The sequence below is a fragment of the Panthera onca genome, chromosome C2 (genome assembly GCF_046562875.1).
Source record: "Panthera onca isolate mPanOnc1 chromosome C2, mPanOnc1 haplotype 2, whole genome shotgun sequence".
NCBI lineage: Eukaryota > Metazoa > Chordata > Mammalia > Carnivora > Felidae > Panthera > Panthera onca.
In genome coordinates this window covers 152327781-153470828 of record NC_138347.1, presented here as the reverse complement: position 1 = coordinate 153470828, position 1143048 = coordinate 152327781, and the positions used below count along the sequence as shown (strand labels likewise).

Genomic DNA, 1143048 nt, shown 5'->3' with positions numbered 1-1143048 from the left:
GGAGACACAGACTCCAAAGGGGGCTTCAGGCTTTGAGCTGTCAGCACACAGCCCGACGTGGGGCTCAAACTCATAAACTGTGAGATTATGACCTGAGCCGGAGTCAGACACTACACTTGATCTTAGCCAAAAGGCCGAGAAGTGATTCTGAAGTCAGACACTTAACCGACTGAGCCACCCAGGCACCCCTGTGGAGCTTTTTTTTAATGTAGTCTCTCTCTGTCTCTGTTTCTGTCGGTCTGTCTGTCTGTCTCTCTCCATCTTTTCATCAAGATTCTGAACTGTTTCCAAATACCATCACCATGCTTCACCCCTTGGGATAACTTGAATACCCCTTTGCCTTGAGCAAGTTATAGAAAATTGTCTTCCCTTCACATGCTTCTAGAATGATAGGTCTGAAAAAGCCACGAGGGCTGATGAAGGCCTCCCACCTCCAGGAAATGGAGACGCAGATGGGGGATATAAGCTCCAGCAGGTAGGATCTTGGTCTCTCTGGTCACTGCTACGTCCCCAGCATCGCCCGGTACACAGTAGGTTCTAAATACCTATTTCTTGAGTGAATGAATGAATAAACACCAAACTAAACTGTTAGGAGCAGAGCTGGCCCCTGATGCCCGTGTCCTGAATTTCTGTCCAGGCTCGTTCCCAAACTGTAGGTTAGCAAAGGGAAAGTCAGTTGTTTTCATAAGGCTTTAAACAAAACAACTAAGTTGAGAAAAAGAAGCATCAAGGAAGATTCATCGACGGGGACACTTTCAGAAGCACATATGACCATGTGTCAAGAGGAGCCTGACCTCATGGAGGCTGCCTTGAGCTGCACGTGGTTTACAGAAATTCCCCCAGAGCTTCTTGAACCAGTTGCTCTTACCTCGGAATAGGTGCATTGGGGTTAAAGGGCTCCCCGGGGAAAGCTTCCTACTTACCTAGAGCCCCTCAGCTCCTCGGTGCCCTGTTCTTCCACCCAACGTGCACCAGGTCACCCAGCCGTTACCTGACTGATGGTGAGGCTCTGAGCAAACATACGGAATTAGGAGCCTCAGCTCTTGGCTTGTCTACAGACTTTGGAGGAAGACAACATAACAATGCTTCTGAAACAAGACCGATGATGGCCTTGAGAGTGATTTTGCTGCACATAATTTAAATGACAACCAAAGGTAAGACAGGTGGGCGAGAGGCCATCATGAGGGACAGAAGACAGCAATGTGGGTCTAAGGCTTGAGAGAATGAAGAAAAGGTCGTGGGCCTCATGTCTGATCTGCTCAGCCTCCCTTCCCACTTCTTCTGGTTGTGGCACTTTGATTTACCACCACCCCCCCAAAAAAAACCAAAACTGCCCCAACCCATTGCCTACAGTCTTGGTGGGATTGTGGCCAAGGGGTATGTGTGACCAAGTGACCCACCAGGCCATTCATCCTCTTTCTTCCAGGAATTTGAATCTTGAGCACAGAAACATAAGGGTAGGAAATCTAGCCTGAGGGAAGTTCCCTGAAAGGACCATCGGTTAACTCCCGCGAGCGGACTGCGTAGGTACCCAAATTCCTCTTCTTTCAAGGGCCTGCCAGCTCAGATTCTGTAAATTCTGTGAGCTTTCCCATATCATTCCAGTAAGGCCTTTTAGGGTCAGTTTCTGCTGCCGGCAACCCAAGAACCGTGCCTTGTACAGAAAGTTTCCTGGAAAATGTGGGGTGTGAGCTGACCCAGCGTACCGCCGCAAAGGATGTGGGACAGACTCCAGGTGAGGAGGACAGTATCAGCAAAGCCTCTCAAGAACTCTGCTTGGCCTGGTTCAAGGCAGACGTCACGGGAGGGAGTGTGAGAAATCAAGTGGGAGACGTGGGGTGGGGCTGGCGTGGGAAAGCCCTTTGCCACTCATCTTTCTTCTGTTCCCACAATGCTGTTGGATCCACTGCTGGGCCATGATCCGTGAGAGCTGCACACGGAGGGAGAGCCAGCCGGCACAGTTGGGCTGGGGGTGAAATTGGGAATGGGCCAGGGGAGTGGGTCTTGCTAGGCAATATCACCCGTCTAGTGAGTTGAGGCAGCAAAAAAGTTGGGAGTCTTGATGAAGGGAAACAAGAACTATGGAGGAGGTGCAAATATGAGGAGGTGGTGATTGTCAAAGAATAGAAGGGACTCCTGAGTCAGTCTGCCTGGGTCTGAATCCTGGCTCCATCAGTGACTTTGTGGGAGCGAATTCCTTACGCAGTCCCTACTTCAATTTAATGTAATGGCCGGCCAATAACAAGCCCTCAGTAAGTGATGGTTATCATTATTATTATTATTGTCAATAAAATTTGATTCTATGAATCCAAATTGTTGATTATCAATTATTATCACAAATTAAACTTCAGATTCAAAGCCACAGATCGTCCCTAAATGCACAGCCACCCACACCCAAAACACAGTTACATTTCAGAAATGCCCCTGAGGCCCAGCCTGACATCACCAGAGACATTATACCTGAGACGAAGCCAATGAGATATCATAAAAGAAAAGATCCAAGAGGCCGAGAATTCTACTATTGTGTTAAAAGGGAAATGGTGGTCTGAGACACAGCATTATGCAATAGGCAGGGACCCAGGTGACTGGCAGAGTTTGGACAATGACATAAAATACTTCCCTTTCTGATAAGATCCTTGGAAACTAGATACAGGTACGGCCCATACTGCTTCAACAGGAGAATGTTGGTCTGGGAAGTACCCAGTGAGCCTAAGGAACTAGACTCGAAATGTAATTGTATGATTCCCCAATATGCTCTCTCTCTCAAGAAATTAATAAATAAAATAAAACAAAATAATCTTATGTATCGCCGTTCTAGAAGATGGGAATGATGGGGAAGATGCTGGTCTGGGAGTTAGAAGTTCTGGATTCCACAGAGTCTGTTAGGACTTATTGTATCCGAGAGGATTTATCCTCTTAAAGCCTGACTTTCCCATATTAGTTCCCATACCATGAAAAAAAGAAAAAGAAATAAAGAAAAAAAAGGCGGGGCGGGGGGGTGCGCCTGGGTGGCTCAGTCGGTTAAGCATCCGACTTCCGCTCCGGTCATGATCTCAGTAAGTTCGAGCCCCGCGTCGAGCCCTGTGCTGACAGCTCGGAGCCTGGAGCCTGCTTCGGATTCTGTCTCCCTCTCTCTCTGCCCCTCCCCCACTCACTCTCGGTCTCTCTCCTTCTCAAAAATAAATAAAACATTAAAAAAATGTTTTTAATTAAAAAAAAAAAAGTAGTCCCAGACCATGGCACACACACTGCTCCTCACACCTTTGTGGACTTGTGACCGTGGCCCAGTCTGTCTGGAGCACCCTCATCCCCCTCCTGGAGTGGGGAACGGGTAACGGGATGAGAGGAAGTGTTGCAGTTTTATTTATTTATTTTTATTTTTTTAAACATTTATTCATTTTTGAAAGACAGAGGGAGACAAAGCGCACACGGGGGAGGCACCAAGAGAGAGGGAGACCCGGAATCCGAAGCAGGCTCCGGGCCCCGAGCTGTCAGCACAGGGCCCGTCCCGGGGCTTGAACCCACGAACGGCGAGATCATAACCCGAGCTGAAGTCGGACACTTCGCCAACTGAGCCACCCCGGAGTAGTTAGGGAGGGTGTCACTGAGAAGGCGACCTGTGAGAAAAGACTTGAAGAAGGTCACGGACGGAACTATGGGATCTACGGGCAAAGAGGACTCCAGGTAAATGGCAGAGCCCCTGCAAAGGGCCTGAGGCAGAAGCATTTCTAGTGTGTGCAGGGCAGACAGAGTGGCTGTAGTCGAATAAACACAGGGTTTGAGAGATAAGCAAGGCAGACCATGTCGGGCCTCATGGGCCCCCATAAGAGTTTGATGTTTACTTTGTGTGAAATACGAAGTCATTGCAGGGTCCTAAGCAAGAGAATGACGTGATCTGACTCATGTTTTAAAAGAATAACTCTGGCTGCTGTATTGGGGGTAGATCACAGGGAACAGGGCAGGGAGAAGCCTCTGGGTTCACCAACAGGTCAAGGACAAGACAAGAAATTAGCAAAAGAATGGAGAGTCTCTGTTTTCCTGGAAGCCAAGAGAAGAAAGACTTTCAAAGGAGATAATAGGTCCCATTTAGCCCCTTTCCAAGACTGTAACGGCAGTGAATGTTCCGAAAAGCAAATCAAGTCACAGCATTAGGCTTAAAACCCTTAAACGACTTCCCACTGCCTTCAGGAAAAGTCCAAGGCAACTATCAGGCTTATAAAGGCTTTCATGGGCCGACCCCTACTTGCCTCATGCCGGGCCCATCCCTATCTGAAGCATTTGCTGTTGTCTAAACGGGGTGCTGTGCCTTCACACTGATTTTTTTTTTTTTTTAATTTTTAATGTTTATTAGCTTTGAGAGAGAGAGAGAGAGAGAGAGAGAGAGAGAGAGAGAGAGAATGAGCAGGGAGGGCCAAAGAGAGAGAGGGAGACACAGAATCCAAAGCAGGCTCCAGGGTCTGAGCTGTCAGCACAGAGCCCGACGCCAGGCTTGAACTCACAAACTGTGGGATCGTGACCTGAGCCGAAGTCAGACGCTTAACAGACTGAGCCACCCAGGCGCCCCAAGACAGCCTCTTTAAAGTCTTCCCTGCTCTGTGCCTCCTGAGCCCCCTGTGCTTACTGGAGCTGGAGCATTTACCATGGCAGTGAGACTGCCCATTTACCCTTCTGTCTACGCCAACAGAGAGCAAGTTTACGGAAGCCACAGAATGTTTCTTCTTCACCAGAACCTGAGAAAACTGCAAGCAATATTTTGAATAAAAAATAGTTTTGAATAAATGAATGGAAAAATAAAACTCCATTTGAGACATGTTGAATTGAGGTGTTTGTGGGACACAGAAGGCAGAAGCATCTAGTTGAACAGTGATGTGCTGATAATGTTTACCCACTGGTTCTTGATAAAGCCCTGATTAGTAGCATTTGTTGAAAACCATGGTGTAAATACTCCCACCGTGGCCGATTTCAAGCTACCAGTGTGACAATGCTAAACGTGGGATCGGGAAGAGAAGTGTGCCGTTGGTTCTCAGGAGCTGCCGTAAGTGGGCTCCAGCATAAGGCTACCTACAGGCAGGTGGATGAGAGGGCGCCATTCTCACAAGTGGGATGTGGGCCGGACCGATGGATTGGGTGGTCGTCTGCAGAGTGATGGTCAAAGGAGCAGCAAAGTGACCCACAGAGCTGGCTCAGGGTCAAAAGAAGAGAACAAGGATAGACTCCGAGGAGGCAGCATCCACATTCATACGGCATGTGACAAAAGAGGTAGGAAGGAGAAGGAGGTAGGAAGACTTGAAAGAGAAAAATCAGTAGAGCCAGGGTGGTTTAGGGTCATGGAAGCCAGAGAGTAGGAATTCTCCAGAAGATTCCCCGTTGGGAGCAAAGAGATTCCGTAACATAAGAATTGGAAAACATCTGTTGCATTTCAAAGTTAGTTACACTTAACTAAAATGGTGAGGACAGCAGCCAGAGAAAAGAGAGGAAAATGTTTGAAAAGAGAGTGTATATAGCCAGGGAAGCTGGCATTTAGAGTGTTGTATTAGGTATCTATTGTTACATAATAAAGTACTATAAAACTTAGCCTGAAACAACAATAAACACAGTCTCAAAGCTTCTGTGGGTCAGGAAGCAGTATAGCTGGGTAATTCAGACCGAGAGCCTCTCCTGAGTTTGCAGTTACGATGTCGGCCGGGGCTGTGGTCACCTGAAGGCTTATCTAGGTCTAGAGGACCTGTTTCCAAGATGGCTTACTCATGTGGATGGCAAGTCAGTGCTGGCTGTTGGCAGGAGGCCTCAGTTCTTCCCCACGAGGAACTCTCCATTGGGCTGCTTGAATGTCCTAACAATATGTCAGCCTGTGTCCTCCAGAGTGGGTGATCCAAAAAGAGTATGGTGGAAGATACAACATCTTTCACCTTCTAGCCTCAGAAGACATATATCATCATGTCTGCGGTCTCCTATTGGTTACACAGACCACCTACCGTGCAGCATGGATGGGAACAATACAGGAGCGCGGAAACCAAGAGGAAAGAACCACCACGGGCCATCGTAGAGGCCAGCTGCCACAGATGGAGACCAGACATGGAGGGTTGTGGGGCCTGGTGAGGTTAATTGGCCTCAGGGTTGCAGACAAACTCTGATATAACTTCGCTCCGTGGAATCACAGGTTTACTTGGGTTCCCTGATGGAGTTGTGTCAGGCCCCCAGTAGACTGAGGTGGACGCAAGAAGAGGCCTGGCAATGTAGAGCATTCTTTCTGTGAGGACCGTGGACTAAGACAGGCTGAGGCCTGCATATACCCCGTTGTTGAGCCTGTTTCAAACACAGACTCCTCCCCTGGAAGATACAATATAACTGGACCTAGAAACCCGTGTGACAAGATAGAAGTAGCGTCATTATCAGAAAGTAAGACGTGTGCTTATCCTGATTCCCTGTGACCTTAACGATTAGGGTTTACCTCTTTAGACCTCTGAGATTTTGTTTTTTCCGATAGTAAAATATGCAGTTTGGGGAAAACGTTTTTCCTTTGCAATTTTGTGTGTCATAAATCTGTAAGGGCTTATGACGGCATATACGACACCTCCTGTAACGTCTGAAGATCTGAATCAAATTTGCGACAACGACAATTTCTTATTTAATCGTCTTTTGGGGAACTCTCTGCTGCTGCCATCTTGTGGCCACTTCAAATAATAACAACTAGACTGTTGGCCTTTGGTCTTAGGGATCACCCATCAGACAATGCCCAGAGTTCCTCCTCCTGCACCCCACCCAACCGTCCTCTGGATTCTGAGTGAGCGTTTTCTACGCAGGTTACTGATTTGCAAGGCAGCCTATACCTATGTTGTACATATTTGAGTATTAGAAAGTTCTTTGTGATACTGAGCCAAATTGTGCCTTGGTCTAATTTCCATGCAATCTGTCCTTTTGCTATTGTCTCATTTTTTTTTTTTCATATTTGAAGACAGTTGCTTATCATATTTCCAACCCTCTTTGTTCCTGGACTAACTATTTCATCTCCTTCCTCCGTCCTCATGATATGGTTTGCAGAACCCTCACCGTCCTGTGCTTCTCTCTCAGGTCAGGTGATCTAGGAGCAGAGTCTGAGGCAGGGATTCTGGTCCAAGTGATTTACCCGAGGTGTTTCCTCAGGGTACACCTGTAGGGGCATGAGGGGTATGGGATGGGGCAGGGGACGGCGCTGAGCAAGTATGTGGTCTCAGCTGGCGACGAGGCTCAGGTTGATACCCCGGGTAGCTCTGGGGCATCAGTAGCACCACAGAGATCTCACCACGAGATGAGTGGTTCAGACTTTTGCGTTCTGTGCCACTCAGTCGTTGGCTCCAGGGGTGCAGAGAGCCAGGAGCGACATTCCTGAGTGAAGTGGTTCTTAGGAGCAGGGAGTGGCAGCCAGCAGTCACAGCATGTGGGCAATGGGTACCCAGGAAAAGGGGATCTGTCTCCCTTCTGCTAAGATCCTGTCTTAGTTGTAAGACCCAGACCAGAACCCCCATTTTCCAGATACGGTCTGACCTGTAGAATTTGAGGGGACCATTACATCCCATCTCCTTAGCCCAGGATCCGTAGTCTAGGCTCACCCTGGGGCTGTGATAATCTAACCCCTAAGATGTTTTTCACTTACAATTGTTCCCAAGCCAAGGGGTTTCCATCAGTGCTCATGGCATGGTGGTACCAAAACCAAAAGCACTTTTATGACTTTAAGACAGGATGTTGATGTTTTAAGTTCACGTTCTAGCCAACTGACTTCTTTCGGAGTCTAGGCTTTGTTGCATAACCCAGAACCGCCTGCTGTTAGCTGCAGACTCGATAAATACATCAAGTCTGTTTGGTTACTTTCAGCCATCTTGCTGTTCTTGTCACCCAATGGCTGGTCACCTCTTAATATCTGGCTCTTCCGAGGCCTCGCTCGTTGCCCCTGCCTCACCATTCCTGTTCTGTTGCTGCAGCCCATTCACCATCCCCGCTTAACTTTGGCTAAAAATAGACAGGAGCAGGCCTGAGGCCAGGGCTCAAGAGAGTCCGCCAAGGTTGAACAGAAACCCCAGTCTGAGATACGCAACAGCCAGAAACCCGGCTAGGTATGGAGGCCATACTGACTGACTAACACTAGAATACGGGGAAACCAGCACAGCAGCCCTGGGCCTTTTGGGTAGCTTGACAGGAGGTGGGGAGGTGCCTGAGGATAATTTTAGGGAATGTGTTCAGCTAAGATATGTTTTAAAGTGCATTTATTTATTCAGAGAGAATGAGAGAGGGGGGCGAGGGGCAGAGAGAGAGAGAGAGAGAGAGGGCGAGAGAGAATCCCAAGCAGGCTCCATGCTGTCCACACAGAGCCCAACATGGAGCTCAATCCCATGATCCTTGAGATCATGACCTGGGCCACGATCAAGAGTCAGACGCTCAACTGGCTGAGCCACTGGGCTCCCCAATATTCAGCTAATACTAAACTTACTTAAATGCGTTGTGGAGTGGTGTATGATTGCCTTGAGTCTTATAACATATAGAGAATTATCCTTGATAACTGGCCTCCTTCATTGTCTAGGACAATGTTTTCTGTGTATCCAACTAAGCGACACACCCAGAGAATGTAGGCAGCATGCTGCTTTCTCCCCTGCCCGCCCCCACCCCCATCTATCCATGCGTTGGGATGGGGAGGTCACGCTCATCTCTGACCCTGACTGAGGTGTGGGTCACAGCCTCCTCTCCCCAGGCCTGTATCAGCAGAAGGAACAACCACTGTCAGTAGTCCTGCTGCCATGTTTGTCTCTGCCAGCCTTGTCCAGAACTAGAAAATCCTTCCCCCCAAAGGGCATGCATGAAATGAGTCATCATGAAAGGCAGACCAGTTAGGAAAGGTGCGGGGCCACCTAAAATCACCTCCTGTACCCTAGAGACTTGTGTGTCTTATCCACCCTTTGGGAAACAGTAACTTGCAGCATATATTGTGGAGAATGGTCTAATTATTCCTTGGTAATTCCATCCTCCAAGCCCTCCATCACTTCCAGATCAAAGACCTGAAACCCTTAGGGATGATAAGACTGCACAGTGAAAACCACAGCAGAAACATTGTATTCATTGCCTTCGGGTTGTGAAATACCCCCTTTTGTCCCCTTGGAGCCAGGGAGCTTTACCTATGACAAATCCTCTCTTATTTGCTACTCTGTTCACCAAATCCAGTAAGTCTGTGCATACTTGGGCTCTCTTTACAAAGCAACTTAAACCGATTGTGTCTATCACGTCAAGCGGAGATTCTAGGAATAAGGAATACACTCCCCCAAATGCAGATATAAGGCAAATCCCATAGTGGGATGGTCCAATCCAGGTGTTTGATCTCAGAGTCACTATGTCTATCTACATTTAAAACAGGTAATTATTGGGGCGCCTGGGTGGCTCGGTCGGTTAAGCGTCCGACTTTGGCTCAGGTCATGATCTCGCGGTCCGTGAGTTTGAGCCCCGCGTCGGGCTCTGTGCTGACAGCTCAGAGCCTGGAGCCTGTTTCAGATTCTGTGTCTCCCTCTCTCTGTGACCCTCCCCCATTCATGCTCTGTCTCTCTCTGTCTCAAAAATAAATAAACGTTAAAAAAAATTTAAAAAAATAAAATAAAAATAAAATAAAATAGGTAATTATTAAAAAAATGAAATAAAAAAATAAAAAAGGGACACTTGTGTGGCTCAGTTGGTTGAGCGTCTGACTTCAGCTCAGGTCATGATCTCACGGTCCGTGAGTTTGAGCCCCTTGTCGGGCTCTGTGCTGACAGCTCAGAGCCTGGAGCCCGCTTCGGATTCTGTGTCTCCCTCTCTCTCTGCCCCTCCCCCGCTCATACTCTGTCTCTGTCTCTCTCTCGCTCAAAAATAAATGAACATTAAAATAAATAGGTAATTATTGGGGCGCCTGGGTGGCCCAGTCAGTTAAGTGCCCAACTCTTGTTTTCGGCTCGGGTCATGATCTCGCAGTCATGGGATCGAGCCCCACGACTGGCTCCATGCTGGGCTGGGCATGGAGCCTTCCTGAGATTCTCTCTCTCTCTCTCTCTCTCTCTCCCTCTCCCTCTACCCTCCACCCCCTGCTCATGCATGCTTTCTCTCTAAAATACATACATACATACAATAGGTAATTATATTTTTAACCAAAGCATTCAAATTAGAAAAGGCCACAGTGAAGACTAAGTTCTCTTCTCAATCCTTCCCTTGGTTCCCTTCCTTTTTCCAGATGTAAATGTTGTTGCCAGTTTCCTGGGCGTCTTTAATCATGGCTTTCCTTTTAAGTATATATTAATTGTGCTGTCTACATCCTATGTTCATAATTCTTTGAAATAATGTTCTAGTAATATCTTACGACATCTTTGTTCCTTTCCTGTCACCCGTCTTAGCTGGGGTTTCCTCAGAAGCAGAGACTGAAGCTAGGACTTAGGCAAAGCACTGAATTAGGGAGGTGATGGGTTGCAGCAGAGGGAAGGAGCAGAGGCAAACAGGAAGGGAGGAAAACTAAGATAAGAACATCCGCAGTGCAGGTGTAATCAAGAGTTTGATTTTGGATATATTGAGTCCGAAGTGATTTTTAGACACCCAGTGAAAAATTCAAGCAGGCACCTGGCGAAAAGAGGCAAATTATTCGAAATCGGTAATTCGGAGCAGATCCCCGTCTAGTGGCTCAGGCAACAAGTCCTGCCTCTGACGTAAGGCCGGTCACTGCCCAGGCTTTCTTCCCCTGGCGACTGATGTCAGTTAACTGGAGACTGAACATTATATCAGACACCGTTTAGCGGTATCCAGAACTTAAACAGCTAGCCTTTGCTTTCGGTGGCAGCTGTTCTCCGACCTCAGAATCACCCCTGAGACCTTTCACCGCATTAAAAAACCGGTCCCAGATGCTGCTTTCCATAAACTTCATACTTATGTCTTCTTAGATGTGTTTCAATATATTAGCCCATAAAGGGGAAGCCATTATCACATTCATTTTTCATGAAGTGTCGTAACAGGAATCGTGGACTCAGCAAGTGAAGCTGAAAGTCATATTAATAATGCATGTTAAGTACAACTGATAGGCACTCTTGTCATCTGAACGTCACTCAGAGTGTTAGACCAAGGAGGCATCCATGCCTGGTCATGTGCAACAGCCCTTCTGGGGAGACTGGTAACAAAGGGACCAGAGGCGGATCTTTGGTTTTCAGCTTAAGTGAGTGGTTCTTCGGCATTAATGAGCAGGAAAACCATCCGAGGGTGACCGTAACTCAGTAGGTCTCTTTCTCACCCTCCCTTTCCTCCTGGTGGATCACACAATACCTTAGGCCTGGGAATCTGCATGTTATCAAGCCCTCTAAATGATCTCCACATAGGTGGTTCACAGAACACATTGAAGGAGAAGTTGGCCTAAAGAAACCTGTAACCGATACTGTGGTTGTCTCACTAACATCCATTTTATCCAGTCCCCAGCCCGTACACACAGATGCTATCTTGTGTTTGGCGCCCACCCTTCTCTGCTCAGCCATGTGCTTCAGGAGAGGCTGGCCACAGACCCACAGGCTGGTCCTGACTGGTCTAGCAGTCATGGGTTTCCCATTCCCCTTCTCAGGGATTGGTTTAGACATGGCCGTGTGATACAGTTCCGACCAATAAAAATTAAGGAGAAAGCTGCAGGAGGTTTGTGGGAAAGAATGTCTTGCTCCTAATAAGAGATGTGCTGGAGGGGCCCTTGGTGGCTCCGTGGATTAAGCCTCCGACTTCAGTTCAGGTCATGATCTCATGGCTCGTGGGTTCGAGCCCCCCATCGGGCTCTGTGCTGACAGCTCAGAGCCTGGAGCCTGCTTTGGATTCCGTGTCTCCTTCTCTCTCGGCCCCTCCCCCACTCGTGGTCTCTCTCTCTCTCTCTCTCTCTCTCTCTCTCTCAAAAATAAATAAACATAAAAAAAAAAAAAGACACACTGGGGAACATGTATTTCGTTTTCTGGATGTGGCTGTATCCAGATGTGGAGGCTGCCAGTGGGATAGCCACCTTGTGACAACGAGAGGGAGGCTAGTCCAAAGGTGAGGGCTGCCCACCAGGGTGACAGTGCAGCAAGATGCCATTTAGTCACGGAATTGTCCGGAGATGTCTTATCCTTGGACTTCCCAGGTGTCTCCTTGCTGTTTAGCCAGATGAGTTAGAGATTCTTTTCTATTTTCTGCTAAAAACGTTCTGACTGGTACTGACTTCATATGTGCACTTTTGATGCAGGGTTTAAGCTTTCTGTGATCTACTCTTGGGTAATTGTAACATAAGGTCTCAGTGGGTTCCCTAGAAGCAGATTCTGAGATAGGAGTTCAAGGGTACGTGATTTATTGAGGTTGTGATCTCAGGACAAGCCAGTAAAGGAGGGAGTGAGATTGGATAGGAAAAGGGAAGAGGCAAGGAAGGATGTGGTCTCGGGTAAAGTCTTGGCCTGATCCATGGGAGGCCCTAGGTCTGCATAATCTTATAAGGTAACTACCACCTCTGTGCAGCCATTTACATTTAAGTTAATTAAAAGGGATTAAAATTTAAACTTAAGTTCCTTAGTCTTGGGGTACTTGGCTGGCTCAGTCAGGTGGCACATGGGACTCTTGATCTCAGGGTTGTAAGTTCGAGTCCCATGTTGAGTGTAGAGATTACTTAAAAATAAAATATTAGTGGGGCGCCTGGGTGGCTCAGTCAGTTAAGCGGCCAACTTCGACTCAGGTCACAATCTCGCAGTCCGTGAGTTCGAGCCCCGCGTCGGGCTCTGGGCTGACAGCCTGGAGCCTGCATCCGATTCTGTCTCCCTCTCTCTCTGCCCCTCCCCCGTTCATGCTCTGTCTCTCTCTGTCTCAAAAATAAATAAATGTTAAAAAAAATTTTTTTTTAAATAAAATATTAGAAAACAAAAGAAATTAAGTTCCTTTGTCTCATGCCAAGTGCTCAGTAACCACGTGGGAGCTAGTGCCTCCCATATTAACAGAGCAGAGAGAGGCATTTCCATCATCACAGAAAATTCCGCTGGATGGCTCTGTGAAGAGTAAGTTATAACACAACACACAGTTGCCCTGCCTTGATGTTTTGCACTGCAGTGTTGGTCGATCGTTGCCGGCCTACGGGGAGTGGCGACCAAATCCTTCCAGGGAGATCCAGGGAGGTGGCTCCTATCGGCCGAGGGCAATTCCCCAGGACAGAGCACGGAAAGTCCCAGCACCCACAGCAGCTCCAGACTGGCCACTAAACAAAGGGGCCTAACTGAACTGCCTACAGTGACAACTACCCTGGTGGCAAGCAGGTATGAGCTGGGAAGCAATGTTTTTGGCACAGTCATTAGGCCCCACCCCTCCCCCTGCTGATCCAGAATCTGGGAATTTGCCATCTTCTGGGATTGCTGCTAGGGAACACCTTTGGTCCCTACCCATCCCCGGCTCGGCTGTGTACCAACTCCGGAGATGTTCAGTTTCACGGGTTGGGGGCGGGGGAGACAATGAAGGCTCAGACAGCAGCCCCTGAAGGAGAAAGGCACATAGCCCAGAGAGTAAGGCCTAAACAAAGTGCCCGAATGTCCAAGAGGCCTGGTGACTCTGCACAGAACATGGAGCTGTGCCAGAACTGTCTCATGTGGCCTCTGTGCCCTAGTAGAAAGAAAGTGAGGGTGTAAATTCTTGTCAAGTGCTCATTAGGCTCCTATAACACGCTTTCCTGTGTTTTATGTCCATCTACTCTTTGGCTGCCTCTTCCTACGATGCCAATTTTGTAATGCCGCCCTCCAGAAAGAGACTAGAATATGATTCAGTCTCCTCTTGCATGGTGTATCAAAATGTTTTGGGTTTTTTCGTATATTATTACTGCTGCTTTAGGAACATTTCTTTTATCCCCACAGTTTGTGATGGAAAGTGACACATCTCTACCTTCCTCCTCAGTTCCTTGATCAGGGGTTAATTCTCGTCTGGGGGGAAAGTCTTCAGATAACACAAGCATGTGATTTCACTCTCCTTGACTTCCCGACAGCTGCTGCCAAAGTGGCTGATCTAGCTCAGGTCAGGTCTCCACGGCCCCGAGGACCTGTTCCATCACTGGTTTGGTCCCCGGGGCAGAGTGGCCGTGGTGGGCGTTGGTGCAAGAGGAGGTGGTGTGAGCCTAAGTCATAGTCACCCCTGAGCAGGAAACTAAGGAGCTTCTCATTCAGATTCTTCTCCTTGGGTCAAAGACAGAATCCCAAGGCTAGAAGATCCTGGCGGTGTTCTTCGTATGGCCCCTCAGTGCACACCAGCCCAACTTCCAACTGTGGGCACTGCAACTCTGTCTGAGGGCTGTTCTCTGGCCACCGAAGCCCATTTGGCTCACCTGAGTAGGCTCTGGGTGTCCAGGAATTACTATCCCTCCCCTCATCCCACCCCTACCCCCCACCGGCCTTCAACCAATGATTAGTGGAAGTTAGTGTGTAAATACCAAAGCTCCTCATCCCTTGGGTGAGATACCCGAGCACGGGTGTACCCTGGCTCCTGGTGCCCCATCGTGATTGAGCTCCAGTTGTCCCCATGGTAGGTGGCTTGATGATGTCCAAGCTCCCCTTTGGCTGTCTTTCCGATACTGTCTCACTTCCTCTCTTACTGGTGTTTTTTTAGGTTCCAAATGAACTACTTGCACTTGAGTCGCGGTCTCAGCATCTGCTTCTGGGGTGGGGGAGGGCATGAAGATCCTAGGTACAGTCTACCCTCCCGGTTGTCACTGGGGACGGCTGCCCGACCGGAGCCCTGGGACCATCATCAGGGCTCGGAGGCTAGAGTAGAATGCCTTGCCTCCAGCTCTGCCGAATAGTTTAATTCTGCAGTGAAGGTTATTAACAAGTGTATGAGGCATACGATGTGCCACTGGCTCCCTCTTACTCTTATCAATTATATGGCTGATACTTTGTTCCCCAAGTCCTGTTGTTGATCTCTCGGTTGGCTCAGAACTTGAAAGGAGAGTAGGAGGTTTATTAATCGAGTCTCCCGAAGGTGTTGCAATAAGCCCGGTAGAAAGATAGCAAGCCAGGATGAGCAACATCCAAGTAGACGGGTCAGAGGGTGGCTGGAAGCTGGCCACTGGCCTGAGGGGAGGAGCAAATCGACAGTCCACAGAGGAGGCAGAATGAGGTAGTAGGCGGCATACCGGAATCAGAATTGAGGACCAGGGACGAGGCAAATGCCAAATAATCAGAACGCTTGCGGGTGCCGGGGATGTGATCCTACTGATGAGACCAGAGCTCACTTATCAGAACTGTATCACTGCAGCCAGAGTGAAGTGACATCACCCGTCTTGATGCCTAACTTATGGGGCCAGAACGAGTCAGATGCCTCCTCTATCAGGCTATGATTGGGCGTGGGGGCGGGAGGCTGGGCTGCAGCTGTGGCCAGAGGAGAAACCACGATTCAGGCAACAGGCTGGTACTGATCCATTCTGCAGCCAAACATTTCATAGCCCAGCATATAATAGGCAATCAATAAATATTCTTGAGTGAATGAACAAGGTTATAATGGCCCATGTGGCAGATATAGCCCCGTTGTTATAAACTAATACATTTTAGTTTATGTCTCTATCTTGAGATACTGATGCTATGCTCACGCACTTGCTTCTGAACGATGTCTGCTCTGGATGTGTTGAGGAAACAGTCTCAGAGCCTGCAGGACTGAGAGTTTTGCAAGGTAAGTAAATGTCACCCCGGGAGGTCTCCGGGACAACAACCTGCTCTACATTCTCAAATAACGACCTGGACGCTGCCGTTGATGGAATTTATGCCTGTCCCTGATTGAACCTCTCTGGACGCTGCCGTTGATGGAATTTATGCCTGTCCCTGATTGAACTTCTACGTTGAGGACTTAACTGTGAGATACAGCGTATAGTTTTCAAACTTACCTTCCCAATATCATTATGAAGTCATTGTCAGATAAGATCTATAGTCTCCATTCCATAACTAGAAAAGTTCAGGCATATATTGGGTAGGTCAGTGTTTTCCAAGATTTCTTTTCCAGAATGTGAGTCCCTGGAATATCCAGGAAAAGGGGGTTTGTAGTCGATTATGATTAGGAAACCTCTGATTGATTGACAATGCATGTTCACATTAGCATAGCAATATAGTACACGAAAGGTTCTGAAAGAAACCACACTCAAGAAACCTATATGAACTGAGATCTTTTTAACATTGATCAAAAGGATATTGCAAAATTATTGGATGCTAAACCTCCTACTTCTGCATCCATTTTCTCTTACTCTGTTCTGTTTTCACAAATGATCTCTTACATAAAACCTATCCCTTTATCTATGCCTAGCATCTTATCTCCTCCCGCCCCCCATCTCAGGAATCTTACTTTTTTGCTGCAAGAAAACCTTTATTGTTTCCATTTGGTCCAGGGCTTGGGAGAGGGCTCCAGGGTGGTTAAAAATCTTCTCTGTAGCTGCAGAGAGAGGCTCAGGCAGAAGTCCTGACACCAGGGAGAATGCCAAAGGGGCCCTTTAAGGGCCATGGAGCCCTCTAAGCTCCTAGGTGTGTTTGCAAGTGAGCCCTATAGAAGAGATATTCACCCAGCCCAGCCTGGGGGCTGGCCACCCTGTGGAGGTGAGTTAAGTGGTTGACCATCTTCTTGATGAGTTTCACCTCTTCATCTAGGAAGTCGTTCTCTGGGAAGTCACAGAGATGGGGGTCTGCAAGGGCAGAGCCCAGAGCATGCAGATCCAAAAGGGCCTGATTCAGTTTCTCCTCCAGGACCATGATGGCTTCCCTGGCAACCAGGGTTTTACCCCTGCTCATCCTGGGACAGCTTCCACATATCCTGGAAGAGGGCAGAGCCCCTGCACTTGTGCCTCTTGGTGGCCGACTCCAGGAATAAGCTGCCCGTGCATTCCAAAACCAACTCATTGGGTCAAAATAGAAGCTCGGAGAGAGAGAGGTAAATACGGGGGAGGCCACAGATGCGTGTTGACTAGACAGTTGACAGTGGCCTCCAACTTGGTGGAATAATTCTGGCAAATCCGGGGGTTGACGGTTGATTGGCAATAAGTCTATGCGTGTGTGTGCACGCGCACACACACGCACACACACGCACACAACGGTGTCTGCTGATCCTGGAGTTAAAGTGTGGCTGAGACAACGGCACGGCCGGAAGAGAGGCTGGAGGGTGGTTGGAGGTTGGAAGAAGGCGTGTCCCTGGGTCCCATCCAAAGACTTGAAGCAAGAGAGAGATCTGGGGGACCCCCAGGTTGTACTACCTTTTCTATCCCCTTATCTCTTTCTGGATCGACACCTTCTCCCTCCTGGATCCTTGCCATCAGCATTTATACAAACTCAAGAGTCTAGATCCTTGCTTTTTTCCCATGTGGTCAACATCACCTAGGAGTCTGCTACAAACTCGGAATCTCAAGCTCCACCCCAGCCTGCTGATTGTCTGCGGTTTAACAAAATCCCCAAGAGATCTGTGTGCACATCAGCATGCTCTAAACCACAACCAAGTTTGTCTGGTAAAAATGCAAATCCCATCTTATCTAATCTCCACCCAAAACACCCTGCTCCTGGACTCTCTTCTCTCCTACTCTCCTTCCCTTCCACAACTGCCGGTTTCCTAAAATGTGTTTGCCAAAGACCCTCTCTGGTGAACACCGGGCGGTCATTGGTCCCGCCTTTGTGACAGCACCTGACTCCCTTGCCCTGTGAATGTGCACTATGTGAGAGAACCCAAGCAGGTTCTGTGCTGTCAGCATAGAGCCCAACCTGGGGCTTGCTCTCATGACCCAGGAGATCACCACTTGACCCGACATCAAGAGTCGGGTGCTTAACCAACTGAGCCACCCAGGTGCCCCAGAAATGGCATTCTCGGAGCGTACCAGTCCTTCTCCAGTTTGTTCTCAGCGCTGCTCTGCACTCTTGATATTGCAAAGGGCTGACCCTGGAATGATAGTTCCCAGGCTGGGAGGCAGTGGTGGCAGATTGAGGGTGGGAGGGGAGGAGTGTCTTCATCGAGGCAACACCACTTTTGCGGTTCCGGTCCCGCTCCTGGACTCTCTTAACACCGCCTCCTGTCCTTGCTGATCTCTCTGCTGCCTGTCTGTTCTCTGGCTTTTTGATTTTTTTCGACACTTATATAACTAGTTTCCCACACCCGATATGGGCTATGCTTTCCTGAGTGGACCCTGACTGATACACGGAAGTATCAGAGAATGGGCATGGGGGCAAAACGTTTGAGAAACAGGCAAATTCTACTTGACTCGATAGGCAACCCTGAAGTCCAGGCACACCAGGACAAGTAATGGAGACCAGGAGGCAATGACAGCATATTTGTGTCACAAGCTCTTACCTAGTGTCCCTCCAATAGCACCTTCCTTGAAAGCTAATGTCTTCCATCTAGAGGTTGTGGGGAAGTTTTATGTATAGGGAAAAGGGCAGGTTACGGAGGACAATCCACCTGCCTCCCCAAGAGTGACTCTGGTTGTAAGTCCCAGATAAATCACTGCTGCTGTTAGTTGGCTGGGGTGGAGGTCAGAGGAGTTGTCCGGCAACAGAAACTTCATCTTGGAGCAGGTTGGCGGCAACTGCCTTTGGCTGCGTGCGTCACCTGTCTGGGTTAGGCCAGCTGCTGAGTTGTCACAGTTGGTGGTTGGGGCCTATTGTCAAGTGTCAATATTTTCACAGTCATCCCACATTGCCGAGCTACAGCTCACCCTGGCATCCGCCCCGTGGCCCTGGAGGACAGGCAATTCTTTCATACGTAGTGGGGATAGATACAACAGAGACTGTCTTTTTCTCCCAAAGACTGTTCAAGTAGAAAGCCAGTGGACTCTGAATAATGCCCTTTCAAAAGGGGAAGAATAGAATTCTAGAATCACATACTCCTGGGACAGTTAGAGATGGCAGTTTGCTGAGTATGATTTCTGCAAGAAGATTCTGTAATGAAACGTAAGCCTCCAAGTCTGAAATAAATACAGTGTGTATATTCAGAATATTCCATGTTTGTATATGTATGTTATCATCCTTCAAGTGCCCCATGATCAAGGTGACAATTATACTGTGCCTGGGAATATAGACAGAGCCAAGGCTGAGGGTACAGGGCACACATAAGAACACTCATCACCAAGGTGATGTTCTTCTGGAGGTTGAACCAAGAACTGCCAGGTGTTTTGTGGTGTTTTTTTTAGTTTTTTTTTTTTTTTTTTTTTTTTTTTTTTTTTAATGCTTATTTATTTCAGGGCGAGAGAGACAGAGACAGAGTGTGAGCTGGTGAGGGGCCGAGAGAGAGGGAGACACAGAAAATCAGAAGCAGGTTCCAGGCTCTGAGGTGTCAGCACTGAGCCCCGTGTGGGGCTCGAACTCACAAACCATGAGATCATGACCCGAGCCGAAGTCGGAAGCTTAACTGACTGAGCCACCAGCTGCCCCGAACTGCCATGCCAGTCTTTGGGCACACCCCTTGGGGGAGCCGCTGAACAGGTGCGTGGTCTGAGGTGAGAGCACTCTGTGGGAAGAAATGTCTCTTTACTTTTGGAAGCTAAAGACACAGCGTGGCCCGAAGGTGGGGGTGAGCAGAGCTTTGGGCTGAGACTAGAGGCCTCGATACTTGGCAGCTGCCTAGTTGCCTTCGTGGGTAATAATCACTGTCATTGGTTTGGGGTTTTTTTGTATTTTTTTTATGTGTCTTCTGAGGAGTATTTTGGAATACCTATGTATTTACAAATATATATACACATCGTGTTGAACCAGAGGAGATTACCATTTTGGGGGTTAAAAAATCAGCAATTTCATAAGATTCAACATAACATGTATGTATACAGGAATACAATTTTCTTAATGTTTATTTATTTTTGAGAGAGAGAGAGAGAGAGAGAGAGAGCATGAGCAGGGGAGGGGCAGAGGGAGACACAGAACCCGACGCGGGCTCCAGGCTCTGAGCTGTCAGCACAGAGCCCGACACGGGGCTCGAACTCACACACCATGAGATCATGACCTGAGCCGAAACCAAGAGTAGGACCCTTAACCGACTGAGCCGCCCAGGTGCCCCTATGAATACGATTTTTAATCACACTAAAGGCAGCATGCTGTATACACTGCAGTGCACTTTGATTTTGCACTTGGCAAACAGACTCCATCAGAAAACAAATATTTCAAGCATATCCATGTAGTTACTGCCAACAGCAAACACAGAATACTACCTGAAGGTACCCTAGGATCTCCACTCAAACTTCCTCTCCTTGTTGCAATGTCTTTCCTACACCCAAGACAATATTCTCCTTGACCTTCAATGCCATAGTTTAGTTTTGCCTCCATGAACTCACGTAGCATACATTCTTTGGTTTGTCTTCTTTTACTCAACATTACGTAAGATTCATGTGATTACTCCCGAGCAATGCATTGCACAATATTTCATTATATTTATTATAGCATTTTTTGACATGCAGTATTAAGGAAAAATTTTTACATAGATTGATAAATTCAACGTTGTTTATTACAATGGTTTATGGGTTTGTATTATACTTAGAAAGGCCTTTACCACTCCAAGATCATAAAATAAACCCTCCCACATTTTCTTCTTGTGCTTTAATAATTTCATTTTTCAGGTTTGAGGAATAAGGCCAACTTTTTTTTTTTTGCTTCAGGTGCTAACTTACTGGGGGTGACCGAGTGGCTCAGTGGGTTAAGCATCTGATTCTTGATTTCCGCTTCAGGTTGTGGTCTCACGGTTTGTGAGATCGAGCCCCACATCTGGCTCCGTGCTGATGGTGCAGAGCCTGCTAGGGATTCTCTCTCTCCCTCTTTCTCTGTCCCTCCCTTGAATTCTGCGTGTGTGTGTGTCTCAAAATAAATAAACCTTAAAAAAGACACTGACAAAATGCTTCTTTATTTTTTTTATTAAAAAAAAAATTTTTTTTAACGTTTTATTTATTTTTGAGACAGGGAAAGACAGAGCACGAACAGGGGAGGGACAGAGAGAGGGAGACACAGAATCCGAAACAGGCTCTAGGCTCTGCACAGGGCTGTCAGCACAGAGCCCGACGCGGGGCTCGAACTCACGGAGTGCAAGATCATGACCTGAGCCGAAGTCGGCCGCCTAACCAACTGAGCCACCCAGGAGCCCCACAAAATGCTTCTTTAATCCTCATAGGAAATTTATGGTAGCTATACGTACACGTCTTCATTTTGCAGATGCAAAAACTAAAACAGAGAAGTGAAGTAACTTGCCCCCATCACAGAATAATAAGTGGCAGAACCGGGATTTGAACCCAGTCAGTTGAGTTTAATGTCTGTGTGCTCATCCATTAATCTACTCAGCCTTCCCACGTGGGAGGAACCTAGCAACACAGTATCTTGACTATGGGGCAAGGGCTCTCCCTCTTTTCACTGTAACACAAACACGGCATGCAAATGTTTTCGAGAGTGACTTTGTTTACTTAAGACCCTGATTATCAAGCAGTTACTTAGGAGCAAAGAATTTGACACTTCTCACCTTTATTTCCTCCACCCTTCTCTTTGTTACCGAGAGGCCTCAGTCTTCAAATTGGATTTTTTTTTCTCAGCCCGGTGTTGGGTTTTCCCTTCAAAACATCCTTCTCATTACCTTGTTGCCATCAGCTGTGTAAACTGTTCTAGGACATGTCGGGCAAAGGGTCGTAAGACTGTTGAAGATTAAATTGAACTGCTTTGAAAAATTGAGCAGGGTGTGTCTCAGAGAAGAGAAGGAAGTGTTAAACATAGGCCAGCGGGAGACCAGGACAAAGGGCAAGAAGGCCTGAGGTCACTTTCCAGTTCTGTCACTGAGATCATATGACTTTAGCAGAGTAACTTGTGCTTTTCTTTGTGTCTATTTGTCAAACGGGGGCAATAGCAATGACGGCGTAACCCTTCACTTTTCCCCAGTTTACTTCCTTTCTGCTTAAAATAGGAATTAAATTAAAAACAAGGGTACCCCCTCCCCCCCCCCCCAAAAAAAAAAGTTATTTGAAAAAAAGACCAGAGGTGGAAAAGTAGGCTAAAGTCCTGGGAGAGTCCTAGTCCAAGTTTAGACAAAGCTATGGAGACCTTTCTTTCCTGGGAGGCTTTCCAACTGTTTTGTAACTGTAATTTACATAGATATACAATGTTCTTTTGCAGATGTAAATAATAAAAATGTAACGTGTTTCCAAGTGTTCTCAAGAAGCGTATTATAACAGTGTAATGAGGGGGCGCCTGGGTGGCTCGTGGGTTAGAGGGCTGACTCTTGATTTCAGCTCAGGTCATGATCCCAGGGCCATGGGACCAAGCCCATGCTTGGGATTTTCTCTCTCTCCCTCTCTCTCTGCCCCTCCCCTCCTTGTTCTCCCTCTCTCTCAATAAATAAATAAACATTTAAAACAAACAAACAAAAGACAGTGTAATGAAATATTGCAATCTGCTCAGATCTGTTTCTTGCCACAGCCAAACGGTGTGAATGTACATACACATATACATATGTATCCCCTGCTCCACACAGATCTGGTATGTGGAGAACAACATCACTTTCACGTTTGAGGATAGTGCTCCGAATGTACCAAATAAAATATTTCTTGGGGCGCCTAGGTGCTCCGTCGGTTAAGTGTCTGACTCTTGATTTCTGCTTAAGTCATGATCTCATGGTTCATGGGACTGAGCCCTGACATTCCCCTCTCTCTGCCCCTCTCCCCCCAACTCTCAAAATAAATAAATAAGCTTTTAAGAAATAATAAAATAAAATATTTTGCTTCTTACAACTGAGAAAATTTATTTTAGTGAGCTTTAGAGCCATGAGAGCTCTGGGTTCAAATGCTGCCTCTACTGTGTCCAGGCTGTGTTACTTTGGGTGAGATTCTTGACCTCTCTGAGCCTTAGGTTTTTTATTTAAAATTTTTTTTAAATTATTATTTTGAGAGAGAGAGAGAGCAAGCAGGGGAGAGTGGCAGAAGGAGAGATTCTTAAGCAGGCTCCATGGGACTGGATCCCATGATCCCAGGATCATGACCTGAGCTGAAACCAAGAGTCAGACACTTAACTGACTGAGCCACCCAGCTGCCCTTAATTTTTATTTTAAAGGTTTCATGTAGCGAAGTTCAGTGTTTGGAGTATATAGGTTTTTGGGGTCTTCGAGGAGCACGCAAAGCTGTGTATCGACTGCCATAGTTACGACAAGGACTCTTTCATCATCCCATAGATTCCCTCACGATACCCTTTTAATACCTCCCTTTCCCTACTACCACCCCTCCCCCTTCTCAACTCCGAGCAAATACCGATCCGTTCTCTTTCCCTATAGTTTTGTTTTTCCAGAATGTCATATAAACGGAATCATATATGTGTATGGCATCTTTGGAGCCTGACTTCTTTCACTTAGCAAAACTTACCTGAGGTCCATTCAGGTCGTTGTGGGTACCAATAATTGTTTTTTTTATATGCCAGGGTACTATTCCATGGTATGGATGTGCCACAATTTGTTGTTTACCCATTCACTGGCTGAGAAGCATCTGGGTTTTGATAATTTGTGTCTTCGAGGAATGTGTCCATTTTTTCTACATTGTTGAATTTGTTGGCCTAAGCTTGTCTGTGATATTCCCTCATACAATCTGTAGAATTTAATTCCTGATATTGATAACTAGTGTTTTTCTTTCTCTGAATGAATCTTACTAGGGGCTCATCACTTTTATTCATCTTCTCTAGGAACTAAATTTTAGCTTTGTTGGCTTTTCTCTGTTGTGTCTCTGTTTTCTATTTCACTGATTTTTCTTCTCTCTTATCTTTATCGTGTAATGCCTTCTACTTACTTTGGCCTGAATTTTCTCGTCTTTTTTCTAACTTCTTAAGGCAAAGTCTTAGATGATTGATTTTCAAGGGTTTTCTTTTCTTTCTTTTTTTAATGTTTGTCTATTTTGAGAGAAAGAGAGCGTGCAGGGGAGGGGCAGAGAGAGAGGGAGAGAGAGAATCCTAAGCGGGCTTCATTCTGTCAGTGCAGACCCCACCGTGGGGCTCATCCCCACAAGTGTGAGATCATGACCTGAGCCAAAGTCAAGAGTCGGATGCTTACCTGACAGAGCCACCCAGGCGTCCCAACCTTTTTCTTTTCTAATATAGACATGCAATACTGTAAGTTTCCTTCTAAGCACTGTTTTAGCTGCACCTCACAAATTGAGATATGTTCTATTTTTGTTTCCGTTCATTTGAAACATTTTCCGATGTCCCTTGTGCTTTGTTCTTTGACCCATCACTCATTTGGAAGTCAGCTGCCTAATTTCAAAACATTTGGGGGATTTCCTAGATTTGTTTTTGTTATTGATTTCTAATTTAACTCCTTTGTGGTCGGAGAGTATGCTGTGTGATATTAATCCTTTGAAATTTATTGAGACTTGTATTATGAATTAGCATATGGTCTATCTTGGTGAACCTGCCGTTCCACGTGTACTCGAAAAGAGTACAGCTGTTGGTTGTAGTTTTCCAAAAAGATCAATTAGGCAAAGTTAGCTGACCCAAATCCCCTGTATCCTTACCTACTTTTTTTGTCTACTTGTTTTATCAAGGACTAAGAGAGGTATCTTAAAATCTCTAACTATAGTTGGAGATTTAAAAATTTGTCCCTTCAAGGGTGTCTGGATGGCTCAGTTGGTTGACTGTCCAACTCTTGGTTTCAGCTTAGGTCATGATCTCATGGTTCGTGAGTTTGAGACCTGCCTCGGGTTTTCTGCTGTCAGCACAGAGCCGGCTTCAGGTCCTCTGTCTCCCTTTCTCTGCCCCTCCCCCACTTGGTGTGCGTGTGTTCTTTTTCTTTCTCTCTCAAAAATAGATTTAAAAAAATTCATCCTTTCATTTCAGTTAGTTTTTGCTTCATTTTTTAAAAATGTTTCTTTATTTTGAGAGGGAGCATATGTGCGAGCAGGGGAGGGGCAGAGAGAGAGAGAGAGAGGGAGGGAGAGAGAGAGAATCATAACCGGTCTTCATTCTGTCATCGCAGAGCCCAATGTGGGGCTTGATCTCATGAACCCATGAGATCATGACCTGAGCCAAAACCGAGAGTCAGACACTTAACCATCTGAGCCACCCAGGTGTCCGTCCAGCTTCATGATTTTAAAACTATGTTACTGTGTAGATGCACATTTAGGATTATGTCTTCTTGATGAGTTGACCTTTTTGTTATTTTGAAATGCTCTTTTTTTTTTTTTTTTTTTTGGTAATACTCCTTGTCCTGAAGTCTACTTTATCTGGTATTAATATAGTCATACCAGTTTTCCTCCAGTTCAGGTTTGCACAGTATCCTGGATTCCCTAGTGCGTTGTTCAGATGTGGCTCACACCTGTCTGAATTGTCCTTCTCTTTCCCCTCTAACAACTTCTAACAAATCTCTTCTAAATAAATCTCAGAGTCTGTTACAAGGGGAACTTTGTATATAGTATATTCTTTTCCATGTTTTTATTATTAGCTTACCCGTGTCTGTATCTTGAAATTGCATCTCTTAAAAACAGCAGAGAGTTGGATCTTGCTTTTCTATTCATCGTGACCATCTCTGCCTTTTCATCAAGGTGTTTAATCGATTTATGTTTAATGTAATTTTGATATGATTGGGTTTAAGTCTGTCGTCTTGCTCCTTGTTTTGTATTTGTCACATTACTTCTTTGTTCGCTTTTCTTTTCATTGCTTCCTTTCTTTAAAAAAATTTTTTTAATGTTTATTTTTTTGAGAGACAGAGAGAGAGAGAGAGAGAGAGAGAGAGAGAGAGAGAACATGAGTGGGGGAGGGGCACAGAGAGAGGGAGACACAGAATCTGAAGCAGGCTCCAGGCTCCCAGCTGTCAATGCAGAGCCTGATGGGGGGCTCAAACTCATGAACCATGAGATCATGACCTGAGCCGAAGTCGGACGCTTAACGGACTGAGCCACCCAGGCACCCCTGCTTCCTTCTTTTTGATTACGTGAGTTTTTAGGATTGCATTTTAGGGGGCTACTGGCTGGCTCAGTGAGAAGAGTGTGTGACTCTTGATCTCAGGGTCATGAGTTCAAATCCCATTTGGGGGGTGGAGATCGCTTAAATACATTTTAAAAAAACTTAAAAGAGGGGCACCTGGGTGGCTCAGTCAGTTAAGCGCCGGACTTCAGCTCAGGTCATGATCACACAGTTTGTGGGTTCAAGCCCCATGTCCGGCTCTGTGCTGACAGCTCGGAGCCTGGAGCCTGCTTTGGATTCTGTGTCTCCGTCTCTCTCTGCCCCTCCCTGGCTTACACTCTGTCTCTGTCTCTTTCTCTCAAAAATAAATAAACATTAAAGAAATTTTTTTTTAATGTTATACCACTTCACATACAATGCAAGAACCTTATGACAGTATGCTTCCATTTAACTATGTGTTGTCCTTTGTGCTACTGTTTTCATAGATTTTACTTCTTTGTATGTTGAAAACCCCAGAATATAGGGTCATTATTTTTGTTTTAAACAATTTGACTTTAAAGAAATTAAGAAAGGATTAAAACTAGTCTTTCATATTTTTCTACATATTTATTATTTTCGGAGCTCTTCCTTCCCTCTTATATATCCACCTGGTATCATTTCTTGAGCGCACTTCTTTTTAATTTTTTTACAACATTTATTCATTTTTCAGAGATGGAGAGAGACAGAGCACGAGTGGGGGAGGGTCAGAGAGAGAGGGAGACACAGAATCCGAAACTGGCTCCAGGCTCTGAGCTGTCCGCACAGAGCCCGACGCGGGGCTCGAACTCGCGGACCGCGAGATCATGACCTGAGCCGAAGTCGGACGCCCAACTGAGTGAGCCACCCAGGCGCCCCTTGAGCACCTTTTATAGTACAAGTTTGCTGGTAAAAAATTATCTCAGCTTTCCTTTTTCTGAAAATGCCTTTGTTTGGCTTTCATTATAGATAAATACTTCTCAGCACTTTTTGGTTTGCTTCAGCATTTTAAAGATGCTGTTCTGTGCAGTCATCACTTTTGTTTTTCTGTATATAACATGTCTTTTTTCCTTTGGCTGCTTTTTAAGATCATCCGTGCTGTGGGGAAGAGTAAAGTAGCATACTTTCAATTCTCAAGGGAGACTTTGAGGAGGACAGGTGTGGAGGGCCACAGTCTACCATGGAATCTACTCCTGGGAACTCAGTTTCCTTCCCATGTGGCGTTACTCTAGCCTGAATAGCTCAGAGTATGATAAATGTAAAATTAAGAAATACTGAGTCTCCGGGGCGCCTGGGTGGCTCCGTCGGTTAAGTGTCCGACTTCGACTCAGGTCACGATCTCGCGGTCTGTGAGTTCAAGCCTGGAGTCGGGCTCTGTGCTGACAGCTCGGAGCCTGGAACCTGCTTTGGATTCTGTGTCTCTCCATCTCTCGGCCCCTCCCCTGCTCATGCTCTGTGTCTTTCTGTCTCTCAATAATAAATAAACGTTAACAAAAATTTAATAATAATAAAAAAAAGAAATACTGAGTCTCCAAGACTGCCTGGATGGAGAAGGAGCATGGGCCAACTCCTGTGGTTAAAGGTAAGAGTTTTCGTAAAGGTTGGTGGAGATTTGCGCCGTAGAAGCTAGAAGAGAATGCACTTGCTGAGGGACGCTTATGGATAGAGACAGGGAATAAGATGAAGGTCTGGGAATGGATAATTTAAAGGTATATCCTCAGGGCACCTGGGTGGCTCAGTCAGTTGAGCTGTCGACCTCGGTCATGATCTCACAGTTCGGTTCATGACCTCATAGTTCGGTTCATGGGTTCGAGCCCCGCATCAGGTCCTGCACTGACAGCTCAGAGCCTGGAGCCTGCTTCAGATTCTGTGTCTCCCTCTATCTTGACCCCTCCCCTACTCGCTCTCTCTCTCTCTCTCTCTCTCTCAAAAACAAACATAAAAAAAATTTTAAGTTATATCCTTAATAGGATTAAGAATATTATAACATATAATATATGTAACATATATCATATTAAGGGCGTAACTTTTTTTAAACCTTTCTTTCTTTCTTCTTTCTTTTCTTTCTTTCTTTTCTTTCTTTCTTTTCTTTCTTTCTTTCTTTTCTTTCTTTTCTTTCTTTCTTTCTTTTCTTTCTTTCTTTCCTTTCTTTCTTTCTTTCTTTCCTTTCTTTCTTTCTTTCTTTTCTTTCTTTACTTTTCTTTTCTTTTCTTTCTTTCTTTCTTTCTTTTCTTTCCTTTCTTTCTTTTCTTTCTTTCTTTCTTTTCTTTCCTTTCTTTCTTTCTTTCTTTCTTTTCTTTCTTTTCTTTCTTTCTTTCTTTCTTTCTTTCTTTCTTTCTTTTCTTTCTTTTCTTTCTTTCTTTTCTTTCTTTCTTTTCTTTCTTTTCTTTTCTTTCTTTCTTTCTTTCTTTCTTTTCTTTCCTTTCTTTCTTTCTTTTCTTTCTTTCTTTCTTTTCTTTCTTTCTTTCTTTTCTTTCCTTTCTTTCTTTTCTTTTCTTTCTTTCTTTCTTTCTTTCTTTCTTTCTTTCTTTCTTTCTTTCTTTTCTTTCTTTCTCTTTAAGTAATCTCCACACTCAACATGGGGCTGGAATTCACGACCCTGAGATCAGAGTCACATACTCTTCCAACTGAGACAACCAGGCACTCCAAAGATAAAACTTCTGATGAGTTTTTTCCTTCAATTATGGGAAAAGTTGTATTTAGCATGTAATTGTTTTTTAATATAGTTGACACACAACGTTACATTCGTCTCAGGTGGACCACTTAGTGATTTGACAGATTTATACATTTTGTTAGGTTCAGCACTTGTTGCCATCCGTTCCGTTAGATTGTTATTACAGTAGATTGACTGGATTCCTTATGCTGTGCCTTTTATTCCCATGACTTACTCATTCCTGGGAATGCCTGTATCTCCCACTTCCCTTGTTTATTTTGCCCAACTCCCCAACCCTGATTTAACATATAGTTTTAATTTCTTCCTTTAATATGGCATAATTCCTTTAGTGTTTTCCAGTCTGCTAATACATTTGATGAGTCCACATGTCTTGAGCAGGGCTGTAACAGAAGGAAATGAGAGCGGGTCCATTAGGTCATTCGGTATGTCCCCCAAATGCAACTTGCTTTTCTACTTCCTGCCGATTCTCATCCTGCAAAGTCCCTTAGAGGTACAGCATCAAGGTACCCAGGGAGACTACGGTCATGAGTTCCAGACTGAGAACAAAAACCAATGAAGGGTTGGTTCCACCATTCCCCAAGGTGGAATGGGATTTAGTAGAGAGACTTTAGGAAGAACACATACCTTGGAAGATCAAGGAACACTCCATGTCCCTAAATTTACTTAGAGGGAGCTGTCCCTTAGGGGAAAAGGAAATGCTAATACCTGGGTTACATGAATTTTATAATATAATCTGAAAGATCTATAATAACATGTATACTTGTGACTGAATTTTAACTTTGCTTCCAATTAAATAAATGGAAATTAACAGTAAAATACCATTTGTCATCTTTTTATTGTCAAAACATTAAAAAAAATACGTTGGTAGAGGGAGCCTGGGTGGCTCAGTCGGTTAAGCGTCCGACTTCAGCTCAGGTCATAATCTCACAGTTTGTGAGTTCGAGCCCCGCGTCGGGCTCTGTGCTGATAGCTCGGAGCCTGGAGCCTGCTTCGGATTCTGTGTCTCCCTCTCTCTCTGCCCCTCCCCTGCTCATGCTCTGGCTCTCTCTGTATCAAAAATAAATAAAACATTAAAAAAAAATATGTTGGTAGAAACATAAATTAGGATTCATTGTGGAGATCAAGTTGGCATTAACCATACATAATGAATGGATACTTCAGTTACATTTCCAAAAATCCACTATTTTCCACAAAAACATACACACAAGTGCACATATTTGTAAAATTGTTCACTTTAATATTGTCTTTTTAATAGCAAAAAGTGGAGAGAAGCAAAATATCCATTAATACATGGGCATCACTACATTAATCATAAATTATACTTCATCCATTGTATAAAATACTATGTAGACATTAAGGAAACTGAAATACAGGCACTGATTAGAAATGATATTCGTAGCATGTTAATTGAGAAAGGCATGATGTAGAATATGTATGATCTGTTTCTGTAAAACTACAAATATATACAATTACATGTACACATAAATACATGTTTTCATAAATACAGAAACAAAATGGAAGGAATACAAACTAAATTATGAATAGGAGTTATTTGGGGCTAAGATTATACAAATTGACGCTTGAACAATGCAGGGGTCAGGGGTACCCACCTCATGCACTGTCGAAAAATCTGTAACTTTTGTCTCTTCCAAAATGTGAGCGCTTATGACAAAAGCCTTATGATGACGACAAATACTGTTGACCAAAAGCCTTATCGATAACACAGTCAACGAACACATATTTTGTATATTTTATGTATTATATCCTGCATTCTTATAATAAAGCAAGCTAGAGAAAAGAAGGTGTTATTAAGAAAATTGTAAGGAAAATACATTTACACTGCTCTACTGTAGTTACTGAAAAAAAATCCACGTGTAACTAGACCTGTTCAGTTCAAATCTGTGTCGTTCAACGGTCAACGGTACTTTTGTTTTTGTTACAGTGAGCATATATTACCTATGTAGTAAAATAAAAATACAGTGTGATACATATATTAACAGCATGTAAGACTGAGGTTGTTCAGACGGTAGGATGATTAGCCCCATCGGTGTGTGTGTAGGGAAGGGGTTTAGTGGTGGTGTTAGGAAACACTTGAAAGGGATGAGAACATGTAGGCAGGATTATCACGGATAGACGAGAAAGGTGGAAAAGAAGAAAAGTACAAAGTCGTGGAGGAAATAATTATACGGAATTCATGAAGATTTTCTTAATGTTTGTATAGCTACTACGTATAGCTTGGGGACTAAAAAAAAGAAAGGCAAGGAGGTACAGAAGCTGGATGTGGGGGTGCCTCGGTGACTCCGTTGGTTAAGTGTCTCACTCTTGATGTCGTCTCAGGTCACGATCTCATGGTTTGTGGGCTCAAGCCCCATGTCGGGTTCTGTGCTGACAGTTTGGAGCCTGCTTAAGAGTCTCTCTGTCCCTCCCCACCTCAAAAAAAAAAATTTTTTTTTTCTTTTTTAAAAAGCCAGATGTGCAAGAGAACCACAAGTTAATTTGAAATTCCTAGAGGTTTAACGTGTGAAGTATGGAGAGGGTGCAGCTGGAGGGAAAGCAGGACCCAGGCCGCCAAGGGTTTCTCGTGCTGCCTGAGAATTTGAATAGTGTTCTGCAGGACTGGAACACCACTGACGGGGTTTCGGCAGGAGAGTAACATCAGCTACGTAGGAGATATATTGGAGAGCAGCCAATCCGGAAACTGGGAGATCATTTAAGTGGTGGAATGCAATGAAAATCGAAACTAACTAGTGGCAGGGTGAATAGGAAAGAGAATGGATTTGAGAAGTGTTTCAGAGTAAAAGACACAGGGTTTGGGGATTCTCTAGATCTGGGTGAAGAATGAGAGGCACGTTTTGACTCACTTCCGCGGTTTTCACTTGGGGAACTGGGCAGATGGCGGTGACACCCGCCAAGGCATAAAATACAGACGGCAAAACGAGCTTGTGAGGAGGAGAAAATGCAGGAGGGTGAGAGGAAACACAGAAGGGGCAAGTCTGATGGTGACGGGAGGGGTGCAACAGCGGATGGCTTCAATTTCAGACATGTTGAATCGAGGTGACCGTGCACCATTAAGAAAAGTTGTCCAATAGGCAGCTGGGTGTATTCTACATAATTCTGTAGAAATGTAGTGGCAGGCCCTGGACCAGGCACAAGCTGAGTTGTATGACAGCCATGGTTTTTGCCTTTCCAAACCTGACAGCCTACTGAAGATGCTATAATCTGGGGCTCATGGGAGAGGTCTGGACTAGAGCTCTCGACATACAGAGGGAGAGTATTAGAAGTAAAAAGAGAATGAAACTCCTAGAACTTCTAAGTATCGTTTACTATGAGCTATACTCTATGCACTTCAAGCTTGACAACATACCCATGAAATGTTAAAAGGTTACAGATGAGGAAAATGAGGGGCAGGGAGTTGAGACTCAGAGGTCACAATCTGGCCTTTGGGCTGAATTTTATTCTAAGAGCTGTTGTGCTGCAGGGGTTTAAAATTGCCTCTGGATGGGCTTGCGCCATCTAGTTTGTTATTTTCCCTCATTCTCCGTTGTCTTATACCACATGGGTGTCACTCATGACCTTTCTGCTCCCTTCAGGAATCTGACCTTGTACTATGCACCCAAAGGTCACAGTGATACAACTTTCTTGGTAAATATATAGGTGTTCACTCTGGGATAAGAGAGGACTTAGCCCAGCTGTCAATGCAGTGCTCACACTAGACCCTGCCCTGGCTCTCCCACATTTAGGGATCGTGCTATGGGATCTCACCAAAGAACTTGTTAGTAAATAAAATGAGCTAAAATGTGAATATCGGCGTATATCCTCTCAGGTTCTGAAGCAATCTGGTATAGCATGCTGCCGAGACGGATTTGAGAGTTCACAGACGGTCTAAGTTTCGGGTGTTGGAAGAATTAGGCACATACACATTAAACTCTTTTAGGATGATTGCAGATACTAGGGGTGAACTTGGACCCTTTAAAAATTTGTGTATTCTACCGGCTGTGAATTCTTTAAAAAAATTTTTTTTGAAATGTTTATTATTTATTTTTGAGAGAGAGAGAGAGACAGAGTGTGAGCAGGGGAGGGGCAGAGAGAGAGGGAGACACAGAATCCGAGGCAGCTCCAGGCTCGGAGCTGTCAGCACAGAGCTCCACACGGGGCTCGAACTCACGAACGGGGAGATCACGACCTGAGCTGAAGTCGGAAGCTTAACCGACTGAGCCACCCAGGCGCCCCATGTGAATTCTTTTAGCACCCCCGAAGACCCTGGCACTTAGAATGATAAAGATTTTTGAATGAACACGTGAATGTATACAATTTCGGTTAAATAAAAAAAAAATCAGGGCAGATGTCCAAACGACTGAGATTTTCCAATATCGGCCTGGGACGTTTGGACCCTGGGAGGCTCGGGTCAGGTGCTTCTTGACCGCGGGGCGAATCCAGGGAAGGAAAGAGGGCCCTTCTGCGGAGCAGCAGGGGTCCCAGGCACTGAAGATGCAGACTCTTAACCACAAGTACTAAACAAAAGCGCACCGTCCTTCGGGGCACAAGGCGGGTTCCCTGGCGACCCCCTTTCTCCCACCCCAGACGCTCGCCCCCGCGGCTCTTCGCGGCGGGCCCGTGCGGCCCGCCGTCCTCCGCCGAAGTGGCACCCTCCCCGCTGTGCTCTGCAGTGGCGGAGCCCCGGAGCGCGTCGGGGCAGCACTCCGACTCAGCCCCGAGGGCGTCTCGGCACGACGCGAATTCCGGCACCGCAGAGCGCGGCGTCCGGCCCCCCGCCGCCGCGTTCGAGAGCGACGCCCAGAGCGCGCATGTGCGGGTGCGACTCGGCGCTTGGCCCCTCCGGCGCTCCGTAGAGCTCCCTCGGCGAGCTCCACGTAGGCCGCGCAGGCGTCTTTGGCCCCCGGTTCACCTGCTGCCGTTGTCGCCGCCGCCGCCGCCGCCGCCGGGGCTGGATGGGGGGCATAGGCCAACCAGTGGCACCCAGAAGAAAGAGACGCGGCGGCGGCGACGCCGACACCCGCAGGCCGAGTGTCCCGATCCGCCTGCGAGCCCGAGGAGGAGGCGGCGAGGCCCGGCCCCCGCGGTCCCTGGTGTAGAGAAGCCGCCGTCCCCGCCGCGGCCGGGTCTCCGTGGACGCTCGCCCCTCCGGTCTCACACTCGGGACCCCGCGCTGCGCCATGTTCAGGAAGCTGAAGCAGAAGATCATCGAGGAGGAGCAGCTCCAGCAGGCGCTGGCCTCGACTCAGGTACTATGGCGCCGCTCTCTAGTTCCCGACCCCCCTCGATACTGGCTCGGGGGCCAGGGCGCGGGAGGGTTCTTTCGTGACCCTTGACCTGGAACTTGAGGATCGTCCCCAAACTCCGGACTGGGAATGAGCCCAGGACGGCCCGGGTCTTCTGTGTCGGGGACCCGCCCCCCCCTCCCCCCTCCCCCCCATCCTCCGACTCCGTTCAGGATAGTGGGTGGGGTGGCTGGATCCTTCGGGACGTGTGACCTCTGGTTTTCCCCCAACGCAACTACCCTCGCCTGAGAATACGTGACGAGGGCTCCGATCTTGCATGACCTTTGACCCGTACCGAAGGTTCCCCCCACGCGTCCGAGACCCCAGCTCAGGCGTGAGAGCAAGATGGGAAAACTTGGGTTCCTTGTCGTATCTGATGACTTCCCGTCACCGCCCGGGGGTTGAGCGTGCCAGGGCCAGGATCCCGCAAGACTCCTGACCTGTTAGGCGACTGTAGTGCCAAACCGTGGGGAGGGGAGGGCTGAGGGTCCGGCCGTTCCGGGCCAGGCTGCTCGCTGGAGCGTTGGACCTGAAAGGGGTGGCGGTGTGGCCCGCGTCCAGAGCCCGAGGCTGTCACGAGTTAGTCACTTCGCATAACTTGGTTGATCCGGGCCGGGCGGAGGGGCAGACGTCCCGAGGCCAGGCCAGGGTTACGCCTGTCCCCAGCCGGGCGTTCTGCTTCTCCGAGAGCCGGGCTCCGTTCCTTTTTCTTGCATGCCGTGGCTTCAGGAAGTGACAGTTTCTAGGAAAAAGGGGGCGTGTTAGCATTGTTAAGTTAAAGAAACAGTCTCCTGGACTCCGCTGAGGATGTGTGTGTTGGTGCCTGCGGCAGTCGGTCTCTGGAGCAAAGATGAGGGCTTCTGCTGCATTGCTTTCCGGCTTTTCTCAGCCTCAACGGACTGAGCCCCTCTCTCTCTCTATTTTAGAGTTTCTGTAAGAAAGGCTGAGTTTTGATTCATTTGGAGACATTTAAAAATACGTTTTAAAAAGATAGCAATTATCTTACACAGCTTTTTAACAACCGCGAAGCAACTGATTAACAATTATTAAATCGATTGTTGCATGGGGTTTATTCTGAAACTGTCAATCGAAGCTGTCCTCTCAAAAGCTAAAGCTCATGTACAGTAAAACTGAAATACATTGGAACATGACGCTGAAGGCTTGGTCATTCTCCTGAGTAAAATGTAAATAGTGATAACATTCAAATAGTAAGTATCTTACTGTTCGTGGCATTTACTGCAAGCTTTTCTAACTTTACAAAACAGGGTTCTTAAGAAACAAAAGTCTTAAAAGTGAGGTAGGGAGGAGGAATGTGGGGAAGCACCAGGTTAGTGGATGTAAAGCACTTACCTTTGGGAATGCGTAAAATATCATTGACCCAAGATTCCATCGCTGGGACTTTATCCTGAGAAAGTTTAGGATGTATTAAAAGGTTCGGCCTCATGGATTTTTATTGCAATGCTGTTTTAGTAGGTAAAAACTGGCTAAACATAGAAAATTGGTTAATAGGCTGTGTTCGGTAGTCGGCTATCACGCAGCCTTAACAAAAGCCAATATTCACTGGGTTCTTACTACGTGGGAGGCATTTTGCTTTGTATTTTGTGTGGATTCTTTTATTTCATTCTTACGTAAACCAAAGAGGTAGGTAGGCTTATAGATGAAGGAGTGAGGTTCAGAGAGGCTAACTTGCCTGACGTCACACAGCTATTGCTAGAGCCCACAGAAAAGTAATAGTTAACGTGCAAAGGTATTTGTGTTAAAGGACAGATTAAGAAGCAGCATGTAAAGTGTGATCCCAGTTTTGTGGGGGAAAATGTATACAAAGGATATTTATATGCAGGCAGTGAAAATAGTTTAAGAGGGAAGTGCTCATGAGATATTATATTGTTATGTTAGAGAGGGAGAGCAAGAGCGTGCATGAGGTATTATTATTGTTATTTTTATTTTAGAGAGGGAGAGCAAGAGCGTGAGGGGGGCAGGGGCAGAGGGAGAGAGAGAATCTTAAGCAGGCTTCACAGTCAGTGCAGAGCCTGGCCACAGAGCCGGATGCAGAGCCCGATGTAGGGCTCGATCCCACAACCTTGGGTCATGACCAGAGTGGAAACCAAGAGTCAGGTGCTCAGCCAGCCGAGCCACCCGGGTACCCCAGATTATTTTTCTTATAGATAATGTTTAGTTTTTCTTCATGAAAATGCATTGCTTGTGTGCATTAACTGAGAGGTCGTTTTTAGAATAGTAAAAAAGTTAGGTACAAGCTAACATTAAGTGAGACAGTACATCTGGATCAAATAAAATCACTTTGGGTAGACAAGATTTTTAAAAATCCTCTTTGATACTATGTATTTTTCAAGAACGAAAGAGTTAAGCTGTTAGTGATCATCTACAGATAGAAACTTGATTCTGTTCTGGTCTCAGATCTTCAGCTGTTAAGAACCCTTTAGGATGAGAAGTTCTAGATTATTGCTTTCAGATCTAATGTTTCTTTTTTTAAGGGTAAATTAAAAACAGAAAACTTTTTTGATGACAATCATTTTGCAGTAGGTTATATGTATACTTGTTTGCTTAAGCAAAGGATCTTGAATTTGTATATTATCATTTTTCATTAAAAAATTCTTTTTTTAATTTAACATTTTAATTTACTTTTGAGAGACAGAGAGCAGGGAGGGGAGGGACAGAGAGAGACATACACACAGAATCCAAAGCAGACTCCAGGCTCTGAGCTTTTAGCACAGAGCCCGACGTGGGGGCTTGAACCAATGAACCATGAGATCATGACCCAGCTGAAGTCTGACGCTTAACCAACTGAGCCACTCAGGCGTCCTCTTCATTTTTGAGTATAAATTATTTTGTGTTGAAGGCACCGTGCCCTTAAGAATTTAACAGGGTGTGAAAGGCATTTCCCTTTTATTCACTCAAGAGGTTTTGTTTGCTCTTGGGGCGCCTGGGTGGCTCAGTCGGGTAAGCTTCCCACTTCCGCTCAGGTCATGATCTCGGGCTCCGTGAGTTCGAGCCCCGCGTCAGGCTCTGTACTGACAGTTCGGAGCCTGGCGCCTGCTTCGGATTCTGTGTCTCCCTCTCTCTCTGCCCCTCCCCTGCTCATGCTCTGTCTCTCTCTGTCTCAAAAATAAATTTAAAAAAATTAAAAAGAAATTAAAAAAAAAAAGAGGTTTGTTTGCTCTTGGTCTACCTTTTGTAATTTTGTTACCTTCCTTGCCGTCTGCCTTGTGTCTTTCTTCTTTCTGCTTTTCAAGTGTCTCCAGCTTGAATCAAGACACATAAGCTTCTAAAATTTTGCGTTAAATAAGGGCAGGTACCTGAGGGATTCGTTAGTGTATTAACACAAATTTTGAGACATTTGTTTTGAGGTTTTTGGAGGCCTTTGTGTGCATACTTCCTGGTTCTCAGCTTGCTTTTCGTAGGTGAGGTGGCCTGATAGGCAGGTTTCCAGTAGATTGAGCTAGTAGGCGTTGGTAATTGTGGGATAGGTGAACCATTTTCTTTACAATATTTGTAAAATTTTTCAGCAGTAGTAATAGTGATATAGTGTAGGGTCCCTTAAGAGTTTGAAAACATTTAATAAAAGCAGGATAGCCTTCTAATATTCCCCAGTTGCTTCTGTTTGGTTGGTACTAAGAGTATTTGCATCCTTCCTTGCAGATATTATTTTAAGTAATTATTTAATCAACTCTGATGAAGCCTAATCACCAATTAAAAATGAAGTTAAAAATTTTTATTTTTTAAAAATTAATTTATTTTTGGTTAAGTAGGTTCCACACCCAGCGCGGAGCCCAGCACGGGGCTTGAACTCGCAACTCTGGGATCAAGACCTGAGCTGAAATTTAAGAGTTGGATGCTCAACTGACTGAGCCACCCAGGCACCCCTAAGTTCTGTTTCTTGATTTATCTAATTTTTCTGGGTCACTTGTTGTATTTGTACTGATCATCTCGTTTTGCTTTTTTTTTTTTTTTTAAAGACAGATGCCTTGTGATTATTGTTTGTTCATTTATACTTATGAAGTCCTGGAGGGTGATTTATTTTGATAGATGACATGGGTTTTCTCTGCTCTTTCGTGCTTCTGTCCTGTGTGGAGAGTGCTTGTGGAAGTAAGACAATGCCTCCTCTGCCAGCCTAAACGAAGAGGGTCTACCTACTTTGAAAGGTGACCGTATAATTTATTCCGCTAACATTCTTGAGAGTGAAAGGGGACACTACTAATAATGATCTTGGAACATAAACTGGCATGAACTGGGTGGGCCTGGGATTGCATTGGGCAAACGTGGCTATGTTGTTACCCTGCTGCTTTGTGGGACCAGCCCCCACTATTGAAGATCTAACTCCTACAAGGTAGGTTGCTTCTTATATTTTGCAGTTACTTTGGTCTGTAAATGTTTGGGTTGGAGGAGGCTGACCTCAAGTACCTGTGTGTTACACAAACCCTTAATTAATCCCTGAGAGCAATAATGAGAACAATAATTTCCCGTTCTAGTACTTTAAACCCATGATTTTTTTTTTTCCTATTGGAAAAAGTTGCTGCTGCCTCTTCTTTAGCCTTCTGTGCAAATTTGGAGCTGTAGCTACCTTTGCCCTGATTTCTCAACCAACTTGAATCCTTTTGCCTTCGAGTCTTAAGAATTTTGTTTTATCTTTTCACTGCTGTTCTCTGTCTTGTTCATGAGTTTTCATTAATCTGTTTTTCTACTTTTTTTTTTAAGCCTTTGTTTCAGTAAGTTTTGGGGAGGGAGAGGAAGTAAACAATAGCATTCAGTCTACATTTTTTTTTTTTTTACATTCTTATACTAGAAACCCAATCACCATGATGTACTTAAACATAAATTCGAATTCTGGAATATTTGACTTTAAATTATAAATTCTCAACAAGTGTATGTTCCTTAGATTGTAAAGGTATTACTGATTTTTCTGTCTTATTTTATAGAATCACTGGGGTTCAGTTAGCACGTGCCATGTGACTGGCCTTCAGATATGCTGTTAACAATAGCCAGTGTCTGAAGGGTTGAGAATATCAGTCCACTTATCATTTCTTATCAACTATTGGATGAGATTTAAGATGAGAAATAGATCATCTCTTAGTCATGCTTTTAAATTTTGTTGGGTATTTTGTATTGAACGTGTTACCTATGATATTTAATTTAAATTTTAAAGTAAACATTTGCTTTTGTTTTTATCAAAAATAATGTACGGTTTTAAAAGGTCAAGTACTGCTAAAAGGGTATTATGCAAAAAAAGAACCATTGTCTGCTCCAACCCTGCAGTCCTGTTCTCCATGTTCTCAATATTTTCTGTTTGCCCAGATATTTAACTTCATATTTCTAATAAAAAGATTTTGTTGCTTTGCTGGTTTGTTGATTTGTACATTATAAACCGTATTTACTGATTTCCCGCCAAGGTCGATGATTTTGGGAGCATTGATCCATTGTTTTCTGTTTGCAGTGTTGCTATTGAGAAGTCCATTGTCATTGTGCTGTTTTTTTTCTTTCTGGAGACTCTAGGATCTTCCTTTTATATTTTGTCTCAAGTTTCATGGTAAATATGCCTTTGAATGGATTTCTATATGCTTTGTTCTGGACACTCAGTGGGCATTGTTTGTGACTCCTGTGCTCACCTTCTTGGAAACTTGTAGATGTAATTTCTTTGATAATTCCCTCTCCTTTGTTTTTTGTCTTTTCTCTTGAGCTGCAGTTTGGTAGCTTTTATGCCTTCAGGATAGATTCTTTCACTTTTTTTACCCTTTATTTTCCGTTTTTGGTTTTGTTGTTGTTGTTTTGTGTGTGTGTGTTCGGATTTTTGTTTTGTTTTGCTCTACTTTTGAGAGATTGCTTCAACTTTCAAACTCAATTGAATTTTTAACTAATTTGGCTGTCTTAAAATTTCTAAGGGCTGTTTCTTACTGTCTTTTGCTTTTTCATAGCATTATTCTTGTTATGTAGATATAATATTTTTAATATCTCTGAGAATAATGGTGATTTTTTTGTTTTGAAGTTTTCTTTTAATCTCTATTGTTTGTTTTTTCTAGTTTTTTTTTTTTTTTTTTTTTTTTGCTCCCTTTTTTACTTTGGGAACTTTATTAAGTGCTCTGGGCTATCAAGGGTGAGGCACTAAAAGTCTGATACTCTTTGGAAATGGCATGTGATGGCATAGAGACACTGGGGCTCACTGCTGAGTTACTGTTGGGGGAAATATCTTCATGCTGGTGACCAGAGTTCTTTCTAAAGAGGTCATTTGGTTTCTCCAGAGAAGCATGGTGTGTTTTAGAGAAAGGGTGAGGGGTTTTAAGCCAAGCTGCCAACTTTCTGAAGTAGGGCTAATTCACTGTCGATAGTATCACTTAATCCCTCCAAAGTTAGTCATATACTTTGCCCTGCACTCCTATCTTACTATGCTTGGTTTCACCCAGTTTGGAGCCTCATTAGCTCCTGAAAATAAACCTCAGGTTCTTTAGAGGATCTGTAAGGTAGGATGGGGACCTGAGGATCTTTCAACCAATCTTTGTTTTTGATTCTCTCTCTTCACTTTGCATCTTGCATTTATACTTTTTGTTTTAAGTCCTAAGTCTTTTCATGGTCATGAGGATGAAAACAGGCTTGCTTCTCATCACTTTCCCATCTGTAGGTCCTTGGGGTTATAGTGTCCTCATCTGTGTTAAATATTTTACTGTTCTTTCATTCATACCAGTCTTCTGAAACTTGGCTGACAATTTTTAATTTCAAGGTAGAGAAAGTAGGGAGAGGTAGAAAGTAGAAAGAGGTAGAGAACGTATGAGCATATAGTCCATCTGCCATCTGTCTGTTTGACTGCAAGTTTCCTTAAATTACTTTTGGGTGAGTGGGTTTCACTATATTAAAGGACTTGTTTTGAGAGGTAAGCATTTATAACATGAACAGCAGTATTCATTTACGGCACTACTGTTTTAGATGTTGGGATACAGAAGGTGCTTTATTAAGGACACGTGAAAGCCCTGATAATTTTGGTAAGTAGGATATAAAGGTTTATATGAAGAATTAACTCCCAAGTTACTTTGGCCATTCCAATAGAGTTGGAACGTCAAATAGATTAGGAAGAGACTTTCACCAGGGCTGTGATAAGAAGGATTCTGTGGTGGTGCCCTTGCCATATTGATTATCCATGGGTGCGGGAGGAAGCAGGGAAGCCAGATTTTGTTATGCTGTGTAGGAATAACATCTCATCTCTTTGGGGCATAACTTAAACCATGAAATAAGTCAAAAGGCAGCCAAAATTTTAATGTCACCAACCTCATATTCCATAGAGAATCTGAGTTATTCATAAGGAAGCTTTAAAAAAACCTTCATTTAAAGCTTCCTTATTCTTATTTTTTTTAATGTTTATTTTCAAGAGAGAGAATAGGAGCCAGGGAAGGGTGGGGAGGGGGAGACAGGGGATCCAAAGCAGGCTCCGTGCTGTCAGCAGAGAGCTCGATGTGGGGCTTGAATTCACGAACCGCGAGATCAGGACCCGAGCTGAAGTCGGATGCTCATCTGACTGAGCCACCCAGGTGCCCCCTCCTCATGCTTATTTTGTCTAGAATTCCAATAAGTGTAATTATCCAGTTTCTAAACCAGTAGTAGGCTAAAATGAGTAGAGAAGACTTACACAAGTTGTGTGAGTGACAACTGACCTGGAAAATGTTAAATTATGTTCGGTTTCTTTTTGTCTTTAAAAGCTACAGTTTGGGGCGCCTGGGTGGCGCAGTCGGTTAAGCGTCCGACTTCAGCCAGGTCACGATCTCGCGGTCCGTGAGTTCGAGCCCCGCGTCAGGCTCTGGGCTGATGGCTCGGAGCCTGGAGCCTGTTTCCGATTCTGTGTCTCCCTCTCTCTCTGTCCCTCCCCCGTTCATGCTCTGTCTCTCTCTGTCCCAAAAATAAATAAAAGAAAAAAAAAAAAATAAATAAAAGCTACAGTTTGTTAATTGATTTCAAAAAGTTATACATTCAAAATGGTTGAACCTCATTGTATCTCCAGAGCCTTTCAGGCACCAATGAGGTTTAACTGTTTTGGATCTATAACTCTATATAGATATCTATACCTATACTTATGTTTATATCTGTATTTTTCTAAATCTAACAATTCAGCTGTCTCAATTCTTTCCATGAAAACTCCCAGATAATAGAGCCCCCAGTGAGTAAACTTTGGTTATCATAGTTTTGACTATATGTAGAACTTTTCAGGGGCACCTGGGTGGTTCAATCCTTTAAGCATCTGAGTCTTGGCTTTGGCTCAGGTCATGATCTCACGGTTTCGTGAGTTCAAGCCCCACATTGGGCTCTGCCCCGGAAGCTGGGAGCCTGCTTGGGATTCTTTCTCTTGTGCACGTGTACGCACTGTCTCTCAAAATAAATAAATAGAATTAAAAAAATACGTAGAACTTTTCAGTAATGTGAATAGCCAAAATTTGTGTTTTTGTTGTGTTTAGATTATATTGTTTAACCTAGAGTTAATGCTTTTTAATTTTTATTTTTCAAGACAGCTAAAATACATAAGTATTTTTGATGTACTCTAGATTGAAGAGTTAGTGGCTGTGTTTATATACATTCTCCTTACAAAGTGTGGCATGGTATGGTAAAAGCAGTTGAAGAGGGTTGTGGAATCAGTGGATTGAGCAGAGTTTTTTTTTATTAAAAAAATTTTTTTTAAGGTTTTATTTACTTTTGAGAGAGAGAGAGAGAGAGAGAGAGAGAGACGGAGTACGAGTGGGGGAGGGGCTGAGAGAGAGGGAGACACAGAATCCGAAACAGGCACAGACACAGACACAGAATCTGAAACAGTATTTAAAAGCATTTGTTGGGGTGCCTGGTTGACTCAGTTGGTAGAGCATGTGACTCTTGATCTGAGGGTTGTGAGTTCAAGCCCCACGTTGGGCATGGAACCTACCTTAATAAAAAGGATTTACAATTACAGAGCACTTATTTAACATGCTATGCCAAGTGTTGCATTTGCCTTGAAGGGTAGATGTAGTCTCTGTGCCATAAGGTAGAGAGGCATGTACTCCTAGGAGAGCGGTAGTGTCCATAGGAAGGCATTTCTGGAGAGAGGGTGACATCTGAGCAGGGTCTTGATGGGTAATGAAAAGTCGTGGCATAGGGACAAGCCAGTTAAGGCTCATTCTTCCCAAGGCTTATACAAGGGATTGTGTATGTTCCTAATGTTGCATAACAAATTACTGCAATCTTAGCGCCTAATAACCCAGTTGTTACTTCATAGTCTGCAGGTCAGAAGTCTGGTACGGGTGACTGGCTTCTCTACTAAGAGTCTCACAGGGTGTTAACCCGACCGGGTTCTCCTCTGGAGCTTGCAGTGTTCTTTCATGCTCACGTGCCCGTAGTAGAAGTCAGTTGTCCGTGGTCGTAGCACTGAGGTCCTTACTTCTTCCTGGCTATTGAAGGGGGCCACTCAGCCCCTAGAGGCTACCTGGAGCCCCGTGTCACTTGGCCCTCATAGGCACTTGCTTTCTTTTAGGATAGCAGGAGTGCATCTCTCTGCCTTCTGCCTCTGCCTTCTAGACTCTTCTTTGAAGGGCTTCTGTGATGAGGCTAGACCATCCAGCTTATCTTGTGATTGACTCAAAAACTACTGATTAGTAGCCTTAAACATGCCTGTAGGAATTCCTTTTACTATGTAATGTGAGATAATCAGGGGAGTGATCTCATCATACTCACAGGGTGAGGGTCATTTGGGGTCATCTTAGAATTCTGCCTACCACAGTGACTGAAAGATTTTTCTTACTGAAATTGAGGCCTATGGTTAGTTAATCATCCATTGGTGGGCAATAAAGATATTAATTGTGACGAGTAGCTTAGAAACCTATCTAGATTTCTCATGGCTATGAGAATTAATTAGACCGAGTTTAGTTTGAAGGAATCTAAATCCATTGATATTTTGATTTTTTTTTTTTTTTAGTTTATTTATTTATTTTGAGAGAGAGCGAGCGAGCAGGGGAGGGGTAGAAAGAGAGGGAGAGGGAGTGAGAGAGAATCCCAAGCAGGCTCCGCAGTGTCCGTGCAGAGCCTGAAGCGGGTCTCAAACTCGTGAACTGTGAGATCGTGACCTGAGCCGAAGTCGAGAGTCAGGCACTCAACCGACTGAGCCACCCAGATATTCCTGAACCCATTTACATTTTGAAGTGAGGATATCCCATTAAAGATCCAGGACCTTCCTTCGGATAAATGCTCAAGTACAGTTAGTTTTTATGCATGTTTTATATTTTACAGTCCTATGTGATGTCTGCGATCCTTACTCTTGCAACTCCAGGGGAAGACCTACCAGCCATCAGGCCAAGCCTGCCAAGCGGTACTAACTTTTCTGAAGACGGTGTGTTTTATGACCTGTTCTTCAACTTTGTAAATCCAACATTTGATTTTGCCAGTTAATCCGGAGCTGATGCAGCTGTCAGTTACTGATGAGGCTCACATGAAGCCAAAGCATAAAGACGTGATGACAATTGTAAACCTTTACTGTGCGGGGGTGTACTTTTCAAGTGATTGGATGGTTACTGTCTGCGGGAGCCCTTGCCAGGCATCTGGGAAGCTGCATTAATCCCTCCTGTGCACAACTGCAGGAAGCTTTGTCTCCATCGTTCACCAGACGATAAACTTTAAATTTGTACGCCTGTTTCCTCACATCCCTCACTTATGACTCAGAGTTTCATATGGGTGTATTCATTGGTGGAGCTCAGGTCACCTGCCCGAGGTGAAAGGGAGCCTGGGTTAGTAAGCTTTCTGAGTTCTAATTTATGAACTTACAAGAGCTGTTTAGAAATAAAAAAAGGTTATTAGATTTTTGTCATTATTTTGTTGACATCCCCCCCCCCCCCCCCGCCCCCCGCCCTGGTCCCAATTAAAATTATCCTTTTGATTTCTGCTTTTGACATAAAATACTCGTTCCCATTCAGCGATTACAGAAGTAGACTCTCCTCTCTTCTTTTATATTGCAGTTTTTAAAAAATCATGGGTTAGATAGGTGATGGGGAGTAAGGAGTACACTTGTGATGAGCACAGGGTGTTACATGAAAGGTGCTGAATCACTATCTTGTACACCTGAAACTAATATTACACTGTATGTAACTAACTGGAATTTAAATAAAAACTGAAAAAAATACCTTCAATATAGGTAAGTATGAAGGAAACATCTGATTGGTGTCTCTGCTCTCATCTGAATGGCCATTTGTCTCAATACTATTTATGGAACATCTATCTTAATTTGAATGTGACACTTACCGTAAACTAAATACGTGCATGTGTATGCGTGAACATTGTCCCTAATGACCTCTCTGTTCCAGCCTGGCCCTAACGGTGTGTGCCTATAGGATAGATCAGGGTTCCATTTGTTCATTCATTCACTCATTTATTTAACAGATACTTATTAAATGCCTTTTATTTATGGAAAGCTATGCATATGCAGACTACAAAAGGGTAAGACATCAAGACTGATTTCTGTGTTAGATGTTCTATGTTAGATGAGTTCAGATCTATTTATTATGGGTAAGGGAGGGTCTTAAGGTTTCGGCTTTATACTTTTAGGACTCTTTTGAGTTCACCTTGGAATAGACCTCAACCTTCTAGTTTAAGGTTGGACCCTTTCTCCTGAAGGTTTTTGTACTGAGAATTATAGGAGCCAGGCTGTCCTTTATAGAATTAAATGGACTGGCATCTCAGGATCTAGCTGTGGTGTGCAAGATAGACTTAAAACAAGGCCCTTGACTAGATAAGTGTTTACCTGTGGGGCGCCTGGGTGGCTCTTTTGGTTAAACGTCCAACTCTTGATTTCGGCTCAGGTCAAGATCCCAGGGTCGCGGGATCGAGCCCTGTGTTGGCCTGTGTGCTGAGCAGGGAGCCTCGTGAGGATTCTCTCCCCATCACTCTGCCCCTCCCCTGCTTATGCACACTCCCTCTCTCTCAAAGAAAGAAACATTAAAAAAAAAGAAATGTTTTCCTGTGCATTACACAGTATTGAATATTAGAACTGGAAATCACTTTAAAGATTAAATTGGCAACTTTATTGCTTTTAATGAACTTCCAGTTTTGGAATAATTTTGGTTTACAGGATAATTGCCTGAATAGTACAGAGTGTTTCATATACTCCTCAACTGGTTTCAGTTTCACCTGATGTTATCATCTTATGTTAACTTCACAACCTTATTTTATATGTGAGGACACATAGCCCTCCAAAAGTTAATATAGCTAAGATCATAGCTCTGGTTGGTGGCAGAGTCCTACCGAGGACTGAGTAGGCAGCCTAGGCCTTCTAGTTAATTATGTTTTAGGTATCGTTTTCTGTTTTTCATGTGTTTGTTTTTTTCCTTGCTTTCCTGGGGTTCTTTGGGCGGGGACTGAGAGAAGGACTACACAGTGCATAGCCCACTAGTCAATGAAGTCTTTCTAATTCGTGCAATAATCTTTTAATCTAGGCTCCCTCCAATTCTTCAACACCAACAGGAACCAGGAGCAGGGCATCTTCATTTACAGAGCAACTTGATGAAGGTACACCCAACAGAGAGGTAAGTTTGGAATTTCTTCTAAAATAAACGTCTTACAAGAAGCTTATTAATCTAAAATGTAGGCTACTACATTACTTGGACAGGTCAATTATTTAATTGCTAGGTATTATTTTTATTAGCAGCAATTACTCTTTTTTGGTAAATAGTAATTATGCTTTTGTAAAGTATGTTTTCTTTGAGAATCTTAATTTGAGAGGATAATATACTCTGCCTTTAATATTTGAGATTTATAATAATTTGATAATAATTTGTTCAACATAGCAACATACAGGGAAAAGTTCTATTTTTTCAAGCTATTGATTGGAAACTATGTAGTAACAACTGATTCTATGTGACTTGCAGCCAGCAACATAGTTCAGATTAGATTTTTTCAACTTTTTGTCTTTCTGTGAACTGTGATACAGATACAGAAGAGAGTAAAACAGAAATGCACAAGTCAATCATTTATTATGAAGTAAACCCCATGTAACCACCACTGAAGTCAAGAAAAGGCACGTTGCCAGCGTTATAGCACTGTTTTCTCCCCCCAAAAAGATTGCCCTCATCCTGATCTTTTGGTATTTGTTTCTGTCCTTTTCTTTATAGTACCACTTAAGTATGCTTTCTATTGTAAATATTATAAACATTTGGGTTGTTAACAGTTTTTGGTTATTATAAATTATGCTGCTGTGAACATTGTTGTACCTTTCTTCTGGTACACACATACCTGTGTACCAAACGACACAGCATGTCATTTGCTGTGTACCTAGGAGTAGAACACTGGGTCCAAAGGCGTATATAGTTTTGACACTCTAGAAGACAATGCCTGTTGTTTTTCAAAATAGTTGTAGAACTTTACCTTTCCACCAGGAGCTTCTGAAAGTTAGTGTTGCTCTACGTCCTTGCTAGTCTTTAAAATCTCAGCCATTCTGGTGGGTGTATAGTGTTCTCTTATTGTAGTTTTAATTGATGACTATTAACATTGAGCATTTTTCATCTGTGTATTGGCCATTCGATATCTTTTTTTGTGAAGTGCTTGTTGATGTGCTCATTTTTCTGTTGGTTTGTCTTTTGTTGATTTGTAGTTCTTTTTTATATAGTGTGGATAGGAGTTTTTTATTGGCTTTATGCCTTGCAGGTATCTTCTGCCCTGTGGCTTCCCTTTTACCCTCTTAATGGTGTCCTTTGAGGAATTGAAATTCTTAGATTTAATTTAAATTCTTAGCTCTGGTGTATTCATATTTTCTGGCTAGTGTTTTTTTTCTTATTAAAGAATTCTTTTCTTACCCTGAGGGTATTTTCCTGTTTTACTTTTAAAAAATACTTTTTTTTTTTTTTATTGAAGTATGTTTGACATACAATGTTGCATTAGTTTCAGGTGTTCAACATAGTGATTTGACAAGTCTGTAAGTTCTGCTGGGCTCACCCAAAGTGTGGCTGCCATCTGTCGCGGTACAATGGTATTACAATATCATTGATTATATCCTCTATGCTGTCCTTTTTATTCCTGTGACTTAATCATTCCATAACTAGAAGCTTGTACCTGTTGCTCTCCTTCACCCATTTTGCAAATATTCCCCTCCTGTTTTACTTTTCACATTTGGATCTACATTCCTTTGGGAAATGGTTTTTTTTTTTTCAATATGGTGTGAGGTAGGGATCAAGCCTGGGACATTCCCCCCCCCCCCCCCATAATGCTATCCAGTTGTCCCATTCTTTCCACATTGCTCTACTGTGCTACCTTTTTTCAGAAATTGAGTGCCTATATTGAGTGGATTTGTTTCTGTGCTCCCTATTCTGTACCCTTGTTTGCTTTGTCTGTGATCCAATACCACACTGTCTTAATATTTTATACTAAATCTTTAATTAATGTTTTATTTTAAATCTTACCCTCTGTACAGCAGGTCTTTCCTGTCTTAGTCAATTTGGGGTGCTTTAACAACATTTCATAGACAAGGGCTTAAACAACAAACACTTGTTTCTCATGTTTCCAGAGACTGGGCGATCTAAGATCAAGGTGCTAGCAGATTGGCTGTCTGGTGAGGGCTCTCTTCCTGGTTTGCAGATAGCTGTGTTCTCATTATGTCTTAGCGTGGGCCTTCCTTACTACATGCATCTAGGTAGAGAGGGATGGGTGGGAGTAGTGGGGAAAGACAGCTCTCCTGTCTCTTTCTCTTTTTACAAGGGCACTAATCCCATCATGAAGGCCCGTCCTCTTGACCTTATCTAGCTAATTACCTCCCAAAGGCTCTGTCTCCAAATAACATCACATTTTGAGGGCTGGGGCTTCAACGTGTGAATTTTGGGGGACACACGACAGCACTCCCACCTTGTTCTAGAATGTCTTGTTATTCTTATTCCTTTCCATATAAATTCCATATAAATTTTAGAATCAGATTTTCAAGTCTCACAAAAACAAACTCACAACAAAATAAAACACCAACAGTGACAACAACAAAACAAACCTATAGAGGTTTTGATTGGGATTGTATCGATTCTATAGATTAGGTTGGAGAAAGTCTCAGTATTATAAGTCAAATGTTACAATCTTTTCAGTATTACAAGCAGTACTGTACTGAACATGTACATAAACACTTATAATGCTCTTTTTCTGTAGGATAGAATCCTAGGAATGGGACTGCTGGGTTCTAGGATAGATGCAAATTTAAACATTTTGATGAAAGTTACATTATAACAAAAATTTTTTAACTTTTTATAGATGTCGATTTGATGAAAGTTACATTAAAACAAAATTTTTTTTAGCTTTTATAGATGTTGGTTTGATGAAAGTTACATTAAAACAAAAAAAATTTTGACTTTTTATAGTAGATGTTGGTAGCAAAATAAACACTTTATAGTACAATTATTGCATTCAAAGTTAATGGCATATTATACGGTGCCCTTGGTGAATACATTTAAATGATCTCGCAAGTTGTATAAGCATATGAAGCACATGCATACTTTCTTTAGGATCTTATTTTCTTGCAACATTGCATCTCTTTCACTTTGTGATTTCGAGTTTAATGCTGCTGAACTTAGTTTATACATGTAACCAATTTGATTGAAATCTGCAGTACTGAGTAATAGTCAGTGTTGATAGCATCATGACTATACTCAGTACATTGGTTGATATTCTAGTATATTGGTTTCTATACAATACAGTTGAAACCCTGAAAATAACTTGTTTTTAGTAGTCGATTGCTACTACTGCTTTTTAAAAAGGCTTATTTTATCCAGGATGCTTAAAACATTTTAATTGAGGGACACCCGTGTGGGTCAGTTGGTTAAGCCTCCGACTTTGGCTCAGGTCATGATCTCACAGCTCCTGAGTTCGAGCCCTGCCTGAGTTCGAGCCCTGCCTAAGTTCCAGCCCTGCGTGGGCTGTGTACCGATAGCTCATAGCCTGGAGCCTGCTTTGGATTCTGTGTCTCCCTCTCTCTCTGCCCCTCCCCTGCTCACGCTCTGTCTCTCCTTCTCAAAAATAAATAAACATTAAAAAGATTTTTTTTGGGGGGGGGGACTCCTGGGTGGCTCAGTTGATTAAGCATCCAACTTTGGCTCAGGTCATGATCTCGTGGTTTGTGGGTTCAAACCCCATGTCAGGCTCTGTGCTGACAAGCTAGGAGCCTGGAGCCTGCTTCAGATTCTGTGTCTCTCCTTTTCTCTGCCCCTCCCCTGCTCGTGCTCTGTCTCTGTCTCTCTCAAAAATAAACATTAACAAAAATTAAAAAAAATTTTTAATTGAATATTTCTTTACAAAATAATATTTTTTCCCCAAAACAATCCTTTTTGAAAGGGATGATTTGAACATTCTTTTACAATAGGCTAAGTAAGGTAAAGGTTATCTTTTTATTTCTTCCCAAACTCCCAAATTTCAATCCTAACGATCCTGTGTTTCAGAGGTTTAACTTCAGAAGTCGTTTCTGATTGAAAGAGTAGCATTACCCTTCATCTCTTTGCTTTTAAAGCATTTTTGACAATTCTAAAAGGTATTTTCGACCACAAAGTACAATGTAGACTAAACCCCAGTTCAGTTTATCTTACAGGAAGTACTTTCTCATTTCATAATTAAGTTACTGATTAAAAGGGTGTATCTGCTTTGCCCTCCCACTCCCTGGGGTTTTGGTTTTGTTAAACCTCTAAGAGGGCGGATACTCCGCATGGGTTAGGACCCTGATTTATTGTTTTCAATGTTATAAGGTTTCTTTTAGCAAAATGTGGAAGTTTAACTCGATGTAAATATCTGTTCACCTCTCCAGTAGATACAGTAAAGTCTTTGTGATTCAGAATGCTTGGGAAGTAGATGGTTTCATTAAGTTAATTTCTTGGTCAATTAAAGGTTTTACCTTTTTTCAGCTATTGCAGAAAATCCTAATATGTCTATTTTCTTGTGTCAGTAAATACTATATGTAAATCTAAATAAGTCGGTCTTTGGTTGCAAGCTTCCTTATAAGGATATAAAAAATCATCTATATGATTGTAGGCGTTGAAGGCAAAGGAGAGCAGACTGAATTTGCACTGACTCTGAAGTCTGTAGATTTCTGACACTCTCTCACCCTGTGTAAATGGCAGATCTGTTCAGTTGACCATATGCTTTCCCCTTGTGATCCTGGGCATAGTCTTGTTTTAACATCAGCGTAGAGCTTCCTTCCGTTTTTGTTGCTTGAGATGAATCTTTTTTGCCTCTCTAGGGCAGGGTGCTTTAGAACAGCTGAGAGTGTAAGAGCATGTGAAAGGCTAACTAGGCCACATAAAGCGACCATAGCCTCCTGCCCTCTGTTCCACTCTGATGACTTTTTTTTAAATTGAGATTAAATTCCTGTAACATAACATTTACCATTTTAAAGTGGCATATGGTACCTTAGTGATACCGTGTATTCATCGTATCTCTCTAGTTCCATGACATTTTCGTTAATCCAAAAAGAAACCCCATACTCATGACGCACTTACTCCCTGCGTTCCCTCTCCCCCAGTCCCTGGTGACCACCAATCTGCTTGCTGTCTCTGTGGATGTGCTTGTTCAGGATACGTTGTATAAACGGAACCATACAATTTGTGACCCTTTGTGTCTGGGCTGTTTTCAGTTAGCATGTTTTCAAGGTTCATCTATGTTGTAACAGGTTTCATTACTTCATTCCTTTTTTATGGCTGAATCTAATGACTTTTCTAAGAGCATGATAATCTATTTATATAGTTTGGAGTGAGACCTGGTATAGACTAGTGAGAAGAGGATGGTTTTTGGAGTCTTCTGGATCAGCCTGGATTTATATCCTAGCTTTGCCGCTTGCTGGCTGGAGGACCTTTGGAAGTTAACTTTTCAGTGACTCAGGTTTTCTCTTTGTCAAATGGAAAGAATAGTACTTGCCTCGTGGAGCTGTGGGCATTGCCAGTAACATGGCATGTAAATCTCCTCTCGCGATGCTTTGCACATAGTAGGTGCTCGTGAAGTTGTTACTGGGGGCAGCCATGGAAGATGGGAAGGCCTGCCGTGCTTGTTCTGCTCAGGTCCCTACATGGAGGGAGGGAAACAGACAGACCATTATGTGGACTTTGGTCCTGGATGTTATCTGTCTTTTTACTTGTTGAACTTTGGAAGGAAGGATTGATACCTTCACTTACCCTGCTCATTAACTTGCTGTTTTTCAGGCACACTTCCCCATAGAGACAGCCTGGAATAGTGGAGGGATCACAGGATTTCATCCCTTACCTGCCATGTGGCTTTGGGCAAAACTGCCTTTAACTTCTGAGAGCCTTAAAATTGTGGTGAAATGCAGATCCCCTTCTTAGGGTCCTTGTGACGAGCAAATGAATTCAGAAGTATGAAAATACTCATAATTTGTGAATCACATACAGAAGATTATTATTATATGGAAACAAAAAGGCTTTTGCTGTGCCTGTCAGTTCTTGGATGGCATAGCACATAACCAATTTTTTGTTAATCGCGACATTTGCAAGTGAAAAATAATGAAGCATTGGGCTGCTTTGGATTGGAATGCTTTCCCAAACTTCAAGAAAAATGTCACTTTTTCTTGTCTTTTTTTTTTGTCACTTTTTGCTTTTCTTACTTATTTTTCTTCCTTTTTTTCCCCCTAAAATTTCATTTTCAAGCAATCTCTACACCCACCACAGGGCTTGAACTTACAACCTCGAGATCAAGAGTTGCAGGCCCCACCAACTGAGTCAGCCAGCGCCCCTCTTTTTTATTCTTCTTAATTGGAGATATCTTTCAGAAATAAAATACTGCCTCTCTAGTTGTCTCTGTCCTTCTGAGTCAGTTTGCACCGTTCCGTGAAATCATCTGTAACAGAGATTCTTGACGCTCTCAGCTTTTGGGAATTCAATTAAAAAAATTTTTTTTAATGTTTATTTTTTTTTTTTTTTTAAATTTTTTTATTTATTTTTGGGACAGAGAGAGACAGAGCATGAACGGGGGAGGGACAGAGAAAGAGGGAGACACAGAATCGGAAACAGGCTCCAGGCTCTGAGCCATCAGCCCAGAGCCCGACGCGGGGCTCGAACTCACGGACCGTGAGATCGTGACCTGGCTGAAGTCGGACGCTCAACCGACTGCGCCACCCAGGCGCCCCAATGTTTATTTATTTTTGAGACCAGGGGAGGGAGGAAGGGTGGACAGAGAGGGAGACATAGAATCAGAAGCAGGCTGCAGGCTCTGAGCTGTCAGCACAGAGCCTGCCGCGGGGCTCAAACTCACAGACCGCGAGATCATGACCTGAGCCGAAGGTTGGTCCCTTAACCCACTGAGTCAGTCAGGTGCCCCTCAGCTTTTGATAATTCTTAACCACATTTTTAGAAATTTATTCTGTTTCAGGGCTATAGGCATTGTTCTTTAGGAATTTCTGAGAAGTATCTTGAAAGTAATGGGTCAGAAATGACCCATTCTTCTTTTTTTAAATGTTTATTTATTTTGAGAGGTGGGAGTGAGGGGCAGAGAGAGAGGGAGACAGAGAATTGCATGCAGGCTCCCGACTGTCAGCACAGAGCCCGATATGGGGCTCGAACACACGAATTGTGAGATCGTGACCCGAGCCGAAACCAAGAGTTGGATGCGCCCCAAGAAATGTTTCTTAAGTTTGGAATTAATTTTGCCCCTAATAGATTGACTTTCAGAGATTTTACTGTTAGACAGTAGATTAGAAGCTACTTGCCCCTAGCCTCTGTCAGTTAATGAAAGTAAAAAATATCCCTGTCAAATTGCCTTGGTATGTACTCAGTTCTCATATTTTTTTCTTTTGATCTAATGATAGGAAATGAGTTATATTAATAGGCTTCCTGCTATGAAGCCAATCTTTCATTCCGTAAATCAACTCTACTAGTGTAGTGTCAGAGTGCATTATTAATATCCTGCTGCATTCACTTTGGTAGTTGCTTTATTTACATCTCTCCCAATTCTATTTGTAAGGGAGTGGTTTGTACTTTTCTGTTTGTGTTATCTTTATCAATTTTAATTAGTTGGGAAGCTTCCTACCTTTTCTTTTCTCTCCTTCCTTTGTCCCCTCTCCATTTATTTAGATCTTCTTTATTTTTTTTCAAAAAAATTTACACTTTTCAGAATATAAGGTTTATACTATTTTTGTTAAATTTATTCACAAGTATTTTATTCTTTGGATGCTACTATAAATTTAATTGTTTTCCTAATTTGGTTTTTTTGTGTTCTCATTACTACTTTATAGAGATAAAATTGATTTTTGTCAATTGATCTTGTATCCTGCAACCTTGCTGAACTTGTTTATTAGATTCTAATAGTTATTTAGTGGATTGTACAAGATCATGTCATCTGCAAAAGGAAGTAGTTTTATATCTTCTTTTAATCTGGCTGCCTTTTATAACATTTTCTTCCTAATTGCTATGGCTAGGAGCTTCAGTGCAATTTGAACAGATGTGAAAGTAGACAGATCATTCCTGATCTTAGGGGGAAAGCATTTAGTCTTTTGTCATTAAGTATGATGTTATCTGTTGGTGTTAGGAGATTGCCCTTATAATGCTGAGAAAGTTCCTTTACTTTCATAATTTGTTGAGTGTTCTTATGAAGCTGTGTTGAATGTTGTCAGATGCTTTCTTAGTGTTTATTGAGATGGGCATATGGTTTTGTCCTTTATTCTCTTGACATGGTGAGGTATGGTAATTGGTTTTTGGATGTTAAACTAACCTTGCATTCCTGGATATATCCCATTTGTTCATGGTGTATATCTTTTATTGCTGGGTTTGATTTGCTAGTATATTGTTGAGGATTTTTATGTTTCTATTCCTAAAAGATGTTGGCTTGTGGTTTTCTTTTTTGTGATGTCTGGATTTGGTATCAGGATAATATTAGCCTCATCAAATGAGTTGGGAAATATTCCCTCTGTTTGTATATTTTGGGAAGAATTTGTGAAGATTAGTATTAATTCTTCAAATGTTTGGTATAATTCACCAGTGAAGCCATCTGATCCTGGGCTTTTCTTTGTGGGAAGTGTCTGATTACAAATTCCATCTTTTTACTTTTTGTAGCTCCATTGAGTTTTTCTCTTTCTTCCTGAGTCAGTTTCGGTAATTTGTATCCTTCTAGAAATTCGTCTTTATCATCCAAGTTGTCTCATTTGTTGGCATACAGTTGTTCATAGCATTATCTTATAATCCTTTTTATTTCTATAAATGCTGTAGTAATTTCCCCTTTCATTCCTTATATTAGTAATATGAGTCTTCTATTTTTCTTTGTCAGTCAAGCTAAATATTTGTTTGTATCTTTTTGAAGAACCAACTTTCAGTTCCACTTTCTTGTTGAGCGTGCTGAGCATTTTCAGAATTAGAGTGGTGAGCTGATCTTTGATGACTTATTTTTCTTAAGTCTCAGGTGCGCTGGGACGTAGCATCTTATATCTTTAGTAGAATATATTATCACAAGTACTTCTTAAAGTACACATTGTTGGAAATAAAAACAGAATGAGTTTAATGTACCCTAATAGTGAGTATTGCAACTGACATTTGTATATAATAGTGTCTAGGAAGGTAGAAACAGGACTTCTGTCTTCAAAACAGAGACTTACACTCCCTAAGATACTAAACTTTTTAGAGACCTCCCTCTAACAGGAGATACATTAATTCATAGGAGATAAGCTTATTTGTTACATACAGCAGGTGCTACTGGATGCCTTGGGGCAGGCATTAGGACTTAATTTTCTCTTCGGACTCTGGTTCAGAAGGACTGGGAGGGTTAGATCTAACTGCCAAAGTTAGATTTGGTGCCAGGAGCTAAAGTGGAGCTCCCAGCATTGGCAGAAAGAGATTGAGAAAAGCTTTTGCAAACTGCTGCCTAGAACGCTCCGTGGCCCATTATGAGAAGCGGCCATCTCTAGGGAGACTTCGTGACCAAGAACTGAAGCAAACCTCACGTTGGCTTATTGCAACTGAGTCCGTGATGACCCCTGTGTTGCCATAAGGCAGGAAACTCAAACTGGGGCCCAGGGAATCAGATTGATTGGATAAGGAAAGATGAGTACAGAAGGAAGGAGAAAGACAATGCCTTCCTCAAAATGAACCTGTAAATGAAAATTCTGAAACAAATGCTACAAAGGCAGGCAAACAAAACAGGAATTGGAATATGAATTTATCCTAGATGAAATTAAAAAAGACTTTAACGTTTATTTATTTTTGAGACAGAGAGAGACAGAGCATGAATGGGGGAGGGTCAGAGAGAGAGAGGGAGACACAGAATCCGAAACAGGCTCCAGGCTCTGAGCTGTCAGCACAGAGCCCGACGCGGGGCTTGAACTCACGAACCGCGAGATCATGACCTGTGCCAAAGTCGGACACTTAACCGACTGAGCCACCCAGGCGCCCCAAAAAAGACTTTAAAAGAAGTATCTTTAATAGGATACCTGAAGTAATAATTTTCTGAAAAAGAAGATAAAATTGCAGGGAAAAAACAAAAGTAGATTAGGTAGGTCTGAAAAAGAACCGATTAGGAATCCTTGAAGTGAAAAAAAAATTGATATAAAAACGTAAGTCAGAATAAAACAGAAGTCCCAGTTCATGGGGAAATTAGGGTATTCTGAAAGAATACTGAGTAATTCTATCAAAAACGCACAGAGATAAAGAAATATGTATATGAGCGTAAAAGATACGGAAGATAGATAAACGCCTTCAACAGATATCTAATTGGAGTTTTCTGTATCTTCGTGAATGTTTAGACACAGAACTTCAATCAGTGTTAGTGCAGCTGATGGCTTCACCTAAGGACTGCACAAGAAGTGAGTTAAGTTCTTAACAGATTTGGATTAGAATTTGAACAGAGTTTGAGAGACACGGAATTGAGACAGAATTTGATTGAGAATATTTGAGAACCGATGTGTAGAAGATTTTCATAGGCACAAGAAGGAAAGAAGGCACGAGGACAGCAAGTGGGGGGAAAAGCCCTTTGGGTTTTGAGGTCATGTCAATGGGAACGTTTGTTTTCTTTAAGACTTATTTTATTTTTAGAGTGTATAGGAGCAGGAGAGAAGGGGAGAGGGAGAGAGAGGGAGAGCGAGAGAAAGAATCTCAGGCAGGCTCCATGCTCAGCGTAGAGCCTGATGTGGGGCTTGATCCCCAGCCCTGGGATCATGACCTGAGCTGAAATTCAAGGTCGGATGCACGCCACACCTGGCTTCTACTTGGGCAACAGGCAGGGGTATAGATTGTTGCTTGACAGGACCTTCCTTTGAGACATTTGCTCAACAAGATCTTCCATACTGAGCATCAGCTTTTGTGTTTTTCTCTTAGAATTTCAAATACACTCAACTGTAAAAATGTATTAATTATTTTTTAAATTAATTAATTAAATGTTTAATTTACATCCAAGTTAGCATATGGTGCAACAGTGATTTCAGGAGTAGATTCCTTAGTGCCCCTTCCCCGTGTAGCCCATCCCCCCTCCCACCACCCCTCCAGCAACCCTCTGTTTGTTCTCTGTATTTAAGAGTCTCTTCTGTTTTGTCCCCCTCCCTGTGTTTATATTATTTTTGCTTCCCTTCCCTTATGTTCATCTGTTTTGTATCTTAAATTTCTCATATGAGTGAAGTCATGTGATATTTGTCTTTCTCTGACTGACTAATTTTGCTTAGCATAGTACCCTCTAGTTCCATCCATGTAGTTGCAAATGGCAAGATTTCATTCTTTTTGATTGCTGAGTAATACTCCATTGTGTGTATATACCATTCATCCCTCGATGGCCATTTGGGCTCTTTCCATACTTTGGCTATTATTGAAAGTGCTGCTATAAACATGGGGGTGCATGTGCCCCCTCAAAACAGCACACCTGTATCCTTTGGATAGATACCTAGTAGTTCAACTGCTGGGTCATAGGGTAATTCTATTTTTAATTTTTTGAGGAACCTCCATACTGTTTTCCAGAGTGGCTGCACCAGTTTGCAATCCCACCAGCAGTGTGAGAGGGTTCCTGTTTCTCCACATCCTCGCCAGCATCTAGAGTCTCCTGATTTGTTCATTTTAGCCACTTTGACCAGTGTGAGGTGATATATCAGTGTGGTTTTGATTTGTACTTCCCTGATGAGGAGTGATGCGGAGCATCTTTTCATGTGCCTGTTGGCCATCTGGATGTCTTCTTTCGGAAAGTGTCTATTCATGTCTTTTGCCCATTTCTTCACTGGATTATTTGTTTTTTGGGTGTTGAGTTTGATAAGGTCTTTATAGATTTTGAATACTAACCTTTTATCTGATATGTCATTTGCAAGTATCTTCTCCCATTCTGTCAGTTGCCTTTTAGTTTTGCTGATTGTTTCCTTCATTGTGCAGAAGCTTTTTATCTTGATGAGGCCCCAGTAGTTCAGTTTTACTTTTGTTTCTCTTGCCTCCAGAGATGTGTTGAATAACTTGCTGTGGCCAGGGTCAAAGAGGTTTTTGCTTGCTTTCTCCTCTAGGATTTTGATGGCTTCCTGTCTTACGTTTAGGTCTTTTATCCATTTTGAGTTTATTTTTACGTATGGTGTAAGAAAGTGGTCCAGGTTCATTCTTCTGCATGTCACTGTCCAGTTTTCCCAGCACCACTTGCTGACGAGACTGTCTTTATTCCATTGGCTATTCTTTCCTGCTTTGTCAAACATTAGTTGGCCATACGTTTGTGGGTCCATTTCCGGGTTCTCTATTCTGTTCCGTTGATCTGAGTGTCTGTTTTTTGTGCCAGTACCATACTGTCTTGATGATTATAGCTTTGTAATGCGTCTGGAAGTCCACGACTGTGATGTCTCCAGCTTTGGTTTTCTTTTTCAGGATTACTTTGGCTATTCGGGGTCTTTTCTGGTTCCATACATATTTTAGGATTGTTTGTCCTAGTTCTGTGAAGAATGCTGTTGTTATTTTGATAGGGCTTGCTTAACTGTGAAAAAATAATCAAAAAAAATTTTTTTTAACATTTATTCAATTTTGAAAGAGGAAGAGAGACAGAGCATGAGCAGGGGTGGGGCAGAGAGAGAGGGAGACGTAGGGTCCGAAGCAGGCTCCAGACTCTGAGCTGTCAGCACAGACCCCGATGTGGGGCTCGAACTCACAGGCCGAGAGATCATGACCTGAGCTGAAGTCAGACGCTTAACCGACTGAGCCACCAGGCGCCCCTGAAATTTTAAGTTATTTTGTTGTGTGGGCCAGAGTGACTTCGTTTCAAACATTAATCTTGGGAGCCTAAGAAGAGTGAATTTGTATAGCCTTTAACTTAAAATCACATCCATTCCAAGGGTGACCTTTCTGAGTTCCCAGGAGAATTCAGATTTTCAGCAAGAGTAGGAACTTGAATGAGTACCCAGAGCCAAACAGGCATCTAGTATATTTTAGTACACCACTAATACTCAATTTTTAGGACCAGATGAAGAGAGTTAGTGGAGGCTCTACTCAGTGTCTATAACGCTGTAGTACTGAGATGAAAAGTCTAAGTTCTTAAGCCTGTGCAGACATTTATTTTCTGTTAATTCCTTTATCATATATAATATATAATAATAATATACATTAACTGCTGAGTTGACGTTGCAAAAGATTTGGGTTTTTAAAAATTTATTTAGTTTTTGAGATAAACATAGATTCACAGGAGGTTACAAAATTTTTTTTAGGGGGGCCCTGTTGTACCCTTTACCCATTTTCTCCCAAAGATAGCATCTTGTATAACTATGGTACACCGGCAAAATGAGGGAATTGCCATTGGTAAACTGTGGCATCCACAGAGATTATTCAGAGTTCACCAGTTTTACATTTAAAAGTTCATTTTAATTATAATTTCTTCTAATCTAATTCATGATTATTAATATTTTGGTGTATAGTGTACAGCTTGTGAAAGAAACTGAAGGACAGAAGAGAATATATATTAAAAGAATTCGTATGATGATCGCTTCTCAGCCTTTTGGCTAAGATCAAGTAGATCTTAGTATAATAAAAGAATTAGTATAAAAGGATTTGTCCTGAAGACTCATTATATAATGTCAGTTTCAAAAGTTTCTTCTGTACATATTTTCGTTTCTAAGCACAAAATAAACGATTATTTAACATTTTCTGTGTTTTGTCCTGCCCCCAATCTCCGTGCTCTCTTGTTGAATGCGTGACCACGGTCAACATTTGTTCTATGAAGTCTTTGTGTTCTTTACCGTGTGTGGTTCTTATCGGCATGGACTCTTACACCGAGTTGGCGGACACGATGTGCGCTGTGGTGGCTGTCGCCCATGCCGTTTGTGCGCCAGGAAGCAAGTTGAGATTCCAGGGAGCTCAGGTCCCCTCCACTGCTGAGCTTTCTGGCAACTTGCTATTTCTGCGGGCGGGGAGATGGTAGCCGTGGTGGTGGTGCACGTGCGGCGTGGCGAGGACACTTTGCGACATGCCCTCATGATTCGTTTTTCACGATGTGTTTTGTTTTTGTGCCTCTGCTATTACGCTGAATGAGACAGCTGCTAGCCGGGATGATAGCAGAGCCTGCTTTTCTCTCTGAGTATACTATCTTTGCTTTGGATTCCTCCAAGCAGCCTAAAACACAGACTGACAGTGTGGTGAGTCCTTCCACCGCTTTCTGCATCCCCCCTCTGGGGAAGCAAAGGAATTTGGTAATTCTAGAAGCACATCTCCTGCTGCTTGTCGCTCCCTGTCCCTCCAAGCATCTTCAGTGCCCTCTTGCTAACCCTGCTCTAAAAAATCAGAGTAAACTGCTGAATTCTGACGGCTGGTGTGTTTTCTGGCAGCTTTTTAACAGCAGCAAAATAACACTGTTTTCATTAATGTGGCGAAGGCTACCTTCAACTTGGCCTAAACTCTAAGTTTTCTCTCTGGGGAATGTTTGCTCATTAACTAAAAATGGTATGCATTGCTAGAAATCTCTGTTCTACTTTTGGCAGGAGGCCAAGAATATTTTGAGCTATGACTCACTGAGAAAAACAATGCATTGTTCATAAATCCGTAATTGAACAACATTGAGTAGGTGGGTGGATTCTACTGTAACAAATAATTGCATCTTATTTGGGGAGAGTACCAGTTTTCGATAAAACATCTGAAAGGAAGTAATTAATCTCATTATGTTTCAATTGACTGAATTCATATAATTTTGAATCCTGCATATAAGTTCACTTTGAGAAAGTGGACTGTTTTCGTACGTATCTTAAATTCTTAAGTTAGGAAATTAAAACTTAGAGATCTTTGATTGCCCAGTAAGGAAAGCTTTTTGTGTTGCATTGGACACTAATTGGGATTGAGGTTTTCCTTTTTTTTTTTTTTTTTTTTTAGTGTTTATTTTTGAGAGAGAGAGAGAGCCAGCAAACGGGGGGGGGGGGGGGGGGTAGAGAGAGAGAGACAGAGACAGAGAATCCCAAGCAGACTCCGCACTGTCAGCACAGAGCCCGATGCGGGGCTCCAACTCACGAACCATGAGATCATGACCTGAGCTGAAATCAAAGTCGGGTGCTTTACCGACTGAGCCACCCAGGTGCCCTAAGGGATTGAGGCTTTTTTTAAACGAGGAGAATTGGTTTAATTTATTAAGTAGCTGGTGATGAAACTAGAACATTTCTGTACTTAATCCATGCAGCCAGGAAGGACTTGGTGTGCGTATGGTCAGTAGCAATCCTAAATCACATTCTGAACTTGGTTTTAGAAAAGAAAGCAGCTGAGAGTTCTAGTGATGCCCTAGCTTGGATCTCAGGGCAAAGGGTCTCTCCTTGGTTCTGGCTACAAGTAATACCTCGCTATTTTCAAAACTGGTTTGAGAGGCAGACAGGAATCTAAGCTAACCTACCAATTTATTTTATTAAAAAAATTTGTTTTCTTTAAGTAGACTCCACGCGAGGCTCAAACCCATGATGCTGAGATCAAGACCTGAGCTGAGATCTAAGAGTCAGACACTTAACAGACACCCCACTAATTTACTTTAAAAACATAAAATGATATTACTTTATATTTTATGTAATAGTAACAGACTTAAAAAAAAGAAGATCCCCTCCTAGGCCTACTTCCATTTACATAAAAGTAATTTAAGTACCTATTCTATTGTAAAAAATGCTGATGCCTTTGAAATGTATGTATTTTATATGTTTATAAAATAAAGTTGTAATTATTTAAAAATACCTTGAGTAGACTAAAAGTCTTCATTTATCTTATTTAAATGTTGTCCAGATAAAAACTTCTCTCCATGCAACAACGGGAAATCACGGCATAACCTATAACAAAATACAAATGGAACACACATTTAGTGAGGGTCTACTTATGAGTTCACCAGCTATTGATTTTTCCTTCATTCAGATTTTTGAAAATGACCCCACATTCTAAAAATTACTGTATCCTTAGTGCTCAGCAGTCAAAAACATAGTTGTTGAAAGAGAGAACAAAACATAATTGAAGACAAATCTGGCAGGGAACCTGTGTGTGCTTTTAAATTAAATGCACTTTAGATTAGAAGAATTTTTCTGTTATCTAAGAATTGCCTCCGGGAGAAAGTACTGGTGACAGCTGAGTATTGACATGCGTTGAGCTAGTTCTTTTGGCTTCTCTCTGGGAGGAGGACTTCAGAAGCCTTTTTATACTGAAGGAAGTAACTGCATAAGGATTTGACAAGCATATACTAAGCCTCTACCACCAGTCAGGCAAAAGCATATACTAAGCCTCTACCACTAGTCCTGGGCACCAAGATGGACACGCAGGGCTCCTGCCCTCCGAGCGTTTATAGTTTAGTCTAGAGACAAACACTTAGAATGCAAAGGAATCAAGCCTTCCTAGAAGAAAATAACAGGGATAGGAAATGTGTTAGCGCCCAGGCAAGCCATATGAAACTTCATAAAAGAAGCTGCATTTGAAAGTCGAAAAGTAAATGAGAGTTTGCTGGGCAAAAGTGAAGGTGTTACAAGTAGTGACAAATCTTTAATTTTGCTTCTACAGATTCCTAGTTTAAATTTACGGGGTAACATGGCAATGCTTTCCTTAGCTGTGTCTATTTAAATATGTGATGTAATACACGTATTGAAACATATTTGCAGAGAGGGAAAGTTTTTAAACGTTAGGTAATGTTTGTCCGATAGTGTGATAGGTCAGTTATAGAATAGCTTTTTGTATGGACCACAATCATGTGTCAAGTAATTTCCTTAAAATAGAATATAGACTCTCTTGCCACTCTTCATCCTGACTTAAATGTTTTACGGAACCATTTCATTTCCTTTCTCTGCAATTTAACGATCTTAATTTTCAATATAGGGATTGAGAGACTTCTTGAACTCTATAAAGTAGGTTTTTTATTTTATAGTGTGTAATGTAGTATATTTTTAGGGCCAGAAAGCATTAATGGTCACGCTACACAAATATAGCCATATATACAGCTTGTAATTCTTTGAAATGGCAGAGAACAGGAAGATAAGAGTTATGTTCCCCCAACTTTTCTCCCTAATATAACCCTAAGGGAGATGTCTTGGACTGATAAAATTTGATAAGTCTTTTTATATTAGAGGGAGAAGGTGTATCAGTTGTTCTTGGGGAAAATCCAAACGTATGACAAGAGTGGAAATAGTAGTAACGGTGGCAAAAGAATCCCACCCCGCATGCCCAGTACCCAGTAGCATCAGTGAATGGCTCATGGCTCTCTTATTATCATACCCCCACACTTGTCTAACCACCCTCCCACACACGCACACCTCCCTTCCCCGTCCCCATCCCTGTTGGGTTACTTGAAGCGAATTTCAGAAACCTTATTCCATCTAAATGTTTTGGTCTATATTTCTGAAAGATAATGACTAAAAATATATAACACAGTGCATTTATCACACCTAAAAATCAGTTGTTTCTTAGTATCAAATACCTAATGGGAGTACAGTGCAGAAAATTGAGAACACTTGCAAAGCTGAGTGCCATCTCCACTGATACTCAAGAATACTCAGGGGTCCCTGGGTGGCTCTGTTGGTTGGGCGTCTGACTCTTGATCTCGGCTCAGGTCATGGTCTCATGGCTCGAGGGATCGAGCCCTGCATCGGGGGGATTCTCTCTCTTCCTCTCTCTCTGCACCCACCCTCAAAAATAAACATTAAAAAAAGAATATTCGTTATTTGACCTTTCCTTGGTCAGCTGTACAAATGTACAGGAAATGTCTTATTTAAAAATCTACCGAGTTACTGAAACATAGTGGCTAGGATTTGCTCTAACGCTTTGTTTAAAACTTAGAAGTTATTTTATCATGAGCCACTTTTAAGGCTCTAATTTTGGTCAGTGTATTACGAATGCAGTATAGAATTTTGAATCTCAGAGAATCTCCTTCGTTATCATGGAACCTATGCCAGGCTGATGTAATCAGGAGAATGTCGCTTAATTTGGAGCATTTGTCATGGCAACAGAACAAAACAAAAAGCTTTCGTATGTGGAAGAAGATATTTTTAATGACAAGTTTTTCTGAAAATTGCCATAACAATTTCATTTAGAGTGCTGGCTTCAGATGAATGAGGCATTTCCATCTCTTGTAACAAAGATGTTTTTCAGGTCTTAGCCCAAATAACTTTTGAGTATTATTTTATCGTAGGGGACACTTGACATTGCTTTTTCTGGATAGCTGTCTATTTGAATGAGGTTTGCTAATTGAATCCCCGTGTTAATTTTGTCATGGGGGAAAAAGCTAGGGACCTTATAATGGGGAGAGGTATGTGATTAGCTTAAAATGAAATTGTCAACGTACTAATCTTTGCTATTTAGTTACATATATTATAGCAAAATAAATTTTCTAAATACTCACCGTACTAGTTTTGCCTTGCATGAAAACATTCTAATAAATGAACTAATTGTGTTTGATAAATGTATCTAATGGGTCTTGGTGCTTGGCGTTTGTTCTTAACAGTTTTTTCTGTTCCTTTTCTTTATGATACTTCTTTGTTTTTCTTAGAATGCATCTATCCAAGCCACGAAATCTCCTGACAGTGTTAATGGAAGTGAACCAACCACTCCTCAGGTCTGTTACTACTGTTATTTTTAAAAAATAGCAAGTCATTTCAGAGTGTTGGTCAATCTATATTATTAGCATTTGACTTCCTATTGAAAGAGTGATGTCCAGACATTTGATATAATATGTATATGTATGGTAAATCCAGGTGTGTTGATGCTTTCTTGGAAACAGTTTTAAATAAAAATCGTGCATGTATATACAGCAGTCATGTAATACGACGTTGTTACTCATTTAAAAAATTAATGGCAGTAAAGAGAAAACTTTTTGACAAAAAGCAATATGACTTTATGCTTGTAAAATATTAGGGATAGTTTATATTGAAAGACATATTGAATTACATAATTTGGAAGGGGGGGATATGGACGGAATGGGATTTCTTTTAAAGTTTGCTCTAATGCAGAGTGTTTTACTACTAGAGCACTTGTGTTATCTTGATTTAAAAAAGTTACTTGGGGGGTGCAGCACAAGTGACATTCTTTTGATTCTTTCCGAAAACGAAAGAAAAAAAATTCATTAAAAGCGTCATTATGACAGCAATGTCTGACATGAACATTCGTTTACTTTGGCTCTAGTGATGATGTTATCGTTAACCTGGCTATTCTTAGCAGTCTCTAATGTAGGGCAGAAACATTTCTAATCTGTGAACCTGGAGCATATATGTAGACAATTTAGGAGCTAGATGATTTATGAACTAAATTGTGTAGACTAAACATTCTAAAGTATTGTCTAGCACAGATACAGATTATAGCTTCGCAAACTCCGTGAACAGATTCTATGAGCTGAGAACTTTGTTCCTTTTGGGGGGAGCTGGTCAGGTTCTGGGCATAGTCCAAGTCCCTGGGCTTCTGGCTCTGGCTTTGCTCAGCCTCCCTAGTTAAACTATTCCAATCCTCTCCAAATACATCATTATCTAGAAATGCCATGAAGTAGTGGTAAAATATTTGGAGGCACTGGTCTAAATGGTACTGGACAGATCCAGTGGTCTTTAATGAATATTATTTAAAACTATTATTTAGAATGCGTATTTTCCTCTCTTACAGAATAGTTCAAAAAGGCTAAATACTGTTGTAAATGCAAAAACTAGAATGAATGAGAACCAGCTTTCTAACACATTCAGGAGAAATTTAAGTTTTAATGAAGGTGAAGAATGAACATGGGTGATACTCAGGAAGTCAGCCCACCAAAGGCTTGGAACTTTCTTAAAAAAATACAAATATTTTTCTCAAAAATAATAAAGTAGTAGTTATTGAGTGTTTACTATGTGTCAGACATCGTTAAACATTTTATATATATGATCTCATTGAATTCTTAATCACAAGCAGATGCCCTTACTCAGAAGTCTTTATTTTTAAACACGTTTCTGATTAGTTGGTTGTTGGCTGTTGTTAGCAAATTGGGAATGATGCATATCCTCCAAGGGGGTGGAATGCTTCCTGTGATTGGGCATCTTGACAGCAGCAGGAGATCAGAGAGTTGACGCCAAGGGAGAAGAGACGGCATAAAGCAAGCCCGAGAGTTCGTACAGCTGCCGGTGACCCCCCCACCCCCCCTTGTTACTGCGTTGAACATCCTACGTATCAGTTGGTTTTGGCACCCAGTATAATGATTTAATAAGTATTTGCTCCTTTTTTCTTTTCCACACAGTATATTGTGAAAAACTTCAAACATACAGAGAAATAGAACTTTCAAGTGAGCATCTGTATACCTACCACCTAGATTCTTTCATTGGTACTTTACTGTGTTTGCTTTATCACCAGTCTGTCTGTGTATACATTCTTCTGTCTGCCCCTCAATCCATTTTTACTTTTAAAAATTACTTATTTATTTTTTAATTTTTTAAACGTTTATTTATTTTTTGAGAGAGAGAGAGAGAAGCGCAGGCAGGGGAGGGGCAGAGGGAGAGGGAGACACAGAATCTGAAGCAGGCTCCAGGCTCTGAGCGGTCAGCACAGAGCCCGACGCGGGGCTCGAACTCGTGAGCCATGAGATCATGACCTGAGCCAAAGTGGGACGCTCAACCGACTGAGCCACTCGGGCGCCCCTCCAATTTTACTTTCTTAATGGCATTTCAGAGTAAGTTGTGGGTCATGAGATCCTTCCCTTTAATGTTTTAGCATGCATATCATTAACCAGAGTTCATTACTTGTATTTTTTTTAAGTATTAATACTTTCATTACTTTGAGGAGAGAGGAATGGAAATACCACATGTAAGAATTAATTCTTAAAAATACAAGTTAAATCAAATTTTAAAGGACCTTACTATGAAACTGACTAGTTTCAGAGGTTTAATTAGTGGTATAATTACATATATAGCTACTAAGGACACACAGCCTAGAGGTTCTGTAGTAATGAATCATGATGAAAATTTACTTTACTAATTTTTTAGTTAATTTGGTTAAAAGGTAGTTATCTCCCTAGATTTTTTTTTTTTTAGATTGAAGTATAATTGACATATGATACCCCCTTAGTTTCAGGTATACATCATAGTGATTTGATATTTTTGTACATTAGGAAATGATCCCCATGATTAGTCTAGTTACCAGAATCTGTCACCATGCAAAATTATTACAGTATTAATGACTGGGTTCCCTATGCTGTACATTACATCCCTCTGACTTCTTTCTTTTACAACTGGAAGTTTGTACTTATTAATTCTCTTCACCTATTTTTCCTTCCTCCCCAAACCCCTCCCTCTTCATGTAACCAATAGTTTGTTTCCTGTATCTATGAAACTGTATTGTTTTGTTTGTTTTATTTTTTTAAATTTTATATATCAGTGAAATCATATGGCATTTGACTTTCTTTGACTTATCTCACTTAGAATAGTACCCTCTAGGTCCATCCATGTCACAAATGGCAAGATTTCACTCTTTTTACATGGCTAAGTAATATTCTTTTTAAAAAAAATGTATCTATTTTGAGAGAGAGAGTGAGTGCACATGCTTGTGCACGCCAGTGGGGAGGGACAGAGAGAGAGAGGAAGAGAGAGAATCCCAAGCGGGCTCTGTGCTGATGGTGCAGAGCCCAATGTGGGGCTCTCTCTCACGAATCTTGAGATCATGACCTGAGCGGAAATCAAGAGTCTGACGCTTCGCTGACTGAGCCACCCAGGTGCCCCAAGTAATATTTTTATATATATGTTCCTATAATATTCTTATAATCTCTGTCTCTATCTCTGTGTCTGTGTCTGTTCTGTCTATATATCACATTTTCTTTATCCATTCAGCTGTTGAAGGACACTTGGGTTGCTTCCGTATCTTGGCTTGTGTAGATAATGCAGTGAACGTGAGGATGCATACTTTTCCCGGAGTTTGTGTTTCCATTCTTTTTTGCACATCAGTCCCCAGAAGGGGAATTGCTGGATCGTATGGTAGCTCTATTTTTAATTTTTTGATGAACCTCCATACTGTTTTCCATCGTGGCTACACCAGTTTACATTCCCACCAGCAGTGCACACGGGTTCCCTTTCCCTACATCCTCACCAACACTTGCTGTTTTTTGTCTTTTTGATAATAGCCGATCTGACCCCTGTGAGGTGCTATCTCACTGTGGTTTTGGTTTGCAATTCCTTGATGGTTAGTGATGTTCTTTTCCCAGGCCCGTTGGCCATCTGCTTGTCTCCTTTGGAAAAATGTCTATTCAAGTCCTGTGCCCATTAAAGATTTTTTTTTTATATTGTGTAAGTTCTTTATATATTTTGGATGTTAGTCCCTTATCAAATGTATGATTTGCAGATACCTTTTCCCATTCAGTAGGTTGCCGTTTCATTTTGTTGATGGTTTCCTTCACTGTGCAAAAAGCCTTTTATTTATTTATTTTTTTTTTTTATTTTTTTTTTTTTAAGTTTTTTTTTTTTTTTTTTGTAACGTTTATTTATTTTTGAGACAGAGAGAGACAGAGTGTGAACGGGGGAGGGTCACAGAGAGAGGGAGACACAGAATCTGAAACAGGCTCCAGGCTCTGAGCTGTCAGCACAGAGCCCGACGCGGGGCTCGAACCCACGGACCGTGAGATCATGACCTGAGCCGAAGTCGGAGGCTTAACCGACCGAGCCACCCAGGCGCCCCGCAAAAAGCCTTTTAGTTCGATGTAATCCCATTTGTTTATTTTAGCTTTTGTTATCCTTGCCTAATGAGACTGGTCCAAAAAAAGTACTGCTAAGACTGATATCAAAGAGCTTACTGCCTTTTTCTTCTAGGAGTTGTGTTTTCTTTTTTGAGGTAAATTTTACATAAAGTGAAATGTACAGACCTCAAGTGTGCATCGACCCGAGTTTGAACAAATGTGTATGCTGAAGCCATATGTTAGTCCCATACAGAGATTACAGAACATTATCAAGACCCCAGAAAGTTCCTTTATGGTTCTTCTTCCTCCTAAAGGCAATCTCTTGACATTTTTTCCCACCATACCGCGGGGGACTAGTTTTGCTTGTTTTAGGACTTTATATAGTGGCCTCATGTATGTAGTACATAGTCTTTTGTAGAATGCTTCTTTCACTCACCGCAGTGTTTTTGGAATTTCATCCATGTTGTTGTGGATCATGTTATCAGTAGTTTGTCCCTTTTTATTGCTGTGTAGAATCCCTTTGAACAGTTTATAACCTGTTAATGGACCCCTGGGCCGTTTCCAGTTTTCAACTATTATGAATAGAACTACTACGAGCATTATTGTAGAAATCTTTTTGTGGATGTATGTTTTTCTTTCTTTTTCTTTTTGACTGTTATTGATTGTGTACTAATATGTTTTGATGATTTCTAGAATAACATATACTGTATATGTAAAATGATGTATTTGTTATATATCCTTTTGACCAAGCATGGGATGTTTAAATATCTCTTATTGGATCATCATTATCATATTGCCAGATTAAGGCCTAACTGAACAAATGTGTACTAAGTACCTACTTTATGGAAAGCATTGTGGCAAGGAGACAGAGATAGAGAATATGGATTCTTTTCTAAATGAGCATATTTAGGGGCGCCTGGGTGGCTCAGTCGGTTAAGCGTCTGACTTCGGCTCAGGTCATGATCTCACGGTTCGTGGGTTTGAGCCCCACGTCGGGCTCTGTGCTGACAGCTCGGAGCCTGGAGCCTTCTTCTGATTCTGTGTCTCTGTCTCTCTCTGCCCCTCCCCTGCTCATGCTGTCTCTCTCTGTCTCTCAAAAATAAATAAATGTAGAAAAAAAATTTTTAAAAAAAATGAACATATTTAGAGGTGAGGGTATGTGTGTAGCAGATATAATGGCAGGAAAACTTACTTAGTGCTTACTGCATATAGCACACCATTTGAAATGTTTTCATTGATTTAATTCTCATAACAATCCTACTGGGCAGGACTGTTGTTATTTCCATTTTACACATGAGAAAATTAAAACATAGAGGTTTTAAAACTAGTGAGTGGTGAAACTGGGATTCAAATCAGGGAATTCGGTTCAGAGTCTGTGTTCTTAGTCACTGTGCTGTAAGTGACCGTAGTTATTTTGGGGCATAAACAACTCAGCTGGTTGTTACACCAGTATGTAACTAACTAACGGTGAGTCAGAATGCAGTCAGTGCTCCAGGAATGGTTCTGGTAAAAGCTTAGGCCATAGAGAAAGGTTGTTTCTGATGAGTGAGATCTGAGGTTTCCTGGAAAAGCGGACATTTGAGCTGAGTTTTGAAGGATGTCTGGATTTTCACATGCAGGGAAATTACGGGCAGCGGTACAGAGGCACACATTGATGCATATGTTAAGGGGGCGGGAAGTTGCCTGTTGTGACTCAGGTTTTTGGTACATGGAGGGGTGAGTTTATAGAGAAATGGGTCTTGGGAGATGGGAACCTTGAATGTAAACTCAGGATCTTGAACCTTATATTAAATGGGAATCCAGTTTAAGAATTGGAATGAAATGATCTAAATGATGTTTTAGGAAGACAATTCTGGCGACAGTGTGACAGGGCAGATTAGGGTAAGAGATTAAGAGGCAGGGGAACGGAAGACTGCTGCTGGTATCCAGCTTATAGAGGATAAGGTTCTGAATAAGAATAGTGTTGGGAGAATAAAAAGGAGGGATTGAAAACGGGGTCAAATGGGGGAGACAGAAAGGAATTAAAAGTAACTCTGATATGTTCGCTTATTTTGGCGTATACATTTCTCCTTCCCTACCCCCCCCCCCCCATCAGTTTTTTCAAAAATGAATTCTAAATCCGTGAATGTCTTTGATATCAGAAACCTGACAACATTTGGCACCAGTGGGAGTGTATTTTTTCACATATCAGAAAGCTTGAGGATAAACAGTCTTTAAGGGCCCTTCTCCAGTTAGCTTCTTGTCCCCCCATATCCTTTACCACTGCCTTTCACCCTCACAACTACAAGTTGCCCTCCAAGAGTTGCATCTTCATTCTAGACAGAAGGAAAGACTCAAGACAGGAGGCAAAGACAAAAGGCATATTCCTTTTTATGAAGAAAATAATCTGTCTCCTAGAAGGTTCCATTGTATAGATTTCCATGTATCGTGCCTTATTGGCTGAACTCAGTCACCTGGCCCCCTCCTAGATGAAACAGGGTCTGGGAAAAGCTAATTAGAAAAACCCCTTTAATTGAAATATATCACAATATAACGTATACAGAAAAGTATGATATACACCTTATACAGCTTTCTGAGTGCTTACACATCAAGTACACCTTTGTAGCCAATGCTCCAAATCAAGACACAGAAATTACCAGTGTCGCTTCCATTCCCTGCTCTGACTCCCAAGGATAACTACTATCCTGACGTCTAGGTTAATTTTCTGTTTTTGAACTTTATGTAAGTGGAATAAAAATGAGTATTCTTTCGTCTGTCTTCTTTTGCTCAGTGCTTTATGAGATTCATCTATATTGTTGTGGCTGTAAGTCATTCTCACTGCTGTCTAGTATTCCGTTGGTGAACAGACTGCAATTTATCCATTCGGTTATTGATAGGCATCAACAGTAGCTTCAGGTTTGGGACTATTTTTTTTTTTTTTTTTTTTACATTTATTTATTTCTGAGAGACAGAGACAGAACACAAGTTGGGGAGGGGCAGAGATAGAAGGAGACACAGAATCCGAAGCAGGCTCCAGGCTCCGAGCTGTCAGCACAGAGCCCGATGCGGGGCTCGAATCCACAAACCCTGAGATCATGACGTGAGCCGAAGTCGGATGCTTAACCGACTGAGTCACCCAGGTGCCCCTGGGGCTATTTTGAATAAGATTGCTGTAAACTTACTAGTTTATCTTTTGCTGAACATACATACACATTTCCGCTGAGTCCATACTTAGTAATGAAATTGCTGATTCAGGTTGTGTACTTGTATTTGGTTTTAGTAAATACCGACAAGTAGTTTTCCAAAGTGGACTATTCCATATCCTTACCAATACTTGGTATTTTCCATAGTTTTAGTTTTAGCCATTCTGGTGGATGGGTGGTGGTGTCTCATGTGGCTTTAATTTGTGCTTGGGAAGGTGAGTATTACTTACTCTGAACAAAACTGGGTCCTGGTAAAAAGAAAAACAGGAAGATTAGATATCAGGTGGTAGCCAGTATTTATTGTTTACCTTAAGCCAGTCTTACCTTGAAGTACTGTGCGTGTATTGACTTATTACCCTTCACGACTACCCTGTGCGATGAGTGCATTTTACATATGAGGAAGCAGAAGCACCAAAGGTCAGGTAACTTGCCCAAGGTCATATTGCCAGTAATGGCAGAGCTAAGACTTGGGCCCAAGAGGTCTGGTTTCGTAGCCTACGCTCTTAGCTACTGCATCATATGAAAGGGTCTGCCACAGAAGCTTGTGTACGACATTCTCATTTGTAAGTTTGTCTTTTATTTTAGTCTCCTTTCTCTAATGATTGTAATGATTATTAATGTATATTGAGTATTTGCTACATTGTAAGCACTTTGCATGTATTAACTCAGTGCTTGTGGCATCCATCTGAGGTGGGTAGTGTTATCATCATCGTCATATAATTATTTTTATCATTCCCATTTTAAAGAGGAAGAAAGAAGACTAGTGAAGTTAAGTAATTTGGTCAAGGTCATGTCGAACATACTGGGGGAACCAGGATTTGAACTTAGGCACCCTAATTCGATAGTCCACAGGCCGAATCACTACACTCAAACGTGTCACTTCCAAATGTACGGGGGTGGCTGTTACCAGGTTTATCAGCTTCTGCGAAGACGTGTCTTTGACATTGTTCTTTAGCTTCTGGCTGACCCTAAGACAACACTGTTTGTAGTGTAATTCGAACTTGCTTCACTTGTTTGTCCCAGGGCAACTCACCGTCTGTGTGAAGTGAAAAGCACTTTTTGCATAGGTCAGAAGTGGCTGGTCGTGGAGTATCAGTAAAGCAGTTCTTAAAAGGTTTTGAGCATGAGGGTCCCTCCTCTCCCTTAAGACTTTCTCCATCCCTCCACCCCCCATAAAGGTAAACTTGCACATTATGATAGAAGGGTGTTTGTGTAAATACATATACTGCATATGGAAAAGTACCTGTAATTGCTTTAAATCAAAATGAGTTCACAGTATGTGTATTATTTTCTAACTTGGTGTTTTTCCATTTAATAGTATGTCTTGAACCTCTTTTCATGTACTGTAATGTACATGACGTATCCTCTAGTGGGTGTACATTTGGGTTTCCGGTTTTTACTATTATAAATCACCTGTGAGAAATCTCTGTGCATGTGAAGGGGGGGGCATGTTATCTCCCCTCACTCCCGCCTTGCCCAATACTGATACTAAGTCTCTAGCATCCATGAGTCAAGTTTTCCTGGTTCGCTTTTTTAAATTGTATACTAAAGAGAATATTTTTATTTTCCTGTAATTTTTGCCCACACATGGCCTCTGTCTTTCGTGGGCATTCATTCCTGGCACTGCTGAGATCTAGCAGGTGACCCTGTGGCACACTAATGAGAATGAGTTCCTAGGAAACACCTGTTAAATACTGCTGTCCCCTGAACAAAACAATGCAGTTTGGAGCATTTTGTTGAATTATGTTATGTTATTTTTCGTTGTTACTATTCAAATTAACACATCATTCAAATTAAGAGAACAGCTCTTGCTTATTACTGTTTCTGACATCAGACTTACTGATTTGTGCGGAGGGATTCTAGCTCAGATTTTTGAGTCGTCCTCCGTGACTTTTTAATGCTCATTTTTATTCTCAGTAGACAGAACGGTAATTACACCGAGCTGGATGTCACTAGTCAACCCTGCCTGGCATTCTCTTAGTGAACAGAGTGGGCTCACTAAGCATTCCCCTCCCCCTTCCCCCCTTCCCTTCTTGTGTTAAAGAGGGCAATCAGGAATCAGCGCCTCATGGAGACTCAGGGTAAAGCCCACTTGATTCTAGCCACACACTTCACAACATATATACCCCCATTTTAGGCACTGGGTGTGTATACTGGTGATACAGACATCACTGCTTCCGAGGATCTTCTAGTTGAGTGGACAGATGTTCACGGCACACCGGTGAGGTCGGCTGGGAAGCATGGCATCCTCCTTTATTACAGATGTGCAAACTGAAGGGAAGTGACTTAGTGAAGGTCGTTCCACTGCTTGGTGACGGACCTGGGACCTGTATCCCAGCCCTCTGACTCCATGTCCAGTGCTTTTTCAGAAACAGCCGCGTGTCTCTTGTTTTCCAGAAAACAGTGTGTTATGCAAAATGTCAGGAATGTAAATTGCATTTGTTAGAGCTTTTAATAGATTACTGGTGTTGGTGGTGATAGGGAATACTAGAAGTCTAAATGTGCATTTTAACCACATATTTTGTCGGGTTTTGGTTGCAGTCAGGTGACACGCAATCTTTTGCACAGAAGCTCCAGCTCCGGGTACCTTCAGTGGAGTCTTTGTTTCGAAGTCCACTAAAGGAGTCTCTGTTCAGATCTTCTTCTAAAGAGTCTTTGGTACGAACGTCTTCCAGAGAGTCCCTGAATCGATTTGACCTGGACTTTTCTGCGGCCACCTTTGATCCATCCTCTGATATGGAGAGTGAACCAGAAGACTCACTCCCTAATTTAGACAGTCTCAACAAAGAACAGTTGATTCAATGCTTGCGAAAAATGGAACGAAGGTTGAATAGCTACAAAGGAAAATGTTCCGAGGTAGGAGCATGATTTTTTTTTTTTTTTTTTTTTTTTTGCCAATACGAAAAATTTCCCTCTTGTTCTCTGTCTAGTTCATACTACTGTATGGCTTTTACTCTTGTGGTTGGCTAAACCATTGATTCCCCATATCCGCTGATTATTATGGCTAGTCTCTGGCATTATCTAAAGATTTTCAGGTGTACAGAACCCCTTTGGCAAGACTGTTAGTCAAATTTTGGAGAAGATCATTTCTGTAGCCTTCCGGTTTGCACCTTCCATGCCCCTCTTCTCCCCCAGCCCCTCTCCCCAACATTGCTTGCACACCACCCCCCCCCCCCCCCCCCCGCCGTGCAGAGCGCATCATCTTTCCTCCTCACATCCCCTTTTTTTGTTCATCTTCTAACTGCTGTGCTTCCGAAGTGACCTCTTCTGCCGACCAGACTTCCATCGCTGCTTACCCTAATTATGTTTTAGGTGGTCCGATTTTCTGACACATTTGGTTCACTCTCATTATACCTGCATCTAAACTTCACCTCAGATGAATCTTTAATTGCTAAATCCCTTGAGGATGGCACTGTCTGTGGTCTAAGAGAGGAAGGAAGCAGTCCCATTCCATCTTTTTTCCGCTCTTCCCTTTGGGCTGGGTTGTATTAGTTTCCCTCCCTGTCCTGTGCAGTGAAAACTCTTCTTCCTTAGGAAAGCCTTTCTGGGGCGAGTTGCCCATGGAATTTTTTTCCTTAGACAGTGCATAATGTTTTATTGCCTTACCAGTTAACTCAGCATTATAGTTAACTTTAATTGATGAATAATAAGGTTCAAGGTCCGTATATAATGTTAGCCATAACTGCCATTTTCGATTATGGCTGTAGTATGCTTAGTTTTACCCTTGCAGCCAAACATAAAAACAGAAACCCCTAGACGAAATATGTAAAATATCTTTTTAAAACTACAAAGTGCTGACAAAATAGGAAGGAATTATTAGGCTAAACTCTCTCAGCTCTCTGGAAGCTAGACATGTAAATAGCATTAAAGCCATCTCTCTCATGAGGTACTCGTGGAATCAGGCAGCTTTTTCCCGTAAATTTATTGTTATTCATTTCTGTCCGAGTCAATAATCGTCCTGGATTATTTGTTGTTTAGACTTATGTTATTTTTACTAACTTGCCTGTTGCTTCTAAGTTTGAAGCTGGGGCAGCAGTGTAAGTAGTATGAAAGTATGCAAGACACTATGCATTTTAAGTTTGCGGTGCCATTGAATTTTGCACCTTCTCTGTGAAGTAGATATTAATGAGCTTCATTTAGTAGAATGGGGTTGAGAGGCTCGTGGAGACTTAATCACAGAGATTAAGAAAATGTGCTTAAAGTCACACAGGTAGCAGCTGACAGACCTCAGGTCTTTCTGGTTGTTTCCACCCTTCTGTGCCACCTCAAGTAGAGTCATGCAGCTTCTTAGGGATGAAAAGAGCACATAGTCTTCATGTCTGTCTTTCCTTGCCATTGTAGGTGACCAGGATAAGATCGTGCTGTAAGTGACATCTCATTGTTGGCTTACTCTTCCCACCTGTCCTACTCCCCGCTTGTTGAGCACCGTTTTCCTATCCGGGAATAAGAATAGCTATTTTAAGGTAGTAAGAGGAGGATGATTGTGGTCTCAGGCAGATTTTTTTTTTTTTAATTCTTTATTGCATGGACTCCCCTTCCATGACTGCCTGCCCCGTTAACTCAAGGCATCAGTAGATGCGTTGAGGGGCACACAGCAACCTTCCAAGGAGAATGGCAGGGTGCGGAGTAGGGGAGTGCTTCCTCTTCAAGCTGCAGCCTGTCTCTTCAGAGCCCTGTTGTACTTCTGAAGTAGGGTCCAAATAATCCATTGGAGCCATGTGCTTATTTTTCAGATGAATAGGGCTATGGAATCTCTAGGTTTAAGAGATTTGTTAGTGTATAATTTCATCAGGTTGTGTAGAATGTTTAAATATCCTATTTAATTAGGTTAAATGGTTAAACATCTCTTCAGAACCTACATTATCAGTTTTCATCTATTGGTTACGAGTCCCTTTCTTCAGATTTTTACCCAGCCCTCATCACAGTTCCTATAATCAGAGTCTTTTAGAGATGAATTACATGGTCTATAATAGCCCAAAGCAACAAAACCGCCCGGTGAGCTTGCTAAATAAACACATATCCCTCCCCTCACCCCCAACTCCAGCCTCATTCCGTTAGTTTGGCGTGGGACCCAAGACTTTCTCCTCCTAAGCCAGCTCCCAGGGGATGCTGTCGCTGATGGTACTGGTTTGTGGCCGCAGTTTGAGCAGCCTCGTGCCTTTAGGCAAGTTGGCTCTGATCATAATTGGGTACTGAGATTTAAAGATGTATGTGCCTGAGGTGGAATCGAGTCCAGACTTAACATCTTTATACAGTCAAGTTATATTTTATTTTTTAGAAATACATTTCATTTGTTAATTTTGACTGTATGCTATATGCATCTAATGAGGTTGAATTATCTATAAAAGGATTCTCCTGATTTGTGTATTTGTGACTTTCATAAAGAGATGCGTTAGCAGTATTTAAAATAACTCATTTATTAAAAAATAAAAAAATAAAATAAATAAAATAAAATAACTCATTTATTTAGGAATGACTGATATTATTGGTGACTTTTTCTTTATTTTAGTTTGTCATAGCTTATCAGACTCTTCAGAGAGAGAAGAAGAAGCTCCAAGTAAGTGATATCTTGGCTGTGATATTGATTCATACATTATTTAAAAATTAGAGTCTTACAGTAAGATAGTTCTGACCCTCACTTTTAATAATTCTCCATGTGACCCAAGTATTTTTTTTTAAGTTTATTTATTTATTTTGAAAGAGAAGGAGAGCACAAGAGGGGCAGAGGGAGGGAGAGAGAATCACTCTCCAGGGTTCGAACTCACTAACTGACCTGAGATCATGACCTGAGCTGAAACCAAGAGTCACGCTTAACCAGCTGAGCCACCCAGGCACCCCGTTGTTTTAATAAAGGGAGTGAATGAGAAATTCCAGAGATTTTTACCTCTGGTCGGGATGGGCTTTTTTGAATTGTGGATCCCCTGCGGTGTGTAAGAGGTTCGGATTTAAGGCGTGTTTGCCTCTTTCAAACATGCTTTCTGGTGTCTCAATTTGCAAGTCATGTCTTGGTTTTTAGTGGTAGAGACATACAGCCTTCTAAGCTTTCCCTTCTATTTTTGAAATATCTGCAGACGTCTCTGTTCCTTATCATTATATCAAGGTCCAAACACAAGCATCTTCTCTGTTTTTTCCTGAGGCTGCTGCTTGTAAAGCTCTTGGTTAAGTATGTGGAGAGAGGAAGCTCTTCTGGGTGGCGCACCTCAGCCCCACTGTGTCACCCTGTTCTGTGGCTAGACATTTCCCACCAGGTATCCCAGGTGATAATTCACAGGTCAGAGCTAAGGGGAAGTATCCATTCCACTTCAAACGGTACCATCAGTTTGCTGTGATAAGATGTATACATATTTATCACTTGGAATCATGCTGTATTAATTTCTGTTTCTGTCCTGTCTTGAGAAAGATGGAGAATATAGGCTTATTTTTGTTAGGGGATAGCATTTTTTATCTCTGCTGTATCACGATAAACATTTTAATGTCTTTTAATGGTAAAACATAACAGATATAGAAAGTCATGCACCAAAAATATAGTCTTATTTTTTACAGTAAAAGTTATTTTATTAACAGTTTAGCATTTTGTCCCATCTAAAGACACTAATTAATTTCCCCATGTGCATTATTGTAAAATATTTAATCTGCTATAAATAATAATCTTCATTAAGTACAATATTAAATTTTCTGGCTTTGATCTGGAGTATAATCAGTTCAGAATGATCATACCAATTATTTATTGCTGATTCAGTGTTCTCATTGTCCATAACAAATGCGGAAATCAGGATATTACAAATAGAGTTTTTAGTTAATGTTTTCTTGAACATGGGGTCTTTTGACATGAGGTAGCTCTGTTTTAATCCATTGTATTATTAATATTTCATAAATTCATATTCAAAAGTTCATCTTATTCCTACAGTCTGTGGGTACCTTGCTTGTGTATCTATGAATTGTCTATGGATTTTTATTTCTAGATGTGTGTAATTCTACCACTAAGTGGCGGTAGAGAACTGTGGTTGCATAGTCCCAGTGTAAAGGATGTTAAAGATAAAGTTCAATGATTTGTGCTCTTTTTCTACTTGCTTTTCATTAGTATGTCATGCAGTTGTTTGAACCAACTTTTTTTTTTTTCTTTTTAAATTGAAGGGTATATTAAGTCAGAGTCAGGATAAAGCACTTCGGAGAATTGGAGAGTTAAGAGAGGTAAGTTGTGATTAGTACTTTGAGAATAGTAATTAAATCTCTTACATTTATCAGAACTCTTGTACTTGTTGGGAGAGTTTCATATACACTTCGGTAGTTAGAGTAAAAACTAAACAGCCCAGCTTATAAGATCAGCGATCAGTTTTTACAGTTTTTATTTGTGTCGTTTCCCTAAGGTATGTACTGTTGGTGGAATTAATGACATAAGAGGATCTTACTTAGGGGCACCTAGGTGGCTCAGTTGGTTAAGCATCCGATTCTTGGTTTGGGCTTAGGTCGGGATCTCACAGTTCATGGGTTGGAGCCCCGCTCTAACGAGCCCGGCTCCGTGCTGACGACGTGAGGAGCCTGCCTGGGATTTTCCCCCTCCCTCTCTGTCTGTGTCTCCCCTGTGCATGTGCACACAGACACACACACCCTCTCTCTCAAAATGAATAAATAAACTTAAGAGAAAAAGAATATCATGTTTAGCAGTAGAATATCATTTGCCAGCTTGAACAGTCAGTGGCAACTTCCAAGGCTAACCTGTCTCCTCTGTTAGGTATTTCAGGCTTGTTTTTTGTTTTTCCTAACCAATAATCTTGGTAAAATTAGATAAAAATTATGTTCATTATAATTTTGGGGGATAACTTTTACAATGAAGTATTAGAATCGAGGCAGATATTTATCATTTGGAATCATACTTTGCTCATTTCTGCTCCTGTCCTGTCTTGAGAAGAACAGATATTATTGACTTGTATTGGTTAGAGGATAGGATTCTATATCGCTCCTGTATCGCTTATGGTAAAATTTTAAAAATATTTTGATTGTGAAAATATTTTAATTGTAAAGTATAACAAATATAGAAAATCATGCACAAAAATATATGGCTTATCTGTGTATGGTGAACACATCATAACCACCACCACGGTCAAGAAATAGAATGTTCCTTGTCATCCCAAGAGCCCCTGTGTGTTTCCCAACCAAGTCATAGTCCCGTCCCTTTCTCCAAAAATAACTACTGACTTGTGTTGTACTTCCTTGTGTCTCTTTAAGCATTTTTTTTTTAAAGTTTCTTTATTTTGAGAGAGAGAGAGAGAGAGAGAGAGAGAGAGAGAGAGAATTCCAAGCAGGCTCCACACTGGCAGCATGGAGTCTGAGACAGGGCTCGAACCCATGAACCTTGAGATCATGACCTGAGCCCAAATGAAGAGTCCAACGCTTAACTGATTGAGCCACCCAGGTACCCCTAAGGTTTTATCACCTAAGTGTGCACCTCTAGACATAATAGTCTTGCCTGTGTAAAAATTGTTTTGGTAGATCTTGAAAAGTCTCCTTGAATCTACACATCCCCCTGGATCCCTTTCTTTTCCTTACAGTTCATGTGTGGAAGAACCTGATGATAAAAGACCCAAAATCACTTATTGGCCTTATTCCAGCATTATAAACACAACAGTCTTAGAATAACAATTCTAATACTACCACCATCAATTATGATTCATGAAATTAGTTAAATAAATTTTTATATACTATTCCAGTTTTTCCACCATTTAAAGATCTTTTTCCATATGTATACTGTTAGGTCATAAGCCATTACATATGTATTCTTTTCCTTTTAATCCTTGTGAAAATGAAAACCCTGTTAGGAAATGCTTGTCAGAGACACAGATTGACAAGTTTTAGTTATTTTTAGTATCTGCCTACCTGTGTTAGTTTTTCGTTGCTGCTGCAACAAATACCACAACCTTAGTGGCTTAAGATAACACAAATCTCAGAAATTTGACACAAGTCTTACGCAGCTGAAATCAAGGTGTCGGTTGGACTGTTCCTTAATGAAGGTTCTAGGGGACAATCTGTTTCTTTGCCATTTCCAGCTGTTGAGGCTGCCACGTCCTCTGGTCCTTGGACGTGGCAAAGCCTTTTTCCTTTATCTTCAAAGCTATCAATGTTGCATCTCTGCCCATTCGACCATAATCACTTCTCCCCTTCTCTTTGAACTCAATTGGGAAAGGTTCTGATTTTAAGAACCCATGAGATTAGATTGGGCCCACCCAGATAATCCAGGATAATCTCCTATTTCGGGGCTCTTGACTTATTCACATCTGCACCTTCTCCTGATATATTCCAGGTTCAGGAATTAGGACTTGGGATCTGTGGGGCCATATTCTGCCTACCACACTGTCTTTAGTCAAGACTGTAATCAATGGAATGGACAGGGGACAGCTGGGCCAAGGGAAGAGAGGAGGAACAAGGGGTCTAGAGGCCATAGAATAAATTTTGTTTGGTACAGATCTACACTATTTTTTTAGTAGCTAAGATCTATTTCTGAACTATAACTCTGGTTCCAGTTACATGAAGAGAGATTTATTCCGTAATTTATGTGTAGATACTAAATGGACAAGTGAGGGTCTGGATATTTTAAATTTTGTTCACAAAGAACAAAAAATTTCCTTCAGCTAAATAGTATAATCCATAAAATCATGATTAGTATTTAATTAAACATTCAAAGTGCTGTAAGTCATAAAGTATTTCGTTTCTTTGGAATTAAAGTCTGAAGAGAAGTTACACGCAGGTAGTACTTTATTGATTTAGACCAGGCAAAAGAGTATAATTTTCTTTATTTTGTTATATGAAGATATTCAGGGTATTAGGAAGGATGTCGGGTTTGAGGCTAGCATTGAGAACTACCATGACTTCCAGTGCTTTGACAAAACCTCAGATGCAAGGCCTTCTGGCTAAGCGTCTGCGGTTTCTTATTGTTGGCATATTCACTGTATCCCTGGGGGGTTGCAGCTTTCTGTAAGTTTGCTGTGGCTGAACCAAGAAAGAAGGCATATGCAGATTTCTATGGAAATTAAGATTCTATGAAAGATTTTGAAGAGATGAGGAAAGCTGGTATCTTTCAGGGGCCAAAAGGATTTTGGAATGTAAAGAATTTCTTTGGGTTGAGTCCCATGGAATTTTGTCACTGATCTGTGTTCCTCAATTATGGAACATGAATACTCGGTTATGGCATAGTTTCTCTTGATAAACAAGCAGCTAACAAATAACTGTAATAAAAAAAGATATTCAGAAAACATTGCTTGCTTAGTATTTTATTTCTTCCTCATGCATATACATGTGAGTAGAATCCATGAACATCTCTCCTCTAATATTTTTTGGATGGATGACAAAACAAAACAGCAGTCCTGTATATACATATACATATATGTATGTATATTTTATTCTTACGCTGATTTTTAGCATATTAGGCATTTGTTAATGAATCAGATAAGTAGAAGGGTAAGCAAAACCATTTCCAACAGATAGCATGTAATTTTCTTTGCCTGATCTTGAATCTTATAACATCCACAGATATTAAATAGGAATATCATATTATGAGAAAGTTAATACAACTATGAATATTATGAGCTCATCCAAGTAGATAGGGTTCTGATTCCCTTTTAAGGCCAGATAAATGGGGAGTAAATGAAGACACTATCCTAGATATTTCCTCCTTTCTCTGTCCTTCTGTCCGTGCATGGCATGTACTTTTTCTAGGCTCACCTGGATGCAGTTCATTATAAGCAATTGCTGTTCTCAAAGCTAACTTTAGGAGGAGGGTTCATTTTTTGCAGCCTGAAATCACATCTGAACATAATGGGTAGCATAGGGCAAAGATAAAAAATAGTGAAATAGTTAATGTATTTGATACATTCTACTCATCAGGATTTCTCTCTAAGGGTATAATTAGAAAGACCTTTCAAATCATATGCATAAAAATGTTAATCTCAAGATTTGCCAAAATTTGTAAACGGTCTGAATGGCCAAAAATGGGAACATTATTGAATTAGTTTGTTATATTTAGTAATATTATAGAGCCATTTATTATTATTTGGCTAAAAAGTTCAAATAGTATTAGATATACCCTGAAGGTTTAATCAAAAATAAATTAAAAAAAATTTTTTTAATGTTTACTTACTTTTGAGAGAGTGAGAGAGACAGAGCATGAGTGGGGGAGGGGCAGAGAGAGAGAGGGAGACACAGAATCCGAAGCAGGCTCCAGGCTCTGAGCTGTCAGCACAGAGCCCGACGCGGGGCTCAAACTCACAAACCGTGAGATCATGACCTGAGCTGAAGTCGGACGCTTAACTGACCGAGCCACTCAGGCACCCCAAAAGAAATTTTTGTTAATGTTTTATTTAATTTTTGAGAGAGCGAGAGAGACAGAGCATGAATGGGGAAGGGGCAGAGAGAGAGATGGAGACTGAGCTGGCAGGACACAGCCTGATGTGGGGCTCGAATTCACCAGCCATGAGATCATGACCTGAGCCGAAGTCAGATACTTAACCAACTGAGCCACCCAGGTGCTCTAGAAGAAATTTTTAAAGTAAGAAATGACCCCAGATACTAGGGTCCAGTTCTAGAGGTAGTGAGATCCCTATCAAGGAAATATTGGACAATTGGCTAGCCAGCCTGTGGGCCGTCGTCAGGATATAAGTAGACAGTTCTTAAGTTCCTTTTTAACTGTAGTCTGTATTGTTTATGGAGTACTTAGTAGAATAGGGTAAAGTGACAAGTGGAGGGAGTGGAGTGTATGATTAAAAGATGCTGCTGTTGTATCCAGGGATTTCTTGTCTACACAGAGAGGTTAAAACATTAAAAACCTGAAAATCATCATATATATTGAGGAATTTGGGGACACCTGGGTGGCTAGGTTGGTTAAACGTCTGACTCTTGATTTCAGCTCAGGTCATGATCTCATGGTCATGGGATCGAGCCCTGTGTCAGACTCTGCACTGACCATGAAGCCTGCTTACGATTCTTTCTCCCTCTCCCCCTTTTCCCCTCCCCCATGCACGTGTCTGTGTGCGTGTGTGTGCGTGTGTGTGTGCGTGCACGTGCTCTCTCTCAAAAAAAAATTGAGGAATTTTTGTTGGCTGTTAGAGATGGCATATAACAGAGTCTAGTATGGTAGGATGTAGAAAATTATTTGGAAGAAATGAATTTTAAAGAGGGTAAAGGATCATAAAGAATTGGCCTGTGCGGAGTCATGGACGGCAGTGCTTTCCAGACTGTTTGGCTTTCATGGACTGAAAAATTACCTTCTAGTTCCTTCCAGATAGAGGGGAAAGGAGAATTGTCAGGGAGCTGCAGACTTTTACTTTTTCCAGTAGGACATTGAATAAGGAACCAGATTCTTTTATTGTCATTATTTTGTGAAAGATTTTTTTTTTTTTTTTTTTTTTAATTTTTAAGTAATTTCTATACCCATGTCACAACCCTGGGATCAGCTGCTGCCTGCTCTTCCAACTGAGCCAGCCAGGTGCCCTGAAAAGGTTTTTTTTTAATCACAAAAAAGAGTAGGAAAGACATATTCTCAGAGTAAAGGACAGGTGTTTAAATGAAGGAAAAACTGTCTCCACCGGCTTTGTGTTTGTTATTTCACCACGGATCCGTCAAGACTTCACTGTGGACCTGTCCTGACTCAAAGACTGGCATTTGGAGACTCGTTCCGTGGGAGGAGCCAAGCCAGGAGTTTTAGTGAGAGGAGCAGTGCCAGTGGGATCTTGGGGCGGTGTAGGTGTGGGGGAGAATAGAGAACAGTTAGTGCTTCAGTGTTTTGAGAGCTAATAAATTTGAAACATTGTAGAAAGAGGGCGTTGCTTGCTAAGTCCTTGCAAATGTTGTTTGGGGAAAATTTCCTAGCAAATGTGTGTGCAAGGGATGGATTAAACCAGAGGAAGACTTGAGGTGAGAATTCTCTCTAGAAGGCTACTGAAGGAAATTAGTCATTGAAATGATAGAGATCTATCTGGACTATAGTTACGGATGTGGAAAACGAGAGCGCTCAAATATTGTAACAGCAGTAAAAGAATCTGCTCACACGCAGGGATTGACAAAGGGAGGCAAAATGTGACTGTGAACGTTCTGAGCTCAGGGAACTAGAAAAGGAGGCATCGTAGAAAAATAGATGGGTTTTGATGGGATATTTCATATGCTCCAGACTGTAATCTCTAGCATTCTAACGGAATAAGTGTCAGAAGCACCGAAGGCACAGGACTGAAGGGGGATCGATGCCAATAGAATCTGTGAGGCGGGTGGGGCAAAATAAGAGACAGGAGTGTAGACAGGAGCCTAAAGCCCCAGAGAGCAGGTGCCTCATCTGAGAAGGGAACTATTGGTGACTGCTATAATAGAGAGGTAAAGACCATTGGATTTAGTTGGGAAGGCTCCCTGATGACCCAGAGAAAGGAGCATTTTAAGTAATTTCAGGAACTTGAAATTTTTCAGTTTGGTGATGGGCTAGATCAGCCTTTTCGTTTCACAGATGAGGAAGCTTCTGACTTTGGCTGTCTCTTGCTTCTGGTTATTGGGAGGAGGAAGGTTGTATTGGCTCTCTGTTTGGTAGAAAACAATGTAGTTTTAGGTCAAGTGCATCCAGAGAGCACAAGGAGTAAGATGTCTTAAAGTCGGATAAAGATTTTTTAGCTTAAATAATTATTTGTCCTCTCCACACTATTAACATCATAGAGCAGTCATTCCAGCTCTACAAATACACTTTCTTCTTGGACCTTCGTGGTTTTGAAGGAACAAAATTATCTGCTGGGAGAAATGCTAACGTTTTAGGCGCTGATTCTTCTCTAATTATTGTTGCTGATACTTTACCTTCAGAGAAACGCAAATCTGGATTATGTTTTTGAGCTTTGAAAACCTCAAGTTTGTATTTTTTTTGTTTTTTACCGAAAACTACTTTAAAGCTCTTTGTGTTCTAGGAGCTGCAGATGGATCAACAAGCGAAAAAACGTCTGCAAGAGGAGTTTGATGCATCTTTAGAGGAAAAAGATCAGCACATCAGTGTTCTCCAGACTCAGGTAAAAGATTACAAGAAAAAGTGTGTGGCGTTTGGATAGAGAAAAATGAAGGGAGTTTTGAGGCTCTAGATGTTACAAAATGGCCTTTTTTTCTTTTTTTTTGAGAGCGAGAGAGAGAGAGAGAGAGAGAGAGAGAGAGTGTGTATGTGTGTGTGTGTGGGGGGGGCACATGTGTGAGCCAGAGAGGGGCAGTGGGGGAGAGAATCCCAAGCAGGCTCCATGCTCAGCACAGAGCCTGACATGGGGTCGATCCCAGGACCATGAGATCATGACCTGAGCTCAGCCACCAGGTGCCCCAAAATGGCCTATTTTTTTTTTATTTTTTATTTTTTTAATTTTTGAGAGAGAGTGAGCGAGTGAGCATGAGCGAGGGAGGGCACAGAGAGAGGGAGACACAGAATCCAAAGTGGGTTCTGCACGGACAGCACTGACCCCATGTGGGTCTCGAACTCATGACCTGAGCTGAAGTTGGATGCTTAACCGACTGAGCCACCCAGGCGCCCCTATCATCTTATTTTCTAATGCACATTTCTTTTTTAGGTTTCTCTGCTGAAACAGCGGTTACGAAACGGCCCCATGAATGTCGATTTACCGAAACCGTGTCCTCAGATGGAACCACAGGCTGAAGGTGCCGCTAAAGAGAACACGGAGAGTGATATAGAGCCAGTAGGTAAGCTTCATCTTGTGAAAAAGTTAGTTTAGAAGCTAGGGGAGGATGCTGAGAGTTTCCGGGGCATGATGTGGGCTGAGATAGAAAAGTGTCCTCCTACGATTTCCAGAAAGATGCACGAGTGTTTGTTACTTTGGTTCTTTGTTTGTTGTGGTTATTCAGGAGAACGGAGCTAAGTCATTGTTTTAAGACTTGAAAGCCCGTGAGTAGCACCACGTTTTCGTTGTAATTAAAATTCACTCTAGCGCTCACTTCAGCAGCACATACGCTAAAATTCATGATGTTACACTGTTTTATTGATAGTGGTAGCTAGATTTCGTAAAAACAGATCCATCCTGTTTAAGATAAGTGAATTTGTTCTTGTCGCTGGCTATTTCATTTTTTAAGGAATACTGCTTAAATATTTCTGCATTCAAAGATATCTGTATTTGCTTTCTAATTAGAAAAGAAGGCATAGGGGCACTGGGTGGCTCAGGCAGTTAAGCGTCCAACTTCAGCTCAGGTCATGATCTCACAGTCCTTGAGTTCGAGCCCCGTGTCAGGCTCTGTGCTGACAGCTCGGAGCCTGGGGCCTGCCCGTGTCTCCTCTTCTCTCTGCCCCTTCCCCTCTCATTCTGTGTCTTTCTCTCTCTCTCTCAAAAATAAATAAACATTAAAAAAAGAAAAGAAAGAATAGTAAATTTTGTCTCACAATCCAGTTGTTGCCCTCCATACTCTTTGAGGCTTTAAGGTACATAGTCAGCAAAATCCCCACTTTTTATTTAGTAGGTCTTTCTCCCAAAGATGCTTATGACAAATCGTTAGTCCGGGCAGGGCCAGAGTTAGGTGCTGAACAGCCATCTATCTGTGTGAGCAACCAGCCTATAGAGGGTCCTGAAATTCCCCTGTGAGTATGGAAACTTTACTCATAAACGTATGGAGAATGTAGAAAGCTGTACTTACCAGAACTCCTCTCAGGAACAGATGAGGATACGTTAGAAAAATTTCTTATTAATCCCCTTGGGATGGGAGCCAGGACACAGAGGGCACTTTTGAATAACAAAAGACGGCCATCCAACTGTCTTTCAAGGAGGGTGGACTCTGGCAAGTTAGTTAACTACTGGGTGTTTTGTGCCCTTGGGGTGGGGTTGTACCATAGGTCCGGTGAATGCACTGCCCTGCTTCTTCAGATACAGGCCATACAAATAGTGACTGAGCAGAGGCTGGGAAGGGTAGGCCTCTCTTCTCCGTCCGGCTCAGAGGACAGCAGAGCGTAGGGTGAGAGTGCACCCCTGTGTACTAACAGGAACTGCTCCCGGAGAGCCCTTCTGTTCCTTACTGACTGCCCCTGCCCGTGCTGCTTTATTGATCGCCGTAGATGGAGCGTCTGCTAAAAGCCTGCAAGTACTTCAGCAGAGAGTTAAGCGGCAAGAGAATCTCCTGCAGCGTTGTAAGGCAACAATTCAGTCGCATAAGGAACAATGCGCGCTGCTAACCAGTGAGAAAGACGCTCTGCAAGAACAGCTAGATGAAAGGCTTCAAGAACTAGAAAAGATGAAGGTAAAAGCTCAAATGAGTTTGGCTTGATGTAACCCTGTAAAGCTAGATCCACCGGCCCCAGCGTGGCCCGCATCGCCCTCTCCTGCAAAGCCCTTCCCTTCTTCCGTGCACAGTACAGAGAGGACTCCCAGTTGCCCTGGGATTTGTAGCATTGACCGTCCTTTCCCGACGTCCTGTGCGCCGTTGCTCCTACTGGGCTGACAAGTATCCAAATTAGACAGAATGTGTAGAGTTCTCATGTGAGGAGAAGCTTTCTTAGAGATGGAAATGAATTTTTAAAATTTTTTTAGGAGCTTCATATGGCTGAGAAGACTAAACTTATCACTCAGTTGCGTGATGCAAAGAACTTAATTGAACAGCTTGAACAAGATAAGGTAAACCAATAAACCTTATGATACTAAAAGTTTTCAGGGGGCCCCAGAATCCACTTTGGAAGCAGGTAGAAGCATTCAGGCATATGCTTTCCAAAGTTATTACAGCTGCTTCCCTGAAACATCTTTTTGTTGTAATTTTGAAATTTAAATAACTGTTAGCATTAGTTGTATATCATGTGAAGCCGATTCTCTGTCATTTTTTGATTCCGGTAAGCGTTTTGATTTATAGATTAGCGTAACTATTGCAAAATAAATCTAGTTATAGTACCTAAGTACTTTTCAGAGAAACGTTGAATTTTTTTTATAGGTAAGACATTACTGAAAGTGAATGATGTTAAGTATTGTCTTCAAATATAACGGAAACAGATTAATCTCTCAGATAAATTGCCTTAAGTAAAGAAGTGGTAGTGTGTGTATTAGTATGAATGGAAGTTTGGGCCAAGAAATTTTAGGATGTACAGGTGAGATTGGCAGTTTACAGAGGGAGTAGCAGCTGTGGCCATGGCAGCAAAGACAACTGAAAATTCATGGGTGAATCCTCTCCCCCCAGGTCTTTCAGCCCCAAGTTCTTGGTTTCTCTTTCTAAAGCAGCTCCCAGTTGGTTCACGTTGTCCACCATTTTCTTTAATATGCTACATTATAGCTATAGTATTTAAGGTGACCAGGCAATTAAGAACATGTCAGAGCTGTTTACTTTTGAAACGTGTTAGCAATCTTTTCATTCTCCGATGTCACTTTGCTAGATTCAACTCTATCCACTTCATGAAGGCCCACCTTAAAAAAAGCGAACCCACCACCCAGCTTCAACAGTTGACATCTCTGGGCTCATCTTGTTTTGCCTGCACATGTCTAGCCCTTATTATCCTCAACCCAGAATTTACTTTGTTGTACAGCAAATCCAAGAAGTCTCGTAATTTCTTCCCTAAGTATTTTGATGTATTTTTAAAACAAAAGACTCTTTTTATTTCTATAAAAATATAACTACATTTTCATGTTTACCGTCTAAAAATGTAATAATTCCTTAATACCACCACCTATCTGGTTTCAGATTTTGCCTTTTGTCTCATACTTTTCCCCCCTTCTCTGTGAGTCAAGATCTAAGTAAGTTTCTTTCATTGCAGTTGGTTGACATGTGACTCTTAAGACTTCTTTTAATCAGTAGGTTCCATTGCCCGTCCCTCCCGCCCCGTGTCTCTTTTTCTCCATTGTGATTTGGTTTTTGAAGAAACTGAAGGTTGACGATCTTGTTTTGAAATTTTGTATAATCCCCATTCACCTGGTTTGTATCTGTCCATTAATATCAGCCATCCGGAAGAGTCACAGCGTAAACCGAGGTTTGACAAACCCCACAAGTAAAGTCATAATCTTAAGATCATGAAATAGCTGTCCCCAGATCTTATTTTTCAGGAGACAAGTTGAACCACCCTGTTTTTTGTTAGCCGCAAATGACTGATTCAGTGTATAATATATAATGTATAATATATAATATCCCTTTTCCCCTTAGTGACCTTCATTTCATGTGTAGATTATCCAGAGAGCGGGAGGACAGTAGCAGTTAGCAAATTGGAGGAGTTGGGGTGGCACCAGAGACTGGCACAAGAGAAAAGAGAAAAAGCAGGCAGACTACCACAGTCTTGGCCCATCATTGTGGCAGCAGTAACCTTCTGCCTTCAGTGGCCTCTGAGGCTCTCCCCGTGTTCCAGCACAGATCAATAACCGTAGTTCATGGTAGCCCTGAGCCAAGTACAAAAGGCTGTATTGTGTTCATTATAAACTAGTTACTGAGATAGGGAACATTGGCGCAAACACTTATAGGAAGATTATAAATCTTTTAACTAAAATGTGTTTTTAACACTCAAAAGTTTGAACTTACTATTAAAATAATTTTTCATATTAACAAATACCCTGATCTGCCAGGTAACCAGAGTTGTTATAGTATATAGTGTAGTATAGAGCACAGAGCACACACTTCAGTTTGTGAAATACTAAAATCGTTCTTATGCTCTACTTAGTACGAAATACTAGGTTTTCTGCCTTTTAAGTGAGTTTGATATGTGCTATCGATGATGCAGCTTTGTTAGGCAAACACTTCAGTGTCTGCACTTCTGTTTAGGGAATGGTAATAGCAGAGACGAAACGTCAGATGCACGAAACCCTGGAAATGAAAGAAGAAGAAATTGCTCAACTTCGTAGTCGCATCAAACAGATGACTACCCAGGGAGAGGAGTTACGGGAACAGAAAGAAAAGTCCGAAAGAGCTGGTAAGAACTCAGGGGTTATTTGTTTGACGTTAGAACTCAAAAGTCATGTAAAGTGATCGACCAAACAACATTGAGAGAAACTAGTTAACTTTTGATATTGATACACAGATTCTGTATAGATGCCGAACTGTTCCTTAGAGGAGGGAGGGGCTGGTGGACTGCAGCCTGTGGGTGGAATCCAGCCCACGGATGGCCCGTTTGTAGGACTCTCAAGCTTAGAATGCTTTCTACATTTTTCTATAGTTAGAAAAAGGAAGAATATGTGACAGACACCACGCGTGGCCCGCCAAGCCTAAAATGGTTATCGTTTGGCCCTTTTATAGAAACGTTTGCTGACTCCTGCCTCGGCGTATCAAACTTCAGGTTGGCAATTTTGGAACTCCCCAAGTAGGCACAGCGGTACACAGCAAACAATTGCTGCCCTACAGATGCTCTAGGGTAAACAAAGAGCTTAAGATAGAGTACAGAAAAAAGTCTAAGATAAGCCTCTACACGTAGCAGAGTTAGTTGTGTCACAACAAACGGAGGCCGTGAAAGTGTAGAGACCAGCATAGTATTCCGCAAGGTGCGATGCTGAGTCACGTGAAGAAAGAGAGGAGCGAGCAGAGTGAACGAGCACTTCGGGTTCGTGAGGGCGTGAGTGTTGAGTTGGGCCTCCGGGAATGGATAGGAGGGGCCTAGGCGGAGAGGTGGGGGCAGCACACATTTCAGTTACTACAAGGTCAGCGGCAGGCACGGTGAGTCGAGTGGGTGTGTGAATCGGCGGCAAACAGTTCTTGCTCGGGTGGGAGACGAAGTTGGATTGTGAAAGAACGGACTGTTAAAATCTTGAAAGGTGAGTAGCTCAGCGTAGACTGTGGTGTACAAGGCAACAAGAAACCGGTCGTGGGAAAGCATACTGTGATGGAAGCTAGTGTTTTATTCTGAAAAGAAATGAGGTGGGAAGTCAGACTTAGAAAAGCAAAGGCAGAAATCTGGGCGCGAAGGACTGAGAACTTGGGCCACCTTGGCTGGGATGGGTCTGAAAGACAGAGGAAGAGTAGAACCTGCCAAATCTGGTGTGTGATCGACTTTCAGGGGCAGCAAAACAGCAGAAATCTAAGATGACTCCAAGGTTTGAAGCTGAGGAGACTGAATGAAAAGTGAGAAGTCAGAATAGGAAACCTAACCGGGGAATTTGAGGAATGGAGTAAAAGGAGGGGTTTGCTTGGATACTTTGAATTTTCTCAGCCATGAGCTTTCCAAATGAAAGTGACTTACAGGAATTTGGAAAAAGACACTAGGGCATTTTTCAGGAGTCCGTAGCCTAAGGTTGAAGCCCGTGGTGAAGTCTGTGGGAGAGAGAGGCTGATCTCTCCGAAGGGTTGGGTTTTGCCGCGGTACGAGCAGTGGGGTTGATGTGTGTTAGCACAGCCGCGGCTGCGACTATGACTGTTGGCCAACATTTAGTTTTTCTTAGGCAAGGCTCTTATGAATGCTTGGCCTGTATTTTCTCGGGTGTGTACACGCATTCAATCCCCTCAGTTTCTTTGAAATAGGTACTATTATTACAAATAGGAAAACCCACGATCGCGGAAGTTAAGTAGTTTGCCTACATTCACGCGCGAGAGAGTGAGTGTGTAGTAGGTTTTGAATCCACTCATTTTGAGTCCAGAGTCTGTGCTCTGAACCGTAGAAATCTAGAGTCTGGCAGAGAGAAATAAGCGAGAGGGAAAAAAGTTACACAAGAAGTCACAGGAATTGTGGATAGTTGTGCTTTTGGGGGAATATAAAAACCATTTGCAGAAGTGTGAGAGAGGTAGGTTGAAGATCTTAAGAAAGGTCTTCAACTTTGCTGAGGATTTGACTCCCAGGATGCAGTTTCAAAAATGATTTTAGAAACCAGGTTATAAAATTTAAGGAGGGAAATGAATTGGATGAGAGAGCTATTTGGTTGACACCAGATGTGCTCATAAATATCTCTTTGAAGTGTTTTATTGGTAAGTATCTGGGGAATTTAGTTAATGAATTTGTTCCCAGTAAACCCAAGAAAATACCCCTTCAGAGAGCATTAATTGACAGCAACTGTCAGAATACAATCTCTGAAAAATTACAGGAGGCAGTTTGAGGGTTGTGAGACATTGTTAAACAGGTTTGCTTTCAGTGAATAAAAAACCAAATGTATGTCTCAGTTTCTCATAGCAAGCCTTACCATTTTCAGGACTGCTTTTGTTGACTAATGTAACCAGTCAAGAGAAAATAATACTGTTTAGGGGGTTAATTTTTTTTTTTTTAAATTGGAGTGTATCTTGGGAGGAGGTAGAAACCCATGACCCAGTATCACGTTGAAAGAGGTGCGTGACAGAAAGGTAGACAAAATGTATAGTTAATTCCCATGTAGGGCTAACATTTCGCAGGCTCCTATTCCAGTCAGTTCAGCAGTTGGCATAGCCTTCCTTTTCTTGCTTCTTCAGAACATGGTTGTATTTTGTCTTTAAATGGCATTTTCATAAAACTGTATTTTGTGTAAATATTTCATAGCTTATAGGTTGAGAAACTTTTCTGTTTCTGTTACTGTAAAAATATCAAAACTTAATAAGTGCTTAAAGAGGGAATTATGATTTAAAGTTATTTAATAGAGACATTAACTTTGGAAAGTCTTTGGATCACTTTGTTGTAAGTGTTTTTATAGATATTTTAAAAGTTATATTTGTAGTCCCAATTATTGGACTGTGACAGAAAGTTGTAACAGACTCATTCTGCATCGAAGATACTGCCTTTTCAATCTATAATGAAAGCTGGTTTTGCACAAGTGCCTTTCGTCTACTGATCTTGAGTCTGAACAGAACTGTTGAAATGTAAAACAGTGTTTAGTTCAAATATAAAATGCCTCTGCCAATTGACAGAAGAATTCCAATTTAGTGCTGAGAGTAGGAAAAGGTGTTTGTAAAGGAAGTAGAGGTTCCATATGGTCTGTGAACATTATCTGGCACTTGGAGAAGTCTCTTCCTCTGTGAAATATTTGTCTTTCTCTTTCTTGAATTTAAAATTCAAAGGCTAAACATAAAAGCTGGCCATGGGAAAGAAGCATTAACGGCATTAATTAACATCGTTAAAGCTTGTAGTTGTTAAAGATTTTTAGAAGTAAATTCGTCTACATAAAACAATTATAAGAGAATATAAACTCTCCTAATGCATTTTTAACCGTAAAAAATTTAACTCTATTTAGTAATTCTTGGCATGTGGCCATCAGGAGACAATAGTTTATTTTTTTGGCTCACTTATTTTGGAGTTAAGAATCAGCTCAAGTGCATTTCCCGCTACTTTTCTTGGAAAACAATCTATTGCACGAGTTCTAATAGTTTTTCTAAATGAGCTGTGATGCCTCCCATATGTTAGAGGACAAGGAAATCGGCATGGCTTTGATTTTAAAAAGAACAGTTCTATCCTAAAAGGCTGAAACTATGTGAATGTGGTGATCTGTCTCCTTTACAGTATATGCTGTATCAACCTGTATTACTTACTGTCCTCCCTAGGGGAGAGGAAGCTGGGCATGGTTTTTGACGTATGGTACTATAGCACTCTTGTTTTGTTAAAATTATTTATTTTAGTGGATAAAGAAAACCAAAGCCAAATCTATTTGTTAGAAGCATTTTGCTACAATTGTTGATACTGTTCCTTTCTAGCTGTAACTTAAGAACAGATGGCTGTATCTTCAAGTAACCAGGTTTTAAACTTAGAGAAGTCTGGTGATTGAGCTTTAGTTGCATAATGCCGTATTTTAGATGCTAGGTCTTATCGCTAATTGCTAGAATATTATCGATTCAGCGCAACACCAGTGCAGAATGTTACTGCTGCTTAAGTTCACACTAGGTTTTGGCTGTTCTGTATGTGTGCATGTGTATGTTTTAAGTGTGGGCGGGGTGGGGGGAGGTAGCTGGCTAGTTATTAATACAGTGTGTTACAAAAACATTGGAAAATAGAGAAAATGTAAGCACGTCGCTGTTGTTTCAATACACTTCCATTTAGTCTTTTCTCCAATCCTTATTTTTATATTATTGTAATCATATTATACATACAATTTTATATGCTCCCTTTTTTCCACTTAGCATTATATTAGGAGTACTCTTACGTGTTGCTAAAATACTAACATATTTTAATGGCTGTGTCAGAATGCATGTACGTCATTTACTTAACCATTTCTCTCTTGATCAACATCTGAGTTATTTTATATTTTTGCTGTTATGAATAATACTGTAACAACTCTGTGATACAGCTTATTCCATCTTTGAATGTTTTCTCAGGATAAATTCTTACCCATAGACTTCTAGTCTTTTTTGTAAGTTACCTTTATGGATTTAAATATAGCCACTACAAAAAAATCCACACCACAGTGTTAACTGCCCCCCTCCCCCTCCCCCTCCCCCTTAAAATGTTCCTGCCTATAGTTACGTAAAATGAATAAAATATTCTGTTTGGATCAGGAAAGTTTCCAGAGTGCTTTCCAGAATATCTTTTGTAAACCTTGTTTCCCTTTCATTTACCCCGTCTTTGCCTAAGTCATGTGTTTTATATGATTGGCTGCATTTAAACACTTAGATTAACTCATAACATTCTTTGCTTTTTTATTGCCATGTTGTGTTTGTGCAGGAAGTAAGTTTTTTATTCATTTGTGTGGTATAGGCCTGGTGTCAGATATTCAGTGGAATATATTTATTTGACGAAGGAGCCTCTTAATAGAGTTCATGTATTTCAATCATATGTAAGATTTATTCATATTTGTATAATAAGCGAAAATCACATGTGTATTTAAGTGCTCTGTTAGTTGCTGATAATTTATGTAACACAGTTTTCTTGGAGTCTTAAGTCTCACAAAACATCTTATTTTTGTGCATCCACACATGCCAATAAGTGAATCATGGTGCCTTTCCCAAGCCTTGTATGAACAGGACTGGGGTAAGGGCTGATTTTTTTTTCTTATCATGGGTACTTAGAAAAAGCTTTATCAAGAAAATTCCATGTTTCTCAGGCAAAAAAGTATGAATCAAAGTAGAGTTTAAATCTGTCATGTTCGATAAGTAATATGTACCTATTTTGGCACTAAATGTATACCTGGCAGAAAAATTTATTATTTTAAATGGAATTAGATTTTCATTCATTATAGGTGGTTTATTTAATAGCCATATATTCATGGTACTTGATATATTCTACAACAGTAGCTGTGCATCCTTATATTTCCATAGTCTTGTCATCTTGCACTTCTGTCCCTGGCAATGTCACTGTTACTGGAAAGCATCGGGAACACATTTCTTTGCTACAGAATCGTATTTTCATTCCTTCTTTTTTATCTGAGTGTAGTTGACGCACAATATTACATCAGTTTCAGATGTATGACCTAATGATTGGACAAAACTATACATTATGCTGTGCTCACAAGTGTAGCTCCCCATCTGTTCTCACACAGTGCTGTTACAGTACCCCTGACTGTCAATCATACTTTTGATTTAATTAATTTTACTTGTCTTTAGTTACATTTTTCAAGATTAGCCTGGTGTTGTCAAGGTATAGATAAATTGCATGGTTGACGTAAGGATTGCATGAACATTTGGATAGATCTGTAAAATTAAAAAAAATTTTCAAAGTCAGGGCATGGTCCGTCTATAGAGCGAACCTTGTTACGTATTTTGGAAAGTGGCTTAAAGAGTAGATTTCCATTGCAAAGGTGATCTTACATTTCTGGAGGCCCCAATTTGTATATGTGTTGTACTATCTGGGTCATACCACTGGGTGGTAGTATTCTTCTCTTTTACATAAGCTCTAGACAAGTGGTTTTCAAACTTCTTCATCTCGGGAACCTCTTTACACTGTTAAAACTTACTGAGGATGCCAAAGAGCTTTTGTTTATGTGGGTTACGTGTAACGATATTCGCTGTATTAGAAATTCAGACTAGGAAATGAAAACATTTCTTAGTGCATTTAAAAATACCAATTATAAACCTGTTACATATTGGCCTAAATGCTTTTATAAAAATTACTAATATTTTTTAAAACAAAATTTAGTGAGAAGAGTGGTCTTGTTTTACATTTTTTCTTATCTCATTGTTCGGCTTATAATAAGCGGATTTTCATGCCTATTTCTGTATTCAATCTGTTGTGATATGTTATTTTGGTTGAAATATATGAGGACAATCTGCCATTATACAGCTATGCAGATACGTATTTGGAAAACAGACGACCTCTGAAAGGGTCTCAGGACCCTTGGATCTTTGTACCACACCTTGAAAACTGCTAGTCTATACTTCTGCTTTTGTTCACAAAAGAGCCTTGATGGTGGGTTGGAAGTCTGATAAAATTCTCTTTATTGCTTTCTGTTAGCTTGCATTTCATTCATTTTGTAGTATTGCCTGTTTTTGTTTTTGTTTTTGTTTTTGTTTTTGTTTTTTGTTCAATAACCTGAATTTCAGCAGTTCTTTTGTTGGGAGAGAGACACAGGCACTGGCTTACTTATTCACTCTTGATGGTATCAGTCAGCTTCTTAGGGTCAACAGTTAATCTGCAGCTTGGCAGCCTTTCCCCACCTGTGCATCTGTGCTTATTCCCTGCAGAGGGAGTAGAGATGGGCCTTCTCTTCCTTCGGTAGAGCGTCCTCTGGGATAGAACCACGAACAGGAGCACTACCTCGATCTCGGCGTTCTGGCAATTGTTATTGCGATTGGTCAGGAGTTTGAGGATGAGGAGAGGCAGAGGTGGTGAAGTGCCAAATGTTACATTCCTCCTCGCTTCGCCCAAGGTTTATTCCCCAGTCCCTTTACTCCTTCAGCCGCCTTTTCGTCAAAGAGGGTCTTTTTGACACCCAGTGCCTACTAGCTACTAGCCAGTAAATGTTTGATGAGTGAATGGTTGGATGATTGATCAGCTAGAGGTGACCAGCCTTTCTCACTTAAATTTAACTGCCGGCGAGCATTTGTCTGTTTTTGGAATCCCCGTGGATGTCAGTGAAACTCGTCTGAAGTGGAAGGCGAGGAACCTGGTCATACAGTTATGGCCTCCCCTGGCATTTTACTTTTGACAGAGGACCCTTCTTAAGGTTTATTAAATTTTTGCCTAGAAACATTTTCAAAGTTTTGTTTTTTTTTTTTAAATTGAATACCAAGTGCCTGAGATACATTGAATTTTGCTTTGGAAGAACACCGCGTGTTCTTGCAACATGTGGCAGCAGCCTGTGCTTCGCCTTCCCGTTGTCGTGTGCTGTGACCGTGGTTTTCCTGCGCACTCTTGCATGTTGGCGGAGGACTTGTCAGCGGTGGCTGATGCACGCTTTCTTTCTCCCCGCTCACTTATCCTTTGTTGGCGACTAGAAGGTAAATTATGTAGACATTCAGAACATACTTCTTCAGTACTCACGTTAAAATCCTAGCATAGTTTCCTTTTGGGAAGAGTGGGAAATTCATCTTTAGAGTGTTACCAGCTGTGGACACCACTTTTCTGCATCCGACGGTAATAAGATCAGAAGGTGAGACATTTCTGGTTAGTAAGCAAACTCTCAGTATAGCCTCCTTCAACGTCGAGATGATGAGACTCCTTGTTGGAGGCACACTTCCTGCGAGGAAGCGGCTTCATTGGTGGTACGGGGTAGAATCCAGATGGATTTGCAGTATGACAACCCCCCCCCCCCCCCCACCTTTTTCTGGATACTTTCTAACATTTCCATAGAGCAGAGTGGAGATGGAACACGGCTGAGTTTTTGTGTCTCTCTCAGAAGTATAACATAACTATGTTTTGTTGAGAGTTAGAAGCCATCAGTAATTGACTGATTCGGAAATTCTGGTGTAGTAAGATGCATTATTGTCCAACTGAGCTGGATCAATGTCAGCAGTCTTAAAGAGTTTTTAAAAATAATGCAAGGTGAGGATTATTCCTTAAATAAAATTTGAAAGTTCTGGCACCAAGCTTTATATATTCAAGTTGATTTATCATCTGAAGGGAAAGTTGGATGCCTTAGTTTTTGCATTTGAATGAGAATGTTGAATTAAAAAATTTCGAAGATTTCTTTCTAGGTATAAAATTATGTGGTTCTCTGACATGGTAGCAGAAAGTGGGAGATAAAAAGAACTGTGGAACCGGATCTATCCTATTATTTATTTATTTATTAAAAAAAATTTTTTTTAATGTTTGTTTATTTTTGAGACAGAGACAGAGCGCAGGTGGGGGAGGGGCAGAGAGAGAGGGAGACACAGAATCTGAAACAGGCTCCAGGCTCTGAGCTGTCAGCACAGAGCCCGATGCGGGGCTGGAACTCACGGACAGCGAGATCATGACCTGAGCCGAAGTCGGACGCTTAACCGACTGAGCCACCCAGGCGCCCCGAGATCTATCCTATTTTAATCATTGTATGATGCATAATCAAGTGACTTAGGAAAATGATTTCAGTGGATGAAACACTAAAATTAGAATGTAATAGAGGAGAATATTCTAAATTTTACTGAGTGTGGTTAGAAAACTGAATTATTGGAAAATTATTTCTGAATAGGAACTTTGTGACATACATTTTTTGTTGTTTCCAAAGGTGAGAGCACGACATCTATTTTTGTAGTGTGCTGGATTCTGGAATTTTAAGAATGAAAATGAGGAAAATTCACTTGGTATTGCCTATATACAGTTTTGTTCTATTTTGCTTAATCAGGACAAGTTTTTCATTTAAAACTTGATTTGTTGGACGAATATCAAAACTACCTTCAGGTTTTCCAGAGCCTGATTTCAGAGATTTCTGTAAAGTGCTTAGAAATGCCAGGATACTATTTGACATGCTGAATAATAGTGGTAATGGAACGATGCTGGTGACATCCAAGCATTAAAAAAATTCTTTTTCCGTTTTTTTTCTTTCCCAGATTTAAACCATCAGCACAAACTGAGCAGTAAGCACTTTATTATAGAATTTCTCTCCCATAATTGATCACTTGACTTTAGGAAACTGGTTCTTAAGAAATTAGGAAACTAATTTTGTGTTAGTAACAAGAGGTATTTCTTGATGCTTGATGCTAACATTTACTATAGTAAAAGAACATCTAAAGAAAACAAAAACAACATTCTCCTTTGAATATTTTGTTTTCCAACATATTTATACCTGAGAATCTTGGTGTTTGCAGGCAAATACCGGTAAAGTTAGAGCAGGAATCTTTAAAATTTTTTTTGAAATGTTTTTATTTATTTTTGAGAGAGAGAGAATGAGACTGAGCAAGAGCAGGGGAGGGGCAGAGAGAGAGGGAGACACAGAATCCAAAGCAGGATCCAGGCTCTGAGCTGTCAGCTCAGAGCCCGACGTGGGGCTTGAACTCACGGACCGTGAGATCATGACCTGAGCCGAAGTCGGCCGCTTAACCGACGGAGCCACCCAGGCACCCCCATGAGCAGGAATCTTTAAAAAAGGATGTCAGCTAATTAATAACCTTCTGAAATTTAAAGCATCAGTTTTTTACGTTGGGCATATAAAAGGAACAAATTGGACAGGTTTAAAACATTTTTTTAATTAAAAAAATTTTTAAGTTTATTTATTTATTTTGAGAAAGAAAGAGAGTGAGCATGAGTGGAGTAGGGACAGAGAGAGAAGGAGAGAGAATTCCAAGTAGGTTCTGCACTGTCAATGCAGAGCCTGACACGGGACTTGAACTCACAAATGGTGAGATCATGACTTGAGCCGAGATCAAGAATTGGACGCTTAACTGACTGAGCCACCCAGGCACCCCTGAACAGGTTTTTTTTTTTTTTTTTTTTTTAAATCAAGGTATATGGTTGCTAGAGAAGTTATTTTTTTAAATGTTGAGCAAAGTAAGTTGTGTTTCCCAGTTGTTACTAGAGTACAGCCTTTCTTATGCCTTTTTTTTTTTTTTTTTTTTTTTGTTTGTTTGTACTAATGCAACTTACCATTAAGAAAATGCTGTAGAACAGATATTTGTCTTCAGGTATGAAATTCCTCTGCCCAAACCACTGTCTGTTAAGGTGAAGCCGAGTTGTGGTTAGTAAATGGGCTTTTTGTTTTTGAGATGCCGTAGGTTAAAGTTGCACATTTCTTATACCACTGAGGGTAAAAATACTATAAATATTAATGAACTGCCTCTCCTCTGGACATAGGTTTCTTGATAGCATTAAAAACCCATCCGGAAAATTTGTGTTTTATTTATAGTCCATCTCTGTGGTGAAGGGAGCCTGGTGTCTTCTGTGAGGACTAAAGAAAATAATCTAGGGTGATAATAGCAGTTCCCACTGCTATTTTTTTTTTTTTAATGTTTATTTATTTTTAAGAGACAGAGAGACAGAGTGTGAGCAGGGAAGGGGCAGAGAGAGAGGGAGACACAGAATCCGAAGCAGGCTCCAGGCTCTGAGCTGTCAGCACAGAGCCTGACGCGGGGCTCGAACTCACGGACCGCGAGATCGTGACCTGAGCCAAAGTCGGACGCTCAACTGACTGAGCCACCCAGGCGCCCCCCCACTGCTATTTTGATAGCATATCACTATGCCAGTAGAGAGAAAGAGAAACACGTACAATGCACACATGCACACACATACTTGTGCACAGATACATCTACACACAAGCACACGCACACATTCTCAGTGCCGAGTTACCCAGTAGTTGTACCCACCCTATCTGGTTTTGTTGGAAGCCGGGTGAGCTATTGGCCTCCTTAAAGATAATACTACTGTATCCTAGATGATTGTTTTTGCAGGGCCTGAATTCTTCTCTCACACAAGGACACCCTGCTGGTAGAGCCGTTTTTGTTTTTTTTTTTTTAAGTTTATTTATTTATTTTGAGAGCGAGAGGAGGAGCGCATAAGTGAGGGAGGAGCAGAGAGAGGGGGAGAGAAAGAATCCCAAGCAGGCTCCACGCTGTCAGCACAGAGCCTGACGCAGGGCTCAGCCTCATGAACCGTGAGATCATGACCTGAGCTGAAATCAAGAGTCGGAAGCTTAACCCCACTGAGCCACCCAGGTGCCCCTAGCAGTGCCTTTCTATATACAGTTGAATCAGTAAAGGTTTCTTTCTAGTCAGTGGCCTTAGTTTGAAGCTTGTACAAAGGGTACATTTCATGTCATTATACATCGTTTAAATATGTGATTCAGCTGGTAAATGGTAAAACAAAAACCAAAAAACTCTGCTCTTTTATTACATGGTTAAGAGGTTTGTAAAAATAGGATCAGTCAAAGAATAATTTTTCCATTCTTAAAAATGTCCTTGTGAGTATATAATAATATTACCTACTTATTGACAATAGGTAAGAACTCCATAGCAAACAAGAAAGCAGTTGAAATTACATCATACAGAAGGAGGAGTAAGTCTTCATTTCTTTGCATTTGCTATCCGTAAGGACACTTGTAGGCAGAAAGTGTGGGGAACCATTACTAATTTAATTTTTTCCCAAACTCCTGAGTTTAAGTTCATATAAGTAGTCTTAAGATCTGAATCCAGAATTCAGTGACAAGCTGATTTCAGGAACTGGACACTTCTTGCGGCTTTGTGGAACGGCTCAGAAATATCTCTTGGCTTAAAACAAAAATGAGTATTTTAACCTGTCTTGCTACTGCTGCTCATAGTTCCCATAAATTGGATATGAAACACTTTAGCTCAATGATGGTATTTCTTGAGATACTTGTTTTCTGCTGTTTTCCTTATAGCTTTTGAGGAACTTGAAAAAGCCTTGAGTACAGCCCAAAAAACAGAAGAAGCACGGAGAAAAATGAAGGCAGAAATGGATGAACAAATAAAAGCTATTGAAAAAGCGAGGGAGGAGGAACGCACCATTCTACAGAACGAATTAAGTCGGGTGAAGCAGGAGGTTGTTGATGTGATGAAAGTAAGAATCATTCTAGATTGAAACAGGCTACAGCAATTTTGAAACTTAAAGTCTTATGCTTTTCCTACAATTTTTGACTGTAAAGAAGAATTAATTTATGTTTTAGACCTTGACCATTTTGTGAGTTCTGGATATAGGAAAAAAATCACTTTGATAGAGAAAAGAATTTATATCATTGTGGATATACTTTCCAGACGTAGTCTCTGCATATAATTTCTCTTTGCTGTTTTATAATCTCTTTTAAATTTTTTAACACAAAAGATAGTATGCTATATATACTGTTCTGTGTGTGTGTGTGTGTGTGTGTGTGTATACATGTATATATATGTATATATATACATGTATACACACACACCACTTAATGTGTTCCATATCGTTGACAATTGGTAATGATGCCACGTTTGAGGTTTTGGTTTTTGTTATGCTGCATTTGTCTTAAAGACTGCTCAGGATTTCACCGTATGAATGTTTCATAATTTAATCCGCCTTCTGATTTTTTCATTTTCTGTTTTTTTTCATTTTCTGCTGTTGCAATTGGTGAATATCCTTATTGTATTTGCTCACATGTATGTTTCTTTAGAATAGTTTCCTAGAAGTGGAATATTAGGCAGAGATTATGTGTACTTTCAATTATTGCAGTTGCTACAAGCTCTATAGAGGACACTTTATACTCTTGCAAGTGATGTATTACCTCACAAGGATGGTGTTACTTTTTTTTTTTTTAATCTTTCCAAGATGAGGAGTTAAAAGAAAATGACATTGTAGTTTTAATGTGCTTATCTTTTTATCAGTATGATAAACATTTTTTATTTTGAGAGAGCAGGCATGCACACGTGTGCAAGTGGTGGAGGGTCAGAGAGAGAGGGAGAGAGAATCCCAAGCAGGCTTCTCACTGTCAGTGTGGAGCCTGACGCAGGGCTCGAACTCATGAATTGTGAGATCGTGACCTGAGTCAAAATCAAGAGTCAGACGCTTCAGCACAGAGCCTGGAGGCTCTGTGCTCAACTGACTGAGCCACCCAGGCACCCCTGATAAACATGTTTTTATATATTTAAAAGGAATTGGTAGTTTTTTCTCTTTGAGTTGCTTGGTCAACTCTTTAACTCATTTTCCTTTTGGACAGTTGGTCTTACTGATTTGTGTAAGTTTTTTACGTATAGTAGGAATTAGTTCTTTGACTATACAGTGCATTTATCCAAATAATTTTTTTTCTCTCTCTCATTTTAATTGACTTTGTTTATCACTTATTTTTGCTTTGGGATTGGTCTTTTGTTGTTTTGTTGGCCATGTAGAGATTTTTCTATTTGGATTTTTGTTCTGCTTGTAAAAATACATTCTCACTGACATCAGTTAAAAATTCTACTTTTTTTGTGGCACGTATATGCTTTCATTTTTTATTGTTAAATCTTTGATCCAATTGGAATTTATTTGGTGTAAGGAGTGAGGTAGGGATCCAACTTGAATTTGTTTCCAGGTGACTATAATCCATGTTTTCCCTTTTGACATGACGTACTACTTTATTTCATCCTAAATTGTTGTGCTACATATTGGTCTCTTTCTTGAATTCTCTGCTATTCCACTGCTTTTCCTGACTATATGCCAGTATTACACTGTTCTAATTACTCTGGTTTTATAATATGTTCTATTGTTTGGTAGCCTCCCCTTATTATGCTTATTTTTCAGAAGAGTGCTGGCTATTCTTGCATGTTTATTTTGTCCACCGGACCCCTCCACCCCCATTCTGTTGGTAGTTTTGTTCAGTTACATTACATTTTTAGATTTATTCAGGGAGGTTTGACCTTTTTGTAAGATTAAGTCTTCCTCTCCCAGAAAGAACAAGGCCAGTACTTTCTAATAAATAGTGTATTTACCGGAAAGCTAGATTGGTGCAGCCAGGGCAACTTGACCTCAGTGGAGTGCCCTCTCCTGTAAGAATGGCTCCTGCAGCAACAGCTCTCCTTGTCTCAAATGAGTGATACACTCTGTAGGCTTTTCTTTTTAACTATTGAGACTTTGGTCACTTTTGATTTCTGTGGGAAATACGTTTTGATTTTTTCCTCTTACACTGTTGTCTTGATGATTAAGTTGTAATAAAGGGTTACTTAGTTGTAGAATACATATTTTGGGAGTTTCACTTTAACTATTTGGCTGACCTTCAGAAACACTCAGAACAAATTGCTAAACTGCAGAAGCTTCACGAAAAGGAGTTGGCCAGAAAAGAGCAGGAACTGACCAAGAAGTTTCAGACCCAAGAAAGGCAATTTCAGGAGCAAATGAAAATAGCTCTCGTAAGTACCCGTTTTGTTTTTGTTATAGGTAAACTTTGTAGCTTTATAGAGTTCTCTCCTCACCCCTAACTTCTAGCTTGAAGTCAGACTACTGGCGGCCTTGACCTTTGAGTGCATAGAGAGGGTAGGATGTAGGCAGGAAAAAGGCTGTCACAGCTTGTTAACTTGGCATTGTGTGAAAATTGTATTAACCAACAAGCTTTCATTAGCCAGTTTGTTTGTGTATCATCCCTCTTACCCTGGCGGTAGGGTAGGCTGTGATGGTGGAGAAGTAAAGGGGACGGTCGGCTAAGTGAAGCTGTGAACCAGGGACTGCATAACTCAGGAAGAATGTCTAAAGACTCACCAGATTGAGTGTACCAGAGTTCAAAGCTCAGAAAGTTTTGTCTGAAATGCATTCTATTTTTATTTTATTTTAAGTTTATTTATTTATTTTGAGAGAGAGCGCACTGTGCACGCGCATGCACGGGAAGGACAGAGAGAGAGGGAGAGAGAGAATTCCAAGCAGACTCTGCACTGTTAGCGGGGCTTGTCTCATAAACTGTGAGATCGTGACCTGAGCTGAGATCAGGAGTCTGATGCTTAACCAACTGAGCTACCCAAGTGCCCCATGAAATGCATTTTAAAGGAGAAAAAATGAAAATGACCCAAGTAGTTTTCATTTTAAGTAGAATGGTTTCAGTAGTAATTTTCAATACATATGATTCTTATTAAAAAAATAAAATAAGAAACCACTGACCGAACTAACCAAAATAATATCCAGAAAAACAAAGATAAGGTTTTTGGGGATAGTATAATTTGAAGGTTTATAACAATGTTTTTTTTTTTCAAATTGTGAAAAGCCTTTTATATAAGTTGCCATAAGCAGTATTAATGCCAAAAATGTACTTGATTGTCTTTATATGAAATTAGTATCCATTAGACAGCGTGTATAATTTAAAAACACTTTTAGTGCAGAAGGAAGAGAAATAATGTTTGTAATTTTAGTCTTCTTGCTGTCACACATTTGTGTTTTTTCACTCTCATCTGGATCTGGGGCTCTGAGAATTTCCAGCAGCAGTTGTTTTTGAACTGAGTCAGGGAGTTCTCCGATCTCTGGGGCAAACAGGCACATGGATTCACAGCTTTGTTGGCTGAGGTTAGGGGTTTGCTCTGCATTCATGAAAAGAACACGTAATGGGCACATACTTGTATTCTTTCTTGGTCCAGAGAGGATCAACCAATCTATCTATTTAATTAATTATATTATTGCTGCTGTTGTTGTTGTTGTTAAGTACACTTTGTCCCCAATGTGGGGCTCGAACTCATGACCCCAAGATCAAGAGTCGCATGCTCTACTGACTGAGCCAGCCAGGTGCTCTAGTCCAGAAAGGATTTAAGGTAGTTTACAGGAATGCTTAGACTATAATAGGACAGCATACATTTAAAATAGGGGCACGAAAATTAAGAACAAAGTGGGCATAAATGAAGCCAGGAATTGTTCTAAAAATTGCTGTCATAAAGATCTATGTGTTTTCATGCTGGAGTAATTGGCCTTTGGGGACGCTGAGACTTGAACATTGGCCTTGTTAAAAACTGCGTTCCAGGGGCGCCTGGGTGGCTCAGTCGGTTAAGCGGCCGACTTCGGCTCAGGTCATGATCTCGCGGTCCGTGAGTTCGAGCCCCGCGTCGGGCTGTGTGCTGACAGCTCAGAGCCTGGAGCCTGTTTCAGATTCTGTGTCTCCCTCTTTCTCACCCTCCCCCGTTCATGCTCTGTCTCTCTCTGTCTCAAAAATAAATAAACGTTAAAAAAAAAATTAAAAAAAACAAAACTGTGTTCCAGAACTGATATACTCAGATATAGTCTGAGTAGAGAGAGCAGGATGCAGATACATGTGAAGCACATGCGCGCGCACACACACACACACACACACACACACACACGCGGGCGCGCTTCCTGCCTTCCACTCCCCTTTCTAGCTAGTTCTTCAAAGAAGTTAGCTTTGTGTTGCTAGCCAAAGTTCAACAGGCTGCTAAAATGTTCTCTTACTATTATTTTTTTGTGAAGTTTATTTATTTACTTTGAGAGAGAAAGAGAGAACAAGTCAGGGAGGGGCAGAGAGAGAAGGAGAGAGAGAATCTCAAGCAGGCTCCGTGCTGTCCATGCAGAGGAGGACAGGGGGGTTCACACTCATTCACCCGGAGATGATGACCTGAGCCGAAACCAAGAGTCGGATGCTCAACTGACCGAGCTACCCAGACGCCCCTCCTCTTATTTTTATGGGCATAGACAGATGCATTTAAAATGTAGCTTACATTAGACAGTATAGTATGTTTAAAATGTTAAAAAAAAACTTTATAGATTTTTTTAAAGCTTATGTATTTATTTTGAGAGAGGGAGAGAGAGAGAGAGGGAGACAGAGAGGGAGAGAGAGGATATGAGCAGGGGAGGGACAGAGGGAGAGGGAGAGAGAATCCCAAGTTGGCTCTGCAGAGCCTGATGTGGGGATTGAACTCACAAACCATGAGCTCATGACCTGAGCTGAAATCAAGAGTCAGACACTTACTACTGAGCCACCCGGGCACCCCTTATGTGATGTTTTGAAATCGATTAGAAACTAATAGTTTCTTATCAGTCTGCTTGTAATATGGCACAGCATCTTTCCTTAAAGCAATGTTTCACCAGAGTGTAGTGAACTGAAAATATTGCTGCTGGCAACATGATCCCTGTGCAGTAGGTATGGATAAAGTATTCTTCAGTGGAATCCAAAGCCACTAAATGTTGAAAGTGTTGCCTAGAGCTTCTCTTTTCCAAACAGTAAACACTTTTTAATATAAATGTTGATAGGTAATAAGGACAAAGAAGAAGCTTTTCAGGATTGATGGGGTGGGTAGAACAGCTCAGGGAGGCTCTTACAGGTGCTTCCTTGATCTAATCCATTATTCACATGTAATCTTCTGATTTTGATTCGGTTTTCTACCTAGGGTTCCCTAATGAGGTGTTTCTCACAAATTATATAAGGCCACAACCTAGTTCCTCGGCCTGGAGTTGAAATAACCAAACTCTGGAGTACAGAGAAGAGGTAGTGACACTTTCGTGACCCTTCACATTGAGCCGTGTTTTGCAAAACCTTTTAAGTAGTGGAAAAATAGCAGACGTAGTGGGGTTACTGGAACAAAATTTTTCCTATCGATAGTAATTGTGGCAAATGTGGGCCAGACCACACTGGAAAAGCCACGGTGCTTTGTTTGTGCAGACTAGGGCACGGGAAGACAGAGGTGATGATATTGCCTACCTCACAAGGCTGGTGTGCAGATCAAATGAAACACGTGGTTCCTGTGGAAGTGCCTTGGGAATGCTGACGATTTATGTGGGTCTCAGGTGGTATTGTTTTTGGCACAGGAAAAAAGTCAATCAGAATATCTGAAGATCACCCAAGAAAAAGAACAGCAAGAATCTTTGGCCCTGGAAGAGTTAGAACTGCAGAAGAAAGCAATCCTCACGGAGAGTGAAAATAAACTTCGGGACCTTCAACAAGAAGCAGAGACTTATAGAACTGTAAGTCTGGGTAATGTTCCGGTTCCAGAGTTGTGGAATTATCTGCAGGGGGGAAACTGTTGTTATCCCGCCAATCAATATGGAGTTGTCGAGAGCTTTTGTTTTACTGGGTGAGATTCACATGTACGTGCACCTCATTTTTAGATAATCAGAGCTTTTCCTGGGAGTGGTTTTAGTGTTCGCTGCATGCTGCTGCTGACTCTGCCTTTAACTGGCTGCGTCTGGCTGTGTTTCTGTCAGCCACTCACTCTGATTCTCTGCACTCAGGCTCTGTGGCATGTCTGTTCCGTTGCTTACTTGCCGTTGACCTTTAGGAAGTCGCCTCACTTTGCAGGCAGCACTTGCTCTGGCACCTTCCTGCCGTGCTGTGTCCATCTCCTGCTATGTCCTGGACCTAATTCATTCTCTGTTTACATCACAGTATAGGCACCCCAGTGCCCTGCTTTTAAAACAGTTAAGTTCTGGGGGTGCCTGGGTGGCTCAGTTGGTTAAGTGTCCGACTTTGCTCAGGTCACGATCTTGCAGTTCGTGGGTTTGAGGCTCTGCACTGACAGTACGGAGCTTGCTTGGGATTCCCTCCACCTGTCCCACCCCTCCTCTGCTTGCTCCCTCTCTGTGTCTCAAAATAAACAAACATTGGGGCGCCTGGGTGGCTCAGTCAGTTACGCGTCCGACTTCCGCTCAGGTCCTGATCTCGCGAGGTTTGTGGGTTCGAGCCCCGCATCAGGCTCTGTGCTGACAGCTCGGAGCCTGGAGCCTGCTTCGGGTTCTGTGTCTCCCTCTCTCTGCCCCTTCCCCAGCTCGCTCTCTCGCTCTCTCTCTCTCTCTTGCTCTCTCTGTCTCTCAAAAATAAATAAACATTAAAAAAATTAAAAAAAACAGTCATAGTCCATGCCTGGATGGTTGGATTGTGGAATATTTATTTATAAAACATTTAAGTTTTTCCTGGTTTTCCCATGTTAAACATAGTCCTATAGTCAATAAATTTATAGATATGTCCCCGAGTGCACATTTTTAAGGCCCTCTGGCTCTTCCCACGGTAGTATATAAAAATGTATGACCTGTTTTAAATAAACTGACACATTATTTAGATTTTTTGCTTTGGTTTAGACAGTGAAAGAGTCACACTTTTTTCCCATAGTTCTAAATTGTGCCTTAATTTCCCATTTCCAACATTGATGTAAGGTGGCATGGTAGAAGGGAATTGATACTCAGGAGGCCTAGATTTTCCCACTTGCTAGCTTTGTAAATTAATTATACCTTAATATCTTCACCTGTCACATGGAGACTTGGCTGTGGTAATTCCTTAGGACCTTTCCAGCTGTGACATTGCATGGCTCTGTCTTAGCTCTTTTTCCTTTAGAATCAAGATTGACATTCTCATGAGCTAAGAATTATCTTCAGTAAAATTTGTATAAGTTCCTTCTTTTTGCAAAACATCTTCTAAATAATCATTTTTGAGGTGGAAAAACCAGATACATTATTTATTTTCCAAAATTAAGTTATGAAAGTAATAGAATACTGATGTAGGCCTTAAGAAAACACACGGAAAAAAATTTCCTACCAAAAGTCACTGTTATCTTCTTTATGATTTATTTCTTTTTGACTATCCATTCAGAATATTCTTGAAAATATAGGTGGTTGAAATAATTACCCAGGGAGGTAGAAAGAATTTGGAACCTTAAGTTGTATTAAAATAGAAAATCTTTTCTTTGTTACATGATTCCTTTAGGAATTGGGCACAGATTATTTGTGCTTTCTAGTGTTTGGCATGATATGTAGAGTTATTTTTCTACGTTTTAATCTTTAAACAGGTGTAGACATTATGTCATGTGTATCATTGCTAATAAATAAGTCTGTACTTTAATAAAAATACATCTGTTTTTATTAACAGAGAATTCTTGAATTGGAAAGTTCTTTGGAAAAAAGCTTGCAAGAAAGCAAAAATCAATCAGAAGATTTAGCTCTCCATTTGGAAGCTGAAAAAAATAAGCACAATAAAGAGATGACAATCATGGTTGAAAAACACAAGACAGAATTGGAAAGCCTGCGGCATCAGCAGGATACTCTTTGGACTGAAAAACTCCAAGTCTTAAAGCAACAGCATCAGGCCGAAATGGAAAAACTTAGAGAAAAGCAGGAACAAGAGAAAGAAACATTGTTGAAAGACAAAGAGAGTCTCTTCCAGGCCCACATAGAAGAGATGAATGAAAAGACTTTAGAAAAGCTTGATGTGAAGCAAACAGAACTGGAGTCCCTGTCTTCTGAACTGGCGGAAGTAGTAAAAGCCCGTGACAAGCTAGAAGAGGAGCTTTCTGTACTAAAGGATCAAGCAGATAAAGTAAAGCAGGAACTAGAGGCCAAGCTGGATGAACAGAAAAGTCATCACGAGCAGCAAGTCAGCAGCATCATTAAAGAACAAGAGAGGTCTATCCAGAGAACTGAGAAGGCATTAAAAGATGAAATTAATCAGCTGGGGCTTCTTCTGAAGGAAAAGGACAGGCATCTGAACGAGCATCAGGCTCGTGTGGAGAACTTGGAGGCAGATATTAAGAGGTCCGAAGAGGAGCTCCAGCAGGCATCGGCTAAGCTGGCTCTTTTTCAGTCACAGCAGAGTACCACGCACGAGCAGGCTGCAGCGTCCGAGGCGCGCTTGGCTCAGCTGCGGGAGGAGTTGTTGGCCTTGGAAACGGAAAGAACTCTCCTCGCTAAACAGGTAGCCGACGTTGAAGCGCAGAAGAATGATGTTTGCTCCGAGTTAGACGCTCACAAAGTCCAGGTGCGGGACTTAACGCAGCAACTTGAAAAGCACAAAAGTGAAATGGAGGAAAAAGTGCGATCTTTAACCCAACTCTATGAGGCCCAGCTTAGAGATACTAACACAGAACAGGCTCAGACAGAGCAAATCTTGATAGAAAAGGAAAATGTAATTTTACAAATGAGAGAAGGGCAGAGCCGAGAAATCGAAACTCTCAAACAGAAATTATCAGCCAAGGAGGACGATATTAGTATTTTACGTGAGGAATATGAAACCAAACTTAAAAATCAAGAAAAGAAGATGGAAAAAATTAAGCAGAAAGCAAAGGAGATGCAAGAAACATTAAAGAAGAAGTTGCTGGATCAGGAAGCCAAACTTAAAAAAGAGCTTGAAAATACCGTTCTAGAGCTGAGTCAGAAAGAGAAACAGTTCAATGCCAAAATTTTGGAAATGGCACAGGCGAACTCCGCTGGAATCAGCGATGCAGTGTCGAGACTGGAAGCAAACCAAAAGGAGCAAATAGAAAGTCTCACCGAGGTGCATAGACGAGAACTCAGCGATGTGGTATCCGTCTGGGAAAAGAAACTTAATCAGCAAGCGGAAGAACTTCAGGAAAAACATGAAGTCCAATTACAGGAAAAAGAACAAGAGGTAGCAGAACTGAGGCAAAGGGTCCTCCGATCCGGGTGTGAAAAAGAAGAGGTGAGCAAGGAACTGGTGTGGCTGAAGGAAGAAGGCGCTAGGCAGCACACGGAATTAAAGGAACTACAGGAACAGCTGCACCGGAAGTCTGCTCACATGGATGCTCTCTCACAAAACGAAGCTAAGCTAAGGGCACAACTTGAAAAGCTGGAGGTTGACTTGACTCGTTCTCTGAAGGAAAATACTTCTCTTCAAGAGCGTATAGTTGAGCTGGAGGAACTGGCAGAGAAAGAGAAGCGGAAGGTTTCTGAGTTGACTGACAAGTTGAGGGCCACGGATGAGGAATTCCAGAGTCTGAAGTCTTTGCACGAAAGAAGTGAGAAAAGCCTAGAAGACAAAAACTTGGAATTCAGGAAACTGTCTCAGGAAGTAGCAGTTCAGCTGGATATTTACTCTAGGAAAACCGAAGCCTTGCTACAAGCTAAAACAGATGAGCTGATCGACAATAGTAGCAGTAAAATGAATGCCATTCTCTCTAGAATTTCCCACTGTCAGCACCACACAACACAAGTGAAGGAGGCACTACTGATTAAAACTTGCAAGGCTTCTGAGCTAGAAGCGCAGCTTAGACAGCTAACAGAAGAGCAGAATGCACTAAATAGTTCTTTTCAACAAGCTACCCATCAATTAGAAGAAAAAGAAAGTCAAATTAAGAGCATGAAGGCTGACATTGAAGGTCTTGTAATGGAAAAAGAAGCCTTGCAGAAGGAAGGAGGCAGTCAGCAGCAGGCTGCCTCTGAAAAGGAGTCTTGTATCACGCAGTTGAAGAAAGAGTTATCTGAAAACATCAATGCTGTCACCCTGATGAGAGAAGAGCTCAGGGAAAAGAAGTCTGAGATCGGCAGTCTTAGCAAACAGCTGATTGATCTGAACACTCAGCTTCAGAACAGCGTCAGCGCAACGGAAAAAGAAGCGGCCGTGGCGTCACTGAGGAAGCAATACGATGAACAGCAGCGTGACTTGCTGGACCAGGTGCAAAACTTATCCTTGAACGCTGAAACTCTGAGTAAGGAGAAGACCTCTGCTCTCGCACAGGTGGATCACTTGTCCGGCAAGCTGTCCGAGTGGAAGAAGAGAGCACAGTCAAAATTCATACAGTATCAAAATACTATCAAAGAACTGCAGATGCAGCTTGAGTCAAAAGCAAAGGAAGCCAGCGACACGGCTGAGCAGGTAAACTTACCGAAGGCGGACCTTGATCAGCAGAATGGGAGGTTTGGATGTTTAAAGGGCGAAATGGAAGGTAAGAGCAAGCTGCAGCAAGAGGAGCGTGATTTAGAGAGCGAGTTAGAAACCCAGAAGGCGAGAGTTGTGGAGTTGGAGGAGCATCTGGCTCGGAAGACAGCTGAAACCGAGTCCTTGAATGAAGCTCTTAGCAAACACAATCGGCAAAAGGACGCCGAACGGGAAGAGATGCTTCGTGAGCTTCAGCACATTCAAGAGTTAGGAGAAGAAAAGGACAGCAGGGTTCAAGAAGCTGAAGAAAAAGTCTTGCGGCTCGAAAGGCAAGTGTCTTCTATGACATCTGCACTTGAAACCAAGGAGAAAGAATTGGAACACGCAAATGCAAGCGTCAAGGGCCGAGAAGAGGAGCTGAGGGCCCTGGAAGACAGGCTTGAGCTGGAGGGTGCCGCGAAACTGGCAGAACTGAAGAAAAAAGCCGAGCAAAAAATTGCTGCCATCAAGAAGCAGTTGTTGTCTCAAATGGAGGAGAAAGAGCAGCAATATAAAAAAGATGCAGAAGGCCATCTGGGGGAGCTAAATGCAAAGCTTCAGGAGAGAGAGCGAGAAATTCAGGCCTTGGAAGCAAAACTTAAATCGGTGGAAGGTTCACCACGGTCAGAAGCACCGGTTGTACCCAGGTCAGCAAAAACCGCGGCAGCCTGGACTGAGCACGAAGAAGCAGATCTCCAAGGCTGTCTGCAGGAGGGACGTGAAGAGAAAATCAGCGCTTTACAAAGAAGTCTAATGGAAAGAGAAGAGCTGTTGCAGAGGCCAGAGCAGGAAAAAGAAGAGACGGTTTCTTCTCCTTCTGAAATGCAGCGCAGCTACCGGGAGCTCCTAATCAAGCTAGAACACGCCGACGCCAAGCAGCGTGAAGATCAGGTTGTGATAAGTCGTCTTCAAGAAGAACTTGAAGAGAAAAGCAAGAGATGTTCCTTGATAGCATCCCAGCACGTGGAGGAAGACGGGGGGAAAAATAACATAGGGGCGAAGCAACACTGGGAAAACGTGGTTGATGACGTCCAGAAGGTTCTCCAGGAGAAGGAACTGACCTGTCAGATCTTGGAGCAAAAGATAACAGAGCTGGATTCCTGCTTAGCAAGAGAGAGGGAGGGGCATAGACTGGAAATGGAAGACTTGACCTCCAAACTTGAAAAATTGCAGGCTTTACAACAGCAGATGGAGGGAGAAGCTAAACCCACAGAAGCTTTGGGAGGACGTGCTGCAGAAAAGTCCAAGTCGTGCGTCGTGCAACCCACGTCGCCTGCTGACATGGAGGCCCAGCACGATGACCTGGAATTTCAGTTAGCAGGGGCAGAGCAGGAGAAGGAGAAGCTGGGCAAGGAGATCGTCAGGTTGCAGAAAGATCTTCGAACGTTGCGGAAGGAGCATCAGCAAGAATTGGATATCGTGAAGAGAGAATATGAACAAGAAATGGAAGAGAAAATCAAGTGAGTTTTTCAGCATGAATGTTTATAAGACAGTCCTCCTTAACTCACTCCCTTTTATCGTGCCAAATACACTTAAATTTCACCAACGCAAACTATGAAACATAAATCGAGTAAGTTAAATGCTGAGGAGAAATAAAAACAATTTAAGGCAAGAGGCGGTGTTATTTCATGTCCGTTTAAAGGGGGAAAACCATTTTTTGCCTGGAAGATTATGCTTATTAGGTATATATCCCAGTGAATACTCTTCTCATTTTATTTTTAGTATTCGCATTGTTATATAACATAGATGTGTATGACGAAAATTTTGTTTTTAATATTTTTAATGTTTATTTATTTTTGAGAAAGAGAGACAGAGCGCGAGCCGGGGAGGGGAAGAGAGAGAGGGAGACACGGAATCCGAGGCAGGCTCCAGGCTCTGAGCTGTCAGCACAGAGCCCGAGGCGGGGCTCGAACCCGTCAACCGCGAGATCATGACCTGAGCCGAAGTCGGACGCTTACCCTTACCCGGCTAAGCCACCCAGGCGCCCCAGTGTGTGATGAAAGTTTTAAGTGGAAAAGAAAAATTCTTAAATCCCCAGGACATTGTCTAGAGATAATCCTAGTTTACGTATCCTCCCAGGAGTTTTCTGTTTCTGGACGTGCGTGCATGCACACACACACACACACACACATGCATGTGTGCCCTTAAACCTGTTTTTATACTAGTGAGATCTTGTTATGTGCACCATCCTGAAGATTAGGTGACTCTTTACAGCTTGTTTTGTGTTTGACAGCTGTTAGCTCTTTATATTTTTGTTACGCAGACAGGAGCAGGAAGATCTCGAGTTGAAGCACAGTTCTACGCTAAAACAGCTGATGAGGGAGTTCCACACGCAGCTGGCCCAAAAGGAACAGGAGCTGGAAATGACCATAAAAGAAACCATTGGTAAGTCCTATTTTAGAGTCCGTAAAGAACAAGTCGGAATCAGCAGAGACGATTTATAATTTAAACTTACTGTTTTCACACTGTGCTAAGTGCCTGAAGTAATTAAACTGGAGAAAAAAAGTGATTCCTACCCAAGAAAGTTCTCTAACGGGAACGTGAGCTGCCTGGCAGCGGCTCGCCTTTAGGAGAGGAGGAGCCGGTGAAAGGACCTGAAACATTAGCTACTTAGTTGCCTCCTAAAGACGTTTCTGCTCTGGGAGAGGGGACACGTGACCAACTGGTTTTTAGCAAATTTGATTGGGAACTGAAATTGGGAGATAGATATTAATTCTTCCTTAATGTGTTTTCTTGTTTGTGTGCCCATTTTTTGTATCTTAGATAAAGCCCAGGAAGTGGAAGCCGAACTTTTGGAAAGTCATCAAGAAGAGACAAATCAGTTATATAAAAAAATTGCAGAGAAGGAAGATGATTTACAAAGAACAGCCAAAAGATATGAAGAAATCCTTGATGTACTTGATTTTCTTTCTCTTTTTTGAAATTCAGCTATAATAGATTTCATGGGGGCGCTAAAGATTGGGCTGTCAGATGTCCTGTTTGTCTGGTGTCGAGGCTCAGTATGACCCAAATTTGATGTTGGCACTCTATGCAGATTTATAAGGAGTCTGACTGATTTCTGCCGGGATCGTAGTGCCCTGATCAGATTCTGCTAACCTGGCAGCTCAGTCCACTTGGCAGGTGTGGACGCAACAGTGAGTTACCACGGGGGAGATGGGCTCTCTTCTCCTCTTTCTCTCGGAGTCAGACTGAGTTGTAAGAGAAGCAGGCTAAGAATCGAGAGCTTGTGCTTGGGCCGAGTCTCAGTAATGGGACAGTTAGTGTGTGCGTGAGCGTGGCCACCCAGCTGGGATCTTCCCAGGAGGGCCATCCCAAACCAATTTGCATAGTTTTTATTGCTCTCAAGGGAGAACAAAGATGGGGGAAGAATGGAACGCATCAGCTAAATCTTTTATATTTAGTGGAAGGTTGGTAGAGTGTACTTACTCTGCCTGTGGTGGATTGGCATGGCCATTTTTGTGTGTCAAAATAAGCCGTGAATGCCAGTGAGTATTTTGGACTCCAGAAATTTTTCAAGTGTAACACAATGTAAATCATGCTCTGTTGGGATGTAGATTCCTTAGTTACTCCAAGCCTTATTTCACTATATGCCAGGAACCGTTTGGTGTTTAAGAATCCATAAATCAGAGAATCATGCCTCAGCTGACTATGGCAGCAAGGGAAGTCTGAGCCAGGAACAGAGTGTAATAATAATTATTTTAAATGCAATTGAAAAGGCTGAAATTCCAGGAAAGGCACATGCATAGAAATGCCACCTTTGTGTAATTTTTGAACTTTAGATCTCATGATGAAAAGGTTTGAATAATTTCACGTTTTCTTACACTTCCATACAGTATAAATGTGAAAAGCTTTAAAAAACACTATTGTTTCTTGAATGCTTAGAGAATGTTGGAATTGGAAGATACATTACAGCTAGTTTAGTTTCTTTTTTTTTTCTTTTCGTTTTCTTTTTCTTCTTCTTTTTTTTTTTTTTTTTTTTTTTGCAGAAGGGAAAGCAAGTTCAGCACAGTTAAATGATTTCCCTAAAGCTTCAGAATGAGTGGGAGAGCACTGACCCTTCATTAGCTTCATGTATTTGTGAAGACTTCTCTCTAAGAAAGGAATTTGGGGGAGGGCAGTAGTTATTTATCATGGATAAGTAAGTCAGTGAGCTTCATTTGCAGGGGACGAACGGTGTCATAGCTAGAATGTTCCCTCTTGTGAACCACTTCTCTGTCTCTGGATGTATGGGGTAGCAGACGAAAGACTTTCAAGGGTCACGACAGACCTCTGTAGGTAGAGGGGTGAGGAAACAGGAGGCAGGTAACAGTAAGTCCCTCCTTGAAAATCTGCTGTTTATTAGGGAAATTAAAACAGTGGCCCTCTAGGTTTGGAGGCTTGGAGGCTTGGAGGCAGGAAGTGGAGGGTGAGTGAAGGAGTTGGACTCTTCTCCAAAACCCCTTCCTGGGCCTCACACTGGCACTGTCCATTAGAAATACAACGCAGGCCACAAATGTGAGCCATACATGTGTTTGAACATTTTCTAGAGTCCACATTAGGAAGAAGAAACAGGTGAGCTTAATTTTTTTTTAAGTTTTTATTTTAATTCCAGTGAGTCAACATACAGTGTGATATTAGTTTCAGGTGTACAACATAGTGATTCATCACATCCATACAACACCCTGTGCTCATCACAAGTGCCCTCCTTAACCCCCATCACCTATTTCCCCCATTCCCCACTCCTTCCCCTCTGGGGACCATCAGTTCTCTGTAGTTAAGAGTCTGTTTCTTGGTTTGTCTCTCTCTCTCTCTTTTTCCCCCTTTGCTCATTTGTTTTGTTCCTTTAATTCCACAGATGAGTGAAATCATACAGTATTTGTCTTTCTTCTGACTTATTAGGTGAATTTAATTAAAAAAAATTTTTTTTTTACTGTTTATTTTTGAGAGAGACATAAAGTGGGCGCGGGAGAGGGGCAGAGAGAGAGAGAGGGAGACACAGAATCCGAAGCACGCTCCAGGCTCTGAGCTGTCAGCACAGAGCCTGATGCAGGGCTCGAGCTCACGAACCACGAGATCTTGACCTGAGCCGAAGTTGGACACTTAACCACCTGAGCCATCCAGGCGCTCCTAGGTGAATTTAATTTTAATAGTAAAATGTTAACCCCATTATATCCAAAATATTATTATTTAAATATGTGGTCAATTATGAAGACATTTATACTTTATATTTATATTTATATTTATATTTATATTTATATTTATATTTATATTTATATTTATCATATATAAGCTACCCCAGAACTGTGGCCACGAGCACTGGAAATGCAGCCCATCCAAACTGATGCGGGCTGCAAATAGAAAAACATATTGCAGCCCGTATCAGTTTGGATGGGCTGCATTTCCAGTGCTCGTGGCCACAGTGGGCGGCTTGTGGCTACCGCATTCTGCAGCGTGGCCTCAGACTTTCCAGCTGCCGGGTCCACGGCTGACTTTGCGATAAATAGGCGGTCCCCATCCGAACACTCCTAGTACACACTCTGTCTCGAAGAATTTCTTTTCAAAAGTTACAGATACTACTAAGAGAGATCCTGGCAATTCTTACCAAATACCATATTCCTTTAATTCTGAGTCATAGTCTCTACCGTTCTCCCATTTTAAAATTTCCAGAATTTTACCTGGGATTTGTGTATCTTACATAGTGGTGTGTTTTCACCCTCTGAAAAACTATTAATCAGATTGCTGATGTGTCCGAGTGATGACCTTGTAGAATGCTGTATTTTTGTCATCAAAACAGTTTTGTGACTTGTCGATAGCAAAGTGGAGCACAGAGACATTTTCGTTTTCCCGACTTTGCTGTCTTAGGTGACATTCTTACTATTCTTTGCTGCGTTTGAAGATGCTGGGAACTTTTGTCATCCTTGATTCACACCTCTGTCCTTCTCAGCCCCTCACACATATGCATCACCACACGTTTTAGGGCGTGTGATCGACTTATGTTCCCTGAGTTACTAGGCAGAGAAGTCCTGTGTCTCCCTTTAAATGTGCACTAGCAGCGCAGTACCTGACCTGTAGGACTCTCAGGACATGGCTTCCCACTGAGCTGCACTGCATGTTTCTAACCCCGCTGCTTTCCACAGTCTGGCCGCCATCTTTCATGTGGTCTGGTCTTTTGGGTTAACTTCCCAACTGGTGTCTTTGCTGCTGGTCTTTTTTCTAAGCTACTCATCTCTTCTTGTCAGAGTTCTTTCCTATTTTGGAATGAGGATGTGATCATACCACTTCTCCTCCCAAGTACCTCCGATGGCTTCCCGTTGTCCCAGTGATACCTCCTCCGGTTCTGCCTGTGTCATAGACGAGCTCAACGTAGGCTTGTTCTTCTCCACATTTTACCTTTGGGCATGCTTTTCTGTGTGCCTGAAGACCACTTTCTCAAGCTTTGCGAATTAGTGCAGCTGTTGTCATCTGTCAAATTTTGGCTTTAAAAAAATAAGCTTTAAATTTAACTTTTACTTAGAAAAAAAAATCTGAGTCAATCTTTGCACACAGTTTAAAGATCAAATAACATAAAAAAGTATAGTGAGAAAATGGTCTATAATGAAAGCGTATGCCTGTTCTCTGTATTCTATATATATCTGGCCCCCTTCTCTCTCCACAGGTAACCATTCTTTTCTTTATTTTTTTAAGTTTATTTTTTAAATTTATTTTTGAGAGGGAGAGCGAGCAACTGGAGGAAGGGCAGAGAGAGAGAATCCCAAGCGGGCTCTACGCTGACAGTGCAGAGACCGACGTGGGGCTGGAACCCACGAACCGTGAGATCATGACCTGAACTGAATACGAGTGGGATGCTTAACTGACTGAGCCACCCAGACACCTCACTGTTCTTTTCTTTTCTTTTTTAAATTTAGTTAAGTAAAAAAACCCAAACAAAAACAGTTCATCCGTTTTTCCCAGTCATCACCACCACCCTCCCCCCTCCCCCCCCCCCAACCTCTGGCAGCCACCAATCTGTTCTCTGTATCTACGAGTTTGGTTTTAAATTTTTACTTATTTATTTTTAGATTTCACATACGAGCAAGATCATTATGGTATTTGTCTTTCTTTGACTTCTTTCACTTGGCATAATGTTCTCAAGTCCATCCATGTTGTCACAAATAGCAAGTTTTCATTCTTTTTTATGGCTGAATGATATTCGTGTGTGTGTGTGTTTGTGTATTACAATTTCTTTATCCATTCAGTTTTGTATGGACACTTACGTTATTTCCGTATCTTGGCTATTGTAAATAATGCTGCAGTGAACATGGGGGTACTTACATCTTTTTGAGCTTATGTTTTTGCTTTCTTTGGATAAATACCCAGAAGTGGAATTGCTGGATTGTATGGTGGTTCTATTTTTAATGTTTCAAGGAGCCTCCACATTATTTTCTATAGTGGCTGCACCAGTTTACATTCCCACCAGCAGTGCACACGGGTTCCCTTTTCTCCACATCCTCACCAACATTTGTTATTTCTAGTGTTTTTGTTTTTAAGATAATAGTCATTCTAACATCTGTTAGTGGATATTTCATTTTGGTTTTGATGTGCATTTTTCTGATGATTAATGATGGAAAGCATCTTCTCATGGACCTGTTGGCCATCTGCGTATCTTTGGGAAAAAATGAGTATTCTGCCCATTTTTTAATTGGATTTTTTTTTCTTTTTGCTGTTGAGTTATATGAATTCCTTATATATTTTGTATAGTAGCCCCTTATCAGATATTAGCCCTTATCAACATATCAGATCAAATATTTTCTCTCATTTAGTAGGTTGCCTTTCCATTTTCTTGACGGTCTCCTTCGCTGTCCAGAATTCTTTTAGTTTGATGTAGTGCCACCTGTTTACTTTGGTGATTGTTGTTTTGCTTTTGGTGTCAGATTCAAAAATCGTCACCAAGACCTGTGTCAAGGAGCTTACTGCCTATGTTCTCTTCTAGGAGTTTTATGTTTTTAGGTCTTACATTCAAGTTTTTAATCCATTTTGAGTTAATTTTTTGTATGGTATAAGATGGCAGTCCAGTTTCAGTCTTTTGCACGTGGCTGTCCAGTTTGCCTGACCCAACTTATTGAAGAGACTAGCCTTTCCTCTGTTGTATGTTTTTGGCTCCTTTGTTGTAAATTAATTGACCATCTATGCATAGGTTTATTTCTTGGCTCTGTCCTCGTCCGTTGAGCTCCGTGTCTGTTTTTATGCCAGTACTATACTGTCTTAATTACTATAGCTTTACAATATAGTTTGAAATGAGGGGACAAGGTGTTGCCTGCTTCGTTCTTCTTTCCCACAATTGCTTTGGCTATTTGGGGTCTTTTATGGTTCCGTACAAATTTTAAATTTATTTGTTCTAGTTCTGTGAAAAATGCCATTGGGATTTTAATAGAGATAACCTTGAATTTGTAGATTGCTTTGAGTAGTATGGACATTTAACAATATTAATTCTTCCAGTCCGTAAACACAGAATTTCTTTACCTTTGTTTATGTATGTTTCAGTGTCTTTCGTCAGTGTCTCTTAGTTTTCAGAGCACAGGTCTTCTACTTCCTTGGTTAGATTTGTGCCTACATGTTTTATTCTTTTTGATGCAATTGTAAGTGGGATTGTGTTATTAATGTTCTTTCTGGTAGTTTATTTATCAGTATCCAGAAATGCAACAGATTTTCGTGTATTGATTTTCTGCCCCACAACCTGAATTAGGTTATGATATAAAATGAATTATTATATAAATGAATATATTATATAAAATGAATTATTATATTTCGGACGAGGACAGAGCCAAGAAATCTTATAAAATGAAATATTATATTATATTATATATAATATTATATATTATATAAAATGAATTATTTTTTGGTTCTAACAGGTTTTTGGTGGGGTCTTTAGGATTTTCTGTGTGTAATAGGTAACCTGCAAATGGTGACAGTTTTACGTCTTCCTTTCCTCCTTTCCAGTTTGGGTGCCTTTTACTTGTTTTTCTTGCCTAATTTCCCTGGCTAGGACTTTCAATACTGTGTTGAATAAAAGTACTGAGAGTGGGCATCCTTGTCTTGTTCCTGATCTTAGAGGAAAAGCTTTCCGCATTTCACCATTAAGTATGATGTTAGCTATGGACTTGTCATGTTTGGCCTTTATTATGTTGAGGTACATTCCTTCTGTACCCACTTTGTTGAGAGTTTTTATTACAAATGGTTGTTGAATTTTGTCGAGTGCTTTTTTGTCATCTCTTGAGATAACCATATATGATTTCTATCCTTCATTTTGTTCATGTGTATCACATTGATTGATTTGCAGATGTTGAGGCATCCTTGCATCCCTGGAATAAATCCCACTTGATCGTGGTATATGATCCTTTAAATGTATTGTTGAATTTGGTTTGCTAATCATATTTTGTTGAGGATTTTTCCATTTATGCTCATTCGGGTACTGGCCTATAATTTTTGTGTAAGTGTATGGTGTCTTTGTCTGGCTTTGGTATCAGGGTAATGCTGGCCTCTTAAAATGAGTTTGGAAAAGTTCCTTCTTCTGTTTTTCTGGAAGAGGTTTAAGAAATAATAATTAGTATTAATTCTTCTTTGGATGTTCAGTACATTTCACCTGTGAAGTCTTCTGGTCCTGGACTTTTGTTTATTGGGAGGTTTTTGATGACTGATTCAATCTCATTACCAGTAATTGGTCTGTTCAGATTTTTCTACTTCATCATGACTTAGTGTTGGTAGGTTATATGTTTCTAGGAATTTATCCGTTTCTGCTAGGCTGTCCAATTTGTTAACTTGGAATTTTTCATTGTAGTGTCTTACGATTCTTGTATTTCTGTGATATCAGTTGTAACTTCTCTTTGATTTCTGATTTCATTTGTTTGATTTTTCTTTCTTTTTTTTTTTTCCTGGAGAGTCTAGATAAAGTTTCGTCAATTTTGTATATCTTTTTAGAGAAACCGGCTCTTAGTTTCATTGATCAATTTTCTATTGTGTTTTTAGTGTTGAGATCATTTATTTCTGCGCCAATGTGTTATTTCCTTTCTTCTGCTAACTTTGGGCTTCATTCAGTCTTTTTCTAGTTCCTTGAGGTGTGCGTAAAGTTAGGTTGTTTATTTGAGAATTTTCATGTGTCTTGAAGTAGGTATTTATCACTATGGACACCCTCGGGACTGCTTTTGCTGCCATCCTGTAAATTTTAGTGTGTTCTATTTCCATTTTTGTCTCAAGATTTTTTTTTCTTTTGATTTCTACTTTGACCCATTGGTTGTTTAGTAGCATGTGGTTATTCTCTACATATTTGTGAATTTTCCAGTTTTCTTTGTGTGTGTGTTTTTAAAAAATTTTTATTTGCGTACAGTTGACACATAATGTTACATTAGTTTCAGGCGTACAACATAGAGATTCAGCTTCTCTATATGTTATGCTACACTCACCATAAGTATAACTACCATCTATCAACATACAATGCTATTTCAGTATTATGGACTATATTCCCTGGGCTATGCCTTCTAGTTTTCTTTGTGTAATTAATTTCTAGTTTCATACTGTTGTGGTTGGAAAAGATGCTTGATAGAGTTCAATCCTCTAACTTTATTAAGACTTGTTTTGTGGCCTAACATATGACCTATCTTGGAAAATGTTCCATGTGCACTTGAGAAAAATGTGTATTCTCTTGCTTTTGGATTGGAGTATTCTGTATATTTCTATTAAGTTCGTTTGGTGTAATATGTCACTTAAGGCCATTATTTCCTTATTGATTATCTATCTATGCCTGGATGATCTATCCATTGATGTAAGTGGGGTTTACAGTCCCCCACTATTATTGTATTACTGTCTATTACTCCCTTTAGGTCTGTTAGCATTTGCTTTATATATTTAGGTGTGCATATGTTGGGTGCATAAATATTTGTAAAAGTTTTGTCTTTTTTGTTGAGCTGACCCCTTTATCACTAGGTGATACCCTCCTTTGTCTCTGATTTTACAGTCTTTGTTTTAAAGTCTTATTTTGTCTGATATTCTCTCCTGGCTTTTTGTTGTTTACATTTGCATGGAATACCTTTTCTCATCCTTTTACTTTTGGTGTGTGTATGTATCCTTACATCTAAAGTGAATCTCTAGGGGTGCCTGGGTAGCTCAGTTGGTTAAGCGTCTGACTGGATTTCAGCTCAGGTCACGATCTCATAGTTAGTGAGTTCAAGCCCTGCGTTGGGCTCTGTGCTGACAGTGCAGAGTCTGCTTGAGATTCTCTCTCTCTCTCTCTCTCTCTCTCTCTCTCTCTCTCTTCCCCCATCCCACTTGGTCTCTCTCTCTCAAAAACAAATTAACTAAAAAAAATAAAGCGAGTCTCTTGCGGGCAGCATATAGATGGGTCTTGTTTAAAAAATTTTTTTTAAATGTTTATTTTTGAGAGAGAGCATGAGCAGGGGAGGGGCAGAGAGAGAGAGGGAGACACAGAATCCGAAGCAGGCTCCAGACTCTGAGCTGTCAGCACAGAGCCTGTTGTGGGGCTCGAACTCACAAACCGTGAGATCATGACCTGAGCTGAAGTTGGTCACTTAACCGACTGAGCCACCCAGATGCCCCGGATGGGTCTTGTTTTTAATGTATTTAGGCATCCTGAGTCTTCTGATTGGAAAATTTAGTCCATTTACATTTAAAGTAATTCTTGGTAAGTATATGCTTTTTGCCATTTTGTTCATCGTTTTCTGGCTGTTTTTGTAGTTCTTCTCTGTTCCATGCTGATTTTCCTGTTCTCTTTCTTTATGGTTTGATGACTTTCTTTGGCCGTATGTTTATATTTCTCTTTTGTGTATTTATTATAGTTTTTGCTTCGTGATTACCATGAGGCTTACATAAAACAACTTATAACAGTATTTTAAGTCGATAATGTAAGCTTGATTCTGTTGTAAAGCCCAGTGTTATAATCACTCCATGACATTTTTGTTTTCGATGTTACATTCTACATTTTTTTAATAATGTTTATTTACTTTTGAGAGAGAGAGAGAGCACAAGCAGGGGAGGGGCAGAGAGAGAGAGAGAGAGAGAGAGAGACAGGGGATCTGAAGCAGGCTCTGCACTGACAGCAGCAAGCCCCATGTGGGACTTGAACTCACAAACCATGAGATCATGACCTGAGCTGAAGTCAGACGCTTAACCAACTGAGCCATCCAGGTGCCCCTCATTCTGCGTCTTCTTTTTATCTTTATTCATTATTATAACCATAATTATTTTTACTGTTTTTGTCTTCTAACTGTAAACTAGCTTTATAAGTGATTATACAGTAGATGAAACAACCACCTCTCTCAGTCTTGAAGGAATGGCCTCATGTAGGAGATGAATCTTACTATTTAGCCCTGCCTGAGTTGTTGGTTTTCTCTTAATCCTTTGTGCTTGTCTGAGCAGCCTGTTACATTTTTTAATGGTTCCCAGTAGTTGAGGAAGTGCGGCCACCTGTCAGTATTTCAGAAGGGAGGATCTCAGCGCCTAGATTCATGCTGACTGGAAGCCCGACCCTCAGGTATCAGCTTTTAACCGTAGGCAAACGTACACAGTCCTGTGGGACTGTAAGCAAGTGTGAGTCCTGCTGGCCACCAGAGGTAGGCAATCTGGGTAGGTACCCTGGGTGGCAGTCCCAAAACTCAGGGCTCCAAATGAATCTATAAGCTCTTTTCTGGGTGATACTGGTAAGCTGGAGCACGGCAGAGGCAGGGAGAGCCCCCTAATGACATGCACAGCCTGTGTTCCTTGAGAGCAGCTCCACTGGCCACAAAATGTGAGCCAAACCTGAAGCCTGCCCTTCGGGCCAAGGTTCCGGGACAAGCAAAGAGGCCTCCTTCACAGTAAGATTTCAGGGTGTATTTCAGTCCGCTCTCTGCGCAGCGCCCCGAGGGTGGCAGTCTGCGAAGAACCGGCTCTCCAGTTGCCATAGTCCCACGGGGTCCAGAAACGCAAGCCGCCCCAGCCACCAGGGCCTGGTGATCAAGGCGTGTCCCGTGGGCAGTAGTGGCAAAAACCAGGGGACCAGACGCGTCTCATCCAGGAGACGGGTGCTCTGGAGGATGGCAGAGGGTGCGCTCGCAGATGGCCCAAGGAAAAGATGACATTCTGCCCTCACGTGCTTGTTTCAGCAGAAGCCTTCTCCTTAGGCCACCGTCATGGTGATTAGCCAATAGGCCTCCTTCACAGAAACTCTGAACTCCTGCGTCTGTTGCCTCTTGCTTTGCCCTTGGGGTGGTAGCTGTCTAAGACCTTTTTCCTGTACATTTATGCAGGATCCATGACCAGTGTCCACTAGAGCCAGGAAATGTAGCAGTGTTCCCTGGCAGCAGCTGTAAAAATTGGGACCCCAGATGGGGTTCCTTTCTGGGTGACATTGATTATGACAGTCTCGGGAGACTAGGCACACAAGCTCCCCTGACCTCCAGAGCAATGTGATCAGGAGGTGTCCCCTACCTTGGCAGCTGCAAAAATCCAGGCACCAGATGCACGTAAAAGCTGCCTTCTGGGAGATACTGGTGCTCTGGAACGTGTCAAAGGGAGCATGCAAAAATAGCACCCGCCAGTCTGTGTCCCTGGAGAGCGTTCTGTGGCCTCCTAGATGTGTGTGTTAAATCAGATGTCTGCCCTTCAGGCAGATGCTTTAATGTAAGCAAGTGCGTCCCCTTCACTTGAAGTCTGGGTGCAGTTGGCTACCTGTGAGCTGGGCCCCGGGTGGGTGAGTCCAGGCACCTTGGTGAGCCCTTTAAGAATGGTTACTCAGATCACTACAGTTTGTGGGTCTCAGGATGTGAGCCCTGTTGGTTTTCAAAGTTAGATGTATTGGGGGCTTGTCTCTGAAGTATATGTCTTAAAAGTTGGGATGCCCAGTGTGGGTTTCAAACCCTTCAGTCCTCAGGGAGAAGTTCTGGGTTTTGAGTTTTCCTCCCAATTGTTGGTTGTAACACTGGGGATGGGGTTTAGCAAGGTTGTATCTTAGCCTCTCCTGCCCTCTTCAGTGTGTTTTTTTTCCCCTCTTTGCCTGATGTGTGGTCATCACTCAGCCAGGCTTTTGTTTCTTGTTTTGTTTTTTTGAAGAGGAAATTGTTTCATATGTAGTTGGAGACAAAGTGTGTCTGTGGGAGGAGGTGAGTTCAGAACCTTCGTATGTCGCCATGTTGAACCAGAAGTCAATGATTAGTTTCTGTAATAATATTCCAGTGTTTTCTTATGTAAACAGAAACAAAAATGAAATACGTTATTTTTTCCCTTTTCTACCAAAAGTTTGCTTTTTGAATTTTTTTTTTTTGCATCATACTGTTTTCCCTTACAGTTTTTTTTTTTTGAACGCCTTAAATAGAATTAATTGCATCTGTGTTCTTTTGGTACTCACCTATATTCATCACTTCACTTATAACATGTAACTTTTTTCATACATACATAATGTGTGTAGGAAAATATTAATGTATCTGTCCTTTCTCCTAGATTACAAGCATTTGGTGGGGAGGGGTTTTGTTTATCATCTCTAGTCTTGAGGACCTAGCACTGTACTTGGCACAGACCAGATACTTGGTGAATTCGAAAGAGGAGGCACGTGGCACGGCAGGCAGGAACTCGTTTGGGAAGAGGGACTGGTGACATCTTCAAGGAAGAACGGAGAACTCACATAAGTGAGCTTAAGTAATAGCCAGTTCCAACTCCAAGCAATCCCACTGGGAGGAAGTTTCCTTTTGACATGGGCTGCATTTTAGTGATTTGGCTTTGGTGTAATAACAAGACTTTCAAACGTGATTTCCATGGTGCGCGTTAACATTGAATTTAATGAGTTTTCTTTATTGTTTTTACTTTGAAGTAAACAGTCCTTTTTTTCCCTCCTCCAAGAGACTAGGATACTTTTATAAAGGAAGTTACAAAACTGTTTCTTAAAGTACAAAATAATACAGAAGGGATTCTTTTCCTAATTCTTAGAGGGTTTACTGTAGATTGGTGTCCCACAACTGTCACAGGAAATGTCAGACACCGCTGATTGTCGTATTAAAACCTGAGCCCAACTGAATAAGTAGCTGTAGAGGTGATCCTTTCAAAGGTGCCTAAACCACATTGACATAGACGTCCACACAGGATATGCCGTGGTAGAATAAAAACAGTAAACTGAGACCGTGGGCAATAACGTTGACAAGAGTTTGTGGTTGCTGGTGTTTTAGGGGTGGAGGCTAGGTTCAAGCGAGCCTCAGTGGGGAGACGTCTGAGGAGGCTGGTTACCAGATGGCCCTGCTTATGTTGCCGGAAGGGGTTCAGTCTTTCTCGGTTGGTCTGTTTCGTGACAAGTGGCATTTAAAAGTAAATTTTCCAAGTGTCCCCGTGGTTCGTTGCCTTATTTTGTGCCAGGGGCCTGTTTCTTTTTGTTTGTTTTTGGGGATGATGGTCCTGTCCAGTCAGCATCTGTTACATCAGATACCCGTTGCTGCTTTTCCTGTTTAGCTTCTTACTCAGCAAACACTTGTCCTGTCTTCATTACTCAAATCTGATCAATATTCCAATTCCAAATGTTCTTTCAGCACAAAGGTTATTGCAAGATTTATAAGAGCAAGAAGAGGTCTGGACTGCTCTGTATGATAAGTCAGGGCAGTTATCAAGACAAATGAAGAAATCTAGAATGGGCAATAGCCTTTACAAGGTAATCAAAGCAGAAGAGAGAATGATTTGAATACCACATTTTCTAAGTAGGATTTTTGGACCAATAAGTCACATATACTTTTTCAGCTTTGTTTCGTTGTTGTTGTTGTTTGTTTGTTTTTGTTTTTGTTTTTTGTTAAGTTTGGGGCAAATGGAGACATTACACGGCTACTAATACACTGGACAATAACTTATATATATATATATTTTTTTTTTTTTTTACATAGACTTTAGTTGAACATTTTAGCCCAGAGAACCACTGGTGTTGTTGGGAGGCACATGTATAGATGTGCAGGTGTACTGAACCAGGACAAAGAATCATTTCTTGATTTTCACGGCTTTTCCAAAGGGTTGGGGAAGGCCTCCGCAACTTCTTGTGATCAGTACGTTACTAGCTGGTTGAGCACTGCTGTGCCTAAAAGTACTAGTTTATAATTTTTTTTAAGTTTATTTATTTGAGAGAGAGAGAGCAAGCACAAGTGGAGGGCAGAGAGGAGGAGAGACAGAATCTGAAGCAGGCTCCATGGCATCATAATTAAGTTTATTTATTTATTTTGAGAGAGAGAGAGAAAGGGAGACAGCATGAGCAGGGGAAGGGCAGGGCAGAGAGAGTGAGAGAATCCCAAGCAGGCTCCACACTGTCAGCACAGAGCCCAGCTCTCGACTCCCAACTCCAAAACCATGAGATCGTGACCTGAGCCAAGAGCAAGAGTTGGACGCTTAACCGACTGTGCCACTGAGGCGCCCCTCTACTCGTTTATATGAACGGGTATTTTCTGGAAGTCAAATCCTAACGTGGAAAAGGGCCGAGTCCTGACACACAGGCTCTGTGTCCGAGTTCTGTCACCACCTGGCGAACACCTGCTGGTTGTCGCTTCAGGGGAAAGACACTGCTCAGTGGGCTTTATGGGGTGGGGACAGGGGGAGCGAGAGGGAACAGTGATACCGTAGGAATGGCGAGCGTGGTGCTTAAAGTGGGACGTGAAAGAAGGTGTGTAGAGCATAGTCATGACCGACCATAGAAACAGCGGTTTGTGCCTCCAAACTGGTTAGGTGTTTGTTTCTCCTTCAGAGGTGGTTTTCCGTATACTGCGTTGCCTCTCTGCGATGCTCTTTTTGATATGTTAATTCACACTTGTTTGTTTGTCTTTATCCTAAAGGCTCGTGAAGAAGAAATGACTGCTAAAGTAATGGACCTCCAGACTCAACTCGAGGAGCTACAGAATAAATACCAGCAAAGGCTGCATCAGGAGGAGAATCCTAGCAATGACAAAGTGAGGGCAACTGGTCTTTGCTGCTGTTTCTTAAAGACACTGTCATTTCTGTCATTTGACTTGCCTGCTAACCTGCATACCTACCTCATTTAATCCTACCCAAAACCTTGAGGAGAGAGGTTTTTGCCTGTGTTTTATAGGCAGTGAAACCGAGGTTCATAGAGGTTAAATAAAGTGTCCAAGCTCACACTATAAATGTTGTGTTGGGAATTTAAACCTCATCTGCCAGACTTCAGAGCCTAGACATTTCTTTCTTTTTTTTTTTTTTTAACGTTTATTTATTTATTTAGAGAGTGTGTGTGTGCACACGAGTGGGAGAGGGCCAGAGACAGAGAGACAGAGAGAGAGAGAATCTCTGCACTGTCAGTGCAGAGCCTAACACGGGGCTCGATCTCCTGAACTGTGAGATCATGACCTGAGCCAAAATGAGTCAGATGCTCAACCAACTGAGCCCCCCAGGCATTCTGAGCCTGGACATTTCTTTCTTTCTTTCTTTTTTTTTTTTTTTTTCTAATTTTTAAAAAAATATTTATTTATTTATTTTGAGAGAGAGAGAGAGAGAGAGAGAGAGAGAGAGAGATTGAGTGTGAGCAGGAAAGGGGCAGAGAGAGAGGGAGACACAGAATCCGAAGCAGGATCCAGGCTCCCAGCTGTCAGCACGGAGCCCGATGTGGGGCTTGAACTCACGAACCGCGAGATTATGACCTGAGCCGAAGTCGGATGCTCAGCCGACTGAGCCACCCAGGCACCCCTGGACATTTCTGTTACAGCAATGCTTCTTAGTCTTTTCCTTAGAAAGAAAGAATACAGCGGAAAGTAAACCTCATTGCCCAGGGGCTTAGGCAAAAAGCGTCCATAGAAAATTGGATGATTAAAAAAAAGTTTGTAATGTTTTTATTTATTTTTGAGAGACAGAGCGTGAGTGGGGGAGGGGCAGAGGGAGCCAGAGACACAGAATCCGAAGCAGGCTCCAGGCTCTGAGGTGTCAGCACAGAGTCCGATGAGGGGACTCTCAGGAGCATGAGACCATGACCTGAGCCGAAGTCGGACGCCCAACTGGCTGAGTCATCCAGGCACACTGAAAATACGATAATTTTAAATTTTTATATTCTGTGCTAAATATTCATATAGATTTTATATTCTCTTCTATAATACATCCTTATTTGTAGTCACATAAATTGTTTTTGGTTATTTATGAGTAAGAAAAACAATTTCTGTTTTTCTCCTTGGTTAATGGGCTAGAGGCAAATGTAGTGGGATTATTTTGGAAAACGGGACTGGATTCAGAGCTCCCTGGCAGTACATAAGTGGGCGTTTTTAGGATTCCAGCCGTATAGTCGATGCTGTGAAGATGGGCCATGTTTGCCGTGAGGCTGCCCTTCCCGGTCTGCACCCCAGCAAATGCACGCTGACAGGGCTTGTGGGCCCCAGTTCGAGACGCCAGACAGGGTACCGGCCTGAGGCCATGAGGTTCGTGACCTCCTCGTCGGGAGCTGTAGAGGATTCATCATAGAATGTCGGTTACCAGGGAGCAGTTTTCTAGACAACCCGTTGCCTGGGTCACTTCTTCCAGATGGGGAGGAGAAGCCTTTATAAGGGGCTCTGCTGTGCTGCGCTACTTGGTGCACATATCTTAGCAGTTAGCACCCAGCAGGTATTTCTTTGATAGTTGCAAGTTAGTTTTCCTGTTTTTGGTTTTTGCCGTCTGGGCACGATTTGAATATACCAGGTGCTGTTAAACGTTAATTCTCTGAGGAGAGTGCATGTACTTCGCTACATGTTCTTTTCCTCAGTATCAGAATAAGCGTCATTGCGTGTAGTGTTACTTCGACCTGTGCTGGGATGCCTTCCAGTATTGAAACATGAAATTAATATTCAGAAGGTCTCCTGAGTCCTTTACCTTGTGTCAAAAGAAAGGGGAGAGAAATTGGGGCGGCTGGGTGGCTCAGTTGGTTAAGCATCTGACTTTGGCTCAGGTCGTGGTCTCGCGGGTTTTGAGTTCGAGTCCCGCGTCGGACTCTCTGCTGACAGAGCGGACCCACTTCAGATCCTCAGTCTCTCTCTCTCTCTCTCTCTCTCTCTTCCCCTCCCCTGTTCTCTCTCTCAAAATTACATAAACATTAAAAAAATCCTTAATTATTATTTCTACGCTAAAAAATGTTTTGTTTTATTCTTCATGAGTTTTTATCCTTTTTGAGCATCTTTGATGCTTCTGGGAGACAGTGAGTTATGTATCAGTGTTGAGTTCAATGAAGAGTAGTTTGTGATTATAGCTTCGAGTGGATTCCCAGAAATTGTCCTTTAGAAGTTTCCCTAAGGGGCCGATATGCTTTAAATAGATGTTAATATTTTTAATTTTTTTGAATCATAGAAATAATAAATGAATATATTCTTGTTATAAAAGAGATAATACGTAAGTATACAGAATGAGCCTTCTCTGGTGGGCACCTGTCCTTGCCAAGTAGTAATCATTGTTAGGAGTTTGGTGAAGCGAATTTCCAGTACTTTTTCTTTGTGTTTACCTATGTTGGTGTGTATCCACACTACAATAGTTTGTGTAACAAAATAGATGAGGTTGAAAGCAAATATTTAAAGTTGTCTCATCTCAAATGTTATCACTTCCAAAAGAGTAAGTTTTTATTTTCTAGTTATTTCCTATTATTCTATTTTATTGTTTCCTACAGATTTTAGTGTAGTATCCACTCATTTTTTTTCTTTTCCATTTTCAGGTAACAATTATGGAGTTACAGGTAAGACTAGTTCTTCACTGAATTTGACTGAAGGCAGTATATTGTATTGTATTGTGTATTGTATTGTATTCAGGAGTATTTTGTGTTTTAAGTTGAAACATAAAGGTTTTAGCAAGGAAAATTTTACGAGGCAATATAGTAGTATATTCAGGCGGTGATGAAATTCATACGCGCTTCAGATCTGACTTTTGTTCTTTCAGACTCAACTAGCACAGAAGACTACTCTCATCAGTGATTCAAAGTTGAAAGAGCAAGAGTTCAGAGAACAGGTACGGGTTTAATTGGTGCCTTCTGTGTTGAACTGACGGCCTTAAAATTTACATTAGTATGTACTTGGATCTCATTTAGCTAATTTTTTAAAAAGACCTGATATCATACTGATTTAATAGTTGGCTTTGCAATTTTGTCTTGCACAGGAAATTTTATTCCCAAATCTGAATGTGCTAGAGGATATCTCTTAAATTTGTGATCGATCGCATGTATTTAAACAAGAACATTTGCATCTTACTCTTTCCAGTGCTTAACATCTTGGATAAGAATTTTTGTTTAATTTGTAATAACTTAAGTTTTTTAAAAAAGCAATTTTCTGGGGCACCTGGGTGGCCCAGTCGGTTAAACATCTGACTTCGGCTCAGGTCATGATCTCACAGTTTGTGAGTTCAAGCCCCGCATCAGGCTCTGTGCTGACAGCTCAGAGCCTGGAGCCTCTTTGCATTCTGTGTCTCCCTCTTTCTCTGTGTGCCCCTCCCCTGCTCGCTCTCTCTCTCTCTCTCTCTCTCTGTCTCAAAAATAAATCAACATTAAAAAAAATTAAAAAAGGAATTTTCTCGTTTTTATCAGAGGGAAAAATATATTTGACATCAATTTTGACTACTTTTTCCTAGTGGCTAAATTGTCTTCCTTGAATAAGTTTTGTCCATATATTGTCCAATTATTAGATTTCAAAAGGATTATGTATATGTGCCTAAAAGGATGCCCAAGCATAAGAGTCCCAGTGTACGTGTGTCTGTGGTGCATCATCTTTAGTAGTCTTTCTTTCCGAACTCCGGAGAGAGAATGGCACAAGTCAGCAGGCTGTTTGAAGGCTACATCTCTGGGGATTTCCCAGTTTTCTTAAAAAGTCATACATACAAAGATCTTGATAATCGTTGAACTTAGGTAATGGGTGGGCATATAGGCATTAATTGTACTATATTGTCTGTGGCTGAGTAGGATAGAAAATTTTCACAATGTTTTTAAAAAAAATTATGGACGCTAAGTCCCAATGCTACTTAATTTTTTCCTACTTCCCAGTGGTTTATCTTTTCTCATCTATTCTCCAGATTGCTGCCTGAAAATTCCCTTCTTTTAGCATCCTCAAATTTTTCAACTGCTAGCATGGCAATTTTTGTATTAGTTATTTTTATGGTGGCAGAATACACATAACGTAACATTGACCATCTTAACCAAAGTGCATAGTTCGTTGACATTTAGTTCATTCACAGTGTTGTGAAACAATCACCATTATCTAGTTCCAGAATTCTTCATCACCCCATCAGAAAACCTCCTAACCCATTAAGCAGTCATTCCTTGTTACCTTTTGGCAACCGCTGATCTACTCCTGTGTCTGTGAATTTGCCTGTTAGGAGTATCTTTTGTAAATATAATCATATAAAACCTAGCTTTCTTTTTTTTAAATTTTTTTTAACATTTATTTATTTATTTATTATTTAAAAAAAAATTTTTTTTTTAACGTTTATTTTATTTTTGAGACAGAGAGAGACAGAGCATGAACGGGGGAGGGGCAGAGAGAGAGGGAGACACAGAATCGGAAGCAGGCTCCAGGCTCTGAGCCGTCAGCCCAGAGCCCGACGCGGGGCTCGAACTCACAGACCGCGAGATCATGACCTGAGCCAAACTCGGACGCTTAACCGACCGAGCCACCCAGGCGCCCCAACATTTATTTATTTTTGAGACAGAGAGAGACAGAGCATGACAGGGGAGGGGCAGAGAGAGAGGGAGACACAGAATCTGAAACAGGCTCCAGGCTCTAAGCTGTCAGCACAGAGCCCGACGCGGGGCTCGAACTCACAGACCGCGAGATCATGACCTGAGCCAAACTCAGACGCTTAACCGACCGAGCCACCCAGGCGCCCCAAAACCTAGCTTTCTTATGTGGCTTCTTTTGCTCAGCATGATGTTTCTAAGATTCATCATTGTGGCATGTATCAGTACTTGATACTTTTTTATGGCTGAGTACTATTTCATTATATGGATATACCGTACTTTGTTTATCCGTTCATCAGTTTATGAATATTTGGGGTGTTTCTACCTTCTGGCTATTACGAATAGTGCCATCAGGAACATTATGTACAAGTTTTGGTTTGAGTACCTATTTCCAGTTTTTTGGGGTATGTACACCCAGGAGTGGAATTGCTAGATCATGTGGTAATTATATGTTTCCCTTTTTGATGAACCGCCCAACTATTTTACGTGGTGGCACCATTTTATGTTCACTCCAACAAAGTTATAAGGATTCCAGTTTTTCCACATCCTCACCAACAAGTTTTTTGGATATAGCCATGGTAGTTGGTACGAGGTGGTTTCTCATTACGGTTTTCATTTGCATTTTCCTAATGACTGATGATGTTGAGCATCTTATTATCTGCTTGTTGGCCATTTGCATGTCTTATTTGGAACAATGTCTGTTCAAGTCCTTTGCTCATTTTTTAGTTGGGTTATTTGGTTTCGTGTTTAGTTGTACGCTTCACACTTGTATGCTAGATACAAGTCCCTCATCGAGTATGTGATTTGCAAGTGTTTTCTCCATTTTGTGGGTTCTCTTTTGAGTTTCTTGATAATATCCTTTGAGGCACAAAAGTTTTACTTTTGATAAAGGTCATTTTGTATATTTTCCCTTTTGTTGTTGTAGATATGTTTCTCTATGTGGTATGTTGTAGATATGTTGTAGATCTGTTTCTCTTTTGTTTGTTGTAGATACGGCTTTTGGTGCCATATCTAAGAAACCATTTGCATTAATCGTATTTGCCTGTGTTCTGTCTTAAGTATGAAAGAACCTAGTGCCTAGAGAAGCCCTTTTTTTTACATATGGTTTCTGTGTGAATCTTATGATACAATTTGAGTATTTGTTACTTTTAGATTCACAATTTAGAAGACCGTTTGAAGAAATACGAAAAGAATGTATATGCCACAACTGTGGGGACACCTTACAAAGGTATGAATGGTCTCTTATGTGATCCATGGTTATCTCCTATTGGTGCACTTAGGGATGATTTTTGTTTTTGTCTTTGCGCGTCTGTTCTTTACCACGAATATATTTTACCTTTGTAATTCACCGATAACAGCTAGTTTTAAGGAAAGCGTGCTAGTAATCTAAAACAAAATAATGCGTATCCGTTGTAAAAAAAATCAAACTGCCGCAGTGTGTAAGTGGGACTGCACTTGTTCCACACTATCCGGATGGAACCGACCTAGTGGCAATTTATGTATATTTTTCCAGACTCTTCTGTATGTATGCAAACATTTGTATGATCTACTGTATATACTCATACAGACACAGTTATATCTTTTAGATGCTTCCGTTTTTTACTATTATAATGATGCCAAAATTATCTACTTTAAGCTTGGATTTAGGGAGAAAATAATTTCATAAAAATTCTTATATTCAAGGTAGGAAAGGATGATATTCTCTTGATTGAAATAAATACACTGCTTACGAAGGGTTTTAAGAATGAACTTGAGTGTTTACATGGTTATATACAACTATGTAAACTCATGATCGTGAGGTAATCATGGTCCTTGAATAATCTCATTACAATTTTCCATTCTCAGTTTTACACCTCACTTCATTAAGAATGGTTTTATTTTGCTAAATGTTTTGTAAAGCTTTCTGCTTCTTCGGGGAAGCACTAGGGCCTAAATGTAAACCTTTCCTTTGTGTTTTTGAAAGCTCTTGCTTAATGCAATGAAATAACAAGATATTATACAATTTTTAATTAAATTAAGCAAGGCCTCGCTTTGGATTCTTTCCAAAATGCTCTTCAAAAACAAGAGAAAACCGCCTTGGAAGTGGCCCGTGGCTCATTGCAGAGAGGACTCCTGCTACAAGGATCGTTTGCCGTGTCTAAGTCAGCAGATGCGATCGTCAGCGTAACTGCTGCATCCGTGCTCAGCAGTGCATAGAGAATACTGCTGATTCTTTTTGTTAGTTTCACCTTCAGATTTTTATCATTTTCTTTTGTTCTCAGTTTTAAATTGTGAAATGAACACACATGTCCAGTTTATTTAATAACTAACACCTGTACGCGCCCCTTCCCTCCTCCGAGAGCAGAGCGTTCCTGTCATACCTTTCATTAGCTGAAATGGTGTAAAACAGAGAAGCAATTACCATTAATTTACGTGGAAAAATTTTTAGCATCCCCAGACCCGAAAGTCTCCTCTCTTAGGCCTGTCTGCTACCTTAGACATGTCTTGCTAACAGACGCACAAAACCAATCGAGATAAGACACCGATGCTCACAGGCACCGTGCGAAGCGACGGCGGCCGGATACTGAGTGTGGTTGCTGGGGAAGGGGTGAGGTGGGGCCGCTCTGGCCGCAGCGGTCTGTGCCGCGTCTCTGATGGCCCACTGCCAGATGGATGCCGAGCACCATTTCCACTTCGCCTTTCTTCGTGAAAGCAAAAAGCCTCTTTAGATTTCTTGCGGTTAGCAGAGGCACGTACTGATGCAGGCCTTTTGTGGAAGAGAAGCGGCGTGATGTGAATTTTCGAAAGGCGGGGAACACCTGAGTGTCGCTAAGTGTGAGGCGCTGTGTCGTATCTCAGCTCGTTTAATCCCCTCACCAACCCAATCAGTCTGGTTCAGTAAGCACATTAATCTCCTCACCATGCTGCCTTTTTGGTTTTTTTTTAATGTTTATTTTTGAGAGAGAGAGAGAGAGAGAGAGAGAGAGAGAGAGAGAACATGAGCAGGGGAGGGGCAGAGACCGAGGGAGACACAGAATCTGAAGCAGGCTCCAGGCTCCGAGCGGTCGGCATAGAGCCCGACGCTGTGGGCTCGAACCGACAGACCGTGAGATGGTGACTTGAGCTGAAGTCAGACGCTTGACTGACTGAGCCCCCCAGGTGACCATGCTGGGTCTTTCTAAAGAGTAACAACAGAATAAGCACCCATCATACAGGAAGAAATAAAAGATCACTGACCGGTTCTTCAGAAACCTTTATGTAAGCCTCTGCAATAATATCTTTATTCCTCCCCTCACCCTGACTTTTTCCCGACTCTATGTTAACCATTGTTGTTCTTCGTTGTGTACCACCTATGTATATATTTCTAAACAATATTTTGTTTAGATTTTGCTTGTTTTGAAACTTTATGTAATAGAATCATACTGTAAGGTTGTATTTGTTTCTTTTGCATAATGCAAGTTTTGAGATACGTCTGTGTTGTGTGTGGCTCTTGTTCGCTCAATTCGATTGATCAGTTTTGTACGTTCTTGTACACGTCTTCCTCGTACTCACATGAGAGACTTTCTCTGTACAACTACGACCGGGCTTGCTGAGTCATAGGGTGTGAATGCTTTCACGCACATCCTATCCTAGATTGGCAAACTAGATGCAATTTGAAGATAATATAGGAGATTGTTTTCTATGTTTTTTGTACTAGTTTTCATTCCCACCAGCAATGTGTGTGAGGTCTTGTCACTCCAGCCCCTTAATGCTGGTGCTAAATTAATTCAGCGGTGCTAACTTTATTAAAGGCCCTTAATGCTTGGCTATGGCCCTTAATGCTAAGCTATGACTTGTGATTTTAATTACCTCTCTCTTACTAGTAATCATGTTGAACATCTTATATGATTGTTCATTTTTTTATTCATTCATTTTAGCTGTATTTCTTCTTTTGCGAAGTCCCAGCCATTCCTTTTTTGTTTTCTAAGATTAGGTTATCTCTCCTTTTCCTTTGATTTGCAGTTTTAAAACAATTCTGAATATTAATCCTTGTTTTGTATACTACATATACATGTATACATATATGTATGTGTGTGTGTATATGTATATATGTATTGTAAAGATATTTACTAGCTGGTGTCTTTATTGTCTTAATTTTTTTATTTTTTAGACGTATAGAAAAGTAATAAGTGTGGTATATAATGAACACACATGTACACGTCACCCTCAACAATTATTAAGACATATCTAATCTTGATTCATCTGTACCCCCAACCTTTCCTAACCTTGCTCTATTGGATTATTTTAAAGTCAGTCCTAAATATCATATCTTATTTGATATAAACAATTTCAGTATACATCTATACAAAGGATTCCTTAACAATACCTGTAGTACTAGGGGCACCTGGGTGGCTCAGTCGGATAAGCATCTGACTTTGGCTCAGGTCATGATATCACGGTTTGTGAGTTCGAGCCCCGCGTCGGGCTCTGTGCTGACAGCTCAGAGCCTGGAGCCTGCTTTGGATTCTGTGTCTCCCTCTCTCTCTGCCCCTCCCCTACTCATGCTCTCTCTCTCTCTCTCTCTCTCTCTCTCTCAAAAATAAATACACATTAAAAAATAAGATAAAATGAAACCAATAAGCATAGTGCTAGTATCACACCAAAAACTTTCACAGCGATTCCTTAGTATGTTCAAATAACTAGTCACAGTGAAACTTACCTGTAGCTTCACAAATGTTTTCTTGTGGTGATGGTGGTAAACAGTTGGTTTATTTGAATCAGTAGCCAAGTAGTATCCGTACCTTGCATTTGATTGAGAAATTGCTTAAATCTCTTTTAAAAGTCTGCCTTCCTTGTCTCTCTCTGTCTCCCTCTCTCTTTCTCTCTTCTTTTCCCCTTTATTCAAGAGACCAAATTACTTGTGCTCAAGTTTCACACGTTCTGAACTCTTGGTGTTCCAGCCCCTGGTCGTTAGAACGAGGGGCTTGATCAGATGGAGACTGTGTTATTGGCAGTGGTGCCTCCTCAAGGGAGCCGTACTGCCTGTTGCCTCCCAGCGAAAGACACACGTTATCTTAGCAGTATCTTTCACACGGTTCCGGGTGCCGTCAGTCTGATTCCTCACCTTTCGCCTTAGACGTTAGCACCCAGTGGTGACCGTTGGCCAACATCGGTTGTTTCACCAGTCATTGTGTAACGGTGATCATTCAGATCCTACCATTTCTTGTGCAGATATTAACTGGCATTCTTCTGTAAGCGGAAATGTGCCCTGTTATCTATCTGGGGTATAGCTCCTACGTGAATTTGTCTTTGCCTGCTGTAACACCTCACTCAGTTATGATGACTTTATAATATATCTTGCTGTTTAGTTGGGGAAGCCCTCCTACTTTGTTTTTCAAGAATGTCTTAGCTATTCTTAACTCTTTGTCAATTTAAGTTTCAGAATCAGATTGTAAAATTGCATTCATAACACACACCCAAACCTGGGAAGGTTTTGATTAGGATTGCATTGAATTTATAGAAAAATTGAGGAGAATTGGCACCTGTATGGGATTGAGTCTCCAACCCATAATCATGATCTTTCAACATTTACTTAGGACTTCTGTAATTTCAGTCAATAATGTTTATTGTTCTGACTACCTCTTGTACTTCTCTTCTTACATTTATTCTTAGGTGTGATTGTAAATGTAAAATTTGTTTCTCGTTTTTATTTTCCAGTTAAGTAAATGCATTTTCAGGAGACATTCTTGTGCCTTTTTGAAGGATATCTGAGCATGTCTGCTTTTAACTAAAATTGTCTGTCATACGCTTAGTTGATTAAGGTTGTGCTAAGTGTAAATGGATTTTCCAGTTGTGCGTTTTGGAATTGGGCCCAGGTAAAGGATCGTATTAAAAATGCTGAGCAATATTCCCACAAAGTTATTTGGAAAGACTCACAAGAAGCAATGGGTAGACAATTTGGCAAGCATCTTTATTTGCATGATAACTGATTTCCACTCTCATTGCTTAAAACCCAAAGTAAGAATTATAAAAAGAGGAAGAAATTTCTTTTATATGCCACTGTTAGGGAGAAGACAGGAAAGGGTACGTGCATTGGAAGACAGTATTAATTACTTGTCCAGGAAAATGGCTAGATGTAAGTGATCTACATGTTTATAATAATAAAATCAATTATTTTTCTGAAAAGTCTACATTGTAAACTCTTACACTTTGCATCAATCTAGAGGAATGAAACACTTAAGGGTGATATCTAGAGAGATGGCTTTTGAAGAGGAAATAGTACATTGTCATTATTTAGTTCTGGGCGCTCTGTATTTGCTGAGTGTGGTTTGAGTGAATTGGGTCTTTAAAAGTGTACGCTTTTTAAAAGTGAAATATTCCAAACGTACAAACACACAGGGTGTAAATATCAAGTATGAAGACGGTTAACACCTGTGAATTCACCATCTAGAACATCGTCAGTGCTCCTCGTACTGCTCTTCAGTCTCGTATCTCCGTTCTCTCCCGAGGGTGACCACTGGTAACGTGTATACGTACTGTTCCCTAAAACAAGTGACTTTAATGTTTGGGCTGTATAGAAATGATATCAGATTATATGTATTCTGCATGTTCTTGCCTTTATTTCACCCAGCATTATGATTTTGGATTTCATTCTAATAGGTGTGAAGCTATAGTTCAACCTTTTTTTTTTTTTTTTTAAATTTAAATTCACATTAGTTAACACAGTGTAGTATTGATTTCAGGAGTAGAGTTTAGTGATTCGTCACTTACATACAGCACCCAGTGCTCATCCCGACAAGGGTCCTCCTTAATATCCATCCCCCATTTAGCCCATTCCCCCCCACCCACCGCCCCTCCAGCAGCCTTCAGTTTGTTCTCTGTATTTAAGAGTCTCTTATGTTTTTCCTTCCTCTGTCTTTTTACCTAATTTTTTTCCTTCCTTTCTCCTATGTTCATCTGTTTTGTTTTTTAAATTCCACATATGAGTGAAATCCTATGATACTTGTCTCTCTCTGACTTATTTCACTTAGCATAATATACTCTAGTTCCATACACTTTGTTGTAAATGACAAGATTTCACTATTTTTCACTGCCAAGCAGTATTCCATTGTATACGCATACCACATCTTTATCCATTCATCAGTGGATGGACATTGGGCTCTTTCCATACTTTGGCTGTTGTCAGTAGTGCCGCTATAAACATTGGGGTGCGTGTGCCCCTTCGAATCAGCATTTTTGTATCCTTTGGGTAAATACCTAGCAGTGCTATTGCTGGGTCGTAGGGTAGTTCTAGTTTTAGTTTTTTGAGGACCCTCCATGCTGTTTTCCAGAGCGGCTGCACCAGTTTGCATGCCCACCCACGGTGCAAACGTTTTCCCCTTTCTCTGCATCCTTGCCAACATCAGTTTCCTGAGTTGTTAATTTTAATGTGTGTGAAGCTATAGTTTAACGATTTTGAATGCTGATTTTCACAATATGTTGTATCTTTATACCATACTTTACTTATTCTCCTATTGGTGGACCTTTGAACTGTCTTAATTTTGCTTTTATAAACAGTGTAACTGTGAACATTGACTTCTGGTGTACATATGAAGCATTTCTCTAGGATGTACTGGTAGGAATTAAATTACTGCGTTACAGAACATGCTCATCCTTCCACTTCAGGAAGTTCTGCAGAGTCATGTGAAGTTGTTTAGAGTGCTTGTATCAGCTCACTCCGCACATGCACAGGCATCTCCGTTGTTCTGTGTACTCACCAGTGCTTGGAATTGTCCGACTCTCGGGACTTTGCCAATCTCATACGTGTGAATAGTACTTCAGCTTTCATTTGTTTGTTTCTTTTCACTGAGCAAATGGTGACTTAAATTCTCAGCCAAAAGGAATATAAAGTTACAATAAAAGGCTGCTTTCAGCTTTGGCATTTAGAGGCTCACTTATTGTTCATAGCTCTCATAGTGGAAGCTTTATTATATTATCCTACAGCACAGTGTGATCTGTTATTGATTCAGTTTTTTAAAAACTTCGGAGTTATCAAGGCATAAATATACACGTAGTAATATTCAGTGTGATTTCATATACCTGAACTGTAATTATTGTTTACTTTTAGGCCGAAATGGGGCTTGATTAACAGATGAACTGTAACTTCTTATGACAGGCTTTAAGATGTCGAATCAAAATATTTGAAAACCACTATAATGGCATTAATATTTCATGTGTTTTCGAGTTATTTTATCGATCCTGTGTTTCAAAACAGTTTTGAAAATTTGATTTAAACCTAAGTGCTTTTAGGTTTGGAATACTAGAAAAACTAGAATGCTATACTGATATAATAAATTCTTAATAAAATAAAAATTATTGTTAATTCACTTATTGTGGAATATCTGCAGTCAACCACAGAATATTGAGGAGAGAAATACCAGTTTTAAGGAATCTTTGTATTTCCTAAGTATAGTCTTTTAAAATTGCCATGCCAAAAGGAGGAGGAGGAGGAAGAGGAGGAAAAGATTTGAGAAATAAAATTGCTATAATAATTCTAATTTTCTTTCCCAAGGGAAAAATACCATTGAAATACTTTATGTATATGTGTACAATACTACACAGTACAATATAATTAATATAAGAGTTATGCCTTGCTTTGTCTGGTGTCTAAGTAATAAGTAGTTGATCTGGATTTTCTTTAAGATTTGATTTTTTTTTTTTATTTTTTATTTGACAGGTGGCAATTTGTATCATACTGATGTCTCGCTCTTTGGAGAACCTACCGAGTTTGAGTATTTGCGAAAAGTGCTTTTTGAGTATATGATGGGTCGTGAGACTAAGGTATAAATAATTTCTGGTGACTTGGCGTGTGGCTTAATTTAAAAGGAAATGTGCCCACTTCTAATACTTTAATACACGTATTGATGCCATATTTTACTGTTAGCAGACCACACATGCTAAAAGGTGATAGGTAATTAATTGTGTTATAGTTCGTTGTTTACACAAATGGTTTGTAGATCTTGCTTATGTTTGTTTCAGTTATAAAATATTAATTTAAAAAATACTGTTGGATGATGCTAAATACTAAAAATAGAAATTTCACTGACTTAATATTTTGTAAAACATGGGTATTTTTACTTTTGACTTGAAATTTTAGAGTCAAGTCAAAATTTGATTTCATTTTCATGGAAACTTCAGGATAATGTGGAAGTATTGGAAATGGTCATAATTAAGAATGACTACTTAGGGGTATTTCTAAATATTTTACTTTAGTTACAGTGAGAAAATCATTTCAAAACATATGGAATATCAGTCATTAAAATTACCACATCATATAGGTAATAATGCTTGGCTAAATTTGTTTTCTGGAATATTAAATTATTGTAAGGTTCTTGAGTGTATAGTCTTGTCTTTTTCTTGTTTGTATTCCCTGCAGTGTTTTTAAAAGAGCCTTATATTGGACTTTTGGTAAATATATCTTGAATTGAATTGAACCATGTATTTAGGGGAAATTCATGAACCTTTCCTCAAACAAATTTTTCATTTAAAGCAATTTCTTTTCCGACATTGCTTCAACTTTTTACCTTCATAAACTTTTACATTGTCCATATACCTTGGCCGAGGATGGGATCATGAGTTTTCCATTTTTAAGAGCAATCCGTGTTTTTAACTTAGGGGTCCCTTGGGGGGTTACTAAGTCAAGGAGTGCTAAGCCAGTTCAGGGATTAATTTGTCAGGTATGTTAAAAGCCTAAAAAGTAAGGACATAAGAAATCTCTTAAAAGAATATTATGAATTTATAGACTATAGATTCTGCTAAACACTAGGAGTTATAGAAGTGGAAGTCGTTTTAATCCATAATATCTGTAGAAATCTCATTTCATTATATCAAATAGTTTCAAATTAAAGTAATATCTAGTGTGATCCTGAACATGTAATTCAGAGGGATATATTAATTCACAGTGATTCGGTGTTTTTTTTCTTAAAGGGCTTTTTTTTTTAATTCAGAGAACAGCTAAAACTAATTTTCTCCTTATCTTTTTAAAAGTAAAGCTAATGGAAAAATAATAAAAAAATAAATAAAGCTAATGACATATAGCTTCCTCTTATTAAGACTTGTATTGGATAGCAGCCCGTATTTGAGGTGGGGTAAATAATTTAATGTTACCTTGTTATTGTAAGGAAGGGAGAAGGATATATCTTAAAAAAAAAAAAAAAAAAAAAGCCTCTCAGCAGTTTAGCCGTATTGGTTCATTTGTGAATGTAAAGCTGTGATCCCAGTGTCGCTAAATAAAATATTTACATGCCTCAGACCGTGTCTTCTGGAGGTTGTGAACTGTGCGGGGTAGGAGCCCTGCAGAGCTTGAGTCCTCCTGAAGAAAGACCCGGCGCAAACGTGAGATGTGCCGGGCGCCAGCTTGCGCCGTCAGGGCCGTGCGGTTAGTTTGAGGCTGTGCCTGAGGAGACAGCTGGAAGGGATGTCCCCACGCCCCGTCTGACACCTGCCTGGGAAGCCATGCTGCCGAGGGCTCTCCCTGGCCTTTTGTCTTCAACACTCAGTGCACCTGGTTGCTACAAACGGTCAGGCGGTCACCGTGCCATCACAGTGTACAGGCCGATCTAGAACATCGGTAGCAGACGCTCTGCTTAATTTACTGCGTGTTTATTGAGCGCTTGCTCCATGTGGCCTTCTGTTTATCACCCCGATGGATACGAAGATGAAATGTGACACTGTCCCTAATTCTAAGGAGTTTACTCTATAGTAGCAAAGTGGAGCTGTTTGTAGTTAAGCTTGACGTGATGCAGAACGTAGCCGGGGCTGTCAAGAGAGGCACAGAGTTCTCCTGTTTGCTTGTGAGAAGGTCAAGGGGGGCATCATGGAGAAGCAGGTGTATCTGCTGGGCTTTAAAGCGGGATGAGGTGTATGCAGGTGTGGTTTGACTTTAATAGAGGAGCTCAGACGGGAGGGAAAGTCTAGACAGAAGGTCCAAGGCGGGACATCGGGTTTTGGAATGACAAGTCGTCTGGTCTGACTGAAACACTGGATCTGTGTGCTGGAAGTGACTCCTTCCAGGGCTGCACAGAGTGTGGAGGGCCCGGGATGACTTCCGAGTGTTGCCTGTAGGCATCGGGGGGTGGCTAGCCCTTGAGCTGAGGTTGACAAGATCAGAGCTGGTTTTAGACACATCTTTCACCGGTTTCCTTAATTTCTACACAGTAACAAAGAGTTTGAAATGGAAACCGGGTTGCGGCCTTAGAATGAGCCAGTGTGTGTCGTGGCCTTTGTGCTCTGACCCTCGTCCAGCGGGATATGTGTGTCATCCCCCCTGTGTTCCTTCCTCTGCTTCTGCACACGGTGTTCCTTACTTGATGAGGCAGATGACTTTGTAAGAAGACCACATGCAGGACACACATTGTTACGGCACGAAGCTTCCTCTGTCTTCTTCACTTTCCTTCTCTCGGGTTGTGGTCCTCCCGTGCTGTTAACGGACACTAAAATTCAGTCTGTTCTCCTTTTCGGTAGAAAGTGTTTCTCATTGTAACCTTTTAGGAAAGCCCCTCCTTAAAGAAGACCTGGCAGGAGACATGGCCTCTCCACCAGGTGGCTCATTTGAACTTTTCCTTACTTCCCAGGGCCCGAGGATACTGTACGTAGAGTAGACAGTCTGACAGGCAGAGAGCGCCTGGGTTTCTTCATGTAAGTGCGTTTTGGTAAGCCAGGGAAGAGCTTTAAGTCTTTGCTGGGTAATCTGCTGCAGATTCAGGATCACTGGTGAATTTAGAGGTGGGTTCCTCATTAACGTTTAGAAACGTGAGGAAACACCTAGCGACAGTTCTGGGGTCTTTTGACAGACATACTTGCATGTGCGTGTGTGGTTCATGGTGAATATAAACGGACTCTTGGGTGCTTTGAACCTTACAAGCTATTGACATTAAAGAAATGTTCCTATAATCATGAGTCCCTAAATTCTAGGTGTTTGTTGCTTCCTAAAAACAGTCTTCGTAGACAGTATACCAAAACCATTTAAAATTGCTTCAGAGTGTTAATAAAAAGAATACGGACAAACTTAACCACTTCTTATTTTCTCTTGCCATTTAAGGCCACATATATGCTTAGTTTCTCGATTTCGCTTTAACGTGAAGACTCTGTCTAGGCAATACACTTTAAAGGATAAGGGTTTTTGTAAAATGCCTTTGGAATTCTCCAAGAGTTTAAACGGTATTTTTTTTTTTTTTGATTCTCAGAATGGCAGAGGCAAAGGTAAAAGGAGGGAAGGGTGCTGAAACCTTGCCATGTATGGGGTTTGTGATTAAAGAATAGTATTAGTTGATCTGTTAGTTGAAACTAATATTAGAAGTATGTAAAGTGCCTGGCCTAGGCTTAGCACATAATAGGAATTTAAAAAATGTTAGTTTCTTTCCTTCCTGGCGATAATTCTACCTTTTTTTCTAATGATGTGAGTAATGTAAAATTAAAAAAAATTTTTTTTAATGTTTATTTATTTTCGAGAGACAGAGAGAGACAGAACGTGAATGGGGGAGGGGCAGAGAGAGGGAGACACAGAATCGGAAGCAGGCTCCAGGCTCTGAGCTGTCAGCACAGAGCCCGACGTGGGGCTTGAACTCACGAGCCATGAGATCATGACCTGAGCCGAAGTCGGAAGCTTAACCGACTGAGCCACCCAGGCACCCCGAGAAATGTAAAATTTTTGATTATTATGTCATCTTTTCCTCAGTGACCTTCTCTGGTCCCCAGCCCCGCCCCCTGCACACACACACGCACACACACAGTGTGTGTAACCGTGAACAAAGAATGTTACAGTGAGTTCCCTAGGTGCCCCTGCCGTCCTCTGTGGGCATCCTTGGGGGAGAGCACTAGCCCCTGAATTTGTATGTAAGCACTGAACTTGTTATCCTACTTATTTCGTGAGTGTATCTTATTTCATAAGGTATCTTCTTTCCTCTCTGTCTCCCTCAAAACATCTCATCTTGATACAAAATAGGGAATTTCAACCTTTGAGGAGAATTTTCCACGAGCTTATGGGTGACAGTCTGACTTACGGTATATGCATTTAGATCTGCACAATTTATGATCTTGTTTTGCAAGCCACCATGTGTAATGTTTTGATTCATCATGTTTTCTACCCAACAAAACATCTCGTGTTTATTTAAAATGTAATTTGTATTTCTATTAGGCTGATGTGCTGCATGTTGTAAAAAATACCTACTAAGCATGTTCATGTTCATGCAGTAGCCCATGTGTATGAGATATATGATGTGATTTAGTTAAAGCTGAACTTCTGATGATTTAGAGCTTGGCAATACATTACTTTCTAGATAGATTTCTATAAGTGAAAAGCCTTATAAAATGAATGAATAATAAAGTTCCATTTTAATACGATAAAGGGCCAAGAGCATTAGAACTTTATATAGCTTCGTGCTATTGTAATTGCATCTTCTTGAAATAATACCAACCCAGGCATTGTGGAGAGTCCTTTTAAATTGAAATTCTAGTGTTGGCTGTTATTTCCTTGCCTAATATCTTCACATCATACTTCTTTGGTCGTGGCTTCCATTGAGAGCACTAAAGAATCCCACCAGCAGAACGTGTCAGGATGGGTGAAACGCCATCTGCTCAACTGTCTGTGATCATCTCTTGTTTTTCTTGTAGACCATGGCGAAGGTTATAACCACTGTCCTGAAGTTCCCTGATGATCAGACACAGAAAATTTTGGAAAGAGAAGATGCTCGGCTAATGGTAAGCTTTAAAATAGGCTACGGATAGAAGACGACTTTATCGCAATCTCTGACTTTATCGCATGCTCTGTTTCATTTACAAAGACTCTGAGGTGGTAAAAGACATTTTAAATGTTTCATTTTTATTGTACTGTAGCGTAAAAACTGAGAGCGAATCTACATTAAGAAAGTTTAACCGAGGGCAAATAGGAATTGGTGTCTTCAAGGAAAGAACAGTCTTTTTCAATAGCTTTTATGAGGTTGACACCTACACGTGCTATCTGGGATTTCCAGAACCCGGGCTGTTTATGGAAAGGACAGAAAAGACATTTGTCCTGGTATATCCAGTAATAATTTTTAAAAAAAAATTTTTTTTTTTTTCAACGTTTTTTATTTATTTTTGGGACAGAGAGAGACAGAGCATGAACGGGGGAGGGTCAGAGAGAGAGGGAGACACAGAATCGGAAACAGGCTCCAGGCTCCGAGCCATCAGCCCAGAGCCTGACGCGGGGCTCGAACTCACGGACCGCGAGATCGTGACCTGGCTGAAGTCGGACGCTTAACCGACTGCGCCACCCAGGCGCCCCTCCAGTAATAATTTTTAATCAGACTACATCATGATGTTAGATGTTCTGTATTATATTTCCTTATCCTCCGTAGTGGTTTTCAAATACAGTAATTCTGACTGAAAGAATGTAAGCATTTTTGAGCTTTTGAGATACCCAGCAAGGGAGATGTAGTAACGGAATTATTAGAACCTTTGTGTGAAGTCAGATGTGATTGAAATGAAATAAATACACACTTCATAAATTATGCAAAATCCCCTTGCCTGACTTCTTTTTGCTCTGGGCCAGTAATGCAGTAAGAAAAGCACATTCTAAGCACAGTGTGAAATTTGTTGGGAAGTCTCGGGTCTTGCCTCAGCTTTCTCTTTCTCCTTCCTTTTCTTGTCTTGCTGGTAGCCTGCATCACCCTCCATGTCCTCCCCCATTTCTCTACCTGTTTTAAGATTTCAGCACCGCTGTTCTCTTCTCTCTCCTCACTGAAGCAAGCAAAGGTCTTCTCCGTAGTGATGGGTTAGCCTGTGTCTGACCATCTCCAGTAAGGACTAAGTCATTACCTCCTAAAGCATCCTATCTTAATTCAACAGACTACATCTCTTAACAAAAGTTCTTGCTTATCTTGAGCCCCAATCTTCCTTCCTTGCAGTGGTCACCAATTTCTTCTGGTTTTTACCTATGGAACTCAACCAAAAAATCTGTCAATGGCCTGAATGGAAGGCTTTTCTTCTCCAGGCCAGATACCTGGAGTTGCATCCCAGGGCTCCTCCTGGTTGGCTCAGTGGGTAGAGCGTGCAACTCTTAATCTCAGGGTCATAAATTCAAGCCCTACATTGGGCGTGGAGTCTGCTTAAAATTAAAAAAAATTGCATCCCTACTGACTGAGCCAGCCAGGTATGGCTTCTCTCTTCTGATGCATTGCTTTCTCCAAGGTCATCCCCGCATCCCTGACCTTTGTCCTAGTACTTTATTGCATATTTTGTCATATACCTATTGTATATTTTCTGAGACAGTTACAGTTATTTTGGCTAACATTAAGTGTTTTTTGGAAAGTATTCCTCCCTGGTATCTAGTAGCCTGAAAAACATTGTTATACCTCTGTAGTTATTTCTGGTTATACATTTTTTTTTTGATGTTTATTTATTTATTTTGAGAGGTAGGGGAGGGGCAGAGAGAGAGAGAGAGAGAGAGAGAGAGAGAGAATCTCAAGCAGCCTCTATAATGTCAGTGCAGTATAGATGGGGCTCGATCTCATGAACCTGAGATCATGACCTGAGCCAAAACAAGAGTTGGATGCTTAATCAGCTGAGCCAGCTGAGCCCCTCTGGTTATACATATTTTTTATAAGAAGTATGTCACTATAACGTATGCCCTTCACCAATAGAATGTTGTTTTAAATTATAGCAAACAGTTCTAAAATGTAGTTGCTCAGAGTAGTTTGTCTCCTCACTGAATTTGCCTTTGTGTAAATAAAACTCTCCAGTGCAATTGGAACCTGTCAACATGATTCTGTCATTATGGCCTGTTTAAGAAAATATTTTTAAAGGATCTAATGCACCTTTGTTCATTCTCCCATGGCCTCTTTATCATCTTGATGTTGGGGTATGGCAAACTCTCATTGTTGGGCTACATTTTATCCGGATTTGCTTTACAGTTTAGATTCATCCTAAGTCATGGCCACGGCAGATACGGTGGGAAACATCCCCCTTCACCCCATACACACGTGCAGTCTTAGACTGGTTTGCCTTGAAGGAAATTAATTGAACTGATACATGTAAATAGTGAACCCTGTTAAAAAAAAAACCTTTTAAAGGAGATGGAATTTTTTTTTTTTTTTTTTAAGTTTCACTAAAAAGAAATCTTTGAAAACCATTACATTCTTTATTCCTGAATAAAGTGGTATTCATTCTGGATAGGAATGAAATGGTGACTGTTTATTCCTTCCTGAAATAATCCTCCCTTGTCTCAGAGGCTGATTTGCCCAGGAAGAAAGTACCACTCTTTCCACTGCTACTTTAAGCAGAGTCTTATCCATCATTATCTTTTGCTTAATGAATGAGTGCAGTCAGCACACACATACTCTCCTGCTTGTTGTGGCCGGTATAGGAGCATTGAAGACGTGGAAGATAATGGTTGCTGACCTTGTGGAGCCTTTAATTTTCGGGGGAAGAGGTAGTACCCATTTATCATGCATGAATGAAAGATATGTCTAAGTCATGTAATTCAGATAATAAAAGTAGATGCTTAGGAAATAGGAAATAACTCATAATGAGCATGAAGTGAGGCCCACTGATGGCCTATAAATCAATTTGAGTCACTCTTTGTTGGTTTGAGATTCTTGGTACTTGATAGTGATTCATGATTGTGTTTTTATATTTGATGGAAGATTAAGATTGTTGTTGATTGAAAAGGTTGAGCCAAGAGACACATTTGCCTTTAAGACCGGTGTCATTCATAAAATGAGCAATAAGAATCATTATCTTTGAACAGGACTCTTGGAATTACAACCTATTTCTTACTCCTGTCCAGTGTCCGTAGCCGATTAGGAAAAAACACTGCAAAAAAGAGTGACGTATCTTCTTCTAATAGAAAGATAAGATATCCAATAGAAAGATATTTATATTCTTTCAATGTAAATATAGAAACTATGTTTCCATTAGGAAGATATATAAATGTGTAGAAAACCAGCCTTTTTAGCAGTTTATTACGCGAACATTTAAAAACTACTTAGTCGTGTTAGCTTTAAACGCATGTTCCAAATGGATCTCTTCTGTAATTTGTTATAAACGTGGAGCTGTGTTTTCCCTCGTATTTAAAATCAGCAACCTTGAGTGCTTTGTTATTTTTAGCTGTGAAGGCTGAAAGGCTGGGAAAAGTAAACCAAAACAACCCCGAACACGTTTCAGAGCTGCCCTCCCCATCCGTTAATATTTGGGATGCTGGAGAGAGAGTGTGAGCTGCGCTGAGAGCTGACAGCATGCAGCCACATCAGTGCTTGCAGTATTTACTGGGTATTGTAGGAGGAGACCGTCTAAAAACTGGCTTCATGACTCTGGCGATTACGCATTAGCTTTTTGGCATCGGCCAAACATTTCTGTGACTGCTGGTAAGATCTTTCTCAGTGTATCCCCTTTTTATTTTACTTCCCCTCCCCTCAGTGAGTTTTACAGTCTGTATTCGAAACACCCCATTCTAGATCTAGTGGTTTCAGAGTTTAACCTAATTTCAAGATTACATTTCATAGATGAGAAGTCGTTATCTGTCGAGTAAGATTAAATTGTAGAGCATAATTAAATTCTGGTCTATCCGAAGGCTGTGATGTGTAGAGAAGGGCTATCCTACGTCCTTCATTGACAAGTCTCAGAGCCTCAGGTCCTTCACAAAACGAACATCATCTTGTTAGCATTATTGGAAGGCCAGACTATAGTGCCTGCCCTGGGTTTTTGAGATGGTGGCAGGGGTGGTGGTGACGATCCCTTAGCCACCAGAGAGCAACATGTGGGTGTAGAATTAGTCTTTCCTGGAAAAGGAGACTTAGGTTGGTGAGTTAATATTACTGTGTGTGAGATCAGTCATTAAAGACGTCAGTAGGACAGCCAGGTCATTTCACAGGAATGACGTCATCTCAGAAATTGTCCCCATCAGAGCGAGTGGCACTGCTGTGGTGAGTGTGGATCTCACCAGCCCAACCCTGGTAGGCTTGGAGCAGGCCCTTTCCATGTTTCTGGCCCTTGCTCGTAAAATGAGCACGGTGGATTGTTCTATTCCTAAGGCTTCTTTCCTTCTAAAGTTCTCAATTATTTGTAGATTTTAAAGTTTTGGATTTGTTTCAACTGGGAAAAAATTGCCTTCTATACAATAGGCAGAAGTTCAAAAGAAAACGCACGTACCAAATACACACACTTTCATCTTTGTGAGAACAGCCTTTTACCTTCTCTCAGCTCTTAGCTTATTGTGCCTCATTTTGTGATGGTTTAGGCAGTTTGGACGGGCAGAGCAGACTGGATATTTGAGTAACAGGGTAGGAGCAAGAGTGGATACAAAAGTCTTGGGCTCGTCTATTTTGTGCTGAAGAAAACTGCCCTAAAAGTACGCCATCCGATTTTTTTTATTAAAGGAGAGTGTTATTATTTAGGGTAATTTTATTAAGAAAGTTTGTTTCAATCAGGTGCTAAATCATCTCTTGAAATTGAGAGGTTCTTTTGTTATATAGACATCTCTTCTGAAAAATGTTTCTAGAAATGCATTTTCCTTTTCAGAGTGCTAGCAAAGCGACGTTATTTCACCTAGACAGCTATTTTCCTGATGACCTCGTTGAAAGAAAATTTTTCTCTTCTGATGGAGAAGTTTTGGCTTATTTTCACCCCATCCATTCTAGTCATTTTTAAAAATTGATTTTCTGTTGCCTTTGTTTTTTACTTTTCTTTCACATTGATCCTTTGGGTTGTGTCCAGTTCTCGATCCATCCTTGCCCTTGACCCGTCTGTACTTCATGTTTCGCACTTTTCTCCCTTTGGTTGGAATTCTAAAAATCTCTTCTGAGGTAACAGATTCATCCAAACTTTTCAGCACTGTTAGATGGAGAACTTTTCCATCCCAGAAGAGGCTCACCTTTGCGTGGGCTCAGTGCATACCTGGAAGGTGGATCAGGAAACAGGTGCAAATAGAGCTGCTGTGAAGTGAAAACAAAACAAAACAAAAAACTGTACAGATGAAGTACACATTTGTTGTCTCAAAAGTGGTTAGACTCTCGATTCTGTTAGAATTATATAATATGTGGTCATTGCAAAAGAAAACACTGCAAATGATTCGGAATCATGTTACACAGAGAGGGAGACCTTCGTGTTCTCAGCCTCCCAACACTTCCCACCATGCCACAATCATCTTTGTCAATAGTTGGTGAATATCCCCAGGGTTTCTGAGCTTTATAAATATATACTTATAGTCATGTTTTTAATCACTTAATTATTTTATAAAAATTGCAGAATGCAACAGCTTGCTTTTTTCACTTAACGTATTTTTATTTTATCTCACCTCATTACAAATTGATGTCCTTTATTCTTTTCAATGGCCGATTGTATGATTACACGGGTGTCCTACAATGTAGTTCACCAGTTTCCTATTCATGGACACTTCGGTTGTTTGCAGTTGTTCAGGACGTACAAGCACAGACACAGGGAGCATGCATATATATGTATTTTGCATACTTCTGCAAGTTTTTCAAGAGGGTATTGACCTTGTTGTGTTGTGTGCTGTGTCGCAAATATTATTTTCTAGTTTGTCTTTTGATTTTGTTGCTTCTTACTAACTGTACCCTTAAATAAGGTAAATGAAATGATGCTTCTGAGGTTCGTCACGCTAAGAATAGACTCATTTTATAAATAATCCCCTTTTTTTTTTTTTTTTTACTGATGCTCTTTTAACAAACCAGAAAGCTAATCGATAATCTTAGATTATGACCATTTTAGATAGGACAAAGAATTAATTTAACAAGGTTGCTACAGTAAAAACTATGTTTGAGATTGGGTCCCTTTGAATGGAAATTTCAATTTGGGTTATCCTTGCTGAAACCATTCCTGATGATATACTGTTGAATTACAAGCAAATTACTCAGTGATAAAACTGACATATATTAGGAATGATAATTCAACATATAGACCTACTGTATTCACATTCATCACCATTTCCCCCCAATTTTTGATGGTAAATTGATAGATATTATATAAATCAAATTTCATGTGTACTTTAATGGAATTATGAAAAATATTTTTATAAGGCAAATAATCATACCCAGTTAATGTTATATAAATATTTACTTAAAGTGTGAAAGCATCTTTAACTATGTTGCTTACATTTTTAAATTAAAGTCGCAAATGAAATCTCAGCTACAAATTACTGTATTTTCTTAGGATGGGTGGGACTTATTATGGGTTCCTTATACTTTGCCTAGCCTCCCTTGACTTGGGGGAGATTTGAGAAAATTTTAAGTACATTCTGTTTAGTCCTTTGAAGTTCATATACACATATAATCTCTATGTTATATTAAGTCTTAAAACTAACCCAATAAGCTTTTTTTCTTCCTGGCTTGTAGTATTCTTCACCTCGCAGTGGTATCTTCTGAGTAAACCATCAGTCTGTGCTTAGTTAGCATGTGGTGAGTGAAGAATAATGTCTTGTGTCTTTTGTGCAAAAATCAAACGTGTTGCATGATACTAACCATTTTGCTGGAATTCTTGTGCTCTTTTGTTTAATGAATACATGATTATGCTATGTGTTAATATAAGTGTTTTCTGTTAATTTTGCTTTATAGATTAATAAATAGATTACTAATCACCACCACCGGAAGAGTTATACAATTTTAGGAAGTTTTACTTCTTTAAATAGTAATTGAAAGTTTTAAAATTGCTCTTGGAAATTTTATCAACTCAAAGAAATTATATATTTTATAATCTTTTTTGTTTTTATTTCCCAAGCATAGTCTTGGAAATCAATAAAAATTGTGAGAGAGAAATGAAAAATCATTTTCTAGATAGAAGTGAAGTGATATACTTCACGAAACCAGATTTCAAAACATCATAAGGTCCACTTATCAAGGCTATAGCCTGAAATCGTGAAGGCTAGTAAAGTTAATTTAAAAGAAGTATCATTTTATTGCTTCCGGGGATGGTACAGTATAACAAGAAAACAACTGTCCCCAGGAGACCCTTGGGCAGCCTGCGTCAATTGAGTGTGGCTGTTAGTAATTAACATATTGTTAACTGAACTGGAGGCATCTAGATGTTTCCACACAGTCAGGGGTCTTCCCCTTTTAAACCCCTCTGCCGTGGCCTCCGTGTAGTAGTCATGCTATTAGCTAGACTTGGCACCCCCTAAAATTTAGGGTACATCTTTGTACATCTTTGCCTCAGACTTGGCTGGAATTTTTACAAATCACAAGCAAGCTCGATTGCAATTAATAGAGCTTAATTATAATTGACATCATTCGATTGTTAATTGTGATTGTTAATTCAACTAGTATTCAGCTAATGGTATTAAGGGTTAAAATGCCAGTAGACAGGGGCGCCTGGGTGGCGCAGTCGGTTAAGCGTCCGACTTCAGCCAGGTCACGATCTCGCGGTCAGTGAGTTCGAGCCCCGCGTCAGGCTCTGGGCTGATGGCTCGGAGCCTGGAGCCTGTTTCCGATTCTGTGTCTCCCTCTCTCTGCCCCTCCCCCGTTCATGCTCTGTCTCTCTCTGTCCCAAAAATAAATAAAAAAAAAAAAAAAAAAAAAAAAAAAAAAAAAAAAAAAAATGCCAGTAGACAGCTTTTCTTTTTCAACCTCTTAGCTTTAAAAATCATTTAGGCCCACATTCGAGTCTCATTTCAATTTTACTATGTATCAATTAACCTGCCTTAGTGATTGTCTAGAACAATCTTCAGTCTCATAAATCCCTTAACATTTTCCTTTTTTTTTTATGTTGTAAATACTGCATCATGCTTGTCATTGTATTCTTGCATTTCAGTACTGTCCTTTATCACTGGAAGTGACCACACTTCCAGCATTTCTGTTGATTGATCAATTGACTACGTCAACTTTTCTTTTAAAACATTTCAAACATAAGATTAGTAAAACTAGTGCAGTGAATACCTGTAGACCCTTCACCGATATTCACCAATTCCTAACCTTTTGCAAAATTTTCTCCCTTGCTCTCTCTCTGCATATATATCCTCCCGTCTGTAATGGTGTGACCATTGCTTGCAAACACTTGCGTTTGCACACATTTGACAGTTACTTGCAAAGAAAACTAAATCCTTCAGCAAATATCTTTAAGAAAAGGACATTTTCCTACAGACTCAACAATACATTTATCACTCTCAGGAAATTTAACATAATACTGTTATCTGGTATATAGTAAACATTCACATTTTTCCAGTTTTTCAAATAATGTCTTTCACAGACTTTTAAATTCCATGATCTACGCCGAGATTGCACATCACATGTCATTGTCATGTTTCTCTAGTCTCTTTTTTTTTTTTTAATTTTTTTTCTTAATGTTTATTTATTATTGAGAGACAGAGAGAGACAGAGCATGAACATGGGAGGGGCAGAGAGAGGAGGAGGCACAGAATCCGAAGCAGGTTCCAGGCTCTGAGCTGTCAGCAGAGAGCCTGACGCGGGGCTCGAACTCACAAACCGCGAGATCATGACCTGAGCCGAAGTCGGACGCTCAACCGACTGAGCCCCCCAGGCGCCCCAATTTCTCTAGTCTCTTTTAAACTAGAAATGTTCTCCCAGCTTTTTTTTTTTTTTTGTCTTACATGACATTGACACTGTGTGCAGCATTATTGAATTGTGCGTGAATTTCTTTTTCCACAAACAGCACAAGCCAAGTTTCAAAATACTAACTGACACAGGAACTTAAATATGACAGAAGATCTTTCATCTTCTCTAGGCTTCTAGGACCAACATGATTATTGAGCAGGTTTTATACATAATACACTATGGGGAGTACATCACGAGTGTCAGTGCATTATATTTTTCATTTACAAATGGAGAAGACTTTAAAACTTTCTCTTTCTGCTAAATATGTATAAAAAGTTCATCTCCATTAATCTTATTTGGTAATTTATTTTTGTGGCATTCTAACGTACCCGGGCTACTGGCTTTAGTGTTTTAATCAGAGAAACCTTATTAGGGATCACTCATCACCATTGTTTCTCTCAGCATTTTTAGTCTTTAAGATTGAGTTTGTTCATTTCCCATCCTTTGCTGCCGTGCATATCATCCCGGGAGAATTGTGATACGTAGAAAGATCAGCACAAAGAGAAGAGGGAAGAGCTGTGTGTCCTCTTTCAGTCTGAGCAGCCGGGGCCTTGTGAGGTTCTCCCAAGTCAGCACGCCTCCTCCTGGCTTCTCCAGGTACAACCTGGTGGAAGGTGGCAGTTCCAGTTTTCACGGAAGCATCCTGTTTTCCAGGACCACGGACTATATAGGTCAGATCATTCCAAGAACATTAATTTTTAGAAGATTTTTTTTTAGGATTTACTATTTAGAATATTTCTACTTCATTCCCTAGACCGTAGAATATAATTCTATTTTAACTTTACCCTTTTTCCTTTCTTCTTTTCCAGTCATGGCTCCGATCATCGTCTTGAGGAAACGGGGTGGTGATGTTGGGCAACGTGGCGGACTGTCTGCATCTGCCTCTTGGAGAAGCAAGCTGTTATTCAGGGCCCCTTATGGAGCCAAAGACCAAGAAAAATCTGACATTGGCCCACAGCTAATATTGCAGACTGCCTTTCAGATTGATTATATCAGTGGAGAAATGGTGATAGTTTTTTCTTTTTTCTTCAGTTTTTTTTCTTGGGAAGAGTTTTATGTCGTTTAAGAGATTTTTTTGAATAACTCAACCTGACTTATGGGCTCATTTAATGTTCCTCTCTTCCATTCTTTTTGTCCCTCTTTTTAAAGAACTGCTTGCCCTTCCTATTTATTTTTAGGGTGATTTTTTTTTTTAAAGACTTGTGCAATACATTTTGAGGTGAAATGTAGTGGATTTTTTTCTGATAAATTAGAGCATTTAATTGAATATTTTATCCAGATTTGTTGAATATTTGCTAAAGTTCTTTAAGCTATACATATGATAAATCCAAATAGCAGTACCTCATTGTTTACTTAGCTTTTGTACTTATATTTTTCAGAGGAAAAAAATACTACTGTAAATTGTAAATAGTCAATACTGTATTGTATGCAGATCTGTGACTGTTGGCAATGTCATCTTGGAAGAATAAATAAAGTTTATTTACTGTATAAAATTTGCTTATGGTGCTGTTTCCTAAGTTGAACTGTATTTCAAAATAGTTAGGAAATGATGTTCTATCCGGGTGAATATCATGAGGAACTGTTTGTCAAGATAGCTAAATGCTAACCATTTGCAAAGGTTTTGTTTTTTTTTTTTTGTTTTTGTTTTTTTTTTTTCAAAATCAGCATGACCAAGTTAGAAGAAGTATGGAAATAAAGAATACTTCATGGTGTATGTTTCAGGAGTCTGCCAACTTGGAGATGCCTCCTCTCTCTGGAGTAGACCATACTCTGATTTTTTTTTTTACACTTAATGAGAGAGCGTCTTCTGGACAGCAAGAGATGGGACCTGTTCAGAGGGTTTCATACACTCTATGTTCTAGCAAATACAGTATTCAGTATGCAAGTATTCCCTAACCTCTGCCTCGAGGTGGAACCACAGTACAGACAGTGTGCACCTTAGCGCTCCTGGTGTAACTTATTTTGTGATAAAAAGTGGGGAGCTCGGGGAGGGGGTGGGTAGATGACGGGGGGGGGGGGGGGGCGGTCTTCCTACATAACCCACAGCTGACTCCTCTGAGGACACCTGTTCCAGCAAGGGAAGAGGGTCTTCTTAACCACCACCCCTGCTTTTTTTAAAATCAGGATTTACTTAAGGGGCAAAATTTTGTGCCACCAAAGAGTTTCTGACAACAGACATGACTTCTTACCTTTTTTATATAGCTTGTCCTAAGGTAGAAATTGTGGACTCTTAGTAACATTTGCATATGACTTCCTACTAACTCCTTTATGGAGATAAGCATATCAGAAAGTATGTAGGGGGTCAGCACGCCTTTTCTAGAAAGGGTCAAATAGTAAGTATTTTCTGCTTTATAGGCCATCCAGTCTCTGCCACAACCGCCCTCTGTCACTGTCGTAGAAGTACAATCGTACGTAATACGGAAGTTAATGAGCAGAGCTGTGTTCCAGTAAAGCTCATTTACAAAAGCAGGTGGGAGGCTGGATTTGGCTTGCAGGCTGTGGTTTGCCAACCCCTGAGAAAGTGAACAAGCTGGGTTTTCATCGTGGAGTTGGGGGAGGAGTGATAATCCCTTAATCCTAGGACTTGCTCATTTTCCCCCAGTGCAGGCAGGTGGCCTCTTCTTTCGGAAAAAGGCACAGCACATCCAGTTCACCTTGATCAAGAATGATGGTGACATTTTCTCAATGACTTGTTCCAGCAAGAAGGACAAAGCCTTTCATCTTTCACTGTGGTCAGTGTCAGGGTCTCAGACCCGTCTGGGGCCTTTTCTTGAAGACCCTCCCCTGTACGTGTGTCCCCCCCCTTGATGCCTGAGAAAGGACAGCTTTTGCACCAGTACTTAACAGGACATGTTTGCATCGTAGATTTCAGACTGCTGAGGACTTGGCCTTCCACTCTGACGGTGACTTGCCACAGAGAGAGCTGTGATCCCAGCACAGAGATCCTGGCGCTGGGGCTCTGAACCCAAGGCCGTCTCCAAGACCTCGTGACAGCAGCACACGAAAAGGTTGGTGCAGTACATTTACTGCCAGGAAACCAGCAGTTCACCTCGAAAGGTGTTAGATGTTGGTAAGACATTACATTAGCAAGTGGTTGGTGAAAATCACTTGCACCTAACAGGAATTAATTGTATAGTCACTTTGTTCAGGGCAGGTGCGTGTGAATTTTGGTAGAGAACCATCTCCTTGTTGACTTGTGTCTTAGTCTCTTCACGCTGCTGTAACAAAATTCAGTGGCTTATAAACATGGAACATTTATCTCTCACAGGTCCATGGACTGAGAAGTCCACAGTCATGGCACTGGCAGACCTGGTGTCTGGGGAGGGGCCACTTCCTGGTGCATAGATGCCTTTTCAGGATACCCTCCCGTGGCAGAATGGCAGGCATTTTCTTTCCCTGGCCTCTTTTTTAAGGGCATTTATCCCGTTCATGAGGGTTCCACCTTCATGATCTGATCCCTGCCCAGGGGCCCCACTTCCTAATACTGTCACATTGGGGGACAGGTTTATTTTTGTTTTGCTTAAAAAAATTTTTTTTAAATTTTTTTATTATTGAGAGACAGAGACAGAGCATGAACATGGGGAGGGGCAGTGAGAGGGGGAGACACAGAATCCAAGGCAGGCTCCACGCTCTGAGCTGTCAGCACAGAGCTGGATGCCGACTCGAACTCACAAACCGCGAGATCATGACCCGAGCCGAGGTCAGACGCTTAACTGACTGAGCCACCCAGGTGCCTCACGTTGGGGGATAGGCTTTAACATGAATCTTGGTGGGGGGGCGGGGGATTCAAACATTCAATCTATAGCAACTTGGGAGTTTTTGAATTAGGCATTTCTAAACAAAGGACTGGAACATCATTTATGGTTTTCTGAAGTGTGTTTACTTTTCTTCTTACCAAAATTCACTGACCACAAAAAGTGCTTGTAGAGGAAGTAGGACACAGATACTAGAAGGATGCTCATGCCTTTCTCTGGCCACGGGGCCCAGAAGATGGGGGTGGCCCAGGCACAGCCATCTTTCCAGGCACAGCAGACAAGGGTCTGAAGGCCATGGGATAAAATACGATGTTTCTTTGAAAAAGCAAAAAAGACTTTTTGATTTGATTTTCTTTCTGATTCTGAAAGAAATTTAGGTTCATTGTAGACAATTTGGAGAATACATTTTAAAAAGAGAAAATAATCTTCTGGAATCCCCCACCAAGAAATCACCACTATTACTACTTTGGTGCCTTTCTTTTTCTTGTTCTTTCTTTCTTCCTTTGGTGCCTTTAATCATGGAGTATGTTTCTAATGTGTGAATACGCTGTGTGTGTGTGTGTGTGTGTGTGTGTGTGTGCGCGCGCAGACATGCCTGCAATCATATGTCTGTTTACATTGGGGACCATTAAAATTTCTTTGAAACTATTTGTAATTGCCCCACATTTCATCCAGTGGATATATTCTTGTTTAATCCCCTTTTCTGCTCTTGAACATTTAGGTTATGTGTAATTAGTCACTCTCATTTAGTTCTCCATGATGATCTCACTGTCCGTATTGTAAGCATCCTTGAAAAAAGCCAAAAACGACACAATCCGGGACCAACCTGCGTTTCCCTCAACAGCCTTTGGTTTCCAAACAAGCGGACACGTTTTACTTTACTACGTGCCACATTTGTCTGGCATCATTTCCCCTAACATTCCAAAGATGTGATGCATGCGGGAACATTCTGAGTCAGTACACTTAGAACACTACGTTTCAGAACTGGGCTTCACCCAAATTTGATGTGCCCGAGATGAAATAGCAATGCCTAAAGCATACTTTCCACAGCAGGGTGGGTGGGTGGGTGCAGGTGAAGGTTCAGACAAGGCAGCAAGGGACATTCCTTACGTCCTCGAGCCACGTGTTTCTGTAGTAACAACAATTTCCTCAGACTTCAGTTTGGGATCCTCTTTAGGTTTTGTTGTTGGAATGTTCTCTAGAAGCATTCAAACACCAAACATAGATGAACTTGTCTTCAATGACACAGTAAACAATACAGCCATTTAAAACTCTGATTCAGGGGCATCTCGGTGGCTCAGTCGGTTAAGCGTCTGACTTCGGCTCAGGTCGTGATCTCGTGGTTCGTGAGTTCAAGCCCTGTGTCGGGCTCTGTGCTGGCAGCACAAAGCCTGGAGTCTGGAGCCTGCCTCGGATTCTCTCTCTCTCTCTCTCTCTCTCTCTCTCTCTCTCTCTGTCTCAAAATAAATAAACATTAAAAAAATTTTTTTTAACTCTGCTCCAAGTATTTTCCCCTAAATCAGCCTAAAATGCAGCCATGGGAACGTCTCTTTCACTTTCCCAGCTCGTTCCCCCGCTGCAGGAAGACTGCCTCTTGGTTACCCCACACCTAGAGCAAGCTGCCTTTCCCTTTTAAGTGGGGAGTATTTCGTGTTTCCCTGTCTGTCCCTCTTCTCTCTCCCACTGCTCTCTGTTGAAGTGGGTAGGACGGATAATTTGTCTTTTTCATTCATGGTCTCCAGCAGAAGCTGCCCCAAGATCTGGGGTGGATCCTGAGGTCCTGGCCATAATGTCTGGTGCAGCGATTGGCTGAGACTTTTGGGATGCCTTTGGGAGGAGGCATTGTTTGGGCAGCCGGGAAGGAGATGAATGTTTATGATGCTGTGAGCAGGTTGTGGTGGATTGGATTCTTGTTTCCAAGTCTTCACACACTTTGCCACCCGACTTGCTAGTACTTCCTGTCAGAGTGGGCGGAACGCATTTCTCCACCAACACTGCGCGTGGCCATGTGACCGTCATCCAGGGGTTCTGAGTGAACATGATAAACGCCGTGTCTGAGCAGCGGTCTCAAGAACCCTTGCGCAGGTCAGCCACTGCTCTTGACCTCCGCCATGGGACTGAGATGCGGTTGCCCCTTCGGCTTGGGCCCTGGAATCGTGAAGGCACATCAGCCAGACATGTGACACGAGTGAGAAGTAAACATTTATTGTCGTAAGCCCCCGACGTGTGGGGATCATTTGTTACTGCGGCCTAACCTAGCGAAAGCTGATTAGTACGTCATGAAGCGAAACAGGTTACGACAGGTTACAAGATCATGTGTTTAGATTTTAGAGTTTGACTCTATGTCGTGGTGTAGATTTCCTCAGATTTATCCTGTCTGGGGTTTTCCCAGCTTCTTGAGTCTACAGGTTTGTCTTTGGCCAGATTTGGGATGTTTTCAGCCATTATTTCTTTGAGTGTCTTTTCAGCCCTACCCTCTTTCTCCGCTCCGTCCTCTCCTTCTGGAACTCCAGTGACACAATGTTAGATCTTTTGTTACCGTCCCCCAAGTCCCTGAGGCTCTGTTCATTTCTTTTTTCAGCCTGTTTCCTCTCTCTTATTCAGACCAAGCAATTTCTGTTGTTCTGTCTCAGGATCATTGACTCCTTCCTCTGTCTCTCCATTCTGCTGTTGAACCCACAGCCGTGGAGTTTTTCATTTCAGCTATTGTATTTTTCAGTTCTAAGATTCCCACTTGGGTCTTTACCTCTTCTATTTCTTTCCTGAGATTTTCCGTTTCCTTGCTGAGATTTTGTTTTCTTGTTTGTTTCGAGCAGGTTGTAATTGCTGTTGAAAGCAATATATTTATGACGGCTGCTTTAAAATCTTTGTCAGGTAATTCTAACATCTCTGTTATTGTGATGCTGACATTTATTATCTTCTTTTACTCCAGTTGAGATTTTCCTGGCTCTTGGTCTAATGACTTTCAGTGGAAACCTGGAAATGCTGGATATTATGTTATGAGACTCTGGAATTTATTGAAACCTGTTTTAGCTGGCCTCCTCTCGGACTGCTCTGGCAAGGGAAAGGGCGGGGCTGTGCCAGGCGGGGATAGAAGTCTCTACTTGGCCTTCACTGACACCCAAGGCGGGGAGGGTCCCCTCATTACTGCCAGGTGGGGGTGTAGAATTACAGATCCCTGCCAATGCCACCTGGGCTGGGAAGGATAGCAGGTGCCCCTTTACTCTTCCCCATGTGGCCTCCACTCACACCCGGGAGGAGTGATGGAAAGGGTGACCTCTCTACCTTCGGGTAGTAGACAAAGTCCTCGACTCTCCACTGGGCCTCCTCATACACCCCCAGCAGAGACGGGGAGGAAAGCTGTTTGGTGCCAGCAGGGATGGGAGTCCAGGCTCCCCCACCGACATGGGGATGAGGTGGGATGGGGAAGGCCCACGGCCACCTGCCGGGATGCAAGTCCTACTGCCTGTTGTATCTTTTCTACCATCACCCTGGCATGAGTTGAGGGCCCCTCCCTACAGCCTGGGTCTATTAGGGGTCTAGGCTCCCCACTGGGCCTTTGCTGGCAGGGTGGGGGTAGGCCCATGGGGTTTTCTGCCGTGTTTGGGCAGAGTACCACGGCAGTTGTCATCTGAAAGCCCTCCGTCTTGCCAGGCGGCTCCTTTCCCAGCCCTCTGGCCAGGGAGGGCATCGAGCGTTTGCAGGCAGCCAGCTCCTTCAGCCCCGGGTCTGCCTGTGTGTATGAGGCAGGGAACCCTGGGGAATTCACAGCAGGCCATTCCTCAGGCCCCAAGGCCCCCAGCTGGTCCGCCATCTTCCCTCCACCTTCCGGAATCTTCTCACATTTGTCTTCTGGATCACATCCTGGGTTGTTTTTTTTTTTTTAATTTTTTTTAAGATTTATTTATTATTGAGAGACAGAGACAGAGCATGGGAGGGGCAGAGAGAGAGGGAGACACAGAATCCGAAGCAGGTTCCAGGCTCCGAGCTGGCAGCACAGAACCCGACGCGGGGCTCGAACTCACAAACTGTGAGATGGTGACCTGAGTCGAAGTCGGATGCCCAACCGACTGAGCCACCCAGGCGTCCCTGTCCTGGGTTTTTAGTTGTACTTGGTGGGAGGAACAGGGAGAAGTGTGTCTATCCATGTTCCTAGAAGGGGAAGTCTCCTACACAGTGTGATTTTATTTATGCATTTATTATGTATTATTTATTCGGTTCAGAGAATTCTACATATTGTTACAGATGCACGTACTTTTAACAACTGTATGAATATGTAAACCAGAAGAGCATACGGTTAATTCACAACAGTGGTTAAAACCGGTTTTCCCGGATCACCTCTACCCTATCTCTGCTTCCTCACCTTCTCTAGCTTTCTTCATGGGCATCCAGCATTGCCTGTGCTCAGTAAAAATGGTCTTTTTCCTTGAACTAGAATGAAAGATCTAAGAGGTCAAGCACAGTATCTGTCTTGTCCACGACTATATTGTTAGGACCTAGAACATGTGAGCACTGAATGAATGAATGAATGAACACGTGACTTAAGAAAGAGGAAAAAATGTACCAGTCCTTTCTTTGTAATGAGAAACAAAAATGTTTTTAAAGGCTGGAAATTTTTTTTGAATTTAAAAAAATATTTATTTATTTATTTTGAGAGAGAGAGAATGAGGGAGAGGGGCAAAGAGAGAGAGAGAGAGGGAGACAGAGAGTCCCAGGTAGGCTCCATGCTGTCAGCTCAGAGCCAGACTCGGGGCTTGAACTCACAAACTGTGAGATCGTGACCTGAGCCGAAATCAGGAGTCAGGCAGATGCTAAACTGACTGAGCCATCCAGGCGCCCGGAGACTGGAAAAATGTTTAAAGGCCTCTTTCTCTCTGCATTGAGAAGGCACATGGGAGTGCAGGGCGGCAAGAGGACCATACTCATGGCAAAGCCTGGACTTTGTTTTGACTTGTTTTATAAATTACAAAGACTGACATTTTAAGGAACCAAGTCCTGGAAACGCACCTCAGGATGCACCAGTGGAAATGAGCACCGCTGGAAAGAATCCCTTCCCCGTTGTTTTCATTCCTCATTTCCTAGATGTTTTTCTTTCAAGACTGAGCCACGTTGGATGTGAAGATTAGTTTGGGCCCAGGGAAAGAATCTGTCCAGATTAAATTTTCCTAATCTCTTGGGGAGGCTGGCTAGAAGTGTAGGCTCTGGGGCCAGATGGCCAGGGTTCAAGGCCTGGATTGGCCATTTATTCACTAGGCAAGGGTCCTCACCTGTAAACCTCAGTTCATCTGTAAAATGGGCATAATAATAATAATAATAATAGCATCTACATCTTAGATTGAATCAATGTTTATAAAATGCTTGGAATGGTATCTAAAACATGGTAAGGTCTAGAGAAACATTGGCTAGAACCAACCCCTGCCTATGTCAGGAAGACCTCAAGAGAATAGCCTCGATCAGAACAAGGGCCCAAATCCTGCCTGGAAGTAGGCCAACGGGAGTCACAGCAAAGACTGTGGGGAGGGGTGTCACCCATGTGGGAGGGGTCACCAGTGCCCACTCTCCTCTCCACATGCTTCCCAGCCTCAAGAGCAGGGTTTCCTTTCCTTTTCCTCTCGATTCTCAGAGGTACCCCCCCCCCCCCCCGGGGTGGGTTGGGTCTGCATCGCACCCTCTGTGCCCTCATCCTGCAGGGACCCTTGAGGATCTTTGTCACCTGGAGAGGCCGGGACTTCCCTGGGTGCTGGCTCAGAGGTGGGCTCAGGAGAGATCCCCTCCTTCAACCTTGGCTCCGTGTCTGTTGAAGGCTCAGGATTTCCTGGGCCTGCAAACCAGTCTTACCATAAGGTTCTGTTTGTCCCGCAGGGGACCACCTTCCGGGGCCAATCGGGGCTCGTGCGGCTCTGCCTTAGGTCTTCAAGGGGACCAGCTGCCCAGGAAACTTAACGCCTTTATTCACCCTGTTCGCACCTGTGTCCACCGTGGCCAGGTTTGCAGCCCTAGCCACTGAGGGGTGTGTGTGAGTCAGTGAGTGTGCGACGGTCAGATTCCCACCACCCAGGCGGTGCCAGAACAGAGTCGTGCCAAGACCCTGAGCAGGGAAAGGCACAGAAACACAGCTCTGGAGCCCCTGGAACCCCAGCATTAGCGAGCCAGAAGCCGCCGCGTTCGGGAAGCCTGCACGTCCCAGGCTGCTGGGGCTCCCACGGAGAATCGCCAGAAGGAACAGATCCCTGAGTGGGGGCAGGGTGAGAACACCCCTCACTGAGCTTCGCCAGGGTGACACGGGACCTGAGTCCCCGGGGGAGCAGGAGCAAGCCGGCGAGGGCGGGGAGGCCTCCAAGGCAGGAGCGGAGGTGAGGGACGGCGGGTGTGGGGTGTGGTCGTGACGCCACAGCAAGGGGGAGCTGCCGGCCTCGGGTGTGGGGCGGGCGGGGCCGGTGATGAAGGCCACCGAGTCCTCGCTCAGTTCTTAGACTTCATCGCAAGCAGTAACAAGAGAGAACTGCACAACACTCTTGATGTTCTCAGCTCAAAGCCATTTATCTTCTTCCTTGAAAGTTCAAGGCCAGTTTTGCTGCCAGGAATCTTGCAAAAGCAGCTTTCACCAGTGTGGGCTCTAAAAAATGGAAGGCACACGGGGTGTTCCGTTGCTCAAGCCGAACGCAATGTGCAGAGTGATCCGGGCAGGGGGTGGCCGGCGGGGAAGGAGCTGTTTGAAGTCGAGTTTGTTTATTGGTGCTGTGTGCACCGCGTTGCTCGTCTCTGGGCCCAGGAGAATGAGGCTACAGCCAGCTGGCCTTTGTCACCAAGGCCCCCAGACTGAGCGGCTTCACAGGCAAAGCTTTAGACCAGCCTCCAGGCCCCTTGGCCCGCTGCTCAAGCTGGCACAAGCGGATCCCACCCTGGAGACGGCGAGCCCGTTCCGCGTCCAGCTGAAGGTGTGAAGGACTAAAAGCAAGCCAACCCAATGACTGGAGGATGATCCAAAGGGAGGGAGGGAGTTGTGTGTGCCTTTCAAGAGCAGATTCCTTCCCCCGCCCTCGCTCCCCAGTTCTGGACTGTGGAGCCATTGCTGAGAAGCAGGTGCCTGGCCCAGCCTCACCTGCACCCCTGGCTTCCCCGGCGTGTCACCGGGCGGCCGGGACTGGACCCGCCCCCAGGCTCTGCCGCCGGCTGGGTGATTGCAGGTGAGTGTCCGATGAAGGGCATGTGCCCGTGGCGTGTAATGTGCGGGAAGCCCGGGGACGGTGGGGTGCGGGTAATGGTTCGGAGCCCCTTCCCGCCCCGTGCCAGACATAACTGCCCACACTCGTCTCGTTCCCTGTTGCCACGATCATCCTATAGAGCAAACCGCACGGGATCCAGTGGCTTAAAATAAGCATCTATTTAGCTCAAGGACACCTGCAGGTCAGTGGCTCAGGCTGGGCCCCCTCCGTAATCTGGGGGGTTGGCGGGCCATCTGGTAGCGGCTCAGCTGGGGACACTTGGCTCCACTCCCTGGCTGCCACCCTTGCAGCAGGCTGGCCGGGCACGTTCTCACGTCAAGGCACAGACGCGAGAGCAGAAGTGGCAACCTGCCAGCCTTTGACCCTTCCACCTGTACCATGACCTGGGCCCAACTCAGGATCAAGGGGGACGGAAACAACATCTCTCGACGGGAGGATTCCTATCAAGGATCCTCCAAGGAGGATCCAAGGAGGAACGGCACGTTGTAGGGGTGCCTGGGCGGCTCAGTCGGTGGAGTGTTTGGCTTTCGCTCTTTGCTGAGGTCACGATCTCCTGGTTCGTGGGTTTGAGCTCTGTGCTGACACCACAGAGTCTGCTTGGGATTCTCTCTTTCTCTCTCTCTCTCTCTGCCCCTCCCCTGCTTGCTCTCTCTCTCCCAAATTAAAAAAAGTCACATCGTAAGGACGTGTACTGAATACAGTAAGGGGCTGAAGATTGGGGCCCTTAAGGTGAGCAGGTTATCAAAACACTTCTCAACTCAGCACCCCCCAGCCCCTGCCCATCAGTTGTGTTCACACCTGACCTCAAACCTGTTTGCCCTCACAACCGTGAATGTGCAACCTTCAAGCTGGGTTTCGTGGAGCCTTTTGGTTCCAAAGGGGGTGCTTCAGGGAAGTCTGCAGGGGCAGGGAGAGGACAAAAAGGCATGGCTCTGGGCCTCCTCCCCACTCAGAGCTGCCGCACTTTTATTTGCTTTAGATACTGGGGTTCGACATGAGATTTTATTTGAAAAAAGATTCTGCCGTCAAATGACTTTAACACGCGTCCTCTCCTTGGATGTATTCAGACCAGCAGGAGGAATGTGCTTAGCACAGATTTCTTTGGTCCCTGAAGAACCAAAGTCTTTCTTCGCTGTGCCCTAGGCTCTCCTCAAAGGCCATTAGGAGAAGAAAAACCAGGGAATCAATGATTGCATGTTCTTTAAAACTATTTTATGAGAGTCCCCTGTCTATAAGATATTTATTTCATGGCCAAGTGCCAGGGGAAGTTTCAGTGTATTTTCTCTCTTAGAACTATTTTATGTGTCACGTAACGTATCTCCCTTTTCACCTTGGCCACCTGGAAGCACGATGCCAAACCTAGGTCACAGGTTTACAGAACTCTTAAAACCAGACTGGCCCAAGGTGCTTTTAAAATACAGATTCTGAGGCTTCAACTGCACAGATTCTGTTTCGGTCTGAACCGCCGGGCTGTCCCTGGTGGCTTCATTGTTTCTGCTGTCTTCCTCTGGCCTGGACTTGCCCTCTGCTTCTGACATATGCGTACTCGGGCTCTGATCGTTCTTTTGTCTTATACTCTCGATGCTTCGTAGGCCCGAACTGACTGCGAGGAGGGGGCTGCTCGTGGGGCCGGAGGAGGCCGTGCCCAGCCGGAGAAGGGCAGACAGACTCTCAGCAGAGGAGAGGGTAGAGGTGCCAGGACCCTCCAGGTCTGTGGGGGTTGCAAATCCAGGTGTATTCCCCAGAGAGCGGCCCAGGGGGAGGCCTGATCTGGGGCTGAGGCTGGGCCAGGAGCCAAAACACCCTGGGGGTCTCAGGGAAGCAGGCTCCAGGCTGAGAAAGAGCCACAGCCTGCCAGGTCCCCTGTAGCGTCCTGAACCCCGGCTCACACGGGGCTCCACACCCAACTCTTTCATCCTTGGGTACCCCTAAATTTAGGCGGGGAAACTCAGGCTCCCAGAGGTTAATTCGATATGCAGGCTTGGCCAAAAATTGTTCAGAAGAACATGATCATTCTCTAGGATGAGTTTGAATTTAGAATCAAATATAAATGTTGAAGTAGAACAAATCCATAGTCCTGGTCTTTTGAGGTTATTTGTATTTTTACAGTTTAGTTATTTATGTTGAGAGAGAGAGAGTGTTTGTGTGTACACATGTATGGGGGAGGGGCAGAGAGAGAGAGAGGGAGAGAGAGAATCCCAAGCAGGCTCAGCATGGAGAGATCAGGACAGTGAGATCATGACCTGACCCGAAATCAAAAGTCAGACACTTTACGGGCTGAGCCACCCAGGTGCCCCGAGGTTATTTGTATTTTTAAGATAATTTGGCATTCGGGACACCTGGGTGGCTCAGCCCGTAAAGCGTCTGACTCTTGATTTCCCATCAGGTCATAATCTCATGTCAGGCTCTGTGCTGACAGTACAGAGTCTGCTTGGGATTCTCTCTCTCCCTCTCTCTCTGCCCCTCCCCTGCTCACGTACTCTCTCTCTCTCCAAATAAATAGTTAGAATGAGAACTATAAGCTAAACTTAAATTCTAAAAAGTTCTAATTTTGTGATGTTAATAAATTCAATACTAAATTTATTTTAAGGTTATTTAGTTTGAGAGACAGAGATGAGCAGGGGAGGGACAGGGAGAGAGGGAGAGAGAGAATCCCAAGCAGGCTCCATGCTCTTAGCACTCGAACCCATGAACCGTGAGATCACGACCTGAACTGAAATCAAGAGTCTGACGCTGAACCGACTGAGCCATCCAGGTGTCCCTTACTACTAAAATTTTTTTTAACTAAAGGAGTCTTCTAATGAAACTTCCTCTTAAATCTCTCTGAAGATACTAATTAGAATTAATTTTTTTTCCTTCTTTATCCTATAGCTTCTTTTTCTGGGGCGAGTTGTTCTGTTTGTTAATTTTCTCTTTACGTGCCTGGTATTCCCTGATGTCTGGCAGCCCTTGGTTGGCCAGTGGAGGCCAAGGTAGGTTCCTGTCATGGCTGGAACGAGTTTCCCTTTGATCCTCTGTCTCTGTCTCTGTCTCTGTCTCTGTCGCTGCCTCTCGCTCCCTCTCTCTGCCCTTCCAAGAGTATTTGCACCTTCTCTTTTACGCCTGCGAACACTAGCTTTGCCTCAGGGCACCCACAGAGGGCGCTGCTCTCTTCTAAGAAGGAAGACTGAGAAGGAGGAGGCGCTGAGCTCTTAGGCCCCGTCTTCTCTTTCTGGGCACCGCCTGAGGGACTCAGGCACACTGGCCCACGTTAGCCCTCCTGGGGATGTTGGCATGGTTGTCACCGATTTACGAACCTGGGTGTCCTTTGCGCCGTATCTTACAGCCGTTTCAAAAGTTGAAACTGGGCTTTACCGAGCGGTGACAGGAATCGAAGCTTAAACAGGGAAGTGCTCGAGGCTCAGAAAAACGCCAGGTGCCTTGTGGCCTGGTGACACTCCACGCTCGGATTCTTTGCTAGGGGGGAATGAGATCTGTTAGCACTGCTTGAGCAGGGATGGCGTGGGGTGGGGATGGGAGGGGAAGGGGGAGAGAGAGAGCAGTCAGGAGAGGGAAGGGCTCTTGTTGAAAACAGCTGGGAAGACAGCCACTGAACCACGTGTGATCTTCAGAAGCTGGGGTGGAAACTTCGGAGCCAGGGCGGAAGCGGGTTGGCCCTGGCTGATGGTCCCTTTATGCCAGGCGCTGTGCATGGTTGGTTTTCTTTAGCGACAACAACAAAAACTGTTTTAAGTTTTTATCATATTTATTTTTAAAAATGCTGATTTACCTTGGGGCGCCTGGGTGGCTCAGTCGGTTCAGTGTCCGACTTCTGCTCAGGTCATGATCTCGCGGTCGGTGAGTTCCAGTGGTGGGTCCAGCTCTGTGCTGACAGCTCAGAGCCCGGAGCCTGCTTTGGATTCTGTCTCCCTCTCTCTCTGCCTCTCTCCCGCTCATGTTCTGTGTGTGTCTCTCTCTCTCTCTCAAAAAATAAACATTAAAAAAATAAATAAAATTACTTATTTTTGTGAGAGAGAGAGAGAGAGAGGGTGAGCAGGGGAGGGTCAGAGAGAGAGAGGGAGACAGAGGGTCTGAAGCAGCCTCTGCCCTGAGCAGATAGCCAGATGTGGGGCTCAAACACACGAGCCGTGAGATCATGACCCGAGCCGAAATCACGAATCGGACACTTAACCGACTGAGCCACTCAGGCGTCTCTCACCTTCTTTCTATCTGACCCGCTGAAATCAGGGATTCGCCCCCTAATTGCACTAGGATGATTCTTTCCAAGGTCACGAGTGATCTCCAAAGAGTCCTATCCAATGGTTGATCCTCAGTGCTTATCTTGCTCAAACTGTCAACAGCATGTGATGTTGTCGGCCATTCTCTCCTCGCGGCTTCTGGGACATTCCTTTCTTGTTTCTGGCCTCACCCCACTGGCCACCTCTCCCTCAGTCTCATTCCCAGCCTCTTTCAAGCACCCTCAGGATCACTCCTACAGCCACCTTCCTTCTCCATCCGTATGTACTCCTTCCCCGGCTGGCCTCATTTGGTCTCCTGACTTCAAACGTCGTTCAAGTGCTCGGCAACTCCCGAACATACTTCTCCAGCCCAGCGCTCGCGCTAACCCCAGACCTACAGATCTACCTGCTCACTCCACCTCTCCGCTTAGATGTTGTGTTGGGCCGTCAGAACAAAATACCACAGACCAGGAGGCTTAAACAACAGAAATGAATTTCTTGCAGTTCTGGGGGCAGAGTGGGCTTCTCCTGATGCTTCTCTCCCTGGCTTGCAGACGGCCGCCTTCTCACCGTGTCCTCACATGACCTTTCCTCCGCGCATGTGTGGGGAGGGAGAGAACTCTGGTATCTCTTCCTCTTCTTATAAGCACACCAATCCCATCAGATTAGGGCCCTGTCCTTCCGACCTAATTTAAGCCCAATTATGTCCTCACAGGTCCTATCTCCACAGTCACATTGAGGGGTAGGGCTTCAACACATGAATTTGGAAGGACACAATTCAGTCCGTGACGAGGGTGTAGTGGGCATCTCAGACCTAACGTATCCGTCACGAAGCTCTTAACCTTCCCTCCGAAACCTGTTCCCCTTGGCGGCCTTTGCCCTTTTGGTGAACGGAAACTCAGTCCTTCTAATCGCTCAGGCCCAAACCTTACCAGACCCTCGACCCCCCTCTCTGGCTCACATTTCGGTTCATCAGCAAATCCTGTTGTCTCAACTTTCACAACGTGTCTGGATTCTAAATTACGTTTTCCTACCCCCATTGTCATTACTCTGATCAGAGCCGTCATCATTTTTAAACTGAATTATGACAGCGGCCTCCTACATGGCATCCTGTCTGTGCCTTTGGCCTCCAATATCCTTTTCAACATGGCAGCCAGAACAATTCTCCTAAAATAGAAGTCCTACCATTTCACTCTCTGCTTAACTCCCTTCCCCCGGGAGACCCCAGAGCACTCTAGGGAAAGTGTCCTTTCAGTGGCCAGCAAGCCCTACATGATCACCACCGTAACCTCTTAGCTTTCTGCTGCTTGCTCTCTCTGCCTCGGTCACACTGCCTTCCTTGCTTTTCCTTGAGACCTGTTTCTACCTCGGGGCCCTTGCATTTGCTGTTCCTTCCAGTTGAAATGTTCTTAACACTGGACATTATACAGTAGGTTTCCCTCGTCTTTGTCTGGTATCTGCTCAAACTTGAATTTTCAGAGAGGTCTTCTTTGAGTACCTTACAACAAATAGGGTTCCCCTCCTGCTAAGATTCTGTCTCCCTCACTCTGCTCTTTTCCCACAGCAGTCAACTCCATATGACTCTGTTTCTGTCTAGACTTTTTTCTTGGGAATTGGGAATTCATTTATTGTTCCCTCTCCTCACCAGATTGTGGCTCCATGAGGATGGGGACTTAGTCTGTTTTCTTCGCTGGGGTATCTTCAGAACCCAGAACTTGTCTGAAAATGAGCTTCCAGGACTGGGGTATTCAATCTCCGGGTATTCCGTCTCTGTAACCCACAGCCATTAAAAGGAGGGGTGTGGGTAGAGGCGGAGGGGGGGAAACTGTGGCCATTTTTATAATGTACCACGGGGGGCCAGTGGACAGATCCCACAGGTGTGAGCGAGAAAGGGGAGAGAGGCCTCTTCATCCACAGGCCAGTACGTTTTCTGGTTCTCACAGGTCCTTGGCGCGCGGCTCCGATCGCAGCGGGTGGCGGGTTCTGTGGGGGTCGTGTCTCCTGTGACCTCGGGCCCCGCGGCCGTGTATGTGAGCCATGTGACCTCTCTCTGATAGGCTTCGTGGAAGCTCTCGGAGGCATGCTTGTGCTCAAGAGCCTCCTGACTTGCCCGGTCAGCTGTCGGCCGGACTTGTTGGCAGGGCTTCAGACGCTCCTATCTAATCCCGCGCACTGATTAATGGAGGTGGTTTCGCCTTCGCTGTCTCCCGGCGGCCGGGGCAGAGGCTGCTCCCGGGTCTGTGGCCATTTATGGGCAGAGCCAGAGCCCCGAGGGGCTCACTGGGGAGCACGGTGGGCTTGGAGGTGGGGGGCACGTCCTGCTGGGTGACCCCGGCAAGTCACTGTCCCAGCCTCCAGGAGCCGTGTCCCAAAGTGTCATTTCCTTTGCCTTATAAATTGTATAATCATGCCTCTCTCTTGCCGTCATGTTTCTCTCTCTATCTCTACCGTCGCGGACAGATGGGCTTTATGGCTCTTATCTTAAAACGCACTGCTGTCCAGGCTCCACACCGCCCCCCCCCCCACCTGTGACCCCATTTCTCGACTCCTCTTTAGACGACGCCTCAGAAAGAGATCACTGTGCACCCGAAACTAACACAGAACTGTATGTTAACCGTACTGGTCAGGGCCCCTCACCCTCCTCGGAAGCTGCTCTCTGCCTGCTCAGCTTCTCCGACCAGTGATCTCCGGAGGTCTCCATCTGAACCTCCAGGGGGGCCCCTTTCTCCTCTGAGAAGCCCTCCCCTCGCTTGGCTTCCTGAGCGCCCGGCTCCTGCTTCCCTCCCCACTGGCTGGCACATCCTCATTTCCCCCCCCCCCCCCCCCCCGACCCCGATGACTTAGGGCCCTAAGGTTCAAGCCCCAGGCCTTTCCTCTTTCTTATCTACATCCCCTCGGTGATCTCATCCTGTCTCGTGGCTTGAAGCACCAGCTCCAAGCCCGTGACGCTCATATTCATATCTGCAGCTTGACCGCCTTCCCCGGTCCCCAGACTCACACAAAGCGTCTGTTCAGTGTCTCCGCCTGGATGCTTAGAGAGCATCTCCAAGTTCGCGCATCCAAGACTGGGTCCTGACTGTCCTTCCAAACCTGCACCGCCCCCCCCCCAACTGCCGCCCCCATGTCAGCAGAACGTAGCGTCGTCTTTCCACTTTCGCATGTGCATTCCTCTGTTTTGTGCACACCACATCTCTTGGTCCCTGAGCCCCCTATTACTAGCATCGATCTGGGGGTTTTCATGTTTCCCTTTCTGTTTCAACTGTCTTGTTGAATATGTAACGCACTTCACGGTTCAGTGTCAAAACAATATTAAGCAGGCGCCCTTGCAGGGGTCCCGCTGCCCTCCCTCTATTCTTTACCCCATTGTCAGTGTTTCTTCTGGCAAAAATAAGCCGAAGCGTTGATTTCCCCCCTTTCCCAAACAGAAGTTGGCATACTAGACGCATTGTTCGGTACCTTCTCTCATCTGACAGTGTCTCCTCGAGTTCACTCCAGCTCCCAGAACTTCCTCATTCTTTCCCCAGCTGCATCAGTTTCACTGTGTGGATGTAATTTATCCCACCAGACCCCTACTGATGAGCATTTGAGTTGTTCCCAGCTTTTTGTTATTACAAACATGGCTGTCATTAATGACTCTGTGTGTATGTTGTTTCGTGCTTTGGAAGGGTATCTTCAGGGTAGATTTTTTGGGCGGTGGGGGGAAGCCATCGACAGAATCTGGGAAGTTGTGCGGGATCTGTGTCCTGGTGCAGCCCCCAGGGAGGACGTATTCGCCAATGCCCAATTCAGACGCGGCCAAGGAGGATAATGGAGAAAGAAGAGTGTCCCAGAGCAGGGAGCTGGGGGATACAAACCCCCAATATGCCAGGGAGCAGAACGGGACCCGCTCAGGGAGCACTCCCTGCCTCCGGGGTGGGGCGCCCTGGCCTCGGCCGATCCTGAGATCCTGAGATCTCAGAATTGTTGCCGAGCAGGGCCTGCTCTGTTTCTTCTGTCGTTCCCTTTCGGAGTTGGCCTCTTGGTGCTGTGCGGTCCCATGTGTCCTTACCAATTTCCTGCCTGCAGGATCTGTCCGTTTCTGATAAGGGGGTGTTGAGGTCTCCAGCCACAATAGTGGACGCATTAATTTCTTTATTCTGATTGTCTGCAGTTTGAATATGATATGCCTGGGTGTAGAGGTTGGAGCATTTATCCTGCCTCGCGTTCTCTGAGCTTCCTGGATCCGTGGTTTGGTATGTGATGTAAATTTGGTGGGGGGGGGGGGAGTGGGGGGACATCTCAGTCATTATTGCTTCAACTATTTCTTGCGCCCCTTTCTCTCTTCTTCTGGTGTTCCCAGTATGCATATGTTACACAGGTTGTAGTTGTGCCACGGTTCCTGGGGACCCCGTCCATGTTTTCCCCATCTCGGTTCTCTTTGCTTTCCAGTTTTGGAGATTTTCATTGACGTAGCCTCAAGCTCACAGAGTCTCTCCTCAGCCGCGTCCTGTCCACTGAATGAGCCCCACAGAGGCATATTCTTCATTCCTGTCACAGTACTTTGGGTCTCTAGCATTTAAAAAAGTTATTTCTTAGAATTTCCATCTCTGTGCTTACATTCCCCATCTATACTCATTTGCCGTCTACTTTTTCCATTAGAGCCCTTAGCATAATAATCAGAGTTACTTAAACTCGGGTCTGATCATTCCAATATCGCTGCCACATCTGACTCTAGTTCTTTTTTTTTTTTTTTCAACGTTTTTTATTTATTTTTGGGACAGAGAGAGACAGAGCATGAACGGGGGAGGGGCAGAGAGAGAGGGAGACACAGAATCGGAAACAGGCTCCAGGCTCCGAGCCATCAGCCCAGAGCCCGAGGCGGGGCTCGAACTCACAGACCGCGAGATCGTGACCTGAGCTGAAGTCGGACGCTTAACCGACTGCGCCACCCAGGCGCCCCTGTCTGACTCTAGTTCTGATGGTCACCCTGTGTCTTCAAATTGTGTAATTTGCCTTTTTACTATGCTTTATAATTCGTGTGGAAAGCTAGACATGTATGGCCTGGTGGGTTCAGACAATGTGTCTTTTTGGTTCATAGGTCTCTGGGTCAAGAGGAACCATAATACACTTGATGCAGAGAAGTTACCTCTAGATGGACTTTGAGTTTGATGCTATGATTGACATCCCCCCCCCCCCTACCCCCATCGGGGAGAGGGTGAGTATCTTTTGCCTGAATATTTGACAATCAGAAAGATGGACGATGTGTTATTAGGTTTGTCCTCCAACCATTTTTGGCTCTCTACCACCCAGACACTTGGCAAAAATATACATATATAGGGATAGAGACCAGCAGTGTCTCCTCAGCCGGCTGCTAAGTGAAAGCGTGTGGAGCAAAGTCCTTGCTGATCTAGAGCAGGCACATGAGGGCAATGGACCTCTAAGCCGCTACGATCTGGAGGTCGCTTGTTAACTCAGATAAGGCAGCTTGACCTGATAGGCTTCTTTAGGTCTTGATTCACATGTCACCTTCTCCTCTAGGCCTTCCTTTTTCAAAAGGTTTATTTGTTTACTTTGTGGGGGGAGGGGCGGGGGGGGAGAGAGAGAGAGGGAGGGAAGGAGGGAGGGAGAGAGAGAATCCCAAGCAGGCTCTGTGCTGTCAGCATGGAGCCCCGTGTGGGGCTCAATCTCACGAACCCTGAGATCATGACCTGAGCCGAAATCAAGAGTCGGATGCTTAACTGACTGAGCCCCCCAGGCACCCCTGATCCAAGCCTTCCTGGGCCCTGTATAAAGAGCTCCACAGCCCTCGAATCCCTTACCCTCTTCCCCGCTTTGTATTTCTCCACAAAGACCATCTCCATTGAACATTCTAGAGTTTGCTCAGGTATTCTGTTATCTCTCTCCCTCCGGGGCACCAGAGCATCATCCGCCCAGCTAATGATCTCAGGGCTCATGAGTTCAAGCCCCACGTCCGGCTCCATGCTGACAGCTCAGAGCCTGGAACCTGCTTCAGATTCTGTGTCTCTGTCTCTTTCTGCCCCTTCCCTGCTCGTTCTCTCTCTCTCTCTCTCTCTCTCTCTCTCTCTCTCTCTCAAAATAAATAGACATTTTAAGAAAATTAGGGGCGCCTGAGTGGCTCAGTCAGTTAAGCGTCCGACCTTGGCTCAGGTCATGATCTCATGGTCTGTGAGTTCAAGCCCCGCGTCAGGCTCTGTGCTAACAGCTCAGAGCCTGGAGCCTGCTTTGGATTCTGTATCTCCCTCTCTCTCTCTGCCCCTCCCCGTCTTATGTTCTGTCTCTCTCTCTCAAAAATAAAATAAACATTTTATTTATTTATTTATTTATTTATTTATTTATTTAAGGATTTGTAGATGGTTTTTTTTTTTATGTATTTTTTAAATTTTATTTTTTATTTTTTAAAATTTACATCCAGGGGCGCCTGGGTGGCTCAGTCGGTTCAGCGTCCGACTTCGGCTCAGGTCATGATCTCGCGGTCCGCGAGTTCGAGCCCCACGTCGGGCTCTGTGCTGACAGCTCAGAGCCTGGAGCCTGCTTCAGATTCTGTGTCTCCCTCTCTCTCTGACCCTCCCCCGTTCATGCTCTGTCTCTCTCTGTCTCAAAAATAAATAAACGTTAAAAAAAATTAAAATTTACATCCAAATTAGTTAGCATATAGTGCAACAATGATTTCAGGAGTAGATTCCTTAACGCCCCTTACCCATTGAGCCCATCCCCCTTCCCACAACCCCTCCAGTAACCCTCTGTTTGTTCTCCATATTTAAGAGTCTCTTCTGTTTTGTCCCCCTCCCTGTTTTTATATTATTTTGTTTCCCTTCCTTTATATTCATCTGTTTTGTCTTTTAAAGTCCTCATATGAGTGAAGTCATACGATTTTTGTCTTTCTCTGACTTTCTAATTTCCTTTTCATAATACCCTCCAGTTCCATCCACATAGTTGCAAATGGCAAGATTTCATTCTTTTTGATTGCCGAGGAATACTCCATTGTATATATATACCACATCTTCTTTATCCATTCATCCATCGATGGACATTTGGGCTCTTTCCACACTTTGGCTATTGTGGATAGTGCTGCTATCAACATGGGGGTGCATGTGTCCCTTCAAAACAGCACATCTGTATCCCTTGGATAAATGCCTAGTATTTTAATTGCTGGGTCGTAGGGTGATTCTATTTTTATTTTTTTGAGGAACCTCCATACTGTTTTCCAGAGTGGCCGCATCAGCTTGCATTGCCACCAACAATGCAAAAGACATCCTCTTTCTCCACATCCTCGCCAACATCTGTTGTTGCCTGAGTTGTTAATAAAAATAAAATAAACATTTTAACAATTTAAAAAAATGTGTTAGGGGTGCCTGGGTGGCCCAGTCGGTTGAGCATCCAACTTCGGCTCAGGTCATGATCTCGCGGTCCGTGAGTTCGAGCCCCGTTGTCAGGCTCTGTGCTGACAGCTCAGAGCCTGGAGCCTGTTTCGGATTCTGTGTCTCCCTCTCTCTCTGACCCTCGCCCGTTCATGCTCTGTCTCTCCCTGTCTCAAAAATAAATAAACGTTAAAAAAAATTTTTTTTTAAATGTGTTATTATCTGTCTCCCTCTGCCATCAGAATGTGAGTTCATGAAGGCAGGGAGAGTGTGAGTTTGGGTTCCACTGAAAGCAGACGGTGAGACAAGGACTTTGGTGCCAGTTCTTCATTGGGAGGTGACCCCAAGGCGCACAAGAGAGAGGGTTGGGGGAAGACAGACAAGGAAGGGGGCAAACGCAGTAAGGGATGCATTAATCAGCTCATTGCTGCTCTGACCTGGGGGTCGACACTTCTGAGACCCTCTGAGAAGCCCTGCCAAACCAGCCCCAGAGATTTTCCACCCAGAGATTAAAAGCAAAAACCTGGAGCATTTGTCCCCAGCTCCTGTCCCTTGTCGGCTTCAGTTTGCATTAAACCTCTGGCACGCCCAGGCAGCCTTGCGCGTGGGCCGAACAAGCTTCCAGTGCTGGGAAAAGTCTTCAGGGGGAGAAGCAGGGAGGTACACCCGGTCCCCAGGAACGGGAATGGTCCGTCACAGTTGTAGGCGGGTCAGGGGCAGGCAGGGGCGGGGCGAGCATCCACAGCATCTATCATAGGGATTTTTTTTTCCCCTAAATTGTTGAAACTAGAATAGACACTTGTAAGTGTGTCCCCACCATTCATTTCCCCTTTTCATATCAATTTCATTTCCATTGTCCTTTGAAAAACCACTTCTTCCAATTTCTCAGCCTGGGGCTTTGGTTGGGACCGTCCCCACCCCTCGTTCCTGGGCATGGGCCCCTCCATGACCCTCAAGGTCTTAATCCAGCCACTTGCTGTCCCTCAGCTCTTCTTTTGGTCTCCGCCGCCACAGTGATCTGTTCGGGGACAGACACACGACTTGTGTGGGACCAGCGTGAGAGAGTAAATTCTAGGGCTTGCTCTCTCTTTCTCTGAGTGATGTGGTGTAAAGGTGTGAGGTCTGGAACAACCGCAGCCATTTTGCCACCATGAGAAAGCTTGGCACTTCCGGACTGACTTCGTGAAGCCCAGAGAGAAAGCCAAGAAGAAGGAGGGAGGAGAGGGAGAGAATATGAGCCTTTGGAGACATCTGGAGCTCCTGGGTCCAATCTCACTTGAAGCCAAGATTAAATCTAGGTTTTTAACTGACACACCCAATAAAAAAAACTCCTTTATATTATGAGTCACTTTAAGGTGAATTTTCTGTCACTTGTGACTGAACGAGTCCTCCCTGGTTCCATACTTAACTCACAGGCTTGTTTTGAGGTTTACATAAAATAGCATTTAGGTGTGCCTGGCTGGCTCAGTGTGTAGAGCATGCGACTCCTGATCTTGGGGTCGTGAGTTTGAGTCCCGAATCGGTGTAGAGATTACTTAAAAAAAAAATAGCATTTAGTAAAGCATGGACCACAATTAATAGCCAATGAATGGCAACCAATATCGTTGTTATGATATGTTTATCTTTATAGTTACGTGCACTTTTTATTCTATACCCTAACATTGCCGGTTAGGCAATGTTAGGGTATAGAATAAACATTGTTTATTCTTATTTATTATTTATTATTGTTAGATAAACATTGTTTATCTTTTTGGCACTGTTCAATTTCTACCCCCAAAGGAGAGGGGCCGAGGGAGGGGGCTAAGCAGCCCTGGATCCCGACCACCAGCCTGAGCCTCAACGAACAGCACAGAGCCCACGTAGGGCGGCTCTGATTCCTCTGACGTCCCACTTTCATTCTTTGATGATATTTGTCTGTATCTAGCTTACACATAAATGCTTCCAGGCGAGTGCTCCAAATGTCTCTTTCGGAAACCTGAATCCCCATGAAAACAATGGCAACAAGAAAAAGGTGCAAGCTTTCCAGAACAAGCCCAGAATTTGAAAATGTGATAAAGAGGTTATTGTGTGTCCGAACTTTTCACACAAGAATTGGAGGAGACTTAACACCAGGAATAATAAACAGAGGAAGACCCGTTAATGCAGAGCAGATGGGCCCGCAAATGCTAAGCATCTCAACATCTTTCCCCTTGGACTTTTGGACTCAAGATGACTGAATGCTGGTTTCTTTAGTTGGAAATAAAGCTAATGCAACTGGGGAAACCTGTAAATATGGCGGGCTTGATTTCTGGGGTGGTTTTAAGAACCTACGATGTGGCAGGCATTTGAAATTCACTACTTAAATCCGGACCACAGCTCCATTTTACAGACAAGAAAACTGAGGCTTCACTTACCGAAAGGCATACAGCCAACAAGAGAGTGAAGCCAGGATCAGTCCTAGGTCTGTCTCTGCATATGCCATTTTCCTGCAAACTAGGGTAACAGGTGAGCAGAGAAAAAGGATCGTAGTCAAATCAATTTGAAAAACACTGATATATGTATATACCATATATATATATATATATATATATATATATATATATATATATATCAATGAGATAGAGAGAGAGAGAGATTAGACAGAGATCTAGGACAGAATCGTAGGGGGCTGGCAACACGAGGGAGAAATGATATATTTTACATATACATATACATATACATATACATATACATATACATATACATACATATATAGAGAGAGACAGATTATACATATATGTATATTTATATAATAACAGTCTAATTGAGGCACAATTGCCATATAATAAATTATACATATTTAAACCACACAACCTGATATGTTTTGACATGTGTGTAACCTGTGAAATCGTCACCACAATCAAGATAACGAACACATCCATTACTCTCAAAAGTTTCCTTATGCTCCTTTGTAATTCCTTCCTCCCGTCCCTCCCACCCTCAATCTCAGACAACTGCTTATCTTCTTTCCATCACTATAGATTAGCTGCATTTTCTAGAGTTTTCTATAAAGGGAATCACACAATGTATATTCTTCTTTTTGCCTGTCTTCTTTCGCTCCGCTTGACTATTTTGAGATTCATTCACATTGTTACGTGTTTGTTCCATTGTATGACTATGCCACAGTTTGTCTATTCATCTGTAGATGGACGTTTACGTTGTTGTTTCCAGTTTGGGGCTCTTACAAATAAAGCTGCTGTGCACATTCGTGGTTCAGTCTTTGCAGGACTTGAGCTTTCTTTTCTCTTGGATAGATACCTAAGAGTGGAGTGGCTAGGTGATAGGGTACGTATATGTTTAACCTTTTAAAAAATATTTATTTATTTATTTTGAGAGAGAGAGAGAGAGAGAGAGAGAGAGAATCCCAAGCAGGCTTTGCACTGTCCTCACGTGGGGCTCGACCTCACAGCCACAAGATCACGCCCTGAGCAAAAATCAAGAGTTGGACGCTTAATCGGCTGAACACCCGGGCGCCCCATATGTTTAGCTGTTTTCCAAAGTGGCTGCGTCTCACATTCCCACTAGCAGCGTATGAGGACCCCACTTCTTCCTCAGCAGCGCTTGTCCAGCCGGTCGTTTTACTCACATTTTGCTTTATTTTGTATAAGTTCTTAAATTTTAGTTCCCGTGTGGTTAGCATACCGTGTCATGTTAGTTTCAGGTGCACAACATAGTGACTCAACCCCTCTGTACGTCACTCAGTGCTCATCACAGTAAGGGCACTCTTTCGCCCCATCGCCTGTTTCCCCCATCCCACGCCCTCCCTTCTGGTAACCACCAGTTGGTTCTGTATAGTTAAGGCTCTGTTTCTTGGTTTGCCTCTCTATCTCTCTCTTTCTCTTCTGTTTGCCTTTGCTCGTTCGTTTTGTTTCTTAAATTCCACAAATGTGCGAAATCAAATGGTATTTGTCTTTGACTTATTTCACTTCTTGTACTCTCTCACTTCATCCATATTGTCGCAAAGGGCAAGATCTCAGTCTTTTTGAAAAATTTTTTAATGTTTATTTATTTTTGAGACAGAGAGAGACAGAGCGTGAGCGGGGGAGGGTCAGAGAGAGAGGGAGGCACAGAATCCGGAGCAGCTCCGGGCTCTGAGCTGTCAGCCCAGAGCCCGACGCGGGGCTCCAACGCACGGACCGTGAGATCCTGACCTGAGCCGAAGTCAGAGGCTTAGCCAACTGAGTCGCCCAGGTGCCCACCCCCCAATGAAAAAAAACCCTCCCTTGACCTCCTGTATTCCTCCAATGACCGTCTCATCATCCCCTTGTCCCACCTGCACCACAACACCCGTTTAACTGGCCCACTCTTAGCCCTTCAGGTCTCAACTGAGGATGCCTCTTGAGGGGAGCCACGAGCGCCCCCCACAAGGACCTTTGCTCTGTACTCCTAAGCACTCTCTGCCAGCCAACTCCCCCCATTGCTGGCATTTTCACGTTGTAACCAAGTGATTAGTCACTAGCGTCCCTTAGCAGACTGCTCTCTGGAGAGGCATGCCGGGTTCATGGCTGTGCTTCTGCACCTGTAGTCTTGGGTGTAGAGGCACTGATGTCTGAGGCCTCCTGCCACCAACATGGCGGGGCCTTCGATATGCCAGGAATTGTTCCAGTCACGTTCTACAAATCTTGCCAAAAGTTCCCTGAGCGGGTACTGTTATCATTTCACATTGTATTTTTGAGGACACCGAATCTCGGAAAGATTAAGTAGCTTCAGTATTTTGTTTCGTTTTGTTTTGTTTTTACTACTGATAGGTAAATGTGGGAGCTGAGATTCAAATTCAGGAAGCTGACTCCGGGGTCAGTGAGGCCCTTTTGGGGAAGACTTTAATTTTTTTTTAACGTTTACTTATTTTTGAGAGACAGAGAGAGAGAGACAGTGCGAGCAGGGGAGGGGCAGAGAGAGAGGGAGACACAGAATCTGAAGCCGGCCCCAGGCTCTGAGCTGTCAGCCCAGAGCCCAACGCGGGGCTTGAACCCACAAACCGTGAGATCATGAGCTGAGCCGAAGTCAGATGCTTAACCCACTGAGCCCCTAACTTGTTTCCATGCTTTTTATGTCTATAGGTTCTAACTTACAGGCGGTTGTGAGTGACAGCAAATGTTTTGTGGCTGTCTAAGCTCAATCACGGTATTTAGGGTGAAGTGACCCCCCAAACCGTGTCGCGAGTTCGTATGGAACGCTAACGTAGGTGTTTGTCAGATGCTGGGTTGAGAAGCCTTATTTCCCCCCAGAACATCAGCTAGTGTGACTGGGGCTGACGGAGAGATTCTGTTGAGGCCTGTGGTGGCTAAGCGGGGGGTACGTTTCCCAGAGCCCCCTTCCCGGCGTGCTCTCGAGCTGGAGTTGGTCGAAAGGGCAATTGGCACCAGATGTGGAAGGCCAGAGGGAGGCGGTGGCCGGTGCTCTCTGAAGATCGTCGTGGTTGGATGTGGTGGCAGAAGGTGCAGAAGGTGACCTTCATTTGTCCTTGCCCTTCTGTCCTCTGACCTGATATTCTTCCCACTGATGACCTTGTTAACCTATGGCGCCCCCGGCCCTCCACTAGCTGCCCGGGGGACTGTGCGTTCTTTATCGCAGCACCTCCGGTACATGGCACAGGTCCTGTGTGACGGGTGTTCAGCACCTTAAGTGTTCGTTGACTAAATGCGTACACAGGGCTTCACGTGCGTTGAGTTTGGGTTACTCAGTACAGGGCGAGAGCAAAGCAATTTTTTCCGGAGGTTTTTTTCTGGAGACTCATCCGCTGTCCCACCTTTCGTCAGAGTGCCTGGGGTAGGTACCAAGTTTCCACCCCTGGGTTTGTGAGGGGAACCGGAGTCAGAACCCCCACCTCGAGGCCCAAGGATGACCGCCATATGCCTGTGTGAGCACCGCCTCATTGGTGTCCCAGGTAATGTGACCGGGGCTTCGGGTACCACTCCGGCTCTTCCGACGGCCGCTGGCACAGACCCTTCACAGCCGCCGTGGTCCCTGGGGTTGGGGACCTGTCTCCTGCTCCCCTCTGCCCCTCAGCAGGTGCGGCCCCGCCTGTGGTGTCACCAACGCAGTCACGTTCCCTCAGCCCTAGTCCAGGGAGTAAGCCTGCTTCCGGGAGGGAAGGCTGTCTCACCTCATGGGCTCGGAATCACTGTTCCCTCCTCAGCCCGACGCCGTGCATGGATGGGCTGGTCCCCTTGCTTTTATGACAGGTCCCTGTCGCTGGGTTCGGCTCAGGGCCATCCGAGCCTCACTACGTACTACCGAATTCCCCCATCACGTTGCTGGAAGGATGTGTGCATTTAGAGTAGAACGTGTCTGTTTTGCAGCCTGAAGCACTTCCAGCACGAAGTCCCAGGCTCTGAAACGAGGACTGGAATCCTTGTCCGACAACCTGCCCTTCCCTGAAGACAAGCCCGTCCACCTCGAGTTTGCGGTAAGCCGGGCCGCCTGAAAGAGGACACAGAGGGGCTGGGGCTGTGCTTGCATATCTCCAGGAGCTTCACCCCCGACCCCCTTCCTCGCTCCCAAGTCTCCATTCCTGTGTGCTCCACTAGGGCAGCTAACCTCGGACACACTCAATTCTGGAAACTTAGTTTATGGATGTCCCATCAGAAACCTCCCCCAACCCCTGTCTCACAAGCACACACACACACACACACACACACACACACACACACACACACAGCAGTATCTCCAAACCCCACTGCATTTAAACCGGGAAAATAGTGGGTGGGAACTTGAGGAAATGGCCAAGGAAGGCATTTCAGGAGTTTCCGCTGATGGTTCACATCTGGAAAGCCGGTGAGACGCAGACGTGACAATTCACCAAAGTGACTGTCGAGAGAGCCCTGAGGAAGGAGCCCGGCTGGTGTGGGCCACTGATGTGAGCTTGAGGTCGTGGCTGTGGTCATTTACTTCCCGGCTCTTCACGAGGTGCACCCGAAGCACGTGGGAGCCTGAGGTCTTGAACTTCTAAGCCAAAGAAGGCTCTCAAATAACCCACTTAAAAATGAAGCCACCGGAAGAATAGTGTTTTGCGTTTTGTCTCCTTTCCTCCAAACAAAAACACCTAGTTTTAAATTTTTTTTTAATTTATTTTGAGAGACAGAGACAGTGTGAGTGGGGGGACGGGGAGAGAGAGAGAGAGAGAGAGAGAGAGAGAGAGAGAGAGAGAGAAAATCCTTAGCAGCACAGGGCCCGATGTGGGGCTCAAACTCACGAAACCATGAGATCATGACCTGAGCCGAAGTCGGTGCTTGAACAACTGAGCCACCCCCGTGCCCCAACACCTGTTTTTTAAAGAGTAAAATAAAGGGGTGCCTGGGGGCTCATTTGATTAATCACTGACTTTGGCTCAGGTCACGATCTGGTGGCTTGTGAGTTCGAGCCCCGCATCGGGCTCTCTGCCATCAGCACAGAGCCTGCATCAGACCCTCTGTCTCCCTCTCTCTCCGCCCCTCCCCCACATTTTCTCTCTCTCTCAAAAATAAATAAGCACTTAAAAAATAAAAAGTAAAATAAATAGCACAGTAATAGTGGCATTAGATTGGTTCACATTTATCAGTTTCTTCCCAGAAGTTATTTAACCCCTCTAAGCCTCAATGTTTCCGCTGGTGAAAAGATCATACCCAGAATTCTGTTGTGAATATTAATGTAATGCGCTTTGCACGGCTTACCTAATTAATATTCACAACAAAATTCTGGGTATGGTCTCCTTTTTACCAGTGGAAACATTGAGGCTTAGAGGGGTTAAATGACTTCTCAGTCACATATCTGATGTTATGAACTGAATATGTATGTCCCCCCAAATTCATGCGTTGAAGTCCTAGCCCCCCACGGGGCAGTATGTGGAGTAAGGAAGTGATGAAGGTGAAGTGCGGTCGTCAGAGTCGGGCCTGAACCGATTAGCGTCCTTACAAAAAGGGATGCCTGTGAGCTCACTCGTCACACGTGAGCACGGGGCACAGGTCGTGTGAGGGCACAGGGAGAAAGGCTGAGGGGGGAGCTCTCACCAGACGTCAGCCTTGCTGGCACCTTGATATTGGACCCGCCGTCTCCAGAACTGTGAGGAAACACACTGCTGTTGTTTCAGCCGCCCAGGCTGTCGTATGTTGTCACGGCAACCCCAGCTGACTAAGACACCTGACGAGACAAAACTACACGGGATTACAAACCCCAGAGCCTTTGCTCCATGCCCCTGCACTGCCTTCTAGAAATATCATCACTTAAACATTTGTAGTTTTTTTTAAACCTTTTTATGTTTTGACAAGCGTCATGCTAGTTTTAATATTTGAACGGAGGTGAGAAATATTTTAAAAACTTGGCATTATGGTATACAGACGTATTCTAACATTGATGGCTGCAGGTTCACTAAATTTAGATCTCTGGAAAAATCTTTTTTTTTTTTTTGAGCATGGAAGCAGGTTGGAAATGTTGCACCCAATAATAACAGTTGGACTTTTGGCTTGTGGACTACTTCAGTGGGAAAGTATTTGCTTAAATCTCCGCCTGCTATGAGAGTTGAAGGTTTGCGATAGTAATTACCCTTCCCCTGAACTTTCTGAATTTGAAAGCCATGTGGAAATGCAGTTTGTCTTGTATAAAAACTAAGGCCAGGCCAGTTTTGAAGAACTGACTTTAAGAAGTGCATTTAGCTAAGTATCAGTCATTTAGAGAATGATTATCTGGTGTGTGAATGACCTAGGCCCTTCTTATTTTTCTCTCCCTCCTTTGAAAATGCTGTAAGGAGACATCTGGCTTTGACCACTTTCTTCCACATGCTGGCTGGTCTCCTCCTTACCTCTGCTGGCGAAGCCCCTTCACGGGAAGCGGATGCCAGCCCCTCCACGGGTCTGCACTGTAGGTAACAGGACTTCGTCAACGGTTGGGTAATGAGGGCTGACTCTAGCCCCACTTTCTTCCCCTGTTATGTGAAGGTCAAGTTTCCTTCTTATTTGGATGAGTGACAGTTTCGTGTGCATAGCTCCTGATCCACTTTTCTTCTTTTTTCCAAGGAATGGCAACACTTATTAACCAAACAGTAGAACACCACAAACATTAATGATTCTTCTTTTATTTTTTGCTTTGTTTTTATTTTTATTTATTTTTAATTTACACCCAAGTTAGTTAGTATATAGTGCGATAATGATTTCGGGAGTAGATTCCATTGATTTATCCCCTGTGTATAACACCCAGTGCTCCATCCCAACAAGTGCCCTCCCTAATGCCCCTTACCCGTTTAGCCCATCCCCCCCTCCCACAGCCCCTCCAGAAACCCTCTGTTCTCTGTATTTAAGAGTCTCTTATGTTTTGTCCCCTTCCCTGTTTTTGTATTATTTTTGTTTCCCTTCCCTTATGGTCATCTGTTTTGTCTCTTTAAGTCCTCAGATGAGTGAAGTCATAGGATTTTTGTCTTTCTCTGGCTAATTTCACTTAGCATAATACCCTCCAGTTCCATCCACGTAGTTGCCAATGGCAAGATTTCATTCTTTTTGATTGCCGAGGAATACTCCATTGTATATATATACCACATCTTCTTTATCCATTCATCCATCGATGGACATTTGGGCTCTTTCCGTACTTTGGCTATTGTGGATAGTGCGGCTATAAACATGGGGGTGCATGTGACCCTTCGAAACAGCACACCTGTATCCCGTGGATAAATGCCTAGTAGTGCAATTGCTGGGTCGTAGGGTAGTCCTGTTTTTAGTTTTTTGAGGAACCTCCATACTGTTTTCCAGAGTGGCCGCACCCGCTTGCACTGCCACCAACAATGCAAAAGACATCCTCTTTCTCCGCATCCTCGCCAACATCTGTTGTTGCCTGAGTTGTTGATGTGAGCCATTCTGACAGGTGTGAGGCGGTATCTCATTTGGTTTTGATTTGTATTTCCCTGATGATGAGTGAGGTTGAGCATTTTTTCTTGTGTCTATTAGCCATCTGGATGTCTTCTTTGGAAACTGTGTATTCATATCTTTTGCCCATTTCTTCACTGGATTATTTGTTTTTTGGGTGTTGAGTTTGATATCCTGTCGACTTTTATGTCTCTAAAAGGCTTTCTCTTTGATTAGTAGCTTTCGCCTTATGGATCTGGCATCTTCTATATCTATGCTGGCTCTCTTAGACAATTCATATGGTACTAAAGGACAGGTAGATAGATCGGCAAGAACAGCCCATAATCTCCACCATAACCATTACTAACACTTGAGATAAACTTCCAGATCTCTTTTTACATGCATGTGCATATTTAGATGCATGAAAATCTATGTATTTCGGATCACCCTGGGCATGTGTTAAGGAGCCTGAGTCTCCCCCTTCATGTACCCTGGACGTCTCTCCTTCTCAGTATGGACAGTTGTCCACTATCCCTTCATAACAGGCTTGAGTGAGTGCGGATTCAACCAGATAATGGTAAGAGTAGAGCCTAGATTGTGCCCTATTAAGAACCAAGTTAAATTCTTTAGGGCTAACTGAAGAAGGCCTACTTGTTAGCATGAGATGCCATGTTTCCCAAGAGCTAGAGAGGGTAAACTCTGTGGGCTGTTTACACTTATGGGGGCACTGGAACTACACCGGTCACTTGTGTGTGTGTCGGGGGGTGGGTGGGTGGGGAGTGCAGTGTCCTCGGAAATAGTCTTTCTTCTCTTACTGTCCCGTGGGTGGAGGACAGATGGAGGGATGCTTACCAGTTTTTTCTCCCTCGAATCTATGGAGGAGGCCCTCAGTATAACCGGTCATAAAATTTGTAGGTGACTGTAAGAAGGAGAAGCTGGTATCTTGTCCCCTGTTCATGTTAAGCTACCAGTTTAGAGCTGAGGACAATGTAGGGAAGGAAGGGAAGGCAGTGGAAAAGGGAGTGGCCACCGGAGAGGGGCAACGACTGCCCCTTTGAGGTTCCGTTCCCTGAGAGTTATGGGTATCTCTGTCACCTCGCTGGATCCAGGCTGGGTGGCAGCTGGGATATGCGGTGGGGACTCATCTGAGACCATCGTGGCATGGACACGGGAGGCGCTCGCATCAGAGAATATGGAGCGAAGCCACCGGCTGGGTGATGACGGAGGGTATGGCCACGTCTCACAAGGAATGACCGGTGCCCGTGGGCCCGCTTGGGCTCAAGTCCCTCAGCGGCAAGGTTTGCCGGGACCCACCCACCCGTGCAGTCGGCAGTGGCTGTGGACACGCTGTGTGGGTGGTGCGACCCACAGAGACTCTCCCCGGCAGTCGAGTCAGGAGACTCCTCGCGCTCCCTCACCTCCAACACTGCCCTCCAACACCAGAGGGGTAGGCACGGGGCCAGGGGAGTGTGTGAGAGAGTAGGTGTCCCCCGGCACGTGGGACACGCATGCGCACACACTCGGCCCCCAAGTCCCCATGGCCGTTGCGCTGGGATTAAGAGGACAGCTTTGAAACAAATGAATTTGAAGTTTCAAATGAACAAGACAACGTCCTCCTGTTGAGAGGAGACTGTGGACAAATTGAAGGGTTATGGATTTGTACTGGGATATTACCAAGAGAGGCTGCTGTGTAGGGGGCTATGCTGTAGAGATGACGAGAAAAGATAAAGACATTTTATGCACGTAGGCATACTGAGATGAAACAGACCCTTTTCACTTTTCGTGACAGCTGCGTAGTTTTATATTCTATGGCTGCCCCAAAAGCCAACATCTTTCTTTAAATTTTTTTTTAAGGTTTATTCATTTTTTAGAGACAGAGACAGAGCATGAGTGGGGGAGGGGGGAGAGACAGAGAGGGAGGCACAGACTTCGAAGCAGGCTCCAGGCTCTGAGCTGTCAGCACAGAGCCCGACGCGGGGCTCGAACCCACGAACTGTGAGATCGTGACCTGAGCCGAAGTCGGACGCTCAACCGACTGAGCCACCCAGGCGCCCTAAGCCAATGTTTTCCTGATAGAATTTAGTCATTTAGTGCTTTCTGATTTTCACCGTTGCAAAGCTGCCATGAAAACCTTTACGCAAACATTAAAAAGTCTTATATTCAATTATTTTCTTATGATAAATTCCTAAGAAGTGACTGCTAGGGAGGATAGGACTTTACAATATTATCAGATTGTTAATATCTGAGGTTCAGTTTGTGCAGAGGTGGGGTGGGGAAGAGGACGCGTATAAACCTAGCTTGAATGTCTAAGGATCCATTTCCAATTGACTAGCAATCAGTAGGGTAGTTAAAATCAGAAAGGAATTTAGAAGTAGAACACTGTTACTTTTACATATTAAGTTAAATGCAATTTTGAGAGCTATTCCTATATTCAATAACAGACGTCATACACAATAATACTAGGCATGTATATGATGTGCATTCATAGGCTTTCTGGATGAATTCAATTAGCTGGGCAAGCTGTTAACATATTAAGAGAGTAAGAACATATTGATTGAAGTAGATTATAAAAGAGCTCTCAGAAGCAAGTAAGTATTCTCTTGTGATGCTGTTGGGCCTGCAAACTGGCTCAGCTTGTTTGGAGGGCAGTTGGATGATATCCACAATAATTGGAATGTACACTCCCCTTGATGAAGGAATTCTGCCTTTAGGAGTTTGTTCCACGGAAATACTTGCCTGCGGTCACAGGATCGACACACTTCCATGCGTCTGACAGTCACCCATGTCTCCCAGATGGGAGGGGGGAGGTTGTTTAAATCAGTTACGGTTCAGCCATACGATGACCATCCACGCAGCCGTTAGAAAAGTAAGTCGTAATAGACCTACCCTATGACCCAGCAATAGCACTGCTAGGAATTTATCCAAGGGATACAGGAGTACTGATGCATAGGGGCACCTGTACCCCAATGTTTATAGCGGCACTCTCAACAATAGCCAAATTATGGAAAGAGCCTAAATGTCCATCAACTGATGAATGGATAAAGAAATTGTGGTTTATATACACAATGGAATACTACGTGGCAATGAGAAAAAATGAAATATGGCCTTTTGTAGCAACATGGATGGAACTGGAGAGTGTGATGCTAAGTGAAGTAAGCCATACAGAGAAAGACAGATACCATATGTTTTCACTCTTATGTGGATTCTGAGAAACTTAACAGAAACCCATGGGGGAGGGGAAGGAAAAAAAAAAAAAAAAAAAAAAAAAGAGGTTAGAGTGGGAGAGAGCCAAAGCATTAGAGACTGCTAAAAACTGAGAACAAACTGAGGGTTGATGGGGGGTGGGAGGGAGGGCAGGGTGGGTGATGGGTATTGAGGAGGGCACCTTTTGGGATGAGCACTGGGTGTTGTATGGAAACCAATTTGACAGTAAATTTCATATATTAAAAAATAAAAAAAAAAAAAAATAAAAAAAATAAATTAAAAAAAAAAAAAAAAAAAGAAAAGTAAGTCGTATCGATATGGAACATTTCTTACATATTGCTAAGTTTTAAAAAGACAAGGCACGACACGATGCGTGCGCTAAGTGCGTATGAAAAAGCCTTCGACTTGAGTAGGTGCGGAATATTTCCAGAAGCAGGCTGAGAAACTGGCTGCCCTGGTTGCCTCTAGGAACTGCGGGCTTGGTGGAACTCTTTCTACTGTTGGAAAAAGTTGAACCTAATGGATGAGGGATTCAAATACATTTGAGCAAATAAATAAGGAAACAACCACACACATCAAAGGCTTTACCTGTCATCCTCTTCTGTCCTCTTGTAAATGTCCTGCTACAGCGGATCCTGAGGGACTAAAGAGCCACGATGCCACGCAAGTCATCTCATTCCACGGCCTCTCACCTGCGGGGGGGTGGCGAAGGTCTTGTCTTTACACCACACTGACCTTCCAGTTCTAGGGCCCCACTTTTATCCTGGCTCCTTCTTTAAGGATTTGAAATAACATGAAAACTCCTAGTAGAACTTCAAAGGCTTCAAAAACATGATGAGGTCATTATTCTTCCTGACTTATTATTAAATTATTGTTCAGTGACTTAAAAATTAGTGAGGCTTCCTTTTTGGCAATATAGTAGACATCTGGGAATCTTTCCTGGTACAAAAACACCTAAAATTGCTGAACAGCATATAAAAATGAATAATGGTTTGCTAAGCTGGCAAGAAATACATGTTCAGAGGCCAGAAATAATGAAAAAAAAATTCTAATCTAGGGGAAAAAGGGAGTGCTGATGTCAGCATTTACCCTGGGGATATCTGGATTGAAGTGGCTCCCACACAGACAGGGGACAGCAACCAAAGCCTGGGTGGAGTCAGATTGGAGACCCCAAATTAAGCTTAGTTCACATTTAGTGGGCGAACTAGGATAACACCTGCCCACAGGGAGGGACTGAAAGAAGTCTTTTGTGTCATGGCCTCCTTGGTTCTTGGTGGAATAAAAAAAAAGAAAAGGAAGACGTGTTCTCTGAGCACGCTGAGCCACATACATGTTGCAGAAGAAAATCCCAGTAGAAATTTAGGTTAAAGTACTGAAGCAGCACTACCCCGGCCCACTGGCAGCCGCAAACACGAATCGCTCGTGGAGGAACGTATTCTAAACAAAGATAAATGCCCGTGGGACAGGAGCTCACAAGCGAAGGTTACATAAGGCACAAGGAAACAAGCCACCATGAGAGAGAATAAGCAGACTGCAGAAGCAAAGGTACAGAATGCAGATATTAGAATCATCAGAAACGGAATATAAAATGAACAAGTTTAACTTTAAGGAAATGAAGGAAGATGTCGGAAGTACAATTAAGGAGCAAGGCACACACCATCAGGTTGGCAAGGCGGGTTTTCTTTTTTTAAATTTTTTTTTTCAACATTTTTTATTTATTTTTGGGACAGAGAGAGACAGAGCATGAACGGGGGAGGGGCAGAGAGAGAGAGGGAGACACAGAATCAGAAACAGGCTCCAGGCTCCGAGCCATCAGCCCAGAGCCTGACGCGGGGCTCGAACTCACGGACCGCGAGATCGTGACCTGGCTGAAGTCGGACGCTTAACCGACTGCGCCACCCAGGCGCCCCAAGGCGGGTTTTCAAACAAGGACCACATGGAACTTTTAATTTAATCAATTACTTTATTTATTTTACACAAATTAAAAAAAAAAATTTAATGTTTACTCATTTTTGAGAGAGACAGAGTGCGAGTGGGGGAGGGGAGAGAGAGAGGAAGACACAGGATCCAAAGCAGGCTCCAGGTTCTGAGCTGTCAGCACAGAGCCCGACTGGGGGCTTGAACCCGCGAACCGTGAGATCATGACCTGAGCCGAAGTCAGATACGTGACCAACTGAGCCACCCAGGCGTGCCTGATTTTATTTGTCCCTCTTTTTAGAACATTTTAGGTTAAAGAAATGTAATAATGAAAATTACAAATTCAAAGGACTGGTAAAACAATGGATTATACTGAAGAGACAGTGACCCAGAAAACACAAGGAAGTAAATTACTCAGAATGCAGCTTAATGAGGCAAAAAGATGGCAAATATGAGGGCTTATACCCACGCATGATAGAGCAAGAAGGCTTAAAATACGGCACATTAGAGTTCCAGAAGGAGAGAATACAGATTCAAAGAGTAAGCAATAACTGAGACCTTTCTAGCACTGAGGAAAGATGCCAATCTTCAGAGGTGATTATGCTGTGTTGTCTTCTAAATTCTGGGGAAAAAAAAAATCTGAATTCCGAAACCTACCTGGCCCCAAGAGTTTTGGACAAGCATTGTGAACTCGTAATATCGACAGTCCTCAGTTTGCACGGCCCTTTGGTAACTGAGATCAAGTCCTCACCTGTATCTTCCTCATCAGATCACCGTGTGGTTTAAGTGAGACAACACGGTCAGGGAAATGCTTGCTGCAGCGTGAGATGCGTGCTAAATCCACCTGCTTTGCGGTTGGCTGCACGGTTCGCTCACAGCAGTGCCTGGTCTGCTCGTTGTCTAGACTCCCATCTTTGCAAAGCAGCGCCGACAGTCACCACTGCGGGCTGCACCTCCCCGCGGCACCCGGCTGGCATATACACTCAGTGCCCAGAAAGATGAACTCTCACCAGGAGGGGCTGAGGAAGATGTTAGAGAGTCATGTTGGGGTCATTCCATCAGGAAGGAATCAGTATTTCCCATCAGAGAACAGGGGGCTACAGTTCAGGAAAAGAGATCCCAGGCAAAGTTGGGGATCAAGATAGGGCTTGAAAATACTCACTTGACTTTTCTTTTCAACTGGAAGAACTATGTGTATTTTCTGTCCTAATCGAAGGTTTTGGGGATGAAAAAAATCATATTCTGAACCTAGAGATTACTGAGCCAATCAGCTTGTATGAAGCCTTAGAAATGTACTTAACTTTTGACCTGGTATTTAAGCAGTTGGGAAATATTGAATTTATAAGAAAAAAAAAAGTTGGTAGAGAAAGGAAGGGGGAGAATAGACCAATAAATCTTCAGACTTTTTCAAAGGTTAGGAGAAACCCAAGTTTCCGTTGGGACAGTTAATCATTTCAATACATTATTCCTCTGTGCTGTGTGGCAGGAAGGGAGTGAGTGCAAACAATCGCTTCTTTTGCATTGTTATGAAAAGGATGCTCTCCACAGTTTTCTGCCCCTCTGGGAGGAAGTCAAGCTTGCCTTAGAGAAACTGATGGCAGCTTCTGGAAAAGGCTAACGATAGGTAAGCTGACAGTGCAGGTTGTTCCGTTTGCAACCACCAGAGTTAACAGAAAACCTTCCCAGATCGGTCCTTGAAGCGAGAGACTGAAAAGGGAGGAAAAAAAGTTGGTTGTCACTTCCCTTAGAAAATGGGACAAGAGGTTCTGTTTTCCAAAAGGCACATGGGCTTGAAGCAAATCTGCATTCTACATGGCCAGGTTTGGAACATTCTCTCCCCCAATAGTCATGCTACAGACTCATACTTCAGTTCAAGTCTCTGTAGGAAAGCTCATTCTGGCAACCAGGAAATTGAGCTCACTCTTGATGTGAGGTTGTATGGATGACAAATGTTTTTAGAGTCGTACGGTTAGAAAATAACGTCCCAAGAAGCCCATCCGTAGGTATGTTTATTCGTTTCCCTATTTCGTTGACTTACTGGGGATTACACAGCTGGTCAGACCTGAGATTTAAATCCTCTCCATCTGAGGCCAAATTCTATTTTTTCCTACCATATCATGGTGTCACGTGTTCAAGAAAGCAATGCAGGATTCTGAATCTCCCGTAGGACCTTGCTTCCTCAACCTGGCTACGTGGTAAGTTTTCCGAGAGGAACTTGAAATACATCTTCCTGGGCCTCACCTCCAGACCTGACTCAGCGGTGGTTGTAAATCTGTATTTTTCAGCGGTTCCTCGGGGGGCTGGTATACAGCCAAGTTTGGGCCGCATTGGTTCATCGAGGAGGGATGCTACAGTTTTCACCCGGTATCTTATTTATTTATTTGTAGTGTGAGCAGGGGAGGGGCAGAGAGAGAGGGGGAGAGAATCCCAAGCGGGCTGCACGCTGTCAGCGCAAAGCCTGAAGCAGGGCTCCGGCTCACACACCGTGAGATCATGACCCGAGCCGAAATCAAGAGTCAGACACTTAAGCGACTGAGCCCTGCACCTGATATCACTTTCAGAGTTTGGTTTTTAGGGGTTGGAAACAGTGGGAGTTAGATCTGTAGTTTCTAACCTTCTAAAAACTACCTTGCCTTTCTTTTAAATTGAGGTCTAATTGACATACGATAGTAGTTTCAGCGCATAACATAATGATTCGATATTTGTTTATATTGTGACGCGATCATCACAATAAGTCTAGTTAACATCCACATAGGGTTACAGATTGTTTTTTGCTGTGATGAGAATTTTGGAGATTTACCCTCTCGTAGCAGCTTTCAAATATACCATACGGTATTACAAACTACAGTCACGATGCTGTACTTTACAGCCCCAGCCAGGACTTATTTTGTAATTGGATGTTTAAACTTTGGGGCGCCTGGGTGGCTCAGTTGGTTGAGAGTCTGACTTCAGCTCAGGTCACGATCTCACGGTTTGTGAGTTCGAGCCCCGCATCGGGCTCTGTGCTGAGAGCTCAGAGCCTGGCGCCTGTTTCCGATTCCGTGCCTCCCCCTCTCTCTCTGTCCCTCTCCCCCTCACGCCCTGTCTCCTTCTCTCAAAAATAAATAAACATTAAAAAAAATAAACTACCTTCCCTTTTAAGATTTTTGTTGAAATCTATGGATCTTTCCTTAAGAAACACACATACCCGCACCTACCCTTTTTAGGGGGTGTATTAGTATCTGTTGCTGCTATAACATATTACCACAAACTCAGCAGCTTAAAACAACACAATTATTATTATCTCAGAGTTCTGAGGTCAGAAATCTGACCAGACTATCTTTGAGGTGCTAGTGGGCTGCATTTCTTTCTGGATGTTCTGGGGAACAATCCATTTTCACCAAAACTTGTCAGCTTCCAGCCTGTATCTCTTGGTTCATGGACCTCCTACCTCCATCTGTAAAGCATGACCCTGCCCCTCCCTTCACGGTCACATCTTTTTATCTGACGACCAAGAAAGGTTCTCTCTACATGTAAGGGTTCAAATGAATATATGAGGTCCGTGCAGATAATCTGGGAAAATCTTGCTCTCAAGTCTTTAACTGTAAGCACATTGGCAAAGTCCCCTTTGCCAGGTGAGGTAACCTATTCACAGCTTCCAGGGGTAAGGATGTGGACATCTTCGTGTGGGAGGGCATTATTCTGCCAACCGCAGGGGTCTCAGACCTCTGAAGCTACCTATAGAACTGTGTGAACCCTAGATTAGGAGCATCTGTTCTAAGAAACTGTTCATTCTAGTGTTGAGTTAGCACAGAAGTTGCTTAGCTACAAATAACCGACTCCTCAAAGCAGTGGCTCCTATGAACTGGTGTTTATTTTTCCTTATGTGATAAGAAATCCCAAGGAAGGCAGCCCAGGTCAACTGTGGCAGCAGCAGGATGCTGGAACTGGGGTCCCTGCAATTACTTTGAGGTAGCTTTCATGATGGCTGCTGCAATCTCCAGGCATGACCTCTGTCTGTAGTGTGGGCAAGAGAGGGAAGGACACAGGGGGAGAGTCACAGCTCAGCCGAGTCGGCTCCCCTTTAAAAATCCTTTCCAGAAGCCCCACCCCCCACAATGTACATTTGTATCTCATTGGCCAGACACGGACATGTGGCCTCCCCATCTGCTAGAGAGACTGAGCAACATAGTTTTATTGACTTATTTTTTAAGATAGATACATTTATGCTCCAAGAATTCCAAGCTCTTTACGTTAGGAAAATGGGAAGTATAGACATTGGGAAGGTACTAGCAGTCAACGGAAACTTGGGCTTTGTTTCCTAAGAGTAGAATGGACCATTTTTCACCCTCACAACCAGAACTCAGAGAAGGTTAAAACTCTCCTTCAGAGTCTCTTCCAAAGGGTTTTTATCTTTTTACTCGGCTTGCTTTCCTTCAAGGACTTCCTTCTTTCAACAATGTTTAAGCATCTACCTACACCTGGCAAAGGGGACATCATGACCTGAGCTGAAATCAAGAGTCAGACACTCAACTGACCGAGCCACCCAGGCGCCCCAACAGTACTTATTTTAAAGGGATGTTGCGAGAATTGAATAAAATACGATGTGTAAGGTACTTGGCAGGTAGTAAGTGCTCAGTAAAGGGTGCTGTTCCTTTCTTTCCTCTCACTCTTTCCTACGGTCATTGGGGCTTCTGGGACCATGGGTCTCTTCTGATATGTGTGCAAGCAGCTGGGAGCAGGTGGTCAAGGAGGCAGAGTTCTCATTTTTTTTTTCCCCTTGGGGAGCCTGTATTGGAACTTAGGGCTGGTTTTGGAACATGGGTTCATGCAACAAGTAGGCGGTGAGTTCTGCTTTCTACTGACTCGAAGGGCATAGTGGCTCGAGGGAAAGGGAAGTGCGTCAATATAGATGTGGTATCGATTCTCAAACTTGAGCATGTATCAGAACCACAGACTGTTGAACACAGTCCTTTTGAACAGACATTTGTTCATAAGATATACAAATGGCCAATAAGCCCATGAAAAGACGCTCAACATCACTAATCCTTGGGGAAACGAAAATCAAAGCCAGAGGGAGATACCATGTCACACCCATTAGGTTACTACATATAAAAATAAAAAAATCCACCCCCCCCCCCCCCCGGAAAATAAAAGTGTTCATTAAGAACATGTAGAGAAACTGGAATTCTGTGCTCTGTCTGTGGGATGTAAAATGGTGTGGCTCTTGCGGAAAACATGGTTGTTCCTCAAAAAATTAAAAACAGAACTACCATAGGATCCAGCAATCTTGTTCTGGGCATACCCCCTAAAGACCCGAAGGCAGTTACCCCGAAAAGATAACCGTACCCTTACATGCACAGCTGTGTTAGTCGCATATTCACAATAGCCAAAAGGTGGAACCAACCCAAGTCCCCATCAAGGGGTCAACAGATAAGGAACACATGTTACACACACTATTATTCAGCCTTAAAAAGGAAGCAAATACTGATATCTGCTACAACACGGATGAACCTTGAGGGCATCATGCTAAGTGGAGCGAGTAAGGCAGCCACAGATGATTCCACTCACATGAGGTACCTCCAGCAGTGAAATTCACGGATGGGGAGGAGAATGGTGATTGCCAAGGGCTGGGGGGGTGGGGGGGCGTGGGTAGTTAGGGTTTCATGCATGTAGAGTCTCAGTTTTGCCAGACGGAAAAGTTGTAGAGACTGGCAGCGGCGGCTGCACCACAGTGTCAATGTTCTCAACGCCACAAAACTTACACCCAAGATGCTTAAGACAGTAGGTTTTATACCCTGTGCATTTTATCACCCTTACCCCTGCCCGCGCCCAGCTGGGCTACCCTGGAGTGGGACTGCGGACGCGCATTTCTGGCAGGCTCCCGGGGGACGTGGCCGTTGCTGCGGCCGAGACCACACCAAGGGATCCCCGGTGCAGGGGGCCAGGTGAGGGTAGTCGGAAGGGCAGGCCCTCGCTCACCCCCACGGGGCTCTAGTTGTCCCCCCCAAAGCACAGCTGGCGCCGGTGGAGCGCCTCTGTTCCTCAGGTGGACTCACAGCCCCGGCGAGGGACAGCAGACGGGCGGGGCCGGAGCAGAAGCCCGACCCGTCACCCGGCTTCCTTTGGTCCTCGCTGTGGGTGTGAGACCCGGAGGGAGCCGCTGACCCCGCGACCCCGCGACCCCGCAGAAGGGGCTGAGCGCGCAGCCGCGGGGCCGCGTCGGGGCAGCTGCCGGCCCCAGGGCGTGGTGGGAGGCGCCGCAGCCGCGGTGCCCGGGCGGGTGCCGGGCCCTCTCCGGCCGGGGCGCCCGGGGCAGGGGCTGGGGTGGTGGGGGGGGGGGGGGGGCGCGGCCGGAGGCCGGCAGAGGGCGCCGGTGCGCCGTCCCGCCGCCGGCCTCCGGGCCGCCCACCCCGCGGGCGCGCCTCTCCGCAGCCCAGCGCCGCCCGGCCCGGGACCGCTCGCGCCGAGCGCGCAGACCTTTCGGCCGGACCCGAGGACGCCGCCCGCTCCGGGCCGCCCCTGCGCTCGCCTGCGGCGCCCGCTCGGCCTCCCGCCCTCGGGCCCGCGCCGCGTCCCGGCGCAGAGCCCCCGGCCGTCGGCGGAGCCCGCGGCCCCGGCGCCCGCGCGCTCGGCGCCCGGCTCGCGGGGCACAGCGGAGGGCGGCGGCCGGCCGGGGATGGGCGGCCCGGCGGCGCGGAGGGGCGCCGGGGGGCTCCGCGCGCTGCTCCTGGCGCTGCTGGCGGCGGGGACCCCCGCGGGCGCCTACAACCTCGACCCGCAGCGCCCCGTGCGCTTCCAGGGCCCCGCCGGTTCCTTCTTCGGCTACGCGGTGCTGGAGCACTTCCACGACAACACGCGCTGGTGAGTTGCGCCCCGCGACCCCGGCCCGGCCCGGCCGCCCCCGCGCCGCGCTCCCCGGGGCCCGAGAGAAACGGCTCGGCGGCGCGCAGCCCGGCGGCGGACGGCGGGAGGGCCGGACGCCGGGCTCCGGTCCCGCCGCCGTCGCGGTGGGCGCCCGGGGCTGGAGGCGGCCGGGCCGCCGGCGCTGCCCGCGGTCCCAGCCCGGCGTGCGCGGGGACAGCCGCGCGGGCGGTCCCCCCTCGGCCTCCTAGCCGGCGGAGCGGGAACGCCCGCTCGCGAAGTAACTCGTCCCCTCTGTCCCCGAGCCCCCCCCCCCCCCCAACCTCCAGGCGAACGCCCCGGGACACCGGGCACTCGAGACGCAGACCCCTCGGTTTCAGGGAGCTCTCGGTGACACCCCACCCACCGCTCCCCGGCTTCCAGCCGCTCCGGTGCGCGGCGCCGAGGAAGCGCGGTAACCCGGGACGCGAGAGGGGCGGGCTGTGCGTGTGCAGGGAGGGCGTGGGGGCTCCCCAGACGTGCGTGGGAGCCCGAGGGGCCCCGTTCCTTCCTTGCGAGGCTCTCCGAGGACGCGAGCTGAGAGGGTCCGGGATGCTGGTGGGTGATTTCTGGGGCAGCCTGGGCCTCATTTCACCCGGGTCATCTGACCTGGAGACAAGCACCTTAAGTCTTGGGAGAAAGGATGTGGTTCTGCAGAGGTCAAGGAGTCCAGCTGCCCCCTAAGGGCTCTCCGCGCTAAGTGCCATCAGCTAAGGGGCGCAGAGCTTGAGCGCCCAGCCCCCGAGAAGCGCGGAGGCGAGGTTGGTCCTTCCTTGACCTTTTCCTGGCGGGGACTCCAACGGCACACAGGGGTCATTACCTCTTCATCGGAGAGCTGGGCGGTGGACAGTTCCCCCGTTCAAGGTCATGTCCCAGTGGGGGCCCTGGGACAGCTAGTGTGGGGTTGGTTTTATTGTGCGGTCACCAGTGCGAGTGTCCTTCGGGGTTGCAGGTTAGGAAGGCGCGGTCAGTAATGTGTGCTCCCAGCATGCAGCTCTGTGGGAGAGTCCCTGCTCCGAATTGGACAGAGGCTGACCCAAGAGGGTGGATTTGTAGATCTGAGTCCTCATGCATTCCTGGAAAAGGGAGGACTCCGTGACCAGCCAGCCCATTAAAAGTCATGTTGTTGGGCGCCTGGGTGGCGCAGTCGGTTGGGCGTCCGACTTCAGCCAGGTCACGATCTCGCGGTCCGTGAGTTCGAGCCCCGCGTCAGGCTCTGGGCTGATGGCTCGGAGCCTGGAGCCTGTTTCCGATTCTGTGTCTCCCTCTCTCTCTGCCCCTCCCCCGTTCATGCTCTGTCTCTCTCTGTCCCAAAAATAAATAAATAAACGTTGAAAAAAAAAAAAATTTAAAAAAAAGTCATGTTGTTTAGGAGAATGCCTCCAGGAGACCCGGTTTTTAAAGTCCCGCGTAGCCCCTGTCCAGTTCTATGACTCCTTCCCCACCGTTTACCCCAGTTGCTGAATTGAAGGCCAGACTATCTTTTCCTGCACTTGCCAAATACGCCTTTTAAATATTTTTATTTTTATTTTGAGAAGAGCGGGCAAGCAAGCAGGGAAGCGGCAGAGAGAGAGAGAGAGAGAGAGAGAGAAAGAGAATCCCAAGCAGCCTCTGCACTGTCCGTGTGCGAAGCCTGATGCAGGGCTCGAGCTCACAGACTGTGAGGTCATAACCTGAGCCGAAATCAAGAGTGGGACGCTTAGCTGACCGAGCCCCCTGGGTGCCCCGCCAAGTCCTTTTTTTCGAGTAAAGCGGGCTGCACACCTTTTCCATGTCCTGCACTCTCAGAGTCCACTGTGGGCTTTGGGTTTGGTAGAGAATGCGGCAGGAGCAGTGGGAGAACGCATCCCAGAATCCCAGGCCGGGCTCCTGGACCGTGTGACCTTGGCACAAAGTATGTGGGGAGTGCTGTCAGGAATCGAAGGGCTTCTGTGGGTGGGGGGCTCCTGAGGAAAGGCAGGCAGGAGAGCTGTGCGCTGTGTCGGATCTGTAGCTGGATCTGTAGCTGCACAGCCTCGTTCTCCTCCGGACCCTTCGATGGCTCAGCTCAAGGGAGAGGTGCCAGGACTCAATCACCTGGCTTTGGAGGGGCCGCAGGTCAAAGCTGCCCTGGCTGGGGAACAATTGGGGGCAGGGGAGGCAAGAGCAGGTTTGACCTGCTTTGTTTCAAAAAGGGCATGAGGAAAAGCTGTGGGACTGGGATAGGGCAGTTGCAGGAAACGATGGGCTGGCTTTCAACTTGGCACCCAGAGTACAGGGCAGACCCGGGGTCTGGAACTGGAGGGTAATGCTGGTGTATGGCCGTGGGGCAGATATGCCTGGGGTCCTAAGGAACCCATCAACAGCCAGGCTCCTGCTCTCAGAAGCGCGCTCTCTGCTTCTGACAGGAGCGTGCTGTTCTTTCCATGGGAGGGCTTGTCCCTATAGTTTCTCAGGAAGCAACTAAACTCTACGGAAATCTCTTTCAAGCAAAATTTCTTTTTCCGTTTTTGCCTCACATTGTCTTAATTTTATCTTCGTTTGGCTATGTCCTTGATATCTGTCCTCTTGCTGCCTTTTCCAACTACTTTCCTCCTTATCCTTTTCTCTCTTCTGCTTTCCTCCCAGTATTCTTTGTCTTAGGCCTTGAACATTATTCTCAGCTGATTATGCTGCCCAGACTTTGTAAGCCGCAGCTCTTGAAGCAATAGACTTCCAGCGTTGCCTCCTTTCTCCTTTTCTCTAGAGACTAGACTTGCCGTGAGGCTGATGAAACTTCCACCAAAGGCCCCTCACTCACATGGGCCCCCACCGAGCCCCTGTACCTGATTTTGTTTTGTATTTTCTTAAAGGTGGTCACCCTAAATTTACACGATTCGGGCCCTGTGGAATCTGGATCTACCCTACCTCTCTATCTGAACTTGTAGCTGTGTGGTTGGTTGATTGACTTAGCGACTGGTTGTTCGTCTCTTCCTACCAGGCAGTCCCAGGACCCTGGATCTTTTAGCCTTGCCTGAGGGACATGTAGGTTGTTTCCAATTCTTCACAATTATAAACAACAGCAGGGGTAAACATCCTTGTAACTAAAGCCTTGCGGACATCCTTAATTATTTCCTTTGAATAAATTCCTGGGCGTAGAATGGCTGGGTCTGGTGCCTTTCTTAAGAAATTACTCCTTAGCCTCCGAATTCAGTATCAATGGTTTAATAAGTCGGCTTCATGCTAATTAAACCCCTTTGTACAGGTAGAAGGATTTGTTGGGAGTAGGGCAGAGGAGCAGGAAGAATGTGCTGGAGAACACGGGGGGACAGCCCGGCCACCGGAGCCAGCATGGGCTTTGCAAGTGGCAGAGCTGAGGGTCTTTGGTGTTGGCGGACCGGGGCGCGGGTCACAGGGCTCTCGTATGCTCCTGCCAGCAGAGCTCGCATTTGTTCCCGAACCCCATAACCCAGCATACCTGTCAGTTCTTTTCTTTTTAAGCCAAAATTGTCACGATTTCTGTAACAGATGGGGGTAATAACCTTGCTTTTCTAAGCCTGGAGGCTTGAACACGGCTTCTGCAGTCATACTGCATTGAGAGCAGAGCCCCAGACCCAGCACCTCTCCAAGTGTTTGGCTTGAACGGTCCCTCTGTGGCCGTGCTCTAGGCAGTGACGGTTGTCCCCATGGCCAGGTGGACCAGGATATCCTGGACAGCGCTGCAGATATCATTTGTATCTGTTTGGATGCAAACATGCAAATGACTCAGTTTCCTCCTTTCCGACAACACTCCGAGGGTGTCTGCCTGCCAGAGCCAGCTTCCCCTCCTGTCCCCCCGCCCCTGTGCCCGGGGTCTCCTTGCACCCTTTGAGCCACAGTAGTAACTGCCAGGGAACATGGACAAAGCCGATTTCTGTCCCCTTCCCTTAGACATGTACCGGTTCTTCAGCTGCAGGGCAGACGACTGTAACACCCTGTGATATAAATAAATGCAGCCCCGGCTGGCGTCCAGCCCCCAGAGTGGGTTTCTTTCACACCCTTCCCCTGCCCTCCTTCCTCTGTGCCCCAGACGCCCTGGAGTCCGAGGTGGTTGGGTGCATTGGCTTCCTTTCTGGCGACGCGCTTCCTGCCCCATCTCCCGGGACACATCAAGACGGCTGTGCTCAGGCACAGAGCAAGTGCTCGGAAATGGAAGACACGCCGGCTTTCTGCTTTGTTAAGGTTGTCAGAAGAGCATTCAGTGAGGAATAGGAGGTAATTCAGAGCCAAGGAGAACACAACATTCTCAGTGTGCATTAAGGTTGAGAATGAAATGAACAAGCGAAGACGGTTCGGCTGCATTGCCAATGCCGTTACCATTGGCCAGGTGTATTGCTATTTAAATTAAAATTAATTACGACCAAACAAAATTAAGAATTCCCTTTCTCAGGTACACTAGCCACGTTTCAAGTGCTCAGTATCCGCATGTGGCTAGTGGCTGTGGGACTGGACAGTACACGGAACACTTAGAGCAGAAAGGTTGTTGTTTTTGTTTTTTAAGTTTATTTTGAGAGAGAGAGAGAACAAGCAGGGGAGGGGCAGAGAGAGAGAGAGAGAGAGAGAGAGAGAGAGAGAGAGAGAATCCCAAGCCGGCTCCACAATGTCGGTGTAGAGCCCAACTTGGGGCCCAATCGCAGGAACCGTGAGATCATGACTGGAGCCAAAATCAAGAGCCGGAGGCTTAATAGACTGAGCCACCCAGGCACCCCGTGGCAGAAAGTTCTGGATAGTGCTGGTTTAGAGCAACAAATTGTCTTAAAGGGCTAGACAAAGATCAACAGGCAACATGAGAAAAAGGAAAAAATCAACCCTTGGAGGGTTTGTGTGTCAAAACAAGTGTGGGTGCTTAAACCTAACTCAGAATTAGCAGTGGACAGCCAGGGAGGCTGACTTCTTTGTCTTTTCCCTGGTCAAACACTGGAGTGCTAAGGGGGAGGGATTCAAGAACGAAAACTCCACCCACTGTCTGATGGGTGAGGAGATCATGCGGTTCTAGCAACCCAGGCAAAATATAGGCTACGGGCTCTGATGGGAGAGAGGCTTGTCCTTGGGCAGACACAGTTGTTCCGACGGGCAGAGGGGAGACCCTTGTGAAGGTAGAACCTTGAGAAGGGGGACCGTGGCATCACGGGCCCTGCTGCACCCCATCTTTGTGAGGAGACACCCAGAAATGGCAGTGGCAGCCGGGCCTTCTCGAACCCCGTGTGATGGAGGTCTTTGCTGTCCCACGCCAGGCCCTCAGGTGGGAGTGTGGGTCCGCTTCCCCATCTGGCTTTTCTCGATGTAGCATTTTCAGACCTTATTCCTGGGTCTTACTGCCCCGAAGAGCCCGCTTCTCATGCTCTCAGGAAGGCGCGGTGCGTGTGTGAGGCCCGAGTTCTAAGGGGACCCAGAAAGTGTCTCTTGGGGTTTCCGGGGCGTTTCCCTGGAGATCTGGGGCAGCTGGCAAGGGTGCTGTTTGCAGAGCTAGTGCTGATCGTTGGCCTCCGGACTGAGGCAGCTGTCTTGCCCGGGGGAGAAACTTCAGAGACAAGAAGATGACTTTTCTCAGCTAGTCACTAACAGCTCTGGGTGTGAGGGTGTGAAGAACTGGGCCCCCGCCAGCTCTGATTCCCCGCTGACGTCCGGAAATGGTCTTTCTCTGATAGCTTTTACTGTGATTTGTCTAGGGAACATGTTTTCATGTGTATTAGAAAACAGTCTCTGTGTCGCTCTCAGAAATCAAGGGAGCAGCCTGTAACTTTAAGAAATAAAAATCAGCGATTCGATCAGATATTATCTGCTGGGCATCTATCTCCAAGAGATCAAATGCTCTCACAGGCATGATAGTCTTTACTTGAATGTTTGGGATCGCCTGGCTAGTGGTTTCCAGTGTGCCAGTCAGACAACTGGAGCTTAGGGTTCCACGCCTTGTCTGAAGCCTGCCCCAGCCTCGGTGATCAATGCACATTGTCAGTGTGTGTCCTCGGGGAGCAGATGCTAAGGCAGAGGTAGGAGTGCAAGGGACGTGTTAGGTGGGGGGACAAGGCCTGGGGAGGAGCAAGGGGGAAGGAGCAAGACCGGGCAGAGAGAGCCTCAGACTGTGCTGTTGACCTGATTAAGATGTCCACCAACTTAACAGGACGCCCCCCCCACCCCCGCCGCAACCATGATCGTCATAATCAGTCACTGGCTGCTGCCCCCTGGGCGGAGTGTGGCCTCGGCTTGATTGCTGTGGCCTTCCTGAAGGGGCTGCCAGTGGGGACTGCCAGCTGACTTGCAGCTGAATGGCACGAGGTGGCACAGGGGATGCACGCCTCCATGGTGGCCACGGAACCCGTCATTTGTGGATTGCTGTGTTAGGAAGGCAGGAGATGTGCTCCTTGGCCAGCAGTTGTGGCTGGGGATCATCTGTGCCTTATTGCACTGGGTCAGCACGGGGGACATTAGAAATCTGGCCTGAAGCAGACTCCAGAGCATTCTAGCTGCCAACTTTCACACAGGGCGCCTCTTCCTGACTTCAGAGAAGTCACAGGTGAGGGATGGAGGAGAGAGAGACCCCCCCCCCTCCCCCATTACCTTGAGCCATCGGGCAGCTGATGAGCTCCCGACCAGAGGGAGCAGCAGCACTTCCTTCCTGGGACTTCACAAACCACAAACCATGAAGCCAAGTGGGTTGGTGACCAACCAAAGCAGAAGAAAGTGTTTTATCAGGACCTTCCTTTTTGACAGAACCTTGGAAAGTGAATCCAAGATTGGGAAAGATCTGGAGTCTTTGAAACTACAGCCTCACTGGGTCCCCAGTTTGTGCTTTGTGGGGGAACGTTAGAAGGGACTCACGCTGTGAGTTTCAGTTCCCAGCAGAAACAACATGGTGGCCGCAGCTATGCACTTACTGAGTCCTCAGCAGGTGTTGAGTGCTGTTCTACGTGCTTTATGTGCTCTAGCTCGTTGAATGTTCCCAAGTGTCGGCTGGTTGTCATCCCAGCCCCCATCACGAAGGAGAAAACAAACACAGAGGTGTTGCTTGCCCAGGTCACCTGGCCAAAGTGGTAGGCTTGGGAGTGTGCTTATGCCTCTCACAGAGTCAGGAGTCTAAGTCTGGGGCTTCAAGGCCTCCAAGCATCTGTCTCGTAAGGTTCTTTCCTTCCCGGCTTTTCTGGAAAAGTGTTGGAATTATAGCAGTGGTAACTTCCCTGTGACATCCTTTGGGGTACGTATTCATGATCCACTGGGCACAGGTGGAGGGATTCTGGGGGTTCTGTTTTCCAGAGATGCTTGATCACTGGGTTAAACAGGGACCCAGTGATTCTGCCAGGGACATTTGTAGGCCTGCTGTCACCCCAAGTCTGTGTGAAGGTAAGAAGTGTCTTAGGAAAGATGGCACATTCTGGACTATTCCATGTATTCATCCTAATCCCCCTGGGCTGAGTTTGTTACCTTCTATCTCCATTTAAGCAGCTTAGTTTGGGGAGGAGCTGGGGAAGGTAGCCATGGCAACCAGCGTTTAGCACTCACCCCTGGATTTATAGCTTTATTGAAGAAACCCACACCGACTTTCTGCACGAGCGGCCGACACGCGAGACAGGATGACTCGTGTCCCCCAGAACCTGAAGATAACAAACACAAAGCCAACCTTCTCCATTTCCGCACATCCCTTGGTACGTTGGAGCCCGGGTGGCCTCTCCTACCCTGTCCTGGATGTGTGGTGTTCCAGCGCTGCGGGGTGCACACCCCCTGGAGCGAAACTGGCGTGGTGCAGGGTCTTCTAAAGGCGGGACTGCACCTCTTACCCACCGGGATGGCGCCTCCAGAGCGAATGTCCCAGGCACGGGGAGCGGGGTTCTTCCTGGCTCTGCCTTCATCGTGGCCCCTGATTCCCCAGCAACAGCCAAACCCATGGTTTCCAGGCCATGAAAGGGGGGCTTCTGAGATGCCCAAGTGCCTGGTGGCCACGAGGGTGGGCTTCAAGGTCAGCCCTGCCCCCGGTTGGCTATTTTAGCCTCGGAGACGTTTGTAGGACCGTCAGTCCCTTCAGGTGTTCGAGTCCTTGTTGAGCTCTTTGGAAAAGAGTAATAATAAAGCGTTTCTCTCCCCGCATTGTTGAGTGCATTAAATGAGATGATCGCTGCAGAGCCTGGAACACAGCCTCCAGCACAAAGGAAACCCTGGGTAAGTACTTACCCTATTGTTACTTTGTAGGACACCCTCGATCAACACTGGTAGTTACTCTTTTTGTTACTTTGATTTGACTTGTGGAACGAATGGTCATCTTTATCCTGACTTTAGATGCTAAAAGAGTTTGCTTCTGGTACATTTGTTGAATCCTTTATTCATTTATCACGATCTGAGTGTCAATACCCAATACAGAAATGAATGAGATAGTCTCGTGTTAAGACGCACCCCTCATTATGTGTGGTCTCTAAAATTGTGGTCATGCTCTACGTAAATCTGCATTTCTGTGTATTCATTTACATGCTGTCTGCTTCCAGAAAGGCCCTGAGATGGCTCCTTTACTTGGAGACCCGTGGGACTGTCCATCCCAGGGCTCTGCAGGCCGCTTTCTTCTCTCAGCAGGTGGGAGGCCGCCCCTGGTATGGGGAGCTCTGGCCCCCATCCTGGGCTCCACATAAGTCTGGGAGGGGGTGGTGAGAATTCTAGCAAAAAATAAAAGTATTGTTCTTGGAGAAGAAAATCATCACGAGAAACTACCAGGAAGACCTCACGCAAGGCTTTTACTCATCTCCGTGATGTCTGTAGCTTTCCTCTCTTGGATTTTAATGTGTCCTTGATGCTCTTAGGTGGGGAAGGAAAACATTGGCCCTTTCACCATGCTTCCTTCTCCAGCTGCTGCTTCTCAGTGCATCTGCCAAGACCCGAGGCCCCGGCCAGGGCAGGGCGGCAGGCTCTGAGGGCCCTTCACTCCCTGCCAGGGCGACCAGCAGGCTGATGCCTCTCCAAGGGCGGGGCGGCGGGGGGGACCCTGCCTGTGTTTCTGCTCTTCCCCAGTTGGGCATGAAGTCACCTGTTTCATTCTCAGACTTAGCATTTTCTGAGCTGGATTATTGCCAGCCTTTTATGAGTACTCTATGTGCCAAGGGTGCTGTGCTCATGGTTACTCTGTTGCAGTGGGAGCTGTGGCTGAGGTGCGGAAGCCAGATCCAAGGTTATCCAGCAAGTAGTCGGACGCTTAACCGACTGAGCCACCCAGGCACCCCTTTTGTGCCAGGTGCTTTATAAACGTTGTCTTCCACCTTGCAAGCACCCTTACTAGGTATATTTTTATTTTTTCCCATTTTACAGAGGAAGAAGACCGAGGCCCGGAGTAGTTAAGAAACTTGCCTGAGGTCACATAGCTTATCAGTGGTTGAGGCAGAACTTGAACCCTGTGCTTCTTGCCAAATTACCAACCTGAGTAATTTGCCCTCAAAGCTTAGAATTCTAGTGGAACTATTAGTTTCAACCCCCTAAAAAGCAGTTAGTTATCCAGTGTTTTGAGCTGGAGCCTCAGTTTCTCCAAACATGAAAAGAGGAACTTCCGAAGCCTTTTGGGTCCCCAGCTTTAGTTGGCAAGCACTGGCCCCAGAGTCTCCTCTCTCTGTGGGGGGAAGGGTTCCGTGTGGTCAGAGGTGGCTCCCTGGCCCCAAACAGCCCCCTGTCTGTTCAGATCTCAGCTGTTTTTTGCCCGGGGATTCCTTGGGTGGTCCTGTGGGACACGCAATGAACGAATTCCACGCCTGTAACTGAAACGTGTCTCTGGGGAAGCTTTGGCTTTGGCTTCAAATGCATGAGCGCAAACCTAATGCATTTAAGGTTTTCCATTCCCAGTTGTTGTCCTCCTGGCTGTGATTTCGCCCTGAGGAATCACTGCTGAGGTATTTGTGGGTAGGGAGGGAGCCTTCCCCAGGGAGGCAGATCGGTCCTCTCCTGTTGCCCGCTTGCCAGGGAGTTTACCTGCCGTCTGCTCCGGTGATGCGAGGGAGGGCTTCAGAGCTGGTGGGTGGCCGGAGTGGAGCTTTGTGGCCCGCTTTCCCACACGTGTCAACCAGGGGGGTGGCTGTGTCGGAGAGGCGGAGTTTGGAGGACTGGCCACGGATGCCCCGGGTTTAAATCCCAGCTTGCCAGCAGCGTAACCACCGTCTCTGAGTAAAGCACACATGGGAAGCTGCCCGACAGGGTTGCCTTGAGCAAGAAATCAGACAACCCGTGAGCATAACCCGTGTTGGCAGGTGGACAGATGGGCCCACATTTCCAGACAGGTGTGTGAACTACTCATTAAGAGAGGCAAATCTGGGGCACCTGGGTGGCTCAGTCAGCTGAGTGTCCGACTCTTGATTTCGGCTCAGGTTATGACCCCAGGGTCGTGGGGTTGAGCCCCGTGTCAGGCTCTGTGTTGGGTGTGGAGCCTGCCTGGGATTCTTCCTCTCTCCCTCTCTCTCTCTGCCCCGCCCCCTCTCATGCTCTCTCCCTCTCTAAAAGAAAAAAAAGATAGGTGTTGATGATTTCTTCTTAAAAAAAAAAAAAAAGCAAACCTCTGGGCATCACTGTGCTAGCCACATACGCGTTTTAGAAAAGCGAGGACGTGATTGACATTCAGCCTGATGGGGAGGAGAAAGGGCTTCTTTCTATTTTAAACCCCTGTTCTTTGGCATGACAGAAGCTCCAAATCAAAGTGTTAACCCGGGAACCACCCGAAGAGCCTCGTCGAGGGCTTTTCTTGGGCAAGATCACACTGTGGTGGCTGGCTGCAGACTGGTCGCCCTGCGCCTTCTGGGTCCCTTTTCCTCCTTTCTGGCTGACGTGGGGTGGGCAGAATAGGGGGGTGGGCAGTGCGCTCGACCGCCGGGGTGCGTGCTATACCCCGCTTGCCCAGATCCTGCGCCCTCCAAGTGCCTGATACACCCTGATCGTCCTCGTCATTAGAAATCTAAAGTAACGAGTTAAGGAGAGGAGTCTAAAATGTCCTTGAAGTTTGAGCGCATCTTTAGGGGTGGGATAGGAGCAGGGTTCCTTTCTCAAGAGTCATCCCTTCGTACTGGCTGCAGATGGAGCGCGATTATTTGTCGTCCACGTAGGGGGTTGTATAGCGTGTTAGCCTCCGCATCGCCGGGAGGGCCGGTTAAGACGCGAGTTCTGATTTGGGGGGGCTGAGGCCTGAGGTCCTGCTTTTCCGTCAAGCTCCCGGGCATTTCCCCTGCTTTCCCTGCTGCTGGTCTGAGGACCACACGTGAAGTAGCAAGCAAGGGTGAGAATCGGCCTGATGGCTTGTTGATGGGAGCCTGTTGGCGGGGACACCTGGGCCCTTTCCTGTGGCAACCGTACGAAGGAAGGAGCCATCTCAGTGTCGTGTCGAAGGTACCGGGGAAGATTGTGGGGGGCTCTGGGAAGTGACGGGCTGTCTCTTTATAACGCAGAGAATAACAGACGAGAAGAGGCGGATATGGCGTCTGTGCGGTGGCTTGTCCTGAACTCTGGGCGGTCGCACGCTCTGTCTCTCGGGATCGGCCTGGCAGACAGCCAGCTGAACTGACTTCAGAAGAGACCGGCTCATGGGCTGGCCTACGGCAGCGGTCTTGCTGCTGGGCAAGCAGCCCCAGAGCTGCCCCAGAGCAACGCCAGGCTGGGGAGGAAGCCACAGCGTTCTGTAAACACAGAGATACAAGCCGGGGCTCCACCGTGCCGCCCCCGGGAGCGCATGTGTGTGTGCACACGCCCCCTTATCTCCTGCTTCGTTTCCCATTGCAAAGGACTTGGAAAAACCTTCTCGTCCGACCGGCTGACGGGGACTTGGAACCAAAGGGTTGTTATCAGTGCTCGATCAGCCATCGCTAGGACCGCTGAGTACCGTGGGTTTGGAAGGGGAAAAAACTCATCCAGCGGATCCTTTCTCCACCTTAGACTCTGATACGAACTTTGTCCCTCTCAGTCTCCGCTCTGGGCTGGAAGCACCGGCGCCTGGGATGTCGGCTCTCCGGGGTCCCTTCCCGGGATAACCCGTGACCCCGGGTCTGTGACTCCGGCCCAGTGGCACTCTCTGACAGGACCGGGGCACCAGTGCCGTTTTGGGGGATGCGGTGGAGAAACAGCTTGCTCCTTGCAGCCGTTTCCCTTCCTCGCTGTGTGAATACTTCTCCCCTTCGTCTAATTTTCGTGGTTTTTAATAAAATGAATTGCAAGTGGCATTTATTCGCCGAGCTAATGTAAATTTGGAGTTTGTGGGAACTCGTGGGCCCAGCCCTGTCCCGCTGGGGTTTCCGAGTGCGGGAGGCGTTTTATGTTCCCAGGCTTCTACAACCTGACGCGTGGAAAGGCAGAGGACGGTTCGGCAGTTTCGATCTGTCAAACTGCTAATTCTTGTCACCTGTGAAAACATAACCGGCCTTATCGCGAGCAACCCTCTGCTGGCCCCGGTGGCTCTGAGGCTCAGCCCCAGAAGCCAGGGGGGAAGCCGGTCCCTTAATGTGGCTTTCTTCTCGCCGGGGTTGCGTTTTATGTGTCATCCTGCGTTTGAGCTGGAGCCGCCGGGAGCCGGCCCAGCCGCCCGCCCTGCGAGGGAAAGTGCTCGCTGAGATTTCTGGCGGCTGGGGGTGCAGCCCTGCTTCTGCCTGCGGATTCTGCAGCTGGGGCCTCCCCCCTCCCCGGTGAGGCTGCAGGAGCAGGGAGCAGCCGGCCAGCTTCCCGGGGTGCTGCTGAGGGGCCCCGGGGAAGCTCGGGGATCCGTTCCTCTCACCCCCCCGCCCGGAATCGAGCACCAACTCTCAAGACCACCCGGCAGGAAATGCTCCGGTGAGGGTGGGTCTTCCTTGGCTCCGTGTGTCCCCGGAGATCCTTGGTGATCCTTTGTGTCGTCAGTGTGTGGGCGTTGAGGGATTGGGCTCAGGGCGCTGGGAATTAAGACAGGACCCACATTCTTGCCGGCTCAGTCAGTAGAGCGTGCGACTCTAGATCTCAGGGTCGTGAGTTCGAGCCCCACGTTGAGTGTGGAACCTACAAAGACAGGACCCACGTCCCTTCCCGTGAACCTGATACCATGTCTCTGGGCCGGATTAGTATGGGTGTCCAGCCTTTGCTGAGGGTCCATCTGAAGGTCCCAGACTTTTGTTATCTGATGTATAGATCTCCACTCCTTTCAGCTGGGGTGCTGGGGAGGGAACACCATCACTCTGCTGCCAGGGTAGGGGTGGATATCATGACCCCAAGGTGAAGGTGGCTTTCAGGACCAAGTGAGGGGAGCCTGGGCCACATCTCCAGGCAGGCTCTCTGGGGTCATTCTAACCTCTGCTAGGCTGCTTTTCCACAGACACGTGAGGGGTAACGCTTTCTGTCGCAGGGTTAGGGGGCACAGCACACTTCACGATGTGCCTGGAACCTTTCCAGGTGAACGGCATCTCCTTTCTAGGCTGCTAGACATAAGGAGCAGGTCATGTTCTCATTGAGCAGTGGCTTGGAATTTTCTACTCTTTGGACATCGGTGTAGGTCTTGTTCAGGGTCTCACCTTACAAGTCCTCTTCCAAATGGCTTGTGGCTCAGCATACCCTGCCTGATTGGTGCCGCTTAGTATTCTAAACACTGCTCTTGTGGCGCCTGGGTGGCTCAGTCGGTTAAGCGTCCGACTTCGGCTCAGGTCACGATCTTGCGGTCCGTGAGTTCGAGGCCCGCGTCGGGCTCTGGGCTGATGGCTCGGGGCCTGGAGCCTGCTTCCGATTCTGTGTCTCCCTCTCTCTCTGCCCCTCCCCCGTTCATGCTCTGTCTCTCTCTGTCTCAAAAATAAAAAAAATAAACATTAAAAAAATTTTTTAAAAATAAAAATAAATAAATAAACACTGCTCTTGACCACTCTGGAAACAGTGCATACAAATGCAGGACAGAATCGTTTCTGTGACATCTGTAGGGAGCTTGTTGCTAATCCCCCCCCCCCCCCCCCCGGATGTTCTACGTCCACACAGCCCTGAATATGTCTTGTCTGTCTTCTTAGCATGGCTTGCTCTTTTCCTCCAGTGGGGAGGGGCCCTGCAGGGGCCATCCTCCCCCACCCCACTGACCCCGGCAGTTTCCGGTTCAAGATAAAGGATGTAGAGCTTCCTCCTTGCCCTTATTCACATGTGAACTATTCTATCTCTGGTTTGCCTTGGGACAGAGGATGTGGTGTATAATTCGACACTCCTGTTGTTTCTTTCCTATTGCCCCCTAAGTATGTATGTTTTGTGGGGGGGGGGGAGGGGAAGAGGGGGGCACAGAAGAGAAATGGCATCTCTAAATTTCCTGCTTCTTATTTTTTTTTTACTAAAGCATCCCACACATCCAGGAAAGTACCCATGTCATATATATGCAATTCAATGAATTATCATAAATCTGAGTAGACACTACTCAGGTTGGAAATAGAACATGATAAGCACCCCTGGAAAGCCCCCTCTCCCTAGCCACACCGCCCCCCTTGCTCCTCTCCGGAAGTAACCCATAGCATGACCTCTAGCACCAGTTAAATTTCACCTGCTCCGAGCTTCAGATAAGTGGACTCAGTGAGTACCCGTTGGCCCTCCTGTCTTTTGCCTGGTGTTGTATTTGTGAGATTTACCTGCGGAGCTGTGGTTGGCCAGCACTTGGCATTTTCATCCCTTTCGGTTTCGCCTTCTAGTAGGTGTGAATTGGCCTCTCACTTGGGTTTCTCTGACAGCTAATGCAGTTGAGGATCTTGTCTATGTTCATTCGCCATTTGGTTATCTCCTTTCGTCAAGTATCTGGCCCACTATTCTATTGGTCTGTTTTTTTTTTTTTTTTTTTTTTTTTTTTTTTTTTTATTGATTTATAGGAGTTCTTCATAGATTGTGGATAGGAACTCTTTGCTTGGATGTGTTCCCAGCCAGTCTTAAGCTTTAAATGTGCCTGGAGAGGGGCGCTTGGGTGGCTCAGTTGGTGAAGCCTCTGACTCTTGATTTTGGCTCAGGCCACGATCTCACAGTTCATGAGATCGAGCCCTGTGTCGGGCTCTGTGCTGTCAGTGTGGAGCCTACTTGGGATTCTCTCTCTCCCTCTGCCCCTCCCCCACTCATGCTTGTTTTCTCCCTCTCTCTCTCTCTCTCTCTCTCAAAATAAATAAACATTTAAAAATAATGTGCCTGGAGAAAATCTAACAGGCCCACTGTTGGAGGCCCTCCCCCTTGGGCCCCCTAGAGCATTCAGGCAGCCCACCCACCACTGGGTGAGGGTTTAAGCATCGGCCTCCTGTTTGCCGGTACTGGGTTGTGACAGAATGTCCTTTCTTCTTGATGTGCAGGGTCCTTGTGGGCGCACCAAAGGCAGAGTCCAAGTACAGCACTTCAGTGAAGTCCCCCGGGGCTGTGTTTAAGTGCCGCGTCCACACCAACCCTGACCGGAGATGCACCGAATTAGACATGGCTCGAGGTGGGTGGACGTCACTGCCAAGGCGGAAACGGGTTCCGTGCCCTCCCACTTCCTCTTTTTCTTCTCAGGGTGGCCTGATCATTCATCCCCTCTCCCTTCCTTCCTCCTTCCCTTCCTCCTCCCTTCCTTCCTTTCTTCCTCCCTTCTTCCTCCCTCCCTCCCTCCCTCCCTCTCTCTCTCCCTCCCTCCCTTTCTCCTTCCCTCCCTTCCTCTTCCCTCCCTCCCTCCCTCCCTTCTTCCTCCCTCCCTTCCTGTCTTCCTCTCTTCCTTCCTTCCTCCCTCCCTCCCTCCCTCCTTCATTCCTCCCTCTCTCCTTCCCTCCCTCTCTCCTTCCCTCCCTCTCTCCTTCCCTCCCTCTCTCCTTCCCTCCCTTCCTCCTTCCTCCCTCCCTCCCTTCCTCCTTCCTCCCTCCCTCCCTTCCTCCTTCCTCCCTCCCTCCCTCCCTCCCTCCCTCCCTCCTTCATTCCTCCCTCTCTCCTTCCCTCCCTCTCTCCTTCCCTCCCTTCCTCCTTCCTCCCTCCCTTCTTCCTCCCTCCCTTCTTCCTCCCTCCCTTCCTGTCTTCCTCTCTTCCTTCCTCCCTCCCTCCCTCCCTCCTTCATTCCTCCCTCCCTCCTTCCCTCCCTCTCTTCCTCCCTCCCCTCCCTTCCATCCATCCATCCATCCATCCATCCATCCATCTGTCATATGCTAGGTACCTGTTACTCATTAATCACTGAGACATACTGGTGAACAAAACAAAGACCTTACAAATTAGTGGGCCAAGAGACATTAAAATGCGTAGTTGAGTGCCAGAATACCAGAGGGGAGGTGGGTAGTTGATCTACACCTGATTGGAAGGATTCGCGGTAGTTAGCTGGGCAGGTACGGGAGGCAGAACATCCAAGCTGAGGAAGCGTGTGCCCTTTTAAAGCTCCGAGTGAGGGCAGTGCAGCTGGGGTGGTGGGCGGGAGCGGAAGTGGAGGGGGTTGGCAGGGTGGGCTGGGGCTGGCTCACACAGGGCCCAGTCGGCTGGAGTCAAGTGTTAAGATTTCATGCTGTGCATGAAGGGGGAGGCCATTAAAATTTATCGCAGGTTTTATATTTTAAGTAAGGAAAGACGTGGTAGACTTCAAAGCTCACCTTGTAGTCCAGTGGAAAATACATGGTCCATCATCTTTGGGATCAGGTGACTCTGCCTGGGTTCAGAGCCTAGCTCTGCTAGTTACTAGTTGGGACTCACTGCGAAAGTCCCGCAGCCTCTTTGGCCTCAGTCTCCTTGCCTGTAAAGTCAGGACTAAGATACCTACCTTACCTGACTACCTTGAGAAGGACAAATGAGATAATAGAGGTGACACATATATCTGTACATAGTGAGAGCTACTTCATGATAATCCCTTCACGTCCTCACCTTCCCCAAAGTTCTTTCCCATCTAGAGCTTCTGATTTTTTTTTTTTTTTAACGAAGAATTGTCATGATACTCGTTAGCTGAAAAGGAGAGGTATCCATCGTGCCACTGTGTTCTTTAGTGCCGCTCAAAATGTCCGGTTTGCAAACTGCTTATTACTGGTACATAACAGATGAAGGAGCTAGCTTCAGAACATAAATCACTGCACCACTTCCCTCCTCGAGGAAGTCTTGCGATGAAAAAAGTATTGGCCGAATCAAACGGCATGCGTCGCGCTGGAGTTGATTTCCATTTTGTTCCAAGTTCCTTATTTCCTCACTGGCAGGTAACCAGCACTTGGACTGTAGACCACCCTTTGAAAAGCAGCCAACGGAACGTCATTTCTCAAAGCAAGTCTGGCTTTTCTCTTTTTCATCCAGGGAAGAATCGGGGCATGTCGTGTGGAAAGACCTGCCGGGAAGACAGGGATGACGAGTGGATGGGGGTGAGCCTGGCCCGGCAGCCCAAGGCTGATGGCCGCGTGCTGGTAAGTGCCGTGGGGAGGGGGCGGCACTCTGAGGGTGAATGACTTCTAGATGCCTTAGGAAGGCTGGGCGGCACGGTGACAGGGGCATGGCCTTGAGGTTGTTGCCCGTTCTGGACTACTGCTTGAACAGATGACTGATCTTTTTATTTTTTTTCATCTGTCAGATGCTCAGTGCCCGTCCCGGGGTGCGGAGATATGGCTGTTGAAACGTGATCGTGTTTGTTGCATAAGTATTTTTGTGAATGTGTGTCTTTTAAGTTGAGGTATAGTGAGCATAAAATGCACAGAACTTAAGATTGTAGTTTTATTTTTGACAAAGGTACACTCCTGTGTGACGCCCTGACCCCCATCGAGTTATGGACTATCTCTGTCATCCCAGAAAGTTCTCTTATGTTCCTTACGAGTCAGTCCTCCCACCCCAGGGCAACCGCTCTTATGATCAGTACTACCATGGATTCCTTTCGATTTTTCTAGATCTTCGTATAAATGGAAAGCTACCTGTGTGCTCTTTTGTCTAAGACTTCTTTCACTCAGAATACTTCTGAGATTAACTTGTGTGTATCAGCAGTTTATTCCTATTTATTCCTACATAGTATTACACGTTAGGAAACCCATGTTTTTTTTGGCGCTCTACAGTTGACCTTTGAACAACATGGGTTGGGACTGCATGGGTCCACTTATTCGTGGATTGTTTACAGCACTCTAAGTGTATTTTCTGTTCCGTGTGATTTTCTTAATGTTTTCTTTCCTTTAATTTATTGTAAGAAGAGAGTAGTACATAAAAGACACAAAATCTGTGTTAACCTCCTTTGATGTTCTTGGTCAACTGTTAGGTCAACGAATAGGTCAACTATTCATTAAATTGTCGGGGAGTCAAAAGTTATATGCAGATTTTCAACTGCATGAGAGGGTCGGTACCCCTAACCCCCACTGTCATTCAAGGGTCAACTATATTTGGCTTCCAAAGTGCATGTGGCCTTCTCAGGTCCGTTAGGTGCGTTGAGGAGGCGCAAAGAAAAGCCTTTGTCCTGGAGGCTTTTCGAGAGCTACACCGTCCAGTGAGGTAGTTGCCAGCCACGTGCAGTCTGTGCATTTTAAGCCAATCTAGTCAAAAATTCAGTCCTCTGTACTAGCCACATTTCAAGTGATAAGTAACAGCATGTGGCTACTGGCTACTGTGTTGGACAGCGCACAGAGGAAACCCTTCCGTCACCACAGAGACTTTTACTGGACTCCACAAGACAGGCGTTTGTAACTGCCTCAGAAGTTTTGTCCACTTCTTCCTTTTTCTTTTACTCTTTCCTATGGAGGTATGACCCTACATACCGACACACGCAACTTGATGCGGACGGCTTGGTGGCCTTTTCATACACATGCTCCTGCATCCCCGTTGCTAAGGCCAGAGTGTTCCCCTATGCCCCTCTCCACTGAGAGAACCAGCATTCTGACTTCATAGGCCGTTTCTTTTCATTGGCTTTTCTTGGAAGCTGTGTGAAGCGTTTTCTCATAAAAGCAGAAGATCAAGGAGGGAAAACACTACCAGCTGCCGTTCATTGAGGGCTTCCTCCGGGCCACGTGCTGTAAAGTTGAGGGTTTATATATTTATATTTTATCCCAGGAGAAACAGGTTTTCCTTCAGGATCTAGGCAAAATGTTTCCTTCCCTGCCTGAGGAGCCTGCTTTTGTGTTAAACTTCTCCATGGAAGAGGCTATTTGTGTGAATTCGGCCTGCCTTCTCACCACAAAGTTAGCATCTGCCCCTGGTCAGGCCCCTTGGGGGAGGGAAGAAGCAGCTGGATGCTGTCACCAGTGTGGAGGGACCTTCCTACTGGAACCACTGTCGGTCTGCGCGGGGCCCCCAGCCCCTCTGTTTGTCTCTGTGTCCAGTTTGCGGGCTGCCCTGGACCATCTCCAGGCCTCCAGACGTAGTGGCCTGACCCTGACTGGACAACTCGGCCCCAGGACGGCTGGAATGTTGCCCGCCATCCTCTAGAAAGGAGGGAAGAAGCTGCTCCTTCTATAAATCAGGGTGGCCTGAGGTCGAGACTCAGCACAGAGGCGGTGGCGGTCTGGTGGAGGCACCCCACACGATGCTGCAGGGCGCGTGGAGCCTAGAGCCAGAGGTTACTCCTGTGAAAACGTTTCTTCCTCCCACAGAAAGATGAGCTCTGTGCAGCCAAGAGCTTATTTCCAGAGAGTTCTGTGTCACTGCCAATCAGAGGAGGGGGCCACCTCTGGGGACATGAACGGCAGTGAGGATCGTGGGGATGAGTTAGCAAAGGAAGCTGAGAAGGCGGAGCTGGGGCTCAGGGTGATGGTGCCACGACAGGGTAGTCTGCCGTCATAACCCAGTTCTCGTTCATCGCACGCAGAGCTGTGTTCCTCACGTCTTACACGAGCCCGGCTTCATTCAATAAGCCATCCTGTGGGTGCTGGGGGAAGAGGGCACCCAACAGCATCCGTTCTCCTCATGGCTTTGTGTTTTTCACTGTGGTCAAAGACACAAGCTAAAATTTACCATCTTACCTGTATTTTTTTTTTAATTTTTTTTTTTCAACGTTTTTTAAAATTTATTTTTGGGACAGAGAGAGACAGAGCATGAACGGGGGAGGGGCAGAGAGAGAGGGAGACACAGAATCCGAAACAGGCTCCAGGCTCTGAGCTGTCAGCCCAGAGCCCGACGCGGGGCTCGAACTCACGGGCCGCGAGATCGTGACCTGGCTGAAGTCGGCCGCTTAACCGACTGCGCCACCCAGGCGCCCCTCATCTTACCCGTTTTTAAACGAGCAGCACAGTAGTGTTACCGGTGTGTACATTGTTGGGCTACAGACCTCTCAACTTCTTCACCTTGTAAAACAAACTCTGCATTGAGCGCTTACCCCCATCCCTCTCCCCCCCAGTCTCTGGCAACCACCGTCCTGTTTCTAAGAGTCGAACTGCTTTCGATAACGACGTGAGTGGAATCATGCAGTATTTGTCTTGCCGTCGGCTTATTTCGCTTGGCACGATGTCCTCAAGTTTCATCTGTGTTGTAGCGTGTGGCAGTATTTCTTTTTTCTAGGGCCGAATACTGTTCTATCCACTGATGGATGTTTGGGTGGCCTGGTTGTTGTGAACAGTGTTGCTATGACCACAGGTGTGCGATGATCTCTTCAAGATCCTGTTTTCAGTGTTTTTGTATAGCTGTCCAGATGTGGCATCACCAAACCCTATGGAAATTCTATTTTTAATTTTGTGGAGGCACCGTCACCCTGTTTTCCCACGGTGGCCGTGCCGTTTTACATTCTCACCAACAGTGCACAAGAGAAGGGTTCCAGTTTCTCCACATCGTTGCCGACAGGTTTTTTCTTTTTTTCTTCTTCTCTTTAAGAGTGGCCATCCTGATGGGTGCAAGATGGTGTCTCATGGTGGGTTTGATTTGAATTTCCCTAGGAATTGGTGATACTGAGCATCTTTTCACGTGCTTCCTGGCTATTTGTATGTCCTCCTTTGCCCATCTTTAAGTTGGATTGTTTGTTGTTGTTGAGTTGTCCCGGTGACTTTTTGCACCTGTGGCGTCTTGCTAGGAAAGGCTTGTCCTGAGTCTCCTCTGTTCCCAGCCCCCTCCGTCCTCCCAGTTTAGACTCTGCTTCCTCCTTGAGGCCTGTCATTGGTGACTGCGCTTTCTGGAATAAGCCTAGCATCTTGTGTGCCATTGGGAACTCGGCATTATGTTGTGACCTTTGTAAGTATAGTTTATCTTGCATGTATGCCTCCTTTTTTATGGAAGCTGCCTGGGGAGAGACCGCATTTTTTTCACCCTTTGCACTGTCAGTTATCAGTGCCTAGAGATGGTCTCTCTAAGGAGGGGTATCTAAAAGTATGTTTGAATAATGGAAGGGCAGAGTGTCACTATTAAAACAATTAGAAAGCAAATCAGCTGCCATCTCTTCTTGGTGGCTGAGTGGTTGATGGAAGCATGAGGCAAAATGCTACAAAACAGCCCTAGAAATGATAGGTGACAAGGTACAAGGAATGGTGACTTCATCCATATTTACATTTTGGAGGCCTCGTATCCATTTGCTTTTTCTTTAAGGTGTCAAATGTACCTGTCAAGGCTTTCTGCTAGGCAGGTATTTGCTTTAAAATTAAGCACAGGAAGATGCGTGTTATTCGAACACACTTTGAGCACGCAGGAGGTACCTGGGGTGTGAGCGTGGGACCTGTGTCCCCATGGAACGTAATATTGGATTCCACGGTGGCTTTGAACAGGGGGAGGTGGGGTGAGTTTTTTTTTTTTTTTAAATGGCACCAGGTGCTGACTTCCAAGTATAGAACAGATGGAGAATTTGAAAGCCGCGACAGGGAGTCAAGTGTCTCATCGACAAATGACGTTTTCTGAGCCCCGAACCCGGCAACCAGCTCTGGTGGGCTGACTTTGGCTTAGTGTCTGCAGTCTGGGCTCATAGGTGTTGTGGTGCCTTCCTGTTTTCCTCCAGTCTTCCTGTTTTCCATCCAGATAATACCAGATGCAAACACAGCATCGGGATTAGGGGCAAGGCCCTTCCCACGCTGTCTGCCTGCTCCCCTGTGTGCAGACGACCGTTTAAGAAATAGAGAAGAAGCAGTCTTTGTTGCCATGGCCACCCAGGCACTCTGCATGGGCACGGGCCCTTTTCTTGGATTTGGGAGGGCATCTCAGGATGTTCAAGTCTGATGTCTTCTGCTTGTCATTAGTCTCCAAGGCTCAGACAACAAATAATTGAAGCATCCGGATTATTCCTCGTGGCAGCGGCATTCTGGGCTCTATGCCTCGTCCTTCCTAAACATCAGGGAGGCCCCTGTCTGCTCACGACTTCTCATCTGTCCACTTCTTTCAAAGCCGCGGCATACGGTGTTGCGTTTACTTCCATTGCCGTGTTTCCTGGTGGTGATGGCTAGAGAACGTCTAATGTGCTATAACACATACGGAGGAAAGTACACAGATGATTTGTGTTCACTTCGATGAATTGTCATTGGGTCGGCAGTCTCAGAAGGACTTTCCCAGCATTCCAGAAGCCCCTTCCCTGGGCCTCCCAGGCTCCTCCCCCCAGGGCTGGGGGGTGGGGGGGACTTCCTTGCCGGGTGGGGTGTTCTCGGTGGCCTGGGGCCTGGCCCTGGCTGTGCAGGGTGGACCTGAGGCGTGGTAACAGCTCTGGCCATCTGTGTAAGAGGGTGGGGTGGGGACCTACGTGTCTTTGTGGCTGAGCCATCGGGAGAGGCCCAGGATCCTCCCACCCCCTCCCCCAGAAGGACGTGCTGTTTCCATACAACAAAAAAAGACCTTTGTGATAAATTGCTCATTTTCTCCTTTTTATTTTTTTTGGAGGGGGGGTAGTAAAAAACAATCCTCATAACTTGAAAGATGTCAAATTCTAAGGTTTGGGGTAATGTGGGACCATCTTCCCCTTTTTAGATCATTTGGAATCTGAGTTTGATTAGTCTTGTTGTTTCTAGAGAATGCGCTTCTTTTCCTGTTCTTCCCTGCTCTGCCCCCTTCCTCCCTCATGGCAGAACTCATTTGGAGAGATGGATGGGGTTAGTAATCCTTTGGAGACAGTCCCTAGGAATTTTTTTTAATGTAGGGGTCAGATTGACATGTGTGTGTATATATAATGATAATCAAGGCTAAACAGTCTTTTCTTTCTGTAATTTATATTCAGAAACAGTCTTCTTTGTTTTCCTACATGCATACTGCCTTTGACACTTTGATCTCTGACCTCACAGTATGCCTTAATTTTAGTTTAGTTTACTGTGAAATGCAATATTTGGATTTTCTAGGAATTCTCCAAGATCACTCCTTAAACAATTTATGGCACTTAAAAAAAACAAAACAAAAACAAATGAGGAGACAGTAAACTAGACATTAAATGCAGAATGTCCTTCCTTAGAAGAGTCAGCATGCCCCATGATAAATACCCGCCCCTTTGTATGGTCTCTCCAGCCCAGAAGTACAATAAAACGTGGTAAGTCCTGGAAGCCAAGGGCTTTGCTGAATCTATAAGCTAAACTGGAAGTAATTTGCCAGCCAACTAGATAAGTGATTCAAGTTTGCAAGCCATCAGAACTGAGTCAGGGCCAAAAATTTAAGAAATCAACTGTTTGGTGAAATGGAGTGATTATGTGCTTTGCGATAGATTTGCACAGGTCCTTGAGAAACTATGCTGTCGGCACAAAACTGCATCAAGTGGGGAGGAATGAAGGTGGTTTGCAGTATAAGGAACAACAAGAGGTCTTCCTGTGTAGTTTAATCTCACAGGGCAAGCACCAATGTGTGGGCAGATTCACATTTCCGGTAGTTTTGCCCTTGGGCGGTGAGGGGCCTTGTCTTCAAGGGTCCTGCGGGTAGTGGATTTGAAGGAATGAAGAGCAGAGAGGCTGGAAGGCAGTGATTTTCATCAGAAGATGATCTGAGGGATGACCAAGCCCCAAAGAGGCCCCTCTCTCCCTTGGTGACCTGGGTATTTCATTCGACCCCAGAATGGTTATCTCAGGGGTGTTGGGACCTCTGGGTAGGCCAGTAACAACAGCTACTAGATCTCCCTCAGGGGGTGGGTTTGACTGCTCCTCAGGCAGGAATGGGAACTTTTTTAAAAAATTTATTTATTTTTTAATTTACATCCACATTAGCATATAGCGCAACAATGATTTCGGGAGTAGATTCCTTAACACCCCTTACCCATTTAGCCCATCCCCCCTCCCACCACCCCTCCAGCAACCCTCAGTTTGTTCTCCGTATTTAAGAGTCTCTTATGTGTTGTGCCCCTTCCTGTTTTTATATTATTTTTGCTTCCCTTCCCTTATGTTCATCTGTTTGTCTCTTAAATTCCTCATATGAGTGAAGTCATGTGATATTTGTCTTTCTCTGACTGACTAAATTCACTTAGAATAATACCCTCTGGTTCCATCCACGTAGTTGCAAATGGCGAGATTTCTTTCTTTCTTATTGGCAAGTAATACTCCATTGTATACATATACCACATGTTCTTTATCCATTCATCTGTCGATGGACATTTGGGCTCTTTCCATACTTTGGCTATTGTCAATAATGCTGCTATAAACACTGGGGTGCGCGTGCCCCTTTGAAAAACCGCACACCTGTATCCCTTGGATAAATACCTAGTAGTGCGATTGCTGGGTCGTAGGTAGTTCTATTTTTAATTTTTTGAGGAACCTCCATACTGTTTTCCAGAGTGGCTGCACCAGTTTGCATTCCCAACAGCAGTGCAAAAGACATCCTCTTTCTCCACATCCTCACCAACATCTGTTGTTGCCTGAGTTGTTAATGTTAGCCATTCTGACAGGTATGAGGTGGTGTCTCATTTGGTTTTGATTTGTATTCCCCTGATGATGAATGATGTTGAGCATTTTTTCATGTGTCAGTTGGCCATCTGGATGTCCTCTTTGGAGAAGTGTCTATTCATGTCTTTTGCCCATTTCTTCACTGGATTATTTGTTTTTTGGGTGTTGAGTTTGATAGGTTCTTTATAGATTTTGGATCCTAATCCTTTATCTGATCTGTCATTTGCAAATATCTTCTCCCATTCTGTCGGTTGCCTTTTAGTTTTGCTGATTGTTTCCTTCATTGTGCAGAAGATTTTTGTGTTGATGAGGTCCCAGTAGTTCATTTTTGCTTTTGTTTCCCTTGCTTCCGGAGACATGTTAAATAAGAAGTTGCTGGGGCTGAGGTCAAAGAGGTTTTTGCCTGCTTTCTCCTCTAGGATTTTGATGGCTTCTTATCTTACATTTAGGTCTTTCATCCATTTTGAGTTTATTTTTGTGTATGGTGTAAGAAAGTGGTCCAGGTTCATTCTTCTGCATGTCGCTGTCCAGTTTTCCCAGCACCACTTGCTGAAGAGACTGTCTTTGTAACATTGGGTATTCTTTCCTGCTTTGTCAAAGATTAGTTGGCCATACGTTTGTGGGTCCATTTCCGGGTTCTCTATTCTGTTCCATTGACCCAGATGTCTGTTTTTGTGCCAGTACCATACTGCCTTGATGATTGCAGCTTTGTAATACAGCTTGAAGTCGGGGATTGTGATGCCTCCAGCTTTGGTTTTCTTTTTCAAGATCGCTTTGGCTATTCGGGGTCTTTTGTGGTTCCATACAAATTGTAGGATTGTGTGTTCTAGCTCTGTGAAGAATGCTGGTGTTATCTTGATAGGGATTGCCGGAATGGGAACTGTCAAATGGAAAATGGACAAGGTTTTCTAGTGAGACAAGGAGGACCCTGAAGCGGTGGGTTCCTCCGCGGTAGGCAGCACCTGCTGGCTCTGAGACTTACGGGAGCCACGCTGACACTTGGGCTTCCCGTGTGGAAAATAGGAATTCCAAAGACGCCTCTGGCCTCCCTCTAGCATTGCAGAAGAAATCAAATGTGGGCCCTGTAGATGCTGAATGTTGTGACCTGTTGTGCATTCGAAGGAAAGAGACCAAGAAGTTAAAAGGTCTGATTATTCTGGGACGCCAAAATATTTGACGGCTCAGTCAGTTGAGCGTCCGACTCTCGATCTTGGCTCAGGTCGTAATCTCATGGTTCGTGAGATTGAACCCCACCTTGGGCTCCACACTGGCAGTTCAGAGCCTGCTTGGGTTATTCTCTCTCTCTCTCTCTCTCTCTCTCTGTTCCTCCCCTAGTCTCTCTCACACTCAAAATAAATAAACTTTAAACAAACAAGCAAAAGCTCTGATTATTTTAGGAAAATACATTTGTAGGCCAGAGTGGACCGGGGGCAGAAGTGAGTGTGTGTCCATGAGAAACAGGCTGGGCAGAGTGCCCGCCCTCGCAGGAAGCGGGTCGGCCCCTAACCAAACTTATGGGTGCTGGGATGTGTGAGGTCACGCGCACACATGTAACTGGAGCGGGCAGGTGTGTCCGAGTGGGGGACTTCTGTGGTGGGTGGGGAAGGACGCGCCCCTCCCGCGTTCCTGCTGCTCCCCCCAGCCCAGCGTCCGTTGGACGTTCACTTACACTCTTGCCCGCCTGCGGGCTCCACACCGTGGCTACGTTCTCTCTCTCAACTGTAAACCAGGTCATGCCACTCACCTGTGTGAGACTGTTGGCTTCCCTTGCACGTCCACGAAGGTAATAGTCCCCACGGTCTGCAAGACCCCCGTGGGCTGGCCCCGTCCCCTCTCTGACCTCTTCCCTCCCACCGCAGTCCAGACCCGCCCGCCTTCCTTTCCCTCGAACCTTCAAGCCTTTCGCGGGGGCTTCCTCCGCACCCAGTGACCCCTCTCCTGGAACACTGTCCTGCACCCTCAGCGTGGCTGGTTTACTCTCCTGTCTCCCTGACCTCCATCCTTCCCACCTCCAGAGTCTCTGTCCCATAACTCCGGTCTTTCCTTCCCGGTGCTCAGCACTAGGTACCGTCCTCGTTGGTTTACGTATTTGTTTCCTGTCTCTTCCTAGTAGCCTCCTGGGGTTCGCTCATGTAGGTTGCCGATGCCCCAGACAGCTGGTGCCAAGCTCTGGCGGGACAGGAGGGAGGGTGGCTTTCTGGCCCCTCTGCCCCTCTCCTCCCACACAACCACCAGATGTTGCCTGGGTTCTGCTTTGGGACCTGCTGGGGCTGACTTTCCTGCTCTGACCCCTCTCTCTGTCCTTTAGGCCTGTGCCCACCGCTGGAAGAACATCTACTATGAAACAGACCACATCCTGCCCCATGGCTTCTGTTACATCATCCCGTCCAATCTCCAGGCCAAAGGCAGGACGCTGATCCCCTGCTATGAAGGTGAGAGCTGCCGATGCTCACCCCCATCCCCATGCCAGATCTCCACCCCCAAGGTACCCAGAGCCACGCCCATCATCTCTGTTCCCCTCAGCTTCCCAAATTCTGACCAGAGGCAGCACTGGGTCCCTGATTGGCCTCTTGGCACCCACAGCCCCACCCAGGGAATGGGGTGACAAGGGGGCCATGGTTCCAGGCCCTGCCCAGCCCGGCCCATCTCTGCCCCAGAGTCCACGGTGCTTACAGACCTATGTGAAGTCTCAGACCGAGATTCACTGAGCCTCAGCCAAGCCATCAGGCAGAGGCACTGCCACATGCTGTGCAGCCTTGGGAAACATACTTTTTCTCTCTGGACCTCAGTGTCCTCGCCTGAAAATTCAGAGGTTGGCCCAGAGAGTCTCCACAGTCCCAGCTCCCAAAGGATCCTAATGCTCCGGAGACAGCTCCACGGACAAACGTCCTGAGGCAGGGGGAAGAGGAGACTCAGGATTCAGTCATTCTGTGACATCCCACGGCTGACCTTCCTTCCCATGCGGTCTGCTCACCTCATGGTAGTTTTCAGACCTTGCCAAGGGGCACCTGGGGTCTTGGAAGGAAATGTATTTCTCAGGCTCCCTGCTTAAAACCTCCAAACACCTGGGCACTGGACCATAAGCTGATCATCATCATCACTGTTGTTATTATCATTTCTTAAAAAAATTCTTTTTGAGCTGATCGTTATTTAGCTCAGTTGAACTTGAGCTTGAAGGATTCAGGAAACATTCTCCTTTTCATCAGTTTTATAGCTTGTATATCAGGTTTTCTTTGCTTAGTTCCGAGTGAGATAGAACTCGTTTCCTCTTTAAGTGCTGTGCTGGTTATATTCCCCCTAATTTATTTGTTTGGACCCAAGTCTCCACCAGCCTCTGTTCACGTTTCCTCTGGGTCTCCCTGGGGTTTCCCAGGTTTCAAATCTGTGGCCACCAAAAATGATTCTGAGAAATGCTGCCTGGGCACATTCATTTTTCTGCCTCATGGAGGACCCTCCAGGGCCCTGAAGGGGACTCAAGTGTCCCGAGCAGGTGTTCCGTGCAATGTCCCCGCAGAAGAACTGGCAGGGTCCCTGCAGGAGACGTGAACCCCATCCTTCCGTGAGGGTGAGCCTTGTTCTTTTCCTGTGTCAGCATTTGGTCAGCTGTCGCTGGGCCACGTGGGGAAATTGAACTCTGGCCCCCTTTGTCTCTGCATTGTTCCGGTCAGAAGAAAAACTTCATCTGAAAAATAGGTGTGATGTAGTCCGTCAAGAGGGAGGGATAGATAGTATGAAGACACAAATAAGGGGTCAAGGCAGTGTCCTGACTGCCCCAGCCTATTCCTCACTTTGTCCCCCCAGGAAGAAAAGGCAAAGCCCCTGGAACAACTTTTTGGGTAGCTCGTTGGCCCAGGGAGAGGTGAGGAAATCGATAGGAGGCAGTGGTGATGGAATCCAAAGTAGTTACGCAATACGACCAGCATGTTGGTTTTCCCAGGAGACGTGTTGTGAAATATGGACGCGTTGCGGTCCCCAGCGATTCCTCTGTGTACCCCTATAAGAATCAGAACGCAAAAGGACAGACCTCTGACGCGGTCGCGGGAGCCCAATGTTACGTGCACCACTAGCCACCGTGGCTCACGCTTCCGGCACGTCTGTTGTCCTCAGATGTGGGATCAGCACTAGGCCGGTGTTGGTTTGGGGACTTCACACATTCTCTCACTTAATCGTTACAATCCCTTAGAAAGTAGCTATTCTTTGCTTGGGTTTGAAGAGGGGTAGTTTTCTGGAGGTTGTTCTAGAAGACGCCAGTGGGGGCGTGGGACACGAGAAAGGGAAGGAATCGCAGCCCATAAGGGATGCTGCCTAACAGGCTACCGTCGTGGGCAAGTCTCTGGAGCTCGGGGGCCGGCATGGAGCACACCTTGGAATTACCCACCTGAAGAGTGTGGGGGCTGGAGTCTTTCCACCATTCTGTCCTGCCGTGTGTGGGGGCAGGGCAAGGTCCCTGGCGGACAGATGTAGGTGCTGGAGGCCGGGCTGCATCACGGAAATGGTGAGGGCCGAGGGGAAGTGGGTGGGGCCCCCAAAGGTGGGCTTGGAGGTTGACCTTCTCCCGTGACAGATGAGGAAGCTGAGACTCCATTGAAATAAGTTGCCGGAGGTCCCTCCTACAGTATAAATGTTAGAGCTGGGATTTGGATTTCTCATCTGTCTGACCTCAGCAAGTCATTTTGTGCCCTCTTGGTTAGTGGTGATTTCTGTGTGTGTTTTGAAATTTCCAACTTAAATGAGACTTTAATAAGAGCCAGTCAACAACCCTCACAGAACAAGAGAGGGCGACTGAACTACCCAGACGTGAACGTTTTGGGTGTCGGTGCTCTCAAGAGCAGGCCCTGCCTGCCTTCCCCGTTGCTGGTGGCTCTGGTGTGATGCTTGGCAGGAAGATGGAAACCCACGTGAGCCAAGGAGGGCCACAGCGAGGCCAGGTGACTGTTCCACAAGTGGCCCTCATTCACAAGTGTGTGTGAGCTCTGGGCCTTCAGAGGTGTTGTGTGTGTCCCCCACCCCACCCCCCTGGGTGCTTGGGATCCTCACCATAGGACGTGGCCCCTGTGGCTCACTGGTCCCAGACGAGCTACGTGTGGAACAGACTTGAACTGAACCTACAGCCAGAGCCCAACTAGATGGCCAAACCCCAGCTGATCTGTAGGAGTGGGAGTGAGAAACGAATGCCTGTTATCTGTCACAGGTTTTGTGGTTATTACGCAGTTTAAGCTGACACGGGGCTCATCTCGTGATCCCAGATTCCTCACACGACAGTGGATGTGGGATCAGCTCAGGCTTCCAGGATTACTCTTCCACTGTTCCTCGGCTTAATGGTGGCCAAATGGAGCCAGCCAAAAAATAAGCAAAATGGCGGTCCCTCTTCACCCCGTCCCCCTGCCTAATCCTCCTTTCTCATGGGCACACACACACTTCCGTGTCCTAACTCAACACTCTCCCAGGAATGTTGGGGTATAACAGCAGCCCCTAGAACAATGGGACACTGAAGAGAATGTTTCTGTGGTGCTTGGTCCTGTGGAGGCAAGAGTGGTAAGTGCTCAGATTTCTCTAGAAGACTGGCTTGGCAGGATGGGGGATGCCGGCCACAGAGAACCCTGGCCTGGGCTCTGTTGACTTTGGGGATGTCCACCTCCCAGTTCTGTGGACTACTTTTGGTCTTAAAGCAACCAAATTTTCTCTTAATGTGGAAAAACTCGGTGACTCAGGCTCTCTGTTCCAAGTGGGGGATCACGTTACAGCTAAGTACGGTACAACTAAAATATTTCACAGTTTGACAGGACCTTTTGGATATCATCTCGGCCAGCCTATCTTTATTGAGGTCTAGAGATGCGGTGTGGCTTGCTCCGGGCCAAGTTTTTCGTTCCCTTCCGTCATTCATGTGTCATGCAAGGGAGAGGCCAAGTAGCCTGGTGGCTAAGAGCACAGACTCTGGACCCAGACTGCCAGCGTTCGAGTCCTAGCTCTGCCACATTGTTAATGTGCTGAGCTGTGCCTAAGCTACCTCAGGGGTCTGTGAAGAGGACGAAGTGAGTTAAAACTTGTAAGTTCTCAGACCAGTGCCCTGTGTGCGTGTCCACGGAAGCGTGCGCACTAAGCATATATGTGCTTGTGGTCTGTATTCCGTGCTAATGTACTATATGCACGCTAGGCAAGTGTTTGTCAATCACTGTGGGGTTCCTGATTTGTCTGCTAGGAATAAAATCCACACAGTCTTAAGTGCCTGATAAATCAAACCCAAGTGACCCAGTCCCAGCTGTCAAGTTCCCCATCCACAGGGGAAAACAGTGGAAACATGATGTTTCACAAGTGGGAGAGCCGTGCGGGGGAGAGAATCTCATGCCAGCGTGTATAGAGGGCACCTCTCCCCAAGGGCCCAAGCCGCATCCCGGGTCTAAGTGGCCTTAAGACAGCTTATTTCAGTTTGCAACTCCTGGAGGAATGGATACCCCCTTAGAGTCTGCACCCGACTGGGGCTCACGGAAGAAAGGAACGGCGGGAATCCGGTGTCGGTCGTGGCGGTGGGTGCTGGGAGGGGAGGAGGGGGCCCGGCTGCTTCTGGGTGTGCATTTTGTGGGATAGCGGGAGGACCGCTGAAGGGCGTAGGAAGCTGGGCTGGGGCCTGCTCTTCTGTGCCTCTGTGGCCTCACGCCTGTGGCTGGGCCCTCCGTGGGAATGCATGCCGTGATGCCTCCCTGGCATTACTTCGGAAGGTTATTGTTAGGGGCTCATGAGAAATTTCAGAAGTGCTGAGAAAGACCACACGTTGTTCTCTCGTTGCGGCCTTATTATGGGTCTCGCTGAGGGTCACCCGTGCTCTCTTCAGAATGTTGCAAGTTTGGTTTAATAGAGGAAAGCCTCGAAGTATGTGGGCCCCTGTCCAAACTGTCTCACAACTTTTGAATTCTTAAAAAATCGGTCTTTGGCACAAAGACATTTTTCTCATGACTTTTCAGGTGCTTCCTGTTTCTGGGTGGGTGGGAAATGCTATCAGAATATCCTGTTTGGAACCAGGAAATGGAAAGGGAATGGGAAACAAAGATGAACTTAGGACACAAAGTAAACCAGCGGAGCATGCCGTTAAGTCAGCCGTTTAGTTTATGTTTGATACAAGAACAGCATCATTGCTACCATATGTTGTTTGGTTTTATCAGAATGTGTGGGAAAACGAGAGGTTCGGTGGGACGGTGAGGGGGGAAGCTAGTTGTCAACTGAAGAGAAAGCTCTGTGAAGCCTGGGACTGTCAACCAAGTCCTACTTGGGGGCTCCCAGAAGTTAAGTCAGTGCATGGAGACTATGAGGCACAGAGAAGTCTTTCATCGTTTGCCCTTGAGCCCACCGAGGCAAGAAGCCAGAGCTCGGCAGCAGTGGGGTCTAAACAAGTCCTCTTTTTACGGCGACAGAAAAAGCCTCACGAATATGGAAAAACCAGGGAGCAGCTCTGCTAAATTAACAAAAAGTGGTCCAGGTAAAACACTGATGAACAGGAGCAGGCAGAGCAACATTGGATATTAGACCCGGTTTCAGGATCACTTGTCCCTGTGGTTGCACCCACAGCTCCTACTTTGGGTGACTTTGAGCCTCGGGGCCCTCATCTGTAAAAATGGGGAGATTAATCCCTCCTAAAGAGGTATTTGAGATATATCAGGTGCCTAACATAGTTCGTAGCTCAGGGTGAACCCTCAGTAAGTATGATTTTTCTAATTAAGTGCTGTTACAGTATCCTTAAACCTTCTGAGAAGGTTTCTAGCCGATCCTGCTTTAATGAATAGATAATGAAGGCTGTAGAAAGTTGGATATTACAAAAATGATTTGAAGGCTCTATGAAAAGATGATAAGTTCTTAAATATCTTTAAACATCCTGTTGGCACGATTTATTTGCTTGGTGAGATCTCCTCTCCCCTCCCTCCCCCCACCCCTTTTCTTTTCTTTTCTTTTCTTTTTGTAGATGCTTTCAAATTTAATTCATGCCATGTTTAAACCTTCTCATGTTGGGAATTGTTAGGGTCTGAATTTATCAAATTTTACTGTGCTTTAAAATTGTCCCATTGATTCCCAAGATTTCTGTGCCACTTTCCTTCTTTCTTATCTGGGTGTGACTGGCCTTTTATTCCCAGCTGATTTGTATCTCTCAGGACGGTGCTTATTTCTAGAGGAGGAAATAGATCACCCATTCAGATGTGAAGTTTTTATCCCCCCCCCCCCCCCCCCCCCATCTAATGTTGAATGCTGTGGCTCTACAGGGGATAAAAATCAATCAAGGTCCATTTACAAATGAAAAGGATTTGAGGTTTTGTCTTGTTTGGTTGTGTTTTTGCTTTGTTTTGGAGAGATCCCTAAAAGGCTAAGTTGATCCATTTAAAAATTCAAGAACAAGCCCCATACATTTTTATTAAATAAAGAACTCTACATTTACATAGGATTTTATGGTTTCTAAAGAGCTTTCATAAACATTATCTCATTTAAGTAAATACAGCAAATTTAAAAACAGATGTAGTTCTGTGTTATAGCCAGTCAAGGCGGAGAGGGACCCTGAGGAGGAGAGAGGGAGGGAGGGTGGCCAGAGGGAAACACCAGGGCCAGAAGAAGAGACCAGCTCTGTGGCAGTGGCTCTTGGGGCTCAGGGAACCCCATCAAGATTTCCGTTTTGTGCCAAGAATGTTACCACGGGCACAAATATATTCTGTATTCCAAACATGTTTCCATGCATCGTGTGGAATCCTTGACTGCTCAGACCGCATCGTCTAACATTTCCTTCTGGAAGTCCAAATGTTAGGAATCTCCTCTCCTAAAATTGCAAATCTGTATGATGGGTATCCTGGGTTTTATTCCTCTCACAGAAACTAACAGTTTCAGAGTTACCTACCGGCTGCCAGGTATTGTGTTAGGTAATTAACACTTATGATCTTCCTGAGTAGTGACATCATTTTGGGGGTAAGTATTCTTATCCCCATTATACAGATGAGCAAACAGGCTTGGGGAGGATGGTGAAGGTCACAGGCTCATTAAGCAGAGAAATGATTGTTGGCTTTTAAGTTTAGAGAAGGTTTCTTTGCACCACCTGTTCTGTTGGGGTGTTGGTTTTCTTTGTGACTACTGGGGTGCTGTGGCCCATCGCTCAGCAAAATCTCCTGTTCTGTCATAATTTTATCCTGAATTTTTAGGACACTACGCTAGAGACTTCTCAAGCTACGTTGCAGTTGTAACTGTAGATGCAAACTATAGACAAGTTCCAGCAGGTGCAGGGGGCAGATGGGGCCCCTGAGCCTGATAACATGTACTGGGAGGCCCATCTGCTCTGCGTCCTAGATCTTTCCTTACTGTAAGCATTTGGTATCACGTCTGAACAGTGGTTTGTCCATGCAGCAGGGGTAGTCATTCCCTGAGTCTGTTAGCTTCGGTCATCGTGTGAATTCTATTCTGTTCGGAGTTGGGACTCTCACTGAGATGTGACTGTCCCATGTTCGGGGTCACTTTTTTTTGGAGGGACGGAAGCTAACGCGGCGTGCGTTGCGTTGGTCATTTCGGGCTGCCGTAAGGAAAGTACCACAGACTCAGCAGCTGCAAACAACAGGCACCTGTATCTCACTGTTCTGGAGGCTGGGAAGCCCAAGATCAAGGCCCTGGCCGATTTGGCATAGCAGAGAGAGACAAACTCCCTTAGGTCTTTCGGGACTCACAAGAGGGCACCACGCCCATTTATGGGGGCTCTACCCTCATGACCTCACCTAATGCTGGTCACCTGCCGAGGCCCCATCACCTGATACCGTTGCATCGGGGATTAGGGTTTCAAGATATGAATTCTAGGGTGACACAAACATGTCGTCTGTGACACACAGTACGTTGAATGCAGGTCTATGATTTTGTGCCTGTACAGTTGCTTGCTTCTGCTTCTGAAGTTGGCAAGATTGCTGGTGGATTCTGGGTGTGGAAGGAACTATCTCAAGGCTACAAAACATTAAAACCCTTTCAGAATTTTTGCAAAGAATACAAAACGTGACATTTACCATCGTAACCGTTTCTAAGTGTGCCGTTGGGGTATCGCATACATTCGTTGTCGTGCAAACACCACTGTCCATCTTGAGAACTTTGTCAGCGTCCCAGACCGAAACTCTGTCCCCACGAGACAACGCTCCATTCGCTCCACCGCACCCCCTCGCCCCCCACCGCCGCCCCTGCAGGCCCTGACAACTGCCATTCTCCTTTCTGCCTCCATGAGTTTCACCACTGAAGTTTCACCACTTCAGACGCCTCATGGAAGTGCAATCATGCAGTATTTGTCCTTTTGCGACTGGCTTATTTCACTTAACACGATGTCCTCGGGCATCCGTATTGTAGCACGCATTAGAGTTTCCTTCCCTAAGACTTCATATTCCACTGAATGAATGCCACAGTTTGTGTATCCATTCATCCATCGATGGAAAACTTTTTTTTTTTTTTAAAGGATAAGAATTTTATCACTGCAGATGTGCTCTGTGAAGCATGATGGTGTGGGCATTCAGGAGCCCTGCCCTTTCATCCTGACTCAGCCTAATTTGCTGTGTGCCTTGCAATAGACTCCTTGCTCTCTCGGAGCAATAGTGACTCCATCTGTAAAATAAATGGATAGGATTCGAATTATAGATATGCTCTAAAGATCTCTTCCCCTCTTAAAGCTTCTCTCCATTGTAAGTTTCTGGCTTTCGGTAGTTTGCCTTATAATGCCCACCATTGCTTAATTATTAAATATTTAAACACAAATTTTTTAATGTTTATTTTTGAGAGAGAGAGAGAGAGAGAGAGACAGATACGAGTGGGGGAGGGGCAGAGAGAGAGGGAGACACAGAATGTGAAGCAGGCTCCAGGCTCTGAGCTGTCAGTGCAGAGTCCGATGCGGGGCTCGAACTCACAAACCGCAAGATCATGACCTGAGCTGAAGTCGGATGCTTGACCGACTGAGCCACCCAGGCGCCCCTAATTGTTAATTATTTTGATAAAATGGTTTCCTTTCTTCTCTAACCTAGCTATTTAGGTTATTTACTTTTTTTTTTTTTTCCACTTAGACTGTGGTCCCTTGCAACTGAGGATAGTTTTGTCTTTTCAGTTTTACATGTTGAGCTGCCCTTCTTACTAGCAGAGATTTGTCTTCCCGAATTCATTGTCCTCTAAATTGTAGTTTAATGATTAGTTACTCGGTATTCACTCAGAAATTGAGCAAAAATTCAGAAACGACTTAAGACTAGAAGGCTGTTTTTGTCTCTGTTTCATGGCTAAGTTCAGGAGCTACGGGAAAAATAATTTTAAAATTGACGCATTGCAAAGACGATCTTTGAGAGCCGAACCTTTCTGAAATAGGAAGAGAGATCAGAGGGAATAATATGTTACGCTGCATGTAAATCTTGATCTTTCCGTGGGTTGGTTTTATCCCACCAGCAATTGGGGAAGAGGTGCAGGAGGTGGCTCCACCCAATCAAATTCTTGATTGAACTAAAATTCATTAGTGTAAGGTCCATGTATTGAGTCGTGGGTTGTGGACACTTGGAAACCACTATTTTTTTCCTCTCTGAATTGCCTTCTGTTTACACAGGGCTTAGTAAAGGCAGCAGCTCACCCAAGGAAAATACTACCATTTTTAGAACGGAGGAGCCACACAGCTTAATGGATCAGCGTATGCCGCAGGCCAAGAAATTCAAACCCACCCACGGCAACCTGTTCCCACCTCCGCCGTGTGATTTCCAGGTCCCCTTGTTCAGCCACAACTTTGGCTTCTCGGATTCAGTCCCGCTGGATTAAACGGTGTTAGGTTTGTTGTTGCATCCGTGGGCTGCTTTCATGCCAAGCCTGATTCCCCTTTACTGCTTCAAGGTGGATAAATGTTTTGTTCCACAGCAGCAGGGGAGGGTACGGGCTTGTTGTAGCTCTCTGCCCGGCCACATCCTTGGGGCAGGTGGAGATTGTGTGGACATGGCCAGGAGTCACCAATGTGGGGCCCACAGCCTGTGTTTGTGCAGGGGAAGTTCTTCTGGGGACACAGGCGTCTGGAGGTCCCACCCCATCCTTCCAGCCTGCACTGCCTGGACTTCTCAGTGGAGGAAGGGATTGTGATCTGGGCGGGGGGTTTCTTGGGGACGCTGGGATGGGGCAGCCTCTTGTCTCCATGCCTACCTCCCTTTTCAAAGCTCTGGGGTATACAGGCTTTCCTGCCGTCTCAGGAACTGGATCTGAGCATTCTGTCCCTTTCCTCCTGAGGCCCCAAAGGGAACGGAATTGCCCGAGGTGGAATTAGCCAATCTAGGTTTACAAAGCCCAGAAACATCGATCCTGTGGGTCCCTGCCCTGCTCCAATCCCAGCCACCACCACCACCACCACCACCACCACCCTTAGGCCTTTGGGGTTAGTGGTGGCCCCGGGCGGGGGGGCTCAGGATTCCTGGTACCCAGAACACGACTCCTCGTGAAACGAGGCTGGGGCTGGTGGTCAGGGAGCCTGACCTATTGGAAGGCAGAGGTGAGGGCTGGCAGAGCAGTGGGGACAAAGGTCCAAAGCATGTAGGTTGGAGAGTTCCGGTGCTTTGCAGCTGGAGGAATGTGCGTGCTCCTCTTCTGTCTCCGCCTGGGCCTTGGGGCTGTGCACAGAGCCACTTGCCTGTGTGCTCCCTTAGCATAGCAGCGCTGGCACTTCCTCCGAACTGGCACAAGGCTGGTGTTGGGGACAGTGAGATGAACCAATTCATCTTGGTGTCGAATCAGCCGTGATAAACAAACACATGCTGTGACGGGGAGGGGGTGTGATTTACAGACACCTCCAGGCTCACCTGGGCAGAGAAGCTGTTCTGAGCAGGAGTTCCGGAAGGCCGTGGGCAGCTCAGAATAGGCACGTGTCTGATCCGGTCACACCAGCTGAGCCTTCCTAGACTTGAACTGCCGTGACTGCCTCTCCTCCCCGCAGAGTATGTGTGGTGGGATGGGGTGGGGGTGGAGGCGTTAGGACTGGATCCTGTTCCAAGTTGAAGGGGTGACTCGGAGTTACAGAAGTTTCTGGGAGCTCAGCGCTCTGGGTACTAGTCAGGAGCCCCACGTGGTTTGATCCCTTGTTCTAGAGCATCCCAAGAAGGCAGGTATAGACCCTTGGGTCTCAGAAAGTCAAAGCCGGTGGGATCGTGCCTGTTTTCTGTGTGTCCCTGGCCCTCAGACCTCTGATGAGGTCGTCCCAGCTTGGGGAGCCCGGGGCTGGCCTCTAATGGTACCTCGATGCTGGCTCAGGACTTTTTCTTGGGGCCGGGGGTGGGAGCACTGCTAGCTCCCAGAGTGGCCGTGGCTCCCTCAGGAGCCCTGTGTCCTGCTCCTGGCGTAGAGCTGACCAGCACAGTTTGGGGATGAGATGGAGAAAGACACATTTTCATATCTGCTATTTTTGGAGTCCCTGTTACAAAGGAGACCTTGAGACTATTTTCTTTGAAATGTCAAAGATTCCTGCGCAGTCCTTACTCATGTCATACATTGATGAGGCTGAACCGATGTGTCCTGCTCTGTCCCTTCGTTCAGCTGGTGGGGTCTGAATTTTCTTCGGTTCATTTGCATGAGAGTTACATTTGGCTGTTTAACCCCCGGAGGCAGTGGGGGAGGATACGCTTTTTGCCGGACCTTCCAGATGTAATATAACTGTTTGTTCGGGTTGGGACATTTTGATCCTTCTTGCCATTATGCTATTTGATGTAGGATTTAGTATTAATTTTTATTATTTCTTGCCATCAGACAGTTTGATGCATGGTGTCTTTATGACTTTGCATAAGCCCCACTTCCAGCCCTGGTGCCAGATTTTTGCAGAGAACAGGCGGGGTCCATTGTCCCTGGGTTGCTTGCTGACAGGCCTGTGAGTTCTCCTTGTAATAACAGAACAAGGCTGGAGGAACTGATTTAGCCCTCTCAAGGAAGAGGAGTAACTCAATTGACATTCCGTTGTAATTTAGCAGTCGGTTAATGGCCACTTACTGGAAAATGTTACCAGGCTCTGCAGTGAGTGTTGTTAGAAACTGAATTACTCTGTATATTTCCCCAGGGTCCTTTTCCCCCTTCTCCTCTAGTGCACACTCGAGCTGCAGGAAGTGGCTTTTTGTTGCAATCATAGCTTCATTGTTCCTCTGGATTATTTATTTTGTTTCAAAATTAAGTATATTGCCTTTAATGGTAGCAGAGATGTGCCAAGAGCCCCCGGGTGACATGAGGATCACTGGGTTATTCTGTTGGGTAGCCCAGGCCTGCAGGTGCCCAGGGGCAGGCAGCCATGAACCTGTATCCGACAGTGTTGGTTTCATGTGTAATTAATCAGAGTCACCTGAGCAGAATGTCTCTCTCTCTCCGTGTCTTTACCCATGTAATTATTTCAGCCGGCTGGTCACTGTATGGGTTTTGAGTAATCACTCACTCCACAGAGCCTTTGATAGGCCACAGAGGTGAACAAATGTGAATCTTGGCTTTGCCATTTACTAGCTGTGTGACCTTGAACAATTCACCTAACCTCTCTGAGCCTCAGGAGTTTTGCCTATTTAACCGATGACAGTATGGGCTCCCAGGGATAAGAGACCAAGGCAATGGCGTGCGTGGACGCAGCTAACAGTGCCTAGAACGTGCGAAAACATCTTCCTTCCAACTGAAGAATAGAACATCAGCAACAGAATGCCCCCTTTGTCGGGTCAGAGTGTTGGGAACGGCGAGGGAACGGTGGAGGAAAAAGAACTTAACCGTCTGTGTTTATTTTGACCTGGAGAGAGCTTCCCCTTTTATGGAAGATACAGGGGTCAATGTATAGCGTCACCATACCCCATCAGTGATAGTGTAACCGAGTGCGGGGCAGGTCTGGTGGGGTCCCCTCTTCCTGCAGCCCCAGGCTCCGATGGCTGGTTTCTGGCTGGATGGCAGGAATCATATTGCCTCCAGCTCTAAGGAGGGGTTGTCTTCCAGTGGGCTCCACACAGGGATGGCCACATCATTCCATTTCTGGGTCATGTGTTCAGCTCCCTTTCCTCCCGGGGCTCTCCATCCTGTCTGGAGTAAATGAAATAATCGTCACCCGCCTCCCACTTAATTACCACGGCTGCCGCTCCTCTCGCCCCTACATGCGTGCAGGAAGTCCGCTGGGGCGCTCGGGAGCCTCACGGCCCGATGGCACCAGAGGCTGGAGTTTTGAGGTCTGGTGGATTCCCGAGACTTTCCTTCCACACCCCAGCCTGGAAGGCGTCCCTGGGCCCGGCCCACAGCGGTGCACGGGGAAGTGGCCAGCACGCTCAGCCGCTCCACACACGACCGGTACAGACTGACGAGGCTGTGGTTTGCTTCTTTCCTTCCTCCCCTCTAGAGTATAAGAAGAAGTACGGAGAGGAACACGGCTCCTGCCAGGCTGGGATAGCAGGCTTCTTCACCGAGGTGGGTGTCGGCCGCTGGGCATCTCTGCCCTCCTGCTGGTGGTGTTTACTTCCTGGCTGACGGTGGTCTTGGGAGCTTCCTGAGACGATGCCTCCGGTCGCATCCAGGGAAGCTTATGGAAACCGGCGGGGGCACCTGCTGGCCAGAAAGCACCGGGGGAGGGTGGGCGGGCTCATATGGAGGACACACCTAGTTGGACGGTTTCTCTAAGGAGTCCTCTTGACTCGGAGACCCACGGAAGGACTTGATTCACGGGAGTGCAGGTGGGATGATGCTCAGTCAAGCGTGTGTCTCGTTGCTGGCAGTGAGGAGGATGTATTAAGCGTCACCTCCTATCATTCCTGTGTCCTAGGTGGAGAGATCGTAGGATTTTGTATGTAACTCAGCCAGCCCCTTTCCCAAATTGCAAAGGACCGTGCACTTGAATACTGATGTGCCTGTGTAGTGGCACCATGATCTTTGGCTGCCGGTACATCTTGAGGGACTGTTCATAAGTGAGTCTTACCTACTTTGAGTGTCCCCTTCGCATCCGCCCCTTGTTTCTCAGGCATCATTTTGATTATGTGCCGTGTGCGAAGTTCCGTGTCAGGTCCTGTAAGTGGCCCAGTCATCCAGGTGGTTGTCCAGGCCCAAACGAAAGAGTACTTTTCCTTTAGAATTCATCTGCACTCCTGTTATTTGAACCTCCAAAACATATCCCAAATATGACCGTTTCAATTCCCCACCATCATCACCCTCTGGAAAAGCCACGGTCGTCACCTGGAGATGCGCTGGTTTGATGCTTATTTATTAAAAATAATTTTTTTAATCTTTATTTATTTTTGAGAGAGACAGAGCGTGAGCAGGGGAGGAACAGAGAGAGAAGGAGACACAGAAACCAAAGCAGGCTCCAGGCTCTGAGCTGTCAGCACAGAGCCTGATGCGGGGCTCGAACTCACAAACCATGAGATTATGCATGATCTGAGCCAAAGTTGGATGCTCAACTGACTGAGCCACCCAGGCACCCCTGATGTTTGTTTATTTTTGAGAGAGAGAGAGACAGACAGAGTGTGAGCAGGGGAGGGGCAGAGAGAGAGGGAGACACAGAATCCGAAGCAGGCTCCAGGCTCTGAGCTGTCAGCACAGAGCCTGATGCGGGGCTCGAACTCACGAACTGTGAGATCATGACCTGAGCTGAAGTCGGACGCTCAACCGACTGAGCCCCCCAGGCGCCCCTGAGATGCTCTGGTTTGAGCTAGTCTCCCTGCATCTGCTTTTTTTTTTTTTTTTGTAGTAAAATATACATAACATGAAATTGACCATTTTGACCATTTTTTAAAAGTTTATTTTGAGAGAGAGAGAAAGCCTGAGTGGGAGGAGGGGCAGAGAGAGGGGGAGAGAGAGAATCCCAAGCAGGCTCTGTGCTGTCCGTGCACAGCCCAACGTGGGCTCAGTCCCACTAAATAAACGGTGAAATCATGACCTGAGCCAAAATCAAGAGTCAGTGTTTAACTGATTGAGCCGCCCGGGCGACCCTATATTGACCATATTGAAGCAAACAATCCAGCGGTATTTACTGCATTCCCAGTGCTATGTAACCATGGCCTCTCTTGCTTGACAACATTTCCATCACCTCAGCCTGCATCTGTTCTCAACTCCCACCCTGTGTTTTCTGCACAGCAGCCCGAGGAATCTTTCAAAATCGAGCCCTGTCGGGGGGCACCTGGGTGGTTCAGTCGGTGGAGCGTCCGACTTTGGCTCGGGTCATGATCTCACGGTTTGTGAGTTCGAGCCCCGCGTCGGGCTCTGTGCTGACAGCTCAGAGCCTGGAGCCTGCTTTGGGTTCTGTGTCTCCCTCTCTCTCGGCCCCTAACCTGCTTGCATTCTGTCTCTGTCTCAAAAATAAATAAACATTAAAAAAATTTAAGGAAAAAAAAAGATTTATCTCTCGGATTTGTTTTCGTAGACATTATATGCTGGAAACAAACTCCATTGTTTTCCTAAACGTGTAGTTCTTGTTGTCATATTGGTCTGCTGACCAGGTTTTCTCACCCCACCGGCTTGAAATCCTATCCTGCCATATGCCAGGCTCATACGCTTCTTCCATCTCTGTTGCACATTTAGATGGGGTGACTTCTGGGGCTGTCGCTCCTCCAGGAAGGTCTAGTAAAGTATGACTCAGCTCAGTAGGCAACAGCGAACCACTGTCAGTCCACAAGCAGGTCACGGACACCATGGATGGCAGTGCTGAGAGAGAAAGGCTGGGTGGGCTGGTGTGGCCAGGACTTTAAAAGTGGGAGGGCCTGGAGGGAGGCCGGGGGTGGGGGGTGGTCTGTGATGGGGTCCAGCCACAAAACAACAGGGCAGGAATAAGAAGCGAGCAGAGCAATTGGAGAATATCAAGGCCGTATCAGCGGGCTGGATGGCCAGGGGACTGTGGTATAGACGAAGTATGTGTTGAGCCAGGGTTCTGGAGAACAGTGGTGCCCCGGTGGGAAGAAGGCTGTCTAGAGATGAATCACCGGAGGAGGTAAACGGATAGGTGTGAGGTGATGGGTGGGACACTCAGAGGTGTTTTTGGATGCAGAGACCACAATCCCACCCGAGTTGGAAACTCGGATCTGGCCATTGCTAGTACCTCTGCAAGGGGGCTGGGTACGCTCAGCCTGGAACTGGGGATGGGGTGGGGGGAAGGAGGCCTCCTTTAGCCAGCGGGGGAGAAAAAGTAGACTCATTACAGAAATGAGAAATGAGGGCTCATCAGAGCCGTTGGTGGAGAACTAAGGGAGAGAAGGAGTTCCCAGGGAGGGGGTGTCCTTATGGTCTCACCAGCCGGAAGGTCAGGGAAGGCAGGGCATCGGGGCCAGGCAGAAGGAGGTCTTGGTAGGAGGAGCGGGAAGGGCAGGGCCGGATGGGAACCCAGGTGCCTGTGCCAGCTGCTGGTGACCAGAGGAACGGGAGCACCTATTGGAACTCGAGGCCCTGGGAGCCACGGAGTCTCAGCATGTGCCAGCTGGGCAAACAGCAGTGGGGCTGGAGGGCATGCGATGTGGGGTTGTGGGGCCAGGGAGTGGGAGGCTCAGCCCTCTGACCCGGCCACCGTCTCCTGGCTGCCCTGGGCTTTGCCTCCCTAAACAGGAGGTCTTTGAACTCACGGCCTCTCTCGTTTCTGGAACTTCAGCTGTCGGAGGCCGTGCAGGAAATGTGGTTGAAAGGGTCAGGCAGGACTTCTCCCCTCGCCTGCCCTCCCGCTGACCTCGTCACTTGGGCTTGCTTTTGCTGTGGGCTCGGCTGTTCCTGCACAGGGCTGGCAACTGCTTCTGTGGCCTTCCGGATGTGGCCACGTTGCCCCCAAGGACGCTGGCCCAAGGCGCCTGCTTGGCCTGAAGGTCTGTGACCCAGGGGTTACCAAAGCTGTCTGCGTTATGGATACCACGTGAGTTTTAGCCTGTTACTGAGGATAAGGGAGAGCTTCCTGGGACCTTTATTGTTGTAGCTCTGGAGGACAGAGACAGATCCTTGTGAGTAGCTAGAGGAGACTTAGACCGGCCCACCCGTGTAGGAGCACTACCGCGGGAGCCTGGAGACATCTGGGTGAAGTCTGGGACACAGACTTCTGTTGCAGAGCCTGAGTGCCCATCTGCCCTGCCCCCACCTCCGCTCAGGCCAACTTACAGCTCACAGAGAAAAGCCCGTGGCTCCTGAGGCACACCCCACGCCCCTGTACCTCTGGAGGTTCTGCTAACATGTGTACCTAGGGAAAAAGGCCCGCACTGTTTACGGAAGGGATTCTACATGTGAGTCAGGCGGGGTGGCCTTTGCCTTGCAGAGAAACTTGCATTTCTGTGCGCCATTTGCATGGGCTGTTTCTGGGTGGTGGGGGGCTAAGCGTTGAGGCCATTTTCCTGGCGCTCGTGAACAGTGCCACAAGGGCGCAGGCCATCCCTGGTGACCGGGAAAACCGAATCCAGGGAGTTTCAGGAGGACAGTATCCTGCCTCTCCCCGTGGGTCTCAGGCTCAGCTTCAGGTTATCTAGTTTGAACCAAGGGAGAAGGAGGCATGAACACAAAGAGGAGAGGCAAGATAGATAAGAGCTGTTGGTTTTAAAGGTTTTTGAGGAGATGGGGTGCCTGGGTGGTTCAGTCGGTTAAGCGTCTGACTTTGGCTCAGGTTATGATCTCATGGCTCATGGGTTCGAGCCCCGTGTCGGGCTCTGTGCTGACAGCTCAGAGCCTGGAGCCTGCTTTGTGTATCCCTCTCTCTCTTCCCCTCCCCTGCTCGTGCCTTCTCTCTCTCTCTCTCTCAACAATAAATAAAACATTAACAAAAAATAAAGGATTTTGAGGAGAGGGATTGCCTTCTTAGACTCTTTGTAACGTTTGTGAGAGGGTGGGTGCAGGGATATATTAGACATATAGTTCTGAGTCTTTAAGCTGAATTTATTTTATTTTATTTTTTAAATATATATTTTTAAATATTTATTTTGAGAGAGAGAGGGGAAGAGAGAATCCCAAGCAGGCTCTGTGCTGTCAGCGCAGAGCCCGACGTGGAGCTCGATCCTACGAACTGTGAGATCGTGACCTGGGCCCCTGATTCCAAAATCAAGAGTCGGATGTTTAACTGAGCCACCCAGGGGCCCCGATGCTGGATTGATTTTAAATCATCAGAAAGCAACGTGTCTACCAGCTGGTGTCCTAAAGAGCCTCCCGGGGGTCTCTGGTGATGCTCAAGGCTTTGGCTTAGGAGGGGCTGCAGGTAGAGAAAGCTGTTATATGGTGTGTGCGATTGGCACCAGGGATATTGGTCCTTATGTTCTTCCGTGGCCTGTGTGTTGGGACACCGATTCCAATTTCCTTTCCGAGTTCAAGCCCGAGGAAAAAGGCTCTCTCCTCTGACCAACCGATCATTTGTCTAACACTCCTTCTAGAACTAGCACAGTCCCTGCACAGAACAGATGAGTACAGGGGGTGGGACTTAATCAAAGCACCACCACCTGTGTGTTTTCAGCGATGCGTTCTGGGTGTGGAAAGTGATATGCTTTTTTTTTTTTTTTTTAATTTTTTAATGTTTCTTTTTGAGAGAGAGAGCATGAGCAGGGGAGGGGCAGAGAGGGAGGGAGGCACAGAATCGGAAGCAGGCTCCAGGCTCTGAGCTATCAGCACAAAGCGGACGTGGGGCTCGACCCCTCAGACTGAGAGATCATGACCTGAGCCAAAGGCAGACACTCAGCCGACTAAGCCACCCAGGCGCCCACAGTGTTGAGGCCAGCTCTGCAGAGGAGGGGTCAACCTGGAAGGACGTTTCTGGGATAGGACAGCATGTGGGGGACCCTAAGGGCCAAAGGAGGGGTGGCTGTGTTTTGGGAGCAAGAGGCCTTGATGACATTGGAGTGTCTGGTCTCCAGTGTCTGCGTGGCCCTGTCCTTTGGTGTTTTTGTGCAGCTGAGGGGTTTCCGTTAAAGTTGTCTTCGAACCCTTTCAGATGGAATTTTTTTGTCTAAAGTATTTTGTACGTTTCCATGTCACCTTCCCCAGGGAAGGCCATACAAAGGGACTTTGTTGGTCTGTGTCTCTAGTAGAAGCTTCCATATGTAATCGCAGGTGCTTCATATTGTTGGAGGAAAAACTCATGATTTTGTTAGGAAAATAACTTTTATTGATTCTTAGTGCAGTGTAGCTACTTTGGAAAATGTAATCAAGAGACGGCGTTCCCCGTTGGGGAGGGAAGGAAGGAAGGAAGGAAGGAAGGAAGGAAGGAAGGCAGGCAGGCAGGCAGGCAGGCAGGCAAGCCTCAGCCAGGGTCATCCAGTGGACTCAACGCTGTAGTGGGCACCACCCTGCCTACAGCGGCCACACTGTGTGCTCCATTTGGAACACAGTGGGCGTTTTGGGAGGGGACTTCCTTGTCAGTGTGCAGTCATTGTTCTGGAATTTTGAAAAACAAAATAAATTTTAGGCATGAGAGAGAGACGTAAAGAGAGAGATGGGGCGCCTGGGGGGCTCACTTGGTTAAGCGTCTGGCTTTAACTCAGGTGATGATCTCATAGTTCATTGAGTTTTAGCCCCACGTTGGGCTCTGTACGGACAGGGGTGGGGCCGGCTTCAGATCCTCTCTCTCTCTGCCCCTTCCCTACTTGCGTGCTCTCTCTCTCTCTCTCTCTCAAAATAAATAAATAAACTTAAAAAAAAAAAAATGCCAGAAGAAGGGAGGGATTCCTGTAATCCTTATCACCCAGTGGAAAAAACCATAAACGTTTGGGACATATGCTGCTCATCTTTGTTTTGTCTGTCTTGCTCCCGTATGCATCTTTTTTCCTTTGTAAAACATGATCATTGACTGTATATCGTGTGGCCTGTCCTTATTAACTTAGCACTTTGTGATTCTGTCTCAGTGCTATCAGATCTACAGTATTTTTATTGCTGCAGGATTCTGTTGAATTGGATGTGCCATGGTTTAGAATCCCCGCTGTTAGACATTTAGGTCATGTCCAAGTTTCTTTAGCACAGTGATGATGCCTGTTCTTGTGAGTAAAACCGTGCTGTTGTCCACGCTGACCCCCTTAGGTAGGTACATCACTTGGGAGCACTTGGAATGCTCATCAGCATTGCTCATTGGGTGGTTTTGTAGCACAGACCTGCTCTCGGCCCCGTTGAGGGCGCAGGGCCATTTGCCCCCACTCCAAACGCTGGAGACTGCTGTGTCTCTGTGTTTCTGGGTCTGTTTTTTTTTTTTTTTTTTTAAGTTTATTTTGAGAGAGAATGAGAGATAGAGCATGAGCAGGGGAGGGACAGAGAGAGAGAGAGAGAGAGAGAGAGAGAGAGAGAGAGAGAGAGAATCCCAAGCAGGCTCCACACTGTCAGCACAGAGCCCGACGCAGGGCTTGAACTCACAAACCGTGAGATCACGACCTGAGCTGAAACCAGGAGTCAGACGCTTAACCGCCGAGGTGCCCCCTGGGTCTGTTTTTAATAGCAGTGCTGTCTCCTGCTGTCTCGAGTCCCTGTCCTTCCCTTAACCTCTCTGCCCTCGTACTTCTGTCGTGAGTTCGCAGTGGGTCACAGCAGCCACAAATGCGAGCTTCAGAGCCCTTCCTGGGAAGAGCGTCCTGAGCGAGGACGTGGGGATCTCCCCGGTGTGCGCAGAGATGCTTCTGGTCACTTGTTTTCTCCTCGCTCTGCTTGGGGGAGGTGGGGTCGGGGGCCAAGATGCTGAGGGGGTGCTGTCTTTTCATGAGCTCTGTTTCCTGGAATTCTGTGATTTATAAGGACGTGTACTGATGCCATTTCCTCGTTTGATCCAGGCGTAAAGGTGAGGGGATGTGCGTGAGCTCACCTGTGGGTGGGCTAGGGACCTGGTACGTGAGTCACTCTGTCGTCACCTCGCTGCGTTCTCCCCGTCTGTATCCCTGCCGACCCTGGGTGTTTGGTGGATCCCGTCATGCCAGGGGACCCGCTGAAGTCATTTTTATTGCTCAGCGGAAGAAAGTCCGGGGTGTGAGGTGTCTTTCATGGAGTTCTTTGATGTGGCTGTGGTTCTCCCTGCTCTCACCTGCACTCCTTCTTCCGCTTCCTTCCGCGTTCACCTCTGGGTCTCTCTTCGGCAGGAGCTGGTGGTGATGGGTGCCCCAGGGTCATTTTATTGGGCCGGGACGGTCAAGGTGCTGAACCTTACGGACAACACCTATTTCAAGCTGAACGACGAAGCGATCATGAACAGGCGGTACACGTACCTGGGTGAGTAGCTCAGGGACGTGGACAGGTGAGAAGGGGAAACGGGAGCGATTCTCGCCAAGCTCACACACTATTGCTTTATGGGGGGAAAGAAGGGTTTATTGGCTTTTACGGGTATTGTTCCAATTCGGTCCACTTTCCCTCCGGGCACCTCACGTGGAGCCTCACACCCAGCAGGGAGAGAACAAAGGAGGGCTCTGGATTAAAACTGTGATCATGTTGCAGAGCTGGAGGCAGACATTTTATTTTCTTGTTTGAGCCATTCCTCAAGTTCAGATACAACATGAGTGCAATAGAATCCTGGTTTTCCACGGCATTTCTTTGGGTACAGCCTCCGCTTCCCGGTCTCAACAGCAGTTGCAAATAGAGATGATAAGAAGCAATAATTAGCATGATGGATGGCAGGGTAATGCTGAAGGTGAACCACAGGCTCAGAAGGTTTCTCTTCTGTTCTCAGCTCTTTTAACCTTCTAGAAAGAAGATAGATACAACCAAGAGATAGGCTGTCTTTGTGGGCGCGAAGATTTTATGTGGCTCTTTTCCTTAGTTCACGTCCTGAATGCTATCATTCTGGATATTATTTTCTCTTTTTTTTTAAAAAAAAATATTTATTTAGAGAGAGTGCAAGCAGGGGAGGGGCATAGAGAGAGAGAGAATCCCAAGCAGACTCTGTGCTGTCAGCACAGAGCCCGACACGGAGCTCAGTCTCATGAACCAAGAGATCATGACCTGAGATGAAATCATGAGCTGGATGCTTAACTGACTGAGCCATCCAGGTATTCCTGGATACTATTTCTTTGAATTCCTGAGACAACCATATGAGGCAACTATTATTACCCACGTTTTGTAGGCAAAGAAACCGAGGTACAGAAAAGTATGCGACTTGCTAAGATCACGTGGCTTGTAAAGAGCGGAGTGAGGGGCTTAAACCTGTGGTTTCAGAGCCCAGAGTCCCAATGCAGAGCTGCCTCCTGGGCTGTGGAGACAGCACTGACCACTGGTATGGACCCTTCACTCGGCTGGGAGCATCTTGGAGGTAGGGAGTTGGTCTGACGTTTCCAGGACTTGATAGAGTGCTTGGTACACAGCAGGGAGTTCCAGCGTATGTTTGGTAGATTGGAGAGTGGAGAGAAGGCGGCAGAGAGCTTGGTTTGGGTTTGGCTTTAGGGTCTGGGATAGGTCCTTTGAACTTGAGGGCCCATGGCTTCTCCCTGTGTACCAGAGACCCTTGTTGCTGAAAGGCTTTCAAGGGTCACTCGAGGCTTTGCGATCACGCGTAATACTCTTAGGTAATGTGGTCAGGCCACATGGTCAATAAGGATTGATCACAATAGGGTATCATCACAAAATCCAAACAGCCTGTGATCACAGCATTAGGGTATAAATGTGAGGACAAGGTTTGGGAATATATGCTAGCTAGAGAATTTTCAGCCTGCTTGTGAAGCAGGAGACATTTAGACTAAGCTCAGACAAATTTTGCCTTGTTTCTAGGCTCCTTTTGCGTCCAAACTCTTCCCTCATCCATCCACCCACCGACCCACTGTCAGCTTCTTTCTGCCTTCTCTTAGAAGGGAGGGTGGCATAGTGGTTACCGGCAAGGGCTTTCGAGATGCACAGATTGGATTTGAATCTTGCCATGTTATCTTGGGCATGTTACTGAACCACATTTAGTCTCAGTTCCTACCTCTGTAAAAGGGAAGAAATGATCATACCTTCCTCATAGAACTGTGTCATTAAAAGATGCTGGCGTCCAAAGACATGCATAGGAATGTTCACAGCAGCTTTATTTGGAGTAAAGCGGGAACAACTGGAAACAGCCCAGGTGCCCAGCAGCGGGAGAATAAAGGTGTTATGACCTATTCATACGGTGGACCATTGCTCGACAATAAAAAGAAACGACTCTTACACTCAGTATGGATGAATGTCACAAGTGTGATGTTAAGTGAGCTTCTAGAACACGTAAACCTAATATATAGTGATAGGAATCCAAATGGTGTCTGCCTGAGGGAGGGCATTGACTTGAGAGGGTAGGAGGGAACCTTCTGGTTAGAGTTCTATGCTTCTGTTCACTCCGGGTGGTGGTCACATGGCTGTGTACATGGGGCCACTTTCAATGAGTTCTCTACTTCAAGTGTATGTGCTTCACTGTATGAAACTTCTATCTCAAAAAGAAAAAAACAGGGGTGGCTGGGTGACTCTGTTGGTTAAGCATCCGACTCTTGGTTTCAGCTAAGATCATGATCTCACAGTTCATGAGCTCGAGCCCCACGTTGGGCTCTGCACTGACAGTGTGGAGCCTACTTGGGATTTCTTTCTCCCTCTCTCTCTGCCCCTTCCTGGCTTGTGCTTGCTCTCTCTCTCTCTCAAAAATACATACAAACATTTTTAAAAGAAAGAGAAAAGCAGGTATAAAGTATTTAGCACAGTACCTGCTTTAAAGAGGACCCTCAGAAAACATTCTTTCCTGCCCCTGATGTCTTGGGGAACATGACTTTTTGTGAGATGAGCCATTTCAATGTCAGAAGACTGACAGCTGTTTGTTCCCTGGTGGCTTATGTTCCAAAAATAGCTGGGTCGTAACTGTCCAGATTTAAGGGATGCTTGAGACCCTTTTTTCTCTGGTGGCTCTTTTTCTCCCCTGCCCTCTCTCATCCTCTCCTTGGTTAATGTCCGCCCTTTGCAGGCTACGCAGTGACTGCCGGCTCCTTCTCTCGCCCGTCCACCACTGACGTGGTGGGAGGTGCCCCCCAGGACGAAGGCGTCGGGAAGGTGAGGAGAAAAGTCTGCGCGAGAGCGTGGGGCCAGACCTGAGGGGGAAGCGTGCTGCCCCTGTCGCAGAGGTTTGTCGCTTACTCGGTCCGAATGCCCTGCTGGATGGCTGGCAGGTGAAGGGTGACCTCGTGAGTCTCCTGTCGGCCTCCTTCCAACCGCTTTTGCGAGTGTGCCTTGAAAGCTGAATCAGAGAGTGACCGCTGCTCCCAGACCTCGCCCTTCCCGGCCCCTTCTCATCTCGGCTGCGTTCTGCAGCTGACTGCGTGTGTGTGAGATTATCGAGACCGACCGTTGGCACTGTGGCATCCTCCAAGCGAATGGCGTCCAGCGCCCTCCAGCTTCAAACTGTCCACTCTGCCAAGCTCTTTCCAATCTTGGCCTTGACTTAATAGAGCCAAGTCTAGTCCTGGGTATCTTTGGGACTTTACTTATCTTGGGGCCCAGGGTCGCGTATTTATTTCCCCAGTGGTTTTTTTTGTTTTGTTTTGTTTTTAACGTTTATTTTTGAGAGAGAGAGAAGGAGCGCAAGTGAACGGGGGGGGGGGGGGGCAGAGAGAGAGGGAGACACAGAATCCGAAGCAGGCTGCAGGCTCCGAGCTGTCGGCACAGAGCCAGACGCGGGGCTCGAACCCACGAACCACGAGATAGTGACCTGAACTGAAGTCAACACTCAACCGACAGCCACCGAGCGGCCTGTTTCCCTAGTGTTCTAGAGCCAAGACCGGTTCAGCCCAAAGGCTGGATTGGGAATATGTGGGTCACTTTTCCGAAAGGATTTGCCCGGAGTCTAGGAAAGACCTAGACTGGATCTAGGGCTGTCTGAGTCACTTTGGGAGTCATGGCCTCAGCGGGGCTGAGAATACGAACAACCATGCTTGCTGATTCTTTAGCTCCAGGGTATGGGAAATCTACGTCCAGTAGGTCTATATGAGTCTGGAACCTGCGTTTTTAACAAACTACATTGGGTTCTCTGATAGAAAAGTCTGAACAAAGGAATGATCTTCGGACCTGAGCCCATGGGGTGGACCTAGAATAGAGTCTGGCCATATGTCCGGGGGCTCAGAGAAGTGGGGTCTGGGTTCTAGAGAGGCCCAGATGGGCCAGAACCACTGTTAATTGGAGCCTTGAGCCAGCAGGTCAGTGTGGTCAGCTGACTGGGCTTCACTGATGCATGAGGGTCATTTCCCTGCATGCTCCTGGGCAGGAGTTAGGAGCCTCAGTCCTCATTTCTGGAAGTGTCCCTTCCTCCCTACGAACACTGATGCTGGGGAGAAAGGATCTTTGAAAATGAAACCAGATAAAATGTTAGGGCACTGAGCAGGGCGAGTCGTGCAAGAAGGAAGCAGATCCTTTAAGATCACATGATTCTTCTACATGGTAGAGTGAAGAAGCACCAAGACCTGTCCCCACGCTGCTAATGTCCTTCAGGAAAGAAGCTGCGTGCGTGTGACCAGGCATGTCTGTAATGTTGGCAAAAATGCTTACCTCCTGGTTCGCAGCCATGCGGATGCCTCAGTGCATCCTTTTCTCCCCAGTTACAAGGACTTTTATCTAATCGCATTGTTTTCCTTTCAGGCTTGTGATAGCCTTAAGATAGTTAAGTCTTAGGACGAGAACCGTATTTGTAACTGATAGAGCCAGACAGAGAGAATCTTGTATTCTGTTAACAAAAAAAGAACCTGAAAATGCTTCTTTCAGTCGGATCGTGTGAGAGTTGCTGGGGAAATTGGGCGTAGTTGATAAAGTTGCTGACTGTCCCATTCCCAGGGACACTAGAACAGACCTCTGGTCTGCAGGATTTTGGTGGTTAATCATTTCTGGGGTCAAGGGCACAAGCACATTCTCACTAAAGCGGTGGCTGCTTACGCCACAGGAGTGTCCCTGACCCTAGTTCTCAAGGGACGCTGTTCCCGTAAGATGCGACTTGAGAAAGAACTTCCATAGTCCTGTCACTTGGGAAGTTCCGTATCAGTGATCCTCTTTGTGGTAGAGACCCATGGTATTAATGTGCACACTAAAGGCTCTCAAAGTCCTACAGCAGAGGCATTGATTTAATGTTTAATTCCTTTTTTATAAAAAAATTTTTTTAATGTCTATTTATTTTTGAGAAACAGACAGACCATGGGTGAGGAGGGGCAGAGAGAGGGAGACACAGAATCCGAAGCAGGCTCCAGGCTCTGAGCTGTCAGCACAGAGCCCGATGTGGGGCTCGAACCCAACCGAGCCACCCGGGCGCCCCTAATGTTTAATTCCTATTTCCCCGAGCAGATCTCCCGGCTCTGGTGTTCTATGGAATCACTTTGGAAGACTGCTTTGTCTAAAATTCTCCCTTCCACCCCTCTGTCTTTCAATGCTGTACCTGTGACAGCTCTAACTCCTAGGAAGGAAAGAAATATTTCAAGGAAGAAAATCACTTTATCTAAGAGGTGAATTGTTGACCAGTAATTTGCAAGGTCCTCGGGACTTACTGGGCACGGCTTCCGTAAACGATGCGGTCCAGGAGCAGAGGACGTGAATTCTGCCCAGGATTGAAGGACACTGTTTTCGCAGAGTTGGTAAAATGCAAGGCCCGCTGACTTCCTCATTATCAGCCGACTGAAGCTTGTGATGCCTTGTGCCTGGTTGGCCATTTAAGTAGGACTCTCAGGAGGGTGCTGATAAGTCCCTTCGGTCATCGCTTCCATCCTAACCCAATTTGTTTTTTTTTTCATTCCTTAGGTGTATATTTTTAGAGCTGATCGAAGATCGGGCACCTTGATTAAGATTTTTCAGGCATCAGGTAAAAAGGTGAGGCTCTTGGCCCTAGTGTCGTCTTTTTGCTTGTGGGATGTCATCGTGTGGGAAATCAGTTCACTTTCTAGAAAAGTGGTGGAAGGCCCTATCCACGCCCTAAGTCAGTATGGTGGCTCCACGTGCAGTTGCCTTTATGACCTTGGCACCGTGTGTAACCTGCAGATTGTAGAATTCGTGCTTGTTGCAGGAGACAGGTAGCAAGGTGAGTTTGTACGCGACCAATTTACATCACAGAGTTTTAAAAGGGTTTTCATAGTCTAGACAGGCATCAGAACTACTGCTCGCTCTGTCTCTGCCTTTTTCTACCTCTCTGCCCCTTCGTCCGCCTGTCTCTTCTATGCCTACACGCTCCACACCCCAGAGAGCTCAGACGCAGTTGAGTACGGTGGCAAAAACCCATGATATGGACCCATCAGGCAGATTGTTCTCATTCTCCCTGTGTCACTGGCCCAGGGCCACCCACCCCCTCCCATCCTGAGCCCCGCATCACCATTGCCACAAGGACTATTGTGATGCACGCAAAGAAGAACCAAAGGAAAGTCACTCAGCAACTTTGAGAACCTCGAAAGAGAAATCGCTTGGGAAGGCTGGCTTGAAATTAGTCCTGGACGAGGTTTGTCTGCCTGTGTCATTTTTTCCTGGTCCCGGCCCTAATCCTCTCTCCATTCCCTGCGTGCTCCCATTGCACTGTACCATAGTCTGAAATTAAGGCAGGTAGAGAATCCTTTGACTAATAAGCAACATTTTTTATGGGCTTCTCCGTCCTGCACACCTTAGTGTGGCTTAGATCAGCAGGACTATTGAGACTGGCTGCTCTTGGGACGCACACATTTGGGCTCGGAGGCCGGGGGATAATTTGGAGGCTTGTCTTGGTAGAAGGCTTTGTGGGCTTCGGGAGGAAGCACAGGACACCTGGGACTTGGGAGGGAGATTCTAGGAGGTGGGAGAACGTGGAAGGTGGTTTTACCTACCACTGCCCTCAATAAAAGTGGGGAGAATGACTGTTTCCTTTGTGGGCGGGCACATGCCCCGGCCCATTTCAGGTCCCCCTGTGGGTTAGACCTGCTTTGTTCCAGGCACCATTACATACTGTGCTGGTGACGAATATTCCCAGTTCCCCAAATCCCACTCACAAGTAGAAATCGGTTTTCAGTTTTTTTAAAAAAAATGTATTTTTTTTGTTTGTTTTTGTTTTATAATTTTTTGTTTGTTTCTGATAGAGAGAGGGAGACAGAATCCGAAGCAGGCTCTGAGCTGACAGCAGAGCCCGATGCGGGGCTCGAACTCACGAGTGGCAAGATCATGACTTGAGCTGAGGCTAGATGCTTAACCGATTGAGCCAGTTATGTGCCCCCCGCTTTTCTTTTCAATTTTAACAGCCTTAATATGTGTACTTAGTATAGAACTGTCATAATCTTTTCAGTAAAAAAAAAAAAAAAAAATGCATCACTAAGTCAGTTTTGTGAAGAGTTCCCCGAGAACAGCTCTGCACTCCCCTGGGAACTGCACTGGCCTATTATTTTAACATTTCCAAAACCCCAAAGCAACAACACTGGAAAAGGACGGTGAACAATTCAGCAAAAAAATTTTTCTGAGCACCCCTTACAGTTAGACAAGAAATAACTCCGTGCCATTTGTGGTAGAAAGAGCCCCACAGAGCAAGGAGGGTGTGAATGTTCCTACCATTTTATATTTTTCTTAAAAATAAATGGGTAAGTGTGCCTACTGTGGGAAAGCCAGACCCCCACCCCGCCCATTCATATCTACCTGGGCTTGAAAGCACAACATTAAAGGACGCCCCACCCCTAGCTTTATTGAGATATACTTGATGTATGGAGCATTGGGTGAGTTTAAGATGTTGAACACAGTGCTTTGGTACACGTGTCTTTTGTGACATCACAGTGTGGTTAGTTAACACATCCGTCCCTTCACGTAACTGCTCTTCTTTAAGGACTCTGAAGTGGCTTGTGGAGCTGCAACACATCTGTCACCCAGTTTTCAGGATCCACCTGTGCCTCTGCACCTGCTGCCTCCGACCCCCCACTCCCAACCACCGCCTGCTGCCTGTGCCCAGGGCAGGCCCAGTTAATGCCGGTCATCCTGGCGTTATTAACAGCCTATAACTATGCCCCCCCTCCTTCTCAAAAACCTCCCAGTGCAGATGACAACTTACCTGGTCACCCATCTGTGACTGGTCACGGTCAGGTTTGTGGCCACAGGTTTCAGAGCGGGCGGTGGGAGAGGTAAACATTTGAGAAGCCCCTTGTGCACACATCCCGAGGACTTTATGACATGGGGTCCCAGGACAGACTGGCCTTCGTGTCTGCTTGGATGTCCTGATGATGTGTTGGGGCTCCCTGGGAGGGGACTGAAGGGCTCCATGGCCATGTCACCTGTCATTTTCGTGAGGGCTCTTCTTGCCCTCACTTTCACCACTCTGGCTTTAGGGCCTTCCCTTTCTGCCTCTCACTCTCCTTCCCACTTCTCTGGTTTCTACCTTGATCCCCACCATCTGCTTCCTGATTTTGAAAAAGACCATTACTCTCTTTATATGTCCTATTCTGCTTCTTTGCCAGAAGAAACCAGGAATTCTAGTCTGACTTCTCCGTTATTTCAGAGGGAAAGGACATGACCGCAGGCTTTCAAGGGATGTCGGTAGCTCTCTACCCCTGTGTCCAGAGTCACACACGTGGGGGAGGGTTCCGACTCAGCCCACCACTGGTCCACTTCTGCCTTTGTTCGTCCAGAATTCGGTCAGGCAACCCTATCTCTTGACCTCATCGTAAGAAAAAAAAAATACCCCAAATTCCGGTTTTTATTGGTTGACATCCTTCGAATAGTGCTCCTAAGAAATCACCAATATGTGCTCAATCCAGGTGTTGATTTAGACACATGTCTCCACTTTTCCAGACTGCTGGGAGAGCTCTGATCAAGGAACACCTACCCCAAAGCATACCACTGCCATATAGGAGTTTTACTGAGTTAACGGGGTATCTGAAGTGTTTGTATGTCAAAACTTAGGAAAAGTCACGTACGGGGATTTCTGATTGAACATTGACGAAGATGCCAAGTTAAATAGCCCGTTGGAATGAGAATAACCATTCCCCTGGGGCTCAACCAGGGCGAACAGCCAGGTCCTCCGGGCCTTTCCAGCTTGTTTATTTGTTTGTTTGTTTTACTAAAGTCCAGATAGAGTGATTGGCAAAGCCACGGAATTGGAGCCGGCCGCTTGGTTTCTGCCTGACTCTGAGTTCTCCCCACACCCTTCTCCTTGGGGAATGGCTGGTCGCAGGGTGGGGTGGGTTGAGCACAAGTGGGCCTCGGCGTGTGACTGGGGCAGGGCCCCTGTCCCAGAGTTCACTGCAGGAAGTAGACCGCAGTGCCTTCCGCTGCTCACACTCCCCGGGGCGGCTGCCGCACACCCCAACACTGGAAGAGAATGCTTGTTCCCATCAGCAGAGCTGGAGCCCTTTGATTTGAAAACATTTATTTTAAAAGAATGGCTTTTTTTTTCTTTCCAACAGAGGTTGCAAACCGGCAGCCTTTGGAAAGAATGCAGCCTATAAATTCTTTTGTTGGGCCTGCCGGTATGTTTGTTTGTTCTTTTTTTTTTTATTGTGAACTCGTTGCCCGCGTTCTAAAAGTAGGCACTTCAGATGACATTGTAGACTTTTGGCTTCTCTGGAAAAACGCGAAGGTCGGCCTTCTCGGGGTCAGCCTCCCTCGTGGGGGCAGTGGACTTCGGCTGGTTAGGAGTGGCCTCCTTCGCTGGTTCCAAGCCAGGTGTCCCTTGTCACCCATCAGCCTACTTGCAGTGTTACTTGTTCTTACACCTGTTACAACACCTTCCTGGATCCCATTGGCATTTGGGTTTGAGGCCCCTGATTTACAGGAATAGGTATTGAATTCAGCTACGATCCGAGACTGGCCAGTGTAACCCGTGTTCCCTTCTCCGTTAAGTAGTTTTGTGAGTTGTACCTTTTTCTGCCACTGGAGTTCACGCCTTCCTGGTTAGCTTTAGCTACGTGCCGGCCTGGGAGAGGGGAACCTAGTTCCCCGTGCAGCATTTGTTTTCACGCTTGCCTTGTGTTAAGAAATTTCATATTCCCACTCGGTTGGCCCTGTCACGTGTCTGTTATACGAGGCGCTCTTACTATGGTTGTAACCCGTTTCGCAACCTCAGCTTGCACTTTTAAGACCCATACCTTGTTCTCCCCGCACCGGTCCGCGTGTTTTCCGCTTGGTAGGGCTCCCCGCGGAGGGGGGACTCCGAGCCGGTTAGCTTCGCGGTCACGCGGACGGGGGCCCGGCCCCGCTACCGGCAGCCGGGGAAGTCAGGCGCTTCCCCACTTCCCCGGGGCCCTCTGGCCTGTGGGGCAGCACGGCCGTCACGGCCTGTGAGGCGCTTGGGAGCAAGTGTTTCTAAAGCAGCGGGCTGGAGGAAAGCGAGGGCCTCCTGTGTGAGGGCAGACACTGAACGCTTTGTTGCGACTCAACTTGGTTGCAGATGGGCTCTTACTTCGGCTCCTCCTTATGCGCAGTTGACCTGAACGCGGACGGCCTCTCTGACCTGCTGGTGGGGGCCCCCATGTTCTCTGAGATCAGGGACGAGGGGCAGGTCACTGTCTACATCAACAGAGGAAATGTGAGTACAGTGCTGGGTGCCAGGTGGACGGGTGTGGGAGAGGGACACGTGTCCAGCGAGGAGCGACTGAACAGCCCGCAGGGCTGGGCACTGGGCCCCGTTACCCAGGGGAGGAGAAAAGACCTGCCTCCTGCCATCAGAGAACCCAGCGTTCCGTTAATGGAAAGCTATACGCAGCATGATTACTGCAGACGCACGGGGATTGAGAAAAACGGTAAGGTCTGATGTCTGTTGTTTGATTTTTTTTTTTTAATGTTTATTTATTTTGAGAGAGAGAGTACATTCGTGCATGTGAGCGGGGGAGGGGCAGAGAGAGAGAGAGAGAGAGAGAGAGAGAGAGAGAATCCCAAGCAGTCTCACAATTTCACAAACCCAAGTCATGACCTGAGCCGAAATCAAGAGTGGGCTGCTTAACCAGCTGAGCCACCCAGGCACCCCTGTTATTTGATTTTGAGTGTTGACCCCGTACCTGAAACCGTTCCTCCTATTTTCTAGAAATGATTTCAGTGTAACGTATGCATGGTGTCAGGGGCCCCCATTTTTCAGGTGAAGCAGCCGAGGCCCAGAGAAGTCAAGTCCACTGCCCCCCATCACACGACTGGAAGCGGTGGGCTGGGACTTGCACCTGGGCCAGCTGCCTCCCTGGCAGTATATAGACACGTGCCCAGGGGGGTAGAGAGGCCTCCTGGAGGACACAGTGGCTGGGCAGACTCTTAAAGAAGGGGAAGCAGTCAGGCACACAGGCAGGGGTGGGCTGGAGCTCGGCAAGCAGGTTGAGGCGCGGGGCGGCAGGACCCCTTAGTGCAGCGTCGGGGGTCGGGTGGGGGCCGGTGCAGTGGCCAAGGGCTGTGATCCCTATGTCCCTGATTCCGCAGATCCTTGAAAGGGGTGTGAAGGTGTCAGAAAGGTGCCTCTGTCCCTCTGCCGCTGAGTGGAGGGTTGGGGGGACAGGGACGGGGAGGAGGGGGAGCAGTGCACCCGTGGAGGCAGGAGACCAATGAGAGAGCAGACTCTTCAGCATCTAGAATTAAGAATGTTCAACAAGAGAGTGAAATGCATCAGTTTTGTGACCAGCAGCCTTTGAGCAAACATGAGAAATTGCTTATGGGCTAATGAGTGAAAAGAGGGATAAAGACTCCCTGTACAAACAATCTTGAAAAATACGCAGGGGCGCCTGGGTGGCTCCATCGGGTAAGCAGCCCACTCTTGATTGCGGCTCAGGTCATGATCTCGTGGTTCGTGGATTCAAGCCCCACACTGGGCTCTGTGCTCACAGTGCTGAGCCTGCTTGGGATCCTCTGTCTCCCTCTGTCTCTGCCCCTCCCTCACTTGTATACACGCAAGCTCTCTTTCTCTCTCAAAAAACAGAAACCACCCCCCCCCCCAAAATGTTAAAAGTATGCAAAATACATAGAGGATGTTAACAACAGATCTTTGTAGGTGGTGGGGTTTGGGTAGATTTCTAGCTTTCATTTTATCCAAGGAGCAAGAATGTAATACTTTCATAATAATAATAAAAAAATAATCGGTAAAAATGTACTTTTGAGCAGGGACTCAGATGCTCGTTATCCCAATCGGATAACTAATCCAGTCGGAGGGGGCTGTGGTCTTGAACTGTAGGTGGGCAGATGTCGGAAAGAAAGGACAGCCTTTTGAACAGGAGCCAGCGAGCGTTAGAGCCTTGGGCTATCTTGGATGCTTGCAGACTCTTTGAGAAAGCGAATCGAAAACCTGGGAGCCAAGATAACTTCCTGGCACCTGTGGCCGTGAGGCTTGGCACCTGCGTCCCCATTGTCGTTCTAAGGGAGAGGGACAGGCACGTGTGGGGAGAGGTGAGGTGGTCATGATACAGGTGAGACCATCCGCATTTATTTAGCGGCTGCCCAGCCACGTTTGCAAGAGGATGAAACATTTGTGTAGGTATTAACTTGTCAGGCAGTAAGGTGAGCAGCGCAGCAGCCAGCTGGGGAGTGTCTACACGAGGAATCTTGGAGCAGGATAATGCCCCCCGACACGCGGCACCCATACGTTCCACCCCCCCAACCACTGTATCCTAAATGCCCGGTGGTTGCACTGAGCACCGAGATATTCTTCGACCTGTTGGGCCTCTCCCTGTTTGATGAGTGATTACGAAGCAGCACAGAGGAGTGGAAAACACGATGGCTTTGGAGTCCGATGGAACCTGGATCTGGGCTTTTCCCCTTACTAGCCTGTGCGATGTGGAAAAGGAGCTTAAAACGGGTGGCTCAGTTTCCTCATCTGTAAAGTGGGGAGAGTCAGAAGGTGTGATGTGAAGCCAGATACTCCCTGGGCTGGCTTGAGGGTGTGCAGTGGGTCCAGAGTACCTCTGCCCTGGGGCAGGTTTCGAAGTTCTTCCCCCTCAAGATACCAGATTGCGTGTTAATACTCTGATACTGACACGTCCGTGATTTGGAGGCAGAGCGTGTGTCCTCAGGTGGCTTTTGCCGCCACCGGGCACCGTTGACTCCCTCCCTCTGTCAGTGGGTGTTCGCTCAGGAAATCCAAATCTGAGCCACACGTGCTGATGGGCCCGGCTGTGTGCACCCCCCACCCCCTGACCAAGACCTACCGGGTGTTGGATTTTCTGAATCATGACGGTCAAGATGACTAACACACGCACCTTGCAAAGCAGCTCTGTAAACTTGCACCGAAAGGCACAGGAGACAAAAAGTAGAGATGTGCTTGCCCGTGTCAAACAACTTTGGGGAGGAGAGGTAAGGGCAGCTAGAGGATGCCGTAGGGACAGGTGTGTAGGTAGGCAGGCAGGTTTATAAAGTGTCAGGACAAGGGGGAGGTGGAGTCATCAGCCAACATGACCCTCTCCTTCCCTCTAAAAGGCATCAGGCTGTGGGAGACCCTCTGGCTGCACAGGTGAAAGGGACTCCTTTTGCCACGAGGAGAGAGAAGTTTGGGTGCCCGTGATTATGCCCGGGTGTTTCGCGCTGATGGGAGTGCTTTGGGGATGGCGTTTGAAGCTCTGGTTTTATTGTGTTTTTTCTTTGTTTTGGTTCTGTTTTTGTTTGTGTTTTCCATTTTGTCCTCCGTCCTGTTTCCCAGGGAGCCCTCGAGGAGCAGCTGGCCCTCAGCGGTGATGGCACCTACAACGCACACTTTGGGGAGAGCATCGCCAGCCTGGGCGACCTTGATGACGATGGCTTCCCGGGTCAGTGAGCTCACACCTGCCCTCTGGCTTCGCCCCGGCAAGGCGTGCTCCTGGGCCCACCTGCCCCTCTTGGGAGGCCCCTATGGGGAGGGGGTGCCCTTTGGAGAAGATGGTCTCCGTGCGGACACTCGGGGCTGGGCTCTGAGCCCACCGTGCTTTGGCTTGTTGCAGACAAGTTTGAACGCGCGCCCTCCTGCCACCAACCTTTCTTGTGTCCGAGGCTCCGCCATGTTGCTGAGTGAGGAGGGAGTTAGACCTTCTCAGCCCCGAGAGCGACAGCGAGGGGACGGATTTGAATGCGTCCGTGCCGGGAGGGTCGGGCTGTGTGTACTGATGTCCACTCTGTCTGGACTGCAGATTCCTTCACGGTCTCTTGGCTTCTCTGTCTGGTCTGTCCGGTGCCTCTGCTAACTGTATATGCGGTAGGCAGACATCGGGACGTGGGGGAGCCGCCTCGCTAGGGGGAGGCTGAGGCGGAAGTCGGGGGGCAGCTCTTGCCTCAGGCCAGACAGCCAGGCTCCTTTGATACCCCTCATGCCCCGGCCAGAGAGGACCTCGGCTTGAGGTCCTGTGGGCGCGTGCCCCTCACCCTTGACCTCGCTTCTGCAAACACATGACTTTTGTTAGAAGCAAAGGGAAGAAAGTCAGGAAGATCTAGGCTTTGTTCCAGGGGTTGTCAGTTTGCGAGGGTAACGTTGATTTTTTTTCTTTCTTTTTCTTTTTTTTTGGGGGGAAGTGAGTGCCATTTTGTGCAAGTCCCTTCTCCAGGAACAGTTGACTCTCTCAGTTATGCAATAACCATGGTCTGTGGAACTCCCCTATCTGACAGAAATTTGGGTGGGTGGTTTATATTTGCATTTTTTTTTTATTGGATGGGTCCATGATTTTTTTTATGAAAGGATGAGGTCAGAACTTTTCTGGAACTAAACCCTTCTCAGTTTTGATGATTTTCTTCCTACTTTTTTTTTTTTTTTCCTGTTAAGCAACTGTGGGTCTACTTTAATGTCTGAGCAACCAACAACCAAGAGATTTCTGGTACAGAGGGACCCACGTGAGGGCAGGAATGAGGAAAATTGTCCTTACAGTACTCCACGTGGCTTTCTAACCCATAGCTGTTTTTCTCCCCTCAGATGTGGCCATTGGTGCACCCAAGGAGGATGACTTCTCGGGGGCCGTCTATATCTATCACGGCGACGCTAGTGGGATCGTCCCTCAGTACTCAATGGTAATTGCTGTGAGAATAACATGTGAACTGTTCGTACCTTCATCTGACAAACACATAGGGAACCTGTAGTCCATACCACACCCCGGGGTACAGAGGAAAACACAACACGGTTCCTACCTTCAACCTTCTCACCCTCCAGTGAAAGAGAGAAACAATTGGTATTGCTTATTAAAACTTAAAACCCTATTCAGAGACTCCCGAGTTCGCTCACATTCGGGGATGCATTCTGCCTGTGTGAAAGATTACATCCAAATTCTTACCCCCAGTTAGAGTTATTTATTGAAGATGAGGAAGAGGCTTGCTGTTTTTTAGTGACTCCTTTATCAACCATCGGTGCAAGCCAAAGGAATACGCTGTAAAATAGAAACTTTTTAAAAGTTTATTTATTTATTTTTGAGAGAGACAGAGACAGCATGATCAGGGTAGGGGCAGAGAGAGAGAGACAGAGAGAGAGAGAGAGAGAGAGAGAGAGAGAGAGAGAGAGAGAGAGAATATCCCAAGCAGGCTCCACACCATCAGCTCAGAGCCTGATTTGGAGCTCAAACTCACAAAATCGCGAGATCATGACCTGAACTGAATGAAACCAAGAGTCGGACACTTAACCGACTGAGCCACCCAGGCATCCCCAAAATAGAAATTTTTTTAATGTTTATTTATTTTTCAGAGGCGGGGGGGAGGGGCAGAGAGAGGGAGACACAGAATCTGAAGTAGGCTCCAGGCTCCGAGCTGTCAGCAGAGCCTGACGCGGGGCTCGAACCCATGAACTGTGAGATCATGACCTGAGCCGAACGAAGTTGGACGCTTAACCGACTGAGCCACCTAGGCACCCTGAATTGTAAAATATAATGTAGAGAGACAGTGGTCCGCAGAAGAGGGGGCTTGAAAGCTTTCACGGGGCTGATGGTTGTAACTGGCACTGAAATGAGCTGATCAAAGTTCTGGCCTTGGGCGCCAGACTTGGGAATGTGGAAGTGGTTTGAGTTCTGGTTTTTTGCCATATCAGCTGGGTGTTCAATCTTGCTGATGGTGTTAAGCCCAGCCCATGGGAAAAAAGGAAGTCACTCTTTGGACAGAAGCATCGTCAGGGTATTTGTGGATGTCTGTGTCTAGAGTTGGCACAGGCCTGTGTTATTCTCCCAGGGAGTGGGTCAGTGACAGAAAGGGACTGAGCACAAGTCGAGAAATTTCCCATCAGCAAATATTGATCTATTGAGCGCTTTTTATGTGCTCACCGCTTCCTACTCCTGCTTCTATTTCCCATCATGAAGAAGCTTGCCTCGTATCTTGATTATCGCCAAGGAAACAGAACTTTTAACGGAGTCATGTTCTCATAAAATGTTCTATAAGTGAGGTGTTAGTGAAGCGTCAAAGCCTGTTCATGTACTAAAGTACCTGAAGGTAAGAAAGAGACTTTACAAGTTGATTTTAAGAGGCAGAGCCCAAGTGTAAGTTCAGTCCTTGCACTCATGATTGTTCTTCATGCAGGAGATACAAGTGAGCTGATTAAGGGTTGAGGGTTGATTTATCGCCAGCTTCCAGCACCCTCTCTGCTGGGGCCGGCCCAGCTCGGTGGCTCCCATAGCAGCAGACACGGAGCACAGAGAGGAGGGACCGCTCTGCCCTATTCTTTTCTTTAGTCCTTGTCGTAGTCCCGTGAGATGGTATCTTTATTTTCCACCTTTTACGAGGGGTCCAGCCCAGGGAGGTGACTTTGCTTGTCCAGGGTCTCCGGCTAGTAAATGGCAGCGTGGCCACTGAAACTTTGCCAGTCTGACTCCCAAACCTTTTATTGTAACCACGCCCTCAACTCCACACTGGAGGAAGGAACACTCAGGGAAGCTCACTTGGAAAACTTAGAAGTAAGGAAACTTATTTTGCTTGTGAGGCATGCATACTCCAAGGGGCATGGGTTTACCCGGACCACCGTCTTTTCACTAGAAATGATGGCAGTCAATGGTGGCAATAAGCTCATAGGTGACTCAGCCGATGTGGCAGGAGGAAGAGAGCTTTGGGCACGGGTTGGCGGCCACGTCTGTGTGGTGTGGGCTGCTGTAGTCTGAGGTAGGGACCCTCTTCCCGATGTGACGAGCAGAAAGTCATCCAGGGAACCGTGTCCTCGGGCAGTTGCCGGGGTCACTTTCCACGCATCCTCCTGGAAGCTTGTTCCTGGACCTTGGAAGCAAATCATAGGGAGAGGCAACCTGTCAGAGACCCCTGCTTCCCTCCTCCAGTGTTTTGTTTTGTTGCTGGGTGGAATCCCTACAGAGAACTGAAGTACAGATTTTGTGGTTAGCGTGGAGTGCCTTCAGTCGGAAGCAGGGATCAGCAAGCAGCTGGACCCATCCTGCCTTTGTCAGCAGGCTGGCAGGCTCATTAGCTTTGACAAAGAGAAGTGGTTTGGGGCACTTTAAAAAAAAAAAAAAGGAAAGATACAACTCTGCTGATGCTTTTCTAAGCCGCTAATATGTATATGATAAGGTCACTGATTTAAAAGGAAAAAAAAAAATCCTTTAACGACAGATTCTTCAGGGCTGGGGTCCAGACAGAGCAGGCATTGTGCTGGTGAACCGGAGGAAGAAATCAGAAACAGCTCTGGGCAAAGGAGTTGCTTTTCTTTGGCCCAGACTGGTATTATTTCTGCCGGATAAATTGTGAGATCAGGGCTGCAGTTTGTCCGCGTTACTCTTTAACTCATTCCTCTTTCTTGAGTTCACCATGAAAAGTGTTGATTTTAAGATCCTTGTGTGCCTTTCTCAATTTGAGAGTCCCCTGGGCATGTCATGGCGGCCCGTGTGATCTTTCTCCTGCTAGTAAGGACACTGCACGTAAACCTGGTCAAGCGGAGGTTTTCCAAGGCTCCTGGTTTTCATTTAGGGTTATTAGCACTGAGCAGACTTATCTTCCTGGCTTTATGGCATAATGGCCTGCAGATGTCTGTGGGATAACTTAAGCCTGCATCGCCACCCCCAGATGGACCACCCCTTCGCTCTTCTCCCTCGTCCCAGCCACAACATAGCTTAGAAGGGGAGACCCGGGACCAGCCGCTGCTAGCCTGCTTGGGCTGCGGAGCTAAGACGGTGGCCTTCAAAAAGTGGCTTTGGAGAAAGAGACACACATACGTGTTTGTTTAGACAGAGTCATGTGGGATGAGGAACTCTGCCTGTTAGCAAGAAACATTTCTTCAGTGTGTGCTATGCTGTTGTGGTTCGTACATTGATGCTCACGTATTTTCTGTTGGATGGCTTAACTGAAGATGGCAAGTGGAGGGTTACTTGCAGCGATGGGCTCCCGGGAGGGGTCGGGGAAGGTCCCTGGCGTCTCCGTCTGTGGATCCTATGGAAACTCCCTCTCCCCACTCTCATGACTTCTCCGCAGGATGACTCAATAAGGAAAGAGGATATGGAAAGAGAGTCCTTAGAGAGCCCCTGGATATCTGTAAACCTGGTTCTGATAGGGATTTTGCTGTATGGCATGGAAACAAAGCATTTTTCTTATCATCCACAATGAGGGCCCTGGGAGGTTAGCCTCCCAAAAGAGACCGTATAAACAAAGGGAAGAAGGAACACACCAGATCCCAGGGGATGGGACTTTTCTGATTCAGGAAGTGTGATATCTTTTGAGGAACTGTGCCACCCAAATGAATGAAGGGGTTTGGTTGTGTGGTAAAGAGTCCTGAACCAGTGCAGTCCTGTGTGAACATAAGTTGAACATAAGTTGAGTTAACTTAAGTTTACTCATCATTAAGCTGAGTAACAGTACAGATGCCCCTTGGCGGTAGAGCTGTGAACTCCACAGGGCCGCCTTTTAGGGAGGAGGGTGGCTTCCTCTGCTGTTGTGGATTTCCCACCGTTTGTGGTAGGAAGGTTCAGGGCCATGGAGCTCCAGATTTACTAGCTAGAACTGTTTCATCCTGTGTGTGAGGCTCAGGAGCCCGTAGATCTTCTGGTTAACTTGACTGAGTGGCAGTTTCCCTGTGGCCATCTTTTCCAGCTAGATGCACCAGTGGCCTGTCCACTTAGGGAAAGACTAACATGAGCAGAGGGGTGTTCCATGTTTGGTACATGTTTGGGTAGAGAGATCTAAGGAAAACACGTTCTTAGAACTGCAGCCAGCTTGGGGCGCCTGGCTGGCTCATTTGGTTAAGCATCCGGCTTTGGCTCAGGTCACGATCTCATGGTTTGTGAGTCTGAGCCCCACGTCGGGCTCTGTGCTGACAGCTTGGAGCCTGGGGCCTGCTTCCGTCTCTGTGTCTCCCTCTCTCTCTGTCCCTCCCCCGCTTGTGCTCTGCCTCTCTCTCAAAAATAAATAAATATTTAAAGAAAAAAAAAAACCAAAACTTCAGCCAGCTCTACCTGTGTGGAAACAAAACAGAACCTCTGTTGGAAATGGAAGTAAACATCCGTTTCGAACTTCATTTGGCAGGTGAAAACATTACACACCAGTGTAGGTGGAGTTTTCATTAACACTGAGCTTGGAAACATTTTTAAACAATGACATGTGACGAAGGCAAGTAATAATACAGGAGTGTGTGGTCTTCAACTGCATGCTAAGAACTCCGTGATCAAATTAGGACTACAGTTTTCTGTTTCCACAGTTTGAGGACCAAGTGTCCTACAGAAGCTGCACAGAACAGTCCTGGGTTCTTATTAATGACTGTGCTCCTGTCTGGCGACTCAATTTCCCTATTATCTGTTTCAGAAACTGTCGGGGCAGAAGATAAGTCCGGTTCTGGGGATGTTTGGTCAGTCCATATCAGGAGGCATTGATATGGATGGAAATGGCTATCCTGGTAAGCTGTTTTTCTTTAAAGGCAAATGAGATAAACGAGCATAAATGCTTGAGGTAGAGTCATTTCCAGTCTGGTAAGCAGTGGCCACATCTATTTAGAATCAGGAAAATTCCCACAGTAGAATGGGATGCTTTGCCTAGTGCTTGATTTGAAGGTGTTGACGTTTATTTTGGGCTTTTAGAATGATCTGTGCTGAAGAGTTTAAGCACCACAAGGGTGGATTGCAACAGTGATTTCGAAGGAAACAACAACAGAAAAACGAAAACAAAAACCAGTGATTTCTGTGGCAGCAGCTCTTTCTAAAAGCACTGTCCACTTTGAAAATGTTAGCAAAAACTCATGTTTTGCTCAATAATTACCCGTATTAAGAGGCTTCTTACTCTTGAGAGGGAAAAAGGAGCTGAGCAATCCCTTCCCCACCCACCTCCCAGCCCCTGCAAGAAAATTAAAAAAATTTGGAGCAGAAAAGAAAACCATGCCCTCTCCCTGATGGACAGAACAGACCTTCACCCTTCAAGGCTGCCTGCCTTGGCTTCAGGGTTAATGAATGCCTTGTGGTGGTTGAGGCTAATTGAATAAAAATGCACGATTTCCAACCTCAATCCCAAGTGTTGTCCAGTTAGGTAAAATTGACTGGGCAGTGGGATGATGGTTCTTCTGGTGTTTGAAGGGGATGCAGTGTGGTTAGGTGAGGAAATGAGATAAGAATTAGAAAAAATCCAGGGGGCACCTGGGTGGCTCAGTTGGTTAAGCGTCTGACTCACTGTTGATCTCAGCCCAGGTCATGATCCTCAGGATCGTGAAGTTGAGCCCTGTGTTGGGCTCTGTATTGGGCTCCATGCTAGCATGAATCCGAAAGAAAGAAAGAAAGAAAGAAAGAAAGAAAGAAAGAAAGAAAGAAAGAAAGAAAGAAAGAAAGAAAGAAAGGAAGGAAAAGAAAGAAAGGAAGGAAGGAAGGAAGGAAGGAAGGAAGGGGGAGAGAGAGGGAGGGAGGGAGGGAGGAAGAAAGAAAGGAAGAAGAGAGGGAGGGAGGGAAGGGAGGAAGAAAGGAAGGAAGGAAGGAAATTTGAAAGAATCCAAAACCATCATGGAATCCAGGAAACGCTTCCATGAAACCATAGACCATCTTGCTATCTGCAGGAAGTATTTCTTTCCACTTAAAACGCCTCCGAAGGATCTCTGAAATCCAGTGCGATCCTGTACAAGGGCACCACCGGACTCTTGTAGTTTCTTATGGGCAGCAGTTTTGATCATTTCTTGTGACTTTCCTGAGCTAGGAGGAAGGAATAGGAAAGGGTCATTGTCGAAGTTTTTGTTCCTGTGGACACTCACGGGTCTTTGTAAGTGGGAGAAGGCAGTTGTTCTCATTTGGGGTAATTTGTGGCCGCCTCAAAATAATACCTTACGGTGGTTTAGCACTTCAATATACGTAAAATGCTTCCACATGTAATATACATCTTATGGTTAGCGCAGCAGGTAGGTAGAGACAGGGTGTCCTCCACTTGACAAGGATACTGAGCCACAGAGAACTTAGGGGACTGGCCAGAGACCACATCGTGGTGGGAGGGGACACACCTTCAGCTCTGCACACGCACTGTGAGCAGGTGTGTTCACACTTCGTGACCCGTGTGAATTTCTTGCCTTTTTTGTAAAAGAAATGACAAATTGCCCTGGTTCTTTTATTTTCAAATATCTAGTCAACTCAAAAAGACTATTGGAAACGGCAAAACTAACAAGCACACCCAAGTACAGAAATTTTTAGCAGCACTACAATTCATGGGTTTGCTGTTTCTTTTTCCTTGATGAGAGTATTGTATAGACATGGGGATTCAGGCTCTCTCGGATTCAGATGCTTGGCTCTGTGAGGCGGTAATGGGAATCCCAGGACTAAGGAGTCTGTATTCGAGGGGAAGAAAGGCAGAGAGTTCTTGGATGAGTATATATTTCCTAAATTAAAGTTATCCAAGAATAAACATTACCAGCTAACACTTGCAGGTTGGTTTGTAGTGTACTAAGTATTTCATGAATTTTCAGATGTAACTATATGATTTCACATATTTAACATGTACTTAAATGTTTAAAAATTATCATATTTAACAACTGTTTAATTTTGTGTTTAATAAATATTTAACAGAGGTCTTCTGATTTAAACGTTATGAACTCTCATCAGATTTTGAAGAAGACACTGGGGATAATTATGTCCATACTACAGACAAGGACACCCTGAGAACCTCTGAGGTCACACAGAGTGAGGGGTGGAGCAGAGATGATTCACATGTTCTACAGAACCTAGAGCTTTTTCTAGGTCCTCTAGTTCCAAATACCCATCTCTCTAGTTCACTGGTGTCCAAAAGATACATAACATGAGCCACATATATATTTAAAATATTCTGGGACTTATATAAAAAAAGATGAAAAGAAATAGGTGAAATTAATTCCGATAATCAATGTAAAAAATTTTGAGCTAGTTCATGTTTTTTGTGTCAGGTCTTTGAAATTGGTCTGTATTTTACATTTCCTACACATCTCAGTTCAGACTGACCACGTTTCAAGGTCTCGACAAGCCACACCCGCTGATGGGCAACCATGCAGGACAGTGTGGCTCTCACTTTTACGAGATTCTTGTATGGCCCAGAGGAAGGCTGTCAGGGGCCTCTGACCTCAGTGCTGGGCCCCCGTGGCTGTGGACCTAGGCAGGGGGCGGGTGGGATGGGCTTCAACACATTTTTGAATGCTGTGAACTTCTCATTTTCAGATGTGACTGTTGGAGCCTTCATGTCCGACAGTGTAGTTCTTCTAAGGTGAGATGCTTCTCGAATTCCATTCTTCGTGGTGGGGGCTGGAGTTTGGCGGTAGGGTGGTAAGGGGAGTTATTCCCCGTTAGTCCGTAATTCTGTCTGTCCTCTTCCTGGAGGCGAGGGGTGCTTGGAAAGTGAGGATGTTGCCTTTCTTTTCTCGTTCTTCTTATCTCCTATCCCAGAGTTCCAACTGGTGGACCTTGAATGGCCTGCAGCTATGAGGTGGTAGCATCCCTGGAGCTTCTAGACAGAGCCTGGGGTGGCTTAAGCCCTAGGGATTTTGCCTCTTGCCTTGAACAACTGCTTCATTAACACGTGTGCACGATATGATCGTTTCCTATGGGTACAGGACACTCAAGGGGGCTCTGAAGCACTGCCCTGTCCCATCTCTTAGTCCCGACCTGTTACTCCCTAGACACCTGGGGGCCAGGAGCCTCTTGCCCTTAGGACAGGACACCACTGCCTGCGGAGGCCAAGGTGAGGGACGTGAGCTCGTGAGCTCGGGCCCAGGGTTCCTAGAGCCCCTGTGGCCTGGCTCTCGCCTACAGAGGCTGTGGGCTGCCGTCCCGCTGTGAACCATCTCCAAGGATTTCTGTCTGTGTGAGTCAGAGGAGGCAGAATTACCCTTTGGAGTGGGAGCCAGCTCTTAGGTTTTGTTAATAACCTGATGGCAGGACTTTCTAAAACAGGCCAGTAGGATCTTAGAGCTGGAAGGGATCCCAGAGGCCATGTAGTTGCACACCCCAGATTCTTCTCATTCAGCAGTGCCTTCCTCTGAGTGCCTTGCTCTGAGTCTCCAGCGGCTGCAAGCAAGGCACAGGGCCTCCTTTTGAATGAGGTGCCCCAGGGTGGGAACTTAGTAACTTCTGAGGGAACCAGTTAACCCCCAGGCAATTCGGAATGTTAAATTGTTAAGGAGGCAGGATAGCCTTAGGTTAGGAGGGTCAACTGGGGGGGGGGGGGGGGGCGGATGGCCTGGATTTGAATCCCTCCTCTGTTTGGCAGGAGGGGGGTTCCTGGGTAGGTCAGGTAACCTCTCTCAGTATTCTCATCCGTTAAAAAGGATAACGACAGTACTTACCTCACTGGGTTGGTAGAACTCCATTGAGTTGGTACGAGTTAGTAGTTCAAGCAAAATGCATAAGAACGGTCCGGTGGTCGATACGTGTTAGCAGCTAGATAAACTGGGCTAAATTCTGCCTCTCGATCCTGTATCTTGCACGTAGCAGCCCTTCAGTACTTGATGTTGGCATGTGACTTCACTAAGATGACGCCTCCCTGGTTGTTTTCATTATTGCCGGGTGATTAGGTCTCCGCTTTCTTCATCAACCAACCCTTCCTGTGGGTTGGCCGTTTCCTCTGAGATAAGCCAGCTTATGTACAGATAGATGACTGAAGTCACACTTCAGAAGCTGAGTTCGCCCACCACCCCTGTGCCTCTGTGCTGTCCTCCCCCTCTTCGTCACCCCGAGCAGCCTGCTCTGGCTTGTCGCAACTCCTCTTGAACAAAACACGATCCCCGGCTCTCGCAGTTGAAAACGGGCCCTCTCAAAACCGGGAGCGGCTGACTTAAGGTAGATCCTGGAAATTCTCCTTTTCGTCATTCTTGTATTTTATAAACTTGCAGCCGTGAGCTTCGGCCCAGAGGGCGTGTTCTCTCCCTCTCTTTCATGGCAACGCACGGCCTTCTCCTGGAGTTTTGCCCACACGTGGATGTCAACGTCAAGTGAGGCAGTTACACGGCGACGGGGTCCCCAGACCCCAGCCTGGGGTGGGGGTGGGGGGGTGAATCTGGTGAGGAGAGACCTTCCAGGGACGAAGGCAGGGTCCTTCCGGGGGAATGCCGGGACGGCTTATCAAGAGAAGAGGCTTTAGGGGAGGGAATGCGGGGCACTGCCCGGCCGAGGTGGTCAGCAGAAGGCCCTCCTTTGTTCGGCTGAAATCATTGACCTGTTGTGGTGCAGCTGCGTCTGATTCTGGGTGCACCTTGCGGAACAATAAACAAGCAAATGATACAACTACTGTTTGGGAAGTGCCCACCTACCACACGCCAGGCACTGTTTAGGCACTCACGTGCCTTAACTCTTTTTGGTGGTTCTTGTTTTTTTGTTTTTTGTATTGAGGTAAATTTGCATACAGCAGAGCCCGCCCATGGAAGCATACTGCTTTGGTGAGTTTTGACCAGTGTAGCTGCCCGTGCAACTGCCACCCCATGAAGATAAGTAACATAGCTGGGAGCCTGGGTGGCTCCGTCAGTTAAGTGTCCGGCTCGTGACTTCGGCTCAGGTCACGATCCCACGGTTCACGGGTTCGAGCCCCACATCAGGCTCCACACTGACCGTGCAGAGCCTACTTGGGATTCTTTCTCTCTCCCTCTATCTCTGCCCCCCCCCCCCCCCCCGCCCCCGCTCATGTGCTCTGTCTCTCTAAATAAATAAATAAACTTAAAATAGATAAAGAACATTTCCATCAGTCCAGAAAGTTTCTTCCTGCCTCTTCCCAGTTATGCCCCCTCCTGATAGAGCAATTCTTCCTGTTCTAAAATTTCACATGAGTGGAATTATGTAGTATACACCCTTTTGGTTCTGGCTTCTTTCCCTCAATAGAGACTCATCTATGCTTTGTGTGTTGTTTAGTTCTTTTTTACCCCTTACTTAGTAGCTGTCCATTGACTGAATATACTGTAGTCTGTTCATTGGTTCTCTTGTCGATAGAACATATTTTAATTCTTAGGGTTTTTTTTTAATTTTTAAAGCTTATTTGTTTTGAGAGAGAGAGAGCGCGTGGGGGGGGGGGGTGCAGGGGTGGGCAGAGAGAGAGGAGAGCGAGAATCCCAGGCAGGCTCCGTGCTGTCAGTGTGGAGTTTGAACTAGTGTGGGGCTTGAACTCATGAACTGTGAGATCATGACCTGAGCCGAAACCAAGAGTCGGACGCTTAACCGACTGAGCCACCCAGGGACACCTAATTCTTAGTTTCTGTAACAGCTCCATGATAGAGATATTTTTATTCTCATTTTACGGATGAGGAAACCAAGTGGCACTGAAGTTTTATTAATTTTAAAAAAGAAGATCATCGTAGGTTGTGGTCAGTGCAGGGAAGATGATAGAGCAGGGTTATGTGGTTGGGGGCACCTGCCCGCATTGAGTCCAGCAGGGGAGGCCATGTAGAGTGAGTCCTGTTAGAGGTGGTGGTGTGGGGTCAGCGGTGCCCTTGTCTCTGGGAGGTCTACAGAAGTGAGGGGCAGAAGTCAGATCGCTGTGGGTGAGAGAGAGAAGGAGAAGCAAGAAAACAGATGGTGGGAGTTTGACTCCTTTCCAGCAGCCAGGCTACAAAGGAGCAAATGGGATTGCCGCCTGGCTCTGGGATTAGGCTGAGAGCGTCTTTGAAGCCTCCCCTGCTCTCCCGAGTCCCTTTCTATCCTGCAAGAATCAGAGGTGGTCACCTTTCACTTCACCCTTGTCCATACAAACCTTGCCCCAACCCCTCTCTTGCCTTGGGGCCGGAAGAGACAGGGAGGAGAGGACGAGGATGAGTGGGGGTTGAAGGGGGAGGAGGGAGGTGGGATGTGTGTAGGCTGTGAGTGGCAGGGACCTCCTCTTGGAGCTGGGCTCCAGGATCGGAACAGGCCCCGGGCAAGGTTCAGCAGGGGACGTGGGCGAGGAGGAGCTCCTCGGGTCTCTTCTGGGAGCTTCAGGTACTCAGAGTGCGGGGAAAGCTTTAGAGGTGAGCTGGGCCCGTTAGAGAGGGGACAGGGAGGAGCAGGCAGGCGGAGGGACTGCTGAGGATGTTTGAGCAGCCGGGAAGGCTGGTCATCTGTGGTGACATCTGCTGATGAGCTGCCGGACGTGGCTGAACAACCGTGGGCAAGAAGGTCTGGAGACATCAGCTGGCTAAGCTAGGTGGGCATCTCCGGCAGGGCCTAGCTGGCTGGCAACTTAGGTGGACTTTGAGTCACTTCGGAGTTTGGGTGGGACCCGAAAAGGAAGCCAAGCATGTGCATGCATATGTGCAAAACACAGCACGCCCGTTCTTACGCCTCTCAGGAAGAGACTCCACATGTGTATGGGCTTGAAATCCTCTGGGCTGCCGTTAAGAGAAAAACCTTACTGAGGTTGGTTTTAAGTACCTAGACCTTCATTAGCTTCCTGGACGAGGCAGCTCCAGGGCTGTTTGGTAGCCTGGCATCTCCACCAGGGGTGTAGGCTGTTTGTCTGTTCCCCTGTGTCTGTCCCATAAGCGGCACCTGCCCCCGTTGGAAGCTGGGGTGATGGGAGCCGGTACCACATCAGAGGACATCCTAACTGGTTTTACTGTTTGCTTGGAAGTACATACAGGTGAAATACAGATCTACCTTGACTTAGGAAGGAGTTAATATTATGATAAACCCATCATAAATTGAAAATATCATGAGTGGAAATGCATTTACTGCCTGAAACCTCCTGAACATCACAGCTTAGCCTAGCCTACGTTGACTGTGCTCAGAGCACTTACATTTGCTGAAGGTTGGGCAGAATGATCCAACACAAGGCCTATTTGATAGCACAGTGTTGATTATCTCACGCAAATTATTGAACTCTACGGAGAGCGACCATCAGAATGGCCATGTGGGTACAGAAGATCTGGCTCTCTCGTGACTGGTTGCTGACCCTAGGAGCTGCACCCACTGGTCCCCACACGATCATCCCACATAGCACCAGCATGCAAAAAGACCCAAATTCACAATTCAAAGTTCAGTTTCTATTAAATGCACATGGCTTTCGCCCCTTCATCAAGTAGAAAAATCATTAAGTCGAACCATCATAAGTCAGGGACCATCTGTATCAGGATCTGAACTGTCAAGAGTCATCAGAAGTATTCCAGCCACCAGCTTTTTAGAAATAAAGTCTTGGGGCGCCTGGGTGGCTCAGCTGGTTAAGCATCTGACTTCAGCTCAGGTCATGATCTCACGGTTCGTGGGTTCGAGCCCCGCATCGGGCTTCACGCTGACCGTGCAGAGCCTGCTTGAGATTCTCTCTCTGCCTCTCCCCCATTGTGTGTGTGTGGGGGCGCTCTCTCTCTCTCTCTCAAAATAAATAAACTTTAAAGTCTTGGAAGCCTTTGCAGTGCTGTCCTTGGGTGCCCCTTTGCTTTTCTCTCCGAGGCTGGCCCAGCTCTGCCCTGCGTGAGTTTGCCTTCTCAGATTAGCTTGGGAGGGCAGGGCATGTGTCAGGGTGATAGGCTACTCTTTCTGTGCCACTTAAGTTCAAAGGAAATGGTGAGAGAGTTCAGGAGAGATTTTGGGGCTTTCTGTGGTCCAAAGACGATTCTTGGAATTGAAACAGGTTCGAGGGCCCGATCTGATGTTGGTGGGACGTGTGCTTCTGAAGGTCCTTGTCCTCACGTTAGAGGATTCTGCGTTGATAGCCTCTGTCCATGTCCCTGTCAGTTCGCCAGATGGCTCACCCTGCCGTCCTCTGCAGGGCTCTGCTGTGAGGAAGGACCAGGCGGCCTCCCCGACACGGTGGCCCCTGGGATGGTGGGAGGCAGAAAGGCCTTTCTTCCATGTGGTGACCAGGCAGGATGTGCCCTGGGCAGGGTGGAGGCTTTCATGGGGTGGAGACCAGCTCTCCCTGGTGCCTGTGTCAGTTGTATGAAACTTGAGGCCCTCCTGTGGTTTTCAGCACCTTGGCCTAGAGTGAAGTTGGTACCCATTTAACACGTAGGGATTTTGAACACCTATCCTGAGGATGTCAGGATGAATTTGCTGGGATCCTAGCCCTTAAGGGGCCTGCAGGCTGGTGGGGCAGGTTTGGAAATAGATAAGAAACTTCATTAATAAGTGAGGTGAGGTGTGAATATAGTGCTGGGGCCGTGGGGGAGGGGACCCAACTACCAGGGGTCTTCGGGAAGGCCTCCTGGGAGGGGGAAGGCAAGCTGGCTGTAGAAGGACCCCTGGGGCTTTAGAGAGTGTCTCTGGCATTTGTACAAACACACTGACCAAGAGCAGGCCATTTGTTTTCTAAGTTATTTATAGCATCTTCTCAGGATGAACCCAGAAGAAAGTTGGAAGGCCCCAGCACATTGTATTTCTCTCAGGCACTGCTGTTGTCTGACTTCTGCCGGCCTCTCAGCTGGATTTGCTCTGGGAGACCCACAGTTCCCTTGTACTTGTCACAGCTGTCCTGATCTTGGCCCACATCCATGGCAGTGGTGGCAGCAATGAAAACCCCTCCCCCCTCTGGGCCTCGTGTCTCCCTCCTTCCCTCTTTCTCCGAGGTCTTCCTTAATACTTGTGTCTCTGAGAGTTGTGTTCTTCTTTCCCATCTGTCTTGTCACCGCGGGCGCTCCGCAGGATCTTTGCACACAAGGGAGGTCATTGTTCACAAGCCACTAAAGCCCCTTAATCTTGTTATGTCACCCCAGTGGCATGAAGGCCGGGGCTCCCTAGAGGTAAGAGGATCTCTTTGTGAGCCCTGGAGGGAAGAAGGTTAAGCCACCCGCTTAGGTGAACCGTGCCTGAGCAGGTGTTTACAAGGAGAATGGAATGGTGGGAGTCACTCGGCTTTCCCTGGGTGACCCTGGGGATCCACGGGGGGCACAGCAGGGATGCTGTGCATCCAGTAAGCACAGGGTGGGGGGTTGAGGGTGGTCCATGTTGGCGATAAGAGTGCGGATGTTTATGGGGTTTCACTGGCTCCTGAGGCCAGCGGTTGATTTCTTCAGCTCTGAAGTGCTTTGCTGTTACCAGCTGGGACTCCATGAATCAGGTTCTTTTAGAAAAATACTTGATGAATTGAGGGGAGTAAATGGAGGGGGAGGTTTGACCCAGCGGATGGGACTGGAACTCTGTAGTTCTTGTTCCCAATGACAGTACATGCTTTGGGGGATTCCCCATGGTGCATCTCTGTCTCCAGCCCTGGCATCCGCTGTAGGAACTCCTCTTAAATATATTACTATCTTTCTAATAAAATGGAAATCGGAACTTAATTGGTGAAATTTTAAATAATCACCCAACATCTGGCAGTTCATTTATGGCTTCAACCAGATGTGTTTTATTAACAACTGACTTGCCTTTATTACTGGGAAGCTAACCATTAATTTATTAGGAAATAAACCACTTCTAAAACCAGGAAAAAGTATTTACGGGGCACACTGGCCCTTCCCTCATGGGTAATTTCATGCTTTAATTAAATGCTGGGCTGAAGGCCTAGGATTTCTTTCGCCTGGTTAGTTCTTGTTTGGTTCCGAGAGAGCATGACTAAGTCACCTCCACCTCTCGACATGCAGGGCGAGACCCGTCATCACGGTGGATGTCTCCATCTTCCTCCCGGCCTCCATCAACATCACGGCGCCTCAGTGTCACGATGGGCTGCAGCCTGTGAACTGCCTGAATGTCACCGCCTGCTTCAGCTTCCACGGCAAGCGTGTTCCAGGAGAAATTGGTAATGAGCCACTGAGCGAGGGCTCAGGAGGCCACCTTGGCTGGCGTGGGCTTGTGGGATTGTGGCTGCTGATGGGTTCTTCTGGATTCTTTGCCCTCCCTGTGCATTCCGACTGGTTTTGCGGGCAGCAGGCACGCAGGCCGGATACCCTTTCCCTCTGGGGTTCTTGCTTTTTTCTGCTTCCCATAGTTCCCCTGTTTAGCATAACATCCAGCTCTAGAGCGAATAACATTTGACCCCAAGCATCCTTTCCCCACACGTGTGACCAGACTGAAACCTCACTGGGCCACAGGTGTCACAGGCCAGTGGGACTTGTGGAAAGGTAGTGCCTAGAGCCTGGCCCTTACAGAACATTCCATTCAGTTAGAAAAAAGGAGTGGTGGGTATTTGGAGACTTCCCCTGAGCCTGTGGCACCACCAGATGTCAGGGCCTTAAGCCTGAGGAATCTGAGACCACGGGTCGATGGTAAGATTGGGATGCTGAGGTTTACGGAGGCTTAGGCCTGCAAAAGAGGGGGAGCTGCTTTGTCGGCTTCGGATGATTGGACAGAGACCCCCAGCCCTGCCGTGTGTCTCTGGCTGGGGAAGGCCAGCTTGCTAGCCCAGCTCCAGAGACGGCACCAAGCCCTCGAACAGGATGGGCTCCGTGTGGAGGAGAACTCAGTGTGTGATCACCTGAAGGACACGAATCTGGAGCAGTTAGCTGTGCAGATCAATAGGTGCTTTGTTTTTATTTGAAAGGCTGATTTAATAATAGAAAACAGAGTTCTAGGAAAAAAATAACCCACAACACAATAAGGACCTGGACTTACTGCCTTTCTTAGACATTTAAAAATTTTTTTTAAACATTTATTTATTTTTGAGAGAGACAGAGCACGAGTGGGGAGGGGCAGAGAGAGAGAGAGGGAGACACAGAATCTGAAGCAGGCTCCAGGCTCTGAGCTGTCAGCACAGAGCCCGACGCGGGGCTCCAGCCCACGAACCATGAGATCATGACCCAAGCTGAAGTCGGACACCTAACCGACCGAGCCACCCAGGCGTCCCCCCAAAATGTTTTTAATGTTTATTTTTGAGAGAGAGAGAGAGACAGAGACAGAGAGACAGAGACAGAATGTGAGTGGGAAAGGAGCAGAGAGAGAGGGAGACATAGAATCTGAAGCAGGTTCCAGGCTCAGAGCTGTCAGCACAGAGCCTGATGCGGGGCTTGAACTCACCGCGAGATCATGACCTGAGCTGAAGTCGGATGCTTAACCGACTGAGCCACCCAGGCGCCCCTTCTTAGACATTTTTAGGATCAAGTTATCTTCCTTCCCTACTCACACTGGTCCCTGGCCCCAGCAGTACCAGCCTCTCTGGGAGCTTGTTATAAATGCAGAATCTCAGGTTTTGCGCTAGACCTCAGAATCAGAATCTGCATTTTCATAAGGTCCCACAAGACCCGTGTGCACATTTATGTTCGAGAAGTGCTGCTGGAGTGTGTGTGTGTGTGTGTGTGTGTGTGTGTGCGTGCACGTGCCAACACAAACCCAGACATGCAGAAATACGCTTCCGTGTGCTGGTCCATTTCCCAACTGCACCTTGAATGCTCTGCCTTATTCAACAGTGGGCTAATCCTTCTAGGCTAAGGGTCTCATTGGTACTTTATCTTGATCTTCAGGTGGATTGAGTAAGTTCTGCAATCAAACCTTGAACTTTTTCATGTAAATATTTTTTAGAAGAACTTAGAAATTTCAAAATTGGGTGTACATACCATGAACTTGAGACTTGGTTGGTGACAGAGGAATAACAAACGTTTTATGTGTAGCCCAGGGAGGAAAAGATCATGCTCAATGAGAAAATTGCTCTGTCAGGATCACATAGCTATCGGTGAAGCCAGGAATTGAATCCTGGTCTGATGACACTTAGTTTTGCTTTCCAAAAACGAATTGTTTAAAACCTCAGTCTCTAGGGAAGAAATTTTTTTTTTCTATTGGTCCTGGGACTCCTGTGTCCTCTGCCTAATTAGATGATGTGTGTTCTATCAACTACCAACTCCTGATGTAGTTGGACTCTATTAAAGAATGTTATAAAAGAATTGCTGAGTTGAAGGTTAATGTTGGTGTGCATAAAAATAAGCAGAACTCTTCTAGAACTCTAAAATAAGCAAGTGATTAATAGTTCTTGTGTGTGTTCATTCGACAAATGTTTATTGTGGCCCGACATGTGCCAAGCATATTCTCGTGGAGCTTCTAATGGGAATCGCAGAGTTTCTATCTCTCGATCCTGAAGCAGCATACACAATTCCCAGGCTCTTTAATGACCTCACTGTTAGGGTGAAACGGAAGGTAATTTGGCAGAGCAGGAAGAGAGGAGAAGAAGCCCAAGATGTAAGTTCTGAGCAAGAGGGATTTCAGAGCACAAGAAAGGTAGTAGAGAAAACCCTGATTTGAAGTTCATGGCTGAGCCAGGAGGAGACCTGGCTGTCTTCTCGTGCTGCTCCCCACCAGTGGGCCTTTCTGGGCTCCGGTCACTGGGGCCCCTTTTCATTGACCTCGAGGGAGAATTTTAATGAAGTCTAGGCTTCACCGTGACCCTTGAAGTGTCAGGGAATAAGGAGCGAAACGGGCAGTTGGGGGGCACACGGCAGTGCCCCTGGCGGGCAGCAGAAGCAGGTGCTGGACGTCAAGTAGCAGAGTGCTGTCCCGCTCAGCTCGCTTCCTTGGCCTCCGTCAGCCACATGGGCTCATTGATGAACCCAGACATCCCTTTACAATCTAAGCGGGTCTTCCCTCACGCCTGTTTAAGGCTGGGGCTTCATGATGATGACAACTGGAGAATTTTGGTATTGGCAGGGCAGTGCAGAAAATAACCACATTCTGTTTTTCTTTGTCCTCCCCTGGCATTCAGGGAAATGTGCTGTGTCTCTGTCTTTGCTGAAATCCGGTAAAAGACGAGCCAGCAGTGGAATATGGAGAGACTTGAGGAAGGAGAAATGGGCAGCCGCTATGGAAATGTGATAGAAATCAGGGAGGTGGGAGGTAGCTTGTGTGGGTCGCACTGCCCCGGGGTGTCCCCGAGCCCAGCACGGAAGACAGCGCCTTGGCCCTGCGTGGTCAGGAAGATTGGGTCCTTGGTCTCCAGGTGGTGGAGGGGTGGGGGCACCGCCATCCTCCAGCTTTCCAGGCTCAGTGTCATGGTCACGGCCTGGCCCGCGCCTTGGGAGCCCAGAGCCGGAGGCTGTGCAGGAGCCTTGCTGGTGGTGGTTCTGGCCCCGGGCTGCCTGGCAAATGAAGCCTTCCTCGGGCCCACCTTCCAGGCACCTCTCAAGGTCTGCGTATCCGGGGCTGTGTCTTGTCCCTAGAACCGGCCGCGTTGGGGCCGTGCGGCTGGCGCGGTGCGATAAACAGGCACCCGTGGTGTGCTCGGGACTTCTGAATGGCTGTGAGGGCATAATCCAGCTGCTGGCAGCTTTGCCACAGGGCCTCCCTCGGCGTGGTTTTGGGAGCTATAGGAACTTCGTCTTACTTTAAGAGTCTTGCCTCTGGTTTCTTCTGTCCTTGAGGACCTGATGGGGCTCCAGCACGTGCATAGAGAAGGGACGCCATTCTCCCCTTCGTTTTCTGCGTTAGCAGTGGAAAACCACAGCTCCCACTTGCTCTCCGGAGGATTCGGGGCCAGCTGGTTTGCCGAGCCCCTGGAGGGGCAGGGGTGGTCCCTGGCAGTACTGTGGGGACGACACAGGCTCTCGGGAGGGGTGGCACTGCTGTGGCCCCTGTCGCGGCAGGATCCAGCTGTTGCAACAGAATTTAACATTGGGAACTGGCAAAGCAGGTCATGAAGGGCCTGCTGGTAACTGTAGGAAGCAGCCCCCCACTTCTGGGTCGGCACCAGGTGGGTGCCCGGTGTGGTCCCCAGTCCAGTTGTAGCCCGTGGGATGTCCGGATCTACGTTCCGACTGAATCCAACACTGAGGGCGGGGCCCGGCCCCTGGAATTTAGCAAGCCTCCACGTGGCTTAGACCTGAGAACCACCGGTCAGGCAGACAGAGGGAAAAGGTCACACTTGGGGTGAAATGCTTCCTTGGGGTTGTCAAAACCTAGAAGCTCAGGGGGCGCCTGGGTGTCCAACTTCAGCTCAGGTCGTAGTCTCCCGGTCCGTGAGTTCGAGCCCCACATCAGGCTCTGTGCTGACAGCTCGGAGCCTGGAGCCTGCTTCGGCTTCTGTGTCTCCCTCTCTCTGTGTCCTTCCCCCACTTGCTCTCCTTTTCTCTCTCAAAAAAAAATTTTTTTAATTTAATTTAAAAAACCTAGAAGCTCAGAGAAGGGACCCTGCAGACCTGGGGACCTAAACCTCGGAGAAGGGCCCTAGCTGGTGCTGGCAGTGACTCCGAGGGGTGCAGGGGGGGAAAACTGAGATTGGTATTAAAGTGCTGTTGGAACCAGCTGCTGGGGAAATCTGTCGCTGGGTGAAGCTGATAGGAGTAGGAAGCAGGCAGGGAGATGATACAGTCCCTTCTCCGTCCACCAGCCTTGCAGCCTCCCTCGAGCTGTCCATCCGGGTAGAGCCTCCCACAGAACTGCTGGCAAAGCAGAAATGAGGTTTGGAGAGCCCCAGACCCAGCATCGCGGAGCAGGGGGGTCTGGAGCTGAGAGACAGCAGCTTTGGGAACTGGGGCAGCAGATGGCCAGTCACGTGGAGTTACCGAGGCACCTGCTGGGCCGTTCAACAGTTACTAAGTTCCTAGGAGTGCCACACTGTGCATTCCCTGGCAGCAAGGCAGAGGCCAGGCCGAGCCCTGGCCCTCACTGAGCTTGCACTCTGGCTGCAGGGAAGGAGGCAGACAAAAACCGCCCCTGCTCCCTCGCTCCCAGACCCACGCGTCTGGGTCCCTCTGTGCGGTAGGCCCCAAGTTCAGTGCTGGGGTGCAGGCGCACACCCAACGGCAGAGGTTCAGAGAACGGATTTATAACTTCCTTCACCAAGCGGTTGAAAACAAGAGTTCTGCCCATCCCAGGTCTTATTGCTGACTTCATTCCTGGCCTGGGGAGCAGATTTTCACTCCTCGGAGCCTCCTGGCTGCTGTAAGTAAGGGTGGTGAGCACTGTGCCTGAAGGGTCCTGCCCTTACCCACGGGCTGAGCCTCTACCTACCGCCTGACCAGGCTGATGCCTAAATGCGCTTGTCGGTCTCTGGAGGCTAAGGATCCAGCCGACAATTCTGGACTCTCACCAGCGTGCTAAATGAAAACCAGGAGAGGATGAGCCCGAAGTGGTTGTGTTTTGTGCTCCGATCTGGCGCCCCTGGTTTCCGTGGCTCTCAGCAGAGCTGTGAGCAAGCAGGGGTGCCTGCCCTCCCTCCAGGTCCTGAGAGATGGCACCAGGTCATCCAAGCCAGTAGCAGAAGTAGGGTTGTCCCCAGACCCTTCCTCTGGCTTTAGGGGGTGTGTCCCCTCCAGAGAGTATTTGCACACAGAGAACATTCTCTGAGCTCCTTGTGGTCTCTTGAGAAGCACAGAGATGGGGTAATGAGGCAAATCCATGTTATATGAGGAATGGGGTCACCTCGTCTAATAATTACCACCTCATTCCTTTATGGGATGGAGAGAAAGCTTATGAAAGCTAGTAAAGGGGGAAATATCCTTTTTTTCCCCCTTCTCTTGGGAGACTCCGAGGGAAGCTCTGTAAGTCTGGAAGGAGGATTTATTAGTAGAATTTCACAGCTGAAACCATGTTGTGATGGAGAATGGGAATGAATCAAAACCTTGCTGGGACCTAGCAGAGCTGAGTTGATGTGAGACATCTGGCTCCCTCCTGGCCCGGGCCAACATGGGGGGCCCTTAGGAGCCAGCTGGGGGCAGGGAAAGGAGGAGGCTGAAACATGACTTGGGGCTGGTCAGCTTTTCCATCAACATGACATCATTCGACATGGCATGGACACAAGCTGCCAGAAGGAAAACCTGAAGATGTGGACCGTGTGGTGGGAGCAGGCGCTAATCAGAACCAGCACCCTCCCCGGGATGGGGGCTGGCTGGCCTGGCTTGCATTAGGGGCGGCCACCCTCCCACGGGCTGAACCACGCCAGCTGATTGGCTGCTTCTCTGGGATCTCATCCACTTCTCAGGGACTCCCTTTCAGATACTCTTGGGGTCGGTACTGTTTAGAACTGCCAGTCGAATTCGGGGCTCCAGAATGATCTGCACTACTTCCTGCCACGCTGGTAGCTAGGGTCGACCCTCCTCCCTTGGGCTGGGCTTCCCATGGTGAGTCTTGTGGTGGCTTTCTTCTAGACGAGAGAGTTTGATATGGAGCCGACTTCTTTTTGTGTGATTTAAAATGTCAAAGTAAATTTTAAATCAAGGAGAGACATTAAGCAGGCGGTTCTAAAGATGAAAAGCTTCCAGAACGATCGTGCTTGGCGAATTGGATAATTCGGTCTGTCTGTGACTGTATATTTTAACAGTTTAGAAAAAATCTGATAGGTGAACGTGTTGGCATGCCCGCGCTCTGCCTGGAGCGGAGCAGCGGTCATGGTCCTCAGCTCAGTTTCTAGTAACTGTGAGTTGTCTCTGTCCCCCCCTTGAGTCGTAAGAGGGATCTATCGGGTCGGAGAGTCCATGGCGAGATGGGGTTTCACAGGTGTTTGAAAAGTATCCAGCACCGTGCTTGGCCCACACTGAAGGTTGAATCCAATCCCCTTTCCTGAGCTGCCCCATCTTAATTCGGATTCTCCCAGAAGCAGACCCGTGAGTCAAGGATTCGAGCGCACGTGGTTGACCCGGGTGATGATCAGTCCCAGCGAGGACGGGTAGGAAAGTGTGACAGTGAGACAAGAAAGGAAGGCAGCGATGCCCATCAGGGTTCTGCGGAGAAACAGAACCAATAGACTGTGTGTGTAGTAACACTGGAGTGTGGAGGCGGTCTGAAAGTAGAATTCCTTCTTTTGGGGTGACTTTTGTCTTTTTCTCATAAGGTCTTTGATCCGATGAGGCCCACCCGCATTGTGGAGGGCAATCTTTATTCAGAGTCTACTGAATTGACTGTAATCTCATTTAAAAATACGTTTGCAATGACGTCTAGATTGGGTAGTGAAGCCTAGTCAAGTTGACACATAAAATAAACCATCACAGGGGCGCCTAGGTGGCCCAGTCGCTTAAACGTCCACCTTTGGCTCAGGTCATGATCTCACAGTTTGAGTTCGAGCCCCGCGTCGGGCTCTGTGCTGACAGCTCGGAGCCTGGAGCCTGCTTCCGGTTCTGTGGCTCCCTCTCTCTCTGTCTCTCCCCTGCTCACGCTCTGCCTCTCTGTCTCTCAAAAAAGGTTGAAAACAAACCAACCATCACAGCAGCCGCACAGAAGGTGTGTTGTTGAACAAGTTATCGCTGCAGGCAGCTGGAGCTGCGTCCTGCTGGGGAGCCCTGAGAGTCGGTGTGGAGCACCCTCAGAGTTACCCCAGCCAAGGGATGAGGGACTGTGGCGGGGACCTGGGTTCTCTGGCACTTCTGGTCTGCCATGCGTGTGGGCGGGGCCACCAGAGAAAGCTCTCAGGAAAGGGGGTGAGGGTGCAAGCTGGGCTGGCAGCAGAGGAATGGGACGAGCCAAGAGGATGTGGGTGGGGCACTGATACTGTCTTCTCCGTCTTCCTGGGATCATTTCTACCCAGACTTTCTCTGAGCTCAGCTAGCTCATCGCTGGCAAGAGGGTTCACACGCTGTCTTCTCCCCATGCCCACCCTTCCTAAGAGAGGGCAGCTCTCCCACCCGGGAGGAAGGCCAGGGAGGGCGCTGCCCGGGACGAGGCCCACTCAGCAGCTTCCCACCGCCATGTTGGTTTGCCTGGCCATGGCCTGGCTTGTCTTCCAGCAGTGCCCATCTCTAGCCCTGGAACAGAAGGTGCAAACTCAGTCCATTTATACGTGTCCTTTCCCACTGTTTGGCTGTTGCCCAGGGAAATTGCGATCAGTAGAAAACAAGTGGGCCAGAGTTCAGTTCTGGATCATTGTGTGTGTTTGGTTCTGCTGTGTGTGCATGCAAAAAATGTGACTTTTTGTTTTGCCTTTTATTTTTTTTTTGGTCAGAAAATGTGAAAAATACCCCAAGCACCAGTGTGGTTGGAATAGCCCTACCCTGGAGGTTAGGAGAGTTCTAGATTCAGCTTTGTGGTGGATGGCCCTCTGGCCAGGAGCAAGTCTGGCTCCCTTTTTGGAGACTCAGTTGTATATCTGAAAAATGAAGGTTTTGAGCTGGATGGTCCCCAGATTGCCCCAAAGCTTCGGCATTCTGCGTGTCCACCTCGCTGCCTGCTGTCACTGAGGGAGTCGGTGTGTGACTCTCATCTGGGCTCCATGTTTGCTCTGTCACATTCCTTTCCCACAATGCATTCTTTCCTTCATAATATTGCCTGCGAGTATCCAGGTCTCAGGTCCCACTGGTGACCCTGCCTGGCCTTGGCAATCGGCCGTTTGCCGAAATAAACAAGTTGGGGCAGACCGGCCCTTGCTGACCAGGAATCTGCCAGGGGGCATGGGAAGATCCCTGAGATGGCAGAGGCCCAGGAAAACCATTACACGCGTCAAAAATACGCCCTGTGGCAGCTGCAGAATGCCTGTCCCGGTCACTTTCCTCCCTCCTTGCTTGTACGTACCCTGGTGGCTGATCCCTTTGATGCTATTAAAAGCCAGAGTCATCCCTGCTGCCCTGCTTCACAGACTTAAATGTGGGCAGATGTGAGTGCTTATTACCGGTGCGAGAGCCCCAGGTTCTGAGGGGCTGGTTTGTGGAGACAGGGCATGGGCATTGTTTCCCGTGGCCTCATCTGGTAATTTTGGGGACAGAACGTTCCCTCTCTCTCACTTGAAAAACGCCACATCCCCCTGAATCCCCAAAGCAGTTAAAAAATAAAAAGTATCACAGAGGACTGACCTCTGAAGCAGGGTTCTGTGGTGCAGAAAAGCAGCGAGCTGGGTCCATTGACCCCACAGCCTTATTTGCCAAATAAAACACATTGTTGTAGGGTTACTTACTCTGAACTAATGGAAGTAAAGCCTTTTGGGTTTGTCCAATGTGCCTTCTATGTTGTGACCATCTTTTTTTTTTTTTTTTTTTTGGATGTTTTTTTATTTTTGAAAGAGAAAGAGAGCACACACAAGTGGGGGAAGGGAAGAGAGCGAGAGGGACAGAGGATCCGAAGCAGGCTCCAGGCTCCGTGCTGACAGCAGAGAGCCCCGTACGGGGCTCGAACATCTGAACTGTGAGATTATGACCTGAGCCGGAGTAGGTTGCTTAACTGACTGAGCCACCCAGGTGGCCCTATATTGTAACCAACTTTTTTTTTTTTTTTTTTTTTAAGTTCCAGACCGTGTCACCCTTGCTTTTGCCATCTGCCATCACACATTCAGGTATAGGTGGAGTTTTTGTCTTCAAGAGTGCATTGCAGTACGCCTGAGTTCAGGCCCCACAGTGGTCATGGTTTTGTTGGAACGATGGGCACTGTAATATACATACGTGATCAGTATCCTCACCTACTTGGGAACGAAGTCAGCTTTAGCCTATGTCTGAGTTTCTGTGAGTGTAAGCACCATGAGGGCAGGGCTTTGCCTGCACGGTTCATGTCCCATGTCACATGCCTTTAATAGTGCCTGGCACGTAGTCAGTGCCGGGTGGACCTGATGGCACACGGTCCAAGAGATGTAGCAGTTAGAGAGCACGACTAGGGGCGCCTGGGTGGCTCAGTTGGTTAAGCGTCTGACTTCGGCTCAGGTCATGATCTCACAGCTCGTGAGTTCAAGTCCCATGTCGGGCTCTGTGCTGACAGCTCAGAGCCTGGAGTCTGCTTCGGATTCTGTGTCTCCCTCTCTCTACCCCTTCCGCAGCTTATACTCTGTCTCTCTCTCTCAAAAATAAATGAATATTGGGGCGCCTGGGTGGCTCAGTCGGTTAAGCATCTGACCTCGGCTCAGGTCGTGGTCTCGCGGTTCGTGAGTTCGAGCCCCATGTCGGGCTCTGTGCTGACGGCTCAGAGCCTGGAGCCTGCTTCGGATTCTGTGTCTCCCTCTCTCTCTGACCCTCCCCTGTTCATACTCTGTCTCTCTCTGTCTCAAAAAAAAAAAAAAAAAAAAAAGTTAAAAAAAAACTAAAATAAATGAATATTAAAAAAAAATTTGGAGAGCACAACTCAGCATCTGTGAATTACTGGGTGATTGCTCCCTGTGTAGGGCATATGTCCCGTTGCTTTATAGGAATCAGGATAATGTGCAGCCGTGATCATTTCTGCAGATATTAGTAATAGGCTACAGGTTCACCATGGTATCCCCTTTTCAGGACGCTGTGTTGAGTACGGCTAATTGTTGATGCGTATATCGGTGACTCAGTCGGTAGCTCATGGGGTTTAAGTGAGGGGGGGCCAGGGAGTGTGGCACACAGAGCATCACCAGGGAGGCGGGGGGCAGCCTGGGTGTGTGTTGATTCTGTGAGGGCCCCGGCTGCATGCTTCTCTCCGCGAAGGTGTTGACTTGGGGCGGCTGTCCTCTGTGCTGTGGAGGGCTAGGTGGTGTGCGAAATGCCTGTGAGGGGGCACCGAGGTGGCCTTCTCTGAGTGCGTGTGTCCTTGCTGACATCTTGACCTTATTTATTGGCAGGCCTCAATTACGTTCTGACGGCTGATGTGGCCAAAAAGGCAAAGGGCCAATTGCCCAGGGTCTACTTTGTGTTGCTGGGCGAGTCCGTGGGTCAGGTCACAGAGAAGCTGCAGCTGGTCCACATGGAGGAGATGTGTCACCACTACGTGGCCCACGTGAAGGTCAGTCCTCTTTTTTATTCTCAAGCCTTAATCCCTGTGGGTATTCGTTGCACGCTCGTGGGAACTACTTTTGTTGGGTGTTACGTACGCTCTGCCTCCTGACGCTTTATTTCACAAGGAGGAGAGCATTCAGTTTTTCTTTTCAACTTGGAGCCCGACAGCCCTTTTATTTATCTTACTGTGCTGGTCTTAGCCTCTGAGGCAGGGGCGGGGGGGTCATGGTGGGCCAGGAGACCAGTGACACTCTCAGACCTTGACTTGTCCTTTTGGGAGGCTTCTCGTCCTCTTCCCTCTTCGAAGCTCGGTGGTCTTGTCAGAGGAGAGCCGTGGAAGCACGTGTGTCTGGCTCTGCAGTGGTGCTGGATCACACCGTGCCTGATGGCTTCCTCAGTGGTCCACTACATGTTAGTGCATAGTCATGGCTAAGGCATTTTAAAACTAGTTGGGCTAGGTTTTATCCCTTGATTACTTTCTGTTTATTTTAGGAGTGCTTTTTTTGGCCCCTTTTCCCTCTTACTCTAAATAAACTTTCGAGTATTTTTTTCCTCTTGAGAGTGTTTGTTAAATACACTTTGCTGCTAATTCCGGACGCCGGGCTTTGATTAGCTACAGGGCGGCCTCTGTGTAGACAGGTGCCGCCAGGGTGGGGGTCCCGGTGGTGCCCGATCCTGCAGCCGTGGCTAGGTGCCAACCCACGGGCAGAGAGCACGGGAGATAGAACGACCCATGTGAACCGGCCACATGGGTGCAAAATGGATGTGGGTTTTGGAGTCCCACAGACCTGGTGTGCGTCCTGCTGGGTGGTGCTTTGAGCTCCGTGTGTCTTAGTTTCTGCGTCTCTAAAGTGGGCACGTATACCTGAAGGGCCTTGGGCGGAGTCTGACTCCCAGCAGGCACTTGGCACTATTATTTGTTTGGGCCATATGTAGCTGCCAATATTCATTCTTGACTTACAAAACTGGTATTTTCATGTAGTTCAACCTAATATTAGCCCGTGGCTTTCTGGACGAGAGTAAAAATAGTCCGCAGAGTAGAGTCTCATTCCATTATTGAGTTGTTGGTGCTGGAGCAGGAGGGTAACAGCTGCTTCTTGATGCTTCTGGATCGTATGTAGAGAAATGCCCCACACGCCCATGGCACTCGGTCTGGCCCAGAGCCCGTGTGTCCGTGCCCCTGAGATGCTTTTCAGTGGGGTTGGGCTATGTCTCTTGCCAGGACTCGTGCCGGGGCCTGCCCAGACCAGCAGCCCTATGGCCCGCCCAGACCAGCAGCCCTATGGCCCGGGTGAAGGCCATTTATAAAGTGTTAAGCCAGCCAGGCCCCTCATGCCTCTAGGTCTTAGATTACATTAGTTTGTGGATGCCCTTGGGGGTGGGGGGCTGCCCAGGACAGGCTGTGACACCTTTAAGTGCCTATGCTTGGTGTGTCCATACTTCCCAGAGATGGGACATCTGCCCTCGGCTTCCTCGTGCTGGGTCTCTTCCACAAATGCTTTCCTTCAGGGCTCTTTGCGACCTCTCGCTTTGGTTGAAGGGTTGCCCTTCATGTCAGGCCTCAAGATGGGGCCACAAAGAGCCTGCAGGCCTTTGCAAAGTGCACTCAGGGAACAGCAATGATGAGGTGATGAGGTGTCAGCTGGGGGCAGGGCTGTTTCCGTGGTGGCCTCTGGGGGTAACGAGGGGGGCAGAGCAGGGCTGCCCAAGGCTGTTGGTCCGGCTGCTTCCTGATAGCCGAGGTTGCCAGAGTTTAGCAAATAAACATAAAGCCTTCCTAGTTAAATTCACTAATAAACAGCATATTTATATATATATGACCCAGCAGTAGCACTGGTAGGAATTGACCCAAGGGATAGAGGAGTACTAATGCATAGAGGCACTGGTACCCCAGTGTTTATAGCAGCACTTTCAACAATAGCCAAATGATGGAAAGAGCCTAAATGTCCATCACCTGATGAGTGGATAAAGAAATTGTGGTTTATATACACAATGGAGTACTACGTGGCAATGAAAAAGAATGAAATATGGCCCTTTGTAGCAACGTGGATGGAATTGGAGAGTGTGATGCTAAGTGAAATAAGCCATACAGAGAAAGACAGATACCATATGGTTTCACTCTTATGTGGATCCTGAGAAACTTAACAGAAACCATTGGGGGAGGGGAAGGGAAAAAAAAAAGAAAAAAAAAAAAAAGAGGTTAGAGTGGGAGAGAGAGCCAAAGCATAAGAGACTCTTAAAAACTGAGAACAAACTGAGGGTTGATGGGGGGGGTGGGAGGGAGGGGAGGGTGGGTGATGGGTATTGAGGAGGGCACCTTTTGGGATGAGCACTGGGTGTTGTATGGAAACCAATTTGACAATAAATTTCATATATTGAAAAAAATAAATAAAAATAAAAAATAAAAAAATATATACACATATATGTGTGTGTGTGTGTGTGTGTGTGTATATGTGTATATATTTTAGTGGAAGCGTAGCCCAAATAGTGCATGGGATATACATACTAAAAATTATTTGTTTATCTGAAATTCAGATTTAACCGGGCATCCTGTTGGAAGGGTGGGAATGTGGACTTGGGAGCCTGCCTCTGGAGCTAAACATATATAGTTGTGGATTTAATTGCAAAGAGTTCTTTCATATTTAAGTGTCATTTTCTTTTACTTCTGTGTCCGCGTATAGAACCCAAAAAGAATTAAAAGGCAAAGAAAATCTAAAAACACAAAAGAACCATGGCCGTCAAGAAGAGAGACTAAGGGGGCGGTCAGAAGATTGGGGAGGGTGAGGGCAGCCTGGGAGGGCAGTGCGAGCACATACCTGTATGTGATGATTTGGGTCGTCTTCGGGAGGAACGAGAGAACAGTCTAGTACATTGGACCTAGAGAAATTAGGACATGATTAATACTTGACCGTCTTCTCACGTGAGGACATGGGGCTGGTGGGATGCTTGAGGAAGGCTCGTGCCTCTGTGGCCTTTATGGTTCAAGAAGCAGCATCCCTGTTAAATGGCGCTCAGGTGGCTGATGATTTATATCCACTGAGAAAATGTATTGATCTCTTGTTGTCTGGGCCATAGCAGAGGACCCTGGTGAATGGCAGAGTGAGCCAGTGAGGGCGAGCCCTGGGGAGCTGGCTGTCTGTCCATGGTGTGGCCCAGCTGGCCGAGGAGGCAGAAGGCCTGGCCCTGGTTTGTCCGTCATGGGAGAACGGCTGGGGGAGCCGTGGCTCTTGTGGGAGTTGAGGCAGGCGACAGGGTGGGGAGGGAGAGGCAGGGGGCAGCCTCCTGAAGCAGGGGCTGGAGGGGGGAGGCTGGCCGTCCGGGGACGAGGGCTTGGTGTAGCCTCTGCTGCAAGTGGAACCTTCTCGATGGGCTGGCTCTCAGCTTTGCAGACATTGACGGAAGGTAAATAAAAGCGCTCTGGCTTATCGCACACCATATGGCCAGCAGACAGCGAGGCAGGCGCTAAGGGCTGGGTGTGTTTTGTTTAGGCTATCTTTAGGTATTTTTTTCTTTTTTGCTTTAAGCCTATTCCAATCTTTTTTTTTTTCTTCCTTCTTTTCCCTAGAAGTTTTCCTTCCATATATGGCGATAAATATCTCTATTGTAGAAGACTGTTTGAGCTAACACCTGCCCCCCCCCCCCCCCCAGGCTAGCTGTGTTGTCCCACGCTTTGTTCCCTTCTCGGCCCTGGTGGGGCCTCCAGCAGGGACAGGATTTGGTGATAAGTCCCATCCTCCTGGGGGTCTGTTCTCAAGACCTCGCTGTGGCCCGCGGAGCAGAGGCGGTTCTGGCTGCTTCCCTGGCCTCTCTGACTCAGACTCCACATGCCCCGATTTAACTCCCCTCCTCCCCCAGAGCAGCCCAGTTTGGGGGATGGGCTCCCTCCCGTTAATAAAGTGGCTCCTAGCCTCTCAGGGGTCTTCCCTGTCACTGGAGGAAAGCCATTCAGCCTCAGCGCTCCCCACAACCTGCCCTCGGCTCACACTTCTAGACGCATCGTCTGCATCACGTCATGTGTGCTCTGAGCTCCTGTCGAGGTGAACCGACTCCTTTTCTTCCGGAACGTGCCTCTCAAGCTTCCGCATCTCGGTTCTCATGTTCACCCCAGCATTTCTGGCACCTCAGTGATCATATCCATGTATATAACCACCTACATGGGTGTTGCTTTTTTTTTTTTTTTTATATCTCAAACACATGCCTCCCGTGGTATTTTATTTCATATTTTTTAATTTAAATCAGCTGGCTTTTTGCCTCCAGTAGAATAACTTGAAACGGAAACGTTGTACCCTCGTGTATGCAGAAAACGCACGATTGCATACCAAACAGAAAGTAACTGTAAAAATAAATACATTGAAGACACAACAGCGTCCTCAGAGTCTAACTGGATTTCATCCTTTGCCAAAGTCTGGGGAGAGGTGGCCCACTCTTCCTATGTACGAGGAGGGGAAATTTTGGAGCGCTAGGGACGTGTCAAGGACGTAGTGAACACCACACCGAACTGACCGGAGGGGTACTCCCTGGGGGATAACTTGCCAAACATGTGGGTTCCGAGATAGCCTTGTGGAAAGCCGTGTCTTGAGCCCTGTCTGGGAAGGCCTGGCCGTGCTCTGCTTTGCTTGGATACACCTCCCCCACCCCTTGCCTGCCGAGGGTTGTCTGTTCAAGGCTCCGTCGGGCCACGGCCGGCCGCTGCCGTGGGCCCTGGGGATGCCGCCATCAGCTGCCTGTGTCCCGGGAGCTTGTCCTGATTCCTGCTTTGGGGACGAAAGGCACAGAACAAATGCTCGTCCCGCCGAGCCTCGTCGAAGTGACTGATTGGTCGGCTGGAGCCCGACGGTCCCAGGGAGCATCCGGTCGGGGTGGGGAGTGCCCGCCTCCCCGGGAACCTGCTGCTGGGAGCTGGTGGCATGACGCAGCAGGGACGAGTTGCAGGCCCGTGGCCCCAGCTGAAGACCGAACAAGCATGGCCCGTCACCCGCCCCTTGTTTCCCGGCGCGCGTGCGTGTTCCCTGGGGTGACACCTGGGCTCCACCCTCAAGTCCCGCACAATGTCTGGAGAAGCCAGGCCTTGGACTCTGGATGCGTGTGTGTGCCGGGCAGGTGAGAGCCTCCTCAGGAGTCAGAGAGCAGGGCAGCGGCCGGAACTCTCCAGGGAGGTCGGGGGGAGGCCCGGGCACGGGATCAGTTACGTCATTCCCAACCGTGAGGACCGGCGACCCCGCTAGTGGCCTTCGGAAAACCTTCAGTGAGCAAAGCCACGTGTCAGACACTGTCAGGAGAGCCAAGAACTAGGATTAATGGGATGAGGGGGAAAACCCCGACCCCGCACCAGACAAGGGAGTATGAATGCGCACGGGCTTTCCTGAGGATCTGCAGATGTCCACGCGGCTGTGCTTTTTTTCAGCAGAGTTCAAACCCTAAGATACTATAGCCCCTTTGTCGCTGGTAGGGCCAGATGGTCGGCCTGGTCTGGCAAAGGGCAGGGCATCTCTGGCCACCGGGTCTCCTCAGAGGTCACGCCTTGGGCTCTGCCCAGGTGGTCCAGTCTGTTTCCGTTCTCACATCCAACAAGAGGCCTCCGACCGAGCTCCGGTCACACGACGGGCTGTGCTTTGGCAGGGCCTTTGGATCTCCTGGGTGCAGCGGTCAGATGTTAGAGGGCTTTACTTCCTTTCCTATGAAGCACATAGTTAAGGGAAATTTCAGTTGGATGTGTGAGAACTCCATGAGGAAGAGGAGACAGGAAGACAGCAACATTTCCTTCTTTATCTGGAAAGTAGCACGCTGAATCTTTTTGGTCATCTGGATGAGTGAAAGAAATAGCTAAAAAAAAAAAAGTTGTAGGATTTGGAGAAAAGGGATATAGATGGATAGATGGAGGAAGTCATCTTAAGGCTTATTTATTTGAATTGGTAGTCGCTGTCCATACTTAAAAAAAATTTTTAACTGGTACCAAAAGGTACACGGAGAAGGGACGTATCTCAGCCATTCTGTTTCTCTTCAAGAGGCAGCCGTGGTTCCGGTTTCCTGTGTGTTTTTCAAGAGCTTGTCAATAAATGCACAAAGTTGTGTGCCTACGTCCCCTTTTCACGTCCCTGGAAGTATGCCGTGGCAGACTGCTGAGCGGCTTGCATTTTCCTTTTAGAATTTCCAATTACACGGAGAAGCAGATTTTGGTAAATGTGTACAATGGAATACTACTCAGCAGTAGCAAAGAACTGATGTATGTGACAACACGTGTATGCGTCTATAACGTGCAATAGCGTGTGTGTGCATTGATGCAATAACACGACCAGACCCCAAAGCATTACGCTAAGTGAAAGAAGCCAGACATAAAACACTACTTGTACTGTGGTTCCATTCATACGACATTGTAGAAAAGGCCAACTACAGAGACAGAAAGCAGATCAGTAGTTTCCCGGGGCCAGGGATGGGGAGGAGAAGGGGATAATTAACTGCATAGAGGCAAGAGGGACCTTTCTGGGGGGATGAAAATATTCTGGATCTTGACTGTGGTGACGGTTATATGATCAAATACATTTATTACAGCTCATCACAGTGTATAGTTAAACTTGGTAAATGTTACTGTATATAAATTATATTTCAACCGAACTTTTTTTTTTTTTTTTTTTAAGGCATCTTGAGGGTTGTTCCATATTGGTGCACGAAATTTCCCTGTTCTTTTTCATGGCTGCCTGGTGTTCTGTTGAAAGACTATCCCTTCTTTTATTTAACCTGCCCAGGGGATTTTCTAAATGCCAGCTCCAAGGGCGCCTGGGTGGCTCATTCGGTTGAGCGTCCCACTTCAGCTCAGGTCCTGATCTCGCGGTTTGTGAGTTCGAGCCCCGCGTCTGGCTCTGTGCTGACCGCTCAGAGCCTGGAGGCTGCTTCGGATTCTGTGTCTCCCTCTCTCTCTCTGCTCTTCCCCTGCTCACACTCTGTCTCTCTCTCTCTCAAAAATAAATAAACCATTAAATAAATAAATAAGCCAGCTCCAAGCTCACTTCACCTGGAGTTTGTAGGTTAGTAAGCTCACTTTGCTTCTCTCGATGTGGCGCACGGTCCCTTTTCAGAAGACCCTCAGCCTGCCTAGGGAAGCGGGATAGCCCTTAAACATGCAACAAACGTCCCCTCCAGCTGCAGTCATTTCTTCTTCCCCGCTGTGAGTCTATAGTGTCCCGGTTGAGGGCTTGTTAGGACCCCTGAAGGGGACAGATGGAGGGGCCCTGGTGGTCTCTGAGGTGGCCTTGGACACGTGTCCTGCCTGAGAAGGGTGAGCCTTTCAACTGTGGCGTGCCCGAGGAAAACTGAGGGTATCTTTCTTCATTCCTGCAGCGAGCTTTCTGCCTTTGTCAGGTTCTCCTTGGCTGTAGGTGGCACAGGTAGCCTGAGTGTTTGCTAAAGACATGCTATAAAGTGGGGCAGGGGACGTGGGGAGGCTGAGATGGCTGGAATTGATCGGTGGGAAGGAAGCTGCCATCACTGTTCAGCCCCGTTGCAAAGTGGCTCATGTGATGCACTCTGGTCACACAGATGTCACAAGGAACCAGTGGCTGGGCTTTGGAGCCCGTGCTTGAATTCAACCCCCCCACCCCGGAGTGTGGTTCCTCTGGCGACCTCCTCCGGGAGACTGTTGTGGAGAGCTGGGGGGCACACTGGGGAGTGATCAGGAATTGAAGGGGTGTGGTGGACGTTCCACATGGGTGTGGCTATCCTCTGTGAGTACCATTTGGCCATTGATTTCTTTGCTGGGTGGATTGAAGGGTCCTTGGTCTTCTGCGTTTGGACAGTGTCACCGGAGACCTTGGGATCAGTGACGGAAGCTCGGAAGGTACAATAATTCTCATACAAGGGCTTTGCCCACCTCAAATTTTTTTTTTTTTTTCCTGGAAACAAGGCCGATATAAATACAGAGGCATGGCATCAACACTGATGGTTTTATCATAGGCTTTTTTTTTTTTTTTTTTTTTTTTAGTATGTTGTATGAGACAAGCCTTATATCAATTGCGGCTGAAGTCCTCATTTGAGGAGACAACTTTCTGTTCGTTGTTATTTACTCTGGATTTACCCGTATGTTGTCGATGCCCTTAGAGCACTACTATTCTTTTGAAGCCACACCTGATGATGTGTTTTGTCTTCCTGGTTTTGTCCCTCTATTTGAGATACGATTTTCAAGGGTTACGAGGATTTTCTTTACCCCCTCAAACCTAAACCTTACGTGTTTATTGTAAAAGTGATTTCTTTCAAAGCGATCATCTCTTAGTAGTTCATGTTTTGGAATTTCCTCCATGGCTTAATTATTCCCTTCTTTTAAAAATTAAGATATAATTGACATAGCACATTATATTAGTTTTAGGTGTACTTAATGATTTGCTATATGTATACATTGCAAAATGCTCGCTACAGTAAGTATAGTTAACATCTGTCCCCACATCCAGTTACACATTTATTTAAGATTTAGTCTCTTAGCAACTTTCAAAAATACAGTGCAGTATTATTGCCTATAGCATATGCTGTGCATTATATCCCCAGGGCTTATTTATTTTAAAACTGGAAATTTATGCCTTTTGACCCCCTTCGCCCATTTTACCTACCCACCCCCATCTCGAGTAATCACCAGTCTGTTCTCTGTGAATTTTGTTTTAGATTTCACATACAAGTGAGATCACAAGGCATTCGTCTTATTCTGTATTATTTCACTCAGCATAATGCTCTCAAGGTCCATCCGTGTGGTTGCAAATGGTAGGATTTCCATCTTTTTTTTTTTTTTTTTTATGGCTGAGGAGTAAATTCTTATTTGTGTGTGTGTGTGTGTGTGTGTGTGTGTGTGTGTGTGTGTGTAGACATACTACCTCGTCTTTATCCGGTCACTCATCACCGGACACTTAAATTGCTTCCATGTCTTGGCTGTTGTAAATAATGCTGCAGTGAATATAGGGGTGCAGATATCTTTTCAAATTAGTGTTTTTGTTTTTTCTGGGTGAATACCCAGAATTGGAATTAGTAGATCATACGGGAATTCTGTTTTTAAATATTCACTTTTAATTATGGTAAACTTTTGGAGTTGACTTAAATTTTTAAATTTTTTTTAAGTTTATTTATTTTGAGAGTGGGGGGCAGAGAGAGTGTGCAAGTGGGAGAGGAGCAGAGAGAGAGGGAGAGAGAGAATCCCAAGCAGGCTCTATGCTGTCCACACAGAGCCCGACACGGGCTAGGTCTCATGTACCATGAGATCGTGTCCTGAGCCGAAATCAAAGTTGGATGCTCAACTGGCTGAGCCACTCAGATGCCCCAGAGTGAACTTGAATTTTGAAAGCAGCAGGATTTCTCTGTGATCCTCTCCAGTAGATAATAGTCTATTTGTAAAAGAGTGGGATGTGATAATACCGAAATTAGTAGTAAAGAATTTGGTAAGCACACCCCCTTTGAAAGTGGTTCTCACTAAGAGAATTGCCACGACATTGGACATTCGGAGTAATGGTAACGGAAGCTGCAAACACAGTCACTGTCTGACTGCTTTTAATCTTCGTTTTCTTCTCACACTAACGTGAGAGGTAGTGATTGCTGGTATCCTTATTTGGGGCAGTTAAAAGACGAGGCATAAAGGAGTCAAGGAACTTGCTCGTACCTTACAGCTGACTAGAAGCAGAGGTGCGATTTGAACCCAGCAAGTGGGGTTCCCAAGGCTGGGCCCTTCATTACCACGCTGTAACACCTCTTGTAAGTGTAAGCCACAGCCAACCCAGGACTTTTATGCCACGCCCTCTTCTACGGGCTTGGCGTGGACAAAGAGGCCGTGTAATTTGCCCAAGATTGCAAAGCTCTCCGTTTATTGGGAGGAGCACATGGCCACCACGGGTGACAGCTTTCGATGACCACATTGTGGAGCTGTGGTGTGCTCGTGATGTGTAACAACCAGCGCTCGGGGGAGAGGACCTGACTTAGAGCATTCTGCCAGCTTCCCTGGTATAAATACTCCCACCGTGGCTGATGTCATTGTATCAATGTGACATCATTGCGTTAGGAAGAGATGTACCGTAGTGTGTTATTGTATAGTATTTCTACCACACATGAGGGAACATGCCAGATCTGATAACCTTAAGACCATAGATAATAGTAAGGCATAATAAAATAATTAGGAAGTAATGAGTTTTGAGTATTTATTATCCTCCTTTAACTTAATTCATTCGATTGTAAGCTTATGCAAGTTAAGAATGGCTGTTTTAACCACTGGCTCATGCGCTTTCTGAAAATTGAACAATTGGCTCTTGCAAGCCTGCTATAGAACGTTCCGCTGGCTGTGACCACTGTGTCTGCTGTGTTTGTCTCTAAGCTGGTCACATCACTCAAGTCCTGCCTTACACACAGGTTATCGGCGTCTTTTCATTGTTGTTTCCTGTGGTTTTCTAGATTGACAAATAATCAGAAAGTCAATCTGTGGGGTTAGTTTAACTACCAGACCACAGCTCTTCTATTTGTGCATTGGGTTCAGAGGCACTCTGTGTTTTGATGGAAACTGTTAGGTAGTTTCATAGTTTCCATTCAAAATAATGAAAAAGATTTTATTTAAGTTTATCGAGGTAGCCACTCCTCACTCCCTACCCCATGTATGCATGTTGGGGTTCTGTTCAGCAACCCTTTACACACCAAAGAATCATGGGCTGACTGTGGAGTTGTCTTGGAGGAGGGAAAGGGCCTGGGACAGGGGAGATGATCTCCCTTAGGCCAGTTTAAACCCTGGGAATCCCATCACCTCTGGAGACTTGAGTTTGGCCCAGTCCTGATTAGCGTGGGTTGGGCTGGCCGCTTTCTTCAGCCTCTCGGTTTTTTTGCAAGGTGATCTGATCGAGTAGAACCTTAGGGCTGGTCCTGCCCTTTTCTTGCCAATTACTCTAATCAGAAGGAGCATATCAAGGTGGCCCAAAATGTACTATTATGCTTTTCTTTGTTGTCTTTACTCCCTCCTGAGGCACTCGTTCCCAAAGCCAGCTGAGAGTTCTTTGACCTAATAAGGGAGCTCCACATGAATTAAGAAGTACCAGGCCTGGAAACCACCCTTTGTGGAGTAGCTGGCCCCTCAGTCTACCCCAGGGCTGCCTCCACCAGGCCACACAGCCCTTGCTGTCTCCTCCCAGGTAGAGCATTTGTGTCTACACGTCCAACTCCATGTGGGAGGGCCCACGGTGGCTTCTGGATGAACGTGGATGAGCCCAGTGTCTTCCTACAAAGGCAGCAGACCCTGCGGCCAGCTCACCAATCATCCAGTGCTATCTCCGAGGCTGGCTTGGGGGCTCAAGCCCAGACTGAAAATGAGAGTCATGTGTTTGGCCGGGAGCTGCAAGAAGGGGAAGTGGGGGAAGAGAGCTCCCTTTGTGCTGCACTGCAAGTTGAGATAGGATGTGGATAAAGACATCTGTCAGAGGATGATGACTGTATCTGGTAAGGGTGGCAGTTGCAGGGACGGGGGGGGGGGCGGGGGGGAGGGTCTGTCCAGGGAAAGCTTCTGAGGAAGAATTCCAAGTCAGCTAAGGACTTGAAGGAGACGGCCATAATAACAGGATAACTTGCTTCACCACGTCTCCTCTGCTCCCTGGAGCAGAGGTAAGTTCCAGCTCCTGGGAGGTGATATACTGATTGAGTACCAGTATCATTACCTCCGCAAGGAGCTCCCTGTTCTCCCTGCACTCTGTGGATACAGCATGATACCCTTGGCTTTCACAGGAATCCAGCCAGCCACCAGGAATGGAGACCTGGCTACGGGGGCTTAAGCACATCAGTTGACCTTTCCCCACATTATAAGACTTCTTATAGGAGAGAAGTTTCTGGTGTTATTTCAGTGGCTCAAGGATGCGATTCTCATGACCTTTCACTTAGGAAGTATTTACTGAGTGCCTACTATGTCCCGGACTGTGTGGGTTCTCAGGTCTGGGAGCAGACAGAAATCCATGCCCTCTGGGGGCTTACGTGCCAGTGGAGAGAGACAGACAATAAGTATAATAAAGGGGTAATTTAAATCGTGTTAGGTGATGAGGGCGATGCAAAAAGAAAAGAAATAGAGCAAGGCGAAGCAGGTTGGGGGTGCGGGGTTGGGGTTCTGGAGGTCAAGGCAACCTTACCGAGAAGGTGGGATCTGGGCAGAGACTGGAAGGAGGCAGGCAGCTAGCAAGATGGGTTCCTGCAAGAACCATTCAGAGAGGGTCCTGGGGTGTGAGACGTGTTTGAGGAGGGGCAGAGGGCGGGTGTGAGAGTGGGATTGGAGGAGAGGAGTCTGGGTGGCAGTGGTGGGCATGGGGCAGACCACGGAGGGCCCCACAGGCCATGGGGAGGACTTGCGTTTACCCTGAATACGTGGGAGCAGAGCGGTGATGCGGTCTTACCTTCCACTTTGAAGTAAGGGCTCTTACTTTGAAAGGACCCTTTTGGCTGCCGTGTTGAAATGGGCCATAGGAGATGAGATAGGAGCAGGGATACGTTTAGGGGACTATTCAAGCATCCAGGAAGAAAGCTTGGTGGCTCCCCTGGAGTGATAGCAGTGGAGCTGGGGAGAAGTGGTTGCATTCTCGTTCCTGTTGAAGGTGGTACCTGAGGCTTTGATAGTCAGGTATCAGGGGATGAGATGTCATAGTTGACTCCAAAATTTTCAGCCTGAGTAACTGGAAGCATGGAGTTGTCAATGGTGGTGTCTTCAACTGGAATTGGAAAGGTTGCAGGTGGACCAGGTTGTAAAGGAAAGGTCTGGAGTTCCTATTTAGACACATTGAGTTAGAAGGGCGCATTAGATGGTGAAGTGGCTACGTGTATATATGAACCTGCAGATTGAGTGGTGGTCTGGGTTGGAGGTATAAATTTGGGAGTCATTAGCAGATAGATTGTACCCAAAGCCGTGAGATTTGAAGAGGTCACCAAGGTGAGGGGAAGAGAGAAGAAGCAAAGACACTCCTCAAACATTAGGAGCACCTCTTCCTCATGGTACCAGGATGGCTGCTGAGTTCTAGCTACTGTGTCTGCTTTCCACGAAGGGAGAAGGGCAAAAGGCTCTTTCCATCTGATCTGAGGCCCCTTGGAAGAGTCTACAGTGACTTCTACCAACTCACTGACCGTATCTTAAGGGAGGTCGGGAGGTGACAGTTGTGGCTGGACGTCCTACACACTCTAACAGTGTAGAGCTCTGCTGTCCTGTAGAACTTTCTGAGACGGAAATGTGCTGTTATCTGTACTGTCCCTTATGGTGGCCACTAACCACATATGACTACTGAGAACTTGAAATGTAGCTAGTATCACCGAGGAATTGAATTTTCACTCCAAGTTTAAACTCAAGTGATCACATGTGGCTAGTAACTAGCATATTGGCCAGTGCCAGTATTGAAGTTTGGTTATGATGGGAGGAGGAGGGATGGGCCCTGGGTGGGCAACTTGTAGATTCTGTGACAAGAAGGCATGGAGTCATCACAGGACACGTTGGTCCTACAAGTCAAGCCTCGTAAGCTAAATGGAAATTTAAATCACTGGGTTGGAAGTTACATTGGGCTGCCTCACTTTGTATTTACACATGTTGATTAAAACCTGAGCTTCCAGTCTGTCTTTCCAGGGTCCTTTTGGAGCGTGTACGCAGTCACGCACATAAACACATACACATGCACACACACGTGCCTGTATCCACATGGTGCCTATAGGCCATATACTGCGAGGGGCGGGGAAGAGCATTAGAACTGGAAAATCGGATGTTCCTGAAGGAGTGTCACAATCTTGCATCTGATGTCCTCTGTTTTCTTCTCTGTGGCCTGAAACTGTATAAACGGTGGCAGTATAGAGGAGACAGACACAATTGCTGGGTCCAAAGCAAGAGCATTTTAAAGTTGGAGACAGATTGCAAAACTGCCTTGTGGTTTATAAAGGTTCCCTGTCCTGATGATATGGGGTAGAGTGATTCCTTCTGAACTCGGCATTTGTGAGCACAGGAGCTGAAGCACTTTCCCGCATGGCACAAGCCAGGATGGGCAGGTCTGTCTCATCGTCACGTGGGCATGGGCTACCTGCTTCACCTTTATTGCTCAGCCTCAGTTTCCTTGGCTAAAAATGGGCAAGAGAATATCGACTCCATAGTAGGGGTCCAGTTAGCACTGAGCCCCTCTTTCCTTTTCTAGCCCATACATCTATGACTCTGCCTTGCTGCCTCCCTGTGTGGAATGGATCAAGACTCATTTCCTAGGTGTTCGGGGGATTTTTTGATTTTACTGATTAGCAGTAGATGGTGAGAAGGAAATAGAAAGTGTGGCCCAAACGAGAAATCTACGTGGGAAGAGAGGAGGGCAGATGGTCGCATAACTGGCACCTTCCTTCATCCGGAACGGAGCAAGTTAGAAAGACAGAGTTACCTTCGTGAGCCGGCTTCCCAGGGCCCCTGGGCAGCGTGCACACCGGTCACCTGGGGACCGTGCGAAGTGTCATGTGCAGAGCCTGATGCAGCAGGTCTGAGGTGAATTTCTGCCAAGCTCCCCCGTCACGCCCGTGCTGCTGGTCCACAGACCGCACTCTACGAGGAAAGGAGCTGGAACAAATAGGTACCAAGAGTTACAAGTCGAGTAGGATGAAGACCATCGCTGGGCCGTTTCCCGGGCATCACAAGGCTTCAGAGGGGCCAGAAGCTTCTCCCCTCGAACTGCTGGTGGGAGAGTCCCCCATCAGTGAGGAGGGAATGTAGCTCTGCTGGTAACACTCTGGCTTCATTGTGACCTTGTGCGACCCACTGGGTCACGCGGATGCTTGGCGGTAACAGAGGGAGGGCCCCGTATAGGAGGGCTGGTGCGGGAGCCGGGGTCCCCTGTCCGCTCACTGCCTGTTGCTTGAAAGACAGAATTGTCAGCAGTCAGCTTACGGAGCATAACTTTTTTGGCAGTTCTGTTTGACTTCACCGGAGTGTTTTGGGTACAGCCATGTCAGAAATCCATTTCTCTTCCCCAGAGACTAGGAACTTCTTGAAGGACAAGCTCTTATTAAGCAGAATAATTTAAGATTTTTTTCTTTCTTCCTGTTTTCCTGGGGTCGGCTCACTCGGAGCAAAGAGAATGAGAGACGACTTAGATTGTGTGGGTTCTTCCCGCATTTGACAGAGGTGGTGGTCAAACACGTTCTCCTCCCTTGCAGGTTACAGTGGGACACCAGGCTCCTGGTGACCCCTGTTCTTGAGGATGTAATGAATGTGGGTGGTAGAAAGGGTGCTCCCACATTGCAGCCAGCCAGGAAGCCCCCACCCTGAAAACCCGACCCCTGGCTTTTGGGGTCTTCTCACAAGACCGATGTAGACCTGCGTCATTATACTTGGAATAATGGGGACCCCAAAGTAAAGTCTATCGACGCATCCCACAAGTTTTGTGTGACAGGAAATTGCTTCTTTTTCAAATGCTGCACTGGGGCTGTGCAAAACGAAAAAAAAAAAAAAGTCAACCATAACAGTGACAGTAACTATTTTTATTGAATGTTGACTATTTGCGTGAAGTGTTTTACATGTACATTTAGTCCTTATGAGAACCTAATGACACGATAAATTATACATAAAATTACATGTATTGTCATTCTACATACATAGACAAAATAAAATCCCATTTTAGAGTTGACGAATCTGACACTTGAGTGTTTGATTTACTCAGGACCTCGCAACTGCTCACCAGCCAGGTCTTGGGTTTGAATCCCATGTGGCAGCTCAGTAGTTCTGTGACCTTGGACCAATTACGTAATCATAGCACCAGGGCCCATAAGAAGTGTCGATTGCTGTCTGATGACATCAGATCGGTCTGAGGAAGAGAGGGTCCTGGCTCTGGGAGGCCTGTCTCCAGGCACATCGGTGCTTGGGTTCCCATGTTGGCTGTAGAACTTGACTCAGGGCTGCACATGCGTGTCCGCATCCGATGTGGTCTGTCCAGGATAGGAGACAGGCTCGGGCTGGGTCGGTGAGCCCAGAGCAAGGGTGAGGCCTGGGGAAATGGAGGTTCTCGTCCTCTCTTTGGACTTCCCAATCTGTTTTTGGCCTCAGCCATTTAAAACATACATGTCAGGGGGCACCTGGGTGGCTCAGTTAGTTGAGCGTCTAACTCTTGGTTTCGGCTCAGGTCATGATCCCAGGGTCGTGGGATGGAGCCGCATGTCGGGCTCTGTGCTGAGTGTGGAGCCTGCTTAAGATTCTCTCTCTCTCCCTCTGTCCCTCTCCCCTGCTTGCATGCTCTCTCACTCTCTCTAAAAAAATAAATAAAAATAAAAAACGTCAATGAATATTTTGAAGACCTTGAAGTCTGGTTCACGCATTCGGCCCACCAACACGTATGTCTTGGGTGCCAGGCGCGGCTGAGTTGGGGGGGGCAACAGGGACGGAAAAGCCCTGGGGCCCGCCCTTGAAGCTCGGATTCTCACATCTGCATTCGGATCACGGTCTTATCCGGCCACCTGACGGCTTTGCCCTTCTCCCCCCACGCTGCGTTTTGAGTTCGCTTCGACGTGCATCACCGGCGTGGTGACCTACATCCAGGTGGGCCTGTTGTGGCCTGTTGTGGCCAATCACGTGCACCAGCCACTCTGGTTGAGCACTTGCCAGACGCCGTGGAGCCCTGCACAGATGGAGCCCCGTCGAACACGGCCCCTGCCTCCAAAACAACTCTTGCTCTGCGGGGGCATCTGTTCTGGAAGTGAGGCTCCGTACGTCAGGCCACCCGGGCCTCCCGCACTCCTCACGCTCACCCTTGTCGCTGTCCTCCCACCACCCCCACCTGCACAAACCATCCCTTTCCTGATCTAGCCGTGAGGCTCCCTCTCCAGAATAACTGCCCGCCGCCTTGATTCTCTCCACACCCCCACCCCTCAGGTGGGCTGGGCCTTCTTCCCGCTTGTTATTTGGCGTCCTGGCCTGCTCGGGCCCTGTCGTATCGAAATCCCACGGACTGGGCGGCTTCAACAGCAGGAATTTATATCCGAGGTTCTGGAGGCCGGAGGTCCAAGATCAAGGTTTGGGCAGGGCTGGTTTCTTCCGAAGCCCTTCTCCAAGCTCACAGATGCCACCTCCTCCTTGTGTCCTCCTTTGCTTCTCCCTCCGTGCTTGTCTGTGTCCTCATCACCTCTTCTTATAAGGACAGCAGTCATGCTGGGTTAGGGCCAATGCTAAAGACCTCATTTTAACTTAATTACCACTAATTACCCGGTCTCCAGATAGGACCACGTTTTAAGGCACCAAAGGCTGGGGCTTCAGCATAGGGGTTTGGGAAGGACACACTTTTGCCTGTAACACGTTGGTACTTACTATTCATTCGTCTCCTTTATCAGAGTGTCAGCTCTTTAAGGGCAGGGAACTTACGACACTGGGCATGGTCACTCTGAGCCATGCCTAATATCTAGTAGGACCCCCCAAAACGCTTGTCAAATGAATAAGTTCCAGTATCATTTCTTCCTTACTGTCCGTTTCAAAGGATGAGTAGGGTTCATGGACTGAAGTTCGGAGGAGACGTTTATTTTTTTTTCCCCTGATGTAATGGATCAAACTTCTCTGATCCTGGAAAGAATTTGCTGGATGAAACCGCATGAACACATCCACATACGACATTACCATTCCGGGGTCATGTATTTAAAAGTAACGAGTTTCTTTCTGGATAATCTCTCTTCTTGGCTATAAATGTAATACCGGGAAAATCCAGGGCCCAGGTATTAACCCCATAGTGTCAGTGTAAAGATAAAGTGAGACCTTGCTTTCAGTGAGCTAAACTCAGCACACGAGAAACGTGCAAACGCATTCATAGGAGTCTTCTGTGAATCTATTGAGCCGGAATTTCCAGGCAGGTGCCCTCATGGCCTCTTTTTAGCCCTTGGTGATTTTGCTTTGTGTTTGTGTAACGCCAAAGGCCCACCGGATGGTGATTGTGGAATCACATGTGAACGCTACCCTACATCCCTTCCCAGATTACCTAACCCGGCTCGGAAGGAATGAGGGAGGGACCCAATTTCAGGAAATGGTCCAAGGCTATGCCGTCTTTAAGGAAGCCACACCGAGCTGTCGCCCTGGGGAGAAAGTCAGTTCCATGGCTTGCTGGGTTGCCTAGTGGCAAGAAGTTGATTTAGGTGGTAGGGAGTCGTGCAGGCGTGACTGCAAGGCGGCGGTGGCTTTTTTACTTCGGTCCGGGAAGGGTTGTTGTCCCCAGAGTGGAAACTCTAGAACGGTGCTGCCCAACAGAAATGTAATGGAGGCCACACGTGTAATTGTAAATTTTCTTAGTTGCCGTGTTGAAAAAGTTAAACAGGTCGCATTAAGCTTAATAAGATTTAAATCCAAAATATTATCATTTCAGCATGTAATCAGTAGAAACGTTATTAATGAAACATTCGTTTTTTTTGTACTGGGTTTTTGAAACGCTCGTTTCCTTAACCAACCAACAGAGTACAGCTTCTATCACCTGAGGTTCCGAGGAACACTTTAGTGCTCTAAAGTTTGTCCTTATGCTTCAGATAGGGAGCAGGCTTCTCAGTTTCCGGAGCTGGAGTTTCCGCAGCCCAAGGGGCCATAAACATGGTGGTGAGGGACTGTGAAATCTTCCCAGCGTTTCAGAAAGCCTGTGGGAGGCCCCCTGATTGCCATCCAGCTGTGACAGTGTCAGCATCATTGCTGTCCGCTGGGGTGGTCACCTAGCTTGCAGGTGACCCCGGGCCGCTCAGCTTTTACCGACATCAGGTCAGGCTTCCTGGGGTCACACCGGGGGCCATGGGTCAAGAAGCCCTTGGGGCTGGAGAGGCCCACGTTTCCGGTGACCGCGCTCTCACCCGTGGCGCAAAGACAGACCTCCCAGGGAGGGACTCATCTGTCAGCCCTGTTAACGCTCAGAGGCCCTGGAGGGCACGAAAGGTGGATGAAGTGAGCCAACACTATGACTGGTTAGAGGTGCTTCCGGTGTTGAAGTCAGGCCGTAATCATTTCCTGTGTGCCACGAATAATGCTCTCCACCCGTGTGGAATGCCTGGGAAACGCAGCTCTGGCCGGCCTTCTCCTCGGCCTCCAGCTGCCGTGCTGGGGGGTTTCCCCTGTTCCCAGAGCAGAGAGCCATGAATAGAGCGCGGGGTGGGGGTGGGGGGCGGCCACCCTGGTTGTGGGAGGATTCCGGTGGGTTCGGCAGCCCATCCAGAGCTGGGTGGTGCGGATCACCCGCAAGTCCTTCCTTGCACCGGACCAGAGGCTACCTCCGTGTGATCTCGCCCCTTCTCCTAGTTCTGTGCCTGAGCAGTCACAGGCATTTGTCTGTCTCCCCAGTCCCCCACTTCCTCCTCCCCTCAGGAGCTCAGTGTCCCCTGTTCCTTTGGGTGTTCAGTTTGATATTCCACTGGTGAGATACCCAGCCTTCGTTTTTATTCTTTTCTTCCTTCGTATCCAACCTTCAGCCAATCTGTGCTCCCCACCCCGCTTACCAGGGAAAGAAGTGAAGGAGAAGAAATTCAAAGCAGCCCTATTTCTGTGTGTCCACAAGAGTATGGGGAAGATGCTGTAAAAAGGGGGTTAAATGGACGAGCCAGTTCCTTCCTGTTAGCCAGCTCCCCCCGACTGGTTGACATCCTCTAACCTGGTGTCCCGGCTAGCTCGACTCTTCGAGCACACCGGAGTCTGGGATGGTTGGGTTTAACAGTGACGCTCATCTGTTAGGCTCTCCGGAACCTGACAGTTTTTCCTCGTTCACCCTAGACTTCCCCAGGCTGGATGTCCTTCTTCCCATCCTCTTGGTAAGGAAATGTCAGCATGTAGCAGATGATATACCTCGTCAGTTAATGAGCCCCAAAGTTCCATAAAGCTAGGTTAGGACCAAGGTAGTGCTGGCAAGGAATAGACACGGATTCCAAGAAGTTGGGGATCATTTTATTAACGACAAAGCCATAACAAGCTTCTAAAAGATAAGACATTTGGCATCAGGGGCTGTCTTGTTCTCACCGTGTATCCAGCGCTAAGCAGAGTCGTTGACATCGACTGATCATTCAGTAAATGTTCACTGAATGTTAGAAGCCGGGCTATGTCCAAGATGAACATATGCCCAAGAGAGGCTGCTAGAAGTTTATAGTGTTAGCGTTTACAGTTTAAGCCAGCGATCTGTTTCGAGTTCATTTCTGCGTGTCGTCCAGGATATTGTAACACAGGTGTGAATAAAAATATTCCGTTTGACTGCAATTGTAAGTCAATGAATACCTGTCAGACCATGGGGCCTGAAACCTTGAAAACCAGTTACCTGAGAGGTCCTCCATTTCAAGTATGGCTTCCGAGTGGGGGGCCAGTAGCTCTCCACCTCCCCCTGCCAAATTAGGGGTTGTCATGGTTCCGTCTTGGGCGGAAGCACGGAATCTTCAGCCAGCCTTTCTCGGGGTGCTGGTGTGGGCAGTGCTCAGCTGACACCGCTTAGCCCGGAGCTAGGGCATCAGTGGATGGAGAAGCCCGCCTCCCCGTTCTGGTTGTCCCATCTACCGCTGTTAAAGGTTTCGCTTCCTCCTCATTTGCCCCTTTACTGTCAGGCCGCAGTGCATGTCTTTGGGTGCCTGCCTGTTCTTCCTGGAGAATACATTCTTATCCGTGGCTTTGCCGGCTGCAGCCACTTACCATCCCACCTTTGTTGGCTTTGGTCACTAGAGCTGCTGTCCTCTTCCTCTGCCCATCCATCTGGAAGTCCTGCCTTGCATGTAGAAGATGCTGGGCTTGGCTTGGTTTCTCACACCTTGTCGGACCACCCGTCTGTTTTTGCCATCCTGTGGGTCAGCAGCAAAGTGGAGGCTGATCATTTTTATGGAAGAGTCTTTGACGACACCCCAGATCCCTGTTTAAATCACATCGACAGCTTAAAGAATATTATCTTTGATATCAGCATTTCCCAGAGCTGGGTTTTTTTCTCCGCATGGGATGGTAGCAGGGTTTATGTCAATAACAAAAGTAAAGTTTTGTATTCAGATAAATATTGGAAAATACCGCATTTAACATTGGACAGGTTTGTTTATTCCCGGATCTCCTAGAGCTTTGGAAGCTCATGCACAAGGGGGATACAGTGTTCAGCATTTCCCCAGAGTACCTGACCACTTGACCGCAGAATGCTTTTTTCTCCCGAACTTTAGAAGAGTTTGCTACGGTGTAGCTTTGTTTTCTCTAAGTAATTTGGCTTTGCACCTTCCTATTCCCTTTCTTCCTATTCATACGGTTACCCTTCCTACCCACATGTTTTAATAATAGAAGAACTTAGTGATATTTCACATCTAGAGATTTTTTTCTAGGTCCTTCTCATCGATAAGACCTGTTTAAAGGTATGGCAGGCCCTTGTACCAATCTCTCGGGCCCTCACCCTTTATACATGTCCATCAATCCTGTGGTGACTTCATTGTTTTGCTATATTTTTAGTGGCCTCCTACACTGTGGAAGATTTTCTGAAAGCCCATATCTCATGCTAAATTTAGCTGGGCTTTCAGCAGGCTTGATTGATTGCTGGTCTTAATGGAAGAAAATGTGATCCTCTTTCCTCTCCCCATCATTAGATTTTTACTGATTTATGACCAAAGGAAGCAGCCACTGGATGAGTGGGTGTCTTTTTAAAACTTGTGACACATCACCCAGATGGACATATATTTGTCCCTTTACTCCAACAGGCATCTGTTGAATGCCTTTGAGTGCAAACATCCTGCTGGCCGGGGGCCCTCGGGCTTTGGCTGAAGGGCCAGAGCTTCAGCCACACCCGTCCCCACCCAGACTTAATGAGGAGAAAGTGGCTAAAAGAAGCCCACAGGATTAATGGACATTCCAAAAGACCAACCCTGCAGAGGAGTGGAAATGGGTATTGGGATTCAAGGCACGAGCGAAGGTCAAGGGTTTGAACAAAACAGGCTGGGTCTTGGGCTTGTGTCAACCTGCCCAATGGGTCAGCGGCCGTCCTTCAGTGAGTTATCGGGGAGTGAGGACCAAACTGTTGTGTGACGTCCTCCTCTGCACTCCCTGGCCTGGTGACCTCAAGCACATTTCCCACCTCCTGGGACCCCCAGTTTCCTTCTCTATGGAACGGACACAACATGGGATTATAGTGGGGATTATCGGAGGTAACATGTGCAGAGCACCCCAGGGGGTTGCTTAGCTCATAGCTGGTGCTCCTTATGGTTCATTTACTTTCCCTTCTGGGGCCTCCTGGAGACCTGGGTATTCCCGGGACTGGGGAAGCCTGGGTAAAGGCCGGGTTGGCTAATGCAAATAGGGACGTGCCTCGTATTGTGGATAGTCCTGGGGTGGGGTGGCGTTAGGGGGACTGGCAGATAAACTGATGGGACTTCTCTGGTCTCAGATGCCTATAAAGCGGTGGGTGAGAGGACAAGGCCATGGAGATCATGGAATGTGCCTTACCTTACAGATGGTAAGGACCTCAGAGAAAGGAGTCCATTCACAGAGCATTCCATTACGGGCACATACCCTCAAGGCAGTGACCCTGCCTCTCATATTTGTGTGTGTGTGTGTGTATAAAATTTATTTCTAATTTAATAGCTTCTTAAAATGTATTTTTAATCTGTTTTAAATTTTGAAATAGTTGGACTCATAACAAATTACAAAAATGGCATATCGGAAGTTCTCGTGTACCCTTTATGCACTGATGACATCTTACCTATCTGTAGCACATTATCAAACTAGGACATTGGCATTAGTATAATACCATAATTTTTTTTTTTTTTTTTTGGAAAGAGTACCCAGCTCAAGACTAGGAATGTATTTGCAGCCCAATATTCGAGCTGCCTACTTTGTCTCTGCTTTGGTGACATAAGTGCCTGGGATCCTGGGGTGGGTTAGCCAGTCCTCAGCAAAGCTTGGCCTCAGAGAAATGGGATCTGGACCAGATAGGTTCCCTGTGTTGATCACCTGTGGCTTGTGGCTGATCCAGCTTATTCTTTGGGATTGACTGCCTTGTGAGGTAGTGAGTTTCTCATCAGAAGAGATGCTCAAGCATGAGCTTTAGGATCCCCGTGCCCAGCACTGAGAGGGAGCTTGGACCAGATGCTCCTCGAGTGTCTTGTTACCCCTTGAAAATCTTGTCATTCTCCCAATTGCTTTGGCAGAGTTTGCAACTAACATTGATTAGACTATGAATCAAGTTTCACTGCACGTCGATATAGTTGCCAAAGTGATTAACTTCCTGGGCTGTGGTCTACTTAGTTCATGTGCATTAAATCCTGACACACTACTTAGCAGGCAGTGTCTAGACCTTGGAGTCCAGAGATGAACACATTGTGAGTCTGGGCAGCATACAGTGGGGAAAACGGATACAGATACACAACTCGAATGTAACTAAGTGCCCCGATACATGTGGGTGTGAGGTACTGACAGACTCAGGGAAGTAGTTCTACAATTATCTACAAGGCTGGGAGGGTGCAAGTTTGAGAGAAGAGCTAGACCACAGAAGATGGGTTGGAGTTTGCTGGGTTGAAGAGGAGTTGGGGGTAGAATCGAGGGAAGTGAAGACATCCTAGGGAGAGGACACAGCACATGCAAAGGTCCTGTGGCATGGCCTTTGTATATGCATGGGAGATGTCAAGAAACCTTGGTGTGACAGATTGTAGGTTCCAGGGGGTAAATTAGTGGCTGCACATCAAGCCAGATTAGAATTGGCCACCGCCTGACGCGGATGACAAATGTCAGTCCTGCTGACAGCTTTGAGAATTGACTATTGGGTCATGCCGGTGAGAGCTTTAAAACCATCTGAGGATCATGTAATTGTGAGAAATTAGCTCCCTCAAAGTGGGGTTGGCCAGCAATTTTGCCCTGTCCTGAAGCAGCTGCCTTGATCCCCCAGAGTCCCAGCATTTCTTCGCTGGGCTTGGCTACCCTTGGCCTTGGCTGACCTCCTTCTCAAGAGTGTGGCAGAGAAGAACAGGATGCACCTCTCAAGGGTTTGGCAGCTTCCTGTGGGCTCCTCTTACGTGTTGAGAGCCCGAAAGATTCACAGACTGGATCTCCGCTGGGTGGGACCCTTTGGGACAGGGGCGGGGGAATAGTACAGCTATGAGTTGCAGTGAGCAGTTTGGGGAGCAGACTGTTGTACAAATGTCTTCTGAACCACATGAAGGCTCCGGAAGTAGCCATCCTTTCCTGTTCGGCTGCCCCTTGGTATCACCTCTCAGACCCACTTTGGCATATTTCATCGTAAGCCCGATCGGGGAACCTGTGTGATTCCCAGAGCAGGAGGATCTGCCTCTGTCGCGGACCTGGGTGAGGACCGGGGAGGACACCTGCCACCAAGGCAGACTCACGTTTGACAACTTCCTTCCTTCAGTTCCTGAAAATAGAGGTTCTTATTTTAATACTTTTTTTAAAAAACATATCTGTTTATTTTGAGAGAGAGAGAGAGAGAGAGAGGGAGAACACAAGTGGGGGAGGGTCAGAGAGAGAGGGAGAGAGAGAATTCCAAGCAGACTCCGCACCATCAGCACGGAGCCCGACACGGGGCTCGAACTCACGAACCGTGAGAGCGTGTCCTGAGCCCAAACCAAGAGTCAGACACTCAACCGGCTGAGCCGCCAGACCCCCCCTTATTTTAATACTTTTTAATTGCAGAAGGGAAATAAGAGTGGGATGGAGCAGCTGTGGAGAGGAGAGAGATGAGAAAACATTAGGGAAGAAAACAACAGTCCAAACGTAGTGCTGGATGAGAAGCCAGGTGATGAGAACCCCCTGGTGAGCGGTGGATGGAAATTAAAAACCCTGGTCCAGGAATTCAAATCAGGGCTCCCGTGGAGCTGCTTGGATTGCATGATGAGAGTGTGTCCAGCAGCAGTGGGCTGGATATTAGGCCCACCACTCTCCAATTTCCCAAGACACCGGGGCTCTCCAGGCCAGAAACGTGTGACCCACTTTTTCTGAGAAGGGAATGTGGACTTCTTGTAAATTATATTACCTACAACATAAACCGTTTTTTCTTAACTTCAAAGTCGAACCACTGTGGACGGCGATCACTTCATCAAACTTGATTTGTAAATAATAGTTTGATGGTAAGAACGTACTGACTTTCTGTCAAACACATTGGCTGTTCATACGGTTGTGATGATTTGAAACAGGAGAACAAGCCTCATGCACAGACCCTGGGAAAGTTGGCTGCTGGGAATCATGTCCTCAAAGGCATTGGCTAAGGGCAGACGGGATGCACAGCAATCCCGAGTGCCCAGGGTGGCTGTTTCCTGGCCAAGGATCAGCCCAGGGCAGGGGTCGCCTGGAGGCAGTGTATCAGGCACATGAGTTGTTTAAGAGCTTGGGGAAGCACGTGAGGTCTGAGCTGTGCTCAGGGGTCTCAGTACTGCATCCAGGTCGCCCGTGGTTTGGGTTCAATGACTGAGATGGTAATTGATCAAGATCAAGACCAAGACCATTGGATTAGAAGGCTGCACTTGTCCCACCGGGCTGCCTAGCAAACTCAGGAAGGGCCCTGGTGTGAGGTGATTCAGGAGCTAGGAGCACTACCTAGACGCCGGCCAGGGGTGGGGCCGGGGCTCGGACGAGACGGGATTAGAGTCTTCTTGTGGTCGCATAGCTCAGGTCCGCGGCTCTCAGGTGGGATGAGTGGTTCTCAAATTTTAGCAGGTATCAGAATCACCTAGAGGACTTGTTAATACAGGTTGCTGGGCCCCACCCTCAGGTTTCGGATTCAGGGGGAGCCGGGAACATGCATTTCTAACCACTTCCTGGAGATGTTGATGCCCTGGTCCGGGACCACTGATGTAGACGACGGAAGAGGTCTGGATCCTGGGGAGGGGACCTGCTTTCTACTTCTAGACTCTAGGAAGCCAAGTAGATATCTGATGGTGGGAGGTGACAGGGGAGCTTCCCGTCATAGTCCTGGCTCACCATCTGAAGACCCGCCAGTCTTCGTTTCGTTCTGTCCTTCAGTCTCAGAAATTCTGAAGGGCGGCTTGTGAAACTGCATTTTTAGTTCGAGGAGAGAACAACCTGCCACGTGGGTCCTGGGGTTTTGTAGATTATTTCGGTCGCCCATTCAGTTCTGTGTCTGGATTTCTCCAGGGACCCTGCCACGTGACATGGCCCCCTGATATTCAGCTGGGACCTGCTGGGTCCTGCTTTGTAGCCACGTCCACGGGCTCTGAGGATGTGAACATGTGATTCAGGCCCTGAGTCCGTTGGAGACGGAGCAAACAACCTTTCTTCGCTGTGTTCCGATAAAGGTGCTTTCTGTCATTCCCTCTTCAGGGGAACTGCAGTGGCGAAACACCATTACCAGCACTTTGTTTGTTTGTTTGTTTTAATTTTTGAGACAGAGAGAGACAGAGCATGAGCGGGGGAGGGGCAGAGAGAGAGGGAGACACAGAACGTGAAACAGGCTCCAGGCTCTGAGCAGTCAGCACACAGCCCGATGCGGGGCTCGAACCCACGGACCGCGAGATCGTGACCTGAGCTGAAGTCGGACGCTTAACCGACCAAGCCACCCGGGTGCCCCAGAACAGCACTTTTTAAGTTGCCAGTAACTGGGGAAGAGATGAACCTAATGTGAGGTTCACATCTGGCCCTCAGGAAAATGGCTTCAGGGAAGCCCGACACGCAGTGGGTAAAAGCCTGGCCTTGCTTCATTCAGACTGCCTCATGTTTGAATTCTGGCTTTGCCACTTAACCCTGTTTGGTGTGACCTCCCTGTGCCTCAGTTTCCTCACCTATAAATTGACATAATACTGGAGGCTGATAATTTGCTGTAAAGTAATGCCGTGCCCTTAGAACGGCACTTTTAGAAGAGTCAACGTGCTTTCGTTATTATTCTTGTAAGACTTAAGCCGCCCAAAGGCCTGTAAAGTATGCCATTTGTGTATGTATATTTTTAGGAATGGAATTCTCAGTTTTCCTACCTAGCCAAAACTATGTTTTATAGAAGCAGTCAGTGGGCACTGTAGAGAACGTCAGCTGGAGGGAGGGAAAGGGTACAGTTATAAAAGCCTTTCCGCCTCACCCAAGCTTTTACTGCTGCTCCCTTCATCACTGTCTCTCGTTTGACCTTTCCAGTAGGCTTTGACCAGTGTTACGGAGCCATGAAATTCATAAAACGAAGTCTAAAATGAAGATGTATGTGAGATCGTAAGACCTCGCATGTGGCGGTGATAATAATGCCTCCCACTTGACTCCCTTCAGAGGGTCTTTGTATGCGGTGTTTCATTTAATTCTTACAGTGGTCTTACTAGGTTGCGTCAGTCCCGTGATATAGTTTGTACGATAACGACCTCCGAGAAGTGGCTGGCTCAGGCCCCACAGGTGGACTCTCAGCCACCTGTCTAGCTGTCAGTCTAGCGACACCTAGACTCCCAGCCTCCTCTCGTGCCTCTGGGATCACTCTCTTCCCAGCGGGTGTAACCCCTGGCTCATGTGTTACTTTGGGCTCTCGTGCACATTTGTGATTCTGTTCATGGAGGGATGATATCGAGGTGATTCTCACTCTATAACAAACCTGAGGGTGTGAAACAACCATTTTATTTCACTCATGGATCCTGTGTGGGTCATTCAGATTGGGCACAGTGGGGTGGCTCTCAGAGTTCCATGCTATTTGGGGCCTCCGTGGGGAAGGTGCCCGTGTTGGGGCTGGTATCATCTCGGGCATCTTCCCTCACGTGCATGGCAGCTGCTTGGCCGGGGCGGGGACCTCAGATGGGCTGTTGGCCAGAACACCTACACGTGGCCTCTCAACGTGTTCTCTGTGTGTGTGTGCTGATCTGGGTTTCCTCGCCACATGGGGGGGTATGCCTAGCTGGAGCCTCAGGACAGCAGAGGGCAAATGCATGGGATGTTTGTCATCTGCCCAAGCTCAAAGGGGAGGCATGTAAACCTTGACCTTGTCACTCAGTGGGAGGAGTGTCAAGGTCACATGATAGAAAAGCAGATGATTGAAGGAAGTAAATCCTTTTTTTTTTTTTTTTTTTTTAAGATTGACAGCAGAGAATATGAGCGGATAGGTTCTAGGCCTAGGGAGCCCTTGATGAGGATCCGGAGTGCAAGGTCAGGGTCAGGTCAGTTTGGACATAGTGAGGTGGGGAGTAGAGGAAGAAAGGGAGGCATTCACCCCACACATGTTTGTTCAGATTATCTTGGAGCCAAGCAGAGTGAGCAGGGCTTCCAAATAATCACTTCTCAAAGGAGACCCTGGGCTCTGTAGAATAGACTCATCCTGTTGAAAATTTGACCTTCTTGGAGACCATTTTAAGATTTATTTATACCCAGCACAGGACCTGCAGAGTTCCATTTACTATGTAAAAAAGCGAAAAGTTCATCTCCGTCAGCATCCTGTCTCACTTATATTTAAGTCAGATGGGAAGGAAAAAAAAATCGTTACCAGGACAAGAGTGCTTGTCGAAGTTTATTTAACATTTGTGTGAGGTTTATTTTTGGTCCTGGTATTCTTCGTAGGGTAGGTCTCTCTTTTAAGACTGTTAGTAGTGTATTTCCTTTTCATTTGCCACTCCCCACCAAAAGAACTCTGAGATTTGAACCATCTTCGTATCCTTAGAAGGTCTCACTTTAAATGATGGTTGGAGACGCTCCAGGTTAAGTAGAGAGTAAACTGCTGTTGCGTCTTGACCTTTGGGTTAGGATCAAGTGTGGTGTAATAAAGTGTCAGTCCCAAGAGTCACCTCTGCTGATTTTTTCCTATTATTCTTTCCTGTTATTCCATATTCCTCCAGCTCTTGTGGCCAAGGATTGTTACATCAAGATCCAGCCTAAAATTAAAACTCCAGGCTTTAACCAATAAGCTAGAAAGCCGTTGAACTCCCACTGGGATGTGGTTACCTTTTCCTAAACTTCCTGATTTGTCTCTTAGCCCCAGAGTTGCTTTCTTATTGAGCCTTTGGAAGGGTCCCTGATGTTTCAGTGCCATTTCTCATCAGAGGGGGACTCTTAGCTGTGCAAAGCTCCTGAGGTCCCAGGCTTTTCAGCTGCGTGTCTCCCCTGCAGAGGAGAGTTCTCCCTGGGTGGGGCCGTTCCATCCTTCCTGGTGGGGCAGCTCTGAGGTCACATGGCAGAATGGTCCACGTCGGCACCTGGTCCAGATTTACAGAGCTCCTTCTGGAATTTTCCCAGAACTTTGCCTTGGAATCGTCTTTTTGACCTGTATCCAGAATCTATTTCCTTGAAAGGCGCCTCCCTGAAGGGAAGCCCCTGAGTGAGGGCTAACAGAGGTGGGGGGGTGGGTGGTGACTGTTATACAACATAAGCCACCAGCCTCACACCTGCTAGTGTTTTGTTCAGGCTGTTACTTTATTTGACAGTATCTGCTGTCTCCTATTTAAGAGTAAATAAATGTAGCGAGTGTCGTAACAACAACCTCAGTGTTGATGGCTGCTATTTATTGAATGCTCGCTACACCCAGCTGTCTGCTAATCTTTACCTCCGTCCCACGAAGTGCGGCTGTCATCATCCCCGCTGTACTCACGAGGAAACGGAGGCGAGTGATTCAGCCCGTGCTCTTAGAAGCAGAAAGCAATGAGACGGGCCCCAAGCCCAGTTTATTTGACCCCAGAGCCTGGACGCTGGGGCCGGGCGGTTTCATGGAGCGTCCAGGCCATCCTGGTAGAGCGTGGGCTCTGTGACCCGGCTGACAGAGCACAGCTGTGCGGATAATCGTGCCCCTTGGGTATCTGCTCACCGGAAGTGGGGCTATCCAGAAGGTGCGTGGAACACTGTGGAGCAAGTCATTAAAGCCAAGGGATTGTTGCACTTCATAAAATGTCAAGGTTTTCATAATTGAGTTGGGGGGTTGCTAATTTTAGACCATCCGAAAATCTCAAGAAACAAAGCTGAAGTCAAGGAAAAGGACTCTTTTGGAACAAAGGTGTCTCAGAAGTGGCAAAAGGGTTAGCCGCGACCCTGGGGGAGGCCCACTGCCCAGAGCCCAGAGCCAGCAGGCCCTCCCGTGGCTTTAATTCTGCTGCTGTTTGTGGGGCACCTGCCCTGCATACTATTGAGGCTCCTGCTGGTCTCCAGGGACACAGAGGCCGACCAGCCACGTCCTTGTCCTCAAGGACCTCATCCTCCCAGGGGACGACGTATGATGGTGTGATGGAGCCCTTCTCTGGTGGGCACACAGGGCTGGGGAAGCAGAGGGGAGAAAAGTGTGAAATTGGCCATGGCCTGGGGCAACCTCTTAATGTCTTTTTTTTTTTTTGGTGGGGGTGGGGGCAAGTGAGCGAGGGACAGAGAGAGAGCAGGTGGAGGGGAGAGAATCCCGCAAGGGGCAGAGAGAGAGAAGGAGAAGCGGGGCTCATGTTCATGAACTGCAAGATCGTGACCTGAGCCAAAGTCAGATGCTTAACCGACTGAGCCACCCAGGCGCCCTGATGCAACCTCTTAATGTCTTTTAATAGAAACACTCATAACCTTCCTGCAGTGCACTTCCTGTGAATAGGAACTCTTGAGTTTTTCCTTTTAATAAGAGAAAGCAAGCTTTCGATAAAAATTACACCTAAGCGTTGAGATCTCCACGTGGTTACGAGAAATTTCAGTCCAGCGTGAGGGGGCTCAAGAGAAGTTCCCGTGAGGATCGTCTCCCTGTCCTGCTGGAGAAGTCCAGGTGCGAAAAAATAGCGAAAGACTTCCCGGCTCGTGGCAGGGTGCTGGTGGGAGCCACAGCCAAGCAGGCATCCCTGGCCACGGCTCTCGTTTCAAGATCGCGAAGCAGGAACTAGAGAGTCAAGTTGGAGGGCTGGAGCTCAGAAGCCAGGCACTGCTGGGGTGCCTTGAGATCCGGGCTGCCCGAGGCTGGCCCCCGAGTCTCAGGACCGCATCCTGGGGCAGCGCAGTCCCCGAGCTCTGTTCTCTGAGCCGCGGAAGCTGGCCACAGGCATGGGAAGAGCAGGCCGGTGAGGGCCACGTCCAGGGAGGCCGTTGACTTGCCATGGTGTCGCCCATCACGGCGCCCCGTGGGTGAGGGGCTCCCCCGTGTCTCGAGTCGCACAGGCTGAGCCTCACTGCCCATCCCTTCCTGGGTGGGAATGCCTTGCGCCTCAATTCATTGTTTTGGTTTTCTTGAGTACAAAAAATCTGGCTGGACGTGGAGTGACTCTAATCATAAAAACCAAACGATGACTTCGGCCTCATCTGTGCCAAGGGTGCTGTTCACACCCTCATGGCCGGCGGCTGTGGGGACGGCGGACTTTTACGTGTCCTTCAGAGGCAAGTCAGAGAGTCCTTTTACTTGACTGCCGGGTGGACTTGGGGCTCCCTGGAGACCCATAAAATGTGGCCGCACTGAGCCCCCGGACCAGCAGTGAAACCAGCTCTCTCTGCCTTGAGTGTATCATCCAAACGGCTTTTTCCAGCCCTGTCTGCCATTTCGTATTTAACGTGCCCTTATAAAAGGCCTGGAAAATGGCACAGATGTGGCTAGAAAGGTTAAAAACCCTTTTCAGTGGCCTAATTTTGGAGTGATCAGCTACCCCCCCCCCCCAATTCTTATACACTAGAAGATTCTCTTAATTCTCCTGTTTTAGTTCTGTTTTAAATGAGATTGTAGTACAAGAAGGGCGATTAATAAAGCTTTCTGTTTCTACATCCGCTGTGAAGCTTTGTAACTTCTTCCTGCGTGGCGATGGCTAAGTGAGCACAACATGTGAAATCTAAGTAGACTTGTGGAAACATAAACACATTTTTATTCAGCAGTGAGTGTCGCACGGGATATAAATAGGGCCCGAAATGATTCTCATATTGGTCTTTCCTCCTGGAGGCCTTCAGAATTATCTCGAGCTGTCATCTTTTTGTTGTATTGGAAAAACGTGAGATTCTTTTCCCCTTGGTCATTATTTACGTTTTTAAAAAATAATGTAGTTTTAAAGAATTCTTGCTATTTAATCTCAAGCCCAAACATGGCTCCTAGTGAGGGAGAGATGGAAGTGTGGTATTTTTAGTTCTGAAAAGAATTCTTTTGGGGGGATGGGATGCATCTGAAAGGTGGAAGAAATGTTCAGTGTGGGGAGATATTTTGTCTCCTTTTCCTTTTGTTCTTTCAAAACTTGCATTCGGGGGGGGGGGGCGCCTGGGTAGCTCAGTCAATTAAGTGTCTGGCTCTTGATTTCGACTCAGGTCATGATCTTGCGGTTCGTGAGTTCAAGCTCCGTGTTGGGCTCTGTGCTGACAGTGCAGAGCCTGCTTGGGATTCTCTCTCTCTGTCTCTCTCTCTGTCTCTCTGTCTCTCTCTCTCTCTGCCCCTCTCCTGTGCACTTCCTCTCTTGCAAAGTAAATAAATAAATAAAAATAAAAACTTGCATTTGGGGAAACAATAAAGTTAGATTGTGCAATTTTTTTTTTTTAATTTTTAACGTTTATTTATTTTTAAGACAGAGAGAGACAGAGTATGAACAGGGGAGGGGCAGAGAAAGAGGGAGACACAGAATCTGAAACAGGCTCCAGGCTCTGAGCTGTCAGCACAGAGCCCGACGCGGGGCTTGAACCCACGGACCGTGAGATCATGACCTGAGCCGAAGTCGGACGCTTAACCGACCGAGCCACCCAGGCGCCCCAAGATTGTGGAATTTTTAAGTGTCTTGCTTGGTGTTGCTAAATTTTAATTCATTGCTGGGAAATGAGCTCATTTCATAAACATTTATGTGTCTTATGAGCTGGCATTAGGGCGTGGGAAAGCTTACCTCCTGCATCCTCAGAGGGACGTGGCACAACCTGCTGCTTTTTGGTGGGAAATGTAAAGGCTGGTCTACTTACTTTCTTATTTGAGAGAGTCGGGGAGGGGCAGAGGGAGAGACAGAGAATCTCAAGCAGGCTCCACACTCACCATGGAGCGCGACACGGGGCCCAATCCCACAACCCTGGGATCATGACCTGAGCCGAGATCAAGAGTCAGATCCTCAGCCGACTGAGCTGCCCAGACGTCCCAAGGCTGGTCTACTCTTGGATGAATTTTCAAAGAAGACTGCAGCTGTCCCCTCTTCAGTCTTGTGTTGGAGTGCCCTTGGGAAGTGCCTCCCTTTTATGTGGCCCTTGACTTCTCAGCCTTGTTTAGTGCATCCGCCAATGTGGACAACAGAGACCAACTTCCTAGGCAGTAGTCCACCACTCTGATTTGGATTTATGTGGAATCAGGGATTTTTGTCGAGCATCCTTTTGTCCTTTGAGAGATGAGAGGAACCTACCTCCCCTAATCCATAATCACAAGAATATTTCTTCCTGGCATGTCCCCACTTATTTCCATGCCCAGGTCCCTGAGAGAGCTGCAGGAAAAGCCTCATGGAGGTGGGAGGGAGAAAGGAAGGTAAGAAGGAAGTCCCAAGATTTCCTCCCCATTGCCCTTGAGGCTCAGTCGTCTGTGGCCATGTAAAGTCACCTAGAGCCGTGAAGGGGGAACAAGCAGAAAGAGAGGGGAGAAGGAAGGCTGTCTTGGGTGCTTTGCAACTGATGAGTGGAAGTTCGATCCTGATAAGAGCAAGCTGCTTGCCCCTGCCTCATCGTCCCCTCCCTCATCATGTACTCTCCTGTCCTTCCCAAGAGAAGTTCTGACAACCTGTCCTCTGGTCTCTGAGCAGTGGCCTGTTGGCAGGGCCTGCAGCCCCAGGGAAACACTCTCACTACCCACCCTCCTCTTGAGTCCTCTCCTGGTGGCTACTCTTTTCGGCCAGGCCAGTTGCAGGTAGCAGAAAATCCCAGTAAGAAGTTTATAAGATGCAGGTTTATTGCTCTCACGCGAAAGAAGTTCGAGATTGGAATGGTGGTTCGTGGCCGTCAAGGTGCCAGGACTCTTCTCTTTTTCTGTTCTGCCATCTTCAGACCGTGGCTTCCAGCCTCAACGCTGTTTCATCACCCCGTGTGGCCGTTATGGCTCTAATTATCGCCTCCAAATTCCAGATAAGAAACAAGAGGAAGAGAAAAGAGTACATGTCTCAGCAAAGTTGTCTCCCTTCATAGAAGCCTCACATGATGGTTTCTGCTTACGTCCTGTTGACCACCTCTTCCCCCAGGGGCGATTGGGAAATGCCCCCCTTGAGCTCGTCCTTGCAGGCTGGAATAAAACTGAAGTTCAGTAAAAAGGGAGAAGGGGAGAACGGTGTCGGCTAGGTAAATAGCAGTCTCTACCTTCTGTGTGAACCATAATGTATTCCGCCTGGCATTTTAGCCATTTAGAGAATATCTAACCCTCTTATCAGACCCTGAGCTATTTGGAAGCCCTGATCATATCCCCTTCCTCCTGTATCATCTGTAGCTCCTAACCCAGGGGCATGCATGGTGGGTTCTCAGCCCATCTTTTAGATTCGAATCGGATTCACCCTTGCCCTTCCCTCCCTCAATGGATCTACAGTTAATAAGAAGTCACTTACAAACATTTTTTTTAAAAAAGTAAATTCTTCCCCGGAGGGCTTTTACATAATTCTCAGCTTACACGGAATAATAGTAAAGGTGCTAATAATTGTCAATAAAATGAGAAAAATGCAGGCCATGGAAATTGGTGGTATTAGTAAATACATAGTCATACTATTTACTTTAAATGTAGGTATACTATCCAGATGTTAGAGGAGCAAGAGATACGAATTTGCTCCTCTAACATCTGATTCGGGAGATTTGGCAAAGGGAAGTAATCTGCCCCGAGTTGCATAGCCAATGATGTTGGAGCATACCATTAGCCAGTATGAGTAGAATGCTAGAACTTTCATGAAAAATATGTATGAAAAAGTTTGGCTCTTCTGTGTGAGTTTGAGCAATGTGGGAGGGTGGGATTTCGCTAAGAAAACGTGTGTCCGTCCTCGGTGTTTGTAAAAGGCAGGGAATCCTTCTGAAAATCTAGTTACGTAAATTTATGTTCCACCGCGTAAAAAAAAAAAAAAAAAATTAAGCGGATGGAAAAAAATCAGGATGGTTGGAGGGCAGGGCTTTCCCTTTTGCTCTGGGAGGGAAGGAAACTTTGTGCAGGACATGTCAGTTGGAAAGTGTCTTTGCTGAGCCCTCCCCACGTGACCGGCTGATTCACTGTCTGCTAGGTCCCTGGAGAGGTGATGTAACCAGGGACTGCAGCTTCTAGGGGAGGGGGAAACTCATTGTCAGCCCAGCCCTCTGGCATTAGGAACGTAACAGAGCTCTGGCCAAAAGCAGATGGAGTTTTGCAGCTATGTTTTGTAATTCTGTTTTAAATGTCACTTGCTCCATCTCTTGTTGCCTTGTCCTCATTTTCTCTTCTTCCCTCCTCTTTCTGGCTCTTCCTCTCCCCCACCCCCGGCTGTGGTCCTCTGTGCAACAATTCTGCTCTCCCTGAATTAACTCAGGTGTGACCTTTGGAAATGCATGAGCAAGGAGCTGTGGGGGTTTCCTGCCATCTTTCTGTTTCTGAATCTGGTTAATGTGAGCTAGGAGGGCAGGTGGAAAGAACATGGGCTTCGGGTCTGAAAGACGCAGGTGTCCACTCCAGCTCCAACATCATTGGCTGTGTAACTCGGGGCAGATTACTTCCCTTTGCCAAATCTCCCGGATCTCATCTATAAACTTTGGTTAATGTCTCCCTGAGAGGTTTGCTAGGAGAACCGAATGAGATAATGTAGCAGAAAAGCCCAGAGAAGTAGACAAAGAGCAGACTGTGTTGGGCTGCATAACGCATGCTGGGAGTTTGCACTTTATTTGAGTGCTTTGGGAAGCAGGGCAGTGATGCAATGTGATGTGATAGGTGTTTTCGAGAAGGCCAGCTAGAAGGCGAGGGCAGTATACCAGATGGCTGGGTCAGGGGGAGGCAGACCGACCCGGAGACCTTTTGATGGCAGGGAAAGCAGCTGAGGTCTTCGATGTGGACAGGGAGGGAAGGAAGGGGAAGGGTCAAGCGGAAATCCTGGCTCCGGGGGTCGTGGTGCTGTGGTGCCTGTCATGGAACCTAGCAAAGGACTGCACGTGGATGACAGCTGCAGAGTGGTAGCTGGGGGGCCAACATCATGCGTACCTGGGGCAAAGAAGGACTGCCTGTGCTTGGGCCACGTTGGATGACAAACAGTGGGACAGGCCACAGTCCGCTTCTGCTCTTGCTTGGAAGCCATCATGTTCTGGCCATCCACCCGCTCGGATGGCAGCTTTTAGAAGCAAGTTGGGCCTGGAAAGTAACACAGTCTCTCGAAAGCTTGAGGGGCCTCTGATCTTCACCCTGATACCAGCTCAGGTGACCCTGGTACAGCCAGTGCAGCTGCCCGCTCTAACAGAGTCGGAACAAAGTGAAAGCTAACCCCGCGTTGGATTAGGGACAGACTTTGGCAACGTCCTCAAATCTGGGTGCTGTGACGGCGCGACAGTTACAGGTGGGGTCATGCCCCCACCCATGGGGGTTCCACGTAGGTAGATCTCACGGGACTGGGGAGGGATTGTCACCTGGAAATCAGGGTTTTGAACCACTTGGAGAAACACTGTCCTGGAGGAGGGGTTCCAGGTGACTCCTGCCTGGTTCTTTTCCTCCCACTTTTATTTATTTACTCCTCTTTTTAACAATCCATTTGGTGGTAGTATTTCCTCTTCCTGTTCATAGTTCAGACTCTGGGAGCAATGAGGGGCAGGCAGCTTTCTCTCCGAGGAAGAAGAAATGCTCGACGTGCTTTATGAGTATGTCCCTAAAATGACAAGAGCATCAAACAAAGGCACAGCGAGGACTCTGTATTCACGAAGTTATTGTCACGGAGTCAGAGCCCAGATAAAAGTCTTTGGCAAATCTGTAAAGAACATTTCTGAGACAGAAAGAGAGAACAGAATTTATTGGGTCTAAAAATAGCGGCCAAAGTGCCGCTTGTCGGGGAACCTGTTGAGCGGAGACAGGAAGGGGATTTTATTTCTCCAGCCCTGAGGTCACTTGTCTTGTTTAAGAAGGGGCAGCAAACATTTCCAAATAGGGACTGCTTTTGAAGGGGAGGAAGATGGCTGGGTGCGTACGGAATTTCTCGTTTTCTTCTCTCCCCTTTCCTACCTCCTGCATCACCCCACCCTTCCTCTTAAGAAAAAGAAAGGTTAGGTTTTCTCAGCAGAGTAGGCGGGGGCTGGCGGGGGAGGGGCAGGACTTCAAATGGGGTCTGTGATGTTGCCTGTCGATGGCAGGTTTGATGATGCTGCTCTGAGCAGGGGTGATGGCGGTGGACTCATTGTTGGGTCTTCGTGGGTTCCACACATATCCACTAAGTTGAAGAAATAAACCCACAGTTGGCGAAATAATGGTGTTCGTTCTCCCAGACCGATCGGCTGATTCCTGCGTCTTCTTTGTTCCATTTCCGGGCAGGGAGGCTGACTCTGTCCTCCACAACCCACAAAAGAAGGGTCTTTCCCACCCCTGGCCTAGGCAGTCCTCAGGCCTGTATACTTAACAACATTATCTAATGTCAGCATCCCGAAAGTTGTCAATCAGGAGGGCTTCAAACCTCCTCCTCTTCGACATTTATGAGAACGTTGGCTGGAATTAATTCTATTTATGGTGGAGGGCCCGATGGTAATGCTGCCCATCTGTGTCTCAGCCAGAGGTTGAGAACTGATAGCCTGCAGGCCAGATCTTAGTCATGTTTTGTTGGTCCTGTTTGGTGTTGACCTGTACCGTCACCAGGATGGAAAAGTGGAACATTTTGTTTGCAGATCTTGATTTCCGGATTCTCAGGAGGGGTCTAAGATATGCTTGGTTTCTACTTCTTCTTCTGATCGGGGAGTCCCCAGACCGTAGCGCATAGATGCCTGTCCTCCCAAGGGCAGCCGTCCAGTGGGTCATGATGCGAAGCAGCCACTGCTACTTCTAAGAGGATAATAGGAAAAGCATAAGACAGGTTGTATGTTAAGCACCCAGAAAACACCTGCACACGCGTGGCGAGCACTCTGTAAGCATTAGCTGTTGCTGTCCTCATCATTATGGCATTGAGTGTTTCTGTGAGTGTTCTGTTGAAGATAGAACCAGTATCCAGTAGGGTCTTACGGGGCCCCCAGAGAAGACATGTCTGTCAGAGCTCCGTTCCACAAGATAATTGTCCTTCTGAGTTACTAGCTCATCCGTGCCTTACTCATGCCCTGAATCTTGTTTCTGTCTTTGCCTTAGCTGCTGGGAAGCTCAGAGGCAGCTTGGTGGCTCACATCTAGCCAGATGACATGGCTTCACGGCGGGCACTTGGTTTATCGAGCCCTTGGTTTCATATCCCATCATTTTATCTCTGCTGTTCTTACTTGCTTTTTCTATTGTGGGCATTTTTTAAAGCATACTTCAATTCCGTTTGGAACAAGGCTAGGTGTAAATTAAAAATCAATGATAGGGGCCCCTGGGTGGCTCGGTCGGTTAAGCGTCTGACTCTGGCTCAGGTCATGATCTCACAGTTCATGAGTTCAAGCTTCGTGTCAGGCCCTGTGCTGACAGCTCAGAGCCTGGAGCCTGCTTCGGATTCTGCGTCTCCCTGTCTCTCTCTGCCCCTCCCCAGCTCATGCTCTGTCTCTGTCTCTCTCTCTCTCAAAATAAATAAACATTAAAAAAATTAAAAAACAATAAAAATCAATAAGCAGAGCATCTGTTCCTCTGAGAGACTATTTATGTTATCACTGCAGACAGGCTCCCACATTTGTTGAGGCCCCATGACTAAGCCTTGGTCTCTCTCACTACTGGGCACCACTTTAACACCCACGTTGGACCGGGCTGTATCAGGTGTGCTGTTGTGTTTCTTTTCATCTTTGGCCCCATAGCTTCTGTTCCTGAATTGGGATGGCTTATTTACCTGGCCGGACTGACGTATCAGTCAGCCATTTCTGTGTAACAAACCGTCCCAAAACTCGGTGCCCCAAATGCACCCCAAAATGCACGCAACCAGAAGTATTTCTCATTCTCACATGTCTAAGGGATGCCTGGACAGTTGTGGTTCAAGCCACAGGTCCACAGGCTGGCAGGGGAAGGAAGCTCTTTCTCCTTGTCTCTTGCGTGTCTAGAACCCACGTGCTGCTGGGGCAGACTCTTCTCACGGTGAGGGCAGAAGTGCAGGAGGGGTGAACAGAAACACGCGAGGGGCAGGTTCAGAACTGGCACCGTCGTCTCTTCCACGTTTCCTTGGCCAGAGCAAGTCATGTGGCCAAATCCAACATCAGGGGAGCAGGGGAACAGAGTTTGCCTCTAGTGAGAGGGACTTCAGGGTCCGTGACAAAAAGGCATGAACACCAGCTGGCCAGGGGTTGGGGCGGGTGGGTGGGTAGGGGAAGCAGTTTACCACACGCAATAGATTCAGTTGCAGAGCCCCAGGGTGGGCAGACGGCAGTACCAGGCCCTTGGGAAGTATGTTGGATATTCTCCATTTCCCTCTCCAGATCCATGCTATATAATGGTTCTCCCTGCCTCGTGCCCTGGGAGGCTGACCTTCCCTCTGGCTTTCAGCCTGGTTCAGTCAGAGGGGAACCCTGAAAAAAGAGGGTGGAAGTGTGCCCGCCCACAGGTTGGTGTGTGATCCTCTGCAGAAGGCCATAGCTTTACCAGGTGGCTAGTCCTTATAACCTTGGTGTCCTAGTAACCTTCGCCCTAGGGGCAGCAAGACTCTCTGCTGTTGCTGGCTTGGGGTGCCTTACCACAGGGTCTCCCTGTTAAAACCTGCCCCTCTCTCCTAAATAATCCCTTCCCGGGGCTCTTCTCTCTCTCCCTGTTTGCAAGAGCCACCTGTTCCTGGCAGGGACCCTCGTGGATACATTAGGTGCTCAGTAAGTGCACGGTTGAGTGAGTATCCGGGCTCCTTGTTTTTCCTGCCCTCTGGTTTTTACACCACTTTTACAGAAGTGACTGGTCAGTTCTTCTTGAAAACCCAATGGGATTTCTGCCGTTACTTGTCTGCCATCATCCCCTCTTATAGGAACCTGGCCCAGTATGTTCATCAGAGGGACTTTGCATAGATAGGGTTATGTTTTTTAATCTGAGATTTTTTGGCATGTCCTTTGGGATAATTGGGGATTCTTTCAAGTGCAACGTTTTCTTCATAAATTGTGGGGGGGTTATTTCTGAGGTGTGATTTATGCCATATTATGTTCCAAGAAGGGAATGTAGGCAATGTCTGTGGCTAAAGAGCTCTCAACATAAGGAAGTGATATGTAGATCCTTCCAATAATAAATTCCTTTGTTAATTTCTGAAGGGGGTAATTAACACCACTGTACCTGAAAAAGCAGATCAATGCATTTGTTTTTTGTTTGTTTGCCTGTTTGAGTAGGAAAGGGGCGCCTGGGTGGCTCCGTCGGTTGAGCGAACGACTTCGGCTCAGGTCACGATCTCGCGGTCCGTGAGTTCGAGCCCGCGTCGGGCTGTGTGCTGACAGCTCAGAGCCTGGAGCCTGTTTCCGATTCTGTGTCTCCCTCTCTCTGACCCTCCCCTGTTCATGCTCTGTCTCAAAAATAAATAAACGTTAAAAAAATTTTTTTTTCTTAAAAAAAGGGCCCCAAATTTCAATTTCCCAAGTGAGTTTGGGAACCACTGGTGTAGTTCCCAAACTTCCCCAGTCAAGATAATGTTTTGCTAAAAATTCAGATTCCTAGTGATTCAGGATCACTGGCCCTGGGGTGGGGCCTCAGAAACCTGCTTTCAACGTGGATCTTGGGTGAGTCATGTTAATCAAGTGTGGGATACACAGGGCATGGCTAATGATTCTCACAGGTTCTGGTCTGTTGACTAAGGAGAAATCCAGTGGTGATGATGATCATATACAAGAATATGTAACATTTAGAAAAGCACTCTATAGTTGGCAAAGATTTTTTTTTAACATTTATTTATTTTTAAGAGACAAGAGAGCACGAGTGGGGAAGGGGCAGAAAGAGAGGGAGACAGAATCTGAAGCAGGCCCCAGGCTCCGAGCTGTGAGCACAGAGCCCTATGTGGGGCTCAAACCCATGAACTGTGAGATCATGACCTGAGCTGAAGTCGGACGCTCAATCGAGGGAGCCACCCAGGCACCCCGCTGAGATTTTTTTTTTTTTAATTTCTTTATTTTGGGGAGAGAGAGAATGAGGGAGGGAGGGGAAGAGAGAGGGAGAGAGAGAAAACCCCAAGCAGGCTCCGTACTGTCAGTGCAGAGTCTGACACGGGGCTCAAACTCCCGAACCGTGAGATCGTGACCTGAGCCAAAATCGAGAGTCTGATGCTTAACCGACTGAGCCACCCAGGGGCCCCTAGCTTGCCAAGATTTTGCATATGTTGTCTCATTAACCACACTGACCCCTTGAGGACTTGTTCGTGTCTGGTATTGCCTGTGCCAACATTCTTTGACCAGCATTGAATGGGAAGAACGGTACCATCAGGTTTTTGTTAAGTGTCCTAATTGATGCCACAAGTGAGGGTGGGGGCAGCTCTCACGTTACACATATGCCACACTCCAGAGCCAGCAGCCTTTAGCCCACCCTTTGAGAACCCCCGCACGACCTCTGGACAGGATTCTTTCAACCTCATCCCATGCCTGGATCTTGCAAGAGGAGTTTCTAGAAAGCTCTGCAGAGGGTTTTCCCAGAGGCATCTTCAGGCCAGGGCGTGTCCCATTCGCTGTTCTCCCGGAGAGGAGCACAGATGTTCCCTCCGAAAAAGGGCGTGCAGGGTTGTCTCTTGCCTGCAGGTTGGGAGGCCTGCCTTCAGGAACGCCATCCCAGGTTTCTGTAGCAGTCCTGCAGAAAGCCGGGCCTGGAAATCTGTGAATTACTCCCACAGCAGATGACTCTGCAGCCTTCGCCATCAAACGTGCTGTGAGCGTGCTCTGGGATTCGGGGTGGGGGGTGGGTGTTCAGACTTTATTAATTAATACATTTGGGGAGCCTTCATGTTATTTATTTTCATAAGAGATCCTGGGCTGCCTGCTGACTCCTAGCTCAGCTGGTTATTGTTTCTATGTCCCACCGAGGAAAGAAATGCCTTGCCGGCGAAGCAGAGTCCTCTCCGGGTGCTGACTGCTCCATTTTTCTCTTTCCCCTGTGCGTGACGTTTGTAGCATTTGCTTGTCTCACATTCTTGCCTCCCTCCCTTGGTCCACACGCTTTCTTCTGCCTTTTGCAGAATCTCTGACAGTACTGAACGAATAATATAAGCCTGGGGGGCTCGGTGGAGCGCAGAGCTATGATGTCCGTGCCTTTCAGTGCTGGCGCCTTTCCCTCATCCTTGGTTAAGAGCTTGGATCGAAGCTGATTTACCGGCTTCCCTGGTAGAGCACACACTTCATCGCATGTCTGGGAAGGGTGTGATACCTGTTTTCTCATTCTGCACAGCATTGACCGAGATTGGGGCCTCAATTAGTTGAGCCAGTAATTGTGATATTAATAAAGGTTTCCATGTCCGCAGGCAGAGATTAAGCCGTGGTGGATATGGCGACCCTTGAGGCCGTGAACCTTGCACAGTGCATCTCCTAGAACTGAGCTTATGACCCTTGCTTACGACTGTTGCACATGACCTTATAGCATATGTTTTAGGAGGATATGCTTAAGTCCAAGTCCTAATTCCAGTGATAAATTCCAAGCTTGTTGTTACTGTTTTTCTTCCCGAAAGACAAAGGGAGTTTTATGCCCTGGTATTTGAGGTTCAGTTCAAGGGCAGTGTTGGATAGGGAGTTTTGCGAGTGCTACAAAATTTGTAATGTCCTTTAAAGAATCCAACCAAGAATCTACTCACTGGTCTACTGTCCGTCCGTCCGTCCGTCCATCCATATCAGCATTTACTAATTCCTACAAGGTACCTGACACTGTGTTTACATGCTGGGATTACAATGGAAAAGCATAGTATTGCATCATGTATCACAGCCTGTTATTGCCAGACAGTCTCCAATGTTCCAAGCACCTTTGTGAGGTAAGAATTCTTACCCCCTACCCCCCTCCATGAGAGAACAGAAGCTAAGGTACCTTACCCGGACAGCTCAGCCAGTCAAGGCGGAGCAGGCCGGACGCATCCTTGGGACATGTAGGATGGGAGCAGCCTTGCCTTCTTCTATGTTACCTGGACTCTGCTGTTTGCCTGGACCCAGGCCCACACCGGAGGGGAGAGTGAGCATTCTGTGGCAGGGCCAGAACTGGGTTGTCAGGGCTATCTTCCCGCCATCAGTGAAACAGGGCGAGGGGCGTGCATAGGACGGAACCACGGGGAGGCCCGTCAGCTGTCATTCCCCTGCTTTACCTTGGCAATCTTTTGGAAGCTTGAGGTTCTGTCCAGACTCCCCCTGTCACTGGGGGGTGGCACCTGTGCAAGGGTACAAATGGGGACCCACTTAGCGAGTGTCTAAATGTTAAAAAGACACAAAGGAAGATAGCTGTTTAGAACACTCCGTTCTGTCCTCCTATCTTGGCAAATAGACCTTTATGACCACGTGCAAGGCCAGGTTGGAATGTACATTTTTCAGGCTCCTCAGAGTCGAGTGTAGAAATTTACAGCTTGAGGACAGCGGGTCCCCAGCCCAGCTCCTACGTTGCCTTCCATCTGGCCCCGTCCCACGTTGCAGCGCGTGTCGGTGCGCAAGCAACCGGGGTAGGCATGCATGTGTGTGCACGCCCACCCGGGCTCCACCCACCCATTCCCCGCAGAAGGCTGCCCCGGGGCCCAGGGGGATGCTCGGTAGTGGAACAGTTTGCAGTTGAGGGAATGGGCCTGGAGAAGAGCCCAACATGGACCCTGAAAGTAGGCTCTGGCGTATTCGGGGATCCTGGGCACCCGCAGCTTGCCTGAGGTGGGGAGAACACAGACTCTGTCCTTGGCTTTACCAGTTCCTTGCCCCCCCCCCCCCGGTGGATAAGTATAACTAAAGGGTTCCCCTGAGGGTGGGGTTCAAGGCAAGGGCCCCTTTGCGTGGGTCCTACGTGATGCCAGACCTGCCAAGTCATCGGATAGAGGGGGCTGCATTTTATACAACAAAGAGCCGAGCTTGTAAATCTCAGAGCAGAGTCTGGAGCCCGGTTGCCAGCCCCTCAGCCGGTGCCCTGTGCTCATCTCACACTGTAAGCGTGCCACCTGCACGCAGGTTTCAGAAGGCTGAGCTTCTCGAAACGCCTAGTGAAATGCCTAGCGGCACTCTGAGGTGTGAGCGCCCGAGGCCAGGCCTGCCGTGGGTGACTACAGTTTAGGCAGAAACTGGAGCTTCAGGGACAGGTGTCTGAGGGGCATACCTCAGTGGCAACACTGACGAGCTTAGTGATTTCCACTTCCCTCGTCTGGAAACTGAGGATAAAATGGAATCTGTGGGTGGAGTTGCACAGGCGGAAAGTGAAGTGTGTAGAAACCCAGCAGGTGGCTTTGCCGCAGTGAGTGCTCAGTGAAGGGCAGCTATTGAGATGAGACCTGTTGCTGTTCTCCAAGCGGTTGCCATCCATATGTCCGTCTGTCCATTCATCCATCCAACGCGTATTTACAGAGCACTTACCATGTGCCAGGCACTGTTCTGGGAGCTTGGTCTTCACCCGTGAACAAGAGAAGCAGAATGCCTTGCTGTAACAGAGTGGAGTGGACCTCCTGATAGGCAAAAGCAGAGATAAATCAGAAGCACAGGAATTATGGACGTTGCATAGAAGCCGATAAGCTATGGAGGGTGGAGGGGGGGGGATGTTGAGAGGGGAAGAAGGTTTGGTCACGCCAAGGTGGGCTGTAGTTTTCAGTAGGGTGGTCGGGACAGGCCCTATGAAAGAGGACGTCTGAGCAAAGACTCGAAGGAAGTCAGGGAAGGAGCCATGTAGAAAGATATGGGGGAAGAGCATCCCACGTAGAGGGAACAGACAGTGCTAAGGCCCTGAAGCGTCTGTTACTCCAGGAACAACCAAGAGGCCGGTGTTACTGGAGCAGAAGGAGCGCGTGTGCACGCGTGTGTGTGTGTGTGTGTGTGTGTGTGTGTGTGTGTGTGTGTACATGCACACGGATTGCAGATGAGATTGGAGAAGCGATGGGCCGGTTCAGGGAGGGCCTCATCGACCTCAGTAGGGGTTGGCCTGTTGCTCCGAGTGAGAGGGGCCGTTGCGGGGCATTAACAAGGAGGTGACTGGTCCTCCACACCTCCCCGCGGCTAGGGCCCTCAGGCTGCCTCTGTATCATCAGTGCGAGCCCCCAGACCTCACCCGCTTCCTGTTCCTGTTGCGGACTCACTGCCCCCATCCGTGTTGCGCGCCCCTCTCCACCTATGCCCTGGGTCCCGTTCCCTCAAGTCCCAGATGTCTGTCTACAGCCAGCGATCTGAGGCGTCGTGTTCTGTAGTGACGTTGCCGGTGGGAATGCAGACCTGGGCAAGTTGTGGGCGCTCACCTCGCTTCTGACAGAGCTGCTGATGACCACCCTTCTGCGAGCCTGGGTTTGGCTGGGCTCTCCTCGCTTCCCATGGAGCCCAGTGCCGGGGCTGGCGTCACCCACTGCTCACAGCAGCAGAGGTGAGGGGTGGCTCGGGGACAGAGGGTTTCCCGTTGAGTCAGAGCTCCCGCTGATAGACTCCTCCCTCCCACCACTACCCTCAGTAAATGCCAAGACCCCCCATGGCTCTGTTTCAGGAAGAACTCTGCCAGTGGAAACACCGCCTCCCTTGGTGGAGCCCCATGGGTTATCAGGGTTGCTCAGATTAGGGAAGTCCTCCCCTGCCGCCCTGTGCTGCTCTGCCCCGCCCTGCCCTGCAGAGGGGAGCCCTGCCCATGGGAGAGTCCGGCTCATGCCAGGCAGTGCGGCTGCCCCTCCTGCCCTTGACGCCAGGTCCCTGGGCTCTGCTAAGGGTAAGCTCTGTGATCAGGGCAGGCTCGATTTTTCTTCATTTTCCTCCCACCTCCCTTCCCTCATGTCTGTGTGAAAATGAAAGCTATTGTTTATTTAAAAGGGCCATTTGCCTAATGCCCCTGGAATTTATTTGCTGGAGCATTTTCCGTTTTCATATTCAGTTCAGACCTTAGCCACAGCCAAGAGGTTATGTAACCTGGGATGGAATGAATCCCACTGGCATCCGGGGACCCCCCCCCCCAGCGCACCCCACCCTCTCCATTCCTGTGAGGGTGGGCATCCTGAACACTCAAGTTGCCTCTGGGAGTTGCCGGAGGGAGGGAGCCGGGGAGCGGGGGCGGTTGGCAGAGAAGCACTTGGCAGAATGGAGTCAGGAGGGCAATTTCTTTGGGGGCTGAGTTCTTATATCTTCTCTGGGTCTGCTGCCTGCTCCTCGGTCCTAGACCCTCCTCACGTACAAAGCTCAGACCCTTCCTCCAGCCTGCCTCTGGACCTTGGCAAAAAGCCCGAGCATCACTGTCTGAGCCTTGGAAGGACGTGTGAGCTGTTTCTGGCACCGTCCTTCCTGGCTGGCTTGTGGAACTTGTCTCCATGCTCCTGTGGATCCCCGGCAGAACCCTGACTGAAGGCCACTTCTGCCCCTACATTCCGGCCCCAGACCCCTTGATTTCTACTCTAAAACCTAGGTCTACAGGGAATTACTTTGACAGGGGACAGGGTGTTGTCCTGGGTTATAAGGAGCTGGAGGTTTAAACCGACTTCTAGAGTTTAACAGGAGACAAAGACATAGAGTGGTTTTAGGAACCCTGGACTTAGCTTAGTCACAAAGAGGCCTGGTTGGGGTGGATGAGGTGGGGGGACAAGGGGATGCACCCCCATCCAGGGAGGTGGTAAGAAACCCGTTCTTCACTCTCCCCACCCCGGTCTGGCTTGCGCTGTCTCCCATCGCGTGATTTCTCTGCTTAAATATGCTTGTCGACCGTATGTGTGTGTGTCCATTCCCATAATGCTAACCGCTGTAGCTAATAAAGCCTCGATTTTCAGTGACTTATTTAACCCACCAAAAGTATGCTCACTGCTCATGTATCCATCAAATAAGGCTCTTCCTCCGAGGAGGCAACTTCCTCCCCATGGTGATTCTGGGACCCGGATTCCTTCCATGGCTGGCTCTGTCATCCCTCAGGGCCTCAAGGTGGTCTGCTTTCTTGGGAGCAGGAGGAGAAAGAGCTAGTGAAGGAGGCACGTCCACTCCTTAAACACTCCAGCCTGGACACGACCTGCACCCCTTCCTATCGGTGAGACCCAGCCACACGGCCACTGGCCTCCGAGGAAGGCAGTCCTAGGTTAGGAGCTACCACGGCGATCACGCCACATGGCGTCAGCGGAAGGAGATGGAGAGAGGAGGTGCCCCGGAGAGGCGGCGATGTCAGAGGACTTGGCGGGTGAGCGTGGGGGCAGCGAAGAGAGGTCAGGAGTCCGAGGCCCGTCCAGGTTTCTGGTTTGGGGGAGAGGTTAGACAGTGCTGCCACCCAAGGATGTGAAGTCAGCAGGAAGAGGGGCGGGGTCGAGAGGGGAGGCTGCTGTCTGTCCCGTGCCCAGCCTTGGCTGGGCGCTATAGGGATGTTGTGTGATTTGGGAACGAGTAGAAACAGGAGTGGGTGAACTTGAGGCCCTTCTGCGCACCCCATGGAGGTCCAGTTGGGAAAAGACGTTTGGTAGCTGTACTCACAGCCGGAAACCACAGCACCCGGTGGGGTCGGACCATCAGTGTGCAAGTGCAAAGCTGATAATAAGAATAATTGAGAGGAAAAAGGCATCATCAGTAACTCAGAAGAGGGCACCAGCCCAGGCATCGAGCCCTCTTCAGCGCCGGGTTCTCGTTTCTCTGAGCCAGGGGAGAGAGGTAAGAACCATCCAGATGCGTATCCTGGCCCACCTGACTCAGGTGAGGAGGGCCCGCCCACCTCATACTGGCGCAGCTCCCTCTGCCCTCCTTGGCCTCGGTCTCATTGCCCCATGACGGGCTCTAAGAAGGCCTGGGAGCTGACTTCCCAGGCATCTGACCAGAGGCCACAGGCTGCCCCCTCCTCCCCTCATCAGAAAGAAAGGGGGAGCCAGCTGTGGGCCAGGTCCTGGGCTGCAGCCACAGTCCACTTGGTCACTGGGCTGACCCCAGGTGCCAGGCAGACTGGGCCACCTGAGCTCTGAGTCAGCGGCAGGTCATGGGGACAGGGATTTAGAGAAGCTTTGCAGGGGAGGGGTGGGGGGTGGGGTGGGGTTGGCCCCACTCCCGTCAGACTGGCCACCTTCTGTTACGCCTCTACACCGGCAGCAAGAGGGGGCACCGCCTGACTGGCCCGGGACTGGGGAGCATAGGGACTCACACCCCTCCCTGGAGGGCAAGCCTGGATGAGGGAGGGGAGAGTTGACAGCCAAATTGCTCTCTCACCTCTCCCCTTGCTCTCAGCAAATCCCTGCGCTCCTTCTCCCTTCCTTCTGTTAAAGCCTACGGAGAAGCTTCCACCGTGAGGAGCACACAGACGTTTTTGGAGTAAGGAGGTCACTGTTAGGGAAATTTTGTTTGTTTAAATTTTTTTTAAATTTATTTTTGAGAGAGAGAGAGACGCACAAGCAGGGGAGGGGCAGAGGGAGAGGGAGACCCAGAATCGGAAGCCGGGTCCAGGCTCCGAGCTGTCAGCACAGAGCCCGACGTGGGGCTCGAACTCACAAACTGTGAGACCATGACCTGAGCCGAAGTTGGGCGCTTAGCTGACTGAACCCCCCGGGCGCCCCTGTTTGTTTAATTCCTAAGTGAAGCCCAAAGTGTTTGTAAGGCTGCGTAGCAGAGGTTAAGGGCACAGATTAGGGAACCAGACAGGCCGGGTTTGAATCTAAATTCTGTCGCTTACGTCCTTGGATGAGTCACTAACTGCTCAGTGCCTCAGTTTCCCCACCTGTAAAACGGTGATAACAGTACCCCCGTCCTGAGTGTTGGGGATGCTGTGTCCATTTTACAGATGAGCCAGCTGAGCCTGAGAGTGAGTCTGGCAGTTGGCCCGGAGTCCAGGACTCAACACCTCTGTTTGTCTGAGGAGCCTGATCTCTCCACAGTGCCTGGCTTCTCCTCTCCGCAAATGTTGTGAGCTTCACTTGCCATTTGGTTAAGCGTTATCCTTATACTCGACCTCACATGATGGATCACAGTGTTTATTGAGCATCCGCTCAGTGTTGAGAACTGTGGGAAGACAGAAAACAGCTACAGATTGGGCAGTGATGGAGACACAAGAGATGCGAGCTTGTTGAGGAATGGCCTAGAATGCAGTGTGACTCTGTGAGGTTCCAGGTTCCTTCCTGCCAGTGCTGCTGGGGAGAGCGCTCTGGGGCCCACAGGCCTGCGGAAGCTTCCCCTGATGGAATATGCCCTGCAGCCTTGCCCTGATGCCTGAGCAAGGTTTCAGGAAGGGGAGGGAGGAGGAGAGGCCCTTTGAGCGCACAGAGGGGAAAGAGGAACAGGTGAGAGCCAGCCCTATATAGTCAGGGGGGAAAGGATGCTGGAATAAAATAGTAAGATTGCCAAGTTTGGTTTAAAACTGGGTTAGTGTCCTCCAGCTAATAAGGTGGAAACTTTGGGGGGATATCTTTCCAGTAAACAGAAACCATTCCAGATTATCAGTATTCCACAGATGGACGTTTAACTGTCAATAGTTTGGGCCCTGTTCAGGACTAAATGGTAAATCTAACAAAGGTATCCTCTCCTAGAGTGTCCTGACAAGGCACCTGTAATGTCTTTGCCTTATTCAGATTCAGAAGGTTTTTGACGTTGCTAGAAGTCCAGGCTAGAAGAGGGAGGCATCCAGGAGCCCCGCCATGTCTGGGAGGCTGGTAGGAGCTGGGAGCCTCAGAGGCCTGGGCTTTGGGAGGTAAAGGACCAGCGGACCCCAGGGGGCCCAGGCCACAGAACGGGACAGGCCTGTCTACCCCGGAGCAGGGTCAGCTGCCCTCCTGTGGCCAGCCCCACCATTAGGCCAGACCGTACCCTTGGCAACCCAAGGGCCAGGCTGGGGAAAAGAAGAAAACAGTGAGCAAAAGCCTTTGAAACACGAAGTGCAGATGTCAGGGAATTCTGATGGCGTGTGACCAGGTTGGAGTCCGAAAGCTGCATAGAAAAAACAAGCAAAATTGAAAGCAAACGGACTCTGAGTTGAGAAGCTTGTTCCCCTCATCTCGAGTGCACAGTTCAGAGAATGTAGAAAAAGCATAAACACTGCAAACCCAAGTCGGCTACTTAATCTCTTTATTTTAGTGATCAGAGGCGGCACCGGGAACGCTGGTAAGAGCAGAGTCTGACACAGAGCCCCTTGGCCCCGCTTGGCTTTTCCTCGGTGTCGGAACAAGTTGCTAAGTCTGCCTCTCCTGCCTTTCCTGGCTTGGCGTTTGGGTTGTCAGCGTGATGGCAGTGTTTGCGTGACAAAAGCCACGGGGTGGTTTCCTGCCACCCAGTTTTTAAGAGCATTTTCTCCGTCCCTGTGTGTGGCAGCAAAAAAGCATCTGGCCCCCACAGCCAGGGCTTTGGGAGTCAGTCTGCCTCTGTGCCCAGGCCCGAGAGGCGATGAAAAACACCATCCACTTGTCCCACTGTGGCGGGAGGGTTGAACCACGCTTCCCAGTTGCAGATGGTTTCTTTTTCTTCCGTTCATTCCTCGATACATTCGGTCAGTCAGCAAACATTTATCGAGCACCTTCCGTGGACCAGCACTGGGCAAGGTGCTGCAGATACCGTGATGAGGAAAAGCAGACCTGGTCCTTGTCCTACAGAAGGTTCCAGTGGGAATAAAATAATCCCGTGAGTCAGCGTCTCCTTCCAGCTGTGGTACCTGCTGTGAAGAAACATGTTGCCGTTAAAGCGTAGCCCGGTGTTTCCGTGTGGCATACAGTCGTCAGTCTCCACTGAGCCCCGCGCGGTCACCGCTCTTGCCACATCCTCGGTCGGGATGCGTCGCTACCTGTGAGGATTTGAAAAGAGAAAGGCCACCTCTCAGTTTTGGACTAGCCCCTTCTGGATGCCCAGGATACAAAGGGATTGCCATTAGAGAAGCCCAGGAAGTTTGACTTGGGAGAGGGGTGTTTTTGGAGAAGGCTGATGGTGTGGTGTGGTGGCTTCCCACCTGAGCTTCTTAGGGCAGAGGAGAGGGTGTGTCCCCTAAAGCCAAGAGAAAGAAGACCAGAGTGCTTGCCCAGGTGTCTTCCAGGGTCTCAGGGCACAAAGGGGGATGTCGGACATCCAGCTCCGAGAGGAGGCAGCAGAACCCTGTTCCCGTAGAAGGATGCGTGAGAGCATCACGGGGAGACTTGACCCACTGTGTCACCCTGCCCCATCTAAGAAGGATTGGAGAGCAGTGATCTTCTCAGGAGCCTCAGGGAAGGGTCCCAATGCTAAAGAAGCTCCAGGGAGCCTTGAAACGTGCCTAGAAATTTAACCGGGAACACCCGCCAAGCCAAGAGAAGTCAGCGTGCAATCCTGCCACCCCATGGAACTGTCCAGAGAGAGAAAGAGTCAGCTTTGAACGTCTGCAGTGGCCATCAATACCTGATGATACGTGTTCCAGCCAAGTGTGACTTCCCCTCCTTCCCACCGCCTTGCCCCCAAAGATGTCCTAGGCAGTTGCTGGGAAAGGCAGGATAAGGAAGAAAGTGACCACCTTCCGCCCCCACCTCCTAGCAGCCTTCAAACCTGAAATGGGACACAGCAAAGGTTAACTTCAAATGAAATTTGGAATTTCATACTGTTACGTAGGCCTGGCCATTTTAATACAGGATGGGGTTGTTCTGGAGTGGCTGCAAGACTTTTTGTGATGTAAGAGTGATCCGAGAGAGAACAGGAACTGCCTACGGTTTCACCTAGGGCAGCAGGGAGAAAGGGACCGACCTAGATAGCTAAGCGTTTGAGAGGTGCAGGAGGGCACAATCAGTGTCACATTTCAGGACGCTCATGCTGGCTACAGGTTCGGGAAGAGGCATTAGGGGGTGAATGAGGATTTGAGGAGAATAGGGAGAAAGTTGGCAGTGGTCTGTGGTGGAGGTGAAGAGGGAAGGCAGGCTGCAGAGAAGGCAACATACAGTGATGTATGACTCCTGTGGTCTTTTTTTTTTTGTCTCTACCGTGGACTTGTCTCTATTGTATGAAGAGAATTCTGATTTAGCAACCCCCGTCCCCCCCAGGATCTATGATATGCACCTACCCATCCAGGGTATTCAGTAACTGACCGATGGATACTTCCTAAATAAGGCATAGTAAGAAAAACGAGCATTAGAGTTTGTTTCAATGATCTGTTACAACAATAACGCGTAACAAACAAACGCAACACCTCAGTCGGCGTATAATGTTGAGCACGTTCACAAATCTGGTCGTCCTTGTGCATGTGACTAGGGGTCAGCTGGCTCTCGGCTATCTTAACCGGCCTTGGCTGAGGCGACTCTGGCAGCTCAGCTCTGTTTCACAGGTACCTCATCACAAAAGGCCAGCCCTGGCATGTCTTCATGGCGACGGAAGGGGCCATCGATGGAGTCAAGATTGACGTAGGCTTCAATGTCATCTGCAACACTCACTGGTCGTGTGACCTTCAGCCGGTTGTTTTACGTTTTGTGCCTTAATGTCTTCATCTGTACAACGGGGCTAAGAAAATCGATCTTACCTGGACACGAGGGTTGGATAACAGCAGGAGTATCTCCTGTCATCCCAAGGGGGTAAATAATTCTGCCTATGGCACGAGTATAGATGAGAAAAAGCAGACTCTTCCAAGATGGAAAAGAGACAAAGGGAGGAGAGGCAGCGCTAAGCTGGAGAAGTAGCATCGACACAGGCATGGACGTAAGGTAGCACAGAGGCTCTGGAGTGAAGAGGTGAGAGAGTTTGTGGGAAGTTTGGCTCCAGGGGTGTGGTGCCAGGGAGTCCTAATCTTATTTTGCTAGCTGGGGGAGCCATGGGAGATTCTGGATGCAATCTGGATGCATGGAAGCGAGTGATTTACTTCCTTCTAATAGTGTCTCTTTGGCACTGACTATGTGCAGCATGTTTTTGTAGGTGCAAGGGACACAGCAGTGATTACTCAGTCTTGTGAGAGAGTCAGGTCGGGGGTGGGCAGGGAGACCTTGGCACCCAGTGAAATCGGAGAGGCTGGTTGGCCAGGAGGAGTACCAGCCCTGAGGCATGCTGCTGCTGCGTGGGGTTTGGCCCCTCCTCCACAAGCAGAGCGCCTGCTCTTAGGCCCGAAGTGTGTGAAACCCCTTCCTAGGAGTGCCACAGGCAATGACAGAAACCCCCCACCCGCATCCCCGCACCCATACTTCTTACGGAATGTCTGAAGGCACGGGAGGCTGTGGAGCCTGCCCCATCCTCTTCTCCCTTAACCTGCAAACCTTGGGTGGGATTTAGCACAATACAAACACTAGTTTAATAAATGACATGAAAACTTGAAGCCGTCCAAGGACACCAGTCATGTGCCCGTGGAGGGGAGACTTTGTGCCTCCCCCCTGGACCCAAGATAAGCTCGGGAATCCCTCTCTTCCCCATCACCAGCCCTTCTGAGACCCACCAGCAACTCTGTAAGACTTCAGACTCTCTTCTCACATACCTCCTAGCCTTATTGGAGGGAAAAGGGGAATAGTGGTTTCTTTCTTTCTTTTCCTTTTCTTTTCTTTTCTTTCTTTCTTTCTTTTCTTTCTTTTCTTTCTTTCTTTCTTTCTTTCTTTCTTTCTTTCTTTCTTTCTTTCCTTCTTTCTTTTCTTTCTTTCTTTCTTTCTTTCTTTCTTTCTTTCTTTCTTTCTTTCTTTTCTGTCATGTCTCCATCTTCCCTTGGAGACTTCCCCTCTGTGGCATTTTTGCTGAGTGGTCAGGGTGGGGGGATAGGGGAGGGAGGGTAAATGCGCCAGAAACAGAAGAGAGAGCTCCCTTAGCGGGCAGGAACATGGGCAGGAACATGGCAGTCGGGAGGAGTACAGACAATGAGTGGCATAACCCAGTTGGTGTCGCTTTCAGAAAGCAGTAAATAAAATGGAGAGGTATCAGCATCTTATCAATTCACCTTTTAACACCTCATTAGCATGAGTCTACTGTTGGGTATTTTTCAGAAGCAGCATAATCCTGAGGTAGCTTCACAAGATTTTCAGAAGCCATGTACAGTTAGGAATTTTTCCAAGGACTCCAGATAAAATACTGAAAATTTCCAGATCATCACTTCTGCTAATCACCAAGATGAACAGTCTTGGGCTCTCTTCTCAGATATTATTGAGACTTGAACTCTGTACACACAGACTTTAATGAAATTCTCATATACATATCAGAACTTGCATTTCTTCCTTTCATCAGATTCTTAAAGGCAAAATTGATGGCTTTGTTTTTCTAAAAGATGAAAAAAATATCCCAAAGTACTATTCTAAAAAAAAAAAAAAGAATTCCCATCTTTGTTCTTTTATCCCATCAATTTGCTCAAATAACAATAATTGTGAACCTCTTGTGAACAAATCATGTTTTAGGAGTTGGAGTTACAAAACTGAGTGAAACAGGGAGATCCCTGCCCATTTTACTGTAATAAAATAGAGCTAAAATACAAGTAGCAAATTCTAGGGTCTAAAGTAAATTTCCTTAATTTAATAAAATCTCTCAACCAGAAACTCACAAGTATCTTATTGGTGGAATATAGAAATAATTTTCATTGTAATAGCAACTATAGGCAAGAATGCATGCTGTCCTTGCTACTTGAAGGTTCTTGCCAGTGTAATAAGGCAAGAAAAATAGTTGTACATAGTGGAAAGTGAAAGATAATACTGTCATTGCTGACAGATAATACTATCTACCTAGAAAATGTACAGAATAATCGAACTGTTAGAGTAATAGATTTCAGCAATTTATCTGAATCCATATACAAAAAACCCAATAGCTTTCCTGTATACCAGTACTTAGATAATATTTTTAAAAAATCACAATTCATGATAGCAGCAAGTACCAGAGTATCTAAGAATGAACCTAAGAATTGTGTAAGACCCATATAGGGAAACTTTTAAATTTTTTAAAAGGACTTAAAAGGTTTGACTAAATAAAGAGATATAGCATACAAATCTATCAATTATCTTCAAACACTATGACAGTAAGATTTTTCTTACATGGAACTTGACAGGCCGATCTACAATTCATATATAAAATAAAATGGGTAAAAAGAATCAAACCCTTTTTAAAAGGAAAAAAAATACTGGCAGAAGGAAATTGCTCAGCCAGATATGAAAACATAAAGTAGTATTAAAACCGTATAGAATTGCTACAAAAATAGGCAAATAGATCAGTCAAATATAGAGTTCAGAAACACATGTATATATAAGATTTTAATAGATGATAGAGATTATGTTTCAAGTCTTGGGGAAAGGGCTGAATTATTTATTAAATATTAGCAGAAATAACTATCCATTTGAAAAAAAATAGTTAAATCCCTACTGCATGCCATTCACAAAAATAATTTCCACATGGATTGAGGAGTTAAGTGTAAAAAGCAGGATTATAGGAAACATAGGCAGAAAAAAAGACCATATTTAGGAACTTGGAGTGAGGGAGAGCTGCTCAAACAAGATATGAGATGTCAACACCATAAAAAATAAGTGATACATTTTATTGTATGAAAACCCCTTTTATAACAATTGATACCTTCAACAAAGCAAAATGACTAGTGGAGAATATATATACTAGGCAAAGGATTTCTAATAAGAATATATAAAGAACTTTTTAAAAAATTTTTATTTTAATTCCCCAGTATAGTTAACACAGTGTTTTATTAGTTTCATGTGTACAATATAATGATTCAACAATTCTATACATTACTTAGCGCTCATCAAGATAAGTGTACTCTTAATCCCCGTCACCCTTTTCATCCATCCCCCTACCTGCCTCCCCTAGGGTAACCATAAGTTTGTTCTCTATTCTTAGGGGTCTGTTTCTTGGTGTATCCCTCTAGCTCCCTTTTTCTCCTTTGCTCATTTGTTTTGTTTCTTAAATTCCACGTATGAGTGAGATCATACGGTATTTGTCTTTCCCTGATTTATTTCACTTAGCATTATACTGGCTAACCCCATCCATGCCATTGCAAATGGTAAGACTTATTCGTTTTTTGTGTGTGGCTGAATGATAATGTCTATATATTTACTACCTCTTCTTTATCCATTCACCTATGGATGGACACTTGGGCTGCTTCCATATTTGGCTATCGTAAATAACACTGCTATGAACATAGGGGTGCATATATCCCTTTGAGTTAGTGTTTTTCTTTAATGTTGAGGGGGTAAATACCCAGGAGTATGATTACCAGCTTATAGGGTGGTTCTATTTTTAACTTTTTGAGGAACTTCCATATTGTTTTCCACAGTGGCTGCAACAGTTTTCATTCCCACCAACAGTGCAAGAGCGTTCCTTTTTCACCACATCCTCACCAACACTTGTTTATTGTGATTTTATTTTAGCCGTTCTGACACATGGGAGGTGATATCTCACTGTGTTTTTTTTTTTTTTTATGTTTATTTTTGAGAGAGGGAGGGAGGGAGAGAGAGAGAGAGAGAAAGTGTGAGTGGGAGAGGTACAGAGAGGGAGACACACAGTCTAAAGCAGGCTCCAGGCTCTGACCTGTTAGCACAGAGCCTGACGTGGGGCTCGAACCCACAAACCATGAGATCACGACCTGAGCCGAAGTCAGATGCTTCACCAGCTGAGCCATCCAGGCACCCCTCACTGTGGTTTTGATTTGTATTTCCCTGATGATGAGTGATATTGAGTGTCTTTTCACGTGTCTTTTGGCTATCTGAATGTCTTCTTTGGAGAAAAGTCTGTTCATGTCTTTTGCCCAGTTTTTAATTGGGTTGTTTGTTTTTTTGGGTGTTGCATTGTACCAGTTCTTCCTTTTTCTTTTTATGTCTATTTTTGAGAGAGACAGAGTGTGAGCAGGAAAGGGAAGAGAGAGAGGGAGACACAGAATCAGAAGCAGGCACCTGGCTGTGAGCTGTCAACACAGAGCCTGACACGGGGCTCGAACTCACTAACCATGAGACTATGACCTGAGCCCAAGTCGGCCACTTAACCGACTGAGCCACCCAGGCACCCCTTATCAGTTCTTTATATTTTTTGCATACTAAACCTTTATTGGATATGTCATTTGCAAGTATCTTCTGCCATTCAGTAGGTTGCCTTTTAGTTTTGTTGATTGTTTCCTTCACTGTGCAGAAGGTTATAAAGAACTTAAAAAAAAAACAATAAAGAAAACCATTTACCACTCATAAAAGCTATGAGAGGCAGTTAATAGTCTAGGAAATACAAGAGCCCAATAAGCAAGCAAAAATATACTTATTTATGCTTACTTGTAATTAAGGTAGCACAGAACAATGAGATGCCATTTTTACCATTTTCAAAATTTTTAAATTTTTCAAAGATTAACTCGATCCAAGGTTGGTGAAAATAGGGGAATAGTTACTTGGATTTACCAGTGTTGCATGTGTATTTGACTTCTATCAAATGTTTCAATTGTTCGTATCCTTCAACCCAATGACTCCATTTTTTGACCTCTTTATAGAAATATTTGCACACAGGCTTAAAGCAAGGATGTTTATTACAGTGTTGTTTTTCATGGCAGAACAGTTAAAACCTCCTAGGCATCCACAAATAGGGAGATGGATAAACGGACTGTAATGGAGTAATAGTATGGAATCTAGCATTCGGCAGGTACAGTGAATGAGGCAGATGTATTTGTAGTGGCAATAGAAAGCTCTCAGAGATCATACCTGGAAAAAAGAGAAAAGGGAAATGAAGAAAGCGATATGGTGGGTGCTATAATGCATGACTCATGGCTCAGGTCTGCCTCCAAGAACGATGGACTTCTTCCTCCAGCTGAGGCCCTCGGCTGTCTTCTCCCTTTGGACACCACCTTCAGTGGACCTTGTCCAGGGTCACACCCCGTTCCTGGAGCAACCTGTACCCAGTGGCTGATCCTCACAGAGGAATAAAGGCCTGGGGCTCTTGGCCCAACTTGGAACAACCTTGAAAGGTCATTCCATCATTAGAACTAATAATAATAATTAAAAAAAAATAAAAAAAAATAAAAAAAAGAACTAATAATATATATATATATATATATATATATATATATATATAAAATATATGATACATATTATTTATTATTTCTTGAGTAATTAATAGGTTTGGCTAAGTCCATTGAGACCTCATCACAGTTCAACTTCCGTCTGCCTGGTCTGCTTCTATAACTTCTCCACCAGTTTTGATTCCAAGGGCACCCCTTAATAATCCTCATTAGGGGGGATAATGCAACTAATCGCCGTCTCAGAGTTGACTCCCCAGAACCCAGCCTGTGACAGTAAAGTGGCAGAACCGTAGGCCTATTGGTACCACTTATATGAAAACAATTCCCACACCGCTATATATTCCTTTTTATATGTATAAAGTACATTTTAAAGTTCTGGAAGACTGGGGTGCCTGGTGGCTCAGTCGGTTAAGCATATGACTTCGGCTCAGGTCATGATCTCACGGTTTGTGAGTTCGAGCCCCGCGTCGGGCTCTGTGCCGACAGCTCAGAGCCTGGGGCCTGCTTGGGATTCTGTGTCTCCCTTTCTCTCTGCCCCCCGCCCCTGATCACACTCTGTCTCTCTCTCCTCCAACAATAAATAAACATTAAAAAAATTTTTTTTAAGTTCTGGAAGACTGATCACAGTGACTGTGTACGGAAAGAGGACTAAGATGGACAAGGAAGGGAGTTGATCTCACCTGGTAGGAATATGTTCATGTATTTCTTGAGTAGTTCATACACACCCCCTTAAGTGAGAACGATCTGAAGGGAGTTCAGAGAAGTGATGAGATTTGAAGACTGTCCCAAAGGATAAACTGGAATTCTTTCAAGGATTATAAACTTCAGAAACGTTTTGGGTAGGTCTGGAGTTCTAAACGAGGATCCCCACTTCCTTTATCCCAGCATTTTATTATGAAAGATTTTGAACAATCAGAAGAGTTTAAAGATGCTCACCGTGAACATCTATATAAAATCATCACTCTGATTTGACAATTAGCATTTTGCTGTATTTGCTTTATCACACATATATCCATCCATCATCTTTTTAAAATCAAAGTATATCTCGTGAAATAATATCTTCCTTCATTAGATGATGAGTTTTGCATTAAGATCTAGATTCTTCTGTCTTTCGTATTTGTATCTTTTCTTTTATCATTAAATCAGGCATTCTCTTCCAGTTTTCTACATTTCTTGCCCTTTTGCAAGTTTGGTCAACCACAGAGTTAGTGGATTCAAGCTGTCATTATAAATAAGTTTCTCTTTTAACAATGGCAATTTGTAGTCACTGAGACCTTGTTTGATGTCACGTGTTTTGTGTGCAGCATCTCATTTGATCGAAACCAGCATCTCTGTGATGGCTGCCACCATGACTGTGACTTTGCCAAAGAGAGAACTGAGGGTTAGTTAGAGAGGACAGACAGGTTATCGGAGGCCACACACCCATCCTTTGGCAAAGCTGGGGCAAAGGTCCATTTTATTTCAGAGGTGGAGATGCCAGCCATTATTCTGTAATGTTCTCTCATGAGGGCGAAACACCCATCCCAGAATTTCTCTGAGGAATGGCCACTTTTTCACGATGGTGTGTCTGGACCCAGGACATGACGATCTGGATGCACATAGAGTGGCCAACGCGCTCTTCCCCTTGACCCAGCTCTTCAACTCCTTCACGACTTCACGCGAACCATTTATTCCAGCCCCTCAAGAATCTTTGACGTCCTGAGGGCCACGCCAAGTGGGGTTTGTGTTGCCCAGTATTCCCCACACCTAAGGCTAAGTCCCAGTCACGAGATCACAAGAGGTCCTTGATGCGTGATGCTTCCTGAGAATTCAGGAATGCTGTGAGGCTTTGAATGGAGCATGTGTGTTTCCATTGTGGAGGTAACTGACAAGGGGCTGCGTGACAGGGGCTTTTGCTTCTTTGAACGTGTTGCGATGGTTCCTTTTCCCCCAGTGCGCCAGACGCCGTGAGATGCATACTCACTCACATGTCTTCCTCTGTCAGAGGAGGGAATAGAAACTCAGGCTAAATTCCTTACACAAGGGATCACAGATGAAAGGGTTCAAACCCGAAGTTTCTGACCCCAGGGCCCTGCTCTTTCCACCACACCGTGCTGCCGTTATTTTTACCTTGTTGGAATGGCGAAGGGCAACGAGGAAGCCCAGTGCTAAATGAAGGAATCAGTCGTGTGCCCGATTTGAAGTGTGTCCGCACTATGTCCTTAGTGCTCGAGTTCCCTTATGTCTAGCCCTAGAACTGGACAGCAGGCTACCTATTCAGCCAGAAAGTAGACAAAGGACACAGGCAGGCAAACATTTCTATCAGAATGGAAACGAATTCAGTTTTAAGAAATTTTCGGGTTCCTCCCCTGCCCCCCTCTCCCAGATCACACCCCCTCTCAGCAATGGTAGACGTCTGTGGTTCTTATTTTCTGCAGCATCTCAGTCCCTGAAGCGTCTGAGATTTCAATGGACGAGGAATAGGGAGAGACTGAAAGCTGGATGTGGATAATAGGCTCAGAGAGGTGCTAACAAGATACGGAGAAGTCAAAGCTCCCGTTTCGTGAGGCACTGGTTTTCTCCACTTGCCACCACTTGGTTACAGAGGTAGAAATTCCCACTGGCAGCAGAATTCTAGAAGCAGATTTGCTAGACGCTTGCCTTTTTTGGGGTGTTTTGGAAATAATTCACGGAAATCTGTATCATTTCCCTACTGCGTACGCCTGGGGCGTAAGCAGAAAACGGGCTCCTTGTGAGAATCCGGAGCTCAAGCTGAACGTTGAGGAAAAGCTTGCTTACAGAAGCAAATGTTTAGCCAGAGGGTTTCCACACTGAGGGCTTTGTGTGGCTTCAGGGAACGGTGTAGAAGTCACGTGTGGCTCTAGCTGTGTGCAGCCTTTAATTATGATTCGCCTTTCCTCAATGTCCTCTCTCTTCGGTACTCGCTATGGAACAGAAACCCGAGAGATGTCGTTTTTGGCCGATGTCCTTGGGAGAGTGTGCAGTGTTTCTCACCCCACCCGTTTATGACCTGAAAGGAGAGTTGGTTTCAGAACGTTGAGGGAAACCACACAGAGGTTCTCCTCCTCCGGACCACGAAAGCACCGAGGCCTGTTGGCCAGGCCTGAAAAAGCAGTCATGCATCCAGTGCATCAATTTATTCAGCTCATTTACTGAGTCTTTTTCTGGGCGGGGTGTTGAGGCCGATCAAATAGATGTGATTCCTCTTTGCCAAGCTTAGCATCTAATAGGAATGCTAGATATAAACACGTAATAACTGAAGAAGTAGAAGTTGATTATTACAGCTGGTGTGAGGAAGACGACCAGGGTGAAATGTTTGAGAAGGAGTCGGTCATGCTCAGTGTTGGGGCAAAAGCATTGAGGCAGGGGGAACAGCCAGTGTGGTGGCCCGGAGGCAGGAACGAGTGTTCAGAGGGGCAGCAGGAAGGCCAGTGTGGTGGACGATCGAGCGGAGGAGGGAGGGGATAGCAGAGAAGTCTGCAGAGCCACGGGGCCTGGTGGCCATGCTCAGCGAATGGGTCTAATTAGATGAGCCATGGGAAGTTATGGAAGGGTTTCCAGGAGGAGTATGTGGGTTTTCCTTGTATCTTTTTTTTTTTTAATGTTTATTTATTTTTGAGACAGAGACAGATCGTGAACGGGGGAGGGTCAGAGAGAGAGGGAGACGCAGAATCTGAAGCAGGCTCCAGGCTCTGAGCTGCCAGCACAGAGCCCGACGCGGGGCTCAAACTCACGGACCGCGAGATCATGACCTGAGCCGAAGTCGGACGCTCAACCGACTGAGCCACACAGGTGCCCCTTTCCTTGTATCTTAAGATTACTCTGGCTTCTGCACGGACAGTGGATAAGAAAGGAGCAGGGAGCAGGCAGGGAGGCAGAGAGGAGATTCATGTGGTAGGTCGGGCAAGAAATTGCTGTGCATCCCGGTGACCCAGAGAGGACTCTAATTCTGCCCCTGCCACTCCGTTACAACTTTGGGTAGGTCACCTCACATCTCTGGCATTCAACTGTTCACCCCTCGTAAAGTAAGGACAAGTATTTTCTCATGTGGTCTCTGGAAGGAATAAGCATTCATAAAGTCCTCTATAAACTTGGACCATATGCTGATCTGAGCTATAATATGATTCATATTGAGAGGAGGTGCACTCCTGCAATGTTGGAAAAATCACTCAGCTGCCCCTGTGTGAGCGACATCTTATTACAGCCTGGAGCTGAAAAGATGCTTTTGTTTCTCACTGCTGTCAATGTCTCTCTCGGGGAGGGCGGCTGGTGAAAAATCACATGGTGTGGTCATTTATATGTAGTCATTTACTAGGGTAATAACTTGGAATGGTGAGCCTTCCTCCTCCCCACCCCCCATGAGCTTCATGTCTCTGGTCACCATCTGTGGGGGACACATGCATGTGATAAAGCGTGTAGGTGTGATGGAATGCCTGATGGAGGCCCATTAAACCTCCCCGCAGTCACTCCCCTTCTGACAAGAGACGGCATGCTTTTCGTGGCCCACGGGTACCTGTGGACCATCACCGCCCCGGTCCAGTGGAGTGCTGGGTTCTCAACCCCCAAGCACCCTGATATTCTTAGGGTGAATAGCACTTACCTCGACTTTAAACAAAGCATGTCTATCTTTTGTCACGAGTTTGGGCCTTTCGGAATCCTTATATTACAAGGAAATATCCTGTTTCAAATGCAGTTCTCTGCTAGGGCCCTGAACAGATGCTGAGGTTTGCTGCCCTGACATCCAAGAGGGTCTCCAGAGACCGATTTAAAAATGTTGGCTGGGGACACGCTGCGGTGGTAGGCACGTCCCCTGTAAGCCTTGGTTGGTACGGTAGCCACTGGCCACGTGTGGTGGGGAGCACTCAGAATGTGGCCAGTGCAACTAGCGACGTTGGGTGGCCTTTCGCTCAGTTTCAATTTCAGTGGCCCCGTGTGGCTAATAGCCACTGTATTGGACAGTGTGGTTCTAGAGGAATTTTCTTTTTCCTCATGGAAGACCCCTCCTCCGTGCCCCAGGGGCTGTGTGAAATCCAGGAACTCACAGACCGTTCTGATGCCCACGGAGAAACCTGACCGGGGTTTGTGTCTCTCGTGTCTGGGGGGCGCTGTGATGCAGACTCGTTGTTGGGCGGATACGGGGCGTCGCTTTGCCGCCTCGGCCTGCACCGCTGTCCGTGCCGTGAGATTTAAGCGGTATGGAGAAGGCTGTCCACGGAGGGACGCGTGTCTCCGGCACGGAGCGCTGCTCTGAGCTCTGGCCTTCTCCTGTTGGATCTCTGGGTGCCCGGCCGTGGCTGTGCAGGACAGCAAGTCCCAGGGAGGGCGCTTGTCACTTAGCATTTTAAATTGTTCCCACTAGCACAGACGCTTGAAAGTCAGTGGCTCCGTGGCATGTGCCCGCTTCGTGGGCTGTGCTAGAGAGTTCTGGAGAACAGTGAGCACAGTGCAGGGGCCATATCAACAGCAAAGCCAAACGAACTTCAGGGTATGCTCACTTCCTTGGGGACGGGAGTGTTTCCAGGAGGCCCTTGCTGAATGGCAGGCAGGCAGGTGGACTAGCTAGCAGTGCTTTCCAGAACCGGAGACTCCTGGATTCAAGGTCAGAAATCAGGTAGCTCGCGTGTCCACAGAGGGAGAAGTTGAAGGGGACGCCAGTGCAGGTGAGAAGCAGTGTAAGGACAAAAACTTGGGCTCGGCCTTGTTCTCTCCAGTCTCTAGGTGGGGAAAGAAAGGTTGGCGATGCACCCACACTCGATGGTTGAATGAGTGTTAGTTGTGAATGGCATCTAATTCTCTCCCATCCTGGAATTTGAGGTCTGTGTGGGTCCTGCCCCTCATATGAACGTGTCAGCATTCAGCGTACAGAGGAGTCATTTATATCCTATGCACAGCAAAAGACACTTGAAAGATAACAGATGAATGTTTGACGGAGAGCAGCTTGCCCTGGATTTAGAATATAACTTTTCTAGGGAAGGAAGGGGTTAAAATGCCTGGTGCCGTTTATTACAGGAAAGAGATGCTCAGAGTCCATCACATCTGGTGGAAACAATATGACTGCCCAGCAACAGCTCAGAGCAGGGAGGCCGGGACCCTGTAGACGTGGCTGCTGCGTCTTTTTTTTAAAAAAATTCAAGTCGAGGGGCACCTCGGTGGCTCAGTTGCTTAAGTGGTCCGATTCTTGATTTCTGCTCAGGTCGTGATCTCACAGATTCATGGGCTCAAGCCCCATGTTGGGCTCTGTGCTGCTAGGGCAGAGCCTGCTTGGGATTCATTCTCTCTCTCTCTCAAAATAAATAAATGTCAAATAAATAAGGAAGTAAGTAAGTTGAATGGGAACCAACTTTAATTTGGGGGTAGCCCTGTCTCACCGTTGGTGGTCGTTTCTCAAAGCTATTTTTCTTCCTGCTGGGACAACCAAGCAGGGTTTTTCAATTACAGGTAATTATCCAAATTATCCAAAGGCAGCCACGGCCTTTTCTACTTGGTACATCTTCGTTGAGACCCTGGGTCTGAGCGCATCTGCTTATAGACAGGTGGTTTGGGTGTGTATGGAGATTGTCTGTGGGCTCTGTATTTCCAGAATATGCTTTTAAATACTGTGATCAAATTTACATCAATTGGGGAGGGTAATGACATCATAAAAGCCTCAGTCATTTATGTTTCCCTTCCCAGGATACAGAGTGTTCTTAATTTACCCACTGAAAAAGTTAAGATAAAAGAAATCTTAAAATATAGCATGAATGCTACTTTAAGAACAGAAACTTCAGCTATTTTAAGTAACAGAAAGGGTTTGGGCCAATGTCTTTGAAGGTAACCCCCCAGAAGTGTTAAGTGTTTTTTCTTTTCCATCCTTGTTTTTTCCCCCCTAAGTGACCATATGGAGTATCAGTGCAAATAGGCTTGTATTTAGTGGAAAATGGGCCATTCAACTGAGACTTACATAACAAAAACGTTTTCATCTTCTTTGGCTCTGGTTATGTCAAGGATGCTGGTTCACGTGAATCAGGTTTGTCCTTGTGGCCCCAGATTGTCCATCGGCACTCATGAATCATTCCAGACGAGCTTGTCCTTGGTACAAATAGGGCTGCACTTAGACTTCCTGGAGACTCTTCCCCATCCCGACGGAAAGCTTTTACTGGGCTTTTCAGTGGCATGGAGCTGAAGGACATAAATATTGTTTTTGTGGTGAGAGGGACCCACTCTTTTATGGTGTGTTTTACGGGTCTAGAGGATTTTTTTCCTTGTTTCTTTGAGGTTTTCTTTTAAACTCCAGATTGGTGTAGTCCTTAAAGCAGAGACTGTAAGTCCTGGTGTTATCTGTTGCACGGGGAGGCAGAGGGAGCTGGGCAGGGATGGAACCCAGAAATCTGGGTACCTGGGACCAGGGGCTGGCGTCCTGCTTGGAAGGGGCTGTGCCCTCCATGTCATGCTGTCCTAAGATGTAGGTCAATATCTCCTGAATTTGTGACTCCCCCAAAGTAAGTGATGTTTTACCCTTTCTTTTCATCCACTGAGCAAGAAATTCTTGACTGAAGCCCCAGGCTCAGTCCCTTCCCTGCCCTTCCTGAGAGGCGGGACATGCTCTGTGCTTTTCCGGCTCTGTCCATCCCGGATGCTCACAGGAGTAGCATCTGTCACTCCCCCCTATTCTCATCTCCCACCTGCTGGCATCCTCCTATAAAATACTCCACCTCTCACTCAATTTGATAGGAAGGTATTCTTCGCATGAATTCCCAAAGCACTCTGTGTCTCTACGTTTGCGTTAGAGCTATTCGTAAGCAGGTCTTATCTCCCATGTAAAGAAAATTTGCGAGCTCCCTACAAGGAAGATGGTATCTTACGCATCTTTGTTAACCTTACAGAGGGCGTTCTAAACAGGTGTTTGCTGAACAACTAAATGAGTTCTTCAACACTTACGTGCACCTTGTTGTGCCAGGTACAGTGGAAGGTTTGTCAAAGAATGACATGGTCTCCACCCACGGCACCTGTGAACAACTCTGCATCACAAAATATGGGTCTTTCAATTATCTACTGCTGTGTAACAAACCACCATAAGCTTAATGGGCGGAACAGCAGTGATTTTGTTGTGCCCCTAGGTTCTCCAGGCAAGGACTTTGGGCAGGGCAACTAGAGTCGCTCCACGATGCTGGTGCCTCAGCTGGGAGAGACATTAAACGGTTTAGGGCTCCAGCCTTCTTCATTCACGCATCTGGCACCTCGGCTCAGGGCTGGCTGGAAGCCTGGGCGCAGCTGGGCCTGGCACCTCCAGCCATATAATCTGGGGGCTTAGAGGGAATATGCTTCTTACACGGCCACTGGCGTCTTCCAGAGCAAGCATCCCAAGAGCATTAGTTGGAAGCCACGTGGCTTTTTCTGACCCAGGCTGGAAGTCATATAACACCACTTGCATTGTGTCCTGTTGGCTACAAGTGAGTCCTGAGGCCCATCCAGATTCAAAAGGAGGAGAATTGCACCCTACGTTTTCATGGGGGGACGGGGAGTATCAAGGTCACGTTGTAGAAGAACATGTGGGGTGGCAGATATTTTGCAGCCATCTTTGGAAAATACAATCTGCAGCGGTAAGTAAATGCCCACATGGGCGGCACCAATGGTAATTATTACTGGGTGACAGAGAGGCCCTTGGGGAAAATGTCTTGGAGAATGAGATCTTGGAATTGACCTTGAACTCTGGAAGAGGAAGAGCAAGAGGTCCACAGCAAGGTTCTTTAAGTAGGGATGAGGAGTCTTGTGTAGTGGGAAAAGAGATACAGGCCTAGACTGGCTAGCTGAGTTGAAGGGCCTGTTACGTCTTCTAAACTCGATTTCACATTTTTTCCAGCTTTACTGAGATATAATTGACATGTAACATTGTGTAAGTTTAACGTGTGCGGTGTGACGATTGTGTGAGCTGTATTTCTTGCGGTGTGATTACCAGAGTAAGGTTAGTTAACATATCTATCACCTCACTCCAGAGTTCCAATCTCTTTTTCTGCGTGTGACGAGACATTTCAGATCTATTATCTTGGCAAGATTCAAGTATATGTCCAGTATTGTTAGCTATGGTCACCATATTGTGCATTAGATCCCTAGAACTTGTTCATGTTATAACTAGAAGTTTGTATCCTTTGATTACTTCCCTTCTCCCCACCCCCGCCACTCACAACCCCCACCTCCAGCAACTAGCACTCTACTTTCCACATGTAAGTGAGATCACGCTGTACTTGTCTTTCTGTGTCTGACTTATTTCACTTAGAATAATGCCCTCAGGGTTCATTCGTGTTGTTGCAGATGGCAGGATTTTCTTCTTCTTCTTCTTCTTCTTCTTCTTCTTCTTCTTCTTCTTCTTCCTCTCCTTCTCCTCCTCTTCCTCCTCCTCCTCCTCCTCCTCCTCCTCCTCCTCCTCCTCCTTCTTCTTCTTCTTCTTTTTTTTATGGCTGAATAACATTCGTGTCTGTGTATCTCACATCTTCTTTCTCCACTCATCAATTGAACACTTAGGTTGTTTCCACGTCTTGGCTGTTGTAAATAATGTTGCGATGACCATGGGGAGCAGATATGTCTTTGAGATGGGCATTTCCTTCCCTTTGGACATATACCCAGAAGTGGGATTGCTTGGATCATAAGGTAATTCTGTTTTTAACCTGAGGCGCCTCCATGGGAGGCATGGGAAAGCATAGTAACTGTACCAAGTTACATTCCCACTAACAGTGCCCAAGGGTTCTGCTTTCTCCATATCCTTGCCCAACACTCATTATCTCTTGTCCTTTTGGTAATAACTATTGTAACAGCTGTGAGGTGATATCTTGTGGTTTTGATTTAAATTTCCCTGATTAATGATTTTGAGTACCTTTTCATGTACCCATTGGCCCTTTGTATATCTTCTTTGGAAAAATGTTCAATTCCTTTGACCATTTTTTAATTGGATCATTGGGGATTTTTTAAACTTTGGGCTTTTTTGTTTTTGTTTTTGTTTTTGCTGTTGTGTGAATTCCTTATATTGGATATTAACTTCTTATCAGATATCTGGTTTGCAAATATTTTCTCCCATTCTGTAGGCTGCCTTTTTATTTTGTCTATCATTCTTTTACTGTGCAGAAACTTCTAGTTTGATATAGTTCCACTTGGTTATTTTGGCTTTTATTGCTTGCACTTTTGGTACCATATCCAAAAAATAATAATAATAATTTCCAAGACCAATGTCAAGGAGTGTTTCAGAATTTCATAGTGCAGGTCTTACATTTAAGTCTTTAACCTACTTTGAGCTAATTTTTTGAGTGGTATAAGATAGGACCCATTTCATTCCCTTGCATGTGGATATCCTTCTTTCCCAGCACCATTTATTGAAGAGACTTTTTTCCCCATTAAGTCTTCTTGGTTTCCTTGATGGATATTGACCGTCTATTCGTGGGTTTATTTCTGGGCTCTCAGTTTTATTCCGTTGGTCAGCATGTATACTTTTGTGCCAGTACCAGACTGTTGTGGTTACTGTAGATTTGTAGTATACTTTGAGGTCAGGAAGTGTGATACCTCCACTTTTGTTCTTCCTCAGGACTGCTTTGGGTATTTGGGGTCTTCTGTGATTCCAGACAAATTTTAGGATCATTCTTTATCTTTCAATGAAAAAATGCCATTGCAATTTTGATAGTGATTGCATTGAATCTGTAGATTGCTTTGGATAGTATGGACAGTGTAACAATATTAATTCCTCTGATCCATGAACACAAGCTATCTTTCCATGTATTTGTGTTATCTTCGATTTCTTTCAGTGGTGTCTTATGAATCTTTCACTTCCTTGATTAAATTTATTCCCAAGTATTATTTTTAGTAATATTGCAAATAATAATTGCATTATTTTGTTTTCTTTATATCTTTTACAGAAAGCTTTTAACTTTTGGAGGGCAGGGATGTTTAATATTTATCCAGGAAGTTGAGATTTTTTTCATTCTCTAAATTGTCTAATTAAAACTCATGTCGTCTTAAATTTGTACAAAGTTTCTGTCCAAGAGTCAGGTGGGAAAGGAAATGAGGCTTATCCAAATAGAAGGGGGAGAGATGAGGAGGACACATGAAAACGATATCCAGAAATACAGCAATAATTTGGAGTCTTCTGCTGTGATTCCGGAGAACTTTGACAGTTTCTTGGGATCATATCAGTAAACTCTGAAATGATACATATACAGACTTAATTTGTCTAAGCCTGAGTTTCACTATTTGAGGAAAAGTAATCCCTATGGAGAGGTTATACCAGGTAAGCGGGCAACTGAACATGTGGCTCAGATTGATCAATGTAGTTGAACTCAAATGTGATAGGCGCCAATGCTGAAGGGACCAAAACTAAAGGAGTCCTCACTCAGAGTGTCCCTTTACCAGTGGTTCCAGCCCCTCCCCCACGAGTAAGAAACCAGTCTGTTTTCTTTATTACTGGATTAGGATCCCACAGTATCCAGTAAACCCAACAGTGCTAGCTAAGAGGTGTAATAAATGGTATTTATTAAGTGGTTTAATAAGGTTTTTGTGGATAAGTGTGACATGCTTCTTTTGAACTTAAAGATGTTGAGACTAGCCAAGTTTAAGAAGGAGGGAAGTTTGAAAAGGAAGTTTGAAAAGAAAGAGGTGTGAGGTATATAAACACGGAAAGGAAGTGATGGCAGAGCAAAGAAATAAAGCTAATAATGTACACTCGTGCACATTAACTGTAGGTGTAGGATTGGTCTATTGAGAAAAGCGGCCTTTCTTGGGAAGGGTGATCTCAAATTCAGCCATGCCTTCTTTTTTGTATGAATGTCCGTTTCTTATACACCGCAGCAAATGTTTATTGAGTGTCTGTTGTGTCCCATGCACTGGGACGTGTCGAGATGAATGGGACATGGCCCCCACTCCCAAAGAGTTTTAGTCTCATGTGGGAGGTGGGGAATATGTTACCCAGTAGATGCCAAGTGTTGCTTTGGATATCATCTCAGGAGGACAAGGAATAGTGGAGACAGGAGAAGTGGGCCCTCCCCTGGGTGAGTCAGGGAAGGATGAGCTTCAGGCAGAAGAGACCCAACTACAAAGAGTACCTATGGGGATCAAGAAAGATGAGAACAGAGAGGGGCTGCCCATTGGATCTAGCAACATGGCAGCTGTTGGTGGCAAAAAGGAGAATGGAATAGCCCCAAGAGTGAATGAGTTTTGATGAAATTCACTGGAATTTTGATGACCTTGTTTTATTACAGGTTTGAGGGGAGCTACTTTCTTCACTTGCTAAGCTGCAAATCATTCAAAGAAATTGTGCCCTCAAGCTGAGTAGATAGGCCCACTGTGGTTTTGAGTAACTTAGGAATCTTGTGGGGTCGGTATGTTGAGTCTCTCCTTCATTTTAGTCACGGTTCAGGATTTTCACACACCACCATGGTCCAGGGCAAGCTTCTCAGCTTTCTAGATACCCTCTCAGGGATCGTGAAGCAGCAGGCCTGCCCCAGGAAGGTCAGGATTCCTTTTGCAAAAGCAGTGAACACTACATGTAGCCCAGAGAACCTACTCTCTCTCTCCTTCCCCTCCTACGGGCTCACACAGAGAAACAGATGCTTTCATATAATTCTCAGCATCGAAGCACATTTGCTCTACTCTGGCGCGAAATATCTGTCCAGGACCAAATTCTTAAAACCCCAAGGGCCCTGGTATGATTTTGAGCCCAGGCCTTGAACCTGTCATAAAATGTAATGGACAGTATATTTTTTAACTGCTGAAACCAGGGAGTTCATATAACCTGTGAAGACTGGAACAACGTCATGCTTCTTTCTGCAGTTTTTGAAGCATATTTGGAAGCATTTCAGAAACCACAAGATGGTCCCTCTCGTTGTATCATTTACCATAAAGACCAAAGTTCTTGACCGTTTTTGTACACGGACATCTTTGGCAGTTGGGAGAAGATGTTATAAAGAATAATGTTTTTAAATGCATGTAATCAAATACGTAGAACTTAAAAAGTTTTTTACATTTTATTTATTTTGAGAGAGGAAGAGAGCAGGGAAGGGAGAGAAATAGAGGGAGGGAGAATCCCAAGCACACTCCACACTGTCAGTACGGAGCCCGACGCGAGGCTCAAACTCACAAACCATGAGATCATGACCTGAGCTGAAATCAGGAGTTGGATGTCTAACCAACTGAGCCACTTAGGTGCCCCAAATACATAGAACTTTTTAAACGCTGTAGATTTAGACTGAAATTCAGCTATCAAAGTGTTAAAAAGGAAACCCCCATTTATGATATAGTCTTATACCTGCCTTTTTTTTTTAATGCAGTAAAGAATGCAGTCTGACATTATTTGAAGTATTAGTGAGTATAAAAATATTTCAAGGACTCTGTAACTGTAGTTTAACATGAAAATATCTCAGATTTCTATCGATGACAGAGTCATAAGTCTTTCTAATACTTCAGTGGTTTGCTGCCTACATTTACAATGAAAGGAAATGCTAAATTTCAGCGAAAAGTTAATAAAAATGAAGATGTAATTTTTTCCTTTCCATCCAAGTTCACAGACCCCTAAATTCTCATCTAGGTTGAGAATCTCTGGGTTAAGATGCAATTTTGGTCACAAGTAGGAAGGCAAACAGTTCTACAGGTTACATGATGTGCATCCTACCTCTTCAGGGTTAATTTAAAATTTTTTTTTTAATGTTTTTATTTATCTTTGAGACAGAGAGAGACAGAGCATAAGCAGGGGAGGGGCAGAGAGAGAGGGAGACACAGAATCCGAAGCAGGCTCCAGGCTCCGAGCTGTCAGCACAGAGCCCGACGCGGGGCTTGAACTCACGAACTGTGAGATCATGACCCGAGCTGAAGTCGGACGCTTAACCGGCTGAGCCACCCAGGCGCCCCTTCAGGGTTAATTTTATAGCTACTCCAAGCCCCAGTTCTTTTATTAATTTTGTCCCTTTCTTGCCACTCTGCGCTTTGTAAAACTCGGTGTCATGTGCACTAGAGACCAAGGTGCTTTGTGAGCAGCTCTAAGAAAGAAAGGAAAGAAAAGGTTTGCCTTGAGGAGGCCTGGGGCTGTATCTTTCACCCACCCCCTGAACCCCAAGACTCCTTCATGGAGTGTTCTGTTGTTTTTGAGAATAAATGAAAGAAGGGCACAGTACAACTCCGAGGTGAAAGTTGTGGAGCGTGTAACGGTCAACGCTGTAGCCCATGTGGAACCCCCCACTCATGGCACTGTTCTGGATCTGCTTGTGTTTTAGTCAGCCGTGAGCTCTGGGTTACCCTCCCTGGCTCCTCTCTTCTCTTTAAGGATATTTCAACCAACCAATTCGGTGTGGTACTCACTGTGTGGGATCTCACATCCGCTTCCCCAGGAGCAGAATCTGGGGTGAGGGCTTCTGCCAGATTGACTCGGGGAGGGCTCTCAGAAGTGAGGGAGACAGAACGGGGTAGGGAAAAGTTGGGTTGAGGATGTGGCCTCTGTAGAAGTTGAGCCTCAGCCTAGTTCTGCGAGGGAGCCCGGGAGAATGAATCACAGCACAGAGCTCATGCATGCAGAGGCCAGCAGGCCAGCCGGGGGAATGGGGCACAGTTTAGTTTTCTATGATACATAAAAACTTACAGATCCAGAAGCTTGAAACAACCCACATTTACCATCTCATAGTTTCCGCGGGTCAGGAGCCCGGGCACGGCCGACCTGGGTCCCCTTCCACAGGACCTCAAAGCTGTAATCCGGGTTGTCAGCCAGGTCTTAGGTCTTGTCTGAGGCTTGGTGTCTTTTTCCAGGCCCACGTGGTCGGTGGTAGGCTTTGTCGTTTCTTTGCAGCTTAGAACCATGGTGGCTTGCTTCTTCAAGATTGGCAGGAAGAGTGTCTCCCGAGTCTAGTCTCTTAGCTCAGAGAACGCCTAAGCCCACCTATAAAGGATTCGCCTGAGTAGGCCCACCCAGATAATGTCCCTGTTGATCAACTCAAATTCAACGGATTTGAGACCTTACTTCCATCTGCAAAATCCTTTTGCCCAGTGCCATATAATGTAACATTATCGAGGGAGTGACATATGTCATATTTACAGTCCTTCCTAGACTCAAGGGGTGGAGGGAGGGTTATACAAGAGCATGAGTCATCGGGGGTCACCTTGGAACTCTGCCTGTCACAGAGCGTCACCTGGCAGGCATCTCTGGAGGAGATGGCTCCCATCAGCCAGAGGCCATCCTCTGAAGAAGGTTGTGGATGTGAGCTGCTAGGAGCCAGAGCCTGCTGCAGCCTGGAGTCACTATAATCACTGAAATAGAGGTCGAAGCTGATGTGGGATGAGCTGCCCTGGGAGTCTGATTTCTGCCCCTTGTGCTATTTCAATCCGCCAGTTTGGCAGGCGAGACGGGCATGAGGGCGAGTGACTGCGTCACTCACGCAGCACTGGGCGGGCGGGCTGGAGTCCGAATGGGGGGGAATTTGCCACCTGTGGAGCAGCACCTTCTGGGAGCTTGGAGGGCGCGACTGGGTCACTTTTGAGACCATTCGCAGCTCTTAGGATGCTGCCTTGTCTGCCGCGTTTCCCTCCTGGTCAGAGGCTGGGAGCCACAGGATCCACGGAGCTGCGGAGGCGTTCCTCCTCACCACGTTCAAAGGCTTCCCTGGCCAGAGCAAACCGCCCCCCCCAGACCCTGCTGCATTCACTCCTTCACAGAATCCAGGGGTGCGGAGGAAGGAGGGGTGCTGGTCCTGTGATCTCGCTGAGTCTCTTCACCTCTTGGCTTTTCATCTCTTTCATGAAGGTTTCCCAGGGGGCATAGGGATTCCCCTTGGGTATGCCAAGGGGGTGAGGGTAGGGTGGTGGGCAAGCAGGGACTCTGTCTCCCTATGTCTAAGTCCGTATTTTATGTACCGTGTGTGTATATACAGATGTCTGCTGCCTCAACTTTTTGTAACACTGGGTTGCTATGTGAGATCAGCTTCCCAGCAGGCAGAGTTTGAGATAGGAATTCACTTGCACAGGATTTGTTGAGGGGCTCTCAGGAAAGGACAAGGAGGAGAGCAGGAGGGGACAGGGGAGGAAGCTAAGCAAGGCTTGGTTCGAGCATCCCAGCTGGAGGCCAGCCTCAGCCTGATCCCGCAGAGGAGCTCTGGGGCATCAGGTGCACACAGAATTGTCTCACCTTAAATCAAGGGAGCATCCCCTTTTCTACCCCCGTGGCAGTCCCTCATTGCCAGTGAGGAGGAGTGGAGGGCATAAAGCCCATTTTATGACGTGGCTCCCATTCAACCAAGGACATTTCTCTGTAAGAAGTAGCTGCGAGCTTATGCAGCTGGGGGATGGGTGCTCCAGCCCCGCAAAGGTCCTGTCCTCCCTTTCCATCGACGGTCAGTCGTTTGTGTCACCTCCGCAGTTCTTATCCTAAGGCTGGCTTAAAAAATTCGTGACAGTCCCCATTGCCCACAGAATTGAATGAAAGGCCTTCACCTGGTTCTCAGGTCCCGCCGCCTGGTTCTAGCCCGCTTTCCCCTCCCTGTCTGCAGCCCCTCCCTGCCCCTCACCCTGTGTTCTTGCCCCTTCTCTGGTGGTGCCCATGGTGGTAGCAGTGAGATGATGGTGATGATGGTAATGCAGGTGCCACCGGCTTTTCCTGAGTGCCAGGAGCTCTCCATGGTGCTCGACATGTATGGTCTCCAGTCTTTGCAACAGTCCTGCCAGGTGGACTGTGTCACCCCATTTTACATTCCGTGAAAAGCAGGTTCAGAGAGATGAAGTAACCAATGTCGCACAGTCTGCAGGAGATGGATCTGGGACTCCCTCAGACCTGGGACATCTTATGTCAGCGTCCTTGCCCTCCACCTTGTCTGATGCCTCCGTTCCTCAGGCATGCGGTAGTCTATGAGACCTCCAAACCATCTCCCCCAGCTGCCATGAAAGACCTCTTTCCCATTCCTCCATCAGCCTGCTGAACTTCTAGTTTTTCCTCCAAAGTCACCTCGTCTCCAAGAACTCTTGGTACCCCCACTCACGCCCGACTCTGGGCCCAAAGCAATTCCTTTTCATCAGATTCCCACAGTTCCTGAGCGGGCACCTTCCCCTCTGCATCATGGCCGCTCGCTCACACCCTCCTGCCTGCCTCCTCTCTGCTTCCCTACGCCTAAGAAGGTGCCTGGCACTGGCCCACGGCAACCAAGTGTTGGCCGAAGGCAAACGGCTGACGTGCCGCAGGAGGGTCAACCACAATGTCCACGCACCCTTCCGCCTCTCTGCCATACACACCTGTCATCCCTGGCCCTGGAGGATCCCTGAGTGCCATGTCCTGGCCGTGGCTGCCACCTGCTACCTTGTCAGACAAGAGCATGCTCGGTTCTGTCCAAGAGACACTGCAAACTCAAGGCAGAGCTGACATCCAGTTCCCACAGTCATACTTACCAACCGTGAGTTAGCTCACCCCAGAACTCTGAGCACCCCTATTTCCTCACTCCCGACATTGCTAGCAACGTATGACAGCTGTTCAGGCAGGAGTTGAGGAGGGGAAACATTCTTATGATAAAATGTGTTATTCAATGGTAAGACGCATCCCAGCTTCAGAAACTTTAAATTGGAGGTGAGGGAGAGTCCTTAAAGTCAAGGAAAGACAGTAGGAGAAGACAGAAAATAATCAAGTGCCAGACTGAGTCATGAGGACACTGGGTTTCTGGGGGGCCATGGCCAGAGGGCTGGCATCGTCAAGGAAAGTCTCATAGAAGGAGCAGCCTTGAGCTGGGCCTCGAAGGATGGAATCCTGTCCGGTGGGGAAAAGGGCATTGCAGACGTGGGAACCACGTCCCCACGTCCTTCACCTAACAGGAAGAGACCACCGAGTGGCAGCACAAAGGCCACTTTTCACTCTGGTGACCCCAGAGCGTCTCTCCTGATATAATGACTGAGGCCGACACACCCAAGTGGCTACAGGACTGATGGCTGAGATGATGTGGGAGAAGGGTGGTGGAGCAGGAAAACCTTGGGTGCCTGGGTGGCTCAGTCGTTAAGCATCTGACTTTGGCTCAGGTCATGATCTCATGGTTTGTGAGTTCAAGCCCCACCCTGGGTGAGCTGGAGCCCTGCTTCAGGTGAACCCCACTTCCCTCTCTCTCTCTCTCTCTCTCTCTCTCTCTCTCTCTGCCCCTCGCTCACTTGCACCCTCCTCAAGAAAAAAAAAACCTTCCTGGGTCAGCTATGCTCGTTTTTCTTTCATGGTTTACGTTTTTAGCATTTTCTTTTGTGTTTCTTAGTCACCTACAAATACCTTTACAAGCCACTATGGGAGCTTGGGGATAGGAGATGGGAAGAGAGAATTAAGAGAAGAAGGGCAGGGCAGTAGATTAGAGGCCAAAATTTGGTTGCCCCTGGAGGACACATAGGCTGGATAATCTCTATGCTGGGCCAATTTCATCTGTTTTCATTTAGCTGCCAAATGATGTGTGTAATTATCTATGATGTAATTAACATGTCTCTTGGCAAAGAATGTTACACAAGGATGTGACACGCTCTTAAAAGATTATTTCCAAATTGTCTAACGTTCTAATCCCCCACTAGCATATTTTGGAATGTATGCAGAGAAGAAATGACAATCACAGAACATACAAATCAGCTCGATAAGCAGCACCCTCCCCCCGCCACACACACACCCATACAGAAACTCTCAAACACAAGAGCAAACCATTTCCAGATATCCAGCTAGACGTTGTTTTATCTTTGACAAGGAAAAAGCATCAGCAGGTTATGTGCTTTTCATAGATAATGTATGCAGATATGTCCATTGCAGAGTCATTTTTGGCTTCCTGAGCACAGATGCTTCAGAGAATCCTACATCCCAGACTAATAACGTTGTTTCCATAAGATATTATGTATAAACTAATACATGGTCAGAATTCAAATCTCTAATCTCATTGAGAAACTTTCAGAAATAAGACGTACTGATTTGCTCACCACTTACTTCCTTCTCTTGTGACAGCATTATTGGAGTTCGTTGAATTCAGCTGTTTTTCAGAGCTCCGTCTAGTCTGTGTTTATAAACTGTGCTTGCCCAAAGATAAAGCTTTGTCTCTTCCCAGGGTGAATCTCGTCTCATGAGATTCTTGTAGTCGCTTGTGCTTTTCATAAAGTTTTGTTTAAAATTTTTTTCTGGAACTTTTTCCTTCAGCTTTAATTTAAATTTTTGTTTGTTTGTTTTTAAATGTATAGGACTCTAAGTGAAACACTTGGCCTCAGTATATTCTCTCATAAAATGGGAAATCGGTTCTGGCTACATGTGGAGTTCATAATAAGAATTCATTTTGTAATAGAGCGGGTTTTTTTAACTCTGTTTTTGAAGTTGCCATTTAAAAATCATGATAAAAATAGTAGCCACAGGTGTGCCTGGGTGACTCAGTTGGTTGAGCATCCAACTTTGACTCAGGTCATGATCTCACAGTTCATGAGTTTGAGCCCCGTGTGGGGCTCACCAGTGTCAGCGCAGAGCCTGCTTCTGATCCTCTGTCCCCCCTCTCTCTCTGCCCCTCCCCTGCTTGCAAGCTCTCTCTCAAAAATAGATAAAACATTAAAAAAAATAGTAGCCACAAATAAAGGGGATGCTCCACCTCCCAGGAGGTGGCTCAGTTGGTTGAGCATCTGACTCTTGATTTCAGCTCAGGTCACGATCTCAGGGTTGGAGGATTGAGCCCTATGTCGGGCTCCACGCTAAGCATGGAGCTTGCTTAAGATTCTCTCTCTCCCTCTGCCCCTCCTCTGCTCATGTTCTCTCTCTCTCAAATTAAAATAAAAAAGCACTTATTGCTCAACTACAGTGTGCTAGGCATTGTGTTAGGTTTTTATATAATTATAGAAATTAGTGTATCATTATAAATGTTATTCCTTCATTGTGGCCTCTTACCTTTCTGAATATTCTATCCGTTTTCCTCTCCATGCTTCAGTTTGGATATTTTCTGTTGACTTATATTCTGGATCCCTGGTCTTCTGCTTTGTCTAGTGCACAGTTGAGTATACCCTCTCTTGCCTTCACCACTGTCTTCTGCTTGGATTCCGCCTCTCATAGCCCCATAGAGCTGTGGGCTCAGCCAGTGCCTTGGGAGTAAATATGGTGTCCAATATCAGCCTCGGTGTGCTTCCCTTCTCTTTGGGGTCTTGGCCCTCAAGTCCAGGCGGCCTTAGTAGTGCTTGGCTTTCAGGTTTTATCTTCACAGACTCATACAACTCAGCTCAGAAACTCGGCCTCTTGGCCACCACTTCACATTCACTTTCCTTGCTTCCCATCCCCCGCTGCCTCCAGATCTGTACACAGCGTAAGGGGTCCCCTCACTGTCCTTGCCTTCTTGTTGGGACCCTAGACTCTGAAGTCCTGCCTCTCTTCATAGTTCCCTAGTACCTTTAAACAGGTGTGTGTGTGTGTGTGTGTGTGTGTGTGTGTGTGTGTGTGTGTGAGTGATCCATCCAGCTTTTCTAGTTGTTACCTGTATTGAGGGTAGATCTGCAGTGTTACTCTATTATTATGAGAAATGTGAAATCCTCACCTTGCTTTTAAAAGAATCTTCAAGCGGGCACCCGGGTGGCTCAGTCGGTTAAGCATCTGACTCTTGGTTTTCAGCTCAGATCATGATCTCATGGTGGTGAGATGGAGTGGTGAGCCTGCTTGGGATTCTCTCTGTCCCTCTCTCTGCCCCTCCCCGCTTGTGTTCTCTCTCTCTCACAATAAATACATAAACTAAAAAAATTTTTTAAAAATTAATAGGAAAGAATCTTCAAGCTAATGAGAATTTTAAACTGTTATAACATTTAACTGCCATTTTAATCATTATGATCAAGGACATAAAAAGCATTCCACTTTTGGGGCTTTCTCATTCCTGGCCCTGCCTGCGAGGCTGTCACGGGCAGAAGTAGAGCTGAGCATAGGCAGAAATAGGGAGAAAGGATATAGGAAAGGGACCAAAAAAAAAAAAATCACATGTTTGGAAAAAGAAAAAATACCAAGGCCTCTTTAAAAAACACTTAGAGGGTTTTTCCGAAACCAATTATCTGGCTTAATGCTAGTGGCTTAGTTGCTGACCTTCTGTGTTATTTGCCCATTTAAAGTGAGGCCAGCCCTTCCTGTTTTCATTTAGCTGACCCCTGCAGCTGTGAGTTAGCTAAGAAAGATGAAAACCCTTCATTTCTTGGGGAAAAGCAGCTAAGTAGGGTTCTAATTCACAAGGCAGGTCGAGGGTACACAGTGCCCCGGGCCTGCTTACTTCAGTCTTGGAGCAGGGAGGTGTGGAATGGAATCACCCTGGGTTGGGGAGAGGGGGGGTTCCCCCAGACAGTAGTCCTCTTTTGGGCAGGTCGGTGGGGTCTTGTGATTTGATACTAATTACACTCACCGTGAAAAGTCTAGGATTCTACAAATAAAAGAGACAGAGACTTTGAGGTCTCTGACAGCTGCCTCTGTGCCCCAGGGTAACAGGGCAGGGAACCGCCTCTCTCGTAGAAACCCCGGGGGTGGGTGGCACCTGCCCGTCATGGGCTTCCCCTGCTGGATTTCCCACCTGAGTTACTTGTATTTCATTTTCAGAGCAAGGTAACGGGTTAGAAGGAGAAGCCTGAGGGACACTCCAGGAAGGAACGGGAGTCCATAGGAAGGCATCTCGCTCTGAGGCCCTCACTCCCTCTTGTCAGCAGACCTTGCGAGGCCCCACGGCCCTCTCCAGGGGCCCCAGGAGAATGTATTGACAAGTGAGGCGAGCTGAGGAAGGAAGAGGACCTAGTCCAAAGGAGAGTAGAACCCATCCCTGGAAAGATGGGTGGGTGGGCTATCTTACTGGCAAAGGGCCTGTGTGGGTCTGTCCAGGGAAGGCTGACCCTGGACACTGGGGCAGGGGGACAGTTTTGGGGGAGGAAAAAGGAGGTACCATGTTTTAGGCCCAAATCAGTATATTTGGGGAGATTCCTCGTGGAGTTCGAGTCTGGAGACAGGAAGGGGATTTCTGTGCCGTAGTAAAGCCCAGTATGTCTACGCCCAAGCTCAACGCACCCTTGTCCCGCTGGTACCGTGATGCTGACTGATATGTGTCTGTGCGCTCGTGCAAGCTGAACACTAGGGCATCCGTAACTCTTGATGGAAGAGACGTCGTCCCCATAGCCAGTCCCCAGTCCCATCTCCTCTTCCTCCCAAGTCACCTTCCCGTCCCTCCCCTTTGTTCCGTCACCACTATTGTGTCCTGTCACAGGCCTTCGTGATCTCTCCTCCGAAGCCCAATGGCAGCCTCCTCCTATCCTGCTTACACCCAGGCCTACCCCCATCGGTCTTCTTCCGTGCTACAGCTGGAGGGATCTTTATAGAACACAGCTTCCTCCAGCCTCCTTCCTGGCCTCCCTGCCTCCCACCTATCAATGCAAGACACCAGAGGTGTTCTTCTCTAACACGGCCTCTAGCCTCATCTTACCCTCTTCCCAGTCCTTCCCAGCTCTCAGGATGAAGTCAGCACAACCTGTGAGGCCCCCTGAGAGTCCGTCTCTGCTTCAGCCTCTTCTCTCCCTACTCCTGCCCACAAGCCTGACTTTCCCACCTTTGGAAATCAGATGCGATCCATTGGACACCCGTGTCCCCTCCACCCTGCCGGACCACCCATGCTTCCTGCTTGCTCTCTGGATGATGTGGTTCTGTCTTACAGCTGAGCCAAGGGTATCTCCTCTGGGCAGCCTTCCAACCCACCGGCCGAATCAGATGTCCCCCATTTGTGTCCCCACAGGCTCTTCTGTTTTGTGCATGTTACACTAGCTTGTCATTGCTTTGCCTGTTTCCCCAAAGGTCTTTTACCTCTGTCTCCCTTGGGCCCAGAACGTTGCCTGGCATCTCGTAAGCACCCAATAAATTTCAAATTGAGCGTATGGTAAGTCCCCTGTAAAACGAAAGCCACCGCAGATTCTGCCGCCAGCCCGGGTGTGGTCTCCATGTGGGCTCCTTCAGCTTTTCAAGCATCAGGGGACCCCTGTAGAATTTCAACGTGAAGAGGTAGATTCTTAGGCCTTTTGGCCTGTCAAATAAGTTCAACTTTAGAAGCTTCAGTTCGTAGGGTGGGTTTTTTTGTTTTGTTTGGTTTTTTTTTTTTTTAAAGCAGTAAAATTTCAGCGATTACAGTCCGTGCCAGAAGGCTAAGCCTCCTCTATCCTAAGGAATTCTTCGCTAATTGCAGTGCTGATCTGCGGGAAGCTTTCAGAAATGAAAAGGAAACCACCAAGTGTTACTGCTCCTTTTCCTTTGCAGCTCAGATAAAACAAACACAGCGTGGGAGGGCCGGGGTCCTCTGGGGGGGGGGGGTGTTGGCTCCATTCAAAATGCGGGACCCTCCTCTGCCTCCACCCACAGCTCGGTGTGGTTTTGTTCCCTTCGGCCCAGAGCTACCGGGACATGTAAAAAGAGCCGTTTTCCAAACGTCTTAGTTAAAACAGGTTTGTGCATCAGTGCCAGAGCATCTGGATGTTGGACTTCGTTACTCACCCCGAATAAGCCACACCATGAGTAAGGTTTCCCCCCGCGGTGAGCCAGGCTCAAGGGCCACGCGGCGAGGAGCGGCACTCGCTTGCAGACCCCCGTTTCCTACTTGCCGCTTGTTCACACTCATCCTGGTGTGAGAAACATCCCCCACCCCTACCCTGTGTGCTCTTAACGGATGACTTCTTAGGGTGATGTCCGAACCTAAAGCAGTTGGGATAACTTTTTTTTTTTAAATCTTTATTTATTTTCGAGAGAGAGAGATAGAGTGCCAGTGGGGGAGGGGCAGAGAGTGGGGGAGACACAGAATCGGAAGCAGGCTCCAGGCTCCGAGCTGTCAGCACAGAGCCCGACGCGGGGCTCGAACCCTCGGACCGTGAGATCATGACCTGAGCCGAAGGTGGCTGCTTAACCGACTGAGCCACCCAGGCGCCCCGGGATAACTTTTCAATAGTATTTTATAAACTTCAGGGAAAGCACTTTTGCTTCTGGTTCTAAGAATGAGTCTGGCTCTAGCACTAATTGCTAGCTTTGGGGTGGAGCGCAGTTTATTTGAGCTCCTGAGCCTCTGTTGCCTCATCTATAAAATGGGAGCAATCATCTACCAAGCTCAGGTGTTACGCAGGTTACGTAAAATAACATCTTGGCCAGTCTCTGGAATACATGCATTTGGTAGCCAGGAAATGATGAGTTATGTCTGTCTCCCCCACCCCCGGATTCAACCTTTCCCCCAAGAATAAAAGCATAGGAACCAGCTTATTTCAACATGAAGAATTTAAGTCCAAACCCTGAAGATAGTCAACCTTTAAAAACACCACTAAAGCATTTATTTGTAAAACCATTCAGTTGGCACTCGTCTATTATTCTCCCACCTCCAACAGTCCTTAAATTCTGCTTAGCAGAGTCAGCAAAGGCAGAAGAGATCTGGTTCCCAGGTGTGTGTTTTGCTCCCGGAAAGGACACGTATTAAAGATCTGTTCGTAAAATCTGAAGTCGGACGGAATTTGCTGGAAGCAGTTTATCCAAAAGTCTTCCCCATCACGCTCCTGGAGAGGTCCTATATTTTGTGTATGCTGAACGATTGAATCTGTTCCCGGCTGTGTTTTCTGAACGCAAGTAGAAATTGTCTGCAGGCCCCCCACCCACAGAGTCATTCATCTGTGCCCCTGTGCCCTGTCCCCATGCTCCACAGTGAGCAGCCACAGGTGTGGCCACATCTGGCTCCCTGCCCCACACCGCCCTGGCTTGGGTACCACCCCCTTTCCTGGGTGTGCGTAAGGTTTCTCCTCTGCCCTCCAGTGTCCCTGAGTGTCCGCTCCACAGACGACCTTACCCTTTTTCAGAGGCAGTCGCAACAAAGACAGGAGGAAACAAAGCAGAATAAAAACCCTCTTTGACTTTCCTTAACCTGGTATCTCCCCCTCCCCTCCTCCAACTTGTTTGGTCACAGCCCTTTTATCTATTCCCCTCCTAGGGGACTGAGGTTAGTAGACCCCATCTTGGAGAAGGATGGGCCGTCGCCCATTCTCTTGTTAAAGCAGATTTGAGGACACACGTTGGTCAGTAAGGGCATCCATAGAACACGCCCTGTGCTATGAGAAAAGAGGCACCACGGCCCTCCATCCTGACTGGACCGTCTCCAGGACCCATGCGAAGCACCGAAAACAAACCGCAGGATGCTACAGGGTCCGATTTGCCTGCATACGCCTAGACTGGACGAATATACAAAAACTGACTGGCGTATCTGCCTCTGGAGAGGGCTTCTGGGTATCAGGGAGGGGTGGGAGCAGGCTCCTCGCTGTGCACTTCTTGGGAACTTTAGAACTTTCTGCTGTTTCGAACACAGCTCCGATCTGTTTGAAATTCCACCAAACTTCGCACAGACAGTGGTGTGCGGGAATCCTTGGCTCTGCTGACGGCCCCGTGGTTGGCTTCTGCCCACCTGCCCAGCTTCTCTCAGTCCCTGGCAGGGCCACTCTTCTCCTCTGCTGGCTCCCCGCATGCTGGCCCTCATGGGGGACTACCTACCTCTCCGGGAACCCAGAGACCCCCGGAGATGGTGACGCCTTGTGCCAAAAGACCAAGAACTGCAGGCTTGAACAGATGTGACTCAAAAATCCTTGTCAGCCTTGTGGCCTGAGGGACTTATCCTTGTATCTTCCTTTTCCTTTTTTCTGTATGATGGAGGATGAGAGGGCCTAGTTCAAAGGGCTTGGGCCCGTTGCTCATCTGTCTAGAGCACCTGCCACGGTGCCAGGCATCTTGTAGGTGTTCATTGTATGTTTGCTCCCTTCCCTTCCCTTCCCTTCCCTTCCCTTCCCTTCCCTTCCCTTCCCTTCCCTTCCCTTCCCTGTTGTGACCACCAACCTGTCCTTCCTTTGGGTCTTCAAGCCCTTCGATTTCAAAGGCCAGAAGTTAAGACTTTCAATCCTGACTCCACTGACAACCAACCCTGGGAAGACCCTAGGCCCCCCAGTATCATTGGATTTCCTGCCCCGGCACAAGAGCCGTATTTATGTCAATACAAAAGGCCTTTGGTCACCAAAACGCCACGGATGCAAAGGGTTAGCCTGCAGTGGCGCACAGACGCTCTCCCGCCCGTCAGCTGGCTTCTAAGAATATTTGGAAGACGAGTAAGGTAATGCATTCCATATGCTAAAGAGAAAGACGATTTAGCACTGTGCACAGTAGAGTGGGGAAGGCCCCACTGGGTCACAAGGTGACCTTGGATGAGACATTCCCTGCTTTTGGTCCCAGTTACCTCACCTAAAAGGTGCGAGCAGTAAAATCTTCCCTCACAAGGGTGGCTGTGAGGACCGTGTGAGGCCATCCGTGTGGAAGGCCTCTGTAAACTGTGAAATGCTCCGCACGTGTCGGCCAATATTAGCGGTTAACGCGCGTGCTTGTTTATTGTTTCAGCGGAGAGTTCAGGACGTCATCAGTCCCATCGTGTTTGAAGCCGCCTACAGCCTGGGTGAGCATGTGACCGGAGACGAGGAGAGGGAGCTGCCGCCTCTGACACCAGTGCTCCGCTGGAAAAAGGGACAGAAGATTGCCCAGAAGAATCAGGTCAGAACCTTGAAGCTCTGGACCGGGGCCCGGGGTGGCAGGTGCCTGTGGCGGAAGTTGTGGCCCTGGCGGACTGTGGCAAGGGCACACCCCCTCTCTGCGCCTCCCTTTCCTGATCTGCAAAATGATAGAACGCATGTTTCGTGGGGGTCCTTCTAACAGCCACATGATTTAAACGCATTGAGGGACTATGCCTCATAATCCCTTCGAGGCCATGAACTGGTTCCTTGGCCCCTGAGCCTGACACTTGTTCCTAGACTGCTTCCAGAGCCCAGATCACACAGTAGGTGCTCGCTAAATGTTTTGTTGGTGAGGGCATGAGTGACGTGAAGAAGCAAGAGCATCGTCTTGTCGGGGTGCCGGAGGCTCAGTGGGTTGAGCGTCCGACTTCGGCTCGGGTCACGATCTCGCGGTTCATGAGTTCGAGCCCCGCGTCGGGCTCTGTGCTGACAGCTCGGAGCCTGGAGCCTGCTTCGGATCCTGTGTCACCCTCTCTCTCTGCTCCCTCCCCTGCTCGCATGTGCACACTCTCTCTCTCTGTCTCTCTCTCAAAAATAATTTTAAAGAATTTAAAAAAAAAAACAAACAAGAAAAGAACATCATCTTGTAGAACCAGCGGTTGAGTTAGAAATTTTCAACCCAAGCATCGCAGAATGGCCCAAGCACTGCAAGTGTGGGTGGGCCACCCATCCCGTTGGGTACTCATCAGATTCTGCCGTGTGGAACAGAGCTTCAGAGCAACGTCGGGTGCGGACCCTACAAGCAGGAGCGAGCCTGTGAACTGATTCTGTACTGCAGCGCGGCCCGTCTGCCCTGAGCCATCCGTGAGATGAGCAACACTGTCTACTATACAGGAAATATGCAAGGAATCTGGTCCCAAATCTGTTTTAAATCTTCCCTCAACATCCAAGATCACCACAGATCCAGGACGTTGGTGGGGAGAAGGTCAGGCAAAACTGCTTCTTGGCTAAACCAGACTCCTGTGCAGGTGGGAGCAAAGCTGTGGAACCACACGCTGCCCTCCTCCCCCGCCGACCGCTCTGAGCTTAGAGGAAAACTAGCACGTCAGTGAGCCATGCCTTGCAGATTAGAGCTGTGAACAGAGCCACAGAGAAGTGTCAGGCTTGAGATGTCCATCCGGATGTTCAGTTCAGTAGTGAGGTTTTTAGCAAGGCATCCCAATTCTCTACCAAAGTACCTCCCACGTGATCTTGGGTCAGGTTCCCTAGAAGCAGAGCCTGAGGCAGGCATTTGGGGGCACATGGTCTAATGAGGCTGTGTTCTTAGGAGAAGCTGAAGGAAGGGATGGAAGTGGAAGGGACGGAGCAACGATCTGGCCTCAGCTAGTCTAGCCTTAGCTGGGGAACTCGGGAGCACGAATTACACCAACAGGTTGTCTTCTCAGGGCAGGAGGGGCTGGCCTTTTGTACCCCTTGTTAGTCAACCATCGGCTGGCTGGCTGGTGTAGAAGCGGAGCGTAGGTCTTCTTGAAGGAGATTCTCTTCAGCTTTGGACAGTTCTCTGTGGAAGAATGGGGGGGGGGGTGGTGAGCCGTGAGCTGCCTACACTGCCGTCAGCAGGGGGACGGGTAGCAGTTGTACAGGGATGTGAGCAGGGCGCCCAGCGCCCGCAACACATACGCATACGACCTGCTGGCAACTCTGACTTCAGGTTCTCCTTTTGATTTCAAACACGAACTTCTTTCAAAACACAAGGACCCTGGAAGGTGGCTGGTTATTAACACTCGGAGCAGGCTGGGGGCTCGGTAAATCGGCCCAATCAAAGCCAATGATGCAGGGACAGCTTATTAAAGTGCTGTTCTTGGTCACTTCTGGTTCAAGATGGCTGACCAAGTACGTATGTTCACGGTTCCTGAGACCCCAATACAATGATTAAATACGAGTAAATAGGGACAGGGAGGAAAACACTGCGGGGGAAGGAGCAGCAGCCAATGAGAGAGTCTGTTAATTTTCTGCAGTGAGGGAAGAAGATGAAAGAGTGTTGGTGGGTGAACCTTGAACCATACACAGAGAGGCTGGGTGCCCGTCTACCCAGGGATCCAGAATGCTGCAGCCATGGCCAGGGCAGTGGTTTACAGAAGGGTGCCAGAGTGACAGGTGGGACTGAACAGGGAAGGGAGGTATTAAGTGAAGTTTAGTAAGTGGAAGAGTTGACTCTTCGCCTCTGTCCTTGTCCCCATGTACTTGAGACATTCAGAGTAGCATGCAACCAGGCATTTTCTTCTCTAAAGAATTTAACAAATTGCTTGAGATAGTGTGGCTGGCTCCCCACAGGAAAGCCTTGCTTCTTCTGGCATTTAGAGGCTCCGATGTAAGCCTCCTACCATTCGTCCCCGGATTGTCTAATCAGCCCTTTGGCCTTATTCCTAAATACAAATGGACAACCAATGAAACCTGAGACTGGAGGGGGCGATGTGGTACATTGAGAAGAAGAAAAAGACCAAAATGAACAACAGAATAGCTGACTTAGAAGGAAATAGGTTGTTCGGGGAATAGAAGAGATTATATAACCTTAAAAACCACCTTAAAATGTATGTAATTAACACAAGGAGATTTCAGAATATATTCTGTCCGTTAGGAAATGGTTGGAATTTTTTCTTTAAAGGGAAGAAACAGAAAAAAGAAAAGTTTCCTAAAAATTAACTATATGGTTGCAGAGGCAAAAATTTTGTAGGATTAGAAGATAATGGAAAGAAATCCCCCAGTAAGCAGAGCTAAAAGACAAATAGAAGAGAGAGCTAAATTATCAATTTAAAAGGTCCTAGATTCAAATAATAGGAATACCAGAAAAGGTAAACAGAGAAAATTTTAAAAGTTATAAGAGAGACAAAAGAATACAATTTCCCAGAGTTAAAGGGAAACATTTTTTTTAATTTAAAGGTCTCCCCAACTTACAAGCAGGATAAACCAAAAATATCCTAGATATAATTTCTAAGATATTTGCAATTCACTGCTACTAAGATTCGAGGAAACTTCTAAATGCTGCCAGGCTAGAGAGTTCAGGATTGGCGGGGGTGGGGGGGTGGGGTGGGGGGCGGTGGATATATGTCCACTTACAACATTATTGGAATCATACATGCTAAACAGACCATCAGACTCCTGATTGGCAAGATTAGAAGCCAGAATATGGTGAAATAAGGCTTCAGAGTGCTGAGAGAAAGTGATTTGAAACTGGAATTTTATACTTAGCCTAACAGTAAAGTATGAGGTTGGAATACAGTGATTTTTCAGATGGGCAAGAACCAGATAGTTTATCTCCCTAGGAACCCTTCCAAGGAAATAACTCTAGATGCGCTCCAACGAAACAAAAGGGTAACAGCAAATTTAAAAACTAATTGACCAAATTAGAACAGGGGATCAGTGAACTTCAGGGAGAATGAAGCCGGCAATAGACAGAATAACAGAAAGTAGCAAAACTTAAGATACAGTATAGATGAAATAAATTGCTTCTCAAATAAGAAAAATAAAAGCAATCGAAAACTCTCAGAAAAACAGAAATTTGGTCAATGTGTCATGGTTGAAACATAAAATGTCATGGGATTTTGAGCAGGTAGAAGAGTATAAGGAAGAGAAGGACTTTGATACTAGAAATATCCTCCCCGAAGTGGAAGCTGAGCATTTGCACCTGTTGAGCCTGTTGCAGAGGTGAGCTTTGCACCCATAGAAAAGTGTATGTAATCATGACACTTGTCTCGGTTCTAATGTGAATAATCATGTAGCCATAAAATTAGCATTATTTATTGATTTTCAGTTACGGTATAAAATGTAAATGTCATTAAATTTGACTGCCCGGAGGTCAGAACAGAATGATGATCGAAGTTCTCTCAACATCTTAATCTTTTAAATCGGAGAGTCGAGAGATGGTGCAAAACTTGATGAAATGAGAGCTAGCTATTTACGACCTAAAATTACAAAGGTCATCAGCGGAGTACTACCTCTTAAACTATGGTTGCTGAACCAGCCATGTCAGCCTCTTTGGGGATCTCGTGAGAAACGAAAATTCTTGGGCCCCACCCCAGACCCACTGAATCAGAAACTCATGGAGGAGGCCCCAACAATCCGTGCTTTGACAAGCTGACCAGGTGACTCTAAGGCAGCTGGGGTCTGAGAAGCCATGCAACAGAGGAGCTAAGAGTAATGATTTGCCTGTCCGCCTGTGAAAATTAGGAAGGCAGAGGAGAGGGGGCAATCGTATGAGATAAGTTCCTGTCCATCATGGCGAGAATTCAGTAAGAAAATGTCTAAATCTGACTAATCATCAAAAGAAACACGTGGTCGTGTGGCAACATGTGGTTGCCCCTGGACAGCAGGACTTGGTCCAGGGAGGTGTGTGGCAGGGGGGTCATTATTTTTTCTGAACCATGTGATTCTTTGATTGAAATGAAAATGAAAGAAAAATATTGTTCTTAGCTTGGGGAGATTGTGCAGGAGTCTGAGAAATATTCTGGGAGAGTGATCCTTGCTTTTTCTCCTTTCCCTGATTAGGTGGGAGGGGGACTCATTGAATGATCATCCTCCATGTGTCTTCCAGATGTTGGCTCGGTTTGCGGGGGGAGAAAGATTCTGAGAGCTAGGCCCGCTCTGGCGGACAGAGCTGTGTTTCACCCGCGTATGCGTATATGACAGTTCCACAAAGAGCATCTGGCCTCTCCATAGGGAGGAATAATCTCATGGGAGCTCTTTAAGTCATGTTGCCAGAGAACATTAGGGCTTAAATACTGCAGTCTCTCTAACTAAAAGGCACCGAGCCCATGTAGGTACACAGGATTGTGCAGCAGCATGAACTGAACCCTAGTGATTCTTTGGAGTCAGGGCCTGCCCTCACGGACGGTCTCGTTCAGGTGGTAACTGCACAGACGTGTAGAACCTGGAGACGGTGACGAAGCATGTACAGTTCAGGCTGACTGATGGATCTGCGGTGTTTTGCAGTGACTGGGACAGAGCCTCCCCTCTGCTGGGTGAGGAACAGTGTTGGGAGAGTCTGGGCTGTGGGATAAGGGCTAGGCTGTGGGGTGACGAGTGGAGTTGCCGCCAGTGCCGAGAACTGACTGGGATTCTGGGACCTCTGCGGGCCTCGGTAGGACATTCAGCCTGTTGAGCATACACTTTCCTTAAACATTTAAGGAAAGCAGAGACCTACTTCTCTGTCAGGGGATACTCAACACAAAAGCAAGCAACAAGAATATCAAAACACAACTTGGGGCGCCTGGGTGGCTCAGTCGGTTGAGCGTCCAACTTCGGCTCAGGTCACGATCTCACGGTCTGTGAGTTCGAGCCCCACGTCGGGCTCTGTGCTGACAGCTCGGGGCCTGGAGCCTGCTTCCCATTCTGTGTCTCCCTCTCTCTCTGCCCCTCCCTCGCTCATGCTCTGTCTCTCTCTCTCTCTCTCAAAAATAAATAAACATTTAAAACAAAATTTAAAAAAACAACTTGTTTTATCCCTTAACCAGAAGCGTATTTAAAAGGACTATAAATCCAAGAGCAATTCAGTCATTTGAATGTCTATTTCGTGTAAGACCTTGATAAAAAGATAGAAGATTGCTGGGGCGCCTGGGTGGCTCAGTTAGTTAAGCATCTAACTGGATTTGGGATCAGGTCATGAGCTCATGTTCATGGGATCGAGCCCCACATTGGGCTCTGCACTGACAGCATGAAGCCTGCTTGGGATTCTCTTTCTCTGTCCCTCCCCCACTCATTCTCTCTCTCTCCCTCTCTCTCCCTCTCCCTCCCCCTCCCCCCCCCACCCCCCTCTGTCTCTCTCAAAATAAGTAAAACAAAACTTAAAAAAAGATAAAACATCGCTACCTTCAGTGGACTTACAGGACAGGAATAACTTGTACAGAGCAGACAATGAGATTCAGGTGAGTGTGCGTGAGTGTTTCATTCCAGAGACTATTTCCAGCTGAGGAGACCGTGTTCTGTGGGGAGAAGGAGAATTGGCTGGAGCCCGAAGGAAGAAGTAGGATTTGGACACTCAGGGCTGGAGGGGTTTGACAGACTAACCGAGAAGGAGGGACCGATGGATGCTGACGGTCTTCCACATGGTTGAATGTCTAGTGTCAGGGACAGAGGACGAGCTGTGAAGACGGGGGCTACTTGTTCACTGGCCGTGGAGCTGGACTTGATTCTGCAGGGGACGGGAGACCATTACATCTTTCTGAGTGCAGGGAGATCAGAGGCGTGCCTCAGGGAGACTGGTTGGCCTGGGTTCGGGGGAGCACCTGGGAGCTCTCACGGTAGCCCCAGGAAGGCTTTGCAGGTGGGTTGTCGAAAGTTCGGTGTGACAGACCCAGAGAGTTTTCTCATTAATGGCTCCCAGTCGGTCTCATCTGCTGAAACAGTATGGCACTAAATGAAAGGATCCTGCAAGGCCCTAGTTGGCCTGTGTGCTGGGAAAGAAGCAAGGCTGGCCCTGGACTTGTCAGCTGAGGGGACCTTATCTTTCCCCTTCAGGTGGCTATACCAGTGGCTATGACAGAGACCCTGTCTTCAAACCCTGTGCACCGAGTAAAGCTTTAAAAACTACGATGGCACTCATGCTTCCTCAGGAGGCCCCCAAAGACCTGGCTGCGGCCGGACTTCCAGGTTGCCCGCTGTGTAGACAGAATGGCCCCCGGAGATGTCTACACCCTTATTCCTGGAACCTGTGACTACGATAAACTACACGGCAGAGGGGACTTTGCAGGTGTAATTAAGGTTGTGGGCGCTCCTGGGTCATCCAGCTGGGCCCCAGCTTTCTCCAGCTGGAGGCAGAGGAATGAGGTCAGGGAGATGGAAGAGAAGGAGTCAGATGTGAAGCATGAGACAGACGTGACAGGCCACGGTTGGTTTTGAAGATGGAGGGGCGGTTTGGAAAGGAATGTGGGGAACCTGCAGGGGCTACGAGAGGCCCCCGGTTAGGGTCGGCAAGGAAAGCAGGACCTCAGTCTTACGGCCCCAGGGAACTGAATTCTGCCAACGACCCGAGGAAGCCCGGAAGCAGCTTGTCCCCCAGAACCTCCAGATAAGGGCCCAGCCAGGCGACACCTGGATTTTGGCCGCGTGAAACCCACAGCGGAGAAACCGGCGAGCCCTACAGAGCTGTGAGATAAGAAGTCTGTCTTGTTTTAAGTTGCCAAATGTGTGCTAATTCATATCTGCAGCGGTGGAGAATGAACGTGTCCTACGCCCCAGAGAACCCCAGGCCTTCTTTCTTCCCCTGGCTTCCCTGGGGAAGGGGCACAGTCTCTGGAGTGAGATCAGGGGCCCAGGCCCAAGCAGAGTATACTCCCAGGGCAAGTCACTTACCTCCTGAGAGCCCTGTTTAGCACCTGTCACTTGGGGTGTCATCTGCTCTGCCTCCCTGTGGGGTTCTGTGTAATCACAGGCGAGAAGCATTGAAATGGTAAGGCATTATCAGACTCTGCTCCCTCCCCTCCCCTCCCCTCCCCTCCCCTCCCCTTCCCTTCCTCTCTGCTTGGGCTGTGTTCAGTCGCAGCTAGTCCGTGAGTAGTTTCCCTGGGTGGGACGCAGTGGCACCATCTAAGGGCTCTGGCTGGTTCTTCACGTGGACCTCTTGTGGTCTTCATTACTGGTCCTTGGCTGTCAGGCCCAGAGATGCCCTTGCCTTAGAGGGGATGGTATGGGGATGACCTATCCAACCAGAACCTGAGAGCTGGCTCTCCCAGCACAAGCCTCTGGTCTCCATCCCTGCTGCCACTAATCTAGTCCAGGCCGCCACCATTTCTCACCTGGACCAGGTCATTTCTCTGCATAATGCCTACCGCTCCCTGCCCTCCAACTCTCCTCTGCCCTTAGAAGACTCAGGGGCACCTGGGTGGCTCAGTCAGTTAAGCATCCAACTTCAGCCCAGGTCATGATCTCGCGGTCCGTGAGGTCGAGCCCCGCGTCGGGCTCTGTGCTGACAGCTCGGAGCCTGGAGCCTGTTTCAGATTCTGTGTCTCCCTCTCTCTCTGCCCCTCCCCTGTTCATGCTCTGTCTCTCTCTGTCTCAAAAATAAATGAACATTAAAAAGAAGAACGTCATCCAGACTCATATTAAGGTCCACAGACCCTGCACAGTGGGGCCCTGGCCTCTCCAGTATCATCCAATGCTAGCCCCACATCACACGCCAACCACCCCCAAACTCTCCAAACCCTCTGCTGCTTCAGGCCCTTTGCACATGCTGATACCACTTCTAGGAAGCTCTTACTATGTCTTCCTCACAGCCCGTTCTTCATTCTTCAGGTCTCCGTTTACCTGTCACCTCCTCAGAGAACCGTTCTCCAACTACCTGTATGCCCTGACTTAACTATTTGATTCCTCTATGAAACCCGTCCCAATTTATTACTACTTTGTCTAATTGCTTTTCTGTCTCCCTCACTTGAGTGGAGGCTCAAGAGGGCAGGGGTCTATTTTACCTCATCGTCTGCTGATCCCTAGTACCTAGCACAGGGCCTGGATCAGTGGGCGCTCAGCAAACGTATCTCGGTGGACAGCTTCTGAAAGAACACAAGGCCGGGTCATCCCGCGGAGGTTGGACATCCTATCAGAGTTTCTTCACTGACACATGCAGCAAAGCTGTGTCACTTTGGAAAACGTGCTTTCTGATCTCTCTGGGAATTCCGGTCAGGCAGGAGAACATGGTGTGTGCTTTAGGGAGATTCACCTAACAACCGTAGTACGTTCGTGCACGTGTGGATGTCCTTCCCAAGAACAAGATGGAGGAAATACACCCAGTGAAAGAAGGGACATCGTCTGCGTTGAGAATACTCACTTTGTCACCTTTCAAGTGAAAAGTGAGCTGTTTTACTCTCACGTTAATTTTTAATTCTGCTGAAGCCGTAGACTTTGGGCCTCCATGGTACTGGAAGTCGTCACCATCTGTCCCCTCACCCTAGACCCCTCAGCGCCTGTGTGTGTGGAAACAGAGCCCATGCCGGTGAGAACTCACTGTTTGTTCAGCCTGGACGTGAGGTAATACTTTCCCAGGTGAGGTGCCCAGCCGCGTCGAAATGCCAGCTCTGAGGTTTATTTTCGTTATCATATATGAAGTCTCTGCCGAACGGTGGAAAGCTGGGTGGTTCGGAGGGTGGAAGAGAGAGGGCATGTCACCGCAGACCTCGGAGCCAGACAGGTGTCGGGGACCATCCAATCTCGGGGGGCAGATTAGGCACCTGGATTCAGGGGAGCAGTTTGGCCCAGCGGAGGAGGAGAAGGGGGGGGCGGTTAAAGGAAGAAGTTTCCACCCCATCCCTCTTCCAACCAGATCAGCCCCACTTTTGCAAGCATCAGCTGCTTGGCACAGCTTCTGGGCAATCTTTTCAGAAAGGGCACCGTAGTGAAACACGTGTGAAAGCCATCTACTTCAAGTGTGTGTGAGGCAGAGAGGTAGTTCAGCCCCCACTGACCGCGGAAGCCTGGCTACCTCTCTGTGTCTCTGGCTTCTCCTCCAGGGTCAACCCCGAAAGCAGAGGAGAGGGGACTCCCGTCTCTCAAAGGCTGGGTTGTCCCCAGGAGTGACCTGTTCCACCTGCAAAATTTCTTCCTTGGCACTTCCCCTTTGCAACTCATGCATGGAAGGAGCGTCTCCTGACCCTCCCGAACTCTTTGTAGGGGAAAACAGTGGGGTTTTCTTCCCCAAATCTTCAGGCCTGTCGGGTTTTCTTTCTTCCATTCTGCCTAACGGAAAGCCTCGCCCGCGAGCCTGCGGAGTGTATATAAACGAACGAGGGCGCGTGTCCAGTGGACGGTCTCTGGCAGAGGAGGAAACATCCGCCCCTCCCTTGTTCTCTCCTACGGTGTTTGAGGAAGTCAGAGGCCAGGCATTTGCTCAGAGCCCCACCTGGGGCCCCACCGAGGTGAGGCTCTCGTGAGCGCGTGGGGATCAGTCTTACTAGCAGCCTGTCTAGTTTGAGGGCATCTTTCGCACCCCCAGCTGCCTGCCTGCGTCTGGCTCCGCAGCTTTTAGAAATAACGGCTAGCATAGCCTTCCTTTGCTCTGACGGCACGAGCACCTTTACTGCCGGCTCTGTTTTCTGCCTCTGGTGACTGATTAGTAGGAACCGTTTTAAAAAATAATAAATGAAGCCTAGAACACAAAAGATTCCTGGGCAAACATCAAGGGTGAGAGCATTTCTGGTCCTGGGAGGCAGAAGGTCCCTAGAAGCAAGTTTATGGCTGATACTAAAAGTCAGAGGTTGGGGCGCCTGGGTGGCTGAGTCGGTTGAGCGTCCGACTCTTGATTTCGGCTTGAGTCGTACTCTCACGGTTCAGGAGTTCGAGCCCCGAGTCGGGCTTGCTGCTGTCAACTCAGAGCCTGTTCGGATCCTCTATCCCCTTGTTCTCCTCCCGCCGCCCCCCCACCCCACCCCGCCCCCGGAAATAAATAAAAATTAAAAAAAAAAAAACCCTGAATTTGGTCAAGGACAGCCTTTAGTGACTCATGTTAAAAAAAAAAAAAAAAGTCGGAGGTTGTAAGGGGACGTGAAATGTGGCCTGTAAAAGGCCACCCAGCCCCAGGCAGTCCTGGAATCCAGGTGAGTCCCGATCCCAGTTGCAGTCCCAGGCGGCCCAGCTCAGCTCTCCACTCCGTTGTTCACAGGCGCTGACCTGGATCGCGGAAAGGCCGTCTTGAGGCAGAGGGGACTGTTCTGCGAGGTGCAGGGCCATGGAGCAAACCAAAGGATGCCCTCAGACAGAACTCAGCCACCTCCAGGTTTTCCGTAAAGCAGAACTCGCTCTGTGTCTGTGTTTCGAGGAAACCCAGTAGAGTATTTGCCGTCCCGCGATTTTAAAAATCTAAAAGGACAGTCTGTACAGACCCTGAGCTAGAAGGAGTTCCTCCACTTTAATTTTATGACGTCTTTGTCTTTCACTTGGTCCTTTGGACGTGCTGTCTTTTTAGAAAGCAACGCTGTCTGTATGACCTGATCGTAAATACCAGGCAGTGAGACATCTCCCTTCTTCATCCGGGCACAGGGCTGAACGGAGAAATCTCTGGGACTACCCAGAGCCCTTCCAGTGTGTCACATTAAAGACAGTGCTGGATTCTGGAAAAAGAGCCCACTGAAACGGAATCGGGAAGAGACACCTTTTGCACTCCCGGTCATGGCATTTACACAAACAGCTTTTTAACACGGTACCAGGTGCCGTGGGTTGCAGACATGATTTACATGTGGCCAGGGCCTCCGGGAGCTTCTGTAAAACTGTGGGAGGAAGAGAAGTTCCGAAATGCTCCTCCTGTCATCCAGGCAGAGACCCTTTGCAAAGCCACGTTGCCCATCAGGAAATGCCTCGCTCACATTAGCTTAAAAATAGTCTTCTTGTTTGGTCCCCTTGGGGTGGGATTTCACAAGCATGTATTCCCACCCAGTCCAGTTGTCCCAATTTTCTCAGGCCTCAGCATGGATGTGGTTGCCACAGCAACCCTGTAAACAGTATGTATCTGTGTCAATGACTATATTTATATATCTTAAAGCAAATATCACCAAGTCCAAGAAATTGACTCTCCTGTGAACACGACAGCTGGAAGAGGCAAAGAATCCTACTTCCTATTACATCAGAAGGGAAGATTTTTTTTCCAGTGCAGATTTGAGTAGGAGAAATGGGCACCCCGAGGCTTGAGCATCTAGACCAATGTCCTGTCTGAAGTCGGCCTTGGCCAGGACAGCCATTGAGCTGCCAGCCCTGAGTCACACATCCAGGGCTGCCTTGGCCTTGGTGGCCACGGCATTGGGAAGAAAGCGCTCCCAGCTCCAGCCTCTGTCCTCTGGCTCAGAGAGAAATGTAACTTCAGCCGGGTTCATTGTATTTTTTTTTTTTTTTTTCTGGCCCGAAGGGAATGAGGAAACCAATAGCCAAATAAATATTCTAGAATAGGAAGCCACAAACTATAGCCTGCAGGCCAACTCTGGTCTGCTGCCTTCTTTTATAAATAAAGTTTTATTGAGACACGGCCACACCTGTTTCTTTACATACTGCATATGGCTGCTCTCATGCCACTAGGTGCAATGGAGACCAGGTGGCTCACAAGGCCAAAAGTAGTTACTAGATGGCCTTTACAGAAAAAGTCTGCCAACCCTGTTCTAAACGAAGCAGAGTAAGGATTTGGGGAGAAGCTGGATAAAGGATTTGAAAAAGAAAACTGTTCTCCCGAGAGGCCAGGGTGAGGAAGGAGCCAACAAGGAAATCTAGTCCTTGGGGCTGAAGAGGCCACTGGATGTCTAGTCTACAGGTCACCAAAGTCTGAGGCAGGAAACAGCTTTCTCCTGAGAGAAAGGATTTGCCTCCTTTAACCCGAGAGAAATGAGAGACGATGGCTCCTCGGATCTGTTTGTATTTTCCAGAAAGGCTTCTTCCAGGTAAAGACATTGACCCAGCTTTGCCAACCAGTAGGTGGAGGCTGGAGGGAGGCGGGAGAGACTGCATCCAAGCCGGCGGGGGATTCGTCCTATTCGAGCAGCCAAGCTTGTGTTTGCCGGGAAGACTAGGGAGATGGGGGGAAAAGTGGGCAGAGGAATTTCTTCGGAGGCCCTGGTTGGTGCCGGGGTCGTTCCTGAGAGGGAAATTGGGAGTTTGGCCCATTGGCTTCACAGGGAACCTGTACGCTTTGTCCTTAGTAAAGGAGAAGTAGTTTTTACTTGCTTCTGGAAACTCAGTGTTGCCAGTTGGCATTCTGAGGCTTCAGTCTGCCCCTGTTCTGTCCCGGGACATGCTTTTCGGTTCCTCAGGAGACAAAATGGTCGTTTGCCCAGAGAGACAAATCCAGGCCCAAAGTTGAATCTGAGATTCCACTTCAGCCTCCCTGCTGCGTGAGGCAGGTGTTTGATCCCTCGGTCTTTACTGCTCTGCCTGTAAGACAAGTGCCTCCCCAGCTTGGGAGGGTCTTTGCCTAAAGCCTTGGCTTATTTTCCTTTTATGACTGTGGAAATTGAGTCCTGGCTAATGTCTAAGCTGGTACTTTATCTTCTCAGATAAATTGTGCTTAATTTTAGCTGGTGAGTGTAAGCGATTGCATAACATGTGTGTATACGTGTATGCATGTATGTAAGTATACATACCCCGGCGTGTGTGTGCATATCTATCTATTTATGGAAGACTCAGTTCTTGTCTTTATCGGATGGAAATTTAGCAGCCCTGGAAGACTTCAGCCAGTTTCAGTGACAGGAAATAGAGAGCACAAGGTGCAATAGCATTGACCCAGATCGGGGCATTCAGGGGTCACCCCATCTCTCAGAGCACCGTGTGGTCCTCTGTGTGGCACGAAGCAACTTCAACCTGCCAGGCTCTAGGGACCGGCACAGAGGTGAACAAGACCAATAGAGTCCCCGTCTTCATGGAGCATAATTTTAGCAGGGGAGATAAACGGGAAACATGTAGTGATCCAATCAGCGAGTTACGACTGAGATGAGCAGTAGCAGGAGAAAGTGCCCAGAGTTGCCAGAGCTGACGGCGGGAGCTTGAGCTCCTGGGGAAGGGGCTCAGAGACGTGCTCTTGACTTGCTCCTGGCGGGATGGGAGGACACACGGCGGGTGAACCAGGTGGAGGAACTGGGGACCCCGTGACGCTGGACGGACTCGTGCAGAGGAGGAGCCTGTCAGCAGGGGCAGAGCTGGCCTGAAGCTTATTCAATTGGGAGGAAAGTCCTCTTGAAGAAAAATGTGAAGTTATGAAAGAAGTCAGGTAAAAGGCCTCTGTCAGGGCTTGACAGCGAGAGACCCTCAGGCTTCGGTTTCGTTAGCTTGATGGTAAAGCCGCGTTTGGTGCTTTTCCCTCATTCCCGCCCTTGGAGAGCCCGCTTCTCTCGCCTGAGATATCCCTGTAGCCCACATCCTCTTCCTCCTGTTCTCTCCTTGCTTGAGATGGGAAACAAAGCGCTTCTATTCAACAGTCTTCTACTGAAGTCTCCTGGAAGTCTGGCTCTCTCCCTGCCCCCAGTGGTGTCCAAAAGAACATGGGAATTTCCTTTTTTGCCCAAGCCTTCCGTGAGTTTCTCCCCCGCCACAATCAAGGCAGGGAATGTTGGCTGGGGCGCTTTATTCTTCTGGAAGTTTGACACAGGAGTATGAATTTCCATAGGGCAAAATTACTCTGTCTGGTAGGTCTAGACTTTCCGCTGGCCAGCAAGTTCACCGGAGTGCGCACTGGCGTCCCGAGAGCCGCCTGGACGTACCCTGTGGGAGGGGAGCAAATCACCGGGAACCGTTTTCTGTGGTGGGGAAAAACCCAGACACGAGCAGTGACAGAGGAGAGGTTTAACAGTGAATGATTTACGACTAAAAAATGACAACAGGCTCTTCTCTCCAAAATCCAACAGTGATCAAAGCCGCTTAACAATAGCGAGCAGCGTCTGTCAGTCCGGAACACAGGGAACCTGCTGTCCGTAGATTAGACACGTACGAGAGCTGGAGAGCAGTGTGAGGGAGACATCGGCAAGCCTGCTTGTGGGCCGTGGGGGAAAACCGTAACTCCTCCTGAAGTGCCGCTCCCGATTCCCCTGCCAACCCCCACGGGTAGGCCCAGCCCCGAACACAGGGCAGGCCCTCTGGACACTCCGAGCGTTAGGCCCCAGCACTGGGTGGGGCTTTGGCCGTCGAGGCCCACTCTGGGTTAGAGGCTGCCTCCCCACCCCCGAGACACGGGAAAGGGTCCCTTCCGCCCCGGTGTGCTGCCCTCAGCCTAATGGCGTCATTGCCTTTGACTTTTCTCTTTGAAACTAAGACGATAAAATCCCATCGCTCAGGCGGAACCCACGTCAAGTAGAGATTTTCTGCCTCCCCACTCCCCAAGACAGCGGACAGAAGACAATGACCCCGCTGTCATCGAAGAATTCTTTACACGCCCGGACTCTTACTCACGTCTGAGAGCATTTAAAGACTTCTCACAGGTGGAAAGGACACCTGCCATGTACCTGTGTTGAGGAAACCACCCGAAGAAGCATCTCCGCACACCGAGAAGTGAATCAGATAAGGAACGCGCTCCGCAGTCAAGGCCACCGCCGACTGGGCTTTCTTGGAGCCTGGCTTCGTGGGCGGGGAGGGTGTGGGTGCCAGTTCCCCGGGAAGAGTTCCCACCGATCTAGAAGGATGTGGTTGGCTGGTGTGTACTCCTTTGCCGTTAAATCCTGACCTTCCTGTTCTATCTCCCCCCAGACCGTCTTTGAAAGGAATTGCCGTTCAGAGGACTGTGCCACAGATCTGCAGCTTCGGGGTCAGCTGTTGCTCTCCAGGTAACTCGGGGCTCCTCCCACGACCTCGTTCTGAGAGCTTCCAGGGTGTCTTGCCTCCAGGCCCAAAGCCAGAATGTGCCCATTTCCCCACCGAAGAGGGTAACTAGAGTTGGTGGGTGACAAGGGCATCTTACAGCTTAAAAGAGTGTATGTTCTACGAGCATTTTCACAATAGCTGTCATACGGATGGGATGATTCGCTTTTTGTTTTCTTTACAATTCCACATACCTCCCAATGTAGCCCATGTTTCTCATTCCTGGATCTGTGTGACGTGGGGGAAGGGAGGAGCTGTTTTTTGTTGACTCGTTGTGTTAGGTTGAACCAGAAGAAACTGCCAGTATTTAATTGGGACAGTTCCTGTAATTCGACTTACTGTTATATGAAGATTCTTTAAGAAAAAAAAGAAAAAGAAAAAAAACTCCCCCCACCTCCCGCCACCCAGCACTTAACAGTGGCATTTGCTTTAACAACAGGTAAAGGTTCTATGGAGGGAGGGGGTGAAGGAGAGGGGCAGGCTGTCCTGACTCAAGTAAACAGTCCGTATTGTTTCAGGCTTTCTTCCCACCATATGTGGGTCCCCAGGCAAGGGTAAACCACACAGAGGCCTTCTGTTTCCTCTTTGCCAACCTTTTACTTTAGATTTCTTGTACGACGAAGGTGCTGGTCCTGAGTCATCTGGCCACATTTCAGAGAATGGTGTCCTTTTGGGACAGTTTCTTCTGAAAGATTGTTTTAGTCTGGGGGCCAGAAAGTATCTCCAGGTGTCTGTTACCATTTCTCACAAAGAGTCATCACTTGTGACACTTATTCTCTAAAATGTCATACTATATCCCTTATTTGTTTTTTTGTTTTTTGGGTTTGGTTTTGTTTTAATTTTCTTTAATGTTTATTCAGTTTTGAGAGAGAAAGAGAGAGAGACAGCACAAGCGGGAGAGGGGCAGAGAGAGGAGACAGAGAATCCGAAGCAGGCTCCAGGCTCTGAGCTGTCAGCACAGAGCCCAAGGTGGGGCCTGAATCCACGAACCATGAGATCATGACCTGAGCCGAAGTCGGATGCTCAACCGACCGAGCCACCCAGGCGTCCCTGGGTTTTGTTTTTGTTTTTGACAGAGAAAGAAAGAGTTAAGGGAGGGACAGAGAGAGAAAGGGAGAGAGAGAATCCCAAGCAGATTCCATACCCAGTGTGCAGCCCAACGTGGGGCTTGATCTCACCAGGCTGAGATCATGACCTGAGCCAAAATCAGAAGTCGCTTAACTAACTGAGCCACCCAGGTGCCTCTGTCCCGTATTTGTAACCATGAAAGTTACGTTTGGGTGAAATGTAAGAAATATCCCCTCTTGAACCTCAGTCTATCAGTGCCTCGTCTATCAGTGACGGCAGTGGAATGCTTACTTATGTTGACGAATAATCTATTAGTCATCAAAGGAAAGTAACAGTAAGATTCTTTTGTTTGCGTTTATTGGGCAGAAGATGGTGTAACACCCTCCCCTCCTCCAACAATACTCCCCTAAACCACTTAAATGTTAATTCACATTACTTTTACTTAGGATAAGATTAGTGCATTAAAATGGCATGTGTTTTGCCAAGCTTAGAAGATTACTTCAAATGAATGAAATGGATACTGGAATTTTTTAACGTTAAGAAGAATTTTCTGGAAAGAGAAACCAGTTCTACAGAAAGTTCATAAATTATCAGGTCATTACTCTTAGTTTTAAATAGGTCTTCCAAAAAGTGTTTTAGGGAAAAAGTAACATGAAACAAAACTCTATGAATTCGTTTTGTCTTGAGGCAGACTGTAAATGTTGGAAATTTGTTTTGGATCAGAAAACCCTGAGCGGTGGGAAAATGTCACTTGCTCCAAGGTTAAATATTAGGTTACAGAAGTCCTGATGTTTTCACTGCCCATTAATGGATATGGGCAAATCTATCTGTGTTCAATTGTACTTTTCATGTATTAAGATAAAAACCCAAAGCTCGGGGTCAATAAGACACCTTGTGCTTAAAACCGCCTCCACTGCCCCTCCCTGGCCCCTCAGGGGTGTTGATCAGAGTGAGTTCTGCTCTGTGAGCCCATTAATTGATAATTTGAGAATGACGGGTGTGATGGCCAGGGCCCAGCCCCCCTCTGTATCAGCTAGCTACAGCCACAGAAAAATGCTGCGTAACCAAGTGTCTCCAAACTCAATGGCTTAAAACAGCAATCATTTATTCTCATGGATCTTCAGGTCGGTGGAGGGTCAGCTTCAGCTGGATCTTGACTGACTCGCCCGTGCATGTGGGGGTGAACAGAGGGTAGGTTGATCTCTGCTAGGCTCGGGTGATCCACTTTAGCTCCGCTCCATGTGTCTTTCATTGTCCTGCTGGAGCCAGTCGGCTAGCCTGGGCATATTCTTCTCGTGGCAAGGTGACCCTTCAGAGGGCAAGCAGAAACCTGCAGTAACCCTAAGGTCTAGGCTCAGAGCTGGTGTACTCTCACTTTAGCCTTATTCTGTTGGTCACAAGTCATATGGTCAACCCCAAAGTCAGGGGAAAGGAACATATTCTGTGCCCCTTTAGTGAGAGGAACTGCGAAGTCACACAGCAAAGGGCATAAGTACAGGGAGGGGTAAATTGGGGCCCATAAGGCAATCTGCTGTACCACCACATAAAGAAGAAGGCGGCTCTCCCGGGTGGCTCAGTCGGTTAAGCGTCCGACTTCGGCATGACCGCAAGTCATGATCTTGCGGTTTGTAGCTTTGAGCCCCGCATCAGGGTCTGTGCTGACAGCTCAGGGCCTGGAGCCTGCTTCAGATTCTGTGTCTCTTTCTTATAATTCCGTCATCCTCAACTCAGACATGTAACCTAGACTGGGTGGGGAGATTTTCTGAACCTCAGAAGCAGTGTCCTTGGATGAAAGGTCTAAGCCTCTCCTTAGGATGAGTTATTTCCCAGGAGGCCCCCTGGCCTCTCAAAATAGCCTTTTGTCTGGATCCCCCATTAAACCTTCATTGTATCTTGGGCCCATAGCTGTCCCCAAAAGAGTCATCAGAGGAACATTAATTGGTAATTGGATAGGGAAAGATACCAAACCAAATGGTAGTTCCAATTACATTGCATTTCCCTGGACCTTCACGTAGAGCCAGGCACAAAGTGAGAGAAGGCACAGTCCATAAACTGCTGGTGGAAGCCAGGGTCTGAATTTGGTTGACAAAGGCTTAGTTGCCAGAATCAGAAACAAGCTGCTCTGGTTATCATTTCTGCCCCAGGTGGGTTGCACACCCCTTCATTGTTCAAGTCAAGAACTGGGCTCCAAGCTGCAGAAATGAACAGTGTGTGTGCCCTGCTCTCCTGACATGCACAGTGTGGGTTGGAGAGGACAGCTGGGTGATGGTGGCACCACCCGGTCAGTGCTCGAAGAGAGGCAGATGGGTCATTGTAGGACCAGAGAGCAGCTTCCAAGGGGAGGAATGAAGGGAGTGAGGAGGAGGATGCAGGCATCCTGGGCAGAGAATGTGAGCAGAGGCATGGCAGTGTGGAGGGCTGATTCCCATGAGATCTGCAAGTGTCTGGAGTGAAGGAGGGGGTCAGGAGAAGACAGTGAGAGATGAGGCAAGACCGAGAGAGACTGACGTGGGATGGGTCATTTTGTCCTCTCTTCCACTCAGCAAAAGCTTGGGTTTGGAGTCAGCCATCCATCTCAGTTCTTAGTCCTGGCACGGGTCCATGGGGTGGCTGCCCTTTGTCCAGGCACAGAATCCCCTTGGCAGCGTTGGGCTGAGAAGACATGTTTTGTTGATCTCCACCATGGTGTCTCCCCAACTATCTCAAAAGGGCAACTTGGACATGATTTTTGCATTTCATAGCGTCTCTAGAGCCTGGCTCTCGTGTTCGCTGTGACCCACTGTACTGAGAAGTCGAAGCCAAGTGGTAACCGAGAAAGATCCTTCCAATGACTGGGCGGAGGGTGCAGACAAGGTGTTGTGGCTGGAAGCAGCCAAGTACCCACCAGACTGAGGAGGCTTTGTCTGGAGAGGATGGAGGGAAAGACATCTGGGAATGATTGGGTCCCCCAGAGTGGCGGGGGATCAAGCCAGGAAATGCTATCTGTGACGGGGACTCATGATGTTTTTATTTTTCTCTCCGGAGAGCATGAATTCTGGCAGGCCTGTTGTCTCTTAAAGCAATCAAACTCTTTAATTAGAGTTCACAGCCTTTAATGGTCTTGAGCCTATTTCCAAAACATGCCATTTCCAAAATGTCCAGGAATAGGGATGAAGCTGTTTAGATTGTTTCTATTAAACAGAACTGAAAACTCCATTTGTAAAATGATGCAACTGTTTTGTTTTGTCTGTCTGAATACTTACAGTACCTAAGACTATATCACGTGTGATTAAGATAAAGAAAAAGAAATACAGACCATGGCAGTTGATCTGTCTATCTAGATGCATCCCATAGGAGACCAGTGGAACATTTCAGTGCCTTCTGGCTCGCCAACCGGAATAATGAAAGAACTCTTAAGGGAACTGAAGAGACACAGTAAAATATTTACGAAGTTAGGAGAACCATCTAGTGGCCACATTTAATGGTCCAATGTTTGTAGCCTTAGCAATGCTATTACCACAGTGGGGGTGGGGGGTCAGGAGCATTTCCCAGAATCCTTGGCGGGGAGACCACTGCATCCATGAAAAATCGGGCTTCAAGAGGAGGATCGCTGCACCCAGAGAGCTGTTTAGAGCTTGAAACAAATTATTCTTCTCTCAAAAGTAGCAAAGTGGCCAGAATCATCCATGGCAGGACAGGTAGTAGAAGTAAAGTCTCGTTTGATAAAGGGGAAGAGACCCCTGTTTCTGGAACACCTGCCGTGCACCAGATGCTCTAGAGAGTATTTGGTATACATTAAGCACACCGTAGTGTCTTACCAGCTGTGCAACCTTGAGCAAGTTGCTGAACGTCTCTGCACCTGTGCCCTCATCTATGAAATGGGAGAAATAATAGCAATACCTTAGCAAGTTATTTTAAGTGTTTAATGACTTAAAACATATTTAAGTACTTCCAGAAGTGCGTAGCATACAATAAGCACTGACTAAATGAGAGTTAGCATTATTGTTTCATTTAGTCCTCTCCATGACACTGAGAAGTAAATAAATACTATTACACTCTTTTTAGTGGGGAGGATACAGATGCTCAGGAAAGCTAGGTTACTGGCTCAAGTCATTGAAGCTGGGAATGTCTACTAGTTGCTGTTGGGGTCTGATACCACTGGCTCTGGACCAGAAGTACCATGGCTGGGGACCTTGGGGAGAGAGTCATCCTCTGTGTGAGAAGTTCCATTCAGAAAGGCGGCGGAGGGGTTAAGGAAGCCATTTTCAAGATGGCTTCCGTCCGTTCCCCGCTCATGCTTCCTCATGTGCTGTCGGACATGTGGAGCTCCGCTCAACGGCTCTTCTCCCTGGAGAGGTCCACTGCCCGTCCTGCTGGGTCAGTGGTGGTCTCTGCATTGAGTCACCCATCCTTAATCCACATAGGTTGGCTTTTCCTCTCCTTGGCAGGCCTCGGATTTGACCATGAGCTCGTGGCTGTCACGTGAGCGGTTTCCTCAGTCATTATCATCATAACATCATCATCGTTGTTGTTGTTGTTATTTTATGAAAGAAGATGATTGGAGGCTGGTCAGAAACACGGAAAACGTGTGCCCTTTGCCAGAATATCAACCACGTGATTTACTGTTTCTTTTCTCTTCGCCATCTGTCCCAGATCTGGGGGAGGTGGGGGGGGGGGATGCAAAAGAAGTTTGTTAATTGGGAGCAGCTGGCTTTTGCAATGGCTGTTTCTGGAGTCTCTGGACACAGGGACGGTTTTTTTATCCAAGGGTGTATTCTTGAAAGAAAAATGAAATGCTCCAATGAAGAGGAGTTTTTGAATGAGTCAAAGGATTGCTCATCTTTACTGCCCTCTCTCAGAATGAGTTTGCTTTTGCTCTGATGCGGGTTCCCTAATGGAGGGCAGCAGGCGTGTCTCCCACATTCCAGGAACACAGCAAGGCCGAATGGACATGTGGGTGGTCCTTCGGTGGGAGTTACCTAAGCAGAGGGTAGGATTGAGGCCCCTGGGAAGGTAATCAGCAGAGTCAGGCAAGCAAAGAGACATTCGCACACTGGAAGGGAGATTGAAAGATGCGGTATCGATCCAGGGTAGATAGCTTCTACTCACCTGACGGGAGGTGACACAGTGCTAGTATATTCATTCATGTGACAAATAATAATAGAGCACTCGCTGTGGATATGCCGGGCTTGGTGGAAACAAATGGGGAAGATTCACCGTATCACAGTGCAACACCAACGTACCAGTTACTTACTGCTGTGTAACAAACAGTGCCGAAACTTCATGCCTTGGAACAACTGCCATTTGTTTATCTCCTGATTCTGTGGGTCGGCTCTTTAGGCTGGGCTCAGCCGTTTGGGCCTGGGGGTCTCCTGGGCTCCCTCGTGGATCTGCAGCCAAGGTTAGATTGGCCAGTTGCCTCTGCTTGCAATTGGCTTATTGTTGACTGGGGTTCTGCCATTGGCCTCCACAAGGTTTCTCATCCTCTAGCAGGCTAGCCCAGGCTTATTCTTACTGTGTGGCGGGGGTCTGAAATCCAGAACAGCGACGCACAAAGACTCGTGAAGTCTAGTCTTGTGGCCACATTCTGTGGGCCGAAGCGAAGCCAAAGGGCCAACGGGATTTGAGGGATGGGGACATAAATTTGACTTCCTGACGGGAGGGGCTGCAATGTCACGTGACAAAGGATGTGAACAGAGGCCATCAGTCAGTTCGTCATACCCGGCTACCACTGTGGATAGTAGCTTCATCCTGCAAGGACATGCGAAGGAAAGGTGGAAAACGCTCACCTCACAGTCATTGCAGCAGAGGGGTGAAGGGACCGGGGTGTTTGACTCACAGTCATTGGTTGAGGGCTGCTCTCGGGTTGGGAGGGTAGGGGACAGTTAATTCCCCGGCACTCCCAACCTGTGGCAAGCAGCAGCCTTGTCCCACTCTAGAAAAAGACCCTTGGATACAAAGATGCAGACACTAGCAGCTGGAAGTCAGCAAGGGCATTTGGAACAGTCTGAGGTGGGCGGCAGGTGCGTGGATTATGTCTGCTACACCCACTTTCTCAAAGAATCTCAGTTAATGAATTTATTCTGGAATTTCTAGCAGGAGTGTTATACCACCTTTGACCCCCCAGGCTTCTTCCCTTCAACTTCCCGAGAATGCTTTCTTTCCATGTTTTGCCAAATGCCCAACATTCTCCATTACTATGGTAACTTTCTTTCCTATTGCATTTGTCTGTATTCTATTCCTTTGTCTCTTCTCTTGCGAACAGAACCAAGTATTGCCCATATGTTGAAGAGCACTTGGTTTTAGAGCAAACCCAAGGGCCAGGCACAAGGATAGGAGCTTTGTTCCCATTTTCCTGAGGACAGCAGGAAAGACAGGTAAGGCACACCCGAGTGGCAGAGGATAAGACCTCTGGCCCCTCCATCATCCTGGGAGGGACCTGAGTGGATGGACTAAGTGTTTCTTTGGAGCCCTGACTCCAGCCCAGTCTGGGGATGAGCACAGAGGATCACCCTGTGGCTCTGAGATGCCCTCCCCATTAAAGAGACTCAGGCAGGACAGAAACAAGCCCAGCTCACAGGTCCTTCGTGGTTGGTGGCTTTCATGGACGTACTTGGAACCATAGGGTTTCGGGTGTAGAACAGGAAGCCGGTAGGAATTTGAGTCACTTACCTGAGGTCAAAAAGAAAGTTAAATGGCAGTGGCAGGAAAAATACCTGCTGGTAGGTTCCTGAGTCCCAGTCTAGCGTCCTAGCCATTAGACCCATGGCCTCTGTCTTTAAGTAGCCACGGCAGCTTGGGGAACCTGGCCTCACTTTCACGCCCACTGTGCTGCACTCGCTAACCAAGTGGAAATGACTTGAGGAACTTCCTTCCTATCTCAGGGAGGACCTGATTTGTAGTTTCCTAAACGGCCTGCCGGCCTCAGCGTGAGGTTGCGGACAGTGGGCCACTGATTCTTTGAGAAGGTGAACTCAGGGTCACCGCCTGAGGAACTGACCGTGTTCCCTTGTTAGGCAGATTGAAAACATGGAGGGGAGGTCACTTCGTGTTCAGCACCACCTACCCCCCCCCCCCCACCACCACCCAAGAGCAGCAGAAATCTATCCCAACAAACATTAGATTTCAGGGACAGCCCTCCCCCAGCTGAGCACACATGGGGATTTTCCCTCTGGATGGTGAGAGGTTGGGGAATCCAGAAAGGAGCTTACGGATCCTGCTGAAGGCAGGCTTGTGGGTGACCATGGCAACCACAGACGCTTCTGGGAAAGGGCTTGCACATAGCCCACCTCCCTCCTGAGCGACCTGGGGAGGCTGGGTCTACGTCACCGGTGTACCTAATAAAATTTTATTTGGTAGCATTTTCCTTGGCTTTCAAATACAGCCAACCATCGGAGGTTTTATGTGGAAGCATCTTTCCCACAGGGTCCAAGTGATATGGCTGTTACTTTCCTTCTCCGTGGACATTTAAGCCACGAAAAGGAGCAGCGAAGAGAAGGTGGCAGCTAGATCCTTTGCTTCTCAAGCCGAGAGCAGACAGGGAGCCACCTGCTATTTCTGTGCTAGGACTTTTGCAGTGTCTCCTGTGACTGGGTCTGTGGTCTCTTGCCACAGGTAAATGTCCCCCCCGCCCCCCGCACATACTTTTCTTGTTGCCTTGGTACACACTCCCTTGGTAGCACCTTTCCCCAGTTTGTTCTGAGCCATCTGATGTGGCCCCCGGCAAATCAGAAATTGGCCTTGCTGCTCTCCACAGAGGAAGAACCACAGACAACTGCAGCTGAGGAGGGACCATCCTTTTGCTTTGTCCCCTGCGGCTACTGGCTCCTCCCCCAGAGCCAAAGGTGACAAGCTTGGGCGTCGCATGTCCTGCCCGGAAGTCACGGATCCTTGCGATTGCCCTGCGAAGGGAGATGCTGTGTCAAGAACCTTCTGGATTCCGTGATCCTGCTCCTCTGACTCCATGCTGGGTGCTCTTGACCCAAACGTGATGAGGCTGGGTGGCTGCTGTTGGGGCCACCCCCGGGTCCCTTTTACTGTGCAGCTGCCATAAGTGCTGGCTGCTAAGAGCTCCCAGCTGCCCCGCCTCTGGTCTGGAGAATGGCCCTTTCTCACAGCAGTCGCCCTGCCTGGGAGGTTATACCCACCCCGGGGCAGCTCTCAGCCAGTGATGGACTCATTTGGGGTACAAAACAGCCAGCCTCCCCATCTCAAGTGCAGCTCATTCCATGCTGTACCTTGTGCCCCATGTGAACCAGGCCAAGGCTAGACCCTGCCCAAGACCATAGTCCTGCTCAGCTCCTTCCCCGCCTGTCCTCCTTCCATGGCCCCTTGCCCCTCAGGGCATCCCTTGATAGAACCTCCTGAATCCCCGGGAGAGACTGCTTCCGGAGAAACCCACCCGACAGGCTGTAGCACTCAGACCTCAGGTTTGATTTGTCCATTCTTAGATCTCTTTCTTTAAGACTGTGAGTTTCAGGAGGAAACTAAATCTAATGTATTTGTCAGGTATCAGTGGGGGGAAATAGTTGCCAATGGACTTTTCACCTGCCCTCTCAGAATTGGGGAGGCTTTAGGGATTTTTAAAAACCAGGCCTGTGGAGTGACGTGTAGGAGGTCACTTCAGGGGGTGAGTGGGATTCTGTGTCTTTAGGATTACTTCTGGTTGCTTTGTCCCTGGGACTTTTTTTTTTTTTTTAAAGAGGGCTATGCAGGGGCGCCTGGGTGGCTCAGTCAGTTGATCGTCCGACTTCAGCTCAGGTCATGATCTCGCAGTGTGTGAGTTCAAAGCCCCGCATCGGGCTCTGTGCTGATGGCTCAGAGCCTGGAGCCTGCTTCAAATTCTGTATCTCTCTCTCTCTCTCTCTCTCTCTCTCTCTCTCTTCACACTCTGTGTGTGTCTCTCAAAAATAAATAAACACTTAAAAAATAATTTTTAAAAAAGGAGGACTGTGCAGACACAAGGGATAACAGGAGAGGGGTACCCCTGTGAGAAATGGCTTTCACTGCAAAACGTCCTGAGTGCTAGAAACTGAAAGCAGTTAGAGTCCTCAGTACATGAGGGAACACATGATACTCAGATGGAATAAATCAGCCTTCCTTGCCGGGAGCACTGGGCTCTTTTTTAGAATGTTTCCTGTGATAATGAAATTTGAACAAGACGTGAATGCCATTACTTCTGGCAACAGTTGTGTTTCTTCAAGAAGAAAACTGAAAGACAATTTTTAAAGCGTTTCCTTTTGTCCCCGCCCAGTGTGGCAAAACACAAACAATTTAAGCTTCTAAGCCAAGGAGAAGGTTCTCACTTGTCGACCTCCCCGCCAGCCTCCCCAGGTTCATTGTTAGTCCAGGGACAGTGGAATTGAGGTGAAAGAAATCCACAGCAGTTCCAAATATCTTATTGTCCATCGTTCAAAAATGTCGTTCTTGTCTGTCCTCACTCCCCCAGTGTGGCCTCTCTTTCCCATCATTAAACCAGCCCCCCCACTCACCTGCCCACAAGACAGAGGCTCTAGCCTGGGTTCACATCCCCTTAGTGACCTGTGCCTAGAGTCCGTGCGGTCTGTGAACTTGAAGAGGAAAACAATCAGATCTTTATTTTCACTAGCTCCAAGCTGAAATGCAGCATTTTATTCGATTAGGAACATAGACCCCAAAGCATAGGAATACTAGCGGGACCTGTGACTGTCGCACATAGAAATCACTGATGTTTTCCTATCAACTTACAATGTTGAAGATATTTCAAAATATCACTTACCTTCACCCCTACTTCAAAGTTATGGTGGTCACTAGACCCACCGCCAAATCTTATTACTTAATGTTGTTAAAACAAAACAAAACACATATTGCTAAACCACACATCTTAAAATATAATTATCATATTTTTGTATGATTGGTTTCTTTGTAATCTGATTTTTCATTTTATGCATTTAAAAAAAAATTTTTTTTAACGTTTATTTATTTTTGAGACAGAGAGAGACAGAGCATGAATGGGGGAGGGTCAGAGAGAGGGAGACACAGAATCTGAAACAGGCTCCAGGCTCTGAGCTGTCAGCACAGAGCCTGACGCGGGGCTCGAACTCACGGACCGCGAGATCATGACCTGAGCCGAAGTCGGCCGCTTAACCGACTGAGCCACCCAGGCGCCCCTGTGCATTTTTAAAACATTACTTTGATAAGGGGACCATTCATTTCAGTAGACCACCAAGAGTATCTGGTGCCATAAAAACCCCTATTCAGAAGTTTTTCCTGATTACAGGAAAAGATACATACTAGAGAAGCAAATATTTTTGCCTTGCCCACTGGAGTAGAGAGATTTTTATGGTAATACCCACAACGGGGACTTCATTAGAAAGCTATTGTCATAAACATCCATTCCTTGTTCTTGGGTTATTAAAGGCACAGGTAACTTCCCGTCAGACCTTTGATGAGCTCAAGGAAACTAGTGCCTCAGGCCCACAGCAGAGAAACTGAGCTTGGGGTGAACGTGGCAGCTACGTTGTGGACAGAGGGGCACGTTCGTGGTTGTTGGACATGCTGAATATGCCACGTGTATTCTTGTTTCTAGCTTCAGGGAGATCCAGAGGACCCAGGTGGGCAGAGCTGTTTTCTCCTTGTTCCCATGGCTGCTCACCTCACAGGAAGAACGGTTCCGAATCCAGGGAGGCTTGGAATTTCAACACGTTTTATTGTCTGTGACCATTTATGTCTCCCATTTGCTTCTTGGGCTCGAAGCAAGGAGAAATTACGGCCACGACAGACTTACTTGTCAAGGGACCACAGTGGCCCTGCCGACTTGGGTTCTCTTGAGTTATCTGGCCTGCCAGCTTCCGTGAAATACGCATTAGCTTCTTACATTCTGAGTATGTGGCGGTCAGGTTGAAGAAACGGGGTATGTGGGGTAGAGGGTGGCACCGTGCCATTGCCCGCTCGGGTCCTACTTCGCTGCCCGCCATCCTGTCTTATGACATCAGACCTCTGAGCAGCCTGCAGATTTGGGGAATTCCTTTGTGCCCTCCCCCCACCCACCCGAGTATTCTTTGTCCTTAATCCAGTTGTTACAGTGAGTGGACCTGATTTGTTCCAGATGTCCTAAGATTTAGTGATTCCAGAAACTACTAAAGTAAAGGCTGATGAGGATTTGAATTCCTCTGTGAGCTGAGAACTAGCAGTTCTTTTCACAGTTAGACAGATGGGGCCGGGGGAGGGCGGACCCTCTGGCTTCTCATGTTTGCCTTCTTGGAGCAAGAACGACCATTAAAGCAAATGCTGATTCTACCGCTACCTGAGTTCTTAAATGAGCCAGACCTGGGGCCACATTGATGCTAGCAGAGTCAGTGAGGATATAGGCATGCTATTTTTTTTTTTTTTTGTTTTAAATACCGCGTATTTATGTTCATTATCTGAATGCTGCTAGGGAAACCACTATTTTGGGTCACATCACCTTAGTGTATGCTTTTCTCTCACTTTATGAGCATAAAGCTGGCCCGGGTGGGTACATTTGAGGGAGACAGAGGTGTTTCTGGCTTCATAGAAGTGGTTTTCAAACCAGAAACTCAGTCCCAGGAATCATTTTGGTGACCCCTGTGAACTTTAATTGACGTGCCTTCCCGAGGTGCCTCATGATCTCTCTCTGGAGTTAATAACCATATGGATCTGTTTTGCATGATTAGAAGGGATTTATAAAGCCTGGTGAGATGTGAGGCACGTCTCAAACTATATGGCGTGATAACCCATTTTTGGAGAAGTTTAAAACCTACATCCAACCATCCAGTGCGTTCTGTTTAAGGATAGCATTATCGGGTTGAGGCAGCGTTTGAGAGTATAAACAATATGACTGTTAAAGCTACTTAAAGTTACGGATTTAAAACAAAAGGAGAAATGAAGGTAGACGGTTGCCGTTTATATATTTTTTAAGTGTGTATGGAAGCAGACACGTGTCCAGACAGACCCTGGTAGGGGTCTGGGACAAGCCGTGTGAGCACATCATCCAAGGGAGTCAGCTGAAGCCTGTGGTGTGTGTCCAGGGGGACCAAAGGCAGGACAGCTGGAGGAGGGGCTGAGTGGTGGCAGGGGTAGGGCACGGACATCTGAGCAGCAGGCTGCTCCCAGATGTGGCGCTGAGTTTTAAAGCAAAAATGCGTCATAGGCTGTGAAATGAGAGGGTCTTGAGCAAGCCGGCCTGAGGAGCATCAAACGGGTTGGAGCAGGTGGTTCAGGTACGAGGCTGTAAACCACAGGAGGTGGCTGGAGGCCTGGGTTTCTGTGGGGCCCGCTCTGGGGTCACCACAGGATGAGACTAATAATCAGGCAGAGGTAACAACTCCTAGCATTCTAGAGTATATTAAAATGTAATGCAAGGTTAGATTTGATTTATTAGCCGTATTTAGAATTGTGCCTTTTTGATACAATATCCTTTTTGGATAGTTCTTGGTGATTTTTTGTTTTTTTATTTTTTTGCAAAAAATATTTTTACCCAAAGAAGAAGCTTTTTTTTTTTTTTTTTTTTTTTTTTTTTTGGTGCTCTTGGTTAGGTAAAATAAATTCCTGAATATTTGCCTTAATAGCTAGAACCTTATAAATCTGGAAACTGTAGTGATTTTTCACAGCAGTGAAAATTGGTATTTGAATTCTAAATAACTTATCAATGAGATCTACAGGAAAACTAAGTAATAGGCAGTCACTGACTAAAGTAAGCCAGCAAGACAAAATGATTTCCTATCCCTGTAGGAAAGAGGAATTTCAGAGCTGATGCTGGAACATAGCATGAAGATTGAGTCCTTTTTAGTCCCTTGCTGTATTCCGGGTTTCCTTATCCGGAGTGCTGTCACATGAGAATGACCATCTCGGGGAAAGGATAGCTTCTCCAACTTACTACAGGCTGAGAGAGAGGGATCAAGAGTCTGAAAACATGGTGTCTAACACTCAGCGTGAACAGAATCTGATGAGGGCATTTATCCTGGCATCTTACCTGTAAAGGCTGGGCTTAGCAGCTTTCTTCTGTGGAGCCGCAGAAATGTTGGGGTTTTGCGAATGCTGTTTGGTCAGATGGCTAATTTTCTATATAGAGGAGTTGTCCGTATCACAGAGGAGAGGCTTCGGGTCTGGCTCTTTGAACGCAAACGCTTGTGTTAACGAATTCAGGGGGCCTTTGGAATCACCCTCAGAAGCAGCAGTAGGCTTGACTGTGACAGGTCTCAGCCCCTAAAGGTGAACAGAGGCTGAGGCATGAACACCGTAATGACATTCTGGGGCAAAATGCCGTGACCACCAGTATTGGGCCTTGGCAGAATCAGCGTCTGGCTCCCCAGGCTGGGAAGCTGAGGGAGGTCCCTTACAGAGCACACGCCTGCAGAGATGGGCTCAGAAACTTATGTTTGTTGTCATCTAGACCTTCTCGGATTGATCGCGGGTCATTCTTTCCAAAGTGGATCGCACTAGGTCAGCTCCGGAATATATACCCCTCAGATTTAGCAAGGGTGGTGTCCTTTTGTCTTACTTTAATGTGCACTGGTTTGGGGCAGGGGCAGTATTCAGAACAGTTAACAACCTTTAGAGAATCGGCGTGTTTACCCTTAAGAGCAGTTGCCAGTCACGGACGACTAGTACGGTGCCCCTGCCCTAACCCACCAGCGGCCAGCCCGGGGAACGGGTGTGTTCGTTCACCCATACCACATTCGGCAGGACTGAGGCCTGAGTGGGCTGGAGCCACTCAGGCACCTGAGATGGATCCTCGTAACAGTTGCTCCAGAAGGGAAGTGAGCAGGAGGTATTGCAAGGGGTGGGCTGGGGTTTCTCCAGGCCTTGTGTCCCTTCCAGACTTGCAGGGCAGAGAGGAGCAACTGAGCCGATCTGCCAGCGACAGATCGCTGGGTCACGCTTCCACCCCTAAAGCTGGAGAAGACCCTCCCCCCCCCAGCAGGCCCTGCGTAACAGCTCTTGCAACCGCGTGTTGGCCTGCTCTGCCCGCCGGGTAGCAGGCCGAGGCGCTGGGGACGGACCGTCCCTCCCAGCAGCAGCCTCCGACCAGTGGCTGACCGGCGTCACATGCAAATACCTCCCTCCCCTCGCAGTTGGAATCTTCTGAGACGCACATTCTGTAAGTGCCCGGAAACCCCGGCAAGACGAAGCTGCAGGTGCCCACAGAGGTGACGGACTTGATGTCACGCCCATTTTTGGTCGCCTGTCCCTGCACGTCTCAGTCCATCTTGTCCCTACCGGTGTTTTCAGGGACCACCTCAGGAATAAGTGACTCGTTCTCAGACTTGCGTCAGGGTCTGCTTCTGACAGAGTCAGGCTAAGACATTCCTGATTGCTGAGGTCCACGTGCTGGCTTCCTTTTCTCCCACCAAGTGACACGTAACCGGGAAGGCTTACCTGCACAGTGGACAACTGTGGGCAGCCCACAAAATTACTCTGTGGGGGAAAAAAAGCACGCGTGGTGGAACGCTTTTTCTTTTTTGACATTTCATAATATTTATTAACAGCATTTTATAAGCAAGTGAATTTTAGGAGCTGAATATCATCAATTTTATTTTTTTAAGAATTTTATTTTTACCCGTGTACTTTATTTTCCCCGAACCTCTACTTGACAAGTAACGTGAACAAATATGTACCACTGAAGATAAATCATAAACCAACCGTACGGTTGAAAGTAAAATACATAGAATTTACTGAAAGTCTGGAACAGTCCTGACCAGTAGAGACAGAATGCAGGCCACCTATGCAATTTAGAATTTGCTGGCAGCCACACTGAAAAATTCAAGTGAAACAAATGCATGGAAAAAAAATGTTATTTAACGTATTTAAAAAATCATTTAAGCTTGTAATTACTATGAAAATGACCGTTGAGGTTCTTTACATCCTTGTCTTTATTTTATTGTGCTAAGTCTTAGAAATCTGATGTGAGTTTTACACCTGATTCAGAGCTGCTGCATTTCAAGTGCTCGGAAGCCGCACGTGACCAGTGGCTACCACGTGGGACAGCACAGGCTTGGAACACGTACTTCGGAGTTGGCGCGCCCGGCAGGCGAGGGGGCTGAGGTCATTGCACACCGGCCGCCATCAGTCATTGGTCGAGAGCTGCTGTGGGCCTTTAGGGACCCTATTCTTCGGCACTCTGCCAGCCTGCAGAGGAAAGTCCTCCAGCAAAAGATGGGGAGGCTGGCAGATGGAGTTGCTGTCTGTGCAGACCACAGTGCTGAGACCCCAGGGACAGGGGGAGAAGCACCCATAGCCAATAGGCTACAATACTTTCACCTTGGTGCCTTATTATTTGTTAACTAATTACTTAGAGCACCGCCCGACGCTGGTGACTCAAGATTACATGATGAGGTTCACTGGCCTAGAAGGTCAACCCCAAACTGTGACATTCGAGATTCGTGGGACTCTGGATGCCTCGTCTATATCCTACGTGCCTCTCACTTACCTTACTGTTAAGGGTGCCCTTTTCTTGCTCCTTTCCATGTTATTTCAGAGTCACGTCCATCCTTTTATCTGTTATTCATTTCCTTCTATGTCTGAAATCTACTTCCTGTTTCCACCCGTGTGCTCCTCATCCTTTAAGACGTGGCTCAATTCGTACCTCTCTCAGGAACGTCTTATGGTAACTACAGTCCTACAGTGATTCCTTTACTCGGAATTTTTTTTTTTTTTTTTTTTTTTTGCACCTTATTCTGCACCTGTATCTTTGGCATGACTCATCTTCTCAGCTTTGTGGTATATGTCCTTCACGTCGTAACCAATTTGTCTGGTACTTTTGCACATATCCCTTCTAGGAAGACTTCAGATGAGCAAAAAAACCCACACCAGCGGCTTTATGGTTTTTTCACGTTTGTGATGTTAAGCACTTATAGTTGAAAACCTCTTGATAGTTGTCAACAAAGTGCCAAGGAGGAGGTTGCCCACAAGAGCTGCTAAAGGCAGGCACAATCATTTCCAATTTCAAGGACACTGTCAAGAGGAAACTAAGCACCTCGGAGAGCTTTTGTAAAGAGATGATACCTCCCGAGAGTCTAAATATTCTAGGTGCCAACAAGGCAAACATAATTTCATTGCCCATCTTATCATAGCCAAAGAAGCTTCATGTGAATCTTAGTCTGTTTAATCGCATTTTTCTCTACTTTAGGAGCACTGAGAACACAGGGAGGAATACCAGACCTCCCACGGGAGTTGGGAGGGCTGCCTGGCTTCGCCGCTGTCTGCCGAGTGGCCGCAGGGACGCGGTTCACTCTCTGGCCTCTCTGCAAAATGATGACTCAAGCGAGTCCCCATCCAGCTGTCAAATTCCATTTCTGATTTTATGATGTCTACCCATTTGTAAGAATAGGAAGCATTGTCTGTGATTATAAGTTGCAGTGGCTATAATTTATATCCGTGCTTTTATGACGCATTGTTGAGGATATCTGTGATTTGTTGGATGCCGAATCCTTACTCAGGAATGCCGCCCCCAGTTTTGACATTTCTCCTATGGGAGAATATGATCTGCTTCACAATGCCCTTCTTAATATGATTTCCATGAGTGGAAAACTAAGGATTCTGTGTGTGTGTGCGTGCGTGCGCGCGTGTGTGTGTCTGTATAATCAAGCTTAGCAACAGTTTTGTTGGAAGAGCTGTCTTGCCATTGCTGTAGGACTCATGGTTCGTTTGCCTCCTCAGTAATACTTTGCCAAATACCCCCACCCTCCCCTCCCCTCCCCTCCCCTCACTGACCTGAAGAATCCCTTCTTTGTACTCTCATAGCATAGGGGACCTCCTAGGAAGGTTTTTGGGTCAGCGCTTCACACATGTTGATGTTAACTCATGTCTTAGGTGTTTGTCCCCTCTATTAGACTGAGAACTCCTTGGGGTCTGGGACCTGTACCCTGATGCCTATGTTGAGAATATAGTCTTAAAAAAAATTGTGGATAGATGGATGGATGGACGGATGGATGGTTAGAAGAAAGGGAGGGAGGGAAGTGGATGAAAGAGTGAAGGCAGGAATTAAAAATGGATGGACTTGGCTGCCCTATACTATTATCCTGGTTGTCATTATTAAGTATAGCTGTGGGTGGCAAGTACATGATCAGTGATGATAATGATGTAACAGGTTTTTAAAACTTAAGTGCAGTTGACTAGAATGCACTTGATTAACTCCCACATTAACATCCTTTACTCAGACTAGATTGAAGCTAGCAGTAAAAGAAAATGAAAGTGCTACATTTTATGTAAGGCATTTTATGGAAGGTAGATTATAACCACAAATATTTAAATAAGGTCACAGCTTTTATCTTTAAGACTTAAGGAAAATCTAAGATGATCTAGTGGATAATTAATAATTAAACACCCTTAAGCTACTTTGGTTTCTTCCCTTAGCATCTTCTCAAAAAATTACCTGCATAAAATTGTTTGCTTGATGGCAGAGGGGAAAGCATTTACCTCAGTGGCCTTCGTCATTCAGTATATGATGACTGATATGGAAACGTATTGCATTTACCCAATAAGGAATTTGGAATGGGATGCACTCTTATTTTTTTTTTTAAGTAGGCTCCATGCCCAACATGGGACTCAAACTCAAGATCCTGAGATTAAGCGTCGTGTGGCACTCATCCTTACCGTATGGTGATGAGTGAGGTCAGAGAACGGGTTCTACAGTGACTCTCGGGCACCACACAGCTACCGAGATGGCAGCAGTAACATCAAATCAATGCTAAACTTAAATATAAGCCCAAGGTGCTGTAAGATGTATTAGAGCAGTTACATATGTTATTTTTTATAAGAGATGAGCAGTATATTTCCATTGGGCTATATATGTGCTGTAAGATAAGCTTTATAGAAACTGTATGATTTGTGTCATATGTTGACTATTATTAGTAACACTTTCCACATAAGAATACACCAGTGATTGGTGTACAAAGTGATATGACTCATGTAAAAGACTGCAGAAGCAAATTAGAATTCATGGGAAAATTTCTCAGGGAATAAGATTTCCTGAAAATAAGAAGGGTGGTTCTTTAGTAACTAAGCACCCATGGGATGTTTGGCAAAAACCCCTGTGCTCGATTGTCTTACTCCTTCAGTCCTGTCAAAGGGATTGGTCTTCATGGAGTTCTGTCCTTGTTAGACGCCATCAAAAGCCATTTCTTGCCAAAGCCCTTCCCGACTGAGATGGAGTTTATGTAAGAGCTGTGGCTCAGACAACCTTCATGTCAAAGGGAACTGGGCATTAGTGCTAGCTCAGCCACTGCATGGCTCTGTGACCTTGACTAAAGTGGGTTCCCCTTTGGGGTAGGGGGGCTCATCTTCAACTGTAAAATACAAAGATTGAGCTGGTGAGCTGTTGTGGGAACGTTGGGCATTTCCATTCATTCATCAATTCCATAAGGGTTCACTGGACACCTGCTATGTGCCAGGCACAAGTCTTGAGTCTCGAGGACTTCACTGATGACCAAAACCAGACCAGGGTCCTTGCCTTCTGGGGCTTAGATTTTAATTGAGAAGAGAGATTTCTTAATCAAATAGCCACACAAATAAATGTGTCATCCCAACCTTGGTAAGTGCTGTGAAGGACTGGCAGAGCACATGGGCTGGAGGGGTTTATAATAGGGAGATTTATTCTCCCCCAGGAGAGAGATCAGAAGGGGCTTGCAGTGGAGGGGGGCGGGCTTTGAAGGCCTAGGAGGTGCTGTGTTCGAAGCCCAGCACAGCTCCTCGGCCAGCCTCTGTCTCTGCTCCTCGATTTCCTCACTTCTAAAAATAGGACTAACGTCAGGAACCGCTCGCTCGCAGCGTTGTAAGGCTTCAGAAAGTTGACATGTTTCAAAGCACCCAACACCAGGCAAATTACATTTCATTTCATTTCATTTCATTTCATTTCTAAGAATAGTTTTGGAAGCGGAGACGTACTATTTTATACATAGGTTTTCAGCTGTGGAGAAAGAGCAAAACCAGCTTTCAGGCTCCCCTTTTTAAAGAAGTCTGAGTTCGCATTCCACCCTGGAAGGCGCCTGGCTTCCCTTCATCATGGAGCCATGTTAGAATCACTCGACTGGAAGCCCAGGGACGACCTTGCTCGCCTGATTAAGTGACAGAGGCCCAGGCTCCGGGGGCTGGAGAAGGTGAGACATCCCAGGCCTGATCTCTTGCCATTTACACGTGAGGAAAGGAGGCTGATCACAAACAACAAAATGGGAACGAGGAGGCAGCTCCCTGCCCCCACGGTCCTGTGCTTTTCTATATTGTTTCTCTATGTTCCATTTGGAAACTGGCTACTTTCTGAGGCGACTGGGCTACCTGTGAGTGTGTATGCAATTCCTTCTCGAGAGAAAGCAAGCCTATCAGTCCCTCATAACTCCTCAAGGCCTGAGGATTACTTCTGTAATCTCACAAAAGCAAACAGGAGGACAGAAATAACCCATCAATCGTTAAAAATTAAAATGGCCAACAATAATAAATCATTGCCGTAATAGCTTCAGGTCAGGGTCTTAATTTATTGGAGGCCACTCAAGAATTCAAAGCTTTTTTTCTGAGTTAATTTTCCACATCTTGTTTGGATCCTTAAAGCTCGTGCTTCCAAAAGCAAGGCCATCAGATCTCTCGGTGCACATGTTAATTCTTGCTGATGCAGGAAAGTGAGGCCTTGTCCTCATGGCTGGGTAATGAGGATTGCTCTCCCCAAAAGTCTGTGCTTCAAAGTATTATAGCCTACTGAGATTTTGGATCTTTCTCTTCTCCTTCATGCTATATTCACCATATTAATGCTTACAAACAACAATAAACATGTGCTGGTTATGCAGAAAAGGAATTTATTGGAAGGCTATGGGCCAGTTCGGAGCATAGGCAGGAAGCCTGCAGAACCAACGGGGACAGGAAACAGGGGAGATAAGGCTTAGCTCAGGATGTCACCTCAACATCTCAGGAGCCACCTCAGATGATCTCAGAGGGCCCTGGTGGCTGTCTTTGAGAACCCCTCAAAATTCCTGGCCCTGGCTGGGAGCATCTGCGCATACTGAGGCCACATGACCGCATACAGTCAGGTGTCCACACTTTAGCTATCAAGAAGGGGGGGAATGGGAGGGACTGCCCCTTTTCTTCTGATGTGCCCTTCCCATCTATCTTGAGATTCCTCCCAAACAGGAAGGTGTCATTTAATTATTATTATTTTATATTGTATTTTGTATTAAGTCATACCTTTATATTATTATTTATTATTGTTATTATTATTTTGCTGAGCAGCCCAAAATACCAACTGTCCATTACACGAACCTGCATGAGCTTAATCACGTCATCCCTTAAGTGGTTGGCCAGAGATTGGCTACCGGGGTGAATTTACTTCGTCCACAGTGCGCGTCACATGATAGTCCGCCACTTCGTATTGTCCTCGTCCCCTTGTTGTCCCACTGACGGCCCACTCGCTCCCCCACTTGCCAGGGCTGCCGTTTCCCTCCTCCTCTTCGCCCCTCAAACATTCCCTCCTCCTCCTCTCCCTTCCCAGTCTTTGACTCTACTTCTGTTTCCGTGCAAAATGTATGTAATCACAAAGGAGCCTCCACTTTGTTTCTAACACCTGTCTACTAACGCATCTGTGCCATGGGCTTGTTTCTCACCTGGCCCCATCTGGTCCCAGCCCCCCCCATTTGTTCACCAGGCCATCCAGCAACTGTCCCCTCTGTGGTGCGTCCCTTCCCTTTATCGTGCACATGTGCGACCATAGTTTCCATCTTGAAAAAGATAACGATTCCCTTGCGCCCACTCCCCACCCCCAGCCCTCATCCCATTGCTCTGCTCCCCATTACAGGAAACCAACTCCAAATGGTTGAGTGTTCTCACTGTTTCCATCTGTTCGGCTATTCCAACACTTAAACCAATTCCAAGCTTCCATCCCTATCACTCCAGTCAAGCAGCTCTTACCGAGATCACCAGTGACCTTCAGGTGGCTAATTCCAGTGGCCAATCCTACTTCTTCATGTTATTTTGGCCTATCTGCCAACATTTGACAAAACAGGCAAAACATGTCTTCTGTGGCCACAGAGAGACCATCTCTCTTGCTTTTCCTCCTACCTCCCTTGCCATGCTTTTTCTTCACCTTGGTGGCTCCTCCCCATCTGCAGTTCCCACGTGTGAGACCTCTTCTCTGTCTACACTCATTCCCCAGTGATCGTATCCAGTCCATCCCAGATGTGTATCCCCGGCCTAGACCCTCCTTCAAGACGTATGCATCCAGCTGTCCAACACCTCTTCTTAAAGATCCAACGGTCATTTTGGATTTTTTCTGCTGAACCTTCTACACCTATGGCCTTTCCCATGTCAATGAATGACAGTTCTTCCCTTCCACGTGTTGAACCTAAAATCCTTGCAGCCATCCTCGACGCCTCTCTTTCCCTAATACCCTTCATCCAATCAATCTGTGAGCACAATCTGTTGGCGGTAACCATGGAAACACATCCAGGACACGACCTCTTCTCACAACCTCAGCTTCTGCCACTGTGGTCTGAGCTGCCACCTGGTTTATTGCGAGAGCTTCCTAACCAGGCTCCCTGCTCACCCCTGACCACATACTCCACGGACCGTTCACATCACAGCCAGTGTGAGCCTTCAAATGTGGAAGTCGGGTGACACCACTCCTCTGCTCAGAGCCCTGCAGGAGCTTCCTCTCAGAGTCAAACCAAGGTCCTTGTGGAGGTCCCACAGTGCCCCATATGCTCTGCCTGCCCCCACTCCCTTCATCTCTCTGAGCCCGTTTCCTTCCCCACACCCCTTTGCTCACTCCTCTTAGCCACTCTGGCCTTGTTGGCATGTCTTGAACGTGCCAGGCCCAACTTTCCCTTGCTAGTTCCCAGATGTCTATGTATCTTGCTCCTTTTATGCCTTCAGGTTTCTACTCAGAGGTCACCTCACCAGTGAGCCTTCCTCAATTACCCTATTTGAAATCACAACCCACTCTCCCTTCCAATATGACGTTCTCCACCCTTCATACTCTCTGAATTTTCTCCACGTTCTGACCATGCTTTACGTTTGCTGCATTGTGTATGTTTTCTGTTTCCCTAAAGCCACACGAAGGCAAGACCTCTGTCCACTGTTCTTTCTTCTAGCACGTACAGTAGTAGTGATTGGCGTTTAGTAGGTGCTCAAAAATACTTGAATGAATACATGACCGAATTCCATGTCCAGGGTATTAAATGTCTTATGATTTTCTGAGTTTGATGTGAGCCCCAGAAAAGCCTAGCAAGTTAGGCTGTTAGATGAGGAAACTGAGGTCCATGGGAGCTAACTGCTTACCCACGAATGCATGGCCAATGAATGAGTTTCCTGGAACTTGTACTTCTGACCCCAGTGGAGTTTCTGCCCCCAACCCTCAGCTACCCTCTGATGCCTCATATGATGTTATGAAAGCTTCAAGGCATTCACTGCTGTTTATTGCTCATTGCAGTGTGGATGAGAAAACCCCATACCTAGCTTTGGGAGCTGTGAAGAATATCTCCCTAAACATCTCCATCTCAAACCTTGGGGACGACGCCTACGATGCCAACGTGTCCTTCAATGTTTCCCGCGAGCTCTTCTTTATCAACATGTGGCAGAAGGTAAGGAAGGCACCCCCGAAAGGGAGCCTTTGTTCTGTCTGGTGCGTTCTCTGACTTTCATCACAGCTTGGAACGTGCAGTGGTTCTGCAAAGCCTGTTTCGTTATGTGGGGCATCATTTGGAACTCTGGGGATTTTTCCTCCTCCTGGACTTAGAAGTTGCGTTGGTGCGGCCAAAGAAGAAACTGTAGATACCTACAGGGTGCTGGAGCGATATCCATATCTAACATTGCCCCCCATCCGTTTTGTCTTGTGGAACCCTCCCCCTCCTGTTTTGTCTAACCACTTCTCCAAACACTCGCATGTTCTAGAGAATTCCAGTTGTACATCGGTAGTTACAAGGAACGAGATAAGAAATGAGGACAAATCGCTGCCTGTTATCACCCCTGGTGCACTTGATGTTTTTCATGAAAGGGTCACGTATGTCAGCCTAAGCTTTGGCACGTTTATTTACGATATATTTGAGTGAATTGAGGAAATTAAATTACTTTCATGAAATGAGTAAATTTTTCAGCATGAACTAATGTACTTGAATGAATTGAAGTTTAAGTCGAGTGACTCAGAAGGGAAAAAGCAGTTGGTATTCTCTCCTGTCCTGTAATCCAACTCAGTGAACCACCTATGGGAAGAAGGAAGAACGAATCACCAGGAGGCCACAGGAATGAGTGGGCTCAGACAGACCTCGCCCTTCCCGGTGGTTGCTCTAACTCTTGACAGCAGTTTTGAAGGCAAATCTTGTCACTTTTCAACGTGTTTACAACATGGAACTCAGTACCTTGACATCTGTGTTAAACGGAACCAAAATCACTTTCGGAACAGTCGTGCCCTGCCCACAGAGGAGCACTGAGCGTGCCTTCAAGCCCGTGGGAAAACGTCTGTTCAGACACAGATCCTGGCAAGCTCACCAGTTTTGACAGGATTACACCAACCTTGCCCAGCTTAGGGGGCACCTGAAGGCTATAGAGAGATCTGTAGTGATGGGGCTCCAAGAACTTCACAAGAGGTTATCTCAAATCTCTGCTGCTTCATAGCTTTTAGGAATGCCAGGGTTGGGAAGGTCACAAAAGCGGTCAAGAAGGACTATGAGAAGGGCACACTTCCCATCCTCTGTAAGCTAAAATTGTCCTGGGGTAAGCCCAGTCAAGAGAGAACCAAGTATCTCTAGGGTTCTAGTATCTCTGGCTCCATACAGAATGTCTTTTATAGGATTTCCTGTGCTGTGCCATCGTCTTGTAGGGGGTGGATTTGGGGGAGGGGCAGACTCAAGGACAGATCTGGAAAACTCCTCTCTGGGGTAACTGAAAGGATGTGGTTGGTGACTTGGGTCATTACGTTGCAGGCTCCTCTCACTTAGGACCCACCGGAGAAATTTCTTTCCGGCCTCAGAATTAGGAAGAGCTGTGTCTCCCCAAGTACCTTGGCTTATTTTTGCCTATAGACACAGTCATCCTTGTGACAAAGCTTTGTTCTGTCTGTTGTCTGCTACAAAGTTGAGAGCTGGCCCCGCTCTTTCGGTATATAGGATTTGGTAGTATTATTTCATAAACTGTATAACTGCCTATATCTTACTTTACTTCCTTCATCATAGGTTTCTTTTTAGCATGGAGGCTATATAATATTCTGTCATAAAGTATTCTATGGGATTACCCTTAAATTCCTGTTATGTAGATATTTCATTCTAGTTTTATTCTCTTTAATGCTGTGATGAGGGGCGCCTAGGTGGCTCAGTCTGTTAAGCATCTGGCTCTTGATTGCGGCTCAGGTCACGATCTCACAGTTTGTGAGATTGAGCCTCATGTCAGGCTCTGTGCTGAGCATGGACCCTGCTTGGAATTCCCTCTCTCTCTCTCCCTGTCTCCCTCTCTCTCTGCCCCAACCCTGCTCGTGTGCGTGCCTGTGTGCTTTCTCTCTTAAAATAAATATTTTTTTAAAAAATTGAAAAACAATACCGTGATGACTGTCTCTCACAGAGATTGCCCTGAACAAGTGATTTTATCTTTAGTCTTGTAACTATCTGGGGGATGGGCCACAGCAGTGATTGACCACCCACTATATACCAGGGGTTTCACACGCATCTTCCCATTCCCTCCTTACTGCGTAGGATCTGGGCACATCTGCCATATTGGAGGAATGCTGCAGGAGAGAAGTGAGGGAGGCAGGGAAAGGGCTGAGTAAGGGGAGGCTGTTGTAAAATGTAGCCTTAGTCTGAACGATAGGGTGGAAAGACGTGGAGGAACGCGCAAGAGCATAAATCACTCAGCAGAATCGTCCCCTCTTGAAGTGGCAGGAGAGCACCATTCCCACCCTTGTATCATACTGACTACCTTGAGGAGTAGTAAGTAACCCCCTGGGCATTCTTGATGAGGGGCTCTAGTCAGGTGAGGACAGTGTACCTGGGAAGGCCACAGGTATGTCATTAGCTCCTATAGCCGATCATTTTTATCTCTTCTCCATCGAATCCCAATGAGCTTTGGCACAGGGAGCCCTGGTTTCAATTTGGCAGAGAGTTGACAAGGTTTCGGGGGCTCTTCTGGATGTGGGACGCATTAGCGTGAAAAGGTGGCAGGGTACAGAGACAGCACGTAGCGGCCGTGGGGGCAGGACTGTCTAGAAAAACAGGGAAGATGACCCTCAATGTGATAGGAGAAGGTAAAGAAACAAAAATTCCTCTCCCATGACCACAACTGCACGTGGAGATGTAGATGGCATCGCTCAGCCCAGAGCAAGATTCTAATAGCACCCAGATGGGTGGTACAAAGGAACCAAGAAAGCCCACCCACCCCACGTAGGCCTAACAGAACCAACATGGACCCTACAGAAAGATTCTACCACATAAACTAAGACGAGTGTAACTCAGGACACAGAAGAAAAGCATACCCTTTAGAAAGATTGTTAATAGAAAACAAAAGTAAATTTTACAGAGCACCCACTTTTGTTCTTGATGAAATTCAAGAAAAATATGAGCACCACAAAAGATCAGAGAGTAGAATGATAAACTGGGATGAAAAAGGAATGAACTGAGAGGCCAAAAAAATAAAGGTTGTAGATAGGATAAGGAAATATAATGAAACCAAGAAAGCAATGGCAGAATTAAAACGTGCTGTAATTAGGAAAGAGCAGAATTAGTAGAATGGAAATCTGATTCATTGCTGTACAGGACATATTTGAGATGGTCTCTGAGGATTCAGAGAAAAAAAAAATCAGTGAAGAAGGATGACGGTGAAAACTATACATGTAGAAGGTGGAGACTGGAGAATCAGCATAGATAAGTGGGTCCAGAATACTTGGAACAGAAGACATGAGTAGATACCAAAGAAGGATCTCCATTCTCTTGAATGGTCTCTGCAAATACCAGGCAAAAATACTGAGAACACTTTAATGTCAACACACAGCTTCACGAGATTTTTAATTTTCAAAACGTGAAAGTGATGCTACTGATACCTAACAGAAAACAAAGAAACCAATGTTCCATAGACTTCTTTAACAGTATTAAAAAGTCAGAGTAGGTTCTTGTCAATTAAGAATTCTATACCCAGCCAAGTTGCACTCCCTCGTGAAGGCAAAATGAAGACATCCCTGAATATGTGAGAATTCATAAAGTCTGTTAACTCTCCTAGTTTAGATTTCCCCAAAAGCAGACTCTGACACTATGATGTAGGTACAGGTGGTTTATTTGGGGAGTGATCTCAGTAGGCACGTTGTGGGAGTGGTGCGTTTAGACAGGGAAGGGATGAAAGCTAGGAAAGTGTGTGCTGATGAGCCGTGAGGAACTTGGGCTGTGTCCTGCTGCAGACCTTCTCAGACAGTCTCTGTGGAACATGCTCTCAGAGTCACTCCCAGGGGTAAGGAAGCTGCTAGAGGATTTCTCCACCAACTTTTTTTTTTTTTTTTTGAGAGAGAGAGAAAGAGAAAGAGAGTACACAAGGGGCACCTGGGTGACTGAGTCCGTTAAGCCTCTGACTTTGACTCAAGTCATGATCTCACAGTTCCTGAGTTCGAGCCCCGCATCAGGCTCTGTGCTGACAGCACAGAGCCTGGAGCCTGCTTTGGCTTCCGTGTCTTTCTGTCTCTCTCTCTCTCTCTCTCTCTCTCTCTCTCTCCGCCCACCCTTCAAAAAAATAAACTTTAAAGAAAAACATGCAAGCAGGGGAGAGGGACAGAGAGGAAAAGAAAGAGAAAGAGAAAGAGAAAGAGAGTGAGAGAGAGAGAATCTTAAGAAGGTTCCATGCTCTGTGCAGAGCCTGACATAAGGCTCCATCCCACAACCCCAGGATCATGACCTGAGCCAAAATCAAGAGTGACTGAGCCACTCAGGCGCCCCAGATTTCTCCACCAACTCTCGCCATTCATCCACAGAAAATCACTCCAAGGGCTTTAACACCCTGGCACTTCCAGCCTTCTCTGGCTATGAGCCATACTCCCTGGGGTGAGTGAACAATTCCAGCAGTGAGAAGTTGGAAGCCTCTGGCCCAGAGGGCACTGGCTTCAGGTGACCAACCCTTTGGTTAGTTCTAGGGAATGTGAGCAAGGCAGCATCTGCTTCAATAACTGTTGAAGCTTTAATAAGCATGAAACTATTCCTGAGAAATAGGATACTTACAGATAAAGCACTCAAGAATAGAGTCGTCGAATAAAGTGTTAGGGCCAAAGAAACGTAGAAGTAAGAAAAAACAAATTTTGCAGACATTTAAAATAGGAAGCAAATGTTAAAAAAAAAAGATTTATTGCCCCAGTAAAGACATAATTGAGACAATTAACTTAAAAACTAAGACTGTAATATCAGTTGTACCGTACAAATTTGGGAAGAAACATAATCTCATCACTGTTGCTGCTTCACATTCTTCAGAAGGGAGTTTGGACTCCTCAGCTGTTGGTGAGAAGCCATTCTGAGCCGCCGCTTCCTGCCTCCCCTCTTCCCCAGCCTCGGTGTTCGCCATGCCCCACATATGCGCTTGAATCCAGTTATAATTCAGACCCAAAGCTGCCTTTATCCTAGAATTCCCTCCGTCCCCATTTTCTTCAGCAAACTGCCCTGCCCTCAGATCTCTGCTCCGATGCCTCCCCTGGCTGCATGGGTGATGTGGGTGGGTGGGTGGGTGGCTCTCCCTCTGTCCAAAGCCACAAGGCGGCTCGGGGCGTAGGCCTCCAAGGTCTCCGGTCTTCTCTGTCATCACCCAGTTGGTGATGTGTTCGTTTCTGAGACTGGACAAAACATCTCCCCTAACACGGACTCTTCTGTCCTCTGTAACGCAGAACTGCTTCCAAAGATTCACGCTGGTTCTTTCCTGTAAGGGAAGACTGCTTACAAAAATGTGGGATGCACACTGGATAACCATCTGCTGGCTTTTCTCTCGCCTCCATCAAGCTAACGTGAAAACACTCCGTAAAACGGGGCTTTGAGTGCCGGTGGCCGCTCATTGGCCGGCACGTGCGGGTTGGCCGGGGCGCAGCCCACGGCGGTCGTGAAGTGGCCGTCTGTGAAGCCGTGTGCCGGGTCTCATAGGGATGGGGGAGGGGCACAGTGGAAAAGGAGAGTAAAGAACAACGGAGACGATGCACTTGGAGCACATCTGCACCACACAGCCCCAGGGTCACATTCAGGTTAGATTCTGCGTGAGCGGCACCCCCGGAACACCACCCCACAGGCTACGTGGATGGTGCCACCCCCCCTCCGGAGTTGTACAACCATGTGGCTGTGGGGTCAAGGGAAAGTTGAGTTTTAATTTCTCGCCGCGATGCCGCTCGGCACACAGCGGCTCTTCTTGCCTCCGTGGAACAGGAACGCGTTTGTTCAGACAGCAGTCGTTAGGTACCTGCTAAGTGCCAGGGGCCGTGCCAACGGCTGGGGGACCCAAAGACGAGTAAGGGCCGGTCCCTGCTTGCGAAGAACTCCTGGCCTAGTGGGGTGCGAGGCATGTCAGCAAACAGCACCGGAGGCCATCTGCTGTCCAGAGCACTGGGACGTGACATTGCTCTGAAGCACGCGATGACCTACACCAGCTAGTCTCGGGTTGCCTGAAGCTCCCAGATAAGTGCTGGGGAAAGAGGATGGGCCTCCTCTGAAGAGTTGATATCAGCTGGTGCTGCCGTCGCAGAGCTGGGATGGATGAGTGAGTTTATTCGGTGAAGGGGAGAGCTGGCTGGAGCCCCGTGAGAGGGCAGAGGAAGAGGGACAGGAGCGATCCAGCAAGGTGGAAAAAGGCTACCCGTGTGGGTCTAAGGGCCAGCGACGCTCCGAGTGGCAGCGTGGCCTCTGGACGTTTTAGGAATGCAGATGGCTGCTGTCCTATGCTGAAGTTGCTTGTCGGTTGGGGCTCCGGCGCTCAGGAATGCTTCATGTGGCCAGACAGATAAGCTCAAAGAAGAGGCCGGGTGCGTGGTCACGTATCTTCATGGCAGTCAGTGCCTGTTAGGGCCCGCATGGGAACAGACAGGGACATGGACAGTTGTAAGCTTGAAGATAGTGCAAGGGTACTCCCAGGTGACCTTTGGGTCCCAAGGGGGCGTGGTGGCTTGCCACAGAGTTACAGAAGAGGTCGTGCTTGGCGAGAAAGAACGAGGAGGGGTTCCCTGACCTAGCATCCTCTGTGGCGTGAGTGCTCTCTTGGTTTGGATCTCCCAGACGCTGACCTTGAAGCAAGGAATTGAGGGCAGTTTGTTTGAGAGGTGCAAGAAATACTGGGAGGGAAATGGAGCAGCGACAGACAGGTGGAGGCGGCTAATGCAGGGGGTGCTGTTCAACCAGCTGCCACAGTGGGCAGTGGGACTTCATCCCAGGACAACCCTGGGAAGCAGTGTAAAACCCAAACTTGGGGGCTGAGGCAGCTGGGGGAGTCAGTGGTTGAAGCTTTCTAGGAGCACGCATCCCCCAGACCTCTATCCTGTGCTGTGCGTGGCCAGAACAACCAACCTCATTCTGGAAAGTTCCATTCAAGCACAGGGTCGCAGCCGCTGGCAACTGGAAGTGGGGTGGGGCACCCTGAAAGGTGTAACACGTCTGTGTGAGGTTCCCCAGAACCTGTAGAGATGCCCACAGGGTTGGAAGCATTTGCAGCCTAAACACCTCACTTTCTAGACTTCCAGAAGTCACAAGTTAGCGTAATGGAACTTTGCCAGGGTTCTAGCTCGAGAACTAGCGATGCACACCTCACGGTCTTACGGGAGTGGCGCAAGGCTAGTATTGTAAGTGGGACACGGGGCCCAGGTGTGGGACAGTAGGAGGCAGGGAAGACTGTGGAAAAACGGGGCCTCATCCAGAGAGAGCAGGCCACGGTTCCCAGGTGGGAGTGAGGGCCGATGCAGCCAGATTTCCTACTTTTCAAGAAAAGCCAGAAGTCCACATTTTTATGTGAAATCTCATGACTTTGGCAGCTAATTAAAATGTTTTCTGAACATTGTATGGGCCAAACAAAACATATCCAACTGACTGCATCCAGTCTGTAGGCCACCAACTCGTGACCTCTGACTTAGCTGTTTTCCATATGCTGTAGGCAGTTCTCCCGCCTGCCTGTTGTCACGTGGATATGTATCTGGGGTAGACCCTGGTGTGTGTGCAGGCGTGACTACATTTCACACCTGTCCCTGGGTGGCAGGTTAGCTAGCCAAAGAGATTTGGGGGTTCAAGTGTGAGTGTCTGCTTGGGGGGAGGGAGGGTCAACTTACAGGTAGTATGCATGGCACTTTAAAGCCAATGATGTTCTCAAAACCCTTGCACGATTGCAAGAGGCAGCCAAGCCGGGGGTTGTGCTTCAGAAATTCTTAGAAGTAACACAGCAAGCCGCCAAGGTGGGGGAGAGGGAAGGCGAGGCTCTCGCTCCCGTCCCACGCAGATGCAGAAACTCAGCTCTGTTTCTTGCGCTCAGCAGGACCTTGAGCCAAGGGTCTTCTCTCTGTGACTCAGTTTCCTTCTCTGTGAAATGAGACGTGCCGAGGGTCAAATGGCGTCTGTGCAGACTACTCGTACGTGATGCGCGGCTACCATGGCGGCCCCCGCCACCCACAAGCACCAAGTCTGTAATTCATTCATTTACTCAGAAGGTGTGCATTGGTCACCTACTCCAGACCAAGATTACATGCTGAGGGGGAGGAGGGGGAAAAAGCAAGAATACTAGACGGTGCGCTGTCAGTCAGAGGGTGTTGACTCTTCCTTTTTTTTTTTTTTTTTTAATGTTTATTTTATTTGGAGAGAGAGAGAGAGGAGTATGAGCGGGGAAGGGGCAGAGAGGGAGGTTAGACAGAATCCCAAGCAGGCTCCGTGCTGTCAGCACAGAGCCCAACACGGCTTGAACGCTTGAACCATGAGATCATGACCTGAGCCAAAATCAAGAATTGGACGCTTGACCCACTGACCCAGCCAGGCGCCCAGACTCTTCCTTTTAAACTGAAAATCAAGACCTGTGGTCTTAACAAAGGGATTGCAGGAGTGTGTGTGCATGGGCCTTCATAACGTCAAAAAATAGAGCTAGTGTTAAACATATTTTTATATTTAATTAGTTACCTTTATTTAAAAAAATGAAATTACGTGAAAATAATGGAAAATTTGGTGTATATATGTGTGTGTGTGTAAATATACATATATGTGTATATGTAAATATATATATATGTATATATGTATGTATATGTATATATGTATATATATGTATATGTATATGTGTATATATATATATATATATACACATATACACGTGTAACTATATATATCAGTTAAGTAAGTGGGCTAACTTTTGTAGTCCCCATTTGTTTGCTTTTAATAATGCCTGTTGATTGGGGCGCCTGGGTGGCTCAGACTGTTGAGCGTCCGACTTCGGCTCAGGTCATGATCTCAGAGCTCGTGAGTTCGAGCCCCGCATCGGGCTCTGTGCTGACAGCTCACAGCCTGGAGCCTGCTTCTGCTTCTGTGTCTCCCTCTCTCTCTGCCCCTAACCCACTCGCATTCTGTCTCTGTCTCTCTCAAAAATAAATAAACATTAAAAAAAAATTTTTTTAATAATGCCTATTGATTTTTTTTTCATTACTATTTGCCAAAGTGTTAGAATTTTTGGTTTGGGGATGTTGACTTTTTAAAATCCAAGATCTATAATGGTTCAAATGTGTGATATGTGTGATGAATATCAGAGTTTAGAGAATGAGGAAAATAATGTACTCGCGAAACAATGTAGGGCTAGGCCCGGAGTCTTTAGGCAGGGAGAGTGATAAATTTGGAGGGTGATGGGGGGTTCGTGGGGTCTGGAGCCAATGAGCAAGAAAGAACTCTTGAAGATGTCTTTGGTGCAAAAAGGTGATTTTTTTTTTTAACGTTTATTTATTTTTGAGACAGAGAGAGACAGAGCATGAACGGGGAGGGGCAGAGAGAGAGGGGAACACAGAATCGGAAGCAGGCTCCAGGCTCTGAGCCATCAGCCCAGAGCCCGACGCGGGGCCCGAACTCACGGACCGCAAGATCGTGACCTGAGCTGAAGTCGGACGCTTAACCGACTGCGCCACCCAGGCGCCCCGCAAAAAGGTGATTTTATGAAAGCATAGGGACAGGACCTGGAGGCAGGAAGAGCTGCACTGAAAGTGTGGGGGGCGGGGGGGTGACGGTTTCATGGAGTCAGAGACAAAGTCAAGAGGGAGTTTCCAGAGAGACGTGCATGTGCTAAAGACTTACTGGAGGCCTAGCTGTTGTCAGTCTAAGGTTGTTTTTCTCTCTAGCAAAGCATTAACCTTAAGATTGTAGGGAGTTCCTGGACTTTAGGCTGTGGATGGGATTGCCTTTTTCTTAACCGTTTGCTTTTTGTTTTGTTTTGTCCTTTCCTGTTTTGGGTAGCCGGGGGTGTCCAAGGAATACCACACATGTCCCACCTAGGGAGGGGGGCGGTGCTAGCTTGTGCTTGCCCCTTAGCCTGCATCATGCTCCCTCAGCAGAGAGGACCGACCCAAAGGTCTGCAGGCCCAGTGAAGCCTGGTGGGGAGAATGCAGCATTTTTATCAGCCAGGCAGTGATGGGCCCTATGTGTTCTCTACTGAAAATACGGACTAAGAAAATAGAAGAGAGGACAGAGGTTTGTGACATGCTGGAGGAAGAACCAAGAAAGAGCAAACAGACCAGGGAAGACCGGGTGAGACTCAGTCTTGGGATTGCCGGAAGGAAAGAGACCAGTAAGGAAACAGTAGAGTCCTGAATCCCGCTGGGAAAATGGAGACCTACCACTTACAGTGCCTTTTAGAGCTTTCTGCCCTTTCAAGTTCATAAGAAACATAGTTAGTGCCCGGCCCCGGTTGTTTGTAAGTCACTGAATCCCACTGACACACTGTGGTGTCACCATCTAACCTCCCTGAGAGACCGAGGTAGCGAAGTGGGCCCTGGGCCCTTCTGTCTCCTCCCACGACAGGGCCCAGTGTGGGAAGCCTGATGGTGTCCATTAGAAGTGGTGTGAAGGAGAGCTTAGTTTTGCTCTTTCTGAGGAGTGCTTTGCATTCCAAATTAAACTTGGCCTTTGAGTTGAAAGCACCAGGTCAGCTTTTGTGGCGTTCAATGGCTTGTTCTTTATGACAAAGGCAGAGGAGGGCTCATAAGTTTGTTTTTCTTATAAAGTGATTCTTCCAGTTTGTATCTACCTTTACCACAGAAAGGCCTTCTCTCAGGGGCTTCTCTCTTCTTCCTTTCAAGGCAAACCACTCAAGATGGCGCCAGGCGATAAAAATGATCCCATTTCTAACACAAAGAAGAGTGGGAAAGATTAGGTACTTACGTGTTTGTATGCCTTTATATTTGTGGGAGTGCCCTGGCCTGTTCTCAGATAGAAGTTTGCACACAGGAACTGCACCTGCACCAAGGAACACGATGAGAGTCTTCCGTGGAGCTGGGAAGGCCAGCATTGCGTCAGGAAGGGTTTGCAGGCAGGAGCGCGAGTGGCCGTTGGTGTGTGAGCACATTTCAGAGAGCCTGCCTTCCCTCTGCGGCTGCTCTCCTTCGCGGCCGGAACTGATTTTCATTGTGTTCTGCTTTCTCCCGTCTCTTGTCAAGTTAATAGTCGCCCCGAGTAAAATGCAACCCTTAGATGTTTATAGTCATCTTGGCCCGGCCATTAAGATGATGAATGAACTTGCTTCTTGCCCTTGTAAGGGAGGCCTGAGGGTGGATAGCGATACTCAGAAAATAATAAGTCTTTTCCGCCCCTTTTCTGTTTTTAATCCAGTGCCCCAAGCCCCTCGGTGACTTTACCTTGAACTTCCTGCATAATGCCAGGCAGAAAAAACTCACCGGGTTCCAAGCCTATCTGTGGCTCTGACACAGCAGCGAGTTCTTTTCCTCTTTCTTCCCTTGTCGGTCTTCCCCATCCCGCTTGCCGAGGGTAAATCCCAAGTTCCCTAGTGCCTTTCCCGTTTCTGAGCTCTTTCTGCTGGTTGCTGCCCTTCCTCCCGGAGAGGACAAGAGTGGGTGGTAGGGAGCAGGTACCCTGAGGCCAGGTTCCTAGTTCCTCACCTGGATTACTTGGCCTTGCGGCCAGGTCAGAGATTCTAACCCCTGGAGAAATTGTGCCTGAGAGCCAGCCTGGGCCCTTCCTGCCCCAGTCGGCAGTGAGAAGTGATAGAAAAACCCAGATGTCCATTTCCCATCACAACGTGGCCTCGGTGTTCCACGGTGGGGCTCGTTTTTCACATATATGAAAAGCTTCATTTGTGTATTCACTGTGTTTGGAAGGAAGGCTACGTTTTGCTTTAGAAATGTCAACAGAGCCTTAGCTACAACAAGGATCAATTAAGAAGGACGTTTCCCAGAGCTGCAGGACTTGGGTAAATCTATGGGGGGAGGGGTTATTTTAGCAAACATGTGTTAAACCTCTGGATTTTTTTTCTAATGAATTGAAAAACAGCAATTTAATAATTTCCTCTTCTAAGGGGAAGGAGAGTCTTGGATTTTAAATCTTTTTCATAAAGCAGTGCAACACCTCTTAAAAGGAAAGCCATGAAAATGGACTGCTAAGCCAAGGCAAACAAGAGAAAGCGAAAAAGATTAAGGAGAACAAGGGTGCCTCGGGCTGGGTTTCCCTGAAGCAGACGCAGAGGGAGTGGGGAAGCGGGACAGGGCAGGGGTGATCTCAGGCTCAGTGCTGCCGAGGGTGGCCTCTGCCTGATCCTGCAGGGGAGCTGGGAAGTGTGAGTCCCACCTCAGCGAAGTCCTTGTCGAGGTCAGGAAGCTGGGCTTTTGTTCCCCCACGGCACCAGTCATTGGTTAAGGGCCCCTACTGAGGAATCAAAGTCCCAGCACTTTCCGCCCTCGGTGGGTGAGGTGTGGACATAGTGGTCCAGTAGCCTGAGGGCAAGCCTCCAAGGAAGACGCACAGATGCTGGCTCTTGGAAGAAGACACATACTGGAGCCAGAAGGTGGACACCTAGACAGGGTCCTAGGGGATCTGGTGGAACCCTGTAAGTGTTTGCTATAGTAGGATTGCCGCTGACTGGTGTTCTTTGCATCCTGAAGGCTGTGTTATAAGCATATTGACAAAGATCCAGCTCTTGACGCGCGTGTGTGTGTGTGTGTGTGTGTGTGTGTGTGTGTGTGTGAGATATTCTCACGCGATAATGTCAGTGGCACACAGGATATTTCTGCGAGCATCTGAATTTGGGAACAAATATATGTGCCCTTGGAATTTCACAGAGAACGTGAATACATAGCTACGTCCTGTTAAGATCCAACTTGCCAGAACTGTTATTTCATCCCTTTGAGGCCAGACTTCCCAGTAGCCTCGCTGCTTCCTGATGGCCACTTACCCAGGCACCTGAGTGTAACTGGCCAGCCTGTCCTCTACCCTAGGCAGATGGGTTAAACCACTGATTTTGAAAATAGTTAGGAATGTGTTTGGCTGCATGAGGCCAACTTTTAGCGCCGATCCTAATGGGACTTTTCTTTTGTAAAGATAAATCCAGAAGTGGTCCGTCCAGGATTGGGAGGCAACCGTGTGATGCCATCAGGAAACCTAGTTCCTTTGGTCTTTCCGCACAGCCTGCCTACATGCATGTTGTTTCCTGGTTTCCACTTCCAACACCTCAGCTGCAGTAAGATGAGGAAAGAGAACAGCCCTGCCCCCTTTTATTTTTTATTTTCTTTTCAATAGCTAACATACAGTGCTATGTTGGTTTCAGGTGTGCAATATGGTGATTCCACACTTCTGTACATTACTCAGTGCTCATCGTGATAAAGACTCTTAATCCCCTCTTTCACCTATCTCCCGGCCCCCCCCCTCCTATCTGGTGACCACCAGTTTTTTCTTTATATTTATGAGTCTGGGGGTTTTTTTGGTCTCTTTCTCTTTTTTAATTTGTTCATTTGTTTTGTTTCTTAAATTCCACATATGAGTGAAATCCTATGGTATTTGTCTTTCTCTGATTCACTTATTTTGCTTGGCATTATATTCCCTAGATCCATCCATGTTGTTGTAAATGCAAGATATCATCCTTTTTTATGGGCAGGTAGGATTTTATTATGTAAAAATATTTATAATCTCTACCCATTCATCTATCAGTGGACACTTGGGTTCCTTTCACAATTTGGCTGTTGTAAATAATGCTGCTACAAACATAGGGGTGTGTGTATCTTTTCGAATTAATGTTTTTGTATTCTTTTGGCAAATACCCAGTGGTGGGATTACTGGATCATATGGTAGTTCTGTTTTTAATTTTTCGGAGAAACCTCCATATTGTTCTCCACAGTGGCTGCACCAGTTTGCATTCCCACCAACAGTGCACGAGGGTTCCTTTCTCTCCACATCCTTGCCAACACTTGTTGCTTCTCGAGTTTTTGATTTTAGCCATTCTGACAGATGTGGGGTGGCTTTGATTTGCATTTCCGTGATGATTTGTGATGATGGACATCTTTTCATGTGTCTGTTGGTCATCTGTATGTCTTCTTTGGAGAAATGTCTGTTCGTGTTCATTTTTTAAATGGATTATTTGGGGTTTTTTGGTGTTGAGTTGTATAAGTTCTTTATATATTTTAGATACTAACCCTTTGTTAGATATGTCATTTGCAAATATCTTCTCGCATTCAATAGACTGTCATTTCGTTTTACTGGTTGTTTCCTTTACTGTGCAGAAGATTTTTATTTTGAAGTAGTCCCCACAGTTTATTTTTGCTTTTGTTTCCCTGGCCTCAGGAGACATATTTTTAAAAATGTTGCTTTGGCCAATGTCAAAGAAATTATTGCTTGTGCTCTCTTCAAGGATTCTGATAGTTTCAGGTCCCACATTTAGGTCTTTAATCCACTTTAATTTTTTATGGTGTAATTAATTTTTTTGTTTGTGATGCATTTTTTATGGTGTAAAAAGTAGTCCAGTTTCATGCTTTTGCATGTAGCTGTCCAGTTAGGCCTGCCCCCCTTTTTCTTTTTTAATTTTTTAACGTTTATTTATTATTGAGAGACAGAACATGAGCATGGGAGGGGCAGAAAGAGAGGGAGACACAGAATCCAAAGCAGGCTCCAGGCTCTGTGCACAGAGCCTGATGCGGGGCTCGAACTCACAAACCACGAGATCATGACCTGAGCCAAAGTCGGACGCTCAACCGATTGAGCCACCCAGGCGCCCCAAGCCTGCCCCCTTTTAAATAGCTTTCCTGAAGCTCCACTTGGCATTTTCCATGTACCTCTCATTGGCCAGAACCCTGTCACATGGCCAACCCTAGCCACAATGAGGGCTGAGAGAAAGTTTTCTTAGCTCGGCACGTCGCTGCCCCCAAACACAGGTTGTTTTGTATGAGAGGAAGGGAAGAGTGGCCGTTGAGAGACATTGATGGAGTCAGCCATAGCAGAAACCTGAGAGAGGTTGTTTACAAGGACGTGTCTCTGAGAAACATAGCAGAAAGGGGGAAGGAGAGAGAATGAATCACAAACAGACAAATGACCCCCATGATCACCATCTTATTTTCTGTTTGCTAAATTTCTTTCAGACTCTCCATTACTGCATTTAGGATATTTTAAATATATATTTTTTAAAATTTTTTAAATGTTTATTTAGTTTTGAGGGAGAGAGAGAGAGAGAGAGAGCGTGCACATGAGTGGGGGGAACGACACAGGTAAAGAAGTAGACAGAGTCCAAAGCAGGCTCCAGGCTCTGAGCTGTCAGCACAGAGCTCGATGCAGGGCTCAAATCCACAAACCATGAGGTCACGACTTGAGCCGAAGTCGGATGCTTAACTAAGTGGGCCACCCGGGTGCCCCATAAATATATGTATTTTAGTGTTTCTTTATTTTTGAGAGAGAGCGAGCAAACAGGGAAGGGGCAGAGAGAGAGGCAGACAGAGGATCCAAAGCGGTCTCTGTGCTGACAGCAGAGAGCCCGATGTGAGACTTGAACTCACGGACTGTGAAATCATGACCTGAGCTGAAGTTGGCCATTAACCGACTGAGCCACCCGGGCACCCCTTTGGATATTTTAAAGTCATCGTCAAGGATACCTGTTGGGGAGAGTAACAGAGCACCTGGTATGAACCAGCAGGTGATATGACTCAGTTCTGTCTTACCAGGCAGCACCCAGTGAATCTACTCCAGCTGATGTCAGACCCGGATAAAGTGTAAGATCATCTTTACACTGTCTACCTTATCTATCTTCATTGACGTATACATTTCTTATTTTCACAAGAGGAAGCCATTCCAATGCTGCCACAGCTCTCTGTCCAGCCAACAAGAGAGGCCAGCATCCAGTACCCCTGGCCTTCTGACTGTTTGCTGTATATATTTCCAGTCCCTTCCTCGCTGTTCTATTTCTGGTTTTGTGCTGTGTCTGGTTTGGCCTCTTCCTTCTTAAAATGTGGATCCCAGACCTGAACTGCCGTCCAGTGAGCCTAGCATAGATTTATGATTGCCCCAGTTCTAAACATGGTATTTCTGTTAATGTGGCAGCCACAGCACAATTATATTTATTTGTGATGCATTTACTCTCTATTTTTCTTCTAGTCTTTTTATGCTATTTGGAAATCTAGTTGTGTTATTTATAGCTTTGTGACTCAAAATATGGTCATGGACCAGCAGCATGGCATCACTCAGGAGCTCGTTAGAAATGCAGACTCTCAGACCTGACCATCCCCAACCTGCTGAATCAGGGTCCGCATTTTAACACAATCTCTGAGTATTTATACACGGCAAAATTTGCGGTTGGTCGTAGCTCCTGACTTTACGTCATCTGACCTGGTAACTTAGCAAGACATTGACGAGAACCCTTAAATGCACTTGGAGGAAGGGGCCTGGTGGGCTCCAGGTGTGATTGCCCAGAGGACGCTTGCCGAGTGGACTGGGAGAGAAGGAGTAGGTGTCTATGGAACATCCTTCAGGCACTATACCGGGTGCTTTATCTCACTGAAACCTCACCATGGCCCTGTGTGATGGGTGCTTTTATCCCCAACGTATAGATGAAGGAAGAGAAACTCACAAGACTAAAGGAACACAATCGTTTTATGCTCAAGACTCAGAAAGGTTAACAAGACTGAGGTCACACCAGAGAGTGGCTGAGCTGATGCTGACGTCACCTTCTGGCCCAGATTTCATTGTCTCATCCGCCAGGAAATCTCTCAGAGGCTTTGCCAACAATGTGGTTGGCTAACCAGGGAGATCGGTCTCTGCCTCTACTACTGTTTCTCCCCAGCATGAAAATGGCTGCCCATGTAGGAAGCGATGAGGTGGGCTCTTCCCTAAAGGGAAAGAAGCTAGCTGGTGCATATGCTGGAGCAGAGAGAGAAGCCCAAAACCAAGGAGAGGTCTGGAGGGACCCAGAGCAGAGCCTCGAGACAGCTTAGAACGGTCAGGGGAAGGTGCCCTTCTTCAGGGTGAGAAAGTCACGCGCAACCATGAGCCCAGCTGCCGCGGACTAAGACTGAGAAAAAGAAAAGGCGAAACGTTCCCTGGGCCAAGGAGGGGGCTGTGCTGGAGATCAGCTGTGTTACTACCAAGACAAGTAGGACTCCACCTGGCTAAATCCAGTCCTCTTTCTGAGCCCAGCACAACGGGTAGCACACTTAATTACCTCCCTTTTTCGTCTGCTTTTGGTTTTAGTCTTTAATAGCATGTCCTTTTTTTTTTAATTTTTTTTTAAATTTTTTTTTAATGTTTATTTTTGGCAGAGAGAGAGAGAGACAGAGCATGAGTGGGGGAGGGAGAGAGAGAGAGGAAGACACAGAATCTGAAGCAGGCTCCAGGCTCTGAGCTGTCAGCACAGACCCTGATGCGGGGCTTGAACTCACGGACCATAAGGTCATAATCTGAGCTGGTCAGATGTTCAACCGACTGAGTCACCCAGGCGCCCCTATAATAGCATGTCTTAATTGAGATACAATTTACGTAGTGTAAAATGCACACGTCTTACGCATACAGATCCATAATTTTTGTATGTGTCTATACCCATCTAGCTACCACCCACATCAAGAATGAGAACAGGGGCGCTTGGGTGGCTCAGTCAGTTGAGCATCCGAGTTCAGCTCAGGTCATGATCTCACGGTTCGTGAGTTTGAGCCCCACGTCAGGCTCTTTTCTGTCGGTGCAGAGTCTGCTTCTGATCCTCTGTCTCCCTCTCTCTCTGCTCCTATCCCTCTCTCTCTCTCTTAAAAATAAATAAACATTAAGAAAAAAAAAAGAATGAGAACATTCCTAGTGGCACAGGAAGATGTCTGAAATGGGATCCTAACTCCACCAAAGCTTCCATTTGCAGGAAATAGCAACTCCCTTCTTCTTGCCCCACCCCTCTTCCTCTCACATCTGCATCTGTTGCACAAATGGCCTGTTGGCTGGACCTGCAGAATATATCCATGATCCAACCCTTTGCACCATTACCACCGCTTATATCCTGGCTCAAGTCCCCACCTTATTTTGCCTGATTATCGACTGCAGTAGCTTCCTTCATAATTGGTCTCCCTGCTTCCCCTCTTGCCCCCTTACATTCCTTTGTCCAGAACCCTCCAATGGCTTCCTATCTCACTGTAAACTTCATTCTTTGCAATACCTAGAAGACTATAAGATCTGGCCCAGGTGTGGTCTCTCTCAACACATTTCCTATAATTCTCCCCCTTGCCCTCTCCACTGTAGCCACAGTGGCCCCCTTGCTGTTCCTTGCGACACACCAAGCTTGTTCCTATCTCTGGGCCTTTGCACGGGCTCTTCTGTCAGATACGCACATGGCCCAATCCCTCAATTCCTTTCCATTTCGGCTAAAATGTCACCCGATTAGAAATACCCTACTGTCGGGGCGCCTGGGTGGCTCAGTCGGTTGAGCGCCGACTTCGGCTCAGGTCACTATCTCGCGGTCCGTGAGTTCGAGCCCCGCATTGGGCCCCTGTGCTGACAGCTCAGAGCCCGGAGCCTGTTTCAGATTCTGTGTCTCCCTCTCTCTGACCCTCCCCCATTCATGCTCTGTCTCTCTCTGTCTCAAAAATGAATAAAAACGTTAAAAAAAAAAATAAAAAAAAAAGAAATACCCTACTGTCTCAAACACCCCTATCACATTCCCATACCCTGATTTTTTTCCATAGACCTTATTACCATCTGATATACCATTTGTTTTGCTGATTGTCTTAGCCCTCCCACTGGACTAAGCTCCACATAGTATGGAATAAGTTTTTTTTTTTTAAGTTTATTTATTTTTGACACAGAGAGTGAGCGGGAGCCAGGGAAGGGCAGAGAGAGAGGGAGACACAGAATCCGAAGCAGGCTCCAGGCTCCGAGCTGTCGGCACAGAGCCCGATGCGGGGCTCGAACTCGCCAACCGTGAGATCATGACCTGGGCCGAAGTCGGACGCTTAACCGACTCAGCCACACAGGCGCCCCTGGAATAACTTTTTATTCATCAGTTCATCCCTACCGCCTGTAGCCATGCCTGGGGTATAGTCACATCTCAATACTGTTGCCTGAATAAAGGAATGGCTGGCAAATGGGTATACAGATAGATATACCTATATGTAGAGATATTTCTTTCTGGGTACTTTATGGTCACTATGTGAGTCGTCATTAAATTTTATATTGCCCTAGTGCTTTTTAAGTGCTAAATGCTCTTTTTGAACAACTTGGAGGTTTGGAGAGTTATGCTGATCTCTTATCTCCCTGGAAAGGCAAACCACAAAGAGTCAGAGAAACGGAGAAATGCTACCCCCACCTGGTGAGAGAGCCTTGCTGTGGAGAATCAGGCCTGACCCGAAGAGCGAATTCGGTTCTTTGGTGCTGAAAGCCACCACTGGTGCTGAGGGATGTTGTCTGTGCCTTGTGGGGGTGACAGACCATGCGGGTCCCCCTGCGCTCCCTCATTTGAGGCCAGCAGCTTTTCCCTGCCAGAGCAGTCCTCTGTCCATGGGTTTCTGCCCTAGGTTTGTAGGCCCATGATAGGCCCGGGCATGTGAGCGACGGTCCCACGGGCTTGAAAGCCATCTATGCTGTGGGTTCTTGCAAAGAACAAAAAGTAACATGCATGTCTTCATTAGGTTTCCCCGAAAGTAAACCCTGAGATGGGAATTCAAATGCAGGGTATTTGTTGCAGAGGTAAAGGCAGGGGGTGATGAGGGGAGAGAGGAAAGAAAGCAGCAGGAAAAGGATAGGTTATCAAGGCAGGTATACTCTTGGCGACTGGGTCCGCTCCCACTGGGGAGCTCTGCGCCCATAGATCAGACAGCTGAGAGCTAGGCTGCCCAAGGTGGGTGAGGGCCTTATCCACACCTCCCCACAGTCAGTGGACGAGGGCCGCTCCCGAGGGCGTTACACTGCTGATCACTTCCAGCTTGCCTTGCATGGAGGCCGCAGCGGCTTTGTCCCTAGAGAAAGCCCGCCAATGCAAAACTGCGGGTGCCACAGCTGGAGAGAGAGGGGCAGGGATATGGACCAACAGCGTCTGTAGTGACTGCCATCACCCCAAAAAGAAATCGCGCAGCCGAGGCTGACCTCTGACTCTTCAGTCACTGGCCACATTTCTTTCTTTTTCACTTGCTTCTTTCTGCTGGTCACTGAGACAGAGTGAAGCATCTACAAGAGCGGTCCAGGGGCTGTAGGACTGAAGGAGACTGGAGTAAATGCAGGCCTCATACTGAGCTATCTAGAAACATCGGCCTCAGGTTGACAGACACGAGGCAGGCCACCTCTGCCTTCAAGGAGTCCCCAGACTCTGCGGGACAGGTCACATGGCCTCACCTGCACGTGACCCACCAGAAGTGTGGCGCAGGACCCAAGGCGGGTGTTTGGCAGGCCGAAGAGCAAGTTATTTGGTGCGTGAGCAGCCTAATTGTAGCCAAGACTACCAACACACGTGAGCCGCTAACAGGGCTTACGCGGTGGGTATGCAGACCTATCTGTGATAAGGAGGGATATGAAGACTCGTTCTAAGCACCCACTGTCGCCTCTCAGCAACCCATTTTAAAAAGAGGAATCTGGGGCACCTGGGTGGCTCGGTCAGTTAGGGCTCAGACTTCGGCTCAGGCCATGATCTCACTGCTTGTGGGTTCGAGCCCCACGTCGGACAGCTCAGAGCCTGGAGCCTGCTTCGGATTCTGTGTCTCCTTCTCTCTCTGCCCCTCCCATACTCGTGCTCTGTCTCTCTCCGTCTCTCAACAATGAATAAATGTTAAAAAAAATTTTAAAAATAAAAAGAGGAATCTGAGGCTCCTAAAGAAATCAGGCAGTTCAAGGAAACAGCATAGCTGGGATGTGAGCCCAGTCTGCCTGGAGGCCAAGGCTGGGCTTTGTCCACTGTGCTCATGCTGCTCCCAGGTCAAGGTTTCCCTTCACCCCGGCGGATGTGTGTGACAGCGACAGCCCCTCGGGGGTCCCTCGGGTTGCAAGGTGGTTAGAGCTGTGCATTGAGAGGTCTCCACCAAAGTTTTGGTTTTTCCCCCCCAAGAAGATGAAAGAAGGACCTCTCAGAGCCCCCAGCCTTTGGCTGCAGGGCTCTGTTCCCTTTGCCCTGGCTGGCCCACCTCAGCAGATGGGTGCAGTTCCCCCAAGGCTTGGCCAGAGGGCAACGAAGAAACCTGGGGCTGCTGGCGTCTGGGGCCGAGCAGGGAACGGTCCTGGCAGGAGAGGTGGGGCTGTACTGGGGAGGGTGGGAGCTGTCCCAGAACACCCTGCAGTGAGGTCAGCCGCGGGAGAGGAGTGGCCAGCGCTCCTCCCAAGGGTGCCACGTTCCTGAAAGCCACAGTTGGGAAAACCACACGTCGTGGTGGGGTGCCCCCTTGGCCAAGCATCTGCCTAACGAAAGCTCGGCCTTCCTGAATGCAGCCTAGCTCCTCTAAGCAGAGGCGTGAGACTTCCATAGACCTCCACTGAACACCTCGGTGCTATCTGGAGAGGCCGAGGACCCAAAGACGGAGCAGGTGTCGGCTCTGTGCCTGGGAAGAGGGGTAGGAAGAGGTCCTGTTGCCACTCGAGCCTGGAAGGGGCATCGGTTCTGCTTAGCCGAGAGATCTGCTGCGACCCCACAGCACCACGATGACCACTGGGAGTTGTTGGCGTAGGTCTCAAGTTTCTTGTATTTTTATGTACTTGAATATATATCATGTGAGAGGACATGTGGAATATTTTATGCACATCATACCAGGAACTCTAATCCTTTGCCAATGACATTTGTCCCCAATTTGTCCTTTGTTTTTTAACTTTTTTTTGCGACAATTTGCCCAACAGAAGCCTTTAACTCGTATGTGGTCAAAGTCATTCATCTTTTTCTTTTTCTTTTTTTTTTTTTTTATAAAGAACTTTTTTTAAGTGATCTCTATGCTCAGCATGGGGCTCAAACTCATGACCCCGAGATCAGGAGTCACATACTGTACCGACTCAGCCAGCCAGGCACCCCTATTTGTCTTTTTCTTTATGCATAGTTTCTTTTTTGTTGTTGTTGTTTTTTTAAGTTTGTTTATTTTTAAGAGAGAGAAAACATGCGTGCATACACTTGAGTGGGGGCGGGGTGGGTGGGGGACAGAGGATCTGAAGCAGGCTCTGTGCTGACAGCAGAGAGCCCCATGTAGGGCTCAAATTCACAAACCGTGAGATCATGACCTGAGCCGGAGTCAGATGCTTAACCAACTCAGCCACGCAGGTGGCCCTTTATGCATAGTTTCTGACTTTGGTGTTGGCTTAGAAATCCTCCAGTCTCCAGATATCTACCCAATATGTACCTGAACTGCCTAGTTTTATTTTTCTTACATGTAAATTGTCGGTGGAATTTACTTTGGTGTAAGGAGAAAAACGTACAGATCCAACTTTATTTTTTCCAAATAGATGTCTCCAAAAGATCTGTTAAACACCCCCTTACCCACCCACACCGCCACTGACTTGAAGCCATCATCTTTGTTCTGAATTCTCGTTTACATTTGGATCCATTTCTGGATTTCTCTGTTCTGTCCTCTGACCTCTCTACGTCAGGGTCACCAAATGCAGCTTTAATTGCGGAAGCTTTATATGACCGTCGAACATCTGGAAGAAGCAATGTCTCCCTTAGCACTCCACGTTGTCAACTTGTTCTGTCCAATGTCACATGTTTATTGAGATCATTCTTTTAAGTTCCGAAAAATTCCATCGCAATGTGACTGGAATCATTGTAAATATGTACTTTAATTTTAATGTTGGAAGAACATGTACATTTTTCAGTTTTCAGGTTTCTCATCCAAGAATCTACTCTGTTCATTTACTCTTCCTTTCCATCCCTCAAAAGAATATCATCATGTCCCCAGTGAGGTCCCCCATCCTCTTGTCATTCTTGGATATTTGCCGTTGTAGATGGGATCCTTTTGTTACAATTTTTGGAAGATCCATTATATTTTTTAACTGGCTCTTACATATATATGGGGGGAAAAAGCTTTCAAGTTTGGTGTAAGTTCAGCAGGTGACTTTACTGACATGCATCTTAGTTTATCAGTGTCCTTTATCTCAACCCTTTTTAGGTAGAAATTGTATCCTATGCAAATCACGATTTAACCCTCCCTTTTAACATTAAAACCTCACTCCTTCCAGAGGAACACCTTGCCCTTCACTTCAAGGCAAGGTTGGACAACAGTGGGCACAGTGAGCATCCTTCTCATTGTCAACTTGAATGGGTCATGCTGGCGGTTAGAGACCTGAGTTCTATATTTTATTAGCCACATTAAGGAAGTGCATTAACATGGATCAGCGTTGACATATTGTCAGATATACTTTCAGTCTATTTGTAAGATCCTTGCATATCTGAAGACTTTTTATGCATGAAAAAGAATGGTCACTTCTATTAGTGTTATATCTCATGTCCAATCCACTTTCTTTCTTTTTTTTAAGTTTATTAGAGCGAGAGAGAGTGCATGCGTGCAAGCTGGGGAGGGGGCAGGAGAGAGAAGGAGACACAGAATCCGAAGCTGGCTCCAGGCTCTGAGCTGTCAGCACAGAGCCCGACGCGGGGCTCGAACTCACGAACTGCGAGATCATGACCTGAGCTGAATCAGACGCTTAACCGACTGAGCCACCCGGGCACCCCACCAGTCCACTTATTTTCAAACAGCTACCACTTTACAAATATTCACACAGTACTTACATAACTTGTAAGGTAAAAACGTGAATTTCAGGGGTTTACATTGAACGCTATGAAACTGATTTGGGGTAGCTCAAATATTGGCAATGCGACGTGGTTCAGTCTAATAGATTTTCCCATTCAGCTTTGAATCGCTTGAACTTTTTCACAGTTCGTAGACTCTCTTAAATGCCTTCAATACTTTAAAAAGCAAACTCATGATTCACCGATCAATGGGCTAACACTGAAAAACAACTACATAAGTGCTGCTTTCAGAAATCTAAATTTATTCTCTCTAGCCTGGTTCTGATTCTGACTTTGGTTCTGACTTCTCCCTGGCACTGCACGTGTACGAACGTTCCCAGAAGAGTGAGGGCTACCTGCTCAAGCCTGAAGCATTGGTGGTGGGAGATTCGGACCCAGAGACATGAGGATACTACTCTGGTCCATTATCCAGTTGGCCAGTGTAGCTAACAGTGTTTGTGTTCCGCCTGGTCCCCTCCAGGCCCTTCCTGCCATCTTTGTTCCTCCATACACACACGCCCCACTTTGGTTTTCTTTTAACACCCAGGAGCTGTGACTCTTTTATTGAGGACTGACCTCAGGTTCCAGAAGCCACTTTACCTGTAGTTATGAAGAACCCAAGTGCTTTGACCTGGACGGTCTTTGACCGTGACTGTGTGGTACAGATCTTATCAACGCTCAGCACCCCAGATCAGGACATCTATGAGGTGCCTCACTCCAGAGCTCCCCTGTGGGATCAGGTGAGGCCACCTTCTGTGGGACTCGGCCTGAGCTTACATCCTTGCCTGATTCCTCCATTCCCCAGATCCCTTTTCCTGCTTCCCCCACTTTTTTGCCGGTTCCCTGGAACACAGTTTTTAATGCATCTTTTGAACAAGAACCCTCATCTCAGGGTCTGCTTCTCAGTACCCAGACCTAGAGCAGACAGGCCCCCTTTTCTATAAATAGGCTTTGCTCATTATAGCAGAAACATCCCAAATTACAGATCTGACCAATCAGTTATGTTTTGTTTTGTTTCTCTGTTACCACAGCGTTTGTCCTCAAATGACCTGTTTGGAATATCTTATCGTTATAACACAACCTAATAGAAATCCTCTTTATAAGTATTTGTTTTGAGTGATTTTCTGTTCTGAATGAGGCCCAGTGCAGTTCAGTTAAATCTAAAGTTTTTGACCGATTTGGGTCACTGAAATTATTTCTTTTCATTACTATTCTTCAAATATTGGCCTATGAAACTATTCATATTGCTTCCCTTTTTTGACCTTTTAATAAGATCAAATGTATTTTAAAATCTCCAACCTATGGAACGCCTGGGTGGCTCAGTCGGTTAAGCGCTGACTTTGGCTCAGGTCATGTTCTCACGGTTCGTGGGGGTTCGTGGGTTCGAGCCCCGCGTCGGGCTCTGTGCTGACAGCTCAGAGCCCGGAGCCTGCTTCCGAACCCATGTCTCTCTCTCTCTCTCTCTCTCTCTGCCCCTCACCCACTCGAGCTCTTGTCTCTGCCAAAAATAAACATTAAAAAAAAATTTTTTTTTTTTAATAGAAGCTCCAACCTCTACTTGGTCATTGTGTATCATGCCCTCCCTTTTTGCCCGACTCATTTTGCGAACATTTTGTTTAGTATTGTTGTTCCTGGTTTCATAAACAAGATTTGTCTGGCGTTGTCTTTCTTGTGTGGCCTCTGTCAGATCGGTGTCAGGCTTTGGCCAGTGTTCACAAAAAGAAGCAGGAAGTTTACATTCTTTCTCTGTACTCTAGAAACATACATGCATGGGCACAGCAACAGGCCGCCGGCGCTGACCCTTACTGCAGGACTATTATGAGCCTCTGCCCGGGACTGAACTTTTATTAACGTGCGGCACCCTCACACCGACCCGGCGAGGGGTGTCCAACCACGAGCTTCGTTTTCCCGATGAGGAAACCGAGGCTCCAGGGGGTTAAGGAAGAGCCGGAGCTCGTAAGTAGCGGAGTGGGAATTCAGGCCCAGACGGGCCAACCCCAGTGAGCTCAAGTGCATCTTATTTGCATAAAGAGGCTTATTTACATATCCCGAGCAGCGTGATATGGTGCCAGGGGCCATCACCCGGTGGAGGGCCAGGCGCTTTGGAAAGCAGGTCTTTTTCATTACACGTCATTACCAGTGTTTTGTGCGGGAGGTAAGGGGCAAGGAAGCATTGATGAATTTGCAGAGACGGCTGCAGTTTGAGCAAGGCTGTCTTCGGTCTCCCAAGGATACTGGCACGGAGACCCAGCTCCCTACCAGTTCCTCCTGGAGTTAGCTTTCCTTCGGTGCCTGCGTGTCTCCACGCTGGATCCTGGAAGACTGGCAGGAGCCTCACCCTTGGGTTTTCCTCCCAAGGAATGGGAGGAAATGACTTTGTCCCCGAGTGAACCCAACGTAAGAGGAAGATCACCTGGGAAGGCTTTGCCTTCAGTGGGATTGGAAAGTTGGAAATAGCACCATCCTCCCTGTTTTTACATTTACCAGTTGAGCATTTCGCAGGTGGGAGAGGAGCTGCTGGTGCTTTGAGCTATTGGCCAGGGAGTCTAACAAGGAGACCAGTGGGCTATTGAATGATAGCAACGGCCGGAATCCTGTGACACGTTCTAATTTCCTGCCGTACTGTGTACCATGGAGGGATACTGGGTTGTAGACCCAGCTGTGATTTTCATGAGATAACAGCCTTTATTTTTGTTTTGCTTTACTCTCAATAAGCCAAAGGCTAGTTGTACCAACAAGAAGCTGAATGAATCACATAGAGCCCTCGTTTGCATCGTTTAGTACAAGGCTTGGGAGGTAACCATTAATCTGGATCCTAAGGTCTATAGTAATCAGTTCTGCAAGTACTGAACTCACAAATGGCCAGGTGGGTGTTTAGAATGGCAGAAATGGCGGCTACCTGGGTCATGACTGGGATCACAGTGCCATCCATTCACTCAGCAAACCTCAGTCGTGTGTTTAACGTGGATCAGGCATAGGAGATACATGAGTGAAACAGACGTAAGCCCTCCCCTCGATCTGCTTACAGTCCATCAAGGAAACAATCCTGCATGGGGTGGATTGTGACCTTGGTGACTGGAACTTACTTGGCTGCCATAGAAGATGTTCCTGAGGCGCTGTGGGAGGTTTCCAGTAGAGACGCTGAGACTGGGAGGAACACAGACCCTGCAGGGAAGCTCGGCGTGCCTAAGATGGGTGGGCGAGTGAGCTGGGGAGAGACCAGGATGAAGCGAGGGACTAGTGGGGCCGGATGGCACTGGCCGACTTCAGACCCACGGCCAGATGTCCCCGCATGAGCCGCAGGGAGGGAGGCTGTGTGTGTATTTCAACTTCTGCTTTTCCTTATTATTGGGACCTCCAAATAGGTTTACAAAATACCATAAAAATGTTTATGTACCTATTTATTATAAAGCTCTAGTCCCGCGGTTATATCCAAGGAAGAAAGGGCCTACTTTTGTTATTTTTCCTTACTTTAGAAAATCAGCACTGCCCCCCCCCCCCGCAAAAAAAAAAAAAAAAAAAAAAGCTGTCCTTAATGAAAATAGAAGCTTTTTAATTGAGACCAGAATTGTCATCATAAAAGAACCATTTATACATTTGGTTGGTGCTGATGGTCATTAGCCAGCTGACGGATCCAAGCTTTAAATCTCAACCGTGTCATGGGGGAGGGAAGCTCAGACTCTAAAAGACCTAAAACGTTAACGTTTTACCAGTGGGACAAGCCCCTGGAAAAGGAAATGGTGCATTGAACGTCACAAAGGCACACGCATACCGATTTTTTGATCCTTGTTTCAGAAAACCATAGCTGGGTTTCGCATAACAGTTCCCTCTTTCTTCAGCCCCTCTGAAAGCGTAGCTTGGTGCGGGAGAACCCCGAGGCTCCCCGCTCTGGTTTCCAGGCTCAGGGTTACGATGTGTGTTCCCTGAAATGCTCTACCTGTGCTCTGCATCGGCTTCCAGCCAGTTCCAGTATGCAATATTAGTTTTGGCTTTGGGAAATAAGGTCTCTTTCACTTGGCTGGAAGTATAACAGCAACCATTTTATTTTGCTTGCGCCCCATGAATTAATTGGGCAATGAGGAGAAAGGGTACGCATACTGGGCATCTGGGTTTTCTTAAACCCACAGTCCACCCAGCTTTCTAGAACCCGTCTTGCTCTCTGGCAAGGAAGGAGTGTGCTCTACCAGTGCTCTAAAGGGGACTTTGGAGTGGAGGCGGCAGAAAATGAAAAGGTTGACCGAGAGTCTGGCAGTTTCCATGGGCTGCGCTTGACATCTGGGGCAAAACGGATATGAAGGATGAAAGGAAGGCCAGAGGAAGTTTGGTTTTGCAGAACAGGAACCCGAGCGGGTTAATTTCTTACATTCTTGCTCTGCTTCCCCCTGCACACACACTGGCCGTTTGTCCAGAAGAGCCGTTTGTCCTTGCGTATCTTGCCCGTGAGCCCTTTAAGCTGTCGGGATGGCTCTTCCCCGTGAGCTCCCTCTGGACGTCTTCCTCTCAGCCTCGGTGGGACTGTTGGGCTTTTTGATTCAACTTTTCCCCAAAGTGATGTTTTCCAGACCATTCCTTTTCCTAAGATCTACTGCCCTCCCCCACCCAGGCAAATGATGTCTGCCCTTTGCCAAGTCTGAAATGAGGATGTGGGTGCAGGTGGTTTATTGGAGCAGGGTCCCAGGGAACAGGAAGGAGGGAAGAAAAGCCCATATGAGTATAGGTCTCTGCTGGTGGTGCCTGCACCTTCTAGAGGTGTGCAGAAAGTCACCAGAAATCTCGGTTAGAGGACAGGAGACTGGGCATTCATTTACCAGCTCCTCCCAGTCGTTTGAGGGCTCCCTCTGAAGGATGAGATGGTCCTGCCTTGGCAAGGGCGCAGTTGAGTGTGAATGCCCTCGGGACCATCTGCCGTGCCAGAGCTGAAATCAGAGTTGGGCCAGGAGCAAATGACGCAGGGCATCTGAGGCATATGCTAAACCGGTTTCTGACCCCAACCCCAACAACTCCCACAACACGAGTTCAACCCATAACTGCCTTTTGCCATTTGAACAAAAGCATTGGTTAACTCTCCTCCTGGCCGTAATCCCTTCCTGAGATTTTCCATGAGCCCGAAGGGAAGACAGTCTGCATTCTAAGTAGAGGTAAACAGATAGGACTTTGTGTTTTGGATGGAGATGGGTGGAGTTTGAATCTAGACCTTGACTCCTCCTGATCACTGTGCTTGACGCTAGATATAAATTAGGAAGCAATGTAAATGGGAAAATGCCTGAAAAGTTATGACATTTCAACTATACTGTGCAAGAGACCTTATTTTGAGCTAAACAAATAAAACCCAGGCTTTAGGAAAGGTAAATAAGGAATTGATTACTTCAACCACAAACTCCTTCTGTTTACAAGAAGATCAATGCTGAAGAAATTTTAATCTTAACATCTTAACAGAGGTCAGTGCAGCACAAATAAAAAGTTAAATGTGGTTCAATAACTTAACAAATACTGAGGTAAAGAACAGTCTTACCGGTGAGTTATCTTCTGTTTAAGTGGGACTGAGGAAAACCATCTCCTTGAAGAAGTTTATGAAACACCTCCCTTGTTTTTGTTCTGTTTGTGTTTTTGTCCCGTTTCTTTCTACTTGAGGTACCCTCAAGCACTTTGAAGGTTTGGGGACAGTAAATAAAACTGATGGCCATTTTTTGTCATCCATCTTGAGTTGGTATGTTCTCCCGTGTTCCGGAGTTCACTCCTCGGTCCCCAGGGACACAAGTACAGTGGAATGCGTTGATGCCCGGGTTTCTTGTGCACGTCCCGTGTCTCCAGGGCCCCGTCTCCCTTAGCTTGAGTCAGTGGGCCCAGTGGGGACCCCACCCCTCAGAGCCACTCTGCAGTTGTGTTCTTATATTCTGTCTCTCTCCTCTTTCTCTGCTCTCCTCTGTGGACGTCCGTTCTGCCTCTCCATGGGGGCTAACCAAAGAAGAACTGACCGTAACTTCATAGCAAGAAGAGTAGGGACAGGCCAGGGCTTTCCTGGGCTGGCAGCATGGGCTTGGCGAGGCGGATGGGTGGCCAACCACGTCATCATGGCCACCCCTTCCTCAGTGCTTCCTGCTGGCCAGGTGGGACGTCAGTAACTCACAAGGGCCCTCATGTACCCTTCACAACAACTCTGTACCCATCGCTGGCACAGACCACCCCCAGCTGTAGTGGCCCAATACAATAACAGTCATCTTACGTTGCTCATGACCCTGGCGGTGGTCCCGCAACACCAGGCCCAGCTTCTGACTTTGCGGGGGCATCTGTGGGGAGCCGGCAGGCCCGCGGGCAGTTGTCTGGGGCCATGGGAGCGACAGCTCTGTGGTCTCGTCCTCCAGCAGGCCAGCCCAGGCTCACGTGGGCTTCCCGAGAGCCAGCGGAAGTTCCAAGCGCTCCGGAGATGAAGCCTGCCACAGGCAGAGCATCGCTTCTGCTGCGTTCTGTTGGTCAGACTAAGTCACGGGTTCCACCCGGACCCGAGGTGGAAAAATGAAGTCTACTTCCTGCTGGGGGCAGCTGCCAGGAGGCGCGGACTTGGGGAGGGATGGAGGGGGGTGTCATTGTCTTTACTTCTCAACCTTACCTCAAGGATCCTACAGGGAGGAAGTAGAGCACAGCTCTGGGAGGTTTTGGAAAGTCGGGAGCAGAGCTCGAGAATCCGGTGTTTCTAAAGAATGCTCCCTGGGTGCCCCTGGGGGGCTCCGTCAGCTGTGAACAGGTCACGATCTCACAGTTTCGTGAATTCGAGCCCCGAGTCGGGCTGTGCGCTGAGAGTGCAGAGCCTGCTTGGGATTCTCTCTCCCTCCCTCCCTCTTTCTGTCCCTCCCCTGCTTGTGCCCTCTCTGTCTCTCTGTCTGGGTGAAAATGACACCGGGAGGAGGAAAGGACCCCATCCAACTCTTTCTTGTGATAGAGAAAACCGAGTACGGGTTGGCTTCCGGCTCTGGCTTGATTTTCACAAAGACTCAGCAGAGCCGTGCTAGGGAGAGGAGCACACCCAGGGTGTGACAGGGACTCTGTTGGGCACAGTCACAGACATTGTGTCAGGAAGCACCCCTGCTGATCCTCAGGAGATGGAATGATCATCTCTGTTTCGCAGAGGGGAAGACTCAGCTCAGGACGATGGTGGTTTTCTCCAAGTCACCAAGCTACCAAGTGGCAGCGTGGGACTACACCCCCCATCTGTCTGATGACAAAGCTTTTCTGTTGCCATCCTGCCTCACAGTTAAGGACAGGGCCTAATCCTTGACATCAGGAAACTGCCAGGAAGTAAATATTGTTGTCCTACCTGCTGCCGTCCCCTGCCCAAAATAGAGAATGAGATAAGATAGGGTTTGAGGATGAGCTCACAGGCGTGGGTCAGGTGGGAGGAAAGTGAGCAGGACTGTCACTTGAACACTGAACAGAGTCATTCTGGCTTCAGAGTGTCCTCCAAGAGGGTTCCTTATTTCTGGGGTGACCGTAGAGTCTATCAAACTGGGACACTTCAGGGACTTACTGGGAGCATCATTAATAATTAGCCCCAGGAAAACAGGCATAACTTGGGACTGTCCCAGGCAACTGGGATCCACGGTCACCCTACCTATGACCAAAATACAAGGAAGGCTTGGTGACTCAGCACCCTCCCTGGAGTGGGCACGAGGAGAAGACTCTGGCCTTGGAGCCAGATAAGGTGGGCCTTAGTCTACCCCCTTCCCCAACTGTCTGAGTCTGGGTCTCTGTACCGCAGCCCTAACGATGCCTACGCATCTATTGCTGTGCAGCAAATCACTTCAAAACCTAGTCGCTGCAAACAACGGTCGTTATCGTTCACGGAGGGTCAGCAGTTTGGGATGCTTCTAGCTCAGGGTCTCTCACGAGAGCTCCATCAGGATCTGATTAGGGCTACAGCTGTCTAAGCCTTGGCTGGGCTGTGGGGCTGGAGGATTTGCTTCTGAGGTAGCTCCCCGCGTGGCTGGCAGGTTGGTGGTGGCGGTCGGCGGGAGGCCTCACATTTTCCGCACCAGGGCGCCTGCAGCAGGTGGTCTGAGCGTCCTTACAACATGGTGGCTGACTTTCCCCAGAGCGAACCAGGCAGCTCACCTGCTCACGACCTTCTCTCAGAAGGTCACACAGAATCCGTCACTTGTGCCACATGATGTTATTTGGACGTGAGTCAGTAAGTCTGGCCCACGTTCAGAGGCTGGGGACTGAGACTCCACGGTTTGAGGGGAGGAGGAGCAAATAATTTACAGACACACTTGGAGATCACTGTCCCTATTCAGGATGGATGTTCCGGACTTATAAGCTAGTGCTGTCTGTAGACTGCCAGCAACAGTTCCTGGCACTCGTTAAAAACAAAGATTCTCTTGGCCCTCCAAGGTCCAGAAGCAGCATTCCCAAATGACGGTGGACAAGGACGGGGTTCAAGGTCCCGCAAGCCTAGGCGTGCCTACCAGACACGAATGAACCTGAGTCATCTTTACAACTAAAGGGCTGATGGTATTAGGTCAGCTCTGAGGCCGCTTCAGATATAGGCCATTCCTCTGTGGGATCCAGATAGAAGACTCCATCTCAGTGTGGAATCTAACACATGTCCCCCTAAAACCCTCTGATGAGAACCCCCCCGGCCCCCCTCTGGTGCCTGGAGCCATCATGGCTGAGTCTCCCCGCCCTCTCCAGGGAGCTGGGCCCCAGAGCTGTAGCCCATGGCCCTACTTTGGGGACCCCTCTCCACACCACCCTCTGCTAGGCCCTTTCAAGGGCTTTTACTCAATTTGCTTCCCAGAACACTGAGATAGGTACTTATACGTGTTTTAAAGCTTTTTGTGGCAAGTGATGAAAACTGGCTTGGGTGAAAAAGCAATTTATTATTTTGCAAACTGGAAAAAAACAAAAAACAAAAAAACTTAGGGTTGGCGTGAGCCACAGTCTGTTGTTTGGGCCTCAGAAAGTTGTTACAGTGTCTCTCCATCTGTCAGCTTCTCTTTCTCATTTTGGTCCATTGCTCAGACAGGCTGTCCCCTCAGGGTGGCAAAATGGCTGCCAAGCTGCAGTGAATGAGCAATCTCATGTCATAAAAGTCCTAGCCTAGGTCACATGCCCCACCCCTCGGGGGGTGGCAGTTGGGGGGGGGAGTGCCACCCACATTTCCTGGCTCCCCAGAGGGGATTTGTGGTAGGTTCTCACAAAGCTGGATGACAAGCATTGTTATCCTCATGTGCCAGGGCAAGAAACCGGGCTCAGCCCAGGTGAGTAACTTAGCCATAGACACAGTAGTTGAGGGTTCCTACTTCCCCTGCTCATGTTGATGAAGGAAGAGGTTCTCCCTACCCCAGCCTTGACTCCTAAGTGCTCTGTGGCCATCTTAAGTCCACTTGTAACTCTAGGACACGACCAATGGCTCTAGAAATGAGTGGGTTAAAATGCCAATGGTGGGATCGTGACATTGGATGGTATCCACCCAGGGGAGGAGCCAGAATTTCCGGTTCTTCTCTGAAACCCTTGAAACAACTCGGGCCTGGACAACCCAAGTGCGAGCTTTTGTTGTCTCAAGGTTCGTGTGACTTTTCCTGTCGCTTTTTAGTGCCAGCTGTAAGATTCAAACACAGAATTCTTCCCCCGCGTGTCGTTTCTCAGGAGGGCTCTGAGGAGGTGCAGAGTTGGTGCTCGCAACAGAGGGGCCTCCCTCCTCTGTATCCCTTCATCCGGAAGGTTCCAGCTGAAAGGACAGCCTGTCGTCTCCAAGCACAGAGGAGGGCAGGACTGAGCCACGGATGGAGGGAGGAGGGCCTGGAGAAGACAAGAAACAAGCTCTCTCCCCAAATAAGCAGAAAGCCTGAGCTGTGAAACCGAGATTGTTGGCACTGGGGAGGGGTCCGAGGGCGCTTCCCTCGTGAGGTCATTGGAACAGGGCAGGAAATCTGAATCTTGTGCCAAAGAAAACTCTCTGTGCTCTTTGTAAAAAGCCTGCTGTGCTCTCTTCGCGAGGGGGCTGCTGGTTGAGGCTCACGGATGGGCACGTTGCCTGCCACCATAGGCATCTGCTGGTCATTTCTGAAGGCCTGGGGCCACCCTCCTTGCAGTCACACTGCTGTTTCTATTTGGGCTGAGGATAAGCCGTGGATCCCCCAGGCAGGTGAGACACCATCTGGCCCTTTTATTTCTGGCCGGGAAACCCTGCATAGACCAGAGTCCGTTTCATGGCTTGAGACGCTGTGTGTGAAATGTTTCCTTCTCCAGCAGAAATACCACACGGGGCCCCAGGCCTCTCTCTCTGCCGCCTGCTCGGGTCCGGTTATGTCTGAGACAGGATGCCTACCATCCAGACGGTCACAGGGGCGCAACCCGGGGTAGAGGAAGCTTAGGTGCCGAGCGGCCAAACTGACCAGGGTTGGAATCGCGATGTAGCTGCCCACATTATGGCAAGTTGTCCAACTTCCTGGGGCCTCATGTTCCTCATCTGTAAAGTGGGGGTTATGAGCCCTACCTCACAGTGGCAGGCTCAGATAACATGGCACTTCAAGGTCCAACATGAGAAGACATTCGGTAAATGTTTATTCCCTCCTGCCCTTCTGTTCTCTTCAGCATTTCTTCACCACGGTACCGTCATGTTAATCTTCTGGCTGCATTTTGGGGCTTGAGGGGGGTGAGGGGCAGTGTAGAGAAAGGTGATGTGGGGGTATCCCGGTGACAGCGGTTGGCCCGTGCAGGGCTCCCATACGCCAGCAGCAGGGGCCCCACAGACTTCCTAGCCTCCCTGGAAGGGGCCGTGTCCCGTGTTCACTGGCTGAGCAGACTGAGTCCTACTCCCTCTTTTTTTTTTTTTTTTTTTTGTTTTAAGTTTATTTATTTTGAGAGAGAGAGAAAGAACACGAACAAGTGGGGGAAGAGGCAGAGAGCAAGGGAGACCGAATCCAAAGCGGGCTCCATGCTGTCAGCCCACAGCCCACACGCAGGGCTCAAATCCTGCAGGACCATGACTTGAGCCGAAATCCAGAGTCCGATGCTTAACCGACTGAGCCACCCACTCGCCCCAAGTCCTACTCCTTCTCAGGAGGCCGTCCTCCACTGTGGGCCGTGCCCAGGGCCAGTGGCTCTGAGAATGCAGCTTGGCGCTACTCCGAGCATGGCCTCCTGACACCAGCGGGACACCAGCGTCCGCATCACCTGGGACCCGATGAGGAAAGTGCATTCATGGACCGTTCCCCAGACCTGCTGAATCAGAAGTCCTGCGGGCGAGTCCCAGCAGGGTCCGTCCGATGCACAAGAGACTTGAAGAACCTCTGCGCTGTAGGCGCGTGATTGCACAGCAGAGGAAGGAAAACCTGCGCACCCCGTGCCCTGAAGGCCCCCTTGCAGACTGGTCCCGGTGAGGAGCTATCCGCTCTGGGGTCGGTCGGCCCCAGTCGAGTTCTGGTGCTACCACGCAGCTGCCGGGGGGGCCTCGGACCAGTTCCTTCACCCTCCCTGGGCCTCTGGATGCTCCTCTGCAAAATGGATGATCTAATACTTACCTCGCAGGGTTGTTGAGAAGCATAAACCTGTCCGTCCTGACAAAGCGCCTAGGGCGGAGCCTGCCACGTGGTCAGAGTTCAGTGCACGTTGATTCTGTCACTTAGTTTTCAGGCAGCCCAGCCAGGTTGAGGGTCGAGCTCTGGGAGAGGCTTTAAACAGGCCTAAGGATTTGCCCCCAAATGTAGCGGCTCAGAGCGAAGGAAGCACTTGAAAAGTCCCCCCCGGTGGAGCTGAGTAGCAACCACCTGCACCTCGGTGGCAGCACCAAAGTGATTGGCTAAGTCCTTACAGCAAGCTGGTGGGGTAGGAATTCCTCTCTGTGTTTTTACAGGGACGTTCTTAAGGCACCACTGGACAAGTGGTAGAACCACGACCTGAACCCAAGGCAGTGTGAAAAAACTCATTGTGCGATCACAGGTCGAGAAGCTCACGGGGCCCCGGGGCCCTCCCCCTGGAAAGCTCTGTAAAGAGGAGAGTGGCTTTAACCCGCCCGCCGCCCGCCGTTCAGGGCCCCTTCCCGGAGCCTGGTGCAGGCAGCGTGGGAGGCCTCCTTCCCAAAGTGGACAAAGAGAAAATGCTTAGGAACGTTAATTAAATGAGTCTATGTTTAAGAGGCACTTAAGTGGATTGAAATCAATATATGAGTCACAGAAGTCTGCACGGCCGTCTTAGCTTGCACCCTTAACGCTGGGCGGGTGGAATTCTTTGTTTTAAAAGATCCCGGTTTGCTCGGTTGGAACGGACATTCCCAGTAAAGCAGCTCAGCGCTGCATCGTGCGTTAGAGAGAATGAGAGCTTTTCTAAGGCCCGGGAGGCCATGTGCTCACATCCTGAAGTGTTCCCACTGGCGCCTTCCCCCTACCTGGAGTACAGACAGAGGGAGGGAACCTGGGTGTTTCTCTGATGGTCTCTGAGTTCCCTGGATTGAAATCCTGAGATAAGGCATCCTGCAAAAGTAACATACTAGGAAGTGTTCCCAGGAGAAACCAGTAGGGAAGTGGAGAAGGAGGCCAAGCAAGGTATATTGAAGTTCTCGGGGCAGTGGGGGGGGGGGAAAGAAGGTGGGTAACTTCGGCCCAGAGTTACAAGTCACATCTCAGCGCATCCCCATCAGGGTAAGAGTTCCCCCGAGGGGATGGGAATTCCCAAGCACGGCCATCTCTCTCTCCCCTTTCACAAAGAGTTGCTGTGTGTGCACGGCCGTGTGTGTGTGTGTGTGTGTGTGTGTGTGTGTGGAGAGGTGCGTGGGGAGGGGGAGGGGGCCCTTCCAGCGCTGTGGACCCTTCCTCTGCTCTGCTGTGAGCAGGGCGCTGTGTGGTCAGTCTAGCCCGCTGAAGTGGAACTAAAACCCAGTGTGGAAAGCAAGACAAATGAAAACGTTGTCCAAGGGAGAATAAAGAACGAGCAAAAACTGTCTGTGGGGGAGACACCCAGGAGATGACAGACAGACGCACAGAAAGTGCGGATCAGCCGATTGCTTTTGCAGCGTCAGGGCTTGGGAGGTAATAAAGAAGGCAGTCCATGCGTTGGTCCCCTGCCACCAAAGCCAGCTTCTGACATCATGAGTGTCACAACAACAAGTTCAAAATAGACGGGCCCCGAGAAAGGTTATGAACCTGCGGCTCACCTTTTTTTTTTAAGAGAACCAGGAAAATTCAGATCTTTTACAAACAACTCCAGCAAGATTAAACTTAAAACCTAGTCATTAAAACAACCAAAAGCAACCCTTACTCTTTGTGTGTGTGAGTCATTTTAAATAATTGGCCAATTAACTGAAAATGTTGAAACCAAATATAGAGAAAGCCAACCATAATCCTAGAAAACCAGGACACTCCCCATAGCGTTCTTGAAAATACAAAAAAGGACACATGACATTAGCATTTAGTTACAGTAGAGGGCCCTTCTCAGTTCAGTGCTGTAAAACGGGCTTCTTCTTGTTCTTTTTTTTATTTTTTTATTTTTTTTAACTTGAGTTTATTTATTTATTGAGAAAGAGAGAGAGAGCGAGCGAGCAGGGGACAGGCAGGGAGAGAGGGAGAGAGACAATCCCAAGCAGGCTCTGCGCTGTCAGCATGGAGCCCAATGCAGGGCTCGAACCCACGAACCGTGAGGTCATGACCTGAGCCGAAACCAAGAGTCGCGGGCGCTTAACCGACCGAGCCACCCGGGTGTCCCAACTTGCTTTTGTCCTAATCTTGGTATTGATACTCAAGGTTCTTGGTACCAGGCTTTTTCCTTGGCCTGTGAGCAATCGGAACATCCTGAGATACAGCCTGTGCTCTCCTCTCTGACCTTCCCGTGGGCATTCCCTACACCTCGAGTCCTCAACCGGTGTATGTTGCTCTGTTAGATCAGCCACCAAGGCAGTCGCTCTACGTCTGGTGTTTAACAGGAAGGCTTGCTTAGTACCTCCATGCTTGGCACCCGACATCAGTCCACTAATGCCTGTTGAGTAAATTAATAATGGAGCGTAAGTCCCACAGGGACCTGTTTGCCTTATTTAGTCTGCTAGATACAGTTCTGAATAAGAGGGCCCTCAGCGAGATCTTGCCATTTTAGGAAGAGTAGTTTTTGAAAATTTTTTTAATGTTTATTTATTTATTTTTTTTACATTTTTTTTTAACGTTTATTTATTTTTGAGACAGAGAGAGACAGAGCATGAATGGGGGAGGGTCACAGAGAGAGGGAGACACAGAATCTGAAACAGGCTCCAGGCTCCGAGCTGTCAGCACAGGGCCCGACGTGGGGCTTGAACCCACGGACCGTGAGATCATGACCTGAGCCGAAGTCGGACGCTTAACCGACCAAGCCACCCAGGCGCCCCAATGTTTATTTATTTTTGAAAGAGACAGAGACAGAATGCGAGTGGGTTAGGGGCAGAGAGGGAGACACGGAATCCGAAGCAGACTCCAGGCTCTGAGCTGTCAGCACAGAGCCCGACACGGGGCTCGAACTCACCAGCTGTGAGATCATGACCTGAGCCGAAGTCGGACGCTCAACCGACTGAGCCACCCAGGCGCCCCTATGAAGAGTATTTTTTAATTTGAGTTGCTCGTCATTTGTAATAGTTTTTGACCTCCGTGTTCTGGATTTGTACAGGGAGCTCAATTTCTGCCCATCGAGTGCACCACTCCCGGGCAGCCATCATACAGGAGTGAGTATACAGGGGTCTTTCCTCCAGCAGCTGGGTCCTTCTCCCTCCCCGCAGGCTGGGAGCACCTCCTGGGAGGCAACAGGGGCCTGCTTATAAGAGCAGCGAAGGACAGCAGGGCTGCTCAGCAGACAATTATTAAATGAGAGGACGAACAAAAGAATGTGAGACGTGACAGAAAACACGCGTCTCTCGTACATAAGAATTATTCTGCAGGAGCTGTTTCCCATTTGAGACAAAATAAGAAACGCTTGTTGAATGAATGGATGGGCTTCCTCGGGGGCAGCAGAAGGCGGGCACCCATGTTGGCGCTGGCCTTGGTCTCTGGAGTTCGCCTCTCTTTGCCACTCCCTGGAGGGCATGGGGGTCCAGTGTGTGAGGCTCCCGTTTGAGGCAGCGTGGGACCTTTTGACAGGTGTTCTGTCCTCACGAGTTGGAACCCAGGGAAAGCACTTTTCCCCACCCCCCCCCTCCTTCAGTCTGGGTCTCAATCTCTTAACCTCCAAAAAGGCGGTGGCTATCCTAGCCCTTGGGGTCTGTTTCAAAAGCTGGCATAGTACATGTGCTTCAGATGATTCCAAATCCACGTGTTCTGACCCTGCTTCTGCTCTAAGGAACCCCACTCTGGAGGGTGGGGCCTGCCATCTGCATCTTGAACAGTGGTTATAATGTAACCTAACCTCTGAGGGTGTTTAACTCGAGTGCACGTTGGAACCCCCGGGGAGCTTGTTCAGCAAATGCTTGCCTGTGCTGTGTGCCGTGATTCAGTAGGTCTGCGTCAGGGCTCCACCTGAGTCCTTTTTAGAAAGCTTTCCACGTTAGACATGGTCTTTCTAGCACTTGTCATGCAAATTGGAGAGAAGTGCCCCCTCTGGTGGTCCACGGCCTCTTGGCCAGGAGCAGGATTGGAGAGCAGCCGTGAGCTGCTTTTCAGCCCTTCTCCCCCTCAGCTAGGTCTCTTGTGCAGTAAACAGCCTACACAACTGCGCATGATATCCCTGGCTCCAGCCGGTTCCAGTCGGCGTGTGCTATGCTCAAGCACCGAGGGGCTGGGAGTGCAGGACGGTCAGCGTTCCTGGGACAACTCAGACAAGGAGAGTTGGATGTTGAAGGGTAGACGCCCCAGATTTCTCACCCGTCCGTGGCATTCCTGCCCTGGGGTTGCCTCCCAAATAGAGGACTTGCAGCCCAGTCCTTGTCCCGGCGTCTGCTGTGGGGGGGACCTAGATAAGGGACATGGGAATGGGCAGATCTCCAGCTCCAGAAGAGTGTGTCCGCACACACGCAGTAGCCCTCAAAGAACATCAGCCGTGTGCATATTTTTCTGGAGGGCGGGGAGCATGAGGAAGGTGGTCTCCACTCTTGTTTCCCGAGCGGGTGGGTTCAGTGATGTAGAGCAGTGCTTCTCACATGGTCACGATCACAGAGGCTACCTGGAGATCGTGTTAACATACAGACTCTAATTCAGCAGGTCTGGGGTCCGACCTGAGAATCTGCATTTCTAACACGTTTCCCAAGTGTCGGTGATGCTGCAGGTGCAAGGACCACACCTTGAGTAGCAAGGCCCTTCCTGGCACAGTCCTTTGAAAATGGGTTTCGAGGGGCGCCTGGGTGGCTCAGTCGGTTGGGCGTCCGACTTCAGCTCAGGTGGTCATGATCTCGCGGTCCGTGAGTTCGAGCCCCGCGTCTGGCTCTGGGCTGATGGCTCAGAGCCTGGAGCCTGTTTCCGATTCTGTGTCTCCCTCTCTCTCTGCCCCTCCCCCGTTCATGCTCTGTCTCTCTCCCAAAAATAAATGAAAACGTTAAAAAAAAAAAAGAAAAGAAAAGAAAAAAAAGAAAATGGGTTTCGAGTGGACAAGAGTGTAAGCGGGTTTGTAGGTGGGGTAAAACTCTTCACTGTTAGTACATCTCTAACACCAAGATTCCTGGCCAGGATTTTAATAAGTACCCCTCAAACCCTGAATTCCTACAAACACTTAATTCCTTTCTCGTGCAAACACCACTCATACATTGTTTTTATGCCCCGATGTTAAATTCTTTCCTGCAGGTTCCGAGAGGCCCTCACCTTATTGATTTTCCAGCCAACCTGTAGGGAAGAGGAAAAAAGAGTGAAAGAAAATCGAAATAATTTGATTTGTGAGATAGAATTCAACTCTGAATTCTTAGTTGGTTGATGAAGAATTTGCAAAATCTGGGAACTATTTTTTTTTAATCTAAGAATAGAAAGCGTGTTTTTAAAAATCTAAGAAAGGACGTTGCTTCTGTTTAACAGGAGGGCAAAGTTCCTAGATGAAAGTCAAATCATTATGTCTTAAGGCTTAAAAGGCATGGCTTACTGATCTTTCTTCGAGGGCGTCTGGGTGGCTTAGTCAGTTGAGCGTGTGGCTTCAGCGCAGGTCATGATCTCACGGGTCCTGGGTTGGGGCCCCGCGTCGGGCTCTGTGCTGATGGCTCAGAGCCTGGAACCTGCTTCAGATTCTGTGTCTCCCCCTCTCTCTGCCCTTCCCCTCCTCATGCTCTGTCTCTCTCTGTCTCTCAAAAATGAATAAACATAAAAAAAAATTTTTTTAAATCTAAGACAAGACATTGCCTCTGTTTAACAGAAGGACCAAGTTCCTAGATGAAAATCAAATCATGATGTCTTAAGCCTTAAAAAGCATGGCTTACTCACCTTTTTTGCACTTTGGGCTTTTCAGTTAGAGCTGGCTGATTTCTTTTTATTTGTTTGTATTCTCAAGTTCATATCCCTGTGGTTCCAAAGGGAGCAACCCCCAACACGGAGGGAGGTGTTTTTATTTGTGTGCACTTTGTGAAAATATAACGATTCGCTCTATATGGGGTTGATATAATGCACCAAAGGGGGACATGTTACAGGAATAAGCTTATTCAACTCATTTCTAATTCATATTGGCTTTTAAAATGTAATATTTTTACTCATTTTAAAGCTTTCAAAGCACTGTTTTCTAAGGGCCAAGGGAAGAAGACGCCTGGCTCCACTTGGATCAGATAATTGCTCCTCCCTCCCGTGACCATCCGACCTACCTACCGCTGACATCCCCCTGCCTGTGACTGGCTCAGAGTTGCTTAAAGTGCACTCACCAAATTCCTCACCAGATTCTAGGACTTCACGTCAGAGGGGAATTTTGCATTAACAGTTACACGGTTCATCCGCCTCACACATTTGTCCCGACAGTAGTTCCTGCTTGCTTCACTTTTTTAAGCGTGAAAAGACCAAACCCAGCATGGTCTGCGCCCTGGCTGCCCAACGGGGTTTTGACAAAATTTGAGAAAGGCACTTGTTTTGTAGCGCTCTCTTTACCCCGTTCCTCCAAACGCCCCGTGTGTGTGGGTGATGATCCCTGGTGCCTGGGCTGCTCAGCTGCCGGCTCCCGCCTGGCAGGAAGTCTGTCACCACGGACCCGGCCTTGCCAGGCCGTCAGCCATATCGGGCATCTGTAACGTATGTGCCAGGTTCGCCGGGTTGTGCTCCCCGCCTTTAGGCTTGGTTTCCATGGATTCTTTGGGGGAGGGGGAAAGGGGGGCCTTGTCCATTCCTTGTTAGGTATTCCCCACCCAGGCCCCTTCTGATCCATTCTTTCGGTGCCAGCTAGGAACGCCTGGGCAAGCGATGTCCCTACTTGGCATTCCAGTTTCCTCCTTGTAAAATGGCATCAGAGGGGAAGCTACCACACAGAGGAGCCACTTGGCACGTAGTAAGCCATTACTGAGTAGGGGCCATCTGTGGATTCCATGCTTATGGCCATCGGCACCAGCAGAGTCCTATAAGGCAGGTGTTTTGCCTTCCTTTGACAGGTGAGGAAACAGAAGCTTAAGGAAAGGATGGTTAATTTCCCTGAGGACACATAGCTGTCGCAGACCTGAGCCAGCAATTAAAGTTGGGATGCTAACTTGTGCACTTTCTATGCTGTAAGCCCATGTGGTTTTCTTCTTGGGTAGGAATTTCATGGGCCCCGTCCCAAAGGATTCCCTTCTGGGAATAGGACTGTTTTTTCCGGTGAGGCTCAGGCTGACTCACGGTCAAATGGGGCCAATAAAGTATTTCCTGGGAATAAACTCTCTTTATGTTAACGCAGTTGGCCAACTTATTGGGAACCCCCGCTCACCTCTGAGCCCTCGGTTGATTAGGGAATTGGGGATAAAGTGCTTCTGAAATTTACCCGAATTCTGTATTAGCTGAGTTAACATGGAGGTCTCTCTCACCAGCTCACAAGGATCACACCTCAAGTGCCTAGAAGGAATGGGGAGGGGGTGCCTGGGTAGCTCAGTCGGTTCAGCGTCTGACTCCATCTCATGTCTTGATCTCAGGGTTGTCTGTTCAAGCCCTGCGTTGGAGTCCCCACTGGGCATGAAGCCTACTTAAAAAAAAAAAAAAAATGGTGGGAGGAGGGGATCTTAGATGAACACTAAATTGCTAGACTGGCAGCCAGACATGGGGACATGAGTGTCACCTTCAGTTTGACAGACACATGAGGAAGCTGGAAAACGAGAAGTCAAATTTCAAACTTTTGCGGGTGCCTAGCCCTTGCCGGGACCTTGCAGATACGCTGCTCGCAAAGAGCACTGTGTTGGTAGTCAAATAAAGCACACTCCAGAGTGAAATGAGATGGCGTGTGATCGGGAGGAAGGAGTCCAAGGAGGCTCCCTAACCTCATTATCTGATTCTTCTTGCCAACCACTGCACGTTACAAACAGGACTGGGGCTTGACTCTACCGGCCAAGCTCCCAGGCCTGGGACAGCTGAGGTATGTCTGGAAGAAAGCGGGACTTTGCCAAGGCAAGCATCGCCCCTGCCAGGCAGACCAGCAAATGAACTTCTTCTTGCAGTCCCTCCATCCGAATCCTCGACCATCCAAGGCCCATTCATTTAATAAATGCAAACTCAGGAGCCTCTAAGTGCCAGGCACGGTGCCAGGCATCGAGGATACAGAGGCAAATATGCATAAACCAAGTATGCTTTTCATCACGTGTTCTAGAAAATGTTCATTGATGTTTTCCTGATCCTGAGAGTAATGCGTGTCGGTTACAAAAAAAAAAATTAATTTAAATTGAATCACTTAATCTCCAGGGAGAAGCCCCGATAGCATTTTATGGTATTGGATATCCTTGTTAGCCAAGGAAAAGTGGGACTGGGAAAAAGGCCAGTTATGTGAATCTTCTTAGAATAAGATCCAAAATTTCAGAGTAAAAAACTTTTTTTAGATTTGATTGGGTGTTTACTTGAAAAGTAAAACTAGGGGTGCCTGGGTGGCTCAGTTGGTTAAGCGTCTGACTTCTACTCAGGTCATGATCTCATGGTTTGTGAGTTCAAGACCCATGTGGGGCTCTGTGCTGACAGCTTGGAGCCTGGAGCCTACTTTGGATTCTGTCTGTCTGTCTGTCTGTCTCTCTCTCTCTCTCTCTGCCTTCCCCCACTGGTGCTCTCTCTCTCTCTCAAAAATAAATAAAACATTTTAAAATATTTTGTTAAAAGAAGAAGAAAACTAAAAATTGTGGAAATAAGTTTATATCATCCTACATTTAACAGCCCTTGTTGCACTGGAATTATGTCAAGGATATCTTAGACCCAGGGCAAAAGCTTATTTGCTTTATTAGCATCTTTAAAATAACATGTTAATTTTGGAGATGAAGAAATTGAGTGCTAGATAGGCAGGTTTTGGGTGTGAATATTCCTATTATATCATAAGGTAATATTCTTTGTTTCAGATTTTGCCTTTTTTTTTTTTTAGGACAATCACAAAAGGGTCATTTTACAAGGGTGTATTTTTTCCAAGCACTTCTCTTGATCTTTTTTATTTAAATCCATATCTTTGGAAGCATCTTAAAGTGTTGTCATCCAGGGATAATTATCAGTTAACCAACCTAAACTCAGCCAGATCGAGATTTATCAGTGGCTTTCGGTGGTTTCAGCAGTTTTCCAACATCACTTTCACTGATTTCATGAAAGCCTGCTTTTTTTTGCAGCAAGGGCTTTGTTTCCCTCCGCAGTAAATTTGTACCGTATTTGAATTGGGTCATCAGATGTCTACACTGTCTGGCAATCAGGGACAAAGGGAGACAGTTTGTTCACTGGTCCGTGTTCCCAGTCAGCTGAGAGCCGGTCATCATAAGTCTTGCGACAGTGACAAAGTTGTGTTTTCTAACCCAAAGTCAGGGTAAGCAACGACTGGGACATGGGGAAAAGCGGAGCTAAGGAGACACCTGGGGTCTGGAACCTCGCCCACCTACCTCCTGGCGGTACGGTACCAAGAGCCGGGCAGAAGTGATGAGCAACCCCCAGTAGATGACTATTTTGAAACTTCACTGGGTCTCTCTGTGTCTACAAGGTGCCTGCCCCTGCCAAGGGGGCGAACGGCTCCATAATAAGCCTGTTTTTCAGTTCTGCGCTGGGCATAACGTGAAGCCAGAACAAAGAGGACGCGATGCTGCTTTGGGGTAAATTGTTCCCCTGGCTGGGCGGGGCTGTACAGATTTTATTCACTGCAGATAAGAAAGCTTTCTCTTGGTGAGTGTGGATTTAAACGTGATCAAGTAGCATTGTAGGTTCCCCTTGCATTCCCTTTCCTCACCTGAGACCAAATGCCCCGTACTTTCCAGTGACTCCCAGTGCCGGGAGCCTCAGCTCTACAGAGTATTGTGTGAGGTCAGACTCACCAGAAGCAGAACCCGAGCTGGGCGTTTCTGTGCAAGCGATTTATTAGGGAAATGCTCTGGAAAGAAGCGGAATGAATGGAGCAGAACGGGACAGAGGAAGGAACCAAACGGATGTGCTGTCAGCTGGAGGCTGCTTTAACCTAATCCCACTGGAACCCGAGTTGCACAGCAGAGCTGGTCTCACCTGGAGGCAGAGGGATGGCCTTTTGCACCCATGCCAATCACAGGCTGCAGAATCCTTGCGGGGAAGGGCGTTGTAAGCCCCCGGGCGAAGCGGCTCCCATTCAGCCGGGAGCTGATTGAACCCACGTAGGAAAGGGGTCCTCGGGCAAGCACCCACACCATCCATACAAGGAGTCACGGTGTTTGCGTACTTCACAACTGTCGTAGGAGAGCGGGGTATGGAAATAAATGACCCCAGCAGGGCTGTATTGGTGCTGACAGGCAGCAGGAGGGTGATGCATGATATCCCTTCCTGTAGGACCACCAGGAGCTCATGAGTCATGAATCGTACACTGAGAGCTCTGAATCCCAGAGAGGTCTGTGGCTTTTGCTCTTTCTGCTGAGCCCCACCAAGATCCAACCAGAATTTTATAATCTCCAGTAGACTGAGTAGAGTGACCGAAAGAGTTAGACTAATGCAATAAATGCTGGCTTCAATGTTATTTTCTAGCATTTTGGAATTAACAAAAAGAAAGAAATTCAGCAGCTCTTGAATAATCAATCAAAAGCAATCTTAGGCCAAGGCCAAGAAAACCAAGGGCTTCTCAAGTACCAGAGCAAGTTTTTGAAGCCCCGGTCATTCCTGCACACTCACGCAAAAACTGAAAAGGTCTTTGGGGCAATAAATCTTTATTTCAAGAACAGATAGACCTTTGACTTGAATTGAAAACCTCTCTCCTGGAGGCGTCTGGGTGGCTCAGTTGGTTAAGCATCCAGCTCTTGATCTCGGCTCAGGTCATGATCTCATGGTTCGTGGGATTGAACACCACGTCAGGCTCTGTGCTGATATTGCAGAGCCTACTTGGGATTCTCTCTGTCTCTGCCCCTGCTACACACACTCGTATGCTCTCTTGCCCACGTGTGTGTGCTCTCTCTTACTTTCTCTCACCCTCTCAAGTTGAAGGAAGGGAGGGAGGGAGAAAGAAGGGGAGGGGAGGGGAGGAAGGAAGGAAGGAAAGAAGGAAGGAAGGAAGACCTCTTTCCTTCTTTGAAAGGGGTTTCTAGTGGGGTATTGAACTTCACAAAGGGAGTTTGGAACTAGGTTGAATAATCGTGTAATTTATATACATGCTGGGATGCTCTTGAGAGTAATTATACCCATGACAGGTATGAACGGGAACTGTGCCAGGGAAACTGAGAGTCAGCGTCACCTAGGCTTGGGCTCGCTGCCTCTGATGCCCACAGGCTGATTAGCTAGGATTTCAAGGAGCTTCTCCTTGGGCCAATGTGGACTCTGCTTCTGTAGGGAGGAGTATGAGGAAGGGGATGGTGACAAAGCCACCACAGTGAATCATTAGGACCAATCTTTGGGATATGCAGGTCTTGAGACAGCATTTGAGAAACTGTTCTCTGGTTTCCTTATGGAAATTGCCAACACATACCCCTAGGCTCCAAGAGCAGCCCCTCACTCTGACGTGTAAATGTCGGTTTCTCTGCTGGGAGGTCTCTTCTTTCTAAGCTATGAGCTCTTCAAGGACAGGACTGACATCTTTCAGACCTGTGCCCTTCACACTGATCATGGTAGGTGATATGCTGACTCAGCTAACCCAACAGATGCTCAGGGTCTGTTCTGAATCCTGTGCCATTTCCATACTCTGGGTGTGAACTTGGCACCCATGAGTATTTGGTGCCAAGATGCACGAAGTAAGCCTTGGAAGCAGGACTGAGAAAGAGTGTTCCTGATAGTGGGGACAACTTAAAGAGAGGTGTAGAATAGTAAAGGGTGTTCGTAGAATAGTAATGTGTATGCTTATTCCCTCTAGAAAATCAGAGCTGTGGAATGGAGAAGGAGACAGGCTTTAGAGGGCACCAAGAAGGCACATGACCTCATTGAACTTTGGTGTCCTGGGCTCTAGACACACAGCAAGAGCTAGTTCTGTGCCTTTGCCTTCTCCAGAATCTGCAACATACCGTCTCCCCTTGGAAGTCTTGATTTGGCTTCAGTAACTTGGATCCTGTGGGTTCTGAAGAGCCTCCTGGCTTCCCTGTGTTGTAGACACAGGTGGAAAGACAGCAGCTCGCCACGACCCCTCTCCTGGCTTTCTCAGGCCACCGTGTGTAGGGTCCAGCCCTGGTGGGCTACACAAGGAAACTCCTCCTTGTCCTTGTACCTGGGCAGGCTTGCAGGGGCCCTGCTCAGCCCTCACACACCTCCTTGGTGTGTATTTTCCTTGGAGTCTGTCTTTCCAAAACTAGCAAGACCTTGAAAGGCAGGATTCGAGTGTGGGCTTAGGAGAAAGCGTCCAGAAAGTGTCCTGTTGTCTTTAAGCCAAACCTTTGGAGACATCCAGCTCACGTGCGGCTGGTTCAGTTTACCAGGAGAGCACCGGGGTTCAGAGCCGAAACATTAGTTAAGAATGTCCTGGGTACCTGCTTCCCTTCCCAGGGGGACCATAGGTAGGGTGGGCCACCAGAGGAGGGCTAGGGGACTGGGCCTGGTCCCAGGTTCCCCTCCCACCGGAGCCAGCAGTGACCGTTGTCTGGGAACTGCCCCAAAGAAGGACCGTGTTTGCTAAAGTCTCGATCTGCCCCTCGGAGGCCACTTACACATATCTGTCCACACAGCCAGCCCATCCGTTGGTGCTTTTTCTCTTTCAGGAGGAAATGGGCATTTCCTGTGAACTGTTGGAATCAGACTTCCTCAAATGCAGCGTGGGATTTCCTTTCATGAGGTCCAAGTCAAAGGTAAGGGGCAGATACAGGGCACTTCCTTCACAGAGGCCCCCGGCCCTTCCCATCAGCCACCTGCCCGGTCAGCTGCACCCCCACCCTCAGTCTTCCTCCACAACCCTGCCCTGGGCAGTGGCGCCCCAGGGGCCCTGGGCACATGTTCCCCTTTGATCCACGTGACGTACCATGAATGTGAGAGACGCACCGTGGCCTTGGGACTTTGGCAAGCCCCGTCTGGTTGGCCTTCTTGAAAATCTTTCTCTGGGACATTCCATGCCACTGTGAGAGAGACAACATAGGAGAAACGTGGTCTGGGCTAGTGACCTACTGTTCTGTCACTCCCCTGGGTACTCAAAATTTTCTGAAGAGACCTCATAAAATTCTTAAAACATAAATACTGGTATTGCATTTTGTTTTTTTAAAGTGAAAGAAATTAGAGTCACTTTGGCATTTATAGGAACCCAAATTTTCTGAGCTTAAATAATGTGGTCATGGTCCAGTATATTCAGACATTCATGGAACATTCTGGTGTATGCCAGCCTTATAAGAATATGCAAAGATATGTAGAAGATGTGATTTTTGGAAGCAAAACTAGGATCTAAAAGATCAGGTCTGCCTTTTGAAATGGAAGCTATTTTTTTCCTGCTACGATTTGAAGGAAATTTCACATTCCTTTGTCGAACACCCCCCCAACCCCAAGAAATGAAAATTTAATCCTCCCCTCCCCTCCCCCTTGTCATAGAATCAAATTGTTTTAATCTCCAAGGCATTTTGGTCCCAGTACCTGGTAGCTGTTTTGCAAACCATTTGTGAGAATATTCTAGTGAGAAAGAAGGTTTGCTTATTTCCTAGCAAATCACTCAGACCCTTCATTGAATATGTCTGCTCCAAACTACAGTGGCTCTTACATCTGTGATTTCTAACCCCTCTCCTGCTCTGTTGCTCATTCTGTCCACAATCATCCCAGGAGAAGGGATGATGTAGCTTCCCTTAGAAAACGAGTTACAGGGGCACCTGGGTGGCTCAGTCAGTTGGGCGTCCGACTTCAGCTCAGGTCATGATCTCACAGCTCGTGAGTTCCAGCCCCGCGTTGGGCTCTGTGCTGACAGCTCAGAGCCTGGAGCCTGCTTTGGATTCTCTATCTCCCTCTCTCTCTCTACCCTCCTCTGCTCATGCTCTGTCTCTCTCTGTCTCGAAAATAAATAAACATTAAAAAAAAAAAAAAGAAAGAAAACGAGTTACAAATAGCCGGCCGGACCCTGGCCACATCCCCTTAGACTCCAGATAGGGTGAGGAGAAGGAGGAACACCCTGAACCCTGGACATGATTGCCCTGTGGAAACATACATGGCACCTCCACACACAAATTTAATTGAAATCTTTTCAGCAACAGAAAATAGACTTAATTGAAAAACAGTGGCAATTGCCATTTCATTGTAAAATCCAGCCTGTATCCCAAATCAAACCTAAGGTGTGTCTGGCTAATTTTAGTTTAAAGATTACGTTAAGAGGAAAATGTTATCACTTCCATGTACGGATCCTGGATCGCTTACCATAAAGAGAGGGTATGTAGTCATAAAAATGAATATAGTGAAAACAAAGCCACGTTGAATTCGGAAGCATTCAATTTTGTCAAAATTCATTAACTCTCAAAATAGTCATGGGAACCGACAGAAGTATGAATGTTGGAAAGTTGGATTTTTTCCCAGCTTGGTAATGCCGCTACCTTCCTCCCACATACAGAGGCTGAAACCATAGCGACCCTAAACCTGGAGACAGGAGGTCTAGGGGTGAGTCCCTGGAGAAGGCCCAAGAAATGACACAGCGGGGACAGGAACTGCCTCTCTCCGTGCCCACCTTGCCCTCCCCTGTGCCTGAGACCCTGTGGCTCATCAGGCTGCAGACCACCTGCAGAGCCTCGTGATAACACCGTCAGCTTGCTTTTTTGGCCACGAGTTTCCCTCGGTCGTGACCAGCCCACCCAGTCTCCGGCCTTCCGTTCTCCCAGGCCCCCGTCTCTGGTTTTGGTTTCTGACCTCGCCTGGGTCTTTAGTGTGTTTAATTCCCATCTCCTGCCAGTTCTGACCCTGTGCTGGGACAAGACCCTTGACTTTCCCTTCCTTTGTGTCCTCCAGCTCTGCGTCCCATCCCGTCTCCATGCCCCACCCTCCCTGGAAACTAACAACCCCTGCTGCAGCAGAAATTTCCGTCCAGAGAGGGATGTCCAATATACATTGTATTTGACGGTCCAACGTCCATTATTTTCAGGTAGCATTCAGGGCAGTTGAGTCCAGTGTTGCAAAGTTAGACCAGTGCCTAGCATTAGTCATAAAGGAACCCAAATATTTACATATTAAATAATCAGAGACTCTCAGAGCTTGGTGGAATTTAAGAATCATTTTGTCCAGGGGCACCTGGGTGGCTCAGTTGGTTAAACATCCGACTTCGGCTCGGGTCATGATCTCGCGGTCCATGAGTTCGAGCCCCGCGTCGGGCTCTGTGCTGACAGCTCAGAGCCTGGAGCCTGCTTCGGATTCTGTGTCTCCCCCTGCCACCCTGCCCCTCCCCTGCTTGTACTCTGTCTTTCCCTCCCTCCCTCCCTCCCCCCCACCTCAAAAATAAACATTAAAAAAAATCACTTTGTCCAACCTCTTCTTTTTGTTGAAATGCAAAGAGGTTGAATGTCTTGGCTAAGATCACATCGTTTGTGGCGGAGCCTGGTTTTATAACCCTTACCCAGAGGCCCCTCCCACATTCCCACACATGCCCAGTATGTACCTGGTGAAAACCATTTGTTCAGGGCGGTCTGCCCCCAGTCACAGGATGCTCACCCCTGGGAGTACCTGAGACGATTGTAGGTCCCGAGATTATTTTAGGCAGAACAGGGACGCTGCACTCAACGACATTGACTCTCAGTGAGACAGTCATTACCTGGTCAACACCCTTTCTCCCTAATCGTATGCAGGAGGTGGTCTCTGATAGTGCTGGCATGTGTTTAACACCTTCCTGGCACTTGCTAATCTCCCTCTCACCAAAATAGAGCGGACCTTCCGGCTCAGGGCCTTCAGCAGGCAACAGAATGCTTTGTTTTCATTTATGTTTATGACAGTCCTCTCTTAATGGTAAGGGACCCTGGTTCCCATCTGTGATCGGGAATAGAAAGTTTCCTGTCTTTAGGGACCCCTAGGTGGCTCAGTCGGTTAAGCATCCGACTCTTGATTTCAGCTCAGGTCATGAGATCAACCCCTGCATCGGACTCCTCGCTAACAACACGAAGCCTGCTTGGGTCTCTCTCTCTGTCTCTCTCTGTCCCCCGCTACGCTCTCTCTCTCAAAATAAATAAACTTAAAAAAAAGTCTTTAAACAAAAAGAGTAAGGCGGGGAAAGTACAAAGTAAATGACACAGGTGATACGATATGCAGATGTTGCAGACTTTAGGAAGATGGTGTGTGAGTGATAATTAGAAAGGTGTCTGGTTTAAAGGACAAGCCTATCATTTCCTAGGGAACCCCAGTTGCTGAAAAGGACAGCGTGCCTCTCACCAGAGCGCCCTCCGGGCTTGGCTTTCCTGCGAAAGCTGTATCTCTGGCCTGGCAACCAGAAAGATACACGTGAAAAATAAAGCTTGCCATGCAAGTGGGCTTCCAGAGGTCATAAACTGCAGAAGACTGTAGCGGTTAAGTTCGGAATGCCTGCTAACGCCAGGCGTCACTTTCTTTTCCCCCTAGTACGAATTCAGCGTGATCTTTGACACCAGCCACGTGTCTGGGGAAGAGGAAGTTCTTAGCTTCATCGTTACCGCTCAGAGGTAAGGGGGATTTCTTTTTTTTTTTTTTTTTTTCCAAAGATAACAGAGTTATGCACATGGGAGAGGACACGGCCAGGTCATGCTTTGATGAGGCTCAGGACGCTGAGGAGGAAGAAACGGTTCAGCAATGAAGCCCCAGGCCGCGGGGTGGAACCACATCTCTCGGGGGGTGGCGCTAGTCTAGGTCCGCTTATGCGGCTACCGGGCCAGACAGAGCTCGGAGTGTCTGGGGATCATCCAGTCGGAGCTGATGGTTTTTACAGCCAAGGAGAGACAGACCGGGAGAGGTGAGGATTCTGAGCCAAGCTCATTCGTTCACAAACTTCCCCCGTGGGTTGCCGGACGGAGTCAGCTGTTTCTCACCAGCACACCGTCGCATTCCCTGACGTGGGGAGAGGGCCCTGCGGTCGGAGGGCCTGGCTGAGCCCGTGGTCAGAGGCCCCGAGACCTACTCCGCAAGAGAGAGCTTGTCCTGGAAAACCTGTGGGCCGATAGTGAGGGCGGGGGGGACGATGCAGGGCGGCTCCTGCCCTCCGCACGGTGCTCCCGCCCCTCTCTCTGCAATGTATCCTCGAGCCCCAAGGGCCTTGGGGGTTGTCAGCTGCCTCCACAAGCCAGGACCCACACGCACCTTGAAGCGCCATCGGGGTAGCGGTCGGCTGACAGCTGGGATGGACGGAGAGGTATTTAGGTGGGGGAAGAGGGGGGAAAAAAAAAAAAAAAGCTTCGATTGAGCTGTAGGGTAGACACCCAGGCCTATACCTTTTGTGATTTGAATTTTCTTTTTCTGGAAATGATTTTTTAAACTCACCGGAAACGTTGCCAAGTGTAATTCAAGGAACTCCCACATAGCCTTTGCCCGGCATCACCCGGCGGCCACACTTTGCTCCATTTGCTTTCTCATTCTCTGTGTGTGTGTGTGTGTGTGTGTGTTTTTTTTTTTCTTAATCATCTGGAAGTAAGTTGCAGAAGTCATGCCTCCCTCCCGTAAGTACCTCAGGGTGCACGTCCTAAGAAGGAAGCCATTCTCTTAAATAACCACATAGAGTTAGCAAATTCAGGAAATTTGACTGCCGATACAAGGCTGTTATCTACAGTCTGTGTTCCAGTTGCCCCCAGTCGTCCCAGTGACTCTTCAGTCACTTTTCACTGGTCCACAGTCCGGTCGAGGATCACGCATTGCGTTCAGTTATCATGTCTTATCTATAGTCGCCTTAACCTCCAAACAAACTTTCATGCCACGAGTCCTAAGTCCATCCTGGAGGTGGTCTGGAGATCTGAACCAAACTCCCTGAAGGCCAAGGTCAGGCAAGGACCACTGAAAAAGGTGAGAAAACAAAACGAAGAACCCGCATGATTCATAGAGGCCAGGAAGTCGGAAGGCCAGACACCGAGTGAGCGGTCAAGGACCGGAAGTCCACCAGGGAGAGATGCTCTGTGGAGTCACGAGGTTGTTGGCACAGGGTTCCGACCTGAAAATGCGCAGGATCTGGGGTGCAGAGGGAGGCAGCGAGCTCAGCTTCATGAAACTAACCCAAGCCTTCCCATGAGGAGAATGCCCTCAGGAGCTGAGAATGACAATTCTAGAGAATGACACGTCCTGGACTCTTCAAATGAGCCCCGTTGGGGCCAGCTCAGGGGCGACGTGCCGCACGGGATAACAGGCACCGGCTCAGCCACGTCTCCGGCCCCCAGATACAGCAAGAGTCACGCTTGGGACCATCTGCCCACCCCCCCCGTGCACGATCGCCAAGTGGCTGTCATGGGCAAAGGACCGAGCTGGGGCTGAGAGGGATCCTGGATGAGTGAGGGGGAGTCTTGCATCCCAAACCGTCTCAAGAAGGCTCCAGTCTAGAGTTGGAGGCAGACACGCAGCTTCCTACAGGGGAGGAGAGAGGAACTAGCGAGGGCAGGCACGCTTCGCCCCTTCAGTCTGCAAATGTCCGAGCACTTCGCACAAGCCAGTGTGCTGCGTAAGACACTGGCACAGCCCTCCTCTTGGGGAGCCAGTGGGCTGGTAGCAGGGGGACAGATAATGAGCAAATGACCGCGTAACGTCAGCGAGAGACCAGGAGACAGCGGGATTCATCCAGCAAGCGGGACGCATTCGCCGGCAGTCCTAAAGCATCTTCTTTTTGTCCCGTACTCTCTTTAAGCCCGCTCGGGGGGGTTGGTTCTTTGGCTGTCCTGGGAGGGGGTCCAGGACAGTCCTGTGCATTCTGAGGTCTCAATCCCTTCAAGCCTCACAGCGGATTCACAAACCTGTGATTAAGGTGTCCCTTGAAATAATCAAAATTTGATTTAAAGTGAAGGCTCTCACCCCTTAGGGTGGGCAAGCGGCAGAAGGGAAACCTACCTGCCTCTCTCTCTCTCTCTGTCTCTGTCTCTGTCTCTGTCTCTGTCTCTGTCTCTCTCGGGAATGGTCTTGCTTTCCTCCAGGGATGCTGCTCCTGCCCCCTCGTTCCCTGGGAGAGTTCCTGAGCCCCCGAGGCTCGCAGCAGGGCTTGTGGGAGGTGTGTGTGAAGCAGGAAAAGTGCCCGTCCCTTAACAGGTGCTGGTGTCTACACGCCCCCGGCCGCAGGGGCGTTTGCAAGCTAACTCTTGCTTTTGCACAGCCAGCCCCCTGCTGCGGGTTCTCAGCCGCTCTCCCTCCTCATATCCTCCAACCTCAGCCTGTCCACAGCTAGAGACCCGTTCAGCTGAGGCTACCCTCAGGGACGGGACCAAAGGGGACCCCACACTGGCCTTCACACAGAGTCCTTCCTCAGTAGCCTCAGCCCTGCTGGTCTCTGCATTCTTCATGCCCCTCTCTCTTCACTGGGCCAGGAGAGGGAAAGCCAGACGCCTTCCCCTACGTTCTCTGGGGATGCACCCCACCCCCCACCCCACAGCAAGGTGCCCTGAAGCCTGAAAGGGCAGACACCCTGCCCCCACGAGCACTTCTCTCTAAAAGCTGTTTCTCCAGAAATCCTCCTTTCTCTGCTAGTACATCCTTGACGTTTCAGCTTGGATTTTTTTGCCCCCGACCATAGGAAATCCTGGTCTGGTGCTTTCCTCTGAATCTTGGCATCTTTGATACCCCAGCCAAACCATGCATCAGAGCGAACATACTGTCACCCACCCCCCACCCCCCCAGTGATTGTTGAATTTTCACAGATGCACCAATTCCCCAGAGTCTCGGACTGAGATCCTTCCCAAGCCCTGAGTCTGTCCATTCTCTGCAGTCCATGCCGGGCCCCTCACTAATGGCTTTGCCCTCAGGTATCCCATCTCCATCTCTAGCCGCTGGTTTGGGAAGCTCAGGTCGGTCCCCAACAAGCACAGACCAGCAGGCACCTGCGGTGAGATGCAGACACAAAGAAGCCCTGATTGTATCTCCCACTGCCCTTCGCTTTTGTTTTCCTTTGAGGCCTTCCTCAGTCTCCGTGTTATTTAAAGCTGGCAGCGTTCAGATTCACTTTCCCTTGGGAATGACTGGATGCCAGAAGCATACATTTTCAGAGCCCCTCGGTCCACAACCACAGTCGCCTCTTTTGGCTTCCGTGCCGTTTCTGTATCTTCTTTCTTTCCTTTCTTTTTTTTTTTTTAAAGCATTATCACTAACATTTCGGAGAATGTTCTCTCTCCTAAAACTAAGAGCGCCGCATGTCACAGTGTTTATTTGGCTCTCTTTCCCTCGCGTTTTCGTGCCCGACTTCCGCTCCAGAGGCAATGACTCTCTGGCCTTCGGTTCAGCGCTAGTCGGACGTGGTGAACAAACACTAAGCGCGTGTAAAAAGTAGACGTCAATACCGACAGCCGTGATTGTTCGCAGCCAGCCCAGCAAGGCCGGAAATGCTGCAGAACCTTCTAGCCTGGCAAGGGGGGACCGCGCCACGGGCTACTAGCGTTTCGACGCCGATGACCATTGGCGGGGCTTGCGAGCTTCGGGCTTGTGTGAGACTTGGTTATTTCCCATGCGTACTGTTTGAAGATCACACAGTTCCCGGCCACTTAAAACGTGACTGCGACCTAACAGAACTGCATACAAAGCATAGAGAAGATGGAGTCTGTTCCCATCGCTAGAACCCAGAATGGCTTCCCCGGGGGATGGCATTTACCAGAAGAGTGTGTTTTCAGGCTGAGGACGCAGAGGCACGGCGTCGAGAGCTCACACAGGAGAGCCTAAGACCCATTGCAGGTGGTGGGCATTGCAGGGTTCGTGAGCCATCTCTGGGGAAGGCTGGGGAAGACGACTGACGGAGGAGATCCGGCTGGGCCACGGAAGGCCCACGTAGCTCAGGAAGTCCGCCCTCCATCCCAAAGGCAGAAAGTTTTTGAAGCGGGAAGTGACGCGTGCCACGGTTTGCCCACAGAGCACGAGATCGTTGAATTTAATAAAAGGAGGCAAATGGCCGATCAAACCTGGAAATTCTCATTCTCCTGCTGAGTCTTGGATCCACAGAAAACCCTGTGGTCGGGCAGACCCATCAGGGCGCACTCTCCGTCCCTCTCCACCTGGGACAGTCGATATTCCTGGGCAGGAAATAAATGACATCGGAAGCGACTTCCCTGGTTAAAAAGAGGGAACTCCACCTGCCTTCCAACCCCACCCAGAGCTAATCAGTGGTCAGAGAAGGAGAGCCCAGGGCACCCCGGTGAAAACTCTATCTGTTAGAATCACATGTCTGTAGACTCCAGCTGTGCCCATTGGAATCACCCCAGGGGGCTTTCAAAGCTACCTATGTCTGGTCCACCCTGCAGAAATTCGGGTCTATTGGTCTGCATGAGATCTGAGCTTTGGCAGCTTGAAATAGTCTCATCGGGTGATTCTAAGAAGCAGCCAAGGCTGAGAACCACTATCCGGGGTCCCTGCCTCTAGACTGGGCACATTTCCACTCAGCAAACACCTATTAAGTGGGTAGTACGTCTCAATGCAGTGCTGGGCACATAAGAAATCATGCTAATAACTTACTAAAATCAAGAACACCCCCTTTTGTGCATTAATACTGCTACATCGCATCAGGGGACACGTAGTAGTGGCAGCTTAAGTAATTGAAATAGAATCTTCTAGCCTTTGAATCACAAATGTTAAGGAAGCTGTATTATATGTTAAACATGCAGCGGAATATTAGCCAGCACTCATTTCTTGCCAGATGGTGGGAAAACTGGTCTCACTGCCCCAGAGGGCGGCCTCAGCTCTTGACTCCCTGTTATGACTGAAAGATCCCTAAAGCCCCTTATCTTGAAAGCCACAGTTAAAATATCAATCGTCCAGTCCTCCCCGTCACCACCCTTTGAAGATCTCCTGCCTACTTGTGGATTTAGGAGGACATAAAGTTGAGGCTAAACAGTCCTCCAGAGCTCTCTCAGCAGCCTGGCTCTGCAGACCCTGGGAAAGCATCCCAAGTCACGAGCTTGCAGAGTGACCGGAAGCCTTTTGATGTCTGGCCTCTGTATCTCAACTTTTCAACTTCAGTCGGTCTGGAGCAGTCACTCGATGACAGATGAGACCGTTGGGCCCGAGCGGCCAGCAGCCACAGGTGGCTGCACAATTGGTAGGGCAAGGGGTGGCGCTTCCTTCAGGAACCCATTACTCAGACCTGGCAGGATGCCGGGTGTGGGGAGGGGGCAGGCCAGGGCGTGACTGTCCCATCCATTCTGCAGCCTGGTGGGCCTCTAGCAGTGATTCTAAGGCTTTTATTGCCCCCCCCCCCCCCGGGAAGGAGAGGCCAGGTGGACACCTGACAATCCGGCTTCATCAGACTGGCTGCCCTCTGAGTGATGGATGTCACCCCAGATGCGGAAGACGGATGAAGAGCCAGGGGTCAGAGTCACAGAGCACCATTGTTTCAGAACAATAGGAGAAAGAAGGAGAGGGGATGTGGGCTGCTATTTAAGTATTGTTGCCTTTAGCACTTTCTGGTGGGAGAGGAAGGCAGTGGGGGCAGAAGGAGGGCAGGGAGCAGACAGGAACTCTGCCTGCCTCAGGGAATGGGGGTGGTGGGGAGCGATCCAGTGAGCCGTGCCCAAACCTCAGCAGGGCTCCGGGCTACTGCATTCCACCCCTGGAAGATGAGCTTGGCTTCCAGCCGGGGTCCCACACTCAGGCCATGTGGTAGAACCCATCATCTGGGAAATGTAACAAAATAGTAAAAGCAAGTTCCGTCTTCTCTCTCCCTCTCCTCCTCTTCTTCCTCCCTCTCCACAACCTCCCAAATCTCCTATCAGATTTGGAGGAGGAATCACAATGGAAAAGCCCCTGACCTGGTTTGCTCTGGGTCCCTTTGAGCAAGCTCCCTAATCTGTCTGAGCTGCTCCTTACCTGTCAGAGGTGGGTAATCCCTTCCGGGTTCCTCTTAGGACCCAGTGAGATCATGCTGTGCAATACGCCTGGCACAAAGCGGCCACCCAACAGCATCAGCCTCCTTGCCCTCCCCTTTCCAGAAAGACCTCACAACACTCCCCTTTCTCACTCCAAAGGGGACACCTGTGTGTGGACATGCCGCAGCCAGAAGTCTCCAGAGGGAGCCCCCGTGATCTTTCTCATGACAGGATTGGCCAGGGCCTCTCTCCCGGGCTCGGCTGCTCGGCTCCATGGCTGGTGGGTGAGGCCCCCAGCTGGGCAGCAGCTGCCCAAGTCCAGCAGACCCTCTCCCAGCGGCAGGGCCCGCACCTTGCCGGCCCGCCGCTCGCGGAACAAGCGCTTACAGAAGTCGCATGCGCTGGCGGTGTCCCGCCATAAGCGTTCAGCACTCCCCTTGCCCCTGCACCCACCGGCCAGCTTTCAGCTCCCAGCACCTGCCCCTCTGCCGAGGCTTTCTCTGGCCAGAGCCCACCCACTTGGGTGCGTGGGGCAGGTGCCAGGAAATGCATGCTCCCTGTCCCCCGAGTGGCGGGTCTCAGGAGTCCGTGGACCAAGACCCACCTCCCTGGGAAGACTGAGTTGGGAAGACGAGCTGTGTGTTCCACGCTGCCTCCCAGATGCCCCTAGCGAGACCAACCCCAGTACAGCGCCGACCGCCTGCACCGTGTGCCTTCTTTGTCTTCCTTCCCTTCCCTGTCTCCCTCCTCCACTCCCAACTGGTGTCTCCGGGGGTCACCTCCCCGACACACTACCTGTACTCACATCTTGGGAAGGGGATCGCAACTGGGACAACACAGTGCCCACCGTGACTCTGTACACGGACCGGAAACAGAACTGAGGACACGTAAGGTGCACAGTCAGCCCTCGGAGGGTGACGGACTGAGGTCTAACTCGGAACAAACAAGCCTGCTGCCGGGTAGCTGGCACTGACCAGCACTCACCCCCCTCTCCCTCCCGCGCAGTGGCAACGTGGAGCGCTCCGAGTCCCTGCATGACAACACCCTCACGCTGACGGTGCCGCTGATGCACGAGGTGGACACGTCCATCACTGGGTGAGTAGCCAGGCCGGCCAAAACACAGCGGGACCCCGCGGTGGCACACCGGGCCTTGCTTGTATTTGCATGAGTAGCCGGGAGTCCGGGGCCCTGCCGGTCCCACTTCTTCCCAGCTTTGAAATGCAGGGCAAAAGCTAGAGCTACTGGCCCGTGCCCTCCTCCCTCCTTGTTTTCTCCTCTTTCCCAGCTACCCACCCACCTGCTGGGTAACACAAGAAGTTGGACGGCAAGGTGAAGCCCCATAATTTCTTTGGGCGTTCTGTACACCTTAATGTGCGTGTTTTCCCGGCACCCACCCCTCCAGAGTGTCATGATGTCTGGGATTCAAATCTCAGCCGAACGCTGCTGGGCCAGAGGTTACAGCCAGATGTGTCCCAGCGACCCTGGCTGGCTTGCAGAAAGGTCCACCTTTCCGATTAGCTTCACAGTCAGCGCTGGCTTTGCACGCTTCTGTTAACCCCTTCTGCAGAGCCTGCGGTGGCTCTTCCCGACGTCTGTGGTGGTCCGGAATGGGCAGGGAACAAATCCAACGGGCACGGCGTCTGCCCAGGGGGAAGTCCACGGCCACTCAGCGTTGCTGGCGTTGGAAGGCAGGGCTGCAGGCCGCAGGCTGCAGGGACCCAAAGCAACCCGGGTGGTTTTCAGCCAAAGCCCAGGCCTGGAAAAATGAGAACTCAGTTCCTGTTTCTGGCTTCAGAAAACAGAGCACATACCTCTTTGATAGTGGAAAAAGAATTTGCACAATTAAGTGTAGATCAAATGAGGACCCACTGAACCCCTGCCCCGATGCAAGCTGAACTTTCTAGAGGTTCAGAGTTTCTCATTTTTCACTTCTCAAGTGCTTCTGGGTCCCAGCCTTGGCTAGAAGCGGAAGCGTTAACGCATTGCAGAAGGGCCATTCTGCAAGAGTTCACATGCCGCTGGGTGCCTGCAACGAGCCTCTGGGCGTGCTTGCACTCTGGGCGTTTTGGTCAAGTCTTTGAGACAGGAGGCATCAGAGGAATATATTTGCAAGTTAGCATAGATCTGCCTCTGTTCTATTTTTAACCACGTGCGGTTTATTTACTTGCCTCATCAGAGGCACGGTGAGAATATGGCCTGAACCAAGCCCTGCCCTTGGGGAGGAAAGAGAAAACACTGGATCCTGCTGTCAGGCCCTAGGAGGCCTCATTGTGGAGGCGTTAACAGCCCCCACTGAAGCCATCAGTTACACACCCGCCAGTCAACCTCTGACCTTTCCAGGAACGTAAAACAAGGCTAGTTTAAAGGAATCAGTTCTTGCCATTTGGTCACTCCAGAAACTCACTACATTTCTAAAATAATACATGTAAGTTGGAAGTAGATGAATTGCTGTCCGTTCAGGTTTGGTACCAGATATCTTACATTACCGTGTCTGGGCAAGTGAGTGGCTTCTAGAATGTCATCTAGAATCCGTGATTTGTCTCGGAATTCAAGTGAGTCCGAGCTTGGTTTTGTCTCAATTTTGTTCACATGGGCAATGTGGAAAGCATCGCTACAAACTGAGCTCGAATTCTTAACCACATCTTAAATAGCCACTGTTTGAAGTCTGAAGAAAAATGCTATCATTGAACAGACTCAGCTTTTAATACCTAATTTCTCGTGGTTTTGGTGGTCTGACATTTAAGTTGTTTTAATGAATCTGTCGGAGTGGGGTGTAGGACGCCAGATACATAATTCGTTTATATTTATTTCTTAAAAGCTTGTCGTGTTATTCCTCAATCCCCAAAATGTTTTTCAAATGATAAAACAGAACATGTATAATTTTGTGATCCACTTTAAAAAAAAAACAAAACAACAAACAGCTGAACTCAAAGCTACCATTGTCATCGTCTTCCTTTTAGAAATGTAATCTCAGTACATATTTGTATGTGTAGTTTATTGATTTAATATAAAACAAGACACTCCTGGAAGCTTCTGTTTAGGAAAACATAAATCTGGCTGTGTCCACTTATAGGAAAAAGAAGTAACAATTCCAGAAGGGAAGGGTTTGGTGAAGACACTGGAGGGAGCAAGGTTCTAGATTAAATAGAGACAGAGGTTTGGGTTCTCAGGACAACTGTGACCGTGGATTGCTTGACCGAGGTTTAGGGTGACGGATTAAATGCTTGCCTCTTTCAGAATCATGTCTCCAACCTCCTTTGTGTACGGCGAGTCTGTGGATGCATCCAACTTCATTCAGCTGGATGACACGGAGTGTCACTTTCAGCCCCTCAACATCACCCTTCAGGTACCCACCCCTGGAGACTGTCTCTGTCACTGAGGGCCCACGGAAGGGCCCATGAGATGGATCTTCTACTGAAAAACAGCTAAAGAACTAGGCTCTTTCCGGGAGAAACTTGTCCCAGCCTGCTTGGCTAGAGTGTAGTGTGTGTGTGGCCAGGGGAGGGGGGGGGGGGGTGTTTTCCGTAACCACGCAGAATTAATCCCTTCCCTGTCTGCTGTATAGACCCCTCTGCTTTTCAACACTTGGAAGGAGAACTATGTGATAAACCCCAGCTTTCCCCAAGAAGGCCTCTGGCCAGCATCCCAACCCAACTGGCCCCAAAGGATCCCTTTGAGTTCTCCATCATTATTCAGCTTATGGAGAGGGCAGCCTCATGCATTTGCTTTGTCCCCTTTTTCCTGGGGTTCTTCATGCTGACTCGGCCTGAAGGGACAGGGACAGCCATTCACAAGTGCTGTCTTCCAATAGCAAAGTGGTGTGAGAATGTGTAAGCTCCCCACGGGAGGCAGCGTGCTGCTCCCTCATGGAGCCGTGGCTGGCTCTCCCTGGTCATAGAAGCACCATTTTCAGCAGGCCCACCCGGCGTGGACCCTGGACATCATAAGGAACACCATTCCTTCTCTAGATCAGGGTGGGCAAACATCTTCTGCCAGGGGCCAGCAGGTAAGGATTTTAGGCTTTGTGGGCCACGCAGTGTCTGTGTGTGTGTGTGTGTGTGTGTGTGTGTGTGTGTGTGTGTATATATTTCCCAACTATTTGACAGTGTAAAACCATTCTTAGCTTGCAGCCCATGCCAAAAACAGGTGGCAGGCCAGATTTGGCCTACAGGCCAGTTTGCCGACCCTCATTGTGAAGTATAAATTCTCAGGCCAGCGCTGTTCAACATGAACATCTTTGTGTGTTAAGCTAGAGGGACCTCGGCCTCATCCAGTCCATCCTCCTCAGTTAGCAAACACTGGTCAGGCTCTGACGGGACAACCCTGTGTGGCCCAGCCCCCTGCCAGGAGCTGTGGATGAAGTGAAGGGAGATGAACCTGGCTGACCCATGGTGCACTGGAATCTACACCCCACATCCCTCCATTCCAGCTCCTAGAGCTGTCCCCGGCCTCTACCCGTTCGTCCCCATAGAGAAGATGGTTTTCCGGTCTGGCATCGACTGCCATGACCAATAATTACTATTTTCTTTCCCCGCGGCCACTCCTAGGTGGACTGAAGGGATGAGAAATAATCATGGGGTGTGGGTCTAGAACGAGGCGGTGAAACATTTGTGGGATCTCCCAAACAATGGTCTTCCTCTCTCTAAAGTGTTGTCCCAGGCAAGAGACCTCTAAAACTGTGATGAGGGACGCATGTTCCCAGCTCAGAGAGGAGGTGCTTCCTGACCAGCTAAGCCCCTACTGTCACACCCTGTGCTTAGTTTCCAGGGAAAAGGGGAAGATGGGGTTAGACCTGCTTTCGAAGCCTCACAGTGATTGCTGTGAGTAGGACCTCTGAGTTTCTGAATCGCTTCTCAGAATTAGTTTATCTTTCTCCATTGCTTTTTGTAATTGGATAGAAAACAGATAAAGACCAGATGGAGTGATTTCGTTCACTTAAATCACTTTAATTACTTACCCACTCTTAGCGGTAAGTTTTGGAGGTGTCTTACAACAAAAGATACTGTCCAGAAAATGATTCAGAAGGGTTCACGTGACACACACCATTAATGAAGAGGGTATAGGTGTTAAGAGAGAAGACAAGAGTCAGAGTTATACTGAAGATCCAAAAATGTTCTTATCACCCTCTAAAATGAAAGAAGGAAAGAAAGATCCATGCATCTGAGGGCATGCGGTCAAGTCGTGTTTCTCTGAAGGCATTTTTGCAGGGAGCTTAAAGTCTGGTATTCAGGCAAAAAGCTTTCTTCACATCTGACCCGACATAGGATACAGGCTGGAGAAGGGGGCCAGGAATGAGTGGCCGGGCCATGCCCCTTAGATAAATCTCTTGATTAGCAGTTGCCTGAGGAAGTACACGGCATTCCGTTCAGGATTAGGGGAGCTGACTGAGTCCGAAAGATGGATAGCGTGTGTTGTCGATTAGAAGGCGATCCTCTTGTGCCAGCAAAGCTGACAGTTTCCTTGAGGGTGCTCTGGTGACTCATCTTTCTGATCTAATCGTCACTGTTATGACTGAAACGTAGGATGGCCACCGACCAGGCTGATGGTCCTAATGACCAAGGAACGGAGCTAGTGGGGGAGGGTAAGATCAGGAATGTGGATAAATCTGTTCCGTATTTCCTTATTCTGGCAGCATCGCTGCTGAGGAAGGGCATAAGGCTTTCCGTAGAGCGTGGTCTTTCTGTCTTTTCCAAAGCTATTATTCAACAAGCTACTAATTGTTTAAAGACTTCACTGCAGATGCAGACAGGTGAAAGGCAGAAATACTAGCCTTGGGCCTGCCTTCTACCTTCCATCAAACTTTTCTTAACAGGAACACAATCATCTGTTGAGCCCTGATAGGCTGTCTTTTTTCCATCGAGAGTTCATCCTTTTTCTCACCTGAAAAATAATGGTGGAAAAGAACACGCCTGCCGCACGAGAACATTGGCGGAGAATCCAAGCTTAAGGCGTTTGTTAAAAAATAACCGTGGTAACACGGGGCCCTCTCACCCGTCCTGCGGTAGTGAGTGAACTAGCACAGAGCAAAACCACTTTCTTCTTTCTCCCCCCCCCCCAACCCCCCCTGCCTCATGCTTTTCGTCGGGATTCTCTCAGACAAGTCAATAATTGTCTTTTCAATTCTGCGCGCTCATGTTTCACTTCCAATTCGTTCCTTCAGTTGTGGTTAGATACTCCTTGCTTTTCTTGCGTCTTGGGGTGGTTGTCTTTGGTGGATTTTGTTCTTTTTGAATCAAGAGCTGGCAAGGACTGCTCCTCCCCTCCGTCATGTCCCTGCGCTTTGAAGCAGAACCAACTACTGCAGAAACAATGAGCATGTGGTTTTCTAGGGACGAGCTGGCTGGAGCTCGATCCTGAGACGTCCTGTCGGTGTCTGCAGACCTGGCCAGATTTCCCTTCCCCTCCCGGCTCTGCCCTTCTGACCCCAACTTCAGAGACGCCTTGAATCCCCGAGTTCTGTCTCTAGTCCCCAGGCCCCAGAGCAGCCTTTAGCTGCTTCTGTCTCTTGATTCTACCCATGTTTTGGTTTTTTTTAAAGCAATAACATCTTTATCGAGATACCGTTTTTCTCCCGCGAAGTTCACCCGTTTAGAGTGTGCAGTTTATGGATTTTTGGCTTGTTTACAGAGTCGTGCAACCATCACCGTCACCTAATTTTAGACCGTTTTCATCACCCCCCGAAAAGGAGCTCCACAGTCTTGAGCAGTCACTCCCCGTGTTGGCGTTTCTATTGCCGCTGTAAGAAATGACCACAAACTCGGTGGCTGAGAACAACATAAATGTATTACCGTACAGTTCTAGAGGGTCAGAAGTTCAAAATGGGTCTCATCGGGCAAAAATCAAGGTGCCAGCAGGGCTCTGTTCCTTTCTGAAGCCACTAGGGGAAAATCTGTCTTACTTTTTCCGGCTTCTACGGGCTGCTGCGTTGACTCATGGTCCCCTTCATCTTCAAAGCCGGCAATGGCCAGCTGCGTCTTTCTCAAAGTTCACCCCCCTGATTCTGACCGTCTCCCTCTTCCCTGTATAAGGACGCTTGTGGTTACATTACACCCACCTGGATAGTCCAACGTAATCTCTTCATTTTAAGGGACACTGATTAGCAACCTTAGATCCCCCTTGCCATATAGCGTGTTCACGATTTGGTTCCTTGGATTTGGGGACAGGGACGTCTCCGGAGGCCATTCTTCTGCCTGCCACATTTCCCGTATCCCGGCCCCAGGCAACCACTAATCTACCTTCTGTCTCTACACCTCTATCCATCTTTTTTATTCTCCTTCATACTCCATTTTTGCCTTGAGTTCCATTCTCGACCTTTCCTCCATCCCCTTTCCCTTATCTGTCTCTTTGCGGCCACTGTCTTTCCTCTCATTTCTTAGGACATGATGCGATTCTGGAGACAGAAAACAGAGAGGACTATCGGGGGACGGGGGGTGGGTGGGAGGATAAAGTTTTGCAGGACCAAATGCTGGGGCAGAAAAGAGGTACACAGATGTCCTCAAACGGGATTAGCAAGAGATCAGCTGTAAGTTATGGAGAAACCCTGATCAGCCGGGTGGTGTAGTAAGAACAGCCCTTTCTGTAAGTTACATCATTTGGTTTGGGGAAAATTCACTTCGTCTCCTCTGTTACCTCAAACTGTAAAAGCAGGACTTGGACCAGAGCAGTGCTTCTGAAACTACAGTTCCTGGGCCAGTCGCGTCAGCATCTTCTGGGAACTTACTAGAAGTCCGTAAACCCCCTCACCAACAACACCCCGCCCCCAGCAGATCTACTGCAGAAACTCTGGGCACGACTCTCCCCCAGTATATGTTTTAACAAGCCCATCTGATTATTCTGATGTACGTTAAAGTTTGAGAACCACGGGACTAGACTATGTTTATATTCCCACCAAGTGTAATAGCCGATGAGTAATTCCTAGGTATGTAAAAGGAAATAAAATTTTTAGCAGGAAGAAGACAAAGACATGCTGAAAGGGAACAAGGTAATTTGGAAGTTTGGGGGGTTTAAAACGTGTATTAGGAGGATTTCTGTTTCATTAAAACCTGCCATTATTCAATATCTCAGATCACTTGAAGTCATGACCTTTTAGATCCCGAACCCTACAGTCTCTGTGGGAGTATCTACTGCATGCCATGAAACGAAGATGTGTATTTCTATTAAAACTCACTGTGTGTGTCTCACACCCACAGGTCTATAATACTGGGCCAAGCACCCTTCCTGGGTCATCTGTCAGTATCACTTTCCCCAATCGACTATCATCTGGAGGTGCAGAAATGTTTCATGTCCAGGAGATGATGGTGAGTTCTCGCTTATTGTCACTGTTGCCTTCAGATTCGAACTAGCCCATTCACATTTTGCCTTCCGCCCCGAGGACCCAGAAAGTTTAGCTCATTCCAACCTTTAGAAACATACCTGGAGAAGCCGGGGACCCTCGACACCTGAATTTCTGCATTGGGACAGTTTGGTTAATGCCATAAGACCTCTCTGGGGATGGGGAAGGGTTGATGATGAACATGACTTCTGGGATAGACTTTTCTGGTTCTGGAAACTCCTGGCAACCTTAGGTGTGGCTAAGGCTACATTTTTCTGAGGGGAAGATCCACAGCATTCAGGAAGATTCTCAAGGGGTCACCGAGGCCTGGGGGATGAAGGCTTAGTTCCTAAGACAGAGGTGTAGATTGAAACTGACATTTATATACAGAATGTGTAGTTCTACTTGATTCTATGTCAACTGTCGATTTTATCTCAAGGGTAAGTTTGACAGCTAGTATGTGATCATCCCTCCCACCTCCTTGAAACAGTCTCCTTGGTTCCTCCTTTCTCACTGGCTTTTCTCCTCGTCCCCCCAACATCTGTAGGGTTCGGGGTCAATCTCAGAGACCTCACCCAGACTCGTGGCCTTGTATTCAATGTGTGCTGATGACATCCAGCCCAGACTTCTCCCATGAAATCCAGACTTGAATGGTTAACTGCCTTCAGGCCATCTCAATCTAGATGCCTGACAGGAATCTCAATCTTCTCCAAAACTGTGGTCTTCTCAGTGGTCCCCTTCCAAATCTGCTGCTCCCACAGCCTTCCCCGTCTTTGCAAATGGCTGCTCAGTCTCTCCAGTTATTCAGATCAAAGACCTTGGATCATCCTTGACGCCTCTCTTCCCATACTTCACTTCTGATCCGCCAGCACCCCACTCGCAGGCACCATCATCTGTCTTCGGTTATCGCAGTAGCCCCTCACTTGTGTCCCTGCTTCCTTCTGGGCCCCCCTGCAGTCTGTTCCTGGCCCAGCAGCAGAGCGAGCCTCCCAAAATGTGGGTCAGGTCATCTTAATCCAATGGCTTACCCACCCCCGAATCTTCCGGCACCCCAGCTGGCCCACAGTCTGTCTCCTGTCGCTCTGTGACCTCAGTTCCTCCTCCTTGACCACTCTCTCCACTCCTGCCACACTGTCCCTTGCTGGTCCTAGAGCACAGCAGACACTTTCCTACCTCCAGAACTTGCCCTTGACCTTCCCTCTACCCAGATACCCTTCCCCCAGGGGGCCACATGACCTCCAGCTTACCTCCTTCAGCTGTGTGCTCAAATACCACCTGCCCAGTGACACCCTCCCTGGCCGGCCTTGGTCCCGGCACTCCTCATGCCCTTTTCCTGCTCATACTTCACTGTCACCTTCATCACCAGCTGACATTCCATGTGTTTTCATGTTTGACCAGTTTATCTGCCTCCTCCTGGCCCCCTACAGTATAAGGACGAGGGTTTCTCTCTGCTCACTGTGATATCTCCAGACCCTAGTACGATGCTTGGCATGTAATACATGCTCAATGAATATCTGTGGGCTGAAAGAAAAATCTACAGTCTGAAACAGAGTTGTTCACTCTGTCCACGTGAATTCAGGAAGAGAGCCATACTGTTCAAAACTGCCTCAGGCTGATTCAGTCTGAAGTGGCCGGGTGTGAGGGGGGACCCTTCCTGGGAAGGACTGGGGCAGGATGCTCAGGTGAGTCAAGGCATGCCGTCACATTGAGAGAGTCACGGAATCATTGCTCTTCACGCGGGCACACGAGGGACGTAGCTCTAGCCAGACGAAGGGACAGTCTCTCCACTGAGAGCTTGAAAACTGGGGTAGCAAGGCCCACCACATGTCACACATCTGAGCCGACAGTTGAAGCAGACGCTGCCCACAGGTGTGGAAAGCGTCATGTGATGGTGACAGCGGCATCTGGCATCTCGGTCCGCTTGGGTCTTGTGGCCTGAAAACCCAGATCGTGTGAAATGTCGAACGTAGAACAGGTCGCCCCGTCCCGAGTCGCCTGCTCGATCATTTCCTTCCCTCACGATATTCCATTCCTGTTCCGTGAAGGGCCCACGTCTGTGAGCTCTGCTGACACGGAAGAAAAGAGCCCACGTTCCTTCCCAGCGGTGTGCCGTGGCTTGAACCCGGCGTAAGGTCACGCGTGCTCTTGTCTACCCCCTTAAATGTTATCAGTCATACCCACCACTCCACCTATTCCCCAGGGCCCAGGAGCGTTTTCCTCTTCAGCGTGCCCTGAGAGTTGTCGGCAGAAACGTCTGTAGGGTGGCAGAGAGAACTTTTTTCTTCATAGACAGAATTATTTATTTTTAAAAAAAAATTTTTTTTTTTAACGTTTATTTATTTTTGAGACAGAGAGAGACAGAGCATGAACAGGGGAGGGGCAGAGAGAGAGGGAGACACAGAATCTGAAGCGGGCTCCAGGCTCTGAGCTGTCAGCACAGAGCCTGACGCGGGGCTCGAACTCACGGACCGCGAGATCGTGACCTGGGCCGAAGTCGGCCGCTTAACCGACTGAGCCACCCAGGCGCCCCATAGACAGAATTACTTATTGACCGAAACAGGAAATTTAAGGCACTCAGATTCTGAGGGGATCTCAGAACCAACTACACCCCTCTTTCTCTTGACTGATCGTCGGACCAAGGAGGAGCCACTGGAACGGACTTTGGAACACATTTATAAATAGCTGGCTTGCCTGGGAGGCGTGAGACGTGGTTTTCCTGAAGATCTGCAGAACTGCATGGCTGTTAGTGTAGCTGAGTGGACGCTCAAAAGCCCACGTGGTGTCAGCTGGCCTCATTCCACTGTTGGAGTCCTCAGAAGCAAACCCGTTGGATGTTCAAGGCCGTATTTAGAATTTTCATGAAGTCTGTAACAGAATCCGCAAGGATGGCCAAGCCTCCCGTTGGATACGCCAACCCGTGGTCAGAGGCTGACGGCCTTTTCGTGGTATGGAAAACCCAACTCGCTGGCAGACCTCGCTAAGCAGGTAGTGACGCACCTCTTTCCCGTGAACAGTCATGGCTGGATTACGACGACCCTGGTAATGTAAAGGCGATGCAGTGATGAGGCGAGGGTCCCCGGGTACCTGTTTCAGAGGCCGATGGGCAGGACATCCTCTGCCCTGAAGCCCTCGGGGCTGAGAGCGAGGGCGTCCTGTCCTGAGGCAAGCTCAGCGTGTCCCCAGCTTCAGCCCCTCCCTTCCTCAGCAGAGCCCGAGAATGCTCCCTGGGACAGGTGTGGCCCCTAAAGCTCATGGCGTTCTCCACGTTGGCCCTCCGGGACTGCGAGTGGAGTAGGGCTTTCATTTGGGAGATTTGGGTGGCGTGGTGCAAGTGGAACTCACCCGTTTGGGGAGAAACCGGCCCTCGTTTCCTATACCGCACAGGAGGTGACTCTCCAGCCTGGTGGCATCCCCTCCCCAGGCCACCTCCATTTCCCAGCCTGGGACGGCTGAGCGGCCAGCCGCCGGCTACGGTTAAGCCAACCGAAGCGCCCTCTTGGGAGAGGGCCCTCCGTCATCCCTCCCCACACCCCGTGGGACCCTCAGATTGTTTCCAACATTGCCCTCAGTGTCTGTTTTGCCTGTGGTCGCCATCCACGTAGAATGCTAAGGGTGGGCGTGCCGTCCCCATGGGCACTGGGCCATCACCCCACCTCTGGCCCTGAGTCTGTGGCACAGGTTTCCAGCTGTTGGCTCAGAATTCATTCAGGAGCGTCTGGATGGCTCAGTCGGTTAAGCATCTGACTCTTGATTTCGGCTCAGGTCATGATCTCAGTCGTGAGTTTGAGCCCCACTTATGGGCTGCGTGCTGCGCGTGGAGCCTGCTTAAGATTCTCTTTCCCTTTCTCTCTGCCCCTCCTCTCCTCGATCTCTCAAAATAAATAGAGAAACATAAAAAAAATAATAATGATTCAGGGGCATCTGGGTGACTCAATAGGTTAAGCATCCGACTCTTGATTTCAACTCAGGTCACGATCTCACAGTTTGTGAGATCGAGCCCCAACATCAGGCTCTGCACTGACAGTGCAGACACTGTTTGGGATTCTCTCTCCCTCCCTCTCTCTCTCTGCCTCTCCCTGCTCTCTCTTTCAAAAATAAATAAATAAACATGAAAAAAAGGCTTAAAAAATAGTAATTCGTTCAGGCCCGTCTGGGGCTAGAGCTATGATCCCTGGGCAGGACAGACCTGCCTCTAGGTTTCACCAAAGACTCTGTGTTTTCCCGGAGGGTTTCTTAAGGTCCAGGTGCTGTGAGTGGAGTGTGGCTTTGCTCATGTGGGAGAGATTTTTCTAGGGAGCCTAAGGAAGCGTGGCCCCTTCATACTCCCAGCTGTGGTTCATGATCTTTCCTTGTAGCAAATGGTCTAAGCCCCTCCACTCTGCTTGTGTTCTATTTAGAAATAGACCACAGTGGTGGTCCGAGGAAAGACTTAATTTCCACTGCCTCCCACCCATCAGCGTTGCGCGGTGCCCTGTGGGGACACACTGACTTCTCACAGCACAGCAAAAATGTGGGTAAGCCGCGGTGAGCATAGTATCCATCAGGAAGCCAAGGTGCAATAACCATGAAAGAGAGTGAGAGGGAAAGAACACCAGAAATTCAGACTTGCAGGAGACTGACCTAGGAAATGTCACTGAAATACCATGTGACAGATGCATGGAGGCATGCCCAGACCCAGGCACGTGGTACAAAGGTGCAAATCCCACCTTGGGAAGGGCAAAGGAAATGCAGACTCTTTGAGTCAGGGCTGAGAGGATGTGTGGTTGTTCACCAGGAGAACACGCGAAGGGGAGAACTTTCCAGACAGGGAGAGGTCACCAGTTGTATGTGTACAATGGAGGCAGTATCTGATTCTCTGTTCTCTGTGCCTAGTCTTATACAAAATTGGCAAAGGTAGCTGTTTTCTACACCTTCTCCAGAGCATACTGCAGACAGATACCTGGGCAGTGTGATAGGAAGTCATTTCCTGTGACAGTTGGTAAGTTAACCATTCCTTCTGGGGTGCCTCATTTCTGTGTACTTGTGGGTCACTCCATCTCTCCTGACCTAGGAATGGGAAAGGCCAAGCCACTTGCCCCCAGAGGCTGTCAAACCACACGTCATGGATGTTGCCAATAAATGACCTGTGGACAGTGGCTTCTGTGGGCCAGACAGCCCTTGTGAGGCAAGCGTTTGCTCCTTAGAGAAAGTTCCTATTGGAAGTGAGGACATAACCTCTCATACAGCTTGATGGGAATTGGCCTGGAAAATGTAACGGCTTTCACTTTGGTGTAGTCTGTCTACACGGACAAGCCTTTTAGCAGAGCCCCTGGGCACGGGCCTCAGAGAGGCTAAGTTAGCACGTAGGTTACAAGCATTATGGCTTACGAAGGGGCGACCATTTGAACTTGGGTGGTGGTCCCACTCCAGAGTTAAGTTTTACTCACAATGCATGAAGTTCAAGGACAGGGATGGGAGGTTTGTCTCAGGATTCAAGTTTTATTTGCTGACATTGAAAACCTATGTGTGCAGCTTTCTGATGCTGGAAGGGGGGCTTTGGGGTTTGGCTCTTGTAAAAATGCAAGATGGAAGAAAGTCAGACATGACAGTTTACAGAGAATAAAGGGCTGGAACCGTATGCTAGGTGAAAGCCTGGGTCTTTCAAAGAACTCTAGTGTTAATCTAGAGACACTGAATATGCATCCCATTCTTTGTTCTCCCCCCCAAAACCATCTGAAAAGGTTTACCTCTCTGGCCAGCCCTGTCCTTGCTTTGGGACAGCAATTCTGAAGAACTGACCTGATTTCCAGGAGGCAAAAGAATGTGGAAATAAGGGATGATTTTCTGAGGAGACACATCAATAACTTTGCATAGGGCATCGTTAGGATGTTGACATCAATATGATATTAATAACTAGTATCCATTAAAATATATCGAAGTAAATTATAAACCCCCTCCCACGCTGTCCCTGCAGACATATCAGACGGGACTGCCCATGATCTAATTTCTGCCAGAATGAGTTGGTTGATATGGGAGCTTCACCTGACTTGTGATGAGTCTATATCCCTATAAAGGAAAGATGTACCTGATACATCAGTGACCACACAGAAGCTTAAACTTAGAAATGGAGGACTGAATTGCTTTCCCCTAGAATGATCTGGAAAAGCTTCTTTTTTTTTTTTTTAATGTTTATTTATTTTTGGGAGAGACAGAGCGTGAGCAGGGGAGGGCCAGAGAGAGAGGGAGACACAGAAGCAGAAGCAGGCTCCAAGCTCCGAGCTGTCAGCACAGAGCCTGACATGGGGCTCAGACCCACAGACGGCGAGATCATGACCTGAGCTGAAGTCAGACGCTTCACCAACTGAGCCACCGGGGCGCCCCCGGAGAAGCTTCTTAAAGACGGTGGTGTTGGCACCATTAACTCGATCACATTTAATCAATGACTAAAGAATGAAGAGCTTTCTCCTAAATACCTGACAAGATAACATACCACTTCCTGCTGTCCTGAGGCTTTCGTGGCCTGTGTTCATGAGCTGTCAAATTAAATCCACATAGCACCTCTACAAGGGGCGGGGGTGGCGGTGGGGTAGGGAGGGTGGTCCTTATCCCAGGTAGAGGAACCAGTCTCAAAGACTGGCCCGGCGTTACACAGCTGGTAAGTCAGAGAGAAGGGTCCGTGATTGGGTCTGTCTGGCTCCAAAGCTCATGCATTTCCTACTCCAGTGTATTTCACACCCCTCCTCAGAGCATTGCCCAGCCACCAGAGGCAGACTCAATCAGTAGAAGAGACAGATGATGAACAGACCACCAGGAAACACTCACTGAATTGCAGCACGTCAACCCCAGGACAGAGAGGCACCAACTGCTGCAAAAAGAAAACCTCAGCCCAGACGGTGTAATCATGATGCAGACGGAAGATGGGGGAATGAGCGAGATCGGTATCTTCAGAGAGAAGCAAGAAGACAGTGTGTCCATGAAATAGAGAAGCTCGCGTTTCGTACATTTAAAATTTTGATCCCTCAGACAAAAACCTCAGCCCGTGAGCTGTGTCGTAGAATGGATGTAAGAGAATAAAGCATCGGGTTGGAAACTTGAGGGGTTTTCCAATAACGTAGCGCTAAATGACCCCCAAAATGCCAGTCAAACTTATTCCGTTATTTTATAACAACCTGAAAGGGAGATCCAAATGATCTCAAGATGAGAATTAGAAGGCAGGAAAAATGGAAATGAAAGCAAGTCAAGATTCTGGTCTTGTTTGGGGAAGAGTTTCTGTACCAATTAGCTCAAGACTTTGATAAAATAAAAAGTCTAAATACATGAAAATTTTAGTGATGCCTTAAAAGAATGAAAGCAAAGACATCCAAACCACTAAAGAAGCATTTTAAAAGAACTCATGGAGGTGCCTGGGTGGCTCAGTCAGTTAAGCGTCTGACTCTTGATTTTGGCTCAGGTCACGATCTCATGGTCGCGAGATTGAGCCCCTCATCTGGCTCTGTGCTGAGTGTGGAGCCTGCTCAAGATTCTCTTCCTCCCTCTCCCTCTGTCCCTGCCCCCTCTCATGCACACTTTCTCTAAAAATTAAAAATTAAAAAAAAACTCACTAATAAATACAACACATGTTTATATATAATACGATGGCAAGAATAAATCCAAACATATCAATAATCAAAATAACTGTGAATGAAATAAATGCCCTAGTAAATGACAGAGCCTGTCAGGTTAGGGTTTTTTTTTGTTTGTTTTTCTTTTTTTTTTTTTTTAATGTTTATTTATTTTTGAGAGAGACAGAGACAGAATACAAGTGGGTTAGGGGCCGAGAGAGAGGGAGACACAGAATCCGAAACAGGATCCAGGCTCCGAGCTGTCAGCACAGAGCCCGACACGGGGCTTGAACTCACGGCTGTGAGATCGTGACCTGAGGACCCGAGCCAAAGTCGGACACTCAACTGACTGAGCCACCCAGTCGCCCTAGGTTAGATTTTTTTTAATCCAAGCGTAAGTTACTTACAAGAGGCACACCTTTAAAATGACCCATAAGGTTGGGCTGCCTGGGTAGCTCAGTCGGTTAGGCTGTGCTGACAGCCTAGAGCGTGGAGCCTGCTTCAGGTTCTGTCTCCCTCTCTCTCTCCCCCTCCCCTGCTCGCTCGCTGGTTCTCTCTCTCTCTCAAAATAATAAACACTAAAAACATTTAAAAAGAAATGAATAACCTTTATTGTAAGGAAAGAAACAGACGTATCTCTATGGCAAACAATGTTGCTCACCCCCAGGAAATATAAGGTAATCAACTGACTGGATGTGAGGCCTTGTGCATGCGGAAAGTAAAAGCTTGGGACACGCTTATAAACTGCCTGACCTTGCATTCCTCAAGCCACACACCGGTCCACTGGCTAAGGGTGGAAAAGCCTTACGAGACCCAGGTGGTTATGTACAGCCTCTGGCCAGTCATTGGCTGATCACCAGGCTATGCTGATCCAGGACAACCCCTAGGAAACCAGGCTTAAAAGTAAAACAAATGTAAACAACAACAAAAAAAATAGCAGAGACATCAGAGATTACACATTGCAGAAGACACAGATTCACAGAATTAGTCCAATCAAGGCACTAAACAAATAAGCAAAACAAAAAAAGTAATGACTACCTCTTCCCGAAGGAGGGTAAGAACTCAGAGTTGCCACAATATTTATCTAAAACTTTCAGTTTAGAAAAATACATATGTGAAACATGCAAAGAAGAAGGAACAGGGTAAACAGGGCGCAGGGGGAGAAAAGGAATCAATCGAAGCTGCCTTTGAGAAGCCCAGATGTTAGATTTAGTAATCAAGGACTTCAAAGCAGCCATTATAAATATGTTCAGAGAACTAAAAGAAACCATGTTTAAAGAATTAAAGGAAAGTATAATAACAATGACTCATTGGACAAAGAATGTCAGTAAAAGATGGAAATTATAAAAAGAGCCAAACAGAAATTCTGTTCCAAAAATTCCAAAAAATACTTTTCTGGAGTTGAAAGGAAAATACCTGAAATGAAAAATTCATTAGAGGGGCTCAGTAGCAAATTTGAACTGACGGGGAATCAGCAAACTTGAAGATCAGTAGAAATATCCCATCTGAAGAACAGAAAGGGAAAAAAAATACAAAAAATGAGGGAAGCCTCAGAGACCTGTTAGACATCATAAAGTATACACATAGAAATACTCATAACTGGAGGTCCAGAAGGAGAGGATAGAAAGAGGCAGAAAAAATATCCAATGAAACAATTGCCCCAAATAGTAGAGATGTTTAGACTCCTTCACAATAAAAGATATGGAGGCAACTGACTCTCCATTTGGAAAGAAGTTACAGAAAACCTCGACCTCACTGGGGGGGAAAACAGGCAGATTAGAAAGTTATATGTAAAAAAGGAATATTAGCAGAGAGTACTGAATATTTTCATAATATTTGGATGGGAAAGCTCTTCTTCCTAATCAAATCATAAAATCCAGAACCATTAAAGGAAAGATTGACAGATTTAAATCTATAAAAATATTAAACTTTTGTGTGATCATAAAACATCCCAAACAAACTAACAGATTATTTAGGAGAATATATTTGCAACATAGTTGACAGACAAATATGTAAATGTCTTCTTCAGATCAATAAGGAAAAGGCCAAAAAGTATAAAAATGGGTGAAGGGATATGAACAGGCGATTCACAGAAGTTTTCATGGCAAATAAACATTAAAAAAACAAATGCAAATAAGCAACAAACATTAGCCTCACCAGTAATGAGAGCAGTATAAACTCAAATGAAACCAAGGTCCCTCCCCAATTAAACTGGAAGAAAATCTAAAAGATTGTTAATATCCATAATTGGTTAAGATGAGGAAAAATGGGCACTCCTAAATACCATTGGTCTAAAAGGCAATCTGATAGGGGCGCGTGGGTGGCTCAGTTAGTTGAGCGTCCAACTCTTGGTTTTGCCTTGGGTCACGGTTTCATGGTTCATGGGTTTGAGCCATGTACTGGGCTCTGCACTGACAGCGAGGCGCCTGCTTGGGATTCTCTGTCTCTCCATCTCTCTCTGTCCCTCCCCCACTCTCTCTCAATATAAGTAAATCGACTTTTAAAAAGCAATTTGGCAGTAACTATCAGAATGTAAAATGTGATTACCAGCAATTTCACTTTTAGGAACCTGTCTCAAAATTCTCACATAAATATATCCAGCAGAAACTTCTGTTTGATGGTAGATATGGATGTCATTGTTCTCAGCATGAAAGTAAACTCTTCCTATTTTGGTGAAGTAGCAAATAATATTCCACAAGGATTCTGAGAGGGAGCTGTTAGATTCAGGCTTAAAAAAAGTAGTAATAATAATAACTTTTTGTTAAGAACTTGTAACAGATGAGGCAATATACCAAGTACTTTTTCTGGACAAATTAACTTAATATTCATTAGAAATTACCAAGGAAGCAGAGGCACAGGGATGTGCCTAGGTCACAGAGCTGATAAGTGGCTAAGTTAGCGTTCACTTTTTTTTTTTATGTTTATTTTTGAGAGGGGCGAGGAGGTGCAGCGAGAGCGGGGACAGAGGATCCGAAGCAGGCTCTGTGCCGACGGCAGTGAGCCCGATGTGGGGCTCGAATCCACACACTGTGAGCTCATGACCTGAGCTGAGGTCGGATGCTCAAAGTCAGTATTCACTCTTAACGACCAGACCGTACAGCCACGCGCGAGGCCTTGTGACATCTCTTTGTCTGGACGTCAGCATTACCTGGAAGTTAGAATTGTGGTCGGGGAGGTCTCGCGGAGACCTTCATTCAGGGTGGAGGCCCCGAGCTGTCTCGGGAGGTTGTAACGTGATCTTTGCGCGTGAAGGTTCAGCTTGGCGAGTCTGTGTTTCCTGAGAATTCTCTCTCCTTGCTTTCAGCCCTCTGTGGTTTCTCTCCGGTGAAGCCCCGGGCCCCATGTTGCCCTTTGCGGTGTCCAGACTGGACATCCAGGAGCCTCCGTGTGTGCTTGCTAGCCCTCACCCGGGGGGAGCTTTCTGCAGCAAAGGAAATCACTTAGTTCGCTGGCAACAGCAGTTGGACAGTAACACCGGTTTCTGAAACCGGCCGGTTGTTAAGGCACATTTTGCAGGAGCAAAGGCCTGGGCCCCGTGACTTAGTTACACACGGAGGATAATTGCCACAAGAAGTCTCCCCTGTGGCAGGCTTGCTGGAGGCCAGAACTTGTGCACCAGCCAGGTCTGGTGCTCCAAACCAACCCAGCAGATAACCCAACATTGAACCACTCACTTTTTTTTTCACGGTCTACTACTCTCCTCCATAGTGGACCCATGCTTCTTTTATTCCCCCTTCTCCACTCTCAGCTTTTCTGTTGAAATGCGAGGGCTTATCCTATACCAAACCAGCGTTCATCCGGGGAGCGGCTTTCCTACTAACAAGAATTCAAGGCCTAGAAACCCCAGGATGCGGAGTCCAGGGGGATGTTCTTCTTCTCCTTGAGGACCTGGTTTGCCATTTGAGGACTTGTATTAACTTATCTGTGTAACTCTCAGGGACACCCCTGGGGTTCTCTGTAAAAAGATTAACAAGGAGGTCTGAATGGTCAAAACCACGTGGTCTAAAACCCTGCGTGACCTCCCATTCACCTTTCCAGGCCATGTCCTCCAATACCCTCTGCCCCCGACCTTGTCTTCCAGCCACTCTGGACCATGAGGGCTGCTGATTCACCCACCACGCACGTCGCTGGGCCTCCTGGCCTTCCTAGTGGTTCCTTCCTTCCCTCTGGCTACGGAAAGCCCACTCATTCCTCGACACCTAGTTCTCACACATCCCCTCTCCCATCAAGCCTTCCCAGATACCTTCCTGGGTAGTCCTGCCCAGGGCCTTTGCACCTGCCTCTGCTGTGAGAGCACTCTACCCCCAGTTCTTTGCATGGCTGGCTCCTTCTCATAGTGTGAGCCTGAGCCCCAAGTTCACCTTTTCACCGAGGTCTTCCCTGGTCACCTTAGCTAATGTTGCAAATCTCCATCAACTCTATCCCATTTCTGTGTTGCTTTCTTCATAGTACTTGTCACCGCCTGAAATGACTATTTTTCAATTGTCCTCTTCCACAAGATTGAAAACACTATGACAAGAAAGTCATGGCTGCCTTGTGTCCAGCATTTGGTGGCCCGACTATAATATGTGCTCAGATAAATGAAAGAATAGAATCGACATTAAGTATTTCTTTCTGCCATAGGACAGGGTGGTGTCCTTAGACCCCTGCATACCCTGCAACACATCTAACGAGCACCTCATATGTCCTCGGAACTCAGGAAATTTGCGTTGAGTTGAAATCCCAAGATGTTTTGGCAACTTCCCTTGACTCACAGCAGAGGCTGCCTTAATTGTAAAGTGGGAATAAGTAACAAGGTAAAACTTTGAAATAAGGGGCCAAATCTCTTAACAGAAACGAAGGCCTCGCAGAACAAACTTGAACTCCACTTTCTCTGACATCGTGAAAACATGCTCCTTTTCCCTCACAGACATGCGCGCGCACACACACACACACACACACACACACACACACAGTCAAGTCCGCTGATCTCAGCAGTGGCCTCCAACCATTTTTTTCTTTTTTTCTTTTTCCCTTGGTTCTGCATGTGTCTGAATGTGAGCTGAATAGTCAAGTTCCTAAAATGAGTCAGGATTCTGTTGGCTTCAATTTTTTTTTCTTTCTAACAGAAGCCAGACACTTAAAAACGGGGAGACGGCTGATTGAATTCTGGAGAGAGAGTTACGTTCCTGGGCTCTTGGGTCAATTTTAGTTTTGGCTAGAGGGAGGAAGTGTGTGTTTCTTTGAACAGCTTACGTTCGGCACGCAGCCTCTGGAAGGTGGCGATAAGCTTCAGCCGGGGCTGTCCCTGCACAGTGTGGTCCAGAGGCTGCCCTTTAACCCGTGTGGGCGGAGCCAATGAATCAAGTCAGTGACCTCTCCCTGCTGACTGAGGGCGCCAGCTTATCAAGGAGCCCAGGGTCCTATACTCACGGCCGCTGTGACATCTGGAAGCATTAATGCTCCGTAGCTGGCGTGTGGGCCGGTCGGAATGCCCACACTTTGGGACAGGATTGTTCTGGTCCCTGACATGGATAAAGGTTAGAAGTGAGTGATTCTACCATTTACTTTCCTTCATTCCTTAAGAGCATCATGACACAGAGCCCTGTCGTTGCCGGGTGAGCAGTTCCTGGAGCTGCTAACAGGAAATCTCCCTGAGGATAAACAGAGCTGTCGGTCATTGCCTAGAAACACGTGGTTCTCGTTGAACCTGCCCAGGACTTACTGTGGATGCCTCAGAAGCACCAAAACAGGAAGACTCCTCTCTGATATACACACCAAGTTTCTTCTGACCGAAGGGAACTTTCTCAACATTGTTAGACGCTGAGAAGTGATTCTCTCCCCGGCTGTCCGGGAACCAGCTTCACTCGTCCTTCATGAGGACCGGAAGCACATTTTAGGCGTCTCACAGTCTTGAAACTTTAGACCTAAGGATTCTCTTTTCACCGCTCTGACGAATATACTCTCAGAAAGTTGGAAGGGAGGTTAGACAGATGGCTCCACGGGAGATAATCAGAAAATGATCGTTCTTTACTTTTTGAGAAAGGGATAATTATAAAGGGATACATCTAATAAATGCAGCGATAACTCAGTGAATCAGCAGGTGTGCTACTTTATCTTTTCATGGAAGATGGGGACGGGCTTTGTTCTTTACCATAAGATGGGTCTAAGAGCTAGACCCGGAATCTGAATAAACCGATCCAAATCCAAGGGCTGTGTTGTGTCCCACATGAGGGCTACCGACTCACTTATTATCCACATCAACAGATTGTTCTGTTTCCAAAATGTTTCATTATCTGTGGAAGGAAAACATTTTTGGCATGCACGTTAAAGTGCTCAGATAACATATTTATGTCTCACTTTTTTCACTGGAGAGAATCTGACCGCATCTGGAAATTCTTCTGTTGTCACCGCTTCTCTGAAACTATTTCCCATCTGTATCCCTTTAACTCCAGTAAAAGACCATCCCGGTGCTCGCGAAATGGGCCTCCTCTGGGAGATTTGGCTTTCTCCGATTAAATGTAAATGAATTCTGTTCTACTGGGCGGCCTGGTGGTGCCTGAACTATGGACTTTCCAGCCTGTTGGCCAGCACACCCAGAGGAAAAGGGTGTGGGGGAGCGGGGAGGGCATGCCATTGTTTTTGCCAAACCCTAGAGCTGGTGAGGGGGAAATGATCGTTGGCTTTTATCGTAAGAAGTGAAATATTGTATGAAATAATGGCGGGCTCACACAGAGGTCACATTGTACAATGGATTATGCTCTCCTTTTCCTTTGGAAGATTGGTTCTGAAGCTTTGCCCCTTGATTTCCTGTTTCAGTTTTGTTCTCTGTAACACCCTAACATTTCACAGTGGTGGTGGCGGCCTTGAGGGATGGGAGCTGAGACTGGGTGACATGGGGAGTGGGAAGAAGAAAGCTTTTTTTTTTTTTTTTTTAAATGTTTACTTTTGAGAGAGAGAGAGAGACAGAGCACAAGCAGGGGAAGGGCAGAGAGAGGTAGACACCGAATCTGAAGCAGGCTCCAGGCTCCGAGCTGTCAGCACAGAGCCCGACCTGGGGCTTGAACTCTCAAACAGCAAGATCGTGACCTGAGCTGAAGTTGGACGCTTAACCAACTGAGCCACCCAGGCGCCCCAAGAAGATAGCATTTTATTTAGAGGATAATTTTTAATTAGAAAGAGAGGAGACATCTAGAGTGAACATTATGATCTTTTCAGTCTTTTTCTTTTTTTTCTTTTCTTTTTTTTTCCATTGGTTGTTTTTTTTTTTAATTTTGTTTTTTTTTTATTTTTTTAAATTTACACCCAAATTAGTTAGCATATAGTGCAACAATGATTCCAGGAGTAGATTCCTTAGTGCCCCTTGCCCATTCAGTCTCTTTAAAAGTAACCGTCTTTGCCTGTCTGGAAAATTAAACGACACCAGATCATTCTTAAACCCCCTCGTCTTCCTGCTCCATCCCCAACACTGCCAGTCTGGAGGCGGGCTGTTGTTTTATGGAAGGCTGCTAGGCCCTCATTTAGCTGTTTCAGTTCAGACACAGGGTATTCGCTTCATTTGGGGATGCAGGCTGGGAGGGACTGGCCAAAGCCAGCACCTCATGTTAACGTACCTCCTGTTGTTGAGATCATCAGAGTGTCTGTCCTTTCTGTGTGTCCGTATGAACACAGAAAGCGTCTAGCTCCACGCAGAGGTAAATATCGGAAAGTCAGAACTTGCTGAACTGATAAACAAGAGGGCCCTTTTCGCAAAGCAGAAGAATCCGTGCTCCGGGAGGGTCTACCAAAGGACACCTTTGAGAACCCCTTCCTTCGCATGAAATGATGCGTGCACACAAAAACTGTTTCCAACCTTTCAAAGACACTCGTTACATAAAGGTAGGTCTATCTGTTAGGGGGAACTACCCAGGATTGTTAGTGGTTTCTCTGCTCATGTTAAATAGTGTCCTTGCAGTCAAAAAATCAAGGTAAATGAACGGAGCCTTTGGGCAGCCAGCCTCTTCTGCGTTATTCTGGGTCTATATTCTTGCAAAGACTTGAAGTGACTGGTAATACGTGAACATGTTTGTTTTAGGATTTGTTCGTAAAATGTTAGCCTCTTGTACCATTCTTCGGTCAACACCAAGAAATAATAGTGAATCAGAGCAACGTGATTTAACATAAGGCATAACATAAAGAGCTCTATAAGAGGAAAGATGGTCTATCAGTTTATATTTTGCTGAATGGAAAAGGCATAGTTTCAGTGTATCTTTCTGTTAGTAAACCTCTTAGGTCAGCCTGATTAGCCAGTGGGTATCATTTCTCAAACATTTTCTGAGTACTATTTTTATTTCAAATCTTGAAGTCCTAAAATTAGTATCACCAAAGCCACTGTGGTGAAGGTTCTGCCTCCTGTGGCAGAAGGGGCCTATTATCTTTTGATACTTGCTTCCAAGATTGGGCAGTAGGTAATTGAATTAGCAAAGTAGGCATTCGAAACATTCTCTGGGTTTTCAAACTCCAGGGGTGTGTGAATCCAGAGGAGCAGGTGGCAAGTCAGGGGACGGGTCATGTTTACCCAGTTGCCATCCGCTGTGATTGGTGGGACATGATACAGAAAAGTGGCCCCAAGATGTAACAGAGAACACAGAGTCACTGATTAACAGATGAGTGTGAGTTAACGTGAAACACGTGTTATTCAAAAATGAACCTGTGCCCTCTTTAATCCGAGTCAGTTCAACAAACATAGTTTTCGAATCAAACTTCATCTAAGACCCACGTTGGCAAAGACTCTGAGCATCTTTCATAGGGAGCACTAATGTCATTGAGTTTGCTCCCCTGCTGATCTGATCCCCCGTTTCTCTTTTATTGGCTGTGTACTGTGTTCAAGGCAGTTCACTTTGTACATCAAGCCAGGGACACTTGGGTGAACTTTCCCATCCCTGGACCCCAGCCAGCTGGAGGATGGTCAAGAAATGGGGCTGATTCTGGTAGAAAGGGGACGTCTATGCCTTAGCCCGTTAAAAATCTGCAGTAATATCACACGCCCCGGGTGAAAAGTGGTTCCTTCACTTTGAGACTTGTTCATCGCCTTCTAGGTGGCTGTCCCACCTCCATCTGAGATTTGTCTGCAGGACCCTCCTCTGTGTCAAGGCCCACCTCTACTGCCTCCTTTCTGCCCACCGCAACCCAACATTCGTCCAGTGCGTGAGCCATGTTGAACTCAGATACTCTCTAGTTCAAGTCTGCTGTTGGCACCTCTGTGCCCTTGCACATGCTATTCGTCCCTGCCTGGAACTGCCTTCCCCTTCTCACTCTGCTCTCTAGGAGTTCTCTTTATCTTCCAAGATCCACATGAAGCACCACCTCCTCTGAGTCAAGAATGCAGATCATGACAGGCCGACTGCCGGTAGAGGGAAACATTTCTGAGGGCTTGTGAGAGAGCAGACGATGAGATTAGGGCCCGGGCGTGTGGGGGACAGAGGCTCTGCAGCCTGGGCCCAAGGAAGGAGGAACAGGAAGGGGGCATCCTGGGGGAAGCTTTGGAGATGGCACTCCTTCCATAATCAAAGCATCTAGGTGTGTGACAGGCTGCTTAAGCCCTCTGGGCTTCAGTCTTCTCATCTGTAAAATAGGAGTGAAAGTTAAGGAGACCAGATGGCCCAGTTTGCCTGGCACATCCCTGATATGTGTCTCTGTCTTGTTCGTCCATCTGATTAAGTCTCCCACTTCACTCTCGAAAATATCCTCGTTTGGACAATAAATTATATGATCACCCCACTGATAGCAGCACCTTCTATGCATGGGTACTATGAGGATTCAGTATGTGCCGTAGCTGTTAATGGTTTTTGTTGTTTTTTTTTTAAATTAATTTATTTCAAAAAAGAAAGCATGAGCAGGGGCGGGGCCCAGAGAGAGGAAGAGAGAGAATCCCAAGCAGGCTCCACGCTCATTGCAGAGCCCGACTCAGGGCTTGATCTCATGACGACGACATCATGACTTGAGCCAAAGTCAAGAGTTGGATGTTAACCAACCGAGCCACCCAGGCACCCCCATAACTTTTAGAATAGTACCCACGTTAGCTGGCGTAATTCCTGTTTATATCTGAACTCCGTACAGGGATGGGGCCGTAAGCAGCTGGGATTGATTTCGAGGGTGATACGCTTGGGGAATGAGACTCCGAAAACAGATTAGAGGACTGCTCTGCCCCTCCGGTCTTGAGGCCCAGGGACAAGAACTGCCTTAGGGTGGCTCTGTTCTGGGGCCCCAGGAGAGACCTATGTCCTCTCTCTACCTCTAGGTCAGCAAACAGCTCAGAGGTACCCTAGGCAGGCCCCTCTCTTGAGGCCACAACATGGGAGTGCTTTGTTTTCTCCAACCCCTTTATCAGACCACCACGGCCTGGAGAGTCTTTAGTAGAAGCTCTAGACGTTCCTCTGAATGGTAACGGACTCTCTTTTGCAGCATCATGCCTTTGGAATCGTCCCGATTCATACTTTGAACCCCGTAGTTTATGCAGGGAGGTTTGGCTAGACCACGCCAAGTGTACCAAGCACTTCGTCCTCAGATGGGCCTGGGACCTCGGAGGCTTCTGACCACAGAGGCTCCTGACCGAGGCTAACTCGGACTCTGCCACCAAGTGATGTCCACATTGTCCTTGGGCTCCTGACAGTTTCCCAAATCACCACCATCTCCTGGTTTTGACTTACACAGTGTTTTCTTTGGGGTCCGGACAAGGGGAGTAAAGGAGACCAAATGCCAGCAGAAAACCCTCATTAGCTGCCTTGGCCGAATCCAGCCTTGACACTGTGGCCCACATCCTCTTGTCCTTGTGTGTGTTTGGTGAAGACCTATTATTCACATTCCAGTAGACGTGGGCCTCATCCAGCTCCCAGAGGTCCTGGAAGATAAGCAGCCGTGTCATGGGAAGCATTTGGACTCGGCTGGTCTGGAAAATAGATGAGAATTGAGTGGGCAGGGACGAGCAGAGGGCAACGGCCACAGAGTCCTTGGCCAGCCACAGAAATGAATCTGTTGGACACGAGCGCCGTGGTGTTTGGATCGTCTGCAACGCAGGAAGAAAACAGCGTTTCCCTTTGATTTTAAGCAAAGAAGTGGCGAGGGAGCACCTGGGTGGCTCAGTTGGTAAGCGTCCGACTCTCGATCTCAGCTCAGGTCACAGTCTCATGGTCATGAGTTCGAGCCCTGTGTCAGGCTGTGTGCTGACAGTGCTGAGCCTGCTTGGGGTTCTCTCTCTCCCTCCCTCCCTCTCTCTCTCTCTGTCCCTCCCCCCACCTCTCAAAATACATTTTAAAAAAAGTATGCAAAGAAGGTGTTTATAACCAAGCTGGGAGTAGGAGATGTCGGCAATTGCTTACCTACATGACGTGAGATCAGGTGGCCCCCTGCTGTTACAAAAGGCACGGGTCGTCCTCAAAGTATGGAATAAGCAGGTGAAGACAACCTTAGTGACCACCTAGGCGACCACCCTAATTGAACACAAGGACGCTGAGACCCCGGGGACTCGAACGGGCAGCTGTTAGCAGGCAGAGCTCGGGCCGACGCCCGGGACTGTCGAGTGCCCCCCAAGGCCCTCTGGGCCTTCACTGGGTGTTTCTTGCCGCCAGCAGCCAGTCACATGACCTGGACAAGTCCTGGAACTCAGGGCCTGTGGTTCCTTATCTGTCAGCTGAGGCCAAGGGACGGCGTGATCTCCAAGCTGCCTCCCAGAAACCACATTCCAGGATGCTCTGTTCCCCTTCCAGGCCGAGACAGCATGGAGAAGCCTGGCCTCTCAGCCAACAGGCGCTTTTATCTCCTACACTCTGGCCAGGAGTCAGTCTTTGGCTCCAGTGGCAGAAATGGGTCAGGATGAAGGGTTCTGGGCCTCCCAGACTTTGAGCTAGTGCTTTCTTCTTCTTGATCAAGGGAGGAACGGGAAGGTCTGGTTTTCCCCCCACCTGTGCCTGTGCATGACTGCCACCCCAGCCCCAGCCTCCTCTGTACCTGAGAGGCAGGGACATGGTTATAAGTACGGGCTCTGGCGCTGGATGGCCTGCCAGCTGAGAGACCTCAGGCGGACCTCCGGCCTCCCCTTGCCTCTCAGTTTCTACATCTGTAAAATGGCGATGGTAATAGCACTCACCTCCCAGGGCAAGGACTGCACGCGCCAATGTGTGTAAAGCACTCAGAGCCTGCACACGTGTTAGGTAGTGTCGTGGCTGTTGCATACAAACCTACCCAACATAGAAAAATCCTGCCCTTCCACGACCCGGACAGGGACTGGGTTGCTCAGTTCTAGCTGAGGGAACATCTACACATCGGCAACAGGATTAGGTCGATCGGAATCAGACCCATCAGAGCACCAAGCGACCTTCGGTCTCCCTTTGAACGAGGACCACCCTGAACCTCCCCGAAAAATGTCATTTTCCCCCAATTGAAGCGATTCCCGTGTAACCACAGTCGGGAGCACAACTGGCTGAGATTTTCATTCACCACAGACTCAGTCTCCACTTCCCTTCTCCACATTCCCCTGGGCCAGATCAGACGTCACACGGGGTCACATCACATCGCTGTCAGCACCCTGTTCGCAGGCCGCCCAAGGCTGAGCGCCGAGGCTTCGGCTGGTGCCTACCCCCTCGCCCTGCCTCCCGGCTTCCTCCTGTTTGGGGGTATTCACAGTGCCGGGCTCCTTGCACCCAAGGGTAGCCAACTTGGCTGGTCTGGGGCTCTGTTCCCGCCCTTCCTCTCCCAGCCTAGAGACCCAAAGCACCAATTCTCAGAGCCAGGAGGAACTCTGCCTCCACGCCTGATTTCAATCGGGGACAAATGCATCGCACAAGACTCAGAGATTCTGTGTCTCTAAACCCAGACCAAAGTGTTTGTGTGCCCAGGCCCCGCCCTCTCAGCAGAGGCATGCAGGTGCCCCGGGGCTGCAGCAGGACCAGTTTTCACAGTGACCTTTCGGCAAGTGTCCATCCAGAAGACCAACAGGTTAAGTGGAGGATGCTTCAGAATGAGAAACGAGTGGAATTAAGAACATGAGCACAACACGTGCAAATTCTCAAAGGCTCAGTGAACGAAATGCTTTCCATCCACCCACCGTGTGCCCTCCGTGCCTAAATAGAGGGCAACCCCCAGATAACACAATACCCCGCTTCCCTAATGAGGTGCATTCAACACTTCTTTGGGCCAGCTTAATAGGAATCAGAAATGGGGTTGCCTTGGAGGTGGGGGATGGGACTGGACTGGAAAGAGGCAGGAGGGAACTTTCTGGAATGAGAGACAGATTGTACCTTCACTGGGTAGGTGGTGATGTGGGTGACTTCATTTGTCAGAATTCATCAAACTACACTCTGAAGATCTGTGCATGTTAGTGAATATAAACTTTACCTCAATAAAAGAAGTTAGAAACGCGAATTAAATAACTTCGACTCACAATATTTAACCTAACTATGCAGTTGCATTCTTTTTTTTTTTTTTTTTTAAAGTTAATTTTTTAACGTTTTATTTATTTTTAAGACAGGGAGAGACAGAGCATGAACAAGGGAGGGTCAGAGAGAGGGAGACACAGAATCTGAAACAGGCTCCAGGCTCTGAGCTGTCAGCACGGAGCCCGATGCGGGGCTCGAACTCACGGACCGCGAGATCATGACCTGAGCCGAAGTCGGCCCCTTAACCGACTGAGCCACCCAGGAGCCCTGCAGTTGCATTCTTAAAATTACGTTAAGAATAATATGTCGGGGCGCCTGGGTGGCGCAGTCGGTTAAGCGTCCGACTTCAGCCAGGTCACGATCTCGCGGTCCGTGAGTTCGAGCCCCACGTCAGGCTCTGGGCTGATGGCTCGGAGCCTGGAGCCTGTTTCCGATTCTGTGTCTCCCTCTCTCTGCCCCTCCCCCGTTCATGCTCTGTCTCTCTCTGTCCCAAAAATAAATAAAAAAAAAAAAACGTTGAAAAAAAAAAGAATAATATGTCAACTTACATTATTCTTCCCATTCGCACATCTCACAAAATGGTTTTATGCACACGTACATCCTTTGACATCAGCATGTATCATGACAAAGCCACTTTTTAAAAATTTTTTAAATGTTTATTTCTGAGAGAGAGAGAGAGAGCGCGCGCACACGTGTGCGTATGAGCACAGGCGGGGCAGAGAAAGAGGAAGAGAGAATCCCCATGCAGGGCTCAAACTCACGAACCATGAGATCATGACCTGAGCCCAAACTGAGTCTAATGCTTAACCAACTAAGCCACCCAGGCGTCCCTTAAAGACCTTAATTTTAAGTAATCTCTACACCCAACATGGGGCTCAAACTGGCGATCCCGAGATCAAGAGCTGCATGCTCTACTGACTGAGCCAGCCGGGTGCCCCGGGAAATGCAGTACATTTTCAATCCAAGCTTCTTATTGAAATTTTTTTTGCAAACCGTGAATGCCCATTTCCATAACATTGCAACGGTTTTTCTCATTTGTCTCGTGATTATTCGTGATCCTCACTACATCAGGGACGTGTGTTTTGCTTTCTAAAAGGGACTTTCAAATAGTTGTCACAGTTTGCCATACTCACTCCGAAGAATAATTCCCAAATCTGTGTTAAATCTCATTGCCTTCTTCCCATTAATTCCCTCTGGTGACCTCGAAAAGCAGCCAAAACCAGGGCTGATTGAGACTGAATCAGGCTGATGTATCTTCCCAGATTCTGTGGTTCAAACAAAGTAATTGAGACAGTACCAAATTATGAGATATTCTTAAAGAATAAGAAGTCCTAAACTAGGAGAGATTTGTAAAGGCAGCACACTCTTTTGTAATAATTAATTGGAGGAACTAGAACATCTTATTTGTTTTCAGATATATTATAGTAAATCCTGGCATATGTGTTTAAACCAAAGATAAAATCGAGATTAATGCAGCAAATTTGGGGATTTTATTCTATAGTTTGTTATTAAAAGATTAGCACTGTTGGCTTAAGTTAGAAGTTTCTTGCTGTAAAAATTTTAAGTTTTGCTCCCTACTGTGAATGGGAAGTTGAAACATTCTTTTTTCTTTTTTAATGTTTATTTGGGGGGGAGGGGCAGAGATGGAGAGAGAGAGAATCTCCAGCAGCCTCAGCACTGTCAGCAAAGAGCTGGATGTGGGGCTTAAACCCACAAACCATGAGATCGTGACCTGAGCTGAAACCAAGAGTCAGATGCTCAAACGACTGAGCCACCCAGACACCCCTGAAACATTCTTGAATAAATTCAGACACACTATATTTTCCTTAAGAGCTTTAAAAATGAGAGAGTTTGATTTAAACAGATGATTCTGGTTAGAAAAGGGATTATAAACGCAGTCCTAAATTATGAATTACTAATTACAAATTTTACAACTTGACCTTAAGTTATGTCCAGTCTTCAGCGATAAGCAGGGTTATGTAATGATGTATGTAAAGAAGTCTTTGTTTTTTTCACCATATCCTCAATTTAGGCATGAAAAATAGTGTTATTCTTAAAGAAACCACCATGGAAGGCTTACACTGTTGTTTTGGTTTTTTGTTTTGTTTTTGAAATTTTTTTAATGTTGAGTTTTGAGAGAGAGAGAGACGGGGCACAAGCAGGGGACGGGCAGAGGGAGAGGGAGAGGGAGACACGGAATCTGAAGCAGGCTCCAGGCTCCGAGCTGTCAGCACAGAGCCCGACGTGGGGCTCGAACTCACGAACTGTGAGATCATGACCTGAGCCAAAGTCGGACGCTCAACCGACTGAACCGCCCAGGAGCCCCGCAGAACTCTGATTTTAAATGACGTTATAGGTCATTCTCTAGTTGGAGCAGAGAAAGGGGCCCAGAGAAGTCCTGCTGGATGCCTCTTCTCCTCTCTAGGGAGATGACTAAGGGGGGTTGATAGCACCCTAGGTATTCTGTGGAACACAGTTTGAAAACCTCTGGCAGTGGACCATGCATGAATGCTTGGTCTTAGAAGACCTGGGTTCAAAACCTGGGTTCTAGACTCTGTGATTGCTGGCAAGGACTTAACTTGAGTCTCATTTTCCTCCTCCAGACAAGGAGCGTGAAAGCTCATCTCCAGGAGTAGCTACCGGGATGCTTATAAATGTGCTTTGGAAACCATGAAGTATAAGGTTTATTTTGTTCCTTAGGTCTTACCGTCTCCTAGTGACATTTCATTCGCATGTTGCGTGCCATCTCATCTCAGTTATTTAGGGACTTCGGATTATCTGGCCTGGTTGATGGTACTACCTTCACCCTTCAGCTTTGCAGCAATATTGTCTGCTAGAGGATGGTCAAGGGGGAAGGGATGACTTTGCGGTAAGGGATTCCAGGTTCATAATTCATTCTTGGGATGGACCACTGTGACAGGTTTCTTTTCCCTTTCAGGTGGGCCAAGAGAAGGGAAACTGTTCTTTCCAAAAAAACCCAACCCCCTGCATCATCCCTCAAGAGCAAGAAAATATCTTCCATACGATATTTGCCTTTTTCACAAAGTCTGGAAGAAAAGTCTTGGTAAGAATTTGCTCACTGGTTGGGTTAACATGGGTGGTCCTCACGAGGAAGGCGAGTAGGAGATAGACTAGTTTTCTATTTGGCGTTTATTATTTTCCAAATCTGGTTTTAATCAATTGACGTCTAAAGTCACAAGGACTGTGGTCAAGTCCTATTTTTCAGCCTGAGGTTTCAATCAAAGTGTTAAATTTACATTCCAAATTCCATTGCCTGGCAAAGGGAAAACCTTTGCAGCCCACCAAGCGCAAAGTAAAACATTTCTCCAACGAGTATGAGTCTAATCAAGACTGATGGTTCTACAACCACTTGGGAAAACTCCTGGGCAGTCTCCACTAAAACTAAACATCTCCGTATCCCGCGACCCAGCAGTTCCACTCTGAGGCGTACCCCCAAGAGAAATGTGTATTTATGTGCCCTAAATGACATGGATAAGAAGGTTGACAGCAATCTTCTTAGAGCTAAAAGCTGGGAACAGTCCGGATCCCCATCAACAGGAGAATGGGTAAACAATTGTGGTGTAGCCCCACATGCGGGAATATTACAGAGCAATGAAAAATACTACCCCACGCTACAACAGGAACGCATTTCACAGACATAATAATGCCTGAAAGAAGCTGGAGCCAAAGCACACATAGTATAATATTTCACTTACAGGAAGTTCAGAAAAACCAAGGCTAGCAATAGTAATGAAGTTCAGGATAGTGGTTGCATTTGAAGGAATGTCAACAGGAGAGGGCGTGAGGGAACCTGCTTCAGTACCAGAATTATTCTACACCTTGATCTGGGTATAAACATGAAAAATATATCAAGGGGGACCCTTCAGATTTATTCCATCTACTCTATGTAAGTTATACCTCCATTTTTTTTTAAAGTAAAGGTATTGAAGATACAGTTACATGCTTTCCCCAAGCCTCCTTTCCCCATATATTTGGTTATATCTCTTTAGCTTATTATTTCAGGATGGGCACATCTCACTTTTCTTTTTCTCTTTTTTCCAAAAAAAAAAAAAAAAAAAAAGGAGGACTGTTTGCCACTTGCATTATGGGTTCTTTTGGTTTGTGTTTTGTTTTTAACTTACCTAGTGCTGATGATACAACTATTTTTAAAAGCCCTTAGCATTATTAGGTATAGTGATATCTCGTTGTTTGACAGACACAACTCTGTGTGCGGCTGGCAGTTTTACCCCAGCCACGAAACATCATGCCGGTAGGTGTGTGCGTTTTGGATTCTACCATACGAAAGAGAAGAATTCCTCTTTTGTAACTTACATTTGGAATTTAGGTGTCTGTTGGTGATTCGCGTGTTTTCTTGGTCAAACGTGCTTTTCTTTCCTCCTGTGTTTTCTTGAGTCATGATATGACTTCTGAGCCCTCTAATTTGCTCTACCTGGAAAAGGAGCACGAAAGTGTGTTTGCTAACTGCACAGGCAGAAATCACATAATGCAGGAATTACATCCTGTGCTCAAAACTCAGAAGAAAAATTCCTTTGGAATACGTAGATGTGTGTCTTTTTGAAAACAGTCATCTGTCCCTGTGAAATCCAGTTTTCGGGTAGTGTAAACCAGTGAGTGGCTTTTTCCCATTTGCTTGACCTGAAGCCGTGTTCTGGTGCCCGCAGGGGCAGGAAATCCCTCCATTGCCCTCTGGTGGCAAGAAGGAATGATCACGATCTTCCTTTGGAATTCTCTGCCTAGGATTGTTTTAGTCACCGGAATAGAAGCTCATGGAGCCCTCTGCTCCAGAAACTGCTGCGCATTTGTCTTTGTTCTTAATACCGTTTGAAAGAAAGTTCTCTGATTTCTCTTCTCAGGACTGTGAAAAACCAGGAATCTCTTGCCTAACAATGCACTGTAACCTTAGCGCGCTTGCTAAAGAAGAAAGTCGTACTATAGACATTTACATGCTGCTGAACACAGAAATATTGAAGAAGGTAATGCCCTTCGGTTCATTTAAAAGCATTGGTATTATAGGGGCGCCTGGGTGGCTCAGTGGGTTAAGTGTCCAACTTCGGCTCAGGTCATGATCTCGCGGTCCGTGAGTTCGAGCCCCGCGTCGGGCTCTGTGCCGACAGCTCAGAGCCTGGAGCCCGTTTCGGATTCTGTGTCTCCCTCTCTCTCTGCCCCTCCCCTGCTCATGCTCTGTCTCTCCCTGTCTCTCAAAAATAAATAAATGTAAAATAAAATTTTTTTAAGTAAAACATTAAAAAAAATTCTTTTAAACATTGGTATTATTATTAGGTATAGTGATACCCAGTATGAATACGCTGTATGCTAGCTAACTTGACAATAAATTATATTTAAAAAAATAAAATAAAACAGTTTTATTTAGCAATGAAAAAAAAGAGATTTTAAAAAGAAAAGCCTTGGAGTAGGTTTTCTCATGAAACACTGCCTGCCCCTTTTAAAACGTTTCTGGCAAGTGCCATTGGTAATTCGCTGCAGGAAGATGCTGGGGTAGGGGTGGGGGACACTAGACCCTTGCTATTCTACACGCGGTCTGAGGACCAACTGTATCAGCAGCACTTGGGATCTTGTTAGAAATGTGGAATTTAAAAAGAAAAATGAAAAGACATGCAGAATCTTGGGCTCCGTCCCAGACTTCCTGAACCAGCACCCTTCAGTTTAATAAGCTCCCTGGGTGTTTTGTTTTGCACATTTAAGTTTCTCCCGACTTCAGCTTGCATCAGAATCCCCTGGAGACCTTGTTAAAATGCAGATTCCTGGGGGCTGAGTCTGAGATTCTGTCGTTCTGACAAGCTCCCATGCGATACCTCTGCCACTGCTCTGCGGACCCCATGCTAGATCAGGGGTCAGCACACCTTTTCTGTGACGGGCCAGTTGTAAATATTTCTGGCTTTTCAGACCACACAGTCTTTTGTCACAGCTCAACTTGGCCATTGTCTTGTGAAAGCAGCCATAGACAATACGCAGATGAATGGGCATGGCTGTGTTCCAATAAAACTTTATTTACAAGAACAGGCAAAGGGCCAGATTTGACCCACGGGTGGTAGTTTGCCAGTCCTTTGTTTAGATGACACTTTATTTCAGGGAAGTCCAACTTTTGATCTTCAGGTCACTTTGCTATTATGAGTTTATCAAAAGTGGCTCATTTAAAAATACCTCAGTCCGTGAATTAGCGGTTCTCTAAAAATATCATACAAATTCCCTGTGATTTATTTTAACATAAGAGCCACTGAGTATGAAAGGCCACAGCCAACCAGCTGCTTTAAAAAGAATCGCTTGGGAAGATAAAATAAAATATGCATGTTAGCTGCAGAGATTCTATTTATTTTCCTCTGGAAAAACTGTGTGTGTTAGTCGGTATAAACCTGAATGAATATCTTTAGAAAAGTCATCCCAATGTTAGTTTTAAATTAAGCATGGCAGTAGCATGCTGACCTGAGAAGTCACAGGCACGAGAGATTCAAGATGTTTCGCCCACTTTTCCATCTGTGACTGGCGCGGCCCCCACACGCCCAGGGAGAGCTGCGCACAATTCTCTTTTCCTTGGTTTCCTTTGCAGAGAAACCAGTTTGGGGCCAGTTGGGCTCTCCTGGCAGTGTTTCCCTGTTGCTCCTCTCCCTGAAAAAAGGACAGCGTTGGGGGGTGGGGGGCAGCACCCGGGTGGCTCAGTCGGTTAAGCATCTGACTCTTGGTTTTGGCTCAGGTCCTGATCTCATGGTTTGTGAGTTCAAGCCCCGCCTCAGACTCTGCCCTTGTCAATGGGCAGCCTGCTTGGGATTCATTCATTTTCTCTCTCTCTCTCTCTCCCTCCCCTTCCTCCCTCCCTCCCTCCCTCTCCCCCTCCATCTCTGCCCCTCCCCCACTCACTCTCTCAAAAATCAACAAATTACAAAAAAAAGAAAAGAAAAGGGACAGCGTTGGGAGAGGACCAGGCGAAAGCTAGAGTCCCAGTGGCCATCCTGTGATTCCGGAAGCGTGTCTGGAAGCCCCGCATCGCAGGAAGTGCCTTCCCCACGTGGGCCTCCTGGGTCAGGCTGAAAGATCAGGCTTCCGTATACTTACCTGTCCCGTTCATCTTCCTGACAAATGGCCCCGGTGACCGTTTTATTCGCCACGCCACACTCGTCACTGTGGACGAAGCCCTGATCCGGGCCCGGACGGCAGGGGGGAGGCCATCCTGATTCCTCCTGCGCCCTCAACCCAGATGTTTGCCGCTTGCACTCCGTCATTTGTCCTTAATTGAATTGCAAGGCCTCAGGCCTTTCTTGTGTACACGGCTCAGTGGCCTGGCCTTCTGCGTGACTCTCCCTGTCAGTGGCCAGGGGTAGCCCTTTGCCAAGGATCATGTCCCACTGACCGCCGTTCCCAAGGACCATCCCATCCAGTCTGCGCCCTGAGAGACAGCCGTGGGGTGTCGTGTGTAGGTGCTGGACGATCGGTCTCCCTGAAAGTGCCCTTTCTGCAGAAGCCAGAAATTTCAGGTGCAGAGGAGAGCCTAAAATGAGGCTGCCCTGGAACCAGATGGGTCCCCAGCTGCTCCTAGAGCTTGAAATGCAGAATGTCAGTCCCCTGAAGCCAGCCATGACCTCCCTTGGGGAGTGAGCACCAGACGAGACGCCCCAGAGCCCTCTGGCCTCCCTAAGGGTATGGAGCCGCTCCAGCCTTGAGGTTGGCCTGGGCCTCCAGTTGTGTTTATTTTCCTTTGACCTCAAGGTCCAGCCCCAGACAAGGGAATTTGAGGTTTTATTGTTTTGATCTTAACTAGTTTTCATTTGAAATGCAGGGTCTGACTTTTTAAATTATCAGAGGATTCAGATTGCTCTGAAAGTGCCCTTCTCCAACCACAGGGAGGCCTGTCCTGGGGCGGGCTGTTCATCTGCAATAACAATCCTCATCATTGTTATTATCCTTGTGATGATGAGGATCCACGGTGAGGATTAGTCAAGGTTGCGAATAAACCACACATTTGCAAAACTGTTAAATAGGTAAAAGATTATTCGCACACAGAATTATTTACTGCTGGAGGAGAGCTGACGGGAGCGGTTCATTTGAGTGACAAGCTTCCCAGAAGCATTGAAAATCGGTTTCACCACCGTTTAAAAAAAAGGGACAATAATTAGCACATACCTCCCAGGTGAAGCAGGCAAAGTGGCCTCCCCGTGTGCCCTCCCGGGAGGGTCTTTGTGGTTTCTTTGGCAGAGATGAGCAGAGGGAACTGTTTTCTCTGAGAGGGTCCTCTGCTTTCACTTTCGGGGGGGGGGGGGGGTAGGTTTTACCAGAAGTGGGTCAAAGCTGGCATCTGATACATACCTCCTTGTGTGGCAGGCAGACTGAGGAAGTGTGGGTGGGTCTACTGCAAGTCACCTCGCTGGCAGAGCCCCAGCCACCCCCACAGGTGGGCTGCCGAGTGTTCCAGTTGCCCGCCTGTCCTGCTTCCTCACCAGAAGCCAGGCTGGTCCTCCACCCACAGTCAAGGCAGCACTGTCTGTACCACTGGCTCAAGCTGCTGACCCTTCCCTGAGCCGCAGTTTTGCCCTCTTTCCAGATCCCAACCCCATCCCTGCCTGGTGGCCATTTTCTCATTCTGTGGATCTGAGCCCACACCAAGGCCACTGCTGGTGGGCTCTTCCTGAGTCTTGGATGTGCCCACGCCCACCCCAGTCTCCTTACTCCTCAAGCCATGGCCTGATTTATAAGCTAGATGTGTCCCTCTCTCATCACCCCATCCAGCCTCCTCTCTCCATGTTAAATGGTTTTGACCCCCAGACAGCCTCATTGAAGGGTAAAGAAAGAGTTAAAAGTAACTCATGTGAAGGGTTTGAGGGTTGTGGTCAGAGCAGGAAGATGCTTGAGAAATAGAAATCAGATGCCTTCCATGGAATGCCAGGCCTGGATTTGTTGTACACAGTTAAGCAGTTTTATTTATTTTCTCCTCTTTGTGAGTATGTCAATATCAATATCCAAATATCTGGCTCTTACCACTTGGAAACCATAGCACACAAGCTTGCGTGTATCGATGACTGGCAAAACTTCAGCTTTTCAGCATCCGCCATAGCAGGAAAGAATTCTCGAGAGACAGACTGGAAACCTCTGTTTACGTGGGTGCCTGGAACGGGGAGGTACCTAGTTCAGGGATAAAATTTTCGTCCGGCCCACATGGAATCTTGGAATTCAGTTCTTCCTGCTACTTTGAGGCCCAGCCGTTGTCACTGAAAAATGTGTCACTGAGTTGTGTTGTTTCCTCCACAGGACAGTTCATCTGTCATCCAGTTCATGACCCGTGCCAAGGTCAAGGTGGATGGTGCCCTGAGGGTGGTGGAGATAGCCAATGGGAACCCAGAAGAGATGACGGTGAGTCAGCCAGCCTTAGAGCAGCCCTCTTGGGAGGGTGAGGGAATCTGGGTGGCTTGGTGCTAGAATTTGAGGGTAAAGACAGTCTCTGAGCCAAGATGTTGGCTTTGCGGTAGACCCAAGACCATGCCTGCCTTGGCTCCCAGGCCCCCACGGAGAACTGCTGCGGTCTGCTCTTGTGATAGCATTGTTCTTTACTGTGCCATCATTATGTGAAGGCTCTCTGCTATGACCAGCTCAAGGAAAAATAGTCTGGAAGTACCCTTGACAGGGCTTGGATTTCCACGCTGAAAGCCAAGACTATTTTTATCTTTCTCAGACCTTTCCCTGAAACCTCATCTGCCTCCCCAATCATATTGCTCCATGGATAAACACTAGGCATCTTAAAAACAAGTGGTTTGAATAACTTTAAAGAAGTCACATCCAAATTTCTAAGCCCTACAACCTTCTGTCACTCTCTGCCCCCTTGTCCTGCCTAAAGTGCGGGGGATGCAAGCTTCAGAGACACAGGAGGGTGCGGCAGCGGGAGGCGTGGATGTGGGGGTGTGGGGGAGGCTGGAGGGGAAGTGTGGCCTTGGGATTGTGCTGCCTTTTACGGGTTTTCAGGGGTCGGGAGGGGAGGTGCATTCTTGACACTCACTGTCAGATCCCGGGCAGATAGAAAGGGTCGAGACAGCAGCCTGCGAACGGGTTTTGCCACCGAGCGAGGCAGTGACGCTACCTCTTTGCATCTACTTCCCTGGAACTCACCTCCTCTCAAGGGACTCTTGGAGGGGTCGGTGTTGCCGTGACAAATTTACAAATGTGATAAAGTCATAGAGGTTGTGTACCTGCAAAGAAAAGGCTGTTAACTTATTTTGCAACAACAATAGGAGCACCACGTGTCTCAGTGTTAGGATATGAATCAGCCCAAAGCCCATTCATGTAAGACCCTGAAAAAAAAATAAGTCTCCGGGGACTGCAACGAAACCTCAGTCCTGCTCCTGTGTGTGGTGAACAAGAGCCAAGAGCACCAGCTAGTGCGGAACGAAGGTGACTCTGGGAATGGGGGAGGGTTATTAGAGCTGCACCAGGGCTTGGGCATACCATGTTCAGTGTGGGCAAGGGCGGCCAGGTGCAGAGCTGGACTCCTCTGTTCACTCTGAGAAATTGTCCAGGCACTAATTTTAATAACAGGAACCAGAAAGGGTGACTTGGAATGGCACTGGCGTCTCTCACCCTCTAGGGCGAGTTTTTCCAGCGGACCAGGTGTTCGGAGCTGGCTTTTGCCTTCCCCTCGCCGCCTTTTGGCCATTTCACTGCTAATTCAGACCCTCGCCTGAGAAGTGAAGGAGACTGGTTCATCGCTCATTGTCATAGGTCTGGTTAAAAAGTTTTAGGGGCGCCTGGGTGGCGCAGTCGGTTAAGCGTCCGACTTCAGCCAGGTCACGATCTCGCGGTCCGTGAGTTCGAGCCCCGCGTCAGGCTCCGGGCTGATGGCTCGGAGCCTGGAGCCTGTTTCCGATTCTGTGTCTCCCTCTCTCTCTGCCCCTCCCCCGTTCATGCTCTGTCTCTCTCTGTCCCAAAAATAAATAAAAAAAAACGTTGAAAAAAAAAAAAAAATTAAAAAAAAAAAAAAAAGTTTTATAGCCCAACATGTGAGGTTTGGAATGTTTGAGTAGACCACGGTGTTCCCGCTTGAGAGCTAAGGGATGTGATTTAGCAGGTTTCCTACAGGTGGAATCCCTTGTGTAGATGAAAAAACCAATTGACTGGGCACATCGCCCTCAGTGAGAACACTGAGCTGTGGGGTCCGGGAGGACGTTGCTTAACATCCCATTGTTGGCCTTCTGAGTCATCTGTATGCCCCCAAAATGCCACTTCCATTAACTACTGTTCCATTTTGAGCACTATGGTGATATTTTCATTATCAAGAGCTCTGTGAAAGCAGCTCTCACTTCCAATGATTTTGCTTTAGGACTGACCCATCAGAATCCTACAATGTCGCCTTCTCCCTCCTTTCCAGGACTTTGCCTTTCAACCCATGAGCTAGATGAAGTCCTACAGTCTGTTCTCAACTTTCCTGGCAGGAAAAAAAAAAAAAAAGTCTTTTCCGAGTAGGAAGGTTTACTTTTTTAGAACAAACACGTTCTTCCCTGCATGAGTCTTCTGAAGGCCTGGCTCTCTGTCAGCTATCTATTTGAGGGGAAATTTCCATGGAGGCTATAGCCACCAAATTTAAACCGGGCAAAGTTTCACAAGATTTTAGATGAGATACCAAATTCTGATGGCCTTGGAATGAACAGGAAGTGTCCTTTCAGCTGGTAAGGAGCAGGGTGTGGGTGAGAAGGGGAAATAATCTGATTTGTAACCACATAATGTGTATACCGTGGTAAATTTCCCCAATCGGGAAATCAAGTGATTTTCCTGGGACTCTTTGGATCTTTTCTTTTTATGCTATGGTCTGAGTGCTTTACAAAGCATTTGAGTGAATAACTAGAAATATGTGATCGATTTTTGAATGTTTATTAATAAATAGGTCTGGAGGGTACTTTCGGGGGGGGGGGGGGGGGGGAATGTCTACGACCAGCCCCATCAAGCTCACCTGTACAGATCCAAACCTGAGAGCTCCAGGTGAGATCTGTCGTGTTATAGTCTGTACTGGTTGCCAAGTGCCAGTAGTATGCTGAATTTCCTATTCTATTCAACCCAGCCCTTTTTTTTTTTAAGTTTATTTTTATTTATTTTTGAGAGGGAGAGCAAGCGGGGGAGGGGCACAGAGCGAGGGAGACGGAATCACAAACAGGCTCCACCCTTTCAGCACAGAGCCCGATGCCGGGCTCAGACTCACAAACTGTGAGATCATGACCTGAGCCGAAATCAGCTGCTTAACCGGCTGAGCCACCCAGGCGCCCCGACCTGGCCCGTCTCACTTTTCAGGGAGATTTGCCAACAACTGAGGCTAGAAACTCCCCCAGGACAAACCAAGAATCTGGAGGATCAGCTTTACTACTGCAAGCTACCATCCCCAACCCCCTTCTCAGGCTGGATGAGAAGCTTGTATGAATTACATAGCACACCGATTTTCTTGATATTTTCCAGCTGAAGAACATAGGATACACACATAAATCCACAGGTGAAGAAGTCATTGCCATGTGGAGTGTATACTGGGCTAAGACCTTAGGAGCAAGCGGGAAGGACTGATTCTCTTTTTGGCAGAGTCAGAATGGGTTCGAAGGATATATGGCAGCTCTCAGCATTGCCAGGAAGTCTGGAGAACCAGGCTGAGGGCAGGAGAGGAGTCCAGAGACCTGAGGAGCCAGGACCACGGGCTCAGGCCATGGGAAGAGTGCACGTGATGCTTTGGACACAGCTGTCCCTGGCTTCTCTCAGCCTCTTGCTCTGGAGTCAGTGGGGAGCCTCTCACTGGCCGAGGTTGGGTCCCTGTCGCCGGGAGACCACACCCCAGGGAAAGCAGACGACTAGCATCTCTGTGACACCATTGCCCTGAGACTTACACAGAGGAGGATTCCCCAGCACTGGAAGGGAGGGAGGGGGTCAATACAGGGCTGCCAAGAAGTGACAGTTGTCCCCTCTCGTGGGCCTCTCTTATCCTGAGGATCAGCATCAGGCCAGCTAACCCCTGGCTCTTCTTGGGGCGCCCATCTGAGCCACGCTTCGTTCAGTCATTGAGACCACTCTGTTGCTAGTAACTTCCTGGGCCATCTGCAGCCTTAGTGAGAGAATGTGAAAATCTTTGTCCAAAGATGGTTGAGGAGTGTTTGGGCTTTTTTTCCCTTTTTTTCTGTCTTTCTTTTTTTAAGAAATAGTATGTTTGAAGGGGTGATACTTCCTTGCGTATTTGACAGGGCAGGCGTTTGGGGCCCGTCACCTTCTGCCATGGTGCATGGGAACCATCTGTCCACACTGGGGCGTTCACCTCCCTCACGCAGCCCACTGCCCTCAGCACCCCTTCAGATGGGTCAGAATTTTAACAAGTGCCTGGAGATTTCCTTGTGCCCCCCCCCCCCCATTAGAACCACTAAGCCTCTGCCTCTAGTGAACGAAGGACCTCCGACACTTGGGAAGAAGAAATGACTTGCCCGGCATCTCACAGTGACTGAGGCAAGAACACCGCGTCCCGGCCTGAGGCTCCTTCCCCCTCCCCGCCTCAGCCAGCCAGTCCCCCAGGAAGTCACTGAGCCTTTGTGGGTGAAAGGGCCTGGACAAAAGCAAAGTCTCCAGCATGGAAAGGAAATCGTTGACTTGTTTTAAAGTATCTCTGTTAAAACCGCCCAGGTGGCCTGGGAGCCCAGCCAGCTCCTTCAGGCTGGACCTGGCTGTCCTCACCCCAGAGGGGGCCTTCCCTTCTCGTTCTAATCAGACCCCAGAATGAAGCCTCAGCATTGCAGCCACACTTTGGCTTCTAAAGTCACCTGCCCAGCCAAGCACTAACCGAGCAGGGCAGCAAGTACAGAGTTCATTTTCTCTGAAGCCATTTCCATCCAACTCCCAAGCTCAGCCCTTTCGAGAAGCCAGTCCTCTGTGAATGCAGAGGACTGCATCTCCCCTCGGGAGTCAGAAAAGCCGGGGTTCCAGCCCTTCTCCCTCCCTGTGACTTTGGGGATCAGGTAGGCTGTGTGAGCCTCAGTTTCCTCATCCATAACACGGGAAAGCTGCTTTCTCCGTCCTAGAGATCTCCTCCCTTGTTCTGCAAACCGCCATTGCCCCCCAACCAAAGACACAAGCCGGGGCATCTCAACCAGACGGGCGTCACCTAACGCGGTAAACAGAGACTATTCTCAAAGATGCCACTTGTGGTCCTTTTGTTGTGCTGCTTCTTGATGGCAGCTTTACAATTTTTACAGTCACCGAGTAGATTGTGACCTGTACTTTACCGTTTACGTGGCCAGTTACACTTAAAATTAGGTTCCACGAGGCAAGAGTTTTTCCCCCTCGAACCTCAAGTTACATTGAGACGTAGGTTGCAGAAGAGGGTCATTGGAAGGTCACCACCGGTCCTACTCTGCACCCACCAGCCCCACAAGTGAGAATTAAGTTATAACCATAAGAAATTGAGAAGTATTCCAGCAAAGTTTGCCAAAATATGAGTCCTACTTCCTAATAGTCACATTTGCTTATTTGTTTGATGAATATTTACAGGGGCCTTGCTAAGAGCCAGGTACCGTACTAGGCAGGCACTAGGGATGAGATGGGGAACAAAATAAACGTGGCCCCGGCCCTCCCAGGGCTGATTGAGGGGACAGAGGATGGGAAACAGGGAAGCAAAGAAGGATTTCATTGCAAATTAAGGTTAGTTCTGGGGCGCCTGGGTGGCTCAGTCAGTTAAGCTTCCGACTCTTGATTTCGGCTCAGGTCATGATCTCACTGTTCGTGAGACTGAGGCCTCTCTGAGTCGGGCTCTGTGTTGACAGTGTGGAGCCCGCTTGGGATTCTCTCTCTCCCTTTCTCTCTGCCCCTCCCCTGCTTGTGCACACTTGCTCTCTCTCTCTCAAAATAAATAAGCCTAGGGGCGCCTGGGTGGCGCAGTCGGTTAAGCGTCCGACTTCAGCCAGGTCACGATCTCGCGGTCCGTGAGTTCGAGCCCCGCGTCAGGCTCTGGGCTGATGGCTCGGAGCCTGGAGCCTGTTTCCGATTCTGTGTCTCCCTCTCTCTCTGCCCCTCCCCCGTTCATGCTCTGTCTCTCTCTGTCCCAAAAATAAATAAAAAACGTTGAAAAAAAAAATTAAAAAATAAATAAATAAATAAATAAATAAGCCTAAAAACATTTTTTAAAAAAACAACAACAAATTGAGGTTAGTTCTATGGGAGCAACCTGCTTTCTTTTCTTTTTTTTTTTTTTTAATGTTTATTTATTTATTTATTTTGAGAGAGAGAGAGAGAATGAGTGGGGAGGGGCAGAGAGAGAGGGTGAGAGAGAATCCCAAGCAGGCTCAGTGCTGTCAGCAGAGCCCAATGTGGGGCTTGATCTCACGAACTGCAAGATGATGACCTGAGCAAAATCAAGAGTCAGACATTGAACTGACCGAGCCTCCCAGGGGCCCCCTGGGAGCAACATGCTTTCTCTTAAAGGAGTCAGGGAGTCTTTCTCCAAGGAAGGTGAGACCTAGAAAATGAGAAGGAATTGGCTTGCCAAGGATGGGGAGAAGCGCCCCAGCTCAGGGGGAGAGCTGCTTAAACACCCAAGTAGCCCACTGTGCTCACAACTCAAAGACCAGTGTGGCAAGAGCCCGCGAACGGTGAACGCATCTGTGGGGAAACACACGGCAGGTCTGCACTGTGTAACACCAGAGGGGGCAGTGGCGAAGGGAGGCCATGAAAGCTTCTGTTTGAAGAGGGGAATGGCATGATCTAATACACAGTCGACCTTTGAACAACACAGGGGTTAGGGGCACCAACCCCTGTTGCTGTCACAAATCCACGTAGAACTTTGGACTCTCCCAAAACTTAACTATTAACAGCCTGCTATTGACCAGAAACCTTACTGATAACGTAAGCAGTCAATTAACATGTAACTTGTATGTTATCCGTATTATATACTATGTCCTCTGTATTATATACCTATATACGGATATGTAATAATCTGTATTATATATCTGTGTCCTTACTATGTATAAAGTAAGCTAGAGAAAAGAAAATGTTATTAAGAAAATCATAAGGAAAAGAAAATACATTCACAGCACTGCACTGTATTTATTTTTAAAAATCCACACGTCGGGGCGCCTGGGTGGCTCAGCCGGTGAAGCGGCCGACTTCGGCTCAGGTCATGATCTCATGGTTTGTGAGTTCAAGCCCCGCGTCGGGCTATGTGCTGACAGCTCGGAGCCTGGAGCCTGTTTCGGATTCTGTGTCTCCTTCTCTCTGACCCTCCCCCATTCATGCTCTGTCTCTCTCTGTCTCAAAAATAAATAAACGTTAAAAAAATAAAAAATAAAAAATCCACATGTAAGTGGACCTCTGCAGTTCAACCTGTGTCGTTCAAGGGTCAGCTGTGTATTCTTTAAAAACCACAGGCTCCGGGGCGTCTGGGTGGCTCAGTCAGTTGAGCGTCCAACTTCGGCTCAGGTCGTGATCTCACAGCTCTTGAGTTCGAGCCCCACGTCGAGCTCTGTGCTGACCTCTCAGAGCCCGGAGCCTGCTTCGGATTCTGTGTCTCCCTCTCTCTCTGCCCCATCCCTGCTTGTGCTCTGTCTCTCTCTGTCTCTCAAAGATGAATAAACATTTAAAAAAAATTTTTTTTGCTCTTTAATAAAAAAAAAAAATAGTGGCTCTCACTGCATGGCCAAGGACAGGCTGAACCACATGAAGAATAAGCCTCTTCCTCCCCCAAATCCTCAAGAGTCTTGGTCAGTTTATCCTAAACCGATGATTTCTGGTTATCATCGCGATCGCTATCATCGTTGTTATTTTTGTAAACAACAGAACCCACTCCTAGGTTGAAATACGCTTCAGTTGTCTCAGGGGTGGGGAGCCTGGCATTTCCCCCTTCTCCGTTTCCCTTGGTGGACGCTGTACCCCACGCCGAACCCCTGGAGTCTAGAGAGTTCTGCTACGAAAGGTGGTATTTTAGGACAAGACTGCCGTCCGGTCCATCAACTTCTCTCACTAGACACGAGTTGAACCCCCAGTGGGTATGAACCAGCATCACTCTATACCCTCAAGACTTTCACAGCACACGCAAGTGGGCACGCAGACATGCTCGCAGCCCGGTGTGGTTATGTACTGTGAATGCCCGGCTGAAGAGGTTAGGGCGGGCTGCGTGGGAAGAAACAGCGACCCCTGAGCAGGCGCCGAAGGAGTCTTCTAAGGGACGGGCGAAGGACAGACATTCCACAGGAAGTCGTGTGGTGTCCTAAGCTAGAGTCTCAAGGAGCAGACGTGAGATGAGCGTGTGCGTGCAACCGGTTTATTAAGGAAGTGCTCCCTGTGAGCCCAGGAAGGGAAACTGAGGCTCCAGGAGGTGAAAAGACCTTCCACCCTGAGGCGCCACGGCTTGTCGGTTGAAGAGCCAGGACGGGCTGCTGGGGCTGGCTGTTTGCAGGCCCCGAGCCTTCCTTACCCCTGTGCTCCTCTGCCCTGTGCTGGCCCGTTGCCCCGCGCCCACACGCACAGTGGGAAGGCCATTCTGAGCAGGTGGTAGGGATCACAGTCCTGGGTGGTAAGCAGCTGGCCCTTTGTTTCAGGAGCGACCCTCGGCTCTGGTGGCCTGAGCAGCGCATCACGTGCCGACCCCGGGGTCTGTTGATTCTGGCGCTCTTCCTGGTGAGGCCTGGTGCCTCACCAGATGCATAGCTCCTCGTCCGGATAGCCTGAGGTGGATGAGCTGTCCTCTAAAGAGCAGCCGTGAGGATTATCAGCAGTGGTGGCTATAAAACCTCTCAAGGCGGCGTCGAGAACTCAGCCCTTTCCCAACAGACGCGGCCCGTGATTAACCACAAGGGGATTATGGCACCAGCCCAGCTCTCGCCTCTGCAAATTCTAACAGAGCAGGCCATCTCCGACACCCGCCACCTGGCAGCCACGGGCACGGGTGACGTCTCTGTTTGTCACAGCACAGACGTATGATGCTGATCTCGCCAAACGCGCAGTTTATTTTCTGTTCATTGATGTGGTCTCCAGAAGTGTCCCTGCTCCCCTGAGCGGGTGTGCTTTCCGAGGGCTGTGTTCTGAGAGCAGTTTAAGACGTGGTTCTGCTGAGAACACTGCCTCCCCCCTCGCCTCCCCCCTCGCTGGCTGTTAGATGTAATCAGAAGCAGGTGGAAATGTCATTTCATCGTCCCAGATGTTCCGTCCCCTCCACTTTTTCTCTTACTCGAATTCCTGCTCTGTGAGGTGTGTGTGAGGTCGACTGCAGAGAGCGTCTTGCCGTCGTAATTGACCTTCAGCCGACCTGGGTCTGAGGCTGAACCTCCCTTTGGGTGGTGCCGACTGCACCGTCCCCTCAGCACCGGAAACCCTTGTCCCGCAGGGGCCTGGGCCAGGCGCACCCCGTTGTGGTCACGTCCTCAGGCCTCACAGAGACCTGAGCGTTGCCAGCTGTGACACGAGGCCTACTTGCGGCGGTGGGAATTTGAAAGTTTCCAGAAACACAGAAACGAGTCCAGCACTGTGATTCGGGTTTGCCAGCTGCCTCAGACCGGAAGTTGGCTTCCGGAGGTTCCCAGACACCGGCTCGCCAACCTCAGGTGCGTGAAACTCCCCAGCAGCCGGCGGGACGCCCAGGATGTGGGCCCGCTCTTGCCCCGGCCCGACGTCCGTCCTCCTCAAAGCCTCTGTGGAGACAAATCCTCAAGCCCCTCCTTCTCTTACGCGTTATTAGTTCACGTCCGGCACACGAGCCTCCCGGCTTTCATCCACGGCCGTGCCATCAGCCACCCCCTCGCCGGGCAGAACTGCCACCTCGGGTCTCCCGGCCTCCACCACCAGACCCCCCACCGTCCGCAGATCTTTTCCCCTTTTTCCTCACCTCCTTTCGTGCTGGAAGCACAACATCTCCCCTGCACCACTTCCCCTACAACCCTGCTACCAGGGCTGTTTGTTCCTTGAACCGCCCCCCCCCCTCCCCCCCCCCCCCCCCCCCCCCCCCCCGTGCGAAGTTCTCCCTTCTCATCTACCGTCGTTTTTCAGCTAAGTGCTCCCGGCAAACTGTGAACCATATCCCTCCCCGGGTCCAAACCCTGCGTCGGATTCCCGTTTCTCTTAAGATGAAATGTATGACTCTTAACCCAGCCTCCAGCCCTTCCTGTCTCTCCAGCTTCACCTTGAACGTCTTCCTTTGGCGCCTTGTTCATTCTGCCTGCTCCGGCCCCGCTGTCTGCTGGCCCTGTCTCACCCCTGCCGAGCTTACTGCGGCCACAGGGGTTTTGCATATGCTGTTCCTTCTCTTTGGAATGCTGTTCCCTCCCCTCTCTTTGACTCGTCGCTCTCAGCTCCAGCAGCTCCTCCAGGAACTCCTTCTGACTGCCACGCCTATCTCAGAGTCTTTTATAACCATGAACCTCTGCCTTGGGGCACTGGCCAAAATTATAATTTCACATCGATGTGTCTAATTGATCAGTATTCTCTAAAAGCCAGAAGCTTCGTGAGGACAACACTATCTGCTTGATTCATCAAGGACCCCCTACAAGCGCCCGGCACGTAGCAGCTGCTACATAGACAAACGGATGGATGGATGGGGTGGACAGACAGATGAATGGATGGACAGATGGGCGTGTGGGTAGGTGGGCAGATGGATGCACGGATGGCCAGAACTCCCCGCCGAGAAATAACATTTGCAAATATATTTTTGAGGTAGAGAAGAGAACACTCAGAGACTCCGGCTTCAAACCCCAGCATCTTCTGTTGCAGACTGAATTATATCCACACTCCACCTGATGTTAGAGCCGAGAGGACGTTGCATTCATGAACCACACCATGAATCACAATCCTGGTTTAGGTGACTGGAGAACGTGCATTTGAAGCCTTGTTCTGTAGGAATTCACAGGGTGCTGGAGCCCGTCAACAGGAAGATGCATCGTTACCTTACAGAGGGATAAGGACTAAGAGACAGCACTGCTCGGCTAAGGTTTTAAAACTAAGTCCTGTGGAGCCATGGGGGTCCCTTGATCCGGTTCAGGGCCTGCTGCAGCTGGGGTAGGGAGGGACGGCGTAGGAAGGGGGTGCTGAGCGGGCTGGGCTCGGGCTGCCTACCTTCTCTACCACCAGAGAACCTCCGTTTTCTTCCGTTTTGTACATTGAGATGCCACAATAGGGCTTCTCTGCTAACAGAGGCTGAAAATGGCAACGTTTCCAAAAGCTCAAAGAATGACTAATTCTGCCAAAAAGTCAGGTTTCTTGGAACAGCAGATGTAGGAGCAGAGTCTCTCTTTTTCCATTTTTTTTTTCAACTTGGCTTTAAAACACTGAGTTAAAAAGAAGTTTTAAGAGCGAAAAACAGAAAAAAAGGAAAAAAAGCCCCATAATCTCAAAAAAGCACCTGTGTACTTTTAAAACTTCCTACCATGTTTCTGCAAAGCTGACGTCTTCTAGATATTAAATTGCTATCTTGATTTTTTTTTTGCACTTAATGTTGTAACATTTGTCATTTCCCCGTGATATTATCCTATTTTCAAAAGTATTTAAAACTTGGAAATCAGGCGAAAAGATGATCGCATGTCCTTCCGATGGTAGACTGGAACGTTCCCTGGCCCCTTTCTGCTCCAAGTATGGACCAATGGCATTGGCGTTACATATGCACCAGAGAGAGAGAGCACATATGCACGTGAGCAGGGGAGGGGCAGAGAGAGACGGAGAGAGAGAGAGAATCCCAAGCAGGCTCTACCCTGTCAACACGGAGCCCGAAGTGGGGCTCCAAGCCATGAACTGTGGGATCATGACCTGAGCCAAAGTCAGAAACTTAACCAAGTGAGCCACCCAGGCGCCCCTGAATACTTTTAAGATGAGCAATATTGGATTTTGTCAAATGGACAAGAACAGAAAGGCATTGCAGGCGGCCAAAGCAGCCTGCAGAGGCCGGAGAGCACAGTTCTGGCTGGCGAGATGATGCAAACCAACAAGGATGGGAATGATGGCCCGGCAAGGGGCTGGCAAGGTAGGAAGGAGACGAGACTGTAAAGAACTTGGGACCCTGGAATATGTATTCAGCGTAAAGGGAAGTCACCAATAGCGTAAGCAGAGAAGCAACATAAGACCTGCGTTTTAAGAAGACAACTCCTGGGGCACCTGGGTGGCTGACTCTGGCTCAGGTCATGATCTCACAGCTCATGAGTTCAAGCCCCGCATCAGGCTCTGTGCTGACAGCTCAGAGCCTGGAGCCTGCTTCAGATTCTGTGCGTGTGTCTCTCTCTCTGCCCCTCCCCTGCTCACATTCTCTCTCCCTCTCCCTCTCTCCCTTCTTCCCTCCCTTTCTCTTTCTCCTAAAATAAATATTTGAAAAAAAAAAAAAAAAGACAACCCCTGATGGCCTCTCCGGGGCCCCTGAAAGGGTGCTATGAGATCAGACCAGGACTGACCTGGAATAGTGACTGGGGATGGGAACAAGAGAATACAGAGAAAAGATACGTAGAGAGGTCCAGGGGCATGACCAGGATCACCAGCTCTTTAGTGGTATAGTCGAGGCTTCCTGGTCACTGCTTGTTGACTCCCTGCTGTAGTCCAGCTGCTGTGCCTTCCTTTGGGGTTTTATCTGAGATGTGACTTCTTAAAGCTGCAGGACGCTCTGATTTTCTCCCCCACGTGAGCTTATTAGGGTCTTGACGCACGGGAACCCGCTCTGCCAAAGCACGAGACATGCATCCAAGAAGACGGACAGCATCACTAAAAATAAGAAAGGATTAAACACGCATTCTGGCGAAGTGACAGGGCATTCTTGTGGAATTTGCTAGACTAAACTGCTGTGGATACTGTTAGCTGTGCCTGTATCCACAAAACCAGATCTCCAGCATGGCTTTGCCAGGACGCAGATTTCTGATGCGGAGGGCAGGCAGCGTCCCTGAGAAGCCATCGGGGTGATCCAAGGGGCTCGACCACAGCTGACCCACACTGAGCTCACAGCCTGTCTCAGCAACTCTCTGTCGATGAGAAGGTTCGGCAGACTTATGTTACGTGACCCTGCGGTGGGAATTTTCACAACGCTATCTGATTTTCCCCCTCAGACCCCCGTTTCACAGAGGAGGAAACAGAGGGCGGTATCTTGGCTGTCTAAGACCGTACCTGTTGGCCATAGTGCCTCAAGGCTCATCTGTACAAGACGCCATGAGAGATTCTGATTGTGGGGGGTGACCCAATCCACAGCCTTTCAGGGGCAAGAACCCAAGGGCGTGAATCTTTCTTTAAAGACCTGAATCTCTAGTCTGAACAGATGGGCGCGTGATGGCAGACTTCACAGTTGACGCTGTGCCATTCCAGGTGTACTGAGGACAAAAGCAGGTGCAGCTAATCCAGGCCCTTAGAAGTCAGGGTCACGGTTACCCGTGATGGGGAGGTGGTTAGCCGGAAAGGCGTGCAAAGGGGACTTCCGGGGGTTCTGGTCCCATTCTGTTTCTTATTCTGGGTACTGGTTGCACCTGTGCATTTAGCATGCGTGGGATAAGAATTCAGTGAGCTGTGCACTTGGGTTGTGTTTACTTTTCTCTGTGTATATTAGACATCAGTAAATAGTTTTTAAAAATGGAAAAGTAGCCAACCATGCCCAACCTCAAAAATACCTCCCTGCCAGCAGTGATGGAGAAATCACCTGTTTGTCAGAGCTGGGTTCTGCCCGGTGCCAAGCTTGGGGCTCTGTGTGTCTTAGCCCCTTGAATTCTCTGCAGAGCTGCTGTTTTACCCCTATGTTGCAGATGAGAGAAAGGGGGCTCAGAGAGGTTAAGTACCTTGCCCAAGGTCACATAGCCAGTGAGCACAATACAGCAAAGAGGCCTCCTTTCCGTTCCCAGAATGACTATGTGTGTAGGCAGTTTTCTTTCATTTGCCCCCGTGTAGGAAGGGATGGTCTCTGCTCTGCCTGATTTTCTTTGAGATGAGGTTCTGGATTCAGCGTCTATGGGTGCAACTGTGGCAGCTTGTCTGCCTCATGACTGGCCATCCGGCCCCTCCCCCCAGCACACACCCCTCCCCTCCTACTCGGGCTGTGGGAATGGATGCAATGAGATCGAGATGCACACCTTTGCTTTTCTTATCACCAGGGCGCCGTCAACAAATGACCTATTTAACCAACAGGTAGTCTTTAAGAAGAGCCATCGTCATCTAGGCACTCAGTGGTGCAGTGTTGACAAGCTCAGATTTGGGGGGTTGGGGTTGGCTGGACCTGAGTTCAAATCCTGACTGTGTACTTCAGCTACTTGGCCCAGAGAAAAAGTCTTGTCCTCTCTGGGCCTCCATGGTCCCCCTCTGTAAAATGGGCGTTGAATCCCTCATCGGGTAGTTGTATAACGTGGATAGGAGATTACAAGACGCAGAGGAGCATTTGGGAAGAGTTAGCTGGGAGCCAGGCCCTAAAAGGGGCCATAAGCAGTGCTGGTCACTGTAAGGTACTGTGCCCAATCACCCCATGAAGCTTGAGTGGGGAATCCCTGGGCTCCCATGATTAGTGAAGCTTCCAGGCAAGGTGGAAGCCACAGCCGGCCTCCAGCATCTGGCTAGGTTCAGACAGGCTCTCCCCAAGGAGGGGATGGCCCAGCGTGGACAAAGACCCAGGGATGGGCCAGCTGGGCAGCCAAGGGAAACAATGACTGCCCAGAGCTGGGACTTTTGTCTCTTTTGCAGCGAGCTTGAGTGGGCAGTGATCGTTAGGGCAAGGTTACTATGCGGCAAGGACACAATGGATGCTTGGAATTCTACAAAACCAAACCCCACCGTGCCCAGTGGGGCTGGAGCAGAGCCAAAGGGTCCAATTAGTGTCGAGCCCATACATGTTAAGCAATCCGTTCTCCAGCAGGTGGGTGGGGGGCCCTGACTTGTCTCCCAATTTCTGGAGTGTAAATGCCCCCACGTCGATGCGGCCAGGAAGAGGAGCACACGGCTGGCCCTTGCCGGCCGATGGCCAGTTCCAGCACACCACTGACTTCCCATAAAACTTGGGGAAACTTGCCTCACGGAGGCACGGGCTGGGATTGCACATGGTTCCCACCGAAAACCAGAGCCCGGCGCTTCAGGAGTGAGGGTCTCCAGTGTGCTAGGCATTGCCATGAGACCGGAGACGGATGGCGTCCCGGCCCTTGGGGAGTGACAGTCTGTCAGGAAAGTGGCATCCGTCAGATGCTTGCGCTGAGCGACACGTTGAGCTGAACACTTGGAAAGAAGCCGGCACGGCCACGTCCTCCATCGCAAAACCGTAATGCACGGGAGGCCGTTGTTGCCCGAATGCAGAAGAGTGCGTCTTCTGAGACTTTCGCCACACTTAGGTTCACTTCATGATATTGAAGTCAGGCTTGTTGTTGTTACAACCCTCTCAAGACCTGGGGCTTGGATTTCAAGTGGCTTTTTCACCCCCTGATGGTGAAAAATCCATCAGTCTACGACCAGGAGAGAACTGCACAGAGTCCGGTCTTCGGTAACAACGGTCTGGACTCCTCTGTAGTTCGCTCCGAACGTCAAGCCCAGGCCGGGCTCCGTCACGCTATGGGCACTTCCATCTGAAAATCATTCCCCCTTCTGCTTTGCCTCCTAGGTGGTCTTCGAAGCCTTGCACAATCTGGAGCCCCGTGGCTACGTCGTGGGCTGGATCATTGCCATAAGTCTGCTGGTGGGAATACTCATCTTCCTGCTGCTGGCTGTTCTGCTCTGGAAGGTGAGTCTGGTGATTGCAGGGCCCTGTGGAGCCCCCAGCCATGGATGCCCAGCCCTCCTGCCTCGCGAGGATCCTCTTGAAAGGAGCTTCCTTTTAGAACTTCCTTCATGGTGCAGGTACAGTGAAGCAAGGTCAGCGTCCCCCTCAGGTTCGAATGGACTCCTGGCTCCACTTGAGGCCATTACAGCCGAGGCCTGGACCTTTAGAGCGAGAGCAGACGTCTCAGCCCCACCCTGTTCTTACCTTCTCACTGGTCCCAACAGAAAGGTGGGAGCCCGACTCCACGACAGAAGCCTGGGAGGAACAGCAGGGCCTGGGGTGGTTCACCGTTTGCTCGGAGAAAACACCAGCAAAGCAAAAGCTGAGCGACTCTTGGTTTTCTTCCCATGTGGAACAGGAAAAGGACTTTTGCCCCGAGGACTCGGGCAACTAAGATGAGATATTGTCCAGAGTTCCGCCTGGGGAGCTGCGTGGTCCGTTCTCCCAACCCCGGGTGGTTCACTTGTAGGTGAGCCCGGGGATACACTTGCCCTGCTTCCTTCACCAGGGAACACCGGCCCCTCCTTCTCGCCTCTTGTCACTTTCTCAAGGGGAAAGGGGTGTCCACACCCCAAGTCTGAGCTGGCTTCTTTGCCTCACACTCTCAGAGGTCTGGAGTCCCTTCCCTTCAGAGCCTGTGTGCTCATCAGTAACAACCTCAGAGTCATTATCTAGCGAAGGTGTGCCCCTCCTTCTGAGCGCTCATGTCCCAGGTAAGTGGGTCCCCGGTTGGTCCTTACGTCTCCAGGTCCTAGAATAGCACCAGAGGGCAGAGCTGGGACTTGTTGCCACCAAAGCCCTGCTTTGCTAGTGTTCCGGGTTTCAGATGCAGGTGGGAAGCAGCCTCTTATATTATTATGGACGGATGCTTTAAATTCAAATCATCACTTTCTTGGGGGTCACAAAATAATTTGTATTCATTGATCAGACATAACCTGTCAATAAGAAAAAAAAAGGTATATGGGGCGCCTGGGTGGCTCAGTCGGTTGAGCGTCTGACTTTGGCTCAGGTCTTGATCTCCCGGCTTGTGGGTTCGAGCCCCGCGTCTGGCTCTGTGCTGGCAGCTTAGAGCCTGGAGCCTGCTTCGGATTCTGTCTCCGTCTCTCTCTGCTCCTCCCCACTCGTGCTCTGTCTCTCTCTCTCTCGCAGGAATAAATAAACATTAAAAAAAAAGGTATAGGGGCGTCTGGGTGGCTCCATCGGTTAAGTGTCCGACTCCTGATTTCAGCTCAGGCCGTGATCTCACGGTTCGTGGGTTCGAGCCCCACATCAGGTTCCATGCCGGCAGCGTGGAGCCTGCTTGGGATTCTCTCTCTCTGCCTCTCTCTTTGCCCCTCCTCTGCTTGCTCTGTCTCTGTCTCTGTCTCTCTAAATAGATAAACAAATAAAGAAAGAAAGACTTAAAAAAATTTTAAGTCTCTAAAAGAAAAAAAGTACAAAAACACTCAGGAGTCCGCATCTCAGAATAACCACGATGAACAGTATTGTCCCTTCTTGACCTTCTTCTCTGTAGAGATGTAGGCCAAGCATTCTCATAGCACCTATTTATTTTTGAGAAGGATGTTGAACTTCCCAGTAGTACACACGACATGTTTAGAGGGACGATACCTCTAACGTTAAAACAGTGGGTCCAATTATTCATCTGAAATAAAAGCATAATACACGCACTTGTATCCAAGAAGTCGAGACACAGGAAACACCGTGTTTTCACTACACATTCTTCAGACTGACAATTGGGCTGATTGCTGTAAGTGGAGGCCTACGTCACCTGAAAAAGTTCTGGAGGTTTAAAGAAAACTACATGGAACACATTCCTTGAAGAGAAGTTTCTCTTACGTTCCCATGCTTCTCAGACATTCCGTGTGCTCTTTTCAGCCTCCCCCGCCCCACCCCGGACACAATACTGCAAACATCTTTCCATGTTGTTAAAAACCCACCTCCAGGCGGCCCCAGTGTCTGCATGCACCCATCCTGTCCCCCGACGCTGGGAGCCAGGTGGTCCTGGATTCACACCCCCTTTAAACGGGGCCACAGTGAATATCCTTAGAGCCAAATATTTGCACAAATCCTTCATTATGTACTTAAGATGAAACCCTAGAAATGGAATTACTGAGTCAGAGGAAATGCATGCTTTAAGCCTTTTATTACATCCTGCAAATCGCCTCTAGAAAGGTTATACCCATTCCCCCTCCCACAAGCGCCATATCAAAAGTGTCCATTTCCCTATATATTTGCCAGGAGTGGCTATTACCTGTTCAAAAAGAAACAAAAAATAATGTGCCAGTTTGTCGTTTGTTTAATCTGCGTGGCCAGATAGGTTCTCAACTCCCCCTTGTGTCCTCCGACTCCTTCCGGCCGGGACGGCCTCAGGTCTGCAGGCAGAGAACAAAGCCAGCTCGGTGTTTGATCTGAAAAGACAGTAAGAGCTTTGGTTGGGGTGTGTGTGTGTGTGTGTGTGTGTGTGCGCGTGTACTCCTTCCTTCTGCCTTTGGGCTCCTCAGATGACAGGAAGTCCTCCAAGGCTGGGTACGTGAGACCAGACAGGGACAGAGAGTGGGGAGTGTGGTGGCCATGCCCTGCTCGTGAGGGAATGCCCTCCTTCTGGCCACCCGCCTTGGCCCTGCCATTCAGGTCTGTGTCCCAACTCTGTGTCCACACTCGTGCCTTCTTCCGCCTGCCATCTGCCTAGCTTTGCTTCTGCTGTGTTTGTTTAAAGAATGAGGTTGCGGGAGATAGCTGCCGTGGGTAGTCAGGACCCTGATGTCACCCAGCTGCTGTGTGATCCGAAGTGCCAGGACCCGAGGAGGCGGACCCCACCCTCTACCACGGACTGGGCGAGGGGGCAGAGTGGTGGCAGTCAAGTGGTGGCATTACCCCAGACGAGGTCTTGGCATCACTAACGAGGGGGGAAGCGCAGGGTCTGACAACACCTTTAAGGAAGCAGTTAAATGACTCCAAAGTGGAAAGCCACTTTGCTCATCCTCCAAGAGCAATATTTCATTTCAGCTCAATTTATTGAACGTTTGCTTTGAACCAAACGCTGGGTAGGCACCTGGATACGACGATAATTGTGACTCCTCCCTGACCCTGAATGCTTCGCCATCTAGCACACAGACCTATAAATGGACTAGGGGGTGATAAGCGTGTGCAAACTTCTCTGGAAACTGAGACGAAGGTACCGTTGAAACCTGGCTCTCACGTTTGCCAGCTGTGTGGCTGGGGACGGTCACCCTCTGCGACCCTCCGTTCCCTCAGTAAAACGGAGACCGCAACCTCTAACTTGAGGTATAGGGAGGATGCAGGCAAAATGCTTAGCCCCGAGCTGAACACACGGAAGCACCCGAGAGAAGTCAGAGGACATTTCGCAAAGGAGGTGTCATCCAAGCCTGGCCTTGGATGTGGTTTGAGTTCTCCAGGCAGGGAAGGGCGGGTGGATGTTCCCTAAGAAGGAAGAGGAGGTGAGAATGGGAGCCGCGTGGGAGGCATGTCACGGGCAAGCAGTGGCCCGCGGTAAGATGGTCGACCCCGACTCTCTGAAAGCGCCCACCACCCAGGGGAAAGGGGAAAGGGGGGAGGGGTGGGTCTGCGGACAGAGCAGTGGCATGGCCAGAGCTGTCTCGGGAGAGAGATCTGGGGACAGTACGGGGGCTAGGGCAGTGGCCACGGATGGAGGAGAGGAGAGCCAATTAGAGCGGGATTTGGTGGCCGGTTGGACTGGGGAGGTCAGGAAGGAAGACGGTCCCTCACTGTTTTCACTAGACAGTGGACGGTTTCCCTTGGTGAGAGTAAGGAAGGTGCGATTTGAATTCATTCCGGAAGAGAGGCAGCTTGGGGTGAGGCATTCTGAGTGTGCGGGGCCTACAGGAGACTAGACTGGGCGTGAATCACTCCCAGGCCCCCTCACCCAGCAGGCGGAAGGTCTACGGAAGGACATTCCTGTCACCTCACCGGCCCGGCCCGCTTTCCCTTCCGTTTCCCACCTCAGGCATCACCAAGGCCCTTCTTGTCAGTTGCCAAAAAAAAAAAAAAAAAAGCCCAGAAATCCATTCACAGCCACTTCAGCAAGAATTGTAAGGGCGCAAGAGTACACACAGGCCCCAAAGGAGATGTGTGCATCCAGACCCAGAAAGTGTCCAGAAGCCAAGCCAGATAACCCCCTCTCCCTCCCTTTGTCCCCCGCAGCCCCTCACCCCTGCCCCTCTACACTCCTGCATCCCGTTCTCCCCGAGCTGACCTGCCTCCCCACACTTCTCTGCACACGGGAAAAAACGGGTGCCCCCCGCTGCTCCTGAGGGGTACGTCTCAGTGACTCCTAGCCCCAGACACAGACTGATCGGCCACCTCTGACGCCCAGCTCTGCAAGTCCAGGGGAGAGAATGTCCACCGCTGTGGCTGGAGGCAGGGAGCTGGCAGGGAGAGAACTTGGCTCAGCTTGGGTCCCATGTGCCCTACTGATCCCAACAGCTAAGACTCGGGAAGGAGGAAGATTCAAGATGGCACTTTGGGAGGCGGGGTGGGGGTTGGGGTGACTCTCATAAAAGAAGGAAGTTAGACAGGCATTCACCCCTTTAGGGTTTCATGGTTTCCTGAGGTGCCGTTGCTCGAGCTGTGGGCTTTTATATCGTACCTTTTAGCCGCTGCTGTGTAACATACTGCCCCCAAATTGAGGGGCATTGTATCTTATAAATGTGTGGGGCGGGAATCCAGGAAGGGTTTGCCTGGGTGATTCTTCTGCTCCCCGTGGCATTGAGTGCGGTCACTCGGTGGCATTTCCCTGGCGGCCAGGCTGGTCTGAGGAGTCTAAGACAGCTCAGTCACATTCCTGGCACCTTGGTGAGGATGGCTGGGGGGCCAGACTCAGCTGAGCCCCTCTCTCTCTCCATGTAGACTTAGAGCCTCCCCAGGGTGGGGTCTGGCTTCTTACGTGGTGGCTGAGGCCCCAAGGGAGCATGGTGGAAGCTGCTCGTTCTCTCAAAGGCTGGCCCAGAACTGGCGTAGTATCATTCCACCATACTCGGTTGGTCAAAGCAGTCACCTGGCAGCCCAGATTCAAGGGAGGGGAAATAGACGCCACATCTTCACGGGAGGGGGGGGCCGCCTTTCATCTGCCACATTCATGATGTTCAGAACTAGGGGCAAACGTTCAATCGTTTCTTCAAAAGTCACGATCGTGGGCGCCTGGGTGGCGCAGTCGGTTAAGCGTCCGACTTCAGCCAGGTCACGATCTCGCGGTCCGTGAGTTCGAGCCCCGCGTCAGGCTCTGGGCTGATGGCTCGGAGCCTGGAGCCTGTTTCCGATTCTGTGTCTCCCTCTCTCTCTGCCCCTCCCCCGTTCATGCTCTGTCTCTCTCTGTCCCAAAAATAAATAAAAAAAAAAAAAAAAAAAAAAAGTCACGATCGTTTTCAAGTAGATGAGACCTCGCCTCTCTTCCATAGTGTCGGGGAAAATCGTGATTGAGCTCCTTTGGGGAAAAGGGGGTAAAAGCAAATCTTGGTGCAACATTCATGAGTGCACTCGGCATTCAGAGTGGGTAATCTCTTCAGGCAAAGCTACAATGCAGGAAGGAGGTTGACAGAGGAAGTTTAAGAAAAATATCGTTTTTCTTTTTTTTCTTTTTTCCTTTTAGAGAGAACACGTGCGTGTGCATGTGCCTGAGTGGGGGAGGGGCAGAGGGAGACAGAGAATCTTTTCTTTTTTTAATATAATTTATTGTCAGATTGGCTCCCATTCAACGCCCAGTGCTCATCCCAACAAGTGCCCTCCTCAATGCCCTTCACGCACTTTCCCCTCCCCCCCCACCCCCCATCAACCCTCAGTTTGTTCTCAGTATTTAAGAGTCTCTTATGGTTTGCCTCCTTCCCTCTCTGTAACTTCCCCCCCCTTCCCCTCCCCCATGGTCTTCTGTTAAGTTTCTCAAGATCCACATTTGAGTGAAAACATGTGGTATCTTTCTCTACCTGACTTATTTCACTTAGCATAATACCCTCCAGTTCCATCCACATCACTGCAGATGGCAAGATTTCATTCTTCGGAGAGAGAATCTTAAGCAGGCTCCATGCTGAGCGAGGATCCCACAGGGCTCGATCCCACAACCCTGGGATCATGACCTGAACTGAAATCAAGAATCAGACACTCAACTGACTGAGCCACCCAGGTGCCCCAATATCTTCTTTCTTAAACAGCTAACTAAATGTGATGACTTTCTAGGAGGTTGAAAATGGCAAACGAAATGTAGGATTATTGTGATGACCTATAGACTCCTAAAACTTCACCTACAGACCTCTTGTCAACTGTGATTCCTATATCTATAACCTCAGAATGATGCCTTACATACAGTGAATTGAGATCTGATATCGTATGGACAGTCCAGTGCCTAGAAGTCTGTTGATTAGTTGGATGAAAAGCCAGCCTAATATGTAACTTCCATGGGAGGTCTTAATGGTTTGGGCTTATTGCCACAGTTCGTATATATTCCCCTCTCTTCCTGTCAAGGGGAAAGCCACTGAGTGGTCCCCAGTCGCTACTGTTGACCAGGGGGTGCCTTCCTGGGGCCTTTGAAGACAGGTAGGCGGCGTTCAAGTCCTCTGCCTTGAGGAGCCACATCTCTTGAAGTTCCCTTTCGAGTGGCTCCTGACATGGCTCCCTGCGGTCGTTGGCCGTTGCCTCGAGCCGATGTGCCAAAAATGGCCATTCCCCACAATGTGCCACGTAAACACAAATCGTAGCGTGGTTGGGAGACGGAACAAAGCAGGTGGCTGTGCTGATGTATTCATTGTGCCACACGGGCCTGCGGGTCAGCACGTTTCACACTTGGAAGATGGCTAGTCCCTTCACTCAGCAGACAGTATTGGGTCCCTACCAGGCGACAGACTCTGGGCAAAAGGACAGCGGTAGACAGAAGAGGCCTTAGTCAGTCTGGAAGACCTCTGGGAAATGCGGTTAAGTGACCAGAGATGGTGGCTGAGCCACATACACACACCCGAGCAGGACTTGGCCGGGCCAAGCTTGTGCCACCAGCTCCTGGGCCCTCCCGCATGTCCCTGTGGGGCCGCTAACGGGCCCATCATCCACTGTTGCTCTACGTGTTTATCTGAAAGAAACCCCTTACAGGTCAGCAGATGGCCTGTTCCAGAGCGGGGCTCCAGACCCCCCTCCGCCCCCCACCCCCACCACTGGCCTCCTCCTGTGCCTCTGCGCAGACCCAGGGCCTTCCCGAAGGTCCCCCCCCCCCCCCCCCCCCCGCTGCACCTCAGGCGCCCTCCTGCTTGGCAGCCCCAGGCCCTGACTCCAGTACCAAATCCACAGTGAGGGCCCTGAGCTAACCAGCCCCTTCTTCAGATACTGAAATGGATCCTAATCAGCTTTGCCAAAGCTGGGATGTTAGCAGACGCCGGGAGCCATAATTTAAACTGTGTGTGTCAGGATTACGGTAGCCTGCCAAACCACCATGCAGGAAGAAAACTTTGAAACGTGAGACTCTTTTTAAGGGAGAAAAATCCAAATGAGTTCCCTCCCCTCTCCCTTAGCTCCTGCCCGGGCCTCGTGCCTCTCCAAGACCCTCACAAAGGCCTGTTTACGGAAGAAAGCGTGGTTGCTCAGAGCTACGGTAGGGAGAACCGCTTGGTGTGGGACTCGGGCACGTTAAGAAGTGCCTTCGGCTCCTTAAGCCAGCCTCTGAGTCAGGTGGCAAGCGAGTGAAGACGCCGGGAGGCTCTTCCGTTGGGAGAAAAAGCCGCGTCTAGGGCCCCCCGCTTCTCTCTCCCCCCCACCCCCTCCCCTGGGCAGTTGGCCGGAACCCACAGGCCGCCCCTCGGTGGAGGAGAAACCCTCTGCCCCCTCCTCTCCCGTGTTCAAGGAACCGTCCCCTCCCTCCTCTTTGCCCCTTTTGCCAGGCGAGATGACCAGCGAGATGAAGCGCCACTCCCCTGCCAGCCCTGTGGCCAGCCCCTTCCCACGATGGCCGGGACCCCCGGCCCTCCCCTCTCCCAAGCACCGGGCAGGCGGGCTGCTCCCCGCCCTCAGCTGGGCCCGCTCCAAGAGCCTGCCGCTTTCGAGCTGGCGTTGGGTCCGTGGTTTTTATTTGAGAGCGTTACTTCTGACCTCAAGCCGAAACCCTGAGAAAAAGAAATCTGTGAAAGGGCTCAGAGAACGCGCAAGGTTTGGCGGCCCCTCCGGGGGTCGTTGGCCTTCTCGCCTTCCCTCCGACCAGGCCCATCCTTGCCTCGCCTCCGGAGAAGGAACGCACAGATCCACGCGCACGTGTGCAAACACGCGCAGCCACCAACACCCTTCACGCTGCCTCAATTAAAACCGTGTGCCAGAGACAGTCAGTGGGGACTTATTTATGCTTGGAAGTAAATATTGGGCTGATGTTGCCCTGCCGACATCTCCAGACAGAGACGTGCTGTGTAAATAGTCGGGTAACCGGAGAGACCGTACACATGAGGCCCCGAGCTAGTCCAAAGAAGGAGTGTGTCCGAGGTCCTTGGAACGGCTTCCCGGGAGGTAACCCACGGGCCGGGGGAGGAGGGGGTGCGGATCTCACAAGAGCACAGATACTGTGGAGTCGTGCGGTCCAGTTCCTCACGCGCTGCAACGCGGGCTGGGAAGGAAGAGGCTGGTGCAGACCCCAGAACTCGGTCAGGCCTTCTTCTCTCTTCCTAGGCCTCGAGCCTCCCACAACACCTCCCTGATGAGGGCTATCCTGAGGAAATCTGCCGTTTCCCTAGTTGTTTTCGGGTAGGTTTTTGATAGAAGGTTATATCGGAAAATTGTGAAAGTCTCTCAGGAGGGCTCAGGGCGATCGATGCTCTTCGGGGCTGCGGGCTGCCATCAATCAGGGCCGGTGCGGACAAAAGCCAGAAAGCAAGCTGAGCCTCTGTCTGCAGCTGAGCAAGGCTTGGCTTGAGTCCTCCTCGAGGGTTTCCGTGAACGTTTCCTCCGCTGCAGACAGAACTGTTTTAAACACGGCCCTCTGCCCTTCAAGTGGCAATGCAAGCCCTTGGAAGGTTCCAGAAAAAAAAAAAGTGCAGGACAACATTGACTCCACTGGATGGGAATGGACTGTGGGGCTGCTGAGGGTCCAGCTTAAACTCATTATGAATCATCCCCCAGGGGGCGCAGCTGGCAGCCAAACCAGGTTTGCCCAGCACTTCTCAGCCGTCTCCCCCAGAGTAACCAGAGCGAGAGGAGGTGCCTAAGGAAGGCCTGCTGCCAGAGAAATGTCTTTGAAGTCTCAATTTATCTTCGTTCTAAGAATTTTATAACTCCTTGTGTGTATCCATCCTGTAGCATAAACATGGAAAATGCAGTTTTCCCCAAATTTCCAAAACCTCCTCGAAAACGATCGCCACCGGACGAGGGCTCCGTGTCTTGGGCCGCCTTCGCGTGAACCCTGGGTGTATGCAGCTGTGTGCCCCCCAGGCTGCAGCCCCGGGGTTGCTCTGGGAACCCGCCGAGGTCTGAGAATGCCATCGGTGTCTTAGAGCCAGGAGATGACCTCACCTGTGGCCCAGGAGCAGTCATCAGGACTCGGGGCTCCCCCTGTCGCGTCTCTCCCGTACACCGCTTCCGAGAAGGTCCTATGGCAATGGGCAGACCTGGCGTGACGCAGGTGTTGGGGGACCACTGCTCGGTAAACTCAGAGCCTGGGCTTTGGGTTCTGTACCAAAAGCCACAACGAGGCTCTAAACGGCCCAAAGCTGATATTCTCTTTTTCTGAAACGGAGTTAGCTTAGTTGTGCAAGAAACAATATTAGTTCGACAGAGAGCCACCACTCACCTTTGTGCAAACTAGCAAACAGAGCCCCTTCGTCCAGAAACTGTACTCCCATCCTTTAGAAAATTCAGGAAACCTGCGGATTTTGTTGAGGGGGAGTGGGGGGAAAGACACTCTACTGCCATCTGCTGGAAAATAGTTGTAATAAGTGGACATGTCCATGATATCCACGGCGTGAGGGGCACTGCCCCCTTCTTACAGTGCACAGCCTGCACCACTGTACCCAACTCCCTAGCCGTGAGAGTGGACTGAGTTTTAAGAAATGGTCTTTGGGCTGCATCGAAGAAGGGCAAACGCCAGTGGCCAGCTCCAGCCTTCCGTCTAAGAGGCCACGCCCGGGTTGTGTCGGACACAGAGCGCTTGAGACCCCGTGGCGTTGCAGTGGGGCATAGAGTTTGCAAGGCTCTTTTGTTTCTGAGAGCGGCGTGACAGCCGTCCCGGGGGTGGGGAGGGATTCTTAGGACTGAAGCTGACACCACTCCACTTGAGAGAAAAGAGCTTGCTTCTGGATGCCTGCAGGAGATGATGGTGCTGTCACCTCGTTGGTAACAAGTATGACACTTAAACATGGGCACACGGGAGCTCCATGTGACCGTGCATCTGGCTGCTCTAGATCCTTGCTCGATTGCTTGCACACTCTATTTTAAATCCTTATGCTAGCACAGCTGTGAGAAAGTGAGCCGACTTTTGTGCTGCTTGGAGACGAGCAAGAAAAGTCTGTTCAGCAGGACAAGGCACGGCGCTGCTCCTTCGGTCTAGAACCCTACCAGCTGCCCCTGCCTCTCTTCCTGCGAGGAAGACTTTCAGTAAGTCAGACAGAAAACACGGGGTGCCGTATGGCTTGACTCACGCTGCGTGACAAACCATCCCGAAGTTGAATGGCTTAAAAGCAGCAAACGTCTGTCTAGCTCACAAGTCTGTGGGTCGGGCTGAGCTTAACAGGGGGGTTCTCTGGTCTCGGGTAGACTCGTGTCTGCGCCTGCAGGCAGTTGGGGGTTGGCCGGTCTTCGGGGGCCTCACTGAGCGCACTCGCATCTAGACCAAACTCGTGGAGGCCGGGCAGGGCTCTGGGAAGTGCGAGAGGCCTCTTGAGGACCAAGCGGGGTACCGACACGGCTTCGCCTCCACTGCGTCCGGTTTTCAGAACAAGTCACAGTGCAGAGTCAGGGGGTGGGAACCAGCCCCCCTCCTCATGATGGGAACTCCCGCAGAGTCACGTGGTGAGGGGCCTGGACGCGGGGGACGCAGGATTGTGGGTGTTTCTGCGGTTACTGCCAAGTACAGGTGATACGCTAAGCTCCGGGGACAAAATGCACAAACCCTGCCTTCAAGGAGTCCTCAGACTTAAGACAAACTCGAAGGATAATGAGGGAGCCGTTGAAATTCCGCCTGACTGGAGATGAGCTACTTATCTGGGATCGAAAGTGAGTAATCTGGGATTAGTGAAGCATTGCACCATCAGCAGGCAGAGTTCTGTGCTAAGGAACCTTATTTCCATCTTACACCCAGCCTTACTCTCGTGATTATGTCCTCCTTAGCACAGAAGGTGCTCATGACATATTTGCCCAGTCAACCACATCTTTTAACGGTATTTCAAACAGTGACTTCTGAGACATTTCCAGTAAGTCTTGGGTTGCTCTCCTGACCTTCTGCAGGCGTGCTTTGAGGGCCTTGACAACGGCCTTTTTCCAGAACATCCAGACCAAGCCCTGATTCCACATTCCTTGCAGAGAGGAGAAGGTGATAGGGACTTAAGGAGAGGAAAATGTGTGTGGGCAGGGGGGTGGAGGGGAGTGCCAGAGAGTGGGGTCCTGGCAGATGCAGTCTTATGCCGAGAAGAAACTTCCAGGGCCGAAAACACTAGGAACTCAGTGTCCGAAACGCTGGCCGTGCGGATTGACACTCAGAGCCGCAAACCCTTGGCAGTTGTTTTAAGAAAGCTTCTTCCCCGTCATTCAGCCCGCCTCAGCCCCTTCACTGACTGCACTCTGAGTGCGCTCCCAGGATTCCCCTGGCAACCCGGAGAGGCCCATCAGCCCCTTCTCTGGGGCGAGGAATTCCGCCCATCGGATGACGGAGGACGCTCAGCTCACAGGGAAGGAGTATGAGGACGAATGGACAGATAGAGAAGTGGGCGTGCCCGTGAGAGCTGGGCTGGCCTGACGACTCGCTCGGTGCAGGTTTCAGATTCGCTCCTGGCGGCACACTGCAGAAGTTCCTGGTCGTGAGCGCTTTCGAACGTGGCCACGGGGGTCACGAGCTCATGACGGTGTGGAACCACAAACCTGCAGGACAGCAGGCTCACCGACAGCAGACTGAACGCGTGCGGCCGTTTGAATTCCTCCATTCGAGGGGATTGAAACGGGGATTTGAGGGCGGGTCACTGATTTGCAAGGTGACCGCAGGAAACCCTGATCAGAGCAGGAAAGCGAGACAGCAAAAGAGAAGGAGGCCCACCAAGACGTGGTAAGTAAGGCTGGTTACCGCTTCGGGCAAGTTCCACCGGGGAACTCTGGTAGGTCGTGCACCTGAGGGTTGTCACAGCCAAGAAGAGGGGGTGTTGGAGTACCCTACTCCAGCTGGCCACGTTTAAGGGCAGAGGCAGGGAGGGATGTCTGACGTCAGAAACAGCGGCCACGAATGCTGGCGACAGAGGACGAGACGTGCCGGGTCTCTCCGAGCATGGGAGAAGGTCAGCTCCCATGCTTAATGTCTGTGATGCCTGTGCGAGAAAACCCAGAAACTCGTCTTGCCGGATGTGACGTCAGAGGGGAAGGTCTTTCCAGAACTGAGCTGAAGGAAACTGCCATCCCGGATCCGGTGAGATGCCAGTTTTCGGGGAGTTCACACTGCCGGGTGTGGGGCAGGTACTGCGTGTTTTGTAGGTTTGAGAGAAAGATCTAGAGGAACAGCAAGGTAGAATGCAGACTGACGGACGCTTTTCAAAGCCTGTTCTGTGAGAGCAGTATTTAGCAATTCCCCCACGATGGCTGATGTCTCCCCGGATAACAATAGGTTTATCAAAAGCCAAATGAGCTCAGGAAATGTCAAGTCCCTGAGTTTCTTAGATCCTTTACTAAGGGTCTATTAGATCCTTGACTTTCTACCGTGCATTACATACGTCTTAAAGGAAGAGGGGCGCCTGGATGGCTCAGTCGGCTAAGCGTCCAGCTGCGGCTCAGGTGATGGTCTCGCCATCCATGAGTTCGAGCCCCACGTCAGGCTCTGTGCTGCCCGCTCAGAGCCTGGAGCCCACTTGGGATTCTGTGTCCCCCCTCTCTCTTTTCCCCTCTCCTGCTCGTGCTCTGTCTCGCTCTGTCTCTCAAAAATATATATTAAAAAAAAATTTTTTTTTAAGGAAGAAAGAAGGCAGCATCTCCCAAACTCATTTGACTGTGAATTTTATTCGCAAATCACTATTTTACTCCCAAATGCCTTTGAATAACTCTCGGTAACTAGTGTTTGCCAGCACACCGTTCAGAAAACACTTCACCAAAAGCACTTTATAAGGAACGGTCATAAGAGAACCTGCAGAAAGTCCGTGCATTTTGAAAAGTGGCCCCACAATAATGCTCTTCCTAAATCGGTCTAATCTGAGGGGCTTTCCAAGCCTTCCCAGGTCTGTGAGTACAGGACTTTTTCTCCTCCTCCCCCAGGCTGCCTTGGGACCGAAAGGGCTGATTCTCCAGCATTCTGACCCGGCTTCTCCTCTCTCTGCCTTTTAGATGGGCTTCTTTCGCCGAAGGTACAAAGAAATTATTGAAGCTGAGAAAAACCGGAAAGAGAACGAAGACAGTTGGGACTGGGTCCAGAAAAACCAGTGACCTGCCACACCAGTCACGTGACCCAATCGGCCGCCTGTCGTCCTTGATCTTTGTATCTTCCATATTTGGAAGAAAGAATCTTCTCCAGATTTTTCGGAGGCCCCACTGATGCTGTTCTCTTCCTCGTTTTTTGTCAAGCCCAGGAGCCACCCTGAGGCAGCCGCTCTGGCCAGGTCACATGACTGGAGCCACCACCTGTTTCTTCTTTTTTTTTTTTTTTTTTGGTGGCAGCGGTGGGATCCACCTGTTTCTTCTTAAAGGTGAACTCCGAACTTGGGAAAGCAAGCTACAGAGGTGAACGATATTTATGGATGCAACGTGCGTGGTCAACCCTCAGGGGAAAACTGTTACCTAAAAGTATTTTTATAAATATAAGCCTTTTATGTACTGATTATGTCTTTATATTTGTATCGATGTTTTATTATTTCTATTAAATAGTTATATAATTCACTCAAGCACTGATCTCCGGGCTGAAATCTTGGAAGTACGTGTGCATTCGTACAGATCTGATCGTACTTTGGGACTTGCTGTTAAAAAGGGACGTTCACATAAAATAACCTGAGGAGACCTCGTGTGAGCCACGAAGCAGGCGGCACCACACGTATACTGGTTGAGGTCAGACCCCTAAGACAATTCGCATCTTTGTTGCCTGGAGTCGTTTGAAATAATGTGCTAAAGAACTCTAAGCGGTTTTTCATACATACCTTGCATCGGAAGGCTTCCAACAGGACTTTGAATGGAAAAACCTGCCCCTAGCACAAGTCTGCTCGGCATCACCTGTACGGACATCACACCCTCCTTCCACTTGGATTAATGGACAAGAGCTTGGAGCAAGGCCATTGGGTCACCTGGCAAACCTCAGCAAGGCATCTCATCCTGGACGTCATGCATCCGAGTCTGCTCGCCACGAGGACTAAGTCAGTGCCCACCAAGCAAAGACTTGTGTCAGAATGCTGTGATGTGTTGCCTTTTCGTGGTAATTTGAGGTCAGAGGTCTCCGCTTCCCCTCCCACTCTTGCTGCCCCAGCTGATGGCCATTGCAGATTCCTTCCCAGAGATGACCGTTCAACCTGTCCTTAGTTTTTAAAACAGCGTCTTAAGGGAGGTTCCCCGAAAGCAGACTCCAGTACAAAGATTTGCCTGCAAGTAACCGAATAAGGTGGTGTTCTGCCCATAGGAGAACGGCCCGTAGGAGACAGGAGACGGCAGTAAGGGGGTGAGGGAAGCAGGACGGGGAAGGGGAGGAAGCCAGGCAAGGGTGCCATTTCAGAGGACATCCCGAGGAGGGCAGCTTCAGCCTGATCCTGCGGGGAGCTCTGGAGGGTAAGTTATGTCCCAGAGTCGCCCCAACCCGGGGCAAGGGAGCTGATCTTTCAGATTCTTGGGCGCAGGGGAGCTATAAATTTCCCACTCTCAGCTCCGGCTGGCAGAACGGCTCCGACAGCCCAGAGGCAGTCCTCTGCAGGAGAGCTGCAAATGCACCCCCAGCCCGGGGAGGCATCCAGAAATGATGTGAAAAAGAATGCACTGGGACCTGGGCGCAGCGCTGGCACTTCCCTGCCCACCGCGCGCCTGAATGCTGAGTTGCTGCCCTTGGTTCCAGTCTCCCTGTTTGCCGGTTGGTGTTTATCATCAGCCGCGCTGTGCCGCCTGGTTTTGAGTGCAATGTGATTTTCTAGAAGGGCAATGAGATGATGCGTGTAGTGTGCCCAGCACAGCGCCTGGACCGCAGGGGACACTCAGTAACTGGCCGCAGCCCTGGCCGCGGTCGCCACAGACCTTCTGATGAGAGAAAAAACACGCGGCTGAGAACAGGGTCTGGCAGAGTCCTTAATGGCTTATTACAGCCCGCTGGAGCCCCAGGTGCATAAAAGATCGTAGCAAATGGGACCGAAAGAAGAAACAAGACGGGGATCTTTCTTGTAGGGCCTTGTCTACTGGAAGCTAACATGTTGGGGGGGGGGGGGGTCTGTGAACATCATTGCAAAGACGCAGAACTCCAGAGGAGACAGGCTTTTCCACGCACATTCCAGGCTAATACTTGGAAAGATAGCCAAAGTTTAGGCAAAATCATGAGGATGCCGGACAGTTGTGAACCCGGCGTGGAACAGAAGCGTCTTTTCATTTCTTATTATGCAGTTGACTCTGATGCGGAAAGACAACGAACGTATCATGTGTCCCTTCCTGGTGAATCTGGGAATAGATGTCAAGGCCAGAGGGTCAATGGCATGAACTAGGCTGATCTTAGAATGAAGGCGGGGATGTTGCTTCTGACAGGGACGGAGGCAGAGGTAGCTACCGGGCAGATGCAGTCAAAGACACCAGTTGTCAAAGTTCCCCCGTGAGTTGTATCAAAAGTAGTGAGGGCAGTTTTGAGGGGGTCTTGGTCACTCGCTTAAAGGACACTTTTAAGCTGTACATCAGGAGCTGCGTTAAGTGCTGGGGCTTCCCCAGAGAACTCCGCAGCACATTCTGCCCGGAGAGCCAAACCCTCCCGCCAGAGGCGGACAGAGAGTCTCCTCTATGAGACCCCATGTGCGGCTTTCCCTCAATGGACTTTTGCTCGTAGTATCATGCAGTCCTTTAATAAGCCATTGAAGATTGTTAGGCGGTAGGCCTGGGTCAGCTCCCTCAGTGGCTTTGGACAAACGCATTTACAGCCTGTAACCATCTCCCTTACGAGGGGTGCAGACGCACTGGTGGCCACGTAGAGGATGACTCCTCCTGTTCCCGTGGACGGTCTCGGAGCCAGGATCTGTTTGCCCCTGGTCGATTCTGAACGGCAGACCCACATGAGCAGTCATACGCTCAGGAGATCACTAAGACTTCATAAGGCAGCCACTCCAGGAATCTGTCCGGAGAAGGACGGTGCCTCTGCCCGTCTGATGGTGCTGAGTAGCAGGTGGGGCGACAGCAGGAAGTTAGCTGCTTGACACGGTGATAAAGAAGCCCAGCCCACCGTGAGCCCTCTCAATAGGCTCTCAGGGGAAGCAGGCAGGGTGAATGGCATCTGTACAACTTCTCCAGAATATTCTTTTGAAAGTCCACAGTGCATTCCGGTTTCGAACCCTCCTGCTTCTGTGGGTTCACTGTGGAATCCTATCAGATATCCTCTTACACAGCATTAGTTCAATCTGCTTCGGCTTTTAGTTATGTATTCAGTATGGTTTTACCTGACGGGAAGATTGAGACACTTTTTAAATATGAAAAAGGACCTTTGTAAAAATTGAAAATAATGCCCGCTTTTCAAGAATGGTTGACTTATGCTCCGTTGATATGGGACTCATGAGTTGGGGACATCCCCAGAGTGAGTCCTAGAAAAGAAGACCACAAGAGTGAGCCAAGAAAAGACCACAAGGTTTAGGAATAAGGAGATACTAGAAGAAGGGGGCGGGTCCATTGGCTTGATGCTGACTGACAGGCACACGTCAGGAATCCGCTGTCTCAGTCAGCTGGTACCAGCATCAGCATCACCAGGAGTATTCTCACGTTCGGTGAATGTTGTAGAAAATCCACTAGAAAGTCGTCTTTCACCAAGTCATCTTTGAGCCAAAGGCAAGGGAGTTAAGAACAAACAGAAAAGCAGCAGGCCTCCCAGGAATATCTGGGACCTGTTTTCAATGCAGAAGTATAGTAGATCCCCCCAGTGATACATGTGCTGTGGGCTACCTGTTAAAACCCTAGCAGAGTCCTTTTTTTTAAAGGCTGTTCCGCTGCTCTTATTCTTGGAAAAGACATTGTGGCCAGGGGAATGCAGTTACACATAGGTTACATACGAAATGTGCATCTGGTGAAACGCACATGCACCTGACCCAGACTTCCGGAAATGTAGAGGCACTGCAAAGGATTGTTATGTCGGGGAAATGGCCCTTTAGCAGACAAAAGGCAGCAAGTGAGTGTCATTTCAGAAGTGCTCCGACGTACAGGGGTCGAAGCAATGTGTTGTTCTGCTATGTGGAGCAGTGGTACACACAGCGGGTAATATTTTCTGAAACAAAGAATGGCTGAAGGGAAGATACAGATGCCACTAGGGCCAAGATGAACCTACTAGAATGTCTTCCGATTTTCAGCACATTGGGATAATGAACAAATTTCCCACATGGTGCAATGCTTTATAGCACAATGGTCTAGATTTCAGACTTTGTTGTTGTTGTTGTTGTTTTTCCTAATGTGCACGGTGTGACGGGCAGAGTGAGTTTAAAAGCTTTAAGAGTGATTAATTGCATGGCAGACACCCACGCTAACTTCACTTCCAGAACTTGACTGATGCATCCATGTACATTTACGTTGAGGAATTTTGGTGGGAGGGGTGTTCCTCCTCCCAAAGTCATTAAAAGTGTATTAAAGTTTATGCAGTCACTTCTAATTCACTTGCACTGTTAGGGGAATGCAGGTTTACAAAAATACATGTTTGGAATAAAAAATGGCTGCAGATGATTCAGGAGTTTGGTCTGTAATTTCTTTGCTAGTGAAGAACTTGAACCTTTTCAGGGTGTTGAAGATGCGGTTTGAATGTAATACGTCACGAGCGTTAAAGAGCACGTGCAGGTCTATCTAATCGTGCGTGAACAACCCCCTCCATGTGGCCGAACTGTCCCCGATCCTTGGCCTCCATTCCGTAGTCACCACTTTCTCTGTGCATCACCCACCTGCCCAGGGCCACACCTGGGACTTTGATCTGCAGACAAACGTGCCCAAATTAAATGGAGTGGATTCCTTGTTGTTAGTAGACTGCTTCCACTAGTCACCAAGCATTTCCCCAGAAGCTTTCTGGTAGCATCCTTACCCATTTACAAACATCGTGTTCTCTTACATTTGTAATCTCCATCTGTCTAGTTACGTCCCTGTTCTTATCTCAAATGCTGTTCACTTCTGTGTGTTTCTCTTTTTTCCCTGGATGAGACCAACAAAGATCTATTTTGCCAGTGCTTTCAAGAATAAGCCTTTGGCCATACCAATCAAACCTACTGGGTTTTGTTTTCTGTCTCATTCATTACTGCCTTTATACTTATTAAAAGTTATTACAGTGCCCCGTAGTTAAAATTCATGCACAAACACACCACACAGTATAGAAGAAGGGTATGAGAAGATACACGCCAGGGGGTTAAAAATGGTTACCTTTAGGTAGATGGGAATGGCAGTGAATTAGCTTTGTTTTTTGTTTTGTTTTCCCTTGCCTGAGGTTTAGTGTAGTTCCAGGCATTTTTTAGCGTGTATTTCTTTTGCAACAATGAGGCATATGCAAATTATTTTTTAAATAAAATCACATCTGGGAGAATATGAATTGCTAAGCCAAAAGAGATCTCAAATTGCAAGTCCAGAAAGGAAGAGCTTTGTTTGCAGCAAAGAGCACTGATGAGTCTGACTCTGAGGACAATGGTCCAGTGAGTAATTTCAAGCTTTTTAATTCCAGATACTTCCTGGCTTAACAAGAACTGCCGCCGTCACGAAGACTAATTAAATACATTTCTCTAAGGTTACCCAACCTGTTTCCTTAAGCCAGGAAGAGGTCTGGACAAACTCAAAGGAATCAAAAGACACAAAACTAAGAGGAAGAAAATCACCAGTTAGCAATGTCAGGCCCCCTTCGGTCAGGAGTTTTTCAGTCTGCCAGATTACGTCTGGTCCTTATAGACTGTCTGTTCATCAGGTTACTGTGCTTGGTAATCGAATTAATGTAAGTACTTACTTAGAGCCCCGCCTACGCTATGAAACCAGTTGGCAGCTATCCATCAGCAAAGGCGCCTGACCCTGAGATCACGTCCATTCATTCTACGTACACGTCCAACTGAAGTGTGTTTAACAAGGTATCTCTGACTCTGTGCCGAAATCTGAAGCTGTGCCATCTGGGCTTGCTACCAAAGCCCTGCTTTGCCTCAAAGTCGGATCCAGATCATTTTATACTTTATTTGATGTGATTCTTCCACAATTGAAAAAGATCCTAAAAATTAAAACAAATCTCATCAAAGGTACAACTACTCGCCAAACAGATGAAAAAGCAGGGGGCATTTTTAAAGTATTTCCAGGAAACCTTTCTTCTAAGAAGTGACAGATTAAGATAAGTGAAATTATCTCCAAATCGACATCTATTCAGAACCCACCTTATCAGTTAGGAGACTCTCTGGCTCCATATAATAGAAAAAATCCAAAATGACAACGTTTTAAACACGATAGAAGTGTGTTCCTCTCTCACATAAGAGAAGACGAGGTCTGAGTCATCAAGATCTCATATAGCAGCTTCGTGGATCATCAGCACATCAGCTCCTATCTTTCGAGGCATGTGGTTTACATCCTTAAAGTTGTTTCCTGGTTCCAGATGGCTACCAAGGAACCAACCACCATGACAATATTCCAGGCCAACAGTAGGGGAGGAGGATAAAATGCCACATGCCTCCTCCCTTCTCACTAGCCTTGCCAGAAGTCCCATACAACACTAACCAGAAATTTGTCGTAAAAATCCACCCGCCCGCAAAGGAGGATGGGGAGTGGATTATTAAGGTCTAAGAGGAGTGCACATGTTGAAGGTAACTACGTCGCCACACCCACCATGTGTAAGATACTCAGAATGTAAGTGTCCTAAACCCTAAGTGTGTAGGGCTGGATGTAAGCAAAGGGAAAGGCTTTATTTGGGGTCAGAGTGGGAATCTCAGGTACACAGAGTTGGTTAATCAAATTCACGTCCACGCAAAGCCTTTTCTCATTTTGTGTCATTTTTCTCCTTTATCCACCTGGCTCCGTCCCCACTTACATTTCCCCCTCTTCCCGAGGCACCAAGTCTAGTGGATGGAGTACATGTCCTTGGAAATGTACATAGTATTATTTTTTTAAGTTTATTTATTTTTATATATTTTTATTTTTTTTCATTATGAAATTTACTGTCAAATTGGTTTCCATACAACACCCAGTGCTCATCCCAACAGGTGCCCTCCTCAGTACCCATCACCCACCCCTCCCTCCCACCCCCCATCAACCCTCAGTTTGTTCTCAGTTTTTAGGAGTCTCTTATGTTTTGGCTCCCTCCCTCTCTAACCATTTTTTTTCTTCCCCTCCCCCATGGTCTTCTGTTAAGTTTCTCAGGTTCCACATAGGAGTGAAAACATATGGTATCTGTCTTTCTCTGTATGACTTATTTCACTTAGCATCACACTCCCCGGTTCCATCCACGTTGCTACAAAAGGCCAGATTTCATTCTTTCTCATTGCCAAGTAGTGTTCCATTGTGTATATAAACCACAATTTCTTTATCCATTCGTCAGTTGATGGACATTTAGGCTCTTTCCATAATTTGGCTATTGTTGAGAGTGCTGCTGTAAACATTGGGGTACAAGTACCCCTATGCATCAGTACTCCTGTATCCCTTGGGTCAATTCCTAGCAGTGCTATTGCTGGGTCATAGGGTAGGTCTATTTTTAATTTTTTGAGGAACCTCCACACTATTTATTTTTAGAGAGCGCACGCACACGGGGGCGGGGAAGGGGCAGAGAGAAAAATCCCAGAGGCTCCGCACAGAGCCCAACATGGGGCTCAATCTCAAGAACCATTAGATTATGGTTCTCATAATTAAGACCCGACCCCAAATCAAGAGCCAGACACTTAACCGACTGAGCCATCCAGGTACCCCTCATTTCCCTGATTTCTTTAGTTTGTAACTACAAGTTTGTACCTCTTAATCCCTTTTGTCTGTTTCAGCACCACTTCCCCCGTCTACTTCCCCTCTGGCAACCGCCAGTTTGTTCTCTGTATTTAAGAGTCTGTTGTTTGTCGATTTGTTTTGTTTTTAGATTCTACAGGTAAGTGAAATCATAAAGTATATGTCTTTCTCTGTCTGATTTGTATCACCAGCATAATACTCTCTAGATCCATCCATGTTGTTGCAAATGGCAGAATCTCATTCTTTTTTATGGCTGAGTGATAGTCCATTATATCTATATCTATATATCTCTATCACCTCTTCTTAGTAACTCATCATGGATGAATGCTTGGATTGTTTCCCTGTATTTGCGATTGTAAATAACGCTGCAATGAGCATAGGCGTGCGTGTAGCTTTTCCAGTAGTGTTTTCGTTTTCTCTGGGTAAATACCCAGTGGTGAAAGTACTGGTTCACAGGGTAATCTTATTTTTAATTTACTGAGGAACCTCCATACTGCTTTCCACAGTGGTTGTACCAATTTGCATTCTCACCCACGGTGCATGAGTGTTCGTACTCAATGATCAAAAACTCAGATCCCTCTGTTCCCTCCTTCGTCCCTGCAAGGTTAGCTCCTTAGCCTGGGGGCTTGCAACATGAGAATAACAACAGATACTGCAAACTCCAACGACAGTGAATAGTAGTGAATAGCTTTCTTGAGGGATCCTGTATTTTCAGGACAAGAGATAGCTCTAAGATGCTATACATTCATCATTAAAACATTTAGTGACTCCTTACACAACAGAAATACAGACTATTGCCCAGGCTCTTCTGAGGAATGATGACCATCCATGGACTCTCCATGTAAGACCTCCCCAGGATATTTGTAATATCAAATATCTAAGATGCTCTCATTGCCATGTCCAAAACTGTTGACAGATGACGTGTGGAATGTACAGTGTAGGGGTGTGTTTGAGAAGATGAGCTATTGATTTAAGCAGATCATGGGCCAACAGCCAGCAGGAGAGAAAAGGAGCAGAGGACCATACCCACCAGGGCCCTGAGAGACGGGGGACTTGCAGAAGAGAGCCCTGGTTATTGGTGGGGCAGTACCCCGCCCCCTGCCCGCCAAACTACCACTACCCCACCACATCCCAGAACCTTGCCTAAGGGAACTTGGGAAGAAAATAAGTTCACCTAGGACCCCCAGGGCAGATGGACACAGGGAATAATGCAGCTGCATATACACATGACCATCCCCAAAGAGGGGATTCAGGAACATCGGTTGAATGATTCTGGCTGAATTATAGATACTTGCATATGGTGTCATTATGGCTTTGTCTACCCACTCATTAGCAGCAAGCTCTGGCCCGTATCAGTTACCTCTAGAATTTGAATCTTCGAACTGTTACCTATTCTGGACATCACTCATTATGGAAGTTTTTTCCTCAGCAGTCCGGAAATTACATTCTTCCAGCTTCTGTTAAACACTCCATTTGATGGAACGTTCGCGTGATTTCCCCGCCCAACTGGTCAGCGCTCCCTGAACCTTGCGAGCTCCCTCTTTTTCCCCAGCCCTCCCAGCCATCTATCCCAAGCCTCCTTTTTTTTTTTTTTTTTTTTTTGCTTTAAAAAAAATCATCATGAAATACACATAATATATATTTTACCATCTTAACCATTTTTAATGGTATTAAGCACATTCAAATTGTTGTTGTACAGGCACCACCACCATTCATCCCCATAACTCTTTCCGTTTTGTTAAACTGAAACTCTCTACCTGTTAAGCAAGTCCCATTCTCCCCTCTCCCCAACCCCTGCCAACCACCCTTCTATTTCCTGTTTCTATGATTTTGACTCTTCTAAGTACCTCATGTAAGTAGAATCCTACAGTGTTTGTCTTTTGGTGACTGGCGTATTTCACTTAGCATAATGTCGTCAAGGCCCATCTATGTGGTAGCATATTGCAGAGTTTTCTTTCTTCTTAAAGCTGAATAATATTCCATTGTATATACATCCCACATTTGGCTCGTCCATTCACTGGCCAACAGACCACTTAGGTTGCTTCCACCTTTTGACTACTGTGAGGGGTGCTGCTGTGAACATGGGTGCACAAATACCTCTTCAAGACCCTGCCCTCAATTCTTGTGGGTGTATACTCAGAAATGGGATTGCTAGATGATATGCTTAATTCTATTTTTAAGTATTTGAGGAACCACCATATTGTTTTCCATACCGCCGCACCATTTATGCCCCCAAGCATGCACGGGGGTTCCAATTTGTCCACATCCTCACCAACACTTGTTTTCTGGGTTTTGTTGTTCGTTTGTTTTTTCACAGTAGCCATCCTAATGCGTATATGGCAGTATCTCATTGTAGGTTTGACTTAACGTTTCCCTAACAATTTGTAATGTGGAACGCCTTTTCATGTGCTTGTTGGCCATTTGTAGATCTTCTGTGGAATAATGCCCACTCAAACTCTTTGCCCATTTTTGAATTGGGTTGTTTGTTGTTGTTGTTGTTGTTGCTGAGTTTTAGAAGTTCTCTATTTATTCCGGGTATAAACTGCTTATCAGATATGTGATTTGCAAATATTTTCTTCCGTTCTGTGGGTTTCCTTTTTACTCTGTGGACAATGTCTTTTGAAGCATAAAATGTTTAAGTTTTTGTAGAGTCCAATGTTAATAGAGTCCAAACTGTCTATTTTTTCTTTTGTTACCTGTCCCTTTAGTGTTGTGTTCGAGAAATCATTGCCAAATGCAATGTTGAGACACTTTTGTCCTGTGTTTTCTTTTAAGAGTTTTTTTTTAATGTTTACTTATTTTTGAGGGAGACAGACAGAGTGCAAGCAGGGGAAGGGCAGAGAGAGAGGGTGACACAGAATCCGAAGCCGGCTCCAGGCTCTGAGCTGTCAGCACAGATCCTGACGTGGGGCTTGAACTCAAGAACCATGAGATCATTACCTGAACTGAAGTCAGACGCTTAACTGACTGAGCCACCCAGGTGCGCCTCTTCTAAGAGTTTCATTGCTTTAGGTCCTTCCTCCATTTTGAATTAATTTGGGTATGTGCTGTGAGGTATGGGTCCACCTTCATTCTTTGCCTGTGGATATCCAGTTGCCCCAGGCCCATTTGTTGAAAAGACTGTCTTTCCCCTCCATTGAATGGTCTTGGCATCCTCGTCACAAATCATTTGATCATATGTGTGAGAGTTCATTACCGGGTCTCTGTTCTATCCCGTTGGTCTATTTGTCTGTTCTTCCCACTGTCTCCCCAACCCTCCCCACCATCTGTCCTAAGCCTCCCTTAAAAAAAAAAAAAAAGTTCTATTTTGTCTCCATGACAGCACTCAAAGCATATGAAAAGAGCTGCTGTATAACCTACAAAATTTCTCTTTCCTGCATAAAGAAATCTCCAGTTCCTAAGACTATTTTTATGACAGTTTCCACATCCTGCACCATCTCTGACATAGAAGAAACTGCCACCCTGTAATGAAGCCACCCCTCAACTTTCCCTCCTTGCTCTGAGTTGCCAGTATAGAACTAAATTCAGTAACTAGAATTTTTCCACGTTTAATTTGCAGCATTGCCATCCTGTGGACTCATAAGAAGGTTGTGGGCAACTCGTTGGTATTTTTTAATCCACTGCTACAAAAGAAAAAAAGAAATATCTTCCCTATGCCATTTGTCTTAATTCTGGGAAATATTTCAGGAAAGTGCAAACATGATTACAACAAATGCCTGGACATCTACCACCATTGTGTCGTGTTTGCTTCAATTATTTTGTCGAGTCATTGGGGTTGTTTTTTTTTTAACTTTTGGGGGAAATAATGATAGACTCAGGCAGTTGACAAATAGTACAAAGAAGTCCTGTGTACCCTTCACCCAGCTTTCCCCAGTGGTAACATCTAGCATAACTATAATACATACAATATCAAAAAAGAGAAATGTGTGCTGATACGATCTACAGATCATATTCGGATTTCATCCCTTTTTATCTACATGCACGTGTGTGTGTGTGTGTGTGTGTGTGTGTGTGTGTGTGTGTGAGATCTGTAGCTTTCAGCAATTTGATCAGCCATAGAGACACACATAACCACTACCACAATCAAGATTAATCACCACATTATTTTGTACGCCTGAAACTGATATAATGTTATATGTCAATTTTAACTCAATTAAAAATGTTTTGCGAAGATTAATCACCACAAAAGGACTCCTTCATGCTACCCCTCCCCAACCATCCCTTACCCCTGACAACCATTAATCTGTCTCCACATCTTCTAGAAGATGTTTTATAAATGGAATCATAGCGTGCATAACCTTCTTCTTTCTTTCCACTTGTACATTCTAGGCAGATATTTTTCTATTCACAGAAACCGTTCCTTTTTCTTTCCTCTGAAGAAATACTCACTTTACATATGTGTCTTCCATACAAATGTCCATGTGTGGAAAACCTTCTTCAGCCATGTGGGGAGAGTGGGAGAAGGGAGATTCCCAATTTCACACTTGGTAGTTACTTTCCACAGTGGTAACACTTGTTTTCTGGTACTAGCCTATAGACACATTATATGGTTTCAGTAGGCTTTTATTTTATTTTATTTTATTTATTTATTTATTTATTTATTTATTTATTTATTTATTTATTTTACTGGACCAAGCTCTACCCATATCTCAGAGAAAACTGAGATATTCCAAAAACTGGAATATTTTCCAAAGGCTGAAGTGGAAAACAGTCTGTTAGCAGGTGTTTGCAAATACTCTGTTGACACTGTGTAGACAAATTTGACTTTGGCAAACATTGTGCAGATTGGGGATGACTTACCTGACCAGGATCAGAGAAACAAAAATGTTTGAACTTCTTTTTTTTTTTTTTTTTTAATTTTTTAACGTTTATTCATTTCTGAGTGACAGAGCATGAACATGAGCAGAGGAGGGGCAGAGAGAGAGGGAGTCACAGAATCCGAAGCAGGCTCCAGGCTCTGAGCCGTCAGCACGGAGCCCGAAGCAGGGCTCGAACTCACGAACCATGAGATCGTGACCTGAGTCGAAGTCAGGCACCCAACCAACTGAACCACCCAGGCGCCCCTCTTTTGCCCATTTTTGAATTGGACTGTGTCACATATTGCTGCAGAGTTTGGGCAGTTCTTTATACATTTTAGATAGTAGTCCTTTGTTACATATGTGGCTTGGAAATATTTTCTCCCAGTCTGTAATTTATCCATTTATTATTTCCTTTATGGATCATATTTTTGGTGTCCTAGTCTAAGGACTCTTCACCTCACCTGAGGTTGTGGATATTTCCTTCTGCTTTTTTTTTTTTTCCCTGAAAGTTTTTGAGCTTTGCCTTTTCCAGAATGTCACATGGCTGGAAGCATACAGGATGTGGTCTTTTCAGGCTGGCTTCTCTCACTTGGTGAAAAGCATTGATGTTTCCTCCACATCTTTTCATGGCTCGGTAGCTCACTTGCTTTTAGCACTGAATAATATTTCATTGTTCTGGATGCAGCACAGTTTATACATGCATTCATCTACCAAAAGACATCTCAGCTGCTCGCAAGTTGTAGCTGTTTTGAATAGAGTTGCACAGATATCTGTGTGCAGGTGTTTGCGTGGACTTAAGTTTTCAGCTCATTTGAGGAAATGCCCCGGAGCGCAAGTGCAGGATCGTATGGTAAGGGTGTGTACAATTTTGTAGGGAACTGCCCAACTCTTCCCAAGCGCCTGCACCGTTCCGCATTCCCACCAGCAGTGGACGACAGAGTGAGCCCAGCCAAACCGAACAAGTCAGGAGGCTCTGGAGATGTGGTTTCCTCAAGAAATCAGTGCTGAAGGACACTTAACGTGTTTGGTCGCCAGGAAGGGAGATATAAACAGGCTGAGCAAAGTTCGGGGATGAATTCGTGAGCAGTACAGAGAAAACTAAGTAAAAGGGAAAATAAAGAGAGACAATTCTTAACTTCAGGGAAAACGAAAGTTGAACAGAAAAGGGAAACAGATGCATCTAGCCTCAACCCCTGCTCCCCACTTTCATGGTCGCTGAAGAAACTACTGATAGTCACAGCTCCCACTGTAAAACATACAGTATCAGCCTAGAAGTTTCTTGTGAGTTTGGGTATAGAAACAGGTCTCGGGGTCTCCCAGGCTAACACCGCACCCCTTGGCAAACTACGAGAAGGCTGTATAACTATGGTTACTCACAATAACCATATAGATGGTCATTCAGATAATCATATCAAAAAAGGGTGTTACTCATAACATAATACAGAAGGGTTTTCCTGTTCTGGTAGCAGAGAAGTCTTCCCTAAGGAAGAAATGATGGAGAAGGAGAAATAACCAGGTGGAAAAGGAGGGGAAAGCATTCCAGGCAGAGGGAATGGCATGTGCGAAGGTCCAGTGGCAGGTGCAAACTTAGATTATTCAGGAACCTGTGCAGAGCCCAGTGTCCAGACAGGAGGAGCCAAGAGATACAGGTGTGTAGTGAGGCACGGGAAGCAGGCACACTGCTAGCAGGCGGCTGGAAGGAAGCTTCTGCCTATTTGGAAGCTTCCAAGGAAGCTTTTTTGAGGCACAGCTCACCCTCAAAAGTCTGAATTAACTGGGTTGAAAATCAAATAATCTGGCTCCTGGCTGGCCCCCTGCTGGTCAGGACAAGTCAGGACTGCCTTTCTCACGACTGCTTCAGAGACTTGTGGATATTTTTGGTATTTATGGTAGCGGAACATTTAACTTCCTAAAACGTCAGTAAAGTAATGCTGAGGGGCAACATGAAAAAAGAAATTAAGTTATGCAATTAGTGGGAATAATGGGAAAAGAAATCAAGCAGCTTTTAAAAGAACAACAAAAAAAAACCCCTTCAACCGTAAACTTATAAAGGCAATTTTTTTTGCATATTAATTTTATTTTTTTAAATTTACATCCAAGTTAGTTAGCATATAGTGCAACAATGATTTCAGGAGTAGATTCCTTAATGCCAATTTAGCCCTTCCCCCTCCACAATTCCCCAGCAACCCTCTGTTTGTTCTCTGTATTTAAGAGTCTCTTAGGTTTTGTCCCCCTTCGTTTTTATATTATTTTTGCTTCCCCTCCCTTATGTTCATCTGTTTTGTCTCCGAAAGTCCTCATTTGAGTGAAGTCATGATATTTGTCTTCCTCTGACTAATTTCACTTAGCATAATACCCTCCAGTTCCATCCACATAGTTGCAAATGGCAAGATTTCATTCTGATCGCTGAGTAATGCTCCATTGTATATATATACCACATCTTCTTTATCCGTTCATCCATCAGTGGACATTTGGGCTCTTTCCACACTTTGGCTATTGTTGCTAGTGCTGCTAGAAACACTGGGGTGCATGTGTCCCTTCAAAACAGCACACCTGGATCCCTTGGATAAATACCTCTTAGTGCAACTGCTGGGTCGTAGGTAGTTCTATTTTTAGTTTTTTGAGGAACCTCCGTACTGTTTTCCAGAGTGTCTGCACCAGTTTGCATTCCCACCAGCAGTGCAAAAGACATCCTCTTTCTCCGCATCCTCGCCAACATCTGTTGTTGCCTGAGTTGTTAATGTTAATATAAAGGCAATTTTTAACATAGGCATTCATTTCAAGTTGCCGGACAGTAGAGAAAGGGAAAATTAGGATGACGCGGGGAACTCGATCCTTACTGAAGTGGGGCCATTCTCTGTGCGGTTTTGTAATGTATTTCCCCCACTCCTCCTGCAAAGCTATAGCATGGTGAAGATTCACTCTTCACCTTTGTAACAATGGAGGAAATGCCACAACCAAGTCAACGGGGGGCTCTTGGCAACATTTTCTCTATAATGTCATCTCAGTTACTAGGAAAATCATTGGAAACCTGTCTTAGAAAAGTAACAGAGGCATAATCTGATTCTAAACACCTTACATTGTTTCATGGAGATTCTTTTCCGGGTCTGTGCGCATGTGCTAAAACTTCTTTTCATTGCACACAAGTATCATTATTCCCAGGTGGTTCGTGCTAAAGTTTTTTGAAAGTTAATATTCTTCTACTTTGAATACATGACCTTGAGCTGTAGCACACTGATTCAAAACACCAGTATTTTGCCCACCGAGAATGTTAAAATTTGCTTGTTGTTTGATGCCTACAAGGATGGGAAACAGAATAGCTTGTATTTGAGAATTATTTTTAAAAGAAGCTAATAACTCCAGAGAAGCTGGCACTCCCAGAGAAAAAATTAAACTATAAATCAAAAAGGGGCAAAAGGCAAGTTATTGAGACCTACATACATCAAAAATATTATCTGCCACAGTATTAGTTCTAATTATTCTCTGGGCTCCCCAATTTAAAATATTTTGATAAATGCTATGAGAGATACAGATTCATCTATTTAATTTAATTTATTTGAGTAATAGCACTCAGCTTCATACATTTCCTTTTTTTTTTTTTTATTCACTTCACATTGATCATATGCCATGTGCCAAACCCTATATAATATATAAGGTCTGTTTTATTCTCTGCAGATTTCCTGAATTTGCATTTTAATATTTTAGAAGATACAGCCTTCGATCATTCTAGAACTATAGCTACTCCATAAATTCTTTCTTTGCTAAATTCCTAAGTTCACTAGCTATAATATTTCACTCTTTTATCATGGAGTATTTGGGGGAGGAGCGTCCTCTGTGGCATGAATATCAGCATTCCATCTTGGGTTTTGCTCTGTTTCTCCACTGGGTGAAATGGTTTATTGACTGTCAATTTGTAAAGTGCTCTCTGGGAGTTTCTGGATGCATGATAGTAGGACCGGAAACATATCTCATTGCCTTTTCTGTCCAAATTGAATTAACATGTGCAATATATCATCTTTTAGCAAGAGTGGATGAAATTCCGGTGAGTGGCCCTATCGCATGGCTGTCCCTACAGAGAGTCCTGACGGAATAGTTGTGGTCTCCAGGGGTCTGATGACTTCCTCTGCTATCTTTTTAGTTTAATAGCTGTTTTCACACACACACGTGTGTATGCATATAGAAGTACTTGGTTTAAAACCTACTCCTCAAGGTCATGGAAGGAGAGAGGAGTTTCCCTCCCACCCAATCCCCATTTGCTTCTTTTCTTTACCATACTTCCTCTACCCCCTGACCAACCATATTATTTATTCCTTCTGAGTGCATTCAGATTTTCCTTACATACTTACAAGCAGGTATAAATATGGACCTTTGCTTTTTCCCTTTATAAACAAAAGGCAGCCTGCTATACCTATTCTCCCCTCTCAGTAGAAAGTATTCTTTTTTTTTTTTTAATTTTTTAAAATGTCTTTATTTATTTTTGAGACAGAGAAAGACAGAGCATGAGCAGGGGAGGGGCAGGGAGAGAGGGAGACACAGAATCCGAAGCAGGCTCCAGGCTCTGAGCGGTCAGCACAGAGTCCGACGCGGGGCTCGAACTCATGAACAGTGAGATCATGACCCGAGCCGAAGTCGTACACTCAACCGACTGAGCCACACAGGCACCCCTTGTAGAAAGTATTCTTATTCTTTTCATTACCTGTATGGTGTTCAATTGTTTTAATGTATAGATAAGCCATAATTTATGTAATCAGCCCCCCTTTGAAGAAAATGTAATTTCTTTCCCATCTTCATTATTACTGCAATAAATAACCCTTTATGTCATCATGTTGCATATGTGCAAACACATGCGAGGCAAATGTCAGAAGTAAAACCGTGAAGGGCGCCTGGGTGGCTCGGTCAGTTAAGGGTCCAGCCCTTGATTTCGTCTCAGGTCATGAACTCTCCATTGTGAGACTGAGCCCCATGTCGAACTCCGTGCTGGGCATGGAGCCTGCTTAAGATTCTCTGTCTCCCTCTGCTCCTTCCCTACTCGTGCTCTCTCTCTAAAATAAAATAAATAAAATAAAATAAAATAAGTAAAATAAAATGAAATAAGTAAAAGTGTGAGCACTACTGATCTGGGCATTTGTAATTTTGAGAAAAATTGCCAAATTGCCCTCAGTAAGGGTTGTACCAACTTACCCACCCATATGTGCTGGTTTTCAGTGGTCTCCTGAAGAGAGAACACATTTTGGTCATTTCTTGTTTCCCATCTATAAAAATCCATTCATTGAACAAATATTTACCAAGTGCCAGCAATGCCCCAAGCTCTCTTCTTAGGCCCTGGAAATACAGCAGTGAACAAAAAAATTGTCACACAGAGAAACAGATGACAAAGGCAGTCATGGAATATAACATTCGTGGTCATTTAAAGCCTGTGTCACCAACTCACAGGCCACACAAGGAACTTCCATGTGTGAAGGTCATAGGTGAGAGGTCAGAGGGAGGGGTGGGCCCTGTGTAGCCCCGGGGACCGCAGGCCTCTGTGAAGGCCGCAGCTACTGCTCTGCTCTACACCATTAGGTGGTGTGCAAAGAGAAGGCCCATGCTGATAAACCATCCCAGTTTTCAAGAGAAACCAGAAGTCCATATATTTTCCCCCATTTTAAACACTGGGAACTAATTCAAAATTTAGGAACATTTCGGGGACAAATCATTTTTTAGTGGTGCTACACGAGTCGATACTAAAATTTATATGGAAGAATAAATATCTAGAAAAATACTTCAGGAAAAAAAAAACTTTAATAAGGGCTCAGGGACTAGCCCTACTAGACATTATAACATCCTTTAGAGCCTTGTAATTAAAACAGTGTGATATTGGTGCATGAAGAGTGTCCGGCAGAACAGAATTAAAAGCCTAAAAAATCAACCTGAATACATATGGAAAATTTGTATACAATAAAGCTGAGATTTCAAGTCACTAGGGCAAAGATCGACCTTTTAATAGATGGCATTGGGACCACAGGGTAGCCATGGAACAAAGGAAAAACTAGATCTTTATCTCACACCCCACAGGAGAATAAACTCCAAATGGATCAGAGATCTAACTGTAAAAGATGAAACCATACAAGTACTAGAAGAAAATATGGATGGATTCTTGCATAATCTAGGTGTAGGGAAAGGCTTTCTAACTACGCCTCAAAATCTGGTGGCAATAAAGAACAGATTGATAAATTTGACCACATAAAACTAAAAAATTTCCTCTTGGCAAAAAAACACCGTAAGCAAAGTCAAATCATAAAACGGGAGAAAATATTTGCAATCTATGTTGCAGATAAGGGCCAATATCCTTAATATAGAAAGAACTCTAAAACATGGAGGAGGTGAGATTTAACAAAATATATAGGGAAAAAAATGGGCAAAAGACATGAATAGACAGTTCACTAAAATATATAGAGATATTTAAATGGGCCTTAAACATATGAAAATATGTTCAGCTCACATTATAAGAGAAATACAAATTTAAACTATGCTGCGATACCATTTCTCTCCCAGCAGACTGGCAAAAATTTGAAATATGACAACACATTCTATTGTTGTGGCTGTGGGGAAAGAGGCGCTTTCATACATTGCTGGTGGAAATGCAAATTGAGACAACCTTCCTGGGAGGAAATTGGCAATTCCTAACAAAACTATATGTGTGTTTACCCTTTTACACAGTTATTCAGGAATGTATCCTTAAGATACTCCTATGCAGTGCAGCTAAAAAAAGAAAGATACGAGGAAGATCTCTGTAAACTGAAATGGAGTTATTTGCCTCTACATTAAGTGAAAAAGAAAGGTATAAATGAGGGGTGCCTGGGTGGCTCAGTGGGTTAAGCGTTTGACTTCAGCTCAGGTCATGATCTCACGGTTCGTTGGTTCGAGCCCCACATCGGGCTCTGTGCTGACAGCTCGGAGCCTGGAGCCTGCTTTGGGTTCTGTGCCTCCCTCTCTCTCTGCCCCTCCCCCCACTCGTGCTCTGTCTTTCTCTGTCTCTGAAAAATAAGACTTTAAAATATTTCTCTGTCTCTGAAAAATAAGATCTTTGAAAAAAAAAAGACAGAAAAGAAATTAAAGAAGGGCCCAAAGAATAATGGGAAGATGTCAAACACACACAAAAGCTAACTTAAACCAATTCCCACTTTTCCCAAACCAGGAAAATCGGATGGCAGTAACTGATTCAGGCAAGAATCAACAGATGATAGAAACAGAGGGTAAATATTTGGCGGGAATACGGATATTTACATGATCTCAAAGTACCTCCCCACAAAATGCTTTTTATTTAGAAAGGGGGAAATACAAAGGGACAAAATTTGCAGTGGACAAACCCCTAGGGATGCTGTCCTAACCAAGAGATCGAAGTGAATGATACCAATGCCACAAAGCAACATGGTGGGCCCCTTCACATGACACACCAGTAAGGAAACAATACTTCTGGAGTATTCCTGCCAAAAATGCATAGCCCACATCTGATCATCAGGAAACAACAGGCAAACCCCTAGTAAGGGATTTTCCACAAAATAACTGGCCTGTACTCTACAAAACTGACAAAATCATGAAAGACAAAGAAAGACCAGGGAACTGTTCCAGATTAAAGGAAATAATAGAAACATGACAACATGATCCTAGAGTGGCTCCTGGACCAGAAAAACTAAATTTTCTCTTTTGCTCTAAATGGCGGAACAAGTCAACTGGTAAAAGGTGAGGAAGGCCTACAGATCAGATAATAATACTGTGTCAATGTTGATTTTCTGCTTTGGGAATTGTACATGGTTATGTAAGAGACTGTGCTTGTTTTTTTAGGAAATAGTCACTGAAGTGTTTAGGGGTAAGTCTGCAACTAATTCTCACGTGGTTCAAATGATAATAATATGGGGGGATAAAAAGCAAACATTTGGGGAATCTAGTTGAAGGGTATAACAGGAATTCTTTATTTTTGCAATGTTTCTTTAAGCCTATAATTATTATTCTTTTTAGTCCATTGTGAGAGTCTTCCCTGTACAAGCAAAACCAAACAACAGTGAAAACAACAACCAACCAGGTTTGCCTCCAGCATGGACGCCTGCGCTGCCAGTGTGCATTCTCTGGCTTGGATATTTACATGATTTTGAGTGAGGTCCTGCTGACAACAGCCAGTGCTAGGGCTGGAGAAGGCTTTTCCTGCATCTGGAACTTTTAAACCGACTTAGCACCAACAAGAAGGCTGCAGAGATGGCTCTTATATAATAATAAGTAATAAAGCATTGTAAATCTGAATCAGCCTCTGTTCTCAGGAACGAGGAAAAGCGGTTGAGGTTCAGACAGCCTTGCCCTGTGGAAGGCCTGCACTGCCTTTGGAGAGGTGCAAGCAACCTTACTTCCTGGTTTCTGGTCTTAGCCGTTAGAGTGGTGCCTCATGATCTATCAGGACCTCACCGTTGAAGAAAATATGTTTGTAGGGGCGCCTGGGTGGGTCAGTCGGTTAAGCGTCCGACTTCAGCTCAGGTCACGATCTCACGGTTCGTGAATTCGAGCCCCCTGTCGGGCTCTGTGCTGACAGCTTGGAGCTCAGAGCTCGGAGCCTGGAGCCTGCTTTGGATTCTGTGTCTCCCTCTCTCTCTCTGCCCCTCCCCGACCCCCGCTCACACTTTGTCTTTCAAAAATAAAACAAACACTAAAAAAAGAAAATATATATAACCAAAAGGCAAAAAGAGACTTTAAAGTTGAATGAAGTTAGGAAAGAAGAAAAATGTGTTTCAGTGCTGGAAAGGGAAATGGTCTTGGCATATCAAGCTTTTCTGGGTAGGAAGGAGAAACCAGGTGAGAAGCAGGGGCCCCATGCAGCATATGGGATGGTCTCATCTGAGGGTGCAGCCGAATCTGCTAGAGCCAGGATGTGTTAAATCAGTTTGCAGACCGATTCAGGGGACATTCGTGCCACCTCTCCCTTCTCACCCTGCAATTGCTGTTTCCAGATTAATCAGTCCAAAGGCCAAGGGAGCACATACCAGGAATACTAAACTCAGAAAAGGAGGTCCCCTGATATCTGGGCCTTGGGAGGCAGGGAAGTGTTACTCAAGGAGCAGAGCAGGAACAACATTCTTGGCAGAGGGAATAGCATATGCAAAGGAGAGACACAATAGATAGGACATAACTTTAGGGCTATGTCATACTCTCTTGCCGCTTACCTCCATCTCCTCATATTTCTCTTGGAATATTCCACAGATAGGCAGTCTGCAGTTGTGAGCTGAGAACATGTCTCCATTACCTAGCGAACACCCATCTAGCAGGTTCTGGGTCTCAGGCCTCGTTAATCAGAATGTAGGAAAAAGAGCCCATTTCAGTCCCTGATCACGTGCTACTTGTCCCAGATGAATGTGTCCCCACTCAGGTTGAGGAGGCTTTATTAACTATTATGTTTATCCCTGAACCCTTTCCTAGATTTCTGTCGACGCCATTTCTTCCTCAAATAAATCAAGTGCACTCGCCTTCTGAGCCATACTATTTTAGGCACGGGATCCAGATCTGCAAACTCTTCTGGCAATTCCTTGCCCTGTAATCTCAAGCAGCTGCTTCTTGGACCGAAGGAGGCCCAGACGTGAGGGAAACCATTGCCATCTCAACTCCTCTCTGGCTGTGTGACTGGGCGAGCCTCTTGGCCTCTCTGATCCCATGTCCTGCCAGTAACAAGCCATTATTAATTTCTACATCTCACAGAGAGGTTATGAGCATTGGTGAAGACAGAGTCCCTTGTGCTTGACATACCTACAGCCACCTTGGGCTCTCCTTCAGGCAATCTTCTACACCCCAGGAAATGCCACCACTCCCCAAGAGCCAGCTGGACAAGGGAAGACCCAATTCTGACATTTGTGGGGAAAGAGAACAAATGGAGGCCCAGATTCCGCATGCTTCGCTCCGTCCAATCCATTCCAGGGAACTGCAAAGGAACACAAGGCTGGAAGACCAAGTTAAGTTTTTAAGTGATCAGATTCCTTGATGTTCTGCATGGGGGCATCCCCAAGCCCCTGGTCCACAGCCTGCCTTCCTCCTCCCCCTGACATGTGAGGCACCATGGCCGTGCATGGGGACTCTCCTCTATCTGTCCATTCCAGCTGTACTCTTACCCCCCCCCCCCATGTTTGCAAACAGCCACCCTTTGGTCATTCCTCACCAATGGTGAGGTCAGCCCTCAAGAAACAGATCCAGGGAAGACATGCCTACTGATCTTAGCGGTGGGTTGAGAGCTGTTTGGGTAGGAAATTCCAGGGTTGTGGGTGCTCTGAGTATGTTCTAAAACAGGGCTGGTGGGTACACAGATTATAGGTAGTCACATGCCCTGTGGTCCTGCAAATTCCTCCTCCCCTGAAGAAGGGGAAGCCTGGGGTGAGGGCATGGATAGTGCACTCCACAGTGCCAGGCCCAGGGCGAGGGCTCCTCTTGCTCAGGTAGGACAATACTGAAATGGGACTGGACATCTGACCTATGAGCAGGCTAACCAGTGACTGGCCGGTGACCTAAGAGGTGGCCTGGCGCGAAGACTTCTGCCCAGAGAGGATGATTTGGCAGACTGTACTTGCCAACACTTGCCGCCTCATTTCTGTTCACGTGTCCATCTGTCACCTCGCCATGCCCGCCAAGAGGTGGGGTCTATTTCTCCTCCCCCTGAACCGAGACGGGACTTTGCGGCTTCCTTGGTGAGCAGAAAGCAACAGAAGCCGTACCGGGTATCTTCTGAGACGAGGTCATGAAATGTGATAGGACTGCCCAACTGGGCTCTCTCAGAGGGCACTCGCTCTGGCAGGTCGGCTACCAGGATGTGAGGAAGCCCACACCACCTGAGAGACCATTGGTTTAAAATATGGGTTTTGTTATCATTCACATATGGTGAGGCCAACGGATCAGAGGGTGACTGCCATTGAAAAGACAATTCGTTACACTCATAGTTCCCAAGAGAAGGGGGTATACCAGGCCATGGGGTGGGGGCTCAAAAAGAAGAGCCAGGGTTGGTCAGGAAGCAGACTAAGAGAATGGAAAGCTGTGACAAGAGACTTTATTGTGGTTTCCATGGAAAGGTACAAGTGAGACAGCGTCGGCCGGTTAAGGATTGGCTAGTTTGAATAGTGTCCGTGGGCTCTGGGATGCACTTGGCCCTGAGGTGATTAGGGAAAGGGAAAACTGGCCTGGAGTGTAAAAGCTTCATAAGGGAGTGGTTGGGGCGGGGAGATGAGCTCTGGATTGGTTGGTTTGCATAGGAAAGATCTGCGCGCAGGCGAGCTACTCGCCATCTCTAGGAATGAGCTAGCCCTGGGAGGTGCAGTCCATCCAGAGTCAGCAAGATCCCAAGATGTCAAAACGTCAGAGTACAGCAAGTGAAAGGCATGAGTAATACAACCATTAGATTTTCCAGTAGCCTAAAAGTCTCAGCCAGCGTCAACTGTGAGGTGAGAAAGTGAGCCTTCTGACGGCCCCAGCCTCAGCCTTCAAGCTGTCCAGATGGCACCATGTAAGGCAGAGGTGAGCTATCTCTGTCAAGCCCTGCCCAATTTGCAGATCATACGCAATATAAATTTTTTTTAAGTCACTAAGCTTGGTAGTAAAATTTTACATAACCTAACTTGAACAATGGTAATGAGCTGAACTAAACAGCCTATCTCTCTCTCTTGCTCTCGCTCTCTCTCTCTCCCCAGAATTGAAAATGGGACTTGAGAGCATTAGTAAGTTGCTAACAGGAAGACAGGTGATTAGACCCAAAGAGAAGCAGGGATGGAAGATTTGGCTGAGTCACACTCAAGACAAATGACAAGAGGGCTGGTCTGGAGTGCTTCTGATCCTGAATGACCCAGTTTCCTGAGGTCAGCAGCAGGACCCAGTCAGCCCCGAGGGCCGTCGGGCAGTAGGTTTCTCCAGAGTCTAAGCTAGGTTCCCATGAGGCTTTAGATGGGGCAGAGACCCCTGCTCTGGGACCCTCACCCCTGTCCTTCCCTACAAGTGTCTCCATTCTTTGCAGCCAAAGGAGCCTCTCCCCCTTGGGGACACATGGTACCCAGTCAGAGCTTGGCATAAGGTAAACAGTCAAGATGGGTGACACCCACCCACCTTCTCTCCCACCAAGAGCCGCCAGGGACTTAGAGACAGAGACAATGTTAAGGAACTCTGTGGACTCTCTAGGTCTGGCCAAATCTATGTGACTCGTATCTTCATTTCTCAAAAATTTGCTTTGAACATTTATTTTTTAACTAGTTTTTTTTTTATGTTTATTTATTTTTGAGACAGAGGGAGACAGAGTATGAACGGGGGAGGGGCAGAGAGAGAGGGAGACACAGAACTGGAAGCAGGCTCCAGGCTCTGAGCCATCAGCCCAGAGCCCGACGCGGGGCTCGAACTCACGGTCCGTGAGATCGTGACCTGAGCTGAAGTCGGAGGCTCAACCGACTGAGCCGCCCAGGCGCCCCTGCTTCGAACATTTAAAACATCATTGTAGTGGTTCCAAAATGTCTGGACATTTTACTTCCTCAGTCCCATCTCCAAGCTCAGACCAGGATAGGCGTCCCCTTCTGGTCTGCACTCATTCTTTCTGGGCCAACAGGCCATCATCTACCTGAAAAGCAAGGCCCAGAGAGAGAGGAACCTGGCCTGCGGCCTCCTTCAGTGGAGACAGGGTCCCCAGCCTAGCACTCAGGTGTGGAGCACAGGGAGTGCCTCCCACGGCCACCTCGGCAGCAGAGCAGGACCGCTGGTTCATTGGGGTTAAGAGCCCCATCTGGGAATGGGCTTCAGCGGTGCATGTGGGACGGCTGTGTAGAAGGACAAAGGGGAGCAGGTGCACCTGAGAGTGTGCCGGGGGGACGAAGATGTGTGTGGCTCGGGGTGGGGCTGTTTGTGTCAGAGGACAGGCTAATATACTGACATCCTTTTTTCACGCTGTATTCTCTCCCCCAGTTCCAAAGCAGAAAGCCCAGCCCTCTCTCCACCCGGGCCTCTGGGGAAGTTTGTGTGAAAAATAGAAATTGCTAGCAGACGTTTCCTTGCTTTTACTTGTGATCATGTACGGGAGGGACGGGCCAAAACGACCAGGAAGGTAGGAGGGGAACTAAACAGTTCAAGGGGAACTGGAGAGGCACGGTAAGGTAAGGCTTGGCAGGGCTGGACTTCGAGAACCAGAGGCAAGGGAGAGAGAGAGAGAGAGAGAGAGAGAGAGAGAGAGAAAGAAACAGGCATGCCAAGGTGGAAGAAACCAGCCTGGGCAGAGACAACCTTGTCATGTGTGTGCCCTCTGTCCCAGCACGTATATGAGCCTGTGTACAAATGAGTTTGTACCTGTGTGTGCCAAATGTGTGTCTGTGACCAGACCTGCCTGTGAAACATCTCATGCCACAGACTTTGGGCATGTCTGGGTTTGTCTACTTCAGCTCCAACTCAGCCACTGCAAACACAAGTCAGGGAATAAAGGGGGGACCTGTGGCTGGGCCAAAGCCCGGGGCCTGGGTAGCCTGGGTAAGAGAAGCCAGATGCCATCAGCTAGGCTAGAGCAGGCTCTACTTGCCTGGGCAGGTGATGCCTGGTACCTCGGGACATAGGAGAAGCATTGAAGGGGCAATCCATGGGGTGCTAAAAGTGTGGGGTCCCACTTCAAGGAGCTCATTGGCTCCAGAGTCACCAAATCAACCTGGGACTCTGGGACTCTCTGGCCCTTCAGGAACCAAAGCCACTCCCACCAGTGGGCTGAGGGGACACAGGGCTGCCTTACCCACCCTGTTCTAATAGCTATTCCTTGGTAACCGAGTTTCAGGGTAGGACCATGCCCTCCCTCCCCCCAGGAGTCCCAGGGAGGATGTGAGCACAGGGCCGTTTCCCCTTATCCTACCCCAGTTCTCTGGGCAGGGCAGGTCTGGGAATTGGGAAGTAGAAGGAAAGTGGCTAGGATGTCCTCCTCCGCGAAGGCTTCTCGGATTTCTGGGTGCCCTGAAGATGCACCAACTCAGCCTCACAGGCCCGAGAGTCTGTCTCAGGCCAGGACGTGTCTTGTTTTCAAATTCCCCAAACACTTCCTAACCACCTACTTTTTGCCTAGGGTCCTCTTCTCAGTGTTCAGGACCCCAGCTCACTGGCCTGTTCTTTATCGCCTGTGGCCAGCATCACCAATGCCACTTCATCTTCTAACCAAGACTGGCTGCCAAGTGGGGCCCAATGCTCGTTTCCCCTGCCCTCCATGCCCTAGACAAGCACATGGGCCCTCACGTTCCTGAGCTCTTTTCTGTTAATACCCTGGGGAAAACTGAACAGGAGTGCAGCCCACGACAGCTCGGTGAGGCAGGGGACAGGAGCGAGTCCACTCTGGCTATGGTACTGAAGAGAAGGGAGAGATTTCCCTTGGCCCAAAGTTCTTCCAGCTGCATGAAAAATTAAATTGACATGAGACAGATTAACGGGTGGAAAAAAAAACCCCAAGGTTTTCTTATGTGTAGATGAAGGCCCAATAATGAAATGGAGACCCAAAGAAATGACCAAAGCAGGGTCTTTATACTTTTTTAGACAAAGAGATAATAAATTTGTGAGGAATTGACAAGACAAAGAAAAAACTTTGGGTTGGAGTAGTAACTTAGTAAAAGTAGCAAAGCTTGTTCTGATCTCTAAAATTCCCATCTCTGGTGATAAGGATGTCTCCTGGTACAGGTAGGGTACCTTTCACACAGATTTCTTTCCTGATTTCAGGGGGACAGAGGGTCTGAGTGTCCTTCTTGCACAGGCTGGCTTTCAGGTAACTTTTATTTAAAATAACAACTATGCCAGGGGCACCTGGGGGGCTCAGTAAGTGGAGTGTCCAACTCTTGATTTCAGCTCAGGTCACGATCCCAGGGTCATGGGATCAAGCCTTGGGTACCTGAGGAGACTGCTTAAGATTCTGTCTCCCTCTGCCCCTCTCACCATCTCACACACTCTCTTGCTCTCTCTAAAATAAATAAATTAATTAAATAATCAATATGCCAACGTGGCACATTCTGGAGCAGCCTGCCCTTGGGCCCTACATTATTCATCAGGGAACAGGCAGGCAGTGAATCCAACTTCCATAGCCAACTGGCACATGAAAAGGACCTCACAACATGGGGGCCACCAGGGGGCAGGCTGCACCTGCTGGACCACTGGCTCATCTGGGGGCCTTATTCTTGGCAGTCAAGTGTCTATAGGTGGCAAGGAGGCTTTGCACAGGTCCCACACACGGGGACAGATGGAAAGCATCCCTGGGGATGACAGCAGAGGGCAAAGCTGGCCAGGATGCCAGGTGTCAGTGGACATCGGCATTTGGTTGGAGGAATCTATGTGTGATGAGGGAGCAGGAGTCTTGGAAAGGAAGGATCAGGATGTTGTGGGAGCAGCATGGATGTTAAGGACAAAAAGATGAGCTTTTGGGGAGCCCTCAGGAATGATGTCCTGGGCAACCTGCATGGGAAAGACAAGACAGGGCGTCTTGGGCATAAAGAAGCCCTCTGGCTTCCCTAACTATACCTGGATCTTCCAGCTCATAGGAAGTTCATAAGTTCCCCCTGGGGCCTCCACATCCTTGAGTCAGAGGTGCTGTTCCCAGACCACTGCAGCCCAGGCACGTAACCCTTGTTTGGTTACACAAGTCAATATAGTCCCCGTTGTTGCTTAGCCTGGTTTGAATTGTTTTCCACTTCAGCTCACAGATCTGAACAAGTTTCTTAAATGCTACCTGTTCCTTGCTCAAGAAGTATCAATAGCGCCAGATTACCCACAGGTTGAAGTCCAGACTCAACCTGGCTCTCAAAACCCCAATCTCTTCCTCCGTCACGACGTCCCACTCTTCCTCAGATGGAGCTTTCTCTGTGGGTGCCGTGGTTGGAAAAGTCCTCTTAACTGGGACACTGTGGGCTCAAAGATGCTTTTGCCAGCATCATATCCTCTGTGGGGACTCCTGGACTACCAGGAGAATAAATCAGTTCTACTCTGTGCCATCCCGATTTTCCTCTGCGTCTTCCATCAGGCCATGAGTCTCTTGAGGGCACTATGTCTACTGCATTTGGCCCAAGCCTGGCACACTGAAGGCATCCAAAAACATACCTGAAGAATAAATAAACGACCTCTGTGAGTGCAGCCTGTCCTGCATAGCTAGAATACGCCTTTTTTGGAGCTGATCAGACTCTGGGCTGGTCCACTGTAGGAGAGAACTGCCACCCACATCTAGGTCCCAAGGTCCTAGGTCCCAAGGAACCACATCTAGGCAGAGAGACTTGTGAGCAGACTCAGGTTTGTATCCACTTAACTGACCGCCAGGAATCTCTGCCCAGATCCCACTTCTTCTACTCCTTTCCCAGCAGGAGACTTGCTGCCCTGAGCCAGCAGCACGTGCAGCTGGAATCCAAGAAAGACCAGAAAAGCTGACACTGAGATAGAAACTAAGTAACAGACACAAAACTCAAGATTGAGATGCCCACAGAGAAGACAGAAAGCTGACAAAGCACAGAGCCTAGACAGCAGAGATTCAAAGACAAAGAGTAGGGCCAGCCAGGCTGGGAATGGCAAGTCCAGAGAGCATCCCATCATCTCCTCTCTTGATTAACGTGACATCTTCTGCGGGTTTTTCCTGCCTCTTGCACTGCCTCTGACCCAATCTGTTAGTAGGATTTTTTTTTTTAATTTTTTAAATGTTTTATTTCTTTTTGAGAGAGAGAGACAGAGTACAAGTGGGGGAGGGGCAGAGAGAGAGCGAGACACAAAATTGGAAGCAGGCTCCAGGCTCTGATCTGTCAGCACAGAGCTGGATGTGGGGCTCGAACTCATGAACCGCGAGATCATGACCTGAGCTGAAGTCAGACGCTTAACCGACTGAGCCACCCAGGTGCCCCAGGAGGAACCTTCTAAAGACATATCTGAATATGTCATTCCCACAGCCCTCAGAGTAAAGAAAACCCCGATACCTCTCCTGAGTTACAAGGCTCTGCTTGACATGAGCCCTACACATCACCAGAGCCTTCAACCCCAACCACTGTGAACTTTCCCCCAGGTATGCTCTCCCTGGCCGCTCAGCCTGAAATCGAGCTACTGTTCCCTCTAGCTGGGACACTCATCCTCCCATTTGCCTTTTTTTTTTTTTTTTTTTAATCTTATCCACTAATTTTCCATTTAGATAAAAATTAAGTTAATTTAAAGAAAAACATTAGATCGGGCATATGGTACAAGGACACTGCATTATAATAGTTTGGGGATTGAGACTCAGATAACATTTCAGTGCTCTGTTCAGACCCCTGAGATCCCTTTTACTGTTTCTGGGCATCTCTCTCTTGGACTTGTTGTGCTTTGGCCTCCAATGGCTGGTACCTGTCCTCAGGTCACTACGTCTGTTTTGATTCCATTCCTCAAGAGCCCAAAGTGTCTGGGGGCTTTAAGCCCCCTGAATTCCAGGGACAGCCCATAGCTTTAACTGGACATGTGGGAATAGGACAGCCCATTTCCCTAACGCTCATTTCAGACAACTCTGAGAGCCTGCCTAGAACAGAACCTAACACATAGTGGGCATTCAATAAACGTTTGTTGAAAGAACAAACGTAGCCACATTTATTAATCTTATCCTCTGTAATTTCTGTATTTCGTTGTAATTTGTGTCACTCTTAGCTTTTCCCATCTGACATCAAAAAGCATTCACCTATATTTGTTTTATTTATTTATGAATTAATTTTTTTAAATTTTATTTATTTTTGTATTTTAGAAAGAGAGCGTGTGTGTGCAAGCAGGGGAGGGAGACAGAGGGAGAGAAAGAGAGAATCTTAAGCAGGCTCCACACTCAGCATGGAGCCCAACGTGGGGCTCCATCTCAGGACCCTGAGATCATGACCTAAGCCAAAATCAAGACCAGACACTCAACCGCCTGAGCCACCCAGACGCCCCTATGAATTTTTTATATTTAATTATTTGATCCTTCTGGATACGCTGTTAAGGACTGAGATAAATGTATTTTCTTCTCATGACCAATCAGTTGAACCAATAGCAATTCTTGAATCTTTCCTTCATCTATCAAACCAAGATACTGTCTTATCTAAGACTCATTCAGTGAGGCATTATGCAATCATTTATTACGGTAGTTATAAATGATTATGCACCGCATGGAAAAATGCTCACCTTATAACTTTAACCATGATATTTTTATAGCTACATAAAATTATGTCAACATATTGGCAAGGACAGGGAGAAGTAGAGAAAACATAGATTTAAGGATGCTGATAGGGCTGTGGGTGATTTTTCTCTTTGATTTCTGTGAATATTTGCGAAATTAAAAAAGCCCTGAAACTTTAAATGAACATAATATGGAGGGTAAGAAGAACTTTAGAAAGATAGCAAGCTGTTTTCTTGATTGAGCTTGAGACAAAAGCTTCGGTGAGGTAGCTTTTTGTTTTTTTTCCTTTTTTTGGAGGTGATCTCATAAGTAAGCTGAGGACAGTGAAGGAAACTGGAGGGTCCGGGGGGGGGGGGGGGGGGGCGGGGTGTGGATCAGTGAGTCCAAATGCTCCCATCACCTTGCCCTGGCTAAAGGGATGCTGCCTCAACCAGGCAGCAGGGATACAGATCTCTGTGGTCACACACTAAGAACTGTAGAACAGTATCTGGCTGCAAGACCCCTCTGACCCCTGAGAATTCTGCAGTTTTTTAGAAACTGAATTCAGAGAACATTTGAATTCACCAGGCCCTGGGCCAGCCCTACCCTCGTGACAAATGTACAGAGCATCACGAGTAGGAACACGGTTAGTCCTGGGTGCCATGGGGCCCCAATCTGGTCCGTACCCGGGAGGGTTAGGCAGGGCATGTCCTGGAGCCTGGGCTGTATATACCCCAGGGCTTCCGTTCCTAACCGCCAGGGCACTTCACTTCAACCTTCATATCTCAGCTACCCCCGGCAATCCACTGGGTCCCAAAGGTGCTCTTAGACGAACAGGTACACAAGCATCAACACGTACCAAGGCAACCGGCACAGGACCCATCCACACGCACAGACAGCCAGGATGTCACTGGAGGTCTTGGATTTGGGGGCACAGCACAACCACAGGCGGCCCCGACTACCTCTTATAGCAGCTCTCCTGCAGTGCCTTCCCACCTGCCTGGCCACAAGAGCCCTGTCCCGGGGACAGGTCTCCCACACCGAGACCCTCACTGCGCTCCACCTGGCGCAGAAACCGGTGAGGTGGGCCGGTTGCCCCCGGCCAGAGGGCTTCCGGGAGTGTACTTGAAAACTTTGGAGAGGCTCGCTGGTTCCCTCGGTGCGCACGCCACCTGGCTGTCACCAGCTCCGGGAGGTACGGGGGAGCGAGAAAGGACCTACCAGCGTCACGTCTTTTAAGTCACGACGGGGTTGAACGTGCCTACGAGGCCCGGGGTGCGCGCGCAACCCCGCGCGGCCAGGCGAGGCTCTGTAGGCCGCAGGTCGCCCCCTCGGCCTTGCCGATCACGTCACGCTCCGCAGGCCCTCCCGAATCCTCCTGATTGGTGGAGAGCGCGCGCGAGCGCTGCCGCTCCGCCCCCGGATCCGCCCTCCTGCGGCACTGCCCCGCCCCCTGGCTTACAAGGCTGGCCGTGTGGCTTCCAAGTTGGAACGCGAAGGCGCGGGCGCGAAAAAGCTCGGACCCTCCGAGGCCGAGGGGCCACTTAGCCGTCATGCACGCCGTCGCTCCAGGCCTGACAGTAGGTGGCTGCTTTTCAGAAGCACAGTGCCTGCTCAGCTAGGCCCCCTTCTTCTCCATAGCCCACGACCGGCTCCCCCACCCCCCTTATTGCAGAGCACCCGGAAATGCCCATTGCCCAGGCCCCCCTCGACGCCGATACCCACACGTACCAGGACACTGGTCCTCGGGGACCCGCCGCCCGACTCCCAGGCTCGCCCGACTCCCAGGCTCTCAGGCCCGATGCGGATGCGGGTTCCGCCGGCACCTCACGCCTGGATCCCCCAGCCCCGACCGCGGACGCCCCTCCTGACTCCCCGCTCACCCCTGGCTCCCCAGGATTCTCCGCACTCTGGGACCCCTCTGCCGCCCCGCGCGCCCCCGGGTTTTTCCTCACACGAGCGTCCGGGACCCCTCAACGGACCTCCTCGGTGTATGAGGGACCACCACTCCTTAGCAGCCTCCGTTGCCCTCCGCGCCCTGATCCCTGACTCCTCGGTCCCCGCACCGGGACGCCCCTCACCCAGCATTTCCCCCCAGACACCCCCACGGAACACCCTCCCCCCCCCCCCATATTCCTCCTCCGTTCTCCTCGCGGTAAACATCCCTCCTCAGGGCCCAAACTCACTCCCGCAGCCGTGCGAGCCCCCCTCGGCCCCCGGGTCCCACAGTGCACACCCCCTCTGAACCCCACCCGCACGCCCGCAGGCCCCCGCTTAGCTCCCAGCGCCTGCCAGGCTCCCCGCACCTCTTCCCCCAGCCCCGGGCCCCTCGCATCCACCGCCAGAACCCCGCCGAATCTCCCGCACCGCGAGCCCTGCGCCCCAGTCCTCCGCCCGAGACCCCCTCACGCACACGCGCGCGCGCGCACACACATACACACACACACACACACACACACACACACACACACACACACCCCGGCGCGCACGCCCCTCCCGCCCTCCACTCACCCCTCCGTCTCACCCCGCACCCCTCTCCCCTCGGGCCCGGCGGGCAGCGCCGGGGGCGGCGGCGGAGGCCGGTCCCCGGGCCGGGACACACCCACCCGCCCGCCCTCCTTCTTTCCCTCGCTCCCTCCCTCCTTCCCGCCCGCCCTCCCGCCCTCGCTCGGCGCTCGCTCCTTCCCCCTCGGCCGCTCCCGCTTCCCGCGGCGCCGGGCCTCCCGCTCCGCCTCCCCGTGCGCGGCTCTCCCGGGCGCGGCTCCGGGGTTCATGGTGACGAGGCGGCGGCCGCTCGAGCCCAGCGGCGGCGGCGGCGGCGGCGGCGGCGGCGGCGGGAGCTGGGGCGCGGGCCCGGGCCGCCTCTCCCTGAGCGCGGGGCCGGGCGGCGGGCGCGCCCAGGCGGCGGCGGCGAGCGCCCCCCCGGCCCGCGGCCCCGCGCGCCCCCCGCGCCGCGCCCCCGCGCGCCTGGCTTGCGGGGGGCCGGGCCGGCGGGCGGACGCCGCGCCGCGCACCCATGGACGGCCCGGCCATCATTACCCAGGTGACCAACCCCAAGGAGGACGAGGGCCGCGCGCGGGGCGCGGGCGAGAAAGGTGAGCAGGGGCGCGGGTGGGCGGGCGCGGGCGGGGGGCGGGCGCACTCCCCGCGCCGCAAGAGTTGGCTGCCGCGCGCCCGCACGGGCCTGGGGGAGGGGTGTGCCCGCGCAGGAGGGTGCGTGGGTGTGGGGGTGAGCCCGCAGGCGAGGCTGTGAGCGGGTGGCGGTGACCCTGACGCGCTGCGAGTTTAGGTTTGCGCTCCACCAACGGAGAAGTTGTGAGCGTGTGTGTGCGTGTGTGTGTGTGTTGCTGGCAGGTTGTGAGTGCTTGTGCCCTTTGGGTTTTGTGTGTGCATGAGACAGAGAGGTGGTTCAGGGTGTGTGCGTCTACCAGAGAGGTGCGGAGGATGCTGTGCACCTGACAGGTTGTGAGTGCGTGTGTGTGCACTTAAACGTGTGTGTGCAGACACGCCAACTGAGATTGTAGGGGTGTGTGTGTGTGTGCACCTCTCGCAGAGGTTGTGAGTGCGTGTTCTCCTGCCAGGCCATGAGGTTCTGTATGTACCTTATGTGCAGGTTTGTATGTAGCCAAGAGGTTGTGGAGTAAGTATGTGTGTGTGTGCATGAGCGTGAGCCTGCAGAGAGGTTGTGTGTGTGTTCCCTACTGACGGGAGTTTGTGTGTGTGCATGGTGTGCCTACACCACCAGCTGGCAGGTTGAATACGCTGTGTCCATGGACTGGAAGGTTGTGTGTGTTTGTGCACTCACGCGAAGGCTGTGGCCTGTCTGTGCCATATGTGTGCACCAGTGAGGCCGTGTGCCTGGGTGTTTTAGTTGGTTGTGCAAGTGCTGGGGAGGCAAGGGGTGGGGGGAGGCATTGCCTAAGCCATTCCCCCTTTTTCGACTTCTGGTCTCAGTGACAACAGCCTTTTGGGAGTGTCTGCTTGGTCTGATGCTCCCTGGGCCCTTTTAGGGCCGACCTCTAACACAGACTCAGGGAGCCCTTAGGGTGCCGGGTGTGTCCCTTCTCTCTGTGCTGCAATGCCTGGTTTGGTTGTAGCACATTTGACCCCATCACCCACTTTTGTCTCCTCCTTGTTCTTTTTCTTTGTGCCTCTGCCCCCCTCTGAGACTTGATGTCCCCCTTTCTTATGTGCCCTGCTTATTGTCCCTCTAGTGAGTTGTCCTGAGGTCTTTGAAGGGCCAAGGAATCTGGCTTGGTCTGTTTAGGTGACTAAAGCCATCCTCCCTCTCTTCCTGCTGTGCGTCCCCCAAACACCTAGACTGATGTCAGGAGCAGCCCACAAGGACACCCTCCCCCCACCCAGCCTAGCCTGGCTACTGCCAACTCTGGGAAAGAATCAGATTTCTTTCCATGTGTTACGACCCTTGCTGTGCCAGCGGGGTAAGGGGTGCAGCCCATCTGAGGAAGTGGGGTGAAGGTGGGAGGAGACAAGCCCCTGTCTCTTTCCAAGCAGGGACCACTGGGCAGGCCCATCAGAAAAGGCAAGAAACCGCCAGAGGGACCCCCAGATTGGGGATTTGTCAACCCATTTGCACTTTCGTAAACCAGGAACATTATGTGTCTGCAGACGTGTTTTCTTTCATGCGGAATTAGAAATCAAACTCCCCCAGGCATTTTTCTGTGCCTAACAAAGTAGCTACAAAACTAAGCGAAGAGGGTGCTTCAGGTCCATCTGTATGTCTCTTTGGGCCCAAGTGGGCAACACTTGTTCTGACCTTTCTGCCATCAGGACTGTCAGTTGGAGCCCTGGCCTGTGGGCTCTGGGCCGGGTGTGTCCTCTCATCGAAGGTTTAGTGGGAGGCACGAAGGTGGTTTGGTGCCTCTGCTTCTCACCCACTCTGGATCGAGTGCTTTGCGTGATGCTTTGCCAGAGCGAGAATCCACAGCTGTTGTGAAGAGAGGTGTGGCATAAAGCAGGGAAATATTTGTCAGGACCTTAGCCCTCCTGCCGCCCCCAACCTGAGTCTAGGAGTGGGGTCCTCCCCAACACTCTCTCTTCCTCTAGCTGCTAGGCTTTTTAGAGTCAATCTATCCAAAATCCAAGCCACGCACAAATCGTCAAGGACGGTGCTTATTCTATTCAACCTGTTTACGTTACTTTTCATGGCGATCTTTTATTATCTTTAACAGCTTATTTTGTTTGTTTTCTAGTGTCTGGCTGGCTGATTGTTATCTGATTAGGCCAATACTGGCTGCTCAGGGGTGGGGTGGCTAGCCAGTAGATTCTTCTTGCCGAAACATTAAATAATACTTGATTCAGTTTTTCACTTTTAAGAAATGGAAAAAAATTGGTCAGTTACGACATGGCAATAAACTTCAGAGCCAAAATTTGGAACAGCTTCTTCATACTCGTACATCACTAAATAGGTTCGGCGATGTTTCTAGCTTAAGCATGTTGATCTGTTTAGATGGGCACAATATATTTTACATAATTTTAATTTTAGGTAAACACTTAACCACTTTGTTTTTATTTGTGGGGCCTGGAATGTTGTAAGATTTTGTGGGAGGAAAGAGACATACTGTGGGTTTTAAAAAAGTTTACTTTATCATTTATTCTGTAAAACAGGAATAGTAATGACTGCTTTTGTGTTTGATAGGAGGGTTAAATGAGATGATGTATGTTAAACCTTTCTTTAGGTATGGATTTGTAAAACGAAGAATAATAATACATAAATACTCAACGTTGGCTCTGGTGTTTTGCACGAGTTGAATTACTCCTTGACACATTGCCACGTGGTGGTGCACTCCTTGGAGACGACTGTCACGATTGCCACCAACAGCCTGGCCTGTCAGGGAAGATTTATTTCTTAGCTGTGTTTGATTTGGTTGACAGTATAAAGATGCAGAGACAGATTTCCCTGTTAGTTCAACTCAGCCTGCTTTGCTGTCTAGACATTTACTCTTGCAAATCAATAAGAAAGGTTAGTACGGTGGAAAAGTGGACAAGCTCATGAACAAGGAAGTCCTAGCATAGAAGAGCCAATCTGTCCCATAAATGTATGAAGTGATGCTCTACTTCATGTGACATAGTTGCATGCATCAGCTCGGTTAAGCACTTAAATGACAACATTCAGAGTAAATAAAAGTTTTGGGAAATAGATACTCTTACAGACTTTTGTTGGAGAATACAATCAATACAGACTTTTTAGAGGATAATTTAGCACTGAATTGTTTAGGAACCTTTCTGGCTGCAAGTAACAGACAACTGGGCTTAGCCTAGGGCGTAAACCAATAGGATTTTATTCCTAACAGCTAACAGTCTGGAGGTAAGCTCCTGCTGGCTTTGGTTCAGCAACTCCTTGGTACCAGGCCTGACATCACCATGATTCTCTTGGCTTCTGTTCTTGTTGTAACGTAGCTGCCACCCCTCCAAACACCACAGCCACCTTCAGGGCAGAAAACAGCGACAGTCATGTCTGTCCCTTTTACCTGGAAAGCAAAAACGTTTGAGGACTGGTCAGCAAACTTTGCCGATGTTTATTTAGCAAGAACTGGGTCACATGGCCACCCCTAGCTGCAAGCAGAATGAGTTTCCAGCTTTTCCAGCCTTTGTTATGGGAGGCAGGAGATGATTAGAAATAGGTGGGAACAAAGTGTTGGTTCAGCCAATCAGCGATGTTGGCCCTATCTTCAAACTTGTAGTTCTACTTCTGGGTGTTTCTCCTGGAGAAGTGCCCTCCTATGTGATCAAAGAAACACGTACAGGAATTTTCACTGATGGGTACATTGCTTGCAGTAGCAAAAAATCCATTCTGAGTTCACTGTTTTATAAGATGAGAAATTTAGGTTCAGTTTTTTGCTGTTGAAGCAATTAGACATAAATTGTTGGAAAGGCTATCCTTCCTCTTTTGAATGTCCTTTGTATCTCTGTCAAAAATCAGTTCAGCATATTAGTGTAGATCTCTTTTTAAAAATTTTTTTTAAATTTTTATTTATTTTTGAGATAGAGACACAGAACGCAAGCAGGGGAGGGGCAGAGAGAGAGGGAGACAGAATCTGAAGCAGGCTCCAGACTCTGAGCTGTTAGCACAGAGCCGGACCTGGGGCTCAAACCCACCAACTGTGAGATCATGACCGGAGCCAAAGTCGGACACTCAACTGACTGAGCCACCAAGTCCCCCCTGTGTAGGGTCTCTTGTTCACTGATCCACCATAGCTATGTAGTAAGTCTTGAAATAGGATGGACTGATTTCTCCAATTTTTTGTTCTTTTTCAAAAATTATTTTAGCTGTTCTAGTTCTGTTGTTTTTCTATATGCATTTTACAATAACCTGGTCTATATCTACAAAAGATCGTGCTGAGATTTTGATAGGAATTGAATTTAACTTGTATATAAATTTGGGGAGAACTGACATCTTTACTATGTTGAGCCTTCTAATCCATGAACACGTTATGTTTCTGTGCTTATTTAGACATTCTTTGATTCTTTCATCAGAGTTGTATAGTTTTCAGCATACAAGTCCTGTTGATGTTTTGTTAGACTAACACTTAAATGTTTCTCTAGCTTGTTTTAAGTGATCATATTGTACTTTTAATTTTGGTCCAAGTGTGCATTGCTATATAGAAATAGAATCGATTTTTGTATGTTTGTCTCATATCCTGTGACCTTGCTGAGCTCACTTATTAGTTGTAAGAGGCTTTGTAGATTTCTTGCAGTTTTTTACACAAACATATCAAATAAGAACATTTATATTTCTTCATTTCTGATTTGTATGCTTTTCTTTTTCTTGCTTTATCGCACTCACTAGAGTGTTGAATAATATGTGGGGAGATTGGACAACCTTCCCAGTGGGAAACCATTCGGTCCTTTACCATTAAATATAATGTCAGCTGTAGGGTTTTTTTTTTTTTTTTTTTTGATGTCTTTATCAGGTTGAGGAAGTTTCCCTGTATTCCTATTTTTCTGAAAGCTTTTAGCAAGAATGGATATTATTATTTTTGGGTAGTACCTGGGTAGCTCAGTCTGTTAAATGTCTGACACTCGATTTCGTTTGGATCAGGTCATGATCTCCTGGTTCATTCGTGGATTTGAGCCCTACATCGAGCTCCTCAGTGACAGTGCGGAGCCCTCCCATGCACTCTTTCAAAATAAATAAACTTTAAAAAAAATTTTTAAAAGGATGTTATTTTGTTGTGTAATTTTTTTGCATCAACTGATATCGTCCTGTGAGTTTTGTCTTTAGTCTGCTAATGTGGTAGATTACATTGATGGATATTGTTAAGAGTTTTTACATCTGTATTCATGAGTGATATTTGTCTGTAGTTACTTTTTTTTGCATCGTCTTTATCTGTTTTGGTGTCAACTTCACAAAATAAATTGGGAAGTGTCCTCTCTTCTTTTTTCTGGAAGAGATTATGCAGAATAGGTGTTAAGTCTCCAGTGAAATCATCTGGGTCTGGAGTTTTCTTTGGGGGAGAGTTTTTAATTACAAATTTAATTTCCTTAACAGTTATAGAGCTATTCAAATAATCTCTTTCACGTTGGCTAAGTTATAGGTGCTTTTTTTTTTCAAGATTTGACTATTTCATATAAGTTGTCAAACTTATGTGTAGAGTTGTTCATAATATTATTCTCATATTATCTGTTTGGTTCCTGTAGGGTTTGAAGTGATATACTCTTTCATTCCTGATATTGGTAATTTTTGTCATTCTTGCTATAGATTTCTCCGTTCTCTTGATCTTTACAAAGAATCGGGTCTTTGATTCATTAATTTTCTCTATGCTTTTATGTCTTCAACTTCAATGATTTCTGTTCTTTTATTATTTCCTTCCTTTTGCTCGATGTGAGTTTATTTTGCTCTTTTTTTCTTGGTTCTCGAAAGGGAGCTTAGATTGATTTGAGACTTTTCTTCTTTTCTAATGTATGCATTTAGTGCTACAAATTTTTCTCTTAACACTACTTTTGCAATGTCCCACAAATTCTGATGCTACATTTTCATTTTCACTCAGTTCAGTGTATTTTTTAAAAATAGACTTTATTTTTTTAGAGCAGTTTCAGGTTCATGGCAAAATTGAACAGAAATTAGAGTTCCCATGTGACACTGACCCCACACATGCACAACCTCCCCTGCATTGACACATTATTATCACCTGAAGCCCACAGTTCACATTATGGCACACTCTTGGTGTCTTACATTCTGTGGGTTTTGACAAATGTGTAGGGACATGTATCTACCATTGTAATGTCATACAGAATCGTTTCCCTGCCCTTAAAATCCTCCCTGTTCTATTTATTCATTCCTCCCTTCCTGCAGCCCCTGGCAACCACTGATCTTTTTACTGTCTCCCTAGTTTTGCCTTTTCCAGAATATTACATAGTTGGAAATCATACAGTATGTAGCCTTTTCAGATTGGCTTCTTTCACTCAGTAATGTGCATTTAAACTTCCTCTGTTTCTTCCTGGCTCATTTTTTTTCTAGTACTGAATAGTATTCCATTGTATGCATGCACTGTAGTGTGTCCATTCACCTACTAAAGAACCTCTCAGTTGCTTCCACGTTTCAGCAGTTGTGAATAAAGCTGCTATAAACATCTGGGTACAGGTTTTCCTGTAGACACAAGTTTTCAACTCATTTGGGTAAATAGCAAGGAGCACCATTGCCGTCTAGTGTGGTAGGAATATTTTTAGTTATGTAAGAAACTGCCAAACTGCCTTCCAAAGCGGCTGTATCATCTTTAGTTTTCAGAAGTTTAGTTATGATATGTCTTGGTGTGGATTTCTTTGGGTTTATCCTGTTTGGAATTTGCTCAGCTTCTTGAATTTGTAGAGTGTGTCTCTTGCCAAATTTGGGACGTTTTCAGCTATTATTTCCTGAAATGCTTTTTCAACACTGCCATGTCTCTTCTCCTTCTGGGACTCTAATGACACAAATATTAAAATCCTTTGTTATAGTCCATGGGCTTATCAATGCTAACTATTCTTTTTTCGTTTCTCTCTGTTGGATAATTTGGATTGGATAATTTCTGTTGTCCTGTCTTCAAGCTTTTTTATTTGTTCCTAGTTCCCTCCATGCTGCTGTGTATCTCCCATCCACTGAGCTTTTTATTTCAATTTTTGTATTTTTTGGTTCTAAATCTTCCATTTAGTTTTTCTTTCTATCTTGTGTTTCTCTCCTGAGACTTTCTATTTCTTTGCTGAAGCTTTTTATTTTCCTCATTTGTTTTAAAGTGCTCCTAATTGTTTTTATCATAGCTGCTTTATTTTTTTCTTTTTTTTTAATTTATTTTGAGAGAGAGAGAGGGGGAGAGAGAGAGAACTCAAGCAGGGGAGGAACAGAGAGAGAGAAAGAGGGAGAGAGAATCCCAAGCAGGCTCTTGATTTCCAGCCCAAATCAAGTCAGATGCTTAAGCAACTGGGCCACCCAGGTACCCCTCATAGCTGCTTTAAAATCTTTGTCAGAGAAGTATGACATCTCTGTCATCTTGGTGTTGGCATCTATTGATTGTCGTTTTTCATTCAATTTGAGAATTTCTAGTTCTTGATGTAAGTGAATTACAATTGAAATCTTGACATTTTCATACTATGTTATGAGTCTCTGGATCTTATTTAAACCTTCTGCTTTATTTGGTTTTCTCTGAAACTGCTCCAGCAGAGAACGGAGGGGAGGGCACTGTCTCATTATGCCAGATAGATGTAGAAGTCCAGGATCTCTACTTGGCCTCTTTTGACACGCTGCTGTGCAGGGAGGGAGTTTTCAGCTCCCACATGGTCTCTACTGAACTGCATTCGGAGTGGTCTCATGCCACTGGGTGCTGGGAAACCCCTGCCTCCTCCTGTGCCTCCTCTGGCACCGCTCCAGTGGGAGGAGGGCTTCCTTACTTCTAGGTAGGGATGGAAGTCCAGGCTGGCCGCATGGTCTCCACTGACACCTCTGGGAGACAGGGGAACTCTTTACCAGTTGTCAGGTTTGGAAGTTCCTGCTCCCTACTTGGCCTTCTCGGACACTACCCTGGCCTCCTAACACCCTGATGAGGGTGGAATTCTAGGTACTCAGCCAGTTTTGCTGGCACGGGTGAGGAAGGGTGTGTGTGTGGGGGGGGGGGGGGGGGTGATTGGCTGCTGTAGAGCAGTTGTTGTCTGAAAGTTTTGTGTGTTGCCAGACTATCCCTTTCCTGGTCCCTTAGTTATAAAGAGTAGTCTTTGGAGGGAACTCCCGTCTGCAACTGTTGGTGTTCGCCTTACCACCTTCTTCAGCTAAGTCTGGGCTGTTAGAAAAAGAAACCCCAGAGATCACTGCAATGTCATTTTAAGTTTCAGAGCCCCTAGCTGGTCTGTCTTCTTCCACCTTTCAGAATCTTCTTATGTTTACTTTATAAACAGTGCCCAGGGTTTTTAGTTATACTTAATGGAAAGAACCAGAAGTATGTCTACTCCATGTTCCTGAAAGCAGAAGTCCCCTGATTGACTTTTAGACCGCTCCAAATTAAGTGTTTTAAGGAAGACTGGAGTTGGAAAGTTGTCATTTTCAAGGTTTATTTCAACATTGTGCTTATGATCAATGTAAAAGTCAAAGTGACTTAGTGCTTTGAGAATCTTGATTGCCCCCTAAAAAGAGAATGATAATTAATTCAGTGGGAAATCAAGGCTAGATCAGTAGGGCTTCAGTGACAATTGTTGTTTAAACAACCTTAAAAAAATGCTTCCATAAGCTTTGGTCTTAACACCAGAATTTTTTATCAGAGTTCATAGTATCCTGATTTAAATATATTTTTGATCTAATATTCCATTTGCTTGGCAAGCATGTTTAAACTTCTGTCTCTCATTTTATTTCTCAAGCAAGAAAGCATCAATTTAAGTCAATAGAAATGTCTTCATAGGATAAACACAAAGGAGCTCATCTCTGGATTTAGCACTCATGACCACCACACATGGCTTGCTGGCCAGTGACTGGAAAAGTCTGCTTCCAGCCTGACTGCTCTGGAAGGAGGTTTTAGAGCTTCAGGAACTTGTCCCAGACCGTACTTGACTGGCACGTCCAGGTTGGAGAGGAACCCCATTTGGAACGGACTAGGTTTTCAGGAGGGACCACAGAGCTTCGAGCTTAATTCCGACATAGGTGTATGTTCGTATGTGTTTACTTACCTACTTATCTGTCTTCCAGTTTTATTAAGATATGATTGACATACAACACTATTTAAACTTAAGTTGTACAGCGTGATGATTTGACGTGCATACATGTTGTGAAATGATTACTCCAGTAAGTTTAGGGTGCATCCCTCACCTTGTATAGTTACAAAACAGAAAAACCACCTTTTTTGTTCTTATGATAGGAACTTTTGGGATTTACTCTCGTAGCAACTTTGAAATATACCCTACAGCAGTGTTGACTGTAGTCGTCATGTTGTATGTTACATCTCTGATGCTTGTTTATCTTACAGCTGGAAGTTTACAAGTTTGTACTTTATGGTCACTTCACCCAGTCCCCCTCCCCCACTCCCTGCCTCTGGCAACCACAAATCTGATCGCTTTTTCTGTGAATTTGGTTTTTTTAGGTTCCACGTATAAGTGAGATCACACAGTATTTATTATTTTTGTCTGTCTGACTTATTTCACTCGGTATAATGCCCTCAAGATCCATCCCTGTTGTTACAAAGGGCAGGATTTCCTTCTTTCTTATGGCCGCGTAACATTCCATTGTATAGGCATACACCTGGTCTTTATCCATTCCTCTATTGATGGACACTTAGATTGTTTCTAAGTGAATAATGCTGCAGTGAACATGGGGGTAGGGAGGGCAGGTGTCTCTTTGAGATAGTGGTTTTGTTTCCTTTGGATATATACCCAGAAGTGAGGAAAAGGCCTTCCTCTCTTTTACTGATGTGGAGGGTAGGGGAAGTAGGATACATGTTGCAAGTAGATTCACTGGGTCTTTTCAGCCAGGAACCGGCAGAAGTCAGGATATACTCTGGCGACCAATGATTCTAGATTTAAATGTACGTGTATAGTTTTAATATATGTTTTTTTCACTTGCTTTGTCAGTAACGTATGATGCCAAGGTCAGGGAATGTAAGGAGTCTCTTGGGTAATATTAAAGGCATAATATATACCTTCAAATTTATTTTCTAGATCTTGATTTATCAGACATTTAGAGTTTAGTATTTTTAATGACTTATCTTTCTGTTTAAAGTCTACTTTCTTTAAATAGTTTTCTTTCCTTTAATCTTTTCACATATATCCTCCTATCTTCACAAAGTGAGGATGCATATTCAGTGCTATATTTAAAATAAAATTAAGCAAATATTTGCTTTTATGGCTCTGCATAATGGAGCACTGGGTCAGGATGTGGACATTTTTGTATTGGGGATCAGGACTGAAAACACTGGTGGCATAGTTCTCTGAAAGCAGGGAATAATAAACACTGGTCTTTATGGATGCTAAGGATTATGTAATCACCTAAGTAATAGCTCATTTTGATTCTGAGTAGCTGCTTCAATTTAAAAACTGAAAGGTTTCTTTGTAATTATGATTTGTATTAAGGCTCTTTGCCAGAATGTTTTAAAATCTTGGTACTTAAAAGCGCTTTAAAAACTGAAGAGAAGTGGCTTAGCACCTGCTGCCCAATAGTGTTCTTACTTTTCATAGTTAGTATTTAACCCAGGCTTTAAATGTTTTTAGGGTCTCTTGAAGAACAAACTGTACCACCTTGTCAACATGGCTTGAATGAAACATAGCCTTTCAGTACCAGAAGTCAGTATTCCAATAAGAATTTATACTGTACTTTACATTGTACCTAAAACCTCCTTCTGCAGTCTGATCAAGATTAAGCTTTCATGCTTACAATGTCATTAAATTTGTTCTAAGTATTTGGCTCACTTATGTTCAAGTCAGAAACCATTGACCTTAATTCCATAGACTTCAGTCAGAGCCATATTTTCTTTCCCCTTTTTGAAGAAACAGCTCAACACGTTCATTTGGGTTTTGGTTAGAACAGATACATTTCCTAGCAGTCATCAAACAGTGTGCAGCTTGAGTAGCTTATTAATAACTCTGTCAGATATTTATGTATGTATTTATTTATTTATTTTTAACTCAGATTTTTTTTTTTTTATTTTTTTTTCAACGTTTTTTATTTATTTTTGGGACAGAGAGAGACAGAGCATGAACGGGGGAGGGGCAGAGAGAGAGGGAGACACAGAATCGGAAACAGGCTCCAGGCTCCGAGCTGTCAGCACAGAGCCCGACGCGGGGCTCGAACTCACGGACCGCGAGATCGTGACCTGGCTGAAGTCGGCCGCTTAACCGACTGCGCCACCCAGGCGCCCCAATTTTTAACTCAGATATTTATTTTTTCCAACGTTTTTTTTTTTTTTTTTTTTTGTTTTTTTTTATTTATTTTTGGGACAGAGAGAGACAGAGCATGAACGGGGGAGGGGCAGAGAGAGAGGGAGACACAGAATCGGAAACAGGCTCCAGGCTCCGAGCCATCAGCCCAGAGCCTGACGCGGGGCTCGAACTCACGGACCGCGAGATCGTGACCTGGCTGAAGTCGACCGCTTAACCGACTGCGCCACCCAGGCGCCCCAATTTTTAACTCAGATATTTAAACAGTTATTGGTGAGCATTAACGTTTCTACTCCATAGCACACCCTGTATCATTGCCGAAGGCCTGACTTCTCCTTTTGAATTTTTTTGAGTTTGATTTTGTATCGAGATAAATTTGCAGACAATAAGAATCACTCTTTTTGGCCTAAGCCAACGTTCCCAATTTCTGTGTTGACAAACTCAGGCAGCTATATAACCAGCCCCACAGTCAAGATGGAGGATATTAACATTGGTGTCAAAATACTCCCTGTGCCCCGTTGCAGCTGTTCTCCCTCTACACTCAGCCTCCGACAATAATCTGTTCTCTTCTCTATTGTTTTTTGCCTTTTCTGGAATGTCATATACTAAATGGAGTCCTGCAATATGTAGCTCTTTGAGTTTGGCTTCTTTCACTTAACCTGATGCTTTTGAAACTCATCCAGATGGCTGCATGTGCTAGTGGTTCGCTCACATTTATTGCTGGGTAGCGTTCAGTTGTATGGAAACATCGCAATTTAAAAGTGTATGTTTCGCTTAAAAAAAAAAACCTGCCAAACTACTTTCCAGCGTGGCGGTACTATCTTGCATTTCCATCAGCAGTGTGTGCTCTGCATCCCTGTGGGTCCTTGGTACCATCAGTTTTCTATTTTAGCCACTGTAGCAGGTATCTATCTATTGTCATGGTTTTAATTTGTATTTCCCTAACAACTGTCAGTGCTGAGATTCCTTTTATGTGCTTGCTTGCCATTTAGATGAAGTCTGTGGTTAGTTGTCTGTTCAAATTGTTGCCCATTTTTTAAAAATCGGACTGTTTGATTTCTTCTTATTGAATGAGAAGGTTCTTTGTATATTCTGGATACACTTTTCTTGTTGAATATGTTTTGCAAGTATTTCCTCTCAGTCTTTGGTTTGTCCTTTCATTCTCTAAGCAACTTCTTTTATTTTCCAACTTTTTAAATTGCAGTGAAATACAGACAACATAAATTTTACCATCTTAACCATTTTGAAGTGTACAATTCAGTGGCATTAAGTACGTTCACACTGTTATGTAACTATCACCACCATCCATTTCCAGAATTCTTTTCACCGTGTAAAACTGAAACTCTGTCCGCTTTGAGCAGTAACTCTCCTTTCCCCCTCTCCCTAGCCCCTGCAGTTAGCATTCTACTTTCTGTTTCTGATTTTGACTATCCTAGCTACCTCATAGAAGTGGAATCCAGAGGTATTTGTCTTTCAATGACTGGTTTATTTCACTTGCTTTAATGTCCTCAAGGTTGATCCATGTCGTAGCATCTGTTAGAATTTTCTTCCTTTTTAAGGCTGAATAATATTCCATCATATATACAGTTGACCCTTGAATAACTCCGAGGTTAGGGGCACTGATCCCCTGACGCTTTTGGAAACCCGTGTGTAACTTTTGCCTTCACAACAGCTGAAACTGCTAATAGCCTGCTGTTGGCAGCAAGGCTTACTGATAACATGAACCTTTAGTTAACACATATTTTGTATGTTATATATTATGTACTCTATTCTTACAAAAAAGTAGGCTACAGAAAAGAAAAATTTTTTTAATCTTAGCAGTTCTCGTTAAAAAATTTTTTTTTATTGTTTATTTATTCTTGAGAGAGAGAGACAGCATGAGCAGGGAAAGAGAGAGGGAGAGACAGAATCCGAAGCAGGCTCCAGGCTCTGAGCTCTCAGCACAGAGCCCGACATGGGGCTCAGACTCACGAACTGTGAGATCATGACCCGAGCCGAAGTCAGATGCTCAACCCGCTGAGCCACCCAGGCGCCCCAAAAAGAAAATATTTTTGAGAAAATCGTAAGAGAAAGTACATATACAATACTATACTGTAAAAAATCCACATATAAGTGGGCCCATACAGTTCAAACCTATGTTTTCCAGGGGTCGACTGTATTATATATATATTATATATATAGTGTATACGTATCATACATACTGTATACACTTATGTATATGCCGTATATAAAATATCCCACGTTTTGCTCATTTATTCATTTGTCAGTGGACACTAGGTTGCTTTCGTGTTTTAGCCATTGCGAATGGGTATATACCCAGGAGTCGAACTGCGGCATCACATGATGATTCTCTTTTTTTAAATATTTATTTATTTATTTATTTTTGAAAGAGACAGGGAAAGGGTATAAGCAGGGGAGAGCCAGAGAGAGAGAGAGAGAGAAGGAGAGAGAATCCCAAGCAGGCCCCGCACCATCAGCGCAGAGCTCGTTGCGGGGCTCGATCTAATGAACCGTGAGATCATGACCTGAGCCCAGTCAAGAGTTGGATGCTTAATCAGCTGAGCCACCCAGGGGCCCCTCATATAGTAATTGTATATTTAATTTTTTGAGGACCAACCATACTGTATTCCATAGCAGCTACACCATTTTACATTCCCATCAGGTATATAAGGATTCCAAATTGGGGTGCCCGGGTGGCTCAGCTGGTTAAGGTCCGACTTCGACTCGGGTCATGATCTCATGGTTCGTGGGTTTGAGCCCTGCATTGGGCTCTGTGCTGACAGCTCAGAGCCTGGAGCCTGCTCTGATTCTGTGCCTCTGATTCTCAGATTCTGTGCCTCCCTCTCCCTCTACCCCTCCCTTGCTCGTGTTCTGTCTCTCTCTCTCTCAAAAATAAATAAACATTGAAAAAGATTTTTTTAATTAAAAAAAAAGAGGATTCCAAGTTTTCCACATCCTTGCCAATACTTGTTATTCTCTGTCTTTTTGATAGCAGCTACCCTAATGGGTATGAGATGTTGATGTCTTCTGAAGAGCAGAAATTGAAGTTTATTTGTTTGCATATGGATGTGGCAATTGTTTCCGCCTCATTTATTGAACAGAGCATTCTTTCTCGATTGTATTGCTGAACCTTTAGTAAAAACCAATTGACTGTATATATGTGGGTCTATTTCTGGATACTGTACTCCTTAAATTTTGATCGCTTCCTTAATGTGAAGTGGTGTTAAGCTTAATATAGTACCAGTCCTCCCTCAGAAGTAAATTTTTGGTCATGATTTAAGCGGAAGAGAAGACCAAGACATTTTACAATCTGGCAGGAAAGATTTACTCTGCATTTTGCAGTGAGGAGGTGGGGGGCTCTAAAAGACAAAACCTATGACTTCCTCCACTCTTTTTTTAGGAACTTGCCCAAACAGATTTTGTACGGTATATCTTTTTTGCAGATTTAAAATCGGCGCTGAGAATTTCTTTTCATCTTGAGCATCCTTATGGACAGACCTAATACAAAAGTATGAGAGAAGATAAACAAGCATTAGAGTTTAAAAGACAGCCTCCCATCGTTATACAATAGTATAAAAATAGTGACTATCTTGATGGAGTCTAAGAGAACAAAGGAATAGAAAAGCACCAGGAGAGAGAAATGTGCTGAAACCCCAGCTCTGCAGAGAGGGCCTGGGCTCTGGAGGGTGTGAGGGATACCTTTCAGGCTTTCCCCATGTGTCGGCAGGGAGGGGGAAGGAAGTGCTGACACTGCTTGAAACAAAAGGGCAAAGCCAGTTCATTAGCTGGGTAGCTTCATTTCTGTTGCCCCCAGGTAAGTAAACAGGTGAAACTTTCCTGAGAAAGAAATCCTCATCCAGGAAGTGTGACCCAGTTTGGATAGAGATCACAGTTGTGCTGGCCGCTAATGTTAAGATGTCACTTAGAAAATAGTATAGCGATGATCAGAGCCTCAGAGGTGGGAAAGCCTGGGCAAATGGCTAATCTCCTTTTCTATCTTCCTACCCCCTGTCTGGGCTCTCATTCCAGTTCTTCCTCTGTGAGGCTGCTGGAGGTGAATTTCTGAAGCACAGCTCTGATCATGCTGCTGCCTGCTTAAAGCTATTTCTCAGTGATTCCCCATTGGCCCCAAGAGAAGAACATGATGTTGTATAACCTGTAAGCCCTTCATGGACTGACCCTAGGCCACCTTTACAGTCTCCTGTCCAGGGACTTCTCTTCTACACCGTCATGAACTAACATGCTTTTCTTTTTCGCTCCATTGTGTATGTCCTGGTTCACCTTACTGAGATGCCTTTTTCCTTATGTGCCTGATGGATTCTTAGTCGTCCTCTAAGATCCAGCTCACGTGTTACTTTGTCTTGTACTGTACTTGTTACTTTCTTCTTGTACTGCCCGAGCAGGATGCAGTAAATAGAGTGTAATATTTAAAGGCATAGGCTTGGGGCGCCTGGGTGGCTCAGTCGGTTGGGTGTCCTGACTTCCGCTCAGGTCACGATCTCGCGGTCCGTGAGTTCGAGCCCCGCGTCGGGCTCTATGCTGACAGCTCAGAGTCTGGAGCCTGTTTCGGATTCTGTGTCTCCCTCTCTCTGTGACCTTCCCCTGTTCATGCTCTATCTGTCTCTGTCTCAAAAATAAATAAACATTAAACAAATTTTTTTTAAAGGCATAGGCTTGCGTTTGAATTCTAGCTCCATCACTTATGAGTTGTGTGAACTTTGACAACTTAATTAACCTCTCTGAGCCTTGATTCCATAGTAGTTAACACTTCCTAGGATTATTGTGAGGATTAAACAGTATAATATACGTATATACGCATATATGTATTGCATATCAAAGTACATAAATATGTAATAAACACTTCTTCTTATTATTTATATTATTTCTAATTCATTTATTCAGAAGCATTTATTTAGCACCTTCTGTGGTATTCACCCATACCTGGTACTTGGAATGCACAGATGGGTGAGACCTGCCCATAGATTTGAGGTGCTCAAACATAATGTTCTAAAAAGAGGCTATGCAAAGTGCCATGGAAGCTACTATTTATTTTGTGCCTACTGTATGCCAAGTACTTTGCATGCGTATCTTACTTCATCCTCGAACAACCTTTAGATGGAGGTATAATAATGCCTGTTTTATTTTATTTTAAAAAGATGTTTATGTATTTATTTTGAGAGAGGTAGAGAGTGAGGCAGCGGGGGAGGGGCAGAGAGAAAGGGAGAGAAAGAATCCCAAGCAGTCTTCAAGCTCAGCGCACGGAGCTCAATCTCGCAACCATGAGATCATGACCTGAGTCTGAATCAAAAGTCGGACACTTGACTGACTGAGCCACCCCCCCCAACCAGGTGCCCCCATAATCCCTATTTTATGTCCGTGGAAACAGAGTCTCAGAGAGGTTAAGTAACTTGCCTGTATGATGTAGGTATAGACCTACCAAATAGTAGAGCCAGGAGTTAAATGTAGTCCGTCTGACTCCGTTAAAAGGAAATGTAGGAAATCTTTGGAGAATATGGTAAGCTCAAAAGATTTACATCTTGAAAGACAGCAACCATATTTTTCCAAAAGACGCTTCTTTTTGCTTCTGCCAGAGGCGACATTTTTAACAGGATAAATTCTAGGGCTCACCCAAGTTGACAGGCCACATTTTCTTACAATTTGTGCTCTGTTATTTATATAACAAATTCTGTGTCCTTGAGTCTTACTGTTAACTCTTCACCCGATTCATATTCACTTGTATACTGTGAACAGTTAGAAGTGAGAGAAGGTAAGGGCCCAGAGTCCAACAGCTTTCATCTCTAAAATTCTGAAAGTGATAGGTTTCACTCTTATCATTTACACTCTTTCTAGGTGTGTGATTAAATAAAAGTGGAGTTTTGAGGTGCTTTTGGAAGGAAAGAGTGCTAAGAAGGCTCTTAAAGATGCCTCAATCCCATGGTATTGGTCAGAGTTTTTAGCAGCAAACCACAGAAACCATGTGAACTGTTTGAGACAGAAAGGAGTTTGTCAAAAGGTTTTAGTGACTTGTAGGCCCTCTGATTTGGCCAAAGAATTAGATTTGGCTGTTTCACAGCTAGGGAAGAATGCTTAATTACACCTTAGAGTTATTCTAGTAAAATAATATACTGCTGCCCTCACCTGCTGATGATTCAGCTTAGCAGCATCACCAGAACAGTACTTGTTCTCCCTTAAACTTGGTGTTCATTTTCTAGAAACTGTAAGAAACAAAACGAAGCTAATTGTTTTTTGCTTTTTAAAGTAAGCTCTATGGCCACCATGAGGCTTGAACTCGCAACGCCAAGATCAAGAGTTGCATGCTTTACTGACTTAGCCAGCCAGGTGTTCCAGGAAGCAAATTCTTATAGGCCTGCTTGATTCTTTTTAGGTGGATGCTTTTGAGGAGCTGGGCTGAGGTCTAGTTAGAAGAGATCTTATAGAAACAAAATCTTAGGTAAATAAATGGAAGCATGCTCAAACAATGAAATCATATCAGGCAATTAAAGGGAATAAACCAGAGCCACACCTATTAACATGGCTAATTTTAAAATGTAACATTGAATGAAAAAGCAAACCCCCTAATAACAGCTACAGTGTGATGCCATAAATAAATGTGAAAACAGGCAAAAACAGTTTTTGTATAGTGTGTGGATATATGCATATATAATAAAACTACAGAAACGTCCGTAGGAATGATGAATGACAAATTCATAACAGTGGTTATTTCCTTTTTTTAATGTTTATTTTTGAGGGGGGGAGGGGCAGAGAAAGAGGGGGACAGAGCATCTGAAGCAGTTTCCAGGCTCTGAGCTGACAGCAGAGAGTCTGATGTGGGGCTGGAACTCACGAACTGTGAGATCATGACCTGAGCTGAAGTCTGACACTTACGACAGCCACCCAGGTGCCTCAGTAGTGGTTATTTCCCAACAGGGAGAAAAGGGAGTGGAATCAGGGATGGCTATATAATTAATTCCGGGTGCATGTTGAACATTTTTTGTTTTTGTTTGTTTGTTTTTATGAATTATTTTCTTGAGACAAGATTTTAAGCAAGATTTTAAGATGTGCTAGAGCTGGGTAGTGGGTAGCCTAATATATAGTTGTCTGTTATCTTTATTCCTTGCACTTCTGTTTAAATATTTCATAATTAATAATGTTAATCCTGGACTTTGAGTATTAACATAAATTTTGAAAAGTACTGCCTCCTTTACATAGAGACAAATTCAAAGGAAGTGGTAAAAAGGCAGTTACTGAACTTAGTTGGTTCTTTTCCCAATAGGAGAGTGTTCAGGAAGATACCCAAAAAACTTGGTCATTGAGCTTTCCAGAAGGGGTTCAAGTGATCTCATTGCTAACTCAGGCTGTGCCAGATACGCAGATTGGAGCCAGGTCATACCCCAGTCCTATTATGTTTCTCTCAGGTGACCTTCCAAAGGGTGTCGTGAGTACTTGGTCTGGAGTCAGGTTGGCTTTGTGTGGAGTGCTGGCCACAAAAGTCTATGTTGGTTTAAACCGTCCTATTTACAAACGTGTAGTCAAATAGTCTTGGTATCCTCAAAGGGAGGATTTGCTTGATTTGCCAATTCTACCCCGTTATCGTGGGAATTTATTTTAGGAATAAAGGAACTGAGATGTTTAGTCAAGTCCTTTATATTAAGCGAAGGAAAATCATACTGGAAGGAGAACAAAGAGATGTGTGAAATGCAAAATCAAAAGGAGTCATCTTAAAAGAAATCAGCTGAAAAAACGTTTGAAGACCTGTGGCATCCCTCGCACAGAGGCCCTCACTAAGGCTTTGAACTGATGCATCAGCATTTGGACTGGCGCTCTTGTGCCCTAGTCGTCCGGGCTGCCTCCAGCACTGGTTTTTCAGTGCAAGGGTTTCCACCTGGAGTCCACTCCCAAGTGGTCCGTGAGTAGAGTTCAGGGAGTCCCATCAACTTGGTTAGCGGAAGATATTACTTGTTAATTTTCATTGACCCCTAACTAAAATTTAGCATCCTTCTCAGTTATGAAGATAACTGGCGATAAACCGCTGTAGTGTTAATAGTGCCTGTGACTTTATCATCATGTCTGAGAGAGATTGACCTGTGGTTTTCTTTTCTTTAAATGTCCTTGTGAGGTTTTGGTATCAAGGTCATGCTGGCCTTAAAAAAGCAGATTGGAGAATTTTATTCTCTGGGAGAATTTGTGTAAGGTTAGTTTTATTTCTTCTTTAAATATTTAGTAGAATACCTTGGTGAAGCCCTTTGAGGCCTGGAGTTCCTTTGTGGAAAGGTTTTTTAATGTAGATTTAATTTACTTAAAAGGTACAGGGCTCTTCATATATCCTATTTATTCTCATATAAGTTGGAGCAAGTTTCTTTTTCCTAGGAATATGTCCATTTATCTACATTTTCAAAATAATAGAAGTTGTGAAAGTTGTTCAAACTGCCCTCTTTTTGTTGATGTTGTTGTTGCTGTTGTCGTTTTTAGAGAGAGAAAGCAAGAGAAAGAGCAGAGGAGGGGCAGAAGGAGAGGGAGAGAGAGAACCTTAAGCAGGCTCCCTGCCCAGCTCAGAACCCAGTGTGGGCTGTGAGATCATGACCTGAGCTGAAGTTAAGAGCAAGATGCTTAACCAGCTGAACTACCCAGGTGCCCCCAAACGGTTCTCTTTTTAATGTCTGTAGAATCTGTAATGCTGTACTCTTTTTCATTCTTGATATTAGGTAAAACTTTTAAAAATGAACAAAACCCAGAGTTCAGAAGGGTTTAGGGAAATGACAACTATTGATGGGAATTGAAATTAGTACCATCTTTCTGGAAGACTGTTTTGCAGTGTGTATCAAACGAAATGTGAGTATATTTTATCCAACAAACCATTTATTTATTTGTTTGTTTACTGTTTGTTTATTTTTGAGAGAGAGAGAGTGTGTGCACATATGAGTATGAGTGGGGGAGAGGCAGAGAGAGAAAGAGAGAGAATCCCACACAGGCTCCACACTGTCAGCTCAGAGCCCAACACAGGGCTCAATCCTTTGAACCATGAGATCATGACTCCGGCCAAAATCAAGAGTCCATTGCTTAACTGAGCTACCCAGGTGCCCCTATGTAACAACCCTTTTAAAAAGGAATTTGCCGGGTTGCTTGGGTGGCTCAGTCGGTTAAGGTGTCCAATTTTCGCTCAGGTCATGATCTCATGGTTCATGAGTTCGAGCCCTGTGTTGGCCTCTGTGTTGACAGCTTGGAGCCTGGAGCCTGCTTCAGATTCTGTGTCTCCCTCTCTGTCTGCTCCTCCCCCACTCATGTTCTGTCTCTCTCTCAAAAATAAATAAACATTAAAAAAATTTTTAATAGGGACGCATGGGTGGCTCAGTCGGTTAAGCGTCCGACTTCGGCTCAGGTCATGATCTTGCAGTTTGTGAGTTCGAGCCCCGCGTCAGGCTCTGTGCTGATGGCTCAGAGCCTGGAGCCTGCTTTGGATTCTATCTCCCCCTCTCTCTGCCCCTCCCCTGCTCACGTTCTGTGTCTCAATAATAAATAAGCATTAAAAAAAATTTTTTAAATAGATTAATTAAAAGGAACTTGCCATAAATAATTTCGCAAATGCAAAAATATTCACCACAGTGTTATCCATAACAGCGAAAAACAAACAAGCAAACAAAAAACACCTGGAAACCAATCAATAGGGGACAGGGAAGTAATTATGTTAATTACATTCACTAGAATCATTTTTGCCAGTTACAAAAGTTAGGATATTGACATGGAAAAGTACCAGAGACATACTGTTGGTTACAAAAAGCAAATCACAGAAGAGCATGTAGAGTGTAGCCTCTTCTGTGTTAAATACATACTTCTCTATGTGAATGTATCCAAAGAAAATAATTTGGAAGTATAGTCACCAAATTTCTTTTTGCTTTTCTGTATTGTTTAAAATGTTTGCATGAACATGCATCATTTCTACAAAAATAGCAAAACTTTCTGACAAGCTTGGCAGTCACAAGATGAGAGGGTGGTTGGGGAGGGGAGTGTCAAAGCATTTTTCTTGCCTGATGGAGAATAGCCAGGAAGGAAGGAAAGCTTGAAACTATAAGAAAGAGGGGACAGTCAATTGAGTAAATCCCTTAGAAAGACAGGAGGGCCTGGACTCAGACACAGAAGTTAGCCTTAAAGGAGCAGGACAGCATTTCTTCCCAAAAGGGAGGGAAAGATGATTGGAGATACAGAGAAGTTCAGAGCCAAAAAGAAGGGAGATACGAACATTCACAACTCATGGCTGCCGACTTCTTAGTGAAATCGGAGGTAAGGCCATTTGCCAAGAGTGGGGAACGAGAGTAGAATGAGGTCTTGAGACAAGAGGAGGGGGATGTGGGGTGTGGGCAGCAGAGCAGACTGGGGGCCTGATGAAACTTTTGAAAGGGCCCAGTGGTATGGCTGGGCAAGTTTTCTCTAGCAGAATGCACAATTGGTGCCAGGTTATAGGGCAGCACAGCACGCTTAGCAGAGCTTTGGAGGATGACAGAATTCAGGGTAGTGATGAGGGCAATTTAAATAATTGCTTTGGAATCTAGGACGCTTGGGAGGAACATGAATTAGAAAGAGTGCTAAGGAAGGACTGGATATTGAGTTGGAATATGGAGTTCCAAAAAGCCAGAGGACAGGCGTTCCTGGTCATTGTGGGGTTTCAGAGTATGACATGTTCCAGGGGACACAAGGTCAGCTAGGTGGTCATGGAGTATCAGGAATGGTTGTGGAAGTTGGGAAGGTCAGGGTTGTGATGTTGGGAGTTTCGGTGGTCTTCCTCATGGATGGAGCATTTTCTCAGGGTGGTGACAGGAATTCTGGTTTCAAGGATAGAAAGAAGGCTGACTCCTCAGAGAAGGCTTAATGAAGAGAGGCGGGAAAGCCCTGGTCTGGAGCCACTGCAGGAGAGCAGGGAGTTTACTGACTTGCCCTCCTAAAGCTCAGGACCCTCGGTGCCAGGAGAAGTCTCAAGGCAGAAGACCTTCAAGGCTGATGGGAGAAGCCAGGTTTGCAGTGCAGGAAGGAGGCTGACAAGAGGAATGGGCCAGAAAAGGAGAAGAAACGCTCTGTAGAAGCCTCTTTGCAAAGGGATCAGGGGCAGGGACAAAGGGGTACAGATGAGTGGGCAAACAGTATGAGAGAGGGGGTTCTAAAGAGAAGTGAGCCGACAGGAGGAAGGTCTGAGCTGCAAAGGGGTGGAGCTTTGGCTGCTGGATTCCCAGAGGAAATGCTGAACTGTACGTTTCTTCGCGCAGAGCGGTACCTGCTCACTACAGAGAGAACAGCAACTACAGATAAGCAAAAAGCAAAAACAAGCAAACAGAAAGCCGTAAGAACTACCCAGATCCCAGGGTCTTGGAGCTTTTCCCATTGACATGTTCTTCCCTCCTGTTCCTACTGCCGTAAATCCAGGTCAAGGCCACATCATCTCTACAATAAGCTTGTCCTCTAGGTCATAAATCTCTCTCCCTGGCTGAGCCCCTGGGCCTTCCCCAGCCCCTCTCCCCCCCTTCCCGTGTATAAACCAACACAGCCATCTTCCCCAAATACCACTTTCCATTGTTGCTTCTCTTTGCAGGTTGCATCATATACTACATCCCTCCCTGGTTTTCGAGGGCGTCTCTAACACGGAACCATCTTATTTCCCCACACTCATTTCCAAATATTTCTCTTTTCTTAGACATGCTTTATTTCCCTCCCAGCTCACTTTCCCACATCCTCACATCTGGTTCTCTGTCCCCTCACTATGATGCCTGGCCTGTTAAGGATGACCACATCTTTCCATACTATTCCACTCCCCCCCAACCCCCACCACCATGTGAAGGCCTGGTGCCTTACTCCAGCCCATAATGACTGATGTTTGGCCTTCCAGGTACTCATCTGACCACCCCTTTTAGGAACTTATCAGTTGCATTTCAGTAAACACTTAGGTGTGTTGAGTATACTTTCGGTACACCGAGGTGAGAGCACAGGATTTAGAGCCGGGAGGAACCAAGTCCCCTGATATTACTGATGAGGAGCCTAAGATTCAGAGAGGCCAAAAGACATCCCCATAGTCAATCTGCAAGATGTTAATAAAGCGGATCCCAGAACCCTGATTCTCAGCCCTAAATACTACATGTTGAATTGAAATCTGCTCTTAAAATACAGCTTTTCTTTGATACCTGGGTGTGGAGCCCCAGAGACCCAAAGCAATGGTTATCAATTTTTACAGTATGTTAGAATTAGCTGGGGAGATTTCTAAAAATCCAGACTTCTAAGCCCAGTAGGGGGAAACTGATTCAGTTGGTGTGGAGTAGGACCTGAGTATCTGCTTAAAACAAAACAAAACAAAACAAAACCAACCAAACAAATGAAAACAGCTCTCCAGATGATCCTGGTAAAGATGATCCTTGGATCACCCTTCTCAAAACAGTTTGTGTCTTTCTCTTTTGAGCTCCCTAACATTGCCCCTGTAAACATTGTTAAGCTTTCCTGAAGCCTCCCATGTCAGGAGCAGGTTTGAGTTAAGCCACAACCATGTTCCCATCCAGAACGCACAAGCCACCAGCTCTGTGCTGTAACCTGTGTAACTTCTCAGGCTCCAACTGGCCTGGGGCCCGGCTGCTGCCCTCCCTTAATATGCTTGGCCATTTGGCCCCGGGAGCCAAATTATTCTTCAAAATACTTTTAGGCATACCTTGGCAAAATATTGATCATAGTGGAATTCTTGTTGGAAACACCCCACTTGCCAAGGTGTTTCTGAGCACCTTCTGAAGTGTGGATGCCCGGCCTCTGCAGCCTGCCAGCTGTCTCTGCCACAGGACACCCAAGTAAACCAAACCCAAACAGGCACCTAGAGCTCGCCAAATCCCAGCACATGCAGCCCTGGGCCCATATGACAAGGAGGAAAGGCACTTTGTGTAGCAATTGGGACAAGGCTCCGGAATCTGTGTTGGAATAATGAGGCTCTAAAGGCATGACTCACTGCTCTCCACAGTTATCAGTCTAGGAGTTATCAATGCCCTCCTTGTTGCCTGAGCGCACATCAGAGAAATGACTAATAACGTGGTAATAGCTCTTCAAAATGCTGCCCGGACCTCTGAAGACAATTCAGATATGCCAGGTATTTCCTAGCAGTAAGGGCAAGCCTTGCATAATTTAAGAAATACACAGCGGTTTCGCATTTTGGTGCTTGATAAGTGGCAGTTACATAACAGCCTGTAACCACGCAGATGAGCAGAGCCAGAGGTGGGGGAGAGGGTGCTTCTAAGAGAGGTGTTAGTGCTGGAGCGAGGGGTGCGATAGCCGACAGACGTGGCGGCAGCTAAACCTTCACGAAGTTTGGGTCCGGGAGATCCACGCATGCCCATCATGGCACACGTTGGCTCGACAGCAGGAAAGACATCTCTCGACATTTACTATCAGGCTAACACCAATGGGAGGTATGAAATTTTTTCTCTCATGAGCCATATTGCCAGTGTTTTTTCACTCCTTGGTAATGTTTTTAAGCTAAAAGTAGGATTGCCTCAGTCTCTGAAGTAACACAAAGCTGAATTACTCTCTGAAATCATATGTTCTTCAGACTTTTCTGTTAAAAACTCAACTGATGGGGTTGCCAGAGCATCACCTCGCTGCGGTCATAGAGCCCAGTTGACCTTTCTTGGTGCTTCACATGTAGTGGTGCCATACTTCAGATTCCACGTATAGGAGAGCCCTACAAGGGTGCTAAAAAGCAGGTTCCCACGGCTTATTTCTTTCTGGGGATGGGAGATGCTAGTCTATGAGCACCTACCAAGTGATCTCATGTGCTACCAAAATGCTTCTTGGACTGCCCTGTTTGAGTTGTGTCATATTCTTGAAAAAAGGACTGACTGATTTAAATAGACTGCTTGGTGTTTGTCACAACACAAGGCTCAAACATCTAGAGACCAGAAAGCCAGTTTGTTTCTGGAACCATCTTTAGGACAAGCATCATTCTCGTCTCCTGGGAGGAGCCAGCATGGCTCATCTGTTGCCCTTACCTTTTGGAGATGATGCTCAAACCTGGGGTCTTTAGATCCACGGATGGGGAGATTGCTAGAAGGGGCTGCTCTGAGCCAAGTCAGGCTGAAAGCCTCCACTCGGCCTCTGCACTTGGTAGCCTGCCATTTGCCTTAGCAGGAAGCTGCCATGGAAGGAGCCCCTGAAATGGATGAGGTCCTGGAAAACCTTGTTGGACTGAAATACACAATCTTGCCTCAGGGTCTTTTAAGATAAATAATTTTTTAATATTTATAAATGAGAACAGAATTTGAGATGAATATATTCTTTTTTTATTGCAGCCTGTCCAAGCAGCGTGGGGGATCAGAAAGCTAGCTTGATGGATGGGTGGCAGGCAGTAGCCAGGAGGCCTTAGCTAGCTGTAACTTTTACTTATTCACGTGATACCCCCCACGCAAGACAGGGACCACACTATGCCGTAGAGGAAGGGCGATGACTGTACAGTCTCACTGAGCATCATGTACATGTATGTAAGGCATTATTTTGAATGCCAATCAGTTTGAAATTTTTCAGAATAAAATTAAAAAAAAATTTTTTTTTTTACATTTATTCATTTTTGAGAGACAGAGACAGAGCACAAGTGGGGGAGGGGCAGAGAGAGAGGGAGACGCAGAATCTGAAGCAGGCTCCAGGCTCCGAGCTGTCAGCACAGAGCCCGACGTGGGGCTCGAACTCACAAACCGTGAGATCATGACACGAGCCGAAGTCGGTCACTCAACCAACTGAGCCACCCAGGCGCCCCTCATAATAAAATTTTTATTGAATTAGCATATTTGAATGAGCATATTTGAGAAGAAGAAGAAGATGTTGAAACATAGAAACATAACTAACTTAAACACTTAAGGATGACAGAAAGACTGGAAAACAAAATCAGGGAGTTTCCAGAAGGTAAAATGAAAAGATATAGAGAGAAAATAGGGGGAAAATAATAAATCAAAACTGTAATGTTTATATTTAGAGAGAGAGAGAGAGCAAGCGCACCCTAGTGGGGGAGGGGCAGAGAGCGAGGAAGATAGAGGATGCAAAGCAGGCTCTGTGCTGACAGCAGAGAGCTCAACACGGGGCTTGAACCTACGGGCATTGAGATCATGACCTGAGACAAAGTCAGATGCCCAAGCGACTGAGCCACTCAGGCACTCCAGTAAATAAAAAATTTTAGTGGCACATCCAAGAGCTTTAATATCTGACTAATAGAAATCTCAAGGAGAAAGAACACAGAGAAGGAAATTATCAAAGAAATAATACAAGAGAAATTTCAGAACTGAAGGTCAAGTCAAGGCGCTCTAGATTAAAATGTGCAGGGAATGAGGGGCACCTGGCTGGCTCTCTCAGTAAACAGAGCATGCGACTCTTGATCTCAGAGTTGTAAGTTTGAGCCCCATATTGGATGTAGAGATGACTTTAAAAAAATAAAAGCTTAAAAAAGTACACCAAATGAAAAAGACATTACCCATACCTATACATAGTATCATTAGCATTCAAAACTCTAGAAACAGTGAATTATAAAAGCTTTTGGAAGGGGAAAACCTGTCACAAATGAATGAAAATCAGAATATCAGAGTTCTTAACATCAGTACTGGAAGCTAGAAGACAATGAAATAAAAGTCAACAAAAGTTCTAGAATTTTATACTCAGCTGAACTTTCAATCAAATGTGAAGATATAGCAAAGACATTTTTAAATCTGCAAGGACTCAAAATTTTGCTTCCTGGGGATCCTTTTCTGTGAGACAACCAAAACAAATACATAAACAAAATGAAGAAATAAATAAAAAAGGAGAGAGAAACAGAATCCAGAAGGCAGGGAACCAACACAGGAAAACAATGCAGAGAAGACCGACGTGTATACAATGGGCTTAGCTGTTTTGGAATTCACAGATTATCTGACATACTTGGCCATTTGGAAAATAATACTTACTGATAATTCAGGCAGGGTGTTTGGAAAAATTTAAATGAAAGTGAATAGAAAATTAAACAAATGAAATTAAAAAGGAAGTGTTGACTCCAAGGAAGAAAATGGTACTTAGGAAAAAAAAAAAATCAGAGTAAACTCCTTGGCTTTTCAATGAAAAGTTCTTTATCATAGTAGTGTAAGGGAAGGGGGAATGTGGTAGATTATGTAAAGAGCTAAAACCTAAACTGTTAAAACAAAATTAATAGATGAAGGCTAAATAGAGAAACCAAGAAATGGCAATATTAACATAATTTGGTCTTTTTTTTTTAAATTTTTTTTAATGTTTATTTATTTTTGAGACAGAGAGAGACAGAGCATGAACAGGGGAGGGTCAGAGAGAGAGGGAGACACAGAATTGGAAGCAGGCTCCAGGCTCCGAGCTGTCAGCACAGAGCCCGACGCGGGGCTCGAACTCACGGACCGTGAGATCATGACCTGAGCCGAAGTCGGATGCCCTACCAACTGAGCCACCCAGGCGCCCCAACATAATTTGGTCTTTTAAAAAAACTAAAAACATTGAAAGTGTTTGCCTCAGGGTTGTGTTTTTTTATTTCAGTATTTTTGAGCAATTTGCTTTAAACCATGTGATTTTATCTGCTCTCATAAAAATGAAAATTATTTGTAAGAAAAAGCTCCAAAGTCTGGCCATCGGTGGGAAATTCCAGCCTGCATCGTTCAATAAGCTTTAGCCACCACAGGCATCACACACATGGTGGGTGACGGCACACAAAGTCCCAGTTGGATTTGGACTCTCTGTCTCTAGATTCCTTGTCACAGGATATCCTTCCTGTCCGCTGGCAGGTTATGGGCTGTCTCCTGCCAGAGTCATACCAAGTTTCAGGTGAGGTTATAAGACTGAACAGGGGTGTGTGCCTCTTAACAGGAAGGTGGGGAGGTGGGGAGGGAGGGAGGGTGGGAGGGGGGAGGGAGGGAGAGAGGGAGGGAGGAAGGAAGGGAGGAAGGAAAGGAGGGAGGGGAAAATCCCCTTCAGAGATGAATTTAGAAGACAATTTGCCACTTTGCTATTGAGACAGCTTCGGGGAAATTCTGTCCACAATACATCCAGCTGGATGTGGCATCTCATGATGATTCCACTTTTTGACTTCGTGAAGCTTGTGGGCGTGTCTCAAGGCCAGCCCTAGGGAGTAAAGCTAACCGGTGGGCACACCAGGCCATCCCATGCCACCACTGCCTAGGTTGGAGTTGGGGTGTGCTACTGAGGATTCCAGGCTGGCCCAACCTAGTGATGGCCAACCCAGGCACGCTAGAGAACAAACACAGGCTGGACCAGATTTCCTTCCTAGGGGTCCCAGTATCAACAGTATCACTTCTCTTCAGTATTACCACTGCTCACTGGAGATGCCTTATCATAAGTCTGGGATCTATCCAGTCCAGATTAATCCATGTCCGGGATCACTGAGTCTCCTTAGAATTAGACTACCCTAGAGCTTCTGGATGGCTCAGCGGGTTAAGCATCTGACTCTGGATTTCGGCTTAGGTCATGATCTCACGGTTCGTGAGATCAAGCCCTACATTGGGCCCTGCACTGACAGCGCAGGGCCTGCTTGGGAGTCTCTCTTTCCCCCTTTCTCTCCACACCTCCCCCTGCCCATTCTCTCTCTCTCTGTCAATAAATAAGCATTTAAAATAAATGAATAAAAAGTTTTTTTTTTAAGAAAATCATTTAAAAAAAAATTGGACTACCCACAGACCATGGTAATATTTAAGCAGCCATTCAGTTCTCTATACCCTACTCCTGATGACCAGCACCATCTAAAAAAAGTGACTGCACAGGAAAGAGCCTTTCTACTCCTACACACAGGTGTGCAGGGCCCCAGGCCAGCCACAAGCTAGGACACAGCTGTTTGTGTACACGGGTCTGCTGTAAAGCTTAAAGTGTCCTCCACTGCAGGCTTGGAGTGCATTTCACCATTTTCCAGTGAAAACGACTGTACCAAGGGACCCCTTGCACTTTCAGTTAGTCGGGATTAACCTGTTTATGGAAGTGTTTTCCTTTGGAAAGAACATCTTTTTTTAGGTAGTGAGCCATTTTTTAAAAATCTTGTTGGTTGGGGTGCCCAGGTGGCTCAGTCGGTTAAGCATGCAACTCTTTTTCTTTTAATTTTTGTTAACATTTATTTATTTTTGAGAGACAGAGAGAGACAGAGCATGAGCGGGGGAGGGGCAGAGAGAGGAGACACAGAATATGAGGCAGGCTCCAGGCTCTGAGCTGTCAGCACAGGGCCCGATGAGGGGCTCGAACCCACAAACCATGAGATCATGACCTGAGCCTAAGTCAGATGTTTAACCGACTAAGTCACCTAGGCACCCTTTAAGCATCCAACTCTTGATTTCAGCTCAGATCATGATCCCAGGGTTGTGGGATCGAGCCCTGAGTCAGGCTCTGTGCTGAGGTTGGAGCCTGCTTAAGATTCTCTCTCTCCCTCTGCCCCTCTCCCCTGCTCACACACTCTCTCTCTCTCTTAAAACTAAAAAAACAAAAAACAAAAAAAACGTAAAAACGAAACAACTAGAACAAAAATCCTGTTGGTTTATTATAGATTGAAACATGCTTATATAATAGATTGAAACAGTCAGAAGTATGTTAGAAATTTCCCTCCATCCTAATCCCATCCATAGGGAAAAAGGATGGTATATGTGTGTGTATATACAACTTTATATAACATATGTTGTATATATACATATATATACATATATATATATATATACGTATATATACAACATATGTACATACACACATATCTTCGCAACCGTGACTCAATGTATACAGTTATTGTTCAACAAAAATGAGATCTCACCTATGCAATGCACATTGTTTTTTCTGCTGACATATATTATAGACATCTTTTCATATCATATAGATTTACCTCATTCTCAGAAATATTCTTTATATGGATAGATAGTACCTTAATTTATCTGATGAACTGATGAACATGTAGACTCTTCTAGACTTTTGTTATTAATTTTCTTGATGCAATAACATCCTTAACTCTGAAATCAGACAGCTTTAATTCAGATTCCAGGTAGTCCATTTACTTTGTGAACTGTAGCAAGTTATTTAAACTCTCTATGCCTCAGTTTCCGGGTATATAATATGGGAATCAAAGTGTCCCCATGAAAAAAGAGCTAAGTAAGATAGCATATGATACATTTAGCATATTATAATAGTGATAGCTAACATTTACTGAGTACTTACTAATCAGCCAGGCTCTGTGTGGTTAAACAAATACCACAGTTTCATGCATTAGCCGTACAGCAAATTTTTTAATATCTTCAAAGAAAAGTCTTACATTAATATTACTAAAATGACGTTAGCTATTCCTATGCATCTACTCCTCCAGGTAGATTTTTAAATCAACTTTCCACCTACCTCCCATCAATATGACAAGTGTTTTTTTTTTTATCTAGTTGGAATTTTGAAGGGTGTCTGTACCCTTGAAGGTTGCCAGAGTAGAAAGACCCTTGGACTTGAGTCAGAGAAACCTGGATAGTGTCATGGTGTCCCTTCAAAGACTTGTGACCGTGGGCAGTTCATTTAAATACTGCAGCTTCCCTACCTATAAACCAGGAAGAATGAGCCTTATGGGAGTGGGGGCGGGGCTCTCGTAAGAAAGCGCTGGAACGGCACCTGACACTTAATAAATATTTTTTAAATGTGCTTGCTTCTGAGACCAGTGTTTTCACGTTGTCTTCTGGTCCTTTGTCATCAGCACCGTTTTCAGTGGCAACTCTAAGACGATCATCAGTGGAAAGAGCTTGTGTCAGATCAAGAGCTGCAATGAGCGAGCAGGATGAAGCTTAAGGCCCCGCTTCCTGTGCAGGGCAAACTGAACGTTCATGACCAGTGAAGATTAGCCAAAAGGGAGGAAAGGGAATTGGGACAAACATAGCCTGCTCCGTTGTGCTGGCGTGTGCCATTAGCCGGGGCACGGACTTCCTGCTGCAGGACACAGCTGACCTTTGGAGAGTCGCTGTCCGGGCGAGGCTGTCCTTTAGCAGGACAGAACACAGCTGTTGTTTAGATGTCAGAGGCTAGTTAATAACTGTGTTTGGCGGTCAGCTTGGGATGTTAACAGTTTGGAAAACAGTCTGCTTCTAGGTTTAAGGAAGGCGAGTATGAAGGGACTCTTTGTGTTGCGAACAGCTTGTCTGGTAATCCTTCTTTGAACAAAAATTAACACTTAGCAGCTTTAAAAAACGTTAAGAGAACTCATAAAAGTCAGAGCAGATGTGCAGGAGAAGGTCACACTTCCAGAGCTCTCTTGGGAACTATGTCTGGACTAACAAGTCCAACAGACGTGTTAATTCAGGTTGAGATTTCTAAGGCAAATATTGACTCGATCTCAACCTTTTGCAGTTAATTCTCCAAACTTGAATGTGTCCTGTCAGGCTACCTCGGCCTGTTTTCTTTCCTCCTGCCCCATACTTTGCTCACCTTCATTTTGAACTATTAGTAGGTGAGCTTTTAATAGTCAGTTCTGCATTCTGTCTCTAGGTCTGATAATGTTAGGAGGCATAAATTTAACTATTCCTCACTTTCCCAGTGCATGCTTGTGGGAAAGGAGGGAGGAGAAGAAACGGTCTGTTGAGACCAGGAAATCTTGGCAGAATGTAAATGGTTCCCAGACTTAGATCAGATTCCATAGAAATAACTTCTTACCCACTCTTCACCATTAAAGAAAAAAACCGAGGACAGGTTGTTTTGTTGATTGCTACCTCCACCCAATTCACATGATTTTTTAAAAATTATTGTTCATTTTTGGGGTGCCTGGGTGGCTCAGTCGGTTAAGCGTCCGACTTCGGCTCAGGTCATGATCTCGCGGTCCGTGGGTTCGAGCCCCACGTCGGGCTCTGTGCTGACAGCTCAGAGCCTGGAGCCTGTTTCAGATTCTGTGTCTCCCTCTTTCTCTGACCCTCCCCTGTTCATGCTCTCTCTCTGTCTCAAAAATAAATAAATAAATGTTAAAAAAAATTACTGTTCATTTTTAACCATGCGTTGCAAAGTTTCTGTGAATTGGTGTGCGAGCTGTTGTACCGCTGCCCAGCTTTTAGTGTAAAGTAAAAAGCTTTGACTAAAAGGTATGACAAATATAATGTATATTTACTTCACCTTCATTCCTAAAGGATATTTTCACTAGCTATAGAATTCTGGGTTGAGGATTTTTTTCCCAGATGCTGTTACACCATCTTCTGGCTTCCTTGGTTTCTGATGGGAAGTCAGAGGTCAGTGGAATCGTTGTTACCTTTAGGTAATTTGTCCCTTTTCTCTGGCTGCTTTCAAGATTTTTTTTGTCTGTACCTTTGGTTTTATTTATCCTGCTTACAGTTCATTGAGTTTCTTGAATCTGTAAATTTAGGTTTTGTACCAAATTTGAAGAATTTTCAGCCATTATTTCTTCAAATATTTCTCTACCCCATTGTCTCTCTCTTCTCCTGAGACTCTGGTTATACCAATGATAGACAGACTTGTTTGTTTGTTTATTATCTTAATTCCAGTGTAGTGAACGTACAGCGTTAGCTTAGCTTCAGGTATACAATATAGTGACTCAACAAATCTACGTATCCGCCGGTGCTCATCACGACAAGTGTGCTCTTTAATGCCTGTCACCTATTTAACCCTTTTCCCCACCCATCTCTCCTCTGGTAACCATCAGTTTGTTCTCTGTATTAAGAGTCTGGTTCTTGGTTTGTCTTTCTCTCTCTCTTTTTTCCTTTGCTCATTTGTTTTGTTTTTAATTCCACAGAGGAGTGAAATCATACAGTATTTGTCTTTCTCTGACTGACTTACTTCGCTTAGGATTATACTCTCTAGCTCCATCCATGTCATTGCAAATGGCAAGATTTCATTTTTTATGGCTGAATAATATTCCATTGTGTATATATACCATATCTTCTTTATCCATTCATCAGTCGATGGGTATTTGGGGTTTTTCGTTAATTTGGCTATTGTTGATAATGCTGCCAGAAACATAAGGGTGCATTTATTCCTTTGAATTAGGTGTGTGTGTGTGTGTGTGTGTGTGTGTGTGTGTGTGTATTTTGGAGGTAGACACCTGGTAGTATCATTACTAGATCGTAGGGTAGTTCTATTTTTAACCTCTTGAGGAACCTCCATACTGTGTTCCACAGCGGCTGCATCAGCTTGCATTATCACCAACAGTGCAAGAGGGCTCCTTTTTCTCTGCATCCTCACCAACACTTTTGTTTCTTGTGATTTTGATTTTTAGCCATTCTGACCAGTAGGAGGTGATATCTCATTGTAGTTTTGATTTGTATTTCCCTGATGGTGAGTGATGTTGAGCATCTTTTCATGTGTCTGTTGGCCACTATGATGGACTTTTTGATATTGTCCTACATATTTGATGTTCTGGTTTTTTTCTTTTCAATCTTTTATTTCTCTCTGTTCTTCAGATTGGGTCATTTCTATTGGTCTATCTTCAAGATCAGGGACTCTTTCCAATATCACTTCCATTTTATTACGCTCATCCAGTGATTCTTTGAAAATTTTGTATATTGTATTTTTTAATTATGGAACTTCCAGTTGGTTCTTTTTTATAGCCTCTATTTCTCTGCCAAGGTTTTCTATATATTTCATAAATTCTTTTATGCCATTGAGCATAATTATAATAGCTGCTTTCAAATCCTTATCTACTAATTGTAACATCTGGGTTACCTTGGGATTACTACTGTCTCTTTTTCTTGAGCATGGGCTGCATTTTCCTATTTCTTTGTATGTTTAATAATTTTGGATTGTATTTTGAACATTGTACTAGGACATTATGAAGACCCTGGATTTTCTTACACTCTTCTGATGAGGTTTATTGCTGGGGGGAGGTGGTTATTGTTTATTTTGGTTTTTGTCTTAGCTAGCAGTTACCTTGATTGAACTAACACCACAAACTCTGTCTCTTGGGCAGCATCTTAATTCTTAACCCGTTATTTTATCCTTAGTTAGATTGCTGACAGTCTGCCCCATGCATGCATGTCTCAGGAGACTCAGGAAGAGTTTTTTACATAGGCTTTCTCTTTCTGGCTCTATTCTTTCTAGGATTCCCTCTTCACTTTACAGTGGCTGTGGTGGTCCCAAAACCTGTCTCCAGAATTCTGTCTGCTTTCTGTTGGCATTTTAGCCACCCAGCATGGCACTGACTGCAGCCTGCCACTAGGCTAAAAGCCATAAAATTGAGAAACACGTCTATCTACATCTTTTCCCTTCTTCCGCATCTCAGCCCTCCTACAGAATCTTCTTATTTTTTTGTCTTTCTACAGTGCCTTCATGCAATTGTTTTTATGTTTTGGCCGGAGTATATAGCTTTCTCTGGGAGAATTGGTCTAGTAGGACCTTACTTGGCCACACCAGAAGTGGAACCAAAAGCACACTTTTTAAAGAACATTTTAAGTGCCGACTGTTCCTTTCTATAATTAGTTTAGCAAATTTGAGGGGCACTAGGTGGCTCAGCCGGTTTGGCCTCTGACTTTGGCTCAGGTCATGATCTCACGGTCCTTGAGTTCAAGCCCCGATTCAGGCTCTGTCCTGACAGCTCAGAACCTGGAAACTGCTTCAGATTCTGTGTCTCCCTCTCTCTCTGCCCTTCACCTACTCATGCTCTGTCTCTCTCTCAAAAATAAATAAACATTAAAAAAATTCAGATTAGCAAATTTGAAAAATAGATCTATATGTAGATAATGGCATGGGACTTGAAAATTACTAGAGGAAATACTTATTTGTAGGGTCTTAGTAAACAACACTATTGTTAACAGCTGAACAAGCAACATCATTCATTGTATACTTCAACATATTAATGAGATACCAAAAGTTTCTTTGCTAAATCTTTTAGTCAAAGTTTCTATTTCATATTAGCTAAGTAAAATTTGTCATGCAGCGACTCACATACCAATTCATAGAATTAAAGGGAGAAACAAAATATACCTCAATCAGAGTTGGAGATTTCCCCACTGTCAGCAACTGATAGATCAGTTATACAAAAAAAAAAAAAAAAAAATCAGTAAAGGCATAGATGAAGATATAAACCAGATTGATGCTTGTAGAATACAACATTCAACAAGAGGATACACATTGTTGTCAATTGCTCATGGCATGTTTCCCAAGTTGGTCAAATGCTGGACCATAAAACAAGTCTCAATAAAGTGTAAAGATTTGCAATATGTAGAGAATGTAATATGACCCCTTACTACATTGGAATTAAATTAGAAATTAATAACGGAGGCGTGTGGGTGGCTCAGTTGGTTAAGCTCCAACTTTTGATTTGAGCTCAGGTCATGATCCCAGGGTTGTGGGGATCGAGCCCTGCATCGAGCCCAGCCTCTCTCTCTTTTTCTGTCCCCGCCCCCCCACTTATCTCCCTTGCCCCTCTCCCCCATTCACGTGTGCTCTCTCGCTCTCTCTCTAAAATAAAAAAAAAAGCAATAATGTCTTGGGAAACCCCAAATATTTGGAAATTCAGCAACACACTTATGAACAATCAGTGGTTCAAAGAAGAAATCACAAGTGTATTCAGAAATATTTGTAACTAAATGATAATGAAAATACAGCATATTAAAATGTATAGAGTGCTGCTAAAGCAGTACTTAGAGGAAATTTTATAGCTTTAAATGTTTGTATTAACAAAAAGAAAGGTCTTGGGACTCCTGGGTGGCTCAGTTAGTTGAGCGCCTGACTTCAGCTCAGGTTATGATCTCACATTTGTGGATTCGAGCCCCACATCAGGCTCTGTGCTGACAGCTCAGAGCCTGGAGCCTGCTTTGGATTCTGTGTCACCCTCTCTCTCTGCCCCTCCCCTGCTCACACTCTGTCACTCTCTGTCTCTCAAAAAATAAAATGTTAAAATAAAAATATAAAAAAAAGTCTTAAATGAGCTGTACAATAGAACTTTCTGTGACAATGGAAATGTTCTGTGTCTGTGTTATACAATCTGGTAGCCACTAGTCATGTGTGGCTTTTGAGTTCTTGAAATGTGGCTAGTGTGAATAAGAAATTGAATTTGTAATTAATTCAATTTAAATTAATTTAAATTTAGATACCCACATATGGTTATTGGCTACCATATTGGACAAGACAGGTCTAAAACTCAGTGACTAAATGTTTTCTCTTAAGAAAAATATCCAGGAGCGCCTGGGTGGCTCAGTCAGTTAAGCGTCTGACTTCAGCTCAGGTCATGATCTCACAGTCAGTGAGTTCGAGCCCTGCATCGGGCTCTGTGCTGACAGCTCAGAGCCTGGAGCCTGCTTCAGATTCTGTGTCTCCCTCTCTCTCTGCCCCTGCCCTGTTCATGCTCTGTCTCTCTCTGTCTCAAAAAAAGAAAGAAAGAAAGAAAGAAAGAAAGAAAGAAAGAAAGAAAGAAAGAAAGAAAGTATCCAAAATAAGTAGTAAGAAGAGCATGAAAAAGGTAAGAGCATAAATCAATAAACTGGAAAAAAGATTTAAAAATATAGAAAAACCATAAATCCAAATGTGTGGTCTTATAAGAGATCAATAAAAGTGATTAAATATATAGAGAGAATTCATTACCAATATCCAGAGTAAAAGAGGGGCTATCAATCCTATAGACATTAAAACATTAATAGAGGGGGGTGCCTGGGTGGCTCAGTTGGTTAAGCAACCGACTTCGGCTCAAGTCATGATCTCGCAGTTTGTGAGTTTGAGCCCTGCGTCGGACTCTGTGCTGACAGCTCAGAGCCTGGAGCCTACCTAAAATTCTGTGTCTCCCACTCTCTCTACCCCTCCCCTGCTCACACTCTGTGTCTCTCTGTCTCTCAATAATAAATAAATGTTAAAGAAAAAAATTTTTTAAATAAAAAAATAATAAATAAAACATTAATAGAGGAATATCATGAACAAACTTAGGCCAGAAAAGGTTCAGCAACTAGATGAAGTCTACAAATTCTTTGAAATATACAATTCATAAAACTGACACTGATAGAGGGTGCCTAGGGGGGTTCAGTCAGTGAAGCATCCAACTCTTGGTTCTGGCTCAGGTCATGATCTTACAGTTTGTGGGTTCAAGCCCCACTGTGGGCTCTGTGCTGTCAGCGCAAAGCCTGCTTGGGATTTTTTTCTCTCTCCCTCTTTCTCTGCCCCTGCCCTGATTGTATTTTTCTCTCTTTCAAAATAAATAAGTAAACTTGAAAAAAGAAACTGACACCAGATGAAACTGAAAATCTGAATAGCTCTACATCAATTTAAAAAAATCTACTTCAGGGGCTTCTGGGTGGCTCAGTCCATTAAGTGCCAACTCTTGATTTCAGCTCAGGTGATGATCTCACAGCTCATTTCATGAGATTAAGCCCCATGTCAGGCTCTGTGCTGACAGCTCAGAGACTGCTTGTGATTCTTTGCCTCTCTCTCTGCTCCTCCCCCACTTGCACATGCTTTCTCTCTCTCTCTCACTCTCTCTCTCAAAATAAATAAATATGTTTTTAAAATGCTACTTTAGCATCAAAAACCTTCTCACAAGCAATTTGGAACTCTCAGATAATGATGGTAGGAATGTAAAATGGTATAACCACTTTGGAAAAAGTCTAGTATTGCTTTTTTTTTTTTTGTAGTGTTTTTTAAGGTTTATTCACTTATTATTTGAGAGAGAGAGAGAGAGAGAACAAATGGGAGAGGGGCAGAGAGAGAGAGAGGGAGACACAGAATCCAATCAATGCAGCCTCCAGACCCTGAGCTGTCAGCACAGAACCCAACATGGAGCTTGAACTCACAAACTATGAGATCCTGACCTGAGGGAATTCAGATGCTTAACTGAGCCATTCAGGTGCCCCTCGAGCATTTCTTATAAAACTAAATGTATCCTTGTTTGACTCAGCAATTCCAGTCATAAATACTTATACAAGAGAAATTGAAATATTTGTTGACAAACACATATGAAGCCTAGGTGTCCCCATCAATAGGAAAATGGATATACAAATAGGGGTATATTCATACAATGGAATGCTATTCAGCAATACATATCAAGGAGAAAATTACTAATACATGCAACATGTGTGAAACAAACAAACAAACAAAAAACACCTAAGTGAAAGAAGCCTTCCACCAAAAAGAGTATATATTATTTTATTCCATTTACATGAAATTCTAGAATAGGCAAAACTAGTCTACGGTGGGGAAAAAATCAAAACAGTTGTTCCTTATGGGGGAGTAAGGATTTTTTTTATATAACTTTTTAAATGTTTATTTATTTTTGAGAGAGAAAGAGAGTGTGAGCAGGGAAGGGGCAGAGAGAGAGGGAGACACAGAATCTGAAGCAGGCTCCAGGCTCCGAGCTGTCAGCACAGAGCCCATCACAAGGCTTGAATTCATGAACCATGAGATCATAACCTGAGCCAAAGTTAGAGGCTTAACCAGCTGAGCCACCCAGGTGCTCCAGGAGTAAGGGTTTTTTTAACTCAGGTGTATATATTTATGTATACCAGGTGTATATACACTGAAGATTTGAACACTTCATTGAATATAAATTTTACCTCAAGAGAGAAAAAATGAACATTGAACTGTAGTTAATGATACACATGATGAATTATTTAGAGGAAGTAGAACGATACCTGAAGTTTACTTTGAAAGACATTGAAAAGATTAGCTGGATTAATGAATGGATATGTGTATAGGTACGTGATATGATAAAGCAAGTACGGTAAAATGTTAATGGTAGAATCTAGGTGACCTTAAACATACTTTTGTGTATGTGAAAATTTTCAAAACAATATGGGAGAAAAAGTGAGGAAAAAGTTTGCTTCTAATTCTCTGTACGCAGAATTACAGTGCAGTGAATTGATCCTTCATTGGATCTGCCTTTATAGACAAGAAGAATGTGTTATGAACACATTTGTTCTGAGTTTCTTGAGCACTGCTAATAAACAAAGGACCGTGGAATAATTAACAAAGTAATTAATATGAATCAAGCATTTTCTCTGTCCTCTGGAAACTTGCAATCTGATGAAGGATATGAAACAGCATACTAAAAATAGAGTGCAGAATGGGATACATTCTCTAGTAGACCTAGGGACCATCCGGTGTGATTGTTCCGGAGAACGAGAGCCTATCAGGTTGGAGGAGCCACGGAGGCTGCGTGGAGGACGGGATGTATCGAATACCAGTGGACAGAGGGCTTCAGCAGAGGAGATGGTATCCCAGGTGCAGGTGTTTGGATAGTGTGAAATAAAGGTAGAAAAGTGGGACTAGGGCCTTGAAAACCAGGTCTGGATTTTATTCAGTAGATAGGTGAGAGAGGGCAAGGTGGGGAGACAGATGCTTTAACGTAAATGTTACTTAGTGGACCTAGAAATGCCGGAAACCCAGATGGGGGCCCTGACCGCCCCCCCTCACTATCAAGCTCCCTTGCGGGGGTGCCCCGGCCCCCGGCTTGGATTTGAAGGAATTAGAGGATCTCCAGGGCCCTTCCAGTTCAGCATTCTGTGATCTTGTGGCCGCTTGAAAAAGTTGTTGCTCAAACAGAGTAAATATTTCCTCTTGCAATATTATTGTACTGTATTAGCCAACCCTTTCTTCATCAAGTCTGGATTGTACTGTGAGGTATATTACAAATTCCATATTCAGAATGTCAGAGCTCTGAGCTGTTGCTGGGTGGTAATGCTGCTTTTTACAGAGCTGTAACATTTCAAGCTGTTGAACTTTCACATTACGAGAAAAAATGACTGTGATGTTAAGCCAGATGGGGGTTAGAGGGGAAACCTTACAACACTTTGTGGGAGCTGGGAGTGCTGCATCTGTCTGCCTAACCCAAACTTGAAAGGAGATTCTTCACAGAATGCTTATAGCGCTCTGGTCATTACTGAGTGCAAGGAAATAGAATCTTAAAGTTGTGTAGGACAACACAATTTCTTTGGATGAAAAGAATATCTTTTACCACGTGAGTTTTTAATAATGGATTTTTAAAAAAATTTTTAACATTTTTTATTTTTGAGAGAGACAGAACACGAGTGGGGGAGGGGCAGAGAAAGAGAGGGAGACACAGAATCCGAAGCAGGCTCCGGGCTCCGAGCTGTCAGCACAGAGCCCAATGCGGGGCTCGAACCCACGAACCGTGAAATCATGACCCGAGCTGAAGTCGGATGGATGCTTAACCGACTGAGCTACCCAGGAGTCCCAACAATGGTTTTATTATTATCTCTGATGTGTTCTGATCTTTGGTCCCAAAGAATATTTTGAACCGTTGAGTGTGTGGTGAAAAATTGACTTTTCATCTCTAAGCATCCAGGCCCGGGTGGACACCTGCTGTGTCAAGGGTGAAGGAAAGACAGTGGAAATATTGTCACTTCCAGACCACTGGGTTCAAGTGTTCAATGTGCGGAAAGAAGTGATAGGCTGAAAAACTTGTGTGGTACGGGAACACAAACTCTTCGGGAGGAAGGACAGAAAGAAAGGTGGCCCAGAGCACTTCCATAGTCAGTCAGCCATGGCTGTGGTGGTTTGATGGCTGGCTTAGACCTAGTTCCAAAGACTCCAGCTTGATCATTATGGAATGCTTGTTCTATAGGGGGCTGTGCTGCAGAGAAAACGTGTCTCCTAACATTTGGTCACTTTTCATCTTATTAGGGAGAGAAACCATGTTCCAGTCTCCTCAAAACACCAAGCCACACCTCTCCGTGTGCCTCGTGTGTTTGTGCTCTGTGAACTTGACAAAGGTAGTCTTTTACGAGGAGGGTCTTCTCTCAGGGAACCCCGGTGAGAGTGGTCTCAGATCAGAGCTGCTTCAAAGAGGGGAGGGATGTGCCTCTAGACCTGGGCCGCCTTTTGCTGGGAAATGAGAGCCATATCAGAGACCGTCTTCGATTTTAAAAACATTTCACTGAAATGTATGCTTTCTGGCTGTAGCAAACAGCATGTTTTGCGGCCAGATATCCTGCCCAAATACTAGTAACAGTGTCATAACTTCTGTTATTAACACCCTTTCCCCTTTCTTCAGCTTATTTGTAAGGAGTTTTCTTGTGGTTATAAAAGAAACTATAGAAATCATAGAAAATATCCAAAAGCGTATAGACAAAAAAGTTATCCATTAATACCACAACTTAAAGATATTCGTCATTGTTTTTTCTTGCATTTTAAATTTCTCTTACATATGTATATGCCTAAATGTCATAAGGGAATCATGGGAAATACAGCACATAGATAGCTTAATATGCCACCTGGTTTTCACATAACAGGAGAATTTTTCCCAAATTATAAAAACCCTTAGAGAATATCATATGTAATGACTACAGAATATTCATTCCCTTTTGCGGACGTAGCATCGCTTTTGAAAATAATACCTCACTGTTAGGCTTTCGGATTGTTTCCAATGTTCTGTTGTGAAAGCAACACTATCTTTGGTTTCAGGAGACACACTTCTGTGTCTGGGGAAGAAGAGAAATGCATGAGTTTGCCAGGGTGCCCGATGCCCCTTACTGAGCCTTGTCAGGGCCTTTGGCTGGCTCTCTCTATGTGCTGGGTCCAGACTGCAGGAACAGGGAGCGAGTCTTCTGATCAGCTAATGGTGGCAGGGATCACTGTATCTGTACTGCCCTTCCCAGGGGACAAGCAGGGTCTAGGAATGGGAGTCCGTGTCAGTGGACAACCCTCTGCTCCCAGGAGCCCCCCTAGGCCCAAGGACCTAGCGCTTCCTCACTCTGTCTTCCTCAGAAAGAAAGACAACTCTTTCTGGGTTCCTACTTGACTGTGGTCATAGGTACTACAACAGGAGCTTGGAGCCGTGTGGAGCCTACTCGGCCTCGTAATAATAGTAATAACAGTGGCTGATATTCACTAGGCGTCTGCTAGGATATGTCAGGGGCTTTACAGACAGCATCTTATTTAACTCGCAGACCCCTTGTTCTGAAAGCCAGAGGTAGTGTGCCCAGAAGAGAACAAGCAAGGTGCTTCTGGAGTTGTACGGACCTTGCTTGGAGCCCAGCCCCACCGTTTACCAGCAGCCCTATGACTTAGGCAGGTGAATCAGTCAGGAATGCATTCAGCTGCAAAGCTCAGAAAACTAAGCCAAGAGTGGCTTAAACAAGTAAGTCGTTATCATGAGAATTCCGGAAGGAGCCAATCCAGGGTTCACACGATGTCATCAGGGACTCAGCCTCTTACCTTCCTACCTATACTGTCCCTGGCAGGTGGCTTTCCTCCTCCTGGTGGCCGATGGCTGCTGCATCAGAGGCAGGAAGAAGAAGAGTAGAAAGCCGGGACGATCCCTGGATCAGGAATCAGAAGCTTTTTCCCTACATGCTCAGCTTATGTCTAATTGGCCAGAACTCTGTCATTTGGTCACCTAGGTATAAGGGACTCTGTGGAGAAGTGTCAGCTGCCTGTGTTGTCATCCCTAAAGAGATAAGGGTTCTGCTGAAAAGGGACGCAAGGGAATGTCTGATGGGTCAGCAGCCATCAGTGGCTGCGTCAGCAAGTCACTTAATGTCTTGGGAGTTCAGTTGTTCCTCCGTTAATAATTCTTTCCTACTCTGGTCAGGCTTTTTCAACTTCCACTAGGCGTGCCCAGTTTGCCTCAGGGTATGGGAGTTCCTCGGGAACATCCCCAGGGACAAGGAGAAACTCAGGCGTGGGTCCTAGCCACACACACCCCATTCACCAAGGGTCTCTTTACTTCCCAGCAGGCCCATTAACACCTCACCCTTCAGGATGTACCGGGAGCTCTAAGCACCCACTGTCATGCCATCACTTTAGACCTGGGCATCCATGACTGCTTACCCTTGGGATTCTTCTAGGCGGGCAAAGCTGAGCTCTTTGTTACTTGTTCCTCTTGCTTCTACTTCTCTCTCTACTGTCTCACCCCAACTGCTGTCTCTGCTGCCACTGCATCTCATAGTCAAACCCCCCAAAGAGATGATGTCTTGGGTCCGTCACCACTCACGAGGAACATCACCGTCAGGCAGGGTCTTACGCCCGCCCACCCCAGTACCCCAGTCACCCTTTAGCCACAGGACACACTGGGGCTTCTTTCCTCGACAGAGACCTGTGGACGTGGCAGGTGTTAAGGACCCCAGGTCCTCTTCAGTACATTATGTCAGAGTCTCAGACATATAGCTGTGCACAACTATAGGGGCCCCATGCACGTTGAAACCCACAAGAGTCGCGTTCCAGGAAACCCCGGTCCCCTGAAGTTGAGCACCAGGGAGGTACAAGCCCCAGGTGGGCCTCCCCTGTGGTTTAAGACCTTGAGGCCGGGGTGGGGTGAGGGAAGGTGGGGGAGATGGTGGGGAAGGGGGTGTCCTGTTACCCGGCTAGCCCGGTGCTAACTCCAGGGCGGAGTGGAGAGTGCGGGCTCTGTGAAGGGGGGAGGAGAAGTCTCGGGAAAAGGCAGCTGGTCAGATTGCTGGCATTCCTGAGGAGGACGTTGCTTGGAAAGGAAGCCGCTGTCAGCTGCACCCTTCGTCCCCGGCTGCCCAGAGGTGAGGGGCAGTTATCAGGACAAATAAAACAAGGGAATGTGTGTTCACATACTTTGAAAGGGTGACTCATTCCAGAGGCCTCCTTCTTGCTGTTATTTCAGCTGCTGCCGCTGCCTCTGCTGCTGCTGCAAAACAGCTTTGAACCCTGAGGTGTGAGGCTGCCTGGAGGTAGGGGCAGGGAGCAGGGGAGAATTGCCTGGCAGCCCGGAACCGAGAGCCTGTGGTCAGTGGGCGGGGAAGGGGCCCGGAAGATGGACGAATGAGGCTCGTCTGTCTCCTCAGTAGTGGCTGTCGGGCATTTGTGCGATTCCTGGCGCAGATGGAGAGCAGATCTGGGCCCTGAGGGTCAAACGCAAGGCAAGGATGCCCTTGTCATCACAAGGCGATCCAGGCAGACAGTCGGCAAAGGGTGTGTCAGACCTCCACCAGATGCTGTCATCGTGGGCCGTAAGAATCAGGCACGACGAGCTCACAGCCCCTTGAGACAAAAGCTCTGCCGTCCACCCTGCATCCATCCTATGCCGCTGAGACGCTGCAGTGGGCCAGAGCCCCACCCCTGCTGGGCAGCGTTTGCCAAATCCATGCAGTGGCTTCCGGCTGGTGCCAGGTCCCCCAGCCAGCTTCCCGCAGCCAGCCGGCCGCTGGGTGACTGGTTCGTAGAAGCTGCACACGCGTGAGCTGGGACAGCGTAAGCAGAAAGCGACTGGGTGGCGCTGCCTTCCTCCCCCGATCCCTACCCCACCCTCGCTGGCTCCTGGACTTCGCCTGCAGCCTGTCCAGAGCGAAGAGCTGTACAGTCAATCTCCCGAGCGTGAACCAGTCCGTGGAATAAAGTTGGCTCCACGGGCTGGCTGCCTGTCACACCGCCAACAGAGCGGCCCTTTACTGGAACTCTGAACTTGATTATGTGACATTTTCACTTGAATCAGAGAGGAAAGCCAGATTGCTGAGCAGAGCCAAGGTGGTCATGGCTCTTTTTTCACCTGTCTCGCACTAATTCCCTTTGGGGGAGGGTCCTCACTCGGCCCCTTTTTAGACACCCAGGAGAAGAGGGAGAGGTGCACTCTATCAAGCTTCAGGGGACAAGCCCCACCCCAGCAGGTGGGAGACCCAGGGTTCTTGTCCCACCCACGCTGAGAAAGAGCTTGATGGTGTTAAGAGCTGTGTGGAGGGAGAACTGACTCGCCCGAGTGCAGACACACTGGAACAGAGGTGGGATCAGGGGGCGCCCATCAGGGGTGACAGGTCCCCTTCCAGTCCCTGGCCAGGGCAGGACCCCTCTCCACGTTCTGAGACAAGGCACTGGGAACGGCTCAGCTCTCCCTTGTCTGCGCGCTCAGCCCACAGCTCTCTGCTCAGCCCCCTTGCCGTGGAGAAAACATGTCTGGCCATGGGTCCCCTTCCTTCCCACATCCCTGGACACATCTCCCTGCTGCGTCATGCAGACCTTGTCCACATCTCTGCTCCTTCCTTCTCCACCTTCTCCGATCTGGAAAAGTGGTTTTTCTGCCCATCCTTGCATCTTGACTGCAATATCACAACAGCCTCCTAATGAGGCTGCCTGCCTCTGGGTCTCAGCAGCAGCAGCCTGTACATATGTCCAGCATAACTTGCCAAAGCGTGATGCAGTCTAATCACCCTTCTGCTGGGAAGCTGTCCGTCCTCCTCACTGCCTACAAGGGACAGAAGATGGGAGAACATCCCTTTGGGATTTGGTGCTCACTTGCTACCCTGAGTCTTACTTACTCCACTTTGTTCTGCCCACAGCTCCAAACACAGACGCTCGGGAAGCATTTAGAGATGGAAGGAGTGAATAGAAAAATTAGGAAGCCAAACAAGAGTTCTCTGGTGTTTTTAATTTTATATAGAGGTACCATGCTAATATATGCATGAGATTAATCACTGATGATAGTCTTTTCATGGTTTTCTTGAGATGAGTCTATTATCCAAAGAATGGAAAAGCCTGTCTTATTTTATAAAGAGAGCAAGGTTTATAGAACAGATAAGGAAATTCAGAGTCAGATAACCTTTTGATCTTTGATTTTGGATTGGTAGCTCAGATGATGCCTCCAAAAAGGATCTCAATAATTTCCCTTTTTTTTTTTTTTTTTTTTTTTTTTAGCCAGCCACTTCTCCAGTCAAATTTTAAAAGGCTTAGAAGAACATGTGATTTTTAAAATATCCTGGAGGTCTTTTCCAGGCCTGGGCAACTCATGGGTCAATGCACAGCTATTTCTGTATTCAAGTAGAGTGGGGAGGGTGCCCTGACGGTTCACTGAAGGTCAGGGGCCCGACTGTCTGAACTGGGAGGTTGGACGGACGAACTTCCTTCTTCCCTCTTGTGCCGCAGCTGGGCTTCACTACAGTACTGCAGACATGTTCTCGCGTGCCTGTACCTGCTGCAAGGTATTTTCTTCTGAGCTGGTCCCTTTAAATTGTGGGGACCCCGACTCCTGTGTCAAAGGTATAACACACAGGTGTGAACAGAGTAGTCATTTGTGGAGTAGTGTAGACTGAACCGTGTAGGGGTAGCTTTGCAATGCACAGTCCCTAAATGAGAAATAAAGTTTCCAGCTGATTTGAAGCCCTGTTCTTTTTCGAGGTTTGAGCCATGCTTATAGGAAAAGAAATGCTCTGGTCAGATGGAGAGTGGAGGTGTGTGGACTGGCGCCCAGGGATTGAGTTCCCAGCCCAGCTCTGCAGTTCATCTGTTGATTTTCTGGGCCAGGACTTTCTCTGGAAGTTACAGTACCTTTCAAGTTTGGGGGTTGGGGCAGTTTGTTCTTGTGCTAGGCATTTTCTCCTTGCCCCTCCAGATCCTGTCTCCAGCCTTCTCCACCCTGTCCTGTGCCCTGGAAGCTGACCGGTAGGGACTAAACTAATGGGTCCCCTTGCTTCCTGGCCCCCTATTGAGTTCCTTACCCTATAGGGAAAACCGACAGGAGATTGAGAGGGGAGTAGAGGAGGAGTGGGGCCAAAGTATTGATTCTCCTGGCTCCTCCCTGAGTCTGGGCTCCTGGCAGGCAGCCCTTTTCACAGGGTGTGCTGTCTCAAGGTTCCAGTTGCCTCTCCGCCCTCACCCATTTGGTCCCAGGGATGTAACTGTGGCAGTGTTACTGACCCCAGAACACTGCACTGTGGTTCCCCTACTCCCTGCCCATCCCTTATAAATGGCCCCTTTATTAAACTCTCCTCAAATTACCCAATTTGAAAGTGCCATCTGTTTCCTGCCAGAATCCTGATGGATACGGTTCCTAAGATCTTTTCCACCTCCGAAAAAAGATGCCGGCAGGCAGGGGAGGAGCTGGCCCTTTGGGGCTCCCATTTTTCACTCGTGCCTCCCTTCACGGTTCACCAGGATCAGGGGAGGGACGGACCGGTAGAAATACGATCTCTAAAGCACAGAAGTCACTAGGACGAGAATCACCCGTGCCTTGGTAGGCACAGGCTGTTAGAACCCTGGTGTCCAAAGAGTACGCAGGTGTGCTCTCCCACTGTGGTGGAGGGGTAAGAGCAAGGTGGATCACCCCGCCCGAGCCTGGGCTGTCCCTCCTCCCCCTTGCCGCCTCTGTGACTGTGGGCGAGTGACTTCACCCTCCGAGCCTCAGCGCCTTTTCCCTCCTAACCCAGAGTTGGTAACACCTATCCTGGCCGACACGGATTGTTAGGAGGTGCAAAGGAAGGAGCCTGTGGGAAACCGCTTTGATGAACATCAAGTACAGGACGAAAGAGAATTGTGGTCATAAACAGCTTTTACTGTGGTAGGGGTCACAGACAGGGCAGAGAGCCCAGTGGGGACATTACCCCTGCTCCTGACCTAGCTGCAAACCCACCTCCGTTCTCTTTTCCCTGCTATGTGCGCTTGCCGAGACATACGTAGCTCCCAGAGAGTCAGTTTCAGGATCAAAGTGTGACCTCAGAGATACCAGATTACAGAGTCATGTCATCAGACAGCAGCAGCAGCTCTCTGACATTTCTGGAATTCAGATCCTGACCTTGGGGGTCTTAGGTGGCCATTGACGGCCCTTCTAAAAGCAGCTGCTTCAGAATAGTTCCAGGAGAGGATAAGGGAATGGAGTATGCTTTATTTATTCATTTTTAATTATCAAATTACCACAGAGACTTCTTGGCATACAAGAAAAACACGTGCTTGTAAACGACATACGTCGAGTGCAATTTTTTCTTTAAAAAATAATCAAGGGACTTAAAGAATTTCAGTCATATCGCCTTGGTACCATTGGGAGTATGTTAGGCCATGCACATACAGTCCACATGCAGCACCCGTGCAGACGGGGGGAAGAGTTGAGGAAGGAGAAAACGGGTGAAGAAGTGACAGGCTGGGAGTCCACAGCCTTACATGTCCTAGTGGATACGTACGTCACTGTATTTCTTACCCAGCAGTTCAGTGCTGTGCACAGAGCAACGAGAGTGAACGTCAAGAGCATAGTACTTAGTGGAGAAAATAAGAATGAGATGCGCAAACTGATATTTCCGTAAGTTAAAAATAGGTGCACAGAAGCACCCATTGCGCATTTTGTAAGTGCTGTTGCAGACATAAGGATACACCTCAGGCACATTAGAAGATTTCGCTGTGGGGTGAAGGGAATGGAAATGGGCTCGAGGCATAAAAGGAAAAAAATGCATATGTGCATAAATACAGGGCTTTTGCCTAGAGGGCGTTAATCAGAACTGTTGTGTATGGTAAACGCAAGCTCTGTTTTTGAGGTAGACAACAAGCAAAGTCCTCGGTTTTCCTTTTCCTTTTAGGTTTTTAAAAATTTTTTTTCTTTTTTTAATGTTTATTTATTTTTGAGACAGAGAGAAAGACAGAGCGTGAGTGGGGGAGGGGCAGAGAGAGAGGGAGACACAGAATCCCAAGCAGGCTCCAGGCTCCGACGTGGGGCTCGAACCCACGAACCGTGAGATCATGACCTGAGCCGAAGTCAGATGCTCAACCGACTGAGCCACCCAGGCGCCCCTTTCTTTTAGGTTTTAAAAGAAACCTAAAAAGGGTTTTACTGTTAGGTTTGAATGCTCTTCCGCCAGAGCCCTCAGAGTAGCCCCTGAACCACAATAGTTAATGGCACAAAAGTAACATCTGTCGGGTCAGAACGCGAGCACAGCATAAAAGCCATGTAGAAACCACTGGAAGGAAAGGATGCCGTGAACCACACCTCAGGCTCACTTCTGGAAACTCACGACCCGACCCGGTAGTGCCCACCAAGTGGGCCAGTGTTGATGCAGCAGGCAAGACTATTCCAAATAAGGTTCTCTTTTGTTAAAAAAAAAATGCTTAAGGGAAAGTGGAAGATATGGCAAATGTGTGTAAACGTAACAGAAGAGCCTGTGTAAAATATTTTGAGCAACATACCTTTTTCTTTTTTTTTTGGTGAATTTCTTTTTAGTGTCTTATGGGTAATTTTTTGCAAAAATGATATCACACGTCTATGTAATCCCATTTTACATTAATTACATTTTACATCCTTATCTCAGTTATTCTTTCCTTAATGTTGCATTTAATAGTATTTTTCCATTTTGCTACATACTCTGTCACCATCATTTTTAATGGCTGTGTAGCACTTTATTGACTAAATATACCAACATTTGTTAGAATGACATTTAAGCTACTTTCAACTTATCCCTGTTTTACAAGTAATGCAGAAAATGCTGCATATAACCTTTCATATTTTAAATTAATCCCTTAGGATAGTCTCAGGAAATGGAATTACTGGATAAACTGGCGTACAAAAGCATCTATACTCTTGGTGCAAATTACTAAATTGCTTTCCAAAAGGATGGTAGCAATTTGCACTTAAAACAGTAATACGTTCTTGCAGCAACATTGTGTTTAAAAGTTCTTAATTGCCTCGGCGCCTGGGTGGCTCAGTCGGTTGAGCATCTATCTGACTTCAGCTCAGGTCATGGTCTCGCGGTTTGTGAGTTCGAGCCCCACATCGGGCTCTGTGCTGACAGCTCAGAGCCTGGATCCTGCTTTGGATTCTGTGTCTGCCTCTCCCCTACTTGTGCTCTGTCTCTCAAAAATAAACATTTTTTAAAAAAATTTTAAAAAGGTCTTAATTTAACTGCTAACATGCATTGCTTTCATTTTTGCACTTCTTTGATTAATAACGACGTTGACAATTTTCCAAGTTTGAGATTAGTGTTTCTGGGCTTTTCTTTTCAATTTGTATGCAGCCTTTACCCAGTGTTTAGCTTTCGTCAAATTCTACGATTTTCCCTTGAAGATTTTTTAAAATTTTTATATAAACTGTTTTTCTTTAAAGAAACTGATATTGGCCCGTTGGTGGTTTTTGTTTTATTTTGTTAGCAAAATAAAAATCATGATGAGAACTGTTTGTTAAACTTGAGAGCTTTTACAGTATGGCATAATGAAAAATGCACTGAATTGAGGGCTTTGTGGGCAGACAAAACCAGGTTCCAGTCCCCTCCTCTGATGTCCTGGCTGAGCACATCACTCGAGCTGTCTGAGCCTCACTGTCTTCAGGTATGCCGTGGAAATTATGACCCACCTTCCACATGTGGGACTGGGGTCATCAACAAATGCTGGCACGGTGGGTGCCCAATACACAGGGATTTTCTTCCTGCTCCTCGCCTTCCAGATCCTGGGGCTGAGCGGGCTGAGCGGGCCGCTCAGCGTGGCTGAGTGGCTGGTTCCGAGGAAGGGGCTGCCGGCTCGCCCAGGACTGCCTGCGGCGTGCCCAACCCTGCCCAGGGGCTGGCTGTTTCCTTCCAGGCCGGAGGCAGTGGCTGTGCTTCTTACCAGTGGCTCTGAACAGTGGGGTTGTTGTTCTGGCATATCTGGTTACCAGCTTCCTGTTTTTCCTGGTGTAGCAATGTTCTCTCAGTCAGCAGCAGGAGGGAAAGTAGTCCTGGATGGGGAACTTCAGTTCTCTAACTCCTCCTGCAGCAGGGGCTCTGTGATCACCATCACGGGGCCGCGTGACCGGGAGCAGGACCTTGACACTGAGTCCCATGTGTGGGGAGGGAATGAAGGAGGGGACAGAAAGTCACCGTTGCTTGGAATTCAGGACAGTGGTGGCCAGGAACTAATGCTAATGGGTCTCAGACGTATGCTAATTAAACATGAAACTTTCATTTCCCACAAAGTGAATGTGTCACATGTTCTAATTCTCTTCCTATTCTGGGAACAGTGGTGAAGTCATGAACAAGATTCAAATCCCAGCCCCACTTACTAGCTGTGTGACTTTGAGCGAGTGACTTAACCTCTCTGTGCTTCAGTGTCCTTATCTGTAAAATGGGAGAGTAACATTAACTACCTGGTAGGGGTGTTGTGAGGTAGTGTGAATAAAGTATTAGCAGAATTCTAGGCCACATAGAGTAACCACACGGTAGTTTGCATAAGGTCCTAAGATGTTACCTGCTAAATTCCGCTTCAGTCTATGGTTCTCCGAGGTTGGACTGCATTCTTCCGTTCAGAGATCTGGAAATTCAATTCAAAGGCACTTTGGTGAAATTTCTCAGTCATTAGAAGTAGATAGTATTTGTGAAGGATGTGCGTCAGGAATATAGCAGACCTCTTCCTAAAAAATTAGTTGTAGAACATAATAAGTAACTTATTTTTATTGGCTTTGATTTTTTTAAATTTTTTTTTAAATTTAGGGCTATATTCCTATGGAAGAAGTTTGCTTGCTGCTGAAACAGATGTCCCTTTGTCCCAGACAAATACACAGAGGCTGAATTACTGCCTCTCAGGGTGGGGGCCGGGGGCCCATGTGAGATGTGTGAGCTCACCACATGTGAATGTGAGCCCTGCTGTCTGGGGGAAGTGAGACGGTGGGTTATAGCTCTTCTCAAGCTCCACTAGTTCCAAGGTCGAGGCCCCTGCTCCGTGTGCAAAATCCTGGCCTCTGCCCAACTTCATGACCGTAAACAGGGTTTCGTTAGGTGATGATGTCGTCCGGTACCTTTCATGGGTGCTCGGACAGATGCAGAGGCTACAGTGAGCATGTGGGCAGTTGAAATCACTTACTTCCCTTGCTTCTTTCAAAACGGTGTCTCAGGGGCTGACTTAGTTTCTTGCCATACTCCTGAAATCGAAGCAGAGGGTGAGCCCTAGATGTGGTTACGGCGGCTACTGCATTCGCTTTTCCGCAGTGTGGTTTGCCGAGGTGACTGAATACTCAATCAGAGTATAGTGCTTCTTGGGTTTCACAGACTAGGGGAGATCCCTTTTGGTAACAATTTGCAGGGCATTCAGAACTGAGTTGAGGCTGCGCAGTAATGACTTCCTTTTTGTTATGCAGCAAGAACTGGGAGAGAATTCAGAGAAGGGCCAGTAAGATGTGAGAGGGAAGAAGAACTGTGTAGCTGGAGCAGAGAGGGGTAAGGGACGAAGGACTAACCGTCTTCTTTACCTGGGGTACAGACCACCTGCTTCTTGTTCCCCTGAACATCCAATGAGAAGAACCTTCGGCAAACGATAGGGATTTCTTTGCAGGAGAAGGAATTTTTTAAACACTGTAGTGGATTTCAGGTTCTCTTTGTGGTAAGGGCAAGAGGGGAGGTGACAGCAAGAATCAGGAAGGTGTCCAAAGAGCTGGGTGACAGGTGAAAGAGGGAGGAGCAGGATTCTGATATGCTTACAAGTCAAAAACTGTCATTAGGAAAACCTCTTCGGTTAATTACAGTTTAGCAAATTCATTTGTAACTTTAAAGCACCTTGATTTATGGTGTCTTGGGTGGGGTGGGGTGGGGGTCCAGAAGTGAAATGACTGTCCCAGTAGGGAAGCATGGAGAGTGCTGTGGCTCCCCCTGGAGGAGAGAAGGCCAGTCCTTCTGCAGTCAACCCTAGCCACTCGTTCTTGCCAAGCAGGTGTTTTCGGGCCTCAAGTGTAAGTTCTGGAATAGGGCGTTGTAGCACCTAGCCTCTTCCTGGTTTTGAAATGGTTTCCTTTCTGAGTGGTCTTGTATTAGGAGTCTCTGGGTAAGGTGGACCCTCAGTCAATCAATTAGGTGTTAGCCAGGCTACAGGCTACCCAGGTACAAGTTTACCACAAGAGGCAGAAGGGTTGCCATGTGTTTAGGATGGGAAGAAGGGAAAAGATGTTAGCTGAGGTCAGGTCTTCAGCTGTGTGTGTGTGTGTGTGTGTGTGTGTGTGTGTGTGTGTGGTGTTGGGGTCGTGAGAACCAGCCCAGGCTTCAGTAAAATGGGAGGCAGAAATGTATTAGGAATCCAGTTATCATTTCAAAGGTAGTCTGACACTATAAACAAGGGGCCTTAACCACTGGTAGGATTTGGGAGAGTCTGGTAAATTAGTAACCTCCCCATTCCACAAATGTTTTATAAACATTAACCACACATTAGGCACTAGTGATAAACTCTCACGAGTCTACTTTGTTATTTCTGTTACTCTTGTCTTCATCATCACCATAGCCCCAACATCCAGCCCTGGTATATCTTCAGCAATGGCTTCCACATTTTATTTTACTTATTTATTTTGCTGTTAATTGAAATGCAGTCGCCATATTTGCTGCAGCTGCACAGCATAGTGATTTGACAACCCTGTGTATCACTTGGGGCTCACCACGCCAAGTGGAATCAACGCTTGTCACCACGCAGTTATTACAACGTTATATGCCCTATGCTGTCTCTTCCTTACATTTTAAACTTTTTAAAAATGTTTTTTAGTTTATTTTTTGAGAGAGAGAGAGTAAGCAGGGGGAGGGGTAGAGAAAGAGAGGGACAGAGGATCCGAAGCAGGTTCTGCACTGACAGGCTGACAGCAGTGAGCCCAATGTGGGGCTCGAACTCACGAACTGCGACATCATGACCTAAGCTGAAGTCGGACACTCAACTGACTGAGCCACTCAGGTGCCCCTGCTGTACTTTTCATCTCCATGACTTGTGTATTTTATAACTGGAAGTTTGTACCTCTTAATCCCTTTCACCTATTTCTCCCAGCCCTTTCTTCATCCCCTCCCTCTCTGGCAACTTTCTGTTCTCTGTATTTATGAGTCTGTTTCTCTTTTTGTTGTTGGTGGTGTGTGTCTGTTCATTTGTTTTATTTTTTAGATCCCACATATAAGTGAAATCACAGGGTGTTTGTCTTTCTCTGTCTGGCTTATTTCACTTTGGCTTCTACTTTTTAAATGCTTACTATGTGCTGACACTGTCCTAAATGCTTTACAAGCATTATTCAATTTAACCTTCACAATAACTATCCTTTCACAGATCAGGATAACTGACACTCAAAGAGCTTAAATGGTTTGATTAGAAACTTGATAGGCGTGTAAATGAAAAGTAGTATTTTAAAACCAAGGTCTACTTGATTTATCCACTACCGGTAATGCCTCCTAAATGAGCAGACAGTACAAGTCTCAGCAGGCTGTACCCTTTATATTCAGCCTGGACAGCCTGGAATATTTTGGACTAAAATCTAGAACTGGCAGAACAGAGGGCATAATCCCTGCTTTTCCTTTTTTTCTGGAAAGCAGAGGGAAAATGGTTTCCTGGAAGATTGTCTTGCTTTCGGATGGAAATGAGACACACTGCAAACTGGAAATGCTTATTAACCTGTCTTTATTTCAAATCAGAATTTTGTGACACAGACCAGGTTACAGATGAAGAAACTAACGTCTACACAAGGGACGAGACTTGCCCAGGATTACACAGGGAGGAAGGATGTTGCCTCAGGAATCTAGCAATACTGCTCCCTCTGTATGTGTACCTATATCTGCCGGTGACTGTTTCAGGATTTCTGTTCTATTACATTGGTAATATGTGATATTTCGGTACCCAGTGGATCAAGTCTATTACTAGCTCTCTGCATTTCCACTTAAATCTTAGAATCAGCTTATCTGTTTCCAGTTTCCATAAAACAAAACAAACAAAAAACTGCCATGGTTTTCTTTGAGATTGCATGGGACCTATAGACCAATTTGGGGAGAATTGACATCATTATAACGTTAAATCTTCAAAACCATGAACATGGTATATCCCTCCACTTAAAAAAAATTTTTTTAAGTTTATTTATTTATTTTTGAGAAAGAGAGAGAGAGAGTGAGAGTGAGAGTGAGCAAGGGAGGGACAGAGAGAGACGGAGAGAGAGAATCCCGAGAAGGCTTTACAATGTCAGCATGGAGCCCAATGTGGGGCTCGAACTCACAAACCATGAGATCATGACCTGAGGTGAGACCAAGAGTCAGACACTTGACCGACTGAGCCATGCAGGCGCCCCCCCCCTCCATTTTTTTATAGATTTTACAAATTTCTCCAGATAACATTTTAGAATTTTCTGCATACAGGTCTTGCATATCATAGTTTATTCCTAGATATTTTATATTTGGATGTTAGTATAAATTATAACCTTAAAATCTTTTTCCTTTTCTGGATATTTATTATTGGTGCTTAGAAATACAAAAGATATTTCCAGACTGACCTTATATCTCCCAAGTAATTGTTCACTCTAGAAATTTGTCTGAAGATTCTTTTAGATTTTCTGCACACACAATCAAAAAATCTGTGAATGAGATTTTTGCCCCTTTCTTAATACCTCGTTTTTTCCAGTATGATGTTGGATAGAGGTAGAGATACAAGCAGGAAGCATTCAGCATTTCACCATCAAGCATGATAAGGGCCACATTTATTTATAAATACCATTTATCAGATTCAGGAAGTTCTTATCTAGCCCTAGTTTGCAAGGAATTTTATCGTAAATAGATACTGAATCTTATCAAATTATTTTCTGACTCTATTGATATTTTTCTCCTTTATCCTGTTAATGTGATGAATTGCATTCCTCCATTAAACCCATTTGCTTGTGATATGTTATCATTTTTATATGTTGCTGGATTTGTTTTCCTGGTATTTTCAGAATTTTTTACATCTGTGCTCCTGACGAGGATTACCTAGAGTTTTTACCCTTTGGTAATGTCTTTGCTATGGTTTGGTTAGTCTCATAAAATGTATTGAGAGGTGCCATCCCTGCTGTTCTCTGGAAGAAGTCGTGTAAGATTGGTGTTATTCCTTCCTTAAGAGTTTATTTAAGGGGTGCCTGTGTGGCTCAGTCAGTTAAGCACCTGATTCTTGATCTCAGCTCAGATCTTGATCTCAGAGTCATGAGTTCAAGCCATGCGTGCTGGGTATGAAGACTTACTTTTAAAAAAAAAAAAAGAGTTTATATAAAATTGGTGTTATTTGTTCTTTAAATGTTGGATATTTTCTTTTAGTACTTTGACAATATTCCAGTGTCTTTTGCCTTTCAGTATTTTCATTAAGAAATCAACTATCTTTCTCCCTTGATAATCTGTTTTCCCTCTGGCAGTAGTATTAAAAGTATTTAACTTTTTCACTTTGTCTTTGGTGCACAGCAGTTTACTGTGAGGTGCTTAGGTTTAGTTTTGTTTTTATTCATCCTGCGTGGAGTTTATCCATTTGGGATGTTAGATCGGTGCTTGATGTCTTTTTGCAGTTTAAAAATTTTTTGGCTACTTTTTCTTTTGTCCAGTTCTTTCTTTCCCCTCCTGTGACTGTAATTGAATGTCTGTTATTCATTCCATTTTTCCCTGTCTCTCTTATTTTTTCGTCTTTATTTTCTATCCTTTTGTCTCTCTGAATTTCAAACTAGATATTTTCTTTGGACCTATCATTTAGTTCACTGTATTTAAGCTCCTCTTAAACCCATCTATTGAATTCTTTTTTAATTTTTATTAAAAAAAAAATTTTTTTTAACGTTTATTTATTTTTGAGACAGAGAGAGACACAGCATGAACGGGGGAGGGGCAGAGAGAGAGGGAGACACAGAATCGGAAGCAGGCTCCAGGCTCTGAGCCATCAGCCCAGAGCCCGACGCGGGGCTCGAACTCACGGACCACGAGATCGTGACCTGAGCCGAAGTCGGACGCTTAACCGACTGAACCCCCCAGGCGCCCCTTAAAAATTGTTTTTTAATGTTTATTTTTGAGAGAGAGAGAGAGAGAGAGCACAAGCAGGGGAGGGGCTGAGAGAGAGGGAGACACAGAAACCGAAGCAGGCTCCGAGCTGTCAGCACAGAACCCAATGTGGGGCTTGCACTCACGAACCCTGAGATCATGACCTGAGCCGAAGTCGGATGCTTAACAGACTGAGCCACCCAGGCGCCCCATTATCTATTGAATTCTTAATGCGAGTTATTTTATTTTTAAGTTCCATGGTTTCTGTGGGGGTTTTTTTTGTTTGTTTTATTTCGTTTCTAGTTCTCTGAGAAACTTTTCAATTTTATATTTGAACATATTAATCATAGTTTTAAAAAAATGCTGTGTCTGATAGCACCTTTATTTTTAGCCCCTGCCAGTCTGTTTCTGTTACCTGTTGCTTTACTCAGAATCCATTCGTATTGTCCTGTATCTTCATACAGCCAGTTAGTTTTGGTTGAGTGCCAGCTGTTATAGATGAAAACTTACAGAAATAACGTGAGGCCTTCAGTGATGTTATCTTACTTTCAAGAGAATTTAGATTTGCTCTGTCAGGCCCTGGAGCACAGCGATCTGTTATCACTGCCATCCAGTTTCAGGGATTGAGATGGCCTTTGTACCTGTGAGCACAGCCTGTTTGTGCTTCATCTTTTTACTCAGGGTGTAGCACTTGGGGAATAGAAGTCGAACTTGAGATCCCCGGTTCTACAGGCTGTCCAAATCACGGTTCAGCCTTTCAGGCTCTTAGCCAGTTCTTCCAGAAGAAGCAGGCACTCCTCTTAGAAGAAGTGTCCCCAAATGCCAGGCTTGCCTTTCTGGTTTTTCTCTATTCTGAATCTTGGCTTCATTATTCTTTACTGCCTAATAATCCGACATAACTTAAGCAGCATTTTAAAAAATATTTTTCCAGCTTTTTTGTTGTTCTTGTTGTTCACAGCAAGAAGGTTAGTCTGAATCACCTAGTCTGACACTATTTCACTGGTTTTTAAATGTGGTACTTTTTTTCACATGGTGCTTGCTGTGGATTAAATTGTATTCTACAAAAAGACATGGGGAGAAGTCCTAACCCCCAGTACCTCAGAAGGTGACCTTATCTGGAAAAAGGGTCATTGCAGATTTAATTCATTAAGATGAGGTCCTAGTGGAGCAGAGTAAGCCCTTAATCCAATGGACTTGTGTCCTTATAAGAAGAGGAGAAGATACACAGAGATAGAGGCGCACAGGGAGAAGTCCATATGATGGTGGAGGCAGATGTTGGAGTGGTCCATCTACAGACCAAGGGGTGCTAAGGATTGCCAGCAAACACCAGATGCCAGAAGAAGCAAAGGATTCCCCCTGCAAGTTAAGGAGGGCATATGGTTCTGCCAACACCTGGATTTCAGACTTCGGGCCTTCAGAGCTGTGAAATGGTAAATTTCTGTCATTCTAAGCCACCCAGCTTAAGTGCCTTTGATATGGAAACCCTAAAAAACTAATACATTGCTGTATGCTGCACAGAGGACTTTCCCAGAAACCATGCTGTTTGTTCTGCACAACTATCCTGACATAAGGTGGGCAGGTGGGTGGTGCTACATGAGATAAGTTTGAGAAACTGAGGCCCAGAGAGGAAGCATCTAGGCGGCACATTCTAGGTGTACAAGTCACAGGCTAGGTGCACGAGTCAGGATGTATGTAGGTGTCCCGCTTCTTTCTGCCCACCGAAATGCCATCATTTTTGTTCAGTTTCATCACATCTCTCTAGTGTCCTAGGTCAAGAGAGACCAGCCACCCTGTGCTGATGCTCATTTGCTTTGTAGTTGAAAAGAATAGAACATTTACCTGACTGGGCAGTGCACGCACTCATTTTTGTGTTCATTCATTTGTTCAGCAGACACTTACTGAGCACTAAGGTCCTATGCCTGGCTGAGGTCGGGCATAGTACAGGGAAGGACAAATGCAGGGAGGATAGAACGAGAACTCACTTTCTTTCCTCAAGAGCTCACAGTCCAATGGCAGAGAAGATACATCTTCACAACTAAATCATTATAGCTTTTAAAATGGAACTTAACAGAGTATGAACGATTTTACTCATACAAAGTGAGTTTTCCACTCTGGTTGATGTACAAATGAAATGTAAGAAAGCATTTGTATATCCAGTTTAATATGTATGGCATGTCTTTTGCCCTGAAGTGTTAGAAACTCTCATTCTCATTATTTAGAAAATTATCTGCCGATAAATTGTCCTAAATTACAGCCCAATATAGATTAATAAATTTAGACATTATTGGATTGATGTCATCTAGTTGAAAATGTAGCCTTCCAGCCAATGCCAGACTGCAGTGTACTAGATCTAGTTTTACTATTAAATGTTTCTGTTTAGCGCACAGTGTTACTCAGTCATCATATGTTTATTTATAATTTTCAAAGGAACGTTAAAGGAAGTGTCAGGCAGTTCTTGTCCTCAGCCAGAGACAAACTGTAAGTGATGAAACCTTCATTCTTTGATTCGTTCAACCTTAATTTGAGTGTCCAGGCAGTGGGGATATGGTGTTGAATAAGACGCAAATAAGCAAAGCTTATATAAAATTCAGTGCTGTTGCATTTGACAGCAAAAATTTGAGAAAAGAGCTGGATGAGCCAAATGCCCAAAGGCATGGTAGGAATTAAGGAAGAGAAATGTGGGTTGGATGTGGGGGGAAGAATGTCGGAAAGTTTCACGGAGCTGGGCCTTATGTGAGAACAGGTTAGGGGCTAGAGGAAGGCCTGGCAGGTGTACGAAGCGAGGAGAGGTGGGGAGCAGAGGCAGAGGCAGGGGCAGGGAGGAAACCCGAAGCATACAGAAGGTGCTCCAGAAAGGACATATGCTCAGTATACTCAGTTTAACATGCATTTTTGCTCCGTTGAGTAAGAGAACAGACCTCAGGCCTGGAGCTCGAAGTTAGTCTCTGTCCGCCCCTAACCAGCTCTGACTTTGCGCAGGTCACTTCATTTCTCTGTACCTTTAGTAAGGAAATGAAAATCTGCCTGGTATCAGGACACTGCTAACTTGGCAGAGCCCCTTTGTCCCCTGCGCAACCTGCCTTCATTGCTTGCTTCGTCAAGCCAAGGCTTTGCCAGCTCTGGAAGTCTCAATGTCTGCTGGGGCTGGCTGGGGTCCCTGTGGGCCCTGTACCTGTTCTCAGTGCCACGCCCCTGCTTCCAGATTGGCTCATTCCCTTTAGGGACACTTGTGGAATATTTCCCAAGCCTTCTTGCACTTAGTGTATTTCTTGGAGCACACCCCCCACCCCCAGCCAGCCTATAAATGTGGTTTGCCTCTCCCTAGGAATATCATCTGGGCTCCCGTTTCTAGAGGATTCTAACTTTATTCTGTCCTTCCAATCACATTCCGTGTTCATATCAACCAGTTCTCTTACTGGTTCTCCATCCCATGTTCCCTTGCCTGAATAAGATCACAGACAAACAGACTAAAACTTGTATTGCTTTACGGTGACTAGACATTGTATTCTTCAATTACGGTAGAGTTGTTTTTTGTTTGTCTTTTTGCACCAGGTAGGATCTTAGCTAAAGAACAGTGCCTGGAGCTTGGAAACAGTTTCAGTCATTCACCCAACAAACAGGAGGAATTATCAGTGATCGGGCCCTCTGCTGTTAGCCTGTCAGAATGGTGAAGAAAGTACTGTTTCTTCCCTCCAAGCTCCCGAAGGGGAAATAAGGCCTGTAGAACAAGTGGAGAGAACCCTAAGAGACACTGTGGGAGTGGCAAGAGCACCTTTTATTGTAATAGGATTTGTGTCCATGGGAATATTTGTTACTTAAAAGAGTATACATAAGGGGTGCCTGGGTGGCTCGGTCGGTTAAGCGTCTGACTTCGGCTCAGGTCATGATCTCACGGTCCGTGGGTTCGAGCCCCGCGTCGGGCTCTGTGCTGACAGCTCAGAGCCTGGAGCCTGTTTCAGATTCTGTATCTCCCTCTCTGTCTGCCCCTCCCCTGTTCATGCTCTGTCTCTCTGTCTCAAAAATAAATAAACGTTAAAAAAAAAATTTTTTTTTAAAAAGAGTATACATAATATAAAAATAGATAATGTGTGATATCCATTTGATGCATTAAAGCATTATTTGATGCTTTAAAGTTTGGAAACTGTCCTTTTCTATAGAAGAAGACACTCCACCGTGGATTCTGGACCCTTCGGAAACCGTACTTAGGGGTCTCACGATCAGAGGACCCTTGCTATTTCCAGGAGTCTGCTCCAAGAAGGGACCCCCTCACCTGAGAACATTTCAAACAGTTTCCTCAATGTAGAATTTAAAGCTTTTCCCTTCCCTGGAGAAACAGTAGTGGAATTTTGCCTCAAGTTCATAATTAACAACATGATAGAACAGAGTCTCTGAATATGTTTTCACCTCCATCTGTATTTTAAAAGTGAAGTGTGAGGTAGAGACCGGAATAGGAGTAGGTGGGGCAGGTGTGGAGGACAGTTTCCAGGGAGATTTGATGACAGTAGCTATTTGCTAATCCCAAAGCCGGTCCCGGAGAAGCTGGAGGGATTGGTGGGAGGCTGCAGTTTCAGGAGTTGGGGAATCAGTTAGCAGATGGGAGCCTGCAGCCGAGGGAGGGTCATCAGAGACCAAATGGGAGGGGGACCAGGGCTCCCCTTCTTCAGGGTAATGGGCTGGCCATCAGCCTCTGCCCTCCAGCTGCTGGAGGGCCCCAGGGAAGACAGAACGTGCTTGGCAGGGCCTCAGGAGAGACAGAACGAAGTTCAAACCGGTTTGCAGGGCATTCCCCTCAGTCAGTGAGCGCGGTGAAGGTGCCCACAGGGTGGTTGGAGAAGGGAGCTGGCCAATGCGGGCAGGAGCCAGAGAGCTCATTTAAGAGGGTGGAGAGTTCTTGAAGCCCTGAGGGTGATTCCTTCTTTCGGGCTCTGCTAGAGGCTTAAATAACACTCATATATTCTCCCCTAGTTCTGGAGGTGCGAAATCAAATCCATTTCGCTGGATGAGAGTCAGAGTGTTAGTAGGGCTGGGTCCTTCTGTAGGCTGGACGAGAGAATCTGTTTCCTGACCTTCTCTGGCTTCTGGGGCACCTGCGTTCTTTAGCTCAAGACCCCACCCTTACTTTACTTCAGCCTTTTGTTACTTTTTCGCATCTCCTACTTCCTATGGTGACCTTCTCGGCATCCTTATGATTATATATAGGGTCCATTTGAATAACCAGGGTAATCTCCCCATCTCTAGATCCCTAATGGGATCGACTATGCTAGTTTCCTTTGCCAGAGAGGTTCCAGAGATCAGTATTCGGCGGGGAGTATCATTCAACCTACTGTAGGACAGAAGGGATTTAGCTAAATGGTGAGAAACCGTTTCTGGATGAAAGACAGGAATTCCTGTCTCCGCTTGAGGTCTTTGAGGGTGCGGTGCGGCACCCTGTCTTGGGGGCTGAACTGGCCGGGCCGCCAGAGCTGAGCTCCTCAGACCTTCCCTCCAGCAGACGGAACGCCGCCCGGCCTGTGCCAGGTCTCGGTGAGACTGAGCACCACCGGGGCAGCTCTCTCCAGAGCCGACTCGTCTGCTCCTGGAAGCAGGGGTGTGAGCTGCGAGCACTGCTCAGGAAGGAAGCAGTCTTGTCTTCCTTCTGATTGGCAGGCTGGGCTGTTCTGTAGCTTTGCTCCCCCTCAGATCAGCTGTGCTTCCGCAGGCTGGGAACATCTGCCCCGGAGGTTTAACATCGGAGCGGAGGGCGGAGAGGCCCAGCTGGGCGCCCTGGCAGGAGGTGTGTGGGAGGCCCGGGCTTTTCCTCACTTGGGTCTGTGGATGGTCCAGGGCCAGGCACAGGGCATTTTCAACTTGGGAACATCCTCATAAAGAGTGGTATTTTCAACGAGCGACCTTTTTTGAGAGAAGACCAGCACCTGGTTCATGACCGCTGGTCCCTTTCAACCCTGCCCCCCGGTGCTTTCAGTCACTCGGGATTTAATGTGGATGCCTCCCACTTGCCATATGGACGGGGCAAGTATTTTGGCCTGATTAGCTCACTTAGGTGTAAGAGGACCTAATGGTTCTGCCCAGGTCTAGTCTCTTCCCTGCCCCAACTTCCATGAGCCCTGCTGCCCTCTGCATTTCTTAGCCCCGTGGGCCCGGCTCCAGCAGCCATGGATTTGCATCCATGACCCTCGGTCTCTGCCAGCCTCGGTGAACCAGAACCCTCATGACAGGAGCAGGAGAGCGGGGGAGCCGAGAGAGACCTCCTCAAACTTTCTCGCCCGTGATTTTCTCTCTCACATCCTCTGGAGGTGACCAGCACAGGGCCTTTATTTCCCAGGTAACAGAGTTTCCCTTGCCTGCGGAAAAGGATGTCGGGGACTGATGCTGTCTGGGATTCTTTGCACTGCTCACATCTGAGGAGTGGCTCTTCCTTCTGTGCTTGACTGGCTGGCGAAGCACATGCCCCGTGGCACCGTCTTTTCCAGGCGGGACAGAGGCCGAGAGAGCGTGCGGGACCAGCGCCTGGCTGCTGGACACGTTTGACCCGTGCCGTGGTCGACGCACCCATGCTTAGAGGCCGTGTTATAGGTAGTTGGGTGTCTGTGTGCCTGTCGCCTCCCACTAGCTAGTATGGGTGTTTCCCCAGGACAGAGTCATTTCTTCATTTAACTGCCTTTAAGCTCTCGGTGCCTAGGCCGCACCTGGCACATAGCTGGTGTGAGAAAGCAGTCCCGACCCCTACAATGACCAGCACCACCGCATGTACACAGTGCGTGCAACTTTTATGTTGATACGCAACTGTTACGACTTTCTGAGGCCTGTGAGGCCTTACCTCTGTGGCAAGTGAACATGCCTCCCGTAAGGCAGCGGTCATTACATCGTCCTGGGACGGCGCGTTTCTTCTCTTTGTGCCCTGTTGTCTTGGGCCTTGCCTCTGGGGAGTTCACATGTGCTTGAGGACTTCTTCCCAGGCCATGGGGAACGAAGACCTCTGCTTGGGGGAGGAGAGGTATCCAGGCACAGTCCCGTGGAGGGGAGTGAGGGCAGCCACATCCAGCAGCTGCCGCAGGTTACTCCGTCCTGTCCTCAGACCTGCAGTGCTGTGGAGCGTAAAGGCCAGGCTCTGTCCCCAGACTCAGCCTGAGCGGCCTGAGAGGAGTGCCCCGAGGTACGTGAAGCGGCAGCCAGGGCCAGCCGGTTTCCCAGAGTGAAGTCAGCTCTCAGGACAGGAACTGGACTGAGAACTCCCCATTGCTCTGTCCCGTGGAGAGATTCTCCCCCCTCTGCCCAGGCTAGAGGATCAGGGTATTACCTTATTAAGGGAGCTAGCAGGCATCCTTGTATCTAGTGCCAGATAAGTCTTTACTAAATACGTTGCTACTCTTTTTCCTCGTAAAGGCAGCTCTGTTGAGTTATGGGTTAAATCAGCTTTTATGGGCACCTTATCCCTCTTTGTCACGCAGTGTTTATGGGATAGCGTTCCAGATCCCAGACAAGCGAGGCTGGTGAGCACAGCCTGCTCTCCAACCGGGGCCTTGCCACCTCCCGGCTTGGGGCGCTGAAGCATCTCTGCGGAAGGACCACCTCCAAGGCCGTAGTCCAGCCCAGGCTCAGAGCCCGCAGGCCTGCAGGGCTCTCCCGGCCTCCGGCCATCTGATGAGCCAGGGCCGCATTTCCATCACAGACAGTAAGGGGTGAGTTCATGAAGCATCCTTACCACTTACCTTCTCTCCTGTAACATTACCGCAAGCCAGTCTGAGGCAAGTGGGCCCCCCGCCAAGGGGGGCTGTAAGCAGCAAAGAGCCTAACCACATCTGCATCTCAGAAGAGACTGCTCTGAAAGGGGGGGGGGGGGGGAGTGCAGAGAGACCTGTCACCAGTCAGGATGTGGCACAGGTCCCGGGGAGGGAGGAGTGGTGGCGTGGGCCACGATGACAGCTGAGCAGCCGGGAGAGGAGCCTGGGCCTGGCAGCAGGCGGACCGTGGGGGATGCGGATGGAGAAGCTGAGCTCACTGTCTGTGTTGCTGGTGTTCTTGAAGTGATAGTGATGTAGGCAACTGGAGGAAGGAACCCTGAGCTCTTCTTCTGGGGCACCCTGAATGCTGTGAAGAATTCCAGGGGACTGCATCCCAACGGGTAGTTCAAGCGTGTTCTTAAAATATCTGATCTTGGCAGAATGGAACTCTGTGTAGGAAGAATCACATGGTACTTCGTATTCCGTGTTCGGTCCCCAAAGTGTGGGGTTTATTTTGAAATACGTGGTTTAAGCATTTTTCATCTTGAGAGGTTTCTTGGGGTCGTTTGTTAATATTTTTTCCCGTTTATAAAGGTTATATACCCTAGAAGATTCCTGGTTAAGGAACAAGTAGCTAAAAAGATTTCTTGTGAAGTCACGCTCTTATGGAAATTAAAAATGTACAGTTAACAACTGTAGACTGTCGACAGTGACATTTAATGTGCATATTTCCATCTGAATTATTAAACGCTTAGCTAGTTGATGCGAACAAGCCTTCCAGGTATTCCTTGCTTTTCTCTCTTGTTTTTTAAATGAAACAACACACTTACAAAGCAATAGAAAATCCAGGCAATATTAAGTCACTTATTTAGGCTGTCAGGAAAACTACAACCGTAGGAAGGGAATGACACAAACATATGATTTTATGAAATTTCAAAACTAATCTGAAAACGTCTGTCCATATGCATGAGAGCTGATGCCTGTTTTCTTCAGATTGTCACAAGCACAGCCTCTCGTGTTTACCTTTCCCTTGTTAAAACGAAATGGGGGAGTTTCTGTGTTTGAAAACTGGGAACAAGGACAGCTGGTCTCTTGCCATATGCTTCAGACTGGCCCAAGGTGAAATTTTCCTCGTCTGGACATTCTTACGGTAGGAAGTGAGAGTTCATCGTGATTCGTGCTGAAGCTGTTTCCATTATTTGGCCTGAGGAGAGAGAAGGAGCGCTGTGTGTCCTGTTTATGTGATGAAAATAAATTTCTCTGGGCCGGCCATTTGCTCTTTTGAACCTTGTGGTTGCTGTCCCACAATTGGGAGGCTTGTTTATCCATGCGAAAAGGGAATGCGAAGGGGTTATGAAGTCCAGAGTTGATATTTGGGAGACTGAAAAGGATGGATGGCCCCGTGCCAACAACTTTTACTTTTTACTTGGAGATTCCCCGGTATTGTAGTTACCGGCCTTTCCAGCAACGGTCTACAAAAGGGCACCGTGAGGAATTATCCCGGTGGGTAATGCGTAAAATCTTCTGGGCTCATGTTGATCTTCCTGCCTCCACAATTGCAAAATAACGACAAAAGTAAATATTTGGGACCAGGTTTATTTTGGTCAGACGAGTTCCAGTCTGGTTTCTAAAATTAGGAATTCTGCGGGATGCACGTGGTTTGGGGCATCCTGCCAGAGAACTTTGTCTCAGGGATGTACAGTTCTCTGATTTGTTGTTGCTTGCTTGGAAATGTGCATCCAAAGCTCCTCTCATGTCTGTCCATCTGTGCAGGCCCACCGCCGATGCTAGGAAGGCTCTACCCAGCTAATCTGGGTAGGCTCCCTCCCTCCTGTCCTCACCCCTGCTTAGAGGAGGATCTGAGCCTGCCGTCTGTCCTTCATACATTGCCAGACAGGCCTTCCAAGAGCACAGCTTTCCTCCTGTCACTGTCCCTCCTCAGAGCATTCACCTCCCCCCTCAAACACACACGCTGCCTTCGGGCTAAAGGCCCTCCCCACTGTGGTGCTATCTGGTGCGGGACATCCTCTGCCACCAGCCAAATTGGCCTCCTCGTTGCCCCTCGAACACACCGGCTACTTGCTTGCCCTTGTAACTTTCTGTTTCCCCCATATAAACGTCCCTCCGTATCCCCTCTGTCCACCTTTCCGGGCCCAGCAGCAGCCCCATTCCCCCCAGGAAATTGTTCTGTCCAAGGGAAACCTTAGCCAACCACTGTGGATACTTGCCTGCATCATCCGACGTTGTCGTGTTCCCTCAAGCCCAGGAGGTACTCAGGAGGCATTTCTGTGTAGCCCTCTCTTTGGGTGTCGGGCTCCCCCCCTCAGGAAGCTGTCCTATAAAAGCTGCCCTCCCACTGCTGGTTCCTCGGCTCGTCTTTCTCCTCCACGCAGACTCATTCAGCGCTTTGGAGGATGTAGTAAGGGCTGCTGTTATTCTGCACCTCTAACTGGGGCTGTGTTTGGGGTGGGAGGAAGGCCTCATTCACAGGGCCTTGCCTTCATCTGCCTTCTGGGGTAGAGTAGGAGTAAGCACGGCCAGCCTCGTGGGCGTGCCTCCTGTGCTTCACAGAGTGCCCCACGCTTGGTTTAATGCTCTGCAGTTACTGTCTTGAAATTCTTACTTTTTTAACAACGGGCCCTGCATTTTCATTTTGCACTGGGTCCTGCAAAGTAAGTATCTGGTCCTGGGAGTAGGGCAGATGCTGACAGATAACATAAGGTTATGGAGACATTCTAGAAGGAATGCTGGGTGGGGTATGTGCGGAGGCCAGTGAAGGGTGGGTAGCAGAATGGGAGAAAGAGAAGTGAAAGAGATACATCAGTTGTGAGGGGCCTTCCTTGTAGGGGTGACAGTTCTCCAAAGCCATGGGTGGTGACTTCACAGGACCTGCCCTTGACTCTAAATAGATTTAAGTTCTTTCTTTTAAGTCCCTCTCTTTCACCTCTTTCCTGCTTTGCTTTGATCCACAACACTTACCACCATCTGACGTACTCTATACTTTGCACGTTTATTTATTGTCTGTCTCTTCCCACTGGAACATAAGTAAGCTCAGTGAAGGCAGGGATGTTTGTGAGTTTTGTCCACGTAGAATACTACCCGAAGGACAGGAGACGCTAACTAAGCATGTGCTGGTGAATTCACTGCCCTCTGGGGGCTGACAATACTGTTAACTTGAGACCAGAAGGATGCCACCGAGGGGAGGTCTGTGAGGCCAGAGCAGGGTCACAGAGGAGACAGCAGGCTGGCTGACAGAAGGAAATTAAACAGTAACACAAGGTAAGTAGGGATAAAACTCGACGAGCCCAATTCAGCAGAGCAGCAGAGCGAGGAAGAGAGCTTCTCTGAAGCCGCGCCTGGGACCTGAGAGGAACGGCCGTGGTGGATGAGCTCACGGGTGTCCAGCCTGCACAGGAAACACCATTATTTTCTTATTTCTGCCCCCGTCATGGACCCCATGTCAATGCCACCAGATAAGCTATTAGGGAATTAATTTTTGTTCTCATTGGTGAATAGAGACATAATTATTTAAGGTGATTTTTTTCCCCCAGTTTTGAACCGGTATTTGGTACGATTGGATAGAGAGCAAGATATAGGTATGGTTACACCTTAATTGCAGAACCAACGTAGAAAACTCTTCCGGGTGAGCTGGCTTGCTGCTTTGGCTAGTGATTCTAATTAAGTACACTGGGAGAAGTTTGATCCAACGATAGCAGTTTTCAGTGGAATTTTACCGATGAATTGTGACTCTTACCCACAAGAACGAGCATTCCACAAGCAAATGCAGTCATTATGTCGAGGACGCTTGCAATGCTACTGCCCGGCGACAGGGGTGATGAGCCGGAGTGAATGAGCCCCACCACCCGCTTGGGTCCCCCGTAGGCCAGAGGGGGTGAGGCAGATACCCCATGGTGTGTTAGTCGTAATGATGGCGGGTAGAAAAGCGCACATAGACTCTGCAGTCTGGCGGCCTGAATACAAACTGCTGTTCAGCCACATGGTGGTTGTGCCTCCTTGAGCGAAGTCTAGGTGCCCCACTTCCTGGACTGCTGGAATGAGGGTGATGATGCCCGCGCGAGGTGGGGATTGCGCACGATCAGTTGTGGGAGCTGCTGGCACAGGGCAGGTGACGTTCCATCAGCGGTGGTCGTGGCTTCCTTCCGAAGCCACTCTTTTGGTTTAATGTGATAAAAAAGCAAAACAACACATACAACGTGAAATCTACCCTCTAAATGAATTTTAAGCGTGGGACAGCATCGTTGACTGTATGAACGGGGTTGCACGTTAAATCTCCATAGAGCTTGAGAGGTGAAAGAGAGGGACTTAAAAGAAAGAACTTAAATAAATCTATTTAGAGTCAAGGGCATCATCTTGCATGATGAAACTCTGTGCCCATTGAACAGCAGTTCCTTCTTTCTCCTCCCCCAGCCCCTGTCAACCAACATTCTACTCTCTCCTTCTGTGAGTTTGACTACTTTAGGTAGCTCATAGAACTGGAATCGTATACCGTATTTTTTTTATGTCTAGCTTATTTCAGTTAGCATCGTGTCCTCAAGGTTCACCCATTTGTAGCACATGACAGTGTTTATTTTTTTTACGGTTGAATAATATTTGATTGTATGTATATACCACATTTTCTTTCTTCATCCATTGTTGGACATTCCAGTCGCTTCTGCCTCTTGGCAGTTGTTAATAGTGCTGCAGTGAACGTGGGAGAGCAGATATCTCTTTGAGACCCTGTTTTCAATTCATTTGGATAAGTACCCAGAAGTGGGATTGCTGGATCATATGCAGTGATCTTTCTAATATTAAAAATATGGGACTTTGGGGGGGGCGGGTGCGCCTGGGTGGCTCAGTTGGTTGAGCTTCCGACTTTGGCTCAGGTCATGATCTCACGGTTTGTGAGTTCGAGCCCCACGTCAGGATCTGTGCTGACCGCTCAGAGCCTGGAGCCCGCTTCAGATTCTGTGTCTCCCTTTCTCTCTGCCCCTCCCCTGCTCACTCGCTCTCTCTCTCTCTCAACAATAAATGAATGTTAAAAAAAAATTTGTTTTAAATATGAGATTTTTAATTTGGGGGGAAACTTCCATATTGTTTTCCACAGCAACTGTACCATTTTACATTTCCAGCAACAGTGCACAGGTGTTCCAGCTTCTCCACATCCTCACCAACACTTGGTCTTTTCTCTTTGTGTGTGTGTGTGTGTGTGTGTGTGTGTGTGTGTGTGTGTGTGTGTTTAAATAATGGTCATCCTTACAGGTATAAGATAATATTTCATGTGCTTTTGATTTGCATTTCCTTGATGATTCGTGATGTTGAGCATCCTTTCATTTGGCCATTGTATGTCTTTTTTGGTTGGTGTTTATTTATTTTTGAGAGTGAGACAGAGCACAAGTAGGGGAGGGGCAGAGAAAGAGGGAGACACAGAATCCAAAGCAGGCTCCAGGCTCTGGGCTGTCAGCACAGAGCCCAATGCAGGGCGTGAACCCTTGAACTGAGAGATTGTGACCTGAGCTGAAGTTGGACGCTTAACTGAGAGCCACCCAGGCGCCCCCATTGTATGTCTTTTTTAAGAGAAATGTCTATTCAAGTCTTCTGCCCATTTTTAAATTCAGATTATTTGTTTTGTTTGTTTTGCTGTTGAGTCATAGGAGTTCCTTACATATTTTGGGTATTAACCCCTTACCAGATACGTGGTTTGCAAATATTTTCTCCCGTTTTGTAGGTCTGTTGATGGTTTCCTTTGCTGTGCAGAAGCTTTCTAGTTTGATGCAGTCCCGCTTGTCTGATTTTTGCTTTTGTTGCCTATACTTTTGGTGTCCTATCTAAAAAAATCATTGCTAAGACCAACATTTTTCCCTGTTCTCTTCGATGAGTTTTATAATTTTAGGTCTTAAACTTAAATCTTTAATGTACTTTTGAGTTGATTTTGTACATGGTGTAATATAAGGGTCCAGTTGTATTATTTTGCCTGTGGGTATACAGTTTTCAGAAATACCATTTGTTGAAGGGACTGTACTTTCCTCAATGTGTAGACTTGACTCCATTGTTGAAGCCCCTTTGACTATGTATGTGTGAGTTTATTTCTGGGCTCTCTGTTTTGTTCCATGAGTCTGTGTATCTGTCTTAATGCCAGCACCATACTGTTGGATAGCTTTGTGATATATTTTCAAGTCAGGAAATGTGAGCCCTCCAGCTTTGTTCTTCTTTCTCAAGACTGTTTTAGCTATTTGAGGTTCCATATGAATTTTAGGATTGTTTAATTCTATTTCTGCCAGGAAAGAAAAAAGGCCATTGGGATTTTAAGAGATTACACTGAATCTGTAGATTGCCTTGGGTAGTGTGAACATTTTAATAACATTAAGTCTTCAATCCATGAACACCTGCTGTCTTAGCATTTATTTGTGTCTTCTATAATTTCTTCACATTTTTTTTAAGTAGGTTTCACACCCAACGTGGGGCGTGAACTCATGACCCTGAGATCAAGAGTCACATGCTCTACTGCCTGAGCCAGACAGGCGCCCCATGTTTGTATCTTCTACAATTTCTTTCACCACTTGTAGTTTTCAGTGTACAAGGCTCTCGTCCCCTTGATTAAGTTTAACCAAAAAAATGAAAAAACTTTTTTGATGCTATCGAAAGTGCAATTGTTTTCTTAATTTCCTTTTCATTGTTGGATTGTTTGTTGGAAGCAGGTGGAAACGCAACCGATTTGGACACATTGATTTTGTACCCAGCAACTTTGCAGAATTCATTTATTCGTTCTAGTAGTTTTTTATGGGATCTTTAGAGTTTTCTGTATATAAGATCATGTCATCTGTGAACTGAGATGGTTTTGCTTCTTTCTGAACAACTTAGATGCCTTTTATCTCTTTTCCTTGTCTAATTGCTCGGACTTTCACTACCTTGTTGAATCAAAGTGGCAAGCGGGCACCCTGCCTTGTTGCTGATCCTAGAGGAAGAGCTTTCAGTTTTTCACTTTGAGTAGGATGTTAACTATGGGCTTTGGGCGGGGGCGGGGGGAGGGGGAGGGGAAGAACCCATAGAAAGTCATAGGAAAGACATGTTTAACTGCAGCATAATAACAGCAAAACTATGGGCTTTTAGTATATACCCTTTATTATATTGAGATTATTTTCCTTTAAGTTCTATTTTTTTTAGTATTTTATTATGAGATGGTGTTGAATTTTGTCAAATGCCTTTTTTTGCGTCTGTTGATGTGATCTGTGTTTCACTCTGTTAATGTAGTGTATCACGTTGATGGATTTGTGTGTGTTGAATCATCCTTGCATCCCAGGGATAAATCTCACCTGGTCATGGGACATGATCCTTTTACTATGCTGTTAAATTTGGTTTGCTAGTATTTTGTTAAGGATTTTTACATCTTTATCCATCAGGGATATTGGCCTGTGCTTTGCTTTTCTTGTAGGTCTTTGGCTTTGGTATCAGGATTGAAGATGCCCTCATAAAATGAGTGAAATGTTCTGACCTCTTTAATTATTGGGATGAGTTTGAGGGGAATTGGTATTAATTCTTCTTTAAATGTTTGATCGGATTCTCAGTGAAGCCATCTGACCCTGGGCTTTTCTGTGTTGGGAGATTTTGATTATTGATTCAGTTTCCTTATTCATTATTGAACTGTTCAGGTTTTCTGTTTCTTCATGATTCAGTCTTGGTAGATTATGTGTTTCTAGAAATTTATCCATTTCTTCTAGGTTATCCAATTTGTTGGCATATAATGTTTCATAGTAGTCTCATAATCTTTTTTTATTTCTGTGATATCAGTTGTTAATGCCTCCTCTTTCATTTCTTATTTTATTTGAGTTTTCTCTTTTTTTTTTGTTAATTAGTTTAGCTAAAGGTTTATCAGTTTTGTTGATCTATTCAAAAACCCAACTCTTAGTTTCATTGATTTTTTTCTTTTGTTTTTCTAGTCTTTATTTTGTTTATTTCTGTTATAACTATTTTTTATTTCCTTCCTTCTGCTAACTTTGGGCTTGGTTTGCTCAACTTTGGGCTTGGTTTACTCTTGTTTTTCCAATTCCTTGAGGTATAAAGTTAGGGTGTTTATTTAATAACATTCTTCTTTTGTTTTTCAAGTTTATTTATTTATTTTGAGGGGGGATGGCAGGGCAGAGCGGGCGGGGAGAGAGAGGATCCCAAGCATGCTCTGGGCTGTCAGCCGGAGCCTGACATGGAGCTTGAACTCATGAACCAGGAGATAGGACCTGAGCCAAAATCAAGAGTTGGACAGTTAACCGACTGAGCCACCCAAGTGCCCCATAATTCTTCTTGTTTAATGTAGGCATTTGCCACTCTAAACTTCCCTCTTCATACTGCTTTTTCTACATCCTGTAAGTTTTGGTATGTTGTGTTTTCACTTGTATTTGTCTCAGATATCTGTGATTTCTTTTTTGACCCATTGGTTATTCAAGTGTGTGTTGTTTAATTTCCACATATTTGTGAATTTTCCAAATTTCCTTCTGTTGATTTGTTTAATTCCATTGTGGTCAGACAAGTTATTTGGTACGATTTCAGTCTTCTTAAATTTGTTAAAACTTGTTTTGTGACCTAATGTGTGATCTGTCTTGGAGAATGTTCTTTGAGTACTTGAGAAGAATATGTATGGTGCTGCTGTTGGGTGCAGTGTTTTGTACATGTCTGTTAGGTCCATTTGGTCTCTTGTGTTATTCAGGTCTTCTGTTTGTCTTTTCTCTAGATGTTCTGTCCGTTACTGAAATTTTCTACTATTAATGTGTCACTGTCTGCTTTGCCCTTCATTTCTGCCCATGCTTGCTTCGTATATTTGTGTACTCTGGTGTTAGGTACATATATATTTATAATTGTTGTATTTCCAGTGAATTGACCCTTTTACCAGTAATGTTCTTCTTTGTCCCTAAGTATAGCCACTCTCCTCTCTTTTGTTACCATTTGCATGGAATATCTTTTTCCACCCTGTCACTTTCAGCCTATGTGTGTTCTTAAATCTAAAGTGAGTCTCTTATAGACGGCAGGTAGTTGGATCTTATTTTTTTGTCCATTCAGCCACTGTATGTCTTTTGGTTGGGGACTTTATTAACATGTACTGATAGGGAAGGTCTTACTATTGCATTTTGTTTTCTGTCTTGTAACTTGTGGTCTCTCGTTTTTCTTTTTAGCTGTCTTGTGTGTCAATGACTTTTTTGTGGTGACATGTTTTTAATCCTTTCTCATTTTCTTTCGTGTCTCGTCTATAGGTATTTTCCTTATTGTTACCATGGGAGTTGTATAAAGTATCTTATAGTTACAACAGTCTATTCCAAGCTGATAACCAAGGCCACTTTTAATCTTGGCACAATTTTAAGGAATAAGGTACAACAAATGGATTGTTTAAACTTTTTCGTTTTAACCTTCCTTTAATTACTTTAATGGAATTAACTAGAGTTAGTGGATGTATATTTCATGAGCCTAATGCAACCAAATCCCAATGGTATTTTTTTTTTTTAGAACTTGATAAAGTGATTCTGACATTCATCTGGAAGCATAAAGGGTTAGACTGTCCAAGAAATTTTCGAAAAAAATATAATAAACGGGGACCAGTACTGTTAACTATAAAATAGTGTATCTGCAGTAGCAAAGCTTTGTGTTACGGGCACAAGCAGAGGACTGGAGGGGAGCAGAGAGGGATGAAGACAATGTCCCACTCAGTGTATGAAGATGAATTGTTTAATAAATATTATTAGGATATTTACCTTTGGGGGGAAGCTAGGTAGATTTCATATATCCTCCTATGCACAGAATAAACTCCAAACAGATAAAATTTTTACTTTAAAGATACTTTAAACTGAAAAAAGAACTAGAAGGTTGGCGGGCCGGGGCGGGGGCTGGGCGTTGGCATGCCTAGATGGCTCATTCGGTTAAGTGTCTGACTCTTGATTTCGGCTCAGGTCATGATCTCACGGTTTGTGAGTTTGAGCCCTGCATTGGACTCTGTGCTGACAGCATGGAGCCTGCTTGAGATATTCATTCATTCATTCATTCATTCATTCTCTCTCTCTCTCTCTCTCTCTCTCTCTCTGCCCCTACCTTGCTCGTGTGCTCTCTCTCTCAAAATAAATAAATAAACTTAATTAAAAAAAAACTAAAAGAAAATGTAAGCGAATAGTATATCATATTAGGGTGGGAAGAAATCAGTTAAAAAATCATTTGATGGGGCACCTGGTTGGCTCAGTTGGGTGACCGACTTCTGCTCAGGTCATGATTTCACTGTCCCTGAGTCCGTGGGTTCGAGCCCCGCGTTGGGCTCTGTGCTGACAGCTCGGAGCCTGGAGCCTGCTTTGAGTTCTGTGTCTCCCTCTCTCTCTGCACCTCCCCACGCATGCTCGGTCTCTCTCTCAAAAATAAACAAACATTAAAAAAAATCATTTGATTTGACTCCCTAACAACTTAAAACTTCTGCACATCTACAACCACCGTAAAAAACAAAAGGCCTAAAACAAACTGAGACTATTTCCAACGTACAGAACAGTCCCAAGGATTATGTCTCCAATTTGGACAAAGGAACTCTTAACAATCAAAGAAAAAAGTGGAAAAATAGGCAAAAAATATATAAGCCCAGTTCTCAGAAGCAGTAGAAATGGTCAGAGGTGTAGGAGAGGTCACAGAACTCGGAGGTCGGAGGGTGATTGAGGAAATGCGCATGAAAGCGACATTGTTGCCATTTCTACCTTGCAGACGGGCAAAGGCTGTTTAAAGTCTCTGTGTTGGTACAGCCTCCGGGGGACACCCCACGGGTTGGGGGTGCACCGCGACGCCGCCTCTCTAGGCAGCAGATGGTCCGCAGGATCTAGAGGCTCAACATTTCTTCAAAGACTTTGGTCCCAGCGATTGCACTTCTAGGAATGTCTTCTAATAGGATAATCAGACACATAAAGTTATGTACACGTCCTCGCTGTAGTATCATTTTTCATGCTTCTTACTCATTATAATGCATGGTACATTACATAGAATTTCCACTTTAATAGGTGGTACAAAATTCAAAGGCTACTGAAAGGAAATGGAGTGAAAAATTTTGCATTCTCCCTCCCTCCCAGTTCTGTCCTCCATTTCTCTCCCATGGAGCAACCAGTTGCTTATAAATCCTTCCAGAGGGACTTTTAGCGCAGGTAAGAATGTACACGTGATTGTGCTTTTTAGTTTGTTAATTTGTTTAACTTTGAAGGTCTGTGGTAGCACACTATCTGTACCATATGTACCTTGCTTTTCTCATTTAATAAATCTCCCAATGTGTTCCATTAGTAGTAGGCAATATAGTACAGAAGTTAAAAAGCACGCATTAGTCGGGTTGGAACAAACACTACTGTTTATGAGGTAGGTCATCTTGGACAAGTTTCTTAGCTTCTGTGGGCCTTAGTTTCCTCATCTATAAAAGGAGTATAGGATTAGCTCTTACCCATAAGATTACCGAAGTGATTCGGTGACTCACTATATAAAGTGCAGGAATAGCAACTGGCACATCTTACATAAGTCTTTGCTACCATCAGTGTGCATAGAGCTGCAGCCTTTTAACAGCTGTATAATACTCCACGCCAGGGATCTATTCCACTTTGTCCCATATTAGTGAACAACTAGATATTTCCTAACATTGCTGTTGCAAACAAATTGCAGCATTTGTTGTGACACTTCAAAAAATTTTTTTAAAGCTTATTCATTTTTTGAGAGACGGAGACAGAGCACAAGTGGGGGAGGGGCAGAGAGAGAGGGAGGCACAGAATCCAAAGCGGGCTCCAGGCTCCGAACTGTCAGCCCAGAGCCCGACGCGGGGCTCGAACTCACAAACTGCGAGATCGTGACCTGAGCCGAAGTCGGACGCTTAACGGACTGAGCCACCCAGGCACCCTTGTTATGATCCTTTTTTAAAGGAAACCGCATAAATGTCCAAAGTGAGTTTAATTATGGCACAGTATATAGGCACACATATGCAACATAGCCCATCAAAGTAAGGTTGTAGAAGGGTACCACATATGCAAAAATGTTCCCATATATTTTTTAAGTAGAAACAAACATTTTTAATATTTATTCAATTGTTTTCCATTATTAACATGAAGTAGATTATAGAAACTGGAAAACAATAGAAAAGTATAAAGTTAATAAAATAATAATTGACCCAGCCCTATGATCCAGAAATTGCCATGCTTACCGAACGTATTGGTGAATTTTACTTAATCTCTCTCTGAAGATTTGCACCAATTATTTCCTAGGAAACAGAGGTTGCCACTTTGATTAAAAACATCTGGGAGCTGAGAGTTGGATTCCTCAGATAGGTTGGCGAGACGTGGGGGGCATAGGTGAAGCCAGCTTGGAGGAGGAGGCTTGCTGTGGACAGGAGGGCTTCCCAGGAAGCAGTGTTGCTTGAGCTGACCTCTCTCTGAAGAATCACAGGCGCTGTTCCTTTTTGGTAGCATCCCAGAAATGCTCATCGTTCTCTGTTTTGTCTCATACGTACACTCATTCAGTAAACATGTGTCACCACGGGCCCGTTCTGTACCAGCACATTTCTACGTCCGAGGGGCTTGGGCACGAACAAGATGCGTCGCAAGCTTGTGCGCCTGGAGCCTGTGTTCCAGATCTTGTCCAGAGACACCTGACAAGGCTGAAGACATAAGGAGTGTACAGCACCAAGAGGTTTCACCTGCCAGTGACCATGAGCACTTTTCCACGCTCTTCCCAGTGGCGTTTTTTGTGGCTGCAAGGTTTTCTGTCCAGCTGGTACGCATTAGTTTAATTAACCGTTCCCACTCTGCTGGGCGTTCGGATGGTTTGCGGAAGACTTCATGGTCTCCGACACATCGCTCGCCTGCTTTTCAAACGGATCGTTCCAGTCTCCAGCGTGACCAGCAACGTGTGAATGAAGGTGCCTCTGCCATCAAAATCTTACCGCCATCGGCTGTGTTTTTGTGTTCGTCATTTCTGTTCATTGAATTAACAGGCACAAAACGGAGCTTCATCGTTTCAGCGTTCATTTATTTAATTACCGTTAAATTTTAACCTTTACTTCCTCTTAAGTGCATTTTCTGTTTGAGTCCTTTGTTCTGTTACTTCTTTTGGCTCTTGCTGTGAAAAGCGGACTCTGTACAGGGACGGCTGAGAGCTCCGATTCTGGACTCCCCCAGACCTGGTTTCTCTCCAGCCCTGTTACTTAGGAGCCGTGTGGCCTTGGGCCAGGGGTCTGGGAGGTGCTGAGGCGAGGAGGGCATTCCCAGCACAGGGGCACTCCTTGGAAGCTAAGTCACAGAGAGTTTGCCTGGGTGCGTCCGAGGCACAGTGGACCCACTGTGTCTGGACTGACCTCATAGGGCTACCACAAGTATCCCTGGCTCACTGTGGAATTTTCTCAAGTGTGGCCTTTGGCGTGATGACAGGCAGCACAAGGCCTCATATCAGCTTTTTCTCCCTGGAAGTAAAACCCAAACCCAGAAGAGTACAGAGGAGCGAGGCAGGGAGGGCTAGTGGGAAGGCTGGAAGCTCTGTGGTCGGGCTGCTCTGGCTTTGAACCCCAGCACCCTCACCGCACAGTTGTAAGTACTCCGAGTCTCGGCTTCCTCGTCGGAAAACCGGGTGTCATCTCTGCACCGCACGCTGGGAAGGCCAGCCACGATTTATGTCAAGGGCCCCCGGCAAAGGAGGCGGCAGCTGATGAGGGCTGTTAGGAGCCAACAGGGAACAAGGGAGACATCCTACCATCATGGAAGGATGACATCGGGACTCCTCCTGCCCAGCCTTTAGTCACCAGCCCCTGCTCCTCCCCTGGATTCCTCACGGGTAGTGCCGCCCCCGCCCGTCGTGGGCTGTAGTGGGAAAAGAGCGATCAAAGGCACGTTTCTTCCAGAGGGCCGGGTGCAGTTCCCAGGGGAAATTTATCACTTGGAAATTGGAGAGGGACCGACTGGGTATCTCAGAAGGTGACCCTTTTGGTGACTAAGTCCTTTTTCTAGGAGAAAAGGATGTTTGGATGCTCAGCAGCCACATCTGCTTTTGAACTCTGTACGGTCTGTGCCCTGGCCTCTCCCCACCCCAACAGTCCCCCCCCCTTACCCTCCTATTATTCAAACAGAGGAAAGTTGTGTTTGTTGACCACTCTTTCGGGGTGGGAAAGGAATGTAATGTATGCATAGACTGCCCAGAATTTCCTGTTAGACACCCACTCCAAACCACGGCCCTGGGCTGCATTCCAGAGATTTGCAGCCCAGTCCTACAAGAGAAGAAAGGGTGCATTCATTTAAACGCCGGCGGCCGGCGAGAGGAACCCCCCCCCCCGCTCCCAACTCAAAAAAAGGTGTCTAGCTTGTTCCCTAGTAATACAGTTGTGAATCCAGCTGCGTGGGCTCTTCAGGGTGTGCTCTGACATCCCACACGTGAAGAAGCGTTTTTTCCTTGGGAGACTCTGGTGTGCACTTTTGCACCCTTAACAGCACCGGTGTCCATGCCGATGCTTGGACATGTTTTTAATGTTCTGCTGTGAATACTCAGACGCTACAAAGCTGCTGTGGAATCCTTTCTTGATTCTGCTCTTGCAACAAGAAAGAAGCTAGCATGGAGGGCAGGTGTTGGTGCTTTGACACATTAGCAGTAGATGTGGTGTATCAAGTCCGTTTTCTCCTAGAAACTCTGTGGTGCTGGGTCTTTGGCACGGAGGCCGGCTTGGCACTGTGAGAGTTAAAGGCCAACCTTTGTTGTCTGTAGCTGCCAAGATGCAGTTCCTTGGCTTGGGGAGAAACCCGAATGACTTGGGATGGATTGATGGTAAGTAGCAAACACTTCGACCAACCAACGTTCCCGCTTCTCTGAGCTTCATCCTGAACTACTCTTCTGACTGTGTAGGGGTGTGTTTGGGGCAGTGGGAGTTTCAGGTCAGATGTGAGATAAGGACAGGTGGGTGGGGTGTTGACAAAGACAAGTTACGTGAAGCTCGGAGTTGGTGTAGACCCAGGAGGTTTCGGTCCTGAGACCAGGGGTTCAGGAAAGAGCCAGGGCCTCCTCACGGCTGTAACCCAAACCAGGTCAGAACGCAAGAACGGTTTAAGGGCCCGGGTTATGTGGCATGGGCTGCTCCCACACTGATGGAGAAACACTGGCTGCTTGAGGGGCAACAGCTCAGTTTCTGGATGCAGGAGGGAACCAGTTAGGTCAGGAAGTATCAGCGGAGGGCTAGAAATGCCCGTCTTGGCCTGTACATACCAACTGGCTGTGGATTCACTTGCACCCTCCATGCGTTGGCATAAACACCGTTTGGTAGCTCCTCGGACCCGTCCCCTTCATCCCACCAGGGGACCGAACCGCACCGTCTGCCTCGGTGGACTTTGCCCAGACATTTCATGTGTTTAATTATAACACTTTCTTTCTAACCGGATTTCATATAAGAGTTCCTAGAAAAGGCCTGAGCCCTAGGCCTTTATTTTAAGCTTCACATGGGGAGCTGCTTTTTATTTGTTTAGTTTCTATGATTATTATTATTATTATTATTATACAAAGAAACTTTGGATAGGAAGTAAAGTTTTAAGGAGCTACGTCAAGTTCTAAGTTTAGAATTCACATAACCAAAACCAAAATGGTTCTGCCTACGTGTTTTTTCATAAAGCCAGGCTGTTTTTGTAAGGACTGTTGTCTGGATACACGCTAACTTCCGAATGTTCACAGGGAGACATTGCTCAGTACCTAAATCGATCAATCTCTTCTTGCTTGTATCTTAAGCTGCCGGTAGATCTTCTCTCTTGAGCACCACACGTGCTTTACAAACACGCGTGTTTTTGCTGCATCCACACAACAGCCCTGCAGACGTAGGAATGAAGTGGTGTAGCTTAGGTAGATGAAGTCACACTGGCTGACGCGTGGCAGGGAGGGACTCAAACCCCAATAATCACTCCACGGCCCATTTTCTCTCCGTGTAATTTATTTTTTTTAATTTTAATTTTTTTATTTCTTATTTCCATGTAGCTTGTACTTAAAGTCAATTTTGGGGGCACCTGGGGGGCTCGGTTAAGCCTCGGCTTCGGCTCAGGTCAAGATCTCACGGTTCGTGGGTTCAAGCCCCGCGTGGGGCTCTGTGCTGACAGCTCAGAGCCTGGAGCCTGCTTCGGATTCTGTGTCTCCCTCTCTCTGCCCCTCCCCTGCTCATGCTCTCTCTCTCTCTCTCTCTCTCTCTCTCTCTCTCTCTCTCTTCTTCTCAAAACTAAACATTAAAGTCAATTTTTAAGTAAGAAATTTCCATTCTAGGCTCTTTACCCAAAACGGTCCACATCTCTGATTTGCAGATACGGTATCCTGGAAATCTTTGATATGGATTGATAGCCTGTATCAGTCCATTTAAAATTTAAGCTCGGTGGTTCCAGTCGCAAGGTCAAACCGTGACATTTGCGGTACAGATCTGCTCGTGCCGCTCCCCATTTCCATAGAGCCAAATGCAGACTCATCGCATGGTTTACAAGGCTGTCGTCAACCACGTCCGCACCCCCTCGCCACTGCTCTGACTTCTCAGATACCTCGTGCTGTCTCTCACATCAGGCCCTTTACCAATGGCTATCTCCCCACTTTCCTGCCCCCTCCAGCAATTTTATGAAACCGTCAGCCCAGCTCAGAAAGCATTTCTTCTAAGAAATCACTCCTACCCACCCTCCATTTCTTCTAAGAAATCACTCCTACCCACCCTCCAGTTGGGACTGTGTGCCCTGTGCTGCCCGTCATAGCAAGACGCAAACTGTACCAGAATCTCTTGTTCGATGTCTCTCGTGCTAGACGTGAGCCACGTGAGGTGGGGACGGTGCCTGTGTGGTTCACCAGTGTTTGCACACCACCTCGACAGGGAGCTTACGTTTCCAGGGATAATCTTTTCCATCGGGCGGGGAAAGGCCGTAGGATTTTTAGACCCGGCCAGTCAGCATCCTGAGCCCTTTCAGAACTAAGTGCCAAGGAGGGGTGAGGCTGAGCAGCTCCATTCATTTCCCCCACTGGCCTGGTTTTGAGAGCACCAGACAAGTCCAAGAGTGTTCAGGAAATTAGACAGCCCCCAGCCTCCCAAAGCTTCCTGTAGGCCCTAGAACAAACCTTGCTTAGTGGGAAGAGGCCCGGCTCCTCCCTCAGTGTGGAAGCGAGGCCACTTTGGGCTGCTTCACCTCCTGGTGCAGAGAAGGGAAATCCTGAGCGGGCTGCCACTTTCCTTTCAGGGTGATGGCCTCCCCGGGGACTCACTCCTGCAGCTCTGTTTGTGGCTTCTACATGGTAAGCCATCTAAGGGTAGAGATTATGAGTAGCTCGCCATCTCCAGGTTTAGGATTTTTTTATCCTGTAAGTTAGTCTGTTAATTTGTTTGTTGGTTGTGGGGAAGACGTATATGACCCGAGGATGAAAATGGGATCTGGGGGCTGCGGGTGCTTTTTGCAAAGCTATGTACTGCCCTGCTTGGGCATCAGCTGCTCAGTGTCCCTGGGACATAAACAGATAGCGTGTTTACTTGCAGAGAAATGTGCCATTGGCCAGGGAAGAGACCGCTTTTCTTTTTCTTCCCCTGACTAAATTATTTGACTGTGGCATAAAAACAAACACCATGAGTTTATCGCAGTCTTTTCTCCCCCATTTGGCATGTTCCCTCCTTGATCTGACCTGATCGGTCAAGACTGTCTTCAGCATGGCACATGGACTTTGGAAACAGGCCCCCTTGGGTTCAGATCCTGGCACACGCGGTTACTAGTTGTATTTCCGCCGCGGTGAGATGGAAACCGAGGTGTTGATCTCCTTGGGTAGCCGTGCGGGTCACCTGAGATGAGAACTGAGAAGCAGTGGAATTCAGAGGGCTGGCCCCCAGTGAACAGTGGTCACCGTCCCTTCCCCACACTGCTGCTTGGAAGGCCTGTGTGCCTGGAGGTCCCCGTGGCCGGGCCTGGCCTACCGTGGGGGGCCCCAGGTAAGAAGACGGGGGTGCCCTATGACATGCACCCAGCCGTTCTCAAGGAAGATAAAACAGCCATCATTTCCAGGGGGTTATGGTTCTACAGCTCATCATTAGCAAATCAGGACCTTAAACTCACACTTACTTGGCCACTCGCCCACGCCTGTCCATGCCTGTCGAGTTGCTGGCAAAGACAGTTTTTCAGTCTTTTCTCAGAATCTCCATGTGAATGCGTTTGGTTTTGCCGCTGGCAGAAGAGTACCCCAAGACTTTTAGCAGAAGTTTGGTGATCTCACGACGGGGAAGGTGGTGCACAAATCACTTAAGTACAGAAAAAGGGGATCGTGCCAAAACTGCTTTTCGGGATAGATAAACTCCAACAGTTACCACGCGGACTCAGTGATTTCCTACGCTGGTACTTTCCCCATTAACCCTAAGCACGGGCCCTTTGTGGCCTCTGCCCAGAGTACGTTGACCCACCCAGAGGTGGTTTGTGGTGGGACAGCCCTGGATGCATTCCCAGGCACTGCTCCTGCCCCTCCAGGTTGTCCGTCTCCTCCCCTGAGGTGTGTTTTTCGTTTTATTCTCATTTTTGCCTTTGATTTCTGACTTGCGGCAGCTTGTCTTGAGGCCCAGATAACAGAAAAGATAACCTCACTCCCTCCGGAGGGACAGGACGGGCCGGGGAGCGAGTCCATGGCACAGGGTCGCCCTGGGCTTCAGGAAGAGGGACTCTGCCCTGGCCAGCCCTGCCCCGGCCGAGCGCGTGTTCTCTGTCCCACATCTGCTGTTTGTGTTTTAAGTGCAATGGAAGACTTCAGTCCTCCCATCAGTTACTTGACAGACAGCAGAGTTTAAGAAAGGGTCTTCATGCCCTCACACATCTTATTTCTTCATGAGGTCAGGGTTGGAGTTAGGAGCGTCCAAGGACCTAGCTTCAAAGTGACTCTTTCTTGGCACTGCACAGAGTAACGCTGCTCGGAGAGTGTCAATTCTGACTCGTGCCTGAAAGGATCTTTGTTTTGGAGTAGTGCTTAGTCCTGGGTCGGGAGACTGTCTGCTGGGTTCAGGAATGCAGATGGGGCCTGACCCTGAGGCTGGGTCAGTTAATGAGCAAGCAACCCCCACCGGGCTGAGGTCAGAGGAGTTCTGTCGGCCCGGCAGGCTTGGACTCCATCGACCAGCTGGCCCTCGAGGATTCGCATGTTGAATAACAGTCCTTGGGCGTGACTTCCCGGGGCCCCTCATCTTCTTGTGCTGAGTAGGTCTCCTGGTTTGGGGGCTCTGGGGGGGCAACTGCACGTTCGAGTTTTCGCGTTGCATTACGGCCACGAGTACGTGCTGCAGTTGGCCGCAGTGTGCTTTTCTCTTTCCAGCATCCCAGTGCAACGTCAGCTTGAAGAAACAGAGGCACCGTGGCATCCTCAGCTCCTTCTTCTGCTGCTTCCGTGATTATAATGTGGAGGCCCCACCAGCCAGCGGCCCCAGTGTGCTTCCGCCGCTGGTGGAGGAGAACGGTGGGCTTCAGAAGGTCAGTGCTGGAGGGGACCTGTGCACTCAGCAGAGCCCCAGGAGCTGCAGGTCTGTCCCCCCCCCCCCCCCCCGGTGAATATCCTGAATAAGAGCCTGGGATAGCATGTGTGCAGCCACTCACCGTACAGCCCTGAAATTTCCACAAAAGATCATGTGTTTTGTCAGAGGATGGGTCAGTCGTTCCCATTTAGCAGACGGAAGAACATATTTGATGAGAGTTGGAAGAATCACTTCACATTTTTATAACATTCTGTCTTGGGAAGTCGGCTGCGTGAGATGGAGAGTTAAAGAACCAGTAGCAGAGAGAGAAATGGGAAGACAAATGAAGACACAGAGGCATGGGAAAGAACCAATACTAAGTATAAATGGATTCAACTACCTTGTTTAATAACACACGTATTTATTACACATTCTTTTATATGCAGCAGATGAAAAATCCTAAGTCAGATTTTCACAGTACATAAAGAAAAACTAGACTCCGCCCACATGCTGCCTAGTGGACGTATCTGTCCTAAACAAAGCGACTCAGAACAGTTAAAAGGGTGAGTAGAAAGATATCAGGCAAGTAGAAGGGAAAAGAGAGCAGGGATTACAACGTTAATCTCAGTCGAATTAGACTTTCAGGTAAGAATCACTGCAGGAGACGAAGAGGGATTATTCACTGTGAAGACAGTTGAGATTTTGAGGACGCAAAACCCGTGAAACTTCATGTTCCAAATAATGTGAGCGAAGGACATGAGCAGGCATGTCACAAAATAGGAAACATAGGCCAGTAAACATGAAAAAATGTTCAGTATGGCTGTTAATCAAAGAAAAGCAAACCAAAGTGTTGAGATAGCCCTTTCCACTTATCAAATTATTGAGGATATTTGTAAAAATATTTGGATTCGGAGGACGGTAGTGACAAAGGGGTTAGACGATATAAATCAGTTGTTCGTAGCCATGTTAATTGGTTACAACTTTCTGGAAGGAAATTTAGCAATATAATCTTAAAGCCTAGAAATTATTTATTGGCATAATTATGGATTATTGAACTACAACACACTATCCAGCACAGATCATAATGTCGCAAAATTGTAAGCAACCTGATGATCAACAATAGAAAATAGAAAACCCATAGAATAAGCCTATACTCAAATAGTATGCAACTATTAAAAATTACCTCTCGTAGGGGCGCCTGGGTGGGTGGCTCAGTGGGTTAAGCATCCAACTTTCGATTTTGGCTCAGGTCATGATCCCAGGGTCATGGGATCGAGCCCAGTGTCAGGCCCTGCACTGAGTGTGGAGCCTGCTTATGATTCTCTCTCTCCCTCTGCCCCTCCCCCCCACTCATGCTTTCTCTCTCTCTGTCTCTAAAATAAATAAACAAATAGGGGATGAAAGACTTCAGTGTAGCAGGTGAGTATAAGTATATGTACATAGTCCTACATGCACACACAGGCATTCAGAAGACTAGAATGACATATGCCGAAACATGAAGAGACTATCTCATACTGGTGGGATTATGTATAGGATTTTCTCCCCTCTCCTGTGCTTCATTTCTTGCTCTCTTTTTTCTTGTAGCTTTTCCCAATTCTCACAAAATAAGCTGAAATTACTTTCGGGACTAGAAAGTAAATTATTTTTAAAGTACACATGAATGGAAGGAGAAGGGTTCTGGGAGGATGACAGCCTGAGCACGTGGCTCTCACCGTTGAAATTCTCTCTCCGGATAAACCCGCTGAGCCTGCCAGTGGAATCCGGAAAGCGCAGTAAGGCTTCTGGCTTTCCTGACATCTCCAGGGGAAGGAGCAGGCGCGGGATTCATCCTCTCTGAGCCTCAGTGAGAAGCAGGAAGCCGCCAACAGAGGAAAACGCTTGCCTCTCTTGGGGTCCCAGGACAGAGACTTGAAATGGATGGTCCCACGAGGTCCACCGGCCAGCAAGAGCTGTGGATCCCCTCGGAAAGGGCCCGCACTACCCACTTGATGTGTGTGGTCCTTGGAGGGGCTGTACTGATGAGCTGAATTGCTTTCACTTCTTGTGCCCTAAAGCAGCCCACTGGGCGCAGAGACTTTCTTCCTGTCCTTGTGGTTTGTCGGTTTGGGCTCTGCTGGACCACAGAAACATTGCTCCTTGCCGGACCTGGCAGTGCGCCCTCGTTTGCCACTGCGGAGAAGGTCCAAGTCGAAAAAGTACACTATGAGGCTCCCACTGAGGTGGAAGCAACAGAAGAGACAGAAGAGAACTTTAGTAGGCAACTCAGGAAAGGATACGTCAAGAAACGAATTTCGAGGACAAAAGTAACGTCTAGAACTTAAAAAAGAAATCCCATGATTTCTAAATATAAAAACTTAGTAAACAAACTGAGAAAAAGGAGAATGAGGGTGGTCACTGCTGAGGCCGGAATTAATGTTCTAGAGCAAGTGGAGAAAATATCTTTCAGTTCAGACCAGAAACACAGAGATGATCATTGTGGGAGGAGGGGGGAAGGGTAGGAAGAGGCATCGAGGAGAGCTAACCTGCAAATAGGAGTGCCAGGAAGAGAAAAGGTAGTAGAAGGAATTTTTCTTGAGCTGAAAAAAAGTATGAATATGTAGATTGTAAGGGCTTTTACCAAGTAAGTATACAGTGAGATGAGTGGGGCAGGTTAGGGGAGCACATGCCTGGATGTGTGCTGTTGAAATTCTGAAATTTAGGGGCACCCGGGGGGCTCAGTCAGCTGAGTGTCCGACTTCAACTCACGTCCTGATCCCACTGTTCGTAGGTTCGAGGCCCGCACTGAGCTCTGCACTGACCGTGTGGAGCCTGCTTTGGATTCTCTCTCCCTCCCTCTCTCTGCCCTTTCCCTGCTCCCCGCCACCCCACTCTCTCCCTCTCAAAACATAAATAAACTTTAAAAAAAAATTCTGAAATTTAAGTGTGAAGAGACAATCTGGCAAGCTACCAGAACGAGATATTTTCAAAAGAAAGAGAATTACAGCAGTACCAGACTTCTCATCAACAATACTGAAAGCCAGAAGACTATGAAAAAAAATGTTACAGGCTATTGAGAGAAAAGAATTCCAGACCAAAAATTCTATATGTGACCAAGATAGCATTTATCTGTTGAAGCAAAGGGAGTGCATTTTCAGACATGTCATGATTCAGAGAGGGGACCGAAAGAAGCCTGGGCGAGATTGATATTCCGTTATGATACAATTATAGAAGACGTAAGAATAAGTACCACCTGTTAGGAATAGAACCGTACAAGCAGCACAGTTAGGAAATAGATCCTGAAAATTCACAAGGAGTGAAAGGAGAAATGGGCAGCAACGTGAGTAGGCCGTCAAAATTGAGAAAGGGGGAAGAGAACAAACATCAATAGTAAACCTAACATAAAGAGGAGGCATAAAACCCAAGTTCAGTGAACCAGATTCCCCTCACAAAAGACCACGACCGTATCAGATTGGCTTGACAAATTCATCTGTATGCTGTTTCCAAGAATAGACCTGCATCAGATAGGAACGATTTTGGCAGCAAGGAAAAGAAAACTGAGAAATAATAGCTTAAACAAATAGGGGATTATTTTCTCACATAAAAAGCCTGAGTCTGGCAGTTGCCGGGGTTTGTTTAGGTGCCCGATGATGCCATCAGGGACCCAGGTTCTTTCTGTTCTTCCGTCTTTCCATTTTTCCGCTCCACCGTCCTTGGCGCGGTTGCCCTCATCCCCATGCTTGTTTATTATCCCAGAGTCACAGGCTTCAGACAGCATATCCACATCCGAGGGAAGAAGGCGGGGAGGAGTACCCCCACCTAGGCCACTTGTATGGGAAGTCAGTGCTCTCACAGAAAACCCCAGGGTACGTCTCCTTCTGTCTGCATGGCCAGAACTTTGTCACACGGCTACCCTCTGGCAGCAAGGGAAGGGAGGCCCGAAAGGGGAAGACTTTAGACTGGCCTATTCCCGCCCTCCGCAGAATCAGAGCTCTCTCACAAAGGAGAGAGGAGAAATGGCTGCTGAGTCAACGTGCTAGTCGGCGTGGGCTCGGTTAGGCCGTAGGCACAACCCCCAGACCTCAGAGGCTACAAACGGTAAAAGTCTGGTTTTCACTCACGCTACACGTTGATCGGGGGTCAGCTGTGGCACTTGTCCAGTAGATCTATAATGTGAGCCACCTGTGTTGTTTAAATTTTTCTAGTAGCCTCATTCTTAAAAATATTTCTTAAGAGTTGAAATTGCTCTTAATAATACATTTGATTTAACCGAAGACCTCCAAAACATTATTTCAACATGTAATCGATAGAAAAAAAACTATCAATGAGATAAAATTTATACTCTTGTTATCTTACTAATTCTTCAAAATCTGATATGTATTTTATACCTATAGCGCATCTTAACTTAGCTCTAACCACCTTTTCACAGGGTCGGTAGCCACACGTGACTCATAGCTACCGCCATCAGATTGCGTAATGTAGCTCATCCTCATTCATGGACTCAGACTGAGGAAGGCCCCATCTTTTTGCTTTCGCCGTTGCCATAGCAGGAAAAGGGAGTGTGGTGAATCACACTGGCTCTTAAAATCTTCACTCAGAAGTAACATGCCTTGGGGTGCCCGGGTGGCTCAGTCGGTTGAGCATCTGACTCTTGATCTCAGCTCAGATCATGCTCTCAGGGTTCGAGCCCCACATTGGGCTCCATGCTGGGCATGAAGCCTACTTAAAAAAAAAAAAAAAAAAAAGAAGTCACGTGCCTCATTTTAACTTACATCTTCTTGGCCAAAGCAATTCACATAACTATGCTTAACTTCAAGGAGTGTGGAAGTGCAGTCCTACTGTGTGCCCAGAAAGAAAACTGGAATTACTATGACAGTAGATGACTAGTAGTTTCTGACCCAACATCTAATATACAGTGGTTTTTAAAAGATGGAAAATAGATGGGCAAAATGGAAAAAGCAGATAAGATAACCAGAAAGCAAAGGTGACAAAATTGGTATCAGACAGGGGCGCCTGGGTGGCTCAGTCGGTTGAGCGTCCGACTTCAGCTCAGGTCATGATCTCGCGGTCCGTGAGTTCGAGCCCCACGTTGGGCTCTGGGCTGATGGCTCAGAGCCTGGAGCCTGCTTCCGATTCTGTGTCTCCCTCTCTCTCTGCCCCTCCCCCATTCATGCTCTGTCTCTGTCTCAAAAATAAATAAACATTAAAAAAAAAAATTAAAAAAAAAAATTGCTATCAGACAAAATTCGAGGCCAAAAACAAACAAGAGAAAGAGGGACGTTTTCTAATGATAATAGGTCTGATACATCAAGTGTGTAATAGCCATAACCTTTGTATACTATACTAATCAACAATATAGACAAATATGTAGAAGAAAACCACTTAAATACGATAAAAAACTGTCTTCTAGAAATACAGGGTGCCTGGCCGGCCTCGTTAGTATAGTGTGCGACTCTTGATCTCAAGAGTTGTAGCTTTGAGCCCCGTGTTGGCTGTAGAGATTACTTAAAAATAAAATCTTTGGGGCGCCTGGCTGGCTCAGTCACAAGAGTATGTGACTCTTGCTCTCGGGGTTGTGGGTTCAAGCCCCACACTGGGTATAGAGATTACTTAAATAAATAATTTTTTTTAATAAAATAAAATATTTAATAAATAAATACAGCAAGCCACATAGGAAAATCTCTGGCAGTTTCTGGCTAATGTAAGAAGATAAGAAAATGAAACAATTGATATAAATATGAAAAACATTGGAGTTTAGCTTTATTTGCATATGACATGATTATTTACATAGAAACCCCAAAATACTTCAAAAAATGGAATCATTAAAAGGTTTTGCTCTGGTAGCTCTTAATTATAGAGAAATGTGTTAGGTTTCTAGATAAGACTTAAACTTTATATAGACGAAATAATGTCGAAGAATAGCTGAGAAAATTTTGGGAAAAAATCATGAAAAGATGACTTCCCTTAACCTTACTCTACATTGGTGTGGAAAAACCTATTCGTGGAATTTATATGATGAGATTCCACTGTAAACGCTGTTGCGGCCGCAAATTCTAACGTGTTCCCTCGGTGAGCTTTCCTCGGACTCTCCCTCCCCCAATTTAAATCATTGCTTTAGAGAGTCGCCATTAGCAAAAGGACCATCGTTGGTACCCTAGGCCTGTGAAGGATTCAAACAAAGAGAAGAATCGCGGCTGTCTTGGTAAAAGTTTTAATTTAAAAATAGTATTTGCCTAGGTGAAATGGCATGAGAAAATGGCGGCGTACCTCTGGCAGGTTTCTTGGAGTAGCTGGCTGTATATATGAGAGAATAAAGGCCTTTCAAGGCAGTTCTCTGGCAGAGCTAGGCTTACCCGGACTCAGTATTCATTCCTGGACTTCTTCACTTACGTTTGTCACAATTGCTTTTTAAAGAATTAACTCTAATGCATCATTTGCATTGCACTTACTATTCGGTCTGTAAGACCAGACCCCACAGAAAGAACCTGTCAAAGTGGGGCAGCTACTGCCTAGAGGACCCTCTGCCCTCCCTCTCACTCAGCTTGGTCAGGACAACTGGAACACAGCCCAGGCACATTAGACGTGGAAGCTGGTTCTAGGCCCATCTCTACCGCTGGCCCCCAGCTCTCCCTGCCTCTTGGAACTCAGCATGCCAGAAGCAGAGAGAAGGCTGTGGACAGAGTGCAACAGGTGGCATCTAGGGTTCTATCCACATTACGTATTCGCTTTGTCCTGGAGAAATGCTTCAGCAGCAGTGGCCTAGAGTGGCAACCATTGCCTCCATCACAGTTAACAACCTGGACCTGCACGCCAGTTGCCCAAAATAAAAGGGTGTGCAGCCCCTGACGAGAGGCAAGAAGAAGTCAGCGCCCAGGGGACCCCAGTGGCCCAGACCACGGAGGACTAATCAGGGAGAGGACAGAGGAGAAGGATTGCTGAACACTCCCTAATACGTGCATACCCCATGCACGCGCGCAAACTTCCGGGGTGATTTTCCAGCCCAAACATCTGTCCAGAATAGCACCTTCGGTCCTAGCCTGTGTTTTGCCAAGCCCTTCAGGTATTTGCTGTTGTTATCTCTTCCTTCACTGATGTGCTCATCTTGTCTGAAGGTACACCTGTGTGTTGGGCTGTTTGTAGCCTCCCACTAGTGCAGTGCTCCTCACTTAGAGATGATCTTGCCCCCTAGAGAACATCTGACAACATCTAGAGACATTTTCGATTGTCGCTCCAGGAGTTCTACTGGCATCCGGTGGGTAGAGGCCAGGGATGCTGTGGAACATCTTACAATGCTCAGGACAGCCCTCGCAGCAAAGAGTTACCAGGCCCAGAATGTCAGTAGCTCCAGGGTTGAGCAACTCTCCTCTGTCGTGACCCAACAGGCTTGTGAGCTTCTGCTTAAAGTCTCCCCACCAAGAGCAGCCACCTCCTAGAGCCAGATGTTGGGAGTAATATTACTTAAGAGCTTCTGAAATGAACTTCTCTGCAGAAGTTCTTAAAAATGGATTTGATTTGATTGCACCTTTGTGTTGGAGAGCAGCACAGCTCTGCCTTGAATAATGGCAGAAGGCAGTTTAGGATCCTTAAGGCAAGCCCCAAGTGTCCTGAAAAAGGAAAGAGCCATCAAGAGGATCTCGAGAGGAAACAGGAGTTGCTGTTACTCGGCAGAGGTGGTAACTAGGGCTGCAGATGATCAAGAGGGTGCTAACTGGTGTTTAGAGTCAGAGCAGAGCCCAAAGAGGTGCCAGCCACCTGCCGCTGTCAGCAATCTGGTTTGACCCCTTCCCATGAGACCCTGGTCACAAGCGACGCCCTCGGTAAAGATGGATACACTTTTCACAATAGTTCCATGTGGGAGACCAGGAAACAGTCTCCTATCTCCTCATCAGGAACTGTGATGCTGGTATTTATTGCCTCCCATCCTTCCATCTAAAAAAGAAGAAACAGAAACTGGAACTGCTCAGTGGAGATAACGGAGAAGAAGTGTTCTTTTTTTAGCATTTATTAATGATGCTAAAATAAAATGTTTTGGAGTGCCTGGACGGCTCGGTCGGTTAAGCATCCGATTCTTGATTTCTGCTCAGGTCATGATCTCACGGTTTTTGAGTTCAAGCCCTGCATTGCACTGACAGTGTGGAGCCTGCTAAGGATTCTGTCTCCCTCTCTCTCTGCCCCTCCTGTTCATGCGCTCTCTCTCTCTCTCGAAATAAATAAATAAGCTTAAAAAAAATAAAAATGAAATGTTTCCATCAACCGGGTTTGGAATGGCTGGCATTCCAGGGTTGCAGAATGGGTGAGGCCCCACTTTGAGGCCTGAATTTTCTTAACACTCCCTGCAAATACAGTTTCTGTTCCCCTTAAAGGGGACTCTGTCTCCCTTCTGTCCAGTCCTCCTCTAGAAGAAAACCTGGAGTGACCAGGGGATTCCTTGTAATCTGATAAACTAGTCTTCCTTCCTCTACATATTGTATTGACTTAAGGCTTAGTCTTTTTAGGGAATAACTAACTTAAAAACAAGAAATAAGGCAGTTACTAGAGGGATTAATGGATCAAAGTAGTATATGGGCTTTTGTGTTTATTTTTCAATTAAGGATTAAATTCCTGGGAGTAAGGGAGGCACCATTTAAATAAGCAAGATTAGGGGCACCTGGGTGGCTCAGTAGGTCGAGCGTCTGACTTCGGTTCAGGTCACGATCTCACCCTTCGTGGGTTCGAGCCCCGCCTCGGGCTCTGTGCTGTCAGCCTGGAGCCTGCCTCACATTCTGTATCTCCCACTTTCTCTCTGCCTCTGCCCTGCTTGTGCTCTCTCGCTCTCAAAAATAAATAAGAAACATTAAGAAAAACATTTAAACACGCAAGATTAATGAGCCTCAGGAACCCGGCCTGGTTTGTCAGGGGTGGGGGTGTCTGGGAGGTAGAGTGGAGCCCAGTGCCCTAATTGGAAAATCGTTGGGTTCCTCCTGTTCATTGAACACCACCAGGGTGCAGAGAACAGGAAATCATAGGGCTGCCGTACTCAAGAGTGCTTTGAAGTTTCTTTTGAGTATATGATCTACTTACTTCTCTTCAAACCTGACAATGATTTCTTTTTTCTTTTTCCTTAGGGTGACCAGAGGCAGGTCATTCCCATACCAAGTGTATGTATATTTATCAAATTTTATTTAAACACGTGTAGAATCTTGTAGCTTTGGGCCTACTGATATAAATGGTTATTTAAATGTTCTTGCATACATTGAGTTTTAGCATATGGTACAAACAGCTCTGTTCTGTTGAAAAATGAAGCTACATTTTAAACTGTGAGTAGAAGGTTTCTCAGGAACAGCAGGACAACCAGCATCTAGTCACCAAATTCTCACCTTTCCTTTCTTTCTGCGAAGGGCCTCCAAACTAAGGCGGCCTGCTGCCCTTCCCCACCCCCAGCACCTCAGCCCCAGCTCCATAGACTGGGAGAACAAACTTTTGCCCAGACGTAGGATTCTGCAGCAGGCTGTGTCCCAGGGGGCTCCTCCAGCCCATGTCCTGGGTGAGCAGACCGTTTCTGACTTACTCAGCAGGGTCAGTAGCTTGGCCTTGGCTCTAAGATCAGAAAAAAATTGCCCCAATTGTATTCCCTGAACTTGAAGCTGTTCCAGCTGGGCACTCCTGTGGGCCACCATTTCTCTCTCCAGCCTCGGAATCTGGGAGAGGAGCCCCACCAGTGGTCAACGTCAGCACGGGCCACCCCTCAGACATCCACTGTCCCCACTGTCCCTGCTCTTCCTCCTGCTCTGACAGCAAGAGCCATTTAGCCTGAGGCTAAGCCAGCAAGAAACAGACCAGTGACCGACTCTCCAAAGAGACTTGCGCCAGAGATGTCCGTATCCAACAGACCTTTTAAACAGTCCTGTGTCCTTATGGAAGGATTTAGATTTCAAAAGATGTCCATAAATTGATACTTTAATCCCTAAAGAGTCTCTGATTCAGATTGTTTGATTCACATCTGTGCATCTAACTTTCCTTGGACTTTTTTATCTCACAGAGAAGAATGGATTTCATTAGTACAGGTTGACTCCAAATTTGGTAATGAGTGTCACTTATAAAATAATAAATTGCCCCCTAATTTTTTAATAATTCCATTTTTCTCAGGACTTTAACTCTCCATTGATTAACAAGTTTCAAGGGTTTGTGGAGTAGTTCTGACTTCACCAGCATGCCTGGAAGTCAGGCTTTGTCAGGAAGACCGACTTTATTCAAAAAGATTGATCAGGCAGCAGGGCTTCTCATCTGGTGTTTGAGTAGGATACCCAGTGGGATTGTTACCAGAGGTCTCTTTTTCACCGTTATGCAAAGTAATTTCATACATTTCTTCCTACAAGATACCTACATGAAATAGATGACAGGTGCCACCTCTCCCCCTACCTGTGATACTCCCATAGCACTGGTTTTTGTCAAAGTTCATTAAGTGCCAAACCAAGCATTTGTCAGGGTAAAACTCTGCTGAGGAAAATGACCCTTCCCCCACAAATCTCAACACATTCTGGAATCCCAGAATGAAATAGCCAAGGGGAAAAAGATCCCTTATATAATTTAGTGCGGTGTTAGATCAATACACTGCTGGCTCCTTCCTACAAATAAGAGTCTAGGTCAGGCCTCGTGAATCTCTGAAATATCTTGCAGAAAAACAAAGCCTAGCTAAAGTAACTTGCATCATTGAGTGAGAGCTTCCAGAAAAGCAGTCTACCGACGGGCATGCACGACTGAGCCCAAGTCCATCTGGAGTCCAGTTCAGCCCCAGGATTCGAGACTTGGGATCCCCTGCAGAATCGGTACGCACATGGCAAGGCCACAAGTCACATAAATGAAATAGCCGTGCCCTTTCTGGATCACAGGGGACCTGTTGGGTGCTGGGAGCCCCTGTGAGCTTGGGGTGCCGTACTGTAGGGCCAGAAATCCAGGCTTGTGCTAATCCCAAACCAGGGCCTACAGCCTCTTGAAAGCTGTTTCCAGGCCCTGAAGGTGAAAGGTACCCCTGAGCCTGTGGGTGCCCAGTATAGTTCTGGCTGGAGCCCACTCCCCCCCCCAACCCCACCCCCACCCCCACATCTCTGCTTCCCACCATGCCCCTCTTATTTCATTGTCATGCTACTCTCTTAATGTGTGCAGCTTTGGTCTTTTGAGTTTTTACTAAGCAATAATTCAAGCTCATAGTTGTAAAAAATACTGTAAGAATAAAGCAGAAAGAAGAAAAAATCTCCCAACATGGTCCTAATCCCTGAAATAATCACTTTTAATATTTGTTATGTATCCTTCCAGAAATTTTCTAAATAAACACAACCATATTGACACAAATGAGAATTTGGCAAGGTATTTTTTTTGCTTTAAACAATATACTTTGAACATCTTTCCAAATATCGGTGCATAGTGATCTGCCTCATTGTTTTACTCGTCCTTGATGGTGTTTATTTTGTTTCTACTTCTCAACTATTACTAATACTTCTCTTGGGAATATTCCTGTGCATGTATGTTTATGGACTTGAGTTATAGTATCTGTTGTGATCAGGATATAACTTACATCTTGGGTAGATTAAAGCCAAATTGTCCTCTGAAAGCCTGACTGGGGCGCCTGGGTGGCGCAGTCGGTTGAGCGTCCGACTTCAGCCAGGTCACGATCTTGCGGTCCGTGAGTTCGAGCCCCGCGTCAGGCTCTGGGCTGATGGCTCGGAGCCTGGAGCCTGTTTCCGATTCTGTGTCTCCCTCTCTCTCTGCCCCTCCCCCGTTCATGCTCTGTCTCTCTCTGTCCCAAAAATAAATAAAAAATGTAAAAAAAAAAAAAAAAAAAGCCTGACTTACATTCCCACCAGGAGTGTGTGGGATTGCCCATTCCCTTATCAGAAATGACAATAATCAAATATTTAATTTTTGCTGATCTGTGAGCAAAGAATAGTGTATCAATTCATTGCTTTGATTTGCATTTCTTTATGAATGAGTATGAACATCTTTTCACGGGTTTATTGTCCATATGTCTTTCTGCCTCCCTATTCATTCCTTTTAGAGTTTATACTGTTATCTTTTTAATTTCAAGGAAATTAGGACTTCCCCCCCAATTTATGGTATATCTTTTGGCCTTGTTTATAATCAGTTTGGCCACAAAGAAGTTTAATTTTATACAGGCGAATGTTTTAATCTTATCCCTTATGGCTCCTGGTTTTTTATGTCACACTTAGAAAGATCTCCCCACTCTACGACTGTGACCCATATTTTCTCCTAGCGTTTTAATGGTTTTATCTCTACACTTAAATCTGTGATCCATCTGGAATTCACGTTGGTGTAAGGCGTTAAGTAGTGATCCGGCTTTATTGCCTTTTCCGAGTGGCAAGTCACACGTCTCGACGCTATTTATTGATTAATCCATCTTTCATACACCTGTTGAAAATGACATTTTTATCTGGACTTGATGTTACAGCATTCCACTTAATAACGTTTGTTGCCCAGCCGTCAGCTGGGATTTGGGGCCCTCCACACATCTTATTGGAAGCCTCGTGGGCTATCCAATAATAAAAGTCAGGTAGTAAAGGATAAGGGAAAGAAGCAGAGGGCCAGCTTTAGAATCCCCTGAAGTTTGGGTGGCCTTGGCTGAAGGTGAGAGTTCAAGTGCTTTGGCCCCAGCAAGGAATGCGGAATGTGACTGGGGCTGTGACCCGATTCCTCCCATTGTTGCTCTTGGAGGAATCTCACTCTCGATGCTCACGGTGCAAGGTTGACAGCGTAGCTGAGTCACGACGGTGCGAGAGGAGAATAGGAGGAGAAACGAGTTTTCTAGCAATTACATTTCTGCTCTGTGTGCCTAAGCCTGTTAGTAAACAGTAGTATACTTTTTTCCCACCGAACCTTATGGAGAACCTATCGGCAGAACAACGATTGTGATTAAAAATGGTCTAGAGTTTCCTTCGCCTCCTCCCGCAGAAGCCCTGAGACCTCTGCCCTCAGCTCTGAGGCTTGGGGAGCACAGTGCACAGACTGTGGGCCTGGGACTCTTATGTGCAGAAACCCCAATCTAGTGTGCCAAGAACGTTTCCGCCTCTAAGACCTGTGAGGGTAAGTGGGATGGGTGCCCCGGGAACCTGAGAGTTAACTATTCATGGCTGCCAGTTCACTACCGAGGTTGGAAAATTCCAGATCTTCTCCCAGGAAGAGAACTGGAATGAATGCCCTTCCTAAATCTTAGAGGGCAAACCAAGGTTCCTCCCCCCCCCCCGCCCCCCCCATTTTTGCTCCCTACCCTCACCCTCTCCGTCCCCCTGGCAGTGTCCTCCGTGTACTTTGGAGCAAGACTTGGTTTGTATGAAAAGGCTCTTCTTGATGTAACCGGTGTCTCTCTTGTTCTCCAGTTTTTTGATGGCCTGGGAGAAAATTTGCCCCAGGACGTTTTTAGTTAATAATTCAAGCATCACCTGAACAGATCAATTGAAGTAACAAAGCACTATTGCAATTATATAGTGTCCTTGCGTGTGCCAAGGACACAGCTGTCCAGAAGAATTTTTACCAGTGGTCCGAGGAATTTGCATTAATCTAAAGCCAAGCTCTCAGAGAAGCTGTGTGTGTTTAGGAAGCGGGGCTGAGGGTTCACGGAACCCTCCTTACCCATTGTCCCCAGCCCCGCCTTGTTCTCTGCAGCACAAATGCTAAATCAGTAGCTTACTTATGAGGAGTCTCACCCTTCTCCCTCTTCTCTCTCTTCTCCCTCTTCTCTCTCTTCTCCCTCTTCTCTCTCTTCCAGTAGTACCTGAGGTCTTTTCTGTCCTGTTAACTCAGAGAGTGCTTGCAAAGTGTGGGTTAAATATGCTCAGAAAGTAATTTTTATTCTCAGGTCCGGAAAATAACTGAGCCGCTTTTGGCAGATCTTTGACGTTTTCAGATCTGCTAGGGATGGAATCATTTCCATCCCTAGAGCCTTATTTCCCAGGCGAGCAATTACATAAAGTTTAAATGTTGTTTTAGTATATAAATGCATAGAGACTGGACAGACATGCACCGAACTGAAAAGAGGGGCACCCGGGAGAGGAATGGGGAGCAGGGAAAAGGAAATAGTTGTCTCTTGCGTGCCTGTATTCTTAACAATGAGAATGTGTTTTTATTACATAATCGTGTGATAAGAAATTAAATTTTATTCTGGTCACAAGCATGCCTTCTGCTATGGCCCAAACAACAGAAATAGCTCAAACCCTCTTTATTATGTTCACTTACAGAGCTCACCATATTCTGCCTTTTTAAAACACTGAATACAAAACTTCTTCTTGCGAGTTTATTGTAATGTTTCTAGCACCCTGCTTGCTTGCTGATTTATAGTGAAAGACAGAATCCTTTTTAGGACCCTGAATCCCATGTCCCATGTCCAAGGTGCATCTCCTCCCGGTGCTACTGGGAGTACTGGGGAGGGAATACTGCTTGGTGAACTTTAATTAGAGCCAAGGGAGTTGGGAGGACGTGAAGGCTTCTTCTTCTAGATGATGTTGGACAGGAGGAAACACCCACTGGAGAGAGCCCCTATCGAATTAGAGTCACCACTCAGCCCTAGACCAGTTGATCATCATGCTTGCAAATTTACCTACCCGGTTGACTTCCTGTGTTCCGTTCACTACGGAACCAGCTAAAGTCCAAAATTAACCCTGGATCTTGACTAATATTCACTGTAACCTCCCGTCTCCCCTCCTCCAAAAAAGGAGATAATCCATTCAAAAGGGAATACTTCTTGATTTCATTTTTTTCTTGTTTTGTTTTGGGGTTTGTTTTGATAAGCTAAATTTTCTGTTCTTCAGTGGCTAGGGACACAGTTTTTTTGTGTGTGTTTTGTTTTGCATTAAATGTTGAACAGAGTTTGACCTTCTTCCAGGAGAGAAAATTAGCTAGTTAACATTGGGTACGGAATATGCCACAAAGTAAACTGAAGTACTTGGAATCACTTCTAGAATGAGGCAAAACCCAAAGAAATAAAACTCTAAATCACGAATGACTTTGGCTGCCGATATCCAGCAGCTTATTAACTCTTTACAACCTCTTTACCACAAGATTAGAGTCAGCTACTACAAAGACATAAATAGGTTTTCTGATCCACAAACACCATGTGGATTAAAGTATAACCTCCAGAGACTGAGGATCCAAGGGGTAAGTGCTACCTTCACTCAGTACTGCAGTGGGGTAGACACAAGTCAGGGCCCTGTACCTGGACCACTTTTATTTCTGTTTTCTATTATTGGAAGTCCGTTTGGATTGTGCTTTGCTCGTGGATCCATAGGTCCTCTTCAAGTTTCTGAAAATTGTGGTCGTTAAAACAAACCAGCAAAAAACCACTGCGGTTCCAGTATAGCTGTAAAATGTACTTCTATACCACAGGGAACTTCAGACAAAAACGATCCCCAGGAAATGGGCCCGCGTAGTTAGAATAGCTAATATAATTGAGTATTTATTTTGTGTAGCCCATTTTAATAATAACTAGCCACCATGTATATACCAGGCAGAACACTGGGCATTTTACCACAGTTACAGCTGAGACCGACAGCCTTCCATGGCAGGTAGTACTATCCCAATTTACAGCCAAGATGAGACAGATCTGATACTCACACCCTGACTTGTCTGGTTCCAAAACTGAGGCCCTCCAATAGCCATTCAGATAACGGCACATTATTTATTAAAACTTCAGTTGTAAACTACGTAGTCCTACTGTTTTTAATAACATCCCATGATGTGCTTAATCAGGCATTTACATGTCTGATCTCATTTATAACCTCGCTGACAACATGATACGGCGATAAGGGGATTGATTGGTTGGTACGTCTTCTACATAAAGGTAATAATACTGATTTTTTTTTTTCACTTTAGCCACCAGCTAAATACCTCCTTCCAGAGGCGACGGTGCTTGACTATGGAAAGAAATGTGTGGTCATTGATTTAGATGAAACATTGGTGCACAGTTCATTTAAGGTAAATCAACATAAAAAGCAATCCATAACCTTTGTGATTTTGGTCACGGTGTATCGGAAAAGGAAAAATAGAAAGGATGACATCACTGTTCATGAAGAAATCCCAGTAATAGTTGCTTATTACCTCCGGTGAACATTAACTCGAGGAGTTGAATACTACCTGCTTAGTTTGGTGGGAAATGCTGGGCTGCCGGTGTCACTGAGACCCCATTCTTACCTATGAGGTTTGAGTTTCCCAACCCTCCAACCCCTGCAGAAATACTTCTCGGATGGCAAAAGGCCATCAATGTGCCAGTGCCCCAGGGCACCACCGTGTGTTTGTGAAGGTAGCTAGAGTGCTGTATGTCTTATTGGAAGGGGCAGGGGAGGCACTGTTAAAACTGTCAAGCAACCTGCTGTCTTGGGAGTTTCCCCAGACCAATTTTTGAAAGATGTCCAACTCTGAAGACGACTTCCAGAGTTACGGCCTCCGAGCAGATTCAGCTTTTTCGTGACAGGAGGTAGCTGGGCTTTTTTTTTTTTTTTTTTTTTACAAGCTTCATAGCTGAATGAGGATCCGGCCACCGTATGACTTCCCTCCTGAAGGGGGCGGGGCTGCAGCGATGTCACAGGGAGCATCAGACAGTCTCGTCTCGTGTCTGCCTCGTTCCTCACTCCATCCCCTCCCTGCCAGAATGGCAGCACAAGTTATGAATTACCAAAGGGCCTCCGTGGGGAAATGGCTGTGGCTACGCTATTCAGAAATGACTTCATGAACCATCTCTCCATTTTTTGAAATGAGACAGGTTTTTTAAAAGAGGCAAATGAGGGGCGCCTGGGTGGCTCAGTCGGTCAGGCGACCGACTTCGGCTCGGGTCATGATCTCGCGGTTTGTGGGTTCGAGCCCCACGTCGGGCTCTGTGCTGACAGCTCAGGGCCTGGGGCCTGCTTCGGATTCTGTGTCTCCCCCTCTCTCTGCCCCTCCCCTGCTCACACTCTGTGTCTCTCTGTCTCTTGATAATAAATTTAAAAAAATTTTTTAAAGAGGCAGATGGCATGGCACCTGGATAGCTCAGTAGGCTAAGCGTCTGACTTCAGCTCAGGTCACGATCTCCCGGTTTGTGAGTTCGAGCCCCACGTCAGGCTCTGTGCTGAGAGCTCAGAGCCTAGAGCCTGCTTCAGATTCTGTGTCTCCCTCTCTCTGCCCCTCCCCTGCTTGTACTCTGTCATTCTCTCTCTCTCAAAAATAAATAAACATCAAAAAAAAATTTTTTTAAGGAGGCAAATGATGAGGGGTGCCTGGGTGGCTCAGTCAGTTAAGCATACAACTCTTGGTCTCAGCTCATGTCTTGATTTTAGGGTTGTGAGTTCAAGCCCAGTGTGAAGCCTACTGAAAAAAGAAAGAAAGAAAGAAAGAAAGAAAGAAAGAAAGAAAGAAAGAAAGAAAGAGAAAGGAGGGAGGGAGGGAGGGAAGGGAGAGAGGAGGGAGGGAGGGAGAGAGAGAGAGAAAGAAGGAAAGAAAGAAAGAAAGAAAGAAAGAAAGAAAGAAAGAAAGAAAAAGAAAGAAAAGAGTGAGGGAGGGAGAGAGAGAAAGAGAAAGAAAGGAGGGAGGGAGAGAGAGAGAAAGAAAGAAATAGAAAGAAAGAAAGAAAGAAAGAAAGAAAGAAAGAAAGAAAAAGAAAGAGATGGAGGGAGGGACGGAGGGAGGGAGGGAGGAGGAGGAGGAGAGAAAGAAAGAAAGGAGGGAGGAAGGGAGAGAGGAGGGAGGGAGAGAGAGAAAGAAAGAAAGAAAGAAAGAAAGAAAGAAAGAAAGAAAGAAAGAAAAGAGTGAGGGAGGGAGAGAGAGAAAGAGAAAGAAAGGAGGGAGGGAGAGAGAGAAAGAAAGAAAAAGAAAGAAAGAAAGAAAGAAGAGGGAGGGAGAGAGACAGAAAGAAAGAAAGAAAGAAAGAAAGAAAGAAAGAGAAAGAAAGAAAGAAGAAGGAAGGAAGGAAGGAAAGAAGGAAGGAAGATAGATGGATAGATAGAGGCAAATGATGAAAAAGCTTAAAAATAGGGCATCTGTGTGTTGGAAGGAAGAAGTAGGGTCCTGGTCCTATTTTTCTCGGGGTACTTCTGGAGATGAGCTGCTCCACTATCACTGGCCAGTTTGATCCCATTCCTCCTTGTACCCCAACCCGTGACACCCCTTACTTTGCGGAGAGATATGAAGGCACCCTCCATGGTTGGGGGGCGTGGGGGGTGTCTCACATGAACCAGTCATTCCTTGACCATTGCAGGGGACGTTGGAAGAGCCATCAAATTTGCCTGAAGAACTTTCTGTCAGAAACATCCTTCCTTATGCCTGCTTCTCACTAAACAGAAGCCTTCCTTGATAGGACAAGGCCAGGCGGTTGTCTGTGAGTCCTTTGGGAGAGTAGAGAAGGTAATACACGTACTCTAGCAGTGAGACAGGCCACTGGGGCCTGGAGGTACCACCTCATTCCCCAGCACCCTGAGGGCCCTTCCAGGATTGGTCCCCTGGTTGCCATGACCTTATGTCCCAGCTCAGCTCTGAACAGCACTGGAAGCCTTTTCTCCCCTGTGGGCAAGTTGCTCAGGACTTTTCAAAGGCCTCTGGAGGAAAGCCCTTTGGAGCAGGGGTTATTTGCCATTTCAGCCTGGACAGCTTCATCCCAGGCTCTGGGAGTGTGGGCAATGCTGACCAGACTGCCCGAAGCTATGGAGGGTTCCTGACTCCAAAGGCAGGACCTTAACAGCCCCTGCTGTCTCCAAGGCCTGCTCAAAGAGCATTATACAGAAGCTGATGTGAACAGCGTCTCTTCATTTCTTCCCTCCCTGGCTTGCCTATATTTGCAAGCAGAATATCCTTTATTGTAGGGGCGGGGGGGGGGGGGGGCGCTATTCAAATATACTTAACATACAGAGTTATATTAGTTTCAGGTACACGACACAGTGATTCAACAATTCTATACGTTTCTCAGTGCTCATCAAGATACATGTACTCTTTCTTTTTCATCACAAAGGAGATTTTTTATTTGTCACCATTAAATGTCTGAATTTTAAACAGATTCTTACAGGCTCTTACCCATCAGCTCATTCAACGTTAGCACCGGTCTCATCCCCAGTAACTTCTCCAGAACTACCACCTTCAAACCATGAAGCTTCATGAGCTTTTCCAATTCAAACCTGGGCTTCTTCGGCATTTTTACTTTTCTTTTCTTTTTTTTTTTTTTAATTTTTTTAATATTTAGTTTTGAGAGAGAGAGAGTGCGAACAAGGGAGGGGTTGCAGAGAGAGGGAGATACAGAATTGGAAGCAGTCTCCGGGCTCCGAGCTGTCAGCGCAGAGCCCGACTCGGGGCCCGAATTCACAAACCTGAGATCATGACCCGAGCTGAAGTCAGACACTTAACCGACTGAGCCACCCAGGTGCCCCAGCATTTTTAGTTTTCTAATGAAGACATCACGGGGTGGATAAATAGACTGACAAGCCTTTTCTGTGTCTTTTCCGATGCTGTCTGGAATCAATTTATTGACCAGTTCTTTCAAGTCATTTGCACCTCTCGGGTCATGATTTCCACCATCTTTTTCTGAACTCAGCGGACCTATTGGTGCTGAGTGTAAGAGATCTTCTGAATCTGATTGTTGCTTTTTTTTTTTTTAATAGCAAAGCCAACACAAAACAGACAAAGCAAGTAACCATCAGTAGTCTTGACATCAATATGAGTTTCAATCATAGTCTGCCGTTTTTTGACCATGGAGCACACTTTGTCACGGGAAAGATCCATGCCATGGATGTTAGGCAGTTTTTGCCCTGAACATCCTCAGTAATTAGGTTGGATTTTCTAAATGCAACTTCATCCTTCCACAGATGAGCAGGGCTCACTTCGAAAACACAACCCTTGAGGCCATCAGATGCAGTTTCGGTTCCTTGAGTCCTCGTGACTACTGTTTTTCCAGGATTTCTTATATTAAATGTAGCGGGTGCTTTCACATCCTACCAATCTTTCTTAGAAAGTGGTTCGACCACTTTCTTCGTGGCTGCCTTTTTGCCACCTTTCACAAGGTGCTTATTCTTGCCCACTGCCATGGCGCTGCTCAGGGAGCCAAAGGCCAGGTATGTGTGCTCTGAATCTCCTTGATCCCCAGAAGGGCATTTCAGAGGCCTTGGAGAATCTGAAAGCTGTGACCTCTCTTGAGATCATACAACTGTAAACCTACAACTGTTTCACACAGAGGCTCTTAGACCCAGGTTAAGAACCATGGCTTGGCATGGCCTCCTTTACATAGCACGTAAGAAGAAACCGAGGCTGAGGCTTGATTTGAGCTGGGGAATGGTTGTTCTCTTTTAATATACTCTATGGAATATGATTTTGCAATCTAATAATGCCTTGTTAGAGTTTCTTCCTTCATGATTTTGTATTTTGTTGTGGAATTATAAAATACTGAACTCATCCTTGGCCTTCCAACCGCAAGAGTGAATAAACTGTAATCTGAAGCTTCAGGTACTCTATTGAGTGCTTAGCAATGGTTCTGTGTTCTAGTATTTTCTGTTTACTTAGCAAAGAACATTGAATGTGTGTATGATGATGGGTGAATAAACTGTAATCTTAAGCTTCAGGTACTCTATTGAGTGCTTAGCAATGGTTCTGTGTTCTAGTATTTTCTGTTTACTTAGCAAAGAACATTGCATGTGTGTATGATGATGGGCTTAATAAAAGCAGACCCCAGTTCAGATTCTGACCAGAGACTCTGCCCTGCACACCCCTGTCCGCACCCCTGCCCAATAGCCACCGCACACCTGCTGTCTCCTCCTATTTGTCCCAGGGGTTTGTGTTCTGAGTCTCTTGGGCCTGTTCATTGGAGTAGTTGCTACCTCATTTGTGGACTTCCATTTAGAACTTCATGTTAAACCTGGTATTGATTCACACAAGGACTGCCGAAATAATCATGTTTGCATTTTAAGTATCATTAGTATTGTCAAAGAGTTACTTTAAATAGGCTTAAGTTTGTGGCTGTGCTGGGTATTGTGTTACTTAGAACAGAGCAATCCAGGGTGGGCCGGCTCTCCCCACTGCCCAGGGCAGGAGACGGTGCCAGGCAAGGCGGAAATCACTGCTGCTCAGGACCAGATGGAGCCATGGGCACACATCAGACCCATTACCGCAGCTGTGGAAGAGAGGAGAAACGAAGGTCCAGAGGGAAAGGAGCCGAGGCCGTGGCCTGTGGCCTCTGATTTCACCTCACGTCTGTGGCCCTGCTTTGTGTCCTGTGCTCAGCATCTCCTGCCCAGCAGCCCATCACAGGGCAGCTTACATCCGTGGGTCCAATACAAATCAGTTTCCCCCCAAGTCGCAAGTCCTCTGGGACCACTGGGCTCTCACCTCCTCCCCCTGGTGGCCAGTACTGGTTCCACACCATGTGGCAGGGCTCTAGGCGAGAACTGGAGTTTCTGAGGAGCCCCATTCTCTGGCCAGGCTGCCCTACCTTTGTTGTTTAGGCCAGGGAGATGATACAGAGGTTGGACCGAGATGCTGAAAGTTTAACGATATTCAGAACAGAAAAAAATGTGCTTTCCTGCTTGTGCTTATTTTAAGGAATCAAAGCATACTTCAACATCCTTCACCTAAAACTTTTTTCCAGGGACAGCTGGGTGGCTGTCGGTTAAGTGTCCAACTTCGGTTCAGGTCATGATCTCACGGGTCATGGGTTCAAGCCCCACGTTGGGCTCTGTGCTGACAGCTCAGAGCCTGAAGCCTGCTTCAAATTCTGTGTCTCCCTCTCTCTGCTCCTCTCCCGCTCATGCCTGCTTGCTTGCTCTCTCTCTGCCTCTCTCAAAAATAAATAAACATTAAAAAAAATATGTTTAGCTGTTTTTTCCAATAATAAAAACATTGGTCCAGGCAAACCTTATTCTTTCTAAAGTTTCCAATTTTATTTTGTTCTTTCGGATATATTAATTATAATTTCTTTTCTCTCTAGCCCATTAGTAATGCTGATTTTATTGTTCCGGTTGAAATCGATGGAACTATACATCAGGTAAGAAATCAAAGCTGAATCGGAGCTGCAATTAGCATTTTTTGGTAATTACGTTTCCTATGAACTTAATTCTAAATTCCCATTTCATCAACACTTTTATTACTGACTCAAAAGGGAGCAAGCTTTGTAAAATAAATACAGTGATTTCCTGCTTTCTTTTTTTCACTGATGCATTTACTTTATAGTGAGTGTATAAGGGAAACTATAATCCATTTGTAGATAGTAGATGTGGTTGCAAGTTAGAATAGTTCTTTGATTTGATTCAGACTTTTAGAAGTTTCCATATCCCCCACTGGCCTAGCTTGATGGTCTAATTAACTTCCTCATGTAATGGCTTTCGGCTACTCTCCTAGCAGGCAAAAGGAAAATGCCGCAAGTACCCACTTATGGTGGGATGTTGGGAAGAGATGTCAATTTCCAATACCTGCCACTCCAGACTGATCTTGTCACTCCTACATCATGTTCTCCAGCGGATCTTTCGCAAAAATCCCAACCAAAAGGATGTGTGTTTTTGGATCAGGAGACAACTTTGAATAAAGATGCCCTAGTTAATTGGCACGCATCTTTGTTCTGATGGTTTTTTTCCCCTTATCTGCATGAAGCTTCTCCAGGAATAGCTTCATTTATGAACATACTGGAACACTGTGGGAAAACTCCTAGCCTTGGAAGTTGAGGAGTAGGGGTGATTTGTAAGGTTTTCCACAGGGATGGTGTGACCCTCTTCTTGTCGACCCAGGGTCTGAAAGGGAGAGTATCTGACCTGATTGTGTTTATATCTCAGGAAGGAAAATCTCTCTTGGTGCTTGAGCCATAACAGGATGTCTTTCCTTAACAACACCAGTAGTTTCCTTGGCCCTTGAGGACAGGGTGTCAGAGTTGATGTCTTGGAAATCAGCTGGTCCGACCGTGTCGTTGTCCAGATGGGGAAACTGAGGCTCGGCCAGAGAAAGGGTTGGTTCAAGGTCACATCATGGAAAGAATTAAAATGAGACTTCCAGTCTTTTGCCTCCTGGCCCATGGCTCTTTTCCTGTTACCCTGGTCCCTTCCCTTCCCAGGCAGGAGGTCTTGCCAGGAAGCTGGCCCTTGGAAAGGCAGCTTTATTGCCAGTGTCTCCACATGTCATGCTTTTAAAAGCCAGCAGGGAGCCGAAAGACAGGCACTTGGGCATTTAACATTTGCAAAAGCATCAACTGAATTAACTCAGCATCTGAGAAGCAGTTAAGGCTTCATTTAGTACCTTGGCTTCTGCTACAAAATAACGAGACAAAGGAGAGGCTGCCCGCTGGCATGGCAGGAATTAGGAGAGAAATTAATCCTTCCTTCTTACCTTGCAACTGTGAGCATGACCCTCAGGGCCTGACCTGTGACGGCCAGCCCACTCTCAAAGGAGCCACCCCGGCTCCCCCAGCCTCCCTCCAGACTGTACTGTGATTCATATGGCGATAGATACTCCAGGGTCCCAGGGGTGGGATCAGAAACCCTCTCTCCTGAGGGAATGAAGCCACAGGCGCCAAGAGGAGGACCAAGGCCCTGGCGAAGGCCGTGGCCTCGTTCAAGTAATCCAGGATAGGCTGTGCAGGTCCCGATGGGCCTATTCTTGGTTACTTGCACGCGGACGCGGGCCTGGACGCCGGCATCCGGGCCCAGGACCTTCCTCTCTGCCAGAGGCACCAACACCAGAGTTCCCAAATCAGTCTCCTGCCCTCTGCGTGTAGCAAAGCTTGCTTTCCAAGCAGCATTCCCAAGGAGACTGAGGACCACAGGCCGCACCCGTTCCCTGGCACCGAGGAGCCTCATGGACAAAGTAGGGGCCTGCCCCAGCCCCACCCCCAGCCTCCCAGCTCCTCACGGCCCTGCTGGCGCCCCCGCCAGGCCTCTGGCCCTTCACTCCACCCTCGGCCACAGACCGTGCTTACCCCAGTCTTTCAGTGGGCCACAAGTTTCCCACCGAGTCCTGGCTCTGTGCAGAATTCTTCTGCCATGCACGCATCCCCTGTGTGGTACAGAGCCCCGTCCCCACTCTGTGACTCCGTGGGTAGACAGCTGGCAACATCTGCCATTCACGGCCTCACATGTGCTCCCCCTGACCTGCCTTTCACACTTCCTCTTTAGCCACTTCGTCTGTCCCCCGTCTCTAAAGGGCCGGTCACGAAGGGCTCTGGCCTTGCTCTCACACCCAGGTATTTTCAGGCCAGGTCTCATGCTCCTACCGCTTCCTCTGCCTGGAAGCTTACTTCTCGTCCTTACCAGCCTGGTGAACTCTTGTTCATCCTGCAAGGCCCAGGCCAGATGTTACCTTCTGTGATCCTTCCCCTTGAGAGGGGAGTTCATTGTCCTTAATTTATCTGTCTACTACAACTTGGATATGCATGCTTAGTTTGATTTGTTCTTATTTGTATCTGCTCTAGACTGTGAGCTCTTCAAGGGCAAGGCCTGTGTTTTGTTCATTTTTGTAACTTCTTCAGGCTGAGCACAGAGCTGGGGCTCAGTGAATATGAGCTGAATTGAATTTTAATAAGTTTGATTTATTTTAGGGAAGTGGCTAATTTCACATGGAATTTATTCAAGTTTTAATTAGTTCTTCCCTCCTCCCACCTTCCCTATCTTCTCTCACCAGCTTTGCCTTGTCTCCCATTTCCCTGGTCTCCTCAGATTTGTTCAGGTTCCCCAGTCAGGAGCACAGAGCCACCCAGCCACTCCAGGAAAGCCTCTTCTTTGCCCCCCTCTGCCTGGAGGCCCCTCCTGATGGGGCCCTGGGAGTAGGTTGGCGTCACGTCCCCCAAAGTCTATTTCTGTACCGAGCTCAAGTAGAGTCACCTTTGCGGCATCAAGTGGATGGCTTCCCACACTGACAGGGAAGGCACCTCTCGCCTCTTTGCTGGGCCTGCGCGCCCACCCCAGGCCTTCCTGGCGAGAGAGGTGTTCCAGTCGAGGGTACGAGGTGGCCGCTTGTCCCAGAGCTGCCAGACATTGGGTCGGGCCTGGACGTCTGAATGGACGGCCCCTGGGCCGTAGCCTGTGTCCACATAGGGCCTGACCCACAACACGTACTGAGAAACACGGGTGAGAGAAGGAGCCATTTCGCACAAACACGGCACAACCCTTCTACTTACTGGTTCTGAAAATCCGTAAGACCCCCCAGTACCGCGGTCAGCTTCCCTTTCCCTCTTCAGAGGAGGGTGCACCAGACTCAGACCGGGAGCCCGGTCTGAGGAGTGTGTGTGTGGCCTAATGTGCCGCATCTGACTGTGTAGCCCTCATACAGTTGGGGTGTCCCCCCCACCCATAGAGCTGGGGACAGCAAGCAATTCCCTTTTAAGGAATTCTTCCTACGTGGGTGTTGGGCCCAGGCCACCCCAGCAGCTGCCATGACTGACCGGCCTGCTGTTTGCTACCGTTGCAGGTGTATGTGCTGAAGCGGCCCCACGTGGACGAGTTCCTCCAGAGGATGGGCCAGCTCTTTGAGTGTGTGCTCTTTACTGCCAGCTTGGCCAAGGTACGTCCTCCTCCCAGCTGGGCTCCCCCAGCCCCTCCACCCTGACCCCCTGTCTGCCAGGCAGCCCTCTGTTAAGGTGTGGGAGGCTGTTCCCATGGTGACAGTTTCCCACCCCAGATGGGATGGATGCAGGCCACGTGCACAGCGCCAGCCTGAAAGGCTTCTGGGTTATTACCATGGTGACAGGGAGCCTTTGGAACAAATGCTCCGTGAAGTTGCTGCCTGCAGCCGCCTCAAGCTGGATGTCCACAGGCCAGGAAATCCGTGTGTCCCGTGTAACTGGCAAAGGGCATCTGCCCCTCGGCTGTCGACTGGCAGACCCCTGCTAGGGGCTCAAGCCTTTGTGTCCTCCATTGGCTCACACAGGTTTGGGGAAGGATAAGTGTCCAAGACTCAGCCACATGCACGGGCCAGAGGAGGGTTCTGACTGCCCTAGTGAGCCATGTGATCTCGGACAAGTGACTTCACTTGTCTTGACTCCATTTCTTCTAGAAATTGGGGATGATTTCCTCTACCACATGGGGTGGACCAAATGAAATAATACTTGTAAAGGGCAGAGCGCCGTGCTGGACTCATTCAGCAAACGTTCCTGGAGCCCCTGTTGTGCTCCATATGCCCTGCGGCACTGTCGCGTGGTGAGTCTCCTGGTGCTCAGGGTTCAATTATCATAATTATTAATGATGACAAAATAATTCACATGTTTTGGCCTTATAGCTTGGTATGAATCTTTGACCCAGCGTCTACACTGGCTCTAACCAAAGAGAGTGGTTTCTTTGCCCTTCCCCACTGTTTAAAGGAAGTAGCAGGTGCATAGGACGACCCCCCCCCCACCCCCGTATGGTTATGTCTGCCCTTTCACAGGTGTGCTGAGGTGCCGCGCCTCAGGTGGAGAGGGCGGGCGCCACTCCTCGGAGGAGATCCTTGCCATGACCACCCCTCAGATCCTGACTCTGATGGGGCCAGTGCCTTCCATTTGTTGGTGGCACCACCAGTGTCCCCGTGGGCACCTTGGGGACTCTGAGGTGGCCCCAGAGATGAGCTTTGTGGGGCACAGTTTAGCAATCTGCTCATCTCCAGACCTGCTGCAAGGACTCTCCCCTTCCCCACCCCCTACAATGTCCCGGCTCTGGGTGGCTCCCTTCTCCTCTGCGTGCTGGGGACTCTGACCCCAGGTGCCCAGACATACCGCTTTGCCAGACGGGGCATTCCTGGTTTGAATCATGTCTCAGTCACGGCTGAGATGAGAGGGAGCCCCACCTGCACAACGTTCTGCCAGACTCATTGGCAGGCCTTAGGGCATGAGCTCGGTAGAAAGGGAATCCAAAACCTAGGCCTCACTTTGGCATGCTAAAAAGAGCATGGCCTCGGGGAAGACATAATCTTCCCCAGTGGGCGCTCTTTCCCATGAATGGCACCAAGACGAACCGTAGCGTGGATGGGTCTCCTGGCGGGGCTCTGGGGCACCGAGGAGCCTGAAGTGACAACTGCAGAAATAACAAACAGGAAGATGGCACCGGTGTGGTAGATTAAGAATTGGGGGGTGGGGGTTAGGAGGGCATTTGGGGGGGGGAAGCTGGCAAAATTGAAACACTCTTTCTCGGTAGTAGTCGCCAGCGCTTAAACATCCTTGTTCAGTCTCTTCCTGGATGTCTCCCACCTGCACCTCCACCTGTCTCTCCAGCCCTTCCCTCACTGCTACTCCAGCCTGGCTCAGCCGAGTCGGCTCCCAAGTGCAGCCTTCTGGCCCTTTCCTCCCTGATGCACAAGCTCTGCGGACAGGTGGGCGCTCCCCGGTTCTTGGCTCTGGGCTCAGCTCCCAGCCAGCACCATTGGTGCCGTGGACCTCCTGGCCCACAGCCCAGAAACCCACAGGAGCCCTGAGCTGATGTCAGAGCCCTTCTATGTCTGTTTCCTCATCTAAGTTTCCTTTTTGATTCGTTCACCCAACAGATACTTGCTTAGAACCTCCTGTGTGTCGGGCTCTGTACTAGGCACTGGGGATACGGCAGAGAACAAAGGAGACAAAGCCCCTGCCCTCATGAAGCTTACATTCTGCACATTTACCTCTAAGGCCTGGAGCCCCCAGACTCAGACGTTCTCTTGAAGGATGTATGCCACCGCCAGTGTTCACAATTATGCGGAAATTAATCACTATTTCCACCTAGAGTCAGCCTCCTAGTACCGGTGGGTACTGCCCTCTCCAGCGGAAAACTGCAGTGCCTGCCTGGTCAGCAGGAAATGGCCTGCTCCTGGACTCTGCCCCCTCGGGATGTGTCTGGGGAAAGGAGGACATTGCCACAGAGTTAGAGCTGCTGCCCGTAGGCCCGTAGCCCCACATCCTGCAGCGTGCTGGCATTTCTCTGCACCCCGTGGGCTGCTGTGCATTCCGGGTACTTCCTGCCTCCCTGGCAGAGTTGCTGGTCTTTGTGCTGTCGCCTCTCTTTCACTTCCAGCCCCAGCCACTCAATGGGAACCCCGTCTTTTCGACATCTTCATTTATGAAGATTTTCCCTCAGGGATGACCTCTTTATTTCTTTATCCGGTTCAGCTTGCTTTGGGAAAATCCCCCAGGCCATGAGAGAAGGCCAAATACGGTGAGCCCCACACTCCCTCCCATAAAACTCGTGGGCTCTGCGGGGCACCTGGGTGACTCAGTCAGTTGAGTTTCTGACTCTTGATTTCGGCTCAGGCCGTGATCCCGGGATGGTGGAACTGAGCCCCGCATCAGGCTCTATACTGAGCATAGAGCCTGCTTGGGATTCTCTCTTTCCCCTTCTCCCTCTCTCTCTCTCTCTCTCTCTCTCTCTCTCTTTCTCTCTCTCTCACTGAAAAAGCAAAACAAAGTTGAAAAAAACCTCCTGGGCTTCAAGTAAACAGAAGTGGGTGTCACTGTCCCCGTGCTGGTGCTGGTCTGGCCCAGCTCCTCAGATCACCCGTAGGAGGCAGTGCGGCCTCATGCCACACAAGCCAAATGCAGAGTCTACTCATTCGTTCGGTGGCAAAACTAGTGTTTACTGAGCCCCCACCGCGGTGCAAGGTGCCCGGGACATCCTGGTGGACACGCCAGACAAGGCCTGCGCTCTGGCCAGAGAAGAGAAAATCCGGTAATCCCCGGGGGTGGTGAGGTCTGTGAAGGAAGCCACCGTGAGACCCCGGTAGCCAGAAAGGGAGGTATAGGTGGCTCTACGTGGGTGGTAAGGAAAGCCAAGACCCGAAAGGCGAAGGGACAGAAGGAGAAGTTGGTGCAGAGACCTGAGAAGGGGATGTTGCGTGCGCAGGGAGCACTGGTGCAGGGGTTCTGACCACGTTCAAGGCCAGTGCGGCTCGGGTGACGAGCTGGAGCTGAGCGGGGGCACACATCACGTAGCCTTGGCCGTGCGGGACAGGGCGGGCCCTGAGGGGTGCGGGCCTTACTCCTGGGCCAGTGGGTCCGCGGCGGGGTGTCGTAAGCAGGGGTGATGGGACATGAGAGGAGCGGCTGCGTGGGCTGCAAAGGAGACGCAAGGGGGAGCGGGCAGGCCCTTTGAGAGGCTCACGCAGCTGCCCCAGGCAGAGGTTACACCGGGAGCCGGGCGGTATACACACAGATGCAGGTCGATTCAAGATACTCTTGGTGGCGGAACCGCCAAGAACTTCTGACGGACTGGATATGAGAAGTGAGAGAAATTGAAGCAGCCAGCCTGTCTCACACACATGGAGAGGAAAGCGAGCAGGATCCTAAAACACGTCCAATTATGTAAACCCCTGTCTGGAAAAGTAGTGTGGATCTTGCTGCAGTAGGGCAGGTCTCTGGGCTCTTCCAGGCGCCCGGCCTTCACCACGGCTCCTGCTTTCCAGTACGCAGACCCCGTGGCCGACCTGCTGGACCGCTGGGGCGTGTTCCGGGCCCGGCTCTTCAGAGAATCGTGCGTCTTCCATCGTGGCAACTACGTGAAAGACCTGAGTCGCCTGGGCCGGGAGCTGAGCAAAGTGATCATCGTGGACAATTCTCCGGCCTCCTACATCTTCCATCCTGAGAACGCAGTAAGTAGCCCCGGGGGAGAGCACGGGGGGGCCCCGTCCAGCTTCGCCTGCCTGCTCTCAAGCACCTGCGCCAGCTCTCTTGGCCTGGCCTTGGTGAAACCCCAGCTCTGCCACTTAGCAGTTGCGTGACACTGACCCAGTTCGTTCACCTCACTGAGCCTTAGTTGCCTCGTCCACCAAATGGGAATTCTGGGGGTGCTGACCCATAGGATGGTTGGAAGATCGAGCGCGGCAGAGCGTGGAAAGCACTTAGAACGGTGCCTGTGATGGGTAAGTGCTCAGTGGGGCTGCATCTTAGCGTTGTTAATGTTGTTCCCGAGAAGGGTTCCGTCGCGAACCTCCTGGAGCTGGCTCGTGGCTCCCGGAGACTCAAAAGGCCTGGCTACCTCTTCAGCAGACGACGTTCTTAAACAAGCATGAATGAAACACCTCGATAAAGGCCTTCAGACAAGCCTGCCAAGCTTTCCTACCTCACAACGATGTCTGAAAAGTATACAGTGGGGACATCTCCTACCTAAAACTCCCCGGAGTGGGACAGTCCCCAGCGCCTGCTCACTGGGTGCAGCATGACCGTCCAAGCAAGAGAGACATGCTCTCCCACCTCCCGTCCTACGTTTCCAGGGAAAGGGAGGTCAGCCAACCCCGCTGGTGACTGCCAGCCATCAGCAGGACCGCCACACTGGCCCTCAGCTCAGGCAGCCTTTCCCAGAGAGTGGGCTTCCTCCCGAGCCTGGGCTTCTCACACTGAACAAAAGGCCCCCCAGCGTCCTTTCCTTGAATCCAGAGCTCTGTGGCTCCCCATATAGCAAAGAACTGAGTTCAAGGTAGATTCAGTTAGTGAGTAATGATTATTTGAGTAAACGTTCCAAATTTATTATATTTACATGCATTCATTATAGTGAGTTAATCAAATTCATCGTAATGCATTTTGTCATGTGTCTCTTAACAGATAAGGATTACTTCTTAATACAATCACAATTCCATTATCCCATCTGACAGAGCTAACAGTTTCTTAATACTCTCTAATATCCAGACTGTGTTCATATTTTCCTTATCATCTCGAAATGTCCTGCATTTGGACTGTTTGAATCAGAACCAAGCAAGGTCCATGCACTGCTCTGGTTAATAATGCGTATAATCTTAACAGTTCTCCCTCCCCCTCCCTTTTTCTTCCGTCCTATTTACCGGTTGAAGAAAGTCTAGTTGTGTGTCTTACAGAAATGTCCCCTCTTCTGGATTTGTCTAGTTGCGGCCTCGTGCTGTTTTCCCATGTTTCCCGTGAACAAGTACTTAGAGCACTACTGCTTGATTGAGTGCAGGTTCAGTTTTGTTTTTTCCAGAACACATCACAGGTGGTATTGTGTACTTAGTATGTTATCACATCAGGAGGCATATCATGTCAGGCTGTCCCACTTTTAAAGACTTCAAATTGATCTTTGGAGTCAGGTGTTGTTAGCCTGATCCTACTGTTTTTAAATTTCCCATCAACCTTTGACCTAGAAATGGAGCAGTCGTTGATGATCATTGCCTACATCAACTATTTCATTAAGAATTGCAAAATGGCGATTTCTAAATTCTGTCATTCTTTCCACGTGTGTTGGCCAGAAATCCCCCCCCCCTTTTTTTTTTAAATCAAATTTGCCCTCGTCGACTACTTGATTACCCTAAATTCAGTTTGAATGTTTGAATCGGGAAGTCAGGGTAATGTCTTGGTTCTTTTTCTTTAATTCTTTAACCTTCAGAGTAATGAGTCGATGGTCTAGCAGCTTCCAAAAGTAGCCAGTGAATTTGGGGGGAGGGGGGCATTATGATGAACTCAAGCATTTTTCATTGTTATAACTTAATACACTTATTATTCTTTTGTATGCTCAAATGTTCGTTCACCTTTGGACAGCGGACATCCCTTCAAATAACAATAGTCTTTGAAAGCTTCCTGCTTCTGGTGCAACAAGATATTCCAGGCTCGTCTTGTCCGTTTCTTACCTCCACCCTGGAATCAACCGCTTTTCTATGGAGCCTTGTTCCTATTAGTGGGAATGGTATTGAGAGACCACAGTTTGGATGGACTCTCGTTGTTGCTGAGATGGCCTTTGCTTCTGGCCTTTTATACTAGACAGAGCTAACATATATATATTTTTAGAATTAAAATTAAATCATAAATTCATATTGTTTTTCCAGTTCAGTGTTATAACAGTTTTTATTTAGTTTCTTTGGTTTTATTTTTGGATTTGTATCTCCTTCTCTTGTGCTGAAATTCTGGGTTCCTAAATATATTAACACTTCATTACATATTTGACTTATTCTATAGTATATGTTGAATAGTTTCCAAATAGAGTACTAATATTATTACTACTAATAAGACAATTGCACGCACTTAGGGTGTCTTTGAGAAATGTACGGACAGAACACTACGTTTTAAAATCACTTGAAATAATTCTCGGTGTGGTTATGTCACCAAGTTTATATGCACCTTGGGTTCATTTTTTATTGCTTTCTTTTCTTAATGGTTTAATTTTATTTCAATTATGTAACACATTTCCATGATTTCCAACATCAAAGCTACCAACAGAGATAAATTTGGAGAAGTCTTGTGTCTATGTCTGCCTTCTCCCTCTTTTCCTGCCCTTCCCCTAGGAGTAGTCATTTTTTTGTTAATCCTTACCTTGTTTATATATTTTTTTTATTTTCAGAGAGAGAGAGAGAGAGAAAACACAAGTGGGGGAGGGGCATAAAGAGAAAGAAAGAGAACCCCAAGCAGGCTCCATGCTGTCAGCACAGAGCCCAATGTGGGGCTCAGTCCCACGAACTGTGAGATCATGACCTGAGCTGAAACCGAGTTGGATGCTTATCCGACTGAGCCACCCAGGCACCCCTATTTTTTAACTATACAATGAATCGTTTCGTTTCTGAGCAGTCCTTCAAAGGGCCCAAAATGTTACTTTTGTGAACTCCTTTGCTTTCCCCAAAGTCCTTTTTACATCTCTTCTTTTGCACCGCTGGCTGCTACCCATTACCGCCACCACCCCCCACGTCTAAAACTAAGGGAAAATCCTGTCTGTGCCCAGAGCTCAGACCGTCCTGAAATTTTATACTCCTCCTTTTAACCGATCGCTGCTAAGGATGGGAGGAAATTCTCTGCTTTTGGCTGAGAAAGCGGCACAATTGGAAGCCTCGCCGTGCCCGGTTTGTGGGCTCCGTGGTGTCAGTGGCCGGCAGGTAACTGTGGCTCCAAGGGCTCTGAGGGGTCAGGAGCTGTTGGACGCAGTGGAAAGAGCTTTTGAAACTGGCAGGTGGCAAGGCCAGCTCTCACACGGTCTGCGCCGTGGCCACCTTTTCTGTGGCAGGAGAGAAAACAAGCAGACGCACACACACTGACATTTACACTTCACTTAAAAAGCAAACACACTGAACTCTGCCTTCTTCCTGAACCAGGTAGCTCTGGGTCCACCTTAGTTGGGACGGGAGAGAACAAACAAGATGATGACGATGATGCTTTTTAGACACCCGTCCTCCTTACCAAAGAAAATGCTAAACGTGCGGGCACCGGCCGGGCTAGGAGCTGCCCCCGGTGCCGGGCACGGTTCAGCTGCCCCCTCCACACGCTGTCTTCCAGGTGCCCGTGCAGTCCTGGTTCGATGACATGACGGACACAGAGCTGCTGGACCTCATCCCCTTCTTCGAGGGCTTGAGCCGGGAAGACGACGTGTACAGCATGCTGCACAGACTCTGTGATAGGTAGCGCCGGCCTCCGCCCGCCCCGCCTGTGCGCTCCGGGACCTCGGCCTCGGGGACCTGCCTGGAGTGAGGACACTCTGTGCTCCAGGCCGCGAGGTCAAAGTGGCCATACCTACCTGTTTTATTTTTTAAGAACAGAAACACTATTTTAAAATGAACTCTTTTAACAGATTTCATAAAGGGACGTGCATTTTACGGTATTTGCTTTTCTTAAAACATACCAAAAAGAAAAAAAATGGAAAAAAAAAAAAAAAAAGAAAAAGCTTGATATCTATCGGACTTCCTTTCAACTGCCCATCCCCCCTTCCAAGCAGACAACCGGTCCCTTTCTATCCCAGCTCGGAGCAGCTGACCCAACTCAGAATCTCTTTCCTACAGGATGAAGTGCCTTTTTGAATGTTATTTTAAGCTGAGAGTTAATTTTTCTACACAACATATTTCCAGACATCTTTTAGTCTTTTATTGTCTTAGATTCTCTAAGAAGACAACTACGACAATTTTCTAGAACCTGGGGCGGGGGGGGGGGGGGGGGGGGGGGCGGGGCGGCTAGGGCTGGAGGTGAGTCATAGAAGCCTGTCTCCCAACAGGTGTGACCGCTCAGACGCCCTGTGGCATGTTGTAGGGCCGGGCTCCCGACAGGAGTCGCGGTGACCTCGGCGGTGCCTCCATTCGTTACTGACCCAGTTTGGAATGTATCTGCAGTTGTGCGGCTCGGCCCTTTAGGGAACGACAGCTTCTTTTATATTATTGCTATTGTTTCTGATGGTGACACATTTGTCTTGAGGTCCCAGTCTCCCCCCTTGAAAAGTGGCATCGTCACTTCTGCTCCCACACGACTGCCGTACTCCTGTGTGTTTTCTGTTGTGTCGTCGTCGTTCTGGGTAGAGCAGTTACCAGAAACTCTGAAACCCTTGGATATTTAAAAAAAAAAACAACAACAACCTGTTTATTGATTTTTTTTTAAAAATGTTTTCCTTTCCAAAAGCTGGATACACACGGAGCTGTTTGGGAATTTTCTTTGCTGCTATTGCGCTGCCACCAAATGGAATTGACCAGCGGCTGTTACACTGTTCTTTGCCACTGTGCCTATGCTCAGAATCTGCTCACTGCTAAGCTGCAGACTCGGACAGGGTCAGAAACGTAGGTGTCCCGCCCCACCACAGACTGCGCCAAGAGTCCCCCTTGCCCGGCTCCGGCCATGGGAGTTCAGAAGGGAACAAAGACAAAGGGGCCAGCGCGCCACACGGGCGTGGTGTTGGTTTCCGGCTGCAGTCGACATCAGAGACCGTGATGAGCCGACCGTTCTCTCTCGAGAACCCGTGGCCTCCCCCAGCCACCCCGCTGACGTGGCCCAAGTCCCCTCTTGGTCTTCTCTTTTGAAGCACAGCCTGGGGTTGGGGAAACCTGTCTAGAGGCGGAACCCCTCGCCCCGAGCCAGGGAGAGGAAGGTGCCCTCCCCGGGCCGGGGCTTCCTCTGCAGCCTTTCCCAGTGACAAGACAGTCTATAAAGTATTGCTCTTAAAAGTAATTTAGAAGAACCCTTTCGTGTCGGCACCATTGCCTTAGTCCTCTGTGGGTTGGGCCTCCGCCAGAGTTCTGGTGGAAGCGACTGGCGCTAGCAAGTGTGGAAATGGGGGTCGAAGTAAAATTTTGTTCTCGCTTTCGTTCCCAAGATAACGAAGCCAGCTGCCAATCGTGTCCTCCCAACAGCACTTTGGGCCGCGGACTGCCGTGCATTCAGAAGAGAAATAACTGTTCAGGGGTAACCGGGTCCCCCAGCTTTCTGAGTGTGCAGAATCCAGTAACCCACATGCCAGTTAAAGTAGAAACAGCCCCTTGCTCGCATCAGCACAGACCACGGCAGTTCCGTGGCGGATCTGCACACGCCATAGCCCTTGATCTGGAAAACTAGTCATTAAGTCAACCCGCTGCCTTAAATGTCTCGAATGTTGCAGTCCAGTGTCTGTCGTGTGTTGAAATCCACACAGAAATCGGTCCTGGCGAGAGCCCCAGACCCTCAGCCATGCCCCCTTCTCTGCTGGCACCATGAGGTCTTCTCTGGAACAGGGGGCAGAGAGGACGAAGTTCTAGAGTATTTCAGGGGAATCGGACCTAGGAACAGTGTCCCACTTCTCAGAGACGGAGTGAAGACACTGGCAAGCTTGAGCCAAACACTGCACCTAGTGGTTCTTGAAACCGTGAGCACCATTGCACGATTGTGGGGGATGGAGCCCGGTTCCTGCCATCACAGGACACAGAGTGTCTCGGGGAGGGGGGGGGGCCAGCAGACCCCCCCCCCCCGAGGGTTCTGGATTCTGTGCACCTTATTTGACCACACTCCAAAATTCCAGTTTTGTTTTAACCCTCGATTCTGCTTTATGTACATAACCAGAATATCTAGATCTCTCTCTATATTTTTAATCATCTACATGTAAATGAAGCAATAGAATTCTAACATAAGGCCAAGAAATGAGATGAATGTTTGGGGTTTATGTTTTTTAAGGTAAATACGGGTATTGTTTTTAATTATTACCTTTTATTAAATTGTGGGCTTTAAAACCTAATGAACCCTATTAGCTATTTCTCTGTGCCATATTGCTTCCCATGTTACCCAAATACCCACCCCACCCCCAACTCTTCAACCAAAAGAGAAACCCGACCTCCTGAGTCTCCACGGCCCTTTTGGTACCAGGTTAATATATAGTCTCCTGGACAAGTATTTTTTACATTAAGATCTGGGACAAGATATGTTGGGTTGTGGACTCCGGCCCCGGCGATGTTATGCGGTCTCTGGCCGGGCCTTGAGTGGAGGTGCCCAGGCATCCGAGGTTGTCACTGCTCTGTCTTCCATTGTTCGGGAATCCTCTGCGTTGGTCTGCGGTTTCACACATTAGCTGTTTGTAAACCACGTATCTGTACGCCAAGGAGGAACACCACTTGTCACAACCCATGGTTGGTGGGGAAGCTCCTTTGACACAGTGCAGTTTTGATGAAGTGACTTTGGAGACGTGAGGCCCTGATGACACTGACTTGTCATGGTTGCAGCATTTGAACTGCTGGTCTGGAAAAAGAAATCTGTAAATCTGTATAACCCGGCAACATGGAAGACCCTCTATTTTAAAGACGGCCCTCTGATAAAATCTAGAACCACACAGCCCTATAGGGTCAAACACTCGTGACGTTTGTGCCTCTGCTTTTAAAGGTGCTGTGATGGGCAGTTGGCATGCCAGGGTTCGAGAAGAGAGTGGATGGCTTGACGTGCTTGCAGTTGCCCGAGCAAAATCCACTGGCTGCCTCTGCTCCTATCTCGCTGTAAATTTGATGGTGTCTGTTCCTGTTCGTTCTCCAGGGAGCTTCTCTGCAGACTAACACCCCCCTCCCCTCCCCCCACCCGTAGTGGAGATTCTGGTGCCTGGGTAGTCGTGGATTTCTGTTGGACATTTGAATGTGATAAACAAGCCAGCGTTACTTGGGAAATACTACATGTGGAATGTGCACGTTTCCAGGGGCGAGCCTTGTCAGTCGAGAGGTTTGCAATGATTTCCTTCCTGCCAAAAATAAACACGTGAAACTGCGCCCTCTTGTGGATGGACTGCTTCTCCGGCGGCGCCGGCGTCTCTTCCCCCTCTCTGTTCCCTCCCCCTGCGCGGCCTCAAGCCAGCGCCTCGGGGCTCCTGGGGCCCCAGCCTGGGCAGAGCCGGGGGCGGGCTGCTGCAGCCCCAGGGGCCGTGCACCATGACCCCAGGGGAGGCTGGGAAACCGCCCCGCCCAGTGTTAAGCCCCCTGGTGGCGTCTCCCCAGTCGGAAGCAGTGTGGCTCCCCCTGTGGCTCCCCGCTTCCACACGCAGAGAGACCACAGTCCACCCCGCCCCCGCCCCCGGGCGCCCTGTTGGCGCCACCAGCATTGTGTGTGGAGTAAGGTACCCTAAACCCAGAGCCCTTGGGCGCGCTGCCTGAGATGCTGGGATTGCCAGCTGGAGCACAGCAAAGGGATAGAAAGCGTAAGGATATTCAAGACCGCGTTCCCCCAGGGGGACACCCTCCAGGCCCTGCCCTCAGCCCCTCTGTGCACGAAGGTGAGAGGGGCAGCCAGTGCCCCTCTGCCCGGGAGTCGCGGCAGAGCCAGGGCATGGCCACGCCACTCTCAGGACTGTTTCTTCATAGAGCTCCCCGATTCAGATAGCAAAGGACACCGGTGGCAACAGTCTCATTGGGTCTCACCCATTTCGGTGGATGAGAAAACTGAGGCCGGGGAAACTGCTCCGCAGTCGTTCGGTCACAGGCTTCCACCGGCACATACACTCATCCCAAACCACATAGTACACAGCGTGTGGGTCGGCCCGGGAAACGCATTTACCAAAGACAAAACCCCCCGAACCCCCATAGCCAGTCTGTGCCATGCCCCGCGCCCCACCCCCCCCCCCCCGGGTGCCCTGTCCAGTGGGGAAGCTGTCCGGCCAGAGAAGTCACCCCAGCTTTCCCCCCTCTTGCCCTCTCTGGCATCGCCCCCATACCCCCAACTGCTTCCCACCTCCGTGTACAGCCAAACACACAAATAGCTGAGAGTTGTGGCAGCCCCTGAAGCTGAGGTGGCCCCGCGAATGTCCGTAGATCCTCTGGATGGGGGGGGGGAGGAATCATCCGTCATCAAGGGTCACTTATCTGGGACGTGGGCAGGCTGAGATTTTCCTCCTGATGTTTTCTTGTTTGAGCACATATTCTAGGACCAAAGAATGGGCAGGAAGGCAAGGAGGGGAGGGGAGGAGTAGCCGGGAAAAGCCAGCTTAGGAAGACTGCCTGTTGAGCTGATGGATGGGGGAGGCACTGGGGGCTGGGGGCAGAGTCCTCGGAATGACTGGGACGCGTACACGCGGATCTCCTGTGCTGGGGCTGCCCGGGGGCCAACAGGCTGCTCAAGGCCCAGAGCCACCAGTTGCCATGGCCACCAGCCTGATCTCCAAGGAGAACATACCGGACCCTCCAGCACTCAGGAGGAGGGTATGTGGGCTCCAGGGTTTTCCGTCCCAGACTTCCATTACAGCCCCATCTCTCAGCCCAGTGATTCTCGGCTCTGGCTCCCCATTACAATCACCTGAGGCCCAACCCCCTGAGAGTGGGCATCGTATCTTCAAGTGCCCCAGAAGACTCGAAGTTTCAGCAAGGCTAAGGAAAGAAAAGTCCCCCACGCTGTCTCAGGCCTGACACCCAGATACAGCAAAGGAGTTACGGACAGGGCTTAGAGGAAATGGCACGTATTGCTTTACCGGAAGGACCAGCCGTACATGGTCATTGCTAAAAGGTCAGGAAACCCAGAAAATTACAAAGAAAACCCCACAGGGGCGCTGGGAGCCTTTCCCAAGGCAGGGGTGGGGAGGGGCTCCTAATAGCCACACATGGCCCGCAGCTCCCTGCTTTTAAACTGAGGGGGGGAGCAGAGTGAATATGCCCACCAACCTAACTGGGCCTTGCCACCTCCCAGCCTCCTATCCTGGTCCTAGCGGTGCCTTGATGGGGTGGGTGCATGGCTGGACAGGGTCACACATCCGGAGCCGCGGGAACGCAAAGCAGCGACACCTCCTTGAATGCAGGGACCCAGGGCTCTTTTGGGGGCTATCCTCTGGCTCCATTAGGCCCATCAGAATGGTGGCCCTGAGGGCACAGCGACAGACCCCCCCCCCCCCTTCCTCGGTCCCTAGCGGTTCCCACCACGGCGCCCTCCGAAGAGTCGCTCTTGGGCGCTGGTGACGGTGTCACTGCTCCTCCGTGACCTGTAACCAGATGTAGGGGCCCACGTGGGCTGCTCTCCTGAAAGGCGTGGGGTCCGGATGTTTTTAGGTAGTGGGACCCAGACCCCAGGCAGTCCCACCGCACGCCCCGTCTGCTCCCCCGTGGGGGCGCCCCCCACGCCTCGTCTGAGCTCCGGAGGGGCGCACCCCCTGCAGGACCTGGTCTCCACGAGGAGCATCTGTCTGGGAGGGGACTCTGATGAGACCTGGGACAGCCACTGGACAACCAGAGCGCCGCGATCCTGGGGGCGAGGCCAGAAGGGGCGTGGCCGGCTTCCAGCGTCTGCCCCGCCCACCGCGGGCCACACCTACCCCTTTGTCAATATTACAGCTGAGCTGGCTTAGCCTTCCACCCGGCCTTCAGAGATAATCCCAGAAGAGAGAGACAGAGAGAGACAGAGACAGAGAAGAGAGCTGCCTTCTCACAGGAGGACACGTCAGCTCAGAAAAAGCCTGAGGAGTGGGTCCAGAATCCCGCAGCCCATGGGCCCTTGGGCTGGGAGTGGAACCCGACTTCCGGGGAAAGCTCAACTCCAGGCCTCTGCTCCAGGAAGGGGCCCAGCAAAGGATCCAGGTGATCGGGGCAGAGACTCAGGAGGACGTCAACAAAGATTTATTAAGCAGCTCTGGTGTGCCAGGCACCATTCTAAATGCCGGCCACGGCAGCGGGCAAAGCGCTGCCCCCTGGACCTCCCGTTGCAGCTGGGGACCGCGACGCTGAACAAGAGCCCAGTCAGTAAGGTGATCCGCTTCTGGAAGGGCTAGGAAGATGAGGAACGTGGCAGGCGGCTGAGAAGAGCCCTGCTTTAGCTAACACGGTCAGGGAAGGCCCCTCTGGGGAAGTGTCATTTTTGGTTGAGGCCAGAAGGCAGAAAAGGAGCCGAGGGAAGAGTTAGGGGAGAGGCTTCCGGCAGAGGTAACACCAAGTACAAAAGCCCAGAGACGAGAATGAGGTCGGTGTCTTAAGGGATAATGAGAAATGTGTAGCTTCAACACAGTGAGCAATGGGGAGAGTGAATGGAGAGGCAGCCAGAGGGACAGGCCACTTGGGGCTTTGTTTAGGGAAGCCACTGGAAGGTTTGAAGCAGGGGAATGGTGTGATCCGTTTGGTTAAGAGGCCCCTTTGGCTACTGTGGGAATATGGCCATAGGAGCGAGAGAGACCAGGAGACACAGAGGGAGGCTCACGATAACTGGCGAGAGGCTGGCTTCCAGAGCCGGGCAGGGAGGTCTGGCCAAGTTCAGGATCGAGGATGAACCAGACTGGCCAGTGGCTGCCCTGTGCATGTGAGAGAAGGAGAGGAACCCAGGATGGCCCCCAGGTACGGGGCCTGAGCAACCAGCTGGATGCTCATCCCATTTCCTGGCCTCGGAAGAGGATGGATGTCACGTGTGAGGTCAGACCTGCCAGGAGACGTGTGACAAGACAGGTGGGGGACGGGAGGAGCGGGAGTCTGTGTCGGAAGAGACACTAACGTTTCCCTGGTACTTACAGCCTGGGAACCGGAACTTGGAAGAAAATAGAAAAGACACGGGAGCTAAGGCCCGAGTTGTGTGCCTGCTGACATTTGAAGGTCCCAACGGAGAGGGCAGAGTGGCCAGTGAGGGGGGGAGAACACTGAGTCTGTGTGCTGTTTCCAGAGGAAGGGGTGGTCCGCGGGGTCCCTGGACAGTAGGAGGATACGATGAACCAACCACCGGCTGTGCCAAGAGCAGGCACTGGAAAGAGAAATTTCCAGGGGCTTCCGGAACAAAGGCCACGCAGAGTGCACGGAGGGGACAGTCTGAGGCCAGGAAGTGAGGGATGAGGACACGGGATTTTGCTGAGCATGGGGACAAAAGCAGGAGGGCAACAGGCGTGCACAGGTGGAACCAAACACACCCCGTCATAGAAGGGAGCAGGGGGTTTAACGGCCATTCTCTCACACACAAGGTCAGACACACACAGGGACTAACCAACTGCCCTGGGACACAGGCATCCCTTCACACACAGGGACCCATTCGCTCCGTCGGTTAAACACAGTCACGTTAACTAACTAGAATTTAAATAAATTGTTTTAAAAGTGGGACTTACAAAAGAAAACACCAACGACACAGTCGCACACGGGCAGGAGGTCCTACTGGGCACAGGCCGACCCGGATCTCCTGGAGCCGCCCCCTCTCTGTGGCAGGGAGCAGTGGGGGTGAGCGCCGGACGTGGGGGCCACTGGGCAGGTTTCAGCAGTGTGTCCAGCAGAGGCGTCCCACGGGCTGGGACCGAGGCCTGTGGCCTAAAGGAAGGGTGGCCCTGTTTCCTAGAGTTCTGGAACGCTCTATGTTCAGCACCTCCCCCGCCCTACAATCAGGAAGGAAAGCAGGGAGCAGCCCGAGGTGTGGGAAAGGTGTCTTCCTTGCAAGGGCTGGACTGGCCTCTCCCACGAAGGGCATCAGGGCTCCCCGGGGAGGGCTGTGCTGTGAGCAAACCCAAATTGGGAGCAGGGAGGACAGCAGAGATGCTAGAGGGAGCCCTGGCCACCTCCAGGCCCTGAAGTGACCTGGGTCTCACAGAGCCAGACTGCCACCCCCACCTTGAATAGGCTCGGTCCTCCTTCCTTCTAAAGTTTGTTGGAGTGACCTGGCCTTCTGGCGGGGGTGGGGGGGGGGGTGGGGGGGGTGGGCAAGGATCAGAGAGGCTCATCAGGCTCTCAGAGAAGGAAAGTCACAGTATACTCCACAGCCCACATCTTGGCCCAGCCCGGGCCTCCATGCCCTGCTGTCTCTTGGCCACCAGTACCCAGGAGGTGAGGCCTGGCAGACCAGCCACGAGCCTGGGGACGGGGTGGTTCTCAGAGAGCTGGGTCAATATTTGTTGACTGACTGACGGACTACATTGGAAGCCCAGCCCTCAGGCAGTGGGGTGTGTCCTCCTGGGCAGGAGCAGGGATTGAGTTTCATGCAGGAACAGGTTGGGGGACAGACCCAGCACTGCCCACTGGCCGGGAAAGAGAGCACCTTCCAGCAGGTAGGCCTGGCGAGGAGGGGGCTCCACAATCGGCTGGGAGGGGCCGCTCTGAGTCAGGGGTGTCTAGCAAGGGGTCGTGGGGCTCAGGGTTGCCAGGGGGCCACCGGAACCTGGGGGGCAGCGAGCAGCACTGATGGGGGCAGGGAGGCCCTGGCCGGGAGCCTGACGGGGAGAAAGTGGCAGATTCTGTACAGGTGGGGCCTCTGTCGCCCAGACTCTGCATACCTGGAGGCCCAGGCCCGGCCCTCCCTCCTCAGACGCCAGCAGGCAAAGTGACCTCAGGGTGCGCCCTTTCACAGGTACCTAAGGAGGAGGAAGTGGCCACTGGGCGCCAGAGGAGGGGGGCTGGGAAAGGAGGGGGCGTCTGGAAAAGGAAAGGGGCGCCTGGCGGTGAGAAGAACGCAGGGGAGAGGAGGAGAGGCCGGGGGAGAAAGGGGCATTGGGGGAGAAAAAGGGTGTAGCAGGGAAAGGGGGTAGGGGGGCCTGGGAGAGAGAAGGGAGCACGGGGGGCAGGGAAGGCAGAAAGGAGGGGGCTGGGGAAGGAGGATGGGGGGGTGAGGGGCTGCCCAGTGCGGACAGAGGGGCGCCCAGGAACGGAGGGGGAACAGGGAAGGGGGGGGATGGGTTTGTCAGAAGAGGAACCAGGCATCTGGGAGAGAAGGGGGCCCCAGGCTGGAGTGGGCAAGCCCCCAAGGAAAAGAAGGGGGCTTTCAGAAGGGGGGGGAGAGGACACAGTGGGGGGCCCGCCGCAGGGTAGGTGATAGAAGGGAGTTACCCAGGGGAAGAGGGGACATCTAGGGTGGGAGGGCTTGGCAGTTTAGAGGAGGTGCTCTGGGAAGGGAAGGGCCCCCCTGAGGGAGAAGGAGCCTGCCTGGAGGAGAGAGGGGGTGCTGGAGAGAGCGGCCCCCCTCCCCGTGAGCATCCCTGCCCCCGCCACCCAGGTTACATGGGGATGAGGGCCTCAGGCCCTGGGCGCCTGAGAATTTGGCTCCCCAGGCTGGAACCCAGCCCCTGTGGGTGCTGCTGACCCTGCCTGGTGAAAGTGGCCCGGGCCCAACCTGCTGGCCTCCAGTTCGACTCTCCTGTCCCCCACGGGCCCCTGGTGGCCAGCCACGCTTCCTGTCACCCTGTGGCGCTTTCACGCTGTCACATGCTCTACAGCCCGTAGTTTGTACCTCTGGCCACCGCCCACCTGTGCCCTGGTCGCCGTCACTATCCATCACCGCTGAATGTCACCATGCCGCCTGTCACTCAGCGGCATCGCACGTTTTCTGGTGCTTGGGACCACCTTTACGCGACCACCGGGCCCGCTTGTCACGCATGTCTCCGTCACACCCAGAGGCAGGTACTGCAAGAGCAGTCGCGGGTGCCGTCAGAGCACAGGGTGACCCCGCTCCCCGTCCCCCTGCACTCGGTGCGCGACAGGCTCCGTCCACTCGACGGCTGCCCACCGAGTACCTGCTGGGTGGCGGGCGGACGGCTGGGAGCCGGCGGGTCAGCGAGAGCACCAGCCCCTGGCCCCGGCAGCCCTCGGCGCCAGCGAGGGAGGGCGTGGCCACGGCCTCAGCGGCCCCCGGAGCCTTCGAGAGCAGCTCTAACCCTGGGCGGCCCCTCCCCCACTCCGCGCTTCCAGAGGCCGCGAGAGGGTTGGGAGTTTCCCCCCCAGGCAGCGGTGAGCTCACCGGGGCCGGAGCCCAGCCCTCAGCGTTCTGGACAAAGGTGGAAGGAATGCAGGCTGTTGGGCATGAGTCACAGAGGCCTCTGCCTCTCTCGGACTCTCCCACCGAGTCCGCCCCCGGGGCCGTGCAGGGTCAGCAGAGCCACCAGGGTTCCCGCGGCGGCCGCCGAGACAAGGCCGGCGTGCGGCGGGGAGAAGAGAGGAGCGAACGCTGCGCTGGGGGTCCCTAGGAAGGAAGACTTCAGACGGAAGTGACTTGTGGGTCCGCCGGGCCAAGCCGCAGCGACAAGAAAAGCTGCCACCGGCCGGATTTAGGTTAGAGGGGAGAAAGAACTCCAACGGCTGAAGGGACGACCGGACCTCACACACAGGTTCCTGGAGGAACGTTACAGGGCAGCCTGGGGGGGGGCCGAGAGTCATCCTGCGAAGACGCAGCAAAACCCAGAGCCCCCCTCCGGCCTCCCCAGATGCCTCTCGTTCCGGGCGGCTCTCCTAGGCACGCTCAGAACCACAGGGCACGGCCGGGAGCTCAGCCACTGTTTGCAGAGCCTGTGGCCGTCCGCAGGGTCTGTCGAGAGTTCAGCTCTGTTTCGGGGATTTCAGAGGGCCCATGCTTGACTCCCCCCACCCTCTCTCGCCAGCTAAGCCTGTTGCTCGCTACCACAGCCATCGGAGGCCATCCTTGTGTGCCGCCTGTCCCGAGTTTGCAGAAACCTCGTCTTCTCGGTGGGCCTCCTGAGCCTGTGTCTTGAGGCTCTTTCCAGAGTCTTTTTTCAGAACCTGGCTTTCTAGAGGGTCTGTCCCTACTTCCCTGGGTCCAAGATTTGCTGTCACGGCAGACGCTGCCCTGTGCGTAGAACCTCTCCCTGTCTGCGGAGTTTGCCTGGGGTCCTCGTCTGGGATGCCTCTTTGTGCCTGAAGACATTGTTCCTGTGTGCAGAGCTTTGTTTGCAGTGCCCGTCCCTGTCAGCAGACCTTGTTTCCTCCGCAGCCTGTGTCTAGACTATGCCCCTGTTTGCAGAGGCTTTTCTTATTTCAGAGTCCGGTTCTGTCTGCGAAACCTGAGCCCTATTTTTGCAACCTATGACGTTTTGGGGGGGCCTCTAGCCGTTTGCACGCCCCATCTGAATTTCCCTGGATAAAAATTGTACCTGCCTGTAAGAGCTATTCCTATGAAGAGTTATCGCTGTCAGAGGTCACCGTGTCTTTCTGGGAGCACCTGTGTCTTTCTGCGGAGCACATTCCCGTTTGCAGAGCCTATCCTGTCTGCACACTCTGTTCCTAATTCTACGTGTAACTGTTAGCAGAACGTGCCCCTACTCACAGAGCCTTTATCTGTTGCCAGAATTCATCTTTTTCTATGAGGTCTGTCCCTGTTTGCAGAACCTGGGCTCCCTACAGACCCCAGCCCTGTTTCAAGATCTTGCCCGAGTCTGGGATACCCGTGCTTGAACGCAAAGCTGATTTCCCTGCCAGCTCATTTCAGCAAACCCTGCCTCTCTGAAAAGCTGTCGCTGTTAACAGAACCCGTCTGTTTGCAGAGCACTGTCGGCTTACAAAACCTCTCCCGATCTGCCAAGTCTCTGTGTGTAGAGCCTCCGTCTGCAGAGCCTGTGTCTTTTGTCAGAGTCTGGATCTCTTTGCAGCATTCATGATGGTTTGCCCAGCCTGTTCCCATCTCCCTGTATGCAGGATTTGGGTCTGTTTTGCAAGGCTGTTCCTGCTTGCAGAGTCGGACCATGCCTAGAGATGTTTTGCTTACTTCAAGAGACTGCCTCTGTCTGGGCAGATGCTGTGCTGTTTGCAGAGCCTTGCGTATCTAGGTACCTGTCCGTATCTGCCATCTGTCCCTTATATAAAGGATACCTACCTTAAGGGTTTGTCCCCACCCACATTTACAAAGTCTTTCCCCACCTGCAAAGTTCCTCCACGCCTGTGGAATCGGGAGCCGTTCGCAGAGTCTTTTTTGTGTTCACGACCTTCGCTTGTTTGCCCGGCTGCTTGTTTGTCTGACTTTCCCTGGATAGAGTCGGTGTCTCTTTGTTCAGGCTGTCCTTACACAGACAGTTGGTCCCTGACCACAGAACTCATTTTTGCCAAGAGACCCTGTGCTTGTTGTATCCCTTTCTTCAGTCTGAGGAAGTTGTCCCTGTTTGCAGAGCCTATGCTTGTATGCAGAGCCTTTTTCTGTCCGCATAGCCTATCACTCTCTGAGGGTGCCGTGTCTCTTTGCATAGCCTGTCCCTGACTGCCTGGAAGACCCAGGCCTATTGGCAGCTCTGTCCCTCAACGCAGAGCCTGTCTTTGTCTGCAGGATTCAGTCGAATGCCAGAAGTCTGTTGTGCAGGGTCTACCCCTGGCTGCAGAATCTGTTCTGTTCCCAGCACAACCTTTGCCTGTCTGCATAACGTGCCTCTGTCTCCAGTGACTGCCCCTGACTGCAGATCTCGTCTGTCTGCACAGCCTGTTTCTCACTGCTTGCTTGCAGAGGTCCCTACGTTCAAGACCCATCCCCGCCCACAGAGCTTGGCCCTGTTTCAGGAGCACAACCACAGACGACAAACCTGTTCCCTGTTTGCAAAGCCTCTGTGCCAGGGTCTGTCCTGCTTTGCTGCCATTTGTGACTTGAGAGCCCCCCGAATGAAAGGCCTGTTCTATGATGACAGCGCTTTGGAGAGCTGCAGGTGGGGAGAGTTCTTGCCTGGAGCCCAGAGCACAGGTGGCCGGGGCCTGAGGACTCTGGCTCTTGTTTCTTCCCTCGTTCCCACCTGGCCTAGGATGGACGTCAACAAGGGCCTCCCAGCCATTGACAGCCACAGGGACCTCCACGTATGGATCATCGAGGTGAGGGGCACAGCCAGACAGCAGAGCTGGGGACACAGAGAGTGCGCAGTCTCTGAGACTAGGCTTCTCCCTCCCCCCACCAACTCGGAGCTCCCTCCTGTCCCCCACCCCAGAGGGTCATGGAGGGTAGGTGGCTGGGGGACGGTCCTGCTGAGCTGTCACTAGGCACCCTCCTCTCCCAGAACCTGAGGATGGCGCCAGTACCCGAGAAGGCTTATGGGAACTTCTTCGAGGAGCACTGCTACATCGTCCTCCATGTGAGCATTTGGGGAGTCTGTCTGAGGGGTGGGGACTCCCCGGCTGGGGAGTCTGCTGATGCAGACCAAGCTCCACCCCAGGAAGAGGGAGGCCGGCAGCCAGAGCATCCACCCTACAAGGGGGCGCCTGCCTTTGAGGCCTCTTTGCCCCCCTCGGACCTCCAGCCCGGGGGAGGCGCCTGCCCAGTCCCCTCAAGGCCCTCAGTGCATCCTGGGTCTCAGTCTCCACCCCACCCCTGGGGCCTCTGCACCACCCCCCCCAACACCTGGGCCCTAGGTTCCCCAGAGCCTCAAGGCCACGCAGGGGGCGTGCAGCGACCTGCACTACTGGGCGGGGAAGGAGGCGGGCGCCGAGGCGCAGGACGCGGCCGAAGCCTTCGTGCAGCAGCTGCAGGAGGCGCTGGGTGGCGCCACCGTGCAGCACCGGGAGGCGCAGGGCCACGAGTCCGACTGTTTCCGCAGCTACTTCCGCCCGGGAATCATGTGAGTGCGGGCGGGGAGCCGGGGCGGCGGGTGGCTGGGCGGCCTGGGGTGACCCTCTCCTCCCTGGTGTGGGGGTGTCGGGGGAGGGGGAGACGTCCTGTCTGGGGTACAACTCTCATACCCTACCACGTTGCCCCAATTCACGGATACGCTTATGCCCCCACTTGGACACAACCGACCCATGTAAAGTATACGATCGGTGATGTTTTTAGTACGTTCACCGACTTGGGCAACCGTGCCCACAGTTGCGGAACACCTTTGTCACCCCAAAAAGAAGCCCCGTACCCTTCCCAACACTCTCCCTTCCCGCCCCCCACCCCCCACCCCCACATTTTCTTCATCCAGTCTGCAAAAATTTGCCTATTCCGGACATGTTTATAAATGGAACCGTACGACACGTGGTGTGGGGATAGAACACATTTTATTTACGTATTTATCACTTAGGGGATGTTTGGATTGCTTCCACGTTGGCCTGTGATGGGTAATGCTGTTGTTAACATTCGTACGCATGGGTTCCCCCCCCCCCCCCAGTTTTATCGAGATATAATTGACGTGCATCACTAGCTTGATGGTGTGGCTTAGAGGCAGCGTGAAGTGATCACCACACTGCACTTGGTTGACGCCCGCCTCCTCTACAAGTTTTTTGTGTGGACGTGTTTTTCATTTCCCTTGGGTATACACCCAGGTGTGGACGCCAAGGGTGTTTTGAGTTTGCCTTTCCGTTACTGTGCCCGCTAGAAATATGTCTTTTGCTGTAAATTGCTTCACAACGTATTAAGTTAATAACTGCAACATAGTAAGTTAAACCGTAGGGAAATGCCAGTATTGGGTCGTTTCTGATTCGTATACTTAAACCCCCTACGGGAACGCATTTGCACACGCACCCGCAGAAGACACACCATGCCCATACGATGAGCCGAGGGCTCGTCTACACATGTACGTCAATGTGCGTGTCTGTGTGCACACAAACGTGCTGTTGCCAAATTGCACGCACTCACATCTATACTTACGTGGATAAACAGATGCCCTTATGCCCCTCCTTGTATACGTGGTATACAAGTATACAAACATGGTATACAGGTACATGCGCATGTGCACAACATGCATGTATTTACATCTATACACGGATAAACATACTATGCCCTGCACGCATACACGTACAGGTACACACACGTGTCCCCCTGTCTACACGCACACTCCCGCCCCATGTGTGTGCTCATGTGTTTGTGCACACTTTTCATATCCGCTTGCACACGTGTGTGCTCACACCTGCACTCACTCCTGCACGGAGCTGTGGAGGGTCTTAACTGCGACGCCCCCCCCCCCCGCCCCCACCCCAGCTACAGGAGAGGGGGCCTGGCCTCTGCCCTCACGCACGTGGAGACCAACCTGTACAACATCCAGCGACTGCTGCACGTCCAGGGGAGGAAGCACGTGTCGGCCACCGAGGTGAGGACCGCCCCGGGTGCCGCTTGATCTTCGGGCTCAGGTCGGAAGCGCGGAGGGTGGAGGCGGGCGGTGGGGGCACCGTGCGCTGTCGCTGTCGGCATTCCCAGGTGGCCCATCTTGAAGGAGGAGGGGGAGGGCAGAGCCAGGCTGCCAGTCCCACCCCTCCGTGGCTCCTCTGATCCTGTTTTCTCACCCATCCCGTGGGCACACTAAGAACTTGGGGAGGCGACGCGGACCAAACGGCGCACCCGGATGGTCCGTGTAAGCACCGTGGGCAGTAGCGTGCTGTGCGGTGGGGGGTGCACAGCCCCACACTCTTTGGGCGCATCGTCCTCACCACCCACGGGCGCACATGCTGTCTCCCACGGATTCAGTGACCATACATCCCCGGTCGTGCAGGGACAACGCGCAGCCCAGGTTTTGCCCGTCACGTTGGCATGATTATTCAGCATCCGTCCTTTTACTCCCCAGAGTGTCTCTGTTTGGATGATAACTATCCTTTTCCACGGATAGCACGTTGTCCCCCATGCGGAGACACGTACGTTGTCACCCACGAGCTCACGCACTGGTTCCCATTTGATGTGCCCCCGTCTACGTACACATGAGCGTGTACACATACATCTACACCCATGGGTAAACAGATGCGCTCCGCTTGTGTGCACATTACGCGTACAGATGTGCAGCTGCAGACACGCACGGAGTGAAGAGTGTCATAATCCTGTAGATCCCGTGAAATGCAGCATTACCGCCGGTAGTGCCTAGAGAGACACACAGCTACACCCACAGGGTGACCTTCAAGGTCTCATACGGTGACACAGATGCGTGCTTCCACACCACAATACTGGTGCAGTGGTCACACATACACCAGGTCGCACACAGCCTCGTGCACACGAGTGAGCTGTGCTCATGTGGGTGGAGATGGGCTGCGGTGCCCCTCCACCTGGGTGCTGGTGGTATGGCACCCTGTTTCCTGCCCTGCCCCTCCTGGCTCTGGCAGGTGGAGCTCTCTTGGAGCAGCTTTAATAAGGGGGACATCTTCCTGCTGGACCTGGGCAAGGTGATGATCCAGTGGAATGGGCCTGAGACCAGCATTCCTGAGAAGGCACGGGTCAGTGTCTACCCTGGGAACTAAGGGATGCAGGGCTCAGGGAGAAGGGTGTCCATCCTCCAGACCCCTCAGGAGGTGGGCTTGGTTGTGCCACTACAACCTTAGAAGCACCTGCTATGTGCAAGCTGAGTCCAGACCCTGCCCCTGACCCCAGCCTCTGGGAGCTGAGCTGCGACGGGAAGGATCTGGGATAGACTGTCAGCGGTGAGCGGGGGCCATGCTGGGGAAGCCCTGACTGCCAGGTCCTCTCCTGCAGGGCCTGGCCCTGACCTGCAGCCTCCGGGACAGGGAGCGCGGTGGTCGCGCACAGATTGGCGTGGTGGATGATGAAGTTGAAGCCACTGACCTCATGCGGATCATGGAAGCCGTGCTGGGCTGCAGAGTGGGCAACCTGCCTGCCACCAGGCCCGACAAGAGCGTTAACCAGCTGCAGAAAGCCAGCGTCCGTCTCTACCAGTGAGCAGATCTTGGGGGTGGGCAGAGTCTGCATGCCTGGGTCTGCACGTCTGTCGTTCCAGCCGTAACACAGTGTCTCTAGAAAGGCCTCCAGAAAAGGCCCGTGGGTTTCTGGAGCAAGCCACGTGGGGCTCTGGGTCCAGCCTGTACTCTTGCATGACTGCTCTTCTGAGAAATCCATTGTACAGATAGGGCAACTGAGGCACTGGAGGCCCAGAGAGCAGCCTAAGGCTCCACGGCAAGGCTGTGGTGAAGTTAAGACTTCAACCTGGGGCCCCAGACCCCATGCCTTCTGCCTCTGCGAGGACTAAAGGGGGCTGGAGTGGAGCCCACGGAGGGGCTGAGCTGCCCACCTCTGGATGCCTGTCCCCCAGTGTCTGTGAGAAGGATGACGACTTGGTGATCCAGGAGTTGGCGACCTGCCCACTAACCCAAGACCTACTGCGGGAAGAGGTGAGACAGGCCTGGTCCCCGGCTCGTCATGCATCCCCGCCCACCCATGACCCCAGCCCAGTCTGGGCCACCTACCAACCAGTCCCTCTCTTGCTCCCAGGACTACTATATCCTGGACCAGGGTGGTTTCAAGATCTACGTGTGGCAGGGACGCCTGTCCAGCCTCCAAGAGAAAAAGGCTGCCTTCAGCCGGGCTCTGGTAAAGCTGTTGGGCCCTGTCTCAAGGGGACGTCGAGCTGCCCTGGGGTCTGAGGGAAGAAATGGCAGTACTCTGAAATCTAAGCTGGGACACATCCATTCCTGGGGGCCTTTAAGGGAAGGTAGTCCTATCCTTGGGCCAGGAGATGGGTCCATCCTGCCCTAGCAGCCTGTCTGATAGAGGAGGACATGGCTTTGCCCTGGGGTCTAAGCCTGGAGACAAAGCACCCAATCTGATGACGGGGACACAGTTCTGCCCAGTGGTCCGAGGGTCCCTCTCCGGTACCAGGGGCATGCAGCCTGCCCTGGGAGCCCTGACAGGGGTTGGGGGAGCGAGCACCCAAGAAACCATGTGTAAAAGGGTCCTCGTGTAAAACATGGACCTGCCTTGAGGTCTGAGAAGCAAGCCGCACTGGGCACCCCCTCCTTGTGGAGGAGGGGAGACAGGGCTCTGCCTGGGGCCTGGAGGGGGCGGCGGTTGTCATGGGCCGCCCTTCCCGAGGCCCGGACTAAAGGGACCTTGCTTGTCCTCAGGGACCTCAGAGAAGTCGGTAGTGAAGGAGCCAACTTCTTAAGCGGGTCATGAGCGCGGTTAATTAATACTGCTCTGCGCTCAGCTGAGCGTCAGGTCCCCGAGGGTGGAGCGGAGAATTGGGCCCTCGGGCCGCACGCCTGACAGAGCCCCCGCTCCAGGGCTTCATCCAGGCCAAAGGCTACCCGACCTACACCAACGTGGAGGTGGTGAACGACGGCGCCGAGTCGGCCTCGTTTAAACAGCTCTTCCAGTCTTGGTCTACCAAGCAGCGCGGGAACAAGAGCTTCGGCAGGCTAAGTGAGCGCGTGGGGCGGGGCCTGAGGGGCGGGGCCGGCGGGGCGGGGCCCGAGAGGTGGGGCGGGGACTTCGGCCGGAATGGAAGAGCGGGCGGGACAAGGTCGGGGGCGGGGCCGGCGTGGGGCCGCACCCAGAACCTGGGCGGGATGGGAGGGGGCGGGGCGGGGCGGGGCCGGCGCCGGGCGGCACGCTGGACCTTGCGTTGGACGGAAGACTAAGCGGGACCAGGTGCGGGAGATAGTTGGGGCGGGGCGCGGCCCACGCGGAGCGGGGTCTGCGGGGGACAGAGTGGGGCCGCCAGGGGGCAGCCCCCAGAAAGCGCCACCGGGTGGGGGAGCGTGGCCAGAGTGGGCTTTCTTTTGAGTGATGGGCGGACGCGGTTGGCGAGGGCGACGACGCCCGTGACACCCCGTGTCCTCCCGTCAGGTAAATCGATTCAGGTAAGGCCGGATGTGGGCAAGCTGCAGAGTCGGCCTGAGCTAGCTGCCCAGCTCAGGATGGTGGACGACGCTTCCGGGAAGGTGGAGGTAAGGGGGCATTAGCTCGGCTGGGAGAAGATAGGCACACAGGGGTAGGCTTTGTCTTCAGCTGAATGGTATGGCTGCTAAAGTGCCCCAAGTTGCGCATCTACGCAGGGACACCCAGGGGCGTGTGTACGTATACACACGCCCTCCCTCCTGCTGGCTCCTACGCGTGACGCCTGATCAATCTGTGCAGCTGTGGCCACTTGCTCACGTAACACTTGGCACACGGCACGGTAACGCTTCAAGATACTTGATTGTGCCCTTCGGTCAAATATGACACAACCGTACATATGCCACAGACACAGACGCACACGCCTAATTGCACCTAATCAGCCAAGTTAACCAACTGCAAACATGTAATTGTACAAATTCTGCATCACACGTGATCATAGACACAGAACGCTCGACCCACAGGAACACACCGACACGGTACAGCGTCACATGTAATCTGTCCCCGCCCACACAGGCACATACTGTCAGCCGCCTGGGCTCAGATCAGTGTTCTGGGAGATGTAGGGATTGCATCTTGACATCTCATCTGATCCCTTGTAGAGCCCTTCATTCCTCTGGGCCTCGGTTTTTTTTACCTATAAAGTGGAGGCAAAAACTCTGGTTCCATCTGGCCCATGGCTGGTGTGGGGATGCTGTAAAATTCTGGGAACAGGACTTCTGGGCCCATGTGAAGGGCTCCTAGTTCTCAAGGTAGGTCGAGGTCAGAGAAAATGCCATTTCTCCAAGGTTCCCTCCTGTATTTGTCCTAATATGGATGGACAGAGGCTGTTAGAAGAGACCAAGACAGGAGGAGACGTGGCAAGCTGTGGGGGAGCAGGGAGAAGGGAAGAGAGGGAAGGAGGACAGGGAGAGACAGAAGAGACTGAGAAAGACAGAGGAGGGAGGAGACAGAGTTGGGGGGATGGGATGAAGAGCAAGAGGGATGGGGTACACAGAGGGGGACAACACAGAGGGGAGGGCAAAGGTGGGAAGGAAGGAGGTCTTGCCACTCGGGCTCCAAGCACAGAGCCCGGGAGGGGATCCCTTCCAGCAGGCAGGCAGGCCAGGGGAGCCCCTGATCCAGGAGGCCTAGCTGCCAGGGAAGTGCTGCTCCTGGGTAGCGCGTGTGGTCCCAGTCGGTCTCTTCTGCAAGAGACTGGTTGCTCTGGTCTGGAGGACACCTTCCCCAGAGACAGCTACCAGGCCCTGTGTGGGCACATGATGTCCAGACTTTGTTTCCTGCCATTGTCAAGGTGGGCGTGGCTATGCCCACTTTCCAGGTGGGAAAGGCTGAAGCTCAGAAGGGTCTCACTGCCCCCACGGCCTCCCTGGGGTTTGAGGCTCCAGAACCCATGCTTGCTACCCATAGGAGCAGGAAATCACGCTCTTCAGTATAAGGAAGTATTTTCCTTTCAGTCTTTGAATAGGCTTTGTCTTTTTAAGTGACACTTGAGAAAAGAATTTTTCCCAGAGCTCAAGGGCTCGCATCTGGCCCAGCTTCTGCAGCCTTGGCCTGAGCCGCGAGCAGCTGTGCCAGGAGCTGCCTGCCCCTAACCTGCTGTGGCTGGCGGGGGCAGGGTGAGGGTGGTGTGTGGCAGGGCTCAGGTCCGTCCCAGCAGCCTCTGGGGTCCTCACTGCTTGTCCGTCCCAGGCACCGCACGCCAACTGCGTCCCGGCCGACAGCGGGCCAGCGCAAGTGTGGCGGGTCCCAGGGGCCCATGGCGGAAAGGGTCACCTGCAGATCCTTGTGCAGACCCGGCAGAGATGAGGCAGGCCCGGAGGCCAAGGGGGGCTTTCTGGCTGGGCACAGACTGGCCGGGCTCGTTCGAGAGGAGGAGCCGCCCGCGCCCACTGGTCCTCTGTTCTCCAGGTGTGGTGCATCCAGGACTTAGGCAGACGGCCCGTGGACCCCAAGCGTCATGCACAGCTGTGTGCAGGCAACTGCTACCTCGTCCTCTACGCCTACCAGAGGATGGGCCACGTCCAGTATATCCTGTACCTGTGGCGGGTACGCTGGCCCGAGAGGGGTGGTGGGCACCTTCAGGCCCCAGAGCTGAGGCTCTGAGAATGGGATCTAAGAGCCGCTCCAGGCCCCTGCCATCCCCACCTGCAGGGCCACCGCGCCACCACGCGTGATGTCAAAGCCCTGAACTGCAATGCCGAGGAGCTGGACCTCATGTACCAGGGAGCCCTGGTGCAGGAGCACGTGACCATGGGCAGCGAGCCCCCTCACTTCCTCGCCATCTTCCAGGGCCAGCTGGTGGTCTTCCAGGTAGGGCCCACTTTGCTGCTGTTGCCGCAGCCTCGCCGGCTCTTCTGTGTGCCCATAGCCCTTGCATGCACGTGCTAAGCTTCTCTTCAGCCCAGGGGCCCGTTCACCACCCCCGGTTTCCTGGTGCCGTTAGATACCCAGGAGCTCCAAGAGTGACCCCCGCTTCAGTTTCTTCCCCTGGTCCCCAGAGCCAGCCGCCAAGCAGAAGCACAGGAGAAGTTGAATTGAAAGGGACCCAGGGCCTTGCCTGGGGTCCCCATTTTCTGTCTATAAGGCCTGGGGGAAACCGTGCCCTGACTCCTTGGAGATGGGGGAGGGATCCATTTAGAAAGGGCCTGGTTCCCTGTCATAGGCTGACGGGACCCTCACGCTCTACACCCAGAGGGTCTAGAAAATAGTGGTGGCTTCAAGCGAGGGTCCGGTGGGCCCCAGGGCAGTTTGTCCATCACCGGGACAGGGAGGCGGCTCCCAGGAGCCCTTGCCTCATCCTGAGGCCCAGCCCTCTTACAGGGGCACACGGGGCACGATGGGAAGGAGCAGCCAGCACCTGCCACAAGGCTCTTCCACGTGCAAGGCACCGACAGCTGCAACACCAGGACCGTGGAGGTACCAGCCCGCGCCTCAGCCCTCAACTCCCATGACATCTTCTTGCTGGTCACAGCTAGCGTCTGCTACCTCTGGTTTGGAAAGGTACCTCTGTCACTGACCTCTCGACTTATCCCTCGGGTGGTGTGCCAGGCAAGGGATGGGTCTCCTTCCCAGGAGATGCAGACTTCGTGTCCAGCCTCAGCTAGGCCAGGAGTGGGTTCCCTCTGGAACCTGGGGGGAGGCTGAAAGTGACTAGTAGATCTGGGAGTCTGCTGGTCAGAGGCAGGCCAGGCCCAGACTGCCTCCCCTCCTTCCTGCCTCCAGCGAGGAGCATGTCCCTCTTCCCAAGTCTCTCAGGGGGAGGAAAAGGAGGCCTAGTCCGGTTTGCCAGAGTTTCCTCCAATGCTCATAAACCACAAATGACCCCCGAGCCTGGGGTCCCCATCCCATTCTCTGGACCAGGAGAGGGTCCCAGTCCTGGGAGGGGGGAAGGCGGGATCCCTTGCTCATGCGTGCCCTGACATCAGCCTTGGCCTCCTGTGACTCGGGCCCAGCTCCCCAGAGTCCCCTGTGAGTGGGGGAGGTGGGGCTGGAGGTGAAGACCCCTCCCCCTTCAGGGCCTGACCCAGCTCTCTGTGGGCCAGGGCTGCAGCGGTGACCAGCGAGAGATGGCGCGGACGGCGGTCTCTGCCGTCTCTGGGGAGAACAAGGAAACGGTGCTGGAGGGTCAGGAGCCTCCCGGCTTCTGGGAGGCCCTGGGAGGCCGGGCTCCCTACCCCGGCAACAAGAGGTGACGGGGGCTGGGCGGAGGGTGTTCTTACACAGAGGAGGAAACTGAGACCCAGAGAGGGTGGGGGACCACTCAAGGGTCACACAGAGAGCTGGAGAGGCCCCCCCCTAGCACGGAGGCCTCTTGGTCTCCCACTCCAGGAGTTCGCGGGAGCGCAGCCTACCCTTCACTCCCGGGCCCCTGGGTAACGGGGATCAGGAAGATGCCCGGGAGAGCTGGCTAGTGGCGCCCTCTGCTGGCCGAACATGCTCCCTGCATTGTCCCAGTCCCGGACCTGACCAGTGACAGAGGGCAAGAGGACAAAGCCCCACTCCCAACCCGCAGTCCGCAGGGGTCATGGTACCAGGTGGGGGGGCGGGGGTGTGGGTGTGGGTGTGATATGTGGATAAACAGCGTGTGTGGAGCGTGTAATGGACAAGGGTGTGTGTCAGAGGTTGAGGCCGGGTGAGGCCTTCGAGGGAGGAGGCTGAGTCAGGGCCGCTGTGTGTGTCTGCGGGTCTGGTGTAGGCACTGTACTCACTCCAAGCCCCCTGAGCTCCCCAGTATGACCGTCCCCCTCTCTCAGCCTAGCTTCCCTTCTCCCACCTCGGGCCTGAGGCCGGCTCCCAGCCCGGACCAGGGGAGGGCAGGGCCCCAGCCCAACACCCCTCCCCCTGCCCCGCTAAGCCAGCCGTCCCCTTCCCAGGGGCCACTGCTGGGCAGCTTCCCGGGGCGGCTTGTGTCACAGCTGGCCGTGGCGAGACAGGTCACGTAATGTGCTTTCCCGCTGACAGATGGGGACGCTGAGGCTGGGGCCCAGAGAGCAGCAAGGCGTCTCTGGAGTGAATTATGGGATGGGGGGAGCCCAGAGGAGGGCCCGTGCGTCCGCTCCAGGAGAAGCTGTCCCCCTCCCCTGGGGCGGGGGCCCTGTGCTGAGGGGTCCAGGCTGCCGAGAGGCGTAGTTCTGTGTGTGCCCCTCACAGCTTGGCTGTCCACGCTGGCCAGGCTCCCCGAGGACGTCTCCGGCTTCCAGCCCCGACTGTTTGAGTGCTCCAGCCACATGGGCCACCTGGTCCTCACGGAAATGGTGTTCTTTAGTCAAGAGGACCTGGACAAGTATGACATCATGTTACTGGACACCTGGCAGGAGGTGAGGTGGCCTCCCCTGTCCGGCTGGGGTGTGAGTGGGGGGGGTGGGGGGTGGGGGGGGTCTCCGTGTCTGTGCAACCGGCTTGGGTGTGCGTGGCTGTGTGTTTCCGGCCGTGTAAGGCTGTAGGGGAGTCTGTGTGATGGCGTGTGACACTGTAACACGTGAGTGAGACACGTGAGTGTCACGTGAGTGTCACGTGAGTGACTGTGCATGCATTGTGTGACCACGGGCAGCTCCGTGCCACCAGGAGGCTGCAGGAGACTCTGGCTACGTCTGGGACTTGTGTGCGATTGTGACCAGTTTTGTGGTTGGGCGCCACCGTGTGCCTTGTGACGGTACGTGTGATTCCGGGCGACCGGGTGCCTGTGGCTAACGTGTCAGCGTGAGCGTTTGCAAAGCGAACGACTGACCGCGCGCGCACGCGCGCGTGCTTCCTGCGCGTGACTGTATTGGCCGTGGTGGAGCCCTGGCTGTAACTGGGGAAACTAAGAGACTGGGTGGCCTCAGTGAGTGACTGAGTGACTGTTTGTGTGGCAGGGTCACTATGTTTCTGGGAGGCTACGTGCAGCAGCGGTTTAGGGCTACCTGCGTCTTCCAGGAGCGCGTGCGACTGTGTGATGGGGTGCCATCGTGTTTACGTGCGGCCTCGTGTGACTGTAGGGGATCGTGTGTCCGTAGCTGCGATCATGTGGGCGTCTGCGTCACGGGGTCTGTGACACTGTGTGGATGCAGCCACGAGGCTTGCGTGTTCTCATCTCAGCAAAGCCCTTCCTACGGCCCACAAGACCTGACGGCCCTCTCGGGGCCCATGTGCTCCCACTCTCCCCCTCCACTGGCTCTGCCTCAGCCACAGTGGCCTCCCTGCCGCTCCCCTAACACGCTCGGGGCCTTTGCACTGGTTGTTTCTTCCGGTTAGAACACTCGACTTGCTCCCCACGCTTCCCCCAGCTCTTTACTCAAACGTCCCCTTCTCGGGAAGGCTCTCCCTGAGTCTAATTTAAAATGACGGTATTGGGGCGCCTGGGTGGCTCAGTCGGTTAAGCGTCTGACGACTTCAGCTCGGGTCATGATCTCACGGTTCGTGGGTTCGAGCCCCGCACCGGGCTGTGTGCTGACAGGCTCAGAGCCTGGAGCCTGCTTCGGATTCTGTGGATTCTGTGTCTCCCTCTCTCTCTCCCTCCACTGCTCATATTCTGTCTCTCTCCGTCGTAAACGTTAAAAGAAAAAATAGCAGTGTTTCTGCCTCCCCCCCCCCCCACACACACACTTGGTGTCTTCTTTCCCTGCCTTGTTTTTCTCCATCTGATATAGTACATATTTTACTTATTTTTTGTCTCCCCAGTAAAATGAAAGCTCTGTGAGAGCAGGGATTTTTGCCTGCTTTCCCCCCTGTTATTGAACCCCCAGTGCCTAGAACAGTGCCTGGCACACCATAGGTACTCAATAAATATTTGTGACTTGAATGTATATGTGCATGCCTGTGATCTTCTGGCATGTTCATGGGTGTATGGGTATGGCGGCCAGCCTGCTTGGCTGTGCCTGGTCGGCTGGGGTGTGTGGAGGGGTTGTGAGACCAGTTAACGGACAGAAGTGGGAAGGGAGTGGTCAGCTCTGGGCAGCCCCTCCACTCGCCCAAGGCCAGGCCCCCTCTGTGACCCAGATCTTCCTGTGGCTCGGGGAAGCTGCCAGCAAGTGGAAGAAGGAGGCGGTGGACTGGGGCCAGGAGTACCTGAAGACCCACCCGGCAGGGAGGAGCCCCGCCACGCCTATCGTGGTGATCAAGCAGGGCCATGAGCCCCCCACCTTCACTGGATGGTTCCTCGCTTGGGACCCCTACAAGTGGACTGTGAGTGAGGCCTGAACTCCCAGCCCCACCCTACTCCAGGGAGAGTATGCCCTGAGCAGACTGGGAGGAGGCATCGCCTTGTCCGGGGACCTCCCGTGTGGGTGGCGGAGACCTGGTCTTGCCGTCAGGTCCCCTCCTGGGTGCCAGGGGTGCCCTCCGTCCTGCCCCCGCCCTGATTCTTGCCCCCAGAACGACCAGTCCTACAAGGAGGTGGTGGATGGCAGCCTGGGAGCAATGCCAGCCATATGTGAGATAACAGCAGTGAGTACTGGGTTCTCCCACCCCGCCCCCCCCCCCCTTCCAGGCTCCCACCAGGGTCTAGGCTTGGTTGGCATGATCCAAATGGGCAGAACGGACAAGAAAGGAGCCAGGCCCTGGTGGACGGCAGGGTTTGCGGTGGGGGCAAGAGGCCCAGTGGGCTCAGTGTGGCCTCTCCATGGGAGCCTCTCCTCCATACGCCCAGCCTGAGTCCCCTCTCTGAGCAGGAACTCAACGACTTCCAGCTGTCTAGAGGGCCAAGCAATGGCGGGGCAGACCCTTTGACCCTGCAGACCCTCAAGGGCTCCCAGGACGGCTCAGGGAATGAGCTGCAGCCAGGACCCAAGGCAGGTGACGCCAGCACCAACAGCCACCACAGCAGCCCCAGACCCACCATCCATTGGAGCCTGCCCCGCGAACGGCTAATGCATCAGGCTGTTGAAGACCTGCCAGAGGGTGTGGACCCGGCCCGCAAGGAGGTGGGTGCCCGAGGCCCCCCTGCCACTCACTGCCCCCGGAACCGATGCATCTAAAACTGAGCTGGAGGAACCCGGGGCATGACCCACTGATGGTGGGCAGTGGGCAGGTTGCCCGGGAAGACGTGTGTTTCAGAGGGGATGATGGGCAGAGAGATGTGGGAGAGGAGAGCCTTGAGCCCTGCGATGACACCCCTGGGTGGATGGGCCAGGATTCTGGGCTCAGTTGACACGCTGGCCCTGTACCCTCCCCCCCGCCAGTTCTATCTCTCAGACTCTGACTTCCAAGAGATCTTTGGGAAGTCCAAGGAAGAATTCTATAGCATGGCCAAGTGGAGGCAGCAGCAGGAGAAGAAGCAGCTTGGCTTCTTCTGAACCCAGGCCCTGCCCGTGTCGGTGCCACTAACGTAGCCAGGACCCCCAGGGGTGCCTTCCCAGCATGCACCTGAGCCCCCGGGGACACCCCGCTGGCATTCCCCCATCAATAAAAGTCCGTGGCCCTCACAAGGTGTGTTGTAAGGGCTTTCGAGTCTGCCTCACTTGGTGGGTCCACCTCTGGAGGGGGAGGGGCCCCTGGGGCTGGAGGGGGACTATTCCAGAGGACGGAGCTCTCTCTGTCTTCCATGGAGGGCTTTGTTTCTTGCTGGTCCTTCCCGCCCAAAGGGACAGACAAGCCTCATACTCACAGTGTGAGTGTGGGGGAGGCGGAGAGAGAGAGGTGCTGGGGCTCCAGTGCTCCCACACACACACGGGTACACACGTGCACACACACACACATGCGCCCTCTGTAGGGATCCTTCCGGCATTCAGGGAAAGAGACCACAGGACTCAGTCTTATAATTTTTATAAAAACCCTCAGTCTGGGGCTGGCCAGAGGGCGGAGGGCTGCAGTGTTTTTCCTAACGGAATCGAAGAGAGCTCCAGGGACCGGGCCAGCTCCTGGAAGCCCAGAGAGGCAGCAGCTTTGACAGTATGTTAGAGCTGAAGGCAGTACGGGGCCTCTAGCTCCAAGCGAGAGGCTGGGAGCGGCCACACCAGCCCTGTCCCTGCCTGTGGACAGAGGGCCCGGCCGGCTTGGGGCAGCCGCCTCCAGAATCCCCAAACCTAGTCCTGGAGAGACACCTTCACAAAGAGGGTGGCAGAAGGGTGCTGGTCTCCGTTCTTTGACAAGAGGTGGACGTGGCGGTATCCTGGCAGGTGGATGGGCAGGAAAGAGCACACGGAGAGTTGCGGTCACTGGATGAGGATGCTTCAAGGGACAAGGGCCCCAGCCCAAGAGACCGCAGGCCCTGCCTCCCCGACCTCGCTGTCTCCCCACCTCAACACACACTCACCCTGCTTGAGGCTGCCCAAGGGGATGGTGCTCTGGCCAATGAAGTCGTTCTTAGAGGAGGCGTCATAATCCTCCACCAAGAAGCGCACGAGGGCGAGCTCAGGCACAACCACCTCGAACTCAAACTCTGTGTCCCACCACGGGTTGAAACCTAGGGGTGCAAGCACCGCGTCAGCAGCGTGGACGCCGGCTCCGGCGGGGGGGCCCCGCCCAGGCCCCGCAGGTACCGTTATTGGTGACCACAGCCGTCTGGCGGCTCGCCGTGTCCCGGCCCACGCCGTGGATCTCCACCGTCACCTTGGGGTCCACGATTGAATTCTTATTCTTGTTGACTTTTGGCAGCTGCTGCCCGGAGATGACCTGAGGAAAGGCAGGGGACCAATGAGGGGTGGGGAATGGTGGTGAGGGAGGAGGGAGGCCCACAGGCTCCTGTCCCTCCCGTGGCCGGCCGTACCCTGACACTGAGCCGCTTCCGGGTCCACCAGGGCCCCTGAGCCAGAGCACGCGAGTTAAAGGTCGAGTTCGGGTCTCGCAGGAAGGCAGGCTTCAGCACGTACCCGCAGGCCCCGTTGTCCTGGAAGCGGCCCTGGTACACATCCATCTCTGGGCCAGGTGTCTGGAAATTGAGGGCCACTGGAGGCGAGACAGAGCAGTCACAGGCTGTGGGCTGGTCTCCGGGGCCCTAGAGCCCAGCCTGCTCAGGGTAGACTGAGGCCTTAGAGGCCCATGGGGAGGCAGAAGCAGGGCCCAGCGCCACTCCAGTGCCTGCTGCCCCCCTGCCACCCTCCCTGACCCACCACGCCAGCCTCACGTTTTATTGCTGGTGCCAGAATGCAAAGCCCTAGTGTGCTCACGATGAGGTTTCAGACACTGTGACTTGCTGGCGGGGGGATTATTTTCAAACCGAACCCACAACGCGCTGTGTCTGGCCCCTGGTCCTCTGGACCGAAACCCTCACCCAGGCCTCCTCCCAGGCCCCGCCGGCCCCCGCCGGCCCATACCGATCTGGCAGCCCCCGTTCCACATCTCCACGGGGCTGTAGTTGGAGGAGTCCGTTCTCCACCCAGCAGGGTAGATCCTGCTCAGGTGAGTCACATTGTGGCGAACAAAGCTGTTTCCTGAGAAGGTGTAGGTGGTCAGAAGTGCACACCCCCCCCCCCCCAGGAGCCCAGGCCCCCCCCCGCCCCCACCAGCTCCATCTGGTGCCGACTCTGCCAGGTCCCGAGCAGGGGGAGCCAGGCCTGACCAGTCCAAACGGTCAGACAGATGGACAGCACCCTGAGGGTGCAGGGCCGGGGCTCACCTGACTCTTGGAGCAGTCGGAGGGCGCGGTTCTCAGAGAAGGACACCATCTCATAGAAAGCCTGCCCTGGGGTGCCGGGGCCGGAGAAGCCCCCAAAGTGGACACTCTTGCAGTAAATGACCATATCGGAGAGCTCCTTCACTAGCCTGAGCTTGTCCTCCTGGGGGCCATGGGGAGGCCCCGGTTAGATTCAGAGGTTGGGGCAGGTGGGCACTGAGAGAGCCAGAAACCCAGACACAGAGACAGAGGGAGACAGACAGAGAGAGGGGGGCAGAGGGTCTGAGTGGCAGCCACAGAGAACTGAGACCAGGCAAACGTCCCACGATGGGGGAGGTCCCCGGGGCTGACCCCTCCCCCACAACTCCCCCTCGAACCCTGGGCTTGTGCTGCACTCGGCTCCTCACTGCCTCGTCCTCCATCTCAGCAGCCTCATCCTCATCAGACACGACAGTGGCTTCAGGGCCACCCTCCCCGCCAGGGGGCAGGAGCCCCCCAAGCTTCTTCCCCTTCAGCAAGATCTTCCCCTTCAGTTGCTAAGAGTGGAGAAGCAGCTGGTCACGACCAAGCCAACGGGCCTCCCGGCCAGTCCCCCCTGCCCTCTCATATGGGTACCCCCGTGCCCACCGCGAACCTCAGGGGAAGGCAGGCTGGTAGTGGCCCCGTCCAGCGGCCGGTCCAACAGCATGGGGCCCAGGATGGTGCGCAGGTGTCGCGCCATCACACGCTGCTGCTCCAGGCTGCAATGGTTCTCCAGGGACAGGATGACGGGGTAGGGGGACGCCTGGAGGCCCCAGGGCAGGTTAGGAGGGGGGTGCCGCCCTTACTACGGCCCTCCTCACCCGCCAGGAGCGCGCCCACCTTGAAGGCGTAGTCCCTGATGGCCCTGAGCACGTCGCAGAGGAGGATCTTGGAGGTGAACGTGTAGCCGTGGTAGATGATCGGCTCCAGGTTGGGGCCGTCCCAGCAGTCGAGCTCCAGGCAGCGGCAGCCCTTGCACAGCGCCCTGCGGGTAGGCGTGGCGGCTAGGCCCTCCGACCCCGCCCCGGCCCCGCCCCCAGGCTGCCCCGGCCCCGCCCCACCCCGCCCCGCCCCGCCCACGGGCCCCACCGGATGTAGGCTTCCGTGCTGCTGGGCCCGGTGAGCTGGTCTTCCAGCAGGTAGGTGTTGTGCGAGGAGGACATCAGGTAGTGGCTGAGCGGCTGGCCCATGTCCTGGTAGACCCGCCGATGCGCCAGGCTGAAGGCGCTGCCGTCGGCGGACAGCAGGTACATGAGGAAGCCGTCCTTGGTCATCTGCCGCTGCGCCTTGGCTGCGAGGGAGGAGGCCGGCACCAGTCAGAGCTCTGGAGGCCAGCCGCCTCCCGGAGACCTTCGGGAGGAGCCCCCTGCTGTCCCCGCCTCCCTGTCCCGAGCTCGCCCTGGACGTCTCTCGGAAGAGGTAAGTCTGGCAAATCATCAGGCTGTCATTACCCCAGAGTGGGGCTCTGTCTCTCCCTCCTCCTCCCCCTCCCCCCACCTTCTCGGTCCCCCCCCACACCGAGGCCCCCTCCTCAGTCTGCCTCCTCCTCCTCCTCCTCTGGGCCTCTAGACTGAAGCACAGGGAGGGGCCCAGAATGGGCACAAAGAAGGAAGCAGGAAAAGGGTTTGTTTTTCCGGCCTCCTCTCCTGTTTCCTGGAGGACCCTCAAACCCCTGTGGAGAAGGACCCGAGAGAGGGGTAGTGATGCTGGAGTCCTGTCTCCCATCTGCTTGCCTTCATGGGGCAGGCTGAGGCACCCCCCTTCCCTCCAGCTCCTGACACTCCCCGGGCGTCTCCCAGCCAGTGTAGACCCAGGGAGTGCAGGCTGAAGGCCCCAGCCAGGCCCTCACCCGCCTCGCTGGGTTCATAGCGCTCAATGAGAGAGAGGGCCAGCGCAGGCCCCGCCGCCTCCTCCCGCTGCTGGTGCTGCAGGAACGTGACTAACTGATCCACCGACAGCGTCTCCCTGGAGCCTGCGGCCTCCGCAAAGGTGCGGTCAATCTCCTCCCGCTGGGTCAGCATCTTGTAGAAGGCCTCGATCTCCTCATCCTCCAGCGAGTCTGTCTGGGAGCGGTCACATTCCTGCAAGGCCACGTGGGCGGGGCTCAGCGCATGCTCCCCACTAGGGTCGAGGGCCCACTGCCACACAGAAGCAGCCCTCACTCCCTGCCTCACCCTGAAGATCTTCCGGGCGTAGCTGTCATCCACCTGGATGTTGAGCTCCTTCAGGAAGTTCTGCAGCTCCTTGAAGCTCATCTTGTTGTCCTTGTTTTTGTCAGCTTTTCGCAAGCAAGAGTGAATCCAGCTGGGCAAGAGGTAAGGAAAGAAAGAACCCAGGAGCCCTGATACCCCCACGGTCCCAGCTAGAGCCATGTTTCAAGCCCAGGGTGAAGTCCTGGGCCCAGGTGGACTGAGACCACCCACAGACAAAGCCCCCTGCGGGTGCAACTGCACATCAGCATCCCAGGGACAAGATCCGATGGGCTCTTCGGAGAAAATGTTACATCCTATTAAGGGGTCTATTTTCTGTTGGCTGGATTTGAACCTTTTCACATTTGTAAAAACATTTATTTTCTCACTGTGGAAGAGTTCGCTTATAGACAACTTAGAAAATGCAGAAAGTAGGGACGCCTGGGTGGCTCAGTCGGTCAAGTGTCTGACTCTCGATTTCGGCTCAGGTCCTCATCTCACAGACGTGGGATCAAACCCCATATCAGGCTCCACACTGAGCATGGAGCCTGCTTAAGATTCTCTCCCTCTCTCGCTCTCTCTCTCTCTCTCTCTCTGCCCCTCTCCCCAGCTCTCTCTCTCAAAATAAATAAACATTAAAAAAAAAAAAGAAAGAAAATGCAGAAAGTAAACAAACAAATCCCCCGTAGTTGTATCACCCACAGATAATTACTGTTACCATTTCAAGGTTTGTCCTTCTGGTTTCCAATACATCATTGTTAGCCAACTTGACTAAAGCACGTGAGGCTTATTTTACAGGAAACATCAAAACTTTAAGCCACAGATCAGAAGGTGAGGATATCACAAGCAAAAAACAAAGCCTGGCTCATGCTGTCACGATGGGGGCACTTAGGCCCCCACCTCTCCCTTCTGTCCCCTGTCCCCTCAGACTAGACCTGGAGAAGTCAAGAAAGAGGAACCCCACAGTACATTCCACAGAAATTAGAGAACAAAGACAACGACCATAATTTTTAAAAACCAACAGCAGGTTTTTAGAAAAAGTCGCAAAGGAAACAACATAATTGAGGCCATATAAACCTTACACAATTCTGAGGGTCAAAGAAAGAAAAAATAAAGTCCGGAAAACAGTACGATGACCCTAATAACTAAATGAGAGAAGGACATGAACTGACCTTTTACAAACGTTCTCGGTAATCAAAGAGACTAACAATTTGCAAATGAGCTGCGGTTTCTTAAACTGTAAGATCAGCAATTTCAAAGTATGTTACTTTGAAGGCACGCGGGGGTGAGGTGACACGGACACTCCCATCTTGCACTTGGACAAAGGAAATCAGTTCAACCCTTAGGAATGTGGTGTAGAGATACAGCTAACGTCTACACCTCTACATCATTTGACTCACTAATTCCACTTCTAGGAATCTATTCGTAAGGAAATACTCCTACTAAATACTGAAAGGTTTTATGAACATAGTTCTTTGCCATGTTACTTGTAGTAGTGAAAGACTAAAAATAAATGTTTACCGCTAAAAGAATGGAGCGCTAACTTATAGGGCATCTACTCAATGGAATATTACAGTCGTTACAGCTGTTTATGGGGAAAGAATTATGATGTAATGTTACACGGAAAGTGGATACAAATGTATGATCTCCACTATTTTTGGCAAATGCATCATGAGGCAAATTGAAATGCAGAGAAGATTGGGGGCAGAACCCAAATCAGCAGTTTCTGAAGGAGATGGGTTTTGGGGGCCTTTAAAATTTCATTCTAACATAGCCATATTTTATGTATATATTTACATGAGAAAATAATTAGGGCAGAATTCTAGGTAAAAAAAAAAAAATCACGTTCAGAGTGGTCCAGCCAAGCATGAGGTCCCCCTGCCGACTGCTATTCCGTAGGCTGGAATGGGTTTATGACCTTGGGGTCTGGGCAGCAGAATCCTCCAGAGGGCAGAAGCCTGTCCAAGCACAAGCCTGTACTACAGAATTGGACTTTTAAGAAAGCTCAAAATCAGGTAGATATAGCCTTGAGAAAAAAACACTTAAAACTCTGAACTGCTGAAAATCAGAGAGTAAGGAAATTTAAATGTGTAACTTACACTCTGAAAACGACAACACCATGTTGAAAGAAACTAAGGAAGACCTAAATAAATGGAAAGATACCCGTATTTACAGACCACAACACTTGATTTGTTAAATGGGGAATACTCTCCAGATTGATCTACAGATTCAACACAACCCCCATCAGAATCCTGCTGGCCACTTTGCAGAAACTGATCCTAAAATTTATACGGGGCATCAAGGGACCCAGGATAGTCCAAATAATCTCACAAAAAAAAAAAGAAAGGAAAAGAAAAAAAAAAAAAAAGAACAAATTTGGAAGACTCACACGTCCTGATTTCAAAACTTAGTACATGAACTAACTTGGATTTTAAATAAATAAATAAATAAATAAATAAATAAAACAAAAAAACTTAGTACAAAGTTATGGTAACTGAAATGCGGTGCATGCATATGTATCGATAAATGGAATAAAACTGAGTCATTAAATAAACCCTCATATTTATGGTCAACTGATTTTTGATGAGGCTGTAAATACAGTTCAATGAGGAAAGAACAATCTTTTCAACAAATGGTGCTGGAGCAGCTACCTACACGCAAAGAAATGAAGCTGGACCCCCCCCCCACATCATGCCACAAAAACAAATTCAAAATGAATCAGAGACCTGGGGTGCTTGGCTGTCTCTGTTCATAGAGCACGTGACCCTTAGTCTCAGGGTTGTGAGTTCAAGTCCCACACTGGGCGTGGAGCATCCTTAAAAGAAAAAAAATTCAAATTCAAATTAAAAAGAAAAAAATTAAATTAAAAAGAAAAAAAAATCACACACCTAAATGTAATAGCTAAAACTGTAAAACTTTTAGAAGAAAACATAAGAGTAAATGTTTGTGACTTTGGGTTAAGCAAAGCCTTCTTCGATATAACATCAAAAATCACATCAATGAAAGCAAAAAGTAGCTGAATTAGGCTTCACCAAAACTAAAAACTTGTGCTTCAAATACCATCGAGAAAAAGAAAAGAATCCCCAAAATAGGAGAAATTATTTGCAAAGCATAACCAAGCTGAGACTTGTGTCTAGAATATATAAATAACTCTTAGAACTCAATCATAAAAAGACAAAGAGCCCCAGTGAAAAACTGGGCCAGGGATCTGAGTAAACATTTCTCCAGAGAAGATGGCAGAAAAGCACATTAAAAAAAAACACAAAACACAAAACAAAAAAACACTCCACATCATGAATCAAATGCAAATCAAAACCACAATAAGATACCTATCAGAAACCAAAACAAACCAAAACACAAACCCCAGAAAATAACAAGTGTGTTGAAGACTTGGAGAAAATCGGAATCCTTGTGCACTGTCGGTGGCCATGCAAAGCAGTGCAAACACTATGGGAGACAGTATGGTGGTTCCTCAAAAAGCTGAGGGTAGAATCATATGATCTCGCAGCTCTCCCTCTGCGTATATACCCCCGAAGAACTGAAGGCAGGGTCTAAAGAGGTATGCCCAGAGTAGCATTACGCACAACAGTGAAAAGGTGGAAGCCACCAGGTGTCCCTCAGTGGAGGAATGGATGAACAAAATGTGGTCGGGGCAGACAACGGACTATCCTTATTCCACCCGAAAAAGAATGGAAACCGTGACGCACGCTACAGCGTAGATGAATCTTAAGGGCGTTCTGCTCAGTGAAATGAGCCAGTTGTAAAAAGACAAATCCCGTATGATTCTACTTATCTGAGGTTCCTAGGGTCGTCAAATTCAGAGAGACAGAAAGGAGAACGGTGGTTGCTGGGGGCTGGGGAGTGGGGATTGGAGGTGGGAGGATGGCAAGTTGTTTAATGGATGTAGAATTTCAGTTTTACAAGACGAAAAAAGCTCTGAATGTTGGTTGCACGACAATGGGAATGTACTCAACACTACTACGATAGTTGAAGACGGTACATTTCATGTTACGTATATTTTACCACAATTAAATTTTTTTTTTAAAAAGATCCATTTAATGGGGTGCCTGGGTGGCTCAGTTGGTTAAGCGACCAACTTCGGCTCAGGTCATGATCTTGCAGTTTGTGAGTTTGAGCCCCGCGTCAGGCTCTGTGCTGATGGCTCAGAGCCTGGAGCCTGCTTCGGATTCTATCTCCCCCTCTCTCTGCCCCTCCCCTGTTCATGCTCTGTGTCTCTCTGTCTCTCAATAATAAATAAACATTAAAAAAATTTTTTTCAAAGATCCATTTAAAAAAGGGCTTAATAGGGGCACCTGGCTGGCTCAGTCAGTAGAGCATGCGACTCTTGATCTCAGGGTTGTGAGTTTGAGCCCCATGTTGGGTGTAGAGATTACTTAAAAATAAAATCTCTTTTTTTTAAGAGCTTAACAACACAAAATGGGCAAAGGATCTAACGGATATTTCTTCAAAGAAGATATACAAATGACCAATAAACACATGTAAAGATACCCGACGTCATTAGCTATCAAGGAAATGCAAAGCAAAACCACAATGATGCCGCTTGATACCCACAAAGCTGGCTACAGTAAAAAAAGATAGTAACAAGCCTTAGCGAAGACGTGAAAAGTTGGAACACTCATACACTGCTGGTGAGAATGTAAATTTCCTCATTGGAGAACAGTTCGGCAATTCCTCGAAAGGTTAAGCATACGGTTACCATGAGACTTATAAATTGTAGGTATATACCACATGAAACTTCTACACAAGTGTTCATAGCAGCATTGGTTCATAAAAGCTCCGAAGTGGAAACCCAAATGTCCATCAACTACTGAATGGATAAATAAACTGGGGCATAACCACGCCATGGAATGTTACTCAGCCATAAGAAGGAATGAAGTCCTGACTCATCCATTCAGCATGGATTCGCCTGAAAAACATGCTCAGTGAGAGAAGCCAGTCACAAAAGACTGTATCTTGTACTTAACGTGAGATGCCCAGAAAAAGGCAGACATATAAAGCCAAAATGTAGATCAGTGGTTGTCTAGGGCCTGGGGGGTCATGGGGAGATGGGGAGTGGCTGCTAAGGGGTGTGGGGTTTCTTTTTAAGGTGATGAAATGTTGTAAAATTACTTCCAACTCTGTGAGTGTACGAAACAGCATTAACTTGTACACTTTAAGCAGGTGAATTACACGGTATGTGAATCATATGTCAATAAAACTGTCATTAAAAGAGGGGACTGGAGCTGGCTCCTCCCTAACCCTATGTACCAGAAGCCCGATCACTTTGAATCCTGGGCTATCATGTTGTGCACCCAGACCTGGAAGTGAATTTGTTTTAAGCCCACAGGCTGGCCTGCACACCAGGCCCCGGGAAACTTGGGCCCCACTCCCCCCAGAATGGCACAGGGGGTACCAGGGCCTCCCAAATTCCCAGAGAGAAAAAATGTAGTGACTCCAGGAAACATGCTTAAAACCCCCAAGGCACAGCCTCTCGTGGAAGCAGGCTGCTGCCGTTAGCCTCACCTGTGCTGGTTATTGGTGGGGAGAAGAGGGGACATTGGGGGGTGCACAGTGTAGGCCAAACAGGGCTCCAGGTACCTTTTCTGCCTCCCTTCAGCTAAGGACCGAAGCGTGTTCCCCCAAATCAATAAGGTGAAGCCCTAACCCCCAATATGATGGCATCTGGGGATCCGTCTTGGGGGGCTTAGATGAGGTCACGAGGCGGAGCCCTCATGATGGAATCCGTGCCCTTATGAGAGGACACACCAGGGATCGTGTTGACTCTCTCTCTCTCTCTCTCTCTCTGCCACGTGAGGACACAGTGACAAGGCAGTCACCCACAAGCCGGGACGAGTGCTGTCATCAGAATCCAACCGTGCTGGCAACCAGACCCCGGAGCTCCAGCCTCCGGAACTGTGAGAAAGTGAACTTCTGTCGTTTAAGCCCCCAGGCTATGCTATTTTGGTGCGACGGCCCGATCTGGGTATCTTCGGTTCCCATGTTGCCCTGGGGATGGCCAAAGCCAGTATCCACAGGCTGGGCCAGGACCCACTGCCACCAAAAGGATACTGCTGCAGCTTCTGCCGCTGGTCCATGGAGCCCGAGTGGTGGATGACCTTGCGCAGACCCTGCACCCAGTGCCGGGCGTCAGCTGGCGACGGGGCGATGAGGTCTAGTGTATTGCGCTGGTCCTTGAAGACGACGGAGAAGCAGCGGTCCTCGGGCACGTCGCGGGCATACTTCTCCAGGCCCTCCGTGCGGTGCCCCACCCGCACCTCCTGAATGTCCTCAATGGAGACTGCAAAAAGGGGGACAGGTGGCAGAGGGAGCTGCGAGGCCAGTCCCTGCCCCCCATGCGCCCAAGGCACAGCGTAGGGGCCGGTGGAGCCGGGGCTGGAGCTCTACGATCCAGAGACAAGGAGAGGGACAGGAGGACAGACGAGGCGGCACAGAAGGGAGGAAGGAGGCCAGAGACTGAGGTGTTGGAAGAACGTGAGACACAACTGCGGTGCGCAGCGGACACGCGCAGGGAGGGACAGAGGGAGAGGCCGACCTCGGAGAGGGGCGCCTGGGACCCCAGCCCTGCTCTTTCTGGACTGGGAGGGTGTAGGACCCCTGGGAGAGTACTGGGGCCGGACAGGGCTTTCAGAGATGGGGGGAGACCACTCTGGAGCTTGGAGCCTGTGACAGACAGGAGGCCACAAACCCTCCTCATTGCCCTTGACTTTGTACCGTCTTCCCCTCAGACAGCCATGAGAGCCTCCAGGCCCCTCTCCTGACCATCCAGGAGACAGAAGCCATCATGGCCCTGGGGCGTGGGTGCAGAGGGAGAAGTGCTTGCGTTGGAGCGTAGACAGGGCCCTGCCCTGCATGTGTCTGTGTGTGTCCTGACCTCAGAGAACCCCTTGGCAAGGAGGGTGCAGGAAGGCCCTGGCCCTCTAGGACCCCAAGGGGTGCCCCTTCGGAGTCTGAGAGAGTACACCATTCTGTCCTCAGAAGCTGGGGGAAAGGCCTCCCATCACATTCAAGCCTTCCAAGCTTCAGGGAGCAGCAAGCCCCTGCCTCCCTACTACCCCCAGGGTGTCCTCCCTGGCCTGGCCGTGGGCCAGTCCCACCAGCTGCCACTAGCTTAGCTCACGCTAAGCTGCCCAGCATCAAGGTTCAGGCTCCGCCCCTGCCCCACCTGCGTCCTGAGCCATCCACATCCATCTGTCTCGGGTCCTAGACCAGCTCTGGCTACAAGCTCACCTCTCCTCCCGGTGCCTGCCTGCACCCTGAGTGCCCAGACGCCTCCCAACCACCTACCTACAAGCCCTAGGTGTATGACATGTGCCCCCGCCTGGGCAGCAGGCTCTGATGGCCAGACACGTGAGCCCTCGGCCATCTGGGGTGCTGGGGGTAACCTGTGCTTAATCCCTCTGCCCACGGCCTCCTGTGCTGGCGAGGCTCACCCCAGCGGCAGGCAGCTGACCCAGGCTGGGGTGACAACAGGAAACCTGAGCTGTGGAGCTGGGCCAGCACCCCCACCCGCACCAGAGAGAGATTCCAGATGCCTCCGCTGCTGATAATGCCTTGTCTGCCTCTGGGAGCCAGAGTGGGGGGGGTGTGGTAGTGGAAGGGTCAGGGGAAACTTAGCAGGAAGCAGAGGCAGAGAGAACTGGGGGCGCTGCTCCCCTCCTCCGTCACCTGGCCTCAGCTTCCCCGAGGACAGAGCGCATTTGGGGCCAACAGGCTCGCTGCTCACCCAGAGAAGGGAAGCAGCCAACACGGGTGCTCAGCCCGAGAGCTGTCTCAGTGTCTCTGTCACGGAAGAGAGCCTCTTCTAGCCATGTTCCTCACCTGAGCACACCTGGTGCCTGACCCCCCACCTGTCACCCCTGCAGCCCCTCTGCCCAGGCCCCTCACTTGTGCCCCTTCCTCGTTCTCCCCTCTGCATCTTTGCTCACGCTGGTCTCCTGCCTGGGACGCCCCTCCTGCCCTCGTGTTCACAGCTGTCCCAGGATGAGGGGCTCGTCTCCCCAGCCCAGGTCCCCTCCCCTGTCTCCGCCCCCCCGCCCACCGCCACCAAGTGCTGGGCACACAAGTGTACTGGCTAATGTGTGGGCTCTCGGGAATCCCCAGGGCTCAGAGAACAAGATGCCCCGTTCCCACCATGCCGCCCCCCCCCCCCCCACCAGCATCTAACAGGAAGCCCCATATCAGGGCAGAGGCCTATGAAGGAGACTGGCTGGTGCCACGGACAGGAAAGGTCTGGGTCGCTTCCATGCTGTGCAGCTGATGTGCACTCGGGTGGTTTTTTGAGAGACTTCAGGCTCCATCCGTTCCAAGCCGACCCTGCCCTGCTCAGAAACTCGTGGCCCATAGCCCCAAGGCCCTAGCCCAGCTCCGCATCCGACCCTGCTCCTACCCCGCCTCACCTCCTGCCTTGCTACAGCCACAGGGCCAGCAGGCCATACTTTCTCAGCTGACTACCTCAGTTTCCCGAGGCCGGCAAACCCTCCCTGGGCACCCTCAGCGGGCAGGCCCTCCGCTTCCTGCTGTCCCCCCTCCCGCCCCGGGCCTGTTGCCCGTGTCTGATCTCACTCCCAGCCGACTGACCCTGTCTCCGTGTGCCCCCTCCCCCACCCTGCCACTGCCACAGCCAAAGGCAGGGATCTGGGTTGTGTGGAATCCAACGGCAGTGATCTTCCTGCGCGGTCCTACACAACGGTCACCCGCCGCATGTGGCTATTTAGATATAAATTAGTTAAAATTCAGTAGAATTAAGAATTCAGTCCCTTAGTCACCCCAGCCACGTTGCCAGTGCCTGATGGCCATAGGTAGCCAGTGGACCTATACTGGACAGCACAGATCTAGAACATTCCTGTTACCAAAGAAAGTTTTTTTGGGGTAGCACTGATCTAAAAATTTCCCACCACGTAAAGATGCGGAGGGGAGCACTCGTGTTGCAGAGTCTTTAGGGCATTCTGTGTTAAGAGGTAGCTGTCTCTGTGAGGGCTTGCTGGAGGCGCTCTCTGTTTACAGGCCCGAGGCTTGGGTTCCTGGGCCTTTTCAGAAGCTGCCAGAAAACCCTCAGGCCCAACACCCTCAAGGGAACTGCCCAGCGAAGGGCTCTCTCTGCTCCACCCCACCTCTTCGCTATGGCCCCAGTCCCGGGGAGGAACTGCCTCCCGCAGCCCCACCTCGTATCCTGGCCACTGACACCGGGAAGGGCCTTATCTGCCCCCGGACTTTGGGCCTGGCTTGTGGCCTCATTACACCTGGAGTCAAACTCCACCCAACTTCCCTCCCTCCCACATCTGTCTCAGTGGATACCCTGTGAGTTCAGACAACCCTTCCAGCAACCTCCCTACTTCTGAGCCGGACCTTCCCATCTGTGGTCGTGTTTATATACCCCTACCCCCCAAAGGCCTCGCCGTCTGTGGTCCTCCGTGACCACCCTCTCCGGCCCAGACTAGGCCTCAGTTTCCCTATCGGTGATTTAGCAAACTCTTCTCCGCCACCCTTGCCAACTTTCAGTCTCCCCACATCTGGTCCTGGTTGTGTGACCGACCCGGGCCCCACCAGGCCAGGCCTGGGCTTCCCTATTTGTGGTCCCGGTCCAGGATTGACCGTCCCCCACTCCCTGCCCCAACCAGCATCAGTTTCCCCACGCAAACACAGGCTTCCCACTCTGCTCCCGCCCTGCGGCCCTGGGATACTCACACAGCTGGGACTCTGGGGTCCGCATGACCTTGCGGGACTCCTGCCAGATGGTCTTGCAGTCTTCCTGCAACTTGTAGAAACGCTCTCTCCGCCATGAGTTGGACTTCACCTTCAGGAGCTGGCTGCCCTTCAGCAGTACCTGTAGGTCCTCATCATCCTGTAGGCCTAGGGGACAGAGCTGGTGAGATGCCACTGCCTCCAGTGTCCCTGCTGCCGCCGGACCCATGCTAGCTACTCCCACCTCTGGACCCTTTCGGAGCCCACTTCTCACCAGCCTCCTCCTCAGCTCTTGGTTCCCTTCTCCCACCTTCACCCAAGCTCCAGCCTGATCCTGGAGCCCTGCCTCCTCCAGGAAGTCATCTCTGACTGCCAGCTGAGGCCATGTAAACCTCAGGACACCCGCCCACTGAACGCCACACTTTATACACCGTGACCTGCCACCCACAGCTGAATGGACAAAGGGAAAGCAGCTAATTCAAGAACATCTGGTTCCTGAGGTTTTTTAGGTGTCCTGAGACAGCCTGGTTCTGTAAGAACCCTCCTGGTCATACTTAGGGATCAGACTGATCTGAAGGAAGCTGGGACCAAAATATCAGGCAGGGCAGGAAAGAAAAGGTCCTGAGGTCAGAGCAGTTGTAGTTCTTGGTGTCAACATTATGGTTGCAGTAGGGCCCTTGTGCCCGTCCCTGCCTCCCTCGCCCCTGCTGCCCCCACCCTAACTTGCACCTGCTCAAGTAGGTCTCTGATCCTTGCCCCAGGGAGACCAATGAGCCTACTGGGGCCTATGTTTGGCCTGCTGGGATGCCCCTGTCTCTCCCTGCCCGCTTCATCTCTGAGTGTCCTGGGTCGGGGAACCTCAGCGTATCATAGCCCTGAGGCACAGCACAGCCTTCTCAGCAGCTGAGGCAAGACCTGGTCCAGGGCGCCAAGTGACGACCAGAACCCTGGCTGCACGGCCCCTCCTGCCCAGCTGTCTTCAGACACACAGGCTGGCTTGCGTGGCGGGGGCTCCCAAAGATATAATGCCCTTTGTCCTACCAGCTCCAAGCAGGAGGTACCAAAGGGGCACCAGGCCTGGATCCCCGGGAGCCCTCATCCCCAAGCAGACCCTGTATCAACTGTGATCGGGGAGAGACCACTCCCCACCTTAATGACTCATCAACGTAATACAGAGATAAATGCGCCTAGATCTGTATCTGTCACCCAAGCCAGAGGCAGTCCAGCAGCCAGCTCTGTTCAGAGGCAATCGGCCATCTCCCCTCACTCTGTCCCCCAAACTAAAACTAGGTGGCCCTTCGGCGGTCCTCATCCTTCTGCTCCAGCAGAGTGGTGACATCAGGGACCACGTGGGTCCAGTCTGAGGGGCCTGTGACTAGGCCTATAAGCTTTGTTTTTCTGAGCCCAGACCCGCAGCGCCTGATAGGCTCTCCAGCTTTATCCACGCTCCCACTGCCCCCACCCCGACCAGCCTTCCCCACACCCCCACAAGACCTACAGAACCTTCTGGACCACTTCCCCAGGCCTCAGCCACCCTTACCCTCCCTATCCCTCCCCGATCTCCTGCCTCCACTGGGGACAGTACCCAGTGCTTGAAAACCACCCCCCCCCCACCCCGTCCCATGGCTTTAGGCAGCTCCCCTCTGTCTCTGGGCTTCTGTTCCCCCATCAGCACTGGGTCAGAACAGCATAGGAAGAGGCGTCTGTGGGCCTCCTCAGAGGTGTCTGTCTGATGTGCCTTCTCCCTCCTTTGTCCCAAGTCTCCCCACACTTCTGGGAGACCCCGCTGGGAGACCCTTGGTGTGAGCAGTCCCACTTCAGCCCCTGGGGAGGGTCAGTGCAGGAAAAGGGGGCTCCTGCAGGAAGTCCTAAACTGTCGGCCGTGTCTGTGGCATTGAAACAAGAGGAAGGGGGAAGGGAGTTCCCGGATGCCCGAAGGGAGTCCCCCAGCCTCTGCTGGGGCATTCATTCCGCTGTCCTTTCTGAGGCTGAGGTAGGACTGCCAGGGGCCTCTCCGGACCCTCTGCCTGGCCCCCGCGCCCAAGCCGGGCGCTCATCCGGGCCAGCCGCTGCCACACCACAGAAGGTAATGGGGGGACGGGGTCGGACAGTCGAAGGTGAGCCCCACCCTCCGGCCCTGGAAAACACCGTGAGGAGATGACATGTTCATCCTGTCCTGGAGCCGGGCCGTGGCCCTGTCTGCGGTCAGGCAGAGATAAGTCCCCTGGCTGCCGACGTGGCTTCCGGAACACGGACCTCAGCCCCAAGGTGGGCCTTGATAATCGCCACTGCCTCCTGGGCCATTAGCAAACCTGGGCAGGCACCCCTACCTCTGAGCCTCACCTGCGGCCCTCTTGTCTCTGGGGCCTCTGGGCTGCCCGCCCCACCACTTTTCCTCCCTGAGCACCCGGAAAGTCTACGGACACCCCGCGCCCAGCCCCACTCGCTCATCTGTGGTACCTTCTCCTCCTGAGAAGGGGCCTCTGAGCTCAGGGGCCCCTGGGCTGATCTGCAGCCTGCCCCGGCTGGCTACACGCAGCGAGGTGGCCTCTGTGAGTACGGAGGGTGCTGCGGGTGCCAAGAGGCTGAGGGGGGTGCCAGGAATCCTGCCCCCATGCACCTAGGGTGATGCATAATGGAGACAAATCGGGTCTGGGACCCACGGCAACGCACAGCTACACAATCACACACTGCCGTCCTCAACATCGCCAGAACATCGTCATAACAACGATAATAATAGCAGCCACCATAACATTAATGGTCAGGATTTGACTAAGATACTGATCTTAGCACGTGTATTTAATCTCCCCAACAACCCTATGAAGAAGGCACTATCATTACTCCCATTTTACAGATGAGGAAACTGAGGCTCAAGGAAGTTACACGGTGGAGTCAGGACTCAGAAGCCTGCCCAAGGGTTAGTGCTAAGAAACACTGCCTTATGTAGTCACTACTCAGGCACAATGAGTAATGTTACAAAGAGCACTGTCAGAAAATCCACGTAACACATATTGTAACACAGAAAAACAGAACCGGTCACCTGGGACACGCGCAGTCACACGGCATCACACTGGATCACACGCTGTCACACTGGTGCCACGGTGTCACACACATGTTACATATCATCGCTGCTGCACAGTGGCCCCACTGCCGCACGAGGGACAGAATCACCACTGGGTCACACACTGGGTCACCCAATGTCACATTTGTCACTCACATTTGCACAGCATCACACTGGATCACGTAGTCTCAAACAATCATCTCACTGGGTTACAGAGTCATTACCCCGGGCCACATACCTAGTAATGCCTCAGAAATCTGTAAACAGGAGGGGCTAGGGGTGGCGAGGGGGGCCCTTTGGAGGGGCTCAGGTAGATCAGAAGAGGTAACCAGTCCCCCCATGCTCACTCCACACGCCATCCCTGCAAACACAGCCCCACCGTGGCTCTCACTCACAGAAGCACTGAACATGTCCAATCAAAGGATCGAAGGCAGGAATCCCGAGCTCAGGGACATACGGTCTACCTACATCGTGTCCCAGCTGCCTTCCCAGCAGAGCTAGGTGCCCTCCTGGTCCCTTACCCAGCCTCTGCCCATTGAGCGCTGCCACCTTGAGGCTCTGCTCCTGCAGGTAGAGCTCTCTGGAGCGGGTCCGGCTGCGGATTCCTAGGCATTGCATGACGCTCCCCGGTGCCTCTGCCGCCACCGAGCCTGGCCCGGGACAGCAAAGCCTCTAGAAAGCCCTGGCCGTGGGGGCGGAAGCACCGCCCCGAGAGGAGCAGGGGAGGAGACCGGGCGTGGGGGGCGGGGCCAGAATCCAGAAGGAGGGGCTAACCTGGAAGGGCGGAGCCTCGGCCCTAGAGGCGGGGCGCGAGAGAAATCTGGGCTGAAAGGGGCGGAGGCAGACCCTAAGAGACGTGGCCAGTCTCGGGGGGGCGGGACCTTCGCCCCCGGGGGGGCGGGCCCCAGGCGGGGAGAGGAGGAGCCAGAGAGGCGGGAGTGGGACAAATCCGTAACTCAGGAAGCAGATCTGTGGCGAAAGCCACAGCCCAGAAAGCTGATAGGGGGCGGAGCCACAGCCCCAGAAGCTGGGGTCGGGGGGCGAAGGAAAGGAACCGGGTCTGGGAAGCAACTTGGAGGCAGAGCCTCTCTCAAGGGGCGGAGCCGAGGTCCAGAGGGCGGACCAGGGAAGGGTAAACCGCCCTAAAAACGTGGGGTTCGCGTCGGGAAGGGAGGAATTTCGGCTTTGGAGGAGGTGTCCACCGGGGGGCGGAGACCGAGCCGCGAATTCGAAACACCTGCTGGGGGCCGGGCGAAGGACCAGAAGCTGGAGCGAGATTGAGCAGAGGGGAGACGGGGTGGCGGCGGCCACCGCGGACGAGTCTAGGAAGACGGGATGGGGCGGGTTAAGGAGGAGCCTGGGCTGGAGCCTGGGGCAGACCACCAAGCCTGCCAAGTATTTTACCTCAATTACTCAACGAATTCATTGTAATTCAGCCGGCTGTTGCCTCGCTTGTGAACCTCAGGCGGGCCTGTTTTCTTTTCTCGGTTTCTCCACCAGAGTGGGGTCATCTCCACGGTTGCGAATGCGAATGGAATTCTTGAAAAAAGGCTGATCTTAAAAATGAGCCCATTCACGCAGGCTTGCTTTGATTAACAGACGAGAACTACCGCAACTTTATACAAAACTGGGCCGCCAGTGTGCTCGGGAACAGTGGGACCTTTCATGTAAGTTACAACTTCTCTTTCATGCATCCAGCCCCTACTGTGTGCCAAGGTCAGAACACCACCCAGAGGCCTGACTCACCCTTCTTTTACTCTCCGCCTCTGAATAGTTCCTCCATTCGCCTCACTGCAGCTCCAGTCACCGGCGCGGGCAGTGAGTCACCCTCAAAGCACAGCCAAGCAAAGCAATACTAACAATAAACTGAAGCGCACAGTGATTTGCCTAAGGTCACGTCACAGAGAGTAAGTACATCGTGAGAACGTGTGTTGGTGTAGATGAGCCGAAATACGGGCACAGGCAAGTTGTTCTTTATTTGGAGGGGAGCGGGCAGAGGGCAAGGTAAGCCTGTTTTAGAGAAACCACACAAGGGTTCTCATTCAGAGGACCAAGGACCACCCCCGACCCCAAGGGCCTATGGATAGAATCGCACTTCAGTGTAACTTGCTTCCTTCGAATGCTCATGTATTTTCTTTTATGCACTTAAACACATGACCCTGAGGAGGCGTCCACAGGCTTCATCTGACCGCCAAAGTGACCTATGGCACAAAATGTTAGGATCAGCGTGGATCGGTGTGCCTGTGGGGTATATGGGCCTGGAACTCCGGAGACAGGCAGGTTTGAAACATAACTGAGGTGAACAGGGGGCTGGCCACCCCCACCTGCTATGATGGCTCTGGAACCGTTATCTCTTGAGGGCACCGGCTTTTTTGCCCACCTGGAGCTCCTATGCCCATAAGTGCCTTGTCCTTCCGACATCCCCTGCAAATTGATGTTGTATACCATGGGTGAAAAGAAAGGACCCAGAGAGGCAAAAAGACTTGCTCAGGGTCATAACATAAAGAGATGCGAAATGAGGACTGGAGCCCAGGGTTCCTGGGGCCCAGATGGGGGCCCTCCTACAGCCTGCCTTCCACTTTCACAAACGCCAGTCGTAGAGTGGGGCAGGGTGGATTTGGTGTAGGAAAAGTTGGTAAAGGTGGATGTGTTCCGTGAGGGGAGGGCCTGGGAGGTAGTATCCTTTCAGGCACGTTTGGGGAGCTGCTGGAGAGGCCGCGACTGGCTAGGATGCAGGCCTGGCTAGAATGGAGACAGCAGAGGTAGTGCAGGAGGGGAAGGAGGCCAGGGGACTGGAGCATCAGTCTGAGGGCTTCAGAGGCACCAGAAAGAGCCCCTTGGTTCTCGAGTCCTGTTCTGGTCACATTTTTCCTAGCAAGGGACTATCTTATGGTGCCCCCTCATCTCCCAAAGAACGCACAGGGCATGATCACTTGGGGGTGAACCTCCTGCAGAAACGTAGCCCCTGCTGAGTACCAGGCACTGTTTCCATTGCCTTATACATATTACCGCATTCAGTCCTTACAGCAAGCCTGTGAGGTAGGTAGCATTCGTATCCCCTATTTTGCTGAGGAAACTGAGGCACAAAGAAATCAAGGGATCTGTCTGAGATGAAAAAGTCAAGGCTTGAACTCATATAGTCCGCCTCCAGAATGCATGCCTGTAGACTACACTTCATCCGCATGCATCTGGGGTGAGGACGTAAGGGACATCTCCTATCTAGGTAGGCTGTAGTGCCCTCCCCCCATCCCCACCCCCCCCCCCCACCCGACCCCGGGCCAATGGAGGGGGCCTTTCTGCAGCAGACTGCCAACTGCCCAAACCAGATGGTGTGGTCCTACAGCACATGTCCAGTGCTGGGGGCACGAATTATGAAAGGGGTGCAGCGTGGACAATCTGGAACAACACAGGTCACAGTGACCACCCCTTCCCACCATCAATTCTCCTTGACAGGTTCTTGCGTCCTGATTTGGTTTGTAGCAGGGGGGACAAAGGTGATTAAGGGACGTAATTCTGGGTGATGTGCTAGAAGTAGGAGGGCCTTCAGAGAAACGATTGAGGATTGTAGTGTTCATGACGGCCCCACAGGAAGGGCTGGACAGAGTGAGGCATTTGGGAGGCAGGTCTCAAACCGAAGGGGCCAGTGCGGCCAAACCCACGCCACAGTCCCTCCACGTAGCTTCCTCTCCGGGGAAGACACCAGGGAAGAGATATTGCACAAAGGCACAGATGCCCGAGAATGGAGCCCATGCCAACATGAGCTGGGCCAGAGGCGACCAGAGGGCTTGCAGGAGGAGGAGACCTGAGGGTGAGACAGGCATGGAAGACGTGGCAGTGTGCAGGGTAGATGGCACTAACCAAGGGATGAGAGAGAAAGCAGAGGTCTCTACTCTGGTGCTCTGAACCATCCAGCCTCCCTTTCTGCCAGTCTGGCAGAAGCACTAAGAACACGTCTGGTCTGAGGAGAGAAGAGGGAGCACTGGAAAGGGGGCAGGAACCCCATGACCCAGCTGGACGAGATTGCCTGGCGGAGCCCAGGCTACTGGTGTGAGGGTAACAGCTCTGGGCACTGAGCAAAGGTCTCTTTGGGCCATGGAGACCACGTGCAGGCCAACTGGGAAACACAAGATAGACTGGGGGCTGGCTGAAAAGAACATCTCCTATCCCCCTGAAACCCAGGGGGTCTCTAGTGGTCAGCTGGAGGGCTCTGCCTTTCTCCTTCCCATCTATTTTCTCCCTGTATGGTTTAGATGGTTGAGTGGTGGACACTGAAGCCTCCAACCCCAGGGACGCCAGAGAACGCGGAGTTATGGTTAAGCAGTGATTGGCGTGAAGGGCAGGGTTTGCTGAATTGGCAGATGATCTCAGGGGCCAGGAGGACAAGATACCCTTAAGAGTGGGTGAGTCCCCAGGGCGGAGCAAAGAATGCCAGACCAGGTTGAGGGTCCTGACCTGCCAGAAGACCGCCAAGGCCCTGCAGTGGGGGAGCCCACAGCTGCTTTTTCTCCGGGAGGGACAGCAATATGGCCAGGAGCCGGCCCAGACTGTTTCCCCGGTGGGTCGGAGGGCCAGAACTCGGCTGGACAAAGGGTGAAGCGGCAGGCAGTGCGCGGTGAGACTTGGCCCGGCCCCGCCAGGAGGGTGCGCGGTTACGAGGGTCGCGCTGCTCCTTCCAGCTGGTGCATCGCTGACCAGGATTTCTGCGCGGGGCAGTTACGGCCGCCCAGCCCGAACTTGCACCCCTCCTCCTCTCCTTCCCTCCCCGCTCCTTGCACACCTCCGCCTCTCCTTCCCTCCCCCTCCTCCCCGCGCCACACCCGCTCGGCCAGACGCGGTCCAGGCACGCCTGGGATTTGGGGAGCCTCTCGGGCAGCCCGGACGGGGCGGGGAAAACTTGGTTATTCGTGGATGCTGGTTCCGTCCCTCCTCGGCCCCTCCGTGCGCAGCCGACCATAGAGCCCAGCCTTCTGAGACCAGAAAAAGGCAGAATCTTTCAGGCGGGGTCGGGGGTAGCCTTCAGGGAAGTCTTCAGAGTCACGACCCGCCCCCCCACCTCCGGCCAGATCTGGGGGACAAGCCTGGAGACACCCAAGGTCTTGCGGGGCAGTCCCACCCCGAGAGTCCTGGGCCGAGATTTCCCCAATGCAACAAAAGGGCCGAGAGGCGGGCCCGGGGCGGGGCGGAGGGCAGCCGGAGGAGCCTCGGGCCCCCCGCCCAGGGCCGGGAACGGCTTTCCGCGGGGGTCGGCCCGCTCAGGGTCTGCCCGCACGCCAGCCAGGAACTCACCGTGCAGGGTCAGGAAGTCCCGGCCCGAGTCCATGCCCGACGGGCGGCGCAGCGGGAGGGGGCGCCGCGCGACACACGTGCGCGGCGACTGCGCCGATGGCCTCGGGTCCGAGCCGAGTAAGGTGGAGGGACCCGAAGGGACTGCGGTGGGAGGAGACCGGAGGTGGGCCCGGGACACCGCCCCGCCCCCTGGACCCGCCAACCCGCGTCTCTCCCCGCCCCCTCCAGGGATCGGGGAGGGCCGAGGTGGGGGCCGAGCAGCCCCCCCCAACGCTGGCCCAGGCTAGTGGGCGCGTCCCGGCCAGAAATAGCCAGATTCCTCCCGCTTCCTCCGCCGCCGCCACCCACAGGCCGCGGGCCCTGTCATTACCAAGGGCGGCCCGGCCCCACGCCCTACTTGTAGGCGCCTCGCCAGGGTTGGGGTGATGCTCGAAAGAATCGCGTCATTCTGGGGAAAGGACCGCGTAGCTTCCGACGCCCAGCCGGGCTGCTGCGAAAGGGAGCCTGGGCGGCCGGGCGGCCAGCAGAGGTTCCCCAGAGCTGTACTTTTCCTTCTGCAAAATGCGTGCACGGGCACGGGTTAGGAGGTCCTCGGAGAGGTATGCCTGAACCTCGTCCGAAGGAGGGTACCCTCTTCTCTCGATGGGAAGTTTCTGACCCCAAGAGTGCCTTTGGTGAGGGCTGACACTCAGGCAGGGAAAGTTTACAGCAATTAGATGCAGGGAGCTCACCTTTGAGCCTCTCACACCCCAACCCCCTGGCGCTCTGTGCAGTAGAGTGGAGGGACGGGACCTAGGATGGGGTTACATCTCCAGGGTCCCTTCTTTGGGTAGCTTCCCAAGGGGCTGTCTGAACAAGAGGCCCTTATGGTCCCTTGTATCCCCTCAAGTCTTGCAACACAGACACCCTCTTTATAGGGTACCCAGATACCGCCCCCCCCCCCCCCAGAAAGTCCAGGAATCCTGCTGCCTATCACCCTTTGGGAGAGCCTCCACAAGGCCTCCCAGGATGAAGGGTGCCGGGCCCACCAGTGAATCATCCAGGCTTCCTGGGCTGGTAAAGCCGATGTGAGAGTCTGGCAGAAGCCCGTTGGACCCCTCTTGGAGGAGGACAAGGCCTGGCTCACCTCAATCCTTCCTCTTCCCGGCCAACCGGGCCTAGGTGGCCTTGAATACCTCAGGGAGGGGTGTAAACCAGAGGGCACATCTTCCTGTTCTGACGGCTGAGACTGGGTCAGAACTTCCAGACTTTGGAGAGCCCCCTCCCTGCCTGTGCCTCCTGCACATAGAGAAGGTCTAGTCCTTTATCTGGCACTGAGTCCAGTGGTCCTGTCCTTCAGTAGGAGCGCCACCCACCCCTGCCCCTGGCAGGCCTGTCAGAGCCCTCCTTGGTTTCCCTTCCAGTCTGGGATGAGCAAGTCCACACCGGCAGGCCTCACTTTGGAGCCCCTGCCTGCGGGCAGGGTGGATGAAGGGGTCCTTTCTCTGTCCTCACATCTGTCTCTCCCTCTCAATTCTAGGCTAGAACGCATGTCCCCAGGCCTGCCCTTTGGGGAACACTGACTTTCCCAGGGGGGCCCACAATACCCTCTACTCAGCAAGACAGGCCTCCTCAAGCCCTGTTCCTCTTTCCAGCCAGAGACCATTGAAATTCTGACACCAGCAGTTGCCTTGGCTTCATCTCAAGCATCATTCCTATTTATTCACGTCACCTCCCAGCTCTGAGCCCCAGGCTCCAAACTAGAGCGTTATTTAGGACCTTCGCCTCTCCCTCTGCCCAGGTGCGGGGGTGGGGCGGGGGCGCTGCAGCCAGGCTCTTCCTTTACGTACCCCAGACCCACCCCACTCAGGCCCTCCTCTGGCATCTGGCCCAAGCAGAGGAGCTGAAGCCTCCTCCCCGGCCTGAGATTATTAGGCATGGCTGACTCAGAGTTGGCACAGGCAACCAGGTTCTGCCAGAAAAGAGGGCTGGGCGATGCCCTGCTCAGAGCAACCAGGCTGCCGCCCTGACCTGTGGGTCAGTCTACACTTGGGAGTACTGTCCTCACCTCCCCTGTCGGCCCCCTCCCTCTCTCACAGGCTGGGAGGCACTCTGCCTGCCTGTGCAGGGGAGTATAGCTATTCGTCTTTGGAGGGGAGGGAGCCTGGAGGGCCTAGCGTGAGGCTTTGTGCCCAACCACAAACCTCTGCCCTAAACAAGCAGGGCCCTCTGTGGGCCCAGCCCTGGCCTGGCGCCTGAATTACCCTCCCCAAAACCCAGCTCTCAGTTACCTCTGCAAGATGCCCTGAGATCCTGGTGACTCACAGGACTTCTGGCAAGCTCAGTTAGTGTGCAGAGAGGGGCCGTGCATGGCCAACCATGTTGTCCTGTGGTGGAGTTTCAGGCATCTTGCCACCTCAGTGGACCATCCTGTCTTCAGTGTGTGTGGGGGGGGTGGGGGGGTGGGGAGGGGTGCAGGAGAAGGGGGCTTCTGGGATGACTGGAGACAGGGGACACCTAGTGAGACCTAGTATTAGGGTCGTGCCTACCTCCAGTCACTTCCCAGGCCGCTCCACCACTATTCATTCTAGAGGCCTGGGGAGAGAGAGGATCAAACCTGAATGTCAACTTTCGGGACTGTCGGGCTCCTCTGTGTTTCAGGACTGGCCCCGCCCACCCCATCCCCCAGAAATGCAAACCTAGGCAACTTTGAGTAGGTGCCATGGTTTATTCCGCCCTTCCTGGTCTTTGAAGCCCCTGTCCCAGGGCACGGGGATGAGGGGCTCTTTAAATCAGCTGCGTGGGTTCCTGTTGTGACACTTTGAGCAATCCCTTCATTTCTGTGAGCTCCACAGTCAGGAGCTGCAGTTTCCCTTGGAGTCCACTGAAATGACAGATGTCCCCTACCTGGTACAAGTAAGTGCCTGCTGGACAGACATACACTGGAATCCTCTCTCCCCGTGGCTGTCCCCTACCTGGGCCCTTCTACTGAGCCTGGTGGTCACAGAGCCCAGCCTCAGGCTCTTGGTCTAAGGGCGTGCCCTGATGCTTGCGAGGCCTGGAAAACTCCATCTGAGCCCCACTCCAGAGGGTCCTGGACCCAAATCCGGACGCACTGGGAGGAAAGGTGAAGGCAGCCTCTCCCAAGGAAGCGGCTAGGGCAAGGGCAGGTGCTCAGATCATGCCAGGAAGACAGTACTGACCGTGCAGGGATCCAGGATGCTGGGATGGACCACAGGGTGTCAGGGCCCATTGGTCATCCCAGGATGATATGGGACGACTTGGGTTACTTTTCCATAATTATATTTGTGAGATTTTCATTGTGTATTTGTTTGTGAACATAACTGCGATGTTTCTTTCACTGTGGACCAGGTCCCAATGCTTGCCCCAACCCTATACCACCCCACAGGTGTGGGGAAATACTCAGGAGACTGGCCCTCAGACCCCCCTGTGAGGGAGGAGCACACTTACGTCTGTGAACTGGAGAGGACCCTGCTCTGCTATTTCATTTGTTCAACAAACATTTATTGGGCGCCTACTCTGTACCAGGCACAGTTCTAGAGGCTTGGGAATCGTCAGTGAACAAAATATACTCCAAACCCCTGTCCTCGTGGAGCTTAACTTCTAGTAGGACAAAAAGAGACGCTATAATAAACATAAGAAGTGAGTTGTATATTACAAGGTGTGTAAGGTGAGGGAATTCTGGAAGGGAGAGGGTTCAATTTTAAATGGGCTGGATCTTACAAGGCAAGTGACATTTGAGCAAAGACATGTAGGAGAGCCTTTCGGGGATATCTGGGAAAGAGGATTCTGGGCAGAGGGGACAGGAAGTGTCGAGGCTGAGGCAGGTGTGTGGCTGGTGTGTTGGGGGACCGGCAAGGAGTCCAGTGTGACTGGGGCAGAGGGAGAGAGATAATGAGAGGAGGCGAGAGGTAATGGGGACCAGGTTCTGCTGGGCCTTCTAAGGGCTTCCACTTTTACACTGGGAGAAATGGAGAGCACTTGGAAGGTTTCAGGTCAAAGAGGGACATGATCCCACCCGTGTTTTCAAAGAATCACTCTGCCTGCAGGGAGGAGTATCATGGAGGGACAAGGGGTGAAGCAGGGAGCCGGGTGAGGAGGCTGTCGCAGTAATTCAGGTGATGGAGATGGTGGCCCAGACCTCGGCGGTAGGACTGGGGGTCAGAGAAGCAGTAGGACTCTGGATACAGTCTGATGGGAGAGCCAGCAAGAATTACCAGTGGGGCCAGTATGATCAAGACAGGAGTCAAGGATGACTCCAAGCTTCTGGCTGGGCCTCGGAAGGAGGCAGCTCCCAAAACCCGAAATGGAGAAGACTGAGGAGGAGGAGGGGCTCTACTCCGGACATACTAAGTTTGAGATACCTTCAGATGGCCAAGGCGACATATCAAGGACATGATGGATGTACAAATGTGGAGTTTTGGAGGCGGGTGCAGGCTGGGAATAAAATCTGGAATGTGGTTGAAAACATGTTGAAAACGTCCATCGGCTCTCGCATAATGCTGGTGGAGATCTGCTCTGGGATAATCTTTCTGGAGGCCAGTTTGGCAGCATCTGAAATATTAACAAGGACACACCCTTTGGCTACGCAATTCTAGTTCCGTGATATTATATTATTATCTAACTCTGTGATATTATCTGTATATTACATACAAAAACATTATACAAGGTGAAGGGCGCCTGGGTGGCTCAGTCGGTTGAGCATCTGACTCTTGATTTCGGCTCAGGTCGTGATCTCACGGTTCGTGAGATCGAGCCCTCCATCGGGCTCTGTGCTGACAGTGCGAAGCCTCCTTGGGACTTTCTCTCTCCCCATTTCTCTCTGTTCCTCCCCCACTTGTGCTCGCGTGCGTGCGCACGCTCTCTCTCTCTCGAAATAAATAAATAAACTTCAAAAACGAAACAAAACAAAAACATTGTACAAGGTGAAGGTCATTAGGGGGCACCCGATTGAATAATTTAAGATATTTTCATACAAAGCCATACAGAGAAAGACAGATACCATATGTTTTCACTCTTATGTGGATCCTGAGAAACTTAACAGAAACCCATGGGGGAGAGGAAGGAAAAAAAAAAAAACAAAGAGGTTAGAGTGGGAGAGAGCCAAAGCATAAGAGACTCTTAAAAACTGAGAACAAACTGAGGGTGGATGGGGGGTGGGAGGGAGGGGAGGGTGGGCGATGGGTATTGAGGAGGGCACCTGTTGGGATGAGCACTGGGTGTTGTAGGGAAACCGATGTGACAATAAATTTCATATATTGAAAAAAAAAAAAGATATTTTCATACAGTGAGTGGGCCTGCATTTGTTTAAAAGAAACAAAAGTTCTGGTCAGCAGAACAGATTGTGACAAAGTGAAGAAGGCAGCTCAAGGGATTCTCTTTGTGCTAAGAGGTCTGCCTAGGGGAGGAGGCCGGAGAGTGGCGCCAGTGAGGGCCCCGGCCCCTTGTTTCTCCTGGGGCCGGGTCTGAACCATTTCCTTAATTGGTTCAGTCAGGGGGCAAACAGAAGTCGAATGCCGGAGGCAGAATCAGGGATGGATCCAGCTTCTCAGGCAGAGGGAGACCAGTCCCAGAGGGAGACAGGGGTGGATATGGGGGAAACACAGAGGAGGGGGAAGCGAGGCAGGAGTGGAAGAGGCAGTGGCCTATATTGCTGAAAGGTAGAAGATAACGACGGAGGCGTGGCCGCTGCCACTGGAGGAGCCCGAAGGTTGCCGCCGGAGGCCTCAGCCTGGACAGAGCAGAGGGGCTGAAGCCAGAGGGCGGGAAGGGTCACAGAAAAAGGGGAGAACGCTCCCAGGCTGGGGCAGAGGCCCTGTGAGCTTCTCTGAGGCTGTCTGGAGGCAGCACCGAGAGGCCAAAAGCGATGCCAAGAATCCACTGTCCTGTCTTTCCCCAAGACAGGGAAGGGGACCAGGGAGCTTCCACAGGAACTGCTTCTAACCAACAAGACCGTGGGGTTTGGGCTGGCCCGCTCCTAACACCAGAGCAGCGGAGGCCCCCCCGACTGTTCCGCTTCTCTTCCCACCCACAGCGCCTTCCTGCACCACCGGGGGCCTTGCGTGCGCGTGGATACCCGGGCAAACCAGCCCACTTGCCCAAGCCCGGTCCACTTCCACTTCCCACCAAACCTGCTCCTCGGGGCACACACCAGTCAGCAACGGGAGGAAGGCTTTGAAAAAGAAGCCTGCGGTGGCGCCTGGGTGGCTCAGTTGGTTACGTGTCCAACTCTTGATCTCAGCTCAGGTCTTGGTCTCAGGGTGGTGAGTTCAAGCCCTGCCACTGGGCTCTGCGCTGGGTGTGAAGTCTACTTAAAAAAAAAATTGTGTGTGTGTGTGTATGCATACATATATATGGATATATATCCTGCACTGGAGGCCCTGTCAATGGGCTTAGGATGTTTCAGCAAATAATTCTGGGGCCCCAGGTACCTGGAGGGTGGGCATGGGACAGGTCTCTTTGGTCCCTCACGCTGCGGAGAAAGATGCTGGGGGAGATTCACAGCAGGGTCTTCTCTGAGGACGGGAAAGGTACTGAACAGGGCAGATAAGGGAGCCAGACCCACCCAAGAGAAGCAGAAGTGGCCCAGGTCCGTGGGCAAGCACCCTGGGGCTCATCTCAGGGAGCGGGTTTCAGCTGTGAAGGCCCACAGGCTCACCCCAGGAGGAAAAAGCAGCGAATTGTATCAGCTGTGAGCAGAAGCCATCGCGTGCTAATGATGGCAGTCTGTGGGATCTCAAGTGGCTGTCCTGGACAAGCGTGGTCCTCTCCCCCCTTTCAGTGGAGATGATCCTCCCCCCCCCCACTGGTTGCACACACAGGTTATTGGGGAGTCATTCTGGGCCCCTCTTCTCTCGTACTCCCATTTTCCACCGGCAGGTCTTGTGAATTCCCCCATTCACATGTCTCCAATCCATTCCTCTCCCCTACCCTAAACTCCCAATCCGCCTGTTTCCTAACCTCTGCATTACTTTCCTAACCCATCACCTTGATGCCTCTTGCTTCCCTCCAGTCTGTTCTTTCACGGCAACCAGAGCGCTCTCAGTAAACACAGAACGCACCATGACACTCCCACCTGAAGACCCTTGATGGCCCTTCTGTGCTCAGAACGAAGTTTAAATTCTCTATGTTGCCTACAAACGTGCTTATGATCTGGCCCTCGCCACTCAGCTTCATTCGTCCCGCTCAAACTCTAGCTTCCACTCATGAACTGCTGGGATTTTTTTCCCCCACATGCAGTGCTCTTGCCTGGCTTTTGTACCATGGGTTCCCTCCGCCCAGAGTGCCCCTTTTCCTCCTCTCCTGGCTTATTCCTGCTCATCCTTTTTTTTTTTTTTTCCTTCACTTTTTAAAAAACTGGAGTGTAATTTGTATACAATAAGATTTATCCTTTATAGTCCTGTGAGGTTTGACAAAGCCATACAGTTGTGTAACCACCACTGCAATAAAGAACTTTCCATGACCCGCTTCTGGAAACCACTGATCTGTTTTCTGTTTTGTACTTTTCAGAAGGTCCTAAAAATGAAACCATTTGGTATATAGCGTTTTGAGAATGGGTTTTTCTACCTAGCGTAATGCATTTGATATTCATCCCTGCTGTTGTATCAGTAGTCTGTTTCCTCTTTATTGCTGAGAGCGTTTGTTGTATAGATACACCCCAATTTATCCTTTGGCCAGTGGATAGGACATTTGGGTTTTTTTTTTCCAGGAGATGGTGAACAAAGCCGCCATAAACGTTTGTGTACAGGGTTTTGTGTGCCCCTAGGTTTTCATTTCCCTCCGGAAAATACCTAGGAGTGGGCCTCCTGTATGTGTAACATTCTAAGAAACTGCCACACCGTTTTCCAGAGTTGCTGTACTAGTTTGTACTCCCATGGCAACATGAGATTTTGAGTTTCCCCACATCTTCACCAGAACTCATTTGGTACATTTATTTAACTTCCTGACATTGTACTAAGTGTTAGCGGTATCACGCTGTGGTTTTAATTTCCACTTCCCTGATGACTAATGATGGTGATTTAAAAAAAAAATCTCTGCCCGGTCTTCACTTCGTCCAAAAAGCCACTGTTTACGCTCCGTCCGCAGAATGATGAGGTCCTGTCACTTTGTGGTTCCCTGATAACCAACACTTATCGCCACCTTGGGCTTAACCCACTAAAAGCTAGCACTGTTTTCCAGTTCCCTCCCTGCTCATCACGCTGGTCTCCACGTGTCTCTCTCTCTCTCTCTCTCTCTCTCTCTCTCTCTCACACACACACACACACACACACACACACACACACACACACACGACTGAGGGCAGAAGCAGCATCTTACTTCCTTTGCTATTTTCAGCTCCCAGCACAGACTTGAAAGACAGTCTTTATACCATAAATATTAAATGAGCGAATTAATAATTGCTTAAGAAATCAGAGAATGAACGGACGAAGAGAGGTAGTTAGGAACCAGGTTTTGCATCCAGACCGACCCCGCTGCGCCAGCGAACTGTGTTTCCACAGGTGCCCGACGCGAAGCTCACTTTAACAAGGTCGACAGAGAAGATGCGAATATTTACAACGGTGACGACACCGAAGGCACCGCCGACGAGCGAGGCAAAGCGGAAGGGGCGCGGCCGGAAGCGGAAGGGCGGCAAGGCGTGAGCGGCGTCTCAGTTGCCATGGAGACGGGGAGAGCAGGGGACCGGCTGTCCGCAGAGTCCGGGTCCTGCGCGTTCGGGGGCGCGACGTGGACGCCCGCCTCGCGTCAGGCCCGGGTCCGCAGCCCCAGCGAGTCCACCCGTCTGTCCTCGGTCGCCTGCTCCGAAGCCTCTCACTACGGCTTTGGGGGCCGGGCCCGCCGCGCGGGGCCCGCCGCGCTCCGGCCGCTCCCCGAGCCGCCACTGCTGCGTCTGCGCCCCACCTCGCTGCGTACCCAAGACATCTCGCACTTGCTCACCGGCCTCTTCCGTAGCTTGTACACCAACGAGGTGATCGGCGAGGACCTGAGCGCGAACTTGATCAAGGCCCGCGGCAGCCAGGATGCGCGCCACGAGGAATTCGTGGACGAGCTTCGGCGGGTGAGGCGGCCCGGAGCCCCGCGCGCTCCCTGCCGGTGCTCGCCGGGGACGGGGCGGGGGACAGTGCGGGGGACCCAGGGCGCAACCCCAGAAAGGCGGGTTCCCACGGGACTCAACCGCTGGACAAATGCCGGCACCTGCCGGGGGCGAGGCCCTGGGGATGCCGCTGGGAAAGCGCAGAGTCCGTGCGTCGGTGCGTTCGACAGTGTAGTAGAAGGACACGCTTTCCGCTCATTTACGTAACACACACACACACACACAGCCTATGTCTGGAGCACCTCTTCATCGTCATTTCTCTACATGCACACGCACAGTTACATACTGCACGTATAAATAAAAGGCCTGGGGCAGATAGCTGAATAATTGTTCCCTGGAGATCGTGAAGCTAAAAGTCACCCCTTTGGGGCTGCCTGTGTTTGTGTCACACACCACAGTCGGAACCTAGGCATTCCGTGTCCAGATTTGAGGAAGCACGCCCAGTCCCTTGTACAGATGAGAACACACCTGCTTCCCCATCTGTACAGGGAGGAAAGCAGCTGCCTTGGATCCGCACTGCCGAGGAATCCCTTGTAGGGAGTCCCAGATGAGCACTTTCCAGCAGCTGGGGTCAACTGTGAAGGGGCTGACAGCTGGAGGCTGACTGCTCCTTACACTCCCTGCTGCTAGGTAGCAGGTCCTTCCTTGAAGGGGCACCTGCCTGGCACAATTCTGTCTACCCCAGGTGGTTTGTGTGCCTTTTCCGCGTTTGCGTGGCAGCCGTGAAGGCAGGAGGTGGACTTTCAGGCTCGGCTCTTTCCCTGACTTGCCGGTGAAACCTTTAAGGCGTTTCCCTCGGTGGGTCTCAGTTTTCACACCTGTTGGGTTGGACCAGATGGTCTCCATAGCTCTGTGACTGCTCTGGGTTTCCCACGAAGCCTGATGCTGGGGGGAGGGTGAGTAAAGCTCTGTGATCTCACCAGATTTCTGTGCGTTTGATGGTCTACCCGTCAGATTCGGGAGCTCTACAAGCAGCGGCTGGATGAAATTGAAATGTTGGAGAGACATATCATTCAGGGCCGCGCACGAGCTCTTGCAGAGAAAGAACGGATCATGCAACAGGCCGATGTGCATGCCCAGGAGACCTTCATCAAGATGCCTCCAGGTGTGTGTAAAGAACTCCCATATGCCCCTCACCGGATTCCCCCGTTGTTAATACATGACCGTGTTTGTTCCACTGTCTGCTCTCTAGCTTTCTTCTGAATGTTTGGAGAGCAAATGGCAGATGTGATGTTTCAGTACCACAGAACGCTCTGGCATGCACGTCTCCCAAACAGAGACTGTCCCCTACACCACCAGCATACCACCCTCCAAGCCTAGAAATCAGCATTTGTGCACCATTAACCTCCAATTCACAGATCCCATCCAGGTTTCACAGCTGACCCACGGTGGCTTTTTCTCTTCTCTGGTCCAGGACTCTGCCTAGGAAGTCTTGTTGCATGGGATTGTCCAGACCCCCTTTTAGAGTCTGTGGTTCAGAAGAATTCTTTGATCTTTTCTTGTGTTTCATGTTCTTTAAAATTTTTTTTTAGTTGTGGGGCGCCTGGGTGGCTCACGTCAGTTAAGCGTCTGATTTCGGCTCAGGTCATGATCTCACTGTTCATGGGTTCGAGCCCTGGGTCCTGCTCTGTGCTGACAGCTCAGAGCCTGGAGCCTGATTCAAGGTCTGTGTCTCCCTCTCTCTCTGCCCCTCCCCCACTCACACTCTGTCTCTCTCTCTCTCTCTCTCTCTCTCTCTCTCTCTCAGAAATAAATGACCATTAAAAAATTTTTTTAGCCAAGTACAGTTGACACACGATGTTACATCAGTTTCATGTGTATGACTTAGTGACTGCACATGTCTACCTCGTGCTCGACAGAAGTGTAGCCATCGTCTGTCCCCATACGTCGCTATTACGGCATCATTGACTGCGTTCCTTATGTTGTGCCTTTTATTCCTGTGACTTTATCATCCCATAATTGTCTTTCATGTTCTTGACAGCTGTTCCCCCCCAATTTTAAAAAAAATTTTTTTTTAATGTTTATTTATTTTTGGGACAGAGAGAGACAGAGCATGAACGGGGGAGGGGCAGAGAGAGAGGGAGACACAGAATCGGAAACAGGCTCCAGGCTCTGAGCCATCAGCTCTGAGCCATCAGCCCAGAGCCCGACGCGGGGCTCGAACTCACGGACCGCGAGATTGTGACCTGAGTTGAAGTTGGACGCTTACCTGACTGAGCCACCCAGGTGCCCCCCCCCCCCCAATTTTTTTATTGTGGTAAAATACACCTAAAATTTGCCATCTTACCTATTTCTAAGGGTACAGTTCAGAGATAGTAAGCACGTACATAATGTTGTACGACCATTACCACCCTGCATCTCCAGAATTCCTTTTTTTAATGTTTATTTATTTTGAGAGAGAGAGTGAGCAAGCAGGGGAGGGGCAGAGAGTAAGGGAGAGTGAGAATCCCAGGCAGGCTCCATGCTGTCAGTGCAGAGCCGACTTGGGTCTTGATCACAAACTGTGAGATCATGACCTGAGCCTAAGAGTTGGACACTTAACAAACTGAGCCACCCCTATGCCCCCAGAGCTCTTTTCATAGTATTTTTTAAAGTTTATTTATTTATTTTGAGGGAGAGAGAAAGCATGAGTGGGGGAGGGGTGGGGCAGAAAGAGAGAGAGAGAATCCCAAGCAGGCTTCGTGCTCTCAGTGCAGAGCCCAACTTGGGGCTCTAACTCATGAACCATGAGCTCATAACCTGAGTCAAAAATCAAGAGTCGGATGCTTAACCATCTGAGCCACTCTGGTGCCCCTTTGTTTGTATATGCAGTTTTTTTTTTTTTAAGTTTGAACTCTTTTCATTTTCCAAAACTAAAAATCTCATTTAGTTTCCCATTAGACAATAGTTTCCCATTCCCCTTACCCCAGCCCCTGGCAATCACCATTCTACTTTCTGCCTTTATAGTTTAGACTACTCTAAGTACCTCATATAAGTAAAATCATATGGTATTTGTCTTTTTTGTGACTGGCTTATTTCACTTAGCACAATGTCCTCAAGCTTCACCCGTGTCGTAGCATATGTCAGAATTTCCTTCCCTTTTAAGACTGAATAGTATTCTATTGTATGTATAGACCACATTTTGCTAATCCATTCGTCCATCGATGGAGACTTGGGTTGCCTCCACGTTTTGGCTATCATGAATAAAGCTGCTATGAACAAGGGCGTACAGAGAGCTCTTTGAGACCCTGCTTTTGATTCTGTTGGGGGTATATACCCAAAAGTGGAATTTCTGGGTCATATGTTAATCCTACTTTTAATTTTTTGAAGGGACCGCCATACTGTTTCCCACAGTGGTTATATCATTTTTACATCCCCCCCAACAGTGCACCCGGATTCCCATTTCTCTACATTCTCTCCAACACGTGTTATTTTCTGTTTTTTTTTTTGATAGTAGCCATTCTAATGAGTGTGAGGTGGTATCTTATTATACTTTTGATCTGCATCTCCCTGCAAATTAGTGATGTTGAGCCTCTTTTCATGTACCGATTGGCCATTTATATATCTTCTTTGGAGAAATGCCCATGGAAGCCATTTTTAAAATCATTTTTATTAAAAAATTTTTTTTCAAATGTTAATTTGTGTGTGTGTGTGTGTGTGTGAGAGAGAGAGAGAGAGAGTGCGAGTGGGGGGAGGGGCAGAGAGAGTTGGGGACAGAGGATTCAAAGTGGGTCCTGTGCTGACAGCAGAGAGTCTGATGCGGAGCTCAGACTCAGGAATTGGGACTTTGAGATCATGACCTGAGCTGGAGTCGGACGCTCAATTCCCTGAGCCACCCAGGGGCCCCCGTCATTTTTTAAATTGTTGCCTGTGCCTTTGGTGTCATGTCCAAGAAACCATCGTCCAATCCAGTGCTGCGAAGTGTTTGCCCTGTATTCTAAGAGTCTTACTGTTTTAGGTCTTACATTTAGGCCTTTGATTAAAATTCTAATTGAAGTCCAATTAACATACAGTGTTCTATTAGCTTCAGGTGTGCGGTATGACGATTCGGCAATTCTGTACGTTACTCTATGCTCGTCACAATAAGCATACTTGTTTTTGTTTTTAAGTGAGTCGGCTTTATTTGCTCTGAATAAAATGTTGTGCTTCTTGGAACTAGCTTCTATAAACTACCAAGGGATCTTAATGTACAAGATATTCCAAAATGGCCAAGACTTATATTTCGTGCGGGGGTGGGGGGAAGCTCAGGAAGGAACTCTTGCTTCCACGCTAGAGCTAACTCCCCTGACTTAAGTAAGCCTCCTCCCCGTTTCATAGATGAAACTGAGGTTCTATAGGGGCGCCTGGGTGGCTCAGTGGGTTAAGCGTCCAACTTTCGCTCAGGTCACGATCTCCTAGTTCCTGAGTTCGAGCCCCGTGTAGGGCTCCGTGCTGACAACTCAGAGCCTGGAGCCTGCTTCGGATTCTTTGTCTCCCCCTCTCTCTGCCCCTTCCCCACTCATGCTCTGTCTCTCTCTATCTCAAAACTAAATAAACATTAAAAAAAAATTTTAAAAAAAGAGAAAGAAACTAAGTTTTGTAAGCGTAGCTACCTTGTTCAAGGTCACCCAGCCAGTAAGTGGTGGAGGCCTTTTAGTCAAAATAGAATTTATACTCTCGGAGTGGCTGATACTCCAGCCAAATAAGGGAAGATAGACGTTTGAGTTTTCGGAGGTAGGGAAGGGTAAACTGCATTTAGAGCAGCTTCTGTGTTCACATTCAGTAGTCCTAACCTTGGGGCGTGTCATTCTCCTAGCGGGCATGCAGAAAAGTTTGGAAGCATCTTTGATGTTCCAGTGAAGGGGGTGGGTTGTGTTTCTGTCTTTCAGTACTTGGCAGGTCAGGGATGCTAAGACATCCTACAGTGCTTGAGACCGTTGCACACAACAAAATACCTATCCCAAGAGGCAGATGGTTTCCTGTTGGGTAACATTTTAGGTGCCTCATTAAGTTCTTGAGCTAGAAACGGTGAAATTGTATTAACTCCCTCTGGCATGAAGTCAGACCAAGAGATGCAGTGACACTTACTGTCACTTATAAGTGTACTCTTAACCCCCTTTATTTCACCCATCCCCCCACCCCCCCCTTTGGCAACCACGAGTTCTTCATATTTAAGAGTTTTTAATTTGTCTCTTTTTTTTCTTCATTCCTGTGTCTCGTTTCTGAAATTCCACATATGAGGGAAATCATATGCTTATCGTAGCATTGTTTACGATAGCCAAGATATGGAAGCATCCAAGTGTCCATCAATAGACGAATGGATAAAGAAGATATGGTACATACACACAATGGAATATTACTCAGCCATAAAAAAGTATGGATCTTGCCATTTGCAACAACATGGGTAGACCTAGAGGGTATAATGCTAAGTCGAAGAAGTCAGAAAGAGAAAGACAAAGGTCTTAACTTTCTTTTTAAGTTTATTGATTTATTTTGAGAGGGGGAGAGAGAGTTTGCACCTGAGTGGGCAAGAGTCAGCATGCACACATGAGTCAGGGGGAGGAGCAGAGAGAGGGGAGAAACAGAAAATCCCAAGCAAGTGGGGCTCAAACCCACAAACTGTGAGGCCGTGACCCGAGCCAAAACCAAGAGTCAGACGCGCAACTGACTGAGCCACCCAGGTGCCCCTGATTAACTTTGATACGCTGTTTTATATGGTGTTAGATAAGAATCCAACTTCATTCTTTTGCATAAGGATATCCACTTTCCCCAGCATCATTTGTTGAAAAGATTGTTCTTTCCTCATTGAATGGTATTGGCATCCTTGTCAAAAATCATTTGACCATAGATATGAGGGTTTATTTCTGGGCTTTTTATTCTATTCCATTTGTTTCTATGTCTGTCTTTTTGTCAGTGCCATATTATTTTGATTACCATAGCTTTGCAGTACGTTTTTAAATCAGGAAGCGTGAATCTTCCAGTTCTGTTCATTCTTTTTCAGGGTTGTTTTGGCTATTGGGGGTTCCTTGAGGTTCCATATGAATTTTGGGATGGGTTTTTCTATTTCTGCAAAACACATCCTTGGTATTTTGGTAGGGATTGCACTGAATCTGTAGATTACTTTGGGTGGTATTGACATTTTAGTATTAAGTCTTCTAATCCATTAACAAGGAATGTGTTTCCTTCTATTTACGTCATCTTTAATTTCTTTCAGCAGTGTTTTGTACTTTTTATTGTACAAGTCTTTCACCTTTTCAATTAGCTTTTAGGTATTCTTTCTGATGCTATCTTTTAAAAAAAATTTTTTTTAACGTTGTATTTATTTTTGAGACAGGAAGAGACAGAGCCTGAACAGGGGAGGGTCAGAGAGAGGGAGACACAGAATCTGAAACAGGCTCCAAGCTCTGAGCTGTCAGCACAGAGCCCGACGCAGGGATCAAACTCACGGACTGCGAGATCATGACCTGAGCCAAAGTCGGAGTCGGCTGCTTAACCGACTGAGCCACCCAGGCGCCCCTCTGATGCTATCTTAAATGGAATTGTTTCCATAATTTCCTTTTCAGATCATTCACTGTTAGTGGATAGAAATGCAACTGATTTTTGCATGTTGATTTTGTGTCCTGCTACTTTGCTGAATTCATATATTCTAACAGTTTTTTGTGGAGCCTTTATGGTTTTCTACATATAAGGTCAGATCATCTGCAAACAGATACTTCTTCCTTTCCAATTTGGATGCCTTTTTTTTTTTCTTGCCTAATTGCTCTAGTTAGAACTACTAGCGCTGTGTTGACTAGAAATGGTGAAAGCAGGTATCCTTGCCCCTTGCCTTGTTCCTGACCTTCAAGGAAAAGCTTTCAGTCTTTTACCATTGAGTATGATGTTTGCTACTGGTTTTCCATCTGTGGCTTTTATCATGTTGAGGTGGTTTCCTCCTAGTCCTAGTTTTTTTTAGTGTTTTTATCATGAAAGTGTGTTGAGTTTGTTTAATGTTATTTCTGTATCAATTGAGATGATCATGTGATTTTTCCCCCTTCATTCCATTAATGTGGTGTATTACACTGATAAGTTTCTTCATATGTTGAACCACCTTGCATCCTAGGAATAGGTCTTACTTGGTCATCATATATGATCCATTCACTAAGCTGCTGGATTCTATTTGCTAGTATTTTGCTGAAGACTTTTACATTGAGGTTAATAAGAGATACTGGTCTGAAGTTTTCTTGTGGTGTCTTTGTCTGGCTTTGGTATCAGGGTAATGCTGGCTTCATTGAATGAGTTAGTAAGTGTTCCCTCCTACTCCATTAAAAAAAAAAACTTCAGTTTTTTTAAATGTTTGGTTTTTTTTAATGTTCAATTCTGTAAATGTTTGGTAGAATTCACCAGTGAAACCATCATGTGCAGGGAGGGCATTTTTTTGTTGGGAGATTAAAAATAAATTTTTTTAATGTTTCTTTATTTTTGAGAGAGAGAGTGACACAGAGTATGAGTGGGAGAGGGGCAGAGAGAGAGGGAAACATGGAATCTGAAGCAGGCTCCAGGCTCTGAGCTGTCAGCACAGAGCCTGACATGAGGCTCAAACTCACGAATAGTGAGATCATGACCTGGGCCGAAGTCAGACGCTTAACCACGTGAGCCACCCAGGTGCCCCTTGTTGGGAGATTTTTGACTGCTGATTCAATCTTCTTACTAGTTATAAGTCAATTCAGATTTTCTATTCCTGAATAGATTTCTTTGGGATTTTGTCCTTGTAAGTTTCCTGTTTCTAGGAATTTGTCCACTTTATCTATGTTATTCAATTTTGGGGGGATAGAATTGTTCCTAGTACTCTTATAATCCTTTTTCCCCCCTGTGGAATCAGTAGTAACATCCCATTTTCATGTCTGACTTGAGTCAGTTGAGTCTTCTCTTTTTCTTAGTTGATCTAGCTAGAGTTTTGTCAGTCTTGTTGATTTTTCTGAAGAACCAACTTTTAGGTTCAGTTGATTTTCTCTGTTGTTTTTCTGTTCTCTATTTATGCTCTAATCTTTGTTATTTCCTTCATCTAGCTTTGGGTTTAGTTTGTTTTTCTAGTTCCTTAAGTTCTTTAAAAAAATTTTTTTTTTGCTTTCTTAAGTTCTAAAGTTAGGTTGTTGACTTGAGATCTTTCTTATTTTTTCATATTTCCTTGTTTATTTTTAGAGAGAAAGAGCAAGTTGGGGAGAGGGGCAGAAAGAGAGAGAGAGAGAGAGAGAGAGAGAGAGAGAGAGAGAATCTTAAGCAGGTTCCATGCTCAGAACGGAGCCCAACACGGGGCTCGATCCACAACTCTGGGATCATGAGCTGAGCCAAAATCAAGAGTGAGACACTTAACCAACTGAGCCACCCAGGCACCCCAGATCTTTCTTTCTTTCTTTTTTTTTTTTTAATTGTGCTTATAGCTATAAATTTTCTCCTTAGCACCACTTTCACTGTGTCCTATAAGTTGGGTATGTTGTATTTTCACTTTCATTGTCTGTCTCTAAGTATTTTCTAATTCCATTGTGGTTTCTTCTTTGATCCATTTGTTGTTTACAAATGTGTGGTTTAAGTCCCACAGTTTAGTGAATTTTCCAGTTTCCTTCTGTCCCTGATTTCTAACTTCATCCCATTGTTGTCAGAGAAGATACTCTGTATGATATCTATCTTTTAAAATCTATTGAAATTCAATTTGTGGCTTTACGTGTGGTCTGGGAAAGGTCTAATGTGCACTGGAGAAGAACATGTAAATAAATGGCTGTCGTTGGGGAGCGTACTGTTAGATCTTGTTGGTCTATTGTGTTCTTCACATCCTCTGTTTCCTTACTCATCTTCTGTCTTGTGTTTCTGTCAATTATTGCAAATGGGGTACTGAAGTGTCCAACTAATATTGTAGAATTGTCTATTTCTCCCCTCAATTCTGTCAATTTTTGCTTCATTATTTTGATGGCCTGTATTTAAGTGTGTAAATGATTGTAGTTGTTATATCTTCTTGTCATACTGAACCTTTTATTAATATATAATGCCTTTATTTGTGTCTTTTTTTTTGAATGTTTATTTTTGAGAGAGAGAGAGTGCGGGGGAGAGGCAGAGAGAGAGGGAGAGAGAGAATCCCAAGCAGGCTCCATGCTCAGTGCAGAGATTGACGTGGGGCTCGTTGCGGGGCTTGAACCCACAACCATGAGATGTTGACCTGAGCCAAAATCAAGAGTCAGATGCTTAACCAACTGAGCCACTCAGGCACCCCTGTCCTTCTTTGTGTCTTGTGACCTTTTGATTTAAAGCCTATTTTGTCTGATATTAGAATAGCCACCCCTTAGGTGCTTTTGCATGGAATGCTATACTTTTGTTTACTATTCGCATGGAATATCTTTTTGCATCCTTTCACTTACATTCTATTTGTGTCTTGCATCTAAAGTGAGCGCATTATACTCAGATGATGAAGCGTCCGACTTCGGCTCAGGTCATGATCTCACAGTTCGTGGGTTTGAGCCCTGCGACAGGCTCTCTGCTGACAGCTCACAGCCTAGAGCCTGCTTCAGATTGTGTCTCCCTCTCTCTCTGCCCTTCCCCTGCTCGCTCTCTCTCTCTCTCTGTCTCTCAAAAATAAATAAACGTTAAAAAAATTTTAAAAAATAAAGTGAGTCCATTATAGACAGCATGTAGTTGGATCATGTCTTTTTATTCATTCTTCCAAACTGTCTTTTGATTGGGGAGTTTAATCTATGTACATTTAAAGTAATTACTAATAAGGAGGGATTTCTGTCATTTTGTTATTTTTTTCTATATGCCTTATAGATCTTCTGTCTCTTATTTGCCACATTACTGTTTTCTTTTGTGTTGGGTCTGTGTGAGTGTGTGTGTGTGTGTGTGTGTGTAATGTTTAAATTCCTTTCTAATTTCTTTTGTGTATATTCTACAACTAGTTTCTTTGTGGTTACCATAGGGATTACATTAACAACCTAAAGTTACAACACTCTAATTTGAATTTATACCAGCTTAACTTCAATAACCTACAAAAGTTCTGCTTCTTTACGGTTCTGTCCCCACCCTGTTAGGTTGCTGAAGTCACAAAATTACATCTTTACCCATTGTGTGCCCAGAAACATAAACTAACAGTTCTTTTAAATGCATTCGTTTCTTGGGTTTCCTGGGTGTCTCAGTCCATTGAGCATCTGACTCTTGATTTCAACTCAGGTCATGATCTCATGTTCATTAAATCGAGCCCTGCATTGGGCTCTGTGCTGACAGCAAGGAGCCTGCTTGGGATTCTCTCTCTCCTTCTCTCTCTGCCCCACCCTTCCCCTTGCTTTCGCACACTCTCTCTCTCTCTCAAAATAAATAAACTTTAAAAAATGCATTAGTTTCTTTCAATGATGTAGAAAACAAGACTTCAAGTTATGAACTGAAGCTAATATAATTCCAGCTTTTAGACTAATACTTGTTTTTTTCCCTTTAAATAATAATCTCTTAAATCATGTAGAAACCTTCCATGATTTCCCATGCATTTACCTTTTTTTTTTTTTTTTTTTGAGATCTTTATTTCTCCATACAGCTTCAGGTTACTCTCTAGTGTCCTTTCATTTCACCTTGCAGGGCTCTGTCAGCATTTCTTGCAGGCAGGTCTCATGGTAACAGACTCCCTCAGCTTTTGTTTATCTGCGAATGTCTTCATTTCTTACTTACTTTTGAGGGACGGTTTTATCAGATACAGGATTTTTAGTTGACAGCTTTCTCCTTTTAGCACTTCGAACACATTGTCCCACTGCCTTCTGGCCTCCAAAATTCTTGGAGATCTGCCTTACTGAGGGCCCTTATATGTGCCGAGTGGCTCTCCTGCTGTGAAGATTCTCTCCTTTGTGTCTTTCAAAGCTCGATTAGTGTGTTTTGTTGTGAGTCTCTGAGTTCATCTTACTTACAGTTCACTGAGCTGCTTGGATGTTTAACATTCATGTATTTCCTCCCATTTGGGAAGTTTTCAGCCATTATTTCTTCAGATATTCTCTCTGCCCCTTTCTCTCCCCTCTTCTGGGATTCCCACATGTGTGTGTGGGTCGGCTTGATGCTGTCCCGTGGGTCCCCCAGGCTCTGTTCACTTTTCTTCAGTCTTTCCATTCTGTTCCTCAGACGTGATCATTTCCATTGTCCTATTTCAATGTCACTGATTCTTCTACCTGCTCAAACCTGACTTTGAATCTCTTTGATAGTGAAGTTTTCATTTCTAGTTATGGTACTTTTCAGCTTCAACATTTCTTTCTGGTTTCTTTTTCGGTTTTCATTGTCCTTACTGATATTTACATTTTGTTCATACGGCACCTTCTTGACTTTCTCCACATCTTCCTGTCGTTCTGTGAGCATCTTAAGACTGTTGTTTTATAGTCTTTGTCTAGTATATCTGTAATCAGGTCTTTTTCAGGGACAGTTTCTGTTGGTCGATTGATTTCCTTTGAATGGGCCACACTCTCTTATTTCTTTGTATGTCTTGTGATGTTTTTCTTTTAAACTAAACTCTACACCCAACTCTACCATGAGATCAAGAGTCATGTGCTCTCTGACTGAGCCACCCAGGTATCCCTCTTGTGATTTGTTGTTGTTGAAAACTGGATATTTGCGGGGCGCCTGGGTGGCTCAGTCGGTTGGGCGGCCGACTTCGGCTCAGGTCACGATCTCGCGGTCTGTGAGTTCGAGCCCCGTGTCGGGCTCTGTGCTGACAGCTCAGAGCCTGGAGCCTGTTTCGGATTCTGTGTCTCCCTCTCTCTGACCCTCCCCCATTCATGCTCTGTCTCTCTCTATCTCAAAAATAAATAAATGTTAAAAAAAATTAAAAAAAAAAAGAAAACTGGATATTTGAATCTAATAATGTGCTAACTGTAGAAATCAGACTCTCCTCCTTCTCTAGAACTTGTCATTTTTGTTTATTGTTCTTGCTTTTTAAAAAATTGTTGTAGGCTGTCTGTGCCAAGGGTCAGCCTGAGATATAAACCTAAGGTCTTCTCAGGTCTTTTCTCAGCCTTTCCCCGGACATGTGCAGTCAAGTTCTAATTTTGTCCACATCTGCAATTGTTTTTGAATGTCCTAGTCTTTTTTAATTAAAAACATTTTTAAATGTTTATTAACTTTCGAGAAAGAGACAGAGTGCAAGTGGGGGAGGGTCAGAGAAAGAGGGAGACACAGAATCTGAAGCAGGCTCCAGGCTCTGACCAGTGAGCACAGAGCCTGACCCAGGGCTCAAACTCATGAACCGCGAGATCATGACCTGAGCCGAAGTGGGCCACTTAACCAACTAAGCCACCCAGGTGCCCCTTGAATGTCCTAGTCCTTAATATCTGGTTCCCAAAAGAGGAAAAAGGAAGATGAATGGGAGGAAAAAGGCACCAGCCCTTTAAATTGCCTAGAAGTCACTTCTGTAGGAGGAGGGGCTTGCAGCTGTGGAGGAGGGCCCTCAGCAATGGCCGCTGGCCTCTTTGTAGGCACCTCTGTGGTCAGAAGCAGTAATGTGAAATCAGAGCACAGATACCTGGTATTTGGAAGATGGAGCCCTCTTTGCTCACCCAGGCTCCCGCAAACTGTGCGAGTTGCACCAGGAATGCACGCACAGATGTTTGCCATGGGGGTGGGATGGTGGCTGGGTAGCTGCCACTCTGCTGAGTTGAAGTTAGCCGCCATTTACCTCCAAGTCTTTCCCAGAAGTTCCAAGTCTTCTGTAGACTCCAGCGTTCCAGAACAGTTACTTTAGGCTGCTTCTGCCAGTGCAGCTCTTGTCTAAGCGCGGAGATGGCTTCTGGCCGTCTCAGAATCCTCTCCTGACGTTCTTGGCCGGCCTTTCATTCTGTGGCTCTCATGTCTCCTTGTGGCCGGATTCAGACTCCCTCTTGGCAACACCAACAGTAGGCGTGCGGTGCTCTTCTCACTGCAGCCGTCAGAAGGCACAGGTGATGGTAACCTGGACCACCTGGTCAAGCTGGCGTCTGTTGTGGTTTTCTACATTAAATTCTCCAAATTAAACTACAGCTGATGAGTATTCGTGGAGAGGTACGGTCAGATTTCACCGATTCTCCTTCCTCCTCAACGCTCCATCACCACACCCGCCAGCATTCACTGAGAACCTTTTTCTCAGACAGCCACCTCGATGGCAACACTCTCTCTGATCAATTTCTTTGTTAAAGAAATTGGGTTGTTTTCCTGTAGACTTGTCCGTAGTCTTGATTTTGCTGATTTCAATATTGTGGTGTCATTTAACCTGGTCTCCTGGTTCCTGTATTTCCTGCAATTGAGTGAGTAGTTCTAGAGACTTCATGAGGCCTAGGTTCGATTATTTTGTGGGCGAAAGGGCAAGACTACTTCATAGGTCTTGCTGTGTGCTGCCTTCGGGAGGCACTTGATTTCTGATGTCTCTCTCTTCATGATGCTGGCAACCTTTGCCTGGATCCATTATCTCATTAGGGGCTGTAAATTATAATGACACGCTAATGGTATGGGGTACTTCTCCATGGGGAAGCTTTTCAGCAACTACTATGATTATCATTGATGGGCAGGATTAATTCTTTCTGGTTTTTAAAATAACGAGTTGGTTCCCCGAGCATTTCCAAAAGTGACTAATGAGGTGTGTTGGTTGATTTTTAGTATCATTATGAACTTGTGGATTTCATAACTACAGTTGTATTTATTATCTTTATTAATGCTCACATTGTCCCATCTTGGGCCCTATTGGAGCTTTTTCAAGTTCCCTCCTAACTCTTTTGATACAATAGCAGTTGTCTTTGATAACTTCCTTATTTTCTAGAATGGTTAGATGTTCCAGGCTTTATCTTCTTGCCCCGGACCTGCAATCAGCCATTTCTCCAAGGAGGCCTGGTTCCCTTTATTGTCCCCAAAGACTTTGATCTATCCTCCTGCATCCCTGAAAATCATGACTTTCTGGTGCAATAAGAAGAAGGGACTGTGCTTTTAGGGTTGGGAGACTGCATATCTGTGGCCCAGAGGGAGGGAGAGGTGGAAGAGAGTGGCTTAGAAAGGCATTAGACTTACGGGGTCTTCCTAGGGACCAGATGCTGTGTAAGATGCGTTGCCTAGGTTATCCCGCTGAATCCTTCCAACAACCCTGCGAAGTAGGTTTCCTCTCCAGTTTATAGCTACAGGAACTAAACTGAGAGAAAGGGTCAAATAACTTCCCTAAATTCCCACAACTCAGAAGTACTGGGGCCCACATTTGAACTTGAGTGAGTCTGCTGTCAGAGCTCAGCTTCTATCAGGAGGAGGAGGAAGGATTGGTGACCGGAGCAGGCCTGGTGTCCCACAGGTGTAGATGCCTTCCCTCAAGGCGTGGCCCTGGGTATGAGGCCCTAACCTTGGTCAGGCCTGCCACCTCTGAGGCCCAGCCCAGTGGAGAGTGAACACTCGGTGCACATTCTGTATCTCGTCCTGTGCCCCCCACCCCACGGCAGAGTTGTGTAGCTGCCAGCACCCCTCCCTCCACCGTGGACTTGGCAGAGATTATTGGTAGCAGATTCTCAGGAGGTATTATCTGTTGCCTGATGTCCCCTGAGCCCCAGAAGTCCGATGCTCTTCCTGTCTTGGTGGGATTCTTCTGGCTAGAGATCAAGGGGGATGAAATGTTTGGTTGTTTTTAAGTGAAAGTGAAATAAAACATTGAGAACTGAGCACCCTCAGTCAGGGGAGTTTTTCAATGACCTTCATTTTATTTTTTACCCAAGATAATATAGTTATAATCAGACATTATCTGCTCTGGTTTCTCAGCCTTCCGCTGGTAACGTTTCTCTTTTTTTATTTCAAAAGTAGCAGAAGTAAAGATCTTAATCCAGTTCCATGGACATCCCTCTGGTTCCTGCTTCTGGGTGGCAGGTGGGGGGAATGGAGGAACATGAGGTGACCCAGGAGCTTTTTTTTGTTTTAGAGAGTGTGTGAGTTGGGGAGAGAGGGGCAGAGGCGGGGGGCAGGGGGGAGAGAGAGAGAGAGAGAGACAGAGAGAGAGAGAGAGAGAGAGAGAGAGGGAGGGAGGGAGGGAGAGGAAATCATAAGCAGGTGCAGGCTCCACGCTCAATGCAGAGCCTGACTTGGGGCTCAGTCCCATGACCCTGGAATCATGACCTGAGCTGAAATTAAGACACGCTCAACCAGCTAAGCCACCCAGGTTCCCCAAACCTTTTTTTATAACTTCGGTGATTGATGATGATGACATTCCCCTGAAACCTTTCTTTTTTAGGCACAGAGGCAGCCTTTCTCTATTTGCTAAATGTCACAAGGTGAAAAACATGTAAATTCTCCAGTCGGGGAGGGGAGGCGGGGAGAGGATCAGAACATCTTGTGCTTTCATTCCCTTCCCTTGCTGGTAAATTGCCCACATTATCTCTCAGGGAATGGAACAGAGCCATGCTCAAGAGTATAGGGTCGGTGTAGGCAGCCCACTCTTCCCAGGTGGTGGAGGATGGTCACGAGGCCAGTGCAGGGTTTTCCAAGGCTCACCTGGTACATAATCCAGGCCAGACATGGAGAGAGACTTTCCAAAGATCTGACAAATGAACTGCCCCCTGCTTCTGCAGACATAACACCTAACTGCCCACAGCCTGGGGGAGGACCGTGGAGAGAATGGTATCAGAAGAGAAGAGGATACGTCTCCATCCCACACACCCCCTGCCCTTTGTATGGAAGTTTTATCTTTTAATATTTCAAATAGGCCAATACTAAAGTCGTTGGGAACTGGGATGGAACAGAACTTGGCATTCCCTCCACCCTCTGCTGAGGTCTCTATTGCACAGGAGAGGCCAAGGGACCACGTTTCCCAGAATGCACCTTTCCCCGAGGTTTCCAGGTTAGGTCGCTCATGAGAGATTTGGGCGAGTTTTGGAAGGGGAGGTCACTGTTCTCCAGAAGCAGTAGCAGGCAGATAACTGAGCAGCTGTGAATTTCACAGCAGCTTCCAGATAACTTCTTGAGAACTCCCTACCTCAGTGCTGCTGGCCGAAGTTGGTAGCAATAGCTTCCCTGACATTCTGTCTCCCTTTCCATCATCCCCTACATTTAGCCCTTTATATATGATCTACAGAGAGTGATTTCTGTTTTCGTCATTGAACTCTGATTATAACAGTAAGCAAAATCTTGAAACTCCTAAATTAACAAATATCATGGGAGAAACACATATTTTTCACTTGTCTCACCTATATCCTGGGTTATAGGGAAACTCCAAAGGGCAAGGCCAGTTACAGGCACCATGTTGGTTAATGCAGCAAACAACAAACTTTGAAGACTTCTGAGTCTTCCATTCATCTTACTTATTCCTTATTTTTTAATCAATCTCTTCATATACATGATTTTAAAAACTCAAATGGTTTAGAGAGGCTTCGGATGAAATATAAAAAGCCATACCCCATGCATGACGTTATAAATTTGTCCAAACCCTTAGATATACACCACCAAGAGTGAATTGTAATGTAAACCAAGGACTTTATGTGAAAATGATGTGTCAGTGTGGGATCGTCAATTGTAACACACATACCCCTCTAGTGTGGGGACGTTAATAATGCAGGAGGCTGTGCGTGTGTGGGGGCAGGGAGTATATGGAACATCTTTGTTCTCAATTTTGCTAAGAACCTAAAAATGCTCTAAAAAAAAAAAATCCTCCGTGCCACCTCTCCCAACCTCAGTCCACTTGCCAAAGGTGGCCATTTTCAGCTTTGATTCTTCTTGATACATCTAAATAACGTGTCTCTACCACTCTTCCTTGGATCATCAACCATGGATATTTTTTAAAATTTAATTAATTAATTAATTTGTAAATTTACATCCAAGTTAGCGTATAGTGCAATCATGATTTCAGGAGTAGATTCCAGTGATTCATCCCTATGTATAACACCTAGTGCTCATCCCAACAAGTGTCTTCCTTAGTGCCCCTTGCCTATTCAGCCCATCCCCCCCACCCACAACCCCTCCAGCAACCCTCAGTTTGTTCTCTGTATTTATGAGTCTCTTATGTTTTGTTCCCCTTCTTGTTTTTATATTATTTTTGCTTCCCTTTCCTTATGTTCATCTGTTTTGTGTCTTAAATTCCACACATGAGTGAAATCATATGGTATTTGTCCTTCTCTGACTGATTTGATTTGGTTAGCATTATTCTCTCTAGCTCCATCCACGTCATTGCAAAAGGCAAGATTTTATTCTTTTTTTTTTAAAAAATTTTTTTCAACGTTTTTAATTTATTTTTGGGACAGAGAGAGACAGAGCATGAACGGGGGAGGGGCAGAGAGAGAGGGAGACACAGAATCGGAAACAGGCTCCAGGCTCCGAGCCATCAGCCCAGAGCCTGACGCGGGGCTCGAACTCACGGACCGCGAGATCGTGACCTGGCTGAAGTCGGACGCTTAACCGACTGCGCCACCCAGGCACCCCAAGATTTTATTCTTTTTGATAGCTGAGTAATACTCCATTGTGTGTGTGTGTGCACGCATGCACACACACACCACATCTTCTTTATCCACTCATCCGTCGACGGACATTTGGGCTCTTTCCATACTTTGGCTATTGTCAATAGTGCTGCTATAAACATTGGGGTACAAGTACCCCTTTGAAACAGCACACCTGTATCCTTTGGATAAATACCTAGTACTGCAATTGCTGCGTCATAGGGTAGTTCTATTTATAACTTTTTTGACGAACCTAAATACTGTTTTCCAGAGTGGCTGCACCTGTTTGCATTCCCACCAGCAGTGCAAAAGAGATCCTCTTTCTCCACATCCTCACGAACATCTGTTGTTGCCTGAGTTGTTAATTTTAACCATTCTGACTGCTGTGAGGTGGTATCTCATTGTGGTTTTGGTTTCTATTTCCCAGATGATGAATGATGTTGAGCATTTTTTCATGTGTCTGTTGGCCATCTGGATGTCTTCTCCGGAGAAGTGTCTATTCATGTCTTTTGCCCATTTCTTCACTGGATTATTTGTTTATTGGGTGTTGAGTTTGATAAGTTCTTTACAGATTTTGGATACTAACCCTTTATCTGATATGTCATTTGCAAATATCTTCTCCCATTCTATAGGTTGCTTTTTAGTTTTGCTGATTGTTTCCTTCGCTGTGCAGAAGCTTTTTATCTTGATGAGATACCAATAGATCACTTTTGCTTTTGCTTCCCATGCCTCCAGAGACGCGTTGAGAAAGAAGTTGCTGCGGCCGAGGTCAAAGAGGTTTTTGCCTGCTTTTCCCTCTAGGATTTTGATGACTTCCTGTCTTACGTTTAGGTCTTTCATCCATATTGAGTTTATTTTGGGGTATGGTATAAGAAAGGGGTCCAGGTTCATTCTAATGCATTTGCTGTACGGTTTTCCCAGCACCATTTGGATGTTCTTTCCTGCTTTGTCAAAGGTTAGTTGGCCATACATTTGTGGGTCCATTTCTGGGTTCTGTATTCTGTTCCATTGACCCGAGTGTCTGTTTTTGTGCCAGCACCATACTGTCTTGATGATTACAGCTTTGTAATACAGCTTGAAAACCGGGATTGCGATGCCTCCAGCTTCACTTTTCTTTTTCAGGATTGCTTTGGCTCAGTTCGGGGTCTTTTCTGGTTCCATACAAATTTTAGGATTGTTTGTTCTAGCTCTGTGAAGAATGCTGGTGTTACTTTGATCGGGATTGCGTTGAATATGTAGATTGCTTTGGGTAGTGTCTACATTTTAACAATATTTGTTCTTCCAATCCATGAGTATGGAATATTTTTCCGTGTGTGTGCGTGTGTGTGTGTGTGTGTGTGTGTGTGTGTGTCTTCTTCAATTTCTTTCACAAGCTTTCTATAGTTTTCAGTGTATAGATTTTTCACCTCTTTGACTAGGTTTATTCCTAGATATTTTATGGTTTTTGGTGCGATTGTAAATGGGATTGATTCCTTGATTTCTCTTTCTATTGCTTTATAATTGTATAGAAATGCAACCGATTTCTGTGCATTGATTCTATATCCTGCGACTTTGCTGACCTCATGCATCAGTTCTAGCAGTTTTTTTGTGGAATCTTTTGGGTTTTCCATATAGAGTATCATATATGCAAAGAGTGAAAGTTTGACTTCCTCCTTGCCCATTTGGGTGCCTTTTATTCCTTTGTGTTTTCTGATTGCTGAAGCTAGGACTTCAGTACTATGTTGAATAATGGTGGCGAGGGTGGACATCCCTGTCACGTTCCTGAACTTAGGGTGAAGTTCTCAGTTTTTCCTCATTGAGGATGAGATTAGCAGTGGGTCTTTCAAGATCTTGAAGTATGATCCTTCTATCCTTACTTTCTTGAGGGTTTTTTATCAAGAACGGTGCTGTATTTTGTCAAATGCTTTCTCTGCATCTGTTGAGAGGATCATGTGGTTCTTGTCCTTCCTTTTATTGATGTGAAGAATCACACTGATTAATGTGTGGATATTGAACCAGCCCTGCATCCCAGATATAAATCCCACTTGGTCATGGTGAATAATTCTTTTAATGTATTGTTGGATTCGGTTGGCTAGTATCTTATTGAGGATTTTTACATCCATGTTCATCAGGGAAACTGGTCTTTAGTTCTCCTTTTTAGTGGGGTTTTTGTCTGGTTTTGGAGTCAAGGTAATGCTGGCTTCATACAATGAGTTTGGAAGTTTTCCTTCCATTTCTATTTTTCGGAACAGCTTCATAAGAATAGGTGTTAACTGTTCTTTAAATGTTTGGTAGAATTCCCCTGGAAAGCCATCTGGCCCTGGACCCTTGTTTTGTTGTTGTTGTTGTTGTTGTTGTTGTTGTTGTTGTTGTTTTGGAGATTTTTTATTACTAATTTGATTTCTTTACTGGTTATAGGTCATTCAAATTTTCTATTTCTCTTTGTTTCAGTTTTGGTAGTTTATATGTTTCTAGGCATTTGTCCATTTTTTCCAGATTGCCCAATTTATTGGCGTATAATTGCTCATAATATTCTCTTATTATTGTTTGTATCTCTGCAGTGTTGGTTGTGATCTCTCCTCTTTCATTCATGATTTTATCTATTTGGGTCCTTTCCTTTTTCTTTTTGATCAAATTGGCTAGCGGTTTATCAATTTTGTTAATTCTTTCAAAGAACCAGCTCCTGGTTTCATTGATCTGTTCTACTGTTTTGTTTATTTGTTTGTTTGTTTTTTGGATTCAATAGCATTGATTTCTGCTCTAATCTTTATTATTTCCCCCGTTTTGCTGGTTTGGGGTTTTATTTGCTGTTCTTTTTCCATCACTTTAAGGTGTAAGGTTAGGTTGTGTATCTGAGATCTTTCTTCCTTCTTTAGGAAGGCCTGTATTGCTATATACTTCCCTCTTACGACCACTTTTGCTGCATCACAGTGTTTTGGGGCTGTAGTGTTATCATTTTCATTGGCTTCCATGTACTTTTTAATTTCCTCTTTAACTTCTTGGTTGGCCCATTCATTCATTAGTAGGATGTCCTTTAGTCACCAAGTGTTTGTTGTCTTAACAAATTTTTTCTTGTGGTTGATTTTGAGTTTCATAGCTTTGTGGTCTGAAAATATGCACAGTATAATCTTGTTCTTTTTGTACTTGTTGAGGACTGATTTATGTTCCAAGTATGTGATCTATTCTGGAGAATGTTCCATGTGCACTCGAGAAGAATGTGTATTCTTCTTTAGAATCAAATGTTCTGACTATATCTATTAAGTCCATCCAGTCCAGTGTGTCATTCAAAGCCATTGTTTCCTCGTTGATTTCCTGTTTAGATGATCTGTCCATTGCTGTAAGTGGGGATGTTGAAGTCCCCTACTGTTATGGTATTATTATCAATGGGTTTCTGTATGTTTGTGATTAATTGACATATATTTGGGTGCTCTCATGTTGGAGCATAAATGTTTATAATGTTAGATTATAACATGTTAGATCTTCTTGGTGGATAGACCCCTTAGTTATAATATAATGCCCTTCTTCATCTCTTGTTACAGTCTTTATTTTAAAATCTAGACTGTCTGACATAAGTATAGCTCCTCTGGCTTTCTTTTGGCAATGATTAGCATTATAGATGGTTCTCCATCCCCTTACTTTCAACCTGAAGGTGACTTTAGGTCTAAAATGGGTCTCGGGGTGCCTGGGTGGCTCAGTTGGTTAAGCGTCCGACTTCGACTCAGGTCATGATCTCACAGTCCGTGAGTTTGAGCCCCGCGTCGCGCTCTGTGCTGACAGCTCAGAGCCTGGAGCCTGCTTCAGATTCTGTGTCTCCCTCTCTCTCTGACCCTCCCCCATTCATGCTCTGTCTCTCTCTGTCTCAAAAATAAATAAACATTAAAAAAAATTTTTAGGTCTAAAATGGGTCTCTTGTAAACAGCATATAGATGCATCTTGTTTTCTTATCCCCTCTGTTACCCTATGTCTTTTGATTAGAGCATTTAGTCCATTGACATTTAGAGTGAATACTGAAAGATATGAATTTATTGCCATTATGTTGCCTGTAGAGTTGGAATTTCTGGTTCTGTTCTCTGGTCCTTTCTAGTCTTTGTTGGTTTTGGTCTTTTTGTTTTTGTTTTTTTCCATCTTTTCTCCCCTCAGAGAGTCCCCCCCTAAAGTTTCTCACAGGGCTGACTTAGTGGTCATGAACTCCTTTAGTTTTTGTCTGGGAAACTTTTTATCTATCCTTCTATTTTGAATGACAGCCTTGCTGGATAAAGAATTCTTGGCTGCATATTCTTCCAATTTTCCACATTGAATATATCCTGCCACTCCTTTCTGGCCTGCCATGTTTCTGTGCGTAGGTCTGCTGCAAACCTGATCTGTCTTTCCTTGTAGACTAAGGACTTTTTTTCCCTTGCTGCTTTCATGATTCTTTCCTTGTCTGTGTATTTAATGAATTTGACTATGATGCCTTGTTGATGGTTGGTTTTGGTTGAATCTAATTGGATGTCTCTGTGCTTCCTGGATTTTGATGTCTGTGTCATTCCCCAGGTTAGGAAAGTTTTCCACTGTGATTTGCTCACATAAAACTTCTACCCGTTTTTCTCTCTCTTCATCTTCTGGGACCCCTATGATTCAGATTTTATTCCTTTTTAATGAGTCACTGAGTTCTCTAATTCTTATATCATGCTCTTTTGCCTCAGTTTCCCTCTTTTTTTCTGCTTCATTATTCTCCAAAAGTTTATACTCTATATCGCTGATTCACTGCTCTGCTTCGTCAATCCTTGCTGTCATGGCAGCCATTTGAGATTGCGTCTCAGTTATAACATTTTTAAATTTCCTCCTGACTAGATTTTACTTCTTTTATCTCCACAGAAAGGGATTCTATGCTTTTTTCAGCCCCAGCTAGTATTCTTATTATCATGATTCTAAATTCTGGTTCAGACATCTTGCTTGTATCTCTGTTGATTAAGCTGTCATATCTTCCTGTTCTTACTTTTGGAGTGAATTCCTTCATTTCATTATTTTGAGGGAGAAAAAGAATTAATAAAATAAAATAAATAAACAAATTAAGAAATTAAAAGCAACACAAAAAATTAAATGAAGGATGCTAGATCCTAGGTGTATTTTGGTCTGGTTGTTGAAAGACTCTTGATAGAATAGACAAAAAAGGGAAAGAAGAGAAAAAAAAGGAAAAAAGAAATCGTTTGAAAATTTAAAAAAATGAATACAATTAAGGGCGCCTGGGTGGCTCAGTCGGTTGAGCATCCGACTTCAGCTCAGGTCATGATCTCACAGTTCATGGGTTTGAGCCCTGTGTTGGGCTCTGTGCTGACAGCTTGGAGCCTGGAACCTGCTTTGGACTCTGTATCTCCCTCTCTCTGCCCCCCTCCCCCCTCCCCCCCGCTCATGCTCTGTCTCTCTCTCCCAAAAATAAATAAAAACATTTTTAAAAATGAATACAATAAACTAGAATAAAATGAAATGATGAAAGTAAAAATAGAATTAGGAAAATTTACAAAGAAGTAAAAAATATAGTAGAGAAAAATTAAGAAAAATATTTTTTATGAAAATGGTAAATAAAAATAATTTTTTTCCTCTTTCTGTATTGAAGAATAAGAAAAGGAAAAAATTTGAAATGATGGGCCAGCAAACAGAATGAAATATGATTGAAATTACATCCAGTTTCCCCTAGAAATCAAAGTATGAAGCACTTTATAGGCCATAAACTAGCAGGCAGAGAGATTTGTGGTGATCCTCTAGAGCACAGTTGGCCCAGTTGGGTGGGGCTTGGTGTAGTAGTTCCATTCTCTATAGATGGTGCTGCTTAGTTTACTGGGGTGGATCGTTGTTTCATGTATACGTGTGTACGCGCATGCACGGGAGGGGTCAAATGGCGTCACCCACCTACCCAGTCTCTAGTATCAGAACTCTGTACCCTCCCCAGCTGGCCATCAAGCACTCCTCCATTGTCTCAGGCTTCTGTCCATTCCCCACTTCTACACTGTCCGCGACCAAGCCATCGTCCTGCTAGGTGGCACCTCCCTCCTGAGTTTTATCTCAGATGGGGCTGAGATAAAACTCACTTCTGAGGGTCCTGCAGTTTTGACCCACTCAGACCTTCTGGGGATGAGTCTCCGTGAGCTAGCCCACCCCCCAGAATGTTCGTTCACATGACCGCACTGCTGCAGATGCCCAGAGACTGTGGCTGGGTACTAGCCTGCCCCAGAGAAAGTTCACAGGATCATATAGCAGCAGTGTTTCGGGGATTATGGGAAATCACAACACACATCTGGCACCAGGCTTCACCCTTAACATCCTTGTTCCAACACCAACAAACGTGGCTGTTCTCCAGGGTCCACTGGAAGCTTTGCCTGTGGGGAGGCCACACAGCCTCTACCAAATGTCCTCTTAGCAGGGGAACCGCCTCTGCCTGTGTTGCCCAAAGACCCCTCGAACCCTGCTATCTACTCCTGGGAATTTGCCCTTCCCACCAGAGCTCTGCCAGGTATCAAGCTGCAGAGTCACAGACTCTGTGCTCCCCTGTTTATAGAGTCTTAATGGTATTTAAACCCTCTCCTCTCTCCCTTTCGTGTTCAGTCCCTTATAGGTGTTGCCACTCTTTCTCTTTCTCTCCAGCTATTTTCAGGAGGAGTGCTTTTCCTGTACTCTCCCACCCCCCATCTCTGTCCTCTCCTCACAAGCAAAAACAGCTCCCTGCCCTCCAAAGTTCTCTCTCCCCAAGTTCCCCTCTCCACGCCATATACCTGCTGAGTTCTGTGGTTCATGTTGTGCAGATTGTTGTGTGAATCTTCAGATCAGTTTTCTAAGTGTGTAAGATGGTTTGGTGTTGATCTAGCTGCATTTCAGGGATGAGAGAGGCAAAACAACAATAACAACAACAACAACAACAACCACCATGGATATTAATGCTTGACTTCCCACTTCATTAAATGAGATTTTACTCTTTTGTCTGTCAGTAGACCTGTTGGGGGTTGGCTGATCTAGCCACTCTTGGCCGGCTAGACCAGCTTTAAGCTGTGGGCCCAGCTGAACTTGGCTCTTTGCTACAAGTTGGGCTCAAGTCTGCTTAACATGGATTCATGCTGGAGTCCAAGGTAAAGGGGCAGGAGCTCTTCTCAGGGGCAGGGAAGCTCTTCTCATGATGGCAAAGTCTCAAGAGAGTAGGCTCAGCTGTGCAAACCCCTACCAACATTGGCCAAAGTACATCGCACAGCCAAAGTCAAGGGTGAAGAAGTGTACTCTGTCTCTACTTGTAGGGACTGCAAAGTCATATGGCAAAGGGTGTGGATATAGAGAAGGGTGAGGGGTTGGGGCCATTTATTTGATCTACCATACTTTTCTTAATTACATTTTGTTAACAGACCTCTCCGTGAGTCACACAGTACGTTAGCTCAAATGATACCACAACACAGCCTTGTCTGATGGTTGCCTTCTTTTAAGTGGCTGGTAATCATTTGACGATTAGTTTCTTTAATCTCAAGATTGCACAGGGTTCTGAGAAAGAATTTTGTGAGCTGGTTTAGGTTTGGAGGATGAAAAACTTGGGGTTCAGGTTCTTTAATGTAATGCTTGAAACACCTTTGTCCTTATTCCCTTCTATGTAGTGAAGTCTATCTTCAGATGGTGTGTGGACAGTGTGTTGCTACAGAAGCATCATTTGATCTGCCCGGATGATTACTACAGTGACACCGTACCGTTTTGCTCTGCACCTAAAGGTAATGCTTCTGTACTCTGTTCGAGCCTTTGGTATCATTCCAGGGGTGTTCTGTAGCAGGACTGCACGGGCCACCTTAGCCACCATTTCCCCACGGATTTTTTTCCCTTTCGTTTAATTTGATAATGACTCTTGGGAGGGTCAGTTCTAAGCATTCCACTTCCTCTCTAACTCCCTAACACCTGCAAGACCAAAGTCTCAACTCCTCAGGGTGGAATATGCATTCTTCTTAGCTGCTCAACACCGAGAGATATGAAAATGTTTAGAAAAGTAGCTGGGGGCACCTGGGTGGCTCAGTTGGTTAAACATCTGACTCTTGATTTCGGCTCAGGTCATAGTCTCGTGGTTCGTGAGTTCGAGCCCTGTGTCAGACTGTGCACTGACAGCATGGAGCCTGCTTGGGATTCTCTCTCTCCCCACCCCCCCACCCCCGCCTCTGCCTTTCCCCTGCTCACACTCACTCCCCCTCTCTCAAAAAAGAAAAGAAAAGTGGTTGAATGAACCAAGAGAGGGAGGGTCTGAAAACCTAGATAAGTAAGGGAGCAAATTCCTGACGGAGTCACAACATGGACCGTGGGGTTTTTCCATACCCCATGTAGGAAAATAACAACTTTTTTTTTTCCTTTAATGAGTCTGGTGGGAAGACTGAGTAGGGAGCCAGAGAACGATGTGTATGTGATGTTGAGGTTGCCTGTAACGTGGGAGGCAAGATCTTTTGAGAGTGAGTGGGGTGGGAGCTTGGTTGTGGGTTTAAGCAGGGAGGTGGACTTTTGGGAGAGTCAGCGTATGGACAGGGGGAAGTTGCTCTGTGGATTCCGTGGCCACATATCAGGATGGCCCAGTGGTGCCAGGCTTGGAAGCTGAGCTCGCCAGCCACCCAGCCTGAGGCTTTGGAGCCAAGAAGGTATTTGGGGTGGGAAGGTTGTGATCCAGAGAATCAAGGGTGCTGATGAGAACAGAGTTCCATTGACGACCTGAGCTGCACAGAGAAGGCAGACCAGAGAGAGGTAGCAGAATTAAGTGTCACGTGATACCAAGCCACTTAATATTGTGAAGGTAGTTGGAAATTCGGTGTTCCGCAGATGAATAAGGATAGAGTTAACATGTGTTGAGGATTTACCAGGTATTGTACTGCTGCCAGTTTCATTGCATTCTTGCTAGCAATGAGCGTTCTCCTTTAACCTTTTGGGGATGAACTTATACGTATACAAAACTAATACAAACTTTGATTTCTCCTGTGAACTGTTTGCAAAGCAAGTTCACACACAGGATGCGTGTACATGCGTTAGAGGCGGACAGGCAGGCAGCGACCTACTCCTGTTCTTTGACCATGTTTGACAATCAAACAAGTACTGTAACACTCTCTTCCTAAGTCTCGAGTACGTAGAATAAGTCCCAGGGATAATTTATATGCTGAAGAGCAATTATATGTAATATAGTAAGTGTGAAAGTTGAGGAAGAAGTCTCAAAGTGGCTTTGGTGGTTTTATTTAGGCATCTTAGAAATGTCCACTTCATCTGTGGGAGCTTTCAGTTTGGTCCTTTGGTGCCGCAGGCGTCTCTGTCCCTGGATGTTCAAAACTCACATTCAGTTGTGAGAAGCGTTCTGTCCCAAAGAAGCACCTGACCAAGAAGCTTGAAGATCCCTGCAGGAAGATGCTCGCCAAGTCTGACGAGGAGCTGGACTACACTGTGGACAGCCCGACATGGGACCCACCTTTAGAGGCCGAGCGCAACACTGTCCAGGTTGGTGTGGAAGCCTGGGCGCGGTGGGGCGTGGGGGCAGCGGGCACAGGGAGGTTGTGGGGGTTGGGGAAGGAGTTCCAGGTGACCCAGGATGTTGCGGATCCACAGCGAAATAGGGGGGAGGATTTGCCCTGATCACCCGTGGGTCGTGCGGCTGGCCAAATGCCAGCACACGCAGTCCCCCTGCCTGTCATTGACTCTCTATTTTGTGCGTGTGTGTGTGTGTGTGTGTTTCAAAGAAAACAGGTCCACCCAAGAATAAGAACTGGATGAACCACTTACCTGTGCCCCAGAGAGAACTGGAGCGACTTCTGCTCGCCAGAATGGACAGTCGGGTCCGCTTCCTCAAAAACCCCCGGTTTTTCCCTCCCAACACTCCACGTGGAGGCACGTCTCTCCTCTTTCCTCCGAAGAAGCCAGTGCTGACAGGAGACTTCCAGAGTGGAGAGCCGGTGGAGAGGTGGGTCTTTCCTGACTTGTATGATCAGAAAGTCAGACCCGTTGGAGGACCCAGAAGGTCCTGGGTCTGGCCTGGGTTATGGAGGATCCTAGACTTTTGGGGGACAGGGTGTCAGTATCAGAGCAGAGCAGGGCTTCCGGGCTCCCCACAGGCCTGGCCTTCGGACATCCCCCAGAGGCTTGGACTGTGCTTTTCTGACCTGCCAGGGGTTTGAGGAATCGGGTTAGTGTTGGTCCTCTGCTCACATCTGGGCAGTCTTGGTCAGATGGGAGGAATCTCCGTAGCCACATGTTCTTCTGTTGCACTCCTATGTCTTGGAATAGAAACTCAAGAATAAAAATACGTAAAATTTGATTAATGACAAATAACATACATTGTGATTTTCTTTCAGTGAGTGCCTTTGGCTTATTTCATTAATTGTCCTCGTGAAGGGAGTGAATTGCTTTATGAGTTCTTAGTTTTAATGGACTTAAAACTATTTAACATTTATAAGTCAACTATCTTTTTATTAAGAAAAATTAGAAAATTAATATTTTCAAAGAAAACCAGCACCCATATTAAAAACCCAGTTTAGGATGTTGCTATGTAAGCTTCCAGAGGTGAAGCCTTCTATGCATATTGAAAATGAAACACGCAGCTGTACGTATCTTCACAAAGATTCTATCGTGGGGTAAAATTATTTTGTAACCTGCTTCAACAACAGGAACAAAATCCAGTAAATGACATCTTGTGAATATCTCTGATGGTTTGGGTATATTTATTTAAAAAATAATTTTTTTTTAACGTTTATTTGTTTTTGAGAGACAGAGAGGCAGAGCACGGGCAGGGGAGGGGCAGAGAGAGAGGGAGACAGAATCTGAAGCAGGCTCCAGCTCTGATCTGTCAGCACAGAGCCCGATGCGGGGCTTGAACCCAAGAACCGTGAGATCATGACCTGAGCCGAAGTCGGGTGCTCTACCGACTGAGGCACCCAGGCGCCCCGGTTTGGGTGTATTTATTTTACATGAAGCACATGGATGAAATTAACAGCTTTTCTCCCCTCTTTTGCCCTCCCACAGTTGTGCTGATACTCCAGTGTTTCTTGCTAAACCATCAATCGGATTTTTCACAGATTATGAAGTTGGGCCAGTTTATGAGGTAAAAATCTTATTTCTTGGGGCACCTGGGTGGCTCAGCACGTTAAGCTTCTGACTCTTGATCTCAGCTCATGTCTTGATCTCAGGGTTGTGAGTTCAAACCCCTGTGTTGGGTTCCATGCTGGCCATAGAGCCTACTTAAAACAAAAATCTTATTTCCTTACAGCTCTTCCTTCATCAGCTTCCTTATTTTTTTAAAGTGGTTCATGGAATTTTAAAACCATATACAAAATTAGGGAGAAGACTATGGTAAGCTTTTCCTTATTTCTTGAGGTACACCTGTATCGCTGTATGTTTCCCTCTTAGAACCACTTTCACTGCATCCCAAAGATTTGGACCATTGTGTTTTCATTTTCATTTGTCTCAGTCTATTTCTTTTATTTCCTCTTTGATTTCTTCATCGTCCCATTGGTTGTTTACTAGCATGTTATTTAGCCTCCACGTGTTTGTGTTTTTTCTAGCTTTTTTCTTGTAATTGATTTCTAGTTCCGTACTGTCATGGTTGGAAAAGATGCTTAATATGACTTTACTCTTCTCAAATTTATTGAGAGTTGTTTTGTGGCTTAACATGGGCTCTATCCTGGAGTATGTTCCCTGTGCATTTGAAAAGAATGTGTATTCTGGGGCTCCTGGGTGACTCAGTAAGTTAAGCATCTGACTTTGACTCAGGTCATGATCTCACAGCTTGTGAGTTCGAGCCCTGCGTGGGGCTCTGTGCTGACAGCTCAGAGCCTGGAGTCTGCTTCGGATTCTGTGTCCCCCTCTCTCTCTCTGCCGCTCCCCTGCTTGTGTTCTCTCTCTCAAAATAAATAAACATTTTTAAAAAGTCCTCTACTGTTATCATATTACTGTCAATTTCTCCCTTTATTTCTGTTAATATTTGCTTTGTATATTTAGATGCCCCAATATTGGGTATATAGATATTTACAATAGTTATATCCTCTTATTATATTGATCCCTTTATCGTTATGTAATGCCCTTCTTTGTCTCTTGTTACAGTCTTTGTTTTAAGGTCTGTTTTTCCTGATATAAGTATTGCTACCCTGGCTTTTTTTTTTTTCTTGCTTCCATTTGCACAGAATATATTTTTCCCTTCCTTAACTTTCAGTGTGTATGTGTCTTCAGATCTGAAGTGAGTCTCTTGTAGGCAGCATAGAGAGGGGTGTTATTTTTTTTTATCTATTTGTCACCCTGTGTCTTTTGATTGGAGCATTTAGACCATTTACATTTAAAGTAATTATTGATAAGTCTGAATTTACTGTCATTTTGTTAATTGTTTTCTGGTTATTTTGTAGCTCTTTTCTGTTCTTTTCTTCTCTTGCTATCTTTCCTTGTGATTGTTTTCTTTCATGTTATGCTTGGCTTTCTTTCTCTTCATTTTTTGTGTATCATAAAAGATTTTTGATTTGTGGTTAACCTGAGGTTCATGTATAACATCCTAAGTATATAGCAGTCAATATTAAGTTGATGGTCGCTTAAGTTTGAATACATTGTAAAAGAACTTCATTTTTACTCTCCCCTCCACATTTTATATATGTTACCATATTTAACATCTTTTTATTTTGTGAGTCCTTAGCTAATTTTTTAGATATAATTGATTTTACTTCTTTTGTCTTTTCAACTTCATACAAGCTTTATAAGTGATGACTCCACTACCTGTACTGTTTGCTTACTCTTACTCCTAAATTTTTTTCCTCTCGTAATTTTATTTCTAATTATGACTTTTTCTCCGCTTAAAGAAGTCCCTTTCATATTCCTTCTGAGGACTATTTGGTGGTGATGAACTCCTTTCACTTTTGTTTTTCTGGGAAGTTTTTTCTCTCTCCTTCAATTCTGAATGATAGCCTTGCTGGGTAGGATAGTCTTTGTTGTACGTTTTTAACTTTCAACATTTTGAATGTGTCATGCCACTCCCTTCTGGCCTGAAAAGTTTCTGCTGAAAAATCAGCTGATAGGCTTATGGGGTTTCCTTTGTAGTGACCGGTTGCTTCTCTCTTGTTGCTTTTAAAATTCAGTCTTTATTTTTAATCTTAGACATTTTAGTCATTACATGTCATGGCGTGGACCTCCTCGGGTTCATCTTGTTTGGAACTCTCTGTGCTTCCTGAACCTGGATGTCTCTTTCTTTCCCCAGTCTGGGATATTTTCAGCTATTATATCTTCAAGTAAATTTTCTGCCCCCTTTTCTCTTCTCTTTCTGGGACCCCTGTAATGTGAATATTTGTTCACTAGATGTTGTCTGAGGGATCCCTTAACCTGCTCTCCTGTATCTTTTTTTTTCCTTTTTGCTGTTCAGCGTGGTTGCTCTCCATTACCCTGTCTTCCAGATTGCTAATCATTCCTCTGTATCTGCCAATCTGCTGTTGGTTCTCTCCAGTGCATTTTTCACTTCAGTTATTGTATTCTTCAATTCTGGTTTCTTTTTATATTTTCTTTCTCTTGGTTGAAGTTTTGAGTTTCTCCATCCTCCTCTCCAGCCTGGTGAGCATCTTTATGGCCATTACTTTGAGCTTTTTATCAGATACACTGTTTATCGCGGTTTCATTTAGTTCTTTTTCTGAGGCTTTGTCTTTTTCTTTCTTTGGCACGTATTCCCGTCTCATTTTGCTTGACTTTCTGTGTTTGTGTGACTTAGGTGGAACAGCTGCTTCTAAACTTGAAGGGATAATCTTGTGTATGGTTGTCCTCTGTGTAGACGGCGTGCGCCTGGCGACTGTCGAGTGCAGGAAGGCTGGCAATGCTGGCTTCATATTTGGCCCTCCGTCATGTTCACGTTCGTCAGGTGACCGCTCTTGGGGCTACGTGTTCCAAGCCCCCTGGAGATTAATATATACACGTTAGAAATGCCCACCAAGGCTGGGATGGAGGGAAGCTTGCTTCTGTTAGAGATCTGTTAGAGATAACATAGTCTTTTTCCTTCCTTCCCCCCACCTCTGCTTTCCTTTAATTTTAAAGACAGAGAGAGCAAGTGGAGGAGAGGGGAAGAGGGAAAGAGAGAGAGAGAGGGAGAGAGAGAGAGAGAGAGAGAGAGAGAGAGAGAGAGAGAGGATCTTCAACAGGCTCTATGCTCAGTGCAGAGCCCGACGTGGGGCTCAATCCCACCACCCTCAGGATTTTGACCTGAGCCAAAATCAAGAGTCGGGTGCTCAACCCACCGAGCCACCCAGGCGTCCCAGTCCTGATGCGCAGGTGGCACCATGAGATCTAATTAAAGGCCAGCTATCAATTAGGTGTATGCAGACCCTTTGAAGTGCACGTGAACCCTTTGATCTCACTACAGTGCCCTTTTGCACACCCCTTCGCTTTATAAAATCTGTGGACTAAGGTCCAGACGTTGTGGAAAGTAGCCATGTAGCAGCTGCCTGAATCATTGGCCCCCGGGTTCCCCCCGTCAGTAAGCTACCCTGGATAAAACTCTATAAATTGCGCGGGTTCACCTGCTTTGTTTTCTGGTCACAAAGCGCCTTCTCAGTCTGGAAGATATGTTACTGTCCCTTCCCCACCTTCTCGCAGGCTGGCTGGTCAGAGCTGTGGCTGTCATGGGCAGGGGGTTCCGGGGTACTCCATGCTGGAACTGTCCTGCGGAGATGGCCGGAGCTGAAGTCGGGGCCGTCTGGGGTGGTCCTGGAACTCTCTGTGCAGAGGGCACCCTGGCAGGACGGCTAAAGGTGAAGTGGGTACAGCTGAGATGTCCCAGGGCGTCTGCACAGGAGTGCCCTCGGGGGCATCTGGAGCTGAAGCAGGCACGGACCAGGAGACCCTGGGTGGCCCAGGAAGGGGCACCCCTGCGAGGCGGCTGGAGCTGAGGCGTGGCATGGGCTCGAGTTTCCTAGGATACTCTGCACAGGAACACCCTGGTGGGGCGGCTGGAGCTGAGGTGGGCATGGGCCAGGGGGTGCCAGGGTGCTTTGTGCCGGGGGTGACCCGGCAACTCTGTCACAGTGGTGGTGGCAGCCTGGGGTGTTCCGGGATGCTTTGCATTTGTGATGGCTGGAGTCGCAGTGAGCACTGACCAGGGGTGTCTCAATATGCAGTGTGTTGGGGCCGCGGTGGTGGGATAGCGGGGGCTCATATGTGCTAGGGGAGGTGGCAGGCCAGCTCTGGTGCCCAGACCCTGCTCTTGGCGGTGTAATTCGGCTGGAGGAGGGGTGCTAACCGCAGGGCTCGCCCGCCGGAGAGTTTCAGCGGCTCCCTCTGTCCGGCAGAGTCCTAAGGCTGGATCCTTTATATTCTAGTTGCCCTGTTCAACTACCGCTTTTTTTTTTTTTTAACTGCGCCTTCAATGTCCTCCCTCCCTGCTGCAGTTTGCGGCATTGGGGGTAGGGGTTCCCGCTGTGACTGTTCCCCATCTCCCTTGCCGTTCTCTGTGTGGTCTCTCTGTCTCCTGTCGCGGAGCAGCTGTTCAGTTGGCCCTTCTTCAGGAGGAATTTCACTGCAAATAGGTGGAGGGTTAGAGCGTCTGTGGAAGGGGTGAGTTCTGGGTCTTCCCATGTTGTGGTCTTGGACCAGAAGCCCCTCAGCCTACTTTTTAAAAAGGCCCTTTATTTATTTAAAAAGGCCCAGGATTCGTAAATCCTGGATTTGGCTGATTGTATCATTGTGGTGACACGAAACACGTTCCTTTGTTCCTATTTCTATAAACTTATAGTTCGATGTAGACATTTGATTAGATTCACGTTCAGTTTTTTTTCTTTTCTTGGCAAGAATAATACTTTGGTGGTGCTATGTATTTCTTATTATATCCCATCAGGAGGCGTGTATCTGCTTTTCCTATTACCAGGAAAGAATGGTTTTGGGTGCTGCGAGCCTGAATCGTCATTTATGAAGTTTTTATCAACCTTTCTTATAGTGGCTTTAGAAGCCTTAGATGATTGTTACCTAGATCCATTTTTTTTTTTAAACAAAATTAAGGGTTATAACATGGTCATTTCTAATTCTGTTACTCCTTCTGCATTTATTGGCTGTGATCCTCTATTTAAAAAGAAACTTTCTGGGGCGCCTGGGTGGCTCAGTCGGTTGAGCGTCTGACTTCAGCTTAGGTCATGATCTCACACTCTGTGAGTTCGAGCCCCGCGTCGGGCTCTGTGCTGACAGCTCAGAGCCCGGAGCCTGCTTCAGATTCTGTGTCTCCCCCTCTCTCTGCCCCTCCCCTGCTCATGCTCTGTCTCTCTTTGTCTCAAAAATAAATAAAAACATTAAACAAATTAAAAAAAATAAAATAAAAAGAAACTTTCTTTCACTTCATGCTCCTTTCCCCTCTTCCTTATGCTCTCCTTACCCGACAAGTAACTATTTTCATTAGTTTGGGTTCTTCCATTGTTTCTTTTTGGAATCATAAGCAAATATATGGATGTATTTGAACCCCCTCTCCTTCTTACTGTCCTCTGCACCTTGCTTGTTTCACTTAACAGCATATACAATGATCCGTCTGAGAGTAGTTATAGGGACTCTCCTGATTCCTTTTCCCTAGCCTCCTTCATTTTCATTCTAGCCTCCACCATCCTAGGGAATCAGACTGAGACCAAGCTTAGTAGCCGCCAACTCTGTTCACCAGATGCAAAGACTGCCAGGCCTAATCGTGGCAAGTTCTTTCACACACATGTGTATTGTACTTTACAGTTTAAAGAGCAGTCCATTATTCTTTATGAGCTCTCAAGCACCCAGGGCAAAAGCGGGCAAACATGTCAGTCTTATGTGTTAAATGTTAAAGCAATGTTTTTTTTAATTCCTTAAATGTAACAGTGATATATTCTCTTTTGGACCTCTGTGTCTGGTCATCAGATTTCAAGGACAGTTGCAGAAGTTGGCAAAGACTCCAAGAAAGGGGGTAAAAATAATTTCAGTTGGGGGGGTGGAATAGGGCAGAGAAAGAACTGCTCAGGGCCGTGTGACAGACCCTTATATGCAGGACTGGAAGGTGCCATCTGTGGAAGCCTGTAGATGAGGTGGTCACAGACTGCCATGGACCAGTCCTCCCTTCTGCCTTTGCCTGGTCCTCTAGGGCTCACCCCTTTCCTATTGCTGAGTTGTCACTTCTCTGGAAAGTCACCCTGACCTTTCCCAACTGGATTAATTGTCCTGATTGCAGGCCCTTTTCCCACCATTTGCTCTTTGGTGGCACAATTTTATATTTATCTTTCCCACTAGACTGTAAGCCCAACAAGGGCAGGAATTATTTCTAGGCTTGCGTTATTTTATTTTCAGTGCTCAGCAGATAGTAGTTCCTCAGTAAATATGTATGGACTAAATTACATAAATACTCAAATATGGGTCTACCTCTTGGCCTTGCCTACCCCTGATAAATCAAGAAAAAATGAAAGGTGTCATATTTAGTAAAAAAAAAAAAAAAAAAAAAAAAAAAAAAAAAAAAGCCAAGTGTGTGTGTGTGCAGGGGAGAGAGAAAATAACTTATAAGGGGTTTTGATAAGTTAGTGAATAACAGCCCACAAGTGGATTAGTAAGGTATTTATTCCTTTAGAACATTGCAGGGTGCCTGGGTGGCTTAGTTGGTTAAGCATCCGACCCTTGATTTCGGCTCAGGTCATGTTCTCATGAGTTCGAGCCCTGCGTCAGGCTCTGTGCTGACAGCGCGGAGCCTGCTTGGGATTCTCTGTCTCCCCTTCTCTCTGCCCATCCCCCACTCATGCTGCCTCTCTCTCTCTCTCTCTCTCTCTCTCTCTCTCTCACAATAAATGAATTTAAAAAAGAAGGTTGCTAAGGATGAAAAAATGTTTAAATATATGGGGATGTGTATGTATAATAATGTTAAAAATTAAAGTACAACATAATATGACTGTGTAAAATTGAGTACATGTGGCTGGAAGAAGCCACCCATGGTACACAAAGAATCATACATAATTAGTACATTTCAGAGAAGAATTTATGGTTATAAGTTTTTCACAAACTTTATATTGATGAAACATCTTAAATTTTAAAAATATATGGATGAGAATTAGGTTTTCCACTGTTGCAGAAAGAAGTTGCAAATAAGGAAAGGGACTGCTGGAATCAGCTCTTGGGTGCTGGGTTGTAGTCAGAGATACAAATAATGGATTTGTGGTTTCAAAATGTGTTTACATATTACACATACAGGTGGACACATACAAGAATAAATATAGATGTGTGTGAATGCATAAGTTAGTACATTTGCATGTATTTCCTAGTTGCAGCTACCGAGAGGAACAGAAATAGTGGCATCCTAGCAGCACTTAGCACACCTAGTGTCCACATCTTGGTTTCTAAGTACCATTCTCCAATAAAAGGCACTAGGGCGCCTTGGTAAATTAGTTAATTCCAGGGCTGAGACAGGGGAAATATGTGAACCTAGAACATCTTGTGGTGCCATAAAGTGTAAGGAAGTGATGAGAGAAAGAAAAAGAGGGACAGGAAGAGGGGGCATGTCAAAAGGACACAGAGCTCTCAGTGGCCAAAGTTGAAACGTTTCAAACAACAAAATAAATGATAATGGTATTCAGATTGTAACCCAAAGAATAAAATAAAGTCCATGAATTCATACTGAATAAGTAAACATCTGAATAAATAAATGGAGGAGAAGGGATGACTCTTTGTTACGGAAGGATTCTAAGTTAGTTTAAAACATTTTTGAAATTTTAAAGTAACCTCCATACCCAGTGTGAGACTTAAACTCACAGCCCCGAGATCAAGAGTCGCAGGCTCCACCAACTGAGCCAGCCAAGTGGCTCAGAATAATTCTAATTAATACGTAGAAAGAATGAAAGAAATAAAAAAGTTACCATTAAATATCACACTGATAAAATCTGCAGGCAGGATATACCAATAGATGATAAAATTGGGGGTAAAAGTTTTAGCAGAAACAGATGATTGCATAGTCTCTCCCCAAATACCTTGTAATTACAAAGGAAAAATAGTAACTGTGCCATGGCAAATCATGGCAGATAGGACTTTGACCAAATGATTAATTTTAACATCACTGCTAATATGTATCATATACCTCCAATATGACATACTGAGAAGGGCACATCACTTGTATGATATTCTTGTAAATAATGCATAACCTCAATGTAATCATGAGTAAACATCAGACCAACCCAACTGAAGACCATTCTAGAAGGACATTGCGCAGAATAACTGACCAGTGCTCTCTAAAATGCTTAAGGTCATGGACAACAAGGAAAGACTAAGGAACTGTCAAAGATCTTAGGAGATTAAAAAGACATGGGAACCTAATGGAATTTCAGGTTTTGGATTTGATCCAGCAATGGAAAAAGAAAGTTAGTGGACAAATTGGAAAAGTTTACATAGATTCTTACTTTAGTTAATATATTGTAGCAAGCTTAATTTCTTAGATTTGATCATAGTTCTCTTGTTATGAAAATGTTAACATAAGGAGAAGCTGAGTGAAGACCATATGGGAATTCTCTGGATTATTTTTTACAACTCTTATAAGTCTAGTATCAAAACCAAGCGTTAGAAACATACAAGTATTAGGCAGATTTCCAGTTATGGCCGTATTATAACTAGATAACCTGAAGAATAGGAATCTACAAGAAATGAAAATTCTAGAACTGAAATTACTCAATGGAAGGGCTCACCAGCAAATTAGACACAGATGAAGATAATACTTACAGGGAGGTTAGTAGAAATGATCCAAACTAAAACACAAAGGGAAAAGAGAAGAAAAAATACAGAAAGTGGCATTTAAAAATATGGGACCTAGTAAGCAGGTCTATTGTGTAATTGAAATCCCAGAAAGGGAGGAGAGAGAGCATGGGGGCAGCAGCAGGGTTGAAAAACTTAGTGGATGACAGTGACCAAAAAGTAATGAAGACATCAAGCCATAGAGTAAAACACTAACAACCCTAAGCAGAGTAAAATAAAAGAAAATCATACCCAGGCATATTATAGTAAAATTCTGTTCTAAACCAAAGGAAAGGTGGGGGAAACCCAAACTTAAAGCATCTGGAAAAAAAAGACCCACCACCTTCTAATGGAAATGTTTGAAGCTAGCAAATACTTGGAAGCTTCAAAGTGATGAAAGATAGTAACTTGCAATCTAGAATTCTAAACCCAGTGAAAATATTCTTCAAAAATTTCAACAATAAGTTGGGATGCCTGGGTGGCTCAGTCCGTTAAGCATTCAGCTGTTGGTATGGGCTCAAGTCATGATCTCGCGGTCGTGAGATCAAGCCCTGTGTCAGGCTCTATGCTGAGCATTGAGCCTGCTTGGGATTCTCTCTGCAACCCCCCACTCATGCCCTCTCCTCCCTCCCTCCCTCTCTCTCTCTTAAAAATAAATAAATAAACTTTAAAAAAAATGAAGATAAAATGAAATTCTCAGATGAAAACTGGTAATTCACTATCAGATAATGATAATTCCATCACCAGAAGATCTACACCAAAGGAATTTTTAATCAGAAGAAAATGACACTCATATGGAAGCAGAGAAATGCAAGAAGGAATGAAAAGCAACAACAATTACATGATATGTAAATGGACCAGGTACCCCAATTAAAAGAGAAGGACCTTCAGACTGTGAATAAGAACAAAAACCAACTAAATGCTGCTTATATGAGATAACCTTAAAAGTAAGGGTACAAAAAGATTGACAATATAAGGATGGATAAAGATATATTTTAGGCACAAGAAAGGTGGTGTGGATTTACTAATATCAGAGAAGGCGAGAAGCATTAATAGAAAGAAAGGAAAAAAGGACATTTCATAGTTAACATTTAAAAGTCCATCCAAGAGATACTATTTAAAATCTGTACACACGAATGGTTTAGCCTCAAAATACTAAGCAAAATTTTATAAGACTAAAAGAAAAACAGATACAATAACAAACATGTAGGAGACTTTAACATTTTTTCTCTCAAAAACTTAAAAAGCAGCTAGACCCAAACAGTAAAGATATAGAAGAATCGAGCAATTAACAAACTGTGTCTAATTGAGTTATATATAACACTACAGCCAGCACTTGCAAAATGTATTTTCTTTTAAAAGTGCACATTAAACATCAAAATTGTCCATGTGCTGAATCATAAAGCAATTATCAAAAAATTTCAAAGGACTGGGGTGATTGAGTGGCTCCGTCGGTTAAGCATCCAAGTCTCGATTTTGGCTCAGGTGGCGTCTTGTGGTCTGTGAGGTCAAGTCCCATGCTGGGCTCCACGCAAAGCACCGAGCCTGCTTGGGATTGTTTCTCTCTCCCTCTCTCCCTGCCCCTCCCTCACTTGAGCATGCACCCTCCATAAATAAACAAAAATACATCTTTAATTTTTTTTTCAAAAGACTAAACGCATATAGAGTTTGAACCTAGTGGGCTTAATATAGAAACCAACAACAAAAATATAACTAGCAACTACCCAAATATTTGGAAATTCAGCAGTTCATTACTAAACTCATGAACCAAAGAAATCATAATGGAAATGAGAAAATACAAAATAATGATCATTTAAAAAAGTAATTGAAGTATAATTGATACACAGGGCTATATTAGTTTTAGGTGTATAGCATAGTGAGTCAACAATTTTGCATGTTACTCAGTGCTCATCATGATAAGTCACCACCATCTGTCACCATACAATGTTATCACAATATCAGTATTACTGATTATACTCCCTATGCTATAGTTTTCATCTCCATGCCTTATTTACTCTATATGGATGATAATCTTTTATTATCTTTTTTTTTTAGAGAGGGTGCAAGCAGGGGAGATGGGCAGAGGGAGAGAGAGAGGGAGCGAGCCTTAAGAAGGCTCCACGCTGAGTCCCAATTTGGGGCTCAGTTCCATGACTCTGGGATCATGATCTGAGCTGAAATCAAGAGCTGGACACTCAACCAACTTAGCCACCAGGTGCCCCGTGAATGAATATTAAAAAAAAATTTTTTTAATGTTTATTATTTTTGATGGGGGGGAGGTAGGGGCAGAGAGAGACACACACACAGAATCCGAGGCTCCAGACTCTGAGGTGTCAACACAGAGCCTGTTGCTGGACTCAAACTCATGAATCTCAAGGTCATGACCTGAGCCAAAGTTGGACACTCAACTGACTGAGCACCCCGGCACCCCATGAATGATCATTTTAAAATGGTACGTCAAAGCTTGTAGGATGCAGCTAAAGCCAAGCTTAGAAGAAAATGTACCGACTTATATTTACATGTTAGAAGAGAAATAGTCTGAAAATCCACTACGTGGGTGTCTCCCCAGAATTATAATAGCAAATTAAACCCAAAGAAATGGGAAGGAAATAATAAAAACAAGAACAAATTTAAATTGTGGGGTTTTTTTTTCAGAGAGAGAGACAGAGACAGCACAAGCAGGGAAGGGGTAAAGAGAGAGAAAGACAGAGAATCCCAAGCAGGCTCTGCACTGCCAGCACAGAGCCCAGTGTGGGGCTTGAATTCACAAAACCATGAGATCATGACTTGGCTGAAGCCAAGAGTCCAGTACTTAACCAACTGGGCCACCTACCTAAACAAGAACAAATTTAAGTGAAATAGAAAGCAAGTAAGCAGTAGGATCAACAAAGCCAAAAGTTAGTTCTTTGAAACAATTTTTTAAAATTTTATTTAAGTCCAAGTTAGTTAACACGTAGCATATAATGGTTTCAGGAGTAGAATTTAGTGATTCATCACTTACATATAACACCCAGTGCTCATCCCAACTAGTGCCCTCCTTAATGCCCATCCCCAACCCAACACCCCTCCAGCAATCCTCCATTTGTTTTCTCTATTTAGGAGTCTCTTAGGCTTTGCCTCCCTCTCTGTTCTTATTTTTCTTTCCCTTCCCCTATGTTCATCTGTTTTGTTTCTTAAATTTCACATATGAGTGAAGTCGTATGATATTTTTCTTTCTCTGACTGACTTATTTTGCTTAGCATAATACATTCTGGTTCCATCCACTTTGTTGCCAATGGCAAGATTTCATTCTTTTTGATCACCGAGTAATATTCCATTGTATATATGTAGCAACCACATCTTGTTTATCCATTCATCAGTTGATGGACACTTGGGCTCTTTCCATAGTTCTTTGAAAAGATTAATAAAATTAATAAATTCCCAGCAGAGCTGATCAAAAAGAAAAGAAAGTACAAAGTCACCAATATCAAGGAAAAGAAGATATTATAGATCCTACAGACGTTAGAAAAATAAGAGGTTTATGAACAACTTTATATCTAGACATTTGAAAATGTAGATGAAATAGAGACATTTGCAGGAAAATACAATATACAAAACAGATCAAGAGAAAATAAGCCACCCGAAAAATCTTATGACACTGAATCTGTAATTTAAAACCTCACAATTTCTAACAAGCTCTAAAATTGTGGTGGTCGCACAACTCTATGAAAATACTAAACACCACTGTATTATACCCTTTCAGTTGGTGAGTTGTGGCATGGAGATTATATCTCAGTAAAGTTGTCTAAAACAACAACAAACCTACGAATAAAAGTTCAGGCCCTGATGGCTTCACCTGTGAATTCTCTCTAACCTATGAGGAAGAAATGCAACAACCTTTTATAAACAATACAGAGAATAGAAAAAAAGGGAAGACAGCCTAACTTGTGTTATGAGAAAAGCATAATCTTGGATACCAAAATCTGAAAAGGATTATTATAAGAAAGGCTAAACTTTGTCATGAACAGAACTGCAGAGTTTCCCAAGAAAACATTAGCAAACGGAATTCAGCTTTATATGAAAATGATAAGCATTACAGGGGTGCCTGGGTGGCTCAGTTGGTTAGGCATCTGACTCTTGGTTTCAGCTCAGGTCATGATCTCACAGTTAGTGAGTTCAAGCCCTGCATCGGGCTCTGCGCTGGCAGTGCAGGGCCTGCTTGGGATTCTCTCTCTGCCTCTCTCTCTGCCCCTCCCCTGCTTGGGTGCACAGGCATGGGTGCATGCACGCTCTCTCAAAATAAATAAACTTTAAAAAAAAACATTATAACCAGCGTGGTTTGATCTAGCAGTGCAAAGTTAGTTTAACATCTGAAAAGCAATAAGTAGAATTCCCCATTTAACAGTAAGGGAGAGAACTCACATAGTTATCTTTCAATAGACACAGACAAAATTTAATATCTAGTCATAATTTAAAAAACGCTAAGCAAACTAAAAATCAAATAAAATTTTCATAATTTTACAAAAGGTATTTACAAAAGTAAAACTGTTATTATTCACAGATGGCATGATTGTGTACCCAGAAAATCCAAATCCACAGATAACCTATTGTATTTAATCAGTGAATTTATTAAAAGTCTCTAGATATAAAGTCAATGTATAAAACTAATTTTATTCCTGTGTACCAGAGCAAGCTATTATAAAGCGAATTTAAAATATGATAGTTTGTAGTGCATTTAAATAAATCAAATTTAAATGAACGTGTACAAGACTTTGACAGAAAACTAAACAATATAATTGAGAGAAATTAAAGGAGACCCAAATAGATGAATAGATATATAGCCAGTAGTATGTTGGAGCCAGGTCATAGTAGCTCAGAAGAGTGTACCGTGCACATCTCTCCCCAACTCCATGTTCAGTGATGGTATCTTGAATTCGACCACAGAGGAAGTATTTACACCATGAAAGCCAGCAAATACTATCAAATCATGGCTCTCCACCATCTCCAAGAACCTGTCATTAAACATTTACCAGCACAATACTGAATATACTATATTCATGGATTGGAAGACTCATTAGTAGACAGACGTTTTCAAAGGATAATTCAGAGGAATTTGTTATCTGCATGCCCATTTGAGGAATAGTAGTCGGTATGCTGTGGTCAGTGAACAAAGGCAAAAACAAATTTGTAACTGAGAGGAGAGAGAAAAAAACTTGCAGTCTGGGACAGTGAATCTTCCAGTGTTTGCTGTTAGTATCTCTGTCTTAGGCCAGGTCTGCACCATTGCCCTCAACTCTTCCAAAACTTCTCAACTCCTCCCATTTTGGTCAAAAGTTCCTAAAGGACAGGAGTTAACCAGAAGGGTTTTAGTCTCTGATGCAGAATCATTTTGGGATGTCAGTTTGATATTGGCAGAATAGCAACATTTAAACACCTGAATATCCCACAGTGGAGGAGAGTAAAATACATCAGGGCAATTATAAATATTATAAGAAGCACTTGGAACCTATTTTGTACCCAGTGTTTTGGTCAGCATAGTTCTGATCAAGAGAATACACCTTAAAGGTCTGCTTGGTCAGTTTTAGTGAAGTAGTTGGGTTTTCCCCACTTGACCAATTGATGATTTTATCTTTTTCAAAACATGTATCCTAGTAGTACCATAAAATGTAGCTATTGCATAGAGTTCATTTCCTTGGCCAGTATTCAAGGGCGCATCTATTTAGAATCATTCTGGATAACAAAGTTGTGTTAGCCTAGAATGAGTTTGTTTAAAGTTTATGTAATTATACTAGGTTTGTCCAGTGGGAGCCTTACAAATGGTCTTCTGTGTTCTTTCGCTTTCTTTTTTAGCACTTCCTTACATTCTGGCATTACAAGATGCTCCAGGCTCATCTTAAACTCACTTGTCCCAGTTCTTGAATCAGTTTCTAAGAAGCCCTGTTCTTTTATGTGGAGAACACAGAAACTTGGTATTTAGAAATCAGGGTCCAAGCATTAGATCTGCTGTTTCCTGCTGGGTTGTCATTGGTTCTGTGTCCTTTCAATGGACAGAGCTGGAGAAAAAGAGTAATTGCATGGATTCAACCATATATATGCATATGTATGTATACAAATGTCTATGCATTTGTCCATACACAGCTGTATACATATTTAAAATCATGCCAGCATGATCTTGATTCCAAAACCAAAGACCCCACTAAGAAGGAGGACTACAGACCAATTTCTCTAATGACCGTGGCTGCAAAAATCCTCAACAAGATACTAGCCAACCAGATCTAAAAATACTTTAAAAGAATTATTCATCACGATCAAGTGGGATTTATTCCTGGGATGCAGGGCTGGTTCAATATCCACAAGGCAATCAATGTGATTCATCACATCAATAAAATAAAGGACGAGAACCATATGATCCTCTCAATAGATGCAGAGAAAGCATTTGACAAAATACAGCATCCTTTCTTGATAAAAACCCTCAAGACAGTAAGGATAGAAGGATCATACTTCAAGATCTTAAAAGCCATATATGAAAGACCCACCGCTAATATCATCCTCAATGGGGAAAAACTGAGAACTTCACCCTAAGGTCAGGAACATGACAGGGATGTCCATTCTTGCCACTGTTATTCAACATAGTAGTGGAAGTCCTAACCTCAGCAATCAGACAACACAAAGGAATAAAAGGCATCCAAATGGGCAAGGAGGAAGTCAAACTTTCACTCTTCACAGATAACATGATACTCTATATGGAAAACCCAAAAGATTCCATCAAAAAACTGCTAGAACTGATTCATGAATTCAGCAAAATCGTTGGGTATAAAATCAATGTACAGAAGTTGGTTACATTTGTATACACCAATAATGAAGCAGCAGAAAGAGAAATCAAGGAATCGATCCCATTTACAATTGCACCAAAAACCATAAAATACCTAGGAATAAACCTAACCAAAGAGGTGAAAAATCTATACACTGAAAAATATAGAAAACTTATGAAATAAATTGAATAAGGCACACACAAAAAATGGAAAAACATTTCATGCTCATGGATTGGAAGAACAAATATTGTTAAAATGTCATTACTACCCAAAGCAATCTACATATTCAGTGCAATCCCTATCAAAAAAACACCAGCATTCTTCACAGAGCTAGAACAAACTAAATCAATTGCTTCAATCCCAAAGCAATTCTGAAAAAGGAAACCAAGCACAGAGAACTCCCATTAGATTCAACAAAAACTGACTGTCAACATAAATTCACAAAATATTCAGGCAAGGAGAGAATCATGAAAGCAGAAAGGGAAAATAAGTCCTTAGTCTACAAGGAAAGACAGATCAGGTTTGCAGCAGACCTTTCCACAGGAACTTGGCAGTCCAGAAAGGAGTGGCAGGATATATTCAATGTGCTGAATCAGAAAAATATGCAGCCAAGAATTCTTTATCCAGCAAGGTCGTCATTCAAAATAGAAGGAGAGATAAAAATTTTCCAGACAAACAAAAATTAAAGGAGTTTGTGACCACTAAACCAGCCCTGCAAGAAATTTTAAGAGGGACTCTCTGAAGGGAGAGAAGATGAAAAAACAAAACAAAACAAGTAAATAAAGACCAAAAGCAACAAAGACTGAAAAAGAAAACCAAAGCTGGAGGCATCACAATCCCGCACTTCAAGCTGTATTACAAAGCTGTACTCATCAAGACAGTATGGTACTGGCACAAAAACAGACACTCAGATCAATGGAACAGAATAGAGAACCCGGAAATGGACCCACAAACGTATGGCCAACTAATCTTTGACAAAGCAGGAAAGAACATTCAATGGAATAAAGACAGTCTCTTCAGCAAATGGTGTTGGGAAAACCGGACAGCAACATGCGGAAGAATGAACCTGGACCCCTTTCTTACACCATACACAAAATAAACTCAACATGGATGAAAGACCTAAACGTAAGACAGGAAGCCATCAAAATCCTCCAGAAGAAAGCAGACAAAAACCTCTTTGGCCTCGACTGCAGCAACTTCTTACTCAACAACATCTCAGGAGGCAAGGGAAACAAAAGCAAAAGTGAACTATTGGGACATCATCAAGATGAAAAGCTGCACAGCAAAGGATACAGTCAGCAAAACTAAAAAGCAACCTACGGAATGGGAGAAGTTATTTGCAAATGACATATCAGATAAAGGGTTAGTATCCAAAATCTATAAAGAACTTATCAAACTCACCAAAAAACAAATAATCCAGTGAAGAAATGGGCAGAAGACATGAACAGACACTTCTCCAGAGAAGACATTTAGATGGCCAACTGATGCATGAAAAAATGCTCAACATCACTCATGATCAGGGAAGTACAAATCAAAACCACAATGAGATACCACCTCACACCAGTCAGAATGGTTAAAATTAACAACTCAGGCAGTGAGAGATGTTGGCGAGAATGCAGAGAAAGAGGAACTCTTTTGCACTGCTGGTGGGATTGCAAACTGGTGCAGCCACTCTGGAAAACAGTATGGAGGTTCCTCAAAAAATTAAAAATGGAACTACCCTACAACCCAGCAATTGCACTACTAGCTATTTATTTAAAGGATACAGGAGTGCTGTTTTCAAGGGACAGATGCACCCCAATGTTTATAGCAGCGCTATAAACAAAGTATGGAAAGAGCCCAAATGTCCATCGATGGATGAATGGCTAAAGAAGATGTGGTATATATATACATATGTACATACATATGTATGGTATACATATGCATACACACACACACACACACACACACACACACACACACACAATGGAGTATTACTCAGCAATCGAAAAGAATGAAATCTTGCCACTTGCCACAACGTGAATGAAACTAGTGTGTATTATGCTAAGTGAAATAAGTCCATCAGAGAAAGACAAATATCATATAACTTCACTCATATATGGAATTTAAGATACAAAACAGATGAACATAAAGGAAGGGAAGCAAAAACAATATAAAAACAGGGAGGGAGACGAAACATAAGAGACTCTCAAATATAGAGAAAAACAGTGTGCTGGAGGGGTTGTGGGAGGGGGGTGGGCTAAATGGGTGATGGGCATTAAGGAGGACACTTGTTGGGATGAGCACTGGGTGTTATATGTAGGTGATGAATCACTAAATTCTATTCCTGAAATCAATATTACACTATATGTTAACTAACTTCGATGTAAATTTTAAAAAATATTTAAAAGATAAAAATAATAAAATCATGACTTTGTACCGATCTTCTAGTTACCGTCTAATTCCACATTGCCTCTTCCCATTCTGTGCTTATGGCTCCCTTCCCCCACAGTCATCTGATGAATCTTGGAATCAAATTCTACTCTTGGAAGCCTCTGCATCTAGTGGCTTTTTAGTGAGGCTCAGGGTCAAGTCTCCACAGTAAGTGGATGTCTGTATGGTTGCAGGATTCTAAGCATTTATACAGGGGAAGGCATATATCTCAGATGTATTATGTTCTGGAGCTTAAGAATAAAAGTGGTTCAGGGTACTTGATAGAAAAAAAAAAAGTACTTGAAATGGTCCTTTCTGGCATGGTTTTAAGGGCAACTTTCATTTTATCTTAATATATTCAGTATTCCAGTTAGTACAACCATGTGACAAATCGCCCCAAGACTTAGTGGTGTAAACAGACATTTGCTTGCTTATCAGATAGGATATCGTAAGGACAGTTTATTTCTACTGTGATGTCTGGAGTCCTAACCAGAAGACTGGAGGCTAGAAGTTTCTGAAGGGCCGTTCACCCACGTGTCTGCTGGTTGATGCTGGCCTTCAGCTTAGATCTCACTTCCTCCCCTTGTGGCTTCTCCACATCAGCTAGTTCCTTCCATCTCCTCCCCCCCCCCCCCTTTCCTCCTAGCACAGTGGCTGGTTTCCCCAGAGCAAGCCTCCCAAAAAGAGAAATACAGTTTGCCACAGTCTGTTACATAAATTGAATTATATCTAGTGATACCTCTTAGACCTTTTAAGTTTTATTTATTTATATTGAGAGATAGCAAGAGTGGGGGAGGGGCAAAGAGAGTGGGAAAGAGAAAGAATCCCAAGCAGGGTCTGCACTGCCAGCATATAACCCAGAGGGGGGCTCGAACTCACGAACCGTGAGATCATGACCTGAGCCGAAATCAGGAGTCAGACGCTTAACCAGCTGAGCCACCACCCAGGGACCACAGTGATATCTCTTAGAAATGCGCCTTGCATTTGTTAGGTATATGACTATGTCCATATGTCGTTTACCCAACTAAACGACAACGTTTAAAGATAAAAACATTTTCAAAATTGTAAAGTTTTTTTTACAAGTGTATGTTCCACGCACCCTTCGTGAGGAAACCGTTAGCGAGCATGCTGTCCTATCAGGGAGTAAACCAAGGAAGAGGAGGGCTGGTGTGTGAAAAACAAAAGATCCAGCATAGGAGAGAGGGGAGGGAAATCCCCGGATTCCTAATGGTTAAATGATTTTCCAGTTGCTGTTGCTGCAAAGCAGATTTCCCCAAAGTTTGGCAACTTAAAACAACCGTTTTATCATGCTCACGGATTCTTTGGATCAGAAATTTAGATAAGGCACAGTGGGGATGACTTGTTCCACAGTGTTTGAGGCCTCAGCTATAAAGAGGGCCTAGGGGTGACCTGGAAGCCGGAAGCTGGAATTGTCTGAGGCATTTTTACTTGCATAGCAAGTGGTTGGTTGTCAGTAGGCAGCTGAGGGGGTCTACCAGAGTACCGACACGTGGGTTCTCCCCACGGCCTGGGTTTCCTCACCGAGTGGCCACCTCAGTGTAATCAGACCGCACATTGCAACTCAGAGTGAGTATCCGAGCTTCTAAGTGATTGTCACAGCAAGCAAGATGGAGGTTGTATGACCTAACCTTGGAGGTTACCTTAGACAAGTAGAGAAAGTCCCTATTTCCTCTGCATGCTGTAGGTTACAAGTGACTCACTAAGGTTAGTCCAGATTCCAGGGGAAGCGGCATAGACCTCACCTCTCAATGGGAGGAGTGTCAAAGAACTTGTGGATGTATCTTAAATCTGCCACAGGGGTTGTCCTGGGTGATAGTTAGCAGTAGGTATAGCAGGAGAGCAGCCCAGACTGGAAGAGGCCAGAAGGTTCTAGCATAGATTGACTTATGGGGGTGACTTATGGGGGGATCATTAAGGGTCCCTGATATATCTGGACATCTTAGAGATTTTTAGAGTAGTGCAGAGAGACTTAATTATTAACAAGTACCTATTAAAATAATCGTTGATTATTAACTCTGGAAAGACAATAATTATATAAGAGACAATTTCATGCTCGGTTGTGAATATCATTTGCACAGTGACAATAAGGTAAACATCAATGACTGTTCTAACCAAGTAATATTATATAACTTACATTGGAAAGATGGGGGATAGGAAGGGCATATCGTATGGTGAGTTGGAAATGGAGAGGAGAGAGAGAATATCCATATCCTCGATCCGTAAGACGTGCATACAAATGAGGAAAAAGTGGCACGCCCTTTGGAGACATATTCTTTTTTTTTTTTTTTTTTAATTTTTTTTTTCAACGTTTTTTATTTATTTTTGGGACAGAGAGAGACAGAGCATGAACGGGGGAGGGGCAGAGAGAGAGGGAGACACAGAATCGGAAACAGGCTCCAGGCTCCGAGCCATCAGCCCAGAGCCTGACGCGGGGCTCGAACTCACGGACCGCGAGATCGTGACCTGAGCTGAAGTCGGATGCTTAACCGACTGCGCCTCCCAGGCGCCCCTGGAGACATATTCTGAAATGATCAGCCAAAGGAGGAGAAGGTATTGCAGGAAATGGCTGGAGAGGGATTCAGGGGAAGAAGGCAGGATTTCTGTTTCCAAAACCTTTGACTCTTTACCTATGTGACCGTCCAACTTGTATGAAAATAACTAAAAACAAAACCATTTTCTAGCCAAAGTAACGCTAGGCCCAGATCACTTGACAGGTGTCCATCACCAGCCATTGAAACTAACCCCTATTGAGTATAAACTGTTTCAGAGACCAGAAAAAGAATACCCTCATTATTGGGTGATGAGCCTGCTATGATCTGAATGTTCCTGTGCTCCTAGAATTTATATGTTGAAACCCTAGCCCTCAAAGAGGATGGTATTAGAAGGTAGGACCTTTGGGAGGTGCTTAGGTCACGAGGGTGGGGCCTCATTGGTGCTTTTTTTTTTTTCCTTAAGTTTATTTTATGTTGGGAGAGAGCGTGCACTGGACCCTAAGTGTGCGTGGGTGCAAGTGGGGGAGGGGCGAAGAGCAAGGGAGAGAGAGAATCCCAAGCAGGCTCTGCACTGTCAGCTCAGCGCCTGATGTGGGGTTCCATCTCACAACCCATGAGATCATGACCTGAGGCGAAATCAAGAGTCGGACCTCAACCACCGCCTGAGCCACCCAGGTGCCCCGGGGGTTAATGCTTCTGTAAAAAAGGTTCTAGAGATCCCTTGCCCCTTCCACTACTTTGAGAACACAGTGAGAAAGCCCCAGCTATGAATCGGGAAGAGGGCCGTCACCAAAACGTGACCATGCTGGCACTTTGATCTTGGACTTGTCAGCCTCCAGAACTGTGAGAAATAAATTTCTGTTGTTTATAAGCCAACCGGTTTACAGTATTTTGTACACGAGCCTGAACAGACTAAGCCTAATGTTACACTGACCCCAAAGCCAGATGAGGACCTATGACAATGAAAATCATGGGCCAGATTTGCTTTGGAATATAGGTACACTCCCAGTCCCCAGCCCCCGGAAGGTTCGAGAGAGCTTCTCCGTCCTGACATGAGGGCAGACGGGACCCAGGCTGTGAGCGGAAGGCTGAAGGGTTGTGGTGGGAATAGAGGCCGTACCTTGTAAGCCAGGGGGTTATAGCTTTCATATACTTGGTCTTTTGTTTCCATTCAGTATTTTGCTAACTTAAAGAAGGCGTCTGAAAGAAAAAAAAAAAGAACATAGGTGCAGAAATACCAGGTGAAAAATGGCAAACCAAATCAAGCGAGGAGTACGCGTGTGCACACCCACACAGACACCCGAGCAAATTGTGTGTAACCAGGAATGCGAGGAATGTCCTCACGGTGGGCCTCGAGTTGGCAGTTCGCTGCTCTGAGCCTGTCATCTTTTCCTCTGGGCCTTCCAGTGCCATTAAGGAAAGCCAGCCCACTCTGCAGCCCTTATAATTATTGCGGCCCCAGACCTTGCGGGCACTGTAGCTACCCCATGTTTCAGTGCCTGACCTCCACCTGTACCTCATTTCAGCTGGCCGTGGGTGACAACCGTGCCAATTGTGGTGCACTGCGTACCAGGGCTCACCACACCCTCCTGCCCGGCAGCTAGAGTCCTAGATTGCCACCTGACTGCTGGGAGAGCCAACTCTCGACTTGCATCCTAAGGGTCTGCTGCTTTAGGACTCCTCGGATGCCAACTGTCACAGCTGGGGTGCCCCACAAAGCAGAGCCTGCAGCGGGGAGAGTAGGTGCTGTCATTTGCATCTCTAGAGAGGAGTGAGGAAAGGGAGTGCGGGGAAGGAGGAAGAGCCAATCTGAGAATGTGTCAGTGAGCTGACTGCCATTAAATGCAGTTGACGTTTTCGTTGTGCTTGTCGCACATCCCCTCAGAAGCCTTGTAAACCGCTGGCCCCTGCCTTTCACCGGCCAGGGGATTGCCTTGTGTGGCTGGAGCAAAGCTGTCGTAAAGTTGTTTTGTTTTTTTTTTAACGTTTATTTTTGAGAGAGACAGAGTGCGAGTGGGGGAGGGGCAGAGAGAGAGGGCGACACAGAATCTGAAGCAGGCTCCAGGCTCCCAGCTGTCAGCGCAGAGCCCGAGGCGGGGCTCGAACTCATGAACTGTGAGATCGTGACCTGAGCTGAAGTCAGATGCTTAACCGACTGAGCCACCCCAGGCGCCCCTGGAGCAAGGCTGTCTTAATGCCTCAGTGGATGCGAGGACCGGCTGCTGCCATGGACACCTTGACTGGTCATCTCAGCAGTGGGTGAAGCTGGCTCCATGTTTCTGAGGAACAGCAGCCTGATGGGGGGAACTGCACATGCTGTTGCTCAGGCTATTCCGTCCACGTGTGCACCCCTGCAGAGACAAGACTGAGATAGCATCCATGCTGCACGGAAGATAATATAATCCCTACCTCACTCCATACCCTAAGCGAAGTACTTTCCAGCAAAGACTTCAAATAAATTTTAAAGAAGAAAATATAGGAGATATAGAAAGATTTCATGAAACAGAAGCACAAACCACAAAAGGCTGATAAATTTTACATTAAAAGTTTGGAGACTGTACCTCAAAATATATGAGTTATGAACTTGGAGATTGTTTATAACATGTACCTTAAAAAGAATGAGTACCCAGAATATATCAAGAACTCCTACAAATCAATAAGAAAAAGACAGGGACGCCTGGGTGGCTCAGCCTGTAAAGCGTCTGACTCTTGATTTTGGCTCAGGCCATGATCTCACAGTTCGTGGGATTGAGCCCCGTGTTGGGCTCCGTGCGACAGCGCAGAGCCTGCTTGGGATTCTCTGTCTGTCTCTCTCTCAAAAATAAAGATATAAACATTTTTTAAAAACAAGAAAAAGACAAAGTACACAATGGCAAAATCGTAAAGGGATATGGATAGACAACTCACACAAGAGGAACCTCAAATAGCAGATAAACATATGAAACAGTGCTAGTTATCATTAAAAACAGAGAAATGAAGATTAAAACCATAATACGGTTCTCTGCACACTTGGGTGTGGTTCACAGATAGACTGGTGCAAATGTTGTATTGGCCAACAATGGACAAGTGTTGATTTAGGAACACATACCTATGAATGAAAGTGTGAAGGCCCACACTTCAAATTTACGTAGCTGTTATCGGTGGAGGGCAAGGGGGCTAGGGTAGGTTTCCTCTGTACTTTTTAATGTGTATTCATTTTTGAGAAGGTGGAGGAGGGACAGAGAGAAAGGGAGATACAGAATCTAAAGCAGCTCCAGGCTCTGAGCGGTCAGCACAGAGTCCATCGCGGGGCTCGAACCCATGAACTGTGAGATCATGACCCGAGCCAAAGTCGGATGCTTCACTGACTGAGCCACCCAGGCGCCCCATGTGTTTTTATGATTTATTATTAAACTGGGTGATGGAAACTTGGCTTTTGTCATGTTATACTTTATCCATTTTTCCCCGGTGTAATGTTTCACAAAATCGAAGCAAAAGGTATGTTTGCGTACGAGCTCCTCTTCTGGTGGGGGTTAGCAGTGCGCGAATCCTAGGCCTTGCCCTCGGGGGTCTCCTAGTCTGAGAGAGGAAGAAGAGAAGGCAGGATTTGATAGGGTTGGATGGGTTGAGTGCTGGAGGGAGGCCCGATTACGACCTTATCATACAGGTGCCTATAGCCCTCTTCGCTGTGCCCATGGGAAGAAGTGGCCCAGAGGGATATACGTAGGGGGAAAGTCGGCAAGTAAGAGGCCAGGTGGGCAGGACGTTGGGGCCCGATATCCTGGGCTCACATCTCAAAACACCACGGGTTAAGGAACGTCTGGGAGCTTCAGCTTCTGCGGTGTGAGAGAGCGAGAACTCCCACCTTTTCCTGGTTATTGTGAGGTTGATGGGGCACATGGCGGACAGTCCGTACACAGCAGCTGTTGTAAAGCCGGCAAAGCCAAGGTCAGATCTATTCCCGTCTTCCGGTTCACCTCGTATTGTATTTTTTCCAGATGCAATCAAAGGTAGATCGATGGGCAAAAGGAATCCCCATGTGCCCATTGGCCAGCCTAGACTCATTTCATCTCTACCTCTGCCCGCTTTCCGCGCTAGGTAGTCCGTCCGGGCCTTGGGTCGCTCGTCCGTGTGTGTTGCTGTCTAAAAGGGCTCCCCTTTACCTTTGGGCAGATGGCGATCTCGCTGCAGAACACCACCGCGGCCAGCCGCTGCCTAAGAGTCATCCCGCCGTCGACGCCGTTCTTCGCGCTGGGATTGGGTGAGTCAGCCCAGCCGCGGTCTGGACCGCCTCGGAATTGTGTGTTGGGCTCACTCCTGGCACCGGCCCGCGTGGCCCTCTGATGGGCCTGGGCCCGCGTTTCCCTGAGTCCCTGGGGCTCTCGTGCTCTGCCAGTAGCCTGCCCACCCGCCAGCCCATCCTCCTGACCGTGTCTCTGAGACCTGCCAGGCCCTTTCTCCAGTCACCCCTCCGGGCCCGGGCCTGCCCTCTCTCTGCTCGCCCTCCGTTCTGCCGCTGCGTCCGGTCAGGCCGTCCTCATTCGTCACTTAAACTTAACACTGCGGTGGCTTCCCAGCTGGCCTTCCAGCTTCCGTGAACACGGTGTTTTAAATCCCAAGAACGGCCTGATCGAGTCATTCCCCTCCCCCACCATGCTCAGAAGCTCGAATGGCTCTCTGCTGTCCCATCAGGCCAGGCATGGCCTCACCTAACTATTCCAGGTGGACCATGTCCCCCACGCCCCCAACCCCCACCCGCCTGCTCCCTGCCCCAAACCCTGGTGTCTTCACCTGGGTTCCCTGCCCTCACAGCCTGTTCCCCTCGCGTGCCCTTGTTCTGCCATCGCCGTGGCCTTGGCCCAGACAGCATCTACTCATGGAGCAGCCCCAGCTGTGGTGGGGACTCCCTGTACCCTCTGGCTGCCGTCTGTAGCCCTTGAGTCAAAGCCCTGGTGGCCGGCTGGTCCCCAGGTCCTCATCGGTTGCTTTTCTCATGCACAGGGATGTTCCCAGGAAAAGGCGGAATGGTGGCCCCTGGGATGACCTGCCAGTATATCGTCCAGTTTTCTCCCGACTGCCTCGGGGATTTTGATGATTTCATTTTAGTTGAGACCCAGTCAGCCCACACGCTCGTGATCCCCCTGCAAGCCCGGAGGCCACCCCCAGTGCTGACATGTGAGTGTGCGCGCTGCCCTCCCCGCGATTCAGTCAGGCTGCCTCCTCTCAGGGCCCCTTTGTGGCAGCGCACGACTTGGTCCTCTTGGGGAGGGGCTTCTGGGTCCTAAGGAGGGACCTACTAGCAGCTTCCATGCAGACTTTGCACGGTGTCAGACCCCAACTGTCCTACTTCCCAGTGGAGGCTGACTCCGAATCGCACGCATGAGGAGAGGAGTTTGGCAGCCCAGCTATCTCCAGCATGGGCTCCTCTGACTCGTGGACACCCCCGAGGGCCTGTGCCACACGGAGGCAAGAAAGAGGTGCCCGGGGCCCTCGGCAGATGTCGCCTCTGTGGCTCTGGCCGGGGCGGGGGGGGGGGCGTTTCCTTGGAAGGCCAGCTTTGGCTGGGCCCCCTCATTTACAAGCCTGGGCACAGACTAGAAGCTAGGACTCTCACCACAACCCCCAGGCCCATGCTGGGTGGTCCTGGCCGAGGCCTGAGTCCACAGTGGGCACAGACTCCTGTCCTAGCCCTCAGTGCATGGAGGCTGCCACGTGGGAGTGGGGGTCAGGGAGTGTCCCCATTCATACTCTGCTCTGGGTGCCGGGCCACGGCTGCTCTGAGCTCTGGCTGGGCCTCAGGAGAACAAGGACAGCGGGGCTTCTCCGGAGGACGGGTTATTTCTCATGGGCGTCTTTTCCTATGGCTGCAGTGTCACCGGTATTGGACTGTGGCTACTGCCTCATCGGGGGAATGAAGATAACCAGGTTCCTGTGCAAAAACGTGGGCTTCAGCGTCGGCAAGTTCTGCATCATGCCTAAAAAGAGCTGGCCGCCGCTGAGCTTCAGGGTAAGTGACCGCAGACTGCTACCCGGAGCGAGAACGAATCCGGCAAAGGAAAGCCCCCACCGCCACCCCGTGGGGACTTGCCGGAGTGCACCTGTGATGGGAAACACACGGGAAAAAGAACGGCGTACCCTCTCTCCCGGCTGCCGTGATCCACATGCAGATCCAGACGTACGGAGTCCGGTGCTGACACCCGTGTCACCTGGGCGGGTGGTCTCACCTCCCTCACCCTCCCAGGCCTGGCTCACGTGTCGCTGAATTTATTCCTTCAGGCGGTCACCACTGTAGCCAATGTTTGTTTGTTTTTTTTAATTTTTTTTTTTTGTTAACATTTATTTATTTTTGAGACAGAGAGAGACAGAGCATGAACAGGGGAGAGGCAGAGAGGGGGGGGACACAGAATCCGAAGCAGGTTCCAGGCTCTGAGCAGTCAGCACAGAGCCGGACGCGGGGCTCGAACTCACGGACCGCGAGATCATGACCTGAGCCGAAGTCGGACGCTTAACCGACTGAGCCACCCAGGCGCCCCGCCAATGGTTTAAGAGATACAGGGTCACAAGGTGGCAGCTCTTGGACTGAATTCTGTGTGCATATTTATTTGGCACTGTGCTTAAAAACATTTTTTGAGACGACCTTGAGAAGCCGGGAGAGTTCATGTAAAAGTCTGCATTTCCAGTCTCTGAAAAACTGGCAGCCGGGCAGCACTGGGCCAGGCCTCACCGCGGCCCCACTGGCTGGAGCCCGGCACTGCACCGTGGACCGCATGTGCACACGGTTGTTTTTCTTGTGGGCGGGATATTTCTTGGTAACTGTGTCTCTGGAAAACAAGCGATAGATTCCGAGGACACACGTTTCGCTCACTTCTGCTACCTGCCGGGGTCCCGTAGGTGTGGGGTCGTGTCCCCGGCCTGCTGAGACGGCTCCCTTTGTCGGCATTTGAGCTGCAGCCTTGCCAGCGAGGTGGGGGCTCCCCTCGGCTCTGGCTGCAGCTTCGAGCCCCCGGGGCAGATTGGGGATGGAGGCAGACACGCAAGCTGGCACCAGCCACACCGGGCACTGTGGTGGGGAAGGGACTGTCCTGGGGGAGCCCATCTCCTGGATGAGGCCTTCTCTCACACTGTTGCTGCACGTGTGAAGCGCTTGTCAGTGGTGTTCCTTCCTCCTCCTACCGGTGGTCAGTCCCTCACAGGGGTTCTGGGAGCCTTCGGAAGCGCGCCTGGTGCCCAGGGAAGGTGGAGCGAGTGCTCGCTGAACGGATGGGCCTCAGTTTCTTCACCGACTGTGTACCGGATGGTCCTTAATATCCTTCAGATTGCAAAATGGATGTTTAGAGAAGTGTCTAATCTTAACTGCTGGATTTTACAACCTCTTCCGCACTCTTGTGTAATTTCCCACTTTTCTTTAAGGCTGTCGCAACCTTGGGCTTCGTTGAGCAACCTCCCTTTGGAATCCTGCCTTCCATGTTTGAGCTGGCTCCGGGGCAGGCCGTATATGTGGAGGTAGGTAATTGACATGACGTGTATTTTCTCCTTGTTACGACTGGCCGCGACTGTTTCCTCAACTGCTTGCATGATTTCATTTTGCCTCTGTGTTTTCATGACCTGAATATCCACCCCCATTCCAGGGTGGTTTCTGTGTAGGAGCATAGTCTCACATTCTGTGGGGGTGAGGCGATTTGCTTGCCTTATGATCCCTCTGACAAAGCAAGTGGAGACAGCCCCAGCATTTCCATCATGATCCCCGGGTGCTGCCTGTCCACACCGTTAGCAGGGGGGGTCCCTTCCACCTCAGCTGCCTCCAGGATCGTCCTTTGGTTCTTCAATCTCTCTTGGATACCAGCCCCCACCCCTGCCAGATCTGGTGTCTGGGGACTGACAGTGGCTTTGTCCTCTTTTTTCTTTAATTCTTGGTTATACAGTCTGCAAGGCTTGGCTTCCTTAGGCCTTATTCTGAACGTCCGCTTAAAGCTCCCGGAGTCGGATCTGCGGGCTGTGGGCTTATCCTTTCCCAACCAGCTTCTTTCAGAGGTCCCTTGGGCTCATCACACCTACTCACTGGTCCCCAGCACGGTCTGTGGGAAACGGTGACGTCTCCCTGCCCCTCTCGTTCCACACCTTCGCCCTCCCTGACTCCCTCGCCCAGGAATCCGACCGTGCCACAAGCGTACGTGGCCTTCCTCGCTAGTCTGCTGGAGGAGGCACCGACACTCAAGAGTGAAGGCTGTCTGGTTTCTGGTGAGGAGGATTTGGACCACGCCATGGCATCAGACAGTGAGAGCCAAGAGCCATGGGGTTTTCAAACGTAGCTGCCTATCGCAGCCTCCTGAGAACCTTGTAGACACATTGCTCTCTTGGCCCCGTCCTGAGGTTTCGAGTTAATGGGTCTGGGGTTTGCCTGAGGCATAGGATTTTTTTTTTTTTTAAGTTTATTTATTTGAAAGAGAGAAAGAGAGCACACCTGGGAGGAGCAGAGAGAGAGAAAGGGAGAGAGAGGATCCTAAGCAGGCTCCGTGCTGTCAGCGCAGAGCCCGACGTGGAGCTTGATCCCATAAACTGTGAGAGCGTGACCAGAGCTGAAATCGAAAGTTGGAACCTTAACCACCTGAGCCACCCCGGCACCCCAAGGCATAGGATTTTTAAAGCTCTGCAGTGTGCAGAAAGTCTGAGGACCACTGCTGTAAGTTGCTTTTTCATGGTGAAAAGGAGGGCTTCCCTGTATCAGCTGCTTTCCAGTTTCAAGTGCCTGATGGGATCTTCTGGAGCCCTGGAGTGATGCTGTCATGCTCATGTCTGTGCAGATCTGATCCCCAGTAAGAACCTGGCTCTTGGAGTTGGGATGAGGCCAATTCAGGGCATCATAGGGCTTTATCAGTCCTCGCCTGCTGCTGGGGGATGGCTTGGGTCCTCTTGCCTGGTCCAGGCCATGTCAGTACCTTGAGGTGTGGCTTTAAGAAACTGGGGTCAGTCACCCCCGGCCCAGGCCAGGACACCTCCCTCACGCCACCGTCCTCTGATTCCCAGGGAAAGGCAGAGGGGAGCAGCAGGACCCTGTGGGGAGCAGTGAGGAGTCAAGAGGAGGTTTTTCCCCTTGGCGTTCCTTGTGTATTTTCTTTTTTCATTGTTTGGGGTTTTGTCTTAAAACGTACTCATATTTCCAAGTAAGAAACAAATTCACGTGACTAAAATCCAGAGATGGGAATAAACGGTCAAATGTCCTTTTCCACTACAGCTTTTCAGCCACCCAGATATCCACAACCTCACCGGGTCCTCTGAACGCCCTTTCAGAGATACCCCATGTGTGTTTTCCTTTGTTCCCACTTTTCCTTCCCACACATCGCTGCCCACTCACCGTTCTGCTATACCTTTGTTTTCTAAATGTGTATTTATTTTGAGAGAGAGAACGTGCACACAAGGAGGGGAGGGGCAGAGAGAGAAGGAGAGAGAGAATCCCAAGCAGGCTCCGTGCCATCAGCACAGAGCTTGACATGGGGCTCGAGCTCACGAACCATGAGATCGCAAGCTGAGCCAAAACCAAGAATCAGATGCTTAACCCACTGAGCCACCCAGGCGCCCCAGTTCTGCTAGATCTTAAGGAGCAGTCTCGTATTTTTCACAGCTGCATAGTATTCCACTGTGTGAACGAACCATGATTCAGGTCAGCCGTCCCCCACTGATGGACATGAAGGTTTTTTCTGATCTCTGGCCATTTTGGTGACTGCATACATCACTCTGTCCAACTATGAGTCTCCCAGCAGGTTACAGTCCTTGAAGTGGTTTTGCTGTCTCGGGGGTCTCTGCTGGTCCAAATTGTAATACACATTGCCAAAATCGCCACCATGCGGAGATATGAGGGTGCCTGTTTTCTCACACTCTTGCCAACAATGTGTTGTCAGACTCAAAAGAAAAACTGTTTTAAAAAAAAAGGAAAAACTATTATCATGGACTGTTAAAGCATATACAAAGACGGAGAGGATAGTTTAATGATCACTGTGTCCTCAGTACCCAACGTCAACGTTTATCAACTCTTGGCCAACCATATGGCATCTACACCCTTCCATCTCTTCCAGCCAACCCCCCCTTTCCCTCCAGATGATTTTGGAGAAAATGAAGATATCTTGTTGTTGCATTTACGATTCCTAACTTTCTGCTCTTTACCAGTATGAAGAGTGAAAATGTTTTCTGCGTGGTTTTCCTTTCCATTTCTTTTATCATGAATGAGGTTAAACGTGTTGTCATTTGTTTGCATCTCAGTCTCTGTGAACCTTTTCTTCATGCCTTTCAACTTGCTTCCTGCCTTAGCCTGGGGTGGAGCCTTGGCAGAACGCCCTGGCTTTCGGGAGAAGGGGGAGCAGCAGAGAGGGAAACGAGGGGCGGAGAATAAGGGGAGGGGTGCGTGTCTGAGAGGGGGAAGCTCCTGAACGACAGCCCTTCTCTCCCCAGGTCTCGTTCCTCCCGACAAGCCTGGAAAAGGCAGAGCAGACCTTCATCATTGTGTGCGACAACTGCCAGATAAAGGAGCTGGTGACCGTAGGTGGGCTTGTGTGTGCGCCCAGGCCACCTCAGGTTCTGGGGCATCCTGCTGAAATTTCCCCAAGATGCCCACCCGCCTACCTACCTACATACCTACTTATCTTCCTTCCTTCCTTCCTTCCTTCCTTCCTTCCTTCCTTCCTTCCTCCCTCCTTCCCTCCCTCCCTCCCTCCCTCCCTCCCTCCCTCCCTCCCTCCCTTCCTTCCTTCCTTCCTTCCTTCCAGTTTGACCCAGCAAGCATTTAACTGAGTACCCACTATGTACCAGGTTATCAAAATCACCTCCTTTTGGTCTGGGAAGATGTGGGGACAGGATCTGCGTGCTGAAGGCCCCTGTTACCCTCTTATGTCCACCTCCTGGGGTCACGATCAAGGCCAGTTGCATGTGGATGGTAGCGTAGATCCCGTGACAGCCTTTGGCCACAGAGTCCTGATTTCAGCCCTTTTTATCACCTTACTGTGTCAGGAATTGGGCAGCTGGTTGCTTTGGATCTGATCTATGTTTCTGGTGAAGAAAGTCAGCCAGAGCCCGGAGAGCTTACAGACTTAACGGCCCAGCACTTCATACGCTTTGAGCCGGAGAACGTTCAGTCCACAGCTAGAAAACAGCTCATTATTAGAAACGCTACGTGAGTGACCGCTGGGCAGTACCCTTCAACAGCACCCTTTCTCCTTCCCCGCCTGGCCCGGAGCTCCCAGTGGGCCAGGAGAGTCCAGATTTTCCCTGTCCATCATGGTAGCCACAGGTGACCATTTAAGTTGCAATCAATTAAAATTAAACTAAAACTCACTTTTTTGGTGGCCCCAGTCACATGTTGAATACTAGCCACGTGTCACTAGCCACACTGGACAGAGCAGATACGTATGTTTTCCCTCACTGCAGGAGGTTATAGTGGGCAGTGTTCTAGATTATCCTGGACTACCCTTAGCCCCAGAACGGTTTTACAGAGAGGTCTTGCCATGCCCATGAGGGGAAGCCATCCACGTCCCAGGATCAGATTGTGGCCAGTGGGTTCAATTCTCACTGCCAGCCAGGCTTCCCGGGTGACCCCGGGCCTTACCATCTGCTGTCCCTCCCCATCAGCAGCGTGCCAGAGTCCTGCCTCCCCACCCCCATGCAGTTGTCCCTGCTCTGTTGGCAGCCAGTGCCGGACAGAGCCGCCCTGGGAGGCCACAGCTGGAGAGGTGGAGGGCAGTGGAGGGGGGAGTTCATCATGGGGCAAACCTTTGGAACTCTCACATGGTAGGAGACACTGCAGAAAAATTTCCTAGGGTCTGTAGCCTGATAGTTAGGGCCTCGTTCCCTGTGTTTACCATTTCCTGAGTTTCCTGAGCAGTGGCTCTAACCCCCAACTGCTATGGTGGGAAGGGGGCAGCTCTCTTAGGAGGTCTCTGGCAGACTCTCTGACCCACGCGCTCCCCAGGCTCCTCCACGGGACGAGCCTCAGGGCTGACCTGGCCACTTCCTGTTCCTGGGTCCTTTCCTGCTCGCTCCTAGAGCAGGGCCGGGCCAGGCACGGGGTGGGGAGCCGGGTCCCGGCAGGGGTGGGATACAGCCTTGGATCCCCTGCCCCCACAGGCATGTGGAGCTGGCCTTCCACTGGCAGATCATGAAGCCGAACCTGCAGCCCCTAATGCCTGGAGAGACCTACAGCATGGACAGCCTCAAGTACCACCCTGACAGGGAGACGGCCTTCTCCGTCCTGCCCGAGAGAGGGGTCCTCAGCCCCCACACGGACCACGAGTTCATCCTGAGCTTCTCTCCTCGTGAGGTTAAAATGATGCCATCGTGGTAGCCACGCATGCCTGGGTCGGGGTACTTCCACCACCCCCTCGCCCATGTTCTTCAGTGACACTGAGGCCACAGCCGAGCCTGACGAGATCCCGGCACCGTCTGAGGCCGGCCCGTAGCTAAGAGTGGGGCTGGAGGACGAAGCAGCCTCTCTGGCCGGGTCCTGACCGTGCACACGCCCGGTCTGCCGCGAGACCCTGGGCTCATTTCCTCGGCTCTGGTGTCTTCCGTGTTTCCGCTAAGTCGACAACAGAGCCACCCCTGGGCAGCCCCCGGCACCCCCCGGCGTGTGAGGTGCAGGTGCAGAGCACAAGGTTCACACGGGGGGCTCCAGTGCGAGGCCCTGTGTGTGACTCGAGAGGGGAGTGAGAGCTGGGTGTGAAGGGGGTGCCCTGGGACCCTCTGCCTCTCAGCTCCGCACCCCGGCCTCACTGTTCTGGGAGGGTGTGGTGCCGCCCACGGTTGAGGGCTCTGCCGGTGGGCAACGTCAGGGTCTGGAGGGCCTTTCCTTCCCGTCCGCTCGGGCGCAGCCGAGGGAGGAACACCAGTCTGGAGTCTGCGGCGGCCCCCCTGAGTCCTGGCTCCCGTCCTGGCAGGCCCACGCCTCTTCCCCTAGGGTAGGGGGGAGGTAGCAGGGAAGCAGCACTGTGTTTTCCAGAAGGCCTTTGTGGCAGCTAGGCCAGGGGGAGAAGGAATTCCTGCCATGGCTCCCGGCTTCTCCGGGGCCACCTGAACGGAGGGCAGTTTGTTTTCAGGGCGCTGTGTTTGTCTTGCAGCTGAGGGATTTTCACAGTGTGCTCCAGATGGTGCTAGAAGAAGTCCCAGAGCCCACGAGGTGAGCGGGGGCTGGGCCCTGCGCGAGGGCTGGGCCCTGCGTGAGGGCTGGGCAGCGGGGCCTGCCTTCTCCTTGGGGGTCCTGGGGAAGGCAACGGGAAGGGGTGAAGGAGCCCCCCGCTCCCCGGCAGGCTTTGACACGGGGGAGAGCTTTGCCTTGTCCTGGCACCTAGGCCTGGAGGGGCTCAGCCGCGGGGGACAGCTCGCCGGGCTCCACTCAGTGGGCCCTGGGCGGCGGTGACTAACGAGGCGAGGCTGTGCCCCGTGGGGGCACCTCTACCAGCTCTGCCCCGGGCAGACGGTCAGGGTGGGCCTCCAGTCAGCCTCGTGGAGAGACCCCGGGCTGGGTGCCCATGCCGCTGCGGTGTGGTCCCTGGAGGCAGCGGCAAGGGGCCCCGTCCCAGTACTGTGACGGGAGTTCATCACTGGTTGGCTGGGCCTCTGATCTGAGGGCGCTTAGGAGCTGTGGGGGGGCGGGGGGGAGTGCTTCCTCTTCACAAGACCCCAGGCAAGGGACAGAGGGGAGGGGCACGGAGGGCCATGCTCCTGGGCTGCGTCGGCTCTGAGCTCCCGGCGGGTCTGTGTTCAGCTTGGAATTGGAAACCCTGAAGGATTGCTCATGCTCTGCGGATGACGTCATTGTCCTGGAAATCGAGGTGAAAGGCTCGGTAGAACCTTTCCAGGTTCTCTTAGAACCGTATGCCCTCATCATCCCCGGGGAGAACTACATTGGTATAAATGTGAAGAAAGACTTTAAGGTAGGCTGTGGTCCCTCCCGAGCCTGGGCTGAACTTGGCATGAGTATGGGGGGGGGGGGGGGTGGCGGGGTACAGCTGGAGGGGCAGATGGCAACTTACTGGTTGTAACCCGATGCCGGACTGGGCACGTCTGTCATCATACCAGCTCCCCAGCATCCTCTGAATGATAGGGCTGCGGAAGCCTTCCTGCGCTCCTGGGTCTCTGGCAGGACACGATGCCCATGGACCCTGCCGCGTGGCGTTGATGGCCAAGGATTAGCGGGGAGGGAGGGTGTCGGGAGGACCCGTTGTGAGCCCGGAGCCCCGCAGTCCTTCGGTGGGTACAGATGTGTGCAGGGGCAGTGCCCGGGGAGCCTGGACTGGGGCATGTCTTGCAGATGTGGAACAACAGCAAGTCCCCCATCAGATACCTGTGGGGGAAGGTCAGTGACTGCCACATCATTGAAGTGGAACCCTGCGCAGGGACCATAGGTACCGGGGGCACCTCCTGGGGCTGGCTGGGGAAGGAGACCTGAGAGGAAGAGGGGCCTGTGCAGGCATTCGGGGGGTCCCGGGATCAGCTCCGGCCGCAGCCCGGCACAAGCAGTGGACGAGAAGTCAGCAAAGGCCAGACATCTGGGCCCAGCCGCAGCCGGAAACTGCCCCGCCCCCTTTCTCCAGCTCACTTTGCCCTCTCTCCCAGAGCCCAGCGAGGTGGAGGATTTTGAGTTGAGCTTTACCGGGGGTGTCCCCGGCCCAACAAGCCAGGACCTGCCGTGTGAAATCCAAAACTCACCCTCACCGGTGGTGTTACACATTGAGGCGGCCTTTAAGGTGCTGTTTGGGGGGCTGGGCAGCTGGGTGGGCCAGAAGGGTGGCAGGGGTAGGGCACAGAGCCCCCACTCCCAGGCGGCCCGGTGACAGGCCCCTCTGGATGTCTCAGGGGCCGGCCCTTGTCATCAAAGCCTCAGCCCTTCAGTTTGGTTTGCTACGCCTGGGGCAGAAAGCCACCGACACCATCCAGATCCAGAACATCAGCCAGCTCCCAGCCACGTGGTGCATGAAGGAGAGCCTGGTGTGCCTCCAAGGAAGGCAGGAGAGTGTAAGTCAGGCACCTCTGGCTAAATGGACCCCCCCCAAACACACACACACACACAAGCCTATTGACCCGTGGGGTAGGGACAGTGAAACCTGTCCTGGTGCATTTGGAGTGTTGAGGCTGGAAAGGAAGAGCCTGCCTGGTGACTCCCTCCCGGCAGTGTCCCCAGTTCTCCCCATCTGTGAGGCACTTGGGGTCCCCTCTACAGCAGAACTTAATCCTGAACTGGATTTTCCTGTTCCTTTCTCTACCATCCGATGTGGAAATAAGACAGGGGTTTCTCCTTCTGTCAAAACAAGCTGGGGGCCTCTGGGTGGCTCAGTCAGTTAAGCATCAGACTCTTGGTTTCAGCTCAGGTCATGATCTAACTGTTCATGGGTTCGAGCCCTGCGTCGGGCTGTGCACTGACAGGACGGAGACTGCTTGGGATTCTCTCTCTTCCTCTCTCTCTGCCCCTCCCCTGCTGGCTCGCTCTCTCTCTCTCAAAATAAATAAACATTTTTAAAAAGCAGCCTGAGTTAGGAAGAAAATGGGCAGCTGAGTTGGGCGGGAAGCTCCCGGGCCTCTAGGAAGGGGAAGGTGGGAGGGGCTCGCCTCAAAAGTTCAAAACCTCCTGGGGACTGTGCTTGCAGTTTGAGTACCACCACCAGGGGGCACTTGGGCATGAACTTGGGGCCCAAACTAAAGGGCTCTGAGAAAGAACACAGGATTCGTTTCCACTCAAAGCCCTTCCCTTTTTCTTATAAAAACGGAAAATACTAAAAGTGATTAAGTATTATCATCATCGCCTTTAATTTGAAGTCCCGGGGCGCCTGGGTGGCTCAGTCGGTTGGGCGTCCGACTTCGGCTCAGGTCATGATCTCGCGGTCCGTGAGTTTGAGCCCCGCATTAGGCTCTGGGCTGATGGCTCAGAGCCTGGAGCCTGCTTCTGATTCTGTGTCTCTCTCTCTCTGCCCCTCCCCCGTTCATGCTCTGTCTTTCTCTGTCTCAAAAATAAATAAACGTTAAAAAATTTTTAAAAAAATAAATAAAAAATAATTTGAAGTCCCAAGCAAAGAGCCCCACGTGGGACTCAAACTCACAAACCCTGAGATCACGACCTGAGCCGAAACCAAGAGTCGGATGCTTAACCGGCGGAGCCACCCAGGCGCCCCTATCGTCGGACCTTTAAATCAATGTGAGATCCAGAGCAAGTGGCACAAAACTTCAGTCGCTCCCTAGCTGCCAGGGATTCGCTGTAAATCACGGCGGGTCGCCCCCACTCTTCACACAGGTGGCAGCCGTGGCTCCTTAGAAGCTGCCTTAGCTCCTTGTGGTCCGTGTGTGAGGCTCTGACTAGGTCTGTGTGGTGAAAGCACCCTCCCTCTGACTGCTTCCTGCCGAGATCCCCTCTTGCTTGCCCCCTTCCGGGTCAGAACATTGCCCCCCACCCCCTCCTCCATATTCAGAAGCTGAGGAAAGACGGGTGCGGCCACACATCCATCTTACCTGCCAGCAGGTATTCCCTTTCTCGGGGACTTTTCCTTTCCACTTGACCGGCCTTGTCCTTTGAGGCAACAGCCTCATGTCTCCAGCGGGGCACCGAAACTTAGCAGTTAGGAAACTTTGCATCAAATCACCAACACCATTGCCAAGAACCAATGCATGCAAGCGCCCCGTTACATAGGCTTGGAGTTTAGTGCTTTCCCTCCAGGCTCACACCCATAAAGGGTAACCGCTCTGGCCACCTTGTTAGGCACCCCCTGCCCCATCCCGCCTCTCCCCACATCCTAGTCCCCTGTCCTAGGCACTCTGGGACTTCCCAGAGCACGCTTAGAAACTTACAGACCACAGCCAACGTCCTTACTGGATAGAGACAGAGAGGGACAGCAGCTTCTCCAGGGTCACACAGCTAGCGGGTGGTGGAATCATCGGATCCCAGTTCTCTGCTTCCCAGCCTGGGTTTTTCTCCCACTGTGAAGAATGACAACACTTTGTAATTGAAGTAGCCATCGGTTTCGTCATGTATAAGGATTTATGTCCAATGGAGGCGGGCACGAATCCTGTCTCAACAGTTCTCTGTACTCTATTCTTTCGAGCTCTCAAAAATAATGTTGGATTTGGGGTTTGTTGGATGTGCTCAGGTCAGGGGCACAGAAACCCAGTCCTGGCCTACAGCACGCCCCCCAGGACTCCCGGGGAGATGCCTGTGAGGAACAAAGACCAAGGGAAGCAAAAGGTCTCTTCTTTACTGGCCGAGCTTGGGCCCCATACTTGAGCCCACGAACTACTTTTACTGAGAGTTAGGCCAGCCCTTCCCTCCCACCAGTGCCGGGGAGGTGAGCCGTCAGAAGCTAGAGAGCACAGAGCCCAAGACAAGCGCCCTGGACCCGACCCGGCCACATGGCAGCTGGGTGGGAGGTGGGGGTAGGCGAAGGCGGGCCCCCGCCGGGTGGGCAGGCTGCCCTGCAGGCAAGTGCCTGGCACTCACTGTCTCTGTCTCCTGGAATGAAGAGACCAAAGGGGGAAACACCCTCCTGGGTGTGACCTTTGCAGGTTCAGTGCCGCCCTCACGAGGCAGGGCGGCCATGGTGGGGGGGGGGGGGGGCCCTCAGTCAGACCGGTGCTCCTTATCTCGGTGGGGACAGGAAAGCCACCAGTTCTGCAACTCCAACTGTCCTTACTCCTCGTCCTTCTCGACTGACCTCCACATCAGGTGTCTCCCTTCGACATTGAGCCCTCGGGCGGCCAGATCCCTGCTCTGGGGGAGTGCAGGGTGACCATCACCTTGGAGGCCAAGCAGTGCCAGCGCCTGCAGACCGTCCTGGAGCTGGAGGTGGTAAACGGAGCCTGGAGGTAAGAGGGCGTGCGGGGTGGGGGGCGGGGGGCTGCTACAACACACCCTGCGTCTACTCACAGCACGTTTATGTTGCGCGGCACTAAGTATTTACAGGCATTTCCGAATTGAAAGGTGCTGAAACGTGTTTGTTCTATGAAATTTGGAAATTACAGGAAAGAAAATCCATTCCCCGGGGATAAGTCACTGGTGATATTATAGGGTGTATCCTTCCAGTTTGGGTGCTAAAGGAGCGTCAGTTAGTGCAATCACTTTCAACAGCACTTTGCGTTGCCCAGTCAAGGGAACTATGTGCATTCCCTGTGACCCAGCATCAGCCCCTGGAGATGTGCTCCTAGAGGGACACACACCGACACACTGGGAGTCGAGTGCTCACGTGGGGTGCTCACAGCCAGCCTGTTCACAGTAGCGAAAACCTGGAAACCATGAACGTGTGTCAACAGGAGAAGGGACACCAAAAATCATGACATATTTAAATGAGCAATTACCGCTGTATTCTGGGAAGCACACGCTAGAGATTTCAGAGGTGGTTGGTGCTATTGCCTTTCTTTCTTCCTCCCTCCCTCCCTCCCTCCCTCCCTCCCTTCCTGCCTGCCTTTTTCTCTTTCTTGTGGAAACTTTCTTACATACATAAAAATAGGACCGTATTATGAGCCCCCATGTACCCATCACCTTCAGTAACGAGCAAATCACCACTAATACCGTTTCATTCGAGCAAATCACCACTAATACCGTTTCATTCGTATCCTTCCTCCACTTGTCCCCATCCCTTCCCAAATGATTTTGAAGCATAATATTCATTTTCTTAAGCTGGCTGGCGATATTTTGCTTTTTAAGCTGGTTGAGGGGGATGTACAGGTGTTCTTTTTAATTATTCTTTAAACTGCATATCTATTTAAACTGTAGATGTGTGTAATAGTCATTTCTGCATGTATTTAGTACTTCGTTATGGAACACTTACGTGCTCGTTTTAAATCGTTGGGGTTTTGTTTGGTTTTGTTTTTGCGCCTACTGTGTGCGAGACTATCTGAGATTTTATACTGTGACATCTGATGGGGGGCTTGGGGGGGGGGGGTACCACCCGTGTCTCGTTTGTGTTTTTACACGATTACTAGCCCGGGTTTCAGTGGCAGTGTTCCTCACTGGTCCTGTGTGGCATCTCGTGGGCCTTAAATACGAAGGACAAGTCTTTCTCCTCTGGGAGAATGCCTTTATTTACGTCTCCCTGCTTCCTTTCCTATCTCTGTCGTTCTTAAAGGACGTGTGAATCAGAACGTTTACACTGGCAGGCGGTGGAAACACCGATGTAACCGGCTTGGGAAACTGTTGGCTCCCTCCCTGCCCTGCTGCGTCCACGGGCTCCAGCCTCTTCCTCGGTCTGCCCTTCCTGCTTCTGTCTCAGTCTCTCGCCCTCCTCCCCTCACCCCTGCCTTCAGATCCGCGGCCCTCTGGGTTGGCCTTGCTCTCGCCGATCGTTCGGCCCCGGGGAGGGGAGCCGCGTGCTCCGGAGGTAGACTCGGATTGGTCCTCTCTGGGTCACGTGCCTCCCCTCCCCCCACCCAGGCCTGCCGGAGGGGGGAGGGGCTGCCTCCCGAAGAAGCTGCTGGGAAAGTCGGCGAGACGACGAAGACAGCGGCCGCCGCAGGGGCTGTACGGCGGGACCAGTCGAACCATTTCCCTCCTACCCGCCGTGGCGCAGCGTTTGTGCTCCTTGTTCAGGGACATGACCTGGGCCTTGCACGCCACTAATTTGGCCTTTGGTGGATGCCCTTCTTTTGGCCGTCGGATTTTTAAATGTCAAGCTTTTTGTTCTTGGGTTGTTCCTTTTGTAGAGTAATCTGTTATAGTCTTAGGGATGCAACCGCATCTCAGATTCCCCCCCCCCTTCCCCCCCAGGAAATGAGTTTTTATTTCCTCGCATTTTGGTTCACTGTTCGGGTTTCCTTGTACATCACGTAATCCTTGGCTGCCCACCCCCGGTTTTGAGCGGGAGGAGAAGCAGATTTGCACGAGGAGCCGGTGGTGGAAGTTCCCGAGGAAGCAGGTGTGGGTGCGGAGAGCACCCCTCTTCCAGGGAGCCGAGGGGACGGGAGCACCTTCAGCCCCCAGCTACCCGAATCCAGGAGGAAGGACCTTTGGGGAAAGCAGCCAAGACCAACGGGCCAAGGAAGCGCACGGGCCAGGGCCAGCTCGGCAGATCGCCGCACGCCTTCATTTGTAAATAGGAACGAAGGACTTGGATCTGGAGGGGTGTTTTCCCACGGTGGCAGTCGAGAGCCCAGCGGTACTGCAGGATCTGTGTCTCTTGAGGCCACGCCCACATTCTTCACGGACTAGGGGAGTCACCGCTTGGCCGTGTCGCCGGGTGGTGTGCGGGAGCTCAGGTGTTGGGGCCCTGAACTGGCCACGTTCATCTCGGGCAGCCTTTGGTTAACTCCTCTGCCCTTTCCCCGCGGCCCACTCCTGCCCCATGAGGCCCCTCGTTCTGTTAGGGAAGCTCTGCAGGGCCTTTGCCTCCGGGATTTGTTCGAGAGAGAGATTACAAGCAGGGAAGGGGAAGAGAGAGAGAGAGAGAGAGAGGGAGGGAGAATCTCAAGAAGGCTCCAAATTGCCAGTGCAGAACCCGACACGGGGCCTCAACTCATGAACAGTGACATCAGGACCTGAGCCAAAATCAAGAGCCAGATGCTTACCTGCCTGAGCCCCCCGGGCGCCCCACTTCTTTATTCTTTATGGTGCTTGATAAAATGTAATGATACAGGTGTAACAGTGGCTGATCCTGACCCACTCTCCATCCTTCTTCTCCACCCTGCTGTCCTATTTATCCACATCCTCAGGATCTCTCTTAATGGTAGTCATCCTGGTGTGTGCGAAGCGATATTTCATTGAGGATTTGGTTTATATTTTCATGGTGGCAGATGATGTTTGGCATCTTTCGTGTGCTTATTGGCCATTTGTAGGTCTTCTTTGGAGACCTGTTGACTGAGATCTTTGCCCACTTTGAAAAATAGGGTTGTCTTTTTACCATGGAGTTGTAAGCATTCTTTATATCTTCTAGATACAAGTCTCTTACTAGGTATATGATTTTCAAATATCTTCTCCCATTCTGAGGATTGTCTTCACTTTCTTGATGGTTTACTGCAAAGCATAACATTTTTTAATTTTGATGAAGTCCACTTTATTTTTCTTTTTTGTGGCTTGTGCTTTTGAGGTTCCATCTAAAAATAACCATTGCCTCATCTAATGTGCACAGCAGCCTTCTTCCAAGAGCTTTGTAGTTTTAGCTCATGGGGTTAGATGTCTGATCCGTTTTGAGTTAATTTTTATGTATGGTGTGAGAAAAGGATCCGTCTTAGTTCTTAGATAATCACTTGTTTCAGCACCGTTTATTAAGAACACTGTTCTTTACCCATTGACTTGTCTTGGCACCCTTATCAAAATAAATCAACTGTACACATGAAAGTTTATTTATGGGCTGTCTGTTCTGTTGATCTATAGAATTATTCTTGTTCCAGCACCACAGTTGCTTAATTACTGTGACTTTGTAGTAAGTTTTGGAATCAGGAAGTATGAATTCTCCAACTTTGTTTTTCTGTGTCAAGGTCACTTTGGCTATTCTGGGTCCTTAGCATTTCCATATGAGTTCTAGGGTCGGTTTATCAATGATTGCAAATAGCCAGCTGGGATTTTAATTGGGACTGTATGGGATCTGTAGATCGCTTTGGAGAGTATATTCACTTTAACCATATTAAGTCTTCCTATCTGTGAACGTGAAATGTCTTTTCATTTATCTAGGTCCTTCTGGCATTTCTTTTGGTGATGTTTGTCATTACACTTGGTAAGTTTGTCATTACCAAACATTTGGTAATGTTTATCATTTTGGTAATGTTTGTCATTTGTATAAATCTTGTACTTCTTCTTTAAAGTTATTCCTAGGTATCTTTTTTGATGCTTTTGGAAATGAACTGGCTTTCGTAATTTCATTTTATGAATATTCATTGCTAGTATACAGAAATACAAATATTTTTGCATACTGATCTTGTACCCTACAACCTTGCTGAATTCATTATTACTTCTAATAGTTCTCTAAATAGAAGATAGTGTGTCATCAATATATAGAGATAATTATACTTCTTCTTGTCCAATCTGGATGCTTTTTATTTCTTTTTCCTGCCTAATGCACCTAATACACCAGTACAATATTGAATGAAAGTGGCAAAAGTAGACATCCTTGTCTTGTTAACCTATCTTAAAAAGAAAGCGTTCAGTCTTTCACCATTAAGTATGATGTCAGCTATTGGCTTTTTGTAGATGTCTTTTATCGGGTTAAGGAAGTTCCTTTCTATTCCTAGTTTGCTGATTGTGTTTTTATCATGAAAGAATGTTAGTTTCATTGAATGTTTTTTCTGTATCTATTGAAATGATCATGTCATTTTTTGTCCTTTCGTTGTGTGTGTTAACAGGGTGTTTTATGTTGACCTTTGGATGTTAAAACCATCCTTGCATTCTTGTAAAAATCCCATTTGGTCACAGTGTATGATTCTTTTTATCCGTTGTTGGATATGGGTTGCTGATATTTTCTTGAGGATATTTGTATCTGTAGCCATAAGAGATATTGGTCTGTAGGTTTTTTTTGTGATGTCTTTTTCTGGTTTTGCTACTAGAGTAATACATCTTAGAAATGAGTTTGGAAGTGTTCACTCCTCTTCTATGTTATTGAAGAGTTTGTGACAGATTGGTGTGAATTTTTTAAATGTTTGGTAGAATTAACCAGTGAAGACGTGTGGAGGTGGGCTTTTCTCTGTGAGAACTTTAAAAATTACTTAATCTTTTGTGATGGGTTTGTTCAAGTTTTGTATTTCTTCTTGACTCCATTTTGGTAGTTTGTGTTGTTCTAGGAATTTGTCCATTTCATCTAAATTACATAATTTGTTCACATACAGTTGTTAATTGTGTTTCCTTGTAATCCTTTTTTATTTATGCATGGTCAGTAGTAATGTCCTCTTTTTCATTCCCAATTTCTGTCATTCGAGTCTTCTCTCTTTTTCTCTTGGTCAGTCTAGCTAGAGCTTTGTTAATGTTGATGTTTTCAAAGAACCAGCTTTTGGTTTAGTTGATTTCCTCTCTTTTTTCTATTTTCTGTTCAACATATCTGCTTTCTAATCTTTATTTCTCTCCTTATGCTTGCTTTGTGTTTAGTTTGTTGTTCTTTTATCTAGTTTCTAGTTCCTTAAGGTAAAAGCTTGGGTTTTTGATTTGAGATCTTTTATTTTTTTTTTAATATTGGCATTTACAGATATAAATTTCTCTCTAAGCACAGCTTTAGCTACATCACATAAACTTTGATAGGTTATGTTCTCATTTTCATTGATACAAAGTGTTTTCTAATTTCTCTTATGATTTTTACTTGATCCATTGCTGATTTAGGAATGTGTTGTTTAATTTACACAAATTTTTGTTCCTCAGATTTCTTTCTATTGTTGATTTTTCATTTGATTCTCTTGTTTTTGAAGAACACACTTTGACTCCAGTACTTTTAAATTTCAATTTTTTTAAATGTTTATTCATTTTTGAAAGACAGAGACAGAGCGCAAGCAGGGGTGGGGTGGAGAGAGAGGAGGACACAGAATCTGAAGCAGGCTCCGGGCTCTGAGCTGTCAGCACAGAGCCCGATGCGGGGTTCGAACTCACGAACCGTGAGATCATGACCTGAACCGAAGTCGGATGCCCAACCGACTGAGCCACCCAAGCGCCCCATCCAGTACTTTTAAATTCATTGAAGCTTTCATTTTGAGCTACCTTATGGTCTAGTCTGTAGAATGTTCCATGTGCACTTTAGAAAAATGTGTATTCTGTTGAGTAGTGTTGTATATATGGCTATTAGGTCTGCTTGGCTTATAGTGTTAAGTCTTCTGTTCCCATGTTTATCTTCTGCTTAGTTCTATTACTTAAAATGCGGTTTTGAACTCTCCAGCTATAGTTGTTTAATTGTCAGGCTCTCTCTTCAATTTTGTCATTTTTTGCTTTGTGTATTTTGGGGCTCTGTTGTTAGATACATGTGTGTTTGTAACAGTAATGTCTTTTTGATGGATTGACCTTTTTATAATTATAAAATATCTTTGTCTCTAGTAACAGTTTTTATCTTATAAATTTTTTTTACTGTGTATTTATTTTTGAGAGAGAGAGAAAGAGAGAGAGTGAGCAGGGGAGGAGCAGAGAGAGAAGGGGACGCAGAATCCAAAGCAGGCTTCAGACTCCAAGCTGTCAGCGCAGAGCCTGATGTAAGGCTCGAACCCACGAACCGTGAGATCATGACCTGAACCAAAGTCGGACGCTTAACCCACTGAGCCACCCAGGCGCCCCCCTTTTTATCTTAAAGTTTACTTCATCTCACATGAGTTAGTTGTTACAGCCGTCTTTGGAATACTGTTTGCATGATATATTCTTCTCATCCTTTTACTTTCAACCTATTTGTGTCTTCGAATCTGAGATCTTTCTTGTAGACGGTATATAGTGGGAACATTCTTTTCACCTCCATTTTGCCAATTTCTACCTTCTGATTGGACTGTTTAATCCATTTACATTTAATTTAATTTAATTACCGATTAGGACTTATATCTCCCATTTTGCTATTTGTTTCCTGTAGGCCTTCTTTTTTTCACCTGTGTTTCTTCATTACTACCTTTTTCTGTGTTAGATAGATGTTTTCTAGCACTGTATTTTAATTCCTGTGTTTCTTGTACCTTTTTAAAAAAGTCTTTTCTTTCCTGGGAGGCTTAGTCGGTTAAGCATCTGACTCTGGATTTTGGCTCAGGTCACGGTTTCATGGTTTGTGAGTTCGATTCCCACGTCGGGCTCTGTGCTGATAGTCCGGAGCCTGCTTGAGATTCTCTCTCTCCCTCTCTCTGTCCTTTTCCTGCTTATGCATGCTAGTGCTGTCTCTCTCAAAATAAATAAATAAACTTTAAAAAAAAAAAAGCATTTTATTAATTGGCTGCCCTGGGTGTTTTAGGTAATATCTTAATTTGGAAACAATCTAGTTTGGATTAATACCAATTTACTTCAATAGTAATCAGCTTTGCTGCAATATAGCTCTGTTCCCTCTCCTTCCTTATATCTTTAAACAACGTAGATCCATCAACTCAGTTTTATAGTTATTGGCTTATGAAGTTGTCTTTTAAATCAGATAGAATGGGGACGCCTGGGTAGCTCAGTCAGTTGAGCGTCTGACTTTGGCTCAGGTCATAATCTGTGTGACAGCTCAGAGCCCGGAGCCTGCTTCGGATTCTGTGTCTCCCTTTTTCTCTGCCCCTCCCCTGCTCACGCTCTGTCTCTGTCTCTCTCTCTCTCTCAGAAATAAACAAACATTAAAAAAAAAAAGATAAAAAATAAATATACCAGGTAGAATAAAACAGTTACAGGCAAAAATATATTGTCATTTACATTACCTATGTACTCACCTTGATGTATTTGTACCAGTTAGGGTTCCACCAGAGAAACAGAATGAGTAGTTGTATTTATTACAAGGAATTGGCTTACACGACTATACAGGCTGGCTTCGCGCTCCCCAAATCAATAGGACAGGCCGTCAGGAAGGGCAGACTAGAACTCTCTGGCACAAACTGAAGACGCTGTGCACACATTAAATTTCTTCTTTTTCCGAGTAACCTCAGTTCTGCTTTGAGGCCTTTCAACTGATTGAATCAGGCCCGTCCAAATCATCTAGGAAAATTTCCTTTACTTAAACTCAACCGATGATGAACATTGGTCACATCTACAAAATACCTTCAGACGTCCAGACATGTAAAGAGCTCAGGAGTCATCATTCCTGCTTTCATAACAAGAAAAAAGCTGAACAAACGGAAACAGTAACTTTTCTAATTTTTTTAAATGTTTACATATATACATATTTTTAATTTTTTTATGTTTTATTTTTTATATTTGAGAGAGAGAGAGTTCAAGTAGGGGAGGAGCAGAGAGGGAGAGGGAGACACAGAATCTGAAGCAGGCTCCAGGCTCTGAGCTGTCAGCACAGAGCCCGACACGGGGCTCGAACCCATGAGCAGTGAGATCATGACTTGAGCTGAAGTTGGACGCCCAACCAACTGAGCCACCCAGGTGCCCCAATGTTTATATATTTTTGAGAGAGAGAGAGAGAGAGAGGGAAAGACAGACACGGGGTGGGGCAGAGACAGAGGGAGACACGGAATCGGAAGCAGGCTCCAGGCTCTGAGCTGTCAGCACAGAGCCTGACGCGGGGCTCGAACCCACAAGCCGCAAGATCACAATCTGAGCCGATGTCGGACGCTCAACCGACTGAGCCCCTGAAACAGTAACTTTTCTTAGATTCATCAGAGAATTGAGGCCGTGGAGCAGCCACCCCAAGAACCAAAGAGATGGGTGAATGCAGGTCACTTTGCTGAAGCAAAAGCTGCTGAAGCCAGTCAGGGTAGGAACATTCCTGGAGGTTGTGTGGTGTAACATGAGAGGTAAAAACTCTGGAGACTCACCAGGTTCTTGTGGGGAACATTGGGGAAAAATTCTCCAGTTTGGTCAGGGGGAGGGGAAAATAACGCTTCTGAAATATGCCTGGTGTGGGGGGCAGAGAACCACTTTGAAATAAGTCCAGAGTGTTCTCCACGAGTCCTGCCCAGCAAGGGAAAGACTTCACAGGAGCTTCATCTGACGTGGGGGAAGGGAAATTACCCACCCCAGCCCTCTCTGGTCTTCGTATCTCACCTAAAGGGGGAAAAAAACAGAAGGACTTGTGAAGGTCAAGTCCAGGGACACAGCCTCACTAGTACAAGACAGAGACCAATCATTGGATTATAGAGCACTTCCTTTTCCCCTACACCTTCCCACGGCATCAACAGGCCTCGGTATAATAACAGAAGATTGTGGCCAAAAGAATTGCAGGACTTCAGACTCTATTTAAGAAAGAATTTGTAGAGGGGGCGGCTGGGTGCCTCAGTCAGTGGAGCGTCCAACTTCGGCTCAGGTCATGATCTCACGGCTCGTGAGTTCCAGCCCCGCATCGGGCTCTATGCAGACAGCTCAGAGCCCGGAGCCTGCTTTGGATTCTATGTCGCCCTCTCTGTCTGCCCCTCACCCGCTGGTGCGCTTGCTCTCTCTCTCTCAAAAATAAATAACCATTTTTTAAAAAGAGTTAAAAAAAAAAAAAAGAGTTTGTAGGTAAACCCAAAGACAACAGGGGAGACAAAAAACAAGGACACTGGAGGGAACTGAAGCCTCTGCCACCCACAGCTACAGCCAATAGTAAACGTGGCCCAGCTCTTAGACGGATGAACATAAAACTTTGTGTTAAAGCTCTCTTTACATCAATTCCGATTTCTCAATACATAATGTCCAGCTTCCAGCAAAAAATCACAAGGCATGAAAAGAGGCAAGAAAAAAAACCCCAAAAACCCACAGTCTGAAGAGACAAAGCAAACATCAGAACCAGACTCAGTCTGTTAGAGGTTTTGGAATTATGAAACCAATTCTGTATTCCATATCTGCAATTCGTTTCTTTCAAGAATGTTGAATCATTCCCTATGTAACCTTAGACGTGGACTCCACCCCCCCCCCCCCCCCCCGCCACTCAGCATAATTCCCTTGAGAGCTCTCCAGGTTGCATGTGTGAACAGCCGATTCCTTTTTGCTGCGGAGTAGAGTTCCATGGCGTGAACGTGCGGTTTAAGCAGCACCCTTGAAAGGACACCGGGGCTGTCTCCAGGTTTGAGCTATTGTGAATAAAGCTGCTGTGAATATTTGTGTACGGGTCATTGTATGGACATGTGTTTGCATTTCTCTAGGATAAATGTTCAAGAATAACATTGCCAGGTGTATGGTAAGTGGGCGTTTAGCTTTGCGGGAAATTGCCAAAAAACTTTGCAGAGTGGCTTTGTCATTCTGCGTTGTCACAGCGACATGTGAGTGATCTAGCTTCACCATATCCTTCCCAGCATTTGGTGTCATCGCTGTTTTTTATTTGAGTCATTCTGATAGGTCTATAGGGATATTACCCCATTCTCGGAGTGGTTTTCATGTATGGTTTCCAGCTGGCTAATGATTTTGAACATATTACATGTACTTATTTGCTATCTGCTTATCCAAGGTCTTTGGTGAAATTTTTGTCATTTGTTTTATTTCATTTCATTTTATATTAGAGAGTGCACATGAGTGGGGGAGAGGGGCAGAGGGAGAGGGACAGACAGAATTTCAAGCAGGCTCCACGCTCAGTGCAGAGCCACAGGGCTCCATCCCACGACCCTGAGACCATGACCTGAGCTGAAATCAAGAGTCAGACACTTAACTGACTGAGCTCCCCACGCACCCCTTTATGTCATTTTCTAATTGGGTTGTTTTATTGTTGAGTTTTAAGAGTTCTTTGCCTATTCGAGATACAAGTCTTTTGTCCAATACCTGGTTTACAAATATTTTCTCCCAGTCTGCAATTTTGTCTTTTGAAGGAAAAAAGGCCTTTTGCGGAGCAAACATTTTTTAAAATTCTGGTGAGGTCCGGTTTATCAAATTTTTCTTTTAAGAACTGTGATTGTGGGTCCTAAAGATTTTCTCCTGTTGTTTTCTAAAAGTTTAATAGGTTTACGTTTTACATTTAGGCTTGTGATACGTTTTGGGTTAATTTTTATATAAGTTGTGAGGTTTAGGTAGAGCTTTATTTTATTTTTGCCTGTGGATATCTCATTCTCCCAGTGTCGTTTGTCGAAAGGTTGTTCTTCCCATACTATATTGTTTTTACACCTCTTGTCAAAAATCAGTTGGGACAACTCAGAAGTTCTTCAACGGGTGAATAGTTTTGTTTTGTTTTGTTTTTTACATTTATTTAAAGAGAGAGGGTGTGTGTGTGCATTGGGGAGGGGCAGAGAGAGAAAGGGAGAGAGAGAAAATCCCAAGTTGGCCCTGGGGCTCGATCTCACAAACTGTTGAGATCGTGACCTGAGCCGAAATCATGGACTGCATCAATATTGATCTCCTGGTTGCCATTCTGTACTGTATTTATGCAAGAGGTTACCATTGGGCAAATTGGGTGAAGGGTATACGGGATTCTTGTGTAATTTTTGTTTTAGCTGCAATGTGAATCTATAGTTATCTGAAAATAAAAGGGTAAAAGCATAATACATATTATCTCTATTCCTCAGGCAAAAGCAAAAACAAAACTCAGCCAGACATATTTGTGTGAGTGTGTTTCTAGATTTTTCTATATCGGTCCACTGGTCTGTGTGTATATGCGTCTGGCAATAGTTCACTACCTTGATTACTGTAGCCATATAGTAAGTCTTAACAGCCAGCACAGTGATGTCTTACTTTATTATTTATTCTTCTAAAAATTGTTTTAGTTATTCCGTGTCCTTTGTCTTTCCATATAGATCTTATAATGAGCTTGTCTATATTTACAAAAATCTTTGCTGAGAGTTTCGTAAGAATTGTGTTAAACCTATAGATCAATTTGTAGAGAATTGACATCTTTACTCTGGTTGAGTCTTTGAATCCATGAATAGAGTCTCTCTGTTTATTAAATCTTCGATTTCTCTCAGCTGGTTTTGTAGTTTTCAGCATACAAATCCTCTATGGGTTTTATCAGATTTACCTCTAAGTATTTCAGTTTTTCTGAGCAGTTGTCAGTAGTATCGTATTTTTAATTTCTGTATCTACCTGTTCGTTGTTAGCATATAAAAATGTGATTAGTTTTTGTAGTTTGTACCCTGTAACTTGGCTCACTCATCGGTTGCAGGGGATTGTTTTCTCGTTGGGTTTTTTTTTTTTTTTAATGTTTTATTTATTTTTGAGACAGAGAGAGACAGAACATGAACAGGGGAGGGTCAGCGAGAGGGAGACACAGAATCTGAAACAGGCTCTAGGCTCCGAGCCGTCAGCACAGAGCCTGACGCGGGGCTTGAACTCACTGACCGTGAGATCATGACCTGAGCCGAAGTCGACCGCTTAACCGACTGAGCCACCCAGGCGCCCCTCGTTGTTGTTTTTTAAGGAATTTTTTAAATCTTGGGGCGCCTGGATGGCTCAGTCGGTTGAGCATCCGACTTCGGCTCAGGTCACGATCTCGCGGTTCGCGAGTTCGAGCCCCGCGTCGGGCTCTGGGCTGACGGCTCAGAGCCTGGAGCCTGCTTCGAATTCTGTGTCTCCCTCTCTCTGCTCCTCCCCCACTCATGCACATTCTCTCTCTCTCAGAAATAAAGAAACTTAAAAAAAAAATTTAAATCTGGATTCCTTGGGATTTTCTATAGAGACCATTGTATCATCTGAAAATAAATATGGTTTTGTTTCTTCTTCTTTCTTCCTTGTGTTCCAGCTACCTTCCTGTATACGCCGACATACAGGAGCCCTACGTGTACCTGCCAAACAGCCACGTGGAAGTCAGCAACCTGTACCTGGGTGTGCCCACCAAGGCAACCATTAGACTCATCAATGGCACACTCCTGCCCACCCGCTTCCGCTGGGGCAAGGTGAGTGAGCCTGCACGGTCGGCACCAGAGGCCCATGCAGAGAGGGATGTTGCCCCCCAGCTGCTCCCCGGAAGAGAGGCTCTCCTCTCCCCCGTGGCCCTGTCCGTTGCCCAGAGTCTGTTGCTGCCGTCAGAGGCAGCAGCCCTCTGGTCACCATCACCCTAGGTCTCCCGGGGCAGCTTGTTCAGCCCAGCAACTCCTGATAGGTGTGAGGTTCATCCAGGGTCGGGAAGGGGAGGGGAAAGGACCAGCGGATTACTCCCACCAGCGAGCACGCAGCCCCCCGGTCCCGCTGCGGGCCCCCAGCCTGCCAGCCTCCAGTGCTGCGTGGATCCTGGGTCCGTGCTGGGAACCCCGCGGGTGACAACAGGCCTGTCCTCGTGTCTGCCAGCTGCTGGGGCACCAAGCAGACTTCTGCACGGCCAAGGTCTCCCCGAGACGTGGCACGCTGGGTCCCAGTGAGGAGCGCCAGCTCAGCCTGGAGTTCACTGCTCACACCCAGGTGAGTACGGTGGTGAGGGGGCCCGAGGCACTAGGAAGGCACCCCGCAACCGTATCTGTACTGGCGGGAGGTCTGCCTCAAGTCCCATTCCTGCCTCCCATGAGGCTGGGGTCCCCGTCCCCGTTAGGCCTGCCGTCTAGGGATACGAGGTCAGGAAGCCCGGAGCAGGCCTGAGTGTGCCGAAACCCACTGGCCACGTCTGGCCTTTGGCTCCAGCTTACCCCTCCCCTCCTCTGCAGCCGCGGGTGGGCCCGGCTTTCTAATTTGCCCGGATGATCCCGAGGCTCGCTGGTGGCCACCTTGTCCCAGGAAGGGCACGGCTGCTCCCCAGCTCGGCCCACAGGAAGGCCATCGGGGCTGGCTGCTGGTTGTTTGCAGTTCTGGTGGGGAAAGAGACTCCGTCTCATTTCCTCCCTGGCAAACGTGGACAGAGTAGACTTTCTTCCTCAGCTGCATCTGAGCTCCAGGGTGACGGGCAGATGGGCTCAGGCACAGAGCAGACCCGACGCGGGCTGGGCTTGATTTCTGTCGTAGCAGCTTCATCGGAATGAGCGTGTGGCTTCTCCAGAGGCCCACTTTGAGGGGGTCCCCGTCCGCGTGGGCATGGTCAGAAATTTGGAGCAGACTGAGCCAGGAGCCCTGAGGAAGGGCCCAGGGCGTGGGATGGCGGGCTAGGCCGGTGACGGTGGCTCACCAGAGGGAGGGACTGGGGAGCCCTTCCAGAGAGATGGGACGGGACAGAGGTCAAGATTTTGTGCTGAGCGCCCCACAACAACCACCTGTGCGAGGGAGGACCGTCTCAGGCCGCCCTGGGACTTACCTGTAGTGATGTGGGCTCTCTTACAGGACGAGCTGAGCCATCTGGCCCTCCCTTGTACCGTGTCGGGCATGAAGGAGCCAGTGGTCCTGGGCATTTCTGGGAAACCCCAGGGACTGCAAGTGGCTATTGCCATCTCTGCGGAGGGCTCTGACGGCAGGTGAGCCCGGGGCTGGGGCCGGGGCCCGAGGGCTGAGCGACCGTACGAAGGACTAGCCTAGCAGTGGTGCCACGGTGGCACCGGCCTACTCCCGGCTGATTCCTGCAGCCGAGAAAGGGCCACGGTATCACTGAGGCCCCTCACGACCTCTGTGGGAACAGATCTCCCTACCCAAACCCTGCCCTCTGTGCGGTCTTTGCCCACACACTTGGAGGCGCGACGTCCAGGCGGGTAGGAGACGCAGGGGACGGGGCTGTCGGCAGCTACGAGGCCCAGCAACTGGGAGACGGGCCCGTCGTCCCGGGGCAGGGAGAGTTTATGGAGCCGAGGCCCCTGTTGGCACGTGTCTTGGGGTGGCAGCTCACCGGGGAGGCAGCCCAAGGACGAAGCCTAGCGCGTAGGCGGCTCTCGCGCTTCCGCCCAAGCGGGCTCACTGGGCAGGGCCAAGGGTGGCGTGTAACTTGGTGGCCCTGGGCACGGGGCAGCGTTTCCAGCACAGAGCTGTGGCCGGACCACCTGCAGGAGCTCCGCCTCGACTTTGGCTCCACGGTGCCTCTGAGGACCCGCGTGAACCGCCAGCTCATCCTGACCAACCGCTCCCCGATACAGACGCCCTTCACCCTCAAGTTTGAGTACTTCGGGGGCCCCCCAAACGGCCCGAATCAGAAACCCAGCCTGTAAGTGTGGGGATTCACGTCCCAGGGAGGATGTGGCCGGGTGGGTTGGCCCCGTTGGGCACACGTGTGGCCTAAGTGGCCACAGGCCGGTTGGTATGAGGAGAGAGAGAAGGTGTTTAGACACGGAGACACGGAGAGGAGGGGTTCCCACCGGCCCACCTCCCAGACTCTGGGGGGGCCTCCGGGAGAGGCCGGGGCTGTGGCGAGGTAGAGGGCTTCCGGTAGGTCAGGCAGCATGCAGGCCAGTGCATAAGGGAGAAGTTCACTGGCAGCGGAGGGAGCTGTGCGGGCAGAGACGTGGCAGTGAGGCCTTCTGCAAAGCTGTAACTGGAAATCAGCCCCCGGGGGGAGTAGTGACGCCCAGAAATTGGCAGGTCCTGCACCCCCCCCCCCCAGCGAACCCCTCACCGCTTAACCTCCTAAGTCAGGGGAGCCCAACGTAAAAACCCCTGCCGTGGGTGGTGGGAGCCACTAGGGGTTTATGAGCCATTCACTTGCCCACTCCAGGAAAGTTAGTGCACACTCGATGCTGAACAGATGTCGGCAGGAAAGACTGGAAAGAGGGCCTTTTGCAGAAGGCCGGGCAAGAGAGGGGGGCCCTGGGCTGGGTCTGTATCGGGGATCACCGGGGCACAGAGCCTAGGGATAACAGGTCCCTCCTGAGTTTCTTAGAAGGCAATGCCTGGGCTGGAAGGTGGCCGGTAGCTGGGGTGCTTTGGGCGATAGGGGTGTGGCAGGCCCCGAGACCAGAGAGGGAGGTGAACAGACCTGACTTCTCCCCTGCGAGGAGCGGGCAGAGCTGCCTTCCTCCCCCCGTGCCCCTGGTGGGATGCTCGTCGCCCAGAGAGGTGGCTCGGCTCTGGGGAACAGGCCTGATGGCCTGATGCTGTTTCTGTGTCCCATCTGGTAAAAGCCCCGACGTGCCCCCTGCCCTGCTGAAGACGTCGCGGATTCGAGAACGCTTGGCCAAGCGAGAGCAGCTGAGTAAGAACCCCGGGGCGGGCCAGAGCAGGGTTTCCTGGGGCCTTCTCAGGGGTGGGCTGCCTGCCGCAGGGAGAGGACCCTGGCCACAGACCCCATTCCAGTGTCTTTTCTAGCAAGACCTCTGAGATGGCAGCAGCCCTCCGTGCCCCCCTTTCGAATGAGGCCATCTTCTGGCTAGGGCAGATGGCCTGTGCACAGGGCCTGGTTTTGATTGGGACGGGTGGCGGCTCCGAAGGGAGGTTTCCCACTGGGGCCTGACCCCCAAGAGGTAAAGAAGGCCGTCTGCTGGATTCTGGGCTCCCAGGAGGGTCTGCTTAGCCAGACCAAGGAGAGCCTGTGGAGCGGCTTCTCTGGTACAGTGTTTCGCTAACTCCTGACGGTTTGGACCTCATTCCTACCCTGGAGTCCTGAATCCCCATTCCTGGTTCTCACCCAGATTTTATGGAAAGCCTGTTGTCTCATGGGAAAGGAGCTGCCTTCTTTCCCCACATTTCCCAGGGCATGCTGGGGGCCCACCAGCGGCTGCGCATCGACATCACGGGCTATGCAAACATGTGGGGCGAGTACTGGGACGACCTCATCTGCACGGTAAGGACAGATGTCCTGGGCCCGGCCTCACCTCCGAGCTCTGTCTCCTTCAACCCCTGGCCCTCAGCCCCTCAAATCTCTCCACGTTGTAAGACGGTGCCCACTGAGCTTGGGATAGGCATTCACCTCCGTACCTTCCGTAACTTTTCCTGTGGGGTCCCACGAGGCTGGGCCCACACGGAGGAGGGCAGAGGAGTCTGATGGGCCGCCTGCTTGGGCCAGGACATGAGGCCTGGAGGGGCAGTGAGTGTGGAGAAGCCGTAACGGCCTCCCAAAGCCATATTGTCACCTAGCCCTTGGTGCATTCACTCACTCTCCCACTGGCCCTCCACTCACTCGTTCAGGGTGCCGCGGGTACCTGCTGTGCATGGGTTCTTGTGTGGTTCTCTGGACTGGAGGATACAGGGATAATTGAGAACGGATGACCCAACAAGCATTTCTTAGTTTAGTACGGAGGGGTGAGCTACGTACATTGTCTTATTTGGGGAGGGAAGGCCGTGAACAGAGGGAATGCGGAGCCAGGGAATGCCATGGCAGCAAGGGACAAGAGACAAAGGATTGGTGTGTGCTTTCAGGTGGGCGACCTGCCACCAACAGTCATCCCGGTGCATATGGCGGTCGTGGGCTGCCCCATCAGCTCCCTGAGGACCACTTACTATACCACTGACCAGTTGCAGAAGGAGCCTGTCATCAGGTGACCCTCCCCCCCGCCCCCGGCCTCATCCTCTAACCCTTGAAACCCCCTGGCCTCCAACGTGGCTCCCCGTGCTGACTCGTGGCTCTCCAGCTGGCCCAAGGCCACTTGGTGCCACCCAGCAAGAAAGCCCCAGGACAGGGCTGCCCTGGAGGAGAGAGGCCTCCGGGGACGTGGCTGCTGTCTGCACATCGCAGAGGGCTTTGGAGGATAGAAGTAGCAAGTAGTCCGTGTGGCCTGAGGTCAGTGCCAGGCCTGGGGCCCCACCCCACGAGTTGGGATCTGCGCTGTCGGTAGATGGGGGGTGGGGGTGTGGAGCGGGTGCTACCAGGGCATCCAACAGCCCAGGTCCCAGCTCACCAGGCACCGCACGGGGAAGGACTCCAGCCCTGGGTCTTCGTGACTTCAGGATAAACCACTGCGGGCCTCCTCCCGGCCTGAGCCCCAGTTCCAGCCTCCTCTCTGAAGCAGCCCTGCCTGCAAGGTGCATGCTGGTTATGGCTGCGCTGAACCCCGTCTCCTACCTCCAGGTTCGGCACCCAGGTCTCCGGAGGAGACACAGTCACCCGGGTCCTTCGCTTGAATAACTCCAGCCCCTGTGGTAAGAGGCTCACGAGATAAACTGGGGCTCTATCTACTGGCTGTGCCATGCGGTGGGCAAGGCTGGGAGGGATGATGGGGCCGAGGGAAGCTGATGGCCCGTGACCAGGCCCAGGAATCCGGGTGGCCTGTGGTGACTGAGGAAGACCCTGGAGGGCCCAGCAGGGGAGCGACCAGCCAGCCCGGAGGATGTCAGCGACAGCTGCTTCCATGCTTGAGTGCAGGACTTGCCCTTGCCCAGCCGTGGGTCCCTCAGTGCGTGGGGCCTTAGATGCTGTTCTCATCAGGTTCACTTTGCAAAAGGACAGACACTGGCAGGGGACACCTTTTCTCATCCCTTTAGCCAGCAGTACTGAGCCACAGCTGGGTGCTGTACAAGTTGCTGGGGATCCAGAGGGAACAGACGGCAGAGTCTGCCGAGAGGCTCCCGTGCCGATGGGGGTGCAGACGGGACTGTGGGCTGCCCCCAGGTTGAGGGCATCGAGGGGACTGCTGGAGAATCGCATAGGGTGCAGGGCAGGCTCCCCCGTGGAAGGGCGTCCAGGCTACGTCCAGGAGGGAGGATGAGCCAGCTGGGCCCGAGGAAACGTGTGAGAAGGGGGAGCGTCTGGGCCACAGGAGGAGCTGTGGCAATCTGGAGGTGGAGGGATTAAGGCATCTTGAGGCTAGGCCACCCCACAGGCTGAGCCAGTGTCTCGAGGGGCAGGGCCAGGCCAGATCTGTCGTTAAGCTCCTTGGCAATTGTAAGGAATGTGTAGCAGGTGGGGGCACTGGCAGCCTGTGACCCTGCTCGGTGTGTCCACTAGGTCCGGGCAGTTAGGGGAGGGACATTGAATTTGCGCTTTAATCGGCTTTATTTTATTAAGATCTCCTGGCATCTCCGACTCTTGATCACAGGGTTGGAAGTTCGAGCCCCACGTTGGGTGGAGAGATTGCTTAAAACTAAAATCTTAAAAAAAAAAAAAGGAAAACCTCTTGGTGTTTCCAGCAGTTTCACTTCTTCGCTGCTGTGTCGTCAGATGCATTGAGAACTAAATGTCCTCTGTGTGCTTCCCTGTTTTCACCCTTTATCGCTTTGAGATGTTTCTTTATAAACAACAGAGAGCTGAGCTTTTTAAAAGCCCAACCTGGCGTTATCTTTTAATAGGAAAAATCAATCTATATATTTCTCCCTTATTTTGTGATTCGTTTTACTTTTTCTTTCTTGAGCTCTCTGTGACTTTGTTGTTTTCCTTTGGTTTAGTTTGGAATTTCTCTTCTACCTTCCTTCCTTTTGGTGGTTCCCTTCCCGGCCTTGGGGCTCATCGCCATGCGCACATTTCTGTCTTTACTGAATTTCAGAGAATGGAGGTCACTGGGTGGCCTTGGTGAGAGGGATTTGGTGGGTGTGAGGGGCAGATGCCACGGTAATAACTTGAAGAAACACAAGCTCGGGCACCTGGGCGTGCTCACCAGGTCTCCTGCAGGGCGGGCCGAGTCAGACGTGAGCTGGGGAGTGGCTGAGAGCAGAGGACGGTGGGCGACGGTGGATGGGGTCCTGCAAGTGTGCTGTGCAGGCAGAGGTGGTCCTGGGAAGGTTGTCTGGCAGAGGGAAGCTTGTCCAAGACGGGGAGAACTGGCCTTGCCTACGTGCCGTTGAAGCAGGTGGGAGAGGGGAGGGTGGGCAGGGCTGGCCCCGGAGAGGGGGTGGGCCGAGGCGGCGGGGGGGAGGGAGGATGGCACAGATGCCCGCCGGTACACGGGCGTGTCGGGATGGGGTGCCAGGGCCGTGTGGACTTGGGGGCTCCGGGAGGTGAGCGGGGGCTGGCAGCCTGGTACCCGGGAGGCAGTGCAGGTGTCAGGGAGCAGGGAGGGCGTGATAGTGGGGACCAGAGGCTCAGTTCAGTTCTCCAGGGTTAGGCTTTGCCAGGTGGGCAGAAGGATGGGGGTAAAGGGGGTGAGGATCCTGGCAAGGTGGTGGCACCCGGGCTAGCCTGGCTGGGGATGGAAGGGAGAAGGTGGGGAGAGGGGCTGGAGGGCCTGGGGAAGCTGTGGGGAGAGCCCCAAATGCCTGGAGTGGCGCATTTGGATGTGAAGGCCTGCTCCCGCAAGGGGGTCGGGCTCCTGCAAGGGGGTCGGGCTGGCAGAGCCAGCTGGATAGCCTGTGGACTTTTCTTGTGAAGTGGCACTAGGAAGGAGGCAAGCCCGCCCGCCCCCCCCCCGCCCCGCCCGAGTGCAGAAGAGGTAGCATCAGGGGTTGCGGGGAGGGGGTCCAGGGAAGATGCGTCTGCCCCTACCTCAGCCCTCACCCCCCCCCCCCCCCCCCCCCCCCCCCGTCCCAGATATCCGCCTGGACTGGGAGACCTACACTCCGGAAGATAGGGAGGACCGGCTGGTGGAGCTGCTGGTGTTTTATGGGCCACCCTTCCCGCTGCGGGACCAAGCTGGAAACGACCTCTTGTGCCCAGACACCCCTGCAAGCAGCAGCTCCTTCTGGCCCCCAAGCTCCTCCGATGAGTCAGACTCCAGCCGTGAAGCTGCCCAGTCTGTGAGCAGGGGTGGAGGTGGAGGGGCGGGGCGGAGGGGGCGGGGCGGGGTGGGCCGGCTGCCGAGCCGGGGCCTGCGGGCCTTGAGCCCGCGCGAGCCCCAGTGACTCTCTGACGACAGGCCGAGGGCTGCTCCAGGGTCAGCGACAGGGCCTCACGGAAGATCGTCTCAGTCGTCCTGCGGGAGCACGACGGGGTGCCCTGTGGCCACCTGTACCGCGTCAGCCCCAAGCAGATGGTGAGGCGGGCGGGGCGGGCGCGGCCCCGCAGAGGCCCCTCGGGCGGGGCCGGTAGGAGGGCTGGGGCACTGAGGCCGCGGTGGTCCGTGCAGGTGGTCCCCGCCGGCGGCAGCAGCAGCATCTCTGTGTCCTTCACGCCCGTGCTGCTCGGCCCCGGTACCCGGCACAAAGTGGAGTGTGTCGGCTATGCCCTGGGCTTCATGAGCCTGGACGATGAGGTGAGCCCTCCTGGCCGGGTGGGGCCGCGGCCGCTGCCCGTCGCGGGGGGCACGCTGCCCGTGACGGGTCTGGGGCTCGGTAGGTGGCAAGAGAGCTTCCCGGGAGGCGGCGGCGCCTGCAGGACTTCGCCGTGGGAGCCCTGAGACTGGACCTGTGCAGCTCTGTGAGGCCCGCACAGTGAGTTGGCTGGGCCTCCCTTCCGGGGAGCACCGCGCTCGGGAGCAAGGAGGTGGGGAGTGGGAGGGAGAAGCCAGCAGGTGAGCCCAGGCAGAGGCTGGCCGGGGCCGGGGGAGCCGAGAGGGGACAGCCTGGAGGCCCCTGGGGCCCAGCCATGCCCGCTGCCGGCAGGCTGAGCGTGGAGCCGGACTACGGCGGTGGCACGGAGTTCTGGCACCAGGCCAGCGACCTCATCCCCAAGCAGCCCTGTTCCGGGGTGAGTGTGCTGGCCCCCCCCCCCGCCCCCCCACAAATCTACCTGGACCTCAGATATCCCTGGAAGCCCTCCCCCACCCCTGGAAATGCCTCCAGCCCAGAGCCATGGGCTCCAGAAGGGGAGAGAGACCTCCCTCGCATCCCCCACCTCTGTGGCCACCCAGGTGCTGAGCGAGCTGGTGACCACCCACCGTCTGAAGCTGACCAACACCACAGAAATCCCACAGTCCTTCCGGCTCCTGGTCTCCAGGCCCTTCTCTGTTGCTCAAGATGGGGCCAGCCGCAGCCGCAGAGCCCCTGGCCGGGTGCAGGGGTGTGACGACGAGCCGGCCACGGCCGGCCAGCCGCTGGTGCTCCGCCCGAAGGAGAACATGCTGGTCAGTGGGCACCTTCCCCTCACGCACGCACGCGTACACGACGCCCTCGCACACGTGTGCGCAGACATTGGCATCCAGACACGGCACGCTCTCGTGTCATCCACTTCCAGAGCTGGAGGGAGCAGCCACGTTCTCCTCCGGTGTGCGCTTGGGCATAGGTGTGTTGAGGGCGGGCCGTACGCTGTGCTAGGTGACAGACTACCCCAAGGACCTCATCACGGAGGGGAGCAGGGGAGCAGATCTACAGAAGAAGGGCACCCTCACTCAGCATTTGCTTCCTTCTCCAGAGGAAAACTGAGGGGCAGCCCCCAAACACAGCCCGAGTCCGGTTCTACCAGAGCCGGCTGTCACCAAGTGGTTAAAGGTCCCTTTAAGATGCCTCAGGGAAGGGCGCCTGGGTGGCTCAGTTGATTAAGCGTCCAACTCTCGGTTTGGGCTCAGGTCCTGGTCTCAAGGTTCATGAGCTGGAGCCCCGGGGAGGGATCGGCACAGACAGCAAGGCTCCGGCTTGGGATTCTCCCTCCCTCCCTCTCAAAATAAACATTTGACCTCAGCAGATAGCACCGCCCTCCACCCTGTGCCCAAGCAGAGCCTGGCGTCCTCCTTCCCAGCCCCTCTCTGACCCCCAGCCTCAGTCTCCAGGTCGTCCCACACCCACGTCTTGCTCTAGGACAATGATTTCCAAGCCGTGGCCTTTTGAAAGCTTGCTGGAGATAGAAGTTCACAGGCCCCACCTCCAGAGACCAGAAGGTCCAGGCTGAGGCCCGGGAAGCTACTTTTTTAACAAGTGCCTCAGTTGACTGTATGGAGCTAGTCCCAAAGAACCGGGGGAACCACGCATCCACCCGCCTTGGGCTAAGATTCACCTTGGCCTTGATTCACGTTCCCCTCAGCCCACCTCCTGATTCCGACATCCCCTGCTTACAAGCCGTCAGAGGCTCCTCTGTGTCCTCAGGATAAGGACACAGGCAGTGCTGGGCCAACAGGCCCACCCACAGCCCTGCTCACTCCAAGGGGTAAAGGGAGGTTTGCTGGCCGTATCCCTTCGGGGGCCTCAGCTCCTCGTACTAACGGGTGCCGGGCGCAGGGCAGGGTGCAGCGTCCGTGGGCCAAACACCCCAGACAGGGGCGCCGGGTGGAGGGAGGCACCCTGCCGGCCCCGTCCGGGCCGGCCTGCAGGCCGCATGTGGTCAGGGGCTGAGCTGGGGCCTACCGGGCCGCGGGGGCCGTGGGAGGAAGGAGGACCGATCGCCAGGTGGGGAAGCTGCCGCCCGCCTTCGGCAGCGCGAGGCGACGGCCTTGCTCACGTCTGCTCAGGTGAACGTGTCCTTCTCGCTGTCCCTGGAGCTGCTCTCCTATCAGAAGCTCCCGGCGGACCAGATGCTGCCCGGGGTGGACGTTCGGCGGCATGCCAACGGAGAGAAGGAGATGGTGTTCGCCCAGAACCTGCTCCTGGAGTACGCCGACCAGCCCGCTCAGGCGAGTCCCGGGCCTGCCCCCCGCCGCGCACCGAGGGGGGCAGCGGGCCAGACTGTCCTGGTGGGTCGGAGGAGGGGGGACCCCCCACGCGGCCCTCAGAAACGGGAGCGGCCCCGGCCCTTGCCCTGAGGGCCCGTCGTGCCCTGGAGGACGCCTTTCCCTGAGGACACACCCCGAGAAATACAGGTCTTCCTTCCCCATCTCAGCTCAGAACCAGGGGCCGTGCCGTGGGGTGCGACACGGGGCTCCCGGCTGCAAGACGCAGGTGAGGGCAGGTGAGGACCCAGAAGGGATAGCCTGAGGGGCGGGTTCGAGAAAGGCCAGGAGGAAGAATCAGTCTAGCCAGGCGGGCCCTCCAGCGGGAGCCCAGGGGCGGGGAAGGTGACGTGGGGGGACTGCCGGGAAGAGGGGAGATGGCCCAGAGCCCAGGAGGGGCAAAGGGCTGGGCCTCGGGGCCCCCAGGGGATGGAGGAAGGCGGGGAGCAGGAAACCCAGAGCTTGATGGGGGCAGGGGGGAGTGGGGTGGTGGGGAGAGCAGATGGCGCCTTCCGGGCCCTTGACCTGCACACACGCCCACCGGCCTGGGTTGTCGATGCCAGGCCAGCCCCCTGCACAGCTGCGGTGCTGCCTGGGAGCTCCTCAGAAGCTTCCGCACTCGGACCCCTGGCTCCGAGCCCGGCAGGAGTGGACGAGGGCCCCCACGTTACAGGCTCTGCTCTGTCCCCCTAGGTGGTGCCCCTGAAGGCCACGGTGGCCGTGCCCGAGCTGCAGCTCTCCACCAGCTGGGTGGACTTCGGGACCTGCTTTGTGAACCAGGCACGGGTCCGGGAGGTCTACCTCATGAACCTGAGTGGCTGTCGGAGCTACTGGGCCGTGCTGATGGGTAGGTTGTACATGCCCACGGTTTCCCCTGCAGGCTGGCACCACCTGGGAGTTCCTGCATCGGAAACTATGCCGATTCCCAAATCCCAAGTGACCCCAGGGTTGCCCTGCCCTGTGGCACTGATGGGGACCTTCCCGGGGCGGCACATGAGCTGCCTATGCTTCCTTTGGTGCAGGTCGGCAGGAGCCAGACGACGACCCTGGGGCCTTCAGGGTATCTCCAAGCAGTGGGCTGCTGGAAGCGCGACCGGTCAACGCACCCCCAAATACCATCACCCTCCAAGTTTTCTTCACTGCCAGGTACCAGCCTCTCCCAGCCCTGCCCACAGGCTAGAGCCCCTGGCCGGGGCTCCCTTCCTAACCTCAGCACCTCCACTCCCCATAGGAGCAGTGAGCTGTACGAGTCCACGCTGGCGGTGGAAGGTGTGCTTGGTGAGGCGGCTTGCACCCTGCGGCTCCGAGGCCAAGGCTCTTATGACGAGAGATACATGTCACCCCACCAGCTCTGAGGCTCTGCCCTCAGCCCCCAGCTTCGGAAATAAAACATGACCCAGAGCCGGGGAACAGATCTGCTGGGCAGACGTGCACGCTGATGGACCTCCAAGCAGCTCCTGGGATGGAAGGGACTCCCTTGCAGGGCAGGCCTCGCGTGCCCTCAGCACTAACGCAAAAGGCAGGAAGAATGAGTACTCAGCTAGGCAAGAGGCAACACCGCCAACGGCCAGAACCGGCCCTTGGGAAAAACCACAACCACCAAGATGAGAACGCATATTTACTGTCTGATGCATAGCTCACCCCCCAGGACTTACACGGTGGCCTGGGTAACCTGGCAGAGAGCAGCCCTCTACCTCGGCCACGCTTACACTGCGTCACCAGCGCTCACGTTAGTCCCCATGTCTTGCTCTGCCCGGCGCTGCGGCCACCCCCAGAGCAGAACTAAACGGTGCCTCTGGCCTGGGGCCTCACTCAGTTTCCAGGGTATTCAAAGACGGCAGCGGCTCCCATCCCGGTCCCGATGCACATGGACACCACCCCGTATGCCCTGTGGACACAAGATGGATTGTGTTTGCTGGGTGAAGGCACCAGGGCAGAGGCCTCATCACCAAGCCCTCCCGGGTTCCCAGACTGCCCACCTAGGCCCGCGCACAGGGTGGCAGACCCTCGCTGCAGGCCCCGGCGCCCTTCCCCCTGGCCCCCAGGGCAGACCGGGGTCATGGCCCCCTAGCCTCAGCGTGTGGGGGCCTGTACGCTCCCCCCTCAGCTACCCCACCCTGCGCATCCGCGTGACACCCCCACGGGGGTCAGCCTCACCTCTTCCCGCGGCGCTTTAGTTCGTGGAGGAGCGTGATGACCTGTCGAGCTCCAGTGCAGCCCAGTGGGTGACCCAAGGCCACCGCACCCCCCAGAGGGTTCACCTTCTCGGGGGGGAGTCCCAGCTTCTCCACACAGTAGACAGCCTGGAGGGAGGCAGAGCATCAGCTGTAGTTCCCTCCCCTCCCCCCACCGTGCGCCCACTCGCCCCAGCTCCACTAGCCAGGGCCTGGGCAGCCGTGGGAAAGAAAAGCTCACCTGGCTTGCGAAGGCCTCATTGATCTCAAAGATGTCCACGTCATTCACCGTCAGCCCTGCGGGCAAGGGGAAAGACCTGAACTGACCCAGTGTCCCCCTGGGAGGACTCGTCTCCCCAGGCCCCCATCCCATCCAAGACCTAAAGGCAGCTTGGTGTGTCTGCCCCACACGGGCAGGTGGGTCCCGGCTGTGAGGTCGGGAAGGGGCTTGGGTAGGGATGCTGGCCTGCCCCACCTTCCCTCTGCACCAATCACGTGACCTACCCACCCCCAACAACAGCGAGAGAGGCAGGGGTCAGATCCAGATCCAGACTGTGAAGGAGGCGCCTTACCTGCTTTTTGCAAAGCTACAGGAATGGCACAGGCAGGTCCGATGCCCATGATGTCAGGTGGGACCCCAACCACTGCATAGGACCTCAGGACCCCAAGGATGGGAAGGCCCAACTCTTCTGCCTTGGATCTCCGGGCCAGCAGGAGGGCAGCTGCCCCATCACTCACCTGACTAGAGTTTCCTAGAGGCAAATCACAGGCGTTAGGACGCCTCAGGGCAGGGAGGAAGAGTTCCACCTGCACACCTCGCCTGGAGGCTCCAGGCACCCAGAGAACACCCTGCAAGGCCGCTGTCCCTCCTGTCCCCGCCCCCAGCCCGATCTCACCAGCCGTGGTAGAGCCGCCCTTCTTGAAGGCAGGCTTCAGTTTGGCCAGGCCCTCCATGGTGGTGTTGGGGCGGATACCCTCATCCTGGGCCACGGTGATGCTCCTCTCGGTCCCCTTGTCATCATGGACCGTGGTGGTCACAGGCACGATCTCAGCTCGGAAACAGCCCTTGCTCTGGGCTCTGGCGGCCCTGCCAGCACCATGGACAGCCAGGCTCAGGCTCCCTTGGGGTTCCCTTCCCTCCAGGGTCCCTCCCATTGCCTCCACCGCCCCTGCCCATCGGGGCAGGCACACAAGCTCAGGCTGCTAAATGCAAGGCCGTGTGGCCTCGGGTCGCGGGGAGCTCTAAGGGACTGCCTTGGGCCCCTCCACCCCAGCCTGGGCGCGGGAGGCCTTCTTCGCTGCCAGCCTCATACCTTCAGATCCCGGCCAATCCCAGTCTTGATGGGGAAGGGGACGTTTAGATGTGGTGGCTCCCCTTTGAGCCCGGCACCCAAGTGGGACTGAGCCTGCCGTCTGCCTCTGCCAAACTAGGGACAGAGCCCCAGGAGTATCTGTGCCAGGCTCTGCCACCTTGTCTGCCCGTCCTGGGAGCTCAATTTCATCTCCCCAGTTTCCATCTACTGAAAATGACACATACTAGCTACTTAGCGCATCTTAGGATTTGAACAGTACAAAAGCACAAGGCGTTTTAGGGTCATCCTTGCAATCATATGCAAAATGTCAGTGCCTGGGGGTCTCCCCTGGGGAACATTTCACACTTCCCACCAAGTTTTCAAATGGCTACCTGACCCCAAGTGGCTAGGAACCACTGCCTCAGAGAAGCCCACTCCCTTCTCTTGCCATTCTCTCTGGGCATCTGGGGCTTGCCAACCTCAGCCTGCCCCTGCCCTGAGGCCCGAGCCCCTGGGGTTCTTCTGATGCTACCCGAGCTCCAGTAGTCCAGAAGCTGGCATGCCAGGGGCTCCAGCAGTGCAGGCCCCGCAATCCAGGCTATCCAGGGTAGCCCAGGGCTGCCGTGTCTAATCGCTAAGCCACGGACAGAGAAGAGCCCCGGCCCTTGTGACACTCCTGAAGATTAGATGGGGCAACTGAAGCCCAGCCAGGGAGACGAGACTCAGGCTGAGCAGACAGTAATAGGACGTGGAAGTGCTACCAACGCACAGTGGCCCTGGTCCCTGCCCGCCTCTCTTTCCTGGCTGGGCTTGGAAACCACTCACTGCCCAGCTGTAGCCTAAGGACAGCTCCACCTGAGGCCACTTAATCCGGCCTCAAAACTTCGCTCTGCAGCCCCGTAAACGCCCCATCCCAAAGAGCACTCACTTTTGCTGGGAAGCCAGGGCAAAGGTATCCTGCTTCTCCCGTGAAATGCCAAACCGCTCGGCTACATTCTCTGAAGTTATCCTAAAATGGAACCAACACACCATGCGGTCGTGCCCAGCAGCTGGGGGCCCAGGCTGGGCTGCAGGGCTGTGGTTGCAGGCCTGGGCCCCTGCAGCCGTAGGCAGCGGAGAGCAGGAGGGCCCGTCCCGCCACGGACACCGAACAACACTCAGGGTGGAGTGTGGGGGCACATCTGCTATGCCTCAAGGAGAGCTGCTCCAATCTGGGAAGATGAAGGCTCCCAGGGTCCTCCGGGAAGGCCACGCCCAGGCTTTCTGCTCACAGTGGTCAGAGCCCGCCCTCATCCTGGGAGCCCAGAGCCACAGCCAGGCCTTCCAACCTGGGCTTCTGGCTTTCCAGGCCTCCCCGTGAAATAGGGTCACCGGACGTGGAGGAAGCCAGGGCACTGCCCTCCCCGAGCCTCAAATCCAGGGGAGCCAGGACTCCCTGCTTACGGACCCAGGGGACGGCCCAGAGGCTCGATGACATTAGCGGTAGAGCTAAGGTGCCACGCCAATGCAAGGCGCTTGTAACACTGCATCTGACAGGGCCCAAGCTCCCTCACAGCGTGCTCCAACTCAAAGCTTCCCACTGCGAGTGTCTAAGCCTCCAAGGCTTTGGCATACAGCTGCCATCGTCCCTCGTGCCACTGGCCCCTCAGGGTGGGAAGGACGGGCTGGGCCGTGACTGGAGACCCAGAAGCACGGAGGACCTGGAGGCCCCAGGAAAGGGAAGTCAGGGGCAAGTCCCATCCCCATGTCCCAGCGGAGCAGAACAGGCCCAGAGGCAGGAGGCCACAAGATGATCCAAGCCCCTGTGCCCCTGCTCCAGGTCAGGAAGGGAGCCGCGGGGACACACTCACCCCATAGGAATCAGGCAATCTCTGGCCTTCTCCTTCTCCACCAAGCGTGAAGTGATATTTCCGGGGTTCCCTCTGTCAGCCAGGGACATGGACTCTACCCTGAGGAGGGAGCGGAGGAGGCGGTCACTCTCAGGACTCGCCCAGGGTTAGCTGTGCATCTGGCGAGTGATGGGAAATCCAGCGGGCTGTGTGGGAACCCTGGGCAGGGCACTGGCCAGCAAGGCAGAGCTGGGGGTGCAGGGCTGCTGAGTCATTCCCACCCCAGGACAGAGTGTGCACAGTCCACGCTGCCAGACAGCACTATGCTTCCCTAACACAACTCTCCCATAGCCAGCCGCATCAGCAGTTCCTAGGAGAACAGCCTAGTGCTAGCCACAGTAGGGGGAGAGCCCAGGGCCAGAAGTCCAGGCCCTGCCCTCAGGCACCAAAGGTTCAGAGGGCAGAAGAGACAAATATTTAAAAAGCCAGAGACCAAAGAGCATCTGACCTGCATAGACCAGGAGGTGGTAACTGCTCACAGGAAGGCAAGATCTCAGAGAGGTCAAAAAGCCCATCAATGAGATGCAGGAACACAGGGCCTCAAGGGATGACACATAACTGGGTGCTTTCCATGTGCCCTGTGCTATTTTAAAATCTTTTCAGATATTAGAGCACTTTGACAGCATCAGTCCCATGACATACGTCCCAGAGTGTTAGCTGCTGTTATTACTCTACTTGATTTTATCAACTTCAACAGGACTGCGGTAGTTATCCCCATTTTAGAGATGAGGCCCAGAGAGGTGAGTAACTTGTCCGTAGTCACTCAGCAGAGATCCAGATTTAGAAAGGTAGGTGTCTGGCCCCAGAGCCCACTCCCAACCAGGATGCCAGGAGCCACTGTTTATGATCAGCCTATGGGGGACAGTCTTGACCCAGACCCTCAATAGTCTGGAAACACAGTCTTTAACCCGCCTGGGGGCTCAGACACCCTCTAAAAAACTCATGAGGGCTCCTGCCAAGTTACCCACACCTTTCCGTCCTCCAGTAAGATAGAGGAACAGGAGAGAAATCAAAGGGCAGAGTGGCAGTGGCCCTTGCCTGGCCAAAGGCCCCACAGTGTGGCCTCTGGCTTTATTTACAAGTGGATAGGACAGAGCAACCCAGCACCACGCAGTACAGCCTCAAGGAGGCCCGACAGCGCTCCAATCAAGAAATGCTACAAAGGGGGCGCCTGGGTGGCTCAGTCAGTTGAGCATCCGACTTTGGCTCAGGTCATGATCTCACAGTCCGTGAATTCAAGCCCCGCGTCGGGCTCTGTGTTGACAGCTCAGAGCCTGGAGCCTGCTTCCGATTCTGTGTCTCCCTCTCTCTCTGCCCCTCCCCCGCTCATGCTCTGTCTCTGTCTCTCTCTCTCTCTCTCAAAAATAAATAAACATTAAAAAAATAAAAATTAAAAAAATGCTACAGAGAAGAAACGAAAGGCAGAGAGTGTGTCAAAACCCTGGGGCTGCTCGCGTCCCAGAGCCTGCCCTCCCAACACAAGACACTCCTCCCGCTCTGGGCCCGAGGGCCCTTCCCCTCCGGGAGGCACTGCCTGTTGCACCTCCAGGGGCTCCATGTGCCACGGCTGAAGAAGACAGCCACAGCTGACCGTGACCGAACCGCCACAGGCCTGACCGTGCCCTCAGAGCCCAGGAGGCAGCTGCAAGTTTCCGCCTTGGTACCAAAGAGGGAGACCAGGGGACTGACAGCCTAAAGAAACGGACAGACTAGTTATACAACAGGCAAGCATCATAAATGAGAAAGGGGCCAGAGAAGGAAACCCAAGTTCTAGGTTTTTTCAAAATACTTGCATTTTCCAGCCTGACAGATTTCCAAGAAAGCAAGCTCTTAAAAGCCAATTAATTCCCTTTCCCCACTAGTGCTAAGAGGTATGCATGATTCCCGAGCACCCAGAGCTTGGGGCTACTTCTAAGCTGAATTTGTGGGAACCTACTCTCAGCCAGCTGCCTTAAAGGGTAGGGGGAATCCTGTAATCCTAGTAATCCTGTAATTAGTTTTACTGTTAGAAATTGGTCAGTAAGCTCTGGCAGAAAGAAATTCTTACCCACAAGCCATGCCAATGTCATAAGACCCATTTCTGATGCCACCTGCAACAAAAGCATTTCATAAACATCCTTTATCAGAGTCCATCTGTTCTGGGAACAGAGGAGCCTCTTCCCCACCTGGTCTCTAAGTGGGACTCAGCCCCAGCCTCAGATTTGGAAGACTCAAGCATCCAGAAAAGGCTGGGTGCAGTGGCAAAGGGTTATCCTTCACTGTGTGGTCAGAGAAAGCCCTCTCAGAAATCCGTATTGCTTGCCCAGCAGACAGTGACCTTGCCGACCCAAACCCGTGGAGCCAGGACCAAGGCCAGGCTATAGCAGTGGGCACCCACCCTGTCACAACTTACCAGCTATGTTGGCCACTGCCTGGAGCCCAGACGAACACTGTCTATTGACAGTGGACAAAGGCACAGTCTCTGGGATGTCACTGAAACAGAAAGTGAGACCACAATCAGCACCCTCTCCTCTGCCAGGCTCTCATGGAAAGCGGGTCTATGCTCCTGGTCAATAGCACTGCCCCATCAAGGGGTGCAAAAACCAGGGGAACAAACCAGCAGCCCTATCCCCACTGCAGGCCAGACCCATACTGAGCACACCCCGTCTCTGCAGGCACTTGCTCTCCAGGGCCCCATAGTACATGCCCTTTCCCCGTGATTCTCCTCAACCAAGGTCAAGAACAGCCCAAGGTCAAGGAAAGCTGGTTGGGCCACTGGGAGCCTTCTTTCTTTCCCTTTGAAAATTAAAAAAGGAAAATTATACATCTGTTTCCTCCAAAACAACAGAGAAGGGGATCTATTGCTGGGACAAAGAACCAAAGCAAAAAAAAAAAAAAAAAAGTCTCAAGTATGACGTCAGAAACCATCAGCCTTACTAGTACCCATATGGCTAACCCTTTATGTTCCGATTCTCTCTGGAAGGCCTGTTCCCAGCTGGACAAAGAACGCTCGACGGGTACCAAGTGTTGTAATATGCCCTATTGGGGTGTGTTCCCCGAGGCTCCTACACTGGTCCCAGTCCTAGAAGCTGGTGGGGCTGCCCCTCCTGAAGTATCCTGCCCTCGCCAAGGGTACAAAGCCCTGTGGAAATCCTCAGGCCCTCTTTAGACCCATGAACCCTGAACCTCAGTGGGTGAAAGTGCTCAGTGATGCTGGTGTGCAGCCAGTGTTGGTAACCCCTGAGCCAGGCCAGGCTCTGCTGACTCAGAGAGGTAGCCTCCAAGCCCATGCAGCCTGTTTAGGCCTTCCCAGGTCTCCTGACTCCTTACTACCTAGTCACCACCTCTTCCCCCCAGCCACCAAGTGTTCAGTAAATACCTACTCCATACAAGGCACCATGTGAGGGAGGGTTATTTCTTCTCCAGGTAGCTGGGTGTGCAAAGTTAAGTGGTTCTTTTTTTTTTTTTTTTAATATTTATTTTGAGATGGGGGGGGGGCCGAGCTGGGGAGGGGCAGAGAGAGAGAGGGTGAGAGAAAGAATCCCAAGTAGGCTCCAGACTCTCAGCACGGAGCCCAATTCGGGGCATGAACTGAGATCATGACCTGAGCTGAAATCAAGAGTTGGACACTTAACTAACTCAGCCACCAGGTGCCCCAAAATTAAGTGGTTTTTAAATCCACACATTAAAATAATTTAAGCACTCCTCTCCCGTCTTAGGACAGCGAGTGGTGAAGGGCAAGTTCAACCAGGGCCCCTCCTGGGAGACCCCTTGCCCCAGGGTTCTGCCATGTCCCCAAGTCTCTGATGTGCTGTGCCCTGGGAGGTCCCAGCCTGCTCAACTAGCTTTAAAAAGCTCAAAGTCACTTTTCAGTGTGCTGAAGGGTAACCTTCCTGGTTAGCTACCTGGCAAAACAGGACAGAACCCACACTTAAAAAAGGCAGAGCAACAAGCCAACTTTGTGTAGATCATCACGGCACAGATAACTTTTTCTCTATTCCCCAAGGCCCTGTTTGTCCTGGCTCAGAGCCAGTAATGTACCCTTCACTCAAAGTAAGGGAGGGGCACCTAGCTGGCTCAGTAGGTAGAGCATGCAACTCTCGGTCTTGGGGTAGTAAGTTTGAGCCCCACGTTGAGTGTAGACATCACTTAAAAAAAAAAAAAAGTGCCAAAGTAGGGGAAAGGTAGTGTCCACAAGAACAGGGTGCCAAGGACTCAGATTGCATCCAGGCCTGGTGTCCAACCTGACCCTCTTCCACTCATAGGCTGAGTCCCCTGGGGCCCGAGCCTACTCGAGAGTCAAAATAACCCACAGCTAGAACTAGAAAAGTTTACCTCAGAAACTGGGCAATTCGGGCCATGATTGCTCCGGCCCCCGGCTGAAGCACATTTCCTGTGGACAACAAACCTTTATTCAGATAGTGTTCTAGACAGGAAGGTACAGTTGTGACTACTAGCAAGGGGACATTCCAGATCTTTCTTCAGCAACACAAGCCCTCAGCAGTTCCCTTGAGGCCCTAGAATTTCAAGGAGCCAGTCATACAGCAGCTTGCTCTGACCATACAATTAAACCCCATCTCCGAGAGTCGCAAGGTCCCTTGCCCACGCACCCTGCTTTTCCAAATCAATGCACAGCGGGCTGGTTGCCTGCCTTTAAAGGAAACATGGAAAGAAGATTGCAAGGCGAAGATTGCAAGGCAAAACTTGCGGGCAAACGAAGTGGTCTTGTCAGTTAGGAAAATGAATTTCTGAAAATGCCCACCTCCCTGAGTATCCTCAGCCAAGCCCTGCAGGCATTTCCGAGGTGGAACAGTGATTCCCCACTTAGGGGTGGCACCTACTTGATGGGAGCCTGGCCGTGTTCTGGTGTTTCCAGGCTAGAGGAGTAGGGGTGGAGGGAAAGGGTCGGAAAGTCAAGAGACCCTGGATTCGGGTGCAATCTCTGCCGAAAATTTCCCAGGACTTAGTTTCTCCATCTGTGAGGGGCTGAACTACATGGTATTTGATGGTCCCTGTGTTCTGTGGTGGCACAGACAGGATGGGTAGTGAACCCTAGCCTTTGGTCTCCTATGGTGTCCGGTGTCCGCAAATCCCTGTGACAAGTGCTTGGGTGTTAGAATGTCATTGAGATCGCTGCTTTCCAACAAACTCCACAGGCAGAACTTGCTTGGGGTAGGGGTGGGGCGGAACGTGCCTGGAGGCGGTAGCCCTAAAGGAACAATTAAATTCGAATGCAAGGAGCCCCTGGTCATTTCTCTTAGTGAAAGCACCTGGAAAGTGCCTGGAGGCTGAGGAGGTGTTTGAGAAGGGCTTTGGCCGGATGGGAGGGCGAGGAGGACCGAGCCCAGGGCCTGGGCAGTGTGCTCACCCACGCAGATGTCCCCCAGCTGGGCAGGGCTCAGCCTGACGTCTCGGAGAACCGCGGTCATGACGGCAGAGAGAAGCTCGTCGGGGGTGGTGTCCTGCAGCGGGAAGCGCGGCCACCGTGGTCTCCCGCCGGCGATGCACGGGGTTCCCGGGACCCCCGCTCCCCCATCCCACCCGAGGGACACAGCGGTCACAGCTCGGGCGCAGAGCCACCCCCGCGCCAGACCCCAGACCGCTCTGGCCCGCGGTCTCCCACCCGGCGCCCGGCCCAGGGGCCTCACCTTGAAGCCGCCGCGGCCCCCTCGGCCAATGGCGGTGCGCCGCCCGTGCACTACCACCACGTCGTCGGCCGACACCGGCTGAGCGCCGCTCCAGCACGGCGCGGCCTGCGGCGCCGGCTCCCAACCCGAACCGGGCCTGCCCGTCAGGTGCCCAAGCACTACCTGCAACCTACGCATCGCGCAACTCTGTGGGGTAGACCTCCAACCTGCGGGTACAGCGCAGGAGCTAACAGCCCGCCCGCGGCGCAGGCGCAGAGCCGCACTCTACCCCGGCCCCTTAACACGGCCCACAGCCCCGCCCCCCAAGGCCCCGCCTATCGCTTGTCTCAGCCAACCAGAGGGCTGTGTGCCTGAGGTCCCGCCCCCGCTTCCAACCAAAGCAGCTAAAGCGGAGCTCTCGGTTTACGCCGAGAGTCTTTCTACTCAAAGCCCCGCCTGCGGTGGCCTAAGGCGGCCAACCAGGAGGTGGACACTTCCGAAGCCCCGCCCAGAATCGCGGGCCGGAAACCTTTCTACTCGCAGCACCGCCTACTGCCAAACCCGAGGAGAGGCTCCCAGAGCCCGTTCGGTACCTTGAAACAAACTCCGCCACTGCCGGGGCTCGCTTCCCCTAAAACTCTGCCCACGGCCTGCCACCAAACCGAAGACTGGACCACCAAAGGCCCCGCCTACGGCTTCCGGTTTGGGAAGGAGGAGGCGGGGACTCAATTCTTTCCCCTTCCTGGTCTTCTCGACTGTCTCCTGAGTCCCAGTTCCGAAGCTGGGGGACTTAATTCCGAGACGCCCCAGAGCCCTACCCCGATGTGCTTGGGCTCTCCTGGGAAGTCTTTCGAGAACACTGAGGGAACTGGGGAGTCTGGTGCGGCAGGAGAACAGATTGTGTAAAGTGGCCGAGATGTAACAAGCTCTTAATCTAGAGAGAATACCTATCTTACCAATTTTGCAGTAATTTGGGTTTATTTAATTAATGCCCACCTCCTGCACTAGGCTGAGGTCTGCACCAAGGCAGGGAGGCACCCTGTATCCGGGATGCCTGCAACATGCTTGACACTTAGCAGGTGATCAATAAATACCTATTGAATTAAAGACCAAAGTTCCTTAGGTCAGGACTGTGTTTTCCAACTTCCCTCCCCCCAGAACCCTAGAGAGCAAGGCTGGTGCCCCCTTGACTCCCGTTGGTAAATGTGTTTCTCTAGACCCCAGAGAATAGCCCTGCGTTTGTCCCAGACACCAAAGGCCAGGGTGTTATCCTCAACCCCGGACGGTTTCCCACCTTTCAAAGGCAGGACCGTGGCATGCCTCAGGCTCCAGAAGGTAGCATACCCTTTCCCACCTCACCTCTGGGTGTACAGCTGGAGATTCCCCCACAATCCCAAGGCCTGGATTGTGCATTCCCCGGAGATCCAGAGACAGGGTTGGGGGGAAGGGCTCCTCCTTTGCCCCCTCCCCGCCATCCTCGAGGGCAGTAACATATGAACCCCGCAGATCCCCAAAGGAAAGGATGTGATTCTATCAGATCCCAAAGGGCAAGGCCCCTATTTCCTACAACCCCCAAAGGAAGGTCGTGTCCCCCCTCCGGCCCCCGGGCGCCCCGCCCTCCCGCCACCGCCCTAGACCCTGGAGGACAGGTCTGTGGGCCTCCACACCTCAAAAGGCAGGTCCCCCGGTTCCCATGTCCCCTGTCGCCCGAGACCCCGCGAGCAGAGATGGGGCACCCCCACCTCCACACAAGTGCTAGGGCTCCAGATTGAAGGGCAGGGCGGTGCTTCTCGGAAACAGAAACCCGCGGGGCGGGGCCGGGGGCGGGGGTGGCGGTAAAGGAAGGAGGAAGAGCGGACCGGCTGCGCGACTCGACAGCGCTGAGGCTCCGGGGTAGCCCGCCATGGCCGCCGGAGGCTCCCGCGCGGGGTCCGCGTCCCCCATCCCCTCGGCGTCCTCCCTGCCTCTAGCTGCCCTCAACGTGCGAGTGCGGCGCCGCCTGTCGCTGTTCCTGAACGTGCGGACGCAGGTGGCGGCCGACTGGACGGCGCTGGCTGAGGAGATGGGCTTCGAGTACTTGGAGATCCGGCAGCTGGAGGCGCATGCCGACCCCATGGGCAAGCTCCTGGACGACTGGCAGGGACGCCCGGGAGCCTCGGTGGGCCGTCTGCTGGAGCTGCTCACCAAGCTGGGCCGCGATGACGTGCTGGTGGAACTGGGGCCCAGCATCGGTGAGGACACGCGTTCCCGGCCTCATACCTGGGGGGACAGGGAGCTGACCTTCACCAGCCTCAGCATCCATTCTCCCCTGGAGAGGCCCCCTTTTTCTGCCTGGGGGCCGGGGAGGGGGGCTGGAGGCAGCCTGCAGAGGGGGTACCACCGTGTGGGACCAGTTCCCTCTTTCAACACTGGGATGACAGGAACTGGAGAAAGGAAGTGAAGGGTGGGAGAGGCAGACAACAGAGGGAAACATCTTAGGCAAATGTTTTCCTGTAGGGCCAGGACTCAGAATCGGGGTCCTCTGTGGGGGAGTCAGGACTACTTCAAGTACAGCAACGGGACAGGTGAGGGACTGAAAGCTGACAGTCACGGAAACCTCAGGTCCCAGGGAAATGCATCCCTTCCTGCCACTACCTGCCACCTAATATAGACGGCTGCATCTTGCCTGGCTGGGGCCTCGTTTATATACCCACCACTGCGTCTCCTGAGCCGTTCTTGCACATCCCGTCCCTTGCTCACATCAGCCGTGGATCCTAGAAGAAGCAGACCTTGGGTTCAGGAGTCCTAGGAAGGAGGGCCAGGACAAAGGGACAGAAGGACACAAGCCTGGCCATGATGACTTCCCAGACGACCAGAACACCGTCCCTTCGGGATGGTCAGAGCCAGGTGGGAGCTCAACTTTTCAGAGCTGTTGGACTGTGCATGGCACCAGTGCGCTGGGAAAGCCCTGGAGCACAACATAGCTAAGGAAGTAGGGCCAGGGATGGATCCTGACTGTGGATAGAGGCATGGGACAAACCCAGGGAGCCTGCCACACCCTGTCTCTTCCCCACAGAGGAGGATTGCCAGAAGTATATTCTGAAACAGCAGCAGGAGGAGTCTGAGAAGCCCTTACAGGTGGCTGCTGTAGATAGCAGTGACCCACGGACATCAGAGCTGGCGGGCATCACCACGCTTGATGACCCCTTGGGTAAGGATCCAGTACTGCTCTGCCGGGCCAGGCGTGACAGGTGGACCATAGGACATTGTGTTAAGATCATCCTCACCTAGGAAATGGGAATAATGATCTTACCTCTGAGTTGGTGTGAGACTCTCATGAAATGATGTATCTGTCTTATGGTCAACCCAGGGCTTGGCCCAGGGTGGGAGGTGGAGGGGAGAGGCACTCACCTTTCCTCTCCTGGGAAGAGTACTTTCTCTTAGTGTCATTTTGGGATTGGTCTAGGGTTCAGGACCGAGTCACCTAGGCTGGGGGTTCCTGGCGGGCTCCTCTTTTGCAGAGGTTTAACATCACCCTTGTGCTCTGCACCCAGGGCAAATGCCGGAGCGTTTTGATGCCTTCATCTGCTACTGCCCCAGCGATATCCAGTTTGTTCAGGAGATGATCCGGCAGCTGGAACAGACAGATTACCGGCTGAAGTTGTGTGTGTCTGATCGCGATGTCCTCCCTGGCACCTGTGTCTGGTCCATCGCCAGTGAGCTCATTGAGAAGAGGTTGGCTAAGAGGCCAGTGGGGTCAAGTGGGTGGGTACACAAAGGCCTGCCCAAGGGATCCAGATGCTGAGATTCTCCCAGTTGGACCCTGTCTAGTCTGACCACAGTGGACTCCTCCTGAGGCCATCCCCTGATGAACCAGGTTGGCACAGTGCCTGCAGCCTGCCCGCTCTCCCCTAGGTGCCGCCGGATGGTGGTGGTGGTCTCTGATGATTACCTGCAAAGCAAGGAATGTGACTTCCAGACTAAGTTTGCGCTCAGCCTCTCTCCCGGTAAGCTCAGCACTGCCTTTGCCACAGAGGAGGGGGTAGACGGGGCCCTGGGATGCCATCAGTCCCTCATCAAGGGCCACGGATGCAGCACCAAGGAACTCCTGTAGGTTTCCGCACACTTGAGTGTATGTGCACATGAGTGCCCTCTGTGTGGGTGAATGGGTGCCACGGGTGCTTGATTGCGGGGAGGCCTGTTGTTAACGCCTGGGCTGGGGACGGATCCCACTAGCTGTGGAGGGAGGGCCTGGTGCCAGCTCTGAACCTCTTGGCTTGCAGGTGCCCATCAGAAGCGACTGATCCCCATCAAGTACAAGGCAATGAAGAAAGAGTTCCCCAGCATCCTGCGGTTCATCACTGTCTGCGACTACACCAACCCTTGCACCAAGTCCTGGTTCTGGACCCGCCTTGCCAAGGCCCTGTCCCTGCCCTGAAGATTGCCCCGGGCCCCTGGGCATGTGTGCTTCTGCCCCTGCTTCCTCCTGCCATAGGGGTAACCTGTGCCCCACTTGCTTCTCAGTTCCGGGAGATGCCAACTCCACAGAGACGCTGTACGTCCTGCACGGGACCAGTAACGTGTCCACGTGCTGGGTTATCGAGCCAGGACAGCGGAATCCAGGGCCAGCTGGGACTGAGAAGAGCTCCAGCAGAGCCAGCTCTGACCTGTCCACATGTCTTGGGCCTCGGTCTCTCCACCTGAGAACTAAGTAGGGTAGGGAGAACTGGTAGTAGCTGTGTTTGAATCACTGTCGAGGGAGCCCAGCCCTGGACAAAGGTGGGGCCCACGTGTGTTCCTTTTCTCTTTTTACCCCCTTCATTGAAACCAGACTCTGGAAAGAACCCAATATGCCAGCATCTGTGCCTGCAGGGCAGCACAGAACGAGAGAGAGAGAGAGAGAGAGAGAGAGAGAGAGAGAGCTGCTTGAACTCGCATAGCAAGTAAGCTGCAGACATAGGTGTTCTTCCCTCCCTACGGCATCTGTATGCTAGTTACCTCTGAGCTCTCCTCAGGGGAGAAAATGTCTTGGTCTCAGGTCTCTGTCCCAGGGCAAAGCCCAGGACCCTAAATCGAATAGAAAATGTGTCTTTCCTGCTCCGCGCCCAGCCAGGCTGGGGCAAGGTACCTTTCCTCAGGGTCTTGGTGGGGGGACTGGAGGCCCCTCCCTGCATGATCTTGATGAAGCACCTAGCTGACCATGCACTTATCCTCACTTGGGGACGTTGGGGAATATTTTTTAAACAATTTCAAAAAAGTATCTTTCGTACCTGTTTTGTCTGCATTGTGAGAATTTCAGAGAGAGCTGAGATATGCCTGTGTTTGTCATTTCCCTTCTGTATCCTGGGTTTATAATAAAGAGTTCTCTACTTTTGGAAAAATAGCAGGTTTCACTTGTGTCTGGGAGATTGGAAGCAGTTTACCGGGGATAAAGCTCTCCTGGGCAAGAGAAATGGGCCCACTGGGTAGGTTCCAGTGGGTTTGTTTGGCAGGGGCTTCTCGAAGGCTGGGCCCCTGCTCACACGTCCCAGGCCTCACCGGGGCTGTGGCCTCAGTTCCAGACACCAGGGGCACTGCTCGCCTTCATCAAGTGTGGTTCTCCCTGGATTGTGCCACACTTTTAGGTCCTGGCCTGGCTCTTCTAGGCTCCAAGAGGGTCTGGAGAACTTCCACTCCAGCCCACAGATCTCCGGAGAACTCAGTTATCAGTAATGGTCCTTAAGCATATTTGTGTTAATCCTGAAGGTTTTGATCTATTTTTACTTTTATTATTATTTTTTTAAAGATTTTATTTTTAAGTAACCTCTCTACCCGATGCGGGACTTGAACTTACAACCCTGACCGCGATCAAGAGTTGCATGAGCTGGCCAGATGCCCTGCTTCTGATCTATTTTTAAATAGAATGTCACTTTTTTACTGTTCACTCAAGAAAGTTTGGAAAATATATTTTAAAAAAATTTTTTTTAATGTTTATTTATTTTAGAGACAAAGAGCACAAGCAGGGGAGGGCCAGAGAGAGAGGGAGACACAGAATCCGAAGCAGGCTCCAGGCTTGAGCTGTCAGCACAGAATCTGACGCGGGCTCGAACCCACAAACCATGAGATCACGACCTGAGCCGAAGTCGGACACTTAACCGACTGAGCCAACCAGGCGCCCCTGGAAAATATATTATTTTTAAAAATCACTGATCATTCTAATCCGAGAGATAACTCTAGTGATCTTTTAGAGTGCCCCGACATTATCAGTGACCATAGCTTTTCTCTCAATGGTCTCCCTGTTGCCGTGTCCCAGTTCCTGAGCCTCCCGGATACTGGAGGCTCCCCGGCCTTGCCCCTGTGCCTTCAGGGACTCCTAGAAAGGCCCCGTGTACTCAAGGCAGCCCTGAGATGGGACCTTCCTCTCCAGGGTCCCCCAGGGGGCAGACCCACAGGGTGGTCCTGGAAGAGCCCCTAGGATCTGCCCCGTGCTACCTATGGCTGGGGAATAGCCTTTGGATCGGCTCCTGGTCATGAGGTTGTGGGGGTCTCGGGGTAACACCAGTCACGTCACGGGAAAAGTCTGCATTCTCTCAGGCAGGCTGGTGACCTGAATGTGCTCACTTCACTCCCACCTGATCCTTACACCTCTCGCACATTCTCTCCACCAATGCCCAGTTCCCCACCGGTGGGTTCCCAGACGCCAAGAAAGCTTCCTCTTCTCATTTTGGGCTTAGTCCTCTAGGAACCTTTGATAGGAAATCCTCATTTTTCTTTAAAAAATTTTTTTGTAGGGGCTCCTGGGTGGCTCAGTCAGTTAAGGGTCCAACTTCGGCTTAGGTCATGATCTCGAGATTCATGAGTTGGAGCCCTGTGTCAGGCTCAGAGCCTAGAGTCTGCTTTGGATTCTGTGTCTCCCTCTCTCTCTCTCTCTGCCCCATCCAGACTCATGCTCTGTCTCTCAAAAATAAATATTTATAACATTTATTTATAAATATGTTTATTTTTGAGAGAGAGACAGAGAGAGAGCAAGGAAGAGACAGAGAGAGAGAGGGAGACAGAGGATCTGAAGTGGGCTCTGTGCTGAACAGCAAAGAGCCCGACACGGGGCTTGAACTCACACACCGTGAGATCATGATCTGAGTCAAAGACAGACACTTAACTGACTGAGCCACCCAGGCATCCCACCCCTCATTTTTCAATAGGGAAAATTCACGGCTGAAATGTTATGAAAGGCAAAAGCAGAAAATTCTGGAGGGCAGCAGCAAAGTTAAAATACAAAACTATAAGACTACACGACTATGAACCTGAATTCTGCCACAAGCAATGACAGGGGAAAAACAACAGGGAGAGGGGTTTCTGCCAGATTAGACAATAAGATATATATAATACTATGTGACTATGCTGGATCCTGGTTCAAACAGGTCATGTGTAACAAGACATTCTTGGGTCATAAACTGATAGAAGTTAATATCCAGCAGGAAAAAACCTCTTTGACCTCAGCCGCAGCAATTTCTTACTTGACACATCTCCAAAGGCAAGGGAATTAAAAGCAAAAGTGAACTATTGGGACCTCATCAAGATAAAAATCTTCTGCACTGCAAAGGAAACAATCAAAACTAAAGGGCAACCGATGGAACGGGAAAAGATATTTGCAAATGACATATCAGATAAAGGGCTAGTATCCAAAATCTATAAAGAACTCACCAAACTCCACACCTGAAAAACAAATAATCCAGGGGAGAAATGGGCAGAAGACATGAGTAGATACTTTTATAAATTTTTTTTTAAAATTTTTTTTTTTAACGTTTATTTATTTTTGAGACAGAGAGAGACAGAGCATGAACGGGGGAGGGGCAGAGAGAGAGGGAGACACAGAATTGGAAGCAGGCTCCAGGCTCTGAGCCATCAGCCCAGAGCCCGACGTGGGGCTCGAACTCACGGACCGTGAGACCGTGACCTGAGCTGAAGTCGGACGCTTAACCGACTGAGCCACCCAGGCGCCCCTAGACACTTTTTTAAAGAAGACATCCAGATGGCCAACAGACACATGAAAAGATGCTCAACGTCACTCCTCATCAGGGAAATACAAATCAAAACCACACTCAGATACCACCCCAGTCAGAGTGGCTAAAATGAACAAATCAGGAGACTACAGATGCTAGAGAGGGTCGGAGAAACGGGAACCCTCTTGCACTGTTGGTGGGAACGCAAACTGGTGCAGCCACTCTGGAAAACAGTGTGGAGGTTTCTCAAAAAATTAAAAATAGATCTACCCTATGACCCAGCAATAGCACTGCTAGGAATTTACCCAAGGGATACAGGAGTGCTGATGCATAGGGGCACTTGGACCCCAATGTTTATGGCAGCACTTTCAACAATAGCCAAATTATGGAAAGAGCCTAAATGTCCATCAGTTGTCCATCAACTGACAAATGGATAAAGAAGATGTGGTTTATATATACAGTGGAATACTACTTGACAATGAGAAGGAATGAAATCTGCCAATTTCAGCAACGTGGATGGAACTGGAGGGTATTATGCTAAGTGAAATATGAAATGAGTCAGGCAGAGAAAGACAGATACCATATGTTTTCACTCATATGTGGATCATGAGAAACTTAACAGAAGACCACGGGGGAGGGGAAGGGGAGGAAAAAAAGTTACAGAGAGGGAGGAAGGCAAACCATAAGAGACTCTTAAATACTGAGAACAAACTGAGGGTTGATGGGGGGTGGGGGGGGAGGGGAAAGTGGATGATGGGCATTGAGGAGGGCACCTGTTGGGATGAGTGCTGGGTGTTGTATGGAAACGAATTTGACAATAAATTATATTTAATATAAAAAAATAATAATATCCAGAACTTCTACAACTCAACAAAAAAGAAATATAACACAATTTTAAAAACGGGCAAGGGACTTAAACGGACATTCTTCCAAAGGAAATATACAAATGATTGATAAAATACGTGAAGAAATGTTCAACGTCGCTACTCATTAGGGAAATACAACTCAAAACCACAACAAGATACCGTATCACACCCATTATGATGCCACTATCAATAAAACAATTCCAGAAAATAACAAGTGTTAGCAAAGATGTGGCAGACTTGGAACGCTGTGCACTGTTGGTGGGAAGGTAACATGGTGCAGTTGCTGTGGAAAATGGTAAGGCAATTTCTCAGAAACTTAAACACCAATATGCCCTGTGATCTAGCAGCTCCACTTCTGAGTATATACCCAAAATAATTGAAAGCAGGGTCTTGAAGAGACCCCATAGGCACAGCAGTGTTATTCCCAATAGCCCAAACAGGTAAGCGACTCAAATATCCCTTGACGGATGAATGGACAAGCAGGACGTAGAATACATATAAAATGGAGATACTACTCATCCTTCAAAAGGAACGAAATTCTAACATGCTGCAACTATGCTAAGTGAAATAAGCCAGTTGCAAAAAGACAAATAGTGTATAATCCATTTACACAAGGTATCTAAATGGCCAAATTTAGAGAGATAGAAAACAGAATGGTGGTTTCCAGGGTCTGAGGGGAGGAGAGAACGGAGAGTTGCTTGATGGGCGAGTACAAGGTTTCAGTTTTGCACAAGGAAAAATGTTTCTGGAGCTCGACTGTATGACAATGCGAATGTACTTAACAGTATTGAACTGTATAAAAATGGTTAAGTGGATGGCTCAGTCGTTTAAGCTTATGACTCTTGATTTCAGCTCAGGTCATGATGTCACGGTTCCTGAGATCTAGCCCCGCGTCGGGCTCTGTGCTGACAGCGAGGATCCCGCTTGGGATTCTCTCCCTTGCTCTCTGCCCCTCCCCTGCTCGCTCGCTCTCTCTCAAAATAAATAAACATTTAAAAAATAAATAAAAATGGTTAAGGTGGTACATCTTATGTCATGTGTGTTTTACCACTAAAAACAAAGACATTGTCTTGGGACAATTGGGGAAATCTGGGTATTAGATGATGCCAAAAAATGATCACTATTTTTTTAAGATGTGATAATAGCATTACGGTTACATAAGAAAATGTCCAAATTTGTTAGAGTCCAAATCGGAAGTATATTGGCATGAAATAAATGATGTTTGGGATTTGTTTGTAAATAGTTAAGTAGGGGTGCCTGGGTGGCTCAGTTGGTCAAGTGTCCAACTTTGTCATGATCTCGCGGTTCATGAATTCAAGCCCCGCATCGAGCTTTCTATTGTCAGCACAGAGCCGGCTTTGGATCCTCTGTTCCTCTCTCTCTGCACTTCCAAACACTCCCTCTCTCTCTCTCTCTCTCAGATAATTATTTAAATTATTATTTAATAATAAGTAAATTGAAAAAAGTAGCAAAGTATATATAACATAAATGTGACCACACAATAGTTATTAAATTAGTTCATTTTTTTCTCCTTATTCTTGTGTGTTTAAAATTTTTGATAATTAGAAACTGTGTTGAGCTTAAAAGTACAAGCAGTATTACTACTCCACTTGGATAGATCTCTCTGCATCTCCCTAAGGTAGGTATTTTAAAATCATTAATTAGGAATGACTGAAACAAAAAAATAATCTTTTCTCATCTGGTTGGGGAAGTAGAAAGGAAGTTTGATCATTTATTTTTAGACATCTGAAAACCTCATCTCTGACAATTGATTTTTTTTAAAAAAATTACTCATTTTGAGGCTTAAAAAAAGTATACCAAGAATATTTTCACTCAAAATACTTTAACTTTATTTTAAGAGGGACTTTCTTTTTTTTCATTTTTATTTTTTAATGTTTATTATTTTTAGAGAGAGAGAGAGACAGAGAGCAACCAGGGGAGGGGCAGAGAAAGAGGGAGACACAGAATCTGAAGCAGGCTCCAGGCTCTGAGCTGTCAGCACAGAGCCCGATGAGGGGCTCAAACCCACGAACCGTGAGATCATGAGCTGAGCCGAAGTCGGATGCTCAACTGACAGAGCCACCCAGGTGCCCCTAAAAAGGACTTTCATGAACAGCATGGCATTTGAGTCAGAAGGGCCAGTGCCACTGACCCTGAACAAGGAGAGAAGAGTCAGGGCTCCTTAGTAGCCATGCCGAAAGCCTGCTTCATGGCAAGGGGGGCCCCTGGCTCTTCAGCCAAGCCAGGAAGACATGAACACACTTCTTTCCTTCAACAATGAGGGAACAGCCTCTTTGGGGCCTCTGGTTGACAGAAAATTCTGGGTTATGGGGCTGGGAAGTGGCAAGGGGTGGAAAACTGGAGAATGCCTGTTCAAACCAGGCTGGGATAATTTCAAATTCTAGAAGGTGAACTCAGACTCACAGAGCAAAACACATTGGGCCATTGTGCTGGTAGGTGGGTGGGTGAACTCACCATCAATTCAGTGGCACTTTGTCCCCACTGGCTGCTGTATGCCAGATCATGCAGAATAAATGGTCTAAAAGGCCCTGGGGACTTCTGGTTCTGGGAAAATATGGAGTAAACACACATCTCCCTATTCCCTCTGTTAAGTACAGTTTAAAAAAAAAAAACCCTGGGGCACCTGGGTGGCTCAGTCGGTTAAGCGTCCAACTTCAGCTCAGGTCACGATCTCGTGGTCCCTGAGTTCGAGCCCCGCGTCGGGCTCTGGGCTGATGGCTCAGAGCCTGGAGCCTGTTTCAGATTCTGTGTCTCCCTCTCTCTCTGCCCCTCCCCTGTTCATGCTCTGTCTCTCTCTGTCTCAAAAATAAATAAACTTTAAAAAATAAAAATAAATAAATAAATAAATAATAAAAAAAAAAAACACCCTTGGACTTAACATATAAAACAAACATAAGGAGACTTTGAAAGGTGTAAAGAAGGCAGACAGGCTAAGGTACCCTGGGACCCACAGAATGACATGGTGGTGATTCCCAGGGTTTTCTCTTTGCATTATGTATTTCAGAGTGAGTATTGGAGAAGCCAGCAACCCAGAAACTAATTGGTACTGACAAAAAAAAAAGAAAAAGAAAGAAAGAAAGAAAGAAAGAAAGAAAGAAAGAAAGGGAAAGAAAAAAGGGCTTGCTCTTTCTAGCCAAAGGACTAGCAAGGGGCAGCGTAGCAGGAAAGAAAACTTTTAGAAAATAATCACTCTACTCCAGCCACAAAAACTGTACAAAAAGCTACACTACCACCTATACCCTCCCCGCCAAGCCAAATGGGGACCCTAGACTTCCACGCAGGGCAGTGTCAGAAGAGGCCAGCGAGAGTCAGATTTTCACCACGGCCGGCAGCAATGTGCCCCTCCTCCATGTGTGTGGAGGCCACAAGGGGAGCAGTATGGAGGCATCCTTCCCCCTCTAGCCAGGGTGGTATTAGCAGAGGCTCCGTGGGCAGTCTGAATTCCCATCCTGGCCCAGCAGTAACTGGGTACCCCTCACCAATTCTCACTTCTCAGGATGTCAACAGAGGCTGAGTAGGAAACCTGAACTTCAACCTCCATCTGACGGCATGGAGAAGACCTTTTTTTTTTTTTTTTTTTTTTTTTTTTTTTTTTTTTTAAAATAGTAGGCTCCATGTTCAGTGTGGGGCTTGAGCTCAAACCTTGAGATCAAGAGTCACATGCTCTACTAACTGAGCCAGCCAGGTGCCCCCAGAGAAGGCCTTCTACAACAGGAGGTTTAAATAAGGTCCAGAGTCTCATAATACTCAAAATGTCTGGGACTGAAAATCATTCCTCATACAAGAACCAGGAAAATCTCAACTTGAGCAAGAAAAGACGGCCCAACTGATACTAACACCAACATGATACAGATGTTGAAATTACCTGACAAGGATTTTATTTTTTTAATAATAAGGTTTACTCATTTATTATGAGAGAGAGAGAGAGAGAGAGAGAGAGAGAGAGAGAGAGAGAGAATACACACAAGCAGGGGAGGGGCAGAGAGAGGGAGACACAGAAGCCAAAGCAGTCTCCAGGCTCTGACCTGTCAGCACAGAGCCCGATGAGGGACTCAAGCTCACGAACCATGAGATCCTAACCTGAGCTAAAGTCGGATGCTTAACCAACTGAGCCACCCAGGGGCCCTTATGTGACAAGGATTTTAAAGCAGCCAGTATAAAAATGTTTCAGTGATCAATTACAAACACACTTCAAATAAACAAACAAACAAAAAGTTTTGGCAAAGAAATAAAAGAAATGAAGAAGAACCCAACTGGAATTTTAGAACTGAAAAAAAGTAACTGAAGTAGAAAGCTCACTGGATTAGTTCTATAGTAAAATGGAGAGGATGAAGGAAAGAATCAATGAACTTGAAGACAGAATAATAGAAATCACCCAATATGAACGACAGAGAATAGATTGAAAAAAATTAATAGAACCTCAGGAATTTGCGGGACTTTAAGAAAACATCTAATATTTGTGTCACTGGGATCCCAAAAGTAGAGGAGAAAGAAGGTAGAGCTTTAATGTTTATTTATTTTTGAGAGACAGAGAAACAGAGTGCGAGTGGGGGAGGGGCAGAGAGAGAGGGAGACAGAATTGGAGGCAGGCTCCAGGGTCTGAGCTGTCAGCACAGAGCCTGATTCAGGGCTCACACCCACAAATCGTGAGATCATGACCTGAGCCAAAGTTGGACGCTTAACCGACTGAGCCACCCAGGTGGCCCAAGAAGATGGAACTTTAAAAGTATTCAAATAAGTATGGCTGGATATTTTCCAAATATGGCAAAAACCTGAACCTATAGATTCAAGAAGCTGATCAAATCCCAAACAAGATAACCCAAAGATATCCTTGCTGAGATACATCATACTCAAACTGCTGAAAACTAAAGACAAAGACAAAATCTTGAAAGTGGCCAGAGAGAAATGACACCTTCCCTATAAGGAGAAAAACAACCTGAATGACACCAGCTTTCTCACTGGAAGCCTCAGAGGTCAGAAGAAAGTGGCACCACATTTTCAAGTGCTGAAAGAAAAGAATTGTCAATGCAAAATCCTCTATCCAGTGAAAATCAGGGAGGAAGAAGAAATGAAGACATTCTCAGACAAAGAAAAATGATGAGAATTTGTCAACAGCAGACCTAACCTCAAAAAATAGCTACGGGAAGTTTTTGAAAGAGAAAATAAATGATTAGGAAAAGAATCTTGGGACATCAGGAAGAAAGAACTAAAATGCAAAAACAAGTCAATAAAAATGTTTTCCTTCTCCTCTTGAGTGGCATCTGATAGTTTAGTGGTTGTGTGCCAGATAAATTAGGGGAGTTGATAAGTATGGTGATAATTTCTCCTTCAAGCAACTGCACAATGGAAAGGAGAAATGGAGTGACTGCTGGCCAGGAGGAGGGATTCTGTGACCCCTACAATTTCCTCTTTCCTCAGAAGAACAAAGCCCACCTGGCCCAGTCTAGGGTTCCCTCTCCCACACACTCATGTATTGTCTGATATGGTTCTCAGTTAATGCAGAGGAAATATTTAAGACGATTACAAACAGGGGCAGGTAAAGGGACCTGAAGGGAAGAAAGTTTTGACACCTCACTGAAACTGGTAATGTGAACACAAGGAGAACTGAGATAAATTATGTACATACAATATTATACCGAGTACCTACTAAATATCTATACAAAGAAACACTCTCTATACATCAAAAATAAGTCAAAACGAACGTCTACTTACAATGACCAATGGAGAATAGATTAGATTAGTCCGGTGTTAGGGCTGCTGGTGGAAGGGGAATGGGTAGTCTATAAAGAGGGAGCCAAGGGAGATCTTAAAGGTAAAAGTTTTGTATCCTGATTGCAGTGGTGTTTACACAGATCTATACATGTGATAAAGTGGCAAAGAACTATACACACAAGTTGTACCAATGTCAAGTTCTTGGTTTGATATTGTATCTCAATTCCCTAAGATATAGCCATTGGGGGAAATTGTAGAGAAGGCCCAAAAAACACTCTGTACTACTCTTACAACTTCCTGTGAATCTATAATTATCCCAAGATAAAACAGTATTTTAAAAATTTAACATAAAAAATTGGGGCACCTGGGTGGCTCAAGTCAGTTAAGCATCTGACTCTTGATTTTGGCTCAGGTCATGATTTCACAGTTCGTGAGATGGAGCCCCAAGTTGGGCTCCACGCTGACAGCACAGAGCCTGCTTGGGAGTCTCCCTCTCCCCCTCTTTCTGCTTCTCCCTGTGTATGTGTGTGCACATGTGCTCTCTCTCTCTCAAAATAAGTTAAGCAATGAAAAAAATTAACATAAAAATGAAGTAAAAAAACGTTTATGCAATGATTAAAGTTAATTTTCCATCTTGCTTATTCCCCCAGTCTCACTGAAATGTAATTCACATACAACACTATGTAAGTTTAAGGTATACAGCATAATGACTTTCCTTACATACAATGCAAATGATTACCACAGTAAGTTAACATTCATCATCCCATATAGATTTTAAAAAAGACCTTTTTACTTATGAAGAGAGCTCTTAAAATCCACTCTTTTTAACAAATTTCAATATACTATACAGCAGTGTTAACCATAGTCATTAGTCATTGAGTTATACATTATATCCCCCGTGCTTATTTATTTTATAACTGGAAGTCTCTACCTTTTGACCACCTTCATCCAATTCAACCCTCCCCCTCCCCACCTCCCACCTGTGGTTGCCACAAATCTGATCTCTATGAGCTTGGTTCTTTGTTTTGATTCCATATGTGAGATCATGCAGTATTTGTCTTTCTCTGCCTTACTTATTTTCATTTAGCATAATACCCTCTAGGATCATCCATGTCATCTCAAATGGCAGGATTTATTGCTAAATGTTTCATTGTGTATATAGATACCACAACTTCTTTATCCATTCACACATCAGTGGGCACCTAGGTTGTTTCTATGCCTTGGTCATTATAAATAATGCTATGAACATGAAGGTGTGGATATCTCTTTGACACAGTGTTTTCATTTCCTTTGGATATATACCCAGAAGTGGAATTGCTTTCCAACTGGCTTATTGGAAATTTGCACTCTGCACTCTCACCAACAGTGCACAAGGGGTCCCTTTTCTCCACATCCTCGCAGCCTTTATCTACTATCTTGTTTTTAAAAAAGAATACTCTCCATTATAAAAATGATCATTGAAAATATGTTTATGCATATATTTCATATAAAAGTCTATGTATTTTCAACTAGCATTTTGTTTTGTATTGGGAAAATGAGCCAAATTATATTTTTTGAGGATCTATTTATTATACAGGCCCTGGTCAAAAGGGGAATTCAAATATAAACTAAACAGGGCTCTGTCCTCAAGGAACTTACAGCCCAAAGAATCAAGGCACAAATGCAGGAAAACCCTAATAACTTAAGAGTTAGACAACACAGCCCTCCCTGGCAGATACGCTGGCCAAAGACAGCATGTGCTACAAGTTCTGAAGGCAGGCTTCTGTGGGCCAGGATTTGAAAAGGCCTCTCTGGAGGCAGATAACCTTGACGTGGGCTTTGAAAGGTGGAGCTGGTGGAGACAGAGATTCAAGCAGTAAGGGAATAACTTAGACAGATGGGGAAAGTGAGAGACACATTTGGGGGCCCGTGGACTGGTAGGACAAGACATTCTGGGTTCAGTAGGGAGTTCCTAGAAAGCAGACTGCAGCTGGGAGCATATGTCTGGGCAGGAAAGGGCTAAAAGGGAGTGCAGAGATCAGTTGAGTGGATGTGTGCAGGACAGATCAGGGAAGTTGATAAGCACAGTTGTAATTCCTGTAATTCAGACAACTGCGTAAACAAAAATGGGAAATGAAGTGCCTGCTGGTTGGGGGGAGCAACTCTGGGATCCCCAGCATTTCCTCTTTCCTCAGGTCAAACCGTAGCAGGCTCGTTCCAGTGTCCTCTCTCCTAAGCACTCATGCATTAATTCAACCTGCAACCACATAACCCTGAGGTCCTGAGGGTGGACCAAGTCCAAGGACCCATGAGGTAAGTCTCATGTGGTCTCTGCTATATTTGGTTCTTCTGATTGAGTATTCACAAGTGAAAATGAATGTGTTTCAAGATCAACACCTTCATCCACTTCATTACCTCCTTCTAGGGTAGCACTATCCAACAGAAACACATGTATTTTTTAATACTCTAGTAACCATGTTAAAAAAGTAAAAAGAAACAGATGGAATTAATTTGCCCCACCCCAGACCTACTTCATCAGATTCCGCACTTTTAACAGGATCTCCAGATGATCCACAGATACAAAAAAATGGAAAAGTTCTGCTTCAATCATTAAAAGAAGATACAGGGTATGTAGCATTTTGGCTATTCAATATCAACTTTTCCCTAGTCATCCAGGTTCCATGCCATGATTTCACCCAGTCCTAGCTCCAGAGATCTAAGCCAAGCAGCACTTCTCTTTGATGCTAAGCACTGCGGTTGGTTCAGGCATTTCATGTGACCCAATGAGAGTCAATGAGACCCAATGAATCCTTTGATAGACTCCACTACGTTTGAATGAAAAAGGCTGTGCATTCTGCAGCCATTTTGGAGCATGATGGGAGAGCCTGCCTGTATATGAAACCTGTGGATGGAGGAAAAACCAGACACTGATGACTTCATTTGAGCCCTTGCTTCAAGCCTTACAGCTTGACTTTGCAGGAACCAGTAAATTCCCTGTTTAACTTGTTTGGGTTGTGTGCTAGATAGGTCTCCTCCTCCCCTTCTCCTCCCCTTGTTCTCCACCAGGCTCTGTGCCTCAGAGTATTGACCTTCAAGGATGACATCAGTAGGCTCCCTTTGTCCACTGGTTTTCAGTTGGCCAATGGGAGGCACCAGCAGGAGATCAGAGAGTAGGAAGAGATGGAAGTCGGGGTATTTATTCGCTTGCCTCCCTTCTTGAGAGCTTGCTGAGGGATAACTTCCTTTCTATCAAAGGCTATAGCTACTTTCAGGTAGCTTTCTCCTTCACTTACCTTCTCTGGTCCCAGTAGTCCCCTGTCTCCTTGCTCCTTCATGGCCTAGGGCTGTTTTGCTCCCCAAGGTTGCCAATACTGGACTACTGCACATTCTTTTTGGATTCCCTATTCCCTGACCATGACTCTGCAAAAACCTCCTTTATCAAACTCTCCTCAAGTTATCCATTTTGAGTGTGCCACTTACTTCCTTTTGGGACCTGACTAGTACAATCATTGGTATTAGAAGTGGTTTTGAGGGGCGCCTGGGTGGCTCAGTCAGTTGAGCGTCCGACTTCGGCTCAGGTCACGATCTCGCGGTCCGTGAGTTCGAGCCCCGCGTCTGGGCCATCAGCCCAGAGCCTGGAGCCTGCTTCCGATTCTGTGTCTCCCTCCCTCTCTGCCCCTCCCCCGTTCATGCTCTGTCTCTCTCTGTCTCAAAAATAAATGTTAAAAAAAAATTAAAAAAAAAAAAAAAGAAGTGGTTTTGAAATAAGATTCCATGGGGGGAGAAATGATTCCGTGGATAAAGAACATTTGGTATAGGGGCACCTGGGTGGCTCAGTCGGTTGAGCGTCAGACTTTGGCTCAGGTCATAATCTCACACTGTGTGAGTTCGAGCCCCGCGTGGGGCTCTGTGCCGAGCTCAGAGCCCGGAGCCTGCTTGGGATTCTGTGTCTCCCTCTCTCTCTGCCCCTCCCCTGCTCACGGTCTGTCTCTCTCTGTCTCTCAATAATAAATAAATGTTTAAATAAATAAAAAATAAATAAACATTAAAAAAAGAAGAACATGTGGTATATAACAATGAACTATTACTCAGACTTAAAAAAAAGAATGAGATCTTACTATTTGTGACAACATGGATGGACCTAGAGGGTACTACGCTAAGTGAGATAAGTCAGACAGACAAAGACAAATATGGTAAGATTTCACTTACATGTGGAATTTAAAAAGCAAAACGTACAAACAAGCAAATAATAAACAAACCAAAAAACAGAAACAAGCTCATAAATGCAGAGAACAAACTGGTGGTTGCCAGAGGGGAGGTGGGTGGGGAGGACGGATGAAATAGATGAAAGGTATTAAGGTATTAAAGGTATTAAGAGGCACAAAATTCCAGTTATAAAACAAATAAGTCATGGAGACGAAAAGTACAGCATGGGGAGTACAGTCAATAATACCGTAATGATACTGTATGGTGACAGATGGTAACCCTACTTACTGTGGTGAGCAGTGTGTAATGTATAGAATTGTTGAAAAAAAAAATAGGATTCCAGAACTGAGATGCTCATGTATATGAGGAAGGCATGGATAACCTCCTTGTTGTGGCGAAATGGGACCCTGGCAGTCCATAACAGGCAGTGTCCTCACAAATAAGCACATTATCATGGCAGTGGCCTGGGATAAAGTGCAGGTGGAAAACGATAAGGCCATGAGGAGGGGCGCCTGGGTGGCTCAGTCGGTTGAGCGTCTGACTCTTGATTTCAGCTCAGGTCATGATCCCAGAGTCATGGGATCGAGCCCCATGTCGAGCTCCAAGCTGAGCATGGAGCCTGCTTAAGATTCTCTCTCTCTCTCTCTCTCTCTCTCTCTGTCCCTTTCCCCAGCTTGCGTGCTCTCGCTTTCTCTCTCTCTCTCTAAAAACAAAAAAGGTCAGTTAGTGGAGGAAAGGAAAGTGCAGGCTTCTTACAGAAGCAGCCAGAAGCGTTGCAGCACAGCCGGCTCTGGAGCGGCTCCAAAAGCCTGTAGAGGAGGGACATTCTCCGGTGAGCAGAACTCTACTGCAGATCTAGTTAATGCCCAGATCTAACCTGACTTGGGGGTTAGCCTGGCCCACTGGTCAGGAATTTGGAAAGAACAAGATTAGAAGGCTGGGGACAAGGAGGTCGAAAGAAAGATGGACTTCTTGCGATCCACAAAGTATATTCATGTTCCATATAAATGCTCACCCAAGGGCATCTGTTGTAGATGAGACTCTCAATAATCAGGACAAGATGACACAATCTGCGAACATCAGATGGCCTCTTCCTCAGATACTCTCTAGTGCTTGGTTAATAGATCCATTTGCAAAGTGGCCCACGGTGACGAAAGGAGACATTGATGGACTCAACAACACAGACTTGCTCTCACCAAGCTGATCTGGCCATTGCCAACACTGTCTTTGGGGGCGGCGGGTGCGTATTTTAACTAAAAATTCAAAAATGTGGATATAACTCTATGTGCATTATCTATTCCTTCAGAAAGGAGTTTTGATAGTTTGTGTCTTTCAAGAAATGCATCCATTTCATTTGTTAAATATATTGGCATTAAGTTGTTCATAATATTCCTAAATTACCCTTTCAATATCTGTAAAAACTGTGATGTCATCTCTCTCATTCCTGATATTGGTAATTTGTGTTTTCTCTACTTTTTCCTGATTAGTCTGACTACTAGTTTAACAACTGTATAGATTTTTTTCTCAAAGAATCAGTTTTTGGTTTCATGGCTTTTTCTCTCTCGTTTTTTGTTTAGTATTTCACTGAATTTCATTCTGGTTGTCATTTCTTTTCTTCTGTTCACCTTGAGTTCAAGTTTACTCTTTTCTTTATGTTTTCTTTTTTTTTTAGAGAGGGGCACCTGGGTGGTTCAATTGAATGGAGTGAGGTGACCCTCCTCACTGTTACATCAAATGAACTTTGTATAAAGGAATTTTTGTGCTTCTCATCTCTACAAACTTGGGCTCAGTGGGTTTGGAGGTCCTAGTGCCAAAGAGAAGGATACTTCCACCGAGGAACACATTCATGTTTCCATTAAACTAGAAGAAACTGCCTCCTGACTGATACACATTGTGACAGAAATTGTCCTCCGAATCTAGCTTCCCTTCCTTTCCTTAGGAATAGAACTCCAGAGTTTTAACTGGAGTTACTATGGCCACCATGCCGAAGATCACAGATTAGATTATAATTCAGAAGACATTTATTCCTTCCTTTCTCTCCTCTCTTCATGAGAGTCTACTTTCTGCCCTACTGACGCTGAGCTCGGGTATGTGACTTATGTCGGCCGTTGGGATGTCAGCAGACAGGATCCAAGCAAAGGCGCTAAATGTGCTTGTGAAGTTGTCGGGCTTGACTTTCGTCTTGCCATTCCGATTCTGGAGAGGTAAGTACAGAAGTAAAAGGGTTCAGACCTGTGCCAGGTCACCAATCTTGCTCTACGGCAACCTTTGCCACGGAGCTTCTAACCTATGTACATGACTTACCAAGGCCTGGGATGCTGCCATTATCATGAAAGTCATTAGCATAAGGAGCACATGCCCTGGGTAGCTTGCTGGTGGCAAGAGGACGAGAGAAACATGGAACAGATCAGAACGCAAGCCGCAGCCTGGAGCCATGTCCGGCTGAATCCAACACAGACCTGCCAAACACCAGCTCCACTGTAGACATGTGAACAAGGAATAACTGCTCACACTGATATTTTGTGGTTGTTTGTTACAAAGCATTTTTGTGGCCACGGCTAACTGAGACCCTAGGTGTGGCCATGTGACTATGTTTTGGGCATCAGGATGGAAGAGTAAGCTAGTGATGCAACTTTTAGTTCATGACCTTAATAGAAAGGTGTGTGCCCTCTACTTTGCCTCGACTTCATGCTGCAGGAATGCGGGTGTGGCGGCGGGAGCTAAGAGCTGCTTGTTAAGGACGGGAGACACAAGACGGGCCGGGGCCTGGGACCTTAACACTATGGCGCTGACCTATCGTTGTAGGACTGCTTAAGGCTTTTATGTCAGAAAGAAACAAATTTTTATTTTGGTTATTGTCATAGCAAAAACAGTAGGCTATTATTATAGCCTAATGTAATTATAGCCTGATGTAGTTTGAGTTTTCTGTCACTAGCAACCAAGAGCTCCTAACTGAGAAAATGGATTTGTTGCAAGCCCCCTGCAGTGTTCATCCAACCACAGTCCCATGATGTCTGCTGATGGGCCCCTCCTTGCTCTATTGTGGGTCCTGCCCACTCTGCTGTTGAACACTTGGCCCACGGTCTGCCTTGGATCACTACTGCTCCTGTCACAAAGGCCCCCTTTTCCTGCTTCACTGCTGGCTGTGACGGTGTATCTGGCTTGACTGAAGGGCTGACTATAACTGGACACTATAAATGCCTGCCCTATAGTTTAAAGCACAAGAAAAGTTAAAGTAGGGATGCATGTTTATTCACCCTGTGAGTTGGGGGTGCAAAGACAATGGAACTTCTTTGTTTTCTATAATCTTTCCCATAAGCCCCTGCTCTGCCAGGTGGGAAGGGGAGATTTAGATTTGCCAGTAGATAATAGATGAGATTAGTTTGGTTCAAACAGTGTCTTTGGAGGTAATCTGGTCTCTCTCTCTTTTTTTTTTAATGTTTATTTTTGAGAGAGAGAGAGAGACAGAGCGCAAGTGGGGGAGGGGCAGAGAGGGAGAGAGAGGGAGACACAGAAACCGAAGCAAGTTCCAGGTGGTCAAAAGAGAACCGGATGCAGGGCTCGAACCCACGAACTGTGAGATCATGACCTGAGCCATGAGATCATGACCTAAGCTAAAGTCAGTCACTTAATCGACTGAGCCACCCAGGCGCCCTTAACCTGGTCTCTCTTAAGTAAATGCTGTTTCTCTCTCCCCTTCCCCCCCACTTTTTCAGGTGGCATCTGGGAGTATGGGAAAGGAAAAGCACAAACATGACTTTGTGGCAGAAGGAAGGGGTTGCCTTGGATCCCTGTGAGCAGGTCCTTGCACTGTCCTCTGGTTCTGCCACGAACACTGGGTCTGATTCCTGAGTTCCTAGAATTACCTGCTGAGATGCAGTGGGCCTAATCTGGTCTTGGGAGTGTGATGCCAGCACACAGAGCTAAAGTCCACAGTCCCAACCATTCGCCTTCTGCCACAAAGTCCTACCTGTGCAGCCTTTTCATTCCAACTCTCTGTGCAAGCCTCTACGACACTTCCTCATGCCTTCCTAGGGCACACGGAAGCTTTTGATCTCCTGCAGAACAAGTATAGGCTGTATAGGTATCCTGGTATTCTCTGGCCTAGATTCTGCCCTTCAGAATTGCTACTTTATTGTTCTTACAGTATTTCGGACACGATGCAGAGCCAAATGCAAGGTTTCTTCTAGCAGCCTGCAGCCTCCCTCAAGCCATACTGGGGAAGTGGTCCACAAGCCTCTGATGCTCTTGGGTTCTTTGTATTCTCTGTATCTGTCTTCTGTAGCTTCCCCTGGTCAAGATCTGGATTGGGGAGATAGACGGGGAAATGAGAACCCTGGAGCCTGCCTGCCCTGCTTCCTTTCCCTCGTCTGCTTCTTCTGTCCACATGCCTGCAGGTGGGAAAACACAAATGTTACTTTTATTTCCTCTTCCTTCTTTCCAGGGCAGTGGCCCTCATGGCCTGGATATGACCGGTAGGTGAGTTTTCATCTCCACAGGATGGAAGGAACACCAGGCTCTGGGTGAGTCAGGCATGGCTTTTGATAGGAGGGCTGCAGGACAACTGTGAACTAGGGCCCTCCAAAGAATTATACTGATGGTCCATCCCTCAAATTTTACCATAAAAAGTTAAGACACTCTGCTGGGGTGCTTTGTACAAACATCCTAGTTGCTGGTTCTACTCTACTGACCTCAGGTCTGCCCACTTCTCTTTTTCAAATAGTCCTTTCTATCCTTTCTACCTCCAGGGGTTATGGCACGAAGATCTGCTCTCTTACCCCAGGCAGTCTGTGGGCACACTCATCTGGCAGGACGTCTCCTACAGCCTGATTTACTTAATCTAGAAGAATACCACATTTGTGTGTGACCGAGCACATGCACTTGCTTCACCAGGACCATCCAAGGGGCTCTTGGCACTCCAGATTTGCTTCCTTCCAAGGTCTCCCTGCTGGTTGAAATTGTAGTAACACAACATGAACACCAGATGCACATTAACAGGTGAAACTGCCCAACTCCTTCCTGAGAAATGTTTTTTTCTAGCTGCAACGGAGTCTATAGAGCTTTACTTTCTCAACACCGATGGGTGTTCTTTCGACGTGTGGAGTTCCTCTTTGTTTCCCCACTTTCAGGCTGCTCCCCAAGGCTTATCAGGTGCACGGGAAGACTCACGAGGGCACCAACTAGTCTATGACAGCTACCACAATGCTACTTTTACTAGTTGGGTGGATTACATTCTTGGGCAGGGCACACTGAAGGACAGGTGTATGTAATTATATGTAAGGGGTCAAGGTGGGTTTTATTATCTTCATGTCTGACTAGATACTCTATGGGAGGATGGCATGGGGAACTGGGTGGGGAGCTGACTGGATTAGCACTTACCTAAGAGAGATCAAGTTACCCCCCAACGACTGAACCAGAAGAATCTGTTAATAGTAGGATAACACCTTCTCTGTCTGCTAGATGGGATGCTCAGAGCTTAGATTCCGCTCCAAGGTCATTCGGAGCCCTCCCTCTGTCATGGTCTGCTGCCATTCACCAGGGAAGCAGCACCAGTTCTGGGATCCAGGTCCTTTTGGACAATGAAAGACAACTTCCTCTTGAGCCAGACTGCTCACAGCTGTGCATATGGAGAATCGTTCATAAACGTCTGGGCACTGCATCTGATAGGGCACTTTTGTCCCCATATCTTAGTGTCCTGAATTTTCCAACTCAATGCCCAGGCAGTCAGGCAGGGCCCTCTCTAATTCTGGAAGACCTGAAGCCCGAATTCACTTTTTCAGCTTGGGTGCTGAGGAAAACAAGCCTTCGCAATCCCCGGAGAATCAAAGAGAGAGCTTTCATTTCCTTCATCAGAGTTTGCGATTAGAAATGAAGCAGAAATGCCACGGGCAGCAAGGCGGAGGCAGTGGTGCCGCATGTCATCACGCACACGGTGGTGGAGACCTGTCTGTCCTGAGGACGCAGACCTGGGTCAGCCACGCAGCAGGCACTGGTCACTCTCCAAACCCACACAAGGCTTTCTTACTCTAATTCCCACCGACTAATAAAGAACAGCTACCACTTGTTGAGCACTTACAACAGGGCGGGTGCCGGGCTGAGCATTTCCAGGAATTTCTGGAGCCAAGTTCCTCAGACTTTCTGAGTTGGTTTCCTCGTCTGTGAAACTGGCATGAAAACCTCACAGGCCAGGGGCGTTCACTTTCGAATGTCCCCTTTCTGCAAAGAGATCTTTCCTATTTTCTTCCTTTCTGGTCTTATATTCTAATAAACTTTGGCCTGCTGCTCAAAAAAAACAAAAAAACAAAAAAACAAAAAGAAAACAAAAAACCTCACAAGGCTCCGTGAGGTATTTATATCCCTTAGCACACTGCCTGGCACTTAAATCTAATTGTTGCTGTAAAGATGTTATTGGGCTTTTTATCTGAATTTATATTAGAAAACTAGGTAGTCAAATTCCAGGCTGTCTGAAATCTCTTCAGTTCCTGAGTTCAGAGAGTGAGGGATACCAAGTTATCAGAAGATAAATAGGAGTATCAGGTTCCTGAGTTTAGTGAGAGATACCTGTATTTTCTTTTTTTTTTTTTTTTTAAAGATTTTATTTTTAAGTAATCCCCACACCCAACATGGCACTTGAACTTAAACCTCGAGATAAAGAGTTGCATGCTCTACCAACTGAGCCAGCCAGGTGTCCCTACAGCAATCTTGATTTTAAAACCCCATGGTACTTTTTGGATAGTTGAAAAAATGATCTTAAAGATTCATCTAAGTAGGGGAGCCTGGATACCTGTCGGTTAAGCATCTGACTTTCACTCAAGTCATGATGTCGTGGTTTGTGGGACCAAGACCTACGCTGGGTTCTGTGCTGACAGCTCAGAGCCTGGAGCCTGGAGCCTGCTTCCCATTCTTTGTCTCCCTCTCTCTCTGCCCCACCCCAGCTCATTCTCTCTCTCTGTCTGTCTCAAAAATAAATAAATAAACATTAAAAAATTGAAGATTCATCTAAGTAAAAATATGCAAAAATATCTGGGAATTTTATAAAAAGAAATAAGTTGGAAATCTTGCTCTACTAAATATTAAAACAATTATAAGGTGACAAATTTTAAAGTATGATATAATAATTAAAATAGTAAGAAGCATCTTGATAAAAAACCCTCAAGAAAGTAGGGCTAGAAGGAGTATACCTTGAGATCATAAAAGCCATATATGAACGACCCAATGCTAATATCATCCTTAATGGGGAAAAACTTAGAGCTTTCCCTCTAAGGTCAGGAACAAGACAGGGATGTCCACTCTCGCCACTGTTATTCAACATAGTATTGGAAGTCTTAGCCTCTGCAATCAGACAACACAAAGAAATAAAAGGCATCCAAATCAGCCAGGAGGAGGTCAAACTTTCACTCTTCACAGATGACGTGATACTCTATATGGAAAACCCAAAATATTCTACCAAAAAACTACTAGAATTGACTCATGAATTCAACAAGGTTGTAGGATATAAAATCAATGCACAAAAATCGGTTGCATTCCTATACACCAACAATGAAGCGACCGAAAGAGAAATCAAGGAATCGATTCCATTTACAGTTGCACAAAAAAACCATAAAATGCCTAGGAATAAATCTAACCAAAGAGGTGAAAAAATCTATACACTGAAAACTATAGAAAGCTTATGAAAGAAATTGAAGAAGACACAAAAAAATGGAAAAAGATTCCATGCTCCTGGAGAGGAAGAAAAAATATTGTTAAAATATCGATACTACCCAAAGCAATCTACATACTCAATGCAATCCCTATCAAAGTAACACCAGCATTCTTCACAGAGCTAGAACAAATAATCCTAAAATTTGTATGGAACCAGAAAAGATCCCGAATAGCCAAAGCAATCTTGAAAAAGAAAACCAAAGCAGGAGGCATCACAATCCCAGACTTCAAGTTATACTACAAAGCTGTAATCATCAAGACAGTATGGCACAAGAACAGACACTCAGATGAATGGAACAGAATAGAGAACCGAGAAATGGACCCACAAACGTATGGCCAACTAATCTTTGACAAAGCAGGAAAGACTATCCAATGGAATAAAGACACTCTCTTCAGCAAGTGGTGCTGGGAAAACTGGACAGCGACATGCAGAAGAATGAACCTGGACCACTTTCTTACACCATACACAAAAATAAACTCAAAATGGATGAAAGACCTCAATGTAAGACAGGAAGCCATCAAAATCCTCGAGGAGAAAGCAGGCAAAAACCTCTTTGATCTTGCCCAAAGCAACTTCTTACTCAACACGTCTCCAGAGGCAAGGGAAACAAAAGCAAAAATGAGCTACTGGGACCTCATCAAAATAAAAAGCTTCTGCACAGGGAGGAAATAATCAGCAAGACTTAGAAAGAGGATATCTGTTGCATTGCTGGTGGGAATGCAAACTGGTACAGCCACTCTGGAAAACAGTATGGAGGGTCCTCAAAGCATTAAAAATAGAACTACCTTACGACCCAGCAATTGCACTACTAGGAATTTACCCAAGGGATACAGGTGTGCTGTTTCGAAGGGGCACATGCACCCTAACGTTTATAGCAGCACTATCAACAATAGCCAAAGTATGGAAAGAACCCAAATGTCCATCAACAGATGAATGGATAAAGAAGACGTGATATATATATATATATAATGGGGTATTACTCAGCAATCAAAAAGAATGAAACCTTGCCATTTGCAACTGCGTGGATGGAACTGGAGGGTATTATGCTAAGTGAAATTAGTCAGAGAAAGACAAATAACATATGACTTCACTCAAAGGAGGACTTTAAGAGACGAAACAGATGAACATAAGGGAAGGGAAGCAAAAATAATATAAAAACAGGGAGGGGGACAAAACAGAAGAGACTCATAAATATGGAGAACAAACAGAGGGTTACTGGAGGGGTTGTGGGAGGGGAGATGGGCTAAATGGGTAAGAGGCATTAAGGAATCTACTCCTGAAATCATTGTTGCACTATATGCTAACTTGGGTACAAATTTTAAAAATAAATTTTAAAAAAAAAGTTAGAATCTAGGGTAGACTATTCCCTGCTTTGGGCTTGGAAAATAGAGGATCACACTCCGGAGTAAGGATGATCTCGAAGTAAATCAGTCTTCATAAAGTCTGCATTTCAGCTTTTGTTATTTAAATGGTTCAGAAAACATCAAGGTTTACATTTGGGTTAAAGTAATCCCATATTCTTAGTACCCCCAGGCACCTGGAGAGGAGCAAACAAATCTTTTCTAGGAAAAAAGATAATATTATTCCAGACTCCAAATTATTTCTGTCAATAATTTTCAAATACGATATCTAACACATAATTCAAGGTAGCCAGACACACAGTGAGAGACAGCACAGAATGGGAAGAACCAGCAGAACAACAGACTCACTAGGATGCCAGATACTGAGAAAAGCTTTATTTAATTGCTTCTCAATGAACTAGAAATTATAAAAGTGATAGTACAGTTTTGAAAACAAACCCAGAAGAGACTCATAAATATGAAGAGCAGAGGGTTACGGGTGTTATGCCCAGAATTCGTGATCCCCAAATACCGCCAGGGAGCCGAGTCCGATGTAAAAGCAAAAGAGCCTCTATTCGAGCTAGCTCGAGCTCAATCCCCTACCTGCACCGACGCAGCGGTGAGATACCGGGGAGAGAGCGATACCTGTATTTTCAAATGTTTTTATAAACTACACCCGCCCTCAGAGAATCCAACCCCACCCCCGCCCCCCACCTGGGGTTGAGAATGAAATGGCAAATGTCTTATTGCAAGTTTTCCCAATTAGGAGAGAAACGTGGCTCTTCACAAATTTCTAAATTGTCATCATGCTGGCAGGGCTTACAGTGGGCAAAAAAGCAAAAAAACACCACCAAACCCAAAACTCCGCAAAAGTCCTTGACTTCCTTTCTAGTGATAGGGTGGCCTTCACTCCTAATGGGTGACCTGTGACCTAACCTGAAATACAGAATATTCACAGAAAGAGAAGACTGTGGGTCCATAGCAGCACAGGCTAAGTGCCCAGAAATGGTTTGGGGGAGCTGGAAAGCATACATGACTTCCCTCAGGCCTGGAATAATCTCCAAGCATTCAAAGCAGCGGAGGGCGGGGAGGGGGGACCATCAGCTGAAGCTGGCAGAGCCAGCAGGACTTCGGACAGGTGGAGGAGAAAACTGGCCTTCCCGAAAAGAGGAGAAAAGAGGAGAAAAGAGGACCGGTCTGAGCAAAGCGGTGAAGGAAGGCAGAGTGAAACCAGGTTGAAGGGAGTGTTGGAAGACCCCTCAGTTTGAAAGAAGAGAAGGGCAGATTGTGGGGTACCCTAAACATCAGAACAGCCCGAGACAGGAGAAACCAAACTTTTACACTTTGGAAGAGCACATGAACATATACGAATTGTGGAGCACTTGTGACCTGAACCTGAAAAGTCTTCCTTTTGTTCACACATCCTGGTTGTGTCCCTCTCCCTAGCCCTCGAGCCAGTCACCGCACTGGATTTTTTTTTGTTTGCTTCCTTGCTCTTCGTAAGTATCAAATACAGAAAAGCTTATTCAATTATGCCTCCTTTTGACCTTTTTGCGAGTGCAATCACCGTGTGTGTATTGTTACTTTGTTTCTGTCGTTTTGGAGATTCATCCGAGTTTTTTATATAGCTGGAATAAGTACATTTCCACCGTGCCACATTAGAAACTAATCTCTGGCTCTCTGCTTGGAGGAGAGAGACCAGGGACAGTGTCCACTCGACGGATGTTTTTACGTTCCATTTGCGTGACTTCCTTTATTTCGTTATTACAAAGCACGGTGGCGTAAGTATTATTCTGTATGCTACTTGGAACATATGTTCAAGAGTTTATTTACGATATGTACCAAGGAGTAGCACTGCCGGGCTGCAGGGGAAGCACGGCTTCTGCTTTACTAGGGAATACCCACCTGCTTTCCAAAGAGGTTGCGTCCGGTGACATTCCACCTAGCAAGGTCTGAGAGTTTCGGCGGCTCTTTATTTCGGCCAGCACTTGGTATTCTCTGGCTTTTAAATGTTGCCCATCTGGTGAGGGTGAAATGGTATCTCATTTTAGTTTTTACGTGCATTTTCTTGATTACTAACATGGCTGGGGTTTCTATTTATGGGCCCCCAAAATACTGTTGTGGAACCAACCTTAATGAATTACTTTCAAGAATTTATATTGTTAGAGCTAGCAATTATTGGAATGTTCCGTTCTTATAGTTCTAACAACACACATAGAACAAGTGTCTTTAGCACCTCCAAACATCTCCCAGAACTTACTCTATACATTCACATATATGTATGTTATAGATTGAACGTTTGTGTCTCCCCAAGTTCATATATTGAAATCCTACTCCTAAATGTGCTATTAGGATTACCTTTGAAAGGTAATTAGGTCATAAGGGTGGAGCCCTCATGAATGGGATTAGAGCCTGCTCCTGCTCCCTGCCATACTAGCATATAATGAAAAGACAGCCACCTACAAGCCAGGAAGCAGACTCTCACCAGGCATCAGATCCACCAGCACCTGGGTCTTGGCCTTCCCAGACTCCAGAACTGTGAGAAAAAGATGTTTGTTGTTCAAACAAGCTGCCTATGGTAATATGCTAGAGTAGCCCCAACTAAGTCAATGTTGAAATCTATTTTATCTACAGGGGCGTCTGGGTGGCTCAGTCGGTTAAGCATCCGACTTCAGCTCAGGCCATGATCTCGTGGTTCGTGGGTTCGAGCCCTGTGTGGAGCACCGTGGTGACAGCTCAGAGCCTGGAGCCTGCTCCAGATTCTGTGTCCCTCTCTATCCCTCTCCTGCTCCCTGTCTCTCTCTCAAAAATAAACGTTAAAAAAAAATTTTTTTTAAATAGCAGTAATTTATCTACAACTTGCTTGTTTACCTTCACTGAAGATCGTTCCATTCCAGTATGTACAGATGTACTTCACTCTTTCGTGGTATGGATGACCCATAATTCCACCAGTCTCCTCTTTTTTAATTTATTTGAAGAGGTAATATTTGGATTTATAAAATCCAATGTGTACAAGAGTATAATCCTCCTACATCTCTTCCTCAGCAAGTCAGTAGCTCTGGCCTGGAGGCCACCAAAATGAGCAGTCGCAGCAGAGATTGGCCAGATGCTCATCATTCCCATTTCTTCCTCCTGAGCACATAGGAAGCCACGTCCCAGTTTGCTTGACTCAGGTTGGGGCCGGACAACTGGGTCAGACCAACACGACGTGGGAAGAAATAACTGACACCATTTCCAGCGTTCACTACCTTTCGTGGTTTTCTCTCTCTTAGCTAACCAGCCGGCTGGATGCAGAGGGTCCAGGGGAGGAGTCCAAGGAGGCCCTAGAAGACGGTGCCACAACACATTAGAAACTAAAATCTCTGTCTCTCTGCTTGGAGGAGAGAGACCAGGGACATCTGCATTGGACTTTACGTGAGAAATAAGCTTTTGGGTTCAGCCAGCCAACTTTTGGGGTTGTAACTTCAGCTAGCATTAATTACACCAACACACATTTATGTATCCTGAGATGTTCACATAATATATACGAGCAACTGCCAATCCTCTATCAGTGGACATGTAAATTGTTTCCAGTTTTCCCCTACTACAGTGAGGCTACAATAAACATCCTAATGAGGTAGCCTTTTAGACATATTAAACCCTTACAAGAGTAGTGTTGGAAATGGAGCAGGCACCTAGGAACTGGCTCTACCTCAGTCAAGTATTTCCCAACTTTTGCTTAATTCAGCTTGAGCTCATCAAGTTGGCTTGGTGCCAGCCGGGGTGACCCTCAAGCTACTCTCTGGCTCAGAATCCCGCTTGATGCTAATTCTTTCTGCACAGACCAATTTTTTTTTTTTTTCCCTACAGTAACGTTTGCACCTACTTATTTCTTACAGGCTCTGAGTGCCTGTCCCTTTGGACATTTATTTCCTGGGTTTGCCAAGATAGCAGCTTCTCACCAGGCTACACACTCCTAGCTTGTGCATGTCCCCTGTACTCTCATGCTCCGTCTATTTATTCAACACGACACCCGAATATGTGCCTGTGGGGGGGGGGGGGGGCACTGTTCCAGGTACAAGAGAGGAAGCACACCTAAATAAGGTATGGGTATTGTCCCCTCTCATAACAAGAGATGACATTATTCTACCTGTGACATGTGATAAGGGACAGATGAAGCGGGGGGGCAGATTCCACGGACATGGAACTGCTTAGACAATCGGTTTATAACAAAGACATAAAATTGTGCTTTTCTTTATATTTAGGTTACTTATGTAGGGCACACATTAATTTCAAGACTTCAAAATTTTTCTTTCATTAAAGGAGCCTACAAAACTTGATTACAGCTGCAATTACCACTTCAAGGCATCACTAAGTCTTGAAATCAGTCTTTTTTTCCTCCACCCTGCAGGTGCTAAGAGCAGAGCACAATGCTGGTGAGCTGCTTAACGGCAACAAAGAACGAAAGGGAAGTGTGAATATACTTTCCCTCTAGGTTTCTAGTCCAGGCAGTGATTCTCAACTTTTGCGTTTACACACTGTAGTAGATGCTGTCTATACCTGGCTCATATCCTTCAGGCCTACCCCAGAGTTTGCTTTCAGAGCATTCTAGTACATGAGGAAGATTGCCTGTGAATGTTGCTCAAGTGCATTCTCTGACTGTAGGAACGTGCTTTTCCCAGCACTGAGTTAGGTAGAAGTTCAGGACCATTAACTAATCCTCAAGAGAGAAAGGAGGGGCACCTGGGTGGCTCAATAGGTTGAGTGTCTGACGTCAGCTCAGGTCATGATCTCGTGGTTGGTAGGTTCAAGCCCCACATCAGGCTCAGTGCTGTCGGTGCAGAGCTCACTTGGAATTATCTGTCCCCTTTGGCTCTGCCCCTCCCCTGCTCACATTGTCTCTCTCTCTCTCAAATAAACATTAAAAATAAATAACTGGTTTCCTCTCAGTTTTCTCATAGAGGGTGTTCTCCAAACTCCTTAAGGGTGCTGTAGCATGGTATATAGATGGTCCCCAACTTACAATGGATCAATGTATACTTTTTAGACTTCATGATGGTACAAAAGTGATACGAATTCAGTAGAAACTGTACCCAAAATTTTGAATTTGCAGCTTTTCCCAGGTTAGTGCTATGCGGGACAATCCTTTCCCATGAGGCTGGGCAGTGGCAGGTGCTACAGCTCCTGGTCAACCACGTGATCACCCGGGTCAACCATACTTAAACCATACTGTTCCCATACAGCTATTGGGTTTTTTTTAATGTTTTATTTTTAAACATTAAAAGAGAGAGAGAGAGAGAGAGAGAGAGAGCGCGTGCACGAGCTAGGGGAGGGGCAGAGAGGGACACACAGAATCAGAAGCAGGCTCCAGGCTCTGAGCTGTTAGCACAGAGCCCCATGCGGGGCTCGAACTTGTGAACTGTGATATCAGGACTTGAGCTGAAGCCCAATGCTTAACTGAGCCACCCAGTCGTCCCTAGCCATTCTGTTTTTTACTTTTGGTACAGTATTCAATCAATTACATGATATAGTCAATAATTCGTTACAAAACAGGCTTTATGTTAGATGATTTGGCCCAACTGTAGGTGAATGTAAACGTGCTGAGCATGTTAAAGGTAGGCCAGGCTAAGCTATGATGTTTGCACTCGCCTTTTCTGCATTGTCCTTTATAACATAATTGTCTACGTATTTTCTTGGCTGTTTACTATTTCTCTTGGACTGCACCTCCACGAAAACAGGAAGTCACTTTGTTTACCTCTGTCTACCAGTGTTCATGACAGCACTCTCACATGGAAGATTCTCTATAAGCGGAGAAAGAGGTCGAGGTTTGGGCTCCTGGCCTCAAACAGCCACCAACTCTTTGCTCATTAACAGCGTGGAATCTTAACCTCTACGAGGCCACATGGGAAAGCCCAGGAGACAGGCAAAATGACCACGTCTACACAGCAGATTCCGGCTCAACTAAACCGTGTGTGGGGGGGAAAGTAGAAGAGAACCCATTAACGAATGCAAGAATGTGGGGCCATGAGTATACTGAATTTTCACTATTAGGTTAGCAGCTCCTTTCCATCGGGGAACGGGGAAAGAGAAAGGTGGCCAAAATCTCTCCCAGGAGTATAGACTATTCTGCATGTAATTTCAAGAGAGTAAAACAGAAAAAAACAAAAAACTAGAAACTTCTGAAGCCCGTCCATGGTCCACACAGGTCAACAATCCTAGGTTAAGAATCTATGGTTATGCATCATTCTATTGACACAAACCTTGATCTCTCTAATCTTTACCATCAGGTTTAGCTCTTATCTGATGTATTTAATCGTCATCCCTCTTCTCCCTGCAAAAAGAAAGGCAACACACGGCAGTAAAGGCGTCAGTAGTAATGGCAGAAACCAGTTTCTACAGCAAGGCCTGGGTTCCTTCAAACTTGGGAAATGGCCCCTCGGCTGTAACCAGAATAGTCTAGGTTCTCAACTCCCACCTGTGGGAATCACGTTACCTTTACAAGGTCCGGTGCGAATGCCACCTCCTTCGTGAAACGTCCTCCAGTCCCACTAACCAGGTGTAAGCCTAACAGCTCCACTCCCGCAACCCCTAGTTGACTACTCTTGGGGTCGGCGGCCCTCCTCCCGCAGAGCTCAGCACAGGCTTCCAGGGCCTGGCAGGGCCCGGGTGAAGGTCTCCTCCTTAACGACTACTATTGGGTCTGAAATACGTCCAAGAGGGAACGGTTTCGCACCCAGCCCCAAACATGCTGCACCTCTTTTTTTCATTTGGCCGAGCGCGATCAGTTTTCCCCTCGGGAACTTCCCCAGGGGACCTACGTGGTCAGCCAGAGAAAACTCAAATTCGGGGAGGTGACACAAAAGTCAAGGCCCTTGAAACGACGCCAAACCGCATGGGCCGAATCTCACTTGCCTAATGGCCCAAGCCGCGGCAGGGGGAAAAAAGCCCAACTCTTCGACGCCCCCAAGATGGGTGGTCATTTGAGCTCCGGACCCAAAGTTGAGAACGGGCAGGAACTCCCCGCCCAGCCCAACAAGGTTACAGAGAGGGCGGCGACAGAGGCTGCAGCGAGCACTTCCGCCTTGGAACAAGCGTCGTCAAACGGTAAGCTTCCCAGTTCCATTGCGTCCCGTAGCTCAAGGCCTTTCAGCCCAGCAGGCAGGAGTCCACACCCCAAGGCTACCTCACCCAACTGCACCCTCCACCTTCTCCACACCCTGCGGAGCCGTTCGCACGTCTCGAGGGTGTGACGGTTACGCCGTGACGTCACCCCGGAGAAAAGGGCAAACCGAGCAAGGCAGGCACTGGCGATCTTGAAGGAGTCCCGGCGCTGAGAAGCGCGTTGAGAGTCTGGAGGCGGGACTAACTTTGACCGACGTCCACTTCCACCCATTGCCTTTCTGATTCCTTCTCAAACAAACCAATAAATGCGACGACGGAGACGGCAACGTGCCCCAACCGCCAGGAGTGGCTCCGCCCCCCTCCGCTCGGTCGCCCTTTGGCCGCCATGATGAGTGTGGCTACCGCCTTTGTGCTACTTTAGGCTCTCCTCTGACTGTCCGATACCCTCCCTAAACTCCTCCCTAAACTCCCCCCTAAGCATTTCTTGCCTCCCACTGTCAACTTCCACCTTCTTGGGATTCTTGCTAGCTCCGTGTATACGCAGCCACGCTTGAGATGGTGGCCGGAGGCGGGGCCGAGGCGGGGCCTCCCCGGCGCGGTGACGTCAGCGCGCTGCGTGTCGGCAGGTGGAGGGAGAAGGGAAAGTTTGGCCCGTGCGTGGGGCTAGGGTGGAGGGCGGGACAGAGGGGTTGGGCCCAGGCGAAAACCCTGTCGCTGCTGCAGCCGAGGCCGAGGCCGGGACCGGGACCTGGGGCGGGTGGGGAGTGCCGGACGCGGAGGAGCAAGAGGCGAGGTCCGCCGGAGCTTCGAGCCTCCGCCGCTCTGTCGAGCGGTGACCCCGCGCCCAGGCGCCGTCCGACCCGTGGCTGTTCCAGAGGCGGTTGGTGGGGGCGCGGCGGCGGCGGCGGCGGCGGCGGCGGTTGGGGGTGGGGAGAGGCGCGTCGAGGAGACGAGAGAGGTCAGCGAGTTTGAGTGAGGATCGCCAGCCGCGCCGCCGTCATGTCCGAGGACTCGAGCGCCCTGCCCTGGTCCATCAACAGGGACGATTACGAGCTGCAGGAGGTGATCGGTGAGAGCTGGCGCGCCGCTGAGGGGGGAGGCGCCGCGCTGGGAGGCGGGTGACACGCGGGAACGTGGGGACCCGCGGGAGCTCGGGGAGCGCAGGACTCACAGATATTCGTGAGCGCTCATGGGGCTCGGGGTTTGTAGGGCGCGTGGGTGAGGCTCTGGGTTTGTGCAGCGCGCGCGAGGCGGGGAGGTTGGTTGGGCTGGGGTTTGAGGGGCTCAGGAGAGATTTGGGTAGTGACAGATGCTTGAACCTGAGCGATGCATGGGTCTGGGAGAGGAAGAAAAGTGCAGGCACGGACAGGCCCTAGGGAGGCTGTGCGAGAAATGATGGGCGAGTTGTGGGCACAGCCACCTACTTTGGCGATGGTGGGATAGGGGTTTTAGTCCACTCCCGCGCTGGGTGAGCACCCTTGAGTGCCCACCAAGCGCCAGACATTGCTTAGGTGGAGCTGAAGGTACCGCACCGAGCAGCGTAGACACAACTTCCCACTGTTTGGGACTGACTTTGTAGTCAGGGGGGTAGACATTGAATAACTCGGCAAATAAAAAGAATTACAAGGCTTGGCAAGTGCTAGGAAGGAAATAAACAAGATGTTCTGATAGAGAGTGACCTGGAGACCCAGTTAGGGTGATTTCAAGGAAAATTCTTTTTCTGAGGCGTTGACATTTAAGTTGAGCCGCTGAAGGAGGAGAAGGAGTCTTAAGATGCCAGGGCAGATTTTTCCCTGCTGAGGGACGAGGAAGTGCAAAGGTCCTGAGGAGGGAAAGAGCTTGATGTGTTTCAGGACCCGGAGGCAAACTGGCAGGGATAGAAAGTGGACCTTCTCAGGCATGGTAAGGATTTTGGAATTTATTTTAAGTGTATTGGAGGGATTCAAGCAGAGACATGACATGATTCCACGGATCTGGCTTCTGTGTGTGGAGTAGATTCGAGGGCCAGGAATACCAGTTAGCAGAGACCAAAACTGGCACAAACATGGATTGTAATTCTCAGGCACAGTGATCGGGGGAGGGTGGGGACTTGGGATGAGGGAAGTGTTTGTTGGACAACAATAATCCAGTGACTTTAGAAATCAAAAGAGGGTGGGTTTAGCTAAACAGAAGCTCAATCTAACTGACATGAGCAGACCCCTATGTCTTGGAGGAAGGAGATTGTCTACTTTGCCTAGATCAGCATCCTGTCCTAAAATTAGTTTTATAACAAAGACTGGCTGAAGACTCCTTAGCTACCTTGGGGGTGTGTTTATTGCAATTTGTATTTTAGAGAAACTGTCATTTTTTCTTTCTTTCTTTTTTTTTTTTTTGCCTTGTTTCAAAACAAATCTGGGCTGAGTTTTAGCTGAAAGAAATCGCCTTTTTTTTCCTTAAGCCACGTTGTGCCCCGTGCCCTTCCCGGGTCTTTGACATGTACCGGTTGCTTCTGAAGACAGCGAGCTAGGTCTCTGTCTTGATTGATTGTTTCTGGGTTCCTGAATCAGTTTCCTTTTTTTTTATTTAATTTTATTTCTTTTTGAGAGAGAGGAGGGGCAGAGAGAGAGAGGGAGGGAGACCGAGGAGCCGAAGCCGGCTCTATGCTGGCAGCAGAGAGCCCGATGTGGGGCGCAAACTCACAAACTGTTCTTCCCTGGCATCTTAAGACTCCTTCTCCTCCTCCAGCGGCTCAACTTAAATCTCAGTCCTCCGGGTTAGGGTTAGTTTTCATCTCCTTTCTAAAGCGCTCCATGGGTAAAAGGTTAAGAGCTCCAACGTGATTTGACCGTCTTATGTTTCTTTTTCTTTTTTTTTCTTTTGAGAGAGGGAGCAGGGAGAGGGGCTGAGGGAGAGAGAGAGAGAGAGAAAGTGAGAATTGTCAGCAAAGTTCCATGCACAGTGCAGAGCCCGACACAGGCTTGATCGATCGTGACCTGAGCCGAAATCAAGAGTCAGACGGACGCTCAACCGACAGAGCTACCCAGGTGCCCCTTGGCCGTTTTATTTTTAAAAATAACTTTACTGGGGCACCTGGGTAGCTCAGTTGGTTAAGCATCCAGCTGCAGCCCAGGTCAGGTCATGATCTCACGGTTCCTGAGTTTCAGCCTGCATCCAGCTCTCTGCTCTCAGTACAGAGCCTACTTCAGATCCTCTGACCCCCTCGCTCTGCCACTCCCCCTCGCTCGCTCCCACTCTCTCTCTCTCTCTCTCTCTTTCAAAAATAATAACCGCTAAAAAAATAACTTTACCATTTTATTTTTAAAAATAACCTTAAAAAACAATCTAATGCTATAAAATTCACCCATTTTTAAGTACAAAATTCAGTGGTTTTTAGTAACTTGTGCCGTATGCCAGGAAGCATAATCCAGTTTTAGAATATTTTCCTCACCCAGTAGGATCCTTGTGCCTGTTTACAGTTAATCCCTGTTCCCACCCCATAACCCCAGGCGACCACAAACCTTTCTGTCTCTATAGGGTTGCCTTTTCTGGACATTTTGTGTAAGTGAGCTCATAATAACATACTGTCTTCTGCGTTTGGCTTCTTCCACTCACCGTGATATTTTTTCATTTTTAAGAACAACTTGATTGGGTTAGAGCTTATACAACATAAAATGCACCTGTGTTAAGTGTACAATCGTGTAATTTTTTAAGTAAATTTTCGGAGTTGTTCAGTCATTCCCACAATCCAATTTTAGAACATTTCCATCATTCCACAAAGATGCCTCATGTCCTTCGCAGTCACTCCCTGTTCCCACCCCCTGCCTCGGGCAACCACAGATCTACTTTCTCTGTCTCTATAGATTTGCCTTTTCTGGATATTTAATGTAAACATAACCCTATAATCTGTGATCCTTTGTGTTGGCATGGCGTTTCCTGAAGTTCATCCATGTTGTAGCCGGTGTCATTACGTGATTCCTTCTTATTGGACACCTCTTGATGGCCATTGGGTTATTTCTGCTTTTCGGCCCTTTTGGAATAATGCTGTTACGAGCTTTCACTTATCAAATCTTCATATGAACATGTTTCATTTTCCTTGGGTGGAGTTTCTGGGTCATGTGGTAAATTTATATTTAACTTTTGTAAGAAACCGATTAAACCTTTTCGAAGTGACTGCATCATTTTTCATTCCCACCAACCCTGGGTGAGAGTTCCTGTTTCTCTATATTTTTGTCAGCATTTGGTGTCTTAGATTATAGCCGTCCAGGTGGGTAAGAAGTAGTATTTGGTGGTGGTTTTGCATTTCTTTCATGACTAACGATGTACTTATTCATTAGCTTTTCATCTGTCTCTGGTGAAATGTCCATTCGAATGTTTTGCCCAATTGGGTTGCCCATGGTTTGTTTTCTTATTGAGTTCTGGGGTGAGTTTTTGAAAACTTTCAAAAAGTTTTGAATTTCGATAAAGTTTATTATTTTTTTCTTTTATTGATTGTGTGTGCTTTTGATGGTGTAGGAAATCTTTACTAATCCAACATCACAAGGATTTTTTTCCTATGTTTTCTTCTAAGCGTTTTAGCTATAGTTTTAGCTCTTACTTTTAGACCTCCAGGACATTTTGGGTTAATTTTTTAAGAACGTTTATTTATTTATTTGGAGAAAAAGCAAAAGAGAGCAAGTGGGGGAGGGGCAGAGAGAGAACTCCAAGCAGACTCCACACTCTCTGCACAGAGCCCAACGTGGGACTCGAACTCACGAACCGTGAGTTCATGACCCGAGCCGAAATCAAGAGTCAGACACTTAACCAACTGAGCCACCCAGGTGCCCCTGATTTAATTTATCTTGTTTTACAGATGAAGACATTGAAACCTAACAGGGTAAAATGACTGTCTAAAGCCATAGAGCTAATTAGTGGCATAGCCAATACTGGTGTTCAGTTCTCCTATTGCTTAATTCAGCATCCTTGTTTCTATGTAGGAATTTGATTGGTTTTTGAATATAAAATGGAAGATATAAACTATAAGATAGTAGTCATAGTCTGACTAAGGGAAATATTAAGGGATTAAGCGAAATTAATTAGGGAAAATATCCTTACAGTGAAGGATTAAGGGAAATATCTTTTAAATAAAAAAATTTGATAGCAGCTATTTTGAAGGTGACCCTTTTGGATGTAGTAGAATTTTTCTTTTGTGTATCCTATTCTGTAAGTTTTAAACAGCTCCCTCTCGGGGCCCCTGCGTGGTTCAGTGGGTTGAGTGTCCGACTCTTGATTTTGGCTCAGGTCATGGTCCTGGGGTGATGGGGTCGAGCCCCGTATCAGGCTGTGACAAGTGTGCAGCCTGCTTGGGATTCTCTCTCTTTCCCTCTGCCCCTCCCTCGTGTGTGTGTGTGTGTGTGTGTGTGTGTGTGTGTGTGTGCGCGTGCGCACGCACGTGTGTGCGCGTGTGAGTGCTCTCTCTCTCTCTCTTTCAAATAAATAAATAAATACATAAATAAATGTCTCCCTCTCATTCGTAAGTTCCTGAAAGTTGCTAACATCCTTCCATTCTACTCCTCTCTCACCCCATCCTCCCAACAGGGAGGGAAAGTAATGTTTTTCCTTGAACTATAGCTTATTACAAGTAACAAGCCTCAATAAAGCAGTTTATTCTTATTCTGAACTTGCTTCAATGCTGAAATATTTGGAATACAATATTTTGTAATAAGCTATAATCTTCAAAATGAATCTTTGTGATTTCTGCAGATTACACTTAAAATTTGCAGGAAACAAATGGAGTTCAGAAAAAAAAAGTTTGGAGGATCATTTGAATTTTTTGTTGTTTTTTGTTTTCAATTTTTGTTTTGTTTTCAAAGAATTGTATTTTAAGGCAGTGGTTAAATGATGCCTCCTTTCTGATCAAAGCACCTGCATTTATTTGAAATGTAATTTTTTTACCAATGCTTCCTGGCCTATAATATTTATGGGGTTGTTTCTCACATTCTGTTTTTTTTTCTCTCTCTGGCAAAATCCTACAGAGAAAAGAAAAATTCCCTTCCTGGAGCACATTAAAAGCATACAGATTGGGAATTCAGAGGACTTCCTTTTAAAGAACTGTATCATCTTAAACATGCTTTGGAAAGATTTGAAGTTCTTTAAGTATGATTACTTGTAAAAGATATTAGTATTATTTTCACTATCACTCTTTCATCTTTTTTTTTTTTTTTTTTTTTTTGAGCTCCTTACTAGCCATTATTATTGTATTTGAATTTCTGAACGGGTGTTGCACTGTAGTTGACATGTGTTGAAATAGCTAGAAGAGTATGGTCTTGGGGCTGTACTGACCTGGAATCAAATCCTGCCTTATCTTTAATTACCTATGCGACCTTGGGCAATTTATATAACTGGTTTTAGTGTTGGCTTTTTGTCTATAAAATGGAGGTAGTGGGGGACACCAGTGTGGCTCAGTCGGTTAAGCGTCCAACTCTTGGTTTTGGCTGAGGTCATTATCTCATAGTTTGTGATTTCAAGCCCTGAGTCGATTCTCTTGGGATTCTTTCTCTCCTGCTGTCTCTGTCCCTCCCCCACTCATGTGTGCTGTGTGTGTGTGTGTGTGTCACTCTCTCTCAAAATAAATGAATAAACTTTGGGGAAAAATGGAGATAATGGCACATATTATCATTGGGGCTGTTATGTAGATTAAGTGTAATTGCAGAAAATGTTTAGTTTGGTGGTGCCTGGGTGGCTCAGTCGCTTGAGCGGCTGACTTCGGCTCAGGTCACGATCTCACGGTTTGTGAGTTCAAGCCCCGCATTGGACTGGTTGCTGTCAGTATAGAGCCTGCTTTGGATCTTCTGTTCCCCTCTCTCTCTGTCCCTCCCCCTCTTGTGCTTTCTCTCGGTCAAAAAAGAAAGAGAAGACTGTTAAAAGGTTTAGTTTTTATTGAGTGTTCCTTAAGATAATGGTTTTTGTTATCTCTGCCTTTCTTTTTTCCTCCCTCTCCTACGTCCCCTAATTTTTGGTATTACCCTGAAATGTGAAATACTATGTGACTTGAAATCTGTGACACTTAAATATTTTGAATCTGTCGTAATGCTTATCACTGCATCTTTTTTCCCCCTTACTTCCAGATCTCCTTAAAGTTTGTTTATTTTTATTTTAGAGAGCGAGCATGAGCACCAACTGGGGAGAGTGAGAGAGAGAGAGAGAGAGAAAGGGAATGTCTTAAACAGGTTCCGTGCTCAGCATGGAGCCTGACGGAGGACTCTATCCCACGACCCTGAGATCACGACCTGAGCTGAAATCAAGAGTCGGTCCCTCAACCCACTGAGTCACTCAGATGCCTTTCATTGAAGTTTAGATGGATTTCAGGATTTGTGGCGGACACGGGAGTATAGCTGCATAAGGCCCTGCCAACGATACGGTACGATAGCGCATAGGGAAACAGTCTGGCAAAGGCCGTGATATGGGCCTCTTGTTGTCCTACAGCTCGAAAAGGCTCCGTAAATATTTGCTGTTTACCTTGGGTTAGGTTTAGAAAATTGTCCTTTAAGATCTGTTTTTAATATGGTATAACTTACCTACCTTTGACGCTTTGGTGAAGGCAACTCGTTAGCTTTATTCTCTACTTTCCCTTTTTAATTTTCACTAATTGTTCACTAGCCACGCATTTTGAGGTCTGAAGTAGTGGTTTTCAAGCACACATTCCAGGTCCCACCTCCAGCCCCTCCATAAATGTGGAAGACATCGGGCGCCACGAGTAGAGTGATTCTTAATGGTTAGCGTATTTTCTCCCCCGGTTGGGGACACGTAGCTGTGGTGGCATGATCAGGAAGGCGAACATTGGGCCAACAACCTCATAGGGCTGTGTCAAATAGCTATTGCATCTGGCTGCATGTAATGGAAACCGTAGTGGCTTAATAAAGTACCTTCTGCCCCTTATGGAACTGGAGGTGCAGCCTAGGTGCCGTCAGGCACCCAGGCTCCTGGGGTTTACTCCACTGAGCTTGGCACGTGACTCTCATTCTCATAGTTGCAAGAGAGTTGTTCCACTCCTAGACTCGTGCTTGTGTTCCAGGCTGGAGGACTATGGCAAAAGGACAAAGGCACGTGACAACTGAGTTGGCTCCCTTTCAAAGAGCTTTCTTTCCTGGAAGCCTTACTCAGTGACTTCCATTCCTAGTTTATTGGCCAGAACCGTGTGATTTGGCCATTTGCAAGGGAGGCTGTGAAATAAAGCTTTTTAGCTGGGCACGTTATGACTTCAAACAAAACAGGTCGAGGTTCTCTTATTAAAGAAGGGAAAATTGTTGGATAGGCAACTAAAAGTATTGGCTTTGTTTTTTTTTTAATTAAAATAATTAAGACATTACAAGTAAATAATTTAACCTGACATATAGTAATCAGTTAATAAATGTTAGCTTTAATCTAAAGAGGCAGTTGCTTACCAGTTAGGAGTATGGTGTTGAATCATCACGTAGTTCTGGTTTCTAGACCCTACTTTGCCTCTTGCTGGTGCATGACCTCAGTCTTATTTTTGCCTGCATTGCTTTTCTTACATTGCTTTGTAAGATCAATAATACCTAACGGATGAAAAACCGAGATGCAAACGTAGTCCTTGGCACACAGAATAAACATTCAGTAGTTGTTAGCGCTCGTGATGGTAATAATGAGGTAATGTCCATGAAGACTGGGCCATTTTAGTGTTTCCTCGGCCTTAAATGAGTAAATTTTTTTTCTTGCAAATATGTGTCACCACCTGGTTGGTTAATGTATTCAGCAGATGTTTTTTGAACTTCTCTCATGTGCCAGGTACTGTTCCGGAGGCTAGGGATACAGCAGTGAAGCAGACAGAAAATCCCTGCTTTTATGGAGCTAATAATCCAGTGTGACAAAGGATAAAAGGAAAGCTGAGAAAGGGGTTGGAGATTCCTAGGGATAGAGGTGAGTTTTAAATAGGTCAGGGAAAGCCTCACTGAGACGATGCCATTTGAGAAATGACCTGAAGGAGCTGAACGAGGGAGTATCTTCTGCAGGAAGCGTGTTTGAAGCAGAGGGAGCAGAGGCAGCGAAGGCCCTGAAGTGGAGTGGAAGCCTGCTTCCTGATGGCGCTAAGGGCTAGGAGGCAGGAGGGGCTGGAGCAGAGGGACGGGGTGTGGCGGCGGATGGGAAGGGATCAGAAGAGTAAGGTGGTGGGGCTGTGTGGTCCTGACCGGAAGATGGGGTGACGCCTCGTGAGTCATCTGGGCACCTGACTTTTGCTTTGAGTGAGGTTGAAAACCGTCGCAGGGTTTTGAGCCAGAGGAGTACTATGGCTGTCTTGCCAGAGGGTAGCTCGGGCTGGTATGTGGAGGGTAGTTTTGCAAGGGCACAGGGTGGAAGGAGAGTTTACCCGGTGGAGAGAGGTAGCGATGGAGGTGCTGAGAAGTCGTCAGATGCTGGATAATAACACGTTTTGGAGTCAGAGAGTTGCCATTGGATTAGATGTGAAAAGATTTTAGGATTTTTGGCTGGAGCATCCGGAAGGATGGAGTTACCATCCGTTGAGATGCGAGATTACCAGAGTGAACGGGGGACAGAGTGATGATTCATTTCAAAACCGTCAGGCTGTGTGAATAATTGCTCAAAGCATATGGCAGTGTGTCTTTATTTTCATCTTCGTATGGGGAGAATAGCATGATTTTTATGATGAGGACTATTCAGACAGCTGTTTCACCAGTTTTAGGAGCTTTAGTTTTCAACATGGCACTGACAAGAGAAGAGGGTTTACAAAATTGTAATTTCCCATAGTTTCCTTGGTTTAGGTGATGGTGCCTTAATCGTCTTTCACAATGAAGAGTCTGGGCTAGCTCTTCAGTGAATGCAAAACCTTGCTAAAGAACACTTAAGATCTTTAGAATATGTACCTGTTACAATGATGGATGCCCAGAATTTGGAGGAAATTATCTTCAGCTGCTTTGGTTCATTTATTGTTTTCCTCACCGGAATAATACCCATTTTTTACTTTCTATCCTGAATTTCTGGGTCTTATAAAGTGGCCAGAGACTAAAAAAATTTTTAGTAACCCCATGCCTTTGGGCGTCTCCTTTTCTGTCTCAAGAGACGAAGTTATGCAGTGTGGGGAATTTCAGGAGAAAGCTCCTTGATATTTTTGTGTATTAATCCGTTCTGATATGTACTGCATATTAACACTGCAGTTTAAGAGCTCACTGGGAGAGGACAGAAGGTTGGAAGAGCTGGAGATCTAGAGAAGGGTGCATAGATCAGCAGTGTAAACTCGCGAAAGTCTGAATGAGGATGTTTTATTGGAAACTGTTTTGCATCTTCCATTGTATTATTCTCCGTAGTAGTCCGGTGCTTAGTAGAGGGCATTAGAGCAGTAGCTTTGACATTTTTCACTAAACCACTCCTAAGAGATACATTTTACAATTTGCATGCGTGTTTATACTGAAGTAAAAGTTTTGCAAAATAGCATTTACTTTTGCTATGTGCAATGCATACTGATGTTTTCCATTTGACTCGATTAACTGTAAGAAAAGTGATGGTTGAAAGTCTGTAAATTGGCGTGTACTTTGAAAAATTCCTCATAAGGGGACATGCTTTAAAGAGACGAGTATTTTTAAAATTCGTATCTCGAATCCTGTGTTTTTAAAGTCCTGCAAAGAATTGGTGAATACTTAAAATGATTATAAAGACATTTTAAAGATAGTCTTCCCTATCTTCTTATTTACGTTATTATTATTATTATTTTAATATTTTATTTATCTTTGAGAGAGCGTGAGCAGGGGAGGGGCCGGAGAGAGGGGGACAGAGGATTTGAAGAAGACTGTGCTGACAGCAGTGAGCCGAATGCGGTGCTCGAACCCGCTAACTGTGAAATCATGACTTGAGCTGAAGTCGGATGCTCAACCAACGGAGCCCTCTTATTTACATTATTAATAGTTATTTTCTGTGAAGTAAAGGTTTTCCTAAAGGAAGATAGAACATCATTGGCTATTCTGAAATAGTAGCGTTAGTATTGAGTTTTTACTGTATTGTCCATAATCCTTAATGTTAGAACTTTAAACTATTTTTTGGTTGCTCATTAACGTTTTGGTATTTTGGGGGGTGGGGGGGGGGATATGAAGGTCAATGAAAGCGATCCTTAACACGGAAGAACCGGAGCCCGCGAATCTCTTTGTATCATCAGATGTGGGAAGTGCCACTTGTCTTTTAAGGCCATTTGTTAAATCACACCAGAATTTAGTGTCTTGCTTCTAGCGAGATTTATTAAATGAGCGATTCTTTGTGTAAAAGAAAGGTGCGTTAGTATATAGACAATTGTGATTGATAATACCTAGGTTTAGTGTTTTATTGTTAGTGAAATTCTATAGTTAATGACTAGGGATTAATAACAACGAAATTCCCCAAATTCCTATGTCTGTACTTTTAACCCCAGCATGGTTTTGGTTTATGTAGGACAAGCCGTTAGTATGTTTAAAGCTAGCGTTTTAGGGGCGCCTGGGTGGCTCAGTCGGTTAAGCGTCCGACTTCAGCTCAGGTCACAATCTAACAGTCCTTGAGTTCGAGCCCTGCGTCAGGCTCTGTGCTGGCAGCTCAGGGCCTGGAGCCCGCTTCAGATGCTGTGTCTCCCTCTCTCTCTGCTGCTCCCCTGCTCAGGCTCTGTCTCTCTCTTGTCTCAAAAATAAATAGAAACATTAAAAAAAAATTTTTTTTTAAAAGCTAGTGTTTTAGATTTTGTGTATATAAGATAAACGATCAATGTTTGATTATACAGGGGTGGAGGAACTGGTTTGAGAGTTTAAAAAAATACCATTCAGTAGTCCATTTGCAAAAATTAAAATGATAAAGCATTAGGGAACACATTTACATATTAGAAGACATCTGTTATCTAGGACCAAAAGTACCCTGTAGAGACTGCATTGTGTCTTCTGTGACTTAAGAATGCCTCTCATCTTAGCCTGATGGATAACGGGACCTGTGTGATTAGCTTCCTTCCTCTGGGGCTTCCCAGAGTGGGGCAGGGGCCTTTCACTGAAGGCAAGAGAGTTGTTAAGTTTTCTTTAGGGATCCCACGAAGAAAGAGTTTGGAAAGGAAAAGGATGGGAGGGAGAGAAAAGTTAATGGCAGACACTGCTGTTCTGCCTCATGAAGTTTTGGGGTGATGGGTTTGTGGGGGGTGGAGCCGACGGCCGAGAAAGAATTCTTGAAGCTATCTTCGGTGCAAAAAGGTGATTTTTATGAAAGCATGGGGACAGGACCCATGGGCAGGAAGAGCTGCGCTCCAAGTGTGAGGGGCGACCGTTTTACGGAGTCAGAGACAAAGTCAACAGAGTTTCCAGAGAGACTTTCACGTGCTAAAGACTTATGGAGGCCTAGCTGTGTTGTCAGGCCAAGGTTGTTTTTCCCTCTAGCAGAGCATTAACCGAAAGACAGTAGGGCGTTCCTGGACTTCAGACTATGATGGAATTGCCTTTTTCTGGTAAACTGGGGGAGACTCTTACCAGTTTAACCGTTTGTTTTTTGTCCTTTCTCCTTTTGGGGTAGCCTGCAGTGCCCAAGGAATATCATATACATGTCCCACCTGGAGCAGAGGGCGGTGGGGGGGGGGGGGTGCTGTTAGCCTGTACTTTGCCCTCACCTTGCCCCACCCTCCGTCATGCCTCATTCGGCCCCGTACTCCTGTGCGGAGCGGAGGGCAAACTGCAAGCTATTTCAATGGTAGCCTATTGCATCATTTTTATCAAGCAGTAAGTTAGTGTTCTTAAACTATTGTCGAAATAATTCAGGTACACTATTGGATGCCATTGAATGGGAAATGTGTTCTTTTTTTTTAAATTTTTTTTTTTTTAACGTTTATTTATTTTTGAGACAGAGAGAGACAGAGCATGAACAGGGGAGGGGCAGAGAGAGAGGGAGACACAGAATCTGAAACAGGCTCCGGGCTCTGAGCCGTCAGCCCAGAGCCCGACTCGGGGCTCGAACTCACGGACTGTGAGATCATGACCTGAGCCGAAGTCGGACGCTTAACCGACCAAGCCACCCAGGCGCCCCGGAAATGTGTTCTTAAATACTAGATTTTATTTTGAATTTTGTATGACATGAGCTTTGTGTAGAGTTTTTGCTTCATTATAATTCTGAGTTGTGGGGTGCCTGGGTGACTCAGTTGGTTAAGCGCCCTACTCCTGATTTCAGCTCAGGTCATGATCTCATGGATCTTGAGATTGAGCCCCACTTGGGCCTCTGCTCTCAGCACAGAGCTTGCCTAGGATTCATTCTTTCTCTTTCTGTCTCCCTCCCTCTCTCTCTCTCTCTCTCTCTCTCTCTCTCTCTCTCTCTCCCCCCCCCTCCCTGCCCCTCCCCCCTCTCAAAATAAATTTTGAAAAAAAATTTTTTTTAATCATCATGATTTGGGTTTATCCATGTCCATATTGACTATGGTTCTATATGCCTGGCTTTGGTCTGGAACTTTCAAATGGATTTAAATGTAACAGATTTTGTTGAGTTATATAATTATATGTAAATTGTCTTTCAATTTTAATGTCTGTAGCACGTTTGAAATTTGATGTCATACTTGAAGAGATTTTTTTTAGTAACAGCTTTATTGAGATATAATTCATATACTATGAAATTTGCCAATTTAAAGTGAACAATTCAGTACATTCACAAAATTGTGCAGCCATCACCACTGTCTAATTCCAGAACATTTTCATAGCTTCAGAAACACCCTGTCCATTAGCAGCATTCCCCATTTTCCCCTTCCTCTAGTCTCTGGCATCCTCTAATCTACCTCTGCATCTATGGATTTGCCTATTCTGGACAGTCTGCATAAGTGGAATCATACCATATATGGCCTTTTGTGTCTGGCATATTTACTTAGCAAGTTTTCAAGGTTCATCCATGTTGTAGCAGGTATCAGTCCTCCCGTTTCTTTTTATTGTTGACCAGTATTCCATTGTATGGATATACCACATTTTCCTATTCTGTTCTGATGGACATTTGGATTATGTCCACTTTGGGGCTCTTATGAGTACTAGTGCAGTGAACGTCTGTGTGAGAGTTTGTATGTGTACATGTTTTCTTGCATGTACACGTAGGAGCTGAAGTGCTGGATTGTATAGTAACTGTGGTTAACATTTTGAGGAACTGCCAGACTTTATTTTGTTAATGTTTATTTATTTTTGAGAGAGAGACAGAGTGTGAGCGGGGGAGGAGCAGAGAGAGGGAGACACAGAATCCGAAGCAGGTTCCGGGCTCCGAGCGGTCAGCACAGAGCCCGACGCGGGGCTCGAAGTCACAAAACCACAAGATCGTGACCTGAACCGGAGTCGGACGCTCAACGGACTGAGCCACCCAGGCACCCCTGATGTTTGTTTATTTTTGAGAGAGAGAGAGAGACAGAGTGTGAGCAGGGGAGGGGCAGAGAAAGAGGGATACAGAACCCGAAGCAGGCTCCAGGCTCTGAGCTGTCAGTCCAGAGCCCGACGCGGGGCTCAAACTCCCGGACCGTGAGATCATGACCTGAGCCAAAGTCGGACACTTAATCCACTGAGCCACCCAGGCGCCCCATTACATTTATTCATTTTTTTTTTTTTTTTTTTTTTTTTATTTTTGGGACAGAGAGAGACAGAGCATGAACGGGGGAGGGACAGAGAAAGAGGGAGACACAGAATCGGAAACAGGCTCCAGGCTCTGAGCCATCAGCCCAGAGCCCGACGCGGGGCTCGAACTCACGGACCGTGAGATCGTGACCTGGCTGAAGTCGGACGCTCAACCGACTGCGCCACCCAGGTGCCCCACATTTATTCATTTTTGAGAGAGAGACAGCACAAGCGAGGGAGGGGCAGAGAGAGAGAGGGAGACACAGAATCTGAAGCAGGCTCCAGGCTCCGAGCTGTCAGCACAGAGCCCGACGTGGGGCTCGAACTCACGGACCGTGAGATCATGACCTGAGCCGAAGTCGGACGCTTAACAGACCAAGCCACTCAGGCAACACCCCTCCCCCCTCCCTGCTTTTTTAAAAGTTTATTTATTTATTTTGAGGGAGGGGCAGAGAGAGAGGGAGAGAGAGAATCCCAGGCAGGCTCTGCACTGTTAGCACAGAGCCTGACGGGGGGGCTCGAACTCACAAACTGCCAGATCATGACCTGAGCCAAAATCAAGATGCTTAACTGACTGGGCCACCCAGGAACCCCACCAGACTCTTGTCTAAAGTGGGTACGTCATTGTATAGTCCCACCCACGATGTCGGAGGGTTCCAGGTTCTCCACACCCTTTGCGGCACTTCTTACAGTCTGTCTTTTTTATTACAGCCATCCTAGTGGGTGTGAAGTGTCATCTTACTATGGTTTTGTGAAGAGATGTTTCAAATTGAAAACTTTGTGTATTAGAAAGGGTTATCTGTTGTACATTGTATGTCTTTATTAAAGTCAATATTTGAGGGAATATGTAAGAATAATAACGAGATTGAAATAACTTTAACACTGAAATAAATGACAATTATAAGAAGTAAATTTAAATGACTGTGGTGCCCGATCCTGACTTTTTTTATATATTTCACCATATAAACAAAGGCATTCGACCACATAAACAAAGGCAGCTCTCAATTCATGTTTAAGATGGTCTTTCTTTGCCATGTTCTGATGTTCGTGTAAGTTGACTTGTAATTTGAAAGTGATTGCAAAATTACCAAGCTTTTTTTTCTTTACTAGAAAGAAATTTCTGAAATTTCTTTCCTAGAAATCCAGAAATCTTCTGGAATATCTGAATATTTTAAGATAATAAAAATGGAAATGATTTCTTCTGGTAATATACACAATAATATGACTTGTAAATTGGGGAAAATGGACATTTAAGAGCAGAATACTGTGTATTATTTTGTCTTTTGCTGATGATAAGCTTCTCCTTTTCACTCTGTCTCTGTTAGCTACTCTTAATAGCTTCTATGGATCCTTTCAGAAAACTTTAATACATATATATCCTTTTGTGGGGTGTTTTGCTCTTTGCTTTTTTCCACGTAGAAACTTAAGTTTTAAAGCCCCAGATGTTAAATTGCCTTCTCCTTCTCTTAAATGATCAGATAACTAGCTTTTTTACAGGCTGTTATAGGATCTTATTAAAGTAAATATCTCATTCTCTAAAGTGCATGCTCTTCATGAGAATGTCTAGGATATTGAAAGCATGTTGCGTTTTACATGAAGCATTCTGCCCAAAGTTGCTTTTTCTTAATATAATTACTGTGTAGTACATGGAGCGCTTTTTCTTTCCCCATGGTCTCTCCTGCCAACATTTTGATAAAATCACTATTTGGGAAGAGGATGAGACAAAGGAGAGGAAAGGGGGAAGAACTTAATGATTGCTCATTTTTCCTTTTTTAAGTATTTACAGTTCATCTCTATTCAGGGCTGAGTGTTTGTGCAGGAGAATGTTTAGTCTGTGGTCATATCAGCAATTAAAATGGTAAATCCAAAACCTATTTTAATGGAATGGGTATAGATGGGGAGTTGGGGGGGATCATTCTTCCTCATGTGTTTTGGTTAAGACTTAAGTACCTTATAGACATAGTAAACCTGCCCTATGCCAAATACTTGAGGAGACACGGTAATGTGTTGTAACAGTTTAAACATCCTACAAGAAGACAAAGGGCGAGGAAATGAACAATCGAGACATTTATTGGGCATCTATATGTCCCAGGCACATAGTCGGGAAATGAAGACTTACTCTCCTGACAGCAGTGGGGCTGAAGTTTGAATGTAAGAATTTTTCCAGTTAGCTGGGCTGTGAGTTGGACTTTGAAAGGAGGCACGAGTATGTGTTAATATGTAGAAAGCAAAGTGAAGGACTTTTATAGAGGCATGGAGATGGGGATAATTAAATTTCATCTGGGGCACAGAAAAACAGCCTGTTCAGTTACCAAGTGGTACAGTATTAAGTAGCTGCTGTGGTTTAGTGATTTGATGAATGACATTGTGTGAATGGTGTTTGAAGATTATCTTATTAATAAGCCTAGGCATGCATATATATATATATATATATATATATATATATATTTTTTTTTTTTTTTTAACAATCCAGTAAGCTTACTCAGTTTCCTAGTTATATGTGTACTGTACTTAGTTGTTATAAGTGGAGTCATGAAATATGTAACTTTTTGAAAGTGGCTTTTTTTACTCAACGTAATGCCCTTGAGGTTCATCCACGTAATGTGCGTATTAATAACTTGTCCATATTTGTTGCTGAGTAGTATTTCTCTCTATGGGTGTACCATAGTTCGTTTAACCATTCACCTGTTGAAGGATATTTGGGTAGTTTCCAGTTTGAGGCTATTATGAATAAAGCTGCTATGAACATTTATATGTAGGTTTCTGTGTGAACATCTGTTTTTATTTCTGTGAGATAAATACCCAAGCGTGAGAATGCTGAGTTGTACAAGTCCACTTTCAGTTTTAAAAGAAACGGCCAAACTATTCTCCAGAGTGACTGTACCATGGTTGTTTTTTTTTTTGTATTAATCATTAGCAATGTGGGAATGATCCAGTTTCATCACGTCCTCACCAGCATTTACTGTTATCTCTTTATTTGTTTTATTTTTTTTTAATGTTTATTTATTTTGAGAGAGCGAGCATGAACAGGGGAGGGGCAGAGAGAGATGGAGAGAAAGAAACCCCAAGCAGGCTCCGTGCTGTCAGCACAGAGCCCGATGTGGGGCTTGATCTCACAAACTGAGATCACGACCTGAGCCAAAATCAAGAGTCAAACACTTAATCGACTGAGCCACCTAGGCACCCTGGTTAATACTACTACTAATATTACTACTAATAATAGTGATAATAATATCAATAATAATAAAGTGATTAATCACTTTAAAAAACATTTTTGTTAAGCCATTCTGATAGGTTATCCATCTCCAACGAATTGCTTTTGCACCTTTGTCAGAAATCAGTGGGGCTTCAAATGTCTATCGATGGATGAATGAAGATGTGGTATATATACACAATGGAATACTGTTCGGCAATGAAAAGAATGAAATCTTGCCATTTGCAACTACGTGGATGGAACTGGAGGGTATTATGCTAAGTGAAATTAGTCAGTCAGAGAAAGACAAAAATCATATGACTTCACTCATATGAGGACTTTCAGAGACAAAACAGATGAACACAAGGGAAGGGAAACAAAAATAATATAAAAACAGGGAGGGGGACAAAACATAAGAGACTCTTCAATATGGAGAACAAACAGAGGGTTACTGGAGGGGTTGTGGGAGGGGGGTTGGGCTAAATGGGTAAGGGGCATTAAGGAATCTACTCCTGAAATCACTGTTGCACTATATGCTAACTAATTTGGAGGTGAATTAAAAAAAAGAAAAAAAATCAGCAGGGCTTATTTGTGTAAATCTATTTCTTGGTTCTTTGTTCTATTGTGTGTATTTTCAGCGTACAGATCCTCTTCATATTTTATTGGATTTATACCATTTCATTCATACAGTATTTCATTTTGGGGGAACAGGTTTCCACTTACTTGTTCATATCTGGAAATGGGGTTGGTTTCTTGTGCTGATTTTTTTTTTTTTTTTTTTTTTTTTTTTGGGTAACCTTCCTAAACTGTCTTACAAGTTCTAGGAGCTTGTAGATTTCTTGGAGTTTTCTTTATAGACAATCACGTCATCTAAAATAAGGGCAGTTTTATTTCTTCTTTTCCAACTTGGGTGCTTTTTATTTCTTTTTCTTTATAATTATGGGTATCTCGTACTGTGTTGCCTAAGAGTGATGAGAATGGACAGCCTTGCCTTGTTCCCAGTTCAGAAGTATTCAGTCATTCACCATTAAGTATGTTGTTTGCTGTAAGGTTTTTTGTAGGTGTTCTTTATGAGGTTGAAGAAGCTCCCCTCTTCCTAGTTTGCTGAGAGCCTTTTATTATGAATGGTGCTGAATTTTTTCAAGGATGTTTTTCTGTGTCAGTTGATACATGATTTTTTTTCCCCTTTGGCTTGTCGATATAATGTGTCGCAGTGATTTTTTTTTCTTTCATAATGTGTCATCAGCCTCACATACCTGGAATACATGATGCTTGGTTGTGGTGCATTAGCTATTCTGGATTTAATGTGTTAATATTTTGTTAAGGATTTTACAGGTCAGTTCATGAGAGACATTGGTCTGTAGTTTTCTTAATTCTTTGATGTCCTTGTCTGGTTTTGGTATTGGTAACGACTGGTTGCATAAAATGGGTTGGGAGGTGTTCCCACTTCTTCCATTTCTGGAAAACATGTAAAATGACTGTTAATTCTTTTGTCAGTGTTTGGTAAAGTTCTGGGGATTTTTTTTTAAAGAACTTTTTTCAATTACAAATTTGATTTCTTTAATAGGGTTAGTATTATTCAGGTTATCTATTTCATCTTGGCTGAGTTTTGATAGTTGTTTTCAAAGAATTGGCCCATTTTTTCTAAATTGTGGAATTAGGAACTGAAGTTGTTTGTGGTATTCTCTTTTTTGAAAATTTGAGGTAAAAGTCACATAACCATATCCACCATTTTATTTATTTTTTATTTCTTTATTTTTTAATGTTTATTTATTTTGAGAGAGAGAGAACACACTCGTGCCAGTGGGGAGGGACAGAAAGAGGGTGTGGGGGGAGAGAGAGAGAGAGAGAGAAAGAGAGAGAGAGAGAGAGGGAGGGAGAGGGAGGGAGAATCTCAAGCGGGCTCCATGCTATCAACATGGAGCCTGATTTGGGCTCAATATCATGAATCTTGAGATCACGACCTGAGCCGAAATCAAGAGTGGGACGCTTAACCCACTGAACCACCCAGGTGCCCCAAAACCCACCATTTTAAAAGTGTGCATTTCAGTGGTTTTTTTAGTATAGTCACAGGATTTTGCAACCTCTGTCTAAATCCAGAACATTTTCATTATCCCAGAAAGAATCCTGTTCCTCTTAAGCAGTAACTTTCGTTGTCTTCTTTTCCTAGCCCCTGGCAACTAGTAATATATTTTCTGTATGGATTTGCCTGATTTGGACATTTCATATAAATGGAGTCATACAATTTTGATTGGTTTATTTCACACAGCATAATGGTTTCAAGGTTAGCCATGTTGTTGCACATATCAATACCTGCTCCTTGGCTCGTGGTCCCATCATTCTGACCTCTGCTTCCGTTATCTCTTCTTCTCTGACTCTGGCTCTCCTTCCTCCCTCTTATAAAGAAAGACCCTTATAATTACATTGGGCCCACCCAGATTATCCAGGGTAATCTTCTCATCCTTAATTTAACATAATAACACATGCAGTCTTCTTGCCGTATAAGGTAACATTCACAGGTTTCGAAGATTAGGACATGGACACTTTGTGGGGGACCATTATTCTACCTACCACACGGACATTAGATTTTGTGTTATTATCCACTGCTCCCTGAGCTTCTGTTCTTTCTCTTTTTCTTTCTTTTTGTTTTTTTTTTTTTTTTCAGTCCATTTTCTCTCTGTTGTTTAGATTGAGTATGCTATTGATCTTGTCCTCAAGTTCACCAAATTTATCCTCCATCATCTGTACTATTAAGCCTATCCAGCACTTTTTTATTTTGGAAATTGCATATTTCAGTTGTACACATAATTTCCATTTGGTGGTTTTAAAAAAATAACTTCTGTTTCTTTGCTAAAATTTTCTATTTTTTTATTTAGGGGAATTCTTAATTGTTTATCAAAGCATTTTTATGATGACTGCTTTAACATTTTTGTCAGATAACTCCAAATTGTGATTCACTTTGGTGTTGACATCAGTGCGGTTCTCTCTCTCATTCAAGTGTGTTTTTCCTGATTCTCGGTGTGCGATTTAAAAAAAAAAATGTTATCCTGGGCATTTAAGATATTAATATGAGGCAACTCTTGATCCTGTTTAAGTCTTCTGTTTTAGTAGGCAATAACTCCATTTAGGTTTAGTGTGTAGGTCCTGGCCTGCTTTTGTGCAATCAAATGCTCTACCACTGAACTATACCCACTCTGGCCTGCTTTTGTGAGCTGGGTAATTCCTATGATAATCTAGTTTTCGGAGCTCTGCATTGCTATTCTCTTCTTTATTATTCTGGCATCACAGGAAGTCCTGCTTGATCTCTACAGGTGCTGCTTGCGCTGACTGGTGGGTGTGGGCCCCCATCTCTGCTACTACGAAGGGCAGATTGCCTGGACATTGCCCCAGGTGGGGCAAATCTGGTCTGCTTCTGTCTGGGGCTGGGGTGGAGACTCTGCTGATGCTGATGCTGTGATGACTGGGGATCCTCCACTGTCTGAGATAAGGACTGGGGAGTCTGTCTTCCCTCTAGGTCTCTGCTAAGCTTCCCCCTTCACAGTCTTTGGCCAAAAAGCAAGATTTTCTTGTTTGTCCATCTATGTTGGTGGTTCCGGGTTTCAGGCTTTTCTTGTGCCAAGCCATGGATATATGGGAGATAAAAGGAAAACCCAATGAACTCACAGTGGTGCTTTTCCTCACATCCCAAGGCCCCTGGCTCATCCACCTTCTACTTTTAGGGTCATCTTAGGATTGTCTGATGAATTCTTTCTAGGGTATTCAGTTGTATTCAGAAGAGAGGAGCAGGGAAAGGTGAGCCTGTGCCATCATACTCAGGAACTGGACCTGTAGCCATTTTGATTCTTCCTCCCTGCCAGTATTTATTAGCAATTCTATGAAATGGTCGAAGGCCTTTGCTTTTATTGACACCCTGCTTTTTAGGGTGTCATCTGTTGTTGAGTGTAGGAACAAGATAAGGATTATTCTCTTGTTAAATTGTGTGGGAATTAGAAATGTCATGTTCTTATCTATTCATCTATTCATTTACTCATTTATGTATTTATCTTTAGGGAGCGGAGCAACGGCTGTGGTCCAGGCAGCGTACTGTGCCCCTAAAAAGGAGAAAGTGGCAATCAAACGGATAAACCTTGAGAAATGTCAGACTAGCATGGATGAACTCCTGGTATGCACGTCTCCTATTTATTTCTTGGAGAAATACACTTCTGTGTATATTCGTGTTGGAGTGAAAAATAACCAGAAATTTTTTTATTGCTTTTCTAAAAAGAAGGTTAAGTAATGTTTTTTGTAAATTTGTAAAATAAGTAAAATATTATAAATTAAGTACTGTTTATTGTAAAATTTACAAAAATCCAGGGAAACAAAAAAATTAGTTGTAACCCTCTCATTCTGAGATTAATACTTGCTATATAGTTTTTTAGACTGTGTACATTTAAATATCTTTGTATTTTTATGATAATGTAGCCATCTACTTGTTCTTTTCATTGAAAATTTAATCAAATTTTTCTGTGTCTATATGTATGAATTAAAATGCTTTTTAGTATGTGTGTGCTTTTCCATTACGTAGGTAGACCACATTTTATTTAAGCTATTTCTGGTATTGGACAATTAATTTTTTTCTCTTTTTTATTGTTATAAACCTTGCTTCCTTGCTCGTCTCTTTCCTTAAACTAGTATCATGCTGGTATCGTGCAGTTACGATACCTGGGTTGAGTGGAATATGCTTGAAAAGGCTTTGGCCTCCTAGGAACATGGTACCAGTCTGCATTCTGACCACTGATGCAAGGTGAGAGGCAGAATGACCCCCAAGCAGCATTGCCTTCTCCAAAGGCTGGGGAAAAAGAGAGGAAAGGGAGACTCAAGGATTAGTAGCTACAAGAGATGTCCTGTGGCATTAAAAGAGGGTCACACAGAGATTGTTTTGTACTTCTTTTATGAGCCCTGACACCCAGAGCTGTGGGTGTGTAGTCAGTTTCAGCAATAAGACATGAGGTAGATTTTCAAATCATTTCACTTTGTAAATCCTCAGTTTCTTTGGCTTAAAATGGAAATAATAATATCTGTTTTGTGTACTTCACGAGGTTTTTCTTGAGGATCAAATGACCCAGTACCTGAAAACTATAAACTGCCATGCAAATGTGAACTAATATTGTTATTTTCTTAAGTATTTGTCTAAGGTCATGTGCAGTTAGTGATAGAAAGGCAGGAGTTAGGCCTGGGATGATCTGCCAGTCCAGAAGTCTTTCTGCTCCCAGACTGGATTTAATTTCTGGTGTAACCTGCACTGAGTATTAGGGAAGACTGGGATAAAAGGAAAAGGGATAATAGAATTACACATTGAACTTTCAGCAGAGGAAACAGATGCATTTCTTTAGGAGTTGGTAATGTATGAGCAGAAGCTGAAAAAGGAAGTTTCTGGTATGATCTTGAGCCTCTCTGGTGAGAGAACATACACTTACTTGAAGGGAGATGCTGCTGGAAATCCTACACAGTGATCTTGGATTTACGGATGTCCACAACCCCTTAGGGCATCATTTGGATATTGAACTGCAGTGATCATACAAAAAGGCTATAAATCATAAACTAATTCTTTTGAGGAAACACAATTTTTTTTTTCCTAATGTTAATTTTTGAGAGAGAGAGAGAGAGATAGCACCTGTGAGGGGCAGAGAGAGAGGGACAAAGGATCTGAAATGGGCTCTGACAGTGGAAAGCCTGAAGCGGGACTCAAACTTACAAACTGTGAGATCATGACCCGAGCTAACGTCAGACAGTTAGCTGACTGAACCACGCAGGTGCCCCTTGAGGAGAAACAAAATTTTTAACCTATATAATTAAGACTGGAATTTGAGAAGCCCAGTATGAATTTGTATCATTTGTCAGTTACTTTACATAACCCTTAAGGAGAGCTTACAGGTGAATGAAAGTCTTATTATTTATTACTTTATGATTAAAGAAATGAAAGTTCAAAGCTTAAATAACTTGACTGTGTTCATATGACCATAATAGCAAACATCTTTTCAGTGATAGGCACTTAAGTGTACTTTACCCTCCTAAATGCCTCCCATGAGACAGGTAGTAGCTACATTTTACATGAAGGAAGTAAATCCTACGTTAAGTGACAGGGTCCGGATTAAAAATCAGGTCTTTCTGAGTCAGGTCTATCGTTTTCTACTTCACATAATGCTAACTAATTATAATCTTGCTTCAAAAGGAGAACATCTGTTCTCAGATGTTTGACATCTAGAAAGGAATATTTGTGTATTAACACTAGGGCCTTACTCGTAGAGGAATGCGTGTTTGGCATAGCTTGGTAAAAGAAATAGGTTAGCTTTCTCGCCATGGGTTTGCCTCCAGAACACACGTGTCGTGAAAACCACCACTGAACCTAAACCAAAATGGGAAGAGACTCATGTCGACATCGTCATCGTTGGACACGTAGGTTCGGGCAAGTCTACCACTACTGGTCATCTGATCTACAAATGTGGTGGGATTGACAAAAGAACTATCAAAAAATTTGAGAAGGAGGCTGCTGAGATGGGAAAGGGCTCCTTCAGGTATACCTGGGTCTTGGAGAAACAAAGCCAAACGTGAACGTGGTGTCACCATTGGTATCTCCCTGGGGAAATTTGAGACCAGCAAGTTCTACACGACCATCATTGATGCCCCGGGACTCAGAGACTTTATCAAAAATATGATTACAGGCAACTCTCAGGCGAATTTGAAGCAGGTATCTCCAAGAAGGGGCAGACCCGTGAGCATGCCCTTCTGGCTTACACACTGGGCGTAAAACAACTTATATTGTCGGTGTAACAAAATGGATTCCACTGAGCCCCCCTACGGCCAGAAGAGATACGAGGAAATCGTTAAGGAAGTCAACGGCTACATGGAGGAAATTGGCTACAACCCCGACACCGTAGCATTGGTGCCAATTTCTGGTCGGAATGGTGACAGCATGCTGGAACCAAGTGCTAACATGCCATTGGTTCAAGGGATGGAAAGTTAAGTGTAGAGTGGCAATGCCAGTGGAACCACGCTGCTTGGAGCTCTGGATTGCGTTCTGCCACCTGCTCGTCCAACTGACAAGCCCTTGCGTCTGCCCCTCCAGGATGTCTACGAAATTGGTGGTATTGGTGCTGTCCCTGTGGGTCGAGTGGAGACCGGTGTCCTTAAGGCAGGCCCGATGGTCACTTTTTCTCCAGTCAGTGTTACAACTGAAGTAAAGTCTGTTGAAATGCACCATGAAGCTTTGAGTGAGGCTCTTCCTGGGGACAACGTGGGCCTCAGTGTCAAGAACGTATGTGTCAAAGATGTTCATGGTGGCAGTGTGGCTGGTGACAGCAAAAATGACCCACCAGTGGAAGCAGCTGGCCTCCCAGCTCTGGTGATTATCCTGAACCATCCAGGCCAGGTCAATGCCGGATATGCACCTGTGCTGGACTGTCACACAGCTCACATCGCCCGCAAGTTCGCTGAGCTGAAAGAGAAGATGGACCGTCGTTCTGGAAAAAAGCTGGGAGATGGTCCTGAGTTCTTGAAATCTGGTGACGCTGCCATCGTTGATATGGTTCCTGGCACGCCCATGGGTGTCGAGAGCTTCTCTGACTGTCCTCCTCTGGGCTGTTCGCTGTTGGTGACATGAGACAGACGGTTGCTGGGGGTGTCATCAAAGCGGTGGACAAGAAGGCAGCTGGAGCTGGCAGAGTCACCAAGTCTTCCAGAAAGCTCAGAAGGCTAAAGGAATATTATCCCCAATACGTGCCACCCCAGTCTTAATCAGTGGTGGAAGAACGGTCTCAGAACTGTTTGTGTCCGTTGGCCATTTAAGTTGAATAGTAAACGACTGGTTAATGACAGCAGTGCATCGTAAAACCTTCAGAAGGAAAGGAGAATGTTTTGTGGACCATTTGTTTTTTGTGTGTGTGGCAGTTTTAAGTTACTAGTTTTTGAAATCAGTACTTTTTAATGGAAACAACTTGGCCAAAAATCTGTCACAGAGTTTTGAGACCCACTAAAACAAAAGTTTAATGAGAAAAAAAAAAAAAAAAGAAATAGGTTAGATCTCCATCATTTTGCCCACCTAGTCCAATAAGCTTTAGATTGCAAATACAGTATTTATATATTTGACAAATAAGTGAAGGGAGGAGGAGAGTGACTTGTAGTAAAGCACATTTAAGATAATAGGCTTTTTTGGGGCGCAAACAAGTAAGGTCCCACCAAAGCCTGAAGAAACATCGGGAACATAAAGAATGCTGGATTTATGTGTGGTATTTGTAGGGTCAGGAGCTGAGATCTGAGTGAGAAGGGCTCTGTTTCTGAGAGTCGAGAAGCCCTTTAAGTTTATCTTAAAAATCTTTTAGATCAACATACCAAACTTTTGGTGTTGTGATTTTTAATTTTTTTTTTCAAAATTATCTTTACAATAACGTAGAAAGGGTGCTGACGTGAACCAGATTATAGGTGCGTAGCCTGTGTGACAGTTATCAGTGAGGAGGCAGTATAGCGCTCCTTTCTTTTGTCAAAATGTTTTCTTGTCTGACAGCCTTTGCTAAGTGTGATTGGGAAATCAGCTGTCAAATTTTACTGCATTTATTTTCTCCAGAGATATTATTCACAGGCACACTATGCAGTATTTTGAGCTTTTTCTCTTCTCTGGTAGATACTAGGACTAGATTCATTGGACCAACACTTGAGGGGAACATGAAGAAACTTAAAATGTCTTTCTGTCTACTAGGAGGCTCACAATCCAGTTGAAGAGTTAAAACTCTTGGGATGCCTGGCTGGCTCAGTCGGTTAAGTGTCTGACTCTTGATCTCAGCACAGGTCTTGGTCATGAGTTCAAGTCCTGCGATGGGCTCCACCCTGGGCATGAAGCCTATTTGGGAAAAAAAAAAAAAAAAAAAAAAAAAAAAGTTAAGACTCTTGTGTCCTATACAAGGCCCAGCATGACAAACACCTGGAAGAGGTATTAAGTACTTTGAAGTAAGAGAGGAGGCATCCTCCTGGTTACAAGAATGGAGGCCTCCGTGGAGATGTTTGTGTTCTGGCCCACCACAGCTGGGGGATACTTTGAACAGAGATAGAAACCTTACTAGGCAGGGGTGTAGAGTTGGGAAAGAATTCTTTTTATGTATATATTCATAAATATTAATATCCCTGAAACGTTTTCATAAAATAATTTTAATTATATTATGTGGGACACACACTGATTTTCTATTTCTTTTTTTGTTTCTAACGTTACCTACTTAAGTTTGTCTCCTGGCCCATGTGGGTTACAGCCCATAATTTGAGGTACGCTGGGCCATACAAGGAGGTATTAAGATTCTAAATTCAGGCAGTGACAGTAATAATGGAAAGGAAGGCACATTCCCTAGACATTTTATTATTTTACTTTATTTATTTTTTAAAGTTTATTTATTTTGAGAGAGAGAGAGAGAACAGCAGAGGGTCAGAGAGATAATTCCAAGCAGACTCCCACCATCAGCGCAGAGCCTGATGCGGGACTCAAACTCAAGAACCACGAGATCAGGACTGGAGCCAAAACCAAGAGCTGGACGCTTAACCAACTGAGTCACCCAGGTGCCCCCTGCTCAGACATTCGATAGATGGAAGAATTGTTTGTTTCATATTGAGCATTCCATGAGGGCAGGGACTTTATCGTGTTCACTCTGTATGAGTGAATAACTTAACATTACTTGGGGGCCTGACTGAATGGTGTGAAACAGATGAAAACTGCTTGCATTGGGGTAATTAGAAAATCAGGAGTAAATGTTACAAATGGAGATGCGTTCCAGGAATGAAAAGTGATCATTAAGCAATACTTGAGAGCTTCCGGTGGAGAACGAAGTCCACACAAAAGCTGTTGGCAGCAGCAGGTAACAGGACTGTCAAGAAAGCACTTTCAGTAGGGGGGTGGAATTCATTTTGATGTGGAAGGGAGCCACTGGGAAAATTGAGTCAGGAATATAGCATTCTTGCAAAACTTATATACGTATTTTTCCTTTTGAACTGAAAGGGAAAAGGATAATTTCAGTGGGAGTTAAGATAAAGGAACCCTCCCTCCCACCCCTTAAAGGAATAGACGAGAAGGAAAGAAATCTTTAAGGCCCTTTCGGTTTTTGAATTTGATGGTTCTCTGATAGTCTCCTGTTAGAAGACCCTTTGTGAGCTGTCCCTGCCCACCCCCCAACCCCCCGCCACGCCCCAGAGTAAAGCTGAAAACCCTTAGTTTCAATTTAAGACATTGGACAGTTTGACCCCAACTCTGTGCATGAATTGTCGCACTGTCTTACCTCCCTCATCCAGTGAGTCACCAAGTCCTATGGTTTATACTTCTTCAGCACAGCTCTTGACTCCTCCCTGTCTTTCCATTCATATTGCCACTTATTTTTTTTTTTAGCATTCTGTTTTTTAAAATTATTTTTAGATGTTTATTTTGAGAGAGAGAGAACATGTGCACAAGTCGGGGAAGGGCGGAGAGAGAGAATCCCAAGTAGGCTCCACATTGTCAGCCCAGAGCCTGATCCTGGCCTCAGTCTCATGAACCCGGAGATCGTGATCTGAGCCGAAATCAAGAGCCGGACGCTCAATGGACTAAGCCACCCAGGCGCCCCTAAAGCTATATTTTGAGATAGTTTTAAACTTCTAGAAGAGTTGCAAAAGAAGTACAGAAAGTTCCTGTATGCTGTTCACCCAGGTTCTCCTGACAGTAACATAGCCACAGTGTAAATACCCAAACCGAGTAACTAGTTATTTATAATTTTTCAGGCCACCATTGTCCCTCACCCAGGTCATAGCAACAGCCTTAGGCAGTATCATTGCCTCTAGTCTCGCCTTCCCACACTTACTTTCTGATTGTAGCTAGAGTGTTTTTATGAAATGGCATATATAGTTAAAGCTCTGATGCCTTCCCTTTGCTGTTAAGATGAAGCCTGAATTCTTGAACACACTTACACAGTCCTTTATGATACGGTCCCAAGTAACTCAACAGTCAGACCTGTAAAACTTACAGGAAGCCATCCCTGATTATCACTTCTATTTTTTGATAATTGGCCTCTCCAGTGAAATCACGTAGTATCTAGTACTTCTCCTATCAAACTATTTATTGTTGTGTGTTGTTAAATTAGTATTGGTCTGACTTCTTCACTCGACTGTAAGTTTCATGAGGGCTCACCCTCGTAGTGAAGCACCTAGCACTGCACCTGGCACATTGGTAAATGTCCGTTGAAAGCATGAACTGCTTGCCTTAGGTTTACTCATTGCATCCTAAAATATGTCTTGCGTATTTCATCTTTTGTGTGGTTGTGCCTCTCACCTTCTACTGCTGTCGTTTCCCTATATCCTACCGCACTAAACCTCGTTCTTACCTCCTTTGCAAGGACTTCTTGCCTACCTTCATTGTTCTTTCCAGAGGATTCTTGTAACGTGCTATCTTTACAACTTGCTGGCAATATATGTTGTCCTATATATTCCCTCTCCTATGTACTTCTCATCTCCTTTAATCTTCATAGCACTATGTCAACAGGCAGGTGCTGACTTTAGTTTTACTTAGGTTTTAGTACAGAAGACTGTGCTGGTGACTTTGGAGGTTGGAAAAATGCGTACGGCAAGGTCCTTGCTATAAAGGAATTTACATTCAAGTAGAAACGATAAGCAAAACTAAGGTTCACAGAGCACTGCTTTTGAATCAGAGCCTATGGGCAACTTTTACACAATTGGCTCTACTGTACAAAGACCAAGGGCATAGGGCAAGTACAGTAATTGAATAAGTAAAAAGTTGTATAAATTAATTCATTCAATAAATATTTGTTGAAGGTGTACTGTGTGCCAGGCACAGTGTTAAGTGCCACGAATACAGAGTCTTAGCTTTCTTTGAGCTTAAAGTTTTGTGAAGGGTACAGAAAAATAAATAAGCAGTTACTATATAATATGATAAGTTCTGCAGTGTTTAGGGAATCTACTTTTTTGTGTGGATTTTTAAAAATTCAAGTATAATTAACAAACACTTATATATTAGTTTCAGGAGTACAGTATAACGATTCAACAATTTTGTACAATACTCAGTGCTCACGATAAGTATACTCTTAATTCCCTTTATGTATTTCACCCCCCCCCCCCCCCCCACACACACACACACTTCCCCTTTGGCAACCACCAATTTGTTCTCTGTATTTAAGAGTCTGTTTTTTTGTTTGTCTCTTTATTTTCTTGGTTTTGTTTCTTAAATTCTGTATATGAGTGAAATCATATGTTGTCTTCCTCTGACATATTTCACTTGGCCATTATACCCTCTAGGGCCATCCATGTTATTGCAAATGGCAAGATGTCATTCTTTTTTAGGCTAATAGCCCCGTGTGTGTGTGTGTAATATGCACCAGCTTGCATTTAGAGATCCACTTTTGGAAGTACTTGCTTTCAGGAGCTCTCAGTCCACCAGGGAGGAACAGATAAGTAAGCACCCAATGCACTATCCAGTACATATGGGCTGTGATGTAAAGAGATACACAGGGAGTTTGGAAGCAACCTTGGGGAACTGGTAGAAATGATATTTTGGCTAGATCAGAAGGAAGAATTGGCATTTTTAGCTAGGGTAAAATAATGATGGAAGTCTATTTGAGGCACAGGGAACAATAGGGTTAAATATCCATGGTTGAAGAAGCGTGCTCACCTGAAGTTTACTGTGGCTGGATTGTAGAGGGTATTTTGGGGTAGGGTCAGTGAAGGGAGTAGGATTGAGACTGGAGAGGTAGGCAGGGCCCAGATCACTCAGGGCTATATGAGGCATTTTATCTCACCCAGCCTAATTTAAATGCATAACCCCAAGGTTGTAGATAAACTTAGAGGGTGCTCAGGTTTCTACTTTGGATTTAGTTTATGACCTTGTCCTGCTTTAGGAGATTTCTTTTCAGAGTGAGAATTGTTAATTAATTCACAAAAATGGGATGAAACGATATTTTCAAAATAAAACAAAACCCACAAACCAAAAAGGAACCTCTACCTGAATAGACATTTTCCCGAAGAAGACCTACAGATGACCAACAGGCACATGAAAAATGCTCAACATCACTCATCAGGGAAATGCAAATCAAAACCACCTCCCACCTGTCAGAATGGCTAAAATAAAAAAGACAAGAAATAACAAGTGTTGGTGAGGATGTGGAGAAAAGGGAAGGAACCCTCGTGCACTACTGGGAATTCAAACTGATGTAGCCACTGTGGAAAACGGTATGGAGGCTTCTCAAAAAATTAAAAATAGAACTACCATATGATCTAGTAATTATTCCACCGCTGGGTATTTACCACCTAAAAATGAAAATACTAATTTGAGAAGATATTTGCACCCCTGTGTTTATCGCAGCATTGCTTACCATAGCCAAGATTTGGAAGCAACCCAAGTGTCCATCTACAGATGAATGGATAAAAAAGATGTGATTTTTACACAGACACACACACAGTGGAATACTACTCAGACATAAAAAATCATGGAGTCCTGCCATTTGTGGCAACGTGGATGGGCCTAGAGGATACTATATTAAGTGAAGTAGGTCAGATGAAGAAAAATACCGTATGATTTCACTTGCATGTGGAATCTAACAAACAAAACGAGAACAAACAAAAACCAGACTGCTAAATACAGAGAACAATCTCACCATGGGGGTGCAGGGTGATGGGTGAGCTAGATAAAGGAGATTGAGAGATACAAACTTCCAGTTATAAATAACTAAGTCACAGAGATGGAAAGTCCAGCATGGAGAATATAGTCAATAATATTATAATAATATTGTATGGTGACCACACTTCCCGTGGTGAGCAGTGAGTAATGTATAGAATTGTCAAGTCACTGGTGTTGTATACCTAGAACTAATACAACATTGTATTTCAACTATCTTTCAATAATAAAAATACATTTTAAAGGCGGAATAAAGACACTTGAAGACAAGCAAAACAAAACAAAAACCACCCTCTGTTTATTAGTCATTATGCTCTATGGCTGTAAAACCAGATTTCCCAAGATGCTTTTTCAAGAGCACCTTGAAGTAACAATGTGTGTCCCCACGAAGGCCTTTGCGGTGTCGTATAAGTAGTGCATGTTTCGAGTTCCAAAGATTATGAGTGGAATGACTAGTCAGAATGGACTGAGGGAAACTGAGGGGTTTTTTTCGTTTAACTCTTCTCAAGGAGGTCAGAGCCATGGAGATCTCACAGAGGCTTAAGCCAGCCTTGGATATACAAATCTGAATTCGCTCACTTGTAGTGTTGTTTCAGGCTTGCGCATGATAAATTAATCATATTTTCTCTTCCTTGTAGAAAGAAATTCAAGCCATGAGTCAGTGCCATCATCCTAATATTGTGTCTTACTACACGTCTTTTGTGGTAAAAGATGAGCTGTGGCTAGTCATGAAGCTGCTAAGTGGAGGTGAGTAGAGTATGGTGAAACGCTAACTTCCGTTGGTTGGAAAGGTAATAAAGATATCCGGTTGGTTTTTTCCTGGTTTGGTTTTCGTGCACATTGGCATTGGAGGAGATGCTGAGGACTTAGTATCTGCTAAAGATGGGAGGGCATGAGCCGAGACAGGTTTCACACGTTGCATTTGGTTGCCATGCCTCTGAAGCCTCACTCCATCTCTGATGGTTCCCCACAGCTTCCTTTGTGCCATGACAGCAGCTTGCTGAAGGTTCTGGTCAAGGGTCTGACCATAACTTCTTATAGAATGACCCGCATTTCGGATTTATCTGGTTATTTCTTCCTGGTGATATTTAACTCGATTTGTTTCCCTTGCTTTCTTACAAATTAAAAATTGGACCCAAAGGCTTGATTCGATGTAAGTTAGAATTTTTGGACAGTATTTTGTGGGTGATGCTGTGTTCGTAGTGCATCACACCAGGAAGTGTTGCCTTCTGGTTATATCTTTAATGGTGATGTGACTTTCGATTGCTTGAGATTTTGACAGCCAGACCTCACCATGGAAAAGTTAACTTGTTCCCCTTTGCAGCTAGCGAGTAATCTGTGAGGTGATACTTGGGCCCTGAGAGTATCCAGTTCCCCACCTTTTTTTTTTTTTTTTCCCATTTTTTAAAGTTTATGTGTTTATTTTGGAGACAGCGAGAGAGAGACAGAGAGGGCATGAGCAGGGGAGGGGCAGAGAGAGAGAATCCCAAGCAGGTTCTGCACTGCCAGCACAGAGCCCTACGTGGGACTCAGTCCCACCAACCGTGAGATCATGACCTGAGCCGAAACCCAGAGTCAGTCGCTTAACTAACTGAGCCACTCAGGCGCCCCTCCCACCTTACTCTTTCCTTTAATGATTTTAGCATCCATTCACAGTCCTTGTTTGAATTAATTATTCTGTCAAGGGTTGCAGAATGGTGACTTTTCTCATTGCATCCTTTCTTTTACATTTGTAAACTTGGCATTGTTCTGTGTAAAGGAACTTTACCTCATTAACTGGAGCTCTTTGGGTAATCTGTATTGTGGTTCCTACTAAAAATGCAAGATAAATAATTGATTTTTTTTTTCAGTACTAATTTTCAGAGTAAAGAGTTGATTTAATACTCACCTCCAGTGGTTGCAAATAGGGTTTGTTTGGTTTTTTTCCTTTTTCCTGTTGGGTAAGGCTTTCTTTTTTTTTTTTTTTTTTTTTTTTTTTTTTGAGTGTCATCGTAGACACAAGGAATTTTATATATTTAGTGTCTTTCAATGTAGTTTTACTCTCTTCTTTGGATGCTCAGGTCATCCAAAATTTTGTCATTAGGACTCCCTTTAAGCTTATTCCTATGTCCTTTTGACATGAATGCGTTAGTCTTTGGTTACTTCCTTGTTTTTTGGTTCAGGATTTCCTAGGGTCACGTTTATATTACTTTTCCTAGATCCACAATCAGCCAATACTCCAAGGAGTTCTGATTTTTGTTAGGGGAAAGGTATTTAGAAAGCAAAAGTAGGATGTTTGGTCATTGCTACATCATTATCATCACTTCTGGTTGAAAGAGCTTAGAAATATATTAAAAATTATGATTTGGAATTAATATTTCCATTTCAAGTTTAACATTATAGACTTTTGAAGCTTCTTTGAAATTATACGTGAGTCTCTTTTCTCTTATACAGAAAATTTTGGTCCCCAGTATTATGATTAAGTACGGTGCTTTATCCTGCCATATGTATACAGTTATTTCTGCTTAAGTCCTTAGAATAAAATGTAAGTATTACTGATGGCCAGAAGCAGACCATTGTCACTAGACTGGACATTTTGTTGTTATGGTTATCTGAAGGCCCAAGTCACGTAGTAACTTAGACATTTTGCCAAAGCACGGATTTGAATCGTGGCGAGATTGGGAGGACTCGTGAGTGATGGAGCCGCCCGACCTTCCCATCGCTGTGCTGCTTGGTTTTTGTTTGCATATGTATTTTGTGTAGGAGCATGATTTTCCATTTTAGAATTGAACACTTGACTTCCCTAGCGAGGCCATAAAGGAAAGAGCATAGGCTTTAGAATTAAATTCCAGCTTTCCTACTTTGCCGGTTTATGTCATTGGGCAAATTATTTAAACCCTTTGAACCTGTTAACTTTTCTGTCACATGGGGATACCTTTCTGTATTTTAGGTATTGGGGAGTAGTAATTGAGATGACGTACGTCAAGCATCTATAATTGTGCTGACATGTAGATGCACAAGAAATTGAGTCATTAATAATAATCCCATGTTATTTGATGCTTTTCAGTGTAGCCAGAATCACCTTTTTGTTTCAATCCCATTAGTGACACACTGGAGAAACTGGATTGCTTTGTTAAAGGCCTTGTTCATATGATGGTTGGAATCCTTGCTAACACCAACCACCTTTCAAGATGGTGGTCAAGCATGGTTCTTTCAGTATGGACAGATATGGGAATATTAGGTAATACTGTATCTTTCATTATTGATCACCTATAGCATAATTTGCTTTATTTGTAACTTACAAAAATGTGTAATACAGAGTTTTTAATGTTTTGCTGAAAAGTCCTCTGATGAATAGCAATACTTTGTCTGCTTAACTCTTTCATCCGTACCTGTATGCCAGCCCATCCTTTCTGCTACTCCTGAGCAGAACGAATGTATATTTTTTAAGAAATCCCCGTTTCTTCTGCAGGGAGTATATATCCTGATCTCAGAAGGGGCAGGACATGTAGCTGGGTGGGACGTCTATTAAATGTACCTTTCTGTCTCTCCTCGTCTTAGGTTTACTGGGACAGTGCCCAACTTTTCCAGCCTAGGACTCAGCACGTTTCCTGGGGGATAATTTTCAAACATGTTCCAGCTGTTAACTCTTTTTATAATTACTTACCTTTTTTTTTTTTTTTTGAGTCAACGTAATCTTACATCTAAGCCTTTAAAAATATTAAAGAATTGCATCTTTTTTTAGGAAAATGAAATCTTGCTTGTTTTAGTCAGAAAGTGAATAAACATTTAAACTGAAGAGATACATTAAATACTTTTAGAAAACAAAAGCTAGACCTGAGCACAGCTTCAAAATGTTTTATTTATTTATTTATTTGTTTGTTTATTTTAATGTTTATTTCTGAGAGAGAGAGAGAGAGAGACACAGAGCATGAGCAGGGGAGGGGCAGAAAGAGAGGGAGACACAGAATCTGAAGCAGGCTCCAGGCTCTGAGCTGTCAGCACAGAGCACGACGTGGGGCTCGAACCCACCAACCGTGGGATCATGACCTGAGCCAAAGCCGGACACTCAACCGACTGAGCCACCCAGGCGCCCCTAAAATGTTTTTAAAATACAGAGAAACTGTGCCAAGATTTATTGCTCGTTTAAAATTCCATTCATCAGATTACTTACTATTCACCACTGCATTGGTGAATCATGTTCCTTGCTCTTATGGGCCTCATAGCTAATAAGGAAAAGTTACAATTAAATAAGTATAAGTATGTAGAGTACCAGGAAGAAGTATCAGGTGCCATGGGAACAGGTACCAGGAGACTGTATTTTATTGAGGGAGAATGGGTGTGGTGGGGTTAACAAAGACTTCCCTCAGGAGGTGACGTTCAGCTGAGACCAGAGGAATAGGTAATAATTAGCCAGGTAACGTGGGAAGTGGGCGAGATTTCAAGGGAAGGATGGGAGAAGTCATCCAGATAGAGGGAACACCATGCAGAGAAGGTTCTGGAGGCAGGATGGAAGAGTATGGTGTGTCTTGCGAAACTGATGGGGGCCTACAGAAGGAGCAGAGAGAGTGAGAGGAGAAGACCATTGATAAGCAGAGGCTCCTTTTGAGTAATTAAGTCATGTGAATAACCAGAGTTAACAGAAATATGTTTAGGCTATCTTCTTTCACATCAACTTTTTTTAGCCAAAATGTATAAAACAAAAGCATATTTTTAAACAAAGTTCATTTCTTTAGAGAGAGCACACGTGCACACGCGTGCAGAGGGATGGGGCAGAGACAGAATCTCCAGCAGGCATGGCACTGTGAGCACAGAGCCTGATGCGGGGCTCGAACTCACGAACCGCGAGATGGTGACCTGAGCCGAAATCAAGAGTTGGGTGCTTAACCGACTGAGCCATCCAGGTGCCCCCAGATTTCTTTCTTTAAAAAAAAAAAAAAAAATTGATTTTAGAGAGAAAGTGTGAGTGGGGAGGGGGCAGAGGAAGAAAGACAATCTGAAGCAGGCTCCACCCTCAGCACTGAGCCTGACGTGAGTTTCAATCCTATGACCCTGAGATCATGACTGGAGCTGAAACCAAGAGTCGGACACACAACTGACGAGCCACGCAGGTGCCCCCTAAAAACAAAAGCGTATTGGGGCGCCTGGGTGGCTCAGTTGGTTAGGTGTCTGACTTCAGCTCAGGTCATGATCTCACGGTTTGTCAGTTCAAGCCCAGCATCAGGCTCTCTGCTGTCAGCACAGAGCCCACTCTGACTCCTCTGTCCTTCTCTCTCCTTGCCCCTCCCCTGCTTGCACTCTCTCTCTGTCTCTCAGATAAATAAACTTTAAGAAAAAACCAGAAGCATATTTTTCATCTAGCAACATGTACTGACGTAGAATTTAAGAAGCTAATTAAATCATAATCTGAGTTGCAGCTGTCACTCTTACACCCATCAACCCGGTGGACGTCATGGTTAAAATAAGTTGAATTTCGTGTGTCAGTATTATAGTCATTTCTTAATGCCTCCTTATAACTGTAATATTCTTCTGTGAATTAATCTCTGATGTTGAATGTTGAGATTTTAGTATAGGAAGTTAATCTTCAGAAATTGGAAGCAGTTCTGATCTAAAGAGCTATTTCTGCAGCTTATTAACACCAAACTGCAATGTAAGAGTTTTAGAAATCAAAGTAATTCAGAAAGTTTCTGAAAGGAGAAGAGAGAATTACCTATTCGACTTAGAGTGATGACTTGTAGCAATGCAGAAATCTAATTTAAATTCACTGTCTTAGTGAATTATTTTGTTGTTTAGAGATGCTCTCAACTTTGTCATCTTCTAAGACATAAAAAAAAGTATGGGAAGTTTTTCATTTTCAAGTTTATTTTATTTTTATTTTTGAGAGAGAGCGAGTTGGGGAGGGACAGAGAGAAAGGAGGATAGAAGATACGAAGCGGGCTCTGTACTGACAGCAGAGAGCCCGACATGGGGCTTGAGTTCGTGAACCGTGAGATCATGACCTGAGCTTGAAGTTGGAACCTTAACCGACTGAGCCACCCAGGTGCCCCAAGTATGGGAACTTCTTCGATCTAAGCAGGACCCGAGTAGAATATCTGGTATTAATAATAGGGACCGTCTTTGGTTGTTCAGGCAACAACGGAGGGGTATGTCTATTTGTCTGAAGTGGAATATTCAGCCCAAGCCAATTTGACCCCTTTGAAACCTTCCATGGCTCAGGAAGAAACGAACAAAACCCAGTGGCTGAATATCGGTTAAAGCTTCTTGGCAGAAATTCTGATAACTAAAATGAGCTAATTTCGGATTCAGAGTATTGTTTCATAAAAGTAAACTGAGGCAATAAACATGTTGACTGAATAATTTGAGCAATATAATTAGGAGATTTCATAAGTGCCTTAACCCGGAAGCTCCTTTGCTACTTTTTCAAAAGTATTTTAATATGTAATAATGATATTCTTGGACAGTAAAAGTTTTGCATTGCTTTTTAAATGTTCTGTGCCATAGGCAAGGAAAGCAGACATGAGATGGATTTTTGGAATAGGTGTTTACATTTTAACTTTTTGCTTTGTTACCAAATTTGTACTTATTCCCTCTTGTTTTCCATTCTCCTTGCTATTACTCTGAGAAATGCTTAGGTTTCAATGGGCAGTGTTCATCTAGGAGCCTAGGTTGTTAAAATACACCTTCTTGGGCCCACTTTAGATCTCTTGAATGACAGACAGTCTGTGAGATCTGGAAATCTACACTTTTAACTAGTTTGCCAACTAATTCCTTCATGTGTTAAAGTTTGAGATCTGATTATCTGTGTAAAATATTTCTTCCAGGTTGTGCCCAAGGATATAAGACGGTGCATGCTGTTACAACCTTCCCTTTTTATTCTTAATTTTCTTTAGGTGTTAATTGATTCATCCAGTGATAATCTGCAGTCTTCTTTTGCTTAGCGTATCTTACCTTCACCTTTCTTAGTTGATATGAAGACTTCCATGTAATTTTGATATTTGAGGAGGGAGGATTATAAGCACTATCATCATGTTGGATGCTACAAGATGCTGAAGAAATCATATGGGAACAAATGGGTACTTTCTAGGACCAAATTTATCAATTAAAGATAAAGGTCTTAGTGGTATGATTATCCCTCCACCAATAAAAATTATATTGTTGGGAGACTGAATTGGAGAAGAAATTTTATACCACGAAAGAAGGGGCTTTTTATGTAGCTTGTTAAAAATGTCTGTTATGAACATAGACTGGGGATGTGCACTGCTTTAATTTCCCCATTGATCATTGGTGTTGTGAAATCATTAAAAATCTTTTAAGATTTTTTTTTTTAATGTTTATTATTTTAGAGAGACAGACACGCAGAGCATGAGCAGGGGAGGGGCAGAGAGAGAGAGAGACACAGAATGTGAAGCAGGCTCCAGGCTCTGAGCCATCCGCCCAGAGCCCGACACGGGGCTCGAACCCACGAACCGCAAGATCATGACCTGAGCCGAAGTCGGACCCTTAACTGACTGAACCACCCAGCCGCCCCGATCTTTTAAGATTTTAAAAAGGAGTTCCTGGTTCAAACTCTTTAAAAATACAGATCTAGTAACCTTTTATGTACCCTACGTCTTTATTGCTCCATTTTCTTGATCTACCAGACTGGAAATTCCCAGAGTCAACTGTTGTGCCATGTGCATCTTGACATATTTTGTGGCACCCCGTTCTAGATCTTGCATATAATATGGCCAAATTGTTGAATGAATACATTGTGTTAGTTTTTAATTCCTAGTAGGAATTTTCCCCTTTGCATTCCCTATTTTCGATATTCTTTGCGTTACAAACGTGTGTCTCGATTGGCGTTTATACAAATGTCTTCTTACTAAGCAGTTCTTATGTGGCCTGGATTTCTCAAAAAAATGAGACATATGGCCTGTTGGTATAGTGGCTTTGCTTTGGAGATTAATATGTGATTGATTAAGCAGAACTTTTAAAATGTCTCCTTTAGGCCTCCCCCTGTGTGAGTCACAGTCTTGTGAATCTCAGCAATAAAGAGGGGAAAGTCTGATAGTGTATTAGAAAACACCACCTGGGATCTGGAGCCTCCCTGGTTCACTGTCTCCAGAAAGTAAACTGCCTGTCTTCCTGCTGGACATGGGGAGTGGCAGTGGTCTGGTTTCCAGAGAGAGGAGGAGGAATCTGGGCATCTTCTTCCCCATTATACGAATTTTCAACCAGTTTTCCCGTTTCCAGCCCTTTTCTTCAATCTCCTCTCACTTCCCCTTAGGTAGTCCTTGGTGTATGTGCTCTGTTGGGATACGCCGTTTCCTAACTGGCATAGTCCTCCACAGGCGTTGGACTTTCAGATTTCTCTCTTCTGCTTAGCTTTTTGTTTTCCTTCCTGCAAAACATGATTGTTGTCTCTCTTCTTTATCTTCTCTGTTTTCTTTTTCATCCGGGGTTTATGCCTGTTTTATCAAGTGTATGAAGTTAATGGATTTCAAGTGGGAGCTGAAGTAAATGTGTGTTCTGTCCTCCCATGTTTTGGAGGATCCCATCTAGACCCTGCTTTCCATCTATTTGGAAGTACATTTTTTACTTGTTAAGTGTGTGAAATAAAAGCACCCACCAGGGCAAGTTTTCAACATAAGTTTGTGTTTCAGTTTTAGTCTTGATCATTCAGGTCTTGTGCCAAGAAATGGAAATCTAATCTTTTCTGTGCAGTTTATGTTATATTCTACTTCTTGGCACAATTTCTAATATTAAAGATTGTTTTGTTTTGGTTCTGTGATCTTTATGGGCCATTGTACTACCAGAAATCTTACTGATCTTCAGCAGACTTTTTATTATTATAATTACGTATGGCAGTCAAGATTCTATGATTTTCATTACTATGTAGGTATCTTTTCCCTCCCTCCCCCCAGTTTTTAGTCGGGGCATTATTTCTGATCCTGGGAAGAATGGGATTGCTAATACATCATAGCTATTATTTAGAGAGAACTGCCGTTTTTATCCTTTCATTTTTTTCCTTGCCTTACTTATTATTTGTTAAACTGAAAATTAATTTTAACCCACATGCGACCCTGACTTTCCAAGAATTTCTTCTGTAATCTGACCTGTGTTGCAATCGTATTTTTATACGTTTAATCATATAGTGTCGCATAGTCTGATCCAGTGTCGGAAACTTAAATTCGTTCATGGTATTTTATACTAATGTGTTATAGATGGGTAAGGTTTACCTAGGGATTCTTCAGATGTGGTTAAAAATCCTCTACCACCTTTTCCAAATTCTTATTAAAAAGTCTAAAGGAAATGCTGGTGTAACACTGCTATTTGGCTAGTAGGCTGCTTTCTGTTTTCGATTAAAATGGAGAAGAAGTTATTAATTTTAAACTTCTGTATTTCCTTGTGTTTGCTTTTTTTTCCCTTTCCTATACAATTAAGTTTGTGAAAAGGTTTACGTTGGTTTGATTTCAAAATGGCTTGGAATTAGATGACATGAGTCAGAAGTTTACGGCAAATTTTGTCTTCGGTTTTTAGGTTCTGTTCTCGATATTATTAAGCACATTGTGGCAAAGGGGGAGCACAAAAGCGGAGTCCTGGACGAAGCTACCATTGCTACGATACTTAGAGAAGTGCTGGAAGGGTTGGAATACCTGCATAAAAACGGACAGATTCACAGGTATGTAAACGACAACACTCTTCTTTTGGGGAAGGTGCAGTGACAGTCGTGCCGTCTCATTTCGTTGAGGCCATTCCCCATTCTTCCGCAGAATTCATAATCTCTGAATGTCGTCATGGCTCTTGGAATCGCGAGTTTCAGCACATTGTGGTTCGGGTTTTAATTACACAGCTAGCAAGGATTGAAGAAGTAAAGATTTTAGTTAAATTGGGAAATACAAAAACAGGAAAAATTCATAATTTCCTGTCGGGAGGCAATCCTTGTAATCACTGATAATGTTTTGTAATATTTCTTTCTAGTTTCTTTTGTGTGCTCACAAGATACTTAAAACAAAACTATATTTATAGTTTTGTCTGTTGCTTCTCACTGTGTTTTTTTAGTATTTTGTCTTGAGTGTTCTCTTAAATTATTAAAAGCTCTTTGTAAAATAACTTCTTATTAAAGCTTTTTTTTTTTTTTTTTTAAATGTAAAAAGCTATGTATCATTTTATGGTCCAAGTATTCCTGGCCATCTCTATTCATTCCCTGGGTACAGATAAGAAGAATCCAAATGATGATGGTTTCTGTGTTACTCAAATCTGTTTAATCCCTGGATTTGGTTTTCCTTCATATCAGACTTTTTTTTGGCACGGTGTGGGTGGGGGGGTGGTCATTCGGAAGGATAATTTCACTGGATATAAGAATTTGCTGTTGACTGTGCTTTTCCTTCAGCAATTGAAAGGTGCTCTACCACTTAATTCTGGCCTCCGTGGTTTCAGATCAGAAGTCTGTCATTTGAATTCGTGTTCTATAATGTTGTTTTTCTCTGGCTGCTTTCAAGATTTTTTCTTTGGTTTTCTCAACTTTAATTATGATGTCTTGGTGTGAACTTCTTTAGGTATATTCTGTTTGGGGTTCCCAAACTCCTTGAGTCTGTAGGATTTTGTCTTTCACCAAGTCTGGGAAGTTTTCAGCAGTCATACCTTTGGATAGTTTTTTAATCCATTTTTTTTTTCCACCTCTTTTTCTGGGACTCTGATAATACAAAAGTTAGCTGTTTTGTTATTGTACGATAAGTCCTGAGGCTCAGTTCAGGTTTTGTCATCGTGTTTGTTTTCTCTGTTAAGACTGAGTGGATTCTATTGATGTGTTCTCAAGTTCTGATTCTGTCCTCTGCATTCTACTATAGAACCCATTGAGTATTTTAGTTATTATAGTCTTTTAGATAATCTGATTCTTTTTCTTTTTATCACTTTTATTTCTTTGCTGAGATTTTCTGTTTTTCATTTGTTTTGATAATCCCAAATTGCATGTGGAAGCATTTTTATAATGGCTGCTTTACAATTCTTGGCATATAATTAATTCCAAGATCTGATTCGTCTCGGTGTTGATGTCAGTTGTCTTCTCTTACTGAAGTTCTTCCTGGTCCTTGGTATGATGAGTGATTTTTAAATTGTATCCTGGATATCTTGCATATCATGTTAGGAGACTCTTGATCCCATTTAAATATATATCTTAGCAGGTGTTTGCCGTGTTGAGGTTTAGAATGTAAAACCTAGTCTACTTTTGTGGGCTGTAGTTCCAATGACAGTTTGATTTTTAGAGCCATTACAGTGCTGTTCTGGTTTGCTTTGTTCACCCGGCACTGCTGGGGCTCTCTGCTCAATCCTGCTGATGCCACCACTGAGAGCAGAGTAGAATGCCCCAGGCCTGATGCTGCTAGGTGGAAGGTGGAAGATAGATGCTGTACCCGTGGGTCTGTGAGCACTTTTGGGGGCCCATCCTGTGGCCCATGCCACGTGGTGCCAGTGGGGCTCCCATTCGTTCTCTGTTAGTATTGCCTGTGGGGATGAGGGCATTTCCCTGGGCCACCTTTTGCTGCTGGGTAGAGAGTTGGAAGACACTGGGTCTGGGTTGTCCTTTGCCTCTGTGTGAAGTGCCAGGAAGTGCTGGGCCCAGGTTGCTCTCTACAGCCGGCTACTGGGCCGAGAGATGCTGGCTGGGCTGTTGGTGCTACTGGGGCGGGCAGTATGGGCCTACCTGCTGCCGTGGGTGTGGGGCAGAGGATGGGGTTTCCCATTTGGTCTTTGCTTAAAACCTCTGGCTCTGGCACAGTGGGCCAGCCTGTGACTCCAGCTGTGGGTCCTTTGCTAGGTCTGTGCTAGGCTGCCCCTTTTCTGCTCCTTTGGCCCCAGAGAGCAGGCGTGGAGGATTTTTAAAATTTTTGTTTTGTTCGTTTGTTTGTCGTGTACGCCTGTTCATAGTTCTGGGTTGAGAGACTTTCTAGTGCCCAGTCCAGGATATGTGAGACTAAAAGAAAACTCAGAGAAGTCGTATAGTGCTCTTTAAAAATGGACTTGGGTTCGTTGTAAATGTTTATAGCAAACTCTAGGGCAGCCACTAAAAAATGAAAAAAGAATTGATATGCTAAGAGAAGAGAGGAAAATGGGATCATGTAAAATGCTCAATTAAAATAAAGGCAAAAAAAAAGGCGGGAGACACAAGATTGTAATCTTAAAAATCACCTACCTTTAAGGAGCTAGAAAAGAAAATTAAGAACAAACTAAACCCAAAGTTAGCAGAAGGAAGTAAATTTTAAAAGATCAGAATGGGAATACATGAAATACAGATTTTTTTTTTGGATGTGACACCAATAGCAAAGGCAGGAAAAGAAAAATTAAACAGGTGGGACTACACCAAACTCAAAAGCTTCTTCACAGCAAAGGAAACCATCAACAAAATAAAAAGGCAACCCATGGAATGGGAGAAAATATGTGCAATCCACGTGTTCTGATAAGGGGTTAATATCCAAAATATACAAGGAATTTGTACAACTCAGAGACAGAAACTCCCAAATAACCTAATTTCAAATGGGCAAAGGCTCCAAATAGACATTTTCCCAAAAACGATGATCTATTTCCCTAATCCTCAGGGAAATACAGTCAAAACCACAGTAAGATATCATCGCATATCTGTTAGGATATCTGTTTTCAAAAAGACAGGAGATAACAGATCCTGGATGAGGATGTGGAGAAAAGGGAACCTTTTTGTACACTGATGGTGGCAACATAAACTGATAACAGCCACCATGGGAAACAGTATGGAGGTTCCTCAAAAAAATTAAAAATAGGATTACCATATGATCCTGTAATTCTAGTTCTGGGTATATATTCAAAGAAAGTGAAGTCATCATCTCAGAGCCAAGCTGTGGAAATAACCTAAGTGTCCATCAGTGGATGAATGGATAAAGATGTATATGTACAGTGGATTATTATTTAGCCATTAAAAAAAAAGAAAGCAGGAAATGCTGTGGTTTGCGACAATATGGATGAACCTGGAAGGCACTATGCTAAGTGAATTAGGCCAGAAAGAGAAAGACAAATAACTGCCTGGTATCACTTGTATGTAGAAGCTAAAGAAAAGAAAAGTTGAACTAGAAACGGAGAGTGGAAAAGTGGCTGCTGGGGTGGGGAGTGCGGGTGGGATAGGGAAAATAGGGAGAGATTGGTAAAAGAATACAAACTCAGTAATGAGTAAGTTTTGCTAAGAGAGTAGAATTTAAGTGTTCTCACCAAAAAAAAAAAAAACAAAAAAAAAAAAACCACAACCCAAAAAGTAAACATATAAGGTAACAGGTATGTTAATTATCTTGGTGGGAAGAATCCTTTCCCAGTGTGTCCATACGTCAAACGAGCACATTGTACACTTTAAATATCTTACAATTTTATTCGTCAGTGATATCTCAACTTTTATTAAAATTTTTTAAAATATATTTATTTGCTTTTGGGAGAGCGCTAGCGGGGGAAGGGTACAGAGAGGGGAACAGAGGATCCGAAGCGGTCCCTGCACTGACAGACTGAGAGTGAGCCCAATGCGGGGCTCGAACCCATGACCTGCGAGATCATGACCTGAAGTGAAGTTGGACACTCAACCTACTGAGCCATCCAAGTGCCCCATACCTCAGTTTTTTATTTTTATTTTTTAACGTTTATTTATTTTTGAGACAGAGCATGAACGGGGGAGGGTCATAGAGAGAGGGAGACACAGAATCTGAAACAGGCTCCAGGCTCTGAGCTGTCAGCACAGAGCCTGACGCGGGGCTTGAACTCACGGACCGTGAGATCATGACTTGAGCCGAAGTTGGACACTTAACCGACTGAGCCACCCAGGCGCCCCCATACCTCAGTTTTTTAAAGCTCACCTACTTAACCCTAATCTCTCAGCAAATAGATAAACAAAGGCCCAGAAAAGTAACTGATCAAAGGTCAGACAACTATCAAGTTCTAAAACTGAGGCTTTAAGGAATGAATCAGAATAGGGAGGGAAAAAAAACAAGTAATCTCCTCACCCCCATATGGACACACATATAGACCTTTAATTAGGTTATCCTGATAATAGCACCATTTAAAAAAAATTAACATATATAGGGGCGCTTGGGTGGGTCAGTCGGTTAAGCATCCGACTTCAGCTGAGGTCGTGATCTCACAGTTTGTGAATTAGAGTCCCGCGTCAGGCTCTGTGCTGACCGCTTGGAGCCTGGAGCCTGCTTCGGATTCTGGGTCTCCCCCTCTCTCTGCACCTCCCCTGCTCACGCTCTGTCTCTCTCTGTCTCTCAAAAATAAGTAAATTTAAAAAAAAATTTTTTTTAAACATCTACCGATGCAATCAGCCATTTATAAAAGTATCTTACTCTAGATAAAAATGAATAATGCTTTCTAGCCGTCTAAATTTTCCAACCAGCTTAAGTCTTACAAAGAAAAATTAACTCTTTTTATGGTTATGAAGAACAGTTGACTGAAAGGAATAATATATAAACCAGACATCTTGGAAGCATTGAAGGTATATTCTTAAGACAGTAGGGTTTTTCATTTAAAATTGTATCCTGTCATTTTGGACCTAGTTACAATAATGGGTTTACAGATGACTGAAAAGGGCATGACCAAAGAGTAAAGCTTTGGGACTGTATTTCCTGCACTGGCAAGAGGAAAAGGTGGCCTGAAAAACAGGATTCCTGACCGCTGGATAGCGGTAACCCTATGAATGTATACCTTAATGCTCTCGATGAACAGAATTCAGTTAATACCTCACTTCTGATTTCATGCTCATCAGTCTTCTAGGGGGGAAAAAAATGCCAGAAACTGCTACTTGGCCCCCAGTGGGTCTCCTCTTCTTTTCAAAGAAAAAAAGCGTAAAAGGTAACATTTTTACTGGGCGTATGACCATCCAGAAGAAAGGCAACACTTCATAGCCTACCGTGCAGGTCAGATACACCTGTGTGAATGAATTTCTAGCCACCGTGGTGAGAACAAAAATGTATACTACTTCAAGGTTGTTCCCTTAGCAGGTTTTCTCACTGCCACCCCCCTCCCCCAGCCCTATTGGCATGTGGGTTGGACAGTGCTTTGTTGCAGGGGTTGAACTCTGCGTTGTAGGACATATTAAGCAACATCCCTGACTCCTACCCATTACATGCCAGCAGCACCCCCCTCATCCCCCACACCCAGTGTGACAACCCAGAATGTCTCCAGACATTGCCAAATGTCCTGAGAACCACTGCTAACAGAAAGTGGCATAACCTCTATTTCCCCTTTCCTTCCTTCCCCTGAAATGTGGATGTGGTGGTAAGCCATCCTGAGCTATGTAGCAAGAACTTAGGGGGAAGATAAAGCAATAACATGGAAGGAGCCTGACTCCCTGATTCTACGGAGTCACCATACTGGACTGATGTCACTTATGGATAGACTATTCTCTGAGAGGAAAAAGCCCATCTTCTATCGCCATGTACATCATCAGGGATTGACCAACACAGCCTGATGCCTGTTTTTTGTAAAAGCCACAGCAGGACAGCCACGCCCATTCATTTATTGGTTGTCCGTGGCTGCTTTAGCACGATGAAAACAAAGTAGTGGTGACAGAGAACATCTGGCCCACAGAGCCTAAAACGTGTACTCCCTGGGCCTTTAAGAAAATGTTTGTTGACCTCGGGTGTAGATAGCAATACTGCGCATTCACTGAAGCTCGTGTGCTGTATGGTATCCTAAGTGCGTCATCTGCATTAATTACCTCATTGAATCTTTACGGTTAGGTTGCTTTACGAGGTAGGTAATTCCATCCCCATTTTACTGAGGAGGAAACCGAGGCAGAGAGGTGAGTAGTTAGCTAAAAGTCCCCCACCTAGTGACATAGCTGGGACTTGAATTTAGGCCAGTGGGTTCCCAAAACCTGCTAGGAAAGAAAGATCGCACTAATCTATGAAGCTGGGTACACAGTGGTTCAATGTCAGTTAATATTTTTTAGTTACTAACTCAGTAGAATTTAGTTCTGCCACTGAGGTTATTTGCTTTAAATATATACTATGTGCTATCTCTTTTTATTTAATATATCCAGTCCCTATTTTAAAAGTCAAAGTCTTCACTTCAGAGCATAGTATATCCTTTTTCCTAAAACTTTACATATACAGACTTTATCTAATTAATAGGAAATTAACCCAAAATACACACTGACATACACACTAAGGTCACTGTCTCTTTTAGAAAGCAATGAATAGATTCACATCAAGTTCAGGCACAAACTCAGTCTCTGCTCAGTTTTGTATGACCGTAACCTCTACTCTGAGTATATACATATATATCAGCTCTCATTTAGCTAAATGAGTAAAAGAGACAGAAAAAAATGCTGGGAGAAATAATGGCCCCCAACTTCCAAACCGTGAACCATGGTGACGACAAATACAAAGAAATCTATAAGCAGACACGTTATAATTACACCGTTGAAATGCAAGCACAGAGTGTCTTGGCAGCAGCAAGAGGAAAACAGCCCATCACGTAGGGGGCGTAGTGCTGTAGGAGGAATGTTTGCGATTCTTCAGGATCCATGTGTTGAAACTCATCACCGCTGTGGTGGTGTTTGGAGGTGGGGCCTTGGGAATGTGATTCAGTCATAAGGGTGGTGCCCTCACGAAAGGGATTACTGTCCTTACAAAAGAGACCCCAGAGAACTCCCTGGCTCCTTTTGCCACGTGAAGACAGAGTGAAAAGATGGTCACCTGTGGCTAAAAGGTGGACGCGGGTCAGTAATGTGTCCTCCACACCGAGAAGTCACTTTGAGAATGAAAAATGTCGAAAGTCACTCCATACCATTTACAGAGTTTTATTGGGGGTAACTTCCTGACAGGGGGATTGCATGAACTTGACGATCCAAGCAGCTATGGCCGCTATTGTCCGCCTCCATTCACCTCCCAGTCCACATCTTCACCCCCAGTTTTTATACCGTGAGGGGCATGGGGGTGATGTCAAAGGGTAGATATCTAAAGTGGCACCTCTGTGTGTGTCACTTTAGGGAAGGTCAGCACGAGCCTTCCTGCATCTGGTCAGGGCATGCATTAACCTCCATGGGGACTGGAACACATGGCCCCGAGCGAGGTCATTGGGCGGGCATGGACGAAATGGAGGGCCAAAGATGGAGTCAGTGTTGTCAGCACTCCTACACCTACGAACCAGGAGGAAGTGGACCCTCACCAGACACTGCCTTGATCTTGGACTTCCCAGCCCCCAGAACGGTGTTGGTTGTTTAAGTTACCCAGGCTGTGGTATTTTTGTTATAGCAGCTTGAACGGAACAAGCTAAGACAGAGAGCTTCAGTATGACTGAGAGCTGACTTCCTGTCAGAACAATGGAAACCAGAGGTTCGGGAGAAGGAGCCCTGGAATCCAGTGACCCTTTCAGGATTGTTATCTTTCTGGTGAATTATTCCTTTTTTAAAAAATAATATAATGACCCTCTTTATTCCTAGAAATGCTTTTGTATTAAAGACAATTACATCTTATTTTAATATGGCTATGCCAGTTTACTTTTGTTAAGGGTATCTTTCACTGTGGCTCATTCTTCCCAGGCTCCTGGTTTTTTTTTTTTTAATTTTTTTTTCAACGTTTTTTATTTATTTTTGGGACAGAGAGAGACAGAGCATGAACGGGGGAGGGGCAGAGAGAGAGGGAGACACAGAATCGGAATCAGGCTCCAGGCTCTGAGCCATCAGCCCAGAGCCCAGGCTCCTGGTTTTATGCAAGGGTCTCAGTTGTACTCTCAACCTTAAACCGGTCCAGGACCATTTTAAAGTCCGAGATTCCCAGCCGTTTGGGGCAGCTTGTCTTCTCTCTCTCAAGGCTTACTGCTCTGGCTCTTAAGTGTTCCTTGCATTTCTGAAACTTGAGGATTTCATTTTGGTGCATGTTCAGCAGTGTGACAATTTCCCTTCCTAATGTATCCAGCATTTCTTTGTTTGTGTAGCAGGGGAATGGTGGGTTTTGCAGCAAAGGCCCGGGCAGTAGTGACCAAAGACTGTTTGCCATACATATTTTGCCATGTTGCTGGAATGGATTCTTTATCTTCACACTTTAAAACAGAGATTCTCGACCTTGGCTACATACTGGAATCACCTAGGAAACTTTAATAAGTACTGATTCCTGGATCCATTGCAAGAAGTCCATTCGGTTGGTCTGAGATGAGGCATTGGCATTGGGAGTTAAAAAAAATATTTTTTTAATGTTTTATTTATTTTTGAGAGAGAGAGAGAACGAGAGAGAGAGAACGAGTAGGGGAGAGGCAGAGAGAGAGGGAGACACAGAATCCGCAAAGCCGGCTCCCGGCTCTGAGCTGTCAGCGCAGATCCTGACGTCCTGACTCGGGGCTCAAACTCGTGAACCACAAGATTGTGACCTGAGCCGAAGTCAGCACTTAACCGACTGAGCCACACAGGTGCCCCAGCATTGGGCCCTTTAAAAGCTCCCCAGGTGATTGTAATGTGCAGCGAAGACTGCGAACCACTGCTTAAACTTCAGCAGCAACCACTCTGAGCTGTGAGCTACTCTGAGATTTCAGCAGGCTTGGGAGAAGGCGGCCTTCCTGGGGGACAGCTGAACCTATGTAGTAGTTTTTGCCGCTTCTCATCTTTATTTTGGTCTAACCCATTTGTGGGTTAGACTGGTGGATCGGGTCAAATAATTTTCCTCCATCTTCACTGTGTTTAGAGGTTTTAACTAGGGTGAACAGGTCTCTAAATTAGACTTAAACTTTTCTCTCTGTATCTACCTGCTCCAATATTTTCCCCGTTAAAGAGGTTTGCCCCAGCAGAAATGTTGGCTAGTCAGTTTAAGATGCTTAGGGCACCTGGGTGGCTCAGTCGGTTAAGTGTCTGACTTCGCCTCAGGTCATGATCTCATGGTTCCTGAGTTCGAGCCCCGCGTCGGGCTCCCTGCTGACAGCTTGGAGCCTGGAGCCTGCTTCGGATTCTGTGTCTCCCTCTGTCTCTTTGCCCCTCCCCCGCTCACACTCTGTCTCTCTCTCTCTCTCTCTGAAAAATAAACATTAAAAAAGAAAAGATGCTTAAAATGTAGTGTATTTTCCAGCTTTCATTTTGATTCTTTGCTTCTCTTGACCTTTTTTGAGTTTTCCACAAAGTATGCCTATTGATGAGTCATAAACATGTTTCGGGCAGTAACTTTTGCTGTCTGCTAATGAAGGAGTCAAGCATGTCTATGATATTCCTTTTAATTTTACAAGGAATTTGTCACTTTGGTGCAGTAGTGACATGTGAGAAATGGCATTAACCTGTGAAAATACTCACTGTTCTTTCTTATTTCTTTCTATGATATTCCCTTTATTTTTTTAACATTTTTTTTTAAAAGGGGCTCCTTATGAAAAATATGATATTCCTTCTAATTTTACAAGGAATTTGTCACTTTGGTGCAATAGTGACATGTGAGAAATGGCTTTAAGCTGTGAAAAACAAAACTCACTGTTGTTTTTTATTTAAGAATGGATTGTGGATTTAACTGTTGGGCTGCTGGGTTGCTTGGATTTTGTGGCAGAGTAAGAAAGGTGGTTTTCTTAAGGCCTTTATGGATTTCCAGGTATTTAGTTACAAATCTTTTTCTTGGAAGGTCAGTTGTCCTGTTGCCCATGAGGACAGACTGGTATGTTTGTCCAGTGAGCCATTTAGCCTCATGATTTTCTCCTGCTTTTACTCCTGGAAGCTGTTCTGCAGACTGCACTTTGGTTTCAAATGGGAAGCATGGAATTGATTATCTGAGGAGCTGATCGGGAAAAGTAGTCACCCTAAGTGCAGGCTCTACTGAAAATAGATTATTGTCTCTTCACTTTCCAAAAAACAAAAACTTGTATAAAACATTATTTGAATAGGTAGCACATGTATGTGACTTAAATATTCAAAAAAGCACAAAATGGTATATGATTAAAAAAAAAAAGTCCTGTCCTGAATCATATTGGTACTATGTACCTTGATATCATGTGATAAAAATGGCACTTCACTTCTGTGGTTTTCCTTCCAAAAATTCATAACGCCAGTCTGATCATGAGGCAAATTCCATTACAGGGGCATCCTACAAAATACTTGACCATTATTCCTCAAAGCTGTCAAGGTCATCAAAAACAAGGAAAGTCAAAGAAACTGTCATAGACAAGCAGAACCTAAGGAGACATAACTAATTTAATGTGGAATCCTGAATGGGATCCTGGGACAGAAAAGGGACATTAGGTAAAAACTTTAAAAAATCTGAGTAAGTTGTGGACTTTAATAATCATGCATCAGTACTGGTCTCATTAAATGTGCTAAAAGTACCATACTAATGTAAGACGTTAGCAATGGGGGAAACTAAGTGTAAGGCATGTGGGAATGCCTCTGCACTGTCTTCTCAATTTCTTTGTAAACCTAAAATGGTTCTAAAAAATAAAGTATTTTTTAAAAAATCTTCCTCCTTCCCTGAACCTCTGGTATCCTGGTCTAAATGGAACCATTTCTTGCCATTGTCTTGTGACTCCTTTGAGAGAGATTTTATGCCAATATAAACATATGTATATCCCTCTTTTTTTTTTTTTTTTTTTTGCTTAAAAAAGAAGACAATGGAAACATACATACATAGTATTATTTCACTTAAGGATATATTTGGTGATGCTTCCATATTCATATGTTCATTGCTATTCTTAGTATTTCATTGTATAGATATACCACAATTTGGTCTCCCGTTGTTGGATAGTTAGGTTGTCTTGTTTGACTGCAGTGTATTACTTTATAACCCTAACATTTGGAACAGAGTTAGGAGGTGGAAATTGGGGTTTGAGACGGTGGAAAGGAAACAGTCAAGTTTTATTTTGGTATTTAGTTGGATTTATTTATTTACTCATTTATTCATTCATTCATTTAATACTTCCACTTATCTCCAGAAGAGTATTTAAGGAAATTGTCTCCTTAGTTATGTAAATATATTCGGTGAATATCTGGGAGATGTCTCCTGTTTACTAATCATAATGCTAGTAGGTAAGTAAGTGCAGGTGATATAGAAATCTAGTAAGGTACAGGTCCAGATCTTAGCTCGTGCTGAAAGAGGCAGCCCGAAGATTATGATGACATTTCTGTAGTCTGGGCTAATGCTGTGTTACAGCCTGCTGCAAAAATACAGAGGAGGAAGTGACTAAATTATACATTTTTTGAGTTTTAGATGTCATTCCAGATGAACTCAGAAAAGGGAGTTAAAAGTTGGTGGTTGACTTGGATGGTTTTTGTCACCAAGGGAAGGGAAGGTCTTCAGTTTTCTCCTATTCATAGTATCTGGAGTCAGAGACTTTATGTTTGTAGAGTAGACTTAGCTGGGCTCTACTCTGGGTCAGCTCTGGGAGAAGGCTGTGTAAATTGCTTGTAGAGTAGTCTTAGCTGGAGTCTAAGTCAGCTCTGGGGGAATGCCGTGTGAATTGCGTGGATGTATGAACAGTGCAGAGTACTCAGCAGCGTGATTGCCTCATGCGTCAGTACGCATTCAGGAAAAGTGTTGCATGTTGTGGTATGGTGAAGCTGATACACACAGTTGTGAAATTATTGTTGATTAAAAACAATTTTTTTTAATGTTTATTTTTGAGAGAGAGAGGGACAGAGCACGAGTGGAGGAGGAGTAGAGAGAAAGGGGGACACAGAATCCGAAGCAGGCTCCAGGCTCTGAGCTGTCACACAGAGCCCGACACGGGGCTCGAACCCACGAACCATGAGATCATGAACTGAACCGAAGTCGGATGCTTAACCAACTCAGCCACCCAGGCGCCCCTTGATTTTTTTTTTTTTTTTTTTTTTTGAGGAATGGTTATGATCTAAAGATAAGAGATAAGACAGGAATAGGGAAAGGATGAAGTGTTGTGCTTTTCGCTGGTTCCTCTTCATGACAAAGCCTTCCTCCGTGAGCTAGCCTTGCTCTTTCTTGTCTAGCCTCAAAGACTGGCTCTCTGTATATTTGTTTTTAATTACAAAATAAATACATGATCACATTTCCACAAGATATTCAACACTGTTTGCCTTGATTCCAAACCCATTCCTCTCCACAGAAGGAAACATTCATTACTCTCCATTTGGAATAGATGTAAAGTGTGTGTGTGTGTGTGTGTGTGTGTGTGTGTATAACATTAATGATGCCCTACAAAATGCGCTGTCCTCTCATTTGATTTGTTCATTTAGTAGTATGTGTTAGAGGGTATTTCAAGTCAAACCATGTTGATTGACCTTATTCCATTTTATGGCTGGTAACAAAATTAGTTCAACCTTTCTGCTATTGTTGGCCTTCTAGGTTGTTATCATTTTTGGTTTATTATTACAAACAATGCTGCAGTGACGTCCTTGTTTGTACACGGGTGGGGGGGGTTTCTCTGGGTTATCAACAAGTGGATTTGCTACTACTCAGGATTTGAGGATTTTAAATTTTGCCAGATATTGCTAACACATTGTGGTATGAGAAAAACAAGTTGTAGCTTTGAATGGATAGTGTAGTATCATTTATGTTGGAAGAAGAGCCGAGGTAGGTCACAGGAACATATTGTATTGACTAGACTGGTAATAGTTGAAAACTGTGAAGAAAGTTCTAGACTTGAGAATGGTGGGTAGAGGGACTTTGGGCTCTTCGGTGATATTTTGTTTTTAGAATAAGAATGTGTGCTTGTGTACTGTTTGAGTTACAAATAGTTACCGATTAAAACTATAAAAATGTTTGAATGATTAATATCTATCTTTATGTCTCAGGCATAGGATAGTCCCTGTTTTTAACCACATACTGACCATTTACAATTTTTGAGAGGTGCCTCAGATGGCTCAGTCGGTTAAATGTTTGACTCTTGATTTCAGCTCAGGTCATGATCCTAGGGATCGAGCCCCTTACTGAGCTCTTGTGCTGAGCATGGAGCCTGTTTGAGATTCTCTCTCTGTCCCTCTACCCTGCTTGTGCACTCACTCTCTCAAAAAATAAAACATAAAAAAATAAAAATTTTGACCATGTATTATGTTGTGGAACAAAATCATTATATTTTAGGGTGCCTGGGGCTCAGTGGTTAAGTGTCCAACTCTTGGTTTCGGCTCAGGTCGTTATCTCAGGTTTTGTGAGTTTGAGCCCTGCATCGGGCTCTGCACTGACAGTGACTTCTGCTGACTTGGAATTCTCTCTCCCCCCTCTCTGTCTGCCCCTACCCTGCTCATGTTCGCTCTCTCTCAAAATGAATGAACTGAAAAAAATGTTCTTTTAATCAATATATTTCAAAAAGTAGAATTAGGTGATAGTAGGTGAGGGTTGCATTCTTTGGCCACTGTTATTCCAAACAAGTATTTAATCGTGTTGGGTCTTCTAGATTTTATAGTAAAAAGTTATTTGTTATTGTAGCTTTCTTTGTAATATTTAGATTCTGGTACAAGTGACTAAAATTTTAAAAATCGTTTACTATTGGCCTTAACACCCTTTAATGTAAAATAGAGAATTTACTGCCAGTGTTGTGTGAATACAGTAAACAATTGCTTAAATTATGTGACTCCAAAGAATAGGTGTTTTTTAATATGTAACTTTTTAATTTTTTTTTCCTTAAAGAGATGTGAAAGCTGGAAATATTCTTCTTGGAGAAGATGGCTCAGTACAGATTGCAGGTAATGATTAGTTTTTCTTTTAATTTTGATTTAATGGTCAGTAGAACCACCTTACTTATCTTGGATGTTTTCAGAGCCAGTTTTCTCTTCTGTTTCCTGGACTGTCCCTAGTCAAGCAGCCTATGTTGTCGATCCCTGCTTACTCTCAAGATACCCTCCACCACTCATCCTGCAGTTTTGATCTTAGACATTTTTGGCCCATTATTCATTACCTTCCAGTTATCACTCCTTACCCGCAGAGAGTCATCTTTGATGGGTTCTCCCAGCATCCTGTGCTTTCCTTTGAGGGAGAGGTAGTCAAGAGACCTCACTGTTTGTGAACTGATGTGCTATAGAGAAGTGATACAGCGCTGCTTCTGTCCTGGGGCGATTGGGGTGTTTGCCAGTTAAGAAGAGGAATCTGAGAGGTGAAAGTGCCCTTTTGGCAAATTCAGGGCTGAAGAGATAAGAGTTGGAGTCTAGGACCTGCCATCCTGGTAAAATACCCCCCCAGAGTGGCTGTACCGCGGGATCGTCAAGCAAGCCGCTCATCGGGGTGTCCCACACTGCTGGGACAGTCAGGTGTTTGGCAGGAGAAAGATAATCACCCAGACCATAAATCATTTCTTCACCCTTAGAAGATAATTTAAGGGGCACCTGGGGGGCTCAGTCGGTTGAGTGTCCGACTTCAGCTCAGGTCATGATCTCACAGTCTGTCCGTGAGTTCAAGCCCCGCATCGGGCTCTGTGCTGAGAGCTCAGAGCCTGGAGCCCACTTCGGATTCCGTGTCTCCCCCTCTCTCTGCCCCTCCCCTGCTCATGCCCTGTCTTTCTCTGTCTCAAAAATAAATAAAAACATTAAAAAAAAAAAAAGATAATTTAAGTGCGCATCTTCCTTCATGTCCCAACCTAAGGAAATATTTTAACCAAGCCACATAGCATAAAAGAAAAGATTGATAAATTTGACTCCTTTAAAATTCCCAGCTTCTCTTTATTGAAAGAAGAACAAATGGTTTATCATCATTAATAAACAAAAAGGCAAACCACAGAGTAGAAAAGATATTCGCAGCATGAATAACTGACAGAGGGCTTAAATTTAGAATACAGAAAGAACTCATTAAGAAAAAAAATCAGATAAAAAATGGGCAGAAGATTCCCAAATGAAGACATCAAAACATAAATGTAATAAAAGGTTTCAGGCTCACTAGTAATCAGGTAAATGCCTAGCACAGGCGTACTTGGAGATACTGTGGGTTTACTTCCAGACCACCACAATAAAGCAAATATTGCAAAATGGCAAGTCAAATGAATTTGTTGGTTTCCCAGAGTGTATGAAAGTTATGTTTACACTGTATTATAGTCTATTAAGTGGGCAATACAGTATTTCTGAAAAAACAATGTGCATACCTTAATTAGAAATACTTCATTGCTAAAACATGCTAACCATCCTTTGAGCTTTCAGTGAGTCATAAAGTTTTTGCTGGCGGAGCGTCTGGCCTCCATGTCGATGGTTGCTGACTGATCAAGGTGGTGGCTGCAGAAGGCTGGGGTGGCTGTAGCAGGGTCTTAAAAATAAGGCAACAATAACATCTGCCACAATGCACTCTTCTTTTCACAAACGATTTCTCTGTAGTATGCGATGCTGCTTTACCCACAGAAGAACTTCTTTCAGAGTTGGAGTCAGTCCTCTCAAACCTTGCTGCTGGGAAGTTAACGTGATATTCTAAATCCTTTGTTGTCATTTCAACAATCTTCACGGCACCTTTACCAGGAATAGATTCCATCTCAAGAAACCGTTTTCTTTGCTCGTCCATAAGAAGCAGTCCCTCACTGTTCAGGTTTTATCGTGAGATTACAGTAATTCATCACATCTTCAGACTCCACTTTTAAGTCTAGTTCTCTGGCTGTTTCCATCACGTCTGTAGGTACATCTTCCACTGAAGTCTTGAACCCCTCAAAGTCATCCATGAGTGTTGGAATCAACTTCTTCCAAATTCCTGTTCATGTTGACATTTTCACATCTTCCCATGAATCACAGATGTTCTTAATGGCATCTAGAATGGTGAATTCTTTCCAGAAGGTTTTCAGTTTACTTTGCCCAGATCCCAGTAGAGGAATCCCTAGCCTTATACAATGTGTTTGTTAAATAATAAGACTTAAAGTCAAAATTAACTCCTTGATCCACGGGCTGCAGAATGGGTGTTGTGTTAGCAGGCACGAAAACAGTATTAATCTCGCTGTACGACTCCATCGCAGCTCTTGGGTGACCAGGTACGTTGTCGGTAAGCAGTACTGTTTTGAATGGCATCTTGTTTTCTGAGCAGTAGGTCTCAACAGTGGGCTTCAAATATTTAGTAAGCCATGTTGTAAGCAGATGTGCTGTCATCCACGCTTTGTTATTCTACTGTTCCAGCAAGGAAGGGTAGATTTAGCGTCATTCTTAAGGGCCCTAGCAATTTTGGACTGGTAAATAAACATTGGTTTCAACTTAAAGTCACCAGCTGCATTGGCCCCTAACGAGAGTTAGCCTGTCCTTGGAGACCTTGAAGCCAGGCATTGAGTTGGTTCTAGCTAAAAAGTCCTAGGTGGCGTCTTCTTCCACGGGAAGGCTGTCTGGTCCGCATCGAAGATCTGTTGTTCAGGGTAGCCGCCTTTGTGAATTAACCTGCCTAGATCTTCTGGTAACTCGTTACAGCTGCTGCACCTTGCACTTGTATGTCCTAGAGACGGCTTCCTCCCTTAAGCCAACCTTGGCTGGCTTCCGACTTCTCTCTGCAGCTTCCTCACCCCTCTCTCCTTCCTAGAGTTGAAGAGAGTTAAGGCCTTGCTCCGGATGAGGCTTTGGTGTCAGGGAAGTTGTGGCTGGTTTGATTTTCTAGCCAGAGCACTAAAACTTTCTCCATGTCAGCAATAATTTCCTTCATGAATTTTTCCTTTTCACTCACATCTTGGCTAACTGATGCAAAGAGGCCTAGCTTTTTGCCCATTTGGGCTTTCAACATGCCTTCCTTACTAAGCTTCATCATTTCTAGTTTTTGATTGATTTAAAGTGAGAGACTGTGTGACTCTTCCTTTCACGTGAACACTTAGAGGCCCTTGTAGGGTTATTAATTGGCCTGATTGAAATATTGTTGTGCCTCAGGGAACAGGGAGGCCTGAGAGGAGAGGGAGAGAGATGGGGGAATGGCTGGTCAATGGAGCAGTCAGAACATACCCAACATGTATTGATTAAGTTCACCACCTTTTAAGGGCCTGGTTTGTGGCACCCCAACAATTGTAATCGTAACACCAAAAAATCACTAATCACAGATCACCAGAGCAAATGCAGTGATGAATGAAAAACTTTGAAATATTGCAAGAATTATCAAAATGTGACACAGAGACCAGAAGTTAGCAAGTGTTAGAAAAATGGTGCCCATAGACTTGCTGCGTGCAGCGTTGCCATAGACCTTCATCTAACAAACACAGTATCTGTGAAACATAGTACAGAGAAGCATTAAATAATAAGGTATGCCTGTCAGATGGTATTGGGATACCAAGTTATACTAGATGACCTGGCAAAAACATCTGACAGCACAGTGGTTAGTATCAGTGTAAAGCAAGGGAAAAAATCTCATATTCCAATAGTGGGAGAATAAATTAGTTCAAATACGCATACCCTAAAACTTTGGCTTCTGGATGTATGGCGTGGAGAAGATTATGCTTACGTGTGGCACAGTGTTCAAGAGCATGGAAAGTTTGAGACAGTCCCAGTGCCCTTCGGTAGTAGAACAGAGAAATAAATTATGGTTAACTTGTACATTGGAATACTGTATAGTGATGAATATGGATAGAATTACAACTGCATTTGAAAGCATTAATGATAAGAAGATAAGGTGAAAGAAAACAATTGAAATAGAATATATGGCATGTGATTTCATTTATATAGGTTTAAAACCAGGCACAGTTATGCTGTGTTGTTCAGAGAGGCAAAACCAAGTGGTCAAAAACTAAAGAAGAGTGGATTCTGGGAAGGTGGTGGAATAGGAAACACCAGGAATCTCTCCACACCTAGGCACAAACTGAACCAGCAGAGTCTGTCTGATGTAACTACTGTATTTTATAATTCTGCAGTTCCTTGGAAGGCATGCAAGCTCTAGGGGAAGGCTTGGAAGGTAAATTGCAGTTAATTTCAGTCCATTCCTATCCCCTACCCATCGGCCTCCTGGCAGGCAACTGCACACATGTTTTCGAAGCAACTGGCAGACAGCTTGTGTGACCCACAGTGGGCACAATGGACCCTGTCTTCTAAATATCATGGATCTGTGTTCTGATCACGGATTGCTGCCTCTGCTCACAGTGCTGCAGATAAAGAGGCAGACAGCCATTGTTGTGGCACTCTGTCCCTTCTAAGTGACTTCCAGGGGACTTTAAAGGCCAGCATCTTTTTTCCTTGCCTTCTGTTTTCTCGTCTTCCCATTTTTGGAGCCAGACATTAAAAAACAGTTACATTTATGAGGAAAATTGGAAAATGACTGCACATTCCAGGAAAAGGTACAGAAAAGTCCTGAGAAGAGCTTGTTTATACTTCAGGCTGATGCTTGACCAGAGACAGCCTATCACAGCCAAAATAAAAACAATAACCAAGAAAGCCTCAAACTTTGGGAAAGGGAGAGAATCTGATTTCCAGAATTGCCATATCATTAGATTCAAATGTCCAGTTTTTAACAAAAAAGTCACAGGGCATTCAACAAAACAGGAAAGTATAGCTCATTCAAAGGAAATAAAATAACAGTAACTGTCTCTGAAAAAGACTTGACAGCAGATCTGCCAGGCAAAGAAAACTAAAGGAAGATGTGGACAAACTCAAGACTACAATGTGTGAACAAAAATGGAATTAGGAATAAGGAGAGAGAACCTAAAAACAAAAAGGAAATTCTGGAGCTGAAAAGTACAATAACTTGTATTACAAAATGGAAAACTCACTAGAAGGATTCAAATGCAAATGCAGATTTGAGCTGGCTGAAAAAAGAATCGATGAATTTGAAGGTAGGAAAATGGAAAGTATGGTCTGAGAAACAGAAGGGACAAAGATTGGAGAAAAGTGAACAGAGCTCAAAGGTCCGTTGGACATCATCAAGCAGACCAATACACATGTGGGAAGTCCTAGGAGGAGGAGAGAGAAATGAGCAGAGAGAATATTTGAATAAATAAGTGCTGAAAACTTTCCAAACTTGATGGAAAACATGGATATAAACATCCAAGAAGCTCGGTGATCTCCAAGTCGGATGAACTCTAAGAGGCCTACACAGAGACGCCGGATAATCAAACTTACAAAAGCTAAAGACAAAGAATCTTGAAAGCAGGAAGATAGAAATGACTCCTCATAATCAAGGGATCCTCAATAAGGCAGTTAGCAGATTTCTCATCAGAAACCTTGGAAGCCAGAAGGCAGTGGGCCAGTGAATTCAAAGTGGTAAAAAAAAAAAAAAAAAAAAAAATGTCAATCAAGAATTCTGTATCTGGTAAAATCCTCCTTAAAAGTGAGGAATAAATCGAGACATTTCCAGATAAACAGAAGCTGAGGAACTTTGTTTCTGATAGATCTGCTGGCAAGAAATGATCACAGGAGTCCCACAAGGTGGAATGAAAGGACACTAGACAGTAACTTGATGCAGGATGAAGAAATAAAGATCTCATAAAGGTAAATACACGGGCAACTATAAAAGCTAGTATTATTGTAACGGTGGATTGTGACTTCACTTTTTGTTTTGTACATGAATACATTACTAAAAACAGTGGTCTCAAAGTCATTACTGTTAACTGGTTTGTGATTCCAAAACATATTTTCTGCTTAAGAGACCAATATATTTAGAAGAATTATCATTTCATATTTGAACACTGTGTATTAAGTTATAATTTTGTGATAACAACCAACAGGGGCATAGTGCTATAAAGGAGAAGAGATTTTGTATTATTGTAGTTACCCTGGTATAAATTCAAGATTTTAAAAAAACTTTTTTTTTTTTTTTTTTAATTAAGTAATCGCGATGCCCAACATGAGGCTTGAACTCACTACCACTTGATTTTGATCAAGAGTTGCATGCTCTACTGACTGAGCCATCCATGCACCTCTACACTGGTATAAATTCAGATTCAAGTGTTACAACTTTAGAATGTTAAATGTAATCTCTGTGGTAACCAAAAAATAAAAAAACCGGTTATAGAATATAAACACAAGGAAATGAGAAAAAAATTAAGCCTTTCACAACAAAAAGTAACTAAAGTAATGTGGGAAATGAGGGACAACACTAGAAGACATGGAAAACAACACAATGACAGAAGTTAGTGCTTCCTCATCAGTACTTGCTTCAAATGTAAGTTGATTACTCTCCAATCAAAGGACAGATTGGCAGAACAGATTAAACAAAATACTTAATCCAGTTATATGCTCTCTGTAAGGGACTAATTTTAGATCTCAGACACAAATACATTGAAAGTGAAAGGATGGATGGAGTGCCTGGGTGGCTCAGGTTGAGCATCCAACTTTGGCTCAGGTCATGGTCTCACAGTTTGTAAGTTTAAGCCCCACGTCAGACTCTGTGCTGACAGCTCAGAGCCTGGAGCCTACTTCGGATACTGTATCTCCCTCTCTATCTGCGCCTTCCCTGCCCACAGTCTGTCTGTCTGTCTGTCTCTCTCTCTCTCTCTCTCTTTCTCAGAAAAAAAAAATACAAAAAAAAAAAAAAAAAAAGAAAGTGAAAGGATGTAAAAAAGATACTCCATGCAAATAGTAACCAAAAGGGAGCAGAGGTGGCTATTCTAATATCAGAGAAAATAAACTTTAAATGAAAAAAGTTTACCAAACAGGGGCACCGGGGTGGCTCCGTTGGTTAAGCAGCTGACTTCAGGTCAGGTCATGAGCTCAGTTTGTGAGTTCAAGCCCTGTGTCGGGCTTTTTGCTGACAGCTCACAGCCTGGAGCCGGTTTTGGATTCTGTGTCTCCCTCTTTGTCTACCCATCCCCCGCTCACGCTCTGTCTCTCCTTCAAAAACAAACAAACATTTTAAAAAATTAAAAAAAAAAAAAAAAACAAATCAGGACATTACCCATTAACAAAAGGTTCAATGCCGCAAAAAGATATAACAATTATAAATATTTATATACATAATAACATAGCTAGCAAAATATAGGAAGGAAATAGAGAGTTGAAGGGAGAAGTGGCTCCACGTTAGTAGTGGGAGACTTCAGTACTCCACAATAATGGACACAACAGACAGGAGATAAGGAAATGAAAGATTTAATACAGTACACCACCTAGAGCTAACAGACACACACACAAAACAACAGGATCAGCATACATGTTCGTCTTAAGTGCACACGAGTTATTTTCTGGGGTAGACCATGTTAGGCCACATATTAAGTCCCAGTAGATTTTAGAAGATAACATACAAAATACCCTCTCTGACCCCTGTGGATAAAGTTAGAAATTAGTAGCAGAACACTAAAAGTGTCACAAATTTGTAGCAATTAAATAACACACTCAGACAACCAATGGATAAAGGAAAGCTCCGCAAGGGAAATCTAAAAATACAGATGAATGAGAGCAAAATCACTATTTATGGGACATAGCAAAACTGTTGGCTAAGGGGCAGGTTTATAGCTGTAGATACTTTATTTAAAAAATAAGATAGCAAATTAACTAGAAAAAGAAACTAAACCCAAAGCTGTAGCAGGAAGGAAATAATAAAATTTAGAGAAGAGATAAAGGAAATAGAAAATAGAAAAGCAGTAGAGAGGTGATGCTTAGGAAAGGTCACCAAAATTGATAAACCTTTAGCTCAGTGGACTAAGAAGAAATGAGAGAAGATTCAGGTTACAAAAATCACAAGTGAAGTAGATAAATCAGACAAAGTAGACTTCAGAATAAAGACTGTAATAAGAGGTAAAGAAGGGCATTACATGATGACCAAGGGTGTCAGTCCAGAAAAAAAAAAAGGATAAAACATCTGTAAAAATTATGCCCCCAATATAGAAGCATCTAATTATATAAAGTACATATTAACAAACCTAAAGGGAGAAGTAGACAGCAATATAATAAGAGTGTGGTAGGTCATCTAGACAGAAAAATCAATAAGGAGACATCAACCTTAAACGATGTTAGACTTAACATCCCAAAGCAACAGAATATTCGCTGTCCTCAAGTACACATGGAACATTTTCCAAGACAGATCATATATTAGGCCACAAAATAAGTCTTAATAAATTTAAGAGGCCTGAAATGAAATCAAGCATTTTTTTCTATCCACAGTGGTATGAAACTAGAAATTAACTATGTGAAGAAAATGGGAAAATGTAGGGCTATATGAAGATTCAGCAACATGCTACTGAACAACCACTGGGTCAGAGAAGAAAAAAAAATACCTTGTGGCAAATGGAAATAGAAATGTAACATATGAAATTTATTGGATACCACAAAAGCAGTTCTTTTCCCAATTCCCATCCCCCGCCCAAATCACCAATCTCTTGGTTCTGAAAACAAAAGCAGCTCTACAAGGGAAGTACATCATGGATAAATGCCTACCCCAAGAAATAAAAGTCTCAGACAACTTTATACCTCAAGGAACTGGAAAAAAGAAGAACAAATGAGACCTATTTAGCAGAAGGAAGGAAATAACAGACTAGGACAGAAATAAATGAAATAGAGACTACAATAACAATAGAAAAGATCATTGAAACCAAGAGTTAGTTCTTTGAAAAGATAAAATTGACAAACCTTTAGCTAGATTCACCTAGAAAAAGAGGATTCAAGGAAATGAAAAAAAAAAAAGTTAGAAATAGAAGGGATCATGAGAAACTACTATGAACAATTATATGCTAGCAAATTGGGCAATTTAGAAGAAATGGATATGTTTCTGGAAACATACAACCTACCAAGACTGAATCATGAAATAGAAAACCTAAACAGAACAGTTGCTAGTAAAATGGTTGAATCAGTAATCAAAAACCTCCCAACCCTCCAGTACCATTCAGCTTCGCTAGTGAATTCTACCAGACTTTGAAAGAAGAATTAATACCAATCCTTCTCAAACTCTTTCAAAAAACATAGAAGAGGTGGGAAACATTAAACATACTTTATGAAGGCAGCATTACCCTGATACCAAAACCAGACAAGAATGCCACAAGAAAATTATAGGCTAATATTCTAGTGGGCATAGATGCAAAAATCTTCAACAAATATCAGTATACTCAGTTCAGCAATACATTATTAAAAGGACCATACACCCTGATGAAGTGGGTCTTATTCCAGAAATGCAAGGTTCGTTCAACATCTGCAAATTAGTCAATGTGATATACCACATTAACCAAATGTAGGATAAAAATTGTATCAGATCAACATGTGGAAAAAACATTTGGCAAAATTCAACATCCATTCATAATTCTCAATGAAGCCAGTATAGGGGGGGAGCATACCTCAACATAATAAAGGCCATATATGACAAGCCCACAGCTAATGTTATACCCAGTAGCAAAAAGCTGAAAGCATTTCCTATAAGATCACAAACAAGGAAAAGATGCCTACTCTCACCATTTTTATTCAATGTAGTTGGAAGTACTAGCCAGAGCAATTAGGCAAGATAAAGAAATTAAAGTCATCCAAATTAGAAAGCAAGAAGTAAAACTGTCACCATTTGCAGTTGGCTTGATGTTGAACATAGAAAACCCTGAAGACTCCCATCAGAAAACTGTTACAATATTCAAATTTAGTAAAGTTGCAAAGTACAAAATCAGTACACGCAAATCTGTTGCATTTCTGTATGTTAGTAATGAACTATCAGAGAAATTAAAACAATCCTATTTACAGTTGCATCACAATAAGTAAAATATCTAGTAATAAATTTAATCAAAGAGGTGAAAGACCAGTCAGTATATGGAGAATTACAAGACATTAAAGAAAGAAGCTGAAGACATAGATATTCTTTGCCTATGAATTGGAAGAAATCATATTGTTAAGATGTACTACCCAAAATAATATACAGATTCAGTGTAACCCCTATCGAAATTATAATGTCATTTTTCAGAGAAATAGAGCAAACAATCCTAAAATTTGTATGAATCATAAAAGACTTTGAATAGCCAAAGCAGTCTTAAGAAAGAACAAAGCTGGAGGCATCATGCTCCCTGATTTCAAAGTATAGTATGAAGCTACATTAATTAAAACAGTATGATATTTGCATAAAAACAGACATATAGATTAATGGTACAGAAAAGAAAGCCCAGAAATAAACCCATACATACATAGGCAATTAATTTTATCATAAAGGAGTTAAGAGTGTACAAGGGGGAAAGGATAGTCTCTTCAATAAATGGTGTTGAGAAACTTAAACAGCCACAAGTAAAAGAATGAAGCTAGAACACCATCTTACATCATATGCAAAAATTAACTCCAGTTGAACTAAAGAATGAATGTAAGGCATGAAACCATAAAATACCTAAGAGAAAGCATGGATGGCAAGCCTCTTGATACAGGTCTTGGTGATTTTTTGAATCTGATGCCAAAAGCAAAAGCAGCTAAGGCACAAAATGAACAAATAGGAATATCAAACAAAAAATGTGCACAGCAGGGCGCATGGTGGCTCAGTCAGTGAAGCATCCCAACTTTCAGCTCAGGTCATGATCTCATGGTTCATGGGTTCAAGTTCTGCATCGGTGTCTCTGCAGTCAGCACACCCTGCTTCAGATCCCCTGTACTCCCCCTCTTTGTCCCTCCCTCCCTCCCTCCTTCCCTCCCTTTCTCTCTAAAATAAATAAACATTAAAAAAAAATCTTTTTAAATAATCTGTACAGGAATGCCTGGGTGGCTCAGTCGACTGGGCGACCAACTTCACTCAGGTCATGATCTCACAGATTGTGAGTTCGAGCTCTGCGTCAGGCTCTGTGCTGACAGCTCAGAGCCTGGAACCTGCTTCAGATTCTGTGTCTCCCTCTCAGCCCTTTCCCTGCTCACATTCTCTCTCCTTCAAAAACAAGTAAATGTTAAAAAAGATTCTTTTTAAATAAAAAAAAAAAAAATCTACACAGCAAAGGATATCAACAAAATGAAAAGCATCCTACTGAATGGGAGAAAATATTTACAAGTCATATATTTTGTAAGGGACTAATATCCAAAATATATAAAGAACTCCTACAATTCAATATCGAAAATGAACAATCTGATTAAGAAATGGGTAGAAGATCTGAACATACATTTTCCCCAAAGAAGACATACAGTTGCCAACAGATAAATGAGTTATTAGGGAAATGCAAATCAGAACCTCACACACATCGAGATGTCTCACACCTGTTAGAATGGTTATTATCTAAAAGCCTGGAAATAACAAGCACTGGCAAGGATGTGGAAAAACCAGAACCCTTACGCACTATTGGTGGGACTGTGAATTGGTGCAGCCAATGGAAAACAGTATGGAGGTTCCTCAGAAAATTTATGGTAGAACTTCTGTATGATCTAGTAATTCCACCTCTGGGTATTTATCTGAGGAAAATAAAAACACTAACTCAAAAAGAAATATACATGTTTATTGCAGCATTATTTACAATAGCGAATAATATACAACGGGGAAAAGACAGTATCTTAATTAAGTGGTATTGAGAAAATTGGACAGCCACATGCAAAAAAGTGAAGCTGGATTGGATCACTGTCTCACACCGTAGATAAAAATTAACTCAAAGTGTATCAAAGACGTGAATGTGGGGCGCCTAGGTGACTCAGTTGGTTAAGTGTCTGACTTCAGCTTGGGTCATGATCTCACATTCGTGAATTCCAGCCCAGGGTCGTGAGTTCCAGCCCCACATCGGGCTCTGTGCTGGCAGCTCAGAGCCTGGAGCCTGCTTTGGATTCTATGCCTTCCTCTCTCTCTACCCCTCCCCCGCTCACGCTGTTTCTGTCTCTCAAAAAATAAGTGTTAAAAAAAAAAAAAGACTTGAATCTAAGACCTGAAATGGTAAAGCTCCTAGAAGAAAACATAGATGGTAATCTCATTGATAAATGTCTTGGAATGGATAAATTGTGGTGTATACATACAATGGAATACTATTCAGTCATAGAAAATAATGAAATTTTGCCATTTATGATAATATGGATAGACCTTGAGGGTTTTGTCGTATGTGTAATAAGTCAGACAATAATGAAATGAAACCTAATATATGTATTAGACACAATGGGGCACCTGGGTGGTTCAGTCGGTTAAGTGTCTGACTTGGGCACAGGTCATGATCTCAGGGTTCGTGAATTCAAGCCCCGCATCCAGCTCCGTGCTGACAGCTCAGAGCCTGGAGCCTGCTTCAGATTCTGTGTCTCCTTCTCTCTTTGCCTCTCCCCTGCTCGTGCTCTCTCAAATATGAATAAACATTAAAAAAATTTTTTTATATTAGACACAAACTCACAGATAGATAGAACAGATTGGTGGTTGCCAGAGGCAGGAATACAGGATAGGAAAAATGGTGAACTATTTTTGTTTTTAGTTTAAGTAAATTGAGTCTTTAAGAATATGGGCTTAAGTAGACATTTCTCCAAAGATACGCAGATTGCTGATAAGCACATAAGGATGTTCAACGTCACTAATCATTAGGGAAATATAAATTTGAGCTACAGTGAGATCCCATCTCACTGAGCACCCGTCTCACTGAGCACCCATCAGGATGGCTGCTATCAAAAAACCCCCAGGGTGCCTGGGTGGTTCAGTTGGTTAAGCGTGGACTCCTGATTTCATCCAACTCTGGAATTTGGCTCCAGAGGTCATGATCTCGTGGTCGTGAGATGGAGCCCCACATTGGGCTCTGTGCTGAGAGCACAGAGCCTACTTGGGCTTCTCTCTCCACCCCTCCCCTGCTCGTGTGCACTACCTCTCTCAATCTCTCTCTCTCTCAAAATAATTTTAAAAAAAAGAAAAAAAAATAACCCAAGACTAGAAAATGCAGATGATGTGCAGACATTGGAACCTTTGGCCACTGTTGGTGGTAATGTAAAATGGCACAGCTGCTGTGGAAAATAATATGGCAGTTCCTCAAAGGATGAAAAACAAAATTACCAGCGTGCCTGGGTGGCTCAGTCTGTTCGGTGTCTGTCTGTTGATTTTGGCTCAGGTCATAATCTCACAGTCCTTAGATTGAGCGTGTCGGGCTCCACACTCAGCGTGGAGCCTGCTTGGGATTAGGATTCTGTCTCTTTCTCTCCCTCTCTCTCTGCCCTTCCCCCCTCCTTGTTCTACGTACATACATTTATACATACATACATACATACATACATAAAATTACTGTACTGTGTAATCTAGCAGTTCCACTTCTGCGTTTAGAATCCCAAAGAACTGAGAGCAGGGACTCATATAATTATTAGGACACCTATTTTCATAGCATCATTATTCACCATGGCCAAAATGTGGAAGCAGCCCACATGTCCCTCAGCGATTGAAAGAATACACAAAATATGGTATATGCATACAGTGGGATATTATTCAGCCTATAAAGTAAGGAAATTTTGTCATATGCTACAAAATGGATGGACATTGAGGACATTATACTCAGTAAAATAACCCAGCTACAAAAGACAAATAGCGTATGATTTTATTTATTTGAGGTCCTTAAGAGTATTCAAAATCATAGAAGCCGAATGTTAGAATGATGGTTGCCCGCGGCTGGGGAGGAGAAGGAGGGGTTACTGTTAATGGGTATAGACTTTTAGTCTGGAAGGACTACGCTAATAGAATGGATTGGAGCAAGGATGAAAATCTGTTGGGATGGGTCTGTGTTAAACTGTGTCTTAATCTAGTCAAGAACCTCAGTGGAAAGAAGAGAAAATGTGTTGTTTGTGGATAGGACTACAACTATATTATTTTCCTATTTACTTGTGTTAGTTGCCATATTTCTAATACCTTGCCGTTATATCTATTTCAGACTTTGGGGTTAGTGCTTTTTTAGCAACTGGTGGTGATATTACCCGAAATAAAGTGAGAAAGACCTTTGTTGGAACTCCTTGCTGGATGGCACCTGAAGTTATGGAACAGGTACTCTTTGTCTTTTGTCTTTTAAAAATGGCTTAGGGTTTTGTTACAGAATGGAAAAAACGGAGTAGTGTTTGCTTCTGTTTGGTATACAGGTTCCCCCACTAAGGCAAAGCAGTTTGTTCCTGTGAAACCTTTGATAAGCTGAAATGGTGCAAAACGAAGGAGCAATTACCATTAATTTATCTGGAAAAATTGTTTAGCGTTCCCAGACCTAAGAAATAACTTCTTTTAGGCTTTTCTGAAAGCAGAGAACACATCTTGCTATTGGATGCACAAAATAAATGGAGATAAAGAGCAGATGTGCACACACTGGGGAAGGAGCTGGGTGGCGCCAGTCTCGCTGTTCTGCGCACTGCCTCCGTGACGGCTGGCTATAGGAGCAAACGCTTGATGCCGTTTTCGCTTTTTGCCTTTTTCACAAAAGTAGAAATCCTCCGGATTTCTTTCAGTAAACAGGCACTGCTGTAGGTCTTCCATAGAGGCCAGGTGACTTAACGGGAACCTTTAAAAAGTAGGGGATACAGGGGCGCTTGGGTGGCTCAGTCGGTTGGGCGTCCGACTTCGGCTTGGGTCATGATCTCACAGTCTGTGAGTTCGAGCCCCGCGTCGGGCTCTGTGCTGACAGTCGGAGCCTGGAGCCTGATTCGGATTCTGTGTCTCCCTCTCTCTCTCTGCCCCTCCCCTACTCACACCCCTCCCCTGCTCACACTCTGTCTCTGTCTCTCTCAAAAATAAACAAACATTAAAAAAAAAAAAAAGTAGGGGATACATGTGCTACACTAACTCTGGGAGATCCGTGTCTCTGTTCCTTGGTTAAGGATCCGTCCACCGTTAACAACAACAGCAAAAAGCCTGTAGATCTTTGTAAATGATACATACAACTCAGGATTTCTACCACACACAACCTAAGCAATAATATAATGAAGACTGGTTCGATAGTAGTTTCCGCTTTACAAATTAAATGACCTAATCTTTGTACGTGTAGTTTCACTGCTCTGGTTTTTGGAGGACTGGTTTTGCCCACAACTCCATTTCCGTTTGCTCTGAAACAACTGCAGTCAGATGTCACTCATCTAGCCACCTTACGGATACTCTGCTGTTCTCAAATTATGCTCATTCCTTATTCCTTGTTTTACTTGTTTGTTGTCCTGTCATTTGAAGCATTTGGACCTTTCCACCTTGATTTACGTCTTCAGCTTCCCTAGTGTAGTTTTCCCCATTCTTCCCCTACCTGTCAGGCCGTTTCTCTGACTTCTTTTCTGTCTTTCCTTCTATGTCCCAGGACCTTGTTCTCGAATTCTTCTCTCACTAATGTGTCTCATCTCCACTTCCCACCTAATATGTCTTCTTTCTTTCCTTTTTTTCTTTCTCTTTCTTTCTTTCTTTCTTTCTTTCTTTCTTTCTTTCTTTCTTTCTTTAACATTTATTCAGTTTTTGATAGAGACAGAGCGTGACCGGGGGAGGGGCAGAGAGTGAGGGAGACACAGAATCTGAAACAGGCTCCAGGCTCTGCACTGACAGCAGAGAGCCCGACTCGGGGCTCAAACTCACCGACCGTGAGATCATGACCTGAGCTGAAGTCAGACGCTTAACCGACTGAGCCAGCCAGGCGCCCTCACCTATTATATTTTCTAAAGTATATCATGCCAGTCCTATTTCCTAAGCCTCTAGGTGGAGGTTTCCAGATCCCTATAGATGTTTTACCTAAATGTCCTAGAAATACATCAGAGTTGGTATTGTAGAACCGAATTCACTTTCACTCCGTTATAATGCCTGTATTCGCCCTGTTGGTGAGGGAAGCATTCCCACCCTAGGGACACAACACCTGGTTCTGGGCCTGCGAGACCGACAGCAGTTTATTAGTCGCATATACACATAGGTTCAGGGAGGAGGACACTGCATGTCACATGGGGCTGTATTCAGGAAGAGAGTGAATAAACAGTTGCTGTGGGAAACAGGCTTTGTAGTATCGAGAGAGCGAGGTGCTCCTCGGTTTCCTTGCGAGGGTGTGATTGGCTCATATGGTTAACTCTGAGGGCTGGTCGGGAGCTGAAGCCTGCTACTCAAGGCTAAGCAGGAACTTTGCTTGTCCAGGTGATAAACAAGGTTGTTGGGCTAGGGGACTTTACCCTCGGGAACAGACTGGAGAGGGGAACTTGCACTTGGCTCATTAGAGGCCCACCTCCTTACTGGATGTCAAGGCAGCACATCATATGGAGCTTTAATTCCAGGTCTCAAACCACACCCCACCCTACCCCACCCCCACCAACCCATTTCTTCTCCTGTGTTGCTTAGGATGGAAAATGAAAATATTTAATTTTATAATGTGCTCATGCCAGTATAAAAGGAAAGAAATTTGGCAACATGGTCACATTAAGAACTTTGAAAATATTCACACCCCTTGTATCTTTTTTCATTTTAAGTTATGGAACAGGTTAAAATAGTACCATAACAGGATAAAACAATACCGTAACATAGAAAATTTGGAAAACAGGACTTACCACTACTGCCTAACAATTTTGTTCTAGTTCTTTTTCTAAAAAAACCAAACAGAGGGGCCCCTGGGTGGCTCAGTCGGGTAAGTGTCTGATTCGGCTCAGGTTATGATCTTGCGGTTCATGGGTTCACGCCCCGCATCAGGCTCTGTGCTGACAGCTCAGAACCTAGAGCCCGCTTCAGATTCTGTGTCTCCCTCTGTCTCTGCCCCTCCCCCGCTCACACTTTGTCTCTCTCAAAAATAAACATTAAAAAATGTTTTTTTAAGAAAAAAATTTTAAAAAACATAGTTGATGTACTTTTATAATAGTATCAAAACTTGTGAAGAATTTTGTATTCATTTTTCTTCGTAAATGCTTTATCACAAGTGATTTTCCATATTTTCATATAGAATTCATTTACATTGCTTTTAGTTGACTATGTAACATTTCTTTTAACTGAGTATCCCATACTTAATTTCACCATTTCTGGGGAACATTTATTGGGATTGCTTTTTCTTCTTCTGTTACCAAGTATAGTTAGCTTTTGCTTACTCTAGATTACTTTGATGGTTTAAAACTTGGCCCCCAGGTGGCTCAGTTGGTTGGGCGTCCAACTTCAGCTCGGGTCATGATCTCATGGTTTGTGGGTTCGAATCCCACGTCAGGCTCTGCGCTGACAGTTTAGAGCCTGGAACCTGCTTCAGATTCTTGTCTCCCTCTCTTTCTGCCCCTCTCCTGCTCGTGCTCTGTTTCTCTCTCTCAAAAATAAATAAGTATAAAAATTTTTTTTAATTAAAAAAAGCTTATGAACACTTTCGTGGTTCTTGATACATATTAGAAGCTTTTATTTTTTACTTTTTTTAATTTTTTTTTTTTAACGTTTATTTTTGAGACAGAAAGAGATAGAGCGTGAACGGGGGAGGGTCAGAGAGAGGGAGACACAGAATCTGAGACAGGCTCCAGGCTCTGAGCTGTCAGCACAGAGCCTGACGCGGGGCTTGAACTCACGGACCGCAAAATCATGACCTGAGCCGAAGTCGGCCGCTTAACCGACTGAGCCACCCAGGCGCCCCTAGAAGCTTCCTTTTAAAAGTACTTTTAGGGGCACCTGGCCGGCTCAGTCATAAGAGCATGTAACACTTGATCTCGGGGTTGTGGGTTCAAGCCCCAGGCTGGGTGTAGAGATTACTAAAAAGAGAAATAAAATAAAAGTGCTTTTAGGGTGGCACAAGTAATCATGTACACCTTTATGTTCTTTACAGGTCCGAGGCTATGATTTCAAAGCGGACATCTGGAGTTTCGGGATCACAGCAATTGAACTGGCCACCGGGGCAGCTCCTTATCATAAATATCCACCAATGAAGGTGAGGCTCACAGTCAACATCCTACCCCAGCCCATGTCCCAGTTTCTTTGCAGAGGCTAATCCTAGGAGTGAATGGATTTGAAAAGGATGAGTTTTTATAACTGTAAAGTGGGAAGCTATTTTGAGGACAGAGGAATGGTTTATTTCTCAAAAGGAGGTGGGGGAGGAGATGGGGTTTACTTTTCATCCATTGCCGGCAGTGACTCCAGAATTGTAGCCAAACATATACATGTTAGCCTGTTTGCTCGGAATGAGAAATACCTCCAGCTTTTAGTAAGTCCATTTCAGTAAAATATAAATTGAATCTGAAAAGCAAGTGTTAATTCTAACTACAACCCCTTTTTATTCCCTATTTTATTTTAAAGTAGTGTTGACTTTGTGTTTAGAAAAATGGCTTATGCTTATGGGGTGCCAGGGTGGCTCAGTCGACTAAGCATCCGACTTCCACTCAGCTCATGATCTTGTAGTTCAGGGGTTTGGGCTCCATGTCAGGCTCTGCACTGACAGCTAGGAGTCTGGACCCTGCTTCGGATTCTCTATCTCCCTCCCTCCCTTTCTCTCTCTGCCCTTCCCCCACTGTGTTCTCTGTCTCAAAAACAAATGAATACACTTAAAAAAACAAAAGAAAAATGGCTTATGCTTTTATAAAAAAGTCACACAGTCTAGAAAAACACAAATCACCCCCAATCCCACCACATAGATATGACCTTCATTACTTACACCTCAGTGCATCAAGCTAGTATGTTGCCATGAAAGTCAGAGAAGGAAGAGATTTAGGATGGGCAGAATAATCAAAATAGTCAGTTACTGCAGAGAAGGTGGAAGACTGACAAGTGAAAAAGGCCGTAGCTCTATTAAGTAGGCAGCATCAGCGATTTCTGGGATCCAAGTGCTGGAGGAGTTCTGGGAAGAGAAGGCCAGATTACTAGGGGTCGTGTTAAAACAGAGCCAGGAATAGGTAAAATCAGCCATGGTTTTACTTGTTATTTTATTTTATTTTATTATTTTGCTAGGATTCTACTTTATTTATTTATTTATTTATTTATTTATTTTTAAATGTTTGTTTTTGAGAGAGTGCAAGCGAGGCAGGGCAGAGAGAGAGCGACAGAGGATCCCAAGCGGGCTGCACACTGACAGGCTGACAGCAGCGAGCCTGACTCCGGGCTTGAACCCACGAACTGCAAGATCATGACCTGAGCTGAAGTTGGGTGCTCAACCGACTGAGCCACCCAGGCGCCCTGACTTTACATTTTTTTTTAAAGTAGTTTGGCAGTATAAGAATGGGGACAGAGGAAGAGCCTGAGTGGCTCAGTTGGTGAAGTGTCTGACTCTTGATTTCAGCTAAGGTCATTATATCGTGGTTCATGAGTTCAAACCCCACATCAGGCTCTGTGCTGACAGTGGAGAGCCTGCTTGGGATTCTCTGTCTGTCTCTGTCTCTCTGTCTCTCTCTGCCCCTCCCCTTCTTGCTCTTGAAACAGAGAAAGAAAGAAAGAAAGAAAGAAAGAAAGAAAGAAAGAAAGAAAAAAGAAAGAAAGAAAAAGGAAGAAAGAAAGAAAGAAAGAAAGAAAGAAAAGAGGAAGGAAGGAAGGAGGAAGGAAGAAGGGGACAGAGGACTTGAAGAAAGGGGTGTTGTGTTTGTTTTGTTTTTTAATGTTTCTTTATTTTGAGAGAGAGAGAGGGTGAGCAGGGGAGGGACAGAGAGGGAACCATGAGATCACGATCTACGCCAGAGTCAGGTACTGAACAGACTGAGCCACACAGGCGCCCTGTGAAGAAAGGTTTCTAACTAAAGGACATTCATTGCTAATACCGTTGAGCCCTTGCAACAGTTACTGTTACCTGGGAAACCAACTGTCTGTAGGATATTGTTTGTGTGGAAAAGGTCTAAATAACAGTGTTCCAAACAACTGGTCTAGATGTGAACTTTCAGAAAATATAGCCTCATGTATTGTGAGGTTGTCTATATTGAAGAATCTTGGCCACAGTACTTTACTGAATTTTCACAAGTTTATGTTGTATCGAAAATTCTTCCAGGTTTTAATGCTGACACTACAAAATGATCCTCCTTCTCTGGAAACTGGGGTTCAAGATAAAGAAATGCTGAAAAAATATGGAAAATCATTTAGGAAAATGATTTCATTGTGCCTTCAAAAGGATCCAGAAAAAAGGTAAAATATGAGATAAAGGTTACGTTTGTCTTCATGAAATATGTGAACCATTATGGGAAGTCTAAGTATCACATACCTACATTCATGTGCACAAAATTATTTCTGCATATTCACATATATTTATTTAAATATAAACTTTAGAAAAAATATACAGAGACTATTACACTAGATTGGAAATGAAATTAATTACTTTCTCCCTTCTTTTTAGTATACAGTGTATACTCTAAATAGTTCAGCTATTTCCTGGTTACGTTTTTATAAATCTGTACATTGTGAACTCTCTGTGTTAATAAAATGCCAAGTTAGTGGAAGGACTTGTTTTCAGCTTGTACTTAAAAGTTATGAGCAAACAAGTATCTTAATGCTGTTTACGATTTTTTTTTTTTTTTAATTTTTTTTTAACGTTTATTTATTTTTGAGACAGAGAGAGACAGAGCATGAACGGGGGAGGGTCAGAGAGAGGGAGACACAGAATCTGAAACAGGCTCCAGGTTCCGAGATGTCAGCACAGAGCCCGACGCGGGGCTCGAACTCACGGACCGCGAGATCGTGACCTGAGCCGAAGTCGGACGCTCAACCGACTGAGCCACCCAGGCGCCCCTGTTTACAATTTTAATAACAAAAGAAATACACATAGCCAATGTTATATCTAAGGCCATGTAATCATATATGTATTTCCTTATTGGAAAGATTTTAGTAATCATACCAAAAATTCATAGCCCTTACTTGGTAACACTAGACAGATTGGATGCCAATAAGTGAATAAACATGATCATCTAATGTGTGTATCTTTATGAATTAAACAGAATCAAATATGTTGGAAGTCACTGAGTACAACCTTTTATCTGTGAGGTCAATGAGCTACCTAGTCATTGAGGTGGGACTTGAATCCAAAACTTCTGATTCTGAACTAGGGTTCATTTTGTTCTGTATCTCATTTTTCTGTTTCACGTACATATTCCACTCAGTTTTTTAGCACTAAGAATTTTTAAATTTTGATTTCTGTGAAGATCAACAAATAGAAAAGATTTCAATCGAAGTCATGTCTTCAGTATACTTAATGGGGCTTCAGAGTTTATTGTTGGAAATATTAGAAAAGGTAAGAAAAATAGGTAGCAAAGGTCAAACTTGTGCCATTAGAACTTTGTTTCTGAACAAATTGGTATAAAAGATAGGAGACTTTTGCTTCTGCTTTAGTTAATTAACTAAAATAACAGACTTTGTCACAAGCACCTATAAATGCTGAACAAATTTATCAAACTTAAAAAAAAAAAACAAATCAGGGAAGAAATATCATGAACCACTCCTGTGGCTGCCCTCAGTGGGACACTGTTCCTTTTAATAACCTACTCGGTTAGATTTCAAACTCCCACGTGGGACTGGAAATGAGATCTTGGGTCCAGCCATTGGGGATCTGAACTGAGATCCCTGCTTCAGACTAAGACCTCCACAAGTCAGCCTTCTGAGTAAAAGGATGGACCAGAAAACAAAATATGTGTCCATCATCACAAAGACACACCAAAAACTCGTCTTGAATAATCAAATCCTCTGACCTGGACATTGTGTAGGTTGACAGTCTGAATTTATACTACCCATATTATCCAGGAACCCACAAGATTAAAGAGTCAAAAAGAATTATTGCCAAGCCAATTTTATTTCTGACAGAAGCAACTAGAAAACTGTACTGTTCGAACTGTTCGAAACTCGAGGTCCGTGAGGTTCCTCCAAATAATGCCCCATTGAAGAGATCACGATCCGAAATTATAAAACACACAGTAAGATAGTACACAGCAAACTAGAGTCTGCAGACACAGCGAACAGGAGAATCCGTGCTCCAGAAGCTTTGGATAATGCAGAGATACCTGAAGAATCTATAAAATAAGTATATTTAAAATAATTGGGGCGCCTGGGTGGCTCAGTCGGTTAAGCGTCCGACTTCAGCTCAGGTCATGATCTCACAGTCCATGAGTTCGAGCCCCACATCGGGCTTTGTGCTGACAGCTCAGAGCCTGGAGCCTGCTTCGCATTCTGTGTCTCCTTCTCTCCCTGCCCCTCCCCTGCTTGTGCTCTATCTCTCTCTGTCTCAAAAATAAATAAAAACGTTAAAAATTTAAGAAGAAATAATAATTAAAATCCTAATGGAAGAAATCAAAACCATAAGAAAAGGATATGACTGTGACCAAGAAAACAAACAAAGCTGCTTAGCAATGAAAAATAAAGTAACAAAAATGTAAAATTTAATGGATTGCCTTGAGCGTAGGCTAGACTTAGTGTTTTGCTTCTGATGAATCGAGTATGAAAAAGGAAATATAGTAGCTTCAGAGTGGAGAAGCCTGGTGGACACCTCTGTCACAAGTGATCCAGGTTAACCTCACCAGTAAGAAGGCATATTGATTATTATATGCTCCCTGATACAAGGTGCAGGGTGTATCACCTCTGAAACGTTCCTTCCCAAAATCTTTAACTTCAGTCTGTAGTGAGAAAACATCAGACACATCCAAATTGAGGAATAAGCTACAGACTCCCTGACCAGCACTCTTCACAAGTAAGGAAAGGGACGACTGAGGAAGCATCCCAGATTGGAGGAGATAAAAAAACATGAAGACTAATTGAAACGTGGTGTCCTTAATCAGATCGCGGAACAGACACACGACGTTAGAGCAAAAACTGGGGAAATCTGAATAAAGTCTATAGTTTATAGTGTTATACCAATATTAATATATTAAAGACTGTAATTGGGGCGCCTGGGTTAGTTAAGTGTCGGACTCCAGCTCAGGTCATGATCTCACAGTTTGTGGCTTTGAGCACCACGTCGGGCTCTATGCCGACAGGAGCCTGCTTAGGATTCTGTATCTCCCACTCTCTCTCTCTGCCCCTCCCCTGCTTATGGGCACGGGCTCTCTCTCAAAAATAAATAAATATAAATATTTTTAAAAATAAATTCTATAATAGTATAGCAATGTTAATATTTTTAGTTTAGTTAATATCTTGATAATTATACCATGGTTATATAAAATGTCAGCATTAGGGGAAGCTGGTGACAGGCATGTAGGAACACTGTAGTATCTTTGCATCTTCCTATAAGCTTAAAATTATTTCAAAATAAAAAAGTTTTTTAAAAAAGAAAAATATCTAGAAGCTGTAGAACATCTATTTCCAGTTTGTAAGCCAAAATTATACCTTGTTGAGAACATTTCCAAGTTCAGAAAAAAACTTAGATGGGTTGGTTAAATAGAACAGCCAGTAAAGCACACAAAAAAGAGAATTATTTATTGACTCCTAATCAAGTTACCAGGTAGTGTTGTAAACACTGGACATACATCATCTTAACATATATCATCCCTTGAGGATGACACTATTATCTTCGCTGTTTTACGAATGAAACTGGAACATAGGTTAAGTACCATTGCCCAAAGTCACACAGCCAGAAAATGTTGGAGCTAGAATTGCCACCCATACAATTTGACTGTAGAGTTCCTGCTCTTACTCAATCACACTACACTATATTGAGGAAATGGCTCAGAATGCAACACGGAAAGATTTTTAAAAATGGAAATAGAGGGGTGCCTGGTGGCTCAGTCGGTTAAGCTCCCGACTTCAGCTCAGGTCATGATTTCGCGGTCTGTGAGTTTGAGCCCCGCGTCAGGCTCTGTGCCGACAGCTCAGAGCCTGGAACCTGCTTCAGATTCTGTGTCTCCCTCTCTCTCTGACCCTCCCCCGTTCATGCTGTGTCACTCTCTGTCTCAAAAATAAATAAACGTTAAAAAAAAAAACTTAAAAATGGAAATAGAAAAGAATGATGAACATTTGGGAGACAGAATGAGAAGGTTCAGTGTGTGTGTGTGTGTGTGTGTGTGTGCGCGCGTGCGCATGTGCATGCATGCATATGTACATCCACGTGTATATACATACACATGCACATATAGAGACTTTCCAGGAGAGATTAGAGAGAATGGGAGAAGCAATATTCAAAGAAATAATGGCTGAGAATTTTGTAGAATTGATGAAATACCTATATCCTCAGATTAAAGAACCATCCCCCCAAATTCCAAGCGGTATTTCCCTTTTCCCATTTGTACACAAGTCATGAAACTACAAAGGCAAAGAGAATCTATTAAATGCAAACTGAGGGGGCAGATTACCTACTGAGGAATAGTAGGTAGACTGATAGCCACTTTCCCAATAATAATCAGTTGAGGCCAGAATATACCGGAATAATGCTGAAAGAAAATTACTGTTAACCCAGAATTCTCCATCCAGTCAAACTCTTATTCAAGAATAAGCATGAAATTGAGATTTTTTTCAGACAAAAATTTCCAATCACGTTTTATCAAAGAACTCCTGTAAATTTTACTTTATCATTATCATTCATTATCAGGGAAATATAAATCACAACCACAATGAGATACCACCTCAAACCTGTAAGAATGGCTAAAATTAACAACTGAGGCAACGACAGATGTTGACGAGGATGAGGAGAAAGAGGAACCTCTTGCACTGTTGATGGGGATGCACACTGGTGCAGCCGCTCTGGAAAACAGTGTGGAGCTTCCTCAAAAATTTAAAAATAGAACTACCCTACAACTCAGCAATTGCATTACTATGTATTTATCTAAAGGATACAAAAATGCTGATTCTGTGGGGCACGTGTATCCCAGTGTTTATAGCAGCACTATCGACAATAGCCAAAGTATGGAAAGAGCCTTAATGTCCATCGACTAATGAATGGATAAAGTAGATGTGGGGTGTGTGTGTGTGTGTGTGTGTGTGTGTGTGTATATGTGTGTGTGTGTATATACATACATATACATATATATACACACACATATATATGTATATATACATATATATTCAGCAATCAAAAAGTGAAATCTTGCCATTTGCAACAACGTGGATGGAACTAGACTGTATTATGCTATGCGAAATAAGTTAGAGAAAAACAGATATTATATAATTTCATTCGTGGAATTTAAGAAACAAAACAGATGAACATAGGGTAAGGGAAGCAAAATTAAGATAAAAACAGAGAGGGAGACAAACCGTAGGACTTAAATACAGAGAACAAACTGAGGTTGCTGGAGGGGAGGTGGGTGGGGGGAAGGGATAAATGTGATGGACATTAAGGAGGGCACTTGTTGGGATGAGCACTTCTATGTAAGTGATGAATCACTAAATTCTTTTCCTGAAATTAATATTACACTGTATGGTAACTAACTTGGATTAAATATATATATATACACATATGTATATATATACACATATGTGTATATACACATATGTATATATACATATATATGTACATACACATATGTATATATGTGTACATACACATATGTATATATATGTACATACACATATGTACATATATATATACACATAGAGAGAGAGAACTTTAGAAAGAAGGAAATGAACCTAGAAGAAAGGGATGAACCATAAGAAGCAGTGGTGTGCAAACTGTTGACCATACTGAAATCTTGATTGAATGAGAACATAGAGGGGGTGCCTGGGTGGCTCAGTTGGTTGAGCATCTGACCTCGGCTCAGGTCTGATCTCACTGTTGGTGAGTTCGAGCCCCGCGTCGGGCTCTGTGCTGATAGGTCAGAGCCTGGAGCCTGCTTTGCATTCTGTGTCTCCCTCTCTCTCTCTGATCCTCTCCCTCTCACACTCTGTGTCTCTCCCTCTCAAAAATAAACATTAAAAAACATTTTTTTTTGGTACAATAATTAATAACACAGGAAGGGTAAGGTCTACTTTCAGTTTGCATAGCACATTCAAATCTGTTTTCTCAATCTTCTTTGAAGCCCTGGTTCTTCTCAAGTGTGAATGCACATTAAAACCACCTGGGAAATTTTAAAAACTACTGATGCCACCCACCCCCCCCCCCACACTGATTCTGCTTTAATTGATATGGGGTACAGCCTGGGCATTGGGATTTTTTTTTTGAAACTCCCAGATAGAATAGTACGTACACAGTCGTATTTAAGAACCACTGCCTTCAGGGGCTTGACCAGGTAGGTAATACAGAACCTTAGAGAAGAGATTTGCTCAGAGTTACATAGTGGGATATGTGGTGTAATCAGGTCCAGTCTCTTAAGTGTAGTATTGTTTATTCTTTATTCTCAAACATACTATTTAAAAGTTTGTACAATTGACAGTGATGATGCCTTTATCTGTACAGTTAAAAACTGAATTTAGAGTCAATTTGGGGAATATATACATTACTTTTAGAATCTTCAATTTTTTAAAGGAAATTGTGAGATCTATTTGCGTGCATGTGTGTGTGTGTGTGTGTGTGTGTGTGTGTGTGTTTTGAGATAGAGTGCAAGCAGTAGAGGGGCAGAGAGAGAGGGAGAGAGAATCTTAAGTAGGCTCCATGTCCAGTTCTGAGGCTGATGCAGGGCTCAGTCTCGCAATCATGAGATCACAAACTGAGCTGAAATCAAGATGCTTAATCAACTGAGCCACCCAGGCCCCATCAGATCTATTTTTAAGACTATGTATTTACATAAGTTGAAGGCTGGCAAGCAGCCACATGGCAAGAAGCAGCTTGATTTGGTCCATTTCCTCTATGTGAGATTAAATTTATTTTTACGACTTGTTAAAGTAGATATTGTCTATATTATTGGGAAATAATATTCTTGAGAAAATAATAGCAAGTATATTGGAAGCCACTAAGAAATCATGATTCCAAAAGAAACATTTCACTAATGAATTTTGCAAAGAACCTACAATAATTATTATCAGAACATTTCTATTTGGGTTTTCTTCTCTACTCAATGTCTTGTACCGAGTTTATCCTGCTTTTTGCTTTTTAGCCCGTTAAGGAAAGTGGAGAACACTGAGATTTTATCTTGCTGCTCAAGAAATCATTTTCTCATTTTTGAAGATGGAAACCCACAGTTACACTTGAATTAACTATTAAAACGTTCTTTTCTGGTTTTAGACCAACAGCAGCAGAACTGTTAAGGCACAAATTTTTCCAAAAAGCAAAGGTAAGAACTGCTAACTTTTGATTTTATGTGTTCGTGTGACCTACCTCAGCTACCTAAATTAGATTCACTGCTCAGAAATTGTTTTGTCTTTAGATGATAATGTTTGGAAAAGTGATCCAAAAGTGATGTTTGGAAAAGTAGATCAAGTAATTGCTGGGGGCATTATTTGTACAACCTTTGGTAATTAAGACACATGCTTTAGAATTGGTAAATGTGTTTTTCATATAAATTAATTTAAACATCAGGTTAAACTTAGAACGAGAACAATGAATATTGCCATTATAAATACAATCTGTGAAAAATACTGAACTCTCAGTTCAAAGGTTTTACTACTGAATTTGGTAAAACTCTCATTTCCCAAAGCTAACGGGTAAGTGTGATGTTACTGTAGTTGGAAGTGTGGGACCATGATCCTAAAGGACCTAGGGTAAAGCAAACTTTTCATTGATAATATTCATACAGCACACTAAGGCTCTGTCTCAGTTTGTGAAACCATGGTAGTAATGTACTAAAGGAGCTTCAATCTCAGAATAAAAGAATGGAAACGTTCCTCAGACTTCTTTATAAAAGTTACTATATGGTATTTTAATTGTGCTTGAATATTCTGTGTCAATTTCTGTGGTTCAATAAAAGCTTCTTTTAAGAAGAAAACATATTTTTCCTCTGCAGAATAAAGAGTTTCTTCAAGAAAAAATACTGCAGAGAGCACCAACTATTTCTGAAAGAGCTAAAAAGGTAAATGGGGATTTAACTCCAGTTTTCTAGGAAATTTGTTAGAGTAAATTTACTTCTGCATTTTGAAAGTATATGTTAAGTAATTCTTTGTTAATAGTATAGTACTCATTTTTTTCAATTCTTTAGCATCCTTTGATATATTTTTATTCATCAAATATCATTAGTCCACAGTATGCCTATGTGAACTGTCTACTAGAATGAAAAGGGATGTTACACAATTGATGAATTAATTCTGGACTCTGTTAAATCACTGTTTGCAGGCAGCAGAGTGAATTGCGGAGTTGAGCCCTTTCCTCACACTACACAAAAACAGTGACGACCCACTAGGTTGATTATAATAAAAAAGACAGACAATAGCAAGTGTTGATAAAGATGTAGGGAAATTGGAACCCTCGTGCTACTGATGAAAATGTGAGGTGGTGCAGCCACGTTAGAAAGTAGTCTGGCAGTTTCTCAAAAGACTCAACAAAGCTTCCATATGAGCATAGGAGGAGTTCCACTCCTAGGCATACCTGGGAGAATGGAAAACATGTACACACAAAGATGCGTACAGGAATGTTCCCAGCAGCATTATTCATAATAACCAAAAAGTGGAAACAACCTGATTCTTCATCTCTTGGTGAATGGATATATAAAATGTCATGTGTCCATATGATGAAATATTTATTCATCAGTAAAAAGAAATGAAGTGCTGATACATGTCCTAATGTGAGTAAAACCTTTAAAACCTTATGCTCATCATAAGCTGGTTATAAAAGACCACATATTATCTGATTCTATTTATGTGAAATGTCCAGAATAGGCAAACGTACAGAGACAAAGTGGATGCAAGGTTGCCCAGGACTAGGAGGATTGTACGGAAACGGGCAGTGACTGCTGATGGTTATGTGGTGTTTTTTGCGGTGTGGGGAAGTGAGGAAAGTGATCTGGATTTAATTGTAGAGATGGTTTCACAACTCTGAATATACTAAAAAAAAAAAATGGAATTGTATGCCTTAAATGGTATTATTATATGGTATATGAATTATATCTCAATAAAGCTGTTACTTTAAATGTTTTTTACCTGTTTATTTTTGAGAGAGAAAGAGACAGAGCATGAGTGGGGTACAGGGAGAGAGAGAGAAGGAAACACAGAATCCAAAGCAGGCTCCGGGTCTGACCTGTCAGCACAGAGCCCGACGTGGGGCCCGAACTCACAACCGTGAGATCATGACCTGAGCCGAAGTCAGATGCCTAACCAACTGAACCACCCAGACGCCCCTAAAGCTGTTACTTTAGAAGAGGAGCATATAGACAGTGACACCTCCATGAACAAAAAGCTCTTGGAAATTGAAAACGTCAGAGAAGAAATGAAAATATTCAATACACAGGTTGTATGGTACAGCTGAGGAAATTTCCCAGAAAATAGACCCCAGATGGCCAAGAGACAGATTACAGGAGGAAAAGACAACAACATTAGAGGATCATTTGAGAAGGTTCAGTCTTTGAGTAAAGAGTTCTAGAAAAGCAGAACCGAGAAAAACAAGGGAAATCACTGAAGAAATAATTCAAGAAAAACTTCCAAAACAGATAGTCCTGAATTTCCAGATTGAAAGAGCCCTAGTGCAATGAATGGAAATAGACCAGCACTAAGACACATTGCCATGCTAGCTCAGAATACTGGAGGCAAAAAAAAGATCCCATAGCTTCCAGAGAAAGGGGAAAGATCACGGACTGCTCCTCTGGAAGCCAGGTCACAACGAAGCAGTTGTGTGCAACATTATGAAAGGAAGTTTTTCTACTAACCCAGACTTTTTTACCAGGCAAACTATAAGTGAAGTGTAGGGATGGACTCGAAAAGTTGAGAAATGCATGGCTTCAGTTAATGTGCTATGCTAATAATGGAGGAAGTGCTTAAACTGAGAACAAGGAAGTCATGTGGTCCAGGAAACAGAGCTGTTGATAGAGTGAGATCTGAAGTCCAGAGCTGGTGTGAAACCAGTCTAGGTGGGAGGCTCTGGTGAGGGTCTTCCTCAGGAAGGTGATGAATACCTAATAATGTATATGAATATGGTGAGAGGAGATTTATACAGAGAATTTGGGGATGAATAGGACAAGTACATAAAAATAAGCAAATATTAACTATAGGGGAAACAAAAAAGTTATACAGTAGAGAAAAGTAATTGTAATACACAATAAGACTTAACTGTATCATTTATACAATCATGTCATGGAAACACTGAATTTTGATTTAACCAAAATTACAATGTATCTTGAGAAAAGAGGGGGGTTGATAATAGGATTAACTTCTCATCTTTTATAGTTTGAAGTCCAGTAGATAATTCCTAAAACCAAAAATTCAAGGGGTAATAATAAGAACACAGTCTTAGAGAGATGAATGTTAATTTAAAAAGAATAAGCCAAAATGACTTAAAAGTGGCTCCCTGTGAGTAAGAGGATAAAAGTTAGGAAATTGCTGTTTTTCTTAACAAAACTTGGGCAGCTATAGTACTCTTGAAACTGTAGGTATAATTGTGATTTTTAAAATGAAAAAAGCAGAATCTTCTTTATCTTGGATTTATTTATTTTGGGGGCTGAAAAAACTTTTAAATTTCTCGGAACATGAAACCATTGATAAGATTTGGTCTGTGACTTGACAGAAGAAGGATTTGGATGGTGTTTGGGCTCAAGAGTATAGAAGCGTAGGGAAAGTCAGTCGTGGGAGTAAAGACCGATAGTGGAGCACAAAGAGCAAGTGAGGAGTAGAAGATATGTATACTATACCTAGTAAATACCAAGCACTACCATAATCCACATCTCCCTTCCTAATGTGCAGGTTCGGAGAGTACCAGGTTCTAGTGGCCGCCTTCATAAGACAGAAGATGGCGGCTGGGAGTGGAGTGATGATGAATTTGATGAAGAAAGTGAGGAAGGGAAAGCAGCAATTTCACAACTCAGGGTAAGTTTTGTTAAGCTGTGTGCTTTAGCTAGAGCTCTGTCTTTTTGTCTGAAGCCTCTGAGATATGCTATATTCTTTGGTTCTGTTCAGTTTGACAGCTGAAGTGTGAAAAATACAAGGGTTAGCGATAGAATTTCCTTGAGCGAGTTATTAACAATAGGAACCCATTTAATTCTACGTGAAAAAGTGGACTGGCACATCTGTTCGGATATGATATTTAGGGCATATGAAAATGACCAAAATCTAGAGAAGGGGACTACTGTGTCTGAGATGAGAATATACTTGATAGGATTAATGGCTGATGAGACAATGCAGAAGAAGAGATTATTGAACTTGAAAGCCTAACAATCAAAACTTTTTCCCTGAAGTCTGCAAACCTTCTGCCTGAAGAAGAACAATATACCTTTCTTCAGTTGGTATATCCTGGGGGGTGTATGTTTTGGTGTTTATGTACGTGGGTGCATGCGTGTGTGTGTGTGTGTGTGTGTGTGTGTGTGTGTGTGTGTAGACAGAGGTCTTGTTTTGGTTTTATTCCATCACTCTTGCCTAAAGTTAATGCCTCAAGTTGATTGTTAGGACTCATTCCTAAGAATAGAAATGTACATGAGAAATACTAATGTTTGAGGTTCATCGTGGCTTTTACCGCCTAGAACCTTTTTGTGGTATGAATGGTGGGTAGGTGGTACATGTCTGCCTGCTTATAAGACCTGCTCCGTCATAGCACTTATGACTTGCTGGTCAACATTGAAGATTTGTTGATCTTGTCAGCTGAAGTCTTTGAGTCTAGTCTTTTTGCAGAGCTAAGTTTGTAAAGACTTTGCCAAGGAAAATTGGTAAAAATTTATTACATTCTAACCTTGGAAAGCTCTTCAGGAGATAACAGATATAAACATTTGATTACATACAATTGTGAGTTTATTAAAATGTGAGACTGTGTGTGTAAAGAGACTTTCTCCTTACTTTTTCATATGATTCCTCCTTAAATCAGTATTCTTTTGTAATGTTCTATTAAAGTGATCAGAGGAAGGTAGAGGTACATGAATCTTGTAGTTCTAGCTTCCTATGAAAGAGATGATACAGTGTTTTCTCTGACCAACATACAATATTTGGGAAGAAAAATTATAGTGTTTCAATGTCTGACTATTACCCCCTAGCTAACTGTAAGAGAAATTTATTTAAAATTTTGTAGTTCTGAAATACATATAAGATTTTATAGTATTTTATAACCTAATACACTGATATGTAAGCAGCATAGAAAATTATATACTTTTGTAGTTTTCACGTTAGCCATTTTTGATGCTGTGAATTCTTTTGTGAAAGGAGGGTCTTTTAAAACTAAACTGAACTATGTTGAAAGTAAATGCCATGATCACATGGAGTAGGGTGCAAGGATGGTTCAGTATTAGGAAATCTTGTAATATTAATAGGCCTAAAGAGAGGTCAAGTCATATTCTTATTTTGATACGTTCCAAAAAAGCTTTGACAAAATTCAGCACATATTCAAAATAGACTCTTATGGAGATCCAAATTTCCATCTTTATATCATTTCCTTTTTTGGAAGTTCTGAAGAACTTCCCTAAACAGTTTTTGTAGTGTGGATCTGTTGGTGATGATTTGCTTAAGGTTTTTTTGTCCAAAAATGTCTCTATTGTTTGTATCTTTGTTTTGAAAAGATACTTTTGCTAGGTATAGAATTTTAGAATGATAGGCTTTTTCTTTCAGTATTTTGAAGATGTTGTTTCACCATATTCTTGTTTGCATTGTTTCTGTTGAGAAATCTGGTATCCCTTGTCTTGTTCTTTTATAAGTTACATGTCTTTTTACTCTTGCTGCTTTTAATATTTTTTTTCTTTTTGAATGGTTTTTTGAGCAATTTGATTTTGATATGCCTGGGTTTATTTATTTCCATGTATCTGTGGGTGTATAGATTTTTATCAAGTTTGGAAATTTTCAGCCATTATATTTTCAAATATTTTTTTCTGCCCTTCATGCACCTCGGAGGCTCCAATAACATGTATATTAGGCTGCTTAAAATTATCTGCAAGTTCACTGATTTTCCTTTTTAAAAATTCTCTTTTTATTCAGTCTTATTTTGCACAGTTTCTGTTGTGGGCCTTCAAATTCATTCATCTTTTCTTCTGCAATATCTGATTGCTGCTAATCCCATTCAGTCTATTTTATATCACAGACATGGTAATATTTTAGAAGTTTGATTTCATGCTTGTTCATTTTTTACACTTTCATGTCTCTACTTAACTTTTTGAAGCTAATGTGTATTATAACTATAGTATAGTTATAATAACCATTTTAATGTCCTTCTCTGCTCATTCTTCCATTTATGGAGCAGTTTTATTTGATTGACTATTCCCTTCATTATGGCTTGAAAAGTGTTTTCCTGAGTTGAGGAAATAGGGCTAAGAGTCCAGGGAGACGGAAGCAGATAAATCAGTAGAGTACCAGGGAGGAGAGAGCTACACACAGAGAGAAGCTCAGAAGTCTGCAGAGGTTCCCTTGTGAGGGTTCAGTGGAATACTCTTCAAGGAATACATGTGAGAAAACCGCCTGAGACAGGGTAGCAGCACGCAGCCCTCACAGAGAGCCAGCAGCAGTGCCCATTTCCACCAGCCAGAGTGTGGAAACCTGTCATTCACAAGACATTGGGTAGAGTTCTCAGAAAGCTTGTCTACGTAGTGGGGAGCGTATAGCCCTAGATTGAGCACTGCTCCAGATCCAGTCAACAACTCATAAAGCAAAATCCGAAAGGATGAAACTGTTTCCAAGTAATTTGACTGTACTCCAGAACAAAGCTCAAGAAGATTTATAGAAATACAAAATTATCAGCATGCAGCAAGATAATATTCACAGTATCTGGTATCCAATCAGAGGTTACCAGGTATGCAGAGAGTCAGGAAAACAAGAACAGTGAGCACAATTTATGCCCAGATCTTGGTCTTTAATGCCATTCTGTACTAAAAGAACAAGGGCCCCTTGGAGAAATGGCTGATTCCAGGGCTTACACAGGGAAAATACAAGATGACTCTGGAATATCTTCTTTTGTCAAAAAAAAAAAAAAAAAAAAAAAAAAGCGTTTTATTTAAAAAAAAAAAAAAATCATAATAATACAAGGCCCAGATTGAATGAGCTCCCACTGACCAAATTAGAATTTAACTATCAAAATCCTTAAATGCAGTAATAATTTGTAAACCACTTAAAAACTAGGGCTCTATGAGTTTGTGCCAATAATGAATAGGTAGATTATAAGTGGGGGAGAGGGATGGTTTTTCATTACAGTAAATTGCCGGTGCTGACTGGGAAATGTAGAGGAGTATTGGAGGGCAAAATCATCACTTTATAGCCAGGATAGCAGTCATAAAAATTAGGTCAGACAAGGATCATCAGTGGGTGCTAAGTATAGGGGAAATTTTTGATGAGCAGAATATTTTCAGGGTCTTGAAGTGTCTTCTCCACAGCTTGCCTATTAGTTACAAGGGGAAAAATAGTTACCGCATACTGGACAACTTGGCAAATGCCTGGACTAGCTGATGAAAATTAGCATGATTGTGAAATTTACTGAAATTTACTACTATAGTAGTATGAAGTTATAGAAGAGAATATCCCTGTTCTTAAGAAATACACAGTAATGGTTCAGTGGTAAACAGCTACAGTCTGTGCAACTAATTCTCAGATAGTACAAGAGCAATATGATTGGTTGTGTGTGTGTGTGTGTGTGTGTGTGTGTGTGTGTGTGTGTTCAAAAAGAGAGAAAGTGAACATCTAAACAATAAAGCAGATAAGGAAAAAAAGTTAATGATGGGTGAATCTGGGTCAGAGGTATACTTGTGTTCTTTGTACTGTTCTTATTCTAACAGAAATTTATGTAAGTTTGAAATTATTTCCAAACATAAAGTTAAAAAGCGTGTTGGGTTGGCCATATACTTGCTGTGATATATTAGCTATCACCTGAACCTTGATTCTCTTCAATGAAATAGTGATGAAAACTTAAAAAAGCCTAAGCTGACCTTTTAAGTAGTCTAAATTTATGCTTGGTAGAATTTACCAGAAACTGATATTTGTTTAAAGATATGTTCAGGGTTTTGTTTTTTGTTTTTTTTTGTATTCTCCATTACCTGTATCCAGAATCACTACTAACTGTTATGGTTTACTAAATAAATTTAGCATAGATTTTTCAAGTGGCAGATTATACATTTGCCAAAATTTTCAGTTTTGGCTCCAGAGTGTTCTCCAGCTGAAGCCCATAATACAAATTACTCTGCTTTGAGGGTGTGTTGGATAATGAGCTTGAAGGCTTGCAGTTGGTCTAGGATATTATGTACATAACATGTTCATGATTAGTAGAAAGAATTGTACTTTGAAGAGTGTGACCTCCCTGCTGCCTGAGAACTCAGTCCCATGTTTGTTTATAAACCTCAAGTTGGGAACTGTTAAAATACCATAGAACATTGATGTATTAAAGGCTACCTGGACAAAGAATACAATAGCATCATGATATTTTCTTTTTCCAGAAAACTTTCACTAGAGTTACCAGTGACTTAATGGATCAGAATGAAATGGAGTTTACTTGCATTTCAACATTCAGTGCAGTTTGGAACTACAAGTAACCTAAGTTTTGAGTTAATAAGCCTTTTTTGTATTTCTTTTAGTCTCCCCGAGTGAAAGAATCATTATCAAATTCTGAGGTAAGTAGTTGTGGGTTTTGAGTCATTAAAGTGTGTGTGCTTTTGTTTTGTTTTTAATGGTAAGCACATTTTTTTTTATATGTGCCTAAATGGGAATGAGAATTTGTAGCAGCCAAATTTCATCAGAGGTATCGATTCTGAGTTTGAATGGACTTCTGCAGTAAGTCGGCGCCATTGCACTCATTTCAAAAGTTGGCCTGGGGGCACCTGGGGGCTGAGTCAGTTAAGCGATCTCACAGTCTGTGAGTTCGAGCCCCGCATCAGGCTCTGTGCTGCCAGTGCAGAGCCTGGAGCCTGCTTCTGATTCTGTGTCTCATTCTCTCTCCGCCCCTCCCCCCACTCGTGCTCTGTCTCTCAAAAATAAATAAACATTTAAAAAAAAAAAAAAAAAAAAAAGGTTGGCTTGGAGGCCCAGGAAGTTCTTCCTTCCTTTCCTGCCTGACTTTATGAATTGCTTTTTTGGCTTGGGCCGCCTAAAGTGGAAAGTCGTCTTTTTGCATTAATCTGTCCAGGAATTTGTCGTATGCTACCTATCGTTTTTGGGTTTCACCCTTCTATCATCTTCTCTTGTCATATACATTATGTTGTCTTTAGTTGTTGCCTCATTATGATAGGCAGTCCTACTAAACAGAGTCCTGTTGGGCTGGCCTGCCTTACGCTCATTACGTGAAGATAACAGTCGTTTTGGGGGATGCATTTTTCCTTCGGGCAGCATCTACATTCCAGGCTCAGTAGTGATTTACCAGTTCCACATCTTGACCCGTTAAATCAGTTTGGTTTTGGCCCTATTCTTAGAAGTTGCTTTTTTCCCACTTGATTTGTGTGTATAGTATACAATTTTGTACACAATTATGTACAGGATTTGTCTACATGGTATCATATAGTTTAAGACTGAAAATAAATACTGCACTTCAGCATATTAACAGGCCAGTTACGTCAGAACTTACATCAGCACTGCGATTCATTAAGATTTCTGGTTCCTCCTTGTGCTACCTGGTGGAATTGCATCTCCTTACCCCTTGAAGTTACTCGTGGCCATGGCAGTTGCTTTGGGCAATGAAATGTTAGCAGAAGGAAGAGCCTTTCTGTTGTTCCCTGGGTCCCCTTACCCCTGCCACCACAGCCTGCGTCCCTGAATGAGGATGATCCCAAACTTAGCCTCTGCTAAGAAAAGAAATAACTTTTCTTCTTACGATTTTCTGAACATTTAAGATTATTTCTTACTCTAACCTAATCTAGACTAATTAATTCTTAGTTTCTCCAAAGTTGAGTGGAGAGGGTATTTTACAGTTTACCCAGAGTTGTTCGTGTGATCTTCTTGTCCCTTTGCCTCAGTGGCATTCCCACATGGACTCTCACAAGCTCATACTCATACTTCAGGGCTCGTTGCTTTGTTATGTTTGAAATTGTGGTGAAATAGACATAACATAAAAGTTACCATCTTAACCATTTTTGTGGGTGCAGTTCAGTGGCTTTCAGTACATTCACACTGTTGTGCAACCATCACCATCTGGCAACTCCAGATTAGCAGTCACCCCATTTTTTCCTCCCCCCCCCCCCAGCCCCTGGCAGCCACCATTCTATATATACCTCATGAAAGTGGAATCATAAACCATAAGTCCTTCAAGACTGCCTTTTTTCACTTAGCATAATGCCCTCTGGGTTCATCCATGTAATATGTGTCAGAACTTCCTTCCTCCCTCCCTTTTTAAGGCTGAATAATATTCCATTGTAGGTATGTATCATATTTGTTTTTCCTTTCCACTGGACAGACAATTGGGTTGTTTTCACCTTTAGGCTGTTGTGAATGATTCCAGTGTGAACATGGCTACACAAATATCTGTTCGAGTTCTTACTTTTAATTCTTTGGGGCTTACCCAGAAGGGAATTGCTGGATCATATGATAATTCTATTTTTAACTTTCTGAGGAATCACCTTACTGTTTTCCATAGTGGCTGCACTATTTTACATTGTCATCTGCAGTGCTCAAGGTTCCAGTTTCTCTATATCCTCTCATTGCTTTGTTTTGTATAACCTTTCAGTTAATATAAGTTAGCATATATGTGCATGCAATTTGGAAACTGCCCTTTTGAAATAGTGCTAATACTCCTATTTAATATTTTCAAATCTTTTTTTTTTTTTAAGATTTTTTTATTTTTAAGTAATCTCTGTACCCAACATGAGGCTCAAACTCACAATCCCAAGATCAAGAGCCACACAACTCTGCCGACTGGGCCCGCCAGGTGCCCCATCAATTTCAAACTAATCTTACGTTCTCTTTTTCTATCAAAATTCAGAACCACAGAATTACTTTTTTTTAAGTTTTTTGATGTTTATTTCTTTTTGAGAAAGAAAGAGAAAGACAGAGTGTGAATAGGGGAGGGGCAAGAGAGAAGGAGACACAGAATCTGAGCCCAAACTCATGAACTGCAAGATCATGACCTGAGCCAAAGTTGGTTGCCTAACCCACTTGAACCACCCAGGTGCCCCAGCACCAGAGTTACTTGAATTTCCTCTGTATGAAGCTAAATGAATACAAAACCTTACTTCTTTGCCTCTCAATTTTGTTTACATGCTGTCAGCCCATAGACCTCTCTTGTTGACCTTTCAGTTATTTTCTCTTTCAACTGTTAAGTTTTAGCCATTGTACTTTTTTCATCAACTTATAATTTTGAATATGTTCACCTTGATTTTATACTCAACATCAGTCTTTTCCCCCCAAGTTACCTAACTAAAATTTATGAAATCTTTCAAACATGCAAAATAGATATATAATGTCTATGTTGGCTTTCGGTCTTGAAAAGCATTTCAGATATTTTAATGAATCATTGGTTAATTGTTTTTCTTTATAAGTAATAGAAAGTTCCAAGACATAGAAAAATGTAGCTTCTGTAATTTCCCTTTACTACTTAAATCTGCATCTTAGAGGTGCTATTTGATTGGGCAAAGAGGGTAGAATAGATGTAGTTGAAAGTAAATATGATGTAATAAAATGCTATTCTGAAGAAAAAAATGAACTCCTGGTATATAGGCTGTAATATGGCTAAACCTCAGAAAACTGTGCTAAGTGAAATAAGCCAGACACAACAGAGAGCATGCACTTCACTTACATGAAAGATCCAGAAAAGGCAAACTCATAGGGACAGAAAGTAATCAGTGGTTGCCTAGGGCTGGGTGTGGGAGCTGGAGGAATTAAATGTCAATGGGCACAAGAGAACTTTCTGAGTTGACGGGAACGTTCTAAAACTAGATCGTAGTGATGTTTGCACAAGTATAAATTTTCTAGAAACCACTGAATTGTATACTTACAGTGGGTGAATTTAGTGGGATATGAATTACATCTCACAAAAGTTGTTATAACAAAAAAGCCTGGTAGAAATATTTGACTTCCATTTGAAGTAGATGTATTCAAGAGATGTAGAGATGTGCCAGGACGCCACACAAACACTGCTTTGAAAGTGTCACCCTGGGAGGCCCTGCCTGCCCGTCAATACACCTCCCTCCCTTTCCACTCAACTGAAGCAGCACTGTGTGTATGTTCTTGTTACAGCTATTTCCGACAGCTGATCCCGTGGGTACTTTACTCCAAGTTCCAGAACAGATTTCTGCTCATCTACCTCAGCCAGCCGGGCACACGCCTGCACAGCCAACTCAAGTCTGTCCCCCAGCCCCCGCAGAGCCGGCAAAAACAGCCCAGGTAAGCAGGAGTGCACTTGAGCGGTCTGCCTTCTGGGTAGATGAAGAAAGCAGAGATTGACGTGGAGCACAACCTTATGTAGTGAGGTTGCTGTGGTGGGAGATTTTGAAACAAGTTAGAGATTCTGTTCTCACAGTTTTAAATGTATACAAATAGGCGAGTTTTTCAAGGATCCCACAGGTTTTTAAGCAGCATAATAAGTTAATGACGGATAACATGAGCCACATTCCAAACATCAGAAATTCGGGAGGTAGTTTCCGGTCAGCTCTTTATGAGCTCATTATTATTCTGCGGCCGCTGGAGTTCGTCTCACACTAGGATTGTCAGCAATTCTGTTTCCTTTTCTTTCGCTTATGCTTGCATTATCGATACCGTCTCCCGTCCATGATTTTCTTGTTTTCCTCTTTTTTAAGATATTTGTCAATTTTGTGAGGGTTGATTTCATTAAAGTGAAGTGATGTAATCCATAAATGCACGTGGTCAGTCACACACAAAAATCATGAATACTCATACACTGAAAGCAGTCAAGGGAGTGAGGGCCCCACTGTGTGTGAATCCCTCTCTCGCTTCCCTCAGGAAATTCCAAATGCCGTGCAGAACACGTGACCTTATGCCCCATGGTTAGAGTAAGCTTTCCAGAGTCTATTCATTTATTAGACATTGGAGACTTCATTTTTTTTCCCCCTAACATTTTCAATAGAAAGAGGTAAAAATGCAAGTTCTGATTTTTTTTTTCTTTTGTGTCCCCGTGATGGTCTGCCTTTAGAGACCACTGCTGTGAGAAGCTTCCGGTTAGTCACGGACTTTATGTAACCTTTCCATCGAACCCAAGCTTTCTTTTCATTTCTTTCCATCATGTTGGAAAAGATACATTTATCTTATGAAAACTGATGGAAAGATTGGGTTTACTTTATAAACGACTTAAATAGAATGTGTCTTCTCTAGTAAGCAAGGAATAACTTAACAGTTTTCAGAGAGGATTCGTTTAGCCATCAGAAGATCTGGAACCTCCAGGCCAGTTTAGATCCTACCTTGTACATTGCTATGTGATACGCTGGCAGATTTTTTAAAGTTTGTTTATTTATTTTGAGAGAGAGAGAGCATGCACGAGTAGAGGAGGGGCAGAGAGGGGGAGAGAGAATCCCAAGCAGGCTCCGTACTGTCATTGCAGAGCCCCATGCGGGGCCTGGACCCGTGACCGTGAGATCACGTCCCGAGCCTAAACCAAGAGCTTAACTGCCTGGTGCCACCCAGGCGCCCCTACGCTGGCAGAATTTTTAAAGGGGAAAACCCAGCCTTCGTGTTTTTCACCCTTGTAGAAGGAAACAAGGATCTGAAAACTGCAAACTATAAACGGCTGTGTACGGAATTTCCCGTGGGGTTGAGAATTATCTTTCTAACTGTGCTTGACTCGTGCTGGCACTTGGTTCTTTTTGTTGCCTTGGAGTGCATGTCCTCCCAGAGCAGGGAACATGTCCCAGGGACTGGTCTGGCCTCCCCTGGAGATGAAGGAAACTGCCGCCACACGGACATTTCCTCTGCTGGCGACCGTGAGTGAGTAACCTCCGTGCTTGGTAGACCAGACACTGACTTTATACTGTCAACGATTTTTAGGCTCCGCCTTCAGGAGCAGGCTCACAAGAAGCCAAGATCCCAGTCAGCCTCGTACTCAGATTAAGGCAAGTAAACAGCTTCTGTTTGTTTCCTCAATACTCTAAAGATGCTTTTCTTCCTCTTTGCAAGTAACTCTTTTTTCGCGAGTGAGGGAGGGGCAGAGAGAGGGAGACAGAACCCGAAGCAGGCTCCAGGCTCCGAACTGTCGGCACAGAGCCCGACGCGGGGCTCGAACTCATGAACGGCAAGATCATGACCTGAGCCGAAGTTGGACGCTTAAGCGACGGAGCCACCAAGGCGCCCCATCTTCTGCTCATTTTTTAATTGGATCATTTGGGGTTTTTGGTGTTAAGTTGTGTAAGTTCTTTATATAATTTTAGATACTAACCCTTCTGTCCTGTATCGTTTATCATTTTAAGTATACCTTCCGGGGCTCTTACATTTTCCTCTTAGTTTTATATGATCATCTTAGTGGGAATAAGCACGGGAGTACACATGTCAGATTCCCCTCAAAAGCATGAGGGCTTTTTTGGTTTGGTTTTGTTTACTTCGTGCTTGGGATTTTCCCCTCCATTTATTTATTTCCAGTATAATTAACATACATTGCCATATTAGTTTCAGGTGTATACTGTAGTGATTGAGCAATTCCATACATTACTCGGTGCTCATCACAATAAGTGTGCCCTTAATCCCCTTCTCCTCCTTAGCATGAGGTTTTTATATTCCGCAGTGGAGAATATAAGTTGAAAGGCTTGTAAGACTATTAGATGCTCACTCTTCATTTGTTTGGTCTGAGCCCTACACTGTGAGCATGTTAGAACAAATCATATGATCTATGGGAACAGAAAGAACGTTCTTTCTTGAGGCACAGCTTTCCTAGTACATGTTGGCAGCATCTGTATGCATGAATTCAGTTGACTTTACACATTCTGTTTTCTTCCATAGGAATTCAAAAAAAGAACTAAATGATATTCGATTCGAGTTTACTCCTGGGAGAGGTGAGACATCAAAAACATTGAAAACAAAATAACTTCTAATTTATTATTTAATGAAATATATCATGAAGTTTTTGTCCTTTGGATATATTTTGCTTTTAAAAGATGATGAAAACGTTCTTGGTTTAAAGGTTTGGGGTAGCATATGAATACAATTCAAATACAATTTATTTGCTACTAACCTCATTTATAAAACCTACCGTAATACCAACAGTAACGAGTGTAGCTCTAATCTGCGGCCTACTATAGTAGGCCAGGCATTGTGCTAAACATTATATCTCATTAAATTCTCAGAGCAGCCCCTAAGGAAGGATTATGGTCTCCATTGCATAGATGATGAAGTTAGAGAGTGGGGAGGTTACTTGTTGCTATTCACACAGCTGGAAAGAGGAGCAGCCAGAATTCATATCCACATTTGTCAGGGTGCAGATTTCTTACTCTTCTCACTGAACACGGTTGTCCTTCTCCATGACAGTGAAGAAGAAACAAGGCTTCCAGGCTCCTCTCTCCCCAGGCTGAAGCTGAGCCCTGACATGCATAGCTTCTGGCCTTGAACTTCTCCCTGAGATGAGGCTTGTTTCTTTCTTGCCTTTGTTACTCAGGGTTCAGATTGGGGAGGTGACCTGACTCCAGCACATTTGTCCTTTGTGCCGTGCTTGTTCTCCCCGCTATCTTGGTATCATCAGTAACTAAGTACGAAAGAGAACAGATACAGATGTGCAGAGGTGTATCTGTTTCACTGTTTAAAACCAGGAAGAGTCACATACTAAGGAACTAATTCAAATCACTGGTAATCACTGGGTTCTACTCCTGAAGCCAAGACTACATGGCATGGTAACTAACTTGAGAATTAAAAAAAACAAACAAACACACACTGGTCATCAGCTCAAATGTGTGCCCGCCCCTTCCCCACCCCGAGGTCCTCCTGTTCCTCTGGGGGGCTCAGTGTTCAGCAGCCCTGAGTCACAGTTGGAGATGAGATCAGCTTAGGGACGCTCTCTCCTTGTCTTTTCATTTCTGTTACACCCATCAATCCGATTGTGCCACCTAAAATAACAACTAGATACGAAGAAAAGCCCACCGGAATAAAAAAGAAAGTGACTTCAGCAAAACCCTTGGGGTGTGATCTCCAAAGGGAAGAGATTACAATTTGCTTTTTCAAAGTGTACTTGAAAATAAAGCATTTTGTTGTATTAGCCCTGGAGGTGTTGCACGCTCGAGGTCGCCTCTCAGAGCTGATGGGGCTCGGGGCCACGGTGACCCTCAGAATAGGAGTTTCCCCTGTGGCATCACTGCAGGGGCTCTTTTGAGCAGAACCTGTAGTCCTCTAAATTACACCATTCTGTAGAAGGTTACCTTTACATCGAGCTGATATTGGCCGTCTGGCTGCTATAGATTCGGCCCTCTAGCCAGCCCCAGTGGTGGGAGGAACCTTCGTGTGGGGAGAGGACTCCACCCGCCTCCTTGGTTCTGTGGATCTAGCAGCTAGCCTGGGCCTGGCAGTGCCAGCACCTCCTCTGAGAGGTAGTAGTGACGTGACAAAGAGCACCTTCTGCTTTGTCCCCGCAGATACCGCCGAGGGCGTCTCTCAGGAACTTATTTCTGCTGGCCTGGTCGATGGAAGGGATTTAGTAATAGGTAACTACTTTGTGCTCTGCCCTGTGCCCCTGTGTCTCTGTCTGTGTATCGAGGACCTAGAAAACCAGGTCTGTCTCATTGAGCAGGTCTCGTGGGTCTTGGGACGGTCCTGGTGTTGCTGAAATAGCAACAGCTATTGGGGACAGTTCCTCACAAAACAGAAAGTCTCCTTTCTACGTTTGTGACTTGCAGTGGCAGTGAGTCGAGGCGCACTTTAGGTCTCTGGGAAATACTAGTAGGACTGATGACATAAGTCACGAGTTAAAGTAAGCTTAGCCACATCTAGTCCATTTCGGAGGGTGAAACTCGACCCTTCTAGAGCTAAGAGGTAAGCGAAAGTCATTAGAGGTTTATTCCTCGAAGAAGCAGGAAGTAAGAAAAGGCACAGTCGGCCCATGTGTACATGTTATTGAAGGAGAAGACCATTGTCTACGGCCAAGCAGCAAGTGTTTCTGTAAAGGACCAGATAGTAAGTAGCTTAGGCTTTGTGGCCCATGCACTGTCTTCGTCCTCTTTAAACCATTCCCGGCCCACAGCCGGACTAGAAACAGGCTGCTGGCCAGAGTTGGCCAGCTCCCAGTCTAGAGCTTTCTGGCCCAGGAGTAGGCAAATCCTACCTCTTTCACCTGTGTGTTTTGTCCCAGTTAATACAGTATCCTAAAGAAAGTTAATCTGACCACGATTCAAGATTTATTTGTGCTACTTAGGGTTAAGTTTAAAAGATAACTTTTGTTTAGGGAGTGACTTATCTTTCTGCTTCCATCTCGGTTGACCATAGAAGATTCTGAGCTACCGTTTAAGTTTTTAAAGTATGGTGGAAAGTAGAGATTACTTAGCTTCTCATTACTTTCTGTTTGTGTGATTACAGTGGCAGCGAATTTGCAGAAAATTGTGGAAGAACCTCAGTCAAATCGATCTGTCACTTTCAAACTGGTATTCATCCCTTCTTCTTTAAACTATCTTTACACAGCAGCAGCCTCTGCAGAACCAGTTTCTATATTCCCTGAGTGATGAGAATATTAAAATATGGCGGATTGTATTCATTTAGCCTTCCTGAGGCCCTAGGCTGATGTCGCTTTTTTTTTTTTAATTTTTTTTTTTTTTTTTTTATGTTTGTTTATTTTCTGAGAGAGAGAGCGAGAGCTCAAGCAGGGCAGGGGCAGAGAGAGAAGGAGAGAGAGATCCCAAGCAAGCTCTGGGCTGTCGGCGCAGATCCTGATGCGGGGCTCAAACTCATGAAACATGAGCCGAAACCAGTAGTTTGGACGCTTAACCTGAGCCACCCAGGCGCCCCCTGATGTCTCCTTTTGAGTGTCCTCTCTTCCCCTCTCCCTCCCAGGAAGCATCCTACCCCACGCCCTTGACTCCTCTCAAGAGAGTATTAGCCAGTCTGACTCCAGCTTTTTACCCAGCCCCCACCTTTTCTGGAAAAGACACTTGATCTGCCCCCTGTTTGTATCCCAGGGACCTGTCCCCCACTGTCTTCCTTCCCACAGTCCTTGTGTCAGTCAGTTTCAATTGCTACCTGCGATTTTGTTCACAAGTAGCCACAGCTTCTTATTTTGTTTGATTCCTAGGCATCTGGTGTCGAAGGCTCGGATATTCCTGATGATGGGAAACTAATAGGATTTGCCCAGCTCAGCATCAGCTAAACCACAGCCCTGGAAGAGGCGGCCTGAGGAGATTCCACACATGCGTATCTCTGTTGCTTCTGTTGGCCTAAACCCACTACTGCCAAAGAACCCAGCGACAAACCTCCCGGCTAGGAGCTTTAGAGGTCTTTCTTTATGTTCTTCCTGCCATCACTTCCCCTTTTTCCCACAGGGAGAGAAAAGTCGGATCACCAGTGGCCAGCATCCCTTTAAAGAGTTCCGTTAGTAAACTTACCGCGCGTGTCCCCTGTCTTCCTCCATCTGAGAAGGGGTCCACGTGCCTCAAGGCCCAGGAGGGAGATCGGTCAGCTCATCTTGCCTTACTCCAATGATGGCGCTGGGTGGAAAGTAGCAGCTATATTGGGCTTCCTCCTCCTGCCTGTTCCCCCACACCTGACAGGATGTGGGCATCTTGGGATATCTCTTTACCACTGAAGTAGCAACTAAAAGGCGATTGTTTAGCTGGAGCCCAGAGAATTTAATTTAGTGATTTTTTTTTTTTTTTTTTTTTTTTAATCTGTTGTGAATTCTAGCAACCTTTGTTAGGAAAAAGCACAGCCTCAGAGGAGGCAGCCTAAACTGTGTTTTTGTTTTGTTCATGTTTCTAAGCGTTTTGCTGAAGCTGCTCTCAGGCACCCCTCTTCATCCCTCCCTCCAGAAAGGGTTGCTAGCCTTAACTTCAGCTGGTGCAAAACATCTGTAGTCGAACTTCAAGCCATCAGATCCTTCAAAGTGGAAGTTTGGACCTATTGTAGTGAAAACACCGAGTAATGGCCTATAAAAGTGAACTTTCCCAGCAGTGGTTTTGAACAGGAAAAAGCAAAAGTCATATCATTGTGGAAGTATTTATTTTCGAATCTTAAAAAAATTCAGTTGAGGAAAAACTGCTCCTCAGTCCTCCCGTGAAAATTTGCCTGGCCTCCACGTCATGAGGAAATGAAAGGCTGAGCTCTCTACAGCAATAAAGGAGCCTCTCCGGGCCAGCGAGGCCTGCCTTCCGCCCCTCTCCTGCACTGACCCTTTGGAGGGGGTCCACACTTCTGTGCGCTGAACCCGACCCAGGACGGAAAGTGAAACCACATGTGCCGTGACTTTTAGGATTTATGAGTAGACAGTGTTCATCTGATTTTCTATAGAAGTAATATAAATTATTCTTTAGGTTTCGAAACGAGCACTCATAATGCAATATGTGAGTAGTCGGTGGGGCCGATTTTCTTTCCTACTGCTTCACAGTCAGCCTTTGTCTAACCGCAAGTAGCCCTAACAATTTTTGTATTCGAAAGGGACACTCGATCTGGCCTTAAAATGACACACAAAGATGGGCTGTGGCCCCACGGAAAGGGGAGAGTTGCCTCTTACAGAATCGCTCAGGCCCTTTCCAGCACTGTTGGTCTGCGAATAACAAGATCGCTTCGCCTAGTTTTCTCTCGGAGAGTCTCTGGAAACCTCCCCCACAACTGAGTCGTCACAGCTTTTGTTTCTCATTCTGAGCTTGTAGTTTCAGTCATGGGTTTTCTTCCCCTGCCCTGGGTACAGAGACATACTGGGAAAGGAGTGGATGTTGGGGAGAAGGAGGGGGGGAGGCGGGTTTGGGATGGCAAGTTGGGAGGAAAGTAAATGAGAGGATCACACACCAAAGTCCAGGGTCCCAGCAGGATTGGTAAGAAGAGGGAGCGTGCTGAGCCTAGTGAAGGAAGAGAAGATTGATCAGCTTGCTGGAAAAATATTTAGCTTTTCTTTCTCTCTCTCTCTTTTTTTCTTCAGGCGGGTGGGAAGAATGAGGGCCGGGAGGTGGGAATAAGGTGACAGTGTCCTCTTTGGCACAAGACTAGTGGCTTGCCTTAGAGTCCATATTTTGGTTTCAAGCAAGCCATCATCATCTACTTACTGATAAATCCAAGGGGTGGTGGCATCACTCTTTTCTGGCATTTTCTTTGGAGGTGGTCTGGAGCCCAGGCTGGGGGTCAGCGGCATGCCACTCCCCTGTTCAGTTTCTCCAGCCAGCCATTACCTTTGAATGACCGTGGGACATGTTTGAATGACAGCATGCCAATAGCAGTGGGCTGGGGCTTTCTTTTTCTTTTCGGTTCATTTTTTGCCCTGCTGGGAACTAGGAGCCAGACACCAAGCCTTAGGACAGTGTTCTCTCTTCTTCTGCATGATGTATGGTGGACTCCCTTTGCTGACTTACACAGTGATGCTGAGAAAATACGTGAACAGAAACTTGCCAGGTGGGACAGCACGTGACACGTTGAGAGACCTTGCTCCTTTCCAGGAGTGGTGGTTCGGGGTGCACCTCTGTCTTTGAGTCCCCAGGATCCCCTGGTCCCTGGGGGTAGGGACTAATTCAGCACAAGGTAACATGTGCCAATGCTATTTGTGAAATGTATGGTCTTATTCCAAATGACTAATGGATTTGTTTGGGTTTTTCGCTTAAGTTTTGAACCAAATCCTAGAGCCAGCTGATACTATTTAATGATCTGAGGATAGAATAATGGCGTATCAATAAATGGAGGTTCCTCCTTATGACGTATGCTAGATTATGGAAGATGTAAAATATTTGACCTTCCCCCTCCCTTTTTTTGACTTTGTATTTTGCTGCATGTTTCCTTCATTTTTAATCAATAAAGAGTAAATTGTCTGTGGTGGTGTAAAGATTCTTTAAAAAAATCTTTTTTCATGTTTATTTTTGAGAGAGAAACAGAGTGCAAGCAGGGGCAGGAGCAGAGAGAGAGAGAGGGAGACACAGAATCTGAAGCAGGCTCTAGGCTCTTAAGCTGTCAGCACAGAGCCCGATGCAAGGCTCGAACTTACCAACCATAAGATCATGACCTGAGGGGCGCCTGGGTGGCTCAGTCGGTTAAGCGGCAGACTTTGGCTCAGGTCATGATCTCACACTCCGCGAGTTCAAGCCCCGTGTCGGGCTCTGTGCTGACAGCTCGGAGCCTGGAGCCTGCTTCAGATTCTGTGTCTCCCTCTCTCTGACCCTCCCCCGTTCATACTCTGTCTCTCTCTGTCTCAAAAATAAATAAACATTTAAAAATAATAATAATAATAATATAAGATCATGACCTGAGCCGAAGCTGGGTGCTTGACTAAGCCACCGACGTGCCCCAAAGATTATTTTATATTTTTAGTGCTTGTGGGTGGGGAGCAGTGAGGAGTGGGTCAGGGAGTCACTACTTAATTTTTCATGTGAATGGAGAAGAACCAAAATGTACATAAGCTAAAAAATGTGTGAATTGATCTACAGGTTCCATAGAACAGCTTAAAACCATCGTACGAATGGGGAAACTAAGATCCCGAAGGGAGAGAGAAGATCTGGCCAGGGAAATCTCATATGGTGGGGTGTGGGATTTCCTTGTATTTATGTTTTCTGTTTGACTCCGCTCGGGCTTTTGGATAGGGGAAAGATGCAAGATTTGAGCTCTTGGGAGTCTTTCTGGAAAATTCAGCAGGGCTGAACTTGTCCCTCTTTGGCTTTGATATCGAAATGGTGGGGTCACACGTGAGATTGTAGGCTCCTCTGTATTCCTCCACCACCTTGCGGATAAGTAATCTCTAATTGAATTTGCTTTCAAGATAAGCAGGCTGTAAAAGTGGACTCTGACTACTGTGGGGACAGAGGAGGTGCTAGTCACTCAAAAGTGACCGAGATGTATGTGGGGAGAGGAAGGAGGTGGCAGGGCAAGGGTAAATAGAACCTTTCCGTTGCCCGTTTTCTAACAAGGTCAGATGTTGTCAGGAGGCCTGATTCCTTAGCTCTTCCTCATTGTAGTAACAATTCTCAGTGCGACAGTGCAGAAAACAAAGGATTTCTCCTTTGGACCAGCTCATCTACACCACATTTTTTGCCTTTTGTTGTTGTTTTTTTTAAATAGACTTCCTTTTTTAGAGCAGTTTTAGTTTCACAGCAAAACTAAACAAAGTACCCAGACTTGCATGTACCCTTTGACCCCACACGCGCACAGCTTCCCCCACAACCGGCACCACAGTGGTATGCTCGTTACAGTCAATGAAGGTTCATTGACATTAACACGTCCTTATCACCCCAAGACGATGGTTGACGTTCAGGTTCACTCTTGGCTGTTGTACATTCTATATAGATTTAGAGAAATATATAGCGACACGTATCCATCGTTATATAGAATAGCTTCACTACCCTAAAGTCTCCTGTACTCCACCTGTCCTCTCCCTTCCCTCTAGTCCTGGGCAACCACTCATCTTTTTAGCGTCGCCACAGTTTTGCCTTTTCCAGAGTGTCTTGTAGTTAGAATCCTACAGTGTGTATGTAGCCTTTTCAGAATGGCTTCTTTTGCTTAGTAATAGGCATTTCACTGTGTGTGTGTGTGTGTGGTTTGATAGCTCGTTTCTTTTTAATGCTGAATAATAATATTCTTTGGATGTACCACCGTTTATTAATCCAATTGCCTATGGGTTTCTGTCAAGTTTTGACAATTCGGAATCAAGCTGCGGTAAACATCTGTATGGAGGTTTTGTGTAGATATGTTTTTAACTCCTTTGGGTAAATACCAGGGAGCCCAATTGTGGATTGTATGGTAAAAGTATAGTTCTGTAAGAAACCCCCAGCTGTCTTTCAAAGTGGCTGTACCATTTTGCGTTCCCACCAATGAATGAGAGACTTTCGGTTGTTCTACATCCTTGCCACCATTTGGTGTTGTCAGTGTACAAGTCGGTTCGTGGCAACCCTGCATGGAGCATGCCTCCCAGTACCATTGTTCCAACAGCATTTGCTCACCTTGTGTCTCTGTGTCAATAAAGTATTTTTTAATTAAGGTATGTACATTGTTGGTGTGCTTGGGTGGCTCAGTTGGTTAAGCGTTGGGCTCTTGATTTCGGCTTATGGTTCATGAGATTGAGCCCCACATCGGGCTCTGTGCTGACAGCATGGGGCCTGCTTGGAATTCTCTCTCTTCCCCTCCCCCACTCTCTCTCAAAATAAAAAAGCTTAAAAGGTATATATGTTGTTATTGTAGACATAATGCTATCACACACTCAGTAGACTACCACGTATTGTAAACATAACTTTTATATGCAGTGGGAAATGAAAAAAGTCGTTTGACTTGCTTAATTGCAATGTTTGCCTTATTGCAGCGATCCTGAACCCAACCAGCATTATCTCCAACATATGCCCTATGTCTGGGTTGTTTTGTTTTGTTTTATTTTGTTTTGTTTTGTTTTTTGAGAGAGAAAGAAAGTGCAAGCAGGGGAGGGGCAAAAAGAGAGAGGGAGAGGGAGAGAGGGAGAGAATCTCAAGCAGTCCCCATGCTCAGCACGGACTATGAGATCTTGACCTGAGCTGAAATCAAGAGATGCTTAACCTACTGAGCCACCCAGGCTCCCCTGTGCCTATATGTCTTTGCAAGTATTTTCTCCAATTTGTGGCTTATTTTCTTATTTTTTCTTCATTCTTTTTCTTTTCTTTTCAATTTAAATTCAAGTTAGTTAACATATAGTGTAGTGTGGGTTTGGGGAGTAGAATTTAGTGATTCATCACTTGCATATAACACCCAGCGTTCATCCCAACAAGTGCCCTCCTTAATGCCTGCCACCCATTTAACTCATCTTCCCTTGCACCTCCCCTCCAGCAACCCTTAGTTCTGTGTTTAAGAGTCTCTTATGGTTTGCCTCCCTCTCTGTTTTTATCTTATTTTTCCTTCCATTCCCCTAGGTTCATATGTTTTGTTTCTTAAGGTCCACATATGAGTGAAATCATATGATATTTGCCTTTCTCTGACTGACTTATTTCACTTAGCATAATATGCTAGTTCCATCTACATTGTTGCTTTTCTTTTCTTTCTTATTTATATATTTGTCTTATTCTTTTAACTGTCTTTTGCAGTGCAGGAGATTTTAATTCTAAGGTAGTCCAGCTAATCTATTATTTCATGAGTCATATCTTTGGTGCTGTATCTTAAAATCATTACCATACCAAGGTCATCTAGATATTTGCTGACGTTATCTTCTAAAAGTTTTATAGTTTTGAATTTTACATTGAATTCTGTGATCCATTTTGAGTTCATTTTTTTTGAGGAGTATAAAGTCTGTATCTAGAGGTTTTTTTGTTTTGTTTTGTTTTTTTGCCTATTTTTCTTCCATTGCCTTCGCTCTTTGTTCAAAGATGAGTTGCTGGGGCACCTCGGTGACTCAGTCAGTTAAGCGTCTGACTCCCCGCATCTAACTGCACAGAGCCTGATTGGGATTCTCTCTCTTCCTCTCTTCTGTCCCTCCCTTGCTCTCTCTCTCTCTCTCAAAATAAAAAACATTTAGAAAAAATTTTTAATAAAAAGATCTGTGTTCTGTTCCATTGATCTATTTGTCTATTCTTTTACTGATACTGTACTCTTGATTATTATAGCTTGATAGTAAGTTTTGAAGTCAGGTATTGTCAGTCCTTTGATTTTGTTCTTCTTCAATATCATGTTGGCTATTCTTGGTCTTTTGCTTCTCCATATAAGCTCTAGAATCAGTTTCTCAATGTTCACACCAAGTTACTGGGATTTTGATTGCAATTGTTTTGAATCAATAGATCAAGTTGAACTGATATCTTAACTATCCATGAATGTAGAGTATCTCTCCATTCATTTAGTTCTATATTGGTTTTCTTCATCAGAATTTTCCAGTTTTCCTCATTTAGATCTTTTATATATTTGTTAGCTTCACACATAACTAGTTTTGGAGGTGCTTATGTATATGGTACATTGTATTTTTAATTTCAAAGTCCACCTCTTTATTGTTGGTATATAGGAAAGTGATTAGCTTTTGTGTCTTAACCTTATATCCTTCAACTTAGTTCCAGGAGTATTCTTGTTAATTCTTTTGGGTTTTCTATTAGATACTAGTTGTCTGGTAGATAATCATGTCATCTTCAAGCAAAGACTGTTTTCTTTCTTTCTTCCCTATCTATATACCTTCATATCCTTTGATGTATTGCATTAGCTTGGGTATACAGTATGATGTTGAAAAACAATGGTGAGAGAGGATGTCCTTGGTCCTGATTTTAGTGGAAAAGCTTCTCATTAGTAAGTATGATGTTGGCTATTGGATTTTTGTAGATGTTCTTTTATGTCTTTGTTCATAAGAAATCTTGCTCTCCTGTTTCATTGCAGTATCTTTGGTTTTGGTATTAGGATAATGGCTGCCTTATAGAATGAGTTAGGAAGTATTCCCTTCGCTTCTATCTTCTGGAAGAGATTGTAGAGAATTGGTATAATTTCTTGCAAGTTTGGTAGAATTCATCAGTGAACTCATTTGGGCCTGGTGATTTCTGTATTGGAAGATTATTAGTTATTGATTCAGTTTCTTTAATTGATACAAACCTATTCAGATCATGTATTCTTATAAGTTTTGGCTTGTGTTCTTCAAGGAAGTGGTTCATTTCATTAAGGTTATCAAATTTATAGGCATAGAGTTATTTGTAGTATTCATTTATTATCCTTTAATGTGCACTGGATCTGTAACGATGTCTCGTTCGTTTCTGATGTTAGTAATTTTTGTCTTCTTTTTTTCTTAGTTCATCTGACTAGAGGCTTATCAATTTTATTGATCTTTTCAAAGAATCAGCTGTTGGTTTTATTGATTTTCGCTATTATTTTTCTTTATTCTATTTTACCAATTTCTCTGATTTTTTTTTTTTTTTAATATTCATTTTGAGAGAGTGAGTGGGGAAGGGGCAGAGAGAGAGAGACAGAATCTAAAACAGGCTCCATGCTGTCAGCACAAAGCCAGAGGCAGGGCTCAAACCCACAAACCGTGAAATCATGAACTGAAGTCAGACACAACCCACTGAGCCGTGCAGGCACCCCGATATCTGTAATTTTTACCTTCTGCTTTATTTGGATTTAATTTGCCCTTCTTTTTCTACTTTCCTAAAGCTTAGAATTATTTATTTTGGATATTTCTCCTTTTCAGTGCTATTAATTTCACTCTAAGGGGCACCTGGTTTGCTCGATTGGTTAAGCGTCAGACTTTGGCTTAGGTCATTATCTCATGGTTTGCGAGTTCGAGCCCCACATCAGGCTCTCTGCTGTCTGCATGGAGCCTGCTTCAGACCCTCTGTCTCTCTGTCTCTTTCTGTCCCTCCCCACTCCCATGCACATGTACCTTTTCTCTCAAAAATAAACATTAAAAAAACTTTTCACTCTAGGGGTGCCCGGATGGCTCAGTCGGTTAAGCATCTGACTTCAGCTCAGGTCATGATCTCACAGCTCATAGGTTCGAGCCCCATGTTGGGATCTGTGCTGACAGCTCAGAACCTGGAGCCTGCTTCAGATTCTGTGTCTCCCTCGCTCTCTGCTCCTCCCCTACTCGTGCTTTGTCTCTGTCTCTCAAAAATGAATAAACGTTAAAAAAAATTAATAAATGTTCACTCGAAACATTGCATTTGTGGATCCCATTGATTTTAATAAGTTGTATTTTCATTTCATTCAAAATATTGTAAAATTTCTCTTGATTACTTTTCGGACCCATGTGTTGTTTAAAAGTATGTTGTTTAATCTCCAAGTATTTTTGAGATTTTTCAGCTATCTTCATCTTACTGATTTCTAAAGAACTCAGTGTATGACAACGTTGACTCCTCCTCCTCCTCCTCCTCCCTTTTCTCCTCCTCCTGTCCTCCTCCTCTCTTCATTCTCCTCTCCTCCTCCCTCCTCCTCCCTTCTTCTTCCTCCTGTTTCCCCTCCTCTTTTTCCTCTTCTTTCTCCTCCTCTCCCTCTTCTTGTCTTTTCTTCTCCTTCTTCATGTTATGGCCCAGAATATGGTGGGTAAATGTTCTGTGTGAGGTTGCGAAGAATGTGCATTATGTTGTTGGATGAAGTTAGTCTATAAATGTCAATTATATCCAGTTGATCCATGGTACTTTCAACAGTGTCCTTACTGAGATTCTGCCTGCAGGATTTTGTTGTTGTTATTTTTGTTTTGTTTTATTTATTTATTTTGAGAGGGGGTGGGAGGAGAGAATCCCAAGCAGGCTCCGTGCTATCAGTGCAGAGCTCCACAGAGGGCTCAATCTCACGACCGTGAAATCATGGCCTAAGCTAAAACTAACAGACACTTAACCAACTGAGCCACCCAGGTACCCCTGGATCTGTCCATTTCTGATAGAGGGATGTTGAAGTCTCGAACTATAATCATGGAATAATATATTTCTCTTTGCAATTCTATTAGTTCTTGCCTCATGTATTTTGATCATCTGTTTTTGGTGAATACACATTAAGAATTGTCCTCTTGGGGTGCCTGGGTGGCTCAGTTGGTTGAGCATCTGACTTCTGCTCAGGTTATGATCTCACAGTCTGTGAGTTCAAGCCCCACGTCAGGCTCTGTGCTGACAGCTCAGAGCATGGAACCCGCTTCTGATTCTGTGTCTCCCTCTCCCTCCCTCTCCCCTGCTTGCACTCCGTCTCTCTCTCTCAAATATAAACATTTAAAAAAATTAAAAAACAAAAAGAATTGTCCTCTTGGGCTCAAATAAATAAAATCAGAAATGAAGGAGATGAAATAACAACACCACGAAAATACAAAGGATTATAAGAGAATGTTATAAAAAATTACATGCCAACAAATTCGACAAACTAAAAGAATTCCTAGAAACATAAAACCTTCGAAAACTGAACCATGAAGAAATAGAAAACTTGTGTAGACTGATGATTACTTGCAATGAAATTGAACCAGTAATCAAAAAACTCCCAACAAACAAAAGTCCAGGACCAGACATCTGGCTTCACGGGTGAATTCCACCATACATTTAAAGAGTTAATATCGGTTCTTCTCAAATTATTCCAAAAAGAAGAGGAAGCAAAGCTTCCAAATTCATTCTATGAGGCCAACATTATCCTGACATCAAAACCAGGTAAAGATACTACAAACGATGAAAACTACCAGCCAATATCTCTGATGAAAGAGATGCAAACATTCTCAACAAAGTGTTAGCAAACTGAGTCCGACAATACATTTAAAAAATCATTCACAAGGATCAAGTGGGATTTAATCCAGAGATGCAAGCACGGTTCAATATTTGCAAATCAATCAACGTGATACATCAGATTAACAAGAGAAAGCATAAAAGCCATATCATCTCAGTAGATGTAGAAAAAGCATTTGATAAACCACAGCATTCATTCATGATAAAATCTCTCAACAAGCTGGGCTAGAGGAAACGGTACAACATACTTAAGGCAATAAATGAAAAACCCTACGGCTAGTATCATTCACAATGGTGAAAAACGGAGCTTTTCCTCTGAGATCAGGAACAAGAAAAGGATGTCCACTCTCACTACTTTTATTCAACATACTACTGGAAGTCCTAGCTACAGCAGCCAGATATGAAAAATAGAAGGCATCCAAATCGGTAAAGAAGTAAAACTGTCACTGTGTGCAGTTGACATGATACTATATATAGAAAACTCTATAAAGATTCCACCAAAAAGCTACTAGAAGTGACAAATGAATTCAGTAAAGTCACAGGATACAAATTAATATACAGGAACCTGTTGTATTTCTATATACTAATAATGAAGTAGCAGAAAGAGAAGTTAAGAAAACAATCCCATTTACAATTGCATCCAAAATAATAAAATACCTAGAAATAAATTTAAATAAGGAGGTGAAAGACCTACAACCTGAAAACTATAAAACACTGATGAAAGAAACTGAAGATGACACAAATGAAAAGATACCCCATGCTCATGGATTGGAAGAAACAATGTTGTTAAAACATCCATAAAGCTCAAGCCATCTACAGATTTAATGTAATCCCTATCAAAATACCAACATTTTTCACAGAACTAGGACAAATAATCCTAAAATTTGTGTGGAACCACAGAAGACCCCCCACCCCCACCCCCGCAATAGCCAAAGCACATAGATCTTGAAAAAGAACAAAGCTGGAGGTATTACAATCCCAGATTTCAAGATATACTACAAAGCTGTAGTAATCAAAACAGTGTAATCCTGGCAGAAAAACAGACACATAGATCAATGGAACAGAATAGAGATCCCAGATATAAACCCACGTATATATGGTCAATTAATCCATGACAAAGGAGACAACAATGTACAATGGAGAAGAGACAGTCTCTTTGACAAATAGTGCTGAGAAAACTGGACAGCTACACGCAAAAGAGTGAAACCAGATCACTGCTAACACCGTACAGCAGAGTGAACTCAAAATGGATTAGAGACCTAAAGTGAGACCTGAAACCATAAAACTTCTAGAAGAAAACATAGGCAGTAATTTCTTTGACATCAGCCATGGAAACATTTTTCTAGGTCTTTTTCCTCAAGCAAGGGAAATAAAAACAAAAACTATCGGGACTGTAATAAAATAAAAAGCTTTCCTAGGGACACCTGGGTGGCTCAGTTGGTTAAGCATCGGTTCTGGTTTCAGCTCAGGTCATGATCTCATGGTTTGTGAGTTTGAGCCCTGCATCAGGCTCTGTACTAACAGCATGGAGCCTGCTTGGGAGTCTCTCTCTCCTCTCTCTCTACCCCTCCCCTGCTCACTCGCGCTCTCTCTCAAAATACATAAACTTAAAAAAAAAAAAAATTTCTACAGTGAGGGAAACCGTAAACCAAAACAAAAAGACAACCTACTGAATGGGAGAAGATATTTGCAAGTGATATATTTGATGGGGGATTAATACCCAAAATAAATAAAGAACATATACAACTCAATACTGAAAAAAAAAATCCTATTTAAAAATGGACAGAAGACCTGAATAGACATTTTTCCAAAGAAGACCTACAGATACCCAACAGACACTTGAAAATATGCCCAACATCACACATCATGAGTGATCATGAGATATCCCTTTACATATGTCAGAATGGCTAAAATGAAAGTGACAAGAAACAGTAAGTGTTGAAAAGAATATGGAGAAAAAGGAACACTAATGTGCTGTTTCTGGGAATGCAAACTGATGAAGCCACTGTGGAAAACAGAGTAGAATTGCCATATGATACAGTAACTCTATTAACTGGGTATTGATCCAAAGAAATGAAAACACTAATTTGGGAAGATACATGCACCCCTATGTGTATTGCTGCATTATTTTCTAGACAAGATATGGAAGCAACTCAAATGTCCGTATAGATGAAAGGATAAAGAAGATGTGAGATAAATATATATACACACACACACACCCAATGGACTATTAGCCATAAAAAAACATGCGATCTTGCCATTGACAGCAACATCGATGGACCTATAGGGTATAATGCTGAGTGAAGTAAGTCAGAGAAAGACCAATACAATATGATTTTACTCATATGTGGAATTTAAGACACCAAAATAAGTGAAAAAAAACAAAAAAGACCAAAACACAAACAAAACCCCACTCTTAAATACAGAGAACAAAGCGGTGGCTGCCAGAGGGGAGGTGGATGGAGGAAAAGAGGGTGAAATAGGTGAAGGGGATTAAGAGTACATTTACCTTGATGAACACTGAGTAACATATAGAATGGTTGAATCACTATATTGTTATTGTACACCTGAAACATATAACACTGTATGTGAATTCTACTTTAAAAAATTTCCCCTTGGAGTATTTATCGTTATGTAATGCTTTCCTTGTTCTGAAGCCTGCTCTCTGAAATTAATATAGCTATATTTTGGGGGGTGGGATTAATACTAGCATGATATATCTTTTTCCATTCACTTTTTTTTTTTTTTTTAGAGAGAGAGAGAGAGAGAGCACACTCTCAGGAACAGGGGACAGGCAGAGGGAAAGGCATAGAGCAAATCTTAAGCAGGCTCCACGCTCAGCACGGAGCCCCATGCAGCTCTATCTCACAACCATGAGATCATGACCTGAGCCAAAATCAAGAGTTGGATGCTTAACCACCTGAGCCACCCAGGGGCCCAACCTTTCATTTACCTTTAATCTATATGTGTCTTACATTGAAAGTAGTTTTCTTGTAGATAACATATAGTTGGGTCCTGTTTCTTTTACACTCTGACAATCACTTTTACTAGATGTACTTAGACCATTATTAACATTTAAACTGCTCATTAATATAGTTAGATTAATATCCACCATATTTGTTTTCTACTCTTACCCTTGTTCTTTGTTCCTATTTTTTGTCTTCTACCCTTTTTCTGCTTTTTATGGTTGTAACTGAGAATTTTATATGACTCGTTTTCTCTCCCTGCTTAGAAGGATATCAATTATACTTTTTTTTTTAAAGTGGTTGCCTAGGGTTTTTGACATATTATTTAAAATTAATTCAGGGCCATTTTCCAAGAACACTATACCATCTCCCAGGTAGTGTCAGTACCAAATAATAACAAAACAATCCTACTTCCTTCGTCTGGTTCTTTGTATCATTTGTATCATCATTCATATCATATACGTGTGAGCAATCCAAGGGTAATGAATGTATGTACGTATACAGGCACACTCATATATGCGTACTTGAAAAGATAATCTAGGGGTGCCTGGGTGGCTCAGTTGGTTAAGCAACCAACTGTGGCTCAGGTCATGATCTCACAACCCGTGAGTTCGAGCCCCACGTCAGGCTCTGCGCTGACAGCTCAGAGCCTGGAGGCTGCTTCAGATTCTGTGTGTCCCCCTCTCTCTACCCCTCCCCTGCTCATGCTCTGTGTCTCTCCATCTCTCAATAATAAATAAACGTTTAAAAAATTTTTTTCAAAGAAAAGATAATCTAGTACATTTCTGCTATTATTATTGAACAAATCGTTAACTATTAGATCAACAGAGAAAAGGAAAAATAAAAGCTTTTCTTTTACCTTCATTTATTCCTTCTCTGATGCTCTTCTTCATGAAGTTCCAAGTTTCTGACTCATTATCATTTTCCTTCTCTATGAAAAACTTATTTTAACATTTCTTCCTCTGTGTTTGTATCCTTTACTTTGAAGGGATAATTTCACAGGACACAGAATTTTGGGTTCGTGGTCTTTTTCCTCAATAATTTATTTATTTATTTTTAAGTAGGCTCCACTGCCAAAATGGAGCCTAACATGGGACTTGACTCATAACCCTGAGATCAAGACCTGAGCTGAGATCAAGTCAGATGCTTAACCGACTGAGCCACCCAGGCGTCCCACCCACAACACTTCAAATATTTCATTCCACTCTCTTCTTGATTGCATGCTTTCTGAGAAATCAACATAATTCTTATGTTTGCTCCTAAAAGGTAAGGTAGGATTTTTTCTCCCCTCCCTCTGTCTTCTTTCAAGATTTTTTCTTTATCTTTCATTTTCTGCTGTTTGAATGTGAAATGCCTAGGTGTCATTTTGGCATTTATCCTGCTTAGTGTTCTCTGATCTTTCTGGATCTGTAGTTTGGTGTCTGACACTAATTTGGGAAAATCCTGTCACGGTTTCCAATATTTATTATGTTTCTTCTGCTTGCTGGTGTTCCCAATAAGCCTGTGTTACACCCTTTGTTCTTATTCCACGGTTCCTGGATACTGTTCTGTCCCAACCTCCCCATCTTTTTTTTTTTTTCTCCTTTGTTTTTGAGTTTTGGAAATTCCTGTTGACATATCCTCAAGCTTAAAGATTCTTTCATCAGCTTTGTCCAATCTGCTAATGAGCCCATTGGAGGAATTCTTCATTTCTATTGCACAATTTTTGATTGCTCACATTTTTCTTTGATAGAATTTTCATTTCTCTCCTTACATTACCCACCTGCTATTGCATGTTGTCTACTTTTTCATTAGAATCCTTACATGTTTATATATTTTCAAAAATTATCAGTCTGTTCATTCCAATATCCCTGCCAGATCTGGTTCTGGTTCTGATGCCAGCTAGCTGGGTCTCTTCAAACTGTGCTTTTGCCTTTTAGTATGGCTTGTAATTTTTTTTTTTTTTTTTTTTTTTTGAAAGCCAAACATGATGTACTGGGTAAAAGAAATTCCAGTACATAGGCATTTAGTGATGTGGTGATAAACTGTGGAGACAGGAGAAGCATCCTATTGTCCTGTGATAAGGTCTCAGTGTTGAATGAGCCTGTGCCTCAGCTGGGAACTACAGAAGTGCTTCTCATTCTCCCCTGCGCCCTTAGGTGGGACAGGATGTCTAGAGGTGGCTGGAATTGGATATTTCCCTTCCACTATGTGGAAGGCTAGTAGGCACTAGAATTGTGTAACCCCTAAATTACTTAGGGTCTGGTAAGAACCCAACCGTTTAGGCCCTGGTACAGAAGTGTCTCTTGAGGACAGGCCCTGGTTAGAAGTTCAGAATGCTCTCACATTTCAAAATGGTTACTTTTCCTCTCCCAGGGAACTTTTCCATGAACCTGGTAGAACCTGGTGGAGCTCCTGGAGGTAACACTCATAAAAGTGTGGGGTCTCTTTCCTTTGGAGGTTTTAACTCTCAGACTTAACCACTCTGAGCCTCCAGCAATTTGTCAGTTGCAGTTCAGATTTTCTTACTCTGACACTAGTTCTGGTAGAAGTTTCCATTTGTGAATTTCTTTTCCAGTACATTATAAATCTCTGTGTTTACCTGCCTTTCCAATTTTAGGGATAACATTTTGCCCTGTGACCATACTTCCCTGATGAACCTAAGAAGAGCTGTTGATTTTTCCATTCAGCTTTTTACTTGTTTAGAACCAGAGCAGAAACTGGTAGTCCTACCCCCAGTTTTTATTTACTAGCATCATTCTCAAATTTGGAAGAGATTTGAGATACTTCTAGTGCATTCCTATAGGGAATTTTTGAGGACCACCTTCCATTCCCACCCGTCTCCCTACCCCCAAGAAACTTACCACACTGTATTCCGTGGACAGATGATTGCCAGTGATTTTCCTGAATACTTCCTATAAGGAGAGTGTATTCATTCTACTTAATTGCTCTGGTGGCTTGAAAACAAACTCTTGTTACACCCTCTTTGGTCTTAGTTGTGCACTTGAATGATGCCAGGCATAAGGAGAAAAGGAAGAGGAGGGAGACAGCCTATAGGTTCTCCCTGAAGGGCCAGAGGCAACCTCAGTCCTATCCAGTAGTCTTCCACAAGGTGGTAGGGGTGACCAGACTGCATTGAGAAGTCAGAGAACAACAGTGCATGCTGGTGCTGAGCTCATACCCCCACATCAGTGAGACATGGGGTAACAAAAGTTTGCTGGGGTGACAGTGATCCTAGGAGAGCTTCCTCCAAGAAGAGAGCTGGTTTTGGGCCTTGAAGCATCATGGGGAGCCTTTGGCCCTCTGGTTAGGATTGTGGGCAGGGTTACAATGAGAAAGAAGTTAACCAGAAACTTGAAATTTGAGGAATATAAAAGGAGAATGACATTTGTGGCATCCCGCACCTTAATATCAAAATTTGGGAATCAGTTCCTACTGTGGAAGATCTTTGGTTATGACTCACTCATCTGTCAAGAGTCTCCTCATCACTTCTCTATTTTAGCATCCCACATCAAGAAATACAAGGATCTTTAGAGACCATCTAGTTCAATCTTTCCCTTTACGTAGATAAAGAAATTGAGGTCCAGGGGGGTAGTGGGGTGTTAACAAATAACAGGCCCAAAATGGAGTCACTTCTGCTAAGCCCTACATCAGTAAACACAGGTAATACCTAGCTAAAGTTTCAGCCTCTCCTAGGAATGTGACCCTTAACCGGTTGATCTGGAAATACTTGATCAGCGCTAGTAAGGTAATCTGCCTGGTAGACCCCCACCGGCTCCCAAAGGAAGGTGATCTTGCCTGGAACAATCCACTCTTTGCTGGAAATTTCCTTTTTTCTGCCCTCTTCTGCCTGTTAAAGCTTTCTATTTTGTACAGCTCCTCAGAACTCCTTTCTACAGGCATACTTGGGGATATGCAGGTTTGGTTCCAGACTACTGCAATGAAGTGAGTATCACAATAAAGTGAGTCAAATGAATTTTTTTGCATCCGAATTAGTTAGCATATAATTTCAGGAGTAGATTCCTTAATGCCCCTTACCCATTTAACTCATCCCCCCTTCCACAACCCCTCCAGCAACCCTGTTTGTTCTCCATATTGAAGAGTCTCTTCTGTTTTGTCCCCTCCCTGTTTTTATATTATTTTTGCTTCCCTTCCCTTGTGTTCATCTGTTTTGTATCTCAAAGCCCTCATATGAGTGAAGTCATATGATATTTGTCTTTCTCTGATTGGCTAATTTCGCTTAGCATAATACCCTCTAGTTCCATCCACATAGTTGCAAATGGCAAGATTTTATTCTTTTTGATTGCTGAGTAATACTCCATTGTATATATATACCACATCTTCTTTATCCATTCATCCATTGATGGACATTTGAGCTCTTTCCAAACTTTGTTTATAGCGCTGCTATAAACACTGGGGTGCATGTGTCCCTTCGAAACAGCATACCTATCCCTTGGATACATACCTAGTAGTGCAATTGCTGGGTTGTAGGGTAGTTCTATTTTTAATTTTTTGAGGAAACTCCATACTGTTTTCCAGAGTGGCTGCACCAGCTTTCATTCCCATCAACAATGCAGAAGAGATCCTCTTTCTCTTTCTCGCCAACATCTGTTGTTGCCTGAGTTGTTAATGTTAGCCATTCTGACAGGTGTGAGGTGATATCTCATGGTGGTTTTGATTTGTATTGCCCTGATAATGAGTGATGTTGAGCATTCTTTCATATATCGGTCGGCCATCTGGATGTCTTCTTTGGAGAAGTGTCTATTCATGTCCTCTGCCCATTTCTTCACTGGATTATTTGTTTTTGGGGTGTTGGATTTGATAAGTTCTTTCTAGATTTTGGATACTAACCCTTTATCTGATATATCATTTGCAAATATCTTCTCCCATTCCATCGGTTGCCTTTTAGTTTTGCTAGTCAAATGAATTTTTTAGTTTCCCAGTGGAAATAAAAGTTATATTTAGGGGTGCCTGGGTGGCTCAATTGGTTGAGTGTCCAACTCTTGATTTCAGCTCAGGTCATGACCCCAGGGTCATGGGATTGAGCCCCACATCAGGCTCCATGCTGAGCGTGGAGCCTGCTTAAGATATTCTCTCTCTCTTCCTCTGCCCCTCTTCCCCAACTCCCCGCTCATGCACCCTATCTCTCAAAAAAAGTCGTGTTTACACTACATTGTAGTCTATTAACTGTGCAATAGCATGTCTTTTTTAAAAATACCTACATAACCTTAATTAAAAAATACAGACACAGAGACATGAACAAATGCTGTTGGAAAAATGGTGCTGATAGACGCTCAATGCGGGTTTGCCACAAACCTTCCATTTGTAAAATAACAACAACAAAACAGGCACCTGGGTGCCTCAGTCGGTTAAGCTTCGGGACTTCAGCTCAGGTCATGATCTCATGGTTCAGGGGTTTGAGCTCCGGGTCAGGCTCTGTGCTGACAGCTCAGCCGCTTCTGATTCTATCTCCCTCTCTCTCTGCCCCTCTCCCACTCGTGCTCCATCTGTCTCTCAAAAATAAACACTAAAAAAAATTTTTTTTAATAAAAATAAAAAGAAGCAACTGTGCTTACCTACAGATCTTTACAAGACCAGAAAAGCAGCTCTAGAAACAATTCAAGGTTCACTCACCCTTTTTAACAATTAACCTCACCTATTCATCTCCTAAGGCTTGTTTGTATTGTAAAATTCTGACCTTCAGGAGCAAAAGTCCTTGGAGGCCTTTGCATTCTTTCCATTTTGAGATGTAAGATTTCTACCTTGTCTTCTCCAGGAACTCTTATTATCTTCTTATCTAGGCCATCTTCTTGAAATGCACACTTCACTGAGGTAATTCTTAACAGAAGAAAAAAATTTAAATAGGGAAGAGGCTTTTTTTAAATGCAAACTGATCCCTTGCCCAAAAAGTCCACAGCTTGGTAGGATTACTTATCAAGAACAAATGCAAATCTTAAGTGTCTCTTCCACAAATACTAACTTTAAGAGCTTTGACAAGCTGAGCAGGCCAGTATTCCAGCTCTTCTTTTTAAAAGCTAGTGAGTTTTGCATTATTATACCCATCTCATGGCTAAAAAAATTCTTATTTTAATTCTAGTTAGTTAACGTACAGTCATGGCTAAATTTTAAAAATGCAAGTCTTAAGACATCTGTTTGTGTCTGTCTATATGTTTATATAGATGTGTGGTATTTTCTACCTCTGGATCATATTGCCACAATTAATTTGTAAAAAAAAAAAAAACAAAAAAAAACAAAAAAAAAAACAACTACTTAACTGACTTGAAGAAAACTAAGCTCTTATATAAATTAAGGATTTCTAAAATTTGAAACTTAAAAACATAACCCAAATGTTTTTCAAGTTCGGTTGATGAGGGAGCTGAGGGCCAAGTACAAGCGGCACACCCCCCCCCCCACACCCCCATCTCCCTACCCCCCACCCCCACCCTGGGACGTGTGTGATATTTCTCAGGCAGTCCTGGCTGCCCAAAAACAAAGAAAAGGAAAGAAAACAAATGGTTAACTGATAGAGATCACAGTCCTGCAGGACAGGAGTCTCCATCAGTTTACAAATTAAAAAGGCAATCTTATCAACAACCTAATCTCCAGAAACCTTTAGACTTAGTTTCCTGGAGACCCTGATATCAACTTCCCCTCCATAGCGATGTGGAGAACAAAGGCAAGATGGAAATGGCAGGTAAAATTAAATTTCTCTGTAACCTGCAACCTGTTGACAAATACTTGAGGCAAATGCAGAGTAGAACATTTCTCCAGGAACCCCCTACTGTCCTAATGTTAATGTCTTATTAGAGGGAAAACCATCTTAGTTTGACAATAGCAAAGCCCCTGGCATTTTATGAATCCTCTTTAAGATATCAGAGTCCTTCTGGAGGCCTCTCTTTTGCCTTCACCTTTTCCCAACTAAGTAGTTTATAACCAGCCACTCTTCACAACCCCAAGGCAGCTCTCCCTGCCCATGGGTCCTGTTCCTGTGCTTTAATAAAATCACCTTTTTGCACCAAAGAGGTCTTCAAGAATTCTTTCTTGGCCGTTGGCTCCAGACTCCCCACCATCACCTCAGAACCTCATCATTGTGATCTATGATGAACCATTAGTAAATAAAAGCTAGTTTAATATTGTTGGTTTAATTAAAACAGGCATATCTCTACAGTTATCAGTATTAAATACAATACTTTTGTTCTACCTGGGTTTACTAATCAGAAATTTAAGTTCGTGTTATTTCTTAACAAAATTCGTCAGCCAGAAAAATCACTTATGATGATGACTGATTTTGTCTACTGTCTAATGAAGGTCTGGTAGGTAATCTAAATGTAATTGTTAAGAACAAATTATTTAAATCAATGTAATAAGCGATAAAAGAAATGAGTTTCTAGGATAACTTTGCAGCAAATAGTTTCCAAAATATTTTGCTTTCTCAAATCTTTAAATTTTGCTAAGTTAAATGATGAGTTAAGTCAATATTTAGATTATCTCATGGAATATTTAGATTATCTCCAAATAAAAACACTGAAACATTACTAAAAGTAGGTTTATCCACTCTTGGTTCCTTTTTGCAGAGGAACTAAAGATTTGCATCTATTAGTAAACATGTTTTTTTGTCCTACTGAAAAATTTACTGTGAGAAGGCAAATGTTTCCAGAAATTATAAAAAATATTTATAAATCTGCCAGTAACAGACCATTCACAACTGTTTAAAGCTACTAGAAATAATAAGGGAAACGTCTCTGTGGGGCAACCTGATCAGGTGAAGCCAGCCAGGTGGTGAAAGAATTCACCAGAGGCAGAACAAAGGAGATACAAGTTTACTGAACACTCTGCAAAGGGAGTGTCAGGCAGGACAGCAAAGGAGAGACTGTCTGCCAGGAGGCAGTGTTGGGGGGCTGTAGTTAAGGGGGGTAGGTGAAGAGGCACGGGGACATATGGATTTTTCCTTTTTTGGTACCTGTGCCCGGTTATCAGTAGCCCGTTGGTCAGCTAGGGATTATGGGTATTTTGAGGTGGGTCACGTAATGAGCCTGTTTGTATTCAGCCAAGGGGTTGGGGGGCACTGTGGGCCCTGCTCCCTTACTCAGGTTCCATTGCTCAAGCCGGCTGCCTCAAAGCAGCCTTTACAATCTCTGCATGCAAAGAACATAGGATGTAGGTTTTTGCTAAGAGAAATTATGAGGAATGGAAATGAATTTTTGTTGAAGGAAAAGAAAATAATTTTGTCCTTAAATTTAGGCCCCACTCCCACCCCAGGAATGGGAAAGAGAAACAGCACAGGACAGAATGTGAACAACTTTTGAAAAGAATAAAAAGATTGTAGAGGCTTTGTGGAAAAGCAATCTTGGAAAAGAATTTTATGTGTGGTCAAGCTGGGTGAGACTGGAATAGATCTAATTAAGGGTTTTTTTGTTGTTGGTTTTTTGTTTTTGGTATTTTGGAAATCCCTTTATTACTTTATTTTTTTTATTATGAAAAATTTCAAATATATGAGAAAGTTGAAGTAATTGTATAGTAAACACACACATACCCATTACTTCGATTCTGCAGCATATATTTTGCTTCATTTGTTTTATCATATATCTATCCATCCATGTATCCTGTCCAACAATAAATCCATCTTTGTTATGGTTTCTAAGCAAATTGCAAACATCAGTGTATCTCATTTCTGAGCATCTTTTGTTGTTGTTGTTTTCAAAGCAAATTGCACACATTAGTACATCACACTTCTGAGCACACATGTCTTCATCAATGTCATTAGAGTTAAATATTTGACTACAGTTTTTTTTAATCTTATTTTTTAAATTTAAAATTTTAGGGGCGCCTGGGTGGCTCAGTCCGTTGAGCAGCCGACTTCGGCTCAGGTCATGATTTCACGGTCCGTGAGTTCGAGCCCCGCGTCGGGCTCTGGGCTGACAGCTCAGAGCCTGGAGCCTGTTTCAGATTCTGTGTTTCCCTCTCTCTGACCCTCCCCTGTTCATGCTTTGTCTCTCCCTGTCTCAAAAATAAAAAATTTAAAAAAAACAAAAAAAAAACCCAAAAAACCGTTAAATTGTTTAAAAAAAAAAAGAATATCTCACATTAAAAAAAAAAATTAAAATTTTACATCCAAATTAGTTAGCATATAGTGAAACAATGATTTCAGGAGTAGATTCCTTAGTGCCTCTTACCCATTGAGCCCATTCCCCTTCCCACAACCCCTCCAGCAACCCTCAGTTTGTTCTCCATATTTATGAGTCTCTTCTGTTTTGTCCCCCTCCCTGTTTTTATATTATTTTTGCTTCCCTTCCCTTATGTTCATCTGTTTTGTCTCTTAAAATCCTCATATGAGTGAAGTCATATGATATTTGTCTTTCTCTAATTTCGCTTAGCATAATACCCTCTAGTTCCATCCACGTAGTTGCAAATGGCAAGATTTCATTCTGATCGCTGAGTAATACTCCATTGTATATACAGACCACATCTTCTTTATCCATTCATCCATCGATGGACCATTTGGGCTCTTTCCACACTTTGGCTATTGTTGATAGTGCTGCTATAAACATGGGGGTGCATGTGTCCCTTCAAAACAGCACACGTGGATCCCGTGGATAAATGCCTACTAGTGCAATTGTTGAGTTGTAGGGTAGTTCTATTTTTAGTTTTTTGAGGAACCTCCATACTGTTTTCCAGAGTGGCTGCACCAGCTTGCATTCCCAAGATCTAATTAAGTTTTTAAAAGGGATTAATGAATTTTTCTTTTTTTCTCAAGTTAGTTAACATATAATGTGGTTTTGGGTTCGGGAGAAGAACCCGGTGATTCATCTCTTACATATGACAATCCAGGGCTCATCCCAAAAAGTGCCCTCCTTAATGCCCATCACCCATTTAACCCATCTCCCCTCCCACTCACTCCCCAAACGACCCTCAGCTTGTTCTCGGTTTTTTAGAGCCTCTTATGGTTTTCCTCCCTCTCTGTTTTTATCTTATTTTTTCTTCCCTTCCCCTATGTTAATCTGTTAAGTTTTTCAAATTCCACATAAAAGCGATTAATAAATTTTAATATCAAAAGTACAGTGGTATAAAATTAGAATTGGCTGTTAATAGGACAAAGTTCTGGGATGCCTGGGTGGCTGGGTTGGGCATCCAACTCTTGATTTCAGCTCTGGTCATGGTCTTGTTATGGAACCAGGCTGGAACACTGGTGGAAAAACCAAGCGGCACTCGGAGACCTTGGTGGATCGGAGATTTATTTAACACCGGCGGGCTCAGAGGAGACTTTCTCCAAAGGTCTAGGCACCAAATGTAAGTGGGGAGGATAATGTATAGTCATCAGCTTCCATATCTGTGGGGGTTTTCCTGTGCACAGCAAACAAAGGAAGAAGAACCCGGAGGAGGGGTCTCTAAGCTAGAGACCAGAGTCTGTTTTAGCCCCATCGGTCATCTTTGGTGCAATACTTTATTCACTTCTCCAACATTCCCCCCTTTGATGCCTTTTAAAAAACTTTTAGTAGGCATCACCTTTCAGTTTTATAGGTTGGTACTCTTGGAAGGCTAAGCCACGTGCAGTAGTTTGGCGAGAAACAGTGTTTTCAATAAAATGTACCATGGCATTCAGTATACAGGGGCCAATGGATACAAGTAAAATTATGGAGAGGAGGGTCCCTGCCAGGGCAGGAAGCCAGGATGCCCAATCCGTGAGATCCCATCCTTTCCATTGATTGATACTTTCCTGTTGTCTACCTTGAATTCTTTCTTTGAGTTCCTTAACCTTAGCTGTAACTATTCCTGACTGGTTTACGAAATAGCAACATTCCCCCCCCCCCCCCCCCCAGAAAGATGCATGTCCCTCCTTTTTCTGAAGTGAGGAGGTTGAGGGCTTGCCTATTTTGTTTTTTTTTTTTTTAATTTTTTTTTTTCAACGTTTTTTTTTTTTTTTATTTATTTTTGGGACAGAGAGAGACAGAGCATGAACGGGGGAGGGGCAGAGAGAGAGGGAGACACAGAATGGGAAACAGGCTCCAGGCTCCGAGCCATCAGCCCAGAGCCTGACGCGGGGCTCGAACTCACGGACCGCGAGATCGTGACCTGGCTGAAGTCGGACGCTTAACCGACTGCGCCACCCAGGCGCCCCAGGGCTTGCCTATTTTGGAGGGTCACTGCCGCCAGAGAGTTTATTTGGCTTTGTAAGTTTACCAGAGACTCTGCCACCCGTTCCATGTCCTCATTTATCTCTCGAGATAGTCTATGGTACAGTCCTTCGCATGAACCTATGCCCTCTATTCTGGCTCCTATTCTTGTCGCAATTCCTGCTCCTATCAGAACGGGTACCAGGATTGCCCATTTAGTCCGGGACTTGGGGCTAAAGGCTGTTAGGAGCTGATCTTCCGTGTACATGGATATCTCTGGGGTTAGGAAGACGGAATAACATCTGAGTCCACTTGGCCTCTAAGCATCAGTAGGCTGAACTAGAACACAGATAGAACACCCCAGGGGTTGAACACAGGGTTGCATTCCTCTCTAAGGTTATATTTCTCCCGCATAGGGAGGTACCGTTCATAACTTCAGGGACTGTACAGATTAGATTGTCGGCATTTGTGAGACGGACCCCAGTGGCCAGGGGTCCAATTAAGACAGAGGTGTTGGTTTTGAGATTTTCAGGAGCTTCCCAGGTCAAAGGGATGGGAGTGGCTAGGTAAGCCCTCCGGCCGAGGGGCAAGCACATCCAGCAGGTTTGGGTGTGATTATCTATTTTATGGAGGACTTGGAGAGTAGCGTTGGAGTGGGGAATTGGTAAGCATCTGACTGAGGGCTGAAAGGTCCAAACCTTGGTAGGCTGCCGGGGGAGTGGTCGCCTTTATGGCTTGGATTACCCTATCCTGGGTATCCTTTGTAACTTTTTGAAGGGCCCTGTCTTGCACCCCTCCCCCATCTGAGATCCCCCATTGAGGAAGGTAAGTGTAGCAAGCTGGCTTCCCTCTCTGGAGGCCCTTGTGACATGGGTTCCTGACATCTTGGGTTATCTCTACGGTCCAATATTCAGTCCTTGGGGGCACCAGGTGGCTGACAGAGAGTGGGTGTTTTTCCCTTGTAGCAATCTTCGTGGAGGGAGGTGAAGGCACTGAGCACCCTTGACCCCCTTATTGTCATATAGCAATCCTGGGGGCAAAGTGGGTAAGCGGCAGTTGTGAGGGTGGGAGAGGTTATCATAATATACAGGCAATACTTAATGGCCCTCCCATCCAGAGGAGGTGTGTGAGACCCAGCATGCATCTTTTGTCCCATGTCCAGCTTGTTGGTGCAGTCTCTATCAGCCCCACAGTAAGAAGTAAGATCAGGGCTATGACACCAATAAGGGGCAAGGGCTGGCAGAGTTGCATCCAGACCCCTGGGCTAGGTTCATGAGTTGATTCCTCAAGCTTCTGCCGTGCACAGGCCAGCCAGCTTCCGGGGTGTGGCTGGAGCAGGGCTGGAGGTCTCAGGGGCAGTTTCCCTTTTGAGGGTCAGTTTAAGTGGGTTGACTGGATCTGGATCACTTCGCCAGGTTGTGGGTTCTTCTGAGTTGGCCTTCTTAACTCTGGAGTGATGGACCCATGGGGTGATACCTGAAACTTTAAGGGCTGTAGGAGTTGTTAGAATAACAGTATGAGGCCCAGTCCACCGTTGTCTAAGAGGTTCCCTCTTCCAATCTTTGACCCACACAGAGTCTCCTGGCTGAAAGGGGTGAACGAGGGTCCCTAAGGAAATTGGGGCCCTCTCTATGGTATATCTCTGTAACTTATTTAGGACTACCCCCAAGGTCCGGAGCTGTTCTCTTATTCCCTTGTCTCCAATCTGGTGTAGGTCTCCTGGGAGTTTTCCTAAACATGGGGGGTGGGGGTCGCCCACATAATAACTCAAAAGGGGAGAATCCCAGTGGCCCAGGCATGCATCGGGCATGCAGGAGGGCCAGCGGTAGTAAATCTGGCCGTGGGAGATTAGTCTCTTGGTGGAACTTAGCCAGGGTTTCCTTGAGGGTGCGATTCATCCGCTCTACTTTTCCCTGAGCTCTGGGGTCGGTAAGCAGTGTGCAGTTTCCAGGTAATGTTGAGGGACTTTGTCAGGGTTTGTATAATGTCTGCCACAAATGCAGGTCAATTATCACTGTGTATGGTTAAGGGTAGATCAAACCGAAGCACAATCTCCCGTAGAAGGACTTTGGCCACCTCGTGACTTCATTCCGTTCTGGTCGGGAATGTTTCAACCCATCCCGAATATGTGCAGATTATTATAAGAAGGTACCTGAATCCTGTATTTGGTTGTATGTCGGTAAAGTCCACCTCTGAGTCTTCGAAAGGGGAGGCCCCCATCCTTTGCGTGCCAGGCGGGGGCCGTGGGGCAGACCAAGCATTGTTTTTGGCACATGTCACACATTGTTCACTGACAGCTTGGCATAATGCCGGCAGCTGGCTGATATAGTTCTTTTTGAGGAGGGCCTCCAGTGCAGTTTTCCCTAGGTGCGTGGGTTGGTGATATTCCTTCACCAGGTGTTTTCCCATAGATGACGGGACAAAGATGTGTCCGTTTGGCATGACCCACCATCACTCTTTGCTTAGCATGCCCCCTTCTGTCGAGGCCCAACTTCTTTCTTCATTTGTGTACAGGGCGAGGAGGCTTCTCTCTGGGGCGCAAGAGTCATAGTCTAGGTAGGAGCTTCTCCTGGGTCACTACAGGTGGCCGCTCTGGCTGTTTTGTCGGCCAGGCGATTTTGTTGAGTTATGGGGTCGTCTCCTGTCTGATGTCCCTTACCGTGTAGGATAGCTACCTTGTCTGGCAGCCATACAGCCTCAAGAAGCTTTAGTATTTCTTCCTTGTTTTTGGTAGTTTTCCCTGCAGCAGTAAGGAGGCCTCTTTCTTTATAGATGGCCCCGTGTACATGCACAGTAGCAAAGGCATACCGGGAATCAGTGTAGATGTTAACTCGTTTACCTTTGCTAAGGATGAGGGCTCGGGCTAAGGCGTACAGTTCAGCCCGTTGTGTCGACCATCCTTCCGGCAAGGCCTTGGCTTCCAGAACTTCAGTGGTTGTGGTTACTACATATCCTGCTCTTCGGCTGCCCTCTTGTAAATAGCTGCTCCCATTGCTGAACAGGGTGATCTCCGGGCTTGTTATAGCCTGGTCTTGGAGGTCCAGGCGGCTGGCGTAGACTTCATCCACTACTCCGGAACAGTTCATGGTCGGGTTCTCCCTCCCCCATGGGAAGGAAGGTGGCCGGGTTTAGTGTTTTTACTGCTTCGACAGTGACCCTTGGGTTTTTGTAGAGAAGGCCTTGGTATTGTGTCAGCCGAGAATTGGAGAGGAGACGATAGCCTTGGGTGCTCATGAGGGACATGACCGCGTGTGGGTCCCACGTGTTTGTCCCAGCGTGACTTTGTCTTCATCCTTGATGAGCAGCAGTGTGGCTGCCAGTGCTCTGAGGCACGGTGGCCATCCTGCTGCCACAGGATCAAGTTTTTTTGACAGGTAGGCCACTGGCCATTGCCAAGGCCCCATGCTCTGAGTGAGCACTCCAAGGGCTATTTTGTCCTTTTCATGTACGAAGAGGTTAAAAGGGCCTTTCTATGTCAGGCAAACCCAGGGCTGGGGCTCATCCCAGAGCCACTTTATTTCTGTGAAAGTAGCCCTTGCCTCCTCAGGGGCCCCCGGTCTGGCCCTCCCAACAGGTCATAGAGGGGCCTCGCTATGGCTGAGAATCCAGGAATCCAAATGAGACAGAACCCTGTGGCCCCTAAAAATTCACACAAGCCTCATTTTGTTTGGGGCTGTGGCAGTGTGGTGATAGCTTTCTTCCTTCCCGGTCCTAGTTCTCTTTTTCCTTTTGTGAGGAGGAAGCCTAAGTATCAGACCTGCTGCTGACAAACCTGTGCCTTTTTTCCAAGAGGCCTGGTACCCCGAGTAGGACAGGAGCTGCAGGAGGGCCTTGGTACCTTTCATACAGTCTTCTTGGGTGTCACTGGCAAGGAGGAGGTCACCTACATATTGGAGGAGGACACACCCTGTGGTTTCCCTCGGAAAGCCGGCGAGGTCTGCAGCTAGTGCTTCCCCAAAAAGAGTGGGTGAGTTCTTGAAACCTTGGGGAAGTCGTGTCCAGGTCAGCTGCATCTGGCGCCCTGTAACGGGCTCAGTCCATTCAACGCCAAACAAGGGTTGACTTTGAGGAGCCAGGCAGAGGCAGAAGAAAGCATCCTTTAGGTCGAGGCATGGAAACCATCTGGCTGACCCCGGAATTTGGCTGAAGAGAGTATACGGGTTTGGAACCACTGGGTGTAAGGAAACAGTCATTTTGTTAATGGCCCTCAAATCCTGTACTGGTTGGTATCCTCCTCCTGGCTTCTTGACTGACAAGAGCAGAGTATTCCAAGCCAGCTGGCACTCCACTAGAGTACCTGCTTCCCTGAGCTTGGTCAGGTGCTCTTGTATACCCATTCTAGCCTTGAGTGGAAAAGGGTACTGCCTTTGTCTCTGAGGTTGGGCTCCAGGGATCAGGTCAACAATGATGGGGGCCCAACTCCAAGCTAGTCCAGGTGGGTTATCTTCAGCCCATACAGAGGGGAATGTAAGCCTGAATTCTGAGGGGCTACAGGGTAGGGCCTGTGCGCAGAATAGTCTCCATTCTTCTTCCCTTGGCAGGGTAATCGCCAAGACCCGGGGTTTCCTCCTGCCCTGGGTTTAATTGGAGACTAGTGTGTCCAGTGGGTTCAAAAGTTATCTGGGCCCCAAGTTTGGAGAGCAGATCCCGGCCCAGGAGAGGAACTGGGCAGTCAGGTAAGTAGAGGGACTCATGCTGGACCTCGTGACCCCCAAGTTCACATTGTCGAGCTTGACAGAAGAGCTGCTGCATCACCCGTGTCCCAGTAGCCCCAAGTACGGTTGCCGTCTTTTGGCTGAAGGGCGCCACCGGGGAAGTAACAATAGAGTATTCAGCCCCAGTGTCAACCATGAAAGTTCTTGTTTGGCCCCGTACCTTCATTTCGACCATGGGCTCATGGGGGCCAAGAGAGAAAGAGCGCAGTCCCCCTCAGTCTGATTCTACCCCGGCCAGACCAACGAGGTTCTTGCCTCGAGGTTCCTCCCAATATCGGCTGGGTTTTGAGGGCCCCTTCCAATTCAGACATGCATTCTTCCAGTGTCCCTTCTCTTTGCAGTATGCACATTGGTCCCTTGCTAAGGTGGCTGGGGTCTTCCCGTCTTCGCAGCGTCTGTTTCTTTTAGTGCTGTTGCGAGAAGGGTGGCCTTCTTTTTTAGTCCTCTCCACTTCTCTTTTGGCTGCGACTTCTCTGTTCATGAAAACCTTATTGGCGACCTCTATCAGCTGAGTGATATTCATCCCAGCAAAGCCTTCCAACTTCTGGAGTTTTCTTCTGATATCTGGGGCAGTCTGTGCCACAAAAGAGGCATTTACCATCTGTTGACTTTCTGGTGCCTCGGGGTCAAACAGGGCGTATACATGGTATGCGTCACATAATCTTTCATAGTAGTCTCTGGGAGACTCCCCAGGGTGCTGTGTGACTGATGATATTTTAGTCATGTTCATAGGCCTTTTGGCACCGGCTCAGATTCCCCGAAGGAGGGCTTCCTGGTATCGTCGGATATGGGCTCGTCCTTCTTCTGTGGTGAAATCCCACGTTGGGCATTCTTCAGGCACAGCGGCTTGAGCCCAGACAGCAGAGTCATTAATCCCCGGAGGTGTGTGATCTTCTATGTCTGTGGTGGTTATCACCTCCTTGGACTTTTGGATGCCCAAATAGCTGGCACACAGCTGAGCAGTGCCCCTAGCTGTTGACAGACACCTCATTGGTTGACTCCCCTGAATTTATATTGTTAAGTTAGAAAGCACCTACCAGGAGGTGCTGTCATCATTCAAGATTTGCTTCCTTTGGAGGTCCTTGCTTCTCTACTTAGGACTGAATACAAATGAGGCTATCATCAGGAAACTCTCCTTAACTCTGGAAAGTATTGTGGAATCTGCTGCCATAGCAAGAGCTACCAACAAAGATCCTTAAACTCACTGGCCAAAGTTGTTCTTGCCAATAGGATGGCCTTTGATTATCTTTTAGCCAAGCAAGAAGGTATTGTTATGCCCAGAATTCGTGATCCCCAAATACCGCCAGGGAGCCGAGTCCAATGTAAAAGCAAAAGAGCCTTTATTCGAGCTAGCTCGAGCTCAATCCCCTACCTGCACCGAGGCAGCAGTGAGATACTGGGGAGAGAGAGCTAGTTTCAAAAGGACAAAGGTTTTATTGGGGCCTAGGGGCAGTTGGTGAGGTAACGGCTGTGGCCTCAACCGATTGGCTGGGGAAGGGTCGGAGTCCTGTTAGGCAGGTGAGCGGGAGGTTACTCAAGGGGAGGAGGAGTGGTCAAGGTGAAGGACACAGAACAAGATGGAGTCGGCTGGCGTAGGCCCACCCTTTCACTATCTGTGCTACAGCCAACACCACCGGCTGTACCTGGATTAGCGCTTCTGGGGAAGTTAAAACTCAATTACATAAGACCACTGGGCAAACCACTTGGCTTAAAAAGATGACTCCTTTTATGGGATCCTTTTTTGACTTATTTGATTTTGATTGGTTGGGGTCTTGGGGACCATGGGTCTGAAGTGAGACGTTGGGAATTACCCTGCTTACAGTAATCGTAGCAGTCTCCTTGCCACGCTGTGTTCTCTCAAAAGCTTTAAATGCATGTTCGTTGCCACGAAACACCGAGCAAATGATCTCCCTAAGACTGGACTGTCAAAAAAGGAACAAAGAGAAAAACCAACTAAAAAATTATGAGCCTAAAGTCATGGTCTGTGAACACCACAGAGATTCAGCAAAATACATCCTGATCTGTGAACACCCTACAGAACAAACAAAAATTGTGAGAACTACAGTGTGGTGGCTGATGGTGGCATTAACGCCTTACATTTTGATCCCACCGCTTAGTTAAGCTTCGAGTCTGATCGAAAGGAGGACTTGTTAAAAAAGAAACCACCGGCCTCAAACAGAGTCCCTTGTGCTAAGCCCACATCAGCAAACCAAAGTGTAACACCTGACCTCATTGCAATTTCAGTCTCTCCCAGGAATGTGACCTTAAATAAGTCGATCTGGAACTACCTGATCAGCACCAGTGAGGTAATCCGCCTGATAGATCCCCTCATTGCCCCAAAGGAGGGTCACTGCCAGAAACAATCCACTCTTTGCTGGAAGTTTTCTTTTCTCTGTCCTTTTCTGCCTTTAAATTCTTCCGTTTTGTACGGCTCCTTGAAGCTCCTTTCTACTTGCCAGATGGGATGCTGCCCAATTCATGAATCATTGAGGAGAGCCAATTAGATCTTTCAATCTGCCCGGCTGAATTTTGTTTTCTTAACAGGGACAAACTCAGGATCACAGGGAATCAATAACAGTGCCCAAGCTTCCTGCCTCCTCGCAACAGCCCCCACTGCTTGGAACCGAAGAAGCAAACATCTCCCCGACTTGAGTAAGAAGATGACGAGGGCTGAGGACAGGTTCACGTCTCCGTCTCGGTTCTCCCCGACCAGGGGGACACCATATGGGGCAGTGACAACCTGCAACGTCTGTTTTCTTGACAATTCAATCAAGGTGACGGTGAGCACAAGCACATCTGAGAAAGCTAAGTGAGGAAGAAAAGATCGAGCTGGGGACAGCGGTGAGCCTGGTGGGGACTTTGGGATGGGGCAGAGAGAGAGGTCCTCTCCTTACACGGGGTCTCGGGCCCATGCCCCCACCCTTCACAGTCTGCCTCCAACAGCTGTGCCAGCCAGGTGGCCAGGCAGATGCAGGCATGCTGTGTCCAGAACCGCCCCATGCAGCCTTCCTTCCGTGTACTCCCTTCACCTGTGCTGCTCAGCCTCTCTTAAAATGGTTCAAAATCCAAAACATAAGAAGTCTTTCCTATGCATACACAGACAACTACGTGAATGTGTGTGTGTATGTGTGTGCGTGTGCGCATGCGTGTGTATTTTTCCCAAATGCTGTCTTTAGTCTTATCATTCCCCACCTCCTATGACTGAACTAGGTGCTCTCCAAGCCCTGGGTCTACCTGCAGTAGACCTCTTCCAGGGTAGAAAGGATGGAGACTTTTTAATCTTTGGGAGATTCCTCCTGTCAGAGATCCTGTCAGCCTCCAGTCCTGTAAGAATCCTGACCTGTCAGCCACCATGAGCCCCATTCCAACCTTGAGGCCAGCAAGGGCGTCCACGGCTGCCGCTGTGGTGTGGGGAGGCTTTGTCCTGTGTTCCTCTGTTACCACTGAGATTGCCCGTTGGGACTGGAGCTACCCTGGAGCAGCTTGCCTGTGTATTTTGGGAATGTGTTAATGGTTCCTGGATCAGAGTAGAGCTCAAAATGCAACTCTTGGTTCTTCTGTAATTGCTGTGTGCTCTCGGATTGCCTTTGGCAAGCTTGTGCCCTTGGTAGGTCTCCTGGACTTCATGGTGTCCTACCACATGCCAATCACCGCTAAGAGAAAGAAAAGGGGCGTCTGGGTGGCTCAGTTGGTTAAGCGTCTGACTTCGGCTCAGGTCACAATCTCACTGCTTGTGAGTTTGAGCCTCAAGTCCGGCTCTGTGCTGACAGCTCAGAGCCTGGAGCCTGCTTCAGATTCTGTCTCCTCCCCTCTCTGCCTCTCCCCTGCTCATGCTCTGTCTCTCTCTCTCAAATATAAAATAAGAAAACATTAAAAAAATTTTTTTAAATAAAAAAAAAATAAGAGAAAGATAAGATCAGCAGATCAAGAGGCCAGATTGGGCAGCTGACCAAGTGAGTAGGCAGGCTGGGTCCTTGCTCCTCTCCTGATTTACCCCCATTGTCTATTCTGAGCTGGTCCCTAGAAGGGACTTCTGTGTCCCTCTAAGTGTCAGAACTACCCTCAGAATTTGGGGTCTATCATAATGGGAGGGGTTTGAGCTGGGTGCGATTTGTTTGGGATGACATGGGAGGGGATGCTGCTTGTGCACTGTCGAACATTTGGCTGAAGCTCGCTCCTGTGCGGGGCCTGAGAAAGTCCTTCTGTGGCGCTTGTGTCCATCGCATGGTCAATAAAGCATCCTTGCATTTTGCAAACCAGAGTAGACTACTTTTTTTTTTTTTTTTTATCATATTCTATCCTGCCCAGGCTACAGCCAGGGAGTTGAAGTGTGACAGGTCAAAGGCTGGATTAAACATTAACACAGCTGTCACCTCCGCTCAGAGGGGTAAGCGCCCCAAAGCCGAGCTGCAGAGCTGTCTATGGCCCCAGGCTGACCAGTAGACATGGCTCAATTTGGCCAGGTCCTGGCTGAAATAGGCGACTTTGGTCGCTTCCAGATACAGCTGGTGATGCTGCTGAGCATTCCCGGCTTCCTGTCCGCTTACTACATGTTTGCCCAGGTCTTCACGATCCAGCACGAGGCCCACCACTGCTCAGTAGCCTGGGTCAAGAACCACACTTTGAACCTGAGTGTGGCTGAACAGCTGACACTGAGCGTGCCCCTGGATGCTGCGGGCAAGCCTGAGTCCTGCCTTATGTTCCGGCCGCCCCCTGACGACGCCAGCCTGGAGGACATCCTCAGCCACCACTTCAATGAGACGCAGCCTTGTGAGGCAGGCTGGGAGTATCCCGAAGACAGGCCCCTGTCCCTAAAGAACGAGGTAGGGCTGCTCTTTTGCCTGTCTGCCCGTTTGGGGTCGGTCAGCTCCTTTGCCTGACCGTCTGCCCTCAGCTGCCGGTGTTGCTGCTTCTGTATCTGCCCTGGAGCACCCGTCCACGAATGACTGACCACTTGGTATGGCTTTTTTTTTTTTTTTTTTTTTTTGGCCATTCATCCTGCTTTTCTCTTTGTCCTCTGACTACTGGTCCATCTACCTTTCAATCCATATTCTGTCTCTGATCTGTCTGCCCCTCTGTCCATTTTTGTCTACCCTTTTATCCATCTATCCGCCTGTGTGCCCAGTTGCCTGACCTTTTTCCTATCCCTTCCTGCTTTCCTGTCTTTATGTCTTTCCCCCCACTGCTCCCATCTGTCGGTCCACTTGCCCTTGTCTTTCAGTCTGCCCCTGCGTATCTGCCTGCTTACCTACCTTCCTGGATCCCCATCCACTTGTCTGACCTCCTGCTTGCCTGATGTGGGCTTCCTGCCCTTCAGCTGCCCTCTCTAAAGCTCTCCCCACCTGCCTCCAGGGGACCGGACGCACTGTGACTCTAGGATTTGTCCGGCAGATAACAGCACTTGCTCTGCTTAACTCATTTTCTTAGGGAGGATCTGGGCAGACAAACAGATTCCCACTCCAGCCACCTGAGCAAGGACGGCTCTCTGGAAACATCCAGGCCCACTCTGCTGCTTCCCAGAAGCTGGGTCTGAGGCACAGCTTAGGGAGACGACTTGTCCAGGGCAACATAATGAGCTGATCGTGGACGTGGGACTCCCACTCAGGTCCCTGCAGGAGTGGGAAAGAGCACAGATGGTCCAGCATCCAAGGGGCGAGTGTTGTTGGGAGGTCTGGATGACTCACCTTGAGGGTGGCGAATCCTGAGCCTTTGTGGAGAGGGGAATCTGGAGTCCAGAAGCCTTCGTTTATTTTTTTTCTCTGCAGGTAAAAAAAGTATTTACTTTTTAGAGGCTTTCAGAGAATGATGTTTTGACCAAAGGCATTTTCTTTAAGATTTTCAATTTTTAAGTAATCTCTATATCCAACTTGGGGCTTGAACTCACAACCCCCAAGCTCAAGAGTTGCACACTCTACTGACTGAACTAGCCAGGCACCCCCAGGCATTCACTTTTAATATGTGACCATAAACCTGCCCCCAGAACCCTTGCAGCCTAAAGATCTGTCCTGCCTGTCTTCCTCCTGACCCTCCACCCCATTCTGCTCCATAGAGCCGCATGCGGCCTAGGAGCTCTCCCAGCAGAGCCCAGTCTGGTCCCCAGTGGCCTCTCCAGGTTCCCAGCATCACCCTCTTGGTAGGACCAGCCTCCACTGGTCCCCATATGCTGTGGGTGCCTACCTGGCCAAACACCATCCTCAAAACCCAGGCAAACTTCCAGACTTCTCAGACTTCCAGACTTCTTTAGCCCCGTTTACACCCTGTGCTGGACTGTTCATGCAATTTTGTTCAGTTAAGGCTTGCTGAGTATTAACTGTGCAGGGAACAGTCAGAGGAGGGAGACACCTTGTTCGAGTTCTCTAAGGATTTGAGGCTAACCTCTTGGTCTTTAATCACCAACCTGGACTGTGCCACCACCGGCATTGGGCCTTGGACCTCTTGCCCTTCCCTACCATGCTTCTCCTGCTCCAACACTCTCAAGGGCTTGGATTCCCAAAAGAGTGCACACCTTGGGTACTTTGTGCCCTGTACCCATGTGCTGAGTCCAACTTTGCTTCCAAAGCTCTGTTGCGTGAGGTCGTTTCCCTCTGCTTCCCATCTGTGAAGAGGGGCTCCACCACACTGATTCAGGGGACTCTCTCTGAGCTGACTTCCCAACGTTCCTTCTGATAACCAGCAGCTTCATATTCAAACTGAAATATGGATAGTCCTAATTTGAGAAGAAAAGAGCACATTGCCTTATAGGCTATGTATTCTGGAAGAGCAGAGTGCATTTCTCCTTCTCAATCTACCTCTCAACATTTCCTGGGTGCCCGTCCTTGGTAAAAGAAAAAAATAATTCCCAGCCTTGTCCACATGAACCTTGGAATCGGGAGGGAAATAGACTCTGAATGACTAACAACAGTGTGATCTGTCTTGGGCCCAGAGAAGGGGAAAGAATGGGAGGGAAGGGGAAGCAGAGGGAATAGCCGTTTCTAGATCCGGAGGCATGAAAATGATTGGCATGACTGAGGAATGCTGACCAACGAAGATGTTGGGAAATCAGGAAGAGATGACTCTTCCACGGTCTTAGATACAGAGCTGAGAGATTTGGGCTCTCTCCTAGAGACCAAAGGGAGCCATGGAAGCTTTTGGAACAGGGGAGGAAGATGTGATGTGAGTGCTCCAAGAATGGGGGCGGGATTCTGTGTGCCCACGTGGCCAGCCCCAGACAGAACCCTCCACTCTGGCCATTAGGGTCGGAGAGGGTAATGGCTGGCGTCCCAGGTGGGGAGGCCTTTTGCCTCTGTTCCACCTGCATGCCACGTCTTGGCACCTCTCCAAGCTTTGGCCTCTGTGGTTGCACAGTGGGAATGATAATCCTTTACGACGTTAGAATGAGGACTGAATGAAATAAGGGCTACACAAGCTATAAGGAGGTAGCGAGTGGTGGCCACCGAGTAGGGGCACCAGCCTCGGAAGACTCCCTGGGGTCGGCATCCGTGCCTTCAGAACACTATAGCCCCATGTGTCCGAGGTGTCGGTCACCAGCTGTGAGTTTCATGAGCACAGGGGGGGGGGCCGGTGCCCCCTCCGCTGAGCTGACATTTACCGAGGACTTCCTGTGTGACAGCCACTGTGCTAAGCATGTTCCATGCATTAATTCCTTTAATCCTGCTGGGGGACACCATGTAATATATTTTATCCCCATTTTGTACATGAGAAACCAAGACACCAACAGATAGGTTAACAAAGTCCCACAAAGCCTCTCTGTTCAGATTCCAGAGGCTGATAGCAGCAGGCCTTTATGAGTTATTTTAAATAGCGTCTAACTACAAAGGCACTCTGTGCTTGCTAAACAAAAACCAAACAGAATAGAACTGGGTGGGGGCGCCTGGGTGGCTCAGTCGGTTAAGCGTCCGACTTCGCCTCAGATCACGATCTCCCGGTCCGTGAGTTCGAGCCCCGCGTCGGGCTCTGTGCTGACAGCTCAGAGCCTGGAGCCTGTCTCAGATTCTGTGTCTCCCTCTCTCTATGACCCTCCCCCGTTCATGCTCTGTCTCTGTCTCAAAAATAAATAAACGTTAAAAAAAAAAAAAAGAATAGAACTGGGTGGAACAAGTTCTGATCCCTTATCTTGCCCCCCTTCGCTCCCAGGGGCCATTAGGCAATCATTAGACATATACTGAAAATTAACAGTTGTTCTTGAGAATAGAAGTATGAGCACAATGGTATCTCCTGGACTGATTCATTTCTTGCTAAAATGATTTTAGCGATTTTGACTGATGATGAGTGGCTAGTTGGCTAGCTCTAGGTATTCATGTGTTGATTCATTCAGCAAACGTTCTCTGAGCTTTCACGCAGTTTCAGTCCCTGTCTGGGGCAAAAGGGATGCCTGAACTCCATTGCCATCCAGCAGCGGGACCTCGGAGAAGCCGCTTAACCTCCCCTCCCTCAGGGGAATGGAATAATAAATCAAGGATTGGTGTCAGAATTAGATAATACATGTGAAGCATGCAGCAGACTGCCCAGCACAGAGTGAGCCCTCAAACGGCATCAGTGATTGTGAAGCTATCACCTTGAGCCGCAGAGGACAACTCACCTGTCGTGTTTCCCCCCACCGACATTCACGTCGGGAGCTGAGCTGTGTGCAGGGGGCACAGAACTCCCAGAAGGGCCCACAGACCAATGGGGGGGGGGGGGGCGGGGTCAGTCACATGTGCCTACAGTATGTGCACATGCAGTAGATACGTACAGAGTTAGGCGAACATGCATATTTTTTCCACTCAGTTTCTCAGTCTCTCTGAGTCTCCAGGTGGGTCGCCCCACCCCTGTGTGTGCGGGCACATGAGCGCCCACACGCACGCCCACGCGTGTGCGTGTCCCTCCGTCTTGATCTCCTTCTGCAAGTGGGGCGTGAGGGCTCCTTGGGATTCTCACTGGCAGTGAATGGTGAGAGTTTCACGGAGATTTTGCAGCCGGATGGGGACATTTGATGAGGCCCAAGGAAGTCACAGGGGTGCCCTGGCTGTGGGCTAGAGGCCCCATTTGTCAGGAAGCAGTAATCAGTGGCTGTCAAGGGTTCCAAACTTTGTATCCTTAATGTCTCAGCAATTCTACCTGGCATCTCCAAGCCAAAATAAAAACCTAAGTTTTGTGTATTGAGTAATTAGGGCCAAACAACCTAACAGGTAATTATGTTCAAATGACTTAGGAACTGTTTTAAAAAATAATACACAGAAACTGAAAGGAAATATCTTTCATTTTAATTTTTTTTTAATTTTTTTAATATTTATTTAGTTTTGAGAGACAGCACAAGTGGGAGAGGGCAGAGAGAGAGGGAGACCCAGAATCCGAAGCAGGCTCCGGGCTCTGAGCTGTCGGCACAGAGCCCGACGCGGGGCTCGAACTCAGAAACCACGAGATCATGACCAGAGCCGAAGTCAGATGCTCAACCGACTGAGCCACCCAGGCACTCCATATTTTTCATCTTTAAATAAATACAACACCCTACTAATAGGATGTATGTGCCCATTGGGAACTGTGCAACTTCTCAGTCCTTAAACACCGACACCCTCATTTTCCATTCCCCATGGTGCTTGCTTTTTTTTTTTTGCAAAACACCTCCCCAAAATACACCTTCACATAGATATGATGTCACTGGAAGGACTGTAGCGTGATCTCATGTTGAACCAGAACTGTCCTTAGTTGGTAGTTCTTGTAATGCCAGACAGATGTTGAGGATTGCTGCATTTTCCTTTAAAATTCCGAATGTCGTTCTGTGCCCCATGAATTTGTTCTGGTGCCCTGGGGTGCCTTCGCACACACTTTGGGAACCACGGGCATCTGCCCTGAGAGGTTTGCAGTGGGTGGGCTGGACGACAAAGGACTTGCCGTTGGCTGCCCCTGGTTCACATCTGCCTGTGTCTGCCTCAGTTCAACCTCGTTTGTGGTCAGAAGCACCTGAAGGAGACCTCGCAGTCGGTGTTCATGGCCGGGCTCCTCACTGGGGCTCTCGTCTTCGGGCCCCTCTGTGACCGGTAGGAACTTGACCGGCTCGCCCTTGGCCTCGCATGCTCCTACGTTCCCGGTACAGTTCCCCCTCTCGCCCCGCCCCCGCCCCCGTGCCCTTCACTGGTGTCTGGGATAAGGCCCTGTTCCCCTCTCCCTCAAACAGAGCTCGCAGGGCAGGGTCACGTGTCCTCTGTCAGACAGAGAGCCCAGGGCAGGGCTGGGTCTCCCATACTTCCTGCCCCTCTGTTACTCCAGGATCGGCCGCAAGGTCAGTATCCTGGTGCAGCTGCTACTGTTCGCCCTCCTCGGCCCGACCACGGCCTTTGTGCCCAGCTTTGAGCTCTACATGGTCCTGCGCTTTGCCGTGGCTACTGCTGTCTCTGGGTTCGCCTTCAGCAACGTCTCCCTACGTGAGTATCTGGGTCCCTAAACGTCCCCCTAGGTGAGTATCTGGGTCCCTAAGCCTTCAGGCATGGGGTGAGGCCTTGGGGTCTGGGCCGGCCACTTTCCCGGACTGCCCGGGGGAGCCTTGTCAGGCACCCACACCCAAGTGGGACCGAGGCCCACCCTGACAGAAGACCGTCTAGGGAATGACGGGGAGGGAGCCGGGGGCCCGCGGGTGGGGGTGGGGGCCTGGCCGGGTCTCAGTCTCTCTGTTCGCACAGTTACAGAGTGGGTGGGGCCCTCCAGGAGGACTCAGGCCGTGGTCCTGGTCCAGTGCGCCTTCTCCCTGGGTCAGATGGCATTAGCAGGACTCGCCTATGGCGTCCGAAACTGGAGGTATTTCCAAATGGCCGGCACCGCACCTGTCTTGCTACTCTTCTTCTACATCTGGTGAGGAGTACTTCCCAGGAGCAAGCCGTTTCCCCCTCCCCACCCACCCCTGCTAGCTGTGTGTGTGTGGGGGGGGGGGGGGGTGGGCGGGGGTGTGTGTGGTTGCAGCGCAACACTCGCATTCACCTCGGGGAACGCTCCACAGTGCGATGGGTGTGAGGTTCTGTGTGCCCTGGAACAGCTGGGAAGGCCCCTGGGGGAGTGGGGGGGTGGGGCGGGCTCCAAGGTCAGAGCCGTTCCTGACCTGCAGGGCTCTGCCAGAGTCGGCGCGGTGGCTTCTGACAAGAGGGAGGGTGGAGGAGGCCAAACAAGTGATCCAGAAGGCGGCCTCCGTCAACAGGCGGAAACTCTCCCCAGAGCTCCTGAGCCAGGTACTTCTCACAGGCCAAGCCCAGCCCTGCCCCTGAGTCTGGCAGGCCCAGACCTTTCTGCCTGGCCCCTCACTGTGCCTCGTGCCCCCAGCTGGTCCCAGAGAAGACAGGCCCCTCAGGGAACCCCCTGGATCTGTTCAGACACCCCCGGCTCCGGAAAGTGACCCTGATCTTCTTCTATGTCTGGTGAGCGCTCCAGGGCCCGCGCCCCGCCCTGAGGCCCACGCCAAAGGTCTGTCCCGTCTCTGGTGCGCGTCAGCGGCTGGGACACGGTGGCTGGCGGTCAGGGTCGGGCTGTGTGGCCTCACTGGGTTTCTCCCTGGCTGTGCTGCTGCCTCCTGCTCAGAGACAGGCTCCCTCTGAGAGGGATGGTGTCTCATCCCCCAGCAGTGATAGGGATTCGTGGACACTTTGCAGGTTTGTGGACAGTCTGGGGTACTTTGGCCTGAGCTTCCAAGTCGGTGACTTTGGCCTGGACATCTACCTGACGCAGCTCGTCTTCGGAACCGTGGAGGTTCCTGCCCGCTGCTTCAGCATCTTCATGATGCAGTGGTTGGGCCACAAGTGGAGCCAGATGCTGACTCTGGTTCTGGGTGGCCTCGTGTGCATCAGCATCGTCTTTGTCCCAGCAGGTGCCGGGGCTGGCTCTGCCACATTCCTGCCCTCCCCACCGCCCCCCCCCTCCCCCCCGCCTCCAGGAGTGAGGGCAACCCTGGGGCCCGGGAGCAGAGGGGGCCAGACGGGGCAGGGGTGGGGCCCGGGGCATGGGGCCGTCCACCTGCCTGCGGCTGACCGGCACCCTCCCCCAGATCTGCCGGTGGTGGTCACTGTGCTGGCCGTGGTGGGCAAGTTCGCCATGGCCGCCAGCTTTACCATCTCCTACGTGTACTGTGCCGAGCTCTTCCCCACCATCATCCGGTAAGGGCTGCCGCCCTCTGCCCTCACCCCTCCCGCTCCTCTGCCCTCACCCCTGTCCCGCAGGCAGCTGGCTTATGAGGCCGGCTCGCGGGGCAGCAGCGCGGATGGGGTCCGGGCAGCTAGGAATCTAGCCCGAGTCCCCGTCTTATCCCAGGCAGTGGAGGACAGATACAGAAGGAGGGCACGCCCTGGCCTTGTGGAGCCTGGGATATGGAGCAAGTCTAAGAATGAATGGCTCAGAAGGAGGAACACTCAGGGGTTGCTGGGAAGACGTGAGGTGCAGCCTTTGACCTGAGACTTGGTAGGCGAGCAGGGGGGCAGCAGATAGACAGGCCTGGAGGTGAGAGAGGCGTGGCACGTGGCCTGACTACATGCAGTTACTATGCAGGAGCAGAGAGCAGAAGGCCGGTGAGGCTGGGGAGGCGGCAGGCCTGCGGGGCCATAATGAGGGGCTGGGCACCCCCCCCCCCAAAGGCGCAGCGGGGGTGGGGCTGTGGCCCGGGGGTCGCGGCTGGGTGTGCTCAGTCGGACGGGCCTTCCCACAGGCAGACAGGCATGGGGCTGATGGGCATCTCCTCGAGGATCGGGGGGATCCTCACCCCTCTCGTGAGCCTGCTGGGCGAGTACCAGGCAGCCCTCCCTATGCTCATCTACGGCAGCCTCCCCATCGGGGCAGGCTTCCTCTGTGCCCTGTTGCCGGAGACACGGGGCCAGCCCCTGAAGGACACCATCAAGGAGCTGGAGGAGGAGCCCCACCCACGGTGAGCTGCTCGCTTTCTCTGAAGCCTAGGCCCCCACCTCACTATGTGTCCTCTGTTGCTTAGAGGCCAATACGGGGGCCCTCGGGAGCCACACACATCCGACTGGCTCTGGGCCAGGTCCCCTCCCCTGGGGGAGGGGCGGTGAAGGACGCTGCCACGGGACCCATTCGTGGCCGGCCGGTGACGGCCTCCGGCTCCCACCAGGTCTCCGGAGTCAGCACCTTCAGAAAAGGAAACAGAGGCTTCAGGAAGAACTTCCAGCCCAGGGGTGACCTTCGCGAGCAGCACGTACTTCTGATCGTGTCCCTGGAGCTGGAGCACAGCAGGGAGCTGCCTGGACACCCCCTGGAAATGGCTGGGGGCTGCCGGCACGGCCCCCCTCGCAGTTGGAGGAAGCACACCCCTGACCTGGTCCCCGTCCCGGCCGCTGGCTGCCCGGTTCTGAAGTGTCTGTGAGGGCCTCCCTCTTCTCGTCACCCCTCACCACCTTTCTTAACCCCGCCCACCCCCACCCCTGTTCTGGGGTCGGGCCTTGAGCGTTTCTTGGGCTTCCCTGGTTCTCTAATAGACTTGTGGGCTTACGGCTCCTCTAGTTCCCTCAGTCTGGGGTCCCCCTGCCCTCAAAACATTTAAGCCCAGAGCAGAGCAGATGGGTAGGGCCTTTCCAAGAATGCAGCAGCAGGGGGAGAGGAAGTTGGAAGCCGCAGCCGGTACCCAGGCCGGTGGGAGAAAAGGCTGTGGATGGGAAGGTTGTAGTTCCTTCCGGTGGCTGGGCTGGGCCCCGTTGGCTCAGGGGGAGGCCCCACAGGACCCGCCATCCTGCTGAGAGAGGACTCTGTCTGCTCGAAACCAAAGCTTCAGTGTTGTCCTCTCTTCAAAGAGCCTCCACCCCCTGCCCCGAGTTCAGTCCAGCTCATACCTGACCTCGTGGCCCAGGGAACAGCAGTGGGGAAAGGGAGGAGGCTGGTTGTTCCCATCCTCACCTCCCTCCTCCCTTTCACCTCTGCTGCTTCTGGCTCCTGCAGGGCCAGGGGAAAGGGCTTTCTGCTCTGCTGCTGCTGGCCGTGGTTCTTTCCCTGCGTGTACTGGCTGATCATCAGCGAGTGTTCTCTGGCAGGCTTCTAACAGCTCCTCCATGGGGACACATCGGTGGATTTCTCAGCGGTGCTCCCAGGGCCCCTGCCTTGTTCCTTCATCCGAGGAGCGTACTCACAGCTGACCTCCAGGGCCCTCTCTTCAGCTCTTGCCCCAGCACTGCTGCCCCCATCATGTCTCTTACTGCCAGCATTCCTCATCTTACGAGACAGCCCTCCTGGCTGCATCCCATCAAGGGACCTCCAGCTAGAGCGCCTTCCCCGGTAGCCACCTGGCCCACAAGAGCACCATACATCCTCGCACCAGCAAAGAGTGGAAAAGAGCTTGCCCGGCCTCTTCCCCTCCTGTGCCCTTCCTCCAAGGCCTCCCCAGCTAACTGCCCTGCAGACAGTGAGGTTCCGCCTCTCCCCAGAGGCCCAGGCCTGAAGAGGGGCTCCTTCTGGACCTCCCTCCCTTTCTCCCACTCACCTTCCCTGATGGAGGCTGGAGGGAGTGCTCCCCATCTTTGTAAATCTGGCACGAAGGTGTCCAGCACCTCTTTTGAATACGCGAATCTTTATTGAGGACGTAACAAAAGGCCAGTTGGCACTCCACGTTCCCCTCCCCCAAGGTGGGAGGGGGACACATGGGACATTTCTCAGACTCATGACCAAAGGAAGGAAAAAGCCAATGGTCACCTGATAAAGATCACAGTCATAAAGGACACAAGACTCCATCAGTTTGTAACTGTCTTCGTGATTTACAAGAAAAGCTCAATCCTAGGAATAGTCAGACCTCCAGAAACCTATAGACTCAATTTCTTGGAGCGCTGACATCACCTCCTCCCTTCATAGGATAAAAAGCCCTACACAGTCAGTCACTCCTCACACTTAGAATGCAGATTTTTCTGCCCACGAGTTCTGTCCTCGGACCTTAATAAAATCACTCTCTTTTTTTGCACCAAAAACGTCTCAAGAATTCTTTCTTGGCTGTTTGCTCTCGGACCCAACCTCCAGATTACATCATTTATTACTTACAGACTCAGCTTTGGGATGGTGGGGAAAAGTTCTTTTTAGCTTCCCGCCATGCACCCAGTCATGGAATCCCAAGCTAAAGTCACCCGTTGGGTACACCTGAAAGTCTTTTGTGGCGCAGTGTGGTACGCAGGCCAAACCTGCCTGGTCGTGAAAACAACCTGCCTAACCTGGATCTGGGCAGAGGCCAGTTCAAAGCCAGAGGCAACTCCTCCACCAAAGGAGGGACGCGGAGACTCGGAGCGCTGTGAAGCGAAGCTTTAATTAAAGTTCATGTGAGAGCAGGTGTCTGATGGACAGGCACCCTGGGGTGGGGGAGGGGGGGTTACAGCAGGCAATTTGTCTCCTAGTGTGAAGTCCCCCCCTCCCCCGCCCCGATTCCTGGGCTGAGTACTATAGAGGTTACAGTCTTACCAGGAAGTCGCCTATGCCCATGTAAGCCCAAAAAGTAGTCTGATTGGACTTGAGGTGACACAGAGACTTCAGTTCTTTGGCTCACGCTCATTGCAAAGCCCACAACAAATAAGCCCTGGGAATGGAGAGGGGCAGAAGAACCAGGAAGGGAAGTGTCTAAGGTTTGGGGGAGGGAGGGTTGGTTCATATGTATTTCCCATAGGTTGTAAACCTATGTCAACTAGACAGCACAGATTTTATTTGGTAATTCTGAAAAGGATTCATCTCATTTACTTCTCACAGCAACCTCCTCTACAATGTGGACACTGCGTCCTTTTGAGGCAGAATGATCTCCATTCCTGGGAAGAGACTTAAACAGATCAGGACACAAGCATAAATGCTGCAAAGATTCACCTATTGCCTTTGGGCCAGGTCTTTGAGAACTTTTTTTTAGGGATTGTGGGCTGTTGGGGGAAAGATTTTTCTTTGTATGTAATAAAAAATGCCCTGTGGCCTGTTCTGTTTAAAAGGGAAATGTATTTTTCAGCAAAGTGGCAGGATATAAAACCAACGCACAGAAATCGGTTGCATTCCTACACACCAACGATGAAGCAGCAGAAAGAGAAATCAAGGAATCGATCCCATTTACAATGGCACCAAAAACCATAAAATACCTAGGAATAAATCTAACCAAAGAGGTGAAAAATCGATACACTGAAAACTATAGAAATCTTATGAAAGAAATTGAAGAAGGCACAAAAAAATGGAAAAATATTCCATGCTCCTGGATAGGAAGAACAAATATTGCTAAAATGTCGATACTACCCAAAGCAGTCTACATATTCAGTGCAATCCCTATCAAAATAACATCAGCATTCTTCACAGAGCTAGAACAAACAATCCTAAAATTTGTATGGAACCAGAAAAGACGCTGAATAGCCAAAGCAATCTTGAAAGAGAAAACCAAAGCTGGAGGTATCACAATCCCGGACTTCAAACTGTATTACAAAGCTGTAATTATCAAGGCAGTATGGTACTGGCACAAGAACAGAAGAGAGCAATGGAACAGAAGAGAGAACCCAGAAATGGGCCCACAAACGTATGGCCAACTAATCTTTGACAAAGCAGGAAAGAATAACCAATGGAATAAAGACAGTCTCTTCAGCAAGTGGTGCTGGGAAAACTGGACAGCGACATGCAGAAGAATGAACCTGGACCTCTTTCTTACACCATACACACAAATAAACTCAGAATGGATGAAAGACCTCAATGTAAGACAGGAAGTCAGCAAAATCCTCGAGGAGAAAGCAGGCAAGAACTTCTTTGACCTTGGCCGCAGCAACTTCTTACTCAACACATCTCCAGAGGCAAGGGAAACAAAAGCAAAAAGGAACTCCTGGGACCTCATGAAAATAAAAAGCTTCTGCACAACGAAGGAAACAATCAGCAAAACTAAAAGGCAACCGACAGAATGGGAGAAGGTATTTGCAAACAACATATCAGATAAAGGGTTAGTATCCAAAATCTAGAAAGAACTTATCAAACTCGACACCCAAAAAACAAATAATCCAGTGAAGAAATGGGCAAAAGACATGAATAGACACTTCTCCAAAGAAGACATCCAGATGGCCAACTGACACATGAAAAAATGCTCAACATCACTCATTATCAGGGAAATACAAATCAAAACCACGATGAGATACCACCTCACACCTGTCAGAATGGCTCACATCAACAACTCAGGCAACAACAGATGTTGGCGAGGATGCGGAGAAAGAGGATGTCTTTTGCACTTCTGGTGGGAATGCAAACTGGTGCAGCCAGTCTGGAAAACAGTGTGGAGGTTCGTCAAAAAACTAAAAATAGAACTACCCTACAACCTAGGAATTGCACTACCAGGCATTTGTCCAAGGGATCCAGGTGTGCTGTTTCGAAGGGACACATGCACCCCAATGTTTATAGCAGCACTATCAACAATAGCCAAAGTATGGAAAGAGCCCAAGTGTCCACCGATGGATGAATGGATAGAGAAGATGTGATATATATATATATATATATATATATATATATATATATATATATACCCAATGGAGTATTCCTCGGCAATCGAAAAGAATGAAATCTTGCCATTTGCAACTACGTGGATGGAACTGGAGGGTATTATGCTAAGTGAAATTAGCCAATCACAGGAAGACAAATATCATATGACTTCACTCATATGAGGACTTTAAGATACAAAACAGATGAACACAAGCGAAGGGAAGCAAAAATAATATAAAAACAAGGAGGGGGACAAAACATAAGAGACTCTTAAATATGGAGAACAAACAGAGGGTTACTAGAGGGGTTGTGGGGTGTTGTGGGGATGGGCTAAATGGGTCAGGGGCATTAAGGAATCTACCCCTGAAATCATTGTTGCACTATATGCTAACTAACCTGGATGTAAATTTAAAAAATAAATTAAATAAAAATTAAGAAAAAAAAGGGAAATGTCTTTTAGCAGTTGCTGACAGGAGCTCAGCTGCTGAGCCCCTAGGACCTCAGAGGACCTGATCTTGGCTCTACCCTGAGAAGCTTGACAGAAAGGGGGCTTGATGATACCAGGAAGTTTCCAGCACAGGCTGGACTGTGGTGGTTCTCCATAGACTGTGTTGATCAGAGAAAAGCCCAGACTGGGGAGACACCCTAGCAGTGCAGCCTTGACGGTCAGCTGGGGCACAGGGCTCAGCTCTCAGGCCTTGGTGACGGGAGCCTGGTACTTAGGCTCCCCATTTTCAAGTGGATGGTTTTTTTTTTTTTTTAACGCTTATTTTATTTTTGAGACAGAGAGAGACAAAGCATGAATGGGGGAGGGTCAGAGAGAGAGGGAGACACAGAATCGGAAACAGGCTCCAGGCTCGGAGCTGTCAGCACAGAGCCCGACGCGGGGCTCGAACTCACGGACCGCGAGATCATGACCTGGGCCGAAGTCGGCCGCTTAACCGACTGAGCCACCCAGGCGCCCCTCAAGTGGATGGTTTCATAGGTCCCTTTACTCGAATCCTCAAGGATTCTAATCTTGGGTGTGAAAGACAAAGGTCTCTGGCAGTGGGCCCCCAAGTCCAAGGAGATAGAAAAGGAGTGCCAACCCCTTCCGCACCCCCCTCCCCCACACCCCTAGGTCTCAGGGCTGAGTCCTGGAGCCTGGGCCTGACTCACGCACCCCGGGCTCGCCTCACTCACTGACCCGCTCACCTACCGCTCTGCCTTCGGGAGCATGCTGGACCCACAGGTGCACAATTCATCTGCAGCCATGAAACCGCTCCCCAGCGCCTCAGGGGAATGCTCTGGATGAATCTGGATGAATCTGGAGGTCCCCGTGGGGTTAAACCGGGCAGCTGACCCAGCATGTAGGACGTGGAAGGCCCCCTAAGGATGGTCATCCATGGAGAGAAGGAAGTGCAGGCCAGAGGAGGCACAGGCAGCCAGGGGGGTGCAGAAGCACTTTGGGGTGAAGACGGAACGAGTTCTGGAAGTTTGAAAAGCCACACTCGGGCCACATTTTTTTTTTTTTTTTTAATATTTTATTTGTTTTTGAGAGACAGAGAATGAGCCAGGAAGGGGCAGAGAGAGGGAGACAGAGGATCCAAAGTGGGCTCCGTGCTGACAGCAGAGATCGGGCCATGTGTTTAATTTTGAACTTTGTTCTGAGAACAATGAAAGCTACTGGTTGTCTTTTTCTCTCCAAGCAAGGGGGGTGGCCCCGCAAGATGGGTATGATATATCTCACGCTGTATCTGAAGCATGGCTTGGAACAGGGCAAAAGCAGGAGCAGAGAAACAAGGCAGGGCGTCCTTACGACAATGAAATCCATGGCAAACATTACCGCCTCACCTGACCTGATGATTAAATGGGGTGATACCGGTGGAACTGGAGGGAGGAAGAGGCGAACAGCTGATCGGTGCCCCATTGGCCCGCGCCCTGGGTGCACAGCTCAGCTTCTCTGGGCCCGCCCTCCTCAGAGAGACCTCTGAGACTGAGACCTCTGTACTTTGTTCTTGTGTCGCCACATCAATGTCCAAAGCCTAGGGCACCCCACTCTTCTCCAGCCAACTCCTGTACTCCCACACTGTTCCCCCTGACCTGGCTCCCTCCCTGTGCTCTCAACCTCGCTCTCCGGAACTACTGCCCGTGTCCCCAGCCCTTCTTAGAAGGACACCAGTGTCCCACCTCTGCCTCTGGGCACCTGGGCTCTCACAGCTGGGGGCCAAGGTAAGCCCCTCCCCTTCCCTCCTCCTCCTCCTCCTCCTCTCTCCTCACTGCTGCTGCTCTGCTCTTGCAGAAACCTTTTACTGACTTCCGGCTAACACAGCCTCACTCACCGAAAACCACCTGCTTCACCACCGTCCCTTCCACCCAGGCTCCTGCTGTCATCCTGCAAAACTACACGCCCACCACCAAAATCTCAACAATTCCTAGCGTAGAAGTCAGTAAATGAAGGCGCCTCTAATTCAGACACCCCCTTCTCTGACCGCAGCCCCATCCTTCCGGCTGGTTTCCTCCATTCTTCCTTCCTGTCTGCCTTGGACTGCCCAGGCTGCAACGAGGTGCCGCAGACTGGTGGCTTAAAAACACAAACTTGTTTTCTCACACTTTCTGAGGCTGGGCGTGAGCAGAGGCGGGTTCTGGTGAGGGCTCTTCCTGGCCTGCAGACAGCCGGCCACCTCCTTGCTGTGCTTTCACATGGCCTTTCCTCGGGGCAAGAACGTGGAGTGGGAAGGAACAGTCTCTCTCTCTCTCTCCTCCTACTTTTTTTTTCTAATATCTATTTTTGAGGGGTGCCTGGGTGGCTCAGTCAGTTGAGTGTCCGACTTCAGCTCAGGACATGATCTCATGGTTTATGAGTTCGAGCCCCACGTCGGGCTCTGTGCTGACAGTGCAGAGACTGGAGCCTGCTTCAGATTCTGTGTCTCCCTCTGTCTCTGCCCCTCCCCTGCTCACTCTTTCTCTCTCTCTGTCTCCCAAAGTAAATAAATGTAAAAAACATTTTTTTTAGTATTTATTTTTGAGAGAGCACAAGCACACAAGAGCAGGGTGGGGAGGGGAAAAGGAGAGGGGAGGAAGAGGGAGAGGAGGGGAAGGGCCAGGGGCACAAGATGGCTAGCCAGCCAGATACAGGGCTGGAACTCACGAACCCTGGGACCATGACCTGAGCCACCCAGGTGCCCCTCTCCTCCTTCTTTAATGCCACTAGTCTCATTACAAGGGCCCCACTCTCATGAGCTAATCTAAACTAAATCACCTCCAGAAGCCCCTTCTCCAAATACCATCACACCGAGGGCTAGCTTCAACATATACATTTGGGGGACACAAACATCCAATCCCATAACACCCTCCTTAGCCTCATTGAGCCCCCTGGTCTGCTGACTTTGGTACTTTCTTTCTCTCCGTCTCTGTCCTCTCTTCTAGGACTAGAGGAAGGAAGTCACCACTTTCACGTCTATGGAGAGACACCACTCCTCCCTGTTGCCAAAAGCCTCCTCTTTCCCCCTTCCACTCTGGTTGCGACCAGCTAGCTAGCAACCCCATAGCAGCGAACGAGCCCGACTGTTGGCCTTCTCTCTCCCTGAACCCCAGGCTGCCGTCACTGCCGAAGTCACACGCCCAGCCGGCCTATTCTGTGAACTCCTGGACACCAGCCTCAGGTTTAACAGCGCCCAGCTTTTCCCTGCCAGCTTTTTCTCATCAGCTTATTTTCCAATCTTCACCAGTGGCTGTTTCCACGCTCTGCTCCGTATCGCTCCCTTCCCTCCTACCTCCTTTCTAACATCTGGCTTCCCTCCTTTCAGAGAAAGCAGAAACCATCCTATGGCAGCTCCCTAAACTTCTCTCCACCCCTCCCCCAACCCCCATCTCAAATGAAGCCACTGAGGACCAGGCCTCCGCTCTGTTCACACCTCTGTTCTCAGGTCTGGGAGCAGCTCCTTGGACTCTCCTTCCCATCCCCCGCCTTAGGCATGGGGACAGGGGATGGGCAAGTGGTGTTTGAAAGGGTGGGAGAACTCCCCTCTGTAGGGTTTCTGGAGACGGCAGGTGCTCCGGGGGCCGGAACAGTCGACGCTGAGGCCTCGGGCTGCTCCACGTGGAGGTTTTCCACCCACCTTGCCCCATTCTGTCTCTGGGGTCTGCGGTAGCTGTGCCCTGGGGTCGAATACTGCTCCCCACCATTCCTCCCCCCCCTCCCCCGGACCGCCTGGCCCCATTGTGACACTCGTCCCCGGCCGCCAATGGAACCCAAGGATTCTGCTTCCAAGGGTCTGGCCAGGCCTGGATTGTGGTCAGGTGGGTCCTGGCTTTGACTGTGGTCCTGTCTCCGGGGAGGAGGGACCGGGGGGGGGGGGGTGTGGAAGGTGGCAATTATGATGACACCTGGCAATTGTGGGGCTGCGTTCTCAGCACAGATGTGGACAGGAGCCTGCAGGGGCCTGTTCAGCTGTGACGAGTCTGTGGAAGGAACAGGCTGCCCTCACAGGAAGTGTGAGTTCCCAGGTGTGGCATCTGGTCATTTCCTGCCCTCAGATGCAGTGCTGCTCCCGGCTTTACCTCCTTTTTCGGGGTCTCGGTTTCCTCTTTTGTATATTGAGAACCAATTGCCTGGGGCCTGTCCATCTGGCAAGGGAACTGCGGGATCAGTTGAGGGAGCAGGTGCTCCAGAACCCCGCAGACTGGCAGAGCCCCGTGAGGGGGACACTGAAGGGGACCCCGTGGGGGAAGGCCGGTACAGCTGGCTCCATGCCTGAAAGCCCAGTCTCTGTGACGAGAGCAAAATTCTCTCTGGGAAGCCTCTCTCCACCTCCACTCCCTCCAACCTGACACACAAACACACTGTATTAGTTCCGGATAGCTGCTATAACAAGTTACCACAGACTTAGTGGCTTAACACAAACTTGTTACCTTATAGTTCTGGAGGTCAGAAGTCCCAAATGGGTCGTACTGGGCTAAAATCAAGCTGTCAGTAGGGCCCCATTCCTTTCTGGAGGCTCTAGGGGAGAATTCGTTTTCTCAACTTTTCCAGCTTTTCCAGGCTGTCCGCATTGCTTGGCTCCTAATCCCCTTCCATCTTTGAAGCCAGAAATGGTCAAGTCTTAATGGATATAGCTAAAGTTTATTCATTTTCACTGCTGTATTGTATTCCATTGTATAAATATGCTTCCATCTACTCATTCTTCTGTTGATGGGCATTTATGCTCTTTTATTTTTTCTATTTGATGTTGTCATGAACATTTCGGTATTTATTTCCTGGATCATACATAGAAATGTTTCCCCAGAGTATACACCTGGAAGCAGAATTTCTGGGTCATCAAGTATGCAAAGACTCAACTGGATAAGACAATCCCAGATTGTTTTTCAAAGCGGAACAATGAATAATCCTGCCAGAAATGATGACCCTCTCCAACACTTGGTATTGTCAGATTTCCTAAGTCTTACACTAGTCTCAAACTAGTGTAAATATCTCATTATGGCCCTGAATTGCATTTCCCTCACTATTAAAGAGATTAAACATTTCTTCATATGTTTGTGGGCCACCGGAATTATCTGTTCTTGAAATGCCTATTCATGTCTTTTGCCCATTTTTCTCTTGACTTTTTATTATTGATTTGTAAGGTACTTTATAGATTTTGATTCTAATTATTTCCCCAGCAATATGTGTTTTCAAGTACTTTCTGTCAGTTGTGGCTTGTTTTTTTGTTTTGTTTTGTTTTTCTTTTTTAAGATTTTCTTTCCTTTCTTTTTTTTTCAGAGTACCTTCTATGTATTGGGTTAGTGCTTTTGGATTAGACATTTCTTAGTTAGACAATTATTAATAAGCAATGACTATACATAAAACTTTGTCATTCATTAAGGTTTAACTGGACACATTTGAGTTACTTACAGTAAGACAGTTCTGATAGAAAAGGTTGCGAGGGATGAAGGATTGTACTAGTCCCTGGTTTGAACACATATCAGGAGCTTTTGATACAGTTTCTGGGTGAAAAGAATGCTTTTTATTTTTATTTTTAAAGTATAATTTATTGTCAAATTGGCTAACATACAGCGTGTGAAGTGTACTGTTGGTTTTGGGGGTAGATTCCCATGGTTCATTGCTTCCATACAACACCCAGTGCTCGTCCCAGCAAGTGCCCTCCTCAATGCCCATCATCCATTTTCCCCCTCCTCCCCACCCCACGCTCCATCGACCCTCGGTTTGTTCTCTGTATTTAAGAGTCTTAAGATTTTCGTTTTTAAGTGGTCAGGTTTATCATTTAGCATAGTGTAGCTTGTGTGCCACACATCAGTGACAATAAGTAAACCATTCCTGTTTCTGATTATATTCTCTGCTCCTGGAAGTACACAGAAGTTCCCCTAAGAACAGAGCAAAGTTGAAGATTGTCCCCTGGATGCTCTGCTTCCCCCCAGCCTATAACTATACCTGTTTCAGTCCTTTGGTTAATTTCTCATTTTATGCATAGGGGATACATCAAACTCATTTGTGAGTTAATAAAGAATTATTTCATTTGGTCAACATTCCACCTTGTACCACAGTCATATTTTTGAGTGATATACTTAAATTTTAAAAGTAATTGCAGTGGCACCCGGGTGGCTCAGTCAGTTGAACATCAACTCTTGATTTTGGCTCAGGTCACCATCCCAGCGTCATGGGATCAAGGCCCATCTTGGGCTCCACACCAAGCGTGAAGCCTGCTTAAGACTTTCGCTCTTCCCCCTCCCTGACTTGCACTCTTTCTCTTATAAAAAAGAAAAAAGTAAATACAATCTCCCTGAATTATTTTATTTGGCCCAAACTTTTCATTTAAAATTTATATTCTTTACCTTACAATTATAAAAGGAAAAGGCAATAATGCTTGAAACATTAACTCTTAACTCTTTAAATAAAGAATAACTTTGGTTTAAAAACTTATTCTTGAACAGTCACCTGGACAAACTTCCTTCCACTGTCTACAACCAGCTTTTATTTAAATAAATACTTTTTAAAATGAGGTTGGTTAAAAGATTTTAATATACAGTACAAAATGGTACAGGATATGAGAATCTTCAGGGAAGCTTATTATACTAAAAAAAGCATAAGTAATCAGATAGTCACAGTAAACATTGATAGTCCTATGACAAAAAAACGTTGCCAACATCAATACAGAAGTGCCCATTGATTCAGCAGCATGGCCCCCCAGTATGGCTTAAGGAAGACTCTTCCCATGGAAGAAAGATTAAAAAAAGAAAGAAAGAAAGAAAGAAAGAGAACAAACTCTTGGGAACACAATTAAGGGAGGAAAAGTCCAGCCACAGAAAGCTTCCACAATTAGCAGATGGATACTTCACGTTGTAGAAAAGATAGTCTAGGGGCACCTGGGTGGCTCAGTCTATTAAATGTCCTACTTCAGCTCAGGTCATGATCTCATGGTTCATGTGTTCAAGCCCTGCATCGGCTCTCTGCTGTCAGTGCAGAGCCCATTTTGGATCCCCTGCCCCCTCCCCCACCTCTGCCCCTCCATAGCTCACACGCACTCTCTCTCTCTCTCTCTCAAAAATAAATTTTAAAAAACATTAAAAAAAAAGAAAAGAAAAGATAGTCTACTGTGTAAGTTCTAAAGAAGCAGAGATAGTTAATTCAATTAAAGAGTGGTAATAACAGGTAAGAACACAGATTAATCCATTACCCATGGTACCTTTATCACAGAATATAATCAAAGAGGAAGTTATGCTGATGATGCTTGTTTTTTTAATTCTGCAAAAATGTTCAAGTCAAAGTGGCATGCACTACAGATACTCTCCTCCAGAGCTGTGTTTTTATTCCTGATTGACTGTATCCTGAAGAAGTCAAAGGTAAAATCCCCATCCCTGGTTATATTCTATGTTCCTAGGTATGTGCAGACTCTTTGTGTTGAGGCTTTTTGAAACCATTTTTAAAATGTGTGCAAAAAATGAGTTGGAGATACAATTTTATTTATTTATTTTTATTACTTTTTAAAAATAAGCTCTATGCCCAAGGTGGGGCTTGAACTCATGACCTCAAGATCAAGAGTCACATGCTCTACCTACTTGGCCAGCCAGGCACCCCAAAGATGAGATTTTATTTATTTTTTATTTTTTTTAACATTTATTTATTTTTGAGAGAGGGACAGAGTGTGAGTGGGGGAGGGGCAGAGAGAGAGGGAGACAGAATCTGAAGCAGGCTCCAGGCTCTGAGCTGTCAGCACAGAGCCTGACACGGGGCTTGACCTCATGAACTGTGAGATCATGACCTGAGCCGAAGTCGGACACGTGACCGACAGAGCCACCCAGGCACCCCCAAAGATGCAATTTTAGAAAACAAAACAAAACACAAAAAAATTGAAAAGTCACAAGTAAATGATTTTAGCAAGACAGAAGTTTTTTAAAAATGCTATTCATGGTTTAGTAGAATCCGGAGTTTGCTACGACGTTGTTTAATGATAATCGCTTATGTTGCTCCTTTTCTGAGATGTCATTCCAACGAGAGCCGCATAGTGTTAGCTTGGTTTTGTAGCTGCTGATAGTCAGACTGCCTGGAAATGGAATACATTTCCAGTTGCTATCTTAAACGAATTTGGCTTATCGTGTCGTAAAAGTTGGGCTCTGACCAAGTTTCTGCTGTAGGCGGCACACTGAATATTCTCATAATTTCCTTTTATTCCTCTTGACCCGCATTAAGAGCCCGAAGCTGATAAGGACCCTGACCCAGTAAAAGTTGGTGGCTTCATTCTAGGCCTTGTGAAGGCCATAATGGATAGTGCCATTGGCATCCATCACCCCCTAACCTCCAGGCTGGAAGGCAGCAAGTGACTGGACTGCTCCTGGCTCCTTCCCTTAGAGTTGGGCTGATCCCACACTGCAGTGATTTGTCTTCCTAGTCTCCTCCGACCTGGAAAAAAATTAGGGCTTCATCTTTCATGCTTTGACACTTTTGGAAAGTAGTAACTAGCTACTTTGTAGAATGTCCCTAAATTTGTTTGGTGTTTCCTCATGACTGTATTTAGCACTATGCATTTTGGGCGAGAAGTGTTGATGTACCCTTCTTAGTGCATGATATCAGGGGGTACCTGATGTCAACGTGCCCCGTTACTGGGATTTTAACTTTGATCACTTGTTTGAAATGGTGTCCTCCAAGTTTCTTCATTATAAAGTCATTATTTTCCCTTTGTAATTGGTAAGTGTCAGGTGGGGAGATACTTTGAAACTCTGCACATACCTATTTCTCCTATTTTCATCCTGTAGTTTTATACAGCCCTCAATGCTTCTTGCCTGCAACAATTACAACGGTGGTGATTTTCTATTTCCATCATTCCTTCTATATTATTAATGTAAAATCCTACAGTAAGAAAGAACTGTCCCTTTTCTCCTGTTAATTCAACTATTGTATCACCACGGACTCAGGTATATTTAGTCTATGGGTTATAATCTATTACAGTCATTTATTTTTTGCTAACATTGTCCGAGGTTTGGCTACTGGGGACTTCTTCTGGTTGGCTTCTGTGTCCTTTTGATGTGCTCCTGTCATTTCGGGGGTACTTCCTTCCTTTCTGGTAGCACAGTGCATACCCCCTCATCTTGCACTTCCCCTGCTCCAGCCCTGGAACCAACCACTTCTCCAAAGAACCTTCATTCTTTTACTTGGAAACCAAGATCTAAGAACTAAGTGTGATCATTGCTACTAGGGTGTTACTGCTCTAGGCCATCTCAATGGGCAAGGCTACAAAATATATATCCAACGTATCTCTTATGTATCAATATGTATCTGAAGTCATGGGTTCATACTGGTGCCTCTGAGTCTAGTCCAACACCATCCGTCTTCATTCTAGTCTTCCTTTGTCCTTGGTTGTAACTCTTTTCTCTAAGAGAAAGCTAGCTCTTCTTATCTATAATATAGTTGCTTATTTGCTGAATTCCGGTATATACATAGTTTCAGAACTGCAAATTCATATCCCTGTGACAAACAAATTCCCGAACTAGAATACATTTTTGTACAATTCTTATCTTCAGCTTTATAATATCATCGACATAAAGTTATGTAGATTAATTCTTTTCTTCTCCATCCCCTTCAATGTGGTTATGATGTTTACAATAGTTAGGTTTGCCATTTGGATTTTTGCCATGTCCTGATTGATTTTGATTAATTATTTATTTAAGGAGGGGTTGTATGTGAAACATGCTATGGTTCTAAGGGTCAGAATTATATTAAAAGCTATACTTAGATTGGTGAGGATACAGAGAAAGGAGAACACTTTTGCACTGCTGGTGGGAATGCAAACTGGTGCAGCCACTCTGGAAAACAGTATGGAGGTTCCTCAAAAAGTTAAAAACAGAACTACCCTACAACCCAGCAATTGCACTCCTATGTATTTATCCAAAGGATACAAAAATGCTGATTCGAAGGGGCACATGCACCCCAATGTTTATAGCAGCACTGTCAACAATAGCCAAGTTATATAAAGAGCCCAAATGTCCATTGACTGATGAATGGATAAAGAAGATGTGGTATATATATACGATGGAATACTACTGGCAATGAAAAAGAATGAAATCTTGCCATTTGCAACAACATGGATGGAACTGGAGGGTATTATGCTAAGTGAAATGAGTCAGTCAGAGAAAGACAGATACCATATATTTTCACTCATATGTGGAATTTAAGAAACAAAACACATGAACGTAGGGGAAGGGAGGGAAAAATAAGAACAGAGAAGAAGGCAAACTATAAGAGACTCTTAAACACAGAGAACAAACTGAGGGTTGCTGGAGAGGTGTTGGGTGGGGGGATGGGCTAAATGGGGGATGGGCATTAAGGAGGGCACTTGTTGGGATGAGCACGGGGTGTTCTATGTAAGTGATAAATCACTAAATCCTACTCCTGCAATCATCAGTACGCTATATGTTAGCTAACTTGGATTTCAATAACATTTTAAACTTTAAAATAAATAAGTACATACATAACTATATAAATATACAAACGGGATACCAGACAGTGACAAGCTCTCTGGAGAAAAATAAGTGGGCAAAGGAAGATGGGGGGAAATGATGTAATGAACATGAGAATGTTTGTAAACTATAAAAAATACAATTATAAGCTGTTATTAATAATGACAATAATGTATCTACTTTCCTTTTGCTAAAAAAAAAAAGCTATACTTAGAGAAGTGTCCTTCCCCCTCTTCCCTTCAGCCCCATTCACCTGTTTCCATCTGTTCACTCTCATAGATAAACAATCTCATTAGCTTGTGACTTACCTGCCCTGTGTTTTTTTTCCCCGCAAATGAGCATACACCTTATATCACCTTATATCTCCGTTTATTATAAAAGGGTAGCATACAATACATATTCGTGAGCACATTGCTTTTTTTGCTTACCAGTATGGCCTGGAAATCATTCCATGAGTTCATAGAAAGTTTCCTCATTCTTTTTTACAGCTGCATAATATTCCACTGGGCAGATACACCATCATTTATTCAACCACTCTCCTACGTATGGACATTGATGTTGTTCCCAATATTTCGTAATACCATCAAAGCTACTCACAAAGGTGAGTAATCTCGCACCTATGTATTTTCTTACCGTCAGAAGTGTATCTGCAGAGTAAATTCCTAGAAGTGGGATTGCCGAGTCAAAAAGGAAGTGCATCTATAGTTCCATCAAGTGTCAGTGGTCTCTAAGACCACCCCCAGTTGTGTGATATCCTGCACTCATAGGCCTCAGAAATTGTTATACTCACAGCTAAAATGATTACGGCAAAGAGATACAAAGCAAGGTCAGTAAAAGGGAAAGATGCGTTGGGTGCAGGCTGGGGCAACCAGGCACCGGCTTCCAACAGTACTCTTCCAGCAGAATTACACAAGATGTCCTTACTCCCCCAGCAATGAACAGTGGCAACATAAGTCTTTTCTGCCAGAAAAACTTCCTTGAGCTTGAGAACTGAGGTTTTTACTGGGGGTTGGTCACACAGGCACACAGCACCTTCATGAATGACTGTAGTTACTGAAACTTCATTACTCAATTTCAGCCCTTAGGAAGGAAGGGTATGTTCCCCATAAGGCACAAGACACGTAGGCGGGCTGGTACAAGGTGGTTCAAAGTTCCAAGCGTGTAAAATACTCTTATCAGTTTGTAGCCCAGGACTCAGCTCCCAGAAGCCAGCTGAGGACCAGTCACACACGCAGGTCCTAGAAGAACATGCGAGATTTAAGCAACTCAGCGTGGCTGGGTTGCTGGGTTAATAGTAGGAGTTGCCAAATTATCCTGCAGAAGGCTTGTCCCAGTTTGCATTCCCATCAGCAACGGGAATTTGTTTCCTCACGGCCTCACTGACAAAATGCGTCGTCATAATGTTTAATTTTTTTCAATCTGATAGGTAAAAAATGTTATCTTAGTATTATTGTAATTTGCATTTCTCTAATGTCAAGTGAATTTGAACATTTTCCCATTAAAATGGTATATTTTTACAAATTTAATGGTTTGGGGTTTACAGACACGTAATTAATTGACTTTTTTAAAAAAATGGTTATTTATTTTGAGAGAGGGAAAGAGGCAGAGAGGGAGAGAGAGAATCCCAGGCAGGCTCCATGCCGTCGGCACAGAGCCCAACCCGGGACTCAGTCTCACGAACCGTGAGATCACGACCTGTGCCCAAACCAAGAGTTGGACTCTTAACTGACTGAGACACCCAGGTGCCCGCCCGTAACTGACTTTTACATATTCACATTATACTCAGCTAGCTTGCTAATTTCTCCTTTTGTTTCTAATTATTTATAGATTCTTTGGGGTTTTATTTTCTTCTTTCTAATCTTTATGCTTTCAATTTCTCTTTATCTGATTGCACTGGCTAGGGCTGTCAGCACTATATTGAATGGGTGATTGTGGACACTTTTGTCTTGCCTTTAATTTTTAAAGGGAATAATTCTAAAGCTTCCCCTTTGGGATATTTTTGGGAAGGAGGGTAGATTCTCTTTATTGGATTAAAAAAAATCCAATTTTTGTCTAGGATTTTTAAAAAATCATGAATTAGCATTGAATTTTATCAAATGCATTTTCTGTGTCTCTAAACATGATCATATGGCTTTTCTCTTTTAATCTATTAAGTATAAGCATTTATGTATTTTCTAATAGTAAAACCATCTTTACATTCCCAGTTTAAGTTGGTTTTTTTTTTTTAACATTTATTTATTTTTGAGAGACAGAGGCAGACACAAGCAGGGGAGGGATAGAGAGAGAAGGAGACAAAGAATGCAAAGCAGGCTCCAGGCTCTGAACTGTCAGCACAGAACTCGACGTGGGGCTCAAACCCACGAACCATAAGACCATGACCTGAGCCAAAGTCAGACGCTTCACTGACTGAGCCACCCAGGCGCCCCTTTGCATTCCTCGTTTGAAAGTCACTTGATCATGATATATTTTCCTTATTTATACACTATCGAATTTGATTTACTAACATTGTACTTAGAGTTTTTACATGTATTTTTAGGAATGAAATGGATCTAAAGTTTCCCCTGTTGTACTGTAGTTTTCTAGTTTTGTTACTGAAGTTAGAATGATCTCCCTACTTAGTTCCTGAAAGAAAAAACAAAAACAAAAACTGGAATGATCTGTTTCATAAATGTTTGGTAGACCTCCTGAAAAACATTTTAGGTCTAGTGTTTTCTTTGTGAAAAGATTCTTAATTTCTGCTTTCATTTCTTCCATCATTGTAGAACTTGTAAGCCTTTCTATGTATTCTGGAGTCCATTGGATTCATTTTGTTTTAGGAATTTAATTCGTTGAAGTTTCAAATTCATTGACATAAAGTTGATATTAGCATTTGGTTAATATTTTTAATCTTGCTGTACCTTTATATTCCTTTTTCTTTCATATGTAAAAGCCTCTATTGTACTTTCTGTTTTTCAATTTTTATTTAATTGTCTAACTTACTCATCTACTTAAAGAACCAATTTTGGACTTTATTGATTCTCTCATTATATATATGTATATTTTTTAAGTTTATTTATTTACTTTGAGAGAGACAGAGACAGTGTGAGTGGGGGAGGGGCAGAGACAGAAACAGAGAGAGAGAGAGAGAGAGAGAGAGAGAGAATCCCAGGCAAGCTCCATGCTGCCCACATGGAGCCCGATGGAGGGCTTGAACCCACAAAACCGTGAGATCATGACCTGGGCCAAAACCAAGAGTCAGACACTTAACCAACTGAGCCACCCACGTGCCCCATTTCTTATTATATTCTTTATTTCTATTTATCTCTGTCTTAACTGTATTATATTCTTCCTTTACTTATTTGGATTTATTCTATTGTTCTCTTTATGAAGGGCATTTTGTTTGTTTTCAGTCTCCTGATTTTCAATAGAAAATCCCACAGAGTACTATCTTTTATACCACCCACAAGTTTTAATATGTTATCACTCATTATGACTCATTTGTAAATGTTTTAAAATTTCCATTATGACGTCTTCTTTGACTTCTGAAGTATTCGCAAGTTTTTAAAATCATATACATATGTTTTTTAAATCATATAAATCATATATATATTTATAAGACTTAAAAAAATATATAGATAAGCACACCTGGGTGACTCAGTTGGTTGAGCGTCCAGCTTCAGCTCAGGTCATGAGCTCGTGGTTCGTAAGTTCGAGCCCCACGTCAGCCTCGCTGCTGTCATCCTGTCAGCACCGAGCTTGCTTTAGACCCTCTGTCCACCTTCTCTCTACCCCTCCCCGACTTGCACTCTCTTAAAAATAAATAAACATTTCAAAATATATCTATAGGTATAGATTTAGATATTCCATGTTCATGGATTAGAAGACCCAATATTGTTATTAAGATGTCAGTTCTTTTTTTTTTTTTAATTTTTTTTTTTTTAACGTTTATTTATTTTTGAGACAGAGAGAGACAGAGCATGAATGGGGGAGGGTCAGAGAGAGGGAGACACAGAATCCGAAACAGGCTCCGGGCTCTGAGCTGTCAGCACAGAGCCTGACGTGGGGCTCGAACTCACAGACTGTGAGATCATGACCTGAGCCGAAGTCGGCGCTCAACCGACTGAGCCACCCAGGCGCCCCATTAAGATGTCAGTTCTGGGGCGCCTGGGTGGCTCAGTCGGTTGAGCATCTGACTTGGGCTCAGGTCATGATCTCACGGTTTGTGGGTTCGAGCCCCGCATCCAGCTCTGTGCTGACAGCTCAGAGCCTGGAACCTGTTTCAGATTCTGTGTCTCCATCGCTCTCTGCCCCTCCCCCACTCATGCTCTGTCTCCCTCTGTCCCAAAAACAAATAAACATTAAAAAAAAAAAATTACATTAAAAAAAAAAAAGATGTCGATTCTTCCCAACTTAACCTAAGGGTTCAATACAAATCACAACAAAAAATGCAGCAGGTTAAGGGTGCTTGGCGGGCATGGTCAGTGGAGCATGTGACTCTTGATTTTGGGGTTGTAAGTTTGAACTCCGCATTGGGTGTAGAGATTACTTAAAAATAAAATCTTTTTAAATTTTTATTTATTTTTATTATTATTATTTTTTTAATGTTTATTTATTTTTGAGAGAGACAGAGACAGGATGCTAATGGATTGGGGCAGAGAGAGAGGGAGACACAGAATCCGAAGCAGGCTCCAGGCTCCGAGCTGTCTGCACAGAGCCCGACGCGGGGCTCGAACTCACAAAACCACAAGATCGTGACCTGAGCCGAAGTCGGACTCTCAACCGACTGAGTCACCCAGGCGCCCAAAATAAAAGCTTTTTTTTAAGTTTATTTATTTATTTATTTATTTTGAGAGAGAGGGAGCAAGCACGAACATGTGAGGGGCAGAGAGTAATGGAGACAGAGAATCCCACGCAGGCTCCAAGCTGCAGGGCGCCATCCCATGACTGTGAGATCATGACCTGAGCCCAAGTCAAGAGTTGGACGCTCAGCCAACTGAGCCACCCAGGTGCCCCTACTTAATAATAAAATTTTAGAAAAAAAATACAGCGAGTTATTTTGCAGATATCAACAAGCTGATTGTAAAGTTCAGATGGAAAGGCAAAAGACCTAGGAGACTCAGCACAATAGTGAAGAAAAAAAAAGGTGGGGGACTCACACTACCTGATTTCAAGGCTTACTGGGTAAAGCCATCATAATCAAAATGGCATGGAATTGGCAATAGAATAGACACATAAAGCCATGGAACAGAATAGAGCCCATAAATATGATCAACTGATCAAAGAAGCAAAGGCAATTCAGTAGAGAAAGGGTAATCTTTCTTGTAATAATTGAATGTACCGTAAACATTGAACGTCCATAGGCGAAAATGTTAACCTAAACATAGATTTTAGGGGTGCCTGGCGACTCGGTCAGTTAAGTGTCCAATTCTTTTTTTTTTTTTTAATGTTTATTTATTTTTGAGAGAGAGAGAGAGGAAGAGACAAAGCATGAGCAGGGGAGGAGCAGAGAGAGAGAGGGAGACACAGAATCTGAAGCAGGCTCCAGGCTCTGAGCTGTCAGTGCAGAGCCCGATGCGGGGCCCAAACCCACAATCCGTGAGATCATGACCTGAGCCGAATTCAGATGCTTAACCAACTGAGCCACCCAGGCACCCCCCCATCTCCGTTTTGGCTCAGGTCACGATCTCACAGTTTCATAGGTTTGAGCCCCACATCAGGCTCTGTGCTGACAGTGCAGAGCCTGCTTGGGATTCTCTCTCCCCTTCTCTGCCCCTCCCTCACTCGCACTGTCTCTGTCTCTCTCTCAAAAAAAAAAAAAAAAAAAAAAAAAAAAAAGAAAGAAAACAAAACAAAAACCTTTAAATATAGATTTTACACGTTTTACAAAAATGAACTCAGTGGATCATAGGCCTAAATGTAAAACACAAAACTATAAATCTTCTAGAAGAAAACAAAGAAGATAATCTAGGTGATCTTAGGTTTGGCAATGAATTTTTAAAAAAGGTTTTTAAGTTTATTTATTTTGAGAGAGAGAGAACAAGTAGGGTAGGGGCAGAGAGAGAGGAGACAGGAGAGAGAGAGAATCCCAAGCAGGCCCCACACTGTCAGCACAGAGCCAAACATGGGGCTCGAACTCACAAACCCTGAGATCATAACCTGAGCTGAAATCAAGAGTCGGACACTTAGCCAACTGCACCACCCAGGCGCCCCAGGCAATGAATTTTTAGATACAATACTGAAAACAGAATCTATGAAAGAAAAAAATTGGTAAGTTGGACTTTATTAAAATTTAAAACTTCGGCTCTACAAAAGATGCTGTTAAGAGAATAAAGAGGCAAGCCATGAACTGGAAAAGATATTTGCAAAAACACCTATCTAATAAAAAGGCTTGTATCCAAAATATACAAAAAATTCATAACTCAAGAATAAGAAAACAAATACCCCAATTTAAAAATGAGCAAAAAATCTGAAGTGATAATCCCCCAAAGAAGGTATACAGAGGACAAATAAACATGAAAAGATACACAACATTATTTGTCATTAGGGAATCACCGTTTAAAAGAATTAATGTTGGGGCGCCTGGGTGGCTCAGTCGGTTAAGCGACCGACTTCGGCTCAGGTCATGATCTCGCGGTCCGTGAGTTCAAGCCCCGCATCGGGCTCTGTGCTGACAGCTCAGAGCCTGGAGCCTGCTCCGGATTCTGTGTCTCCCTCTTTCTCTGCCCTTCTCCCGCGCATGCTCTCTCTCTCTCTCTCAAAAATAAACATTAAAAAAAAAAAAAAAGAGCTATCAAGCTATGAAAATTTATGGATCACCCTTAAAGTGCATATTGCTAAGTGACAGAAGCCAGTTGGAAAAGCTATATACTCTATGATTCCAGCTATCTGGCATTCTGGAAAGGTAAGATATACAGTAAAAAGGTCAGTGGTTGCCAGGGGTGTGAGAGGAGGGAAAGGGATTTAATAGGTAGAACACGGGAATTTTTTTTAGGGCAGTGAAATTTTTGCATGGTCCTCTATGGTGTCATAGTGGGTACGTGACCCTGTGCATTTGTCAAAACCCATAGGACTTTAAAGAGCAAAGAGTGAACCTTAACATACGTAAATTAAAAAAAAAATCATTTAGGAGACCAAGAAGTCCCCGGATAGAAGGCAGATTCTGACAAGTAACTACAACTGTATTACAAATGTATGGGAAATATACAAGAATTCTTTTATTTTTTTTATTTTTATTTTTTGAGAGAGAGAGAGAGAGAGCGAGCACGCCCCAGCACATGCATGAGCGAGGGAGAAGCCGAGGGAGAGTGAGAGAAAATCTTAAGCAGGCTTCATGCCCCCAGTTCAGAGCCTGGTGTGGGGCTCAATCCCATGACCCTGGGATCATGAGCTGAGCTGAAATCAACAGTCAGATGCTTGGGGCGCCTGAGTGGTTAGGCAGTTAAGTGTCCGACTTCGGCTCAGGTCATGGTCTCACGGTTTGTGAGTTTGAGCCCCGAGTTGGGCTCTGTGCTGATAGCTCAGAGCCTGGAGCCTGCTTCTGATTCTGTGTTTCCCTCTCTCTCTGGCCCTTCCCCGCTCACACTCTGTCTCTGTCTCTCTCTCAAAAATAAATAAACATTTAAAAAGTTTTTTAAAAATAAAAGAGTCAGATGCTCAAATGACTGAGCCACCCGTGCACCCCCCAAAATATACAAGAATTCTAAATTAAGCCATTAAGCTGTTTGTTAGTGACTTCTAATTTAATTGCGTGGTGGTCACAAGACAATTTTCGACTATTCTTTGACATTTGTTGAGGCTTGCTTTATTGCCTAGTACATGATAAAGTTTTGCAAATGCTCCCAGGAGGCATGAGAAAAATGGGTATTCTCTAGTGGTTAGATGCAGACTTTCACAAATGGCCATTAGAAAAGTCTCATTAATGGTGTGATTCAAATAATCTAGATCTTTACTAAGTTTTTGTATATTTGACCCCTTGAAGGGGTGCCTGAGTGGCTTAGCATCCGACTTTCGATTTCAGCTCGGGTCATGATCTCACCTTTTGTGGGATCGAGCCCTGGGTTGGGCTCTGTACTGACATGGAGACTGCTTAGGATTCTGTCTTCTTCCTCCTCCTGCCCCCCTCCCCCACTCACGTGTGCTCTCTCTCTCTCTCTCTCTCTCTCAAAATAAACAAATAAATAAATAAACTTATAAAACAAAAGGTGCATTGAAATTTCTCATCATGATATTGATGAGCTGTCAATTTCTCCTGTTACACTGATTATTGTTTTACATATTTGAAGACATTTGTTAGGTTCATATATATTTAAAATTCACGCTTGTGGTATACTGAACTTTTATATTTAGATAAGGAATCCCTCTATTCCAAATGATGCTTTATCTTTTTATTTTGTCTGATAGTAATGTAGCTAAGTCAGCTTTCTTTCTTTCTTTCTTTCTTTCTTTCTTTCTTTCATTTTATTTGAGAGAGAGTGCAAGTGGGAGGCAGAGGGAGGGAGAGAGAGAGAGAGAGAGAGAGAGAGAATCTTAAGCAGCCTTCACACTCAGCACAGAGCCTGATGCGCAGCTGAAACTCACAAATCGTGAGATCATGACCTGAGCCAAAACCAAGAGTCAGTCACTCAATGGACTGAACGACCCAGGCGCCCCTAAATCAGCTTTTTTAAAATAATGTTTGCCTAATGTAACTTTTTCCATCCTCTTACCCTCAACCTTTCATGCTTATGCTTTACACGTGCCTTCTCTCGGGGTGACCAAATTGTCATACAAATCAAAACTTTTATGAGGGGTTAAGGGGACACTGTGAGTCATTATACCAGCACAACAGACGTGAACTGGGTGTGTTCTGGGAGAATTGGAAAATACTGGTCACCCTCTGGAAAAACAGCGTATGAATTTGACTTTTAAAAGGCTCAATCCAACCATCTCTTTTTAAACTAGTGATAATCAATGTACTGTGTCTCATTTTTCCAGTCTCAATGATTGCCACCCTTTTTTTTTTTTCCTCTTCCCTTAACTTCTTTTGGATTGACGGTTTGTATTTGTTTTCCCCTTTCATCCACCTTTTCCCACTACTGTTCTCTGGGTATATCATTGGAGTGGTTGTCCTTTAAAGTTTATCATGCATATGTTAATTTGAATTTTTGGTTTCTCTGTCCTACATCCCGAACAATAGAAAGGGATATTTTGGCTCTGAATGTCCCCTTCCTGACATATTTTATTGTTGCCCATCATGTTGTCATGTTTTTTTTTTTTTTTAATTCCACAAGTGGACAGGATCTTTATTATTTAATATGATCAATATTTGGATTGGCTTACATGTTTACCTTTTTTGATTGCTCATTGCTTCTGAGGCTATTCTCTTCAAATAGTTTTCCTCCTCCTTACTTTTTAGAAACTCCATTAAATCAGGTCTTTTACATGAATGCTCCCTCAATTTTTGACCAGCTATACCTGTCTTTATTTTACCCCATTCTTGACAGATAATTTTGATGAGTAAACAATTCTAGCTTGGCTATTCTTTTCTTTTTTCATAAAGACTTTCACTCTCTTCTGGTTTCCTTGTTGATTATCCACTTTTGTTTAACAGAAGGCTACCACCGCTGGTCGTTCGTCAGTGATATGTCTTCTCTCTAGACGTTTTCGAAGACCTTTGTCACTGATGCCTTCTGTAGCTTCATTGCAATGTGCATAGCCGTGGGTTTCTTTTTCATTGATCCTGCTTGGGACGTACTATTTCCTGAGACTACGGATTCACGTTTTCCAAGTTTTAGAAAATGCATTGCTTTTCTCTCTTTAGATTTTGCTTCTCTATGTCTCCATGCATGGGAAACCTTGTATCTCTTGAGTCTTTGGGCCTCTGTTTCACATTTTGGCTATACGTTCCAGTTCCCTAATTCTTTGCATCAGATCTGACTCAGCAGCCTTCAGTTTAGTGTTTCTGTTTCATTTAGAAGCTCAGCGTCTGCCCTCCGAAAATGTCTGCTTTTTGTCAATTCTTGTCGTGGGTCCACCCTGTAATTACGACTTTCATTTCTTTGAAAACCGCGTACGACAGTGGCTCTATACTGTGTAACTGACCGTTCTGACACCTGCAGCCAGGAGCTGTTGTTTCAGAATGGACTGCCTTCTCATGACTTTCGTAATCTTTCTTTTTGAACTCTTTGCTTGATTGTAATCTGTGCAGGTTTAACAGAGAAGGCTTGTTTCTGCTTCTGCTGGTGCCCAACCCAGGAGCTCTTTCAGCTCCAGTGAGGATTTCAGCTCAACACAGTTTTAAGCATCGTTTCCCACCTCGCTGCTGTTCCAAGGTAATAAATCTCCTTACAGTCAGAATTGCTACCTTCCCCCCCCACCCCGCCCCTGCCCCGCACTGCCTTCCCCCCCCCCACCCCACCCCTGCCCCGCACTGCCTTCCCCCCCCCACCCCTGCCCCGCACTGCCTCCCCCCCCCACCCCGCCCCTGCCCCGCACTGCCTTCCCCCCCCCCCCACCCCTGCCCCGCACTGCCTTCCCCTTACCTGCCTTTCCAGTTTGGCTCTATGTTGCTGGTGCCCAGGCTTGGCTCCCTATCTCTGTGGTCAAGGCTTCCAGCCACCTATCTTGGCCTCAGTTTCCTGGCAACTCTTGGTCCAGATATGGGGGGGAGGGGGGTGCGGGGAGGGGGTGTTGTTTGTTTGTTTGTTTTTGAAGGAATTGTCCCTGGAGACCTCTCCTACTTTTGCAAGACTGTCAGTGCCTCCCTGTGTGTGTCAACAAAGTTTCAGTTCTGGGAGAGCGGTGGGAGACCAAAGCTTCTCAGAACTTACTCATGACAACAGAAGTGACACTTTCTCAAATGGTTAAAAAACCCTCAGTGTACTGAAAATCAGGGGTGGGTGGCGCTCATGGGGGACAAATGACGTTGACTGAGAAACTTCATAAGCCAAGGAGGGAGCTACAGAGAACATCAAGGCCAGAATCCAAACTATTCCAAGGCTCTAGAGAGGCCCATTTCTGACCAGTGGCTCCCATTCCAGTCTCTCGTGTCTGGGAAGTGGTAGCAGCAGTCCCTGAGTGGCGTCCTTTCTTGGAACAGATGTCAGGAGAAAGCAACTGCAAGGTAAAACACAGATCCCACCACCCTTCCAAGAACTTGAACCAGCACGAGGCACAAGAACACTCCGATTCCTGGTCTCTGGAGATGCTGTTACGCAGACTGAGGGCCACAGAAGCCAACCAGGATGACAAGTTTGCCCACATCCTGGATGCGGTGGGGGAGTTCGGCACGTTCCAGCGGAGACTGGTGGTCCTCACCTTCATCCCCAACATCCTGTTGGCCTTCTTTATCTCTGCCGACGTCTTCGTGTTCACAGCCCAGAAGCCCTATTGTAATACCAGCTGGATTCTAGCAGTGGGCCCCAACCTCACCGAGGCTGAGCAGATGAACCTGACCCTGCCCCGAGAACCCAATGGAAGTTTCCAGACGTGCCTCATGTACTTGCCCGTAGCCTGGGACCTGGATTCTATCATCCAGTTTGGCCTCAACCACACAGAGTCATGCCAAGATGGGTGGATCTACCCTGACACCAAGAAGCGATCACTGGTCAATGAGGTGTGCCTTCTCCTGAGTTGTCTATAGCTACCCCACAGGCCCAGAGATGTGCCCCCACCCTCCCCACCCCTCCTCAGGTGGGGAAACTGAGGCCGGGGAGGGGAAGTGATTGGCCCGAGGTCACCCTGCAGAGGCAGAGCCAGGGCAGAACCTTAGGGTCCTGTTGTCCAGCCCCGGCTTCAGCTGTCTTCGCCGGGAAGCTGGAGCAGATTTGGGTGCAGAGGCAAATGTCGGTCGGCAGGCCTTGCCATCTGTCCGGGGAGCTGCCTCTGTAGTCGAGGCCCTGCCCTCTGAACTCACACAAGATAGAGAGCCCCGGGGAAGAAGCAGCTTTCATCGGGCGCCTCCTACAGGGTTTCTCAGCCCGAGCTGCAAGCTGGGCCCTGCACCGCACAGACCTGCCCAACTGGAATCTCTAGACTGAGGCCTGATACCTGTACTTGGGAAAGGGTCTTCAGTGATTCCCGTCTTTGCTCAGTTCCCTCTCGGCCTCTTCCCCATTTTGGCCTGGGCCTCTGGTCCCCTCTCTCCAGGCCTCACTCCCAGAGTCTGCCAGGTGCCGGGTAGAATGCAGAGGTGACACCTGAGGCACCTGCTGCAGGCCGGGTTGCCGGTCCCTGACCCAGGCCTCTTCTGCCTAAAGGCCCACCTGCGGGTTGGGGGCGGGGTAGAGGGGTGCAGTCTCTAGACCCAGAAGGCTGGCCCTGGGTGGAGACCTGTAGCCAATCCTGTATAACCCCCCCCCAGTTTGACTTGGTGTGTGGCAAGGAGCAGAACTCAGAGAGCATGCAGACCATGTTCGCCGCGGGCATCCTGACCGGGTCCCTCATCTTCGGGCTCATGAGTGACAAGTGAGTGCATTCAGAGCTAGAGTCTCAAGCTGGGGCAGGCGAGGGTAGGGGCACTCAAGGCCTGGCCCCGGGTGTCGTGCTGGGCGAGCCAGGGAGGCCCTCGCGCTAGGCTAGGCGCAGCCTCCCTTCGACCGCCCGCAGGCTGGGCCGCTGCCCCACCATCCTGATGTCGCTGCTGGGGCTGATCATCTTCGGCTTCGGGACAGCCTTCGTCAACACCTTTCACCAGTACCTGTTCTTCCGCTTCGGCGTGTCCCAGGCCTTGGTGGGCTACACCATCAGCAGCGTGTCTTTAGGTGAGCCCCGGCCGGCCGGCCGGCCGTGCAGGTGTTGTGAGGGGCGGGGCGGGTGGGGAGCAGAGGGCGGGGCCTGGAGGGGCGGGGCCGGTCGAAGGGCGGGGCGATCGTGGGGCGGGGCGGGGCTGGCGGGTACTTAGGGACCCTGCAGGACGAGTAGAGTTGAGGCCCAATCCAGGCAGGCCGTGGAGGCAAGAGGTTCTTCCCAGCTGCCTGTGGCGATGCGGGCCAATGTCCGCAGACCGCCCTTCCAGACTCATCCTCCACCCTAGGCCCCTCGTACCGCACGCATTACCCCCCTTACCTCTCTCGCATCCCCCCTACATGGCTTACATTTATTGAGCCCTTCGGAAGGACCAGGCGAGCTGCTAACCCCGTTACATACTGTCTCAGCGTGTCATGACAGCACCCTGTTCAGTAGGCGCTCATCTATTATCCTTTTAACTGAGAAGGATACTTGAGCCTCAGGAAGGTAACCAACTTGCTCAGGGCCACACAACAGTTACAGGAAGGAGCTGGGGTTTCATCCCTGGTCTGTGGAATGCGAAAGCCCTAAGTGCCCATATGCTCATCGAGCTTACAGCTGCTGTGGCCCAGTGAGCTCAGGGGTCCCCGGCCAGAGACCTCTCTCCTCTCATTGGAGCGGGTCAGAAGGAACTAGATTCTCCCCAGGGCCCGAGGCCGGGGTGGCCAAAGCCCCGAGGCACTAAAAACAAACACAAGGGCACAGATTCCTCGCCTCACTGTGTGTCAGACCACGTGTGAGGACTTGTACCCAGAAATGAGCCATCTCTGAGAGAGACACATGGGGTCAGGCAGGATGTGTTCAGAGGGAGCAGTCAGGCTGAGAAGGGACCGGAGGCCATCTAGTACGTCCACCTAGGGCAGAAGAACGTTCACCCAGGCTGAACTGTCCAGAGCAGGGCTGGGGCATCTCAGAAGTCTGGGTACAGGGGTAGCCCTGGGGACACTGAGCTGACCATGATTTTGTCCTCTTGGCCTCCGCACAGCCACTGAGTGGCTAGTGGCTGAGCACCGGTCCCATGCCATCATCCTGGAACACTGCTTTTTCTCTGTGGGAGTCATGTTCCTGACAGGGCTTGCCAACAGCCTTCCCCACTGGCGGCTGCTGTTTCTGGTGGGTGGTGCACCTGTGTTCCCCCTCATCTTCTATATCTGGTGAGCAAACAGGGCACGCGCAGTGACGGGTCTGACGGGCTGGAAGTTGAGGGTTTCGGGGGGTCCTTGAAGGGGTGGAGTGGGTGGGATTTTCCCTTGAAGAAAGTGGATGGGGTGTGGATGTATTGAGGGAGAGCCCAGGGCCGAGCGTCTGGAACCCTAGCCTTAACCCCCAGCAGAGGAGACCCTCAAAGAGATGTCAGAGAAACAGAGAAATCAGAAGGCAAAGGGTTGAGAGGCAGGAGCTCAGGACAAGAGCATGGTCAAGGTTGAAGGCAAGAAAGGTGATGCTGGGGAAGAGTCTACCGGCCTTGGTGGCCTGGAGGTAGCCTCAGTGAAGTGGCAGGGGGTTGAGGGACTGAAGAGAGGCTGAAAAATGGAGCCTTCCACGAGGTGACTCTTCCACAGCGCTGGGCTGCGGTGGGCAGGGGCAAAGTGATAACGTGGTTGGACAGCAAAGGCAGAGTCAGGGAGGGTATGTGATGCTCTGACTTGTGGGGCGTCACAAACAGGAACCCGAGGGACTGAAGCTAGGAAGGGACAAGTGATTGGGGAGGGAGGGAAGAGAAGAGGAAGAGACTGAAATCACCTGGTTAAGGGCCAGGCAGTTCAGTGTGAAGGAAGGATCAGGTCTCACCTTGGAATCATCACATTTAATCTTTACGACCCTGAAAGATGGGTGTGAGTCTCTTGGGCGCTGAAGACGTGGGGGGTGGGGGGCGGGGGGCGTGGAGGGGAGAACAGAGGCTTCCGAGAATGGAAGTAACTTGCCCTAGGCCATATAGCTACAAAGTGGCGGTTTGGGATTTGACTCAGCCTGTGTGGCCCCGGAGCCTCTGCGTTTTACCCACTGCGCCATACCCAACATGGATGGTGAGAGGAGTGAGCAGTTAAGAGTGAGGCCGGGTAGGTGGCTTGGAGACCTTCCAAATTCGGCAGGTGCTGGAGACCGTCTTTGGCAGTCACCGGGATGCCCAAGTGTCCGTGGGGACCCAGCTGATGCCAGATGGCGTGACTCTGTCATGTAACTAGGAAATGGTGTTTCACGGCTTGACCTTGAAACATTTCTTCGAAATGTCACTACTGCAATGGATGCATGTGGTTGACGACTACGTAACAACCAGACGGTCTGTGGTGAAAAGTAAGCGGACAATTTCAGCTCCCCTCAGCCCCCCAGTTCCTTCCCCAGATGCCATGACGCTGGACTCTTAGCTCTTTCTTCTGGTAGCTGCCTCCCTAGTTCTACATTCTGTGAACAGATGGCTCATTGAATGGGGTCCATTTTTCTTCAGACCCGCCCTGTCAGCTGTTCCTTTGCTGACTCGTGACATTATCTTGGGCAGGTTCCATCTCTTTAGGGTCAGTCTTAGTTCTAAGAAAAAAGTCTCATTTTGATCATTCAGACGCACTTTCGGGCATGAAAAAAAATCCAGTCCAGGCCAGTTTAAAACTTGATCTCACGTCTAGTTCGCAGCTTCTCCCCGGTGGCTAGCTGGCTCAGGCCAGTATTCTGACCTTTGCCCTTTCTCCTCGGTCTACCTGCTCGGTGATCTTCTAGATCCTAGGCAGGGGAGGGGCCATTCGAGAAAAGAGATAAGCGCACAACAGGGGCTGTATTCATGGTCATTGTCCTCTGTAGGGCAGATGTTCAAATGCAGGTGCCTCAGGGGCCCGCCTGTGGGTCTTCAGGGGCTCACCCGTGTCTTCTCATGCTCTAGGTACTGTCTTTGTGATCTCTCCGCACCCTGTCCCTGGCAGGTCACTCCCCGGGCTCTCTCTGCAGGGGTCCCCTCACCCTAGCACGTGGGGTGACTTCAAGACAGCAGGGTCCACTTCGTCAAAAAGACTCTCACCACGCCCAGCCCCCGCCCTGCCATCGTGGATGGCTCCCACCGACTTCCTTCCTGAGGGGGAGCTCCCCCATCTCTGGTTGCGTGTAGGCCCTCCGACTTGAGGGGACACGAATTAGCTCTCCTGGAAATGACTGTCAGGGCAGCTCCCGCTTTTCTGGATCAGTAAGCTCCAGGCAAGGAGTGGGAGGGCAGACTGACTCCCTTTCGCAAAAGCAGGCTCCTTTGCCAGGTTTGAAGAGATGACAGCAGCCTGGGGACGGGAAGAGAGTCTTACCACCAGGAACCGGAGGTTTCCAGCCCCTCAGCTTCTGAGCTGTGTGTATTTCTTACGTCTTTCTTCCACCGGTCTTCTCTCCCACTCTCTCTATTGCTATCCTTTTTCATTCGTGTTGTTTAGAGTGGGCATGTGGTCAATCTCCCATCTTTCTGAAGAAGTCCCAGTTGGGTGACTTTCTTTAGGAGAGTTCCTCAGCCTTACAGCGGAGAAGGATGTCAGGGGCACTGCCGGCTGGCCCCAGGGGAGGGCAGGAGCAGGGGCAGGCAGAAAGAATGCACCTGCCTTGGGGCGCCTGGGTGGCTCCATCGGTTAAGCTTTCGGCTTCGGCTCAGGTCACCGTCTCACGGTTTGTGAGTTCGAGCCCCGCGTCGGGCTCTGTGCTGACAGCTCAGAGCCTGGAGCCCGCTTCGGGTTCTGTGTCTCCCTCTCCCTCTCTCTGTCTCTGCTCCTCTCCCGCTTGTGCTCTCTCTCTCTCAGAAGTGAATAGACATTAAACAAATTTGATAAGAATGCAGCTGCCTCTGGGGCGCCTGGGTGGCGCAGTCGGTTAAGCGTCCGACTTCAGCCAGGTCACGATCTCGCGGTCCGTGAGTTCGAGCCCCGCGTCAGGCTCTGGGCTGATAGCCTGGAGCCTGTTTCCGATTCTGTGTCTCCCTCTCTCTCTGCCCCTCCCCCGTTCATGCTCTGTCTCTCTCTATCCCAAAAATAAATAAAAAACGTTGAAAAAAAAAAAAAAATTTATAAAAAAAAAAAAAAAAAAAAAAAGAATGCAGCTGCCTCCAGTGTCATGGGCACATGTATACACTGCTGGCCGTGGAATTCAGGCTAGGGCCTCGAGAGGAGGGTGACGCGAGAATCTGCAGGGAGTGATGGCACAGTTTGTAAAGAGTGCCCAATCAGGGCACTGACGTCCATGCTAACTCTGCCTCTGTGACCCTGGGCGAGTCCTTACCCCTCGAGGCTGGGAATAAAAAGGGGATAATCAAACTAGGTCCAGGGCTGGGCAGGGATTAAACCGGATGATATGTATATATATTATATATATATATGTAACATATATATATATGTATATATATATGTAACATATATATATGTATATATATGTTACATATATATATGTATATATATATGTAACATATATATATGTATATATATATGTAACATATCATATATATATGTGTGTGTGTATATATATATGTAACATATATATATGTTACATATATATATATGTATATATATATATATATATATATATATATATATATATATATGTAAGGGCATCAGGCACAATCCAGGGCACCTAATAAATGTTCGTCCGTGGACATTCTGACAGCCCGGGAGGATCGGGAAGAACTGAGGGACCAGAGTTATGCAGAGGTCAAAGGCAGTGGGCAATGTGGCGAGGGAGGAGGTGGGACAGGGAGGACCTCTACTCACTCAATCAGGGGCTGGGCCCTGGGGTCCTGCCCTCCATATTCTGCAAGCTGTTAGGAGACAGAGAGGGAGCAGGGAAATGCCACCCAGGAGAGCGGGGCTCTAATAGAGGCTGTGGGCGTGGGGGACAGTGCCCTCAGGGTGCCTGGGCAGGCGGGACTGACGCCTGAGATCGGAAGGTAGGGAGTTTGTAGAGGGAGGCGAGGGGGAAGACGCTGGAGGGCAGAGGCAGCCTGTGTCTGGGGTGACACTGGGCAGCAGGGGGGCCGTGTGTGGCCGGGGCAGGGGAAGGGCTGACTGCCAGAAAGGGGCAGGGGCGCCCGAGGTTGATGGTCTCTTTCAAGTCCTCCGACACCCACGTCGCCTCCTGTGGGAGGTCTCGGGGGCATCTCGCAAGGATGGGTAAGAGCGGGTGGTACATGCAGGATCCTGCCGGAGTCCCCACGGTGGCTGTTGATGAACGGGAAGTTGGAGGAAGCGAAGCAGATGCTGTGCTACGCGGCGGGCGTGAACAAGAAGACCATTCCCCTAAGTCTGCTGGACAAGGTAAGAGGCCTCGGGCCCGGAGTGGGGCCAGGACAGGGGCTGCAGGAAGGGCCTTTTCCTTCCTCCTCCTTTCAGGTGGGACCTCCGCCCACAGGGTGTCCCCAGTCCACTGTTTGAGGAGAACGGAGGCAGCGACATCGAACCCTGCCAGTGGAAGGCCGGAGGCCGAGCTGGGACTGTGGGGGACGGGGGTGGGGGGCGGGAGGGCCTTGAGGTCCTGTGGGGGTGGGGAGCGAGCCGGGGTCTCGGCCTTGCCCCTGGTGGTCCCGCTTGTCCTGTAGCTCCAGCTGCCCAGAAAGAAGGTGACTAAGGCGTCTGTCCTGGACTTCTATAACAATAGGCACCTCCGAAGGGTGACCCTGGTGATGGGCTGTGTGTGGTGAGTAGTTGGGACCGGCCGGCAGGGACTGCAAGCAGGGCGTGTCGGGGGCTCTGGAGAGGGAAGGGGGCATAAGCGGGCTGCAGGCGGGAAGCTGGCCTATGGGTCCAGAGCTCTGTGCTCTGTTTCTCTTTCCCAGCCCGTCCCACCCAGCTCCCAGCTGACTCTGCCTCCGTCTTTGTTGTTGTTAAGTTCACTGACCTGTTTGTGAGACAGAGAGCTCTCGAGCAGGGGAGGGGCTGGAAGGGGGTGGGGGTAGAGAATCCCACGCAGGCTCCACGCTGTCAACAGAGCCCTACGCGGGGCTTGGTCTCACGAACTGTGAGATGGTGACCTGAGCCGCGATCACGCCAGACTCTTAACCGACCGAGCCCCCCGGGCGCTCCTCTGCCCCTGTCTTTATTCCTGGCCTGTCTGTATCTCCCTCTCTCTCTCTGAATGTCTCTCTCCTGGCTTTATTTCAGGTTTACTGTCAGTTACAGCTATTTTACGCTGTGCTTCAAGTTGAAGGATTTTGCCATGAACATCCGCTTCGGACAAGTGATTCCTGGCATCGTGGAGGTGCCCGCCCGGCTGTGCTGCATCTTTCTCCTCGAGCAGATCGGGAGGAAGTGGAGCCTGGTTGCGAGCCTCTTCCAAGGCACCCTGACGTGCCTGCTTATCCTTATCCTCCCCCCAGGTACAGCTCACCCTCCCCTCGGCAGCCCCCAGCCTTCCTGCTTCCTCAGACCCCTTCCTCCTGCCCTGCCCGGCCAACAAGACACCCCGGGGAGCCAGCCTCCTGCTCCCACAGCTCACCTACCCTCCTGAGCTGGTGCCAGTCACTGGAGCACTGCCCTCCCCGAAGGAGAGCTCCGAGACCGAGTGCTGGAAGCTCTCAGAAACCTGGGAGAGGAGGGAGTGCTGTCCCAGGACCCATCCTTGTGTGGGAGAGTAGGTGGCCTTCTTCCGGTCAGATCTGATGGTTGCGTATGAACGGAGGCCCACAAACAGGCCTTCAACTGGTACCCCCGGCCCTGCCTCTCATCTGCAGCCTCTGATTGGGAAACGCCTTTTATCTGTGACCCCACCAGGAAAAAAATGACCTGCCCACTGAAAACTGCATGGAACAGTGGGCTAAACTCTCCGGAACATTCTTGCACGGAGGCCTCTCCTTCCCAGGAAGGCGCAGTACCCTTCAGCTCAGAACCAGACAAGGAAATGGAGGCGGGGGGCAGGGGTGGCAATATTTTCAAAATTTCAAAGAGCCTCTGGAAAACAGTGTGGAGGCTCCTCAGAAAATTAAAAATAGATCTACCCTATGACCCAGCAATAGCACTGCCAGGAATTTACCCAAGGGATACAGGAGTGCTGAGGCATAGGGGCACTTGTACCCCAATGTTTATAGCAGCACTCTCAACAATAGCCAAATGATGGAAAGAGCCTAAATGTCCACCAACTGATGAATGGGTAAAGAAGTTGTGGCTTATATATACAATGGAATACTACGTGGCAATGAGAAAGAATGAAATATGGCCTTTTGTAGCAACGTGGATGGAACTGGAGAGTGTGATGCTAAGTGAAATGAGTCAGGCAGAGAAAGACAGATACCATATGTTTTCGCACATATGTGGATCCTGGGAAACTTAGAAGATCGTGGGGGAGGGGAAGGGGGGAAAAGTTACAGAGAGGGAAGGAGGGAAACCACAAGAGACTCTTAAATACTGGGAACAAACTGAGGGTGGATGGGGGGGTGGGGGGAGGGGAAAGTGGGTGATGGGCATTGAGGAGGGCACCTGTTGGGATGAGCATTGGGTGTTGTATGGAAGCCAGTTTGACAATCAATTATTTTAAAAAAAAATTCAGAGAGCCCTTAGACGATGAATATGCCCCAGGTCACAGGGCTGGAGAGTGGCAGGGCTGGGGATGTGGGTGTTAAGATGTCAGGGTTCACTCCATCAGAATTGCTAACTGCAAGAGCCCCCTCAGCTGCAGGGGTCAGGATGGGGGAGCTTGTCCAAGATCTGCCTCCAGGGGGAGCCCTCCTGCTCTCTGGGGGTTAGCGTTGTGCACATCTTGCCTGAGACCCTTCCTCTTTCGGATGCTGGCAGCGTTGACTGGCTAAAACAAAATGGGGAAACCAAGGCATTCTTAAATTCCTATGGCTTGGTGGTTTTTGTAAACAGTGGGCCTACACTGAGTCAAACAGAAACGTTTAAGACTCTCACATGTGTGAGGGAAACTAGGAATCCCCAATAGATGAACCATATCTCTGGTTTCATCCCAAAGCCAAGCAAAGCTGGGGCCAGAGTGGGGAGCGGGGCGTGGGCAGGGCCCGGGAGAAGCTGGTAGAGGGAGAGCTGGAAGCTTCCAGCTCCCTCCTGCCCCCGGACCTCCCCAAGGCTGAGGAATGGCCTTTCTGGGATCTTCTCTTCCTTCCTCAACGCGCACATCTGGCTGCCCAGAGTCGGGAATCCTGGAATGTCTTAAGAGTTGGGGCTCCAGGGCCCGAACCCTTCCCGGCCCCTGTGCACCCCTCCCTGCTTGGTCTACCTTGCAGAGGATGGCCGGGGAGGTGGGAGGGCCCGAGCAAGTCGAGTAGTAGGGGAAGCGGCCTCAGGTGAGGATGTGGAAGAAAAGAGTGAGCCGGGAGGCAGAGGTGCGGGGACTGAGAGGCAGAGGGGGGGAGCAATCTCACCGCAGATATACTGGCCTGGCCGGGCCTGAGTCTGCTGACCAGCTGACCACCAGGTGGTGGGGGAGGACTGTTCAGATGCCTTGAAGAGGGATGGAGGGAGAGCAGATGGGCGGCCCCCAACCCTCATCCCCAGGGGAGGACGGCCCCAGACTCAGGTGGCCCCGTTGTCTGGCCATAGAGCTGAAATCCATAATGGTCTTGATGGTCGCGCTTGGAGAGTTCAGCCTGGCGGCCTCGGTCACCGTGTTCTTCATCTACACCGCTGAGCTCCTGCCCACGGTCCTCAGGTAGGTGGCCTGGCGGGCAGGGCCCCTGGGGGGCATGGCGAGGGCACGCGGGATGGAGACTGAGACCTCCGTGAGAACGGCCGTGCACCCGGTGACAGGCACGTGATGATGAGTGGTCACCCCGTTGACCCTCCAGAAAATCCCCCAGACTCCATCATTAGCCCGATCTCAGACCACAGCATCAGGTGGAGGCCAGACAGCGAATGGCAGCAGCAGGCAGTCTGACTGCAGTCTCCGCCTTGCACAGCAGGCCCGAGATGTGACAGCCCTGCCCTGAGGCTCCACCCCGCAGCGTGGAGCCATGGTGAGGGTGGCAGCGTCCTGCCCCCCACCCAACGCCACCACCCTGGCTTCTCCCCGCGGGCCCGCACACTGCCGGGTGGGTCTCCTGCTCCAAGAAGTAGGCCCAGAAGAAATAACCGCTTGCCCTGAATCAGGGGGGAGCCCAATGCTGGGCAAGGGTGTCCGGGGAGTCGGGATGGGCTGGAGACTGGAGAGTGTGAGGTTTTGGGGAGCTGCTGTTTCTGCCCCACCTCCAGCCAGCCTCTGGGCCCAGGAGGCCTCCCAGACGAGCTCTCACCTCCCCTTCCAGGGCGACAGGTCTGGGGCTGGTGTCCCTGGCCTGGGCAGCTGGAGCCATCTCGTCCCTGATGATCATCAGCCAGAGACTCCCCCTCCTCCCCATCCTCCTCTGCTGCGTCTCAGCCATCCTGGCCTTGTTCTTCTGCTCCCTGTTGCCAGAAACGCAAGACCAGCCTCTCCCTGATATCCTGGAGCACTACCCCCTACAGACAAGGTAGGTGTGTGTGGCCCCTGGGCTCTGGCCCTTGGCACTGAGAATAGTCAGGCACCGTCTATCCCTGCCTGTTTGCCAGATGGCCCTGTGACACAAGGGCCACTCTGTGTCTACAGAAGTCTGCCCAGCTCTCCCAGATGCTGCCGCGACCCCCTCTGTGCAGCGTGGCCTCTGCCAGCTCCCACCCTCTTGGCTCTCCTGACCAACCCCGGGCCAGGTCTTCCCCTCTCCCTTCCCCTCTGGCTGCCTGTCCGGACTGGGTGCTGTCCATGGAGATGCCCTGGGCTCCCTCCCTCCCATGGCAGAGGGACTGGCTGGCCACCAGCTCTCTGAGTACCTCTGATTTCCGGTCTGAACTCTCGGGTCCTCAAAGAGGACCCAGTCTTGATTCGTGACTCTGACTTCAAGGCTGCAGCAGCCCAGGGTCCCGTTTGGGAATTGGGCTCCATCCTGATTGCCCCAGGGGTACTTCTGGCCCCTGGTCTCTTCTGGTCTCATGACTAGCAGGACCACGTCTCCTGGGGTTTGGGCCGATATGGCCCGTCGCTCTCCCCCTGGACCTGAGGGGACCTGAGCACCAGTGAGGGACAGAGGCTGGCTGATGTCCTCCAGTGCCCTGTGCTCATATCACAGGGTGGCTGTCTCTGGCCATCCTCTGCCCTCTTCCCCATCTCCCTCCCTCCTCAAACTCTTCTTGGCACCATCTGTGCTAGGCGTTGTCAGAGGTAAGAGGTCCCCAGCCTCAAGCAATATTTTATGGGGAGAAAGTCTTCACTTAATGGGCTCTGAGGGAGGGATGCACAGGACCTATAGACGGCCCAGGAGGGAGGACCTTCAGCTTGGGGAGTTGAGGCAGGCGTCACAGAAGAAGTGACATTTGAGTAGGGCTTTGAAGGATGAATAGGAGTTTGTCCCCTTGTAGAGAGGGGGAAATACAAAGCAGCAAGAGGAGCTAAGAAACAGCCCCTGGAGCCAGAGGGCCTGGATTTCTGTCTCTGCTGCCACATCCTAGCATGTGCCCAGGGGAGTTACCTAATACCTCTGAGACTCAGCTTTTTCATTTGCAAAATGGAATGATACCAGAGTAATAAAAACAGCTAACCTTTACTGAACGTTTACCATGTGTCAAGTCCTATTCCACACGTGCCTTTTCATACTTTGTCCTAATCACAGCCGCATGCAAGATAGGTCCTCTCACTGTGCCCCATTTTACAGAGGAGGAAACTGAGGCACAGAGAGGTAAAGAAAGACATGAGGCCTAGCCTTTCTCTCTCATAGGGCTCTTGGTAAGACTAAGTCCAATTAAGCACTTGGTGCAGAGTCTGTCCCATGGCAGCTGCTCAGTAAATGCTAGAGATGAGCCCCAGAGATGCAGGAGTGTGAAGGGTCTGGGCAGGGTTGGGAGATGGAACAGGCCTGGTCCTGGAGGTGAGGGTCCCTGAGGGCACATGACCAAGGTTGGCCGGGGACTTGCAGGTGTGGGAAAGCCCCACCTCTCGGGATCACAGCGCCAGGCGTGGCTACTGCTGCCTCTAGTTACCACTGCTTTTCTTAGCCCCTAAAGATGCAACTCGTGACTTGTTCTTCAATGGCTTCTTCAGGAACATGGCTGAGGAACTGCTCGCCAGGGAAGTGGCACCCGAAGGTGGGACTGGGGACGTGGTGAGGAACACGGTTCTCGATTCCACGATGCTGAAACTGGACTCCGACGTTCTCTCCCACACACCTGTGCCGGGCAGAGCAGGGGACAGAGACCCACAGAATGACTGAGGTCCAGGCCCCCAGACGATCTCGACCGGAGCCGAGTGGCTGGGTGTGGGGCCGTGGACTCCAGGCCACGAACTCCAGGGGCCCAGTCCAGCTCGGGGGGCAGGGCAGTCCTGCTCCAAGGCCAGCCCTCGAGCCCCGAAAATGGTCCCTCCTGGGTGAGCTAGGGTGTGATTCATGGCAATAAATGTGCCGTGGTTGGACTTGAGATGGCTTGGTCACAATTGGCTGTGTCTGGAGAGCCCAGAGCCCCAGGCCCAGAGGAAGCTGGGTCAGACAGGCTTCTCAGTGTCCTTCATGTCCTTAGCTAGCCCTTGGGGACAGTGAGGCGCTCTCTGGACTGGGGGCTCCAGGGGCTGTGTCTAAGAGGGCTGGGAGTGGGTAAGGCCAGTACTGTGCGCCCATGCCACCCGCGTCCTCTAGCCCAGGCGTCTGCTAGTGGGGGCAGGCCGAGATAGATTTCAGCTCTGCCTGAAAGGAGGTATGCGCGTGTCAGGGAATAATGACTCCTTTTCCCATTTGCACGGCGCTTTCTTGCTCAGTTTTCCCTCTGACACTCACAGATAAGCACGGTCTCGGGGACTACCCAAACCACATCCTTGGGTATTCCTTCCCTGATGACTCCAGCCTGGCTGACCTCTGACCTCTGCCTCCCTGGGGATAAGCCCCCACATCCAGCTTACAGTCCCAACTACCCTGAGGGTGAGTCTGCCCTTCCCAGCCAGTGTGAGAGCTTCTCTAGACTGGAGAAGGCCCAGAGCTCCTCATCCGTTAGCCAGACTCAGAAACCTTTGGGTCGGGCCATGGGCCGCACATGCTTTCTCCCTGGGAGGGCAGGGCCTGGCTCTTCTCTTTCTCTGCCCCCTTAATTGGAAGATCATCAGCTAGGGACGCCTGGGTGACTCAGTCTACGAGACGTCGGACTCCGTTTCGGCTCAGGTCACGATCTCACTGTTCATAGGTTCAAATCCCGCATCTGTGCTGACAGCACAGAGCCTGCTTGGGGTTCTAGGTCTCCCTCTCTCTGCATCTCTCCTGCATGCACACGCACTCTTTTTCTCTCAAAATAAACAAATGTTAAAAAAAGTTCTAAAAAAAGAAAAAAAGGAAGATCACCAGCTTGCGAGGAGGAGCTAATTCCCTGGAGCTTCGGAGAGAAGGACAGAAAAGAATGTCCAACCTCGCGGAGCAAAGGCAGGGAGGCCAGGTCTCCCAGAGAGGGTTGGAGCGCAGTGCACAGAGCCTGGTCCAAACACCCTGCTCCAGGTGTGTGTTCCCAAGCTTGGGCACAGCAAGAAGCTGGTGCCCACACCTCCTTTCAGTGTCATTTTCTGGTCCCCCTGTTCTTTGCCAAATTTCCCAAGATTGCCCCCCAAGTAGCGTTTGCAGGTCCCAGAAAAAGGAGTCTCACAAGTTATCTGCTTACAGGATGACAGGATGTTTTATTTTTTATATTTTTTACTATTTATTTTATTTATTTATATATTTCCAATGTTTCTTTATTTTTGAGAGACAGAGAGACAGAGCACGAGGGGGGAGGGGCAGAGGGAGACACAGAATCCGAAGCAGGCTCCAGGGTCTGAGCTGGCAGCCCAGAGCCCAATGCAGGGCTCGAACTCATGAACCGTGAGATCATGACCTGAGCCGAAGTCAGACGCTTAACCAACTGAGCCACCCAGGCGCCCCTATTTTTATTTTTTTTTTTAATGTTTATTTACTTTGAGAGAGAGAGAGAGAGACGATGTGCGTGATATGGGGAGGGGTAGAGGGAGGAAGAGACAGAATCCCGAGCAGGCTCCCCGCCTCGGAGCCCGACATGGGGCGCAAACTCACGAACTGTAAGCCTATGACCTGAGCGGAGACCAAGAGACAGGCAACCAACTGAGCCACCCAGGTGCCCCGACAGGATTTTTAAAGGCCTCCCCTGCTCTTTCTGGGGGAGGCCTGTCTGTGGGTTGTGATGACCAACACGTTAGCCACATTTAAACACCTCACCTCAAATTACGTTGCTGGAAGGATTCAGCCAGTGGCTCAGAAAACCGGAAGAGGAAACGGGTCAGGACAGAAAACGGACAGGCAGCGCTGGCACGATGGAGCTGGTAACCTCAGACGTGGCTGTGGGCAAGACTTAGTGCACCCTTACATGACTTAGATTTTCTTTGGGTGGACAAGACTTTGTCAGTCAGTTCTAGATAAACCTATCTAGTTTGCTTATCTAATCAATGGCTAATATTACTCAGAGTTTGACATTATATATCTTAACAGACTAGGTCCACGCTGTCTCACACAATAGGCACTAGCCAGATGTGGCGATAGTCGGAATTAAGATGTGCTGTGTATGGGAATGCAAGCTGGTGCAGCCACTCTGGAAAACAGGATGGAGGTCCCTCAAAAAGCTAAAAATAGAACTCCCTACGACCCAGCAATTGCACGACTAGGCATTTGTCCACGGGACCCAGGTGTGCTGTTTCGAAGGGACACATGCACCCCCGTGTTTCTAGCGGCACTATCCACAATTGCCAAAGTATGGAAAGGGCCCAAATGTCCATCGATGGATGAACAGAGAAGGAAGATGTGGTGTATGTATACAGCGGAGTATTCCTGGGATGCCTGTAAATCGTGGGGTTCTTGCTGCCCGGGTCATGGTCACTAGCTTATGTGGAACTCTGTCACCAGTGTCTTTCAGCCGCTTGGGCCTTTCTTTCTTTCTTTCTTCCTTTCTTTTTGAGAGAGAGAGATAGAAAGTCTTTTTTATTTACCTTAAAAAAATTTTTTTAATGTTTATTTAGTTTTGAGAGAGAGAGAGAAAGAGTACGAGCAGGGGAGAAGCAGAGAGGGTGGGGGACACAGAATCTGAAACAGGCTCCAGGCTCTGTGCTGTCAGCACAGGGCCCGATGTGGGGCTCAAACTCACGAACGGCGAGATCATGACCTGAGCTGAAGTCCGTTGCTTAACCAGCTGAGCCACCCAGGTGTCCCTCTTTTTTCTTTTTTCACAAAAATGTTTATTTATTCTCGAGAGAAAGAGAGAGTATGCATGACAGTGGGGGAGGGTCAGAGAGAGAAGGAGACAGAGGATCCAAAGCAGGCTCTGCGCTAACGGCCGAGAGCTCAATGCAGGGCTCGAACTCACAAACCATGAGATCGTGACCTGAGTCGAAGCTGGAAACCTAACTGACCGAGCCACCCAGGTGCCCCTCTTTTTTCTTCAAGCGGAGCCCAGTGCGGGGCTTGAACTCACAACCCTGAAATCTAGACCTGAGCTCAGATCAAAGTCAGATGCTTAACCGACTGAGCCACCTAGGCTCCCCCAGGTGCTCGGGCATTTCTACCACTGCCCAGGCATTGACCTACACGTGGGACCCAGCTGCTTACACTGCTCGCCTCCGACCCCAACCCCACAGGGCGGCCGCGCAAGCTGATGGCGAGATGGAAGCAGCTCAGAAGGGGGCTCGGGTGCTGGCCTCGGGGGAACACCCGGCCCCACGGATACCAGCCCCAAGCCCAGGAATGAACACAAAAAGATGTGGACCTTGCGAGGTCCCGGCAGAAGCAGACACAAAACCATTTCACACGGATGTTGCCACCGACAGCCCAAGACTCCTAGGGCTTTCCAGGGAAGATGAATCTCACCCAAGGTAAATTTTGAAGTAGTAATTCTTGAGTACAGGAGGAAAGATGCCGGTATGAGGCAGGAACAATAGAGCGAAGGATTTACCATCGATGTGCCATCCAGCGGTGGTAGGGCTCTCGGGAAAGGGTTACACATTTGTTGAAACGGTCAAAGAGAGGAAGCAACATAACTCCGAAGACGCCGTGAATCCTAGAAATGAACAATATAGCGACTGAAGTTTAAAAACACAACGGAGAAGGGAAGCTAGAATAGATTGTCCGATGTTCTTTGTGAGTTGTTTTCCTTATCATTAAATAGCATCCCTCATAACTACTGATACTGTTTGCCATCAGTTCTATTTTGCCTTCAATTATGTTTACTCCAATTTTAGAAACTATTTTATTTTATTTTTACTTTAGAGAGAGAGCGTGCAAGCAGGGGAGAAGGGCAGAGGGAAAGAGAATCTTAAGCAGGCTCCACGCTCAGTGTGGAGACCAACTCGGGTCTCAGTTCCATGACCCATAGGCACAACCCAGCCACTCAGGTTCATGAGGTAGACCTCCCGGACCCGTGCCTGGTTCACAAAGCAGGTCCCGAAGTCCACCCAGCTGGTGGAGAGCTGCAGCTCGGGCACGGCTTCAGGGGCACCACCTAGGGGGACAGAGCAGAGCCTGTAACGTGGGGGCCCTCGTCCACTCCTGCCGGGCTCGGAGCCAGGGGTCCGAGTGCGGAAGCTTCTGAGGAGCTCCCAGGCAGCACCGCAGCTGTGCAGGGGGCTGGCCTGGCATCGACAACCCAGGCCGGTGGGCGTGTGTGCAGGTCAAGGGCCCGGAAGGCGCCATCTGCTCTCCCCACCACCCCACTCCCCCCTGCCCCCATCAAGCTCTGGGTTTCCTGCTCCCCGCCTTCCTCCATCCCCTGGGGGCCCCGAGGCCCAGCCCTTTGCCCCTCCTGGGCTCTGGGCCATCTCCCCTCTTCCCGGCAGTCCCCCCACGTCACCTTCCCCGCCCCTGGGCTCCCGCTGGAGGGCCCGCCTGGCTAGACTGATTCTTCCTCCTGGCCTTTCTCGAACCCGCCCCTCAGGCTATCCCTTCTGGGTCCTCACCTGCCCTCACCTGCGTCTTGCAGCCGGGAGCCCCGTGTCGCACCCCACGGCACGGCCCCTGGTTCTGAGCTGAGATGGGGAAGGAAGACCTGTATTTCTCGGGGTGTGTCCTCAGGGAAAGGCGTCCTCCAGGGCACGACGGGCCCTCAGGGCAAGGGCCGGGGCCGCTCCCGTTTCTGAGGGCCGCGTGGGGGGTCCCCCCTCCTCCGACCCACCAGGACAGTCTGGCCCGCTGCCCCCCTCGGTGCGCGGCGGGGGGCAGGCCCGGGACTCGCCTGAGCGGGCTGGTCGGCGTACTCCAGGAGCAGGTTCTGGGCGAACACCATCTCCTTCTCTCCGTTGGCATGCCGCCGAACGTCCACCCCGGGCAGCATCTGGTCCGCCGGGAGCTTCTGATAGGAGAGCAGCTCCAGGGACAGCGAGAAGGACACGTTCACCTGAGCAGACGTGAGCAAGGCCGTCGCCTCGCGCTGCCGAAGGCGGGCGGCAGCTTCCCCACCTGGCGATCGGTCCTCCTTCCTCCCACGGCCCCCGCGGCCCGGTAGGCCCCAGCTCAGCCCCTGACCACATGCGGCCTGCAGGCCGGCCCGGACGGGGCCGGCAGGGTGCCTCCCTCCACCCGGCGCCCCTGTCTGGGGTGTTTGGCCCACAGACGCTGCACCCTGCCCTGCGCCCGGCACCCGTTAGTACGAGGAGATACGTACCCCCGAGGGGATACGGCCAGCAATCCTCCCTTTACCCCTTGGAGTGAGCAGGGCTGTGGGCGGGCCTGTTGGCCCAGCACTGCCTGTGTCCTGAGCCTCTGACGGCTTGTAAGCAGGGGATGTCGGAATCAGCTTTGCCTTCTTCAGAGGTCACTCTGGCTGCTGTGGGGAGGTGGGCTGAGTGTGGGCTGACATGAGTCAGGAGGCCGACGTATAACTTAGCTCAACGGGATGGGGCTTGGATGCGTGGCTTCCACACAGGTCAGTGGGCCTAGCTGCACAAATTTACCTAATGCACCTGTTAAAATACAGAATCCTTGGCCACAGGGTCTAGAGCAAATAAAAAATGCAACCACTGTAAGGCCCTTTATTAAGACTTTGAGAGATTGAAGGCTGTGCCTCCTAGACCCTTTCAACTAGGCCGGTTTGGTAGAAGCTTCTGGGCAGCGTTATGCAGCTGTGCCACTCAATACAGCAGCCGTTAGCCGCTCGTGGCTAAGAGCCTTAACACTTTTGAAGAAACAGAAAAGGCTGAAAATTAATGAGCTAGGTCTTTCAACATAAGAAGTTAGAAATAGGCCAGTTAAATATGCCCATCGAATATATAAAGAAGGAAATGATAAAGATAAGGGCAGAGGTCAACGAAGTAGAAAACAAAGATGTAATACAGAAAACAAAGAAGGCTGAAAGTTTGTTATTTGAGAAGATTAATGACAGACACAAATGGACAAACCTCTGTCAATAAGAATTCTTAAAAAGAGAAAAGGTACAAACAAAAATATTAAGAATTAAAGGGAAAGAGCCCCCTGAAAAAGGCAAACAAGGACCAATGTTGGGATATATTGGATGGTTTGGCAATCCCCTCCTGGGTGGATGCTCGAAAGAAATGAAGGCATCTATCCACAAAAAACCTGTACGGGAATGTCCACAGCAGCATTATTAGTAAGAGCCTGAAAGTGGAAACAACTCAAATGTCCATCAGCAGATGAGTGGATAAATAAAATGTGGTATGTACATGTGAGAGAATATTTTTGGCTAAAAAAAAAGAAAGAAAGAAAGAAAGAAAAACTTATCCCTGCTACAACATGGATGCATTTTGAAAACAATGTCCTAAGTGAAATAAATCCGTCATAAAAGGCCATATGTTGTATGATTCTATTTTAATTTTTTTTAATGTTTATTTTTTATTTTTAAAATTTTTTTTAACATTTATTTATTTTTGAGACAGAGAGAGACAGAGCATGAACGGGGGGGTCAGAGAGAGAGGGAGACACAGAATCCGAAACAGGTTCCAGGCTCTGAGCTGTCAGCCCAGAGCCTGATGCGGGGCTTGAACTCACAGACCGCGAGATCATGACCTGAGCCGAAGTCGGACGCTTAAATGACTGAGCCACCCAGGTGCCCCTTAATGTTTATTTTTGAAAGAGACAGAGACAGAGCATGAGCGGGAAAGGCACAGAGAGAGAGGGAGACACAGAATCCGAAACAGGCTCCAGGCTCCGAGCTGTCAGCACAGAGCCCGATGTGGGGCTCGAACCGGTGAACTGTGACATCGTGACCTGAGCTGAAGTTGGACGCTTAACCTACTGAGCCACCCAGGTGCCCCTCAAAAACACAATTTTTAAAAATAGACTTTAGTCATTATTAGAGACACTACTGTTCAGACTAAGTAATCAATATAACTTACGATAAAGCTCTTTATTTCCTGACATAAAATATGTCAGTGGAATAATGTTGTGGGAAGTAAGCAGTTTACTGTAGAACCACATCCAGTTATATAAAATTTAGACATTTATTTATACAGAGATGATTAATACGGAGATAATACGCTCAAAATGTTGAGTGATTTCCACTGGATAGAAGGTTTTATGAAAATATTTAAAAAATTTTTTTAATTTGAAAAAAAATTTTTTGGCACTTTTTTGGGTATATATATATTTTTAATAGGCTCCACTCCCAACGTGGGGCTTGAATTCCTGATCCAGATATCAAGAATTGCATGCTCTATTGACTGAGCCAGGCAGGTGCCTCTGTATTTTTCTGTAATGTTAGAAAAATTTTAAATATGTATGCATGATGCTTATAAGATATTAAAGCTATTCCCAAAGAGGAGAAACATTAAAAATTTTTTTTTAAAGAAAGAGGACAAAAGGGTAAGTTCCACTATTCAAGGAATTTTATAATCCAAACTTACACAAAATTTTCCAGAAGATAGTGAAAAAGAAAATAGTTCTGAGCAAATTTATGAGCGTTGCAAAGTCTTGATTACAACATAGACACAGTTTAGGACTCAATCTCATTCACGAACATAGATGTAAAAACTTTAAGCAATTACAAAGCAAGTCCAGCAAAACGCAATAAAATGACGATACACTTTGACCAGATTGAATGTATTCCCGAAATTCGAGATTGGCTTACCCTTATAAAATAGATTAATATATTTGACCACATTCACAGAATTTGAAACCATCATTTACAAATTTAACATACATTAAATAAAAAAAAAAAACCTGTTAGCATAAACTCAAGAAGGTGAGAGAATTTCCATAATAAAGGGCATCCGGGAGGGTTAATTTTGTGTGTCAATGTGACTGTGCCAAGGGACACCCAGAGAGCTGGTGTAAACATTATTTCTGGGTGTGTCTGTGAAGGTGTTTCCGGAGGAGATCAGCCCGTGAACTAGTAAAGCAGAGGGGAGGGGGGCACCATCCAATCCCATGAGAGCTGGAATAGAACGAAAAGGCAGAGGGAGGGCAAATTCCCTCCCTCTCCACTTGACCTGAGACATCCATCCACCTTCTCCGGCCCTGTGACATTGGCGGTCTGGGTTCTCTGGCCTTCAGACCCACATCAGGATTCACATTATAGCTCCTCAACCCTCCAGCCTTCACACTTGACTGGGTTACACCATCGGCTTTCCTGGGTCTCCAGGTTGTAGGTGGCTGATGGTGGGGCTTCCTGGGTTCTACAACTACAGAAGCCAAATACTATAGGAAACCTCCTCTTGTCTATATCTCTAGACACCCTATTGGTTCTCTTTCTCTGGAGGACCCTAAATAATACAGTCTCTGTATAAAATTAGGCAGCAGAGATTCTCCTTGGTGTTAAAATGTTGTATTTTCTCGGAGATCAGGTGCAGGCATATCTGTACTCTCGCTACTTCTATTCTGCAATACTAGCCGTCCAAGGCAGTGCAGGGAGACAAGTAAGGGAACAAGGATGTTAAAATACTATCATTACACTTGCAGACAGGAGAAGAGTCCATGCAGGAAAAGTTTAAAACTCTAGGAATAAATGAAATGAAAGATACAACTAGCTGGTCTCCACGCCCATGTGCTGCCTGTGAAGTTCTCGGGAGCATGTTAGCCAAGGAGCCAGCCTCCTTTCCAAGTCCAGACGCAGAGGGATACCCAGACAGAGGAGCTGGCCGGTCACCAGAGGACCACACCACACAGTGCCCTTATCAGGGAACTTCTGGAACAGCATGGAGTATGAGAAGAGGGCTTCACACTTCAAATTTCACAAAGATGATGACCTTCGGGAAGGGTCACAAAAATTCACTAAGAAATGTTAAAAAGCTCAAAATCACATAAAGTTTTTGAAAGGAAAGGAAAGATCTTTGATGGAGCATCTCCAAAGCACAGAACACCCTTAGTCCTGACACTGAGAGAGGGGGTGAATGGAGCTCACTTTAGCGTCTTCTTTGCCTTCGTGTTTCCACTTCAGTCTCCAAGACCCGTGGTCTCGTCTCCCCAAAATACCACTGGGTACTGTTCTCCCATTCTTGTTGCCGCCTCCTTGTGATCAAGCCTCTAGGTGTAAAATTATCAACTTACAGGAAGGACAGCGAACAGGGGAACACGTTAAATGACACCCCAAGGGCACATTCAGCAAAATCCACCATTGTAAGAAACCCTGTGGAATGAACAACGTGTCTCCTGCAATAAGCCATTTACAAGAAAAAAAAGATGGAAGGAGAATCTACAGATGGAGGGAGACTTAAAAGGCAAAGCGGGTGATCACAAAGTGTGAGTATTTTGGGGTCCGGATGCAAACGAATATGGCCTTCACAAGACAGTTGGAGATTTCAATACTGATAATACGAAGAAATTATTTTAAATTTTCTTTTAGGTTTGAAAATGGGATTGTGGTTTTTTTTTTAAGTTTTTAAATTTATGGGGTGGGAGGGGCAAAGAGAGAGAGAGGGGAAGAGAAAATCCCAAGCAGGCTCCGCCCCTAAAAAAACCTTTTAAAAAAACAACCAGAGGGGCACCTGGGTGGCTCTGTCAGTTAAGCATCTGACTCTTGATTGCAGCTCAGATCATGATCTCACAGTTGTGTGGGTTCGAGCCCCGTGTCGGGTTCTGTGCTGACCTTGTAGAGCCTGCTTGGGATTCTCTCTTTCTGCCTCTCTTCCTGCTGGTGCTCTCTCTGTCTCTCTCAAAATAAATAAGTAAACTTAAAAAATTTAAAAAAAAATTTTAATTCTTTGTTTACTTTTGAGAGAGAGAGAGAGTGAGCAGGGGAGGAATAGAGAGAGAGGGAGACCAGAATCCGAAGCAGGACCCAGGCTCTGAGCTGTAAACACAGAGCCCGACGTGGGGCTTGAACTCATGACCTGTGAGATCATGACCTGAGCTGAAGTTGGACACTTAACCGGCTGAGCCACCCAGGCGCCAACCTCACCCCCCCAATTGTTAAATAACTACATACTGATGGAATGCTATCACATCTGGGATTGCTTCAAAATAATAGTAAAGTGGGGGAAATGATGGGTGGGGGGTGTGGTTGGGCAGGACTGGCCATAGGTGAATGATTTGGGGGCTGCATGATGGATCCATGGGGGTTCATTTTACCATTCTATCTAGTTTCATGGATTTGCAAAGGTCACCATGGAAAAGGTTTTAAAATTGTAGTGAATAAACTAAGCATTCCTTGGGAAAACACGAATATTTTTTGCCAAACAAACCCTCTTTTTAAGTGTGTGACACTTAAAATGTAAAGTGCTGGGGCACCTGGGTGGCTCTGTCACTTAAGCATCAGACTCTTGATTTCCGCTCAGGTCATGATCTCCTGGTTGTGAGATCAAGCCCTGCATCAGGCTCTGTGCTGACACCGCGGAGGCTGCTTGGGATTCTGTCTCTCCCTCTCCCTGCCCCTCCCCCCCCCCCCCCAGTCTCTCTCGAAATAAAAAAATAAACTCAAAACAAATGTAAAGTGTTTTCCAGTCTACAGTTTGTCGGAAAGGTTATGCCAGCAAATTGACATTTGATTCACGCTCTATTATAAGAATTAGCACATTAGGGGGGCCTGGGTGGCTCAGTCAGTTCAACGTCTGACTTCAGCTCAGGTCGCGGTCTCGCGGTTCGCAAGTTCGAACCCCGCATGGGGCTCTGCGCTGACAGCTCGGAACCTGGAGCCTGCTTTGGATTCTGCGTCTCCTTCTCTCTCTCTGCCCCTCCACCACTCACGCTTTGTCTCTCTCTCTCTCTCTCTCGAAAATAAGTAAAACATTTAAAAAATGAATGAATGAATGAATGAATGAATGAAAAGAATGAGCCGATACATATGGTTATCTATTGTCAGCATAGTAAAATCAATATATTTTTACAATTTCAGCTTCGTGTTTCAAAAGTGAACCCCCAGTTCAAAAAGAAGTGCACCCCGACCACACTGTTCCCCCGCTCCGGTCTTTCAGTGGTCTCCTGCTGTCCTATGCTACCAGCTCTCCTCCAAGGAAGGGACAGTGGCTCTGCTGTCACCTTCCTCACCCATTTAGATGAGAAGGTGAAGGACAAATCTTCACAGGGCACTGGATCCAGGGTCCCTTGTGGGGCATCCTCAGGGAGTGTCCCTGCCCCGGGCTTTGGCAGGGCCTGGAGATCTGGGTCCTGGATGCCTGACCGACCTGGTGACGAGGCCTGAGTGTTGACAACAGCACGTGGCTCCACGTTGTGGGTTTAGCTCTTTACGAAGATTTGCTTTTGTTTTCGTTTTACGTTTCGGAAGAGGTTCATCTTTTTCTCTGGAGTCAAAGACTAGCTCTTGAGTTATTTACCAGTTTTGTGTTTGTACCATTTTCTTCTTGTTTTCGCCTTTTTTGTCTCCTGTCTGCTTTCCTACCGGCTCACGTTTTCTTTTCTTTTTCTCTTTTCTTTTTTTTTCTTTTCTTTTCTTTTCTTCTTTTCTTTTCTAACCTCCTGAATTATGGGCTCTATTAGTTTCCTAGAGCTGCTAAAAAAAAAAAAAGAAAAAAGAAAAAGTACCACAAAATGGGTGGCTGAAATGCAAACTTATCTTTCTCTTTTAATTTTTGTTAATGTTTATTTATTTTTGAGAGAGAGGCAGAGTGCAAGCGGGGGAGGGGCAGAGAGAGAGGGAGACACAGGATCCAGAGCAGGCTCCAGGCTCTGAGCTGTCAGCACAGATTCCAACGCGGGGCTCGAACCCAGGAACCGTGACATCATGACCTAAGGCGAAGTCAGACGCTCAACCGACTGAGGCGCCCAGGTGCCCCAGAAACTTATCTTTCATAGTTTCGCAGGCTAGAAGTCTGAGACTGAAATTTGGGCAGGGCCCCACTCCCTCCAGAGGATCTAGGGAGGAATCCTTCCTTGCCTCTTCTAGATTCTGGCAATCCTCGGGGCTTCTTGGCTTGTAGACACCTTGCGTCAATCTCTGCCTCTGTCTTCACATGCCCCCCCCTTCCCCCTCCCCACCCGTGTATGTCTGTGTCTAAATTTCCCTCCTCATAAAAACACCAGTCATTGGATTTGGGCCCACCCTAATCTAGGTGATTTCATCTTAACTTGATTACATCTGCAAAGACTCTAATTCCTAATTAGGTCATACCCACAGGTATTACGAGTTAGAACTTGTACACTATTTTGGGGGGCACACAATTGTACTCATTACATAGAATTAATTTCTTTTCATTCTTTAAAGAAAATATTCAATCATATGCATTCACCTCTGAGTCAATTCCAAAGATTCTGCTAAGGATGCTTTCATTTTCTTGCTTTCTAAGTAGTGTGTCAGATTTTGATTTCCTTTTTGACCCATAATTATTTAAGAGACTAAGTTAAAAGTCCTAAACGCCTTGATAACCCCCCATTATTGTTGTTTTGTTTTCTTGATTTCTTTTTTTAAATTCTTTTAGTCCAAAAGTTGAAAGTTCAGTAATTCATCAGCCATAGCCAAACAACAACAACAACATAAAGCCCAACAAGATAGAGTTAATTAAAATGTCACCTCCTAACCAAGAGCTTCTAGGTCCCTTTCTCACAGATAATTGTTAATTACTTGGAGTTAATCTTTCCAGGCCTTTCTTTCGTGTATACAGGTGTAATTATCTTCCTCAAATGTTCACGGAGGTGGGGAAAGGCAGGTATTAAGGTACAAATGCAACGAAGCCAGAAAAATGGAAGATATCCACACCAACATTTAATTTTCCTAAATCAAATTTGCTTCTGAGGTGAGTACAAACACATAAACAGCAGGGGTAGCCACACTCCGGTGAAAATAAGCACTTTTCTCCTCAGGGCTGTTGACAATCTGCTTAAATATCAAAGTCCATCAAACTTTTCTCCAGATATAAACACAAAAATCAGCTTAAAAAAATCTTAACCTCAAGCTAAATGAGTTACTTATTTAACTGGAGGCAGGACCGACTTTTACCCTCAAACTTAGACAAATAAATCTCTCTGATGTCTGCCCAGCTAGGAGCTAAATTCTAAATATTTCTTTTCTCTCATAACAGCTTTCCCCTGATCTCACAAAGAATTTGTGCTACCTTTGCGATAGAACGGACAGAAGAATGATTTAATTCGAAACACATCCCAAGATGAAATCTATAAAATTTCAGACATATAATAAATTAGTGAACCTGAATTATAATTGTCTATTTCATTCCCTAATTTCTGATTATTTTTGATTCAGTGATTTTCCTCTTTGTCTTAGAAGTGAAAGGGATAGGAATTAAAGCTGTGAATTACTCCTAACTTTTCACTCTTGAAACAACTCATCAAGAAAAATATATATAAGCCTGGATGATTTCAATAGGTCAGTATTAATGAATACTGCCGTAGGCTGGGTGGGATAAAAAACTAGTTTCGGGGCGCCTGGGTGGCGCAGTCGGTTAAGCGTCTGACTTCAGCCAGGTCACGATCTTGCGGTCCGTGAGTTCGAGCCCCGCGTCGGGCTCTGGGCTGATGGCTCGGAGCCTGGAGCCTGCTTCCGATTCTGTGTCTCCCTCTCTCTCGGCCCCTCCCCCGTTCATGCTCTGTCTCTCTCTCTGTCCCAAAAATAAATAAAAAACGTTGAAAAAAAATTAAAAAAAAAATAATAATAAATAAGTAAACTTAAAAAAAAAAAGACCTTATTAATAAGAGAAAATGAAGGCTGATATCTTTGTAGAAAATGTCAGATAATAGCTCTGTGGTCTGAGAGTAGGGTAACAGCACTTAAAGAAGATCAAATAGCCTCATCACAAAGGCAAAAAAAAAAAAAAAAAAAATGACGGCTTTTATTTTATTTAACTTAGAGATTTCCAGTCAACACAGGGCAAGATGGACAAAGTCAGAAGATAAATGGCATACTGGGAGAAAAGATTTGTGACATCTAAAACAGGGGATTTATACCTTGAAAAGTAAGAAACTCCTGCAAATCCACAACTAAAGGACAAAAATTCCCAACTGGAAAATGGACAAAGGACACAAGCAGGAAGCCACTGAATGGGAAACCCCAAATGTCTAATGAGTATATACGAAGAGATGCTTAAATTCATCAGTAATAACGGAAATGCAAATTAAAACAGTAACGAGAAACCGTCCCTCACCTATTAGATTGGCAAACGTTAGAAGGATGGTGTTAACCTTAAAAATAAATAAATAAAACTGATAGTTATTTTATCAGCAAAAATGGGTTTATTTGGGAATAGCAGAGCACTGTAATCAAGGACAGCCATTCTACTACAAAACCATAGGCAGAACAAAGGAGAGGACCACTCATTTATAGAGGAAATGGGGAAATTGGGGAGGCTGTTATAAACAAAAGGTCCGTTGGAGGAAACTGGGAGTATGAAATGTAGTGGCTTTTGATTGGCTGAGTTGACTGTCTCTCATTGGCTTGGCTCTCAGAGGTGGATGAAGAGGGCTTTCTTCCTCTTGCGGGAATAGTAAAGTGGTGACTAAGTAGTAGCCGAGAGCAAGGTCCTTCTCTTCCTGGTAAGTCTGCAATTGACAAGTGGCAGGGTGTTAGAGCTCCCCCTGCTGGCCTCTGCACTTTATTCTAAACGAAGTTTCCTTTTACCAACTTTCACAAGGGCTTTATATAAGATGTGGGGTAAGAAGGGGCACCTGGGTGGCTCAGTCAGTTGAACGTCTGACTTTGGCTCAGGTCATGATCTCAGGGGTTTGAGCCCCGCATTGGGCTGGCTGGCTGCTGTCAGCGTGGAACCGCTTCTGATCCTCTATTCCCCTCTCTCCCTGCCCCTCCCCCACTTGTCCTCTCTCCCTTTCTCTCTCAAAAATAAATAAAACACTAAAAAAAAACAAAACGATGTGGGGATAGAAGTACATTGGGAGTAATCCAGCACTCCAATCAAATTAGTTATGCACACATAGTATAAATCCTACTCTTGTATATGTAACCCAGAAAAATTTCCTCGCACAGGTCCATAGGGCCATGGATGAGGACGTTCTGTGCAGTGTTGTTTGCATTAATGGGGAACTGGAATCCACTCGGGTGTCACTGGCAGCCTGGACAGTAAAATGTGGGGTTGGCATGCTATTGACTCTGATGGAGCAGTTCGATGGAAATAACTAGATCATGGGTTCCCAAATGTTCTTACTTCACGGCACACTTAGAATTTCAACAATTTTTCCATGGAACTCCTAGGCCAGAAGCAATGGCTAACGATTCTGTGTATTAAGTAGTTAGGTCCAAAGAGCTTAATATATATTTATGTCCTAATAACTTAGTAGCTATCTGAAGAAAGTAATGCACGTAAATTGAGGAGAAAATACTATTTCATTTCATTCTTAAATAACCGGAATAACTTACTAAGACAATGGTCGTGCCTGTTGGACACTGCCCAACTTCTCAAGCGTTGGCGTTGGATTGAACACTGCTGTCCTCCTTTTCTTTTTTTAAAGTTTATGTATTTTGAAAGAGAGAGAGAATGACCGGGGGAGAGGCAGAGAGAGAGGGAGAGAATTCCAAGCAGTCTCCGTGTTGTCAGAGCCCGACATGGGGCTCTACCCCATGAACTGTTAGCTCACGACCTGAGTTGAAATCAAAAGTCAGACACTTAGCCAACTGAGCCACCCAGGTGCCCCGTTGTTGTTATTGTCCATTCTGCCTTGATTTCCCTGCAGTACTTGCCTCTCACTGCACGTGTTGACGGCACAGGTCTGCTCCAGAAAGGAATGTAGCACAATCTAATGTTGGAGCTATGAACTGCCTCAAATTAGCAGTTCACGTGGCACCGTTTTGGAACCACAAAAGTAGGTATACACATAACAATATGAATAAACCATAAAAACAGTGCCAAATTTTAAAAAGCACCAAAAGAGTAAGACCTAAGGGGCTCCACTGAGTCTGTTCTTGTTAAAGTTTCAATGACCTGCCATCTTACTGGTAAACCAGGGGACAGGTTCCCACGCAGCATTTAGCCCTGGTGAGCCCCTCCCCTTCCAGAAAGGTTCTTCCGTTGGCTTCCACCACACCCCTCTCTCATGATCTCTTCCTCATCTGTCTTTGACTTGTCCTTCCCAGTTCCCTTTGGGGCTTTCCATCTGTCCCACCCCGAGCCCTTTCTGACAAGCTAGTCCGCTCCTATGGGGAACTCATAACTCACAAATCATTGTCTTTGGTCCAGAGCTCTTTCCTGAGCTGGAGGCCGCTTATCCAACATCCTGTTCAATGTATCCACAAGCACCTGAAACTTACCAGGTCCTGGCTAATCTCGCCATCTTCCCTGCCCCCCCAGCTGCTTCTCCTCCCATGTTTCCTAACTCAGGAAATGGAACCACGCTCCATCTGGTGGGGGCCTGCGGCCGATTGCATCAGTGGCCCAGTTCTTCACCCCTCCCTGCATCCACAGCCATGCCCTTGTCCCATCCCCACCACTTGACTTTGGGCCGTCCACGAGACTTTGGCGGGTGGCACAGAGGAGGAAGTGCGGCATGACAATTCTGAACCTAGGCCTTCAGAGGCCTCACAGATTTGCCCTTGCCCTCCTCTGCCCCTCTGCTTCCATGAGAAGAGCAGGCCTGGGGTACCCTGCTGGCCCCATGAAGAGAAGAATGAGAGACATGTGGAACCACTCCGCCCGAGCCCAGTCTAGATCAGCTGCCCCCAGGAGACCTGCTGATAAGTGAGGGAGACTACGAGATTATTGTTCTAAGTTTGAGCACCAAGTTTGAGGGTGCTTTGTTGTGCATCAACAGTTCCTAAACCAGAAACCTGGGCATTGCCTTTGACCCCTCTGCCTCTCAGTCCGCGTGGTTCCTGGAGCTTCCCCAACATCTCGTGACTCCATTTACTTGTCTCCATCATCAGCACCTCTGCCCTGCCTCAGGCTTCCTGCAACCACATTTTAATGGATTTTCCCTTCCTGCCTTTTGCCCCTATTCTCCACACACCATCCTCCTAATATGCAACTCTGATCACGTGACTTCCTTTCTGGGGGTTTGCTATGCCCTAAGGCTGGGGTAGCAGTTAGGGCCTGGATGAAGGAAGCAGCCTTGCTGGGGACTGTGGTTATCCTGGTCACTGCAGAGAGACCCCTCCAGGGCAGTTTCTGCTTTGTTCCGAAGTCAGTGCAGGGGCTCTTTAATCGGTTCCGTGCAGGGAGCCAGGTTCAAGTTTGGAGCAAAATAGGCAAAAGACGAGCTGTGCTCAGGCCACGGCAGCACTTCCCCAGGGTCCCCTGTAACCACCTCTACTACTCAGTGTGCTTTTTCAGGGCATCAACACAGAGGACAACCTGAGAGGCATCGATAGCTTGGAATTACGATTTCTGTCTTCATTCCTTGCTAATGGAGTAAGTTGTGGGTGTGCAGCTTCCAGATGTAGGCAAACGGCCTCTCGGACCTCCAGCCTTCTCTGGCCAGGGTGAAAAGGCTGTTGCATCAAAAGAAAGGATGAGTCACCAGAATGGGAGAGGCGCCACAGCCCATAGAGAGAGGCACCCCTGAACAAGACAAGGCCACCCTGTAAGAGAGCTTGAAAAGGAGCCAGTGGCCTTGGCCTTCATGAGATATTTGTGTTTTGCCACGGGCCTTCTCACAAGGCTGCTCAGAGAATTGGCTTGTTTAGTGGTTAAACATGCAGATTCTGGAATCAGACTTGCTGGCGTTGGGCCCAGCTCTGCCACTGATGTTGGGACCTTGGGCCAAGAGGAGCATCTGGGCTCCAAGCAGCTCAAGTTCAGCGAGAGAGACAGGCAGGTAATCAATCAGGCCATCGCAAAAAGTATGAGAGGGGCTCTGATGGGCTGGGAAGCCCCTGGGAGTGGGAAGAAGTCAGTCCTAGGAATGAGAATGACACAGCCAGGTGGAGCACGGGGAAGAGAAGGTGTCCTCAGCTCTAGGGGGGAAGGGAGTGGGTCTGATTTTATTTCTCATGCCTCCTTCACCACATCTGGCACACATTAGAATATCAAAATCAGCTGACCACAGGTGTGAATGAGCCTTTCTGTAGGGAGCATCCACAGCTCGGATTTTAAATAGACGTTGGGGGGGGGGGGGCGTCTGGGTGAATGTCTGATCTTGTGGTTCGTGGGTTCCAGCCCTGCATCGGGCTCTGTGCTGACAGCTCGAGCCTGGAGCCTGCTTCCGATTCTGTGTCTCCCTCTCTCTCTGCCCCTCCCTTGCTGGTGCTCTGTCTCTCACTCTCTCAAAAATAAGTAAAAAAAAATTTAAAAGAACATTTAAACACAGAGGTGGGATGTGGCACATGTCAGAGCGGGGTAACCATTCAGATCTGCTGGGACATGACAGGGCCCGTGGATCCCAGTGCCTGCAGCCCCAGGGGACGTTTCTCTGTGACCTCTGTGTCACCACCATGAGTGGACAGTCGCCTTAGTACCCAAGAGACAGCCACAGAAGTCTCCAGGGCCACTAGAGAGACAGGCAGGGACAATCCAGCTTAAAGGCGGAACCTCTGGTCCAGACGTCCTCCGCGGGAAGCCAGGCGGCGTTAGGGCAAGGCCTCTGCGGAGAGCACACGTGGATGGGGAGGAGGCCGGAGGAGGGTTGGAAGGGAGAAGGTGGCGCAGGGGGTACCGGTATGTTGCCCAGGTGCGAAGCCCGAGGACCCGGCAGGACGCGCGTCCCTGCACCGTCTCCCCGCAGGCGGCGCCAGAGCGCTAGCCCGCGGGTGACTCGGGTCCTGGAGTCCGGCCGGGCGGGGCGAGGGGCGGGCCCGGCGTCTCGGGGCGCTGGAGCGCGGCGACACTCACGCCGCGGGAAGGACGGACGGACGGACGCGCCGCCGGCCCCTCCGCAGCCATGGCCGAGCGCGCCGCCCGCCGCTGCTGCCTCGGCTGGGACTTCAGCACGCAGCAGGTACCGTCGCGGGCCCCAGGGCCGGGCCGGGCCGGGCGGGACGGGGCGGGCCGCCTCCTCCGCGACGCCGGGCCGGGCTGGCGGGACCCGGGCGCGGGGAACCCTGGGGCCGAGCCGCGGGCGCGCTTCCCTCTCGGCTTCCCCCGGGGGATCGGCGTCCCCTCCACCGAGACGCCTTGCCCGTGCCGCCCGCCCTCAAGATGCGACCGCGACCCGGCCTGGACCCCGGCCCTCCCGGAAACGGCGGGCGCCCCCGCCTCCCAACCCCGGCGGGATCCCGCGGGCGCGTAGCGGGAAGCGCGCAGCGCGGCCGGGGTCCCGGAGGGGGCTCGCGCGTCGGTGCGGGCGCCCGAGTGACAGGGACCCGAGGGAACTCGGCCGCCTAAGACTCGAGAACACGCAAGCGGGTAGACAGGCACACAGGCATAACCAGTGACCTGGAACCGGATCACCGCCTGAAACTTGTTTCAGTGGAGTGGGCACGCTGTACACATGAACTTTGTTCCTCCCGTGGTTGACCCCGGCGTGTCCGGGTCGGCGTACCCGGCGCTGCTGGCCCGAGGACGGGTTGTGCCGCTCCCAGGGCTCTGCAGATGGGCGAGCGGAGTCAAAAGGTGCCTTAAGACTGGGCGTGGGGTGCCAGGGGGCTCCTTTGCTGTGGCAAATTCTATACACCATTTAAAAAAATCCCTTCCAGGTGAAAGTTGTTGCTGTTGATGCAGAGCTGAATGTGTTCTACGAGGACAGTGCGCATTTTGACAGAGACCTTCAGGAATTCGGGTATGTACCCAGTGGATGTGTGGGGGAGGGTTGGTTTTGGGGTCTTCCCTCCACCTTTTATATTCATGAGCCACACTGTTCTGGTGTGAGATTGTGATTTGTAAAAAATACGTGTTTGGTCATTTAGATGGTCAAAATATATTTCTCCTGTGCCTTTGGTCTGCATCCACAGTTCCTGGCTCACAGCTCCTAAACCTCTTGGAAATTCCTAAGGGTTGAGAGGCATAAAGGTGTCTTTTGTTACATTAATGAAGATGACTTTTGGACCCCACCCAGGGGCTGGGGCTGGTTGCCCAGAAGATTAAAGATTGTCTTTAGAGGGTTGGAATTTTCAGCCAGAGGTTCAATGGCCAATGGCCAATGGCCACAATGGCCAATGACTTAGTCATTGACCTTGTAATGACTTTGTAATGAAGTCTTAATAAGAACCCAAAAGGACTGGGTTCAGAGAGCTTCTGGATTGGTTGACAAATGGAGATTGGGCAGAGTGGAGTGCCTGGAAAGGTTATGGAAGCTCGGTGCCCTTTCCCCATACCTCGCCCTATGTTATCTCTTCATCTGTCCTTTATCACGTCCTTTAATTTCCCTGACTTCTGTGAGCTGCTCAAGCACATTAAAAGAACCTAAGGTCATTGGAACCCCCCATCTGTAGCTGTTTGGTCAGAAGGTAATAGCCTGGGGCCTGGGCCTGGCATCTGAAGTGGGTGGGGAGGGCAGTCCTGTAGGACTGAACCCTTAACCTGCGGAAGCTGATCATCTCAGACCATCTGCTGGTGTCTGAGAATTGTTTGGTGTTGTGTGTAGGGGACCCCCATCCCCTCCCAACCCCCGCCACGTTAGAATTGAGTCCAAGAACCTGAGAGTTGGTATCTGTAGATCTGGCTTCATCAAACTGCAGGAGTCTTGGTAGGCCTCTCAGCGTCTTGTGTGTGTGTTCCTGGAATGAGTTTTCCTCCATTCCTTCCCAATTCCGTGCACTCATTAACCATGCATGCAGTAGGTATCAGTTGGGACTTACTTCGTGTCAGGCACCGTGCTGGGTACTGGGATTTGGTGGTGAACCAAACAGAGACGTGGTGCTTACTCTCCCAGAGCTTCCCGTTGAGTAGGGGAGACTGATATCAATCAAAGAATCTCACAGAAGAGTATTTAGTTATAAACTCAGAGAACGCTATTAAAGGAAAGGGACTTACTTCTCCAAATGTTTATCATAAAGGAATGTGACCCAGACTTGGAGGGGGGGTGGTCAAGGAGGGTCCCTAAGGACGTAGTGCTTGAGCCAAGGTCTGGGTGAGTAGGGTTAGCCAGGTGATGGAAGGGAGGCAGCATTCCAGGCAGAAGGAACGGTGCGTGCAAAGGCCCTGTAGCAAGAAAGAGCACTGCTTATTCAGGGAATTGAAGAAGGCCAGTGTGGCTGGGGAATAGAGAGGGAGGTAGAGGCTGTGCCCAGCTACATAAACCTTGGTACACAGTTTGTGTTTATCCTAAAAGCCGTGGACGGCCACTGAAGGGCCATAGGGATGGGGGTAAGGCGTGACCTGGTTGTATTTGTGTTTTGAAAAGATCTGGGTGCAATGGGAGAGGAGTTGGGTATTGGTCAGAGTACATGCTGAGAGACCATTGAGGTTTCTCCAGATCTTCTGGATGGGAAATGATAGTGTCTTGGAGGAGAGGGCTGGGTGGTAAAATTGACAGGGCTTGGTGCAGGGTTGAATGTGAGATGTGAAGGTGAGGTTTCTGGCTGGGCTTCTGGATGGTTGGTAGACTGTGAAGAGAACTGATCTGGGGGAGAAAGATGATGAGTTTGGCTGTTGTGAAAGTTTGGTAGGGCTACCAGAACAAAATGCCCCAGACTGTGCGTCTTAAGCAACAGAAGTTAATTTTCCTTCGGTTCTGGAGCCTGGACGTGTGAGGTCGAGGTGCCGGCACGGTTAGTTTCCTCCGAGGCCTCTCTCCTGGGCTTGCAGATGATGGCTACCTTCTTGCTGCCTGTCACATGGTCGTCCTCTGCCTGTGCATCCCTGGTGTCTCCACTGTGTTTGTGTCCCAGGCTGCTTTTATAAGGACACCAGTCATGCAGGATTAGGGTCCACCCTAATAATGTCATTGCAAGTTAATTGCCTTTTTCAAGGCTCTTTGTCCAAATGCAGTCATGTTCCGAGGTACTGGGGGTTAGGACTTCAACACGGGAATTTGGGGGGGGGGGCAGTAATTCTTCATACTATTCCTTTCTTTTCCTCGGATGTCTATGGGATCAGTAGTGATGACCCTGCTGTCATTCTGATATTGATGATTTGTGTCTTCTCTCTTTTTGTCTCGGTGTGCCTGGCTAGAGGTTCATCGCGTTAATGATCTTTTTGAAAAGGCAGCTTTTGGTTTTGTTGATTTTTCTCTACTGTTTTCCTCTTTCCATTTTTCACTGATTTGTGCTGTCACTTTTTAGGGTTTCTTTTCTTCTGCTGGCTGTCAGCTTACGTTGCTTTTCTTTCTCTAGTTTCCTGAAGTGGAAGCTTAGATTTTTAATCTTAGCTTTTCTTTTCTAAATATTTGCATTTGATGCTATAAATTTCCCTCTAAGAATTCCTTTTGCTGTATTCCACAGACTTTGATGTTATATTTTCATTTTTATTTGGTTCAAAATAGATATTTTTTAATGTTTATTTTTGAGAGAGAAAGAGAGACAGAGCGCGAGCAGGGAAGGGGCAGAGAGAGAGGGAGACACAGAATCCGAAGCAGGCTCCGGGCTCTGAGCTGTCAGCACAGAGCCCGACGCAGGGCTCAAAGTCACAAACCACGAGATCATGACGTGAGCCGAAGTCAGATGCTCAACCGACTGAGCCACCCAGGCGCCCCTCAGAATATTTTTTTAGTTTCTCTTGAGACTTCTTTGATTCGTGTGTTATTTAGAAGGATGTTGTTTCACCTCCAGGTCTTCCAGCTGTCTTTATGGTCTGGATTCCATATGACGGTATGAAAACAGAAGTCATTTGATTTCCATTCTTTCAAGTTTTTAAATTCTACCTCACTCTGCCTTCAACTCAATGAGTCAATCAGTCCCCTCCATTAGAAAAAAAAAAAGCCATCCATACCCAAAATACAGTATTGCTTTTTTTATCCAGTTCCATTTTTAAGATCTTTCAAAGCAGATATACAGATCTGCTTCATTCCTCCTCCACTGTTTTTTTTAATTTTTATAATTTTATTGAGATATAACTTATGATAAATTGCATATGTATAATGTATACAGCTTTATAAGTTTTGACATAGATGTTCCTTTATAAAACTATCACCAGAATCAAGATAATGAACATTTCCATCCCCCAAAAGTTTTCTCGTGCCCCTTTGAGTTTATTCCTCTTCCCCAGCCCCAACCCCTGGCAACCACTGATAAGTTTTCTATCACTATGGATTCGTTTCCACTTTCTGGAATTTTAGATAAAGGGAATCATAATAATAGACTCTTTTTTATCTGACTTTTATTTTATTTTTTTAAGTAGTCTTCATGCCCAGCATGGAGCCCAATGTGGGGCTTGAACTCACGACCCTGAGATCAAGATCTGAGCCGAGATTAAGAGTCGGACACTTAACCCTGAGCCACTCGGGTGCCCCGTCTTTTTGGTCTGACTTTTAAAACTCCGTATATTCGTTTTGAGATTCATCCAGGTTGTTACGTGTATCAATAGTTTGTTCTGTTTTTTTTTTTTTTTAAGGTTATTTATTTTGAGAGAGAGCAGAGGAGAGACAGAGAGAGAGGGAGAGAGAGAATCCCAAGCTGCAGCGCAGAGCCCAACCTGGGGCTTAATCTCATGAACTGTTGAGATCATGACCTGAATTGAAATCAAGAGTTGGACATTCAACTGACTGAGCCACCCAGGTGCCCTGCTCTTCCTTTAAAAAACAAACAAACGAGCAAAAGACAACAAAAAAACCCACAAAAACATTTTTTTTAAACATTTATTTACTTGTGAGAGACAGAGTCAGAGCTTGAGCAGGGGAGGAACAGAGAGAGAGAGAGGGAGACACAGAATGCAAAGCAGGCTCCGGGCTCTGAGCTGTCAGCACAGAGCCCGATATGGGGCTTGAACCCATGAACCGTGTGATCATGATCTGAGCCGAAGTCAGACACTCAACTGACTGAGCCACCCAGGTGCCCTTCCTTTTTCTTTCTTTTTCTTTTTCTTTTTCTTTTTCTTTTTCTTTTTCTTTTTTTTCTTTTTCTTTTTCTTTTTCTCTTTTTCTTTTTTTTTCTTTTTCTTCTTTCTTTCTTTCTTTCTTTCTTTCTTTTTTTTTTTTTAAAGATCATTTATTTATTTTGAGAGGAGAGAGCACGCATGCAGGAGGCACAAACAGAGAGGGAAAGATAGAGTCCCAAGCAGACTCAGCGCTGTCAGCACAGAGCCTCACACGGGGCTCTAGCTTAAGAACTATGAGATCGTGACCCGCCGAAATCAAGAGTCGGACACTTAACCGACTGAACCACCCAGGCACCCCAGTAGTTTGTTCTTTTTATTGCTTGGTGGACCACAGTTGGCTTATCCATTCATTTGATGAGGGATATTTGGATTGTTTCCAGTTTTTTATTATTATCAATAAAGAGGCTGTGAAACTCACACACAAGTCTTGGTGTCAGCATAAGCTTTCATTTGTCTTAGAAATGAAATACTCAGGAATGGTTACGTTGTAGGGTAGGTTTTAAAACTGTCAAATTCTTTTCCAAAGTGGTTGTTTTAATACAGTTATTTTGTTAATAGGCATTGCAGGTACTTGGTACATAATTTGAAAGAAAAGGCGTGTAGTGACAAGTCTCAATTTTTCTGAATCTCATCTGTCCCTCCTGGCCTCCCCGACAGAGAACTTTCATTGGTTTTTGTGTATCTTTCCAGTGTTTTATATCAAAATATAAGCAGATGTCAGTATTTTCATTGTCGCCCTTGTTTCCGGATAAAAAAGTACGGTACACGCCATTCTGTACTTTGCTTTCTTCGTTTCACAATAATTTGCCTGTGTTTCCACATCAGTACATAGAGCTTCTGTGTTCTTTTTTATAGGATGCATAGTATTCCATTGTGTAGATAGACCTGAAGGACCTTAGGTTTTTGCAGTGAAAAGTGAGTTACCGTACAGACATGTGCCGGTGTATCTGCAGGATAAAAGTTTGGAAATCGATTGCTGGATCAAAGAGCGAATAGATGTATGATTTTGGAAGATGTGGCCAGATTGCCTCCCATAGGGATTGTATTGATTTGTACCCCACCAACAATGCGTGAGAGTGCGTTTCCCACAGCACCTAAATGCGGTGCGGTTGTTAAAGAGTTTTAGTTCTGTGCCAATCAGAGAGGTGAAAGTAGTCCCTCTATGTGGATTTACTTTGCATTTCTCTTATTATGCATGAAGGTGACATCTTTTCCTATGTTGAAGGGCTAGTTGAATTTTTTTTTTTTCTGTGAAGTTTTTTATGACCTTTGCCCATTTTTCTGATGGATTGATTATTTCTAGGAGCTCTTCAAATGTTAGAGGAACGATCTCCTCGTTAAATGAATTGCAAATAGGTTCCCCAGATTTTTGTTTGTTTTGATTTGTGAATGGGTCATGGCCACACATGGGCTTTTGTTTCCTGTGCCACCGAACTTCTCAGTCTTTTCCTGTTGCTTCTAGATGTTGAGTCAGAGTTTCAAAGGCCTTCCTCATTCCGAGATTGTGAGGGAATTCACCGCTGTTCTCTTCTTCTGGTTCTTGCAAGATTCAGTTTTATATAAAAATATTTGGAGTTTATCTTAGTACATGGCATGCCATTTATTTCCAGCTTCAGTCTTTTCCCGATGACTCTCCAGTGGTTTTGACACCATTTTGTAGAAGTCTGTGTTCACCTCACGGATTTGAGATGCCACCTTTATATGCTAATTTCTGTGTGTGTTTAGGTCTTTTTCTGAGTGTTTTCTTTTGGCCCATTGATTGGTGGGTCTGTTCATGAGCTAGTAACATGTTGTTTTAGTTATTCTAGCATTACAATATGATTTAATATCTGGAATTGTTGGTCCCCTTTGATTGTTCTTCATTCTCAGTTTCCACGGCCATTCTTTCTTGTTCTTTTTTTCCCCCCCCTTAATTTTAGATAGAGAATCTTAAGCAGGTTCCATGCTCAGCACAGAGTCCAACATGGGGCTCACTCCCATGACCCTGGGATCATGACATGAGCTGAAATCAAGAGCTAGATGCTCCACTGACTGAGCCACTCAGGTACCCCTCCTGTTCTTTTTTGATAATGTACGCTAGAATCAGCTTTTAAGGTTCCAGAAAGCAAAATTGTTAATATTTTTATTGAGATCATTTACATTTATAAGTTAACTTTCAGAGAATTGACAGCTTTGTAAGACTGAGTCTTCCTAGCTAAGCACATGTTTTGTCTTTCCATTTGTCTGGGGCTTCTTTTGAATACTTCACATGTAGTTTCTTTTGTTGATTTATTTATTTTGAAAGGGAGAGAGAGAGAGAGAGTGAGAGAGAGAGAAGAGGTGGGGGAGGGGCAGAGAGAGAATCCCAAGCAGACTCTGCCCTGTCAGTGCAGAGCCCAATGCGGGACTCAAACCCACAAACTACAAGATCGTGAACCCGAGCCGAAATCGGATGCCCAACCAACTGACCCACCAAGGCGCCCCTACTTCTCGTGTGCTTTAATATATTTGCCATGTGGATTGCGCATGTTGGGATATATTGCAGAAAAGACCATTATTCCCCAGGCCCTTTGCAATGTGACTTGGTACCTCCTTCGGTCAAGAGATGGAGTCGTCTCCTGACCTGTCGATTTTAACCAATAGAGAATGTGAAGGAAGTACCATTGTGCCAGTTCTAAACCTAAGTCTCAAGAAGGCCTTGCTGACTTCTGCTCTCATCCTTGGGACCCTGTCTAGCCCCCACGTGACCAAACTCAGGCCAGCCTGGTGGAGAATGAGAGACACGTGGCTGAATCGCCCCCAGATCCCAGCCAGGAGAAGGGGCAGCCAGTCTCCAGAAACGGAGCCCTGTGGCTACTCACACCCGACCCCAGATGCATGGGTGAGCCCGGCCGAGCCCAGCCCGGTGACCGACAGAACTGTGAGCTAAATGAGCTCGGTAGTTTCAGATCACTTAGTTGTGAAGTGGTTTGTGACGAGGCAAAACCACCTGGTACATATAATTGTAAGCTTATTTCTAACTGTCGTATCTTTTTACTAATGCGCATGAGGAATTTTGTAGCAGAGACTGACCAGCGATCTACTAGGCTTATTTCCTTCTCCTCCTGGGTCTACTCCTGTCTTCCTGGCAGTTATGTTCAGCTGTGTGACTTGAGTCCTAACTGGGAGAAGGTCAACAGGCCTGTCTGTAAGACCTAATCCATACAGCCCCCACCGCGATCCTCTGCCCTGTTCCTTCCTCGGCTCTGCGGCTGGATGCGAGTGGCCAGGGCGGCTTGGAAACCAGTTGGAAGATGAGAGTTGCTGTCGTCCTCCTGGGTCCCTGAATAACTGCAGGGGACAGAGCCCCCTCCTCGTCCCTATCATGCCACTGATTATGCTTTATGGGAGTGAGAAGCAAACTTCCTCTGTATCAAGCCATGGAAATTTTGTTTTTTCCGGAACTAATACAGAGAATCCCTCATCACAGCCTTAAAAAAGAAAGAAAGAATGAGAGAAAGAAAGAAAGAAAGAAAGAAAGAAAGAAAGAAAGAAAGGAGAAGAAAAGCTCTTGTGACAGAATTCACATACCAAAGAATTCACTCTTTTCAAATGTACAAAGGGCGCCTCGGTGGCTCAGTTGGTTGGGCGACCGATGTCAGCTCAGGTCCTGATCTCTCAGTTTGTGAGTTCGAGCTCCGCGTCGGGGGTCTATGCTGGCAGCTTGGAGCCTGGAGCCTGCTTTGGGTTCTGTGTCTCCTCTCTCTACCCCTCCCATGCTCATTCTCTGTGTGTCTCTGTCTCTTAATAATAAATAGACATTAAAAAAAATTAAAATAAATAAATAAAATGTACAATTCAGGGGGCAGCTGGGTGGCTCGGTCAGTTAAGCGTCCAACTCTTGATCTCAGGGTCGTGAGTTCAAGCTCCGCCTTGGGCTCCATGCTAAGCGTGGAGCCTACTTAAGAAAGAAAGAAAGAAATGAAATGTCCAGTGCAGTGGTTTTCAATACATTCACAGAACTATGTAACAGTGTCCACTCTTTAATTTTAGAACGTTTTTATCACCTAAGAAAGAAGCCCTGTATCCATTAGCTGTCACTCCCTATCTCTCCTCCTACAGTCCTGGCAACCAGTCTACTCTGTCTCTATGGGTTTGCCTATTCTGAACATTCCTTATAAAGGAATTTATGTAATATGCGATTTTTTTTAACAAGTTTTTTTTTTTTTAAGTTTATTTATTTTTGACAGAGAGAGAGAGACAGAGCATGAGTTGGGGAGGGGCAGAGAGGAAGACACAGAATCGGAGGCAGGCTCCGGGCTCCGAGCTGTCAGCACAGAGCCTGATGTGGGGCTTGAACTCATAGACCGCGAGATCATGACCCGAGCCGAAGTCAGATGCTCAACCGACAGAGCCACCCAGGAGCCCCAACAAGTTTCTTTTTTTTTTTTTTTTTTAAAGTTTATTTATTTTGAGAAAGAGTCAGAGAGCATCAGCGAGTGAGGGGGACAGAGAGGGGGGGAGAGAGAAACCCAAGCAGGCTCTACACTGTCAGCTCAGAGCCCGACGTGTGGCTCGATCTCATGAAGCATGACATCATGGCCTGAGCCGTCATCGCTTCACTGACTGAGCCACCTGAGTGCCCCTTTTGTCTATGGGAAAGTCTGCTCTTTTTCACTTTTTTCCCTAACGGTATCTTTTTAAAAATATCAGTATTATTGAGTATAACTTGTGTACAAAAAAGGGCATCCATTAAAATGTACAATCTCGATGCCTTTTGATAGAGGCAGACCTATAGCTGTGAAAGTACCACCAAAGTCAAGATACAGACCATCTGCATCACTCCTAAGATTCTTTGTGCCCCTTTGCATTCTATCCTTTCCTCCCTGACTGGACTTGGGAAACCACTACAACAGGTGGATTTGCATTTTCTAGCAAGTTATATAAATGGCATCATGTAATATGTACTCTTTTTGTCTGGCTTCCTTCACTCGGCACGATCATTGGAGATTCATCTCCCTGCCGGTGTGTGTAACACACGCACCACAATTTATCCATTCACTTGCTTAGGGATACCTAAGCTGACTCCAGTTTTCTACTGTTACAAATAAGGCTGCGATGAAACCTTGTATACAAACCTGTCAGTGAACGGATACTTTCGTTTCTCTTGGCTGGTAATTAGGCATAGAATGTCCAGATCACATGGTTATCTAATAGTATCTTGGTATGGATTTGGAGCCTGTTTTCGTTTTGAGTTTTTTTTTTTTTTTTTTTTTTCTAAACTCATAGTTGAAAGGGTTGGGTTTTGGAGAGGGGCCCAGGCAGCTAACTCTCCAGGCTTGCAATCCAAGGACTCCCTGGTCTGAGAGCCAAGAAGTTCTCCCGCAGACACAGCACTTCTGTGGCACATGCCTACCCCAGTGGGCTTGGGAGGGTTTTAATCCAGCCCTGCGCCTGCTAGTTCCCTCGTGGCCACAGTGCCAAGTGACGCCATGCCTGCCTTCCAGGGTGAGTCCTTCCTCTTTAGAAGGCATATTTTTGCTGGTGTCTTCTGAGAATCGTCACCACTGAGCAATTGCTAGGACTTCTCTTTCCATCTTGCGAGCACTGTTCAGTCTTGCTCAGTTTAGAGTTCCCATCGAGGTTGGGGAAAGGGCATTTCTTCTTCCATTGGAGGGATCCGGGGTCTGCCCCCCACTGCGCCCCTGCCCAAGGCTCTGCCAACACTCTGTCTTATTCTCCTTGTAGGACTCAGGGTGGAGTTCACGTTCACGAGGATGGGCTGACAGTGACATCTCCAGTCCTGATGTGGGTCCAGGTAAGCATAGGGATCCCTGACCTTCTCCTGTCCCCAGGCTGTCTCACTGGCAGACTTGCTGATTTACTGGGAAGCCCTCTGTTGAGACCAGGTCCTCACTGGGAAATGGAGTCTGCATGGTTCCTAAGGCTAGACTCAGCCTCAACTGGTCCTCTTGAGCCAAGAGGACACGCACAGGGCTTGTAGGTCTGGTGCTGAGAACTTGCAAGTCCTGCCAGTGAGTAAGCATCTTCAGAATGCCGCCTTCCCAAACCTTTGCCAAACACTCTGCAGGCAGGCCCTGTGGCCTCCCTTTTACCCCGAGATCCAGACACAGCACTGGTGTCTTCGTGCTCAGCCCCCAGAATCCTCAGCTCTTGAAGCAGGGCAACTTCTCAACGGTGGCTTATGACCTGACCAGTCAGGTTCCGCTGGACCCCAAGACAGGCCTGCCTGCTCAGGACCAACAAGAAAGGAAGATACCTGTAGCCAAATATGGGCGACCCGTGAAGCCACAGGACCAGGGGTATGGCCAGTACAGACCAGCATAATAGGGCTGGAGTCTGCCTCAGGGGTCCCAAGACCCTACAACTGGGAGCCAGCTAAAGGCTGTCCTTAATGTGTCCACCAAAGCTTGTTCAGGCCTCCAACACTGGTCTAAGCAATTAATTCCCTATACTAAATTCTTTCTGTTAGGACGATTGGTGTGATTTTTAAACATTTTATCAACTTGACCCTGACTCATACTGGAGGATTGGGGTAAAGGACAGATTTCCACCAGACAGGCCAGCCAGAATGTACTTCTTAGGGCTGAGCCCCAGACCAAGGGACGGTGGGCGTGACAGGCAAGAGTCGATCTAGAGGTTCTACTGATAATGCCGGGGGCTTCTGATAGGCCAAGGCTTTAACTTGGGGTAGTGAGCACTGGATAGAGAGCCAGGCTTGGGGGTGGGGCCACGTGATTTCTAATCGTGAGCAGGCCCGTCAGGATTGGACCTGTTCTGGCTTCGCCAATCCCTGCTCCAGGGGTGCCCCACTCCCTGCCTGAGGTTTGGCCAGGGGGGCCAAGTTGGCAGCCACAGCCAGGGCTGTGAAAGGAGCCCTCCCAGCATAGGGAGGGGATGGTGGATGGGTCAGAGCTCCAGGGGCTGCTCTGTCCTCAAGGGAAATGCAGCCTGGGGTGAATCTCTAATCCTGCCCTGAAACCTTAGGGCAAGTGTCAGGCTCTTCTGGGCAGCACCGTTTATCCCACGCTTGGGTCTTGCAAAAAAAGAAGATTGGTAGAGGGTGGAACGGGGATTGGGACAAGTGGCGGCCATCTCTACCTACTCCTTCCAGCCTGGTGCTCCTGGACGTGGGGAGTCTAGGCCTGGTCCCCACTCTGACGGGGCCGTCTACGTCACTCTTCACTTCTCTGTTGCAGTGAAGTCAGACCACTAGTCCGGTGGGTTGAAAATGCAGAGAAAAGAAAGCACGATATGATCCACCTTGCTCTTGCCAAGTGCTTGGAAGTCACAAATCGGAGAAGCAGAACTTGAGGACCAGTGGTTTCTGATTCCGTCTATTTAAACTATGTTTACCCTACTCCACCTTTTCATTTGGTTGATCTCTACTTTGGTTAATTATTCTGGTGCTTACGTATCCCAGGCCGTCGGCTCTTTTTCATCTCCGGGGTGATGGCGAACACTTACGTTTCAGTGTGGAGGCTCGTGGGCTTGCCTGACTCGGTGGTTCAGGACAGTCACGGTGGGCTCTGTTTGTCTTCTCAGGCTTTGGATATCATCTTGGAGAGGATGAAGGCCTCGGGCTTTGACTTCTCTCAAGTCCTCGCCCTGTCTGGGGCCGGCCAGGTCTGTGTGTGGCAGCCTCCGGGCGGCGTGCGGGGCGGCTGTGGGGCAGTGGTGTGGGGCTCCCCTGGAGGGAATGCTTGTCCTTGAGAGCCACTGCACCCCTGCCGTTGCTGGTAGAGACCCCTACCGCCCTCCTACCTCGGAGGATGGTATAGCTTGCCTCCTTGCTGAAGGATCTGAGGCAGTTCGTACTGTGAAGCATTATACGGAACAGGACACCGGGTCAGGCAGAACCGGATAGAGGTCCTCCGGTGGGGTGGGGGGAGGCGTTGGACGAGCATTTAGGATGCCTGCCTTGGAGCACTAGAATTGCTTTTGTGTTTCCTGGAAGCAGAAGCGAAGTTAGAAATTATACTTCTAGGGGCTCTTGGGAGGCTCAGTCGGTTAAGCATCCGACTTCGGCTCAGGTCATGATCTCATGGGTCATGGGTTCGAGCCCCGCATCGGGTGCTGTGCTGACAGCTCAGAGCCTAGCGGCTGCTTCAGATTCTGTGTCTCCCTCTCTCTTTGTGCCTCCCCTGCTCGTGCTCTGTCTCTCTCTCTCTCAAAAGGAGATAAACATTTAAAAATAAATTTAAGGGGCACCTGGGTTAAATGCCCGACTTCAGCTCAGATCATGATTTGATCTCACAGTTTGTTAATTCGAGCCCCACGTCGGGCTCCCTGCTGTCAGCACAGAGCCCGCTTTGGATCCTGTGTCCCCTTCTGTCTCTGGCCTTCCCCGGCTCGTGCTCTCTCTTTCAAAAATAAATAAGCATAAAAAATAATAAATAACAAATAAATTTAAAAAATAAAGTTCATTAATCTTTGAGAGAGATCATGCACGTGAGTGGGGTAGGGGTAGAGAGAGAGGGAGGGAGAGAATCCCAAGCAGGCTCTGTGCTGTCAGCACGAAGTCTGACTTAGGGCTGGATCCCACAGACCATGAGATCGTGACCTGAGCTGAAATCCAGAGTTGGACACTCAACTGACTGAGCCACCCAGGCACCCCTAGCTACTGCTTTTAATATCATTGCCATTTATATAGGAACCCAGAGGCACAGAGGGGTGACGTCACCTGCCCCAGGTCACACAGCTGCTGGGAGGGGGCGTCAGGACCCAAGTTGAGCCGTACCCTCTGAATCACTTTGCTCCATGCCTAATTAGCCTATTTTCACATCCTCATCAGAGAGTGCTTACTGAGTTTTCTAAAGCCACCTCCTCTCTCTCCCCCTCTCTCTCCCTACCCCGACAGGAATTTATTGCTCCTGTCCTTGTTAAACTACATGGATTCTCTGAGTGATCTCATCCACTTCTCTTACCTAAACCTCAGGCTGGGACACCCTGTCCCTCCTGGGCATCCCCTGGCCCCATGGCCAGGTATCCCAACTTCTGTGCTAGACTGAGTGGTCTGTCTTTCCCCAGGGCCACAACCCACCCATCATCCTTGACCCCATGTCCAAGGGGGTCCCCATGTCCCAGTGATTTGTTACATGACTCTTCAATCTACCACCTTCTCTCCAATTTTGCCTCTGTTGCCCCAGGCCGAACGTCTATGATTTTTCTCTGGGTCTCTGCTTCAGCCTCCCTGCCTCCCCTGTACCTTCTTTGTGACTCCCCCAAACCCTTTCATACATTTAGCCCTGGCCACGTCACTCCCCTGCTAATCCAGAGTTCCCACACCTCCCCGATAAACCCCAGCCTCCTGAGTACGGACGTCAAGGCCCCGGTGCTCAGGCTGTCCCACCACCTCCCACCTGAGACCCAGCCCACTGTTTAGAATGCCACCATTCCGGGGAGCCTGGGTGGCTCAGTGATTAAGCGTCCGACTTCAGCTCAGGTCATGATCTCGTGGTTTGTGGGTTCGAGCCCCGCGTCGGGCTCTGTGCTGCTGGTGCAGAGCCTGCTTGGGATTCTCTCTCTTTCCCTCTCTCTCTCTGCCTCTCCCCTACTCATGCTTTCTCTCTCTCTCAAAATAAATAAACTTGAAAAAAAATAAATAAAAAGAATGCCACCATTCCCACACCTGCCAACCTCTCACCTGTGGTTGCTCTCTGCATGGAACACCCACACACTCAACTCTCAGCTCCTTTCCTACTAATCATGTCCACCTCTACCCATGAGTGCTCCCAGTTGGTTAGATGCCCCTCCTCTGTGTTCCCGCTGCCCTGCCACTGCACATCCATGGGGTTTTATAATTGTATGTTTGTGTCTTTTTCCCTGCGTCAACCCCCGTGTCAAGAGAATAGGGACAGTACTATCCTATTCATCTGTCTCATTGCCTGGCATGATCTAGGTGCTCAATAAATGTTTGTTGAATGAATGAATGAATGGGTAAGTGAATGAAGGCGTGAATTTCAGATAATATTATGAGCAACATATTTAAATACAACTTTACGAAATTACCAAAATCCAAACCAATAATTCTTTCTTGGACCCTTCCTGTAAGTTTTGAGGTGAACAGGGCAGAGCTCTCATTTTCTAGAAATGAAAGCCAAGTCTCACAAAGGTGATGAGTTCTGTGACTAAGAAGTGGCAGGGGCAGGCTTGGAGCCCGTTTCTTTCGGGGTGTGGTCTGGAGTCTTTCTGTGTCTCCAGGAGGTGGTAACGGTGTGTAGCCGCGTGAACGTGTGCGTGCGTTTTCCCTCGGCAGCAACATGGAAGCATATACTGGAAGGCTGGGGCCAGCCAGGTGCTGAGAAGCCTGTCACCAGACCTCCCGTTACATAAGCAGCTGCAGGTAACCGTGGCCATGTTGTGGGAGTCTGAGAAAATTCTGTGGGGTGGGGTGAAGGGCCCAAGCCCCCGTGGGCCCTGAAGTCTGGGGCTTTTGTGCATTGTCAAGGGTATAGGAACTTGGCTCGGGCAATAGTGCTGTGAACATGGGCTGCCCTGCCCCCCAGTGGGTATCCCTGGTGTCTGAGCAGAGGGTGGGGTGCCAACAGTCCTCATCAGAGGGTCCCTTCCGGTCTGGCATGGCTCCGGCTAGTTCCCCGTTCGGGGATCTCCCCATGGGGCGTGCTGCCTCCTGGTGATGCTGGGAAGGCAGGCTGTGTCTTCTCCCCGCCTCCCAGCTTCGGATGCCTCCGTTGACACTGCACTTGGCTGCTCATCTCTAGTGTTGCCTGCAGTGCTCAGGTGTCCTTGTTAGAACCTTCAACCTTGAGCTTTCTGGGGAGAGACCCCGCGGAGCCGGGCCAAGATTTGGGCACGAAGGGCTTGCCCGTGGGTCTTCCTAGGTCATATGCAATCACAGCCGTGACTGGCAGTGTAACCGCCAAGGCCAGGGTGGCTCCCAGAGTCAGCAGGCATCGTTCCAGCCTGCGCCTTTGTTCCTCCTCTCCAGGCCTGTTTCTCCATCAGCGACAGCCCGGTGTGGATGGACTCCAGCACCACAGCCCAGTGTCGCCAGCTGGAGGCCGCGGTGGGCGGCGCCCAGGCTCTCAGCTGCCTCACAGGCTCCCGGGCCTACGAGGTGCGCCGCACCTGCCACGGGCTGGGCATTAGGGTTGGTCCCGGGGGGAAGGTCCGGTTGCTGGCTCTGGTCCTTTCTCGTCCCTTCTCCCTGGGTGTCTGGGAGGACACAGCTGCCGACCCACCCCCAGGGGAATCACAGGAGACACGTGGGTGTCTGGCCCCTGGGTCTGCTCCCGGTTGTCCTGCCTCCCTCTGCTGCTGGCGAGCCAGGGCGGACCTCCTGTTGCCCTTTTCGCAGAAGGGAGCTGAGGCGTGGACGTGGCTGTGCTCCTCGTGTCGAGCGGCCCTGTACGGGGGCGGAGATGGCACCTCCGCTTCAGCCTCTAAGCGGGGGCCAAAAATAGCGCCCACACTTCGAGCAGTTTTGAACCCGAGAGGAGTCAGTTCATGTAAGGCAGCGCCTGGAAAAGTTCCAAAAAAAGAAAAAAAAAAAAGCCAGCTTCGGTTCCCGCTGCCTTCAGCCACCCTTCCAGGGCCGGCTGCGATTGGCGCAGCTGGGGTCATGTGACCCCTCCTGCCTTGAGAACAATGGGGGGCGGGGAAAATACCCTGCGCAGGCGCTCTTGGTCAGCTTCGCCATCACTTTGCGGGTGAGGAGCGAGGCTTATTCCTGGAGGGTGTTCAGCAAACATTTCTAGAGTCGAGGCCTTGAGAAAGCTTCCTTTGTACTAATATCCAGAGCATGCTACGCTAACCTCACTTTGTGAGAGCCGATCATTGCACACAGGATATGGATTTTTAAGAATTTGCGCTCTTCTCTGCAGCGATTTACGGGAAACCAGATCGCGAAGATTTACCAGCAGAACCCCGAGGCCTACTCACACACGGAGGTCGGTTCAACGTTCCTCTTTGCTTTCAGTCACAGTTGAATTCCTTTTATAATACTTAACCTTTAGTATAAATACATCTTGCGCGCATTGGCCAAAAGCATGGATTAGCAGACATTGAAAATGATATATTCAGTTTGGCTTTTTTTTCCCCTCATTGTCGAGCTGTTTCCAAAGAGGAGGGAATGAATGGAATCGTGGGAAAGAGAAATCAGGGCCTCTCCTGACCCCAGGGGGCAGAGGGCAGGGTGGGAGCAGTGGGGACTGGTGTCTTCGGCCACCTGAGTAGGAGTTCCAGGTGCCCTTTAGTCTCGGTCTTCTCAGTTTCCTGCATGGAAATGGCTCCCAGGCACTTGATTGGTGTGGGCTCAGTGTTTCCTCCAGAAATGTGGAAAGCTGAACCTCTGTGTCCCTAGCTGTGGCCCTTCAACCGGAGCCTGTGTCCCAGAAACTCAGATTCATTCCTTGGACCACGGTCGCCGAGAGCCGGCACTTAATGCCGCCTGAGAAGCAGCCTTGACACCTTGGCTAGTGATTTTCATCTCTGAATAATTAGAAAACGATCAGCTCATGTTCAGCCAAAGTGCCTTTTTAATCTTGGGAGTTCACAGCATCCGGTTTGTTATTTAATGACTCAGGGTTCCAGATGACTCTGCAGCACGTGCTGTGTAGATTTCGGGGAGGAGGGGAAGGACAGAGATGTAAAACCCTCTCCAAATTCCGTGCGGAACTAAGGTGGCCTGAGGCGGGACAGGGGACAGGAGGTGCTGGCATTCTCTGCAGTGGTCCAAGGGCCAGCGATTCCCACGTGGAAGCACAGACCCCCCCAGGCCAACATTTGAAATCCATTATCAGTCCTCCAGCTCCTGAGGGACTGGTTTTCGCTTAAGTTGCTCTGAACCCCCGAGGGTGTCTTTGTTGGTTCTGAGTCCTGTGGCCACACATCCCCCCTTCCCTTGTGACTTAGATATAGAGACCACAGGAATGGAGGAAGGAGATCAGGCATCACACCTCCTGGATTCTGGGTAGAAAAGCCACTTCCCTAAGCACGGCTTTTTCATAGGGCTTGTTGCTTTTTTGCTTTGTCGGACTTGAGTTCTGTGGCCCAACAGAAACTGCAGCGTGAGGTGCTCTCGCAAGGAGTCTTGGTGGTCCAGATACTCTGATGTTCTAGTAGCCAAGATATTCAGTCACTACCATTACTGGGCACCTTGCTCCAAATTTCCACTTCCCTCCTCAGTTGAAAGCTCTTCTCATGTTGTGTGCCTCAGAGGATTCGGTGGCTTATGGAAATGAGTCCTAGCTGACTGTGTCTTCCTTTTACAGAGAATTTCTTTGGTCAGTAGCTTTGCTGCCTCCCTGTTCCTTGGGTCTTACTCTCCTATCGACTGCAGTGATGGTAAGCCTTCAGAGTCCCGGCGCTGGCCTGTTCTGTATGCACGTGCACATGTGGGGCTGTGGGCAGCGTGAGCCCCGTCCACCCGGCTGGGTGCTAGTCTTTTAGCCCTGTCGTCTGTTGCCGAGAAGGGAGCATATTGTCTTCTGCTGTGTAATGAATGTCCCTGGTGCTTAGCAGCTGAAACCGCAAGTGTTGATGATCTCAACAGAATTTCCGCAGGTCTGTAATCTTGGAGCAGCTTGGCTGGCTTGTGTGGCTCAGGAGCTCTCATGGGGTGGCCTTCAAGCTGGCAACCAGGACCAGTCATGTAAAGGCTTGACTGGGGCTGGAGGATCCACTTTCAGGGCTCCAGACAGAACTGGTTTGAGGCCTGTGTTCCTCTCCATGTGGCCCTCTCATAGGACCACTCACGACACTGGAGCTGGATCCCCCTCTCCCCCCCCCCCCCCCCCCACCCTACTGGTCACAACAGACCTACCCAGGTATAGGAAGACAGGGACCTCACAAGGTGTCAACACCAGGGCTCAGGGCTGAGCACGAGCCATCTTGGAGCCTGGCTCCCCCAAGGAGTTGTTTCTTGGGGAACGCAAGAGAGTGGTGAGCTTCTGGAGTCCAAAACCTTGCCCGAAATAACTGCGGGTGATGCCAGTGAGGAAGGAAAGCTGGGACAAGGCTGCCGAAGGCACTTTTGCATGAGGCCGGGCTGCAAGGCCTGCCAACAGAAGAGGGGACCAGAACGCAGAGCAAGAGCCCAGGCCTATGAACGTGGCTTCAGAGGAGGAGTCTTGGAATGCTCAGAGCCTCCTGGGACTCCATCTGGGGTGTTTGAGTGCTGTCGTATGCCAGCTGTTATTCTAGTGTTCAGGGAGAGGAAGCCGGTCCCCCAGCTTCACTCACGATCTGGAGAAGAGAAGGTTCCCACAGGTAGCTCCGGAGAAGTGAGACCAGCAGAACCCTAAGCCTGGAACAGCATGTGTCCACTTGTGTTCGCCACACCTCCCCTGGGGCTGTTTGTGCTGCGGGGGGGAAAGTCACAGCCCCATTCCCGGGGCGGTCCAGAGGTTCACGTTTTTCAGCCTCAGCCGGGCCCTCCACGCCGCTGTCCTCACCCCCCTGAGAAGTCACCCCCTGATTTACCTGTGGTCTGACCTCCTCACCTGGGTGCATGACTCCATTAGCATCCCGGCCGAAGTCTATGTGCCTCCACCTGGACCCAGGGGAGGAGGAAGACGGGAGGCCTTCCCCTGTGCTCTGGCTCGTCTCCCCCTCGCCGTCCTCAGGAAAGCCTCGGGAGCAGTAGATTGTTTTCAGACAGGCTTAGCTTCCCTCGATAAGTTAGATGTGATTGGGAAATCCTGAGGGCTGACCCACATCAGCACAGGGCTGCCTCCAAGCAGACACCTTGAACCCAGGGGACACAAAGAACAGTGCCTGGTCTACGTATTGTCGGGTCTTAGGGCTGCAGATTTGCAGGCTAATGGTGGAGCTGGAGCCCATGAGGGAAATGCGGAGGAGGTGGGGCCGTGTGTTTCCAAGGGCCCCTGCGGGCCTCATGTTTGCCAGCTCCATAATGACCCAGGCACACCGTATACGTTCCGGTGGGAAGAGGTCCAAGTATAAGTTTGCTGCAAGAGAATGATTGGCTTTCTGCCCCGCTTGTACATTTTCCCAAAAGGTCCTTTCTAAAGATGTTTCTGTTTCTTGTTTCCTTCGTTCCCTTAGGTTCTGGAATGAATTTGTTGCAGATCAAGGACAAAGTCTGGTCACGGGTCTGCCTTGCTGCCTGTGCTCCTCATTTAGAGGAGAAGCTTGGCTCACCGGTACCGTCCTGCTCAGTTGTGGTAGGTCCTCTTTCCGGCGGCGTGGCTCCTTTAAGAGCTGGCAGCTACTGGGGAAAGCAGTGTACAAGAGAAGCGTTTGACATGTCAAAGCCGAATGTCTTGATCAGTGCCTTGCATTTAGCAGGTACTCAGGTGCAGGTATATATGACTGCCTCGTGGCGGTGAGGTGTGGGGTAGGGGGACTTAGGAAAATTCTGCTAGAAATTTATTAGGATAGGAAGAAAAGTTGAAGGGATAAGTTGTGGGTGATTGCATACGTTAGGAAAAAATACACAGAATGCTGAAATTCTTGGGGTCGGAACCACCTCTGAAGCTTGGAGGAGGCAGAGAGTAGGAGGAAAGAGGAAAGAGGTGCCAGGAAGCTACGGAGAACGCAGTCCCTGGCACCGTATTGCCCAGGCTGGAATGTCATCTCTGCCATTTGCCAGCTTTGTGACTTTAGTCTGTGCCTCTGTTTCCTCATTTCTGTTGTTCCTGAAGGAATAATGATACTTTCTATGTTGTCAGACTGATGTGCAGAATAAACAGGTCGATGCATTTAAAGTTTATTTATTTATTTCGAAAGAGAGAGAGAGAGCACAAATAGGGGAGGAGTGGAGAGAGAGGGAGGGAGAATTCCAAGCAAGCTCCATGTCGTTAGCATGGATGCAGGGCTTGAACCCACGAACCGCGAGATCATGGCCTGAGCCGAAATCAAGAGTTGCGCGCTCAGCCAACTGAGCTGCCCAGGTGCGCTGTAAGTGAGCCGATGCATTTAAAAAAATTTTTTTTTTTTTAACGTTTTTTATTTATTTTTGAGACAGGGAGAGACAGAGCATGAACAGGGGAGGGGCAGAGAGAGAGGGAGACACAGAATCCAAAACAGGCTCCAGGCTCTGAGCTGTCAGCACAGAGCCCGACGCGGGGCTCGAACTCACGGACCGTGAGATCATGACCTGAGCCGAAATCGGCCGCTTTTTTTTTTTTTTTAATTTTTTTTTTTAACGTTTTTTATTTATTTTTGAGAAGAGCCGATGCATTTAAAGTGCTCAGGATAGTTCTCGGTCCCAAGGGCAATATGGAAAACATTTAGGGCAGCCACATGGGAAAGGATGAAGCGGGACCACTCTTACACCACACACAAAAATGAGCTCAAAATGGATGAAAGACTTGAATGGAAGACCTGAAAGCATGGAACTCCTAGAGAAAAACAGGTGTTGGTGGTGATTTTGGGGATTTGATACCAAGAGCAAAGGCAAGAAAAGCAAGTGGGACTATATCAAACTTAGAAGCTTCTGCACAGCAAAGGGAAACCATCGACAAAACTGAGAGGCCGGGGGCCTGGGTCCCTCGGTTGAGCCTCTGACTCTTGATTTCGGCTGAGGTCATGATCTCACGGTTCCATTCGTGATTTTGAGCCCCTTGTGGGGCTCTGTGTCGGAGATACACAGCCCTCTTGGGATTCTCTCTTTGCCCCTCCCCGTGCTTTCTCTCTCTTTCTCTCTCTCTCAAATAAACTTCAGAAAACCAAAAAGGCAACCTATGGGATGGGAGAATATACATAAAAATCCTGTATCTGGGGGCACCTGGGTGATTCACTTGGTTGGGCGTCCAACTTTGGTTTAGGTCATGATCTCATGGTTCATGAGTTGGAGCCTCACGTCGGGCTCTGTGCTGACAGCTCAGAGCCTGGAACCTGCTTCACATTCTGTGTCTCCCTCTCTCTCTGCCCCTCCCCACTCATGCTCACTCACGCTCTCTCTCTCTCTCTCTCTCTCAAAAAATAAACATTAAAAAATTTTTTTCAAAATCATATATCTGATAAGGAGTTAGCATCCAAAATTTCTAAAGAACTCACACAACTCTGTAGCGAAAAGACAAACGGTGTGATGAAGAACATTTAACCATTAGCACGACACCCCCATTCAGAATACACACTGGCTGGGTGTATTTGCCTTGGTTTCCCCGCGTTAACTGACTTTAGTTCTAGGCTGCTCTGTGGGGAGAATGGAGTAGACAGCTGGGCCCTGCCCTCAGGGGCCCTTTGGCAGGAACGTGTGCCACACACAGAACGGCTGGGTGGTTGAGGGTGTCAGCAGGAAGGAAGGAGAAGGGTCCCTGAGGCCTGAGGAGGGTGATGAGAAGGATCAGGCTGCCACTTGTGCTGCCCGTTCAGAGTCCCAGCCACAAAAGCACTTTTCTGAGATCAGCACCGATGTACAGAGCTTAGGGAGGGGTGTCCCCCGCCTCGGAAGGGGGACAGTTCAGGACCCAGCCTTGCTGAAGCACAGCAGAAGGGATAAGGAAGGGCCAACAGGAAACAGCCCAGCCTCTGGGATTGGTATTCCATGCACGGCTTCTGGCTTTGTGTGTGAGATGGGAAGCAATGTTTTGTCCACGGCAACAGGCTTTGTTTTCCTTATGCCGGGAACACATGCCTCCAGGAGGGAGCTCGTGCACAGACTAGCAGCTTGAGAAACCAAAAAGAACCGATTCTGAAAAGCATGTTTTCATTTGTAACAGATGCATCCACGTGATGGGGGGTGCAGGGACAAGTGGAACCGGTGTTTCCCATCATCCCTTCTTCGGAAGGTGGTGCCCAGGCAGCTTTCACATTTTTTGCAGGAAGATATCTGGAGATGGATGGTATTGGACACTTCTCCAGCCCTGCCTTGCAGCCTCCTAACCCATCTATTTGACCAGCTGCTGTGGCTTTTCAGTGTCACCTGGCCGCAGCCTGCCGGGGTGGGATCTCATTTCCCTCCCTTTCTGCCCAGGGCTTCTGTGACTCCGTGTTTGTTCTCTGCAAACCTGGAGGTCCAGGGAGTTAACATCCCACGGGACACCCTTCAGTAGCGGGGGCCTGTGGAGATGTGCCCCTCGCCCCATTCCCAGGTGGACAACCCCCAGATCCTTTACACGGCTCCTCGGACGCTGCCCACAGTGGTGACCAGCTTGACAATGTACCCTTGGGTGGCCTCTCCCTCCTCCCCAGGTCCCCTTTCGTTTTCTGGGATCACTTTCCCAAATAAGCCACCTGCACACGAACTCTGACTCTGGCTCTGTTTTTGGAGGCAACGGGGTCTGAGACATTTCTCTCCCAGGAGATGGCTTATTCTGATGTAAGTCCGAAATTTTGCTATAAGGAGCAAAATTTTCTTTCTAGGCCCCAGGAAAGCCCATCATTTATTTCAAACTTTTGGAACTAAGGTAAAGTCAGGGAAAGGGGGGGAAAAACGTGTCTCTTTTATAGCTGTGTTTTCTATGGGTCTGTCCAGCAGGTGTCCCCGATCTCTGGTCCCACAGCTGCCCTTGGAGGAGCCTTGGGGGCCATGCTTCTCAGGGGAGTTCCCTCCCCCTCACTGCTATTTTTTTGGTTTATTTTCTTTAGAAAGTTGACCTCTGCATTTGCATGTTGATTCTTCTTCTTCTTTTTTTTTTGATGTTTATTTTTGAGAGAGAGTGAGAGAGCGCGCGCACAAGCAGGAGAGGGGCAGAGAGAGAGAGGGAGACAGAGGATCAGAAGCAGGCCAGCACAGGACTCTATGTGCGGCTTGAACTCAGAACCGTGAGATCATGAACTGAGCTGAAGTCAGCGGCTTACCTGACTGAGCCACCCAGGCGCCCCGCATGTATGGTTATTCTTAATCAGATTGCTGGGCTGATAGAATGAGTATGTAAGGCATTATGTCTTTCCGTGAATTTGCTTACTGTGTGTCCACTGGTTATGTATTTACCATTAATGCTATACCAGAATGTGGAGCTTACGAAGAAAGTACAAGTTGGGGATTGGTTTGTTCCAGCTGCCTCTCAAAATCCAGTGGTGTTCAAGGCAGTGGGATGACCTTAAATTTATAGTTCCAAGCCTGTGCTGGGTTCCTCTGGCTTTTTGTGAACAGGAGGGGACATCCTGTTGCGACATCCCTTGGGAGTGATGTGAGTGCAGGCCCAGTGACCTGGGGCTTGTAGCATTCTTGCAACCTGAGGTTTGGACGGCTGTGAACAGGTGGGATTTGCTTCAATAGGGCGTACTTCCTTCTCCTCCTCAGGGAGCCATTTCTTCCTACTACGTCCAGCGCTATGGATTTCCTCCAGGATGCCAAGTGGTGGCCTTTACTGGGGACAACCCTGGTGAGTACCTTGCAGGATTTCACCCTCCCAAGTAGCCTGACTGGGTCCATTTGAGAATGTCAGCCAGTCCAGCCTCTTGACACCCTTCCTCCCTGGCCACGTGCCACACTGCTGGCCTGTAATCTGCCTCCTTGTACCTGCCCCACCTTGGTTCTGCCTCTGCCTCTGCCTTCTGGAGCCGCTGAGGGCTGCCCCCTCCGCCCCAGGTGAGAACTGATCAGTGGCTAAGGAGGGTAGTCCTGCCCACCATCCCCCTTGCAACTGCCTTTTCTGTTCCAAGCTAAACATCTCAGTTCCTCCAGCCCTTCCTCTGGGGCATGGTCTTGGGTCTCCTCCCCATCATTTGCTCTATGGATATGAATTGTTCCTCATCCAAACACCTTTCCCTCCCCCAGCCACTCCAGGAGGGGTCATCAGGTCTCTGAAGAAAGGCCAGGTGGCCACACTGTACCACCAGACCGCTGCCCCTCAGCCCCACCCCCGGCAGCCCTTTCCCTAACGAGCCACCAAGTTAGGATTGCCAGGTAAATACAAATACAGGTACAGGACACCCAGCGTAACTCCCATTTCAGAGGAACAGCAAATAATAAGGTAATATAAGCGCATCCCTTGCGATATCTGTATTTCACATGACCGCAGATGATTTTTTAGTGTAAGTACGTCCCAAAGCATGTTTCTCTGAAATTCAATTTAACTGAGTGTCCTCCACTTTCTCTGGCAACTCTACCCTAAATCACCCTCCTAGGCTCCTGCTCTGAGGAAGTGAGGGTCAAGTAACGTGGCCGAGGACCAGGGTCTGCTGTCCAAGGGAGGCTGACTTCCCTTCGCAGAGCCTCTCCTGCTTTCCTCCGTGGTCAGGGAACATGCGTGGCTCTCTGTTCTTTCTTTCTTTTTTTAACTTTTTTAATGTTTATTTTTGAGAGAGGGAGACAAGAGAGAGCGAGCAGGGGAGGGGCAGAGAGAGGGAGACACAGAATCCAAAGCAGGCTCCAGGGTCCCAGCCGTCAGCACAGAGCCTGAGGGCGGGACTCAAACCCACCGACTGTGAGATCATGACCCGAGCCAAAGTCGAACGCTTAACCGACTGAGCCACCCCGGCACCCCGTGGCTGTCCGTTCTATTTCACTCTCCTCTGAAACACATTTCTTTCTATTTTCAGACTTCAGCCCTTCTCCCGGTTTCAACACCCACTAGCCTCCCTGTACTTTCCTTCTGTTGGCTGTGTAGACGAGCAGGATATGAGCATCAAAAATAAATAGAGAGAGGCATGTGTGCCTAGGAGTGTAGTTGTATGCCTCGAAATAGAGCTGATGGCCCTGGTTAAAATTCATTCTTAATAACAGTGGCTATATTATTAGCAGTAGTACTCGATTCTATATTTTCTGCGGTGTCTGTGTATATTTTTGTGATGAGGGAAAAACATTTAAGTCACTGCTGTTCAGCCACTACTACAAATAACACTCATGGTGTTCCTCAGTCTGCTTCCGGCCTGTCTGCTCTGGAGCTGAGGGGACAGCTAGCACATCCCCGCCACGCTTGTGGCCACGTCTGTGACCTGTCTCTCCCGGGACAGCCGTGGCTCTGGTATCTGGGGGGATCCCCAGGAGCCAGACAAGGGCCCTTCCTGTCCCTGAGCAATTTCTGTAGACGATCGTGCGGAACCCTGTTGTGCAAGCACAGAACCAAACAGACCGGGTTTTGGAGGAAGGATCCCAGTGTTCCTGGTCCAAAGGTGAAGGAGAGGGAGGTAGACGCTGGTAGACAGTGGCCTGATTTCCACGGTGGCGAGGCATGAAGCCCCATGCTCTGTCCCTGGGTCGAGAGGCATCTCCAGCCTGCAGGGTGCGTGTTCTGGTGCCTCAGGCTCCCAGGGCCCACTCAGGCCCAGTTCCCATCAGCCCGAAAAGTTGGGAGGTCAGAGAAGAGCAGAGAACAGTTGGTCTATGATCACCAATTTAGGAAAATTCTACAGTTTTGTGGGCCACGTCTATTTTCCTTTCAGAATGAAAATAACCTCACTGAGTCTCGTTAGGCAGTGTATATACTCGTATCTCCTCTATCAACTAGAAGCATGTCAGGAGGAAGAAGGGGCCCTTTTAACCACGGCAGTGAGCTTCTGGGCATGTTTGAGCAGGAATGACAAAAAAGCAGCTTTCCAATCCTTCCTCTTGGACCTCGGTTTCAGGCTGAATGTTAGAGATCCCAGGCAGGTAGCCCTTTAGTCGGTTCCTCCCCAAGTCTGGCCTTTAGTCTGCTGGTGTTTTATTTATTTATTTATTTTTTAAATGTTTCTTTATTTCTGAGACAGAGAGAGACAGAACATGAGTTGGGGAGGGGCAGAGAGAGAGAGGGAGACATAGAATCTGAAGCAGGCTCCGAGCTGTCAGCACAGAGCCCGACGTGGGGCTCGAACTCACGAGCCGTGAGATCATGACCTGAGCCGAAGTCAGTGGCTCAACTGACTGAGCCACCCAGGCGCCCCGCTCTGCTGGCATTTTAAATAATGTATTAGCTGCTCCCTCATTAAAACAGCAGGGGTAACAAGCAAACAGACTAACAGACGCTTGTGCTCTTTTTCTTACAAGGGATACCTCTTCACTGCAGGAAAAAAAATCTTTTTAATACTGATGAACCAAAGGAAGGATGCAAAAATCATCCATAATCTCTTAACCCTGAGATAGCTACAGCTACAGTTTTGATGGCTATCCTTCCAACTTTCTTTCTATGCTCATAAGTAAACATATCTTATTTTAACTAACCCGGGCAATATTTTTGTGCAATATCATTTTAACGGTTGCCTACGGTCCAGTCGTCCCGCTTTATTTCCCCAGTCCCTGACAGTGGAGGCTGATGGGGCTTCCAGTGTTTGGGAACACATCCAAACACTGGATGTGTTTGTACTCAGCAGTACCCATGGCTGGTTGTACTCAGCAGAAGTGATTGAGTACCTCCGTCCTTCCCACATCTCCTTTCACTCACTTATTCAGTCTCTCGACATTTAGTGAGTACCTACTACATGCCAGACCTTTCACCTCCAGAGTACATCAGTGAGCAAGGCAGATAAGAATTGCTCTTAGGGGCCTCATGTCTAAGGGGGACGGACAGTCCCCTTTACCTTCTGCTTGGGTGGAAGGAAGCCCCAACTCCTGCCTCACCTTGTGATACACTCTGCCGTGTGTGTCCTGATGTCTCGACTTGGGCCCCTTGGTTCTTGGCACTCTTGTGAGCAGCTGATGGTGGGGAGTTTGGGCCCCTTTAGAAGAAGCTGGGAAGCATGACCACAGGGACTCTACCCCCTGACCCCTGGGACCTTCCCTTGGGCCATCCTGAGCCCTCAACTCACCCTGTCCCTTCCTCTACCCTAGCATGTGGATTGGGGCGGGAGGTAGGGGCTGGCTCCCACCTGGAGGTGAGTGTGGTTTGCTTTGTGGCTCCGTGTGACCTCCGGCTAACCAGAGGCTCCCCTCCTATTCTCAGCGTCGCTGGCAGGCATGAGGCTGGAGGAAGGTGACATTGCGGTAAGGTGACTTCTCACACCTACAGGCGGAGCCAACTCTTCCTGCCCTAGGGGACAGGGGTTCCGGGCCCCAGTAACATCTTTGTTGTCTATTAGAGGGTCTGCTGGCCCCAAAAGGCAGCTGAAGGAGGGGATAGGAAGACCTAGGCCCCAGGATCTATTCGTATCTCCTCTGTTAGAAGGTCATGGCCTTTGCTGGCAGGTCCCCTTAACAGTGGCCAGTCTTGCTTGGTGCAGTGACAGAAGGGTCTGACCCTTCTGGGTCTAGTGGGAAAGTCATTGGGGAATCAGTTGTTACCCAAACCATTAGTTAGATGCAATTGTGGTTAACTTCTAAGAAACTGGCCTACAGTTTCCATGAGATCCTAAATCTGGTTGCTAACTTTGGACTTATCTGATGTGGGAGGGTCAGAAGGAGGTTTCTCCGAGGAAGGGACATTTAATCAGCGGTCGACGGCATCAGGAGTGACATGATGGGGGTCAGGGCTGGTACAGCTGAGCAGAGAGGCGCCTCACCTCTGCCCGTTTCTTCCCAGGTCAGCCTGGGCACCAGCGACACCCTATTTCTCTGGCTCCAGGAGCCCATGCCCGCCCTGGAAGGGCACATCTTCTGCAACCCCGTTGGCTCCCAGCACTACATGGCACTCCTCTGGTAGGCTTGGTGGGGAGGAGGGTGGTGTGGGCAGGTCCGGTACCATCTGGAGCCCTCAAGTCATTGTGCTCAGCAGCTGAGACCCCGGGACTCGTTGGGTCTTTCTGACAGCAGAGCTGGGCGGGGAAGAACCCGGCATCTGGAGTCCTCCCCAAACCCAGATTGCAGTCCCATCCTCAACACCTATATCTTGTGTGCAGATGCCACAGCACATGTGAGTCACACTTTGCTCATGAAATGGGAAGAATAAAAGGTTTACTTCGTAGCGTTGTTATGACGTGCCTCGCACATGGTAGGCCTTCAACAAATGGTAGGAAGCACATCCTGCCTCCTGACAGTCGTCATGGAGGAGGTGTGCTCTGTACCCTGATCACAGGCCTTTGGAAACCCACTGGAAGCTACTCAGGGAAGTTTCTCAGCCTCCAGGCCCCAGGAACCATTGGAGAATATATAGGTCTATTAAGTTTACCAGCTCTGTTCCATCATCCGGGTGGTATGATGTATAGAAGCCACAGCTCCCTGTCTCTCGCTGGTATTTCAGGGCTGGTTGTGGCAACCGCACAAGAGCCCAAGACCAGTGCATTTCCCCGCAATTCCGAGGGGCCTTTGCTGGGCCCGATACCTTGCGGTCCAGCCTGACCTGCAGCCCTTCTCCCTCGGATTCTTCACCAAAATATGTGGGTGCAGTCAGCAAGCACTGGGTCCCTCCCTCAGAGGTGTGTGTGCTTCTGCAGCTTTAAAAATGGCTCCCTCATGAGAGAGAAGATCCGTGATGAGTCAGCTTCCTGTTCCTGGAGTGAGTTCTCTGAGGCACTGCGGTCCACGGAGATGGGGAACGGCGGGAACCTGGGTAGGCTATTTGGTGATGCCTGGGCCTGTGAAGGGCAGCGGTTGCTGGCAGAAGGGACAGGCCCTAGGGCCTCGGGGGTATGGGGAGGTGAGGACCATGGAGAAGCCAAGAGGAGCCCTACCTGTCTATCCTTCTGCCCCATGGGCCTTCCAGACTAGTGTGAGACCCCATGATCTGAGTAAGGTTGGGACGTTCTCCATGCTTTGAGTGGAAGTCAGGCCATAACTGCATCTCTGTCCCCTCTGAGGCCCTGGTGACAACATCAGGGATGGCAGCCACGGCTCCTACTCTATCCCATTGTGTCCTCCACATGTAGCTTTCTGTCCCAGATGCAGGGTTCTGTTAGGAATGGTGGCCGGCCTTCTGAGCGGGGAGGAGACGTGTCTCCCTTGATCAAACCTGGGCTGGTATTTCAGGGCTGGTTGGGCAGCCGCCTCTGGCCCGGGCTGCAGGTGAGAGTAGGAAAAACCGTCTCTAAGAAAATGTAGCTCAGGGCCTTTCTTCCTGTCCTGCTGGAGAGCGGGAACCAAGGGTATTCCCCTGACTCTTCTGGCAGACCCAGATGTAGGGTCATTTCACCCTGTTCTTTACTAAGTCTTTGAGAAGCTTATCTTTTGTTTTTGATTCCCGACAGTGAATCTCTTCCCGGTCTTGTTTCAGGTTTTTATTTTGACGTAATGGAGATCACCCCTGAAATTATTGGGCGCCATAGGTTTAGTGCAGAAAACCACAAGGTACGTGTGGTATTGGTATTGGAGAGAAATTGGCTCCATTTTTGAGTACTAAATTTAACAATCACCTATCAGATTCTGCTGCTTTAGGGACGTCATGCATTTACTCACCTATTATTAGAGCAGTTTCTTTTTAAGTTTATTTATTTTGAGAGAGAGAGAGAGAAAGCAGGCAGGGGAGGGGTAGAGAGAGGGGGATTCCCAAGCAGGTTTTGCACCGGCAGCATGGAACCCGACACAGGGTTCAAACCCACGAACTGTGAGATCATGACCTGAGCCAAAGTCGGACGCTTAACCGACTGAGCCACCCAGGTGCCCCTAGAGCAAATGTTTTTGATGTGCCAGAGTGCATTTTAGTGCTGGGGAATCAGCAGGATCTAAGGCAGACATGCTTAGAAAGCAGAGTGCAAATCACCTGTGTCCACGCTGACTGTCACTGAGAGTCATAGAGACTGTTGACTTGGCCGACTTAACCCTGCACCCCCGAGGACTGACACTGTCTCCAGATCAGGAATTCCTTCCTGATGGAAAGCCTCTGGGACGGGAGGCACTAACATTTATTGAGGGCTGTTTAGCTCCAAGCACTGTGCTGATGGTTTCCTATATCCCTCATTTACTGCTCATAGCCTCTTGAGGTCCAGAGAGGCTAAATCATGTGCCCCAGTCACCAGGGCCTGGGTGGTAGAGGGGGGCCTCCAACCCCAGTCCTCCCTGGCCCTGAAGCTGCTGTTTTGTTTCTCCTCCACCCTGTGACCTTTCCTAGGTGGGGTCAGTAAGTCACTCTGTCTAGTAACTGTTACAGTTAGAGTAGGCATCGGATTTGTGGCTGATGAAGCCATTCTGTATTGGGTTATAAGTGGGAAGCTTTATATAAACTGTAGAAGGAAGGAGTTCATCTCGGTTTTCTGAGGAAGGATCAGAGAAGATACAGAGAAGGTATGCCTGTTCCCTTTTCCATAAACCCATCGAGGGCTAACAGGGAGAAGGTAGGGTCTATGCTGGTCACAGGGGCTCAGGCATGGGCAGAGCTTGGGTTGACACCCATCAGCAGCTGTGGGTCGTCAGCGTAAGCTGTAGGCTGTCACTTAGTATCAAACACCCAGACCAGACTCTGCCATCTAATTGGGTCATTGTAACCACCCTGAGACACATTACCTCAGTGTTGTTAAGACCCCAGCAAGGTCTGCGTAACTTACTTGAGGTCACAGAGCTGAACCTTTGGCGGCCTGAGACTAGCCCTCTGATGCTCTGTTTCTCCAGAGCGAACATGCATGAGGCTGGGAGTGTGTGTGTGTGAGTGATGTGTTTGTGTGACAGGTGCTTAGTTGGTTGAGGCACACCGGAGGTCTGAGTCACGGTTTCTGAATCTGGGCTGTCATTTAAAAAGACAACACATACACACACACACACACACACACACACACACACACACACACACACAGTGAAGGGAAAACAAGGAATCTTCACTCTGTGCCTGCTTTCTCTTGGGGACAGGTCCCAGCATTCCCCAGGGATGTGGAGATCCGAGCACTGATTGAAGGGCAGTTCATGGCCAAGAGGATTCATGCCGAGGGCTTGGGCTACCGAGTCAGTAAGTGAGCTGCTCGCGGGCTGTGTTCTGGGGCACGGACCCTCATACCCTGAGGTGCCTGAGACCCTTCCTAACCTCCAGGCCAGGCCTCACAGATTTGTTGCGGCTTCATTACAAGGGCAGGAGGGACATGGAGCCTGGCCCCTGTGGCGGGGGGAGGGGAGTCAGGAGCGCCTGTGGGCAGACAGGGACTAGGAGGCAGGCTATTCTGCTTCTCTGCTCTGTCCCCATGAGCCTGGCCTCCTGGTGAGTAGCTGTAGCACTTGGAGACCTTTCTGTAACCTGAACCTCCAAGATGCCCCAAGCTCTGGACCCTGAGGACATGGGCAGTGCAGGTGGGAAAGGCCTAGGTGGGATCCATCTGCCCTGGGGCGGCCCTGTCCAGCACTGCGGGTCCATCGGGGACGAATGGGGATACAGAACCACTATTGAAACCAGAGGTCTGGAAAGGAAAGGCAGAGCGGGGTAGGTTGGGGAGAGGGGCACCTGTGGGGAGAAGGGGATTTCTAAGAACTTGAGCTCCGGAATGGGCAGCTTTAGGTCCGTGAACTTCCCCTTAACTGCTGGCACTGGAGTGCCTAGGGCGGGGCTTCTGCCGGGAGGGTGTATTTGTCCCTCTGGGCACCTGAAGCCTCTGCTTGAGCTCCAACTCATGATACTTTTATGGACAATCTGAGTTCTGTGTCGTATGTTTTATGTCTTTGAACCAACCAAGTCCGAGGATACTATAGCAGTAAGCATTAGGGAAGCCTTTTTGAGAAGCTGTCGTGCAGCATCTGCTAAAGCCGCACACACACCTTCCAGCAGCCTCGCCTCTTGGCGAATGCATAACAGAAACGTGTACACGTGTTCTCTGAAGACGTCCGAGAGAACATTCATCGTGGCACGGTGCTTAATAGCCCTGCACTGGAACCCAACGCCCATCGATAGCAGGCAGGATAAGTGTGTGGGGGGGTACTCATGCAATGTGATACTACACAGAAACGAAAATCAACCAGCCCCCACTAGCTGCAGCCAAAGGGGCGAATCTCATCCATGTAACTCGGTGGAACGAAAGAGGCCAGACACAAAAGCGCATGCGGCGGGATTCCGTGTACATCAAGTTCAAAACCAGACAACACGATTTGCAGTCACTGGAAGCCAGGACAGTTAGCAGCTACCTTTCAGGAGAGGGCCTCTGGGGTGCTGATGGTGCTCTCTTTCCTGAGTTACACGAGGTGTGTTGAGTTTGTGAGAATATGTCAGGCTGTCGGCTTATGAGGGGTTACGTACATTTTTCAGGATGGATGTGTGTTCACCACAAATTTTATTTATTTATTTATTTATTTATTTATTTATTTATTTATTTAGAGAGCATGTGTGAGCCAGGGAGGGGCAGAGAGAGAGAGAGAGAGAGAGAGAGAGAGAGAATCCAAAGTAGGCTACGTGTGGTCAGCATGGTGCCCAACGTGGGGCTCAAACTCCCGAACTGTGAGATCATGACCTGAGCTGAAACCAAGAGTTGGACACCCAACTGACTGAACCACCCAGGCGCCCTCATCACAGATTTTCAAATAAATAAAATAAGCATTATACACATTCCCATTTCTTTCCACTGCATCCCTCAAAGCGTAAAAAGAAATTCCCTGAAGGTCTCCAAAGCTTCCAGAATCCCCAGAAAAGAGAGACCGGTGAACAGGGCGGGGATGGTGCTGAGGTTGGCACCCAGTGCCTGGCACGGAGGGTCCTCCAGCCATCAGGAGGGGACACGTTGTGGGGGGCTGTCCCCAACAGTGTGCACGAAGAGGCCGTGAGAGCAGAGAAGTCCTTCCGGGCACCGGAGGGCTGATGGGATAATGTCATCATTCCCAGCCTTTAAAGAATTTTTGGTGCAAAACCACACAGAGTTACTTATCCTCTTAGCAAAAGCTTAAGAGCAGCTATCAAACCTGTCTTGCGAGCTCTGCTGGGCACCTTCCAAATAAGATTACGTAAACGAACATGCTTGCAACCAGAAAGGGCTGCACAAACACGAGGCATCTTTCTCCCCCGGCTGTGGTGTGGAGTGCCTCGTGTTCTTAGGGGACTTGCTTCTGTAACTCTGTTACCTTCATAAATTCATCCGTGTGAATTAGCGTAGCTATTCGTCGTTCGTTCTCACTGCACTGGAGTATTCCATCACGTGCTTGTGCTACGATCGACTTCTCTGGTCTCCTGTGGTGTAGGTTTGCTCTTGCCGGTTCAGTATTAGGAACCGTGGGCTGCTGTCAGTCTTGTAAATGTCCGTGGCTGATTCTTCCTCATTTCGTCTCTTCTGTGTAACAGGTGTTGGTAGTAAAGTGACAACCTGAGTACGGATTTTGTTTCTAGAGCCTGTTGCGTTTGGCTAGCACAGCGTTTAGTTATTCAGTCAAATACCTCTGCCCGAGCGGGTGCCGGTGCTGCCTTACTCTGGCCTCATGCGCTCGGTTACTCCCTTCTGGCCCTGCAGGCATTTCCACCGTTGGCCCCTGAGCCTATAGGCTCTACCTCTTTTTCTAGTAATCAACGTTTAAAATCCAACATAGGGGGCGCCTGGGTGGCTCAGTCGGCTAAGCTCAGACCACGATGACACAGTTTGTGAGTTCCAGCCCTGCACGGGGCATGCTGCTGTCAGCGCAGGGCCCACTTCAGATCCTCTGTCTCCGTCTCTCTCTCCCCATCATGTGCGCTTGCACACGTGCTCTCTTTCTCTCTCAAAAATTAACAAACGTTTAAAAAATTTCTCAAAACAGATACTCACATTTATTGCTTTTGATCAGTGTTTAGAATTTATATTCTGCTCAGTGGTGATGGTTTCCATTGAAAGACATTATGTTCCCTCTCTACTCTCCTGTCTTTACCTCCCATTTTCCAGTTCCAGAAATGTTACTGTTCAGTGTGCATTATGCATCAATAATTACTTAAATTATACACTTGGTTGCTTTCTTTGATTACCGCTATTTATTAGATCACACATCTAAGCGGTTTTGTATTTGTATTTCATCTTTGCTTCAGGACATCCTTGACCCTTCTTTCATGTAGATGTGGGAGTGTGGGGGATGCTCTCAGACTGTATGAAAATACTTCAATTTTGCTTTCACACTCAAATAATACTTAACTGACTGAGCCACCCAAGTTCCCATTGTCTCAAAATAAATAAACTTTAAAACAAAACAAAACAATGTTTTGTCCTCTTCTGACTTTTAGTGTTGCCAGTGAGAGGCCCATCTGAATGGTATTTTTGTCTCAGCAGAATCTTCTAGAATCTTTTCTTAGGGTTTTGAAATCTCTCAGTTAAAGTTTAGGTCTCAGCCTTCTTCCTTCATTGTGGTGAGCGCTCATTTCATTAGAATATATCTGACATTTTCTAGCTTGAGGAAATTTATCACATTATTTCTCTGATGATTTCTTTCCCTTCATTTTCTCTGTTCTTTTTACTAGAATTCATATTGACTGGTGGTTTTCAACAGAGGCAGTTTTGCCCCCCAGAGGGTATTTGACAATATCTGGAGACCTTTTTGGTGTCGCAGACGGGGAGTGCTGCTGTCGTGGGCAGAGGCCGGGGTGCCACCGCCCATTCCACAGTGCACATGCCAGCCCTCCACAGCAAAGAATTATCCAGTCCGAATGCCACCTGTGCCGAGGTTGAGACACCCTGTACTGGACCAGCTGTTGGCCCTCTGGCCCTAATTTCGCTTTGCTTTGTTTCATCACAGAACTTGTCACTATCATGCTCTATTTTCTAATTTATCTACCTGTTTATGGTCTGTCCTTTCTCAACTAGAAGGTGAGCTCCCTGAGAGGAAAGGTCTCCTCTGTCTTGTTAGACCACCTGTTCCCACCTCTTAAACCACTCCCCGGTGGTAACTGGGCTCTCCCTAAATATTTGTAGAATTAATAACTAAAAGGATACTTTTCTCAACTGTCTTGGCTGTGGGTTCACAGTACTGAATGAGTAATTGGGTCTCAGTCTAGACAGCAAGCCTGGGTTCCTGTTCAAGTGCAAGATCCCTTCTTAGCCCCGTGCCCCCCACCCACGCCCCACCTACCCCAGCAGGAGGGCAGCCTAGAGAGGCTGTGACAGTAGATGGGGTGACAACAGACACCAGATTTTTTTTTTTAAGTTTTTATTTATTTATTTTGAGAGAGACAGAGACAATGCGAATCGGGGAGGGGCAGAGAGAGAGAGGGAGAGAGAGAATCCCAAGCAGACTGCACAGTCAGTGCAGAGCTCGATGCAGGGCTCGAACTCACAAAACCACTGGATCGTGACCTGAGCAGAAACCAAGAGTCCAACACTTAACCGACTGAGCCACCCAGGCTCCCTGACCACAGGCAGATTTAAGTTGAATCTTCTAAGCATTGTACAAGCTTAGAAGCTGGAGTCCTCTCTACAAAGGCTCTCCACATGCCGCAATCAGCAGGATTTTTTATTCTGCTTAGAAGGTGAATGTAGGGTATTTCTCTGATGGGTGCGTGTCTGTCCCTTTTCACGTCTGCCCTGGCAGCTCAATGTTACTCAAGTTCAGCTTTTCCTCAGGCCCTCCAGGCACCCTCTGCAGGTACCACCTCTGGAGGGCAGGTCTTTAGCTTGAGGTCAGGTGCTGCTGCTGCTCATTGGAAGCGGGGAGACAGAGAGGCTGAGTCTCACATTTCTGAAATCATTGGCCTACTCTCAGTGCATCCCCGCCGACACTTGACATTAAGCACCTTTGAATCTTTCGTAATCTGATGGATGGAAACTAGTATCCCAGTGTTGGTTTAATTTGTGTTTATTTTCATTAATAACGAGTTTGAACAGCTTTTGTAACTTTGGTTCTTCTCTCTGTGAATTGGCTGGTTATATCCTTCATCATTTTCCCCGTATTGTATTTCCCTTCTTATTCTTTTTTTTTAATTAATTTTTTTAACAATTTATTTATTTTGCGAGACAGAGACAGAGCGTGAGCAGGGGAAGGCAGAGAGAGGAAGACACGAAATCCAAAGCAGGCTCCAGGCTCTGAGCTGTCAGCTCAGAGCCCAACACAGGGCTCGAACCCATGAACTATGAGATCATGACCTGAGCCAAAGTCGGATGCTTCGAACACTTAGATCCTTGTCTGCTTTCTGTGTTGCAGACATCTCCTGTCACTTGTCTGTTAACCTTATTTATAGTGTCGGCAACTGAACAAAATTTTGATTAAATGAAACCCACCAATTTTTCATCTTAAATTTTATGCTTTTGAGACATTGTTTAAGACGTTTTACCATTGCCACAGAAGTGTTTTTTATTTTATTTTATTTTTTTTACATTTTGTACTGTTAGTGTAACTTCCACATTTAGGACTCTGATCCATCTGGAGTTCACCTTTATGAATGGTGTAAATTGGGTTCTGGCTTAATTTTTTTTCATATGGTGACTCAGTTCTCTTTTCCTGTGTTATCTGTAGTGCCCTCTTTATCATTTATCAGGTTTTTATACATACATGAGTCTCTCAGGGCAGCTGCGTGGCTCAGTCAGTTACACGTCTGACTCTTATACCGACTCAGGTCATGATCTCACAGTCGTGGGATTAAGCCCCACATCGGGCTCAGCACTGAGCATGGAGCCTTAAGATTCTCTCTCCCTCTTTCTCTGCTCCTCTCTCCCCTAGTACTCTCTAACTCGCTCAAAATAAATAAACAGCCAAAAAAAAAAAAAAAAGAAACCTTTCTACATGGGTCTGTCTCCACACCCCCTTTTCCACTCCACTGGCTTATTGGTCTGTTCTTGGGACAAACTATTATGTACTGCGGTTTTGTAGTTGTATTAGTTGTCCAGAGCTGCGTAACACAGACTGGACAAAATATTTATTTTCTCAGAACCCTGGAGGCTAAAAATCTGAGGTCAAGGTGTCAGCGGGGTTGGTTTTCCTGAGGTCTCTCTCCTCGGCTTACAGATGCCTGTGACTTGACATGGTTTTCCCTTGTGTGTCCTTCTCATAAGGACAGTAGCCATGTTGGATTAGAGCCCAACCTAGTGGCCTCATTTTATTTATTTGTTTTTTTAAATTTTTTTTTTTTTTTTTAACGTTTATTTATTTTTGGGACAGAGAGAGACAGAGCATGAACGGGGGAGGGGCAGAGAGAGAGGGAGACACAGAATTGGAAGCAGGCTCCAGGCTCTGAGCCATCAGCCCAGAGCCCGACGCGGGGCTCGAACCCATGGGCCGCGAAATCGTGACCTGAGCTGAAGTCGGACGCCCAACCGACTGAGCCACCCAGGCGCCCCTATTTGTTTTTTTAAATTTACATCCAAGTTAGCATATAGTGCAATAATGACTTCAGGAGTAGATTCCAGTGATTCATACCCTATGTATAACACCCAGTGCTCATCCCTTAATAAGTGACCTCCTTAATGCCCATCACCCATTTAGCCCATCCCCCTCCCACGACCCCTCCAGCAACCCTGTTTGTTCTCTATATTTAAGAGTCTCTTATGTTTTGTCCCCCTCCTTGTTTTTATATTATTTTTGCTCCCTTCCCTTATGTTCATCTGTATCTTAAATTCCTCATATCAGTGAAATCATGTAATATCTGTATTTCTCTGACGAATTTCTCTTAGCATAATACTCTTTAGTTCCATCCACGTAGTTGTAAATGATAAGATTTCATTCTTTTAGATTGCTAAGTAATACTCCATTGTATATATACCACATCTTCTCTATCCATTCATCCATCTATGGATGTTTGGGCTCTTTCCATATTTTGGCTATTGTCAATAGCGCTGCTATAAACACTAAGGTGCATGGACCCCTTTGAAACAGCATACCTGTATCCCTTGGAGAAATACCTAGTTGTGCAGTTGCTGGGTCATAAGGTAGTCCTATTTTTAAGTTTTTTCCGCTATTTTCCACACTATTTTCCAGAGTGGCTGCACCAGTTTGCATTACTACCAGCCATGCAAAAGAAATCTTCTTTCTCTGCATTCTTGCCAATGTCTGTTGTTGCCTGAGTTGTTAATGTTAGCCATTCTGACAGGTGTGAGGTGGTATCTCATTGTGGTTTTGATTTGTATTTCCCTGATGATGAGTGAGGTTGAGCCTTTTTTCATGTGTCGGTTGGCCATCTGGATGTCTTCCTTGGAGAAGTGTCTATTCTTGTCTTTTGCCCATTTCTTCACTGGATTATTTGTTTTTTGGGTGTTGAGTTTGGTAAGTTCTTTATAGATTTTGGATACTAACCCTTTATCTGCTATGTTGTTTGCAAACATTTTCTCCCATACCATCGGTTGCCTTTCAGTTTTGCTGATTGTTTCCTTTGTTGTGCAGAAGCTTTTTATTTTGATGAGGTCCCAATAGTTCATTTTTGCTTTTGTTTCCCTTGCCTCCGGAGATGTGTTGAGTAAGAAGTTGCTGCGGCCAAGGTCAAAGAGGTTTTTCCTTCTTTCTCCTTGAGGATTTTGATGGCTTCCTGTCTTACATTTAGGTCTTTCATCCATTTTGAATTTATTTTTGGATATGGTGTAAGAAAGTGGTCCAGGTTCATTCTTCTTCACGCCTCTGCCCAGTTTTCCCAGCACCATTTGCTGAAGAGACTGTCTTTATTCCATTGGATGTTCTTTCCTGCTTTGTCAAAGATTAGTTGGCCATATGTTTGTGGGTCCATTTCTAGGTTCTCTGTTCCGTTGATCTGAGTGTCTGTTTTGGTGCCAGTACCATACTGTCTTGATGAGTACAGCTTTGTAATACAGCTTGAAGTCTGGGATTGTGATGCCTCCAGCTTTAATTTTCTTTTTCAGGATTGCTTTGGCTATTCAGCGTCTTTAATGGTTCCATACAAATTTTAGGATTGTTTGTTCTAGCCCTGTGAAGAATGCTGGTGTTATTTTGATAGGGATTGCATTGAATATGTAGATTGCTTTGGGTAGTATCAACATTTTAACAATATTTATTCTTCCAATCCATGAGCATGGAGCATTTTTCTGTTTTTTTGTGTGTGTCTTCTTCAATTTCTTTCATAAGCTTTCTATAGTTTTCAGTGTATAGATTTTTCACCTCCTTGGTTAGGTTTATTCCTAGGTATTTTATGGTTTTTGGTGCAGTTGTAAATGGGGTCGATTCCTTGATTTCTCTTTCTGTTGCTTCATTATTGGCATATACAAATGCAACCAATTTCTGTGCATTCACTGTATATCCTGCAACTTTGCTGAATTCATGGACCAGTTCTAGCAGTTTTTTGGTGGAATCTTTTGGGTTTTCCATATAGAGTATCATGTCATCTGCAAAGAGTGAAAGTTTGACTTCCTTCTTGCCGATTTGGATGCCTTTTATTACTTTGTGTTGTCTGATCGCTGAGGCTAGGACTTAAGTACTATGTTGAATAACAGTGGCGAGAGTGGACATCCCTGTCATGTTCCTGACCTTAGATGGAAAGCTCTCAGTTTGTCCCCATTGAGGATGATATTCGTGGTAGGTCTTTCATATGACTTTTAAGATCTTGAAGTATGATCCTTCTATCCTTACTGTCTTGAGGGTTTTTATCAAGAAAGGATGCTGTATTTTGTCAAATGCTTTCTCTGCATCTATCGAGAGGATCATGTGGTTCTTATGCTTTCTTTTATTAGTGTGATGTATCACGATGATTGATTTGCAGGTATTGAACCACCCCTGCAGCCCAGGAATAAATCCCACTTGATCGTGGTGAATAATTCTTTTAATGTATTTTTAGATCTGGTTGGCTAGTATCTTGTTGAGGATTTTTGCATCCATGTTCATCAGGGAAGTTGGTCTGTAGTTCTCCTTTTTAGTGGGGTTTTTGGTTTTGGAAAAAAGGTAATGCTGGCTTCATAGAATGAGTTTGGGAGTTTTCCTTCCATTTCTATTTTTTGGAACAGCTTCAAAAGAATAGGTGTTAACTCTTCTTTAAATGTTTGGTAGAATTCCCCTGGAAAGCCATCTGTCCCTGGACTCTTGTTTTTTTTGGGAGGTTTTTGATTACTAATTCAATTTCTTTACTGGTTATGGGTCTTCAAATTTTCTATTTCTTCTTGTTTCAGTTTTGGTAGTTTATATGTTTCCAGGAATTTGTCAATTTCTTCCAGCTTGCCCATTTTATTGGCGTATAATGCTGATAATATTCTCTTATTATTGTTTGTATCTCTGAAGTGTTGGTTGTGATCTCTCCTCTTTCATTCATGATTTTATTTATTTGGGTCCTTTTTTTTTTTTTCTTTTCTTTTTGATCAAACTGGCTAGGGGTTTATCAATCTTGTTAATTCTTTTAAACATGGTTCTTTGAAGCTGGTTTCATTGTTCTGTTCTACTGTTTTTTGGGTTTCGATAGCATTGATTTCTGCTCTAATCCTTATTATTTACTGTCTTCTGCTAGTTTTGGGTTTTATTTGCTGTTCTTTTTCCAGCTCTTTCAGGTGTATGGTTAGGTTGTGCATCTGAGACCTTTCTTCCTTCTTTAGGAAGGTCTGGATTGCTATATACTTTACTCTTATGACCGCCTTTGCTGCATCCCAGAGGTTTTGGGTTGTGGTGTTATCATTTTCATTGGCTTCCATTACTTTCTTTTATTATTTTTTAACAGTTTTTTTTTTAATTTTTTTTAACGTTTTTTATTTATTTTTGAGACAGAGAGAGACAGAGCATGAATGGGGGAAGGGCAGAGAGAGAGGGAAACAGAATCGGAAGCAGGCTCCAGGCTCTGAGCCATCAGCCCAGAGCCCGACGCGGAGCTCGAACTCATGGACCATGAGATCGTGACCTGAGCTGAAGTCGGACGCTTAACCGACTGAGCCACCCAGGCGCCCCGGCTTCCATTACTTTTTAATTTCTTCTTTAACTTCCTGGTTAACCCATTCATTCTTTAGTAGGATATTCTTTAGTCTCCAAGTATTTGTTGTCTTAACAAGTTTTTTCTTGTGGTTGATTTTGAGTTTCATAGTATTGTGGTCTGAAAATATGCACGATATGATCTTGATCTTTTTGAGGGTTGATTTGTGTCCCAGTATGTGATCCATTCTGGAGAATGTTCCTTGTGCACTCAAGAAGAATTTGTATTCTGCTGCTATAGGATGAAATGTTCTGAATATATCTGTTAAGTCCATCTGGTCCAGTGTGTCATTCAAAGCCATTGTTTCCTTGTTGATTTTCTGTTTAGGTGATCTGTCCATTGTTGTAAGTGGAGTGTTAAAGTCCCCTACTATTATGGTATTATTATCAATGAGTTTCTGTAGGTTTGCGATTAATTGATTTATATATTTGGGTACTCCCATATTTGTAACATCTTTGTTTACAATTGTTAGATCTTCTTGGTGGATAGACCCCTTAATTATGATATAATGCCCTTCTTCATCTTTTGTTACAGTCTTTACTTTAAAATCTAGGTTGTCTGATATAAGTATGGCTACTCTGGCTTTCTTTTGGTGACCATTAGCATGGTATATGGTTCTCCGTTCCCTTACTTTCAATCTGAAGGTGTCTTTAGGTCTAAAATGGGTCTCTTGTAAATAACATATAGATGGATCTTGTTTTCTTATCCATTCCGTTACCCTGTGTCTTCTGATTGGAGTGCTTAGTCCACTGAAATTTAGAGTGAGTACTGAAAGATATGAATTTATTGCCATTATGTTGCCTGTAGAGTTGGAGTTTCTGGTGGTGTTCTCTGGTCCTTTCTAGCCTTTGTTGCTTTTGTTCTTTTTTTTTTTTCTTTTCATCTTTTCTCCCCTCAGAGAGTCCCCCTTAACATTTCTTGCAGGGCTGTTTTAATGGTCACAACTCCTTTAGTTCTTGTTTGTCTGGGAGACTTTTTATCTCTCCTTCTATTTTGAATGACAGCCTTGCTGTATAAAGAATTCTTGGTTGCAGGGGCATCTGGGTGGCTCAGTTGGTTGAGTGTCCAACTTCAGCTCAGGTCGTGATCTCATTGTCTGTGGGTTCCAGCCTCGCATTGGGCTCTGTGCTGACAGTGCAGAGCCTGGAGCCTGATTTGGATTCTGTGTCTCCCTCTCTCTCTGACCTCCCATCTCTGGGTTCCATCCCTCCCATCCCTCCTCATGCTCTGTCTCTCTCCATCTCTCAAAAATGAATAAACGTTAAAAAAATCATTTTAAAAAGAATTCTTGGTTCCATATTTTTCTGATTCAGCACATTGAATATATCCTGCCACTCCTTTCTGGTCTGCCAAGTTGCTGTGGATAGGTCTGCTGCGAACCTGATCTGTCTTCCCTTGTAGATTAAGGACTTTTTTCTCTTTCTGCTTTCATGATTCTTTCCTTGCCTAAGTATTTTGTGAGTTAGACTATGATATGCCTTGTTGATGGTTGGATTTTGTTGAATCTAATGGGAGTTCTCTGTGCTTCCTGGATTTTGATGTCTGTGTGTTTACCCAGATTGGAAAGTTTTCCACTATGGTTTGCTCACATAAACCTTCTACCCCTTTTTCTCTTTCTTCATCTTCTGGGACCCCTATGAGTCAGATATTATTCCTTTTTAATGAGTCACTGAGTTCACTAATTCTTATATCGTGCTCTTTTGCCTCACTTTCCCTCTTTTTTTCTGCTTCATTATTCTTCATAAGTTTGTCTTCTATATTGCTGATTCATTGCTCTGCTTCTTCCATCCTTGCCGCCATGGCATCGATCTGAGATTTCATCTTAGTTATAGCATTTTTAATTTCATCCTGACTAGAGTTTACTCCTTTTATCTCCCCAGAAAGGGACTCGATGCTTTTTTCAACCCCAGCTACTATTCTTATTATTGTGATTCTAAATTCTGGTTCAGGCTTCTTGCTTGTATCTGTGTTAAGTCCCTGGCTGTCATTTTGTCCTGTTTTTTCTTTTCGGGTTAATTCCTCTGTTTCATCATTTTGAAGGAAAAAAAGGAATTAATAAAGAAAAAAAATTAAAAATTAAAAAAACATATAAAAAACTAATAAAGGATGCTAGATCCTAGGTGTGTTTTGGTCTGGTTGTTTAAAGCTTGATAGATTAGAGAAAAAAGGGAAAGATAAGAAAAGGAAAAACGGGGGAGGGGGAGAAAGCTTTTGAAAGTTTAAAAAAATACAATAAAATAGAATAAAATGAAATGATGAAGGTAAAAATAGAATTTAAAAATTTACAAAGAAGTAAAAAATATAGTAGAGAAAAATCTTTTTTATAAAAACAGAAAATAAGGGGTGCTTGGGTGGCTCAGTTGGTTAAGCAACCAACGTCAGCTCAGGTCATGATCTCACAGTTCGTAGGTTTGGGCCTGACGTCGGGCTCTGTGCTGACAGCTCAGAGCCTAGAGCCTGCTTCAGGTTCTGTGTCTCCCTTCTCTCTGCCCCTCCCCTGCTCGTGTTTTGTCTGTCTCTCTCAAAAATAAATAACAAAAATTAAGAAAAGTCCAATTGGAATTTTTATTTAGGATGCAATGAATTTATAGATTAATTTGCAAAAAAAAAAATAACACTTCTATGATATTAATTCAAACCCATCCAAGACCATGGAATATCTTTTAATTTACTTAGATATTCCCTTTTGTACTTTATTTTTTTTTTTAATGTTTATTAATTTTTGAGAGAGAGAGAAAAAGCATGAGCAGGGGCGGGGCAGAGAGAGGGAGACGTAGAATCCGAAGCATGCTTCAGGCTCCCAGCTGTCAGCACAGTCTGACATCAGGCTCGAACTCACAAACTGTGAGATCGTGACCTGAGCTGAAGTTGGAGGCTTAACCCACTGAGCCCCCCAGGCACCCCTCCTTTTTGTACTTTAATAACAGTTTCAATTTCTTTCCTCATAGAGACTTTTGAATTTTTTGCTAAAGTATATCCTCACTAGATTACATTTCTGGTTGCCAATGTGAATGGTAATTTATTTTCTATCACATTTACTAATTGATTATTGCTAAAAATGCCATTGATTATTGTATATGGCAGCCTTATTACACTTTAATTGGTTTGCTTATTTAAAATTCTTCCAATTAGATAGTTTATTGTCTGTAAATAATGGTAGTTTTTTTTCTGTTTTTTTCAATCCTTAAATATTTATTTATTTATTTATTTATTTATCTTATAGGTATGGCTAACATAACTAGTACTATGTAACAGTGTACTAGATAGTATGAGTCTTTGTTTTGTTCCTACTATTAGTTATCTATTGCTGTGTAACAAATTACCTCAAGACTTAGAAACTTAGGGGCGCCTGGGTGGCTCAGTCAGTTGAGCGTCTGACTTTGGCTCAGGTCATGATCTCATAGTTTGTGAGCTCAAGCCCCACATCAGGCTCTCTGCTGTCAGCTCAGAGCCTGCTTCGGATCCTCTGTTTCCCTCTCTACCCCTCCCCTGCTCACTCGCTCTCTCTCTGTCAAAAATAAATAAACATTAAAGAAAATATTTTTTAAAAGACTTAGCAGCTTCAAAAAACAATGAGCATTTATTATCTTGCATGGTTTCTGTGGGTCAAGAATTTGGGATTAGCATAATTTAGTAGTTCTGGCTGAGGTCTCTTATAAGGTTGAAGTCAGTATGTCATCTGGGGCTGCAGTCGTCTGAAGGCTCGACTGCAGTAGTCATCTGAAGTAGTCATCTGAAGGCTTGAATGAGTAGGATCTCCTTTCCAGGTGGCCAGCTCACATTGTTATTGACAGGAAGCTGCAATTCCTCACCCTGTAGACATCTCCAGGGGACTGCTTGAATGTCTTCATGACATGGCAATTAGTAGCACCCAAAGCGAGGGATCCAAGAGTGATCTATAATAGAAGCCTCAGTGTCCTTTATGACCTAGACTTGGAACTCACACTCCACATTTTACACAATATCCCACTGGCCACATGAGTCAGCCTTACTGAATGTGAGAGGGAATGACATGACAGTAAAAATATCTGGAGGCAGGGGTCATTTGGAATCCATTTTTGGGGGTCTGAGAGACACAGCAGTCTTAAAGAAGATACTTCTGTTTTGTTAAGAGTGATGTTTGTTGTAAATTTTGGATATCTGGCCTTTATTAATTTAAGTATGTTCCCTTCTCTTCCTGGTTTGTTGAGAGATTCTGTTCTTTAATGATAAAAAATGAAGACAGAGGTCAGTGGGACAGCAGCCTGACAAGCAAATTGCTTCTGACAAACCTGCGGGGCACCTGGGTGGCTCAGTCAGTTTAGCGTCTGACTCTTGATTTTGGCTCATGTCATGATCCCTGGATCATGGGATTGAGCCCCAAGTTGGGCTCCATGCTGAGCATGGAGCCTACTTAGGATTCTCTCTCTCTCTCTCTCTCTCTCTCTCTCTCTTTCTCTCTCTCTCTCTCTGTCTCTCTCTCTAAAAATTAAGGGAAAAAAAGTTTAGTTGTGACAAACCTGCATGGACAGAGCCAGCTTTGGATCTCTCCTTGAGTCCTGTGTGATGAACAAGAGGCATTGGCCCAACACAAGCCCTTCTTGGCTAAAGAACTCTGGAAAACAATATTTTTTGCCTTGGGGAGATTGTTGCATCCATTCAGGTTTTTCTTTTTCCTTGCAGTGCCCAAGACAAAGATTTTGGCCACTGGAGGGGCATCTCACAACAGAGACATCTTACAGGTATGTGCTGATAGCAGGCTAAACAGAAGGGCCTCTTCCATGTCAGTTATTTCTAAGACCCAGACACTGGTCTAGTAAGGACTTCCTCTTCCCACTCTTGCAAATGTCTGACCATCAGGCTACCACATCATAAGGCTGTCAGTATCTTACTGGGACGTTGAGCATTTTTTGATATAGCCTGAGGCTGTATCAACTATTGACTTGCAAGATACCTGTCTTAGGTAAGGTTCTCTTGAAGAAGAGCCTGAAATGGGAATTCGAAGGGGGTTGTTGAGAAGGTGCTCCCAGAAGAAAGAGAGTGAGGGGTGCAGGTAGGGCAGGCGGAAAAGATAAGCAAGAATCTGGTTTTGGCTCTAGCTCTATCCCATAGGAAAGATCTGAAACATGATCTGTATGGCAGACATGGTTCCACCTTGGGTAAGGGACCAAGTGGCTACCCTGGAGAGAGGTGAGAACAACCCTCCTAGGAGGGGCAGCCTCTGTTCAGCTGAGAACAATTCCTTTGAGGAGGGGCAGCTGTGAGTCATTAGCAGCTGATACTCACAGCATCTGGGGGAAGGATGCACACCAGTCCAGTAACGGGATCCAGATGGGGCATCAGTGGCATTCACTATATCATCTCTGGTCAACTAAGACTCCCAAGTCTTTTCCATGTGAACTCCTCTTGGTATAGGTCCTCCATTTTAAATTTATAAAATTTATTTTTGGGACCTAAATGGGAAATTTTACCCTTTTCCCTATAAAACATGCCTTTGTTAGTTTGGGTTTGTTTGGGCTTGTTGATATTAGTCTGATACCCAGCCATCTCCACCTTGGCCATTGGCTAAGCATACTTCCTAAATCTTCCTTCTTGTCTTTGATAAAATGGTTAAATAGTGCAGGGACAACCTGGAGAGCTGTGGCCCTCCACTAGAGATGTCCCCCCAGGTCATCCTGACTCTATTATTACCAGGGTGGTATGGCCAACTATACTTCTTTAAGGCAGTAGAGGTGGACTGGAAGGCATCTGAAGACACATGAGGAAAGAGAGCCTAGAAAATGCATGTCAGTGGGGTGCCTGGGTGGCTTTGGATATTGGATCTCCCTCTCTCTGCCCCTCCCTCGCTTGTGCTCGCTCTCAAGTAAATAAACTTTAAAAGGGGGGTGGCGCCTGCGTGATTCCTTGGTTAAGCATCTAAGTTTGGCTAAGGTCATGATCTTGTGGTTTGTGAGTTTGAGCCCCGCCTTGGGCCCTGTGCAGACAGCTCAGAACCTGGAGCCTGCTTTTGATTCTGTGTCTTCTGCCCCTCTCCTGTTCATGTTCCATCAATCTCTCTCTCTCTCTCTCTCTCTCTGTCAAAAATTAAAAAGGAAGGAAGGAAGGAAGGAAGGAAGGAAGGAAGGAAGGAAGGAAGGAAGGAAAAAAATAAGGCAAAATGCATACCAAAGTGTTTGTATTCCTTCTGAGAAACAACTTACGACATTAAGAACCTCTGTCATTTCCAGGTACTTGCGGATGTGTTTGGCGCCCCAGTGTATGTCATAGACACTGCCAACTCTGCCTGTGTGGGCTCTGCGTACCGAGCTTTCCATGGTAGGTCGATGGATGGGGAACAGAGGCTTCTGGAAGAGTTGGGGCACTGGCTGGGCTGAGGAGGATAGAAAGGGGTGATGGGCAATCCCAGTCTTAAGGACATTAGAGTCTTGAGCTTTAGTTTCATTTTTCTCCCTCCTAGCAGGTGAGAACCAACCCAAACCTTTTGTTCCTTTATTCCATTCTTAAAAAAAACAGGGAAAGAAAAGTAGGTTCCTAACTGAACGAGGCTTGGTCACAGTCGGGTTCAGCACAGGGACATTGGGAAAGGACACAGGACGTGCTTGAGGGCGCATGGGCAGGGGTCTAGACGGCTGGTGGGCAGGAGAGGTGGATGAAGTCCAGAGCCATTATTTTCAGCAAATGCAGGAAGTGGAGACAAAGATGAAATTCAGAGCCAAGAAGTCCAGTACCCTGGACAGCTCCACAGGGGACCATCTATGCGATGGCGGCCTCTCTGAAACTCAGGATAATGAAAGAATCTCCCTCATCTAGGCGGGTTCTTGTGGGAGCAGTCCATGCCCACAGTGGCCCCATTTAGTCAGTTTGTCCTGTCCTCTGCCTGCTCGGACTGCTCTTCCAGCTCCATTTACCTCAAGGGCTCTCTTCCCTCTAGCGGTTCCATTCTTCGGGCATTTACTCTGAACTTTTTAACACACCTATTTAAACTTACTTTTTTCTGTCAACACCGAGAATTAATCAGGGACTAGATCCTTCTCTTAATAATTAACTACTTACTCCTTTCTCCCTTCCCTCTCCACCCTGCCCACCTCAGCCCACATCATACCACCTCCTGTGTCAAGATCACTGGGCAGTTTATTTCCAGGTTATTTTATTAATTAAACTTCTTTTCATGTTGGCTTTTATTTGCACCTCCCTATGAACTTCTCTTTCTCTCTCTTTGAATTCCCTGTAGTTTCTTTCTTCTTTTTCTCTTCTTTGATAGTTTTGTTGGAATATACAACCTAGATAAGTTTAAGAAGAAATTCAGTAGGTGATCATTTTGGAAGCCTTACATGTCCAGCATGGACTTTTTTTCCCTCTCCAAAAGAATGCTACCTTGGCTAGGCAAAGGACCCCAACTTCAAAATACTTCTCCTTAGCGTCTTGAAAATACTGTTCCATAATCTTTCGGCATTTAGTGTTGCCCATGAGAAGCCTGGGGCCTACTTCCTGCTCCTTCTGCTGCTGAAGCAGGAAAGGAGCTGCCTACTTCGTTTCTTATTTTTCCTTTTCTTTGCCTATTTTGTTGCCAGAGGTCACCTGGGGTACTGCCCCACTCTACCCTCCAAAACCAGAGCCTGAGCTAAGTCCTAGCATACCAGCCCTCACCCTGACGTGTATCAGCCACTTCATGTCTATTTTCCCCAGCTGCATCCAGGATGAACCTCACACATAGCCAGTCTCTGGGTGAGTGGAGAGGGGACCAGTGTCTTTTGATTGGTCTCCGTGCTGGCCTCCCCACCACTCATCCCATTCCCCGTTCCCCTGCAGCTCTGAGCTGGGATATCCCAGCATCTGGTTGGAAACTGGGCCACATGTCTTCACTGGACCCTCCCTCACTTATGGTGGTCCTGAGTTTCCCTGTCAATCTGATTCTACTTCTTAAATTGCCTAGAAAGTCCTCACTTTTCTTGTCCACCTATGGCAGCCTTTCCTCTTTTCCAGGCCTGCACTCATTTACTTGGTGAGCATTTATTGAGTGCTTCGGGTATGCAGGTGTGTGCTAGGCACCAGGGCTCTTGTGGAGACCCAGTCCCTGGCCTCGCAGAGCTTGGGCTCAGCAAAGGAGGGACCTTGAATCTGTAGCCAGAAATGGTAAGAAGTGCTCCGTGGACAGCAGATGGTACTTAGGGGTGGAGGGTCAGGGAGCCTCCAAACAGGTGACATTTTTAGCTGCAGCTTATCTGAGGAGAAGGGCATAGGTCCATAAAGAGAGGAGATAGGAACACCTTACATGAAAGGTGAAAGTAAAGGCTCTGAAGCAGGAAGAATTGTAAGAAGCCTGGGATGGCTTCAATGCGGTGAGTCATGAGAGTGGAGGCTTGTGAGAGAGGAGGGGCAGGCAAGCCCTCCTCTTCTGTCAGGTGCCAGGTGTTAGCTGCCCTGCTGTGACACATGCTGTCACAGTGAACAAGACAAACTAGGGCCTGTTGGGGAGAGGTCTGCATGTGAAATTTCCCCTCTCCCTCTCTCTCTCTCTCTCTCTCTCTCTCTTTTAAATGTTTATTTATTTTTGAGAGAGAGAGAGACAGAGTCAAGCAGGGGAGGGACACAGAGAGAGGGAGACACAGAATCCAAAGCAGGCTCCACGCTCTGAGTTGTCAGCACAGAGCCTGACACAGAGCTCAAACTCACAAAGCACGCACTCATGACCTGAGCTGAATTTGGAGGCTTAACCGACTGAGCCACCCAGGCACCCCTTCCCTTATCTCATTTTATTTTATTGTATTGTATTGTATTGTATTGTATTTATTTATTTATTTATTTATTTATTTATTTATTTATTTTTTATTTTTTATTTTTTTTAATGTTTATTTTTGAGAGAGACAGAGACAGAGCACGAGCAGGGGAGGGGCAGAGAGAGACGGAGACACAGAATCTGAAGCAGGCTCCAGGCTCCAAGCTGTCAGCACAGAGCCTGACACGGGGCTTGAACTCACGAACCGTGAGATCCTGACCTGAGCCCGAAGTTGGACGCTTAACCAACTGAGCCACCTAAGCACATCTCTTCTCCCTTTTTTTAAAACAGTTTTGTTGAAGCACAATTTATATGACATGAAAGTCACCCAACTTTAAGTGCACAGCTCAGTGATTTTTTAGTCAGTTGATTGAGTTGTGCTACCATCACCATAATCCAGTTTTAAAATATTGTATCACCCCAGAGATAAAATGTTATTTTCAGTTAATGTCTTCATTTGCAACATGCACTGATGTGAAATGAGCTTTTCTTCTAGGCCTTGCAGCTGGAACAGACGTGCCCTTTTCAGAGGTTGTGAAGTTAGCCCCACCTCCCAGATTAGCTGCTACCCCAACCCCAGGAGCTTCTCAGGTGAGACACCATCAGAATTTGGTCAGAGCCTTTGCGTCGTGAAAACCAACTCTAGTTAATCCAGTTAGTCCTGAACAACACAGGTTGAGGGGCGCCAGTCCTCTGGCAGAGATGAAAATGCACATATAACTTTTGACTCCCCAAAAACTTAACCACTAATCTCTGAAGCTGAGATTACTCTTTGGAGTTTAACCCAGTTGGGGTGAGGGGGCCGGGCCTTTATACCTCATGTTGATCGATCTCTGCATGCAAGCCACCCCAGGATGGGGTAAGGCAGCTCTCTGTAGCCAAAGCAAACCCCAGTGGGGACTGTCAGCTGAGGGCTGGGAGAATAAGTTCTTCATTCCTGAAGGGCAGTCTGTGTGGTATGCCAGGCCATCCGTGACACCTGTGTTCCTGCTTGCAGAAGGTTCCTGCAGCCTAGGAGCAGGGCCGCGCAGACGGGGCGTTATTTCTCATCTAGCAGGCAGCGTGAGCTTCTTGCTTGCATCAGATTTCCTTGGCCCTGAAGTGCCATGGGATGATGTGGGGTGGGCTCAGGAGCATCCAGAGCACATGCTGTGTCTGTGTCACAACCGAGTGACCCCAAGGTTAGGAAACTCGCAAGTTATAAAGGAGCTGAAAGCCTATCTGCCCAACCTTTGACCCCAAGGGAGACATTATCTGTACTATCCTGGTCAGCAAGTAAGTTTTCCCTCTTCTCTAGAGGGTGGCTCTGTCTCTGTCTTCCAAGGCTGTTTGCTGTGTAAATAACAAAAAGGTAGTCTGCAAAAAAAGCTGTCTCCTTGGGGCGCCTGGGTGGCTCAGTCGGTTGAGCGTCTGGCTTCGGCTCAGGTCATGATCTCGCAGTCCGTGAGTTCGGGCCCCACGTCGGGCTCTGTGCTGGCAGCTTGGAGCCTGGAGCCCCCTTCAGATTCTGTGTCTCTCTCTCTCTCTCTCTCTCTCTCTCTCTCTCTCTGCCCCTCCCCCACTCATGCTCTGTCTCTTTCTCTCTGTCAAAAGTAAACATTTAAAAAAAATGTTTTAAAAAGAAAGAAAGAAAAGCTGTCTCCAGACATATAGAAACACCATGGAGAATTGTCTCCCAACATATCTGGGAGCAGAAGCTCACAGTTTACAGGTGACAGAGAACCCACACATATAGATGTGCCCACGCTTCTATTACTTTGTCCTTACGTTGTGTGCCCTTACCTTTAAGAGCCAGCTCAGTGTAATAGAAAGACCCTAAACTGATATAAAGGGCCTTTGGGTTCTGATTCTTATCCTGAATTCCCCTCACCATGTAACCTTGAACGGCACTTCTCATCTCTGAACCTGTTTCTTCGTCTGTGGAGTGGGGACAATATCTGTCCTCCCTACTTTTTATTATTATTATTATTTTAGGGAAAGAGAGAGAACCTTAAGCTGAGTGTGAAGGCTGATGAGGGGCTCAATCCCAGGACCCTGGGATCGTGACCTGATCCGAAATCAACAGCTGGAGGCTCAACCAACTGAGCCATCCAGGCACCCCTGGGTTGCCTACTTTTAACCTACTAATTGTGAGGCTTAAAAAGGGTCCTTGACTATAATGGCTTGATTATATAACAAGAAGTCTGAAGGTAGTTGCCAGGGTTGATTTAGTGGTTCAGCAATGTCAGACAGAGTATGCAAGCAGGGGAGGGGCAGAGAGAGAGGGAGACACAGAATCCGAAGCAGGCTCCAGGCCCTGAGCTGCCAGCACAGAGCCCGACTCGGGGCTCAAACTCATGAACCGCGAGATCACGACCTGAGCCGAAGTCAGATGCGTAACTGACTGAGCCACCCGGGTGCCCAAGGAACCCTTTACTCTTACACCCAAGTGTAACCTCAGAATCCTTCATAACACCAGGTGTCGCAAGCAGCAACAGTCCGTGATTGTTGGTGTCATGACCTATTTGAGGACCGGTTAGTAAACTCGTTGGGAGCGGGAGGTGCTCTATGGCACCTAGTTGGTTGTGCTCCAGTGGAAACACAAAACTGTAACTATTTTCTCTCGGCTCGGCTGGATATTGCAGTTTCCTCTTCCGAGAGGAGATCGAAGCTCCCCTTGAGTTCTCTGTCAACTTCACAGAGCTGCTCCCGAAGCACCGAGAGTGGGCCGTGGTTGCATAATCAATTACTAAAATACCGGACTTTGGAGCTAATTAGGCCAAGAGGTGTGGTTGGCATAAGCCAGTGGTGGTGCTTGTGAGTCTCAAGAAACTCTGGGTCCCTTGGTCGTAAGTGTCGCTTGTCTGGAAGACAACATGTGCTCACCTGAAATGCACCTGCCCTTCTCAGGCGAGGCTTAAAGAGCCACGGGTGAAAACAGCTTAAAAAAAAAAAGGAATGAAGGTTAAGAATGTGGGGTTGTGTTTCTGGCTCTTTTTCCCGTGTTGGCTTTTGGTTTTGGTTTATTACACAGCATACTGTATATGTAATTTTGTAGCCCACTTAAAAAAAAAAAACACTACAGCACAACATGAGTGTGTTTGTATTCTTAAAACTGAGCATGCCTTAAAACAGGGCACCTGGGTGGCTCAGTCCGTTAAGTGTCCGACTTTGGCTCAGGTCGTGATCTCGCTGTTTGTGGGTTCAAGCCCCGCGTCAGGCTCTGTGCTGACAGCTTAGAGCCTGGAGCCTGCTTCGGATTCTGTCTCCCTCTCTCTCTGCCCTCCCCCACTCGTGCTCTGTCTCTGTCTCTCTCTCTCTCTCACAAAAATAATGTAAAAAAAAAACAAAAACAAAAAAACGGAGCATACACATTATTGTTAATGACTGCATGATATTCTATGTGGCTATTGAACCGATAGTTTCTTTTAAGGTTATTTATTTTGAGAGAGAAAACACACAGAGGGGAGGGGCAGAGAGTGAGAGGGAGATAGAGAATCCCAAGTAGGCTCCGTGCTATCAGCACAGAACCCACAAGGGGCTCCAACTGTGAGAGCCTGACCTGAGCTGAAATCAAGAGTCGGACACTGAACCTCCTGAGCCACCCCGGTGCCCCCCAGTAATTTACTTGAGCATTTAATATGTCTTAGAACAGTTGCTTCTAGGTTTTCAATTATTATAATTGCAATTATGTGAGTAAAAGGTTAACAAAACCTTCTATTCTGCATGAAAGTTTGAACTTGGGTTGACTTTCTACCTCTGTTTCCTTTGAGACAATAAAAATGGAATGTCAACAGCATTACTAGGCCACACATTGCTTATGTTAAAAGTGACCTTCAATTAAGGCACTGCACCTGGAGTGGGAAAACCATATACACCTGACGGGAAGTCGTTCGTAGGGCTTCCCTCAGTACAGTGACTTCTCAGGGGCATGTCTCTTGCCTATGGAGTTGTTCAAAGAGATACTCCTGTGGTAGGAGGTTCCAGAGCCAGGGTGGTTCGTGCACCTGTATGGTGTGGGTTCCATCTCCTCGCGCCTGAGCTGTAACATGGGGGTCAGGGAGGAGAGACGGCAGGGAGACCCTTTCCTGGACACTTGTGCAGACTGCTGTAAGGACCGCTGCATGGTCTTTCGCTGAAGAGGTCCACCTGCAGCCACTGTGCCGACAGGTACGTTTCTCCAGTGTATCCTTTTGAGGGCCAGCGTGTGGCCTGTGGTATTCTTAGGGGACTGGCCGTTTAGTGGTGTCTAAGAAGACCCTCAGTAGGCCTGGCCCCCCACACGTAGGATTTCCTTAGGAGAACTTTGCAGAAGTAGAGTAACTGGGTCAAAGGCTGTGGGCATTTTTATGCCCTTTGATACCAGCGTGCGGTCAAGTTGGTTTCCGGAAGGGCTGCACGACCGACTTCACCAGCTCTGGGAAGAGACCCCGAGACAGCATTACCAGGGACCTGGAATTTTAAAAAATGTTGTAAACCTGGTAACGGAAATTGTTTGTTCGTCCTAATTTGCCTTTTTAAAAAACCTTAGGCTGCAGGTTTGAGTACTACTAGCTTTTTCCTCTTTTGCGAATTGATGCTTCCTTTCTTTTGCCCTGCACAGAAGCCTCAATTACAAGTAAATGGGGTATTAAGTTTTAAAACTGTAAGTTGCAGAGAGATGTAAGAGGCACCTCCCCCTCCCCAGTCTAACCAGCTCTTTCTGCCCCTCCAGGTCTACGAGGCCCTCCTTCCACGATACGCCAAGCTTGAGCAGAGAATCCTGTCGCCGACCCAGGGGCCTCCTGAGAGAATTCCTCAGGCCCAGGCACCCCTGTTAACCCTGCCTGCCCAGACTCACTGATCCCGCCTCGAGACGTGCTCCTGGACAGCAGGGATCCTCCTCCTTGTTCTAAGTGACTGTGCCTGCCCACCTTGCACTGCTCCAGTCCGGCCCCGGACCACCTAAACCCAAGGGACTTTTATGTACAGGGACTTAAATCAGCAGAATGGGGGAAACAAAGCCATCCCTCATCCCTTGACCCCAGCACCCCCTTCTCCAACTCGGACTCTTTGGCCACTCCTCCCCAAACTGCAACCCACAGCCACCCCCGCCCCATACCATGACCCCGCTATCCCATTTCACCACCCCCCCAGCCCTGACTCCCTTCTTTCAGTGTCTGAATGGCCTCCTAGTTTCTTCCTTTCTTGTCTTCCCCATGCTTACTCCTCCGTCAAGGTTTCTCCCTTCTGTCCTTCCAGCATCTGCCCCTCATCCTACGTGAGCTCTTCTTCCTCCCCGTGCCCACCTGCTGAAACTCACTACCTCCCACCCAAAGAGTTTGACACACCTGATGACCGTGCTTCCTGTCCCCTCCCATCAGCTCTCCCCACCAGTTGCCTGACTCCCTGGCACACCAGGCCACTTGGAGGGCCCCTCTCCCAGGTAGTACAGGGTAGCACCTCCCTCCCTCCGTCCCTTCCTTCAGGGAGAATTTCTCAAATTCTGGATTTTTTGATTCTATTTCTGTGGTGTCGTTTGACATGTTCTCTGTCTTCTATATTTCCTGAAGATTGGTGGTTGGATCCAATACAGAGTTCCTCACCCTCAGTACTATTGACATTTGGGACTGGATAAGTTTTGGTTGTGGGGGGCAGCAGTATCACTGGCGTCTACCTGCCAGATGCCAGTGTCACCCTCTCCCCGAGTCGTGACAATCCAAAATGTCTCCAGACGTGGCCAGATACCTCCTGGTGGGGATGGGGAGGCCAAATTGCCCCTCGTTCATAACCACTGACTTAAGAGACTCGATCACACACGATGCAATTTTCCTTTTTGTGTCAGACAACCAGGACGGTGTTGTGTTCTTCCATCAGGAGGCACGTAATGTCTGGTTTTCTCTCACTGTCGTGATGTTCATCCCCAGGTCCATCAGCTGACTAGGGATCCAGTTTTCTTAGTCTTCTTCATTTATGACCTGGCATTCTTCTATGTGAGACATTCCCCATCCAGTTACCCAGTGGTGGTGTTTATATAGGAGAGGCCGAATAAATAGATTCTTCCCGGTGTTCACTAGTGTTCAAAATAATGGGTTAATCCCCAGGCATCCTCTAACAGCAACTAGATATTTTTTTCAGTGTCAATCTGATGCATTTAGCGTATTTTATGTGTTTTAATCCATTGGGGTAATTATTTCTGTCCTTGCCTTCTGTTGTTAGCCATTCTCTCCAGCTCTTCTGCTTCCCTGATGTTTCATTCCTTCTTTCCTTACTGATACTTCTGCTCTGTTTACCCCTTAATTCCTGCTGGGCCCCAAATCTCTGTCCTCATCCTTTTTTCTCACCCATTCTGTCCTCTGGTTAGATGATTTCATCTATTCTTGGGTTTCAACCACTGTTTCCATACCAGGAACCTCCAGATCTATGTTTCCATCCAGAACTCTCCTTGGAGTCTACCAGCATTCTCACAGGGGTACTTCAGACTCCACTTATCTTCCCTTGCCCTTCCCCCAACCTCCTCCTCTCATGTTGCTGTTTCAGTGAATTGGAATCACCATGCATCCATGCATTCAGGAACCCAACCCCCAAATGCAGATATCCTCTCTCTTTCCCACGTCAGATGAGTCACAGGTGAGTTTGGTTATTCCTCTGGTAACTCCTAAAGCAGTTCCTTTCTCTCCATCCCCCCTGTTTTACCTTGGACCCCTTTATACCTTGCTCAAATTATGACAAGAGCCTACATAGAAAATCCTCTGTGATCTGCTTCTACAGAATCCCCCAGAGATTACCTCTGCTGCAGGCCCTCACCTAAATTGGGACTTCAGTGAAACCAGGCTCCTTGTGGTCTCACCCAGAGTGGAAAAAGGCTGCAGAGCAGGTCTGAGACCCGGTGGGTTAGAGCAGTAGATAGGGGGGAGTCAAAAGGAAGAGGTTTGCAAAATGAATGGGGCCGGCAGCATTTCTGAGAGAGATGAAGTCATCTCAAAAGGAAGTGGTGTCCTTAGCAGGCTTGGTGGATGAGAGGAAGAAGAAAGCAGAAAGCTGAGGGTGACAGCCTGTCAACAGCAAGTCGATTCAAAGGAAAACGGGCAACTTCCCAACCCCTGCTACCTACACTTGACTTATTAAAGAAATTTTACAACATTGACCAACAGAAAAAGGCTCTCTTAGACCAAGAAACAGAGAAAGGCGGTCAACCCATTTCCCATTTTACCTCTGCCCCCATAGAGTTGTCTGTCATTGCAAGCATGTCAACATAAATAGAAAAGGGAACTTACCACATAGACATATGTAGGAAGAAAACAAAGTGAGAATCGATTTTTCAAGCTGATGAAATACTCCAAAATAAAGAGAACGAAAGAGAGTAAAGGACAAATACGGTAAATTGTAACAACCCTCCGGTGTGAGCTTTAAAAGAAGTTTCAGTGCAAGTGCAGATGTGAAAGAATATCACAGGTCAGAGCATTTAAAACTCGGAATGAAAATGAAGGTTCAACAGGCATGTGTGTGAAGAGAGAACTGATCAAGCTTGGGAAAGGATTTGAACAAAAAAGCATCATAGGAATGAAGACTAAATTACAACATATTCAAATAAAAGTCGAGATGTCTTCAAGATATAGAAGATAGGAATGATGAAAGCTAAGACAGCAAAGGATAGAGAGGAAGAGCTGACAAAGTCCAGAAGGAAAAGGATCAGTAAAGTAACAGGTAAAATGGGAGCTTCTGGAAGCTACCAAAAGAGAAGACAGTGGAATTGGTTTTTTTTTTTTTTTTAATTTTTTGATTATTTTTTAGTATAATTTATTGTCAAATTGGCTAACATACAGTGTGTACAAGGCGCTCTTGGTTTTGGGGTAGATTCCCATGGTTCATCACTTCCATACAATACCCAGTGCTCATCCCAGTGAGTGCCCTCCTCAGTGTGATCGCCCGCTTTCCCCTCTCCCCCAACCCCCCCCCCATCAACCCTCAGTTTGTTCTCTATATTTAGGAGTCTCTTATGGTTTGCCTCCCTCCCTCTCTGTAACTATTTTTTCCCCTTCCTTTCCCCATGGTCTTCTGTTAAGTTTCTCAAGATAGTGGAATTGGCTAATACTTAAACTGCCCCTGGAAGTTTCTGAAAAGCAAAAGATGTGAATCTTTATCTTGAAAGGGCCCCTTTTTGTTACATGGAAAATTGACCCAGAATGATCAACTGAGACATATCCTAGCAAACTGCTACACTTTGAAGGTGAGGAAAAAACCCATCTAGTCCAAAAGAGCTAGTTTCTTACAAAGGAAAGGTCAGGTTGGCATCAGATTTCTCAAAAAAAGAAAGTACAGGGGAGCAACATTTTCAAGAAGTTTAAAGAAAAAAACTGAACTAAGAATAAGTGTTTTGTATCAAGCTAAGCTGTCCTTTAAGTATCAAGGATATATCGAAGTTAGAATCATGTGAGAGCTCAAGAAATAGTGTACTTGTAACCCTGAAGGACCTTACTAAAAGACATGCTTCAACCAACTACGAGATGATTGGGGGACTTCAGCAAAATGACTGATGGTGAGCCTTGAGTGTCTTTAGTTTCAGATCTAAGACCAAAATAAAAGTGGAGATAAGGGTAGAAGAATAGTATCAAGTGGTATATGCTTTGACAAGGTAGAAATAACAATGAAATAGGGGCGCCTGGGTGGCTTGGTCGGTTAAGCGTCCGACTTCAGCTCAGGTCATGATCTCACTGTCCGTGAGTTTGAGCCCCGCGTCGGGCTCTGTGCTGACAGCTCAGATCCTGGAGCCTGTTTCAGATTCTGTGTCTCCCTCTCTCTCTGCCCCTCCCCCTGTTCATGCTCTGTCTCTCTCTGTCTCAAAAATAAATAAACGTTAAAAAAAAAAACAACAATGAAATAAATGAAAAAGAAGGGAGAAAGGACAATACAAAGACGTCTGTGTTGCAAAGGCAACGTACAAGGCAAAGTATCATTTAAAGTTGACAAAGCAAATAGTTGGGACTTAAGTAAGAAAAAGACTAAAAATTATATAAAGGTAATAGTGTATTATGAAGATAATCACCAAAATAAAAATAGAAATCTCCCTCAATGTCCGAAGAAACAATAGTAAAAACAATAAATCACATAGTGAAAAACATATGGTGAATATAGTATATACACACAGTAGTATAACAAGCATAGAGTCAAATTAGTAAAGGACTCAACTCATCTATTAAAAGTTCAAAAATGGGCAAAGGGAAAAAAAGAGGTAAACCAAGAAATACTATAGAGAATAAATGAGGTTACCAGAGGGGAGTTGGATGGGGAGATGGGTGAAGTCGGTGATGGGGATTAAGGAGTGCAGTTGTGATGAGCACTGGGTGATGTATGGAAGTGTTGAACACTATATTGTACACCTGAAATTAATATTACACTGTATGTTAACACATTTAAATAAAAACTTTGAGAAAAGTTCAGGTTGGGGAGCACCTGGGTGGCTCAGTCAGTTAAGCATCCAACTCGAGTTTGGCTCAGGTCATGATCTCATGGTTTGTGGGTTCAGGCCCCGAGTAGGGCTCTGTGCTGACAGTGTGGAGCCTGCTTGGGATTCTCTCTTCCTCTCTCTCTGCCCCTCTCCCTTGTTCATGCTTTCTCTTGCTCAAAAGTCTATTTAAACTTGAGGCCTCACTTTTTTCAAAAAGTTTCAGATTAGCTCACAAACCAACATCATATTATCTTATTTACAAGAGACACACTTAAAACAATTGGTCCACAAAGGCTAAAAATTAGAGAGCTGGGCAAAAATATACCAGGCAGATACAAATCATAAAAAGCAAGATTGCAATATTGCTATTTGACAAAAGTAGAAGCCAGGAGAAAATTAGACAAAGAAGGGCACTATAATGCTAAAGGCCACAGTTCACAATGAAGGTATGTTATGAATGTTACAGCCTCAGCTATTTCTTTTGTCAACGTTAAATGATTTTCTTTGATTTCACCTATAGATTCCAACAATCTATATATCTTCTGAATATATATTGAACTTTGCACCTAATAAGGAATAATAATAAATAATAGAGAATATATTATTCTCACAAAAACTGGTAATTTATTATATCACAAAGATATCTATAATTGCCGCAAAATAGGGAGAATACAATCTTCTTTAATCACAATGCCATAAAATGAGAATAAAATATATGTGTTTTTAATGCTTATTTTTGAGAGAGACAGAGCATGAGCTGGGGAGGGGCAGAGAAAGAGGGAGACAGTACCCGAAGCAGGCTCCAAGTTCCAAGCACAGAGCCCCATGCGGGGCTCGAACCCATGGACCATGAGATCATGACCTGAGCTAAGTCTGATGCTCAACCGACTGAGCCACCCAGGCACCTCAATAAAATATATTCC

The 1143048-nt window shown here is 47.0% G+C and overlaps 12 protein-coding genes, 4 long non-coding RNA genes and 4 pseudogenes across 60 annotated transcripts; 13 read left to right on the top strand and 7 right to left on the bottom strand.

Annotated features, from left to right (window-relative positions):
- Positions 1 to 16042: 16042 nt before the first annotated feature.
- LOC144612838 (ferritin light chain-like) lies at positions 16043 to 32061 on the bottom strand (annotated as a pseudogene).
- Positions 32062 to 33607: 1546 nt separating this feature from the next.
- GOLGA4 (golgin A4) lies at positions 33608 to 158873 on the top strand. Of its 9 annotated transcripts, XM_078432515.2 has the most exons (27): positions 33608 to 33791; positions 44110 to 44169; positions 46265 to 46354; positions 60253 to 60351; positions 64701 to 64766; positions 74549 to 74863; positions 77517 to 77564; positions 79142 to 79198; positions 85933 to 86031; positions 86572 to 86701; positions 88059 to 88240; positions 88531 to 88614; positions 90728 to 90875; positions 102523 to 102701; positions 104861 to 104989; positions 108372 to 108527; positions 110422 to 114662; positions 115466 to 115587; positions 115966 to 116096; positions 129996 to 130109; positions 132839 to 132859; positions 133060 to 133128; positions 135998 to 136073; positions 143520 to 143623; positions 148454 to 148540; positions 155170 to 155232; positions 158190 to 158873. In XM_078432515.2, the coding sequence occupies exons 1-26, from the start codon at positions 33723 to 33725 to the stop codon at positions 155197 to 155199; spliced, it is 6906 nt and encodes a 2301-aa protein (XP_078288641.2). In that variant the 5' UTR covers positions 33608 to 33722; the 3' UTR covers positions 155200 to 155232; positions 158190 to 158873. The 9 variants fall into 9 exon arrangements, with proteins under 9 accessions (XP_078288641.2, XP_078288643.2, XP_078288645.2 ...); XM_078432517.2 differs by lacking the exon at positions 44110 to 44169; XM_078432519.2 differs by lacking the exon at positions 60253 to 60351.
- A 17851-nt stretch (positions 158874 to 176724) lies between these two features.
- Positions 176725 to 182389, top strand: LOC144617384 (uncharacterized). Its single transcript, XR_013557797.1, has 3 exons — positions 176725 to 176810; positions 177656 to 177772; positions 181716 to 182389. It is a non-coding gene; the product is annotated as an uncharacterized LOC144617384 (long non-coding RNA).
- Positions 182390 to 201298: 18909 nt separating this feature from the next.
- ITGA9 (integrin subunit alpha 9) lies at positions 201299 to 559153 on the top strand. 3 transcript variants are annotated; one of them, XM_078432513.2, is made up of 29 exons: positions 201299 to 201727; positions 217018 to 217145; positions 218951 to 219057; positions 228686 to 228809; positions 241715 to 241782; positions 249366 to 249495; positions 252176 to 252261; positions 254983 to 255051; positions 259565 to 259702; positions 262781 to 262886; positions 264017 to 264111; positions 268810 to 268900; positions 271656 to 271701; positions 278966 to 279120; positions 289732 to 289892; positions 374027 to 374176; positions 389329 to 389405; positions 412892 to 413042; positions 460704 to 460790; positions 464503 to 464582; positions 471891 to 471980; positions 474123 to 474231; positions 479075 to 479182; positions 503106 to 503231; positions 505042 to 505161; positions 509444 to 509545; positions 524712 to 524831; positions 557621 to 557741; positions 558920 to 558977. In XM_078432513.2, exons 1-28 carry the CDS (start codon positions 201543 to 201545, stop codon positions 557726 to 557728), a joined length of 3117 nt encoding a protein of 1038 aa, XP_078288639.1. In that variant the 5' UTR covers positions 201299 to 201542; the 3' UTR covers positions 557729 to 557741; positions 558920 to 558977. The 3 variants fall into 3 exon arrangements, with proteins under 3 accessions (XP_078288639.1, XP_078288638.1, XP_078288640.1); XM_078432512.2 differs by lacking the exon at positions 557621 to 557741 and having other exon boundaries at positions 558920 to 559153; XM_078432514.2 differs by lacking the exons at positions 557621 to 557741; positions 558920 to 558977 and adding an exon at positions 538374 to 538673 and having other exon boundaries at positions 201301 to 201727.
- LOC132682895 (uncharacterized) lies at positions 443939 to 446488 on the top strand. Its single transcript, XR_009611932.3, has 2 exons — positions 443939 to 445794; positions 446183 to 446488. It is a non-coding gene; the product is annotated as an uncharacterized LOC132682895 (long non-coding RNA).
- Positions 559154 to 559234: 81 nt separating the features above from the next.
- LOC145712430 (uncharacterized) lies at positions 559235 to 571554 on the bottom strand. Its single transcript, XR_014135260.1, has 3 exons — positions 569890 to 571554; positions 560683 to 560876; positions 559235 to 560598 (listed from the first exon to the last, which is right to left on the bottom strand). It is a non-coding gene; the product is annotated as an uncharacterized LOC145712430 (long non-coding RNA).
- Positions 571555 to 571940: 386 nt separating this feature from the next.
- Positions 571941 to 692631, top strand: CTDSPL (CTD small phosphatase like). 5 transcript variants are annotated; one of them, XM_060638240.3, is made up of 9 exons: positions 571941 to 572125; positions 655717 to 655871; positions 664933 to 664965; positions 671684 to 671785; positions 677745 to 677801; positions 681206 to 681298; positions 685136 to 685321; positions 688935 to 689056; positions 690042 to 692631. In XM_060638240.3, the coding sequence occupies exons 1-9, from the start codon at positions 572047 to 572049 to the stop codon at positions 690106 to 690108; spliced, it is 894 nt and encodes a 297-aa protein (XP_060494223.1). In that variant the 5' UTR covers positions 571941 to 572046; the 3' UTR covers positions 690109 to 692631. The 5 variants fall into 5 exon arrangements, with proteins under 5 accessions (XP_060494223.1, XP_060494224.1, XP_060494225.1 ...); XM_060638243.3 differs by lacking the exon at positions 571941 to 572125 and adding an exon at positions 596639 to 596794; XM_060638241.3 differs by lacking the exon at positions 664933 to 664965.
- Positions 674963 to 675852, bottom strand: LOC132682833 (small ribosomal subunit protein eS1 pseudogene; annotated as a pseudogene).
- Positions 692632 to 695220: 2589 nt separating the features above from the next.
- Positions 695221 to 715993, top strand: VILL (villin like). Of its 7 annotated transcripts, XM_060638250.2 has the most exons (21): positions 697776 to 697842; positions 698026 to 698141; positions 702298 to 702364; positions 702547 to 702621; positions 702899 to 703104; positions 704445 to 704553; positions 705551 to 705661; positions 705918 to 706117; positions 706492 to 706570; positions 706671 to 706769; positions 707462 to 707600; positions 708027 to 708127; positions 709986 to 710123; positions 710229 to 710387; positions 710898 to 711077; positions 711620 to 711765; positions 712750 to 712894; positions 714555 to 714740; positions 714930 to 715001; positions 715226 to 715477; positions 715736 to 715993. In XM_060638250.2, exons 3-21 carry the CDS (start codon positions 702299 to 702301, stop codon positions 715847 to 715849), a joined length of 2577 nt encoding a protein of 858 aa, XP_060494233.2. In that variant the 5' UTR covers positions 697776 to 697842; positions 698026 to 698141; position 702298; the 3' UTR covers positions 715850 to 715993. The 7 variants fall into 7 exon arrangements, with proteins under 7 accessions (XP_060494231.2, XP_060494233.2, XP_060494232.2 ...); XM_060638248.3 differs by lacking the exons at positions 697776 to 697842; positions 698026 to 698141 and adding an exon at positions 695221 to 695795; XM_060638249.2 differs by lacking the exon at positions 697776 to 697842 and having other exon boundaries at positions 697865 to 698141.
- A 309-nt stretch (positions 715994 to 716302) lies between these two features.
- Positions 716303 to 738522, bottom strand: PLCD1 (phospholipase C delta 1). 5 transcript variants are annotated; one of them, XM_078432509.2, is made up of 16 exons: positions 734485 to 734788; positions 733602 to 733730; positions 730023 to 730187; positions 726387 to 726615; positions 720303 to 720432; positions 719978 to 720209; positions 719218 to 719419; positions 718969 to 719113; positions 718742 to 718891; positions 718485 to 718643; positions 718111 to 718270; positions 717809 to 717925; positions 717262 to 717440; positions 717035 to 717167; positions 716809 to 716958; positions 716303 to 716664 (listed from the first exon to the last, which is right to left on the bottom strand). In XM_078432509.2, the coding sequence occupies exons 2-16, from the start codon at positions 733696 to 733698 to the stop codon at positions 716579 to 716581; spliced, it is 2334 nt and encodes a 777-aa protein (XP_078288635.1). In that variant the 5' UTR covers positions 733699 to 733730; positions 734485 to 734788; the 3' UTR covers positions 716303 to 716578. The 5 variants fall into 5 exon arrangements, with proteins under 5 accessions (XP_078288635.1, XP_060494239.1, XP_078288637.1 ...); XM_060638256.3 differs by lacking the exons at positions 733602 to 733730; positions 734485 to 734788 and adding an exon at positions 738367 to 738522; XM_078432511.2 differs by lacking the exons at positions 733602 to 733730; positions 734485 to 734788 and adding an exon at positions 738367 to 738507 and having other exon boundaries at positions 730023 to 730179.
- Positions 738523 to 746801: 8279 nt separating this feature from the next.
- DLEC1 (DLEC1 cilia and flagella associated protein) lies at positions 746802 to 838238 on the top strand. Of its 2 annotated transcripts, none has more exons than XM_078432506.2 (37): positions 746802 to 747421; positions 748412 to 748562; positions 772416 to 772526; positions 774080 to 774270; positions 774510 to 774730; positions 775789 to 775867; positions 800354 to 800441; positions 801182 to 801355; positions 802051 to 802187; positions 803591 to 803683; positions 806624 to 806714; positions 807179 to 807341; positions 808292 to 808484; positions 809281 to 809339; positions 809928 to 810096; positions 810474 to 810567; positions 810779 to 810909; positions 811019 to 811177; positions 813870 to 814009; positions 826342 to 826495; positions 826887 to 826997; positions 827844 to 827974; positions 828469 to 828651; positions 829565 to 829635; positions 830072 to 830223; positions 830799 to 830917; positions 831448 to 831518; positions 833839 to 834044; positions 834164 to 834280; positions 834374 to 834499; positions 834583 to 834677; positions 834849 to 834933; positions 835097 to 835309; positions 836627 to 836788; positions 837518 to 837671; positions 837847 to 837970; positions 838056 to 838238. In XM_078432506.2, the coding sequence occupies exons 1-37, from the start codon at positions 747023 to 747025 to the stop codon at positions 838177 to 838179; spliced, it is 5241 nt and encodes a 1746-aa protein (XP_078288632.2). In that variant the 5' UTR covers positions 746802 to 747022; the 3' UTR covers positions 838180 to 838238. The 2 variants fall into 2 exon arrangements, with proteins under 2 accessions (XP_078288632.2, XP_078288631.2); XM_078432505.2 differs by having other exon boundaries at positions 746803 to 747421; positions 828460 to 828651.
- Positions 838239 to 838425: 187 nt separating this feature from the next.
- ACAA1 (acetyl-CoA acyltransferase 1) lies at positions 838426 to 848101 on the bottom strand. Its single transcript, XM_060638259.3, has 12 exons — positions 847807 to 848101; positions 847527 to 847620; positions 846494 to 846551; positions 844572 to 844651; positions 844227 to 844269; positions 842141 to 842239; positions 841219 to 841299; positions 839895 to 840085; positions 839571 to 839750; positions 839240 to 839295; positions 838982 to 839127; positions 838426 to 838712 (listed from the first exon to the last, which is right to left on the bottom strand). Exons 1-12 carry the CDS (start codon positions 847981 to 847983, stop codon positions 838637 to 838639), a joined length of 1281 nt encoding a protein of 426 aa, XP_060494242.1. The 5' UTR covers positions 847984 to 848101; the 3' UTR covers positions 838426 to 838636.
- Positions 848102 to 849609: 1508 nt separating this feature from the next.
- On the top strand, positions 849610 to 853147 carry MYD88 (MYD88 innate immune signal transduction adaptor). Its single transcript, XM_060638260.3, has 5 exons — positions 849610 to 850016; positions 850841 to 850975; positions 851319 to 851499; positions 851680 to 851771; positions 852048 to 853147. Exons 1-5 carry the CDS (start codon positions 849689 to 849691, stop codon positions 852200 to 852202), a joined length of 891 nt encoding a protein of 296 aa, XP_060494243.1. The 5' UTR covers positions 849610 to 849688; the 3' UTR covers positions 852203 to 853147.
- A 559-nt stretch (positions 853148 to 853706) lies between these two features.
- LOC144612805 (uncharacterized) lies at positions 853707 to 883318 on the bottom strand. 10 transcript variants are annotated; one of them, XR_013549938.2, is made up of 5 exons: positions 881812 to 883147; positions 878444 to 878895; positions 877478 to 877592; positions 870676 to 870921; positions 862934 to 868726 (listed from the first exon to the last, which is right to left on the bottom strand). It is a non-coding gene; the product is annotated as an uncharacterized LOC144612805 (long non-coding RNA). The 10 variants fall into 10 exon arrangements; XR_013549946.2 differs by lacking the exon at positions 862934 to 868726 and adding an exon at positions 883182 to 883318 and having other exon boundaries at positions 869984 to 870921; positions 881812 to 881882; XR_013549936.2 differs by lacking the exon at positions 862934 to 868726 and adding an exon at positions 878058 to 878108 and having other exon boundaries at positions 869984 to 870832; positions 881812 to 883149.
- Positions 883319 to 883414: 96 nt separating this feature from the next.
- On the top strand, positions 883415 to 985290 carry OXSR1 (oxidative stress responsive kinase 1). 2 transcript variants are annotated; one of them, XM_060638257.3, is made up of 18 exons: positions 883415 to 883742; positions 904468 to 904580; positions 914723 to 914831; positions 923583 to 923724; positions 937607 to 937662; positions 951570 to 951679; positions 955419 to 955520; positions 957558 to 957691; positions 964635 to 964683; positions 965353 to 965418; positions 968234 to 968356; positions 973018 to 973053; positions 976604 to 976750; positions 978365 to 978429; positions 979310 to 979362; positions 980929 to 980997; positions 981866 to 981930; positions 982575 to 985290. In XM_060638257.3, exons 1-18 carry the CDS (start codon positions 883673 to 883675, stop codon positions 982647 to 982649), a joined length of 1584 nt encoding a protein of 527 aa, XP_060494240.1. In that variant the 5' UTR covers positions 883415 to 883672; the 3' UTR covers positions 982650 to 985290. The 2 variants fall into 2 exon arrangements, with proteins under 2 accessions (XP_060494240.1, XP_060494241.1); XM_060638258.3 differs by lacking the exons at positions 883415 to 883742; positions 904468 to 904580 and adding an exon at positions 917168 to 917304 and having other exon boundaries at positions 914722 to 914831.
- LOC132684095 (elongation factor 1-alpha 1 pseudogene) lies at positions 905167 to 908467 on the top strand (annotated as a pseudogene).
- A 30354-nt stretch (positions 985291 to 1015644) lies between the features above and the next one.
- SLC22A13 (solute carrier family 22 member 13) lies at positions 1015645 to 1026935 on the top strand. 2 transcript variants are annotated; one of them, XM_060638262.3, is made up of 10 exons: positions 1015648 to 1016183; positions 1021273 to 1021376; positions 1021606 to 1021760; positions 1022016 to 1022184; positions 1022435 to 1022555; positions 1022647 to 1022741; positions 1022973 to 1023187; positions 1023365 to 1023473; positions 1024019 to 1024234; positions 1024439 to 1026935. In XM_060638262.3, the coding sequence occupies exons 1-10, from the start codon at positions 1015806 to 1015808 to the stop codon at positions 1024530 to 1024532; spliced, it is 1656 nt and encodes a 551-aa protein (XP_060494245.3). In that variant the 5' UTR covers positions 1015648 to 1015805; the 3' UTR covers positions 1024533 to 1026935. The 2 variants fall into 2 exon arrangements, with proteins under 2 accessions (XP_078288627.2, XP_060494245.3); XM_078432501.2 differs by having other exon boundaries at positions 1015645 to 1016183; positions 1022973 to 1023473.
- Positions 1026936 to 1033015: 6080 nt separating this feature from the next.
- Positions 1033016 to 1063826, top strand: SLC22A14 (solute carrier family 22 member 14). Of its 8 annotated transcripts, XM_078432495.2 has the most exons (14): positions 1033113 to 1033263; positions 1034043 to 1034176; positions 1040193 to 1040305; positions 1049870 to 1049993; positions 1050761 to 1051276; positions 1052024 to 1052127; positions 1052269 to 1052423; positions 1053434 to 1053602; positions 1057592 to 1057712; positions 1057994 to 1058091; positions 1058556 to 1058770; positions 1060947 to 1061055; positions 1061648 to 1061851; positions 1063453 to 1063826. In XM_078432495.2, the coding sequence occupies exons 5-14, from the start codon at positions 1050761 to 1050763 to the stop codon at positions 1063619 to 1063621; spliced, it is 1860 nt and encodes a 619-aa protein (XP_078288621.1). In that variant the 5' UTR covers positions 1033113 to 1033263; positions 1034043 to 1034176; positions 1040193 to 1040305; positions 1049870 to 1049993; the 3' UTR covers positions 1063622 to 1063826. The 8 variants fall into 8 exon arrangements, with proteins under 8 accessions (XP_078288623.1, XP_078288621.1, XP_078288622.1 ...); XM_078432497.2 differs by lacking the exons at positions 1033113 to 1033263; positions 1034043 to 1034176 and adding an exon at positions 1033016 to 1033056; XM_078432496.2 differs by lacking the exon at positions 1034043 to 1034176 and having other exon boundaries at positions 1033113 to 1033251.
- Positions 1037234 to 1038286, bottom strand: LOC132684131 (small integral membrane protein 19 pseudogene; annotated as a pseudogene).
- An 18636-nt stretch (positions 1063827 to 1082462) lies between the features above and the next one.
- Positions 1082463 to 1142724, top strand: XYLB (xylulokinase). 2 transcript variants are annotated; one of them, XM_060638267.3, is made up of 19 exons: positions 1082466 to 1082611; positions 1083309 to 1083391; positions 1093291 to 1093360; positions 1095109 to 1095189; positions 1097822 to 1097908; positions 1098515 to 1098643; positions 1099410 to 1099475; positions 1100799 to 1100871; positions 1102594 to 1102712; positions 1106741 to 1106822; positions 1110300 to 1110340; positions 1110876 to 1110991; positions 1111726 to 1111841; positions 1112502 to 1112575; positions 1114067 to 1114163; positions 1128627 to 1128685; positions 1130171 to 1130258; positions 1133216 to 1133310; positions 1137413 to 1142724. In XM_060638267.3, exons 1-19 carry the CDS (start codon positions 1082555 to 1082557, stop codon positions 1137539 to 1137541), a joined length of 1662 nt encoding a protein of 553 aa, XP_060494250.1. In that variant the 5' UTR covers positions 1082466 to 1082554; the 3' UTR covers positions 1137542 to 1142724. The 2 variants fall into 2 exon arrangements, with proteins under 2 accessions (XP_060494252.1, XP_060494250.1); XM_060638269.3 differs by lacking the exon at positions 1133216 to 1133310 and having other exon boundaries at positions 1082463 to 1082611.
- The last annotated feature ends 324 nt before the right edge of the window (positions 1142725 to 1143048 follow it).

Excerpts from the sequence above, each read along its gene's own strand:
- GOLGA4 (XM_078432515.2), top strand. The coding sequence starts at position 33,723 with ATGTTCAGGAAGCTGAAGCAGAAGATCATCGAGGAGGAGCAGCTCCAG. Across the intron at positions 115,588-115,965 it reads GACCATAAAAGAAACCATTG|ATAAAGCCCAGGAAGTGGAA; the intron begins GTAAGTCCTATT and ends TTTGTATCTTAG. Across the intron at positions 130,110-132,838 it reads AGAATCCTAGCAATGACAAA|GTAACAATTATGGAGTTACA; the intron begins GTGAGGGCAACT and ends TTCCATTTTCAG.
- ITGA9 (XM_078432512.2), top strand. The coding sequence starts at position 201,543 with ATGGGCGGCCCGGCGGCGCGGAGGGGCGCCGGGGGGCTCCGCGCGCTG. Across the intron at positions 241,783-249,365 it reads TAGCAGGCTTCTTCACCGAG|GAGCTGGTGGTGATGGGTGC; the intron begins GTGGGTGTCGGC and ends TCTCTTCGGCAG. Across the intron at positions 374,177-389,328 it reads AGATTGCCCAGAAGAATCAG|ACCGTCTTTGAAAGGAATTG; the intron begins GTCAGAACCTTG and ends ATCTCCCCCCAG.
- CTDSPL (XM_060638240.3), top strand. The coding sequence starts at position 572,047 with ATGGACGGCCCGGCCATCATTACCCAGGTGACCAACCCCAAGGAGGAC. Across the intron at positions 655,872-664,932 it reads AGAACGGTGGGCTTCAGAAG|GGTGACCAGAGGCAGGTCAT; the intron begins GTCAGTGCTGGA and ends CTTTTTCCTTAG. Across the intron at positions 671,786-677,744 it reads TGGTGCACAGTTCATTTAAG|CCCATTAGTAATGCTGATTT; the intron begins GTAAATCAACAT and ends TTTTCTCTCTAG.
- VILL (XM_060638246.3), top strand. The coding sequence starts at position 701,846 with ATGCCAGAAGTCTGTTGTGCAGGGTCTACCCCTGGCTGCAGAATCTGT. Across the intron at positions 702,205-702,297 it reads AGCGCTTTGGAGAGCTGCAG|GATGGACGTCAACAAGGGCC; the intron begins GTGGGGAGAGTT and ends CACCTGGCCTAG. Across the intron at positions 710,388-710,897 it reads GCCAGCTGGTGGTCTTCCAG|GGGCACACGGGGCACGATGG; the intron begins GTAGGGCCCACT and ends GCCCTCTTACAG.
- PLCD1 (XM_078432509.2), bottom strand. The coding sequence starts at position 733,698 with ATGCAATGCCTAGGAATCCGCAGCCGGACCCGCTCCAGAGAGCTCTAC. Across the intron at positions 730,188-733,601 it reads GCTCAATGGGCAGAGGCTGG|GCCTACAGGATGATGAGGAC; the intron begins GTAAGGGACCAG and ends TCTGTCCCCTAG. Across the intron at positions 717,168-717,261 it reads GGAAGCGGCTCAGTGTCAGG|GTCATCTCCGGGCAGCAGCT; the intron begins GTACGGCCGGCC and ends GCCTTTCCTCAG.
- DLEC1 (XM_078432505.2), top strand. The coding sequence starts at position 747,023 with ATGGAGACGGGGAGAGCAGGGGACCGGCTGTCCGCAGAGTCCGGGTCC. Across the intron at positions 747,422-748,411 it reads TCGTGGACGAGCTTCGGCGG|ATTCGGGAGCTCTACAAGCA; the intron begins GTGAGGCGGCCC and ends TCTACCCGTCAG. Across the intron at positions 830,224-830,798 it reads GGGACGACCTCATCTGCACG|GTGGGCGACCTGCCACCAAC; the intron begins GTAAGGACAGAT and ends GTGTGCTTTCAG.
- ACAA1 (XM_060638259.3), bottom strand. The coding sequence starts at position 847,983 with ATGCGTAGGTTGCAGGTAGTGCTTGGGCACCTGACGGGCAGGCCCGGT. Across the intron at positions 846,552-847,526 it reads GCTGGGGGACATCTGCGTGG|GAAATGTGCTTCAGCCGGGG; the intron begins GTGAGCACACTG and ends TGTTGTCCACAG. Across the intron at positions 839,296-839,570 it reads TGTAGCTTTGCAAAAAGCAG|GGCTGACGGTGAATGACGTG; the intron begins GTAAGGCGCCTC and ends CCTTGCCCGCAG.
- MYD88 (XM_060638260.3), top strand. The coding sequence starts at position 849,689 with ATGGCCGCCGGAGGCTCCCGCGCGGGGTCCGCGTCCCCCATCCCCTCG. Across the intron at positions 850,017-850,840 it reads GGAACTGGGGCCCAGCATCG|AGGAGGATTGCCAGAAGTAT; the intron begins GTGAGGACACGC and ends TCTTCCCCACAG. Across the intron at positions 851,500-851,679 it reads AGTGAGCTCATTGAGAAGAG|GTGCCGCCGGATGGTGGTGG; the intron begins GTTGGCTAAGAG and ends GCTCTCCCCTAG.
- OXSR1 (XM_060638257.3), top strand. The coding sequence starts at position 883,673 with ATGTCCGAGGACTCGAGCGCCCTGCCCTGGTCCATCAACAGGGACGAT. Across the intron at positions 923,725-937,606 it reads AAAAACGGACAGATTCACAG|AGATGTGAAAGCTGGAAATA; the intron begins GTATGTAAACGA and ends TTTTCCTTAAAG. Across the intron at positions 957,692-964,634 it reads CAAAAGGATCCAGAAAAAAG|ACCAACAGCAGCAGAACTGT; the intron begins GTAAAATATGAG and ends TTCTGGTTTTAG.
- SLC22A13 (XM_078432501.2), top strand. The coding sequence starts at position 1,015,806 with ATGGCTCAATTTGGCCAGGTCCTGGCTGAAATAGGCGACTTTGGTCGC. Across the intron at positions 1,021,377-1,021,605 it reads TTCGGGCCCCTCTGTGACCG|GATCGGCCGCAAGGTCAGTA; the intron begins GTAGGAACTTGA and ends CTGTTACTCCAG. Across the intron at positions 1,024,235-1,024,438 it reads GAGGAGGAGCCCCACCCACG|GTCTCCGGAGTCAGCACCTT; the intron begins GTGAGCTGCTCG and ends GGCTCCCACCAG.
- SLC22A14 (XM_078432500.2), top strand. The coding sequence starts at position 1,050,761 with ATGTCAGGAGAAAGCAACTGCAAGGTAAAACACAGATCCCACCACCCT. Across the intron at positions 1,052,424-1,053,433 it reads CATCAGCAGCGTGTCTTTAG|CCACTGAGTGGCTAGTGGCT; the intron begins GTGAGCCCCGGC and ends GCCTCCGCACAG. Across the intron at positions 1,058,092-1,058,555 it reads CTGGTGATGGGCTGTGTGTG|GTTTACTGTCAGTTACAGCT; the intron begins GTGAGTAGTTGG and ends GCTTTATTTCAG.
- XYLB (XM_060638267.3), top strand. The coding sequence starts at position 1,082,555 with ATGGCCGAGCGCGCCGCCCGCCGCTGCTGCCTCGGCTGGGACTTCAGC. Across the intron at positions 1,082,612-1,083,308 it reads GGGACTTCAGCACGCAGCAG|GTGAAAGTTGTTGCTGTTGA; the intron begins GTACCGTCGCGG and ends AATCCCTTCCAG. Across the intron at positions 1,097,909-1,098,514 it reads CGTTACATAAGCAGCTGCAG|GCCTGTTTCTCCATCAGCGA; the intron begins GTAACCGTGGCC and ends CCTCCTCTCCAG.